Source organism: Mustela erminea, chromosome 16 (genome assembly GCF_009829155.1).
Source record: "Mustela erminea isolate mMusErm1 chromosome 16, mMusErm1.Pri, whole genome shotgun sequence".
In the NCBI taxonomy this organism is placed as follows: domain Eukaryota; kingdom Metazoa; phylum Chordata; class Mammalia; order Carnivora; family Mustelidae; genus Mustela; species Mustela erminea.
In genome coordinates this window covers 47,488,382-48,614,439 of record NC_045629.1, presented here as the reverse complement: position 1 = coordinate 48,614,439, position 1,126,058 = coordinate 47,488,382, and the positions used below count along the sequence as shown (strand labels likewise).

At 37.0% G+C, this 1,126,058-nt stretch overlaps 6 protein-coding genes, 2 long non-coding RNA genes, 2 other non-coding genes and 1 pseudogene across 57 annotated transcripts in view; 5 read left to right on the top strand and 6 right to left on the bottom strand.

Moving 5' to 3' along the window:
- Positions 1-6,237: 6,237 nt before the first annotated feature.
- SPAG1 (sperm associated antigen 1) lies at positions 6,238-74,621 on the bottom strand. Of its 3 annotated transcripts, none has more exons than XM_032316027.1 (20): positions 74,432-74,621; positions 71,155-71,296; positions 70,221-70,298; positions 68,797-68,956; positions 60,909-61,034; positions 57,227-57,291; positions 56,246-56,355; positions 55,372-55,477; positions 52,233-52,363; positions 48,870-48,976; positions 43,764-43,923; positions 31,237-31,596; positions 30,840-30,939; positions 25,404-25,556; positions 21,189-21,352; positions 18,324-18,456; positions 16,788-16,914; positions 8,869-9,033; positions 7,333-7,704; positions 6,238-7,225 (listed from the first exon to the last, which is right to left on the bottom strand). In XM_032316027.1, the coding sequence occupies exons 2-20, from the start codon at positions 71,292-71,294 to the stop codon at positions 7,094-7,096; spliced, it is 2,889 nt and encodes a 962-aa protein (XP_032171918.1). In that variant the 5' UTR covers positions 71,295-71,296; positions 74,432-74,621; the 3' UTR covers positions 6,238-7,093. The 3 variants fall into 3 exon arrangements, with proteins under 3 accessions (XP_032171918.1, XP_032171919.1, XP_032171920.1); XM_032316028.1 differs by lacking the exon at positions 74,432-74,621 and adding an exon at positions 73,804-74,014 and having other exon boundaries at positions 71,155-71,298; XM_032316029.1 differs by lacking the exon at positions 70,221-70,298 and having other exon boundaries at positions 74,432-74,616.
- A 321-nt stretch (positions 74,622-74,942) lies between these two features.
- On the top strand, positions 74,943-111,198 carry FBXO43 (F-box protein 43). 18 transcript variants are annotated; one of them, XM_032316038.1, is made up of 6 exons: positions 84,854-85,721; positions 89,554-91,009; positions 93,857-93,959; positions 98,563-98,766; positions 105,770-105,840; positions 110,878-111,198. In XM_032316038.1, the coding sequence occupies exons 2-6, from the start codon at positions 89,568-89,570 to the stop codon at positions 110,897-110,899; spliced, it is 1,842 nt and encodes a 613-aa protein (XP_032171929.1). In that variant the 5' UTR covers positions 84,854-85,721; positions 89,554-89,567; the 3' UTR covers positions 110,900-111,198. The 18 variants fall into 18 exon arrangements, 16 of the variants coding, with proteins under 16 accessions (XP_032171927.1, XP_032171925.1, XP_032171928.1 ...); XM_032316043.1 differs by lacking the exons at positions 105,770-105,840; positions 110,878-111,198 and adding exons at positions 96,271-96,353; positions 97,288-97,339 and having other exon boundaries at positions 98,563-98,595; XM_032316036.1 differs by lacking the exons at positions 84,854-85,721; positions 105,770-105,840; positions 110,878-111,198 and adding exons at positions 74,943-74,992; positions 98,870-99,487.
- Positions 77,812-80,413, bottom strand: POLR2K (RNA polymerase II subunit K). The gene is made up of 4 exons (XM_032316048.1): positions 80,289-80,413; positions 79,645-79,714; positions 78,803-78,895; positions 77,812-78,081 (listed from the first exon to the last, which is right to left on the bottom strand). The coding sequence occupies exons 2-4, from the start codon at positions 79,703-79,705 to the stop codon at positions 78,059-78,061; spliced, it is 177 nt and encodes a 58-aa protein (XP_032171939.1). The 5' UTR covers positions 79,706-79,714; positions 80,289-80,413; the 3' UTR covers positions 77,812-78,058.
- On the bottom strand, positions 84,690-85,358 carry LOC116574955 (basic proline-rich protein-like). The gene has a single exon (XM_032316004.1). It carries the CDS (start codon positions 85,356-85,358, stop codon positions 84,690-84,692), a length of 669 nt encoding a protein of 222 aa, XP_032171895.1.
- A 1,451-nt stretch (positions 111,199-112,649) lies between the features above and the next one.
- RGS22 (regulator of G protein signaling 22) lies at positions 112,650-263,277 on the top strand. 12 transcript variants are annotated; one of them, XR_004279565.1, is made up of 28 exons: positions 112,712-112,951; positions 113,460-113,488; positions 126,625-126,687; positions 139,204-139,425; positions 147,318-147,403; positions 148,140-148,308; positions 151,834-151,963; positions 154,141-154,759; positions 156,799-156,960; positions 160,032-160,206; positions 161,073-161,206; positions 167,786-167,900; positions 169,325-169,447; positions 170,445-170,546; positions 200,117-200,311; positions 202,250-202,342; positions 204,965-205,137; positions 206,059-206,221; positions 209,185-209,343; positions 211,694-211,762; positions 214,608-214,769; positions 218,302-218,481; positions 222,363-222,521; positions 225,677-225,775; positions 227,767-227,860; positions 227,965-228,045; positions 228,773-228,902; positions 229,232-229,958. XR_004279565.1 is itself a non-coding variant. In XM_032316101.1 (27 exons), exons 1-27 carry the CDS (start codon positions 112,927-112,929, stop codon positions 263,205-263,207), a joined length of 3,804 nt encoding a protein of 1,267 aa, XP_032171992.1. In that variant the 5' UTR covers positions 112,650-112,926; the 3' UTR covers positions 263,208-263,277. The 12 variants fall into 12 exon arrangements, 6 of the variants coding, with proteins under 6 accessions (XP_032171992.1, XP_032171990.1, XP_032171988.1 ...); XR_004279567.1 differs by lacking the exon at positions 156,799-156,960 and having other exon boundaries at positions 112,650-112,951; positions 229,232-229,959; XM_032316101.1 differs by lacking the exons at positions 228,773-228,902; positions 229,232-229,958 and adding an exon at positions 263,185-263,277 and having other exon boundaries at positions 112,650-112,951.
- Positions 263,278-288,653: 25,376 nt separating this feature from the next.
- Positions 288,654-1,058,399, bottom strand: VPS13B (vacuolar protein sorting 13 homolog B). Of its 12 annotated transcripts, none has more exons than XM_032316084.1 (62): positions 1,058,288-1,058,395; positions 1,057,683-1,057,861; positions 1,045,135-1,045,278; positions 999,718-999,838; positions 989,244-989,411; positions 984,103-984,284; positions 980,790-980,964; positions 974,258-974,526; positions 960,040-960,135; positions 959,457-959,579; positions 958,852-958,989; positions 957,841-957,928; positions 948,874-949,065; positions 946,103-946,272; positions 943,074-943,268; positions 930,566-930,690; positions 903,116-903,297; positions 824,577-824,711; positions 823,650-823,823; positions 736,333-736,442; positions 728,724-728,871; positions 692,846-692,973; positions 685,565-685,799; positions 661,094-661,314; positions 649,333-649,536; positions 633,326-633,497; positions 632,878-632,992; positions 631,030-631,096; positions 626,622-627,030; positions 616,798-616,909; positions 576,965-577,168; positions 564,243-564,369; positions 562,669-562,812; positions 503,737-504,424; positions 485,804-485,941; positions 454,365-454,760; positions 436,991-437,193; positions 433,615-433,816; positions 433,149-433,333; positions 393,164-393,360; positions 382,956-383,137; positions 381,336-381,685; positions 375,935-376,096; positions 349,978-350,133; positions 341,169-341,432; positions 340,213-340,296; positions 339,860-340,035; positions 339,215-339,385; positions 338,427-338,628; positions 337,113-337,301; positions 334,583-334,729; positions 332,303-332,586; positions 329,677-329,804; positions 329,234-329,433; positions 314,874-314,992; positions 309,783-310,591; positions 305,672-305,848; positions 303,413-303,583; positions 297,139-297,315; positions 294,859-294,961; positions 294,091-294,340; positions 288,654-290,253 (listed from the first exon to the last, which is right to left on the bottom strand). In XM_032316084.1, the coding sequence occupies exons 2-62, from the start codon at positions 1,057,827-1,057,829 to the stop codon at positions 290,005-290,007; spliced, it is 11,979 nt and encodes a 3,992-aa protein (XP_032171975.1). In that variant the 5' UTR covers positions 1,057,830-1,057,861; positions 1,058,288-1,058,395; the 3' UTR covers positions 288,654-290,004. The 12 variants fall into 12 exon arrangements, 11 of the variants coding, with proteins under 11 accessions (XP_032171975.1, XP_032171977.1, XP_032171978.1 ...); XM_032316086.1 differs by having other exon boundaries at positions 454,365-454,757; XM_032316087.1 differs by having other exon boundaries at positions 728,724-728,868.
- On the top strand, positions 515,111-515,442 carry LOC116575025 (annotated as a pseudogene).
- Positions 734,953-735,058, top strand: LOC116575582. Its single transcript, XR_004279846.1, has one exon. It is a non-coding gene; the product is annotated as a U6 spliceosomal RNA (small nuclear RNA).
- Positions 809,591-809,693, top strand: LOC116575583. The gene has a single exon (XR_004279847.1). It is a non-coding gene; the product is annotated as a U6 spliceosomal RNA (small nuclear RNA).
- LOC116575026 lies at positions 877,121-901,561 on the bottom strand. The gene is made up of 3 exons (XR_004279571.1): positions 901,474-901,561; positions 893,735-893,738; positions 877,121-877,131 (listed from the first exon to the last, which is right to left on the bottom strand). It is a non-coding gene; the product is annotated as an uncharacterized LOC116575026 (long non-coding RNA).
- A 53,829-nt stretch (positions 1,058,400-1,112,228) lies between the features above and the next one.
- The window catches only part of LOC116575435, a 16,932-nt gene continuing 3,102 nt past the window's right edge, over positions 1,112,229-1,126,058 (bottom strand). For 2 of the 7 annotated variants that reach the window (XR_004279770.1, XR_004279769.1), the window contains exons 2-5: positions 1,119,947-1,119,983; positions 1,117,337-1,117,586; positions 1,116,813-1,116,908; positions 1,112,229-1,113,469 (exon numbers count right to left, since the gene is read on the bottom strand). This is a non-coding gene — a long non-coding RNA (uncharacterized LOC116575435). The remainder of the gene's footprint in view (positions 1,113,470-1,116,812; positions 1,116,909-1,117,336; positions 1,117,587-1,119,946; positions 1,119,984-1,126,058) is intronic. The other 5 variants (XR_004279773.1, XR_004279772.1, XR_004279775.1 and 2 more) reach the window with 3 other exon arrangements.

Genomic DNA, 1,126,058 nt, shown 5'->3' with positions numbered 1-1,126,058 from the left:
ATATGTACCCAAAAATATGTTAGTAATGCTTTTTTTTAAAGATTTTATTTGAAAGACAGAGCACGAGCTGGAGAGGGGCAAAGGGAGAAGGACAAGCAGACTCCCTGCTGAGTGGGGAGTCCGACTCAAGGCTCCATCCCAGGACCTTGGGATCATGACCTAAGCCAAAGTCAAGATGCTTAACTAATTGGACACTCAGGCACTCCAGTAATTCTTCTTACTCATTCATTGAGGAGGTATTAAATCTCTATTGTGCCATTTTGCTGAGCGACATGGGGAACAGAACTAAACCAGACATTTTCTGTCACAGACAAATCAACTCAAAATACCAAAACAGTGGGGGTGCCTGGGTGGCTCAGTCAGTTGAGTGTTCAGCTCTTAATTTCAGCTCGGGTCATGATCTTGGGGTCATTCCCATTCTCTCTCTCTCTCAAATAAATAATCTTAAAACAAAACAAACACACACACACACACACACACACACACACACACACACACACACACACACAAAACAAAAAAAAAAAACCACCAAAACAGTGGTTAGAGCTATGATAGAGCTGTGCACACAGCACTTTGAGAAAATGAAGATCACTTAACTCAGCCAAGGCAGGTAAGGAAGAGCTTCTAGGAGGTGACATTTGAACTGGATTATATTGATTTATTTATTTTATTGATATTATTTATTTACTTGCAAGAAAGCATGAGCAGGGGGTTGGGGTAGAAGGAGAGGGAGAAGCAGACTCCCCACTGAACCAGAAGCGCAATGTGGGACTTAATCCCACGACCCCAGGGTCATGACGTGAGCCAACAGCAGACATTTAACCCACTGAGCCACTGAAGTGGCTGATCAAAGACATGATCAAAGACAGATTGCCCAGCTTTGAATCTGATCAACCACATGTAATATTTGTAATCAGGATTTAAGTTTTCTCTGTATCTTTTCTGTGCCATGGTTTCCTCATCTATAACAGTGTTGTTATAAGGATTAAATTACACAGCGTGTGATAAATTGTGCAGTCAAAACCACCTACAGTTGTTTAATTGAAATGTATTTGACATATTGTGTAAATGTAACATGTACATCCTGGTCTGGTACCCTTATTGTGATATTGTGATTGCCAATTTCGTGCTAGGTAGCATCTTCATCACCTATTTTTTTTGTGGTAGGAGTAATTAAGATCAGTCTCTTAGCAAGTTTGATGTTTATAATGCCTTGTTATCTATAACCATTAAGCCATGCATTAGCTCTCTAGGACTTAGCTTATCTACTAGTTGCTAGTTTGTACACTTAAACATTTCTTCTATCCTCCCAACCTCCAGCCCCCTGGTAACTATTATTTTACTATTTTTAGGAGTTTGGCTTTAAGGTTCCACATATAAGTGATATTATACAGTATTTGTCTCTCTTTGACTTATGTCACTTAGCTGTCCTCGAGGTCTATCCATGTCACAAATGGCAGATTTCCTTATGATTGAAAATATTGCAGTGTGTGTGTGTGATGTCTTTTTTATCCATTCATCAGCTGACAGGCATACTTAAGTTGTTTCCATTTCTTGGCTATTGTGAATAATGCTGCAATAAACATGAGATTGCATATATCTCTTCCATATCCTGTTTTCATTTCCTTGGGAAATAAAAACAAGTGGAATGGTTGGATCATGTGGTAGTTCTATTTTTAGTTTTTTTGAGGCACCTCCATACTGTTTTCCATAGTGGCTGCACTAATTTACATTCCCAACAGTGTACAAGGGCTCCCTTTTCTCCACATCTTCTCCGGTGCTGATTTGTTGTCTTCTTGGTGAGAGCCATTCTAATAGGTGTGAGGTGGCATCTCATTGTGGTTTTGATTTGCAGTTCCCTGATGATTAGTGATGTTGAGCATCTTTTCATGTACCTGTGGGCCATTTTGAGGTCTTCTTTGGGAAAAGGTCTAGTTCCTCTGCCCATTCTTTTATCAGATTGGTTTTCGTTATCGAGTAGTATGAACTGTTTATATATTTTTACATTTATTTAACAGATCTTAATCCACTTTATTTTTCTTGTATAAAACTATGTACTGGCACAGCTGGGGCCTGGGTCCGTCTGCCTTCAGCTCAGGTCATGATCCAGAAGTCCCAGGATTGAGGCCCACACCAGGTTCCCTGCTCAGCAGGGAGTCCGCTTGTCCCTTTGCCTCTCACCCACTCATGCTCAAACTCTCTCAAATAAATAAAATCTTTTTAAAAATGTTTTACTTCTTCCTATTCAATTGGATGCCTTTTATTTCTTTATTTTGCCCAACTGTCCTAGCTAAGATCTCCAACAATTGTATTAAGGTGATGAGAGTGGGCATCCTTGTCTTGTTCCTAATCTTACAGGAAAGCTTTTGATTTTTCACTGTTGAGTATGTTATATCTATATTTATCAGAGTTATGAGTCTTTAGTTTTATTGTAGGTCCTTATCTGGCTTTGATAGCCGGGTAATGCTGCCTCATAGAATCAGCCTGGAAGTGTTCCCTCCTCAATTTTTTGAGAGTTTGAGGATTGTTAACTCTTCATTCTTTGGTAGAATCTGCCAGTAAACCATCTAGTCCTGAAGTTTTCTGTCTTAGGAAGTTTTTGATTCAGTCTCTTACTGGTCTGTTCAGATTTTGTGTTTCTTCCTGATTGTCTTGGTGAGTTCTGTTTCTAGGAATTCATCAGTTTCTTCAAAGGTACCTAATTTGTTCGCATGTAACTATTCATGGTGTAGGCGCTTACGATCATTATTTCCATAATGTCTCCTCTTTCATTTCTCATTTTGAGTCTTAGTCTAGTGAAGTCTTGTCAATTTCACTTATTTTTGAAAAAAGTTTTGTTGATCTTTTCTATTTTTTTTTCTGGTCTCTATTTTTGCTCTGTTTTATTTCCTTCCTTCTGCTAACTTTGAGCTTAGTTTGTTCTTTCTATAGTTCTTTAGGTATAATGTCAGACTGTTTGAGATCTAACATTTAATAAATGCATTTACCACTATAAACCTCCCTCTCAGAACTGCTCTTGCATAGGTTTGATAAATTTTATTTCCCTTTTAATTTCTTCTTTGACCCACTGGTTGTTCAGAAGTGTTGAATTTTCACATATTTATGGATTTTTCCAGCTTTCTGCTTGTTGTAGTTTCATACCATCGTGGTCAGAAAAGATGTTTGGTATGATTTCACTCTTCTTAAATTTGCTTAAGACTTGTTTTGTGTCCTATCATATAATTTATCCTGGAGAAAGTTCCTTGTGTTCCTGGGAATAATATATTGTTGGTATTGGATGGAATGTTCTGTATGTTCGGTCCATTTGGTCCAAAGTATGGTTCAGTTCAAACATTTCCTTACTGATTTTCTGTCTGGATGACTTCTCCATTGCTGTAAGTATGAAAGTCCTCAGCTATTATTCAGTGGTCTGTTCCTCCGTTCAGGTTTGTTAATATTTGCTTCATCTGTTTAGGTGCTCTAGTGTTGAATGCATACATATCTTTTTGCTGTACTGATCTTCATTATGTCTGAAGGCTTAACAGTTTTGGCTTAAAGTTTCTCTCTTAACATTTTGGCTTAAAGTTTGTTTTGTCTAGTGTTGAGTATGGCTATCCCTGCTCTTCTGGTTTTCAAGTGCATGTAATTTCTTCTTCTTTCCCTTTACTTGGAGCCTGTGTGTGTTCTTAGAGCTGAAGTCTCTTGTGGGAAGCATATAGTTGAGTCTTACTTTTTCTATCCAGCCACTCTCTGCCTTTTGATTGGTGAACTCAGTTTACATTTAGAGTAATTATTGATATGTAGGGATTTACAACAACTTACAATTTCCATCTTACTGATTGCTGATTGTTCTGTATTTCCTGTTCCTTTTTCCCAGGTCCCTCCTCCCCCTACCCCACCCCTTCCTTTTTCCTTCCTGTTTGTTTCACCTTTGTGATTTTCCATGGTGGGTATACACCATGTTTATGTTTCCCCTTTTTAATCTCCTGTGAATCTAGATTTTTGCTTTGTGGTTAACATGAGGCTTACATAAAACATTTCATACATGGAATAGTCCATTTTATGCTGATAGCTTATCTTCATTTGCCTATAAAAGCTCTACTCTTTTACTCCTATATTTTTATTACAATTCATCTTTTTATATTGTGTCCTGTTAGCAAATTATAGTGGTAAGTTCTTTTTAATACTCTTCCTTTAACCTTTATACTATATAATTAAGTGGCTAATATACTATTCTATTATAGAATTAGAGTTTTCTAAATTTATTTTTCACCTTTACCAGTGTAAAGATGTTTTCATGTCACTGATTAGCATCTTTTCATTTCAGCTTGAAGAACTCCTTTCAGCATTTCTTGCGAGGCAGACCTAGTGGTGATAAATTCCCACAGCTTTTGTTTGTTGGACAGGTCTTTATAACTCTGGCTGGCAGTTTGTTTTTTGATACTTTGAATATGTCATTCCACTCCTCTCCTGGCCTGTAGGGCCTTTTTTTGCTGAGAAATCTGCTGATAGCTTCACGGGGGTTCCTTTGTAAATTACACTCTTTTTACCCCCGGCTGCCTTTAGGATCCTGATTTTTGGTAGTTTCCTTGTAACCTGTCTGGGAGAAGGTATTTCCACATTGAGGTAATAGGGTGATCTACAAACTTTGTGAATTTGGATGTTCAATTCTTTCTCCAGATTTAGGAGAGCTTTCAGGTTTTTTTTTGTTCTTTTTTTTAATTTCTGCCGCCTTCTTGTCTTCTGGATCGTGGATTCTTTCAAAATTCCTATCTGCTAAGTCATTTATTCTGTCTTCCACCTGCTCTATTCTACTGCAGAGGCTAATGTATTCATTTCATTCACTGAATTCAACTCCAGAATTGTTATGTTTTTTCTCTCTCTGATAAATCATTTTGTTTGGGACGCCTGGGTGGCTGACTCAGTTGAGCATCTGACTCTTGGTTTCAACTTGGGTCATGATCTCAGGGTCCTGGGATCAAGCCCTGCTTTGGGCTCCCTTGTCAGTGAGGAGTCGGCTTTGCCCTGCCCTCTGCTCCCTCACCCCTGCTTATGCACATTCTCTAAAATCATTTTTTACAGAAGTATGTATTATTGTATGTAGTTCCCTTCCTAATTGTATGTATTTTCCTTCCTAATATCATTTTTTTCTTAGTAACTAGTTGTGTCCTTCAAAACAGTTATTCCGAATTCTTCATCAGCTAGATTCGCAATATTGTGTGTCTTTAAGATGAATTGTTGAATTATTGAGATCTTTTGGGGGTGAAAGTTTTGATTTTCGTGTTTGTGGCTTTGCATTGCTGTTCTCCCATTTCAAGTAGCCGCCGGCTCCAGAGCCTTTACTGATTACCTTCTGACAGGAGTGCTGCTCCCAGGCCCTGCTACCTTCACTTTTCTGCCACTCCACTCTTCTTGCTCCCTCTAGTGGCAGAATTCTTAAAACTTTATCTTTTCTTATAACTCACCAGGCTGGCTGCTCGACACCTATTTTCCGGAAGGTGGCGCTATAGCTCCAAGGCTCCAGTTGGCGATTCCTCCCTTGCCCACAGTCCCTGGTCCCTTTTTCTGAGAACACTCTGATCAGCACACCTGTTCCCACTGCCCCATCAGGAGCGTGCACAGGCACCCAGCCCATATAGTGGGAGCTGCTGTGTGTTTAGCACTTGGGGCTGCGGGGTGCCTGTGGACCCAGTGGGGCAATGTGGTTGGGAGATCCTTGAGTGGGATACTTCCAGAGGTATATGGGCAGACTTCCTGCTGAAGTCTTGAAGCAGTTCGCAGCAACTGCGTTCTTTTAATGCCCTTTGATATTCTTATCTGCTTCCTTCCCTTCTCTTCCCTTCCCCTCACAGTCATGGCGGTCCCACTGCAGTACCCTGGCTGCTGCTGGAGACAAATGGGATTTCTCCCGCCATGACCCACACAACAGGCACTCACTGCTCTGCACCTCCTCTGAAGGAGAGGTCTGCCACCGCCAGACGGCTTGTGCAGCTAGGTGCTGGGTATGTAACTGTGGACAAAAGAGAAGGTTTCCTTTTAAGGTCTCTGAAGTTTACTAAAACTTTGCTTTGCCTGAAGACTAGAGTCACAGATTTTCATTAATGAACAAAGAACAGTTAAAAAGAAAAATGCCAGAGCTTGAAAATTATCATTTACCCACAGTGATTCTTAAAAATTCTGTAATTCTGAAAGATCTGATACTGAATATGAAAAGAGAACTGACTCTAACAACTACAGGAATAAATGACAGTACATTGATACAGACCTGAATGTTTTATTTTAAGAAATGCCTTTACTTTGACCAAGTTAACAAAGGAATTTTCAATATGATAAGATCTCTTCACTTCAAGGGAATAAAATACGGTCATGCTTAAAGGAGGAGGAAAAGGGACATTTAAACTTGGAGGAAAATGTGGAGGTGACAAAATGCAGGCTTAGTCTGCTTTTATACAGTAGTGATTTTGTTATTTACATAAGCAAGATATTTAATTTAAAATCTAGTAAAAAGTAGTAGAAATTTTTGCCAATTTTTGTTCTGAATGTTTCCATGTTAAGAAAAAAATAAGTTCCTCTTAAAGCTCTTAAATTAATAATCACTATTAATCATTTATTATAAGACTTAAGTGTTGCATTTCACTCTAGCTTACTGTAATATACAACTAGTACAAAAGGGATTTATATATATATGTATCATAGCAGGAAATAAAGGTAATATAATAATCACTGTTAATGATTTTTAAAGAAATACATTTCTATCACACTTTAGAGGAATCCTTCATAGTCCAAAGAAATGTAATTCAACTCAAATTTTCAACGAGAGTAATTAAAAGAAAATGTGTACTATAAATTAAAATGTACTTTAAACAAGTTCCAAATATAATTGTTAAATATAAAGATGTTAGGTCTTGGTACGTAAGAAAATATTTACAACTGATAAAAAGCATATTGTAGAATATACATGTTCTATGTATAAAAATAAGTAAAATACTTTATACTCCAGATCAAAGGATCTTTTCTAAACCAGGTTTCATCCATGCAACTCTATTACAATACCATCCCACTAGCATTACTGGAATACATACATGCATGGAAGAAATCTAACAATAGTCTTGACTTAAAGCTCATAGTTCCTTTTTAGGGCCTGTACATCTTCTAAAGTAAAATGCTTGTTAGGTGTGCCTGAGAGGTCATCAAAGAGCTGTTCAATTTGCTCCTTCTGGCCCTTGCTAATTAGTGTCAACATCATCTGGAAGAAAGAGAAAAACTTATTAGCTTAATTAAGAAAAATGAACATTTTTGAGTTACAGAAACCCTGGAAGAAAATCAGGTATTATTAAGTTATTTTGCACTTACCTTGAACCTCTCTGCTTTACTCAGATATAAAAGATGCTGATACACCAATGAGGGATCTTTACCAATAAGATTATTTTTCAGAGACTGAATAAGGAGGAGGAATGTATCCCCTTCAAGTTTGTTACTCAACAACACTGGCAAATCTTTCGGTTCAGTGAGGGTTAAAAGGTGTGCACAGGCTTCTTTATCGTTCCGCATACTGATAGCATTTATAACCTGACCAAACTCATAGGCGTTGTTAGGCTTGGTGATGGGTAGTTTTTCACAGAATTCTGGTGGCCCCCTGGTTGTGTCCCCGTTCTCAGAGACAGGGCAGTCAGTGGAGAGCTCCTCCGAGGTCCTTCCAGGCTCCTCTTCCTGGCCTTCGCTCACCTTCATGAAGGAAAAAAATGAAACCGGGACATAACAGCCACTGCACACATCCCAAGATACAATTATTAAAATGGGAAGGAGCTGGAAAACACTAGTAAGCTATATTTTAGTCAAATTCTAAGTGAAAAGTGTGTAATTTATAATAGTAAAATCTACTCATTTTAGGAAAAAGTTTTAAATATCCATTCATGAAAGTATTTAAAATTTTTTTTTATAGTTTTCCATGAAAGAAGACCCATAACAACTTTATCTTTTTCATGATAAATTTTACGCTTAATTATTTTCTTATAATTAACATGAGACTTTTTTCTTTCCTCCTTAGAGGGACAAGATTTCTGGTTTCTCTCACTTTTTGGCTTTTACTCTATAATGGAAATATAAGGTGATAAATGGGATGATATCAGCATTCGTGAATACACAAGAATTCAGGAACTGGCTTTTTTCGGGTGGAGCGTGCGCGTGCGCACACACGGCAGGGAGGAGAGCAGCAGAGGGAGAGAGAATCCTAAGCCAGACTCCACGATGGGCTCAGAGGCTGACGCAGGGCTTGATCTCACAATCCTGAGATCATGACCTGAGCCAAAATCAAGAGGCAGACACTTAACCCACTGAGTCACCCAGGTGCCCCATGAGCTGACATTCTTCAACAAAGGCAAAGCAAAAAGCTAGAGCACAAGAAACTGAGTCTGAGTCAGGAGTGACTGTCCAAGACCTCTGATGAGGCCAGTCCTGTTTCCGAGTGCTAACAAGGCCTAAATCAATCTAAAAATCCCTATTGGGTATGGCAAGGCCACTGAAATTTTCAGGATTTCAGTCCTATCAGGATTCTCCAGGTCTACCCTGAAGCAAAGTTCAATGGCGACAGGTCCCCAGAGCAATCCGGGTGGAAAACCACACAAACTGTAGGCCAGAGTAGGGGGGAAGGCAGAGAAAGGAGGAACTGCAGTAATGCAGAATCCCGATACCCTCCGTGGACCCAAGCTGGGAAATACAATGGCTAATTATGGCAACAGAAAATTCTGTCTCTGTAACTGGTTAAAATTTCTTCATTGGAGATTAGAATAAAAACAAAACTGAGGACATTTTTTGCTGAACTCCTAGGAATCTGAGTTTAGAATCCAATATAAAATCCCCCGAAGAGTACTTTCAAAGATTATCAAATACCTCTTGAATCTCAATTTTCCTTCTCTCCTTTTCTTTGTTGAATGATGTTGTATTGTCCTTAATGTTAAGGAATCTGGTTACTTCTTCCAGTTCCATCTTTGCCTCAATAATACTTGAATCTAGTAGAAGAACTTTATTGAGATCGTTTAAACTTTTCTCATAATCCTGAAAAGAGGAAGGCAGAGAAAATCATTTTCATTATGAAGCACAGATGAGCTCAAGTGGGAGTGGGAATGATTAAGCTGAGTAGCACAGAACGTGTGCAGGGGTTCCCTTTAGTAGCCGGAGGATGACGTCAGGCCCACACAGTCGTCTTGAACTAAAATATTAACACCCGTAACACAGAACGTCCTCCAGAGAAGAGCGAGCACAGAATCCGGAGCTGGAAGACTCAAGTTCAATTTGGGGTCACCACAGCCTTCACAGTCCTTGGTATACGAGAGGCATGTGTTGCTGCTGAGTGCAGTGAGTGGAACAATGAAGACCCTCAGGTTAGCAGCTACTAATTAAGAAACGGGAACAAAATCCTACTTCATCTTTTGAGTTTCCGTTTTCTCATCTTTAAGGATAACAAAAGCTTATCTACTCTGGTTTTCACAAGGCTTGTACCAAGGATAAATGAATTAATAAGGAAAACTTTAAACCTATGTAAAGGCTGCCCAGATGTCACTTGTCACATAATACTCTGCACTTGTGTCAAACCCTTCAAAGTCGTATGCCATTCCAGCGGCTGGCAGCAACATTTGTTCTTCCAGAGAGTCAGACAACACACTGGGAAGGCTGATGGAAAAGAAAAGGAGATCTGAGCTTATCAAAACATAGCAAAGAATCTGGTAGTAGAGATAGATACCACAAAATCACAGTCTGATGTGACAAGCCATTTAAGAATTAGAGACTAGACCCATGTTTTGATTAAACCAAAATTAATTCTGTAAGGAGGCAAAGAATTCAGTGATGTGTAGCCTCCCTGAGTATTTACGACCCACTGATTAAGACACGCACTGGAGGCGGAGGCAGCGAGTGCTTACGGGGCGTTCCTGGGGCGCTCGCCATCAGGCCGCATCCCTCCCCACCCAGCAGGACACGAGAGCAAAAGTGACCTGTTTAAACAGATAAATGGAGATCTGCTCTCATTCAGTAAAAAAGGTAAATTATTTACAAACCATAGTCCATCACATTCTATCAGTCACAAACCACATACCTCTGTGCCACAACAGTGCAGCTGGAACCGACTACAGAAAAACAATGACACTGTATTTCCAGCCCAAGTGTTCATCCTAGGAACCAAACTGGAAGGCAAGGAAGAGGGGCAATGGGGCAAGCTACGGTCGTAGTAACTATTAACTCTTCCCATTCTCTGCATTAATATTAGTTTACCCCCAATAGCCCTATACATACTAACTGCTATCCCCATTTTTTAAAAAGATTTTATTTATTTATTTGACAGACAGAGAAATCACAAGTAGGCAGTGAGGCAGGCAGAGAGGAAGAGAGAGAAGAGGGGAAGCAGTCTCCCTGCTGAGCAGAGAGCCCGGTGCGGGGTTCGATCCCAGAACCCTGGGATCATGACCTGAGCCGAAGGCAGAGGCTTAACCCACTGAGCCACCCAGGCGCCCCTGCTATCCCCATTTTTAAAGATAAGGAAACTGAGGCACAGAGAATCCTTGGGACGATCACGGCAGCAATGCCCACCAAGCGAATGAGAACACAGCTGTGGAATCCCAGTGAGAAGCCTGGAAACAGATTTGTACACTATGGCCTTGGAAATGGAAGAAGTCGACTCCACATCACAGGGGACTTCAACTTACATTTTTGTTTTGTATTTAAAAAAAATCTGTGCCAAAAGAGCGATCTGTCTGGAAGAGACTTAAGAAAACATGAAATGACACTTTGCTAAGAGTTGCAACAGGGGCAAGTAAATGTAAAGAGAGAACGAGAGAGAAGAGTGAGGAGTCCCTCTGCCAGATCCCAAGAATGGTCAGACAGCTACGGCCCCGTGGAAGCTTCTGTTTTAGGAAGGGAAACAGTTTTTTAAAACGTAAACAAATGAATAAAGTATGGACTAGCACTAATGCAATTAAGAAAGCCAAGGTTTTCCATGGATCCTAATGAGGGGGAAGGAGTCTCCTTTTGATACACTTGTCAGGGAACACAAGTGCTGGAGAGACACAGCCATGCGGCAGAGGGAAGAGCAGAGCCTACACAGAGCAAGTGTGACTCCAGCAAAAAGAAGGAAAAGTTGAAATCGTTAATTACCTCATTAGGCCTTAAAGAAAAAAAGTATAATCCCACATGTTTATGTAAATATATACTATTTTTTTTAATGTTTTTAAAGATTTTATTTATTTATTTGACAGACAGAGATCACAAGTAGGCAGAGAGGCAGGCAGAGAGAGAGGAGGGGAAGCAGGCTCCCTGCTGAACAGAGAGCCCGACGCGGGGCTCGATCCCAGGACCCTGGGATCACGACCTTGTCTGAAGGCAGAGGCCCAACCCACTGAGCCACCCAGGTGCCCCTGTAAATATATACTATTAATAGGTGTGCTTCAGCTGTAGTAACAATTCCATTACCGTCTGCTAGTCTGGGCCTTACAACACAGCTCAGTTAATGGGTGCAAATTCCCTAAGGCGACACTACGGGTTCTTCACGGCTGCGAGCCACAGCCTAGCACAGGAGTGGCACTCGAGCAAGAAAGTCTGAGACAAATACCACCGGACTTGACTCACACGTGAAGCTTATGAAACAAAACAAATGAACACAGGGGAGAAAGAAGGGGCGAACCAAGAAACAGACTCTTCTACAGAGAACTGCTCCATCCGGGAGGGGAGGTGGGGCGGGGGAGGGGCGCCTGTTGGGATGAGTGCTGAGTCCCCGAATTCTCTACCGGAAACGACTAGTGCACTGTATGGTAACTGGAATTGATATAAAAATTTGGAAGAAAAAAAAGATTTTAAGTGAAAGCCCTACGATTTTCAAAGTTGCACACAGTTAAAGTCATCTAGAGAACAAAAGATCTAAGAAAGCGGGTGCTGGGCTGGGAACTAGCGGCAGGGCACTGGGAGCCTCCTCTCGACAGATACATGAAGCGGATCCGGCTGTGAGTCCTGATGCATTTTATAGGCAGCTGTCGCCTTTGAGGATCCTGAAATTGTATTTGCTCGGCACATAACTCCAGTGACAGGATATATAAATGAAGCTACAAAAACTTAAACCAGAAAAACCAACTGCCAGCCTCAGAACCTAATGGGATAGGATTACTCCAATTTGGGATTATCTTTCTGCATAATACAATTTCTAGAATTCATGCCAAAGAGGTACTTTCATTAAGTACGCCTTCTGCCTTTACGTCAGGGCAACATGCAGCCAGCAAGAGGGAAACCTGCTTTCAGTCTGGACACACCCACGAGTCGCAGATCTACCCTCACCGGCTGGAATCCACACAACTCCGAAAAAGCGGAGGAAATTTTGAAGCAGCCTCTCTTACTTCAGGGTGCCACACACCAGCAAAGAAACCTTTACATGAGGTTTAGGAAGGAGCGTGTTGCTAACAGAAGGTCGGGGGGGTGGGGTGTGCAGGGGTCAGGTCACAAGGGGAGCCAGGGGCCTGCTGGATGGACAGTAAAGGCCCCCACGCACAGGGAACGTGGTGCAGCAGGCCTCGCGCGGACAGAGGCTCCCGTGCTCAGGACCCGATTACGTGTGTTCACGACCCGATTACGTGAGTTCACTCGGCTCTGGATCTGTGTCCTTTACAACATCCCTGAGAACACGCCGGGCACCCCCTCCCTTTCCTGCCCCCCCCCCGCCCCCGCCCGGCATGTTCCCGCAGCGCGAGGGCAGCTGGAGCACCACCTCAGTGGATCTAGGATCTAGAAAACAGAAAAGTCTGGGCCCTGGATGTGCACAGCTTGGACTCATTGGCTGTATTACGTAGAAAAAGGGCTGTCCTCTAGCAGCAAAACCCAGGTTTTGTAGAAGATATTTTTAGATATTTCCCTGTCAGTGATGAGTGATGGGCATGGAACTGAAAGAATCCTCTCAAACTCGGTAAGGTTAAACTGAACTATCCCTCTCCCTCCTCCTGAACACCCCCATTATTGCACTGCACCCCTCAATCCCCAAGCCAGGAAGCAGGGAGCTACCCACTTTGCTCCTTCGCCGGGACATGTTATTCTCAGGTGTTTACCTTTAAACACCTTTGAATTAGCCCCTCACTTCCTGCTACGGGCTAACCTGTGTCCCCCTGAAAATTCCTCTGCTGGGAGGCTTCACCCACAGCACTTCAGAATGCACCACATTCTGAAGAGACAGATTCTTTGAAGAAGTAATCAAGTAATCAAGTTACCATCAGGTCGTCAGGGTGGACCCTGGTCCAGCAGGACCAGTGTCCTTACTAGAAGAGGAAGCTGGCAGACAGACGTGTACAGAGAGATGGCAAAGTGAAGACCCGGGGAGGAGACAGCCATCCACAAGCCAAAGACAGGGGCCAAGAATGCATCCTTCCCTCACAGCCCTCAGAAAGAGCCATCCCGGCTGACAACTTAATCTTAAAATTAAGAACTCTAAGAACCGTAAGAAAACACGTTTCTGTCGTTTAAGCCACGATGTGTGGGGTACTTTTTGTTATGGAAGTTCCGGGCAAACTAATACTCTTCTCTCTTCCCTCGGCTATTTGTTACCTTCCTTCAGGCAGGTAACCCTGCTGGGCCCCCAGTGATCCAGCTTTGGCGCTGCGGCCCAATCTGACTCTTCATGTCCCCTTGGCCCTCAGGGGTTCCCACCACCTTCAGCATCAAGCCTGTCCACCACAGCGAGACCTCCCGGGCCCTTCATGATCCGAAGATCTCGTCCCATCCCCAGTTCCACCTGCACCTGGCCTCTCGCTGTACCAGTTCATGTGCAACTTCGTAAAAAATGTGGGAGGATAATCACAGCACCTTTATTCTTAACAGCCCCAGAATGGAAACATCTAGAAGTAATTAACTGGTAAATATGTGTAAAAAAAATTGTGGTATATTCAATAATAAAACTCAGTAATAAAAAGAAACAATTCCTGGTACAGAATATAGATAACTCAAATGCTATGCTGAGTTAAAAAAAAAAAAAGCCAAAGAATACAGTACATTCTATACAATTATACTGTTACTGCCAAAAAGAAGCAAAACTAATCTACAGTGATAGAAACCAGATGAATGGCTACCTGGGGGTGGGCATAGAAGGAGGGAAATAAAGGAAAATGGGCACAGGGAACTTTCTGGAAAGATGTGAATGTTATTTACCTTGACTGGAGTGGTGGCTACATGGGGATATAGACATTATTCAAAAATCAAAAACTAAATTAAGAAAATTCTACTTCTAACTGTATTAAAAAGAATAAAATATCTCACAATAAATTTAACCAAAAAGGTGAAAGATTTGTACATACTATATATAGTGAAAACTGTAAGACACTGATGAAAGAAACCAAGGTGACAGAAATTAATGGGAAGACAGTTCATGCTCATGGGTGGAAAAATTAATACTGTTAAAATGTTTATACTACATGAAGCATCTACAGATTCAATGCAATCCCTATTCAAAATTCCAATGGCCGTTTTCACAGAAATAAAACAAACAATCCTAAAACTTATATGAACCTGGCAACACCCCAAACAGCCAAGCAATCTTGAAAAGGAACAAAGCCGAAGGCATCACAATTCCTGGTTTCAAGATATATTAAAAACCTATAGTAATCTAAACACTAGAGTACCAGCATAAAAACAAACACAGAGAACAATAAAACAGAATAGAGAGCCCAGAAATAAACCCATGCATATGTGGTCAATTAATTTATGACAAAGGGATCAAGAATCCTCACGGGAAAGGACAGTCTTCAATAAGTGGTGTTGGGAAAACTGAACCACTCTCTTATACTGTACAGAAACAGCAACACAAAATGGGTTAAATCCGAACATAAGACTTAAAACCATAAAAGTCCTAGAAGAAAACATAGGCAATAAATCTCCTTGACACTAGTCTTGGGCTTTGGATTTGATACCAAAAGCACAGGTAACAAAATCAACAAGTCAGACACACCAAACTAAAAAGCTTCTGCACAATGAAGGAAACCATCAACAAAATGAAAAAACTACCAAGCAGGAGAAAATATTTGCAAATCACATATCTGATAAGTAGTTAATATCCAAAATACACAAACAACTCCTACAACTCAGTATCAAAAAAAAAATCCGGTTAGTAAAAGAGCAGATGAACCGAACAGATTATTTCTCCAAAGATGACACACAGATGGGCAACACGTACATGAAAAGATGCTCAACATCACTGACCATCAGGGAACTGCAAATCAAAGGCACAATGAGTTATCACCTCACACCTGTCAGAATGGCTAAACTCAACAAAAAAGAAACAACGGGTGTTACGGAAGATGTGTAGAAAGGGGAACCCTTGTGCACTGGTAGGAATGTATGTTGGTGTGGTTATTACAGAAAACAGCATGGAGGCTCCTCAAAAAACGAAAAATAGAACTACCATCTAATCCAGCAATCCCAGCTCGGGGTATTTACCTGAAGGAAATGAAAATACTAAATCGAAAAGATCCCAGCACTCCCATGGTCACTGCAGCAATATTTACAACAGCCAAGACGTGGAAACCACCTAAGTGCCCATCAGTAAATGAACGGATAAAGAAAATGCAGTGTACCTAGACAATGGAGGATTATTCAGTTAAACAAAAGGAAATCTACCATTTGCAACAACATGGATGGATCCTGAGGGCATATGCTAAGTGAAATAAGTCAGAGAAAGGCAATTACCGTATGACTTCATTTGTACAAGAAATATAGGGAAAAAACAGAAAACAAAAACAAAACTGAATTCACAGGTACTAAGAACAAACTGGTCATTGTCAGAGGCAAGGCAGGGGGTGCGGAGTGGGTGAAATGGGTCCAAAGGTACAAACCTCCCATTAAAATATTAAGTTATGGGACATACAAAAATGTACTGCACAGTGACAACAGTTAACAACAGTTAATAACAACAGTACTGTAAATGAAAGTTGCTACAACAGAAGAACTTTAAAAGTCCTCATTACAAGAAAAAACAATGGTAATGATGTGCGCGGGTGAGCTGCTAACCAGACTTACCGTGGTGAGCATTTTGCAAATCGATCACTACTCTGTATACCCAAATACCATGCTACATGTCAATTATACCTCAATTTAAAAAAATCTCTGACAGGCTTACAACATGAGAACTGCACTGTATTAGACCCTAAAAAAATTGGTTTTAAAGAAATACCATAATTTCAAGAAATGCCAGAGCCCCCTATGTTCTAATTTTTCCTTGTGATGTCATTTTCTATAAACATGAACATTCATTCAAATAGTTCCACACAGAAGAATCAGCCTAAGTAAAAGTGTAACTATACAATACTTCCTCTGGAAATAAGGATGTGATTCTCTATCACTCTACAGTCACACTGATGACCAGCCAGTTGAAGGCCCAAATCACCATGAGCCTCCCAATCGCCACTATGTCTCTACCAACTTCCACTGAGTCAATCAATTTTCCATTCCAACGCCTTCCTCCCACCCCCATAGACAACCCCAAATCTTTGGTGGAAGAACCAGTGACACCGCTGGTTGCCTTCAGTGATTCAATCTTCCTATTCCTTCAAGTAGACCTATGATAACTAAAAAAATTCCTTAGAAAATCAGGAAATAAATCCTCATTTTTGAGCTGGAAGGAAGTCTTAGAAATTACCTAGTTCTACATCAATGGTAGGGGAAATGTGAAGTCTGTTCAAAGGTCGTAAGCCTGATTCGCACAGAACCAGGATTAAATCCAGGATTTATGTTCATAAAATCCACATGCTATTTTCAGAGCGGCAATTCACAGATGAAAATGAAGCTTTCCTCACCTTGAGTCCTTTATGAGCCAGAGCTCGTCTATAGCACGCTTTCACGTTCCCATCATCGATCTGAAGTGCCCGGTCACAGTCCTGCTTTGCCTCTTCAAACTGGCACAGTTTCAAGTAACAGAGAGCTCTGGTAGAACGTAATTATGAGAGTAATGATGCGTTATGAACAGCAAAAACAATGTATCTGCGAATTCAGACAGCTCATAAAAACCAGAACATAGCTCAGCTTCAACACCACAGCTGTCTCACAGAACCCTAACATTTTACTCCGACCGTGGCATTTTCATGCAATACATGTAATTACAGCACTGGGGATAGAACTGCCAACAAAATACAGCCCGGGCCCCTCAAGGAGGCTACAGTCTAGTGGAAGAGAGAAACAAGTAAATCGTGCAAACACACTAATATCTAAAACAGGATGCTCTGGGAGCACACAACTGAGAATCTCACTGCATCTGGTGGGGCTGAGGCAAGGGCAGGAGTCGTCCGGGAACAATTCCCAGAAGAAGTTACATTCAAACTGAATTCCAGAGTAGGAGGTGAGAATTATTCAGGTCCAAGGCACTGGGCTGAGAATTCAGATGTAGGACGGGAGAGTGGTGGCCAAGGGCCCAGCAATAGCAGAGTCTCACAGTGAGAGTGAGAAAGAGAGAGAGAGAGAGAGAGAGAGAGAGAGAGAGAGGGTGCGCATCCGCATGCAGTGCTCTTGATGGGCTAAGAAAAGTGCCATATGGCTGGGTGCAGGGGTGAGGTAGAAGGGAGGCCAGGCCAGATGGTGAACGGTCCTGTAAAACATGGAAAGAAGGCTGAGCTTTCTCCTGAGCTTCATGGAGGTCCACCGATGGGTTCTCAAACAGGGGCTAACATGTTTCCCGGGTTTTAGAATGATGGCTCCAGCTGCAGCCTAGAGAACGAGACGGAGGGAAGACGACATGCGGGGTGCTACGGAGGGTGCTGCACACATGTAGGAGGAGACGTGGTGGCCCAGGACAGCGGCAATGGTGAGGGCGGAGAGAAAGGTTCCCACCAAGGAATTTGGGAAGAGGACATGAGAGCTCGCGGACAGCCGGGAAGAGGGAGGAGTCAGTCAGGAGTGCAGACAGGAGTGGACTGCTCAGGTCTGGAGCCCAAGGGGAGGTGGAGGGGGGCAGGGGTTCCCACGGAAAGGTGGTAGTGGGACTGCGGAGAAGATGGACTGGCTCAGAGAGCATGCGGAGTGAAACAGGGATCTACACCTCAGTAGCCTGAGAAGGGCAGGGGAAGGCAGGCCGGTGGAGGGAGGACAGGACAGCTGGGCGGTGAGCTGTCTGCACTGACGCCGAAGGGAGAGACGGTTTCAGGCCCAACTGAGCGGCTGCCAGTGCCCCCAGCCCGCGCACCGCATGCTGTCAGTCTCTCTGAAAAACACTCACTTAGGACAATATGCTATATAAATTCTCAAAATGATGGGAAAAAAATACTTTGGCAATTAATTTGTCTGTATTTTTTAACCAAAAAAATTAACGTAAGAAATACATAAAGTTACAAAGAACTTGCCTGTTTGTATAAATGGCACATTCCTTGTTGTTAATCTTTAAGCATTCACTGTATTTACTAAGGGCATCTTTATAGTTTTTGTCCTTTACACATTGATTTCCTTCTTCTTTAAGGGTTTTAAACATTTTTTCATCTATGGGACACCCCCCAAGGGGGAAAAGAAAAGAAGGATTCACATTAGCAACTCCACAACATCTTCAGTACATATGTAAGCAGACATTCTCTTGCAAGTTAACCTGACCACTAACTACGCAGAGCTGAAGTTGAAGTGGAATGAAACTTTGTATACAAATTAAAAAGACAAACTGACTGTAAGTAAAAATCATACAATTACAACAATATTTTTTTCAAATTGGAAAATAAAACCTAAGTAATCACATATTACTCACATAAAGTAGTTTACCCATATTGGTATGTCTTCTCTACTGGAGATACAAACATAAACAGTGTTTGGTTTAGTAACTATTTCACAAAAAATGCACAAATGAACCTGTTCACAGCTGAGACGGACGTCGGTCCAGTACCCCATCTCCTCGGAAAAACCACACCACACCTCCCTCGTTCTCCGTCCTGCAGTTTAGGTAAAGCGAGCCCTACCCTAGCCCAACTCTTTGGAGTAATCTTTGTGTTACCATCAGCACATTATACTTCCTTGGCCACAGTAATCTAACTCGTCAGGGATGGGCCTATGAGAGCCAATAAGCTACAACCAGATTTTTGTGGTTGCTTCTGGTATCACTTGCTCTTTCTCCTAGAATATGAGAAGAGGAGCTACCCTGCCATCTGGTGATTACAAGGGGAGACTCTGTATTTCTAAGATGGGGTCAAAAAAAGCAAGAAAGAGGCCAAGACGGAGAGCTAAAGAACCACCTCTGAGTCCTGAATCCAGCCATCCATGCAGCTACTCTACCTGCGGACATTTCCATGATAGGAGCCCAGAGACCACCATTTTCCCTTATACCATAAAAGGCTGGGTTTTCCGTTATCTGCAGTGAAAGAGTCCCAACTATTACCATTTCCTGCCTTGCTCTCCTGCAGTGACCACGGCCAACTCTGCTTAGGGTTCATCTCCCCTTCCTAATGGTGCCTTTATGTCCACTCAGCTATCACCCCCCTCCTACTCCACTTAGGGGTTCAGGAGAAGCTGACCCCACCCATCAGGAACACAGGCCTCAGCCAATCGGGGCACAGCATATCCTTGTCATAGGGACAGCTCAGGAATGGGCACGTGACCCATTAAAGAGGTACCAACAGAACAGGAGTCAAGAAAGTAACAGCATAGATAAAAAAGCTAGGGCTTGGTTACCCTACCCAAAAAGCTAGGGTAACATAGTTTCTCACTTTTAAATTAATGCCACCCAAAGCAGTGGTGTCTCTCTCCCTTTAGACATTCACAGACCTCTACCCACAAAGCCTACAACTGCTAAGGTTCTATTATTTTCAGTCAGGACTGGAGCCCTGCTGAACCTTCAGTTACATGAGCCAAGATATTCCTTAAACCATATTAAGTCAATAGATTTTCCGTACTTGCAACAAAAGTTTTCTATGACACATAAAGTACGAAAACCTGAAGTTTTAAACCTATGTAATGAAATCTACCTAATGGAGTAACTTGATAGAAAACTGGAATCCATAAATTAAAATTTCAAATATACCTTTAAATTTCCAATCTAAACATCTTGATATCTGAAACTTATAGTATAAACTTGGAATGTAAACAATAATCTTATTTGTCCCCAGCACAAGGGCATAAAATAGTAACTTTTTGCCCTTTATTTCAAATCACAGAGTATTTCTAATGTTTTGTGTTTCAAAAGTCCACACGATGGGACCAAATGACACTCCCCATACATCCTGCTGTATGTAAGCCCTAAAATAGAGTATCACAGGGATTCCTCCCTGCCCATTTGCTGAAAAGCTTTCCTTAAGCTTTTCCTCTCCCACTGTATTTAAGCTTTAGGCACCTATTCTAATAACCACATAAATCTGGAGAGAAAGCGCTGATTATACTCATGCTTGCGATTAGCTGACACAGATCTGCAGTGTAGTTAGACGTGCTCTTTGTTAATAAACAACTACACTTAACTGAGCAAATGCTTTGTGGGAGACTCCACTGATAGCCAGCTCTAGAAAACCAGAGAGCTCCAAGGTTTTCTAAGAACTGCTAAATAATCTTAAAGCCTTAGTAGATGTTCCCTGCATTTCCCTTCTATTCAATGAAGAGGATGAGGGTCTAACGGGAGCCACATCATGACTCAGGAATCTCAGGGTCTCTACAAGATAAGCCACAACCAGGGACCCACATGGAGTCCCTAAGCAGGAAGGAGAAATGGGGCCTCAACCGGCTTTTAGCAGAAAGCAAGAGTGGGGTCCCATTTATTAAAGACTTTGCACAAAGCAATGAGGTAGGTACTATGGGAATGTAGCTATGCTAACAACAATGATATAAGGCAGAAAGAAAGACCTGCTAGATATTTATGTGGGAGAGCTTTACTTTGTTCTTTTATTTCAAACACACCAATCTTATTACTTTAAGCCCTGCCACATACAGGTGTAGGAAAGAACTACATGCTACTTCTTTTTACAAATAATAATGTTAACTAAACCGTTATTAAGTATTTTGTATGCAAATCTCCATTTATTCCTGAGAACAAGCCACAGGACAGTTATTCTAATCCTCCCCTTTCGTACACACTAGACAGTGGATGTGGGAAGCAACTTCTTAAAACTGTAGAGGGCAAACAGGGTCTTAACTTAAACCTGGGTCTGATGCCCGAGTTCATGCCTTATCCTTCTGCTTTCCTGTGAAAACAGACACGCAGCTCAAGATAACTTCGAAAAGAAGGATATGTAGGCTTCCCCCACCTGCGATGCTGGGCTGGGGCCGGCTGCAGGAATCTCCCCCTTGGTTGGGGGGCGTCTCCACAGGCTGCCAGGCTCGCACATGTGCAGCAGTGGGCACAGCAGGAATGGGTGACAGCTTCTCCCGCCAGCTTGGTCCATCCAGATTCATTAAAATTCTTGTTATTCTAAAAAGAAAATAAGTTTTCTCTATTGATCATGTCATTTTTTTATATCACTGAAGCTCCAATCAACAGTAAGATTTACAGTGCTGCATTTGTGTACTTCCCTACAGAAAACACAGTCTTAAGCTATCTGCTGTCCCCATAAAGGATTTTTAAAAGTTGCCCCAAACTATGTTAACTTTAGATCCTTTTTGTATCAAAAGAAAAAATGAAGGCATTTCTAATTGGTTTAAAAATTTTTAAATGCATATGTGATGTGATAAAAAAGTAAAATATAAAGGTAAAATTTAGGAGGCCTAGCAGAAATGTCCCACATGATTACCTAATGTAATTACTAAACTGATAATGCATTACTCTTGAGAATAATCAAAAACACTTAGAATGTCTATGCCCAAACTATACACCAAAGACAGGTATACAAGACCAGCTGCTAGAACGCATGAGGGCAAGCTGCTGTATGGAACACTGTTTTTTGTTTCTTTTTTGGAACATTATTTTTTCTTAGAACATTTACATATGGCTGAGATAGTCTTACCTTGAAATTTTTTTTGTCTCTACAATTATCCAATTACTGTGCTTTCATATACACGATGATGAAAGGTCAGGATACTGGAAGGGCCCTTACGTTATTAACTTAACTAATGGCCATCATCAAGTTCAGATTAACATCCCTGATTACCACTTTTGTCATCATTTTAAACATACACATTGTCATATTTAAGTTTAAAAACAAAACTGAATTATGCCTTTCAAATGAAACTGGTTTAAAAAAGGTGTTCCAAGACTGAGAAGATTTACAGGTAATTAGTAGAACACATTCAAGTTAGCTAACTCAGCAGTACTTTTTGTGTGAGTAGTTTTTATATTTATACAGAGACAGATACAACCCACATACTTTTTTTTTACAGTTTTTTTAAACTAAAATTTCAATAGTGATCTTTGGTTATGCAAACCAAATCTCATATATCTTAGTGTAAAGAAACTAATTTCAAAAATAATGTAAGACCACCCACAACTGCAGAAGAAAAAAAAAAGCTTTAGAAAAGAGAATTTTCAAGCAAAACTTGTATTACCAGCAGAGAGGAAGGAAGAAGCAGCTGAAAAGAGATGATGTGTTGCCAGGGAGTAAATAAGTATATGCAGGGAAATTTAACATATAAGATTCCTGGAGAGGAAGAGAGGAATATGGTTAATGGAAGACAGAAACAAAATAAACACAAATGTTTAAATTAAAAAAAAAAAAAAGCTGCTGTTGCTCACATGGAAAATCAAGCATAAATATGGGATTCATGAAAAAGAACAGTGAAATTTTATGGGTATTGTATAGAAAAAAATATATAGCAAACCAGACAAAGCCTCCTCATCTTCTTATACAGTAACAGAAACAATTAAAAAATGAAAGAATCTTAAAACTCAATCTGTATAAAAGAACCTAAGTACATATTAAAAGTGCAACACAATCCTCAAAAAGCTAAACATAGAATTCCCATATGACCCAGCAATTCCACTCCTAGGTATACCCCAAGAGGAACTGAAAACAGATGTGCAAACAAAAACTTGTACACAAATGCCCACAGCAGACGATTCCCAATAGCCCAAAGACGGAAACAACCTCAACGTCCACCACTGATGAACGGATAAACAAAACGTGCTATGTCCATACAATGGACTGTTATTCAGCTACAAAAAGAAACAAAAGCACTCACGGATTCTACATACAACATGAACCTTGAAAACGTCACGCTAAGTGAAAGAAGCCAAGCATGAAAGGCACGGACTCTAGGATTCCACTCACAGGGACCGCCCAGGGCAGGTAGAGCCGCAGACAGAGAGCAGATGAGTGGCTGCCAGGGGCTGAGAGAAGGGATGAGTGGCTGTTCATGGGATACAGGGTTTCCTTTGGGGATGATGAATGTTCTGGAACCAGAGAGAGGTGGTAGGTTGTACAAGTGTACGTGTGAACTAAAGGCCACTCACTTGCGTACTTTAAAATCGTCCATTTTATGTTCCGTGAATTTTACTTCAAAATACATACGGCAGAAGGTTCACAGATAGGAGTAATCACAGCCTCTCAGGTAACTACCCCTCCCTTCAGACCTTCCCGCCTATCACTGTGAACTGGCTTTCCTACGACACCTGCCAAGAGGCCCTTCCTCGCTGTCAGCTACTTCAGCTGTCTTCCCACTTCGTTTCACAGGAAGCCCAAGCTCTTTAAGAAGATCCTTCTTTCCCAATTACCTTGGAGATGACAGGACAGATGATGGCCAAATTAAAAGCCAACCAGAGGAGTGAATTATACTCTCTGTGTTGAAGAATGAATTCATTCAACACATCTTACTGACGTTATCTACTGTATGAAATACTTCAACTACACAGACGGATAAAACACAATTCCTGACCTCAAGGAACTTCCAGTAGAATGACAGAAAAACAATTTTACAAAAAGGGAGGGACAGAGAATTTACAAATGATATGGAAGCAGGGTAATAATAGAAGGCACTGTGTTCCGGGGGAGCTGGGAAGGGCGCCTGAAGTAATGTACACTGGAGTGTAGGTGGGTCTATCGGGGAAAGTCATTTCCTGGAGGAAGCAAGTCCTCTCCTAAAGGACAGGAAGGAATTAACCGGGCCAAAAAGAAGAAAAGTGTCTCCAGGCAGCCGATGACATTTCAGCAAGGCAGCTGTGCCACGGGGCAAATGGTTGAGACTCCCAGGTGACGTTGTCCAAATTTTACAAGCTCAAGATCAAGAAGGTTGTGAAAGCCCAAGGCTCGATGGGGCCCCATTTCAGGTCCAATAACCAATGAATACCCCTTTCAGACATGGGTCAGACAGGTTCTGCGGGACCAGAACGGACACTCCAGGAAATGGCTGTTGGCTCTACATACAGATCTTTCTAACAGTCCTCTACAAAGTGCAGTTGGACTGTGGGGGAGGTAAGGTATATTTGATCAAATGAATTCATCCGAAACATGCCATTCTCCTCTTGCACAATTTTGCTCAAGGTCTCCTCCTGTCCCAACAGTCCTCTTCAAAGACCTCGTCAGGCGCTCGCTCTCCAACAAATGAAGCCTACACAATGGGGCCCGGCCTCCCTGTGATCTCCCCACCTTACTAACATATTTTCACTGCTGGGGATAATCTGTCTTATATTTTTTTCCCCTAGCTATATTTGGTTTGCTTAAATACAGAAACTAGGTTATTTTTTCCTTTTTTGTCTTGGGGGGGGGGCAGGGCGTGGTACACCAGACCAACACAGGGCACAGTGTAACGCACAGAGTAAGGTATATTCTGGACAAATGGGATCAGAAAATAGAATACATAACTAGCAATATTATCCAACTCATAATTTTTTAATTTCACTTGAAAGCAATTTATGAAGTCTGGAAATTCTTACCTTCCCATGCTCACTCAGGGGGCAAATAGGTCATAATACAAATTAGATCCAAATTCTTTGCTATTTCACCATATAAATTAATACTCATCCTATGATGAGTGTCTATTTAAAGGGCACAGAACACAAAATCTAGCAGGCTCATGAAGACATCCACTCTCCTGAGGAGAAACAATAAGCGGCTATGTTTCCACTGACAGATGTGGTGCAATGAGCATGTGCAAAACCCTGTAGGAGAAGAAGATTCGATATGGCAGTTTTCACTACATTCCTGGATCTTGTCCTAGAATTACTACTGATTTACAACATCACTGAGGACACCTTCCTAATGTCACAGATGTTTACAAATACTGTAAAATTAAATTCTGTGCATTCCGAACAGCAAAGATCTATATCCTAAGCTTAAAAAAAATTTTACTGTAATTAATGGACCAGGATGCAAATATAAAGGTGTTAGAGGACAACTCAAAGTGGATTATAGGACAGTTAGAAATTAAGCTAGAGAGAGAACCCTCTGGTTTTGATGGGAGTGAAAACCATGCATGCAAAGTGAGTAACTGAGGACATGTCTACACTCTGACAGTGTTCTCAGAGGGGAGAGAGAAAAACATGTAATTCCAGTACAGAACAAGACGCGAGACACCGCCTCAGGCTGGCTTACCTGTTAATACTGTCGTTTGCCAGCTGGATTCTGCAGTCTATCTGCAACACTGTTTTATAATCCACATAAGCTTTCTGATACTGCTCTAAAGTTTCATAGGCCATTGCTCGACGAAGAAGAGGTTTGACTGAGAATGGATGAAGTTCCAGAGCCCTAAGACAAAAACATTATGTCATTTGTTTTGAAAATTACTCAGCTTCTAGTAACTAAATATACACTATAGTACTAGACTTTCAGAAAAGGGTACAGTTGGTATTTCACACCAAGGACACAGGAATACACCAGAAAGACAAACTCAGGGCTAAAGAACAATCAAACTTGCGGTTATTTCCTTTATTTTATTTACTTTGGGTGGGGGGAGAGGGAGAGAAAAAGTCCTAAGCCGGCTCTACTCCCAGTGCAGAGCCTGATGCAGGGGCTTGGTCTCACAACCCTGAGGTCATGACCTGAGCTGAAATCAAGAGTCGGATGTACCAACTGAGCCACCCAGGTGCCTCCAGTTCCTTTATTTTAAACCTGTAGCAAAGCACAGTAGCATTTACTCTTCCCCCACTGAGACAGAGCTCCCTGGCAGCAGAGAGTGCGCCCCACCCTCTCCAATGCCCCATCCCTTCCCTCTGCCCTAACAGAGCCGACCATGGCACCAAATACAAAGTCAGCTTTCAACAGATTCTTGTTACCTACTGATGGATTAAAAGGAAAATTTTTATTCACACCTTTGTTTAATAAGGCACAGAACAGAACCACAAAAATCTGCATTACATTTTGAAAATCAGCTCCCTTAATTTCAGTTTATTATGATTTACTTGCTGGCAAAGGGCTTCAAAAATGGACCAGAGGGAATCAAGGAAGTAAGTATACGATGATTTCTTGGAAGTCATGAATTTTCATCTTGCATTTTTTTAGGCTATGAAGTATTTCCAACATCACCAGAGATGTATTTCAAAGTTATGTTCCTTGGTTTTGTTTGAAGTAACTGTTTAAAGCTACTTCACAAACAACAGACTTCATTACATTCTGAAACAGAACAATCCAGAGACCATATTTATGAATGAAAACTATCATACACTTCGTTTTTGCAAACATAACTGAAACTGTAAAACATGGCGAGCAGAAATCCTAGAAAACCTACTTGCTAAACACCCAGCAGGAAGGGTCTGTGGCCCCGGCCCCCAGTATCGGGGACGGCAGGTCTGCTTCTCAGGGTCACTCTTCTGCTACAAGCAGTTTTCACAGCGGATGTGTAACGGGCTTCAGGGAAAGCACAAGTGAGGGCTGCTTTACTTCTTCTCCAACAGTCGTGGGGATCTGCTGTCTACCCCTGTCTCCAGTAATCTGGCAAGGAGGAAGCTGACAGGACACCTGCCACCTGACACATCTGCTGCTGGAGACTCTCACCAAACTGCCCAAGAGGGCAAGTTCAAGTTCATGCTGCAGGTGAGGAGATGGAGGGGAAAGGAGTGTGATCTGCCCACAGGGCAGTTCTTTTGAATTTTGGCTTTGGGAAAGCCAGGACAGTGCCTGTTCCCAGTGCCCAGATCACCACCTGGCCCGTGGGAGGCACTTAGCCAATACCTCCTGAATGAATCTATGCTTTGCCTACCACACACATACAAAAATACCATAAATAAGGGAACTCTGCTGGAGTCATTCACAATTCTCCACATTGTACAGATACTCCACCGCAAAGGTGGGTATGCTCCCAGGCTGGGCACCGTAGAGGCTGTCACTGACCAGCTGTAATCAATTTTGTTCTGCCTGGGTGTGTTACCACTGTGGGTTATTTTAAGGATCTCCGCTGTACTGCACTGGGTTTAAAAATTTTTTTCTGTAAAATGTGTATTACTTTTATAACTTAGGAAAGTTAAAGCAAAGTAAAACTAAGGGGTGCCTGGGTGGCTCAGTCATTAAGCGTCTGCCTTCACTCAGGTCATGTTGGGTCCTGGGATCGAGCACCATGTCAGGCTCCCTGCTCAGTGGGTAGTCTGCTTCTCCCTCTCCCACTCCCCCTGCTTGTGCCCTCTCTCTCACTCTATCTCTGTCAAAGAAATAAAACATTTTTTTAAAAAAAGTAAAACTAAGATCAAGTAAAAACTCTTAAAACACTAGAGAACTGATCTCTGAGCAAAAGAATCTATCACTTTTATTTATTTATTTATTTATTTAAAAGATTTTATTTATTTATTTGACAGACAGAGATCACAAGTAGGCAGAGAAAGAGGAAGCAGGCTTGTTGCTTCGCAGGGAGCCCAATGCGGGGCTCAATCCCAGGACCCTGGGATCATGACCTGAGCCGAAGGCAGAGGCTTTAACCCACTGAGCCACCCAGATGCCCCAAGGATCTATCACTTTTACCATTGCCTTAAATCTAGCTTTGTTTCATACTTAGGGGATATTAACAACATGAACCAAGATGACAAACGTGTACGATACTCCTACAACTACCCAATGTCACCACTATTACCCCATGTCCCCTCAGACTTCCAATACTCAAGGTGCTATTCAGCCACTGAAGACGGACCCCAGGTAGGCGCAGAATATAACACTGAGACGATGCATTCAATTTTCAGCACTCCCAGCCCAGTAAATGCAAGGTTTTTTTTTTCCTCTTTAACCACAATCCTGAAAATGAACATGAGCTTATAAATGGAAATTCCACTAAGAAAAAAAAAAAAAGGGCATTCATTCATAAAAACAGAATTTTTAAGCCAGAGCTCACAAAGGCTTAACTATTCAAGTTAATACAGTTAAGACCCTGCCGAGTTTTAATTTGAAGCCTGTCAGAGAGTAGCAAAAAAGGAGCAAAAGCAGAGAATTACCAGGCAACATTCATTTTTAGTCAATCTGTCAAATTATTCTCAATGGAAAGTCATCGGAAGGTTTTTTTTTTTTTTTGGTGTAGTGTAGATAACCTCAAAACGTTCTCTAGCATGGGAAAAGAGGGTCTGTTTTTGTTTTTAGCTGATAAACAATTCTGAAAACATAAAGCAATTTCTAGGACAATGGTTTTAAACTTTTTTCCCTGATTCATGGTTCACCTTGAAGACTAAAACAGAAACATGGAGACGCTGTGGTCTGGAGAGGGGCAAGGCCCAGAGTCCCCTTGAGCTCCTCAGAAGCCCCTTACTCTCCTAACAATGATCCATCCTCTCAGCACACCCCTGGGACACACCTCAGAGGAAGTGTTTCAGAGCAGGCCCCAGGAGTTCAGATGTGTAAAATCAAACACTTTTCCCCCAAACTGTATCAAAAGTTATTCTTCATAGGTCAAGCTATGAAAGTTAATTCACAGGTTCCCCTCTCTCCCTTATTTGAAAGTTTGCCCCCGTGAGTTTATTTTAGTTTTTTCTTGAAGTTTGACTCCTATTATGACTTGTCTTGGAATAAGGGCTCATGGCACACAAAACAACTCTCCAAAGAGGGGAGACAATTCAGTGAAAAACTAAAACATAGGTTTCCATGAAAATGTATGGAATTTTCTTTAAGTGAAAAGGAAACAGTCCTACTTTGGCTACTAAATGACTGCTAGTTCATACAGATTAAAATACATTTATTTCAACATGTTCACAAAAGCAAATCACGGTTTCTCGCATTAAAAGTAGTTTGAGGTTCACTGCTTTGGAGTAAAATCACCTCATGCCCCTTAGGTTGGGACTCACATGCCAGGTATCAAGAAAACACCTAAGTAGGTCGGGCTCCATAGAGGTCAGTACTGACCAGCAAAACAGGATTCCTCGGCCTAGAACACAGCTCTTATCTAAGGACATCTTAACTAAACCACCGCCCATCTCCCTCCCCACCCTAAAGCCTGTCTCCTGCTCTCCTTCCAGACAAACCTCCATTCTAGCCTTCTTAGACACCGGGGCTGGAATCCGGTCTTTGACTTCCTCCCAGATGTACACTGAAACACAACAAATTTTAGCAAGAAAATGCTACCTTAAACCATCTCACTTAAGGTTAAGGTGAGCCCGCTGTTTTGCTGTAGCTCTAACTGTAGGGTTCCCACATTTTAACCGTAGCTCTGAACTCCCTCACTAGGAAGACCCAAGATAAATCTAAAGGTTAACGTGTTAGCCACAGACACTTGTACTGCCTATCACAATGTGCTTGATATTCCACAAATTTGTATGGTCTTATTAGTTAAATGCAGTGGTAAATGTTTACCAACCAGCTCTCCTGAGAAGAAAAACCCAGATTTGAGGTGCTTGCCAATTTTCATCGTGTCAGTACTCCAACCATGGCAGATTTCAAGCTACCAATTTGACTTCAACCAGCTCCTAAAAATGTAATAATCAATGTGAGCCAGCCCAACAGTGGATGGGGTCTAGAGTCAGGGCCAAGTGAATATAAATAGTATTTATTTTAAATTTGAATATGTAAAATTTGCAAAAAAAAAAAAAATCCAAGCCCCTCAACACCTTATTTTTAAACTGTAGGCACAGATAGTAGCAAGTTTTTACCCATATCAATACACTGATACTAACACTGAAAAAAATAATAAATTGTTCATCTGATAATGAGGTTGTCCACACAAGTTATTGTTCAACCTAGGGCTTCTGAGAGTGAAAAGGGGAGATGTTAGTAATTTGCCAGACAAGAAGAGTAAACCAGGACTGTGAGGGTCAAGCCAGAACACACAACTTATTTTTTAGATGCACTACTAGTAGCTTCTTTCCAAAGGATTTCTGAAACAGGCTTACTACTTGATGGTGGAAGAGAGCAAATTTTTCATGTAAATACATTCACCAACCTCAGTATGTAACTTGTTGAGTACCATGGTTGCCTACAGGGCTTGAGGGATGCAAAGCTGTCTGAAACATGGGTCCTGACTTCACGGAGCTGAAAATCCAGTGTAGTGGACAACGCAAGTACCCACAGGTGTGATAGTGATAGTGTACCGGTTGGAGCCATGCAGGGGACCAGGGAGCCTGAGGTGACCAGGAAGGCAAAGAAGAGGAGGCAACTGAGCAGGGATTTCAGAAGGCAAACATGTGTAGAGGGCATCACAGTGGCCCAAATGAGAGCAGAAAGCTTGGGGGGGGGGTGCAGGTTGTAAGAGGAGCTTATAATTCTCTGCAACACCACACTGAGCCACGGAATACCTGTTTGAACCACAAAAATAATGCTTCAGGAAAAGCTGTTCTGATGCTACAGTGGAGGAGCCAAAGAGACTAGACGCAAGGCTTCTCCAAAATCTAGAACTAACCTGAAAAGAGCATGGATTAAGGTGGTGGCTGTGGAAATGAAAAAAGTTCACAGTCTTCTATTAATTGTATTCGTATATATGAAGGAGAAAAATTTATCATTTTAACGTAGCATTCAATTAACATGTCTTTGAAGTCTCTAAGAAGTTAGATTCCTGCAGAAATTCATTAAGAAATGAAATACTGCATTCATTCATCACACTGCTGACAAACCTGAAAACGCGCCGTTTACCTGTTACAGTCTTGAATGCAGCCGCTGCAGTTTCCTTCTTTTAGGTAACACGCCGCTCTATTTGAATATAAGATACTTAGATCCTCTGCATTTCCGCTTCCTAAAATCACAGTTCATTAAACACGGTTAAAATCCATTAGCGCAATCCCGGCTCCGCAGCAGGCGGACGCCTGAGGTCTCCGGGGGGCACTGAGGACCCACAGGCCGCCCGGTGCCCGCAGTGGCCGCCGAGGGCGAGCCCGCGAGGGACGGACGCAGACGCAGACGCGCACGCGCCCCGCCCGGGCACGTGCTGCGCGTTCCAGGGTGCCGCTCGCCCGGGGCCGTCCCACCCCGCGCTGGGCCCGGTCCGCACCAGCGCGAGCGCCTGTCATCCGGGCCGCCGCCCCTCGCCTACCTGCGGGCTCCAGCTGCGCGACCGCCGCCGAGTACTTGAGGGCCGCCTCGGCGAACTGGCCGCTTTTGAACAGCTCGTTGCCCTGGCTCTTCAGGTCCGCGGGGCCGAGCGTGGCGGCGGGGACCGGGCCCGCGGGGGCGGCGGCGGCGGCGGGGTCCCCGGCGCCCCGCCCGCTGCCCGCCGCCGCTGGGGCCCGCAGACGGCCCCGCTTGTCCGCGCCGGCCCCGGGCGCCCGACCCCGCCGCGGCGCGCCCTTCTCGGGCCGCTTGCCGCCCTCGCTTTTGCCGGTCAGCTTCTTCTGGATGTTGCCCATGGCGCGCGGCTCGGCGGCGCTCCCGGGTCCCGCCGGCTCCGCGGCCTCTGTGGGAAGTGGATGCGGGAAGCGAGTGTTTGCATCATCAGGAGAAACTACCTACCGCGGCGGCCGCGGGGGAGCCCGGCGCAGACGCGCGTTGCAGCGCTCGCGGGGGCGGGTCGCGGCGGAGGCCCGGCGGGCACCGCCCCCGCGGGCGGGGCAGCGCTGTTCCCGGCACCTCCAGGGGCACGTCTGCGGCGGGGCCGAGTGCGGGGCCTTGCGCTCCCCGGGCCGCGCACCGAGCCACCCCGTAGTTAACTGGTTGAACGCCGATGGGCTTGGGACGCGAGCACGGCTCCTCAGAATCATTCCCTGAGTCAAAGAATCCGTGGCAGGTACAGCTTACAAAAACGTACCTTTCTCCCATTTCCGATTTATGAGTGCATGAAGTTACCAAACCTTGAGTACGATCATTGCACCCAAGAACGGGGTGCCCTTTTTCTTATGTTAAAGAACTGGGTGAAAAAGATAATTTGAAAGTGATATAAAATCCAAGTGAGTTAAGTCTTTTTAAATGAATTTAGCAAAGAAATTACATAATATAGGCCCCAAGTTTTTAAAGTGAGCCTTAAAAAACATCCATTACAATACCTTATTCAAGCTTAAATTCCTTTGATCTTGATCGAAAGACTTCAGGCATTTATCATAGCTTTAATAACTGATTACTGAATCTATTATTTTTAAATATGAAAATGATGTATAAATATTTCACGGATAGGTGTCTTACCAATATTTAAAACAAGGCAGTTATTTCACAGCACTGTTAAAAAACACTTAAGTGCATGGGGCGCCTGGATGGCTCAGTGCGTTAAAGCCTTTGCCTTTGGCTCAGGTCATGATCTCAGGGTCCTGAAATTGAGCAGCATCAGGCTCTCTGCTCAGCAGGGAACCTGCTTCCCTCTCTCTCTCTGCCTGCCTCTCTGCCTACTTGTGATCCGTCTGTCTGTCAAATAAATAAATAAAATCTTAAAAAAAAATACACTTAGGTACAGAGACTGCCAACAAATTCTAATCTGATTTCTTTTTAAAGTAGGCTCCATGCCAAACACAGGGCTTGAATTCAAGACCTGGAGATCAAGAGTGGCAGACCGCACCACTGAGCCCAACTAAGCCAGCCGCTCTAATCTGATTTTTCAGTGGATGTATTTTCCACTGTGTTTCAGGAGTGGTAAAGCCAGGATTTGAACCACAAGGACAAGGAGAATTGAAAACCACCAGTATTTAAATGAAAATCAGTGGATGGTCAACCTAAGGCAATCATTCAATATAAAAACACACGAATTAGTAAATGTTGGTTTCTATATAGTGTAATAAACAAAAGAGGCTTCATTATGAAAACAATAAAAAGATCTTGTTATAACAATAAATCCCCAGATTGGAACCAGTAGGATTATCAGAGCAAGACTCCAGTCTTCTTTGTCTGGTATCTGCTGCTCAAGTCCCCACCCAGCATAAAAACAGATGAAAGCACAGATTCCTGTCAGCAAAAACAATAGACAATTTAGTATTACTCTCCACTCCTTTGTATGTTATCCCCTCACATCTTACCAGTACTGTTACTAAAGAGCTGCAGATTATTTAGAACATCATATGGGTCAAGATCTTTACATATACCATTTTCCATTATCATTAATCCTTACACCTAGTATTATCTCCCCCACTTTATAAATGAGGCAACAAAGACAGAAGGGAAAAGCTAAAGGCTGTCCCAGAGCCAAGAGAGCTAGAAATCAGCATAACTGGTTTACAGAATTCAAATGAAATGAACCAAAATTAACTAAAAGCCATACCTCTCTCCTTAAGACTGAGATGTCCTTGAACAACTCTGATAGTCTCTAAAGGTAAGCCAAGGCCTGATCCTGAAAGACCTGTGAGTCCTGGCGTGTACTGTACTACCTGTGGGACATTCCAGAAGAGTTGTTCAGAAGGTGGCTCTAAATGCAGCTCAGAGGTGTGGCCTATCTTGAGTCTTCAGATAAGTCTCAGTTGACTTGGGAGTTGCTGATATAAATAGGATCATTAGAGTCTGGGTGTGGATGAGGTCACTGAGATCTCTGGAAGGTTCCCTAAGAAATACTAACACATAAAGAATGATAATAAGAAAAATCTTCAATGGAGATGGAGGAGTATCTAGAAATGAGAGAAAGCCCAGGAGGGAGTACTGCCTCAGAAACCAAGAAAGAATATTTTAGGGAGGAGGGAGTCAACAATAGTTAAGTATCAAAGGAAGGGATGGCCAGCAGCCTCAGCTGCCTAAGGCCTACCAACGACCATTAGATCTAAAGCCATGAGGATTTAGTTCAGTAGGCTTCAGTAGCTTGGGTAGTTGGTAGATGCAAAAATACCCAACAAAACACTAGCAAACTGAATCCAAGAGCATAGTACAAGGACTATACACCATGACCAAGTGGGATTTATCCCAGGAAGTAGTTCAACAGTGCAAAATCATAGAACACACCACATTAATAGAATAAGGGGGGGGGGGAAACCACATGATCATAACTGACACTGAATAGGCATTTGACAAAAGCCAACACCCTTTCATGATAAAAAACAGAAAACTAGAAACAAGTGAAATTTCTCAACATGATAAACTACATTCATGAAAAACCCAATCAACATCATCATACTCAATGGTAAAATTCCCAAAGCTTTCCCCTAAAGTTCAAGAACAAGACAAGGATGCTGTCTTCACCACTGCAACTCAACATTATACTGGAAGTTGTAGCCTGATCAATTAGGAAGAAAAAAAAATACAATAAAAAAGCATCCATATTGGAAGGGAAGAAGTAAAACTATTTATTAATAGATAACATGATTATTACATATATTTTATATTATATATATGGGTGTGTCTATGTGTATGTGTTTATATTTGGGGGGGTATATATAATCCTAAAGAATACACATACACACACATACACACACACAACTACTACTGCTACTACTACTAGGGCTAAAAAGCAAATTCAGCAGTTTCAGGGTACAAGATACACCAGCAATGAACAATCTGAAAATTACAAAAGCAATTCCATATACAGTAGCATCCAGATGAATAAAATATTTAAGGATACATTTAACCAAGGAGGTGAAAGACTTGTATGTAGAAAACTACAAATTACTGGATAAAAACCAGTAAATGAAAAGATATCTCTTGATCATAGATAGGAAGGCTTAGTGTAAAGATATCCAAAGTGATTTACAGATCTGACATAATCCCCTATCACATTTCTACAGGCTTTTATGCAGAAATGGAAAATGAGATCCTCAAATTCATATGGAATTTAAGGGGTCCAGAGTAATCAAAACGATCTTGAAAAAGAATAACAAAACCAAAGGATTTACACTTCTGATTTCAAAAATTTACTAAAAGCTTCAGTAACCAAAACAGTGTGGTACTGACATAAGGATAGACATCAAGGCCAACAGAATAGAACGGAGATTCTATAAACCCATACATCTATGGCCAGTTGGTTCTTGACAAGGATGTCAAGTCCATTCAGTGGGAAAAGCATAGGCTAACAAATGGTGTTGGGACAACCGGATTTTTACATGCTGAAGAAAAAGCTAAGTTGGACTCCTTCCTACCTCAATCAATCAAAATAAGTCAGTGGCCTAACTATAAGAACTAAAACCACAAAATTCTTAGAAGACAACATGGGGTAAATCTACATGCCCTTGGATTTGATGATGGATTTTTATTTAGCACACTGAAGTCACAGGCAAGAAAAGAGAAAAATAAACTGAACTCCATCAAATTTTAAAACTTTGCATACATGGATATTATCAAGCAAGTAAAAACACAACCCACAGAAAGGGGGAAATTATGTGTAAGTCATATATCTTACCTGCAAGAGTCTAGTATCCAGATTATATAAAGTATATTCATAATGGAACTATAAAAAGACAAGCTAATTCTTAAATGGGCAAAGGACTTGAATAAGCATTCCTCTAAAGAAGATACACAAATAAAAATAATAATACACACATAAAAATGGTTAACGTAATAAGTCATTAGAAAAATGCAAATCAAAACTATAGGAGTTGCAGCTTCACACCCACTATAATGGCTATAATCAAAATGGCAACCCATAGCAAGCATTTGCAAGAATGTGGAGGAATTCAAATCCTCATATATTGTTGGTGGGACTATAAAATGGTGTAGCCATTTTGGAAAACAGCCTGGAAGTTCCTCAAGAAGTTAAACAAGAGTTATTTACCAAATAACCCAGCATTCTACTCCTAGTTATATACCCAAGAAAATTAAAAACATGCACACACACAAAACTTGTACATGAATTTCATAGCCACATTATTCAGAAGAGCCAAAAAAGTGGTGATAAGCCAAGTGTCCATCAACAGATGGAGAAAATGTGGTATTATCCATGCAATGGGGTATTATTTGTCAATAAAAAGGAATAAAGTACCAATACATGCAGCAACATGGATGAACCTTAAAAATATTATGCTCCTGAGGGGTGCCTGGGTGGCTCAGTGGGTCAAAGCCTCTGCCTTTGGCTCAGGTCATGATCCCAGGGTCCTGGGATCGAGCCCCGCATCGGGCTCTCTGCTCAGTGGGGAGCCTGCTTCCCCCTCTCTCTCTCTGCCTGCCTCTCTGCCTACTTGTGATCTCTGTCAAACAAATAAATAAAATCTTTTAAAAAACTTATGATCAGTTAAAGGAGCCAGACACAAAATGCCGCATATGTTATGTTTCCATTTATATGAGATTCTCAGCAGAGGCAAAGCCACAGAGACAGAAAGTAGATTAATGGTGGCAAGAGGAGGGTGATGGATGTGACGGTTAGTGGGTATGAGATGTCTTTTTGTGATGATAAAAATATCCCAGGATTAGACAGTAGTGATGGTTGTACAACCTTGTGAATATATTAAAATCCACTAAATTTGAAAAGGGTGAATTTTATGAAATATGGATTATATCTCAATTTAAAAAAAGAATGCTTATTTTACTTTACTCTTTTTTTTCTTTTCTGTTTTTCCATTTTACTCTTGACAACAAATGATACTTTACTGTTGTTTGTAGGTTTTTTTTTTTAATCCCCCATCTAGGTCAATTTGATGGGAGAGAAAAAAAAAACTACCTTTAATTTTCTTTTTTTGTTAGCAATACAAAATTTGTTGATCATTTAATTTCTCCGTTAGTGATTAATTGTTCATATGCTTTGTTCATTTTCGTACTGGGCTCTTTTAACATTTTCTTATTATTTTGTAAAAGCTCTTCGTATTTTAAGGTTATTGACCCCTTGCCATTTGTCCTAGTTTGTCATTTACCTTTTAATTTTTTTATAGCATCTCACTGATAATGGTTTTTCACTTGTATTTTTTTTTTTTTTTTTTTTTACTTTTTGTTGTTGTTGTTGTTTGTTTTATTTTTGTGTGTGTGCTTTTGGTAAATGAACTTTTTTTAAAATTTATTTTTTATTTATTTTCAGCATAACAGTATTCATTATTTACTTTTTTTTTTTTAAGATTTTATTTATTTAACAGAGAGAGAGAGCATAAGCAGGGGGAGCAGCAGGAGAAGCAGGCTCCCTGCGGAGCTCAATCCCAAGATCCTGGGATCACAACCTGAGCCAAAGGAAGATGCCCAACCAACTGAGCCACCCAGAGCGCCCCTGGTTTTTCACTTTTCCAGTCAACATCATTCACCTTTCTTTTCATGATTTTATCTATTTTTTTAAAAGATTTTATTAATTTATTTGACAGAGATCACAAGTAGGCAGAGGGGCCCGCAAAGAGAGAGGAAGGGAAGCAGACTCCCTGCTGAGCAGAAAGCCCAATACGGGGGCTCAATCCCAGGACCCTGGAAACATGACTTGAGCCGAAGGCAGGGGCTTTAACCCACTGAGCCACCCAGGCGCCTGATTTTATCTACTGTTTTAACTCCTGGAAATCCCTACCCTTCCACCTTCCTGATCCCACCATAGAATTGACATAGACAAGAGAAATAACTTTATTTTATTCTTCAGCTTGCAAGTTACTACTTAATCTTCTTATATTTCATTTTTAAGTAGGGATTAAGCATCAGCAGAACAAGGGAGGTTAGATGCTTACTTTCCTGTGATTACTTCTCCCAGACTCTGTAAGAAGACAGAATAAACACCAAAGTCTCTGACAGCTAGTGGTACACTGATGCTCTCAGTGCTCTCCACTAGGGAAGGAAAACTCAAAGTGATGAGGAGTTCCCAAGAAAGCCCAGGAACTCAAATCCTTGGGTCTAATCAGCCTGGCAAATAGGTATTCCTTCAGATGAGTCCCTAGGAGGACAAGTGTCAGTTGTCTTGTCTCTGTACCTGATACAGAGCCAGTGATCAGTGTCTATTTAACCAACTGTACTGACTACGTCATACCTTAGCCGGGATGAGCTGGGCCTGCCCAGCCCGGGTGGCACTTACAGGGGAGCAGGGTTATCAGCCGAGCTCACACAACACTCAAAGCTGCATTTTCCCAGGGGCTTCAGCGCTCCCTGCACCATACCCCATAATGACCAAGAATTCTTTCTTGGAATGTGGTGGGAAGGGGAAACACATGCAAGTATCCCATCCTGATAACCTTCCTCTGGGCTTTAATAGGATTGCCTAAAAGTGACTTGCATTTCTCCTGTCTTGTCCAAGGCTCCAGGACCTCTTTGTACATGTCCTCTAACAATGGACCTTGGTAGAGGTGAGCATGAGACAGTCCTATTGACTTTATTTCATTTTAAAAGGACTACTTCTGGGCTTCCAGCCATTTATTCCACCTAATTTTGATTTGCTTTCCTGATAAAAGGGAACTAACTAGTCTTAAAACTAGTCTTAAAATTTATATTCCTATCAAGACATTTTTCTTTTCAGAATCTCACATATTTTTATGTATTCCCTAATCTACAAAATAATGATTGAGGGGCACAAATGCCAAGATCATAAATGATTCGCTTAGGGGCGTCTGGGTAGTGTGCAGTTGGTAAAGCATCGGCTCTTGATTTTGCTCAGGGTCAAGAGATGGAGCCCTGTGTCTGGCTCTACGCTGGGGCTGGAGCCTGCTTAAGATTCTCTCTCTCTTCCCCCCTCTGCCCCTCCCCCCATCCCCACCCAGCAACATGCTCTCCCTCTCAAAAAAAAAAAAAAAAAAGAAATGGAAAAAAAGAAATGGTTTTCTTAAAGCTCTGGCTGCTTGGAGATCTGAACAGGAACATTGTTTCTCTGTGGTTCTGATGTTAGGGTTAACACCTGACTCAGAGAGAAACATCAACCTATTAAATGATATTACACAACAATTTTGCTGACTCACTTTTCTAATCACAGAATATTACTCATTGTTTAATGATTAGCCCTTTCCTGTTTATCTGTTTGTGGGAGGAGGGCCTTTAGTATCTCCACCCCCATCTCCAGCTTTGAAATATAAGTGACAGGGAACACTGTATACATTTAAAGGGTACAACTTGGTGATCTGATACAGATAAGTATTGTAAAATGATTACCACAGTAAGGTTTCCTAGCACACCTATCACCTCACACAACTTTTTTTTGTAATGAGGACATTTAAGATCTACTTTCTTAGCAACTTTCCAGTATATAATATCATAGTGTTAACTGTAGTCACCATGCTGTACATTTCCTTCCCCAAACTTACTCACGGGTGAAAGTAAGTTTGGATTTTTTTTGATTCTACACATATATAAGATCACACAGTATTCATCTCTCTCTGACTCATTTCACTTAGCATAATGTCCTAAAGGTCCACACATGCTTTTGCAAACAGCAGATTTCCTTCTTTTTTGTCGCCTAATATTCTAGTGTAGGTGAGTATGTGTCTCACATTTTCTGTCTCCATTTATCTGCTGAAGGACACTTAACGGTTGTTACTGATGAAGGATAGTTGGAAGAAAGGCAAGAAGAGAGAAGGATAGCTTCCCACTCTAAGAGGAAACCACCCATAAAAGGATTTTACACCACACTGGATGGAGCCTTCCACCCTTTCCCATGTGACAGATAGATGACAAAAGCCTGCTTGGATGAAAGGCCCAAGTGGAGGGTTAATCAGATTAAAAGAGCCCACCAGCAAGCCCATAAACACCCCTAGACTTAGAAACTCTGGTGGCAACCCTCTCGGGTCCCCTCTCTCTTTGGGAGCTCTCTCTTTGGGAGCTCAATAAACCTTGCTTTGCTGCCCACCACTCTGTCTGGTCTACCCCTTCCTAATTCAAAGTGGCATGACCAAGAAACGCGAGCACCAAAGGAAAAGAAATCCTGCACCATTACCATGTCTTGGCTCTTGAGAATGCTGACATGAACACAGGGGTGCAGATATCTCTTTAAGACAGTGTTTTCATTTCTTTTGGACATATACCCAGAAATGGGATGGGTGGACCATAGGGTAGCTCTGCATTTAATCTTGTGAGGGACCCTCTATACTGTTGTTCATAGTGGCTGCAAAAGTTTGCATTCCCACCCACAGTGCACGGCGTTCGCTTTTCTCCACATCCTCACCAACACCTGTATCTCCCATCTCCTTGACGACAGCCATTCAAACACATTTGAGGTGATATCTCATTGTGGTTTTGATTTGCATTTTCCTGATGATTAGTGATGTTGAGCACCTTTTTCCTATACCCATGGGCCATGTGAATGTCTTCTTTGGAAAACTGTCTATTCAGTTTCTATGCTCCTTTTTTTTTTTTTTTTTTAAATCAAAAATAATCACAGTAGTCTTTTACGCACTTGCTCTTCGACATAGGTTCAGCTTCTGGTAAGTGTTGTTGGTACAATACCAGTGAGCACGAGGGAGATAAACACCAAATTACATGTTTGTTTGACAAGGCAGCCTGGTGACATTAAGTCTGGATTTTATGGAACCTATGCTTTCCTAGTTGGCATCCACTACCCACTTTTATGAGACAGAATTTGAGTCACACAGGTTTAGGCCCATACCCTAGCCATGTGATTAACAGCCCATGAAAATGTGGCAAATAACTGAAACTTTCTAGGCTTTCATTGCCTAATGTATAAAAGTGTGGGTTACAGCTTCCTTGAGGATTAAATAAAATAACCTATTTAAGCAACCTGTAGTTCTTCAAATGTGCTAATCCTTCAAAAAAATAGTAATGAGAAAGGCAGTTCTGTCAAAATGGAATAAACACACTCTACACATCTCTCCCCTTCAATATAACTAGAAACCCAAGACAGAACTGATGGAGTAGCCACAGGAGGACCCTGAAAAATAAATGGTAGCAGGCTGGCTGGGAAAAGGGCCTAGAACCTGAAATACCACCAGACCAGCAGTGAGCTGCTCCTTTTTCTTTCCTCTGTCATCTCCTATCCTGGTCCAAAGGCTGTCCAAAACCCAGAGCTGGTGTCAAAATCTTGGTTTCTTTTTTGTTTGTTTTGTTTTTCCTTTCTGTCCAATCCCAACCCCCAGCTAATCCTACATCAGCTGCAGTGGTCTTGACAGCCAGTAGGTACATGTAAAATCTGGAGGGAGAGAAACCCTTATCTCTGGTCGGAGAAACTGTGGTCCCGAGAATGTTCCCATTGCTGTTCTTCTCTGTCCTCTTGCTGCTCAATCCTGGAGGCACAGGGTCATGGGAAGTGTGCAGTAGAAAGGGGAAAGTAAAAGTCTGCCTTTCTAGCTGGAGGAAGAGGAAGGAAACCTCTGGGCACCAGAAGGAGTGGGGAAGAATCACAGAGAAGGGGAAACTCAAGATAACAACTGCATATGAACTGGTCTCACCCTCCAGGCAATCCGTCTGCATAGTGACCCTAAACATCATGCTAAATGTTTTGAGAACTGAATTACAGGGAAAGACCACTGCCCAGACCCTGGCTGGTCCCTGAGTGGTGTACAGATGGGACAGATCCAAATAGCACTGCAAAGGTTCTGAAACTAAACTGACATTAGTATCCCAGTCCACAGAAGTCGGGCAGGAAAACTGTTACCCAAACCTAACCAGACTGATTAACTGCCTAAAAAAATTCTCCATAAGATTTAAGTAAGACTGAAAATCGCATATCATAATACTTAAAGTTTCTAGTATACAGGACAAAACTATCTAATAAACTAGGAATAAAGAAAATCTCCACATTTGGCAAGGGAAAAGATGATTAAGAAATACCAGACCCCAGTTAAAACAGATGTGAATTATCAAACCCTTTAAGTGACTATTATAACCATGCTCCAAGAAATAAAGGCAAACACTCCTGAAGTGGATAGAAGGGTTTAAAAACTGCAGAGAATTGAAAGATTAAAAAACAAACAAACAAACAAACAAAAAAAGAACTAAATGGAAATTTTAGAATGGAAAAACACAGTTACCAAAATTTAAAATTCACTGAATAGGAGCAACAGTAGATTTGGGATCAGAGAGTTAAAAAATTGGTGAATTTGAATATAGATCAATAGAAACTTTTCAAGCTTAATAATGGAGAGAGTGAGAAAAAAAAAAGAAATCCCCAAGGACTTCTGGGACAAATCCTAGGTGGTCTAACAATTGTCATAACAGTCCCTGTGGGAGAAAAATTGTGTTGCCCTCCCAGCCCCCCCAAAATTTGAAGAATTTTGACAGACCAATGGTTACCAAGGTTTCAGGTGGGGAAAGAAGTTGGCCATAAGAAGAGCAAGGAGGGGGGCCCTGGGTGGATCAGTGGGTTAAGCCTCTGCCTTCGGCTCAGGTCACGATTTCAGGGTCCTGGGATTGAGGCCTGCCTTGGGCTCTCTGCTTGGCAGGAAGTCTGCTTCACCATCTCTCTCTCCCTGCCTCTCTGCCTACTTGTGATCTCTGTCTGTCAAATAAATAAATAAAATCTTTTTTTTTAAAAAAAAAAAGAGCAAGCAGGAGTCTTTGACATGATGGAATTGTTCTATATCCTGTCATGTGTTTTTATACTTGTTAGAACTGTATAGCAAAAAAGTCCACTTTTAGTCTGTGTAAATTTTTAAATAATAATTTACAAATAGGATCAACTGATCTAGTTTATACTGTATTTTGTCCCAGGTAAGATATTAAATGATTTTCTTTAAGATACTTGGCTTGATATCTTAAGATAAAATATAAACCCTTAGAACAATAGTTGCTGCCAGAATTTATTTAAAATCTGTCTGAAAGATGAGTTTCAATCCTTGAAAAAAAGTTTACTTTAACTTCCCCCTTTTTCATTCCTTTGATGCCCTCTCTTCCTTTCCCATCTCCATGGTGCTCTTACTCTGATTCCTTTTCTCTCTTCCCCCCCTTCTTTTCTGTTCCTTTGTCTTTACTCTGATTGCACTGATATTTTGTCTTGAGCTGTATATTTTACATTATATTTCTGTATTAAAAATATTAAAATTTTTACTTTAAGTTGAATGAGCTAAACATTTTATACTTTTCTCTCAAAATTAAAATATTCTGTCAAATTACTTACAAGTTAATTTTTGCCTATGAATAATTTTCAAAACTGTTAGTTTCCCTTTGGTTGCTTGGGAGCTTTCAGAAAAGGGGTAAATTCGTACCCCCGCCCTTGTTATGGGAATAGGTGCATCTTCCCCTTTAAAGGTGATATAACTATCATTACTATATATTATTAAAATGAAGTTTATCTAATCTAGATTCTCTTAAAAAATGGTACCAGAAGTGAAATTATACCTATTTCTTTTGCATATTTAAAAATTTTTTGAGAGGCACATAAGCAATTTCCCAACAATGCATTCATCCCTGTGAAGAAAACACATCTGGTTGACAACCAAGTAGCTGGATACAAAACAATCATCTAGGAGAGGGATTTAAGGTTAACTTGCAAATTATCAATAATGTCAACATACCATGATAAACAAGAATTGAATTGGACACTAGAGGAAAGGTGTCAGGTTAAGCAGAAAAATGGGTTGGGGAGATTGTATTAAGAAAAACAGTAAGAAAAAACTCAATTAAATGTTTGACTCTTAATTCCAGCTTGGGTCATGATCTCAGGGTTGTAAGATCAGTTCTGCTGCTGGTATGGATCGTCTCTCTCCCTCTCCTTCTGCCCCTCCCCTTGTCTCTCTCCCTCTCTAAGAAAAAAGAACAAACTTGTTTGTGGATTTACATGGTGCAGCTAGAAAAGCTTTGGCGGACTAAGAATTTTGGTAGAAATAGAAAATTTGAGCCAGCCCATACAAAAAGGGATGTTTTTGCATAACCAAAAGAGGAAAAATGTTTTACTCTTATCTCCACTGCCGTCTTCCTGGGCTCTTCCGCTGTCCTTCCCACATTCATCCTCTGAGTTTTCTATTTCCTGGATAACCATTCTCTTCCCTTTGGTTTGAGCCCTAGATGCAGGTTCAGAATTTTTCAGATCTCTCTCAACCTCCGACAAGGTCTTCTGCAACATAATCACCATGTTAAAGGAAATGTTTTCCTTTAATTAAAAATACAACCATTCTGTCAGGTAGCTATATGAAAATACTAAAAAATAAATAAAGATGGGGTGCCTGGGTGGCTCAGTGGGTTAAGCCTCTGCCTTTGGCTCAGGTCATGATCTCAGGGTCCTGGGATAGAGCCCCACATCAGGCTCTCTGCTCAACAGGGAGCCTGCTCCCTGTACCCCCCCCCACCTGCCTCTCTGCCTACTTGTGATCTCTCTCTGTTGGATAAATAAATAAAATCTTAAAAAAAAAGTTAATAAAGATACATAGGACAACACTTTTTATGGGGATTTTTTTTTCAAATAACTTCACTGCTTTGTCTGATTATAATCATACATGTCCATTGCTTAAAAAAAAAAAAAAAAGCATAATGAGCATGAAAAAAAGAAATCATCTTAAATCCTGCCACTCTGATAACAGTGTCATTCTGACATTCTGACATATTCTAATATATTTTGACACATATGTACAGAGATAGTTTTATAAAAATAAAATCATACAACACATATTTTTTAGATTAATGTTTAAAGTTTTATGTTTTATGCCAATTAGAATGAAAAATATGTATATATCAAAACATTTTCCTCCGCCCCCATGCCCATTTTTAACAGCTTATGGAGGTATAGTTCACAAAGTCTCATGCTTAGAATGCACGTTAATAGATTTTGACATAATATATCCCTCATTCCCAAAAGTTTCTTCCCATTTTTAAAAAGATTTTATTTATTTATTTGAGAGAGAGAGAGATAGAGTGTGAGAGAGCATAAGGAGAGGAGAAGGAAACTGGCTACCAGCTGAGCAGTAGCCCCATGAGGGGCTCAATCCCAGGACCCAGATATCTTGACCTGAGTCAAAGGCAGAGACTTAGCCGACTGAGCCACCCAGGCATTGTGGTTCTAATTTACATTTCCCTAGTGACTAATGATATTGAGTAGCTTTTCATATGCTTATTTCCTATTTACATATCTCTTTTGGTGAAGAGTCTGATACTCAAATATTTTGCTTTTTAAAAATGTGCCTGTTTGTGTTCTTATTATTGGGTTTTTAGAGTTCTTTGCAGTTCTTACAGATCTTCCTCAAATTACAACGGGCTTATGCCCTAATTGGAAGGACCTATTTTATATTTTAGCAAGAGGCTTTCATTGAGGTTAAACAAAAACCTCGTTGTTTAACCCTTAAACTGTCCCTGCTTCCCTTCCCCCAGGGGATTCACTTAAAAACAAGTCCCGGAAACCAGCTCCAGGTAACAAAGCCCAGATACAAGGGTGGGTCAGGCCAGTGGAGACTTGGATCAGTGGGAGGTTGCATACTGTCTACCTAGCTACCAAGGAGTATGGGCCCCGCCCTTTAGGAGCCTTTTTGGCGCCAATCCTAATCAAGGTGTAACAGGCTGGTTCAACTGTCTACTAGGGGAAATTGTAATTCAGTTGGTCACCTAGCATCACTGTGGAATTTCCTGTGTGTTACAATCTCATTGGTCACCTGTGCGTGGCCAGGCCTGACCGCATGGCCTTTGCCCTTAAAAGCTAGTCTATGAAACAGAGAAAGGTCGCCCTCTCTTGTAAGAGGTGCGTCCCTGAATATTCGGTTAGATTCTTGATGCTTGGCGCAAAATAAAGCTTTGCTTGACCTTTGCTTTATATCAGTCTCCCTCCTTTAATCACGGACCCGTTATTGGGGCATAACACTAATAACCCCACTGTAAGTTGAAAACGCATTTACCACACCTAACCTACTAAACAGCATAGCTTGCTTAGCCTCGCCTCCCTTAATCGTGCTCAGACCGGCTTATATTATCCTAAGGTTGGGCAAAATCCTCTAACACAAAACCTGTTCTATAATAAAGTGATGAATATCTCATGTAACTTATTGAATACTGTACTGAAAGTCAACAACACAATGGTTGCTTGGGCACAGAATGGTTGTGGGTGTATCCATTTCCCCCTATGAGCGCAAGGCTGACTGGGATCTGTGGTTCGCTGCCCCTGCCCAGCATATTGCTAGTCTGGGAAAAAAAATGAAAATTCAAAGTTTGGTTTCTATTGAATACCTATCACTTTTGTACCATCATAAAGTCAAAAGGTTCTTAAGCCAAGCCATTGTAAGTTGGAGACCGTGTGTATATTCACAATGAAAATCCTTTTTTGGACATACCATTTGCAAATTTATTTTTCCCAATCTATGACTTGTCTTTTTTTTCCTTCTGATAATGTCTTTTATTTTTTTATTTAAAAAAAATTTTTTTTAAGATTTTTATTTATTTATTTGACAGACAGAGATCACAAGCAGGCAGAGAGACAGGCAGAGAGAGAGGAGGAAGCAGGCTCCCCACTGAGCAGAGAGCCCAATGTGGGGACTCGATCCCAGGACCCTGAGATCATGACCTGAGCCGAAGGCAGAGGCTTAACCCACTGAGCCACCCAGGCGCCCCTGATAATGTCTTTTAAAGAACAAAATTTTTAAATTTTGATGAAGTCCAATTTACCAATTTTTCCTTTTATGATTGTGCCATTATGTCACATCTAAGGAAGATTTGCCTAATCCAAGGTCATAAAGATTTTATCCTATGTGTCCTTCTAGAACTCTTATATTCCAGGTTTTACACTGAGGTATATGATCCATTTTGAGTTAATCTTTGCATTGGTTAAGATGCAATGGTTAAGTCATTGTGTAGTGACATTAAAGGTGGGTTTCCTTGTTTCAGTTTTTTTTTTTTTTTAGAATATTGTCATGTTAACTTTTCAATAAATATACCACTAAAAAATGAAAGTACTATGGGAAAAAGATGTGTTCTTCAGCCAGGCCCTAAACCTAATCCACTGAAATGCTAACTTGACAAATACACAGGACTTCAACTGCCAAAGATGAGAGAGAGACAGATAACCCAATAGGTGTGTGTGGAAACAGAGACAACTCACTGCTGGAAGACAGTTCTCCATGGGTTTCTCACATTTCTAAGTACGTTGTGAGCAGTGGTATAAATAACACTTGTTCTGGACCATCTTTTTTAGGATGTGTTACTGAGAGCAGCCTTGGAAAACAGAGTATTTCTCTTCAGAGAAGAGAGGAGGAGGTGCTTTCCAGTAAAATAAAGATATTTCCCTCCATAACAGAATTTTGGGCAGGTTTCCTTGTATCCCATTATAAAAGACAGGGGTGTCTGAGATTTGGGATTCCTCAGCTGTGATACAAACCCTATGAGAGCAGCTCTATCTGGGTCACTTTGCACCACCCCCATGGGACTTGGGGGCCAGGGAAGCTGACACAACCTTGAAGCTCATCAGTTTGCTGTAGTGTGAATGAGAGTCCTTTGTGTCTGACCCAGAAGTCTTTTCTCTTCTGCTAGACCATCTTGTTAATTTGTAAGTAGGGGAAAATCTCACAGCTCACACTTAATGCTAGTCGTTAGGCCTCAAAACAGCCCCCAGGCTGCATACCTCAGTCAGTCTGCTCAGTCAGGCTATGAATGTCCTCAGTGGCACTACGCTTACCATGCACTCTTCTGTGGCCACGGAGCGCGCATCTGATCCTACCTAGGAAACTTCTATACCACTCTGCATAATACATTGAGATTGCCTCAGAGAAAGCATTTTCTACAACACTTCAGGAAAGAGAAAATCAAATATTCCTGTTGTATGATATCACCTACTTGTCACATCTAAAAAAGACAGGCTCATAAGAACAGAAAGTAGAATGACTATTACTAGGAGCCAGAAAGGTACAGGCTTAAAGATACAAACTTGTAATTAGTAGTTGATCAAGTCCTGGAGAGCTAAGGTATGGTACAGAGATTGCAGTCAGCAAGACTGTATTCTAAACTTCCAAGTTGCTAAGAGATGAGATCTTAATTGTTCTTGCCACACACACAAAAATAGTAATAATTACGTGACGTGACAGAGGTGTTCGCTAAAGCTAAGTTGTGATCGTATTGCAATACATTAACGTGTCAAATCAACTCAAGTACCCTTATAATAAGCAATGTTACATATCTAAATAAATAAATGTCCTTCAGAAGTAGGCTTAGAGATTTGGACATTTTCAGAGCCTGCTTTCTTCCACTTCAAATAGCTATTAACACTTTCAGGTATTTCTGGGATATACCTAGTTTTTGTTTTGTTTTGTTTTCTTTTCTTTTGGGATAGACCTAGTTTTTAAAGCAGTAACCTAATTCTCAACATCATTCATCCAACAAGACTGATGTCATTTTAACAAATACAGAAATAATAACTGCGGATGCTTGGGTGGCTCAATGGTTTAAGCCTCTGCTTCAGCTCAAGTCATGATCCCAGGGTCCCGGAATGGAGTCCCGCATCGGGCTCTCTGTTCAGCAGGGAGCCTGCTTCCCCCTCTCTCTCTGCCTGCCTCTCTGCCTGCCTCTCTGCCTACTTGTGATCTCTGTCTGTCAAATAAATAAAATCTTTAAAAAAAAATAAAATAACTGGGCATCTAGGTGGCTCAGTTGATTAAGCATCGACCTTCAGCTCAGGTCATGATCCCAGAGTCCTGGGATCAAGCCCCAAATTGGACTCCCTGCTCAGCAGCGAGTCTGCTTCTCCCTCTCCTTCCTTCCCTGCTGCTGTGCTGTCTCGCTCACTAGCTCACTCTCTCTCTCTCAAAGAAATAAAATCTTTTTTTCCTAAGATTTCATTTATTCATTTGACAGAGAGACAGCGAGAGAGGGAACACAAGCAGGGGCAAAGGGAGAGGGAGAAGCAGGCTCCCCGCCCAGCAGGGAGCCCAATTTGGGACTCGATCCCAGGACCCTGGGATCATGACCCGAGAAGAAAGCAGATGCTTAACGACTGAGCCACCCAGGTGCCCCAACATCTTTTTAAAAACTGAAAAAAATAAAATAAAAAAGAACAACTATAGCATTAGGTGAGGAATCACTTTCTGTACTTACTTTGGCCAACTCATTATCAGGTTCAACATTCAGTACTTTATTCAAATCTTCTATAGCTTCCTGGAGCTTGTTCTGATGTTTATATGTAGTGGCACGGCGCAGAAGAGCTGAAAATTTATCCAAAAAAGTTGTATTTTTAACATGTGGTATCATGGTGAGAGACTATTTTTCAAGTAGAAGAATACAAATAGAATAGCTTAGTGTGCAATTGGGCAAAGCTTAATTACACCCACTTTCATACTGTTGTGTGTATAGAAAATGATACTGGGGTTAAACGGCGGAGGCTGCCTCCGGCAATAGTCCCCTCCCATAACCAATAGCCCCAGGCCCTGCCAGCTCCTCCAACCTCTGAGAGACCCGACCCTCACAGGCACCATGCCAGACTGTGATATTGGGAAGCTTTTCAAGAAACAGTAACATTTTCCTCTTAATTATCACCACTAGTATTATTTTGCCTTTTATGAAAATTGAGAAAATCCTTTACTCAAATTTAGTACATTGCTGACCGGCAGATGGCTCAGACTATGAGCCATTAGCAAAGACTTTATAGCAACCTGTAAAATGATTAGAAGAAGGTATTTCACACAGGGAACTGACAGAATCCTGACGATGAGGTCGGCTCAGTTCAGAAATTGAGCACGTTGGTAATTTATGTCAGATTTTCTGTATATTTCAAATCATTTGACAATTACTTTTTACTACTGAATTATTTTAGTAGTAATACTAATAAGGAATGCCTTTATAGTCCCATCATTATCCCTGTATTATCAGAGAACTTCGTATCGTAAGTTATTATTTTGAAAAGAATGAGGCTTAGAAATTCTGAAAAGCGAGAAATTTATATCCAATATATTTTTTTATGTTTTATATCCAATATATTTTAATATGCTATCTTACAACATAGAATGAGCCATGAAAATCTACAGGATAAATCACTATCATAAATTTAACCCAAACTGTATACTATACTTTAAGTACAAGTTTAGCTATTACTATTACTACTCAGAAGGGAACATCCATAAAGAAGTAGGCATAACAGTTAGCATTTTTTTAACTTTTTATTTTTGAAATAATTTTAGATGTATAGCAAAGCTGCAAAGATACTACAGAGAGTTTTCACATGCCTTCTTCCAGCTTTCCCTCATGCTAACTTCTTACCTAATTATGGAATATTTGCCAAAACCAAGAAATTAACATTGGTATATTATTATTAACTAAGCTACAGGCTTGAGTTGCGTTTCACTAGTTTCTCCTCTAATGCCTTTTTCTGTTCCAGGCTGAACTGAAATACCACACTGCATTTAGAATAATTATATTTTGAGTTAAACATAAAGTTTTGAAAAGGAAATTATTTATTCACTTAAGCCAACATAAGACTTCTTAATGTTTTCTAGCCCTACTCATTACTAGACTTGGCTCTATCCAGTTTGTTATTTATTTTTTTATTTTTTATTTTTTATTTTCATATATTTATTTTTTTAAAGATTTTATTTATTTATTTGACAGAGAGGGAGAGATCACAAGAAGGCAGAGAGGCAGGGGGAAGCAGGCTCCCTGCTGAGCAGAGAGCCCAATGCGGGACTCCATCCCAGGACCCTGAGATCATGAGCTAAGCCAAAGGCAGAGGGTTAACCCACCGAGCCACCCAGGAGCCCCAGTTTGTTTTTTAAATAGTGAAGATTCTGGTGCTTTTGAAATCACTCAAACAAGGAAAAGTGGAAACATAAAGTCATTCTGGTAGCAGATGAGCACTGTGCTTGAGTGTGGGCTCTGGAGTCCACTGCCCAGTGCTGAGTCCTGTCTGCCATTCGCTAGCTGTGTGATTGTGGGTGAAATGCTTAATCTTTCTATGCCTGAGTTCCCACTTTTGTAAACTGAGTGTACTAGCAATAGTATCTGCACCTCTACTCAGCTATTGTGAAATTAGTGGAGTTAATACATGTCAAGAATCTGGCACAGTGTTGGTGGGGGCCCATCAGGAGATTGCCAAACTTTTTTGCCACCTCCTAAAACTGGGGAGCCCAGCCATATTCTGTGACAGAGACAAATTACAGGCGCAAGAGGATTTTGCTGGCAAAAGGAGGGCAATCCATGGCAATGACTGGGCTGATGTTCCAGGATCTCCCCCCTGAGCATGCCCATGGCTTCTGCACACCCATGTTCACAGGCACCCAAGGGTACATTCCGTGTGAAAAAAAAGTAAGTGTTTACACTTCCTCAAATCCGTAACATTTAAAGAAATAGAGTGTATTACAAATTACACCGCTCCCTTGTGGAGTGATTCCTTCTCCATCACAGAGAAAGAGAGCGGAGTCTGACTTGTATAGTCAAGCTTAGACCTGTATAGTCAGGCTCAGACCACAGCAAGGTTGTGCAGCCACTGAGACAGGAAATCCAAACAAAGATATAGTTAGCTTTGGGCACATTTAATTTAAAATGTCTATGGAGGGGCATCTGGGTGACTCAATCAGTTAAGCGGCTGCCTTCGTCTCAGATCATGATCTCAGGGTCTTGGGATCGAGCCCCCCATCAGGCTCCTTGCTCAGCAGGGAAACTGCCTTTCCCTCTACCCCTCACCCCTCTTGTGTTCACTCTCTCTCAAATAAATAAATAAAAATAAATAAATAAAATGTCTATGGACATGTAGGTGGAAATGCCCAAAACGCTACTGGCAGAAGGTTCTAGACCTCAAGCAAGGGCTTATTATATTAATGTCAGAAATTTTGTATTAAATTACACTTAGATATTTTTCAGATAAAAAGATAGTTCAACAAGCCAGTAACAAAAAGATAAATACTGAATCATTCCACTTAGATGAGATACCTAGAACTGTAAAATCATAGAAACAGAAAGGAGAATTGTGGTTGTCAGAGACTGGCGGGAGGGGAAAGTAGAGTATTATTGTTTAACAGGCAGAGCATGTCAGTCATGCAGGATTAAAAAAAAAAAAGTTCTGGAAACGGAGGATAGTGAAAACTGCACAACTATATGAATGCATTTAACACCACTGAATTGTACTGACAAATGATAAAGATGATAAGTTTCATGTTATATATATTTTACCACAATAAAAATAACTGAAAGATAAAAAGAAAACCAACAATGGTTCAAATATAAGCTTGAGATCTTTCTCTAAAACCATATATATTTTATTTAATCTCCTGGGATTATTAACTACTTCACACAAATAGCCAGGAATTTAAATTCCAAGTTAAACTTGAAGTTAAAAGTAACTTTATGAAAGTGATGATTCACAGAAATTAGAGTGTATTTGAAGTAGGCTTAATATAATCGTAAGGAGTATCTACAAATAGTCTAACAAATCCTGACATAAATTTAAAGCACTCTGTGAATGTTTTTTACCTTTCAAGTTTCCAGGTTCTAACTCCAAGACCTTTTCACAATCCCGGAAAGCACTGTTCCAGTTCTGTAGTTTGAGTTCTGCTTGAGCACGGTTGTTATAGGCCACCACAGTGGGGAGCACGGATATACTCCTACAAAAGAGACACTTATTGGCAAAAATAGACCAGTGGAAAACCTAAGTAGATAGATAAACTCAGCTAAAATTGTGAAAACAATTATAGCCTGTGTTACGGGTACAGCTGTGTCCCCCAAACTCATATGCTGAAGTCCTCACCCCAAGCAGCTCTGAATATAACTGTATTTGGAGATTGAGTTTAAAGAGATGATTAAGTTAAAATGAGGTCATGAGGGTGTACCCTCATCCATTATGACTGGTGTCCTTATTGAAGGAGGAGATTATGTCAGAGACACATGCCGAGGAAAGACCACTTGCAGACAGAGAGAGAAGATGGCTACCTACAGGCCAAGAAGAGAGGACTCAGAAGATACCAGCCCTATTGACACCTTGATCTCAGATTTGCAGCCTCCACACAGTGAGAAAATAAATTTCTGCTTTTTGAGCCCCTCAACCTGTGGCACTTTGTAATGGCAGCTCTAGCAAACTATACAGCCGACATCATCAAGTATAATAAAATATAGCTCTGTAGACACACTGAATCAATATTTAGACAGATGTTGAACATTCAGTTAAGCAGTTTAAGGTTGACTCTGGCTATAGAAGTAAGCTACATACCCACAGATCTCATAAAAAAAATATTAGTTAACATCAAATATCAAATACATTATTTTGACACCTCGGGGACAATTTCCTAGTACCAAAAAAAATGGAGCAATCAGCCACAACTAATATCCTATATTAAGTTGCTATGGTGAGTTTACTTTGTAATCTAAAAAGAAGAGTTCAGTTTGTAATCTAAAACTAGACTTAATTCTAAGGAAATGATCACAATTTAATCAGAAAAAGTTAATGGAAGGAGAGAGTATATTTACTGAGGAGTACAGACTTTAAGAAATTTTGTTACATTAAGGGTATGAAAGCCAAATAACTGATGAAAAGAAGGACTTAAAACCTCCCCTGGTATTGCTTAATAAGTTGATTTGGAGTGCTGTGAAATAATGCATTCCTAAGTATAGGAAAGATAAGGGGATCAGTGCACTGAATTTTATAAAGCTGGAAAAAAAAATAGAAAATGAAAAGGGAAAAAAGCCACAAAAAGTAGCAATTTACTAAGATCATTAAAGATGAATATAAAGAAATCACATGGTTGGGTAGAGACCAAAGACAGACAATACAAGAATGACTAATACAAGTACCTGACACTGAGTACCTCCCACATGCCTGGCACAAATACCACACTCCTTTAATACTCACTACAATCCATGAAGGAGGTATTACTGCTCTTCCTACCTTACAGATGAGAAAAACAGCTATGATAGAAAGGCTAAGCAGCATGCCCGAGGCCACAGGCTAGTAAATGAGAGGGAGGACTCAAACCCAGTGTACTCCAGCACCTGCTGTCACTGCCACCAAGTTATCCTGTCTTTGTGTTGTTTTATTAAATCCTCACAGCAGCTCTAAATTAGGCACTGTAACAACCTCATCACATTGAGGAAACCGAGGCCAGAGAGGCAAAGAAACTGCCTAGGGTCAGAAAGTGGCAGTTGAGTTTCCTTACTGCTATGCTGCTTTAACTGTTCACCATTCTGATTTCTTAAAAGAGGAAAAATTATGCTCCCTGTAATAGACTAAGAGATTCTCTACTGGTGGAAATCTACAAGAAGAGAGAGAACAGCATCAAGCTGATTTCCACCTGCGTGAAAAGGGAAGACAAATACTGAGTGAGAGACAGATTAATAGCCTTTTTACCTTGCATGTTCATTTAAATAGGGGAAACAAACTTCTGTAGAGAAGCAACATTGAAGAAAAAAATCTTCCTTCCAAAGGTGAAAAAAAGATCATAGAGAGTTTATTTCTAACATAGCGTAAGGGATTCTATAAGCACAATGAGTTTGTAACAATAATTTAGGAAATTAGTCTACTTTTTGTTTCCTGTTAAGAGCTTCAAAAGTGCACATAAGTGGACACCTGAGTGGCTCAGTCAGTTAAGTGTCTGCCTTCAGCTCAAGTCAGGATCTCGGGGTCCTGGGGTTGAGCCCCACACTGGGCTCTCTGCTCAGCAGGGAAACTGATTCTCCCTCTCCCTCTCCCCCTCTCCCCGCTCATGCTCTCCCTCTCTCAAATAAATAAATAAAATGTTTATTTTTTAAAAGTCCATATAAGTATTTATTAAACATCTACTATGAACCAGGTCCTTTATTGGGCCTGGGGATATAAAGTTATAAGAAAACTGATAAGGCCACTCTGCTCTGACAGAGTTTACAGTCCAGTTACTATCAAAATACACAAATTTAAACTGTACCTTCAACAAGTACCACAAAGGAGAGGCAAGACAGCTCTAACTAAGAGCCTATAAACTGGGAGTCAGAGGTGGGGAGGAGTAGAGTAGGGTGGAGACTTAGCCTTGTCGGGGAGGTAAAGGAAGACTTCCCCAAAGAAGTGAAGCATAGGATGAGATCTTAAGGTAAATGTGAATTAACTAGATAATGAGAAGAGGAAAGAATTTCTACACAGCAGACCCAGCATATGCAAAGGCCCTGTGGTGGGAGGTAGCATCATTAAGTACCAGGATTAGATCCAGGCAATCTAACTGCAGAGCCTGAGTTCTTACGCTCTATACTATATGAACTTTCTGTCACGTTCCATTCAGATGGCTTCTATTTTCTCTGGAAAATGGGAAAGTTGGGACCTCTGTCAAAACTGGGGATCAGGGAGCTTAAGAGGTTGAGAAAAGTATTGAAAAATAAGGCAAACACAAGTGAATTTATGGTAAATCATAATTATAATATCTTCAGTAATTCGGACACAGACTTTTTAACTTATTTATATCATTTCAATGATTAAATATAAACATTATCATGTTTTTTAAATGGCAAGTTTAAACCACAACAAGGGGTTCCTGGCTGGCTCAGTTGGTAAAGCACGCAACTCTTGATCTCCAGGTCCAAGCTTCATTTTGGGTGTGAAGCCTGCTTAAAAAAAAAAGAAAGGTAACAGAAACAACAACAAAAATCTGCTCACCTAGTATAATACATCACAGCCTCTTCATAGTCCCCTGAGTTAAAAGCTTCATTTCCTTTTTCCTTTTCATGAGTAGCAAGAAAAGTCTTTTCCTTCTCAGTTAGACCTAGAAATAAAAATAAAATTGAACAGAATTTTTAAAAAGTTTAAATCCAAAAATGCTTATTTTAACAGAAACAGTCATTTGTGAAGTAAATAAAAGAAACATTTCCTGTTTAGGAAATGTTTCCTTAAATAATTCACAATTTGGGAGGGTTTAAATTTTTTAAATTATTATTGGTTGTATTTCACTTTATCTTTTTTTAAAGATTTAATTTATTTATTTGACAGACAGAGATCACAAGTAGGCACAGAGGCAGGCAGAGAGAGGGGAAGCAGGCCCCATGCTGAGCAGAGAGTCCGACATGGGGCTTGATTCCAGGACCCTGGGATCATGACCTGAGCCAAGGTAAAGGCCCAACACACTTAGCCACCCAGGCACCCCTGTATTTCACTTTAAAGGTGCTATACACCTATGGACTTTGAGTGAAAACAAATAAATGCCATATCATTTTGTTTTGAGGCCAAAAAAAAAAGGGGGGGGGACTGGGAAAAAACAATTTGAAAAATATAAAGAAAAATTATAGTTAAAAACTAGGTTTATATTTTTGAGTCTTACTAAATTTAAGTAGTGTAACTATTACTCATATAAAATTAAGTAGTTAAAGGATGAAACTGAATTTGTTAGAAGTGGTCAACTCTAGGAGAAAATCCATAAACTTTTTTTTAATGGAAATCTATAGCGCTTAAAGAGAAGTTTATCTAGTTTGATAGTTTTTATTATAATTTTGAAAATGTGAAAACTATGAAATTATTCTTATTTTTTCCCAATTACCTGCTGTGTCTATTCTTGTCTCAATTTTAGACAAATGTGACTTGTTATTTACTATAGTTTTTTCTTTGTAATCTTCATCAATTTTTGAACATTCCTTTTCCACATCAAACCTTAACGAAAGAAAAAAAAACAAAAAATGTACAAAACAAGCAAGGAAATTAAATTTATTATTGATAGTCTTATGTCATACCACTGTGCCTTTAGAGACATATTCTAAAAATGCATAACAGGTTCATATTATAAATCGTCTGTATTTGCTCTTAGAAACCACGTAATTCAAGTGAGGACTTCAAAATTAATCAGAACTTTGTCATTAAAATTGCGACTAATTTATCTCGACTTAAAGTTTTTGTTCCTTTTTATTTTTGATGGGCATAGGATTACCTGAATTATTTTTGGTTGCTTTTATAAATGAAAGGATGCTGTAGATATTTATTTAATGAAAAAATTAGATCAAAAGTGCTTATGTTACGGGATTTCTTTTCCCTCCGTGTCCACAGTTCTTGGTCATGCCACTATGAAAAATCAAGGGGTAGACCAGAGGAAGAGTGGTGGGCAGCAAAGCAACATTTATTGAGCTATTGAGGGATAGTACAAAGCTCCTGAAAAGGGAGGGACTTGAGAGGGTTGTAACCTGGAGTGTCTACATCTAGGGATTTTTATGGACTTGCCAGCGGGCTGTTTTAACCTGGTTAACCGAGATGGGTCTTTCATCCAATCAGGTTTTTGTCATCTATCATGGGGGGGGGCGGGGAACATTGGAGGACTCCTTTTAAGGGTGGTTTCCACTTGGGGCTTGCTCCTGCCTGCCTTCCTTCCAACTGTTGTTCATTACTTACACCGGATACTCTTAGTACTCTACCAGAAGTAACTTGGCAGTCTTGATATGTTCAGACTTACAAAAATTAAGAAGTTACTATAATATTTTATGGTAGAGAATTTTTCAGTCACAAATTTTGTATTATGAAATATAAAACATACTTATCCCATTCTGCATAATCCCTCGGAATTTTCTTTTTAGGTCGTCTGGTATTAGAATATTTTTCCTGAGAGAATAAAAGAGTATTTTATGAGACATATTTAAGATTAGCAGGTTTTATGATAAATACAGTGTGAAGGATTGAATTAAGATATACTAACTGAGTGGATAAGAAAAATAGGTCCTCTTGAAGTTATAACAATTCAAGTACTGTAACTATTAACATACAGCACATTAAAAAGGATTTTAAATCGGTAGTTAATTCTGGGAGCAATCTATTGGACTTTAAGTATGTATATAAGATTTAAAAACTCACATGTATGAAATGTGATTTTTTAGCAATTTTCTTATAATAAAAACATAACCAACTATCATCCATTCTTTTAAAACCTAGGTATTGGAGGGATGCCTGCGTGGGTCAGTTGGTTAATGTCTGCTTTTGGCTCAGGTCCTGACCCCAGAGTTCTGGAGGTGAGTCCCACATTGGATTCCCTGGTCAGTGGGAAGCCACTACTCCCTCTGCCTGCTGCTCCCACAGCTTGTGCTCTCTCTCTCTCAGACAAATAAATAAAATCTTACAACAAAAACAAAAACAAAAAACAAACCCTAGCCATTGGAGAAATAAGAATAACTACTTTGCTGTATTGGAGATATTTTGTTTGCAACAAAAGACACCCGACTTGGACTAATCCTATTTAAAAAGAATAAACTAGGACACCCAGGTGGCTCAGTCCGTTAAGCATCTGCCTTCAGCTCAGATCATGATTCCAGGGTCCTGGGATCAAGTCCCGAACTGGGCTCCTTGCTCACTGGCAAGCCCGTTTCTCTCTGCCTCCTCTTCCTGCCACTCTGCCTGCCTGTGTGCTCACTCTCTCTCTGACAAATAAATAAAATCTTAAAAAAAAATAAACTATTGGCTTACATAACCAAATTGATGAAATTGCAGGTGTACTACTAGCTAAAGGATTGTATACTCTCTCTCCCCAGCTCTCCCACTCTCCCCCTGTCCCTAGTGTCTGCTTCTTTCTGCCCACAGATATCACTTTCTCCCCACTGGCTACTTGCTTTTCCCATATAGTAGGCACAGTGGCCACAGGCAGTACAGGATTCTAACCTCACAGGCCTCCCAACCAGAAAGAAGGAGAGTGACTCTTCTCTCCACCTTTAGTTAGAGAAATCCCGGGAAGGACTCGGCATTCCCTAGCTTGGGTCATGCACCCGTCCCTGAACAAGCACTAGCTTGGTGCTATTCATTGGCCCAGCCTAGGTTGCAGGCCCACTCCAAGCACTTGTGGAAAATGGGAGGAAAGCAAACAAGAGCCATAATGCTCATCAACAGTTTCTTAAATGGTTTCTTAAAAGTCAGTCACAATCTGAAACCAGTTTGAATGGGTTGTTTACTCATGCACAATTTTGTAACACTGGGTGTGGTCATCCAAAGTTACACAGATCTTCCAAACACACATATATTTCATTATACAATTTAAAAATCTTATCCATTAATATCTTTTTTTTAAAGATTTTATTTATTTGAGAGAGAGAGAGATCACAAATAGGCAGAGAGGCAGGCAGAGAGAGAGAGGGGAAGCAGGCTCTGTGCTGAGCAGAGAGCCTGACGTGGGGCTCAATCCCAGGACGCTGAGACCATGACCTGAGCCGAAGGCAGAGGCTTAACCCACTGAGCTACCGAGGTGCCCCTCCATTAATATCTTCATCAAGCTCATCAGAAGAGTCTTTAAGTATCCCCTTTAGGGGAAACTTTTTGTTACAAGCAGGTATTTAAGAGCCGCAGAAGAACATGAAATACTCTTAAATTGTGATGAAAAGCTCAGATTTTCTCACTGGGAAAAGACACTGCCAGTTGTTTTCCTTAAAATGACAGGCCCACTTCATTCATTTTCAATACAACGTTTGTCAAAAACCCAAGTCTGAATAACTATAATTTGTCTGTCAGTCGCTCTTTCCGGTTAAACCTGTTCTGGGAAAGAGCTGGTTCAGCTGACAACTCATTTACACGAGTCTTGCCTCTCGAAATAAGTGCCAGGTTTTACCTCACAGTCAAGTGCTTTTTGAATACTTCTGTCACACAGAATATTAGAAAGAGGTGTCCTCAAGACTCAAGACTTAACAATACGTTAAATACGTTTTAAATAAAAACGTTTTAAATACGTTTTATTGTTTCATCAAAGACATTTTTAAGACAGATGGGGGTTTTTGACTATAAATAGGGAGCCGTGGAGAAAACAGCGACTACCAGCCCAGTTTGGCGCCACTCACTGCCTTGATTCATGCTAAGGCCCGACAGCTTCACCCTCAATACAAATGTCAATGCAGTGAAAAGAACAAAGCAGTAGCATTATTTTTAAACATAGCATTGACTTTCCAGACCCTCTGGAAGGATCTCTGGGAGAACCAGGGCCCATAAATTATGCTTTGGGAATCACTGTACCACTATTCTCTCTATCCCATGGAACTATAACCTCCTGTTATATATTCAGGGCACAGACTTAACAAAAAATGGGTGTTCAATAAATAGAAATATATTGATGACAGATAGTGGCATCCTTTTTGAGGATTACAGTGTACCTCATTTACATGAGCAATTCTTAATGGGGAGGAAAAAGATGCAGGAAGGTAAATTATTAGCGAGTAGTATAATGAGGAGCTATGGATTTTTTTTAAATAAAACTGAGTATTCAAAGAAGAAATGAAAATAAAAAGAGTAAGTTAACCCAGAATGAAGAGACTTGAATAGGCAATCTTTCAGAAATGATAGGAATAAAAGAAAAAAGTAGGGCAGAGGGAACGGAATGTGGGGTCCACATGAAAGGCCAGAGGCTCCCAATGCCCAGGACACAATGGGTAGATTCTGGAACAAGAGGGTCAGGTAGATCTTCTGGCCGGAAGCTCAGTTTTAACTTGAAGTTAAGTATAAATGGACCTGGGACTCCCAACAGGTCCCTTCTCTACGGAACCCATGGGTAAAAAAGGAAAGGTCTACATGACAAAATAGGGATCAGCCACAGAGAAATCGTCATAAGGGGCTGGAATAATATGCAGTAAACAGAGGAATGACATCTTCAGCAGATTCAGAGTATCTGTTTAATACTTTAAATCCCGAGTTCATCAAGTAATAACTATTTCTTCTACATCTTCACTGGACAGACAAAAGTATTCCCTGAAATTCTTTCCAACTGAATTGGATCTTTTTTTTTTTTTTTTAAGATTTTATTTATTTATTTCACAGACAGAGATCACAAGTAGACAGAGAGTCAGGTGGGGGGGGCAGGCTCCCCGCCGAGCAGAGAGCTCAGTGCAGGGCTCAATCCCAGGACCCTGGGATCATGACCCGAGCCGAAGGCAGAGGCATCCACGTGCCCCCACTAAATTGAATCTTATGTGCTCATCAAAACTGGTCAGAGAAGAACAGAAGTCATAACAAAAGAAAAAATGAGAAAAGGCAGTGAGCCCAAGAAGCAAGCCTTCAAAGGGAAAGGCGGTTTCATCTGGATCTCCAAGTGATGAAACAGCCTCCTGGAGAAGACAACAGCATGCCGTCAGTTTCAAGATAATCCCCAGCTCTCGGAGGACATCACACTGTGGTTATTCTGATTAAACATTAGCTCTCTTAGCCAAAAACAATCTTCTGCCCCCCCCCTCACACCTCACCCCAAAATAGCCTACCTTACTAACATGAACACAGCTGTTTGAACCACGAACTGGAGGCAAATGATCTTCCATTGCTGGAGATGCTTCAGTTTCATGAAAGTGCATTTTATTTTCGTCTTTTTTAATTTCCGAAACCCAACTCTGAGAAGCAGGAGAAAGAAGAAGATAAACATACAGTTTGAAGTAATTAACCAGGTGTTAGAATTATACATTATCATCATTTCCTATGGGTCCATATTTTGGGTGACAATTTGGTCATGGATTCTACCTGAGATGCCCTTCTACTATGCTTTTAAATTGTGGTAAAATACACAAAACAAAATTGATCATCTTCACCACTTTCAAATGTGCAATTCAGTAAAATTATGCATATCTGTGCTGCCCTTCCTTCTTCTATTATTTCGCAAGTTTACTCTCAACCCTTCCAACAAGCTTTCCCTGAACTGCCTGGTTGGGCTAGAAATGTTCCTCCTCCATGTTTTAACAGAGATTTAAAATAATCCATGTACTGTTCATCTCTCTCACATTTCTGTAAGTTCCATGAGGGTAGAACCTATGTCTTAGTCTCCTCTTTGTGATTCAGGAACCTAGCACAGTGTCTGGCACGTAATAGGTTCATAATCATGTTTATTAAACTGCATTGTCACAGGTTCTAGGAAGAAATTGAGTGAGAGACTTGTTATCTGTGAAATTCTATTATTGTTATTCAGCAGCTATACGGTGAAGGTCTCATTAAATTAGGCGCCATGATACAGCACTAAACTATACTATCTGTCCTAATTGTGCAGGAGGCAGGGGAACAAAATGGGAGCAAAGAGGTGAAAGAAGGAGAAAGAACAGAAAAACAGTAAGAGGAGAAAGGTAAAAAGGAAGAGGAGCCATTACAGAGGAGGACAAAGAGTAAGAAAGAGAATGGGGGCAGAGGGAGAAGTGGCAGGGAGAAGCATGAAAGAAAGGGAGAAGAGGCGAAGTCAAGAGGTGACTGAAAAAGAATATGCAACTGAAAAAAAGCAGCTTCTGCAACTAAAACTATGCTGTTACTCCCCAGACAATAAAGTCAAAGAACTCTGGACACAAACTGTCTTTTTAACTTGTAGATTAATTACCAGGTTTCCAATTTCAAGTCAGTAAATAGCAAAATGAGAAAGCAGAAAGTTTATTTTTTTAAAGATTTTATTAATTTATATATTTGACAGAGAGAAAGAGAGAGAGACAGTGTACAAGCAGGGGGAGCAGTACAGGGGAGGGAGAAGCAGGCTCCCTGCTGAGCGAGGAGCCTGATGCAGGGACTCAATCCCAGGACCCTGGGATCATGACCTGAGCCGAAGGCAGACGCTTAACCGACTGAGCCACCCAGGCACCCTGATAAAGCCAAAAGTTTAAAAAAACATAGCATTCTGGGTTAGAGAATGCATATTCCCCCAAAGTGTCTTCAAATGGGGTGCCTGGGTGGCTCAGTGGGTTAAAGCCTCTGACTTCAGCTCAGGTCATGATCCCAGGATAATAGGATCGAGTCCCACACCAGGCTCTCTGATCAGCAGGGAGCCTGCTTCCTCCTCTCTCTCTGCCTGCCTCTCTGCCTACTTGTGAACTCTCTCTCTCCTGTCAAATAAATAAATAAAATCTTAAAAAAAAAACTGTCTTCAAATGTTTTCAAATGTAATACATTAATAAAGTAAATTAATATATTAATAAAGTAAAGTAAAACAAAAAACTGTTGCTCCAGGGACACCTGGGTGGCTCTGTCGGTTAAGCCGCTGTCTCGGCTCAGGTCATGATCCCGGGGTCCTGGGATTGAGTCCCGCATCGGGCTCCTTGTCCAGCAGGGAGCCTGCTTCTCTCTCTGCCTCTGCCTGCCACTCTGTCTGCCTGTGCTCTCTCTCTGACAATAAATAAATTAAAAAAAAACAACAACAACAACAACAAAAAAAACCCTGTTGCTCTAGAATCTGTTTTAAGAAGTTATTTCTTGGGGCACCTGGATGGCTCAGTCGTTAGGTGTCTGCCTTTGGTTCGGGTCATGATCCCGCGGTCCTGGGATCGAGCCCCACATTGGGCTCCCTGCTCGACGGAGGGGAAGCCTGCTTCCCCCCTCCTACTCCCCCTGCTTGTGTTCCCTTTCTCACTCTGTCTCTGCCAAATAAATAAATAAAAATATGTTTTAAAAAGGTTATTTATTAAGCAAAATGAAACCACAAAAGAACTCAGAAAATATAGGTAAATATGCATCTGGTGGAGAGGAAGCTTTCTCAAGTATAAATGCAAGAAAACATAAGGGATAAAACCAAGGGAAAAAGTTTTTTTTTAATGAATAAACATGAAAAACACCACACACAAGATTTAAAAGACTAATGACAAAGGAAAATTTAGAATATATGCAACAGAACTATTACTCATAAATAAGGAACACATGGACAGAAAATCAATAAAGGGACATCTCCTCCTGGTCCTGATGGAGTAATAGAGACTGGATCTGCCATCCCGCTTAAACTCTAGAAAACTGGTAAATATATGAAACTGTGGTTTTCAGACATGGGACAACAGGTAGCACGGGAAAATGATCCTTGAAAGAAAGGAAACAAAGGAGGGATTGGGACCTGCACTGGCCCCAATTTACTGCCCATAATTTCCAGGCTATAGCACAGGGAACAGAAACCCAAACAGCCCTGTGGTCTCACTGAATCCAAAAGAACACAGCTCAGGCTTCAGGGAGGCAAAGATTACAACGGATCTGGGATGCAAAATATCCAAGAGGAGGGAGCCAGAGAGAGAACTCTAAGGAGGACCTAAGCAGCACTGTATCTGTTACGGAAATGTAATTAAGCGTCAAAACCTTTCTTACAATGAAAAGGTGAGGCCCAGATGGCATCAGTGGTGAATTCCGGGAAAATATTCAAGGAAGAAATAATACCAATCACACACAAACTTTCCTAGAAAATTTAAGAAGAGAGAACACTTCCCAATTCATATTCTATGCTGCCAGCATTACCCCATTACTCAAACCAGACATTACAAGAAAACTACAGGCTAATATCTCTCATGGTTGTATACACAAAAAATCCTTCACAAAATTTTAGCAAATTAAGTCCAGCAATATATAAAAAAGATACAGCACGACTAAATAGAGTTTATCCTCGAAGGCAAGCTGGTATAGCATTTGAAAACAGAGTACATAATTTACCTTATTAATGACTACAAAGGAAATCTTATATTCCTCTCAATAAATGCAGGAAAAGCACTTCATAAAACTCTACACCCATTCATGTAAAAATTCTCATCATACAAGGAATAGAAGGGACACTGCTCCACTTTATAAAGGGTCATGTCATAAAATCTAAAGCCAACACTATACTTAATAGCGAATGGCTGGGGGCACCTGGGTGGCTCAGTGGGTTAAGCCTCTGCTTTCGGCTCAGGTCATAATCTCAGGGTCCTGGGATCGAGCTGCATTGGGCTCTCTGCTCAGTGGGGACCCTGCTTCCCCCTCTCTCTCTGCCAGCCTCTCTGCCTACCTGTCATCTCTCTCAGTCAAATAAATAAATAAAATCTTTTTTAAAAAATTAGTTAAAAAAAGAAAACCCAATAAATCTACAAAAAAGCTACTAGAACTAATTTGTAAATTTAAGAAGATCACAGGATACAAGGTCAATATAAAAGATCAATTAGATAACTATAGACTTGCAATATACAAATAAAAATTGAAATTAAACTTCCACTGATATGAGGTATTTAGATTGGTCAAACTTATGAAACAGAAAGTAGAATGGTAGTTGCTAGGAGCTGAGGGGAGGGAGAAATGGAGAACTATTGTTTAATGAGTGTAGAGTTTCAGCTCTATAAGATAAAAAAAAAAGTTCTGGAGATTGGTTGCACAATGATATGAATATAACACTAATGAATTGCACACTTTTTATTATATTCAGAGATTTTTAGTTATATTGACATTATTATATTCAGAGATTTTTGTCAATATATCACTAATGAACTCTACACTTAAAAATGGCTTAGATGTGGTGCCTGGCTGGCTCAGTGGGTTAAAGCCTCTGCCTTCAGCTCAGGTCATGATCCCAGGTCCTGGGATCCAGCCCCACATTGGGTTCTCTGCTCAGCCGGGAGCCTGCTTCCCTTCCTCACTCTCTGCCTGCTTCTCTGACTTCTTGTGATCTCTGTCTTTCAAATAAATAAATAAAATCTTTAAAAAAAAAATGGCTAAGATGAATGCAAGCTGGTGCAACCACTCTGGAAAACAACATGGATGTTCCTCAAAAAGTTGAAAATAGAGGTACCCTATGACCCAGCAATTGCACTACTGGGTATTTACCCTAAAGATACAAACGTAGGGATCAGAAGGGGCACGTGCACCCAAATGTTTACAGCAGCAATGTCCACAATAGCCAAACTATGGAAAGAACCTAGATGTCCATCAACAGATGACTGGATAAAGAAGATGTGGTATATATACACAATGGAATACTATGCAGCCATCAAAAGAAATGAAATCTTGCCATTTGCGATGACGTGGATGGAACTAGAGGGTATTATGCTTAGCGAAATAAGTCAATCAGAGAAAGACAACTATCATATGATCTCCCTGAAATGAGGAAGTGGAGATGCAACGTTGGGGATTGGGGAGTAGGAAAAAGAATAAATGAAACAAGATGGGATCAGAGGGAGACAAACCATAAGAGACTCTTAATATCACAAAAAATTGAGAGGGGCTGGGGGAAGAGGGTAGGGAGAGGGTGGTGGGGTTATGGACATCAGGAAGAGTATGTGGTATGGTGAGTGCTGTTAAGTGTGTAAACCTGGAGATTCACAGACCTGTACCCCTGGGGCTAATAATACATTATATGTTTATAAAAAATTTTTAAAAAATTTTTAAATGGCTAAGATGGTAAATTTTATGTGGTATGTATTTTACCACACCAAAAATAAATACATACATACATACATAAAATTTCATAGTTAGGGTGACTCAGAATGAGCAAAAATAAATGAAATTAAAAAACATTAACTTTTACAATAGCATAAAATATATTAAATACTTAGGAATAAATTAAACAAAAATATGCAAGAACTGCACACTGAAAATTACAAGACACTGGCACAAAAAACTACAGAAGACTTAAATGAACAGAAAACATACAAAAGTCCATGAATCAGAAATTTCACTATCGTTAAGATGTCAGTTATTTTGAAATTGATCCATAAATTCAACACAATCCCAACCCAAAGACAAGCAGTTATTTTGTAACAACTATCAAGCAAAGGACCTAGAATAGCCAAAACAACTATGAAAAAGGGAAACAAAGTTGGAGGACTTTTTCAATCTGATTTTAAGACTTAACCAGGGACGCCTGGGTGGCTCAGTTGGTTAAGCGGCTGCCTTCGGCTCAGGTCATGATCCCAGCGTCCTGGGATCGAGTCCCACATCGGGCTCCTTGCTTGGCGGGGAGCCTGCTTCTCCCTCTGCCTCTGCCTGCCACTCTGTCTGCCTGTGCTTGCTCTAGCTTCTCTCTCTATGACAAATAAATAAATAAAATCTTTAAAAAAAAAAAAAAAAAGACTTAACCATAATCAAGAGAATGAGGTACTGGAGGAAAAGACACATTTAGATTAACGAAAGAGAATAGAGAGTCCAGAAATAGACCCATACATACATGGCCAATTGATTTTTGATGATTATACCAATAAGTTCAATGGGGAAAGGATAATCTTTCATTAAGTGGTACCTGAAACCTTGGATATCTATATTATGTGTGTGTGTGTGTGTGTGTGTACCTCAAAATTAAAACAGATCCTAGACCTAAATGTAAGAGTTAAAATTAGAAACTTCCTAAATCATATGAAGAAACCTGCAGATCTGGGATTAGACAAAGGCTTCCCAAATAGGACACACAGCACACACTGTGAAAGAAAAATTGATTTCATCAAAATTTAACACCTTTATTCTTCCAAAGTCACTGTAAAAAAAAAATGAAAAGGCAATCCCCAAAATATTTTTTGCAAAAATATTTGCGAAAGATGTATCTAATGAAAGACATGTATGAAAGACATGTATTTTACAACTCAATAAGAACAAAATACTCCAACAAATTTTTTTTAATGGGCCAAGTATTTAAAGACTTCTCACAAAAGAGGATATATGGAAGGGAAATAAGCACATGAAAAGACACTCAGCAAAGTTAGTCATTAGAGAAACGGCAATTAAAGCCATGATGAGATACCACTGCATACCCAACAGAACAGCTGAAATTAACAAAACTGGCAGTACTTAGTGTGAACCAAGATGCAGAGCAACAAGAATTTTTATCCATTACTGGCAGGAATGCCATTTTGTTCATCAACTGGTAAGTGGATAAACTGAGATATCCATACAATTCACTACTACTCAGCAATTAAAAGAAACAAACTATGGACATGCAACAACAATGACACATCTCAAAAGCATGATGCTAAGTGAAAGAAAACACAAAAAGACCGTATACCGTTTGACTGTATTTATAGAAAAGTCTCAAAAACACAAACCCATAATGGTAGAAAGCAGTTCGGGGTTACCAGGGACCAGGATATGGGGTCAGCACTGACTGCACAGGGCATAAGGAAATTTTTCAGAGTAATAGAAATGTTTTAGAGCACAGACAGGTGTCTAAACTCAGTGAAATGTAGGCCATTAAATTTTTATTTGAATGTAAATTATGCTTTAATAAAGCAGATTGAAAGAAATCACTGAAGATACAGGCCATTAACAAAAGAAATTCAACTTATGAACAGAAAAATTTAATGTTGTAGGGCGCCTGGGTGGTTCAGAGGGTTGAGCCTCTGCCTTTGATTTGGGTCATGATCTTGGGGTCCTAGGATCGAGCCCCAAGTCGGGCTCTGTTCAGTGGGGAGCCTGCTTCCCCCCCGTCTCTGCCTGCCCCTCTTCCTACTTGGGCTCTTTCTCTGTCAAATAAATAAAATCTTAAAAAGAAAAAATTAATCAAACAAATACATAAGTTTTTCAATTATTTAATTGATTAAAAAATGATTATAGAGGGTGCCTGGGTAGCTCAGTGGGTTAAAACCTCTGCTTTCGGCTCAGGTCATGATCCTGGTGTCCTGGGATCAAGCCCCACATTGGGCTCCCTGCTTGGTGGGGGAGCCTGCTTCCCCCACTCCCCCCCCCCCCCGCCTGCCTCTCTGCCTACTTGTGATCTCTGTCAAATAAATAAATAAAATCTTTTTAAAAAAATAATTATAGGGTGGCTTAATCAGGTGAGTGTCTTCCTTCAGCTGAGGTCATGATCCCACCATCCTGAGATGGAGCCCTGCATTGGGCTTCCTGCTCAGCCCAGAATCTGCTTCTCCCTCTTCCTCTCCAACCCCCACCCCGACTCATGTTTGCGCATGCAGGCACGCACACTCTCTCTCGAATAAATAAAACCTTTAAAATGATTATAGCATCCAATGAAGAATACCTTAAATGGGTACTCCTATATATTGCTGGTGAAAAGAGAACAAAGGTACAACTTTTCTGAGAACATGGTACTGTGTTTCAACAGCTTCTGAATTATTCACATCCTTTGATCAAGCAACTTAACTTCCATTAATTTATGCCGAGGAAATAACCAGTGTGGTATAAAAGAAATTACGAACCAGTATGTTTTTATAGCACAATTTATAAAAGCTGAGCGAATTACCTTTCTTTGATAGGAAAGTCATTTAAAATACGCACGTGGATGTCCGGACACAAACATACACATTCATATTATTCTGGGTTTGAGAAGGAACCAATACTACCTAAGTGATTACCACTAAAAGCCCTTCACTGACAGAAAGGAAAGAAGCCTAGGATTTTAGAAAAGTGAAGGAGACACAGATACAACATGAGAATGTCACAAAAACCAGGGTCACTCTATACCTTTATATCGCCGTCAATTTTTTCCCATTCTTCTGCTGTAAAACTGGCCGCTGTTGCTGCAGGTTTATCTTTCCTCAAAGCTCTACTTTCAGGAGCCAAGCCTTTAAGACGATTTTCACAGAATTCCGTAAGTTCAGGATAATATCCTTCCTCACCAGACCTTTAAAAAAATTCAGAACTTTGGAGTCACCACTTTCTTTAGAGCCCATGTACATTTGCAGGCTGGGCTCCCTGGAGCAGAGGGGCTCTGCGGAGCTGTCCAGGGCTGCCCCTGCACTGGGAGGGAGGCTGGGCTGTGTGGGGCGTCCCAATTCCCTTCCTCAACCAGCACAACCTTCATTTTTAGCCGTTAATTTATGGAGTGAAGCAGTGAAGGAAAAAATGGAGCTCCAAAAACACTAGCTTCCATCACACACTTTGGAAAGATGAGTAAATGACATTTTCTCTCCTTTAACATGTGTTCATTTTGTTACACAAGGTAATTTTTAACTTATAAATGAAAATTCAATATTAGAGACAGGCGGAAAGTGAGACTGGATGTTCTTCCCAAGGAGGAGTTTGTAGCTCCTTTTTTCCCCACAAAGGGATAGGAAGAAAATGGCAGAGGAGTGGTTCAGAACAGCAAGCCTCCAAATTCAACCACTCAAGGAACAGAATTCATTCCTAGAGAGTTGTAAGGAGAACTCTGTTCTTTTTTTTTTTTTCTTGAAGGAAAATCAATCTTTTCCCCTTCTGTTATAGATCTGTTTACCTTTAAATTTTTAGAAAAATAGAAAAAAATTCCCATTTTCAAATAAATTTTTCTTAAAAATAAATTCTGGGGATGCCTGGGTGGCTCAGTTGGTTAAACGTGTGCCTTCGACTCAGGCCATGGTCCCAAAGTCCTAGGATGGAGTCCCATGGCCGGCTCCCTGCTCAGCGGGGACCTGTATCTCCTCTCCCTCTGCCTTCCACTTGTGATCTCTCTCACTCTCTAGCTCAAATAAATAAAATCTTTTTTAAAAAAATATTTTTAAAAAAGATTTTTAAAAAAGATTTTATTTATTTGACAGACGGAGATCACAAGTACACAGAGAGGCAGGCGGAGAGAGAGAGGAAGGGAAGCAGTCTCCCTGTTGAGCAGAGAGCCCGATGTGGGGCTCAAATCCCAGGACCTGGGATCATGACCTGAGCTGAAGGTAGAGGCTTTAACCCACTAAGCCACCTAGGTGCCCCAAATAAATAAAACCTTTAAAAATAAGTAAATTCTGAATCAATCCTATATAAGTGAATTAAGTTCTTCACAGAATTTCTTAGACCAACAGTGTGGGGCTTGCAAACTCTTCGATCACATAAACTGCTCATTTTCTTTACCAGTTGGCCACACATAAAAGAAAATGTTTTTCGACTGCTGAGAAAAGGAAAAGGAAAAATACGTGTCTCCCTCTCTGTTTCGGAAATGAGGAGGTTGTAACATCGACTGTGTCTGGGCACCAGCGGGGATGCTGAGGGAGGACAGGAGGCTGAAGGTGATGAGAGAGAAAAAGGAGAGGACACAGTGATGAGGAAGGGGGTCAGAGGGAAGGAAACAGAGAACCACCATCAAACAGAAGCAGCACTACTGATGCGGGGGGAGGGATTCATGCTCCACAAGGGCTTTCACAGTAACAGACTACTCTCCAAATGAAAACCCCTCGGGACATCCCAAATGGGGGGTACCCGCTGGGGGGCCCCAGACCAGTGCTGCCTGAAGTGGGCTCCCTTGGCCATCTGCATGTCAGTCAGCCAGGCACTTGTTAAAAACGAGTGGGCCCCACCCCCAGGTTTCCTGAAGCAGGGTCCCTGGGAATGGGACCCTCAAATCTGCATTTTAAACAACCATATAAAGTTTGACAATCACCACCGTGGTGCCCTTACCCCGAGAAGGTCAGGATTCCCTGCTTTCTGGTCCCACCTCCAGGCCTCCCCACCAGCTCTCAGGAAGTCACCATCCTCGTTGGCAGGTGGTACGGGGTGGCAGGAGAACCAAAGATCTTTATCAACTGTAGCATGGTGAGCTAATCTTATTTCCTAATGGCTACTCTCATGGCTACTTTATCTTTTCCTAGGAAATGTGGAGGAAGCAAGAAAAAAATGTCCTCTTGCATACTGATGAGCCTTAAGCGGCAAGCTGGGAGTAGACCTAGCCAGGACCTTCTAAACTAACCACGGGATCAAAACAACTATTTTGGAACCTAACGTGGGGAAAACAAAACAAAACAAAAACCTCAACAATCTCAATGTGTGAAAATGTTCTGTAACATTTCTAAGAGTACCAGTTTTCAGAAGGCAACAATGTAATTGGCATACTGAAACATAAAAGGATTTTTGAATGCTTACCTGAGCACATAAAGAATTTTTTCCAAGTGTTTAACATCTGAACATTTTTCAATGTACTTAAAATCCAAATGTTCCACAGGAATTTTAAATGTTTTTGTTGTTCCAAAGCCCCATAATGATGGATAATCGTTGGTAGTCATGGCTGAAATGTAGTATAGGAAAATAGTTATGAAGCAAATATGTATAGTAATACTTAAAACTAAATAATAGGAAGCATCTAGGCATTTCTATAACATTTACTTTTTTTTTTCTATGTAAAAGGAGGTGTGTTTTCTCTAAGGAAGAAGTCTACACATTTTTAACTCTCTCTCCTTGATAAAAACAGTTATCAGTCATGGAACTAAATTACTAAGTATCATACTTAGATTACCTCAATCTCCACTTAAGCAAAATTGGAACACAAAGCACATTGTGGCACTACAGAATAGGAAAACACTTTTCCTCTACTCATTTAGGTTCAGTGTCTGAGACTCCCCAGTTAAACTGATAAAAACACATTAACAGGAGAAAAATGTTTATTTCATATACTTAACGCATGGAGGGGCAGGGCTTCGTAGAAAAATGAAAACCCAAAGAAACCTCTAGGTTTGGGAGCCTATATGCCGTTTTAAAAAAGGGTGGTAAGTTGTGGATAAGTGATTAGACAAAGGAAAAGGGGGTTTGGCTTTTAGGAGAAGGTAAATATATGGGAGAAACTAATGAAAGATAATGGTTTCCTTATTAAGATTTGTTTTTGTAGCCTTATCCCAGTTCTGTGTACTATGATGTGGATTGTTCTCCTCCTGGTAGGAGAGAAGGGGAAGAGGGACACCTTTACAAAGGGAAATTTATGCCCTGCTATTAAGCAGAAAGGGAGAAGGTGAGAATTCTTCCTGTTGTTTGTTTTCAGTTTGATTTATCTTTATGCCTAAATGGCTTATTTGGGGATGGCATATTCTGATCCCCTTAGGTGCTCAAACTGCCTTTTAAGATAGCTTTCAAAGTTGATTTCAATGACTTCTGCTTCAGCTGTTTGTTCTCACCCCAAACATGCTGTGATTCAGCACAAACATAAATAATATCCTTTGTCCTTTACATCACCCTCTTTGTCATTCCCTGCAACCCACTCCAGCAAGACACTGCCATACCTTTCTCATAACATATATTTTAATTATGTATTTTTGTCTTCCCTTCTAGATTGTGAGATCTCACTTTATTCATTGTCATATATTCAGGGCTAACAAAGTAGTGCCTTATACCCTTAAGAAACACTTGCTGGAGTGAATTGGAAATAAGAGGGCCTCAGACTGTTTCGCTTTAGTGATACTGCTGCTAACGATGATGGTAGTAACACCACCGACAGATAATTACACAGTTCTTAATGTGTGCTGGGCATCACCCTAAGAATTTTACATGTATTACTTCATTTAATCTTTCCACTACTATATCAGGTAGGTTTTATTTTAAGCAGAGAGCAGTAATAAGAGTTACCAGTTATGGAGCTAAATTATTGTGTGCCATGGATTATTATCTCACATAATCTTCAAACCTCTCATGAAGGGAATTAATAATTACTCCCATTTTACAAAAAGGGAAATGTTTGTGTTTAAGTAACTTGCTTAAGTAGTGACTGAGGATTTGAATCTCAGAAGGAAACTGCAGAGCCCACACACTTTGCCATCATACCCAGACTTTTCAAATTATGGGTGGCAACCCCTGAAATGAGTGAGCTGCAATTAGCATTGTTTTTTAATGAGATACACTCTAGAACAGCAACACAAAAATCTGACTACTTCACATACTGTGAATACTGTTTTGTAAAAACTTTTATGTCGTGTCTATACAAACAAATGACAAATGTGTGAATATAAATGCACATGTTGCAAAATATATTTCTCATCATGAGTCACTGTCAAAAGTGTTTCAAAAACCACTGCAGTAAAACATATTGGGTTATAAATTTTAAAACAAGAAGTAGCAATGGGCCTAATTGGCCAAAAGTATTTCCTTCAGCATGCCACTCTCTGGGATTCAGTCATACATCAGATTTCTGCAAAAAAAAAAAAAAAAGAGAGAGAGAGAGAGAGAGAGAGAGAGGAGGATTGGTGTCAGCTTCTCCTCCATATTCCTGCTAGCTTTAACTGGGCATAGAACACAGAAGACATCAGCTTTAAGATGAGATCCAGTGAATAAACGAGATTGTGGTTTTCATGCTATACTGGCAGGGCCCAGAATGATAAATGATACATTCATTACAAGGATAGACTTAAGAGTAGAAACTATGGAAAGCAACATGAAGAACTTTTAAATTACTGATGCTGCCCAGAACAGAATGGGTTGCACTAGAATTTTTCTAAAGAGTTGACGGATCTTTGATGGAAGAACTTAAGCATCCAATGGGATTAAAATAGATGATCTCGAATTTGTCTTGCAACCGCTGAGATTACACGAATTGAATAAAATACAGTGAAAAACATTTTAAATGAGAGCCATCTCTTATCTAAGCAAATGAATTTCATTCTGCACACGGTTTTAACATTTCTCTGAAAATGCTTTTTGAGACTTCCATGTTTGTTTTGCTTTTCCTGGTAAGATGCACATTTCAAGACTACTAAATGTTAACTTTCAAGTTCTAAAAAACGAGTCATACAACAGTTCATTTGCTCTCCTTAGAACCCTCCCACATCCGGTTGGAATTTCTTTGAGTAGGAAAAGCTTTGATTCTAGTTGGATTTAATCTCTTCTCGATCATCTGATCCACATCCATTTCCCATATTCCCTAATCGGCTGACAGAAGCACCTCCATCGGAAAATGAGATGGTTAATTAACACGAAAACCTGTTTTCCTCCACTAGGGAACTTTCTATCCAGCGCCCCCTGCAGGCCGAAATCGAAAGGAAACGGTTCCCTTTGCCCTAGCAACGGTTTCTGTGTACAGCACCGCCGGGAGCGGCTGGGGGGTTGGGGGGTTGGGTGCGGCCGCGAACCCAGAGTTCTACAGTCAACCCAACTGTCGGGGGGCACTTTGGGACCCTCTGAAATTGCTCCCCACTCCCCAGCTTTGGTCTCCAGGACTGGTCGCCGTCGGCGGACCCCGGCAACCCCCATGTTGCGACCCTGTCCCAACATCCGCTACCCTCTGCCACAGTAAACTAAAGCCCCCCGTTTATTCATCCCATAACCCGCTCCCTCAGTCGATTCCGACCGTGCATTTGCTTTTAGGGGCCCGCCTTTCACCCCAGTTCCGAAGGGAACTGCGACGGAAGATGTAACTTACTCCTGGCCGGCAGGTACTCACCTGGTTCGCAGACGCCACGCAGAGGATGCCGCCCGGGCACAATTTACCACCCGAGCCGCAGGTGCGCAGCTGGGGCGTGTCGCCCCGCCTGAGCCCCCACCCGCCAGAGACCGACCGCCGGGGGCGGGACCAGAGCCTCTGCGGATGATTGGCTGGCCTCGACCAGCTACCTCGCCGATAGGCCTCACAGCCCAGCCTCCTACACAGCCGACCATTTAGGCCACGAAAGGAGTCCAAGTGGGAGAGGCCCCTTTCTCCTTAGCGTTCGTTTCCGACCGAGTTAAAACGCCGTTACTGTTCTGGATTGTTACACCACCCGCAAATAAATTGATAACTACTCCTATTTAATTATAGAACTATAATTAAACGTTCAGAGTATCTACAACGTGTTTCAGAAAGAGCAATCTGAAGAGTATGGAGGCAGCAAGCCTAGTAGCTGGGACACTAATCTTCAAACTAATCTTGTGTGGAAAATAATAATACAGCAATGGTGATAATAATTAACATTGATTAGGCTAAGAGTTTTTACGGATTCATTTTATTTTGCAACTAACCTGTGAGGTAAGTGCTATTATTTCCTGCCTACCTTATAAATGAGGAAAGTGTACCCTGGTGAAGTCACACACTGTTAACAAAGGACACTGGATATTTGAAACCAAAGCCTTTCACCGAAGTCTGTACTGTTTACTGGGCTCTTAAAATATTAGCCAAGCCACCACTAAGTCCCATTAGCTCAACTTCAAAATGTTATCTTACGCCAGCCACTACTTAGTCCCTCTATTGCTATCACTCTGGCCTGCCATAATCCTTATCCTGAACTACTGTAGGTGGTCCTTAACTGGCTTCCCCATCCATCCATCCCTACGTTACCCATTCTCACAGAACAGCTCAAGTAATCTTGTCTTAAATCGTGTTATATTCCTGTTTACTCCCATCATGAGACCATAAATAAGCAGGCCTCTGCCTACCTCAAAGTTGGAGTCACATGGGCTTCATTCTAAAGTGGGAACAAGGCAAGTTTGCTTTTTTCACCCCTGAGACATCACACTGGCTATTTCCTCAATTTCAGGAATGCTCCTTCCCCTTGTCTTACTATGTCAGGCTCCTTCTCATCCTTCAGCCTTCTGCTCAAATAACCACTCCCTCCTAATTTTCTACACAGAACTTATTCTAGGAAGTGTGGAGATGTCCACACATTTGTGTATGTGAGGAGGAAACTTGTTTTTACATATTCTCAGCTTATACCTTCTCGACTTATAGTCTTATGAATGGCTTTTTTTTTTTTTAAAGATTTCTAAGTAATATGTACACCCAACATGGAACTTGAATTCACAACTGTTGAGGATCAAGAGTTGCACGCTCTACTGACTGAGCCAGGCAGACACTCCTGAGACTATTTTTTGTTTGTTTGTTTTGTCTTTTGTGGGGTTTTTTGGAGAGAGACAAACACAGGGTGGGGTGGGGTGAGATGTGCAGAGGGAGGAGAGAGAGAACTCTCACCTCACAACCCTGGGTTCATGACCTGAGCCAAAATCAAGAATCCAATGCTTGACTGACTATGCCAACAAGGAGCCCCAAGACTGGCCATTTCTGATTTCAGCTACTGTTTTCACATTTTTCACAACTTTAATCTCTGAAGATTAACTTCAGAGCCACAAAGCACCATATTGACCATCATAAATTCCTCCACATTGACCATGAAGCTTACGTTAAGTGAACTGGCTAGTCACTGAGAAGCAGGGCTGGATTTGATTCAATTTCCATGCTTTCCTCATGGACATGCATGTCCATAGTCATTGGTAAACATTTTAAGCGGGGGACAAGTTACGTGTTAACTTTAAGCTCAGATTTACTGATATTTATACTTATACAAGACTATTTGAAAGTCTTTCTTTTTTTTAAAGATCTGCTGTTATTTGTTTTTGAAAGAGAGAAAGGAGGGGAGGGACAGAGGGAGAGCGCCTCTGTGCTCAGTGCAGAGCTCGACACTGGGCTTGATCCCACAACCCTGAGATCATGACCTGAACTGAAACTAAGAGTTGGATGCTTAACTAACTATGCCACCCAGGCACCCCCCAAATCTTTTAAAGCAATTTTATATCTATTTTACCTTTTTTCCCATTAAAATTGTCCAGGTAGGCAAGAGGTAAAATCACTTCCATTTTTATAGATGAAAGGGACACAAAGAAGTGACTGGTTGAAATGCTGGTCTTGAGTTCCAGTGGTAATACTTTTCCCACTAAACCACTGTCTAGTTAACCAAATAATAATATTCAATTAAACTAATGATACATAAAAGACCTATGATAAAATCAAAACAGCTAAGAGCAATATGTCATCCCAAGTGTTAGGATTTGTTTAGGGGACTGTCATATTTATTGGGACTCTTTTGTCTGAAAAAGACAAGGTCAAGAAGAAACAGAGCAGAATTACAGAAGTTTGAAAGGTATGGCTAAAGGAAAACCGGGACCTAGGAAGCACTCTGAAAAATCTGAGCATGGTAGTACTTTGTATAGCACTTAAAACATTTATAGAACTTAGTATTCAAGGATGGTAATAGAAATACAGGTGCTTTTTTAAAATGGCACAGTTAATTTTTTGAATGTCAGAGATACACACAGCTATTAGTGAAGGTGGAATATACCTATCTTCAAAATGAATGTTAGGTGACATCCCATAATGATGGAATCCTGGAACAGATGGGAGGATGAGTATGGGAGTATCCAAATCCCTAAGATCAGGGCAAAACTTTTAAACATTTATCCATAGGCCAGTGTAAACCAGTCCCTATACATATTTTTTTATGTACCCTGAAGGCAGAATTTTTTACCTTCCTGATTACACCTCAGAAACTGCACCAGCCTTAATAATCTGCTTCATCCACTTTACTGCGAGTTGATTTTTCCTTACAGATGCAACCATTAAAGTTTCTCTCCCCTCACCCAAGACTCAAACTACAGTCAAGCCTTATATACAAATACAGAAGGCCTACATCAAGTAAAAATGAAAAATTTAACTCAAAATAACGCATGCATGCTAAGTACATTGGTATACTCAATACAAAATGATACCGGAGAGTTTACAAAGTTGGTGATGTAAAACAATAATTTCCAAGGAACTTAATCAGACCTTCACAAGGCCCTAGAAAACATTTTTAACAAGGCCCCCAAAAGATTCTAGGCCTTAATTAGAAGTGTGGTTTATGGAAGCACTTTAAACTTTCACTCTGTGTCAGATCACATATAAATAAAAGTTATAAATCACGTAATTTTTTAAAAGACTTTATTTATTTATTTAACAGAGAGAAAGAGAGGGAATATAAGCAGGGGTAATGGGAATGGGAGAAGCAGGCTTCCCACTGAGCAGGGAGTCTGATGTGGGGCTCTATCCCAGGACCCTGGGATCGTGACCTGAGCAGAAGCCAGACTGAGCCATCCAGGTGGCGATAAATCACGTAACTGAACAAAAACTTCTTTATAGAAACTATCAAATAAATATCTACATACAAGATAGTTTTTAAAATGAAATGCTATTTGTATTCATAAAGATATATACACTAATCAAAAGCTATATAACATTAATAGCAAATCCAAGTACAAATGAAGATAATCCTCCAAATTCCATGTTTCATCGAGCATCAAAAACCACCACTGTATTAAAATGAGTTAAGGACAAAAAAAAATTTAAAAATTGTATGAAGGATTTAACACTTCCAAGTCACTTTTTCTTTGCAATCAGCTAGTTATTTAATCTACAGTGTATAGTAGATTGGAACTCAGTATTTACTATGATATTTGGAAATGAAAAGAAAAAAAAAAAGACTTCAATTTCTATTAGTCCCCTTTCAATGACACAAAAGACTAATGCACCAAAAAAAACACTAAAGCAATGTTATCAAAGTAACTTAGCAGTTTAAAAAATATTTTAATTGAAAAAAAAAATAAAAATAAAAAATATTTTAATTGTACTATTAATTACCACGTAATAATGTACTTTCAGTCTTGTGGCTAATTTGTAAACCTTACTTTATCCATTAAGTAGCATTCATACACAGTATTTGTATTTATTTCTCTGTATAATTTAGTTTGTCCATAAACTCAAAATCAAGGAGTATAAGTAAAATTCGGATCCTGTAAAACAGACTTATGAGAACTAAAATCAACTAATATTCAGATATTTAATATGTGCCTCTACACTGAATTTTTATTATGAACATAAAAATTAAATGATTATGAAAATCCCAATCAAGCCCCTTTTTTGGTAGTCTAAGTTATTACCTTTTTTTAAACACCAGAAATTCGTGTTTGACTAACGACCCAAGCATTATTCTTCACGTCCACCTATTTCATATTTAGCAAGTTAAAAGGATACATCTTTTAGTCCTTTTCTTGTACATTATTCTGTATCCACATTCTCTGCATCTGATTGGATCCCTGGATTTTATTTCATTTTCTGTGTGACATTCTAAAAAAGAAAGCATGTTTATTCAGTGTCTAAAGGGCAAATAGGATAAAAAAGCAAATTATCTTAACTGTATTTTTCACCCAAAGCACTAAAATGTACTCAATCTTAAAAGTAAGGTGCTATGACCATGCTGAAAAGAAAACCACAGGCCCCAAACAGCCTCATTTAGGTTAAGATGCCAAGTCAGTAAACCCAGTAAACCAAGGCTTAACACTTAACCTAACTGCAGTTTCAACCATGCAGAAATGTAACCTCTGACCAGTCACCATGGGAATTTGTCAGCATTAGGGAATTTACTGCTTTTCTGTTCCTCCTCTTAGAAAGGCCATCTTACCTAAAACAATGGATTCTTTGCTAATAATTTCCTTTTTTCCACTCCTCTCTACCTTTAAAAACCTTTCTTTTTCTGTAGCCCTTTGGAGCTCCTACCTACTTGCTAGATAGGATGCTGCCTGATTCATGAATCCATTAAATAAGCCTATTCCACCTTTAAAATATACTCAGTTGAACTTTTATTATTTAACAACAATATACTAAGGAGGAAAGAAAAAGGAGTTATGGGCAGTGCACTTTTCTTGGATAGAAAATGAATTCTTAATGAGAGAACTCTTTTTTTTGTTTTTAAACAGTTGATAGAATTCTGCTTTATAAAATTTAAAGATGAGAGAGTTATTTAAGACAAAGTTAAATGTAATTACTTCAAAACTCTGAAGTAAAACACTCCTACTTTATGTAAGTTCTATTCTTACCTCCGCAGATATATATCATTGGCTGCTGCTTTGGAGGTTGGACGTCCTTCTGCGTGTCCATTGATAACCCCTGAAATCACAGACTCAAATACTGAGTATCTCAAAAGGGCTCCTCACAAATCCAACCAGGCCTCATTTTTCTCAGGAAAACCGAAGAAAGTCCCAATTCCTAACCTGTACTTTTTCAAACCCATGGGTAGAGCTAATGGACGAAAAACACAACGTACTGCGCACTTACCCCCCAACTGGACACAATAACTTTACACTTACTATTTCACTATAATCTTTACAACAATCCTAGGAGCGATTACTCTTACATTACAGATGAAGAAACCCAGCCTTGTAGAAGTCAACTTGCGCAGAGCTATTCAGCTATTACGAGGTAGGGGGACTGGGATCTGACGGCAAAGCTCGGTTTCCATTTAACCCCAAGTTCTACTTTTCCAAAATTCAGCGGAAGGCAATAAATTATATCCTTCAACACGGGAACGTGCGAACCGAAAATAAGGGGAGAATAACCCCCCAAAGCCAAACAGGGCAAAGGATTAATATCATCTACTCAATCCCCAGCTTCTCCCAATTCTAGTCCCATACCGGACCCTTTTAACCTTGAGGGTCTTAGCTGCTTGGGTTGAAATACTCACGTCTAAATACAACCCACCAACTCCCTAACCACGCAGCCCGAAGAAACTCCGTACTCTAAAACTTCCGGCGGATTGTGGCTCCAGGTCATGTCTCACCCAACTTCCGGCGCTGGCCTATGACGCTTCTAGTCCCCGCCCCTTCCGCCCCGGGCGTGGCAGGGGAACTCGGTTTGTTGTATCGCTAGTACACAAGCGATAAAGCCGAGAGTTTTGTGTGTTAGGCTCTGTAGGGAGGGGGTCCGTGTTTCGCCCCAGCTTATTTCGCTTTTCAGGATAGCAGAGCATTTCAGGAGGGAGTCTGCTCTTCTGACTAGTCAGCAGAAAGTAAACTTTTCCAGGAGGGCTGAGGGTTAGAAGAAAAAGCGAAATGACAGCTGCCCCTGGAATCCTAGGCTGACCGTTACTCGGAGGAACACGGAAGGAGCGACTCCATCATTAATTTTCACTTAAAAAAAGCACTTTTCAGATTGTTTTTCCTTGGTACCTGTGCTGGGCCAGTGGAGCAGGCGCCCCCTATCCACATAATTTCATTTTTGCTTTTTGAAACTTTCGTAGGCTCCTGTCGTCCCTCTGACCTTCTCCTTTTACTTGTTTTAAAGGAAAGTCTAGGGGCGCCTGGGTGGCCCAGTTGGTAGAGCTTCCATCTCTTGGTTTCGGCTCAGGTCGTGATCTCAGGGTCCTGCACGGATCCCAGCATCAGGCCCTGCACTCAGCATGGAGTCTCTTTCCCTCTCTCTCTCTGTCCCTCTCGCTCCTGCTGTCTCTCTCTCTAAAATAAATTAAAAAAAAAAAAAAAAAAGCAAAGGCGGTATGAAGGCAGCTACATAAATTAATTCCACTTAAAACTGAGGGATATTGGTAGCAGTCACTATCCATTGATTGACCTTTCCATCGCATGTATTCCTCCCTAGATGAAACAAAACGGTCTGCGCCGTGGAGGTGTGTTTTTTGAAAGATCAAAATCAGTGAGATTAATAGAAGTTGGATTAACAATGTTTACATTCGTTTGCTCCTTTCACAGGTTTTCACTGATAACAGAAGAAGGAAGAAGAAAATAAAGTAATTAAAATTTAGAAAATATTTGTTTATAGTAATTATAGTTAAGCAGAGAAACAGACTTCTTTCTCCCCAACATGTCTTTGATTTCTTATTAAGCAGAATATACTGCTTTCTAGTCTTCCCTCCAGCAACCTGAGAACTTTCAGCTTCACCTTTCACTTCCAGAAGGAATTCAAATTGATTGCACCTCTACAGACCATGTTGGGAGATTTGACTTCATCTTCTTGGTCTTCCTAGCTGCCAATTTTTTAATTTCCAAGGAAACATAATGGATTTTCTTGCTGCTTCCTTCACAGACTGGCCAACATACAGCCTAAGTATTTTGACCATTAGCTCTCAACCAAAGAGAAGAGGGTAATGCAATAGAACAGTCGACATAGGTTTTCCTACAAAAATTACTAGATAAAACTGTTATTAAAAGAGAAAGATGATGGAGGGGCGTCTGGGTGGTCAGTCAGGTAAGTGTGTGCCTTCATCTTAGGTCATGATCCCAGGGGCCTGGGATTGAGCCCTGCATTTGTCTCCCTCAGCCTCGGAGCCTGCTTCTTTCTCTCCCTCTGCTGCTGCTGCTCTCTCTTATCAAATAAATAAATAAAAATTAAATTAAAAAAATAGATGATGGAGTGATCCAGAAAGTATAGCTTAAATCAATGCACACGTTATGGGATTCTGACTCTCCAGTTGAGGTATCAAAATGATTCTGGCACATAACACAGTCTATGGAGATCAGACTGGATCAGCACATGTAGGATAGAAATGGATCCTGGGGCCCTGTGGAAGGGTCGGGTAATTAGAAGTGGTATCAAGGAGATCCAGAATTTCAACAAAAGTCCATGTTAATGCTAGTTCCCAATCCAACACCCTCTTTCCTATCAGCAGGATCCAGTAGTTTTAGGATTACTATGGAGCATGGTCAATGGAAATTATTAACACTGGTAACAGCTAACTTTTCTTGAGCACTTACCATGTGCAGATATCACTGCATTGCTCTCTCCAAATGAAGGCAGTTGTCTTGTTATCTTGGATACTAGTGCTTTTAATTCCTTAAAATATGGTTATGGAGATGTAAGTTGCTATTTTCCTCCCTGAAACTGTTCTTCATATTCCTTCATCTTATTTTTTTTAAAGTATATCAGCATAGCTTAAGTTATCGTGATTGGAAAAGACTTTCATTATGTTTTGCTGGATGGTCCCCAAAAGAAGAATTAGATCTTCTGGAAAACAGTTGGGTTTAGAATTCTAAGGTCAGTAATGGGATGACTTCCAATCCAGAAAGGAAGCAAAAAGGCCAAAGACTATGGCGGGCAAAGAATAGGAAAACATGGCTTAGTTACTTGTATTTGGAGTATATGAGTAAAGCCAGGACAAGCAATAGGTAACTAGATTCCTTTTTGCCCTTTTGGTTGGGGGCAGTGGGGAGGAGAGTAAAAAAATTATTCTTAGGATAGAAGGGAGTTATGTTATACTTTTCTGCTCTTTAGTTATGCTAAAATAAAAATAAATTAACTAGAGAAAGAGAAACCGCAATGTTTCAGTGGTGTTTGGGATTTTGTGGATTTTTTTAAGCCATAGGCAAAATTCCCTGCCCTGTTTACATTATAGTGGGAGTGAGGATCAGACATTAAACAAAATAAGTAAGTAATATGACATTTTTATTTTTTTAATTTTTTTCTGAGTAGTTTATTTATTTGTCAGAGAGAGAGAGAGAGAGTGGACAAGCAGGGGGAGCGGCAGGCAGAGGGAGAAGCAGGGTCCCTACTGAGGGGACTTGATCCTAGGACTTGATCCTAGGACCCTGGAATCATGACCTGAGCTACAGGCAGATGCTTAACTGACTGACCCACCCAGGCATCCCAGTAATATGAGATTTTTAGAAGGTGTTAAACTACACAGAGAAAATTCAGCAGAGAACGACGATTGCAAATGCTGTCATGGGGCAAGGGCAAAATGGCTGTAATAGAGATTTGTTTGAAGAGCTAGAGAGGGCACTACTCACTCTTGGTACATGTGGGTGTCTTCTAGACCTAGCACCTTCTAGAGAGGTGCTATCTTGAAGCATGCATAATTCACCAGTTCCTTACCTTAAGTCCTACAGGTACCTGAAACATAACAACCTCATACTAAATTAATCTTATTTTCTTCCAAATCTGACCTCTGTGCTTCCTCAATCCCTGCCCCCATGCACTTGATTCTGCTAACAGAATATGTTGAGTCTAGGTTCTTCTCCAACCCCACTGGCTTCCAGAGTCATGCAATAGCTCCCTAAGTGGTCTCCTTGCAACCACCCTCACCTCTTTTCCTTCCACTCTCCCTTCTGCCACCAGAGTGATCTTTCTAAAATTAAAATGCTCTGCAATGCCTAGAGGATCAACAGACTTTCAAATGCATCTGAAATTCTCCTTGACTTGGCTTCTTCCCCTTCTCAAAAAAACTTTTTTTGCCCCTTTCTTGAAATAAATCTGAATTTCTAGGTAGAACAAACTATTTAGAGTTTGCCCAGCTACTCCAAGTTTCCTGCTCTTGCACATTTTGAAATTGAAATCACCTGTTGTCTGACTTTTACATTGTCATTCATCTCAAAATCCACCTCAAATCATGGTCTTTATAAAGTTAGCCCTATTCCTTCTCCTTCCTTAGGGTTAGTTGATCCTCTTTCCTTGGTGCTACTACATCCCTCTATTACGGTGCTTGTAAGCCCCTTAAGGCCATAATTGTGCTGTGCTCATCTTTGTATTCCCAGTACCTCGAGTAGTGACTGGCAGAACTTAGTGTTAGTGAGTTTGATTTTGGATATATTTCATTTTGGGTAACTAAAGGGCATCCAGACAGAGAAAGAAATATCCAGTTGGAGGACTGTGGTGGTAGCTGCTATTATTGGCTTAAAAGTGATGGGAGAGGTTCTGCATAAGAATTATGTAAGCACATAATGGTAAAGTTAAACAAACAAACAAACAAATGCTGAGGTAGGCCGTCTCGTTTAGGGAAAAGGCAGAGAAAAAGAAGCCAGAAAAAGGAGACTAGGAGGAAGCTGCCAAGAGAGCCTTGCATAGAGTAGGTAGGTGTCCGGTGAATAATATAAAATATCCCATCTAGCATAATCAAGCATAACCCCGTGTAGAGATGCTGTAACCAAGTTAGTCATACCCTTCAGACCTCATCCTGTGTATAGCTCTACTGCTAAAAGGCGTCATTCGGTTTGTAACCTGCCTTTTATATCTCAGCGAACATTTTCAAGTGAATACTCGCCTGCATTATTTTTAATGCAGGACCCACTACAGGATTAGTGGCCTTTCTATATAATGCTCCCCGAGGTGAGAATGGGCAGAGGCGGAGCCCATGAAGTTAGAAAGCCCGGCTGAGCTTTGGGTAGGGGTGGAAGGGTGGGAAAAGGGAGGACGAGACCTCCTCCAGGGAAGCGGGGACCGGGCCTCGGCCTGCGGGTCGCGGGGCGGCCGGCGGGGGGCGCCGCGGAGGCGGAGGAAGGGGCGGCGCGGGGCGGGGCGGCGCGTAGCGGTTACTCAAGGCGGGCAGTTCAAACCGAAGGAGGGAAACGCGGCGGCCCCACGCGAACGTGGCGTGGGGGTTGCCATAGCCGGGCATCCCTGGGGGCGAGGCGGCGGCTCCTGCCCGGCGCTCCCAGCGGCGGCTGCCTGTCTCCCCTCCCTCCTGGCCCCGCCGCCCGGTCGGTGCGGGTGCGTCTCGGTCTCCAGGTGGGCGGGAGTGGGGGGCCCAAGTGCGTGCGGGCTTCCGGGCGGCCCCGGGTCCGGCCCCACTTTGCTTTCCAGGTGCTGGGACTAGAGAGGTGCCCGGAAGCCGATTTCTTACCGGCTCGTTCCGCTCCAGGGGACGCCCACCCACCCTCCGCCTTTCGGTGGCGTTCTGGGTCCTGGAGGCGGAGCCGAGGCGACCCCCAGTTCCCCCGCCAGCTGGGCCTTGGGAAGGTCCAGGAGGGACGAACGGGGCCAAAGGACGCCCTGGTGAGACCGTTAAGCCCCCACCCTCTGATAGCATCTTGGGGGAGTAAAGGACAGCGCTGCGGCTTCCACTGCATTTTCAGAAAACCCGAATTTGGGAAGGTTCCTCAGTTCCCAGACTAGCTGGAGAGGACAGGGATATTGAAATTACCGTTAATCTGGAAAGCTGAAAGAAACTCAGAATGATTTAGGCCTTTTCATGTGTTAGGAATAATCCGTGCGGTATGTACTTTACGTACCTTTCAAATCTGAGCGGTCATCACGCTGCTGCACGTTCCAATTGTCCAAACTAGAGTTTTGAATTGGTAATACTTTGGCATGAGTTTTAAAGGCAAAGTGAAAGATTTTCTTGTTTGGAAACTCACCTAACTGACATCTAAGAACTCAAGACTTACTGATGGTAAGATTTTCCACTTTAACAAATGAAAATTTGGTTTTAATATAGTTAAATAGTAAGTATTACATTCTCTAACTTAACAAGTGGTCTTAGATTGAATTATAGTTGACATACAATATTACATTAGTTTCAGGTGTACAGCATAGCAATTCTATATTTTTATACATTATGAAATGATCACCTTGATAGGTCTAGTAGTTACCTAGTTATATTTCTAATATGATATATATAATTATTATATAATATATATAAGTACTCTAGTATGATTATCTAGTTATTATCTAAGTTACTACAATATTATTCATTGTATTCCTTATGGTGTATACATTCCCAAGGCTTATTTATTTTTATTTTTATTTTTTTTAAGATTTTATTTATTTATTTGACAGAGAGAGATCACAAGTAGATGGAGAGGCAGGCGCGGGGCGGGGGAAGCAGGCTCCCTGCTGAGCAGAGAGCCCGATGTGGGACTCGATCCCAGGACCCTGAGACCATGACCTGAGCCGAAGGCAGTGGCTTTAACCCACTGAGCCACCCAGGCGCCCAAGGCTTATTTATTTTATACCTGGAAGTTTGTACCTCTAATTCCCTTCACTTATTTTGACCACCCTTTACTCCCATCCCCTCTGGCAACTTTGGATTTGTTCCCTGTATCTATGAGTCTTTTTCTTTTTTGTTTGTTTGTCTGTTTTGTTTCTCAGATTCCACAGTAAGTGAAATCATATGGTATTTGTTTTTGTCTGACTTATTTCACTTAATGTAAGACTTTATGAGTCCATTCATGTCACAAAGGGCAAGATTTCATTCTTTTTTTATGGCCGAGTAATATTTCAATGCATATATGTACCGCATTTTTATCAGTTCATCTATCAATGGACACTTAGGTCTCTCCCATATCTTGGCTCTTGTAAATAATGTTGCAATGAACATAGAGGTACATATATCTTTTCAAATTAGTGTTTTCATTTTCTTTAGATAAATAGCCAGAAGTGGAATTGTTGGATCATATGATAGTTCTATTTTTAATTTTTAAGGAAGCTCCATACAGTTTTCCACAGTGACTGCACCGATTTGCATTCCCAGCAGCAGTGCATGAAGGTTCCTGTTTCTCCATATTCTTGCCAATTTTTTCTTTTTTGAGAACAAGTAGAGGTGTGTTCTCAACACTCAGGAGCCTGGTGTTTAAAATATGAGTACCAAGGAGGCTCATTTGATTAATTAGTGGGCTGTTGAATCAGTAAAATTAAGTAAGTCAATGGTCATTTCAAAATTTTGCACGAGTCTTTTTAAATGATTTAAAAATTAAGTTTTGAAGAATCAAGTTTTGTTTGACCAACGTCTTGGGATAATAAAAAGATGGTCTTGATGACAGAAGAGAAAGCACATTGGAGGTAATTTCAGATGGATAGATGAACAGAAAAAAATTTTTTTTTCTTTACATGTGTATGTTTATATCAAGTGGCTTATGGGTGGTAGGGGGAGAGGATTATCTGCCTTTCCATTCTGTTTCTAACAATTTGCTTGTTTCCCAAATTCTAGCATGGTGAGACACCTAGTGGTAAGGTAGAATAGTTACAATTGCTCTAAAATTTAAGAAGGATTTCCTGACCTAATTTTAACTTGCTTTGTAGACTGATTCTCAAAGAAAAGGAAATATTCATGGGTGGAGGTGCAATGTGAAAGCTCATTATATGTCATTAACTTAATATTTGGAAAACAAAATTGTCTTGAAGCATAATGCAAGTTATAGAAAGCAGAGTTTGATTATCTTGGCTGGTAAGCACGTACAAAAGACAGCAGTCATTCTTATGATCTCTGGTGATCTAAATCAGAAAATAACATGTATGAGATTTAGCATAATTGAATATAAGTTTAAAAGGTTGAAAAACACTTAGATATTTTGTCCAGTAATAATCATCCCATGATTATTTTACCATAAAAAATCTTGTTTTGTGGTTGAAATAGCATTTGTTGTTGTTGTTTTTAAGAACTCATTCACTTAAGCACTTAATTACTATGCATAAATATATTACTCATTCATAAATATAAACTCATTCACTTAGGCACTTAATTAATCTAGGCATAAGTATATTACTTTCCCCATTATAGACAACTAAAATATACTTTCCCAGGATCTTTCAATAGAGAAAAATCATGCATTTGATCTGGAGAAAACTTTGAAAGAATGACAGTTTTCTTAGTGTTCTTTGAATAATCTGGAGAAATACCAGAAACTATGATAATTTTCTTCCCTTCACACCCTTTAAGATTTGAGTTTTGAAAAAGAAGGAACGTGATAATACCGTTAAGAAAAGGTTGAGGAACAGACCTGTACCCCTGGGGCAAATAATACATTATATGTTAATAAAAATAATTAATAAAAAATTTAAAAAATAAAATACAGGAGTTGACTGCTGAAAAGAACAAAACGCTGAGGAGAAAAAAAATCAAAGAGAAAAAGTAAATTTAAAAAAAAGAGAAGGTTGAGGAGGATTTCCTGGTGTTGTTCCTTACACATATAATTACTGGGTAACTCATTAAGTAATTACAAAGTAATTTACTTGAATTCTATACTTGTAATTTCAAGAATATTATTAAGGGTGAGTTTCCCACAAAGAGTTATCTGTTACCTGTGAATTCAAGCCTGCAACTGGACCTGATGTCTTAAAATTTAGAAAATGAGACAAAAATAATATGCTAGGTTTGTGATGGCCCTGTATTTCTGAGGTGCTGGTTTATTTTGGTTAGCTCAAGAAGAATGTATTAGTAATTTATCAATCAGCCAAGGAGTCTTTGCAAAGTAATGCATCTGGGAGCTCAGACCTTGAGAATGGTCATGGGGATTGGATATCTGTGAGAGGCCTATGTTACAAGTATGAATAACATTATCCTGGCATTGCTTGGTCAAGTTGCAGTCAAATCTAGTGGCAGCACTTATGTTCATTAATCCATGAACATGACACATTTCCAAAAACATGTTCAAAAATTTGGCATAAAAAATTTTTTTTTTAAGATTTTATTTATAGAGATCACAAGCAGGGACAGAGGCAGGCAGAGAGAGAGGGGGAAGCAGGCTCCCCGCCCAGCAGAGAGCCCGGTGCAGGGCTCCGTCCCAGGACCCTGAGACCAGGACCCAAGCCGAAGGCAGAGGCCCAACCCACTGAGACCCCCAACGCCCCTGGCATAAAAGTTTTTTAAACAGCTTTACTTAAATACCAGAACTTTGAAGGGAAATATCCAGCTGACTAGATATAGGCCAGTATGAATAAGCTAGAATATTGAAACTATTATTATGTACTGTTAAAATCATAAGGTAATAAAATCTAAAAATGATGCAGCCAGATTTTTCCCTCAAGTGTAGTTTAATATTTGTGCGTAGCACTTAGACTATGTTTAATCGAATTGTCTGTGAATATGTATAACTCCCATATTTTGGTTTTTGTGATGCTAAAAGTTGGGTAAAGTAATATACAAATGAGTATATAGTAGAGTAGATTTATTTTTTATTTATTTTTTAAAAGATATTATATATTTACTTGACAGAGAAAGAGCGCACCATCAGGGGGAGCAGGTAGAGGGAGAAGCAAACTCCCCGCTGAGCAGGGACCCCCATGTGGGGCTCCATCCCAGGACCCTGGGATCATGACCTGAGCTGAAGACAGACACCTAACAACTGAGCCACCCAGGCACCCCCTAGATTTATTTTTAAAGTAACTTTTCTTATTGCCATAACATTTTCTGTTGTTATTCATATTCCTAACAAGTAATATATTTTGGTATAAGCTGCTAGACTACTCATTTCAAAGGAAGAATAAAATTTGTTTTCCCTTTGTAGAAACAGATTTGAAGATGTCAGAGAGACATTCAAGTCAAGCTTGCCCTGGAGTGGGAAATAAGGTGGACCGTCCTGCTGTCAATTTCAAATACTCCAGCTTCAGAGACTTTTGCTCCACATCTTCATTTCAAGATAGTGGCTACAATGAGCTCTTACAACCTTGCAACTTTGAGAATACAGATAAAGAATTTTTTGGAGAGAAAGAAAAAGGCCCAACATTAATCCATGAACATCCTGAAACTTCAAATCTGGGATTAACTCATACTTTAGAATCTCCAACTCAAAAAAAGAGATTTTTCTTTTCTAGGAAGGAGAATGATAAAACTCCAGAACTTTGTGAAACCCCTAAAGTCAGTGGAAAAAAACGTTTACTGCGTAGAAGGTTGGACATATCTTTCTCTCTCCTAAAGGGGGACTTTGAATCACAAAATAGTTCTCTAGAAAATAGTATAAGCCAGGTTCTCCACTTAGAAAAAAATATTCCAGGCAGTGCTTCAAGTTTTCCAAGACAAACCAGTTTTAGTCCTTTAGTTACTAGTTCTTTGAAAACAGAAGAAGCAACCTCCAGCAGTCAAAAATTGAGACTTAATTTTTCTCAACAGAAGACTTCCACAGTTGATGATTCCAAAGATGACTGTAGCCTATTTGAGGTTGAATGTATATCTCCAATTCAGGGTAATAGTTTTAAAGACTCTATCACACATGACCTTAGTGATAGCAGTCTATTTATTAATGATGAGAATATATACCCCAAACTTCTGGGCTCCTCTGCTAGTGGAACATCTTATGGAACAAACGAGAACTTATGTGTGACTCCAGTAAGTAGTCTTGTAGCAAACATTAAATTTAATGCAAGTCAAAGGCTCTCTCCTACAGCTGAAGTGAAGGGCAATATTTCAACACCTGAAGATAGTGGTTTTAACTCACTTTGTTTGGATAAATCGGAAGATTCCCTCTCTGACCAGGAGGGTTCTTTCCGAGAACTTTGGAAACAAAAGGGAACGGTCAAAGTGGAGGACACCATAAAAAAGTCAAGACATCTTCGAAGGCTGAGAAGATTGTCCACGCTTCAGGAACAAAGCTCACAATCTGAGACAGAGAGGGACTCTGACTTGGAAGCAACACCAGCAGCTGCTTCAGACACCTCGGAGAGTCAGCTGAGCAGTTACAATGATATTTTAAGCTTTAAGAATTTATCAAAGACCCCAGCCTTGCAGTTAGTGCACGAGCTCTTCATGAGAAACAAAAGAAAAAGATTCCAGCAAACTGGTGCTCATGAATGGTTAGAAGAGAAGGATGGGGGGCAAATAGCCATACTACAGTGTGTCCTTGCAGGACTGATTGGCAAGAAAATGGGTATAGAAAAGCTGGACATCTTAACAGAATTAAAATACAGAAATTTAAAACATATTCTTGCTATGATTTTAGGTTCCTTGACTGCAGAAAACCTATGCAGGTAAGAAATAAAAATTTTTTTCTGAAGTAAAACTTCTTGTCACTTTTTTTTTTTTAAGTTGGAAAGCTTTTCTATGAGTTGAGTAGTTGTCCTGTTTTTTATTTGTTATGTTTTATTATTTCTGTCTTTATCAAAGTGTTTTGTGAGCTTCCTAAGAGTGGTTTACTGAGCTTCCTAATAGGGTTAGTTCTGTTTAAATTCTTGTTTTAGGGGTGCCTGGGTGGCTCAGTTGGGTAGGGGTCCAACTCCTGGTTTGGGCTGGAGTCAGGTTGTGGGGTGGAGCTCTGTCTTGGGCTTTGATCTCAGTGGGGAGTCTTCTGGGAGATTTTCTCTCCCTGCCCCTCCACTACAACCTCTATTTCTCTCTCTTTTAAAATAAATAAGTAAATCTCTAAAAAAAAATGAAATCCTCTTTTAGAAGCATCAATGTAGTCTTCTGGATAAAGTTCATGTCACTGTCATTTGGGAAGAGTGTTTCTAAATGTTGAACTTTAAATTTGCAAGATAGTAAGCTATATTCCACAAAAGTTATTTAATGATTTAATAGTTCATATCTTGTTTTCAGATTGCAAATTGTATTAAAGTTATGACACTTGGCCAGAAATAATGCAAAGTATTATGGTAACTAAGAAATGATAACATACAAAAGATACCATTTAATTATTTAATCTAAATTCTAGAATCCAAAATGATGGTTAGCTTTCATTTTAGGGCTTGGTTGTCCCAGAAACCGAGGGAATATGGATTAGTGCATTTTCATTGCTAACAGGGCTGTGTAACATGGTTACTTTTGGGAATTTCAAGGAATTAGAAACTGAAGAATTTTTGTTAACAAGAATTCTAGTATATTGGATGCTGCTACATGAAGAGAAACAGATATTTAGGAGGACTGAGGACAGGAACTAGGGTTACAAAGACTAAAATGAGACTGTGTTCATACTGGCAATTTGGGGGTATTGCAAGACTATCCGAAGACAAGACCCTTGGGAATGCCATGACTAGGAAGGAGGGAAGTCTGTAGAACAGGACTCTGCAAGGCAACAGAAGGGGAAGGGTATGCAGGAGCGTTTGTGAATTTGATTTTTGATAGAAATATGTCAAGAGTTTGGGTCATAGAATCCTTGCTGGTTTTATGGCTACTACTTTTATTAAAGCCCTTCTTCACAATCACTGGATATAAATTGAGATTTTCTGTTTGTTTGCTGTTTGTTTGTTTGTTTTTAAAGATTTTATGTATTTATTTGACAGAAATCACAAGTAGATGGAGAGGCAGGCAGAGAGAGAGAGAGGGAAGCAGGCTCCCTGCTGAGCAGAGAGCCCGAATCGGGACTCCATCCCAGGACCCTGAGATCATGACCTGAGCCGAAGGCAGTGGCTTAACCCACTGAGCCACCCAGGCACCCCACTGTCCAAATTATTTGTAGGTCATTGTAGAGAATTGTAGAATTTCAGAGCTGGAAGTCTTTTGAGACATCTAGTCTAATCACATATTTTGAAGATGAGGAAACTGTGTTCCAGAGAATTTAAGTGACCTTCCAACAGTCATTCAAGGAGATAAGAATATATCTAGGTCTATAATTGAGCCCTCTGATTTTTTTTTTTTTTAAGAGAGGGAGAGGTAGGGGCGGGGGGCAGAAGGAGAGAGAATCTTAAGCAGGCTTCACACTGGGTGTGGAGCCCAATGCCAGGCTTGATCCCAAGACCCTGAGAGCATGACCTGAGCTGAAATCAAGAGTCAGACACTTAACTGACTGAGCCACCCAGGTGCCCCGAGCCCTCTGTTTTCCAATCTAATACTGTCTTACAAACTCATATTAAGATTTAAGGCCTTTCTAAATAAACTTGACCCAGAATGTACTTGGTGTAATCCAAGTGGGACGTAGTGTACCTGGGTGTATATGCCTTTTAAAGAATGTTTGAATGAGAAAAATTGTTTAAGAAATCAAGGAGATGGCTGAAATGTAGGAAGTTTATTTTTATATGCTGTAGTATTTGGATAGAGACCAGTTAAAAACTTGCGTGATACTTTTGGGTGCTCGCCTGTGGGAACAGTTGATATTCGGTCATATTTTTGTAATTACCTCTTCTCCACAGCCCTCCAAATGCATAGTATTTGTACTGCAGAATGCGTGTATAATGTTAGCAGAGTTGATTCTCAGTAATGTGAGAGATTATGGTCAGTTGAAATAACTGTGGCAAATACCCAATTGCATAGCTCCTTTCTGCCCCATTAACAGGTGACTTTTTGCTTTTTCCTTCCCATCAATCTGATACAAGACACATGTACTGGCTTAGGGAGAGGCAAGGCAATTGAAGTGGCCACAGTAACCGGAAGAACAGTATTACCTCCCTAACAGCAAGCGGCCTTTTTGTAATTGTCTGATCTTATTCCCTTTGAATGATTTAAGTTAGAGTAATAAAAAAGACCAGATTAACAGCTGAGAGATTATCTTTTCTTTCATAATTTGTATAGCCAAAGTTATTGATGGGCAATCACTGGATATAAATTGAGATTTTCTGTTTGTTTGCTGTTTGTTTGTTTGCTTGTTTGTTTGTTTTTAAAGATTTTATGTATTTATTTGACAGAAATCACAAGTAGATGGAGAGGCAGGCAGAGAGAGAGAGAGGGAAGCAGGCTCCCTGCTGAGCAGAGAGCCTGATGCGGGACTCGATCCCAGGACCCTGAGATCATGACCTGAGCCGAAGGCAGCGGCTTAACCCACTGAGCCACCCAGGCGCCCCACTGTCCAAAATCTTTAAAACAAGCTTTTCTTATTAATTACCATATGCAAAAAATGTTAATTTTTTGGAATATATGCACTATAAAGACCAATGATTTTGTTGTAGTGTTTGGAAAGTGAGCAGAAATTGGCATGAAATTATTGTTCAAGATAAAAAAGCAAATCGGAGGAGGAAATTCTATATCTCACAACTGAAAGCAGATTCTGAGGTAATGTATACAATACTTTTCTCAAATGGATTTGTAAAAATAATAATCGCAAATAGCCAGACAACCAAATTTGGTTTTCCTGCTATCTTTTAACCATTTTTCATTTAGCAAACATTCACTCATGAATGTTTTACCTCTCCCAAACTCCATTTCCTTCCAGTCCATAAGTGAAGTAGACTGCCCAGCATCAAGAGCATCCTAGGGTTTGTTGTTGAAGTATGTGTGCTGTTAGCAGGGTTTGAATACCAGTGCTCTGCTGGATCCTATTCGTAATTAGATGTCCTTATAACATTTTCTATCTAGTCTTTTGAGCGGATACTATGTGCCAATTGCTCAGATTACAATGGTGAACCTTTCTGAAGTGGTGCCCACTCTCTTGGAGCTCATGCCCCATGGGTGATACAAATAAGCAGGTGATTATAATACAGGTGTGTTAGGGGCAACCCAGAGTTTTTTCTACCAGAACATTTTAAAGGGGCATTTGATACTTGGGAATCAAGAGAAGGCTTTTCAGAAGAAGCACAACTCTGCGGAGACCTGAAGGAGGAGTGAGTGGCTTACCGAGTGAAGTTGGGGAGGAGCGTTTCCGCAGCATCGAGGAAGGCCTGGAAGTGAGCGAGTGTGGCAGACAAGCACTGGTAAAGCATCATAAGCTTGTATTTTCTTGAAGATTTGAGAACCAGCTTTGAATTGACAGGAAAAGTTCTGCAGAAGCTGATTAATTCTTCCGAGCGACACTACTTTGTGTCCTAGACATCTCATAACTCTGGCAACCGTGTGCGCTCTATATGAACTTTCAGATCTTTCTTGGCCATCAGTATTAAGAGAAACCACAAGAGTTCACTCTCTTCTCCTTGTTTTAGTAAAAAGCATTTAATGACGTAAGTAAATTTCTAATTTGACAAAATATGATAATTGAGCTGACACATAGTTTAAACAAACATTAATACCTAGATACAGATTGGTAGGTTTCTCATTACGATGAAATATCAGGGACTGCACCTAACTAAAATGTTGACTTTCCATTTTACTTTGAAGAAAAGTTTTAACCTTTTTTTACCTATGATATTGCCTTATAGCTTACAGTTCCTGGCCACTTAACTGCTGCAGCTTCTGGCCCTGGGAGCTTATAATCGAGAAAATATAAATTGCCTTCTTAACTTCTGATCTTTTTAGAGTGCTGCTCTATATGCTAAGGACTTACTTTAAAAAATAATTTTTTAAAAGATTTTATATATTAATTTGAGAGAGAGCAGCAGAGGGAGAGGGAGAAGTAGGCTCCCCATTGGGCAGTGAGCCAGTGGATCACTGGATCCAGGAGCTGGATCCTAGGACCCTGGGATCATGACCTAAGCTGAAGGTAGACTTTTACCCAACCGAGCCACCCAGAAGCCCCTTAAAAAGACAATTTTTTTGAAGATTTTATCTCTTTATTTGAGAGAGAGAGAGGGTACAAATGGGGAGAAGCAGGCAGAGAGAGAGAGGGAGAAGCCAACTGCCTGCTGAGCAGGGAGTCAGAGTGGGGCTGGATCCCAGGATTCTGGGATCATGATGTGAGCCAAAGGCAGATGCTTAACAAACTGAGCCACCCAGGCGCCCCCGAAAAATTTTTAAGCAAGCATCTATTAATATTAAGCTGTTAGCTCCATGTCCATTGTACATCCAACAAGGAAAGAAATGTGGTTATGTTTGGCAACACTTAAGGTAATTCTAGATAAAATATTCTGTCTTCATCTCCTGGCCACCACTTCTTTGTTCCAACTTTATTTCTTAAAGGACTATACTTTTTCCTTACTTGAACCTTTTTCTCTTATTATGGTTTGCTTTTTAATTTTTTTTCAAAGTAAAACAAGTACATGGTTTAAGAAGTCAAATTGGGCTACAAGGCTTATAACAAAACACATTCTCTTGCCTGTCTCTTCCTACCCTTGATTCTTGCCCCAAGTTAATCACTTTCAGTTCTTCATTTGTTCCTTTTCAGATTTGCCTCTACATTTCTAGGTAGCATGCCTTTCCTGCTATTTCTTGGCTTTTTTTTTTTTTCTAAGAATTTGTTCTCCAACTTCTCACCACTTCTACCACTACCTATCCACCCACCGACCCCTTTCTCCTTTTCTCCTGTCTCACTAATGTAACCACACCACTATTCGGGAGTGAATCAGAATTAGGTGCTGACATTATTAAGACTGTGTTGACATTATGAGTTTTGATAGCTGAAACATGCAGTACACTATGATTACACCTTTTTTCTATATAACTTTTTTTTTCCAGAGTTAATAATTGCCTAGTTTCTTTCTTTTGTTTTGCTTAGTGTTTCTCTGTACAGATCCCCGATTCATCTCCTATTATCCACCAGAACTGGAAATCTCCTCTGTGTAAGTCCAGACAAATCAGGTATTCTTCCTGTTCCTTCCTCTCCCTAGAGACATCCTTCCTGGTGCACTTTGCCACCCTATTCTGATACGGACCGGTTGCTTTCCACATAAACTATCTTAATGTGTATCATTGACCCAAACAGAAACATTACAAGACAAAGTTGTTTGAGGTTTTCCTCATACTTGTGTAATGTCTCTGAAATCTCCTTATGTATAAAAGTTAGAAGGCAAACACCAGCTCGGTGTCATAGGATCTCAATTTCATCTATTTGCTTTGCAGCCGTAACAATGAGTGTTAGAATGGGGATACGCCTTTTCCACCGAATTTCTTAATTTACTGTACTCCTCACTGTTCTCTTATAACCATGGAAAGGAACAACCATACAGGGACTCCACTTTCACATTTAAATATCTTCCTGTAACATGATGTGACTTTGAAAAATTTTCGCCCTCACGAATATGTGCCTTGGTTGCCTGCTTTGCCTCCTTTGCTCAGAGATGGAAGCACACGTTTTAAACTCTAGGAGGCCTGGGTTTAGACTGTTTTATTCACTGGCACCCTTAGGAGTTCTATAAATATTTGTTAAATAAATGAATATTCTGTAGCTGAAATGTGTTTCAACAATGTATCTCTATTCATTTTGTTGGTTCATACACAATCACTGTGTTTACCAACCACATCGAAATCCATCAAAATTTTGGTATGCTGTTGTGTCATGTTCTTGTGTCCTAGGCTGCAAGTTATTTATACAAATGTACTATAAAGAGATGTATGGAGTCCTTGAAAAAGTTCATTTGTATTCATTCCATTTTTAGAAAACCAATATTCATCCATTACACTTATGCCTATGTTGTTTTAACTGTTAATCACAGAATTTTTCACAACCAGCTAATCTTATTTCCTATATTTATCATTCTATAATTTCTCTTATTTTTTCTCACCTTCCTTTTAGGAGCCAATTGTGGCAAAGGGAAACTATCAAGGGAGAGGAAGCACAGTTTTAGGTAGACACATGAGGAAATTCACTCTCAGTACATTTTTTTTTTTTAAGATTTTATTTATTTATTTGACAGAGAGAAATCACAAGTAGACGGAGAGGCAGGCAGAGAGAGAGAGAGAGAGAGGGAAGCAGGCTCCCTGCCGAGCAGAGAGCCCGATGCGGGACTCGATCCCAGGACCCTGAGATCACGACCCGAGCCGAAGGCAGTGGCTTAACCCACTGAGCCACCCAGGCGCCCCTCACTCTCAGTACATTTTATTTTGAGAAATGTTCAAGAATGCCAATTTGTTAAAAAAAAAAAAAAAAAAGAAACCAAAACCTTGTATTTTTCCATTATCAACCTGAACAAAATAGAAGGTTTATTGAAAATATTTCTAGGCTGAATATTTAAGTAATGTGGAAATCCAGTTTAGAGAAGAGATACCTTTTTTCTCTTTTTAAAATACCAAAGATTTTTTTTATTAAAATGTAAGTATAAAAATGATTCCAGTACTTACACATATTGTAAAAACTAACTAAAATAATTAGATTTCATGGTCTAACCAGGCCCATTATTCTTCTGACATGTGGCTAAGGTAAGAAACCTTCAAAGAATTCCATGATACCCCATAGCAAACTTTACAAAGATTTGCCTCTTCTTAAACTTTGACTTAAACAATGAATCTTGGAACACTGAAAAAATAAAATAAATCTTTAAAAAATTAAAAGTTAAAAAAAACAAAAAGACAAAAAAACAAACCTTGACTTAAAAGAGGGGTTTGGCCAACTCCAGTCTGTGGGCCAATCCTGTCCATCATTTCTGTTTTTAAAGTAAGTTGCTTTGGAACATAGCCTTGCCCTTTCATTTACATACCACTACAGCTTCTTTTGCTAAAATGGCAGTTGAGTAGCTGTGACTATCTGGCCTGCAAAATGTAAAATATACACTATTTGGCCTTTTTCTGGAGAAGTTTGCCAACCCATGCCTTAATCAGAAAAATAACCAATCATGCAAGCTTAAAGCTAACATTTATTGTTTTAACATCGTTCCTCTATATTTCTTTGACATTTAAATGTTAGATGAGAGATTTTTCATCTAAAAAGGAAAGGAAAAAGGAAGGTTTTAGGGAGAAAATTCTAGTGGAATTTAGTGTGAAATCCCTTTCGGTGTTTAAATACATGTGCATCAGAAAACTGTTCTGGAACTTTTGATATTACGGTACTGACCCTTCTTCTCCTTTACTGCAGGGAGCTAGAGTAAATGTTGAGGATGCTGCCACTAGGCTCCATCTTTTAAATCGATCAGCTTTAAGATCCGTGCAAGCTCAGGCTAAGATACCAGGTTTTCAAAAAGGAGAAGTTTCAACATTTTCTCCTTGGGGAGAAGTTTTGACACCTATAGCAAGTTCTTCTGTTACCCCCTTAAGTAGTAAACAGGAAGAATATGTTAAGGTGAGTATTTCTCATAAGTTACTAGAAATAAATATTTAAAGTTTGAAATAAAGTGATTCTCTGGATGAAATTGGAAGATTTAGTGTGTGTGCTCTCACTGCAGGTTGCCAAAACACTATTTATTGATGAAGCCTTAAAACCTTGCCCCAGGTGCCAATCCCCTGCTAAGTACCAGCCATATAAGAAAAGGGGACTGTGTAGCCGCACAGCCTGTGGTTTTGACTTTTGTGTGTTATGTTTGTGTGCTTATCATGGGTCTGAAGAATGTAGTAGAGGAGCAGCAAAGCCAAGAACTAGAAAAGATGCTCTTCCAGGAAGTGCCCAGAGTAAGCGGAATTTAAAACGCCTTTAAAGAGACTCTCAAATAAAAGAAGCATTCCCCGTAAACAACGTTTTGTCTGACTTAAAATTATGGCTATTTTGAAAGCATGCAACATTTCCCATTAATAACAGATGGTGATTTATTTCCTCTTTTGTATATATCATAATCTATGTCTGTATTCTTTGAAGTGATGAGTTTGGAAAAAATTTTATTTTGCTGTGTCACATTTTCCCATTTTAGTAAGTGTTTTTAAATAAAGAGTTTTTAATGTTATATATATGTATTTAACTGTTTCATGTAACCTTTGAAAATTGTGCATTTCATCACTCTGTGTTGAAATGTTCTTCAATCACTTTTTAAATATAGTTTTCCAAGTAATATTACAAATTTTAAGCTTGAGACAGATGGCCTTATAGATTTGGAAAATAAGTATTTGACTGAAATGAAATATAAATAAAATGTTTTCAGAAGTTCTATTGAATTTACTCTATAATTTCAATCTTTTAATTTAGTGAATATCATATGTGAGCAGATTAAGTAAAATTTACTTAATGATTACTAAGAAGACATAAAAGTAACTTCTTAGACATAGGTTGTTATTCAGAGTGAGAATCTCAGTCAGTAAATCCTCATAAGTCATGTACTTCATTTAAATACTTTTTAAAATTCCAGAACTATAATCATAGATTCCATTTGTTTTCTTTTTTTTTAAAGATTTTATTTATTTATTTGAGAGAGAGAGAATGAAAGAGAGAACATGAGAAGGGAGAGGGTCAAAGGGAGAAACAGACTCCCTGCTGAGCAGGGAGCCTGATGCAGGACTCAGTGTTGGGGCTCCAGGAACATGACCTGAGCCAAAGGTAGTTGCTTAACCAACTGAGCCACCCAGGTGCCCCTCCATTTGTTTAATCTAGGCTCAGTATCAGCATTGTGACAAATTTGGACTAGCTAGAAAAGATTGTTGTTGGTTTTTTTTTTTTTTTCTCAACAGTTAGTTTTGGGTTGGGTCTTTTTGTTTGTTTTTAAAGATTTTATTTATTTATTTGACAGAGAGAAACACAGCGAGAGAGGGAACGCAAGCAGGGGGAGTGGGAGAGGGAGAAGCAGGCTTCCCACTGAGAAGGGAGTGCCATGCAGGCTTGATCCCATGACCCTGGGATCATGACATGAGCCAAAGGCAGACCCTTAATGACTGAGCCACCCAGGTGCCCCTGGATTTGGTTTCTTAAATAACAAAGTTTACCGGATTATTTATAATGTACCACTTTCCGAAAATGATTGGGGGTAGCATGTTCCATTTGTAGAATAGAAGCAAGAAAGAGCTAAGTTCTATTATTGAACAAATTACTACAACCAGCGGAAATTTGAAGACAGTTTCATATTTCTTTGTCTTTAGGTAACCAATGTGTGTATATCTCTCTGTACACACTATACACACAGATTTAAAATATAACTCTTCTTTTTTTTTTAAGATTTTTTATTTATTAATTTGACAGAGAGAGAGAGAGATCACAAGTAGGCAGAGAGACAGGAAGAGGGAGAGGGGGAAGCAGACTCCCCGCTGAGCAGAGAGCCTGATTCAGGGCTCCATCCTAGGACCCCGAGATCATGCATGACCTGAGCCGAAGGCAGAGGCTTAACCCACTGAGCCACCCAGGTGCCCCTAAAATGTAGCTCTTCTTATACAGTATTTTAATAAGATAATTTAAAAGTGTGAATTGGATATAGATACATTTGTTTTTTTTTTTTTTTAAAGATTTTATTTACTTATTTAGAGGGTGGAGGACAGGTGAGTAGGGCTAGAGGCAGAGTGAGAGGGATAAGCAGACTCTGTGTGGCGCCCAGTATGGGGCTCTATCCTACCACCCTGAGATCATGACCTCAACCGACTGGGCCAGCCAGTCACCCTCAGATATAAATATTTTAGAAAAATCTGTCTTAAATTTTAATTTGTTGTTTAACTCACTAAAAATTTTAGCTGCTAAATATTACATTTTATCTATATGCTTTCTAATTCCACAACGAATTTTTGGAGGCTAAATATAAATATAAGTAAGTTGTCACTTGTCTTTAATAAGTTACAAAGTCTATACATTTTCTATCAAATTTTCTGATTCAGTTGATTCTAATCAAGTTGAGTTCTCAGTGTCTGCTTAATTTCCTGAGGTATCTTCCACATCAGGGTCAATATACTTACTAACAATGTTAATAAATATTGTTAATTAATGTTTCTTTGCATTTAGGAAATTTGTTCCCAGTCCTGATTCTTTTGATTTATGAAGACTACTCTTTGACCTCTCTTTCTGGGGCTTAGATCAGATCGTATCCTCTTCTGGCATATGAACATTTTTGTTATTTTATGCTCTTGATTTCTGCCTGGCCTAAATGACATTTCAGAAGTGACTTCTTTTTTTTTTTTTCCTTTTAAGATTTTATTTATTTATTTAATACAGAGAGAGATCACAAGTAGGCAAAGAGGCAGGCAGAGCGAGAGGGAAAAGCAGTCTCCCTGCTGAGCAGAGAGCCCAATGGGGGTTTGATCCCAGGACCCTGAAACCATGACCCAAGCTGAAGGCAGAGGCTTAACCTAGTGAGCCATCCAGGTGTACCCAGAAGTGACTTCTTAAGTTGTAAACATCACAGATCCAGTTTCATGGTATGCTTTTTAAAAATGAAATGCAAGATTTTCTATTTTATATAATTTAAAATGTTTATTTCCCAATGTCCTGTGGATTTTTATTATTCTATTACAGAAAATAAAAAAGGAAGGACAAGCATTTCTTTTGACTCTTTATACTTGAAATTGTCAGCATTGCACTGTAAGCATCTGGACTCCTATCTCCTGTCCATTAGGGAACTAATGATTGTTTTGTGTGGTATGATCCTACTGCCCCAGTAGTGTGATCACCTTTTTGGTCTTGTGGCTACTCAGTCTATTCCAATGTAATATTTTATCTTACTCTGCTGTTGAAAATGTAGATTTTACCACATTTCATTTTAGAAATCAATAATATCCATATCTATATTCTTGTCTACAGCAGATACTGTTAGCAATGGAGTTTCACATTTTTTATATTTCTGGTTTTGATTGGGATTTGAGTACTGTGATCAAGTAGTTATGAGTAAAATAGTATAAGGACTTAATACCACATATTCTAATGATTTCATAATAAAAATTCTGAAGGAAAAAGATCAGAGTAGGAAATCCAAAGATAAGCTTTTTATTTGTAGGCTTTATATGTGTGATGGGGTTAAGAAGTAGTTTAACTGGAAGAAAATCACACGGTATTCCTGAATAACTTTAGTAAACAAAGGCTTTAGCTACCCACAAAATAATCGGCATCCTTATTATTGTGACTGATGATGTATTCTAGTAGCTGACTGGAGCTGTCATCTCAGGCTGTCTGCTCCTGTAGTGCCCTGTGCTTTCCCTGTCACAGGACTGAGTTTACTTTCTTCATATCGTTTGTTAATTTTCTTTCCCTGTGAGACTATCAGCTCCAGAAGACTGAAACCATATCTTGTTTGATTTAAATACTGTTGCATCCCTAGCACCTCGCCCAGTGCCTGGCAAGTAGAAGGTACATAGTAAGTATTTATTGAATGAGTTGATTTTTTTAGTGCGACTAGTAATTTTTATCAAGTAAACCATTACAACTCAATCCTAATGATCTGTTAATTTCATAATATTTGATCCTAGTGATTAATGCTTCATTACACAAAAAAGTGAGATCTAAATGATTTCTTTTTTAAATTTTTAAAAATATTTTATTAATTATTTATTTGACAGAGAGACACAGGGAGAGAGGGAACACAAGCAGGGAGAGTAGAGGGAGAAGCAGGCTTCCTGCCAAGAAGGGAACCTGATGCAGGGCACGGCCCCAGGACCTTGGGACCTGAACCAAGGGCAGATGCTTAACAACTGAGCCACCCATGTACCCCCTAAATGATTTCTTAAATGCTTCACACATGTAAACAGTTGACTTATTTGATTTACTCCTTTTAGCTACTGTTCTTACAGTTTGTTAGAGTGTAATGGAAAGAACACTAAACTAGGAGTCAAAAAGCCAGAGTGGGTATTCTAAACTACTTACTAGCTGTGCCCTTATGCAAATCACTTATTGATTCTGAGCTGATTTCTGCTGTCTATAAATGAGAGAAATTAAGAGAGTTGATCACTGTTGAAACTCTAAGTGTTACAGTAATCTCTGTGTTATGCTTTTGGCTAAATATGGATAGAATAAAACAAAATACCATTTGTGGGGCTAGAATATATGATCTTGATATCTTTCACATTATACTGAATAAAACTATAAAACCAGCCTCTAACTTGCTTGTAAAAAATGTCTGCTTAAAAACAAATTAATCTAGGGGCTCCTGGGTGGCTCAGTGGGTTAAAGCCTCTGCCTTCGGCTCAGGTCATGATCTCAGGGTCCTGGGATCGAGCCCCGCATCAGGCTCTCTGCTCAGGGGAGCCTGCTTCCCTCCTCTCTCTGCCTGCCTCTCTGCCTACTTGTGATCTCTGTCAAATAAATAAATAAATTCTAAAAAAAAAATTAATCCAAAACAGACAAACAAACAAATTCATCTAGGGACACCTGAGTGACTCAGTCAGTTAAGCCTCTGTCTTCCGCTCATGTCCTGATTCCAGGGTCCTTGGATAGAGTCAGGCATCAAGCTTCTTGCTCAGCAGGGAGTCTGCTTCCCCCTCTGCCTGCCACTCCCCCTGCTCATGCTCTCTCTCCTTTCTCTCTCCCTGACAAATAAATAAAATCTTAAAAAAATTCAACTAACCATAAACTGAGTGTTTACTCTGTATAGACATTGTCCTAAATCCCTTTGTGTTAACTCATTTATTCCTCACATTGACTCTATAAGGCAGTTATTATCTTATTCCTCTTATATATCAGGAAGTCAAGAATCAGGTTAAATAATCTAAGATCATTCAGATAACAAGTGGGGAAGCCAACATTCCAACCAGAGGTAGTCTGCCACTTGTATGACAAGACTCTGCAGAATCCCTGTTGATAAATTCAATATGCATATAATTACCATGTCTTAAATGGAAGATTGTTTTGCCATTAAAGGAAAATCTATTGGTATGTCAGGAAAAAAATTCTAACTTAAAACAGTTCTGCCCTAAAGTAGTTCCTTAGCTCCGTAGTTCCTCACAACTTTGTAATTTGGAAAGCTAAATGGATTGCACAAATATACTATTATCTGAGAGCTCCGTTCCAGAGAAAGGCTACTGCTCTAGTCCCAAGGTCTTTGTAATTAAAGACACAAGTCATGAAAATAAGCATTAACACATTCCAGTCATCACTACTTTTTTGATTATTGAGTGAAAGTAGTAAGAAAAAATTTACCAGTTATTGATAAGTCTACTCTGTGTTTCCAAGAAGATTCCAATATAAGATTAAATTGTATGATTCAATCATTGGATGATTAAATTTCACACTTCATTTTTGTATTTTTTTTTCTCACTGCTTAATAAGAACATAAGGGAAAGGAGGAGCAAACAGTTAACCTTCTACTGGTTTAGGATAATCTATCTCTCCCGACTGTGGTCTGCCCCCTTGACAGTCTTGTTAGCTAATGAATAAGAATATTTTTTCTATTTTGACTTCTAAGTAGAAGTAGGAAATAGTAGAAGTAGGAAATTCCTGTCTCCAGGAAAGACAAGAATTTCCTATTTTTCATTCCCTAGTTTGGAAAATAAATGGTCAGAAACTTGTCATAATTGATACAAAGAGAAAAAAACACTTTAAAAGTTACCTGATCATTTAGGGGCCCCTGGGTGGCTCAGTGGGTTAAAGCCTCTGCCTTTGGTGATCTCAGGGTCCTGGGATCCAGCCCTGTATCAGGCTCTCAGCTTGGTGGGGAACCTGCCTCTCCCTCTCTCTGCCTGCCTCTCTGCCTACTTTTGATCTCTGTCTGTCAAATAAATAAATAAAATCTTTTTTAAAATGTCACCTGATCATTTAATACTAACATTTCTATGGGCACAAATATGGACGTTTACAATATTTCAGATATTTAAGTACTTTATAAAGTCTTATGGATTTGTTGGCAATAATTTAAGGATAGAAGTGCTATTGAGAAAACAGTTTTGATACTTAGCATGGTGTAAAGCTAAGTTTTCCCATTACCTTTGTTTAATTTACGATTCACAAAATGACAAAAATTTACTGAACATTTTCAACATTTGGTCTCTTATGTTTTTTGTTTGAATTAAATTATTTATATGGCCTGTTTTAAATTATGTCCCTTAGGGATAGTGTAACATATACAGAAAGTACTTTAAATGTCTTAAAATATGGAAATAACACATTACTGTTTCTGTATCAAAGGGAAGTATTTCAAAGGTCATACTAAATATTCCACAAGGGGGCACCAAAGACTCATTTATGGTGCTTTTGGCCCTTCTTCAAAAAAGTTAATTAACTTTTATATATTTGACGCTAATGTACTGTGACGTTGCCAGGTAGGGGAAGTGTTCCTTGACTTAATTTTAAAAATGCATACAGAATAAATTTAGTTAATAGTTATTACTCAGCGTTACTAATTAAAACATTTTAGCTGGCTTGCAAGATTGCTCTGTTTCCTGGGATGACTTTTAATAGAACACCTTGTTGGCGGGTGGGTCTGTGCCTTGGCCATCTGTATTTACTTGCCCAACAGCTCTGCCCACCTGGCTCCCTCTTCATCGACAGTAGAGCCAGAAGAGTGGAAGGAGCAGTAGAATCATGGAGGTGAGTTCTGGTTTTGAACAATGGTGGCGTGCTACCAATTACTTCCTTCTGGCATTCTCATTTCTGCAGAAAAGTGGTGCTTGATTGGTTCAGGTCCTAATCACAGTCTGCCCTAGATTCTGTAAATGCTTCCTCACAGGTCTCTTTGCTTTTACTTGGTCCCCATCTAAATCTGTCCTAAATAGCCATTGCCAGGTTATTTGTACTAAAATGTGGCTCCAATTATATTGCTTCCTATTAAAAATGTAACTGAGTTTAGGATCTCCTAATGGTCCTAACTTTCTAGCAATCTCTCTCACCATTCCACTCTGTACACTTTGTTCTGGCCAAACTAGACTCCTTACTGCTTCCTAAATTTCCGCTCTGCTTTTTCCCACTTTTCCTCTCTCTTGCCATACTAAATCCCATTGAACCCAGCTAATCCTTAGTTCTTTCCATGAACCATCTTTGACGATCTCTCCAACAAGATGAAATTTTTACCTCCTTTCAATCTAGTGTTTATGTCTTTCTTGTACTGTCTCTGACATGTCCTTTTTGTGTTAGATTCTTGTAATCTTAATAAATAAATAATAAATAAATAAATACATTCTTGTAGTCTTCCCCCATTAGCAAGTTCCTTAAGAACTTTTGCTCCTTAAGAGCAGAACTGTTTTATTCACCTCTCTACCTCCTTTAGCAGAATGTCTTATACATGATAGATGATAGAGCAAATATTAATTGAATTGTTGAATTAATGATTGTCACATGATATGATAATGAACCATATGAAAATGATATGCTGAGTGGGAATTAAAATACATACGTATGTATAAGTGTATATATACATTGGCTGTTAGGGGCAGAGCATATTGCCTTTAGAGGTGAAATATGCATCACTTTAGAATTAAATGGTAAAAAACTACCCATGCAGAAAGTTAACGTGACATTTAAATTTTTATGTGCTAGGGCAGCAAAGATATTTTTCTGTTGGCATTCAAAAGAAGGAAATATATACTCAAGACATTGTGCTTATATTAAATAAAGGAAAAGTGATTTTCCTTTTTTTCCAGCTTGACATATAATTGACATAGAGCGTTGTGGACGTTTAAGGTGCACAACATTGATTCAATACACTTCTATATTTCACAACAATCACCACCATAGATTAGCTATACCTCCATCCCAACCCATGATTACCATTTTTTTCCTGTGATGAGAACATTTAAGATCTATTCTCAACAACTTTGCAGTATAGTTGACCCTTTAACAACATGGATTTAAACGGTTGGGTCTACTTTTATGTAGATTTTTTTTAATACAGTAGACTATTGTCAGTATATTTTCTTTCTTATGACTTTCTTAATATTTTTTCCCTAGATTACTTATTATAAGAATATATTATGTTATTCATAGAACATACGAAATATGTGTCATTTGACTGTTGATATGATCAGTAAGTCTTCTGGTCAACAGAAGGCCATTAGTAGTTAAGTTTTGGAGAAGTCAAAAGATACGTGTGGAAAAAAAAAGATATATGTGGATTTTCAGCTGTGCAGAGGGGTTGGTGCCCCTAAACCTCACATTGTTTAAGGTTCAACTGTATTCTCTATTTGTAAAAACTGCAACATCCTGGAGCAATATTAGAGTTTTAAAACTTTAACTAGGGAAGGGTTAAAAATGGAATTATCTCATCAGTTTGTGCAAGAAGCAAAGTAATGTAATGGAATATATTGACAATTATAATAAATCTAAACCAGCAGGTCCAGATGGTAGTTATCTTGGATAAGTTAAGAAATTGCCTAATGAATGTATTAAACTAATTATATTCCTTTTTCAAAAAATCATGAACTGCTCAGAAATAGAAAAAAACTGCTGTTTTCTAGTTAAATGTGATACGAATGTGGGCAATTGTTATTAAATATAGATATGCAATTTCACAAAAAGGAAAGATAATGTTTATCAAAAAGAGAATGGAAATAAACAACACATAAATTTTGTAATTTGTGTTTCTGATCTTGCCACAAGGGCAGTTACTTTAGGGACTGAGGTGGGGGTTGGTATAATATGTTATTAGACGTTGAGTTACCATCCATCTCCTAGGAAAAACATTCTACTACACTGTTCTGTCAGTCTGGTTCTTGTGTGTGTAAAAATTAAAAAATGGTTTAGCGATGTGGAAATAAATGAAAACAACCCAGAGAAGAGCAAGCAAAGGGCATTTATTCAGAGCTTGCTCTGGTAAGGGAGTCAGCCACCACCATATGCATTTGGTAGAGACTCCAAGGCAGGCATGAGGGGGAAAGCTGTGGAGTGGAGAAAGGGGAAGATTCAGGTGTGTTCTGACCGAAGGTTGCTGGCCTGGGGGCTAACTGTAATCTACAGGGCATCCTATGTGATTGGTTTGGGAAGTTTTTTGGCTTTCTCTGGTTGGTCCTTAACCGGAAATAGGGACAAAAATTAGGGAAACTGACAGTTACTGACCATGACTTGACCATTCTGGGTCTACTGCTGTAGAGGTTGTGGTTTGGTTGGTTTCCAAGACTGGTTGCTGCAGAGATTTGAGAGAGTTCTATTGTCATATGTGGTCTGGCCATTGTCCATTTGTATGTTCAGAGTCATTACCATTAAATGAGACTCATTACCATTAAATCTCATTACCATTAAAAATTAAAATCACAGGGATATAAATTTCAGACTTTGATACTATTTCTGTTCACATTCAGAAAAGTTTAGAACTATGCTTAAGTGGGACCCTACCACATCAAATTCAAGAAAGGACTAGTACTTCTAAATCATTAAATAGGTATGATGCCTGAAATCATGCTTTTGGTAGTGTACACACACACACACACACACACACAGACACACACACACAGTATATCTCTCCAATAGTACTTGGGAGAATCGTTGAATAAATCCTTACAGCTTCTCCTCCTGAGCAGGTCACAAAGTAGCCCTAATGCAAATAAACGTTTGCAATTTAGGCCAGCCTTTGAAACATTTGATTTAGGGCTTACATCTGAAACCTGATCATTTTTCTTTGTCCACAGCAGCTTAACATGGTATCGCTTCTGTTCCATGGTCATGTTGGCTTCTCATTAACAGTTTTAGCTGTTTTTCAGGGAGACTGAGATGCTCTCCAGAGTTCCCCAAATTGAACGACAGGTGTATTACACAGTCTGTTTCTAAAAAAAGTCCCTCTTGAGCACAACCTTCAAATTTCCTAATGATATGTCCAGAATCAGAGTAAACAGAAACTTAATTTCATTTATATAGATACAATTCCCATCATAAACTTTTGGTTTTGGACAGCACCAGCTTTCAACAATGATACAGACCAATTGTAGAAAAAGGCGTTTCTGGAAAAATGAACTAGTGGGGGGGGGCAGAGACAGAATAAAATATTTCAAAAAGTAAATTAAATCTAGTCATCAGGAAATGCACATCAATCCCACCAAGAGATAACCACTTCACACCTGGTGGGATGGCTACAATAAAAAAGTTAGATGATAACAAATGTTAGTGAGGACGTGATGATACCAGAATCCTTAACTCACCACTGGTGGTAATATAAAATGGTTCAGCCAATACAGAAAACAGTGTGACACTTCCTTAAAAAGCTAACCATAAGTGACTCTTAATCTTACAAAACAAACTGAGGGTTGCTGGGGGGAGGGGGGTTGGGAGAAGGGGGGGTGGGGTTATGGACATTGGGGAGGGTATGTGCTTTGGTGAGTGCTGTGAAGTGTGTAAACCTGGTGATTCACAGACCTGTACCCCTGGGGATAAAAATATATGTTTATAAAAAATTAAAAAATAAATAAATAAAAATTAAAAATTTAAAAAAAAAAAAAAAAGCTAACCAGAGTGGCCAAACAAACAGTAGATTACCCTCGGCCCCAGCAATTCCACTCCTAGGTATATATAACTCAAGAAAGTGAAAGCATATGTCCACATAAAAACTTGTACATGGATGTTCATAAAGCATTATTCGTAATAGCTAAAAGTAGAAAACCCAATGTTTACCAAGTGATGAATGGACAAACTGATATATCCACACAATGGAATATTATTCAGCAATACGAAGGAATGAAGTACTGATTCATGCCCCATTTTGGATGAAACTTAGAAACATGCTAAGTGAAAGAAACCAGTCATGAAAGCCCAACAGATGGTATGATTCCATTTACCTGAAATGTCCAGGACAGGAAAATACATAGAGGCAGAAGATGAGTCAGTGGTTGCTTAGGGGTGGGCAAGGGATGAATAGAGGATAACAGCTAAAGGTATTGGTCTTTTTTGAGGCAATTAGTGTTCTAAAATGGATTTTTTGATATGAAAGGATAGTTGGATGACTTTGATTATATTAAAAATCATTGCCGTGTATATTCTAGATAGATGAATTGTATGATATATCAATTACATTTCAATAAAGCGATTACAAAAAAATTAAATCACCAAAACATTAGAATAACTTATAACCTACTCATGTGGACTCAAGTTACGGTCTTTGTGATTCTTGGGTTGTTTTTTAAAATCGCGTGAGAATATTTTTAGAGGGAAAGGTTGCGTAGCAGTGTTGTTAAAGAGCAAAGGCTTTGGAATCAGACTTGGATCAACTTGCGGCTTTAACACTTTAAAGCTGTTTGTCTTTGAACAAATTATCTCACCTCTGGAAGTCTCAGTTTCCTAGATTGTTGGGAAGAATAATACCAATGTCTTAGGGGTATTGTTAGAGGCCCATAGTTAAGTGTGCAATGTTAGCCACACTTGATGACAAAACAATTGACTTATTGGTGTGGTTATCTGAAACAGGGATAAACAGATCTTTTCTGTGAACAGGGCACAGTGTAGATTGATTGTAAGGCAGAGAAGATATTCCAATGAATATGTACTGAGTGGCAGGCATTCAGTAAGGGAGGTGGGGGTAAAGAAAGATGGATCTCTTTCGAGCCCCAGGAATTTACTGTCTGCTAGATGGTACTGGAGGTACCTCTCTGTACAGATTATTTTAATATTAATATGGTTTTAAGATCGTAATTTTTACCAAATATACAGGAACATTAGGAGAGGCCAATGAAAGGAATTCATAGGAAGCTACGGAGGGAAGATGGCAGTTAAGCTGAGTACTGAAGAATGAGAAATTTTGCTTGAAAAAGGCCAGAAGAGCTTCCCTAGCGGCAGAAACAGTGCAAGCAAATAAATGCCTAAAAGGCCCATTGATAGGTCAGTTCCCAAATTTACATCTCCTAACTTCCAGGCGTCTATAGCAACTGCAAATTCAGAATCTTCACTTGTAAGGCTCATACACTTCTTAAACTCTCCCCATCTACATTCTCTAGAAAGCACCCCTTGAGTGATCCTTTTCAAATAAAAATACGATCATAGTACTTCTCTGCTCAAAATTTCTATGGTTTGCATTTCACTTGGGATGAAAGCTGAGGTCCTTACAAGGGCCAACCAAAAGGTTCCATGGTTTTTTTGACTCACGCCTCCCTTTGCCCTTCTATTTGCTTCCACTATCACCCTTGACTTCATTTGGCCCTCTGATTTTGTTTGTTTGGTCCAAGTAGTGGTTTATAGTTTTATTTTTCTCTGTCTTTGTACTATAGAAAAGGCAGTAACTATAACTAGGCACATACTGTGGTTCTTTGCACTACAAGCAACCACTGTCTGACTCCATGCTTGCTCAAGCATTCACATACCTGTAGGACCCTGACAGGCTTTGGATGTCCCCCACAGTGTAGGAGGAATATGTGGAGAGACTGAAGGTTTTAAGTAGGTCAGATCTTTATTATAGAGATGGTTTCTTCTTCAGCAGGGGAAATGGATTTAAGGGGATCTCCACTGGAAGCAAACAGTGAAAGAGGGACAGGTTAAGGGACTTTTCACAACACTCCACATGGACGCCTGTGCTAAGGCAATGGTTGCTCATGGGAGTGAAGATTCCAGATTCCAGAAATACTTTAATGTAGAATTGGCAGGACCTAGTGCTTGTCTAAATATGGGGTTTCTGTCTTGAGTCACCTGGTGGATGAAGGTACCACTTACTGAACACGGGATTTATGCAGAAAGAAGAAATTTGAAGATAAGTAATGGGGAGAAATGTAGATTTCCTGCTGGATATTTTGATTTTGGAACATCCAAGGATGAGCCACCACTGTGTAGGTACAGGAAGAAACTGGATTTAGGGTTATTAGGAGCAGGGGGAGCCTGAGGTGGAAATCTGGTTGGACTGGATATTTGAGTTGACTATGACTTTTCCAAAAATCTTTTTCTCCTTCCCTTCTTCCCTTCCCCTCAATCAGCAGTACCATTTTTCTTTTTTCGAATTTCACTTTTTACTTCCATCCTAACTTTTCTGGGAACACACACTATGGCCATCCTCCGTTTATTGTCCTTCAACAGCCTCCTCGGGTCATTTTTAAAGCTGGAATATCTTGAAAATGCAAGAGTCGTAACCGATTGAAGAAAAAACGTGGGGGCAGATCTCGTTCCTAAAGCTCACGAATATTTAATTTTTGACTAGGCATTTCCTACAAGTGGGGATGAGTTCAGGCGCTGTGTGTGGCTATGTCCTCTGTCGGTATCGAGGAAACCCCCGAGGGCCGACTCCCCTCTCTCGCTCCTCTTCTCAGGACCAGCCCATCTGTCCCTCGCTCGCCGGCCGGTCATTTCTAGCTAAGCAGTCACCCAATTTCCTGGACGGTGCGGCCAAGGTCTCGACGTGAGGGAACAGGCCGGGGCCGCGGGCACCGCGGCACGAGGCCCGGGCAAGTCGGGTGTCTCCCCGGGGGAGGCCGCGCGGGTCCCCCCACCGGTGGCGGCGGCGTCCGCCCCTGGCCGGGAAGGAGGACGCGCTGCGGCGGGCCGGTGCCCCGGGAAAGGCGCGCGCCGCCGCCCTGGCCTCGGGCGCCCGCCTGCCCGCATTGTCTCAGCTCCATAGCAACTCGGCGGCGGCGGGGGCCACGCGCGCTGCGCGGCGTCGGCGTGCGCTCCGGCTCCGGCTCCGGCTCCCGCTCCGGCTGCCGGGGAGAGACCGGCGCTACCGGGCGATGGCGCCCTGACGGGCCCGCGCGGGCGCCGGGCGCGGGCAACGGCGGCGGCATGCCCGAGAAGCGGCTCACCGCGGGTAGGTGCGGCGGCGGCGGGGACCACACACCCACCTCTGGACGTGACTTCACGCCCGGGCGTCCCCCTTCCCCCCCACGCCCCCAAACTTCCCCAAACCTGGCTCCCCTGCGCGCTCTCAGCGTTTTATTGCGAATCTCACCCCTCTCCCACCACACCCCCTCCCCTCGCCCCGGACGACCCCCCGTTTGCATCGCCTCATTGGCACCGTCTTATTTTGTCTTGCTTAATTCTCCGTTTTGCAGCTGGAATAATGGAAGCCTACAAGGTTAACTTCAGGGTCACAGTGAATTAGTGGCCATGCTGGATTCCAGAGGCCCTTCCTCCCCACTTCCACCTTGAATTCCAACTTAAAATTCAATCCATGTGCAGAGAATGAACAGAGGGCCAAAATCTTCCTGAGCTTGCCCGTGTATAAAGCAGGGCTAGGTGCTGTCTCAAATTATTTCATTTACTTTAAAAGGAAATCAGATTTGAGTGAGATAATGTCATATTTTATCTTGTTTCAGAGCCACCAGATATTACAGAAGAAGGATTTGTAAGTACAATTTTAGAGGGCCATTCCCCCCACCCCTTGGCTTTTTAAAATCATAGTTTGTAGGAAAAAAAGCTGTATATTTTCTTTTCTCCTTTTTGCCAAATGGATATAATAGAAGCTTTGGCTTCCTAACAACCGCGGTGGTGAGTATAAGGCATTTTTACATTCTTGAACAGGTACCTTTTTAAGAAGAGGCCAGCGGATTTTTATAGTGGATGCTATTTACTGTTCAAGTTCTTTTACATAAATGACCTCATTTAATTTATCGAAACTCTTTCATGACTCCGTGAGAGGTAGGTTTTATCTCCATGGTTTTATTGCCAGGTGGGGGTGCAGTTCCTGGTTTTGTAAACATTAGTAGATGGCACTGATTGATAACAAGTGGTCAATTTATAGTTGTAATTACTTTTAAAAGGTACTAAATGTTTTCAGGTCAGACTTCTGGTGAGTTGAGTAGTAGTAAGTACTTTGCCTAGTACTTGATATACATGATCATTTCTGTGAGTGCTATATTTAGGATGGGTTCTGTTGTAACTCCTATTGGATAATTAAGGAACTTGCTCAAACAGCTAGATAGGAGGTAGCAGAGCTTCTTTCTTTCTAAGGTTGGAGTCCAATTCCAAGAGCCCTGGTTAGGGGCCCCTGTAGGGGCAGAGGGCAGGCTGCCCCAATATGGGCCGCTTTGGCATGAAGATTATTTTGGGATAAAAAGCACCTGAAATCTAGCAGATTCAGGAACAACTCTTTACCTCTCCCACAACTGCCTAAAAAGGATTTAGGTCGAGAATCCAGGAAGAGAACCACCACCACCAAGAACGACATGATGGTATGAACGAGGTATGGTAGACAGGGAGGAACCTGGCAAGGCCTGTTTGATCCAAGTCCTTCATGTCCCTTTGTTTCCAGGTGTCCCAGGACACATTTGTTTACCATTTACTTGTTCATCTTCCTATGAATTGCACTCTCTCCCTTGGAAGTCCCAGACCCCTACCCTTCTCCTTAAGTCAGAACAACATATATGCCTCATTTTGCCTGTTTTTGGAATTTCCATGTCTTTGTGGATTCCCCGTGTGCACACTATTCAATCTGATCTTCTTCTGTTAATTTGTCTCATGTAAATGTAATTCTTAGTCATGCTGGAAGAACTTGAGGGCAGACAAGAATTTTTCCTCCCCTTCACCACTTCTCTGTGCTATTTCACTTATGTCTTCTAACACTTATTTCTCTTGTTGGCCAATTATCTTATTTGCTTTTGGCTTTTTATTCAACAAACATGAGTGCCTCTGTATTCACAGTCTCTACTACATGCTGAAGAGAAGTCTCGAAAAGTTTGCAGTCTAGCAGAAGGGGCTGCGAGAGGAGAGAGTGAGGGACTCCATCTGTTAGCACCTTCCATTTTCACCCTTCTGGACCTTTGGTCCACTACTGAGAGAGACAGAGACATACAGAAAAACATCAAGTTAGAGAGACAAACAGCCTGCCAGAAACTCCACCCATCTTCTTGTTGCCTCAGCGTAATCCTGGGTAGTGGCAGATTTTTAAAAAAATTTTTTATAAACATATAATATATTTTTATCCCCAGGGGTACAGGTCTGTGAATTGCCAGGTTTACACACTTCACAGCACTCACCATAGCCCATACCCTCCCCAATGTCCATAACCCCACCCCCCTTCTCCCAACCCCCCTCTCCCAGCAACTCTCAGTTTGTTTTGTGAGATTAAGAGTCACTTATGGTTTGTCTCCCTTCCAATCCCATCTTGTTTCATTTATTCTTCTCCTACCCCCTTAACCCCCCACGTTGCATCTCCACTTCCTCATATCAGGGAGATCATATGATAGTTGTCTTTCTCCCATTGACTTATTTCGCTAAGCATGATACCCTCTAGTTCCATCCACGTCATTGCAAATGGCAAGATTTCATTTCTTTTGATGGCTGCATAGTATTCCATTGTGTATATATACCACATCTTCTTTATCCATTCATCTGTTGGTGGACATCTAGGTTCTTTCCATAGTTTGGCTATGGTGGCAGATTTTTTTTTTAAACTCCTTCCAGATTGTTCTTCATTCCCGCAGGAGGTCAACATTTCTGGAGCCAATCTTTCCCATACAGTTCCCCCATAAACTGTCTGAGGAGCACTCAGCAGCATTGCACTTAACTGTTTGAATAGCACACTCATCCCTCAGGTCTTTGTAGCTGTTTGGGAACTCATAACAGCTCGAATACTTACTGGCCACTCCTCTTTGTCTTGGTGTCTCCAATACCACCATCTCCTGGTTTCCCATCTTGTTCTTGTCCTCATTTCTGGCTTCTCTTTCTTTGCCCATCAAAGCGTTGACTTTCTTTAGGACTCTGTTCCACAGACTCCCTCTCAGGGAGCAATTCTTCTCCTATAGTTTTAGCTACTCTTACTTCCCAGGGTTTCCAGATCTATACCTCTCCAGCCCAGATGCATCTTCTGATGCCAGACCTTGATATCTGTTGGGTTATGGGGCACCTTCATCAGCTGGATGCCCCTGCATCACCACCACAGTCATATTCCACACACTCTTTCTCAAGAGTATATGATAAAATGAGCTTATCTCTCTGCTCCCCTCAGCCCCGTGCTGTTTTTCTTCCTCTTTTTCTTGTTTTTGTTCATGGTGTCACTGCCATTCTGTCGTCCAAGAAGCCAGAACTTTCTTCCCCTTTCTTCCCTCTCACCTGCAATCATTTACCAAGTTCCTTTCTTAGCTGGGTCTTTTTCTCTATACTCATAGCTACTGTCTTATTTCAGGCCCTCATCCCTGGGCCTGGACTCTGGCAGTCGTCCTAACTGATATCACTGCCTCCAATATTCCTCTGTCGACTCCAATTTTTCTTGGCCTAAAGCTTAAAGTGCAAACTCCTGTGCATTGACTTCACTGGATGATATTGCTTTGCTCTGTCTACCTTCAGATTCTCCCCCTATCACTCCAGCCCCAGCTGTCAGATTGCTATTAACTCTTTTAAAGAATGACCATGTTCCTTGATTGCTCAACTCTTTTGTTAATCCTACTATTTATTGACTGCTGACTACAGGCTAGTGTTTAACCTCAAAACAACTCCATTAGGTGGTTATTAATCACCCATGTTTCCCAGATGAGGAAGTTGAAGTCCACAACTGTTCACCAGCTTGGCCTGAGGCCACACATCTAGGAACCGGCAGAGCCAGAATGTCAAACACCTCCCTTCCACATTCAAAATCTTTTCTGTAACTTTTTAGCCTTTTTTAACCTTACCTCCCAACACTTTCCGTGTGATAGACAATGTTCATACCATTTGAGGATTATAAAGTACTTCCACATTTCTTCTGCTCCAGCTGAACTGCGAACTGCTCCTCCTTGCCTTTGCCGCGGGATTTTGTCTCAGCTGCCCTCCCCGCCTCTCTCCCAATCTTTCTTGTCAGGGCCCAGCTCACCTCCTCAAGGACAGCTGACCAACCTCTTGCCGCTTGTGGTAGATACCAGTTTGTGACCAGCTTCTCCAGTTCAAGTGCTCACCCAGGATTATCCGTAGATGAAATAATGCATGCCTTGCACATCTATTTATTTCTGTTTTTCAAAAGTAGTCAAAATAATTTTTTCTCATTAATATTCTTAGAAAAATAATGTGGCAGAGCTCTCTGGATCCCCCCAGATCGATTCTACCCTTTCCCACAATATATGCTAGACACATTGCTTTCTAGATTAGACTTCATTTTCTAGCTAATGTTTACACAGATTAAATAACCAACCACTATGTCACACAGCTAGTACCTGGTCAAGCCACAGTTAGAACCTGGGTCTAACTGACTCTATCTCACACACAAAGGGAGAAAAGATGCCCTTTTCTTCTTTCCTGATGACTGGAATGAGGATGTGATGATTGAGCTGAAGCAGTCAGCTGGGATCATGCGGTAGAAGTGGCATCAGCTTTCCAGAAGTGAGATGCAACACGTCTGCTCACATTCCATGGACCACAGTTTGGTTACATGACCACATTTAGTTGCAAGGAAGCTTAGAAAACGTAGTCTTTTAGAATAAATCATTTGTTGTCAGGGACACATTGCGTTGTGTCTATTTAACTTTTTATGTGTATAATTTGCAATTTCTTCACGCAATTGTGAATTCCTGCAGGGCTGGTACTGGGTCTCAGACAACTTAATATTCCCTGTGGTGTGTAGCACAATGTCCAGAATGTGCTATTAGATGATATAAATTTTGGCTGATGGGTATTTTCATATATGATAGTGTGATGTGTTTATTTTTTATTTTGTTTTATTTAAAACATTTTTAGAGTTGACACTCAATGTTAACATTCGTTTCAGAGGTACAACACAGTGATTCAACTTCTCTATATGTTATGCTATGTTTCACTTATCATTTTTTGCAAAGTTTCTTTTGATACATGTTCTATATTTCTCAAGCACCTCTCTCGGCATTCTTCCATTTCAGTGTCTTTGTTAATTTTGTATTTGATTGGTTTTTGATAATTCTCTCTTAGGGAAAATACATACAAAATGTTAATACATTCAGTTTTCTTTGGGGGAATATTTTTAATTACAAAAGCAATGTATGAATATTCTTATAAATGATCCAGATAAGAAAAGTGATAATGTGAATGCTTCTTACCATCACTTCCCTCTAGCCAAGCCCCTTTCAGCAAGCTACTTGTGGAGTTTGTTTCATCTTGTATCCTCCTTTTCTGACTGTTTCCATCTTTTAACAGTATCTCTCTTTTTTATTTTATTAATATTGTTTTATTAGAGTCTTTATTAAGTTATTAGTCTTTTCAGCTTTCATATCTTTAGTGTAATCGTTCAAGCATTCATTCAACAAAAATGTTGTAATCATCTGTTATCTAAAAACATTGAGAATTTATTTATTTATTTAGAGTTACTTATTTATTTTGAGACAGAGAGAGAGAGCAGGGGGAGGGGCAGAGGAAGAGAGAGAGAGAGAGAGAATCTCCGGCAGAGCCCACGCTGAGCACAGAGGCCAATGTGGGCTTGATGCTGGGACCCCAAGACCATAATCTGAGCCAAAATTGAGAGTCAGGTGCTTGACCAACTGAGTCACCCAGGTGCCCCTAAAAACATTGGAATTTCAAAAGTGAATAAAAAACAGTCTTGCATGCCTAGGTGGCTCAGTGGGTTAAGCCTCTGCCTTCAGCGTGGGTCACGATCTCAGGGTTCTAAGATCAAGCCCCGCATCGATTGGGCTTTCTGCTCAGCAGGGGGTCTGCTTCCCTGCTCTCTCTGCCAGCCTCTCTGCCTGCTTGTGATCTTTCTCTCTCTCTCTGTCAAATAAATAAATAAAATCTTTTTTAAAAAGAGTCTTTTTCTTCCAAAAGTTCACAATCCAGTGGGTGAGATGTGTAAACAGGCAGTTTTAGTATGAAGTATTAAAGATTGTGATGGGGAAACATAGATACTTTTGGGAAAGAAAAGGATAGATAGAATAAAGTAAGAGAAGATTTTCTAGGTAGAATAATTAGCATGTACAGAGGTGCAGAACTGTAAAAAAAATTGCTATGACTGAAGTATGGTAGTTTGAGTTGGGATTGGAGAGCTCGGCAGTAGCCAAATTGCATTCAACATAAACTTTTTGTGATACCAAGATTGGAGATTAGGGGACAGGTGGATCTCTTTGTATTAACTGAGATGTGGTTAGAAAATCTGACTCATAGTGTGGTGTGATTAAGGAGGGGTAGGGAAGATGAGGTTTGGCATGTTATGACCAGGAGGGTAGAACAGAGGTGCTAGGGGTCTGACCCTTAGTGGATTGGATTCCAGGGTAGTGGTCAGAAGATGTTCAGATGTCCAGGGGTTTATTCCAGAGAGAATGATAGTGATTTGGATCTGTCATTCAGTACACAGGAAGCTAAGAAGGCTGTCAGTAAGGTGCCAAGAGACTTGGGTATTGTTTCCTTGTACATTAATCTCCACTCCTTTATACTATGAAAAAATTTAAACATACAAGGAAATTGGAAGAATTGTATAGTGAACCCCTATACCCACCACCAAGATGTCACAGTTATTAACATTTTGAGACATATGTTTTTACATGTTTCTATCCTGTCTACCATGCCATCTATCCATCAATCCATGTTTTAAATCTGTTTCAAAGTAAATTGCAGGCAACCCTAAGATATATATGCACCCTAAACAGTTCTCTCTCTGTTTTTTTTTAGAGAGAGACTGAGAGCACAAGCAGGGGCTGGGGGGTAAGAGCAGAAGGTGAGGGAGGGAGAATCCCAAGCAGGCTCCATTCCCAGTGCAGAGCCCGACATAGGGTTCAATCTCACGACCCTGAGATCATGACCTGAGCCAAAATCAAGAGTCAGATGCTCAGCTGACTGAGCCACCTGGGTGGCTCTGTATTCATTAGACAATAATTTCCCATTACCCCCTCCCAAGCCTCTGGGTACCATTAATCTGCTTTCTGTCTTCACAGATTTGACTATTCTAGGTACCTCATATAAGTAGAATCATAAAAGATTGGTCCTTTCGTGTCTGGCTTATTTTATTTAGCATAACATTTTCAAGGATCATCCATGTTGTTGCATGAATTAGAATTTCATTCCTTTTTAAGGCTAAATAACATTCCATGTAGTATATACCACATCTTGTTTATCCTTGGTATGTCTGTGGACATATAAGTTGTTTCCACTTTTTGGCTATTATGAATAATGAATGCCACTATGAACATGGGTGTACAAAATTCTGTTTTTGACCCTGCCATCAGTTTTTTTGGGCATGTATCCAGAACTGGAATTGCTGGGTCATAAGGTAATTATGTATTTAATTTTTTGAGGAACTGCCACACTGTGTTGCACAGGAGCTAGGCTATCTCACATTCCCACCAGCAGGGTACAAGGGTCCGAATTTCTCCACATCGTCACTAATACTTGTTATTTTACTTTATTTATTTATTTATTTATTTATTTATTTTTAATTTTATTTATTTATTTGACAGAGAGAGATCACAAGTAGGCAGAGAGGCAGGCAGAGAGAGAGGAAGGGAAGCAGGCCCCCCGCTGAGCAGAGAGCCCGATGTGGGACTCGATCCCAGGACCCTGAGATCATGACCTGAGCCGAAGGCAGCGGCTTAACCCACTGAGCCACCCAGGCGCCCAATTTATTTATTTTTTAAATTGCAGCCCACCTCATAGATGAAGTGATAGCTCATTGTGATTTTAATTTCTCTTATTGCTAGTAATGTTAAGCGTCTTTTTACATGCTTATTGACTATTTGAATATCTTCTTTGGAGAAATATCTATACAAGACTTCTGCCCATTTAAAAAATTTAGGTTGTTTATCTTTTTCCTGCTTATTAGATGTATGATTTGCAAATATTTTCTTACATTCTGTAGGCAGTCTTTTCCCTTTCTTAAGAGATGCCTTCGATGCACAGAATTTTAAGATTTTCATGAAGTCCAATTTTTCTTTGGTTACTCATGCTTTTGGTGTAATATCTAAGAATCCATTGGCAAATACAGGGTCATAAAGAATTATCTTTATGTTTTTTGGAAGTATTTTATAGTTTTAGCTCTTATATTGGGGCCTTTCACCCATTTTGAGTTAGTTTATGTGTATGGTATAAGGTAAGGGTCTAACTTCATTTTTTTGCATATGAATATTTAGTTTCCTAGCACCATTTGTTGAAAAACAGTGTCCTTTCCTCATTGAATGGTCTTAGCACCCTTGTTAAAAATCATTTGAGCATGTATGAGAGGGTTTATTTATGGACTCTATTCCAGTGGTCTGTAGCTCTGTTTTTTATGCCATACTGTTTTGATTACTATAGTTTTGTAGTAAGTAAGTATTGAAATCAGGGTATGTGAATCTTCCAAACTTGTTCTTTTTTTTTCTTTTTTTTTTTTAATTTTTTATTTTTTTATAAACATATATTTTTATCCCCAGGGGTACAGGTCTGTGAATCACCAGGTTTACACACTTCACAGCACTCACCAAAGCACATACCCTCCCCAATGTCCATAATCCCACCCCCTTCTCCCAAACCCCCTCCCCCCAGCAACCCTCAGTTTGTTTTGTGAGATTAAGAGTCACTTATGGGCAAACTTGTTCTTTTTTAAGACGGTTTTGCTATTTGAGGTCTCTTGAAATTCCATATGAGTTTTAGGATGAGTTTTTCTATTTCTGCAAAAAATAGTGTTATTGGGATTTTGGTGGAGATCTGTTATAAATAATGTTATTGGGATTTTGGTACTAAATCTGTAAGTTGTTTTGGGTGGTATTGTCATCTTAATAATACTGTCTTCCAATTCATAAACATGGTATGTCTTTCCAGGTATTTATGTCTTCTCTTCTTTGCAGCAAATTTCTTTGTAAATGAAATTATTTTCTTAATTTCCTTTTTGGATGTAGGTAACTTTTTAATATCAAGTTGTATAGTCAAAATGTCTGCATGCAGTTACTAATCAAGATTTTTTAATGGTGATCTCTTAAAATTCTTGAATAGTCTCTGCTGTTAAGAAACTGTTTCACCCAGTAAGAGTTAAAATTTTTTAGACTATTTTTTGTAACCATTCCAAATTGTAAGAGTTGAAATTAAAATTTAATAGTTATTTTTCTCATGACAGATATAATGTCAGAATTTCTTAGGGCAAACAGATTGATTTAGCAATCAAAAAAATGTTTCATATGATGAAACTATGTATATGAAACAGTATATGCATACATTTTAAAAAAATTATTTTTATTAACATATACTGTATTATTTGCCCCAGAGGTACAGGTCTGTGAATCATCAGGCTTACACATTTCACAGCACTCACCATAGCAATACCCTTCCAATGTCCATAATGCATACATTTTTTTTTGAGTGATCACCTTATATCTAGCTTGGCTAGGCATACTATAGGCATACATCAGTTGCCAATAGACAGAAATATCTGATGTACGTGAAGGCAGAGATTTGGGGTGATCATCTGCAGCCTTCCATGGTCTCTCTTTCCCTCTTCCTCCAGGCTGTCAGCACCTTCGGCTGTGCACTGTTTTCTTGGACATCTCAAACAAACTCTTCTGGCAGCTTCGTGGGACACTGATATGCTCTGCAGATAGCTAATAAATCTATGTCTAGGAGCTTGAGCAACTCCTTGGCTATGCTCAGCATTTTACAGAGGAGCAGTGGGTGTGGGATATAACTCATCAGTTGCCTTCTCCAGGGGAGGGAGATGGACACGAGGAGTCCCAAACCAGGTTGCTCACAACCAGAGGTCACAATCTTGGGAGCTCTAGTCACCCCTGGCTGTGCCTGGTTGCCCTGAAGGATGAAGAGGTCCACTTTGACTTGAATTCTGTTGTCTGCACATCACTGTGTCATTGCATCCTAGTGGGAAGCTCTGTTTAGAAAGGAGAAAAGAAAGGCTATATGTACTTTAGGAGGAAACAGCAAAAATAGGTGCGTCCTGGTGGATGCACCTTTTGGAAATATGGTGGATTCCTTTTGGAAATATGGTCTGTCCTATCCACCGATTGATGACAGTATTCCTAATCTAAAGTTTATCAGTACTGGATTCTGCATTGGAAATTAGACGAATGGCTTTGGTTTAATGTGTGAATGGCTTGAAAGGAATTTGGAAACTTGGATTATTTTTCTACTTCTGCCATTGGCTAACTGATCACCTTTACTATGTTTTGCTTTCCACCTTTCTTTGCTCATGCATTTCTCTCTGTACTCTGCATTATTGCCTCTCATAAATGTATTTCTAATTATAGAATTTGAAATTATTTCAAATGCTGTTTTTTCCACCCAAGTCTCTTCTGATTCCTCCTACCAGATAGTATGTTTCCTTCCTTTGAGAGGAAACATTTAATATTGTAATTTTCTTTTGGTATGTATCATATTCTTTCTTGGACTTTGGTTTATGTCTGGCTTTGTCTTATGTCATCCTTGTTTACAAGGTCTTCTTTGCATATCTTGCATCTTTTAGAGTGGTGAACTAATTGTAGTTTATCTGATTTGAGGGTGCAGCAAAATAAATTTTTAAGCAAAAAAATTTTTGTCCACCATAATTAGCCAGCACATAAAAACTATTTAGCTTAACCCTCTTTCAGGAAGAAACTTGAGAAGTTTGGACTAAAAACGGAAAAGCTGACTTCACTTTCACAGATGGCACACCTGTAGTACATGAAAAAACAGGTTTCCAGTGTGTATTCTGAAAAAACGTTCCTGCCTTCCATTGCATCATTCAGCAGAGAATCTTGTGTTGCAAATTTTGCAGCCGGGTTCATGGAATGATGTAATGGAGGAATTGATTGCAACTCCATGTTCTTCTTGATTGTACCATTAATAACCATCACCAGTTTATTGGTTATTTGGAATATATTAATCCCAAATATGGCGACTTAGTTCCTTTTAATAGAGCCACATGACTAGATTGTGAAGACTTCCTAGAGAAACTGAGCTGCTTCTTTAGATCAAGGCCTTAGAAAAAAAATTTTTTTAATAAAGAGTTTTGAGAATAAAGGGTTTATTAAGATCCTTAATAAATAAGGATAAAGAAATAGTAAGTCAAGGGTTGAATCAAGATTCTTGTTATGACAAGATGTCTGAATGCATTGGTCTAGAAACTTCAGTGGGAAAGTAATGCTCATTTTTTTAGAGAAGTGCAGGCCTTCCTGTTAAAGCGCAGCAGAAGGACGGAATAAATGGCACTCGAAGACCATGCTTCTTTCTTCTTCTTCTTCTTTTTTTTAAAGATTTTATTTATTTATTTGTGAGAGCAAGAGCGAGAATTAGAGAGAGAGAGAGCAGGGAGAGGGGCAGAAAAGAAGCAGAACCCTCAACAGGGGCCTTCATCCCAGGACCCTGGGATCATGACCTGAGCTGAAGGCAGATGCTTAACTCATTTAGCCGCCCAGGTGCCCCTCATGCTTATTTCTATTGCAGAACTTTCCTAATAGCAGCAGGAGTGCTGGTGTTTCATATGGGGAGAAATTAAGATAAAACTTCAGAAAAGAAATCCAGATTTTGATGTTTTTGAATACTTTGAGTTTCTGTGGTTGTGGATGCAAACCCAAGGGCGTGGCTGAAGCCTAGGAAAGGCCCTACCCTGTGGCTCGGTTTCAGGGGGACCCAAGGTTACTGGAAACAAACTGCTCACCAGGGTGTTGGGACACTGCTGCTTGATGAAGGTCTGTGGACCAGAGCCGCCCAAGACTCTTAGTCCTTGCTAAGATGAGTCAGAAATCGAGAGAAAATGCTTAGAAACTTTATGGTGTGTTGACAGTATGCGTTTATCTATGGAATTTAGTAATCAACAATTGGCCTTTTATATTATGTATATCTTTTATTTCATTTTCTAGTTAATCCATTCTTACTATATTTTACAAGTTATTTGTCTGAAACTTGAGGATTAGGGAAGGAAACAAAACAGTTACTTCATCACAGAGAGTTTAGAAATCACTGAGTTATAGTCTCTGAGAAGGGTGAGGCATCAGGAAATGAATATATGAATCTGAGGATTAGCTAGAAGTTTCTGGCTATGTGGCCAGCCAAATTCTAGGCAATACATAGGTCCACCTGACTCTGTGAAATATACGTTCTGTTTTAGAGATGAAATTTAAAAATACGATGCTGTTTTAGAGAAATTAGCAAGGGACTGTACTCCACCACTGTTATTAATTAAAAATACTCACGCTCCCCATCTGCAGATTTTTTTGATCATGAGCCCAGTAGTGCAGTTTGGTCACCCTTATTGTGGTACATAGTGCCTTCTTCCATCTTGGAGCTCCTAAAATTGTTTAAGCTCAGTTGATTTCTCCCAAGAGTTAGCAGAAAGTAGGCAGTTCACTAAATAAAGTCCAGAAAATTAAAGTCACTTTGAAAGGTAAAATTTGAAAGCTTATTAGCTGTATGGAGCTTTCACCAGATGTTACCTGCTTTGTTCTGCTTTATTGGATCTTCAGGAGTCAGAGCTTAGAGAATATATTACTGAGGCACTACTATGAATGTAAAAGATTTATGAGATCCTAGGTTATTTGTTGTTGTTCTAATCGGTTGAGATTTTTAGTAAATGAAATCCTTAGTTTGGTGTGGTTTTAAAAGCTCACAGATTTTTAGTTAATTCTTGATATACGTCCTATTGGTTATTTATCACTCTATTTTCCAATTGCACTACAGATACTTAAAGAAATTACCCTGAAAAATGTATTTTCCAATATTCTACAGTATCTTCCTTTTACCACAACGTTATATTCAACAAATTTTTAAAATTGACCAATATAAGAAGAAAATAATCAGCCATATGGAAATAATAGCATTGTGACATATTGTCAACTTTCATGTTAGATTTGCAAAGTGGAAATATAATTGTGAAAAACAAAATAAACACATGTTCTATATAACAGAGTATGCCCTGATGTGCTTTTGACACAATGGAAACAATTGCTAACAAAATAAGGTGTTTTATTTGGAAGAGAGAATTTGTTCTTGACAGTGGCTTTCCAATTTTGCCAATTTTAAAAGCGACTATGTTGGTGGATGAGATAGTTATTGAAAAAATATATACAATCTCTATGCTTAGAACACATGCATTGTCAAAGTTTCTTTACGTAAAAGTTAAACAGAATGCAAATTACTAAAGCTATCTCATTCTGAGGAGGAAGCAGTAGAGTATTTTCTTTCCTTGGTTTATCACTTCCATGGGGGCAATTTAAGAAATATACATTTGGAATTTCATTTTAACTCTGAACACTGGTTCTGCCTTTATTGATTCTGCTATGATTTTTATGAAATATATATAATATAAATATAAATAATATATATACATCAATGTAGGAAAATAAGTTTGTGGGAGATTGACTGTGTATGATGGTTTGTACTACATTTCGTTTATGTAGTGTGCTGTATTTTTCACGAGCTCTGTTTTCCACTTTGGCATACTAGCAAAATCTTTGAAGAGTATGCTCTGTTTTATTTTGTTGTGTCTTCCTTCCAGAGACTGTAGCACTGTATTCTGTTTATAGCAAGGACTCGCTGTGGACAGACTAAAAAAGATCTGAAGATCTACCTTATAATCTATTGATAAGCAGAATTAAAGCATAATATTGACATGTTTTAAAACACCTTAGTATAAGCATAATATTGTGTTTTATGTTTTTGCAGGAAGATTTTTTGGCAACAGATGATTTCCTTGTGGACTACTTTAATGAATTCCTTAGCCTTCCAGTGAGTGTATTATTATGTTCTACGGAACTAATTATCAAAGCAAAATACTGTAATTACTGGATTATCTTGTAAGACAAATTTATCAGGGATAGTGTTTTTTAAAACCATTAATTAAATAATTTAGGTAAAGTTCATATCTTTTTATGGAGTTAATCATTTGGGTTTGAATCATATTTAGGAATTACTGAAGAAAGCTGAGTCAGTTATACACAATAAAGATGAATGAATGGATGGATGATGATTTGAAAGCTGGAATTTTTCTAGCCATTAAAAGTATTCTGTACAAAAATTAAATAAATAGTAATAAAAAATATGGCTAAACTAGGAAAAAAAGTCTTCTGTACAAAATCTGATGCTGTTGTATTTGGCACCATTGCTGGCTTTGAACAGAGGTGGTAAGGACAAAATATCAAAAAAATTAAGAAACTATATTTCTTGCCTTTAGGCAATTGTTGGCATCCCCTTGGACAGATATTAAAGTGTAATTTGTGTTTAAGTCAACTAGCATTTAATATCATTAGTAAATAAGACATAGGTGGATGCAAAATAATATGTATATATATATATTTATTTATTTGAATTTTAATTTTTTCCAAATAATAGATTTTTCATCTTAAGGAGCAGTGACTGATAGACTACGCATTGCAGAGGGTTGGGAAAAGTGAAATGGAAGTGCATAAAAACACATTACTTAGTAAATAAAGTTAATCAGGAATGTCAGATAAAAGATAAGATTTTCATTATTTGTTATAAAAACGCAAAAACCTTTTTTCATTAACATATTTACGAGGGAAATTTTGGAATATAAAAGAGTCAAGTTATTTTATTTTTTTAAATTTATTTTTAAGGATTTATTTATTTATTTACTTGATAGAGAGAGAGGGAGGGAGGGAGGGAGAAAGTGCTGGGAGGGGGAGGGGCAGAGGGAGGAGGGGAGGGAAAGAGAGAATCCTGATGTAGACTCCCCGCTGAGCATGGAGCCTAACCTGGGGCTTGACTCCAAGATCCCGAGGTCATGACCTGAGCTGAAATCAAGAGTCGGGCACTGGGCACTCAACTGACTAAGCCACTCAAGCACCCCACAAGTAATTTTAAAGGGAGTGGGCAGTAGTATGTAAAGCCTCTTAAAGCCTAACCATTGAAAATGTCTTTTAAAAGGAAAACACTAGGTGCCCTTTCTCGCCTAGATTAGTTTTTCTATGTCTGTATGTATCTATGTGTGCAGCTTTGTTATTTTGTCTTATTTTCTTTTTTCCAAAAGAATTTGTGTTCCCTCTTCCTTTTGGCCGACCTGGGCCTCTGGAACCAGTATGGGGGTTGAGACACCTTTCTCTTTCCAGCAACAGGCCTGAGTGATATTGTAGGATACCTGATGGGTTCTTATTTGGTCTGATTTTTCAACTTTTATCATCCAGTTTTATATTATAAAAACCCCAGCAGTATCACAAAATTGTCAGAATTTTACTCTTCCAGATTATGTAGTCTTTCCTCCAGGCTCTGGATTCTCCATTCTTCCTCCAATTTGGGGACATTTTAAAGAGAAAAAAATCCCTCTAATGGGTCTGATTGCAGCTTCTCAAGATTCCTATTTCATTGTCTCAAGATTTGTGATTATCCTTTTTTTTTTCTTTTTTTAAAGATTTTATTTATTTATTTATTTGACAGAGAGAAATCACAAGTAGTCGGAGAGGCAGGCAGAGAGAGAGAGAGGGAAGCAGGCTCCCTGCTGAGCAGAGAGCCCGATGCGGGACTCGATCCCAGGACCCTGAGATCATGACCTGAGCCGAAGGCAGCGGCTTAACCCACTGAGCCACCCAGGCGCCCAAGATTTGTGATTATCTTGACTTTTACTTGCTCCAGAATGTAAATTCCCTTCTTTCTTTCTTTCTTAATCTATTTTAACCATCTGAGCCACCCAGGTGCCCCTTTAAATCTATTTTAAATTACAGAACTGATATAGGAACACTAGGGAAAACCTATCTTAAGTGTAAGAAAAAATCAGCCACAGTCTTGCCATCCAGTCAGGATCAACGTTATCATTTTTGTGTGATTCCTTTCACGTTTAGATGAGATTACAGAGTGTCTCTTCAGTCATGGGTTCATCCCACCCCAGCAGACCCCTGCAGTTTCACCCTTTCGTATGTCCCCTGCAGCCCACTGGGGACACTTCTCACCCGTTTTCTGTCTCTCCAAATCGTTCTGTTTTTCATTCTCCACCCCCCAACCCCTGCCATCTCCCATTCCTTTGCATCTGCATATGGTACCATACAGTCTGCCTATTAACTACCTATGCTTCGCACCATATGTGGGAGAAGGGAAAATAGGGTCACAGGTTTCCAGAAAAGAATTTAGGGACAAGAGGGGGAGGAGGATTGATGGATTCTCAAACCAAGCCCTGAGCAAGGTTCTAGAACAGATTAGTAATATGTGGTTTATAAACACTTGAGTAAGAATTAGAAGCCTGCATGGGTTTACTGAGAAGACGTGTGTCAAACTGACCTCTCTTTTTTGGAGTGTCATGGACGTACATTTTAGGTAACCATAAGTTTAATGTATTATGGTTTCAGTAAAGCATAATAACAATAACAGCCACAATAATAATAATACAGATAAATGGAACCATGTTACTTCCTGCTCAAAGCCCTCGCAAGTGGTTTCTCACTACATTAAGAATAAAAATCCAGATTCCTATATGATCTGGCTCTTGCCCTCTCATCCCCTGGTCTTTGTCTCCTCTCCCTCTTCCCCTTGTTAATTCTTTTCCAGCCTAACTGGCCCTCTTCATGTTTCTCACCCATGAATATGCCAAGTGTACTCAGGGCCCTTCAGGCTGGGGTGCTCATCCCTGAAATACTTGTATCACCTTCTTCCTGATTTAAGTCACTTCTGTTCAGGAAACCTTTCTTCCCAACCCTGGCTAAAATAATATATGCTCCCGTTATGCTGCTTTATTCGTCTCCAAACCCCTTATCATTATCTGTGAAATTAGTTGTCAAATCTTTGAACGGATTCTCTAACTATAGCCAGTAGGGTTGACTCTTATTAGCCTGCAGATTTTTTTTTTTAAAGATTTTATTTATTTTATTTGACAGACAGAGATTACAAGTAGGCAGAGAGGCAGGCAGAGAGAGAGGGGAGGAAGCAGGCTCCCTGCTGAGCAAAGAGCCCGATGCAGGGCTCGATCCCAGGACCCTGGGATCATGACCTGAGCTGAAGGCAGAGGCTTTAACCCACTGAGCCACCCAGGCGCCCCTAGCCTGCAGATTTAAGTCCACATTCCTTAGCATGGAGTTCAAGATCCTTTGCAATGTGATCTCCATCTCCCCTTCCTGGCTTTACCTCTAGCCTCATATTGGTTGTGTCACCTGCACCATCCTTCCTGCCTTACCCCAAGCCCTCTCCTCCTGCCCGCACCGACCACACGTATTCTTCCTGCACTCATACCCCCAGTGTAATGGTTAGGAATAGGAACGAGGCAGAACTAACTGTGTTTGAGCCTAGCTTCTCAGCCTACTACCCATGTGATCTTAGACACATTCTTTAATTAGAGTTCCTTAGTTTCTTCCTCTGTGAAAACAATATAACTGTCTTATAAGGTTGTAGTGAAAAGAGCTAATCTTTAAGTGCCTGGCACAGAATTAGCATTTCTTTTTCTTTTTGCTTCACTGACTGGACCATCTCATCTTCCATTCCTGAGACATGAAGGCAGTCACTCCTTAATTAGACTGGTGGATCATTGTCAATCTAGAGAATAATCTGTGCCACACAAATCTGCCATTGGCAGATTTTTTCGCAATATATATATATATTTTTTTTTATCAGGTTTTTGGATGAAACATTGCAAAAGTGAACAAGTGTTTTTCCAGCTTAAGGTCACTCAGCTTGTAAGTGACAGGTTCTACCCAGGTCCACGAGATTCAGAAACTTCTCCTACTACCTGTAATGTCAATAGAACTGACAGCAGAGGAATAAACTAATAGTTTGAATAACAAAATCTGATCTTATTTTTATTGAAGTAATCTGAAATGGTCTAAAACAAACCCAATGTGTTTTTAGGATGCATTAACAGAAGTATAGTTAAAATCAAGAAAAATATTAGTCTGGAGCATAGAAGGGACTCAATCAGTGTTTTCTTGAATCATATCGAGTTGTCAGGACACAGTTGGAATATTGTGTTCCATTCTTGATGCCTCACGTTAAGAGTTGGTCTTTCAAACCAGATTTAGGGAGACTCAGCTAATGAACACTCTTGAAACCACATCAGATGAGGAAGGGTTGAAAGAATGTGGGTGTTGAACCCAGTTGGGGAATGAGTAGAAGGGTTGGAATTAGACCAGCTTTTACCAAATATTTCAAGATCTGATTGAGGAAGAGGGGTTAACATGTTTTGTGAATCTAGACACAGAACCAAGGCCAGCATTTATGAGGATATTGATTTTTTTTTTTAAAGATTTTATTTATTTATTTGACACAGAGAGATTACAAGTAGGCAGAGAGGCAGGCAGAGAGAGAGAGGAGGAAGCAGGCTCCCTGCTGAGCAGAGAGCCCGATGCGGGACTCGATCCCAGGACCCTGAGATCATGACCTGAGCCGAAGGCAGCGGCCCAACCCACTGAGCCACCCAGGCGCCCAGGATATTGATTTTTTTTTTCCCCTGGAAGAAAGATGTTTGAAGTGTGCTTTTTAACAATAGAACAGCACAATAGGTCTGGCATTGTTCACAGGGGTAAACTTCCTGTGACTAGAGATATTCAGATAGAATGTTTTATGGAGATACATGTATCAGGTGGGAGATTGGACTCTTCTAGCTAAAGAAAACTTGATTAATCTTCTTCTCTGTTTATTTTTATCTTAGGAGTTACATTGTAAATTTCCTGGGGCCAAGGATAGGTCCCTTTCTTCTATATCCCTCAAAGCTTCTTGAGGATGATTCTGGTTTTTTATTTCTACATCTTCTATGTAAGACTTTTTTTTTTTTTAAATAAACAAGTAAACCTTCTAATCTTCTGCCTTGCCTCCTCTACCATCTCCACCCCAAAACCCCAACAGTCTAAGCTTGAGATAGTGTAGATAAAAATGGCAATATTCTCAACCTAAATGTCCCTTCAGTCAGTCATCTAGAATTTCTGAAACTTCTGAGTCTTCTTCCACATCTGTGGTGACATGCCCAAGGTCCCAGAACCGGATTATGGCAGAAAAGGGCCTAGGAATTAGGCTTTCTGGCTCCCACCCTTCTCCTTTCCATTACCCCATTACACACGCGGGACACATTGTAAGATCCAGAAATTGATGGCTGGTAGCCTGCCTCCATGTTATTTTGATGAGGGGAATCCAGGACAGTTGCTGCTCTTATAAATGATTATGGCACTTTCCAAATCCGAGCTTTCATAACTTCATTCTGTTTGTTCTCTTGCCAGGTTCATATTCAGATATTGTTTTCATTTGGTGTCTGGGAGGGTTTTTTTGTTTTGTTTTGTTTTGTTTTGCTTTTTTTTGCTGTCAACTCTTTATGGGTAAGTGTTTGCTTATTAAGTTTTCTTCTGTGCTATAGTGTGAAAACATTTTTTTTTTTCCCCTTTTGGTTTTGTTTTGTGTGTTTTATGCTCAGTGACTGTTGTGGGATTGGGTAGATGAGCCCACATACAGATTTAGGTTGGTCCTCTGTGGGTGGTTTAGAATGTTTGTGACATTTATGGTTTGCAGAAGCTAGAGGGGTGGCCTGTTCCATACCCTCCTTGCAAGGATAGGTATGTCATGTGTTTGCCAGACCATACTTAGCTATGTGCCTTTGGAATTTTACCAGAACTTCTTTTTTTGGGACTGATTCTCCACACTTTTTGTCTTTAATCTGTAAACTATTATAATTTTTTGCAGCTTTATGAAGGATTTATATGTTGGGTGGATTGTTGGGTTAAGTAGAAGGAGAGAGAAAGAGAGGAGAGATTTGGGGAATCTGTGGTACAGAGCGGGATGCGGGGCGCGGGTCTTCCGCTGCCAAAATTTAGATACTCAGAGATTGATTTTTAAAAGTGTTGATGGAGTCTAGGTGGTACTGCTTAGTTCAGTGTTTACACCTCTGGGTGTTTTGATAAGCCTTGTAGCTCCAACATAAAGCACTCAAATGACCTAATGTAACTGCTTTTAATAACTACGGATATTTTCCCTGCATTTTATGTAGCACACTACTCCTTCCATCCCATTGGCGAATGTGTCCAGTAAATAGTTCATGGTTAAACATCTAAAATGACAATAAAAACTAGATTGATAGAAGTCATTGATGCCTGGCTTCTTATATTCAAGTAGTCACATGTTTTTCATTGCCGACTAGGATGCATGTTTAAAATACAGCTTCGGAGCTCAATTAGTAGAGATGGAGTTGGAGCAGAGATGAACATGTATTAAATTAACCTAGTCATTAGTTTTTAATTTAAATACTGTTCAGCTAAATAATTTGGCACCCAGTAAGTTTCAGTGGTGCTCTGCTGGCAGCTTAAGCACATCACTAATTATTCACAGGTTTTTTGTTTTTTTTTCCCCCCCCCTCCTCTTCTCAAAGAAATGTGGAACCAGCAATTTATTTTGGTAAAAATATTTTCGTGCACTTGCTTTTTCTGTGAAAATATTTTTCGCACATGGATGACTGGTACTACAAAGTTAGCTTTCACCACCTTCAGGTCAATGCATTTTAGAACATTTGGAATATGATACCCTTGAAATAAGAAAATTAAGTAAGGGAAAGAGCAGTCTGCAACAGCTTGTGGAGAGTTGGGTTTGAGGCTCAAACTGAAGATTTTTCCTGTCATATGATTAAAAGCGGAGTGTTCTCTGAATCAACTTACTCAGCTTTTTTGGGAGAAGGACTGACTTCCTACATTGTTCATTCCTCACTCCCCATCCTTACATGTGTCTTACTGTCACATATTAACCCATCTGTAGGAGTTTTGTGGATAGGCTGAAAATGGTGAAAACAAAGGATCTGATCTCATGAGAGAGGTTTTTTTTGTTGTTTTTTTTTTTAAAGCAGACAATAAGACTTTTCCTGATAAAAACCAGGGTTCTTTATTCTGCATACAGAACATAGATGGCCGGCCCCTCCACTTACGTGAATATGCAGCAAAGTCTATAGGAAATAGTGGACAGAGATGGGCGTTGAAGTTGGTGTTGACCAGGATTCCGTCTCTCCCCAGTTGCAAACTCTTCACTGGCTCCCCGTCCTCCTAAAGCAGTGATTTTCGAACTTGAACATGCATCAGAGTCACCTGAGCATTTGTTAACACAGAGTGCCGGGATTATAGGGAGGGACCACCTGGGAATTGCATTTCTTACAGGGCCCAAGGTGATGCCAATGTTGCAGGTCCAGGCACCCCAGTCTGAGAACCAGGGATTGGAGAGAATTCAGTTGAGAGTTAGGCATGTAACAGAAAGTCCCTGATGAGCTCGTCCTCTGCGTTTCTCTCTAGGCTTATATCTTATTCCCCCCTCGAATAGTAAGCTTCAGCAATGTCAAACTGCTGCAGTTCATCAATATACATGTGTTATTACTCAAAATGAATTATCTGTGCTCTGCAGAGAGAGTGAGGGTGATTTAAAGAGTGAGGATGATTTTATCTGTTGTACTAATCCATAAACACACATATACCAGTCCGTGAGCATCCTGATGCGGGTGTGAGATGGAAGATGAGAACCTGCTGCTCTCTCGGCGGTCTCTCCCTGCTTGCCTCTCCTAGTGTAGTCAACTGATGGTGCTGAGGGGGATTCTAGTGTTAAACAGGCGTCTCTATATTACATGAGCTTTAAACACAAGCCCACCATTTCATCTGGTTCCTAACTGAAGAATCCACGACCCATTTCAAGACCAGAGGAAAAACTGTGAGCAGCTTCTTGAGAGGTAGGACGACATTGCACGTGATGGGTATTCTCAAGGATTTCAAGGGGTAATTTTGACTAAATGTGATTTTGCCTTATATGCCCCCTGTAGGGCTCATTGCTTTGTGGGATGAGTCTTTACTGTCTCTGTGTACTTATGCATCTTCCTTCTCTTATTGTTGGATCAGCCTAAGCTGAGACCAGATCTGTGTCACGTTCTTTTCATTTGGACCTTTGTGAAGAATGCTCTGAATTGGCTCACTCAATGTAACAGTGTATCATCTATCATGGTATCTCATTTAATAAGGAGTCAATAAATACTTATTGATGAATAAATAAAATAACAAAAGAACAGTGGAATTGGTTGATCTTATTAGAAAGCAGAAGATACAGACTTGGGATGCTTGGGTGGCTCAGTTGATTAGGCATCTGCCTTTGGCTCAGGTTATGGTCCTGGGGTCCTGGGTTTGAGCCCCACATCGGGCTCCCTGCTCAGAAGGAAACCTGCTTCGCCCTCTCCTTGTGCCTGCCCCTCCCCCTGCTTGTGCTCTCTGTCACTATCATGCTCTCCCTCTCTCTCTAATAAATAAAATCTTAAAAAACAAAGAAAGAACATACAGGGTCTTTTTTCTTCTTCTTCTCACCCCACCCCCTTGAAAGACCATTGTGTTTCCTGAGAGACGATAATACAGTGTTTTATTCAGCTTGTATCCTCTTTGCTTGGGACACTAATGGCACTTGGGCATTCATGCTTTGTTTTTGTTAAAATAAGTGAACTGGGAGAAGCTTTGAATCAGTTGTTTACCCCTTTTATAAACTTAGAATCACAGTGTTGCTATGGACCTCCAGAGATCCACTGGAAATCATAGCTTTTAAAGCAGGAAAACACTTGGGGCACCTGGGTGGCTCAGGCATTAAGCGTCTACCTTCCACTCAGGTCATGATTCCAGGATCCTGGGATCAAGCCCCAAGACGAGCCCCACGTCGAGCCCCAAGTCCGTTGAGCCCTGCGTCGGGCTCCCTGCTTGGCAGGAAGCCTGCTTTCCCTCTCCCACTCCCTTTGCTTGTGTTCCTCCTCTCCCTTTCTGTCAAATAAATAAATAAAATCTTAAAAAAAAAAAAAGAAGGCAGGAAAACACTTATTTCCCTGTGGTAAATATCTCGTCACATTTCAATTCCACTGAGATAAATTCTTAAGTTTAGAAATTGTAAATATTTTAACATATAGCTACATTTCTTTTAAAAATGTAACTGGGATCATTTCATGTCATTTAATCATGAACACAGTAAATGGGCTTGTTATTTTATTTTAGTTATTTTTATTTTAGTTTTTCCATAAAGTATTTCTTTTTGTCCAGTTTCTTTCCTCATTTTCATGTGCTTATGTCCTTGAGCTTTCCTTCCTCAGGAGGGACAGACCCTGCCTCTTTCCCCACTAGACTCTCTTCAGAATTCAAGCGTTTCATGCACACGACTAGCAGAACCTGAATCACACATGAAGCGGGACCTGCAAGGGATCTGGGTGATACAACTTTTAGTGGTCCAGATTCTACATTTCAGGAGGTTGGAACAGGTCCCGAGTGAGCTAATCCACAGCATCCGTGGACGCCTACTGACGTTATGTGTCAGGCCTGGGTTTGAAGCGGGTTGTCATCGTGAGCCCAGAGTTCTGTAGCGAGCTCACTAGAGGACTTGCTGTAAATCCACAAAGAGATCACTTAACCTTTTTCAGCAGCATTTTGGCTTTGTGAGTTGAAAATGAAAGCAGTTGCTAACCACCTGCCTTAAAGCCTGCCCTGGGCCATGTGTGTGCTGGGGACAGGAACCCATCCAAGAGAGGCAGTAATTACCACATGGAGCCTGGTTCCCATGGCAGCGGCTGGAAGGTCCCAGCCAGCCTCCCCAGAGCACAGCCATGACTCTCGCTTGTGGGATGCAAGCTTCCTGCCTCACCAACTCAGAGCCTACAAACAACACTCCAGATTACTACCTGGAGAATCTTCCCAAAACCCAAATCAGATTATGTTACTCTCCAATTTAGGATTTTCCCATTTCACACTGTTTCCCACAGCATCAAGATAAGCCTATGCTTTTTAAAATGCCACGCACAGCCTCCCATGATCTGGTCCTATCTACCTCAGTCACCTCAAGTCTTTTCTCTGTTCCTTAAACTGTTTAACAATGAACTAGTCTAGTTATATTCTAACTGGGTGGAACTGCTTACAATGACCCACGTACACCATGCTGCATTAAGCCTCTGTGTCTTTACTGGTTAAACACCTTGGTTTGAACCCCAGTTCCATGAACTGTATAAGGATATTGCTTAGCACGGTGCCTGACCTAGAGAGGGAGGTGAGTGTGCCTTAGTTTTATGGTATGTGAGACAATAGGATGGTAAAGAAGGGGAAATGTGCTGTCTTTGGGACCAGATAGACCTGTTTTGATAGCCCTAATCTAGCACTTTGTAGCTCTGAATCCATATTCTATCATATAACCATCATGAGGGTCCACTTTCTATAAAGACTGATCACAGGGATATGGAAGGATTCGAGATAGAGCATTTGAAGTGTCTGTCGCACACCTGGCACATTAGGTAGAAGTCCAGGAAACAGTAGTTCTTGTCAGTCCTAGTATTCTACCCACTGTACAGTCACTGCTTACTAGTGAGTAACACTGACTACTCAGGGGCTCAGAGCATCACAGTCCCTCTAATTTTTTTTTTTTTAATTTTTTTTTACTGGAGCAGTATTTTTTCAACTTGGGTAGTAGGAGATGTTTTATTTGTTCATAGAACTAATTGGCATGCTTTGCTTTGGATTCTCATAGCTTTGTGTTCCTCTGTCTACCAGGTGTGAGGGTAAGAGGCAGAAAAAAGAAAGGAAAACAAACAAAGGCCAAACCTGCTCTCTTATTCCCTGGATACTCAGAACTAGAAGAAATCTTTTCCAGATGGTCTTTTGCCATCAACTACACCATTTTCCCCTCTCTGGTTAATATTTTATGTCCATTTTCTACCAAGTTCAATTCAGTTCCTTTCTCTTACCCATTGAATCTTGACTCCGTTATCAGCAGACTCATTAATCTGTTTAGTCTAGTGATAGTATAATTCAGAGATAATATTTGACATTCAGATAAGTGATGCCTGTGTGAATCTCATGTTTGAAAGACAGATGCAATCAAATATGTTTATTGAAGAAATCTTATACTTGTAATTGTTGGTACTTGTCCATTGAGCTATACTTGTCATTTTTGAGGGAGAAGTCTTAGCCCTGAGGCCTTTAGGCCTGTAGACTGCCATTCATATTGAAATTTTTTTTTTTAAGTTTATTTACTTATTTGACAGAGAGAGATCACAAGTAGGCAGAGAGGCAGGCAGAGAGAGAGAGGGGGAAGCAGGGGCCCTGCTGAGCAGAAGCCTAATGTGGGGCTCGATCCCAAAGATCATGACCTGAGCCTAAGGCAGAGCCTTAACCCACTGAGTCACTCAGGCTCTCCCATATTGAACTTTATTGTCCATGCACATTAAACTCCTCAGAAGGGGAGTCAGTCAGACTTTAGAGATGTGATGTTACCTGACATTAGAAGAATATGTATATATACACACACACATATGTGGATAATTATACATATGCACATACATATTTCTAACTCCAATTTTATGACATCCTGCCATTCATTAAATTTTAACTATATCTAGCAATCTCTTAGTAAAATTGAAAGAATTGATTCTCGCTCTAGGACAGTTATTGATCCAAGGGGAAGGGCTAGATGTCTTCTATCACCTAGCTAAAAATATATAAGTTAATCTATACAAGTACATAGTTCATGAAAGGTATTCTAGAATAAGTTCAAATTCTGAAAGAGGAACCTGATTCTAGATGTAGAGGGCAAAATGGGAAAAGACACAGACAGCCAATCCACTATTTATTTGTTAAGGAGATGGAGGCTCCAAACATGTTTAAAGATTCACTCAAAGTCCCAGAGCTACTTATTGGCAAGCTGGCATTTAAACTCAAGACGCCTGACTGTTGTATATTAACAGACTGACTTTAAATAAAAGTTGGCAGCATTTAGTAATTACTGAGAAATGCTCAGAAATGTTATTGTCTTTCACTCTCTCTCTCTTTCTCTCTTTTTTTTCACAGTGACAGGAATGGTGTTGAAATAGTCTTAAATGAAGAACACATTGTACTTAATTTTATCCTTTTGGGCAAGGGAGACTTTAGCTTTCATGGCTCCTGGGGATGAAAGAGATAACGGGAGTGTTATTTCTTCTTCCTTTACTCATTCTTCCCTAGTAATCCACCCCCTCCTAAGAGAATAACATTGCTTCATAGAGACCAGGTGTGTATTTCTTTCTAGTTCCAAAAAAGCACAGGGATAAGATGTTTATGCAAAGGGAATTTCTGCTGTAATACATCCTTACTTCTTGGCGTAAGTACATTGGAAAGGAAGGATTCACTGGGTTCCCTTATCTGTAGTCAAGAGATTTCCAAGCTCCTAAAGAGAAGAGCTAATGATTAAGTACACAAAACTGTGTGTGTGTGTGTCTTTGTGTGTGTGTGTGCATGCATTTATTAAGTGTCAAGTATTCTTAGAGTTTCTGGTTTATAGAAATTTAAGGTCTATTTTTGCAAATTTATTTTGCAGACCTTTTCAGAGGCAATTAGATTTAATGTGGATTTTGGAGTTTTTGAAATAGTTAACAATGCTCCACAACTTCTGGAAAAGCAACTGAAAAAAATTCTACAAAACCAACAACCTCGAAATCCCATCTATGATGTCATAAGGAAAGGAAAGAATGATGTTAAACCTGTTCAGATGAATGACCCCTATGAAGATAAGACCATTAATATCAACTACAATATCATGGTAAGAAAGTATGAGTTTATATCTTGCTAGGTATATAAAACATTAGGTAAGACTAACATGAGGTTCCTTAGGCTTAACTTTCTGAAATTTAACTATATTAAGTTTTGTTGTACTTAAACTTAGTATTTATTATTCTATCATCTTATTCATGTCAAATGGCCAATTTAATCTAGCAATTTTGTTGATGTTAGATTTTCAATATGAGAAGATTCATATAAATCCCTTTGAATATTTAGGATATCAGGTTAATTTGGGGCCGCAGAAATATGTGTATCCTTTATAGTTTAGATGCATTCTAGAAAATGTGGGTATACAGTGAATTTATCTGGTTTGGGTTCTATCTTCATAAGCAGTTGGGAATTATGATTTCTGACCCTCAAGTTACACTATGGGACCCTGACCTCCCTGGCCTTAAATTCTACTCTCAGCTTCTGGATTTTGGATTTTGTCTCCTTAACATGAGTTAAAAACAAAACAAAACAAAAACAAACAAACAAAAACAAGCCCAGGTTATAATCTTGACTCTCTAACTTACCAGCTCTGTGTTCTTGAACAAGTCATTTTGATGAACCTTATTTTCATCACCTGTCAGATGATTCCTTCACTGCCTACTACTAGGTTTGTTGTGGATCAACTGAAAATAAAATGAATGTTTAACATTTTCCATGATTTGAAGTGTCTGATGAAACTAGACTGAAATATGTTCAGTACTTCTGATATAGCTCTTTTCCAGCCTGAAAGTTCTTCAATGTTTCTTTTATTGAATTCCAGTATATTTCTTTCTTGTTTACTTTCATCACATTAAATGTATTAATAATTATAAAAGTCTTTAAAATACTTTTATAAATACTAAAAATAAAAAACCATGTTATAGCATCATTTTGAAGTTTGAACAAGGAAATATATTCTGAACTATAAAACACCATATAAATTATTACAGTATTTATTCACGATAAAAACTCTCAACAAAGTATGTTTAGGGGAAACATACCTCAACATAATAAAAGCCACATGTGAAAAAACCACAGCTAACATTATCTTCAATCGGGAAAAATTGAGAGCTTTTCCTCTAAGATCAAGAATAAGACAAAGATGTCCACTCTTACCACTCTTATTCAACATAGCACTGGAAGTACTAGCCATAGCAATTAGACAAGACAAAGAAATAAAAGGCATCCAGATTGGTAAGGAAGAAATAAAACTTCCACTAACTACAGATGACATGATACTATATGTAGAAAACCTTAAAGACTCTATCAAAAAACTACTAGCACTGATAAATAAATACAGTAAAGTTGTAGGATACAAAATTAGTATATATAAATCTGTTGCATTTCATGCAAGCTCATGCCAAATAAAAACTCATTAAAAAGTAAATTGCTTAAACATGTTAAAGCCTACCCAAAATCAATAGTACACACTGTATATGGTGAAATACTGTAACCATCTCCATTAGATCCTAAGAAAAGAAAAAGTATATTTTTATTACTAATTCAAAATTATTTTAGACTTCCTAGACAAAGCTTAAACACAATAAATATAAATAATTACTATCAATTTGCAAGAGTAAGTTGAATTGTCTTTATTTATATAATAATAAATAAATGGTTTTAAAAACAAATATTACAATAAAATCCGTTAAAATTTGTATGTAAACTTAACATCTGAGCCATCCTCTCACAAAATCAAGGACTCCAGAATTCTCAAAATAATAAAAAACCTGAACACCAAAATTAAAATATTTCACATGTTAGAAAATGACATAAAGCAATGATTTAGAAAAAAAGAAAATTTCAAGTGTGAGGAAATGCATTTTACTTAATTTCTTACCAATCTTATTCAAGAAAAAGACAAGTAGTCCAGTAAAATAATTGAAGTAATTCAGCAAATTATGTACAAGAGAGTAATTAAAATGGAAAATGAGCAAATAAAAAGATGTTTAATAACACAAATGATCTTAAATATGCAAATGTAAGAAGAGCCAGAAACCATTTTTTAAGACATTAAATTGACCTACAATTTATTTAATTTAAATTCAATTAGCCAACAAATAGTACATCATTAGTTTCAGAAGTAGAGTTTGATAATTCTTCAGCTGCATATAATATCGTACAGTACTCACCACATCACATGAAATGGGCCTATAATTTAAAAAAAAAAAAACAACATCTAGTGTTAGTAAAATATTAATTGCTACAATATTTGGGAATTAATCTGGCACAATTGGTTAAAATTAAAAGTACTATGACTTATGTCTGGGAAGCCACTTTGGGATTTTTATCCCATACAAATAAATGTGTATGTATAGGAGCTGACTGCAGCACTGATGTCAGAAGTATAAACACATTATATGTTTATCAACTGAAGAACTGTGGAACAGTATATGACTATTAGAAAGAATGTGTTTGAGCCATGTCTGTTGTCCTGATGAAATAGATGCTCATGTTGTATTGTTCACTGGAAAAACCAAGTTGTAAATTAAAGCATGTAATATGATTCAGTTTTTATATAAAATAAATCCTATGTAAGTGTTCCCCCAAAATCTATTGCACTTCTATACACTAAAAACGAAGTGGCAGAAAGAGAAATTAAGAAAACAATCCCATTTGCAGTTGCACTAAAATAATAAAATACCTAGGAATAAACCTAAGCAGGGAGGAGAAAGATCCATACTCTGAAAAGGATAAAACACTGATGAAAGGAATTGAAGAAGATACAAATGGGAAGATACTTCATGCACATGAATTAGAAGAACCAATTTTGTTAAAATGTCTGTGTTACCCAAAGCAGTCTACAGATTTAATGCAATCCCTCTCAGAATACAAACTACACTTTTCATAGAACTAGAAGAAATAATACAGAAATTTGTGTAGAGCCACCAAAGACCCTGCAGTTAATCTACAACAAAGGAGGCAAGAATATACAATGGAGAAATGACAGTTTCTTCAACAAATGGTGCTGGGAAAGCTGGACGACATCATGAGAAACAATGAAACTGGACCCTGTTCTTACACCAAACACAAAGATAAACTCAAAACGGATTAAAGACCTAAACCTGAAACATGAAGAAAATATAAGCAGTAATTTCTTTGACTTTAGCCATGGAAACATTTTTTTAGGGATGTCTCCTCAGACAAGGGAAACAAAAGCAAAATTAAAATACTGGGATTACACCAAAATAAAAGGCTTCTGCACACAAGGAAAACCATCATTAAAACAAAAATGGGAGAAGATACTTGCAAATAGTATATCCAGTAAGAGGTTAATATGCAGGCTATATATAAAGAACTTGACACCGGATAAACAATCCAATTTAAAAAATGGGCAGAGTACTCTGGAGAACAGTATGGAGTTTCATTAAAAAGTTAAAACAACTACCTTATGATACAGCAATTGCCCTACTAGGTATTTACCCTAAGGATACAAAAATAATAATTTGAAGGGATATATGCATCCTAATGTTTATAGTAGCATTATCAACAATAGCCAAATTATGGAACGAGCCCAAATGTCCATCAACTGATGAATGGATAAAGATGTGGAGTTTGTGTGTGTGTATTTATAGATATTATTTTAATATATTATCTAGTATACATATTATTCTAATATATTATCTAATATTCATATATTAGAATATTATTTAGCCATCAAAAACAATGAAATTTTACCATTTACAACAATGTAGATGGAACTAGAGAGCATTATACTAAGCAAAATAAGTCAATCAGAGAAAGACAGATTTCACTCATATGTGGAATTTAAGAAACAAAACAAATGAATATAAGGGGGAAAAGGAGAGGCAAACCAAGAAACAGACTCTTAACTAAAAAGAACAAACTGATGGTTACTAGAGGGGAGTGGGTGGGAGGATTGGTGAAACAGGTGATGGGGATTAAAGAGTGCACTTGTGATGAGCATGGGGTGTTGTATGGAAGGGTTGAATCACTAAATCCTACACCTGAAACTAATACTACACTGCATATTAACTAACTGGAATTTAAATAAAAACTTGAAAAAAAATAAAAAGTGGGCAGAGAACGTGAAAATATATTTTTCCAAAGAAGACAGACAGACGGCCAACAGACATCTGAAAATATGTTCAACATCACTAACCATCAGCAAAATTCAAATCAGAATTACAGTGAGATACCTCAAAAAGACAAGAAATAGTAAGTGTTGGCAAGGATGTGCAGAAGATGGAGCCCTCATGCACTGTTGGTGGGAATGCAAATTGGTGCAGCCACTGTGGAAAACATTCTGCAGTTGCCTCAAAAAATTAAAAAATAGAATTACTATTATGATCCAGTTAATGCCATACTGGATATTTACCGAAAGAAAATGGAAACTCTAACTCAAAAAGGTACATGAATGCTTACGTTTATTGCAGCATTATTTATAATAGCCAGATATGGAAGCAACCCATCTGTTCATTGATAGATGAATGGATAAAGAAGATGTGCTATATATGGCTGAATCATTCCCATGAAAAAGAATGAAATCTTCGAGACCTTACCATTTGCAACAACATGAATGGATCTAGAGGGTATAATGCTAAGTGAAATAAGTCAGTCAGTGAAAGACAACTGTCATATGGTTTCACTCATATGTGGAATTTAAGAAATAAAACAGACAATGAAAAGAGACAAAAAACCAGACTCAACTATAGAGAACAAACTGGTGGTTGCCAGAGGGGAAGGGGTAGAAAGGTGGGTGAGATAAAAAAGATTAAGGGTACACTTACTGGGTTGAGTACTGAATAATGTTCAGAATTGTTGAATCAGTATATAATACACCTGAAACTAATATAACACTGTATGTTCATTATACTTCAGTTTTAAAAAATAGACATAGGATCTGAATAGACATTTCTCCAAAGAAGATGTACATATGACAAAAATGCATATGAGAAGATCCTCAACATTAATCATAAGAGAAATGCAGTCAATACTGGGAGATAGGGGTGGCGACTTGATGTGGAATGGAGAGTGACTGCTAATGGATATGAGGTTTTCTGGCAAGTGATGAAATTTTATCATGGTGGTGGTTTGGGAATATACTAAAAACGATTGGATTATATATTTTAAATGAGTGAATTGTATGAAATGTGAATTATATCTCAAAGTTATAATAAAGGGCAATGTGTATGTATACACACATCCACAAATCTCAATGAACTATTTCTACACACCTTTTAGAATGAGTAAACTATGCAACACACATTGACGATACCAAGTACCAGTCAACATGCAGAGCATTTGGAATTCTTACATCGTTGATGAGAATTCCATTTTGGAAAACAGTTTGGCAGTTAGCTTTCTAAGTTAAGCATATACCATACTACACATCTGCCCTACTTCTGGATATTACCAAAGAAAAATGAACAGCTCCGTTCACACAAATACCTGTATGTGAAATTCTGTAGTTCCTTTATAATCACCCAAAGCTGTAATAAACCCAAATTTCCTTTAAGTGGGGAGTGAATGAACAAACCGTGGTTCATCCATACAGTGGAGTACCACTCAGCTGAAGAGGAATGAAGAGGAACGAACCAGCGATCCGTCTAAGAACATAGGTCAATCTCAAATGCATCATGCTAAATGAAGGAAGCTACGTCCTATATTGATTCCACTTATATGACACTTTGGAAAAGGCCCAACTGCGGAGAACCAGTTGGTGGTTGCCAGGGCCTGGGGTTAGAGGGAGTCATTGAATGGAAAGCGGCAGGAGGAAGTTTGGAGGATGTTGGAACTCCTCTATGATTCTAGTCATGGTTATTCAACTGTAAGTATTTGTTAAAATGTGTAGAGCCGGTACCTAAAAAGGATGGATTTTTGCTGTATGTATGTTTTTTTGTTGTTGTTGTTTTTCTTTTTGTGTTTTTTTTTTATTTTTTTAGTTTTAAGGAGTAAATAATTTTCCCTTAGGTAAATTATTTCTGTGCTTTTCATAGGTATTTATTAAGATGCCATTTTATGTTTGGCCAGATTGTTCTGGGTTTTTTTTTTTTTTTTTGTCTTTATATTTTAGTTATTTGTAAATACCTTGAAGGGACATTTTGGCAGTCTGACTAAAGACTTCTCATCCGTTTTGATTTTAGTCCTTTTAAACTTTTTGTTCCATTTCATTTTTGGGTCAGATAGATACAAAGACATTCAAAAGGGGATGAGTTATCAGTGAGCTATTCATTAAGTAAATATTAGGCAAATTGATTTTTTTGACTGACTAGTCTTGACAACCTTTTAGTATTCCTCAAGGGTGTGCACCGGTCTTAATACGGGGTGTGGTGTCTTTCTGGGACGCACTGAATGCATTGCTAACGAGAATCCAAGAGTCGTGTGTGGCTGTCTGTGTGTAGCGTTATGTGGAGGCCTCTTTGGAGTTTTTCTGACTACAAGATGCACGTGTCCTTCAGATCTCACTCATAAACAATAAGACCATCAACAAGACGCTACTGTTCAGGTGCTGGCTGCTTCCAAAATTTCTTCTGTTTTTTCATTACCCAGAAGATAGTCTTTGGTCAGGGCCAAATGGCTGTTTTTGGGCTGAACAGAAGGAAAGCATTGTTCTCCAGCCGCGGGGAGCTTAAGGACTTCATGCCACGTGCGAGCAGTGTTGAGCACAGGTGCACGCTCAAGAACATCAGCCCGTCAGATGTTGGCAGCGCTGCTCTGTGAGCCTTTCATCTCCTCACAGTGAGCAGTGGGCTGTGCTGACTGAGGTTAATATCCCAGCACAACCGTTGCCTCAGCAGATAAGCAACAGAAGTCCCATAAACGCCTCCACCCTTGCCTCACAGGGACGTGTGCTGTACCAGTGGTTTTACTTATCCAGGAACATTTGTTTAGTGTTCAAAGGACTGACATTCCTTGGATTTCTGGGGAAAAAGTGCATATAAGATAAAAAGAGAATCATTAGTGAGTAAAAATTTGAGAATGAGCCGCAACTCAGTAACTCTTCCATGACTTTGAATGGTCCTCACAACCTCTAAATAAAATCTGAACGCCTTAATGTCATTGGAAAGAGCATCGTAATTAAGCCTGCCTGCTTCTCCAGCTGGCTTCCCGCCTTTGTTCTCTGGGAAAACCTTCACTGTTTTAGTGCCCTGGTGCTCTCCCACAGAAACCTGAACTTGGGCACTGCACTCTACTACTATTACTTAGTGAATTATCTGTAAATTCCTTAAAGACACTTCCTTCCTTTCTTCCTCCCTCCCTTCCTCACCCGCTTCCTTCCTACCTTACAACCTTCCTTCCTTCCTGATTTTATTTACTTGACAGAGAGAGAGGGAGCAGTAGGCAGAAGGAGAGGGAAGAAGCAGGCTCTGCACTGACCAGGGAGCCCGATAGTCTTGATCCCAGGACCCTGAGATTGTGACCTGAGCTGAAGGCAGAAGCTTAACTGACTGAGCCACCCAAGCCCCTCAGGGCCTTATCTTTCTTGCTAACCTTGGTATTCCCAAATAGTGCATGGGGATGTTAAACAGTTAACCAAATTTTCTAAAATTGGAGGGACAGGGGACTGTCATGATCACAGTGGTCTTATCAAGTGTTCTGGTTAGCTCTTTTTCTGTTTGTGATTTTTTTTTTTAATCAATTCTGCAACTGTGCAAATATGGAAAGTGACTTTTTTTTTCTCACATCTCTTCCTTCAGTAGGTTACTTAACTTCTCTGGATTCAGTTTGTTAATGTAAATGGGGCTAATAGTTGATGCAGGGTTGTTGAGAGATTAAGCAAGTAGTGGCTTCAAATGTGTGATTCCAAGGTCCTTGCTCTCTCTTGTGAAACAGAAGGTTGACGCAGGGCTCCGGGTAATACTACTCTAGTGACTAGGTCTTGACTGTACTGAAATGTGATTTTCTTTGACTCTTTCTTTTTCACTTGTCCTCTAATAGTGTCTCAGTCGTGAAGAAGGTATTGAGTGGATCAAAAAAGAAAGACTTCCAGCGTTCCTGGAAAGTGATTGTTACTTTGAATACAGGTATTGTAGTCCCATCAACAAACCTAGTTTTTAATTGCCTGGGTTTTTTTTTCCCACCTAAAATCATTTTTATGTACTTTCTTGATAAAATTGTATACTTTTAAACCCACTGGAGTTTGTATCCCACCTGATATAGTATGTGAGTGATAGAGCGTTTGTAAAAACCACTTAACTTTTCCAAAGAGAACTCACAGGAATAGTTCTTAATAAATGTACTTCAGCTGTGCTATTTGATCATTATGTTTTAAAAATTATCTACTTATGGATGTTAAGGAGGGCACATATTGCATGGATGGTGTGGTGCACAAACAATGAATTCTGGAACACTAAAAAGAAATTAAAAAAAATAAAAATTAAAAAAAATTATCTACTCGTGTTAATGGTGCAGGCTGTTAAAAAACAAATATAAGTATGTCATAAAAAGGCATGTCATAGTGGATCAAGTTTTTCTTTTATATTTCCTGACTTAAAATGTGTAAATACCTAAATGTTTTGAAATTTTACTGAAATTTGACCTATACTTAGAATCCCATTTTAAAAATCAAGTAAAATAAAAGAGTCATTATTAGTTAGTAGTTCTGTGAATAAGCCATTAATTGGAGCAGATCCTAAGAGAACCATTGTGCAAAGTGAGGAGATTGACTTGAAAATAAAATAAAATTTTAGGGTTTTTTCCCCCCTGAATTCTACCATCTTTGAAACTTATTTCAAGTTTTGTATGATTTCTAAAATGCAGATTAGCCAAATTGGTCTCACAAGTGAGATGGAGTGGATCAGGTATGAACTTCACACTCAGTGCAGATTTTTCCCCGTGGGTCCTGAAAAAACCAGCCAGCCCACCACCACCTGTTGCTGAAGAAGAGAATGTTATCATCATGAAAAAGTTCTACATTTCTCTTGGCGAGGTAAAAGTATGAGTGTTTCTTCATGACTTGGCACTTCAAGGAGACTTCTCATTTTAGGGATAAGAATTGCATTTGTACCACTTGAACAGGGGAAGTGATTTCAAGTACTTCTAAGGCAGTAGCAAAACTTTTTTTTTTTTTTTAAAGAATTTATTTATTGATTTGACAGAGAGAGATCACAAGTAGGCAGAGAGGCAGGCAGAGAGAGAGAGAGGAGGAAGCAAGCTCCCCGCTGAGCAGAGAGCCCGATGCGAGGCTCGATCCCATGACCCGGGATCATGACCTGAGCCGAAGGCAGGGGCTTTAACCCACTGAGCCACCCAGGCGCCTCAGTAGCAAAACTTTTGTGGAGTTATGCTGACGCCTTTGCTCTGCACTTGTTCACTCGAAATGTAATTGGTATTATTATCATCATGTGTATAGAGGAACAAATGAAAGATTGAATAATAGGCTCAGAGTCACTCAGGAAGCAAGGAAGGGTAACTTGAATTGTATCCATGGTTTCATTATTCATTCCAAAATTGTCATTGTTTGGAGTCTCTAATTTTTGTACAAAATGATGATAAATTGGGTCTTCTCCTCCCTATTGTCAGGATTATTCCTCAGCAGTAAAAGGCATGACCCTTTCACTGTTATCAGATAAATTTGTCCTCCGTGAAGAAATGTTGGGTTGGTATGGGTGCATTGGAAGAGATCTAACCTAGAATCAAATGCCTTTCTGGAGAGTCATGTTGTAGTGAAAACCGTTGTTTGATCTCTGGCCTCTAATTATCAGGCCTTCTTTCTGGGAACACATTTCCTATACACAGCTCTGTACAAAACCAGGAATTGCAGATATGTGGCCCATGTGTTGCTGCTCTCTTAGCTTCCATTCATGACAGACATTGCTAATCAATCACGGCAATTTTCCTGCTGAGCTAAGACTTGGCTCCAAATTCTTTTCAACACAGCCCTCTAGGCAAGCACTTCCAATTGATCAAAGATGTCATACAAAAGGAAAACCATTTACCATCTCTGTTGGAATATATAGACTTAACCTGTCTTACCTGACCATTTATTTTCATGCGTAGTTCCTATTTAATTTTGTAGTTTGGCATTTCTGTCATTAGTATTTGGCAAAAGTGTTTGAAATTTTGCCAGTTGCGTTATTTCCACTGAGTTCATGCTGGGAATGTACTAAAAGCATATCTCTCTTTATACTTATTTTTAAGTATTTTTTTCTTATGTATTATAGAAATGTCAGGAATGTCATAAAAAATGTACTGATAGTACAGGTCAGTAAATATACAACAGGAAGAATCAATCTTGGGAAATAAGATCTGATTCTTTACATGTAAATTAAATTGAATGTAAGAGTAAGATTTAAACTAGTTTACTTTTGGTATTTTCTGTATGAAAAAACAATTCTCTCCACTTGATTGACGCTTTACCTATATCCTTTTTTTTTTTTTTAAGGTTTTATTATATGAGAGAGAGAGAGAGAGTGAGCACAAGAGAGGGTAGGGTCAGAGGGAGAAGCAGACTCCCCACTGAGCAGGGAGCCTGATGTGGGTCTTGATCCTGGAACTCCAGGATCATGCCCTGAGCCAAAGGCAGTTGCTTAACCAACTAAGCCACCCAGACACCCTCTAATATACTTTTTAAAAAAGATTTTATTTTTATTTATTTATTCTAGAGATAGAATGAGGGGTAGGGGCAGAGGAGGAGGGAGAGGGACAAGCAGACTCCATGCTAAGCTTGGAGCCTGACATGGGGCTTGATCTCACGACCCTGAGATCATGACCCTAGAGGAGATCAAGAGTTGGTTGCTCAACCAACTGAGCCACCCAGTCGCCCAACTGATATTTTCTTAATAGCTTTTGAACTTGGAGGACTCAAAATTATTTGAGTCCCCGAATCATTTAAATCATGACTATGGACAAAGATTAATCTTTATGTTGATAACTGTTAATATTTCTTTGAGTCTTCGTTATACCACCTAAACACGAACAATTGACTCATCTCCTAAACATATTAAGTGGTTGTCTGACTGACTACTTACGACTTCTCTCCTAATTTTTACTCAGCAATCTTTTTTGCCAAGTTGAAATAGCATGGACTTTTGTATATTGGCCTCTCTCAATTCCCTGACAGGTCTTCATTATTTTGGCCTTCTCAGTGCTTAGGATACTGCTTGGAAGAGAGTAGTCACTCAATAAATATATGCTGAATGAACATATTTAATAATAAATTTAGTAATTTATCATTTAATAAATTAATTTAATAATAAATGCCTTGGTTTTATTTTAAAAGATTATATTTATATATTTGAGAGAGAGAGGGAATGAAAGAGAAAGAGGGACCCAATCCTGGGACTTCAGGGTCATGACCTGAGCCAATGGCAGTCGCTTAACCACCTGAGCCACCCAGATACCCAAATGACTTAGCTTTAAAGGAAGGAAAAGAGAGAACAAAAGGAAATTAGAATCTTTCAAAGCTTTTATCTATGTAGAAAACCTTACTTCTAAGAGGGGCAGTGACTACCTAGGTGACACTTTTCATTTCTCTCTCTTGCTTTCTGATCTCCTTGTGTGGCCCAACTTGCCCTGCTAATTCTGTATCACAGTCAGAGAACAATACCCATTCCATTTGAGGCCTGCCTCTTGTGCGAATTCCTGAGGTGAAGGGCCAACCTGGGGACAACCTATCTGGAGAAAGGAGAAAGGAGAGTAATGCTGAGTAATGCTGGACGCTCCCCACTCTGCTTCTGTTGAACAATCTGGATTATCTTAGAAAGATTGTGAGGACATTACTGAGAGAGGCAGGCATAGGAATCTTCCCAGGACAGCTGAGAAACAGGCTTCTCAGGACTGGGATTCTGGAAGCTGAAGGTCAGCTGGGGAACTGGGTCAGCTGGCTCGAGGGTGCACAAAGCGAAGGAAAAATTGAAGGCTCCGTCCAGGGTCAGGTGGAGTCAGGAATCAGTTGTCAGGAAGCCTACAATCCAAGCAAAGCTGGGAAAACAGTCAAAGGCGTGGTTCATTGAGCCTGGTGGGGTGGGGGTGGTTCAGTACTCCTGAGAGTAAGTCTGTGATATTAGGTGGTAAAAAACACAGAGCCAGATCAGACAGAATTAGGGGCAGGAAATAATTGGGAAGTTATAAATGTGGGAGTAGCTGGCAAAAGATACAGCCAAGAACCGAGGAGTCAGATGACTGCCAAGACAGAGTGGGATGGCATGACCCTCTAATGCAGCCAGGAAGGAGGGCTGCATGCCTCTGGTGGAAGAGTGGAGAAGGCGGTAGTGAATACTGGGCTCCTTTTTACCTTTGGTCATCTAATATCCAGATAATCTGAGTTGAAATTTCCTTCCCATTAGTCTCAGGTAATGAACTTTTTTCTGTACGGCATTCTTTCCTTCCATGGCATCATTTTCCCTTTCATGTTGTACTATGCAAATTTAACGTTCTAAGGACGACTCGAGGTCTGCGATTGGGAGAACACGGCTAATCTCAACGTTAAACAAAGGTGCTCCTTTCTTCCTAGGCCTCCTATACTCAAACAAAAGATTGGTTTGCCTTAGCGAAACAGAGTCTGCAAACAGCATCCACGTTTTCATTACCAACTTACGTAGTCCACAGCAAACTGGAAACTCCGGTTGTTTCATCTGTTTCTGGTAAGCAGAAAGGACAAGAATGATTTCAGAACTCCTTTTCAAATCTTTGCTTATTGTTCTGCTCTCTCAGTACAACACGTGGTGGTGGGGAGGAATCTCCATTCCTACCCCCTACCCGCTTCACTTTCTACTGTTTTTATCTTTAAAGATTTATTTGTTTGAGAGAGAAAGAGAAATCGAGCTGAGGGAGGGGCCGAGGGAGAGAGAGGATCTCAGGCTGACTCCCCCTGAATGCAGAGCCCAACGTGGGGCTCCATCTCACAACCCTGAGATCATGACCTGAGCTGAAATCAAAAGACCAACACTTGACTGACTGAGCCACCTAGGCGCCCTTTTACTGTTTTTTGAGAGGCAGCTTGACATGGGAAGAAGAGAATGGGTTTAAAGATTTATTTATTTATTTGTCACAGAGAGATATTAAAAGCAGGCAGAGAGGCAGGCAGAGAGAGACGGGGAAGCAGGCTCTCTGCTGAGCAGAGAGCCCAATGTGGGGCTCAATCTCAGGACCCTGAGATCATGAACTGAGCTGAAGGCAGAGGCTTAACCCACTGAGCCACCCAGGCAGCCCAAGAGAATGGGTTTAGATGGGTTAATGCTTATTAACCATGTGACTTTTGAAGTTATTCAGAAAGCCTTGCTTTTCTCATCTGTAAGATGAGAACAATAATACACTCTACATGTCTAGAAATGGCCTAGCCTAGTGCCCCGTCCCTCATAGGCAGTTAGTAAATGTTTGTCTTGTCTTTACTTCCTGTGACAGTTTACAGATTCTTATTATTAACTATTTGAGTTTACGTGGGTGGAACCTTTCTCTTTTCTTGAAAGCATGTAGTCATTCATGCAACTTGAGTTTTCCTTCTGAGTTCAGACTTGTTTTTCTCCTTGAAAAACAGGTACATTTCTACTCTGGCGAACTTTTGTGGACAATACCAACTTTTCATAGATACAGAAGGAAACTTGCAGAAATGGGTATCATCACCATGACATTGCTAGAGGAAAAAAATCTAGCAATGTCATTCAGGAGAGGAACTTAGCAATTCACTAAATTCTTACCTAATTCTTTTGACAAGTGTAACAACCTCTGAAGACAATAAATCTGGGTTCTTTAGAGCTGAACCTAAATCTGGGTAAAGAGGAAACTACTCTTCTTAGTTGCAAATAGCTGAATTTATAAGTTTCTTGCTGTTTCCCCCAAAGAGTAAAGGAGAGCAAAGATCGTGAAGATGATGAAGAGGAAGAGGAAGGGTAGCAGGAGCCTGGTGAACAGAAACACTAGCCTTGCTCTCTCCCTCCGCTTCTGTAGGGTTGAGTATACCCAGCATCGATTTGCAAAAGTCTAGTCTCTTAATACTGGGGGGGACTTAGTATCTTCATTTTCAATACAAATTGTAATAAAACCCCTCCAGCTCATTGGGATTTGAAACCTATTACTGAGAAGATGGCCATTGAAGTGGAATGCAGATGACAACAGTTTTCCTGCTGTCTGGCATTTCAAGTGGTAGATTTGCCGCGTGGAAGAAAGCACTGACATCTAATATTTCACAATTTCTAATGAAGGAGAAAACAGGAGCTAAAGACTCTGTTTTTAGAAAGAGTATAAAACAGTCCATTTGTATTTATAAGCCTTCATAAGTACCTTACGCCATTTGTAATTTTGATGGTAAGTTGTAAGTATGATAGTAATTGAAGCTTTCTGATAAAATAGTGAATTTTGAAAATTACTGATATTTCAGACTCTAGTTCTGATCTGTTCATTGATCGTCTAATTTTATTTTACCTTCTAGCATGACATATTAGAATACATACAATTGTTTAATGTACTCATTCTAATTGTTTAATAGATTTGGCCTTTACATATTGACATTCTATGTCAGCCTCAAATATGACATTTTAAAAGTGCATAATGTCTTCTTGAAGATCTTCTGTATTAGAGATGTCAAGTTTTTTGTTCATCTGCCACCATTATTCACTTCCATGTCCAAGGAAGACATGGCCAGTCCTGCTGGCAGTTTATTCTCTACGGTATCAAATGTGGCTTCAGAACTTTCTGTCATGTACACTTTCTGTCACGACCCGTGCCAAATCCACTGACCATTCTGGCTCTGCCCCTTTTAGTTAAAAATAAAAGCAACTTTGTATTCATATCTGATCTAATAGCCCTTTACGATTTCATGCAGACAGCTTTTTCTTTGATGATGGAATTCACCCAAGGACAAAAAGGGACTCATCTGAATCCGTTAGATTAACTTCTCGTTTCGAAGAAGACGACGACATGGGCTCCATCTCTCTACAAGACACTCCTTCTCAAGCCCTTTTGAGAATATACCTTGAGAGGCAACAGGATGATGATGAAAGCCTTACATTGAGTTTCTCAACATGGGAGGAATTTTTAAGATCTTATATAGCCTTTATTTTGAGAGTAGCAATTCATCAAATTTTTGAAGAGCCACTGATAGAAAGCCCAGATTATATAAACTTCAACAAGGTAACAGAAGTGGTGCTCGAGGAGGGTTTTGAGCCTCTCTTTGGCAGAAATATTTTGTTAAGTGAAACATTTCAAATCACAAATGAAAAGTCAAAAGAGATGTTAGAACAATCAAGTTCAAAGAGTGAGAGCATTGGACCAGAAACCAGGGCTGACTGGTGCATGTCTCACAAAACCTATGATATTGGCAATAGAAAGGAGTTTGAAAGATTTAAGAAATTTATAAAAAATACATTAGGAGAGAGATATTGGTCATTATGGATGGATATCGAGAGGCTGAAAGTTCTTAAGGACCCTGGAAGACATCAAAGGTATGTCTAGTTTTACTTTCAATGGTTTTTTCTTTTTTTTTTTTTTAGTTCTGGAATATTAGTTTACTTCCTAAAGCACCGACAGAAAGCCTGAAATAGAAATAAAAATGTAAATTATACGTTTAGAGGAATGAATAATAATATTCATTTTATTATAATAATAGTAATTTTATTACTTCTGTGATTTCATAATTTTCCGATGCAAATAAAGGTAGCTGTTTGGGTTTACATAATACTTCTTCCCATGGATTCTAAATCTGCTTTCAAGTCAATCATTCTGTTTTATTTTTATAACACTGTAGTGATAAACATTTTTGTAGAAAAAAAACATTTTTTTGTTATGGCTTCAGATATCTTATATAAAAGATATCTCCAGATATCTTTGAATCTGGCTGGCTTCAGATATCTTATATAAAACGCTGGCTTCAGGGGCGCCTGGGTGGCTCAGTGGGTTAAAGCCTCTGCCTTCGGCTTGGGTCATGATCCCAGGGTCCTGGGATCGAGCCCCGCATTGGGCTCTCCTCTCAGCGGGGAGCCTGCTTCCTCCTCTCTCTCTGCTTGCCTACTTGTGATCTCTGTCTGTCCAATAAATAATAAATAAAATCTTTAAAAAAAAAAACCGCTGGCTTCAGATATCTTATATAAAACGTACCTTATGCCATGGTTAAGAGACTGCTGTTCCTAGCAACCTGCTCAGTTGACAAATCTCATGATCTTGGGTGGAATGCCACTTCGACAGACATATCTGAATAAGGTATTTCCTAGATACACGAGATATCCTCTAGAGAGCCTCCTGGTTGTCCGATGCGTCCAGGTCCTTGTTTGGCTATCCCATGTGCTTTAGATCACAGTAAGACTTAACAACCTTAAGAGGACTCTGCTTTAGGGACGTTTTTCTCCTGACTCTGTTCTCCTTTCTGCTCTGAAGCAGATCAACTACAGTAGGTTGCAATTCCTAGGAAGGGTTTGACAGGGTATATACTAGTAACTGGGTTATTCCACTTATTTCAGTGGCATGCAGATCATAGAGCTCATTGTTGTACATACTTACAGGATCAGGGGTTACCCTATGGTTGATTCTGCAACCATGACTTCTGCAACCATGACTTGATGGATCATGGAGGAGAAAGCCACTACCACTTTTCAGGATGTATTAGGGAAGTTATATGCCAGCAACCTATATAAATTCTTCAGGATCAATACTGTTTTAGTTCCTATTGTTGCTGTAGCAGATTGCCACACATGTAATGGCTTTTAAAGCAACGGAAACTTATTCTGTTACAGTTTGGAATTAGGAAGTCTAACATGGGTGGGCAGGGCTACATTCTTTCTGGAGGCTCTAGGAGAGAATCCATTTCCTTGCTTTTTCTGGCTTCCAGAGGTCACCTACTTTCCTCCATCTTCAAGCCAGGAACGTAGCATCTTTTCTCTGACCTCTGCTTCTAGCCTCACGTCTTTTCTCAATGACTCACCCTCCTGCCTCCATCTTAGAAGGACCCTTGTAATTACATTAGGGCCATCTAGATAATCTAGAATAATCTTCTCAAAATCCTAATTGCAGTGGGACACCTGGTGGCTAGGATGGTTAAGCCTCTGCTCAGGTTGTGATCTCTAGGTCCTGGGGTTGAGCCCCGTGTCGAGGCCTACACTGGACTCCCAGTTCAGTGGGGAGTCTGCTTTTCCCTCTGCCTATCCCCTGTTCATGCTCGCTCTGTCCGCTCCGCCCCAACAAATGGATAAATAAAATTCTTAAAAAATATATCCTAATCACATCTGCAGAATGCCTTTAACCATATAAGGTAACATTCAGAGCTTCTGGGGATTAGGACATGGACATCTTTGGAAGACCATTGTTCAACCTACCAAAAATACTCTTCCTTTTTCCATAATTGTAAGAAATAGTTTTATCTCCACACTGGTACTCCCATAACTCGGTGTTGGTTTTGAGATAGTTCATTACTTATCTGAAACATTTTAGAACTGAAAACATTTGGCTTGTTGAATGTCATAGCAATGTGTGTGGGTTTATTTTGTTTTAGACATCTTGAGAGGATGAAAAAATACTATCTGGTAAGCAATGGAGATTGCTACCTTTCTACAGAAATATTATCAAAACTTAAGCTGCTGGATGCATCTCAGTGGAATGAAGAACACTTAAGAAATATTCAGACTGAGGTTGTAAAACCCTTACTTCTATATTGGTAAGAAAAATAATGTGAATCAAACTTAATTGCTTTAAATTTTTCTAGGCGAGTTACAAGTTACACTTTTTTGTCTTACTGATTTATAATTTATGGAGATTTAAAATGATAAGATTATTCTATCTTTTGCCTTCCTTGAAGTCAGTCAGAGAAAGATAAATACCTTATATTTCATTCATATGTGGAATTTAAGCAACAAACAACCGTTTCATGAATATCATGAAGCACATACTTATGTGACCACTACGTGGGCTGGGAAAGAAAACATTGCCAAGACCCTTGAAGGTCCCTTATCAATCACAACATCCTCACTCCCCCTTGGAGGTAACCACTATCCTGACTTTTGTGATTATCATCCTCTTACTTTTTTTTTCTTTTTTTTTCAGAAAAAAAGTTTTTTTTAGATTTTTATTAATTTATTTGACAGAGAGAAAGAGTGAGAGAGTGCACAAGCAGGGGGAGCAGCAGGCAGAGGGAGAAGCAGGCTGCTGGCTGGGCAGGGATCCTGATGCAGGACTCTGGGTCCCAGGACTCCAGGATCGTGACCTGAACTGAAGTCAGACACTCCACTGACTGAACCATCCAGGCACCCCCTCTTACTTTTCTTTATAGTTTTACCAACCATATATGCAAATAAATACCTAAGCTTATACTTATTGCTGCCTATTCTATGACTTGATATAAATGGAAACATGTTGTATGCATTCTTTTGTGTCTTCTCTCAACATTACACTTGAGAATTGTCTGTAATTGTGTTTAAGAGTTTTATTGATTTTCATTGATGTATATTGGTATTCCACTTATTGAATATATGATAATTGCTATTTTTGTAAACATTTAGGTTGTTTCCTACTTTTCACAATTAAAAGCAGTACTGTAATGTATATTCTTGTATACATATCCATTTTTCTATAGCAGTTGTACCCACTTATGCTCTCATCAACAGAATAAGAGAGTGCCCATTGCTGTAAATCCATGGTGACATTTAACATTGTCAGACTTAATTTTTGCCTATGTGTTTGGTGTGTCATTGATGTCCTGTGGTTATAACTGGCATTTCCCTGAGTTCTAATGAGGCTGGTAATCTTTTCCATGATTGGTCATTTGGTCATTTGGATTTCAATTTTCATGAATTGCTTATTTATCTCATTTGCCCATTCTTCTATTGGGATATATACACACACACATATGTTTATACTCACATACATACACATACCATGTTGAATCCAGTTCATTTGATGGTATTATGTGACAGATACCTTCTCCCACCCTCTAGAGTTTGAGAATTAAGATGTGTACAGTGTATATGAGAGCTCATGTGGTGGAAGCATGAAAAATAATACAACACCAGTTTTTAAAAATATTTTATTTATTTGTACCACAATATTTGATGAATTTACACAGTGGCTAATAAAAAATTAATGCTATGAATGAAATAATAATTATGCAAGATTATAATGGTGGGGCAACAAAGACTTATGGGGGTTTATATGAGTATAGTAGAATGATGGACATCAGAAAATTGAGACACTTAGGTTTTCTGATCAGCACATGTCTGCTTTACTAGATGAGGACCTTATAGATATTCCCACTTACTGGTTGACACAAGAGGTCATTTGGGGTATTTCCAAGTCTGCAAGTAAAGGTTCTGAAATATAGTTAGGATGACCACCCAGATCTGTACAGTGTTCTCTCTGAATTTAAAGTAATTATGAACTTTGGATTTTCTTCCACTCCCAGCCTGTGTTCACATCAGGGCAATATCTGCTTTCTTTCTATTTTAAAGGGAGTTTCTTGCCAGGACCTGAAATATGGAGAGAAAATTCGTCTTTGGGCTGTAGCATCAGGGGGAAAACCTGGTCTAAGTTGCAATTAGCATCAGGCCTGACAGCTGAGGTTAACTCTATAGCCAATAAAAAGTTAGCTCACAGACTAAATACCAGGATAGCCATCCAATTAAGCGTGGCCTTGACATTGTGCCAAACATTCTTTTTCTTGGGCTTCTGGAAGTAGTGTTGGTCTGTCATTTATATAAATTGTTGTAAAACTAATTCTTATCTTTAAATTTAAGGCTTGAAAATAGAACGTATGAATCAAAATCCACTTCAGTTGTGTAGTTAAACATTATTAAAATGTTTGTATATTTTAAAATGTGAATTTCATCTACCAGTTTTTTTTATTATGTTCAATTAGCCAGCATATAGTATATTGTAAATTTTTGTTGTAGTGTTCAACGATTCATTAGTTGTGTATAACACCTAGTGTTCATCCCAACATGTACCGTCCTTCATAAACATCATCCTCCCAGCGCCCTGCCTTCTGTAACCCTCAGTTTGTTTCCCAGAGTCCAGAGGCTTTCATGGTTTTTCTCCCCTCTGATTTCTTGCCATTCAGTTTTGTCTCCATTCCCCTATGGTCCTCCGCTCTATTTCTTATGTTCCACATATGAGCGAAACCATACGATAATTGTCTTTCTCGGTGACTTATTTTACTCAGCATAATCCCCTCCATTTCCATCCATGGCAGTACCAATGGTGGGTATTCCTCCTTTCTGATGGCTGAGTAGTATTCCATTGTGTATATGAACCACACCTTCTTCATCCATTCGTCTGTTGAAGGGCATCCCAGTTCTTTCCACAGTTTGGCTATTGTGGACATTGCTGCTATGAACATTGGGATGCATGTGCCCCTTCTTTTTACTGCTTTAAAATGATCACAGGTGCATTTTATGTTCATTTTACTCGAAACTGAAAGTTATTTTAAAAAATTCCTTCATCAATAGGTATATAGATTTCTTTTTCTTATCAAGCAGATAGTAATTTGAATGTAGTTTTATTATTTTTTTCCTAATGTATATCACCTCTTTGAGTGAGTGTGATTTCAGGCAGTTGATATATCATAGAAAAACATTTTTTTTAAAGGTGAGGCAGCAATAAAAAAGTGGGAATTTTTCTAGAAAAAGGATTTTGGTAAGACATAATTGTGAGCATTGGCATTCTAGATTTTGTAGGCTTTCAATTTTTGAGGCTTATTGCCTAGCTTAATCTTAAATTTGTTTTTCCTTTGACTAGGGCACCAAGATTCTGTGTTACTCATTCATCCTCAGTGAAACATGCTAGTGCTGAACTGAAATTCTGGCACCTCCGTCAAGAGAAACCAAGGAAGGATGTTGACCCTTTTCCACAAATGGCAACCCTCTTGCCATTAAGACCTAAATCTTGTATTCCACAGATATCTGATATGCAGGTCAGGTAGACATTGATACTTTGATCTCTTTATTAAGTTTATGATAAAATATCCATGCTTGTGTTTTGTGCACTAATACTTATGTTAACTTTTTGGGGGGTTGTTATTAATGTACATGTTGCAACAATTATGCATTAGGAAAAATCCATGGTCTGTTCTCTACCAAGCAGCCAAAGTGAGCCTTTAAAAATATATGACCAGGGCACCTGGGTGGCTCAGTGGGTTGGGCCTCTGCCTTCGGCTCCGGTCATGATCCCAAAGTCCTGGGATCGAGTCCCGCATCGGGCTCTCTGCTCAGTGGGGAGCCTGCTTTTCCCCCTTTCTCTCTGCCTCCCTCTCTGTCTACTTGTGAACTCTCTCTGTCAAATAAATAAATAAAATCTTTAAAAAAAAATATATATATATATGTATGACCAGGTCACTCACCTGCTCAGAATTCCCTAGGGGCCTCCTCTCTCACTCAGAATAAATCCAAGGTCTTTACACAGCTAAACACATCCCTGCTGTCCTCCTGGCCTCATTTCCTGTCTTCCTGAACCTCGTCTACTCCAAACTCACTGGCCTCTCTCCTGTTTTTGGAACACACGAGGCAAAAATCTGGAAGTGGTGCACTTGCTGTTCCCTTCACTCAGAGCACTGTTCTTCCAGATATCCATGTGGCATGTTCCCCCACTTACTTTAGGTGTCTCTTTGAGCATCACGTATGAGTACATGTGGGTAGGATGACCCAGATGCCCTCCACCACTGTGCAAGCTCACAAAACAAATTTAAGGTGGATGGGCAGAGCTATGCTTTAGTCTCCGGCCTTTTCTTTTTCCCCTTCCTATGGCTCATTTTTCACTTTGCGTATTATTTTAACTTTTTAGAAAGAAGAGTCCAATTTATTACAACGTCCTAAATCTCCCAAGAAACCCCCTCGAGTAAAAACAGCAGTTCAAAAACCGTGGAGGAGCAAGTCTTTGTCTCTAATTTCTTCGAAGGGCAATGTGACTGAGAAAGGGTAGGTACACCTTTGTATGTGTCAAGTGTTATTTTGCAATGATAAGATTTTTGAGGAATTGAAAAATTAAATAGAAATTAAAACCTGAATACACTGATTTTTTTTAATAGGAGTTCCTTACATTTTGGTGATCGGTATTAGAGTCATGCATACTCTGAATTAGGGGCAGAACTCCTGAGACTAGTCTTTTGAAATAAATGGTGCCTCTGATCTCCGCCCTCTTATGAGCTGTATGGTCAAAGGCTTCTGAGATTTCCCTCCAGTTCCTCCTTGGCCTTATTCAGTAGTTCAATATTTCTCAAACTTGCAAACTTCTAAGACTCTCAAGAATTTTGTCATTACTTAAGACAGCATATATTACATTATTCATTTAGATTTGCCCACATACATACTCTTTTCACTGTTCTTTATTTAAAATGGGATTTTCCTTCAACCTAAAAAAATACCCTTTGGTGTTAACTTTGGTGTGGAATCTGCTGGTCCATTAATTTGTTATTTCACTTTTATTCCTTTTTTTTCCTTTGAGATAAAATTCATATGACATGAATTTCACCATTTTAAACTTATCTTTAATTTTTTTTTTTAATTGTAGACTGCACCAAAGGTCGGCCTGAGGTAAAACTTAGGGTCTTCTTAGGTCTTTTCTACTATGTGCTTTTTCCTGGACATGTGTGGTCTCTTTCTAATTTTTTCCTGCATATGCATTTTGCTTTTGAATGTTCTAATCTTTCATGTCTGGCTTCTGAAAGGAGGCAAAAGAGAAAAATGAAGTAAAAAGGGCAATGTTTCTTTAAATTCCCCGGAAGTCACTTCAGCCCGAAGGGGGCTGGGCTTGCCACCAAGAGGAGAGGAGCAACCCCAGGGGCCACGTGCCTCTTCTGCACCTCTTTGATCTGCAGCAGCAGAGATCAGAGCTCAGATCCCTGAGATTTGGTAGACAGGGTCCTTTCTGCTTGCCCTGACTCTTGCAGAACACAGACACAGCCGTCTGCCACAGGGCTGGGGGTAGGGGAAGGTTAGCTGTTGCGGTTATGCCAGCAACTCTAATTGACCAAAATGAACCACAGTTTACTCTCCAAGCCTTCCTCTGGAAGTTGAAAGCCTTGAGCAAAGACTCCAGAGTTCCAAAATAGTTACTTTAGATCCTCCCAGTGAAACTGTGATCTGGTGGGGAAGCAGGTTCCTGGTACTTCCTACTCTGATATCTTCCCAGATTCCTTGCCTCTGGGAATTTTCCTTCCTCAGTGAGTTTTGGCCCCATAATTCCTTTTTAAAATTTTATTATTATTATTATTATTATTTTTAATTTTTTTATTTTTTATAAACATATATTTTTTATCCCCAGGGGTACAGGTCTGTGAATCACAGGGTTTACACACTTCACAGCACTCACCAAAACACATACCCTCCCCAATGTCCATAATCCCACCCCCTTCTCCCAACCCCCCTCCCCCCAGCAACCCTCAGTTTGTTTTGTGAGATTAAGAGTCACTTATGGTTTGTCTCCCTCCCAATTCCATCTTGTTTCATTTTTTCTTCTCCTACCCACTTAAGCCCCCATGTTGTATCACCACTTCCTCATATCAGGGAGATCATATGATAGTTGTCTTTCTCTGCTTGACTTATTTCGCTAAGCATGATACGCTCTAGTTCCATCCATGTTGTCGCAAATGGCAAGATTTCATTTCTTTTGATGGCTGCATAGTATTCCATTGTGTATATATACCACATCTTCTTGATCCATTCATCTGTTGATGGACATCTAGGTTCTTTCCATAGTTTGGCTATTGTGGACATTGCTGCTATAAACATTCGGGTGCACGTGCCCCTTTGGATCACTACATTTGTATCTTTAGGGTAAATACCCAGTAGTGCAATTGCTGGGTCATAGGGCAGTTCTATTTTCAACATTTTGAGGAACCTCCATGTATTATTATTATTATTAATTTTAACTCGAATGTAGTTAACTTACAATATTATACTAGTTTCCACATATATTAGTCTATAGTGATTGAATAGTTACATGTATTACTCAGCGCTCACCAGGGTAAGTGTACTCTCCATCTTCTTCACCTGTTTCACCCATCCCTCCCCCATAATCATCAGTTTAATCTCTGTAGTTAAAGGTCTGTTCCTTTAGTTTGTCTCTTTTTTCCCCCTTTTTTTTTTCTTAAATTCCATATGTGAGTGAAATCATGGTATTCGTCTTCCTCTGACTGACTTATTTCACTCAGCATTATATTCTCTGGATCTATCTGTGTTGTTGCAAATGGCAAGAATTCACTCTTTTCTATAGCTGAGTAATATTCATTGTAAATATAAACCACCTCTTTTTTTATATTGTCAGTTATATTACCTTTTTAAAAGTTTTTTTTTATTGTAATTCTAGCTTAGTTAACATACAGTATTATATTAGTTTCAGGTATACAATATAGTGATTCAGCAATTCTATACATTACTCAGTGCACATCATTATAAGTGTACTTTTTATTTTTATTTTTTTTTAAAGATTTTATTTATTTATCAGAGAGAGAGAGGGGGAGAGAGCAAGCACAGGCAGACAGAATGGCAGGCAGAGGCAGAGGGAGAAGCAGGCTCCCTTGCTGAGCAAGGAGCCCAATGTGGGACTCGATCCCAGGACGCTGGGATCATGACCTGAGCCGAAGGCAGCTGCTTAACCAACTGAGCCACCCAGGCGTCCCTAAGTGTACTTTTTAATCCCCAACACCTCATTTCACACATTTCCCCACCCACCTCCCCTCTGGTAACCATCAGTTTGTTCTCTATAGTTAAGTATGTGTTTCTTGGTTTGTCTCACTCTTTTTCTCTTTGCTTGTTTGTATTGTTTCTTAAATTCCACGAGAGTAAAATCATTTAGTATTGGTCTTTCTTTGACTGCCTTATTTTGTTTAACATTATACTAAGTTCTTCCATGTCATTGCAAATGGGAAGATTTCATTTTTTATGGGCAAGTAATATTCCATTATGTATGTATTCCATATTTTCTTTATCCATTCATCTAATGATGGACACTTAGGCAGCTTCCATAATTTGACTATTGTATATGTACAATATACATACATGAATTAGTGTTTTTGTATTTTGGGGGTAAATATCCAGTGGTGCCATTGCTGGATTGTAGAGTAGTCTAATTTTTAACTTTTTGAGGAAACTCTGTACTGTTTTCCACAGTGGTTGCACCAGCTTGTATTCTCACCAACAGTGAAAGAAGGTTCCTTTTTCTCCACATTTTCACCAACACTTGTTTCTTGTGGTTTTGATTTTAGTCATTCTGACAGGTGTGAGGTGATATTCATTGTAGTTTAGATTTGCATTTCCCTGATGCTGAGTGACGATGAGTATCTTTTTATGTCTGTTAGCCATCTGTATGTCTTCTTTGGGAAAATGTCTGTTCATGTCTTGTGCCCATTTTTGAATTGGACTCTTTTTTTTAAGTTTTGAGTTGTATAGGTTCCTTATATATTTTTGATACCAACTCTTTATCAGATATATCATTTGTAAATATCTTCTTCATTCAATAGGCTGTTTTTAGTTTTTGTTGGTTGTTTTTGTTTTGTTGTTTTGTTTTTGCTGTGCAGAAGCTTCTTATTTTGGTATAGTCCCAATAGTTTATTTTTGCTTTTGGTTCCCTTGCCTCAGAAGACATATCCAAAAAAATGTGATTATGGCCAATGTCTGAGAAATTACTGCTTGTGCTGTCCTATAGGAGTTTTATGGTTTTAGGTCTCACATTTAGGTCCTTAATCCATTTTGAGTTTATTTTTGTGTATGGTGTAAGAAAGTTGGTGCAGTCTCATTCTTTTGCATGTAACTGCCCAATTTCCTCAACCACTTGTTGAAGAGAATGTTTTTTTCCCATTACATGTTCTTGCATTTTTTGTCAAAGATTAATTGACCATGTAATTTTGGGTTTATTTCTGTTGGCCCTAGAATTCTTAACTACATTGTTAGCACTAAAATTTCTTTTAGCAGATTAATTTTTGTATTTTTCAGTTTATCTAATTAGTCTTCAAAGGGAGAGTTGGGCCAAATCACCCTCCCTGCCATTTCCAGAAATAGCACTTAATGAGCTTTGGTGTGCTTTGTTTGTATTATATCAGTTCTTACTGCATCCCTATGAAGAAAGCATTACCTTAATTTTTCAAGTGATAAAAATATACAAGTATGAATTGAGAGAAAAGTTTAATTTTGAGAACTATGCATAGTTTTTATGTCTTTTGTGACTAGAGAATAGGGTATTACAGTGAAAAGGCAAGAAACAAGCTAAAACAATAAATGAGGTTCAGATAGTCAATTTTTTGTGTGTCACATTAGGGAATTTGGAGATTATTTTCTATGCAGTGGAAAATATCTAGAAAGTTTTTGTGTCATTTGCTGAAATTAAGTTATTTTATTTTCAAAATTGGAAATATATGCACAGTTGAAAATTAGTTACATGCTATCCACTTATTCTATACTTTTGTTTTTACTGAATTCATTGGAGAAGGTGTCTCATAGCAGTACATGCTATCTATTAGTTTAGTTATAGGTATACTATAATGTGTTTTTTCTGTTGTTTCTTATTCTTATAATCTTATCTCTCCTTATATCTAGTTATCTTTGATTTTATGCCAAACATTGTATTTGTATTCTATTGAGGGACATGGACATTATTTCCAATATTTTTCATTATTAAAAACAATGTTGCAATGGATATTCTTATACATTTGATGTATTTCATGTATGCATATGTCTGCAAGATTAATTTCTCAAAGTTGAATTTCTTAAATTAAAGTTCATGTGATTTAAAAATCACAAAACTATATTTCATTAGAGTTGTAACAATATACTCCTTTCAGCATGTATGAGTACATTCAAGCCTCTCTTTGTCTTTTAATTGAAGAGTTTAGTCCATTTACATTTAAAATAATTATTGATAGGTACCGACTTACTGTCATTTTGTTAATTGTTTTCTGGCTATTTTGTAATTCCCTTGTTCCTTTTTTTTCTTGTTCTCTTCCTTTGTGATTTGATGATTTTGAAGCAGAAAACAATATTTTTAAGGTGGAGGAGACTTGAGCCTGTTTATATGCCTAAGGTAGTATCTAGTGGAAAGGGAAAAGTTAAAACACCAACAAGAACGAAGAAGCTCTGTATTTTCAAAGGAGAATAGAAGGAAGGATTCAAGAACAAAAGCCATGAGATTAACATTGGCTATGAGATGGGATACTTTTTGCTGAGACAGGATGGAAGGAAATAAGGATAGGTATAGGTGGATATGTTTGTTGATAGTAATTTAAGACTGTTCAGCTGCAAATAACAGAAAACTTGACTAATAATGGCTTAGACAAATTGGGCTTATTTTTCTCACAGAGGAAGAAATCTGAGGGTAGGCAACTGCCAGTATTCGTTCCTTGGACTGGAAATATTAGGTCCTGAATTTTTGTAATGTTCTTGGCCATTCTTTCATATTCATTCGTGTTATAGCTCCTGATATCAGACTTTCAAATCATAAAGAAGAAGGGCAATTTTCATTAAATATTTCCCTTTGGTTGGGAAAGCAAGTTTTCTTAGAAGCTCCCCAGCAGACTGTTTTGTATCTCATTGGTCATAACTGTGTCACATGATCCATCCCAGCAAGTCTGTCTTAGAAAGTGAATATTTAGCTTTCTCAGTATCTCAGTGGTGCTAGTTACAGAGGCATGTCACCGGGAATGAGTGCTAAGTTAGCCAGTCAGTCAACAGAGGAATGGAAACAGAAGCATGTCATACCTCTCTTTGGTCTGAGAAGAGCCTGCAAAGCAATCCGCTGCTGGATTGGAGCAGATATATTGGTGAAGTGGATCACCATGTTCTATGGAGCTGGAAAGTAAGGCTCAGAATAATTGCAGTGAGGTAAGGCGAGGGAGCTGGATATGAAAGTATAAAAAGATAATGTGCCAAGTCATTAGTCTAGCTTCATAGTCTTCCATTATTTCACCCCACGCTACCACATATAAATCCTTATGAATCCCACCTGTTGTGAGGATTAAATATGATAATGTGAATTGTATTTAGCACAGTGTTTGGTTTGTGTTATATAGTGTTTACTTAACTGTTAGTGTCCTCTTGCCCTAAGCAAATCAGTTAACTTGCTGCCTTTTAAACAAGAATTTCCTTATCTACTTTCACGTATTGCTCACTCTTCTCGCCATCTCAAGAACCCCTCTGAACATACACACACACACACACACACACACACACACACACATACACACTACCCATTTTTTCAGGGAAATCCCATTTCTTTAATTATTAATAGACCTCAAAGGGACTTCTCACTGTTATCCATCCCAGTCATTTGACATCTATAATATATTCTTGAATTCATTCAACCAGCAGTTAATCATATTGAGATTTCTTTCTGTAGGACTATACTTCATTTTCTCAACCACTTCTTAAAAGGCTGGACTTGATAACTTGCACTGTTTTCCCCCCTATTCTCTCACAGTGCTCAAGTGCATTCCTAAGATTTGGTGTCATATATACCAAAGATGCTCAATACATATTGATCAATGAGTTCTTATCCTTATAATTTAGGCTGAGGCACAGGTTGGAAAGCAGCAATGTTATTCGCTTAACATCTTTTACTGACATTTCTGAATGTCTGAAGCCCCAACTGGATAGAAGATATACTTACACAGAAGAACCTTTGGTAAGTATTTTGAGAAGTGATTTATCTGATTCTTCATTTAACTGACCAATGTCCCCTGTTTTTAGAGAGTTTTCATTGATTTACCGTAGTATTTTTTCTCTACTAAACAACACATTTTATTTCTTCCTTCCAAAAAGATTTTTATCCAAAAATTTTCTCTGTGTTTCCTTTTGTAATACCATGTTGCTATATACTCCATTGATTACTATCTTCAAGGACAGCTGTCTTCTGGTTTGGTGTGAGACTACCTTAGGTACAAAATAAGACCATCCATTATTTTTATTAAATTGCTAATAGTTGATAAAAAACAATTTTGATGTTATGTTTTGGAAACAGAATTTTTATAAAGCAGAGTATTTCCAGTGTGTGGCTACCTTGATAATGTGGATTTTCTACACCAGTTAGGGATAACAATTTTATATTCCCTAAGGTTTATACTTTATGTAGAAACTTTGATAGTCCCAATATAGTCTGATCACTTAGCTATAATTTTGTATAACTTTTTATTTTATTCTAAGCAAACAATTATTCTTTGCTTCTAAGAAGAGCTTTTTTTCCTGCCAAAATAATTTTTTTTTTTTAGTTTTTGGAATGCCAACAGTTAAACATCATTAAAACATTAAAGTTTCACTTTAGAATATGTTTAGTAGAGGGATAAAGAGAGAGGCAGAGAAACACTATAACAATACCTTAAATTGTTCATGCCACCGTTATCTTAAGATTACAAAGAAGTCTGAGTTCCACACAGCAAATACCAAAGAGTTCCTGTGAACAGTAGATGCTTTTTCGTATTCTAAAGTTACTCTTATGCTTAGGGAAGTAGCCAGCTTTCTGTGTTTCAAGAATGGTATTAGGGTTGCCAGCGTTGTTGGCACAGAGGCCCCCAAATAACAGTTTTATGATAACTTATATTACCATTTACATTCTGAAGGCTGTGACCTGTACAGGGGGAGACTGTCTAAGGAGGGCCCCCTGAGGACAGTTAATGAGCAGCACTGAGAGGCCTTGAAGATGGTTCTTTTTATAACTCTCTTGTAGCCATTACAGCATCACCTCAAGGCTAACATAACAGTAAATATGTAGGAACGAGGCCACCAACAGAGATCTGGAAGACTCCTAAAATGGTATCGCTATGCCTGAAACGTGAAAATAATAGAGGTTGAGAAGTTACCCTAACATTAAGTTTGAAATTAGATTGGTTTATAATAGAAGGCAGTCTGTTGCGATAGTTGGCTCCATAAATGACTCTTAAATGATAGTCATATGCAAACATACTGCATTAATTAGTTATATGGTACAAAAAAAATTTTAGAGTCCAGCAGGAAAATGACAGCCTGGCAGAATTTATGAAACCGTGCTGTACAGTGTCATAAAAAAATCATCATGTTTCTGGATGGATCATGGACTTCTGTTTTGTTATCTAGGTTAAAGCCATGGCTGATGGTGCCTTGGGAGGATTTGACATGGAAAATTTGTTGCAATCTTTGTATGTAGAAAATAGAGCTGGATTCTTCTTTACTAAATTCTGTGAGCATTCAGGAAACAAGGTAGAAGATAATGATTTTAATTTTATGCCTTTACTTCATTTTAAAGTAAGAAAAATTGAAGGAATTCAGTGCTCAAATAATTACATTTGATGTTAAAATTCCCGTATCTTCTGGCAAGAAATTTTATGCTAAATATTTAGTGAAAATATGAACATCTCTATTGTAATTCTCTTGTTTCACTATCCTACTAGAATTACAAAGAAAATTAAAGGATTAACTTACATTATTTTTTTAGAGACTTATTTATTTATTTTATAGAAAGAGAAAGAGTGTGCCAGCGGAGGGGAGGGGCAGAGGAAGGAAAGGGAGGGAGAGAATCCTGAAGCAGACTCCTCAATGAGCAAAGAGCCAGACATGGGCTTGATCCCAGGACCCAGAGACCATCACCTGAGCTAAAATAGAGTTGGACACTTAACTTAGCCACCCAGGAGCTCCTTGACTTGCATTGTTAACAATATTTTATTCTCATGAGTTTTTGTTTCCATGTAATATATATTAAATTCAGAGTTGATTTCTATGAATCCTTTAATTTTCATTTTTAATAGCTCTTACAATTAGAAGTTGCAGTGGATAGTGCATTAATTAATAAAACTCATTGCCAGTTTTGTTTTCTTTTCATTTTGCTTAAATGTAAAATATTTCACTAGCTCAATTATTAGAGTGGTGTTTGGTTTTAGTATGATATATATTTGTCCATATATATCAAAATACCTCCAGATTTTGGTTTCATGCCAGAAATATGTGATTACTCTTTGTTAACTAGATTGCTTTCTGTTTTAATGGCTAATTACATAAGAGGCATACATGCAAAAATATAGTATTTTAGTGACAATACCAATAATATTTTCTATATTGCCAGTTTGTAATAGAAGATAAGACCATCTTAAATTGAACCTGATTTATGGTAACACCAAGAAGCTAAAAAATTTATTTATATTTGAAATTAGAGCTTTAATAATTGGGTGGTAATGATTTATATATTTTTCTCCATCTACAGTTGTGGAAGAACTGTGTGTACTTTTGGTTTGACCTACAGGCTTATCATCAGCTTTTCTACGGAGAAACACTTCACCCTTTTAAAGTATGCAAACAAGCCCAAGTAAGTAGTAACTAATTAGGGTTCAATGTGTGGCTCTAAGTACACAAAGAAATGAAAAATTTGTGTCCGGCTCCAAACAAAAGAAATCTGGGACTACAGGCAAAAAGGCAGCAGTTAAATTGTTGTCATGGGATTGCTTCATTAAATGTCAGTAGAATATTATTTTATAATCTGATTTGTGGGTTTCCATTTTATTTGTTTTATTTGGTTCGCTTTATTTTCTCTTTGCTGACAATTATTTGTTCTGCCAATAAAGGACATCCCATATTTTTTGTAATTTATGTCTTTTTGGTTTGGTTGTGAGTGATTTTTTTAAAAAGAGGACCCTGAGAGAGAACTTGCCACAAGTCACTGAAGTGACGGGGAGCAGATGCATAGACCAGAGCTATTCTCTGAGCTTACTGTGGAAATCAGCTGTTGGACATCCTCAGCCTGGTGACCTCGAAGGGGGGGAAGAATGCTGACTGTGTTCTGTAGGCTCCATGTCATCCCCTGTGCTTCTGTACGACACACCATGTAAGACAGAGACCGAGAGCTAGAGGAAAGAACATCTCAAGACCACCACCCTGAAGCAGAACAGAGGAAGATTCTCTGCAAAGGGAGACAGAGCCGTGGCCTCTTTTGAGGGGGGAGAAGGAAAAAGAATAGAATTATGACTCAAGCTGACTTAATCTTCTCAGTTTTTTTGTTCTTAGGATCTTAATTATCTTCCCCCCACCAAAGATTTTATTTATTTACTTGAGAAAGAGAGAGAGAGAGAGAGAGAGAGAGAGAGAACATGAGCAGGGTGGTGGGCAGGAGAGACAAAAGCAGACTTCTTGCTGAGCAGGGAGCCCAACATGGACCATCATGATCTGATCCCAGGGCAGACACTTTACTGACTGAGCCACCCTGGGACCCCAGGGTCTTAGGATCTCTTATGGAAGGAAGTCTTCAAGCCTAGGAAACCGCTAATCAATTCTGTATCTGTTGACCACGTAAGTGGTTCTAGCTGGAATAACCCCATTCAGGAGACCCTCTCCGCAGATGATGCAGAGATAGTTTTGTCCTATCGTGTTTTACCTTAAGCTCTTATTCAGGCTCTCAGAGAGTGCTGCTGCTGGATGTTTGTTGTTACTTCCACCACCCGGACTCTGGTGTTGTAAATCAGCTGACAGAGCTTTGTACTTTTACTATGAGAACAAGGGTTTCAGCAGCTACCCAGCCCAGATCTGGCTCGATGCCGTCATGAAGTTTTAGCCCTAATTTGCCAGTGCCATTTTTTGAGACCACACATGGGGCTCGTTTGCTTGTTCATCCTTGACCTGTGGGTCTCTACCGCTCCTCCTCCCCCTGACATATTGCTCCTGTCTGGAAAAGTACCACCTGTTATTTATTATGTTTTCACTACTGCAAAGCCCACTCCTCCAAACATCTTCAGCTGCTCTGTCAAGTGAGTTCTCTGTTGTTGTTGTAGTCACCATATTTCCATGCACTTGTAAAAGTGGAAATTCTATTTAAGTTTGGTAGACTTAATAGTTCTCAGTGATGATCTTATTCTACATGCTGCAGAAGTATTGTGAAACAGGATACAGGCAGATTTTGTTTATTCTGAGATGGATTATTTTTTGGGGGGATCATCAAGGTCTGTAAGCTTTTTATCCTCCTCTAGATTATCTTCTAGACATTTTTTTTTTAAAAAATAGAAGTATAATTAACATACCATGTTAGGTTCATTTCAGGTGTGTAACATAGTGATTCAACAATTTTGTACATTACTCAGTGCTCATTATTTCAAGTGTAGTCACATCCGTCACCAAACAACGGTATTACATTACTGACTCTATTACCTATGCTGTGCTTTTCCTCTCCATGACTTATAACTGGAAGTTTGTATGTCTTACTTGCCTTTATCTATTTTATTCATCTCCCATTCCCCTCCCTTCAGCAACTACCAATTTGTGTATTTAAGAATCTGTTTTCTTGTCGTTTGTTCATTTTGTTTTTTAGATTCCACCTATAAGAACGGACCCTAGAGGGTGTTATGCTAAGTGAGATAAGCCGGACAGAGAAATATAAATACCCTATGAATTCACTTATTCTTCCCTAGGTTATCTTTTGGGGAGTCGCAGCAAGTGGAAGGAGGGAAACAATGGAGAAAGTTGCCTTCAGGTGAATAGAAGGAAACTGAAGGAGCAAGTCATGTGATTTTTTTCTTTTTTGGCTTGTTTACTTTTTACTTCTATGGTTACTTTATTTTTTGGTTAATGGAGCAAGTTGTCTAGATTAGTTTAGGTTTTAATTATCCAAGATTTCTGTGCCTCTAGATATAAGAATCACCTTTAATACCATAATCCTGTAGATTTGTTTCACAGTATGAAATGGCATTCATTTCTTTTCTTTTTATTAACCTATAATATATTATTTGTTTCAGGGATACAGGTCTGTGATTCATCAGTCTTACACAATTCTTAGCATTCACCATAGCACATACCCTCCCCAATATCCATCACCCAGCCACCCCATCACTCCCCTCTGCCCCCGTTCCCTACAGCAACCCTCAGTTTGTTTCCTGAGAATAAGAGTCTCTTATGATTTGTCTCCCTCTCTGGTTTCATCTTGTTTCATTTTCCCTCCCTTCCCCTATGATCCTCTGTCTTGTTTCTCAATCATTTCTTTATAACAGAAATGGCATATGGCCTTCTTCAAGAGTATATTTACAGTACAAATATTTGGATCAATAATGCTAATGCAGAATGTAATCAGGTAGCACTATGTTAAAGTCACTGTCAACTTGATTTTATATTGTTTTTACACATCTAACAAGTTATATGGTAGGAAACTGAGAGTTGGTTCCAAGAGACTTACATGTTTTTCCTGTATCATAGTAAGCAAATTACATACCTTGAAGTTTTATTGACTCATAAAATATTGCAGAAGTATCTGTAGGCAAACTAGATGGGGAATCAGTTTGAACTGAAATCTTGGGCACATACTGAAGATTTTACTGCATGGTTTCAAGATAGAATAGTTCAGTTAGAAGCCAATGGAAATGGTCTTGGCAAGGAGAAAAAGAATCACTTATTGTAGTGCAGAGGTAAAGTCTTTGACTCTAACAAGAGTTTGCCAGGGGAGCATGAACCACTGCTAAGATTTGGAGCCTAGATTGTTCCCACAGATAGTCCTACTGCCTTTTATTTATTTATTTATCTATTTATTTGACAGACAGATCATAAGCAGGCAGAAAGAGAGGAGGAAGTAGGCTCCCAGAGAGCAAAGAGCCCCTTGCTGGACTCAATCCCAGGACCTTGGGATCATGGCCTGAGCCGAAGGCAGAGTCTTTAACCCACTGAGCCACCCAGGCGCCCCCTACTGCTTTTTTTTTTATACTACATACTCCCTTCAGTGATAGAGCACTACAATAGAATGAAGCAGATCTGGGTAGCACTATCTTTTATGACGTCTTCCATCTTTGTAGAAATCTTTCAAACAAAATGCATTCCAGCAAAAACTATGTATTTAAAATTTACCACTCTCTACAGCATATATGTTGAGAATTTTTTTGAAAATAGAAAACAAGTATGATCATAAATATTGCACATGTTTACACATGCGTACAGACACTTATTAATCACATGCATATTTAAGTGGGAAAGAGGAAGAGAGGGAAAAAAAACAGTAAAAACTAGAGCCCAGGAGAAAAATTATTTGGAGTATGTAGGAATTAATGAGTGGAGAGGGTAGGTAAGAATGAAATGGAAATGAGGAAAAAGAGGATTTGCTTATTTTTACTAAAAAGTGCTATTCAACATAAAGATATTCTTGCAATAGTGTGAGATTTTTAGACTTACTCAAAGGAATGTGTGTCACCTAGATCAGAGGGTGTATGACATAGAAGGAATAAAAAATCACAGACTTGGAGTGGAAAGAAATGAGTTTACATCACATGCTCTTATTATGCTAGTTGTTAGCTGGGTAAACTTAGTCAAGTCAGTCAGTTTAGTAAGCCTCAGTTTCATGTCTTATAAAAATGTGGGTGGTAATAATGCTTCACATTTTATTTTCTTATTTCTGTTTTCTCCTTTATAGTTTTAACATGCATACCAAAGTTAACAAAGTCTACAATTAATCATTATCTTTATCCTTTCAAATAATCTAAGGATCTTAGAACACTTTAATTCCACCACACCTTGCCCATTTTACGTATCATTTTTGTATGGCATTTAAATTTTTTAAAATATGCCTACCAAGTAGCTATAATCACTTTTTTTTTTTAAGATTTTATTTCTTTGACAGAGAGAGACAGTGAGAGAGGGAATACAAGCAGGGGGAGTGGAAGAGAGAGAGAAGTAGGTTTCCCGCTGAGCAGGGAGCCCGAAGTTGGGCTCAGTCCTAGGACCCTGGGATCATGACCTGAGCCAAAGGCAGATGCCTAATGACTGACCCACCCAGGTGCCCTTCATCACTTTTGTTGTAAGACCTTTGATGCTGGTGTAGGTTTATTTATACATTGATTTCATGCTTACCATTGCCCTTTGCATCATACTCCTTCCTTTGGGCTTCATTTCTGAAGAATATCTTTTAGTAAGTTTTCCATTAAGATCTACTAGTGGTAAAAGTCAGGTTTTATTTGTCTGCAAAAGTTTAATTCTCTCATCGGTCATATAGCTGAATATAGAATTCTAGGTTGACGATTTTCTCTCAGCACTTTGAAGATACTACTCTATGGTCTTAGGGTTTCTGTTGCTCTTTTTGAAGAGTCTCCTGTTGCTCCTTTGCTTTTTCTCCTCATTTGATTTTTAATCTTCTCTTAGACTTCAGTGTTCCATATTTCATGTCAGTGTGTTTATCATGATTATCTTTCTTGGGTCCAAGTGGCTTCTATAATCTGAAGAATCATGTCTTGCATCAATTCTGGAAAGTCCTTAGCTGTTATTTCTTTCAGTCTTTCTACTTCTCTTTTCTGTGTTTGCCACATTCGGGATTCCCTGTCTGGTCAAGACTGTCAATCCTCTATCTCTCTTAATCTCTCTTTTGTGTTTTTATTTTTTAAAAAATTTGAGAGAGAGAGAGAGAGAGAGAGAGAGAGAGAGAGAGAGAGAGAGAACAAGTGAGGTAAGGGGCAGAGGGAGAAACAGACTCTCCACTGATCAGGAAGTCCAATGTGGGTTCCATCTGAGGATTCTGGGATCATGACCTGAGCTGAAGGCAGACGCTTTACTGACTGAGCCTCCCCAGTGTCCATTTTTCTGTCTTTTTACAGCTTTTCAACAGCTATTTAACCCATCCATTGAGTTCAATTATTTTAAGAATTTTTTTTATTATTATTAGATGTTCTGCTTGTGTTTTTCAAGTCTTCTTGATGTTTTCGTCTCTTTTTTTTTAAGTTTTTAATTTTTTCCTTTATGTCTTTTTAAGCATTTTAACATATATTATAGTCTAGCTGTCTTAGTTATCTATTCCTGCATGGCATGAGAGTATTACTGTAAGCTGGTGGCTTAAAATGATATGCATGTGTTATCTCACAGTTTATACAGTTAAGGAATCTGGGCACAGCTTTGCTGTATCTTCTGCAAGGCTGTAAGTTAAGAAGAAGTTGGTCAGGGATGCTTTCTCATCTGGAGCCCCACAGGGGCAGGATCTGCTTCATGGTTATCAGCAGCATCTGGGTATTTGCAGCCACTGGCCTGAGGAGAATTCAGTTTCTCCCTGGCTGTCAGCTAGAGGCTATACAGCTCTGTGCCATATAGCGTGGCCCTCTCTATGGTGGCAAATCACAACATGGTAGCTCGCTTCTCCAAAACCAGCCAGGAAAGGAGTTTCTTAGCAAGACAGGCATTACTGTTGTGTGTAACATAACCAGATACACAAAACCACATATATCTCATCACTATGACTGTGTTCTGTTGCTCAGAAGCAAGCCCTGCATTATAGGCCTACACAGGGAGAGAATTACAAAAGGGCACGAGCACTAGGAGACACTGAGAGTCTGATGCTAAGCATCCAATAATTCTATGATTTGTAGTTCTTGGAAGAACTAATTTTGTTATTTATTATTTCTGTGAACATGTTGGATTCCTTCTTGTAGGTACTGGAAGTCTGAATTATGAGCTCTTTAGTGAGGTTTTTACCTATGGTGCTTATCCTAGGCACATTTTTATTGCTGATTTCTCACCGTGAAGTTTCCTAATTTGCCAAGTATAATCTTGAAAAACAAACTCACGAGATGGTAAATTTACAATAACGGATCCTCAGGAGTTATTCTTTTATTCTTTTACATGGAGTCTAGGCCAGGACAAGGAAGCTTCCATTTTGTTTCCTAAGTTTGGTCAGTGTAGATGTAGGTAGTGACAGAGATAGAGACAGACATAGAGATACACCCATGCGTGCATTTATTTTTTCCATTCTGCATTTCACATTGTGTATGACCCTTCAAAGACCTTGTGGTATGTATGGCTCTTAGTATAACTTTTCCACCCTAGTGAGGATCCAAGGCCTTGTCTCCTTTACCCAGTGACTCTTAAAATCCACGTTCTTAATCCCAGTTTGCCCCCTGGTCCTCCCTTTGGCAGCTCATGCTTATCATCCTGATTTTTAGTATATTCCTTAATTTTGGCCCTTATGTTGGTTTTCCTTCCTATCCAGCCACATGTTTAGAAGAATATTTGTTATACTTTATCCAGTATTTTTAGGTATTTTATAGAGAAAAGATTTTCAACTAATCTAGCCTGTCAGCATACCCAAAAAGGAAGCAGTCATGTATTTTCCAATTTAATACCCACAGTCATCATACAGGTATTTTTATCCTATTTTTTTATAGATAAAAAGAAACTGCATCTCTGAAATGTTAACCTTGCTGAAGTTTCATAGCTAGAAACAAAATTAAGCTCAAACTTGAGATGCAGAACTGATTTCAATGCTGCACTTTGCCTCCTTTACCCTACCAATGTTCTCGTGCCTATTTCACAGGACTTCTGTAAGGATTACATAAGACAATGTAGGTGGGAATATCTTGTAGTCATACATACATACCTGGAGATATGGCAGGTTTGGTCCAGACCACAGCCATAAAGCAAATATCACAATAAAGTGAGTCGAATGAGGGGTGTCTGGTGGTTCAGTCGGGTTAAGTGGCCGCCTCTTGATTTTGGTTTAGAACATGATCTCAGGGTCATGAGATCAAACCCCGCACTGGGACTTTGTGCTAGGTGTAGAGCCTGCTTAAGATTCTATCTCCCTCTCCCTCTGCCCCTCCTCTCCCACTTGCACACTCTTTCTCTCTAAAAAAATAAAAATTAAATAAAGTGAGTCCAGTGAATTTTTTTTGTTTCCCAGTGCATATACAAGTTATGTTTACATTACACTGTGGTCTGTTAAGTATGTAATAGTCTTATTTCTAAAAAACAATGTATATGCCTTAATTAAAAATGCTTTATTGCGAACAAATGCTAACCATCATCTGAGCTTTCAGCAAGTCAATCTCTTTGCTGGTGGAGGGTCTTGCTTTGACATTGATGGCTGCTGATTGATCAGAGTAGAGGTTGCTGAAGGTTGGGGTAGCTTTGGCAGTTTCTTAAAACAACAATGAAGTTTGCTGCATTGATTGACTCTTCCTTTTACTTAACACTTAGAGGCCATCGTAGGGTTATTAACTGACTTAATTCTAATTGTGTGTCTCAGGGAACAGGGAGGCCTAAGAACAGGGAGAGAGACGGGGTAATGGCTGGGTGATGGGGCTGTCAGAACACACACAGCATTTATTGATTAAGTTTGTGATGTTATATGGGCACGGTCTATCACTCCGAAATAATTATAGTATCATCAACGGTCTCTGATCAGAGATGACCGTAACAAATATAATAATAATGAAAAAGTTGGAAATATTTTGAGAATTACCAAAACATGACACAGAGGCACAAAGCGAGTAACTGCTGTTGGGAGAAATGGTCCCAATAGACTTGCTCCATGCTGGGTCACCACAGACCTGCAGTTCGTAAAAACAATGCAATATCCACAAAGCACAGAAGTGCAATAAGAGAGGTTTTGCCTGTATACTGTAGAGCACTCTATGGAATAGATAAATATTATTAGAGTCCATACTAAGGTTCTCTCCATTACCTAGATAATGGGGAAGAAACAGAGGAACTTGGGGCTCTGAAAACAAACAGGATGGAAGAGCAGCAACTCCTAAATTCATAGTTTAGGAGTTCATTCAATCAATACTAGAACTTACTGAGTTTTCAAAAATACAATTCATAGAATCACAACCTTTAAAGAATATCTTTTACAATATTGTTACTTACTAAATAATATTCACTGAGAGCTTCTATGTGCCAGGCAACGTTCTATGAATAAGGACATGGTTGGGACAAAGTTCTTGGCTTAGGGGCTCCTGGGTGGCATGGTGAGGAGCCTGCTTTTCCCTCTCCCACTCCCCCTGCTTGTGTTCCCTCTCTCTCTGTCTCTTTCTGTCAAATAAATAAATAAAATCTTCAATAAATAAATAAATAAATACTAAAGAAAGTTTTTGGCTTAAAGAGCTCACTTTCGTGTGGGGAAGAGAAATAATTACTGAAGTACTTCGATTATGTTTAAAATAAAACAAAATTAATAGCATCTTAACTGGGGTTAAGTTTTAAGTTAAGATTAAGTTCTTAACTGGAAATCAGTTCTTTCTTCACCAGCAGGTAACAGTTGGTTATTTTTTTCCCCATTTTTCAAAGTTATTGAGGTATAGTTTACATACATTGTTATATTGGTTTCAGGTATACAACAGAGTGATTTGACAATTCTATACATTACTCAGTACTTGCCATGATAAGTACAGTCACCCTACAAAGCTATTACAATATTATTGACTATACTTCCTGTGTTATATTTTTCCTCTCTGTGACTTCTTTATAACTGGAAGTTCGTAGCTCTTAACCCTTTTTTTTTTTTTTTTTTATCTATTTCACCCATCCCCTCACCCATCTTCCCTCTGGAAACCACCAGTTTGTTCTCTGTATTTAAGAGTGTGTTTGTTTGTTTGATCATTTGTTTTTTAGATTCCACATACAAAGGAAATCATATGGGAGTTCTCTTTATCTGTGTGACTTATTTTACTTAGCATAATTCCCTCTAACTCCACCCATTTTGTTGTAAGAGGAAGTTCTCATTCTTTTTGTGGCTGAGTAATACACACACCCACCCCCCAAACATCTTCTTTATCCATTCATATACCAATGAACATTTAGGTTGCTTCCATATCTTGGCAATGGTAAGTAATGCTGGTTAACATGGGGGTGAGTATATCTTTTTGAATTAGTGTTTTTGGTATTGTTTTTTTAAAAGATAATCATTGGCTTCTTCTCAAATACCCATAGGAGGAAGAGAATGGTTTCCTTTTTTTCTCACTTTTGAGCCAAAACCTTTCATGCTTTGGTCTTATTCTCACCCTGTGAAACAATACAAAATAAATGTCTTTTGGGTGACAACACTTCAAACAAAAAGTTATAATGTCATGTTTTATTTGGATCAACAACTTTAGACTAAATCTCAAATCCTTGCAGTATCTTTTACTATAACTAGATGAAATCTTGACATTTGGAAGTCTCTCTCCTGACATATCCCTCAGTAATTTGTTAGCTTGGAAATATTCTGGCCTAATGCTTTTGTAAGAGACTGTTGCTCCTATGTGTGTACTTTCTTACAAAGAAATCACTTGATGCAAATCCAATAGCAAATAATATTAATAATATTAGCAAATAATATCAGTCTAAGTGACTACTCCTATCTACCTAGTCTGTAGTAGTGCCATTGGCTTACCCTTGGGTTTACAATATTTCACCAGAGAGAAAGAAAACACAAAATCTGAGTCAGTAAATGTCATCAAGACCTGTATTATGCATTAGTATTTTTAGGGAAGCCATAAGTTTATGATGTGATAGTAATGCAGAATTCATCAATATATTCATTCAGCAATTATTTATTGCTATCCATCTCATTCTCTGTGTGCCCAAATCACTCTAGTTTCCTATTAGGTGATCTCAGACATAGTGTGGAGCCAAATGAAGTTCACACCAAATTGGGCAGCATAATACTACCTACCTACTTACAGGTGTGTCTGTGTTTGACTCCTTTGCTGTTACTCCTATTAGTGTGGAAGCAAAAAATCAATGTAAGCAGGATAGCTGTTAGATCACCATTTACAAGCACATTTTCCCTAGCTTGAAAACTTTTATGCTGACATTCTCACAAACATCTATCAAACATCTGGTATATACCAGGCTCTGATCCATGATGGGAGCACATTGGGGAACAAAGCACACACCGGTGTTGCCGCTCAAGTTCTGTCAAGGTCCAAGAAGGTACTCTTCTTCTGCCCACTTTTCCAGAAAACACTAGGAAGATTGAGAAAGAGGAGACATTGTGGCTCTTTCCCCCATAAATTCTGCATTGTCTTCACAATGGTTCTCGACACAGTTTGAGCTAATTTTAGGTAACCAAATCCTTGGGTGTTACCATAAATTCCTTTGAAAAAAACTTATAGCACAAGAGGAGCAGTGTCAAATTTTTTTTCTGATAATCAGCTTAGTTTTTTTTTTTTTTTTTTCATTGCTTGCTGTCATCCATGACCTTAATTGTTTAGCTCTTCTCCTTCCTTGGCATTTACAGGACTTAAATACTTCAGGGTGGTCCTGACATTTTCATTAAAGTGCTATGAGCTAAGTGCTCTCTGTCTAGGCTGATGGTGTATTTTCAGGTGCACTAACAGAGCTCATTATTTCTTTATATAGCAGCAGCCTTAAGAATCACGCTGTGTTTCCTGAAAGATGAATGGGCATGGGTGAGGGGTGAGGTTGGGATGGTGATTAAATGTGGAAAATCCTGTACTTCTTCATAGCTTTATAGTAGGTTGCAGTGTCTTTATAATTAGGCTGCTTCTTGTGTGCTGGGCACTTATTATTCAGGCTTTATTACATTGCTTATTTTTGTTACCAGAGAGATGGTGTCCCAAGTAGCAGCCAGGCTTGGAATCGTGAGCACTATGAATCACTGAGCACAGAATCAGCAGGGTTCTCATCTTACATCCCATTTTATCATGCTTGCTAGTGAATTCAGGAAGAACACATATAACAGCTCACTTTCTGGTGTACGGTTATTCATTCATTTCTCCTGTTCCTGATGTTTATACTAACCATCTACATTCTGTGTTCAGATTTTGAATATTATAGGATTATGAACCAAAAAAGGATCTCCAAAGATCCACTTTTAATCTTGTTTCTGGAAAAGTCACCATATGAAGTTCTCTAAATCATCATTAGCATCCTACCTGACATTTATTTAATGTTTACTATCTTTTGGCTTCTCTGGTGGTCACTTTAGAAGGCTAGTTTTATTTAATTCTTCCCATCTTACCAAGCAGATGTTGGTATTTTCCCCATTTTACAGATGAGGAAACTGACATTTGTAGGAATCGAATACTTTCTTAAGGCCATCCATTCAGCAATTAGTGAGCTTGGGATTAGATCCAAATATGTGGACTCCAGACTCTTAACTTCTAAGTCTTTGCTTTCTTATTGTCTCTAGAAAAAGGAATGTCTATTTATCACCTTGTTTAATCTTTCAGGGTAATATCTTTATAGACACCAAATGCCAAAATACCAAATTTCACCCTTAACATTTTCCCCCACTGGATTATAAGCTCCAAGAAGACTGCTTTTTTTACCTCGTGTCTTCAAAACTGAAGCCGGGATATAAAAGATGCTCTAATAATATTGATTAAATGACTGAATGAACTCATTGGCATATTTATATCCTTAGCAACATATTATAAACCTAATTATAGATAATCTTTGATTATATATGACTGCCAGCCAAGTGTTTTTATTTAAAAACATTAAAAAAATAAAAATATCATCACCCAGCTTCAACCATGGTCAAGACTTTTTCTAGGCATGCTGTGTCCATAGCCCAAGTTTACTTTTAAAGAAGAGCTCTTGGGTGGGGTGTCTGGGTGGCTCAGTGGGTTAAGCCTCTGCCTTTGGCTCAGGTCATGATCTCAGGGTCCTGGGATCAAGCCCTGTATTGGGCTCTCTGGCTCAGCACAGAACCTGCTTCCCCCTCTCTCTCTGCCTGCCTCTTTGCCCACTTGTGATCTCTCTCTCTCTGTCAAATAAATAAATTAATTCTTAAAAGAAAAAAAAAAAAGGGCACTTGGGGCGCCTGGGTAGCTCAGTCAGTTAAGCGCCTGACTCTTGTTTTTGGCTCAGGTCATCATCTTGAAATCAGTCGTGGGATTGAGCCCCACTTCAGGCTCCATGCACTGAAGCAGTGCAGAGTCTGCTTCAGATTCTTTCCCTCCTACCCCTCCTCACTTGTGCACACACACACACTCTCTCTCTCTCTCTCAAATATATAAATAAAATCTTTAAACAAAAAAAAAAAAGCTCTTAAGAGATTTCCCTAGAGCATCAGTGAAGTCTCCCTGTCCCTTTCCACCTCACCCAAAGAACTTAAAAATAAGCCTGTTTCCTGAAACTGAAACTATGAAATCACTGTGTAAAACAGTAAGTAAATAAAACGGAGCTATTGTCTAGAGAATGGTTTCACAGGCCTGCAAGACTTAACATGAAGGCACCGGGACATTTAAAGAAAATATGTTCCCGTCAAGGGGAAGCATTAGTCAACAGTGCATCCAGAAAGGGAAGTGTTGCAGAGGCTGACCTTGACCTTGCACTAGAAGCGCTCTCCTGAGCAGTCCACTCCTGTGAGCACCTGATTAGTCTAATAGATCCCACAGAGAGAACACTCATGGGTGCCATAGTTAATTTCCCTGACTTGACTGTAAGCAACCTCTACATTTAAGCTTTGTTTCTAAGGGGATGGGCTGGCTGACATAAACATCCAACTTGTCTGACGGTTGATTTTCTCATTGTCAAGTAATCCCTCAATGATCTGGTTTCATGATCAGCTGCTCTTTCTTTGTTTGTGTGGATTAGCTTCCTTGTGAGACAGGTTTGGGGGTTGTTTTTTTTCTTAAGCCTGAAAATGTTAATATAGTCATGCTTTTCTCATTGAATTATTCTTTGTTCACTGACTTTAAAGAAATTATTTAAAAAAAAAAGAAATTATTTTTATTGGAGGTGAAATAATTCCATTAGTTTAAACACATATTTTGCTTTTGTCAGTTAAAAGGCTTTTTTAAAATGAATCCCCAAATTGCCAAAATAAAATACTTATTTTTTGCTTAGTTTGCCTTGAACTACATAGTAGTAACTTTTTGTGGGTAATTGTTTACTTCCTTCCATTCTGTATTAATCAGTTATGTTGAAAATACCTGAAGCAATGGCCCAAGTTATTCTTTTTTTCTTCTTCTTCTTTTTTTTTCCAAGTTATTCTTAAGTCTGGTATATTTTGTCCCTTGAGTTTGTGGCTTGTTTTTTGGCTTTCCTAAACATGTTCTGTTTTCCCTTCTGATTTTTCATTCAGTCCAAAATGATTCAAGTTTGTCTCATTCTTTTATCTATCCTACCGGCATTTTTTTTTTCCATTAGATTCTCTTTTGCACTGAGTTCTTCTATAATAGAGTCGGAGTAATTGCCAGAAATTCTCAGATTGATTGTCATCACATTATCTTTTTGTGTGCAACTCCATTTTGTGGTGATCTCTGCAGTGGTTTGCCTCTCAGTATCAGGATGTTGCAATCTCTAGGAATCTTGAAGATTCCTAATTGAAAAACCCCAAGGTCCTTCACATGAAAAACCATTTGTGGAAAGCTCCATCTGCAATTTATTCCCTCTCGGCGTAGCTCCTCAGTAATGTTTTTGAGCTCCTAGTGGGATTTGAGAGGTCATTAAAAACCATCATATTTTCCTCTTTTTGCAGAAAAAAACAATACTGGATTGCCTGAACTTGCTCATTATTTTCTTTTTCTGTCTCATATGAACTCAGATAATGATGTTCTATGCCCGGTAGAGCTGTGAATGGTTATGAAAACAGACCTCACTTTTTGTTGAAGTAAATATTTTGTAATTTCTGAAAGTGTCCCATATCAGGGTATTTATGGTCCTCTTATAAACCCCTCTGGGGACCCTTTGCCTCTAGCTGTTTGGAACACAGTTTCATTGTATTGTTTCATATAAATTCCAAGGATGGAATTATTGAGCCCAGCTGAGAAGATCCTACATTACTTGCTGTTTGCCTTCAAGCACAGCGATATGTTTAGGTGTTGATGACCTGGGACAGCGGATGTCTCTTCTGCTGTGTTTGAGGTTATCGGTCAAGCCATTGTGGGGGCTTTTTGGGGCCAGACATTATATCAAGATGCGCTAGCATCAGTTTTATTTCTCATGATGCTTCGTGTTTCATCCTCATAGCTGCTCCTTATTTTCTCTCAGGAGGACAAGTTTATAAGCTTTTCCCTACTAAACTCTTACCGCCTCTGATGTACTAATAGGGACTAAAGGGAAATTGAACGTCGAAGCTCGCTTTGCCCTTTTCTAAGTAAGGGCTATTCAAGAGGTCAGGTTTCAAAGAGGAACTTGTTTGCTCTCTTCTTGTAGTTCAGCCTTGCTGCAATTGAACTACTAAAAAGAACTTTACCATATTCATATTTTTAAAAATTAGATGTCAGTTAAACACTATTTAGGTAAACTGTTAGAAATTGGCATATTTTGGTATGAACTGGTATTTTCCAGTATATGACTTTGCCTTCAGGGGGTATTTGAATTATTTGATATCGATTGCCTTTTTTTTTTTTCCCAACTTACTTTCTTTTTTTTAAAAAAGATTTTAAAAATTGGTTTATTTTAGAAAAAAAGAGAGTGGGTGGGGATGGAGGGGGAGGGAGAGGGCCAAGCAGAATCCTCTGCTGAGCGCAGAGCCCAACTTGGGGCTTGATCCCATGACCCTGAGATCAAGACCTGAGCCGAAATCAAGATCAGATGTCTGACACTCAGCTTACTGCGCCACCCACGTGCCTCTATTTGTCTTTCTTTAGCCATCATGATAGGAAAAGAGAAGTATATTTGCCTTATAATCATTGGCATGATGATAAATATTTAACAACCAGCTCTCCCAAAAGGGGAAGGCACCCCTGATTCACAGATTTGCAGATTTGCGTATCTCTGGGTGTAAACACTCTCACCGTGGGTAATTTCAAGCTGCCGACATGACGTCACTGAATGCAGAGCTGGGAAGGGATATGTAGTAGAAAAGGCAGTAGTATTTCCACCATTCAGTTGTAATAGAGTAAATAACCTCAAGAGCATGGATGATAGTAAAAACAGTAAAATCATTGGGAAGTGATGAGTTTTGGGTATTATTTTTGTTTCCAGTTTGATTTCATTGCAGGCTTATGTAATTTAGCTTTGAATAATAACTGCATTTAAAAACTTAACTCACGGGGCACCTGGGTGGCTCAGTGGGTTAAGCCACTGCCTTCAGCTCGGGTCATGATCTCAGGGTCCTGGGATCGAGCCCCGCATCGGGCTCTCTGCTCAGTGCGGAGCCTGCTTCTCTCTCTGCCTCTGCCTGCTTCTCTGCCTGCTTGTGATCTTTGTCTCTCTCTCTCTCTGCCAAATAAATAAATGAATAAAATCTTAAAAATAAAATAAAATAAAATAAAAACCTACTCACGTAATCCCTGAAAATCCATGAACTGGGACGAGGTGGTTCCAGTGTACCATTGCTTAAGACGGAGGAAAAGAGATGATGAGAACTTCCACTCTGAGCCTTTCCCCTTTTAAGTTTCTCATGTCACAGCTACCCTCCACCTTTATTTTCGTTGTGTGCTTTAGAGACTGCTTATGAACCCTTAGTCTATACCTACCGAAGAAGGCTGCATCACTTTGCTCCAGAATCTCTAGGTCCTGCACAGTTTGTTTATTATGAACTGAAAGAAGGAGCTTACTGGGAAAAAAGAAAGAAAGGAAAGAAAGAGAAGGAAGGAAGGAAGGAGAAAAGGAAAGGAAAGGAAAGGAAAGGAAAGGAAAGGAAAGGAAAGGAAAGGAAAGGAAAGGAAAATTCTGTATATTTCAGTAGCCAAAAACTCTTTTCTTCTTTTATCTTTAGGGTGTTTGCAATAGTGTCATGGGTTTTATGGAATATGTCTTCTTCTCGGCTAGGGCTTTGTTGATATCATCCTGTCAGTCCATCTGGCAGAACACTAAGTCTGCCTCCCAATAAGTAGAAGGCAATAGCAGCAGACAGTTTTATATATCCTGTGCTCTCGGTGGGCATCTTGGACACTCATCAGAAGAATGTGAAAGATACACATCTTCCTGCAGCCTTACTAATTACATGATTAGAATCCCTTATTTCAGGGCGCCTGGGTGGCTCAGTGGTTAAGCCGCTGCCTTCGGCTCAGGTCATGATCTTAGGGTCCTGGGATCGAGTCCCGCATCGGGCTCTCTGCTCAGCAGGGAGCCTGCTTCCTCCTCTCTCTCTCTCTCTGCCTGCCTCTCTGCCTACTTGTGATTTCTCTCTGTCAAATAAATAAATAAAATCTTTAAAAAAAAAAAAGAATCCCTTATTTCACTGTTGCAGCAGGGTGAGACATCTTAAGGAAAAAATGGGCTTGTGGGGTGCCTGGGTGGCTCAGTGGGTTAAGCCTCTGCCTTCGGCTCAGGTTATGATCTCAGAGTCCCGGGATCGAAGCCCACATCAGGCTCTCTGCTCAGCAGGAAGCCCACTTCCCCCACCCCCTCTACGTGCCTCTCTGCCTACTTGTGATCTGTCTCTCTCTGTCAAATAAATAAAATCTTTTTTAAAAAATGGGCTTGCAAATAACACCAAAGGCTGAAGCATAAGAGTGTTCTCCTAATATGTAGCAGACTTTAATAGGTTGTATTGAAAATCCACTTTTTAAATGTCCCCGATTTTAGTTAACCTGTTGATAGGCTCTGCTAGATTTAGTATTAAGGCCTGACAGCCTATAGGTTCTGACACATCCTGTCCCTGTTGTACTGAGGGACTGCCTTTAAGCTGTACACTTCTAAAGTCAAAGCTCTGTGTTTTTCCCCCCTTACTTCCACTCCTGGCCTGGTGGTGACAGCAGAACATCATGCAATCAGTGTTACCAGGCAATCACAGAAAGATACATACACACGATCATTAAAACAAATCCTTCAAAACCAAATATGTGAAACTGTTCCATTAACATAACTAACAGCTGAAATGTAACATAACAAATCAACACATGTGCTCCAGCATTTGCTATGATTCTTGACTTCGCCTTTTAAGGTTACACAGAAATTGTTCTTGTTTTCATTGGAGCACAGATGAGCATCAGGCTGAAGGTCATCAAATGGCCCCTACTTATGGGAAAGATGCTTTCCCAAAGACTTAGCACATCTTCTGCCCAGAAAGACCGCTTCGCTGGGTGCTTCCACAGCACAGCAATTGGAATCTTACCCGGTAGCTGTCATCATTTTGTCTTTGGTACAATGAGAAAGCCAAATAGCACAGGCGGTTGTGGAAATCATTTATATTTTGCTCTTGACATTGTTAAAAATAACAAAAATAAATTCAATAAGCCTGCAGTTGTCCTGTCTCAGGTATGTTTTCCTAGGATTTGTGATGCAGTGAGAAAACATCAGTCCATTCCAGGGCTTATGAGAATGAATCAAATGTGAGAAAACTAAGCCTGGAATACACTGTGGTATATTTGAAAGGAGATTGGGGTCCATTTCCATCCAAGAATATGTTTATCATGTAAATTTATCATAACCATTTCAGAATGATTTTGAAAAGTACTAAGCGGCAGGGCTGAAATCTTACATGCAAAATTACCTTAAGGTTGGAAAAAAATGCAAATCACAAAGGGAAATTGCATAATTTGAGCCATCTCCTGAGTTATGTGATATGCTCGTCTTGTTTAGGATATTGGCTCTAATTAATGAAGCATCAGAGGTTTCCTTAAAGAAGCAAGCATAGAAACCTTTTTATGGTTTATTTCTTGTAATGGCAACAAACTAACGTGTATCATAAGTAATTTAGGTGAAATACTGTCCATCATTTTGCCATTCTTTAGAAAGCAAAACAAAACGGTTGTCAAAAATGTTGTTTCTTTCTCTCTTTTGTCTTCATTTCTCCATTTGTTTCTCCATTCCACTCTCCAATTCAGTTTTTCTTCCTCGTGTCTCCACAGTATCCATCCTACATGTTTTTCTTCTTGACGGGCTGGTTAGCTATCCTAATCATCGGAGATTAGTTAAACAAGAAAGTTCATTCCCAGAATTTCAAGACCGTAAGGGATTTTTTAAGGGGAGGCATTGCTTCCCCCCGCCCCCCCCATCTGATAGAGAGGCCAAAAAAGTGAGTCAGAGGCACAGGTGTAGAGCAGTCTGGGCAAGCCGCTCATCGTGCATTTCCTGATTACATAACCTTTGAGCATCTCCAGGAGAGATGGGGCCGAGAGCTGTGCAGTGTGCAGTGCCAGGCAGTCTGATCACGGACAGGCAGTGCTTCTGTCCCTTCTCAGAAACTTTCCTGTTGGGTCGTTAAAACATCACAGGTTCATGTTTAAATTGGAATCTTGTCGGCCACAGCTGTGCATGAGTGAATCTCTGCTTTAATGTGAATCAGAGTCACTGACTGGGCTATGAAGGGCGCATTTTCTTCTCCAACATTAGCTACATTGTTTTTTCCTCAGTGGTTAGAAAGGAAGAACTGGGTGGCCAATAAAAAAGCAAATGACCCAAGACACTTAAGCAATGTTTGTAAACCACAATTAAACTCTATTTTTTAGTGATCACATAGCATAGTCTTCATATTCCTTCAAGTAAGTTCACGTCAACTTAAAAATGATCTTCATCGTCTTTATACGGTTTTAAAAGGTGCTCTTTGGCCTTTGTATTTGTTATATGTAGTCAGTTGTCAGTCCACTTATACATTGTCCCTGGATTATTAGAAACATACTAGAAAGACATTGTCAGATTTTAGCGGCATAATTCAGTTGAATGTACTATAAATTTACAGAGTGGCCCAATAAAGAATTGACAATCACATCCATTTTTCCCTTCTTATCCCCTTACCCATTGTTGTCCCCACCACTCTGGGAGCAGAGAGTCCCGAGACTGAGTCTCAAAAGACGATAATAAACGTGCATTATGTGATCTTGGGACACTCTGGAAAGGATGATCTTTCAAGACCTTTTCTAATGTTTTCAGTTCTTTAATTTTATAATACTGGTAAAGAATCAGGGAGGTGGTGGGAAGTATATATCTTCCTAAGGATTGTGCTGGTTATCATAAGGATCGACACTTGAACAAAGAGAAATTGCTTATGTGATAATGAATAATGTTCAATAAACAGTGAGGAAGCCCTCCCCCCAAAACAGGTGAGAAGACGAACAAGTATCTAAAGTTAGGTGTGATGGAGAGGGGACAGATTTTTAAATTTCTGTTAAGATTTGCATTTAATGTATTCATTCTTTTTTTTTTTTTTTAAGATTTTATTTATTTATTTTACAGAAAGAGAGAGAGAGAGATCACAAGTAGGCGGAGAGGCAGGCAGAAAGAGAGAGAGAGGAAGAAGCAGGCTCCCCACTGAGCAGAGAGCCTGATATGGGGCTCAATCCCAGGACCCCAGGATCAAGACCTGAGCCGAAGGCAGAGGCTTTAACCTACTGAGCCACCCAGGCACCCCTAATGTATTCATTCTTTAAAAAATATTTTTTGGGCACCTAGGTGGCTCAATGGGTTAAGCCTCTGCCTTTGGCTCAGGTCATGATCTCGGGGTCCCTGGATTGAGGCCCGCATTGGGCTCTCTGCTTAGCAAAAGCCTGCTTCCTCCCTCTCTCTCTGCCTGCCTCTCTGCCTACTTGTGACCTCTGACTCTCTCTCTGTCAAATAAATAAATAAAATCTTTTAAAAATAATTTTTAAAAAAGCAACATTTTTTATAAACATATATTTTTATCCCCAGGGGTACAGGTCTGTGAATCACCAGGTTTACACACTTCACAGCACTCACCAAAGCACATACCCTCCCCAATGTCCATAATCCCACCCCCTTCTCCCAAACCCCCTCCCCCCAGCAACCCTCAGTTTGTTTTGTGAGATTAAGAGTCACTTATGGTTTGTCTCCCTCCCAATCCTATCTTGTTTCATTTATTCTTCTCCTACCCACTTAAGCCCCCTTGTTGCATCACCACTTCCTTATATCAGGGAGATCATATGATACTTGTCTTTCTCAAAAGCAACATTTTTTTAGTAATCTCTATGCCTAGTGTGGGGCTTGAACTCACAACCCCAAGATCAAGAGTCATATGCTCTTCTGACTGAACCAGCCAGATGTTCCTAATGCATTTAGTCTTAACAGAGAAGTCTGTGAAGCTTCAATCCAAGTTCTAAATAAAATGGTTGGGATTTTGGCTTGGGTAACAGCTATTCAATTCACATGATTGCAATCAGATGAATGTGTGTTTCTTAGCAAGTAATATTTTCTGCTTGTCTTTCCTTTATGTTCAGCTCTAAATATGTGTTAAGCATGTCTAGGATTCTTGTTTTAGAGAAATATTGTACTTTTATCTAACTGGTGTCGGTTAAATATGGGGAGAACATATAATTTAGTATCTAAACCAGGATTCTTTTCAGAGTGAAAGGGAAACTATTAATAATTATGCCAGAACAGTAGGCTTAAACTAGAATGGGGTTATATGGCTACCCTCATTAGAGCTTCTTGAGACTATGGGAATAGACAGTTAAATAATATGCAAAAGCCCAAACTCATCAAAAAGAGATCAGATTTGTAGTTACTAGAGGTGTAGGGGTTGAGGGAAGGGTAAGCTTAATGAAGGTGGTCAGAGGTACAAACTTCCAGGAATAACATAAGTAAGTACTGGGGAAGTAATGTACACCGTGATGACTGCAGTCAACATTGCTGTATGGTTTATACAAAAGTTGCTAAGAGAGTGGATATTCCCTTCTTCACAAGGAGAAAATTTTTTCTTTTTTTGGTATCATTATGAGATGATGGATGGTTGAACTTATGGTGGTAATTATTTCACCATATACATAAGTCATATTATGCTGTCTACTTTAAACTTGGACAATGCTGTATGCCAATTATTTCTCAGTAAGACTAGACAAAAATAGTTCAACAACAACAATAACAAAAATATGCATGGGCCCTTGGGGCTTCATAGAGAGAAGTAAGTGTGAGGTCAGGAAGGAAGGTCATCGATAGTAGCCTGAGAAGAGTCTCACTGAGCTTGGCTGAAGTCTGAATTATATTTTGTTTCTTGTGGGAATGGAACTGCTGCCTCTTATTTCCTCCTCACATTTTTAAATTTGTTCTGATCAGTTACTCCTTGTTTCAATGTAGAGAGGTAAATTCAGAGGACTTGCATTTGAGGAAGAAGGGAAGCAAAGTGGGAAATAGTCAAAGGCTGTGCGATGAGTGGTATGTTATTAATGGAAACTGGAAATACAGAAGGAAGGGAGGAGCTTGGAGGCTCTGAAACAACAATTTGTTATATTATTGAGTCACTGAGTGTGAAAGTCTAGAGCCTATCCACGTAGTAGTAATAAGTTAGCAACTAAAAGCAGAGATTTTCGTTTGGGAAAGAAATCAGGTCTAAAGCTATATATATTTGGGTTTCTTCTACAAATAGTTAACTGTTAAATCTCTGGGAATGGACACAGTCTTTTATTCATCTGTTTGTTCATCCTAAATTTAGCATTACACAAAATGCTAGGGATATAGTAACAAAGTAGACCTAATCTGTCTTCATAGACCTTGTGGTCCAGTGGGAGAAACATGCAAGTACAAGGCCCCATCGGAGCATGTAAGAATGATCCTGAAGACAAACTGCAGGGGTCAGACTGAGCAAAAAGCAGAAAGAGGATAAGGCTGGAGTGCATAGAGAGCATAGAAGACATAGTGTGAAAGTCCTGTGAGACGGTGTGTGGCATGTGTGAGAAACTGAAAGAATGTGAACTGAGAAGAAAGTATAGTTGAACATAGAATTTAATGGAGATTTTATTTATTTATTTATTTGACACAGAGAGAGAGAGAGATCACAAGTAGGCAGAGAGGCAGGCAGAGAGTGGGGGGAAGCGGGCTGCCCCCCGAGCAGAGAGCCTGATGTGGGCCTCGATCCCAGGACCCTGAGATCATGACCTGAGCCAAAGGCAGAGGCTCAACCTACTGAGCCACCCAGGCGCTCTAAACAAAGAATTTTTTTTTTTTTTAAGATTTATTTATTTGAGAGAGAGACAATGAGAAAGCATGAGCGAGGAGAAGGTCAGAGAGAGAAGCAGACTCCCCGTGGAGCTGGGAGCCCGATGTGGGACTCGATCCCGGGACTCCAGGATCATGACCTGAGCCAAAGGCAGTCGTCCAACCAACTGAGCCACCCAGGCGTCCCTAAACAAAGAATTTTAATGAATGATTTCCTTTAAGGGGAAAGAGAGGAAAAGGAATCACCAAAGGAGTCTAAGAGTGGAAACAGGCAGAGAATCAGGAGACACTGTTGAGGTCAAGGAGAGGTAATCAACAATGTAAAAGCTGCAAGGAAATACAATATAGTGAAGATTAAGGAGAGAAACTATTGAACTGGTGTTTGTATGGTTGTTAGTGATCTTGGAGATCAGTTTCATTGGCCTGAAAACCAGATTACTGCAGACAGAGAAGTGGGTGAAAAGGGAGTAAGAAGATTTGTAGAGATGGGTAAGAGAGAAGGGTGATAGTTTGTAGGCAAAAGAGCCAAGAAACTTATTTGACAAAGGGAGAGACACCTCACCTGAACAGCTTTGTAGCGTCAGAAAGAAGATGGAATCAGGGGCGCCTGAGTGGCTCAGTGGGTTAAGCCTCTGCCTTTGGCTTGGGTCATGATCTCAGGGTCCTGGGATCGAGCCCCGCATCAGGTTCTCTGTTCAGTGTGGAGCCTGCTTCCCTCCTCTCTCTGTCTCTGCCTCTCTGCCTACTTGTGATCTCTCTCTCTCTCTGTCAGATAAGTGAATGAAATCTTAAAAAAAAAAAAAAAGAGTCTGAGAAGATGGAATCAATGGCAACATAAATTAAGGACATTGGCACTAAGGAAATAAATGATGTTGCAAGGTTCTGGGGAGGAAGGGAGTCAAGGCCACACATGAAAGGTTTCATCCTCGAAAGGAGTCTTTCTTTGAAACATTGGAGAAAAAAAGTATTTAGAAGGTTCTTGAGAAAGTTGAGGGCATCCATACCAGAGTTTTTCCCAGTTAAGTGGAAGGTCAATCTTCTGAAAGTGAAGAAGTATAAGGAACAGTTGGGAACTTTATGGAGAATGGCAAAGGTTAGAAATGGGGAGATAAGGTTTGATTAGAAATATGCAAAAACTTACCAAGCTTTGTGATCATGGCTGAGGTTCCTCTTTTTCTTCTTTTTAAATCTATGTATAATGAATCCAGTTGTCATAGTTTTTATTGGGAGCTCAACTTGAGGACAGAGTTGGAAAAATGGATAAATGATTCAGCAGACTCAGAATTGGGCAGAAGATCAAGATGGGAGGAATTAAGGATGTTTTAAGAGTGTACTTGAAATGATGGGAAATCTTCAGACCCAATCACGAAAGAAAGAAAGAGAAACGAGGTGGTAGCCCCATTTATCTGGAAGACAGGAAGAAGCTACAGATTGTGCTGAAGGTAAAGAAAAGCTTGGTGAGAGGTATAAAAGGATGAAGAATAATGTTCAGAGAGAAGAAGTTGTGCCATTAATATAGTAATTGGTAAAGGAAACTGACACTCATTCTGAAGAAAATCATAAAGCAAAATTTCAGAAGGTAAAAGCCCAAACTGATTGGAGATAGTTACAACCTGAATGGCCTTGCCGTGGCGTTGTGAAATGTCCACCAAGGTATAATGATAGACAATAGAAATAGCACCTGGAGATTCTCACGAGACTGTGGATAGCAGCAGATCTTGAAAGACAAGAAGACTGAAGGCAAGACTGGGAGAGAAAGGGAAAAGGATGGATTGGGGTGTCCACCAAAAGCTATCATTTCTATCACTGGTATTCTAGTCACCATTTCAACTTCTTTTGTACTTTACCTTCTTCACTGTTACTGTGTTTTTTAAATCAAAGAAATTGTCCTGATTTCTACACAAAGAGTTTGATATGTGTCACATCAAGTGTTTATTTATACTATACTTTCAGTGGAGCTGACCCAATGATTAAGCGGTTGCTTTATTTTTCCATTAGAAGTTGTTCAACCCCAAATAAAACCTGACCACCAATTTTTAAATGAAATGATTTGGGGAGTCAAATTTACCCTTCTTTGAGGTAAATTTGAAATTATTGAAGCAAATTTTAGAGACATTCTTACTGTTGTTAATTTGATCATTTTTGTCTTTAGTTTCTTAATTTACCTTAGTATGACATTATTTTAATTTATATATTTAAAAAATCTCCAGCTTAGAAAATCTTTAAGAATAGATTTCAACCTGATACAAACCTAACTTGTTAGACTGGTTAGATTACAAGTTCCAATCAACTGATGAATGGATAGAGCTGATGTGGTATATATTCATGATGGAATATTATTCAGCCATAAAAAAGAATGAAATCTTGCCATCTGCAAAAACATGGATGGAGCTAGAGAGTATTACACTAAGCAAAATAAGTCAGTTAAAGAAAGACAAATACCATATGATTTCACTCATACGTGGAATTTAAGAAAAAAACAAATGAACAAAGGGAAGAAAAAGGAGAGAGAGAGAGACAAACCAAGAAACAGACTCTTAATTATACGGAACAAACTGATGGTTACCAGAGGCGAGGTGGGTGGGGGGCATGGGTGAGATAGGTGATGGGGATTAAGGAGGGCACTTGTGATGGGCACCAGGTGTTGTATAGGAATGTTGAATCACTATATTATACACCTAAAACTAATATTACACTGTTTGTTAACTAACTGGAATTTAAATTAAAAAATTTTTTAAAACTAACTGCCAAAGTTAGAAAAAGTTGTGTGTGTACAAAGCAAATTTCATTTTAAATATTATATATATAATCATTTGGTATGAACCATCATTTGATGGTTTAATCTCTGCTATTCTGCCTAATGGACTATGTGTCTTTGTCTTAGGGAAGGAAATTTCCAGGCTGCAGATTGCCTAGTTAAATAGAACATCCAGAATGTCTCCTAAATATGCCCCTTCTCCCATATTTCACAACACTTAGGAATAAAGAGAGGTTCTCTGCTGCTGTTCAAGACTCATCTTTAAATACTTCAAAATTTTTAAGTAGTTCCATCTACTAATAGCCCCTATCCTAAGTCCCACTAATGCTGCCAAAAGACCTTTTAAGTTCTCTATCTAGAAAGTCAGAATGAATGAATCATGAAATTTCTCTCTCTCTCTCTTTTTTGTTTATCATATGAAGCTTTTTTGGCATCTGTACAAATAACCCTTATAGCATATATGCTACAGTGCTTTTTTTTTTTTTAGTTTCTTTTCAGCGTAACAGTATTCATTGTTTTTGCACCACACTCAGTGCTCCATGCAATACGTGCCCTCCTTAATACCTACCATCTGGCTCCCTCAACCTCCCACCCCCCCCCCCCTTCAAAACCCTCAGGTTGTTTTTCAGAGTCCATAGTCTCTCATGGTTCACCTCCCCTTCCAGTTTCCCTCAACTCCCTTCTCCTCTCCATCTCCCCATGTCCTCCATGTTACTTGTTATGCTCTGCAAATAAGTGAAACCATATGATAATTGACTCTCTCTGCTTGACTTATTTCACTCAGCATAATCTCTTCCAGTCCCGTCCATGTTGCTACAAAAGTTGGGAATTCATCCTTTCTGATGGAGGCATGATACTCCATAGTGTATATGGACCACATCTTCCTTATCCATTCATCCATTGAAGGGTATCTTGGTTCTTTCCACAGTTTGGCGACCATGGTCATTGCTGCTATAAACATTGGGGTACAGATGGCCCTTCTTTTCACTAAATCTGTGCTAGAGTGCTTTTTAACTCACCCAATTCCAATGTCTTTTTTTTTTTTTAAGAGATTTTATTCATTTATTTGACAGACAGAGATCACAAGTAGGCGGAGAATCAGGCAGAGAGAGAGGAGGAAGCAGGCTCCCTGCTGAGCAGAAAGCCAGATGCAGGGCTCTATCCCAGGACCCTGGGATCATGACCTGAGCTGAAGGCAGAGGATTTAACCCACTGAGCCACCCTGGCGCCCTTCCAATGTCTTTTATCTCCATTTTCCCCATGTTATGGAGATAGCCATGTGTTAGAATCCATCATAATTTAGAATGACTTCAGGTTTAAATGTTGGAACTCTGAAATTCCCCTTTCAGACCATCATTTCACTTTAGGACATTAACCTTCCATTCATCCATTTAACATATATTTATTGAGTGAGTGCCACATTATATACTGAACTTTATAAATACTCCCTTTTAACTGCTCTACAGGTCCTTCTCCCTTATCTTCACTCTTTTTTTTTTTTTTTTTTTTAAGTAAGCTCTACGTTCAGCGTGGGGCTTGAACTCCTAACTCTGGAGGCAAAACATGAGAGACTATTAACTATGTAGTAAATGAACTGAGAGATGCTGGAGAATAGGTGGATGGGGGATGGGCAAAATGGGTGAGGGGGTTAAGGAAGGTACTTGTGATGAGCACTGGGCATTAGATGAAGGGGATGAACCACTAATTCTACTCCTGAAACCAATATTACATTGTATGTTAAATAACTCGAATTTAAATAAAAACTTAAACAAAAAAGAGTTGTGGCTATACTGACTGAGCCAGCCAGGTGCCTCATTCACTCTCATTCTTTGAAATTCCTTTCTGCATATTGTTATTACTATCCTGATTCTAACCTCATCTGCTTTCCTCCCTACAGTAAGCTCCCAATATATCATTTCAATTGCATCTTAACCTGCCCTTTCAATCTCAACTTCTCTTTCTTCAGCTCTTTTACTATTTCCTCTGACTTCATTCATTATTACTATGCTTTACTATCAGTATTTATTCATCTTTACCTATATATTTATGCATCTGTTGTTCTCTATTCCATCCTGCTCTTACCTTTGTTTCATGTTCATAGCGCAGGTCTGCTGGTGATGAATTGTCTGCTGCTGTTTGTTGATTTATGACATCCTTGTTTCCTTTTCACTTTATAAGGATATTTTTGCTGGGTACAGAATTACAGGTTAGCAGTTATTTTCTCTTGGCACTTTAAAGATTCAAGACTAGAGTCTATACCTGGTCCAGCTCTGATATTAGGGTGTTTTGAGAGCTTAAAGTATTTACAGGGGCTTCCCCAATGGCAGGCCCTGAACTATAGTCCTTGTCCTCTTGGTATTGAGAAACTTCCAAAAATCCCAATTATAGGGAGTCATAAGGACTTTGGCTGTTTTTGTGTGCAAGAGGAGAAGTCACTGAAGAGTTGAACAGAAGAGTGATAGACAAAAGGCCTTCTCTGTTTGCTGTGAAAAGAAAAGACACTAAGAAAGCAAAGAGGAACATTTGAGGACCAATTAAGAGGCTATTGCAAAAAAGCAAGTGAGAGATGAAGGTGTCATATAATTTCTTATCTGGCCATTGAAATAAGTTCCAAATCTTACTCGAACTGTTTTTCTTTCCTGACACCATAGTGATTTATTTCTAAGATTTATATCCCATGATGTCACTCCTCAGAGAGACCTCATTACCTATCTTTAAGTAAAAATTCAAATTCTTCACCAAGGGACAAAAGGTCATATGCACGTTCTGGCTTCTGCTTCCCTTTCTAGCATCCCCTCTTATTCTACTTCTTTCCTTTAGCCAGTGGTATCTATTTGGAGCCCAGAATCTCTCCATAGGTCATAAAACTTCTGTAAGCCTTCACGCCTCGCCCATATTTTTCTCCTTAAACCATCCTCCTCATCAACTCCCTTTCCTTGCCTGATTGACTCCAACTCATCTTTAAAGATTCAGCTGAAGGATTAAGAATAAAAGAAAGTTATCTTCTCTTGGAAAAGTTTCGGGAATCTTTTCCTTTCCCATTCCAAGACATAAATGAGTCTTTTCTGCGGATTTAGTACAATTCAATAAACATTTATGGCATCTTCTCTCTGCCAAGAACAGTTTTAGGAGTTGGAGAATGACAAAAGAATAAGCTGCAGTATTTGCCCTCAAGGACCTCGTTCTAGAAGGAGATACATAATACATAACTTCATTATAGTGTGGTGTGGATAGCAGTAGAAAATGATTTTGAGAGGAGGGTGTCAGTGAAGGTTTCCTGGAGGAGGAAAAATCCATGTTCATTTTTAAAGAATAAATCAGAGTTTATCAAGCAGACAAGGTGCATGGGGTAAGGTGAATATCCAAGATCAAACAAACAATATATGCAATGGTATGGAATGGCAAAACAACAAGGTTTAGGAAAATAACAGAAGAATTGGTATTTGAGTGTAAATTTTAAAAGGCAATTAATGGGATGTGAGTTTAAAAAGAATGGACAGGCAATCATTGATGATCTTATTTATGCATACTTCTATTGTAGTACTTATCACACTGTATTGCAGTGACCTATTTTCATTTTGAGGTCACCACCAGTGGCTCCTTCGAGTAGGTATTGGGTCTTAATCATTAATCGTTGCTTACATAGCAGCTATCCACGTGTCCAAGATGTAATGGGTACTCAGTAAATGCTTATGTTGTTAGTGTGGACCCTTTAAAACTTCTAAGAAGATTATTTTACAGAATACTATTATTTGTATTTGGTACAAATCTATCTATCCATCTGTCATCTGTCTATTGCCTGGGTTGAATCTGGACATGATCAGGTCCAAAACTAAGTCAAAAAATAAAATTAAAATCGAATGCAATTAATTAGAGATTGTTAGTAAAACTACATTTAAATCTGATACACAGAGCATGACATATTTGGTATATAATATTTTTAAAATAAAATGTTATTAAATTACTTCTCCGATGTAAATGGCTGTCATTTGGAGAAAAGACAAATGAGTAGAATGGAATAGACATTTATGCAGTTTTTTTCTAGGAAGCTTAGAAATTCCACGTGTATCTGTGTATCTTTCCATTCACTCCTACTTCCTTCTCATATCTCTTCCACAGCATTGGACATCAGATGGAGATATTTTTACAGTAGAAAGAGATACTTGTTACAGTTTTAAGAACTCTGCAGCTCTGTTGGGTAGGGCAGGTAGTCTCTTGTCCCTATCCTAGAAGACTGATAACCAGTTTTTCAGCCCCAGTGATTCTTGCCTCTTGTTTCCAAATGGGCATTTCAAGCCATTTTGGGAGGTAGCAATAATATGTTAGAAATATCATGAACATAAGGGGAAAAGGAGACCTATAACCTGAAATCAATCATAATAAAACATAGAAGTAATCTGATAAAAAGTTGGAATATCCAAATGATATACTCTTGAGTAAGAACTACTACAAACTGACTAATTACTACTGAAGAAATAGGAAAAGTAATGAGAATAAACACAGTGCTTTGACTTAAGTAGTTCCATGCATCTTTTCAAGAAAAAGACGTCACTTGAGCTTGTTTCCCTTCTCTTATATTTTTAAAATGCCTTTACTGAGGAACCCACTCACCATTATGGCTTCTCCCAATATCCTCTCCTTTCTTTCTCTCCTTTCTCCCTTAGTATCTTTTTGCCACATACATTGCTCCTTCGGCTACTCTTGACATTGGACTCCAACAGGAAAAGAAAAAAGAAATCTATATGAAAATACAGCCACCATTTGAAGACCTTTTTGACACGGCAGAAGAATATATCCTCCTCCTCCTTCTTGAGCCCTGGACAAAGATGGTAAAATTCGACCAGGCTGCTTTTGGAAAGGTATTGTGGCACTAAGAAATGGCAGGTGACCATTCAGGTTTACTACAAAACTGAGGATAAGCAACGTTATTAACTCACAAGAGAAAAATGGAAAAAGAGAAAAACTGGAAAAGATCTCATATGGGCCAGGGACTCAGAGTTAAGATTTGGCAGGCTCAAAATTGGAGCAGCGAAAGTATTTATTAACTTCATTTTTTGCCAGTTTCTCAATTGTCTTCTAACAAAAGACTAAAATCTTTGTCATTTTTAGTTCTCTGTACAGTTATGTCGGCAGAGAGAAATCTGAGGTTTGGTTTCCTGCGAACCAACAAAATCTGCCGTGATAATGTCCTGGCTTTGTCCCTTTTCGCCATTTCTCAGCAGTGGCCTTCATTTAGATTAATGGAAAAATCCCATTTAATTTTCTCCTGGATGAGTTATGGTAAATATGACACCCATGGAAAATAGAAATGTTCCGTATATATTGTGGGAAACACATTCTGTAACTTCAGTATTGCTATTTGAAGGCACTCCAAATGTTCATTATATTGGGCTGTTTGATTGGATACGAGTTTCAACACAACTTTTTTAATTCCAAAAGAGGTCATTTTAAGTCTCAGTGCCTGAATGTTTTCACTATTCTTATTGAGGGGTGGAGGAAATTTCTTTCAGTATTTATTTTGAACCACAGATTTGAACCATTCCTGGGCATTTTTTCCCTATGAAGTTAACGCATGGACCCTGTACATCAGGTCCCTCTCAGTGGAACTCTGCTGTCTTCATATTGCTGTTCTTTGTTCCTCTCTCCTCAACCACTTCTTAGTCTTGTCTTCTACCAGAAAGAATAGCTTAGGTAAACTAAGATAAAATTAATACCAAAACACCATGGATAGAATTACCTTATTGGATTGTGATTGAACAACTCTCAGGGCTTACTAAATTCAGTGATGAAAATTAAATTTTCCATCCTAAATTCTCTTTGTCCTCAAAAATTAGCATCACAACTTTTCTGCTACAAAAATACATCTATTACACTAGAAAAGTTAGGCTATTGTATGAGATTTTAAAAAATTCTCTCCAGTCATTATTTTAAATATAATGCATGGCATAACCTGAGATAGGGTCCTGAGATGTTAAAAAAAAAAAAAAAGATTTAGAATTACAACTAACTTCCCTAAACCAAAAAGTTTTGGCATTGGTGATGACTCTTATAAAATGTGTGGGAAAATGATACACTCTTTTTAACAGGAAACTAGAAACTTCCTTAAATTCAACCCAGAGGACTTCTCTGAAAGTCCAGTTGACTTGGTTATGTAGACTTGCTCCCAAAAAGGATAATTAAGGAGACTACCAAAGCTAGTTATTAAATGTAGAAAGTTCTCAGTCCACTAAACTGATTTTTCCCTGGAATCGAGAAATTGAGAATGAGCTTGTTTTCGTGGCTGTCTAAAACAGTGCAAAACCTGCTCTGCAGGCTGAGATGTACAATGAGGTTAATCTGATAAATGACTCCTTTCTTGCTACAGCAAAAAACCTTAGGTCACAGAGTATTACAAATGGAGTGCAGTCATTTCTTGTACTACTGTGGATTATTTGATTATTAACACTAGCAATGCCTGTCTTTGTGACTCTTACCCTGTTGTAATGAGTAGAAAATGGAAATGTGACCCAACATGTGTGCAGTGTTTGTTAGTTCGCATGGGGTGTTCAGAAAGGAGGAATGATCTCTGGTGTCACTATATCATTATGTAGAAATATTTTATCACATGCATGCAAAGTAAGAATTTGTAGTTAATATTTTTATGTTTGTCTTGCTGCTTTTGCCGCCAAACCAGTTTATTTTATTGGCAAATGTATTCATTTTTTAGCCCACTGTTATTGGCAAATTTTGCATTCTTTCCCCACTTTTTCATAATGTACATTCTATTGATGTTACGAGCTTTATTATTATTTTATTAGGTGGAGCTGATAGAAGAAACTCGACAGTTAGATTCCACATACTTCAGAAAGCTACAGGCTTTGCATAAGGAGACATTTTCCAAGAAAACTGAGGTAAGACAGCTCTCTACTTAGAAAAATCAACTTTTTATCCTGGAGAGGATTACCGCTGTATATATTGGCATGGGGCAGAGGGATCATATATTGAGAAGATCATATCCTGATAAAGTAGGGGATAGGCAGTTTCATTCCTCTGCTACTTCTTTGCCTAGGATGTTGCGTTTGACAGGTATCACTTTATACTGACACATTAAACAACAAAGCCCAAAGAACAAAGCAGATGCAGTAATGTAGGGGAGCCAAGCCACTTGCCTGACTTAGTTAAGAGCCTTCAAGCCGCATTATTCCTTTGAATGTTTCTGGTTATTTTCTGTATGGCAACTGTTCTATTCATTGTCAATTCAAAAAAAGAGTTAAATTGAGTTTTCCAAACAGAAAGGGAACTGTCTTGTGACAGCAATAGGCAAAACAATAAAGGAAAAAATATGGAAGGGATCTGGGGGAGTCCGTAAAAAGATCATAGGATAAACTAGGATAGTAACGTGTTATTTTGATTTATAAATTTGCAAATTTGGGATTAGCTACATAAACCATGGTAGAACCTGAAAGTCATAAAATGAAATTTGTATATCTACATAAAAGTGAGAGTTCATAGTCACATTTATCAACATGGAAAATGCCTAGGACATATTATTATATAAAGATAATGGGGGTGGGGTCTGGGTGGCTCAGTGGGTTAAAGCCTCTGCCTTCGGCTCAGGTCATGATCCCAGGGTCCTGAGATCAGGACCTGCATCGGGTTCTCTGCTCATGGGGAGCCTGCTTCATGCTCCCTCTCTCTGCCTGCCTCTCTGCCTACTTATGATCTCTGTCTGTCAAATAAATAAATAAAATCTTTTTTAAAAATATGGGGAACAAAAAATACTGGTATCATATAATCCTATTTATGTAAAATTATATGTATGTATTTCTCCATGTATACATATATGCAAAGAGAGGTATCTGGAAAGGTGTTCACCGTTGAAGACCATTAGCTCTGAGTGATAAGGTTTAACTGATTTTTTTTTTTTTTCAGGAGATAGTTTTACTTTCTCCTCTGTGCCTATCTCAATTTTTTTTTTTTTAAGATTTTTTTACTTACTTTATTTGACAGAGAGAGAGAGACCACAAGTAGACAGAGAGAGAGGCAGGCAGAGACAGAGGGGGAAGCAGGCTCCTTGCTGAGCAGAAAGCCCGATGCGGGGCTCGATCCCAGGACACCGAGACCATGACCTGAGCCGAAGGCAGCGGCCTAATCCACTGAGCCACCCGGGCGCCCCCCTATCTCAAATTCTTATTGTTTTACAATAAAATTTTACACAAACAGTAAAGGTTTTTTTTTTTTAAGCTTTTATTTGTCAAAGAGAGAGAGAGAGCACAAGCAGGGGAAGTGGCAGGCAGAGGGAGAGGGAGAAGCAGACTCCCCACTGAGCAAGGAGCCCGATTCCAGGACCCTGGGATCATGATCTGAGCTGAAGTCAGACACCTAACAGATTCAGCCACCCAGGTGTCCCAGGAGAGTTTTTTAAATGTAACCTTCATGAGGCGCACCTGGTGGGCTCAGATGGTTAAATGTAATCTTCATGATAGTTGCCTTTTTAACACAGAAATTCTTTATTTGAGAAACTACTTATTAGTATCTTGGAAAGACTACATAAAAATCCAAAAAAGTAGCACATTTTGTTGCATTTTAAACTTAATGAAAATGTTCATAAAATTGTGTTTTACGTTTGTGTTTTAACCTTATGAACTGAAATGTAGTTAGTTGTATTTTAGGATGTTTTTAAAAATTTATGAACTAAAATGTGTATGTAATTCTCCCCATAATCCTTTTCCACACTGGAAATTGATTTTTTAAATATTAGTATTCTCTCTCGTGGTCTGATACTTTTCAAACACAAATAGAGGGGCGAATTAATTATATAAGGAATTCCTTAAGGAAAGGAAGGGTTTTTCAAAGAGTAAGCTTCTCTAGCTCTTTGCCCTTAAATAGAACTTATAAACTGCAGAACATCAGGTCTTAAAATGCCTAAACATTAACTTTTATATGAAGAAGTTTACATGTAAAGAATGTGCTATTGGAAAACTATGTTGCCTTATTCTATAACTTTCAAAATTGCTATATATAAAAGAACATTTTATGTTCATAATACATTGTTAAGAAAAAGAACGAAGTTACAAAACCATACATAGTTGTTCAGTCCTATCTTGGCTTTTAATAAACTACATGTGTGTACCCAAAAAAGACTAGAAGATTTGTATTTTAAAATGTTAGCGGTCGTTGTCTCCGAGAGGGATAGTAAGTAGAATGTATGTTTTTTGTTTTCTTATTACAAAAGATATATTACTCTTGTACTAACAAAAATAAGAAAATTAAATATTTTATAAGCAAATATGGTAAATATTTACTAAGTGTTCCTAAAAAAAAAAAAGCAAATGGAACAGCAAGGATCAGAACAGAAGTTGAGAGGAGTTAGAGCCAGATTCTAGATTCTAGATTCCTCACCTACTCCTACCATTGCATTGTTAGATGGTGTTGGCCTAATTGTTCATTTTTATTTCAACTTCCCTTTCTAGATTTGGAAAATAATTTGCTGTATTTAAGAGATTTTTTAATGAAAAATTTTATTTCACTAGGACACTGCTGGTGAAATTGGAACTGGTATTTCACGGCTTTCTGAGGTCTCTAAAAAACCAGAATACTGGAATAATGTTCCTGAAGAATATAAGCACTTTAATTTTAATGACCTGCTTAACAACAAACTGGAGTTTGAACATTTCCGCCAGTTTCTTGAGGCTCATTCTTCAAGGTAAGGAACATAAGCATTTTAAAAATGTATTTCTCCCTTAAAGCATCATTTTCTAAGCTACTTATGCTTTTAAGCTACTTATTTTGATCGAACATATCATAAAAGTGATTTGGTGCAAGATTTCACCATGACAGTAAAAAGTAATGAGCATACCTCTCTGAAATCTGTATGGGTAACTTTTTGTTGGGGAGTGCATTTTGATAAGAGCAGCCTCCCAAATGTTATTTCAAGTCATCAAATGAGATTTGTTAGTAGTTTTTAGCATTGGCTAAATAAAAACACCAATGTGTTTTATTCTTTTGCTTTTCTACTCTTTCTTTTGCATTTTTCTAGACAGCTGCTTTAATTAGTATTTCTAAAAAGTATCTCCCTTATATTTTTCTAAACTGTTGAAATTATTACTATAATACTTGTAATTTTTATTAGCTAATACATCAATGAAATACTAGTTTTGCACAGAATCTTGGAAACTTATGACATATTTATCTAATGTAAACTGAAATATTGATCATATATTTTTCCAATAATTTTCTCCCAAGTTAGCAGAAAAAGTTTAGACCTGGGAGCCAAATTTCACATATATAGTTTCCCTTCTTATTGATGGGAATTGTGAATTTAGCATATTGCCAAATATAGATGCAGTAGATGGAAATTTTCCCAGATTTGATATCAACAATATGAGTCCAGCATTGATGGAGGAACCCTGAGACCCTGTCAATAACAGTAGCAGATTCTTTTCTGATCCCAGCCCTCCTGTGTTCATTCATATATTTAGCCAGGATTAGACATATTATTGAACTCATTGGTTTCATGATCCAATCAGTTCGGCTAACTAGGCAAGACAACAACTTTTTTGGTGGGTTAGTAGCATTCAGAGAAAAAAATAAAAAGGCCTGTACTTTGTTTTTGTTTTCATTTTAGTATGGACCTTATGTGCTGGACGGACATTGAACAGTTCAGAAGAATAGTTTATGGAGACCAAAAGCAAAGGGAAGAAAAATCTATATATATTAAAAACAAATACCTTAATAAAAAATATTTCTTTGGCCCCCAAAGTCCAGCTTCTCCATATCAGCAGGACCAGGTATTAATATGTAAACATATATTCTTTGGTGAAGTATGAAAACCAGTAATTTTTTAAAATTTAAATTCAGTTATTTAACATATAGTATATTATTAGTTTCAGAGGTAGAATTCAGTGATTCCTCAATCTTATATAACACTCAGTGCTCATTACATCACGTGCCCTCCTAAATGTCCATCACCCAGTGACCCCATCCCCCTAGCCCGCTTCCCTCCAGCAACCTTCAGTTTATTGCTTATGATTTAAGAGTCTCTTCTGGTTTGTCTCACTCTCTGGTTTCGTCTTGTTTTATTTTTCCCTCCCTTCCCCTGTGATCCTGTTTTGTCTCTTAAATTTCACATATCAGTGAGATCATATGATAATTGTCTTTCTCTGTAACTTATTTTGCTTATCGTAATATCCTCTAGTTCCATCCACGTCATTCCAAAAGGAAAGATGTCAGTTTTTCGATAGTTGAGTAGTATTCTGTTGTATTTATATGCCACATCTTCTGTATCCATTCACTGTTGGTGGACATCTGGACTCTTTCTATAGTTTGGCTATTGTGGACATTGATGCTATGAACACTGGAGTTCATGTGCCCCTTCAGATCACTACGTTTGTATCTTTAGGGTAAATACCCAGTAGTGCAATTGCTGGGTTGTAGAGTAGCTCTATTTCCAACTTTTTGAGGAATCTCCGAATAGTTTTCCCGAGTGGCAGCACCAATTTGCATTCCCACCGATAGTGTAGGAGGGTTCCTCTTTCTCATCCTCACCAACATCTGCTGTTTCCTCACTTGTTAATTTTAGCCATTCTGACTGGTGTGAAGTCATTGTGGTTGAAAACCAGTAATTTATTTCTTTTTGTCAACAACTTGAAAGTCATCTATTTTGTCCTTTGCTTTTATGATTTATATGTTAGATACTTTGAAGATCTTAACTTTTCTAAGTTATTTCTAAGTATCTACAAATTAAATGCCTTTAAAATTCACTCCAGTATAGTATAATAATGTTATTTTTAAAGTAATTTATAGAATAAAAATAGCTTTTATTCATCCATTCATCCATTCATTCAGCAAATATGAATGCCTGTGATATATGTTGTCATTATTTACTATAATATTACTGTCATTATTGCTATTTGTCATTATTACACTATGTCATTATTTACACTGTGTCATTATTTATGACAAAAAGGCCAGATGAGAATTCAGCAGTGCAACTGAGTGTTCATGTAACACTTTGATCACATGAAATATGGCTCAATTTTTATTCTTTTGAAATGTAAAGAATTAAGTGTTATAATGAATTTGAAGTTTGCTAGTATCACATTACTACCTGGAGATCAAATGTATAGTGTTTGATATTTTTATTTTGGTAGTTTAAAAGGATACCTATTTTAATGGTGTACTTCCAAAAAATCCAAGTTTCAGATTCATGCTAAATTCAGTAAGTTAAAGGAAAATTCAGAAGTGTTCATAAGTAGGGCATACCACATTAAAAAGCCAGATCTTCCAGGGGTAAAATAAGCAATACTTTTTGGGAATAAGAAGGAGAAGGAATTCTGGAATTAAGCAACCTTGACAAAATGCCTTGCCATTAGTTCCCTGAGATCCAAATCTGGGCTGTATTAGCAAAAGTATTGGGTATCTCAATAAGCACAAGTATGAAATAAACACATGGAAGGCATTTGTTTTCTGTTTGGCTTGTGCTACATTGTATGAGGGTTCCTGGTATCTGATGCTACTGTGTGAACCTTCCATACTAGAACATGCTGAGAACTTCAAATTCAGTAGAAAAAGTGATTCATTGCTATCACAGCAAATGACTGTGTTTACTCCAGAGAGTGTCCTCAGTGACCTTTCTTCCTCATCTCTGGCCTTACTTTTATTTTTGTTTAAGTATTTTATACTTAGGGATATTCATATCACATTACATTCCATATAGATCTTGCTAGTTCTAATTTCAGCTGGGTGGGCCAAGTTTGCATTTTGATCAGCAAAGCAGTCTTTTCCTCTTTTTCTTTTTTCTTCCTTTTTTATATTAAAAAAAATCAGTATTATTAAAGGATGGCTATGAGGGCTTCTCATCTGTTTTTATGCAAAACAATTATTTTATTAGTAAGATTAGGAAGGAGGTAGTTTTTCCAGTGAGGGACTCAGAAGTTTTGAATGGTGTGTGCACAGAAACAGGCAGAAAACAGAATGATTTATAGCAGGAAATAGTCATCTGTGGCTTGTTGAAGCTGAGACTTCTACAGAAGGAAGATCTTGGCCATCAAGAAATTATGTTTTGTAAAAGGTGTCACTGTGCAGGTCAGAGATTCTTCTCTGTATACCCTGGTCTCTCTCTACTTCTACTGCTTCTGTTTTCTTCTTCAGAGTTGTTGCGGCAGCCTTGCATTGCTAGGACCATCCTCATCCCACCATGTCCAACACAACATTTGTTTGTGCCTATTTAGAATTTATGAGTCAAGGTTGTCTCCTAAGTAAATCATGCCCCATTTTCCTCATACACAAAAGAAAACGCTTTCTCCAACTAGTCAACTTCCAGAATCACAGATTCATAGAATCTTAGACCCGGACGAGCCTTTAGAGAACACATAGACTAACAATTCCCCTCATTTCATAGTTGAAGATGCCGAGGCTGTGGAGGAAAAAAATGGCATTGCTTGTAGTCACACAGGATAAAAACCCAACTCCCGTGTTCTCTGAAACATATCACGAGCAAAATCAGACATCAAAAAAAAAAAAAAAAAAAACCATCACATAAACCACAATTGTCTGTTTGATGTTATAGGGGAGTTCTAGATTTTGACCATCCACAATAGAGCCAGGAGATATCTTTCAGCAAATGACAGTTGTGCTACCTAACGCGTGCTTGGGAAACGATTTGGGAGTAGATGGATAAATGAATGACTATTAGTGTTTCTTCACTAAAACAGGAGTTTGCAGTTTTTTTGTTTCCTTTGTATTTTCTTAGATAATGAATCTAAGTGGTGGCTGGGGAAGGATGCTCCATGAGCAGCTTGATGCCTCTGTCCTGCTTGAAGTTCAGAAGCACGTCCTCAATAAGCTGGAAAACGTGTGGCTGCCATTGTTTCTTGCAAGTGAACAGTTTGCAGCACGCCAAAAGATAAAGGTATATCAGTTATTGGAATATTTGCATAGCAATAGTCAGTACCTCTTAAAACATCACATGTGTCTACCCGTGGACCCAGCCATTGAACTTCTATGGTGCAGCGGTTAAGAGCATGGAGTCAGCCTTCCCAAGGTTTTGCCTCAACCTTGCCATGTGTTAACTGTTCACTTTCAAGGTTTTTTGTTAGTTTTTTTGTAAGTGTATTTCATTCATTCATTCATTCATTCATTCATTCATTCATTTACACTTTACGTAATCTCTATACTCAACATGGGGCTCAAACACATGACCCCAAGAGTCTCACGCTCTACTTGACTGAGCCAGCCAGGTCCCCCAACAGCTTTTAAGTTTTATAACCTTAGTTTCCTCATTTGAAAAATAACTGGGGTTAATAAGAGTAATTGCTTCTTAAGATAATTGTGAAGATGAAATGAAAGAAGGTATGTGTAGTTTCTTAGCGTGGTACCTTGCACACAACGACGATTCAAATAGTACTTATTAATCTAGGTGTTATTTTTATATTGTTATGAAGTCTTCATATAAATGGGCAAGGACAAACAAGGGGGAATAGTTAAATGCTTTATGATAATTCTGTGCTATGAAGATTTCTATATAAAATGAGGTTATAAAATGAGATTAAAATATAAAAATGAGATTTCCACAGGAACTGATATGAAAGATTATTTCTTGAGGGAAACAAGCAGATGCAGAATAGCATGTAGACGATAATCCCGTTACATGTTCTTATATCTCTGTATCGATTTATGTATTTATTTTTCTATCTATCTGTATTTGTGTTTATGAAAAAAAGTCTAGAAGTAACTGCCTCCTGGGGAATAGGAAGAATTTTTACTTTGTGAAATGGGGTGTTTTTTGTTTTTGTTTGGTTTTTGCTTTGTTTGCGCTTTATAAAAAGTTTGTGTTACTTTGATAATTTCAAATGTCATTGTCACACCAAACACAGGCAAACCTGATCTTTACAAAAATAACATAAAGGGACAGAAGGTGAAATTTTGGGCTCTAGCATGCAAAAGTACATGCCATTAGTGTTGATCAGGAAGAATCTAAAAGAACTGTCCTCTATATTCATCAAAAACTTTGAGACTTACTTATGTGGAAATAATCCTTAGTCTTAAGAGCACCTTAAATTATGGAAAACACAACACAGCTGGGAAAAATAGAATTTATAGTCTGAAGAAGAGCTGACTTGTTTTAGGTAAAAATTTCCTGGAAATAAGCTTTGAGGCAACTCAGATCTCCTCATTTCCTTTCTTTAGGCTTTGGCTTACTAATATTATTTACCACGTTTTTTCACTATGTTGACTACAATAACTTTTTTGTAACTTATAACCGTTTCCTGACTGACTTAGCGTTCTTTGGGTAGCAAACAACATAAACCGATTCTGGCAACCTTCAGCCAAGGAGAAAGGAGAGAATTTGTTGTAAAATGGTGCTAGACCATCTCGCACACTGAGGGGAAGTGTTGACACCCAAGCTCTAGAAAGGCCAGGGGCTGGGACAGCCCTGGACATCCAGCAGAAGTTCCTGGATCTTTTCTCTAGCTGTGGCTATAACAAAGCAGCACCTATGATCCAGTAGTGGTCTCTCTAGGTCAGTTCCTATCTATCTGCTGTGGACAGGGAGGTAGTTTCACATAGCCCAGATTTGGCAGGAGTGGTTCCCAAGGGAAGATAGAACATATAGGCAATAACCTCAAGAAATATCCACTATATTTCCTCCCTGTGTTGAATAACTTCTGTGCTTTTCTAAAATTGGTTGTGGCTAGAAAATAGCACAAAAATCTGGGAAATCCTAATTATATCTCCCGCTTCAATTTCCAGGGGACCCAAAGTGACCTGTTATCCACATTTGGGGCAACACACTTAGATATTATTAGCTTAATTTTGCAGACGGGCAAACTGTTCAGAGAATTTGAGTGACTTGCCAGGCACCTAGGGAGAGCTTCCCTTTCTAAGTCTGGTCTTTTTTCTCCAAAACTGCATTATGTCTTATCCATGCTGACCTTTACCTCACTTTTAAAAGCTGATAAATTAGGGGCACCTGGGTGGTGCAGTCATTTGGGCGGCCAACTGTTGGTTTCCACTCAGGCTGTGTTCTCAGGATGGTGGGACTGAGCCCTACGTGGGGCTCTGTGGTCAGCATGGTGTCTGCTTGAGAGTTTCTCTCTCTCTCTCTCTCCCTCTGCCCCTCACCCCACTAGTGTGCACTCTCTTAAAGAAAGAAATAAATATTTTTAAAAAATAAAATAAAAGCTATTAAATTAGTAAATGACATAAAAAAGTGTAAACATTCTGAATAATTGGGATAAAATAATTGGTTTTGCTTTCAGGTACAGATGAAGGACATAGCCGAAGAGCTCTTGTTACAGAAGCATGAAAGGAAGATCGGGGTCTGGAAGGCAAGTAGTTTGTTATAGTCTTCCTCTTGCTCCCTCCACTCTGTCAAAGTATTGTTTTTTTCCTCCCCTACTTGTTCAAGGACCCTCATTGTAGGCACTGCTTTCTAAGCCACTGACTCTGTTTAATTGGCTGATGGAATCTGGGGGAGAGGGTGATTCTGCCAGAGCCCTCTTCTTAAAGCCCTCTCGACCTGCTAAACCCTAGAAGTGTGCTTTAAATATTGGACTTTAAATATACACTTTAGTTTATTTTGCTAGTGGTGGATTTATTGATGCAAGCTGTTCATTTTAACATATGGTAAGCTTATTGATTACTGAGCATGAATTGCACAAAAAGAATAGTTATGCAACAGAATGAGCAAATTAAATTATCTTGCATTATACTCTTTTGAAAGTTACATTTTGGCTTTAAAAGGATTAAAAACTATCATTTTATAATAGGATACCTAACTAGAAATTGCCTATTTTTCTTCTTAACAAGCATGATAAACACAGTCTTCCTTTTGAGCCTATAAATTTATATGTATTCATCCTTCTACAGATCATTCTGGAATGTCAGACTAGACCCGGGTGACCCCCTACATACATAAAATTTTATTTGACTATTAGAGGATTGTATGTATCTGTTAGGGTGCTCTTTTTCTATATTTTCCTCTTGAAAGGAAATAAACCATTCTTATGCTTGTCTTTTGCTATATTTTTGTTGAAGTGTTAAGGAAGCTGGGCTTACATTTCATTTATTGTGCATTATATATTATGTTATTTTCTGTTGTGTTAAATTACTCAGTTTTGTATATTAAGAAGTAGGTCTTAAAACATTATTTGCTGAGTGCATTTTAAATAAACATCCCAGTCTAATACATAGTTGTTCCTATTTATAGGGCTGTAATTTTAATACAGAACGTATGGTGAGGGCTTAACTTTTTGACCAGAGAATATGTGCCTCACTAAAACATGTTAGGTATCTAATCACTTTATCTGGGTTAAGGCACTGCTGTTCACCTCAACTGCCTAGTATTGCCTTCCCTTTTCAGTTTTCAATTCAAATGTTATCCTCAAGACCCTTCTGCAAAGCTTTTGCTCCTCTGGGCAGAATGAGTTACTCCTTTTGTGTTCCCGTAGTGCTTTGTACATAACTTTCTTCAACACTTATGCTGATAGTTACACATGATTTGTTTCAGGAAATTTATTTTATGCATTGTCAGTAATGGATATTTATCATGTGTTTTGACTGAGAGTTACTGTAGTTCCTAAATTCACTTAAAACATTGCCTTTGGAATGGTGCTTCTTTGCATGATTGTAGACTAAACTCAGATTTGGGGAACTTCAATAAAATTTATCCAGTAAAAAAAAAATGTTTATTCAGTAAATTCAGTAAAATCTATGTCTTATGTTTTTTAATCTGAGAGGCTAAAGAGGGATGGATATGTGATCTAAAATGGTCAAAACTTAGAAAGTAGACATCTTGTACTTCAAAACTGTGAAGATACAAACTAAGTAATACTTGTAAGCATTACTAACACACCATAGGTCCATCTGGCTTTTTTGTTATGTAAAGTAAATCCTCAGAAGAAGCTTCTTACTAAAAATAATGTAGTAATGATTTTTCTTCTTGTTATCAAGTATTAATAACAGTTTTTATTAAAATAATATGAAGATGTCTCACCTAAAAATATGATTTGTTTTCTAGTTAGAAGCTCCACAGCAAATTTTCTGTTTAAATTAATAGGATTAATTGGTAATTCTTTTTTGTAAAATTTAGAAAAAATATCTTAAATGTTCTAGTGGTCTTATTTTTTAAAAGGCAAGTGAGTGGGGCGCCTGGGTGGCTCAGTGGGTTAAAGCCTCTGCTTTCAGCCCAGGTCATGATCCCGGGGTCCCGGGATTGAGCCCCGCATCGGGCTCTCTGCTCAGTGCAGAGCCTGCTTCTCTCTCTTTCTCTCTCTCTGCCTGCCTCTCTGCCTACTTGTGTTCTCTGTCAAATAAATAAATAAAATCTTTAAAAAAAAAGGCAAGTGAGTTATATTTAATATATAATATGATACATGTATAATAATATGTAGTTTTAAAATACATAATAATAATGTAACAATATGTAATCATAAAATTATGGCTGCATTTTTCTGTTTAGGTACAGAATTCACATAATGCATTAAAATGTAGTTTTTCACCATAGTCCCAAACTGTAATGATTCTTAACATTCTTAAACAATGTGGTTATATGTTCTGAATCATCCAATCATTTCTTTTTCTCTCTACCTCTTTAAAAATTGAACAAGATCAAATAAAACTCATGCATACAGAGAACCAGAAGGGTGGTTCCCAGAGGAGAACAAGGAGTCAAGAGGTTTCAGTTCTAGTTATGAAATAAGTAGGTCTTGGGGATATAATTTTATAGGATGGTGACTAGCGTCAATAACATTGTATTTCATTGCATATTTGAGAGTTACTAAAGGTAAATCTTAAATGCTATATTCATAAACAGAAATGTTCTGTATCATTGTATGAAGACTGATAGTAACTACTTATTGTGGTAAACATTTGGCAGCATATATAAATATTGAATCATTATGTTGTATAGCTGAGACTAATATAATGTTACATGTCAATTACACCTCAATAAAAATATTCATAAATGAAAAAAAATGATGCCATAAAAATATGAAGGAGACAAAAGAGAGAAGAACAGAGAGGTAGAAGTTGCCAAATTCTGTTGTATCCATGCCATAAATTCCAACAGCCCAAAATAAAGGAAGTTAAAGTTGGTAATTTTTAACCTAATAAATGACCTTATTATTACTTTTTAGAATACAGCTAATTATCTGTATTATCTACTTTGGACAGCCTGTGGAGAGTAAGTGGATATCTTCATCTTGTGAAATCATTGCTTTTCGTAAAGCATTATTGAATCCAATTACTGCAAGACAGTTTCAACGGTTTGTGGCACTAAAAGGAGATTTATTGGAAAATGATGTACTCTTTTGGCAAGAAGTACAAAAATATAAGGTATCATATTAGAAACTTGAGAAAACCACCTTTTTGTGTGTGTGTGTGTGGAGGAAATGTCTTATCACATCAGATTCTTATCTGTGACTCCATAGACAAGATTTTTATGAGATATCCCAATTGTTTCATCTTCAGACCAATATATAAATATTAAGGTGTTTATTGTTCTATGTTAGGCACATTTCTTATTATACAGTGAAAAGTAAGAGTGAGCCCTGAAATGATAGAATTAGATTTTTAAACATAGTCACATATATTACATATTCACATATATTATGATTTAATGAGAACCTTCCTGAAAAGAATTTTAACTATATTTTTGCCTATCACTCCTCTATAAATGGACCATACATATTTTTTCCTGAGGACATCCATATTCGTACTTTAACCAAGATCTCTTTACTGGAATTCCTCCCAACTATATTGTCAGCAATGGTAATCAAAGATAGACAATTATAGATAAATAAACCAACAGAGATGAGAAAAGCTTTTGTATTAGGAAGAATGGCCAAATTTTTAACAAAACAATTAATTGAAAGAACAAGTTTAGGTGCAAAGGTAGTTTATTTTTAGGTTTAAGTGTTTATTGAAACCATATTGCATCTTTGCATTGAAGAAAGGAAAGGACTTTCTAGATATTATAATCTAGACTTGAATATGGGAATGTTATCTAGAAATACCTAAGAGTAGGCATCCAGACTCTGCTTCATGCTCCCACAGGGAGCAGATTCATTTCTGGATGAGCAGCCTATTTATCCCATTATAAAGGTACAGAATAAAAATAAAACCGGAAGTTAAGATGATAATACTTTCAATTGTCTATACTCTAAGTATGAATTATGCAATATTAATATTCTGCAGCATTTTTATTCTATATAGTTAGTAATTGCTTGATAAAATCTATTTCCAAACTCTCCAACTTACCATGAAACTATTTTTTTTTTTTCTGTTATGAGCAATTTTTGTACTATTCTCACCTTAGAAATTTTCTCAGAAAAAAAAATGTTTTGAGATAAAATATTTCAAAATCTGTCACAGGTAAGCAATATTAAAATTTTTTTTGAGAATTAAGAAGGAGGTAGAGTCTGTTTTTCAGAATAGGCAGTAATACGAATGGGCAGAATTATTTTTAAGCTGCTATGAATATGAGTAAGCCCAACCCACTAAGATAAGATGTAATGCAATAATCCTTGCACGAAAGACATTTAAAAACACCCATTCTGAGAAACAAACTGATGGTTTTAGAGGGGAGGGAAGTGGGGGGTTGGGTGAGCCTGGTGGTGGGTATTAAGGAGGGCACATATTGCATGGAGCACTGGGTGTGGTGCATAAATAGTGAATCTTGGAACACTGAAAAAATAAAATTAAATAAATAAGTAAATAAAGTAAAAAAAAAAAAGAACCACCCATTCATTCAAAGTCAACCCTTAGTTGTGCAACTGTTTCTCCTTCAAGGCTGCCCTTGGTCTTCATTTAAAAATCTTCTCTGTGGTATAGAATGGAGGACATATAATTCTAGGTAACTAGTCAAAATCTTGCTATAGGAGGGAATTTGCTAATTCAACTAGCATTTATTAAGTACATTTTGTGCCAGCTATTAGGCTAGATCGTATGAATAAAAATGTGAATGCAGCACCTCGCCCTCCCTCAAGGAGGGAGACACCCATGAAAACAAATATCACGAAATAATATTGATTATGATCCATGTTCTAACTAGATACAGTTTTGGCACCGAGGCGGGAATGATGCAGAGAGGGTTGTAGGTCAGGGAATTCTCGGCAGGGATAACATTTGAATAGGGTCTTGAGAGAGTTTGCTAGGTAGAAAGCATTCTACCTGGTATGGTGAAATCTTACTAAGCTCACTTTGATATGGCTTACTCTTATTAAATGTTTACTATCTGCCAGATATTGTTTTAATTCTTTTCATGTAACAGCGAATTTATTCTTCAGAAGAATACTATTAGGTCAAAGTTGTTATTCTTGCCATTTTACAGCTCAAGAAGCTAAGGCATGGAAGGGTTAAGAAACTTCTAACATCATGTAGTTAATTAAGTGGTAAGCTGGAATTTGAACCAAGGCATTCAGTTGCTAAAGCTCATGCCCTTAAACTCTAAGTTATGTTCCATCCTCCCCCCCGAAGCTGTGATTATGGTAATATGCCAAGAAATTGAGATCTAGATTCTTCCCAAATTTTCACAATTCAGAACAGTGTTTGATTAACCTGTTTAAATTGTTTAAACTGAGACCTTAATGATAGGTAAAGGTTCACTAGGCTGATGAGATAGTAGGGCAGAACAATTAGAAAAAAAAAGTTCAATTCTGATTTTTATCCCTTCACCCTCAAAATAAAAACTCCAAAAATTTGTTTTTATTTCACAAGACATATTCCATAATTATAAATCAGGCTCACTAAACAATTATATATGATATCTTATGAGTAATGGAAAACAATACACTCTTGGTAACACATGAAACATATGTGGTATAAATAGGCATTTTCTGAGGGTATGCTAAATTGAGTAAAAAAGGCTAACTTTTGTCTTAATGTAACATTCGTATCAAGCTTGTTTCATATATAACTTATTCCAAATTATTTGCAAGATTTTATACGGCCAGCACTCAATTTTTCTTTCTTTTGTATTGTCATAAGATAACTATAACAATACCCATCACACAGTGAGTAATTAATAAGTGTTAGCTCATTTCCGGCCTGGAATGACAAGTTCCAAATGTGTTTGCTTCCTAGCAATTTAGAGAACAATGTCTTTGACAGAGCAATGGCATAATTCAAACTAAGCTACCTCTTTATTTTAAAAAATGATAGCCCCACAACTGTGACATAAAAGTGGCTCTTTTTTAAAGTATGATCACTAGTTTTAAGGAGGATAATTTAATGGGTTAACTATAAGCGTGCAAATACTAAGAGATACATAATGACATACCTGTCACGGCCAGCATCCTGGCTTTGTTGCCTTTTTGTGCCTCTCACCTTGGAGTAGAAGCAGTTCTGGTTGGAAAAGCTTTTGCATCCAGCCCGTCCGTTGAGCTAGGTGCCTCTTTTCAGCGCTCGCCTAGGACCCTGTGTAGGCCTCTACTCTAGCACTTCCTAGCTAACTCAGATTGAAGTAATGTGTTCTCTTGCTTCTCCTCCAGGAAGATTGAGCCTTTAAAGGGCAGGTTCTGTCATGGGGCTCAACTGTTAGACAGCAGGCATTCCATATAAATTCATTCAATGAGTGAAAATAGACATTGAAGCTGTTCCTTTGCCTGGCTGTAGAAGCACTCCGGATCAAGTGAAACATGTTTATATAGGGTATATGCATCAAAGGGTTAGGTTCCTCAAACCCAAGAGAAATAGAAGATATGGTGTTTGGTTTGTTTTTTTTTTTAAGATAGCCTTCACATGTTCTAGTGCCCTCTTGACCTGCAGCTAAGTAGTATATATTACTAAAAGATATGTTGGCACAATTCTATAAAGTATTCTAGGAATGCATTAATGATATATTGTTCTATCTTATCTCCTTGCTCAGGACTTGTGCCATTCGCATTGTGATGAGTCCATCATTCATAAGAAGATCATGACTATTATCCACTGCTTTATTAATTCTAGTATTCCACCGGCTTTACAAATTGACATTCCAGTAGAGCAAGCCCAGAAGATTATTGAACACAGGAAGGAGTTAGGACCATATGTGTTTAGAGAGGCACAGGTAAGAGATGAGGGTATGCAGCTAAGGGTATTTTATTTTATATATATATATATATATATATATATATATATATTAGCAGCTAAGCTTATTTTAAAATAGATGAACAATCTAGATATCCTTTTAAGGCTTTTGCATTATTCATATTCGACAAGGTTCCAACCTTCCTAATACTGGGGTTTATTCTATTTAATTAAAAAATTTTTGGGGGTGCCTGGGTGGCTAAGTGTCAGGCTCTGCATTTTGGCTCAGGTTATGATCTCAGGATCCTGGGGTTGAGCCCTGTGTCGAGTCCATTTCAGCTTCTGTGCTCAGCAAGAAGTCTGCTTGAGATTCACACTCTCTGTCTGCCTACCCCCTAAAACAGATAGAAAAATCTTTAAAAACTTTTGCATACTCCCCAGATCATAAGAAACTGGTAACTTATTATTTTGTTGAGACTATATGGCAAATACAGTTATTTAAATACTATCCTTGACTCTCCACGATTATCGTTTTTGTTTCTAACTTCTGGAACTCCAGCCAATTCCTCCTTCGTTTCCCACCATCCTTATTTCCTTTAGAAAAATCTGCTACCACAAATATGTGGTAAAATATGTGTGTCCCAAGATTTGTGTATTTTTAAAGATTGGAATATTCACATAGCTCATAAAGTAAGTGAGAGGAGATTTAAGTACCCGACCAGCATAAAGTACACACGCTCATGAAAGGAAAACCATGCCCGTTAACCTGCTCAAGTTACTTCTTTTTAAGATAAATAATAGAAAACAGTGAACATAATCTATTTGCATTTTTAAAAAGCCTTTTAGTGATGTTGTTCCTGAAAAATGATTAAGAAAAATAAATTATAATAGAGGTAATAGGGAAGGCCATGTCATGATTTAAGTGATATGAAACAGAGATTTAGGATATGATTGCCCTTGAGCATGGAAAAAAGGCCCTTATTCCTTAACATTCATTTGTGAGCCAGCTGTGTTCTAAGTCCTCTAAGAAACTGAAAATGGACTCCCAATCCAAATTATACATTAAAATAAGTAAAAATATAGAGGATCCATTGAGGATGTGCTGGAGAGAAACAGAGAAAACATGGTGCCAGAATTAGAGTATCTGTTAGTGAAAAGAGCTTAGTGATCACTTAGCCTAGCATAGGTCACTGGATAACCAGACCAGGCCTTGCCCACGTATCTCAAAGACCTTGAGTCTCCAAGTGCATGTCTGGAGCTGCTTATATTGGTTGGTTCCGCCATACCAGGGATTGAAGCTAGTAAACTCTACTGGAGTCCTCTAGTCTATGCCTTCTGCTTGATTTCCTAAAATGGAGTCCTGGACATGTTGGAGTCTTTGGAGCATCAGAAAATAAGAGAATCTTTGTAGTCTTCACCCCACCAAACTAATGATTCCTCCTGCCTTTCCTAAGGAAGCTCAGAGAATAGCATCACCTTCTACCCAGGTGTGCAAGCCAAAGATCTGATTGACATCTTTATGTCTTCCCTCTCCTTTATTCCTTTACCCCCATATCTGCAGTCCCTAAAATTTATCCATTGGTCTCTTTGTTATCTGTCATCCTATCTACTTTTTTCTGACTCCATGCCATTACCTCAGCTCACATCTGCAATGCTTCACATTAACTGCCAAACGTGCCTCTGGGCTCTCTCAAAATCATTTAACTCACTGCAGACAGAGCCACCTTTCTCAAAATGTCTATCTGATCATGTTGCTTCTCTGCTTTCTATTTTAGTTACTTCCTACTGTCCTCAGCATGAAGACCATCTTCATCTATCTCTCTAGGCATATCTCTTACCACTACCTGCTACCAAAACCCCAGTCTTCCTGACATATCTATAGTTCCACAGACAAGACTCACTCTCTTCCCTCCTGAGTTTTTTGCATTATCATCTCTCCCCTGTGCTTCTGTAAGATCCTGTGTATGTCTCTGTTTATCACACAAAACTGAAAATGCCTATTTTCCTGCTGACTTTCCCACTAGATTGTCAGGTGTTTGAGGTAGGGAATGTTTCTTATTTACCCTTGTGGCCCAAATCCTGGCACAGAATAGGCATTTTTGAACACATAGATGACTGAACACGAGAAGTGATCATTTGTGACAGAGAGGAGTAAGATCAAATTGGAAATGAGAGCAAACTTGAGTGAAAGGGCTGCAGAGTAGATTTAAAAACCTGTTGCCTGTTCCGGTATTGTTATCAGTTTAGCCTCTGCCTGTCCCCCATCTGCACTCCTAATAACTGGGTGCAAAACTTTTAAAGTTATCTTCATCCAGCCAAATTTTCACTGGCCCTTTTTATTCATACTAAAGCCATTGCCCATCTCCTGCCAGTGAGCAAAGTAGTTCTAAAATTATTAAAACCTTTGGTTACATACAGTTTGATTTCTTTTAAGGTTCTGGAGGCACGGGGTAATTTTCATGACTAGCACATATGTTATTAACCTAAAATTGTAATTGCACCTTTTAGGAATAGAGCAGTTTTATGTCTCCTATTGAAAAATTGTGTTCTACTTGGGTGACTTCTCCTGGAAGACTTTCTAGATTGAAGTCAATGTATTTGAGAGCTAGGAATGACTCAGGTTTTGGAGAGAGAACTGAGATTTAGGGTCAATAGTTGGTAAATAAAGGAAGAAGAGGGAGAGTATTTAAGTTTAAGAAGTTTGCATAAAAACCACCATAATCCCTTGACATTGGAGCAGGGACTTTTTTAAATAAAGACATGGCAGGTAAATGTAAATGAAATTTTTAAAAAAGCCTATATTTCATCAAATAAAGGATCTTTAGCTTTTGTATACAAAATACCAAGAGACTACAGAATTCAATGATAAAACTGTCTTTTTTTTCCTTAATTTAAATTCAGTTAGCCAACATATAATTGGCTACATCATTAGTTTTTGGTGTAGGGCACAAGGATTCATTAGTTGTATATAAACTGTATTTTAAAAGGAGTAAATAATTTTAGAATTACTGATAATATCCGTGTACAGAAAAAAGGAATAATGAAATATACCAACCAGTTGAGGACTCTTGATCACTGCAGTGCTTGCTTTTTTAAAAATTCCTCCTTTCCCCTGAACAGTTGGCTTGGAGCCTAATGGGATGGTTCATTTTTCTCCAGGGCATTAGGTAAAGGTCATTCCCTGCAACAAGATGTTGGGCTTGATCTGATGTGGCAAGTCCTACCTTCTTGGAAGTAATGTATGCCTCTGGAACTAATGGAAATACTTGGCATGGGAATTTGAGCAACAATTCTTATCTCTATAAATATCACAATTAATCACTTAATGTAGAATGTGCTCGTAGAAAGCATTTGTCCAGGATACCACCCTGCTTTTTAAATGTTACTTTTCTTGCTCTCACATAAAAGAGATTATATCATTTAAAAGTTACTCAAGATTTATTCTTAGATCTGCAGCTTTGTTTAAGAGCTTTTCCAGAGGTATTTCCTTTCTCTAAAAGAAAGAAAAGGGGGGGGGCGGGCAGAGAGGAGTTCCTCTTGATGGACCGAATATTTGGAATACTTGCATAAAACAGCAGAGTGTGTGGCAGATCAACTAGTGTATGTTTTAAAAGAAGACATAAATTTCTTATTTGAAAAGACCTAATGGATTCTTTATTAATACAATCAATTGGTTAGGGAAACATAAAGAATAAAGTAACTTTTAAGTGTTTTTTTTTTTAAGACTTCTCATTGGTAGTAAAAAACATTGATCATAAGCATGTGCTGAGCTAAACTATACCAAGATGTCTGGAGACAATAAGTTGGAGGAAACATGCTGTATATTAAAGATAGAATAGTTAATCCATTATTATGGTGAATTAGAGTTTAAATCAGTACATTTGTATGAAATTGTAACCTGAGACATTGTTTTTTATACAGATGACAATTTTTGGGGTTCTATTTAAATTTTGGCCTCAGTTTTGTGAGTTTAGGAAGAACTTAACTGATGAAAAAATTATGAGTGTTTTAGAGAGGAGACAAGAATATAATAAGCAGAAAAAAAAATTGGCAGTCATAGAAGATGAAAAATTTGCAAAGGTAAGACAAGACTCATTTTGAGTTGAACCATACTTTTATTTTTTATTTTTTAGTTACTTTTTTCTATGGTTTGAATCATACTTTTAAAAGGTATGTGATGTGTGTGAATTTATAGAAGAATTTGGGTGATGGGAAAAATGCAGAGACATTATAGAATACAGATTTTAGTGGCTTTAATCCTTTATAAAGGTTTTAGCCTTTGTTGTGAAATTTTCAAAATTCATCTCAAATATCACCTCTTCCCTGTGGAAGCTTCATTGACCCTGATAGGCAACACAAGCAGCTCACATCCATGTAGTAGCATTCCTAACTCTCTTGGAGAATGCTTTATATAGCCTCATGAACGAACAAGTTTTTTCACCTGTCATCCTCACAGGACTGATTCCCAAAGATAGTATCTGTCTTGTACATCTGTGATCATAGCACATAGACCAGTGTCCAGCACATGTTCATTTGTTAATCACTGTTTACTGAGTAAATCAGGAATAAAAAAAATGAATGAATGAAAAGATGTCATGAACTCATGGTAAAGCATTTTCAGTATTAAAATTATAGTATGATACACTCACTGTGAAATTTATAAATATGAATTATAAATTGCCCAACCTTCCTATTTGTCTCTTAGTCTGTCCATTTATTCATTCATTCATCTGTATATCCTTATATTTATCAATTTTCTTTGAATTGAAAAAGGGTAAAGGCTCCCAACTAATGTGTTTTATTTATTTATAAGCTTATGCTTATTCTATTTTTTAAAAGAAATTTAAAAGTTATTGAAAGATGCAGAAGTAATATAATAATGCTCATATATACACAGGTCAAAATAAACACTGCTTACATTTTGCCTCATTTTTTTTTCCTCCCTAAAATATTTCAGAAAGAGTAAATCCTACAGAAAGAGCAAATTCTCTTAATCCCAGTTCTGAATTCTATTACCCTCCCTATTCCCAAGAACAACCACTAAGCTTGGGCTATATTCTTCCAGATCTTTTTAAAGATAGTGTTTTATACATGTATGTATACAGTTTCATAAACAATATAGAGAACTATAGAGGTTCTCAAAAAACTGCCAAACTCCTCCAAAGCTGCAGAAGCAGCTTGCTCTGTTTTGATATTTGTATGGTGTATCTTTTTCTATTCAAATATACAGGATAGAGTTGGGTCATGGTGGTTTTGTAAAAACTCTATTCTGCTAATCTTCTGTCTTTTAATTGGTGTATTTAGTCTCTTTATCTTTAGTGTAGTTTTTTATATGTTAATTAAGTCTTCCATTTTATTTCTTGTTTTGATTTTTCCTTCTGTTTTTCATTTTATTCTGTTTTCTTTGTCTGCATTCCTATGGATTACTTGTCTATTTCTTAGAATTTTATTTGGGTGTATCTTTGTTTAGATGTCTTAGTGGTTGTTTTAGATATTACATTATAGATATGTGATTTTTCCCAGTATATTAGTGTTGACATTTTACCAGTTAGAGTCTAGGAATTACTCTCCCCCTTTAAGTCTTTTTCCCTCACCTGTTTATACTTATTTTAAATATTTCCTCAACCTATACTGAGAACCACATCAAACCACATCACTATTACTGGTGGTTGAGGAAAATATAAGTCATTTCAAAATGACAGGTGATATCTATATAAAGCCATCATAAGAATAAAACAAAATGAAAACTCTGACATTTTATAATTTTTGCCTCAACCCTCATAAATGAGGAAACTCAAAGAGAGAAGAAAAGTCTATTCTATTAACCCATAATTTTGCTCTTTCAATTTTTCTTCCCTCTTGATGCTCCAAGATCTGTTATTTTATTCTTCCTTTTCCCTATAGATAAGGTATTGTTTCTCACATACCACTTTCAAGATTTTTTCTTTGTCTTTAGTTTTCAGAATTTGATTATGATATGTCTTGTGTGGATTTCTTTGGATTTGTGTTAAGGATTGATCGGTTCTTGAGTCTATAGGTTTATGTTTTTGCTAAGTTTTGGGGGGATTTATATACATATTGTATATGTGTGTGCATGTATATGTATATATAAATCTTTTGATCCATATGTATGATTTATATACATATTATATATCGTTTATATACATTTACATGGATCAGAAATAGAGTGTACATAAATAATATGTGTTTAAATCCCCTATCCAATCAAATTTCTTCTCCCTTGAGTACCTTGTAGCTTCACTTTTGAGAGACTTTTATCTTTTTCTTCTGTCTTCTTTTAAGTTCAGTGAACTGTCATTTTATATTTCCTTTTTATATTTTTGGTCTACTTTGGGACTGAGTTTCTGCATTTATGGTTTGGGGTATTATTTCATATATGCAAATATTTTTATAGGAATATTTAGTTTGTTTTATGGTTTTCCTCTGATTCATGACTGAATTTCTTGAACAGCACTGTCAGCAACTGAAGTATGTACACAGCATCATTTATAATAATAAAAAGGTTTTAATGACTTAAGTTTCTAATAGCAGGCATTGATTGAATTATCTATGGTACATACTTTCACTAGATTACTGTTCACCTGTTGATGTGATGATATAGTTTTTTTTTTTTTATCATTCAGGATTTGAGTGCATAGGACAGTTCATCATTGGAAACGATGATGTATTCATTTCATCATCCAAATATTCGGGTGTATACTATATGTTATATGGTAGGGATACTGGTGATTGATACAAAGACCCTCCCCTTTATATTCCCATTCTATATTTATTAACGTAGAAGCATTTTCACAACACTTAACGTGAAAAGAATATTTCAGGAGAGCACATATAGTGTGATCCCATTTCCATGAAATTTAGATAATAAAAAATAAATATTAAAATTATAGATTATATCTTGCCCTGATGAGAAGTTTGGATGTATGTTTATGAAAATGTTCACAAGGGTTTTTCTTAGATGCCAGATTTTGGGAGTGATTTTTATGTTCTTCATAATTTATTATTTATTTCAAAATATTTTATGTTAGTATGAAAGAAAATTAAAGAGTTCATAAATTATGTTACAGTAGTAATTAATATTGACTTGATGAAACCACAGGTATGGTACTCACCACAGAATATTTTTTCATCTGATGTTATGACTCCTTTACTTTAAGTTTACACTAATATCGTGTTAATCCTTTTTGGAATAACTTCATTTAATATAATTACAGGATGGACTCAGACAATATGCAAGTTCTTCAGCATCTGCTATCAAAACAGTTACTCTAGCCACTGACCCAGTTTTCGGCCTACAAGCATATGGTCGACAGGTAAGCAGTCACGGTGTCTCCAGATACCACTTCTTCTTTTAAGCATTGGATAGTAGAATGCAGTCACTCAGTTATTCTGCTATAGTAGAGGTGTGCTTGTTTGCAAATGAAGGTAACTAACAAATCATTGGACACTACATCAAAAACTAATGATGTACTATACACTGGCTCACTGAACATAATAAAAAAAAAAAGAAAATGAAGGTAAACTTATATTAGGAGAGGTTGGAAGGGATTTTCCATGAGCTCTCAGAGAACATTAAAATTTCAGCTCATCTTGGACAATATAATCAATGAAAATACTTTCTGATACATACGAAGAAGATTTAAGAGGCAGAAGTTGAAATGACTCTTACTGGAAAAGGGAAAAAATTAGGCAGATAGAGAACAAGGTAGAATACATTTGGTTGATATATTCTTGGGTTTAAAAAAAGAAAGAAAAACATCAAAGGCTTAATGTCAATTTTTTTTTAAGATTTTATTTATTTGAGAGAGAAAGTGAGAGAGAGCATGAGAGGGGGAAGGTCAGAGGGAGAAGCAGACCCCGTGGAGCTGGGAGCCAGATGTGGGACTCAATCCCAGGACCCTGGGATCATGACCTGAGCTGAAGGCAGCAGCTTAACCCACTGAGCCACCCAGGCATACCTTAATGTCAATTTTTTAATTCTCTGAAGTGGTCATAAAATTGGCCAGTAAATGACCATCAACAATACGTTCAAGTTTTATGTTTATATTTACATTTATAACTTGTACATTAATATCACTTTTATGACATTTCATAAATTTAATTCATGTCTATTTTTTAATGTTTTTTGTCAAAAGTATTTGTGTCTTAGGATAACACTAGTCCAAGAAACAATTTGGCATTTAGGAATGTCAAATAAATTCAGCCACTCAGCTAAGATAACTGATAGACTGTAAAACTATTTTTTTTATTGAGAAGAAGGGAGATGTCCAATTTTGTAATACCATATTTTGAAAAAGGTAATATCTAAAAGTGTGTGGTATGTAATAATGCCATTTGGAAGAACATTCGTTAGCAAATGGGTAGCCTTAAATCTCAGAAACACCATGTAAAAATAAAGGGGGAAATGTGGAATTTGTGATAACAGGCTTCTAATTTTCACTGTCATTTACAAGTCTGTATTACCTGGAAGCCTGAAAAAAAAAATCACAGAATTTGCTTTGAGCCTGTTTCTTTATCTGTTAAAAGGAGAAAGGGGAGAGAGAAGGGAATGACGATGATGATGGTGATGATCTCTTGTCATGTATCTTAAGAGTTTTGTAAAGAAACCTTAAAAGCTTTTGGAAACCAAAGGCATTCCATAAATGTAAATTATTATTGTTGTTGCTATTGAAGGAATCCATGTGAATTATTCCAGCAATTGGTAGAGTAATAATACACTGTCATTTTGCAAGTGTGAATGCTCTGTATATACATTTGTTCAGACAGATTTTGCACATTTAAGAATTTGCCATTAATCCAAATGTAAAATACCCTCGCTTAAGCATCTAAATTCACAGGGGTGCCTGGGTAGCTCAGTTGGTTAAGCCTCTGCCTTCGGCTCAGGTCATGATCCCAGGGTCCTGGAATTGAGCCCCGCATCAGATTCTCTGCTGGGCAGGGAGCCTGCTTCCCCCCTCTCTCTGCCTGCCTCTCTGCCTACTTGTGATCTCTGTCTGTTAAATAAATAAATAAAATCTTTTTAAAAAAAGGCATCTACGTTCACAATCAAATTAAATATAAATGTAGGTGCCTGCATAGCTGTCAAGAAATCCATAAAGCTTTTGCAACGTTGATTCATTAAGAAATAGTTGTAACACATATAGTTATGGCACATCATTGAATAGTTATATTCAATGATCTGTTATTGAAGTTAGTTATCTTCAATAAAAGGTTTAAATGAAGAGGCTTATATAAACCATTTTACCTTCAGTTTATTTCCTTGTTCAAACATTTCCAAAATTAAGCTTGAAAATTGTCTTCCTAGCCAACCTGGTGCTACTCCAAGTACATAGAAGCCTTAGAACAGGAAAGGATTCTTCTTAAAATTCAAGAAGAGATGGAAAAAAAGTTATTTACAGGTAATGTTTGCTTTTTGCCTACAGGGTTGTTTGGTTACCTTCTACCATGGATTAGTTCTAGAGGATTTTGCTGATGATTACTTCTTTCTCTTATTTTTGGACAGCCACATCATCTTTCACAAATTTTAAGACTCCTGCTTCAGCTCTGTCTTTGAAAAAGACCGTATCTTCCCACAACATCCAGAGTGAGTTTCCAGCAATAGTCTACCTGCCATTCTTTCTTTCTTCCTTAGAATCCAGACTTCCAGGAGGCCATTAGCACAGAGATAGCAAGAAGGGATGAAGACTGCCTCCCTCCCCACTGCTCTGACTCACAGCTTAGGAGAACTTCAGTATATGTGTGTGTGTGCGTGCGTGTGTGTGTGTGTGTGTGTGTGCGTGCGTGCGTGCGTGTGTGTGTGTGCATGTGTGCGTGTGTTCTGTCTCCCTTTCTGTTTTTTCTCCTTTGCTGAGAACCTAACCCTCCATCCCATTTTCAAAGTGATAGTACTCTTGTGGGTATAACCTACTGCTACCAAATGCAAGGTAAGTCACACACTGAAAGTTGTTCAGTGCCACACACGTCCCTCTGACACACATGCTCATGCACATGCACACACCATGCAGGCACCATACACACGTGCACACACATCCTGCTAACAAACCGATGGGAAGGAGTGAGCACGTTGTGTCCCTTCCAAGTGGCCCAGTCCCCTGAAAAGGAAAGCTTCAGGGCATGACCATTTATTGCTTCTATTTACTCCTCCTCTGTTCTTTTCTTCCACAAAGAACAACAGAAGATGAGGCTCTAGCTCAGTTTCCCCAGGTTATTTCCAGCAGAGTTCTTCCAAGCTCCATCTCCCCAAGTTGGGAATACACGAAGAAACAAAAAACAAAGAACTGGAAATAGAGCCCAGTCCTTCTCTCCTGCAGAGACTGATAGGACCCTACTGTTGGGACTGGCTGCTAATCGAAAGACATCAGTGCCTTTACAAAGTAACACAATAATATAGTGTAGCCCATGTGTGACCGGTGGAACCAGTATTTGAAGAACCCAGTAAAGGTCCTGTTTCTCTTTTCTTCTATCTTCCTGATTAACTTTTTGTGGATTTTGGTTTTCGGGTTCTTGGGAGGGTTTGATGAGCAGGCCTTTATGCTCTTAGCTGGTTCATCTTTTTTCTCTCAGTTTATCCTAGCCACTTCACCCTTCTGCAAGTTCCCCAAACCCTTAGACCATCCTCAGAGTGTCTCAACCTGGAGGGTTTGCTGACCTATCTGTTCATTTTTGGGGGGATCCTTATTACAACTCTTTGCAAGTTTTTTGTTTGTTTGTTTTCGAGTTAGATTTTTCATAGCTGTTTATGTTTTCAACCATTTATTTTTCTCTTGCAGGAATCCCTTAAACCAAATTTAACTGATATGGAAGCTCAAGTGATTTCTTGATGGCCTGCTTTAGAGCAAGCCTACCATCTAAATAAAGTTTGGCATGTTGTACTCTCATAGTTTTAAAATGATAGCTATTCTGTACACATGACATATGAGACCATAAAATTTTTTAAAAACTTATTTAGAATAAAATGACTTCCATCTAGGTTAGAAGAATCAAAATGGTTTGCTAATCACTGAACTTAAGAAAGTCCCATGTTATGCTCCTTGGGTAATCTTCCAGTAAATATCCTTGGAGCATTTACTCTCTTTCTTTAGCAGACATAATCAGCAGGGGGCTAGGGGCAAATACTCCAAGCAGGACATTCACCCAGAACATAAATAGAAGTGACTTCAAGCCCCCTCCCTTTCCCCAGCTCCAAAGGAACCTTACAGTAAAGCAGTGGTTCTTAAATGCAGACTTTAGTGTGTGTAACTGTCACCTGAGGCATTTGCCCACAGGGCAGATTTCTGGGCTCTCCCTCCGAGAGTCTGATTCAGTAGGTCTTGGGCAGAACCCATGAGTCTCCCTCCTTTAACAGACATCCTAGGGGATTCTGATAGATGAGCTCTGCGGGTCACTCTTTGCAATGAATGTGAGGGTAAAAAAGAGGAACTTGAAACGGCAAAAGCCCCCCTATTAACTGGAGTCACACATGAATCAGAGAGAGCCCAGATATACACCCTCTTCTCCTCTTTCCCAGAGAGAAAGGACAAAGTGTCAGAAATGATGCAGGAGAATGAACTTCACCAGCTGTAGGCCTTGGGACGCGGAAGCTCTAAAAGACTGTGACCTGCATTACCGGACTGGAAGCAACGGACTTCCGCTCTCTCAGAACCCCAGACAGTATTTTCAAAGTAGAAATTGCTATTCCTGATTCTCTAATGAGTATTCAAGAAACATTTTAAAGGGGGAAAGGATCAGGAGACACACTTCAGAGAGTTTTTCTTCTAAAACAGTGGTTTGGACACTTGTGAAATCTTAAGAGCCCTTTGGGTTTCCTCTGCTTCCACTCCGGTCCACACCGGGGCAGGGAGGGCTGTGACGTATGTTACTTTTCTGTGCTTTGCACCTGATCATTGTTTCTTCCTTTCCTTTCCTAGCTTTCTCCCTCCCTCCCTCCCTTCCTTTCTTCCTTTCTTCTCTCTCTCTCTCTCTCTCTCTTTTTTTTTTTTGCTTTCCTTTGATTTTAATTGAACATTTTATAAGAATCCATTTCTCTCCTCTCTTAGCATGTCAATTATACTTCTTTCTAAATAAAGTTGCCCCAGAATTTGCAACATACATTTACAACTAATAAAAGACTGCTTCCAAGTACTACTGTACCGCTTTGTGGGTGGTGCAGGTGTCTTAAGACCGATCATGTCCATTTCCTCCCTCCTGTCCCTTATTTCCTTGTTACCAGTCAATTTCCTTGTCCATGAGCTGTAACCACGGAATCCATTCTTGCTATTATTATTTTAAATGGTTTGCTATTAGGTCAATTAAAAATGAGAAGAATAAAACATTATTTTCCCTTCATTTATTCCTTCTCTAATGCTCTTCCCTTCTTTATGTAGATCCAAGTTTCTGACCTACTATCATTTTCCTTCTCTTCAGAATTTCTTTCATCATTTCTTTTAAGGAAGGTCTACTGGATACAAATTCCTCAATTTCTGTATGTTTTAGAAAGTATTTATTTCTCCTTAACTTTTGAAGGATAATTTCACCATATATAGAATTTGAGATTAGTGGTTTTATTCTTTCAACACTTAATATGTTTCACACCACTCTTCTCTTGCTTACGTGTTTTCAGAAGAGAAATCAAATACAATTCTTATCTTATTCCCCTGGCTTCTTTCAAGATTTTCTTTGTGACTTTGTATAGTTCAAATATAGTATGTCTGGGTGTAGATTTTCTAGTACATATCCTGCTTACGTTCTCTGAGTTTCCTAGATCCATGGTTTGGTGTCTTTCGTAATTTTGGAAAATTCTTCATCATTATGACTTCAAATATTACTTATCTTCCTTCTGATATTTCCTGTCTTTCTGGTATTTCCATGATACACCTTTTGCACCTTTTGTAACTGTTCCACAGTTCTTGGATTTTCTGTTCTTTTCCACTGTTTTGGTTTTTTCCTTTCTGCATTTCAGTTTTGGAATTTTCTATTGACCTTTCTTCAGGCTCACTTACTCTTTCTGTAGTTGTGTCTAATCTGTTGGGAAGCCCACCAAAAGCATTCTTCATTTCCATTACAATTTTTCAGTTTCTAGTATTTCATTTAGATTTTGTCTTAGAACTTACATCTCTATACTTATATGACCCATCTGGTCTAACACATTATCCACTTTTTTACCAGATCTTTTAGGATATTAATCATTTTACATTTCTGGTCTGATAATTCCAAAATCTCAGACATATGAGTCTGGTTCGGCTGCTTGCTTTATCTTTTCAGACTGTTTTTTTTTCCTTGTCTTTTAGCATGCTTTGTAATATTTTATAGAAAGCAAGACATGATAAAAGGAACTGAGGTTATATGGGCCTTGAGTGTGAGGTTTTGTGTTTATCTGGCTAGGCATTAGGTGTATTTACTGTTTGCTGTGGCTGTGGTGTTATTGGCTGAAATTTCCCTTATGTCTTTGTTTTTGTCTCCTCTGTTGTTTGGGGTTTTCCTGGGGTCTCCTTGATAGGGTCTGAGGCTTGCAGTTCTCTTAGCTGCAATCACGGTTATTACACCAGAACCCTGTTGATGTGGTAAAGTGTAGGAGGAGGGGAAGTGTTTTACATTCTGATGGTTATAGGTCAGTCTTCTGGTGAGCCTAAGTTGGGTATTTCTCTTCCCCCAGGTCATTTAGGCTTTAGTAAAACCCCAGTTCATTAGGCTCTGGTGAAATAGTTTCCCTTGAGGGGAGGCCTTCCTCCGAAGAGAACTCTGGGTATATTCCAAAATGTTTCTTAACCACTCCCTCTACCAGAGGCAGGAGGGGATTTTTCTCTGATCTTTATAGTGAGAACCTGGTGGAGCTACTGGAAGTAAAACCCAAGACTGTGGACACCCCTCCCCGACCAAAGAAAGGGCCCCTTTCAAGCTGGTCTGCCCTGAGCCCTGGAGCAAGTCATTAATTACAACTTAAAGAATTTCTCCCCAAATTAACTCTAGCTGCTGGCTGCTTCTCCTGGTAAGCTGGAATTCTCTGTATCTGCCTGTCTTTCCCTCCAGTTTTAGGGGCATCAGACTGCCCTGTTACCACAGTTCTTTGAAGGATCCAGGAAGAGTTGTTGATTTTTCAGTTTGTTCAGCTTTTTTCTTGTTGAGGATGGTAGTAATGACTTCTAGCTCTTTACCATATTGGATAGGACCCTCAAGTTTGACACCAGTATTTTAAAGAATTCTGTAGTCCATTTTATTTTTAAGATAAAATTAAGAAAATTTAAATTATTTGTTTTTATTGTGTTATATGTATGAAATTGATGGCAACCTTTATATTATAAATATTAACATGTTCGTTTTGGCCTATTCTCAAAGTATCCCCCAGCATGGGCTAATCTCAACTTTTTGGCACTAGAGACAATTTCCTTATATTAGCATGCTCAGAAGTATCTTCTGACTGTGGTTCTACTGATTCTTCTTAACATCTCTTCATTCATCTCCTTCTTCTCCCAAGCCCATAGGATGACTGCCTTATTCCAGATTCTTATCACCTTGAATCTGAGTCCTAATTAGTAACTCTCTCTTCTGCCTCACCATCCTCCAACTGTGTTTGATGATTTTTTTATAAAATCACACCTTCTTATTACATTACCTTGCCTAAGCTTCATTAAGATGATCAGTGGGGCACTTGGGTGGTTCAGTCGGTTAAATGTCTGATTCTTGATTTTGGCTCAGATCATGATCTCAGGGTTGTGAGATCAAGAGCTGTATCAAGCTCCATGCTCGGTAGGGAGTCTGCTTGAGATTCTCTCTCTCCCTTTCCCTCTGCTCCTCCTCTCTCTCTCAAATAAATAAATAAATAAATCTTTTAAAAAAAGATGATTGGTAACTTGTTATTGATAAAATAGTTTTTTGTTTTTTGTTTTTTTTCTGAGAGAGAGTGCGAGTGCAAACAGAGAGGATGGGGAGAAGGAGAGGGCGATTGAGACTCTTAAGCAGGCACTGACCCTGAGATCACGACCCTAGCTGAAATTAAGAGTTGTATGGTTAACCAACTGAACCACCCAAGTGTTGTGTGCCCCAAGAAATTCTTTAGTTACCATGACATACGTATAAGTCCCTCCTGTCTTCTGATATAAATATTCAGATCAGGCATTTGTTTTTCTGGGAAGCTATCTTTCATATTCTTCTCTTACCCTAGCCCCCTGCCCTCAAGACTACAGTAGTTATCACTCCCTCTTCTGTCTTACCACTCTGTGACTTATTTATTCCTCTATAATAATTTTTGTCATATGGATTCTAATTTTTGTTCACATGCTTGTTTCCCCAATAAAGCTGCTATTTGAACTTTCATACCAGCACCTTACATAGAATATCTAGAAAATAGATGTTCATTAAATATTTCTTGAAAAAATGAAGGAAATGTCTCCACTGTAAAAATCACAGGCAGATAAAAATCACTTCATATGTAAGAATGGTCAACACAATGTCATTCACAAAAATTTACCATTGGCGTTTTTATAGTTAAAATACATAATAAGGTTACAATTCCATGTAAAGTATATAAACTTCAGTCTGTCATTTTTCATGTTTATGAAAATATACCTATGTGTCATCATGTCTTTCAGAAAAGAAATTAGTGCTTATTAAATCACACTAAATCACTTAAATTACTTGAGGCCTGGGTTTCTCAACCTTGGGACTATGACTTTTTTGGCCAACTAATTCTTTGTTGCAGAGAGGGCTGTCCTACACAGTGCTGGATGTTTCACAGTATCCCTGGCCTCTACCCGGTAGAGGCCAGTAGTACCTCCCCAGTGTGACAACCAAAAATATTTCCAGATATTGCCAAATCATGCCTAGTCAAGAACCACTGCTTTAGACTTTGGAACGTTTTTATGTTTAATTTTTTGAGATCTCTACTTACAATGGAACCTTTAAATTCTAGTTACCCCAGCATATCCTTTTTTAAAAAGTATCATAGTACTTAGCCTCAAAACACTACCAATAGTACATTCTAACAGATGACTTATTTCTTTTGTGGTATGTGTATTATAACCATTTGAATAATTTCCCTTCTTTTACATAATCTTTGGACATGTATTGCCTAAAGGAAATGCTCAGTCAATATTTGTTGAATTAATAAAACTTAAATTCCTTACTTACGTTTAATGAAATATATATGTTAGGTAATCTTAACAGTGCCCTGAAATCTGACTTGGGTTTGTACAAATAAATAAGTTCATTCTGATTGTGCCATTTATATCTGAAGTGCTTCGTGGTTTTATGAGTTGAGTTCTCATTTACAAAAAAAAAAAAAAAAAAGCTTACTTTTGGAAGAGACTTGCATTTTAAAACACATAAATTACCATGTATACTTTGTCAACTTATACCCCTCAAAACATGGGAAAATTGATTATATTATTGTTTGGGATGAGTAAAGATATTTTGAAATAAAAATAATAGTGAAATGATCCAAAAGTAATTTGGTCAGTTGGGTCTGATTTCAGCTTGTGTATATTATTTTCTAATAAACAGATTCAGTATTAAAAGTATAATCTAGGGTCATCTGGGTGACTCAGTTGGTTAAGCACCTGCTTTTGGCTCAGGTCATGATCCCAGGGTCCTGGGATCAAGCCCTGCCTTGGGCTCTCTGCTCAGTCAGAAGTCTGCTTCCCCCCCACCCCCGCCTCTACCCCCTGCTCATGCTGTCTCTTTCTTGATCTCTGTATCTCAAATTAATAAATAAAATCTTTAAAAAAAAAAAGTATAATCTAATTCATGTTATAGTTCTTAAATGTGTATCTTTATCATTTATCATATAATTGAAAATTACTTTATAGTATATTATCTGTGAATAAATGTGGGTTTTTTCTTAATTGGAATACTCTTAAAAATTACAGTGAACTTTCTGCTTCAGAAAATTTCTGTTAGGGGCACCTGGGTGGCTCAGTAGGTTAAAGCCTCTGCCTTCGGCTCAGGTCATGGTCTCAGGGTCCTGGGATTGAGCCCCACTTTGGGCTCTCTGCTCAGCAGGGAGCCTGCTTCCTCCTCTCTCTCTGCCTGCCTCTTGGCCTACTTGTGATCTCTCTCTGCCAAATAAATAAATAAAATCTTTTAAAAAAAATTTCTGTTAGTATATATCCAATGACTCAGTAGAAATGATTCTAATCTTGGATCTGTAACTGCCTTTCTGATGTGGGGCCATTTATTTTACGCCTTGAGTCTCCATTTACTTATATGTATAGAGCAAAATGTCCTTTTAAAAAGATTTTATTTACTTATTATTTGAGAGAGAGAGAGCAATTGAGAGAACAATTGGGAAGAGGGACAGAGGGAGAAGCAGACTCCCTGTGGAGCAGGGAGCCTGACATGGGACTTGATCCCAGGCCCCTGGGATCATAACCTGAGCCAAAGGCAGATGCTTAACTGACTCAGCCACCCACGCACCTCAAAGGGTCCTTATTTAAATTTTAGCTCTAATAGTATGTGATTTTGTGAGTTTATAGTACTGGGGCTTTTTAATGTGTAACTATCGAGTTTTGGTGTATTTCTCAATGAACAACTGTTTCTATATTTTGAATTAGAACCTTGGATACAAAGATGAAAAAATTTTGCTTCTGTGCTGTTTCCTTTTCCAAAGTCAAATATTTAGGGTGTAGGTTTGTTCTGAAATAGTTACTGTTTCAGAAATCTCTTCTTTATTATAATTATATGTACCTAGGAAAAAATTGATATTTGTACCTAGGAAATTGATATATGTTGATATATGTACCTAGGGAAAAAAAAGAAAAAATTCAACAGTACATGATGATATTGAATGGTAATCCCCTTCTTTACCCCCATTGTGACAGAGACTGTTTCCCAGCATCTGTCCACCTCTTATTCCTTTTAATAATGGAATCCCTAAGTTTTAGCTGTGTCCATGACTGGTGTTTTTTTCTTTTTAAATTTTATTTATTTCTCAGAGAAGGAGATACAGAGCACAAACAGGGGGAGCTGCAAGCAGAAGGAGAAGCAGGCTTCCCTCTGAGCAGGAAGCCCAATGTGGGGCTCGATCCCAGGACCCTGGGATCACGACCTGAGCTGAAGGCAGACACTTAACAACTGAGTCACCCAGGCACCCCTGTGTCCCTGACTGTTAACTGTCATTTCCCAGTCTAGCCTGCAGATAGACATTGCCATGTGAACAATGTCAGGTCAGAGGGCTTTGAGAAAAAGTGTGAAACATCCATTTGAGGTGGTTTGTTGTTGTTGTTGTTGTTTTTAATGAAATATCCCACCACATAGATGGGATACCTCCCTAAGGAATTATGTAGCCTGGGTCGGTGGATGACCTCCTGAAGGAGAGATGTCTCACTCTGGACTATTATGTGAGAGAAAAATCCCTATTTTGTTTGAGTCACTTTATTTTTGTGCCTTTTTTTTTTTTTAACAACAGCTTATCCTAGATGTTAAGTAATATAAAAATTGCTGCTAGTAGGGTAGTGCCATAACAAAAACCTAAAGTGTGAAGTCCATGAAGCAATCAGTCATGGGCACCAGGAAACATAATTGAAAGTAAGAAAACTGGTGACCTTTGTAATGTCATGGCTAAATATTTGGTGAAGCTGTTACTTCTGGTAAGCTGGAAGGCAGACCATGTGTCCGCTGAGCCACAGCTTTCTAAAAGAAGTGGTCGAAAAGGAAAAAGGATAGAATGTTGGTGTGTTTATGCATTGTTGGTCCTTGTTGCTTTTAGCTGGGCACCATGAGAGATATATTAGGCAAGAATTAACCTGTAAACAAGTAGAAATGGAAGTTAAGGGAATTATATTCTATGATTATGGCTTGCAATTAAAATTGATATAAAGTCTAATAATTTGGACCCTTCAAAGTTGGAAAAGTCAACTGCAACTATGCCTCATTAAGCAGAGTCTTTGGTCAGTGCACTTTCTGATGTTTCTCAGTAAGACCTCTTATCTGGAGAGTAGTGGCCCTGTAACAAAGGTCAAAGTGGAGGGATTGCCTTCTTAATCGAGCCTGTTGTTTTATATGACCTTACAATAGCCACTATTAAAATAACAGGGAAGTGTGCTAAGTATAGAAGTGAATAAGTAAAATAAGAGAGTTGGCAGGCTTAAGAACTGAGACCAAAAGAGATTTTGACATGGAACCAACTGGTAGTAAATAGACTGAAAGCTTACTAAATTTTGATGGAATTGTATTCTCAACAAAACCACAAGCCTGGCCTGAAAATGTCTGTAATTTTTCAATCTATAAAACAACCACCAGGCCCCCAAACTTGCATCATCAGAAAGCAGGCTGTGAAATTTGTACAACCTCCAAAGAGGCCCACTTTCCAATGCCAATTACAGATGTAGCCTAGAGGATAATAGATAAGGAAAATTTATTTCAGGAAGCAAAGCCAGCAACCCCAAAGGAGTAGGGAAAAGTTGTTTCCCCCATGGGGTAGCATCAGGATCCAACAAGGTATCTTAGTTCAGGCTGCTACAACAGAATACTTTAGACTGTGTGGCTTATAAACAACAGAAATTTATTTCTCACAGTGCTGGAGGCTGGAAGTCTAAGATCTAGAAGACCCCAGCAATTTTCAGTGTCAGGTGAGAACCCCTTCTTGGTTCATAGGAGGCTGTCTTATTGTTTACTCACATGGCAGAAGGGAGAAGGGAGATTTGGGTTATCTTTCATAAGGGTACTAATCTCACTCATTAGGGCTCTTCTTTCACACCAAAAGTCCTATCTCCGATACTAACGTATTAGCAATAAGGATTTCAATAGAGTGATTTGAGAGGGGACATAAAAATTCAGTCCATTATGCAAGGTGTTTTCACAGTTCCTGCCAAGGAGATGAATTGTGGCTTCTATGTGTTGTCCATTCTTCCCTTTTCAAAGCATCATAATTGTAGCTTCTGTTCTCAGCTTTGTTTTATATGTCTACTTGATCCCATCAGCTTTCTACTGATGTTGAAATTTCTGGGCCACCAACAAGTTCCTTTACCTCAGTACTGTTAAATAGTCGTTCTCTTTGTGCTTCTTTATTATCATATCTGTGGGACTTTTAGAAAGAGGTGTTATAAAGCATGTATTTAGTTTTGACATATGAAATTTGGTGTCTTTAGCAACTTAAAAAAAAAAACTACTGAATCGCTAAATATGGTGGGACTTCTAGAATGGCTAAGTGAGAAGTTCAACAAATCATCTCACCACATAGAAGCAATAAAACTAGACAACATTGTCAAAACAACCACTTGGGAATTATAGAAATTGGAAAAAAAAGATATACAACAAATAGTGTTTATTCAAGAAAACCCCTTAACCTCAGGTACAGCTGGGATGCCCTAACTTTCAGGGCCTGGTTTAGGGTTGTTTTCATTCCCTCCATCCTGTTCCATGATACAGTAGTTCTACCAGCGTGGAGTAGGCCATAAGGACCAGCAGCCTTGCTGCTGATTTGATTTGATTTTTGAAACATGGGAAAACTCATGCCCAGGAATTTTTTCAAAACAGTAGGGCAATCTGGGAATAATAGCAAACATCTAGGAAGGCCAGAAGGTCATGCCCATTGGTTGGGCAAGCTACATACTAACGGACCAGCTAGGAATAAAACAGCCATCTGGGATGAGGGAGGCATAGCGGTCATTGGAAAACTTTTACATATCCCTAGTGGTTTGGAATCTAGTAGGCTTGCTCAAGGCTACACACATGTTCAACAGAAATCAGAAAGTATTCTGTCTGCTCATAGTTTGTTTATTAACATGAGGCCTGTTTAGTCAGAAAGTAAAAGTTGTTTCTATCTTATAGACTGCATAAACTTTGAATGCAGTCCTTAAACTATACATCAAAGCATCAGCAATGAACAAAAGCCTTACTAAGCTCCAAGTGTTTAAGTGCTACTTCTGACCGATCATTGGCTAATCATTAAATTGTACTAATCCATATGCAATTCCTAGGAAGATGGCTTAGAAGCAAAAGCAAAAATATTATTGTAAAAAACAACAGAGACATAAGAAGCTGCACACTATAGCGGAGTCTTTTCTATAGGATTAGTCCAGGCAAGTCACCAACAAATAACAAATGTAACAACACCCCCAAGATGCATGGTGAATCCAGAATGTGGAGATGCTACTATATATTACCTAAAATGCCAAATTTTCAACAATAAAATAAAGACATGTAAAGAAATAGGGAAGTATAACCTATACATAGGAATAAAAGTGATCAATAGAAACTGTATGGGGACATATGTGTTAGACCTTTCAGACAAAAACTTCAAATCAGTTATAATAAACATGCTTAAATTAAAACGGGAAACTTTAAATGATTAACGAATGCTGATAGTAATGAAACAGAATATAAGCTTAAAAGTTTTTAAACAAATGGAAATTCTAGGGTTGAAACATACAATAACTGAAATTTTAAAAATGTACCAGGAATTTAACAGCATATCTGAGTAGGCAGAAGAATGAATCAGTGAACTTAGAGGTAGATCAATAGACATTAGCCAATCTGAAGAACTTAAGAAAGAATGAAAATAAATGAGCCTCAGGGAATGGTGGAACACCAACAAGTTCACAATATATGTATTAGAGGAGCCACCGAAAGAAAGGAGAGAAAGGTACAGTTAAAAAAAAAAAAAGGTAAGAAATAGTAGCCAAAAAATCCCCCAAATAATGGAAAACACTAATCTACATATCTGAGGATCTCAAAAGCAAATTAGATGTAAATCACTTAGTGTTATACATTTTGATTTAAAAAGGATAAAACAGCTTGATCATTTCAATAGACAAAGAAGCACTTGACAAAATCCGACACCCATTTTAATAAAAACTCTAAACAAATTGGGAACAAAAGGGAAACTAATAAAGATCATCTACAAAAAACCTATAGCTAACACCATACTTAATAGTGAAAGACTAAAAGCTCATAGTTTAGATTAGCTTAGATTAAAACCAAGATTAGAACCAAGGCAAGGACATCCACTCTTGTCACTTCTTTTTATCCTTATAGTAGAGCCTAGCCATTACAATCAGGAAAGAAAAATAAAATATATTTGTACTGGAAAGTAAAAAGTGAAACTGTCTATTTGCAGATGGCATGATTCTGTGTAGAACATTCTAAGGAATCCACAAAAACTAGAAGCAATGGAAAGTTCAGCAAGATTGCAGAATTCATGATCAAAACACAAAATCAACTGTATCTTCTTGTACTAGCAATAAAAAGACACCAAAACAGACACACCAAACCCATTTTATTCACCATGATGAATTAAAGACTTATGAATAATATCAAAAGGAAGTATAAGATTTGGACATTGAAAACTGCACAACATTGCTGGGAGAAATTAAAGATCTAAATAACTGGAAATGGGGAGTTAAGATGGTGGCGTAGTAGGGGGATCCTATGCTTGCCTCATCCCTTGAATATAGCTAGATAAATAGCAAATCATTCTGAACACCCAAGAAATCAATCTGAGGACAAGAGAACAAATTGTACAACTAGAGGAAGAGAAGAGGCCACATTGTGGAAGGTAGGAGCTATAGAGATATGATTTGGGTTTGGTGGGGGGGGAATCAATGAGCTACAGAGGGGAGGGAGTCTGAGGGGAGAGCAGGGAATCGCACAAGAAAAACATTTCCCCCAAATCACTGATGGGGTAATGAGAGGGGATGATTATAGTGAATTTTTATAAGCAGGGGGGCTCAAAGACTGAAGTTTTCAAAAACCACATGGTGTGGAGCCTGATGGGTGTAGTGGTGCTCCTGTGGAGAAAGAGGGCAGAGGCCCAGAAACAGACAGCATGGTCTGAGGATCCCCTGGTTGCTTGGGAAAAATAGTTCCCCTTCTCAGAGCACTGCCTCTGAGGGGACAAAAGAGCCAGCATTTTGCTGCCCAATTCATTAACATAGGGACAGAAACACCTGCTAAGGGCAGCTAACCTGGACACTGGCTTTTTGCTGTATTTTACTATAAACTGCAAGCCCTTGTGCATTCATGCAACTACCCTACTGGGACAAACCAGCACCAGCCATAGGGCAGTGAGACCCTCCCCCAGAGTATCAGTGCAGATCCATACCACACCAGGTCCCTAAAATATGGAGTTTTGAAACTCAATTGGCACACCTGAAATTAAACACAGGAGCATTGTCCTACTGGGTGGGCAAACAGAACACAGACAGGGTGAAGGGAGGGGTCTGAGAGCTGCCTGGGACATGTGAGGGGAGATTGTTTGCTCTTATCTGAGGGCTTCCTGGACAGTGGTGAGTGGCACCTCCCCTCTGTGGGGACAAAAGAGCTGGTTGATGCTATTTTTCCCTAGCCCATCAGCACAGATGGACTTCAGTTGAGCAGCTCATCACCCACATTGAAGGCTTGAGTCACTTACACCAAGCCCAGCCCCCTGCACTCAGTAGGTACGTTTTACTGGAGTAAGTGTGCCTAAGACCCAAAGTGGCAGTGGGCCCTCTCCCAAAAGCCCAGCAAAAACCCCCTTGTGCACACATCTACTAACCATAAAGCATTGCAAAATTTCAGCTTTACTGGAAATAGGATCTGACCTCTTTAACAAGCAGACCAAAGCACACATTAGTAAACTTACCACACACTAGACAAGGTCCAAACACTCCTCACTGCAGGTAAGGAGAAACTCTGAAGACTGAACTGAAAGAAAGAGCAGCCAAAACACAATAGAGTACACACAGCATTCTCTGGAAACACATCCTGAAGCACCAGGCCCTGCATAGTGTATGATCTTTTCTTAATAAAGTCATTATTCTCAGGAGCAGGAAATATACCAGGCATTCCTAATGAATAGAAGAAGACAGAGACCTAGACAAAATGCCAAGACAGAAGTATTTACCCCAGAAGAAAGAACAAAAATGGGTCATGGCCAGGGATCTAATCAAAACAGATATAATATACCTGATCCAGAATTTTTTAAAAAATCATAAGGATACCAGTTAGTCTTGAGAAAAGCATAGAAGACACCAGGAGGTCCCTTACTACAGAGGTTAAAGACATAAAAACTAGTCAGACCAAAATTAAAAATGCTTAGTACCAAGATGCAAAACTAACTGGATGTAGTGACTATGAGGATGGAAGAAGCAGAGGAACAAATAAGTATTTTAAAAGACAAAATTATGGAAAATAATGAAGCTGAAGAGAGGAAGAAAAATATTGGATCACAAAGGTAGGCTTAGGGAACTCAGTGACTCCATAAAGCATAATAACATTTGTATCATAGGAGTCCCAGAAGAACAAGAAGAGAAAGGAACAGGTTTATTTGAGCAAATTATAGCTGAAAACTTCCCTAATCTGGGGAAAGAAACAGACATCCAAATCCAGAAGGCACAGAGAACTCCCATCAAGATCAACAAAAGCAGGCCAACACCAAGATATATTGTAGTAAAATTTGCAAAATTCAGATATAAGGAAAAAATATTGAAAGCAGCAGGGAAAAGAAATCCCTAATTGACAAGGGAAGACAAATAAGGTTAGCACCAGACCTCTCCACATAAGACTGGCAGGCCAGAAGAAAGTGGCATGATATGTTCAAAGTGCTGAATGGGAAAAATATGCAGCCAAGAAAATTTTATCTAGCAAGGCTGTCATTCAAAATAGAAGGACAGACAGAGTTTCCCAGACAAACAAAAACTAAAGGAGTTTGTGACTATTAAACCAGACCTGCAAGAAATATTTAAGGGGACTCTTTAAGTAGGAAAGAAAGACCAAAAGCAACTAAGATGGGAAAGGAACAGAAAAAATCTTCAGAAACAATGACTTAACAGGTAATACAATGACACTAAATTCATATCAATAATCACTCTGGATGTAAATGCACTAAATATTCCAATAAAAGACATAAAGTATCAGAATGGATAGAAAAACAAGACCTCTCCACATGCTGCCTGAGTAAGAAACTCATTTAGAGCTAAAGACCCCTGCAAGTTGAATGTGAGGGAATAGAGAACCATCTATCATGCTAATGGATATTAAAAAAAGAGAAAAAAGCCAGAGTAGCTGAACCTATATCAAGCAAACTGGATTTTAAACCAAAGATGGTAACAAGAGATGAAAGGTACCATATCATAATAAAGGGGTCTATCCAACAAGAAGATCTAACAATTGCAAATATTTATGCCCCCAACTTGGGAACACCCAAATATATAAGTCAATTAAAGAAAAACATGAAGAAACTCATTGATAATAATACAGTAATAGTAGGGACCTTTAAAAACCCCTCTCACAGTAATGGACAGATTATCTAAGCAGAAAACCAACAGGGAAACAATGGCTTTGAATGACACACTGGACCAAATGGACTTAACACACATATTCAGAACATTTCATCCTAAAGCAACAGAATACATATTCTTTTCATGTGCACATAGAATATTCTCTGGAATAGATCACATACTGAGTCACAAAGCAGGTCTCAACCAATACAAAAAAATTGAGATCATACCATGCATATTTTAGACCATAATGCTATGAAACTTGAAGTCAACCACAAGAAAAAATTTGGGAAGGCCACAAATACATGGAGGTTAACGAACATCCTACTAAAGAATGAATGGGTTCACCAGGAAATTAAAGAATAAATACAACATACATGGAAGCAAATGAAAATGAAAACATGATAGTCCAAAACATTTGGGGTGCAGCAAAGGCAGTTCTGAGAGGGAAGTATATTGCAATACAGGCCTACTTCAAGAAGCAAGAAAAGTCTCAAATACACAACCTAACCTTACACCTAAAGTAACTATAAAAGGAATAGGAAATGAAGCCTAAAGCCAGCAAAAGAAGAGAAATAATAAAGAGTAGAGCATAAATAAATGATATGGAAACAAATAAACAAAAAATGCAGTAGAACAGATCAAAACTGAAACTAGGAGCTGGTTCTTGAAAGAATTAATAATATTGATAAAACCCTAGCCAGACTTATCAAAAAGAAAAGAGAAAAGACCCAAACAAATAAAATCATGAGTGAGGAGAGATCCCAACTAATATCACAGAAATACAAATAAGTATAAGAGAATATTATGAAAAGTTATATGCCAACAAATTGGGCAATCTGGAAAAAATGGATAAATTCCTAGAAACTTATAAACTACCAAAACTGAAAAGGAAGAAATAGAAAATTTGAACAGACCCATAACCAGCAAAGAAACTGAACTGTAATCAAAAATCTCCCAACAAACAAAAGTCCAGATGGCTTAATAAAAGAATTCTACCAAACATTGAAAGAGGAGTTTATATCTATTCTTCTCAAACTCTTCCAAAAAACAGAAATGGAAGGAAAACTTTAAACTCTCCTATGAGGCCTAAAAAGGAGAAATATAGGCTAATATCCCTGATGAACATGGATGCAAAAATTTTCAACAAGATACTAGCAAATAAAATTCAACAGTATATTGAAAGAATTATTCACCATGATCAAGTGGAATTTATTCCTGGGCTACACGGGTGGTTTAATATTCACAAATCAATCAACATGATACACCACATTAATAAAAGAAAGGATAAGAACCATGTGATTCTCTCAAATGAGAAAAAGCATTTGACAAAATACAGCACTCATTCTTATAAAAACCCTCAACAAAGTAGGGCTAGGGGGAACATACCTCAATGTTATAAAAGCAATTTATAAAAGACCCACAAATGGTACCATTCTAGGTGGTGATAAACAGAGTTTTTCCTTGACGGTCAGGAACAAGACAGGGATTTCCACTCTTACCATTGTTATTTAACATGCTATTGGAAGTCCTAGCCTCAGCAATCAGACAACAAAAAGAAATAAAAGCATCCAAATCATCAAAGAAGAAGTCAAATTTTCACTATTTTCAGATGACATTGTATTCTATGTAGAAAAACCCAAAAGACTCTACCAAAATATGCTAGAACTGATACACAAATTCAGCGAAATCACAGGATACCAAATCAAGGTACAGAAATCTGTTGCATTTCTATACACGAATAATGAAGTGGCAGAAAGAGAAATCAAACAGAAATCAAGGAACTGATCCAATTTACTGTTGCACCAGAAACTGTAAGGTAACTAGGAATAAACCTAAACACAGAGGTAAATGGTCTGTGCTCTGAAAGCTATAGAACATTATGAAAGAAATTGAAGATGGCACAAAGAAATGGAAAAAATTTCCATGCTCATGGATTGGAAGAAAAGATATTGTTAAAATGTCTAAACTACTCAAAGCAATCTACACACTTAATGCAATCCCTGTCAAAATACTGCCAGCATTTTTCACAGAGCTAGATCAAACAATCTTAAGATTTCTATGGAACCAGAAAAGACCCTGATAGCCAAAGCAAACTTGAGAAAGAAAAGCAAAGCTGGAGGCATCACAATTTCAAACTTCAAGATATTACAAAGCTGTAGTCATCAAGACAATATGGCACTGGCACAAAAACAGACACATAGATAAAGAGAACCAAATAGAAAACTCAGAAATGGACCCACAACTCTATGGCCAACTAACCTTTGACAAGGCAGGAAATAATATCCAATGGGGAAAAAAAAAAAAACCTCAACAAATGGAGTTGGGGAAAATGACAGCAATACGCAGGAGAATGAAACCGGATGACTTTCTTATTCCATACACAAAAATAAATTCAAAATGGACCTACATGTGAGACAGAAAACAATCAAAATACTGGAGGAGAACACAGACAGCAACCTCTTTGACATCAGCCATAGCAACTTCTTTGTTAGACACATCTCAGGAGGCAAGGGGAACAAAAGCAAAAATGAACTACTAGAACTTCATCAAGAAAAAAGCTTCTGCACAGTGAAGGAAACAATCAACAAAACTTAAAGACAACCTACAGAATAGGAGAGGATACTTGCAAATGATATATCTGAAAAAGGGTTAGTATCCCAAATCTATAAAGAACTTATCAAACTGAACACCCAAAAAACAATCCAGTTAAGAAATGGGCAGAAGACCTGAATAGACAGTTTTCCAAAGAAGACATACAAATGGCTAACAGATACATGAAAAGATGCTCAACATCACTCATCATCAGGGAAATACAAATGACAACTACAATGAGATACCACCTCACATCTGTCAGAATGTTTAAAATTAACAACACAGGAAAACAACAGATATTGGTCAGGATGCAGAGAAATGGGAACTCTCTTATCCTGTTGGTAGGAATGCAAGCTGGTGCAGCCTGTCTAGAAAACAGTAAGGAGTTTACTCAAAAAGTTAAAAATAGAACCATACTATGGTGGTTTCTATATCTAAAAATAGAGTCACCCTATGACCCAGCATTTATTTGCTCAAATCATTTTTTTTTTTTTTTACTGAAAATACCCAGTATTTACCCAAAGGATACAAAAATACTGATTTGAAGGGGCATATGCACCCTTATGTTTATAGCAGCATATCAACAAAGCCAAATTATGGAAAGAGCTGAAATGTTCATCAACTGATGAATGGGTAAAGAAGATGGTGTGTGTGTGTGTGTGTGTGTCTGTGTGTGTGTGTGTGTACAATGGAATATTACTCAGCTATCAAAAGATGAAATCTTGCCATTTGCAATTATGTGAATAGAGCTTATTATGCTAAGCAAAGTAAGTCAGAGAAAGACAAATATGATATTACTTCCCTCAGTGGAATTTAAGAAACAAAACAGATGAACATAGGGGAAGGAAACCAAAAAAAGAGGGAGGCAACCCATAAGAGACTATTAAGTATAGAGAATAGACTTAAGGTTGCTAGAGGGAAGGTGGGTGAGGGATGAACTAAATGGGTGATGGGGTATTAAGGAGGACACTTAATGTAAAGAGAACTGATTATTATATGTGTGATAAATCACTAAATTCTATGCCTGAAATCAATATTACACTATATATTAACTAACTAGAATTTAAATAAAACTTGAAACTAACTAAATAAATGAAGATGCATTACATATTCATGGAATGGAAGACTCAATATTGTCATAACTCTAATTCTCCTGGAATTTATCAACATTCAACATAATCCCTATCAAAATTCTTCATACATTTTTATAGAAATTGATAAGCTGATTTTAAAATTTATATGGAAATTTAAAGTATCCATGTCAAAATAAATTTGATAAAACCAAAATTAGAGGACTTACACTTTACAGTTTCAAAATACATTCTACAACTACAGTAATCAAGTAAGTATGGTATTGAAATCAGAATTGAAAGTCTAGAAATAAATCCTTATATTTATCATCATTTAATTTTCAATGAAGTTTCCAAGTGAGGAATTATCTTGTCTTATGCAAAATTTTTCTCAAAATTTTGATGATAGACCTAAATTGAAGCAATAAAACTGAAACTTTCAAAAGAGAACAGGAGAAAAATCTTCATGATCTTGGGTTAGGCAAAGAATTCCTCAATATTAAATCAACTACATAATGGATCCATAAATGAAAAAAAGAAATAGCACTTCATAAAATTGAAAAGTTAGTACTTCAAAGAGATCCCATTAGATAAATGAAAAGACAAACCAAGGACTGGAATGAAATATTTCTGCCAAAGGACTTATGTCTAAATATATAAAGAGTGTAATTCAATAATGAGAAGACAATGCAGTTTTAAAATCATCGAAATATTGGAATAAACATTTCACCTAGGAAATATGTGAGTCACCAATAACCACATGAAAAGGTATCCAACATCATTAGTCATTAGGGAAATACAAATGAAAACCACAATAAGATACCAACTGACACTCACCAGGGTAGCTATAATCAAAAAGACATTAACCAGTCAGGGCAAGGATATGGAGAAATTCATATATTGCTGGTAGGAATGTAAGTGGCACCTTGAAGAAATCTGGCAGTTCCTTAGAAAGTTGAATATATATTTACTATACTCCTTAGCATTTCAACTCCTAGGAATCTACCCAAGAGAAACAAAAACATTTCCATAAAAAATTTTGCATGCTTATGTACATAGCATTATTCATAATAGCCAAAATGTGAACAATTACACAAAAATCAATCAACTGATGAACAGATAAATGAAATGTTGCCCATGTATACAGTGGAATATTACCCTGTGACAAAAAAGAATGAACAACTGATATATGTTACATCCATGAACCTCAAAAACATTATGCTAAGTGAAAGAAGACAGACCAATAGCATTTATTATATGATTCCACTCATGTAAAATGTCCAGAAAAGGCAAATCTGTAGAGACAGAAATTAGATTAGTGGTTACTTGGGGCCTAAGGATGGAAACAAGGATTAACTGTACATAAATGGGCATAAGGGATCTCTCTGGAGAGATGGAAATGTTCTAAAACTGGACTGTCATGATGGCTGCAATACTCAATAGAATTAAGAAATTGTTGAATCCTAAAGTGAATAAATATTACAGTATGTAAATTATACCTCCATAAAGCAATGTACCAAAAATTACTGCATTACTCAATTGCACACACCAAAAAAAGTATATTTATGTGTATGTTTACTTTCCATTTGTATTTAAAGTGTTTTTCTGGTATCATCAAAGGGCTATTAAGATGATTCCCTTTCGGGGCGCCTGGGTGGCTCAGTGGGTTAAAGCCTCTGCCTTCAGCTCAGGTCATGATCCCAGGGTCCTGGAATCGAGCCCCACATCGGGCTCTCTGCTCAGCAGGGAGCCTGCTTCCTCCTTTCTCTCTGCCTGCCTCTCAGCCTACTTGTAATCTCTGCCTGTCAAATAAATAAATAAAATCTTTAAAAAAAAAAAAAAAAGATGATTCCCTTTCTTCTAGGAAATGATCATAGGCCTTAGCATGAAGCACATGCTCCTCTATTATCTTACAAACCTTATCATGTCTATCTCTCTTTGCATACAAAAAAAATCCCAGAATCTCCACATTTTTGCTCTCAAGTTGCTTTTATACTCCTAAAAATATTAAGGACCCCAAAGATCTTTTGCTTATGTCTATTGATAGTTACTGAATTATGAATTAAAATAGAACTTTCAAAAAGATTTATCAAATCTTTTATTTAGATTTATTAAATCATGTCATCATCAAGTATACATTTTTATTTTTTAAAACTGTACCTTTTGAGACAATACAATTTACCTTTTAAGACAAACAATGCCACTGTTTTGTTTTGTTTTCCATTGTTTTGCATTTTCGCAAATCTCTTCAATGTCTGGCTTAAAAAAAGATGGTTGGATCCTTACAACTGCTTCTCTTTACAGTCTGTTGTATTATGTTGTTTTGGTCAAAGTATACAAAGAAAATCCGGCCTGACACAGATACGGAGTTGGAAAAGGGAGGGATATTGAATAACCTTATAGTTTTCTCAGATAAATATGGGTATTTTCTATACTACACTAACTGGTATACTCTTTATTATTATTTTTTTAAAGATTTTATTTATTTATTTGTCAGAGAGAGAGGAGCGAGAGTGAGCACAGGCAGACAGAGAGTCAGGCAGAGGCAGAGGGAGAAGCAGGCTCCCTGCCAAGCAAGGTGCCCAATGTGGGACTCGATCCCAGGACACTGGGATCATGACCTGAGCTGAAGGCAGCTGCTTAACCAACTGAGCCACCCAGGCGTCCCTGGTATACTCTTTAATATACTGATATATTCTTTAAATTTAGTTGGCATATAAAATCTGAAACCATATCAATACTTTCAGTATTCGGTTACATGAAAATCCATTGGTCTATGTTGCTCTTTGAATGGATCTTTTATCCATGCATAATTTTGTAACCTCATATAATGGTTCTTGGGAAAAAAAAAAACCAGTTCACTGAGTTATGGAGATGATGTTGACATTTTATTGTACAATATCAAAGTTCTAATCTCATCAGAAAAATCTTTTAAGTATTAGGAAGCTGTCAAACTCACAATGGTAGACATAATTTTCAAAAATTCTGATTTTCATTTATAAGTTCATATTTTATTATCAGAAAAAAATATTGCCTGTTGTTTTCCTTGAAGTAAGAGTCTCACTTTGTACTTTTTTTTTTTTAAGAAAACATCTGCCAAATAACTATAAATTGTATGTTAATCCTTTCAAATGAAAATGTGGTGTTCCATGAAAAAAGTGGCTAGGTCAGCTGGCAACTCAAACAACTGTGCAAGTGCTTTTTCAGGAAATAACCTTTATACTTTGGTATGCAGCAGGCATGCTTTCTGTTTGTTTACTTCCCTATTTTGCCAATTAGGATATCAAAAAGTTGTGTACTGGAAGGTCAACTTTTAGTGAAGTTAATAATTCTGGACATTCTTTTTTTTCTCCCCAATATTTATTTATTTATTTTAGAAAAAGAGAGAGCACACACACAGGGGGAGGAGCAGGGGGTGAGGGAGAGAATCACAGGCAGAGAATCATGACCCGAACGAAAGTCAAGAGTTGGCTGCTTAACTGACTGAGACATCTAGGTGCCCACTTCTAGACATTCTTAAGTGAAACTTATTTTTTCTTTAAAAGTAAAAAATGTCATCATTTTGGTGCTACCTCCTTAATATCTAGAAAGAGGTCAGCAGTTTCATTCACTGTTGCTTTAGTATCTTCAGTGTAAATATCAACACAGTATAAAAGGCATATAACATCTTATTATGAAAATGTATTTGACTTCATGGAGGAGTCTACAGACCACACTTTAAAAACCAGTGAACATTACTTACAACTCACAAATAGGTCATGGTAATTTCATACCTGTCCATCTGCTTGAGAATACCTTCCCTCTTCTACCTGCAGAACCATAGTCATTTAAAAAAATTTTTTATATAAATTAAATTTAGTTAACGTATAGTGTATTATTAGTCTCAGGGGTATGATTAAGTGATTAGTCAGTTGCATATAACACCCAGTGCTCAATATATCACATGCCCTCCTAAATGTCCATCACCCACTTACCCTATTTCTCCACCTATCTCCTCTCCAGCAACCCTCAGTTTTTCCCCTATAGTTAAGTCTTTTATGGTTTACTTCCCTCTCTGTTTTTATCTTATTTCATTTTTCCTTCCCTTCCCCTATGTTCTTCTGTTTTGTTTCTTAAATTCCATATATGAGAGAAATCCTATGGTATTTGTCTTCCTCTGGCTGACTTATTCTGCTTAGCTTAAAACCCTCTAGTTCCATCCATGTTATGGCGAATAGCAAGATTGCATTCTTTTTCTTCTTTATCCATTCATCTATCAGTGGACATCTGGACTCTTTCCATATTTTGGCTAATGTGGATATTGCTGTTATAAACACTGGGGTGAAGGTGCCCATTCGAATCACTATTTTTGTATCCTTTGGATAAATATCTAGTAGTACAATTGCTGGGCTGTAGGCCTACTCATTTTTCGAAGGCCCAGTTCAAACCTTCTTTCCTCCTTGAAGCGTTCTCTGACCCTGGATACCCCTCACACACAACTCAACTGAGTTGATCTTTTTCTTTTCTCTCTTGTGTACCTTGTACGTATCTTTCTATCATACTTATCAGTTCTGTTACACTTTCTGTTTACATGTCATATGCATATTCTCGGTACTTATTAGGCACTCAATAACTTAGTGAGGCTGAAATTTTATAATTGCCTACCAGAAAATCATGGTTATGGATTTCTTCTTACTTGTGTGGGCTATTTTCTATCTAAATACAATAGCACTGCCGTCACATGACTCTGCACTTGCCTATGTGGCTTACCCACTTCTGTATAATTGTGGCTCTCAGGTGTCCTTATTTGTTAACTACTCACAGATACATTCAATAAATAAATATAAATCCACCTATTCAATTCCCATCCTGAGTACTGATCACGTGTATTTTTAATCAAATCTATCTTTTATGTACTCTTCTTTTTAAGTCAAAATAACATATATGAACTAAACGTTTCCATTTATCATCAAAAGAAAATAATTTAAATTTCTTTCCAAGAAAGAAAATAATAATTATTAAGAAAAGACTCTTTATAATATACTGCTACACTTATTCCATCTAAGAATTTCAAATGGATGTTACAAAAAGATCAGCATGCATTTTTTCATTTTGTGTGTTATTCAGTCTTAAGTCTTGTCAGCAGACAAGAAGAAGGATACACTTAATGGATTGTGGTTCTAATTGAAGAATTTTTTTGTCCATTAAGATTATTATGGGCATGGTCCTCTATGCCATATGTGTTTGAAGTTCTTATCCTGCCAGAAATATATTTTTTTTTCAAATCAAGAGAATTATATCTTCTCAGGAAACTATTCTTGCACACAGAAAAGCAATCATCTCATTAACTAGAACGTGAAATGAGACAAATGACAGGACAAAGAAGGAACAAACACATTGTCATCCAGGAAGAATGTGCTGGCGTGCAAAAGCTTACGCTGTTAAGACTAATAATGTGATATATCAACAAAATGTAACATACTGTGTAAAAGTTTTTATAAGTGTGCCTGTGGAGGGGGTGGTGAATGTGTTTGGATGATGGTTGTTCTTGTTCATAAGTATTCATTATATTTTGGCCTGAGGAGAATGACGGTTTTAATTCAGATGTAATTCAGCAAAGACCACTGTGTAATCATTATAGCCATCAACAAACTGATTCATGAGCAGTTGGTCCAAAAGTTACAAAAGCTGTTTCGGAGTTCTTGTTTGTACCCACCATTTTAAGATTACATCAGAATTAAAGCATGCAAGACTTGAACTGACTTCAAAGACTAAACTAAGACTTCTAGCTAGTTTAGCTTTTTTCTTTTATTGGTTCATGTTTTCCATTTGGCTTCCATATCCTGTTCTAGCTTGATGCCCCTTCTAGAATTTCATTTACAAATCTTACAGCCTTGGTTGGTGAAACACACTAATTAATGTTGTGGTGGAGGCTGAGGATTTTAGCAATCTCATGCCTCCTGCTTGGAAAAACCTCTGCTGTTTTTCCACCCATGTCTAGCACCATATTGAACATGGCAAAATGCATCTTAACTGGAACTCTAAATGTATTTAATCAAAATACGTTTAAGGAAGACTGTTTACTCTATTTGCTGCCAATACTATTAATCATGAAGCTCAAACCTTTCAATGCAACAGAAATAACGAGATCTACTTTCTCCTAATTAGATTTTTTCAAGAAAAAACAATAAACTGAAAACAAGTCATTTTATGATTTTCTTTTAAAAGTCCCAAATAATGCTTAAACCAACAGCATTCTAGCTTTATAAAATGGACAATTCCATGGCTTTGTAAATCCCTTATGAGTGTCTTAACCAATACTAATTTAAGGGATAAATTCAGTTCCTCGGGTCTTTGGCCTGCCTGCGAATCCTATACAGACAATCAAGCTCAAATATGCATCTGTATGCTTGAAGACACTTGGTCTGTGACCAAATTTAAAGGTTTTGGTTAGTGCTATAATACATCCATCATATTTTAGTTGAATAAACCTAAAATTAATTGTATTAATTTGCCTACCAAGATTTTAGCAGAGGGGCACCTGGGTAGATTTGTGGGTTAGGCCTCTAGCTCTTCATTTTGGCCCGGGTTATGATCTCAGGGTCCTGAATCAAACCTAGCATCGGGCTCCAAACTCAGCAGGGATTCTGCTTGAGAATTCTGTCTCCCTCTCTCTCCACCCCTCCCCCTGCTCTCACTTTCTCTCTAAAATAAATAAATCTTAAAAAAAAAAAAAGATTTTAGCAGATCCATAAGGTACCATCTATTTTTGGTTAGTTTTAAGGTTACCTTTTCTGCATGCTGTCTAGTGGTGGTGCCGGAACACGTGAGTTCAGGGTGTTTTGAGCAGCTTGTGAGGTGAGCCTTTTCATAGGTTGTAAGTCTTTGAAGAGATAGCCTGGGTGGTTTTATAAGCATTGTACTTTATAGTTCTTGAGGTTATAGTTAAATTTTCGACTCTTGGATTTCTCCAACCCTAGCTCACTGATGAAAAGGAAAAACAAGCTACTCTTGAAACGCCAAGTTCAGTGAACCTGGAACATAACATCCTTAGTTTGTGGGCTGACTTGGCCATGTAAGTTGGCCACCTGTAAACCAAGGGAGATGGAAAGGATACTTTGCGAATCTGTGCTGTAGATGGAACAAGCTACACTGCCAAGTTCAAAGCTCTATTTGCCAGGTTACTTTATTCAAATCCTCACATATTTGAAAGCTTTATGTGTCCCTTGAGACCTTCTGATAAATGTGATTCCACCATATTTCCAAGAACTTTGGTATCCAGGATTAACTAATGAAAAGGTAATTTATAATGCATTTACCTTGAGGTTTGATTGGCTGTAATTGTGTTAATACAACCCCTGTGTTTTGTCTAATGTGTGCAGTGTGTAGACACAAAGGAATCACAAGTTGATTCCAAAACAACTCTTTTTTTTAAAGTATAGGGAAAAAAACCGGTATATGGCTTGCTTAAGGCTGATTTCCTCACAATTGAAAAGTATCTTTCCACAATGGCATGTCCAGATGCCATTGGAGTATTTTCTAACATCTAACTGAAAGTTTCTTTTGAAATCTAGAGAAACCTGGTTTAGAAATGTATTCCTTGATTTCTACTTTTAAGACACTTGTCACAATTCTTAGGTGTTTAACATGTATGCTAGTTATAGTGATACTCGTGTTTTACTCTAGGAGGAAAGAAAGATCCAAAATGATGTTGCCTACATTCTTTTTTCCACATTCTTATACAAAGTGGATGACAAAGTTGTGGTCAGTACTAATAACATCTGAATTCCCTTACTAGAGTGATGATGATATTGACCCTGATCATGACTGCAACACTAAGTGGCTTTTATGCACCACCTTGTTCTCCATTTCTCACAAGAACCAGAACCATCAGCAAAAATTACTTAATAAGTGAGATAACTGGGGCACAAAGAGGCTAACTTATGCACAATTACACTGATAAGGCTTATATCATGAAATCATGAGGCCTTCCAGTATTAACTCCCTTTTCAGCCCATCTAAGACCACCTCAAATTTGTAGTGTTCTAACCACTAGCCTCAGTGTCAAGGGAGAAATCAAGTACAATCCTGATATTAACCAAAGGAGTCTTCTCAGTGGTCTTAATAATAACAGTGCTTATTTCCTAGAAATGGAATAGAGTCAACTAGTAAGTACCAATTTCATACCTCTGTGACAGGTGAAATAATCTCCTTAGAAGTATTTGATTTTTCTAAAATGTAATGTTTGACTTTGGTTTAGACTCCAGTATTTGGCCTAAAAATACTAACTTTGAAGACATAGTTTTTTCCCCCTCTGTTACAAAATACATGGATAAGACAGTGTTTGTGAGTATGACTTGTGTTATCAGTCATGTACATGATTAGCCGCTTGAACTCAAGGTTTGAAGTAAGAAAGTCAATCTTTTTTAAATATGGAAGTTATTTCTCAAATGATCTCTAATGATCTTTAATGGTATGGCAACTTAAATATGTGTGTGCATGTGCACATGTGTGTGAGTTTTCATCTAAATACCAATACGTAGCATATACTCATGGTATTGTTCATGGATGATAACAATATGCATGTTACCTAGCTTCCTTTTTACTTGTTAAAATAATCTTATTACACGCTTTGATTAATACATTAGTCAAGATAGACCAGGCTATGCCATTGTAATAAACCCTGAAATCTCAGTAACTTAAAGCCATATAATGTGTTGTTGTTATTGTTGTTATTTGCTTGTTTACCAATCTCAGTCTCAGTGGGACAGCTTTCCTTCATGGCTCTCCTTCAAACACTGATTCTGATTTCTAGGCTTCTTCTCTCTTATAGTGTGGTCATCTTAAAAGCAGAATCTCCAGGGCCATTGTAGAAGAAGAAGAGAGATTGAAGCTTATCCAAGCATTATAGTTACCATAGTCCAACTGCTGGAAGCCAAAGACAACGAGAAAGCCTTAAGAACACCCAGAGAAAAAAACATGATACATTTAGAAGTACAATAAGAATGATGGCTGACTTTTTTTCAGACACAATGGAAGCCAGATGGACTGGCATCTTTTAAAGTGATGAATGAGAAAGGAATCTGTCAACCAGAAATTCTATATCCAGTGAAAATATCCTCTGAAATTTAAGGTCATTGTCTCACTTCTGTGGCAGGCTAGAATTCTCCTACCACATCAGTGGGGACAGGGTCAAAGATTTGATTAGCATGGTTGGTGGAGGCAGAGGTAGGAGATGGTTGATATGTTTGAGAGACTGGTTACATTCAAGAGGATTGACACACAATATAATGAGGATAATGAGAATAATATTTTCATATTTCATATTTAATAAAGGAAGTAACAAAATATGGTTACTACAAGATACATATTACTTATTTACTTTACAGTGGAGAAACATGACATGTGCCATCTTTTTAACTGTAAAATCTACATAATATAAAATTTACACTTTAAGTGTACAGTTCAGTGACATTAAGTACATTCACATTGTTGTGCAACTATCACTACAATCTATCTCTAGAGACTTCTCATCTTCCCAAAGTAAAACTATGCACCGGTCAAAGAATAAAACCCCATTCCCCACTTCCCACAGTCTCTGGCAACCACCATTCTACTTTCTATCTTCATGGATTTGATGATTCTAGGTACTTCATATGAATGGAATCACACATTTTTTGTCTTTTTGTGATGGGGCTTATTTTACTTAGCTTAGTATTTTACTTAGCATAAAAGGTTCATCCCCGTAGTAGCATGTATCAGAATTTCCTTTCTTTTTAAGGTTGAGTAATATTCAATTTAATGTATATGCCCCATTTTGTTTATCCATTCATCCATCAATGGACACTTGGGTTGCTGCCATGTTTTGGTTTTTGTAAACAATACTATTATGGATATGAATGTACAGATATCTCTTCAAGACTCTGCTTTCAAATCTTTTGGGTATGTACCCAGAAGTAGAATCACTGTATCATATGCTAATTCCATGTTTAATTTTTTGAGGAAATACCATACTCCATAGAGGCTGTACGGTTTTATATTCCCACAAGTAGGGTACAAGGGTTCCAGTGTTTTCACATCCTCCCCAACTCTTGTTTTCTCATTTTTTGTTTTTGTTTTTTTGTTTGTTTGTTTGTTTTTGATAATAGCCATCCTGGGTGTAAAATGGTATTTCATTGTGGGGTTTTTTTTCTTTTTTTCATTGCGGTTTTAATTTGCATTTCCCAATGATTAGTAATATTGAACCTATTTCATGTGCTTGTTGGCCATTTGGACATCTTAGAGAAGTATCTATTCATGTCCTTTCCCCATTTTGAATTTTTTTTTAATTGTTGCTTTTGTTGAGTTGTAGGAGTTCTTTATATATTCTGGATATTAACCCTTTATGAAATAGGGGATTTGGAAATATTTTTCTTTATTCTGTAGGTTGCCCCTTTACTCTCTTGATTATGTCCTTTGATGAAAAATTTTTAAATTTTGATGTACTACTCTGTCTAACTTTTGTTGTTGCTGCTTGTACTTTTGTATTCATAGCCAAGATTCAATATTATGAAGATTCCCTTATATTCTCTTCTGAGAGATTTATAGTTTTAGCTCTTACATTTGGGTCTTTGATCCATTTTGAGTTAATTTTTGAATATAATATAATTGAAAGGTGCAGCTTCTTTCTTTTCATGTAAATATCCAATTTCCCAAGGGCATTTTTTGAAAAGACTGGCCTTTCCCCATTGAATGTTCTTGGCACCTTTGCGGGAAATCATTTGACTGTATGTGTAAGGGTTTATTTTAAGGCTCTTTATTCTTTGAAGTGGCCTACATCTCTGTCTTTATGCCAATACCACACTGTTTTGATATGGTAACTTTGTAACTGAAAAGAGACCTCGAACTTTTTCTTTTTCAAGATTGTTTTGGCTATTTAGGGATATACACATCATCTTAACCAGATAGTAAACTTTAACATTATCAGTAATGAGACAACTGTCATTGTTGTCACTCTCTGATAGGATGCACCAAGAAGAACACAACATCACTTCCATGTTATTGCTACCAAACAAACAAAAAAACCCTCTTTTGAATAATGAAGACATACCAGACAAACCCAAACTGAATGATATTCTGAAAAATAAGTGGCATAGATTCTTCAAAAATATCAAGGTCATGAAAGACAAAAACAGAAATAATCTTCCAGATTAGAGGAAATGAAAGAGACATGATAATTAAATGCAATAAGTGATCCTGGATGGGATTATAAATTTTTAAAGAATATTATCAGGAGGGGCACCTGGGTGGCTCAGTGGGTTAAAGCCTCTGCCTTCGGCTCAGGCCATGATCTCAGGGTCCTGGGATCAAGCCCTGCATCGGCATCAGGCTCTCTGCTCAGCAGGGAGCCTGCTTCCTCCTCTCTCTCTCTGCCTGCCTCTCTGCCTACTTGTGATCGCTGTCTGTCAAATAAACAAATAAAATCTTTGAAAAAAAATGTGCTCACTCTTTAAAAAAAATGAGTATTATCAGGATAATCAGTAAAACGTGAGTGAGATCTGTAGATTAGGTGATAGTATTGCTTCTACGTTAATTCCCTAAATCAGAGTTATTACATCCAAACTTACTTTTTTCTCACAATTTACTTTCAAATGATTATACTAGTATGTATATTATACAAAATTGTTTTATGTATAAATATCAAAAATTATAATATATATGGAGCATGTACAGAGACAGAGAGAGAGCAGGAAAGAGAAAGAGACAGATAAAATGATTAAGCAAATGTGGCAAAATGTTAACAATTAAATGTCACCAGTTAAAAATAACTCTTGGGAGTTCTTTGTACTATTCTTGCAATTTTCTGTAAGCTTAAAATTAATTCAAAGTAAAAATGTTTTTAAAATGGAAAAATGATGGCCAAATCTAAGCATTTTCAGAAAAACAAAAGCTGAGAGAATTTGTTGGCACTAGACCTGTACTGCAGGAAATACTTAGGAAGTTCCCAGGGCTGAACAGAAATGATCCCAGATGGGAGCCTGCATCTGCAGGAAAGAAAGCCATGGAAATGGTAAGATTTCTGAACTACACTTTCAGGCTTGTAATTCAATATGGTGGATTAAGTATGTGTGTTTAGCTCCTCTCCTTCCAACCCCTAAAAATGACTGTACTCACAAATGAATGAATGAGCTCACAAAAATAAATAGAGGGCATCCGTTGACCAGAGGTTTCAACAAATTTCTGGAGACCAAAGTGGGAAATAGAGTAAGTATTGAATGAGGCAGGGAGGAGGAAACATCACTTAAAAATGCATGGTGGGTGTTGTAGCAGAGGAGACCGTACAGATCTCTCTCAGAAGTTTGGAGGGCTTAGAACTCAAGAAGTTCCAGGTCTGCAGAGATAGCAGTAAATGGGGCTGAAAACAGAGGAGTTACTGGAAAGTCTGTAGATAGAATATTCAACAGCGGACGCATCTCTGCAGAGAATGCCTCACTCTCTCCAAGCAGGGGGAGACACAGATAGAAAGAGTGAGAGGGAGACATTGATTGATTGATTAACTGAGTCAGTGTCAAAACAAATGGAAAGATACTTTTTTTTTTTTTTTGCGCATGTATTTTGAGAAAGCTTAGGGTCTAGTCTCTTAGGAAATTTTAAGAACAAAATATAATATTAATAACTATAGTCACCATGCTGTACATTAGATCCCCAGAACTTGGTCATCTTATACCTGGAAATTTGCACCCTTTAACTGACATCTCCCCATTTCTCCCCACCCTCCACCTTGGCAACCGCCATTCTTTTCTTTGATTCTATGAGTCTGGCCTTTTAAAATTCCGCATATAAGTGGGATCATTTAATAGTTGTTTCTCTGTATCTGCCTTACTTCACTTAACATGATGCTGTTAAGGTCTACCTATGTTGTCCCAGACAGCAGGATTTCCTTTCTTATTTCTGCATAATATTTCATTGTGTATAATTTAACAAAGCATATGTATATTAAATCATCACATTGTACACCTTAAAAAGACAAAAAAATCACATTGTACAGCCTAAATAAATACAATTTTTATTTTTCAATCTTAATAAAGTGGTGGGGGGGAAGAATTTAAGCAAATTCCTGAAACAAAACAAAGAAAAGCACCAAAAAAGTAAAGAAATGGAAGGACTGTCTCATAAGAAATTGGGTGGTGAGCATGTGAATTAGTGCCTCGGCACACAGCCCTTTCTCCTTCCATTTTATGAGGCCCAAAGCTGAATGGCTGCCCCTATCTGTTCAACTAAGATGATGCTTGCCAGTTGACAAGCCCTGCCACAGACACATAGCGGATGATGAGCTTTTCTATTGCTTCATTTTTTTTTAAATTTTTTTAAAGAAAGATGTTATTTATTTATTTGACAGAAAGAGATCACAAGCAGGCAGAGAGAGAGAGAGAGAGGAGAAGGCAGGCTCCCTGCTGAGCAGAGAGCCCGATGCGGGACTCGATCCCAGGACCTTGAGATCATGACCTGAGCCAAAGGCAGCGGCTTAACCCACTGAGCCACCCAGGCGCCCCACTATTGCTTCATTCTTAAGTATGGATGGGAAACCAAAGCCTTCAGAGGCAGAACTGTATAATATTAACAAAACAAAACAAAAATTAATCCCTAGGAGTTGATTCATGGAAAAAAGAACTTTAACAAATTATAATTAGTATCCTCAGATACATATTTTTGAGGGAGACAGAGGGAGGAGAGACAGAGAGAGGTGAGAGAGAGAAAGAGAGAGAGTTCCCAGAAAACAAAAGAATTGAAAACAATGTCTCAAACTAGTATCTACACACCCATGTTCATAGCAGCATTGTTCAAAATAGCCAGAAAGTGGAAGCAGTCTCAATGTTCACTGATAGATGAATGGATAAAAAAACATGGTAAATACATTCAATGGTCTTACAAAGAAAGGAAAGAAAGAGAAAATTCTGACACATGGTACAACATGAATGAACCTGAGGACATTATACTAAGCGAAGTAAGCCAGTCACAGGAAGACAAATATTGTATGGCTCTATCTATATGAGATACCTAGAGTAGTAGAATTCATAGAGGCAGAAAGTAGAATTGTGATTGCCAGGAACTTTGAGGGGTAGGGAGGAGGTTAGAGCATGGGAACATGGAACAGAGAATTGTTTGATAGAGTTTGGATTTTATTTTTATTAATTTTATATTAAGATAAAGTTTTGGAAATTGCAAAATAATGTGAACATACATAAAACTGTTGAACTACACACTTAAAAATGGCTGAGATGGTAAATTTTATGTTACATGTATTTTACCATAATTTTTTAAAAAACCAATAATTTAAAAAGACCCTTGAGGGTAGAACCACCTGCCCCCCCCCAACTAAAGTACAGATTATAAAATTGGGGAGATAGAAAATAAATAAAGTTTCAAGTCTTTATTTGAAAAAAGCTTCAACACATAGAACAGTTTTACCTTCATGAATAAAAGAAGAAGGAACTTGTAAAAGAAATGTCTTAGTTATTTACACTTTTCATAAAACAGTGATGTGAATTCAAGTATTAATATGAGGGTCCAATTTACTGAATAAGACAACCAATAATTGCAGACTTATGGGGGTCAGAGTTATATTTCACAGGACATGAATTTTAAAGTCCACAGTTCTTATTTTTTAAAAACAATGTTTTGGTTTTTTTTTTTTAAGATTTATTTATTTGTCAGAGAGAGAGAGAGAGAGAAATAGCACACAAGCAGGGGGAGCATCAGGCAGAGGGAAAGGAAGAAGCAGGCTCCCTGTTGAGCAAGAAACCCCGGATCAAGACCTGAGCCAAAGGCGGATGCTTAAATCACTGAGCTGCTCAGGCACTCTGAGACAGGATTATTCACCCCCATTCTGCTCTCTTTATCATCATCCTTCTGAGATGGGTTTTTTAAAAAGTGCAAGCAATTACAACTCAAAAGAGTTGATAAGAGGGGCACCTGGGTGGCAGTGGGTTAAGCCTCAGCCTTCGGCTCAGGTAATGATCTCAGGGTCCTAGGATCGAGCCCCGCATTGGGCTCTCTGCTCGGCAGAGAGCCTGCTTCCTCCCCTGACCCCCTCTCTGCCTACTTGTGATCCTCTCTATCAAATAAATAAATAAAATCTTTAAAAAAAAGTTGATAAGAGACCAAATGATAAGAGCAAACAGAGATGTTATAGAAAGTGTTAACTAGAATCCTCAAATGTAAGCCCTATAGCTATGTAGAAAATACAACTCTCTAATTCTACTTTTCTCTAATTAACCCACTTGTAAGTCCTAATGGCACCAGGTGGTGGAAATTTAACTCCTCAGCTGGAATGCTCTCTCCATTTGGCAGGCTGACAAGCCAATCCTGTTTCAAATCTCCTCTCTTGAGGGACGTCTCCTGGGCCAGGTTGGACATCTCCCCTGTGCTTACTCAGCTCCAGCCCTGTCAGCCTTTTTGCCGTTCTGGAACACAGCAACATCTTGTCAACTCAGTTGCCGTTCTCTTTGCAGAAAACACTTCCAGATCTTTATGTGGTAGCTTTCCTCACATCAGTAGGGATTCTGCTCGAAGTTCACCTCCTCAGAGACAGTGTTCCCAGCCTCCCTCTACAAAGGCACCACCACCCCAGCACTCTGTTCATTCTTCAGAGCACTTACCACTGTCAGAAGTGATAGAATGTAATTATTTGTTTTCTGGTGTGCTCTCTGTGTCCCATGTGACAACATAGACTCCAAGAGAGCAAGAACTTTGTCTTTTTCCCACCGTGTCTCTGGTGTATGGAACAGTGCTTGGCACACACTTCATGCCTGGTAAATATCTGTTGAATGAATGAATGGTCAGTGTCACACCAATCTCTCCTCTTCCAAACTTTCTTCTGAGTGAACTATTTCCATCTCATTTTGGTCTGAACTTTATTCTTTTGTATAGGGTTTCATGAGTCTTCTCCTTAATGAAATTACCAGCTACCAGAGTACAGAGGCTGGGTTTTACAATGTCTTACCATCTTCCGTAATGGCTGGCACAGATTGGGGAACAAAGTGCAATGTAAGTTTTTTCTGAATTATAGTGGGAAGATTTGGGTTAACTTATGCTTTAAAATGAAGCTTAAAATGCCACATACTGATTGGTTTATCCTTCATATGCTGTAATTTGAATATTGGGTACTTTTAAAATTCAGGCTTTTTTTAATCCAGGGAAGTCTACAGGTAAATATGTGTGTGTGGGGGAGGGGTAAGTGTATAAATGGGGCCAGGTCTATCCATTTTTCAGACCGTGATTGGTGAGATGGCCTTTCAGAAATGTTTGCTTGCCCCCCTGCCCAATTTAAATGTGGCCCAGAGTCAGGATGACCATGCAATCCCCCCATGGCTGTGTGCCCCAGCACACAATGACTGTCTACCCAGAGGAGTGTGTGGATGCTACAGATATCCATGTTTACTGAATTTGATTAGTTCAACATATCCACAAATTAACATCAACACAAGTTCAAAGTGGAATCCCAAAGTAATTACTAGGAGACCCCTTTTTTCAAATGAATTAAAAAATTACCAAGTGTCCTATCTTAGAGTGATAATTTATATCTTCTGGCTCTGTTGTGTCCTCTTAGAAGTTAAAATATGGTATTTCTGCCTTCTCATGCAAGGTTTGTTTTTCGTTTCTACCTAGTAAACTTTGACTTTTTCTTTTTTACCCTCTCTGTATTCTTTTTTTTTTTTTAATATTTACTTATTTAGTTAGAGAGAGAGAGAGAGAGAGAGAGATGGCAGGGAGGAGGGACAGAGAGTGGGAGGGAGAGAGAGCCAAACAGACTGCCTTGAGCACAGAGCCCACACAGGGTTCGATCTCACAACCCTGAGATCAGGACCTGAGCTGAAACCAAGAGTTGGAGGCTTAACTTTACTGCACCACCCAGACATCCCATGCTCTCTCTGTGTTCTTAATGAAATCAAGTTTCACGTTATTCTTTCACTTAATAGCTTTGTTTCATAGAGGGCTTTCTTAGAGTATCTCTGCGTACAGCTTCTTGAGTGATGTCAGTTCAATTCTGGAAAAGTTGTTTTAATTACCGCTAGCTCTGAAATGGTCAGAAAAGCACCTCATTACTATTCGTCTGAACTGATAACTTCTTAGGTTTTTCTAAGTGGGACTAGGAGGATATATTTATTCAACAAAGGAGAAATGGATGGTTATGAAATGATCGACTAATTTGGGGACTGTCCTCTGTGGCTTCCTGGACTATGCTTTCAGCCATTTTGGGGACAGCAACACAGAGCCCACAACAGGTGCTCAACAAATCATCATCAACTAACGAATGGTGCCCACTGAGGGAGACTTGTTTCTCTGGAGGTACTCTTCACAGCCGTGACGTGGGAGGAATCCCACTCTAGATTCTAGTCCCAGTTCTGCTATTTTTCTACCACTGTATCTCTCAGCATCTTCTATCTAAAAGAACAAGAATCCCTGTCATCTCATGGAATTATTGAGAGGACAAAATGAAAATACAAACATGAATGTATTTTGCAAACTACCGGGTGATACATAGGGCTTACAGATAAAGCAAGGCAGCAACTCAGCCTTGGGGTAGCCCAAAAACATGTCCCTGATCGACATACACATTTCAGGGAGGCCCAGAGTCCCCTAGAATCCAGTACCTCATCAGCCTAGGAAGCCTTAAGGAGATGATGCCTCAGGAAAAACTCTCCTGAGGGCCCCACATATCCAGTGTTCCCTTGGGCTGGCAGCCGGAGCGCTTGAGCAGCAGAAGGGTTCTTTTATAAAACTCAGAGCTTCTCTGAGAACCTCGAAGCTTCTCTAGAGCTCAAAGGTGGGCCCAGGGATGCCTCTAACATGAATGAGCCATTTTGTTTCAACTTAGGAGAAGGCATGGTGATCAACACAGCTTATTTTCAGTGTCAGCTTAATGTCCCTGTTTCCTCTTCACACTTTCATGGTCTCTATCACTTACCTGTGTCAGCATTTACACATGCACTCCCTTAACTCAATACATTTCTTAACCTCTTCTACCAGTCAGGACAAGCTAAGTTTGTCCATGACACCAAATAATCCCTGAATCTCAGTGGAATAACACACGACCATACGGTTTATTCCTCACTCACTGAGTCTGGCCAGTGGAAGAGAGTAGGCAGGCTCTGCTTATCTTGATTTCTCTCAGATCCAGCAGACGTAGGTGCCATCTCACTCAATACTTTCCTTATAACAAAGGCAGGGCAAAGAGAACATGGCAAACCAGATGCTGTGGTTTTATCCGGGAGTGACACATGTCACTTCCACTCGTATTGTGTTGGCCAAAGCAAGTCATATCCCAACTGTCAAGGCATTAGGAAAGTATAGGCCTACCACATGCCTCAGTGGAGAGTAGAAATATTTGTTAGACTGTACAAATCACAACCAGGCTTTTTGTGGTAGGCAGAATAATGACCCAAGTTGTTCAGGTCCTAATTCCTGGATTATGTTATGTTATGGAGCAAAGCGGAATGGAGTTGCCGATGAAGTTAAGGTTGTTCATCAGCTGACATTAAAGTAGGGAGGTTATCCTTAATTGTCCAGGTGGGCCCAATGTAATCACAAGGGAGAATATGGAAGAGGGAGGCAGAAAAGGAAAGTCAGAGTAAGAGATGTGACAGCAGAAGCAGGATTAGAGATAAGCAACACAGCTGGCTTTGAAAATGGAGGAAGGGGACCATGGGCTAAGTAAGGAAGCCACTGCCTAAGTAGGCAGCCACTGGAAGGTGGAAAAGGCACAGAAACATTCTGCTTCAGAGCGTCCAGAAGGAGTAAAACCCTGCAGGCCCATTGATTTTAGTCCAGGGAGGCTTGTGTCAGACTTCTGTACTACAGAACTGTAAGGTAACAAATGTGTGTTGTCTTTTTTGTTTTTTAAGATTTTATTTATTTATTTGACAGAGAGAGATCATAAGTAGGCAGAGAGAGAGGGGGAAGCAGGCTCCACGCTCAGCAGAGATCCTGATGTGGGGCTCGATCCCAGGACCCTGAGATCATGAGCTGAGCCGAAGGCAGAGGCTTAACCCACTGAGCCACCCAGGCGCCCCATGTGTGTTGTCTCAAGGTACGTTTGTAGCACTTTGTTACAGTGATAATAAGAAACAAACACATCTCTCCTTTAGAAAATCACATTTGTTTTTCTAACTATAAAAAAATGTATTCTACATTTGATTTGATGTTGACAAATAAAATATAAAAAAATCCCTAATACAAGTTTCTGTTGTGGACCCTTTCAACATTATTTTCTGCACATCAGTACATATATATTTTTTCATGCATGTGTTACAAAATTAGATCATGCAGCATAGTTTTACAGCCTGCCTTTTTAAAAGATTTTGTTTGCAACAAAAAGAGAGAGAGAGTATGGGCGGTGGAAAGGGCAGAGGGAGAGGGAGAAACAGGCTCCCCATCTAGCAGAGACCCCCCCGTGGGTCTCAATTCCAGGATCCCGAGATCATGACCTGAGCCAAAGCTAAACACTTACTGAGCCACCCAGGTGCCCCTGTAGCCTGCCTTTTTATTTAGCAATTGATCTCGAGCATTCTCCTATGACTAAGTTGTTTTAACTATGCTGTCCAATACAATATACACCTTTGAGAACCTGAGATGTGACTAATCTGAATGGAGATGTACTATACTTGAAAAATAGACACCAAGACTTAGTATGGGAAGAGAAAAGATCTTACTAATAAGGTTTATATTGAGTATATGTTGAAATAATAATATTTTGAAATAATAAAATTATATGCTGGGTTACATATGTCATTAAAGTAAAAAGGATACCATTTTAGAGAGGAGAAAGCAGACTTAGATTAAGAAATTTGCCAGCCAGGAGGTCATGAGCCGAGACTCAAATCCAGGTCTGATAGGCTCTAGAACAGAACCCACATAAGCCATCCTCTCTATTCACCACTATCATTCAGGTTCTATTCATGTGTCTCCTTGGATTATTATGATTGGCCCTGTGCTGCTCTCGCTATCCAGTGCTTGTAAACCACCACTCAGCATTCCATCCTGGCAAGGCTCTGTTCCCTGAGTGTATCTGTCTTTGCCACATTCTTCTGACCAATTTTGTCTCTTATATTTCTCCACTTCTCCAGGCCTTTCCATTAGACTAAGCTTCATTCACATCTCTTCCATGACTTTCCTAAAGCTTTCCCTAATTATTCAACACACAACAATCCCTATGAATTCTGAAATTTACTGCTCGCTCTCTGGGCCAGTTGTACGGGTGGAAAACGGGAACATGTTACCACCTGGGCAAATCCCATGTAAAGATTTTTAGCTGGGTAGATGGTTGGTAAGAGGTCTGAAAAGAATGTTACTGAGGTAGAAACCTGCTTGGACCCTCAGCGAGCACCTACCTTTACTGTGTGGCTGGAAGGTTTCACTCCAACAGTGTCTGTTGAGAACAAAGATTCTCTGATAAGAATGTACCTCCTTGAAGATTTGTCCTACTATACAGCAGAACCTGGTACATAGTAAATGCTTCATCAATATATGTTGAATCTATACAATGTATATTTTGTATCCTAATGTATTTTCCACAGCGCTTGCTGAATTGACTTAAACAACGCTATAAATCCAAGTTATTTCAATGAAAATCAAGCCTGACACACCTACAATACGACTGCCTTACCCTTACACGCCACTTTCCATCAACTTCCAGTTGCCTTCTTTTAAAACACTCGTCTTAACAAAACCCCTCTCACAAATACATCCATTAGAACTTGTTCAGCTCTGCCAGACGGGTAATTGCTTCTGCAGTAGCTGGGTCATGTCTCTATGGAATCGCCCACCACTTGGGACTGATACTAATCTGTTTATGTCGGTTTCATTGGCTGGGCTCTGAGCTCCTAGAACTTGGCTGTCTTAGTAACCCTTTACCCAAACCAAACGATTATTCGCATAAGGTTAGTCAATAATGAAAATGACAGTTTGTGCACGTGGTTTGAGGGATGCATGGGCCCAGGATCATTTGCACTGTATTTGTAAGGTACATTTAAAAATATTACATACTGAATATCTTTGTATCTCTAATAAACTCATATCAACTCTGTATATGAGTAAGATTAATATCTCCAAATTACTATGGAAACCGACTTAAAAGGTCAAGCCTTTAGTCCAAGGTCTTAAAGGGAAGAAACTAACTACACGCACTTCAAATAGAGCTGTGAAAGTCCGTAGGCGCGCCGGAGGTCTTTTGAACTCTTCCGGCCACCGTCGCAGGGTCCTTTCCACCGCTGCTTCTTCTGCGCCTGCGCACGGCTGGAACGCCGTCCATTTCATTATCAGTTAGGAAGGACGTTAGGTTTGAGGTTGGTGTAGAGGTGAGTCGTGTTGGTTTGCGTTCTTTCTCAGGGTTCACCTAACTGCTGCGTTCCGTTGCCTGCCCTCGCTCATCCCTGGAGTTGAGTGCTGCCCGTATTTCCGCGGTCGGGGAGCCTCACCTCTCATAGGGGTCGACCCCTGTACGCCCCCGCCGCGGCCTCAGGAAAGCTGCGGGCAGGCGGCGGGGTCGCCGGGGCCAGGTGGGCTGCAGCGGTCTGGAGGAAGCAACTGGGATTCGGAGGCGGCTGGCCCGCCTGGCCTCCGCTGTGTTTTTTTCCCCCAGTGTGACCTTGGTTAGGTCATTTGACTTGTCTGGCGCCAGGGTTTTCACCCGTGAAAAGGGAGTAGTGGTTTCTTCCTCAGGGGGTCGTGAGGCAAAGGGGCAACGTGGGGGAAAACAGCAGCGTCTACTCGCGGTCGGTGTTTGCTTGCTGTGTCGTAACGTTGGTGATTCGCCTGCGTAAGCTGGAAAAGGGTCACCGTGCCTGATGGCGGGGAGGGGGGCGGAGTGAAAGGTGAGCGTCCTGCAGCCTCCCAGCGCTCCCACGGCCCTTCATCCCAGCCCTCCAGCCTCCTGGGCCTAAGGCCTGTGGGACAGCGCAGCAGTCGCTAGGTGGGCCCTGGAAGCCAGGGTTGGGCTCCTGCCCGGGTGTAAATCGTTTACCCCGTGACCTTGGAAGAGTTACACGTCACCTCCATGTACCCTAATTTTCTGGTCAATAAAATGGAACTAATGAACTGATACTTAAGTTCTCAGAAGAGCAAATGGCTGTAAATGCGTTTGCACTTGTCAGTCTAGAGCCCCTGCTTATCTGAACTGAGACTGGGAGATTTTTGTTTGTAGTTTTTGCTCCCCACTGTGCCGCAGTCACCTTGCTTATTTAGGATTGTTGGTCAGCGTGTGGGGCGGGGTTGGGGGGGTGCGGGAGGCAGCGAAACCCTGAAGCAGACTAAACCTTTAAACACTTTAGGCTTAAAAAAATAATAATCAAAACAAACACTTTAGGTTTTGTGGGAGGAATTATGCCTGTGCTCCTCTAGGTACTAAAATGAATTCTGTGTAAGAGTTCTTTAGATATCTTACTGTGTTCTCAGAGGTGTTCTTACTATTTTACTTATCAAGGAGAGTAACTACCATGACTTCCAGTGCTTTGACGAAACCTCAGATGCGAGGCCTTCTGGCCAAGCGTCTGCGATTTCACGTTGTTGGAGCCTTCGTTGTATCCCTGGGGGTTGCAGCTTTCTATAAGGTACGTAGGTTTGATTTTTATTTTGGTCCAAAAATGTGTGTTCTAAATTTGAAAATATTTTCATAAGTAGTTCTGAATCTTTTAAAGAAACTCCTCTAATGTGCCCCCTTCCTTCCCCCACCTCTAATGTGCCCCCTTCCTTCCCCCACTTAACTCAGTGTGAGAGGAAAATTCCTCATATTCTCTACACAGCTTGTTCTCCATCTTTCAAGGAAGCTGTATGAGTTTGCTAGGGTCCAAAGTACTACACATTGGGCGGTTTAAAACACAGAAGTATATTTACTGTTCTAGGGGCTAGAAATCCAAGATCAGTTTGGCTGCAAGGTTGATATCGCTTGAAGCCTCTCTTCTTGGTGTGTAGAAGGGTTTCTCCCTTGGTATTCACACAGTCTCTCTGTTACCATGTTTTTGTTTGCATTTACACTTGAAAGGATGCTAGTCATTTTGGATTAAGACTCACCCTCCAAAGGTCATTTTAGTTTATCTCTTTAAAGACCTATCTCCAAATACTGTTACATTCTGAAGTACTACGGTTTTAAGACTTCAACACATGAATTTTGGAAGACAATTCAGCCCGTAACACAAGGATATAATTTTATTAAAGCAGAGGGATGGGGATGGTGATGTTTGGCAGCTTGAAGAATTTGTTGCCACAGAACTGCCTTTTAACTGCTGTGCCTTCTGTGGATTTTAACGTTATGCCTTTGGGGGCTTTTTTTAAAATATATTTTTTATATTACGGTATAGAGATAAAATTTAGCCATTTTTAAGTGTACAGTTTGGTGGTATTAAATACATTTATAATGTTGTATGACCATCCCCACAACGTGTCTCTATAACTCATCTTGTAAAGCAAACTATATCCATCAGACAATAAACCCATCCCTTCTCTATCCATTCTGTCAAACATTTCTTTCTGTATCTTACTTTGACTCACTCTAGGTACCTTATGTAAATGGAGTAATATATTATTTTGTCTTTTTTAACTGGCATATTTTAGTTAGCATAATGACCGTCAGGTTTATCCATATTGTAGGATATGTCAGAATTTCCTTCCTTGTAAAGAGTGAATAATATTCCATTGTATGGGGTACCTGAATGGCTCAGTTGGTAAGGTGTCTGCCTTTGGCTCAGGTCATGGTACCAGGGTCGTGGGATCGAGCCCTGCGTCTGGCTCCCTGCTCAGTGGGGAGCCTATTTATCCCTCTCCCTGCTGCTCCCCCTGCTTGTGCTTTCTTTCTGTCAAATAAGTAAAATCTTTAAAAAAAATTCCATTATATATCTGTACCACATTTTACTTATTCATTCACTTTTGATGGACGTTTGAGTTGCTTCCATGTTTTAGCTATGGTGAATAATGCTTCTATGAACATGGGTTACAGGTATCTCTTCAAGACTCTGCTTTTAGTTTTTTATAGTATATATCCAGAAGTTGAATTAGTAGGTCATATGGTAATTCTGTGTGTAATTTTTCAGGCAACCTGGTGGTTTCCGTAGTACTGTCTGACATTTTACATCCTGCTACTTTGTTGAATTTAGTTATTGGTTCCAGCAGGTTTTTTCTCTGGAATTTTTAGGGTTTTCTGCATATATCGTCTATAAACAGATGATTTTGTTTCTTCCTTTCCCATTTAGATACCTTTTATGTCTCTTCTTGCCTAATTGCTCTGGCTAGAAGTTAGAATACTGTGTTGAATGGAAGTGACAAGAGTAGACATCATATGGGTTATGTTGAAGTTTCATTCTGTTCCTATAGTTGGAGTGTTTTTATCATGACAGGCTCCCAAAAGGAGAAAATGAGAAAAAAGAGAGGGGGGAAGAAAGGTGCTCTATCCTTTTCAGTCTGGGCCTCTGAACAAAAGCAGTGTTAGCTATCAGAGTACAGATCCCTGGTATAGGGAGGAGAGGGTCCTGCTTGCCCATCTTTGTTCCAGAAGGCTTCCTGTAAACTGCTTCAGAACACCTGCACAGCTGTCTGCCTTGGGAATGGGGAATGGTTAGCTGTTAAGTTGCTAAAAGCTGAAAGTGAATGAAATTAACCTGACCACAATTTAGGATTTAAGCATTACTTTGGAAATTGTATGCTTTTAAGAGATCCAGAGTTTCAGGAGAGTTACATTAAACAGGTTGTGCTAGTGCAGTTGTGTTGGTGGTGAGAGATTCTTGGTGTTCCTACTCTCACTTTTTTCCCAGAATGCTCTATGCATTTTGTGTTTCTCAAAGTCTTAATTTTATATTTACAACTTTTTTTCTATAAAATTGTTGAATTTATGCCTTTAAAGTTAGGGTGAATTTGAAGTGCTGAGGGGAAGGAGAACAACTTGAGCAAAAGCACTAAGAGGTCTGTGCTTTGGGACCCTATGAGGAGACAGGCATAAAAATGTAAACCCTTTACATACATCCTCCTTGAGATAGTTGCTACCTGGCATGTAGTGGGCATGAAATAAATGTTTTGGGAAAAGGGTGGATGGATGGATGGATGAGTAAATGAAATGGGAGTGAGGAGAGGAATTTGGGGAAGTCATTTCTTCACTCTCATTGTCACTATCAAACTTCAGGCCTTGGTAACTTGTGTGGATTCTTGCCACTTCTGACTTTAGCCTGTAGAATAGATCTGTTTATGGTATTGAGTTCCTGCATGTGTAGTGTGCAGTGGCTTTCAAAATTTTGACTTACAGTAAGAAATGTATCACCTACTGGCTGCAGTCTTCTAAAGTGGTTACATCACTTTAGAATGGGTTCTGGGTGATTGCTGAAACTTCGTCTTGATTTTAAGATACTGTGTGATTAGCTCTTTCTGCCTTTCCATCATCTTCCCAGCAGTCCTAATAAACTCAGCTTTATAATAAACTTTATAAAGTTTATAAAGTTATAAACTTAACTAGTTATAAAGTTAAAGTTTATAACTTTATAACTAGTTGATATTAGAAAATTTCTGCTTTCTCCCGTGGGTTTGTACACAACAGGAATGTCTTTCATCCCATTGTGTGGCAGATTCCAGTATATCCTCAAGGCGCACTCAAATGTTATTTTTTGGAGTTGCAGCCTTTTCCTCCAGATGTGTAGGTAGTGTTCTGGTAGGTTCTCAGTCATTTGTACCAAGACTGTACAATATTGGAAACATTGTACTTTAAGTAATATTTGCTTCAGGTTGTGTCTGTTCTACTAAATTAAGAGCCCATGTCAGACCAATTGTCAGTCTATTCTGAATGAAAAATTTTAAAATTTGGTTGGTAGATTAGTCAGTGTTACGTATAGTTAATTAGTGTTTGAGTGGAAGGAAAGTTCAGAAAGCACTGAGGGCGGGGTGCCTGGGTGGCTCAGTGAGTTAAGCCTCTGCCGCCTTCTCAGGTCATGATCCCAGGATGCTGGGATCCAGCCCCGCATCGGGCTCTCTGCTGAGCAGGGAACCTGCTTCCTTCTCTCTCTCTGCCTGCCTCTCTGCCTACTTGTGATCTCTCTGTCCAGTAAATACATAAAAATCTTTAAAAAAAAAGAAAAGAAGAAGAAGAAAGCACTGAGGGATCTCGGGTTATTAAAGAGTGAGGTGGGTGTAAACTTTGTTCCCTTGGTAGATGCTGCATCCTTCATTTCCCTTATGCACTTGGTGTTGAATGCTTTTAAAGATTTGGCCTTGATTTTGTTCTCATTTTAACTGATTTTTCCAATTTTGATCAGCTTCTTTGCCTTTTACATAAAGTCACCATCCATTAAATCATTTTGATTAAGTTAATCTGCTAAGTCTAAATTCCTTAATACGGGTTAGATTTGGAGGCAAATAAGCAGTGCTTATCCTGAGTAGATTTTTTTCCTCATAGGTAATTACTATTATATGAATTAGACCTTTCCTAAATCTTCAGGTATTTGCTTATCTGTATAAGGCCTCATATATAGATTTTTGGGTTTCAAGGAACTCATGGAGTAGTGGATCTAAATTGATAGTTTGTATTCTTTTTGTTGCTGAAGTCTGGATTTTTCAGACTTAAAAAGTCTTAAGTGTAATAGAAAACAAAATAATTTAGGTGGGGTTATAACATCCATTTGCTTTTATTTTGGGGTTTGCTGAGCCTTTTACTTTATTTTAATCTACTATAATTTTATATATTTTTAAAAGATTTTATTTATTTACTTGACAGAGATACAGCAAGAGAGGGAACACAAGCAGGGGGAATGGGAGAGGGAGACCAAGCAGGGAGTCCAATGTGGGGCTCAAACCCAGGACCGTGGGATCATGATGTGAGCCTAAGGCAGACAGGCTTAATGATTGAGCCACCCAGGTGCCCCATCCTACCATATTTTTAAGAGGAAAATATTCTTCTTTTTTTTTTTTAAAGATATTTATTTATTTATTTGACAGACAGAGATAACAAATAGGCAGAGAGGCAGGCAGAGAGGGAGGGAGGAAGCAGGCTCCCTGCTGAGCAGAGAGCCCGATGCGGGGCTCCATCCCAGGACCCTGGGATCATGACCCGAGCCAAAGGCAGAGGCTTTAACCCACTGAGCCACCCAGGCGCCCCAAGAGGAAAATATTCTTATTTTAACAAATACTCAGTTGCCTTCTGGGTAGTATGCTGGCCTCGGTTCAGAGGGTTGCATTGGGTCTCCTGTCTCGTGGTCTTACTGGAAGAAGTTGGGAATTTTCATAGGAGGTGAGGCAGGAAAACTGGTCAAGTAAAGGACTCTGACTGTAAGTACCAAAGGTCATGATTCCATTTATTTCTGCAATACCTAAATGGAAGTAGATTGGCACTTGAAGAATTTTTTTATGCAGGATGGGATATGATTTTGGATTATAACCCACACATTGAAATCTACTAGGTAGTGTTTTGTGGAAAATAAAAATCTTTACCACATGACAGACCTGGGTTTGAATCCTGGTTGAACCCACCTACCACCTAGTGCTTCTTCCTAGACCTTAACTGGGTCACTTATATTCTGAGTTCCTTTTCCTCCTGTGTAAAACAGATCAATATATATCCTAAGGGTTTAAATGATATTGAAGTGTAAATCACCCAGAACTGTTTTTGCCAGATAGAAAGCTTCAGGTGTCTTTCAGAGGCTGATGGGGACAGAATTGATCTTACTTCTTTGAAGTTAATATAAGTTAAGTTAATTAAGTTAAATTGAGCAAGAATATATTAGCATGTGTCTGCCTTGGAGATACTAGGTTTTGCTGGAGGGAATGCTGCTGTCTTCTCCCTAAAGCATTTCAGCTTTCTGGGTATCTTCCTTTGGCTCTTAACCAGTCTTCATACCCACACCCAGCAAAAGGAATAATCTGTCCCCAGGTGAAGAAGGCCCCTTTGTTGAGTAGTTTCCATGAGGTTGCTTTATCCTCCCTTGCATCTGTGTCAGTGCTTCCAGCTTTGTCTTAGGAAATACAGAGTTCAAGTTAAAGGTAAACACAAACATCATGATTTATGTTGTCTTTGGATATTGTTTCTAAAATGGCTTAAAAAATAAGCCCTAATGGGATATGTTATTTTTTAGTTTGCTGTGGCCGAACCAAGAAAGAATGCATATGCAGATTTCTACAGAAACTACGATTCCATGAAAGATTTTGAGGAGATGAGGAGGGCTGGTATCTTTCAGAGTGCAAAGTGATTTTGGAATGTAAAGGTAATGTTGCTGTTGGAATTACTGTTTAAAATTTTTTAAAAATTATGGTAAAATACGTTGATTGTTAAGTATATTCACATTGTTGTACAACCAGTCTCCAGAACTCTTCATCTTGCAGGATGACCTTTTGAATTACTCTACTCCCTCATCCCCTGGCAACCACCATTCTGTTCAGTATCTCCGAATTTGACTAAGTACTTCATTTAAGTGGAATCATACAGTATTTGATAGGCTATAATATTTGGCTTATTTTACTTAACATAATGTCCTCAGAATTCATCCATTACAGTATGTGTCAGAATTTCCTTCTTCTTTAAGGCTAAATAACATTCCACGGTATGTATATACCACATACTGCTTATTCATTCACCTCTAATGGATATTTGGATTGCTTTCCCCTTTTGACTATTGTAAATAATTTGCTATGATAGGGGTGCCTGGGTGGCTCAGTCTGTGAAGTGTCTGACTCTTGATTTTCACTTGGGTCATGATCTGAGGGTTGTGAGATGGAGCAGGGTGTGGAGCCTGCCTTCTCTTCCTACCCCAAATAATAATGATGTTGCTATGATATGTGCAAATATCTCTTTAAAACCCCTTTTAATAGTGGGTATGTACCCAGAAGTGGAGTGGCTGTATCATATAGTAGTTCTGTTTTTAATGTCGAAAGGAAAACACTGTTCTATTTAACATAGCGGCTGCACTATTTTATACTGTCAGTAGTGCAGAAGGGTTCCAGTTTCACTACATGGTTGCCAATACGTTTTTTTCTATTATTTTTCATAGTAGCCATCCTAATGGGTATGAGGTGCTACTGGATTTTTATTTGATTTGCATTTCCTAATGGTAATGATGTTGACCATCTTTTCTCATGCTTGTTGCTCATTTATATGTCCTCTCTGGAGAAATACCTAATTAAATTCTTCACCCATTTTAATTAGTTGGGGTTTTTTTTGTTGTTACGTTGTAGTTCTTCAAAACTCTTACCAGATACGATTTGCAAATATATTTTCCCATCCTGTAGATTACCTTTTCATTCCATTGATTGTCATCTTTGCACAGGCATTTAAAATTTTGATGGGGTCTATGTAATTTTTATTGTTGCCTGTGTTTTTGGTGTCCTATAAGAAATCATTGCCATATCCAGTGTCATGAAACTTAACATTTTCTTGTAAGTTTTATAGTTTTAGGTCTTTGATCCATTTGAGTTAATTTTTGGATATGAGGTAAGAAAAAAGGGTACAACTTTTTTTTTCATGAATATCCAGTTTCGCACTAGCATTTGTCTTGGCACCTTTGCTGGTAATTTTTTTTACTGTATATATAAGGGATTATTTTGGGTTTTGTTCTGTTGCATTTGTTTATATTTTTGTTTTTATATCAGTACCACACTACTTTGACTACTGTGGCTTTTTAGTAAGTTTCGGAACTAGGAAGTGTTAGTTTTTCAACTTCGTTGTCTTTTTCAAGATTGTTTAGGCTATTCAGGGTCCTTTGATAGTTTTTATGAATTTTAGGGTGGATTTTTTTACTTCGGCAAAAATGTTGGGATGTTGATAATTATATTATGTAGCTCATTTTGGGTAATACGGACACCTTAGCAATTACAAGTGTTCCACGCCATGAACATGAGATGCCTTTCCATTTACTTATGTCTTTAATTTTTTTCAGCAGTGTTTTGTAGTTTCAGTATGTAGGTCTTTTGCATTCTTGACTAGTATTTGTACATATTTTTTTTTGATGCTATCGTAATTGGGATTGTTTTCTTAATTTTTTTTTTCTGATTATTCATTGTTAGTGGATAGAAACACAGCTGGTGTTTGTGTTGATTTCATATCCTGCAACTTTGCTCATTTAGTTTATTCGGACAGGTTTTTTTTGTTTGTTTGTTAGAGCATGCGCTGTGGGCAAGCTGCGGGGAGAGGGAAAGAATCTTAAGCAAGCTCCATGCTTAGTGTGGACACTGATCCAGGGCTTGATCTCACAACCCTGAGATCATGCTGAGCCAAAATCGAGATGGATGCTTAACCAACTGAGCCACCCAGGCTCCCCTATTCTAACACGTTTTTTTGTGTGGAATCTTTAGGATTTTCTGCATGTAAGGCCTGCAGACAGAGATAGTTCTACATCTTCCCTCTCACTTTAGATGTCTTTTATTTCTTTCTCTTGTCTGATCTGGCTAGAACTTCTAGTCATTTGTGGAATAGAAGTGGTGAAAGTGGGCATCCTTTATCTTCTTCTTGATCTAGAGAAAAAGCTTTCAGGCTTTGACCAGTGAGTATGATATTAACTGTGGACTTTTCATATATGGCTTTTATTATGTTGCTGTAGTTTGCATTTGTTCCTAATTTATTTTTTTCTCCCTGTACAGTATTTTTCATCTCCATGACTTGTTTTATAACTGGAAGTTCGTAGCTCTTAAAAACCTTTCACCTGTTTTCCCATCCCCACTCCTCTCCTTTCCCATACCCAGTTCTCTGTATTTAGAAGTCTGTTTCCTGACTTGCTTCACTTAGCATAATATCCTGTAGATTCATCCATGTTGTGGCAAATGGCAAAATCTCATTCCTTTTTATGGCTTCATAGTATTTCACCATGTATGTATGTTTGTATGCGTGCATAGTTGTGTGTACCCAATAGTGGAACTATTGGATCATATGGTAATTTGATTGTTAACTTTTTGAGAAACCTCTGTATTATTTCTTTCCTTCTTTCTCCTTCCTTTTTTATTAACACACAATGTATTGTTTCAGGGGTACAGGTCTGTAAATATTAGTCTTAACCCAATTGATAGCACTCAGCATAGCACATATCCTCCCCAATGTCCATAACCCAGCCACCATATCCTTCCCCCCCTCAAACCTCCAGCTATCATCAGTTTGTTTCCTGAGATTTAAGAGTCTCTTACAGTTTATCTCCCTACCCACCATAATACCCCCCCCAAAATTCCTCTTGTCAGAGAGATCGTATGATAATTGTCTTTCTCTGATTGGCTTATCTCACTTAGCATAATATCCTCTAGTTTCATCCACGTGGTTGCAAATGGCAAGATTTGGGTTTTTTTTTTTAATGGCCGCATAGTATTCCATTGTATGTATATACTACATCTTTTTTATCCATTCATCTCGGTTCTTTCCATAGTTTGGCTGTTGTGGACATTGCTGCTATAAACATTGGGTGCACGTGCCCCTTCGGATCACTACATTTGTATTTTTAGGGTAAACATCCAGTAGTGTGATTGCTGGGTTGAAGGGTGGCTCTATTTTCAACTTTTGGGGGAACTGCCATACTGTTTTCCATAGTGGCTGCACCAGCTTGCATTCCCACCAACAGTGTAGGAGGGTTCCTCTTTCTCTTCATCCTCACCAACATCTCATTTCCTCACTTGTTAATTTTAGCCATTCTGATGGGTATGAGGTGGTATCTTACTATGATTTTGATTTGTATTTCTCTGATGCCCAGTGATGTTGAGCACTTTTTCATGTGTCTGTTGGCCATTTGGATGTCTTTGCAGAAGTGTCTGTTTATGTCTTCTGCCCATTTCTTGATTGGATTATTTGTTTTTTGAGTGTTAAGTTTGATAAGCTCTTTATAGATTTTGGATACTAGCCCTTTATCTGGTATGTCATTTGCAGATATCTTCTCCCATTCTGTCAGCTGTCTTTTTTAGTTTTGTTGACTGTTTCCATTGCTGTTCAAAAGCTTTTTATCTTGGTGAAGTCCCAGTTGTTCATTTTTGCCCTTGCTCCCCTTGCCTTTGGCATTGTTTCTAGGAAGAAGTTGCTGCCACTGAGGTCAGGTTGCTGCCTGGATTCTCTTCAAGGATTTTGATGGGTGCCTGTCTCACATTGAGGTCTTTCATCCATTTTGAGTCTGTTTTTGGTGTGGTGTAAGGAATTGGTCCAGTTTTGTTCTTATGCATGTGGCTGTCCAAATTTTCCCAACACCATTTGTTGAAGAGACTTTCTTTTTCCATTGGACGTTCAGTTGATCATAGAGTTGAGGGTCTGTTTCTGGGCCCTTTCTTCTGTTCCATCGATCTATGTGTCTGTTTTTGTGCCAGTACCATACTGTCTTGGTGATTACAGCTTTGTAATAGAGCTTGAAGTCTGGAATTGAGATGCCATCAGCTTTGGTTTTCTTTTTCAACATTCCTCTAGCTTCTTGGGGATCTTTTCTTTTTCCCATATACATTTTATGATTATTTGTTCCATTTCTTTGAAAAAAAAATTGATGGTATTTTGATAGGGATTGCATTAAAAGTATAGATTACTTTAGGTAGCATAGACATTTTCACAATATTTGTTCTTCAGTCCATGAGCATGGAACATTTTTCCATTTCTTTGTGTCTTCTTTAATTTCTTTCATGAGTACTTTATAGTTCTCCGAGTATAGATTCTTTGCCTCTTGGATTAGGTTTATTCCTAGGTATCTTACGGTTTTGGGTGCAGTTGTAAATGGGATCGACTCCTTAATTTCTTTTTCTTCTGTCTTACTGTTGGTGTATAGAAATACAGCTGATAAAAAAGCAACTGATTTCTGTGCATTGATTTTATATCCTGATACTTTACTGAATTCCTGTACAAGATCTAGCAGTTTTGGAGTGGAGTCTTGCAGGTTTTCCACATAAAGTATCATGTTATCTGCAAAGAGTGAGAATTTGAGTTCTTCTTTGCTGATTCAGATGCCTTTTATTTCTTTTTGTTGTCTGACTGCTGAGACTAGGACTTTTAGTGCTATGTTGAATAGCAGTGGTGATAGTGGACTGCCCTGCCGTGTTCCTGATGTTAAGGGAAAAGCTCTCAGTTTTTTCCCATTGAGAATTCGCTGTGGGTTTTTCATAGATGGCTTTGATGATATTGAGGTGAAGAGTTTTGATTAAGAAAGGATGCTGTACTTCGTCAGATGCTTTTTCAGCATCTATTGAGAGTATCATATGGTTCTTGTTGTTTCTTTTATTAATGTATCACGTTGATTGATTTGTGGATGTTGAACCACCCTTGCAGCCCAGGAATAAATCCCACTTGGTCATGGTGAATAATACTTTTAATATACTGTTGGATCCTGTTGGGTAATACTTTGGTGAGAATTTTTGCATCCATGTTCATCAAGGATATTGGTTTGCAATTCTTGCTGGGGTCTTTGTCTGGTTTTGGGATCAAGGTAATGCTGGCCTCATAAAATGAGTTTGGAAGTTTTCCTTCCATTTCTATTTTTTGGAACAGTTTCAGGAGAATAGGTATTAATTCTTTTTTAAATGTTTGGTAGAATTCCCCTAGAAAGCCAATCTGGCCCTGGGCTCTTGTTTGTTGGGAGATTTTTTTTTTTTTTTTAAAGATTTATTTATTTATTTATTTATTTATTTATTTATTTGACAGAGAGCGATCAGAAGTAGACATAGAGGCAGGCAGAGAGAGAGAAGCAGGCTCCCTGCTGAGCAGAGAGGCCAGTACGGGACTCAGTCCCCAGGACCCTGACATCATGACCTGAGCCAAAGGCAGCGGCTTAACCCACTGAGCCACCCAGGCGCCCTTTTGGGAGATTTTTGATGACTGCTTCAATCTCTTTACTGGCTATGCGTCTCTTCGAGTTTTCTAGATCTTTCTGGTTCAGTTTTGGTAGTTTATATGTCTCTCTCTAGGAATGCATCCATTTCTTCCAGATTGTCAAATTTGCTGATGTATAATTGCTCATAATATGTTCTTATACTTGCTTGTATTTCTTTAGTGTTGGTTGTGATCTCTCCTCTTCCATTCATGATTTTATTAATTTGGATCCTTTCTCTTTTCCTTTTGATAAGTCTGGCCAGGGGTTTTTCAGTCTTACTGTTTCAAAGAACCAGCTCCTAGTTTCGTTGATTTGTTCTGTTGTTCTTTTGGTTTCTATTTCATTGATTTCTGCTCTGATCTTTATGATTTCTCTTCTGCTGGGTTTAGGCTTTCTTTGCTGTTCTTTCTCCTCCTTTAGGTATAGGGTTAGGTTGTGTATTTGAAATCTTTCTTGTTTCTTGAGAAAGGCTTGTATTGCTGTATACTTTCCTCTTAGGATCGCCTTTGCTGTGTTCTATAGATTTTGAAGAGTTGTGTTTTCATTTTCATTTGTTTCCATTAATTTTTTTCAATTCTTTAATTTCCTGGTTGACCCATTTATTCTTTAGTAGGATGCTCTTTAGCCTCCATGTATTTGAGTTCTTTCCAACTTCGCTCTTGTGATTGAGTTGTAGTTTCAGAATATTGTGGTCTGAAAATATGCAGGGAATGATCCCAGTCTTTGGGTACTGGTTGAGACCTGATTTATGACTCAGGATGTGATCTATTCTGGAGAATGTTCCATGTGCACTAGAGAAGAATGTGTATTCTGTTGCTTTGGGATGGAATGTTCTGAATATATCTGTGATGTCCATCTGGTCCAGTGTGTCATTTAAAGCCTTTATTTCCTTGTTGATCTTTTGTTTAGATGATCTGTCCATTTCGATGGTGTGTGTGTGTTAAAGTCCCCTACTATTACTGTAGTATTGATGATGTGTTTCTTCGATTTTGTTATTAACTGGTTTATATAATTGACTGCTCCCATATTAGGGTCATAGATCTTTAATATTGTTAGCTCTTTTATTGGACAGACCCTTTAAGTGTTATATAGTGTCCTTCCTCATCGCTTATTAGAGTCTTTGGCTTAAAATCTAATTTATTTGATACAAGGATTGCCACCCCAGCTTTCTTTTGATGTCCATTAGCATGGTAAATTGTTTTCCACCCCCTCACTTTAAATCTGGAGGTGTCTTTGGGTCTAAAATGAGTTTCTTGTAGACAGCATATCAGTGGGTCTTGTTTTTTTAATCCATTCTGATAACCAGTGTCTTTTGATTCGGGCATTTAGCCCATTTACATTCAGGGTAGCTATTGAGAGATACGAATTTAGTGCCATTGTATTCCTGTAAGGTGACTGTTACTGTTTATTGTCTCTGCTCCTTTCTGGTCTGTTACTTTTAGGTTCTCTCTTTGCTTAGAGGACCCCTTTTTAGTATTTCCTGTAGCGCTAGTTTGGTGTTTCCAAATTCAGTTTTTGTTTGTCCTGGAAGCCTTTTATCTTCCTTCTATTTTCAGTGACAGCCTAGCTGGGTATATTATTCTTGGTTGCATATTTTTCTCGTGCTCGAATGTATCATGCCAGTCCTTTCTGGCCCGAGAGGTCTCTGTGGATAGGCCTGCTGCCAATCTGATTTAATATCCCCTGTTGTATGTGTGCTGTAGACCTCTTTTCCTGAGCTGCTTTCAGGATTTTCCTTGTCACTCTGAGACTTGTAAGTTTTACTATTAGATGACAGGGTGTGGACCTATATTTATTGATTTTGAAGGGGGTTCTCTGTGCCTCCTGGATTTTGAGGCTTGTTCCCATGGGCAAATTAGGGGAATTCTCTGCTATGATTTGCTCCAATATACCTCTGTCCCTCCCTCTCTTTTTCTTTTGGGATGGATCCAGTTATTCTGTTTCGTCTTATGGTATCACTTATCTCCCGAATTCTCCCTTTGTGGTCCAGTAGTTGTTTGTCTCTTTTTCTCAGCTTTATTTTCCATCATTTGGTCTTCTATGTCACTAACTTCTCTTCTGCCTAATTTATCATAGCAGTAAGAGCCTCCATTTTTTATTGTACCTCATTAATAGCTTTTTTAATTTCAGCTTGGTTAGATTTTAGTTCTTTAATCTCTCCAGAAAGGGATTCTCTAGTATTTTCCATGCTTTTTTTGAGCCTAGCTAGCACCTTGATAATCGTCATTCTGAACTCTAGTTCTAACATATTATTACTGATGTCCATATTGATTAGATCCCTAGCTGTTGGTACTAACTCTTGTTCTTTTTTTGGGGTGAGTTTTTCTGCCTTTCATGTTATCCAGGTAAGAATAGATGAATGAGAGAGGACAATACTAAGAGGGTAGCAACGAAAAAAAAGAAAGGGAAAAAATATATGTGTGTGTGTGTGTGTGTATGTTGGTAAATAGAACAAAGCCACACATTTGATTTTGGGTGTATTTTGGTCTGTTAGAAGAAACTACCTCCCAGAATTTTACAGAAAGAAAAACTTGTATATATATACAAATAAGGGTAAAAATGATGAAGGGATGGAATAGGACTGTGAAGATGAAAATTAAAAAAGATTCTAAGGAGTTGATGAGTTGGTTAAAAAAAGAAAAAAAAGAAAGACTTTGATCAGGCTGGAGATTGGAACAAAGCCATGTGCTAGATTTAGGGTATATTTTGATCTGTTAGAAGAAACTGTATCCCAAAATTTTAAAGAAAAAGCTATACGTATATAAAAAATAAGGTTAAATACAGTGAAGGGGTAGAATATGACTATAACAATGAAAATTTAAAAATTTTTAAAAAGGTATTAAGATAAAATAGTTAACGTTAATATAGAAAAGAGGAAAAATCTTAAAAAATAAAGTGAGAAAGGTAAAATTTTAAAAATTTAACTTTGAAAGACTAGGGAAAAAGCCCTGAATTTTTTGTGTTGCTTTCCCATAGCTCTGGAGTTCTGCAGTTGTCATTGATCTGTGAACTTGTTCTTGGCTGATGTCCCAAGGCACTGCCCTTGCCAGGCCAGGCTAAGTAATCTCAGGTTTGCTCTCGGTAGCTTTTATTCCCAGAACACTTTCCGTATAGCTTTGGAGGACAGGAATGAAAATGGCAGCCTCCCAATCTCCGGCCCCGTAGGAGCGGGAGAGCTCAGGGCCCCACTCCTCAGTGCGCCCTCGGAGAAAAGAGGTCAGTCACTTCTGTCTCCCTGGTCTCTGGCCACACTCCATGCTCACCTGGCCTGTGACTGAGTGTTTCTGTCTCTGGCACATGGTCCCATTTGGAGTCTCTAAACCCAGCAGATTCCTGCAGTGTGCTCCCATACCACTCCTCCTAGAGGAGGAAGAACAAGGGTCCCTTTGGATCTGCCACTTGTGGGGTTCCTGCTTGAAGAGCAGTGGCTGACTGTACCTTGGATCATGGTTTAAGGTAACCCTGAGCTGAGAGCCTACTTCTCGGCTCTGTCTCTGCAGCTGGCTTCCCTGTTCTGATACCTGGGAGCTCTGTCACACTCAGACACCCCTGGTCTTTTCATGGCCCCTCGGGTCCTGAGACCACACTGTCCCTGCAAGGGCTCCACCCTCCACTTAGCCTCTGGAGTGATGTCCCTCAGTGGAGAAGACTTCTAAAAAAGTTCCAGTTTTGTGCTCCACTGCTGTACCGCTTGCTGGTCCCTGCTCCCACGGTCTCTTCCTGTATTTAGCCTCAGATTCACTTCTCCGCACGTCCTGCCTTCCAGAAAGTGATCAGTTTTCTGTTCCTAGAATTGCTGTTCTTCTCTTTGATCTTGTTGCGTTTGTAGTTGTTCAGAATGGTTTGATAACTATCTAACTGAACTCCTGGGACCTGATGATATTTAGGTCTCCTACTCCTCTGCCATCTTTGTTCCTCCCTCTGTATTATTTTCCATAGTGGTTGCACTAATTTACATTCCCACCAACAGGGCACCAGGGTTTTCTTCTCCACGTCCTCACCAACATTTGTTATCTTTTTTTTTTTTTTTTTTTTTGATACTAGTATTCTCACTGGTGTGAGGTGTTATCTCATTCTGGTTTTGATTTGCATTTCCCTTATGATTAGTAATATTGAACATCTTTCAGTATGTCTGTTGGCCATGTGTGTCATCTTTGGAAAAATGTTCAGATCATTTCCCTATTTTTAGTTGGATTATTTGTTGTTTTGGTGTTCTTTATATACTTTTATTAACCCCTTATCAGGTACTTGGTTTGCAAATATCTTCTCCCATTCAGTAGGTTGCCTTTTTATTTGTTGATGCTTTTCCTTTGCAGTGCAAAAGCTTTGTATTTTGGTGTAGTTCTAATAGTTTATTTTTCTTTTGTTTCCGTTGCCTGAGGAGACGTCCATAAATATGATGCTAAAGCTGACATTCAAGAGATTACTGTCTATGCTTTCTTCTAGGAGTTTCATGGTTTCAGGTCTCATATTTAGGTCTTTAATCTATTTTAAGTTCACTTTTGTGTGTGGCATAAGAAAGTGGTCCAGTTTTCCCAGCGCCATTTATTGAAGAGATGGTCTTTTCCCTGGTATATGCTTGCCTCCTTTGTCATGTAGACTAAAGGACCACGTAAGTATGGGTTTATTTCTGGGCTATATTCTCGTCCATTAATCTTTGTTGTGTCTGTTTTTGTACCAGTACTATACTGTTTTGATTACTATAGCTTTGTAGTGTATTTTCAGATCTGGGATTGATATCTCTGGCTTGGTTCTTCCTCACAATTGCTTTGGTTGTTCATGATCTTTTGTGGTTCCATACAGATTGTAGGATTTTCTTGTTCTGGTTCTGTGAAAAATGCTGTTGGCATTTTGATAGAGATTACATTGAATCTCTAGATTGCTTTGAGGAATACGGATGTTTTAACAATTCAAGGTCTTGAATCCATGACTTTCCATTTATTTGTATCATCTTCAATTCTTTTTATCAATGTCTTACAGTTTTCAGAGTGTCGGTCTTTTCATCTTCTTGGTTAGATTTATTCCTAGGTATTTTGTTGAGTGCTTTTATTGTGAAAACAAGTCAGAATGTTGCAAGCAATTTTAATTTTTACCTTCTATCCTGTGGGAGGAGCCAGGAATTGGTCAGTTTCCTTCTGATCACATTGTGTTGCACTAAGGAGGGGGTGAGGCAAGAGTGAGAAAGAATTCCATGAAATTTCCTGGCCTTTTATGTTTTTTTTTTGTTGTATTAATGTTTGGTTGCTGCAGCTTCTTAACTGGTTTCTAGTGTTCTCACAATTCTTTATATTCAGAATCTTCTCACATTATGCTATTGTTGCTTGCTAGATTGGCATTAGGAAAATGTGCTTTAAAGTACTTTTAGAAGTACTTAAAAGAATTTTGACTCCTTTTATAGTTTAGCTAGGTGCCCATTCCATAAGTGACTAGGTGGCCCTCCAGAGATTCTGATTTGGTTTGTTAAATCCACAAAGTCCTTAGGCCCATGGATAAGATTCTGCTGACAATGAAGAAGTGACTTGTGTGCTGATGAAATGTCCATTGAATCTGAAAGCATGTGAAACTTTTCATACTCTGCAATCTTATCATTCATGTATTTAACTTTATTCAAGCTTAACATAAAAGCATATAGAACAGTTTAAGTAATGGTTCCACCCACTACCCCTATGTGAATTTGATGTGACAAGGGAAGTGTCAGTCAGCTGTTTTTTTAGGCAAAATGTTTCTGAATGAACAGTCTAGCTGTGATGTGCATAGTGGTGTGTGGGTGTGTATACATGTGTATGCATGTATATATGTATGTATGATTTTCCTGGGGTATGAAGACCTGCTGCAGTTGACTTTAGCTTTTTAGAAGACTCAAGGATAATATGAACATAGTAACTTCTACCTAATTTAAAATTAAAGGAACTATCTGAAATGCAGATAGATGCATGCACAAAGTATGTACTTTATTACTTAAAAAAAATAGGAAGAACTTTATTTCCAGCCATTGGAAAATTGATAAGGAATTAGTTTTTCATACCACGGACATGATGTCCATTAGAAATGATATTCACAAAGTAGCATGAGGTTATATAAATAGAAAATATTTTACATAAAGGTGATCTCTGTTTAATAAAAATTGCACAGAAAAAAGACTGAAGGTAAAAAGATCAAGAAAATATTAATGGTTCTGTATGGACTCTTAACATTGCTGTTTTCTTGCAGCTTTGACATTTTCACAATTTCTACAATGGGTATGCATTTCATCATCAGATGTTAACAGTCTAATTTGTAAATGTTACATTTTTACTTTTTTTTTTTAAATAAGAAGTTGTATTCTTGTAAAAAAAAGCCAGTAGGGGAAAAAAAAAAAAAACAGTGAGAAAAACAGATTTGGAGACAGGAATAGAAATATTGTTTAGACCAGGTGGGCTGCTGCTTTTAAGAACAGTAGGTGGGTATGAGATGGGAATGGAGGAGAGAGGACTTGAGAGGGAGGAAAAAGGTAAAATTTGGTCAATGAAAAATAAGAAATTAGAGTAAGGTGTATTGTGCCCAGAAATGGTTTTCTCCTGGGCAGAATGTGAGTGAGCAAAGTGTAGGCTCCACTAGTAGGAGTAGACCTCATGTGACTTTTAACGATGGTGAGGTATTAAGAGAATGCTTGTCATTAACTTAAGCCACTGTTTTTTTTTCCACAGAATTTCTTTGGGTTGAGTTCAATTGAAGTTTGTCACTGACCTGTGTTCCTGAACTATGAAGCACGGATATTGGGTTATGGAATTGTCTTGATAAATAAACAACTAACACATACTTTGGACAGTAGGTTTCTGTTTAATTATTCTGATAATTCAGGGTTGGAGATTTTAACTCTGTTTATGAACCTTAGGATGATTAACTTGATTTTAACATTTCTTAAAACTACCATTGTCTTCGAATATTTTTCATTGCTCTGGTGTGTAATTCACTGAAATACTGGTAGGTGCACATTCTTCGTCCTGGGTCATGGATTTAAGGGGGTCTACATGAGACTGTAAGACCACTCACTATATTCTTTCCTCTTAGAAGGGACAGAGAACATCTTTTCAGTAAAATATGTCCTTGGGCTTCATTGTCACTGTTTAGTAGCCCTGATGGATCAACCACCAGTAGATAATTGAAATACCAGTTGCTTTTGAAGTTACCAGTATGTGTATATAAGTTAGAATATATACATATATATATATATATACATACATATATATATGTATGTATATATATGTGTGTGTGTGTGTGTATATAGGAAAATACCATAATATATTTTATGGATATGGAATATATGCCCTAGTCCAGAAAAAGTATTAGAGTAGTCACAGTTAATGATAAGAGTATGGGAACTTTGGGGGGAGGTCTTAGGAGGATCTTTACCCCCATATTAATTATTAGTGCTTTTTTTGTGATCAAAGTGATACTACAGAGAGCTTTAAAAATTAAGTCTATTTTAACCTAAGTTGATTTTATCACTGGTACTTTATTAGGATAACAGAAACTGTTTCTTAGCCTTCTTAACTAATGCAAAATTCTTGGGTCCTAATAATGTGAGCTGTATTAAACCCAGGAATTGGTGAAAACCTGCATTTGAAAAACACCTGGTGACAATACACATTTATGTGTGGTCAGTAATTCAAGGATTCCTTTTATTTTCAACAATTTATATAACAGTTCTTAGAAGGTAGTATGCAAAATGACCATAAAAGATACATTAATTAATACATATTTACATTCTTAAAAATAGTTAATTCTTGAGGTTGACAAACTGTCACTTTCCTAAATGAGTATAACACAACAAACTAATGGAAAAATCAGTTTTTTTCATATTTAGCCTGAATTGTTCATAAATAGTCTTGCTTTCCAGAAACAATTACACAGTGACTTCTTATGCCTGATGACATGTGAGACTTGATTAAAAATTAGTAGGCATTTGAAATTGAATTTCCTTAGCATCTCACAATTGTACATAATAGATTATAGATCCAGATTTGGATGTAATCAGTAAAAATGTGTTTTAATCAGAGTGAGATTTTTACTGAATATTAAAGATGATATCTGGTGACCCAAGATCTGATAAAAACCCATCCTTAAAAATGGAAAAATAATATCACACATTGGAAATATTTTGTGGTTAAGGAATTAAAAATAAACTCTTTGGATTGGTTCACTGTTAAGGTTAACACTCCCCTGTAGTACCCCAGGGCAGTATGAATATCCTTCTGCTAAACCCCTTCCACAAGAGGGTGTTAGTTCCTAGTAGCACGTTTTCTTTATCGAACTAGAGAAACTCACCTGAGCCCTTTGGGTCTGTTTTCTCTGGCAGACACATAAGCTTGCTTGCTAAAAGATTAACTGGCGAAACATTTTTTCTAGTGTACCTGGACAGTCATGAGAAGGTCTTATAAATTTCAGTAACCTGCAGGCTTTAAAGGAGGAATATGCATAGCAGGTTTCACTTAAAGAAGAGCATCACATTTTAAGTAATAAATTTAACAAGTTAATAAAATCCTAAGCGTTTAAAGATTCCAAATGTTTGCAGATGAGAATATAAGGAAAAGACTGTCTTAGCCTAGAAACAGATGCAGTTGGGAATGAAGTTTTAACCAGTCTCTCCATTCCAAGGCCTGACCACATTTTTTGTTAGAGCAGAATTAACAGATCTTAATTATAGTAAACATTTTAGCAAATACCATAAACAGCAAAAGGTAGTGTATATATATGTGATGGGATGACAACATTAATCACGGCCTCCAAATTGGAAAGGAACAAGTTTTTTTTATCATTGCATTTTAAGGTGTTTTCTTAGGGAGAAGAATCTGAATTAATTTTAGAAGAGGCTGGGAAATTACCTATAATTATAGTAAAGTACTGGCTTTGTGTCCATATTAGATGTTACTAGAGCTAGTTAGGTTTTCTTTTCAAGAATAAATTGCACAAGCAGGACCAGCACCACCTTAGAGGGGACTCAAGGGAACCCTTTCCTCAGGGCTTTATTTTTCACCATGGTAAACTTACTAATGAAGACTTGAGCAAAGTGCGGATCAACCAGATAATGGTATGTTTTCACAGTGGAGGGGAGAGGTTCCACAGCCACCACTGGGCACGGGGCCTGCATGGGAGAGCAGCTGGGAGCCAGGTGACAAGATGTCTTTGTGATGTAGTCCACAAGTCTGTTGTACTGTTGTTCCGACAGTCTCTCCCGGACTCCGTCCACCTGGGATCCAAAAATAAAGAGTCTTCAGCTGCCAAAACCTCCTAATGGCATTTCGTGACAAATTATTCCTTCTGTTGTTGCCTTAATACATCTATACATTATGCCTTTTAGGTACTCTAATAAAGCCATTTTGTCCCAAACAGTGCTTTTTATTTTTCCTCTGAGCTGTGGTAATAACCGTGCACTTGCAGGAGTACAACAGAAGCGCTCTGCAGGGGACTGTTAGGACGGCCTCCTTTGAATAAGCATTTGGTGTGTAAAATTCCGATGTCTGAAGCTGACAAATTTAGTAACATTTTACTCATTAACTGTTAAACATCTCTCACTGCTCTTTACTGAGGAGCTCAGGAACAAAGGAGAAAAGTGTCTTTCCTCTGCTTAAATCAACGTTAAACTCGCACCTGAAATAAAAGTTCTGTTTGCTTGTCTCCTTGAACCTCTTCAGTTTGACAGAAAAAAATAGTGGAGAAGAGAACCTCTTTCAAACCAGTGGCTTTGGACAGAGCATTTAAAAAAATAAATACCTTTTGAACTGTAACATTTTCTGTTTTTATAAACACTAGGATTTAAAGCCAGAGAAAATAAAAAGACTGGGCAGAGGAAGGGGAAATTTTTATGGAAAAAAAGGGAGGATGCAAAGTACATTTATGGTTCATAAAAGTCTGGCTCATCTTCAGTGGAATTCGAACAGGAGAACTGAGATATACTACCCAAGTTCTTAAGTGCGATTTTCTGAGAAAGCACCCATCAAAGGCAGCTGGAGCTATAAATTCTTCCCCCCCTGAAATTCTGTAGCTGTCTAGTGTGTAGATATGTGGACTGAGACGTTTCCAGTGTAAGCCGCTGATCTGTGGGAATCAGGTAGCCACTGACCTTTCAGTGGTCTGTACCTACCAAATGTTGGCAAGATCACTCTGGAAGAATTAAAAACATTTTTAACAAGGGCTTTCGAGTCCTCAAGTAGTAATATAAAGAATTTCTGTGTTTCTGTGTAGGGCATGGAAACAGTGCAGCCAAGGGTGTCTTAAAAGCTGCAAAAGCCAGTGGGATGGTAAGGAGTGTTGGGGCTGCCAGAGAAGTAAGTAGGGCATCTGGTACGGTTTGGATCTCGTATTTTTAAGCCTGGGACAGAAAAGAAAAGCCCCCAAAGTTTCGCTGACAGATGAAAGCTGTGTACCACCAGGCAAAAGCCAGAACTCCGATGATATCATTTGATGGGGCCAGAATTCAGCTGGAAAGCTTTGAATACACAGAAAGTCTTAATTGCTCCTCCTGAACAGCAGCACAGGAAAACCCGTGCTGTGAAAGGAACCTGGCCAAGGAATAAATTGACCTTCTGACTCATTTTGAGCTTCTCTCATAAGGGATTTCAATAATGTGCCAGGCATATTAAGCAATTATTACCCTAAAAATGGCTGCATTTAACCAAGAAAAGCAAATGCTGATTTAAAAAATCTGAATCCTGCCACATTTCAGTATACTGAATGATGTCATCTACAAATTAATTCCTTCCAAAATTCAAAGGAGCTGTGTTTCCTAGCATCTAAAGAAAACCAGAAAAGCCATTTTCTATAAAGGTCTTAAAAATACTGTTCTTAGCTTTCCCTGGAAGACAGCAGGTAGGCTTCTTAGACCCAGCTTTATGTCTACGCATCAGGTTGGCATGTGACGGGTATGGACTGATACAAGCATGACAACTGAGGAAAATTGACTATGTCAAGCAGCCCTGCTGAGGGACACCCCCACCCCCCACCCCACGTTTTGCAAACACACTGGATTAGGGTACTCCTAACGAAGGGTGTACTGTCTCAGAAAAGAAATGAGCATTTTTTTTTTCCTTACAGTTTGGGTCTCCTTCGACGTGAGTAGGGGAGGGGTTAGGGTTTGAATGCAGGACTGAGGAGGCAATTATTTCCTGTTAATTAGGAGGAGTTAAGGGGAGAGGTAAATTGGGATAGATTTAGAGAAAGCAGAATTTGGGGGCTAAAGGCATACCCGATATCCACCTTTTCTGTCCCTTGCCAGATGCTGCCCTGCAGTATTTCTGCTTTCAGTCATCTTTTCCTGCCTCTTCTGTAGCCATCCCTTAGCCCTAGCGCCCCCGCCCCCAGCTGATACCCGAGTACCGGTGGGAAACCAGTGCTGGGCATGATGTCCAGTGTGTCAGTGGTGCTTCTGCCTCTAACTCCGTGATTCCATGGTCTCAGCCTTGGCAGCTTCTAGGAGTGGTGACTCCAGCTATCATCTCATTAGCCCCTCGAGAAGCAGAGCTGTTCCCTTCCAGCTATGATAATTCCCCAAGTATCCTCCTCAAAAAAGCCAAAGAGAGAAGGCTCACAGTTGAAGACGGTAAAGATAGTTTAACAGCAAAAGCAGAATCTCCAGTCCCAGCTTAAGATATGAAATATTTCCCAAGCAGCTAAGGAATAATGATGGCCCTAGATACTCCTTAGGGCCTTGGAAGTTTCTCGTTAAGGACCAAGGACTTGAAGATAATGATACTATGCCCTGCCAAGTCCTGTAGCCAGATCACTGCTGCTTTATTGTCAATTGGATCAGAAGATTTCGGCAGATCTAAAGTCAGCCTGGACATCTGACCTCTGTTTATTCCCAGAAAGTCATCAACTCGAGGCAGCAATGTACGCCTAGTGCCAAGCCCCAGCTTAAAGCCTGACTGATTAGGATCCAAGAAGCTAGAGAAATCTCAGAGTTGTTGTGGTTGGCTGCTTTCCATCTTCTCAGATAATTTTACCCAAACAGTGGTGTGAGGGAAGCACAGGCTCCCATACCAGGGAGAAGATAATGAATTGGGCAGGATGGGGCCACCGAGGGCCCAGGTTAGGATAAGGAGGCTCCAGTTTGCCACTGACTTACACTCATCTTGCTGTGTGGAAAAAGATGTCTGTTTCTTAGGTCAACTCTTACAGCCCCTGTGGATCAGGCAGTCAGCAGGGAGGCAGGAGCAGACCCTGCTTTCCACCGGGTGCACCTGTTCACCCAACACTGGCCTGTAGGAAGCTGGTGCCACTCCAGGCAGGGCTCCCCTCTGACCCTGGACATCACTCTGCCCTGCCTGAGCATCTGTTCCACAGCAGCTTATGTGTGGCCGGGAGCCAGCATCCAGCACGGAAGCTGTGTGGCCAGGGAGCTGCCTCAAGACCCAAAGGAGCGTCCCCCCAGGAGGTACCCCACAGTATTTAGGGGGTGGGAATCTGCCCTGTGGGAAAGGGAACACAGAACCACACAGAATACAGAGCAGGAAGGAAAGATCTATGAACAGAACTTTGACCCATGAAGTCTTGGGGTGGAAAGCAGGGAGGGGCGGGGGGAGGGACTGAGACCTGGCTTGTGAGCTTGTGAAGGTCTGGCCCACTGGCTGCACCTCATTTCACGACACCCCCACTTCGGTGGCGGTCCTCTCCTGTATCTCCAGTCAGCTACAGCAGACTTGTGCCTGCTCTCTGCAGCAGGGAACTGCCGCCTCGGCCCTGGCCCTCTCGCACAGACCAGTTTGTGCTGGAGCTCTGTTGTCCTGCCTGGTCTCCTCCAGAACCCCTGCCCCATGACAACCAAGCCTTGTCCGGTTCATACAGTGGTTTAACCCCGGGCCTTGAGTCCACTAGGCCTGCTGCCGCGCTCCCCTAGGAAGGGCTCCCACACACGCCTGGGCTGGGGCTTCCCAACTTCCTTCTGCATTGGCTCCCACGTCCCTTCACGCCGCTTCCTCTGACAGCCCTCCTCGTCTCAGCAGCCAGGCCAGCGGCATACCCGCGGCCAGCCCGCGTCTCCGTTGCCGCGGCAGTCAGCCACACAGTCACCCTGTCCCCTGAAATGTACCTCCACGTCACAGGCCACTCTTGGCTGCCTGAGCTGCACGGTGAGCAGGTTGCTCTGCTTGCTGTCCTGGGCGCAGTCGATCTCTGTGACGGGGAAGGCCTGCTGCTGTGTGTCCTCGCTGACGCTCACCACGAAGAGCACCTCTGACGTCAGCAGCAAGCAGCCTTCGTGCTCCTGGCCGGAGCCCCTCACCAGAACGACTTCCAGGGCCATGTGCACCTCTGGTCTGCCCAGAGACTGAAGCATTTTCCTGTTTCCAAGGAGAAAAGTGAGGCGGGAAGCCGGTTTGGAAAAGATGGTCATAGAGCAGTGCTCACGGTACCACACACGGTTCCCCAAAGGTGGAGGGCTCTCACCCATCTGATTATTAGTTTGAGCTTAAAATGTAATTGTCACTTTAATTCTCAAACTGATTCTGGTCAACAGAACCCAGCTCCTGGGGATAAAGATTTCCCTTGGCTCCTTTTCTTCCCTATAGAAACATCACCCCGAGAAGGAGGCTGGTTCTCTAGGGAATCCCGGGTCCCCTCCCACGGCCTGGGCTCCTCTGTCAGCGCGCCTCCTCCCCGAGGAGTGTGCGAGAGGCCGGGGTGCGGCCAGCCCCACATCTGGGGGCGGCAGCCGCTCCTGGGCCCTAAGGTGCCCCAGTGCTGCCTGAGCTGCCGAACGCGGTCTGGGGCTGCCCCGGATGCAGGGCCCTTCAGCTTGAGAGCAAAGCAGGCCCCCTAACATCCATGTGCCGTGGAACAGGCGTCTAGATAATTTTACCAGACATATTTGACGTGGCTGTTTGGAGCCTGGTCAGCATGTAGATCACTTGGCTGATAGCGCTGTTTGGGAAGCTGAGAAAGTCCAGCTCCGTGTAAAATACCTGTGGTAAGAGAAGTAAGGGAGTTTTACTAGTTGTCTTCTGGAAACCGGTTCCATGCTGCAGTGATGTCATCTGCTTACAGCCATCCATAAAGCGCTGCAAGATCCAAAATGATGTCAAATCCTTGGAAGCAAGTGTATAGATAATCATTAAACACCACAGTGCTCTGACCTCTGGCGCTCTTACATCAGCTACAAACTGAAAAATGAATGAACCACAGTCCAAGCATCGACCGGACTGGCAATTAATGGAAGCCTAACGCTCCTGGGAGTAATCAGTCCTGTGCAATACTCACACACTGTTACAATTTATGTGATAAAAGAAGCCATGCTTGTTAGTCGACTTCCCTGCTTCACGTTATAATACTTCTGTATCTGTGCTGGGGCCGGGCACATAAAAAAACACAACACACAGAGATGCACACAAAGGCACATGGTTTGCCTAGATACCGTATTTAGGTGACTTAATCCAGCTGTTAAACATGAATCCATATACATTTATGAGCACTCTGGGGGCCCCCGGTTTATTACACGCTCTCCCCGGGGCCGGCACCAAACGAGGGCACCCAGCGGCAGCCATGCAGGCCTCGGAGGAGACGCTCCAGAACCAAAGATGGTACAGCATGTGTGCTTTCCGAGGGCTTGTAAATGTTTATAAACGAGGCACAGTCATTAGACGAAGAGTTAGTGGTTTGTAAAACCTTCAGTGCAGTAATAAAACTTTTACAAGAATGATGGAGAGCAACAAGGCCATGTGAAGCTCTGTGCTGAGATGCTCTTCCGTGAGGGGGAGATCCTCAGCCCTGGGAAACCTCATGGTGAGGAACCATGGCTTTTTCCACACCAAAGGAATCGGTGAAGTCTGCGTGGACTTCGCCTCCCTGGGGTCCACAGCAAGGGAATCCCACTTTTATGAACGCCTAAGCGGAGTCTGACTGGGCCGGCCGACGGGGCGGGTGGACAGCGGTTCTGTCCGTTTCCCTGTGAGTGAAAACGTCACTCACAGGAGAGAGAGAGACCCGGGAGGGGGGCGACGAGGGGAACAGCCAAGAGGAACACATGTTCGCGCCTGTGTGGTCTCTTAAAGGAGCCCTCCGGATGGCTGCCTGAGTGTGGGCATTCGTCTCCCCTCTCTCCCTCTCAGACTCTCTCCCCCTCAGACGCGGTTTCTGTGCCCTGGTCGGGCCGCCTCTGTCAGATCTGACGGGCAGGTGCCCGCGGTGAAACGGGCCGCTCCGACTACGGCCAGACGCAGGGCGCGCGCCTGTGATCTGGGATGGCAGCGAGGCAGCCTGCTTCCTGACCAAAGCGATGACACCGATTTGGGGGAAAAAGGTGACCGTGGTGAGTCCCGGTTTACGTTTTCTAAAGTCACTTTAGCGGGCTCCGCCAAGAACGCAGCAAAGCAGCCTGGGAAGACGTGCTTCCTCCGCTCCCTCGCACCCGCTACTCCCGCGTGCACGCCCAGCGGGGAGAGGCCCCAGCGCGCCCCCGGCCACGGCTGGCGGTGCCCCCAGCCCCACTGTCTGCTTGGGGAAGGGGTCTCAGATGTAGGTCACCTGTCTTTGCTGCCAGTGGCCAGGAACTCGGCCCGGGGGCAATGCACCGGAGGCTCTGTGGGTGTGGGCGTGCGCGCTCTTCTTTCTCGTTCTCTAAAGCGCGCGCGCGCACACATAAACACACACACCCCCCCACAGATATCTTCCTGCTTTATCACCTATTTTTCCTTTCCAACTGGCCATCAGACAAGTTGTCATTCTAGTCTCTGCTTCAATATTTTCTACGTACTGCTCTCAACTGCCCTCCACCTCTGACTGGTTATTCTCATTCAAGTCTGTTTTACTCTCGGCCTTAGCCAAAAGGCCGAGAAGCCATCACTGGAGTCTATTTTTTTAGATGTGCTGTAAAAAGAATCTGTGAGGTAGATCTATTGAACCTGCTAAATGATTTCTTGGGTCTACAATTATTAAATTTATCATGAGTAGTACAATTCAACTCTTCCCATAAATAAGCATAAGGAGGTGAAGAAGACAGCTATTTCTCTCCTTATGGATTTATCCATTTTTTTTTTCCACTGCTTTGCCATGTGAAGGCCTAGATTATCTCAGAGTCCTTGGTATAATAATGCAAGTAGGTCGGTGATATCTGAGCTGACCTGACAGGTGCCCCACAACTTACCGTAGCCAGTCTGTGACACAAGCTCAGCGGCCCCTCCGATGGGCTTTGTAAACACCCCCATGATTCCTTTCCCCACACCTGAGATGACACCCTTGGCCTTGTGTCCTGCTGAAGCATGAGCTTCAGAAGTTCTCTGGAAGTTCTGCATAGGCTGATCGACTATGCCAGCAATTGCACCTGAAAAACAGCAAAAGCCCCTTGTGAGGACTGAGGCTTAAAATCCTGAAAAAGTGAAAACCTTCAATCCAGAATGGCTTTATTTGGATTGAAAATGAAAACCTACCCTCATTATCATGTTCTTTACTATACATTTATTTACCAATTACATAAGCTCACTGGGCAGGCACTGAGTTAGGCATTTATGATCTTCATCAAAACACAATGTTCAGACTGGGTTTGGTCCATTCCAGTGAGGATCTGAAAAGTTCAGTTCAGAATTTCATAAACACGTCAGACTATTCCAAAGTGACACTCACATGCCTTTGTCCAGAAACCAGGCAACACAGTTTAGAGAAGAGAGCTAATGATTGCTCAGGAGAGGGCAAGCCTGCTCAGCCTAATCAATTTTCACTAATTTGGAGCGTGAAAAAACTGGAAGAGGCCATCTCCCTTTTAATAATGATAAGACCATTCTTTGATAATATCAAGATATTAATATGTAAGAGTGTTAATATTGCAGTTACTTATATAATAGCTAATCTGTTTCTAGTGCTTACTATCTGCTGGGGACTGTATCCAGAGTGTTACTTGTATGAGACCATTAATCCTCATAATCTTGGGAGTCAGACATGGTTTTTATCCTCAGCTCCTAGATAAGGCGGCAGAGCACAGAGAGGTTAAGGAGTTTTGCCCCAAGGTCACACAGCTGTCCTGTGCTTGAGCCAGGATCTGAGTCTAGAGAGGCAGTCACAGGCCAGCTCTTCACCACCAAGCTCTTCACCGATCCTGTTTATAAACAGGCACTTCCTTCTGCCAGTCTTAGAAACACTCCCCCACTTTCCACTTCAAATGAGGTTTGGCCATTTATTCTTTACTTTAGAATAGCTACAAAAGCCTGCTCTCACTACTCTGCTCTAGCGGTTTTCCCAGAGGGCGGCCGGGTCAGGTACCAAGCAGGGGGGGAGAGTCCCTCAGCCTCCTGTGGCTCCTTCCTCCTTGCTCCCTTTGCCCTGAGGGGCCTGTGAGGATATCTACTAAAGGCCCCACCAGTCCTGAGTTTCTTTTTTTCCTTCAGTGATGGAGCGGGAGGTTCTCTAGCTCAGTAAGAGGTAAAAATTTCATTACAGTTCTTGATGGAATTTTGTTTTCAACTCAAACTTGCTAGGATTAATGGAAAATGCACAGTCCCCCTGGTAGAAATTTTAGTACATGTCAAATCCCATTATGCCAAATGCCACTAATTCAAAGTCTCTTGGGTAAATGGAGATTTCCAGGTCTCTGTTAATGACCTGCTAATTTCAAGTAATATTCCCCTGAACAAAATCCAGTAAAACAAAGGCTGGTTCCTTCAGGTCAGTTGTAAAGGGAATGTTCTTCGCAGATTCCATTCCTCTGAATTTGGATAGAGCCATTTAAATTTATGTATTGACAGATTAAGAATGACCTGAGGCGACAGGTCTGTTTCTCAGCCCAGACCCAGGGCTTCCCAAACCTTCTAAAGAATTGACTAGGGAGGCAGAGGGAGCTGCTTGCCCTTGGCCCCAGCCGCCCTGGCTGTGGAGGGCTGAGGGGATCACTGCATCAGGGCCCTCAACACACTCCATCCTGGCACCTGGGCTGGGGAGCGTTAATAATGGGGATGGTGGCCGCCTTTGGTGCCCAGCGCACACAAGAACTGTGGGGTCTTCTCTTCGAATTTTCTCACAGCAGACAGTTCCAAGTAAACAGCATCAAATCAGAGAACACCGCTTTTGTGGTGTCATTATCTGATTTCTTTGAAAGGTCTCTAATGCTTAAATTCGTAGGTCAACTGAGGTAAATAATTACAAATTCGCCAATGGATTAAGTCACTCAAGAAAGGCCTTTTCTCAAGTGCAGATTTCCATTAAGACTATTAAGATCCTGCCGGGGGCCAGGTGCTTACTTCACTGAGAACCTCCCACTTCCTTTAACGTGCCAGGCCCACCCCGGACCAGGAACATGGAGCCTTGATAACGGTGAGTCCCCACACCGATCTCTGAGGCCTATCTAAGTGCAAACAGGTATCACAGTGAAACTGCCCTTTGATCTTCTACTTTCTCCAGCCACTGGCCACACCGAAGGCTCAGTTACTGGGGCTTTGACAGATGGACTATTTGGGCAGCCCAGGGAGTGGAAAATCTGAGCCTCATGACAAGGTGTTAGATGCTGAGAGGTAGAGAAGGAGCTGTCAGACCGCATGCCCTCGCCCAGCACCAGACCCTGGCGGGGGAAAGTCTGTCACACACACCAACACCTCGCTGGTCACCAGGTGCGAGCTGGAGACCAGAGTGGCCGTGAGAGACAAGCAGCCGTTCCGTGGTGTCTGCGCCGTGCCTGAAGAGAGGCAGCTTCTCGGAGGGTTTCAGAAGGCTCGCTTATTAAGTCTAATCCAGCTAAATCCCACGACTGGTAAATTATTTACTGTCATCTACTTGAGCTCTGCTCCAAGGCTCTAAGTGGTGGAAACTGATCCCCAAACTTGTCTGTTGGCATCCGGCCCACGGGGAGGGCGGCCACATGGAGACGGCTGTGATGTGATGAAGGCAGGAGAGGAAGGAAGCGCGCCTCGGAGGGCGGGGAGTTTCCGTGGACTCCGGGTGTGCCGGGTGAGGCAGAAACTGGGGGGCGTCTCCTTCGCTCCCCTCTAGCTGAAGGAGGAGGCCTTTCTTCGTTAGCGAGGGAACTGGAATGGCCCTCCCTTACCTCTGCCAGGACTCGCTCCCCAGCCTCCGGCAGAAAATACTGGCTTACTGACCTAGAAAGCTCCTCTGTGGCTTCTTCGGTGCTGCCCTCACTGCACGCTGTAATTTTATTTGGGGGCATTTATTTATTTATTTTTAAAATCACAACAGCAGAGGCACAGGCCTAGGCCGGGGCACTACAGCTCACCACTTCAGAGACAAACAAGGCCTACACGCAGCGGAGAGTAAGTATTCCAGCCTGCGGCTAGTCTTTTAGGGCCAGAACAGATTAATTCACGGAGAAGGAAACACTTCTGTCATTCCTAAAATTCCCCACGAACTGCTGCCACTCCGCTAATGGCTGATTGTGGCAGCAGAACAGCTCAAAAAGGCTGCATCTCAGTGCCTGGCTCACTTGTTCCCTCTCACTCCAGGGAGAACGTCCTGATGCACCTGGTAGAGGCCCATTTTGTGGGGGTTCTGCACGGCACACCGAGAGTGGCTGTGGAGACCGAGGGTGTGGGTACTGGAAGTCTAGCGATGCTGCATACATCAGGCAGCAGCCCAGGAGGGTGATCAGAGAGGCGAGGGCTGACATCTGAGAGAGAAGTCACGTCTGAGAGGGAACATGGAGTATGACAGTGACACAGAGCTCACATCCTCGCTCGGCACAGGCTCCAGGGTGCAACAGAAAGGGGGGTGGCTGGGGGAACAGTTCTGATAAATGTGGGAAAGCCTTCATACCAATTCTTCAGGCTAAACAGAATTTTCCCCAAAGCCACTGCTTCCTCAAGACTGTGGGGGAGGCTCATCACAGAGCCTCGGCGGCATCTCTGGGCCAGCCGATGCTGCCTCGCTGACTCGGGGCCATGCGGCTGGGCATGGCAGCTGAAGGCTCCCTTTGATTTCCCAAGCACCTCCTAACACTCCACAGTGTCCTCACGAGAGCAAAACGGAGGCAAGAAGGTCCACGAATCCCATAAACATTTGGGGGAAATGTGTTTTTCCTACCCTGGAACCTTCAATTGTTCTGTCTCCCCACATCCTGATTGTTTCCAGGCTCGGAGCCCTCCAGGCTGGGGGACAGGAGGAAAAGCCCAGGCTCTTGTCCCGGTGGAGGTCTGGCCTGGGCGAGTCACTCCCCCTCACATCCATGTGGGTTTGTAGATCAAATGAGACGACACCCGTGAAAATGCTTTGTCAACGCTGAAGTGTTCTTGAGACACATTTTTACTAGCTGTGTTGTTAGTATTTCTCATAGAGGAGGAAACTGAGGAAGTACTATTTTGATTCCACTGAGCATGGTTTTCAAACAATATGATAACAGCTCTAACGTCAGCCAGGCACCTAATTGCATTTAGCAGTTTTAAATACCATATCTGGGGATAAATTAAATGGTGATAAATCTATGCTTTTCCAGGTGAGGGGACTTGATCGGTGCTACTCCTTCTCTTGTCTTCCTGCCCCACATCAGGTAGTTCTGGCCAGGATGTTTTGAGATAAGCCAGGGATTAAGTGGGACACAGAGTGTTCTGAGAGGGAAGGAAGTGGGTTCGAGCCAGCTCTGAGAAGCCCACTGAGAACTAACCCATCTGAGGGGCATAGAAATGGGCACGTGGCTCAGGGCGAGCTGCTGGAGGTGGTGCTGCGCGGGGGCCCAGGGTCAGGCCACGGGGGGCAGGGAGAGGCACTGCACACCTGGGAGGGATTTAGGTCGTCCACAGAACCCCTGAGTTTTTGGAAATGACCAGAGAGGCAGAAAAACCACAAGCACACTGAGGTTTTAAGGACGAAATAAGTCCCTTGCACGGATGATGTTGTATAAGGAGTGACTATCGCAGAGATCCAAGTTTTAGGACTTTCTAGCCTGGTTAACAGTGGCGCCATATTAAAAAGTATGACAACACGATGGGAGGATCATGGCTTCTCCTGTAATGGGTTTCTACCGTCAGGGACAATTTACAACAGTGGCAACTGGGTGGCGGGTGAGGGCGTCTCTGTTTGGAAGAGAACACACTGGTTGGAATGGATATAACCACAGGCCGGCCAGCTCAGGTCTACTTGAGCCTGTCAACTCCAAGAAGAGCTTGCATGGAGGGAAGGAAGCTCTTCTGCCCAGAGAAGAGGGCATGGCGTGAGCAGTGCTGTTTACCAAACACAGACCCTATGCCGGGCCCATGACAGACCAGTATTATTACCTCTAATAATGTTACCACCAGCCCCAATTTACAAAGGAGAAAGCCAGGTTCAGAGAAGGTAAGAACGTGCCTGAGGTCACAAAGAAAGGACCTGGACACCCTAGCCTGAGGTCTGCTGTCTTTTCCAGAATGTGGTCTACCCCCATGCCTTCCCCTGGCCTTCCAGACCATTCCTCTACCCTGTAGTTCCATCCCAGGTCATAAGCTCCCAGTTTCCACGCATCGCCACAGAATGTTATGACTTAAACAATTTCTAGTAACTTAACCTGAGCTTGTAACATCTTATTACTTCCTTCCAGAGCCTCAGTTGGCTGTGCTGTGGGTTGAGGGCTGCGGCTAGCAGCGCAAGCTGGAGAGAGCGCAAATCCTTTCAAGCTCATCTTCTCTGACCTCCGCTCTCCCTGCTCTGCGGTACTTTGATCTGCGAGAGATGCACACTCCTTCCCATGCGAGCAGGCAGGCTGCCAAGCAATACAGTTTTAAATTCTTCCGCAAACAAATAAACAAAAGATACCCTTGAAAATCCTGCTCTGCAAAATCTCAGCTCTGAAGCTTCCTTTTTATAGAGTTTTCCAAAGCAGCTTATTTTTTGAACATTTGTAGTATTTGGAAATACCCGCAGCCATCTTCACTTCGAACTATACCATCTGGCCGCTTGACAACTGTAATTACTCTGCGTCCGGATGAGCCGGCACTCTCAAAAGAAAATAAAAGGCGAAAGCGGGCTCCTTGCTGAAGTTTACAGGACATTTGCACGTTGCTTGAGAGCTTCTCAAACAAAGGTGAGAGCATCTGGAGGATGTGGTCGGGGCAGGGGATGGGGGGGCTTAGAAGGCCGGCGGCCCGTTACTCACTTTCACAAGCCACAGGCCCTGGGCTGCTGTCCCCGTGCTGACACCCCCCACCCCCCCGCCCCCTGCCCCGCGCCACCCAATGCTCAGGGCGCCTCCTCTGGCATGAGGCTCTCTGGAGACCCACCCTGAGGACAGGGATGGGCTTCCTACCAGAAGCAAGGGAGGGCAGAGCGTGGGCATTTGTGCAGGTGGGCCTTCCTCTCAGAGCTGCGCAAGGGCTCTGGGATGGAGGCCCTGTGCCAGGGCGCCTCAACTGCCGCCCCCTGCCCCCAGCTACCACGAGCCTCAGCCTTGTCTGCAGAAAGGATGTAGGTTTCACAACCACCCTCCTCGTCCAGCGTGGGTTCCTGTAGCCCCTTACCAAGCAGGCTGATGCCCAGCCGGGACAGGCCCTGCCGGAGCCCCTCGCCCAGGCTCTCGGGGAGCTGCCGCCGCCACTCCTCCTGCCGGTTGTAGTGCTCCTCGTCTAGCGAGAGGCGGTCCATGTTCCGTGCCAGGCTTGTGGCCAGGTTGGTGATGGAGGTGAGGGTACCTGAGGGCACAAGGGAACACAGGTTGGCCTGGTCACCAATCTGGTGGACGCCCCGGGAGTGGTTCCCCAAAGGGCTAGGGGGGAGCAGTGGAAGCGCATCTGTGCCTTCCTGACATGCCCAGGTGGTGAGTGACGGCAGCTTCCTCTGGGCAGCTTGAAGCAAAAGCCTTAAGGAAATGAGGTGAAGGGCACCTGCTGGCTCAGAGCGTGTGGCTCGTGGTCTTGGGGTTGTGAGTTTGAGTGTAGAGCTTACTTAAAAATAAAATCTTTAAAAAAAAATGAGGTGAAGATTAACACTTGTTTAAAAGGGTGATGGCATACCTCAAAAGGGGTAGGATAAGAATCTCTGTTGCCAGGAAAATGCCCTGAGTTTCAGATGAAACTGCCATCATTATGGTGGGATTGTCCATGCTTGGCTAACACAGTTTTGAAGTCCTCCTTGAGGCCCAGTGTTGAAGCTTAAACTTTGCTCTGATTTTAAAGGTTAAGGTTATGCTGCTGAATCTGAGACAGACTGTAAAGAAACGTTTCTACTTAGGAATAAAACGTATTTCCTTCTTAGTGCAAAGGATGACATTAAATTTTATCATTTGACATTCTGAGAAACCAGTGATTGGGCCACAGACAAGATGTACAGTTTTGATTCTCAGGATTTTAGCTGGAAAAAGTGAGGACACTAAAGGAAATAAATCACGTGAAAGCCATGATTTTGTCTCGTTTTCCCAAGAACAGCTATCTCAGCAACTTGCCTAAAACAGTCCCCAACCCCTCTAAAAGAGTCTGCGGAGATCTCAGTGAGGCAAGACTGAAAGACACCAATGGACAGATCCTGAAACTGGCAAATGAGTGCCTTCATTAGTGGTCACCAAGCTGTAGGAAAACCCAGAGGATGTCACTTTTGCAGCTGCATCTTTACCAGCAATCTAAAAAGTCTGTGTACACACAAATACCAAAAAAAAAAAAAAAAAAAAGAAAAGAAAAAAAAAAGAAATGGATTTTTGCTAAGAGAAGAAGGAGAGAACAAGTGTAAAAAAAAATTCAGTGAGTCACTATGCTAAAATTACCAAGGGGTTCAATTTAGCAGGTGTTGGGTGTCTTATTTGAAAATAAAAACATCGGAACCACAAAGATTCAAGTGTCAGGAGTGAGAAATCCACCAGTGACTCATCTGTGAGTTCCTTCGGCTCTCAGCTCGCAGGCCTCCCGGACGGCTGGGGCCTGGGGGAGTGGGCCTGTCCTTGTCCACACAACTCGGTTGACGCTCATGCGTCCCCCTTGCCAGTGCCCCCCTCCAAGGAGGATGGGTGCTCATATTTCAAGCTCTTCTTCTTTGGAGCTTTCCAGAGACTTCTATAACCTGCCCACTCATCACAGAGTTGCAGCACTGTTGACATTAAAAAGCCTTTTATGGGGAAGAAGCCCTTTGCCCTGTTTTCCCTGCCTCCTGCTGAGAAGAAAAGGGGACTCAGATGGCCCTTGTTAGTTCCCGAGTCACTGCCAGCCTGACCAAAATATTGCCAGGCACACACGGATAAAACAAAAACATGCCCCTTCATGTGGGCAGCACTTTGGCTTCTGTGCCTCACGGACCATCTGGGCCACAAGATGGCACTGTTGATGTGGCCTGCTGGCGGAGAGCTGCCTGTTAACCTCCAAAGCCGTTTGCACCTCAAAATGTATCCATATTCTTCCAAAAGTTATGACAACTGTATCTACATGAAAAAAAAATGATGAGGCAACACAGTGTAGGGTTTCTGATGTTTAGCAGAAGTCCTGAACACCTTTAATATTTCTGTATTTATCACATGGAATAACAGTTGAGCCAATCCTTGTTTTCCCAATGGGAGGTTTAAAATTCTGAAGTTTCTGAAACATTTTCACACACTGCAGGCAAATAGCGATCTGTTTAAAACATAAGACATTCTGTGTGAGCTCTGTGAAAAATCCAACAGCTCACTGCACCCTAACAGGCCCAACAAAGGTAGAGGCACCCTTCACACACCAAAAACGTCAACGTGTTCTTTAAAACATAAAAAATAAGGGAAGGAATGAAAATGAGGCATTATGAAAAGGAACTGAAACAGCTACCTTTGGAAATGTGCTTTACGAAGGATGTTGTCCCTCTGGAAACGCCACTCACAAAGGCTCCCGGGCCTCTGGTCAGCCCCTCGTACGGAAGCCTAAAGAAGTCGGCAATTCCATTCCCGATGCTTCGCACCAAACTTGCGGGGCTGCCGAGGATTTCCAGAGATCCAACCACCCAGCCTGTGAGAGACCAAAGGGAAGGGGTTACCGAAACCTTAAATACAGCACTTTGAACATTTGGGAAAAGTGACCCATTTTCCCTGCAATTCATTTTTCACACTGGAATTGAGAATGTAATAAGCTCCTTTGGAGCAAAATATGGGAAATAACTCATTCACTGTGAATTCATAAATGGCAAGCTTTCATACTTTATAAATCAAAGTGATCCTTTTGGCAGCCTAGCAAATAGCTTTACTCTGACTTCCTTGCCTGAGCCTCCCGTATTGCTGCTAAAAGGGACCTGTGTGCAAGGGGACACACACGCCCCCCACCCCCCGCCAGAAGGAAAGGGGGTCTCTTAGGGCGCAGGTGTTTGCAGGCTGGGAAGTTATCTTTAAAACCACCTCAGGGCAGCGGAGGCACCGGGAGGAGGAGGAGGTCTGGTCTGGTCAGGGGAGGAGGCAGATGCTAAATGGGGTGTTGGAAAGGAGATGCAAAGTTCTGACAAGGATGGAGGAGTTATTTTTAATCATCCCCAATCCTACCAAGCTGAGTGCTTCCCTTTGGAGCTGAGCTGGAGCCAGACAAACGTGTCCCCTTCAGCCCCAGCTTCAGTTGTGTAAACACCGGTGACATGGACATACTGATTAGGTTAGCGAGAGGGGAGTGTTCCCTTCCAGGGTCCCCGGAGGGGAGCTTTGGATCTGGTTTCCTATTCGAGCAGGGGGCCTGCCAGGGGCTGGCCTGCTCAGTGGCCTGATTGTGGTGTCTGCTGCCTCGTGGGAATGAGGCTGTGGTGTGAACTCCGGCAGCGGCTTCCCTTCACCTTCCTCCCCGGGGAGGGGGGCTCAGCATGCTCACGGCAGGGGGGCGGGGGGGACTGGAGGTGCAGGCAAGGCCAAGGGCTAAGTGCAGGATTCTAGATAGGGAACTTTCTCCGGGAACCACGGGTGCCCCAGCCTGGGGCTGAGAGTGCTCTCTCATCGGGGAGGCTGTGGGGCTGGGACCCTGTGGGAGCCAATCCTGCCTCAGCAGCAGGTTCTTGCAGGACAAGCCTGGAACAGACCCTCAGTCAAGTCACTGGTCCCAGAGGCTCAGGAAGGTATGGCTGCAAGAAGCAAGGCAGAGCCCTGACGGTTTCTAGGCCCAGCCCCTAGACAGAGAGGGAAGGTCTTAAATTTGGAGCCTACTTCTCTTCTCTGGGAGAGTAGGAGGATGACATGAGGGAATCACTTCCAGAGACGTGGACTATAAAGGGCCAGCCTATGGGTATCAGACATTCAGCTTATTTAATGTGCCCAGCAACTATGCACGTGAAGTACTATTACCTCCCTTTACATAAATTCAGAGGAGCTAATGACTGAACCTCTCCCTGGGGGCAGTGATAGCAGGCGGAGGGGAGAGAGGTGAATCTGACACAGTGTTAACCTGTCTCCACTTCCACTTTCTCCAGGCAGGATGAGGAGGCAAGTGTGGCTCAACTGTTCGCAATTTCCTGCTGCTGAGACACGGGGGCTGGGTCTCCAACCCAGGTTTCCCTGATTGCACAGCCCACCCACCCGCCGTGAGCCCAGGCTGCAGTGAGGAAGGCAGGGTATCAGGGAGGCTTGTGGAATATGGTTCCTTGCAGGGCTCTCTCTGTAGGTAAAGAAACAGCAAGCTCCCTTTGGTCTGGGATAGTTATGAGGTTCCACCTGCAGGCAGTAAATTGGTCTAGAAACATCTTAATTCTCCTTCTCTCCATAGATTTCACACTCACAGATAAGGAAAGGGGAGGATGTAGGCCGTTGCCAAGCAAAGACCATCTACACAGACCAGTGTAGCAGGCCCAGCATGAAGAGACACCACTCAGGCTCACTGCTCACCGCCACCCTCCACCAAGCTACTAGAAGGCGGGATGTGGGGTGTGGTGCTCCTGGGTCAGGAACACGGCCTGACAGGAGGGCTATGTGTGGACCCAACGTACTTCTCAGAGGCATTTGAACTAGCCAGAAAAGGACAGTAAGTATCGGAGGGCACTCCTTCTTTATTTTCCTCCAAAAGCCAATTATCTCTTGCTTATTCGTTTGAAAACATTGTTGAAAAAGAGTATCTGTCTGACTTCCCATCAGTTTGAGACTTGGGTGTAGAGGAGCCCCAGGAAATTAGAAAGCTACTGCTTTCCACATGCTTTCCTTCGAATAGGGCTACTCCTATCTATTTCTAATTTATTTTTAAAACCTTTTCAAGGTGAATCCACAAACTTCCCTAGAAATGAGGTCAGGATATTTTGACCATCCCAGGCAGGAACCTTCTAGGCAAGTTCAATGGGTGAGTCCTGCCCCACATGCAATGCAGCTGCAACTTGCTCATCCCCAGGTCAACCCTCCCTCCTTCCTCTGCAAAAATGCTAGTACATTCTCTTGAATGCCCTTCTGCTGGGGCAATGGTAACCTTCTACCATCTTCTCACTTTGCCTGCAGGTTTTTAGTGACAGAATTCCCAACGGGCTCTAAAAACTTGGCCCTCTGTATTAGAATTTCTTGTCCCAGTGTATAATGAGGTTGGGACAACAGCTTAGAGGATTTTAGGTGGATTACAAAAAATCCAAACAGAATGTTCTTGTGAAAGCTCATTAAGAACAAAAAACAAAACAGAGAGGGTTTGTAGCTCACAGGCTGCAGGGACATGGCTCCTTGGTGCCACAGTTGGGAGTTTCTCTGCCAGTTCATTACCTACATGGGTGCCCCCCACACCTCAGCGTTACCTGGTGGCCTGATGGAAGCCTTAGTCCTCTGCAGGCCCCAGATCAGAGCCCAGCAATTTACATGCCTGCTACTCATGTTAAAAGCAAAAACTGCCCGAAAGGTTAAGTTTCTGGAATTGTTTATAAATATACCCATCTATTAAATGTGAAATGTTAACTGCTTATTTTTAAATGATTTCTTAGCAAGAGAGAAATATTTTCTTCATTGTTGTGCAAGCTATCAAAACAATAGTCCCAGCAGGGCCCTCCCCTGATCTTGTCATTTTCAGTTAAGAACTTCTGGGTAACCTTATTAACTCTGTGAATTTCATTACAGAGAAAATGTAATCTCCCCAGTCTGGCAACAACACGGGTCATTTACTGCTACAATGTTAGCTTATATGGGAATGCTTTCACCAAGTACAATGTGATAAATGTTCTTTCCTTTGTTATTCTCTGAAAGGAAGGCTGTCATGTTCATTGCTAGGAAGAACCCACAAGACCAACTCTGGTTGGGGTTTGTTGCTTGAATTCCTGGGAACATAAGGGGCTGGAGAATCACACTGAAACCGTGTTGGAGTGAATTTAGGCGAGGAACCCGTGTTTCGATGATGACTGTTGCATAGAATGTCCTCAGACCACTCCATCCCCTGCACTCTACCAGCATATAGTACTCGCCAACCGACCTTTTGTATACATATTCAACCCCCTCACCCCACCCTGACTTTTCCATCTCAGGTCTGTGGAGAAGCTGAGACACCAACCACTTTCTTTTTGCGATCTGTCTACACAGGGCAGATGCGTAGAAGGCTCTTTGTGGGTCTTAATCCTCTGAATTGCTCACCTATGGCTATTCATGGGCTCTAATGAGGAGGCTAACAACCTTCCAGTGGGTTTCTTCCAGGCCCAGGGGCTGAGGCCTGCGCTAGTTTTCCGGACCACACCAGTGCGCTCACCCTGAGCCTTGTACTGCAGGGGCTGCGTGAAGGTGTCTGCTACGAGGAATTAAAGTTCTAAGTGACGTAACAGCTAATATCGACGCTCCTGGTCGCTTGAATGTTTCTTAAGTGCGGGGCAGAGTGTGGATGTCCATCCAGCGCTGACCAATGGCCAAGCCCGCACTCTTCCCTCCCGCCATGTTGCTCCCCGGGGTCTGCAGGTCGGTAAGCACCTTCCCTCCCCCCGCAAGCGGTTCCTTCTCACCGGGGCTCTGGCTCACCGCGGCCTCACCTGCTCGGAACAGTGCGCCCGCGGCGTAGTGCATGGCCAGGGCGTGGACCAGCTGGCGGGCCGTGGTGAAGACGGGGCCGCGCTCGAACACGGAGAAGGCCAGCGGCGTGTGGTCAGACGCTATGTAGAGCTTGAGGGACGCGTGGATGCTGACGAGGAGACTCACGGGCTGGATCAGCAGCCTCCGCAGCTTGACGGGGTGCGCCAGGGCCCGGGCGTGCTGGCCCACCTGCGCGGGCAGCCCCTGCCCGCCGGCTCCCGGGGCTGCGGGGGGCGCCGCCAGGCAGCCCTCGGGAAGGTAGGTCTCGAAGAGCGTTTTGATGTAGTAAACGAACGTGTCCTCCACGTATAAGCGGGCGGGTTTCAGTTCAAAACGGAATTCGTTGATGTCCTCAAAGAAGCAGCTCTTGCCCTCGGCGAGGGTGAGGCTGAGTCTGATAAAACAGTTCTTCTTGTACTCCTCCAGGTCTCTGCTGGGCACGAGGAGGCTCTGCATCCGGGAGCACAGCAGCTGCTCCGTCTTCTCCCCCTGGCAGACCAACACGGCAAAGTGGAAATTGGACTTGTTGTACAGCTGGTTGTCCAGCTGCAGGTCCCCGCAGCAGACCTCCACACAGTGAAGCTGGACCGGCGCGGCGGCTACCTCTTCCCCGGGCAGGGCGCCGGCCAGGGGGGCCACGTGCAGGAAAACACTGTCCAGCGTGAGTCTCAGGAGCTCAGACGACACTCTGTGGTGGGTCAGGTCATCAAACACCACCAGGCTCAGTTGAGTGATGAACATTTTCAGTGTCACAATCTTCTCCAGAGTTCTGGAGGAGAAAGGGAAAAGAACATCAGTCTTCCCCCTGTTCTTCTTTTTCTGCCTTTCCTTTCCTTCTCTCCTTCCTTCCCTCCCTCTTGCCTTTTTCCTTCCTTCCTCCTGCCCCGCCTTCCAATAGTGCCTTCTTACCTACCTCCTGACATCTCATCAGATTCTCTTAAGATGCAAGTAAGAACTCAACTTTCAGTTCATGGTGTCTGGGCAGAACCCGTCACACTCCCAACAGCTCTGGGAAATGTTCCCTATGGGACTATTACAAGTTCTTGTCATGATCTCTATGTGCTTCCCTTATCAACACCAGATTTTTCCTCCATAAGTCTTCTGGTGTTTGTGCCCTAATTCTCTATCACGATCATCTCAAGGCACAAAGGTAAAATCAAATAACCAAAATTCCTCACGGTGAAGTAAAGCAAACAGAAGAAAACTTACATTCACTCCCAGGACACCGGCCTATCTAGCCATGCTCCTGCCTCGGGCCAAGCCCTTCATGGTGCATAGAACCTTCCTGCTCTCCCCTGCTCTGGGGCCTCACTCCAGCCTCCCTCTCGTCCAGCCTCATTTTCTTCTTCATTACTAACTATCTACAACTGGATTTCTTACAGGCCCAGGGGCTGAGGCCTGGGGCTACTAGCTACTGGCTCCTGCTCAGTTTTCTGCTTCCCCCTCCCATAAAAACTTCTACGCACACTGTCTGCTGGCTGCCTTCCATTCCCTCTTCACCTTGCTCCAAGCGGGCTTCTGCCCCCACAGTCCACCAAAGCAGCTCTCACCAAGTGACTTCCTTGTCACTTGTCCTTTCACTTGGCAGCCTTTTGGGTCTGTGGCTCACTAGACCCACAATGGCATTTAACCTTATCGATAACTCCTCCTGTCTGGAAACATCCCCTCCATTTGTCTTCTCTTAGCTCTTCTACTTGTGGTCCCCCATCAATTGCTGTGTGGTGTCTTCTTCTCCCTGATGTCTGCAGATGAAGGTGCCCAAGGCTCAGCTCTTGCCCTCCCCTTGAAGATCTCACCCTGTCTCATGGCCTGATATGTCATCTCCGTGCTAAGGGCTCCCACTCACATGGTCAGCACAGAACTACCCGACTGCCAGCCTACGATATCTAACTGCTTCTTTATATAGGCACTCGTCTCATCTCGTCATGTGGCATCAAACTCCAGCTCTTACCCCCATCCCCAGATAGGTCTTTCCTATCTCAGTGAATGGCAACCACATACATCACTTGTTAGAACACGCACGCCGGAGTCCTTCTTGATACTTCTCGTTTCAGTCCTTACCTAGTGCATCAGGGAAATCCCACTGGTTTTTTCTTAGAAAGCACATCCAGAATCTGACCATTTCTTCCCACTTCCACTGATCCCACCACAGTCTAAGCCACTGACATCTCTAGTGCAAACAACTGTACCAATCTCTTAACAAGTCTCTGCTTCCACCCTTGCTTCTCTATGGTCTATGTCAATGAGCCAGCCAACAATTTTCTAAAAATTTAGGTCAGATCATGTCATTTCTTCACTCAAGTGAAGTGATTTCCCCATGTCAAGAATCAAAACTAAGCCCGACACAAGTCCCGTTCTTCTAGCCTTTCCTCTCTGACCTCAGACGCTATGATTTTTGCCCACTTTGGCCCACATTGGCCTCTTCCCTGCTCCTCCAACGTGTCAGGCATGCTACTTCGGACCTTCCAACAGGTCCGAAGCTCTGTCAGGAAAGCTTTCCCACCAGATAGCCACATTATTAACCCCCTGGCACAAGCTTTTGTGTCTCTGCTCAAATGTCAGCTTCGTGGGGAGGCTTACCTACACTGTTTTTTTAAAAAAATTATTCTCTCTCTGTCCCTAGGCCCCAGCATTCCTGGTCTTTCTACCCAGTTGTTTTTATCCTTGCAGAAAGCCAACCTTCTGCAGTACCTTCAATTTTCCTTTTTTATTATGTTTATTCTTTGTCTTCCATTCTATACCTACAAGAACGTGATCATTTTCTCAAAAGCAGGGATTTTGTTCTTTTTGGTCACTATTGTGTTCTCATCCCTAGAATAGCACCTACCATCCAGTAAGCACTTGAAAAATATTTGAATAAATGAATTAAGGGAATATTCGTAAATATCTGTCCCTTCCTTATTTCTACCACTATGTGTATAATTTGCTACTATGATTACTAATGCACTATTAATGCCCTAGGCAAATATTGCTGAACTTATTGTATAGGCTTGAAATTTTGTGTTACATAATTTTTTAAAAAAAATTTTATTTATTTATTTGACAGAGAGAGAGAGAGAGAGAGAGATCACAATTAGGCAGAGAGGCAGGCAGAGAGAGAGGAGGAAGCAGGCTCCCTGCTGAGCAGAGAGCCTGATGTGGGGCTCTATCCCAGGACCCTGGGATCATGACCAGAGGCGAAGACAGAAGCTTTAACCCACTGAGCCATCCAGGTGCCCCTGTGTTATGTAATTTTATATTATGTCTCCAATTTTGTTATGCTGTTGATTTTTTACAAACGTTGTAACTAGTAATTTCCTAACCATATACAAAAAGCAAGGAACTTTTTTTTTTTTTAAGATTTTATTTATTTATTTATTTGACAGAGAGAAATCACAAGTAGATGGAGAGGCAGGCAGAGGAACTTTTTAAGAAAAGGGCTTAAATAAATGTATGGAAGTTAGTATTATTAGTTTACATTTTAAATAAAATTTTAATAAATTTTATAAAATTTATTAAAAATTTATTAAAGTTTTTATAAATTTTAATAATAAACTGATGCTGAACTAAATTCTTCTTGTAGAAAATTAAAGTGCAGAATATTATTAGATAATCGCTTATTACCCCTTTATCTATTAAAAATTTGGTTCCTCCTTTTGAGTTTTAGTTCCTGGAATGTTTTCTGTGCATGTATGTGTGAACATGTGTGAGAAGTATTTATGTGTGTGTGTGTATGTGTGTGTGTGTGTGTCTGTTCATCTGTGTATGATATAGGACTGGTTGTATTTGTATATTCAATTTTATATTCTGTTTGCTTTATTTTAGAGCTATCACCCATATTAATCTATTCCACTGTAAGCCTTTTTTTCTGTGGCTATACCATTTATGTATCATCTGTTCCCCTACTGCTGGGCATTTGTGCTCTAAATATTTTGCCCCTCTAAGTGGCAATATGATAAATCTCTCTCATTCTGTCTTTGTCCACTTCTCTCACTACTGCTCTATCTCTTACACTCTCAGAATTCTTAAAAGTGGAGTTTCCAAGGGGCACCTGGGTGGCTCAGTGGGTTAAAGCCTCTGCCTTTGGCTCAGGTCATGATCTCAGGGTCCTGGGATGGAGTCCTGAATTGGGCTCTCTGCTCATTGGGGAGTCTGCTTCTCTCTCTCTCAATCTGCTCCTCCCTGAGGTTCATGCGAGCACATGCACGCACTCTCTCTCAAATAAGTAAAATCTTAAAAAAGAAAAAAAAAAAGGAGTTTCCAAGCCAAAGCGTTTTTCTTTTTTTTTCTTAAGTAGGGCCCATGCCTAGTGGGGAGCCCGCCCAGCAGGGAGCCAAGCGCAGCGCTTAAATTCACGACCCTGAGATCAAGGCCGAGCTGAGATCAAGAGTGGGACACCTGACTGAGCCACCCAGGTACCCACAAGCCAAAGGGATTATAAAGCTGATAACAGAGGTTGCTCAAGTGCTTTCCAGAAAATGCAGTAGTTTACACTTCCACTTGAATCGTAGGTGATGACACATCATTGTTAACTTTGGTAATGTCTTACTTAAATTTGCATGTCTTTGATTCTTGTATTTCCCCTTCCTAGAACTTCCTGGTCATGCATGTGCCTCCACTTTTAGAAGGAGGGGCTAGTTTCATACTATTCCGACTGAATTATAGGAGTTCCTTTAAATTAAGCATATTAACTCTTTGGTTCATGAGTGTAAAACCTGATGGCAACCCTCTAAGAGAGGGATGCTAAGTCCGATTACTAACTACTAGATTATCAACTGGATACAGAAGTATTAATTTGCATTTCATGCTAATGCTAGTATATAATTCTAATGCATGTTTTAGTTGGTAAACCAGTTTATTCAACTTATCACTGGAAGGGGTACCAAAGATCATATCTTGCTACTTTTTATAGGTCGGATTTAATGCTAATAAGCATATCCTATGGATTACATAATAATTCACCAAAAGCTATAATGTATATATAGAGATGATAAAGAATGGGAAATAGCAGGTTTATGATGTCACAATGGGAAAGCTTACCATACTGCCACTGGGATAATAATTAATCCTACCTGTTGGTAGTAGTTAGACCAGATCCCACTTTTCCTTCTGGGGCCACAGTGATGAAGACCGTGCCACACTGGAGGACAATGTCCACATATACGTAGCCAAAGCCAGTCAGGAACACAACCTACAAGAATAATATTCAAAATCTGATGAAAAAGAAGTAAGAACCACTACTGAAATGGTTGCCTTCCAACGTCTTAAGTTCTGATTCAATACCACAAACACTTGCTGGTTATATTTCTCTCTATGTATGTATATAGGCTATTCAGCTGACTTGTTAAAAAAAAAAAAAGAAAAGAAAAGAAAAGAAAAGAAAGAAAGATCAAATCCAGATTTTTCAATATCCAGCTGTAAGGTTCATAGCAAAAAACAATGATGGATGATGACAGAGCACGAGTGTCTTTATTCTCTCCTCCTTTGGAATTGGCAAATAGCTCTGTGTGGGCTGGAGTCCAGCCATGGGCCAGCCTGATGTGTGTTTATGGATCTCTGTGGAAAATAATCTCTTGAAACTCAGGACTTGAAATGCAAAATGAAAAAACTTTCAGACTCTCGAGTGTTGACTCGCTACCATGAGGATGCCCATCTATCCGGAGGACTCAGAAACGTACCAGAAAACCTATCAAGACATGCCATAATCTTCTCAGGGTCTCTCAGTCCCTCACATACTTGTAACAATGTCAGATAACTTCATTTTCTTGGAGTCAAAATTAATTTTTCTTCCATGGGAAGGTGGACTAAAGCCCCAGGAAAGTTCTATCTCAGAAGCCAGGTGCCAGGCCAGCAGAACAGATGTCCTCTCAGCATGAAATACCGAGGTTGCTTAAATGGATAAATATTTGAAAAACAGAACAGAACTATTTGAAAAACAACTCCAAGAACATCATGTTCATGGCCAGCCTTACCTGAGAGTAGAGGAAAGAACCTATGTTTGGGAACGCTGATTTTGTGATAATTTGCGGTATCAGTTCAGCCAAATCTGGGCCCTTTATTATTGCTAGGACAGTAAAGAAAAGGAAGGCTAAAAATTCCTGGGGGAAGGAACAGAGCTAGGTGCCTGCCTGCCAGGGAATGAAGGTACTCTAACTCTGACCGGCTGAGGAGGTCCTGGAAAGAGTGGACGCAGAACCGCAGAGAGAACCCCAGACATCACTTCAATGGCACCGGGTTTCTTTGGTGCACAAGCACTCCTCCTTCAGAAATCCTGACTGGGGGCGGCACCCCGGGGCGGGTCAGGCAGCTGGCCATTAGGTCTGCCTCCTGCCCATGTCCTGCGGCCCAGCAGTCCAAAGACGCTCCCGCTCAGCCAGCTCCTTGGTAGAGCCTTCTCTTGCGCTCCACGGCCACTGCTTCAGCTTAGGCCCTTGTCTGCTACTCAGCACCCCTGGGGCCCAGAAGACACCCCCCACCCCATCCCATGCGAGAGCCTATATATCTTTGCACCTGCTCCTTAAGGATACCTCTTTCCACGAAGGTACCCTCTAGTTTTCCTATTCCTTTCCTCAGCTTGATACTCTCTTCTATGTTCCTAAAGTACTTAAACTGCACTTGTTTGGTTACAATTCTGTATTGTTCATGGCACAGTCACCTGTTTACACACCTGACTCAATGATCAGACTGTCAGTTTCTTCATGGCAGGAGTGGGGTCCGTTTGTGCTCCACGGACGTGTTTCCCAAATGAACTGTTTTAAAAAATATGTTTTAAAAGATCCTGTATCCTTAATTTTCCTTGTCTGTTCTAAGGTAAACATTGAACCTGGGCCACCTGGGTGGCTTAGTCAGGTAAGCGTTTGCCTTCAGCTCGCTCCATGATCCCAAAGTCCCCGATTCAGGCTCCCTGCTCAGAGGAGAGACTGCATCTCTCTCTGTCTCTCACCCTACTCGTGCTCATGCTCTCTCAAAAATATAAATGAAATCTTTAAAAAAAAATGAACTTGGACAAAATCTAGAATGCAGTCAACTTAATAAATGGCCAAGCTCATGAATCTAAAACAAGACAGGTATTATTTCAAAAACACTCCTATTTATCATTTTGTATGATATATAAAGTAAGTCAACTGCTTTAAAATATATATATATATATATATATATAATTTGAATGAGAGTGAGAAAACCCATGGATGTGAGACAGAGAGAGAGGGGACAGAAGCAGACTCCCTGCTGAGCGTGGAGCCTGAAGTGGGCTCAGCCTGGGGCTTGAATCCACGACCCTGAGATCATGACCTAAGTGGAAATCAAGAGTGGGATACTCAACTGGCTGAGCTGCCGAGGTGCCCTTAGTCAACTGCTTTTCTACTAGGTTTATAGACGTGAGATTATTCATTTGGCACAAACCTTTCTTTCTTTCTTTCTTTTTTAAGATTTTATTTATTTGACAGACAGCAATCACAAGTAGGCAGAAAGGCAGGCAGAGAGAGAGGAAAGGAAGCGACTCCTGGCTGAGCAGAGAGCCCAATGCGGGGCTTGATCCCAGGACGCTGGGATCATGACCCAGGTGGAAGGCAGAGGCTTTAACCCACTGAGCTACCCAGGCGCCCCAGCACAAACCTTTCTAAGTCCCTGTGCTCCCATCTGTATTTCCCTCTCTCAGTGACTATAACTTAAGTGCATATCCCAGGGTTTTAGGAGAGAACTATCAACCCTCAAAGGAGGGAAGGAGAGGCTCAAAAAGGGAAATATTTACTGCTCTGCTCAAACTCAAAGTCATCCTTAGGCATGATGAAATGAGGAAGGATACTGGTTCCTTCTAAGATAGGAAAGATAAATCAAGCTGATGGTATTTGTTAACTGCCCAAGGGACTTTGAAGCAAGCAAATGGACTTAAACCTTTAAGGTACTTCTCATAAAAAATCTGGACTCTGGAGAAAAATTTTTCTGGGTGTTCCTTCCACTCGCTCACAATGCCAAGCATTTTGTACAGCGGCAGCTCTAGGGATTAGGGAGTTAGTTAGTTAGTTAGTTAGTTAACTGCCAGAGAAATTAGGCATCTGTACCTACCTCAGAAGTTTTAAAACAAATCCTTGTTTTGGTCTGATGGTCATTTAGTCATTCAACCAATTACTTGATACTTAAAGTGTTCTTACAAAGAGCAAGGCACTGTATTAGGGATAGGGAAGGGTTTTTTTTTGAAGATTTAGTTATTTGAGAGAGAGCGAGCACATGAGGTGGGGGGCAGATGAAGAGGGAGGGAAAAGCAGATTCCCTGCTGGGTAGGGAGCCTGATGCCGTGCTCGATCTCACAACCCTGAGATCATCTCGTGACCCTGAGATCATGACCCAGGGAGAAATCAAGAGTTGGATGCTTAACCGGTAGAGCCACCCAGGTGCCCCAGGGACTGAGAAGATCTAATCATATCCTCAAACTGCTCTCAGCTTAGCTGGTAAAAAAGCCAAGTACACAAATGATGGGATAATAACTAATGATTTCAGGGCAAAGATGTATAAATGCTTCTCCCTCTTCATATATTAATCATTATGATCTCTGTATAAGCTCATGAGGACAATGGTTTTATGTCCATTTTCTTCAGCACCTGATATGCTGTCAAGATCTGAATGGATATCCTCTCAATGTAGCTGCTGGGGTAGAGACTTCTAGTGTCCATGAGTACCGAGCTCCGCCCAGCACAGAGCGGGACTCTACCCCTCAGCCCCTTGCAGTTAGGTGTGGCCACGTGACTAAGTTCTGGCCAATGAGCTAAAGACAGAATTGACAAACGTTACTTCTGATCCAAAGCATAAAAGAGCTAGTCTTCTTCCCCTGCTGTGGAGGCTGAATACAGGTTCTATGCTCTAGATCAGTGGCAGGACAAATCCAATCCACGGCCTGTTAGTTGTAAATAAAGTTTTGTGGAGACATAGCTATGCTCCTTTATTTACATATTGTCTCTATGTAACAGCAGAGTGGAGAAATTGTGACAGAGACTGTATTGCATGCAAAACTGAAAATGCTTACTGAAGAAAAAGAAGAAACTTTTTGAAGAAAAGCTTGTTGCTTCCTGGTCTAGCTGGTTGTGGCAGACGGTTGCACAGTCAAGGAGCTGCACACCCAGCTTCCAGGCCTTTGCTTGGTCCCTTCTGCTGATCTAGAGCTTGGCTGTGACTGCCGTCAGCTTACGGGATATCAGTAAATGAGAGGCGAGAAGCCTGATAAAGCTTGATCCCTGGGGTTTGCCCTCCTGCCAACCTTGTGAAGAAGTCTGGTTTAGCCTCTCTAGAGAGGAAAGACCACATGGTGAGAGAGATGCCCAGACATTCCAGCTGAACTCCTCCCTCTGCCAACTTCCAGCCGAACACAGCTGCATGAGTGATCTCAGGCTCATCCTGCACAAAAGTCACCCAAACAAACCTTCAGACTCCTGAGATGTTCTTCATTGTCAAGCCTCTAGGTTTGGGGGTGTCTTTTTACAGTGGGGCACACAGAAGGTGACGGAGACTCCATCAACCTGCATCCCTGAGTGACCATGGAAAGTGACCATGAGCCCTGGGCACACAGCATGAGCAAGCAGTAAATGCTAGGATTCAGAAAGGCCGCAGAGCCTCGTCCAGCTAACTAATGTAATATCGATACTAGAAGTAGGGTTCCTGCAAAAACCTAAAATAGGAGTCCTTGGGTTAATGGTCAGGCAGTAAGAATTGATACTGGAAGATATTAAAGTGGCAATTCATGTTATAAAGTAGCAAGACATTTAGTAAGACTGTTGTCTGATATTACCTGGGAGGCAGATTATAAACCTAATCCATTTGTGCCTCCAGAAGATGAGGTTCGGGAACAAAACATTAGTAGTGTGTGTTGGCTGCTGCTGGCTGTCTCTGGCAATGTATTCAAGAAGAGATGAGCTCAGATATCAGGAAAGAATTGGTCAGTTGTTCAAGTGACTCAGAAGAAAGTTCAGCTTAAAAGTATATGTTTGCCACAGAAACTCTCTTAAATCTGGAGAGAAGCGAAGAAGCAAGATAGCACAGAAATATGCCTGGAGAAGGACCATGGGTGTGGTTATCAGTACATGAATCCTTGAGAATCAAATAGTTTTTAAGAAATGACTACCGCCCAATCAACTCACAAGTCTAGACTGGAAGAGACTGTGATTGCTTGAAACGCAATACAAGCTTGAGATGGGCTCGAGGAAGAGCTCTTGAGGGTAGATCCAGGGACTAGAAGAAAAATGCTAAGAAAGCAGTTCCAAGAATAGAAACGGGGCTCAGAGACTAGACCCTGCTCCAGGGTAGAAACCCCACAATTACGTGCTCAGAAAATTTTCAGAATTGTCATGGATAAGGGGCTGCTGTTACGTCTCTCTTTCTTCTCCTTTCCATTCTGGAGGGGTTATAATGGTTATCCTGTCTTGTAAAATGAGGGGAGAGGGAGGATGCCACGAGCTCCCAGCTCACCAAATGAAGGGAGTCCTGCGCAGACTCAGAGCATTGCTCAGGAGTACTGGATTTCCAGTGGGATGTGGTGACTGGATGGAGCTCCAGGGAGGCAATTTGTTTGTTTCGCATGTAGAAAAGAGACGATGACATGACTGATGACCAAGGGGGTTTTCTGTTGTTGCTGCAGAGCTGTTACTGCCGAATGAGCTAGTCTGTCCTGATCAGTGCCATCCCTTAAGTGTTTGTTCTTTCTTCACTTCACATTGGTGTGGGGGGGGGGGGGGGAGGGGGAGGAGGCTATCAGGCAACATCTGGTAGATTTGCTGCTCTGACCACTAAACCCTGGGAGGATACTCTGTATTTTGTCGTTTGTATCTGTTTGTGTCTGTTTATTCTGATCAAGTAAACTTTCTCTCACTGGTGTGCGTATAAGAACATCATTCCAGGCCTTTGTCCTGCCCACCACTTACTACGTGGTCTTCTACCACGATTACAAGTAAGAAACACTTTAATAAACTTGTGCTTTCCTATGTATCCAGTTATCTTTATTAAAATGCTTATTAGATTTATGTCCAGCAAACAATATTTTTTAAAATGATATCAATTTAACTTTACTAAGTTAATAAGTTACAAGGGGACACAGGAAATAAAAGGATGAATTCCTGAAAGTCTCTCTTTCCAGGTCTCCCTCTTTTTCCCTGCAGGCTCTATGTGGCAATCCAGGGAAAATCTGGAGGGAGGCAGAGAACACAACACCCCAGCACAGAAGCTGAGGTAGACCTCAATAATAGGTACAACTGTTACTAAAACAACTTCTGGGCTCTCCTCCTCTAATATTTTACTCATTTCCTCTTCATCTGGGCTCCAATAGCCACAGGATACACTTTGCTGGGCCTCCTCCCTTTCCAATTCTCTTACCTGACTCCTGTGCTCCCACCTTAGATTTTTACTTTCTTTCTGTGATGGCTGATTTTGTGTCAACCTGACTGGCCAGAGGGTGCCCAGGTTATGCGTTATTTCTGGATGTGTCTGTGAGGATGTTTCTGGATGGGATTAGCATTTGAATCAGCAGACTCAGTAGACGGCCTTCCCCAATGTGGGGGGAAGTCTGTAGAGGGCCTGAACAGAACAAAAGGTGCAGGAAGGAATAATCTGCCCCCTTTACCCCCTGCCTCACTGGTGAGCTAGGATATCTCATTTCATCTTCTCCTCCTGAATTTAGCTGCCTTGGTTGTCAGGCCTTTGGACCCGGACTGAATCACACTATGGCTTTCCTGGGTCTCCAGCCGGCAGATGGCAGACACTCAGCCTCCGTAAATAGATCTGCAGGTAATTAGCCATTCTATTTGTTCTGACCTTTGGCTAACATTTCTTTTTCATAAAAGAATTTTACTCCCTATTTTGGGAAGGAATAAATTGAGAAGGTAGTACTCCTATTTCTAAACGAAGTGACTTGTAAGAAAATATCTGAAGAGGGAAAGCCATGATGTGGACCAAGTTAAGACTTAGGCTTTGAAGGGAAGAAGAGAGTTCCGTGTGTGTGATGGGACCAGACAGACCCCTTACCTACAGAGGGGGTATGGAAGTAACACGCAGCCTGTTTGTCTCAGGTCGTGGCCTGTTTTAAGCAGTCTAGTGGCCTGGAGAGCCTTCTCTGAGCTGGACTCTGTGTTTTAGTAATCACTTGGGTGGTAGCTGTAGAGACTGAGTTGAAGGTGATGAGGCTGACAACACAGAGGTCCTTTGAGGGGCTACTGCCAAACTCTGGGAGAGGGAAGACGGATAAAAGGCCTGAAGTAGGCCATGGTCACAGAGAGAAGGGGCAGATCCAGAGAAACTTCTGAGGACTTTCTGCCAGAACCTGGTGATTTACAGGATGTGTAGGGGCAGGAGGAAGAGGGAAAGGAAGGTATTGGGGTACAGCAGGAAACATATAGGCTCAGAAGACTGACAGCTGGAGTTTGGATCCCAGGCCACTTGCTTTGTGAAAGGTGACCTCCCTGGGCTTCAGGTAGTATCTGCCTTTAAGGAATGTGGCAGGGACTAAAGATCATATTTGTAGAATGCTTGACGTAAAGCAGGAATTCAATACAAATTTACAGAAATCTTATTTAAGGTTTCTATAGTGGGAAGGAGCAACTCTAAGAGAAGCTGGCTTAGGGGATGGAAGATGATCACTTTGGTTTCAGACATGCTGGGTTTGAGGTGCTTGTGAGTTTCAGGTGGAGATGTCTGGTGGTTGGCGAAGAACAAGACTTGAAGCTTAGGAGAGATGCAGGGGCCCGAGATGGATCTGAGTGACTGGATGATAGCTGGTAGCTAAAGCAGTGAGAGTTGATCTCCAAGAGGAAAAAAGGTAGATGAATTTTTAAAATGATCAATTTCTAAAATGAGAAAAGGATGGATAAGGGCGAAAACAAAATAGCGATGTTCAGAGTATAAGTCTTCCCTCTGTATACAGCTGAAAAATATCTAGGGGAATCCCTACTCCCAAGTATCTTTAAGAGCAGGTGTGTCTCAGCTGGAACAAACTGTAGACACATAGAAGACTCTAGACCACAGCACTTGGCAGATGTGCAGAAGTGGGTACCAACTAGCTGATGTCTGCTCTATCCTTGATATGGGATGTAGGGGAAGGCAAGGGAAGTAAACAAAAAGCCAAAATAGCTTTACTGCATGTTTTAGAAATCAGATACTCCCTTGGGCTGATTAAGTCTTCTTCTATGTAAAGGTTCCCGGACAGAGGCTAAGGGTATGTTGGAAAATGACCACATGCTCTTCAAGCGGTAGTTCTCAGGGTTATTCCCTCTGTCTGATCTGCACCAAGTGGACTGATTACATTACTTGAGTCCTGGCTCATCAAGGCATTTAGCAAAGTGTCATGATAACCTTGAAAGCAAGATAAGAAACACCTTAAACAGTATGGCTTAAAAAACGTTTTCAGGTGCATTTTCTTATTTAAGAAATGTGGCCAGATGACTGTGTATTTTGAGGTGTTAGTGGCTAACTGAACCCATGCATTCGGGAGGTACCTAGTGATTTACCACAGCCTGCAGACCTTGGACTTGTCCTGTTCGACATACTTATTAATGACTCGGACGAACACGTAGAATGCATGCTTACCACATCGATAGATGACATAAAGCTACCAACGATACTTAATATGTTGGATGACAGCATCACAAATTTTTTTTAAAGTGATTTCAACAAGCTGGACGAGGCCAATAGCAACAAGATTTAATTTATTGGGGATAAATGCAAAGTCCTGTCACTGGGTTCAAAAAGTCAACTGTACAGCAAGTCATATGATAAAGACCTGGGGGATGTGGTTGACCACAAGTTCAATAATAACAAACAGTCTGAACTTGTTAATAAAAAGCTAACTCAATCTTCCACTTTATTAATGGAAGCACAGGGAGGTAATAGCTGGTTAGACCACATTTGGAATAGTATGTATAATTCTGGCTGCCAGATTTTTAAAAGGGAACATAACACACTAGTGTATTCAGACAAGGGTAACTGTGGTGATGGGTCTGGAAATCACATTTACTGAAGGAATGATTCAAGGAACCAGCAATGTTTGGCCTGGATAAGGGAACACTTAGAGAAGATGTTGAGGCGGCCTTCAAATAATTGTAGTGTTGCTATATTAGAGGGGAAGTAAACAATCTGTGATGCCCCAGAGGGTAAAACAAGGATGAAGGAGTGGATGCCACGGAGGGAGGATTTTCAGTTCGACATGGGCAGAAACTTTCCTATAGTCACTGCTGGAATGAAACTGAGCCAGAAGACTGAGGGGAGATGGCACGGGAGGGAAAGTAGAAAACCTCTTCTAACCTGTGCTTTCATGAACCTTCAGGTAGCAATACCTGTAGCCAGGGCTGGACTCCAAAGGACAGACTGTGACCTCCACTTGGTACAGGAAAAACAAGACTGGGTCACATGTGGGCAGATCCCAGTTCCAGTCTGATCCTGCTTAGTTATAAACCACCTAGTTGATTACTCTTTAAGTCTCAATCTTCTCATCAGGAAAAGAAACACACAAATTATTGCCCTAATGATCCTAGAATTTTTGCCGTGATCAAACGCTCTGTCTTGGGACTTATACCACTTGACTGGATTTACTTACTTCTGCTCAGGTCCTTGGAGCAGGAGTAAAGCCTTGTTCAGGGCAAAAGCTTTGGCCCTGGATAGTTCCTCCATTAAACTTGCCAAATAAATGAACGGAAGAATAGAGACTGTGGATGCGCAAGTACTTTGTAAATGGCAGAGAGCTACAGAAACATGAAGGACTGTTACTCTGCCTCTTCCACACACATGGAAAAGAAAACCCTGGTGATGCTGACTCCACCGAACACTTCTGCTAAGCATCAAAGATAGTGAGAATTTACTGGATCTTTTTAGAAGAAAACTCACCTGCAAACCTTCTGGGGTTTTTACGGGCTCATTTTTCTTTGCTGCTTCAATGGCTCAGAAATTGCTTTTCATAAACAAGTCAAAGACTTCCCATGGCTCTTAAGATAAAAACCTAAATCCTTGGCTGCAGATACTGAATCTGGCCGGGTTTGGCCTTGAACTGCCTCACTGGTCCCCGTCCCGGCCCCTTTTCCTTCATCTGGCACTCTGGCCACCTTGGCATTTAGATCCCTGAAGGGACCAGGCTCCCTGTCTGAGCACAGAAGCTTCAAACATGTTGCTTTCTTCGCCCAGAAAAAATCTCCCACTTTCTTGTCTACTTCATGCCTGTTCAATCTGAAGTACGAGATCCCTTACTGGAGAGGATCCCTTACTGGAGAGGGTCCCTCACTGGAGAGGTTCCCTTACTGGAGAGGTTCTTCTTAGCCTCCCAAGCTCATCTGCTGGACACCCTAGCAGGACCACTGACCTTCCCTTCACAGTTGCCCCCAGAGTTCCCAACACGACAGCCTTGGGAGCACTTGCTTATTATTTGTCTCCCCAATGTGTCTCCCTGATGGGATCAAAACTGTGACTTAAAATGGTCCACATAAGCTCATTTTTTTAATGTCTTCTTATTTATTCAGAATCTAGAGATGTTTCCCCCAGAGTCAGGCTCACACCTGATAAAAAGTTAAGGCTAAGAGCACCCGCTGCTGCTTTGGGACCTCTGGTGAGTAACCAGGGAATGTCTTTTAGCCACATATCAGCTAGTAACACAGCCCAGGAAAACCCACATGAAGAATGGTCAGAATTTTATGGCCTACACACCATCAGATCTTCCCAGGAATTCCTGATCTAAAGAACATCTCTTTATGTTATTATAAACTTATTATAAACTTACTTTCTGCCTGACCCTGTCATATTCCATCTCAAAAGTATAGGACATGACACTGTCTTATTTCCAGAGCTGAGGCAAGGGGCAATCACTGGCAAAAGCTAAAGGAGTTGTCTTCCTTGAGGCAGACTGGTGATTTTACGGTGTTTTTATCCTGCCATTTTTTTTTCTTTTAAAGATTTTTTTAATTTATTTGTCAGAGAGATAGAGAGAGTACAGGAAGGCAGAGTGGCAGGCAGAGGCAGAGGGAGAAGCAGGCTCCCTGTGGAGCAAGGAGCCCAATGTGGGACTCAATCCCAGGATGCTGGGATCATGACCTGAGCCGAAAGCAGCTGCTTAACCAACTGAGCCACCCAGGCGCCCCTATCCTGCTTTTTAAGGTAAGCTTTGACATTTGCATCATAGGCCTCAGACCCAGGGCTGAGGAAAGGCTCCTGGAAAATGAACTCACTTCTACAGAAGGGCTGCTTCCTTTCATCAGAGGACACAACTCCCTTTACTCCCCAGTGATTTATACGCGCTGGTGTATTCCTGAGATGTCGGTGAGGCTCTGAAACACATCTTCCTGTGGAGTAGGAAGCAAACTGTGGTCTGCTGGACATATGGCACACAGCTCTTCAAAGATTAATGGGAACATGAGCCTTTGCTGGGTCCTCTGACCAGGGATGATAAGGGTGTTGGAAAGAATACCTCCTCCTAGCTTTGAAGTATCTGTGACTACAAAGGTTTGAGGAAATTTAGAGTGAATGGGAATCCCTCAAATAAGGTTTGGCAGGCAGAAGGCCTGTTGTCAAGAATTCCCTAGACGCAGAGAAGCAAGCAAGGTTTGAAAAATTTTCAAACCGACGCAGAGGAGTTCAGGAGCCCTTGGGAAGTTTGCAATCTTTATTTTGTAAGTTAATGAGACCAGGAGCATCTCGGGGTCTGCGCAGATCTAGCAGGTTCTCAGTGTGCAGCCCATGAGTGCCCAGGACAGAAACCACACCCCTCTAGGGTGGGGACCACGACAAAGGCAGGTCTCCAAGGTGAATGTGGCCCCTGGCCGCTTGGCTTGGCTTGTCCTGCACCTGTCCCTGGCTGCATCCTCCACCTGATTCCACTGCTAACTCACTCCCCAGAGCCCCCAGCCCTTTCCCTCTCCCCTCAGCAGGTGATTTACTCCGTACTTCAAACTTCAGTCCTCAGTGCATCAGTTCCCTCAATGTCCCGGTCCCTCCCTTGAAGCAGCTCTCCCTAACCTCTGCCCACCTCTTTCCTGCAGGCAGAGAAGAGGACGAGGTCCTCCTGTTCCAGCGCAACCTCACTCCTGGGGCCCTGGACTTGTCTCCCGGGCACTCCTCACTGACCTCTCCACTTCGCCTTGACCGCCTCCACCCCTGCAGCGCAGAGACCGGCCTCCTCCGCTGCATGGCCCCACTCCTGGAAAACACAGTTCTCACATGTTCCTCCCCTCCCTCCCTTCCGCTCACTCTGAACTTGTCATTTCCAATTGCTACCTTGCTTCCCTCCTTCCAGCCTGTCAACTTTGCTCCTCGGGGGCTCTCTGTCTCCCCTGCCTGGTGGTCCTCCTGCCACTCTGCCTCTTCCTCTCCGTCTCTTCTGCTGCTCTGCACTGACACGCTGGCCTTTCCCAAGGCTAGACCCGGGGCTCTCATGCCCTGCTTCACACCACCTCTCTCGCCTAGTCTCATCTTCTCATTCATTCATTCATTCATTCATTCAGTCCTTCATTTACTGATTTGATATTTACTCTTACCATGCCGACAGGCACTCACCCACAGGCCGAGGATGAATTAGGCAGGTATCTGACCGCCAGGAAATCTAACTTGGTGGGAAATCACTTAAAGAAATATCTAGAGAGGCGCCTGGGTGGCTCAGTCAGTTGCAGTCCTGGGACTGAGCCTCGCATCGGACTCCCTGCTCAGTGGGGAGTCTGCTTCTCCCTCTGCTCCTCTAACCCCCTCACCTCTGGCTCAGGCTTGCTCTTGCTCTCTCTCTCAAATACATAAATTCTTTAAAAAAAAAAAAGCAATTCAATGTTACAAGTGTTATATGAACAAATGGGGGGCCTGTAGTGGGGAGGAGACTTCACAGTAGGGGGAAGACAGAGAGTCCGTCAGGAGATGAGAAACAATGTGCCAGCTGGGGAAAAGGGGTGTTCAGGAATCCCAGGTGGGGAAGTAGGATTCATAGCATAGTGGTATGGAACAGTGCTTTGGAATCAGGCAGGTCTGGATCAAATCCCAGTCCCTTCTCTAGTAACGCCAGGGAATTAGGCTGTGTTACTTCTGGAGGTCTCAGTTTTCATTCGTGTAACATGGGGGCCATTGGCCTGTCTCTTATGGCTACGTAGACTTAGAGAAGAATGAATGACAAGAGCTCAGCATGATGCCTGGCGTGCAGTAAACGATTATTAAATGATAATCATTATTACAGTAAATATATTTGTAACTTTAATAGATGTCTTGTAACCATTACCGTGAATGGGACCTACTAATGAATGAATAGGTGTGGAAGATCTGTAACCAAGTAAGGCACAGATTGCTCAGCCCTAAAATGGAAGAAAGCAGCATCACACGCCACGACACGGACTGACACCGAAGACACTAACTACGCTGAGGGAAATGAGCCGGCATGGCAGGACGTGGTGGCAGGACGCATGTGGTGTGGTTCCGCTCACAGGTGGTGCCTTGAACCTGACAAGCTCAGAGAGCCAAGGATAGCTGTGGTCCCTGGGGGCTGAGCGGAGGGAGGATGGACTAGAGGATGGACCAGAGAGAGGTGATTGCTATATAATAGTGACTGTTTTATTATACACCGAAAGATGGCAAATTTTAAGTATAGGAGACATGAAATGCTAGGTTCATACGCCATTTTCAACAAAAATAAACCACCACCAACACGGAGAGCAAGACAGACAAATTGGGACATTTATCTGTTCCAGGTTTTTAAACTGTACTTATATTTGCAGACTGTTATGTACTTTTAGCAAAAATACGTCTATTTTTAAATTAAGTTTTAAACTTAATTTTTAAGTATTTTTAAATTAACTTAATTTTTAAATTAAGTTTCTAAAGAGGGGATGTATCTAGGGTTGCCATTATGATTTTCCTAAAATCTGGACAGTAGGACTACCCTCTATGTAGAGAAGTCTAACAATTTTATTTCATTCTTGACCTTGGATTAGACCCAAGAGGCGCTTGCCTTTACGAAGTGCTCCTTGATGGTTAACAGTTGTAAGTACATTTGGGAAACCCAGACTTGTATCTGAGAATTTATAACCTAATGAGGATGGAAAAATGGATACACCTGCGTCCTCACACAGGGACAAGAAGTGCAGCATTTGGAAAAGTCTGTTTAAAAACAGGCAAGCACGGGGGCATGGGTGGCTCAGTTGGTTAAGCTGCTGCCTTCGGCTCAGGTCATGATCCCAGGGTCCTGGGATCCAGCCCCGCACTGGGCTCTCTGCTCAGCGGGGAGCCTCCTTTTCTCTCTCCCTCTGCCTGCCACTGTGCTTACTTGGGCTCTCTCTCTATCTCTCTGTCAAATAAATAAATAAATAAATAAAATCTTTAAAAACAAATGAACAAACAAACAAACAAAAACCCCAAAAACAAAAATAAAAAAACCAGACAAGCATAGAAGCCTTAGAAAAGGGAATTTCTGTTTGGGCCATGGCAGGAAGATGCGTGGCTCACTGACCTGTGTCCCCTGGTTGTTGATGTCAACGGCATCACTCCACTCGCTTGTTATGTCCTCTAGAGATTCCACTCTCAGGAAGAGGCTGGGAAGTAAGTCTTTGGTCTTGCAGTCTGGATAACTGGAAATCTGATGATATAGTTCATGATGAATTGAGCACTCAGAAGGAATTCTTCTGCAATAAACCTCAAACTTAGGAATATCTGAAATTAAAAAAAAAAAGGCATATGAAGACTTAGGCCTTGAAGACATAGAGAAGAGATATTAAACATAATGCAGCAGGAGAAACTTCTGGAAGAGGGACGAATGATACTTTTATTTAAACATTCTTCACAGGATCACGGGTAGCTACTGAATTAAAAACCTCTGGAAAAAAATAAATAAATTAAAACCTCCAGAAAGAATACAGGCTTAATATTATTTAAATTCAATGCAACAAAATATACCTTTGATATTTTCCTTTATAAGGATTGTTACTGGACATCTGTTGTGGAAAATTATTCGAGGACTAGGGTCTTCAGAGAGGGTTAAGTAAGTCACTCCACAGTGTTCTTGATATGTCAGTACTACTGCCCTAGAATGAAATCAAATCAAATGACAGAAGTGGTTTAGAAAAAGATGAATGCTTACTCTCCTGGTACGTGTTTATTCAGATTTGTAACACTCACCACCCCACATCTTCTTCTCTTTTATCCACCAGAGGAAATGTTTCCAGAGAAAGGAGCCATCCTCTCATCCACTAACCATCATACGCTAATTATAGCTTTACCGATTTTTTTTTCACGGCAATGTTAGCACATGATTATCATAAAATATTCAAAGACGTAAAAAAATATTTAAAAGGGAAAAAACATAACTTCTACCACCTAGAATTAGAGCTAACCTTCCACTAATAACCCTGCTTTCTGCTCTGCTTTTCTCTGGGCAAATGTGCCTTAAACTCTTCACGCAGAGTCCTGTCCTCCTCAACAGTGCCTGGTAAGTCTTGGCAAGAGGGGAGCTGACGTGCTTTTAGAAGGAGTGCCAGAGAATCTGGGTCCTTGGTCTTTTTATATTCTAAAAGTAGGTAGGCTCATGATGCCTGCTGTCAATTTGCACAACATTGTCGAACTTTACGTGATTTCCACTTTGACTACCAAGAGCAAAACTGTCTTAATTGGCTTTGGAAAAACTGCTGTGTGGGCATAGGCAATGGAGACACTGAAATTTTCCAGTTTACACCACAGACGACCAAACAACATTTCATATCAAAACAGGAAAAAAAAAAATCCTCTCTGCAGTTTAAATTGCATGGACTGATCAAATTAACGAAAGGAATTGGATATTTGCCAAAGGTGGCCCTCAGTTTACACGGATGGAGAGGGATGGACAGTGCACTGACGAATTTCTCATTTGCCATTTATCCTATTCACCAGTGTGAGTCCTCCCCAAAGATCACATTTGTCTGAAATGCTAAAGTGAACTGTCCATTAGCATTTGGGGAAATCATATTAATAACACCATCAGGGGCACCTGGGTGGCTCAGTGGGTTAAAGCCTCTGCCTTCAGCTCGGGTCATAATCCCAGGGTCCTCGGATTGAGCCCCTCATCGGGCTCTCTGCTCAGCAGGGAGCCTGCTTACCTTCCTCTCTCTCTCTGCCTGACTCTCTGCCTACTTGTGATCTCTGTCTATCAAATAAATAAAATCTTAAAAAAAAAATACCATCAAATGTGCAGGGTTGGAGTGAGGGGAGGACAGAGACAGGAGGAGATGGGGCTGTAGGAAGTGAATTCACTTGCGGAGTACAGGCCTTGGATGCATACCAAAGTTCTTTTCCCAGCCTAATTTTGAAAGAGCTGGGGCAAGCCAACCTCAGAGAATTTCTTCTTGCTAGCCAAGAAAGCTGGGAGCCAGGACTAACATATGGTATTTTCAATCGAATATCTAGTTTGGTATTCATAGATAAGATTAAATTATATTAATAAAATCATGTCTTCCAATTCTTAGGATTTTAAACATCAATCCCAAATGCAATTTTATTTAAGATTTTGCCTTTCTGTTTTAAAAATAAATTTTGTTTTCTCGACACAAGTTCACATCGCTTTAAAAAATGCTTCCTTAAACTCACCACACTTAACTTCTCCAGCCAGAATATAAATATAACCACTCCTCTCCAGGATCAGGGGATGAAAAGTGTTTATAAAATCAGGGATATTTCTGAATGCTGTGAAAGACGAAGGGGTGTGTGTAGGGAGCAGGGCCTCACTATTATGGATGACATGAGTTAGGAAGTTATCTTTTAAACTATGACTATTAGAAATCTCTGTAGACATCAAAAAGTTAGGGAACTAAAGTCTCAAAGTCTGTAAATTCTCAATCATGGGAAGAAGGCACCTCTGGTAAGATCACAGTATGTGTTCTTTTGTCCTTTTTACATATACCATAAATAAGTTATTCCTGACAGCTACAGAAGGAACGTACTGCATGCAAGACAACCACAGACTAAAAGTCCAGTATGCACAAACCATTACATGTCTCCAGCTAGATTCTGTGGTTGTTATTTGCATAATTGGTAATCGGTAATTGGAGCAACTTGCGTGCAGGAACAACCACAGAACAGAGTCTTCTGTGACTTGTGTTTATCTAAGTTATCTCTCTTAATGGCTTTTAAAGAAAAATTCCATTTTGAAGTCGATGTAAAATATGGCAAAGGAGAAAGGTTTTCCAACTTGCCTCCCTCATATTTTAACCCTTGACAGAGGCTAAGAAGTCCTCTTGGAAGGTGATCTTTTCCTTGTGTTGTGTTGCCACCAATCTATGGGACAAACACTATCATCCCCCCCCCCCCACCCACCCACCCAAGGATAAGCTGTGTCAGCAGTAGAGGAAAAATCTAAACCGGTAGGATACTGGGCCAACCCACATGTGATCAAAGCATTTGCCCAATTGCATACAATATCTAGAAGTCATGAAAAATAAAAGTAAAACCTAGTTTTACATCTGGGGAGCTCTGCAGCCATTCCTCTGTCCCTCCCAGCACCTGGACGAAGAGCCACACTGACAAACAAAGAAGGGCATTCACACAGATGTACCTGGTGCAGAAGCCATTGTCCCCACGGTTTCTGAGGGGCACTGCTACGCTCTGTCTGGGAAACTCTTGTCTAACTATGGCCGGCAGGCTCCAGCCCGGGGAGCCAGCGGCACCTGCCGCAGGAGAAAAGGCCAGCAAGATCTGTTTCTGAAGCAGGGATGTGTCCAGTAGTGACTGGCTGACATCAGGCATTAAGTCCCAGCAAGGAAGGGAGCTGGATGTCACAGCAGACTGCTCTCCGCCTGGGCAAATGCTAAAAGTAGCACTGTCTGGAACATGAAAATACTGAAAAAAAGAGAAAAAGACAATGCTGAGATAGCACAGCGGCTACAACAATGGAGAGAAGTTAAGCTTTTGAAGGCACAGCTTCTAAAAAACCATAACCGTGGATTCTCAGGAGGTAGCCAAGTAGGGCACTCGGGTATGTTAGAATCCCAGGCCCAAGAGAAAGCCCTAATGAGACCATTACAAGCAGTGGGAGCAGGGTCTGCTTTTCTAGACATAATGAAACATGATAAGGCCGGGGCGATTTAGAAGGTGATGCAAAGTTCTCAATATCCCCCAGGTACTGCAAAAATCCAGATGTCGTAAGGGGAGACATGCCATGTGCTAGAGAGGGAGTCCTCTTGGATAGGGATTGGCCAAACAGAAAAGGTGAGCCCTGAGAGGCCTTGGGCAGAAGAGAGCTGATGAGCTGGGAGCTCAGAAGGTAATTTTTGTGTAGGGCTTATCCTGAGGGAGGAAGAAACTCTGACCCCAACCCTCAGTTGAAGTTCCACAAGGTTTCTGGCACAGGTAGAGAGTCTTGGGGTTTCAGACTTAAAAAGGACCTTTAGAGATACTTTATTTAAAACCCCCCTTTCTGAGGAAGCTGCTTTCCAGAGAACTGATGACTTGTCCAACAACACAGAGATGGTGAGTGGCAAAGCCCAGCCAGAGCCCGGCTTCCTGCTTCCTATTTGGTGGTTTTACCACTATCCCACATGGTGTTCCTGAGAGGCCAGGGATTACCATGTCTTTAAAGAAGTTCCCACACCTGCCTGATGCAGGGTAGGGTTGACAGAGGGGACACTCCCCACCTGCCCAGAAGAACTTGGGCCTTCCCTTTGTCTTCAGGAAGCTGAGGTAAGTTCATTGTGATGCTCGTGGTGTGGCTGCTGCTGGGTACCACCATTTCCTGAGTGCCTCGCCTGTTTACTCATATTATCTCATTTAATTGCCACCAAAACCCTGCAAGGAATGTGAAATTATGCCTATTTTCAGATGAAGAAATGTTAGCATGGAAATCCCTGACCCAATGTCTCCTAGAAAGCACTAGGGTGGGAAGAAGCAGGAGAATTATCTGCACATATGCTGATTCTCTTGCCAAATCCTCACCTAAAATGTGAACATTGTTGACCTGTACCCCCCCAGCTGGGGACTTCTGGTCACCCAGTTATTCTATCAGTACTTCGGTGAACCAAGATGAAATTCTATTATTCTGACATTTTTGGCAATACCATAATGCACTGTGAGCTTAGAAGTATAAGACTTTCATCCTATTTTATTGTTCTAATGTAATTTTTAGGAGCTGAAAGGGATAAAAATAAACGCAGACAGAGGTAAAGAAAGAAATATGTTCCTATGTGATCATTTCAATAGCATAAAACAATAGCAGACCACTTAGCATATTACGTGTTCAAGTCCTTTTAAAAGATCTCCTTACTCTCCCAAAACATAAGTGTTCATTTTAATTGTATAAAGAAGTGAATCAAAAAAACCCTTCTTGGATTCATTTCCTGCATATCCTGCCAGCGAGATGTCCACATAAATGAGCAGGGACATTTTCACAGTTACTCTCCTCGTGGGCAGAGAACTCTGGGCTCCCAGATCCCGGCTCTGCGGGGCCGAGCCTCTGACCACATGGCTCCTCTCAGCCCCGCAGCCTGGGAGGCAGATGGTCTTTTCCATGAGCCCCAGGAGCCAGTCCTCAGGCCCTGGCCCTGCTGGGGGGGCTCTGGGTTAGCGAGCGTGCTGGAAGTGTGTGCCCCAGCCCCGAGCAGATGGGGTGCAGGCGGCACTGATCCGGCTGCGTGTCAGGATCTGCTGCTTTCATAGGATTTCTGCTCATGAATTACCTTGGAAGTGCTGACCAGGACAACTGTGCTTTAATTCAATAACAAGTAAATTTCTTTTTACCTATATTCAGTCACAGTTTTCTCTAGGCTAAAAAATTCATCTTACTTATTGCTGATATATCAAAACTGAAGACGACAAATCGATCATATTCTGAAAGGCTTACCTCCTTTCCAGACTGGGGTTTGGAGACAGATAACTGCGGCTTGTAGAATATCTGATATGGCATATTATTGACTATTATGGTCTTGTCTTCAATCTGAATAATTTGTATGCCCTGCTGTACCATGGAGGAGATGCAGAACTGACATAGCTGTAAAACAATTGAGGAAAGAATAATTTTTATAAAATACAATAAGGCAAAAAAATATAAGGCATATCAAACTTTCTTATTTTTAAAAGGTCATTTTATCTATTGGTTTGCTCTGGACAGTACCAATTTTACCTTTTGCTCCAGAGTATTTATTGGTGTCCCCTCTCAGTCTCAAAAATGTCCCCGCCCTTAAAAGGGGCCACTATTACAACAGGGGATCCCAGCGAACCAGTTCTTTCTGCTGCTACGGTACAATGACAGAGAATTGTTTTCAAGTTTTATAACCAATTTCCTCACAAAATATTTATCTATAAACACTTTTACGTAACAGATGTCACACATCTTTTCAACATAAAGAATTCAGTTAAGCATTCCTCTCCCCTTCTTCATGCTTATCACAGCAGCTCCCTCGCCAAAGGCCTAGTGGGGACCACTGGGCGTTCTGAGGACTTGAACAGTGATGATGATTAAAAAAATCAATGCTTGGCCCTCATATGCTGCTTTCTTGTGAGCTGCTTTTTGATGTGTGTTAACTCACAGAATCCTTACAAAACCCACTTGGGGCAGCTACTATGATCCCCATTTTATAGAAGACAGAAATGAGGCTTAAAGAGGTTAAGTAACTTGCTCACAGTCATAAAGACAGAGACAGTTTAGCTGGGATTGGAAACCATGCAGTCTGACTCTGTGGTATTTCTTTTACCCCCCATGTACCCTGTCATTCCTTCACCGCAGTACTGACAGGTGGTCAGAGAAGATATCCGTTGCCTGACGATCCCCACTTAGTAAGTGGTAATGTCAGGACAGCAGTTCTCAAAGAGTGGCCTGGGACTCGTGTGTGTGTGTGTGTGTGTGAGTGAGACGGGGAGTCTCTGAGATCCTTTTAGGGGGTCCAAAGGTCAAAACTGTTTTCATAATAATACCTAGATGCTCCTGTCTTTTCTACTCTAATTCTCTAATGAGTGTACCGTGGAGTTTTCCAGGGGTTTTATGACCTATGATGTCATCACTGTCACGGCCAGCAGAATGTATGCTTGCGTATTCTTGCATTCTAAAGTTTTTGTATTCATTTCTAGTTTGATGGATACCAGTGGCTAAAACCCACATAAATAAAAGTGTTTTGGAGGTCTGCAGTGATGTTGGAGAGAATAAAGGGGTCCCAGCCCTAAAAAGTTTGAGAATCACTAGGGAAGAATAAGGAGACATCAATACATATAATAATGTATTTTCCAGCAGTGCGTTCATTCGTTCACATTCATGTAGCACTTGGCTGTGGCCACTCTCTGAGGTGCAGGAGGTACTGGGTGTTGGATGGTGTATTGTGACATTTTTCCTAGGTTTTGATGGTCGATCTCAACTTACAAGTCTTCAGCTTTGGGTGATTCACGCTTACAGTTCTTTGCCATTTACACCCATGTTACAGTCTTCTGGCCGGCAGCGCATAAACATGTGTTGCCCAGACAACTCTGAGGAAATGGATACCAGCCTTGAATACTGAAGAGAAACAACTTCTTTGTATCGGAGAAATTTATTTTTAAAAAGTCACCAAATGACACTAACTTTTTTCAAGAAGCTCTTCAAAGACGCCCGTCAAAATTGAACTTCTCCCCGGAGTAAGGTCATTCTGAATCGCGCTACTCTGATGAAGTAGCCCTTCGTCTGACTGGGGAGGGCTGAGATAATGAAGAAGGTAGGAAGTGCAGCATGAGACCTCATGAGACACTATGATATTGTGCTGCCGAACACACAGGTTAATGTCATTTGTGACCGTATTACTCAAATTAATTGCTTTTCGTAGACTTTTGAAAAGATGGAGGCTGAAAATCACACACCACCAGTATTTAGCTCAATAACCGAGGAAGTAGGCTTTCTGTATTCATATAGTCATGGGTACCAGTTCTCTGTTCCGGAACAGAACTCCCTCATAACCTTTGGTTCTACGGGAAGATCAGCGTAGCTGTTGCTCAGCGTACCCTTTTTCCAGGAACATAATCTTTGCTATAGGAGGTTTGTCCTTTCCCTCCGTGCTCAGAATGCTAGCAACTCTACTTCCTGCTCCAAGGAAAGGAGGCCAAGTACAATTTGTGGATATTTTGGAATAAGTTCATTTTCCCCCCACATACGATCCATCAAGTGACTGCTGAGTGTTCTGAAACAGAGCGGTTATTGGATAAATTATGTGACATGGCTTTTATCACTGGTAAAGGGGGAAAAAAAAAACCTGTGAAACAGAGAGGTCTAAGAAATCACGTGTTTTACTGTTATAAATTGTCTAGAGCACGTGACACTGAGAAGGGATTAAAAAGAAAAGGATAGCCTCATGTTAAACCGGTTGAGGGGATGGCATGCTCTTCCCCCCGAGCCATGAAGACTTTGATCCTACCTTCTGATGTCCTGGGAAAGCACCAAGTCTTATTTCAGCATCAACAAATCCTTCTTCGTCCAATGACACAACTTCACCATTACCTCCGTCTTTCCACTTTGGAGATGTCAGGTTATGGACCAGTTTAATTGCTACTGACTTGTGCACAGTGTTTGTATTTGCCCAGTATATTCCAATTTGAAAAGCCTCCTGGAAAAACAATGCCTCAATTATAAAGTATTTTTCTTAACTTTGATAGTTTTACCTCAATTCACAGGAATTTTTTATATTATATAATAGGTCTATTTAGGCAACCAAATCCCTTTATGAGTTGTGTTTTTGTTTTTGGAATGGCAACATACATTTTATTATAGTTCTCAATGTTTTCTTTGATTCACAATGGAATTTATATTCATGGAAGGGGAGAAAAAAAAATCTAACCCAAACTGTGGCTCCCCTATAAATAACAAAAACTTAAAAATGAAGGGCTTCATTTCATTTGACTAGAGAGTAATACGCAACCTTAGGTACATGTAGGTCAGCATTCCAATTCCATAAGGAAACATCATCCGATTATTTTAAAAAAACACAAACACACACAGGAAAAATGCAATTGAATAAAGATGTTCATGAACTAGAACTCAAAAAAAGGTCTCTCCAATTGCTTCCCACCAGGAAAACATTTTATTTAGGAGTTCTTTGCATTCTATTTTCCTACAGATTTATGTGCTTTCTTGAAATGGGTTAGCCTCATCAAGAAAGTTCTCTTGTGATGGAATACAGTCTTGCCATGAAATTCTGTTTTATATTAGGGTCCCACCTCCAATGCCAGTAATGACTCCATATCGTTATTATCAATAACCAGGTGGACATCCATGATTATGGACAACCAGGTCTTTATAAGGGAAAAGGGGCTCTGATAAAAATAGTTGCTCAGAAAGCCTTGAAGATCTCTGAGAATTTCTCTAAGAACCCCAAGTGTATTTAGGGAGTGGGTTAGCACAGAATATGGCTCTATATCCTTAACATACCCTGAGTAGGCCAATCATAATGCTTGTCAAATATCCTGTACAGAGTGAAAATGAAAATGAAAATGTAACTAGTACAAGTTATCAAATTTAATGATAACTCAAGCATGAATACTGCTGATGGGGGAAAAAAAAAAGACATCTGAAATGTCTTTGAATATCAAAGCACATTCCATACCTCTTACATATGCATCTAAGAGGAGAGTTTTCTACAACTGATTCTGTTAAGAATATAAATGTGACCTCAGAATAAAGTCTAGTTGTTGAAAGAAAAGAATTCATATTAACTAAAAAAAAGTTATAGTACCTGAAAATTAGGAGGGATAATAATTTTGCCAGCAGGAACCTGTAGAACAATCTTCTCCCCTTCAAACAGCCAGAGGTCCCACTTGGATTGATTGATGAGCAGGGCCCAGGGTAGAAGCTCTATCAGCAAGGCTCTAACATATGGCTTCCAGACTGACAGCTTCACTCGCATTGGGCTATCCCACTGACTCAGCTGTTCACTCCTGTTCCAAATACCACATCCAAGAGACTCAATGAAATACAATGACGTCAGTATTCATGAAATATGTTTAAGGATTCCAGACACACAATGCTCTTGTATGACCCTTCTTCACACCAGAACCATCCAATGCTGAATCTGCATTCTGGAGAAACTTCTCATGCAATTATGTTCTAGATTATGAGTAAAGCGGTCCATAAAGCACATCTACCCAGACGATAGAAGGTTGGAATCTGATAGATATGTGCAAATATTTCCTTTCTAAAAGACTTTTTGGGGTGCCTGGATGGCTCAGTGAGTTAAGTGGCTGGCTCTTGATTTTGGCTCAGGTCATGATCTCAGGGTCCTAGGACAGAGCCCCATGTCAGGCTCCACGCTCAGTGGGTAGTCTACTTGAAAGTCTCTCTCCACCCCTCTTCCTCCACCTCTCCCCTCACTTACCTACTTCCATTCTCTCTCTAAAATCAACCAATCAACAAATGAATCAATCAATCATTAAAAACCTTTTAACCTCTAACATTTTGGTGAATGGTCATTTATTTATCAATATTGAGAAATGTTTGTAGAAAAAGGTTGCTGGGGACCGTTACCTGTCAGAATCCTTTTTATTATAGGGCCACATGGGTTGAAGGGAACTTTCTGGCCCATAGAAATCATCAAGGATCTGATTAACTGTGCCTCCAGGGTGTATCTTAGTGGCTATTTGCTTGATGAGGGAAGTTGAGATGGGAACGGCACAGTGGGAAGGATCATCTTCTTCTCTAGGAAATGGAAAAGAATAAAACAGGAGTGAATATCAGATTTCTAAAGTGAATTTATTGAAAAAAAATCGAACTATAGACGTATCATAGACCAATACCTTTTGTGACATTGAGTTAATTTTTTTGGTGATTTAGGGATTAGTGACACAGTTTTTGGATGATCTGGGCCCTGACCCCTTTTCCCTGTCCCCCTCCCCCACACGCTTGGGTGAGAGCTCTATTCATTTCTTCTTCCACAGAGAAATTATGTCAATTAAATCTTCCAATCCCTCTTGTTTATATCTAAGTTTAATGAAAGAGGCTGAATTTTATCCAAAACCACTGAAGAAGATAAGGGAACACAGGCAGGGCAATTTTAAAATAACGTTCTCATAAGATAAGGGAATCATACAAAATATTCTATCTGCCTTCTTCCCCCAATAGTATAGGTTGCTTTTCTTCTCTCTTAGGAAAACATAAGGATTTTTCCAGTACCTTGCTTGAAATGTTAGGTGATGCACAAGGTCAGGTTCTATGTTTTGCAGTGGTTTTTCCTGTCCTTTTCCTGGAATAATTTGTGTTTCACTCAATCCCAGACTCCTTTTCTCCAAATGTATGATAATGGGATCTGGAAGATGACTCCTCATGATAAAAAGAGGGCTGAACACAATCTATAAAAATAAAAGGACAGAACAACTTTCATATTTGCTTTGTTGCAGTATTCCAGCTGTTTGATGCTGAAACAAACTTGTAATAAATCTCTTCCCTGGGTCACTCTGACCTTAATTTATTTCAGAACAGGAAAGGTCAGAGTCATATACCATATTTTAGGGCTGGAAAGCACTCACCAGTCGTTGTTGCACTTGAGAATTGGGTTCTAATGTCAAAACTGTGCACCAGACATAAAAAATGGAACTGTTTGAAGATGGCACCTGCACAGGAGGTAGAAAAGGGTTCTGTTAAATACCGAACAGTTTACTAATTAATCAAAATGAGGCAGAGATCGAATGTCAGTTTGGAGGATTAAAAAGTTTAAAGTTATAGAAAAAAGCCATTAAAAACAGAGAATAAGCAAAACCAGACTTCATTATGGCATAAAATGAATGTGCAGCGAGTCAATGAGGCCAACGCTTTCTTAAAGACAAAGGCATCTGTAAGAGGAGAGGCTGATACAAGACTGGGTGGGAGAATGGCGGGGAGGATTTGTCCTTTGTGGCAAGGAAAGTGCCTATGGTGGAATGTGACAAGGAGATAAAAAAGGAGTAGACCTTTGTGAAGATTCTCAAGTTGGGGGGGGGGGCGGACACTCCTTCCCCACTTTCCCCCTGTAGCCCCATCCCAACCCCTGGTGCATCAGGATCTTTCTCAAGATATAACTTGTCTCCACCTGAAAAAGGCTCTCAAGGCACCTGGAAATGATACCACAGCTGTGCTGCTGTGGGGCGGGAGGAAGCAATACCCCAAGTCTTTTTATCTTACTTCAGATCTCCCTCTTTTGTACCGGTCATTTTTTAAATAAAGCGCTGTACTGAATAAAGAGCAAAAGGAGAAACTTTTAATTTTAAAAACTGCTCTACTCGGGCGCCTGGGTGGCTCAGTTGGTTGAGTGGCTGCTTTTGGCTCAGATCATGAGCCCCAAGTCCTGCGTCCGGCTCCCAGCTCCACGGGGAGCCTGCTTCTCCCTCTGACCTTCTCCTCTCTCATGCGCTCTCTCACTGTCTCTCTCTCAAATAAATAAATGAAATCTTAAAAAAAAAACACACACACAAAACTGCTCTATTCCAGATTGCCGTACATCTCGTACCTGAATGACAATGCTATACTCAGGGGACTTAGATTCCAAGCACACGTCTCTTGACCAGTCTTCATCTCCTTTGGCCTTCACACACAACTCCGTCAGTTCACTGTTTTCCAGTATGTATGAAGGCAATTTCTGTTTGGCTGTGAGGCAGTCGAAATGTTCTCGAATGACAGCTTGTCCATCTTGACCGATGTAATGCTGAACGACTTTCAGTTCTATGCTTTGAGACAAATAACTGCAGATGATCTGTCTTCCACAGATGATAATCTAAAACATAATAAACACACACATAAAGTTTCACCCGTTTGGATTTCCTGAACTGGTGACATGTTCACTGTTATTATCTGTGTTGGTTTTGAAGGAAAGAACGTGAAGCCATGAGCTTATTTAGAGATACAGGAAGAAAGGCTTGGGAGGAGAAAGGGATTTTGCTTTGGTCATATTAGGTTTACCGCGCTCAAAGGACAGGCACAGGCAGGGCCCGCAGTAGCCAGCTGGAAATGCTAGGTGTGTGCCTGAGTGGGCGGTGGGGCTGGAGACAGCCGACCTCCGGAATGAAAGCCGTGCAAATGCGCAGAGGTGGAAGAGAGCGGACCTGGAAAAGAGGTGCAGGCTTACACCAGCAACTGACCAACAGCCTAGCGTCAGATTCAGGGGCAAAGAGCCAGGGAAGGGGCCCAAGAAGAAGAGGCAAAAGAAGCTGAAGCTGAAGCTGAAGCCCCGAGAAAAGATCCACCAGGAAGGGATAGTCAGTGATGTCATGTGATGTGGCAGTCACCAAGGATGGGGACCGAGCACAAGGCTTCAGCTCTGGTGGCTGAGAGGCCAATTGGCGATTTATGTTTCCAAGGGTTTCTTGCAGTCTTACACAATAAGAGATCACTTTATAAATTGGTAATACAAACAACTATTAAGTCAGATGCCTAATTATAGTTTATTTTATTCAGGTTTTCCCACAGAGTAGAAGCATGTGGCTTTGTAAAACACACAGAATGAACCAAAGATTCATGGATTCATTTTTCCTCCAGCTAAGAGTACAGTTCACAGTAGGCATTAAGAAATATTTCTTAAATTGGTTGAAATTGAAAAGATAATGCAAAATTTTATTCCTATGCAGTGAGTCCTACTGTAATACAAATATTCACCATGACTGGAAAATATAGGACTTTCACGTACTGGATTTTCTTATTTGTAATATTTTTTTCTAGATTATATGAATAGTAATCATTCATAGGCACACCAATATATATGTGGTTTCCCAAGCATGTGATGGTTAATTTTATGTGTCGACTTGAATGAGCCATGACTGCAGAGATACTCGGCCAAGCATTTTTCTGTGTGTGACTGTGAAGATGTTTTTGGATGAGGTTAACGTTTGAACTGGTAAACTGGTAAACTGCCCTCCCTACTGTGGGTGGGCCTCACCCTGTCAGCTGAAGACCTGACTAGAACAAAGAGCCTGTGTAAGAGGGACTCCTCCTGCCTGACTGAACCGAGACATCGGTCTTTCCTGGCCTTTGGACCTGGGCTAAAAAATATCAGCTCTTCTTGGGTCTTTAGCCTGCTGGCTTTCAGGCAGGAACTACATGTCAGCTCTGCTGGGTTTTGGCTTCCACAGCCATGTGAGCCAATTGAAAAGAAATATCTCCCTCTCTTTCTCTGCATACACATGTATGTACATACACACAAATCTGTATGAATATATACATACATCCTATTACAAGGCATTTTTACACATTAACTCTCTCATTCTCACAGTAACCATATAAAATAGGTGTTACTAAGACTTGTCATCTTAACAAGGAGAATGATGTCAGATGACTTGCACGGTGTTACCCAGACTCTCCGGCCCAGAGTCTGATGGTCACTCTGAAGGTCTGTCTTTCATAAAATTAACACCTATGAATTAAGAAAGCCTAGAAACTATAAAAATGAGAATGAAGACTGCCCATAATAATGCAAAGGTGACAGATGTCACTGGTTCCATTCCAAAGAGGTGGTCCCTCCTTCTCCCTGTTAATAACCCTGATTCGGTTTAGGTCTCAAAAAGGAGCAAAGTACTCAGGGAAGGTGGACACCTCCATGGTCTCCACAGTCTGTGTCACAGCTGGAACAAACTGATCCTTGTAATTCCATTTTCATTTTGCCAGTGATTACTTTAGGGGTGAACACGGGGCACTGTTTGGCTAAAAATATGAGAAGGAAAGACTGCTAAAAGGTTCTGGGAAAGATTTTACTCCTTGATAAGGGACAGAATTTGAGAAGAGAAAGCCCGCTTCTTGTCTGCCATGGAAGAAGTTGTGAGAGGATATATGTATGTACATACAGCTTCTGTAGCCATCTTGAGATAAAAAAGGCAAATCCAAGAGGATAGCGGAGAAGCAGACACAGCCCTGAGTGGCTTAATTAACCAACACCTAACCTGCCTTCCTCATTCTTATTATATGAGATAATAAATATAAAATAGGAACAATAACAGTATCTGCCTCACTTAGCTTACTATGAAGATTAAAAAGCCTACTTTGTTACTTCAGACTAAAAACACCCTAATGGATATATTTTCATATGTGATTAAGAGTATTTTGTAAACATCACTGTAAGTAAACTATTATTTATACAAATATATATGATTATTTATGAATGAACTATTATTTAGTTCATTATAAAGAAACCTGCTACATTGATAGACCATTGTTGCTTCATTAGTTGAACAGTAAAGTTTAGCATTTTCTTAAACATTTATTTTCCAACTATCTATTCCTTTGACTTTTCTTTAGAAGGAGTACATCTGTAAAAACCAAGCCGTGCTTAACTGTACATTACTTGTAGGCACTCTGGCTGTTAGAATCTTTTAAAACAATGTTTTCTCAATAACAAACACATAAGTCAACTGAACCACGAGTCCTGAGTTAGCAAGCAAGCTTTTCTTCAGCATATGCTAGGGGTTACTAGGCACTCATGGTTAAGTCTTATGAGGCCTTAGCATCGTCTAACTTTAAATAAACACGTGAAAGCTCTGAGGCAGTATTTAATTCTGTTCTTCCTCTTGATGTGCCCAGGCCTGGCAATGTATGCACACTGCTCTTGCTTTAGAACCTTTGGGCCCCATGAAATTTAGGAGAGAATTTTGCTGTCTCTCACAGAAACCACAGAATCTCTGCAACCATCTGGGACTCACTTTGTCTAAAGACAAAGATCCTCTTGGTGGGTTTTTATAGTTTCATTTTCAACTATAAAGCCTGTTAAATAGGCTTTCAAATATGATAAAAAGAAAACCCTTAAAAGTGGCCGGGGAGAGAGGGCTACTTAAATGAAGGAAAATCCAAAATGGCTCCTCCTCGGAATGGTGTTCTTCAGAGCTGCTCCCACACAGGGTTCAGTGAGAGCCATGTCTGCTTTTCTTCAAAGTGGCAACACTTACAATGCCTTTATTTTGAAAATTATGGTTAGAATTTCAAGATTAATTTATCAGTTGAAGACAGCTACTTAATTTTTTTAAATGTAGGGTTTCTCTTTAATACACATTTCCAGGTTTCACACTAATTCTCCTCTTTCCCCAAAGCCACAAAGATGTGTATTGAAGATTTCCACATATGATTTTACTTAGCAGGTTTCAGAACTCTTATTAGATCAGTGCCAAGAAGAATAGTGATATTAAAGAATAACTCCAGAGCACCAGATGCACTGGAAAATGATATCTTAGCCCTGATTAAAAGTGTATGTATAAAGATACAATATATATACATACGTACATATGTACATTTACGTTTTTTAGAGTGGTAAAGCTTTTCTCAATGAGGGGATAGGATACGTGGAAGTCACTGTGTGTTCGTGGGTAGCTGTGTTATGTACAAAGTTCCTGAAAATTTTGTATGTGGTCAATTATCATTCAGTTGGAGAAATGGCAGGGGTATACGAAAGGCAGGGTACAGACAACCAAACCTCATTGTTCAGGCGTCAGCCAATTCTCCATTATCAGGGGGCGTGTTAATGTAGTTATGGTCCATCAGTGAGCTGCACACACTCACTTCCCAAAATCTTTGAAATTAGGCAGCTGTGGTTTATTGCAAATTTCCCAGCCCAGGTTGGGTAGAAGGAAAGAAGCCAAGATGTTAGAGAGGCAGGAATCCACGAAGCTCTTCTGAAACCTTGATTCTTATCTTCCTTCCCAACCTGGCTAATTGAGGAAATCCTATGTCTCTGATGTACTTTAACTGGAACTAACCTGAATTTTAGTTAATCTATGCTGACAATAAAAAATTAAACCCAACTGAAAGACTAGAAAGGGTTTTCACAACAATGCAGCAGTTATTTTGAAGTTGGTGGTCTGCTGAACCTTTCAGCATTACCTGCGTTCAGTACCAACCATTTTACATTTTGCTTCTTCCTCAGTTAAAATGAATTGCTGTTTCTGTGCTCCACTTCTCACGGTTCTGCTGAGTGACTAAAATGGCCCTCATTTAGAGCCCAATCTCATTTGGCTATGACAATAAATGCTAAAACTCAAAGTGTAAATTGTGTGTATGAATGTGTGTGTGTATGTCTTCCATGACAGAGGGCTGGAAATGGACTTTGCCAGTAAGACGGCACTTCTTTCAGAAAAGTAAATAAGTAAATGCAGTGGGAGGGTGGCTATGCTTCCATTATGGATTTCCGAAAGGTTCTTTCCTGCCTGGCTACATTCTACATTTTTTTTTTTAAAGTAAGATAATTTATTATAATAAGATAGAAGCAGAGAAAAGTGTGAGAGGAAGTCCCTACAGAAAATAATTACTACACATCCAATGGTATGAATAACATTTGGAAATCCTGAAATGTGATTTGTCACCAGATGCCTTAAAATCTGTTGATTTGACATTAACAGAGAGGATGATTAAAAGGATTCCTTAAACTTCTAATGCATGGGAAATTTCTGTGAGTCCCAAAATTTTGTGAACCCCTCCTTACACTAAGATTTTTAAGAAATTCTAATAGTCTGAAAAACTCAGAGAGTCAGTAGATTGGTTGGGCCAAATAACACATATTTAGTTATTTCAAGGATTAATGTTGCCCTAACAAGTATCTGGTAACACAAAACAATGTATTTTTGTTAAAGAATAAAGTATATCCTTTTAGTCTGGGAAGATGCATCAAGTACCACAAAAACAGTCACACCCTTTGCTCAGGTAATTAAATTTTATAGCAAATCATTTTGAGGACAGATCCAGACATTCTGACATACATATGTATACACACAAATATTTATTTAAGGATTTGTTCTAGCAACCAGTTGGAAATTATCTAAAGGTGCAGCAACAAGTGGATACCTAAATGGGTCTCAACATACCACGTGGCAAATTATGCAACCATTAAAAAGATAGCTCATCTCTGCAGATAACACGAGAACATAAGCATCATATAATGTTAAGTGAAAAAACAGGTTGAAAACTATATAACCAGATCTCAAGTTGGTTAAAAATAACTGCATAGAAAAAAAGTAGAAAAAGATACACTGAAGTAGTAATAGTATTTATCTTTGGGTGGCAGAAATATGGGTACTTTTCTTTTCTACTTTAGACCTTCCTATGTTTTCAGAAATATTTTAAAATAGTTAACACAAAAATAACAACAGTGAACTAATATTTACTGGGTGCTTTATTTTGCAAAAGGAATATGATGTTCAGAAAGGTTAAGAAATTTGCCCGAGATATTAGGTAATAGATATTAGAGCTGGGAAATCTCTTCTAGTCAGAGGGAAGAAAAGGTAAGTAACATTTTGTGGGAATTTTTAAAAAAGGTACTTTCCATGGCCAACTTTTCTGACTTATGACCTACTGTTGCAATGTGTAGTATTGCCTCAGGAACACAGTATATATTAATTTATCCCTAAAATTTAATATTACTCCTTGAAGGTATATAATATCTATGCAAGAAGGAGGCACTATCATTTTTGTATTTTTTTTTTAAAGATTTTATTTATTTATTTGACAGACAGAGATCACAAGAAGGCAGAGAGAGGAAAAAGCAGGCTCCCTGCCGAGCAGAGAGCCCGATGCAGGGCTTGATCCCAGGACCCTGGGACCATGACCTGGGCTGAAGGCAGAGGCCTTAAGCCATTGAACCACCCAGGTGCCCTGTCTTTTTTTTTTTTTTTAAAGATTTTATTTATATAGTTGAGAGAAGGGAAGAGAGAGTTTGAGAATGTGAGGGGGAAGAGGGGCAGAGCAAGAAGGAGAGGGAAAGCAGACTCCTTGCTGAGCATGGAGCCAGAGGCAGGGCTCCATCCCAGAACCCCAAGATCATGACCTGAGCCAAAGTCAGATGCTTAACCGACTGAGCTCCCCAGGTGCCCCAGAAGAAGGCACTATTGGCGTTAAGACAACAAAGTCTAACCAATGATATGGATTCCTGGGACTATTTCATTCTTGTAACTATAGTCTGAGTTATGACAGTAGGCCAGGTGCTACTTTTAAGCACTTTACAAACTTATTTAATTCTCACACTAACTTTATGACAAAGGCACTATTACTATCCTCATTTCACAGGTCAGGAAATTGATTCACAAAGAGGTTAACTAACCTGAAGATCACATAGCTAGCAAGGGAATACACAGCCAGAGTGGTTATGATCTTAACCACCAATGATATTCTGTGGAAAACTATTTCTCCATGGAGTGACCCTGTCATTCCATTAATTGGTAACTGTTCTAGCAACCATATGCAAAAGAGCTGAATGAATTGGGAAAGTTCAGACCAGAGCCACAGTGGTCAAAGTGTGGTCCCCTGGACCAGTAGCATCAGTAACACCTGAGAATTTATTAGAAATATAAATTGGCACATCACTCCCAAGACCTACTGAATCTGGAGCTCTGAGGGTGGGACCCAGCAATCTATGTTTTAAAAAGCCTTCTAGGTGATTCTGACATACATGCAAGTTTGAGAACCACTGGCCTAACGGAAGCTCAGGGGAAACATCTTGGCTTCCCTTGTGTTTTGGAAGGGCTGTAATACAGAGGAGAGATAACTTAGTCCTCACCATAAGCTATTGTGTACATCTCCCAAGTTCTGAAGAGTGGTAAAAACTGGCTGAACGGTGAGAGATTTGGGTTCAAAATCAGGAAAGAGCTTCCTTTAGAGATGGAAGTAATCATTTATGGGAAGGGCTGCTGTGTGAGGAAATGAGCCTCTTATCATTGGGAGTATTCAAACAGATGCTGAATGACCATTTCTTAGGAATGCTGGTAAATGGGAAGGTGGATAAGGCATTCTTCAAAGACCATGAGTGACAGAATCAGAAAACCAGAATGTATTAATTGAGCAGATATTTACTGAGAGCATATCCAAGTATGACAGTTCTGAGGGCAGATGAAAGTCAGTGACACATCTTGTTCGCAGGACTCTGTAGCTCAAAGCTCATGCTCAGTTAGGCTGATCCCATCATGGGTCCCCATAAGACCAATATGTCCCATGTTCCTATCTTTATATTATACTGTCTATCTGGAATGTCCTCTCTTAATCCAAATTCTGTTTTCCAAAGCCCAACTTGAATCGTATCTTTCTAGTGAAACCTCTAAATTCCCTTCACACTTACTGTCAGTTGTGCGACACACACGGTGCCCGACATACAGTTGGGTTTATATAAATTTGCAGCTTAAGAGCAAAGATTGTGTCACATAGTGTCTTTCGTTTCACTCTGTTTTACTGTAGGCAATCCATAATTACTTGAGGAATAGTCAATTCATTGGGAAGATTCCTCTGCTCTATTCTTTTCACTTCTGTGAAAAGAATAATAGCCCATAATAATGAGAACATGATGTCCAGCTCCCTGATTAGGTGGAGATCAAGAACGTATATGGCACAGGTCCTACTGTTCACCTCACCACTTGCTTCCTGTCTGCTCCTGGCACACGGCAATGGACCAGCCCATGTTGCTTGATAAGAAAAGCTCCCCTTTTCCTTTCCCAGGGACTGAGGGCTATTTCTATCATGTCTTCAGTTCACATAAGCTCTGGGTAGACTTACAGTCCAGATGCAGATGTATATGTTAAAACTCTTATGACAAATCCAGTTATGATGTGTGCAGTGAAGCCAGTTTTCAGATTTTAATACTTCCTTTTTTCCTTTCTACTCTTGTCATATGCGCCATGCTTGAAAAACATCTTCTAAAAACCACATTTTCACATCTTAAGAACACAAAAAAAGTGTCAGATACTTTTTTCCCCTTTGCAGTCTTAGAACTTCAAAAACAGCCAAAAGGAAGTTTTATAAAATACGTAAAAATATGTGCTGAGAGCTGAGGTTTTATATGCCAAGAGTTAGACCGTAGTGAATTTTTACTGCAGTTAATATTAACTCCTAGGAAAAGAAAGCTTGCTGGAGACCCAGGCCCACTCTGTCATAGGAGGTATCACAACACTTTCTCGAAGATTATTCTGATATGTCTGAGAACCAACTCCTGGTTATCCGCTGTTGGATTATCCAGAGTCCCCAACACCCAGTGCTTCTTTTCTTCCTTAATAAAGGCCTTTTGGCTATTTCACAGCTCATTAGCACCTCCACCAGAAGGTAGGTGATGACAGGGAGAAGAGGTGAAACTAAAATCAGTAAATTTTACTGCTCGTTAGCAGCTCTTGTAAAAGATGTGGGACAAAGGGTTTGAAGCCATCACCATCCTCAGGATCATCAACAAGCACATACGAAGTGGGAGCAAAAATACCCAGGCTTATCACTGTGGGTTTTTAAATTATGAATTATTTTCATTTCTTTAAGTTTCACTTCCATTAATTGTGTCAAAGAATTAAGAGCTGTCTGGGTCACGAACACAAGGAACTCACCTGTTTTTGCACTCCACTGAGCTGCCGAACCTTGATGACGAGGGAAGCAGTCCGACCCTTGTACTGAATAGTTCTAATAAACGTTCCTGCGTGGTCCACACTGAAGGGCTCTGACCAGCGCCAATTGCCCCAACCTTCAATACAGATGTGTAACAGCTGGAGAGAAAAACAATAATCGTCACGATGCCAAAAGTGCCAACAAAAATCTAGTCCTAAAATGAAAGTCTCATTGCTGGAAAACCTTCCTATTTGTAATATTTAGCATCTGTTTTCTTTCTAACCTGCATTATTCATCCACTTCCAGCTTATTCAAGCAGGCTAAGAATAGCAAATATGCCACAGAGAGTCAATGTGGTTTTCCAGATCACATTTTAAACCTTCTTAAAAATAAGTGTCCTATCAAATGGTAAAAGGCCTGTTGAACATTTGAGAAAAGCCCATTTCATTCATCTGGAGGACAAGAAGGTCGAAGTGTGAGATCAAAGAACACGGGTCTTGGCTGATAGTTTATTCCCTCTTATGGCTAGACAGTAATTAAAGTAAAATTTCATTTGCTGCATTATTTTTGACCCTAAATTGCCATTCCTTATTTATTCTCTTGATAAAGAACAAAACAGCAATTTGAGGATGCAGTTCGTTCAATATACTCTATGAGATCACATATATCATATGAGAACTATCTTCAACATTTTGAATGTATGAAAAAATGTCTTTGTTCTACTTTTTGCTAGCCATGTTATTTGTTGTAGCATTTACCAAACGAGTCTCCTGATTCACATTCATATTTATTCACACATTATTGCCAATTGTGGTTAATATTTAGATTTCTTCCATGATCATCAAATATTTTCTATTTCCACTCCTACCTACTAAATGCAATGAAGAAAATCAGTTTAACTGAACAAGTATTCCAAAACAACATAATAATTACTGCTCCTTTAGGATACATGTTTAAATGAACATAAACAGTGTTCTATCCAATTACTAAGAATAAGAAATAAAACTGACATTTTAGGAAAAACATTTGTATAATATACACACCATTTCCTTCATGTCGTATATAATTTTTTAAAAGAACGAACCAAAGGCTGATCGTATGAAACATTTTCCCAATTAACAGAATGAATAAAACTATAAAAACATTGTATAAGAGCTATCATAATGGGCCCTTAAAATAAATACATTAAGAATTTACATGGGAATTGTCATAATAATAAAAGTCTTTTGACAGAAAGATTATTTTTCTGCTTTACCATTAGAAGGAGCCTTTCGAAAGTACCTAAATTAAAACATTTCCCAAGGTCACTAGTTATCACAATATGATTTTGGTGGAAGGTTAAGGGAGGATTTGTTTGTTTCTTTGTTTGGAAACACCTTAATAAAGTATTTTTTCAAAACCTCCTAACTCATCTCCCTGCTTTTCATATGGCCCCACTCCAATTCTTCCTCCATGCTACTTCCAGTGACCCTGGGAAATCAAAAAGCTACCATCCAGATGACTTCTAGAAAAGAAAGGTAACAAGGGAAAGGAAGAAAGAAAAAAAGAAAGAGAATGGGAGGGAGGGAAAGAAAGGGAATAAAGAAAAAAGAAAAAAGTCCTAGACAGCAAATACCTTTAGGGAAAATTTGGTCTTACATACACTCTACAACATAAAAGTACCAGAGTTATCTTTGATCTTTAAATATTAGTTACAGAGAAAAAAAAAAGAAAAACAATAGTGGTGTTTGGAACCATTTCAGTTTTTTGTAGCAGCAACTGGGAATAAAGCTCAGGGCACACACAAAACTAAAAGAAACAAGAAAGTTGTTTTCTTTGGAGAGACTAGTAGCTGGAAATGACAAAAAAATAATGAGGCAAGGTACTTAAGGTCAAGCTCGGCTATATTTTTCCTGAAAATTCCACAGCCTCTAAAGGTTTAATGTATACAACGTAATTGGAATTGAGGAGTGTTCACATTTGCATATGAGCTCAATTTTAGGTAGTGGCTCCCTCTGTGTACACAGCTTCAACCGACTGAATGTCACCAAGGAGTATGTTGTTGGGTTTCGCTTGGCACCTATGTGTTCTCAAAATGTTGGCGTAGATATTTTCTTTGAATTATGAAAATCCAGATATGTCTGGAATTAGTTCACACAGAAAAGTCAGGTGGGAGAAAAACATCACACTTCTTCCCACATGCATCACTGGTACAATATTTGTAATGTTTGGTCGACTGTTCAAAGCATTTAAATAGCTATTAGACATATATCATTTATTAGGGAAGGAACTGCATTCCTAAGAGAGAAAACCTACAAAAAGGACCTGAGAAGGCCCAACCCTACTTGGGTCATCCTTCCCATGGGTGTGTCCACTTCAGGCACTAGACAGCAATGCGGACCCTCATGGACCTCCACTGAGTGGGGGGAGTTCTGTTCTGTTGAACCAAAAGACTACATTTCTTTCTTTCTTTCTTTCTTTTTTTTTTTTTTTGAAGGTTTTATTTATTTATTTGCCAGAGTAGGCATAGAGGCAGGCAGAGAGAGAGAGAGAGAGAGAGAAGGGGAAGCAGGCTCCCTGCTGAGCAGAGAACCCAATTTGGGGCTCGAGCCCAGGACCCTGGGATCATGACTAGAGCCAAAGGCAGAGCCTTTGACCTGCTGAGCCACCCAGGCACCCTAAATGACTACATTTCATGGTTCCAGGTACTGAAAAAACAAATACTCATAGATCTGCTTTTCTTTCTATACTGAAGGGACTAAATTCAGGAATAAGAAGGTGAAATTCGTGTTAGACTACTTGATCCTAATGTGATTTCTTTCTATCATGCCTCTGATATATTTTCTTACTCAGATACTATAAGAAAGCTGATATGCTAGCCGCTATGGAGGAAGGAAGGAGGAAGAACCGTGTCTTCTGTCCTGCAAAGAGCTTACGATCTTATGGGGAAAATAAAGCATGCACAATAAAACAAGAGACATCTGGAGAGATACAACATGATACAGGAGTCTAGAGAAAGGACAGCTTGTTTCAGGCTGGTGGGATTAGGAAAGCTTCCGGAAGCAGTTGGGGCTCAGAGTTACCACAGGGTTTTGACTGGCAAAGACAGCGGGTCCTTTCTGGGTCTAAGGGACAACGTGAGATGTGAAAGCCAGAGGGTATGCTTGGGGGCAAGGTTAACAGTCTGGAATGGCTGGAGAAAAGGGAACATGAAAAACGGGAGTCAGGGATAAGGTCAAACAGGGAGATCTAGATTGTGGCCAGCACTGATTTACTAAGTAAGGAATTTGTGCTTTATTGAAGAATTAGCAGGTGGCCACCGAAGTCTTCTGTATAGGGGATCGATGTGTTGAAAGGAGATTCAGAGTGGAGTGTGGAGGAAGGAGGGCAACTGTCATAGTCAGGAGGAAAGGCAAGATGGGCCAGAAACTTGCAAACACAGGAGAGATGAAGCAATGGCCTTAGGCCCCACATAACTATCCTTTGTTGCCTGGAGCCCATGGTATTTTTACATTCTCTTATCAACTTGGAAACTTTCTTTCCCCTCTTCCCTATTAAGTTTCCCTTACTGACTCACTTCCTCTACCATTCTTTCTATTCAGGCTTTTCATTCTTTTTGGCCTACTTAGCTAGTGCTAATACTTTCCACTGGGGGGAAAAAGCCAAAATAGGAACTACTCTTGTTTGAACTTCTCAGTGGGAACTGAAACTAAGCAATAAGGCAGGTTGTACGGTGGCCATGCTTGTTGGAAGGTCCCAATGGGCTACATTTTCTTTTTTTCCAGCAGCCCCACCACCCCCCAGGGCAGCCAGACTGAATTCATGGTTTTTCCACTGAAGATCTCAAATGGGAGCATGTGCAGCTCTCTGGTCATTTTTTTAAATACAAAATAAAAGTTAAAACTGAATTATTGATCAGAGGCCTGGGGTCAGCTCTCAAGACCACCCATAGTCACCTCCAAAGGGAGAATTCCTGATTCAGTTACAGAGGAAAGAAAAATAAGACGACATCTAGGAAAACAGTGCACCAAGGAAAAGAAAGAAAGGGGGATGGCTATATTTTTTAAATTATATCCTAAACATAAGTGAAGGTACCAGATACTTGTCTGTGAACTTTATTTCACTATTCGTTTTAAAACTGTCATCAAGATGATTCCTACCCAAATAATCACAAATAAAAAATGTCTTCAGGTTCACTTATATTTTTTTGAATTTTATAATTTACTGTACAGTAATACGTAATGTTCTAAGAAGAAATTGAAAATTGAAATAACTTCAAAAATTTTCCCAATCCATTATACGCTTGGTAGAAATTTTAGGTGTTCTAAAAAAATTAACATTCAATCCAAGTGAAATAAACTATTAAATATGTATTGTTAATATATATTAAAGCTTAGGCATCATGTGTATTTTTTAAACTTCTAAACTTATCACTATATCCCAAGAGCCTAGTGCATAGTAGGCATTCAACAGATATTTGTTGAATAAATAAATGAGTGAGGATTATTGAAAAATAACCCAAAGTAGACATTAAAAATTTTTAGTGATATCTGTGCCTAAAATGTCATAAATACAGTATTAAATAAAAATATTTAGAAATAATTCCTATTTTTAGGGATGCCTGGGTGGCTCAGTTGGTTGGACGACTGCCTTCAGCTCAGGTCATGATCCTGGAGTCCCGGGATCAAGTCCCGCATTGGACTCCCAGCTCCATGGGGAGTCTGCTTCTCCCTCTGACCTTCTCCTCGTTCATGCTCTCTCTGTCTCTCTCTCAAGTAAATAAATAAAATCTTAAAAAAAAAAAAAAAGAAATAATTCCTATTTTTAAAATATTTTTCTTTTTGTCTCACTGTATTTTTAAAATTTAAAAATTTTAATTTCAGTGTAGTTAATATATAGTATTATTCATTTCAGGTATACAATACAGTCATTCAACAGTTACATGTATTATTCAGTGCTTATCAAGGTAAGTGTACTCTTAGTACTTATCAAGTGCTTATCAACTGTAAGTGTACTCTTAAAAACAATCCCAAGTTTTTGAATGACCTTTCAACACAGGAGATTTACTTCACATGGATGATGATACTAGATTAAATTACAAATCAATGTAATCCTTCCAATCCACAATTCAGACCCAGTAATACTGATATTAAAGCCTAAAGTAGATCCCAAATGATAGAGTAGGTGAGCATTTTGGAGGAATATTAAGTTAAAATAGTTTTAAAAATTCTTGTCTATCTAAAATAATATCTGGAAAGCGGTAGATCAAATTATACAGATCCAAGTTTAATTGCTTATTTGGAATGTGCAAGCAGAACTGATAGTACAGGGCGCCTGGGTGGCTCAGTGGGTTAAAGCCTCTGCCTTCAGTTCAGGTCATGATCCCAGGGTCCCAGGATTGAGTCCCGCGTCGGGCCCTCTGCTCAGCGGAGAGCCTGCCTCTGTCTCTCTCTGCCTACTTGTGATCTCTGTCAAATAAATAAATAAAATCTTAAAAAAAAAAAAAAGAACCGATAGTACATGCCGTCCCAATAAATTAACATAAAAATAAAATGAAATATGTTGCTCATTACTTTTTTGTCAAGGCAGTTATATTTCAGGATGTTCAGAGTATCTGATGTAATGCTAAAAAACCAAGTGGAAAACTTGTTAGATAATGGCTAATGCCTCATGTCACCCTGATTCAATACTGGAATTCTCAGGACCCTCTATATTCTTTTACATTTATTTATAGAACACAATCTTACAAGTAAGGAACGAGAAGAGTGGAAATAAATCATATTGATTTATTTTCTAGTGGATAATTTGGACTCTTTGATGCAGGGTATTTTGGAAGGAAAAGGAGAAAGAGAAAGAAAGCTTTCCAAATCAGTGGTCCAGGAGGTGAGATAACAGAGGCCACTGTGTCGTCACACGAGCGCTGGGTTGTTGGCTCTTCCACCAAAGAGGAGTAGTTGTAGGTTTGCCCTCGTAACTGAATTCAAGGAAGGCCACAAATATTGTGAAATCAGCCTAGAACAACCTGTTACAAAAAGGGAAACCTGGCACAGTCCCAACACACGTTAGAATGAACACTGTCGCTGGAGTCTAGCCCTTGTCAAAAATCTTGAGTTTCAGATACTGACTCATCAATTCTACATAGGAATTTCTTGTAGGGTGATAATCATACACACGTGCAAAGATTTACCTGGATGTAAGCTTATTCCAGCACTGTTTTAATAATAAAAATTAAGCATTGCTAGGAAACAATATTTTGTCAAATAAAATATTGTAAAAACAATGAAAGCTATCATTTGTTAGACACGTACTATGTGCCGAGCATTGGCCTCAGTGCTTTTTATACATTTTCTCATTTATTCCTTAAAACAATCTTATGAGGTAGGTACTGTTGTTCCATCTTACAGATGAAAAAGCAAACCAGGTCACAGAGAGGCTGTGCGAGCTGCCCAGGGCCACCGCGCTGGGAGGGCAGGGATAAGATCGGAACTCAGAGTAAGTGGTGCCGACTCTGGTGTGCTTAACCACACTTAGATTGTAGAATCCTCTCAAACTACTGAAGAAAACAATCACAGCACGAAAAAACATTGAGAATGTTAGCGATAGAGTAATGGGAAAAAAGCAATTATAAAAAGACATGTGCAGTATACATTCATTCCGTTTTTGTAAAATGAAGAAAAAGTACTTGTGCATGTTTTTAGGGGAGAAAATGGCTAGAAATATGCTGAAATGCTAACAGTGGTTATCTTGGGGTTGTGTGTTTTAAGTAGTCCTTTGTGTATGTGTTTTGTGTGCTTTTATGTAATTTCCAAATGTCATACTATAAATATGTATTATTTTGCAATCAGATAAACATTAATGTTATTAAAAAGAAAAACGTCTAATAGAAAGCATACAGAGTCTACATTTTAAGGGAAAAGAAATGACACGTTTCTATTTTAGTAACTCAGATTCAGCTTCCTGCCTGAAGTCTCCCCCTCTGTCCCAGTCTGTGTCACCACTTTCTCATTTGCACTGCAGCCGCTTTGCTAAAAAGGGTGACATGATGGTCAGTTCATCTCTGTAGCCTCCGAGCCCCTCCGAGAGGGTCTGGTTTGCTCTAATACTTATTCACATAATCCTTGGAGCAGTTTAATGTAATTACTTGAGCTTTCTTCCCCAGGGCAATAGTTTTGTGTTTTTTTTTTCCAATATAGCAAATATTTTTAGGATCTACATCTATTAAATATTTACCATAAGCCAATGAACTAAGCCACACATGGTGGATATAGAGATGAACGAGACACATTACTCACACTGGAAATGCTCAGAATGGAGTGGAAGAAACAGATATTTAACAAGAAAAATTATGCCGCAAAATTTTATGAGAGGAAGGAAAATTTGTTGTAGGACTCCAGAGGTATTCTGCTTGGGGAGTTAAAAGATTGACCAGAGGACATATTAGTTATGAAAAGAAATAACATGAAAAAACCATGTTGAAATAGAGTAAATAAAAGATAGACAGGGCTGTTGTTTCTGCTAAACAAAAGCAGGCGACAGCCTAACTTGGCGTGGGTCTTTCTGCACAAAATTAACGTCCACAAAGCACACTGACTGCATTATAAACAGGGACAGGTCCTAAAAGTAGCAAGCTATAGCTTCAAACCGTTTTTGCCAACAAACAACTTCTTGTCCTACTTCTTGTCAATGTAATTTGGAAAATTAACTTTATAGTATGAACTCATCGGCTTACAATCCTCTGATAGCTTTGATCTTAACCCAAATGGAACCATTGAATTTTGATCCCGGAAAGGAAAGAGTCATACTGGAACAAAAATCATCATTTTAGGAAGCCAGATCTTGCTCTTACATAGGCAGAGGCATGCGTAGGTTCTTGGGGTTGAGGAGATGTGAGGGTCAGAAGAGGACCTGCCCTCAAGGGAGTGGTACGGAAAGAGGCACAGAATTCGCTGTCAGTGGCCGCCGCTTCCCCTCCGGGCATCAGTCATCAGTGAACACCAGGGACCTGACGGAGCATTAGAGACGCAGCGGAAAGTAACTGACAGTTTCTTAGGCCGTTTGATGTCCTGCTCTTCACTATCTCCCTGGTCTTTCAACATCTACAGAGAGAGAGTAGCTCCCAGGGAGACACAGGTTGTGGCCATGCGCCGCTGTATTTTATGAGCGGTCATCATGAGATAATTGTTACAGAGGAAGGAGGACTCAGGAGCAACAAAAACAGCTGCGAACAAGGGGAACTGTAGTTTTTCATAAAGTGTGACAGTTTGGGGTATCCAAGAACCATGAAAAGATGTAGGAAAAGGTGTCACCTCTGTATAGCTGAGAAATAGTAGGACAAGCCAGCTACAAAGCGGGAAGTGAGACAGGAATTGACTTTGTCCTTCTGCCCTGCAGCTGGGGACGAGAATAACAATCTCATTGTTCCTCAAGTGATAACAGACTCTAACCAGGGACAATCCATATACTATAATCACTGACAAACACTGAAAATAACCCATGTGACCACTGGAAAAAAAATTACAAAGCAAAGGGAGGAGGATAGCATCTTAAAAAGTGAACAGAAGAGAGTGGTTACCATAAACACCCTCTTGCAGAATTCAGGCAAAGAATATCAAGAAAGTTTTTGGTCTTCTTTAAACTGTATAAAAATACATGATTTTTGTAAAACTGTAGAAAACCACTGAGAGGAAGGAACACTCTGGCAAAAACAGAAAAAAGCCTGAGCTTAAAATAAATAGGTGATATAAAAAGGTAATTAGATAAAACAATAAATGCAGGAAAAACTAAAAAATGCATTTGCAGAATAAGGATTCCTACTGACAGGAGTAGAGCAAGTAGGAATAACTGCTACAAAAAAAAAAAGGAAAACTTTAAAAAACAAATATATAAAGAAATAGGACAGAAAATGTCACGGTATGAAAGAAAAACAAAATATACACAATTAATATAAATAAGAAATAATTCAATCATATCCTCCATCTATAAGGCTCTATAGCTTTAAAACAGTGCATTGTGTCCTTCCATCGTATAGTTTACGGTGAATTATTTGAATTTCCATGGGTAAATAGGATGTCAAATGTCACACATTTCTAGCAAACATTAAGGCTTATCCATGTTTCAACGTATCTATAAGCAAATCATAGAATCTTTCTAAAATTAGAATTATATTTTATAAGTAACTCTAAACAGAAATCCAAATTAAAAAATTCATTTATGGTTTTTCACTGTTCAGGTATCAGTCTTTGCTCAGTATCCAGCTAAAAATTATATACTTATGAAAAAGAAGTTAAAAAGGAAGTAAGAGTAGGGTGAATAATTGTGGTACTTCTGATTTATACATTGTCTACAAAACAATGAGATGCTTCAAGTATATTCTTTACTAAAAAATTACCTAAATCCAAATTATCTAAATTAGTGAAAAATTCTATACATCAAAAAAATTCTTGGAAGAAGATGTCGTGAGCAAATTCTCTCATACATTAAAAATATAATTTTATGTATAATTTTTGGGATATTTTAATCATAAAATCAGATATAAAGGCACATAGTAAAAGACGTATGAAAGGACATATTGGTTTTGAAGAGGTCAGTTCAGCATTACACATATATATTGTTTCCATGTTTCTAGAGGGTGTGGACTTCCCTATATTTAAATGATATGTGACTGAAAAAACATACTAATGGCTGCCTTATATCCAGAATTGTGTGAGTATTTTTAAGATAACAACTGCCACAAAGTGTTGAAAAGTGAAGATTCAGAAAATGTGATATGTACGTGTATCTGCACGTGTGAGTACAGAAAAGGATGGTCTGTCCATAAAATATGAGACAATTCTTATTTTCTTTTAAACTAATTAAATCAAATAACAACTTCAATTGCTTAATCTCCAACAGCCAGGAGATTTCAGTGTTGTATAGATACACTCTTTTGACAGAATGATAGCCAATGGTCACCATGCCCTTGGTTGGACCCAACTTTTCAGTGGAAGAGAAAAAAGCATGTTGGACAGAAACAATAAAGAATAATTTAGGTGAACTGAGAATGGAAACCAGTAAGACAAAAACTAGACATACTGTTTAATAGTCATTCAGGTTTGGAAAAATATTTGGAGTTTGTGAGCAAAACTGTTTTGTCTGAAAATCAATTTTGACTAAATATAAATATAAACAATAGAGAAACCCAACCTAAAAAACTTTCTTTTAAATTGTTCTCAAATGTAACATTCATCATTCAGCAAAGTTTCCTTTAGTGTAAAATAGAAGACATGCCAACACGTGTCCTAAGAAAGGATAAAACAGTTTGACACAATCTTTATTTTTAGTCATCATGGCAATTTAGACAATTATAATTGTTATCCTTAATTTTTAATTAGAAAAAAAAAAGAATTCAACAGATGGATTTAAAGAAATCCAAATTTTTTATAGTTATTTATTTTCATTTAACTAAACTGCCTTGCCATACTAAGAAAACATTTTTGTAAAGGTTAAATAAAGTATTTCATGGCAACCGCTGCTTCTCAGTGCCTGTATAACAAGAAACATGAGCCAAAGTTGTGCAAGTTGGTTTTCTTTCCCAGTAAGGGAATGTGGTATCTAAGACCTTGTCCTAACTCATTTTATCCCCAAGTGTAAGTCAAGCAAGTCAAATATGAACTAATGCCTGAAGGGAAGTCCCTGACTCCAAAAGTATGGATTATTTCACATTTATCTTAAAATCTGCTCTCAGAGTTCTTAAAATTCACTAACTTGGCAAGTCAGGAATTATCATGAGAAATGAAATAATTTCATAACTATGAAGTCATCCAACATTCCATGCATCTGACACTCATTGGGCTTGGCCATGTCTTGGGCATTATTCTGACCTTTAGATAATAAGCTCTTCAATATCCTGTTCAGTATGGAAATAATTAAAAAGTACCACAGTATAATAGGTGTGCCATTGTCTTTAACAGAGCTAATGCTTTTGTTACAGACTTGTGCTAATAGGTTATGATTAGAGACAATCACATTATGTATGCTGAAATCTTTATACCATTCTTAATCAGTATTTCCCATTACTTAAAAATGGTAAAATACCATGCTTTAATGGTCCAGCTGCATTCCCTTTCTCCAAGTACTCCGTATGAAAATTCACGTTTAAAACTAGTTCAGTAAAGGACCTTTATGTTTAGACATCAAGAATTCACATTTCCAGAGCATGGGCTTGTGAAAAACCTCTGAGTGTCTTGTAAAAAGCTTAAGGAATCTTCAGTACATTTTTCTCCAAAGCTATATTTCAATATCTAAAATTTATTACCAGAGGAGGGACAGAGAGACCATTAGCAGCACCAGCAGTCATTCCGCTGGGTGCTTCACAGCTGAAATAATCCCCAGTTGTTCTTTTTCATGCAGGCTTGTAGAAAACTCCAGAAATCAGCCTTGGGACTGAATAAAGTGCCCTATCACAATCCTGTCTTTGCCATTTCTGGGGAAAGACTTTAAAAGTCTTAACTAGGTTATACTGCAAATCATTTTTACGAAGAAACTTTGAAAAATACAGGAAAAATAAAACTCAGCCCCAAAGCTCTGCCTCTCATTTAGAGTGAATGCATTTCCCAACAGAAAATGAAGACATTCCAAGTACGCTTTAGCTACCAGATACTTAATGACCAAAACTGCTAGGGCCCCATTTACCTCTATTGGTCACTTCATAAGGCCCTCTAAGCTTCCTCAGAGAATGTAAATCTCTTGTAGTCTCTCATGAAGCTGAAATATTTGAGAGAGAAAGGTGAAAGGACAGAGTCTCCAGTCTACTGCTTTGCTCTTTCAATTACTGCCTAAAACTGAAATAAAGACGCAGTTGGTGGTGACTGGACAGTAGGTTCCGGGTACTCAAACGGAGTCAGTGTTTACAGAATACTTGGGATTAAAATCCTTGCCAGATGGTCCCAAGAAGTGTTTACCTCACTGTTGATTTTAGCTATCTTAATGTCAGCAACAGTAAAAAGAAGCTTGTTACTGCCACTGGGGAGCAAAGGCACACAATCCTTCCTCCCCACATGGAATTGCTAGTTGCAGGCAGCTGTGCCCTACACAAGAGCCATACTGGAGGTTTCTGGGAATTGACTTCCATGGCTAGAAAAGGAGATTATGTGTGGCAGAGTTAACTTGAAATGATTTAGTAAATCGGGAACATTTGGTTAACTATACGACAGTACTTTTAGTTTATGACAAAAAAGAAGAATTTTTCACAGCTAATTTGGGAAGAGTTGGGGGTGCTTGGCTGGCTCAGTCAGTAGAGCATGCAACACTTGATCTCAGGGTCATGAGTTCGAGCCCCATGTGTGCTGTAGAGTTTACTTAAAAAAAATGAAAAAAGAACAAATTGGGAAGACTTGGACATGCACATGGACTCGAAAGGTACTCTCCTTTGGAGAATACTGTGAATTCCCCCCTGTAGTGATGTCCTAGTTTTGTCTTTGTTTTCACTGGAAGTCACTGGGAGGTCAAAGGGGAGGAGGTATAGGAGACCAGGGGCCACTCCTAATTAAAAGCCCAATTTCACTGACAGTATACAGAAGATACATTTTGAGATCACAAGACCTCTTTTTGTGTATCTGTATAGCACACACACAATATCCAATTGGATTGAAACAAGTTTACAATTTTCATACTGTTAAAATAATTAAGCTTTTAAGTCTATGTTCTTGAAAAAATGTCAGAAATGTTATAAATAATTAATGAAAACATTTACTCAGTGAACATTTACCAAATGCCTAATATGAGCAGGCTATAGGATTAGATGCTGTGGAAAACTCCTTTTTTTTAAAAGCCTCTTACTCTTTTTTTCTTTCTTTTTACCTTCAGCAAATACCCATTATGACCTCATCTCCATTCACATTCATGCTCATTCTCTCTCTCCTATTTCCTGGTGAGTTGCAAATGGCCCCCAATTCTCTCAGCAACTCTCAATGAGAGGTAATACTTAGTTCCTTATTCTTTGGATCTGGCCTAACCCTGTGACTTGTCCTGCCCAAGAAGAAATGGTGACAGAAGATGCTGTGTGAGCTCCAAGCTTGGGCTCAACAGGTTTAGTAGTTTCTGCTTTGGTTTTCCTGCCTGGGCTAGTCTGCTGGGGGCAGTTACATGGAAGAGAACCAAGAGTACCCTGTCCAACAGCCTGCCAACTGCACATATGTAGGTGAGGCCATCTTGGACCACAAGTGAGCCGTGCAGACACCAGAAGAACCTCCTGAGGGCTTCTAGGTTTCTGACCAACAGACTCATGAGCTAATGCATTTTTTTTAAAGATTTTATTTATTCATTTGATAGACAGAGATCATAAGTAGGCAGAGAAGGCAAAGAGAGGGGGAAGCGGGCTCCCTGCTGAGCAGAGAGCCGGATGTGAGGGTCAATCCCAGGACCCTGAGATCACGAACTGAGCCGAAGGCAGAGGCTTAAACCACTGAGCCACCCAGACACCCTGAGCTAATGCATTTTTTTAAGCTACTAAATTTTGACGTGCTCTGTTAAGCAGCAGTGGATATCCAATATAAACCTCCTCCCATGCAGGGTCAATCCTTCTACCTATGGTCTGGATTCCTTCCTCCTCTCCCATTCTAAGACCACATGCCATTAATCATTTTTCCTCTCTTCTGCATATCAACCTCTGCTATATATTGTTTCTGTATAGAACATGCCCAACTTTCTTCCATTTAAAACCCTTGCTTGATACTGCAGCTTTCTCTAGTTAACATCCAGTCAAGATTAAAAAAAAAAAAACAAAAACAATTCATGCTGATTCTCTCCATTTCCTCACCTTCTGTTCATTTTCAATCCACTTCAAGTTGGCTTCTATCCATATTTTGCCATGAAAATGCTTTCTAGGAGCCACCAATGACCTCTCAGTTGCCAACTACAATGGCTTCTTCAGTTCTTGTCTTACTCAATCCTCAATCTCTGTATGGCATCTGATACCCCCCCCCCCCCCCGGATATTCTCTTTTCTTGGCTTTTAGGACACTGTATGTCTGGCTTTTCCTATTATATCTTAGTTTTCTTATACCTCTTAGCCCTTCCAGTGGATCTCATTTCTTAGCCTAATTTCCTTATGATACCACACTTCCAAGATCGCATGAGTGATCCCTGTCTTCTGCTATTTTTTTTTAAAGATTTTATTTATTTTATTTGACAGACAGAGATCACAAGTAGGCAGAGAGGCAGGCAGAGAGAGAGGAGGAAGCAGGCTCCCCGCCCAGCAGAGAGCCCGATGCGGGGCTTGATCCCAGGACCCTGGGATCACGACCCGAGCCGAAGGCAGAGGCTTTAACTCACTGAGCTACCTACCCAGGCACCCCTCTTCTGCTATTTGTACTTTTGCATAGTCCCCTCCCATGCTGAATAGGACTGATCTGTGTAACCACTAAGATATCACAGAAATGACAATGAATGACTTCTGAGCTTAGGTCATAAAAGACACTATGGCTTCTGTCTTGTTCTAAATTGATCTGGATCACTTGATCTGGGGGAAGCCAGCGGCTATGTCATGAGAATACTCAGCCAACTCTATGGAGAGATCCTTTAGCAAAGAGCCAAGTCCTCCAGCCAAGAGCCACGTGAGTGAGCCATTTTGGAAATGGATTCTCCAGCCCAGTCAAGCCTTTAGATGACTACAGTTCCAGATGATGTCTTGATTGTGACCTTCTCAGGGACTCTGAGCTACAACTACCCAGTTCAACCACTCCTCAAATTCTTGGCTAATAAAATGGAGATTAAAAACAATGTCTATTGTATTATCTACTTGGGTTTTGGGGTAATTTATTAAACAGAAATATGTAACTAATATAGATTTTGTTTTCTCCAAGTGAGGTGCTACTATAACAAAAGCCGAAAAACACAAGGGGCTTTGGAGCAGGCAAGTGGGCAGAAATTAAAAGGACTTGAGAAGAGTGTTGGTGACTATCTAACGTGCTTCAAAGTTACTCTTAATAGTTATTTAATGGCCTGAGAGGAGGCTGTCAATGAGGACAATGATGTTGGACAATGGAGGAAGGGACATTGCTATGTCATGGCAGAGAGCTTAGCAACACTATAAGCTAGAGTGACATGGAAAGTATAAATGTGCCTAATCGACTATGTGATGTGGCTAAGGAGATTTCCGGGCAGTGCTGAAGTAGCTCCTGGCTTCTATCTGCTGCTTATATTAAAGTCTGAGAGGGGTTGACAGAAGCTTAAGAAGTAAGTGTTAGATAAAAAGGAGGCAGGATTTGCTAGTTTTCAACATTTCTAGCCTTCAGATGGCAAATGATGCTAAAATCAAGAAGTGGTTTCTATGCAAAGATCAATTCCAGGACATGACCAGGAAAGCTGGTTTAGGAATGAAGCTAAGAATGAGGCTATAAAATCCTTTGTTAGGATTGCAGAAAGATCTAAATTGCTATCCCAGTAAACTATTCAAACAAGGGCTTCTAAGACACTCAGCAGCATGAGCAAAACCCAAAGCAGAAAGGAATTATCTTGAAGAGATACGTGATTTTGTCCACTGTAGTAAATCTCAGTAAGATTAACAAGAGACCCACAAAGTCATTTAAAGAATTGTATTCACAGAAACACTGCCAATTTTGACTGAAAGACACAAAGTGTAAGATGGTAAAGAGGCCTGTTGAGTCTTCAAAATTATACTGAATTTTGAAAACTATGAAAACTACTCAAAAAAATCTGAGCAGACTATGAAGTGCAAACAAAGGACACTTTTCAAGAAAAAGGATGGATGACTCGAGGAGGCTTGAGCCAAGAGTCCAAAGCCATGAGCCATGGACAATTACTCTTGAGCAGGAGTGTGAATGATTACTAATCAAAAAACTTTTGACATTTATCTGGTTGGATATTAGAATTTTTATGGACCAGTAATTTATGGGTCTCCCTTTTCTCCTTTTATGAATGGGAGTGTCTGCAGTAGCCATCTTTTTGCCTGTACACCAATGCTGTACATTGTTCCACTACAAGAGATAACTAACAAAGTCCTCTTCTCTTAGCCCTGCCTCCTTGGGCATTCTGATCTACTCCCAGTGCTACTTAGGCACTGATGACAAACCCAATTTTTACCTCTTAGGCCAGACTATTCTTAAGACATTCTGACTCTCATTCATTCTCCTCCTCTACATGGCCACTTGGATGTCTGGTTAGAAAGGGAACAGGGAAGGAAAAACCTTTGGTTATAGAGAGCTGAGTTCTCCACTAGAAACTTTATAAATGTTATTGCATGGGATAGTCACAAAAATCTCTTGATTTTGCAGAAGAGGAAGACAAAGCTCCAAGGAATTAAGAACCTTTTCCAATCTTACATAGCTAACAAGCCTTAGGAGTGAAACCCAGGCACGTATGGCTACAAATCTGTGTTTTTTCTAATATATCATCCTTTCTGCCCTGCCAAGTAACCCCAAACTCAACGTGTCCAACATGGATTTTAGAGTCACCCTGTTGTGTTCTCAAGTCCTATTCCATCCTCTGTCTCTAAAACACTGTCTTTCTACTCAGTTCCCTGTCTTGGGCCAACAGCAACACTGCCAACTTGTCCCCTAATTCCGAAACCTCAGAGTTAAACTAGGCCCTTCCCTTCCATGACCAGTAACCAAATCCTGGTGATTGTAACTCCCAAATGACTTCTGAACAGATCACTTCCAGCACAAACCTTCCCTTCTAGCCTTTTTGATACCTAAAGAAAAGTTCATAGTTATTCCAATAGTTTCCCCTACAATTTCTCTCCAGCTAATCCTCAAGATTTTCTCTTTCTCTTTGGTTTTCAGTAGTTTCCTCATGAGGTACTTCAGTGTGAGTTTCTTTGAAATGTCTGTTCGGGGTTTTCTGAGCTTCTGGGGCCTGCAAATTTTTATCTTTCACAAAACTTGGGACGTTTCTTGAGTTAATTTAATTTTTTTGGCCCAACTCTCCCTCTCTCTTCTCATTCTTGGATGGTAATTACTCATATTTAGACCTTTAGAAATTGTTCCACAGGTCCCTGCAGTTCGATTCATTTTGTTTGAATCTTTTTCTCTCTTTCACACTGGATGATTTCTACTGACCTATCTTCCAGTTTACTGCCTTTTCTTCTCTGTCATGTTGTATATGTTTCTATTACTGAAAGACAAATTGCCACAAATTTAGCAGTTTAAAAGAACACACATTTACCATCACTCTGTCTGTGGGTCAGGAGTCCAAGTAGGGAAGAATCCACTTCCAAGTGCGCTCAGGTTGTTGGCAGAATGTCTTCTCCTGTGGCTACAGGCTGAGGACTCTGACTTACTAATGACTGGGGCTGACTGCAGGTCCTGGAGGCTTCCCACAGCTCCCTGCCCCCTGGCCTTCTCTGTAGGCACTGACCACGTGATATTTTACTTCCTGGCCAGCAGGAGCCTCTGGGTCTCTCTCTCTCTCCTCACAAAAGGGTCCAGCCCCTCTTTTGGAGCTTTTATCTGATTCAGTTAGGTGCACAAAATGTTCTCCCTTTTGATTGATTAAAAATCAACTAATTTGGGGGCACCTGGGTGGCTCAGTGGGTTAAGCCGCTGCCTTCGGCTCTGGTCATGGTCCCAGAGTCCTAGGATCGAGCCCCACGTCGGGCTCTCTGCTCGGCAGGGAGCCTGCTTCCTCTCCTCTCTCTGCCTGCCTCTCTGCCTGCTTGTCATCTCTTTCTGTCAAATAAATAAATAAATAATCTTAAAAAAAAAAATCAACTAATTTGGGACCTTAATAACAACTGTAAAATACCCTCTCCTTTGTTATAGTTGCTTTAAAGTATATGGTCATCCTAAATTCTAGGTCATCTTGGTGTTGACATATGTTAATTTTCTCTCTCTTGAAATCGAACTACTTTGTGGGGGTGATTCTTGAGATTTGTTGTATAATTTTGGTTTGTATTATGGACACTGTCAACGTTTTGTTGTGGAAACTGTGGATTTTCTTGTAACTGCTCCAGAGTGTTAATGTTTTTGATTTAATAAGTACTCAATTCATTAAGACTCAAATGGAAAACTCTCTACCTGGACGAGTGGCTGCTGGGTTTCATTTGGTTCTTGAAGCCTTGGGTACAGGCTGCTTCTAGTTTTCCCCAGGCCCAGTGCTTCCGCAGTCAGTGGACAGTTGGGCCGAATTATTTTCCCACTTTCTGGCTTCCCCCCATCCAAGGTTTTCTCCTCACTCTCTAGCAGCCTTGGTGGCCTGAGCTCTTTCCCCTGCTACCTGGAGCCAGGAAGACGACGGGCTACCCCTGCACTGAAACGATTGCAACTGCCATCCAGCACAGCTACCAAACAACGGGGAATTCACTCTGCAGGACGCTTGCTCCGAGTTTTGGTTCCCCTCCAAAATCTGCCTGCCTTTGTTCAGTCTCCAGAAGTAGTTCTTTTTGTGTTTTCCTCAGAATTTATAGCTGTTATTCACAGAAGGATGGGTCTGCTAGGCATTTACCCCGAGTGATGACTTCTCCTCTGCCTTGACTCAGTCGCTATGACCTCTGTCACGCCGGGGCTCTGCGGCCAGGGCCACACTGCTCCCTGCTGGCATCCTCCGTGTCCTCCAGACTGTCTTTTCAACTACACCACAGGGATCTCTCCAAGATACAGCTGGGATCCTGTGAGCCTTCCGCAGGGAAGAGTCTCCCATCACATACAGATGGATCTCCTCGGATGGACTGCCGGGTTCTTCAGAACACAGTTCCTGCGAACTGTGGTGTGCTGGAGCTGGCTCGAACTCATTTGTGAAAAAGCGCTGCTGAACAGTCAGGAATTTTGTGGTCTGGTTGTTAAATCATTGGTAGCTTGAGATCAGCTATGGTGGGAGCATTCACCCCACCAAGGTTAGCCAGTCCTCCATATCTGGACCTCCCCAACACAGCCAAGAGCACATTACCAACACACATCTCTTCAGCGGGGCATTCAGTTTTTATGTCTAGTTACTGTGAACAAAATCCGAATCCCCCTGAACATGACATGCTACCAATATATCTACATCTCCCTGGTTCTGTGTCATGTCCTTCCTCCACTACTGTTCACCGGGCCAACTTCTGCTTGACCTTCAAACCCAGCCACCATGGAAAGCCAACTTTGACCTCTTCAAGTATTTAGTTTCTCCTGCCTTTGTGTTATCATGGTCTCGAGACAGCACTAAAGCTGCTTAGCACAGAACACAAGGGCTCCTACCTACTTTCCCATCCTGCGGATTCACACGTGTTCTCTCTACTGCAGTCAGATCAGTCCAGCTGTCCTACGGGCCCGGCTGTGTCCTCCCTCTGAAGCTTTCACACAAGCTGACTCCTTTATCTGGAACACCAGCACCGCCACCCTCACTTTATCGGCCTAACTCTTCCTTAAACATTAAACTTCCACACAAATATCCCCTCTACTGGTAAGCCTTGCCAGATTCTCATCCTCAGGTTAGACTTGGAAACATTTTCTTTGCACTCCCATCCAGACCTTGGCCATATCCAGAAGCAATGGACTGTACTTCCTGATTCTCTCACTTTTCTTCCTTATGGTTAGTATTTTAATTCAGTTACCCGTCATTTCCCCCTGTTTTGAATTACTGCAATAATGTCCTGATAGATACTGATCATGTCCATAAAAATCTGTTTACTTTTCTGACTCCCTTATTAGACAGTAAGTTCTTTACAAAAAAATGAACATATTTAATTACACACAAGAGGTCACAATAAATTAACATTTGTGGATTAAAACTGAATGGGAGGCTGGGAGACCAAATCAGCTGCTAGATGGAATTAATGGCAGACAAGAAGGCTTGTGAGTGACTGAGTCAAGGCCTTGGATTCCAGAAAATTTGGATATTTAATAGATGATGGGGAGGTTATGAAGATTTTTGGACAGGAAATTGTAATAATTAAAGCATTATTCAGGGAAGTTTCTTGAGATGTAGTCTGCAAGATAGACTGGAGTGGAGCAAAGCTGTAACTAAGAGAATATTTGAGAGAAACCTGCAGTCGTTCATATAAGAATTAAGATAACCACTACTGATAAGTCACTGCACTTGCCACTCTTCCAGTTAGTGTTTGAAATTCCCTGTAGTCTGTGCATAAATTTTTTTTCAGGGTTTTTACTTAATTTCTTTCTGCTTTAGTAATCTATATCCCTTATTTTAAAAACTTGATACCTACACAAAATGTAATAAACTGGAAAAATATCATCTTAACCTACCACCCAGATGCAACCACTGGCAACATTTTGATATATATCCTTCCAGCATTTTCTATGCATTTGTTCTTATATTACTAAGATCATACTATATGTATCTATATCTATATCTATCTATATCTATATCTATATTTATTTTATATTCTGTTTTCTGACTGATAGGCCTTCAGATTTTTACAGAGACTTTTTTTTTTTACAGAGATTTTTCCTTTACAGAGAGGATGTGCTACCACTTCCTCTCTGTAAAAATCTGAAGGTCTAATAATTGTTTATTATTCAGATATGTTAAATTTTACTCAAATTTAGCTTTAAAAGTGACATTTTTTAAAAAAGATTTTATTTATTTATTTGACAGACGGAGATTACAAGTAGGCAGAGAGGCAGACAGGGAGAGAGAGGAGGAAGTAGGCTCTCCAAGGAGCAGAGAGCCTGATGTGGGGCTTGATCCCAGGATCCTGGGATCATGACCTGAGCCTAAAGCAGAGGCTTTAACTCACTGAGCCACCCATGTGCCCTGATATTTTGAGTTTTAATTGACATTATAAATAAAGCTGTGATAAACATTTTTGGTATATAAACTTCTGTTTTGATTTAGATTATTTCCTGAGAGTAGATTACTAGTAGGGGATTTACTAAATCAAAGGTTGTGACCATTTTAATAGCTTTTGTGCTTATTAAATTGCTTTCTAGAGGGGAAGAATTAATTCCATGTGCATCTTCTAAACAAACTTTAACATGCACGCCATGTGCCATGTAATAGAGGCAAATACCTGAAAAATTTATCACTTTAAACAGTTTTGCCAACATAGAATATTTCCTTATCTCCCTAACTCAGTTTAAAAATTTTTTTTTTTAAGATTTTATTCATTTCTTTGACACAGAGAGAGATCACAAGTAGGCAGAGCAGCACAGAGAGAGCAAGGGGAAGCAGTCTCCCTGCTGAGCAGAGAGCCCAATGTGGGGCTTGATCCCAGGACCCTGGGATCATGACCCAAGCTGAAGGCAGAGGCTTAACCCACTGAGCCACCCAGGCGCCTCAGCTTTTAAATTTTTAAAACTGTGACTATAACAATAAGGAATGTGCTCTTTCTTTATGACATATATATACATATGCATTATGTAAATGGATATGGAAAGAGTGAAGTGAATGAGAGTTACAGTGTAGTTAATGAAGCTGACAACAGGCTGGACTCCCCATAAGAGAGGTAGATACTCAAAACCTATTACTATCCCTTTAGACAAGAGGAAAAGTGATCAGATCTCACTTTAAAATAATTTTATATACAGTGAACTGGAGGATTTTCTATCTGTACAAGCCCAGAAGAAGTAAAATAAACATATCTTACTGTTATGTGGTGAGTACAGGTTGGTCATATGTGTTAGATTTAAACTATTACCTGTCACTTCGTAATTTCTGAAACATTTTTCCAAGTTTTCAAGTGACAGAAATACTTAGGTCAGAGTGAAACAACTGACCATCAACTGAGTTTTGTCAACAGAGAGGCCTTCAAGCAAGACTGGCAAGCTATAGCCTGTGGGCTAAATGGGGCACACTGCCTATTTTTGTACAGCCTGTAAGCTAAAATGGTTTTTACATTTTAAATGGTCAAAAAAAAAAAAAAAAAAGAAAGAAAGAAAGAAAGAAAGAAAAATACTATTTCATGATGTGTGAAAGTTACTGAAATTCAAATTTCATGGTCTATAAATAAAGTTTTATTGGAACACAGCCACATCTTTCATTACGGCTGCTTTTGTGCAGAGAGGAATAGCTGCGAGAGAGACATGCAGGCCCCAAAAGACCTAAAATATGGAGTACATGGCCCTACCCAGAAAAAGTTTGCCAACCTCTGTCTTGGAGTAATATATGATTTTCTATTTTCTTCACTAAATCTTACTATTTTAATGAGTATGTCCCAGATGCTCCGCTGCTCTTCAAAATTCTTACCTTGTTATATTTTGCATTTTAAAATATCTGCCATTTTTTCTATTAAGTCCCTTTTGGAGCAAAATTTTATTAACTTCTATAGCTCTGTCTAGAGCCCATTTTCACCTTGCTAGATGGTTTGATTACTGAAATTAAGTCACTGGTAGTCGAAATTCTGCAATTCTAAAAAACACATCATCTATAAATTGTGCATGTTTTGAGGATAAAAGCACATGTAATTCCTTACATCCAAGGTAGAGGCATTTCTATTTCAAGTTTAACTAGCCAACAGTGCTCTCTATCAGCCAGGAAAGAAAGTCAACTTGAACAGCCTGTACACGCATCCTACTGGCTGATGGAAGTGTCCCTATATTCAGTTTGGCTACATTAAACAAATCCTTCCTTAACCCTACGCTGCACCTACTACCCATATTCTGGGGAAAGATACCATCAACTCACACCTGTTAGTCCTTAGAGTCAACTTCCTACAATATGAAGCACTTCTTTGAAGACCAGTCGCTTGCTGGTTATTCTCACTCAACTGGATCTGAAGTCTACTGAACTGGGATATCTGAGGGCCTCTGGGATGGCATTTATGATTGTGCAGCCGAGTATGTTCAACTGTTCCTGGGAATTAGTTTTGTTCTTCCTTTGTTTATTTAGGCAAGCAACGGTTGCGGGATATCCAACATTTTAAATGATTCTGCCTCAGACCATGTGTTAGAAACTATAAGGAGAGTTTACAACTTTTTGATTTTAAAATCGGCTTTGGATTTCTGGAATTGGTGTGTCCATGTTTCTTCCCATTCTGTTGAGACTTACTGTTGTTAGCAACCTCCTGTGTGGTTCTAAGATCTGCTGACCTCTTTGAAACCTTTCCAGCTGTCATTGCCACTTTCTTGATCTCTGCAATATAAGCTACATTGTTTAGTGGAGTTAAGTTCTATGACCTCTGGAAATCCTCCCTGAGGCTATGAATTGACTAACACCCAAGGTAGCATAAACATGCAGACACAAATGTTCCTAAAACGCAGCCTGCTGGGCAACGCAGGATATGACGTGGAGTCTGGAAAAAGCAAGTTTGCTCACTTACAAGGCTATGACTACCTCCAGGTGCAGTCTGAAGCTAAGCGGCTAGGTTTTCTGGGCCTCAGATGTAACCTCTCATTAGAACACATCAGAATTCGCAATTGTGGATGTAAGGAATTCCATGAAGACCCTCTGGGCCCATTAAGACTTCTGGCTTCAGAGGGTCCTAAAACACACTTCCTTCAACTTACAGAGTTTTGTAAAGAGACACCATTTTTTTCTTTCTTAAACAAAGTTGATCTAAGTTTTAGCTTGAAGATTATAATGCTTACAGCTCATTAAAATTTGTATCCAGAGAATGCCGTTGCAAATTGAAAAGGAAAAAGAAAAGTTTAATAGATATCTGTCTTGAGTCCAGTTTGTCATAAAAAGGTTCTTATTATTTTTGGTAATAAAGTTAAGACTTTGCAAGGGATTTACTTGGACTAAGAATTCCACATTAGTCTGGCTTTAAACATGGAGTATCAGACTAGCGATTCTCAGCCTATCTTTTGAAACCTTACAGCTTTGCTATTCTAACAGACAAACCATGTAGCCCAAACCTAAGAGAGCTGGACAATGCCGTAGAAATGACACTCTATTGAGAATCCAAAGATAGGGATTTCAGTCCCAACTTTACCACCATCTCAACCTAACATTTCCATTTGTCTCCTTCGTTATAACACACATACAACACACGTGGATGTGGACCGCACATGGATATTGTGAAAACAAAACTAGTAACAAATACAAAAGGACATTAAAAACCTGCGAAAGAGTAAAATATGCAGGTGTCATGCTGGTAGCGGTCAGCCATGCTTCTTTCCCGTTTTTTTCCTTCCCACCCAGATACTGCATGTCTATAACATGAAGCCTCCTGTTTCTCCACACCTCTGAGCCAGCTGCTCTTAAGATCACCCTTCTCATCCTGGCTCCAGTATCAGGAAATCTTTTTTTTTTTTTTTTTTAAAGATTTTATTTATTTGAGAGAGAGAGAGTGCTCGAGTGAAAGAAAGAGTACAAGCAGGGGGAGCGGCAGGCAGAGGAAGAAGCAGACTCCCTGTAGAGCAGGTAGCCCGATGTGGAACTTGATCCTAGGACACTGAGATCATGACCTGAGCTAAAGGCAGAGGCTTAACCAACTGAACCATGGGGGAGTCCCCAGTATCTGGGAAACTTGAGGGTCACCAAGGGTCTCTTAAAGAGACTGGGAGGGGAGGTAAGCTTTCTGCACTTTGCTTTCTGTGGGCGGAGGCTGGAGTGTGGGTGGGTGTGGGTGTGGGTGCCGTGGCCATGGGCACAGTAGAGGGCTACATGGAGCTGAGCCTTCCCAGAGGTTTCTCCCATCCCTAAAAAATGCAATTACTGTGGAAACTTTTTGAACATCTAAAAGGCTATACGACAAGTATTAACATGGGTTGTCTCTGGATGGTTGCCATTATAGGAGTTCTGGGGGGTTTTTTGTTTGTTTGTTTGTTTGTTTGTTTTTGCTTTAATTTTTTTGCCATATGTCTGTATGTTTTCACTTCTGCAATTAGTAACACAAAAACCCAAAAAGATATTTTGAAACAAACAAACAAGCAAACAAACTAGCTTTTAACTATGTTATAAGGGGCAAACAACTCAACCACTTAAGAACATGGAAATTTCTAGAGAGGGCATGTCATTCACTCTAAAAAGATGAATACAACATTATCTCATCTGAGAAATGTTCCTAACAAGTTTTATTAAAAAAGGATTTATGTGGTTCTAATGTCCTGTCAGGTTTATTAGAATTAAATAAATATTCTTAAATAAGAATGTACTGTGTCTACCTTTCCAAGTTCTATCCTAGCAGTGTGGCAGTATGATGAAAAAGTGAGCAAAAAATCAGAATCTAGCTACTGGGGGCGGGGGAGAAGCAAAAGGGACCCGGAGGGCATAACATATTCTGAAGCTGGTCTATAGACCAGATGGGAAAACTTGTTCTCTAATCTAATGACTTTCTTTTAATCACAAGCAGTAGTTTCCTTATTACCCAGAGTTTTAGAAATACATTATTCTTGAGATGACTTCCTAGGATTTCTTTTACTCATTTAAGACCACATCTTTGTATTTAATTCATCCTCATATTATCCCTGCAGGGCACATCCCTCTAATTATTCCCATCTAAAGTGACAGGAAAATGGAATTATACTACTTGGAAAACAGACATCCTTTGGTATGTCTTTTCTCAGTGCCCCCTTGGTCACAGACTGTGAGCTGTCCTTGGAGGGCAAGGACCGTGACTTCCCTGTGACTTCCCTGTCTTTGCATGTCCCTGGCCATGCCGGGCAGAGTAGGTACGTAGTAAAAATCTGAACAAATGCCTAAATAATAATAGCCAATGTGTAATGCTTACAGTATCTCGAGCACTATTCTAGTGCCATTATACACAGTGACTGGCTTAGTCCTCAGAACCCTACAAAAATGCGTGTTACCATTATCCGCATTTTATAGATGAGAAAACAGATGCCCAGAGAGCAAAGCAAGGTTACCGAGCCAGGATCAAAGCTTACGAACTTGGGCTCTAGAGTCCAACCGCATCACGGTCACAACCGAGCTGCCTTTGCAGCACCTGTGATAACCAGGAGACTGTTCCCTTCCAAGAGAAGCAAGGTTGTGCTGGGCTCCCACCTCAAACCCTTCCTGGGTTTCTGTCAGAGGCAGCTACGCCGTGTGGTTCCTTGGGAAACTTAAAAAGGGAAATAACTGGACACAGGCACACAAATGCAGAATAAACGAATCCCCAACGTTCACAATTGCTGTGTTTGTAAGGCTGTTTCTCAAATACCTGTGGGGATTTGTGGGAGCGCCAGCTGTACTGGTGACTGTGGAGACTCGCCAGCAGAATATTTTCATCAGTATCCACCTGGCCAAACCGCAGTGTCTCCTGTGTGTCATTACAGATCACAAAATGGCTGAAGACCAACTCCTCTACCTCAGGGCATTTGTTCTGAAAGAAAAAGAATACGAAAGCCAACGTGCATCAGATTAATTGCAAGATGTTTGGCAGCTGTCTGCCCAGTGGCGATTGTTACAACACAGAAACACTAAAAGATCTGTTGTCATTAGCTCTGGTATACAAAGTATTCTATACTTCCAGGATAAGCACAAAAAATACCTTAAAAAGAGATCTTAAATGTTCCAAGAATATGTTTTGATTTATACTCCTGCAAAAGAAATCATACGCACAGAAGAGTAAAAGAACAATGAGATCCCTCAAACTTTTAACATTTTAAAATGAATTAACATGCTACAAAGAATGCAGTACGGAGTAGTGCACGTTTCTGAGCAGAGTACTGGAGGCTAGAATTACCATGTTCCTGGCCTTCTACACTCGACAATCAAGACCAATTACCAAAGCCACAGTTTGTACCCTACAGAAAGTAAGGATCATTTAGGTAATACATCCCCAGATCCCTTAAGGGGGAGGGTGGATGTGTGTGTGTGTAAATCTGCTCAGGGAGAGATGTAAATAAAACCATAACTTTCCCTCTATTGTTAAGAGGCTGAACACACAAAACAGACCAGCTCTGGAATCAGTGTAAGCCAAGTTGCAGTTTTTAAGAAAGATAATGTTCATTGAAAAACAGTTGTTGGTGTCTGTGTCAGCTAAGAGTCATCCATCAGCTCATGTCTTCCATTCATCTGCTGAGGCTCAACAAATTAGTAATATGTTCCTGTGTTGAGACCTTCCTTCTCCACTTCATGGTGTCTCTGTCGGTTGCTGTTATATCCAGACACCGACAAAGTGATTGAGCATTTCTGTGTTTCCTCTTCTATCCCTCTGGTTAGGTTATGGCTTAAAAACTAATAAACATATCTTTTTAGTAAATGAAAAGAATAGTTGAATAGATGCTCAAGCTGAGAATGCAAGAAAAAAAATCTTAATTAGCCAATCCATTTGCAGAAAAGGGGAGGTCACTGGAACTGATACTTCTCTTGTGGCCTCTATTTTGTGGAGCTAAATGTCATAATGCTGCACTAGGTCACTTGCCATTTTCCCAAGGGGAGGGAGAATAAAAGGGGACATATAACTCACAAGCACAGTGATTTAAGTGATTATGAGGCCTGAGGAGTCTAAGGACAAAGTACCTGGAATCCAGCCTGGAACAAGACCCGATCTAGAACCTCATCCAGAACAGGTGTCTTATGGGGCAGAATCCACTCCTAGTCATGCACAAGGTCCCCTAAGTAAGGTGGAAGTACTTTCTGGCTGCAGTTGATGAAGGGGCCCTGAAACACCTCATTCTTCCAAATACCCTTGGGGACTCACTCTGTCACCCACTGATTCTCACCAATCTCCCTATTCTCAGAGTGGAACCTCGCTTGACAGCCACACTAATCACACAAAAAAAAAAAAAAAAAAAAAAGGAGTCTTGGATTAAGAGAGATCAAAGTAACTAGAAGCAACAATTATCTGTTGTTTACCATACTCTACGCTGTGGCTTTTAATCATGAGCTTGACTCCAGTGGGGTTGAATGTCCTGCCCGATTCAACCCCTGCTGCATCATGAGCCACTCCCCAGTTGCTTGCTAAACCCCAGCTGCATGAGCTCTTTCCTGTCCCTCCAACACCCCCCTAGCCCCCTTTCAACTCATTCAACACATCAAGCTCCTTCTTGCCTCAGTGCCTTTCCCTTGCATGGACCTGTTTTCCTTCACACTTAACTAACTTGTTTCTACTTAGCATTCAGGTTCCTGTTTTCAAGTCATTTTCTCTGGGTAGCCTTCTGGAAGCACCTCCAGACCAGGTCATGTCCCTCCAGTTTAGGCTCACTTCACACTCCTACTGTTTCACTTTCCCTCCTGAGACTAAGAAACCATTTGTTTGATTCTCAGTTCACTCTTGTGAACTGAGAGTCTATCAGTTCATCACTAGAGTCTATAGGTGCAAGAGGGCAGGAACTAAGTCTGTGTTTTTTTTACCAGTTTATGTCCAGTACTCAGCATAATGCCTGACATGTAGGTACTCAGTAAACACTTATGAAGCAAATACATGAGTAAATTTAATTTTTAAAATTATAAGTGAATGCATGTTCACAGTAGAAAAATTAGAAAATATAGGAAGTAGGGATTTTTTTAAGTCTCTAATTTTGCACACAAATAACTCCTGTTAATATTTTGGTGGATTTTCTTCTAGCAATTTGAATCTCTTCAGAGTATCCTACCTGTTTCTATTCTGGTCTATCCTATCTAATTCTGTCTTATATGTCTTACCTATTTAAAGGTTTATAAACCTTTAATCAAACTGGAGTCCAGTGTATAATTATTTTAAAGACATTTTTCCATTTGTCCTTCTATAATCAACACAAACTGCTCTCATAAACTTTTTTCTCTCCTTTAGGCCCAAGAGTGCAAACATGAAGAAAGGGATATGATTCCAAACTTCCAGTTAGATGTACTGAGACTGAAATTCAGTTTTCTTAATGAGTTGGGATCAATCTTCTGGTAACACAGAGGTTAAGTTACCAGATGGGGTTTGAGAAGGAAAAAAAAAGCGCATATTACTTTCCCTCATCTCCAAAAACTGACCTTTAATAAATGATGAGTGTTTTAGAAAAATGTAAATGAAAGAACACAAGGGGGTTGTTTACATTTTTTTAAAGAATACTCAAAGTCCTCAGAGAACTGTTTCTCTACTGTTCCTTCATCTGTGGAGTTCATTATAACTGTAGTAAGTTTAAGCATTTCTTGGAGTGTCTTAAATTCTGGTGTATTTTTAATAAAACAGTTTGTGCACATTTTATATGACATCATATAGTCAAAGTCTCAGGATGCTCATTCAGATTTGTAATTAAAAGATGGCTTATCTACATTTAAGATTCATGCTGCAGTGTTGTCCAGGCATTTGCAATTAAACAGAGACAGACATCATTCTGGTGTAAGATAAGACACATGAGCAAGACCTTCATTTTTAAATAAAAATCCCCTTTACATGTCATTTTGTCCAAATGTGGGGATATGGCATTGAAACATAAAACGAGTTGCAAGTGACATTTTGTGTCCTCAATCTGGTTTCACAAAACATTAATCATGTGCCAAAGAGAAAAAAAAAAAAAAAAATCACAGCCAGAGAAAGGCTTGATGAAGCCATGATGAAGGCTTCTGTTAATCTTGAGCTTGTGACCTAAAGGTGAAAGGTCAAATTGTTTCATTCTTCAATTGTCTGGTCCATCCACACTGGATACAAATGACTTGTCTCAGATACGAATCCAATAAAAGTATGCAGAGAACTTGAATAACTTATCTTGCTCATTAAATTCATATTTCTCATCGGCAATAATTAGACTGCATATGAGACAACACACCAATAACCTCCAAGCTTGGGAAACTAATCTTCCCCACTAAGGGAATAAACCACATTGAGAACATCTTAGAAACAATGAACTTAATAACCCTCTATAAACCCATTTCAATGTCAAATGTCCTGTAATTTCAAAGTAGTGCATTTTTGTATTTACTTTAGAATGTGTAGGGTTAGATGCCTACCACATTAAAACTTGGTGGCAAGTACCCTTGACATGGGAGGAAACAAGAAAATTACAGCAACAATTACAGAAGTATATCCTCTTGTGGCTCATGTTAACATTGCCAAATCCCTGTATAAATCAGAATCAACTATTCATAGAATGTACCTGTCAGCAATATGCTACGTGACATATGGCTCTACTTAATCAAATATACAATTCCATTTAAAAAAAAAACCCAGAATATTCCTTCAAGGCACTGTGTTAACCAGTCAGTCATTCGCACTCTGATGTGGTTTAAAACATTTAAATATTTATGCACCGTATTTTATTTATATGTATAGCTGTGTCTAAGAGAATATTTTTACCCTGGGAGGAAACCGGTATTTCTGAAGGCCATTTTGCAGTAGTTGCTACACATGAGTCCTCTTAGAATGGCCCTCATACCAAGACAAACATATTCTGGGTTTAAATGCTCTATCAATGACTCTTTTATATTTTCTAGGTTTGTTTTTTATTAAATGCATTGTTCAAAATATGACAAAAAACAGAAATTGGAGCCATGGAGGTTTTTTTCACATCACTATTCGAACCAGCTGCAAAGATTTAGATCACACTAGCTCTTATTTTACGCATGTCCTCTGCAACAAGAAAACCATGGAATGCCCTTAAAAAAGAATTTTAAAATAAAAAACAGATGTGTTATCTTCTTTCCCTTTGCTATTGTAGTGCCATGTTAGGTAATTAATTCCTTAGTCTTATATAGGTCTTCATGCATATAAAGAAAAGAGTTTATTCCCATAAAAATTCTTAAGTTAGAGAACTCCAAGTCCCCCCAGCACACCCCCACCCCGGCCTGTCTCCACATGAAGTCAGCAAAGGACAGGAGAGCATTTCCCCTGGGGGGCCAGCTCCGCTCAAATGTAGGTAGCACATACGGAAGTTGGGGGTAGGGGGTAAGTGTCCCAGCTTTAAAAGCAACACAAACTTGATGGAAATACAATATTATACCGAAAATCAGTATGGAAGTGGAAATGATTTGTTCTTAAATTACAGTATTATCCAAACGTTCTGTGAAATTATTTTCATGCCTGTGGCACGGACAGGTTCCTCATCTTAAACACACCATGCAGCACAGACTTACACTTCATCCCCTTGTTTGATATGGCTAATTTCTGGCAAGAGAAGAAAGGAAGAAAATAATCAATTGAGAGTCTTTAAATGATTAAAAAATGGCAGAATGATAGTAAGGGGAAAGACTTAGACTCAGTGGGCTTGCATATTTTTTTCTCGCTGCTTTTTCCCTTTGAAAAGATGAAATGTTTACTATCGGCGAGGCTCACACAGGTTCTTCATTTCTGCAATGGATGCTTAGACGACTTGATACATAACTAAGTTGAAGCTTTGGCAAAGGAAAGCCATAATACTTGGAAAAAATTCCTGGGAATATGTTCCTTTCCACACAGATGTGGTACATTAGTCACAAAAATGTGGGCATGGTCTCCTATGCATGTGTAGAGAACCCATATTCTCCAAAGCTTTTAAAAATAACACGCATCACTTTGTTAAACAGAGAAAACCCCAAATATTATGGTGCCCATCAAATTCTTCATTCTCTCACATTTTGGTGGGTGCTTTGCTTACTATTAGAAGTGATAACATAAAGCGTCTAGTGAAAGATCACACACAGACAAACTGTAAGCTGTTCTAGGATGTGTGTACCTGTTGCCAAGCTTGTACTGCAGTGTTTAGAGAATGAACCACGTATTGCCCAAAGCTGACGAAGACAGAGTCCACTACGATGGAGCAGTCAAGCAGCTTCTCCCCCGCGTCGCGGGAAACGGCCATCTGCCCGAAGATGCCAAAGGGTTTCACCACGCTTTGCATTGTGACGTTTCTGCACTCGAGAAGTTTACAGTCTGCCTGAGCTGAGAACCGGATCTCCTGACAGACAGGACTGTTGTTCCACTGCCGGAGATACAGGTGTGGTTCTTTGAAGGAAATAATCATGTATTCTAGTTCAGATGGCACATTTTTATCGGAAATAAATGGGTGTAGGTACCGCGGTGGAGCTGTTGAAAAAATAACCAGGAGAAACAGCAGTTGGGATGAGACAATATTTTATGGAAAGAAAGACATGACGTTTAAGCTATTCACTTTTTAAAGCTTACCGGTTTTGTGATTTGCAGTTTAATAAAATGCAAACACTCTCTTGAAGGCATTTGATCTCTTGAATTACCATTTGATATTTGCCAACAAAATGGTTTTTGTTCAATTGGTATGCCTCAAACATATATTATCTAAAGTTCACATTCAGTTTCACAGACAAAAATTTGATCACGGTAAGACGACAGATACAATGAAGAGGAGGCAACTATTGAAGGAGAGTTTTATGAAATGCTCTGTATCTACCAACCAAATCTCAAAAACAAAAACATCACTCGAGAGTTAGAAAAAGCAGGTTAAATTCCATTTTTTGCTGAAAAGGCAAGATGCTTAACAGCAGCTGTGTTTAGTTTTAATCTGATTTTTTAAATCTGATTTTTTTCCTTTTTCCATTACATGTCGGGTTGAAAACCTAAATCAAAATGTACTTACTAGGAAACATTTGGTATAGACTTAGGAGTAATTATTCACGTAAGACTGGCAAATTTATAAAAGACCACTTTCGGTGGTGGCAAAATTTAATAAGACTCCACCTCATCAGCTTGTTAAAATGACAGTCCTTCACATTTCTGGAGACTTTGCCCATCCCTTGTAGAATGTATTCATGCTTTTGAAATCAGGTAATATCGAATACTTTTGGAATCTCTCCATCATTAATGTAGTAGCTCAGGACACAGAACAGAAACAGATGTATTTCTTTTAAAAAGATCCCAATTGGAAAAACAGTAAAACCTGCAAGTTTTGTAACTTCCTTGAAAATTCTTATTAGGAAGCATGCAAAATCATGTCAGTTCAATACTACTGGTAATTTATATAATAGGTCCATATGGTGGTTCAAAAGTAAGGGGTACATCTGTTAGATGAAGTCAACTTCAGAATAATTTTGCCAGTGCTCACTGTTGGGGGAAATGAATGCCTCTTCCAAAAATTTCCACCACCACATGGGCGGTAGTCAGTGGGGAAAGAGCTTTGGGTGGTGGAGTGATTAGCAATCACAGCACTTCGAAACATCACTAATACTGTAATACACAGGATGAAAACCCTTCCATGTCTTTTCACTTCATGAAAAGAAAATAAATTATCTGGGTAAAAATCAATGAACTGTGTCTCAGAGAACACTCAAGAAAAACAGTAAATATTAAGTGGGTGTTATTCAGATGCTAAAGAGAAGAGTACCTGTGCCTAGTTGATCAAGGTGATGACAAAGATGGAACTCCAGGTGAGCAAACTGGAAGGAAATGCAAAGAGATGGGACAAACCATGGGGTAAAACAGGAGTCGACTCTGGTACAGGCAGCCAGGGCTGTTGGAGTTACCAGTTGGTCACAAGTGCTTTGAGAACCAGATTCACTTGCAGAGCTATGGGAAATAAGTAATAAAAGAAAATCAATGACCTAGATTTCCCAATACCATATAAGTGAAATGTCTTTCTATAAGTGTTTTTATTTTTTTTTTAAAGATTTTATTTATTTGTTTGATAGAGATCACAAGTAATCAGAGAGGCAGGCAGAGAGAGAGGAGGAAGCAGGCTCTCCACTGAGCAGAGAGCCCGATGCAGGGCTCGATCCCAGAACCCCGAGACCATGACCTGAGCCGAAGGCAGAGGTGTTAACCCACTGAGCCACCCAGGTACCCCTCTATAAGGGTTTTTAAAGCTAGCACCCATAATCCTATAGTTAATATATTATCATGAAATTTTATGAAATTTACTCACATAAACTAGTTGTTTTTAAAAATTAAGTTCAAGTTGATTAGTGTCTATAAGTTAGCAGCAGAAAAATTTCAAAGGATTCTTCAAACCCCAGGTCATGTTGACCTACCTCCAACCCAATTTTCTTCCATCCACATCTCATGCAATTTACAGACAACTTGTTTTTCTATTAGTTCAAGACCAACACAATTTGGAGTATGACTCTGCTGTTCAAAAACTCAATACTTCCAGCATCACCATAAATGTTTCACTTTGTTTTACTTCTCCAGATTGTCCATATCCAGAGGGCCATGAGTTAGTCACTCCTCTTTATTGAACACCCAGTAAATGCTGTAATAGGTGCCATAAAAGTTAGGACCACCAAGGTCCCATGGACAGTTACACTCAGTTACACTGCATGGGCCCTCTATTCACTTGCCCATCTGCCTACTGCCATTTGAAATAAGTAAAATCTCATTAAAAGGAATAATGAAGGCATCTGTAGGAGGGAAGAAGTTTGTACATGGCAGCTGCTGATGTGCACGGGAGACATGCTGCCTAGCTAGCTGCCAGGCCTCAGTGCTAGCAGACGCATGGGACCTGGGGAGTGGGATGGCGTGAGGGGTGTTATGGTGGCGGTGGGTCACTGAATAGCTGCTGCCCCATTCTCTCATCGTCCTCTGCCCTCTTCTTTCCAAATCTGAAATTTGTTCTAGAGCTATGGGAGCCTGGCATCCAAGTCCATGAGGAGCCTAGAAAGAAACATCGTGATTTACAGTATCCTTGGGAGCACTATGACAGGAAAAACTAAGGAAATAAATCCTTGGTTTTATATCACCATCTAACTGGTGATATAAAATATGTAGACCTTTAGAAACCTCATCAAACAGAACCACCACCCAGGTACAGAAAGGTTGGAGGTGCTGCCAGAGTTGAAACCCAAGAGGAATACAGGACGGCGTGAGGTGCATCGTGTGGGATTCTCAGAGCATGAATCTTCAGCTAAGTTTTGAAAGAGGTTGTGAAAAGCCTGGTGAAAATGAAAGCTAGGAGCATTCCAACACATTTACTGAGCCTTTAATTTTAAGAAATTTATAGTTATATGGTGGTATTTACAGCAATGTTAGTAAATCTCCAGTACCTACAAAGAAAATAAAAACCTCTGGGGCAATTTGTTACTGATTCAATGCTATGAGCAAGGAATGCACCTAAGTATACTCTAAAGCTTCTATAAATGGGCATACTAATTTAAACAGCCTTCCAGAAATTTATCTGTGCAGTTACAAATAACAGATTTCATTGACTAGGTAAAATTAAAACTTGTATTTATTCAGAAAGAGCAAAGTGTATTAGGTGTACATGTGTTTTACACATTTGAACTACTTTCATAAGTTGTTAGAAATAGGGTACAATGTTAGTCAAAATATTATTAAAAATCCAGGCGAGAGTTCTATGAGCTCAGTTTTAAAACAGTGAGTACACAATTTGAGGTGTTTAACTGAAGCATTTTTCTTGCCAACTACAATTTTTGACACTCCTGAGATTTTCCAAGATTTATTTTTCTATCTTGAGAGTAGCAGATAGTATAACATATATTGAAAAAGGCTGCTAAAACAGGAGTATGTGCTACATTATTTATTCATAACAAATTGATAAATTCTTTAGTTCTTCCTATATTAAATATACACATAAATTTTTAAAAATAGATATTTTAGGGCTTATACAGAGACTCCTAAAATACTCAAGTAGTTAGCAATACTCTTTCAATCTTAAAATCCTAACTAAAATGGTTGTTGAGTTAAACTATATATGAAAAATTCAGACCTACAAAAAATTACATTCCTATCAAAATTAAAATTTCTTAATCACAAAATTAATATGGTATATACAACCTGAATATACGTTAAATGTATTTTGAATTCAGTAAAATTATAGTTTTTTTGATATGCAATTTGATCATTATTATGTATTATAAAGGCAGCATATATATATATATATATTTATACACACACACACACACACACACATATATTTATATATATTTATATATATGTCTACCTCTTACACCAGGACTAAAGTGATGTAAATGTCATCATAGCTCTCATCATCATAGAGCTAACCAGTCATGTACAGGAGAGAGATGACCCTGTTAGGGATACTTAGAGCAGCTATGCTGACATAATTTCCTTAATTGGGTACAATGAACCCTGATCCAGATGTCAAAAGGAAAAATATAATTTATGAGATGTGTAACCAGTAGAAATAAAGAAGAAAGTAAAAGTGTTGACTCCTGGGCGCCTGGGTGGCTCAGTGGGTTAAGCCGCTGCCTTCGGCTCAGGTCATGATCTCAGGGTCCTGGGATCGAGTCCCACATCAGGCTCTCTGCTCGGCGGGGAGCCTGCTTCCTCCTCTCTCTCTGCCTGCCTGCCTCTCTGCCTACTTGTGATCTCTCTCTGTCAAATAAATAAATAAAATCTTTAAAAAAAAAAAAAAGTGTTGACTCCTTGGGGCAGCACCTCTCAAACATGAATACACAGAACTCAAGATTCAGGGGTTAGTTGAACTATCTTTAAGATCCTAATGGAAACTCAAATTCTTAGGATAGTGTAAATATTCTAAAATGTGGAAAATATGGCAGGAATTTTACACAGTCATATCCTCATTTTAGCCAAAATGTTACTTATCAGCTGTCCTATAGAAGGATGACCTACAGAAGGGTACCAACTCTTTGTTAAACAAGGAGTATCTTAGTAAGTCTATGTTTTGACTGATTAATAGGCATTCCTGGGACCGAGGCATGGTCCTTGAAGATTCATCCCTGGTGCCATTCTGGGGCAAACTCTTATGGCGGTGCCGGAACCCAACAATCTGCCTTAACGGATGAAGGCTTGAGCTTTTCCCTGGACCCCTTTGTAGTAAGAAGGGTTTTATAAGACAGTAAAATACAGCAGAGAGATTAAGCAGAGAATAACTGGGTGAAAGAACCTAGAGAAGATACTTGCACTTCTATCTTTTATATCATAACCTTCACCAAATTGTATCAGCACCTGGATAAATCTCGTTTTTTCACCTGTAAAATGAGTACAGTAATTGAATGACTCTTTGAGTATTAAAGGAGATGCTGCCTATGAACTGTTCAGCATATTATCTAACACCCATTAGCAGAAAAACATGCCATCCTGCTTTTTTTGGCTGGTAAGCAGAGTACCATCCTGGTCATGTAGTTCACAACACGTTAATTGTGGGTGATGCCTTTAGTTCCCAAGACAGGTCTTGTAACATCACACTGACATTCATGTAATTGTGGCATGGTCTCTCAATACTGGTTCACCAAACTTCCTCCTGCCTACTGCCAAAACACTGCTCTATCCGTCCTGGGAGAGAGCTGCATGGTTAAGAAGATGGAAGGATGTGAGTCTCTTGCACCAAGTTCTCTCTCATCATTAGAATCATCATTTTTTTTTTTTAAGATTTTATTTATTTGACAGAGAGAGGGAACACAAGCAGGGGGAGTGGGAGAGGGTGAAGCAGGCTTCCTGTCTAGCAGAGAGCCTGATGTGGGCCTCGATCCCAGGACCCTGGGATCATGAGCTGAAGGCAGACGCTTAATGACTGCCACCCAGGTGCCAGAATCATCATTTTTAAAATGCTTTAAACCAAACTAAAAAATTCACTTTTACTGTATTCTAGGACACATATAAAGCGGTGGAGGGGGGAGGTAAGTCTACTAAAAATATGATACCCACTGACATTGTAAAAATTGTCATGAAATTTACTGTTTTGCCCAAGTGCACATTCAGTGGCATTTAGGACATCTGCTCTGGTGGACAAATCAGTGCTCCATCTCCAGAGGTTTTTCATCTTCCTGCACTCAAACTCTATATCCTTAAACCAGAACTCCCCCTTCCCCTCTCTCCCATCCCCTGATGAACACACTGTTTTACTCTGTCTCTAAAAATTTGCTACTCTTGGTATCTCACACAAGTAGAATTATACATATTGTCCTTTTCACACCAATATTTTTTATTTCATTAAAAAAATTCTGGCTACAACCTGCTAAATTGATTTCATGACCCACTAACTGGTTGTAATCCATGGCTTAAAAAAATGCAACAGGTTTAAATAAGCCCTCAGGTAAAGGACTCCTTTGTATGTGACTTTAAAAAGAGAGAATCTTCCATAGCACACAGACTAAATACCATGACACAGAGACTTGTGAGTCATTTTTATATCACCAGCCTAAAATTTTAGGTGAGCCCCGAGGAAAACTGATTACTTTAGGGAATGTGTACAGGGAAAAGGGTTAGCTGGCAGAAGACCAACTCCTGGTGTTACATGGAGTTCAATCATCAACTAAAAGGAAGTAGTAAAAGGCTTCAAAAAGACACTTGGGGAAAAATACAAGCATCCCTTCTACCCAAGGTAGAAAAGGCAAAACTCACGTTTAGCTCAGGGTAAAGAATATTCTGGTTAACACCTGAATGGTTTATGAACGTCAAAAGGTTCTTTTAAAATGGTACTCAACAAATTTAAGTACATTAAAAGTAGACATCCAAGCAGCCAAATGGAAGGAAAGAGTATCTGGAAGCCACAGTCATCTTCTGGTAGGAGAAAGTTCAACTGTTGGAGAGAAGAGAAACACTCCAGGACTTGATCATCACGTGCTCTTCGTCTAATTCCTCCACTGTCTGTCTATGCAAGAATCAAGGCTTTGAAAAATGAAAAGCATCTCCTCTTTGGGAAAAAAAAAAGCTGTTGACCACTATCTCGAAGATTGCCTAATATGAATAGACAGGGGCTGCTTTTACAAGATGTTTAGGGAGTAGGAGGAAATACTTTGTTGTGGCACATCTAAAAATGCAAGTACACCAAAAAACTCCCCAGAGTTTCCATTTTCATTGTGCAAAGAAAGAGGGCCCTTAGGCCCCTTCTTTTTCTAAGATGCCTTCTTCCATTAACCAGCATGTTGGGGGTGGGCATAGACAGTCCTTTTAAGTCATCTGCTTTCATACGTTCTCATGTTGGGAGAAATGATCATGCAACACGCACAATAAACCACCAAGGACTTGGTGAAGGTGAACACAGTTGACCATTATCAACTGGTAATGAAGTTAACTGAACCTATATATCAAGATTGGCAGTTATTATCATGTTACAGATAGTTGCCTATAATTTGTAGGACTTTACAAAGTCACAGACTCCTAGGGTTAGTCATTTGGCATGAGAGTAAGGCAGGCGGGGTCGGGGGGGTGGTTGGGGTGGGGACGCAGAGACCAAAACAAATTAGATGTTTGTTCTGGTACATCAGAAGACATCAAATTGATTCTAAACCCAGGGAACCTAGCAGAGTGGCCCAAAACCTGAGAGCTGGGCCCACCATTCTGTTTGCCTTTTCCTCTTGTAGGACCAGTTACTGAGTAAGAAACTATATATTCCAAATAGAGTGTGTAGTTGCCGGCTACCTTCTGTTTGTTCACTGGATCCACACTTTCTACCCTTCCCCATCCTCTTCTCTGCCAACCAACTGTCTCAACAAGCTGCTTTGTCCTTTGTCTTATTCTCTGGTTCAGCCAGTAGGAGGTGCCGATAGGAGATCAGAAAGCGAGAGGAGATGGAGGGAGGGTATGTATTCCCCAGGCTCCTTCAGGACCAAGAGCGGGATGGTTCCCCAGGATTCTTAGTCCCAGGGTACTGTACTGTCCCTTAATCCTGCCCACACTTTTGTAAATAGTCCTTTCATTAAACTTGCCACAATCTTCAAGTTCTAGTGTGCCTTCTGTTTCTTGTCAGCACCTAACTGATAAAGGGGGTTTATTTAGGCTTACTCAATGGGCAAATACATACATGATTAGATTAAAGATAAATAGCTGAAATGGATTATCTTGATCCGGGCTTAAAGGTTGTATCTTTTGCCTCCGTCCAGTGTGCTGCAAATAGGACAAGTCTCCTAAAAGGTCAATACTGTGGTGGAAACTAAGCTTGAAGTTACTCTACTTCAAATGCTGCCTTCAAAAAAAACCACAATCATTGCCAATCGTTCCTCTTCATATGAGCAAGCAAACCACTGCTTAAAGATGGTGGAATGGGGACGCCTGGGTGGCTCAGTTGGTTAAGCGGCTGCCTTCGGCTCAGGTCATGATCCCAGCGTCCTGGGATCGAGTCCCACATCGGGCTCCTTGCTCGGCAGGGAGCCTGCTTCTCCCTCTGCCTCTGCCTGCCTCTCTGTCTGCCTGTGCTTGCTCGCTTTCTCTCCCTCTATCACTGGCAAATAAATAAATAAATAATCTTAATAAAAAAAAAAAAAAAAAAAAAAAGATGGTGGAATGTACTTATTACAAATACAGAGGCACTGAATTAAAGATAATCTACCTCTAGGGGAAAAACAGACTAAGGTTTAAGAGACTGGCTCTTTTGTCTCCAGTCCTTTTTATTTTTTATTTATTTTATTTATTTTATTTATTTATTTTATTTATTTATTTGACAGACAGAGATCACAAGTAGGCAGAGAGGCAAGCAGAGAGAGAGGGGGAAGCAGTCTCCCGCCAAGCAGAGAGCCCGACAGAGGACTCAAATCCAGGACCCTGAGATCATTATCCGAGCCGAAGGCGAGGCCCAACCCACTGGGCCATCCAGGCGCCCCTCCAGTCCTTTTTTAATAAAGGTTAACTGCCCACCCTTTGGACTTAAGCGCCTAATCATTCCTTAGGACCTCAGCTTAGAAATTTGTTTCTCAAAGTCAAATACCTAGTTGGTGATGGAGCCAGGACTTAAATCCAGGTCCTCTAATTTGCAATTCTCCATTAAATAGTGCTTCCATTTACTTACATATAGTGATGTACGGCGTTGCCCTACACTGTTGCAGCTTTATGCCAATTATGGGCAAGATGCTCTTTGCTTTTTCTTCCTCTTTTTTCTTCTTAAGATTAAGCTTCATAAGACTTGCTTTTATGAACTTTCTTCCTGGAACGTACAACAGTCTGATGCATGTCCTTTTCAAACCACTGAGAATATTACTTATAAGATAATCTCTAATCATAAAGGGTCAGGTTTTTGTCTAGTTCTAAATTCCTCACGACAGAATGTACTGGAGCTAACTGAAACAGTTTTCTTTCTGCATACAATGCTAACATATTATTGAAGCTGTGATGTTTACTTTCTAGAAACTGGATGAAATTTATTTACTATCCCTTTTGCAAAATGTCTTAGCAGGGTCTTATGAAGTTGACTTTTAAACTAGCTCTTTAAATTTAATTTCATTAATATCAAATTCTATCTGAAAAATGGTTAATGTCAAACAAAGCAAGATCAATTGTGAAATATTAGGTAACTTGAAAAATCCCAGGTGAGGACAAAAGATCTATGATTACAATGTCAAAAAGCTTGGTGAAAAATTGCCTGAATTTGATTGTCTGCATAAATTTCCATTCCCTAAAGGTTCCACATTTCTGTAGTGCTAAGCTTACCACAAAAGTAATTTTTATGAATGTTTCAGATTCAGAGGAATTAACCTTGTCGAAAATGCTTCTTCCAGTGCTGAAAATGCATTCTTTCATAATTAGAATCAAGACATGATTTCTAACTTGATACTATTAATGAAACTCAAATTAAAAACATTTTTGTTACTTACAACTCTATTTTCTGAGATTTCTTGGTTTCTGACTAGGTAACCTGTGCTTGGAATAGGCAGTCTTCCTATGCATTTGCTAACTTCTTGCGGAAGGGTATTCTTTTCATTACTGAATTCCACATACAGGTGAAATTAAGATCCCACACCTCTACTATATTTTTACTACTTATAATCAATAGGTAATATAAAAGGAAAGCAATTATTCTTAAAGAGCCCACATGACCTGGAAATAGAACATATAAAGTATAAAGACACACTATTATTATTAATCACACAGAATAATAACTGGAAAAGACAATGAAGCTACTGCTAAAATGTTAATAGAAGTTATCAGTGTGATGTGATCATGGGTGATGGCATTCTCTTTATTTCCCACTCTTCAATGAACAGATAGTATTATTAACAAAAACAAAGAGAGACAGCATTCACAACTCTTTATAATATAAAGAAGGAATCAGAACACTAAATGATGTGCTATGATTATAACCTTGTAAAGGCATACACTCATGGGCAAAAATGAAGGTAACACAGAAAAGAGAAAACAGCTGATTTGTGGGATGTTACGAAGGATGGGTGTTTTTTTCTCTTTGTTAGTGCCAGACTATTGTTTGGGGGAGAGAAAAGAATGGATTATATAAGAGGAGTAAGATAATGCTAAAGCCAGTTCATCAGGAGAACTGGAACAGGACGTTGAGAGTGACAGACGGCAAGACAGGCCTGAGCCCATGGTACACGCATTTTCATATGACCCAAGAAAACTATCCCACAGACTCGGATTTAGTATCTTTTTCTTGTCTTTTGTGGGACAGAAAGGCTTGACTAATAGGGACATGTAAATGAGAAGATGGGCTGAAGAACAGGTTACCAAAGCCAATTTTTTTCCTACTCTAAGTTAGTACACATATAAAGCAGACAAACATAGAAAACAGACAGTCTGGCCCTCTTTTGCCACTAACCAGATATCCTGTAGGAGATGTGGGACAGGAAGCTGTGGGGACATGATACAGAACACATGATGAAGTCTACAGTTCTAAGATTCTTTTTTTTTTTTTTTTAATTTATTTATTTGACAGACAGAGATCACAAGTAGGCAGAGAAGCAGGCAGAGAGAGAGAAGGAAGCAGGCTCCCTGCTGAGCAGAGAGCCCGATGCGGAGCTCGATCCCAGGACCCTGGGATCATGACCTGAGCCGAAGGCAGAGGCTTTAACCTACTGAACCACCCAGGCGTGCCCCCCCCTTTTTAAAAAAATTTATTTCAGTTCTAAGATTCTTTATGGCCAAATACAATGTAGAGCTACCTAGAAAGCCTTTGATAGAAGTCATTTTGGTTAGCCAAGTTTTTTTTTTTTAAATGTCTAGAGGTATTTTAAAGTTTTTTTTTTTCTTAAAACCACTTAAGATGGGTGTCTGGGTGGCCCAATCAGTTAAGTATCTGCCTTTGGCTCAGGTCAAGATCCCAGGGTCCTGGGATGGGGTCAGGCAACAGGCTCCCCACTCACTGGGGAGTCTGCTTCTTCTCCCCGCCTTCCCACCCCAGCTGTGCACACACTCTCTCTCTCTCCCCTCCTCAAATGAATAAAATCTTTAAGAAAAAAATTAAGCCACTTAAGAAATATTTCCAAAATTTACCTTTTTAGAAGGAGACAATACGATTTATTTAACCTTTCTCTTAATGTCCCAGGGTTATCATTAATACATATTATTTACTGCATCATTAAGAGTCTGTTAAAGAATTAATGGTTCTTTTCTTTACACTTTTTTGCTCATGATGGCTCTTTTTTTTTTTTTCTTCTGGTAGTTTGTTTTTTGAACTTTTTGTTTTTATACTGAAGGAACAGGTTCTTATCAGGAGGGCTCACAGAGCTATATTATGCATGTAACACAGGATTTTTAGTATGCAGACTTTGCTATGTCAGCTTCTGTCTTCTGTCCTAGTTCTCATCTGTGGTTTGTACAGATGCAGCTGCTAGCCAGCTAAGATACGACTAAGCAAGGGGTCACTAGATATAAGGAATTAATGACTGTTTCCCAGCATAATGTCACTATTTCATTTTTTTGCTGACTTACCTTTGGTCATCAGCACCATTTTGACTGCTGTTCAGGACAATTCTCCAAAGATCCGAGGATACCAGTTTCTTTTGGTCACTCACAAGATTGATATCTGGCAACTGTAGCTCACAAACTTTGCTTTCAGACAGACTAAATTCTTGAAATGCAACAAAAACCTTCTGGAGTTCATCCCAGTATTCCAAACTACAAGGAATCTATATTAAAATAAAGATTTTAGAAGTTGCAGATACAAACTATGATACAGTTCTATATTTGTTGAAATGCAAATTAAATCATCCAAGTTATAATATGAATAAGACTTTTAGAAAAGGATGTCTGTAAAAGACAGTTGTATTTACCCTGTTTACCTACTTTATTTTAAAAGACCCATTCAAGAATATATGAAAAAAGCCAAGAAAGTTTTTAAATAAAAGAGAAAAAAATGAGGAACAAATACCTACCAGGTGTTAAGTTTATTATAAGGCTATAGCAGTTAAAAGATAAGGTTTGAGTAATGGCCTACAAATAGAAGAAACAGAACACAAAATAGTATAAGTACTGATAAATTTTAGTATGTAAGGAAGATACCATTTCCAACAAGTAGGGAAAGACAAGAAATGAAGCTACAAGAACTGTCCAGCCATTTGGTAAAACCAAAGTGGGTCCCTACGTCATTCCTACACGAAAGTAGATTCCCAAAGGATAAAAATATTAAAGGCCAAAACTGAAAGCAGAGGAGGAAAAAAATTGGTTAATACTTTTATAATAGGGCAGTTTTTTATAAGTATCGCATGAAACCCATCAACCTCACAAAACCACAGTGGATAAAATCAAATTTTTTTTTAAAAAAAAGCAAACTGGGTAAGATAGGTGATATTCTATGATAGTTCCAGGAGTAACTGTTGTGGTAGCAGAGAGATCTTACAAATCAATGACAAAATGATAAATAAGCATGTAGAAAAAAATTTAAAAAGGAAGTATGTTGGAAAAGGCAATTAGCGATGGGCCCTGAACTTCCCTGCATGTCATTGCTAGGTATGACTAGGATGCAAGGCCCTGAAAGCTGTTAACTGGGGCTAGTTCTTAGGTTGTGTTTCCAGAGAAGAACCCTGAGGCATGTGGGAAAGTCTCTCTGCAGGACAAAAAGAAGTCTCACTCTAAAGGAGTAGATTTGACAAGCTCCGTGTTCCTTGGCTGTCCCACATACCCACTGCACGCCTACCATCCCCGAGGGCCCTTCTGCATTGCCCTTGTGGGACCTGCGGGCAAGAGGAACCAGTACAAACATGATGCTCATGTTACTTGTTGTGCGCGGAGTAATAATGTTCTTTGTTTTTGACCCATGAGTCTTACATCTTCTGCCAGTCGCCAGGGAACACTAACAGGCTGATTTATTAGCTGGTATATGGTAAAATCGCAGACTCTGACACTAATTAGTTCACAGCAAAAGAAAAGTAATCAGCCAGTAAGCCTGAAAAGATACTCAACTTCACTAATACGTAAATTCAAATTCAAATTCACAACATAGTGTTTTTTATTTGTTACTCTGGCAGTTTTAAAAGACGAACAGCTCCAATGTCTGCACGGGTAAGGGAATAAGCATTTCCATCCAGCATTTTTGGAGGGCAATTTGGTAATATCACTTAAATGCTTGGAAGTATATGTCTAAGAATTTGTTTACAGAGATTCCAATACAAGTGTGAATTTAGTTCAGCACTGGCTGTATTAGTAAGAAATTAGAAATGACTCAGATATCCATTAATAGGGGATTAGTTAAATATCACATGCAGATCTATAAATGGATTACTATACAACTACTAAAATGAATAAGGAATATCTATATACACTAACACAAAAGACATCCAAGGTACATTACTAATTTAAAAAAAAAAAGCTTTAAAATAGAACATGTGGGTTATTCCCATTTGTCATTGGGGAAAAAAAAAAAAAAAAAAAGGACTGTCCTCAGGTACGTCTTTTCTTTCGGAAACATTCCCTAATTACCATCCTCAGAGCTGATTGCTGCCTCTTTTGTGTCACTACTATTTCTAATACACTCCTCTATCATAAAACTCATCACACTTTGTAATTCCCTATTTCCATGTTTGTCTCCTTTAGTCAACTCTGAGATCCTTGTACAAAAATGACAATTATGTAAAAAAATTTTTCTTAGCATCTAACAGTTTTTGGACATACTAGGATCTTAACAGAAGCTTCCCAAATGAATAGATTTCTCCTTTTTTCCCCTAAATAATGATTCCTAATCTTTCAATGGGAATAAATGTTACCTCTCCACCCATAACAGTTTCTTTTCTTTAAAGAGGGACTTGAGCATCGGTGTGTGGAGAGATGCTTACTGGGAAAAAGGGGGAACAAAATGGATATGAGTAAGAGACAGGGGGATGCAACAGAAGCGTGTGTTCTCTTTAGTGATGAGGACAAGTAACACATTCATAGCAATCCACTTTTACCCACCATTTCTTGAAATTCTCTCTCCCTTCATGCTTTCCATGACCCACATTTTTCTAACTTTCCCTTCTCTGGGTCTTTGTTCCTATATTCTCTCTCAGCCTAAAATACCTGCATACCTCTTCATTTCTTATTGTCTCATGTTTAAATCCTTCCCATCTATCAAGGTCCAAATGAAATACCACCTTATTTTGAGCCTTTTCACCTCCCCAGATGGAGAAATGCTCTCTTTTTTTTTCTGAACTCTAATAGTTTTTTAAAAGGGAGTCTGTTTCATAGCTCTTATGTCTGTATACCTCATGTTATAGTTATTTCTACACATGACATCTTCCCTGGTAGGCACATTCTTTGAGGGAATGATTTCCATTTGGCTGAGCTTTGGATTTTCATAGTACCTGGCAAAGTGTATACAGTGAATGTTCAAGAAAAAAAAAAGTTGCTGAATGAATAATTCATGAATGAATGAATGAAGGAAGGAATATACACAAACTGGGTGATTCAGTCCTTCTCTGGCACATTAAAAATTCTCCACAAAGAAGTAGAGAAGATGAAGGCATGAACTTTGGAGTCAAACCTAACAGGATTCAATTCCTAGCTCCTAGCTATGACTTCTTGGGCAAATCAATTTCTCCAACATCACTTTCTTTATTTCTAAAAAGAAAAGAGTAACAGAACTATCTCAGGAATTGTGAGAATCCAAAGAGACAAAGCCTCTCATATAATACCACAAAGTAAAAGCTTAAAAAGTGTTAGCCATGAATTACTTATCCTTTTCATGCTCAAAGAACACTTCTGAAACTTGGGCATCTTTACCAGGAGCTGTGAGTTTGTGATAAGCAGTCTTACTTGCCAGATTTCTTAACGATGGGCTGGGCTTGTAAGAAGAAAATAATAAGCCTTGAACCTGGATAGGCAGGAACACTGTAATCATAGTTCAATACAGTTTTCTGTTAAACACCTATTAAAACATGGTCCTCTATGTTGGCTATGACTTGAGAGATAAAGGACTATCTCATTGCTTATCTTCCCTCTGGACTGCCCGTGACTGCCAATGAGTCAGTCCTTTGGTTTAGGTTAGTCATAACCAGAGGTGGGTAAGATGTGGAAGAGGGCAAATGAGTTTAGAAAAGCATATTTAAAAACCTATTGTTTTTCTGTAATGCAAACAATACAATGTAAAGTTCAAAATTATCTTCTTGGTAGGGAGGTTACACAGAAAGTACAGTGAAAAGAAAAGACTTGTTTCTGGTATTGTCTCCAGAAGTTCTCCATTAAAATTAATATATAATAGCTTATGAAAATTGGCTGTCACATTGGAAAGCAGAGTGGGGCTTTAAGGAAGAAAAATCTAGTAATTTTTGATGTGCAAGGCGAGGGTTGGAATAGGTCCATAATATAAGGCAATCCAAGCTGGGAACCATTGTGGGAAGCCATGAGGCAGTTTAAGGGCAATGAAAGTGGACTGTACCAACACTGGCACTTAGGGGAGGAGGAGTTATGGAGAGTTCAAAAAGAAAGACTTGGAAGAGAGCCAAAGACAAACTTTATTTAGTTCACAACTTTGTGTGAGGCTGGCTCTGTGGTTACATACTTCAATTTGAACATTACAGACAACTCTGAAGATTCAGACAACAATAGAAAACTACTAGAGAAATAAATCCCCAAATATCTCAGCTATGTGTTTGTTAGGATTTGCCTTTGTACACCCTATTTTTCTTGGTTAACAAAGGGATATTAATAAATTCACTCCAAATAAACTTCTGTTGAAAAAAATCGTACTACATTAGATGTCTGTGAGTACATTTGCTAAAGCATATTTGATCCCTTCCACCATTACAAGGATGTATTTGTCTTCAAGACTTCTGATGGAAAGCTAAAATGAGCATAACTAGTATTTTAAAGGTAATTTTAGTCAATTATCCATTCAGATACACATTGAGTCATAAATTTATAAACCATACACATAGAATCTTTATGTTTTATTTCTCCATCTTAAAATGTCTTTCTGGTATGGCACTCCCATAGGATGAAATCTTAAGTCATGGCTCTACATGGAGGCTCTCACTGCTATTTGAGCAACTCTTTAATGAATCTGAGCCTCAGTTCCCTCATTTGAGAAATGCAGGTAACAAAAACTATTGTTTTTAGGCCATGTTAAGGATTTTTGACTTTACCTTCACATCAGTGGGACATCTTTGAAAGGTTTTAAGCAAAGAAGTGATGGGTCAAATGTATGTTTCTTTTAAAAGCTTATGGATGTTGTATAGAGAATGGATTAAAAAAGGGCAAGCCTGGATGTGAAAGGACCAGGCAGGAAGTGAGTACTGTGGTCTATACCTAGAGTATAGTTGGTGGCAGCAGAGTGATGTGTGGGAGATTCTTGGGACATAAAATTTTATCGCCTGACTAGATACAAGGAGAGGGAGATGTCAAGGTTTCTGGCCCAAGCAACTGAGTGAGTGCTGAGGTCATTTACAAAGTTGGGTAAGACTCATCTGTCCCACGGGGGAGTAGGTTTGTGGTATATGTGGGGTAGAGGAGGGGAGATCATGAGTTCATTTTTAGGCAAGCTGAGTTAGAAGTAGCAATGAGTTATTCAAGTGGAAATCTGCAGTAAGGAGTTGGCTATTCTGAAGAGTAGAAGAGGGAGTTAATGTGTTGATACATGGCTCTAGGTTTGCCCAGCCTTAGCCTTTTGTCTGGAGAGTGTAATGGAAAGACAGAGCATCAGAGTTCAGGGTGTTTATTGGCAAGAGGGTGTTTTAAATGATGGATTAAGAATATAAACTGGCTAAAAGGGGATGAGAAAACAGAGTGAGCTGATGGACAGGGAGAGAGAAGGGATAGGTTTCTATGTGATATTTACAGGTTTATATATAGTTTAACAAATGACCATAGTGGAGTCTGCTGAGTGAGCAGGTTGGTGAGACAGACCACAAGTGAGATGAGATGCTGGAATGAGTGATTGAGGAGGCAGAACAGTTTGGGATGAAAGCAAGGTCCAGGACTTGCTGTTGGCTGGGTCATTTGCAAGGATGTTGATGTCAGTTGGGGGTGGGCTAAATGGGTGATTGGTACTGAGGGGGGCACTTGTAATGAGCACTGGGTGTTATATGTAAGTGATGAATCACTAAATTCTATTCCTGAAACTAATATTACACTATATGTTAACTAATTAGAATTTAAATAAAAAATTGAAAGAAAGAAAAAAGAAGCCATGGGCCAGAGACTTCTGAGAATTTGGAAAAGTGACGAAAAAGTTAGTAGGTGACAACAACAAAGAGGGGTGGGGAGGACAATTAATTAGATGGAATGAGTCTCAAAGGAGCAGGGAGATTTTATACGAGGGTAGAAGAGCAAAGGCAAGTGGCACTGGTGAACAAGAACATCTTATCTCCTGACCCTGAGGTAAAAAGAGATGGAGGGAATGAGGTCTCCACCTCAGAGGGTTACAATGGTGCACAGAGTCCCAGGGGACAGCAAGACTTTTATCTAAGGTAAAGGGGCAGGGGAAATGCTTAAAGAAGAGATGGAGGTTTAGAGGAGTTCACAAATCAAGTGTTCCAGAGGGCTCAGTGGAAGGGTTTGGGAGGTAGAAAGAAGGTCGGTGAGAGGAAGAAAAAGGGATGCGAGTCAGTGTCTATCCATACAAGAGGAGATCATTCTTTGGGGTTTCTGCGTGACTCAGTTGGTTAAGCATCTGCCTTCAGCTCAGGTCATAACTGCAGAGTTCTGGGATGAAGCCCCTTATAGGGCTTCCCACCCAGGATAGAATCTGCTTCTTCCTTTCCCTTTGCCCCTCCCCCTACTCATGTGCATTCTCTCCTTCTCCCTCTTTGTCAAATAAATAAGGAAATAAATAAAATCTTTTATTCATTTATTTATTTATTTACTTATTTATTTAAAAGAGGGGCTAAATCTCCTAGTTCAGGTAGTGACTAGGAGAGAGGGAAGAGAGCCGTGTATTTAAAATGAGTCCTGATTTAGGAGGGTTAGAGACAATGGTTGTGGTTCTAAAAGTTACGCTACTATTTGCTCCTGAGGTCTGGCTTGCATTGTGTGTGTTCTCTGAGAGGGATTCTTAAAAAACTCCAGCTATTTCTCCAGTGAATTCACAGCACAAAATCTGGTATCTGGTATATGCTTAATAAAGTTTTAAACTAATGAATGTAGTTAGGTGCTGAAAAGTTAACACTTTCACCTTCCTAAACAGTCTTCTATTCTACAACGATCTTGTTTTATATATACTGAGCCCCTCCATTTTATTCTGTAATCACATCCACTTTGAACAAACTTTTCATTAGCTCACTAATCTTCCTTTGCCTTTCAGTTAGGAATTGACATTGCCCAGCTAATCTCTAGGTTAGTAGTACCACAATTAAACGAACAAATTGAATGCAGTCATATTGTGCTTCATATGGTAGCAATTAATTATGCTCAAGGAATAACTCTGGGCTCTGTTTTGTGTGATCTATTTAAATAACTTTATTATGTGCTTTTAGGTCTGAAAGAGATGATGTGAATGATCTTTAGTTACATATCTATAACTGAGGATTTATTATTAATGCCTGCGCTGAATAACTTGAAGGAAAGAGGACTATTCCAAGGAAGTTTGGTTGCCAAAAAATAGTTTAGAAAGCTTGAATATCTAATACTGAGTCATGGGAAGTGGGAACAAGTAAATTGGTTTCACTGGAAAACATTCCACATGTAACACATGGTACATTTCAAATGACTGTCAAGATTATATATATATTTTATAACATTTTGTTTTCCTATCCATTATTTGACAGAATCTAAAAAATTAGCCAGCCATACATAATAAACTGTACTCTAAGCATATGTGGTCTTTGCATATGAATATATTTTAGGTTGTATATCTGCCAGTTGGTAAGAGCACATGTATTTTTGCATTTAAAATGTTATTCCACAATTTGTTTCCATTTGATGGCTAATTTGGAAGATTTGCATGTGTGTTGGCTATTTAAAAATATTTCTGGTACAAAGAATATTTTGGCACTTAATTTGTTTTTATTACTTAATAGCACTGCCAAGACTATTAGCAAGGTTGCAAGTGCCCATCTGTCCTCATAGATAAATGGCTCTGATTTCTTTGTGCAGGGCCTGCTGAATCTGGGCCACTGCCCTTTTGCCCACACAGTCATAATAAGCAACCTAGGAAGAGGATACCGAGAAAGTGTCTTCCTTGTATTTATGTGTATAATAAAGAGTCAGTAGGGAGGAGAAGATCTAGCAAGTGATGGATTCCATCAGTCTTGCTTCAACTGTCTTTTAGTTTGTATTAGACAAAATAGAGGCAGAGTGGCTACATTGGGCTGGTTAGCGAGCATAAAGCTGGAACTTTCGTTCAGGACTAGTTATTAAACCTGGTTGTAGCAGAGGACACCACTTTTCTTACTCTCCCCATCACATTTCCAGATTTCCCAGGATGCCAAGTCAACAGGTGACTAGGGGGAAGAACAGCTGCTTTTTTCAACATCACCTTTGTTTTTGTAATAATAATACTGATGGCAGCTGTGGCAGAAGAAACTACCTTGTAAATAGTCCTGTACAATTTACAAAGATTTTTCTTATACACTACCTTAGTGAGGAAAATATTATTGCCATTTTAAGGATAAGTTAACTATGGCCCAGAGAAGTCAGGTATCATGTTCAAGAACACATATTTAGTAAGACAGACCTACTGGCTATAGATTTTATGCTCTTCAACTCATTACCCTTAAAGAAGAAAAACACACCTAATAATGTGTTACTTGCAATTTCCATGTTCCCATTTCTTTAAAGTGGATTCTTGGGAAGAAATCTGAATGTGGGATCCATTTTAATCTTTATCATTTATCCCAGTCTTTTTAGTTACTTAATTGGGCAAATGTTTTCTCTTTTTTTTTTTTTCTCTCAGCACTTTGAATATGTTATTTCTCTCCCTGTGGCCTGCAATGGCTGCTGATGAGAAATCAGTTGTTGATCTTATCGATCAACCCACGTATATATGATGAGTCAAAAAGTTGTCTTTTGACAGTCTGAGTTGAGTTTATCCTACTTGAAGTTCACTGAACTGTTGGATGTGTACACTAAGTTTCATCAAATCTGGAAAGTGTTCAGTCATTATTTCTTCAAATATTCTTTCTCTCTCTCTCCTCTCCTTCTAGGATTCCCATAATGTATAGCTTGATACACTTGATGGTATTCCATAGGTCTCTGAGGCTCTGTTCATTTGTCTTAATTCTTTTTCTTTCTGTTCTTCAGACTCAATAATCTCAACAAACCTATCTTTAAGTTTATTAATTTTTTTCTTCCCTGCTCAAATCTGCTGTTGAGACCGTCCAGTAAATTTTTCATTTCAATTACTATACCTTTTAACTCTGGGATTTCTATTTGATTCTTTTTTCTTTATAATATCTATCTCTTTATTGATATATTTGGTACAAAGTCATTCTCATATTTCCCTTTAGTCCCTTAAACATGACTTTCTTTAGATTCTTGAACACATTTAAAATACGTAGCTAAAGTTTTGTCTGGCAAGATCAACATCTGGGCTTCTGAAGGACAGATTCTTTTGACTACTTTCCCCATCTATGGGCCATACTTTGTTTCTTTGCATATCACACATTTTTTTGTTGAAAACTAGTCATTTAAAATGATACAAAATTTTATTATGTTAATGAGTATTAACTCTATTACTATTGTACTGTTAATAAACAGTGGCAACTGTGGAAATCAGATTCTCTCCCTTGCCCAAGGCTTCTTGTCATTGCTATTTGTTGTAATTGTTTGTGTCTAGTAACATTTATGAACCAGTTCTAAAAAGTATGTATTCTTTATCATATGGTCACTTAAGTCTCTAGTTGGTGAGCTTAGTGGTCAGTTAATGATTACAGATTTCCTTAACAGTCTAGAACCAGTAAGCCCCCATATCTGCTGAGATGCTCTATGTGCTGTTGGACATGCTTTCAACTCTGTCTTAGCCCTCCCTTCCTGCTTATGCAGAGCCTTAAGGTTAGCCAGAGGTGAGAGTGTAGGGCCTTCTCAGGTCAATGCTGTGCAAGTGCAGAGCCTGGGGCAAGAACATAGCCCTAAGCATCCGTATGCTGTTGTGGTTTCCCAGGTATCTGCTGGAGCTTTTCAAAGCTTCTGTAAACATCTCATTCTGCAGCTTTTCCTTTTAAACTTTTTGGTTAGCTTAAAAGTTTATCTGTTATCCACAGCCTTAAGCAGCCTTAAAACTAATCAATTTCCTCAAATGATTCCTGACATATATCCCTGAGGTGGGGTGGAGCAGAGACTTTTCACACTGGAATATTCCTAGTTGATAACTTTTGAAAAAATAATTGTAGTGAAACTCTTTTTTTGTAATAGACAGTTATTTTATCTTATTAACCATTAAGAGTATACACTCCATTTATAACAATATCAAAGTGGTATTAACACTAAATATATTCCACAGGGGGAATGCATTGGAAAGATTAGAGATAGATAGGTTATAGAGTTTTTAAGTGATGACTGTAAGAGAGTAGGTAAGTAAATAGTTAAAATAAAGAAAGGTCTGAGCATGAAATAGTTGATTGAGGTGTGACTGGAAGAGACAATGTATATGTAGAAATTGGTATAAATGGACAATATAATCATTAAAACCTGATAAGCTAAAAATATACCATACAGAAGATGTTTCTGTTTATAATTATGATTGGATGTAACTGTACTAAATATGAAGAACATTTCTTATAATCAGTTATTTTTAATAACAATAGGAAAAACATTCATTACTCAGAACAAATGCAACTGAGTAGAGATACTTTCCAATAGTTATTAGTTTTTAATAGTTATTAAAAATGTAAAATTTATATAGTTATATTAAAAAATATTTAAAAATGTATTCTGGGGGCACCTAAAAAATGTATTCTGGGTGGCTCAGATGGTTGGGCATCTGCCTTCAGCTCAGGTCATGATCTCCAGGTCCTGGGATGGAGCCCCATGGCAGGCTCCCAGCTCAGCGGGGAGTCTGTTTCTCCCTCTCCATTTGTCTCTCCCTATGTTGTGCTCTCTCTGTCTCTGTATCTCTCTCAAATGAATAAATAAAAATCTTGAATAAAAACATATTCTGACAATGAATTTGCTGATTTTTTGGTTTCTACTTCAAAGTATAAATCTATCATTTAATTATGACACAGAATACAAATATATTTGCAATCTCAAATGTTTTTAGTTTATAATACTATTTCTTTTTATGTGTACCTGCTTTTTTAGTTGATTTTGAAGAAGGAAAAGAAAAGATTCTATACATCTTCAACTAATAGAAGTCATACCAAAAAAAAAAAAAAAAAACCAACCCCAACTTAAAATATTGGAACCAGTTGAGAAACCACAAGTATTCAAATGCAGGAAATCATGATTTTATAACATTTGAATGTGATCTACTCTTGGGAAACAAAGTTAACCAAACCCTATTTCTGTACAGGAAATATTCCAGCGTACAGTTGTAATACATTGTGGTGAAGGGGTACAGCTGCAGAGTTTTCACCTGTAATGCCCCACTGGTATTGTGGCTTACTGCATTGCATCAAGACTGCCTTCCTGTCCGGAAAACCCTCTAAGTACAAACAAGACTCTAAGTCCAGATTTTATTTTCCCTTGGTATCAAAATATGGTAATTTAAGAGCCCTGAGAAATACTTTTTAGCCTTTAAAAGGAAATATGTAACATTCTTTTATTAGGATCTATGTTTGGGTTGGTTTTTCAAAAAACTTAACATATGACCCAGTTATCTTATCAATTTATCAAGCTACCAAGTTTCAAGCAAATGCAGGTGTGTAATATGACATCTTTCAAGATAATATTTTTCCTTAAAAAGAAATAACAAAAATATATTAAGAATTTCTGAGTCAAAACTAACTTAAAGCAGAGGCAACTTTACTATTTTATGGTTTCTTTTAATAAGAATACAAGTCCTAAACTCAGTACTGTGCTCTACTCTCATCTCTAACTGTTCAGGTATTTTACTCATTTGCATGAAATGATGAAATGAACATTGTATACTGTAAAGAACATTAATTGAGAATCAGGGAGAGCTTACTTCTTGTCTAAATTTAATTGCTAGCTGCTTTTGTCACCTTGAGTTGAAGTCACGTAACCAATCTGAGCCTCAATTTTCTTACCTCTAAAAAACTAGGATGATGGGATAAGATTATTCTAGCTCTTTCCAATTTTAAAGCAATATATAAATACATAAAGAAATATATATGTACAGTATTATATAAATATAAATGTATGAATATAGGGTTTGCTTCTTAAAGTTTATATTTTAGGAAGAGAGTTCATATTTTAAAGTATACACTGTGAGCCAAAATTTACATGATTTTATTCCAATCCTAGTGATAATTCTGTAAGTTAGTTAAGGATATATTCATTTCATATGAGGACGAGAAAGATCCAAAGGGTTATACAACTTGCCAAGGATCTCAGTGATAATAAATTATAGGGCTTGGACCATTGGATTCTAGAACCCAGGGAGCTTATTCACTCTACTGTACTGACTCCCATATTTTAGTTACCTGATTGTGCAGGATTTAAAAACTATGCAACCTGACAAATAAGCAATGCTCATAAACCAAATACTTATACTGCAATAATTTGCTATATGATTATTCTTAAAACTAAAAAAGTTAAATATATAATAATCATTGATAACCACTCTTAATAACCCTTTACAATAAGAAAGAGAACTATCGTACAGATAGTATAACCTTCAATAATTGGAAAGAAGGGATTACAGAGTAACTTTTAAAAATCTTAAAATATTTTAGAACAAAAAGCAAGTTTAGTGTATTTTATAAAGGCTTGTCATAAACGTTTAAACTAGAATGGGGTCAACAAACTTGAGGTATATATACATACACACCTCAAGTGTTTGATACATATACATACATATATATCTCAATATATATACACACACACAAATATGTGTGTACATATATGTGTGTGTGTATACACACATACACAAATAAAGTGATATCTGTTTCAACTACATGACTTTCCCTATTATAGGAGTTAGAAAATACCTAAATGAGTATATGTCTGTGTTCTAATGAAATTTTGTTTACAAGGACAGATGGTGGGCTGTATTTGGCCTTCAGGCCATGTAGCTTGCTGGTCCCTCATTTAGATGAATATTGTTGTCTTTACAGAGGTCCTTTAGAGTATGTCTTTTGGGAAATAATTCTCCATAAGCCTTTAATGTTTCCACATGTGTTGGAGGTAAAGGCATTATCTTTGCTCCAGACTATCTTTTCAAGGATATATGTACCGCAAACAGCCATGGAAGACGGAGATAACGTCTCCCTACAAAAAAAGAGCAGGCATGTTTACCTCCCATTATAAAAGATTCAGGCTTCCCAAGTTCTGGGTTCCTCTTCTATAATGTAACTCACTGTGTATGCAAGTGTCACCTGGCTCTTTTCATGTTGCCCTAAAGAAACTGGGGCTTGATGAACCAGCAAATATGCACTCTGTTGTAGGTATTAAGCTGCCATTCATCCAGCACTTCTGTGTTTTCTATCAGTATCCATGGGAGTGCAGCAGGCTAAGCTGTTAGACTGCAAACGAGGTAAAACTTAGACTCTTCACAATTGTGGACAATATTTACATTTATTTAATATATATTTTATATGTTTCATATATATCACACATATATATAAATGTATGTATAAGAATGAGATTAATTAACCTCTCAATTATTCTTAATTTATTCAATGGTATTGTTTCTATGATAAAGGCAAGCTACTAATAACCAGGCAAGAGTGACTCATGATTTTGATTCTGATGGAAGTATGATGAAAAGAGTTATTTGCTGACACATACAGAAAGGAAAAAGAAAAAAATACAAAAAATTAAAGATACTAAGAATGCCTAATCAGCTCCCAATTAAGGGGAAGACTGTACTGTGTAGTTTCCCTACCTCCCTTCTTTTCTTCCTTCCTCCCTCCCTTCCCTTCCTCCCTTCCTCTCTTCCCTTTTCCTTCCTTCCTTCCTTCTCTTAAGATTTTATTTATTTGAGAGGGAGAGCAAGAGCACGCACGCATATGTGAGTGGGGGAAGGAGCAGAGGGAGAGGGACAAGCAGACTCTGTGCTGAGCACAGAGTCCCCATGCAGGGCTCAATCTCATGACCCTGAGATTGTGACCTAAGTTGAAATCAAGAGTCAGATGCTTAACCAACTGAGCCACCCAGGTGGCCCTGTGTAATTTTCAAAATAGTAACCTTAATTGACCTCTGATATTCTGAATAAATGTCCTAGGAGAATAAATCTCAGCATGTTAAAATGATATTATATGCAAATACCATTAACATTCCCAAGGAATTATGCCCAAATTCTGGACCCTCTCCATCTTCCTAGACTAATCTACTTTTATACTACATACGCCTTTAGCTGCCTTCAATTTGTCTCCATCAGAGCTTCTTGAAATCTCATTCACCTTTCAAAACTATTCTCTTCACCTCCTCCCAAGAAAACAACAAAACACCCTTCTCTACTCATCCAAATTAGAAGTGATTTCTCTTCTGAACTCCCAAAACATACATAGTTTAAAATCTTTTTATGGCATAAGGTAATACTATTTTGTGTTGTGGTTATCTATGCATATCGGTGCACACGGAACTCCAGCTTAGATATCACTGTAACTTTCTGCCTTTCTTCAAAGGAACTTTGGGTAGAATAAGTACATAACCTTAGCTACTACTCTCTTTGTTCAAAACTTTTAACAGAACTATTGCAAGGATCTCCTTGTCTTCACCCTGCTCATTCAGTAGGCTTCACAGACCTATAAAGAGATCATGAAAATAGTATGTAAAGCCCAGGGCCTTACTTTGGCGATTACTTTGAGGAGACAGTCTCAATGCATTAAGCTAATCTTATTCTATTTTATCTTGGACTTTTATTTAGTCACAATCAAAGGTACTGGAAATCAAAGGTAGATGTCATACAAACTCTGCCCATAAGAAGTCTGATGTAAAGGAAGGAATCAGTACTATAAAGAGGCCCAGGGTAATATGGGTGTTCTAAAGAGGGGCAACATTCCCAGCCTGCAGGGAGACAGACAATACCAGGGAAGGCTTCCTCGAGGAAGGATCAAGAAATGAACATATAAAAGTAACAAATTCATACATGTACGAGATATGTTTTATCTTTTCAAGATTCAAGTTAAGGCATTCCCTACCTAGAAATACTACATTATAAATGTATACAAAATTCATACCATTAAATTAAATGTGAAGTATCATTTTTTTCAGATATACATAAATCTAGCTGATAAGAAGTGACAATTTAATTGGCACAAACCATTGGGGAGTATCTATTTTAAAAAACAGATGAAATGTATTTTACTATAAACTTGAAAATCAGGAAACATTAATTTTTGTGTTACTAGGTATCTAATAAAATTTTGTTCACTGCACATAAAATACTTAGAATTTGAAAATATATGTTCAAATCTGATAAAGCAAACGTAAGTAGACTGTATAGATTCCTAAGACAATCATATTCTCAAATGACCACCTCAACACTATAGCCCTAAAGTGGAATGCAAAAGAAAAGGAGTCAGGGATACCTATGATTTATACTCTTACCAAGAAAACGTGAATGCCTTTGACATTGATTATGATTCTTTTCCTATTATCTGTCATGTCAAATTTGCCTGAAATAATGACTTCGAGTAGTTTAGTGCCAATCACTCTTAGCCTTATACTTCTCTGATTTACCATTAAGAACAGACACAGGGTGTTAGAAAATAATGTGTATTTACATACCAACCAAACATATCAGACCATAGCTCTATTCATTTGGTCTGTTTTCAGGTTTCAGGTGGCTAAGGGAACAAAGAAGGCTCTCATAGCCACCCATAATTTTCTAAGACTTGCAAAATCATCTCTTAGAAAATCTACAGAGAGGCAAATTTCCTGGGCTAGAATGACTGGCTCTTTCTTCATAAATTAGCAGATAGAATTTCTGGCTGTACTGACCACCATTATTTGGTGGTGACCTATGTCCTGTTAAGCGAATCATCATGTAGAAAGAATGTAATGTGGAAAAGATGAGTTTTGGGAATGTTTTTTAAGACAATTTAGTTAAATTCATAACACATCATGGACTAGAAGAAAAGCCACAGACACCTAATTTGCTGTTTAGGGGTACATCACTGGCTTTGCATGGCAAATTTTTCTCTAATAAGATTCACAGAAATAAAAAACACATAACACAGAAAACTAACAAATAGTACGGACAAGAGTTAAAAAAAAAAAAGAGACCCAACAAACAGTTGTGCCCATAGGTCAATTTTTATATTCACAGAGAAATGGTCAGCACCTTCGTGGGTGTTCCCCATTACGATCTTCTTACTCTGACCCTACTGCTCAAGGGAAAAGAAGTATTCTTGGAACATGTCACTCTTACAAAAGTAAAAAAAAAAAACAACCCACAAAGGACAAATTCTTTTATATTCCCTAATATAAGCAGTCCTTAAAATTTTAGTAAACAATTAAAATAGATGGTATTAATTTTATAGTTTTCCATAAAACAAGGAGAATGGCTTATTTTTAGGGTTCAAAAGTATAAACATTTTTGCCTTATTTTCCATGATTATACAATATTTAAAGGCTTTGATTTTCATTTATAATTCTTGATATGCAAAAGCTGACAATTCCAAAAGGAATCAGGATGATTTTGCCCATGACTGAAAAATATAGGATTATAGATTCTCTAAAAGGTAAAATCTGGCACAAGTCTGAGTTTCCTTGAATGTAATAAGCTATGAATTTTTTCAACTATATATCCTCAACCCCAGGACTTTATTATATCTCAACTGGATATTACAGCTTAATAGTTTGATCTAAGTATTTTAAAAATTCCTTTGGCTAAAAGCCAAATATAAAGCTTTTTTTTTTTTTTTTGGTACAAAAACATATCTATTTCTAACTTCTGGCCCGCTTCTCCCTTTGGACCTCATCCCTGACAGACATCTGTATTTTGTAACTTTTCCTACATTCTGGCTCTGAAGATACTCTGAGTTTTGGCCCAATAATCCTTTCCTGTTTGAATTCATCAGTGTGAGAATCACAGGATTGTAAAGGACTTTGGGAGGTCATATAGACATCAACTTGGTGCTCTGGACACTAACCCCAAATTGTGAAGACAGATGATGTTTAAGACATGTAGAAAATATTTCAAGATTTATCTCATCAAAACTGGAGTGCTTAACATGCCTCGGTATTAGAAAATGCTTTACGATATAGTTTTCATTTTAGAAAAATGTTATTTGGCAGACATCATGGCCTTCCATAAGATGAACTACCATAGAGCTTATATAGTCCATTAAAGCTATATTTAAGACTAAGAGAAATTAGTAGCTGGGCTCCAGTGGTACAGAACTGGGGCACGGGAAGTACTTAGCTTAGAGGACAGTAACATCACTCTATTGATGGTAATACAAATGCTGTAGACATTGCCATTCTGATTTAAGTTTGGTCTTCAGCTTTGATCTATTTTATCTACTTCTACATATAAATGAGAATTACTATTTTCTAGGTTAATTTTTAATAAAAACAAAAACACCTAGCATAACTGGGTTCCCTTACTAGCTATATGATCTTGAGTAAATTCTATCTGTAGTTTCTTTACCTATTAAACTCTAATGACAATATGGAATACCCAAAGATTTTGGAAACAGCAAATGAAAGAATGTAGGAAAACTGCCCAGCAAAATTTCTGGCACACAGAAATTGCCCAATAAATGCAGGCTGCCTCTTCCCTCTTAGTGAAGAATGAATCAGTGAATTTTACTTCTGTGGGCTGGAGAAAATATGCTGACAAACTATGGAATAATCAATGTGTAAAGGTTGACAGAGAACTTGATAATGATGGATCAGACTGATAATGTCTGATCAGTTTTAACATCACCAGAAGTGAAATAAGCAGACACCATGTGAGTCTGCTTGTGATGCAATAGAGGGAATATTGTGTCCCTTGGGGGGTATTCTTAAAAAAAAAAAAAAGTAAAAACGCAAGTGAAATATAATCAAGCCACCACAGCCACTATTAGCTTACAGAAAATACACAGAAAACAAGAAAATTTAAACAATATTATAAAGATAAAGTGTGAATCAAAATGTAAAATTTAGAGAATTCTATAGGTCAAATAATCCAATGCTTCAAAAAATAAATGACATGGAGGAGAAAAAACGAGTGAAACTAAGAGAACTGATGTATATGTAAAAATCATACTTATCAAACAATGTGTGGACCTCAGTGGGATCTTGATTCAAACAAACCAACTCTAAAAAATATTTTTGAGATGAGAAGAGAATTAAATACAGACAACTATATGATAACAAGGAATTACTGCTAATTTTGCTGGCTATGATATTTAAGTTATATTTAAATATATTTATCTGTTAACAATGCTTACCATAGTTTTCATGGGTGAAATGATATAATTTGGACTTTAAGAAAAATACTCCAGAAAAACAATATCAGCATCAACAAAAAATGCTGAGGGGAAGAGATGTAACACGGACAACGGGATATTGACAATTACTAAAGATATGTGAAAGACAAACAGAATTTATTATAGTGTTCTCTCCATTTTGTATATTTGAAATTTTTCATAACAGAAACTTATTTTTTTCAAAGAGAATGATCAAGTTTTTTTTTTCCCAACTAAAATTTATCAAATGATAGATTTCTTTTTTAGGAATAATATAATAAGCATACCAATTAAAATTTTATAAAATTGCTTGAAGCTTCCTTCAAAATCCGTTTAGGAATCATGTTAGAATATGGAGCTCTTATAACAGAAACAACTGATAAAACCATGCTCATATCTTAGAAAAAGTCGTATTTGTCTTGAATTAAAAACAAGAAAAAAGGAAGGGGGGGGAGTGCCATCATGGGAGAAAATACTTGCAAATCATATATCCAGTAAGGGGTTAAAATCTAAAATATATAAAGAACTTATATAAGCTCACTAACAAAAAAACCAAACAATCTAATTAAAAATTAGGCAGAAGACTGAATAGACACTTTTTCAAAGAAGACATTCAGATGGGCAACAGGCAGATGAGAAGATATTTACATCACTCATCCTCAGGGAAATGCAAATCAAAACCACAGTGGGTTATCACCTCATATCTGTTAGAATGGTTGTTATCCAAAACATGAGAAATTACAACTGTTATTGAGGATTTAGAAGAAAGGGAACCCTCATGTGCTGTTGGTGAGAATATAAATAGGTGTAGCCACTATGGAAAATAGTATGGAGGTGCCTCAAAAAATTAAAAATAAAATTACCAAATGATCTAGTAATTCCACTACTTGGTATATATCTAAAGAAAATGAAAGCACTAACTCGAAAAGATACATGCACCCCTATGTTCACTACCCCATTATTTACAATGGCTAAGGTATGGAAACAACCTACGTGTCCACTGATGGTTGAACAAAGAAAATGTGGTATATATACATGACGGAAAAATATTCAGCCATCAAAGAGAATGAAATCTTGTCATCTGTGACAGCATGGATATACTCTGAGGGCATTACACTAAGTGAAATGAGTCAGACAGAGAAAGATAAATGCCATCTGATTTCACTTATATGTAGAATCTAAAAACAAAGAAGCAAACCATAAAATCAAGTTCATAGAACAAATGAACACTGTATCAAATGATACACTGGTGGTTGTAGAGGCAAGGGTCGGGTTGGGCAAAATGGGTAAATGGGTTAAAAGGTACCAATTTCCAGTTACAAAATAAGTACGTGGGGATGTAATGTGCAGCATGTGACTAGAGTTAATACTGTGTGGCATATTTTAAAGGTGCTAAGAAAGTAGATCTTAGAAGTTTTCATCACATACACAAAATTTTTTTTGAACTATGTATGGTGACAGATATTAACTAGATTTATGGTGATCACTTAGCAATATATACAGCTAATCATTATGTTACATGCCTGAAATTAATATAATGTTATGTGTTAATTATACCTCAATACAAAAAATTGCCATTAATGATACTATCAAATGATACACTTTAATATACTCACAATCACATGTGAATAATTGCTTGATAGACTGAAGTTCTTTACCAACCACCAGATGATAGCACTGGGATTAGTGATTTAGTCATTTTATTGGTCTATGTTGACTATATTAATATGATAATATTTAGAAAGGTCTATTTTATAGTCATAATAAAACAACTACTAAAGAGTTCCGACACTGTATATAAATTTTAAAGAGATCAAAGATTTGCTTGGGAACAAATGTAGCGTTGTATGTCTAGATGGAGTTTAATCTCCAACAGGATAAGATGTTGGAAAGTTGATTCTTGAAAACCATTTTTTTATTCTGAATATACAAATATACTAAACACACTACAACAAACACTAAGAGTACCTTAGATCAAAGTTTAGCTCTGAATTTTCTTAATGTGCTTAATAGAGTGTTTTAAAAATGATTTAAAAAATCACTCATTTGAGTGCTCATCTTTTAAGATGAACTTTTAATGAGATAGGAAGCAAGTCTGAAAGCTTGCTATTTTACACAGATACACTGTGATTTAACTAAAGAGAAAAAGCTACTAGTCAATGTTTAGAATTAATTTCTCTTCACAGAAGAAAAAAAAGCGGTCATGATAAAGGGTGAATACATGGGTAAGATTAATGGAATTATTGTCTGTTTTCAAACAATGGCTCAAAGTTGGCTTATGTAGCAAATATTTTTCTAAGGCAAAATATTTTTCAATCAACAAATATGAAACTGAATGTACTTTATGTACATCTCAAGATCACTGCAGTAAAATGAAGTTTGGGAGTGTGTTAAGGAAGTTGGTTGGGGTGAAAATGAGTCCTTTGAGAATCCTGGTTCAGCTTATATATGGCGACACTCAGGAAAGCAAAGAGCCACATCAGCCATCTCTCTTCACTGAAAATGCCCTTTGAAGAGTATTATTTTCTTGAGATAATTCAAAGAGGCTGTCTCCTGTCCTGCAGGTAAGCAAACCATTCCAGTCCAATACGTAAGAGAACTGTTGTTAACAAGAAAACACATTCACCAAAATTCCTTCTAATAGTAACCTAAAACCAACATATTGTTTAGCTGCTTTTGGCAACATTTGGAGATCTCCACACAGTGATTCACCACGATGTGCCTGATAGAGCCATGGAAAAATGGTTGCCATCTGCAGTTACTCATTGACAAAAGTTTAGGCTTTCGAAACGTGACACCAAGACAGTGAAACTGTCTGACATATGCTCTGGCTTAGGTCAACTTTATAAAATGCAAGAGGATTTCTTCCATTAAAGAATAGTGTAGCTAATGACCTAGAATACTCTTTTACAATAGTAAAGCTAATAAAAATGCATTATGGAGTAGAATATAGAATCTGAATGGGAAATAAGAGGTGCTTACAAAAAGTCTGTTGGCAGGAAGCTGCTGCTTTGGACCATCCCACAGACAGGCAATACTTAAGAAACATTGATTACATGTGAAGTGTGTTTCACGAAGGGCATCTTCAACAGGAACCCCTGAAGTACCTCCAAATCAACATGACATTGATTTTCCCCACCAATCTAAAATATCTCCATCCCTGTGGTTAAAAATGTAGATTCTAGAATCAAAAGGCCTGAGAAAGGATCCTGCCTTTGCTATTCAGCAGTGGTATGCCCTTGGGAAAGTTATTTAATCTCTGTGGCCCTTAGTTTCCTCATCTGTAAAATGGGAGTGATAACAGTTCTTATGGCCTTGTGAGGATTAAGTGAGATTATGATAGAATGCTTTTAGCACTATGGATTGCTCTAAATAGGAATACAGTAAATGGAGCAGGAGGAGTAAAGAAATTACCTCTTCTCGTCCTGAAACTAACTGTAGGGTCTTTTCCCAACCTTTTTTTTTTTTGGTCCTCAGCATGCTACTGCTTATCAAATTCTGTTGGCTAGTATACAACAGCATATGGATGATATAGACCAAAACCTCGGGTCTTGTCATCTCATAACTTTATAAGTTATCTTGTCTCTAATACCTTCTTTCTCTAAAGAATGAATCCTATCACTCAACTCTCTAATTAGAAGACCTCCTACCAATAACTTCCTCCATAGAATCAAGCAGAAACTAAATTAATAACTTCTTTTCTAATTTCTAGCTTCTCTCTGTCCTTCATTCCTGCCCCACAAATACTGAGCAGCTACTATGTTCCATTGTCTGGGCGCCTGGGAAACACAGATGAATGAGGAACAGTGCAGTTTTCTCATGGAGCTTACAGTGTAGTCAGGGTGTCAAACAGTTAAACCCAATGTGACCCAATCACAGAACCCAAGAAGGAGATGGGCTATCATGGGGAAATGGCTCTGCCATGGTGCCTTGGTGACTAAAGCTTCCAAGTCAACAGTGACCTCAAGTTGTCAAGCTCTCTTTTTTTCCAGTCCACCATGTCCTCTGTAAGTAGTCATGAGATTGCTGCATCCCCCATGCTTCTTAAACTCTTCACTATGCCTGGATTTGCTGACACTGTTGTACCTAGTCTTTTCTCTCTAACCACTTCTTCACTGATTCCTGTATGAGTTTCCTGAAGCTCCCATACCAAATTACCATAGACTTGCTGGTTTAAAACCAAAGAAGTTTGAGGTACCTGGGTGGCTCAGTCAGTTAAGTGACAAACTCTTGAGTTTGGCTCAGGTCATGGTCTCAAGATTGTGAGATTGTGTCCCTCACTGGGGTACTCACTCAGCCGGGAGTCTGCCTCTCTCCCTCAGCCTCTCCCTTTGCTTTTCAACCTGCTCGTCCACTTTCTCTAAAACAAAAATAAATAAATCTTTAAAAAAAAAAAAGCCAACAATGAGGAATTTATTTTATCAGAGTTCTAGAGCCAAAAGTCCAGAATCAAGGTGTCAGCAGGGCCATGGTTCACTGAAGGCTCTAGGGAAGAATCCTTCATTGCTTTTTCCCAGTTTCTGGCTGCTTCTGGCAGTCCTTGGTATTCCTTGGCATGTGGCTATTATCACCTCAACCTCTGCCTCTGTCTTCACATGGCCTTTTTCCTGTATTTGTCTCTGTCCAAATTTCCCTCTACTTACAAGGATACCAGTCACTAGATTATGGCCCACCCTAATCTAGTATGACTTCATTGTAACTTAATTACAGTTGCAAAACCCTATTTCCAAATAAAGTCACATTCTGAGGTTCTGGGTAAAAGTAAATTTTGGTGGGGGGGGGGATACAATTCAAGCCCCACAATTCCTAACCTACTATTTATTTACTGGACACAGTGAGAGTTCTCATGGTTCTATTTTCAGTTCTCTTATCTTTAAGCTCTTCACACAGAGTCTCTCTGTGCGACTTTCTCTTATTTCACTTTTGTGGCTTCAATTTTTACTTCCATGGAGATGACCTGCTAAACCATTTCTTAAATAACCTGACCCCTTTCTGAATTGGCTTCCTACATTCCCAAACTTATGGTAGGCATTTCATCATAATTCGTCCTCTAAAATTGTACATTTCGAGTGTTCAACACAGAGCTTAGTATCTCTTCCACAATCCTAGACTACCCTATTTCTTCTCTGACATTTCCAGTTCCCATTAATAGTATTCCATCTATCCAGTCACTCAGGCTAGAGTCATTTAATTTTCCCCTCCTATTATCGTCTGCATCTGGACTTTGAGACCTATTTATTCTACCTCCAGATGTCTCTCTCTTACACGCATTTCCTCCTTCCCATTCCAACCATCATTCTTGTTATTGCTGAGTGATTGTGCTCTGAACAGGCCTCCAGGCAGCCCAACCTCTAGTCTCTAATTCATCTTTCCTGCTGTAATCAGCCATGGTTGTTACTCAGCTCGATACCCTTAATGATTACTCTCACAGAATAAAGTGCTTATGGAATAAAGCCCAAATGTTTCAGCATGTTACTGAAAACGCTCTACTACCTGGCTTTAAGGCTATTTTTCAAGCTCATCAACTATTATGTTAACTTCTTTCTCTGCACTTCCATTAAAATTTACTGTACAATGCTGGGTGATAGCTGCTGATACAGATGCTTCATTAAGCTTGGACTATAAGCTCTTTGAATGAATGCTTGCAAGAAAACCTTCTAAATACTATTAATCATCATTATCATCTTTGGTCCAAGTTTGTAGCACAGAACAGAGGCTAAGTAAAGCGGATGAGGATTCACAGAATGCTAGCATTCAAATGTCCTTAGCTGATGAATGGTAAGATGTGGTTTATCCATATAATGGAATATTATTTGATAACAAAAAGGAATGAAATATTGATCCATGATACAATATGGGTGAAGTGCAAAAACATCATGCTAAATGACAGAAGCCAGTCACAAAAGACCACAAATTAAATGATTCTGTTCATACGAAATGTCCAGAATAGATAAATATGTAGACACAGAAAATAAATTGGTGGTTGTTTAGGGGTGGAGGTGGGGGAGGCTGGGAAGGGTGATAGCTATAGGGCACTAGGTTTCTTTCTGAGATGATAAAATGCTTTGAACTTGATTGTCGTGATGATTGCACAAGCCTGTGAAGAGACTAGGAACCAGTGACTGATTCCCTTTAAGGGGTTCAAATGTATGGTATGTGAATTGTAAAGCTGCTAAAAAAAAAAAAAAGTGCTAGCAGCATAAGAGAACCAAGAATCTTAATTTTGATGTAGTATTTAAAGATGTTCCTACAAAACAAATAAGCTTCTGAAATTTCATTTCTTTTTTCCCAAAAAGGAGTTGAGTGAAAAAATGGAAGGTACTCATGGTTGAAAATGTATGACAAAAGTGAATTTTCCAGGCCGATGCCTTTAAGAAAAGGATGGGCAAAGGGATAAAGAATTTATAGTTTGTAATAAATACTCAGTTTTCCTCCAACATTCTAGGATAAATCTAGGATAGAACAAGAGGCAAATTGGCATCTGGAGATGGTAAGCTCTGAGAGGAAAGTAATAACTGTTAACATTTGTAAAGCACTATGTGTGAGAAACTATCTTAGGTGCTTTTTACATCTAGCAACATTTATTCTTCCTAGCAACTCAAAGAGTTATGAACTATTATCATGCCTAATTTATACATAAGGAAGCTGAGGCACAGAAAAGTTATGTATCTTGCCCAAGGTACTTGGATCTGGACCCCGCCACTTTAGTTCCAGAATCTTTGTTCTTAACAAATGGGCTGTATTGCCTCTCTGTACTTTTCTCCTTCTGCATTTCTATTTCTCTTCAACAATGTAACTTTCAAGAAATAATTTATACTTTATGAATAAGGGGTTTTAGTGTGACTTTCACGGAGCAAAAATACTTAGTTGGGGGAGAATAATTCATAAAAAGATGATCATAGACCATCCATTCATACTTACTATCCTTTATTCTTTCTTTTAGACCCCAGACATTTTTCAGACTGAGCAGTAAACATAAACATCAAACGCATTGATTGCTAGGTGCAGATAGTTCTTTGTTGCCAAAAAGAAATGTTTCCCCCAACTTTTTAATGCAACAGCAATAGGAAAAGAGAAACATACAAAATTTCTACCACCAAATAAAGTGATAGGACAAAAATGACTTCACTATTCTTCCAGTTTGCAGATATTTTCCATTTATTTTAAAAGCAGGTCTTACTGACAGATTCCTTTTTTTGAAGGGCAAGGAATGCTAGCATTTTAAAAAATTTTTATTTATTTTTAAAATTTCTTTTCAGTGTTCCAGAATTCATTGTTTATGTACCACACCCAGTGCTCCATGCAATCTGTGCCCTCCATAATATCCACCACCAGGCTCACCCAACATCCCACCCTCCGCCCCTCGAAAACCTTCATATTTTTTTTCAGAGTCCATAGTCTCTCATGATTTGTCTCCCCCTCCAATTTCTCCCAACTCACTTCTCCTCTCCATCTCCCCATGTCCTCTTTGTTATTTCTTATGCTCCACAAATAAGCAAAATCATATGATAATTGACTTATTATCTGCTTGACTTATTTCACTCAGCATAATCTCTTCCAGTCCCATCCATGTTGATACTAAAGCTGGGTATTCATCCTTTCTGATGGAGGCATAATACTCCATAGTATATATGGACCACATCTTCCTTACCTATTCGTCGTTGAAGGGCATCTTGGTTTTTTCCACAGTTTGGTGACTGTGGTCATTGCTGCTATGAACACTGGGGTACAGATGGCCCTTCTTTTCACTACATCCGTATCTTCGGTAAATATCTAGTAGTGCAATTGCAGGGCCATAGGGAAGCTCTATTTTTAATTTCTTAAGGAATATCCACACTGTTTTCCAATGTGGCTGCACCAACTTGCATTCCCACCAACAGTGTAAGAGGGTTCCCCTTTCTCCATAACCTCTCCAACACACGTTTACTGTCTTGTTAATTTTGGCCATTCTAACTGGTGTAAAGTTGTATCTCAATGTGGTTTTGATTTAAATGTCCCTGATGGCCAGTGAGGATGAACATTTTTTCACGTGTCCGTTAGCCATTTGTATGTCTTCATTGGAGAAGTGTCTGTTCATGTCTTCTGCCCATTTTTGGACATGGTTATCTATTTTGTGTGTGTTGAGTTTGAGGAGTTCTTTATAGACCTTGGATATCAGCCCTTTGTCTGTATTGTCATTTGATAATATCTTCTCCCATTAGTGGGTTGCCTCTTTGTTTTGTTGACTATTTCCTTTGCTGTGGAGAAGCTTTTGATCTTGATGAAGTCCCAAAAGTTCATTTTCGCTTTTGTTTCCTTTGCCTTTGGAGACATACCTTGAAAGAAGTTGCTGAGGCCAAATGTCAAAGAGGTTACTGCCTATGTTCTCTCCTCTAGGATTCTGATGGATTCCTGACTCACGTTGAGGTCTTTTATCCATTCTGAGTTTATCTTTGTGTATGGTTTAAGAGAATGGTTGAGTTTCATTCTTCTATATATAGCTGTCCAATTTTCCCAGCACCATTTATTAAAGAGACTGTCTTTTTTCCATTGTATATTTTTTCCTGCTTTGTTGAAGATTATTTGACCATAGAGTTGAGGGTTCATATCTGGGCTCTCTACTCTGTTCCACTGGTCTATGTGTCTGTTTTTGTGCCAGTACCATGCTATCTTGGTTATCACAGCTTTGTAGTAAAAGCTTGAAATCAGGCAACAAGATGACCCCACTCTTGTTTTTCTTTTTCAACACTTCCTTAGCAATTTGGGGTCTCTTCTGATTCCATACAAATTTTAGGATTGTTTGCTTTACCAAGAACCATAAGATACCTGGGAATAAACCTAACCAAAGAGGTAAAGGATCTGTACTCGAGGAACTACAGAACACTCATGAAAGACACAAAAAGATGGAAGACCATTCCGTGCTCATGGATCAGAAAAATAAACACCGTTAAAATATCTATACTTCCTAGAGCAATCTGTACTTTCAATGCCATTCCGATAAAAATTCCACCAGCATTTTTCAAAGAGCTGAAGGAATGCTAGCATTTTAACCTATCTATTTTTCTATCTATCTACTCTATCATGTATCTATTCTATCACCTATCTTATCATCTATCATCTATCTACTCTATTATCTGTTTTATCATCTATCTACTCTATCATCTATCTATCTAAAATCTCATTTGTTTCTTCAGTTTTCTTTACAAATTCTGCTTCAGCAGACAGCTCACTAGTGAACTCGAAAGCGAGTTCTCTTACTGCTTCCCAGCGGGAACACTGACTCCCCAGCAGGCTAGAAGTGGGTGTGGGCCCCAGGGCTGAGCAGCACAGCAGGGGGACCCATAGGAGTCACAGCGGCGGTACCAGTAGGAATTGCTTATTGTGCCTCACTAGCTCTCCTTCCTTTTTTCCTCAGCAAATGAGTCCCCAATTCATTCTCCTGACACTTGGAGCGGCCAGGTACACAGTTCCAGACTCTGGGATGCTAGCAGCACAGTGTTCAGAGTGTGGGTTCCAAGTTTGGTCCCTTCCTCTTCTCATGGTTGGAATGGCAACAACATGCTAAAAGGTCGTGCAGCCATATTGGACCATGAAGGCAAAGCAAGAGCCTGAGTGACAGCAGAGTAGCGGGAGGCAGGAAGACGCCTGGACCCGCATGACTCTGTAGAGATACTGACAGTCCTAGTCCACCTACCTTCAGGCTGTCCTCACATGGGACAGGAAAAGAAACATCGGTTTTGTTTATGTTGCTGTCATTGGGTATTTTCTGTCTCTCATATCTGAACCTAATCCTAGTTGATGCAGATCTCAATAGCTCTAATGTTTTTTCCTGTGTTGTTGGGATTCCACCTCAAGGATTCATAAAAAACTTTATAGGAATCTATAATCTATAAAGTTTCTTGAAATTGCACATTAAATCTATGTTCATTCACATACATTTCAGGGAGAACAGGCCCATGGCAAGTCACTGAATTTTTCAGATTCTCAGCTTTCTTTCCTTAATAAGGGGAGAACATTCACCTCTGCAGAGCTGATTTCAGAAGTAGGAAATCTGCCTAAGGTACTTGGCATGGTGAATAGTGCCAAGCTATTTCTGTAAATAGTGTCATCCTGCTGCCTATTGATCTTAAATCTAGCAGTCATCTATGACTTTTCTTACTCCCTGTCATTAAACTACCCAATTAGTTGTCAAGAGCATAGAGCATACAGCATCTCCTCCGATCACTTCTTTTTCCTCATATCCCCGCCCTCTGACCCCACTCCAGCTTATTACAGCCTCTGTTGTCTCCTCTCTGAGATCCCCAACAGGTCTTCTCAATGTTTGGTCTCTTCTTTCTACCATCTACTCTTTATCAGACTTCTAAATCAATTTACCTGAAGGCCTGGACTGCCAAGGGTTCTCCAGTGCCTATCAAATTAAATACAACTCTATCCAAAAGGAGTCAAGGTAGCACAACGCAGGAGAAAAAAATTCACACAAACCTAGCTTTGAGTCCTGATTTTAGTTCCTTATTTGCTTTGCACTCTTGGGGAAATTGTATGACTTCTCAGAACCTGAGTAATCCCACCTCTAAAGTAAAGATAATAGTATGTAGTATGCAGTGTCATAGTGCAGATCATTGGGACACAATATACAAAAGGACAAGTTTAGTGCCTGGTACATTCTAGGTTCACAGAAAATGTATTGCCTTCCTCTTTCCCTCCATGGAAAGGACACGGACTAAAAAACATACGTCTGCCGCTTACCACCCTTCCATGAATCCCTTATTTGTATAACCTACGCTAGCCAAATCAGATTGTTTGCCACCTCCCAGATATGTTATGTCTTCTCTTACTCTCAATTCTGTAATTGTGCTCAGACTGATTTTTTCTTTATCTCCCCTTTCCCTTCATTCTATGTTGAGACTCCGCTCAGCCTTCAGGGAGTCCCTCAATTGCCATCTCCTCTATGAAGCATTTTCCTACTGTTTCCAGGCAGATGTAAGCTCTCCTTGTTTAAAAAGGCACATTCTCTCTGTTTCTTCTGTGGTACTTGATGGTTCTACCTCGCCTCATTTTGTGTACTTATTACCCTTCCAGAAAGACTAGAGATGCCTTGAGAGCAGAACCAGAGCCTCATCGACCTTTGTACATCTCATGGCCCTAACCCAGGTCCTTTTATCTGTACTTTCTGCATTAACTTCACATTTTCAAGCAGAGCTCTTTTCAATATATTCCTAGATCCTTTTTTCCTACATTTACAACACCACAAAGACAGAATGATTAAAAGTATCCTCAGGGAATACTCTATTTTAGGTTCCTCCCTCCCTGTCCAAAAAAGGAGGCAATGCTTCTGGATGTGGGACACTTAGTAGTCGATCCAGCCCAGTGACCTGTCGTTCAGAACCATTTATTACTGTGTCCATGGGGTACAAAGGACTTTTGCTTTTCCCTTATTTCTTAAGACTCTGGCTCTGCCTCTTACTTCCCTTAAGCTCCCAGGACTTTTTTTTTTTTTTTTTTTAATTTCTGCATTTCAACAACAATGAATCTCATATCTGGGCTTTGAGCACCCCTTCTGAAGATGATGGATAGGAGCAAAGCCTTCTGGGACACATTAGTACAGCTGCCAGTGGGCTCGAGGTGCTTATAAAATAAAAAGGCTCGGGATTCTGGGAACATATTTGCAGTTCTAAGTGAACCGCCCAACACAGCTGAAAAGAAACACCCAAGAACACTTCCTTTTATTCTTTTTAAGCTGTGCATGGAAGAGGTACATCGTATTAGATTGCAAGTAAGTCTCAGAAGGATTCTTTTTATGTCATGTCACCAGGTGCTAATATCATCACCTTTGCCTATCAGGTACATGTGCTTTAGAATTATAGGAAGCTTATAAAATCAAGTTTAAAGCAGCAAAGTCCAGTTTCTCATTTATTGGATAATACTGAGTATCATTGCCTGACATGAGACATTTTCCCATGTAATTATGAAAAAGAATAGCACCCACATATCTATAAGGTTTAATGATGCTTTAATTCCACCTGTGGGTAAGTATGTAAGATAGGATATTATCAGAAAACCAAACATGATTAAATCACCACTAAGCGACAGGCACAAAGCATCCCATCGTAAACCTGATTTCAAAAATAGAAAACGGTTTTATATGAGACGCTCTTACACTTCATTAGACCTGGGAGAGTAGAGAATCTGTGAAGCTGCTAATTTGCTACACAGTCATTGCATTAAAAAGGAAGGGCTGACCAAGAAAGACATGGATTTGAAGCATTTGGGGGATAAGAAAATAATTCCTATGTGTCAGTAAGACATAGGAGCTTGTTGAATCGATACTTTGGGAGGATGCTAGGAGAGGACAACGAGAAGATTTAAGAAGTGATGTCAGGTTTTTCTCCAGATGCAGACAGCCTTTGATGTACAGAGAGAAACAGCTCTGTCAGATAGCAGCAAAGGGAAAAGCTGGAAAAACCATAGCAAAAAGGAATCAAGTTTTTTTTTTTTTAGTGAGGCAGTCTTTCTAGAGACCCTCTGCCCGCATTGAAGCTTCTCTAAACCACAGACCATATGTAAAAGGTTTCCCTCTTGGAAGAACAGGACATGCTGTACAGACCTTCAGAGTTAGGCTGGAAAGAAGCAGCTGACAGTGTGAGGCCAGTACAGAGCATGAGTTTGGCCAAACCAGGCAGAGTGAAAAATGAGAAGAATAAGAGAGATCCGATATAAAATGGATCCCTTTTGGGGTATCTACCGAGCTCACAATGACCCCTACTTCACAGCCATGTTGGGGAATGTGACCCCACCTGATGACCATAGTTGAATGAACCAAGAACACCTGACACCCCTCTAGGTGGATGAGGAATGTGGAACTAGGTGCATGAGGAATGTGGAACTAGACTGGACGTTAGACTTGTACTTGTGACTCTTGGAGTTCGGCTCTGGGAATTGTGGGAAACTACCAGCACGCCTGAGAAGGAAAGCTAGTTGTTGAAAGGGAAGAATGAAGCAAACATAAGGAAAGAAGCAGAGAAAAGTGATAGTGTATAAATACTCCCCACGGTTCCTATCTTCCATTCCTGGCCTCATCCTTTAAGAGGCCCTGCTGCCCTTGGCCTCTCCAACTCCCCACTGTATCTTGATACTAGATCCCCCCCATTTTTCTTTAAGTCAGCTTCAGAGGGGTTTCTGCTACCTGCAACCTGGAGGACTGGAGCTGACATACTACCTCGGAGGGCCTGACCATGTAGCTTCGGGAAGGTAGTGCCTCTTACAGCAACCAGTCTCTGTCAGTGAAAGCACGCTATTAATCACAGGCACAGCACTCCTAACAACTGTTATGACATTAACAGGCTATCAATACAAAAAAAGTCTTTCTCAGAAAACAGGGCTTTCTTGGTCTACACAGTAGGTTCTTTGATCAATAGCTATGATGACGATAATGATGATGCTGACAGCAGCTCCCATTTACTGTGTGTTGTAATAATAACTTACTAAGCCCCGAACTATGTATGGCTGGGTGCTTTACATACATCATATCTACTTCCCACAACTCTTCATGGTAGTGAGAGTAGAATTTTGTTTGGGAACGTTGGTGACACAGCACACAAACAGAGATGTCATCTGGGAAGGACCAGCATGCTGGGAAGGCAGGGCTCCACAAGAGGGTACTCAACATGATGTGCCATCATTCAAGATCTGGCCATTGGTCTTGCAGTCTTAGGAGATTTCCATGGTGCGCCAGCACTGACTAGACTTAGGTATGCTGAGTCATGCAACACAGTTCACTAGAGACTGATATATAAACCAGATGCCAAGTTATTAATTTACCATGAGATGTATAACTGCCAAGCAGCCTGGATACTGATGCTGGCCTGAGCAATGTACGATATTCTCTCCGTAGACAGATTACGTTGGGAGCCAAAGTGTTAGAAGGTTGTTTGGGTAGGTAGATGATTCGAATGTTAGGCACGGAGATCTGACAGCTGCTATATTCATCTCCAGAGACAGGATTTAGCTACCAGGTGAACCAGACGTTTGGGCACCATTTCTTTGGATGCTGCCTGGAGAGCTTTTGCCAACAAATGCTTCTGCGACCTTACTAGGCTTCTAGAGCTGACCAGTTTCCTTCTGAAGGAAACATTCTTTCTTTAGCTATCTTAATATCCAATCCATCTTGTGTGTCTAGGAGTCCTTTTATTTGTTTAAGGTTATTTTGCATATTTGGGGTCAGATTCACGATTTCATGCTTTCATAGTTTGAAGTAGAAGAATAATTTTATTCTCTTTCTTTCCACATTTTCGACAGAGTAGCTCACTATCACCTGAATGTATCATCTACGGTATTATCATCCCAATGTTGTACAAATAGGGTAAAAACCATAGGTTTTGGGGTCAGAAAGACCTGGGATAAAATTCTGGATCTCCCATTTTTAAGTTTTATAGTTCAGGACAAGTTAATTCTCTTGGCCTCAGATTCCTCACTTTTTATAAAGTGGGGATAACGCGCACCTCACAGGATAAAATGAGATTTACCAAGGTTATTATGCAAAGCATCTAGCACAGTTCTGGATGTGAAACACAGATCATAACACACTGGAGCAAAAGTGTGTTAACTTAACCATTTAGATTCGCCTTGGTTTCCAAGTATGTAATTATGTAATTTTTTCTTCATTATTCTTCCAATGTGGTTTCGCTTTGATTTTTATAATCGTATTAGTGTGACTTTAAAAAATAATTTCCCTGACTTTTGAGAACTGAATAAACAAAAATGAACCCTACATGAGTGCACTGATTTCTTTGGCTTACTGTTCTCCTTCTCCACCAGAAATAAACAAATGACACAGCTTGCTTTTGTCTTTTTTCTTCCTGTTATCCTTGTGAAGATATCATTTATGGACTCTAGTCATGTTTTTTTCATAAGAATTCTGCACTAAATTCCCAAGCTTGAAAATGCCTTTTTCACTGAGAAAGTGCTATGAAATCCTACAGCTTTTGTCACAAATTAATTCTTTTGTTACCAACTAATTCAGCTTACTTTCAGATGTTAGAATTTCCCAAATTACATGATTCTTCCTATATAAATGCATGGGTCTATCTTTATATTTAGCTGTTTTATCTTACGAGTTTGCAGTGTATGTAATTATGCCCTCTTTTTATTCAAGTAGATTATAAACCTTGTAAGAATAGGGACAGATCAATCTCTTTATTTCCTCATTGTCCATACATTATAGTATCCTACACTAGATTGAGAAGATATCAAAAAATTCTTTGTTGGGGAGAAATGCCAGCAAATGTTGGGGAGAAGTGGAAATAAAAATGACAGAGAAGTTTACCTCATTTGTTAATTATATGCACATTTTCTGAAAGTATAGATCTGAATCTAAGTATTAATTAATTCTTTTGGTGTAAACTTTTGTGAACTTGTGTTTACTTTTCCTCAAATTACTTGAACATTTTCTTTCCTTCTCCTTTGACTTAAGAAAAAAAAAAGATTTTATTTATTTATTTGGCAGAGAGAGAGAGAGAAGAGAAAGACCACAGCTAGGCAAAGCAGCAGGCAGAGGAAGATGGAGAAGCAGGCTCCCCGCTGAGCAGTGAGCCTGATGTGGCCCTCGATCCCAGAACCCTGGTATCATGACCTGAGCAGAAGGCAGATGCTTAACCAACTGAGCCACCCAGGTGTCCCATCCTTCTCTTCTGGCTTTAACACTAGGAATTTTATATACACCCTAGATGTTTCTTACATTAGAGGAATTCCTGACTTTAGCTTTTACCTCTTTTCCTTTAATCTACATTGTATGTTATCAATGCCAAACTCATCCTCCAATTTACTTCCTTAACTTTGCTTCCCCTCTGTTTAAATTGCTTCAGTGATCCCACCCCTTTAGTGTTTGTCTTGAATTATAATGCTCAAACTTTATACTCTTAAGATCCTTGAGGAAAGATGATATTTAGTTTGGCCTATTCTCACATACCAAATGAAGATATCTCAAAATTTAGTGCAACACATAGATGAAAACAAATATGAAACAAGTATAATGCAGTACTGAGAGAATAAAAACAAGTACCATGACAGATCTGCATGAGAATTAAAGTACCCATTATCAATTTTACTCCAAACATGGATTAAAATTTTATAATCTGGGTACATGTGTATTTCCAAAATTGAATCCTAAGTAGGCAGTGTACACAAGATGAGGAAAGGAAAATTTAGAACGTGCCAGACACAGGGCCAGAAATTCTGACAGTTAAGCTCACTAAAATGATACAATATTCCTTCTAGGTTGATGGCATTATTCTACCCTACAAGTTGTAATCCTATTAATACCTAAGTATCCTGTAATACTTAATATTAACATGTTAAAATTATGAACTGACCATAAAATAGGCTCCTTTTACTTTCTGTGAACATTAATTTCAGGGTCTTTATACAGAACCTGGTTAGTTTGATTTAATATTATAAACGTGTTTTCCAAATTTTCATTACAATTGCAAAATAAATTCCATAAATTCATATGGGGAGACTGTTTATAAATGCCATTTTCAGTCATGGAAAGAGATATAAACAGACAAATCTGAGGGTGCTGTATAAGTGAACTCTATAAGGTCAGTTTTTTTTATGAACTAAACGGTCCTCAAGGAAGAAGTCAACCAAACTTGATTCTGTTTTCAGGATTAAAACCAAAGAGATTAACTTATCTTTGTATTTAAGAAGTAGCCTCTGTCTAGGGGGCAGTGGGCTTGGCAGTATACTCAATGATCTCACCAAAAGCCTATGTAATGTAATGACATTAGACTGTGTGTTTATGGTAGATAATACCAGTGAAGCATAACACAATGCATCTTGACATAATTCAGTTTGTAAAACCAAACTCATTCAATAGCCCCACACAATTATGACAAACAATGTAATACTTTGGAATAACACAAAACAGAAACATGGATACTCATGCTTTCATTCATCCATTTGCTATACTGAGCATCTCCAGGGCTATGGCTACTATAAGGGACATAATGACAGATTGGATACAATCACTGCCTTTGGAAACCTACAATCTAGGAGACAAGATATGAACACAAAATGTGAGGAGTAAGGTAAGAAATAGCATAAAAGTGGTGCTATGGAGTGTCGCAGGACTACAGAGGAAGGGGGTACTATGTGTGGAGATGGCATCCAGGTAAGGCTTCATGGAGTTGAGGGCATATGGGCTATTTGGAAGTGCGGGTAGGATTTCAGCAGAGAAAGGGGAAGATTCAAATGAAGAAGGAGTAAGTGTGGAAGTGAGCTGTCACTGGCAGCTTTGGTAAATGCTGGACAGGCCGGTCTGACTGGAGGGTAAGTCATGTGTAATGGAGTGAAATGTAAAGCTGGGCGGGGGCTGGGGAGGCTAGGCAGGACCCTCAAGGTCAGTTGACCAGGGTGACAGAACCATTGAAAGCTTTTCTCAAGGAATTGATACAATCCACCTGTTCCTTGAAGAACTTAGCAGGATAGCATAAAGGAAGAAAGACCAAAGCTGGAATTTTATTTAGAAGGTTCTTTTAGTGGTCCAGACATCTGCTTGTGAAGGAGGAGTGGCAGGAACGAAATGAGCACTTATTGAAAGCTCACTATGTGTAAGGCATTTATTTGTTTTAGCTATAATATTTCACTCAATTCTTGTAATGTCTCTGAAAGGTAAATAACATTAACTCCAGCATTCAGTTGAGGACCTGAATCCCCAGAAGCAAGCCCAAGGTCTGGCACTGCAAGTGCTCAAGGAAAAAGCTGTCATATCGAATCAGAGCTGTGATTCATGCAACATATTTTCTGTTCTCCACAGAAGCTCCAAGGAAACAAAATAGTTTGTACAGTTCTAAGATTGCAACCCAGAGGGTTATTTCTACTAGTAAGGCTCGCCCCAACCCTTGGGTCAAATTCTGCTCCTCATCAGGGGAACATAAGGGTCAGTCCTGCTTTACTCTTCAATGCCAGTTGTTGATTCTGGGTGTTCTTACTGCTGGGATCAAGCTCTCCTTTTCAACTCACAGGAGGTCAAGTCTCTCTTCCTTCTTAGACCAGCATCCCTGTCTTTGAACTCTACCCACAAACTCAGTTCCTATCTTTTCAATAAGATGTGAAACCTCTTTGATACCAACTCTCTGCTTGTTGCCCCCTGCCAGGCTTCCTTCATGCAGTGCTTTGCTTTGCTTATGTGACAAGTACAGTGTCTGGGCTGCGGGACTGCCCCAGCTCTTCCGGACTGCTACTAGAATCATCGGGCCCCACTCTCTCTGGTCTAGCCTGCGCTTCTCTTAGATGAAAAGACTTTGGACAATTGTCACCATGGTAGTAATTGGTAGTACTCATACTTAAGTATCACAAAGCACACGCTGTGTGCCAGGCACTGTTCACTGTGCCTTTCAAATATTCCCTCTTATAATCATCACATTATCGATAGTCTCATTTTATTGATTAAAAAAAAAAAGCGAAACAAAAAACCCAAGTCTGAGAGCTTCAGTTACTTGTCTCAGGTGACATCTAGCATTCTGGCTAGAGCTTAACCAGAATGCTCTTCTGCCTCTCCAATGTCAGTGAGAAGATAGAGAACACGTCACAGGTGAATGTACTAACTCAAATGCCTTATTTAATACAACTGGCACAATACTACAATAGCTACCAGACTTATGTTAGTTCACATTTAACAAATATGAACCCACAAAGCAGTTAGAAAGAAGCCCTTATATGAGGCTGAAACTTTGATATGTGAGTATTTTCATTTTAACTGAAGATACTAAAGGCGTTCTGCATTTGAGCAAGTCTAGTAAGGCAGTAGCAGTCAAAGATACTGCTGTTTTACATAGCAAAAATAATCCATGAATGCTGGTAGAGAAGGTAATCATGAATATGATCTTAACGGGAGAGGAAACAAATTTAAGGATTTAAAGAATCAAAGCAGAGTTGGTAAGAGAGTAGATTTTAAAAATTCTCATCACAAGAAAAAAAATCAAAGACCATTGTCATCTTGTCAAATCAAATAGTTCGGCACACTCAAGTTCACTTGACAAAATGATGACACATTTTATTGTTATTAATTCAGAAGGTGAACATCTGGCTAAATATAATTAGAAATTTTAACAAGAATATGATATGTTAATGTTAATATGTTAGTATGAATTTTGGATTCAAATTGGATTTGGCACGGAGTCTGCTTAAGACTCTTTCTCCCTCTGTCCCTCTTCCCCATGCATGCTCTCTCTCTCTCAAAGAAATAAATCTTGAAAAAAAAAAAAAAGTAGAGAGCACTCATTAAAATAATTGGGGAGGGCATCTGGGTGCCTTGGTTAGTTAAGCTTCTGACTCTTGATTTTGGTTCAGATCATAATGTCAGGGTTGTGAGATCGAGACCCATGTTGGGCTCCCCGCTGGGCATGGAGCCTGCTTAAGATTCTCTCTACCCGAGGATGTGGAGAAAGGGGAACATTACTGGTGGGAATGCAAGTTGGTGCAGCCATGTTGGAAAACAGTGTGGAGATTCCTTAAGAAATTAAAAATAGAGCTTCCCTATGACCCTGCAATTGCACTACTGGATATTTACCCCAAAGATACAGATGTAGTGAAAAAGAAGGGCCATCTGTACCCCAGTGTTCATAACAGCAATGGCCACAGTTGCCAAACTGTGGAAAGAACCAAGATGCCCTTCAATGGATGAATGGATAAAGAATATGTGGTCCATATATACTATGGAGTATTAATGCCTCCATCAGAAAGGATGAATATCCAACTTTGGTATCAGCATGGACGGGATTGGAAGAGATTATGCTGAGTGAAATAAGTCAAGCAGAGAGCCATTTATTGTATGGTTTCACTTACTTGTGGAGCACAAGGAATAACATGGAGGACACTGGGAGATGGAGAGGAGAAGTGAGTTGGGGGAAATCGGAGGAGGAGACAAACCATGAAAGACTGTGGACTCTGAGAAACAAACTGAAGGTTTTGGAGGGGAGGGGAGTGGGGGTTGGGGGAGCCTGGTGGTGGGTATTATGGAGGGCACGTATTGCATGGAGCACTGGGTATGTTGCATACACAATGAATTTTGGAACACTGAAGAAAAATTAAATTAAATTAAAAAAAATTCTCTCTCTCCATTCCCCACACTCCCTCTCTTAAAAAAAGAAAGAAAGAAAGAAAAAATTGGTGAATATACCTCTACATAACAAGGGCTAGATAAAAGTGATCAAGAAATAGAAGGAGCTTCTTTTCTTTTTAGATTTATTTATTTGAGAGAGAGACAGAGAGAGAGAGAGAGAGAGAGCACGCACACACATGAGTGGGGGGAGGGGCAGAAGGAGAATGTGAGAGAGAATCCAAGCAGACTTCCTGCTAAGCACAGAGCCAATGCAAGGTTTGATCTCAGGACCCTGAGATCATGACCTGAGCCGTGAGGGTTGACCGACCTGAGGGTTGGATGCTTAATCAACTGAACTACTTAGGTACCCCCAGGGAGCTTATCTTCTAATGGTAGAGAGAGAAAGACCATGAGCAAGTAAATAAATAAATGCATACAATAACTAAATAGTAATCAGAGTTATGACAAAAGTAAAACAAAGTAATGTAATAATTTAGAATAAAGAAGTGGTAGTGTACCCAGCCATGACAGAACATTTGGGCTGGCACCTGACTGACAAAGTTGGGGAACAGAGTAAGAGAAATGACTCTCAAGTGGTATGCTCAGCTAGCATGGCTGGAACATAGTAAGGAATAGGGAGACCGGCATGAGACCAAGTCAGCAAGGTGGGCAGGGCACACATCACGGGTCCTTATAGGCCACAGCAAGATGGTTGACTCTGGTTCTAAGAAGTAGAGGAAGGCACCATCAGGTTCTAAGTTAGAGGAGTGATGTGACCTCATCTATGTTTTTAAAAGATCACTTTAACTGCTATTTGGAAAATGCATTACAGGGAGTCAAGAATGGAATCCTTGAGACCAGTGAGGAAGCTACTGTAACAGTGACCAGAGAGGTGGCAGCCTGGACTCCAGTTGTACCAATAAAAAGAGGGAGGTAGATAGAATAGGGATGTATTCTGAGGCATCAGGATAATAAGAACTGACAGGACTTATTGATGAGGAGATGTGGGGAGTCAGGGAAAGAGAGCAATTTCACTGTTCTGATCTGTGATCTAGTGATAAGTGGGACACTAAGAAAAAAATACATTTTTGGAGAAATTCAGATCTGTAGAATACTGATCAGCAGAATGCTAATGTAGTGATAACCTCAATGACATTTACATTAAACTCTGGAAATGACAAGCAACAAACTTTCATCAAGTCACATGGAACATGATCACTGGTTAGATAGTTTTCCTCTCAGCAACCTCAAGCCCAAGACCATTGTCAGCTCTGGAAATGAAGATGAAAACTGCGTCAACCATTCTGGCCTTACGTGGACATTTTATTTCATATTTATTTATTTAATATTTATTTCTATTTTATTTCTAGAAATGCTGAAGAGTGTGAGCACATGGTAGGTATTTGAAAAATGTGCAGTGAACTGAATGACACCTGATCCATTACAATTAGAGAACATGTGACATAACCTACCTATAAAAAGGGCTAAGAGCAGAACTGAGAATTCTCAAAATTGCCACAAATCATGAATCTGAATTACATTATTCCCTATTTTAAAATTTCTATTTTGTGGATATGTATATACATATGTATGTATCCATACACACACACAAACACACACGTATATTTGTGCGCATTTCTCTCTGAAACTATTGATGGAAAAAACAGGAATGCTCTAATCTTTTTAAATTATTATTATTTTTAAAGATTTAATTGTCAGAGAGAGAGAGGCAGAGAGGACATGAACACAAGTCGGGGGAGAGGTGGGCAGAGGAGAAGCAGGCTCCCCGCTGAGTCTTAAAGAGCCCAATGCGAGACTTGATCCTAGGACCCTGGGATCATGACCTGTGCGGAAGGCAGAGGCTTAACCTACTGAGCCACCAAAGCGTTCCTCTAATCTTTTTTCCTAGTATCTAATCAGCACTACTCCACAATGCTTCTATTTGAAATGAATAGTCATTACTTACCTGAAGCATATCGCCAAGGTCTGCGGTGCTAATATCCGGATCCTCCGTGGTGTTGAAGGGCACAGGAGTTATCCGTACAAGGGTGAGCACTCTGGGTTCTGGATATCTCCATAACATCATCCCTGAGCTATCTTCAGTTTCATTGTAAAACAAGACTTCATAGACACCAGGCATTTTCAAAGGTTCTGTTAAAGGAAAAAATAATTAACTGCATGCTTTTGAAATGGAACATGGTACAGAAAGAGAACATTATGAGGATAAAAGGTAAGAATGTAAAGAAGCTGGCTGGCCATTTTTAGATGCTTTAGGACAGGAACAAATTAAGAATTTTCCCCTAAGACAGACTGAATGGTAATGTACTATTTTTGTACTGCAGCTATTAACATACTTTTCAAGCGATCTTGATGTGTTATTTAGTGAACGTGCAGTTAAAACTCTCTTTCACGCTGAAGCTGTTGCTACTTACCAGCATCTCGTATATACTGGAACAGGCCTGTCCGTAGGTCATCCGAACTTTGTTCACTTTGAAACATCTGGTTCTTTTCCACAGGAGATGGCATGTGTGGAACTGCTTCGGGAACTTCAAAATTTCCCTCCTTGTTGAGGTATCCACTGAGTAATTCATGTAGAAGCACTAAACAGTTCAAATGTTCTTGACCCCAGAAAACCTTTAAGAATCATATGAAAAATTTTAGTGACTTTTAAATACAAACATTTCATGAGGATAATTAGGCACAATCATACCAGAGTTAAGGTGAGACCATAATTACATTCAATTTAATTATTGACAATAACTTAACTATAATTGCTAAGTGACCTATGGGATGAATTTCTATTACTTGAGTAAATACATAAAAACAAGAAAGTCAATTACATCATATGTTGTGCGAATAACAATCAATTTTCACTTGATCTTAGCCAAAAGGCCGAGAAGCGATTGCACAATCAATTTTCAATGCTGGGTTACCAATGAAATTATGTTAGTGCAAGGTAATGTTTATGAGTTAACTTGCCTAAGTGAGAAAACAGTATCTATTACAGTCCGAGAGAAGGTAATGAAGATCTTCTAGGCTGAAATGTTAATAAAAGAATAATAATAACCTTGTGGAATAATAACCTTGTGGAATAGCTTCCTTGTCATGAGATTTAACAAACACCTCTTAATTATAAGATTCCATTCTTTGCACTTTTACTCTTCAGAGAAAAGAGAGAGAAGATGCTCAATGAACTTGAACTCACAAGGCTCCCAACTTCTGTGTTTAGTGAGAATGTACCAGCATACAGTATTCCTCAGCCTCTGATAATCAACTATAGAGGAGATACAGTAGAGTTTCAGGACAAAGGCCTTGGTATTTTTTCTAATAAAGTGGATCAAATTCTCTTTTTTTCCTCCATGTGAAGAGTACTAGTCCATAACAGAAGTATGACCAGTGGGTAATAATGATTAATGTCAGAGGACTCAAAATGTAAATAATATTACACTTGTCTGTATATATTGGATAAAGGCAATATAACCATTATTTCTAAGAGAACCAGATTAACACAGAAAAGAGAAAAAATATAACGAAGTAGGAAAAAATAACCCTACCCCTGTGGGTAAATTTTATTTTAAGATTTTATTTATTTGTTTTTGACAGAGATGGACACAATGAGAGAGGGAACATAAGCAGGGGGGTGCGAGAGGGAGAAGCAGGCTTCCCATGGAGCAGGGAACCCAATGTGGGGCTTAATCCCAAGACCCCGGGATCATGACCTGAGCCAAAGGTAGATGCTTAACAAATGAGCCACACAGGCGTCCCACCTGTGGGTAAACTTTAAACCTAAGTTTGGGTACTGCTCTCTGGAATTAAGGCAACAGAAATAAAGGTAAGAGATATGATACTAAGTCCACTGTGTTCTCTTCAATCTTATTTTTATTGGATCTTGAAAAACTCCCCAAGCTGGGGAGTTGAACACTGTGCTTTAGGCTTTAACTGTCAAGAGATGGTGACTTTATAATGTAGACATAATATGTTTTTGTCTTATTGTTGATTTTAATGAGGAGTTACTTTGCTGTCTTGGGAAAATGGTAATACTGCTAATATTGTTGATAAAACAACATGAAATGATACACTTATTATTAAATACATGAAGATTTCTGATAGATGCCAAAAATCTCCACAAAGCAATACAAAGCAGTAAGTTATTAGAATCTTTCCACATCTAGCTCCCTGTCAGTAAGAAAACTGGTGAAAAAGTCAAGGCAACACGACCTGTAGATAAAAACAAGAAATTCATATGTAATATGCCTCTGTTACTAACAAATCAGTCATTTACATTTTCATAATTGTGAATTTCTCAAGGTTTTTGGATTTATGTTAAACTTAGGGGACATCAAATCATATAAAGAATACATTCAGGGCGCCTGGGTGGCTCAGTGGGTTAAGCCGCTGCCTTCGGCTCAGGTCATGATCTCAGGGTCCTGGGATCGAGTCCCGCATCGGGCTCTCTGCTCAGCAGGGAGCCTGCTTCCTCCTCTCTCTCTCTCTCTCTGCCTGCCTCTCTGCCTACTTGTGATCTCTCTCTGTCAAATAAATAAATAAAATCTTAAAAAAAAAAAAAGAATACATTCAAATCTAACCATCTAGAAAGTTACCAAGAAATAAACTGAATATCCTCACACAGTCCATACATAGCTATAAATCAAAAGTGTAAAAGGCTGCAATTGATTATATGCCAAGTGTGAATCATCAGGTGTTAAAATACCTAAAGAACCTACCATTGGCAAGTGGTTCTTATATATTGCTGATGACACTGTGCTTGAGACAATTATATATTGAGATGACACTTACAACCTTGGCTACTTCATAACTAGCAAAGTCTATAATTAGAAAAAAGTTTAATGACCCAGCAATTCCACTCCTAATCACATATCCAAGAGAAAGGAAAACATATGTCCACACAAGAGCTTACACACAAATGTTCCTAGAAGCATCATTCATAATACCCAAAGGTGGAAAGAATCCAAATGTCCATCAACTGATAGATAAATGTGGTATGGCCCTACAACAGAATACTATTTGGCCCATAAAAAGGAACAGAGTATTGGCACCTGCAACAATATGGATGAGTCTTGTAAACACTATACTGTGTGAAGGAAGCCAGTCACAAAAGACCACAGATTATGTGATTCCACTTACATGAAATGTCTAGAACAATCAAATATGCAGAATCAGAAAACACTTAGTAGTTGCCTAGATCTAGAGAGAGGATTAGAGGGTAATGGGGAATGAATGCTAATGGGTACAGGGTTTTGAGGGTGTTGTGTGAATGTTTCTAAAGTGGATTATAGTGATGAGCACACGTCATGAATATACTAAAAAAAAAAAAACCACTAAATCATACACTTTATTTAGGTGAATTATATGGTATGTGAAATTTATCTCAATAAGCTGTTAAAAAAGCTCAGTAAGAAATCAGTTAGAGGCACCTGGTGGCTCAGTCGATTAAGCATCTGCCTTTGGCTCAGGTTATGATCTCACCATCCGGGGATGGAGCCCCAGGGAGCCTGCTTCTCCCCCTCCTCCCCTCTCATGCTCTGTCTCTCTCTTTCTCCCAAATAAAAAATAAATAAAATCTTAAAAAAAAATGAGAGAGAGATCAATCGGATAATACTCGTTCTCACTATCTCTGTCTCTCTCTTTCTCCCAAATAAAAAATAAATAAAATCTTAAAAAAAAATGAGAGAGAGATCAATCGGATAATACTCTTTCTCACCATATCAAGATTTAGTGAAACAGTTCAAAAAATGAAAAAAGGCTAGTTGAAAACTTAGGGAAAAAATGTGGCCAATCCCCACAAACCTGTAGCAGACCTCCTCTTAAATCAATGGTTATTTTTGGTATGGACTGTTCTGGGCCTGGATTGCCACTGTGTTTACACCACTTAGCTTCCAGATGGGCAGAAGCACAGCATGGTCCTATCAGAATCCGATTTCTTTCTTTGAGACTTGTTTTAAGCAGAAAATCATTTATGCTGAGTAGAAACGAAGACCCAAGAATCACGCCTGGAAAAGAAAAAAAAGGAGAGGGGTATAGGTTATAATTATTCTTTGTCAAAAAAGTATGTTTGAGTAAGAACTATCCGTATTTTTAAAAAGCATTAATTTATCCTTTGTTAGTCTTCTTTTTCAGTTGGCTTTCTCCCACAGTTTTACGCTACTTACATAGAATTCTAGTTATGAAGCAGGTATGCCTCTTTCACATTCCTAACAAAAAAATATTTGCCAAAACATTATGACTTTTTCCATGTGTGAGCATTTTAGGTTTTATGAGTAGAGACATTTTCATTAAATTGTGCAAGTTTTTCAAACAACTACATTAAGAATAAGAACAGCTGCTTCATTTGTCTATTGTTAACATGATGGGAAAGGGCAATTTTCTGTGATTTCTTAGAGTAACAAAGTAAGTATATTACTTTGCTAGACACTCAATTTTTTGACTGGCTTATGTTAAAATTCAAAACAATCAAAATATATAACATGTGTTTTCTAAAAATTTTAGTTTAATCCAAACTTCACACATCATAACCACTTGAAGTTTACAAAGTCTTAAAAACAGATAGTGGCAGGTTAGATTTATGAGAAAAACTATATGCTATAGTTCAAAGTAAATATACCCAGAAAAGGAATACACTTTAAATTGTAGGTTTTCTTTTGAACTTAAACTAGAAGTGTAGATCAAAACCTTTTCATAAAACCAACAGCACACTTTAAGATATTTGGATGCAAAGTTAGAGTGGTGGGTTAACTTTCCCCCAAGGAGCTCATATTCTGAATTGTCATTGTGAATATTGAATTTCACCAGACCACATTTGTAATGCCCATGGCTTATTTTTCTAATGATATTTGATCCTTAAAAGAGATGAAAGATTAAAAAACACCTTAGGCCCATAGTCCACACGTTTCAAAGTACAGTACCCACACTGACTCTTCAACTCTGTGGAGAGTTGAAAACTTCATGTAGGTTGTATGCTCCTACTGCAGAAATAAGACCATAACTTCTAATCTTCCACGGAAGACATCACACCCAGGTAAGTTAGGGCTAAGACTTCTGTTAAAATTTAGGACGGCAGAAATCCATTTCATAAATTTCAACTCTATTATGGCACTAAGATTTCCATTTCATTTATACAACTTTCTTGATTCACAACTACCCCTCATTTAGATAAAGAAAAGAGATAAAACAGAAAATTAAAAAAAAAAAAAAAGAAACAAACAGGTCCCCAAATACCCAAGAATCAAAAATTATCTCCATTAATGGAGTTTAGAACAAAAGCCATAACTTCCTGATCTAACTGCAATACATTTCCTGAAATATTTACTTCTCAATAGTAAATATCTGCTAATTGAAACATACCAATCAATTATTCCAAAATTTCTCATAATGGGGATTATGGAAGTATAGGCTTGATTCAGTACAGTCATCCAGCAAATGAGTAGTAAGGGAATGTTAGAATTATATTTCCCTTTATTCCCCAATATATGCATCTTCATTCTGCCCTAGAGCGAAATACCCAATTATCTGGTAGTAATCTTAATGTGAATATTCTTTTGGTTCCTCAATACACAAAATGCTTAATACCAAGGGCCTCCTAGGTTGCTTACCTCATTTAAGGTTTATTATTACCTGGCCAGACACCCAGACTAAAAAAACTCAGGGCCCACTTTGGGGGCTCTTGTTCTCTTATCTCCATGACTTAATTTCTAGATCATTCTGTCTATCTCCATTATTTTAAAACACCAAGGAAGAGAGACTTTGGTAAGCTAAATGATTGAAATGTAGACCACATCACTTTCAAGCTTTAGTAGACTGACCATTCCGGAGGCAAGACCATCTGATTCAGTATAGGACTGGGCACAAGAATAGCCCTTCAAGATATACCCCACCAAACTGAATTGCCAGTATAAAATGTGATCCAACGTTTATGTCTCAACATATGTTTTAATTGACAAACAAAACAGCAGAGTGCTTAAATCTCTGCCATTCTTCATTTTGCATCACTATGTCATAGAATAATAAGGTAGGATGGAGAAGACCTTACAAGCCATCCATGCCAAGCCCCCCCCTCTAAAAAATATCAAACAAAACCCTTTTTATTTTGAAACCATGTTAGAAGCACCTAAAACTTGCAAAAATGTGCGGAGTTCCCGAGTATATACCTCTTACCTAGCTATGTAACCTGAGCAGAAATACAGAAATCAGGAAATCAACACTGATAGCATACCAGTAAGTAATCTATAGATCTCATGTAAATTTTGCCATTTCCCCCACAAATGTCCTTTGATGGTCTGGGATCCGAACTTGGGATCCCCATTGAATTTAGCTCTCAGTCTCCTTAGTCTCCTTTCTTTGTCTTTAATGACCTTGATGTTCTTGAATAATCCAGGCCAATTATTTTGCCGAAAGTCTCTCCCTTTGAGTGTATCTGATGTTTTCTCCTTAGAATGAAGTTATACATTTTTGGCAAGAATCCCTAAGAAGTGATATCCTTCTCCATGTTACCATATACTGGGGTATGTGATATTGATGCTTCACTACTGGCAATAGTAACTCTGATTGTATGACTAAAGTGGCGTCTGCCAGGTTTTGCCACTGTAAAACCGCTGTTTTTGGGATGCCTGGGTGGCTCAGTTGGTTAAGCAGCTGCCTTCAGCTCAGGTCATGATCCCAGCGTCCTGGGATCGAGTCCCGCATCGGGCTCCTTGCTCGGCAGGGAGGCTGCTTCTCCCTCTGCCTCTCCTTGACATTCTGTCTGCCTGTGCCCGCTCTCTCTCCCTCTTCTCTCTGACAAATAAATAAAATCTTAAAAAAAAAAAAAACAACCGCTGTTTTTTTGAAAATAACAACTATCTTGTGGGAGATATATGAAGATTATGCAAGTATCCTCTTTTACATCAGACTTTCACCTGCTAATGTTTTAGCAACCATCAATGGTTCGTGCATGCAATGATTATTACTGTGGTGTGTGATCATGTTGCTTTTCCATTTTTCTTATTCTTTCCATTCTTATTCTTTTCTTATTTTTCCTTTTTCTTATTCTTCTACATTTATTAATTAGCATTCTGTGGTAAAAAGAGCTGTCCTTTCTACCCCATTTATCAGTTCAACTATGTATTTGTATTAGTATGGACTCAAGGGTATTTATTTTATTTTATGGGTTATAATTTAATACTATCATTTACTTTGTTGCTTCTGCCCAGTTCTGGGCACTAAGAACCCCTTCAAGTTGGGTCCTGTGTCCTTCTGATATACCCCCAACATTTTTTGAGAACTTCTTCACTTTCTGGTCATCTAAGATGTTTTAGGTTTATCTTGTATTTTTCCCATCTCATCTATGGCATCAGCCATTTCTCCAAAAAGAGTTTCTTTTGCTGAAGAATGGTATCTAGAAAACAAAATCTGGGTGGTAGGTAAGCTCACTGTTACTAGGGCTTCACTGCTTCTAGACCATCTCAGCAGAGAGGGCTACGAAGCCTGTATGCACTAGAGAGTGGTTTCTAGCCTTCTCTCTTTCCTTATTTGTACCTCTTCCTATGACAGTAAGAAACTTGCTGAGCATCCCTTCTAATGTGCTGATTTCTAATCATCCCTGGAATATCACTTTGAAGTGGTGAAAATTAAAGCAGAAGAACTAAGATAGACATAAAGGACAGCTTCATGGGAGCAAAGTAATTACCAAAGAAAAGTCTACCAAAAGAAAGGGCTAATACCTATCTCTAGGAGTCTTGTTAAGAATGGGCTTGACAACATTTTGTCTGGAGCGTACAGATGAAGGAGATTACCTTTCTCACTCTATAATACCTTTCATTTATACAAAGATATTTGCCAGCATATGATAAAGTCTTTTTAGAAGTAACTTAATACATACAGAATTTGGATCTTACTAGATAGTTCTACTATGCAGGAACTACTCAAATACTGATATTGTACTGTCTGAAGTAGTTCCTGAGGTTTTGGTTAAAAAAAAAAAAAAAAAGACTAGTACTGGAATGACAAAGTTTACATTATTCCATCTTATGTATATTCTCAGAAAGTATCTATCTCTTCTCAAAGAACTTAAGTAGGGTTGATAGAAGGCTTTTCTTAATTCCCCAAAGTTATACAATTAGAAGTATTTATCGCCTGGGGTGAGGAAGGACGAGAGAAAAAATTCTAAGCTTGAATTATTACAAATAAATATAGAAACACTGACAGCTTTTGTGTCACTGCATACACTGTTAAATGCACGAACACTTCACTGTAGTCATACAAATCCTATTCTTTTTTGCTTGGGTAGAGAGAATGGGATACCTAGCATCCGTGGGAGAATAAAGATAAAGGTCGGGACTGTGATCTCAGAAAAATGGCCCAGTAGGAAGCCAATGGTCAGACCAACACCTGGGAGCCTGCAACAAGAAGAAAGCCAGGCAGACTCAGGTGTGTGGTACAGAGAGCAGGAGGAGGCACAATGTACCCGAGATACAGAGACCTTACAACTGAGGCAGGCACTATTCCAGCTGTAGCTTTATTTCAGCGATAACAGAATCTAAGGACTGCTTTGCCAGAAAGTAGGCTTGTAGGGCTGGAAACTGGCCAGACTTATTGATTTTCGTGTTTGATACTGTTCAGAGTTGGCTTTGGTTCAGGCATGTGTGTGAGATTCAATGAAAATCAATGAGGTACAGTAATACCTTTGGAAGAGTGACCTTTTCTCTTACTCCCTGGCTTTGAAGTTAAGAAAATGAAGGCGCTGGAGCTGCTGGCAGTCCCTATGTGGCGTCTGAGGCCAAAGCTATGTAACACGGAGGGGAGATCTAATGGATTCTGCCACGCCTAAGGACAGTGCCAAGTCCCAAATCAGCTTTGGTTGTCATTTACAAGCCAAAGCATCCCACCTGATATACAGTCTCTAAGTAAAGGGATTGCCAAGGGTAACCCACAATCTTCTATTCTTACTCCTTACCTCTAATCCCTTATTCCAGTGAATTTCTCTACCCTCACGGCTTTAAGGACAATTTCTTAGGAGAGTAATTCATAACCATGCCTAATTTCTTAAGCCAGTGCTACTCCCATGCTTCTAACTGTGAGCCTTCTGGATATCTGAGATCACCTCCACCGTGGTATTTATGCGTACATGGATTCATTACTCAACCAACATTTACAGGTTATCTACAACATACTGGGTATACGAAGGTAAAGTAAATAATTTGCATTTTTTTCTCACACCAGATTTTTCCTTGGCAATTTATCAGCCTCAAGTTCCAAGATCTCAGGAAGTACTAGAGGGGAAAACACAACCACCATCATGTGTAATATTGACACTGTTAAAAAAGTGAACTGTTAAAAAACGGACATTTCCCTACTATCAAACAAATCTTTTTTTTTTTTTTTGCTTTGTATTCTTCTTTGTACTGTTAATTCTTTCGCTCTAATCAAGTATTTGTGTACCTATATTTAAGTCTCTTGTCATTTTTTTCTTTTCTTTTCCCCAATAATGAGTCTACTTCTCACTCTCTTCTTAAACCTCTGTCATCCTTTTACAGTTTGAACTTGCCTCTATCGCAGGTCTAGCAGCATGGATTGTGGAGTTGCTTAAAGACACAGGGGCCAAAGGGAATGGAAGATGCTTATGTTGGCAGTGAGGACAGAGCACAGGCATAGACATAAGTCTATGTCCAAAGGCACAGACATAAGTGTGCCCTGCTTGGTCCTTTCTGCCCCCTTCTCTGTTCTTCTGTGCCATACACCTACAAGGAAATGAGGTGTGGTTCACTTGGGAAGCTTATGCAACTGATTTAACCCAACCCCCACATGCCCATTGGCCCAGCACACTGACTACACACACCAGTGGGCTACGGCTTTGCTCCTCAGTAAGGGGTTCTGGTTACTGGTGCCACCACAGAAAGGGTTGCCCACAAGTACCAGCTTTTAAGTTTAAAACAAAGTCTCTGTTCCCTTTTGAACAATTCCTGCTATTCTTTTTTTTTTTTTTTTAAAAAGCTACAACAAAATAATAAAAAAAGTGTTAGTTCAAGTGGTTTTAATCTTGGCGTAAATGACCAGTAATAAGAGATGATGATGATCACTTAATAATAAAGAGTGGTGATAAATTTCACAAAGGGTCATTTATAAATGGTAAACCAAACTTCACACTTTTACCACAAAATATGAAAGTAATCCCTGGGACCCGTGACAAGGTTATTAATTTTCCTTTTCTCTTTCTTTCACTCTGTGAGAAGCTAGCCTATGGGACATCGTCCTCTCCTGTTTGTTTTTTTATCAGGAAACATGCTAAATTCCTTCCTTGGGATGAAATGAATCTTGTTTTATGTACAACCACACACATACACCCAGGGCCATGGAGAATACTCAAGAGTTCATGTAAACTGGATACTTAGACATTTCAAATCTGGTAGAAATGGCAACAGAAAGTGCATTAAGGAATGTGTTTGTCTCCTTCCTAGTGGACTAGGAATGTGCTGTTGGATAAAATGACTACATGTAAAAACTATAAAGAGCTATCTTCTTAGCACTAGAAAAAGCCACATGATTTTGTGACATTTTATCTCATTTTATCTCTATGTGTACGTGTGTGTGTGTGCACACTGCAAAGAGGACAATACGTTTACGTTTGTTTCAGCTGGCAGATATATAGGGTATCCTTTACATCTTCTGAACTGTTCGTTTTCCTCCCAAATTTCCAAAAACAATATAGAGAGAAGAAAAAAAATTAAAGAACTATGCTGTGGAAATGTAAGATTTTAAATGGTCACTTAAACTTTTAAAGCATGAATATTAGTAAAGTTACTCAAACACTTATCAGGTCATTTTAAAAATCTTTTAACTTCGAAATAATATTAGGCTTTTACAGCAAAGTTGATACCCTTCACTCAGCTTCCCTTCAAGTTAATAATTACATAAGCTAACTTCCGTCAGCTATAATATGATTCTCAAAAGCCGGTAAGTTAATCTCAATACTATCAATTTATAGACCTCATTTGAATTTCACATTACTCCCCTCATGTCCTTTTCCTGTTCCAGGATCCAATCCAGGACCCCACACTGCATTTAGCAATTGTGTGAGCAGGTCATTTTGACCGAGTCTATAACCTCTTCTACTTCCTTCCATTCAAAAGAATGCTTTTCTGCCTGATTTTTCCATTGGCCTCTTTCAAAAATCTGTGTTTATATTTTTAATTTCAGCCCTAGCAAACTAATGGCAGATATTTAATTAAACTAAATGAGGTGTAACAACATTGAGAAGCAGTTTCAGAAACAACTGGTACCATAAACAGAAATAATCTTGCTTGGTTTGCATACTGACATACTTTTCATTGAGTGTAAAAATTTAGTTCAAGGAACAAGTAGTTTCATGACCTTTCAAATCCTCCTTCGGAAGACTAATAAATGCAAACCACTTGTTTTGGAGAATGTTTACAAAATGCTGCCAGCTCTGCATCGTCAGTCTCTACTAGACACTTGGTAAGGCTTCTATTCTCTACATGCTGACTGTGCAAAACGCAATCCGAATCAGGGCTTCTGTATGTCATGAGGAAGAGTACTCAGTGATGACATGTACTAGCAAAACACATCCAGGTATTTTTTTATACAGCTGGAAACAATCTAAGGCTACCAGAAAATCAGCAAGCATGGGTTAGATACAGCTACAGGTGAATTTGCATAATAGTGAAGCATCAGGGTGCCTGAAAAAGTGAGGAAGAAACAAATTTTTATAAAGACCTACGAAGAGATGATCCATAAAGAGATAACCAAAAATTTTTTCTAAGTATGGTTCATAAAGAGATGATTAAAACTCTTCCCATTTCTAGTTCCTTCAACTAATTATGTTAAAGTACATAAAAAATGGCAGTTAAGTACTTTAACCATGAACAAAATAAATAAACCTTGTCCCCAACCCCATCAGAATATGTAAGTTGATCAGACTGTATTTCATTACATTCTATTTTATAATATGCCTATATGTTTGTACCTATTAATGTAGTAAACTAAAATGTAGCATAAGATTAATATAAACTAAAATATAGCATAAGATGAATATATGAAACAGAACAAAACAAAGCTGTTAGAGAACTACATTTATGTTGAAAGTGCTGCTGATGCTCTTGAACAAATTTACTACAAAGTCTAGCCTAACCGGGTGGTCCCCTTGCTAACATGTATCCCATCCCGTCTGATGATTTGCCATGGGTGGGGTTTCCAATCCCCATGTACTCTCACCCAGTCCTCACTGCAGAATAACCCCCCCCCACCCCCCGCCATCCTCCTGCTCTAAGGCTCTAACACAAACCTCTTCTTTGGGCCATAATAAAATGACAAGTAACAGAAATGGGACTTTTTTTTTTTTCTTTCACATAAATTAAGAGGAAATTACTCATCAAAGATGAAAATGTCTACAAGTTGGTTATTTTTATCTGGTCTTTGTCTGGGAGAGGTATTTTTTGAGAAATGTTTTAGAACTCTCAGATTCTAGAAAAACTAAACTAAAAATACCAAAAAGGGTAATGGAGGATAAGCTTGGCCTCTTTCTTCCTCTCCAACTGCCACAATGCTCACTGTTTTCACAGTTGTGTCAGTTTATTAGAAAAATAAAACTTTATTGGACCATGTAGCCATTTCATTTTTTTCCTTCCTCCCTCCCTTCCTTCCTTCCTTCCTTTCTCTCTCTCTCTCTTTCTTATAACCAGACCGGCAGATCCGACCATGCATACTGGAACGTGTATAGCAACCTTCTTACAGAGGAAGAAACAACAGTAAATACACACTTCAAAAGTTCCTTAGATGAATACAGTAGCTGGTTAATTTAATTATGTGAGGAAACTGCTGTGAATCAAACTTTTTTTAAAGTAAGTTACAGGGATGGAAGAATTGGTATAAACTTCCTCAAACAGTGTTGAAAGCAAAATGACTTGCTTAACAATTTACTACAACTGCTTAGAAATTCGTCTTGATCTGCATTATCCAGGTGTTTTAAGACTGATATAAGTGACCAATCAAAAGCCAGGAGACATGTTCTAGTCCTCACTCCACCTCAGAATATCGCTGGGCAAATCACTTAATCTTTCACCCTTAGCTTAAGGGGGGAGTTAGGATTAGCTCAGTGGGCCTCCACCTGAGGTTCTTTGACCCGAGAGAGTTCCACATAGTAAGGGTGGTTCATGAGGTATTTTCCATATTTCAAAGACCCCGAAAGAAATCATGAATCTATCTGAAACAAGCTTGGAAGTGCAGTAAATTTTTCTTTTTGGTTACAGTCATATCGAGTTGGTGTAGTTAGGTTAGCTATCTCATCCTAAATGCAATGTGTTTGGATCATGAGATCTATGAGAGAATAAGATAAAAAAAAAAGGGTTCTTGATAAAGAAAAGGATGATCTTTAAGATAACTTACAACTCGAAAATTTAATGACCTATGACTTCAGCATTCACATGGTGCTGAGAGAGGGAAGGGAAGGAAGATACAAAAAAGACCAATATTTATTGAGGGATTTAAAACATTTGTGCCAAGGAATGTGTAGGGTATTCTGAGTACATTATCTCACCTAATCCTTTCAGCAGGCCTGTGAATTCAGTATTATTTGCCTTCATTTCGGAAATGAGCTGTGTTGTAACTTTTACCACCATCAACTGCCAGAAAGTAGCAAGGCTAGGATTCAGATTCTGTCTGCCTCCTTCCAGCAACCAGGTTGCTCTATAAAAACTACTGCTATTTAGTTAGCTCTTAGTAATTTCATTTTTCCAACTGGCAACAGGGTTGTGAATAAATGCTTTTTCCCGTCCCCAGCTGTCCTGCATGGCCTCAGTATGTTATGCCAACATAGCCTACAGGTCCAGACGCCCAGCCAGAAAGTAAAAGAACATCTAGGATGTGTCCTCAGTCACTCATCACTGACAACGTTGCTAGGCCAGAAACTTTCCTAGCAAATAGCCTACTCACGGCTTATGTGGATGGGAGGGCAATATGCTGTGACCATAGGCAAAAGTAAATGCTGTCACAAGTTCAGTAGAGTGAGGGAGAGAGATTTCCTCCTAATCTTCACTTTTTCCACTGTCCCAGCATGGAGGGCTACAACAGTTCTTGTTCATTTCACCTACTACTGACCTATAGGGTGCTACCATTAAGATGCAGAGGAGAGGCTATTGAGATCTCCTCATTACTGGGACTGGAAACTTTCTTCTCTAACAGCACTTTGCAGTGAGATATCTTTATGTCAACTGATAGTATTTGTGTTGTCTCAAAGGCCCTTTTTTCTCCCGTCTATAGAACATTGTTTTAAAAATGTATATATGGGAAATTTTTATCAGTTGCCCTTTCCCCTTCCCAAATGTACCTAAAACTCGAAAAATCATTCTTTACCATACCTTTGTGAAAAGTAGGAAAAGAAATAAAGAGCATTTTTTTTCCCTATACTACTTAAAACATACGAAGTCCAATGCAATGGGACACAACTCTAACATATCGAACCTACGGCCAACAGTTTTCTAGCAGTCTAGATTAAGTTTAGAATCTGGTAACTAAAAACAATAGGAAGAAATAGACCAATGTGGCTAGAGACAAGATTGAAGGTGGATATACTTGGAAGAGTATAATTGTACTGGATATCTCATTAGGAGGAAGCAGAGTCCTATGAAGACTTCACATTCCCCAAGAGAACCATATTTACACAATTAACAATTCTTTTGTTGGAAAAAAAGCTTTCATTATTGCATGTGGACACATGTGGGCTGTGTAAAAAATATAAAAGATGTGTAACACACGGTAAACAGAAAGTAATGATCTTAAACAGGCCAAATCCTTGAACTCGTCATTAATAAATGTCTCTCCTGCATTCAGCTACCCGGGCTGCTGGGAGCCTGTTTTCTTCAAGTACTTCAAACACTGAAATCCAGGAACATTTATTATTTTAATCCATTACAGGCAGTGCTTGATTTAACTTTATTGGTTGTGGTGGTGGTAGTGGTTATAAGTGGGGGTACAGCAATGTTCTTTTACACATCATTTCAAAAGGGCTTAATTATATTTTATAGTTTGGGCCAGGAATTCTGCTTGTTTTTTGTCTAACAAGGTTCAAATGGAGTTCAGGTCGATGATGAATCAGAAGAAAAAGTCAGAGATGGTTATCTCTCTGAGATGAGCTCATCTCCCTCTACGAAAGGCTGGGCAGGTACACGATGTTCACTACACAGAGCACATGACAGTGCTTGACATCTGAAGCTGTTTGCTTATTAGAGGATTTTTAACACATCAGAAATGCAACTGAGTAGTTATCATCTTCATTTCTAAAGTAACTATCCTATGTATTTTAAAGGTTTCCTGTTAGAATCCAAAGCAGCTACGGTGACCAACTAGCACTAAAACAAAAAATGTATATGAAGAATAATAATCATGTAAGACATTTTAAAAAATGCACAAAGCTTTTGAAACAGAAATATTTAAGTATCCCAGTAAATGTGTCTGAACAGCATTCATCTCCCAGTGGGTTTTTTGACTTTTTAAAAAAAAACAAAACAAAACATCAAATATTCCTGATCTGTTACCTCTCTTTCTAAGGTAAAAGATCAAAGGTAATAGTATTAATATTACCTATTATTATCCAAAATTCCAGCTAATCATATATTATTGGATGTAATAATTACAACAAGGGGAATAAAATTTGCATGGTGGGATTTCTTCTCCATCGTGTGTGATTTTTCTAAGAAGAGGACAAGAGAATTACTCCCCCGGACAGCATCTTCTACACTTATGATTTTCATTTCCCACCATATTAGAGAAACAATATGAAACACTAGTTTGGAAAAAAGTAATGAGAATTTTACTTTTTTCCCCTTATTTCTCATTTAATTTTTAGAACTTCCTATTCTACTTCTTTTGAATGTCTCAACAGTCCTCAGTATACACAGGAAAGTATCACTGCTGAAGAGAATCCATAATCTATAGGTAATTTTAAGAGTAAAGTAAGAGGGACACACTAGTTCATCAGTAGCAACTTTGAACCTTGTTATAAAGTAATAAGAGAGAATCGGACCAGGATTAATAGTGGTACTCAGTTGTGGGGTGAGGGGTGTCATGTTTCACAGACTCTAGGCCATCTGTTCTGCCTGCCTCCATTTTACTTCTGCAAAACTATAAACGCACCTCTACCTCAGGGACTATAGAAAGGCATTAGAATTCTTCTGCTTTTCATTATCACAAGATTCAGTAACTCATTTCATTGTCAAGATAATCCCCTTTTACTCTTTCTTTTGCGCTTGCGGGGTATGCCAAAATGACAAATAAAATCCCAGATGTTACAGACTCGATGAGGTCCCCACCTTTCCTTGAGTGTTGGGTTTATGCTACTTGGGATATAGTGTCAAAAATGACAGGACCCTGATGCCCACACCCAATATTCATTAAGGTTTGTTAGTGATTTGTATAGCTGTCTACAAGCTGTGCCTCCACTTCAATCCTCAGTGGCAGCTTGAAAGTCAAGTGTGTCCTCCGGCTTTAACTGTCAAAGCATTCATCTCCTATTGTTCAGGCACTGGAAAGAGAAGCTATTTCTTAAAAGTAACAAAAGTCTTTGGGGTGTTGTAAATGGCTTGCTGTTGCGACATATTATTTTAGGTAGTCATATCTAATTTAATGTTTTATTTCCCCTTAGGCTTACTTGCATTTCTGCCGCATCCAACAGCTATGACAAGGCCTTAAGAGATTTTCCTCAGGAGATCCAGTTAACTATGGAATGAAAAGCTGGAGCTCCACTTTGTATCAATTAATGACCAGATTTCATTTTTTCAGTACATGAAAAAGAACTATTTTTCTTTATGTTTTATTGCTCTTGAATTCGGTGAACACAAGAAGAGGCATTTGTCTATGTGAAAAATAATGCGGCTGTGCTTTCTTTCTCTCTATTTTTGTTTATACACATAGATAAGTGCATCTGGATGACAGAGGCGGGGATGGTGAAAGCTATTTAAACGACAGCTCTTTGACCAGAAGGAGTTCAGCTCATTGTTTCTGCCATGAATGACAAGTCCCCTAAGTGTCTATGGATAGGGAATCCTTGCAACTTTCTCCAATTTCTGACTAAAATGAGAACCAAGATGGCCTCACTTAGGCTCTTCCCCCAATCCTTTGTGTCACTGAACTTGTTCATATCCCATTTCCCTTTTTCTTATCTCCATGGAGTTTGCTAATCTAAGCGTCCCTGAGCAACAGTGAGGCATCCTAAAACATAGCCATTCCACAGCCTGAATCGTGTACCCTCCTTTGCCAAAATCTAAAGGAGTGCCGCCCTAATAGAGCCATAATTTACTCTGACAAGGGGAGCTAAAGTCTGCAGCTCACTCCCCACCCTGCCTGTGGAAAGTGCTACACTGTGTTCACAATTTATAGCTATATACTTATGGTTTCTTCAAAACGACATACTTCAAACGGCAAAAAAAAGATTGTGTTATGTGTGTAGGTGGGGGGAAGGGGGTCGTTTTTAAAAGAACATACTACAGAATGGGATGGATTTAATAGATAGCAAAAGAAAGACTATCAGCCTTTCCAAAATAAAAATGTTTCTGAAAATAAGATAGAATCTCTAAATGGGATTCATTTTGTTATTTTTTTTCAGTATTATATACCAACTGAAAAAAATCAAAGCACTACGTCTACTAGAATCAGAACTTCAGAGCCATTTTACCAAAGACATATGGGAGAAGGTAAGTATTCTAGCAGAAGTAAGAGTTAGGTTATTATAAGCTGTTGTTACCCTAGCATCTGCAGAGTAGAATTTGGAAAAAAATTAAGTCCCTTGAAACTCTAATAGTTTAGGGTCACAGCATAGTACAGAAGGCTAAGAAGAACTTGTGGATTTTTTTTCTTTTTTAAATTGAAAATATTCAACCATTTCATATTGGTTCAAATGATGAGAACATTTCAGCAAATAATTTGTACATATTTTGTTGCAAAAACCAGTAAATGAATATGAAACCATCCTAGATTTAAGTGTATTGTTAGTGTCTTGGGAAGAAGATTAACCTTCCTTTCTCATGCTTTTATTATTCCCTTTCCCCCATACTCTTCCCATAAGCTTATGACAGTTTCGATGATAAAAAATACAATCATTAAATGAACTCAAATATTTTTTGTACCTTTCAGAAGCAAGGAAACATGCCTACAACACATTCCCCATTGTGTTTCTCTAAATATTACTTAGAACATAAGATTCCTCTGGCATTACAAATCTATTTCAGCTCCTAAATTAAAACTCATCTGGAAAGGACTGTTTTACCCTGTTTATATAACATTGTCACATAAAGAGTGTTAAAAAAAATATTTCACTAAAAATAGCTTGCGTAAGTTAGGGATTAGAGTAGTTTCTGCTGCTATAATTGTTCCTTTGTAGTTTTTTCCATGATGTTTTTGCAGTGTTTTTGACTGTGTTTATTAAAGTCAGCACATCAAAAAGGATCAAAGGGAAAGTGAGTGAGAACCAAAGAAACCCCAAGTGTGTTGTCTCATTGGGGAGTTATGCAGATTCGCATAAACAAGTGCAAATTGTTGAGGTTTTAATGAAAATTTTCTACAATTATTTTATCTTAAGTCATTCTATACAATAACATCTGTACAGCAGATGGCTATACTGTACCAAGGCAAAGCTCCTTTTTCTCTCTCTGTTTAATAGTACATCTGAGATGACTACTTTTGTCACTGTGCTCAATTTGGTTCAGCAAATAATTTGAAAAGTGCAGCTGCTGCAGATGGTCACAATAGTTATATAAACTGTAAAATCAAAGACACAGTTAGGTATTTCTGTATTAGATTCAAACTATAAAAATCTGACATTAACTCGGTTCAGCTCAAAGATATACTATAAAAGAGTTTAGTTCAATGCAGAACGATGTCACTTGGAGAATACAAAAAGAAATATAACTACTGGTAGGAGGGTTTTTTGGGGGGAGGGTGTGAGGGATACTTTTTACCACTCATCAAAAATATATCTTGCATGTATATTTGAGTATATTTCATCCAGGTTGAAAAGCATGACTTTTTAAGGTATTCAACTATATAATGAAATTAATGTTCAAGGCTTCAAAATGATATTTGGCTTTTAAAAAGTTTTGCTAAGCTATAAATTAATTTTTGAAAAATATGTGATAATCTTGCAATTATAATTTCCCTGAAATCAGCTATTAGCAATAGCTAGAACTTAACACACTCTTATTTTATTTGATTATAATTAATGATTATCTTGCTAACGTTGTTATCTTTTTAAACTGGGCATGCTGCTCCATGAAGAAGAAATGTAGAGAAAACAGATTTGGCATTCGTTATGTTCTCATAATAAAATTGTTCCCATTAAATAGCTAACTTCAATTTGGTTTGGTTTGTTGACACAAGTAACTCCTTGAGAACGTTTGTTGGACACTACACATTACACTTGTATACAATCTGTCTTCGTAGGAGCTATAGTTTCTGTTTCTGTGTTTAACTAGATTGAAGGGCATAATTGTAAAAGGGATGGGGTATGTAGTTTTTCCAGGATGAAGGGGGTGGGGGGGGGGGAAACAAGCTACAAAAGCAGAATGAGTCCGCTATCTTGTGGAGCTCAGTGAGAGGATTTTAACGACATTATAGAGATGTTTATTGAGGACAGACACCATTAAAAGTGGGTAAAATATGAGTAGCAAACGAATAAAACAAGACAGAAAAGGACCTAGAATTGAGGACAGTCCATTTAAATTCTTCCCCTCTGTTTGCGTCCTAACCTTTCCCTGCTATGATTAAGGTACAACTGGAAAGGCGTGGGAACCGGTCAGTGTTGTCTGGGTTGCAATTTATTTGTGGATAAATCAGACACTGCAGCCTCCAGTATTTCATAGTCTTTCATGTCCCATGGACCTTACATTTTTCATTTCTAACTTTTAAGACAATAAAAAAAATACAGTGCTTTTAGCTGGCTTGGTCACAAATATTTCTGGTGAGAAAGAAATAAATCATCTACTTTTTGGCCTAAAATTCATACTTCTCAACCATAAAACTTTTCCTTTATCTCTTAAACTACTGTGCCCAAACTGGCTATATGGAACTATGTTCCGGGGGGTCTCCAGCTGCCACTTAACCACTTTTTAGTAAGCAACTAAGTTATAGAGAGTTTTCGGATTTACTTTATCCCCTATACCATCCCTCTAGCCCCAATTCTTTCCTGCAAATTAAAGTGGAAAAAAAGGTTTCCTTTATGCTACTTTTGCCTTTCAAAGTAGAATTTCTGGCATTGTGCCCTGGACTCCTCCAGTAGCAGGTTCTGTGACTGAAAACTGCTATTTCCCAACTGTACCTTGTCTTTTCTCTTCCCCTCCTCCAATTCTTTCTGCCTACCATTTTTCAGTGTGAAAAAGCAAATTAACATTTCCGTCATGGTAACAAAAGAGAAAGAGGTAGATGCCTGTTAATTTCTCACCTCTCCACCCATCAACGCCATCCAGTTTGCAGAGCCCCATACCACCCTGTGCTAGGCTAGGTACTGAAGCATAGCCCTTCTCTTCCAGGTACTGCTGGCATGGTCAATGGCATTGTCCTTGCCAAGTTGAACCTTGGTTTTTGCTACACTTTGTGTAGCATAGCTGCCACCTGAACAACTTCTCTCTTTTTAAATAAACTGTTACCAGTAACTTCATATAGTGCATTAGAATCATCTGTAGAGCTTTTGGAACACAGATTTCTGGGCTCCACACCCAGAGTTCTAGATTCACTAGGTCAGGAGTGGGGTCTGAAACCTGGCATTTCTAACGAGTTCCTAGGTAATGCTGATGCTGTTGGTTCTGCGACCATGCTTCAAGAAACACTGCTCTGAGGGTTCACAAAACTTGATACTCTACTGTTCCACTATGCTATTTTAGGTAAAAAGGAATTCAGAAGTGGATGATTTTACAGACATTTGTAGGAACATACCCGAAGAGATGGATACCAACAGATTCATTTAAGGTGATAAAATATTTAGGTTCAAAGGATTTGTTACAAACTTAGCTCTTAAAATAAGATCACAAAAAATGTCCCCCTCTGTAATGGTCCTTAAAACTTTTAACCTCTAAAAAAAAAAAGAAAAAAAAACCTTTTAACTCTACATAACATGAATCTTTAAAATTACGCATTTTCAGATGCCAACAAACCATATTATCATCTCCCTCTCCCCCTTTCTGTGACTTACCAGGTATTTTCTGTGTTGCTTTGACATTAAGGCTTCCACTGAGGGTTGACAAAGATGCTAACAGGCATGGTTTACTAGGATGGGGGACAGTTTCCATGGAGACCACAATCTGAGTAGTATGGACAGAAACTTTCTGAAAGCAAGAAACAGTTCTCCACATGTTTTCTTGAAATGGAATCTTCTGTGTTCCATCACCATGAACTTTAGATTTCGAAAATTTTCCACGGTAACATTTTGAGGTTGGAAACTCATCCTTATTCAGTGAGGTGTCTGATGGCGCTGATGTCTCTTTGCTGTGTGTACTTCTTATCTTCTTTAATAAATTGTTTATCTGATCCAACTTGGTAAAACTCAGGTTTGCTTTCAAAGGCTTTGATATGTCCAAGTTGATGTCTGCTATAGAATTGAAAAAGAGAAGAAAATTACTGAAGCTCTGCCATTGAATAGAAACCCTTGCTTCCCTGTTTAAGTCTCCCCACACTTGTACGATGGACTCAGTAGGATGCCAGGTGTTGGAATTCTTTTACTCGTCATCTAACTGTTCTTCCCATGTAGTTACTTGAAGGACCACTTTCCCTGGACTACTCGCGTGCCTTCCATTGTGTCTCAATCCATGTGACTGTTCCTGATAGGGTGAAGGCCACGCATGGACATCTATTTCCGCCCTCCCACTCTGAGCCAAAATTAAGCAGCTATTTTAGTTTGTTACTGGAACTGACATTCTTTCTTCCAAGGTAAAAGGACTTCCCCTAGGATCTAGCACAATGTTTTACACAAATACAGTGTCAATAAATATCTGTCCAACTGACTAGCTGAAGTAGCCTTCTCTGCCCCATTCCCTGATCAAGTGTATGTAGAAAAGCTTTGCTTCCCCTTTGTGCCCTGCTGAGAGCCAGGAGGGTCCCTTACATCGTTCCCTACATTCCGCATTCTAAAATATTTAAACACCCCATCCAATGTAACGTGTACACGGAGATCTCTTCAAACCTACAGTCCATTTTATACGCACCATACACCAGGTGTTGTCCTTACTTGCTACTCAGCACCTGACATAGAGACTGACAAGCTTTACTTACGGACCAGCTTTACTTTTCTGTTTTTGCCTTCTTATTTCTGTTTTCATGATCAGTAAGACCTAAGACTATAATTGTTGTGAAGGCAGGGCATGTCATATGTCTTTATACCCAGTGCCTAGCACACTGTATCTCGCCTATGTTTGAGCGTACTGAACCTCACAGGTGTTCTTTTCACTGAAGACTGAGTATATATAAGACACAATCCCATATGAAGCTAATGGCAAGATTATTAAGCAGATAAAGTTAGTTTCTATATCATTCTTCATAAGGAGGACCTCTTTTCACCTTCCTCAGGTGTTAGCGCCTTACAGTTTTCTCCTGGCCATCCATGTTCCCTGTGGTAATTCTTTTAAAGTGTGTCTTCTCATGTGATTCTTTAATTGGGCCCAGCAAAACTCGGAAAGTCCTGCTTCTGGCTAGGTGTCCACCAGAAAGGATCAGACATCTGAGTCACCCTTTGCAATACCAAAATGCTCCCTGTTCCCCATATTTTCTTAAACAGAAAAACCATAGTAACTTAAAGGAATTGGTTTTTTTTTTTAAACCTCCTATCGATAGGTTAACTCACCCACCATAGAATTTACCTATTTAAAGTGTACAGTTCAATGATTTTTAGCAAACTCACAAGGTTGTGCAATTTCTGCCTCTATCTACTTCCAGAACATTATCATCACCACAACAAAAATAATCCCAAACCACTTAGCAGTCCCTCCCCACACATTCCCTACCTCTAGCCTCAGGAAATCACTAATCTAATTTCTGTCTCTATAGATTTGCCTATCCTGGACATTTTGTATAAACAGAATTACATAATATCATAATATCTTGCCTTGTGGGTCTGGTTTCTTTTAGTTAGTGTAGTAAAAGTTCTTAAGGTTCATTCCCATTGAAACACATATCGTTAGTACTTTCTTCCTTTTTGTGGCTGAATAATACACCCAAATATGGATACACCACATTTTGTTCATCCACTAACAGTTAATGGGCATTTGAGTCGTATCCACTCTTTGGCTATTATAAATAATGCCATTATGAACATTTATGTGTAAATTTTTATGTGATCATTTTTTTTTTTTTTAAGATTTTATTTATTTATTTGACAGAGACCACAAGTAGGCAGAGAGGCAGGCAGAGAGAGAGGGGGAAGTAGGCTCCCTGCTGAGCAGAGAACCCGATGCAGGGCTCGATCCCAGGACCCTGGGATCATGACCTGAGCCGAAGGCAGAGGCTTTAACCCACTAAGCCACCCAGGCGCTCCTATGAGATCATGTTTTTAATTCTCTTGGTATCTACCTAGGAGTGGGATTGCTGGGTCATATTTGATTACAGTCATCTTAGTGGGTATGAAGTAGTAGCCCATGGTGATTTTGATTTCTCTCTCTTTTTTTTTAAAAGATATTATTTTATTTATTTGACAAAGAGAGAGACATCACAAGTAGGCAGAGAGGCAGGCAGAGAGAAAGGGGGAAGCAGGCTCCCTGCTGAGCAGAGAGCTCGATGTGGGGCTCGATCCCAGGACCCTGAGACCATGACCTGAGCCGAAGGCAGAGGATTAACCCACTGAGCCACCCAGGCGCCCCGTGATTTTGATTTCTATTTCCCTAATGATGAATGATGTTGAGTGCTTTTTTATTTGGTTATTGGCCATATGTATATATTCTTAGAAAAATGTATATTCACATCCTTTGCTCATTTTAAAATGAGTTATTGAATTATAGGAGTTATTACTGAATTGTAGGAGTTCTTTATATTCTGGATACAAGTTCCTACCATATATAGGATTCACAAACATTTCCTCCCATTCTGTGGATGGTCTTTTCAGGTTTTTGAAGGTATTATCTGTAGCACAAAAGACTTTAATTTTTGTGAAGTCCAATTTATTTATTATTTTGCTTGTGCTTTTAGGGTCATATTAAGAAACCATTGCTAACCCAAGGTCACAAAGACTGACACTTAGTTTTCTTTTCTAAGTTTTATAGTTTTTACCTCTTACATTTAGCCGAGCAGGCAGCCAGAGGTGGGCAGGACTAGATCCCTTCCTGCGATCATGATCTGAGCTGAAGGCAGATGCTTAACTGACTGAGCCACCCAGGTGCCCCAGGTCTATGATTTTGTTGCACTAACTCCTGAGTACTGTGTGAGTGTAAGTACTGTGTGAGGAAGGGGCCCGACTTTATTCTTCTTCAGGGAAGTATCTGGTTATACCAGCCCCACACATTGAAAGGCATTATTTTTGATTTATAGATTTTGGAGTACTGAAAGAAGCTGGTGGGCAAAATACTTTAGGAGGACTGGATGGTTCAAACAACCCATACATTTATTTGTTCTGCCTCTCTGCCCTTTCATGTGGGTTTCCAAATTCTGTGGCCTCACAGTAAATAATACCACCTTTACAACAATGCAAAAAAGAAGACAATCTTAAGAGACGAAAGGAATAAGAGGAAACCGAAACAAAAGCTACAGCAGATAGGAGACTCAAATGTGGTGGCCAGAGCGACCTGCTTTGGTCTGGATTTGTAACACGCAGACTTAAATTAAGAGTCTGAAGTGTTCCTTCTGTAGTCATAGAACCAATTTAGTGATCCATTCAGGAAGTTGCCCAAATGGCCACCTAAGCCAACTGCTGAACCAAAGGGATCCACTTCCCCTAACTGAAGACTGTTAAAGCACTAGTGGAAGGGTATGTATATACACCTGCCATATCTTCAGAGAGTCGCTTGACTACTACCTTGACAAGGATCCTATCTCAGGTATCACTGTGGTCCCAGTAACACAGGAAAAAAACATTTAAACCTCTGTTTTTTTGCCTATCTCACCCTTTGAGACTTAGTGCTTGAATCAGTTCCTTCAGAAGTCTTTCTTGACCCTACAGCCAAGGAAGATGCTGCCCATCCTCTGCTTCCAGAATACCCTGTGCACAGTGGCTCGACAGCCACCTAGTTATTATAATTTTTAGAGTTAACTTCTTATGTATCTGTCCCAGGCCAGTGAACTGTGAGCTACTGGACAGTATGGGCTCTCCTACATCTTAGTATTCTGAGTGCCTAAGCTACTGTCTGGTCCACAGTGAGTACTAAACTAAGTGGGTATTTAATGATGTGATGAAGGAAAAAAATGAATGAATTTTTCCTTCCTATTGAACTCTCCTAGGCTCATCAAATCATTTTATCTAAAACATTCCAGGGGCGCCTGGGTGGCTCAGTGGATTAAGCCGCTGCCTTCGGCTCAGGTCATGATCTCAGTGTCCTGGGATCGAGCCCCGCATCAGGCTCTTTGCTCAGCGGGAGCCTGCTTCTCTCTCTCTCTCTCTGCCTGACTCTCCGCCGACTTGTGATCTCTCTGTCAAATAAATAAATAAAAAATCTTTAAAACATTCCATTTATTCCTCTTTGGCATGCGTTATTCCCTGTCTCAGTTAATGGCTCTATAATCTACCAGGTGACTCAAATCAGAAATCTGATTTTTTTAAACCCATTTCATATTCTTTTCCTGGTCCAAATCCACTCAAAGATTAAGTTCTGTCAATTTTACTTCCAAAATATCGCTTGAATCCAATCTCCTCTCCAGCATTCCAGCCAGTCCCCATTTTTTCCCTCCATGGCTTTGATATTGTTCAGCTATTATAAAACCTCCTGAATGATTTCTCTGTCTAGACCAATTCCTGCTAATACAGTCTCCAGAGTAATTTCCAAATGATTTGCTTCAAATGCAATCCTGATTGGCTCACCCCTATTTAAAACTCTCTATTGGCTCTTCTTTACCTATGGTATAAAAGACCAAGCTCCTTTTAGAATGGAAAAAAAAAGGCCCTGCCTTTCTTTATCTGCCATCATTGCCCGCCTCACACAATAAGGTTCCAGAAATATCAGAGTTTATAGAGCCTGCTTCTCCCAGTTCCTGCTATGTCATACCACTAGGCCTTTGCTCATGTTTCTCCTTTTCTACTGGACCCTTTTTACACCTAATGCTGAATGTTCAGGGTACTGCTCAGCAGTTTCTGCAGAAGTTGGTCCACAAACCTGGCCTTGCACAAGTATCTTTTTGTGAGATTATATCTGCTGCCAATCAACAAGTTCTGTGAGTGCCTATTTTTCATCATTAATATGCAGCACTGGGTCTCCAACTCAGCACAAGTACATATCTGGTCACTTCATGCAAGAGCACCCCAGAACATTCTAATCTGGTTCTGTCATAGGCAGAATTCTAAAGATGATTCCCCTGCCCAAGTCCTCTCCCTTAGTGATCAAATCACACACTACTTTAGGTACTGCTGTGCTATGAAGGGATTTTACAGTTGTGATAAAAAGCCTAGGCCAGTTGAATTTCAGACAGAAATGATTTGGTAGGCCTAAATATATAAAACCTTTAAAAGGCATATGAAAGGGAAGTCAGAGACATCTGAAGCCTGAAAAGGGCTCTATTATATACCATTGCTACTTTGAGGATGAGGGGGGTCATGTGAGAAGGAATGAGTGGCTCTTAAACTGAGAGGTAGCCAACAAGGAGTTAGGGACCTTGATCCTACAACTATAAGGAACTGGATTATGCAAACAACTAGACCGAGTTTCTTCTCTGGAGCCTCCAGATTAGAGCCCAGCCCAATTGACACCCTGATTTTTGCCTGGTGAGATTCCAAGCAGAGAATCCATCTGCACTGGCCTGGATTTCTGACCTAGAGGACTGCGAGATAATAATTTTGTGTTGCTACAAGCCACTACATTTGTGCTTAATCTGTTACTCATCAATAGAAAAACGAACACAAATCCCAAAACATATTTACTCACATGACATTCTGAGTTCCTAATGTGAGTATAAATGAAGTTTCAAGGCTTAGGAATGTTTCAGCTTTTTTTTTTTTTGAACCTTTTCTTCCAAAGCAAAAACACCTAATATACCTTGCACTTTGCTAGTTGCCAGTTCCCTTTTTAAAAAAAAGAAATTATTTAAGGATTCCAGGGGCGCCTTGGTAGCTCAGTCAGTTAAGCATCTGACTCTTGATTTCTTCTCAGGTCATGATCTCAGGGTCGTGAGATGGGAGCTCTACATTGGCCTCTGGGCTGGGCAGGGAACCTCTTAGGATTCTGTCTCTCCCTCTCTCCCCTTCCCTGGCTCATGCATACCCTCTCTTAAAAATAAAATTATTTAAGGATTCCAAGGAAGATAGAATCCTATCCCTCCCACTCTATGTAGATCCAAAAGTGGAGAGAATGCAATTATAAAACCTAAAAACAAAAATAGCTATTGGAGGACACTGAAAAGTAAAGGTAACAGAAGACTGCAGAAGATGATTAGAGTGCAAAATACTACCAAAATGGAGGTGAGTTTGTCATTTTTCCCTCTGTATCCCACAGCCTGTGCTAAATGCAGTTCAAAATCTAAAAGTTCAAAACCTAAAAGCTGGCGAGAAGTAAGGACAGAATACTAGGAGAAACTCTATTTCTGGCTTCAGGAAATGGGAAGATAATTCCTAGTGCTCACAACAGGGACTATGAAAATCCTTCTTTTCCTTCTTTTCTTCATTTTCTTGTGCCACAGAAAATAGAAGAGGAAAGAATATTACTCAACCCATTTTATGAAACCATCATTATTGATACTAAGATCAGATAAAGACAGTAAAACTACAGACCTTAAGAACAGAGACATAAAAGTCCTCAAAGAAAGCTAGAAATCAAACCGGTAACATGTAATACCAATAATATACCACGATCGTAAATACCCATTATGAGGTTGGCTCAGTATTAGAAAATCAAAGTAATGATGTTAACAGTTTAAAAAACAAAAAGATCATACTAATTGATGCAGAAAAAGTTTGAAAAATTCAGTATCCATTTATGGTAAGAATTCTTAATAAAAGTACCAATAGAGAGGAGCTTCCTTAACCTGATAAAGTTCATAGATGAAAAGCTACAACTAACATCATACTTAATCATGAAGGATCAAATGCTTGTTCCCTAAGATCAGAAACAAGACAAGTATATGCATTCTTACTACTCATACTCTATGTAATGCTAAATAATATTAAACATCCTACCCTGTGCAATAAGGCAAGAAAGAGAAATAAAAGGCATAAAGACTGGGAGGAAAAAATGTCTATTCACAGATGATATGATTGCTCATGTAGAAAACTCCATGGAATATATAGAAAAACTCCTTATATTTATAAATAAAATTTGGCAAGATTTTAGAATACAAGATCACCACACAAAAACTAATTCCATTCCTACAAACCACAGTGTGCAGATGCAATAAAATTTTTTTTAATTACACTTATAATAGCTCTAAATAAAATAAATACTTAGGTATAATTCTAATAAAATACATACAGGTATGTATGCTGAACATTAAAAAATGCTAATGAAATATCAAAAAAGATTTAAGTAAATGGAGACACATAATCTCTATATATTCATAGACCTGAAGACTCAACACAGTAAAGATGTCAATCTTCCCCCAACTGATCAATAAATTTGGAAAAATTCTAATCAAAATCCCAGCAGTATTTATTCAGATATAGAAAAGGTGATTATAAAATTTTTACAGGACTGCAAACTAGAATACCCAAAATACCTTTGAAAAAGAAGAGGAACACTGGAGGACTTAAAAGATTTTAAAACTTAGCATGAAGCTCACCATGATCAAGACAGTATAGTCTTGAATAAAGGATACACACATATGTCAGTGGAACAAAACAGAACATACAAAAATATAGTCCAAACAAAAACTGTCAAATGATTTTTGGAAAAGGTGCAAAGCAGTTCAATGAAGAAAGGATGGATTTACTAACAAATGGTGTTGGCCACCCATAGGAAAAAAAAAAAGACAAAAAACAAAGTGCCTGAACCCAACCTTATACCTTATATAAAATTAACTCAGAATGGATCAAAGATCATGGATCTAAACGCAAAATGTAAAATGTCAACACTTTACATAAAAACAGAGGAGAAAATCTTCGAGTCCTGGGATTAGGCAGGGTTCTTCTATACAGTACCAAAAAACCAAGATTCAATTAAAAAAATTTATAAATTGGACTTCTTAACTAAAAACTTTTGCTCTGTAAAAAGTAGTACTAAGAGAATGAAAAGAACAAGCTATGTACTGGGAGAAAATATTAGCAAACTGCTTACTTTACAAAAGATTTGTATCCAAAATAAAGATCTTTCAAAATTCAGTAATAAGGGACAAATAGCCTAATTTTACAATGGGCAAAAGACCTGAATAGACACTTCACTGAAGAGGACATATTCATGACAGATAAGCATATTACAAAGATGCCCAACATCATTAGTCATCAGAAAAGTAAAATTAAAATGACAATGGGCTATCTATTAGAATGACAAAAATAAAAAATACTGACATAAAGTACAGTAGAGAGGCTGGAGCTAGTGGGATTCTTGTGCACTTCTGGTGGTTACACCAAATGATACATCCACTCCAGAAAACATTTTAGCAGTTTCATATATGATCTATATAACCCACCAATCCCACACCTCAGCATTTATCATAAAGGAATGAAAACTTACGTGCACACAATTTACACACAAATGTTTGATGTAGCTCTATTCGTAAACACTAAAATTGGAAATAATTTCGATGCCCTTCAATGGATGAATTGTGAAACTGTGGTACATCCACATAATGGAATACTACTCAGCAATAAAAAGGCATATACTACTGATACATGTAACACCTTGGGTAAATCTCAGAGGCAGTATGTAAGCAAAAGAAGCAAGTCTGAAAAGGTTATATGCTATGGGATTCCATTTGTATGACATTCCTTAAAAGGGAAAATAAGCAAACAAAACCCCTTAAAGTGATGGAGAGCAGTAGTTATCACAGATTAGGGCTTGGGAGGGTATAATTATGAAGAAATATGGTGAGAAGTTTTTTTTTTTTTGGATGATAGAACCATTCAATATCTTGATTGTGGTAGAGTCATGTATATCTACATATGTATTAAAATTCATAGAACTGTATGCCAAAAAAGTATTTCATTGTATATTAATTTAAAAAAATAAAAAATCAATGTTATTTCAATGACTTTGTCATATGCATGATAGAATAATTTTTTTTTCATTTCATTAATTTTTAGTCTCATGTGTTCCTCAAAAGGCCAAACAGCTTGAATATGTCCATGGCTCCTATACGTACGGGAAGCCCGCTTTAGGCCTATGTGTTAAACAAACGCGTACTAGGTTAGTTTTTGAGGTTTGCTTTCCACTCTCCATGGCCCCTCCAACAAGGGAGTAGAACATTGTTGGTGGCCCTTCTGTAGAAGGTGAAAAAAATGGAATGCTATTCCTATGTATTAGGGAAGCCACAGGACACTTCTTGATCTTACTAACACTGAATGAGGCATATTAAAATTAGGGGCTTTAAAGCTAGACTAGAATCAGTTAAGCTGGTAAAACTCAAAAGCACAGGTCAGTGGTGCTATCTAAAATAGGTTAATTCACAACTAAGAATATATTCTTTCATAGGACCTAGCTTGTATTATAAAATACATTTTATTGTATTTTATTTTTTTTTAAGATTTTTATTTATTTATTTGATAGACAGAGATCACAAGTAGGCAGAGAGGCAGGCAGAGAGAGGAAGGGAAGAGGCTCCCTGCTGAGCAGAGAGCCTGATGCAGGGCTTGATCCCAGGACCCTGGGATCATGACCTGAGCTGAAGGCAGGGGCTTTAACCCACTGAGCCACCCAGGCACCCCTAAAATAATTCTTTTAAAAGAAGGCTTCTTTTTGTCAATAGAGTTCAAATGCTGGTAATTCAGAGAAAGAAATGTGTACTAAAATCTAATTATATTGCTGAATTTCAACTATGAATCTATTTGAGTCACATTATTGACCTTATTTTTATCAAATATAACTACTTTGACTAGTCTGAAATCAGTAAGATCCACTTTCCCAAGCGACAGTAAGTACAGCCCACAATACATACTGCATTCAACTCTAACAGCGTCAAACAGAGATGACAAGTATATAATTAATACAGTTGCCCGTCTTGTCCTATCATTAAAAGTCATGAATCTCTATTAGGTCACTAATTTATAAATAACAATTCATCAGGACTCAATAAATTTTTAGGAAAAAGATATTCTTGGATTTTCCTTTCTCATATAGTTTGTCCCAAGAGTGTCAGTGTGACTTTAAGCTTTAAGAACTTCAGAAGCGTAAATACCATAGATATTTAAAATATTTTGAAAGCTTAGTTACTTAAATTTCTTTCATATTTCTTTTATTTAGAATTTGAAATGTGAATTTTTAATGTTAATTTTTTGTGGTGCTGGTTTCTAGACAACCCTCTCTCAAACCAGTGGATTGGTCAAGGAGGGCTTCTTTGGACACTTCGTTCACTTGACTTATCCTTCCTGGGTGGGGGGTCATGTCAAAACTGATGTATACATCAAAACTTCATTTTTTGGGTAATCTTCAACCTAGGAGTACAATCTCACAGTCACTGAACAGCAGCTGGTGAAAGCTTTCATAATGTTCAAAACTCTAATAGAACTATATATACATAGCACAAGACCACTATTGTTAACTTTTTTTTTTTTTTTTTTTTTTTTTTTACCGCGATGACAAAATTCATGCTTTTCTTTTTGTTTTTGTTTTTGTTTTTGTTTTGTTTTTTTTTTTTGCCATTTTTTTTTTTTATTTCCAGCATAACAGTATTCATTATTTTTGCACCACACCCCGTGCTCCATGCAATCTGTGCCCTCTATAATACCCACCACCTGGTACCCCAACCTCCCACCCCCTGTCCCTTCAAAAACCCTCAGATTGTTTTTCAGAGTCCATAGTCTCTCATGGTTCACCTCCCCTTCCAATTTCCCCCAACTCCCTTCTCCACTCTAAGTCCCCATGTCCTCCATGCTATTTGTTATGCTCCACAAATAAGTGAAACCATATGATAATTGACTCTCTCTGCTTGACTTATTTCACTCAGCATAATCTCTTCCAGTCCCGTCCATGTTGCTATAAAAGTTGGGTATTCATCCTTTCTGATGGAGGCATAATACTCTATCCCCAGGGGTACAGGTCTGTGAATCACCAGGTTTACACACTTCACAGCACTCACCAAAGCACATACCCTCCCCAATGTCCATATTCCCACCCCCTTCTCCCAAACCCCCTCCCCCCAGCAACCCTCAGTTTGTTTTGTGAGATTAAAAGTCACTTATGGTTTGTCTCCCTCCCAATCCCATCTTGTTTCATTTATTCTTCTCCTACCCACTTAAGCCCCCATGTTGCATCACCACTTCCTCATATCAAGGAGATCATATGATAGTTGTCTTTCTCTGCTTGACTTATTTCGCTAAGCATGATACGCTCTAGTTCCATCCATGTTGTCGCAAATGGCAAGATTTCATTTCTTTTGATGGCTGCATAGTATTCCATTGTGTATATATAACACATCTTCTTGATCCATTCATCTGTTGATGGACATCTAGGTTCTTTCCATAGTTTGGCTATTGTGGACATTGCTGCTATAAACATTCGGGTGCATGTGCCCCTTTGGATCACTACGTTTGTATCCTTAGGGTAAATACCCAATAGTGCAATTGCTGGGTCATAGGGCAGTTCTATTTTCAACATTTTGAGGAACCTCCATGCTGTTTTCCAGAGTGGCTGCACCAGCTTGCATTCCCACCAACAGTGTAGGAGGGTTCCCCTTTCTCCGCATCCTCGCCAGCATCTGTCATTTCCTGACTTGTTTATTTTAGCCATTCTGACTGGTGTGAGGTGATATCTCATTGTGGTTTTGATTTGTATTTCCCTGATGCCGAGTGATATGGAGCACTTTTTCATGTGTCTGTTGGCCATCTGGATGTCTTCTTTGCAGAAATGTCTGTTCATGTCCTCTGCCCATTTCTTGATTGGATTATTTGTTCTTTGGGTGTTGAGTTTGCTAAGTTCTTTATAGATTCTGGACACTAGTCCTTTATCTGATATGTCATTTGCAAATATCTTCTCCCATTCTGTCAGTTGTCTTTTGATTTTGTTAACTGTTTCCTTTGCTGTGCAAAAGCTTTTGATCTTGATGAAATCCCAATAGTTCATTTTTGCCCTTGCTTCCCTTGCCTTTTGCGTTGTTCCTAGGAGGATGTTGCTGCGGTTGAGGTCAAAGAGGTTGCTGCCTGTGTTCTCCTCAAGGATTTTGATGGATTCCTTTCGCACATTGAGGTCCTTCATCCATTTGGAGTCTATTTTTGTGTGTGGTGTAAGGAAATGGTCCAATTTCATTTTTCTGCATGTGGCTGTCCAATTTTCCCAGCACCATTTATTGAAGAGGCTGTCTTTTTTCCATTGGACATTCTTTCCTGCTTTGTCGAAGATTAGTTGACCATAGAGTTGAGGGTCTATTTCTGGGCTCTCTATTCTGTTCCATTGATCTATGTGTCTGTTTTTGTGCCAGTACCATGCTGTCTTGATGACGACAGCTTTGTAATAGAGCTTGAAGTCCGGAATTGTGATGCCACCAACGTTGGCTTTCTTTTTCAATATCCCTTTGGCTATTCGAGGTCTTTTCTGGTTCCATATAAATTTTAGCATTATTTGTTCCATTTCTTTGAAAAAGATGGATGGTACTTTGATAGGAATTGCATTAAATGTGTAGATTGCTTTAGGTAGCATAGACATTTTCACAATATTTATTCTTCCAATCCAGGAGCATGGAACATTTTTCCATTTCTTTGTGTCTTCCTCAATTTCTTTCATGAGTACTTTATAGTTTTCTGAGTATAGATTCTGTGTCTCTTTGGTTAGGTTTATTCCTAGGTATCTTATGGTTTTGGGTGCAATTGTAAATGGGATTGACTCCTTAATTTCTCTTTCTTCTGTCTTGCTGTTGGTGTAGAGAAATGCAACTGATTTCTGTGCATTGATTTTATATCCTGACACTTTACTGAATTCCTGTATCAGTTCTAGCAGTTTTGGAGTGGAGTCTTTTGGGTTTTCCACATATAGTATCATATCATCTGCGAAGAGTGATAATTTGACTTCTTCTTTGCCGATTTGGATGCCTTTAATTTCCTTTTGTTGTCTGATTGCTGAGGCTAGGACCTCTAGTACTATGTTGAATAGCAGTGGTGATAATGGACATCCCTGCCGTGTTCCTGACCTTAGCGGAAAAGCTTTCAGGTTTTCTCCATTGAGAATGATATTTGCGGTGGGTTTTTCATAGATGGCTTTGATGATATTGAGGTATGTGCCCTCTATCCCTACACTTTGAAGAGTTTTGATCAGGAAGGGATGCTGTACTTTGTCAAATGCTTTTTCAGCATCTATTGAGAGTATCATATGGTTCTTGTTCTTTCTTTTATTGATGTGTTGTATCACATTGACTGATTTGCGGATGTTGAACCAACCTTGCAGCCCTGGAATAAATCCCACTTGGTCGTGGTGAATAATCTTTTTAATGTACTGTTGAATCCTATTGGCTAGTATTTTGTTGAGTATTTTCGCATCTGTGTTCATCAAGGATATCGGTCTATAGCTCTCTTTTTTGGTGGGATCCTTGTCTGGTTTTGGGATCAAGGTGATGCTGGCCTCATAAAATGAGTTTGGAAGTTTTCCTTCCATTTCTATTTTTTGGAACAGTTTCAGGAGAATAGGAATTAGTTCTTCTTTAAATGTTTGGTAGAATTCCCCCGGGAAGCCGTCTGGCCCTGGGCTTTTGTTTGTTTGGAGATTTTTAATGACTGTTTCAATCTCCTTACTGGTTATGGGTCTGTTCAGGCTTTCTATTTCTTCCTGGTTCAGTTGTGGTAGTTTATATGTTTCTAGGAATGCATCCATTTCTTCCAGATTGTCAAATTTATTGGCGTAGAGTTGCTCATAGTATGTTCTTATAATAGTTTGTATTTCTTTGGTGTTAGTTGTGATCTCTCCTCTTTCATTCATGATTTTATTTATTTGGGTCCTTTCTCTTTTCTTTTTGATAAGTCGGGCCAGGGGTTTATCAATTTTATTAATTCTTTCAAAGAACCAGCTCCTAGTTTCGTTGATTTGTTCTATTGTTTTTTTGGTTTCTATTTCATTGATTTCTGCTCTGATCTTTATGATTTCTCTTCTCCTGCTGGGCTTAGGGTTTCTTTCTTGTTCTTTCTCCAGCTCCTTTAGGTGTAGGGTTAGGTTGTGTACCTGAGACCTTTCTTGTTTCTTGAGAAAGGCTTGTACCGCTATATATTTTCCTCTCAGGACTGCCTTTGTTGTGTCCCACAGATTTTGAACCGTTGTATTTTCATTATCATTTGTTTCCATGATTTTTTTCAATTCTTCTTTAATTTCCCGGTTGACCCATTCATTCTTTAGAAGGATGCTGTTTAGTCTCCATGTATTTGGGTTCTTTCCAAACTTCCTTTTGTGGTTGAGTTCTAGCTTTAGAGCATTGTGGTCTGAAAATATGCAGGGAATGATCCCAATCTTTTGATACCGGTTGAGTCCTGATTTAGGACCGAGGATGTGATCTATTCTGGAGAATGTTCCATGTGCACTAGAGAAGAATGTGTATTCTGTTGCTTTGGGATGAAATATTCTGAATATATCTGTGATGTCCATCTGGTCCAGTGTGTCGTTTAAGGCCTTTATTTCCTTGCTGATCTTTTGCTTGGATGACCTGTCCATTTCAGTGAGGGGAGTGTTAAAGTCCCCTACTATTATTGTATTATTGTTGATGTGTTTCTTTGATTTTGTTATTAATTGGTTTATATAGTTGGCTGCTCCCACGTTGGGGGCATAGATATTTAAAATTGTTAAATCTTCTTGTTGGACAGACCCTTTGAGTATGATATAGTGTCCTTCCTCATCTCTTATTATAGTCTTTGGCTTAAAATCTAATTGATCTGATATAAGGATTGCCACTCCTGCTTTCTTCTGATGTCCATTAGCATGGTAAATTCTTTTCCACCCCCTCACTTTAAATCTGGAGGTGTCTTCGGGCTTAAAATGAGTTTCTTGGAGGCAACATATAGATGGGTTTTGTTTTTTTATCCATTCTGATACCCTGTGTCTTTTGACAGGGGCATTTAGCCCATTAACATTCAGGGTAACTATTGAGAGATATGAATTTAGTGCCATTGTATTGCCTGTAAGGTGACTGTTACTGTATATGGTCTCTGTTCCTTTCTGATCTACCACTTGTAGGCTCTCTCTTTGCTTAGAGGACCCCTTTCAATATTTCCTGTAGACCTGGTTTGGTATTTGCAAATTCTTTCAGTTTTTGTTTGTCCTGGAAGCTTTTAATCTCTCCTTCTATTTTCAATGATAGCCTAGCTGGATATAGTATTCTTGGCTGCATGTTTTTCTCGTTTAGTGCTCTGAAAATATCATGCCAGCTCTTTCTGGCCTGCCAGGTCTCTGTGGATAAGTCAGCTGCCAATCTAATATTTTTACCATTGTATGTTACAGACTTCTTTTCCCGGGCTGCTTTCAGGATTTTCTCTTTGTCACTGAGACTTGTAAATTTTACTATTAGGTGACGGGGTGTGGGCCTATTCCTATTGATTTTGAGGGGCGTTCTCTGAACCTCCTGAATTTTGATGCTCGTTCCCTTTGCCATATTGGGGAAATTCTCCCCAATAATTCTCTCCAGTATACCTTCTGCTCCCCTCTCTCTTTCTTCTTCTTCTGGAATCCCAATTATTCTAATGTTGTTTCGTCTTATGGTGTCACTTATCTCTCGAATTCTCCCCTCGTGGTCCAGTAGCTGTTTGTCCCTCTTTTGCTCAGCTTCTTTATTCTCTGTCATTTGGTCTTCTATATCACTAATTCTTTCTTCTGCCTCATTTATCCTAGCAGTGAGAGCCTCCATTTTTGATTGCACTTCATTAATAGCTTTTTTGATTTCAACTTGGTTAGATTTTAGTTCTTTTATTTCTCCAGAAAGGGCTTTTATATCTCTCGAGAGGGTTTCTCTAATATCTTCCATGCCTTTTTCGAGCCCGGCTAGAACCTTGAGAATTGTCATTCTGAACTCTAGATCTGACATATTACCAATGTCTGTATTGATTAGGTCCCTAGCCTTCGGTACTGCCTCTTGTTCTTTTTTTTGTGTTGAATTTTTCCGTCTTGTCATTTTGTCCAGATAAGAGTATATGAAGGGGCAAGTAAAATACTACAAGGGTGGCAACAACCGCAGGAAAAAATGCTTTAACCAAATTAGAAGAGATCCAAAATCGTGAGGGGGGAGAAAGGGGATAAAAAGAGGTTCAAAAAGGAAGAAAGAAAAAAAAAAGAAAAAAGAAAAAAAAAAAAGAAAAAAGAAAAGAAAAGAATTAAAAAAAAAAGGAAAACACCTACGAAAAATGTAAAAAAGAAAAAATATATATATTAGATAAACTAGTAAAAAATCGTTAAAAAAGAAAAAGGTAACAGTTAAAAAAAAAAAAATTTTACCCGAAGGCGAGAAAAAAAAAAAAAAAAAAAAAGAAAAAGAAAAAAATTAAATTAACTGCAAGACTAAGAAAAAATCACAGGGAAAAGCCATGAGTTCCGTGCTTGGCTTTCTCCTCCTCTGGAATTCTGCTGCTCTCCTTGGTATTGAAACCGCACTCCTTGGTAGGTGAACTTGGTCTCGGCTGGATTTCTTGTTGATCTTCTGGGGGAGGGGCCTGTTGTAGTGATTCTCAAGTGTCTTTGCCCCAGGCGGAATTACACCGCCCTTACCTGGGGCCGGGGTGAGTAATCCGCTCGGGTTTGCTTTCAGGAGCTTTTGTTCCCTGAGCGCTTTCCGTAGAGTTCTGGAGGACGGGAATACAAATGGCGGCCTCCTGGTCTCCGGCCCGGAGGAGCCGAGAGCCCAGGGCCGCACTCCTCAGTGCGCCCTCAGAGAACAGCGCCCAGTTACTCCCGTCTGCCTGACCTCCGGCCGCGCTCCGAGCTCACCGAGCCTGCGACCAGTTCAAGGTAACACCGAGCTGTGAGCTTACTGTCGGCTCTGTCTCTGTAGCCGGCTTTCCCGTTCCAATACCCGCAAGGTCTGCGACACTCAGACACCCCTGATCCTTCTGTGACCCTGCGGGACCTGAGGCCACGCTGAACCCGCGTGGGCTTCGCCCCGGTTTAGCCTCTGGAGCGATGTCCCTCAGCGGAACAGACTTTTAAAAGTCCTGATTTTGTGCGCCGTTGCTTGTTAACTTTTTATAAGAAACAAACAGAGATCTAGAACATTTAAGTAATTCACCTTAAAAAAAATTTTTTTTGTATGTTTGTTTGCATATGGTGCAACATCTCAGCAGGGTGCCCCCCAAGCAGCACAGGCAGTCCCTCATCCCTGCCCCTCTAGAGCTGCGTCCAGGTGTAAACAGAGAGACTGGGCAGTCCCATTTGGACAAGCTGGAGAGTGCTATAAAGCCAAGAGCCCTAAAGCAGAGTAAAAATGAGGTTACTCTGTAATACCAGGTATTCCTTTCAAAAGTACTAACTGCACCAAGAGACAGGAAGCATGTACCAGAATGAAAAGCACCACAAATGAAATCATGCCTGTTAAGGTTTGGGTAAAGTCCATCAACATGTATGAATCCTTCAACTAAAATCATGAAGTTACTGTCATATCTGAAAGTGTTAAAAATTTGTACTGTTACATTTATTACCCACCCAGTGCCTTTAAAACTTTCACATCCTTGAACTAGCAATCACTTTTTTGGGTAGAAAAATTAGTGCCTTTATTATAAATATTTTCAGTTTCATCATGACAGGAAGATGATTTTTACAAATGGGAAAAATTATGCAACAAAAGAGTCTGGCATTTTTAAACAAAAAAAATGAGCAATGTAGTTTGTATTTTCTAGTATTTATACTTGAAAAGTGATGAAAAACATTAACTTCATTATTAAGATGAAAACAGTAATAAAAATGGACTAGAAAAGTTTTCTTCAACAGAGACACAGTGGGAGCTATATAATGTTTTACAGGAACTGGAATTATACCTGGATAAAGAACCAGCCATTAAATTGTCAATGTGGATTTTATTCCAGTTATTATCAGATTGTTTTAAAAGGTTTAGATTTTTTTCATAATCCTCATCAAATTTTAATAAAATTTAATCAAAGTTCAGGTTTTAAGAATATGCAGTAATAGACAATCTGCCAGCTGAGTCATCTGTGCCTTTGCCAGATATAATTTCTCATCATCCCCAGAACACAGTCTATATCTCTAAGTTACCAAGCAAATGCATGCCTGTCAATTATCAGATTCTAATCACCCCTCAAAACTTTCTGAACAGCTACCAGGAAACGGAATGATGAGATGACTATTGAGTTAAAAGGAGATTAGACAAATACAAATAAATTACACTTATTTTACGCTCCCATCACCCTAGGAGATGACTTAATAGTGAAAGGAAAAGAATCATATTGTAGTAATGAAATCAGAGAGCGAATTCAAGCCCCAGAGGTGATTCCCCTAAGTTTATGTTAATACACACCTTGTGGGGGACCAAACATCAACTGGAAAAGTTTCCTGAAAACTGTTCCAGCTATTTTCTTATTTAAAATGTTCCAACTTTACTTGACCCATTAGTCATCATATTACTTACATTTATGATGTATTTTGAAATCTATTACCAAAAACCCAATGGATTCAATATGGCTTGTTATACCCAAATCATAACATTTATGAAAGAAAACTTCTGTTAAGTGTTTCTTCCTTTGGAATTTTATTTTTAAGAGATACTTTTTTTAAGACCAGTAAGGCTTGCTCAGTAAACAGTACATATGTGGTGGTGGCTATGTACAGGCATAGGAATGATGGTGCTTCCTACACCTTACCCCCATTTTAGAAAGGTAAATGCAAAACAGAACAAATCTGTAATCAACCTTGACTTTATGAATTATAGTATCTCTAATAAAAAATATTTTTTGTTATTAGGTCATAGAACATTTTTTTCTTATTTAGTAATTCAAATTCAGATTTTTTACGACAGTGTCCAAGTAAACATACTCCTGATGATAATGGACAGTGCAGACTGAGTATTCACAGGTGTGAGAACTAAAAAACCTGGAAAGTTGCCAATGACAATGAGATCAATGTATTTTTATTGAAGGTGTGAAGTGTAAAGACCTCAGTAGTGGCACATGTGAGTAGTCCAGTTAACAATGGGAGACCAGAGCAACTGGGAATAAACTGTCCCACGTGCTGTTGAGGAAGCTCAGAGACATGGCCTGACACACGTTCTTGCCCAGGTCAGCTGGGGCAGTTCACAGTGTTGACACGTGGGATGTGGGCATCATCACCACCAGCATTATTCTTGTACACATATTCTTATAATCAGGCATTGACTTTTTTGACTACATTTTATCCCCCCTCTCCAATCACAACATAAATGCTCTGATTCTAGGGTAAATGTACTGGTTTTCTAAAATGAGTATATTAAATTTAACTTCTCTAAATGAACTTTTCTCTTTAAACAGTCATCAAAAAGGGCTTGCCTTTTTGGGATGGGACGCCTGGGTGGCTCAGTTGGTTAAGCTGCTGCCTTTGGCTCAGGTCATGATTCCAGGGTCCTGGGATCGAGTCCCTCATTGGGCTCTTTGCTCGGCAGGGAGCCTGCTTCTCTCTCCGCCTCTGCCTGCTACTCTGCCTGCTTGTGCGCTTGCATGCGCACGCACCCTCTCTCTCTCTGACAAATAAATAAATAAATAGAATCTTTTTTTTTTTAAAAAGGGCTAAGCATATTCTATTGCTCTAATAATTTTGGCTGCTCCTTTGATGTCTATGTCCTTTCTTTTTCTCTTTTGCTTTTCTCAGTGATGGCTTATACTCATCCTGGGTTGGACACAGCAGAGCTACTTTTTGGGAACAGCCAAATTCTGTTTCACGATAAGGGAACAAAGATCCCACAGTGAAGGAAGATTAAAAACATGAAGAATCTAATTTCTAGAGATTCACACTTCCAATGATGAGATAACTGGAGTAGCATTAAAAATAATGACTTAAGAATAATACCAAGCAACAACTAATTGGCTACCAATGGAATACACCAGAAAAATAATTCATTTTCCCCAGCTTTATTAAGATACAAGTGAAAAATGCCATTTTAAGTTATTTAAAGTATACATTATGATGATCTGATACATGCATACATTGTAAAAAAGTTCTCTTCTGAAAATCAACTCATTCTAAAAAAAACTCATTTTAAATAAAGGAACAGAACTCAGTATTTATCCTACCTTCCTTAGATGAGCAATGGTATTGAGTAAGCAAGTAGTAGATGAAGGAATGTTTCTTTTAAGTATCTTAGTTAGTTAATACATGGACAAGGAGTGTTAGTATGAAAATATTACTATTTGTAATCTCCAATGAAATCAGGCATTTAGCATCAATGGCCTTTAACAATACAAAAAGAGACCTTCAGATATTATGTGCTTTCTGATGCAACAACCCAAACCCTTTTACAGAACAGTCTTACTAAAAAAAATAACAATAATAAGCAAACTTGAATAGGTTAAACCAACTACCAATTTTTATGTAGCAAATACAGAAGACAGGGGAATAGACAAAATCTAAACTGTGATAGGGGTGCCTGGGTGGGTCAGTCAGTTTAAGGGTCTGATTCTTGATTTCGTCTTGGGTCATGATCTCAGGACTGTGAGGTAGAGCCCTGTGTGGGGCTTTGCACTCAGTGGGGAGTCTACTTGGGATTCTCTCTCCCTCTCCCCCTCTCTCAGCTCTCTCTCTCTCTCAACTAAATAGCTAAATACAATCTGTGGTAAGCTCTATAAGATAAATGATCTTCTTCAATATATAAATTACAAGAGATGAAAAATGATAGAGGAGAAAACCTAACAATTAAAAGAAAATAGAAAGACATATCAACCAATAGTCATGCGCAGAACATATGTGGCTTCTGCTTTAAAAAAAATCCCAAGAAATACACATGCACACAAACACCCACACATCCACATACATTTTTCCCTTTCCCCTCTCTGCACACATATGTATTAGATAACTGGAAATTTGAACACTGACTATATATTTGATAACACTGAAGAATGATTATCTTCATGTTTGATAATAGTATTGTGGTCACGTTTTTAAAAGTTCTTATTACAGAGATACATAATACTGAAATATTATAAGTGATATGATGCATGGGATTCGCTTCAAAATAACACAGAAGGTGAGGAAGTGGTGTACTAAGAAACAATACTGCCCACAGCTGACAATTACTTACGTAGTATACTTTTGTATATATTTGAAAATTTCCATGATGTAAAAGTTAAAAAAGACACAGAGATGAGAATGCACATGGCATATGAGAAAGTCACATTGGAACATGATGTCAAGCTGTTCTGCCTCCAAACCATCACACCCTCTTGTCCCTCTTCAACTTCAATAGGTGATCTTGCTTCTAACTTCAGGGAGAAAGTTAAAGCCATTAGATTTCCACCAATTTCTTGCTATCAAACCAAAAAGCTTAGGGCGCCTGGGTGGCTCAGTGGGTTAAAGCCTCTGCCTTCGGCTCAGGTCATGATCCCAGGGTCCTGGGATCGAGCCCCACATCGGGCTCTCTGCTCAGCGGGGAGCCTGCTTCCTCCTCTCTCTGACTGTCTCTCTGCTTACCTGTAATCTCTGTCTGTCAAATAAATAAAATCTTTAAAAAAAAAAAACAACCAAAAAGCTACCTGCATATGCCCCTTTCCAATTCCCTTCCTTAACCTGTTACGCAAATTAGAGAATCTGTTGCTTCTCTAATTTATTTATTTATTTATTTTTTAAAGATTTTATTTATTTGTCAGAGAGAGCGAGCGAGAGCGAGCACAGGCAGACAGAGTGGAAGGCAGAGTCAGAGGGAGAAGCAGGCTCCCTGCAGAGCAAGGAGCCCGATGTGGGACTCGATCCCAGGACGCTGGGATCATGACCTGAGCCGAAGGCAGCTGCTTAACCAACTGAGCCACCCAGGCGTCCCACTTCTCTAATTTAAAACTGGGTCTTTCAAATATGTATTGGATACTTCTCCTTCCCTCTTTCTTGGGCACCTCATTGATCTTTTCTCTTTTTTAGTTTACCTAATTCTTCTCTCAACTGGATTCCTCTTGTGAACATTTAAATATGAGAAAACCCAAGTTCCTTTCATCATAAAAACAAAATCCCCAGACCATGATCCCAGGAGTTCTTCATATACTACCCTTTATTACTACTCTTCACAAACTTCTTGAAGGAGTTATTTATACTCTTGGCTTCTACTTTTTTTTTTTTTTCCCTTCCCATTTACCTCAGTGCATTCTAGACTATTTTCTATCCAGGTTAACCTGATGGGGGAAAACACTAGTAGTCACAACGACTGTGAATCTACAAGATATTTTCAATTCCTCATCTTTCTGTGTCTCAAAGCGCTAATGATTTGGCTTCTTGGACATTATGGTTTTCAAATTCTCCTCTTAGCCCACAGTTCCCTTCTGGCCAGTAAAAATCCGGATTGGACTTCCTCAACATGCAGTCTTAGGTTCTTTTCTCTACTTCCCCTCTACTCTTCTCTTGAGTAATCTCTCATCCAGGCCATGGCTTGACTTAGAATCTATATTCCAAAGACTCTAAAACATTCAATCTTTTATCACTGGTCTTTGGCTCGTGAGCCCCAGATCTGTATGAATAACTGCCACAAACTCAACATATCCAGGATAAAACTCATGATCTCTCGAAATTCTCACAAATGAAAACCAAACCAAACTAAAAACAATGTGGTTCTCTTCAAGTATTTTCATCTTAGTAATCACGATTACCACCTGTCTTAGCTTGGGCTGCTGTAACAGAATACCAGAGCTTGGTGGCTTAAACAACAGAAATTTATTTTCCCACATTTCTAGAGGCTGGAATGCTAGGATCAGGGTGCCAGCACTATTGGTTTCTGGGGAAGGCTCTCTTTTTGCATACAGCCACCTTCTCAGTGTCCTCACATGGCAGAGGGAGAGAGACAGCAAGCTCTCTGGCATCTCTTCTTATAAGTGTATTATCCCATCACGAGGGAGCCACCATCCTCATGACTTCATCTAAACCTAATTAACTCCCAAAGGCCCCCATCTCCAAATACCATCATAGTGGATATTAGAATTTCAACACATGAACTTCGTGGGGACAAACCACCATTCATCCAGTTAGACCAGTCAGAGACCCAGAAGCCATGTTTTTCTCCCTTACCCATTCTCTCCCTACTCCATTACCATGGTCTGTAGATTTTGCCTTCCCAATATCTACCAATTCTTTCACTTTTCTCTATTTCTTATCACCATTCCCTGATCCGACCTGTAATTACCTCTCACCAGTACTACTATAATATTCTCCTAACTGCTCCCTTGCATCTACTTTAGCCCTTATTAGTGTTCTCCACCCTGCAAATAGTTATTTTTTCAAAATGCAGATATAACCATATCAATACACACACCTCCTCCCTCCCCCACCACATACATGTCCTGCTGACAGCTCTTTGATGTTTCCTCACCACTCTTAAGATAAAAACCCCCCTGGGGCACCTGGGTGGCTCAGTGGGTTAAGCCTCTGCCTTCGGCTCAGGTCATGATCTCAGGGTTCTGGGATCGAGTCCCACATCGGGCTCTCTGCTCATGGAGAGCCTGCTTCCTCCTCTCTCTCTCTCTCTCTCTGCCTGCCTCTCTGCCTACTTGTGATCTCTCTCTGTCAAATAAATAAATAAAATCTTTAAAAAAAAAAAAAGATAAAACCCCCCAAATCCTTGATTATGGTCAGTAAGGCCTGGTCTCTGCCTCTCTTTATAGCACTCATAGCACTGGTTCCCTCACTGCTCCCTGTTTTCATTTCCTGTAATCTGACATGATGCCTCTCTCCATCCTGTCTTTTGCACATATCCGCCAAGAAATCCACTCGCCCCTCTGAGGTCCTTGGTCAACTCCCTTGTGTCCCGTGCAGGGTCAGTTACTCCGGGAAGCCTCCCTGAACCTCTAATGAATCCACAGAACTTCACGAAATATATATTGGTTTATCATTATATGTTACTTTGCATGATGATTTCGCCAACAAACTCTGTCTTTTCCATCTGATTATGTGCATTTCTTGAGAGAAGGCACTGCTTAGAACACCGAGCATACTGCCATTGCTCACAATATCTGGTGTTAAAATAAATGAAGAGTTCCGTTAGGGATTACAGCCATCATTTTAGAACCTGAAGGAATCTTAAAATAGCTCTCCTATAGAAGAAAATACTGAGGCTCAAAGAAGTAAAATAATCTTACCTAGGATCACCTGCTTAGTGACAGCTAAACCAGATGATACCAGATTAGAGAGAGCCTTTAGGGCTGAGGAGAGCTTTGACCAGATGAACTGAGGGAGCTGGGTGGTCAACATCATAGGAGCTTGGCAGGGGAGCCTCATTTAGCAAGGGCACAGGGGACGACAGGATTCGTGAGTAAAAGGAGAATCTGGAGGAAGGCTGCCAGTAAACAGACTGAGGAAGTCAATAGGGCATAAACCTAAACTAGGGACGTAGTAAACATAATGGAGGACCATTTCAAGGGAAAAATGAAGAGGACCTAAAATTAAAAAGAAAAAAGGATGAACCAAAAGTGATAGTAAAATTGTGAGAAAACATGACTGGAATAGTGTTGCTATCACTAGCACATGTGAAGAAATTTGAAGACTATACCTAAGGGCAGGGATGAATAAGGAGAGGAGAGAAAAATGGTTTAATTTAATGCAAACATATTGAATTTTAAATAACTAAACACATCTAATGGGCATATGGGGAAACAGTTCTGGAGTTGAATAAGCCAAAACCAGAGCTAGGCATTTGGGAGTTCTTAGCATAAAAGAGACAGCTGAGCTTACTGTCTATAGAGAGATGGACAGAAGGCCCCGTACTGTGTCCCCGGGAAAGGCACAGGTTGGAGAGGAAGAAAACCTGCATACAAGCACAAAGTTGCAAGGCTACAGTCAGTAGAAGCCAAATAATATTCTCTTTTTCTTCCACCTTCGCTTGCTGCATGATCCTAGAAAGATATCCCCTCAATTACCCTCATTCTCTTTAGTAGAAGAAATAATCCTGACAGAATTGGACCACATGAAGAAATAAGGAATCTAAGTAATTGACATACCACTGATTTCCCTGCAGGAGACCTTGTACTGCTTCTTACCATCTGGCCACACTCACAACCAGCTTTCGTGACTCTTCCAGTCCCCTTACTTAGCCATGTATAGTCCCCTGGAGGTACCATGGTCACCCAGCTTTCAAAGAAGACTTCAAGTCCCCTCACTGTACAGTGTTGGTACGAAAATTAATATGGCTTCCTGGTTGTACAGTGAAAAATCTGTTATTAAAATCATGTTGTTATAGGAGTAAGAGAAAAACATTTAAAAATTAGAAGTCATCCACTTTTCTCATTTTTTCCAAAGGTACAAGTTAGAGTTGAAAAAGTAAGGTTGAAATAATGAAAGGCTATCTTGGGTCTCAAAATTCTTGGTCCATTCCCTATTTGACACCCTGACATCAAGTTTACCATTTCGGTAAGTCAGGGGGAATATGAACTATGATAATGTAATGCTGATGCTGCAAATTGGAACCCATAAAACTGGGGAAATGTAGAAGTCAAGGTTCTTATTGTTTTATTAACTCATTTACATTTCTTAAATGTAGAAGATAGCTTGCAAGTATGGTTGTAAAAGTGAATTATTAAGACAGAACTTGAGGGCCTGGGCCTTGGCTCCATTTCTGGAAAGAGAAAAGAGGCAAAGGGTTAACTATCAGGGAAGCATGAAGAGAAATTAATTAAAATGAGCTCCTTAAGATGCTTTCTTTCACACTGAAATTTTCTTGTGTTTAAATATTCTCTTACTTTGTCTTTATTTTACTCCAGAAAATGTCAAGAGGTTATTTGGGTCATCCTTTTTAGGTGCCTTAAGTCCTCTGAACAAGTACTTTCAAGGCATATCTGAATTAATCCCCACTGAGTAATTAATTCAGTAGTAAAAGAATATAAAAGCAGAATTCACCAAGAAAAATAAAAACATTTCAAAAATACATATCTGGAGGTAAATAGCTTAAAATCTCTATTTACATAAACCTATTGAATGGTGTGATACTGTATCTGAGTTTTTTAAAGTAATATTTTACATTATGTAATAGGTATACATTAAAATATACGTATTTTTTCATTCAAATCAAGGAAGTTTATGCAAATAGGATTATACTAAGATGTTCAGAAATTCTGTAAAAATAAAAATTAGAATCACAACCTATAAAACAGTATGTTAATCCATAAAATATGAGAAAAGTGTTTAAACTAGGATCATAACCCATTAAAAGTCAAATTTTTAAAACAAAAATCAAATAAAACCAGAGCTGAAACCAATCCAAAGCCAGAATGAAATTAAAATGACATGAAAACTATACAGGCAAATTAATGAGCAGGGTAAACAGGGAGAGGCTAAAGAAATGATTTTATTAAAAGAAAAAGATTTTAGCAGTTATGTATTTCATCTAGAAACACCAGTATACCATATATTAAAATAAATGTGAAATTGCAGTCATAACCGTGTTTGATGCAACCCTATTACTTAAATTATATGAAGATTGCAGTATGCTAATTAATTTATAAGAAAACATAAATGATGTGGTAATGTTCTCCCAGTTTGGCACAAATTTTTCTTTGTTGTCATTTAAATGTCATTTCATTAAATGTCATAACAGTGACAGTGTTCAAAAATATGTCTGCAAAGGAACAATGAAAAAAATACCAGGGAGCTCAAATGTTTTTACAAATGACCCTGAGTTAATTAGAAAAATATGCACCCTTCCCAGTTCTTCTTCTCACGTGTCAGCTCTCATTAAATTAAAAAAAATTTTTTTCTCATTTCAAAGTTAAGGAATCCTATGGTTAACAAAACTTTTAAACTGGGATCAAGTGGGCACATTCCTACGTTTTTGTATGATGTCATACCAAGCAGTTCACAGCTGAATTTGAATTTGCAAGAACTATGAATGATTTTTCAATATAAGAAGTATCTGATCTAATGCTAATTTTTTCTCTATAGGCTAACTGTGCTGGGAACAGGTGGCCCTGCTTTCAATTACAGGGGGCTAGCATGCCAGTGTGAGGCCTGGATTAGTTCACCTTCTCACGGGGAATTCTCCTCGGTTGGGAATGGATTTATTATGGCTTCACACATGGAATAGAGCTCATGTCAGCTGAGGGCAGTGACACATCATATGATTCAAATTAACCTGCTGTGGACTGTTCCGCAGGGCTTAGATTGTGTATTAAAATGACGACATTTTAAAAACAGCTTGAAAGAAACCAGGATTGCTGAACTGCAATGGTTCCAATTTGTTCCAACTAATCTATCACCTGCTGGAGATATTATTCTAGCGGGTTTCTGGTAGCTGCTGCTTTCCAGGTTTCTCCAAGCCACTGACCTTGCTAATGGGTACAACTGTTGCCTCTGAAGGAAGGAGATGGGGGTGAGAGAGCTTTGAAGGGCTTTTTGATGTAGAAGTTGGGACCTACTATTTGCTCTAATGTACTATTAAGTGAACAGAGGAAATAAGGGAATACTCAAGAACTCTGAATTATTTTTCCAAAAACAAGTGCTGAAGAGCAGCATTTGTATCACATTGTTTAGACAAATAATCCCTGCAAAATAAATCTGTATGGCTGAATTCAAAAGCTGTTAAGTTTGCGCCTTAAGAAGAAAACCCATATAATATAATCAGAATTTCCTGTATTCTTCAGGGTCATAACTTTTATTGCTCCTGAAATGTTAATTCAGGAGCAAGGAAAGAATAAGTGCAAATATACCATTTTAGATCTGTAGTATAAAACTCTGGGAATGTTACTTAAATAGGATGTGCATCTAGATTAAAAAACTAATGGTAGAAAAAGATTCTTAATGATAACACCGCATACAAATCAAAATACTTTATTTTTTTTAAAGGAAGTGAATGACATTATGGAATATTATAAAGCTGAAGCTTGTTCCCATAGTCTTAGCATAAATGATATTCCTCTTAGTATACTATTTTCTAAAATCTGGAAAAAAGAGAATTTTCTTGAGTTGCCAAAAATCTATAAAATAATATAAAAATTACTTTATGTGTCCTGTATTTCTATTGATCTCTAAATTAATACAGAGTGGCAATTTGGCTGTGTAGTAAGAGAATATGATTAGTCTATGGACTAACATCTACTTATAGACTTTACATGAGAAATTATTTGCATTTCGGACATTTTTGTCTACGATAGTAAATTCTGGAGCAGTTCAAAGATGTTAGGTTAGTAGGTAGTGGAATTCCACACCACTGGATATACCATTCAAACTAATCTTCCCTCAAAGCAAACTACTCTTGGTTAAAATGTTTTAGAGTTTGAAAAACCTAAACCATTAATTAGACACTGTATTTGATTTTTCATAATAAAAGTACCATTAAAAAAAAAACACTCATCATTCTTTAGAAAGAATTCCTCTCTCCTATGCCCCAAAATATCTGCAGTTTGGTCCTCAACAGCTCTGTGTGTGTGTGTGTGTGTGTGTGTGTGTGTGTCTATGTGTCTGTTTGTTTGTGTATCCATTCATTCATTCATTCACTCATGAATCATAAAAGCTCGTTACAAAAGTGTAGTCCCCAGCACTAATCCCACTTTACCTGGGAGCTTGTTAGAAATGTAGTATTTCATTCCCGCCTTTTAGAACTATTAAACCATTTGCATTTTTAATAAAGATTTTATGTGCTTATTAGAGAGAGCGCACAAGCAGGGGGAACAGAAGACAGAGGGAGAAGCAGGCTCACTCGTGAGCATGAAGCCCAACATGGGACTTGATCCCAGGACTTTGGGATCGTGACCTAAGCTTAGAAGGCAGATGCATAACCAACTGAGCCACCCAGGCATCCCAAACCGTTTGCATTTGAACATGTTCACCAGAGATGCTTCAGATGCACACTTGAGTCTGAGAAGCTCTACTATAAAATAACGATTTCAACCCATTTGTTTAAAAGTTTGAATCTCCAGAAAGATTATCACTCTTATTGAATAAACATAAAATAAAGAATGGCATATATGTAATGTTTAGCATAAGAAACACAAAAGTATATCTATTTTAAAAAATCACATTTCTACTAGTCACATTAAATGCTAGAATTATAAACATGACTTTCCATTCATTCACTGACATTTCTCCTGAAATTCAATTTCTTTTGTTGCCATGAAAATATGGTACACAACTATGGATTTGAAGATCCCATTCTTTAACAAGTCAATCAAATATAAACTAGAAATGAACTTTCTATCCCATGAATGAAAGACTGTGCCTGAAAGCAAAAAAATCTGAAACTAAAAAAGAAAAGAGGGAAACCCAAGTTTCTTTCTCACTTCTCCATGAACTAACCATATGTTCTCACCCAAGTTCACCCATTCTAACACGTTCAGTCTTTTACATGTGAACAACTTTGAAGTCAGGAAGTGCCATGAAATGTATACAATAAGAAAGCACTGTATCATAGTTTAAATAACAGATATTTTTTTCTTGGTACATAAAATGTTTTTCCTACAATTGATGATGGCTTGGACTCAATGAAATATGGTATTTCACACCCACTAGCCAAGTACTAGGACTCATATTATTCTCAATCTATCCATTACCTCACCCCAAAGCCTTCTTCCAACTTTAATGACTCTCTTAGCCTTCATAATCAGTTTCTTGCTTTCCTTTGAGTCCTTAAAATCATGTCTAGATACCTATAATGATTAGAAATAGTTCTTCATAAAAAAAAAAAAAAGAAATAGTTCTTCATACTTCTGCACCTTTTAAATCCCAGCACTGGGAAGAACAGGACCCCAGTGAAAAGGGCAGTGTAGATGGCTTTAGGCTCTCTTTACTCCATACATACTGACAAGTGGCCTTCTTCAATCTGTCGCTACGGCTCATGAGTGCATTGGTTGGCCGTGACACACACTAAACCAGGTCTATGCAGGGATATTTTCACCCCTCAAAATTCATGTTTTGCATAATATTGCTAGAGATCTCAAGACAGTTTAACACCATTGTTTTAAATTTTAAATTAAAATGAAGAAACTAATATTCCTTTGATGACTAATATGTTTTGAAGCAATGTAGGTCTAAAATAAAACAAATCAAAATGTAGTAATTTTTGTTAAATAATTAGTTAAGATCTCACAGAAGTGAGGGAGGGATAATAATAAAAAGAAGAGGAAGAGGAGCATGACATGAAGGACAGAGCAGGAAAAAGAAAGAAGAGGAAAGAGAAGAGAGGAAAAATCTATGGTTATGCTAAAATCAATGTAGTACAGAAGTGATCTAGGTCTTGGAGTCATAAAGACCTAGGTTTGAATGGCTCCACTGCCATTCCTTCACATTGTTAAGTCTTAACTTCCTAATTCATAAAACAGGGATAATTACAGTGCCTCCTCCTTGGGTCTAGATGAGTATGTAAAGTACTTAGTACCTGGGACTGATAAACACTCAGTACATTTATTTTTTTTAAGATTTTTTATTTTTTTAATTTATTTATTTGAGAGAGAGACAGTGAGAGAGAGCATGAGTGAGGAGAAGGAGACTCCCCATGGAGCTGGGAGCCCGATGCGGGACTCGATCCCGGGACTCCAGGATCATGACCTGAGCCGAAGGCAGTCGTCCAACCAACTGAGCCACCCAGGCGTCCCCACTCAGTACATTTTGATATCCATATCTATCTACCTAAAACTGAGCGTTAATCTCTCAAGTGCATTGCTAAGTATTTGAAATAAGTATACTTACCTAATCGAATATATCTATGTATACTATTTTATGTATATATATCATGTATCTCATCCATCCATCCAACCACCCATCTATTTTATTCTTTTTGTTTACAGTAAGGAGACTGAGGCATAGGAGATTAGATCAACTGCCTAACGTCACACAATTAGCAGAAAAGGTAGAAATAAAGTCTTTGGTCTTTGGCTTACAGTCCATTATTCTTTGATAACTACTTTTTGTCAGAACCAAGGAAATTTTTTTCTAAAGATTTTATTTATTTATTTGAGAGAGAAAGAGCACAAGCTGGGGAAAGGCCAGAGGGAGAGAGAGCAGCAGACTCCCCACTGAGCAGGGAGCCTGCCTCCGGGCTTGATCCTAGGACCCTGAGATCATGACCTGAGCCAAAGGCAGATGCTTAACCAACTGAGCCACCCAGGCACTCCAGACCAAAGGTAATTTTTAATGCATATTAATATTTGTCTTTTAATCTTTAAAATGGTCAGCCTGAGAAGAATACACTTCTGGAAAATAAATAAACAATTTGTTTTTTGCAAGGAGGTCACAATTTCTAACAGAACATAAGTACATGTTAATATACTCACATGAAGAAAGTGTATACACATTTGAATTATGACTTTCTTACCTGGTCCATTAAGAAAGTCTTTAATTTGTAGTGTTATCAGGGATGGCGGAATACCACTTTTGCTGTCTATTTCTCCAGGCACTGTCTGCAGCCAAACTGTGCAGTAATCAAGGGCTTCAGGCAGTGTCTTCCCAGGATCTGAAGGGAAAAAATTGAAATTAAAAATGTCAATCACATCACAAACATTTCATTTTGATCTGAGAACTTAAGCTGACAAACAGGAAAGAAAAATAGTTAAATTCACTTCTGTAACTTCCATTGATTCATCTGTTTGTACATATCCTTGTCACATAAGTACTTGTATGGACAGAGAGAAGCTCTCTCTCTCTACATTGGAATGATGAAACCATGTTTTCCAGAAACAGGCCAAAAAGGAAAAGACATTTCAAATCTTAACTCATATTATCTTTGAATGGAGGTAAAGTTTCTATACTCTGAGCCGCTGCTAATAGTTGTACAGTTGGATTTCTTTCCTCCTTCTTCTTCTTTCTTTCTTTCTTTTTTTTTTTTTTTTTAAACAGGATGTTGGAAACAAATTAAAGAAAAAAAGGAAAAGCTTTTCAGCTTAAAAAAAAATAACCAAATATATATGTTCAAAGATGCAGTGGATTAGTACTACTTAGGGTCTATTTGATCTGTTTCAGAGTTTTACTGACATTACAATCACTTTTTACTGCTAGGCTTTTGAAGTTAACTTCAGTAGCTTTCCCATAAACTTCTGTAATGATAAAGACTGGTCAATCTTTTATTAGTCCCAATTATGACTAAATAGTGACTTTTTTCTGTTTTGACTTTTTCTGTTACTGTGTATTTTTTTAACTTTTTTTCCTGGTTTATATAGTATATTCTTTAAAAAGTATTTTTTAGCTATTGGTGAATGCAAACGGAATTTGCTTTTTACTGCTTGGCAATCCGGTTTTTATTGAAATAGCTCTTTAAATAAAAACGACTGCTATATCTTGGCATATGATATAGTAGGCTTTTTACAAAAAAACTTCTAAATATTCACAGTTTTTCTTTAGTTTCAAGATTGTTTTATTCTCTGTGTTTTAATAGCCTCTGAATGTCAATTTTGCAGGGATGTTCTTGCCACAGAGTCCATCTATTCCATTTTCAGTCGATTTGAAATGTGTTATTAAAGTGTTATTTATTTTAAGTTTTATTGATTGGATTGCTTTCAAGAATAGCATTTACATACAGTGTATTATATTCAACATATGGTTACATAGTATTACTGTCATATGTGAACTGGGCATATAAATTCTGCCTTGGAATTTGTATTTCTTGACCTTATCATGTGATTCTTATGAAATTTGGCACATATGAACCTTTATGTGATTTCAAAGAAAATACTGAAAGCAATTGATCATGACGTTAGATCTATGTGGTAAAGATCAAACACCAAGCTAGTGCATTCTTCTCTTTTTATATGATCAGTGAATTTAAAGCAGTGAGAATATGCATAGTAGATCCATTACATAGTAACACTATACTATTCTCTCTTTCAAATATAATGGTCAAGTATTGTGAAATAATAGCAAAAGTCTATTGCTGGTGGGTTCTATAATCAATCTGTAGGAGCTATGTAACTTGACAGGACCTGAGTGTCTTCTTCTAGGGTCCCACCTGTGTAGCCATCATCAAGAAGCAGTTATTATTAAGTAGAGGGTACTGTGCTAGACCTATATGAGGAGGTTTAATTCTTTACTTTGAAGAGAATAAAATCTAGAGAGAGAACAATGACCTAACAGAGAAACAGACATAAGTGATGTAACTAAATAAATAACATACAGAGAAGAATTAAACTGATGTAGAAATATCTATATGATGTGTAAAAAAGACTGGCAAATAAAACTTAGGATAAACAAAACGAGTTATAGGAATCACATATTCAAACTCAAGTGACAAAAAAGAGGTATCATTATACAGAGCTCATACAGTCGATGTAGATATTAATAGAGAAAAGTGGGTAGAGGAAAGAATAAGTGATTATTAAATGAAGAAATTAATAAAGAAATATCAGATGAAGAAAACAGATGTCATATAAACATTTTAAAATATAAACATGAGATACTAAATCTTAGTAATAATCAAAGAAAATTTTTTTCAAATAAGTAGAATTTTTCACATATCAGATAGGCCAAGACTAAAAAACTGATAATGCATATGTAGCTCACACACTCATGCATACACATGCACACACATATGCATGTGTGCACATACACTGTAGAGTTGCTAATCATAGCAAACAGTAGAAAACCTAGACATTAATCAAAGGATTGATGCCTAAATAAACAATAGTAATCCATCAAACTGTTTAGAAGAATCAAGAAGATCTATATATACTGACATAGTAAGAGCCATTTTATATTTATTGTTAATAGTAAAAAACGAAGTGGGTTAAGCATCTTTTCATAGACTGGCCATTTGATTCTTCTACAAAATATTTACCCACTCTTTTTTTTTATTAGTTAATGAGTGTTAATGTTTGTCACATGTAGAAAGTATTTCCTCTTGGTATGGTAGCTGTCCTTAAAATAAATTCTGATGTTTTTTGCAAGCATACTTTATAGATGTGAACAAAAATCTATTAACTTTTATTTAATGGATTTATCCCTAGGTGATCATATATTTTCCTATAGTTTCTTAAAACATTTTTAACATTTTGTTTTTGCCTTTAGCTGTTTAGTATTTCTAGAGAGCACTGTTGTATGAAAAATGGGGAAAAAATGCTCAGCCTGACAATCAACCATAAGCATGTTAAAGCAAGAGGTTTTTAAATTCATCAGCTTAGCATAAATTAAAAATACTGATAATATCTTGCATGGGGGAGAAAGAGGAGAAATGGATCTTCCTATGTATGGTTGATAAGAGTGTAAATACTGTATTTCTACACAAGTAGGGGAGAGGTTGAAAATGAGTGTCTACCCAAATCCTAAATATCCATGCCCTTGTAATCAGAAAGGCCACACAAAGGACTCTACCTTAAAGAAATACATCTACCTGCATACATATATATGTACCTATTGGGGGATGATCATCTTTAGGACGATCGTAAGCATATAATGATATATGGACCTACATTCACAGCTGAAGAGGAAAACAGGAAGATGCACCAAGCATCTTAAAAAAAAAAAAAAAAAAACTAAAGTGAAGGGGAGAGAAAAAAAGCATGTCAAAGGATATTTTGATGTTCTATGTTCATCAAGGTATAGACGGTGGAAGCACAATATTCTGATACTGTGGATGAGGGTTTTCTAAGTAGGGAAGATAGGTTTTGTGCAGGTTGCTTCTCTTTTCATAGAAGTTACGGAGCCTGGCCATCTGGCACCCAGCCTTGGAGTCTGCACTGGGGCAATTACAGGGAGATATGACTTAATGGAGATGGAATAAACAAACTGGCAATAGTAGGAAGCAGAATAGGAATTTGGAATTTTAAAAAATGTGAAAGGAAATCCATGCAAAGTGCCAAACTTTCAAAGACCGTTTTCCCCCCAAACTACTAGTTTAATGGTATTGTTGGTTTAATATGGCTACACAACTGATTTGAAAGTACAGATGTATTTATAGAGCTGACAGAAAAGAATAACTAAAATGAGGAATATTCAGGAAAATACAGGTTGCATGGTTGATGAATACTGATGTATGACAGGACAGTGGCTACTCTCCCAGTTTTACTGGGAGAGGCCTCTAGTCACAGCAGTTAGATGAAGCGGCAGTAGTAGCAGAAAGGTCTGTCAGAATCCCACAGAAATAGCTCAAGTCTGGAAGTCACTATTTAGTCCCTTATGTTCTACTGGCTAGATGATGAGGGGCATGACTTTTAGACTTCTGTAATGTCTTCAATTTAACTTCTCCTTAATTCCATCATTAAGTCTCAAAAATGAGATTCATATTACACATTCCTCAGGGTCAATGTAGCTGGGAAAGTACCAGATAAACTAAGATTAGAGGAGCCTGTGAATATAATATAAATAGAATGACAGATAGGGATGATTACTTCATACTGGAAGCTCCTTCAGACTTTGATAGTTTTCTTCTCGGTACTGAGCAAACATCTATTTATTTGAGCACAGGAAGCTCTCGGGCAGAGTAAACTCCTGCTGATGTCGATGAGCACATTTATGCTGTTGTCCCTAAACCTAAGAAACAGGAGATAGTGGTATCTTTTTCTTTTTTTTAATAAAGATTTTATTTATTTATTTCACAGAGGTCACAAGTAGGCAGAGAGGCAGGCAGAGAAAGAGAGAGAGAGAGAGAGAGAGAGAGAGAGAGGAAGCAGACTCCCTGCAGAGCAGAGAGCCCGATGTGGGGCTCGATCCCAGGACCTGGGATCATGACCTGAGCTGAAGGTGGAGGCTTTAACCCACTGAGCCACCCAGGTGCCCCAGATAGTGGCATCTCATTAGAAGTTGTAGAGTGGGGTAAATGGGTCAGAACAAATGACAAATTGCTCATAGCCATAAATTTTGTTCAAAATCAGTGAGAATTCGCTTCAACAAGACAATCATATTGACAAAATTATACTATTTGTTTTCCTTCTGGGTTGACCCGGCCTTCAAAAGAAAATACTTTTTCATATCAAGTCACAAAGAACACTCAAAGAGAAGATTCAGAAAGTCTCCAGTCCATTCACAGATGGGTCAAGATATTATTAGCTTACACAGAGACTTATTTCAGATTGTATTCTCTGTATTTGTAGATTACTTGCTCTTCTTCACAAACCTTCATGTCACTTAACTGCTTGGGAGGTCCTCTTCTGAATCTGATAAAAGTGGTCTTTATACTGCTGCTCATTATTATTATTATTATTTAAACCTTAGCAAATATTCACAAAGTATGTTCTTGTCTAATATTTGAATTATATAAAATATAACATGATTCAGCGTGACTAACTCTTACTTTCTTTGCAATCTTCTACTTAACAAAAAGTTTGTTTCCCAAGCTCTCATAGAACAGCTGCATGCTCCAGACTTTGTAAGCTTTATTCTACTACTTCATTCTACTTTGCTTTGTTACACTGTGTGGCAGGAGTTTTTTGTTTTCTGGGTTTTTTTTTTCCCCCATAACTAAGCTGCATTTTTACTAAGGTCCCAATGAGAAGACATTTCCCCATAGATGTCAGTGATAATTTCCCCATTTAAAGATTGACTTAACACTGAATGAAGTCCAGCTACTTTTATACCAGATACTTCTAAGTGTTAGCCATTGCAGAGACAATGTTTTCATTTCTTTCGCCAGGTGAATAATAAACTCCGAATTTTTAAAAAAAAACCCATGCCATAAGAATTTATTTGAAAGCTAAGTCTCTCTTTTATTTTCTTCCTCATTCTCTCCCTCTTCCACAACATTTACTTTTATCAGTCTTGGGTTTACAGAACAGTTGATAATCTGTGCCTCTTTCTGCTCTCCCTTGGCCACTTTTGTGCTCAAGAACATCTCCATAAGTAGGCTGATTAAGGAAGGCAGAAAGTAGTTAGCCCAGTGGTGATTTCCCTGGCAGTTCCAGGCAAAGATTTTGTTGTGCAAGATGCAATTAACTATAGTTGCAATAATGCTTTTGCCCCTTTGATTCAACTGTCTCATGATACCTTTTTCCTTTACATTTTTGCAGAAAATGAATGCTAACGCAAATACAGAGCAAAGTCAAGGATACAAAATTTTCCTTTGATGGAAAGTTCTCATAAACTTATGTTTCTGGAAAAAAATGTTATTAATTGAAATTTGGGGGATGAGTACTGAAAAATAAACACTTGATTAATTGTCTTTTGGCATCCCTCATTTTAACCATGTTTTCTCCAGTAAGTAAATAGTTTGCCATCTCCCTCTCAGTATTAGCTTCTTGCCGTATTCATCTAATTAATCTGATCCTGTTGCTGCTGGCAGTCCTGGGTAACAAAATCCTGCTCAATATTAGTAACAACTTTTGAAATTACATCATGCTTTAATTTCTAATCCTATTGATGCTAATGTTACCATCCCTAAATCATTATGATTAAAATCAATGTGTTCCCTAAGCTACTGTTGCAGATTTAAATTTCAGCAACTTTTTGCTCCAATGCCATATTGCACTGTTTTCTGACAGTACAATTCCTCGGAAGCATAAAATGCTTGTATGATGTAGCACTGCAAATAGCCTCAAGATTTAGTTCTGTCTTCATTTCGTTAGTTCCACAGAGTCCAAAAGGATCTACTGTTTGTTTTTTAAAAGAAAGAAGACTAGATTTTATTCACTTTTTGCAAAGTCTCCAATGACTGGTTATGGTTGCAAGCATGCTGCAGTCTGCCATAGTGAATGAGCCCAGGCCAAAGGCACATGGATAGCTGCTCAGGGAGACTGGTTCTCTTTGGCCTGAGGTAGGCTGATTTGTTATGTTTATGAAATAACATTTAAGTGACTTCTGATGAACTCTTGAGGGACAAACAGCAGGTGAAAGGATACTGTCATAGGGAAGAGGTTTAGGAAATAGATTGCCATTTGACCTAGGACTTACTGAACATGGACAGTCCTACTTTCATTGAGCTTTTTCACAATTTTTTTCCATAGAAGAGTTTACATCAGTTTATAAAACAGTAGAAAATTCAGGGTAATGAAAAGAACGTGAACTTTGGAGGCATACAGATCTGGGTTTAAGTCCTGACTCCTTAAAGTGGGTAAATTTAATTTTAACTTCACAGAGTCTCAGTTTCTTAGTTTCCAAAAATGGGGATAATGGGCTGTGAGTTGTTGAGAATATTATATCAGATAATATGTGTAACATGGTTTGTGTGGGACACATCATGGTAAGACTTCAATGAACAGTCACTACTTTGTTTCTAAAACACAACCTTTAAAGAAAAGAGAAGTACGTGTATGCAGTGTCTTTCAAAGTCTACTCTTCCCAGTTTTTGTTTTTGCTCTACAATTTTGAAAAATCTTTTTTTTTCACTGATCTGAAGAGGAATATAACAGATAAAAAATAAAACACTGTCTATTAGTGGAAATTATACCCAATTTCGATCTTAAAAAACAGAGTAAGCTTATTTATATTTAATTCCTAAAATAATAACTACTTAGGTTTAAAATACTAGTCAATGTAGTTCACTTCTCTATTAAATACTCCTGGCTGAGGAGAACTTATTGACCTAAACATTTCCCTGCACTTGGGTTCTGGTAATTATCAAAATTATAGTCTTACATTCTTTTCCATCCCTTAGAAATATCTGGCCTATGTATGAATCAAGGAAGTAAATCATCTGTAAGCCAAAACAGACTCCTTTCCATTTTTTTAAACCAGGAGTTCGAGACTCCTTTTAGTAAGGTATCTGGGTATATCAAGTTTTATACAAAGAAAAGATTGGAATGACACTTTAAAATCATTTTCAGTGTTCAAAAACATGGTCAGTGCATCGGAATTTCAATTTCATACAGCTTTCTTTTGTTAAAGAGGATCAAGCAGAGTTAACAGCTTGTCAGAGGGGAAAGGGAAAAAGTACCTATAAGAGAAGCAGGCTAGTAGGTGACGTCTTAGAGAGATTCCCTATTCTCCCATCCTCTCTCCAAGTTCACTGAGAAGATGCTCCTAGATGGTCTTTTACCTTAATCCTTTTGTGCAAAGTCAAGAATATACAAAGGTGTTTCTTAAAAGAACTTGAATAAAATTTCAAGAAAAGCATCTACAGATGTATTTACCTCTACCTATGAAATTGATATTGTTAAAGCTCCAAAGGGTCCTCTTCTAGAAGCCACTAGTGTGCTTGGTTTGCCTGTACTCAGAGGCTGGAAGTGTCTCTCCCTACAGTGAGAGGTCATAATCAGAACAGACACCTTTTGACCACCATCTATAAAAAAAAGGCAAAGCTACATACAGGCTTACTGAGTTTCTCATATTTTCTATATTTATTTCATGATCCTTAGTTTAAATGGCTATCTTTTTCTTTTCCTTTTTTTAAAAATTGTAGCTACAGAAGCAAATGTAGTCCATAAAATCCTCAGAATGCCTGAAAATTAAATTGTGAAGGAACCCAGATCCTTAAAACACAGTCAAGATTCAATGTCAGAACAACAAAATCAATCAAGAAACCAGTTCTAAATTGCTGCGGAAGCGAGGTAAGTGCCACCATCTTTTTGCTGATACCCAGGCATTTGGCCTATGCTCTGTACCATGTGTCTCATAAGATGTGATGGGAAGGGAAAGAGGAAGTTTCCTAGTTTGAAATCCCAAGCCTGGAGCCTAGGAGAAGAGGAAGAGGAAGGATTAAAGTGGCTGCTTTACATGTGTGTGATCATCAGTGCCCATTGGCTCTTACTTTTAGAAACAAGTCTTCCATATCTTGCTATGAGGAACTACATTATTTATATTTGATGATGCTGACCAGCAGATAATATGTGAAATATCATTTCAATGAATTCCTTTCAATTTATTTTCTATGCTGTTTTGTGGTATTCTTGATTTCTTTCCTATTTGGCTGTTTTCATGTTAAATTCTAATATGGGTTTCAGATGTTTTACAGGACATTTGATTATATATATATATATTTTTTTTTTCAACTTAATCCTAATAGCCTTTTGTCTGTTCTGAGAAAGTCTGAGTTCTGTAGCATTGAAAGTTAATTCAGTGGCTTTAAATAATTTCTCCTATTTCTCATTCATTTTAAGTAAATGCTGATGATTGGGATGGATGCCAAAAGGGTCAGGATAGTAGTCTTTCTCCTGGTCAAAAAGTGAGGTCTAGTAAGCTCTTCCTTCAACTCCTAATAACTACAGAAGTCCCCACTTGCAGTTGAATAATATTTCATAGTTCTAAGGTATTTCATAAATATCTCATTTGGAGCTAAGATTAAACCATGAAACTACAAAGACCAGGTATTATTAAACCCATTTTAGATATAAGGAAACTAAGACACCAAGAACTTTACTTATTTGCATCAAAGAATCTTGGTATTAGAGCCAAAACTAAAAGTCAAAATTTCTGATTTCCATTCCAATATCCTTTGCCATATGTTAATTCCCCCTGCTCGCTGGGGTCAACTTCTTATGTAACAGTCTCCCCACAACTCTCCTTGAGTGATCCACTAGAGTTTCTCTCACTTATGAGACCTACTTACTTGCTGATTTCTGTCAAAGTAGTAATTTCATTTCATATTACTGGCCAGCAAGAAATGTTCCCAGCAGCTAAATTTTCAGATAAATGTTCAAGTTGTGATCATTATGACATTAAAGTCACAGGTTAATTCGAAGCCTTTCCAGAGACATTAGCAAAACCTTTAATTCTAAAGAGACATGTAATTCAATCCTTCTCTTAAAGTCACAATAACTAAATGAAATCAAGATATGATTTATGAGGTGTAAGAAGGCAGTTTATGATTTTCCAACTGTTGGTTTACTCAGATGTCTTCGGCACATTTTTTGCAGACCTATTCATGAAAGGATAAAGAAGCCAATTACTGTGACTGAAAATTTCAAAACTACACAATAGCCATAAATTGCACTAAAATGATGTGAAATTTTTTTTTTTGGGCTAATTACAACCACTATTTTAAACTCAACTTAAAGATGTTAAGAATGATGATAAAAGCAACAATGGCAATATTAACATTCCTGGAGCCCTGTGCTACACACTTAGCTAAGCGCTCCATCCATACACATATCACTTAATTCTCACATCAGTTCTAGAAGGTTGCTACCACTGTTCTCCGCCTGTTCTAGGTAAGTGTTAACCACCTATTCTAAATAACTTGTCTGAGGTCACATGGCTGTTAAGAAAAGCCAGGCTGGGATTAGAACTCAGGACTGACTGACTCCAAATCTTGAGCTCTATTCCGTGTTTGCCTCTTAATTATATATGAAGTCATATATGTAATGTTTATAAGACTTTAAAATGTGGAAAGTATCCCATACTATAGATAAAATGTTGTGGATATTTTTGTCATACCCAGAAATATATGATTACCTGATCTTTCAGTATAAATTCTAATCAAGTTTCATTTCTGTATTTTAGTCTACCCAATGTTTGAAAAATTACAGGAAGGTAAGGCAGCTGCAGGATGGCTGAAGCAACTGTCTTCAAATCGGTTTGTCCCTGTTACCTAATAAGTAATAAGCTACCGGACTAACTGACCATGTGCTGAGGAAGTGTGGGGGTTAGTTAAATTCCCTCAGAATGGTTCAAATCCTTCACAACTGACCAGATGGCACAGTCATTTCTCCAGAAACAAACAAAAAGCCCCAAACAAACAAGAAGAGAAATGACTTTTTAAGTCTGCCCTGGGCTGCATAGTCAAGATATGAGGCAATTTCAAATCTGGACTGCATTACCTTAAAATAAAATAAATACCAAATTTTAAATATTTATAAACACAACTAATACGATTATGTTAAAAACAACTACATACATCTTTACTTAAATGAGAACTGCCAATATTACAGCTGCTGCATATAGAGGTGCTGGCAGAAGAACTCATTTCTGTTAGAGGTTGCTCCAGGTAAGGACATGGGAAAGGCCAGTCACATTATTTTCACATTTTAAAAAGAAACTTGTTGACTCACAGATGTATTATCTACTGGGACTAGATGGAAGATCATGCACAGGATATTAACAGTCATAAAAGAAACTCAAGTTGATAATTTAGGCTTGAGATAATCTGCCATTTTTAAAATTATATGTACACTTACAGGTATAAACAAACCACCATATATACACTTACAGGTAAAGCTGGCATAATTTAAAATCACTAAATTATGAGGATTGGGATTATATTTTATTAATCTTTCAAAAAAAATTTTTTTAAAGATTTTATTTATTTATTTGACAGACAGAGATCACAAGTAGGCAGAGAAGCAGGCACAGAGAGGGAAGCAGGCTCCCTGCTGAGCAGAGAGCCCAATTTGGGGCTCAATCCCATGGCCCTGAGATCATGACCCTGAGATCATGACCTGAGCCGAAGGTAGAGGCTTTAACCCACTGAGCCACCCGGGCGCCCCTAATCTTTCAAAACTGTAAGTAAATGTCATCACTTCTGTTTCACTTCAGGTTTCTTAAAAAAAAAAAAAAATGTGTAGGGATAGGTACAAATATAGATTTCATTTAGCATCTGTTCTGGGTAGCCTCTCATTGAATTCAGGTTTTTCAACAGGTATGTGCATAAATGGCATATATAATACACACACACACACACACACACGTACGTATCAGTCACATGAGCTGAGAAGACAGACTGACATGAGGGTCAATGAATTTCACAGCACTTCTAACTTCTAACTTGATTTTATAATATATGAAAGGATATCCCTCAGGACCACAGAGAAATAACACAATTACCACCCTCTGAGTATCCGAACATGTTCTTTGCTTGATGGTGACATGGGCAGAATCAAGCTAATGCTGACAATTCCCTGGAAGCAGTTTATTCATTACAATATATTAATTGATCTGTGCTCACAGATGTAAAGATATTGAAGTGTCACTTTTGGAGGAAATCCTGTACTAAGTTTCTCAGAAAACCATGTCTCGGCAAATAGTCTACAAAACAGTTTTATTATTTTACAATTGCAGGACTTCTGGTGCCAGCCAGAATTATAATAAGCTCACTGCAACCTAACTCTCATGCTGCTTACAATCAAAAACTTGAGAAAAAATACAAAAAATAAATGCCTGAGGACTCGGAAAAAGTAAACAACAATAATGCAGATTGAGGAGGGCAGTCAAACTTGCAGATGTGACCCCTACAGTGATGGGTTTCCTGCTTTGTTTTGTTTTTCTTCTTTTCTCTACTTTGAGAGGGAGTCTTAGGTTGTGGTATGCAGTGACGGCAAGGACACCTAAAGTCCTTGCGTCTGGGAAACAAGGCTCCTGTGGTTTCAAGGGCATAGGAAAACCCACTGCCTTTTATATTTCTTTTTTTTTAAAAGAAGATTTTATTTATCTATTTGACAGGGAGAGAGAGAGATCACAAGTAGGCAGAGAGGCAGACAGAGAGAGGGGGAAGCAGGCTCCCTGCTGAACAGAGAGCCTGATACGGGGCTGGATCCAGGACCCTGAGATCATGACCCGAGCTGAAGGCAGAGGCTTAACCCACTGAGCCACCCAGGCGCCCCTGCCTTTTATATTTCTTTCTCTTTCCTGGTTTTGCCCCAAGGGTGGGCACAGTGAGTCTGGGCAGGGGGGAGGTTGGGGGCAGCTAATGTAATGGCTGGGCCATGGCAGCAATGACACAGCATTTAAGATTCTAGCAGGTGTTATAACTATGCTTCAGGAGGTAAGGTAAACATGCTTGAAATGAATGGAAATACATAAGTTCTTGGAAGAGAAAGAGAAACTACAGAAAGGAACAAATTAAAATTTTAGAACTGGAATATTCAATAGAAATTATTTAATATGAAGAACGGAGAAGAAGAAATAAAGTAGGAAAAAAGAAAAAAAAAAAGAATGGAGTCTCAGGGACCTGTGGAATAATTCTAAAATTTTAAATGTCCTCAAAAGAAGAGGAGAAAGATTGGTGCAGAAAAATATTTAAAGAAATAATAGTTAAGATGTTTCTGAATTTGGTTTTAAAAAGCATAGTTACAGAGTTAAGGAGCTCAGAGAACCTCAGAAAGGATAAATTCAAAGAAATCAAGCCTAGATGCATTATAATCAACCCACAGTAATCCAAATATAAAGAAAAAAAAATCTTGAAAGCAGCTAGAGAAAATCAATACATTACATATATGGAAACAATGATTGTGATTATTATGGATTTCTCATCAGAAGCCACAGAGGAAAGAAGACAGTGGAGCAGTATCTTATAAAGACTCCACTAAAAAGATTATCAGAAGTAACAAATGAAGTCAGGAAAGTTGCAGGATAAAAAATTAATATACAAAAATATGTGTGTATTGTGTTTCTATACACTAATAATGAAAGTAGCAGAAAGAGGAATCAAGGAAACAAACTCATTTACAATTGCATCAAAAAGAATAAAGTACCTAGGAATAAATTTAACCAAGGATGTAAAAGAACTGTACACTGCAAATGATTAGACATTGATGAAATAAATTAATGATGATGCAAATAAATGGAAAGATATTCCATGTGCATAGACTAGAAGAATTAGTATTATCAAAATGTCCATACCACCAAAGCAATCTATAAATCAGAGCAGTCACTAACAAAATTCTAATGACATCTTTCATACAACTAGAACAAATAATCCCAAAATTTGTATGGAACCACAAAAGACCATGAATAGCCAAAGCAATCCTGAGAAAGAAGAACAAAGCCAGAAGTATCAGGCTCCCTGATTTCAAACTATACTACAAAAATATTGTAATCAAAACAGTAGCGGTGGGGGGGGGGGGCTCCTGGGTGGCTCAGTGGGTTGAGCCTCTGCCTTTGGCTCAGTTCATGATCCCAGGGTCCTGGGATAGAGCCCTGCGTCGGGCTCTCTGCTCAGTGGGGAGCCTGCTTCCCTCCCCCACCCGCTCTGCCCCTCTTCCTACTTGTGATGTCAAATAAATCAATCAAATCTTAAAAAAAAACCAAACAAACAGTAGGGCACTGGCATAAAAACAGATACATAGATCAGGCTTAGAATAGAAAGCCCAGGGGCGCCTGGGTGGCTCAGTTGGTTGAGCAACTGCCTTCGGCTCAGGTCAGGGTCCTGGAGTCCCAGGATCGAGTCCCGCATCGGGCTCCCAGCTCCATGGGGAGTCTGCTTCTCCCTCTGACCTTCTCGCCTCTCATGTTCTCTCTCACTGTCTCTCTCTCAAATAAATAAATAAAATCTTTAAAAAAAAAAAAAAAGAATAGAAAGCCCAGAAATAAACCCATGCATATATGTTCAACTTATGTTCAACAAAGGAGTTAAGAATATACAATGGGGAAAGGATGGTCTCTCCAATAAATGGTATTGGAAAAATTAGACAGCTACACGCAAAAAGAATGAAACTAGACCACAATCTTACACCATATATAAAAGTCAACTAAAAGTGAATTAAAGACTTTAAATATAAGAACTCAAACCATAAAATTCCCAGAAGAAAACATAGACAGCAAGCTCCTTGATATCAGCCTTAGCGATGTCTTTTAGATATGACTCGAGACCAAGGAAGCAAAAGCAAAAATAAACAAAGGACTAAATCAAACTAGAAAGCTATTGCACAGTAAAGAAAATCACTGACAAACTGAAAAGACAACCTACTGAATGAGAGAAGACATTTAAGTCATACATCCAATAGGGGGTTAATATCCAATTACATAAAAACTTGTATAATTTAACAAAAAAGTAAACAATCTGATTAAGATATGAGCAGAGGATCTGAAGAGACATTTTTCCTAAAAAGACATACAGATGGCCAACAGCCATATAAAAAGATGCTCAACCTCACTAATCATGAGGGAAATGCAAATCAAAACCACAATGAGGTATCACCTCACACCTGTGGGAAAGGTTATTCCCTAAAACACAAGAAATAACAACTGTTGGTGAGGATATGGAGAAAAGGGAACACTTGTATACTGTTAGTGGGAATGTGAATTAGTGCAGCCACTACAGAAACCAGAATGAAAGTTCCTCAAAAAGTTAGAGCTACCACGTGTATACAACACACACACACTCTCTCTGAAATACTACTCAGCCATTAAAATGAAAGAAATCTTGCTACTTGTGACATATGAATGGACCTCGAGGGTGCTATGCCAACTGAAAAGGTCAAACAGAGAAAAATACCATATAATGTCACTTAACATATGGGATCGAAACAAAACAAAACAAAACCCAGATTCGTAGATACAGAAAACAGTTGGGCAGTCACCAGAAGGGAGGCCTTCATGGGTGCAGGAAATTAAGAAGTACAAACCACGGGGGGCACCTGGGTGGCTCAGTTGGTTAAGCAGCTGCCTTCAGCTCAGGTCATGATCCCAGGGTCCTGGGATCGAGCCCCGCATCCGGCTCTCTGCTGAGCAGAGAGCCTGCTTCTCCCTCTCCCTCTGCCTGCCGCTCTGCCTACTTGTAATCTCTATCTCTCTGAGAATAAATAAAAAAATCTTTAAAAAAAAAAAAAAAAAAGAAGTACAAACCACCAGTTATAAAATAATTTAAGTCTTGGGGATAAAATATACAGCATAGGGAAAACAGTCAACAACATTGTACTAACTCTATAAGGTGACAGATGTTAACTGGACTTACTATGGTGACCATTTCACACTGTATACAAATGTTGGCTCACTAGGTTGTTGTATACCTCTAAGTAATATAATATTGTACTGTATCTCAATAAATAAAAAAGAGTATAAGTACTGCAGAAAGATATAATATGTCACCTCTTTCATTTTTAACTTATAAACTTTTTCCAGACCTTTCTTAGAAAGTTAGCTTCATGATACCAGACTCAGGAATCCAACAGATCTTGTTTTGAATTTTAGCTCTGTTTATTCCTAGATCTGTAATCTTGGACATGTTATTTAACTTCTGCAAACTTTAGTTTCCTTTTTTCTAAGACGGGATTATATATAACATTTCCCATAGAGCTGTTAAAAGGATTAAATGAGATAATGCACTGAAGAAGTTAGTACAACGTCTGGCACAGAACGAGTACTCAGTAAGTGCTCGTTGCTTCTTCAGTTTTTTTCACTGTTCTATTTTAATTAGTTACTTTCTGATGAATGTCTCCAAATCTTGAAATTCATTTTTCAGAAATGTGATCATTTATACTGATAACTCTTTTTGGATAATGTACATGTCCAAGTAGACACATTTTGTGTAGAGAAAGGCACCCACAAGGATATTATGCAAAGGATGCTCCTGAGAAGGTATGGGAGTCTTTTTCCTCCCACATGGAACCCCCTGTAGTCAACTGGCTCATAACCTTCACTCTAAGCTTCATCTACTGAAACTGGGTTCCATGTTGGCCCATATACAAGCATTTTAAAACTTTTTTAAAATATATTTTTTATTTTTTATTTTTTTTAATTAGAATTTTTTTTTTAATTTTTAATTTTTTATAAACATATATTTTTATCCCCAGGGGTACGGGTCTGTGAATCACCAGGTTTACACACTTCACAGCACTCACCAAAGCACATACCCTCCCCAATTATTTTTTATTTTTTTTTTTAAAGATTTTATTTTAAAGTAATCTCTACAACACCCAACATGGTGTAGAGATCTCCCAACTGTGAGATCAAGAGTTGCATGTCCCACCAACTGAGCCAGCCAGGCACCCCCTAAAGGATTTTTTTAAAACAAAAAGTACTATAATATTTCAGCCTAAGAACTAATTATAATTCAATTGCACATCTTTGATATGAGTCCTGATAGTTCTGCTGAACTCAGTTATTAGTATCTCTTAGTAGAGGTCAGTGAAGCGACCCACCTACAAGCAACGACAGCTGAAAATTTCAGGAGGGCCCTGGAATTCAGATTTATTTTCCCATTCCTGCACCTAGTTTTGGCCAATGCTGAGCAGACCCCCCAAACAGGGATCAGGTACACAGGCATGTGTTCCTGAATCATGTAAAACATCAACCTCAGCACCATGCCCATCTTCAGTGCCCCTGAAGTCCCCACTGCATTGTAGGCACTCAGTAAACGAGGACTTGTCTGGTTTAACAACTGGCTCTCAAAGCAGGAGAGCTGACTGACGGCATTTGCCAACATATGTGGCAGAAATATTCTCACCGTGGCCGATTTATACTACCAGTGGTTTAACAACTGTCTTTCAGAGTTCCTAAAAATTTTACAGTTGGCCCTTGCAAGCCAGTTTGAGCTAGTTCCAGCACATCAATGGAGAGAGGGCGAGCAGGCCGTCTAGGAGGTAACCCTAGGATATGCTCTTCCTTAGAAACAGCCTAGTTTCTCTTTTCTGAAGTAGAGGACTCGTACGATGATTCAGCAAAAGCCAAAGGCCCCTTTGACCTTATTTCCTTGGGCTGAAATGAAATCCTGATCCCCACACCTGTCACCTACTCTTCAGGAGCCTGCCATGTAAAATGGTTCTCCTTAATGCCAAAAACGAACCAGCTTGACTTATTGGACAGATTCTCCAAATGCCTCACTGCTGGCTTCCATCTGCTAGATGGGACCACCTGATAGCAATAAAATGCCTGATTTATACCTGAGCTTGCTAGGACCTTCTTCCAATACTGAATCTTAGATGGCCCAACTACCTTTTCCAGTTTCCCTGCCGAATCTCTAATTCTACATTAACTCAGGGAAAAGGTCTCTATACCCTGTTTGACCCTATTTCCACTGGCCCTTGCTGTTTAATAGCCAACACGTTTTAAATCTGAACTCCTGATCATTTTCTTAGTCTTAAAAGACAACAAGCTTCAGAAGTTCAATATAATTATTATAATATAGGAGTCTCTCTGGTTATAAGAGAGGTATGGATGGAGAAACAAGAGCCAGTTGGCCAATACCACAAATAAATGTGTTTGCTATACATGTAATAAACATCTTTAAACCATCTTACCTTACTAATAAACCTTCTCAAATACATTTACTATAACGTGGTTAGAGCAAGCTGATTAGATTAAAAGAATACCAAAACAATAAACTTCCATTTTCTAAGGTGTTTTTTTTTTTTCAACCTGAACAGCTGCGTTAATATGAAAAGCATACCTACTGGGTATTAATACGAAAAAAAAAAAAAAGCTTGACTTCCCAATCAGTGGAAATTCTTAAGCATTTCTATAGGCCAGAAAGAAGCCCTTTCATTCAGCTCTTGAAATAAAAAATGAATATTCAGAGGCACGGTAAGAACGCTGAGGCTAAACCTCGATACATTTCAAACATTTACTTAAACGTGATTCAGCTGTGGGACGTGAACTTTACATATTTACGTATTCCTCGGAGAAAAGAAGTCTTGTCTGGTCTGCCAGCTGTTTTCTGTTTGATCGATCTTGATACACTGGGAATAAAACTTACTAGGTAGTAGTAGTTATTAGCACTCCAGTAAATTCTAAGGCTCTTACCTGTACATTTGTAATCAGAGGCTACCCCTTTAAGCACAGCATCAAAAATGGATATTTCCACTCGCTGCTTTCTGTGGTGACAACTTAGAAGCAAAGAAGGCTGGGACACAATAAAGTATAAAAAAGGTTCCAGCTGCAAGTCACCGGTTCCTCTCCGTCCAGGCTGCCGAACGATAGTTATACCGAGTGCTTGTCTAGCAGATGACCTTGTGGCCGCATGAAGACTTTCAAGAGAGATGACCCCTAGTTTTTTCCCCGAAGGAAAAGCTACGCTGGGGCTCAAGAGATCTTCCGCTGTTACGGTAGAAATACATGGCTGGCTGGGCTTAGCAACATCTGAATCAACTTCTGGGAGATTTAATGAACTCTTGCCTGTTTTTTCATTATCCTTATGCTCTTGCGATTTTGATTTGGGTATGGCCGTACAGGAATAGGTCATTAGTGAGATTCTACTTGCAGTAATGAATATGTCAAAGGGAATAAAATTGAGATTTTTTACGATTGACGACTGGCGTGAGGGACGGGCGATGCGATGCTGGCTGGTACCGCTGTGCTGTTCTATTTGTACTATTCGGATTTTAACACTGTCACTGCCGATTCCACTATCCTGAGCGCCACTGTACCGGGAGGAGGTTTCAGCCATGCTTCCGTCAAATATATCTGTTTTTTTCTGTTCTTGTCTAGAGATCTGTAAGGAGAAAGAAAGTATTTTAAACTGGTTACATTCCAAGTGTTATTATATATAAAGGGTGTTATAAATATGTTAAAAATGGCTCTAGCATAACTTGTACCAGAGTGATCATAAAAACAAAGGGACTCTTCAAAAAACTATTCATATTAAAATGCCAAGGAAATACTTGGGAAAAACCATCACATTACATTTCTACTGTTGAAGGAGACTTTGGAGTCTATTTTGAATCAGACTTCCTTTTTTTGGACTAACAGTAGTATATACTTAAAAATACCTCTCTAAAGAATTATGTTAGTATTCATTGTGATTTTTCAAGTAGTGCAATAAACTATTTCCAAATCATTATTACTATAGGTTGAAATGATATTTTAGGCAGAAGTAGTTTATATTGTTTGCCCTTGTTATTATAGAATTGACTTGTAAGATTTTGGATAAGAAGAAAGAGAGGTAAAAGTCAAGAGTCTTAAATTATGAAGAACAAGCTGTGAAGTGTGTAAACCTGGCGATTCACAGACCTGTACCCCTGGGGATAAAAATATATGTTTATAAAAAAAAAATAAAAATAAAATAAAAATAAAAGGTTGGACGTGTGACCTGTCAAAAAAAAAAATTATGAAGAACAAAGAAAAGTAAACTAAAATAAAATTATTTTATTCAAAATGAAGTTTATTTTCCTCCGTAGTAAGGACTTGGAACAAGAGTAAACATAAGTGATGAAGCAAAATATACGTAATTAAAGTCCTCGAAGGTAGATTTTTCCTTTGTGCACTAAAGGCTACTTGTTTTCAAAATTTTCCATTAACCACTCCCTCCATGGAGAACAGAGAACAACTTGGGGGCCACACAGCACTGAGATCTCTACTTTGCTTCTTTGGCTTCCCTTTCCTAGGTCTTCCCAGCCATCAGTTTGTGATATGCTAGATGTTTCACTTGCTTTTTCCTCCAAGTAAAACAGACTCATTACTAAGAAACCATGGCCAATCTGAGAAAAAAAACAAAAAAAACAAAACCCAAATCCTCTTGACTACAGTCTTATCACCAAACATAGCCAATGGTAATATTTTAGTGCATTTTCAGCATTTCTTCCCCACCTGTGCAAAGGTGCTCCCCCTCCAGCCCCTGTTTGGTTATGATCATACCATAAAGCTAAACTGTACCCCGATCAGGCATATACTAATTATTCTTCATAGCTGTTTGAAAAAGCTGCATAATAATTAGTGTTGGGAACATTTGTTCAACCATTTTCATATAATTGGATATTCCAGTTTTTACTTTTTGACAAAAAAAATCTCTATGAAAAACATCTAACATTTCCTTAGAACAGGCTTCTTTTTTTTTTTTTTAAAGGTTTTATTTATTTATTTGACAGATAGAGATCACAAGTAGTCAGAGAGGCAGGCAGAGAGAGAGGAGGAAGCAGGCTCCCTGCTGAGCAGAGAGTCTGATGTGGGGCTCAATCCCAGGACCCAGAAATCATGACCTGAGCCAAAGGCAGGTGGCTCAGATCATGACCTGAGCCACCCAGGTGCCCCTAGAACAGTCTTCTAGAAGTAGAATTATTAGGTAAATGTTATAGGAAAGTTTAAGGTTACCAATATTGTTAACACCCTTCCAAAAAAGGCTACATTAATTTATATTAGCACCATCAATGGAAAAATAGTCCCCTGGGCATTGCTTATCATTTCTTAGGCTTTTCTTTAATTTGATCAATAAATATAGTATCATTTTTCCACATGGTACGAATTTTCATGAGTTGTTTATGAAAATGTTAAAGGGCTGTTAATTCATTCAAGACAATGATGTAACAGTCATTAAATTTTTAAAAATACTTCTTGCCTATTGATTTTTAAGTGGTTGAAGGAGATGTATATTGTTAATAAAAGCCAATATGAACTATATGAAGCAAAAACAACACAGTCCTGTTCTTTGAAGACACTATGTCCTTTTCATCCATTCTTTCTCTAGAGTGCTACTTCACTGTCTGGAGTGCCCCTCCTGAGCCAGCAAACATAGATTATCCCATCAAGAGTCAGAACAAATGCGACTTGTCTGAGAATTGTTCTCTCATTCTTTTCCTGCTTGGCCATCCTAATACTTTACACATATTTCAATTTATACCTACAATATTCTGTAGTGGCACTATTAGATTGTGTTAAAACATTTACAGGCTTTAGAGGCAGATGGATGTGGGGTCAAGTTCACTGCTTTCTGACTGTATGATTTTAGACAAATTACAAACCTAAGGTTGTATAATCTCATCTGTAAAACAGGGATTTAAATTTGATCTCAAGAGTATGAGGATTCAATGAGCTAATTTGTCTAAAGAGGTCAGCACAGTGCCTGGTATAGAGTAAATACTCAATAATGGGCCACAAGCCTGTCTTTTACCAGGTGAAGGACTGCCAGAGGGACTGGGCCACATCATGTTGCTTCTGTGTACCACTAAGAAGTACAGGAGAGCCTGGCATGCTACAGAGAGGATCCATAAATGTTTGATGATTGTTTCTGATAGAATATTAAATAAAAAAATTGGTCTGCAGATTAGGAACACATGATTGTTAGCATATACATACATGTGGACACAGACCTCCCCATATGCTGTAGTCTTTAAGGTCTTTCCAGATATATTCATGGGCTCTTTCCTGATCTGTACTCTCTACCTTGTGAGCTGATCACACTTCTACTTGGTTATTCTCACAGTCTCTGCTGGGTCCTCAACTTCACACTGGGGACATTAATACCCAACCCACAAAGTTGCTTCAGCATTAAATGAGTTAATGTGTTTTTGGTTTTTTTTTTAAAGATTTTTATTTATTTATTTGACAGAGAGAGAGCACAGTAGACAGAGAGGCAGGCAGAGAGAGAGAGAGGGAAGCAGGCTCCCTGCTAAGCAGGGAGCCTGATGCGGGACTCAATCCCAGGACCCTGAGATCATGACCTGAGCCGAAGGCAGCGGCTTAACCCACTGAGCCACCCAGGCGCCCGAGTTAATGTGCTGAACATAATACATAGCGGCATGCAATAAAGGGTAAGTTAAAAAAAAAAAAAAAAGTCACCTTCTTTGAGAAGACTTCTTTAACCCTTCCAGATGGTGCTAGTCTTTCCCGTTTTTACAGTTTCATAACAAGCTAATATTTATTGTCACAGCACTTTTCACACTGTGTCCTGTCTCAGAGCAATTCAATTGCAAGCAATTGAAGATAAAAAATACCACTGAGTTATGTTTGTTATTTGCCAAATGTTGTTAGCACACACCTACATTTTCTATACAAAGTGTTATAACCCTCTGAAGGGGGTAGTGTTATTCCCATTTCACAGGTGAGGAAACTGAGGCTTAGAAAGATGAATCAATAAGTCCAAGGTCAGTCTGATATTAGGCTATGGGTAAGACGGAACGCCACTAGTATTCTTAGCATACACCATACTCCCTATAACATAGCAGAGCTTAATAATTATGTGCTGACTGAATACACAAGTGAACGTATTTAACTGAAAAATTCAGTAAAATAAAAAAAAAATCGCAATTATCAAAATAATTTAATTTTAAAGCTTTTAGTTATCCCCTTTTAAAAAGTTCAAATACACATCCAAATCCATTACCAACTAGGAATTCTCAAATAATACATGGAAAAAACTAGTCTAGGATTTACTGGCCACGTTTTGACATATTACAAACTAAGTACCTGTATACAACATAATAAAGAAATCCTTTACATTGGGTTCTGAGGCAAACTCAAATCCAGAACTCAACCATTTTCATTCCATCAGGAAAGGCATCCACACTTAACTCCACTACTTTCTATGCATCGAGAATTGTATTTTCTTTTTATGATTCAGAGATTTGTATTGAAAATCTGGTCTCTCCTTCCTTAAAGTAAGGGTTCTCTAATGGTGTTAACGTGACAAAACAAACTGCCCGTAGGTAGATACTCAGTGTCCAGCCCTAGTGTGTGTTGAGATTGCCACATTCAGCTCTAGTGAATGTCAAGTAGCCTGATCTTGAGATATAAATAACCAGCAAGGGCAGGATGGCAGCTATCAGCCTGGGTCACACAGGTTACTGAACAGAAGTCAGATGGTAACTAATTCTAGTCACTACCGAGCAGAATGGAATTTGAACCAATGACCCAGAGATGAAAGACTCTGACTCTTATTGGGGAGAGGAAAAAAAAAAAAAGTACAACTTTCTCAGTCCTGGGCAACGAAATTCTTCAAACTGGGTTAAAAGCCAAGATTTCCTCCATTTTTCTAAGTTTCCACACTATTTGCAGCACTGAAATAAATAAGCTGATGATTTTTGAGACATATTTAAAAATCCATTGGTTTGTCACCAGTTCATTGCAGATTTATCTGTTATACTAAAGAGTATCTGGCCTGCTCTTGAGAAAAGCTTTATAATTAATTATGTGTGCTAAGCCCTAAACTTGGGCATCAATTTACTATTCCTTTGTGGGAAAAGAAAAGTTCACAGTGTAGTAACTCTGAAAATAACTTTAGCTTTATTATCGTCTGAAGGGACTAATAATTTAAGTTGTCAAAAAAGAGCAGTATCTGCTTGCTCTTAGTGAAGGCAACAGACACACGGATCTTGGGGCAGTGCTGTTATATCAGCTCGCCCACTCTTTACCTAACTCATTTAAAATGAACAATAAAAGTTTTCTTTAATTAGCTACTGGTGTGCATTAACATGATCATGATTAAACCATAAAAACCAACTGTACATTACGCTGGTCCCCTCTTCCATATGTTTTGAATTATTCTGTTTGAAAATGTACTTTGCGTCCCTTTTAAAAGTTCGACCTTCTGCTTTCAGAGAATTAAATGCATATTACTGCAGTGAAGAAGATAATGTTTCAGACCTCCAGGCATATATTAAACACACTGGCAGCACTTGAGACAAAATGCTTTACTTATTAGATACTTCCTATTCTAAACAGTGTCATCAAAGGCTAAAAACAAAATCCATATAAAAGCTGCACAATGCTTCCACACAGAACCCGTGCCAAAATCCCTGTACTTTCCAACTAATGAGGAAAGGATGTGTACTCTTAACATATGAATGTAAGATTTTCCAAGCATTCACTTTAGGAAACTGGGCTATTGATTCCATATGGGTTATGTTAAATGAAACTGTATTGGTAAAATAACCTTTAAGATATCTGGCATGATAACTATAATTAAACAATATTTAAAAGGCTAAAACAAAAGGGAATTTGGTTCCACAATGGCTAATTAAAATAAAATGAAAAAACACAGCATGCCATCTATCAAGATAAATTGTTATTGTTTAAGAACTATTTAAATACTGTTAAAATATACTTTTAGATAAAATCTGAAAGAGCTGGAAAAATATTTGTGGCTTACAAATGGATAGTTTGGTGAAGAAAAAAGGATAGGACTCTGAAATTGGATGCGGAGATAACAGCTTTAAAGCCTTGAGCACAACCAGATGGTACTTAGAGGAATTCTACAATTTCACCATCAATGGGTTTCAATATGAGAAGATTTTTCAAGGGCTGGGAAAACATGTCAAGTTGATAGTTTACTTCTTCGATCATTTCAGTGCACTTTCCCATCCTTTCACAGTTCTCCACAGCACAGATATGAGCCACCATGGAGAAGGTGCTGAAAGCTGTACTAGTAGCTGGGGAGCTGTAGCTAATTCCTCCTTTTCATGTATGGAGAAAGGTAAGTTTCCAAGCTCACCCTGGAGTCTGGCAAGAGCCACAGTATCTCAGGAGCAGTGGCGAAAACCACTCTCAAGTATGTGACAGTACCAAAGAAAGCATTACAATAATTTCAAATGACATTAGTTAGATGTTCTTCCGTGGCCTTGTGGAGCAGAGAAAGATAAGGTTGATTGACTGAGACTTCCGGTTTGGTCATATTGACATTTTTAGGAGCACCTTCAAAGAGTCTGCCTCACTAATAAAAATGCTGCAAATAAATGGATATTTAAAATTTTTTAAAGAAAAATATATCAAAACCAGCCTCTTGAGAACGAACAGGTATAAAACAAATACAATTTTTGCTTTGATGAATGACAACAAAGGGTAATTCGGCATCTACTTCAATGTTTTAATTTGCATTACTTCTTTTAATTTCTTGATCATTTTAAGGAAACCTTAACTATATATGAGCATAGATATATCTACATATTTTCCCACCTTCCTACCATAACTATGGTTCTATAACAGCAATACTGAAGTAGTATTTCCACCATGCAACAGTCATACTTTAATACTCATCAGAGTATCGTTTGCCAATCACGAGATCATTTCTCATATCTTCTAAATTATGAAAAATCAAGTGTGAAACCACAAAATCAAAGTGACAAACACATCTGTATATCACTGTGACATTTATTCTAATTTTACTGTCCTTGCTAAAATGTAGTAATGTTTTCAAAGAAGTAAAGATCTTACAAAATCAAAAACAATAAAAAAATCAGTTAAAAAACTGCTTATACTATTTTAATGGCTTCACATACCGGAATTACAAAGCAGTTTTTACAAACTTGAAAAAATTATATGCCTCATTGTCTAAACGTTGCAAACATACTCTTCTAGCTGTATCTTTTAGAAGTTTGGTTTGGGGGTTGGGGTGGGGTGGTGTTGCTGGGAGAGGGTCTTTATATATACCTTTAACACAGAGATAGCATATTCTGGAAACTTTACATAACTAGCAAATTTTTGTAACAATCAGCAAGAGAATTCAATTTGATGAATACATTTAAGCAAGTAAATAAGAAAATATATATCTTTAGGTCTCAAATTTTCAGTGATATCAGCATCGCACTTAATAAACATGTTATTTTATACATGAATTACCAGAGTAGGTCAGTGACATGCTAGGTAAAATTTATCTAAGCACATTAATTTAAAAAATTATAAGAATAAATTGCCTTCTGCATGAAACATCTCCGTAAGTGTCACCAATCCAAGTTATTTTTACTTAAAAACCAAACTTGCACAAGCACTGTGTGTACTTGGTACTATGGATAGAGTGTTTAGAAAATCAGGGCTTTTAATATTTTATTTCTCTAAGCCAAATGTTCTACCAGATCCCACATAATATAATTATTCCCAGTTGGATGGCAAAAAACGTTTTCACAATACTGCAATAATTATGCAAAAGAGCAGAACTAATGATACCCATCACTGCTTAACAAATAGAATGGTAAAGAGTACTATAGTTTCAAGTTTTCCTTTTCATGAAGTTACTTTTCCGGCTCTTTGAAGTAACAGTATGAGGCCACTACTGTTTGCTAAGTATCAGTTCAAATATTCACATTTCAAGACCAGCACTAAATGCAATAAAAGAAGCATGGAGATAGTTCAGGCAAGGTTGTGTTTTACTGTAGTCCATGTTTGGTCTATTGTTCTAATTAAAGTTGTAAATTACAAAAAGGGACCTGTTCTAGTGCTAAATGGACTATAATACCTTGATCATTATCAGTGTGTTTCAATATGATAAGCCAAATAAATTTAAAAAAGTATATATACCAACATACCCACACAAGTTCAAATCCTACTTATCAAGATTTTATCTGCAGTACTGACCTTTAAACTTTTGTGTCTGTCTGTCCTTTTATACATATATGATTTCATAGCATAAGCTCATTTTCAGGAGCTTCTAAATTCATGAAAAAAAATTAGTTCCAGGTGAAACTTTGCATAGAAGGACTTAACTCAGAAACAGAAGTTTTCATTCTCTTTCCCTCTCTTTCTCTGTCACATATAAAATTGGAAGAGGTCGGTCATTTTTGTTCAAGGAGACTAGATCTCATTGATTTATACTAACCTCTGATTTTAAGTTTGACTTGTTTGCTTTTTGTAATAAATTCAGTTTTTTAAAAATAAAACTTGACACATTCTGGGAACTTGAATCGTAATCAAAACAGATGCCTTTACCTCAGACACAACAACCTGCTTTGAAATGGCCACACTGTTAATTCTTAAAAAGTGGCTACTGTGTGTTACAAGGTAACTACTCTTCATACTGATGAAATCCAAGGTTCATTCCACTGATGTCAATGTGGAAACCATTTTGTCTCATGGCTGCTTAAAGATTTTCAATAGGATTAAATCAGCTGCAAGTCCTTATTATATAAGGGTTTACAATTGTGTCTGAGTTGGAGTCTGTTTCTCATAGAATTTTACTCAGAGACTGACTTAGATTGGCTCCTTAGAGCTAGTCTGATTTTACTAGAAACAACTGTATCACATCAGCCACTCTCATAAACTTGCCTTAAGATTGAATCAGCCCTGACCCTGAAGCAGATGAAAGTTTACCGAGCCTATGCATTCTCCGTTAAGAGTCACAGAAAAGTTTGCATTTAGTTTCTGCAGGACGGCAGAAGTAGAGTATGCTTATTAACCATTCTAGTGGGCTTTTGCCTTGCAACTATGAACCTGATTTTCTGTTAAGAAAACTACAGTTGAACTTGGAGAACTTTCTATTGATAAAAATACATACATATTCTTATTTGATTATTTTATCCTTCAAATCACATATACTCCTTTGCGGAAACTATGTAGAGTTTATGGAAATGAAGCAAGAGCATGCTCTTAAAATGAATTTTCCCCTAGGTTTAGTACAAGTTAAAAATAATGAAAATGGTTTCAGCATATCCATAATTAACTTTATCCAGTAGCTGGTTTTCACTGCCGAATAGAACATGGTTATTCAATAAAAATACTGAACTGATTTTCATTATTATATATTTTATTTTCTAAATCTAAACAAACTTGCTTCAGTTAACTATAGATTCTTCTCAAATTAAACCTGAATCTCAGTATTCTCTCTTCTGTAGCTAATTTCATTGAAGTCCATCAAGACATAGAATAGAGGGTCAGTTACAAACTTTTCCTGGCTACACTTTAACTCCATGATTGCAGATCAAATTTACACTGAGCTCAAGCTACATATTGATTCTCTGTGTATTGTATTGATTCTCATGTTGTCAATACCTTAATGATGCATGCAATGGGCTTGAAATGCAAAATGGTCAAGATGTTAGAGAAAAACATTTGCTTATGCCCTTCTTTTCCATTAGAAGTTTTGTTCTGTGTTGTTACTCCATAAAAATCATCACTAGGCCAAAATACCCTTCTGCACAAACTACTTAGATCACAACCTCTCCCTTGAACCCTTACAAATCTGAACTATTCTCTAAATCAGGTAAGTATTCCTAACAATTGCTGAGGTCAGCTAGTCCTACACCATCAGTTAATTTTCATATGTTGATATGTCCTAAGTAATTCTTGCTGTTCTGAGAAAACAATTTTTTTTGTATATTAATGGTAATCCAAAGATAATCCAACACATATCTTAAGGATATTCTTGATTATGTGGAATTGCTTGAATGAACATTCAGAAGTTAAGAAGAAAAGTGTACATTAAGTCCTCCCAAGTATCAAGCATCATCTCTATAAACATTAAACCTGTAGGTAAGTCTGGAAACTCCTGAGAAAACGTTCTCAAAAAGCTTTTTAATAAATTTTTAATAAGTTTTAATAATAGCTATTATATGATCACTAGATGATCTTATCAGAATGTCTCCTGTTAATACTAAATTTCAGAAGATCATATTCACAACAGTGAATTAGCATGAATTAGCAATAAATTAGCATCATTAAAGTGGAGTGTTCTTAGTATTTAAAATTTACATGTCTCTAAACTACTTAAAGAATAAAGATTTTTTTAAATGATAGTAGTAAGATAATGTCACTCAGTGAAGTATGCTTAATGTTTGGACTTAAGCTATAATAATTCTGTTGGGATTAAAGACTTCTTAAGCTTACTGAAGATAGAGCCAATATCAAAATTATTACGCAAAATGCATAAAAAATATTTCACATTATTCATTCATTCAACAAATTCTTATTGAGTATATACTATGTTCCAGGTACTGCTAGGGATCCAGCAGAAACAAAGTTCTTGCCTCCATGGAGTTTACACCTTAGTGGGGGAAATCACATAAAATTTATGTGAAACACACACACACACACACCTGTATGTGCTAGTGACTGGACTGTTGGACTATTATGAGAGAAAGACAGAAGACAAAAATGATTTGAATTTTTTTGCCTGAGCACTTGTAAGAATGGAAAAGAGGATTTTCCAGGTTATGCAAGCAGCTTCCCAAACAATCTATGTGTTATGCCAATGCTTTCATAATCTGACTTCCAAACTTTGCCTATTTTCCCAAGAATCATAAATGACACAGTGATCTTCACATAGGGAGATGATGACCCTCACCACCATACCCAAAGTCCCAAAGGACTCTCTAATTATGATGACTTCCTAGTTCTTCTAGCAAACCAAACCTCCAATCAGCTAAGAACAATTCAAGGGAGGGCTATAATTAGAGATGGTTTTCTGGGGTTGGACCTAGACCTCATTCTGCACAAATACTTGGAGGACAGAATAGTGGGCTAAGACATGGAGTCATGCCACATCCCCAGAAAATCAAAATGAGATGTAGAATATTTCTTGGGAGGATTTTGGCCCTGAGACAGCTGAGACTACTGGAATACTAGTGAAGCTGAGTTACAGAAGGGGAGAAGGGAGGGATGAACTGTTACAAGACCTTACTATTTCTATCTTTGAAAATTTCTACTTAGATGTTCCATTATGAGTATCATGCATCTAAAAGATCACCATAGGTCCAAGTTGAAAATGGCAATGGCAGGTGGGTAGTGGGTGTCTGGGCTGCTAGGGTGGTCCAGGGCACAGCTGGGCAGTCCAAGTCAAAGAGTGATGCCCATGGCAAGGAGGGCTCAGCTGGCATGTGGAAGGCCCTCATCTACTTCTTAGCACTCTTCAGTGTAGGAGTGAGCATGCTGAACATCTTTCTAACCTGGCATCACAGAAAACACAAGAGACCTGAATTCACCTCCCACACTCATCTCCACATCAGGTCCAAGCCCTTTCCCTGGAGAGATGGTAATCATACTCTATACTGTAACTCTCATGTAAATCCACGTCCAACAGGTCATGAAGATGAATAAAGAGAACCTGGACCACTACTCAATGTGGACCACAGCACTGGTTTGGACCAGGACTCTGTACATGGACCAGAAAAGTAAATGGGACCTTAAGCTCACCTTCCTTACTTATATCAGATGTTGCCCAGTATACTGATCTTCCGTCCCTTTGCTCATGGCGGGATATGGATTGAATAAATAGCTTATACTGGTCCAAAAATAAATACATATAAATAAAAAATTAAAGAAATAAAAGATCACCATAACATTCTAAAATATCTTTTCCCAAATATCACCTTTACAACTTAAGTTCTTATTTGTTCCTTCCCAAAAGGCTCAAATATTAAATATACCTTCCCGGTCCCTACCAAGTATACTATTAGTCATTCTTTCACTTCATTAGTTATTCTTGCTGTTTCCTTTGTAATTTTTATTCTCACTGGCCCTTCCATTCTCCACTGGCTAATTACAGAAGTTCCTTAATTAGTTTCTTTCACTGGTCTTTCCCTTTCCTAACCTATTCCATATAACACTGCCAGATTACTCTTCTCAAAACTTTAAAAATATTTACTTACAGTTGTCTCACTAGAATGTAAGGTCCATAAAAACAGAGGACTTTTTGCATGTTTATTTTTCTACTTTATCACCAGCACCCAGCATAGTGCTTGGAACACAGAAGGCACCCCATACATACTTAATGAATGAATTAAGAAAAAACTGAAATGAATCATTTGCAAGGTGCTTATTTAGGTTCCCACGTGAAAGAGTTGACACAAAGATCAGTTAAACTCGAAGCTTACCTTCTAGGTTAGAGATACTCTACTAAAGATGCTTTTAGAACACACCTGCTCCAAGACTGAAAGAAACCAGGATTTAGACTTGTTGAAATGGCAGTAAAGATACTGAGGCTGAAGGAGCCACATAAATGAAGAGACAAAACATAGGAAAGAGCATGGGTAAATGTATGGCAAAGGAAATGCCCCATTTAGCTCAAATAAAAGAGATATTTTAATGGGAATAGTGGAGGATGAGGCTGCAAAGGCAGGATAAAGCAAGATTCTAGGTTAAGAAAATGGAATTCTTAGGTTTTTTGCCAGTCTTCTTGAAAGCAGAGTCTTTTGACCATTGGAGTCAAAATAACCTGTTAAAATAGAGATTGTCAGGCTCCATGCCAAAAGTATCTTATCTGAGAGTGACACCTGGTGACCTACATTTATTACAAACTCTCAGTAATTTTACGCACACTAATACTTGAGAAACACTGCTATATACAATGGGACATTAAAAGAACTTGCCAAGTAAATAAATGACAAGTGGTGCTTGAGAAAAATTAATGTGATCAAAATGTGCAGTAGGAGTAGGGACTGGGGGGCAGAGAGACCGCAGGTAGCACCGCCAATGACAAAGTAATTGGCCAGATGACCAACATGGGGATGTGAAATTAAATAATAGATGGTATAGTGGGCATTTCCTCTATGTAGCCTTCACTTTATGAGCCCACAATAACTCCTCTCTTCTATAATCCTGTAGGACATACTATATAATTTATCTGGTACTTAGCATATCTTACCTTCTACTGATATTTTCTTTTAAGCCTTTCGCTCTCTTAACTAGATTGCAGGACTCCTGGGTCCAGAAATGTGCTACGTACATTTTTTTTTAAAGATTTTTTATTTAATTGACAGAGAGAGAGATCACAAGAAGGCAGAGAGGCAGGCAGAGAGAGAGGGGGAAGCAGGTTCCCTGCTGAGCAGAGAGCCAGATGTGGGGCTCAATCCCAGGACCCTGAGATCACGACCTGAGCTGAAGGCAGAGGCTTTAACCCACTGAGCCACCCGGGCACCCCTATGTCCATTTTTGTAGATCCTGAGAACAAACCACGTATATAAGGTGAGATGCGTATATTGGATGACAGTGATAATGGTGATTAAGATGGCAATACTGATCACCTAACTAGTTGATTCCCTAATATTCTCTAAGCAATATCAATGCACAGATAACACTTACTGCATGCTTAGAATGTGCCTGGTATTTTTCTATGTGCACTTAGTATGTGTTAGGCATTACTCTATATCAACTCATTTAATCTTCAGAACTCTGTAAAGTGGGTATTATTATTATCCCCATTTTAAGATAAAGAAACTGAGGCCCAGATAAATAACTTGCTCAAAATTGCACAAAAATCACAAAAATTGCACAAAAATGTGTGTTAAATGGTGTAGCTGGGATTTGAACATTGGGAATATGTCTCCAGAGGTCACCTTATTTATTTATTTATTTATGTTTATTTATTGACACAGAGAGAGAGAGAGAGATCACAAGTAGGCAGAGAGGCAGGCAGAGAGATGAGGGGGAAGCAGGCTCCCTGCTGAGCAGAGAGCCCAACGCGGGGTTCGATCCCAGGAACCTGAGATCATGACCTGAGCCGAAGACAGAGGTTTAACCCACTGAGCCACCCAGGCACCCCAGAGGTCACTTTAAAATCATAATCTATGTACTCTCCATTTCAGAAAATTTTAAACCTTTTTGTTTTTGTTACTATGTCTTCCTACCAGATGGCAAGATCCATAATTTCAGGGACTAGTTAATTTTGTTCACTATTACATACCTAGTGGGCACACAGTAGATCCTCCACAAACACATGCCTTGTCAGTGAATGAATGAATGAATGAAAAAAAATAAGGAAAAAAAAGTAGGAGAAAAGAGTAGAGGAATGAAGTAACAGATACCATTATGAGCACCTAAAGGACTAGCAAGGCTTTTATTACTGCAAATTTCAGACAGATGGCTTCCCAGAGAATGCCTTCATCAATACATGAATGTATTGTGAAATACTGAAAGGAAAAATCCATTTTCAAGGTGCTGGGACCAGGTGTGTCTATTTTAGCAAATCACTGTATTCAAGAACAGGAAGCAGAGCTTGGAGATAGAGCACTACACTAGGGAACTGAAGACCTGGCTGAGTTCCACTGTTTCCACTAAGTCACACCTGTGTGCACTATGTGGGGAAAAAAACTGTCTTTGTTCACAGCTTTCCTTTTGTTGACATGGAGTTATAAAATAGGGTAATCTAGGCCAAATTCAAATTCTCAGTTCAATGTATCTGAATCATGCTTCTTAGAGCTGGAAGAGGTTCTGGAGCTCATTGTTTCCAGAGATTTTCACACTACTTTTTAGCCATAGTGCTCTTTCTTCAAAGAAAATCCTATGGGGTGACGGGGTAGTGGGTGAGGGACAGGTAGTCAATATGCACAATATGGAAAACAGATAAAAGCTAAGTTGCCCAAGGATGGTTTTATCATGAATGTGATAAGCATGTGGATTTGAGGGCCACAAAACTCAGATCTGCTATTGGTCAACCACCCCTTGATATAATTTTTAAAGTTTTTATTTAAATTTCAGTTAGTTAAGATACAGTGTAATATTAGTTCCAGGTGTACAATACAGTGATTCAACCTTTCCATACAACACCTAGCACTCATCACACCAAGTGCACTCCTTAATCCCCATCACCTATTTTACCCTTCTCTCTACCTCCTCCTCATTCTGGTAACCATCAGTTTGTTCTCCGTAGTTTAGAGTCTCTTTCTTTTTTTTTTTTAATTTTTTTATTTTTTTTTTATTTTTAAAGATTTTATTTATTTATTTGACAGAGAGAAATCACAAGTAGGCAGAGAGGCAGGCAGAGAGAGAGGAGGAAGCAGGCTCCCTGCCGACAGAGAGAAATCACAAGTAGGCAGAGAGGCAGGCAGAGAGAGAGGAGGAAGCAGGCTCCCTGCCGAGCAGAGAGCCCGATGCGGGACTCGATCCCAGGACCCTGAGATCATGACCTGAGCCGAAGGCAGCGGCTTAACCACTGAGCCACCCAGGCGCCCTAGAGTCTCTTTCTTGATTTGCCTCTGTATCTCTCTCTTTTTTTCCTTTGGCACAACTGTTTTGTTTCTTAAATTCTACCTTCTAGTGAAATCATATGGTATTGTCTTTCTCTGACTGACTTATTTCGCTTAGCATTATACTCTCTAGCTCCATCCAGGCCATTGCAAATGGGAAGATTTTATTCCTTTTTATGGCTAATACTCCATTGTATATATATGCCACATCTCCTTTATCCATTCATCTTTTGATGGACATCTGGCTGTTTTCATAATTTGGCTATTATAGATAATGCTGCTACAAGCATTCGTGTACATGTATCCCTATGAATTAGTATTTTTGTATTCTCTGGGTAAATACTTAGTAGTATAACTGTTGGATCATAGGGTAGTTCTATTTTCAACTTTTTGAGGAACCTCCATACTATGTTCCAGAGTGGCTGCACAGGTTTGCATTTCCACCAACAGTGTAAGAAGGTTCCTCTTTCCCTATACCCTCACCAACACCTGTTGTTTCTTGTATTGTTGATTCTAGCCTCATAGGTGTGAGGTAATATCTCACTGTAGTTTTGATTTGCATTTCTCTGATGATGAATGATGCTAAGCATCCTTTCATGTGTCTGTTAGCCATCTGGATGTCTTCTTTGGAAAAATGTCTATTCGTGTCTTCTATTCATTTTTTAATTGGGTTGTTCATTTTTGGGGTGTTGAGTTGTATAAGTTCTTTATATATTTTGGATACTAGACTTTTATCAGATATGTCATTTGCAAATATCTTCTCCCATTCAGTAGGCTGCTTTTTAGTTTTGTTGATTATTTCCTTTGCTGTGCAGAAGTTTTTTATTTTGATGAAATCCCAATAGTCTTTTGCTTTTGTTTCCCTATCCTTGGATAAGTCAGGAGACTTATCCAGAAAGAAAATGACTGCAGCTTATGTCAAAGAAGTTACTGCTGTGTTCTCTTCTAGGATTTTTATGGTTTCCTGTCTCACATTTAGATCTTTCATCCATTTGGAATTTATCTTTGTGTATGGTCTAAGAAAGTGGTCCAGTTTCATTCTGCCTGTTGTTCAGTTTTCCCAACTCTACTTGTTGGAGACTGTCTTTTTCATATTGGATATTCTTGCCCTCTTTGTCAAAGATTAATTGAACATATAGTCATGGGTTCATTTCTGGGTTTTCTATTCTGTTCCAGTGTGTCTATTTTTGTGTCAGTACTGCTCAGATCACTACAGCTTTGTAATATAGCTTAAGTCTAGAATTGTGATGCCTCCACCTTTTTCTTTTTAAATGTTGCTTTGGCTATTCAGGGTCTTCTGTAGTTCCATACAAATTTGCAATCAGTAGAATTTATTTCTGGGTTGTAAGGGTGGTTCAATATTTGCAAATCAATCAATGTGATACACATTATTTAAAAAAAGGATAAGAATCCTATGATTCCCTGAATAGATGTAGAAAAAGCATTTGACAAAATACACCACCATTCACGATAAGAACTCTCAACAAAGTAGGTTTGACCTACTCAACATAATAAAGACCATATATGAACAACCCACAGCAAATATCCTAAATGGGGAAAAACTGAGAGCTTTTTCTCTATGGTCAGGAACAAGACAGGGAATGCCACTTTCATCACTGCTATTTAACATAGCACTGGAATTCCTAGCCACAGTTATCAGACAACAAAAAGAAATAAAAGGTATCCAAATTGGAAGAAGTAAAACTTTTACCATTTGCAGATGACATAATATATATAGAAAACCTGAAAGATCCAACTAAAAAACTCTAACTTATCAATTAATTTAATAAAATCGCAGGATACAAAATCAATGCACAGAAATCTGTTGCATTTCCACACACCAATAACAAAGAGAAATGAAGGGATCAACCCCATTTGCAACTGGCCAAATTATAAGAGGATCCTAGGAATATACTTAACCAAAGAGGTGAAAGACATGTACTCTGAAAACTGTAAAACACTGATGAAAGAAATTGAAGAGGGAAAAAAAAAGAAGTGGAAAGACATTCCATGCTCAGGATCAGAAGAAAAAACATTGTTAAAATCCATACTATCCAAAGCAAACTATACATTTAATGCAATCGCTATCAAAATATCAAGAGCATTTTTCACATAACTAGAACAAACAATCCTAAAATTTGTATGGAACCACAAAAGATGCTTGACATATTTTTAAATACATACTTTATTGTGATATGCTATATGATCTATTTAAAGTGTGCAAATCAATGCTTTTTTTCTTCCAAGTTTTTATTTAAATTCCAGTTTACATACAGTGTAATATGTATGGCATACATTCTGGCATACAATATAGTAATTCAGTATTTCCATCCAACACCTGGTACTCACCTCAATGCCCTCCTTAATCCCCATCTACTTAACCCACCCCCTGCCACCTCTCCTCTGATAACCATCAGTTAATTCTCTAGAGTTTCTTGGTTTTCTTCTTTTCCCCCTCTCCATGTTTGATTTTTTCTTAAATCCCATATATGAGTGAAATCATATGGTATTTATCTTTCTCTGACTGACCAATTTTACTTAGCAGAATTCTCTAGCTCCATCCATGTCAATGCAAATGTCAAGACTCTATTCCTTTTTATGGCTGAATAATATTCCCTTTTATGGATATACTACATTTTATTTATTTATTCATTAGCTTGTTGGACACTTGGGTTGCTTCCACTTTTTTGTGATTATGAATAATGCTGTTAAAAATATTCAGGGACAAGTTTTTGGGTGGACATATGTTTTCATTTCTATCGATTATATATGTAGGAGAAGAACTGTTAGGTTACATATACATAACTCTATTTTAATCTTTTGAGGAACTGCCAGACCATTTTCCAAAACAGCTGCAACATTTTACATTTTCACCAAGTGTATGAAGGTTCTAATTTCTCCACATCTTTACCAACACTTGCTATCATCTGTCTTTATGATAATAGCTATCCTACTGGGTGTAAGGCAGTGTCTCATAGTGGTACTGATATGCATTTCCCTGATGGTCGATGGTACTAATAGTTTTTTTCATGTATATATTGGCCATCTATATATTTTCTTTGGAGGAATGTCTATTTTATAACTGGGTTATTTTTTATTATTTACCTGTAAGGATTCTTTACATATTCTGGATATAAATCTCTTACTAGATAGGTGATATGAAAACATTTTCATCCATTATGTGGGCTGTTTTTATACTCTCTTAATTTTGATGAAGTCCTATTAACTAATTAGGTTGCTTGTGCTTTTTGTGTTATATATTTAAAAAATCACTGCCTAATCCTTAGATCACAAAAATAAACGCCTATGTTTTCTTCTAAGTTTCACAGTTTTAGCTCTTACATTTAGATCTTGATCCATTTTGTGTTAATTTTGTAAGTGATGCTTCTTATTTCCATAAAGTTGGTATTAATATCCCCTCTTTTATTTCAGATTTTAGTAATCTGAGTCTTCTTTTTCTTCGTAAGTCTAGTTAAGAGTTTGCCACTTTTTTAATCATTTATTTATTTTCAGCATAACAGTATCATTATTTTTTCACCACACCCAGTGCTCCATGCAATCCGGGCCCTCTCTAATACCCACCACCTGGTACCCCGACCTCCCACCCCACTGTCACTTCAAACCCCTCAGATTGTTTTTCAGAGTCCATAGTCTCTCATGATTCACCTCCCCTTCCAATTTCCCCCAACTCCCTTCTCCTCTCTAACTCCCCATGTCACTTTTGCTGATCTTTTTAAAGAGCTGAGTTTTGTTTCTGCTAATTATCTCTATTGTTCTTCTATCTCCCCTTGACATTTAACAGAAGTCACAGAAAAAGTGAAGAGTTTGGGGCTAAAGCAGTAGGAGTTTCCTTTCTATGACCACATTGTACGGGATGGTCCAAGCCAGTTCTTTTCCTACCTATTGTTTTATTTATTAATAGTATGCAGTATTATTTCTCAAATTTTTGTGTTCAGATGATAAATTATATGGTCACATACAAAGAGCCCTGGAATGAAATGGGATTTCCTGAGGGTTCTAGCCAGCTTCCTCCCAGTACCCTCTCTTTGAGTATTCCTTGTGGTCTGGCCTCAGATATAAAGTAAAAAAGTGAAATGAGGATGATATAAACCTTGAAGAGACACACTTGCGGCGAGATTCGTGGGGAAAAAAGCTTTTGAGAATATTTGCCAACTAACAAAAAAAGTGTAAGAATTAGTCTTCATTTGGGTCTCTCACTAACTCTTATTCTTTTATAAACAAGTGTAAATGTGGTTGAGGTCACAGAGAAATACTCTCAAGAACTTCCGTGGATGAAGCAGTCTGTGTTCATGGGTTACTGACTTTCCCATGGGGCAGGGTCCTATATTCTATGCTCCAACTCTACCTGTGCACATACTCTTCTCCAGTGAAGACCGCATTCCTTAGTACGATGCCACCCTTTTGAGAGAGAAGGAATATCCTTACTCTTGAATGAGAAGTTACAGGTCTAAGGGATTAAGAAAAAATGGGGTCACACTATTCCCTTTTGCTACTTGCCTCCCAAACTTAATCAGAACCAAATCTATGAGATGCCAGTAATTCACTTTCTATTCTATTTGTCCTTTCCTAGTCTTACACTTCCTGTACTCTTCAAGGAGCAGGAGATGGTTTTTTGATTCCATCTGTTTCAGTGCCCTGATTTTCCTATCAGAGCCAAAGGCATGTATGCAGACAAACAAATACACTTTTATCAATTACTGCAGTGTATTTCATTCACAACAGGGGTCAGGAAACTGTATATTCAATATTTCTAGAAAAACTCTCCACTAATCAAGGAACACTGAATATATTTTAATGTACTTTATTTGAACCTTAAAATCTTTTATTTGTACCTTATTAGTCTGGAAATCTGATCTGTTGTGTTGGCTTGATTACTGCATGTTACTCACAAGACTTCATTTTATTTTAACCAAATGTGCTTATTTTTTCCTGCTATTGTGGTCTTTCGACTTTATTTAAGAAAGGATATTTTAGGAATTGAAGTTTTAAAATACTTTACAAGAACTTGTTTGTTAGTAAGAATTTGCTTGATATGAAAGTTAAATCACAATGAAAAATCTGGTATGTTCAAGATTTTCACTGGAACTAAAATGCTCATTAAAAGTCATGGAAAAATATTACTGCTATTTTTGGCAGTAAAACACAATGATGAAACAAAGCTTCCTTAACAATGTAAAGACAGTGGGACAGTGACTCAAGGCACTGGCAGATATTTTATTTTGATACTTAATGTAGTTCACAGAATACCAGCTGACTTTATTCTTAGGAACACATTTAAAAAATGGCAGTGATGGATTTTCAGGCCTGGTCACACCTACCAGGAAAATGACGCAACCATTATTCACCTCTCCCAGCTATGGTTTTTACTGGCATCTTCTATGAGTTACACTTTGGCACTCTTCTAAACATCATCAGGCCACAAGCTCAGTCTAAATCAAATATTTTTACAAACTAAACAATCCAGTGCTAAAAACTACCCAGGTTACAAAGACCTAATGCTGTTTCCGTTCCAAAGAATGGGCTATTTTATAGGGGAAAAAGTGCTTACTACATTAAAAGGGAAATGGTACTTTAACCCAAAAAAACTAAGCTGTTCAGAGCATTAAAAAAACAGGATCAAACAAGCACTGGCCACCAAGTGACAGACACAACTGGCTAATGACCTTTTCCAATCTCTGTATCTTATGAGACCACGTAATAGATTGCTCAGGTAAGTTAGTTCATCTAGTATTGGGTCAGTTAAGTTAGAGTCATACAAAAAAAAAAAAATTCTGTTCACAGCCATAACCTACATCCCTAATTCAGGCTTACGTTCTTACAAGTATGAGCCACTATTCACATTATTATTGCAAAAGAATGAGTCTAAGTATATGTCCTACTGATGATAGGTGAGTGCGATTACCTCTGCATGTGAAGAGTATCTGATTTTCAAAAAGCTGAGGGAATGCAAACAAGCAATGCTGGCAACTGAAACTAATAAAACAGTGAAACTTTCATTTTCCTACATTAAATACAGATACACTAAAGTATATTCTTTGCACCTGCTGCAAGTTTTAATTTGAAATTAGTTATACAGTACCTGGTACTGTATATATATATATATATATATACATATATATATGTATATATATAGACTGTATATATATATATAGACATGTTGAAAAATCCTTGTTGAATGAATGAATGCAAAATATCTGGTTCCCATATAAATCTGGGAAAGCGATATCATGTCAAGTGCTATATAAGTAATATTTCAGAAGCCACAGCAATTACATCATACTTTATTCTTTCCCTTGAAAAACAGAGATCATCAGTCTTTACCTGAGAAGTTTTGCAACTGGACTAACTGTTCAGCTCTACTGATCTCTCTTACCTCTTCTTCTTCTTCTTTTTTTTTTCTCTCTTACTTCTATAACTTCTAGTGATTTTTTTTTCACATGGGGCATCATGTTGGTCAACTACTTTCAGAACCAGCCTATGAGCTTCTGCTATGTGCTCAATAATTTTAGGCATGGAGGATGTGTCAGTGAACAAAAAGCCAAATTGAAACAAACCCCCAAAACCTGTTCTTGTGGAGCCTATATTCTAAGAAGTAGAAGTAATAAATACAATAAGTAAGTCATATAGTATGTTGGTGAGTTATAGGTGGTATGAGGAAAAGAGCAGTCAGGGGACACCATGATTTCTAAGGAAGGATAGCAATTTTTAAAAGGGTAGTAGTCATGCTAGGCCTCATTAAGAAGGAGACATTTGAGCAAGCGGCTGCTGCTAACGGTCCCCACAGAGGCCTGGTGGTGGGAATCATGCCAGGCATACTCCAGAAACAGCCAGGGGGCCAATGTGGCTGGAGGAGAGTAAGCAGTGGAGAGGGCATTAGGAGAGGAGGTAAGAGACTAATGGAGGGGCCAGATCGTACAGTACCTGGAAAGTCATTGTTGTAAAGGCTTTAAGTTTTCTCTGAGAGAAACAGGAGCCAGAGAATAAAGCTTTTGAGGGGACAACAGGATCATTTAGCTCAAGTTTTAAAAGGATCCCTGGCTGTGGTTTTGAGAATACGAGGCAGGGAGAATAAAATGCAAAAAAGGAGATGAGTCAGGAAGCTACCTACTGAGTAGTCTAGGTGACACGTGATGGCTTAGACCAGGACAAAACAGCAAAGGTGGTAAGAAGTTGAATTCTGGGTATATGTTGAAGGTAGAGCCCATAGGATTTCCTGACACATTAGATATGATGTATAATAGAAAAAGAGATGAGTATGACTTCATAAATTTTGGCTTTAGCAACTGGAAAAATGGGAGTTGTCAATGACTGATATGAAAAAAGACTGGGTGGAGTAGGTCTGAAGGAAGAGAGAGATCAGGAGTTCCATTTTGAACATATTAACCTCATACAGTGAAATGCCACAATCCTCACATTACCATCCCAGTTCATTCTCCTCATCATGCATTTATTTGTAGATTAAAAAGAAGTCTATGGCCTTTTATATTTTTAGGCCTTCTAGCTAGAATTGTATTGGAAACCTTATATATCTTTTATTCATTAGAACCAACATTTCTCTCACTGCAGTAGCTGGAAATTCTAGTCTACCAATTAGAAATGAAGAGAAGTTCCTGCTTGTCTTTCACTTACCAAAACAAATGTGTTCAGAGCTTGTTGTCTCCTAGATTCAAGAACAATTTGGACAAGATGAAATGCCTCTAGAATTAGAATCTGAGGATCGATAGGTCAAACTTTGGTCTTTCACTTAGCTGTGATGAGACCTTAAAATCTTTGGATCTCACTGATGACACATAAAATAAAGAATACACCTACTTTATAGGATGGTGTGAAATTCTGTAAGTGAAAAAGTTCTATGCATTGTAAAAAATTATACCAATGTTAGATTTCACACATGACTTTTCTACTGTTTTTGCTCATTCATTTATTCACTCATGCATCCCTCCATTTTACAAAAAGGAATGAAGGTAGATGGAAGTTCTTGGAATGATCTCTTAACAAACTGGTGAAAGATTTCTGAGCAACTTTCTGGGTGTTTTTTCACCCTTTTCACCCTATGCTCTTCTAAGGGCTGCTTAGATAAGCTACCTTAATGATTTATCTTATGTAGGACTGATTCTTTTACAATGAATTCTGTAACCAAACATCCACATGAAAACGAAAGGACAAAAAAGCCCTGGTAAAATAACAGCAGGTAGCCTGATAAAATAGAAACAGAAATGAAAAGTGGGCCATGTTACACATTATTGTAAGAGTCAACTGGACTGAGCAAAGTCAGAGCAAAGCAAATTCTTAAGAAGACCTGTGAAAGACAAGAACAATGATACATGGCAGGAGAGGAAGGAGTGGGGTTAATGTCAAGGTCTTGGCCCTGACTATTGTCAATTTATTTTGTAGGAACTTTGGCCTGCCCTTGATGGCATTTTATTCTTATTTATGGAGAAGAGACAGTATGCAAGTAATCTTACTCAAACATATGATCATATGGAGAGAGACTGGGAATTTTGCTGACAAAAGAGGGTAGGTGCCCAGTTTTGGGAGGTGAAGGTTTCTTATGAATCTTAATGAGTTAGCTGTTCTGTTGAACAGATTCCCGTGTTATTAAACAAAATTGTGGTAAATACTTTCAAGCTTTAACAACTTTTCCCTAACTGGAGGGGTCTGTGATGAGGATCCTTTAGTAATTCTTTCTGCACTATGTTCTCAGACACAATTTTACTAGGGCATTCTTCATTTAGTTACTGATGGGGGTATATTCTGACATAAGGTGTGAACCCTTTCAAGGTGGGGAAGATTATAGTCATCCTTGTAACCACAGAGCCGCTGGAACATACATTATAGAGAGTTAATAAAAGTCATTTTCCTGATTCTCCTTCTATTCTCCCACTTCTTTACTTCTGAAAGGCTAACTCCAGAGCTCTTGTAGGAGTGAGATCTTATATATACTTCATTAACCCTTTGTGTCATGGGCTGCTCACAAAACATCGTTAATGAATGCCAAGCAATTTCAAGACAGGAAACCCAGAATTTCAGGCCAAACATTTCCTTATAAAGAAATGAAATGCTTGGGATATAAGGTGACAGTATCATTCTGGCAATTAACCTGAATTGTCATTTAGATTACACTTTGCTGTTTTGGGAAGAGGAATTTTGGCTTGGTATTTCTGAGTCACCCTTAGTGTTTTTTTATTGCAATGCTGTGATTCCTGTAAATTCATTATTCTCAATATGTCACCATGAAAATATTCAAACATGCAAAAAGATGAAATAATTTTATAGTAAGCATCTGTATACCTACAACCTAGATTCTCTAAAGAACATTTTTTTGTTGTTCACTTGTTTTTTTTGTTTTTTTTTTTTGTTCACTTGTTTTATAGCTATCTAGGGATGGAATGGGTCTCAGCAGAAAGAAAAAGGTACTTTTATAAACTGATTATTTATAATTTTGCAAATCAACAAAATTTTAATAATTATACCTTTATTGAGTTCTTATGTGGTAAGTCCTATACCTACATTATTTTTAATCCCTACAAAACTCTTCTAGGGAAGCCGAGGCTTACAGAGTTAAGGAACATGGCTAAGTGCCATAGCAGCTCTCTGAAAGCTAGAGTTAAGCCCAAACTAATAGTCTTTACTATTCCATACTGATCCTAAAAGCCAAAAGAGGAAAACAAAACAAAACAAAACAACTGAGGCAGACATTATTGGTTACCTGTCCATCATCCTAGTTTAATTTCCCCTAGTCTAAGAGAAATCTAATTTTTCACCTCCCAAACCCCAACCTCACCTCCAGTTTTCAGGGGTGCAACAAGTCCCTTTCCTGTGACTGGTTCGGAAATAAAGGCTGAAGCTATTCAGACAGGGTACTTGCTAAATCACAGGGCTTGTTTCAGGAATGGGCATGTGACCCAATTTGGTCTAATAATTCATGGGAAGACGTTTCCTCAGGACCTCTGGGGAAAACCTTCCTCACCCCTATAGAGAGCTTTGGGAAAAAACTGGATGCATGGAAGTACAGATACAACTATTATAGCTATAGTGTGTCTATGAGGAGAACAGTCTAAGAATGAAGCCGAGAGTGTAGCAGAGGAAGTCAAGAGATAGGAAACTGTATTAGAGTGAGATAACCCTCAGGTGTACTCTAGGTCTGAAGTCCAAGTTATAAAAGCCAATAAATTTCCTTACTGTGTAATATTTTTGGTTTTTCTGTTATTTGTGGTCATAGACATCATAGCTGATTGGGAAAATCAGTCAGAAGAATGATACTTTAAAACAAAATTAATAACAACAAAAAAAACTAAACAGCTAAAAGAGAACACAGTTAAGGATTATATTCACTGAGTTGGGGAAGCTGTGGTTAGTAAGTACTCTGTGCAACTTTATTCCGGGGTTGGAGTTAGCAGCAGCAACAGCAGTTTCCTGAGGCTGTTCATGCACAGAACTCCCAGGCCCTCCTTAAAGAACAGTCCTTATATTTCTATCAAAGATTATAAAGGACTGAATTCTTGCCAGGTTAAAAGCCTGAATGAGTTCTTGCCAGCAGTACCCCACCCAGAGACAACCACTTTGTCACCAAATCCCAACACTTTCCCTTCTACTCTTAAGAATTTAATTAAACTATTTTGAGTTTATCTTTCTGTATGGTGTAAGAGAATGGTCGAGTTTCATTCTTCTACATATAGCTGTCCAGTTTTCCCAGCACCATTTATTGAAGAGACTGTCTTTTTTCTACTGTATATTTTTTCCTGTTTTGTCGAAGATTAATTGACCATAGAGTTGAGGGTCCATATCTGGGCTCTCTACTCTGTTCCACTGGTCTATGTGTCTGTTTTTATGCCAGTACCATGCTGTCTTGGTGATCACAGCTTTGTAATAAAGCTTGAAATCAGGTAATGTGATACCCCCGTTTTATTTTTGTTTTTCAACATTTCCTTAGTGATTCGGGGTCTCTTCTGATTCCATACAAATTTTTGGATTATTTGTTCCAGCTCTTTGAAGAATACTGGTGGAATTTTGATCAGAATGGCATTAAAAGTATAGATTGCTCTAGGCAGTATAGACATTTTAACAATGTTTATTCTTCCGATCCAAGAGCATGGAATGGTCTTCCATCTTTTTGTGTCTTCTTCAATTTTTTTCATGAGTGTTCTGTAGTTCCTCAAGTACAGACCCTTTACCTCTTTGGTTAGGTTTATTCCCAGGTATCTTATGGTTCTTGGTGCTATAGTAAATGGAGTCAATTCTCTAATTTCCCTTTCTGAATTTTCATTGTTAATGTATAAGAAAGCACTGATTTCTGCACATTGACTATGTATCCTGCCACGCTGCTGAATTGCTGTATGAGTTCTAGTAGTTTGGGGGTGGAGTCTTTTGGGTTTTCCATATAAAGAATCATGTCGTCGCAAATGGCAAGATTTCATTTCTTTTGATGGCTGCATAGTATTCCATTGTGTATATATACCACATCTTCTTGATCCATTCATCTGTTGATGGACATCTAGGTTCTTTCCAGCGACAACATGGATGGAACTAGAGCGTATCATGCTTAGCGAAATAAGTCAAGCAGAGAAAGACAACTATCATATGATCTCCCTGATATGAGGAAGTGGTGATGCAACATGGGGGCTTAAGTGGGTAGGAGAAGAATAAATGAAACAAGATGGGATTGGGAGGGAGACAAACCATAAGTGACTCTTAATCTCACAAAACAAACTGAGGGTTGCTGGGGGGAGGGGGTTTGGGAGAAGGGAGTGGGATTATGGACACTGGGGAGGGTATGTGCTTTGGTGAGTGCTGTGAAGTGTGTAAACCTGGTGATTCACAGACCTGTACCCCTGGGGATAAAAACATATGTTTATAAAAAAAAAAAAAAAGGAACAAAAAAAAATAATAATAATCCTAAGTAAAAGAATCATGTCATCTGCGAATAGAGAGAGTTTGACTTCTTCATTGCCAATTTGGATACCTTTTATTTCTCTTTGTTGTCTGATTGCTGTAGCTAGGACTTCTAATACTATGTTGAACAAGAGTGGTGAAAGTGGGCATCCTTGTCTTGTTCCTGATCTCAACGGGAAGGCTGCAAGCTTTTTCCCATTGAGGATGATATTTGCTTGGATAAAAGACCTCAACGTGAGACAGGATTCCATCAGAATCCTGGAGGAGAACATAGGCAGTAACCTCTTTGATATCAGCCACAGCAACTTCTTTCAAGATACGTCTCCAAAGACAAAGGAAGCAAAGGCGAAAATAAACTTTTGGGACTTCATCAAAATCAAAAGCTTCTGCACAGCAAAGGAAACGGTCAAAAAAACAAAGAGGCAACCCACAGAATGGGAGAAAATATTTGCAAATGACAGTACAGACAAAAGGTTGATATCCAGGATCTATAATGAACTCCTCAAACTTGACACACACAAAACAGGAAATCATATCAAAAAATGGGCAGAAGATATGAACAGACACTTCTCCAATCAAGACATACAAATTGCTATCAGACATATGAAAAAATGTTCATCATCACTAGCCCTCAGGGAGATTCAAATTAAAACCACACTGAGATATCACCTTACACCAGTTAGAAATGCCAAAATTAACAAGACAGGAAACAACATGTGTTGGAGGGGATGTGGAGAAAGGGGAACCCTCTTACACTATTGGTGGGAATGCAAGTTGGTGCAGCCTCTTTGGAGAACAGTGTGGAGATTCCTCAAGAAATTAAAAATAGAACTTCCTTATGACCCTGCAATTGCACTCCTGGGTATTTACCCCAAAGATACAGATGTCGTGAAAAGAAGGGCCATCTGTACCCCAATGTTTATAGCAGCAATGGCCCAAGTTGCCAAATTATGGAAAGAACCAAGATGCCCTTCAACGGATGAATGGATAAGGGAGATGTGGTCCATATACACTATGGAGTATTATGCCTCCATCAGAAAGGACGAATACCCAACTTTTGTAGCAACATGGACGGGACTTGAAGAGATTATGCTGAGTGAAATAAGTCAAGCAGAGAGAGTCAATTATCATATGGTTTCACTTACTTGTGGAGCATAACATATAGCACGGAGGACATGGGGAGTTAGAGAGGAGAAGGGAGTTGGGGTAAATTGGAAGGGGAGGTGAATCATGAGAGACTATGAACTCTGAAAAACAATCTGAGGGGTTTGAAGTGGCAGGGCGGGGGTGGGAGGTTGGGGTACCAGGTGGTGGGTATTAGAGAGGGTCCGGATTGCATGGAGCACTGGGTGTGGTGAAAAAATAATGAATACTGTTATGCTGAAAATAAATAAATTAATATAAAAAAAAAGAATTTAATTAAACTAGAAGTCAGCAGACCCAAGTTCTAGTACTAGCTCTACTGGACTACCCTTGACATCTGCCTTTCTAGGGTATAGTTTCCAAACCTGAAAATCCATGGGATTGCTCTACATAGCAAAGGATTGCAGATTCATGAAACACACATGTAAGGAATGATTAAGGAAATACAGTATGCTTGCTACTGCACACTGGCATGAGTTTTCTTTTTTTTTTTTTAATAAGTCACTATTAAACAAGAAATAATGCTAAAATAATTGCCAAAATGTCACAGAGAGAATTTAATATTAATATTAAAGCTAATATTTATTATTTTAGAAAGCAAAGTGTAGCTTACTAAGATGCCTACTTTTTTGGAGAAACAGGGTATCGAAAATTAACACATGCAATAGCTCAGAGATCATGGATCAGTAGCCAGGGCTGGATATATAGTTGGTAGCCAACAAAAGTGGGAGAAGAGATGGAATGGACAACACATTTCTTCTGCTTAACTATTTAGCTGGAGCTGGGGCTGGCACTATTTATTCACTTGGCCTTCTTAAGATAATAAAGCCTAGAAATGACGGTAGAAAAGTTGTTTATAAATCTTTCAGTGTGATGGATGTCTAAGTACAGGCTCATGTTGTCCTCTTGTTTCTTATAAGAGTTATACTCAACTCAATCCAGATCAAGCTATGTATGAATAAAAAATCTAGGTTATACTATTTCAAAGCAATGTTATTTGTAGGTATCTCAGACAATCATCCTCCATTTCTAATCTTAAAGTAGATCAAACAAATATGTGAGGAATTATTTTTGAAATACAGAGAGATACAATTCTTAGCTCCAAATTAATTCACCCATCTGAGTTGTTAAATCTTACGATTTTCAATTGCTTTTTGTATCTGTTGAAATTATTTTAAAAATTAACTTATCAGAATAATATTATACTACTTTGCTTATAGTCGAGAACCTTGTAACAGTACACTTTGATTCCTCCTATGGCAGCTTTTGTACATTGTACAAAAATGTAATAATCAATTGTGTAATGTACTGAACAGAATGTAACGTATTATCCCTTCCATATGTGTTATAAACCCCTACTACACTGTTATTATTTTATTTTATTTATTTTAGCTTCAGTCAGTTGTCATTGAGAGAGACTTCTAAAGTGAGGGGAAAGTAGAGGAAGGAATAGACAGCAATATCATAATAGTAGGGGACTTTGACACTTTGACACTTACTTACATCAATGGACTAGATCATCCAAATAGAAAATCAATGAGGAACAGTATCTTTGAGCAACACACTAAATCAAATGAACTTAACAGATATATACAGAACATTCCATCTAAAAACATCAGGAAGGGGTGCCTGGGTGCTCAGCTGGTTAAGTGTCTGACTCCTGATTTTGCTTCAGATCATAATCTCAGGGTTGTGAGATCGAGCTCTGTACTGGATATGAAGCCTAATTAAGATTATTTCTCTCCCTCTGCACCCCCTACTCTAAAAGAACAAAAACAAAGAAAAAAAAGTGAAAGAAACAAATAAGTGTATGCTAAACAGTAAGCTACAAAACCACCAAATGGGGGCGCCTGGGTGGCTCAGTGGGTTGAAGCCTCTGCCTTCGGCTCGGGTCATGATCCCGGGGTCCTGGGATTGAGTCCCGCGTCAGGGTTTCTGCTCGGCAGGGACCCTGCTTCCTCCTCTCTCTCTGCCTGCCTCTCTGCCTACTTGTGATCTTTGTCTGTCAAATAAATAAATAAATAAAATCTTTAAAAAAAAAAACAAACAAACCACCAAATGGTCAAACATGAAACCAAAGAGGAAATTTAAAAACAACTTAGAGACAAATGGTAATGGAAATACAATAGTTCAAAATCTTTGGGATGCAGCAAAAGCAGCTTCCAAAAGGAAAGTTCACAGTCACCTGAAGAAACAAGAAAAATCTCAAATACACGATATAACCTTATACCTAAAGAAGCTAGAAAAAGAAGAACAGTATGAGTAGAAGGAAGGAAATAATAAAGGTCAGAGGAAAAATAAATAACATAGAGACCAAAAAGACAATAGAAAGGATCAGTGAAAGTAACAGCTGATTCTTTGAAAACATAAACAAAAATGATAAAACTTAAGCCAGAATCATCAAGAAGAAAAGAGAGAAGATTCAGATAAAATCAGAAATGAAGTTACAACCAACACCACAGAACTACAAAGGATTATGAGACCACTACAAAAAATTGTATGTTAAAAATTGGATAATCTGAAGAACTGGATAAATTCCTAGAAATATACAATCTTTCAAAACTGAATCAGGAAGAAATAGAAAATCTAAACAAACTGATTATTAATAATGTCACAGAATTGGTAATTGAAAAACTCCCAACAAACAAAAGTCCAGGACCAGAAGGCTTCACAGGTAAATTCTACCAAACATTTAAAGAAGAGCAAATACCCATCCTTTTCAACCTGCTCCAAAAAACTGAAGACAAATGAATCCTTCCAAAATCATTATGAGGTCAGCACCACCCTGATACCAAAACCAGACCAAAAACCAAAAACCAAAAACCAGAAACCAAACCAAACAAAAACAAAACAAAACAAAAAAAGTACAAAAAAAAAAGAAAGAAAATTTTAAGCCAATATCACTGATTAACACAGATGCAAAAATCCTCAATAAAATATTAGTAAGCCGGGTTCAATACATTAAAAGGATTGTCCATCAGGATCAAGTGTAATTTTTTTCCAGGGATGCAAGGATGGTTTAATATCTGCAAACAAATCAAGTGATAACTTGCATGAAGAAAATGAAAGATAAAAATCATATAATCATCTCATTAGATGTAGAAAAAGCATTTGACAAAATTCAACATCTATTCATGATAAAAACTTACAACAATGTGGATTTAGAAGGAACATATTGCAACAAAGGTCATTATGAAAAATCCCACAGCTAAGAATATACTTAATGGTGAAAAGCTAAAAGGTCTTTATTTAAGACCAGGGAGACAAAGATACCCACTCATGTCACTTTTATTCAAGATAGTACTAGAAAGAACCAAGATGCCCTTCAACGGACGAATGGATAAGGAAGATGTGGTCCATATACACTATGGAGTATTATGCCTCCATCAGAAAGGATGAATACCCAACTTTTGTAGCAACATGGACGGGACTCGAAGAGATTATGCTGAGTGAAATAAATCAAGCAGAGAGAGTCAATTATCATATGGTTTCAATTATTTGTGGAGCATAACAAATAGCACGGAGGACAAGGGGTATTAGAGAGGAGAAGGGAGTGGGGGTAAATTGGAAGGGGAGGTGAATCATGAGAGACTATGGTCTCTGAAAAACAATCTGAGGGGTTTGAAGTGACGGGGGTGTGGGAGGTTGGGGTACCAGGTGGTGGGTATTATAGAGGTCACGGATTGCATGGAGCACTGGGTGTGGTGAAAAAATAATGAATACTGTTTTTCTGAAAATAAATAAATTAAAAAAAAAGGTAGTACTAGAAGTCCTAGCCACAGCACCACAGCAATTAGACAAAAAAAAAAAAAAAAGGAACCATATGTTAACTATAACTTTATTTTAAATAAAGATATAAAATAAAATAGAATAAAGTAAAAGGCATCCACATTGTAAAGTATCCCATGCAGAAGTAGTAAGACTGCTAGTATTTACAAATGATGTGATACTATATATAAACAACCCCTAAACACTCCATCAAAAAACTATTAGAACTAATAAATGAATTCAGTAAAGTTCCAGGATACATAATTAATATATGAAAATTGGTTGCATTTCTATACACTAAAAACAAGGTAGCAGAAAGAGAAATTAAGAAAATAATGCCACTTACACCTGTACCCCTGGGGATAAAAATATATGTTTATAAAAAATTAAAAATTAAAAAAAAAAGAAAGAAAATAATGCCACTTACAATTGAGTTAAAAAGAATGAAATACCCAAGGATAAATTTAACCAAAGAGGTGAAAGACCTGTACTCTGAAAATTATAAGAAATTTAATGAAAGAAATTGAAGACAATCCAAAAAAATGGAAACACATATCATGTCCATGGACTGGAAAGTTAGTATTATTAAAATGTCCACACTACTTAAAATAATCTATAGAGATTCAATGTAATCTCTCTCAAAATTTCAATGGCACTTTTCACAGAACTAGAACAAATAGTTCTAAAATTTGTGTGGAACCACAAAAGACCCTAAGTAGTCAAAGCAATCTTGAGAAAGGACAAACTGAACGTAACGTATTACAATCCCAGGTTTCAGGTTATGCTCCCAATCTGTAGTAATAAAACAATATGGAACAAGCACAAAATTAGACAAATAGATCAATGAAGCAGAATAGAGAGCCCAGAAATAAACCCATACGTACATGGTCATTTAATCTATGACAATGAAGGCAAGAAGAAACAATGGGGGCAATGGGGGAAAGAAAGTTCCTTCATTTAATGGTGTTAGAAAAACAGGAGAGCTAGATGCAAGAGAATGAAGCAGGACCACCTTCTTATACCATATACAAAAAGAAACTCAAAATGGATTAAATACAAGACTTGAAACCATTAGACTCCTAAAAGAAAATAGTCATACCTTGAACATTAGCCTTAAATATTTTTCTGAATCTGTCTCCTCAGATAAAAGAAACACAGCAAAACTAAGCAATTGGTACTATATCAAACTAAATAGCTTTTTCACTGTGAAGGAAACCATCCATAAACCAAAAAGGCAACTTATGGATTGGGAAAAGATAAGGGATTAATACCCCCAAAATTAAAAAAAAAACAAAACTCATTTAACTCAACAGCAAAAATTCTACAAACAATCCAGTTAAGTAATGGATAGAGAAACTAAACAGACATTTTCCCAAGTGGCCTGAAGACACTTGAAAAGGTACTCAAAATCACTAATCATTAGGGAAATGCAAATCATAACCACAATGAGATATCACCTCACAGTCAGAAAGGCTAGTTATCAATAAAAGAAATAATAAGTGTTGGCAAGGACGTTGGTGGGAATATAAATTGGTGCAGCCATTGTGGAAAACAGTATGGTGGTTCCTCAAAAGTTAAAGACAGAAATACCATGAGACCAGTAATTCCACTTCTGGGGTATTTCCTGGATGAAAACAAAAGCACTAATTTGAAAAGATATACATGCATACCTATATTTATTGCAGCATTATTTACAATAGCCAAGATAGGAAAGCAAACTTAAATGTCCACTGATAGATGAATGGATAAAGAAGATGTGCTATATATAAAATAATGAAATATTACTCAGCCATAGGAAGAATGAAATCTTGCATTTGTGATAATATGGGTAAATCTATAAGTGAAATAAGTCATAAAGAAAAAGAAATACCATATAATTTCACTTATATGTAGAATCTAAAGAACAAAACAAATGAACAAACAAGACAGAAATAGACTTACAAATGCAGAGAACAAACTGGTCCTTTTCAGAGGGGAGAGGGGTAGGGGATGGGTAAAACAGGTGAAAGGGATTAGGATGTATAAAATTCAAATTATAAAATAAATAAGTCAGAAGGATTAAAAGTACAGCATAAGGAGCAATAACACTGTAAAAATTTTCTTTAGTGATAGATGGTAACCACATTTTCATGGTAAGCATTTTGTCATGTATGTAACTATCAAATTACTGTTGTACACCTGAAACTAACATAATATTGTATATCAAGCATACTTCCATTTTTAAAAAGTGACAGAAAAAAGTCTTTTACAGTTACTCACATAATTATATCCAATGATTTCATTCTTTTGTGTAGAGGCAGATATCTACCTATTATTTTTCCATTTGTCTAAAGAAGTCCCCTTAACATTCCTTGTTATGTGGGTCTCCTGGTGATGAATTATTTCAGCTTTAGTATTTCTGAGAGAAATTATGATTTTCTCTCAGGTTTTAAAATATATTTTTTCTGGATACAGAATTTTAGGTTGACATGTTTTGTTTTCCTGTATTTCAAAGATGCTATTCCACTCTCTTTTGGTTTGCATTTCCAACAAGTCTGCTGGCATTATAATTTTTATGTCTTTCCTCCACTTTGGCTACTGCAAAGACTGTTTCTTTTTCATAGCAGTTTTGTTTTTCAAGTTTTTATTTAAATTCTAGTTCATTAACTTATAGTGTAATACTGGTTTTGGGTGTTGAACAAAATAAAATAAAATAAAATAAAATTCCACAGGCTGCTGGATCTCAGCATCCAAGCGGCATATTCATTCTTCCTCTCCCCAAAATAGAGCAGAAATTAGCTTTTAGATCAAATAAGGTAAAATATCACAGCAATTCAAAGTTGGTTGATAAGAATTACCTGGGACACATTAAACTACTGATTCCTGTGACCTTCTCTAAATGTACTGAATCAGAATTTCTAGAGATTCTTAAATAGTTTTCATGAGCACCCCTGGTGATTATCATCATGTTTAGAAAATATCCATTTACACACATTAGTATATATGTAACATATTATATAACATATGTTAGCATCAATAAAAAAACATTAACAATAAAAAACTGAAAAGAAGCTGGACCTTCAGAATGAATCAGAATAATAATATTCCAAAAATAATCAACGAAATCTAGACCTGAAAGAGGTTTTAATTTCATTTACTCCCACTCACTTGCCCCAACTCTCCCATTTTACACTGGAGGAAACTAAAGCCCACAATGCACAAATAACTTGACCAAGATTCTACCATTAGTGGCATGCCAAAGCAAATTTTACAGCAATTTCTCTGACATTTGTTTCAGATTTATTTCCATAATATCACAGTGTGTAAGTTTCAATTCAGTTTAGATTTTCAGAAAAGTCCAAAGGAAATTTAGTAAATTATCAAATATAAATCATTAAAACACATTTAAGTATGCAGTTTTCCTTATTAAAGAAATAAACTCTTTAAAAAAACTTGTAGATTACCCTACGGTAGCAAATTCTAGCAGTCACAAATACTACAACACCTGAAGGTTATCTACTGAACCTAATTTTTTAATCACATAATATCATCTAGGCTTCACAATAATTTTAAGAATTAAGGAGTATTAGTCCAAATTTACAGATGAGGAAAGAGGCTCAGGGAAATAAAAAGTATGTCTACCTTTCAAAGACATTAAATGGTAGTGCTAGAATTTGAACCCAGCTTTTCTGCACATTCTATGCTTTTTGTACTATGTGTATCACCGCATTTAGAAGATGACTAACAATAATAGTTACTAATATATTGTTCAATTATTGCACTGAGACAAAGGCAAATTTCAATAGATTTGAAAAATGTCCTGACAATGATTTTTGCAGCAAAATTTTACAATGAAACTTGGTAAAAGGCATCTGCCTTCTTTTCTACATTATCACTTTAGTATGATACAAAATAAAATTTATATTTAATCCAAATAATGAAAGCATAAAATTCCATTTTAAATAATCAAATAATGTAGAGCTATTTTTAAAAAGCATTTTTAAAGATTTTATTTATATATTTGACACAGAAAGAGAGATCACAAGTAGGCAGAGCAGCAGGCAGAGAGAGAGGGGAAGCAGGCTCCCTGCTGAGCAGCCAGCCAGATGCAGGGCTCAATCCCAGGACCCTGAGATCATGACCTGAGCCAAAGGCAGAGGCTTAACCCACTGAGCCACCCAGGTGCCCCTGTAGAGCTATTTTTAAATGATCTGGATCAAGTCCAAATCCCCATGTCACACTCAGATTAAAATCACCACAACCCATGAAGCTTCCGTCTCATAGTGAAACCCTTTTAAAAGAGTAACAATTTAAACTAAGATAAAAGATTTTTTATGCAGTTATTTTTCTCTAGTGAAATCAAATTAGTCTACGCAGGCTACAAGTAATATCTTAGTGTATATCTATGTATCCCTGAATTTGTCATTTAGTTTATTTTTTATTTAATTGAGGAGCAGTAGAAATTAAGTAAATACTAAGAAGCTCCCACTCCCATAAAGAAAAACCAATACTTTTGGGGGGTCTTTGTCTCTAGGACACAAAATGGCTTGTTCAGAGTATCTACACTTTGATAGGGTGCCAACATATTAAAATAAACTGTACCTATCCAGCTTTACATTTATAGAACCTATTGTGCAGGTTCTGAAGTGCTTGCACATCTATGATTCCTTACCACCAAAAACTATGAAAGCATGAAAATATCTACACCTTTCACTTATGCTCTAGGCTCCCAATCAGTCCATTTAATAAAACATATTAAGCACTTGGTACATAAAAGGAATTATGCTGTCTTCTGCTTGAAGTGCAGAGTGAAGTAGAGATGCTGCTGACAGCATTTTCAGTCTTGTTGAACGAAGCAGATGATGAGCAAATGGACAGAGGAATAAGAATGTAAACAAGTTAAACAAACAAATAATAAATACTGCTGTATGTTTCTCAAAAATACTCTTAGTTTGTTAAGATGAGAACACTGCTTTAAAAAACATGAGTTTATAAGCCATTATTGGCCTGGCACTATCTGAGGCGCCAGCAATGCTGAGCTGAATAAGATCATGTTTATTACCAAAAAATTGAAGATTGGGTCTTTATCCTTCAGAAATAAATGCAAGGTGTAACAGACAGTGTTATACATTTTGGGACCTTCAAAGATCAAATCAGACTTTGAGCCTTCCTTCAAAAAAGGCTGCAGGGTAGTAAATACCTCCTTCACTAAAAATAATTGCAAACAGGTATGAAAAGAGATTTAAGAAGTAAACATTAAAAAATATAAGAGTGGTTCATGTAGAAACTGGAGGGATCTGGGAGTATAAGTAACATTTAAACTTGGCCTTGAAGTCTAGATAAGATGGCAAACACCTTAGATTTAGGAGGAGAGGTAGAAAAAGTCAAATAAATAGCAGGGTAAAGGAATGGTGATAGGAAAATCAGGAGTATGTTCAGGGATCAGGAGGTACAACAGGTTGACTACCCACATTTGAGCGAGACTTTGTGTTGAGGCTGTTATGCTCATGGAAAGACACTGAGCATCCCTGCCACGAACACTCTAAATGCTGATTGTGGATCCTCAGAAATCCTGACAACCTCAAGTGTTTCCAACATCTGTATCCTCACCCAGATGAAAAGTACACAGATTTCTGTGTAAAAAAGATAAAACAAGAGAGAGAAGTTAGAGCCTTGAGTTTTAGGCTGAGATCTTATTTAATTCAAGAGGCAAAGGGAAAGAATTGAAGGTTTTTGAATAAAGGAGTGCTATGACCCTAAATAAACTTTAGGATGATTAATCCTGGCTGCTCTGTATTTTGGGCTGCCTAAAATGAGACAGAAGGCAGAGTCAAGAAGTTATTTAATATTGTAGCACAGTGGTAAGGGTGATATGGCTGGAGATGAGGTACGCCACAGGAGACTTCATTGAAAAAGCAATGTGTTCAAGAAAAATTCTTTGTACACAGAAATGCTCAGTAAATGACCATGTCTATAGCAGTAATGGGGAGGTGAACCATGAGAGACTATGGACTCTGAAAAACAATCTGAGGGGTTTGAAGTGGCGGGGGGTGGGGTGGAGGTTGGGGGAACCAGGTGGTGGGTATTAGAGAGGGCACAGATTGCATGGAGCACTGGGTGTGGTGCAAAAACAATGAATACTGTTATGCTGAAAATAAATAAAAAATAAATTAAAAAAAATAATGAAACAGTCTCTTATTGCTATAGGTAATATCATTTAGCACCATGAGCACTTCTTTGTGCAAGGAATTTTGCTTTCTCATTTATCCTCACAAAGTCCCCAAAGACCCAAAACATTTGTGACCCTCAAAAAGTTATGAAATGCTAAGAACTATTCTTATTCCCATTTTATAGATGAGGAAATTGAAGAAGTTAAGAAACGCCCTAAAGCCAGCATCAGGAACTTAGATTGTTAGCCTGGTGGCAAAGGTCGCAAGTACTTTAGACATACAATTTGGGTTGGAGTTCTGGCTTCATCACTTACTAATTATATAGTCTTGGGGGAAAAAAAAAAACTAACTAGCTAATAAATAAATCAGTTTCCCCTTTGAAAAACTGAAATAAAAACAGTAACTATATTTTATGGGGTTATAGAGAGAATGGAGATAATGCTTATACAGCACTTAACATACTTGGCATTTAATAAGTATACGAAGAATGACTATCATCATCACCACCATCTTTACCATTTTGAGTCCTCAGATATGAACTCCTAAAATTCTTACACATTAATTTCTCCTACATCTATATTTTTTATGAAAAAATTATATCATATCCATTTTATGAGAATATTATTTCTGGAAAGAAAACAAATTATTTTTTAAGTTTATAGAAAGGCTAGGATTCGGGCACCTGGGTGGCTAAGCGGATTAAAGCCTCTGCCTTCGGCTCAGGTCATGATCCCGGAGTTCTGGGATCGAGCCCCGCATCGGGCTCTCTGCTCAGCAGGGAGCCTGCTTCCTGCTCTCTCTCTCTCTCTGCCTGCCTCTCTGCCTGCTTGTGATTTCTGTCAAATAAATAAATAAAATCTTTAGGAAAAAAAAAAAAAGAAAGGCTAGGATTCTTTCCAGTTCATTTCACTAGTGTTAAAAATAGAAAAGTCAGATTATGTTAAAGAACTGATTTAAAAAATAAAAGGCAAAATACCTACCACAAAGTAATCCCTGCTCTTACAAAGAAGACTGCTAATAAGACTACTTAAGAGTGAAAAGGCTGTTTTAAGGTAAAGAAATATATGCCAGAGGTTATCAAACTCAAAGTTGTGGGACTTTGTTTATTTATTCTTAGTACTAGCTGCATGTAGCCAACATAGCTATTGGAGAACTAAATGAGATAAGGCAGTAAGTAACACAGGATCGTACATGGCATATATGGTACATACTACGCATTGCTATCATCATCATCACTACTGATAACATGTGATTCTTGAGAATTTTAAGACACATACATTTGCACTTTGAAAGTCTTCCCAATAGTATCATTTCTGCCAAAAACTACATCACAAATAAAGCACTGACAAAAATCAGATTTCAACCAGCTAATTAATATACTATCTATATACAATTTATTTGATATTTATATTTTAAAGATTTTATTTATTTATTTATTTGACAGAGAGAAATTACAAGTAGATGGAGAGGCAGGCAGAGAGAGACAGAGGGAAGCAGGCTCCCCACTGAGCAGAGAGCCCGATGCGGGACTCGATCCCAGCACCCTGAGATCATGACCTGAGCCGAAGGCAGCGGCTTAACCCACTGAGCCACCCAGGCGCCCCGATATTTATATTTTATAAAGAAAATTAATAGATTTTTAAAAGTATATAAATATTTTAAATTTATTTTACAGACAGAGATCATAAGCAGGCAGAGAGGCAGGCAGAGAGAGAGGGGGAAGCAGGCTCCCCGCTGAGCACAGGACCCGATGCAGGGCTCGATCCCAGGACCCTGAGATCATGACCCGAGCCAAAGGCAGAGGCTCAACCCTCTGAGCCACCCAGGTGCCTGAAAACGTATAGATTTTTATATAACTAATCCATTCAGCTTATTGTAAAATTCATGTATATTTGCAGCAATTAGAAGCTTTTTACATAAAGGTACATCTCATTCATTTTTTTAATTAAAAAATTTTTTATTGATGTATAGTTGACATACAATGTCACAGTGATTTCAGATGTACCACTTAGGGACTCAAGAACTCTCTATGTTATGCTATTTCCACAAGTGTAGCTACCATCTGTCACCATACAACACTATCTGAGAGAAGTAAAACTTCATTATATGCAGATGACATGATACTATATATAGAAAACCATAAAGACTCCACCAAAAAGAAAAACCTACTAGAACTAATAAATGAATTCAGTAAAGCTACAGGGCACAAAATTAATACAAAGAATACAGAAAGAGAAACTAAGAAAACAATCCCATTAACAATTGCATCAAAAGAATAAACTATTTAGGAATAAACTTAACCAAGGAGTTGAAAGACCTTTATTCTGATAAAAGAAACTGAAGATAACACAAACACATGGAAAGATATACTATGCTCATGGATTGGAAGAATTTATATTGTTATTGTTAAAATGTCCATACAACCAAAGCAAACCTAGAAATTCAACGCAACCTCTATCAAAATACCAACAGTATTTTTCACAGAACTAGAATGAATGATCCTAAAATTTGTATAGAACCACAGAAGACCCCCAAAGAGCCAAAGCAATCTTGAGAAAGAACAAAGCTGGAAATATTACAGATTTCAAGATATACTACAAAGCTACAGTAATCAAAACAGGAGAGTATTGGCACAAAAACAGACACATAGATCAATGGAACAGAATACAGAGCCCAGGAATAAACACACACTTATATTTCCTTCTTAAAATATTTCTTTAATCTGTTTAAATCAATTAATTTCCCATAGAACACTGCTTAGAGGAATTTAGCTTGAGAATGTTGGGATGTCAACATAATTCATATGTAATTCCTAATCTAAAAATATTTTTTCCAGCTTTCTTAAGATATAATTGACATATAACACAGTATAAGTTTAAGCTGCACAACATGATGATTTGATACACATATCATTGTGAAATGATTACCACAGTAATCATTTCCAAATCTATCACCTCATACAGTCATCATTATTTTTTTATGTGGTGAGAACATTTAAGATCTACTCTCCTAGCAAACTTTCAAGTATACAATATTGTTAACCATAGTTCACCATGCTGTACGAGAGATCTCTAGAACTTATTCATCTGATAACTAGAACCTGGTACCCTTTGACCACCATGACCTATTTTCCCCAATCTGTTTCTAAGAGTATTCACGTGATCACCTTCGAAGCCTGAAAGACGATTACCTGAAGATTATTCAATAAGACAAATGAGGCAATTTAAGCCTAAGCTTCCAACTTTTACTAAGGCATCATATTGTTTCATATAGGTTTTCCAGTAAAGTAGCCTATAAAAGCTAAAGCACTGGAGTTATGAATTAGAATGCTTGAGTTTCAACTTAAAATGTACAGCAAGCTCATTGGCCCACCTTAGACAAATAAATAAAAACTGATCTCCAATGCTATCTCATTTTAAAATGAGAGTGAATATTATTTACTTACTAAATGTGGTTCTGATAGGAAAAGAAAACAATAGTATATTCCAAAGTCACAAAAATTTATTTGTTCCTACTTAAAATGACCATGACTTTTCATTAATCTTAACATTTCTGAAAAATATCCTTTTTGTGTGTGTGTGTGTGTGGTTTTTTTTTTTTTTTTTTTTTTGATAAAGAGAAACAGAGATAAAAAGTTTGGTGTTTGAGCAGCAGTTCTCAAAGTGTGGTCCACAAATCCTTCAAGGTCCCTGAGACACTATCAAAGAATCCTTAAAGTCAAAACTAATTTTGTAATAATACCAAGACATATCCATCTTTTCTGCTATGTTGACATTTGCACTGATAATGCAAAAGCAATGGTGAGTGCCTTACCAAGAATCAAGGCAGTAGTAGCAAAAGGAGCTAGTTCTTCACTATAAAATTCTAGTACAGAATGAATTAAATAAGTTTCATGTAAAAATGTCCTTGATGAAGCAGTAAAAATTATTTATTAAATCCTAGCCAATGAACAGATATTTTTTAATCTCTGGTGTGATGAAATGGGCAGTGTGCATCAAGTGCTGCTGCTACATACCAAAGAATGACAGCTGTATTGAGGGAAAGCAGATGTGCAACTGAGTTGCAAGCGATAGTAGCTGACTCCTGAAAACACCTTTCTAATTGAAAGTGACTGACAAAACTATGGTTTTTATCATTGCCAATGAAGATTATCTATTGTTTTCCTTGAAGTAATAATTCATTTTAGAGAAAATGTTTGTGAAATACCCAATTCTGAGTATTTAAACTTTCAAGCAAAAATTAGCATTGTAGAAAACTTATATTTGCTCTCATGAATCTGATACCTCCCGGTACTTAGACTTTTCTAAGGGGACTGGTCAAAATATCAACAAATGTGAATTTTGATGGCATGTAATAAAATGTGTCAACTTTTGGAAGCTCTGCATAACCAAGTAAACAAATATTTTCCAAATGAATGATGGTAGAAAATCATGCATGGAAGGTACTAAAGTCAACTGTAAGACAACAGAACATGAAAAGCCCATTCTTATGGCTTCACATTTCATATGTAGCTAATCTTTTAAGAAATTGCCACAATTAAACATAGAGTTACCATGTGATCCAGCAATTCCACTTATAGGTATATTCTCAAGACGAATGAAAATACGTTTCTACACAAGACATCCTTGTGAATATTTATAGCAGCACTATTATAAACAGCCCCAAAATGGAAACTCACCAAAGGTCCACCAACTGAATAATGGATTTAAAAATGTGGTAAACCGGGACGCCTGGGTGGCTCAGTTGGTTAAGCAGCTGCCTTTGGCTCAGGTCATGATCCCAGCGTCCTGGGATCGAGTCCCGCATCGGGCTCCTTGCTCGTCAGGGAGCCTGCTTCTCCCTCTGCCTCTGCCTGCCATTCTGTCTGCCTGTGCTCGCTCTCTCTCTCTGATAAAATAAATAAAATCTTTAAAATAAATAAATAAATAAATAAATAAATAAATTAATTAATTTAAAAAATGTGGTAAACCTCTATACAATGGAATATTTGGCAATAAAAAGAAATGAAGCATCTAATAAAAAGAAAACAAAAGGATATAGACATGTGAAGTAAAAGGAGTTAGCCATAAAAAACACATTTGATACAATTCCATGTATATGAAATGTCCAAAATTGATAAACCCATAGATAAAGAAAGTAGATTAGTGGTTGCCTGGGCTGGGGAGAATGGGAGAATTGGGGGATCATGGTTAAGGGATATAGGGTTTCATTTTGGGGTGACAAAAATGATTGAAAATTGTGATGGCTGCACAACTTTGAATATATTAAGAGCCACAGAACTGCACACTTAAAATGGGTTAATTTTATGGTATGTGGATTATATCTCAAAAAAACCCTTGAAAAATATAATGTCAATAAAGTAGATAAAACGGGAAACTACCATATCTCAAGTTTTACTGTAGTAACAAAGAATACCTACAATTATCTTAAAGGTTGTTAAAATATTCCCTCTTCTGATTCCATAATCAAGACAATGCCAGAAATCATTTTTGTTTTGGACAATATGATTTTAATAAAAATTTTTATTTTAAGTCAGGGACAAACTGCTACAACAGCACTGACACTAACCTCCAAATTCAAACTGGACATACAATAAACAATTTCTCACAGTTTTCTCTGTATCATGTCTTCTCCCAACAGACACATTTAGGCTTTTTCTTATGTTGACTCTGGAGAAGATGCCTGGGTTTGGGTAAGTCTGGTAGCTCACTGTTGGCTTTTTGAGTCAGTGAGACTAAGTCACTGGACATGATCATCAAGTGAAAAGAAGGTTGAAATCATACCCCTATGTGGTATGTTAGGCAGAAAACTGTTCTCCTGAAGATGCCTACATCCTAAACCCCAGAATCTGAATATGTTACCAAATATGGCAAAAGAGATTTTGCAGAAGTGATTAAGGTTACAGATCCTGAAATGGGGAGGTTATGTTAGATTATCTGGGTGGGCCTGATCTAATCATGCAAGTCCTTAGTCCTTAAAAGCTGAGAACTGTTCTTTGCTGTGATTAGAGATAGATGCAATGGTAAAAGGTCATAAAGATGTCATCCGTGAAGGACCTGACCTGTCATTGCACTAAAGATGGAAAGGGGAGACCATGAGCCAAGGAATGCAGGAGGCTTCTACAAAAGGCAGTAATAGAAAGCTGGTACAGTGGTCATATCAGTTTTTATCCAAGACTGTGTGAGGGAGACTTACCACAAAGTTAGTAAGAAATTTCAGCTTCAAGGCTTCTTGGCTTGCACAGGACATTTTACAAGACCCTGAGTCTTGGTTATTTTATATACATAATTTGTATTCTTTTTTAAAAAGACCATTTTCAGGTCCCAGAAAACACAGATCCACTCCTGGAGAATGCTAAATACAGTATTAGAGGATTTCCCCCCATAGGGATATACCCAACTTCTGCAGATTCACAGATACCTTCTGAGATTATTAGGTGGTGGTGGTGATGGAATATCTTAGAATTTATATGAGTATAGTTCCATGAGGACAGAGACGCCTCAGGAAAAAAATGAGAATTCAATGCCAGAAAATATTTTAAGAGTACTAAAATTAATGACTGTAAAAAAACCTCTACTAAATTATGGGAGGAAATCACCAAAGCATAAAAGATATTTATGGAATGATTATATCCAGAATTAGAGTTTTCTATATAATGAAGAGAGTTTAGACTCCTCTTTCCCCAAACGGTTCTAACTGCAGAACAGAAAAAGGATATTTTCACTTCTAGAAAGAAATGTCTTTAATCATATTATAGAGAAACTGAATTTGTCATTAACTATCAATAAATAAGTAAATTAGAAACCAACTTGCAGTAAGGGTTACTTTTTCTTAATGATTTGGTTGTGTAAATTCATCTCAAGTCAACAAACAAGTATCTATTTCTTGGAGAACAGCACAGATTACCACTGGAGGTCAGTCTTGGGCTTTCCCTCAGGTCATCAAAAACAAGTGAAAGACTAGAAAGGGAGGTGAAAGCCAAATCTTAGTCTTTCATTTTGTAGGTGATTCTAGAGCTCTGAGGGACTAAGAAAATGCCTGGCATATAAGGGATTAACCACAGTTGTACTTGATACTATTTATATCAATATAATTTTGAATATGAAAGGCACACTCATTCTATAATATATATCCTATATGAAGAATAGAAAACTGTCTTGTATAGAACAATTCAAAATGATTTATGTAGTTGTTATGCCCCACCCCAGCACTGGACAAATCCAATTTAAATGAAATTCTATAAAACACCTAACCAGTACTCCTCAAAACTGTTAAGGTCCTCAAAAGCAAGGAAAATATGAGAAAGTGTCATAGTCTAGAAGAGACAAAACAATAAATGTAAACAATAAATGTAATATGGTATCATTAATGGGACCTTGGAACAGAGAAGAACATTCATTAAATTTTCTTAGGAAAACTGAGAAACTCTGAATAAAGAAAATACACTTTAAAATAGACTTTAAAATAGACTTTAGTTAATAATTATGTCAATATTAGTTCACCGTAAGTACTAATGTAAGATGTTAATAACAAGAAAAACTGGATGCAGGGTATTTGAGAACTCTCAGGGTATTTAACAACTTCTCTGTAAATCTAAAACTATTCTAAAATAGGAAATGTATTTTTTTTTAATTTTTTATTTTTTATAAACATATATTTTTATCCCCAGGGGTACAGGTCTGTGAATCACCAGGTTTACACACTTCACAGCACTCACCAAAGCACATACCCTCCCCAATGTCCATAACCCCACCCCCCTTCTCCCAACCTCCCTCCCCCCAGCAACCCTCAGTTTGTTTTGTGAGATTAAGAGTCACTTATAGTTTGTCTCCCTCCCAATCCCATCTTGTTTCATTGATTCTTCTCCTACCCACTTAAGCCCCCATGTTGCATCACCACTTGGAAATGTATTTTAAAAGACCTATACATTCTAAAAGTCAGCAAACTTTTATGTAAATTTTTTTAGTATCTGAATTTCCTCTTCTTTGACATGCCAGGAAGTTAAGAGTCAAATCTGAGGTTCAGGCCTTATGACCTGACATTATGTTGTATTTTTTGTTCCTCTGGTCTTAATTTTTAGCAATCTTTATATTTTACCATTATTTGTATGCTTTTCCATAGATTCTAATCTATATTTACAAGGTAAAAAAAGTTTAAATAAAATAAACAGTTTCTGCCTTCCACTCTGAGCCCCGTATCATTCTTTAACAGATATCTTACATCTTCTTTCCGGAGTAAAAAAGAATCAAATGGGCACCTCCTCAACTCCCTACTACTAAACTCTTGAATCGATTTACACCTACTTACGGCATGTGACCATGCTCTCTTCCTCCCCTTTGATTCTATTAGAAGACGTGTACTTCTTCCTAACATCAACCTTTCTGCATTTGTAGGAAATTATGTTCTCATTATTTTAGGAATGGTACACTATTGATTTTTCCTTCTCATCCCAGGATATCTCAACCTGCCTTCCAACTGAATCCTTTCCACTGACATTTAAACATCATTGTCTTTTCCATATTTAGAAATAAAACCAGTCAACAACTAAATAATAACCTTTTCTTGAGTCTTTAAAAAGAACAATGGTCCACTCCGACATCATTTTTCTTTGGAGGCATAAATGAAATTCAGAGCTGGTCAAGAATTCAAGAAGGTACAAAATGCAGGGGAATCCTAATCTGTGGCCTCTGTAGGACTGATGCCTATAAGCAAACACGTAGTTTAAGACTCATTGCCCTGTGTCATTCAATTGAGAAAAGCTAGAGAAAGAATGATCCAGGGTACTATCTTCCCATTAACATATGCACTGAGATGAACCAGCTCACTTATCATATTTTTATTCAGAAAGGATAGTAATGAATTAGTTATAACCTATTTTCCTAGGGCTTTCCTCCTTTTATACACCTTTCAGGCAAATGCCGAGATTGCCCATTACTGGTTGGTTTTCTTCCCTTCTTCCCTAAATCAGTGCCTCAATTCAGGCTCTCATCACCTGTGTTACTGCTAGAGCATCCAGTGAGCTCCCAAACTAATCCACCTCTAACCATTCCAAATGTGAACCTGATTATGTCATGCTCTTATTTTAGATCCTTCAATGGCTTACCATTATAATACAACAAAAGGTAAATTTTAAATAAGAACAGTTAAGGTTTTCTGTAAACTAGATTTTTCTTAATTCTCCCTATAAACACTCACATACAGACAGTTAGGTCACTGAGCTGCCTCTCACAACTCCTCTAACCAATACATTCTCAAGTAGCTGGGCCTGCATACTTATTTAGCTATATAACCTTGGGCAAATGATGTGACTCTCTTGAGAGTCAGTTTCTATAGCTGTACAGTCTGAGACAAAGCCCCCAATTCAGAGGGTTATTGTTAGGACTAAAGGAGTTAAGCTGTATAAAACACTTAGACCATCTGGCACACAGTGAGTATCTGATGAGTGGTAGCTGGTGTTACAGATTCTGGGCGGCCACCTAAGTATAACACACATTCTGACATTAATGGAAATCACTGCTGCCAAGGAGTGGACTTTGTGTCTTCCGAAGCTGGGTTCCAAAGCTGAGTGGCCACATTTTTTTAAGCCAGGTTTACCAGAGTGTAATTTATAAATAACAAAATTTACTCTTAAAAATGTACAGTGGGTTGGGCTTTATCTAATGTATACAGTTGTGTAATCACCACCACAATCACAATACAGAATACTTCCATCTCCCCAGTATCCTTTTGTGTCTTCCAAATGGGCATTACTGAAATGGCCAAGTTTTAGAAAGAAAGGTGGGAAGCCAACTATAGCACATTTGCAAAAGTCCAGGCATCTTCAAAAGTGTAGAAGGAAGATTATTGGGTTTAGGCTTTGGTGTTTATTTTATATACCTCTATACTCTGTGAGAAGATTTTTAGTCATTTGCTACAGAAAACCTTTGATGAAGAGCCAAAGTTTTAGAAATAAGCAATTTAAAAATGTATGAAATCTTAGATGAGAATTATATACATTCCCATGGCTCTGATGTTAATATTTTTTAAAAGTTGGTTCTTTTATGTAATAGTGACTGAAATCCCAGAAGTTTGCTTGCTAGAACAAACTGTCATATATAAAACCCAGTAAACCATGGACCCTCAGTTATTTTGAACAGTTAGCTCATTTATCATATTTTTATTCAGAAAAGATAATAATGAATCAGTTATGAACTATTTTCCTAGAGTGTTTCTCCTTATATACAAACATTTTGGTAGGTCATGAGGAATAAGGTATTAAAAGGAAGCACTGGAAATTCAAAAAAATATGAGAAATGAGCACATATTAAAGAGACAGGATTTAGAGTCAGAGAAAAGACCTATAACTTATTATGAATAGTAAAAAATATGAAATAAAAGAACAGATGAGAAGAAATAACAATCTTGAGAGGAGAGGAGCTAATTGAGGATGAAGATAAAGCTTGGGGAGTTTTACCTGTTCTGATCAGCTTGACTGTAACAGTATTTTTTTGCAGCGTAACTTTATCATGCTTCATAGACAGTTGGATATGGTGGTTATGTAGTTCTTTATTCTTTAGATAGTTGTAGGCAAGCCAAATACAATAAATAATAGCAAAAAGTCTGGGGAAGTAGAAATCTTACTTCAGTGGAAATATCCATTACTTTAGAAATACTGAAGAAACATGGACTAAATACTGTATATTTTCTGATGCCGAAAGTAATTTTTTTTTTTTTTTTTTTGGTAAATGAGATTTTTTTTTAGCTATCGAAGAGACTGTCAGAACAGGTACCAAGCCTGCCCAGGATGGGTTACCAAGTCAGTCATTAGCAGAGACTGAAAGGAAAGGAGATCTAAGGAAGTGGCTAAGACCAAGTGGTTAAGAGGAGGAGGAAGGAGAGAGGGCAAAGGAAGAAATGCTCAATTAGTGTTATAATTGTCTACATTCTTCTTCAGGATATGGAGTGTGTGGATCAAAGAACCCCACCTTCAGATCCCCAGTGATGCAGTTCTATTCTTTGCCCCCTAAAAATATGGTTTTTATTTTGCTATAAAAATTTATTTACTCTAAAACACTGATTTGAAAATGAGCATGTGTTACTCCTTATATACACTACTTCTGTAAGTAGGCTTAATAAGATGATTACTTGCTAGCCAGGAATAACACAGTAATTACTTCAGCCAAGAGAACATAACCCAGGGCAATCTCAGCCTTCTCATCCTTCTGTTTAGTCAGTTTTTAAGTGTGTGCATTGTTTTCCTTCCTTTTTTAAAAAATAACTGTAGCTCTTAGAAATCGTGGGTGAAATATACAGCCCATATAATATATGCTACATACAGCTGTTTCAAATCCTAACTGAAATAATCTGATACTACATTAGAATACAATATATTTATTATAGTAGAATAGAGAAAAATGTAGCTATGATATTTGTTTGAACTACCAACATGTGAGGAAAACTGAGAGGTTCAGTCTAAAATGGATCTGAGCTTAGAAGGACATCTGTTTAAGTTAGTGAACAGTTCAACCAACTTCAACTCCTCTCTATTGCTTACTTCAAACATTTCAGTCCAGTATTTAAAGCCTTCCACAAATTGTACCCAACCTGTCTCCATCAAACATTCAATTAATCACCAATACCTTCCAGTTCTTTTGATGTGTATGTTGCATGATCTATCTTTTCTATCTCTATGAACAGAAATAGGAATTCCTATGAATTAAGGATTCCATTGATCAACTCATACTGCAAGCATTTTTTCAGCATCAATTTGTATGTATGTTCAGCACTTCACTTGGGCTTTATCATCTCCGTCTTAGAACACTGAAACATACAGATTTATGTATCCACTTTGCTATCCTCAGTGTGTGGTTTTTGTCCTCATGTTGGTCATCATGTTTTGCCTGATGGTCACAGTAGCTGGTCACTTCCATTGTCATGACTCCAAGAAGGTGGAAAAGCAAGAAGGTGAAGACTTTCTCAGAAATCTGTTGTAAAGTTCTTTTTATATCTCATTGGCTAGGACTGTGTCAAAGGATGTCAGATGATGTCAAAGACTTTTTCTCTCCATCTTTCAGGTTTCCTTATTTCTATGAGTTCAATTCCTTTATCTTTCTCTTTTTAAAAAGACAGGTTTTCTTCATGTGATAGTGGTAAAGGAGAAGAAAGCAGCATGGTCAAAGAAATCTCCAATATGGTAACATCTGGACTTAATGATCCACGGGAAAGAGATTTTATTCTTCTCGGGGTACTCATAGAGAACACTGCCCTGGTCTGAGTAGTGTGTCCATATCTGGGCCAATAACTGATAGGGGGATGGAGTGCAATGACTAACCAGGCCTGTGTCTCATGTCTACCCTGTAATGGGAATCCCTATTGAAACTATATAGGAGAATGTTGTTTAGCCAAAGGAAAGGAGGTTCTACTATCAGATTGAAGAGGGTTAGAAACGCTGGGCAAAAACACTTGTCCCTATAGCAGCAGTGAACAATTGGTAAGCCAACATTATTTCTGCCATATCATATGGTATGTAACATTAGGCTTTAGTTGACAGTATGTTTAAAGTATTGAAGAGATCCAAAACTACTTTCTGAGGAGTATTCTAGATCTGGTTACCTGGGAATCCTGAAGTCTCTGTGGCCCCGGCTGTCAGTTGTATCCCAATATTCATCATCCTCTTTTTTCATAGTAAAATAATTTTAAGCATGGCACGTGGTCATGTATTAGAAGAATTATATTTCTCAGCCTCCCTTGCAGCTAGGTGTGACCACATGACTAACTTTGTGCAAATGGAAAGTGAATATATCTGATGTATGCAACTAATTGTGTGTGCATATACAAGTGGATATGATTATATATCTTGATCAAGCTCTACTATCATTGCCTATCTTCCTCATAAAATATATGAACACTAGAACTTGGAAGCACAAACTTTATCTCTTGTTTAATGCTGTCACTCTAGTATCCATTATAGTGTTTGATATATAGAAAAGGTTCAGTGTTTATTAAGTAAATGAATAGGTCATCCTTCTCTGCCTATTCCATTCCAACAGCCCCATGAAGCTAAATCTCTGACTGCCTGGCCTAAAGTCTTCTCTTCCTGTTGTGAATCACTCCTCAAACACTCATTTTTCATATAGCATGTTTAGCACTTCTTATTTACTGCTTTGAGTTCCTAGTTATCAATTCATTTTTCTATGTTTTATGTCTCAATAAGATTATGAAATCCTACAGGGTGGGAACAATAGTGTACTTATTTTTCATACCTTTTCCAGTCTGTATTCAGTATATCTGGTATATGGAAAGCCCTCAGCGAATACTGTTGAATACAACCAGGAAAGATAGTTTAAGAGAGCCTTAGGAAAACTTAAAGCATTCACTGGATTTCTGGTCAAGAAATCTGTATGAGATAAACATAAGAATGGCTGGAAAATTAAGATTTTTATGGTTTTCTTGATGTTTAGCATGTACCCTGCAGCAACTATGATGCACTTCTCTCTAAGCATAAGCTTGTTTATCAGGAGACAATTAGGCGATTTTTAATATCTACAAGGCCTAAGTAAAATTGCGACAGGTGTGATAGTTCAATGTACCTAAGAAGTCCTTCTCTTGGAGAGGACAGGCAATAAAATACTTAATAACTTTTCCAGGTCTAGATTGTAAGAAATTCAGGGTATTTCCTCATAGGCCCTCTTATCCATTTAAGGCTCTGCTTGAATCCATATTTTATTGGTGCCTGTGTTTATTGCTTGGTTACAAGTAGTTGATCCAGGTGCCTCTGAAGGGAAACAAATACTCAGCATAGCAACACCGATGGAAAGTCACCACATGTACATCATCCAAAATCCCCACCTCCTTTTTTAATACAGAAATATATAGCCTCCGACATGGGCTTTCCCATTCACACCTACAGAAAGACAGACAGAACAACAATATCCTTTCCCATACTGGTTTTAGTTCCTACTTCCAAACCTCACCTCTGCTCACCTGTGTTCTCTGGGTATACTTTTTGCCTCTATTTCCCTCATCTTGCCTAATGTTCTACTCCAAAAAATTTGTTACTATACAACCACTCAAAGTCCCTTCTTTTCTTTTTTACTCTTAAGTTTCTAGTTCTAATTATTCCTAGCAATCCTTAAGTTGGTCAAGTATGTCTTGTATAAATTTTTACCACTGACTGAAAAATAAGGATTTCCCTTCCTAAATGAGGAATAATAACCCCAAAGAAGATTATTTCTATGATAAAATAGTAATAATGCCATCAAGAAAACAACTTCGAACACTATTCTATAGGGCGCAAACTCAATCATAGTACATACCAAAAAAGATCCAACATATTATATTGTCCCATAGCAAACTGTAAAAACACCCAAGCAAACTATGTTAGACACATATCATATTAGTTACTGATAAAAATAACTGCATTATAAATAATAAACTATTTCAAGTTAACACACTAGTTTTAGTACTTTATCTATATTGCTTATAATTTCACAGATTTCAGATAGACCACTCAGCTTTCATCTCAGTTTTAAAGAAGTCTATTACTTTAAAAATTTGATACAAATTTTCTTCTAGCTGTATTTTTTTGTATGACAGCAACTGAAATAAAATGAAATAAAATGTTTGCTCTGTTTTTGAACGATTCCTTACAATGTCCTGTATACTAACAGCTTTAGGAAAACTTAGGATTTTTTAGTTTCCTTTTATCATATAAAAATGGCCTGCATTATTCTTCTATAAATAGACTTGCACAAATGAAAATTCTTTAGCTCTTTGTTTGTTCATATTCTTTCAGAAATTTCCTGATGTTTACTGGTACATGTTACCAAACTTTCTCTCTTGTTAATTATAATTGCATGAATGTCATGATTATATTACTAATAACCATTTTTATATAATTGGGCCTTTACGAGAACAAGATTATCTTGCAAGAGGTAAAGAAACCTCTAAACTGTAAACCAACTGTGTAAATCACCACAGCCCTAACCAGAAACCAAGGATGAACAGTGGAGCTCTATTTCTGGAGAAAAGTTTGAATTGTATATTTGGGTTTGACTGTGAAGTTATCTAGAAGCCTGACTCTGATCTCATGTAAATGGCAGAGAACTAGGATGTAAGAAACCCAAGTAACATTCCTGTTGTTGTAGGGTTAAACAACCAATTGTTGTCATAGAGAGGAATTATAGAATGAAGTATGAAAGGATATGTACTTTGTACATATGGAATGCACTTTGGGTTTTTGAATATTAAATGTTTGTTTCTCTTATGTTCTTTCTTGGCCTATCATAATATGTTAGAGAAAACAATAATTTAAAAAAGAGAAATAATTCTGGAAGCCAGCAATCATGAAAGTCATAACACTCTAAAGGGACAAATGAAAATCAAAGAATACAAATACAGGCTGATTGATCCAGTGGCCTCACCTATATAGAGTACATTATTCAGAGTGAAAACATTGGAAAAGTTTTAATCAACATGAGAGGCAATTTGCCTGAACTATTAAGCTGGTCATTTTATTGCCTAAAGTTCTTCTCCTTAAATATGTATTTGAAAGTTTGTGTTAGTTGTCCATACAATCAAAATTAGTATTAAATCTTGGCTTTCGCAATAATCCTTATATTGTTCCACTGTTTTTCACTTCTATTTCCAAAGACTTTTCCATCTTTCTCCCCCTTTGTTTATAGTGTAAATGTTTCCTCTACTAATAAAAATCATCCACCACATTCTTGAATAACTTTTAAAATTAATCTTTCAAATAAAACTTTGTCAAAGATTGGAAATATCATCACCATCCAAAATAAGCAGTAGAAAAGAAATAATAAGAATTAGAGCAAAAATCAGTAAAAGCCTTTAAACAGGCTAACTAAAAAAAGGAGAAAGGAATCAAATGAATAATATCAGACCTGAAAGAGGGGACATCACTACAGAGCCTATGGAAATTAAAAGGATAATAAAGGGATATTATAAACAATTCCAGGCCCATACATTTGATAACCATTTCAAGAAAATGCACCAATTTCTTGAAAAACAATCAGATAAAACTGACACAAGAGGAAACAGAGGATCTCACACAAGAAGAAACAGAGGATCTAATTGCCGAAAGTAGGTAGATAAAGAGTAAACCACAAATAGATATAGGCCTTTATCTATTAAAGAGACTGAAGGAATAATTAATAACCTTCCAAAAAAGAAAGCATCGGGCCTAGATGGGTTCACTGATGATTTCTAGCACCATTTAAGGAAGAAATTATACCAATTCTCTATAATCTATTTCAGAGGACAGAAGCAGAAGAAGTATTTCCTAACTTAATCTATGGGGCCAGCATTGCCTTAATAACAAAACCAGAAAAAGACATTTTAAGAAAAAGAAAACTACAGACTGATATCTCTCATGAACAAAAACCCACAAATCTTCAACAAAATACCAGCAAATATAATCTAACAGTGTATAAAAAGAATTACATATTACACTAAGTGGCCTTTATCCCAAGTATTGCAAGTCTTGTTTAACAATTAAAACTCAATTAATGTGGGGTGCCTGGGTGGCTCAGTGAGTTAAGCCGCTGCCTTCGGCTCAGGTCATGCTCTCAGGGTCCTGGGATCGAGTCCCGCATCGGGCTCTCTGCTCAGCAGGGAGCCTGCTTCCCTCTCTCTCTCTCTCTGCCTGCCTCTCCGTCTACTTGTGATTTCTCTCTGTCAAATAAATTAAAAAAAAAAAACCTCAATTAATGTAATCCATCACAACAACAAACTTAAAATGAAAAAAAAATCACATGATCATATGAATGGATACATAAAAAGCATCTGACAAAATCCAAACCCATTCATGATGAAAGCTCTCACTAAACTAGGAACAGACAGAAATGTACTCAACTTGATAAACATTATCTACAAAAAACCTGCAGTGAGAAACCTGAAACTTTCCCACTAAGATCAGATAGAAGGCAAGGATGTTCTTTCTCACCACTATTTTTCTACATACTGGAAGTCCTTGCTAGTAAAATAAGGCAAGGAAAGAAAATAAAATTATTACAGATTGGGACAGAAGAACTGTTTTTGTTTACAGATGGCAGGACTGTCCAAGTAGAAAATCTGAACGAATCAACATGAAAACTGTGATTAAAGCAAGGTTGCAGGATATAAGGTTAAAGTGCAATAGTCAATTACATTACATTTCTATATACTAACAATCAACAAGTGGAATTTGAAATTAAAAGCACAACAGCATTTATATTAGCACCAAAAAATGAAATACTTAGGTAAAATCCAACAAAATACATACAAGATTTATATAATGAAACTCTGACAAATAAAATCAAAGAACTAAGTAAGTGGAGAGATATTCCATGTTCATGGATAAGAAGATTCAAAATTGGGGCACCTGGGTGGCTCAGTGGGTTAAAGCCTCTGCCTTCGGCTCGGGTCATGATCTCAGGGTCCTGGGATCGAGCCCCGCTTCGGGCTCTCTGCTCAGCGGGGAGCCTGCTTCCTCCTCTCTCTCTCTGCCTACCTTTCTGCCTACTTGTCATCTCTGTCTGTCAAATAAATAAAATCTTAGAAAAAAAAAAAAGAAATACTATAAAACTTAAAAAAAAAAAGAAGATTCAAAATTGTCAAGATGTCATTTCTCAACTTGATCCATAGATTCAATATATCCCATTCAAAATTCAAGAAAGTTATTTAATGGCTATTAGCAAACTGATTCTAAAGTTTTCAGAGTCAAAAGAACCAGACTAGCTTATATAATAATGGAGAAGAACAAAAATGGAGGACTAACACTGCCATACCTTAAGACTTACTATAAAGCTACAGTAATCGAGATAGTGTGGACATGTGAAAGAATGGACAAATAGGTCAATGGAACACAAGAGAAAGGCCAGAAATAGATCCTCATGAATACTGTCAAATGATCTTTGACAAAGGAGCAAAAGCAATGCAATGGAACAGAGACAGTCTCTTCAACAAATGGTACTGGAACAACCAGACGTTTACAAGCAAAAAAAAAAAATTACATATAGATCTAACCCTTTCAGAAAAATGAACTCAAAATGGATCATAAACTTAAATGTAAAACATACACTATAAAACTCTTAGAAGAGAACATGAGAGAAAACCTAGTTTCTTGGGTATGGTGACACCTTTTTAGATACAACACCAAAGACATGATCCATGAAAGAAACAATTAAAATTAAAAACTTCTGCTCTGTGACAGATAGTATCAAGGGAATTAGAAAACAAACCATAGACTAGGAGAAACTATTTGCAAAAGACACATCTGATAAAGGATGTTATCCAAAATATACAAAGAAACTCTTAAAACTCAACAGTAAGAAAACAACCCAATTAAAAAATAAGGCAAAGAATTTTATGGATACCTCACCAAAGCAGCTATGTAGATGGAAAATAAGCACATGCATAGGAAAAGATGTTCCACTTCATATATCATCAGGGAGATGCATATTAAAACAATAAAAGATACCATTACACACTTAATAGAATGTCCAAGGTACAGACCACTGAAAACACCAAACATTAGTTAAGGTTGTGGAGCAACAGGAACTCCCTCCTTCAGGGCTGGTGGGAATGCAAAATGGTACAAGCTACTTTGGAAGACAGTTTAGCGGTTTCTTATAAAACTAAACGTATTCTGATCATATGATCCAGCAATCACACTCCTTTTTATCTGCCAACGGAGCTGAAAAGTTATGTCCCCAAAAAAGTCTGCAGATGAATGTTTATAGTAGCTTTACCCCTAATTGCCAAAAGTAGGTAAAGACTTAACAACAAATTTGCTAAGCTGTATAAATTCCTAAAACACATCAGAAATCTATGAATTCGATTTCACTGATGAATTTGTTTCTCTGATTCATAAACTTGGCCCAAATTATATAGGAACGTAAAATATTGTTTCCAACCCAATTTGCTTCAAGAACCTCATTGAAAATGCCATGGGGAAATATTTTGTGCTCTATTTACTTTCAGGTCATATAATTACATCCTTATGGATTATCTAACGTATATTAGAAAAATGCTGATATTTTAGAGAGGAGATAGCTTTATAGCCCTTCTAAAAAAGATACTGAGCAAAGGGTGCCTGAATGGCTTGTTGGTTAAGCATCTTTTGACTTCAGCTCCCGTCATGATCTCAGGGTTATGAGACCAAGCCCCACACTGGGTTCCATCCTGGACGTGAAGCCTCCTTAAAATTCTCCCTCTCTTTTTCCCTCTCCCCTGTCACTCTTCCCCGCACAAAACAAAACAAAACAAAAGAGAAAAAAAAAGAGATACTGAGCAAACAGAAATCATGGGTGGTAAAAGATGGTCTGTCAGAGAATCATTTATAAAAGTTAAAAGCTTTATCATTTTAAAATATTTTTTTAAATAAAGAAGACAGATTAATGGAATAGTTATAATCCACACACTGTGATAGCATGGAAACAGCACTGACTTGAAGGACTTAAATATTAAAATTTCACTTCCACCATTTTTTAGCTATGTATGAATGATTTCAGGCAGGTCACTTACCATCTCTGAGCCCCAAGACCCTAATATGTAAAATGATAATGATGCCCATATGAACCTCAGAAAGTGGTTGTGATAACACACTCAAAGGTACACTGAGTTAATTTACATGAAAATGCCTGGCACACTGCCTAGCATCTAGGAACTCTCAAAGAACACCTCTTCCTTTCTTTCTTAATAAATAGAACTCAGTCTTCTGTATAACTCGACAAAAATAAAACCAATGTCTTTTTCACAGATGAATGGCTTCTTCACTTGAGTTTTTATAGGAGATATATTCTAAGTACAGATAGCATTATAGAAGTATGGAAACAAAAAGCAAAGAAAACATATCTTGAAAAGCATCTAATAAGCAGTTTTCTTTGTTTCATACTGACACGCTTTGTGGTTTCAATGTAGGCTTCCAATGAACACCAGATCAAAATTAAAATTCTAGGCAGGCATTCAACTTTTATGATTGTGTCCATTCTTCACTGAGCATGGGAATCAAATGCTTTGGAAGTTATTTATTGAAGATATTCCCATAGCACTATCACAAAGGTCACTTCCAAAAGAGGCCCTAGCCCTGTAATGTATCTAAGTAAGTGAAAGCTATACCAGGTTTCTTATGTTGTACTTTAAAAAACTGAAGCAGGATACTAAAACCATATTTTTAAGAGGCTTTTCTGAGGCTAGGCCACAGCAATTTTGCAAAGGTCCATGACAGGAAAAGAGACCAAACAAATTTCAAAAATAAAGAACACCAGTCTAAAAGTAATTTATGACCATATTTTGAATAAAATTAAATACAGGATAATTAGCAGAAAGTATTTAATTATAGTTTTCCTATTATGAATGTAAAGTTGGGAGTGATGCAGTAAGACTAATCAAAATCAGGTAATAGTTACCTCTGTGGCCTTGCTTGATGGTTCCAGTCCAATCATATTTGCTACTATTAACTGATGTAAGAGTTGAACTTGAGCCACACTTAGGAAGAAGTCCAGGTTTGTGGTTATATTCACTTCCAAGGAATGGCCACACACTAAAATCTCCTGAAGGAAAAAAAAAGTTGAATACAGATAAAGATACATGATAGCCATTAGATGATAATTTATCATTCTTACTTATTTGACCTTTACCATGTTGATGAATTCTCCCAGGACTCAAGTTCATATGTTAATGAGAATAGCAGAAATTGAGAGCACAGCCACTCCACATAGTTTAATGGATTAATTTAATAAACATTTATGAGGTTCTGCTGTGTGCTGGGCCATGCACTGGTTGCAGGGAAACAAACTAACAACACAAACACAATTTTTTTTTTTAACATTTCATATACATTTGGCTTTTTTATACCTCAAACTACTAACATCATTCCCATATGTAAGTGATGATGTAATTCTTTAGCATAATCCTGTTCATTCATTCAAACTAACAAATATTTACTGAGCATCTCCTAAGTAACATGCAGTATACTCAGCTGCTAGGGATAGCACAAAGAGGAAGGTTAGCTTTGAATGGCAACCTGCTCTTGAGGAGATTATAATCTTGTTGGGCAGACAGATGTAAACAGGCCAATTGTAGGCAAGGAATGACAATCACAAGTGGTATTGTTTGAGTATTCTCCAAAGTATACACTCCAAATGATTTATAACAAAATAGTGCTGAAGCCAAAGATAACTAGACTAATTAATTTCACTTCTTCTTTGAGCTGCTAAAATCTTGGCTGCATCATGTAGAAGTCCATGTTTAACTGATGCTGTTCTGCGTAACTTGAGTCACTTCAACATTCATCACTGGAAAACCATTCAGGGAGGGAAAAAAGAAGAAAAATACCAGACCCCAAGTTTCACTTAATAAGCAGAAGTTCTGCCTCCTGTCAGGAAGAGAATGTGGACAATGTTCAAATGCTTGAAAATGTCCAAAGAACCTTCTTCTTACTAGTGTCATCGAAGGGAATGGATTTAAGAAGTCTTACGATGGGTCCCAATGCAAACTACACAGCTTAGGATAGATTTTAACACAGCTATAAAGAATAGTATGTTGGAAATGAATATTCCTTTTGCTTTTTGGGTTAAATAACCTTCTCCCCACAACAAGTTCCCTGTATTTACTTATTATAATTAGAATCCTTATTTTATTCCTCTTGCATACACGTGTGCTCTTTCCCTCTCTAAAATAAATAAATCTTTAAAAAAATAATAAAAAGAACCCCTGGGGATAAAAATATATGTTTATAAAAAATAAAAAATTTTAAAAAAATAATAAAAAGAGAGAAGAAGTCAATCGATTGTTATGAGGATTAAATAACTACATGAAAGGCAATAAGTATTAAAAAGTATTCATTAATCTTTGGTTACAATAATAACATTAATAATAAGCAATTTGACATCCTGTGCATAAAGCTAAAAAAAATCCCTAATATACAAAGAGAAGCTATTCCATTATATAGGCTAAAATGAAACCTAAATTAAGTTCTCACCTCAGTGTGCATATTTTCTGGAGAAATTATTTTGGTGAAAATGATAGCAGGTGCTCCCGTAATTCGGACAGAAAAATCTGTTAAAATGGGAGTTAGAATTGCTCTTCTTTCTTGATGTCGCCGTATGCTAAGAGATAAAGCAAAAAATTATTAGTGATTTCATTTTTTTCAAGGATTCTTTTCATTAAATTTATATAAGTCCTTCCAAAGGGGCATGTGCACCCGAATGTTTATAGCGGCAATGTCCACAACAGCCAAACTATGGAAAGAATCTAGATGTCCATCAACAGATGAATGGATAAAGAAGATGTGGTATATATATACAATGGAATACTATGCAGCCATCAAAAGAAATGAAATCTTGCCATTTGCGACGATGTGGATGGAACCAGAGGGTATTATTCTTAGCAAAATAAGGCAATCGGAGAAAGATAACTATCATATGATCTCCCTGATATGAGGAAGGGGAGATGCAATGTCGGGGGTTTGGGGTAGGAAAAGAATAAATGAAACAAGACGGGATAAGGAGGGAGACAAACCATAAGAGACTCTTCATCTCACAAAACAAACGGACAAACAGGGTTTCCAGGGGGAGAGGGGGAGGAAGAGGGTGGTGGGGTTATGGACATTGGGGAGGGTATGTGCTATGGTGAGTGCTGTGAAGTGTGTAAACCTGGCGATTCACAGACCTGAACCCCTGGGGCTAATAATACATTATATGTTAATAAAAAAATTAAAAAAATAGAAAAAAATTTGTGTAAGTCTTCACTACAAACAAGTATGACAAAATTACATTATTATTTTGAGAGTGTTTATTTGTACATTTTATAGTCATAGTTTCATACTTCAATTCGTAACTTCAGATTAATAAAAGATAGCATAAAACTACTGAGAAATCCAGATGTACTTAATTTCATATTATTCACATCCCTTCAACAAATTACGTGGTTTTTAATTCCTTTTGTTCTTATAAATAGTTTAATCTTTTATTATCAATAATAACCTTCCTATTTTAGGATGATTTTTAATTTCCTATTTCTGACCTAGTTGACAATTGCCATCTTCTGAACCTATTAGGTTCATAAGTATCTCCTCTTAGTCTCTGAATGACCTCCTTTTTTAAGCTCTAAGAACCATCTCAGCTCATGGATTATTACTGCACATATGGTTCATGAATAGCTTTCGTGACTTTGATATCGAATGATTCTTCACAACAACCATGTATGCGAAGTAAAATTCATTACTAGCCCCATATTACCTACAAGGAAATGAGGATCAGGGGCTATGCAAAGGCCACCTAATGGGAACAAAGTTTCCATTGTTGGACCTGGCAACAGAATAGCATTTGGTCTCTATTTTAATTTTTCCTTATACATTCTCATCTTTGATCACTTACTTAGTACAATATTTCTACTTTACATTCAAAATTGCTAAATAAAGGAAGTATTGCATACATGGTAGAAGATGAAACTGGAAAACACTGTTGAGAAACTAAAGCTTGTGCTAGTACAGTTCTTCAAGTTTCCCTATCCATATTCTAAGTTTTCATTTTATGAAATAATATATTTCTACATTTTACTAGCAATCTGTACCTCCAAAGTTTCTTGGAACCATCAACTATTCCTTGTGAATATGTCCCTACTATTCACTTATATAGTGATAAATTGAGATGAGAGAACTGGCATAAATTATCTCATGAAAAAGTTCAGATGAACTCAAGTCTTTCGACATCCTTTTCTACCAGAGTAGTCTAGAAAGCAGAAAGTAGAAAGTGCTAGTATCTTTAGTTCAAATTTGCAACGGGCAAAGTTTTACATGGTGTCTGCCAAGAAAGCAAATTGGATCATCTGGTTCTGTGACACATAAGTATTGGATTTCAAGAAAGTCAATTTTAAAGAATTAAGAGATCTGGTGAATGGAGGGTAACAGGAAGAAGTATTAAAATTTGTGAATACAGAGGAAAGGTTATGATCCTGAGAGACACCATAATTATAGCTTAATAGCTCAAGTTCCATAAAATGGTCAATGTGAGAAACATGTAACATCTGATGTGCTCTCACAGGGGAATGTTAAAATATATGATGTATTAAAAATACCTTAAAATGGAAAAGACAGCAGGAAACCAAATAAGAGCAAATATTAACGAAAACACCCAATGGGAGAAAAAAAAAGAGTATTTATACATATCATATTTTTCCCCATTATGTGATGAATTAAATCAGTAACACAACATATGAAAGACCTATGACCTTAGAAATAAAAAAAAAATTTTAAAAATTTAAGTCAATAGTCCTCTAAAATTATAATTTTCCAGTACATAACATTTTCTTTTGTGTTATTTCTTGTAAGTCTTTGAGGTAATCATGTATGTTTTTTAAATCATTAAAGGTTTTTATAGATTGAAATACTTCAAAGAAATAAATACTCAAAAAAAATCACCATGTTTTACTAGATAAGAGATAGGACTTAAAATTTTAAATTTTTCCAGAAATGAAAAATAGACTCACTAAAATAAAATACATAATACATGGGTAAACTGCATTTTAGATACAGCTCAAGAAAAAAAAATCAATAACAAACTAGAATATACATTTGAGAAAATTCCATGAATGTGCTAAAGTAAATTTTAAAATGGAAAGTTTAAAAGAAAAGTTAAGAGACATGGAGGGGCAGGTCCAACATATTTAATTTGTATTCCAAAAAGAGAGAATAGAAAGTAAGGAAAAGGAACAGTATCTGAGAGTTAATGGCTGAGAATTCTCCAAAACTGATGAAATGTAAGAGCCCATGGATTCCAGAAGTGTAATGAGTGCCAGTTCAGATAAATACAATAAAATTCACAATCAGGTATCTCTTGGTCAAAGAGCTGATCACTTATGATGAATGAAAGATAGTAAAACCAGCTAGAGAGAACAGATGATGTATAGTATGCTAAGATATAGGACGTTAGGAGAGTTGTGGAAAAATATTTCTCTGGTATACCAGGAAAGTGACTTAATGTATTTCTACATTGTCCACAGAAACAGGGAAATGGAACAGTTATTTGTACCTGTCAGCTAACATAGAGGATTAAACGCACAGAAATTGGGACACCTGGGTGGTTCAGTCAGTTAAACCTTTGCTTTTGGCTCAGGCTCTGGTCCCAGAGTCCTAGGATCCAGTTCCGCATTAGGCACCTTGCTCAGAGGAAGCCTGTTTCTCCCTTTCCCGCTCCCCCTGCTTGTGCTCTCTCTCTTTCTGACAAATAAATAAATAAAATTTTAAAAAAATGAATCTTAAACCCACAGAAATTTATAAAACCCTGTGTGAGGATAAAAAAAATTGACAATCAAAAAGTGCTAAACAAGTAATAGGAAAGTAATCATATATGTTAACAAAAACTATTCAGTTAATCTCTGAGAATAGCAGATGGTAAATAAGGAAAAGTATTGTTCTCTGAAATTGTTAGTATGCAAGAAGGCATAGGTATGTGCCACCCGTACTCGTGAAAATACATGTTTAGGAAGGCTGTGGTCATTTTTCCTGGGCTCAGCAAAATAAAGCTCAGTTCTTCTGTCCATCTTCCATACATTTTGGAATGACACTATGGGAAATATTAAAGCAGTTTAAGAATCCTATTTCAAAAATTGCGTATTATGAAAGACCATATATAAACAGGAAAAACGGTACTAAGGTTTCCAAAATATTCCACTAAAAGGAATAAAAAGTGCTAGATGGTCTGTGTGTGCATCTAACAGTTTCTATTGAACAGGAAGACTTTCTTGGTATGGCTTTATAGCTGAGCTTCAGATAGAAGATACGTGACCAGAGGATACTTATTTAAGTCTTGTTCTGGTAAACCCCTTGCAGTGGTTATTTCTCAATATAAAAAACAGTAATATTCACAGCCACTTATTATAAACAGTCTACTATTTGGAAAGCTGTTATAATTTTATTAACTGTACTTATTTGTAGAGATTCTTCTTAGTTTTAGATAAAGAATATTTATTTATAAAGTTTATTTGTTTAAGCAATCTCTATACCCAATGTGGGGCTCAACCGCAAACCCAAGATCAAGAGTCACACACTTAACTAAGCCAGCCAGCTACCTAGATAGAAGGTTCCTGAAGATAATATGAATTGTTTATAATTTAAAAGTCAAATATATAATTAAGAGTTTAAACCTATTTTGGTGTTTTGGTTTTTTTTTTTTCTCCAAATGAAACACTATCCAGTGATCTAATGCAGTTAAAATAAAATCCAAACTCTCTTTGACCTATAAGGCCATTCATAATTTAGTCCCTTCCCTACCCTAAACTTTCCTTATTATTCTTTTCCTCCCAGCCAGCCATAGTCTTATGTGTGCAAAACTGATTTCTACTCAAAGATCTCTGCTCTGCCAGAACACTCTCGACACAAGCACTCCAGGAGTATTTGCATGGGTAGCTCATTCTTGCCCTTAGGTATTAGACTAGGCCTAATGTAAAGAAATTTCTCAGGAATCATGGAATACTACATCAAAAACTAATAATGTGCTGTATGGTGACTAAGATAACATAAAAAAAAAACACCCCACATCAGAGTACATCCATATCATGGAATAGTACTCAGCAATAAAAAAAGGAATAAACTATATATATATATATATATAAAAAAACATTTCCCAGGGACCCTTATCCCATTATATTGCCACATTACTCTCATGACATTTATCACTGTGTGAAATTTTGAGAACATGGGCTGAGTGTCCACCGTTGAGCCAGGCCCTCTGCTAGGTGCTGCTAAGATGAATGTGTGCAGCTCAGTTTAGCATAAAAAAAATAACTAAAAAGAATCATAAGGTAGGATAAGAAAAAAGATAAGGAAAAAACAGGCAGGTGTGGAAACCTCCAGTAGGGGACCCGATTACCTTGTGAAGACACAAAGTATCTGTGAATAATGCTACAAGAACTACAACCTGAAATGAAGATAATTTTAAAGGTATATTCAAATAAAATGCTAGTACAAATTTATTTTGGCAAAATGCAATAATGTTAAAATATTCTCATTCTCTAAACAAAACAAGGAGAAATAAACAAAAACTATCCCAAACAAACAAATCAAAACTATGGTTAATGTATTTGTGATGGAGATCACAAGTATTACATTCATTTCAGTCTCTAAAAGAAGGTCTTAAGGGTATAGCTATATTGAAATATCAACCTAATTCAATTTTACAGAGATATTCAATTGTTAACAGCTCTGGTCATAGTTTCCAGTTGTTTATATCTATAGTCTGGAACGCCTGCATCTAATTCTACTTGATAGCTCTTTTTTCAAGGAAAAACTTCAAAATAAAATTTCATGGAGGAGGGAGAAGTCAGAGGACTGCTAAATGTTTCTCACAGAAAAGGACATTAGAAACTGAGAATAACAACGGGAATCTACAAAGGGAAAAACAGACAGGGGATTTATGTTATTTTATTTCATTTTTAAAGCTTTAACAACATGTATTAACGTTCCAAGTGCAGTGCTCACAGAATAATACTGCATAATATGTAGAAGTTATGTCTTGTACATATACTTTTAAGTAAATGTTGACATAAACTTGTTTGGATCCTTCACTTAAAAACAAAATGTTGAAGGAAGGCAACCTAGCTATTTAAGGCTTTGGATCAATCAGGGCATTATTATCTTTCTATTTATTGATCTATCGATCTATCTATTCAACCATCCATCTAACAAGTATGATGTTAGGGACTGTAAGAACTACAAATTATTGACATTATAGAGGGTTTTAAAATTTTATGATACACTACTGTGATGATTATATTCTATTTAAATATTTTCTGATTTTTTGAGTACCTACTGTCAGTAACTGTGCTAAGAAACAAAGAAGAAGACTGGCCAAGACAGATCTGTTCTTATATCTATATGCCACCTATTCAGTTTGCCAAGGACACCCTTAGCTGATATGTACAGAAGAAAAACCACAGCCTCCTTCCCCTCACATACATACAAGCGCCAATCACCATGTAAAAGGGCAACAGTGATGAGGTGTGTAACCTGCATATCGTGGACACTAGTACCGTTTATTTTAGTTCTCAGTACTTAATTTCCTCAGGCTATAAAATATGCTTAAACATAGTAAATATGGCTGCTAAGAGAAAAAGAAACCAAAAGCGATTCACTAACAATGAATTTTAGTCTAAGTGAAAGGCATCAGAACACCAAGTATAAGAAAAGGAGTTGAATAAGAGGAAATCAGGGTTCTATACTTAGCTCTACTTTTAAGTGACACTACACAAGGCATGGAACCTCCTGAAACTCGGTTTCTTATAATGGTTTTGTTTTGTAACAATTTGCTAAGAATGGTCCAAAGTTGAGAGAGAAAATTGCATGAGATCTAGAGGTATGAGGGAACTAAATGCTGGCCAATATTTTCTCAAAGTCATGCTTTGTAAAAGAGCGAAATTCCGACTCAGTGGTGCTGGCAGATTCCAGCTTGCTTTCCCTCTTCTCGGTTCTGTGACCAGCTCTTTTTCCAGATCACTGACCCTGCTGACTATGCAGGCTTACCCCCTCCACAGAGGCGACAGCCTCCCAAGGACTTCACTCCGAAACTCTGGTGTTCCCTCCAGTGGCTGGGCTGGCCTGTGACATGTCTCTGATCCACAGTCCCCTTTAGATCCTTACTTCACAGCTTCTTCCACAATTTAGCAAGGCCATATTCCTAAAATAAACCCCTTAGGCTAGAACACTTACAGTGGTTCTGCTGCCCTGACTGAATCCTAATGTATTCTCTCAACTGCAAAATTGAGGTTTTAGAAGGAAAAGATCTACAAATTTTAAAATGTGATCATTTTTATGCTTAACTTCCCTACTCCCTTCTTCCTCAACATACAGAAACTCCCTTCTCCCCCAACACAGAAACATGTTTTGATTAAAGACAAAAGCTGAGTAATGTGTGCAGCAGGAATGAATGAAAACCATTATAAAGGCTATTATTTAAAATTGGTCAAGAGAGGGAGCAAATTATTCTTCATGGAGTATCTTTTGAATTTCACCTGTAATCCCTATTGAAAAGCAAAAATAGGATCATGTTAAGATTCTGCTTATATTTCTAGCAAGATTAATTGGCACTACTAGGCCATATCAGATCTAAAATCTCTTGTCTTCATTTGAATCAGGATCTCTCAGAAACATTCCGCTACTTGACCTACTGGTTATTCTTAATTGTGTATCATTCAATCTTTCATTAATTCACTCAGCTCTTTATTAAGTAGCTATTATGTGCCAAGCATAATATTAAGTACTGGCTGTTCAGAAGTGAGTAAAACATGCCACATTTTCATACTCCTACTCTTTGGATCTACTGCTTTCTTAGTTCAAAATGCCCCTCACTTCTCCTGCCACTCAGACTCCTTGGAAACAAATTCAGAAGTTGAATACTCTGTGAGACATTCCCTGAAAACCCACTCACAGAGTGAATCATTCATTTCTTTCTTGAAATTTTCCATTTTGTACCTATGTCAATTTTAGATTTCTTGTGTAATGTGTCTGTCATATTTATTAGCCTGTGATGTCCTATGTACATGGAAGGTGTTCATCCCGATTTTGATGTGGCTCTTTTGTAATCCTAAACATCCTATACTTACGTTTACCACAGCACTTTACTCCCTGTACTCTAATAGGTAATTAACTATTAATTCTTTGATTGGACACTGAGCTCTGTAAGGGACAGGAACATATCAGAAATTATTTCTTTTTTTTTTCTTTGTGTAGAAGACTTTCTAGGGCATATAACTGATGTTCAAATCTTAATTTTTGATATGCATGCCAAGGTCACTCAATGGTGAAATGAACAGTCTCTATGCTGGGACAAATGGCACTGGGACAATTGTATATCCATATGCAGAAGAAGGAAGTTAGACTTTTACCTCATACCATACACACACACACACACAAACACTCAAAATGGACCCACAATCTATAAGAACTAAACCCATAAAATTCTCAGAAGAAAACATAGACACAAGTCACTAAAAAGAAAATACCTAGGAATAAATTTAACCAAAGAGGTTGAAGATCTATACTCTGTAAACTATCAAACATTGATTAAAGAAACTAAAGATATAAAAAAATGAAAAGATAGTCCAGGCTCATGGATTGGAAGAACTAATATTGTTAAAATGTCCACACTACCCAAAGCAATATACAGATTCAATGCAATCCTATGAAAGTTCCAAGGGATTTTTCACAGAACTAGGACAAATAATAATAAAATTTGTATGGTACCACAAAAAACCCTCAGTAGTCAAAGCAATCTTAAGAAAAAAGAACAAAGCTAGAGGGTTCACAATTCCAGATTTCAAAATACACTACAAAGCTGTACGTACTATCAGCACAAAACAGACAAGCAGATTAATGGAGCAGAATAGAGAGTCCAAAAATAAACCCATGCTTATATGGTCAATCAATCGATGACAAAGGTGGCAAGAATATACAGTGGGGAAAAGGTACTCTCTTCAATAAATGGTAAAGAGACAACTGAACAACAGAAGAATGACACTGGACTACCTTCTGACATTATATACAAAAATAAACTCAAAATGGATTAAAGACCTAAATGTGAGGGGCGCCTGGGTGGCTCAGTGGGTTAAAGCCTCTGCCTTCGGCTCAGGTCATGATCCCTGGGTCCTGGGATCGAGCCCCGTATTGGGCTCTCTGCTCAGCGGGGAGCCTGCTTCCCCTTCTCTCTCTGCCTGCCTCTCTACCTACTTGTGATCTCTGTCTGTCAAATAAATAAATAAAATCTTAAAAAAAAAAAAGACCTAAATGTGAGACCTAAAACAATAAAAATCTTAGAAGAGAATACAGGCAATAGTATCTCCAATATTGGCCACAGAAGCATTTTTCTAGATAGGTCTCCTAAGGCAAGGGAAACAAAAGCAATTAAAGGCACAGCATAGGTAATGTAGGGATATTGTAACAGCACTGTATGGTGATAGATAGTAATTACATTTTTGGTGAGCACAGCATAGCATACAGAAAAGCTGAATTACTATGTTGTACATCTGAAACTAGTACAACATTGTGTGTCAACTATATGCAAATAAAAAAAATTAAAACATAGGGATGAATCTTCATGACCTTGGATCTAGCAATGGATTCTTAGATCAATTATAAAAACCTGTGCAAAGATCATTATCAAGAAGAGATCATTTATAAATTATATATCAGATAAAACTATAGCATTTAGAATAAAGAACTCTTACAAATCATCAACAAAAAAACAACTCAATTTAAAAATGGACAAATGGCTTGAGTAAACATTTTTTCCAAAGAAGATATACAAATGGCCAAAAAGCACATGAAGGGCTCAACATCATTAATCATTATGGAAATGCAAATTCAAACCATACCCAATAGGATGGTTATAGTTTTAAAAAAAAAAAAAAAAGAAAAGTAATGTTGATAAGAATGTGGTGGGATTGGAACCCTTGAGCATTGCTGGTGGGAATGAAATTTGGTTCAGTTGCTGTGAAAAAGAGTTTGGCAGCTTCTCAAAAGTTAAATACAGAATTACCATATGACCATAAAATTCCATTCTTAGATATATATTCCTAATACCTGAAAACAGGTACTGAAACAGGTACTGAAACTTGTACATAAATATCCACAGCAATATTATTCATAATTTATGGCTAAAAAGCAGAAACAGCTCAAAGGTCCATCAGCAGATGAACAGATAAACAAACTGTGGTATTATTTACTTACAGTGGAATATTATCTAACAGTAACTAAGAATGAAGTATTGATGGGACATCCGGGTGGCTCAGTTGCTTAAGTGCCTGCCTTCGGCTCAGGTCATGATCCCAGGGTCCTGGGATCGAGTCCCACATCAGGCTCCCTGTTCAGTGAGGAGTCTGCTTCTCCCTGTGCCTACTGCTCCCCCTGCTTGTGCTCTCTCTCTCTCTCTGACAAAGAAATAAATAAAATCTTAAAAAAAAAAAAGGAAGTATCAACACATGCCTCAATGTGGAAAAACCTCCAAAACATTGTGTTAAGTGAATAAGGCAGACACAAAAGAACACCTATTGTATGATTCCTTTCATATGAAATATCTAGAATAGATAAACCCATGGAAATAGAGAGCAGTTTGCAATTTGCCAGTCACCATGGAGAGAAGGGAATGATGTAGAAGAAAGTACTTAATGGGTAAGGGATTTTACTTTAGGCTATAGAAAATATTTTAGAATGAGACAGAGATGGTGGTTATAGATAGGGGTGGTAGTTACACAATATTGTGAATGTAGAAAACACCAGTGAATTGTCCACTTCAAATGGTTAATTTTGTGTAATGTGAATTTCAAACTCTGTTATTAAAACACACAGAAACACAAACTTTATTTCAATGAATTAAAGGAATAAATAGGACAGATACAGCTGAGTTAAGGCTAGATGGTCATAAAGTTTCCTAGGAAAATAAGGCCCAACTTTTTTGTTGACAGAATATGTAGCTTTTAAGATAATGTATAAGGGGGCATGGGTGGCTCAGTCAGTTAAATGTCTGCCTCCAGCTCAGGTCATGATCCTGGGAGAGAGCCCCATACAGGGTTTTCTGCTCTTCTGCCTCTTACTCTCCCTCTGTGTGTGTGCCCTCTGTCTGTCTCTCAAGTAAATAAATAAAATCTTAAAAGAAAAAAAAAACAAGATGACCTATAAATTATGTAAGCTGGAACGTCCTGAACCTGAAAACTGAATGGAGTAGAGGAAAGCTAGAACTTGACCCTAACGCCTACCACGTGATGTTTACAGATCAGGACTGGTGTAGTGCATGTAAGGTGTGCACCAGATCCTCCATGCAGGACCAGCTGCTGGAAGTGTTGCCTGCATCCCTCTCCTGAAATGTGGGAAATTTTTCACTCAAATTTGCACCCCTATTCAGGAACATGTTCAATCACTTATCAATGAAAGGCTGTAATAATACATTTATATTTTTTATTTGAGAGAAAGAGAGTGGAGGGGGAGAGGGAGAGAGAGAACCTCCAGCAGACTCCCTGCTGAGCACGGAGCCCGACACAGGGTTTGATCCCACCACCTAAAGATCAGGACCTGAGCTGAAACCAAGAGTTGGATGCTTAACTGACTGAACCACCCAGGTGCCCCTGCTGACAATACGTTTCACACTATGAAAGTGCTCTGTACTAGGGATAAATCAATGGACAAGGATGGTGAAGATCTGTCTTCAGGATCAAGACAGAGTATAGAGATAATTAGAATTAAATATTCAAATGATATGTTAAGAGCACACCAAAGAGGTATTAACCTGCTCTTGTGTAGGCTTAGGCAAAGACTTCCTGGAAAATATGAGGCTTCCTGAGGCTTGATGAATGATGGGAGTTAGGCAAGAAAAAGAGGGGAGGGGGGAACTCTCCAGGCAGGGATCATGTATCAAGGTGTAATAGCAAGTGACAAACCTTATTTTCAGGAAGCTGAAAAAAGCTCATTATGAACAGAGCCACAGGGAAATCAGAAAAGAATGAGGGTAGCTCTAGAAGAAGAAGCTCATATAGAGCACAGACTACTACTTGGGATTTGGTTTTAGGCACATTATTTATCTTGGTTAGGCCTCAGTTTCCTCATGTAGAATTAGGGAAAATAGTTCTCATCAATATCATTACTACAAAAATTAATTTAAATAAGTTCAGTAAAGTGATAAGTATTATATAATCCATTATTAAAGTTGTTGCTATTATTAATGTCAAGACATAGATAAATACAGTTTTGGTGGTAAAAGGACAGAACCCCAAAGCAATCAGCATTGCAAAAGGATTCAACAAAGTCTATATATAAACAATGGTTCAAAGAAATTCAATCAAATAAATCAGCATGGTATGTTATAAGCAACAGATGTTAGTAAATTTTATAAGCAAAAATATATTTAAAAAAATGAGAAAATAGTTAACAATTTTTAAAATCATAAAGACCTCCAGGTTTACAATATGCAAAAAAATTTTTTTTTTAAGATTTTATTTATTTATTTGAGAGGGAGAGAGAGAGCATGAAAAGAGAGAGGTCAGCGGGAGAAGCAGACTCCCTGCCAAGCAGGGAGCCTGATGCAGGACTAGACCGCAGGACTCCAGGATCATGACCTGAGCTGAAGGTAGTTGCTTAACCAACTGAGCCACCCAGGCGCCCCTATAAAAGTATTTTCAATGCCTAGTATCTTTGTTCTAGCAAACAGTTCTATCTAACTCTGATGAGAAATCATGAGCAGCCTGGGTGAGAGGGCAATAGCTCTACAAATCTTATTGCTCTCGTTCAGGACGAATTCCTTTAACAATGTTCTCTGTAAACATAGGTGCTTCAAGTTAAAGTGGACTAAAAAAATAAAAGCAACCCAGAGCTTTTGTTACTTTTCTCTTCTTATCATCATACACAGAAAGGAGAAACTTAGAAAAAATAATCTGACCTTGAATACAGTGAATTTCAAGGGAAAATGTGAATGTATCCTTAGTCTGAAGTGTAACCCTTCATCAAATAGCAAGCTTTAAAAAAAAAAAAAAAGCTGACATAACCTTAAATTTGTAATAAGTCCAGTGTAACAGTTGGTAGGACCAGATGATTTCCAAGCAAAATCATGAATGCAGAAGTGGTACCCCAAAACTTAGGTTGGGCATGCTGAAGACTGTAGCACCAACCATTCTTCTGGCAATGAAACAGTAGAAAGTGTAGAATGTTTCTTAATAATTTCCTACCTGCTGGCCATATTCCACTCAAGGGCTGGGTTTTGAGAATTTCTTTCACTCTCGGTTAGCACCCCTCCTGTGCCACTTTCCTTCTCTGGTTTTAGTTGATCCCACTGTGCAGTACCAATATTGATGGACTGCAGGTCTATTTGGTATTGTCTGTCTTCAATTTCTGATCCAGGGTCTCGAAGAATTCCCAAGTTCAAAGCTCTCCTGTAAAGGCGATGAAATAATGTAAACACATAAAATATTCTGTTTATTTTGTTCACTAACATAATATCATTACCATTTTTTCTTCCTTCTGATGGACTCACTGAGTTAATCAAATCTCCAAGGCAGGTTTTAGGAAGTAACCAGTAGGATGACTTGAAAATGTACCCTAAACTTATAGTAATCTACCCTATAATGATTTTTTACATTGTTCTCAGCAATGTACTGTTTTCTAAGTACTTTCACATCCATGATTTCGGTTCTTGAGCTACTGTGGAGGCTCTATTTTTATCACCATTTTTACTAAAGAGAAAATAATTCAGAGAGGTTGAAAGGTACTGAGGTAGTTTGAGGTAGTTTGTGACAAAACCACAACTTAGACCCAGGCTTTCTAACTCAAAACCCAGTCTTCTTTCCAAGGCTAATCATCTACCTTCTTAAGGCCTTTCATGTCTCCTGAGGAAAGAGAATAGAAATTTGTCAATCTACTGCACTTCCCTAACCCTTGCCCTAACCTAAGCAACTTGACAACCCAGTTGCCACACAGACTGAACTGTTGAGAAGACTACACTGTTTCCATATGGAAACACACAGTGAGGATTATTGGCCCATACAGAGTTGAAACTTTGACTTTACTGGACCCAATGCTAAACAAAGAAATAAAATCATCAGTGGCATAAACCTAAATTAGAGGAAGTAAATTATTACATTTTTTGTGAGGGTTTTAGAATGAAAATAGCAAAGAAATATGGTAGGAAGAAAAGAACTGCGTTCAGGGTTTGGAGGCTAGATAAACCTATATTTGCATGAGTTTGGGAACATTTAGTTTTGTTGGTTCACAAATGTTTTAATGTGAGTCATCAAAAGGAAAATAATATTAGGTCCCTATGAAAGTTTCAATGAACACAATGATATAGAGACTAAAAATAACTTCACTAGTACAAGTACTAAAAAAACCTACAACTGCAGCTATTTGAAAAAAATACAATTAAACTAATTACATCAACTGAACACTAAAGAAATTAATTGATGGGGGTGGGGTGGGGAGAAGGAAGAATGGGTCTTCTTCTGAAAACTACAGAAACTCCAGTTAAGACTGTGTTGTGGCTAAGTTAAGCAGTGTGGGTCAGACCATGTCCCCGAAGGCTGGTCAAATACTGATGGAAGGTGGGTAACTGCAGCGACTCAAGATGGCAGGGGTCTAGGCCAGCTGCTGAGGAATGGAGACAGCATCTGTTGGGCCAGGCGAGGTTCTACTGCGCCAGACAAGGTACGGGCTGAAGCTAATGAATTCAAGTGAAGAAAGGGGCTGGGAAAGAACTGGAGCTGAATGAGCAGGCAGTTCAGGTAGGGTGATATCAGAGAGAGTTATAACAGAGAACAGGCAAACAAATAGGCGTCAGTCTATAGAAACCATAGCAGAAGCCAGAGAAGGAAATGGGATGAATTCTCATTTCTAAAGTTAAGAGCTCAACTTGTTGTTGTTGTTTTCCTTCTCTTTTCTAACTTACAAGAATTGCAATCTAGGAACGGGGATGCAAAGAAAAATAGCCTAAAATTTTACTTGAAGCAAATAATTACATTAGAAATACAGCCCATAAAATGGGATATGAACCTTTTCAACTTGCCCTGATGAAAGTAAAGAAAAAAGAAAGCATGAAGGTAGAGAGGGGAGGGCATAACATTTAGAATAACCCCATTTTGGTACAATGTTCTCGTTTTACTTTAGTATCGGTATAATTCTGCTTAAAGGCCCACCTCAGACTTCACTTTCTATGAAGCCTTTCCCAACCAACCTTTCTCCAAACTCATCTCTCTCAAATCTGTGCTCCTGGGGTTTCTCTATACTAAAAGCACAATAACATCACAATGACATGTCAGTTTTTCCCAATATATCATACATTTCTTGAAGTCAAGAACTAACTCTCCTATCAAGCTATCAGTAAATGCTGTTTCAGTTCACTGATTTGAACAGACACAAATCTTGACAAATCTCAAATGGAGAACCTATATGTCCATAGCAGTAAGAAAACAGTTTTTAAACAGCAAACTTTTGATTCAGATGCACATGAATTCAAATATACAGTAAACATCTTGGGCAGTTAGTGGCATAGCCCATTTTTTAGATTATTAATCCCCATACAAAAGTTACATTTCCTTATTTTAAACTAGCCAATGCTTTCTACACTTTAAATAAATTCCCTAAACATATTTTTAAGGTGAACTAAAATACTTTAAGAATCCTTGAAGAAAAAGTATGTTAAGAAATACAGTCATGCTATATTAAAAGACAAAGTAACTCAGCCCAGCATTAACATCAGTCTATTTCCCTTGGTGCATGGATGTTGTACAATCACAAGATTAAAACCACAAAACACTGAGTTTCATATCAGAGTTTTTCATGTAGACTAGAAATATCCTACATTTTTTTCTTAGTCTTAAATTGAGCTGTATTTCTCTTATCTAGAATGCTTGACAAAAATTTAAAGTTACCTTTTTAAACACATCTTAGAGGTGGCACCAGAGAACAGAAACTTCAAAGTACCCCCCACCGCCCCGCTGACCCCGCCAACCCCGCCAACCCCTTCCAAAGCGAAACCAGGAAAACTAATAAATAAGCACCTGCCAAAGCCAGCTTTTGCTCTTAGGTTTTCTGCTGAATCCTGCAGACACTGATTTTTTGCTCTGATAGCTGCATGGGAGATAAAGCTCAAGGCCCACCCAAGATGATGAATCAACTTAATTGCAGACCCTACATATAAAGCTGGGGTCACAGAGGGCTACATACGTGGTCAAAGTGTGAATTAAAAACAGCCCTCCTGGGGAGCCTCTTGCTGATAGAGCAGTTCAGGATCTTGATTGCAATAGTGGTTACAAGAATCTACATGTGATAAAACTGCACAGAACTATACACACCTAAACACAGGGAGAATCCAGAGAACTGCTGAATCTGAATACAGCTGTGGACTATACTGATTGTCAACTTCCTGGTTTTGAAATTGTACTACAGTTATGCAGGAGGTTAGGCAAGACTTAAAATGACAAAACTCTCAGAAGAAAACATAGGGGGTAAGCTCCTTGGCATCAGTCTTGGCAATGATTTCTTGGTTTTGACCCCAAAAGCAAAAGGCAACAAAAGCAAAAATAAATAAGTGGGAGTACATCAAATTAAAAAGCTTCTGCTCATCAAAGAAAAAGTATCAGCAAGATGAAAAGACAACCTCTGAAATAGAAAATTTTGCAAACCCTATATCTGGTAAGGAGTTCTATCCCAAATATACAAGGAACTCATACAACTTAGTAGCAAAAACACAACCAATTTTAAAATGGGGAAAGGGTCTGAAATAAACATTTTTCCAAAGACATACAAATGGCCAACAGGGAAATGAAAAGGTGCTCAGTGTAGGGCAGTGAAAATACTCTGTATGTTACTGTAATTATGGATATGTGTCATATGTTATTTATCTGTCCAAATCTACACAACGTGTAACGCCAAGATTGAATCCTCATGGAAACCATGGAGTCTGCATGATTATGATGTGTCACCATAGTCCATCAGTTGTAACTACGTACAACTCTGCTGGGTGGGGGATGTTGGTAAAGCTCCCAAGTAATGAGCTACACATAAAAAGGTAGAATAAACTAAAAAATAATAATAATAATAATAAAAATTAAAATTAAAATTAAAAATAGAGAGAAGGAAATAAGAACAAAAATCAGTGAAATAAAAAAGACAGGGAAGGATCAACAAAGCCTAAAATAGATAAACCTCCAGTAGTCAAGAGAAAAAAAAAAAGAGCTAAAGACAGAAAGCCTAAGAAACTAAATTTGCAATTAAAAAACCCCCACAACTATGATGCTGCAGAGACTAAACAGATAAGAGGATATTAGTAAGATTTCTAGTAACAAAGATTTTACAACTTATTGTGGGGAAAAAAATCTCTTATCTAATTTCTCACTGTCCCCAAAGATAATTCTTTTTTTTTTTTTAATTTATTTTTTATTTATTTTCAGCATAACAGTATTCATTGTTTTTGCACCACACCTAGTGCTCCATGCAATCTGTGCCCTCTCTAATACCCACCACCTGGTTCCCCCAACCTCCACAACCCCCCCCCCCCCCCGCCACTTCAAACCCCTCAGATTGTTTTTCAGAGTCCATAGTCTCTCATGTTCTTAACCTTTCACCATGGGATGAATATAAACACTGCCCTCTCATTTCTTCCACCGCATATAATGCTACTTTCTCCTTTCATAAGTTCTTTTTCTATGTAAAAATGACTACTTTAAAACTATATCCTGACAGTTAAACCTGCTGGTCATGTAAGAACTAGTGAAAAGCAACCGTGTACTTCCCTATTCCGTTCCTTACTCAAGACTGTCAACTCTATCTTCCTATCTCAAAGGCCACTAAGCAAAATTGCATTCCCTCATTCAGAGAGTATTTAGTGAACATTGCATGCCAGGCCCTGTGACAGGCCCTAGGGATGCTGGATCCCTCTGTGGTCCCTGCCCTAATACAGCTTACAGTCTCATTGGGGATTTACAGGGAATAGCAAAAAGAGTTAATGCTATAAAAGGTTAGGTATAGAATGCAACTGGAAGTACAAAAACGGGACCCAGATCTAAGGGACCCAGGAAAGAGGAAGCAGTGCTTAAGGGAGTTCAAAACCGCCAAACTTCATTCCATATAATGAAAAAATTTAAAGAAAATTATCTCAGACAGAGGAAACAAGAGGTTTAAAGGTCCAGAGGTGTGAGAGCACAGCATATCCAGAAAACCTGCAAATGTTCTGAACTGTTGGCGTGGAGAGATGTATGGAAGGAAGTAAAGTCACAGACTAGTGAGGCTTCAAGTCAGACAGGCCCTTCCATCAGAAAGCGTCGGAGAACAGCACCAGGCCCAGACTTTGGGGGTGGAGGGGTGTGGCCCACAGGTCACACTTGCCTAGAAAATTGGCATTTTCTCCTCTGGCAAAAAGGTTACAGAAATTATGTATTAGCACAGTAGTCAAGACTAGAGAAAGATCTGAGTTTCTGTCTTATTTTAAGAACTAAGTGAGATAAAGAGCCCAGCATACAACTTGACACATCATAAAAATCTCAGTGACTGTTAGAAAAAAAAAAAAAAATCATCCTACTTTGATTCTCTCTTCAGCCTCTGTATAAAATATTAAATAACAGTGAAATAATTAGAAAGCGAGAGGAAGAAAGACTCACCGGATAAAGTACACATTCGGATTCTGAAAAACAAAAGCCTAGAGCAACAGCAGCACTGACCTTCCATTGAATTAAGTGAGTGAATTCACCCAACGTATTTTTTTTTTCTTTTTAAGATTTTATTTATTTATTTGACAGAGAGAGACACAGCAAGAGAGGGAACACAAGCAGGGGGAGCGGGAGAGGAAGAAGCAGGCCTCCTGATAAGCAGGAAGCCCAATGAGGGACTCGATCCCAGGACTCTGGGATCATGCCCTGAGCCGAAAGGTAGATGCTTAATGACTGAACCACCCAGGGGCCCCTCTACCCAAGTGTTCTAATTTGTTCTGTTTCATCAATCTAAAAACATTTTAATAGTGTTCTGGGTTAGTTTGTAATAAACCCCCGACTTTCTAAGACAGGATACAGTTCTTTCAAACTGTTTAAAAAACAGATTTTCTTCAATAATTTCTTAGTCTCCTGAGATATCGAAGCCAGGAAAGAATGTATTCTTGTACATTTTCCCAAGTATAAAATGTAAATCACTGTTACAAATAATATAGGTAGGCCATTTGGCTTATTAGCTTAGGTTAATATAAAGATTAAATATATTTTAAGATTAGCTCTTATTCACAAACTTTATAAGTTTGGTTTGAGTTTTCTCTGACAGAAACAAATGCAGGGTAATTTCTTTCAGACTTAGATAATAAAATCTAATTTTTCTAATTACATAATCTGTATGACTTATTTTCAATTCTTTAAAGTCAGAAAACACACAGTGGCTCACTGATTTACTTCATTTTCCACAAAGTACTTGTTTTTGTTTTTTTTTCCCCCTCATCTTGAAATACTCACTGATCTTTATTTTTTAAAGTATAAGATGCCCATTTTGGACAGTCTAGTAATTTATTTTTCAATACTAAATTTAAAAAACCATTCAAAATGTTTTCATTCAAATACTAGATGTAAACTCCTCTTAAGCACTCTGAGAGGAAGATGTCTTGTGAAAGATGTATTTAATTAGATCTTTTTTAAAGGTGTAAATACATATAGTCACAATTTGAAGACAATTTTCATTTTTTCAAATGCTGGAAATCCTTTTACAACTTTTAAAATGTGACATTCCCTAAGCAAATGACTTTTAATTTAAAAATAGCCAGTTACAAGTGAAAAACAATTTTACTTCAAAGCCAAAAACAAAAATACATTTTAATCAAGAGAGCTTTGATTTAGTGCACTGCATTTTCATAGCATAAGAAACAACTGCAAAATCATCAGAGCAAAGAATTCTAATAAAATGTTACTTTATTAGAAAACTCATTGGAGGACAAGAGTTTTGTGGCTTTAGTGAGGGTCAGGATGCCTAATAGTAATAATACCTACCTTACAAAATAAAACTAACATCCCAAGTGTCCGCCAATGGGTGAATGGATGGATAAAGATGTCACATACATATACATGCAACAGAACAGTATTCAGCCATAAACACACACACACACACACACACACACACACAGACAAAGAAATCATTTGCAACAACCTGGATGGACCTTAAAGACATTATGCTAGTCAGTCAGAGAAAAACAAATACTGTGTGATCTCACTTATATGTGCAATGGAAACAAATGAGAGAGATCAGAGAAAGAAATCAGACTGGTTATCAGGGGCTAGGGACAGGAAGGGGAAATTGGAGAAACATGGTCAAAAGGTACAAACTTCCAGTTCTAACACATATCAGTGCTAGGGATGTAATGTACATGATAACTATAGCTAACACTGCTATCTGATCTACAGGAAAGCTCTAAGAGAGTAAATCCTAGGAGTTCACATTACAAGGAGAAATCTTTTCCCCTTTACTCCTTATCTTTTTATTGTATCGATATGAAAAGATTGATATTAGCTGAATCTATGGTCTTAATCGTTTCACAATATATGTAAATCAAACCATCATTCTGTACATCTTACAGTGATGTATGTCAATTATTTCTCAATAAAACTGGAAAAAGCCTATATACATACAAACATAGTTATAAGATGAATAAGTAGTTTTGGGGATCTAGTGTATAGCATAGTGATGATAGTTAATGGTATATAGTAAGAGAAGATCTTAAGAACTTTCATAAAAAAAGGTAACTGTAAAATGATGGCTGTGTCTAATTAGCTTGATTGAGGTAATAATTTCAAACTATACATATATCAAATGATCACTTTGTACGCCTTAAACATATACAAATTTTATTTCTCAATTTATCTCAATAAAGCTGGGAGAAAATACATGAAAATACCTTTTTAAGAGAAGCTTATATTGTATTACTTCCTAATTAAGTTTTTTCCTAGAAATGTTTGATATCATAAATGGAATAAAATTTTGTCTTAAATTCACATACCTCTAAAAAGCTCTATGAACTTTGCTCTTTATCCTTATTACAGTCTTTAAGACCTTTTAGCAATTCAAATCAGGAAGGGGGTGAGTTAAGATGCCCATAACTTCCTTGCCCTTAACACAAAAAGCTGCTTTATTGGCTAAAATGTAGGAGTTATAATTGTAATTGCTTTGCCCTTCCGAAACTCATCTCCCATACCATTTGAACCATTCAGCAGGTGGTGTAGGAGGATAAACTAAAGTCTGCAATAGTTGGTCAATAATATAATCATAAGGAACCAAAGAAGACTTTAAGTATATAACAGGAAACATAGCTTTAATGTTTTCCTTTTTAAATTGATTTAGTCTGGGTCAGGCCTTTTGTATGTTTACATAAGGAACAGCTCATGTTGAACCATTTATACTGCTCACTGCTGAATAGGCATATCTTTCGAGCTCACTGTGAAGAAACAGAATTCATTACTTACAGCTCAGTTGAGATCTACAAAACGTTAAACAAGCCAGAAAATAGGAATATAAAAAGAAGTAAAATTTATATACATTGATTCAATTAAATTAATCTGCATTTTTATCACCAAGTATCTATAGGAACAGTAATTTTGAGAGTATACAGGGTAGGGGATTTAAATAGTTGATCGGGCTGAGGACTACTGCTGATTTCCATGACCAATGGCAGGGGTTCTTGTCCTCAGAGGGTAGAATGACCTGAGAGCTTGTTAAAAATGTTAAGTTCCCACCTGCAAAAATTCTGATTCAGCAGGTCTGGACTGGGACTGAGGAATATGCCTTTTCCCTTGTTTGTTTGTTTGAATGCAAACTAGCATTTTTATTGATTTTAAAACCAAATTCTAATACTGAGAGCAATACTTCTTTGACCTGGAACATCATAAATCTAGTACCTGAAGTGAAAGGAGCAAAGACAAGAACCAGTAAACCCAAGGCTATTTCTTTTATAAACTAGAGAAATTAATACTTGTCCTGCTTCCTTCACAGAGTTGTCTCTGCTAATTCACTTCACCCTTGAAAGCTGGGTGTCTATTTTCTCACTTCCATGTACTTTCCCATAAGCCTTGACCCACAGGAGGCTTTTAATATATCAAGTTAAATAAATAACTAATATTCTTCTTTCTTTCCTTTATTTCTCTTGAGGACTGTAAGCAATCATTTTTTTCTTTTTCTCTTCTGTACCTTGAACCTTCAGGCAAATTATGTTGAAGTTAGTCTCCTTGGAAGAGAAAGAGGCTCTCCCTAAGACCCTGCATCCTCTCCGGCTAGCACCTTTTCTCTCACAGTCCCTTTTAACCAGAAACTTATCTTTCTCACAGACCTGTACCCCTGGGGATAAAAATATATTATATGTTTATAAAAAAATTTTTTTAAATTAAAAAAATAATAAAAAAAGAAACTTATCTTTCTCTCAGTATTTCTATTTCCTCACAATTTATTTTTCCTAACCAAGAACAATCAGGTATCACCCCTCCTTCTCCTCTGAAATTTTCCTGGAAAAGATCCCCAACTGATTTTCTAATTATCGGATCCAGTGGATGACTTTTAGTCATTAACTCACCTGTCTTTTCTGGGTATTTGACAATTCAAAATGGCAGCAGAGCACGCTGGTGAAGAGCACAGACTGCACACTTAGCCTGCCAGGATGGATGATTCTAGCTCTGCCACCTACCATTGGGTACCTTTGAGCAAATTAAATTTACTGTGCTTCATTTTAATCATCTGAAAAGTGAAGTCAAATGAGCTCCTTCATGCCAAGTAATACCTGACATAGAGTAAATGATTAATATATACTAGAAGCTATTATTATAATAATCTTTCTCATTATTAAAATTTTCTTCCATGAGGGCGCCTGGGTGGCTCAGTGGGTTAAGCCGCTGCCTTCGGCTCGGGTCATGATCTCAGGGTCCTGGGATCGAGTCCCGCGTCGGGCTCTCTGCTCGGCGGGGAGTCTGCTTCCTCCTCTCTCTCTCTCTGCCTGCCTTTCTGCCTACTTGTGATCTCTCTCTGTCAAATAAATAAATAAAATCTTTAAAAAAAAAATTTTCTTCCATAAACTTGTGTACTTCCACACTCCCTCAACTGTCCTTCTCGAATTTCCTTTACTGGATTCTTTTTTTCTGTTTGTCCCATCAATATTAGTGACTTCTAGGGCTCCATCTTCAGATTTTATGTTTTTTATACATTCAGTAGCATGACTGATTCACAAATGCCACTATATATACTCCTCAACTGTATCTCCAATAAAGGAGATAGGTTTCCTAGAATCCCCTTACATTTTCTGGCCCAGCCCATTTTATGATGAATGGCATACATTTAAAAAACAGTTGGCTACTACTAGAGTTCCATGGTCAAAGAAAGCACAGTATAATTAAACTGTATTAAGAACATGAATTTTATTTTTTATTTTGTTAAGATTTTACTTTTAAGTAATCTCTATACTCAACAAAGGGCTTGAACGTCGACGGTCAAGATCAAGAGTCACATGTTCTTCTAGTTGATTGGGTCAGCCAGTTACCCCAAGAGCTTGAATCTTTTTTTTTTTTTTTAAAGATTTTATTTGTTTATTTGACAGAGAGAAATCACAAGTAGATGGAGAGGCAGGCAGAGAGAGAGAGGGGGAAGCAGGCTCCCTGCTGAGCAGAGAGCCCGATGCGGGACTCGATCCCAGGACCCTGAGATCATGACCTGAGCCGAAGGCAGCGGCTTAACCCACTGAGCCACCCAGGTGCCCAAGAGCTTGAATCTTAATATCAAAATTATATTCAAATTCTGGTTCTATCATTTACAAGATATAGATCCTTGGAGAAGTCAGCTAACTCAATGAATATCAGTATCTTCTCTAACGGGATAGTGGTACCTAGTTACATAGGATTTCTTTGGGATTTAATCTTATAATTTTAATTAACATGTTTACTAACCATGCATGTCACCTGGTTAATGTTATTACTACAGTGTATAAGAAAGAATCCACTGGTCTGCTTTCAGACTGAATCCACTCGTCTCACTTATAAAATCCAAAAATAGACTGATGATACAGAGACTTTAGTTTAAACAAACAGGCCCTATGATAATTCCTTGAGTGTAAACAGAACATTACGTAACAAAATGATTTCTCTAGATTTCTAGTCCAAGTGATAAAATGAACACTAAAACATTCATCATGTATTTCACATTCTCATAAGAAAGAAGGAGCAAAAATATTTTTTAAGAATTTCATAACTTTTAGAAACTAAAATTCATTTTTAATTAATACAAACTTTTAATAAATAAATTCCACTTTAACAAATGGTTTTATGATGGGACAATAATAAAACTCACTTTTTTCAGTTATACAAAATTAAATGATCATGTACACAAATCCACAAAATAGAGTGTAAAGTAATAATGACATGACAGCGGTATTTACCAGTTCTTTTTTTTTTTATGGGTAAATTATAGGCAATTTCATTAATATAAAGAATACCTTTTTCTGAAAGTTTCTCAAAATATCCTCAGTGGTTAAGAAAATAAGAAACTAGATTTTCACATTTTATCTTAAAGAAAATATATGAGCTTTGGAAGGGTTTTTTTTTCTTTTCCTCTTGCAGTCAGACCTCAGCTGGTAAGTCCTCTTTTGCTCACAAGTATATATATTGGGTATATATTTACAAGACAGTGTAAGAAGATACAGGTGAGTGAAATAAGTCAAGCAGAGAGAGTCAACTATCATATGGTTTCACTTATTTGTGGAGCATAACAAATAGCATGGAGGACATGGGGACTTAGAGTGATCTATTTTTTAAAGATTGATTTATTTAAGAAGGAAAGAGAGAGAGAGAGAGAGAGAGAGAGAGCATGGGAGAAGGGGTAAGGGAGAGAGAGAATCTGAAGCAGGCTCTCTGTTGAGCATGCAGCCCAATACGGAACTCAATCCCATGACCCTGAGAACATGACCTGAGCTGAAATCGAGAGCTGGGTGCTTAACCAAATGAGCCACCCAGCTACCCCTATATTACTGATCTTTAGTAACTTTGATTATTCATTTATCAGAAGGTTTTTGACCATGCAAGGATATAAAGTGATCTATATTAAGAATTGTTTGAATTAGCTAAGAATAAATCAGGCCAAACCTACTTTTTTTGGTTTAATGATAACATTGAGAAGACAACATCACTATTATAAAACTTGATGCTATAAAGATGGGCGAATGACTAAGTTTAAATACTTTTAAAAATATATTGGAGAAATACGGACTTGATGAAAACATAGTAAAATGGATTTAGAGTTGGCTTATTACCAAATCCAAATAATAACTATTTGGAGTCAAGTTCCTAATAACATGACAGAGGATTTGGCTCAATTCAATAGCTTTTAGCATTAATTTTAATGAATTCATATAAATCAGCCTTATCAAATTTTCAAATGACAAATATATATAATACTATACCTCAAAATACTGGAACAGAGTCAAAACTAATAAGATGAAATTTAAGAGGAACAAATGCAAAATTCTATATATAGGTTCAAACAGCCAACTCTACAAATACAGTATGTGAAAGAGATTGCTTGACAACACTTCACCAAAAAAAAAAAAAGAAAAGAAAAGAAATAAGAACAACATAAGAAAGCGTAGAAGAGTTAGGCTGGCTTATGAGAAAAAAAAGAAATATCAAAACCATTGTTAAATGTCATTGCAGCCTTTTAATTTTTAAATAGCATAACACATACCATGCATACACTATAAAGTTTCAGAGGATTAGGCAAACTCTTCCTTATTACACTAACAAAGTAGTGTAATTCTTACATACTATTCTTACATTAATTTTTAAAAACTAAATTTTAGAATAAATTTTATTTAAATAGTTTCATTTCAAATAATATGCAATAATTCCTTGATAACATGAGATCAAAGTTCTTTTTTTTAGAATGTTACAATATTATATTACAGGTGTGTTTATATAAAATCCTCACAGATTTTCAAAATATCCAAGTATCTGCCATAAAAGTGAACTTCATTTATGTATTAGAACCTAGAATGATCTTACTTAGCAGTATATTTTACTATAATTCTCACATAGGCGACTTTGAAAAATTAATTGTAAATGTAGTAAAATCCTGCATTCTTCAGGTTTATTTAAATTTCATCTCTCTACGCTTCAAAAGATGGTAATACACTAAATAGATGAAATTTATAATGTGTCTTTATTAAAGAGACAGACCTCCAACTTGCTTCTAATGTTTCTACAACATATCTCTGGCAAGATTCCTGATTTATGATTCTTCTATAATACCTACCATGGCTGCAAATCAACTCCTATTATATAAATCATGAATTGTGTGTTAACATCCTTTATTCCAACTGTTAACATCCTTTTTCATTCAGATATTCTTCAAATCTTTATCAATTTTTTTTCATTTTGTTTACTCAAAATAATCGGCCTTGGTAGTTAATGGGTTTCCTATTTATTTCTAAATCCAATTCGAGTAACCTATTTGAAACTTTCTATAAAACTCTCCTACCATTTTAACATTTCCTCTTTCTTTATTAATCCATCATTATCCATCATCTCCTACTCTTAAAATTATGTTTACAAAAATAGACTTCCTTTCAAAAATCATTTAAATCAGGATTCATAATTGGCTCCCATTTATTAAAAATCTCCACTAATGATTTTTTAGCAATAACTGCAGCATTCAATCACACTGGTAAATAATTAAAAACAAAGCTTTGAAAGACTAATGACACAGAGAAATGTTCATAGTACATTATTAGATAGGAAAAGCAAGTTCTTACTACATTTATAAATATCTTCTGTAATAAGGAAAAAACCTTTAGCCTTATAAAAATATTTCTAAAAAAGCAAACTGCAGCTGAATTAGTTGGACTACATGTAGCATAGTCTTCATATTAAGTTGCTTGGGAAATCTTCAATATGATTCCTAACAAAGCCATTTCCATTTACCTCTTACTAATCACCACGCACAGGATGTGATACATAGACATCATTTTACAGATGCTGATGATTTAGGTAAGGAGGCTGGGTAAAGGCAGAATCCAAACTGGAAGCAACACTTTCTGATTATAAATTCAGACTTTTCTATACTTAACAACAGAATTGTTTTTCAAAATAAAACACAGATTATACTTTTTAAAAGTAAATGTATATAGATGGATGAAAAACTGAGAGACTTCAAATTAATAAAGAGTATTTCCAAGACTATAGACTAGAGCAGATTTACAATAAGACATTTGACAGGGAGGGAGCCTTTAGACCTGGCATATAACAAATCACTGATTTAAAAAAAAGTTGCCATATTATTTGAGCTACTTCAGACCAATATTTATTACAAAATTGGAGACCAAGAGTCAAGATTCTCAAATTTATGTAAAATAAATATTAAGTAACACTCTACTATAAAGGAAAATAGTAGTTTTTAAAAAAAATGCATCAATAGTTTGAGTAATCTCTTAATACATGATCTTAAAAATATGAAGAGTTCAAAATGCAAAATAATCAGAATAAAGATTGTTTAAGGAAAGGTACCAATCAACAATCTTCTAGTCAGTAACTGGTACATAGTCTCACGTTTGCTTTAACAGTTTGGTATATTTTCCCTATCGTCTGGCAAGGTACTATCCTTTCATCACCATATATTAGAGGGTACATATCTATGCATCTAATCATACCAGGGCATCACAGCTTTGCAAAAAGTACTACCCCTAGTTGTAAGGAGCAAATGTTTTTACCTAAGGGCCTTCCACTCACTTCTAGTCCTAAGACATAGTAAAATGTCAAAGTAATGTCTAATTTGTAGTTTGTAGTTGTTTATAGTGTCTAATATAACAGTACTAATAAAAAAACAAAACAAAACAAACACAAAACCAGTATTAATGTTAAGTGTTTCTATCAGAATGTAGAGCAATGGTAACTCACATTGAACTACTGGAAAGGTAAGCCTGACATAATCCACTTTGAAGAATGATTTGGTGGTACCTCCTCGCAGCACTGAAGCTATGCCTAACCTAGGACTTAGCAATTCCACTCCTAGATGTACACCCCAGAGCCCAAGCTGTATAGTACAATAGCCACTAGCTGCATGTGTCTATTGAAAATTAAGTCAATTAAAATTCAACACAATTTTTTAAAATGTAGTTCCTTAGTTGTAGCCATCACAGTTCAAGCACTCAATAGTCACACTCAGCTAGTGGCTACTATATTAGAGCAGATACAGGAATATTTCCATGATCACAGCAAGTTCTTTTATAAAGCACCACTCAAAAGAAAATATTATATATGTATACAAGGAGAATTCTGAAGAATGTTCATCACTGTATGTGATACAGAAAAACTGAAAATTTCAATGTTCATTATTAGAGGAAAGAAAAAACACCTGGCATACTGAGGCAATGGACAATTAAGGAGAAGTAAAAATCCATGAATGAAATTAGGAATATTTGAGTGTTAAGTTTTAACATGAATAAAGGTAGAGTTAAAAAAGAAAAAAAGGCAAGGTGCAGAACAGCGGTAGGTAGTGGGTATCCAACATACTTTCTTATTTTGTATATTGTTCTGACATAGTTGCTTCAATAAAAAGGCTAAACAATACTATTTTGATTATTACAGATTTGTAATAGATCTTGAAATCTGGGATTATGACACTTCCAGCTTTGGGCTTAAGAATGCCTTGGCTATTCAGGTCTTCTGGGGTTACATACAAATTTTAGGACTATTTGTTCTAGTTCTGTGAAAATGCTTTGGTATTTTGATAGCGATCACATTAAATCTATAGATTGCTTTGGGTAGTGTGGACATTTCAACAATATTGGTTCTCCCATTCCATGAGCATGGAATATCTTTCCGTTTGTATCATCGTTAACTCCTTTCATCAGTGGTTTATAGTTTCTGGAGTACAGGTCTTTCACCTCCTTGGTTAAGTTTATTTCCAGGTATTTCATTCTTTTGGTGCAATTGTAAGTGGGATTATTTTCTTAATTTTTCTTTCTGCTTGATCATTACTCTATATACAAATGTAAGAGATTTCTATGTAATAATTTTGTAACCTGCAACTATACTAAATTCATTTATCAGTTCTAGTTGTTTTCTGGTGGACTCTGCAGGGTTTTCCATATACATTATCATGCCAACTGTGGATAGTGACAGTTTCACTTCTTCCTTATCAGTCTGGATGCCTTTTACTTCTTTGCTTTCCTTGTCTGAATGCTGTGGCTAGGATTTCCAATACTAAGTTGGATAAGGTGGTGAGTGGCATTCTTTGTCTTGTTGCTGATCTTAGAGGAAAAAGTCTGTTTTCCACCATTGAGTACAATGTTAGCTGTGGGTTTTTCATATATGGCCTTTATTATATTGAGGTATGTTTCCTTTAAACTACTTTGTTGAGAATTTTTATCATGGATGGATGGTATACTTTTTTTCTGCATCTATCAAGACGATCATGTGTCTTTTTTTATCCTTTCTCATATTAATGTGATGTATCATATTGCTTGATTTGTAAATATTAAACCACTCTTGCATCTCTGTAATAAATCTCACCTGATTGTGGTTAATGATTTTTTTTTTTTAGTGTAGTGGTGGTTTTGGTTTGCTAATATTTTGTTGAGGATTTTTTCATCTCTGTTTATCTGAGATATTGGCCTATAGTTTTTGTTTTTTGTAGAGTCTTTATCTGATTTTGGCGTCAGGGTAATTCTCGGCTTGTAGAATGAATTTGAAAGCTTTTCTTTGTTTTCTATTTTTGAAATACTTTGAGAAGAACAGGTGTTAACTCTTCTTTAAATGTTTAAATGTTAAAAGCAAAATTAAATCATTGGGACTACATCAAAATAAAAAACTTTTACACAGCAAAAGAAATCATCAACAAAACAAAAAGGCAATCTACTGAATGGGGGGAAGATATTTGCAAATGATATATTTGATAAAGGGTTAATATTCAAAATATATTAAGAACTTATACAACTCAACACTCAAAAAACAGATACCTCAATAAAAAAAAATGGACAACTGCACAGACATATTTCCAAAACAAGACAGAGATGACCAAACAAACACATGAAAAGATGCTCACCATCACTGTTAGGGAATGCAAATCAAAACCACAATGACATATCACCTCATATGTGTCAGAATGGCTAAAATCAAAAACACAAGAACTAATGAGTGTTGGCAAAGATGTGGAGAAAGGAGGACCTTCTTGCACTATTGTTGGGAATGCAGAACTGGCGCAGCCACTGTGGAAAACAGTATGGAGGTTCCTAAAACATTAATAGAATTGCCGTAAGATCCAGTAGTTCTACTACTGGGTATTTACCAGTACAATACAAAAATACTAATTTGAAAAGATATATGTACCTCTCATGCAGCATTATTTACAAAAGCCAAGATAGTGAAGCAACCAAAATGTCCACTGACAGATGGATAAAGAAGATGTGGTTTACATAAGAAGATGTTGTATGCCATATACATGGAATATTACTCAGTCATAGAAAAATGAAATCTTGCCATTTGCAGCAACATGGGTGGACCCAAAGGGTATAATGCTAAGTGAAGTCAGTCAGTCAGAGAAAGACAAATACCATATGATTTCACTCCTCTGTGAAAGTTAAGAAATAAAATAAAGAAAAAAAGAGACAAGTGATAAAACAGACACTTTAAATATAGAGAACAAACTGGCGTTAGTCCGAGGGGAACTGGGTGAGGGGATGGGTGAAATAGGTGAACGGGATTAAGGAGTGCACTTATGGTGATGAGCACTGAGTAATGTACAGAACTGTATACACCTGAAACATGACACTGTTTAATTAACCTTGAATTTTTAAAAAAGGAGGGGGGGCAAGCAGAATTACAATGTAGTGGTTAAGAGCTGTATGAGCTTCGTTTCCTCTCTTGTGAAATATGAATAACTGTATGAAGGAGTGCCTAGGACTGAAGTGAAAACCAAAGGAGATAAAATGTGTGAAAGTACTCCGTAAACTATAAAATGCTATGAAATGTTAGTATTAAATAGGGCTTAAACTACAAACTGGAAATTATCTGGGAACTTCAAAGCTATATAAACCATCTGAATAGGTTGGATAAGCTACTTTTTTTTTATGGTATATAAAAAATTACAATTTCTTAGTTTGTCATTGAGATTTTACTTAACTTTGTATAAAGACTAAAGGTTCAATCTTTCTCCCAATTTAATCAATATGGAACAGCCAGATTAAGTAATTATTTAAAAATATTCATAATAATAATTATAGCAGCTAATACATATAAGTATTCAGTAAATATTTCTCAACACTATGTGCCAAATTCAGATGCTTTGCATGTATTCATTTATTTAACCCTCATAACAATCCTATAAGGTAGGTAGTATTATCCCTGCAGTGCAGATTAGAAATTTTAGGCAACCAGTACCTTATGTTGACCAAAGACGTTCTGTTAGTGAGTAAAAAGCTGAAACTTGAATCTGGGCAGTCTCATACAAGAATCTGTGCACTTCAAATAATTATTATATGGTTGGCAGGCACTGTGTTTAATCCTCCCAAAACAGTGCAAATCGGTCATAAATACTCAGAATCTCCTCATTCACCCAGGCAATGAAGCACAAATTCCTTAACCAGGAATTCAATGCTTTTACAATCTGATCAACATCACTTACCCCCACCCCTCTCTCATTACACCCCTGTAACCAGTCCTCTGATACAAGACTGCTCATGTCTCTAAATGTATCTGCCTTCCTTCTTTGACCCCTTCTTTTCGTCTGGCATATTTGCTAACTCCTAGTTCTAACTCCTCCATGGAGAATTTCTCTGGTTACCATAACCCCAGAAGACTTCTCCTTGGAAAAAATCTCCCTTACCTAACATCTATAATCAAGACCTGATTAATTACAAGGATATAAATTAGGACACTCTGTGATTCTAAATAGCAACGTTGCAACAAGGATATTCTAAGAATATTTCTGCCAATAATAAATGTACATAGTGCCAAGACAACGTGCTACCTGTTTTCCAAGACTTGGCATTAAAATTTTATTCTTTTGGAAACTTTTCCTTATAGAAATTTAATCTCATGAGATGAGCTTCTAGAAAGATCTCAGTTAAAACTAGCACTGAACGCAATTCAGATTTCCTGAAACAACTGAATTCAGATTATTATATATTATTATAGACAGGAATTTCAAATACAGTATTTTATCTATGCATTCAGGAATTAATGAAGCTGAAAATAAATCACTATTTTGCTCAGGAAGTGTAACACACAAGATTCCTATTATGGAAGTATTTTTTCTTTCTCTGGAAAATAAAAACATAAAAATCTTTTCCCCTATTTTATTCTCTAAAGTATAAAGATATTTTTATTTACTTTGGGCATCAATGTCTTAGCATGGCAAGAAATATAAAAATATAGATAATAAATGTGATAGGTTTTTTCTTAATAGTATACCAAGAGTTAAATGTGCCGTCATAAAACAGTGTTGATTTCAGTCAGCAAAATATGAACTATTTAACCAAAATATTTAAGTCATACTATTTATTCTGCTAATAAGTTTTATATAAGCTTTAACTGATACCAGGGAACAATAATCTTAATTTATAATCTTAAAATCAGATAAGTAATATTAATATACAGTATAGTTTCAAAGTACATTACCCCTGGACATTTTCCAAGCTTTAATTAAAACAGAAAAGAAAAAGGGAAAATTAAGGCAACATATAAACAATCTATCAATGTAATTTAGCAGTTTTTATAAACAGAACAATAACAACAAAAAATATTTAAACTTCAGAACTTGTGATTCTATACTGTGACATTTTAAGAATAAAATCTTGAAACAGACAATGCTGAGCAATAGCATAGCTCAAAACAGGGACTCAAAACAACAGTGAAACAAGAGAACAGTTATGTAGTTTTCAGATTTGGGTTATAAAATAATTATCAAAACAAAGAAGTTTTCCTCTCCCAAAGGGAATAAAAAAGAAACTGATTTAGAGGAGATACAATTTTATTTTACCAAAGAATTCTCCGAATACAAAAATTTATTTCTGAAAAAGACATGGCCCAATGTGATGGAAGAGCTAGAAAATATTTTGCCAATAAAACTGAGATATAAAAGTGGTGGAAAAAAGGTTTTTCTCTCACACCTTAGCATGTGTGCTGAGGCAAAAGCATTTAAAATAAAATTTATGAACTGAGAAATAATGAGGTCAAACAGCTGTTAAAGAGATGCTACAGAAGGACTCCCAGTTTAACTGGTGATGATTTTCAAATCTCCTCTTTCTGTGAACACCATAAAGAACTCCTTTAAATTTAACTGTTTATAGAAATGAAGATGTGTTTTCTGCTTTAGGGTGCCAAAAAGAAGAAAGAGAATATTCCTTCACCAAGAGTGGCTGCTTCCAATAACAGAGGGCAATATTAAAGTAGCTTATAAGCATCCTTCCTATCACCAGTTGCTCTAACAATTATGTACATTTACTCATTACATCAGTTTTATTAGATTAAAAATCCAGAATTCTCATTTAAATTAATATGTTTTTAAATTATACATGTTGTATATCTAAATCTTAACATGTTTGGAAAAAAACGAAAAAGAATTGCAGAAAATTACTGCACCTTTTTTAGAAGGTCAATTAAATAACTGTTGACAAGTTATTGATAAAAGGTCTTAGCTATTAAAAAATTTTTAAATAAAAAATTTTAAAAAGTAACTTTTTTACTTTGTATGCTATTACACTTAAAATATAAGCATGATTATTTTGATCCTAAATATTACCATCATAACCCATGATCTGAAATTGATTTAAACTATGGTGCCAATAACTTTAATCTACAAAACTATAGTGAAATATTTTCTGACAAGATGAATGCAGATGCTACATTAGTATACTATGTATGTAAAAATTCAGGGAATTATTTTATATTATTAATGTACCATATATTTCTTTACCTAGAGAAAATTATGTTTCAGAATCAATTAATATACTTTAAACATAATTATAAAGGTGACTAAACTATGTTTCATGAAGGTGAAGATTGTGAAAGTTTTTATTACATTTTCTAGATGCAGTGTATGTATCCTTACATCTAACAAATAGCTGGTAAATTGTAAGCACTCACAAATATTTTTGAGGAAATTAATAAATAACATAATAAAATGGATTATGTAAGGAAGAAGGACAACTTATTGTCTCAATATTATAGAAAGAACTTGTTTGGAATTTAGTACCTGCCTATTATCTTGGTAAAATTAATATATTAATGATATATTCAGCAAGAGAGACAAAAGACAAAAACTGAAAATATCCAGGTACTCCTAGGAGGGGAAGAGAGTAAACTGGTTCTTCAAACAAATAAGCAAAGTAATCCTCAACACACACACACACACACACACACACACACTTGCGCGCGCGCGCACCCAGAATAGAGCATATATTTCCTTAGAACCAACATTGTTGAGTGCTGAATAACTAATGGGTGATCTAATGATATTATACTAAGAGTATAAAAAGATCCAAAAAGCAAATATAAATGTCATAGAAAAGATAAATATGAAAGAATAAAGAAGATATTTTCATATATTTTACACTAAGGAGACAGAAAAATTAAACCCTAAAAACTTAAAAAATTATCCGAAGACTTAAGATATAATGAATATAAAACTAACATTTTTCCTACTTTTTAAAACTGCAACTAAATTAGTCTAAAAAATCTAGAAAATGTCCATAAGTAAAAACAGGGAAAACAACTTGCCACAGACAAATGATCACAGGTAACCACCTCTAACAATCAGGTGTGTAACAATCTATGCTATTTTCCATTAACATGTAAACATGTCTGTAGGTGAGATCATGCTATACATGCAGTTTTTCAAAACCTTTTGTTCACTTACCATATATCTAAATTATATTTCATGTTAGTAAATAGACACACTATTGTCCTTTGTGATGCTGGTTGATTAGAATTTTACTGCATGGATATACTGTTAATATATTAACCTGTCCTCTACAGCTGAGTGTTGAGATTGTTACCAAATCTTTATCATAGAGATAACCAGCCACAGCTGCTCATTTATGTTTAAAACAAAACAAAACAAAACAAAACAGCCTAAAGCTATAGTGGGTTAGCATGTCACTGCTTTAGAAAATGTGATCTTAGAAGAATAAAGAACATGTGTAATTGTCAATTTTGTTTCATTTAAGGTACATAATATTGTTGATGGAGATTCTGTCAATACTTATTCCTACTGCCTCTAAGACTCATACACCCAGGAAAACGACACTATGAGGCCAGTTTCCTTCTTAAAGTTTATATGCCCAAGGGAGACTGTGAAAGCAAATGCGGATTTAAAAACCAGGTACAGGCATGCCTGGGTGGCTCAGTGGGTTAAAGCTTCTGCCTTCAGCTCAGGTCATGATCCCAGGGTTCTGGGATCGAGCCCCACATCGGGCTCTCTGCTCAGCGGGGAGCCTGCTTCTTCCTCTCTCCCTCTCTCTGCCTGCCTCTCTGCCTACTTGCAATCTCTGTCAAATAAATAAATAAAATCTTTAAAAAAATAAAAAATAAAAACCAGGTACACAAGGTAAAGCGAGGAAACCTAAAGAGCTATCCATCGTGATGTTGGTACTGGCAGTTTCTAACACTGAATCATCTCTTCCGTGGGACTCAGTCCCCAGGAAGATTATCCAATTATGAAAAATAAATACTTTAATGAAAATGAGAGGTGGTTATTTAAAAGCAAACAGTATCCTTAATTATAATAATGCTGCTAGGTACAGTTAATGACCCCATACATTAAGGAACGTAGAACTTTAATGACCTGGACCACACCAGGGTCACAATTGGTAGCAGAACATTGATCAACATATGAAAGCCACCGAACACATGAAAGGAATTACAGTACATCACACATCAAACATTTTGGCCTGGTGCTTCCTTCCTCTAATCCTACTGGCAGGAAATGCTCTACATAGCCTTTGAGGTGACCAGACACTTTTAAAAGTAGTCCCTCCTTAAAAAAGCTCTTTGGAGACTGTAGTTTTCTCCAGAGAGCACCCTCTGCTCAACACTCCCGTGTGTCATCTGTCCTTGCGGCGCGGCACGGGAGCCCCACTGATGAGGTACTGTAACTGCATCATGCCATTTCTTCTTTGCAGGGTTAACAAAGAAGAGAAAAATGAGAACGAAATACGTTCTTAAGTTTTTATGATGCAATGTCAGGCAAAGTCACTCATAAAGAGTTTTGATGTAGCTGTTTTATTTTGTAATATGTCAGTAAAGTGAAACATTATGTAAGTAAATGTGTTTTGACCTACATCGTCTTGTAAGTTAGCATTTCATCAGAATATATTTATGGGACTAAAAATAAACTGTAAAATTCTCTTTTTAATATGCCCATACCTAACCTGGAAACTGAACAAGTGATTCTGGCACACTATGCAAAATGAAGGCTGCTAAATTTCTGAGGATGAATATTTTCCAATAAATGAAGTTGGAAAAAAAAATAGTGAGAGATCCAGATGGACAGATAACTTTTCCTGGGAAATAGCTGTTCTGATATTAACTAAGATTAAAAAAAAAAAACATACTTGGACTTTATTGTTTTATTTTACAGTATAAATGTTTACAGTATAATTTGACACTGTTTAACAGAATTGACAGGATATTAAGAAATTAATATTTCATTAATACTGCTTTTTACCAAACTGAACCAATGGCATTGCAATTCTGTAATTCTAAGCATGTAATTTTTTTCCTAGTTTGTGCATAATTCTTCAAGTTTTGTGGTACTATACCTCAGTTTTATCAGGTGTTCTTTAAAATCACCTGGAAATACTGAGGTTGTGTTTCACTGAACGTGAGCTTCGTGACTTCTGTTCAGAACTTAAATGACTGGGAATGTGTTCAATGCCAAAGACATGCTGTCCACAGTGTGTTTGATAAGCTGACATGGGACAGGGACTTTTTTCACTGTTGTGTCAGTTTATCAAACCCATACCTGGACGACAGTCAATTCAGTTAGAGGACAACAGGAGTCCTGGAATACAAAGTCACACTTCCTTTTGAGAAGCTATATACCCTATGCTGTACAAAAGTCACATATGTGTATATGACAACTTGCATTAAATAACTATAGCCATAAATACAATTCATAGAAACTGGTTCAAAAGCTCACATTATAACCACAGTTATTAAAGTGTATCCTCGGAATCTAATGCGTAGAGATGTTTATTAATAAAAAATTTTTAATCTTCATATGTGAAGTTTTGTTTTCCTGGCATTCATTAATGATTCAGACGGAAACTATCATAGTGAATGAATATGCAATTTGCTATTAAGGTATAACCAACTGACATTAAAAGCTGTACTTTAATTCTAATCAAAATCATTTATTTTTGAGTTGTATGATTGAACACTGGCTCAGAAACTATGTCAACTTATACATAAGCTATTTTGAGAAAAAAGTGTTCACAATTTAAAGTCCATGTTAACACTGAGTTATGTCAAAAATAATCTATGATTATAGAGATCAGAATAATGATTACCTTTGGAGTGGAGGGCCCTGGGTGGGATGGGAATGAGGAAAAGCTTCTGGACTTTTGGGTGGTGGTACCATGGCTGTATATGTATGTAAAAGTTCATCAAGCTTATGCAAAGGATTAATGCACTTTCCCAAATTTAAGTTATAACTCAAGATAAAGATGTGAAAGAAAGTCCGAGCCAGAAAAAATAAGCTATGTGCTAATTTTTATCTATTTTGGAATCACATTTGTATTTTTATTACTTTTGTCAATGTGAATAATTTTTAGGTATCTTGTGTTTGCTCAAAGCTCAATGTTAAAAATGATGCGCAAGAAAAATATTTCAGATTGAGAAAATACCTGTCTTTGGCAGAGGGTAAGTTTTCTACTACACAAACTAGGTAAAATTGGACTTTTTATTTTAGGTCAAGAAACTCAGTGAATACAGACTAATATAAGAAATACAGGGAACTGTATTTAATAGCTGTTTTTAAACTGGTAGTTTAGGGAAATGAAAATTTACTTGTTCTCATGCAAAAAACTCAAGCATTTTGGGGGGTAGTAGCATCTAATTTGTGGCTAGCCAGTCTTCTAATACAATGTGTAGAGGTAATTTATTATTAATTGTACGTATTAAATGAATGCATAGATGCTTTCTAATTAGCTTCTTTCTATATTTATAGTGAGGATAAAAAGTGTTGGTTGAAAATAGACATAGAAGCCAATACAGAGTAAAAGGGGTCTCCCTCAAATTAAAATTACGAAGCCAACATTGCAGCTCACATGTACAAGTCTCTTCAACTCAAAGCTAGTAAAACATGATTTTTGTTTTTAAGTAAGCTCTAGACCCAACATGGGGCTCAAACTCATGGCCCTAAGATCAAGAGTCTGCATGTTCTACCACCTGAACCAGCCAGGCAACCCGGATTTTAAAAACTACTTACTTACCTATCTTCTATCCTCTCTGTCTTCTCTTTTATACTGATGAACAGAGTACATTCCATAGATAACCGTAAGAATAAAGGGTTACTTGCCTCATTATCATAAGAATGAGAGTTACTTTTCAGTTACAATATGCAGTCTTTGTTTTTAATGAGAGAAAAAAATGCAATTTCTTTACATCAGACACTTAGAGAATAGCAATTTTTACTATTCTTTAAAGAACGGCCTTGTAAGTCAGTGGTTCTGTTAAATAACCATCATTATCCATACACTCTAGAAATGTATCTTAAAGGTAAACTATATTTTCTCCTGTTTGTCTTTCAGCCCAGAAGGGTTGAGAGAATAATATCCCATGGTAATGTTAGTGCCTCAGTGAAAATACAGAAATGCAACTATTACATATCCAGCATACTTTATAGAACCAAAATGCACTTGGAAGAAATATAAGACAGATTTTCCAAGTTCATAATAAAAAACCATTATGATATGAAACTAAACATATTCTATTACTCTGCAGTTTCTTTCTAACTTGAATTTCTAGGGGACAGGATCAAAAATATCAGTAAGAAGGGTTAAATATATATAACGTTCCAAAATCTATGACAGTTAAACTTACAGTCATTTCAACACTGTTATTGAGGTAGCTTTTGGCAACAAACAGAAATACATTCATGGAAAACCTACATCCTGCTACAGGAAGCCACAAAAGACACAGTTACTTTGGAGAGGGCCAAATATAAATCCAAAGCCTTCACACTAGATCAGCTGAAAAACACGACAGGGACTAAAGTCTGCCAATGGTATTTTTGAACAAAGCTTTTAGGCAAGTTACTCTAAATACCTACCATCCCAATCTCTCTGATTTGCTAAAAGGGAGTTATCTGAAACCAACACTAAGCATTATAGGATTAGGGACATAACGTCACTAGATATGAAACATACCTTGCATGGAACCAAAAACAATGGCTATTTTGAGAACATTCATATAGAAAGAAAATTAGAAATAAATTAAAGGCGGGGAGTGGAGGGGCACAGTTGTGTGGAGATTTGTAAAATTTAATCTTTACAATGTATCTGCAAAGTATGGCTTAGAGCTAATGTAGAAGGTAAGCTATGTTTTAAGTGAAACTGTAAAGATATGGAGAAGAAATACCACATCCTGAGCTGTAGTATTCATATTCATTAGGAATAAAGAAAGGTATTAATATTTCCAGAAAAAGAATAATTTGTTTGTAAATAAAGAAAAATTTTCAAAGCATATATGCACAGTTTTTCGTGATGGTAAGCTCATCTTTGAAAAGATGTTAATCTCATCTATGAATTTCTACTGGTTTTATGTTTCCATCAGTAATTATTTGGACCTATGTATATTGTTGAAATATACATGTAAATCAAGAGTAAAACAGTAAATTAATCTCAACGATGAATTTCACTGGTTACATCAACTTAATGCTATTTCATATTGAGAAGTCAGAATGACCATTAGAAGATTAAAAATTACAAAAAGATTATGTCAAGGCTTTAATGTAGGTGATATAATTCTGTTGCATGTAAATGTTTATATGTTGGATTGCATCAAGGTCTATCTATTTAAAACCTTAAGCGAGATACTTGATTCCTGAATTTTAGTAAACTATGATTTAATGATTAAAAAAAATATTTATGTGATTGCACATCAAAGCAAATAAAAAACTAAGACATTTTTACAGTAGTTAAAAAAAAATTCTGCTTTGTTTAACAAGCTTCCAGTAAAGCTCCCATTTAGAAAAAGCATTTTTTGTGTTGAATATTTATGCTACCAAAATTGCCACAAAACGAATTTTTGTAATGAAAGTTAATTTTTCTCATCAACTAAATAAGAACAAAGCATGTTTTTAAACTCTGTGACTGGTGGTAGCAGATCAGGCTCACAGTGAGAAATGGACAGCAACCACTACTGCAAAAGTTGTCCATAAAAAAGGCAATAAAAGGATAACAAATTCTGGATATAATGCTGGAGGAGTAGAGTACTACTAATGCAAGTCTTCTAAGAGTAAAAATGAATCAGCTCCCCTAACTTTTCTAATTCTTTCAAAGTAAAATTCCATAAGTGAAACTGCCACATATATGGTAAACCTGTCAGAAACCTCATTTATGAAAGACGTCTTTAAAAAGTTAGCCAAAATTACCATGAATATTTCATATAATGCTTGTAGACAATTTTTAAGAGAATGGAATTCTCTGTGGAGAAAAACTGAAACTCAATACTAGATTCAAGTCTATTAAGTACTGAAGGCACTAAAAAGGATTAGCAAATGTCTGCAAAGAAAAAATGGCTGAAAAATTCAACTGACAAAGTTTTTAAAAGCTATGGGATAAATTAGTCACAGATAAAATCCCAGAAGGGACATCAGAAGACCCACAAATATTTATGGTATGAACCAAAAGCTGTATGCAGAAGTTTGCAAATGTTCAATTATAAGAAGAATATAGTTCTCTCAAGTAAAGGATGAACATTAAGAAACTTTATAATTAAAAATACTACAAAAGAAAAGAATACTGTTATGCTGGAAATAATAAAAAAAAAATAACAACAACAAAAAAAAGAATAAATATGTAGAAGCTATAAAAAAAAAAAAAAGAAAAGAAAAGAATCTGTTTTGAATAATTTAAAATGCTTCTAACAAAATATTCTGGAAAAAAGTATAAAGCTTTACTATTATAAAAATATACTTACTCAACTTTGATATAATTTTGGTATATAAAAATACATATGAGCTAATAGAACATAGTTGTTTTAAAATAAGAAAAGCAATACTTTCTCCCACATAATTTAGAGAAAAGTTACGATATATGTGACTACTCTGGGAAGTAGAGAGAAATACAACAAAGAAAAAAGAGTTTCAACCTTTTTCCATCTCTTTCATAATTTTGAGACAGAACTAGAGAAATAATTAAATTATACTAAGGTAAAGAGAAAGATTTATGTTTTATAATGACTTAAAATATCTCTTATGAAATACAAATCACAGAAATATATAGTCTATTAATCAGCAAATCTACGTTAATATTTGTGTCTGGTCATGACTATTTCGGAGCTAGATGGAAGAAAATGCTTGATGACAAAATCATTAGTTGGGGATTATAAAGGAGAGCCATTTTCTGTAGATCAAATGTAGTATGAACTAGAACCTAATGAAAACTCTTTTAAAATAGATTATATGTTCAAGTACCCCTAAGGATCAAGGAACTCAAACATGAGGGTTATATGAGTTTTCATCATAAATTATAGTTCTAACATCTATAATCTTTTTTTCTAATATCTATAATTAAGTCCATCCTAGCTTTGAATATTTTAGGGAACCTAAGGAAAATGCACTAAAACTGCGGCCTATTAGTTTATTCAATTTACTCACTGTTAACAAGAATGTTGTCAGAAGGAAAAAAACTAACATCTAAACAGTGATAAAATATAACAAAATATGAATGCAAAACTTAAAAAAATTAAGTTCAAACTTAGAATCATACATTGGTTAACTCTAAGTTAAAGCCAATGTCTTACAAGAAACTCAGTTATGGGTAGCAAAATGCAGTGGTAAAGAGCATGGGTAAAGGGATCTGGTTCTGTCACTTAATTTATTTGTGACCCAGGAGAAATTACTTCCTGTCTGCAGACTCAGTTTTTTTCTCTAAAGCATAGATGCTTATGATACCTGGCTCTCGAAAGTTATAGTGAAATAAGCATTGCATTGAAACAGCAGGTAGAATCCTTGACACGAGAGAAGCACTCCATTGATGCTAGCTATTACTCTTCCTATTACATTCTAAGTGCAGAAAGGTGGGTCAGGCACTGGTATAGAAGGCCAAAGAAAGAAGACATTTAAGTGAAATGATTATGAAAGTTTTCAAAAAAGAGAAGGATTTAAGTGAGACATTAAAAGACAGATATGATTCTTGGGAATTTTTTTTACATTAACAATGTTTAAGACCAAAGAAAAAGATTTTTAAAGGATTCATAATCTCTCCAATGTAAACTTTTTGTAACAAAAACTCTTTGAAAGGCTAAGCTGGAAGAAAGCTGTATTTCAAGAAAATTGAAAATGCATACAAAAACAAGGGCCACAGAATAGAACATACTAAGCATTTCTTGGTTAAACAAAATATCTAATTTGAACAAGAGTCTTATGTAAGAAAACAATTCGTGGTAAGATTTCAAATATAGGTTGATGTCAGCTCAAGGAAGAAGATGCTTGTTGGATTAAAAGACAGAAATTCTGTCACGTTAAAAATTGGGCATTATTAGATGCTGAACGGATTTTCAAAGTGCGATGTTAAAGCCCAAATGCACCCATTTTAATTCATGCGGTAGTACTGAATTGTGAATTACTTGGTGTTTTCAATTCAAACAGTAACAAAGAATACTTCAGCTGTAATCATTTCAGTTTTCTTTAGCTGCAATAATTCAGTATTCAGGTACTGATATATTTGTTGAAGGACCACCCAGCAACTATCTCACTGAGGAAAGCAACTAAATTTTCTTTTTACAATTTCCCAAGTTCAATAACATTCTCAACTCTGGGAAGTCTTGGTCACAATATGATCTACAAAAGTTACGACAGAGCTTTCTGGTAATGGAGAACATTTTGTTGGGTTAGAAACAAAAAGGTAGTCTTTAAAAAGTCTTTGGATCTACACCCCTAAAACAACCCACTTTGAAAACAGTTCAAAAACAGGCAAGCATTTCTTAATAGGATGCATACTACCGAGTTAAAACCAATTTAAGCTGCAGAACACTATGTAGACCCATTATTTAAGACAAATAGAGACAGTCTCTCTCCCTTAGACATAGAAATGGTCTAAAAAAAGTGTCAGTCTGTTAACAATGGCCACAGAGTAAGGAAGTAGTCAGCAATCAGAATAGCACTGGAATTCTACTCTCTAGGCACATAAAAATTCAGTATTATTTAATTCAAAAAATGAACACTATTACACTTTTATTTTAAAAACCTTAATATAGGCTTATTTATAGAGTAAAATAAAGGTAGGTCTACTATAAAATATATCATTCTAACAATTCATGTTATTTTTTTAAATCTTACTTTAACTTTTTATATTTTAATTTGATAACAAGATTTCTGAATAATGATAAACTAAACTATAAACAACTTTTTAAAATTTGGAATATAAAAAGGATTTAAAAAAACACCATTAAAATATCCTGAAAAAAGTGATACATTTACTTAGACTCATGGATAACTAATGTTAATGTTTCTATTCTCTCTTCTATTTTTTTTTTTTAAAGATTTTATTTATTTAATTGACAGAGAGACAGAGACAGTGAGAGAGAGAACACAAACCAGGGGAGTGGGAGAGGGAGAAGCAGGCTTCCTGCTGAGCAGGGAGCCCGTTGAGGGACTCGATCCTGACTGGATCCCAGGACCCTGGAATCATGACGTGAGCTGAAGGCAGATGCTTAACGATTGAGCCACCCAGGTGACCCTCTCTCCTCTACTTTTAAAAAGAAAAATCATGGAATGAAAATGAAGAACACTTTTCTCTATTTCTTCCTATGAAAACTACAAATCTGGATGGAACTTCTGGAATCATTCTTTCCTCGTATTAATAATTTTCAAAAGATGTAAGACATAATGCTGTAAGGACCCTTACAGTAAAAATGGGACCATACAAGCAGAAAGAGTCAATTATCATATAGTTTCACTTATTTGTGGAGCATAAGAAATAACACGGAAGACATGGGGAGATGGAGAGGAGAAGGGAGTTGAGGGAAATTGGAAGGGGAGATGAACCATGAGAGACTATGGAGTCTGAAAAACAATCTGAGGGTTTTGAAGGGGTGGGGGAACCAGGTGGTGGGTATTAGGGAGGGCATGTATTGCATGGAGCACTGGGTGTGGTGCACAAACAATAAATTCCAGTACACTGAAAAGAAATTAAAAAAATTAAAAAATTTTAAAATGGGACCATAAAAAAATTTAGGGTACAAGTTCATAACTTCTGATTTTGCTTATTTCATTAATCCTGGTATGATGGGAGGTGTTGTAGACAAAGTATGAATTATTATGCTATCGAATCTATCAGAGCTTCACAACATAATTGCATCTATTCAAAGTGGTTGAGGTCTTGAGATCAGCAAAGAGAGGTACCATTAAATTCTAGTCAGAAGTATATATATATCATTGGTGTCAAGTACATCATAGGCATTCAGTAGATATCTGCTGAATAACTGAAATAAGTAATCGATGAATACTTAATAAGTGAATTAAAGTAATAAATGAATTAATGCATGCATACATACATGCAATGTGACAGCATGAATATCTCCAAAATCTCTACTATTCTCATGACTAATATAGAGCTATTTGTTCTATTACTCTCAATTAAAGAAATTACTTAAAAATTATTTAAAGCAATGAAAATCAAGTCAAACTACTTGTGCAGTGTATTCAGGATCACGGTCAATGAAATTTTTAGAAAAGTCCTAGGAAGTAGAAATAATGTAAAGCCAATGTAATTTTTCTACAACAATTATACTATAGAATGGCTTACTGTCCTGACTGATATATTTGCATTTTTAATAGAAACAATCATAAACACCACAGTTAATATGTTGCAGATGATATACCAGCATTTGAAGATCACAAGTTTCTAAAAACATATGTAACCATTTAGATAAGAAAAGTGTAACCAAATTTATCAAATTATGAATGTGTTTAAGTTATAAACACATTTAAAACATTTTACTTCTTTGTAATCTTTATTTCAGTCTATGAAGGAACACTTTTCAGCACAGGTAATTTCTTTAAAAATTTGTCTTTAGGGGGCACCTGGGTGGCTCAGTGGGTTAAGCCGCTGCCTTCGGCTCAGGTCATGATCTCAGGGTGCTGGGATCGAGTCCCGCATCAGGCTCTCTGCTCAGCGGGGAGCCTGCTTCCCTCTCTCTCACTCTCTGCCTGCCTCTCTGCCTACTTGTGATCTCTCTCTGTCAAATAAATAAATAAAAACCTTAAAAAAAATATATCTGTCTTTATAAGATTTTATCCTTAACTGTTTCTTGGCTGCTCTTCTGGCTTGAGACAAGAACCTGAACATCTCTCAGGGAATGAGGTTGTGTAAGACAGAGGAAAATCAATCAGCCCAGACTGTGCTTCAGAACATGGGTATAAGTCAGGAAAAAAAAAAAAAAGAAAAAAAAAAAAGCTGAACACATCATAGGAGAATCTCAGGAAGAGGTGAAAGGAAACTGGAAGATGATCTTGTCCAGGAATTAGCATTAGCAGCTGGAAGCTAGGAAGATCAACTGGCAAGGAGGAAGTAGGTAAAGAGCGTAGAGGGTCAAAAGAGGAACTCATGACAATATAGAGCTGGCCATGAACTCTGAATAAATAACTTGTTCTATATGTTCAGTTGTCTTTAGTGGATCATATCTTTTGAGAGTAATAAAGTAAAAATTCATATAAGGTATTAGTAATTTAATACAGGTTTTATTTTACATTTTTTGAATCACAGTTTCCAGCAGTAACAACCACTGTCAACTCCAAGTCTGTAAAAATTTTGAACTTAAAAAAGACTCCACTGAGGGGGTTCTTGCTAGGGAGCAGGAAAAGTGTGGGGATGGAGGACACTTACTTTGCTGTCATAGTGCTTTTCATAATGTTTGAATTTTTGGCATTAAAAAGTATTAGCATTTATTAAAATTATTTTTTTAAAATCTTCTTTGTTTGGAAGACTTGGAAACCCTTCACCTCATCTGCTACACAAGGTGTAGGCCTTGAAGGGGCACATCAGTATCCCTCAGTATAGTGTCCTACTCACTTGGGTGCTGGTGGAATGTGGAATTTCAGGCCATTCCAGACCTTCCAAGTCAAAATCTGCATTTGAACACATCCCCAGGTGATTTGTATTCACATTAAGTTTAAGAAGCACTGGTCTCATTCAACATAAATCATAACCCCCTCTAAGCCTTTTACATGGTTGATCAGTTTGCTACATTAGCACTATGGCGGGGCAGGGCTCAGTACCTCCGAAGATAATCAACATTTTAGTTTATTTGTTTTTAAAGGTTTTATTTATTTGTCAGAGAGAAATAAACTCCTCATCTCCACCCTCCAAACCCAAACTAAACCCTCCCATCTTTTTCCTTCCCTCAGTTAATCTCATCCTTCCAGTTGTTCAGGACATACAACGGAAGTATCCTTATCTCCTTCATCTCAAATCCCAGGTGCAATCCATCTGCATGCAACTTCTCCTGGTTTTACCTCTAAAATATCTCCAGAATCTGACCACTTCTCATCACCTCCTCAGCCACTACCATCAGCCAAACCACCATCATCACCTGCCAAAATTAGTAAAACAGTCACAGACCCTTGCCCTTCCCTGCCTGCTGTGTAGTCCTCACATATTGGCCTGAATTATCTGATTAAATATGAATTGGTTCCTGCCACTCCTCCAGTTCAACCCCTGAGGGTTTCTCATCTGATGGAGAAATCAACCTTTTAAAAATTAGAAGGGTTTCATATCACACATTCAGTCAATTCAAAAAACAGAAATAATCCTTACCATGACTGCATTAGAGAGCAATATCAAACTCCCATTTGTTCTTCTGAACTATGACTCTCTTTACTTTAAAGGCTTATTTCACCTCTTTTCAAATGTGTATTTGTAGTCCCTCCTGATGATCCCTTCACTTCTTTTTACAGGTAGATATTCCGTAAACAACAAAACCATTATTTCAAAATTCTGCATGTGTGGATTATCTTCCCCCACAACCACATCCAAATAATAGCCAAACTCTTCACAGTTGCCTAGTGGGTTCTTCCATGTCTCTTCCCCTGTGGCCTACCATGCTGCCTCAGGCCTGTATTGCTTCAGCTACCACAGGCTTCTTTTGCACACTCCTGCTTTAAGATCCTTGCCTTCTCAGCGAGGCACTCCCTCTTATAAGGCCATGATGTCCCTCTCTAACTCCCCATTTCCTATCTTCTTCCCTGCCTCCACAACATGTACTAGAATATACTACAACATTTAACTGTCTCCCCCATTAAATCTAAGTTTCATGATAGCAGGGATTTTTCTTTGTCTTGACATACACCTAATACCTAGAAAAGTGCTCATAAAAAAATTAAATAATGAATAGTGAACAAATAGCCCCAATTATTTTAAAATTTTTATAACTGAAAGATCTTCAACCTGTTGAGCTGCAGTTAGTGTCATTGTAATATCCACTTATTTAAAGATCTTGGGTCTTAGTTTCAGGAGAAATAAAACCATTCCCTGTGATACATGATAGGTCAAGTATTGAAAGAATGGTCCTATGTCCCCTGGTTTTCTCACCTTCAAATTTAAGATCTTTAGTTATTCCATTCCTACATTTTTTTTTATAAAGATTTTATTTATTTATTTGACAAAGAGAGAGATCACAAGTAGGCAGAGAGGCAGGCAGGGGCAGGGTGGAAGCAGGCTCCCTGCTGAGCAGAGAGCCTGATATAAGACTTGATCCCAGGAACCTGAGCAGAAGGCAGTGGCTTAACCCACTGAGCCACCCAGGTGTCCCTATTCCAGTCTTACTTTTGTTCCTTCAAAGGTATTTTTTTTATTGGCTGCACTTAGGAATTTTCTGTTTTTATTTTCTATATATAAATTTCTATTTCTATATAAAAATATTTATATATCATTTATATTTATCACCTATCTCTATCTCTCTGTCTCTCTCCCTATCTATCTATCTATCTATGCATACTTAGTTTTTTTTAAAGAGAGCACAAATGGCAGGGGGCAGAAGGAAAGGGAGCATCCCAAGCAGTCTCCATGCTCCGCACAGAGCCTGAAACAGGGCTTAATCTTATGACCCTGAAATCATGACCTGAGCCAAAATCAAGAGTCAGATGCTTAACTGACTGAGCAACTCATACATATATATTTTAGTAATGAAAATATCCAACCTTATTAAAAATAAAAGCATATCCTCTCTCCCAAGTACTATATTGGGCCTTGAAACTGACTGAGCAACTCATACATATATATTTTAGTAATGAAAATATCCAACCTTATTAAAAATAAAAGCATATCCTCTCTCCCAAGTACTATATTGGGGGAGGTAGGTGTTGCATTCTCTCTCATTCTCCTTCAGCCCATAAGGGAGAAGTCTCTCGATTTTCAGTAATTTGACCATATTATGTCTAGACATAGTTCTCCTTACACTTGTTTCGTTTATATTGGGGATAGGGTAGTGGGTTTGTTGGATCTGCTGGTTAATGACTGTTACTAGTTTTAGAAAAGTCTCAAGGGTTATCTCTTTAAATTATCCTTTGGTTCGGGGCACCCGGGTGGCTCAGTTGCTTAAGCGGCTGCCTTCAGCTCGGGTCATGATTCCAGGGTCCTGGGATCGAGCCCCGCATCAGGCTCTCAGCAGAGAGCCTGCTTCTCTCTCTCCCCCTCTCCCTGCCACTCTGCTTACTTGTGCTCTCTCTCTAGCTGTCAAATAAACAAATAAAATATTAAAAAAAAAATTATCCTTTGGTTCCATTCTTTCTTCTACTTAAACATCATTAGACCATTTGAAAGTGATCCACATGTTTTTCATGCTCTCTTTCTTCTTCCTTTCTTTTCTCTTCTTTTCTCCTCCTCTCTGTGCTTCAGTTTGGGTAATTTCTATTTAGCTATGTCTAAGTTCACTAATCCTATCTTTTGCTTTGTCCATTTGCTCTTATAGCTATCTAACAAATCCTTAACTTCAGATATTGGTACCTAGTTTTAGAATTTTAAGTAGATCTCATTTCTAAGAAATCTCCATCTTTTCAACATTTTTCTCTAAAATACTATTAACAGTTATTTCAAACTCCTGTCCACTAATTCCAACAACCTCAGTCATCTGTAGGTCTTTTACTACTAGCTAAATTTTCTCCTGATAATGAGTCTAAAATTTTGCTTGTTTGGTATCTTATAATTTTTGATTATATATTAGACATCATGTAAAAAAGGCAAGTTAACGTTATTTTCTCCCAGAGAAGGCACACTTTTTCCTGCCAGGCAGAATGGGTAAGTGTGGGATAATTTCAATTCAATCATTAACTGAGCTAGGCTGGGGTTGGCTTGCAATGTTAGTTAAATGCAGTTCACCTCTAGTTTCAAAGGCCCCAAGTACAAGACTTGTCCTGTATTTGTTGCAAGCTTCTTCCAATAGAATTATGTTATTTGATAGAAATATAATGCAAACCACAACTGTGAGCCATGTATATAAATTAAAATCTCCTAGTAGACTGAAAAGGCTTTTAAAAATCAGTGGAAAATAGTTGTAAAATGTATTTAACTTAATATATCAAAAATATTGTCATCATGGTATGTGCTATCGTGAATGCTGTGAAGTGTGTAAACCTGGTGATTCACAGACCTGTACCCCTGGGGCTAATAATACATTATATGTTTATAAAAAATTTTAAAAAAATATTGTCATCATTATATAAAATTGATATAAAAATTATTAATGAGATATTTTATTTTCTTAGTTCTTCAAAATCTTGTGTATATTTTATACTTAAAGAACATCTTATTTTGGACTAACCACATTTCAAAAGCAGAAGAGCCTTACATAGTGACTACTGTATTGAATAGTGCACCTATAACATGGCTTTATCTTTTAAGAAATGTGAAACTTTGAGAAACTCAGTTTCTTCTTACCAGCCTCCTCTCCCCACCTAACACTCAAAAAAAGCACTGTGGATGACTGTGTTTGGGATTCCTGCAGATTCCAACATGTCCCTCTAGCCCATATGACCAAGTAAGTGTTCCTTGGTTTCCTCCCTTCCACAAGAAAATCCCTCTGGTCATAGCCAGATAAGGCAAATAATTCCAGAAGTGAGGAGCATCCAGTCTCCATGCACCTACTAGGAAGGGCATTTCTCTCCCAGGTATTTAATTCCTAGGGACCACTTTGTGACAACAATCTTTGATTTAAAAAAAATCAGCTTTATCGTGATATAATTTATATCCCATACAATTTATCCTTTTGAAGTGTATGGTTCAGTTTTACATATATTCTCTTATACTCACTATACCTCACTCATTGTACAAGTACTCATTCTACAAATCATTATACATCATTACTATCTAATTCCAGACAATTACTATCACCCCAAAGAGAAATTCTATACCCATTAGTAGTCACTCTTCTCTCTTTTCTTAGCAACCGCTCTTCTATTGTCCCAATGGAGTTGTCTATTCTGGTCATTGTGGAATCACATAATATGTGGCTTTTCTCTGTCTGGTCTCCTTCACTTTACATGTCTCCAAGGTTGATCCATGTTATAACACACATTTTATTTCTCTCTCTGGTAAAAACTAATATTCTTGTATGGGTATACCACATTTTCTTTAGGCCTTTGTCAGCGGACAAACCTTTGAATGTTTTCCACTTTTGGCTATTAGGTATCCAATCCATACTGAGTTAAATTTTTGTATGGTGTAAGGTAAATGTCCATGGTCATTTGGATATCAGGTAATCTGAACACCATCTGCTGAAAAGACTATTCTTTGCCATTGAATTATCTTGGCTTCTTTATCAAAAACCAATGGATAGTAAATGCGATGGTTTATTTATAGAATCTCAATTCTATTAATTGACATATATCTATCCTTATGCCTGTACTTGTTTTGATTTCTATTTTTTTATCATAAGTTTTGAAATTACAATGTGTGAGCCTTCCAACTTTTGTTTTTCCTTTCTAATATAGTTTTGGCTATTCTGGGTCCCTTGAATTTCCATCTGAATAATTTCCATATGAATTTTAGGATCAGTCTGTCAATTTCTGCAAAGAAGTTAGCTGAAATTTTGATGTGGATGATGTTGAGTGCAAATTTTTTGAAGGAGTACTGTCATCTAACATTAGTAAGTCTTTAGATCTATGTACATGAGGTATAATTTCATGTGTTTAGATCTTCTTTAATTTCTTTCGACCATGTTTTATAGTTTGGAAAGTGTAAGTTTTGTACTTCTTTTTGTAAATTTATTCATAAGTATTTAATTTTTTGATGAGATTATAAAAGGAATTATCTTCTTAATCTGACTTTTAGAAAGTTCACTGCTTAGTGTTACTGTGAGTTGATTTTTATGTATTGATTTTGTATCCTGCAACCTTGCTGAACTTATTTACCCAATGGTTTTTCAGCGGATCCCTTAGGATTTTCTATATACAAGACCATGTCATCTACTCAGAGGGCAGAGGAGGAAAGGAAGTATCTCAGGGGTTCACCTTATTGATGGTGATAGGATCTTTTAATAAAAAACACATTTCTTTCACCAAAAGTAAAGCAGGACCCTCTTTGAGGACAACTTACTTCTGAAGTGATAGACAAATGAGGTAGAAAAGACAAATATACCCGAAAAATTTTTCAGGTGTTAGAAAATTATTTTCACCCAGAAAGAATTCTACTGTGATCCTTTCTCTAGATCCTGAGAGAGGAAAATAGTACAAGTTGTGGTCTTCCATCATTACTTGACTAGAAACGACTATTCTTTTGGATCCTCAGTTTCCTAATGCATAAAATAAGGCAGTGGGATTAGAAATTCCTAAGACCTCCTTCAGTTCTCACCACCCAAGATTCTACATAAGCTAGCAAAACAAAAACAAAAAGACAAAAACCTTAAGGGATGAATATTATAAGCTACCAACAAAATAATACAAGAAGGAGAACCTGCTACATAATTCAAAGGAAAAACCTATCAACTCAAATAAGAGAAAAATTTAAGAAAATAAAATCCCTAGGACCCCTCCCCCAAAGTAAAAATTTCTGTCAACCTTGAGGTGGTTATGTGCATTACAAAAATCAGAATCCTTCCTAACAGGAACATTTATTGGAAGACAGTAGGAATTGACACTACCTCATCTGAGAAGCAGACCAGCAGGATTAATAAGACACTCATACATCTGTGTTTCTGTGACTTTTCTCACTTGGTATTATTTGCAACTGTACTTTTATGTCTGGCAGCAGTGCCAACTTCAGTACGAATGATGTATTATTTTTATCACGTTGATTACATATGTTCACCAGTTTAGCTGTCCATAGATGCTTGGTGTGGTTTGCAAATAGACCCAGTGACAAAATCCAGAGCATGGCATTTTCACAGAAAGTGTTTACTGTGAAATTTCTCCTTAGAAGTTTGCTTTTCTCTACAGCTTTGCTCCATATGACATCCACAGTCCTACATTTCAAATAATGGCTTATAGCCAAATTAAGAAAATGCTTCAATTTGATAAAACATGACTACAGTAGGATGTGGGGTAGTTCTGGAGAGAACTTCATTTTCTTATGTGATTAGAGATTTGGTCAAATTTAAAGTCTGCTAAACTTTTCCAAACTGCCCTTCATGGTGACTCGGTGCTTACATTCTGTTATTCATCAACACTTCACAGAAATACTTGATTTGTCTGAATGAATTTAAAAACCCACAACTGAAGGAAATCAGAAAAACCTGGTTTTAAATATCAAAAGATTCCAAATGAAAAGTATTTCTGCAGGCCACACGAAGCAAGTTTTATTGATCAGTGTACTTCTTTGCAGGATGAAATTGTTGCAAGATTGAATGTAAGAAAATAAACTTACTGGTAAATATCTTTCCTGAGGACAGATCTGCCAAGCGGATTGTCAGCTTGGGGAGCCATAGCAACAGAGCCAATCTTCAAAACCATGGTGTCTTCTTTTGCTGCCTGATTAACTGTAACAAAAGAAATTGACTCATGAAGTATACAGTGGGTCTGTGTGTAACTTCAAGCAAACAGAGAAATCTTTGAATAATGGGGTAGAGGCACATTAAGATAAAAACCAGTAAATGAGGATAAGGAAAAAAATTACTAAAAATAAAAATATTTGATGCTTTTAAAAACTATTTCCTTTATACCCATTTTCTTTTGTACATGATTAAAATGGCAACTAAAAAAAACCCAACTCCAACCCAACATTAAAACATATGTTAAATACATATAAGTAGTGCTGAAGTAGTACGTTTATCAAATTTCATCATCTTAGACTACTACATCTTTCTCCCAGGTGACTGTTAGCCCTAGGATTTTTAACACCGCACTGCTGTGTACAAATATACTACTGTCTACAAATAAATTGAAGATCATTATAAAGTCAGGAATAGATTTGCAAAGCCATTTAAATTTACATGATAAATAATAATTAAATACAATATATACACATACATGCACATACACAGTAACAGCACTTCAAGCTCTAACATGTCAGAAGACCCAAAGAAAACAAAAGGGGTGCAATGGTGAAGAAAGAAAAAACCAAGGGATTGTTTACTATACAAGGATATTTCAACTTGCCATTATAGGCACTTTTTAATTTTTATAATTTTTGCTGTGAAATTGTTTGAGAAATAGTAATTTCACACCTATGTAAAAGTTCTACTTCTAATGGAATCTATCACTAAGGCAAGTATTCTCAAAAACAATAAAAATTAAAACGATATCTATATATATATCGATATATATAAATATAGATAGATATAAGATATCTCTCTATCTAGATATATATAGAACCTGATCCTTTCTACTGAATAAAGCAATATTTTACCATTTTCTTATAAAGTTCAACAGTTTTTGTATAAATCACTGGCTAATCCAACATCTTTTCTAAGGACTATCTGAGATGGACAGAGGTTCTTCATGGCCCCATTAATTTATATTAAATTCTACTCCCTCTTCTCCAACAGATGATCTCACTGTTCTAGCTGTTTAAAAACTGTTTAAAACTGCTAACAATATACAACTTTCTGGGTTTTGAAGAAAACATGTATAAAACTCGTAATTTCTCTCAAGAAACTATCATCTGCCACAAATGGGACCGAAAAGGACTGGCTGCAAAATCTCAGGAATATCCTGAACAGAACATGCCTACAAAGGCATACAATCCAGATTTCGCAAACTGTGCTGCCCGAAGAATGCAAAAGCTAAGAGATTATTTCCAGCTGCTTCAGCAGTTCCCTCAGTATGGTCTGACTTGGATTAGTCTAAAAAAGAAAGTCAGAATTAAGAAAATCAGAAAAAGTTAGAAGGAAGATATTCAGTGAGGAAAAGAAGGAACCAGAAAAAGATGAAGAAGATGTAAAGGGAGTGGCAAAACAGCAGGGAGGCGGGGGTCAGAAGGTCAGAAAAAGGGGAAGAGAGAGATGAGCTATCATAATAAATATTAGCATGCAGATGCTACAATAAAGATTGCACTTTTAAATGTCCACAGCAAAAAAGATCAAATACAAAACTACTTCTCATACAGCTATACTATTTTCAAATGACTAGAGGTCTGGCTTGATTATAGGTCCTTAAACTATGAACAGTGTTTACATTTCACAGATCTTGCATTTTATGCCAAGCTTATCAAATAGTTCCATGTGGGTAAAACCTCTGATTAAGCAGCAGGCATCAATTAAATCAATAAATAGTAAGCCTAGAGAATAGACCATACCACAAAAAGTGCAATTAGTGTACTTGCTAACTGTTCTCCCAGGCTGCAGATACAACCCACCATATGAAGTCTGAAATGTAATAGAAACACTGTAGTAAATGAGGTACATATGGAAGAAAAATGACGTGCTTGGTGTTACATACAAAGCCAGATCCAAGAACAGAATTCTGTTTCTGTTGGAGCCAAAAGTGTTCTCACTAGATTATACTGACTATAAAGTTATAATAATAAAAAAGCACTTAATGCAGATCATTCACAAAATAAATAAAAATAATCTTTTTATAGAGAGTTGTTAGCTTATCAAAATCTACCTCTGAGATATAAGAAAAATAATAAAAATAAGCATTTATCAAAAATGTCTTTATTCAGTTCTTTAGTTACTTTATAATTGGAAAAAAATAAGCTTCCCCTTTTTTGGTTTATTTCACCTGCATTCAATAGTTGGACCATATGAGGAAATGTTCCCTCTAGATGCATTTTCAACATGAAAATGAATGCCTTCCTTCTTTGCTTGAACTGTATTTTTAAAAATTTAGGCTCATGCGGAACTACTTACTCTGGAAGACTCATACTAGATCCAAAAAACAGTCCTCTATTCTGAAATAAATAGCTTAAACTGGAAGTCAAACACCTGTAGATTCAGGATCCTGATAATGATTGCACATAATACAAACAATATTCAAGTTGAAAACCAGACTTTCAATATCATTTGTTTATATAAAATATTAGAACGTTAAATATATTTTTATTATTAACTGATTTCACACATGAACTATTAAAAACTTTCACATTTAATGTAATGTGAAATATAAGTCCGAAAGATTTTATCTTTTCTTGGGGCAAGAGAGTGTGTATTGAAAATGAAAATGTTATGAACAACTCTGAAGTTATGAGCTTAAGTAACCTTAAATAAAGAGCCGAATTTTCCTGCAACTGTCAGGTAACATAAGACTATTGCCTATAAATAAGTTTTCTTAAAGTCAACAAAAAATAAAAGTGTTTTGGAGATCTCAGCTTCCTTTTAAGATTCTCAATATAAACTCAGCACAGTAAAACATGTAAAGTCTCAAGAGTATTTGAACTTGCTACTGTGCAATGTTATAGTTTTATAAAGTCGTAACTGTAGTGACAACCCTACACAAAGCTAGCAACAAAAGGTTTTAGTAGTTATTGCCATATTTGCAGTTGAAGACAAAAAGAAGGTTCAAAAAAACCTTGTGACTATTATTTTACTAGTGGGAAATATAGTTGTATCTATTTTGCCAATTAACTCTGGTCTACAGAACAAATTACTTGGAGATACTGCTTATAGTATAGTTTCTGCTGAGAAGTACAGACATAGCATTATTTAGTTATGCTATCACACTCAACAAAACGTGATTTACACATATACTTTCATCCGATACAAATATAACTCAAGCAAACTTTTTAACACCTTTCTGGAGTAAAATGCTTACTACCCTCTTGACTCTTACGAGATCTTGTCATGTAAGTAATTTATTTCTAGTCAAATTACTGTTCAATCATGTTTTCCTTAGTCACATTATATCTTCTAAAATGTACTGAATGAAAACATTGAATCTCCCAAATAAAATATACATTTAAAAATTTGTCTATATTTTAAAAAAAAAATTTGTCTATATTTTAAAGTGACTAAAATGATGAATTTTACATTATATGCTTTTTACTCATTGAAAAATTCTTCATGGGTGATTTATCATTTGAATTAAGAGTAGCAATAATGAAAGGTAAAGTGTCCAAAAAAATCTAATAGAATGTGCCAAAACATTTGCACTTTTGGCATGCATTTTTATAACTGTTTTATAGACAGGAATGCATTCTGGAGTATAGGTAGAGATAGAAGTACGGCTGACCATTGAACAACATGGGTTTGAACTGTGTGGGTCCACTTCTATGTAGATTTAAAAAAAAAATAAGTATACTGGAAACAATTTAGAGATACACAACAATTTGAAATGAAGACAAATTGTGGAGCCTAGAAATACTGAAACAACTAAGGAAAAGTTAGGTATTATTGTAAGAATATTGCATGTAATATAAAATATGTGTTAAATGTTTATGTTATTGGTTAGGCTTCCCATCTAAGCAATTAGTAGTTAAGTTTTTGGGGAGTCAAAAGTTATACATGGATTTTCAACTGCAGGAGTGGGAGGGTTAGTGCCCCTAATCTTTGCATTGTTCAAGGGTCAACTATAAAGATGTAAATAAAGATAATACATGTAAATATAAATATAGATATATAAACAGACACACACAGAGGCAGAGGGCAAAAAAAAATGTATGCAATACAGTATAGGCCAGACAAAAGACTTAATACACAAAGAGCTCTTATTAAGTGATAAGGAAAAGATGAGCAACAACTTAGAAAAACAGTGCGCTTTTCATTAATGAGCCTGACAAAACTCTGGAAAACTCTGTTAGGATGAGCGGAAGGAAACAGAACACTGGTACAGCTATGTAGAAGGGCAATTTAAGATGACAGCTCCTAAACATTTTAAAGGTACATGCACTTTGATCTAGTAATCCTTTTGCTAGCAATTTATTTATATACATTCTCAACCAAGTCATGAAAAAATGCCCCTAAAAAGGTGTTTATTGCAAAAAGTTTATATAAGCAAAAGATTAAAATTAACCAAAAGTTCACAGAGAAACATGCAGACTGTATTTTTCAAAATGGCCATAACAATATGCACCCCTTTCTGTACGCTCTTATTCAAGGCTACCTGCTTATGAAGTACTTAGGCATCTGAATTTTGAAATTATACCTTAAAAATCCCACCACAAACACCACCAAAAAAATTTAAAAAAAAGAGAGAGAGAGAGAGAGAGAAGCAACTTTAAAAAATAAGGTAGCAGAAGTCTGGAAATATTTTTGCAATTACAATCAGTTGGGGATTTTTCTAGTTACAGCAGCTGAATGGGAAATTTAAAACTTATAATTTAACACAGTAAACCAAAAAGAAAAAAACATACAAGACAAAAATGCAAAAGAAATCAAGAAATAAAGTTTTCCCTCCATTTTCTCAAAGAGCCAGGTTTTTAATTCTTTCTGACATGTACACAAATTACTGAAGCAGAGAACCTGTCCCAATAAACCACTGCTGCATAGGACAGAAAAAGGAAGTTAGAGTTCACTACAGAACTTCTGATCTCTGTCTCATTATGGAGGTGCTCGGGGGCGCTCAGTGTACACACGTTCCCATGCTTACTAAGAGTGAGCCCTCTTATTGACTGAACTACGCCTGCACATTAGTGTTGTTCAGAAAATGCCACAAATTCTGTCCTCAACAAGAAGGTGTCCTAATATACTGGAGGTTCCTCAAACCTCCAGTATATTAGAACCTCCAGTATATTAGAACCTCTTCCTCAAAAAGGTTCCTCAAAAACAAAGAATTCTAATACAGAATTCAAACCTCCAGTATATTAGAACCTTTTCCTCAAAAAGGTTCCTCAAAAACAAAGAATTCTAATACAGAATTACCGTATGATCCAGCAATGCCATTCCTAGGTACATATCCAAAAGAAGTGAAAACGGACTCCAAAAGACACCTGTATGCCAGTGTTCATGGCAGCATTACTCATAATAGCCAACTCAAAGCTGGAAACAACCCAAGTGTCTGAGAGATGTAAGTTAACAAAATGTGGAAAATCCCTAAAGTGAGATATTATCTAGCCATAAAGATAAAGTTGATACCATGCTACAATATGAATGGAGCTTAAAAACATCATGCTAAGTGAAATAAGCCAAATATTTATGATTCCACTTACAAGATATATCCAGAACAGGCAAATTCACAGAGACAGAAAGTAAATTAGAGGTTATCAATGGCTGGGAGAGTTATTGCTTAATGGAAACAGAGTTTATTTGTGATGATGAAAACATTTGGAAATAAATAGTGATTACTGTTGTAAAACACTGTCAATGTAATTTATTCCATTAATGTACCCCTGAATAATTATAAATGGAAAAAATTTTGTTATATGTATTTTACCACAATTAAAAAAATGAAAAAGGAAAGACTTCTAATTCAATGATCAAGACAATTTATATTTTACAGGTTACATCTGTCTTAAGAAGAATCATTTAACATTATAAATAAGATCCACCTAGTGATGACCACCTAAGGGCTATGACACTGATATGGATGGTGAAAATTAGTTTGCCAGGTAAATTTCTCTCACATGTATTGTTACAAAAATTCTATTCAAAGGAGCCCTGGAATGAACATCTAAACTGAAATGAAAGAACAACTTACTGTGAAAATGTCCCCTGTATTAACAAGTACCAGTCAAAGACATCCCAAATCATTCATTATATCAAACAGATAATATTTCACAATGAATAAGCAAAAGCTGAATGCAGATCAAATGCACACACTGAGAAACAGCTATGTCTGATTCTGGAAGATGTACCAGTATAAATATTCTTGAATAACTATTTTAAGTCTTAGCCAGACTGGCATGTCTTGAAAAAGCAACACACTGATACTGCTTTATATTCTAGGCCTAATTTCAAAATTTAAATAGGAGATGAAGCATATACATTGTTTTTTTTTTCCTTGTTATTTGTATTTGTGATCACTACTGATATTTCAGATGTGAAATTTAATGTGTAAAACCTTATATTAAAATAGCATTAGGGACACTAGAGGAAAAAGGATTCAATTTAGGATTAGTTTACATGCAATTACTATTTAGAGACCAGCTCAGTCCCATAATTTGAAGGTCATTTATAATTCCTGAACACTTCTATATCAGTACTAAAGCATCATGAAGTCAGATAGGTTGCTTTGCTTCCTAATTTGTCTGCATGACCTTTCCCAATTTTATCATACAGCCCTCTTTCTGTATTTCTCTCCACCTCATCCTAACTTTTCATCTCCTATAAAACTATTTTTCTTAGGGCTCAATGAAGTTTTGGCCTTACCAACTGTTTACATTCAAATGAGAATAATCAGAAAATTATGGATACATAAAATATACACTACAAAGAATTTTCAGGAAATCACAAAAGCTTACTAACATACCTTATTTTAAGTGAAATTACAGAAACCCACTCTGGTTAGGAAAATAAATACTTTTATACTAACTAGAGAGATATATCAATAAAAAACAATATCATTAATTGTTAAAAAAATTTAGAACTTTTTTATAATATAGATATGACTTCATTTTTAATTTTATCTAGATTCAAATTTTCTGCCATTTTATTTTAATGGAAAAAAGTTATAGATACAGTAATACAGTGATATTTTTGAAATGTAATGAACTACTCCAAACTTTTACCAAAATAATCATGTTTCCTCTAATAACAAAGCCAAACTACTTCTGCTTCCAGTGTTTTCCCCCTACTCTCAGCTGAAAAGGCCAAAAGATGGTTTGAAAATCTCCATGACCTTTTATGTCTGTTCTCTTGTGTGGTTATGAAAAAGTGGCTCAGGTGATTAAACATCTGCCTCTCGGTTTCAGCTCAGGTCATGATCTCAGGGTCCTGGGATGGAGTCCTGAGTCAAGCTCCAAGCTCAGTGGGGAGACTGGCCTGAGATTCTCTCTCTCCTCCCTCTGTCCCTCCCTCTGCAGGTGCATTCTCTTTCTCTCAAATAAATAAATCTTTTTAAAAAATACAGGTTTTTTAAACCTATGTCACTTTAATATAAATTTAGATAGCAATGTTAGATAACAATCTAAACAATCATTAGATACTCAATAAAAGATAACAATAAGGAAAAAGCATAAAGGTCAGTGTCTCTGCAGTGAATATAAGCTTTTCTGTTTTGCTGTTTCCTCTCAGATCACTTGTAATCGCTCAGTGAAGACTAACTTTATTCTTTACCATTCATGTGTTTCTACAAACTATCTGAATAAATGAAAATAACTAGGCAGTTGCTCTCAGAATATAGCAATGCAGAGAGTACTAATTTTTCTCAAAGTAATCAACTTTATGATAGTTCTTATAAAAAATCAGAAGGAAAAGAACAGGAACTAGTTTGTATTAAAAAATCTATTAAGTATAATATGCTGAATATATCTCTAGACATCTTTGTAATTAAGACCTATAAAGCTCTACAAATAATTTTTTATTTATAATGTTTTTTAAAAAGGACCATTATTTTTATCAAAACTTAGTTAGTTATAGAACTACCCTATGACCCAGCAATTGCACTACTGGGTATTTACCCTAAAGATACAAACGTAGTGATCCGAAGGGGCACGTGTACCCGAATGTTTATAGCAGCAATGTCTACGATAGCCAAACTATGGAAAGAACCTAGAGGTCCATCAACAGATGAATGGATAAAGAAGATGTGGTATATATACACAATGGAATACTATGCAGCCATCAAAAGAAATGAAATCTTGCCATTTGCGACAACATGGATGGAACTGGAGGGTATCATGCTTAATAAGTCAAATATGCAAAATAAGTCAATCGAAGAAAGACAACTATCATATGATCTCCTTGATATGAGGAAGTGGAGATGAAACATGGGGGGTTAAGTGGGTAGGAGAATAATAAATGAAACAAGATGGGACTGGGAGGGAGACAAACCATAAGTGACTCTTAATCTCACAAAACAAACTGAGGGTTGCTGGGGGGAGGGGGGTGGGGAGAAGGGGGGTGAGGTTATGGACATTGGGGAGGGTATGTGCTATGGTGACTGCTGTGAAGTGTGTGAACCTGGGATTCACAGACCTGTACCACTGGGGATAAAAATATATGTTTATTAAAAACTAAAAAATTAAAAAAAAACTTAATTAGTTATAATGTTAGGCAGAATAATCTTCCCTATGTGTTTGTGAGACACAATAAGAGACAGACTAGACTCCCAAGAAGAAAGAGAATGGAACTAGGTGCTTTTCTTTTTTATATACCATCACTGATCATTCAAGCTCTTCCTCCTCCACATCACAACTAAAAGGAAAAAAGCTCTACTAGTCTCATGTGGCAGAAGCTATTAGTTATCCCTCTCATACCATTCTCTCTTCTTTCTCAAATTCATAGGGCCTTAATTTATGAGCAAGGTGCTCTACTGCCGAGGGAAACACAGCAGTTTCTCAGGCTCTCTCACAGTGGGGTATAGCCATTTGACTAAGTTTTGGCCAATGAAGTACAAGCAGTAGTGAAATGTGGGACTTGCAAATATTCTACCTTGAAAGTGAGGGCACACCTCCTCCTGATTCACCTCTCATTTACTGAGAGCTTACTAAACAAGTGGTACTATTAACATAGTCTCCATGTAGTCATCATTGGAAAGTAAGCTATCGGAAGACCTATCAAGTTAAATACCACTATTACCATTTTGTACATAGTAACTCAGATTAACCTGCTCAAGATTTTATACTTCATAATTAGCAAAGATTGGATTTGAACTCAGGTCTCTATAACTCCAAAGTTCATACTTTGTGAACCACTACTCTCTAATTTCACTAAAAAGTCCTTAAAGTTCTTCACTGTTTCATAGCATGGGGGAAACTAAAAATTTAAAAGTTACTCTCATGGGTGGAGGCAGTAGGATTATAAATTCACTTCATTTTAAAACCTATAATAATCTGCACCTAGATGCCTCGAAGAAGCCACAGGAGCCTTGGAGAGTTGGCCATTTTTTTTTTTTAACTAATTTCTAGTTACCTTAGGTATACAGAACCTAACATTTGAGTTTAATAAAACGACAATAAGCATAAGCTTTGCTACCAAAAGCCCTGATGAAAAAAAAAATCCACTTCTTATTCTAGTAACTAATTGAGTCAGAAACATACCCATTATTCTGAAATAACGCCTAAAGATTTAGTTGAGAATGATTATAACATAATTACTTTTTCTAAAACACACTGAAGTGCAAAATACAACCCCCAATCATATTAAAAAATGGAAACTTAACCCCCTACATGGAGGTTTTGTAAAATAAGACCAAAAAAAAACTGAAAGACAATACCTTCAATACTTGGCTGCATTTCTTCTATTTTTGGAACAAAAATTCTGATTACGCTTGTGTTGATATAAATCAAAGGTAAACTGCGTGAAGTCAATGTATGGCTCCTCATGGGCTGACCGGGAGATTTTCTTTTCTCTTTTTGGGTCCTTGGTAGTTTTGCTTGAAATATACTTGCAATGGCATTAAGCAAAGGAAAGCAAAGGACAATATCAAAAGCTTGTGCTGAAAGAAGAATTTCATGAAGAAAATGGGGGGAACCATCCGTTAAACCTTCAGATAACTTATGAAAACTTCTTCGCTCATTTCTTGATGTCAACTTGTGGCGGACATTTTTTGTTACAGCTTTTGTGTATGTCAAAGAGAGAAATCCATGCTGCTGATGAGAGCCATCTAGAAGTTTTGCTGTTGTCTGTTCCAGAAAAAGGAAATCATAATACACACTTCATTAAAAAGAAAAAAAAAAACTTTTTGAAAGCAGAAAATGATCTTAGTTGGTATTATAACCTCTATTACGTCTACATCCATTGATGGGCACATTACTAATCAATTCCACAGATGGGCAAAACCATCTAAAAATTAGAATGACTCAACTGAAAATGAGGAATCCTGAGTTCTAGTTCTAGATCTGGAGAGGCAATTAAACTTTGTTGTGTCTGTGTCTATGATTTCTACATTTTCTGTAACTTTCAGAATTTGGAACAAGTCATCTCTGGATTTTACCTTTTTGTTCTTGATTATTCTTCACTGACAGTACCAATTTGGTGTTGTAACATGGGTCAGAGAGAGGTTGTTTATGCAGATGAAACTGAAATAACCATGTTACATATTTCCACTTGTAATCAACAACCTGAATAAAAAAGATGATTGACTTCCCTTGACCTAACAGTTTTTCCTTAGATAATCTGGCTAATTTATATGATGACCAAGCCCATAAAAAGAACCTCACTGAAACTATGCTTTGATAAGTAAAACAACCACTTAATGCATGTTTACTGGAAATAGTAACATAACACAAAAAATAAAACATCTGTCTTTTAGAATCTGCTTATTTTCACTGGCTATCATACTGTTTATAAAACTTAAGTACCAGCTCTCTTACAACTCAAACTCATATTCCTTGGGTTTAATGCTATATTAATATGCATACAACATTTGAGAAAAAATTTTATCATCATAACATTAATATTTCTGACCAAACTTGTCCAATTAACTTACATTCAAATTACACACACTAAACAAATTATAGTAAAAGAGCATATTTTTAAGAGTGAAGTAAAATGCATACTTTGTATTCGTATGAAAAGGACAGCTCTTGAAAGTTTTCCTGAACTATGAAATATACATAAAATCCCATTTTGTAAATTACTCAGCATAAAATTACAGTTAAGCTGTTATACTCCACATTTCCAACCTCTCTTCCCTGGGCCTAAAAACAAAGTTTTTAGGTTATTAGGGTCCAATGTGTGATGTTAAGAGAGGAAGTAAACTGAGAAAGAAGAACAAACAGGAAAAGAGTGAGAGCGGCAAAGCAGCAATGCGTCCAGGCCTATGCTATGCCAGTACTCTTGAAGCTCTTTGGCTTCCATTTCCTTCCTCTCATGCGGCTGCCTGTCATCCAGTAACAAAGCAAGAGGGAAAATAGAATACAATGCAGCTGTTACTGTTAATTTTGCTTTTAGTCTGAACTTTACAATGAAGAATGGTGAGATTAAATTTACCTTCATATATGTTATTTTTTAACCTAATTTTCTGACTATTAAAAATAACTTGGGATGGGGCACCTGACTGGCTCAGTGGGTTAAAGCCTCTGACTTTGGCTGGGGTCATGATCCCAGGGTCCTGGAATGGAGCCCTGCATCTGGCTCTCTGTTCAGCAGGGAGCCTGCTTCCTCCCCTCTCTCTGCCTGTTTCTCTGATCTCTGTCTGTCAAATAAATAAATAAAATATTTGGGGAAAAAAAAAAGAACTTGGGAAGTAGGCATTGAATGGATGTACAAAATAATCATATTTCATATAACTGTCCTGCCCTCAGAACATTTCTTTAATCGTTCCCAATCTCCTTGTTGCCGCTCTGACTTCTCTTTTCTTTTGCTTTCTACATTCAAAAGGAAATACGGCAAAACAGGAAAAAGTGCCACCAGTCTTATCACCATCTTGCTGAACAGCAGGAAACACGGGATGGAGAAGGGTGGCTGGGGTATGGCCACACAGCAACATGGTCTTTGGGTCTCTAAACTGGACTCTAGGGGGCGCAGGCTATAGGAAGCTGCCATCAACCACTAATCTACATAACCTAGCTCAAATAATCCTCACAACAGCAACACATGAATCCTGGAAAATACATAAAAGGTGTTTCGCTGTATGAATGCTTTGATTTAAAAAATATATTTTAAACATATTGAATGTAGGTACTCTTGAAAGGTAAACTCCCATGAGAGGAAATTTGTTGAACTACTGCATTCTCAATTCCCTTAATGTAAGAGGAAAAAAAAAAAAAAGAATCAATGAATACTAGCTGGAGTGGAGATAATGTAAATATTACCTTTTATACAGGAATAGTATGTTATACTCTTTAAGATGAAAGGTTAGAAAATAATTAAAGAAATATTAGTAAAATTTTAAAAACCTTAGAAAATTGATAAAGAAAAATTTTAAAGGGCACTAATTAGTGGGGTTTTTCATAAATGTACATTAAAGTTATTCAAAATGTGAAAAAAATTAAGAATGTTTCTCATAGACACTAATAACAATCAAAGAGATCAAAATAAATCTGAACAGAACTTTTGCTGATAGAAAAGCCACATTTACAGACATCTTTCTCCAGACCAAAAATCCCTAAAAACATAAAAAAATCAAATCACAAACTAGCATTTGCTATGCAAATACAATATTAAACATTAAATCTAGGAACACAATTAGTTAAAATATTTGGATAATTTTTATCATTTTTTAAAAAGATATAGGTCTTAAATTCCTTTACCAAAAAAAAAAAAAAGAGGAAATAGTTCTCATATGCTAAGAAAATATCTAATAATGTTTGCAGGAATTTAATAAATTCTTAAGAGAACTGCTATTACCACTGTGATAATCTGGTCTTAATATTTTAAAATTACATACATTTGTATGGACTTAAAGAATGTCGCTTAAAAGAATTAGCTTAATAACATATCCAGATATATTGTACCACTAGAAAAAACAGGGTTTTAAACATCTAAAAGCCACTGGTGTGCAGTCTAGTATTCATCTTCCAGCCAGTCAATGATGAGCATACAGCCTTGTCCAGTTTCAAGAGGTCACCAAGTAAGGTACTTTGAATTAGTTGCAAGAAGGAAATGGCATAATTGATAGGGGGAAAAAAGCAAGCTAAATAAGAATCAAAGTTTGGTCAACTCTTGATCATTAAAAACATGCACAATTTAAAAAACATTGTTACTTAATGTCCTACACTCTGATTTTCTTATGCTTATGGTAAAATTGGGTTGTAATCACAAAACCAGAGTGAAAAACAGGATATGCAAGTAACCCAGAAACAAATAAGATCGTAGTGGAAAACCAGTGTATGATTTAAAAGTGCAGTAGAGTTCACTGACAAAGTGGATCATACAGAGGAAGATGAAAATCAAGAGTTGACTCTATGGATAGTTGAATTCCTCCTCTGGATTCCTGTTAGTGGGAGTCTGTAGCATAATTTTAAAATGATTTCTTACAGAAGGAAAGAAGCCAGAGCAATTACTGAAAGGGTCCTGCTTGCTGATGGGTCGAACCAACAAGGTGCGTCTGTTCAGCTTGTCGGTACAGGAAAGGAAGACACCTCCACATTGCCCCAGAGACCAACACTCTTCCCCAAGGCTTGAGGTGATGGACAGGAGCAAAGAAGGTGAAAAGACAAAAAGCAATAAAAGCCATAAGCAAAAAAATCTAGATATTTTAAATTTTGCTCAAGTTTGCATAGGTTCAGGTTTGAGCCACTGCTAGGTATGGCCTCTGTCTAGACCATCTTCTGCAAAAGCATTGTTAATGGAAGTAAATGAAAAATAATTGCTTTTAGTATAAAAGTACTACTTTTAGTTTATCATAAAGGACAATCCAACAAGAACTCATTTATGAATAGGAGGAACTTCTAAAAAGTCAACATAATAATACATTAATGATAAAGTATTTTAATAAAAGCAATCCTACCTTTGCTGTTTGAAAAATTTTCTTAATACCTATAACAGGAAAATGGTTACAAAACACAAACAGCTTAAAGGAACAATTTTATTTTATAATGTACTTTTGGAAGAACAGGTCAAAAAGAATTTACTTTGAGCTCTAATTCTTATAACTATTAGTCCTATTGCATGAAAGAACAAAGATAAACAGTTTACAATATATTTTTAAAAAATCATAATTACTAAATGAGTCTCACCACAGGTTTTTCTTTGCACTGTAGAAATACTCCTTCAAAATGTCCTGACTGCCAACCTTCCCCTGGCCTGGAAAACATAAGTTCACCTTATCTGTTCTCTTCAATTTTTCTGAGTTAAAAAATTGAGCATACATAACTATTTCAAATAGTTATTATATAAACAGCACTACACTGAACTAAAACACGGATCTGACAATGCAATCAAGAACAACTTATATTAGCACCACATGCTCGTCGTTTTGCATGGAAGCATTTGTCTTAATGGTAAAACTGTATACTTACTGATTGATTATTTATTTCTATCTCATCCATAAAACTATCAGGCCCATAAGGGCAAGACTGACGTCAATTTTTGTCAAACACTGTATCCCCAGTGCTTATTATTAGCACAGTGTGCATAATACACACCCAATAAATATTTTGACTAAGTGAATGAATAATTATCTAAAACTTAGATGAATTTAACAGTAAAGTCACTGATGATAATAGAAGATACATTATAATATTCACATCATCAGGAAATGATCTCAGCTATAACATAATAATCATGTATCATCTGCAGAAATCACTTTCATATAAAGACATGCTACTCATGAGGACCTAAGGAACTGAACATTCCATTATCAAAGAGCAATTCATGATTCATGGCTAAAGAATAAAAACAATTATCATTTGCTTTGTAACATACTACTAATAAAACAGAGTTTAATATATAGCCAGCAAAATATTTTGAACTTCACAATTATGACACAACGTTTTAGCTGGACAGATGTGATGGTCACTGACATAAGCAATACAATATAAGTGATAAGCAATATGATAAATAATCAAAATTCAAATGTTTTTAATGTAGAATTAGAAACATATTCAATAAAAAACATTCTATTTTTAGGTTCTATGATGTAATAGTAAAGGTATAGAAACATATATGCTTCTGCAGGGATTCAATAAATAACTGCTGAAAGAATATTATAAATTCCAAAAAAAAAATAGACTTTAAGGCTGTTTCTACACCAATATGAAATTGAAAATATGATGCTGTGTAAAATTTTTTTTTAAATGTGTGAATTTTATGGTATGTAAATTATATTTCAATTTAAAAAATACAAATTCCAGAGTTGTATTCTAAAGCAAAAAAACAAAACAAAACAAAAAAGCAAACAAAAAATACAAAAAGCATTTTTTTAACTTCATTTGGGAAAAATTAATGACAAAATTGCTATGCATCTTTGTGAAGATATCTAAAACTTTACTTTTTTACTACCATTATTTATTATTATAACAAATATGTATATATTAAATATATATAATTTAAGTATAAATTATAATTGTTTACATCATACTTTTGATAAAAATTTACTAGGGAAAGAAAAATTTGGTTCTAGGAAGATCCACCACATGTATATTAATCATGTGTGAGACAAGAAAAGTCTCTGAAGTACAAAGGGCCATGAGATGTCACTACTCCATTTCAATCTGTGATTATTCTAGTATGGAGAGGGGATGGAGAGTACACAGCAAAAACCAAAGCTATCAATCATGTCTCCAGCAAATTTGCAAATATACAAAATAAAAAATTGTGTGAGATGACAGAAAAAGCAGCTTATTTCATTTAATATGGCAATATGGGTCTTCATTAACAGACTTGCCATCTTATGAAACAAAATTTTGTTATATTCCACATATGAATGAATTCCAAGGAAAACCGATCAATTTATCTGTGAAGAACCCTCTTTGGAAATAAGTACAGTATTTTTTAAAAAGACCCAAATTAAAATATAAAAATTCTTATATAGACTGTGTCCAAATAAAGTATAGCTTTTCCCGCATTCATTACACATTATTTACCTGCTTCTATAGTGATCAATATTGAAACTCTCTATTTTACATTTCACTTTGGTATATACATCCTGAACATCTATGGAAGCACTGAGGTCTTCTAGTTCACTGACCATGCAAAGCTCTGCAACAAGAGGCAAACATTAAAATCAGCATAGGCCTCACAATCAATATTAAAACCTTCTATTTTAGATTAAATTCATATATATATTCTTGATATCTACAGAGGAAGTGAGACTTTCTGTTCATTAACCACATAAGATCCTACAACACTAAGGAAAAGTAATAAAAATTCAGGTATTATATTCAATATATTAGTACTGCTAATAGAAATCACCTAAGTTAGATCTAATGATGTTTATGTGACAGTTATAAATAAAACTAAAGTCTACTATTTCTTCTAAAAATAGTGTTTAATATTTTATCTTTCCAGTAGAGAAGAGAAGTAACCCTGTACCTGTGCCTTTATTCTCAGGATCTGGAGCAAAGAGTTTTATAGTAATTTTGGGGAGCACCCACTGCATCCACAGACTAATCCGTCCACTGGCTCCACCAATGTTACTTGTAGTTTGTTCCAAAGTCACAGAATCTGAAAATGGTGAATCATCACCTGCTTGTATAGAATCTCCCTGGGATGAGAAAAAAACGACTGTGTAACAAATAAAAATAACCTTAAAAATTATATAAAATTTGAAATTACCACTGATAAGTATTCCATAACATATATTTGCTAACAATAAACATTTAAATGCTTATGCTGATACATGTTAATAATATATGTACTAATCGCATGTTTTTTTATAGTTGAAATGTCCAGGCATGTCGTTCCAGTCTTCTCAAGAGTACTAAGATCTAGAACAAGTTTGGGTTGTACCAATGGGTATTTCCTTAGAGAACAGGGTCTGCAAGCTAAGCTATAGCCAGGGGCCAAATCTTGTCTATTTTTGGAAATAAAGTTTTACTAGATCACAGCCATACTCATTCATTTACCTATTGCCTATGGCTGCCACGTAGCAGTTAGGTAGTTCCTATAGAGATGCTATGGTCCACAAAACCTAAAATATTTAAAATCTAGTCATTTATAGAAACCAGAGGTTTGTCTACCTCTGCTATGAAGTACTTATGTGAATCTACAATATCCATAGCAAATTGATTAGCATAATTAGCATGGCTTAAGAAACAGAACATTTATCATGCCTCGCATATTTTAATATAAGAAGACATTAAAAAGTTGGATTTGACAGATTTTTAAAAGAATTTAAGTAATCTCTATATCCAACATGGGGTTCAAACTTACAACCCAAGATTAAGAGTCACCTGCCCTACTACTAAGCCAGGCACATGTCCCAACAACAGATTCTTAAAAATGATTCATATGGCTAAACAGTTAGAGGTAAAGAGCATGAGTTTATTCAACAAATACATAATGAATTATAAATATGTAAGTTCCCGCATTTGGTACTAACAGACTTTCTGTAAAAGGTTCATTTGGTCATCATAGTTTTAGTTAAATCTTTTCAGCAGCTGTTAAGTGGGCTGGAGAAAAATAAATCCTGGTATGGAATTGAATAGCTTCAGCCTCAGAAGCAGGAAGACATGGTGCCAGGGACAGTGATCAGTCACTCCTATATTCTATATAGGATTAACTACCAAGTATTTGGGTTTTTAAAATTCCAACTTTGCTGTCCATTTAAAACCTTGAAAAACACACATTCTCTGAGATTTGATCGAATACACTATAGCATGCTTATTTTTTTAAAAGATGTGTATGTACTTTTAAACTTTAGTTATATGTACTTAAACTCAGTCTGGTAGGCAGCATGATATATTAGGGTTAAGGACTTCTTTAGACCCTAACCGTGGGATTTAATCTCTTGAAGTTTGTTTCCTCCTCTGCAAAATGGTTATTTTGATATTTATCTCTTAGAGTTGGTAAGAAGAAATAAGAACATAAATGTGAAGTGATTTACACATAATAAGAAATTTGTAACTAGTAGGTATAATTATCACCATCAAACTGAACTACAACTTAGAAATTGTATACTCAAAAGTCTTACAGAATTTGGTATTAACACTCTCTTGCCTTTCTCATTTTGTTATCTTTCTAAATTCAACACATTTTCCTTTGCCATATGACCTCCACTTATAATAGTTTGTTTTTGCTTTTAATGTCTCAAACAAGATGTTCACTTCCTATGCTAAGGAGTCATGACCAGTAGTCAACAGGCAGAACAAGAAATTTCTTAAAATTTGATAAGAAGATAACATAATGTGGTGAGTATCTGTTTTCTATGCAGAGTTTCTCAGAGCAGAAGCCACTAATCTGGCAACTCAGAGCAGGGACAATGAGCAAAATCTCATACAAAACCAAACCACAATTTGTGCTCTCACTACCACAAACATACCATCTACTCAGGTCTATTTAGTGTCTACATGAAGTGTTTACCTGAATCAATGTTCTGTAATACCTGTCAATCAGAAGGAGATTTTAATTTCCTTGAATCCCCAGAAGGAGACCAAACGGGGATGATTTTCACAAAAGAACAGACAAGTACTTATTATTGGAATACTCAGGCCCAGGCATAGCAAAACAAAAGTGTCCTGTGATGTACTGTGACAGAAAATTATAGACTTAAATCTGAAGATAGTGTAGTCACTCCTTGTTCCACATCATCAAGCAAAGCAGACAGCTCACTCTGTCTCAGCTCACTGAGAATTTATGTTCTCACATAAATTCTTTTCCAAAGTAAGTAGTCCTAACTCTGCTATCATTGAAATTCTTACAATTTGAGAAGGTATACAAAAATTCAGGGTTTTGGTTGCTGCCTGAAGTAACACAACACCTAATGAAAAGCACAAACTAATCCCAGAAAAGGATGTATTTTACGAAGTCAAATTCAATAAAAGACACATAATGTAGTCAAGATGCCTTTCTTTATGGGTAGGTTCTTAGAGCAAAAGCATTCATAAATTAAATTACCCTTCAAGACTTAGAAGAACATCATACTCCCAAGAATGGGAACTGCAGAGAAAACGGCACCTCAAGTCAATATGACCTAGTTTTTTAAAAAAGTATTATTAGGTATGTTCAGTAGGAATGTTAAGAAAACTGTGGCTTCAAATTTAATAAGTAAGCACTCCTAAAAAAGACTTTTGCTTTCCTTCCTCACACAGTTCCAATTTTCCTTTTGGATTTACAACATTTGGTGTGGTGTTGTTAAATATGTTTGTGCATTAATTTTCTGCTCGATTTCCAAATCTATAGCAAAAATTGAGCCAGAATTGGAGATGCTGAACTATTTTCCCACACCTCTTTATGCCAAGTTCTAAAATATACAGTTCAATTCTTTCACCATTTTGTCGCAAATTGACCAAAAGAACTGAGTTTATTTTTCTAGCTGAATTTATCTTTGTTCATCTGGAAGAGCAAACACTGCAGCCCTTCATCCTTGGCCTGCTTCAGAGCTCAGGGATGATCATAGTTTTGGCCACACTGCTACTCTCCCTTATCAAAATAACTCCAGCATTCTTGTTCAATCACAAAACTTCCCAAAGGGCTAAACACTTCCACCACGGTTTGTACTTAAGTCAACAGTAACAAGTGGCCTGCTGTGGTTTCCACTACCTTTGGTCTCACTATTTCAATGCAAGGGTGGGAAAAACGATGAACTGTTTTTAAGCTTCGTACTTACGCGTCTTACTCCTATTTCCCCCTCTACAACCATCCAGATTGATATTCAGGAAGCTAGAGTTAAATTCACTGAAAAATATGGTACTTCCTATCAACATGTCAACATAAAAAGAATCACTCATAGTTTAAAGTATAAATCACCCAAGGTTCATATAAACAAATACTTCTCTTCTTCTTAATACAAACAACTGTAAAGAGTGTGCTTTTTAAAACCAGATTCATGTATAGTGAATTCTTTATAGCCAAAATAATTAATATATTTGGCCTGACTCAGCAAGAAAAACAATACTTTAAATAGTAAATGTTTTAAAATTTTTATTAATGTTTTTGAATGCAGATATTAGAAATAAAAAATTCAAAACTGTGATTTCAAAAAATTTCCCAGATATATAAATTGATATAAATAAGCACAAGAAATGTAAGGTGGCAAAAAAAAAAAAAAAAAAAAACTTAAAGACAGAAAAAAAAAAAAAAAGAAATGTAAGGTGGCTTCACAGCAATTTCTTTCTAGATATATCTCCCAAGGCAAAGGAAACCAAAGTGAAAATAAACTACTGAGACTTGATCAAAATAAAAAGCTTCTGCACAGCAAAGGAACAATCGACAAAACTAAAAGGCAATCTACAGAATGGGAGAAAATATTTGCAAATGGCATATCTGATAAAGGGTTCATATCTAAAGCACATAAAGAAATTATAAAATTTGGGGTAACTGAGTGGCTCGGTGAAGTGTGCAACTCTTGATTTTGGCTCAGGTCATGATCTCAGCATTGTGGTACTGAGCCCCGTGTTAGGCTCTGAGCTTTGCATGGAGTCTACTCTAGATTCCCTTTCTCTCCCTTTGTCCCTCCCCCCACTCTCTCTCTCAAATAAATAAATCTTTTTTTTTAAGATTATTTATTTATTTATTTGACAGGGAGAGAGATCACAAGTAGGTAGAGAGGCAGGCAGAGAGAGAGGGAGAAGCAGGCTCCCCGCTGAGCAGAGAGCCCGATCCCAGGGCCCTGAGATCATGACCTGGGCTAAAGGCAGAGGCTTAACCCACTGAGCCACCCGGTCAGCCCTCAAATAAATAAGTCTTTAAAAACCCCACAAAACTACCCTATCATCCCACAATTGCATTATAAGGTACTTACCCAAACAACACAAAAATGTTAATTCAAAGGGGTACAAGCACCCCAATGTTTATAGCAGCATTATCAGCCAAATTATGGAAAAAGTCCAAGTGTCAATTGACTGATGAATGGATAAAGAAGATGTGGCATATATATATACAATGGAACATTACTCAGCCATAGAAAAGAATGAAATCTTGTCATTTGTAACAACCTGGGTGGAGCTACATAGTATCATGCTAAAAAAAAGTAAGTCATAGGAAGACAAATACTGTACGCCTGAAATGAATATTGCACTGTATGTTAGCTGGAATTTACATAAAACCTTAAAAAATGTAAGGTGACCTCAGATTGGTAGGTTAATTTATATAACTCTTTAGATTTAAAAAGCAAAATCAAGTAAATCAATAATTGTGATGGTGAATATGTGAATATGATTATTTGGAAATAGGAAAAGCATTACAAAGTATTTTATTGATGTATGCAAAGGCTAAAAAATAAGCTCCACTTCTCTAATCTATTTTGATATATTATTTTTGTCTTCCAACAGCTATTCAGTTGATCAGATGATAATCTAAATGCAAAACTACCACATTTTTTTAAAGTAAGCTCCACCACCACAGTGGAGTTCAATATAGCGCTTGAACTCCCGATCCTGAGATCAAGAGCTGAGCTGTGATCATAAGTCAGATGCTCAGCCAACTGAGCCACCCAAGTGCCCCATGATTCCCACATTTTGAATAAAAATGTCTTCCTATATGTTGAATATAAAACCATTTAAAGATAAATATTGAATGAAACAAGTCTACTTAAAGGGGAAGATTTAAAACGATTACAATACATTCTTAAAATAACAACTCAGTATTCAAACTAAATTTAGCTTTTTTTTTTTTTTTAAAAAGACTTAGTTATTTGAGAAAGAGGGAGCATGTGCATGAACAGGGGAGGGGTAGAAGGAAAAGAAGAGAGAGAATCTTCAAGCAGATTCCCTACTGAGCCCAATCCTGAGCTTGATTCCATGACCCTAAGATCTTTTTTCTTTTTAATATTTTTTAAAAAATTTTTATAAACATATAATATATTTTTATCCCCAGGAGTACAGGTTTACAAACTTCACAGCACTCTCCATAGCACATACCCTCCCCAATGTCCATAACCCCACCCCCCTTTTCCCAACCCTCCTCCCCGCAGCAACCCTCAGTTTGTTTTGTGAGATTAAGAGTCACTTATGGTTTGTCTCCCTCCCAATCCCATCTTGTTTCATTTATTCTTCTCCTACTCCCTTAACCCCCCATGTTGCGTCTCCACTTACTCATATCAGGGAGATCATATGATAGTTGTCTTTCTCCGATTGACTTATTTCACTAAGCGTGATACCCTCTAGACCCTAAGATCTTGACCTAAGCCGAAACCAAGAGATAGCTGCCTAGTTGAAGTTGACTAAGCCAAGCAGATGCTCCAAACTAAACTTACTTTCTAAAGGGTTGTTTGAAATAATATCTTGACATAGCTTACTGCTTAATATTATTGTACCATAATAAGTAAAAAACTGACAAAAGTTTTGCTATAGAAGTTAATGTCAAACAACTTCTCAGTCCAATATGCACTTCTGTTTTTCAATAAATGTCTCAACAGATATAACTGACATGTAACATTGTAATAGTTTCAGGTGTACAAGATCATTATTTGTATATACTGTGAATGATCACAATAAGTCTTGTTAACATCCATCACCATGCATAGTTACAAGTTATTTTTCTCTTGTGATGAGAACTTTTAAGTCCTACTCTCTCACCAACTTTCAAACACAGAATAGAGTATTATTAACTCTATAGTCCCTGCTGTACATTATATCCCCAGGACTTATTTTATAACTGGTAGTTTTTGACTTTTGGCCACACGTAATTATTTTTCCTATTAGTCACTTTAAATTTAACTGAAAATAAATGTTTTAAATAATTACCGCAGACTAACAAATGAAGCACCTCATGTAAGATTTTTTTTTTTTAATTTAAATTCTCATTAGTTACCATACAGTGTAATATAAGTTTCAGGTGTACAACAGAGTGATTCAGCCCTTTGCTGAGCAACACCATTTGCTTGTCACAAATGCCCTTCTTAATCCCCATCATCTCCTTCACCCATCCCTTCACCCACCTCCACCCTGCTAACCACCACTGTTTCTCTCTCATTCTGAAGGGTCTGTTCCTCGGTTTGCCTCCCTCTCTTTTCCCCCTCTTTGTTCCTTTGTCTTGTTTCCTAAATTCCACATATGAGTAAAATCATCTTTCTCTGACTGACTTATTTCACTTAGCATAATACTCTCCAGCTCTATCCATATTGTTGCAAATGGCAAGATTTTATTCTTTTCCATGGCTGAGCAATACTTGTGTGTGTGTGTGTGTGTGTGTGTGTGTGTGTCATATTTTCTTTAAGCTAGGCTGCATAAAGCTATTTTAATCCCTGAATCAATGAAGAATAGAAGTCAAATTCTGCCATGAACCAAAGCTTCCAACATGAGAGGTTAATCTGACAATTTTTACTTTTGGTTGAGTTGTAAATCAATATTCTAACATGGACTCAGTATTTTATATTTTTTGCTGCATACTAAAATTTTTGTCCCCCTTCTGTATAATACAGAATTGTCTCTAGGAAACAGAATCCATTATGCACTAAATTTCCTGGTCCACCTATCTATTATGCGTGTATACATATCCATGCCCTAATTCAAATATTTTAAAATTCTTCTAAGGATAAAGAATGTTATCTTAAATATTTAAAATTTTGTAAAACGCTGAACATACATTAGGCCAAGTATCCAATTTAAGAGATTAGAAAAAAACAGGAGCACCTGGGTGGCTCAGTTGATTAAGTGTCTAACTCTTAATTTCAGCTCAGGTCATGATCTCAGGGTTATGAGATGGAGTCCCGCGTTGGCCTCTGTGCTGGGTGTGGAGCCTGCTTAAGATTCTCTCTCCCCCTCTGCCCTTCCCCATCTCTCTCTAAATTAGAAAAAGGAAAAGAAGAAAAAAAAAACCCTACAGGATAAAACAGGAAAAAATGTATTTTTTAAAAATTTACTATTTCAAGAGAGAGTATGTGGAGGGGCAACGGAAGAGGGGGAAAGAGTGAGAGAATCTCTAGCAGACTTCCTGCTGAGCAGAGAGCCCAATATGGGGCTCAATGATTTTATACTGCCAGAATGTTTAAAAGAAACTTCTCATTGTACAAACTATTTGTACAAAATTAACAGTAAAGGGTTTTCAGGCTAGTAACCTGGATTCCCTCAAGAAAGCAAACACACAAAATCCTTTTATGGGAAGAAGGCTTCAACCATAATATAAAAGTCTCATAGATAAAGTTACACTAATGAAACACTCCCAATACAAGGTTACATAACACATAAGGAAACAATCTATTATGAATAAAAGTTAAAAAGACAACAAACAAAAGATTAGACTCTCAAAATATTCAGACAACAGATCTGATAAAAAAAAATACTTCTGTTTAAAACAATAGGAAAAAAAATAAAAAGCTCATTATATAGCTCATTATATAGCTTTATGAATTTATATCAAAATATATTTACAGTGACTTAGTAAATTATATACATGCCCTGTTCTATAATAAATCAGATTTAACTTAGTCATAATGAGTTGACATTCCCAATTCATTTAACATCCACATATTCAATAGCAATGTGTTTGAAACCTGCTGTGCGCCAAGCACTGTACTGATCACTTAAATTAGGGTTATCCTCTGATAGAAAGATAACAGGGAACGGATGGTAGTGTAGAGTTTTTATTTCACACCTAGTATAGTGCTGAAATAATATAATCATTATTTGACATCTTTACCTCTGAATCAATGGAAGCCTTTCAGTCTAAATCATTTTACTTCTACCTTATTAAAAACTTAACACATATTTCAGATAAAAAACAGCATAAAAAGCACATATAACATAGAAACAGAAAAAGCAAAAAAGCATCAATTTTTCACTATGTCTTTTGCTATTTGTACAAAATTTATTAGATCTAAAACATAGTTCCCTTCACACAAAATTATTGGCAAAAGAGAAAATTATGTCCATCTTGAAAATATTATCTAATATTTAAAACTTTAAGTGGAATATTTATTTAATATATTACTGGAAGTCCTAGTCAGAACAATCAGGGAAGATGAAGAAATAATGGGCACCCAAAATGGAAAGGAAGAAATAAAATTATCTTTGTTCACAAAAAACATGAGCTTCTATGTAGAAAACCCTGAAGATTACACACAGACACACACACATACACACACGCGCACAAATTTTAGAATTAATAAATTCAGCAAAATGTGTTTCTATATACTAACAGTGAACAATCAGTAAAGGAAACTAATAATACAATCCCATTTAAACTGAATCAAAAAGAATAAAATACTGGGGCACCTGGGTAGCTCAGTCGGGTGAAAGTCTGACTCTTGCTTTCCACTCAGGTCATGATCTTAATGTTGTAAAATCAAGACCTGCATTGAGCTCCATGCTAAGCATAGAGCCTGCTGAAGAATCTCTCTCTCCCTCTCTAAATAAATAAATAAATAGAACAAAATACTTAGGAATAAACTTAACCAAAGAGGTTTAACTCTTGTATGCTGAAAACTATAAAATATTGCGAAAGAAATGAAAAAAATATGCACATAAATGGAAAGATGTTCCATGTTCATGGATTGGAAAGCTTAATGGTTAAGATGGGGAGTTATTATTTAATGGGTATACAATTTCAGTTGAGTAAGATTAAAAAACTGGATGATGGTGATGGTTGCACAACAGTGCCACAGAATGGTACATTTAAAATTGTTAAAATGGTAATTTTTATGTGTATTTTACAATAAAATGTAATTTTATTGGTGTAATTTACACTAAAAAATTGACATAAAAAAGTTAAGTGGGACATAAAATCATAATTAACAATATGTCAATATTTAACAATAGTTGACAATAACAATAGTGGAATTGAGGAAATAACCTAGAAAGAAAATAGAGGCTTATGAATGTGAAAAAAGGGGAAAAACCAAAAACCAAAAACAAAACAAAAAGTGGTTCAAAGACATGGAAACAGAAAAAGTTCTAGAAAGAGAGACTAAAGATAATGTAGAAGAATTTTCTCAAGTGATATTGTCCGAGAACATTCCAGAACTGAAAAAATATATACCACAAAACCACAAGTGCTGAGTGGGATAAATAATACATCTATACTTAGTGGCAACAATTTACTAAAAAAAGAAAGATTTATCAAATGCACTGTGTCCCATAATTCATATGACAGTATACATTATAGACTTGGGTAGAAATGCAGAAATTTTCATTTCAGGTTTGCTACTTATTCTCTCTCTGACCTCAAGCAAATTACTTAACCTCTGTAGCCACAGATATTTTAGTCTAAAAGGGAAATGATAATATTACCCACCTCATAACATTGGTTTGAGAATTAAAAGAAATACTGCTTGCAATGTGCACAATAGCCAAGCTAGGAAAGAACCTAGATTTCCATCAACAGATGAACAGATAAAGAAGATGTGGTACATATATACAATATAATACTATGCAGCCATCAAAAGAAATAAAATCTTGCCATTTGCAATGATGTGGATGGAACCAGAGGGTATCATGCTGAATGAAAAAAGTCAATCAGAGAAAAACAATTGTCATATGATCTCTATGACAGGAGGAATTTGAGAGGCAGGGTGGAGAGTCATGGGGGGTAGGAGGGAAAAAATGAAACAAGATGGGATTGGGAGGGACACAAACCGTAAGAGACTCTAAATCTCACAAAACAAACTGAGGGTTGTTGGGGGAAGCGGGGTAAGGATCAGGTGGCTGCGTGATGGACATTGAGGAGGGTATGTGCTTTGGTGAGTACTATAAAATGTGTTAGCCTGATGATTCACAGACATGTGCTCCTGGAGCAAATAATACATTATATATTAATTAAATAAAAAAAAAGAAATACTGCTAGTAAAGTACTTAGTTTAGTGGGTACTCCAAAATATAAAGCTAATGTAAATCTCCTCCATAAAATTTTTGCATTAGGCCCTGAGGTCAGCCATATTTCTATATATAAATTATGCAATGGCAACATTTTCAGTTTAATCTAGGGTATGCCTTTTATGCTCCTAGCTCTTATAAAGATGAGGACAATACTGAGACGTACTCAGAACTAAGCAGTCAAGTAATCAGTCAAATAACCCATGAAACTTGACAACAGATTTTCTAAAACCTGTTTTGGATTAAATAACTATGTCATTATGATTTAACTTTTAATTTTCTCCTTGGCCCTGGCTGTATGAAGAAGAGTGTATCACAACAATTAAAGCATATATCACAATTGTCCTATGCTTCTATAATACTACTATTTTGAAATAATGGGAGAGCAAGGTAGAAAATAATTATAAAACAATCTCAATGTAACAATTTTATTTAAATCTAACAACAACTAGTTATGGGACAATAACAAAAATATTAAAAGTAAACTCAGAGCTTCCTAATTACTGTGTGGAAACACAATGGGATGTGTCACAACTATGCTGAGACATAGATCCCTTGACTTTAAGAATCATCGGACAGGATCTGAGGTAAATGGAACTTCCAGTGACTTAGAAATTTTTCTGATAACTTCATACACAAATATCATTTTCTATATATTCAATGGCGTGAAAAAGGTAGGGAAGCACTGCTCTAACTAACCACACAATTTATACTTAAATCTGTATACAGAGACTTCTGTTGCTTACATGATAGTATTGTTCATAAAATGTCTTCTTAGAATCAAAAGATTATTAGGATGATAACTACCAAAAGGAGAAAAGGGATGCTAAGAGCTTTCCAGGAATGCCATGTCCAAATAGGAAGAAAGGTTTTTAAAATGGATTAACACAAAATATATGTGTACACTCTACCCTTTGTCCTTCCTAACCCCATTTATTAAGTAGCTTCTCCAGTGAGAGAACAAAGTTTATTTCATTTAGTAAGTAATATACAGGCACATTCATCAAAATTATAAAAAATTTAAAAAATGGAATTCAAGGGATCATGGTAACATACCTAACATACTAGAACTCAAAAGTAAAGTAACGAAAATTACAAAGACCATTACACACAATTCTAGCTGCATAACAAACAAAGAAAAATCAGAAAATGAAAACTTGGACACAAATTTTGAATTCTGGATAAATTAAACCACAGACTGAGTCATAGATGTAGCATTCATACACACAGGAGAAAACAAGGATTGTATTTTCAGATGTCATCATTTATAGGCTAATACTCTAAGGAGAAATTTAAACTCAAAGGATACATAGCTAACCCTGATCTCCATCTAACAACTATTATCTTGAGAGCATGGAGGGAAGTTAAATATTTAATATTTAATACACAGACACCTTTTATTTGTAAAGTTAGATTCAGCCCTAATACTGGTTATCATATCATAACAGTCTTCACAAATATCTTCCTGCCATGTATGGAAATAAAGCAGCTAAATTATTTTAAGATATTTCTCAGAGAACAAGTTTCACAAGTAATTGTATGTTTCAAAACCATATCAGACTACTCACCTCTTTTCTTGACCACACTATGTAAACAAGAGAAGATGGTACATTCTGAAAATATTTGCTACTTTTTCTTCCATAAGTCTGTGTTACCATCTGTAAGCTGCTTTACATGGTCTTCCTCCAATAAATAAATCTTCTGCAGTAAGATTCTTTCATTTACACATCTTCTTCACACAGGTCAGATTAAATTCATAGCTAATCCTTTCTTGATCAAAACTCTTCACAGTGTAAAGATAGAGGGTACATACCCCAATATCATAAAAGCCATTTATGAAAACCCATAGTGAATATCATTCTCAATGGGGAAAAACTAAGAACATTTCCCTTAAGGTCAGGAACACAGCAGGGCAGTCCACTATCACCACTGCTATTCAACACAGTACTAAAAGTCCTAGCCTCAGCAATCAGACAACAAAAAGAAATAAAAGGCATCTGAATTGGCAAAGAAGAAGTCAAACTCTCACTCTTTGTAGATGATATGGTACTTTATGGGGAAAACCCCAAATACTCTAGTCCAATACTGCTAGAACTCATTCAGGAATTCAGTAAGGTGTCAGCATATAAAATCAATGTACAGAAATCAGTTGCATTTCTATACACCAACAGCAAGACAGAAGAAAGAGAAATTAAAGAGTAATCCCATTTACGATCGCCCCCCAAACCCTAAGATACCTAGGAATAAACCTAACCAAAGGGACAAAGAATCTATACTCAGAAAACTATAAAGTACTCATGAAAGAAATTGAGGAAGACACAAGGAAGTAGAAAAATGTTCCATGCTCCTGGATTAGTACAACAAATATTGTGAAAATGCCTATGCTACCTAAAGCAATCTACACATTTAATGCAATACCTATCAAAATACCATCAATTTTTTTTTCAAAGAACTGGAACAAATAATCCTAAAATTTATATGGAACCAGAAAAGACCCCAAATAGCCAGAGGAATGTTGAAAAAGAAAACCAAAGTTGGCAGCAACACAATTCTAGACTTAAAGCTCTATTACAAAGCTGTAATCATCAAGGCAGTATGGTATTGGCACAAAAACTGACACATAGATCAATGGAACAGAATAGAGAACTTGGAAAAGGACCCTCAACTCTATGGTCAACTAATTTTCAACAAAGCAGGAAAGAATGTCCAATGGAAAAAAGACAGCCTCTTCAACAAATGGTGTTGGGAAAATTGGATAGCCACATGCAGAAAAATGAAACTGGAAACAAACTGAGGTTGCTGGTGGTAGCAGGGGAAGGATAGGGTGGCTGGGTGATGGACACTGGGGAGGGTATGTGCTATGGTGAGTGCTGTGAATTGTGTTAGAATGATGATTCACAAGCTTGGACCTCTGAAACAAATAACATATTTTATGTTAATAAAAAAAATCCATAGCTAACACAAAAATAATAAATCCACTAGAACATTTTCATTGTTAATGTTTATAACTCAATCAGAAAGAATTCTCAACATTCTAAATTTAAATTAATTTCAGTAATGTATGGAATTTATTTTTAAAATCAGAATTAATTTCTTTTTATGTGATTGGGAAAAAATCTCCCCTTTTTAATCTTTCTCTTTGTTAATTTCCCCATTTTGGCTAATGAAGACATCGTTCTTCTATCTTATCATATTGTAATACATTTACTAAAGCAAAATTGTTACTAATGTTACTAATCATTTTTAAGATCCATCTGAAATGTCACCTTCTCTGTAAAATCCCCATAGATCCCATAGAATAAATCTGTTAATCATACTCCTACAATTACAGGCCATGTTCATCTCTACTACATCTTGTACAGGGCCATTATGTTCTTTTGAGTAGGTTATACTGTACTTTGTGTGAATGGCAGTCCCTAGATGGGACCATTCCATGAGAGTGCTGTCTTTACTGGTCTTTCAGTGTTTTTTAAATGTTTCTTTCTAATAAAAAGCCACTCCCCAAAACAGGTAGTCACATTCATTTGGACATTCCTGTAAATAAAGTACTTAGCAAACAATCATTTAATGGAACACTTTCCTTTCTGCCAGGGAAATGTCTCTATTATCTAACTTCATTTATCAATTTCTTTTTTTTTTTTTATCAATTTCACTTGTACTATCCTTTGTCTAGCAATTTATCACTCCAAGCTTTGATTACTCTTCCAAAATATTCAAAAAGTGTATTCTGTGCAATGTTAATATGCAGAAAAAAGTCTTTGGTTAAGCAAGTTTGGACACTACTGCATTCAATACAGTGTTGTTGTTGTTGTTTTAAACTGCAGGAGCTTTTGTATTCTAAGAACATTAGGAATCTCCAAGAAAGAACTCACCGCTTTTACCCTAGAAATGATATGCCCCATTAACTTCATATGGCACAATTCTAGATTCTTGACCTATGCCTCATTTGGGTGGGTGGGGGTTGAACAAAGTAATACCTATCACTCAGGTCACTGTGTTTTTCAGAATTTAGAATGAGCAAGGTCAGAGAAGTTGCTTGTGCTGTTGTCTAATAAATCTATTCTAATATTAGAGCCTCAAAACAAGTAAAAAACAATGCCCATTTAAGTGAGTTTGATTGCCTTTACTGATTTGTTTGAAAAAAAAAATTCCTTTACTTGCTTCTTATTTCAATTCTGTATTTTGCCAATTCTTTATTTCCACAGGAAATGATATCTTTATGCAGAAACATAACTTCTACTTCTGTCTTTTCCAGTAGTTCTCAGTGGCGCAATTTCAGCCCCCTAGCGTGTGTTTTGGAAATGTATTAGGATGTTGTTCTTTGACTCAATGACTGGGTGTCACTACTGGCATTTAAAGGTTTGGAGTAGGGGAATCAAGAGGTTCTGTGAGAATAAGACTGTCCTGAAAAACAAAAATTATCTTAGAAAAAATTTTTTTAAAAGATTTTGTTGACTTATTCAAGAGAGACAAAGAGAATATGTGCAGGACAGGGAGGGGACAGAGGGAGAAGGAGCAGCAGATTTCCCACCGACCATGCAGCCCAACATGGGGATCAATACCAGGACCCTGGGAACATAAGCCAAAGCAGATGCTTAACTGACTGAGTCATACGGGTGCTCCCTAGCTCATGGAAATTTATACAAGTGAAAATCTTGTGTATCAACTTTGGAAATAAAATTGACTTCAGTTTTAGATCTAAACACTATTTTTTTTGGCATTTTCTGCACGACTTTTTTAAAATACCAACAGTTCTAGAAACATAACTACTGAAATGAAAAGAATATTGTTTTGTTCAAATCTTTACCAGGGTTGCCACTATTTCAGAAAATGACACCACCAATAAATGATGCCACAACAGTACTACTTGTGATATTGGATATAGACCTTCACAAGTCTATCTGTATCACTCACATTCACAATAATTATATGTACCTAACTACTTCATCAGATCTTCTTCTAACATAGTCTTGTCTGAACATTTGTATGTATATTGAAATACATGTTATTATACCTTGAATTATATTCTTTAATCTTTTGTATTTTAAGATATTAGATATTTTTGAAAATATGTGGATTATATTATTTTTTATTTTCATTTCAGGATAGTAAAGGGACATTATAAAATATTTGTTTTAAAAGGGCACTGGCATGTTGGCTGAAGTTAGGGTGCTAAAAGTGAAAAGAAGGTTTTCTATGATTGTAAGGGAGAAGGAGAGGACTTTGGGTCTGACAGGATTAAAAACCACTAATGGAAAGATGGTAAGAACACTGTGGTTTACAAAATGGGCAGGGACAGAGGGGGCAGGGGAAAGGAGCATGAACCTCATTTTCATTCAGTTGCTAAGTTTCCATACATCTGAGGAAACATACCTTTACCGTGTCTCAGTTTTTTCCATTTCAGAGAACCCCCCACTGTCCTGAACTACCCCACTACCTACTGAAAGTAATTAGAATTTTGGGACCTAAAAGGAACATTAATAAAGAGCCACTGCTACCACAGCTCTCCATGAGCCTTCAGAACCTGCCAGCTTCCACAGAAGTGAGGTCATCTTCATTCTCAATCCTGGTACAGAACTCTGCGGTATATATCACCCTTCACTGGCAACAGAATTTTTCAGAAACACTTACCTCAGTAGTAGTTCCAACCTCAGCAGATGGGCTGCATGTGCTGGTATCTGGAGGAATTGTGCCTACGCTGCTTCTCACCGGAGAACCAGGAGCCGGCCCTGCCATGGTTTCCGGATAGGCTGAGGAAGGACTGAGATTGCCTCTCCTCTGAATCTTATTCCAGACCTTATTCATGATCTCAGTTAGCTCATATAAGAGCTGCACCTGAGCAGAAGGAAAAAAGAAAAAAAGGGAAAATAAGCCTTTCAACTTCTAGTGACAATTAACTAAATTACTACATGTGAGAAAATTAAAACAAGTCTAAGGAAACAAGAATATATGGAAATAAAAATAAATAAATGGAATAAATGGAATAAATATATGGAAATAAAAATCTGTTAATGTACCACTAATCGTATTATATTGTGATCTATAAAATATTATATTATATAGTATAATTATACATATGATCATAAATATTTTATGATACTATGATTCTGATGAGATATACAGAGAAAATTCATGTAACAAGTTTATAACTTTAAGCATTTTATCATGATTTGAATTTGAAGATAAAATGAATTTACCCATAAAGTTAGCCACATATTCATACTGTGATATTTTATGAGCAACTTAGCATTTTTGTGGGAAAATCATGTTAATATGATAATAATGCTAACAAAACAGCTGATTATGGGAAAGTGGATTGCTTTTAATATATGACTAATAGAACATACACAAAGAAATGCCTCTGAAGCAGAGGTCAATATCAGAATTTCATATCAAATATATACTAGTAAATATGATTACTTAATTACCATTTTTATTTCTAAATGATTTCCACATTCAAATTCTCCTTATTTTTCTGAGGGATAAAACTGAAATGGAATTTCTTGCCCAGCAAAATAAAGTGAAAAAGAATGACATAACATAGAATAGTAAAAGGAAAATGTTACATATGAAACTTTGCTATAGATAAAGAACATAAACTATCCAACCTACTATTCCCCTTGGATTTGTCATTCCAATATTCAGAGAAAAAACTGTTTAACTTGCACATTGTTTGACTAAGTTCTAAGATATTTACATAAGATTTCATAAATAAGCATTAATCATGGAATTTGTATGACAACATATTGCCATATACTGTATAAAACAAGCCCAAGGAAAAAAATGCAAACAAAATATATAAGCAAATCCACAGCTGGATACCATATTCCGTTTGCCATAAAAAAAAGAAGTGAAATTCTCATATTTATAAGAAGTTTCAGCCCCAGGACACATCCAGATGATAAAGCTGGCTTCTTATGTGGGCAGAACAGATGCATAAAAACACTGTTGTCAACCCTTATTTGATATAAAACAGTACTTGGGTTACAGTTTTCTCTTGCTTTGTGTGTGATGAAGTCTCAAATCTCAGGTTATAGTTCTTTTTGCTTAAAAAAATATTCTAATGGCTAGAGATCTTACAAAAAACCTCTTAGAAAAATTTTAGTTCAAATTCTTTTGTCCTTCATAATCAAGACTAAGTTCCAACTAAAAAGAAAAAATTTTGTTGCTAAATATTTTGAAAAAAGATTATTTTACTTTTTCTTAAAGAATAAAAACTGACAAATAAGGAAAGCATAAACCAAAGAAAACAATTTCTAAATACTTCTAAGGGCATACAGTTTATTTATTTAAGAGAACTGATGTTTTTATTGTCACTATTTCTTATTTCTTTTAACAATTAGCCTTAAATAATTTGTATGAATGTCACTAAGTACATTGTATAGTTAATGTACCAAGCAATCACGGACATAAACTTTAAACATATTTTTATTTTCAAAGGAGAGAGCTGCTATCACAGAACTCAGACTTGCCAAATTCAAAGGTTTTAAAAACATAAAAAATTTAAAGATAAATGTTCAATTCTTATTCTCCAAGCTGTACTGAAAAGTATGCCAATTCAAGCCACAATGAGCTACCACTACCCACCAATTAAAATGGCTAACTATAAAAAGCCTAACCATACCAGTATTGGCAAAGAGGTAGAACAACTGAAACTCTCATTTACTGCTGATGGGAATGCAGAATTCAGAATACAGTTTGGTGCCTTCTGAAAAAGACATATACCTACCATATGATCCAGCCATTTCACTCTAGTGAAATGTTTCTAGTGTTTACTCTAGAAAAATGAAAGTCTATGTCCACACGAAAACGTGAACACAAATGTTCATAGCAATTTTTCTATAGTAATCTAAAACTGGAAAAAAATCTCAAATGCTTACCAACAAGTAGATAAACAAAATGCAATATATCCATACAAAAGAATGGTATCTATGAGTAAAAAGAAATCAATATGGATTCATGAAAAACAAGGCTTAGTCTCAAAATAATTATGCTGAATCAAAGAAGTGAGGCAAAAAAATAAGGGCGGGGAGAGAGTTAGAGACACAGAATACAACTGTATGACTCTATTTATACAGTATCTTAGCAAATGACAATTAATCCGAGACAGAATCAGTGGTTGTCTGGAACAGGAGAAGAAGTGAAATAGAGGATAACACAGTAGCAGAAAGAAACTTTTGAAGATGATGGATGAATGCATTATCTTGATTCTGAGAATGGTTTCGTGTGCCAAATTATATAGCATTAGATAATTTAAACGTGCAGTTTATTGCATTTAAGAATATCCTAATAAAATTTTAAAAATTTCTAAAAAATGAGTGCCCCATGAGGAGGTTTTACGTATATTTCTGAAAGTGACTAAATATTAACACCTTATATATCAAAAACTTACTGAATATAAAAAATGTAATATTTTACTTTTTAAAAATTAACTTTACATATACTTTTTCATTTTTTTTAAAGATTTTATTTATTTATTTGACAGAGAGGGATCACAAGTAGACAGAGAGGCAGGCAGAGAGAGAGAGGGAAGGCTCCCTGCTGAGCAGAGAGCCTGACGCGGGACTCAATCCCAGGACCCTGAGATCATGACCTGAGCCGAAGGCAGCGGCTTAACCCACTGAGCCACCCAGGTGCCCTACTTTTTCATTTAATGTATAACCAATCATAAAGGAGAGTTAATTGGACTGGAGAGGCTGAGATAATTCTCAAGGAGATACATTCCTGAAGGGCAGATGCAATTTAAGTGAAGGCAAAAGCCATTCCAGGCACAAGACTAGCAAGAGCAACAGCCAAGTGCAGGAAATGATATAGGGGCATGAAAAGAAAAGTTCTATCCAGTTAGGCAGGAAGAACTTGTTTTGCAGGGTATTAGGAGAGAGACTCAGATAAAAGAGTAACCATAGATAGAAGAAAACCATGGATACACAATTTCAATGGAAACCAAGCAGGAATGGAATTTTAACAAAGGATCACTAATCCACAGTGAACACCAGAGCTCTAAGTGAATACAAACTTAAAAAGTCTAGCTCATTTGGCAAGTAGGTTGTCACTAATTATTGGAGCTCAGTTTCCAAAAAAAAAGTTCTTGCCTCCAAAAATATTTTTAAAAAGACTCTTCATATAAAGCATAACCCTTACCCAGTCTAATTTTGCTTAAAGATAAAAATGAAAATCAGGGGCTCAGAAAAATTAAGAATGAGTGAGTGGTACTAGAATACAAACCCAGTTTTGTTTAAATTCAGTGCTGTTTTCCTAGACACTAATGTCAAATTTCAGAGCCCTTCTTAAAACTGAACATAACTTACAGCAATAAAAACTATGAATAAACAGGATAAAAAGCATAAACCCATTCTTTCTCTAGTTCTACATACTCACAACCCAAAAATGTAAAGATGGTTTTAGGTTCCTAGAAATGCCTTATAAGAAAATAAAATATATCAATTTATTGGCTAAGGGAAAATTTTATTATATTAAAGGGAAATTTTATATTAAAAACAGGATTCTACAGGGTCTTTTAATTTTAGAGTAAATATAATTTTTAAGATCAAAGAAACTAGTTTCTAAAGACATTAAAGAGAATTGTGTAACTTTGGTAACTGTTTAACAGTTAAGTTAAAGGGATGGGTTAATGAAAATCACCCTTAGAAAAAAAAAACTCTGAATATTCAACTGGGTTAAATATTTATATTGTCTAAGGCCCTTGAACAGCAATGAGTTCTAAGAACCGACACAGTAGTTCAGTTCACCATTGTTGATATACAGACCTACAGTAACATCTAACAGGATAAAGAATTTGTTCTGGGCATGCCCTACATACAGAGCTTGCCCTTTATTTTAAAATATATAAACTACTTGAAGGTTTTGTATCTAAGCAATAATGAATCAAATTAATTAATATTCCAGTATCAAAACTTCTGGTATCATTCTAATGGGTAAACCAAAAATTGGTATTTATGAAGAAAATATTTTCTTAAAACGGAATCAAGAATCTTATGTGCGGAGGTGAACCATGAGAGACTATGGACTCTGAAAAACAATCTGAGGGTTTTGAAGGGACGGGGGGTGGGTGGTTGGGGTACCAGGTGGTGGGTATTATAGAGGGCACGGATTGCATGGAGCACGGGGTGTGGTGCAAAAATAATGAATACTGTTATGCTGGAAATAAAAATAAAAAAAAAAAAAAAAAAAGAATCTTATGTACTGGCTATAAATCAATACTCCATAAAGCTTCTGAGAACGTATGCAAAATTTGGTGGGTATATACATTACTTTAGGAAACAGCCTCATAGCTTTTATCAGATTCTCAAAGAAGTCCATGGCACAAAAAGAACAAGAAGTACTGGCATTCACGAAAACAAAACCAAAACAAATGGATTAGTGAGAAACCACTCAAAAAAAAAAAAAAAGTTATTTTGAGTCATTAATCTTAAAAATAAATGATAAATTTTAGGATGCATGTGGATGCATTTTAGGGGCCCATGGTATTCTTTGTAAGGTAGGATATCCAGAAAATAAAAACAGACCTATAGATATATTTCAGTAAGAAAGATTAAACATTTTTGGTAAAAGAGGCCATGAAGGCAAATAACTGCATTACAAATACAGGGTTTGTATTTATAGAGCCTAAGGGAAGTTCTTCAAACTGCTAAGAAATTTAATAGAAAATGTAGGTAAATTATACAAATGATCAATTCATAAAACAAGTTCATTGGCCAATAAACATTCAAAAACTGTTCAATCTTATTCATAAACAGGAAAATACAAATTAATGTAAATAATATGAACTGTCAATTCACAAACACAATGGCCAATGAACATTTAAAAAGATGCTTGAACATCTGGTTTCATTTCCCCTCAGCCTGAGAGACATCCTTTAAGATTTCTTTATTTTCTTTTTTTAAGATTTTTTATTTATTTGACATAGAGAGAGCACAAGTAGGGGGAGCAGGAAGAGGGAGGGAGAGGGAGGAGCAGGCTCCCCACTGAACAGGGGCTCCATCCCAGGACCGTGGGATCATGACCTGAACAGAAGGCAGCCACTTAACCAACTGAGCCACCCAGGTGCCCTTCCTTTAAGATTTCTCACAGTGCAGTTCTACTGGTGATAGATTCCTTTATGTGAAAATGTCTTTATTTAGTCTTTATTCATAAACATTATTTTTTAATTTAGAATTTTGGGTTGATAGGCTGTTTTTATTTTTTTATTTTCACAATTTAAAGATGCTGCTCTAGGGGCACCTGGGTGGCTCAGTCAGTTAAGCAGCTGCCTTAGGCTCAGGTCATGATCCCAGGGTCCTGGGATCAACACCCGCATTGGGCTCTCAGCAGAGAGCCTGCTTCTCCCTCGCCCTCTGTCTGCCACTCTGCCTATTTATGCTATCTGTCTGTCAAATAAATAAATAAAATCTTAAAAAAAAAATAAAGATGTTGCTCTTTTGATCTTTATACTCAGGAGAAGTAATCAATCAAATCTTGGTTCTCTTGCAGTAATGCATTATTTTTCTCATGGTACTTTCAAGATTTGCTCTTTATCTGTGGCTTTTAACAGCTGCATTAAGATGTGTGCAGGCATGGCCTTCTTCATGTTGCATAGGACAGGCTGCCCCATGATGGCCCACTCTGACATGAAGATTATATTGAATTAAAAAGCAATCAAAACCCGGTAGATTCCGGTAAAGCTCTTTACCTCCCCCAGAACTGCCTCAAAGCATTTAGGCAGAGGACCTGCTCCAGGAAGAGAACTATGAGACTAAGAACTATAGTATGTTATGAACGAGGTATGGTAGACTGGGAGGAACATAGAGCAAGGCCTGCTTGATCAAATTCCTCTATGTCCCATTGTTTCTGAGTGGCCCAGTAAATATTCATTTACTAAACATTTGCTCTTTTTCATCTTCCTATAAATTGCATTCCTTTCCTCTGAAGTCCAGACCCCTGTTCCTTCACCTCAGTCCAAGATGACATATATACACAATTTTTTTTTTTAAGATTTTATTTGTTTATTTGACAGAGAGAGACAGAGAGGTCACAAGTAGGCAGAGAGGCAGGTAGAGAGAGAGGGAAAAGCAGGATCCCAGCCAAGGAGAGAGCCCGACGTGGGGCTCGACCCCAGGACCCTGGGATCATGACCTGGGCCGAAGACAGAGGCTTAACCCACTGAGCCACCCAGGTGCCCCTATCTTTGGAATTTCTATTTCTTGTGGATTCTCCACACATATGCTATTTTTTATTGTTGTTTCAGGTTTTTATTTAAATTTTACTAAGTTAACATATAAAGTAATACTGGTTTCAGGGATAGATTTTAGTCATTCATCACTTAATATAACACCCAGTACTCATTATAAGTGCCCATTACCCATTTGGCCTACCCCTCACCTCCTCCCTCCATCAACACTCTGTTCTTTACAGTTCAAAGTCTATTATGGTTTGCTTCCGTCTTTCTCCCTCCCCACCCTTATACTCATCTGTTTTGTTTCTTTAATTCTACATGTGGGTGAAATCATATGGTTTTGTCTTTCTCTGACTGACTTATTTCACTTTACATAATAGACTCTAGCTCCATAGATGCCCTTGCAAATGGCAATACTTCATTCTCCTCGAAGGCTGAGTAATATTCCATCGTATGTATATAAGTATGTACGACTGTGTTCTCCCCTAAGAGTTTGATGGTTTCCTTTCTCACATTTAAGTCTTTCAACCCAAATATTAAATTTGATTTTCTTCTGTTAATCTCTCTGATGTCAACTTGATTCTTAGTCCATCTAGAAGGACCTTGAAGGGACAGAATAGTCTTGCTCCCCAACAATGTGTTTATCTTATTCATCTTTGTTCTCCTCACTTCTGGATGAGGTCTATAGTATTGGACTTGTAGTACTTGAGATTCTCTCCTTCCCTCTCCCTCTGCTTCTCCTGCCTCCACGGCCCCCCATGCCACGCATGGTCTAATACATTAAAACTTTATTTTTTTTAATTTTTAAAAATGATTTTACTTATTTGACAGAGAAAGACACAGAGAGAGAGGGAACATGAGCAGGGGCGGGGTGGGGGGGGGGAGAGGTGGAAGCAGGCTTCCCGCTGAGCAGAAAGACCAATGTGGGGCTCAATTCCAGGACTCTGGGATCATGACCTGAGCTGAAGGCAGACGCTTAATGACTAAGCCACCCAGGCACCCCTTAAAACTTTATAAAACAAACTAAACACTTTCTCCTAGTATATGACTTTCTGCTATCTTATTGTGTCTTTCAAAGAGAAAATGTTTTTAAACTTGATTATGCCCAATATCAAAATCAATTTGGGAAGAGCTGCCCTTTGAACAATATTGACTGATCCGATCTATGAATAGGTATATCTCTCCAGTTAGGTTCTTTAAATTCTCCCAGCAATGCTTTCTGGTTTTCACAGTAAAACTTGGACATCTTTAGTTAGATTCATTTGTTCACGTTTCTGGGCATCAATGTAAGTAGAATGGATTCATTCCAGTTTCTAGTTGTTTGCTGCTACTATGCAAAAATACAACTGATTTTTATTCATTACTCTTGTCTCCTACAACCTTGATAATTTTATTAATAGGTTGTTAATTCCTCTAGGATTTTCTATAAAACATTTTATCATAAACAAATAGAAAGATCTTCACCTTTTCCTTATCTTTATGCCTTTTAATTTCCTTTGGTTTATTGGAATGGCTAGGACATCTAGTATGATACAGATTAAGTAATAAAAATCAGGCATTCTGGGTTTTTTTTGTGTTTTAGTGGAAAATAATTCAATATGATATTTGATTTCCTACATATATCCTTTACCAGCTTTGAAAAATTCTCTAATATTTGTAATTTGTTTAGAGTTTTTATCATGAATGGATGGTTAAATTTTGTCAAATGTTTTGCTTGCATCTATGGAAATTTTCATAGGATTTTTCTCAGCTCTTCTATTGATATGGTGAATTCTACTAAATGATTTTTTAATATTACACCAAATTTGAATTTCTAAGATGAATCCTACTTTATCACCATTTATTAATGGGGTTAAAGTGGGTTAAAGCCTCGCCTTTGGCTCAGGTCATGATCTCAGGGTCCTGGGATTGAGCCCTGCATCTGGCTCTCTGCTCAGCAGAGGGCCTGCTTACCCCCCGCCCACCTTCTGCCTGCCTCTCTGCCTACTTGTGATCTCTCTCTGTCAAATAAATAAATAAAATCTTTAAAAAAAATAAATAAAACAATTTGGGAAGGAATCTTTCATTCTATATCTCTGGAAAAAAATTTGTGAAAATTTCCTATTTTTTTCCCCTTGAATATTTGGTAAAATTCACCCACTGGGGCCTGAACTTTTCTTTAAAACTTATTTTGATATCACATTTAATTTCTTTTATAGAATTAAAAGGATATTCAGATTTTCTATTTTTTATATTTTTCTGTACAGTAATTTTACAGTAAAAATTTCTATTTCATCTAAATTGTTACACTTGCTGGCATAAAGTTGTTCATATTTCTATTATTTTTTTAAAAGTCTATAGGATCTGTGTGATAAACCTCCTTCTTCATTCCCAGTGGGTAATTTGCATTTTATCTTTCTCTCTTTTTTTATTGTACTAGTCTTCTCTGCTCTTATCTTTATTATTTTTGGCCTTTTACTTCTTTCGGGTTTACCTTGTTCTTTTTTTAGCTTTCTAGAGAGGACCCTTAAATGAATGACTTAAGATCTTTTTTCCTTTCTAATGTAAATATTGAAAATTATGTTTTTCCTCTGAAGATTACTTTACTATGTCCACTTTTTTTGGTCATTCAACCAAAATATTTTCTTACGTCCCAGTGATTTTGTCTTTGGTTCATAGATTATTTAGAAGCATCTTTATTTTCTAGATATATACAGTTTTTCTACAGTTTATTACTGATTTTTAATACATTTTGATTATGATTAGATAATACACTTTATTTTGATCTTGTAAACAAAATGAGACAAAGTACATCTGATAAAAACATGTAGTCCATGTTTGTTAGATACAGTGTTCCATAAATGTCAATTAGATCAAGATGAGTGTGTAGTATTTTTCATTCTTCTAGATCTCCAATTATTTACTTTTATCTGGTTGCTTTATCAATTGCTGAGAAAGGTGTTATAAACTCCCCTACTGTGTGTGGTATTTATTTTTCTTCTAGTTGCTTTAAAACTGCTGAGATTGTGAAAAAAAAGTTCTTACTATGCAGTACTGAATAGAATCATCTTTTTTTTCTTTAATTCCACCCATTTTTGTTTCATGTCATTATTTATCTCTGGTAATACCCTTTTTCTTGGGGCACCTGGGTGGCTTAGTAGGTTAAGCCTCTGCCTGTAGCTCAGGTTCAGGATCTCAGGGTCCTGGGATCAAGCCCAGCGTCAGGCTCTCTGCTCAGCAGGGAGCTGAAATTTTGTACACCCCCACCCAACCACCCCTCAACTCCACCCCCCTCGCCACCTGCCTCTCTGCCTATTTTGGTCTCTCTGTCAAATAAATACAATCTTTAAAAAAAAATACCCTTTTTCTTTAGTTTATTTGATATTAAAATAAGCAAGTCCAGCCATCTTACACTGTCTGTATGGTATACTGTTCCTATGCATTTATTTATATCTGTTTCTTTATGTTTCAAGTGCTTCTCTTTGAAGCAATATACAGTGGAGTCTTACTCTATAAATCTCTGCCTTTTCATAGGAATAGCTGGACCAGAGGTCAGCAAACTTTCTGCTAAAGGGTCAGATAGTAAATATTCTAGGCTTTGTGAGCCGTATTGTTTTCTGGGGCTGCTACTTAATTCTGCATAACTGCAACCTCAGACAAAATATAAAAACTGGGTTTTTTGGCCTGCAGGCTTTTGTTTGCTAACTCATGATCTAAACACTCCTAGTTAACATCATTAACATTTAACACTGTTGGTGAGAATAGCTCAGCTCTATCATTTTATTTATTTATTTATTTATGTTACAAGTTTTTATTTAAATACTAACTTTTTTACATACAGGGTAATACTGGTTTCAGCAGAATTCAGTGATTCATCACTTACATATAACACTTAGGGCTCCTCACAACAAGTACCCCCCTTAAAACCCATCACCTATTTAGCCCATGCCCTGCCTGCCTATACTCCATTAATCCTCAGTTTGTTCTCTATAGTTAAGAGTCTTTTATGGTTTGCCTCCCTCTTTTTTCCCCCCTTCCCCTATGTTCACCTGCTTTGTTCCTTAAATTCCACATATAAGTAAAATCATATGGTATTTATCTTTCTCTGACTTACTTATTTCACTTAGCATAATAGACTATAGCTCCATTTACATCGTTGCAAATGATAACATTTCATTTCTGTTTCTATCCAGTTTTTAAACTCTGTTACCATTTCTTGACTTTTTTAAAGATCATTTGAATATTTTTGGTATTCCATTTTAATATATCTCTTAGCCATATCTCTTTGTATTTTTACATTTTATTTTTAGTAGTTATTTTAGAAGATTATATGTTGAAAATTTTCATAGTCTAATTAGAGTTTACACTGTACCAGTTCACATGATATTTAGAAATCTGGCAGCCATTAGGTCCCTTTAATCCTCCATTAACCAGGCAGGAAGAAGAGGAGAAAGGAGGATGATATCAGTAAGGAGGCTGTATAAAATATGAAATAATATTTGAACCCACTTTAAAAAAATGCAGTCTAAAAATGAGCTTAGTTAATGGCTTATAACCACTAATGCTGAGATAAACACAGATTTATCAATATTGACCTGTCAGATCGAATACCTATCTAAAAATAATTTTTTTAAAATATAATTTCAGTGGTATTCAACACTGACAATCTATGTAGAAAGTATACCACAGTCTGCTTAAGGTTAAAGAAACAAGTTAACTATACACAATAATTTGTATAAATCTGGGAGACTGGAATTCATATTACATTGTAACACTACAGAATTCAACACCCTTGGCCCATACCAACTGAAATGTTATGAGATTAGTAAAATATATTTCTTAAGTAGTTAACAGAGCTTTTTAAAAATATTATGTATAGAGCAAAAGAAGTTCTAAGTAAGAATCTTGTTGAAATTGTATTTGAGCATGTTAAAAGACTCTTCCAGGTTGATAATAAAGCAGTCAGTCCTTCAGTGTTTAAACACTTTATACCTGAAACTTGATTTCATTCTTTCAGCCAAAAGATTCATTTATGCTGCCACCATTACATTTTCAGAAGAGTTTAAGTTACAAAACTTGAGAAAGCTTCAAAGCAATTCTTAATCTAACCATTCTGATCTTGATGGCTCTGTGAAAAATCATTTAGGACACTAAACAGAAGAGAAACCTTTATAAAGTTCACAACAATTGTCCTTAAATCACATTATTTTAAATTTCCTTTCATGAATCAACTATACTAACCTGAGGGTTCGAGCATTTTATCTGAAGTGACTCTAGCTCAACATGGAGACAGACGACAAATGAATGCCTTGTATCAGGTCCTGTAGCGAGTAGTTTCTGAGATGTAACAGCTAGAGTAGAGGTACAACCCATTGGTTCCACGAGGCAAAGTGTCACTTGTTTACCAAAAAGGGTATACATGCTGAAATGATGCAAGCTGATAGTCCAAGGAAAAGCATTACCTGGTAACAAGGACAAAGGGGGCAGATAAGCACATATATAAAAATATAGTTGTCACTTGATAATAAGGGGTCTATCATCTAATTTTGAAATATAAAACATTTAATACAGCATCAAAAAAGCGACAATACCAGAGACCAATGTGCTAAACAATTTATATGCTGTTTAAAAGTAATTTTGAAAAATGTTTATATTTATATTAATTATACTACATATCAAGAATTATATACATCATAAAACATACAGAAATAATACAATATTATACTGTATTATATCAGTATACTATACTGTATATATCAGTAATTATATACATTACGAAACATATAGAAATAGAACTTAAGGAAATGAGATGGAGATATAAATAGAAATTCTAACTTCGTTTTCCTTCATCCTAGTGGGTTGTACTGTACAATTGCTGGGGATGTAGTCATTATACCTTGGAGACCATAGATCTAGCAGAGGAATAAGAGAGGAAAAGAATAATCTATTATCATCTGTTGGATCACCTGCACCAAAATCATGTGGGTGCACATATAAACCATAGATTCTTGGTTTCTAATTCAGACCTTCTTAAGCAGAATCTCTGGGGGTAAGACCCAAGATGCATTTTGTTATTTTCCGCTGGTGATTGTTAGGTATAATATGTTATTTTAAAATAAAATATACTTGATGAAAAATAAGCACTCATAAATATCAGGAGTAAAAGTAAAATTCCTTTCCTTTTTTTATACTTTTTTCTTTTATTTATGTATCAGAGATTAATTCATGAACAAAAATTACGAGATAAAACCATTTTAATGTGGTTATAAAGTACTTTGTGAAATGATTTTTTCAAGTATACTGAGTATTGGAGTATTTATTAACATTTACTCTTGAGATGCCAACTAATGCAAAATAGGTTTCTATGACTTACAGTTTTGAGTTTGCAATTCTACTAGCACTTGTAAGTATAGACATTATAGACATTGTTATGAGAGCTAAATTATTTTTAAGCAAATTGAAAATACATTTTTTCTAAATAGAGAAGAATACCTCACTGCATATAAGTTAGACAATATGTAAAGAAAAATAAAAACCAGTCCTAAAAATATTTTCCTAAGCAGAAAATATTTATATCTAAGAAGAAAAATCAAAACTTGCCAAAATGAGAGGTACTGATACATCGCAAAAGATAAATTAGAAAATATATAAAGAAGAAATATCAAAACTAGTCAAAACCTTGCCACTCCCAATAACAACTATTAACGCAACTAATATTTCCTTCATGTCTTTTTTTTTTTTCCTGCATTTTGCTGGATATGCCCATGCAGAAGCAGGATCATACTGTAATTTTACATTCAGATTATCTTCCAGTGACAGTAAAAATACCAAGTGAATTACAAACTGGATCAGACTATATATTTATACATATACACACATATACATGGAATATAAGTAACCATTTGAACTATGAATGGTGATATTGAGTAGATACTACAAGATAGATTCTTTTAAGTTTGAATACTCAAAATGTCCTGACCAAATATAGTTCATAAGATTAAAATTGGAATCCTTGAAATTGAGACCTGGATACTAGAATAAATCTAGCTACATAGTAGGGCACAATAACTTGACTGGAAACAATGAAAACTACATAATAGTATGTGGTCAGCACTGTGGTACTCTGCCTGTCTTAAGATTTAAAATATTTGCCCCCAAGAAAGAATGACAAACTTTAAATTATCTGTAACTAATTCTAAAATTATTTTAAAACCTACACAAAGTTCCATGCTATTTTACAAAATAAACTCTTTGCCAAATTTGTCTTAAAATATTCTGGAATGATTTCAGGTTAGATATTTTAAAACTGGTAGTGAGCTATATATAGTTTTTCAAATTTTATGTTATCCAAGAAAGGCTAAATGGTGGGTATGTTGGATGAAGAGCACTGAATTTAAATTTGTCAAATTAAAAATAAAATCTCAAACAACATTAGTACTATGGCAGATGTATCTCTGCTTCTCTTTTGGAATGAGACCAATAAATTGAAATTTGTTTTATCATATTCTAAGTCTTAAACAGAACTTTATGCCCATTTATTTAGTCTGCAGATTGTCTTTTTTTTTTTTTAATTTTACTTATATATTTGAAAGAGAGAGATACAGCGAGAGAGGAAACACAAGCAGGAAGAGTGGAAGAGAAATAAGCAGGCTCCCTGCTGAGCAGGGAGCCCAATGCAGGACTTGTTCCCAGGACCCCTGGGATCATGACCTGAGCCAAAGACAGACTCTTAACCAACTGAGCCACCCAGGCCCCCTGCAGGTTGTCTTTTAAAAAGCAAACTCCACCTACAAGTTGGGATCTTAACATGTAATGACAATAACTCCCACAATTAATCATTGAGAAAAAAATTATCAAAACACAGCAAATCATTAGCTGCACAAGTATTCCTCTTGAATACAGGTGCAAACAAAATAAAAACACCTTACCTATTTATAAAACTGGGAACATAATGTTCTAGGGACTCCCTAAAATATGTTCACCTGGCACATTCATGTTCATATGATACATGGCAGGCCAGAACCATGAACTATTCTGAGACTTTCAAGACCAGTATTTTAAAATTTAATTGTAAAGTTCTAATGCAGTAACATGTTTTATTTTAGATAAATTATTGCTGGTAGAATTCAGATATTTTCAAAGGATCTAAAGAACTAAGAAAAATGAAAAACAAAACTTATAATTCCATTTCTGTGTGAATTTGTGAAAACTATTACTGACAGAGAAAAAGATACCAATAAGATAATTATCATGAAAATGACAAACACAACACTGTTTTAATTCAGATTAAATAATTTGAAAGAGCATGAATAGGACCGGGCTTTGGGGAAAAATAAATACATAAAGAAAACTCAGTAAGACTGTGTTATGTGTCAAAAATGAGGAAGAGAGCACTAGAGTTTATTAGATAACATTCACTTATTACGAGAAAAGCGTTAAAAAAGTACACACAGTGGATTTCCTTACATTGTAATATGTTACTGATTTTGCATGATACTAGAAGCAGAAGATAAAAAACTGGTTTAGATAACAAAGAAAATTATATATGTATTATACACACACACTCAAACTGCACCAAGGAGAATAAAATACCTATGAGTAAACAACCATGGAGGTGCAAGATCTGTATTCTAAAAACTGTAAAACACTGATGAAAGACATTTAAGACAACACAAACACAGAGAAAGAGAGTTTATGCTCACAGATTGGAAGAATTAATATTGTTAAAATGTCCATATTACCTGAAGCAATCTACAGATTCAATACAATTCCTATCAAAATACCAAGAACATTTTTCACATAACTAGAACAAAGAATAACAATATTTGTACAGATTACAGAAACCCCCCCAAAACCAAAACAATCCTGAGAAAGAAGAACAAAGTTGCAGGATTCACAATACCAGATTTCAAGATATGCGATAAAGCTGTAGTTATCAAAACAGTATGTACTCACACAGAAATATTCACAAAGATTAATGGAACCAAATATACAGCCCAGGAATAAACATACTTATATGGTCAACTAATCTATGATAAAGGAGGCAAGACTATACAATGAGGAAAAGACAGTATTTTCAATATATGGTAATGGGAAAACTGGACAGCTACAAGCAAAAGAATGAAGGATTACTTTTTTCTTTTTCTTTTTTTTTAAAAGATTTATTTATTTATTTATTTGACACAGAGAAAGAGGGATTAGCAGTAGGCAGAGAGGCAGGTAGAAAGAGGGGAAGCGGGCTCAGCAGAGAGCCCGATGTGGGGCTCCATCCCAGGACCCTGAGATTATAACCTGAGCCGAAGGCAGAGGCTTAACCCACCGAGCCACCCAGGTGCCCCTGAAGGATTATTTTCTAATACCAAACACAAAAAATAAATTCAAAATAGATTAAAGACCTAAAAATAAAAATAGGAAAAAAGACAGTCTCTTCAATAAATGGTGCTGGGAAAATTGGACAGCTATATGTAGAAGAATGAAACTCGACCATTCTCTTACACCGTACACAAAGATAAACTCGAAATGGATAAAAGACCTCAACATGAGACAGGAATCCATCAGAATCTTAGAGGAGAATATAGGCAGTAACCTCTTCGATATAAGCCACAGCAACTTCTTTCAAGATATGCCTCCAAAGGCAAAGGAAACAAAAGTGAAAGTGAACTTTTGGGACTTCATCAAGATCAAAAGCTTCTGCACAGCAAAGGAAACAGTCAACAAAACAAAGAGGCAACCCACAGAATGGGAGAAGACATTTGCAAATGACAGTACACACAAAAGGTTGATATCCAGGATCTATAAAGAACTTCTCAAACTCAACACACACAAAACAGATAATCATGTCAAAAAATGGGCAGAACACATGAACAGACACTTCTCCAATGAAGACATATAAATGGCTATCAGACACATAAAAAATGTTCATCATCACTAGCCATCAGGGAGGTTCAAATTAAAACCACATTGAGATACCACCAGTTAGAATACCAGTTAAATTCTAATACCAGTTAGAATGGCCAAAATTAACAAGACAGGAAACAACGTGTGTTGGAGAGGATGTGGAGAAAGGGGAACCCTCTTACACTGTTGGTGGGAATGCAAGTTGATGCAGCCACGTTGGAAAACAGTGTGGATGTTCCTTAAGAAATTAAAAATAGAGGGGCTCCTGGTGGCTCAGTGGGTTAAACCGCTGCCTTTGGCTCAGGTCATGATCTCAGGGTCCTGGGATCGAGCCCAGCATCGGGCTCTCTGCTCGGCAGGGAGCCTGCTTCCTCCTCTCTCTCTGCCTGCCCCTCTGCCTGCTTGTGATCTCTGTCAAATAAATAAATAAAATCTTTAAAAAAAAATAAAAATAGAGTTCTGTATGACCCTGCAATTGTACTACTGGGTATTTACCACAAAGATACAGATGTAGTGAAAGGAAGGGCCATCTGTACCCCGATGTTTATAGCAGCAATGGCCACGGTCACCAAACTGTGGAAAGAACCAAGATGCCCTTCAACGGATGAATGGATAAGGAAGATGTGGTCCATATACACTATGGAGTATTATGCCTCCATCAGAAAGGATGAATACCCAACTTTTGTAGCAACATGGAGGGGACTGGAAGAGATTATGCTGAGTGAAATAAATCAAGCAGAGAGAGTCAATTATCATATGGTTTCACTTATTTGTGGAGCATAACAAATAACATGGAGGACAAGGAGAGATGGAGAAGGGAGTTGAGGGAAATTGGAAGGGGAGATGAACCACGAGAGACTATGGACTCTGAAAAACAATCTGAGGGTTTTGAAGGGGCAGGGGTGGGAGGTTGGGGGAGCCAGGTGGTGGGTTTTATGGAGGGCACGTATTGCATGGAGCACTGGGTGTGGTACATAAACAATGAATTCTGTTACGCTGAAAATAAATAAATTTTTTTAAAAAAGAGGTAAAACAGTGAGTAACTTTTGGAGAGAAAAGCAATAGACAGTGGGCATTTTAACCCAGGAACCCACAAGGGGACATCAAGAATTATTCATGTATGAAGACTGGAGCCCTGGGAAGCATGAAAACCTGGTATTTGTAGAAGAGCAGAGGGCTGGTTCAAAGATGACCTGGTGTTGAGGTTGTCATGGATGAAGCTAAGAGTACATAACCAGTGGGTGATGGAAGATGTACAGATCATTTACTTCCTTAAATGTAGTACTGAGTAGAGAAATGACATTTTCCTTCTAGATGGGTGTCCAAATCATATCTCAGAAGCAAATATCAATATGTACATTTGATTTCAGATTTATTGTCTTGTAAGTTGTTTATGTCCTGTGTACAGATTACATAAAGCATGTGTGATTAAAATTCTACTCAGAGTGGGGAAAAAATAAAAATAAAAATAAAATAATAAAACCAGAAACCATGAAAATCCTAGAAGAGAGCACTGGCAGTAATTTTTCTGACATTTGCTGTAGCAACGTTTTTCTAACTTTCTCCTGAAGCAAGGGAAATAAATACAAAAGTAAACTATAGGGACAACATCAAAATAAAAAGCTTGTGCACAGCAAAGGAAACAGCACAGCTAAAAGGAGACCTAAGGAATGGGAAAATATATTTGCAAATGACATATCCAATAAAGGGTTTGTATCTAAAATACATAAATAACTTATACAAGACACACACACAATGAATAATTCAATTAAAAGTGGACAAAAGACATGTATAGACATTTCTCCAAAGAAGACGTCCAGATGGCTAACAGATACATAAAAATGCTCAACCTCACTCATCAGGGAACTGCAAATCAAAAGCCACAATAAGATGTCACCTCCTACCTGTCAAAATGTAACAAAAACATAAGAAACAAGTATTGGAAAGGATGTAGACAAAAAGAACACTCATGTGCTATTGGTGGGAATGCAAAACCAGTGTAGCTACAGTGGACAATAATATGGAGATCCCTCAAAAAATTAAAAATTGAAATACTATATGATCCAATAATTTCACTATTGGGTATTTTCCCAGTGGAAACAAAAACACTAACTCAAAAGGATATATGCACCTCTACATTTACTGCAGCACTATTTACAAGAGCCAAAACATGAAAGCAACCTAAGTGTCAATCAACAGATTAATTGATAAGAAACACACTTGAATATTACGTGGCCAGGAAAAAGAATGAGAGCATATATTTGGAAAAGATGGATGGACATAGAGGGTATTATGATAAGTGAAATAAGACAGAGAATGAAAAGTGCTATATTATTTCACTTATATTTAAGAAACTTATCAGGGCATCTAGGTAGAGCAGTTGGTTAAGTGACTGTTTCAGTTCAAATCATGATCTCTAAGTCATGAGATCAAGCCCTGCATTGATCTCCACGCTCAATTCTGGAGTCTGCCTGAGATTCTTTCCATCTTCCTCTCCCTCCCTCTCTGTCCCTCTCCCTGCTCATGCTAACAAATAGAAAGGAAAGGAAAAGAAAGAAAAGGGACAGGAAGGGAAGGGAAAAGAAAAGAGAAAGAAGAAAGGATCTTTTTTTTTTTAATTTTTTACTTTTTATAAACATATATTTTTATCCCCAGGGGTACAGGTCTGTGAATCACCAGGTTTACACACTTCACAGCACTCACCAAAGCACATACCCTCCCCAACGTCCATAATCCCACCCCCTTCTCCCCAAACCCCTCCCCCCAGCAACCCTCAGTTTGTTTTGTGAGATTAAGAGTCACTTATGGTTTGTCTCCCTCCCAATCCCATCTTGTTTCATTTATTCTTCTCCTACCCACTTAAGCCCCCATGTTGCATCACCACTTCCTCATATCAGGGAGATCATATGATAGTTGTCTTTCTCTGCTTGACTTATTTCGCTAAGCATGATACGCTCTAGTTCCATCCATGTTGTCGCAAATGGCAAGATTTCATTTCTTTTGACGGCTGCATAGTATTCCACTGTGTATATATACTACATCTTCTTGATCCATTCATCTGTTGATGGACATCTAGGTTCTTTCCATAGTTTGGCTATTGTGGACATTGCTTCTATAAACATTCGGGTGCACGTGCCCCTTTGGATCACTACGTTTGTATCTTTAGGGTAAATGCCCAATAGTGCAATTGCTGGGTCATAGGGCAGTTCTATTTTCAACATTTTGAGGAACCTCCATGCTGTTTTCCAGCTGCATCAGCTTGCATTCCCACCAACAGTGTAGGAGGGTTCCCCAAGAAAGGATCTTTTTAAAAAATGGAGGACATATCAATAGAAATTATCTAATCTGAAAAAATTTTTGAAAAAATTAACAAAGCCTCAGAGACCTGAAGAACAACATCAAACATACTGATACAAATTTAACACAAGACCCAGGAGGAGAGAACAGAGAAAATAAGAGAAAAATATTTGAGGAAACAATAGCTGAAGAATCCTAAAATTGATAAACAGCATTAACACATAACATTCAAATAGCTCAACCAAGCCCAAATAAGATGAAAATTAACATACAAATACCTAGATTTAATATAGAGAAATTGGTGAAAGCTAAAGAAGCAGAGAAATTCTTGAAAGCAGTAAAAAAAAAAAAAATCATTATATATAGGAGAAAATCAATACACTTTAAAGTTGATTTTTATGTAAAATAATGGAGTTCAGAAGGCAGAGTATCAACAATATCCAAATTAAGGAAAGAGCCCAAATGTTCACTGACTGATGAATGGATAAAGAAGACTGATAAACACACACACATACACACACACTCACACACACAGAGGAATATTACTCAGCCATCAAAAAAGAATGAAATTTTGCCATTTGCAATGGCATGGATAGAGCTAGAGAGTACTATGCTAAGTGAGATAAGTCAGAGAAAGACAAATCCCAGATTATTTCACTCATAAGTGGAATTTAAGAAACAAATGATCATGGGAGGAAAAAGAAGCAAAGCAAGAAACATACTCTTAACTATAGAAAACATACTAATGGTTACCAGAGTGGAGGTGACGGGATTGAGTTAAATAGGTGATGGGATTAAGGAGTCACAACTTGTGATGAGCACCAGCTGTCGTATGTAAGTGTGAATCACTAAATTTTACACCTGAAACTAATATTACCCTGTATCTTAACTAACTGGAATTTAAATAAAAACTGGGGGAAAAAAAGACCCTAAGGGGGAAAAAAAGAAGGAGTGAGAAATTACATTCAAATACCAGAAGAGATGAAAAAAATATAGGAAAGTAAATAATGAACTGTCAAGGCAAACACACTATATCCAGAAAAATTATATTCCAAATATTAAAATAAAATCTGAGATAAACAATCTCAGGTAAACAAGAGCGATTCATTGCTAACAAAGTGCCTTATGAGAAATACTAAAGTAAGTCCATCAGATATTAATTCAAACTGACAGGAAAAAATGAAGAGAACTGGATATGAACAAGATGTGGGTTAATATGAAAGACTATAAATGTATTATTTCCCATTTCTCTTAAGTTCTTTAAAAGGCAGAGAGTAATAAATAAGACTATTGTTGGGTAATTATTTATGGAGATGTAATCTATATGAACAGAATGAGGTAGAGAATAAAATACGTTAGAACAAATTTTCTATAATTCATAAAAATTAAGTTAAAATAGATCTTAGTTAGAGTGTGATAAATTCAGATGCATAATAATACAATCCCTATATAGTCACCATTGAAAAAGTATATTGTGTAAGTATTGGAGAAAAAAGAATGGTACACTAGAATACACATTTAAAATATAGGAGGTAGTAATAGAGGATCAGAGGTACAAAATACACAAAAGAAAGAGAAAATAATTAGCAAATGACCAATTTAAATATTTATTTCTTTATTTAGAAAGAGATGGGGGGGGCAAGCAGGAGGCGTATATATTGTATCTGCTTGGCACAGTCGGTGAGGCATCGGACTCTGATTTTGGCTCAGGTCATGATCTCAGGGTCCTGGGATCCAGCCCCATGTTGGGCTCCATGCTCAGTAGGGAGTCTGCTTAAGATCCTCTCTCTCTCTCCCTCTTCCTCCCTTCTCCCTACTCATGCTCTCTCTCTCTCTCAAATAAATAATAAAATCTTTTTTTAAAAGTGAGTATTACAGAGAGAAAAAGAGACACTTAATAGTGATAATGGGGTCAATACTTTAGGAAGCTGTTACCAATTAATTACATATGCATATGCATCTAACCACAGAGCTTCAAAATACAAGAAGCAAAAACTGACAGGATTTAAAGAATAAGCAAGTAAACAGTAACACCTGAATATTTCAATACTCCACTCTCAATAATTGATAAAATAAATAGATCAGAAGTCACTGTGTCTATAGATGAGTATACAACAATATCAGCCCACTCAACCTTACTGACACACCACAGAAAAACCAATGAAGCACATATGGAACAGTCTCTCAAACAGACCATATGATAGACCATAACACAAAGGTTAATAAATTTAAAGGGATTAAATTATTAAATCTATGTTCTAGACTATAGTTAAATCAGAAAACAGCAACAAAAAGAAATCCATGAAATTTTCAAGTATCTGGAAGTTAAACCAACCCAGTGTTTCTAAATACACAAGGGCCAGAGAAGAAAACATAAGGAAAATTACAAATACTGTAAAGTAAATAAGAACAACAATATTTGTGAATTTCTGAAATGCAGTTAAAGGAGTGCTTAAAGAAAATTTATAGGCATTTAATGTCTATATCATAAAACAATAAACTGTTATATCAATAACCAAGTTAAAAAAAACCTAAGTTTTCCCCTTCAGAAATCAGAAAAAAAGAAAATCAAACAGAAAGCAAGCAGAAAAAAATTAAGATTATAGCAGAAATGAATGAAACACAACAGAAAAAAATCAATAAAACTAAAAGTTGATCCTAAGACTAGATCAGCAACATGACAACTCTTTACTTCAAAAGAAGATAATCCACAAATTACCAAAATCAATAACTACAGAAGGAATATGACTACCAACCCTAATAAAACTAAGAAGGATAAAAAACAGTATTATGAGCTCTGTATACACCAACAATTAAGAGAACTTAGATAAATGGATAACTTTCTAGACAATTTATTAACGCTGACTAGAATTTATTAACACTGACTAGAAGAGGAATAGAAAATCTGAATAGACCTAAAAACAAAAAAAGTGACTGAATTATTAATTTAAAAACTTTCTATAAAAAAAAAAAGCAGTCCACCCATTCCCTGTAGTCACAAGAGTAAATTCTATCAAACATTAACAAAATAATGCCATTCCTCCACACACTTTCAGTAACAGAGGAGGTGGAAAGATTTCCCAAGTTATTCTACAAGGCCAGAATTGTCCTGTTATGAAAACCAGATAAGGAGAACTTATCTGCCAGAAAACTATAGAGTAAAATCTGTCATAAATATATACACAAAAATTATTAGGAAAAAAATAAAAAAAAGCATGGGGCACATGGTGGCTCAGGTGGTTAAGTGTCTGACTCTTGGTTTCAGCTCAAGTCACGATCTTGGGGTCATGAGACTGAGCTCCCTGTCTGACTCTGGGTGGACTCTACTTAAGATTCTCTTCCTCTCTCTTCCCCCTCCCTCCCCCACCTCTGGCTCACACACTCTTTCTTTCAAGAACTAGTAAAATCGTAAGAAAAAAGTCAAAAGGCAAACTTCCCAGCACCATATAAAGCAATGATACTCCATAAGAAAGCAAGATACATCTTCCAAATCCAAGATTAGTTTAATAATTTAATCACTTAATTATGTAAAATTAAGTTATATACCACATTAATAGTATAAAGTGAAACACACACACACACACACACACACACACACACACACACACACAGCCAGTATCTCAATAGATCATAAGAGCATCTGAAAAAATCCAAATAATTGCATGGTAAAAAGTGTCAATAAATTGAGAAAAAAATGTATCTTTCTTAACCTGATGCTGACATCTACGAAAAGTCCACAGTTACCATAATACTTAGTGGTGACAGTCTAAAGGCTTTCTTTCTAGATTCGAGAACAAGGCAAGGACATGTGCGCTCATTGGTTCTATGCAGCACTGTACTGGAGATTTAGCCAGTGTACTAAACTAAAAACAAAAATTAATGACATCCAGATTGGAAAGAAAGAAGTGAAAATCTTTATTCACAGATGGCATAGTTCATAGGAACTAGAAAGGTATATAGAAATTTTCAGAGAATCCACCCTAAAAGCAACTAGAATAAACAAGTCCGGTGAGATCCCAGGATATGAGGGAAACATACAGAATTATATTTTTATATGACAATAAGAACATAATTCCATTCACAGCAAGTTCAAATATATAAAATGCATTTTAAAAATGTAATTAAGGATATACAAGGCAGGTAAGACACTGACAGTTGCAAAATACTACTGAATAAAAGGAGAAACATTCTATGACCACAGGCTGAAGGTCTAAATAGTCTTATGATGGCAAATATCATGACATTTTATTTATAAATTAAATGCAATTCCTACCAAGGTTTTTGCAGGCTTTTTGTAGAAACCCATAAACTAATGCTCAAATTTGCATAAGGATGTAAAGAGCCTAAAATAGACAAAACAATTTCTAAGGAAAAAAGACAGTTGGATGACTTATCTCACATAATTTTAAAGACAATATAACACACCACAGTAATCAACATCATGTGCTACAAGGACAAAGATAGCATAGAAATTAATGGAATAGAATTGAGAGTCCAGGGGAAAATAAACAAAAAAACCTTAGACTTATGGTTGATTTTTCAGCAAAGGTGCCAAGATAATTCCATAAGGATGGTGTTTTGAACAAATAATGCTAGGAAAATTAAATATCCACATACAATAAATGAACTTAAGACTCTCAACTCTTACTTCACGCCATATACAAAAAATACATCAAAATGACCACATACCAAACTGTAAGGCTAAAACTAAGATACCAAAAGCAGTTAATAAAATTGATAAAAGAGGATTTTATCAAATTCTAAAATCTGTTTCAAAATTTACTATTAAGAAAATGCAAATGCAAACTATGGAAACAGAGCAAGTATCGACCAACTGATGAATGGATAAAGAAGATGTGGTATATATATACAATGGAATATTACTGTCATAAAAAAATGAAATCTTGCCACATGCAATGACATAAAAGGAGCTAAAGAATACTCTGCTAAGCAAAATAAGTCCATCAGAAAGACAAATACCATATGATTTCACTCATATGTGGAATTTAAGAAACAAAACAAAGTGGTATAGGGGAGAAAAAGAGAGGCAAACCAAGAAACAGACTCTTAACTATAGAGAACAAACTGACAGTTAAGAGGGGAGGTGGGTCGGGTGGATGGGTGAAAGAGGTGATGGGGTTAGGGAGTACACTTGCTGTAAGAACACTGGGCACTGCATGGAACTGCAGAACCTGAAACTAAGAGCACACTGTATGTTAACTAACTGGAATTTAAATAAAAACTTTAAAAAAGGAAAATGCAAATAAAAGCCCCAATCTACAGAAAATATTAGCAAATATATCTGAAAAAAAATACACATCTAGAACAACTTAAAAATAAGATAACTGAAAAATGGACAAATGATTTAAATATACATTTCCTTAAGCAAATACATTAAGTACATGAAAAAATCAGTCAGTATCATTAGTCATTACAGAAATGCAAAGTGACTCCCCAGTAAAGTACCATATACTCTCTTAGAATGGCAAAAAATACCAAGTGCTGGCAAAGATATATTGAAAGTAAAACCTAACATGTTAATAGTGGAATGTAAAAATGGTACAATTGCTTCTGAAGTATTTGGCCATTATCCTAAATGTTCAAAAAAAACTCACCATAAAATCCAGTAATCCCACCCCAAAGACTCTATCCATATGGATTATAACATCTGTCCATATACCACGTACCCAAATGTTCACAGCAGCATTAATCATAACAGTCAAAAACTGGTAACAATGCAATTTAATATCAACTGCCGAATTAATAAACAAAGTGTGGTACGATTATAGAATAAATGTTACTCAGCAATACAAACTACTGACACATGCTACATCATGAACTTTAAAAAAATATTATCCTAAACGAAAAAACCCAATGTACCCTGAATACACTGAACATAAGTATATAAGGTACTAAGAAAGATGAAAAAGACCACATGTTATATGATTCCATTATATTAAATGTCCAGAAAAGGCAAATTTATAAAGAGAGAGATCAGTGGTGCTTAGGGCTGGAGCATGTGGAACAGAAATAAATTGCAAAATGGACATAAAGGAACTCTGAGGTGATAGAAATGTTCTAAAACTATGTTGTGGTGATGGTTGCCTAACTTTATAAATTTACTAAAAATCATTGGAACTGTTCTCATATAATGAGTAAATGTCATGAATGTAAAATATATACTTCAAAAAGGTGTTTAAAGATGTTAAGGACAGTAGTAGAGAAGAAAAAAGCCCAGCCCAACGTGTCAGTGGGTAAGCAGGACGACCGGTACGTCTTCATTTACATCCCACTCTCTGTCTGCCATACTTGGGCCACTAAAGATCGCTTCTGATATTCTCCTGTTAGCCATCGGAGATCACTGAACCCCCATTTCCTAAGATAACTGGACTTTCTTTCTTCCTTGCAACCCAAGAAAATACAATTTACAGAAAGGAGCAAGTCCACATTCACTAAACACTAAGAAAAAGTTAAGGCAGATTCTTTAAAGTCCTCTTACTTTTAGATGGAAATGGATTCAAAATATGGTAAGCCCATGTGAAATGTGCATGATAATATAGTAAAAGAAAAAAAAAAACAGTGCTGAAAATTTTGTCAGTTATTATCCTAATTGTACATTATGAATACAATCAGTTTACAGAATGAAAATTTTATGTGTATATGTCTGTATATATTTATCACACAAAACAGAAAGAATAAACACTGGGAAGAAATACAAATTAAATTGTTAATAGTAATTATCATCAAAGTAATTTTTCTTTTCATCCGTATATTCTTACTTACTTTATTTATTTTTTTAAGGTTTTATTTATTTATTTAACAGATACACAGCGAGAGGGAATACAAGCAGGGGGAGTAGGAGAAGGAGAAGCAGGCTTCCTGCCAAGCAGGGAGCCCGATGCAGGGTTCGATCCCAGGCCTCTGGGATCATGACCTGAGCCAAAGGCAGACACTTAACGACTGAGCCACCCAGGTGCCCCAAATATATTCTTACTTTAAAAATTTCCTTTAATGAGGACATTATGCTAAATGAGCTAAGACAGAGAGAGGAAGACAAATACTCAATATCACTTGCATATGCAGTCTAAAGAAGGTGAATTCACAGAAACATAGAGTAGAATGGTGGTTATTAGGGCCTGGGGGGTGGGGAAATTGGGGATATTCTATTAAAGGTTACAAACTTACAACAAGAAAATGAAGAAGTTCTGGAGGCCTAATGCATGACTCCCCAATTATGGGCAATAATATTGTATTATATACTTCAAAGCTGTTTTAGGTATTAAAAGTTTTCACCATAAAAGAGAAATGATAATTATGTGACCTACAGAAGTGTTAGCTGATACCCCGATGGTAATCATACTGCAATATATAAAGGTAGCAGCAAATCAACGTGTTCTATACCCTAAATTAACCAATGCTACATGCCACTTATATCCCCATTTTTTAAAAATTCCTTTAATGAGAATATGTTACCTTGGTATCATTTAAAAAACACATTTTTATGATCTCTAGGCAATATAAATTATATATTTTATTTTAAAGGAAAAATATGACACACTGGATCTGCCATATTGGTTTTATTTTTTTTGTGTGCGTGTGTGTGCGTGTATGTGTGCATGCATAGCAGGGAGGAGGGTTGTTAGGAAATACAAAACTGACTGACAGGGAATAAATAAAGTAAGGTTCATTTTCAAGCCTTTGAGTCACAGAACCCATAGCTGAACATATGAGGTAGCAGGATGGATGTGAGCTATTGAGAACATAATAATGTATATAACAATTATATTAACTACATTTAGGCATTTCGACAGCTTAACTTCATTTGTAATACATATATGATGGCCTCAAAGAGATTTATTTAACAGCAGCAACATCAAGAACAAATCTTAAGCTCTTTTCTGAGCTGCTTCTTTTCCCTAAGGTATCTCATTTACATACGGATTAAAAACTAAAGTCACAGACACTGAGTAAAACTGGAAAAAAGAAAACTATTATAATAGTACAGCATCATCTTTCAGAACAAGTGGAAATTATACTTATCAAAGTAAGATATTAAAAAATTCAAAAATGGAACAAATATAAACCAGTAGGATGAAAAAAAATTACATGGAAAAATAGCCTTTCTGTTTTTCACAGATGCTCAACAATTTTAACATCAGTTTCTATGTAAATTCACTAAATCCAACAAGAGCAAAGTTTTAATTTATAAATGATCTCAATATTCCATTTCTGTCAAAATATTTTATTAAAGTTGCAGGCAACTCTTTCAAAGAAGAAAAAATAAACCTCTGCTAGGCACAGTGTAGAGACCCATCTGCTCAGAGGTGTGAGCTGGATGTAGCAAATTACATCTGCAAGCCTCACTGCAAATGCCTGCTAATGAAACTCAAGATGTTGATTTTGACCCAAATACCCTATATAGATTGGATCTGACTATATTAGAGATCATCTCTCCCTTTCCATGGCAATTGAAATCAGATGACAGCTCAACAAATGGTTCCTCATTTTGAACCTTAAATTCAGTACAGAGTAAGCCTGAAATCTATGAGAACCCTTCTTGTTCACCCCTTGTTCATTCTGTAATCTTTTTTTTTTTTACTTTTTTCCAAATCATAATGACAAAAAATTCTTTTTCAATTATTTATGAACTTGAAGACAAGTCAGAAGTTGCCCTTTTCATTTTTAAAGTTTTTTTTTTTTGCTTCTTAGAGTAACCAAAAACTATGTACTGAACAGCATACTCTAGAATTAGTGAGCCCTATTTTGTGCCATTCATTGTGCTAAGTGATAGGAATAACACCACGAACAAGACAGATATGCTTCTTGCCCTTTTCACCCCTGATGTAAGGACATCAGGGGCTGAATAAAAATAACTAAAATTGGGATAGGAGTATTAAGAGTGATGAGTCAAAAGCAGTAAGAGCACAGAACAGAAGGACCTAGCAAATGAAGTACACAGAAGCCTGAAAAATGCAAAGAAAGACTAGAAAAGAGATCAAGAAGGAGGTTGTCACCTATGGAGTATCTGCTAAAGTCCTGCATGGGACAGAGATGTCCTTTATTCAAAGAACACAGAAGATGATACTAAAGCTGGGGTTGGGTAGTAGCTAGCAATGGGAAGAGTGGCCCTACTTTTCTCTAAAGAAATACCGCATATGGATTTCCTTTTTAAATAACAGGGTGTTATGATCCACAACAACACAAACACTGCAATATAGTAAAGTATTTCCATAAAAGGTCTGAAGCACAAAATCTTGGTTACACAGGAAACTCTATTCTTTGTTCTTCATTCCATCATAAATTTAAATAACTGGTGTCAATAAGTTACAGTTTTCATAGAAATCTAGAACTCACAATGATAACCAAGCAACACCAAAGACAAAGAGCAAGAAAAAAATAATTTAGCAGGTCTTGTGAGAATAAGAAAATAAAAAGAGAAAAAGGTTTAATTGAAAATATGGTGTTTCATGATCCTAGAGTCCTGGGATAGAGCCCCATATCGGGCTCTCTACTCCACAGGGAGCCTGCTTCCTTCTTTCTCTCTCTGCCTGCCTCTCTGCCTGCTTGTGATCTCTGCCTGTCAAATAAATAAATAAATAAGATTTTAAAATAGAAAATATGGTGTTCATAACCAGAGTCAAATGGTGGGATTAATCTCAAAATTTTAACTAAAACTCCAAGTTGCTTTCTATAATAGAATATAAAAAGAACGAGTCATTAAGTTCCATTTTTGTTTAAATTATCCTGACTAGATTTCTGTTCCTTGCAACCTAAAAATATTGAGGCATATACACATCTAGATACCACCTGCTCTCTCCTGTCTTTTTCAAATACCTTAAAAAACAAAGCAAAAAACCAAACCCAACCAAAACAAAACGACAACAACAACAAACCTACTGTAGACTTTTCCTACCAATTTTTCATGAGAGAGTTCAAGATGGCGAAATAGGAAGACCCTGAACTCACCTCCTTCTGTAGACACAATAACTTAAAACTACATATGGCATCGTTTTCCCCTAAAAAGGACCTGAGGCCTAGATGAGCAGCACATTCACACAAAAGTCAAAAGAGAGACATGTAGAAGAGTGGAAGAGGCAGACATGGCCTTGCCCGAAAACCACCCCAGATGAAGCACAAGCGGGAGAGGTCCTACAAATAGAACACTCCCTGGAAAAGTTAAGGGACTGTGCCCCACATCAGTAATCCTCACCTTAAGGGCAGGCACAGTAAAGACAAGGTCTAAAATGTATAGTTTTTAATATCAACAATGATCAAGACCAGGTGAATCATAGTATGTTAGGAAATAAAGTTCTGTTCTCAAAGCACTTGCCCCCCAAACATATTTGCCCTGTGATCCATCACAAAAGCAAGAAATAAAAAACATTTAGACCATAAGAGAGGAAGACCCATTTACTAATGTTAAAGTGGCTACCAGAGAGACAGAAATCTGCAAGGAAATAAATAAATAATAGATAAATAAATAAATTTAAGAGATTTAAAAAAGGAATCTGGAAGGATTATAACAGTGAATAGAAAGGCTGTTGTCAATAGTCATTTTTGCAATCTCATCCTCCCTTGTTGGTGAATAAGCCAAAAGGTACCATTTTAGGTGGACCCCATTTAGTCTGCTGGAACCAGATACGGGGCTCAATCTCTTGACCCTGAGATTGTGACCTGAGCTAAAATTAAGTATGAAAAGACTAAGAGACTGAGCCACACAGGCACCCCTACCTTTTACCATTTTATTTAGAATGTGCTTTGGTGTAGGTGGGGATGGTCTGCCTACACTTACCATGAACAGATCAGGTAAGCCTCCTGCCCTGTCCACTCCCATGTGGCACCCAAGGTGTAAAAAAGCCAGATAAATGCCCCAGGCCATGCCCAATCCACCAAGAGAGCAAGCCAGGATAGGCAAGAAGCTGGAAGCCCATTTCCCCATGCAGTAGCCAAGATACAAAAGGCCAGGTGAGCACCCAGAGCCCTACCTTTCACACATAACAGCGGTGGCCCTATGAAAGCCAGTGGATGAACAGTCCACAGGAGGGATACCCACAGCGTGTCTAGCTCTGGCAGCCACAGGGGATAGTGCTTCTGGGCCGCACAAAACAGCTCCTACACAAGAGTGAGAGAAGTAGCCATTTCACCTAATACATAGAGATAAACAAGCAAAATGAGTAGACAGAGGAATATATTCCAAACCAAAAAATAAGGAAAATCTGCAGAAAAAGATCTTAATGAAATGGAGAAACACAATCTACCAGATGGTGTTCAAAATAACGGTCATAAAGATGCTCACCTATCTAAGCAATGGAGGAACACAACAGTAGCATCAACACAGAGATAGAAAATAAGAAAACACAAAAGAGATATTAAAACTGAACTTATAAGTACACTAGAGGTATTCAACAGCAGAATGGATGAAACATAAGCATCATCAGTGAGCTGGAAAACAAAAAGTAACAGAAAACACAAGATAAAGCATAAAAATAAAGTTTAAAAGAAAAAGAACTAAAAGAAGTGAGGATATCTTAAGGGACCTCTGGGACAACATCAAAAGAAGTAACATTCTCATTACCCAGGTCCCAGAAGGAGGAGAGAAAAGTCAAGAAAATTATTTGAAGAAATAATGGCTTAAAAACACTGTAATCTGGGAGAAGGAAACAGATATCCAGGTCCAGGAATATAAGAGAGGCCAAATAAGCTCAAAGACAAACACCCCAAGACGTATTCTAATTAAAAAGGTAAAAGGTAGGGACACCTGTGTGGCTCAGTCAGTTGGGCATTGGATGCTTGATTTCAGGTCAGGTCACAATCTATGGGTCACATGATGGAACCCCACATCTGGCTCTGCTCTCGGCAGGAAATATTCAACTGGAATATTCGACTGGAAATATTCTCTTTCTCTCCCTGCTCATTCTCTCTCTCAAAAACCAAATCTTTTTAAAATAAATAATAAAATAAAATGATAAAAAGAGAAACAGGAAATCTTAAAAGTAGCAAGAGAAAAGAAATATACTGCATATAGGTAAAACCCCATAAGGCAATTAGCAGATATTCTGGCAGAAACTTTATAGGCCATAAAAGAGTGGCATGACATATTCAAAGCACTAAAAGGAAAAAATGGCCAACCAAGAATTCTCTATCCAGATGTTATCATTCAGAGAGATTAAGAATTTTCTAGAAAAGCAAAAGCTAAAGGAGTTCATCACTACTTAAACAGCCTTATAAGAAATGTTAAAAAGACTACTCAAAACTAAAAATAAGGGACGCCTGGGTGGCTCAGTTGGTTAAGCAGCTGCCTTCGGCTCAGGTCATGATCCCAGGGTCCTGGGATCGAGTCCCACATCGGGCTCCTTGCTCGGCAGGGAGCCTGCTTCTCCCTCTGCCTCTGCCTGCCTCTCTGTCTGCCTGTGCTCGCTCGCGCTCTCTCCCTCTGTCTCTGAAAAATAAATAAAATCTTTTAAAAAAAAAAAAACTAAAAATAAAATGTACTATTTAATATGAAGAAAACACACAAAAGTGGGGCGCCTGGGTGGCTCAGTGGTTTAGGCTGCTGCCTTCGGCTCGGGTCATGATCTCAGGGTCCTGGGATCGAGCCCCGCATCGGGCTCTCTGCTCCGCAGGAAGCCTGCTTCCCTCTCTCTCTCCCTCTCTCTCTGCCTGCCTCTCTGCCTACTTGTGATCTCTGTCTGTCAAATAAATAAATAAAATCTTAAAAAAAAAAAAAAAAAGAAAACACACAAAAGTAAAAATCTTGCTTCAAGGGGGTAAATAAAGGATTAAAGTAGTGGACATACCACTTACAAACCAAGTAGGAAGAGCAAAAGAAAAAAGTAGCAAAATTAAGTAAAAACATAATAATTAAGTTCAGGGATACACAAAATAAAAAGATGTAAAATGTATCATTAAAAATATGAAACATAAGGTGAGGGAAAGTACAAATATAAAGCTTTGGAACATGTTCAAAATTAAGTTACTATCAACTTTAAAAAGACTGTTATATACATAAAAAGGTTACGTAAACCTCATGGTTTACAAAGGAAAACTTATAGTAAATGCACAAAAAAAAAAAAAAAGAGAAGTAAATCTAAATATAACACTAAAGAAAGGGCACCTGGGTGGCTCAGTGGGTTAAGCCGCTGCCTTCGGCTCAGGTCATCATCTCAGGGTCCTAGGACTGAGGCCCACATGGGGCTCTCTGCTCAGCAGGCAGCCTTCTTCTCCCTCTCTCTGCCTGCCTCTCTGCCTCTCTCTGTCAAATAAATAAATAAAATCTTAAAAAAAAACACTTTAGAAAACAAACAAAGCACAAGAGAGAAAGAGAGGAAGAAAAGGAAAGGAGAGGAGATATAAAAACAGCCAGGAACCTATGAACAGTTACTTTAAAGGTAAATGAACTTTCCAATCAAAAGACACAGAATGGCTGAATGAATAAAAAAAACAAAACCCATATATAAGTTGCCTACAAGAGATTCACTTCAAATCTAAAGACACACACAGACTAAAAGTGAGAAGATGGAAAAGGATATTCCATGCAAATGGTAATGAAAAGAAAGCTGAGTTAGCAATACTTATGTCAGAAAAAATAGATTTTAAAACAAAGGAGAGCATTATATAATGATGATAGAGTCAACCCAACAAAAGGATGTAACATTTATCAACATTTACGCACCCAATATAGAAACACCTAAATACTCAAAGCAAATACTAACAGAAGTAAAGACAGAAATAGCTGTATAATAATAGTAGGAGACTTTAATACTCTGCTTATATCAATGAAGAAATAAACCAGACAGAAAATCATCAAGGCAATATTGACCTTAAGGATCAGAAGGACTAAAGAGGTATATATAAAACATTCTATCCTAAAGCAGAAGCACCACTCCTTTTCAAGTGCACATGAAACATTCTCCAGGACAGATCACATGTTAGGCTACAAAGAAAGTTGCAATAAATTCAGGAAGACTGAAATCACATCAAGTATCTTTTCCAACCAGAAAGGTATGAAACTAGAAATCAATTACAAGAAAAAATATGGAAAAAGCATAAACACATGGTGACTATACAACATACTATTAGACAACCAATGAGTCAATGAAGAAATCAAAGAGGACAGCAAAAAATAATTTAAGAAAAAATGAAAACAGTAACACAAATTTCCAAAATCTTCGGAATGCAACAATTCTGCTTCTATATTTATCTGAAGGAAATAAAAATGCTAATTCTAAGAGATCTATGTACCTCTTTGTTATTCACAGCATTCTTTATAATAGCCAAGTATATAAGCAACCTAAGTCTTTTCTGATAGATAAATGGATAAAGAAAATGTGGAATACACATACAATGGAATATTACTCAGCCATTAAAAAGGATATTGTGTCATTTGCAACACTGTGGTTGGACCTAGAGGGTATTATACTAAGTGAAGTAAGTCACACCAAGAAAGACAAATGTCGTATGATTTCACTTATATATGGTATCTGAAAAAGAAAATAATGAAGACACAAAACAGAAGACTCAACACAGAAAACAAACTAGTGATTACCAAAAGGAGAAGAGTAGGAAGAGGGGTGAAATATGTGTAGGGGATTAGAGGTACAAACTTCCAGTGCTAAAATAGCCATGTAGACATAAGTACAGCATCATCAATAATATTATAGTAACTTTGTATGGAGACAGATGGTAGCTAGACTTAAGAGTAGTGATCTCTTTTAATGTATAAAAACATCAAATCACTACCATACATCTGAAACTAATATTTTATGTCAAGTACATGTGAATAAAAAAAATTCTTCATTTTCTGTTTAGTCCTTAAACCACCATAATCTGAACTGCATTAATAGCACTCTGAAAATACTGTGATAAGAGAATCAATCACCTAAAATTGTCAAATCCCTTACAAATCTTTTAGTCCTTGTCTTACTGAGCACTTCTGCCATATTTTAAATGATTGAATCATCTGTCTTCCATGATAGTACTGCATCCTAGTTTTTCCTCTACCTACCTTTCCTTTTAAGATTCTCTCTCTCTCTCTCCCTTTGCCCCCACCTCCACCCCACCAGCTCTAAAAAAAGAAGAAAAACTTAAGGGACAAACTATTTGAATCTTACAAAAATTATTTCAGACTTAAAACAAAAGAAGGGGGGTGCCTGGGTAGGCTCAGTGGGTTAAAGCCTCTGCCTTTGGCTCAGGTCATGGTCTCAGGATCCTGGGATTGAGCCCCACATCAGGCTCTCTGCTCAGCGGGGAGCCTGCTTCCTCCTCTCTCTCTCTCTGCCTGCCTCTCTGACTACTTCTGATCTATCAAATAAATAAATAAAAATCTTAAAAAAAAAAACCAACAAAAAAAAAAAAAGAAAGAAAGAAAGAAAGGGGAAAGCACTCCCTGGCTCATTTTATGAGGCTAGCATATCCTTCATAGGATATACAATAGCTGCTGTGATAATAAAGATAATAAAGAACTCCTAATAACCAAAAGCAAATATCAAAGAATGGATATATCCAATACACTAGAGAAAGAATCCTTGCATCAAGATAAACATCACACAAGAAGAGCTCTAAAGAAGTTCCTTCTAATGGTTAGAATTTTCTGATTTTATGATAATGGTATTCATATTATTAAGTACCACCATTCATTTCTGGCAGCAAAATCATTCCCACTTCTGATAAACCTAAGAAAACTACATTTCAATGCAAAGTCCAATACAGAGAAAGGGAGAGAAATCAACTTCAAGTCAAAGTAAAAGTACTGTGTGGACTAAATCCACTTCTCAATAATAGTATGTGTAGAATCTGAATGATGTCAGCATTCATATTCTTACATCCCAATAATATGAACAAGGTGCAGAACTGTTTAGCACTGTAAAAAATTTGAACCCTGTTATTAATATATAGATTCACATTATTTACTTTGTGACTCAAAACTTTTCCAGATTCACATATTGTTTGAGATGGATATGTCAAAGTTCAAAAGGGTATAAATTTGCAACTGAAAACTCTGCAATATCAAAAATCAAGTTTTTCTAAGGAGTCATGTTTCAAATCATCACACAATCATCCACTTTAACAAATGAGAAATCTAGAAATACATTATGCTTGATGTAAATAGTATATTCATTTTATTATATATTTCTTTTAATAAATCAAGTAGTTTAAATGAAGATCTATTTATCATTCTTGTTCAGCCTAATGAAAACATGCCAAACCAACTTTCTCAATGTGTCTCTCCTTTGCCATTTTAGTGACTATTCTGTATTGCATATGATCTTTTGTAGTCTCCATTTATACATACATGAATATGATTAAATGTTGCGAATGTCAATAAATGGCATCACTTAGTTCATATGCTTGGTACACTTTTCTTTTTAGATCCACTTTGTAGAACACTTCATCCATTTTCATGTGGATCTTTCATTGAGAAGACTGATTTACATAAGGATTGGCATATTGAAAAAACAAAGCTAAAAATATTATTACAAAACATAACAATTATAGGAAGAATTTTATTTTTAAATGTACCTTCTTCGAGGATGGGTCGTGGAATGACAAATGGAATCTCCTGCAGAGGTTCCATGTACTTGTGGCCAGCACTAATAACCTTTATTTGAGGCAAACAGAGGACAAGCATTCCTGGCATGCTGGTTTGTCCATGGTACCAACTTCTTACTGTTCCAGGAATGTCACCAGATACAATTGTACTTGGGGAAGGCAGGCTATCATTTGGAACAAACACACAACAAGACTGTACGTCAAGCTAGAGAAAAAGAAAAAAAAAAGCAAAATTAAAATATTGGGAATGGACTAAATAAAAGAGTAACCATACCCTTAAATACCCAATATCTTTAAAAATAAACAGGCAAGGTAAAAAAAGAAATGGGCCATACTTATGGCTTTACAAGTTATGTTTACTAAAGAACACAATAAACACTTAAAAAGATGTTGTTTCTTGCTATAAATTTGATCAAAAAGGCACAGTGACATGGGATTAAAACATATCTGCCTTTCCACAGTTCTTTCCAAGAAACATGACTGAATTAGAAAATCTGTTGGCAAAAAAAGGTGAGAAAATCCTCCTCCTTTTGCAGTTCATTAGATTTTGTTAACACCAGCTAAGACCTTAGAACCAAGTAGCATTTACTGTACTCACTTAAAACATCCATCCATACATACATACACACACACACACACACACACACACACACACACACACACAGCTATTTCTATATGAATTTGGCTTTTTATTTTTTACTTTATAGACTAAAACTTAAGAAAAAAATGTTTAAGTGTTCAGATTTATATCTCTAGACAAACATTAAAATGTATCACATACTTTTTTTATATACATGTATATCAACATTCAAGTGTATATCACATTTTATATATAAAGATACATGGTAATGAAGAAAATTGAGAGGACTTAAAAATCAGAGCATTATTCCTTGCTACTCTCATACCTCAAATTATATTTAAATGTTGATTTCATGTGCAATTTTTATGCTTTCTTATTCCAGTGTGGTGACTTAGGTTGCCAGGCCCTTAGAGAGTTAAAAATAGTACTAAGAAAACCCAATTAAAAAAATTAAATTCATCCATGAGTTCTTAGTTCAAAAGCAACATAAAGTTTATCAGTCTTGGTTGGTTCTTACAAAGTAATATTTTGTAACCTCGTTCACAAATTATCCTAGCATACTTAAATTATTCTTAAGAAAATGTAAAATATCATCTGTTAATATTCTATAAAATATTTGGCATACAAAGATATTATCTGAAGGTGTAAAAAAATCTAAAATTTGTTTGATAAATGCTTGAATATTCTATCAAATGATGAGACTGTATTTTATAAAAGATAACTAAGAATACAGTAATATACCTTCCCTTGGGGTTAATACAGTCCTTAGTGAGAGCATGATACGTAACAGGTCTGGAATTCCTTGATACAATAAATAATTTGCCAACCTTATGAATGAGCTAATTTACTCATCTTCACTTCAACATTTCTGGGCATGAAATGCACTGATGAATTCAGTGAAGAAAAATATAAGTAAAATTTTGCAAAAATAAATACACTGGATCATCAAGTATGACCTCATTTCTTAGTTCTAGAATTTCATCTTGCAACTTAATTTAAATGTATACATGTGAAGCAGTTCATTAAGATTACAACATTTTTTATTTTGAAATAGAAGTATACACTGTCTCAGATGCATTACATTTAACTCTTAAGATATTTAATATAATTACTGATGTTCCAATGTACAAGGTAATACGGTAACTGAGAACATATCCTCCCATATTAATTATGGTTCTAGTGTCAAACTAGAAAGAGTCAGTATTTAACATTTCATGTAGATACTGAAGCCATGTTAAAAAATGTTTTCAACAATATGAGGTAATTAGTATAATAAGCCACACCATACAGATATATACATGTGTATCCGCTGAAATAAATTTAAGTTGTGCCAAGATTTCCAAAACCACAATATATTCCAAAATTCCACTAATTCAAAAATAAATTATTTCATCAAATTTAGCCTAATACACAAAACTCCAAAAAATAAACTTTCTAAAATATGTGTTATGGAGAGTCCTTTAATGATAAGAACCAAAACATACACATAATCCAAATTGCTCAAACTTATTATAATGTTACATCTATTATATATACTATAGCTATCCCATAAATCTTTTTACACTTTTAAAATAACTGTAAAACTGTATGTCTAAAATTGTGGTTTTAATGTAAAATGTTGAGTGATTTATATAAGTGAATATAAATCTGTAGCAGTAAATTTTGCATTAATGTAAGGATCTGACAATCCAAGGGAAAGAAAATGAAGTAATCTGCCAGTAAGAAGTCCTCAAACTGGGGGTCAGATCATGTTCATGGAAACCATCTGGTTGGGACCCTCTGAGCCACACCAAACACAAATGATCTTTTAAAAAAATATCCTATTCATTAATGCATCACAGCTGCACTGAGTGTTACTTCATTTTTCCATGGCAACATCCTTTCTGTTTCAAGGATCTTATTTCAGTTTTGGTAGCAACGTGTTCTTTCGCCAATATTGAACACATTCATGTGTTAAAGTGAAGGGATTATTACAAATTCTTGAAGTAGAACCGCCTCTATTTTGATTCCTATTAAGTCAAGGGCTACATACATATCTAAGTATGATACACTGAGAATAAGCCAATAAAAGTAAAAATTATTTCGTATTCTTATTTTAATAAATGAAATGACTGTCATGCATTTTTTGAAAGTTCCAAGTTTACATTCCATTTGAAAAGATGTATGTCTTTGTGTACCCCCAACCCATCGCCCATATGTAAGGTCTGGTAAACTTAGATTCTTCTACCTTGTTTGCTATGTAACTGTGATCGCAACTTAGTTAAAAAGAGGAGACTAAGATAGGTTTCACTTACACATTAATCTGAACACTTTAATTAGCCTACTGTCTAACATATAGAACACATTATAAATGCTTTAAAATGTTATATCATATTTTCTGTACTTTTAAATAACGTTCTTATTTCCTTCTTTAAATAACGTTTTCCTTCTTTAAAACTGAAACTTTAGTGATGAATGTATTTTGTAAAATTTCTAAAGAATGAAATGTTCTCTGTATGAATTTTATTCTTCAGAAAACAGCTTCAAATAAAAACAAATATGAAGGAACATTTCAGGTTATATTTTCGTTCACTTTTTCTTTTATTCATGCATTCTTTAATACCTCACATAAACTGAAAGTCAGTTGTACAGATAGAAAAGATATAATCCCAGCACTTAAAAAACTTGAAACAAGAGGGTTTTAAAATATTAATAGCCTTACAGAGTTTTCACTAGAACATATAAGGTCTGTAATGTCAGATACTTTGCCTATTTTGTTTACAGTCTCAGTACATAGTACAGTGACTAGCATGTACTAGGTACTGACTAATTATTAAATAAGTAAACACAATTAGTTTTATTAGCATCAGATATTAATTAAAATAATTGTTTAGTGCATGTTCATCATTCATTCTACAGAGAAAACCTAGTAATTAATAAAACTGACACGTCAGCCAGATGGGTTCAACTCCAGCTGTGGAACCTTTGACAAGTTGTTTAATCTCTCTATAACTTTAGTTTCCTTATCTGTAATGGGGGGTGGGGAGGTGTCAGCTCTGATATAAAGATGCAGTGTGGGCTCCTGGGTGGCTCAGTGGGTTAAGCCTCTGCCTTCGGCTCAGGTCATGATCTCAGGGTCCTGGAATTGAGTCCCACATCAGGCTCTCTGCTCGGCAGGAGTCTGCTTCCCCCTCTCTTTCTCTGCCTGCCTCTCTGCCTACTTGTGATCTCTGTCTGTCAAATAAATAAATAAATTCTTTTAAAAAAGCTAAAGATGCAATGTATTAATTCTCACCTGAAGGTTTGCTAAAAATAAAATCAGTGAACATAAACTGATCATCTTCTATAACAGATCCATATATTAGCTCTCATGGACTCATAAGAGATGTTCACGGTATCTTTATTTAAAAAGACTTGCACTTATGATATAACTGTTTACATATATAGAGGCCATCAGACATGTAGTATTCCATTTGCATGATAACAAATATATTAACTATTGACTAAATCACAGTTTTCCTATTCTATAAATTCTTAATACACTATGAAAATATTTGGGGTGTCATCATATATAGTAGGAAATCTAAATATACCCACTTTAGGGCATTAAGTTAAAAACCTCAAAAGTGCACCTTAGTTGTCTTTTCCAGACTGTTAAAAATCCACATTTTTCCATAAATATCTGCTAAGAGAAAACATGAAAAAATGCTAACACTGAAATTCCAGACTTCTTCCTTCTAACAAACTACCCCATGCAATTGTGGTCACCTTCTCAATGCCTATAAATAAAAATATGAACCTTGCAAAATTTTAAGCATTAAATGTAAATAATTACTCTTACAGATAAGGTGGTTAGTAGTTGATCTGTCTAGTCTCAAATGCTTACCCTTGTTTAATCATGGAGATAGGCCAGGAAGTTCACTGGATATAAGGACATCAAGTATATCATGCAATATGATTATTGCATCACTGATATTCTATATGTAACTTCTTGGGAGAGAGAACTCAAGAAGTCTAGCTCAACTAGTTTATGGGACCTAAGACACATCAAAATCAAGGAATGTGGAAGTAGTTCTCTAAGTATTATTAGCAGAAGAAGGAGACCAAGAGGCTTGGTATAGAAAATAAAGACTCCACTCTATTATATAGTCTACTCAGAAAGCTTCAGAAATGAAAGAAACACCTAGAAAATGCCATGTAACAGAAACATGGTCTTTAATGCGATAAAAAGGAGTTTGGCAAAAACTAGGGCAATGTTCTCTTTTATTAGTGAATTTTAGGCCAGAATATTTCTATTTTGTTAACTGCATGCCATTGCCAATCATGTGCTTCTGGAATAAAATGTAGCTTTTTGAAGTATAATAGATAAGATCTTTGCAGATCAGCTGATAGAGAAAAACTGCAAAGAACTAAGTTTATATTAATCTTTCAAGAAAAAGGCCCTCAAACGAAGTTCACATTTTAAAAAACTGTAGAAGACTACATAAAGTACTATAACATAATCCGTTAAGATGAAATGTGGAAGTTACTTTTCCCACTGAAAAACAAGTAAGGTACAGTGAATATTGTTTATGTCTAAATACAAGATATGTCTATCATAAGTAAAAGAAAACATGGGCTTAGCAAATACCAAGTTTGGCTGCAAAATAAATTTTCCAGAAATTCTGATTCCAAACACTTTGATGACTTCAAGTATGATGTTCTGTTTTATCCGGTGACAACTCCAGCATTTTCTGTTTTATATTTTGGTTCATAAAATTATCTTGGAAAATTTTAAAACTCAGAAATTTAGGGCCTAGATTTTAATCATTTAATCAGAATCAAGTTTTATCTTTCAACCCTTCCAGAACACATTAACATGTGAAAATGTCTAAATAAACAGCATGTATAATACAGAGCTGGGACTAGGAATGAGACAAGTAAGTGCCTAGGTCATATACAAAATAACCTATACAAAGATATAATCATTAGTACTCCTGTAATTATATGTTCATTTATACTCAATAAGTTTAGTCAAATGAGGAACATCAGTCTAAACTGCACCCATAAAAATGGTGAACATAGCAAATTTTATGTTAGTGTATCTTACCACAATTAAAAATTTTTAAAAGAAGAAAAAAAGGAGGAACATCAATATCTCTACTTATAACTAATCCATAATAACATATAAGATTAAGTTTTTGTTGGTGACAAAGCTATGAAGGCACTGTAACATTATAAAACAAACAAAAGAACCAAAAGAATCCCACAAGGATGTTAGAATTGGAAATAATCTTAAACATCATGTAACCATTTCATATTGCAGGTAAGTAAAATCAAGTCCATAGTTAAGATCAAGAATTTAATAAGTACAGGTTTCTTGGAATTCTACACACCATTCATTGGCTTCCATGAACTTTCTGACTTTTCCATCTACATTTCTGATCTCTCTCTCACAGTCAGCTTCAAGAACACTCTCAGTGACTACTCTAGACATGGTATTCCCTTGGCCCACTGCTCTTTCAACTTTACATATTTTTTGAATGACTATTCTCCTAGTTTTAACCATCTATAGATGATTCCCAAAATTATTATCTCTACTGTGAATCTCTTCCTTAACCTCCAAATATGAATATCTTATGGTCTAATAGAAGCCTGGCTATCTCACAGGTATTTCTTATTTATTATTATTTTTTAAAATATATATGTGGGAAGACTGAGATCAGTTTTTTGTTTTTTGGTTTTTTTAAAGATTTTTATTTATTAGACAGATCACAAGTAGGTAGAGAGGCAGGCAGAGAGAGAGGAAGAAGCAGGCTCCCCATTGAGCAAAGAGCCCGATGCGGGGCTCGATCCCAGGACCCTGGGATCATGACCTAAGCCGAAGGCAGAGGCTTTAACCCACTGAGCCACCCAGGTGCCCCCTCACAGGTATTTCAAATGAATGCATAAAATAAACTTCCTGTTTGCCCCTAACGCTGAAAAGCTGTTTTCTTTTACCATTTCATGGCATCACCATCCACCCAAAGGCTAAAACTGGTCCCTAGAATACCACTTAGACAGCCTCCTTCCTCTCATTCCCCAAAACCAACAGTAACTAGGCCATTCTGACCTTATGTTAAATATCTCAGGGATGGGGCACCTGAGTAGCTCAGTAGGTTAAGCATCTGCCTTCAGCTCAGGTCATGATCCCAGGGTCCTGGGATGGAGCCCCACATCAGGCTCCCGGCTCAGCGGGGAGCCTGCTTCTCCCTCTCCTTCTCCCTGTCCCTCTCCCTTGCTTATGCTCGCTCTCTTTCTGTCAAATAAATAAATAAAATATTTAAAAAAACATCCCAGGGACCATTGACCATGTCCAATTTGGCCTGTTGTCTAGTGTTTTCTGATTTGTATACTGAATATTTAAAATCCTTTAAAAAATGTTCAAAATAAACAGTAAAATTAATTTTTTAAGAAAAAGCTCAAAATTTGTGTATTTTTATAACTTTATCAAGAAGAACACATTATATGTATTCACATGATTGTGTTAACGTGTAAAATGTGCCAAGAGTTTTCATCTAAGTTACGGAAATGAGATGGCATACACAAGTGTTAAGAGTGAGATTACTTTTTTATCAATATTAAGTGTTACCAGTGCAATTATTTTTTACCAATATTTAAGGTACTGAAAATTATAAAAAATTACAGAAATTAAAACCATGGTTTTCTTTTACCTGTAGTGTGAGACTCTTTACTGCATTCCACACTAATCCAATAAATTCTTTCATTCTTTCTTCAGGACTTCGACAGCCTTCAGAGAGATTCAGCATGGCTTTCACAGGAATTGACAATGGTCGGGATTCTAAGTACAAGAACAGTTAACACACATGTACTTTACTGTTTCATAAAAATATACAGAAAATATTTCCATGACTATTTCTTTCCTTGCTTAATACTTCCAAGTGAGATTACAAAATACTATATTAGATCACTTTATATTATAGAATTACTGATTTTTGCAACTATGCAAAAATAAGCAAAACTGATCTGTTAAAAGCCAGGGGCACGTTGGGTTACTCTTATCAGGAATTGGTGACTGGGAGGTGACTCTGGAACAATGTTATAATCTAATATTCTATTTACTGAATACATGGATATATCCACTTAACAAAAATTCATTAAGTTGTAACCTAACAATCTGCCCATTTCTCAGTATTAAGATAATACTGCAATAAAAGCTTTACTTAAAAAAAGGTAAAGGAAATTCAACAACAAAACATTTGATTCATCTAAAATGGGTAAGAAACAAGTCTTCCTACATATGAATTCTCCTGAACAAAAGCTTATCCATAGACCCTCTTGAGTTTAAAAGCTGATTTTTGAAAGTAACCAAGAGAAGTACGTCATTATATAAAAAGCTGATTTGTAGATTAAGAAAATGTGATATTCCACTCCATATAGCATGTTATCAAAATTTTATCTACCTAAATTACAAGAATCAGAGAATCTCAATAACTTTAATGTAAAATTTCAGAAATTACTCTTAATTTAATAATAATTTATAACAATATGTATTATTTCCAAACAGATCCATATATATTTTATACAATATATGTTAATCCAAATACGTAATTTGTATGCACCACTTTAGGTACTTTTTTTTTTAAGATTTTATTTATTTATTTGACAGAGAGAGAGATCGTAAGTAGGCAGAGGCAGGCGGGGGGGGGGGGGGGACCAGGCTTCCCGGTGAGCAGGGAGCCTGATGTGGAACTCGATCCCAGGACCCTGAGATCATGACCCGAGCTGAAGGCAGAGGCTTAACCCACTAACCCAGGCGCCCCTAGGTACTTTTTAAATAGCATAAAATAAATCAGATCTTGCTCTTTAAGAATCTGATTAAGTCTGATGGTCCTAAAATTCTCTCCAAAGTAAATGCTACCATATCACTACTACATGATCTACCGTTGCCGTATCTCATTCTCTCCCCATCTCCTCAACTTGGTTTATTTGGATTTGTATTAGATTAATAATACCTTAAGGTCATGGAGCATAAACCTTTTTCCTCATACTTATAAACCCAAGTCTACCATATTATGCATGTTAGAAATTCAAAGAATGTTTATTTAAAAAGAGTCTGGGAGCGATCCATGGAGATATTTGGGAGCAGAATATTCTAGGCAGATAAAACAGTAATGCAAAATTCCTCAGTTAGGGGCCCATGGGTGGCTCAGTGGGTTAAAGCCTCTGCCTTCAGCTCAGGTCATGATCCCAAGGTCCTGGGATGGAGGCCCGCATTGGGCTCTCTGCTCTGCAGGATGCCTGCTTCCTCCTCTCTCTCTGCCTGCCTCTCTGCCTACTTGTGATTTCTGTCAAATAAATAAAAAAAAAATCTTAAAAAAAAAAAAAAGTCCTCAGTTATATGTGTACTTGGGAGGGGCAGAGGGAGAAATAGACTTCCTGCTAAGTGTGGAGCCTGACTTGGGGCTTGATCCTAAGACCCTGAAATACTGAGCTGAAGGCAGTCACTACATGCGGCACCCAAGTACCCTGCTGTGTACTTAGGATTTTCAAGAAACAGTATAGAGGCAATGAGGGCCACAGCAAAGTAAAGAGTGACAGAAGTAGGGAATGAAGTCAGAGCTATAAATAAGGACCAATCATACAGCGCTTATATAGGTCATGGGAAGAAGTTTGGTTTTTGCCTTGAAAAAGCTAGGATATGATAATGGATCCTAAATACAGTCATAAAATTACTGGGCATATTTTAAAAGAATTTTTCTCTGGATACTCTGTAGAAAAATAGGCTACAAGTATTAAAACAGGAAGAAAATATGTAAGAGATGGTAGCTACGGTAAAGGTAGTTAACAGTGATGGAATTCTGTATCCATGTAAAAGCTATAGCCACCTGGACTTACTGATGGACTACAAATACATTAAGAGAGAATGATGAAGAAAGGATGACTCCAAGGTTTTAGGTTGCGGCAGATCGAAGAATGGAGCTGTAAGAGAAAGAGAATCCAGAAGGGAAAAAAATAAATCCTTAGTTTTTTAAACCTGTCAAGTCTTTGTCAAGAGTGAATGCATACAAACAACTTCTAAAGAATGGTCAGTATCCACACTATTATTTGAAACAGTTTTTAAAAAAGGGGGAGGCACGGGGCGCCTGGGTGGCTTAGTGGGTTGAAGCCTCTGCCTTCGGTTCGGGTCATGATCCCAGGGTCCTGGGATCGAGCCCCGCGTAGGGCTCTCTGCTCGGCGGGGAGCCTGCTTCCTCCTCTCTCTCTGCCTACTTGTGATCTCTGTCTGTCAAATAAATAAATAAAATCTTAATTTGAAAAAAAAGGGGGGAGGCGGATAAGAAGAGAAGGGAAATGGAGAGGGAAAATGCTAAGCAACTTATCTGACCATTGGAAAAAAATCGTTAAATTAATTTTTGAATATCCACAATGAAGATTATGCTCATTCATTTTTTTAAGGGATTTTTATTTATTTATTTGACAGAGAGAACACAAGCAGGGGGAGTGACAGGCAGAGGGAGAGGGAGAAGCAGACTTTCTGCTGAGCAGGGATCCCTCTGTGGAGCTCAATCCCAGGACCCTAAGATCATAACCGGAGCCAAAGGCAGATGCTTCACCTCTTGAGCCATCAAGGCACCCCTAATTCATTCATTTAAAATGAGAAACAGTTACAGGTATGAAAGAAAGCATATTTTTAAAAGATTTTATTTATTTATTTGACAGGCAGAGATCACAAGTAGGCAGAAAGGCAAGCGGAGAGAGATGGGAAAACAGGCTCCCCGCCGAGCAGAGAGCCTGATGCAGGGCTCGATCCCAGGATCCCGGGATCATGACCCAAACCGAAGGCAGAGGCTTCAACCCACTGAGCCACCCAGGTGCCCCGAAAGCGTATTTTTGATTACTTGTGAAATGAGAAAAATACATATGTGTAGTACAATCCAAATATATTTTTAAAACAATGTGTGGGTTTGGGTGTGATCTGTCTACCCCACGTACAAAAAGAGTTATAGAAGAGTTTTTAAAAAGCAAACCCATAGTAGAGGTTACCTCTGAGGGGAGTAAAACAGAATTGATGAGGGGTAAGAGGAAAGGGGTATTTAACACTATATTCCATATATCTCAGAATTAATTAAATGTTTTACAACAATGAATTACCTACTATAATTTTCTTAATAAAACACACATTAATTTGCTTTCTTCTCCCGTAGACTTCATCACTTTCTTTTGTACATTACTAGTTGTGGGAACAAAACGGTTACCTAAACCCATGGTAGAATTCTGCCAAATTAAATAACTGACTTAAATATAGACCAACCACACAAAACCTGCACATAGAAATTTACAGGATCTTTATTCACAATTGCCAAACTTTGGAAGCAACTAAGATGTCCTTCAGTAGGTAAATCAATAAACTGTGGTACATACAAAAAATGGAATATTATCTTTCACTTAAAAGAGATGAGTTACCAAAGCCATAAAAACACATGGAGGAAATTTAAATGCATCTTACCATGTGAAAGAAGCCAGTCTGAAAAGGCTACATACTAATTCAAAGTATATGACTTTCTGGAAAAGACGAAACTATGGAAATGGTAAAAAGATCACTAGTTACTAGGAGGTAAGGAGGAGAGAGCAAGGAACAGGCGGAGCACAGAAGATTGTAGCACAGTAAAACTACTCTGTAAGGTACTACAATAGTGGATACAGGTTCACTATAAATTTGGCCAAACCCACAGAATGAACACCACCATCAGTGAGTTGTAAACTATGGACTTTGGATGATAATGAGGTAAGTTCATCAATGATAACAATGTAACATTTTGGTAGAGAGTGTTGATAATGGGGGAGTCTATGCATGTGTAGGGGCAGGGGATACATTGGAAACCTCTGTACCTTCTCCTCAATTTCACTGAGCACTTAAAACTGCTTTAAAAAATAAACTCTAGGGGCACTTGGGTTAAGCATCCTACTCTTGGTTTCAGCTCAGGTCATGATCTCACAATTGCAAGATCAAGCCCCATGTTGGGCTCTGTGCTGAGAGCATGGAATTGAGATTCACTCTCTCCTCTCCCTCTGCCCCTCCCAGGTCCTGCTCTCTTAAAAAATAAATAAATAAATTCTATAAAAATACATTTTTAGTAGCAATCAAAATTTTAAAATTCTTTGAACAATGAACACCAAAGGTTTTCAAAGAAATTTCTATGGTCAAATTTTGAAAATCTAATATAGAATATCAGTTACTTATAAACACCATTATTATAAATTCTGGTTATTAGAGATGTGAAATCACATTATTTTGGATACATTAATTTTTAATCCATATTTTCTAAAAGAGGTGAGGAAGACAATTTTTAAAAAGGACAATTTTTTGTAGTTATGTACATTTCACAGGTAGGATATGAAAATTATCGTAAATTCTGCCAATCTTATCTATATTTTATTTAATCAAAACCTCTAACAGCTGCTACATGCCAAGTCTTTGCCTTAAAAACTTAACAAATACTACTTGGTTTAAGTCTCATAATAACACCATTATTTAGACTCTTATTCTCACCATTTTTGGATTAAAAAATTGACCATACAGAGATTAAGTAACTTATTCTAAGTCACCCAGCTGGTAAGTGGCTAAACAGGGATGTAAATCCAGGAAGTCTGACTCCAAAGTCCATGTTTTTAACAACTGTGCTATGGCAGCTCTTCTGTTTTTTGAATCTTGTGCTGTAACTTTGAATTCTACCAAATAAATAGTAAATGTATCATATTTTTACTCAAGATTATGGTACCACCAATTGTTCAGAAATCATCAGATTTGTTCAGTCTCCCTGGAGCTATAAAAAACCTAGATTTAGCATTGTAGTCTGATATCTATTATATTTCCTGTTTGCAACAATGATGAATAACGTACTGTTAATAATAATAAATAAGGTACTTTTGAGACTGAATATTTACTGATTAAAATAATAATCTGTTCTTGGGTATGTACTGTCCAACTTGGTGCAGTATCAATCCTTCATGTCTGCGCCATGGAAAATGCACTGCACTGGGTTTTTGGGAAGATGGTGGAGTAAGAGAGCTCTAAATTCACCTCAAACCATGAATATAGTATGTAACATTCACATAAGTGCAAATAAACCAGAAAACAATCCAAAGACTGTCAGTAAAAACTCTACAACTAAAAAGAGGTAAGAGGCCGCATCCAAGAAGATTTGAAATGGGCAGATACACAATCAGGAGCTAAAGGGACCCTTAGGTCTGTCCACAGGAGGGAGGGACTCCATAGGCACAGAAAGGAGAGAGAAACAGACCCTCATATAGGGATCCCACATAGGGAAGACAAATCCCTATATTATTTGGCTTTGAAAACCAGAGGGCCAAATTTTGTGAGTTCTTAGAACCAGTGGGACTTAAAACCTGCAACTTTAAAATATCAGCCAGGCTGGGCTCTGGGAGATCCCATCCGGTGAGAGACTCTGTCCCTTCCCTTAAAGAGACAGTCCACAGAGATAAGCATAGAAACAGCAATTTCAAAAGCACCTGGGACATAAAGTGGTTCCGCTACAAAAGCAGGATGTAAGCAATGTATATAAGAGACACCCCTGAAGTTTCAGGTTCTATGAGCAGGGTGCACAGCATTGCAGGGCACTACAAGACCTATTCATCATAAAGCCATTACCTTCAAGAGCAAGAGACATATCTGACTTTCCTAACACACAGAAATAGACACAGTTATACAAAAAATGAGAAGACAAAGGAGTATGTCCCAAATGAAAGAACATGACAAAATCACAGCAAGACACCAAAGCAAAATGGAGATAAGTAATATGTCTGATGGAGAATTTAAAGTAATTATCATATAAAGACACTCATGGGACTTGAGAAAAGAGTGGAGGACATCAGTAAGACCCTTAACACAGAAATTTTTTTTAAAAAAATCACAGATGAAGATTGAATGAACATTCAATTTCAATGAAATTGAAAATACATTAGATGTAATAAATAGTACACTAGAGGAAGCAGAAGAATCAGTGACCTGGTGGATAGAGTAACGGAAACTGGTCAAGCTGACCAGGTGAGAGAAAAAAATTATACAAAACGAGAACAGACTTTGGGAATGAAATGACACCATGAGGCAAATAACACCTGCATTACAGAAATCTCATACAGAGAAGACAGAGAAAAGAAGGCAGAAAATGTCTTTGAAAAAATGATAGCTAAAAACTTCCCAAATTTGGGAAAGGAAATAGAAATCCAGATCAAGGATGCATAGAGCACTTCAAACAAAGTAAACACAAGAAGGTCGACACCAAGGCATGTAGTAATTCATATGGCAAACGCCAGTGGTAAAGAGATAATTTTAAAAGCAATAGAAGAAACAAAAACAGTTATATACATGGGAAATACCATATAGCTACCAACTGATTTTTCTTCAGAAATTCCAGGTCAGAAGAAAATGGCAGGATATAATCAAAGCACTGAAATGAAAAAAGTCTGCAGCCAAGAATACTCTAGATGGCAAGGCTATCACTCAGAACAGAAGGAGAAACAAAGTTGCTGAGACAAACAAAAGTTAAAAGAATTCTTCACCACTAAATCAGTCCTACCAGAAACATTAAAGGAGACTTTTTGGATGGAAAAGAAAGACATAAGTAAGATTAAGAAAAGAAGGAAGCAGGAAAGCACCAAAAATAAATATACCTGTAAGAATTAGTCAAGGGACTCACAAAATAAAAAAATGTAGAGTAGGACACCAAATACCTAAAACATGCTGTGGAGAGAAGTAAAGACTGGGCTCAAACGTAAGCAACTATCAACTTACTATGGACTATCTTCTGCATATGCAGAAGATCTTATGTACAAACCTACCAGTAACTGCAAATTAAAAACCAGTAATATATATGGAAAAAATAAACAGAAAGAAATCCATGTATACTACTAAAGAAATCCAAATAACCATGAGAGAAGAGAGCAAGGGAAGAAAGGAACAGACAGGAACTATAAAAACAAATACTTAAAAAAGTAACAAAATGACAATACATACCTAACAATAATTACTTTGAATATAAATGGACTAACCACTCCAATCAAAACATTGTGTGATGTAACAGACTAAAAAAAACCAAAATGCATCTACATGCTGTGTACAGAGACTCATTTCAGACCTAAAGACACATACAGAGTGAAAGTGAAGGGAATGAAAAGCATTTATCATGTAAAGGAATGTGAAAAGAAAGCCAGAGTAGTGATACTTACATAGGACAAAACATACTTTAAACAAAGGCTATAACAATAGACAAAGACACTATATAATCATAAATACAACATATCAACAAGAAGATATAACAATTTTAAATATTTATGCACCCAACATGGAAGAATCCAAATACATAAAGCAGTTCACAACAAACATAAAGGAAATAATCAATAGTAAATACTGTAGTACTGATACTACATTAATAGTGGGGGACTTTTAACATACCACTTACATTAATGGCTAGATCATCCAAACAGAAAACCAACAAGAAAAGAGTGGCTCTGAATGACACTGAATCAGATGGATTTTAACAAATATATTCACAACATTCCATTCTAAAATAGAAGAATACATCTTCTTTTCATGTGCATGTGGAATATTCTCCAGAAAAGATTGCATATGAGGCCAGAAGACCACATATTCAACAAATTCAAAATGACTGAAGATTAACTGTGCATTTTTCTGTTCACAATGCTGTAAAACTAGAAATCCAGCATAAGAAAAAAATCTGCAAAAAGCACCAATACAGGGAGGTTAAATTACATGCTACTAAACCATGAATGGGTCAAACAAGAAATCAAAGATGAAATTAAAAAAAAAAAAAAAAAAGATGAGGACAAATGAAAATGAAAATCCAATATCTTTGAGAGGAAGCAAAAGCAGTTCTAAGAGGGAAGTTTATAGCAATACAAACCTACTACAAGAAACAAGAAAAATTTCAAATAAACAGCCTTAAAAAAAAAAAAAAGGAAAAACAAAACTCAACACAAGTAGAAGGAATGAAATAATAAAAATTAGAACAGGAAATAAGTGAAATGGAAACTGAAAAAACAAAAAAATCAATGAAACCAGAACCTGTTTCTTTGAAAAGATCAAAACTGATACCCTTTAGCCAGACTTAAAAGAGCAAGACAGAGAAAGGACTCAAATAAACAAAATTAGATGTGAAAGAGGAAAAATAAAAACCATCATCAGCACAGAAACACAAAGGACTGTAAGAGAATATTGTGGAAAATTATATGCCAACAAATTGGGCAATCTAGAAGAAATGCTTCATTTCCTAGAAATACATAACTTCTCAAAACTAAATCAGGAAGAAACAAAATATGAATAGACAAATAACCAGCAATGAAATTGAATCTGTAATCAAAAAACTCCCCCCAAACAAAAGCCCAAAACCAGATGACTTAGAGATGAATTCTACCGAACATTTAAAACCTATTCTTTTCAAACTATTTCTCAAACCAGAAAAGAAGAAAGAAAACTTCCAAATAAAAATTCATTTGATGCTACCATTATCCTGATTCCAGAACCAGATAAAGATGCTACAAAAAAAAAAAAAAAAAAAAAAAAAAAAGAGAGAGAGAGAGAGAGAACTACAGGTCAAAATCTCTGATGAAGATAGATGCAAAATTTTCAACAAAATACTGGCAAGACTAAACCCAACCATACATTTAAAAAATCAGCCATCATGATCGAGTGGGATTTATTCGTGGGTTGAGAGGGTGGTGCAATATTCACAAATCAATAAACATAATATATCACATCAATAAGAGAAAAAATAAAACCATATGATTATTTCAATACATGAAGAAAAAGCATTTGACCAAGTACAACATCCATTCATGATAAAAACCCTAAAGAAGTAGACTTAAAAGGAACATACCTCAACATAATAAAGGCCATATATGAGAAACTACAGCTAAAATCATCCTCAATAGTGGAAAAACTGAGAGCATTTTCTCAAAGAAGAAAAACTAAAGTAAAAAATAAGACACTCTTGTTGTCCACTCTTACCACATTTATTCAACATGTACTGGAAGTCCTAGTCACAGCAATTAGACAACAAAAAGGAATAAAAGGGATCCAAATTGGAAAGGAAGAAATAAAATTCTCACCAAGATATTACTAGAACTGATAAATGAATCCAGTAAAGTTATAGTATACAATATTAATGGGCAAAAATCTGCTGCATTCCTATATACTAATAATGAAGCAGCAGAAAGAAAAAATTTTAAAAATCCCATTTACAATTGCACCAGAAATAATAGACTACTTAGGAATAAACATAACCAAGGAGGTGAAAGATCTGTACTCTGAAAACCACAGAACACTGAAAAAAGAAATTGAAGAGGACACAAAGGAATGGAAAGACACTCCATGCTTATGGATTGGGTGAATAAACCTTGTTAAAATGTACATACCATCCAAAGCAATCTATAGATTTAATGTAATCCCTATCAAAATATCAACAGATCGGACTAGAACAAATAATCCTAAAATTTGTATAGAGCCACAGAAGACCCTGAATAACCAGAGCTATCTTGAAAAAGAAAACTAAAGCTGGAGGTATTACACTTCCAGACTTCAAAGCTGTAGTAATCAAAATAGTATAGTACTGGCACAAAAACAGACATACAGAACAGAGTGAAAAATCGATGAATTAAAAAAAGAAAAAAATACAGAAATAAACCCACAATTACATGGTCAATTACCCTTTGACAAAGCAGGAAAGAATATCCAAAGGGAAAAAGTCAGTCTCTTTAACGAGTGGTATTGGGAAAACTGGACAGCAACATGCAAAAGAAAGAAACTGGACCACTTCCTTACACCATACACAAAAATAGATTCTAAACAGATTAAAGATCTAAATTGAAACCTGAAACCACAAAAATTCTACAAGAGGCACAGGCAATAATTTCTCTGACGTGTGCGATAACAACATTTTTCTACATATGTGTGCTGAGGCAAGGGAAACAAAAGCAAAAATACACTACTGGTGGGGCGCCTGGGTGGCTCAGTGGGTTAAAGTCTCTGCCTTCAGCTCAGGTCATGATCCCAGGGTCCTGGGATCAAGCCCTGCATCGGGCTCTCTGCTCAGCGGGGAGCCTGCTTCCCCCGCTCTCTCTCTGCCTGCCTCTCTGCCTGCTTGTCATCTCTGTCAAATAAATAAATAAATAAAATCTTTAAAAAAATTTTTTTAAAAAATACACTACTGGGACTACTAAATAAATATAAAAAGCTTCTGCACAGGGGAACAAGCAATCAACAAAACCAAAAGGCACACTACTGAATGGGAGAAGATATTTGCAAAAGGGTTAGTATTATCCAAAATATATAAAGAAAGAAATTATACAACTCAACATCCAAAGAAACGAATAATCCAATTAAAATGTGCAGAAGAAATGAACAGACATTTCTCCAAAGAAGACGTCCAGATGGCCAACAGACACATGAAAAGATGTTCAATGTCATTCATTATCAGGGAAATGCAAATCAAAATTACAATATCACCTCACATCTGTCAGAATGGCAAAGATCAAAAACAAAGGAAACAGGTATTAACAATGATACAGAGAAAAAGGAACTCTTGTGCCCCACTGATGGGAATGTAAACTAGTACAGGCACTATAGAACACAGTATGGAGTTTCCTCAGAAAATTACAAATAGAATTGCTCTATAATCTGGTATTATACACACTACCGGGTATTCACCTAAGAATATAAAAACACTAATTCAAAAGGATATATGCACTCCTGTGTTTACTAAAGCAATATTTACATCAGCCACATTATGGAAGTAGCCTAAGTGTCCATCGATAAATGAATGGATAAAGAAGATACAGTGTACACACACACACGCATGCACACACACTGGAGTATTATTCAGGATAAGAATGGAATTTGCTGTTTGCAATGACAGCTAAAGAGTATAATGTTAAGCAAAGTAATTCAGTCAGAGATACACAAATCATATGATTTCATTCACATGTGGAATTTAACAAACAAAACACACAAGCAACGGAGGAAAAGAAAAAGAGGAAGAGACAAAGCAAAAAACAGATCCTTAACTTTAGAAAACAAACAGATGGTTACCAGAGGGGAAGTGGGTAAGGGCATGTGTGAAATAAGTGAACGGGATTAAGAGTACACTTATCTGATAAGCAGTAAATAATACAAAGAATTATTGAGTCACTATATTGTACATATGAAATTAATAAAACATTGTATGTTAACCATACTGGAATTACAATAAAAAAATAAAAACTAAAAGAAAGGTACTGCACTCAGACTCAACTTGAGTGCTTTAGTAGTCCCACTTGCCATAATAATGAAGGAAAGCAATTTAATCTAAATGTCAGAAATTAATACTACTACCATCTAATGTCAACAATATACTATTCACTTTAAATGTGGTAATGTGTATAAAAATATTTCATTAGAGAACTTCAAGTATAAGAAAATGATGGTGAAAAAATACTGACTGTAAACTGTAGAAAAGAACTGAGAAGTTATCAGATCTGTAACCCAAATACCCTCCTCTTTTATCACAATCAACCTATTGTTGTAGTTCTACCTTTAATACCACTTCCTCTGAAAAAAAGTCAGTGATTTCCCCAAATTAGATTTGGTCCTTCCTCTATCATCTCACAGAATTCTGACATAATTCTGTATAACATATTTAATTCTTGATGGTATTGTATTAAACATCTGAATATTTGTCTCTCCAAAATAAGCAGTAAAGTATAGTAACATGGTATAGTAATAAATGGTAGTAGTTAATGCTTGAACTTTGAACATATTCTGAGTTCTGCCCCACTAACCACTGTACTCTTCCAATAAGAAATAATCTTAGATTCATATTAATGTAAACCAATTAGATAAAATTGGCTGAAAAATCATAAAGCTAAAAGTCCCAAGCCAAATAATTAAATGATCATATACTTTTGCTTCAACATATCAATGATTTACATCAGAATATTCCTTTTCCTTCTTACCATTGTATTAGAATCTGGTAACAATTACTCAAAGTAAGTCTGTCAAAACCCCCATTCCTATTTTGAGGGTTTGAGTAATAACGCCAATGATAAAATGGCAACTTTAAGTATTCTATAATATACATAAACCAGCAGCACCAAATACTGCATTTGGGACCAAATAGCTTATGCTACTGAGTTCAAGACTCTCACAATAAAAAAGTTACTTCATGATTTTAAAGAGTCAAAAAATATTTGCCAGCTACAACAATGAAATTCATTTCTCATAGTAAGTGCTTCTCAGAATTTAGCCTTGTTTGGGGTTTTCATCATCTGCTCTGAAATGCCTTAAAGAGGTGCTATCACAAAAGTGGGTCAGGTTTAGTAATTAATTGAAAAAGGAGAATGACTTGTAATAAGAGAGTCAACAATAAAAAATTCTTATAGCATTGTTTCTTTAACCTTAAGACATCTGACCATCAATTTATATATTTATGCACTCTAATCTTCATAATGCTGATAACTAAGACAGTATTTATTTCACTGAAAGGGCAATCTATGGTTCTTCTATTTCATGTAGCAGCCTGAAATAGCATAGTGGCTTACTCAGTAAATACTGGGTGATTCACTCAATTGATAAAATTTTAATTGTAGTTAGCATACAGTATTAGATTCAGACATATAACATAGTGATTCACCAATTATATACATTACAGTATCTTTTTTGAAAGAGAAAAAGTCCTGTGTGTACTTTATTAAAATCTTTCCCTACTGGCATATTACTTGACATTTGTAAAAAAAAAAAAAAAATGCAACTTTGGGGGCACCTGGGTGGCTCAGTCCATTAGGCATCTGACACAGTTTTGGCTTGGGTCATGATCTCAGGATCCTGAGATCAATTCCCCACGTTGGGCTCTGTGCTCAGCATGGAGTTTGTTTGTCCCTCTTCCTCTGCTCCTCCCACTCCCACCCCTTCTATCTGGAATAAATAAATAAAACCTTAAAAGAAATACAACTTTGTGTATACAACTTTGTGTAAGGCATATAGTTTTGATTTATAGCTTCATGTTTATTTCAAATTTCAAATAATCACCAAGAAGCAAAGTACGCCAATCTTTATTTCTCCTTTATATTCTAAAGGAAATCAAGTTGTTCACACATGTACTCATAACCATGACATTATTATGCCAAGGGGTAACTGCCTTAAACAGAGTTGAATTACCTGAAAGGAAATTTAAGGTAAAAACAAAAAACCTCTTGAGAATAAGCCTTGCAAACTCAGCCTGTAGATCATCCTGGACAGACAGCATACTTTAAAGAATCTTAAACAAAAAGAGAAGATGACTACCAAAAAGAATCCATAAGGAAAATCAAGGCTTCCTGAAAGATAAAGAGGGGAGAGCTATAAGCTCAGAAAGAGAGAGAAATACTTCAGTAGGACTTGAAGCAGGACTCAGGATTGGTTCATTACAAGCTCGGAAAGCTAGACCAAATGGAGACACTAGGGTATCTAGAGTGGCATACTTTTTAGGTTTCTACACAAAATTTGAAAGAGAAAGAAGGGTAAACGCCCCAGAAGAGAAACAATAATGACCTATAGCATCACATTGCATTATCTTGTTCACAAAGACATCATAAAAGTCAAGGATGAATTCTGTTGGTTTTTCATAGAAAATACATGTGGAAGCCTTTGAGGTTTAAAAAACAAACCACAGGGGCACCTGGGTGGCTCAGTGGTTAAAGCCTCTGCCTTCGGCTCAGGTTGTGATCCCAGGGTCCTGGGATCGAGCCCCACATCGGGCTCTCTGCTCAGCAGGGAGCCTGCTCCCTGCCCGCCCCCCCACCCCCCGCCTGCCACTCTGCCTACTTGTGATCTCTGTCTGCCAAATAAATAAATAAAATCTTTAAAAAAAAAAAAAAAAACACTCCTCTGTGGTGAAATTTCAGACGCTAAGGGGATAAACATATTTATGTAAAGCTTCCTCAAAGTATAAACTAGCAACCAGGAAATCTAGGTACCACTTTTTCTACCAATTTAAGATATGCGATCCTAGAATCACTTCAGCTATTTAACTTTCAGGTTTCTCATGCATCACTCTCAAGAGAGAAGCACTGAAGGCTGCCTTCATCCCAGAGGAAAACCATGGTGTGGAGCAGGCATTGTGCTACCTGTAAAGAAAGAAGAAAGGAGGGGCGCCTGGGAGGCTCAGTGGGTTAAGGCCTCTGCCTTTGGCTCAGGTCATGATCCCAGAGTCCTGGGATTGAGCCCCGCAGGGGGTTCTCTGCTCAGCAGGGAGTCTGCTTCCTCCTCTCTCTCTCTCTGCTTCCCTCTCTGCCTGCGTGTGATCTCTGTCAAATAGATGGATAAAATCTTTAAAAAAAAAAAAAAAAAAGAAGAAGAAGAAAGGAGAAATAAAGTAAATGGAAGGAAATAAAGGGGAAAGAGAAAAGGAAGAGAAGAGACAAAAAGAGAAAAGGAACTACTTAGTAACACCAACATGTCACAAGTGTTAAGCAAGATATGAATGGCTCTAGAATCCGCCCTTCAACTTACAGACAGCTTGTCACCCTGATCCACCGGACTACTAATGTTCTTTCGCCCTGGCCTTAATTCCAAAATAAAACAAATTAACAACAACAAGTTTGCACTTCCATGACTTATAACATGCAGGCACCCAAAACACGGCCAATGCTATCACCACCAGAAGTACAAGGCCACAGCAGAAAATGAGCAAATGAAGCATTTGCGGTTAACATTATGAGATCTTAGAGGATCATCAAGAATTTTTAAGTTGGAAGAGGCAGTCTCTTGCTTATAGTTACAACTTTTGACAAGGCTAGTATTGTTTTTCATGTATCTTACACTCAGAACTAACTTTGGACAAAGATTAAATTATTCAAAGTGCAACCTTAAACTAATGAAGACGGTTTCTGTCGTTCTGTAAACTGGTGTTTTACTTAGTGCTTGTCCATCATAAATACCTCACACTCCTTCTCCTTCTGACATGAAGTCTTAACCTGAACTTGGATCTTTACAGTTTTAAGAGCTCAGAGAGAAACTTAACATAAACTAACCAGGGGGTTACAGAAAAGTTAAGTGAGAAAACTTGGCTTAATCAGATCACTACTAGACCTTGAATGTTCACATTTATGTTTTGGAAAGCAAAAGGAGCAAAGGGGAAAGAAAGGAGGGGAAGGAAGGCAGATAGGAATCTCACTCATCATAAACTCAAAAATTCTATTCAATGTCCATTTACTATATACCAGGATCCTGCAGTAACAGCTGCAAAATATGGCACAATCCTCATCCTCTAAGAGCTTACAATCTAGAGAGGAGATAGAAATCAAATTAAGTACAACTGTCAAAGAGCCTGATGAATGCTATGCTATGAAATATTCTGCAAATTACAGAGACTGGCTAATTCAATAAAGCACGGCAAAGTCTTCACAGGGGAGGTAACATAGATTTGGGTTCAGAAGGAATTCTTTAATTCAAGAAAGGAGTTGCGGGTAGAGAGAATCATGAAGAGAGATGCAGAGGCACAAAGCACGCAGTGAGGAGATCAGTGTGAAGCCCACTGCTGGGCAAATGAAACTGATATACTGGAGATCAGACTGGAAAGGTAAGGGTAAGGGTAAGGTCTAGTTGCGAAGGGCCTGAAATACCATACCGAGAACCGTAATGTTTATCCTGAGGATACTAAGAAGATGGCAAAAATTTCTAAGCAAGGAGATGTAATAAAATCTGGGTTTTAAAAGTGCAAATTCTGAGGTAGCCTGGGTGGTACGGTCAGTTTAGCGTCTGACTTGGTTTCGGCTCAGGTCATGGTCTCAGGGTCCTGGGATTGACCCCACATCAGGCTCCTCTACTCAGCGGGCAGCCTGCTTCCCCCTCTCTCTCTGCCTGCCTCTCTACCTACTTGAGATCTCTCTCTGTCAAATAAATAAATAAAATCTTAAAAAAAAAAAAGAACAAAAGTGCAAATTCTGATATAAACACAGGACATATAGTAGACTACATACATGTCATTGGGAGAGAGAATGAAAATAGAAGACCAATTAGGAGCTGTTTTGCTTAACCTCAATACTGCTCATTTTATTTGATTGCTGATATAGAAGTTATGAATTGATCTATTATCACCCCAGAACACTGTCTAGATATTAACTTAAATCAATTCACAAAATGTGTTTATTTGATCTGCAAATGATCCTTTTGCTTTTAAGTGGATAGGAGGAAAAATAAGTTCTGATTTCTAATTTGAGGTCTTAAACTCCAAAGGAGAATTCCAGGCCTACAAATTTCATTATTCTTTTGGCCACTGATTTAAATTGGCATATATAATTGTAATCATTTTAAGTATCCACTAAGTATATAGTTTAAAGTATTTGCTGAAAGTATCATTTAAGTTTCATTTTTTAAACTTTGTTTTAAATATTCAAAGAGAAAAACAGAAAGAAAGATTGATTAACTGAGGTTCCTACTTCTTAAGATCTCTCCAAGCATTCCACCTTCATTGCCTGAGAGAAAGGCTGATGCCACAGAGAACCCAGACAATGAGAGTCAAATTCTTTCCTCAGTATGATCCCCATAAAACTCTGACACAACTCTGGGTAGCCCTGGATTGATTTTGGATTACTTACTTCTTAGCCCAGTATATCTGAGGATCACGGGTAAGTTCTTTATCTCTGCGCACTTGATTACAGAACAGAGAATTGTGCTTGATACATACACATGTATTACATAATTGGGATAACCAATAACCAACCAACCCGAGAGATCCTGAAAAGACCACATCCCCCCAGTCCCTAAAACTTGCCAACTAACTCCACCTTATAAACCCAGGATTAATTCTTTCATGCCCTTTATCTCCATTTACATCAGCCAACAGGAGAAGCCCCAAACTCTAAGAACATCCCTTATGACCCAGCCCCTCATGACCAAAGACCTCTGTGTAATCCCACCTGATGTTATTTCTCACTCTACCCCACTAAAGTCTCTTGTATTCTGCCCTCTAGAACTCATAATACATCATTAGCAAAATCTCCCAGATCTTCCTAAAACTTTCTCTGAACTTACTTCTATCTTCTTTCCACACAAATCTGAGAACAATGCTTTCTATGAAGTACTCCTAGCTAGCTTTCTCCACTATACCTTGCAGAGAACTGGGCCTGGAAGTGGGTTCGATGGATTTCCCTGATCTTCACGGCCACTTCCAGTCTATTTCTGTACCTCCTCCAAAGCCTCGCTTTGGATTTCATGTCATCACTATACACCCATCACTCCTAACGGCGATAATCTATATGATCCTGAGGTCAGCACCCTCGTCCCTTTGTTCTTTGAAGATTTTAGCTCCAGATTCACTGACACTCCTTAAGCCAGAGACAAGAATCCCCATTAAAAAGTCTACCTTTTCCCCTATTATTACTAGGGGAAAATGGCAAGCCAATGTTAATGATTCTGACCAATAATGTATGACCTAAAGTTAAGTGGTTTTTTTTTTTTTGGCCATTTCCATGGCTACCAACCTGCTGAAAATCTTCATCTCTGTAAAGAAGGGTACTTCACATTTCTAGAAAGGGTCTTCCTCCTTCCATTCCATCCTAGACTACTCTCAACCACAGGATACTATTCAAGAATAAATAGCATCTTATATGGAAAATTCAATTTCTGCATCTGGTTTTCAAAGTCTCTCTGAATCTGTTCAACTTTAATTTCCACTACTTCTGCTGAAAAAAACTACTCCACTTGATGTCTTCCCCTTGTTCTTCCCATCCAAGTGAACTGTCTCTTCCTAATTATCACAAACCCTATCTATTTAAGACCTACCTCAAGTTGTACCCCTCTAATGAAAACTTTTCCAATTCCTAAAGTCTGTAATAATGGCTCCTTTTCCTAATTTTTCCTCAGTTTTGTAAAATCTACCATATTGCACTCGACTTTTTTCTTTCCTGTTAGAACCTAAAGTTCATGAGACTAAGAGCCACATCATCTACTACTTTCAACTTCCCAAAGTACTTAACACACAATTAAGAACTCTGTAGGAACTCAAAATTATATTTACCAATTACCTGACTCAAGATAAAATCTAACGTCAATATCCTGGGTTATACATGCACTACTCCTGTCAGTACTTAACTTTTATTAAAAAAAAAAAAGATTTTATTTATTTATTTGACAGAGGAGAGAGATCACAAGTAGGCAGAAAGGCAGGCAGGGGGTGGGGGAAGCCGACTCCCTGCTCAGCAGAGAGCCTGATGCGGGGCTTGATCCGAGGACCCTGAGATCATGACCTGAGCTGAAGGAAGAGGCTTATTAACCCACTGAGTCACCCAGGTGTCCCAGTATTTAACATTTTAAAACATATCCAAATTTGTGATACAGTGGGAATATTCTGCAAGATTATATGCACCAACTTAAAATGTACTACATACTACTATTTTTCCTAACTAATTGATAAATATTCCTGGGAAATCTGGAGAGAGGCATGAAAAGTTACAGTAAATCAAAGAACTGGGGGCAAAAAAGTTTAAGGAATGTGATATTTAAGTCCCTTCAATGAAGATTGTTGGGAAAACTGGACAGCCATATGCAAAAGATTGAAACTGGACCCTGCCTTGCACCATACATAAAAACTAACTCAAATGGATTAAAGACTTAAAACTAAGACTTGAGCCATAAAACATAGGCAGCAAGCTCTGGGATCAGTATCAGTATCTTGGCAATGATTTTTTTGAAGCTGACACCAAAAACAAAGGAAAGAGAAGCAAAAATAAACTACTGGGACTACATCAAATTAAAATGCTTCTGCACAGCAAAGGAAACCAAGAATAAGATGAAAAGGCAAATTACTGAATATGAAAATATATTTGCATATCATATACCTGATAAGGGCTTGATATCCAAAATATGTAAAGAACTCATAAAACTCAATACCAAAAACCAATCTGATTAAAAAATGGACAGAAGATCTATATAAGACATTTTCCAAAGAAGACATACAGATGGCCCACAGGTACATGAAAGATTTTCAAAATCATTAATCATTAGGAAAATGCAAATCAAAACCAAAATAACATACAACCTTACACCTGTGAGAATGGCTGTTATCAAAGAGACAAGAGATAATAACAAGTGCTGGTAAGGATGTGGAGAAAATGAACCCCTGTGTGTTGCTGCTGGGAATGTAAATTGGTGCAGCCATTATGAAAAATAGTGTATAGACGCTTCATTAAAAATAAAAAGCAGAACTACCATATGATCTATAAATTCCACTTTGTGGTATTTATCTAAAGAAAATGAAAATACTAACTGGAAAATACATATGCACCTCTGTGTTCACTGCAGTACTATTAATACTAGCCAAGATATGCAAACAACCTATGTGTCTGCTTTTGGATGAATGAAAAAAGAAATACACACACACACACACTCTGATATGTATGCATATGCAAGTGTGTATACATATGTATATGATCTATACACATACATATATATGATACATGCATACATATAATGGAATATTATTCGGCCATAAAAAAGAAGAAAATCTTGCCATTTGTAATAACAGGGATGGACCTCGAGGGCAGTATGCTAAGTGAAATAAGTCAGACAGAGAAAGACAACTGCTATATGATCTAACCTCTATATGGAATCTAAAAACTAAACAAAACAAAACAAAAATGAAGCTCATAGATACATAGAACAGGCCAGTAGTTGCCAGAGGGAAGGGTTGCGTGAAATGGGTGAAGGGGGTGTAAAGGTACAAACTTCCAATATAAAATATGTAAGTCCTGGGGGTGTGATGCACAGCGTATTGTTATAGTTAACAATCTCATGTTGCATATTTGTTAGTCTCTCAGAAAGTAAATCAGGAAAATTCTCATCACAAGAAAAAGAGTTTTTGGTAACTATGTATAGCAATGGATATTAACAAGCCCAGTTGTGATCATTCCCCAAGGTACAGGTATATTGAATTATTATGTTGTATACCTTGAAATTAATATAACATATATCAATTACACCTAAATTTAAAAAAAAAGTAAGCAAGTCAGCTATGGTCCTTGATGTACATTCTAGACAACGGGAAAGAAAAGAAAAGAATGAAAACCTTTAATGGGTGTTACAAGGACAGAAAATAGGTGCTAAGGTAGGAAATCTTAGGGGAATGTCACAGACCTATTTGAGAAAGACTAAACAGGGAAGCTTTCTTTACTAAAAGGATAACATTTAATCTAAGACTTGGAGCATGAAAAGTATATAGCTATGAGAAGAGCAATAACCTTTTGCCTCAGTGCATCTAAGAGAGCAAGGTGGGTGGGTCTGCAGCAGCTCTACTGGGGCCACGCGAAGAACTGTGGCCAGGGTTCTCATTCTTGCTGCGTCTGCTCAAACCAGCATGGTCTGATGTGGAAACACGGCTCCACACATGCTGCCAGTGTTTCCATCAGTTTGTGACTGATAGAGACTTCAGTAAGTTCGATTAAGTGAACTTCCTCAAATGGGTCATCCAAGAAACGGAGCTTAACTGCAGATATCCAAGATACTGACCTTAATGCTAAATTCACTGTACATAAAATATATCAATTATGAGTGTTTTAATGTGAAAAAAATGGAAACAGTATATGCAAAAGATGTCAGGCAAGAAAAAGCATGGAGTGTTTGAGAAATGGAAAGGATCAATGTAAGGAAAAATGACAAACAATGAATGGAAGAACCCAGCAGAAGCTAAATCAGGTCAAACTTTGTAGGCCATGGGAACAAGTTTGGATTTTACCTTAAATGCAGTAAGAAATTACTGAAGCATTTTAAGCAGGGAATTAAATGATCTAATTTAGATTTTTTTTTAATTTTTTTATTTTTTATAAACACATATTTTTATCCCCAGGGGCCAATTTAGATTTTTAATGAGATGATTCTTGCTGTCATCTAAACAATGGGCTAGAGTAACTGAGAAAAGATGACGAGATAATTGACACGAGTGGGACTACTTAGCAGATCTTTATTCTGTAGAAGAAATTATCTGACTCTGATTGGGGATGCAGCATATAAATAGAATGGACAGGAAAAAAGCCACTATGAATCCAAGGTTTCATCCTTGAGTAACATGGTCAGTGGGGGGGGTAGGGGGGAGGTACATAGTTGTTAAAGATTTGATAGTAGGCTTGAGTGGCCTTTAAGATACCTAAATCTAGGGGCGCCTGGGTGGCTCCGTAGGTTAAGGCCTCTGCCTTCAGCTCAGGTCATGATCCCAGGGTCCTGGCATTGGGCTCTCTGCTCAGCGGGGAGCTTGCTTCCCCCTCTCTCTCTGCCTGCCTCTCTGCCTACTTGTGATCTCTCTCTGTCAAATAAATAAATAAAATCTTTAAAAAAAAAATGCCTAAATCTATTTCTTTAAAGATTTATTTATTTATTTATTTGAGAGGGAGAGAGAGAAAGACAGAGAACAGGGGGAGGGGAGAGGGATAGGGAGAGAAAGAATTTCAAGCAGACTCCACACTGAATGCAGAGCCCAACACAGGGCTCCATTCCAGGACCCTTAGATCATGACCTGAGTTGGAACCGAGAGTTGGAGTGTTAACCAACTGAGCAACCCAGGTACCCCTTGAGTGGCCTTTGAGATACTTAAATGGAGATGTAGACAACTGGTTATGAAACATCTTAAAAGAGAGAGAGAGAGAGAGAGAGAGAAAGAAAGAAAGAAAGAAAGAGGAAGGAAGGAAGGAAAAAAAAACTGATTTAACAAAGCAACTCATTTAAGTCAAACGTAAAATAAATCATCAGTGTGAAGTAAGCATGAATGGAAATACTGCATTTTAAGGCAAATGTAAGAAGCTTAAAATCAAACAGAGAAAAGAAACACTAAAATCACACTGCAACATCAGCAGCTAATAGATAAAATAAGCTTCACCTTACTTAGAGCATATACCTTTCCTATTAAAATGCAAAAATAAAGAATATGTTATTTACTTTCTATCTGAATGTGTTTTACCATTTTATAGAACTTTCACATATCTTACTCTAAGTCTTAAAACAATACTTAAATCTGTGAGCTCTTGTTGGTATACTTATTACCATACTATAAATGAAGAAAATGCAGGTGTATGAGGTTAGCTTGACATGGGAGTGGGGATAGGATCAAAAACTAGATTTTTTGGTCCCTAGTCGACTGGTTTTTCCACCGTACCTTCCTAACTTAATGTGTATCTTACACTGATCATTATTTTTGGCAACTTATTTTGGCAACATAAATTTAAGTAACTTGAAGAAAAAGTGACTTTTATATAGTAACACTATTTTTAAATTTCTAGAGTTTAGATAGTACATAAAGCTTTAAGCAACTTGCCATAGAAACTACACTAATGCCTGAGACTTTTCATCAAATACAAACTACATTCGATACTATCACTCTTGAAAGCCCCTTGGGAAATAATGGCTTTTTGGATACTGCAAGTCAGCGTGACATGGCATGCAAAATTGCATCTCATGCTGAGCCAACCAGGAAAATATATGTCATCACTATGTGACATTCAGAATTTCATCTGGAAACTATAATCTTGTTCTGACTGCTAAAAAAGGCGGGGGGAGGAAGACTGCATACAAAACAATTTGGTTGAATTTTTGCTGAATTCTTGCCAGTTCATGTAAAAACTAAAATAACTTACTTACTTCCAAAGAAGAACTTTATATTCAAAAACTTTTCAATACTTTCTCAAAGAACTTTAAAATTAACTGAAATCTTGTAATTAAAATTAATGAATCACTAGAAAAAATTCTTTATAATAAAACAAATTTTCAAAATTACTAAACTGTGCAAAGCAGAATGATGAAAACACTTCCTAATTCCTTTCTTCCAAATGAATAAGCTCTAGATTAAGAAACACACAAAAACCCACTATAGGCCACAATCTGTTTTATGCATCCCATATCTTTCTAGTCTAGATTCTTTTCCTCCTGGGCTCCTAATTCTTGTATGTGTGATATATTCATAAAACATCTACCTTATTCCTATTCAGAAACCTGTGAATGTGATTTAGTGTTATATAATCAACATTTTGTGTTTTAAATCTGTTGTGACTAATTGTAAAGTGAAAAATTAGTAGACATAAACTGGAATGGCTGACTCACAAATTACTCCCAGGAGCCATGTTTCTGCTCGCCCTCTATTTTTTGGTGTCACATCTCATGCCCCTAACTTCAGAAAGGGCTGCCACTGGGCCAATCATAGTACCTAACTGCACTGGTCATAGTGATTGTCTAAGATGTATGCACATGACCTAAGGGAGGCCAAACAAAATCCTTCTTCGGTATGTTTTCAACAGATACTAGAACAGATCTTTCTCTTTGATCACAGAGAATTAAGTATGTGAGTCCAGAGAAATCACAGCTGAGTACACTGCTAAGTCAAGAAGCCTATTTCATAAAATTAAGTTAAGCCAACGGGAAAAGAAAAAAAGTCCTAATGGTATGGAGTCTCTGTTTCTACATCATTCCAAGGAAAAGATCTATCTTTGCTTTTCTTACCATTTTGCTTATGCAAATCAGGAAACTATCCCTGTCTTTTCAAATTTAAGATAATTTTAAAAATATTGTCTTTTACAATGAGAGTCCTCCGTAATTTAGAAATGTGTCAAAAAATAATTTAGAAATGTGTCTTCCCTAGTAAAGGAGTCACTTATAGAAGGAAAACAGCAAATTTTAAAATTTTTTTTATTTTTTACTTAAATTCAATTTAGTTAACACACAGTGTATTATGAGTTTCAGGGGTAGAGCTCAGTGCATAAAACACCCAAAGCTCATTACATCAAGTGCCTCTTTAATGCCCATCATCGAATTACCCCTTCCAGCAACCCTCAGTTTGTTCCCTAGAGTTAAAAGAATCTCTGATGGTTTGCCTCCCTCTTTGTTTTTATTTTTCCTTCCCTTCCCCATAGGTGTACCTGCCCAGCCCTTGCAGTATCATAACACAGCCTGCATAAACTCCAAAATGCTCAAGCACACCATGGGGTTTACTTCCCCATTTCCCAGGCTTACTTCCTCAAGAACTATTCAAACTCTTCCTCCCTTGGCTCTCAGTCCTTCCATTATCATATTCGCTGGCCATTGTACTTAAGACACTCTGCCTGAACTTGTGTATTTAGAGATGCTATTTTTACTCCTCTAATCTTTTCTCCACCTCCAAAAGATTTCTTTAACTACATTTGCCAATACTTTTCTCAGTTTAACTCTTGGCACTCTCCCATCTGTGTCTTATAAAAGGGGCTTCCTACAGACAACCCTAAATTTCCATATAGTAACACCCTAAGACAACAGTGAACTCCAATAATGTAGGGTACAAAACTATAAGAACAGCCATCGAGATTCTGGGGACAAATACGAGAATATCTATTCATATTTACTTTTATCTAAAAATGAGAAAGACACAGTTTGTAAATATTTAGTAAAGTAGAATTACACTGAGGTCCTTCTCCATGTCATAAGGCTACAGAAAACACAACGCTAAGTATACTGAAGGAAGAGTAGACATTTTTTTTTTAAGATTTTATTTATTTATTTGTCAGAGACAGAGGGAGAGAGAGAGAGCGAGCACAGGCAGAGAGGCAGGCAGAGGCAGAGGGAGAAGTAGGTTCCCTGCCGAGCAAGAAGCCCGATGTGGGACTCGATCCCAGGACCCTGGGATCATGACCTGAACCAAAGGCAGCTGCTTAACCAACTGAGCCACCCAGGCGTCCCAAGAGTAGACATTTAATAACAAGAACAAAATGGCAGGGTTTCACTCTTTCATTTGTTTTCAATTAATTGTCGCATATTATAATTTATATGCATACAGTTAACTAGATTTACAAATTTTATTCTCTACCTTTAACTAAATTAATCTTCATAATTTGGATATACATTTTTTTAAAGATTCCATGTAAAACACATGTATCCAAACATATGGAATAAAGATATCACTAATTTATTTAAAAGGAAAAGGAAAAGGCAACACTTTCCATTAATTTAGAAGAATATCTTATTGATATATGGAAGATGGAAACTTACTCGCCTGATGTCAACAAAGACCCTGATAAAATGAATAGGACTAAAAAACAAGTGTCTTCAGTGCATCAATGATGCCCATTTCCCTCTTAGATAAAATGTACCTCAGTGAGGTGACTTTTCAATGTCAGCTACTAAAATCAACTATTAAAATAAAGTGAATTAAGAACTAAACCTTGGGGTGCCTGGGTGGCTCATTCAATTAAGTGTCTGCCTTGGGCTCAGGTCATGATCGTTCCTGCTCAGGGGGGAGCCGATTTCTCCCTTTTCCTCTGCAGCTCCCCCTGCTGGTGCTCTCTCTCTCATGTTCTCCCTCTCTCCAAAAAATAAATTAAATCTTTAAAAAAAAAAAAAAAAATTTAAAACACATTAAAAAAGAACCAAACCTTTAAGTTTCTATAACACAGTATTAAAAGTTTTTTAAATGAAGCATATTAGTCTCACTTAAATATGATTATATATTAAAACTCTATCTGAATAAAAACATTTAAATGTTAATAAAAGTAAAATTATCTTGCATGCTTTATAGTATATTACTATAGTGATACAGACACTTAATGCATAAATCAATAAATTGTGTACTACAGATGCTTGCTCAAGGTTTTTTACTGAAAGGAATACACTAAGAAAAAAGGTAGAAGGCTACCAAAGACTAACTATTTTTAAATAGTCTGTTCTCTGTACTTGTTTTAATTCTTCTCTTACAATTTAGTAATGCTTTTAACAAAATATGAGCCTGCCTCAGATGTGTTCAAGGAATCCAAAAACAGTGGTTTTGTAGGTTTTTTTCCCCTTTGTTTTCATCTAGGCTTGGATTAGGACATTTAAAAGAGGAAGGAGTGAGGCAGTCGGGAGTCGTCAAAAGAAAAATAATCCCAACAGAATGTAGAATTTAAAACTTAACTTCTCAGCATTAAATTTTTACCTTCTAAAGCCATCTCCACTGACAAAATTCGTAAAGTCTATAGTCTACTTTCAAAATAAAAACCAGAGTAAAACTTGAACATATTAAAAGAAACCATACCTAAATATATCTTCTGCTTTACAGTCCTAGAGAAATAACAAATGAGCCAAAGAAATAGGAAAACAAAAAATCTTTTCCACTTAAATATGAAATAATTACTAGTCTAATTTTCAAGAATCAAAGTTCCAAGAAGAAAAGACATTATGTGCATGCTATACAAATTGTAGTATATTTAAAAATAAAAATCAATAAGCCTAGTTTGCTTAACAAACTCTACATGAATTAAAAGACATTCTGCCAGACACACTAGGAGACACACTAAAGAAGATAAATTACATTTCTTTATAAACTGATCAATTACTTGAGGAGTCCTCATATGAACACTAGCAATGCAAGAAATCCAGGTATGTAGTAGTGCTGAGTAGTGTAATTACCAGGTCTGTCTATAAAAGAATATCATTAAATGATGAATGGACAGTTTATGAAACATTAAAAAATCAAAATGTTAAAAACACTCTATAGCTACAACCATATAGACTACTATGGCTGATGCTATAAATCATCATAGGGCACCTGTTGAAAGTCTTAGAAAGATAAGCTTAGAAATTAACTTAGACATAATTTGAATTATAAAAATTATGTTAAGTTCTGCTTAACATATTAACTGTTAATATTTTTCCTCATAAATTCTAGGTTTAGAAATAAAAATAATTGTTCTTACAAAGTACTAATGGAAGAAGCAATTTAGTAACTGTATATTTTCCTTTAAGTTCTCTGATTACTTTCTGGATGGTATTTCCAAGTTTCTTTAATTTTTTATGTACTTCATTAGATATACTTCATTTTATTTTAAACCCTTTTCTATTCCAAAAAGGGGAAAATATAGTTTAAACCACATTTTATCCCTGAGAGAATAAAATCAATTGCATATTATGCAATATTTTCCAATGCTTTAACATTTGCCAAAGAAACTGGATATCTAATTAATCACAAAGGAATGAAATTTTATGCTAAACTACATGATTAAAGTAAGCAACTTCTAATATACATGTCCAAAAAATATTTACTTCTTGTACATTAATACTAATTCCACCCTATAACTAGGAACATACCCGCTCAACATTCTAGTTTAACCAAATTAGGGATGATTTAAACATTTTTAGATGAATAACTACATTGGTGTGAACCATTTTACTCATAATGCACAATTCTTAAAACTACTCCAAAATACATCAGTGCCTTCAGAAGCAACTACTACCAGCAATAATTGGAAATCTTGCAACGTCAAACCATCCTACAAGTTATACTGCTGTGGATAAAATGATTTTTTCTAAAGCCTTGACAGAATGTCAAACTTGGAGTACCATAGTAAATGTATACAAAACAAAATAAAACAACAAAAAAAAAGAAGGTAAAAAGTGTAAGGTCTTGTTTTCTTAGAAGGAACACATTCCTTGTATATGCAAAACAGGGTCTTACGCTGAAAACTTACACATTTCTTCATTTCTTACATTCTCAAACAGGGCAAAGAAAATAATACTTATCCTACATAACTCTTGTAGGAAAGAAAATTAACTAATTGATGTATAGTCTTCTTACCTCTGTCTCAAAGGAAGAGGCAATTCTCCTATCAAGTCCTACATCTACTAATAAGATCTTATATTTTGCTTCATTTGTGATGTCACTGTATCAATTATACCCAATGTTCCTTTATCTCCAATTCTTCCTTCTCTCTTTACCTCTCATTAGACATACCCAAGTGTCTGTACAGTGAAATTTCTGAAAAGAGAGGTGTACATAGTGACTGTTTGAATTACCATTCATTTCCTAACAACTAAAGCTTCTCTGGCCAATTTCTGCCTCATTGCTCTGAATGAATCTACAGCATCCTAGGCAGTTACCCATCCTCATCTTGATGTGTATACATTGGTATACATGTGTATATTATTTATATATATATATACACACACACATTATGCCATATATATATATAATATACACATGTATACATTCATATGTATACACTTACATTGCCTAATTCTCAGAAGGATGCTTCTCAGTCTTTTCATTGGCTCATTCTACTTACTCTTTAAAGAATTTAATTTTGGGCTTTCTTCTCATTTTGCTTCTCATATAGTTTCCCTGGGAGATCACACACTTTGTAAAGGCTTTGACTGTGTAAGATCCCAAAGGCAATGAATCTAGCACTCACTGTGAAAAACCTAAGCAACATCTCTGACATGACAACACTTTTACCAGCTTTGTCTTCTGATATTCTCACTTAAAGCACAGTATTTTCTACCTTTCTCACCAAACTCCAGCTTACAACATTCCATTTTAAGTTACTAAGAGTGAATAACCTGTACTAAGTAACCTGTAATGAGCTAAATTAACCTGTACTATCTACTCTTCTCTTTTTTTTAGTTAGAACCCAAACTTTTTGGTCACACAAACCCAGGCTTTAAAAAATACAGACTACATTCCTGAGATCCTATACAGCTCTGGATACGATCACATATGATCAAATAAATATGACTAGTTTTTCCAGCCAAGAATATACAAGCAGAAGTGAACAGTACAACTTCTGTATAGTTTTCAAAGAGGTAAGGTGTTCTCTTCTTCTTCTTTCTGTTGTTGTTGTTTTTGTTGTTGTTGTTGTTGTTGTTGTTACTGATTTCTGCTCACTGAAATGCAGACATGATAAGCAGTTGAAGCACCCATTGTGGACCATTCATCAAGCCTGGAACAGGAGCCACTCATAGTGGAATAAGAAAGTACCTGACCTTGGAGAGTCATATACCTTAGGGAGCCATATGACCTTGGGGTGTATACCCTTAAGCTTTCACATGAGAGACAAAACTCAATCTTATTTAAACCATTGCTATTGAGAGATTTCTGATATTTTCAGCCAAAATTAACTCAATCATTACAACTACATTACTGAACTACTGTTTAATTTAAAAATACTATATTTTGAAATGAGATCAGAAAAAAATGCAATTAGATATTTTACCTAATAACCGAAGTTCATTGTCAAAAAAAAAAATTCTTCAAAAAAATATGAAACCTTTATTGGTAATATAAACAATGTGATTTTAAAATTTCATGATTTTCCATATTTAATTTTCTTTCAGAAAATAAGATAGAATTTCCATATGTCTGATGAGAAATGGAAGCATTTGAAACATAATTTTTTTTATTTCTTAAAATATATCGCTGATTCTGGGATATATATAAACATACATATTAGGGAAGAAAGAAATATGTCAGCAGTAGTGTTTCATTTCTTAGTGTCATCCAGCAATTTAACTGCAACACTGAAGTGACATCAATTAAAGAGTGGCAGATCCTTCCATGCTAATCAAAGAAGTTTAGTGTTTCCCACTATAACCTTGTTGGTAGCTCTGATATAAAATTCTTCACTATTTCAGTCCCATGGGACTGGACTGAAAAATTAGAACCATCCCTTGACAAAAAAGAATGCTCTGAAGTTGGCTGGTTATATATTTGGTATTAGAGGGGAAAATAGTAGATGACTAAATTTGCACAGATCTGACTCCTACAGCTGGTTGTGCTGTTAAGTAAAGAAAGAAGGCAACTAATAATCACAGAATGGCCTTCATAATCTGGAACTTTATTTGTGTGTGTATGAGTCTGCTACAGGTGCATTAACACGTTGAGAAAATATGTTAACTAACGTAATTAGGGTGCTATTTACTTTTCAAGTGTTATTCTCTGTAATTTGTTAAATAGCAAAGCACCTCTTATAGCACCAGAAAACACTTTACCAAGTGGAATCTGAAGAAGAGAGTTAAACAATAATCAAACTGAGAAAGATTTTTTTACAAGGATGAAATCAAGGAGCAATATAAATATTCATATCAAGAGATTTATTTTTTTAAGTTTTTATTTATAGCAGTTGAACACTTCCATACACCTAGTGCTGATCACAAGTGCCCTCCTTAATCCCCATTACCTATCCCATTGACTAATGAAGAGGATGATACACACACACACACACACACACAATGGAATATTAATCAGCCATAAAAAAGAATGAAATTTGCCATTTGCAACAATATGGATGGAGGCAAAGAGTATTAATGCTAAATAAAATACGTCAGTTAGAGACAGATAAAGACCATATGATTTCACTCATATGTGAAATTTAAGAAACAAAGCAAATAAGCAAAAAGCAAAACAAAACAAACAACAACAATAAAACCCAACAAACTAACTCTTTACTATAGAATACAAACTGATGGTTACCAGAGGGGAGGTAGGTGGTGGGATGGGTGAAATACACCACCTGGAACTAAATATTTTTTCACTAAATATTTTTAACCTTTTATTCATAAAGAGGTCAAGCAACTTATCCATCTCTGTAATTATAAAGTGAAGGGATTAGACTGGGTAATTTATTCGAAGATACATAAAATCCCGTACGTTTTTTCCAAAGTTATTTGCAAGGCTCCCTCCTTTACTGGCTTCATATCAGTTCAAATTTTCAGTGAGACCTACTCTGCCTACTCAAATTAATTATCATCCTACAGTCTACTAAAATTTGATACACCTTTTTCCCCCCATTTATTCTCTTTGTGCTTCATTCTGGCAAGTTTCTATTACTAGGCCTTCAAGGTCGATTTCTTTTTTTTTTTATTTTATTTTATTATTATTATTTTTTTAAGATTTTATTTATTTATTTGTCAGAGAGAGATTACAAGTAGGCAGAGAGGCAGGCAGAGAGAGAGAGGAGGAAGCAGGCTCCCTGCTGAGCAGAGAGCCCGATGCGGGACTCGATCCCAGGACCCTGAGATCATGACCTGAGCCGAAGGCAGCGGCTTAACCCACTGAGCCACCCAGGTGCCCCTCAAGGTCGATTTCTTCTGCAATGCCTACTCGAGTGCTATTTCTACCCAGTCAGTTTCTCCCTTCCCATATATTTTTCAACTCTAGAGTTGGGCTTGGTTCTTAATTATGTCTTCCATTTCCCTCCAAAATGTACTCATCTTTCCTTAAATACCTGAATACAGTTATAATACCTGTTTGAATGTACAAGTATTTAATACACCTCTAATTCTATCATCTATGCCATTTCTTAGTTTATTTCTATTGGCTTATTTTTCTCCTGGTCATAGATTACTACTTCTTTGCATCTCTATGCTTCTCTATGCATCTGAATGCTTGACATTGTGATTTTAAGCTGTTACATGTCTGGATATTCTTACAATCCTCTTAATAGTGTTGGGCTACAAAAAAAAAAAAAAAAAGAAAGAAAAGAAAAGAAAAGAAAAAAAAATAGTGTTGGGCTTCATTTTGCCAGCACTTAAAACTACTGTTTTTGTTGCTTCAGAGGCTTTTTAAAACTTGCTTAAGGTGAATCTAAGGTAGCCTTTACATTTTTGATAGTTTAGTTCCACCACGGGGGGGTATGGCTTTCCTGAGGTCTCTACCGAATATCCTGAATAACTGACAGGATTATAGACTATGACAATAGGAACCTGAATACCTTCCAGCCCTGTGTGAGCTATGGCAATCATTCAGATTATGGTTTCTAGGTCATCCTTTGCCCAACCATTCAGAGTTTCATCCTATGCAGGCATGTCTTACGATTTAGCAAATACTCAATGAGAACACTATTCCTGATTTCTGGAGTTCTTTTGCTACACAGCTTTCTCTCTCTACAATTTTATCCCATGCTTTGCCATCATCTCCACCTCCTACTACTTCACTTGGCCTCCCTAAACTTCAATTCAGCAAGACACTGAGCTCAGCTTAATACGTCGCACCCTGTTCTTTGATCTGGAATGTGCCTTTAGCCAGAAAGCCAAGGCAATCCAAAGGATGCTTTGTTTCCTTTCTGTGATGATTCACAGTCCTATACAGCCTACTGTCCAATGTCTAGAAGCTTTTTTTCTCCCATATATTTGGACAAGTTTCTTATTTATTTATAGCAGGAATATAAATCTAGTCCCTATTATACCACCATGGTCAGAAGCCAAACTTCCATACTTTGAAATTGTAGCATTATCTACTAAAATTTACATCATTAATTATCACATCTTAATTTTTGTACTATTTTTGTAGTACCTGAGAAGTCAAATTAAAAGGCCTTCTATTATTTTAACCATATACTTATAGTGCTTTGGACTTGAGAAGTAATATCTAAACATGCAAGAGAAAAATAGCTAATATTTTTTAAAGAGCTATCATTTATAGAGCATTCTTCTTTTTAAAGTTTTCATATCCATTACATTTTCATCAAGAGTTCCAAATGAATTTTCCTAACATTTCCAAAACATAGGGTAAACAGATGTTATAGTTTTTAGGGGTTTCCCTGTTTTCAAAAATAGATTCTCTAGAAGATTACTTAGAATTCTGTGATAATATATTATCTTCATGTGAGACATGCTTTTATTCTGGGTTGGCCTGCCCTATGTGCCTATATCACTGAAATAGTGTTGTTCTGCTGTCAACACATTTCCAACAATCAAACATATGTTCTCCCTGTAGCCAGCTATTTAACATTGGTTAATTGTGATTGGAAGAGGAAGATGTCTGCTTTTGTTGAATAATCACCAAGCAAAAATCAAGGCCAGTGCAGTATCACCAAGCTTTGGCCTTCATGTGCCAAAAATGCTACATAATTGTTGGGAATGAACTTAAGACCAAGACTGGACCTTAGGTTGAAAATATAAAAACTCATTTTAGTAAGAATTCAGACATAAATTAACACTGACAGTTCTCCACTATACAATTCAGCTAAAAATTTAAATGTACATTTCATAATAATATGATTATATTTAACACTAACTGAACTATACAATTTAAAGGTTAAGATGGTAATAGTAAAAAAAAAACAAACAAGATATGTAAAAAGGCTATGAATGAATTACCAAATTCATTTCAATTCATGATGCAATGTAAATAATGAGTACAACAGTGATAATTTCATTTAGAAATGATACAAAGAACTCATTAAACATTTTTTAAATTAAAACTGAAGGAGGAAAAGTAATATAATTAAAAATACAACTGAAACTTTTGAAATTTATTTATTTATTTATTATTTATTTTAAAAGATTTTATTTATTTGACAGAGAGAGAGAGATCACAAGTAGGCAGAGAGGCAGGCAGAGAGAGAGAGAGAGAGAGAGAGAGGGGAAGAAGCAGGCTCCCTGCGGAGCAGAGAGCCCGACACGGGGCTGGATCCCAGGACCCTGGGATCATGACCTGAGCCGAAGGCAGAGGCTTTAACCCATTGAGCCTACCCGGCGCCCCTGAAATTTTTGAAATTTAATCCTAAGTAAAGAAATTAGTTAGCATAGAACATTCTCAAGAGAGCACTACCACAAACCAAGGTTTCCAGAGAAGTAAAAACAGTGAGACTTCAAGTAGGAAGATACACAAATCATAAAGAATAAATACCTATGATCATAATTTCTATCCTCTGTCATGGAATTTCATTGAGATCTTAAGCATTTTCCCTTATCTATATTCATCCTTAACAATTACTTTAAATCAATTATCAACTGTGATTCAAAGAACATGACTAAATAGTAAGCAAGAGGTTAGAATATGTGGTTAATATGCATACAAGATTAAATTTACTTTTATCAAATCATTCTTTAGTAGACATTTTACTTATTTTATCAAGAGGTAATGGGTGCCCGGGTGGCTCAGTTGGTTGAGAGACTGCCTTCAGCTCGGGTCATGATCCCACGACCTGAGATCAAGTCCCACATCTGGCTCCCCCTACTCTGTGGGGAGCCTGCTTCTCCCTTTTCCTTTGCCTGACACTCTCCATGCTTGTATTCTGTCAAATTAGTAAATAAAATCTTTTTTTTTAAAGAGGTAATAATTATATGGGGTGCCTGGATGGCTCAGTACATATTATGCATCTGACTCTTAATTTCAGCTCAGGTCATGATCTCAGGGTCGTAAGAACTAGCCCTGCATTGAGAGCAGGGCTGTGCTGGGCATGGACCTACTTAAGACTGTCACTTTCCCTCTCCCTCTGCCCTCCACACCCACAAAAAGAAAAAAGGTGATATTTATAAATCTTTATCTAATTAACAGTTCAAGAGATCTAAAGTATAAAACTTAGCACAGTATCTAAAGGAAATAATACTGCATTAAAAGTTCAATACTTGGGACGCCTGGGTGGCTCAGTTGGTTAAGCAGCTGCCTTCGGCTCAGGTCATGATCCCAGGGTCCTGGGATCGAGTCCCACATCAGGCTCCTTGCTCGGCAGAGAGCCTGCTTCTCCCTCTGCCTCTGCCTGCCTCTCTGTCTGCCTGTGCTCACTCGCTCTCTCTCCCTCTGTCTCTGACAAATAAATAAAATCTTTAAAAAAAAAAAAAAAGTTCAATACTTAAGTTACAGATCAGCTTCCTATGTTACAAAAACTAAGCATAGGCATTTTGGCATTTAATAAAGAAAATCTCAACAAAGTAAAAGGTTTGTGGATGCTAACAGGTGGAAGTTGAATAATTTCACAAAATAAACATAACAACAATACTTTAGGAAAAGTAAAATAACAAGTGTAAAACTCCAGAAAAATGTATGTTACCATTTTATTGTTGTTAAATATGGTCAGAAAATAGTACTTTTCCTCTAAACTATAAATGTTAGTTTGATATATATGTTAAGTTCCTTAAGGGCGAGGATCATGTCTAATTAATGTATCTATGCTCCATATCACAACAGAGTTTTGTCCAGTATAGACATTCAATAAGTGGTTTCTGGTTTAGTGAAAATATGAAACTTTTCCCAATATGTTTCAGAATACAGAAGTGATATGAAATAAAGCTTAGCATCTAAGGAAAAATATAAACTCTCCTGAAGATGTGACCGATCATCATAAACATTACAAGTTAACCAAGAAAATACCACTTAAATGCAATTATAAAGTGCTTTTCTTTTCAATTACACAAATGGGGATTTAAAAATTGTCTTATGGAAGAATATTTATGTTCTTTATTTGCAGAGATGATCTAGCTGAGAGAGTGAGAGAAGGGAGAGGGAGAAAATTGAGATATATTTCGCAAGAATTCACTTTAAGAAAGAACATACTTGGTTCTTTATGGATCTCTAGTGTTTTTGCAAGTCTTAAAAGTAAAGCAGTGAGTGCCTTTGTGCCCAGTTTTCAAGGATATTTGTACAGCATACAGACACAAAAGACAGAGCTACAGTCCTCCTTTTGAGCAAAGGCTTAGGCCTTGCAAGTTACAAATACTGCCTCCCTCCAAAGAAAATGGCAGGCATGTTTTCTACTGATTATAGCAAGTTCAGGTTCCCTGATTGAGGGTTCCTCTCCTCTAACATAATCCACTGTGTATAGGTGGCATCTAACCTCCCTGGTACCACTCTGTGGGAATGAGGCTTAGGACAAGGACACAAGAAAATGCTAATAGCCTAGGTTACTGCTAATGCTGCAAGATAATAAAGTCCTTTGTCTCCATTCCACGAGTCCCATGTCTTTGGCTGGCATTCATGAAACTGTGGCCTGGATAACCTGATAACTTACTTGAGCTTAGAGTTAGGGTAAAATCACAGACCCTTCAGAATTCTTGACACATACCTGTTACTGTTTTTGTTTTTATAGGGCTGCTGGCATATTCAGAGGCCTGATATGACTGCTGCTTTGCCAGGGGTGCACTTCCAACAGACACTTCATCGTCCTTCCTTCTGCTAATTGGCATAACAAGAGGAACAGCTACGACAGGCTGCTGGAGAGAGGCAAATGAAACACTGAATTATTTACTATTTCTTAAGCAGTGAAGGTTAAACATGGCGACATTGAGGAAAAGCCTTCATAAGTGGTGTTGAAGTTTATTACTTGAAATCAATCAGTCAACTGTACTTTTCACAGTTTTTCCCCTCTCTCTTCATCTCTCTCTCTTATGCACACAGATTCACACAGGGACACATAGTTTCAGCGTGAAATTACAATTCTCTATGAAACTAAGATAGCTTGAAAATAAATGAAATTTAAAATAAATTTCAGTAAGAAGCATAAAGATAATACGGTAAGGGCAAATCAAAACTAAAATCAGCTTTGAAAATTGTGATTATTAGAAAATAAAAAGTTATCCTTATGAAATGATACTTTAGAAACATACTTGTATAAAGTGATTAATTACATGTTACAGTTCAGCTTAATAAAGAATTGCTCAAAATCTCTACATTTTGTCTCACAAAGTGATATATGTAGCATATTTAAAAAGCACAGAAAAGTATCCACAGTTAGAGAAAGCTGGAAAACATTATGATCCTATATTGAATGCATGAGTGCTGAACTGGACAATAAAGCAGCTGTTTCATCTTTATTCACTGAAATAAAGTCTGATGTTACTGCTGATGACGCCCAATACAATCTTGTCAGATTTTTGGCAAAAAAGAAAAAAAAGGTATTTTTAAAGTTTGCTGCAGGATCAAAGATCAATGTTGAACTGGGTAGAAAACAATCATGAAATGTTGGGTTTTAGCCACAAATTGAGAAGGCAATTGCAGCGTGGGCAACAACAGCTGCTAACTGTAACACAGCTGCGTCCGATGGTAGCTCTGGAGGGGCTGCTCGAGAGCAGCGCAGTCTAACGTTGCTCTCAACAGCACAACACCACATTCTTCAAGATCCAACTTTAAGCCTCACCCAACATTTATTACTTATTTAATACTAATTCGATTATAAAAACATCCCAATCAGAACTCAGGTTCTGAACATTATCTAACAATGCAGCAAATCAATCAAGCCATGAGATAGAGGGGGGATAAAGGCAAAGTATTTTAAAGTTGCTACTTCAACTGAGTAAAAGGACAAGGAAGCGGATAATGAGAAAATGGAAAGGTTAAATATATTTGTGGGAAACATCACAATGTATAGTACCTACTTGCATATTAAGAATTTAGTAAAACTGATATTTATAAAATCTGAATAGGAAATTAGTATTTTAAGACCTAGATGAGAAACGTTTGACATATTGTTAAGTTTTGATGTATTTAAAATTCCTCAACTATAAAATATGGGAGTGGAGATGTCTACTTAAAAACCCCTATATGTTCTAGTATTTAGTGATTCCAAAATCCCCTGAATTTCTTGGCCATCATTTATAAACAATGTTCAAATTCAAATTAATGTATTAGAGAAAAATTATGTTCTGCTTAGTGTGATATTTAACTCAAGCAAAATAGCTGGAAGATGGGCACCTGAGTGGCTCAGTGGGGTAAGCCTCTGCCTTCAGCTCAGGTCACGATCCCGGGATACTGGGATAGAGCCCCGCACTGGGCTCTCTGCTCAGCAGGGAGCCCCGCCATCTCTGCCTGCCTCTCTGCCTATTTGTGATCTCTCTCTGTCAAATAAATAAATAAAATCTTAAAAAAAATAGCTGAAAGATGAGATTCATAAGAGCCTTAATATTGGGAATACCCAAAAACAAACAAACAAAAAACCCTTCCTTTTGGTGGCTGAAACTGGGTGCATTTTCACAAAGGCAACAATTTACTAAAAGCCCTAACAAAACACCTCCTAATAAGACAGCAGGCTCTGATATGTCTCCTACAGAACTGTATTCCAAATACCTACAACAGTGTCCAAAAGACTCTCCATAAATATTTGCTGAATTATTACTAATACAGAAACCACATGTCAGGCAAGAAGAGATACTGGATATAGAGTAAAATTATTTGATTTCCTCCACTTTTCTGGAAATATGGCTACTCCAGTCAAAAATATAAAAATAAACAATATTTATTTTTAGCCAGCTTCCATGTTTCTACTAATAATCTTCTACCTTCTGGTACTAGATATTTCCTCAAATATCAGTGTATCCTAGCCTCAGATTTCTCCTATCCTTGATGCATCAATATTCCATGATCTCAAACTACTTAAAAGCTTTTGCTGTTCTTCTAAAAAAAAACTCTCCCTCTTTATTAATTTAATATAAAACTCTCCCTCTTATTAACTTAATAAATGTAAAAGTATAGGAAATTAAAAAGAAAAACAACATCCACATTCTCATTACAGCTAATAGTTACTGGTTCTTTACATTTTTATATTTCCTTTTTTTAAAAAAAGAGACCAATGAAGTATTACAGATATGGTTAAAACCCCTCCAACTGGTTTCATGGACCTGTACCCCTGGGGATAAAAATATATGTTTATAAAAAATTAAAAAAAAAACAAAAAACAAAACAAAACAAAAAAACAAAAAAACCTCCAACTGCTAACCACCTGCCCATTTCTCCTGCAATCACCCACGATTATGATACTGATAAAATCCGTGAAATGCATGTTTTAACAACTATCTTTACTTACACACACTCATATACACCACTTATTTTACCATTTATTTCTTTCTAAGGGTAGTTTTGGGAAAATGTACATAAATGCTCTCATATTACATATATCCTTGGAAAACTAATTTTTGCATTAGGTATAGTTTGAGGCATACATATTAAAACCAATCGTATAATCTCTACTAATAAATTATCTTATCATGTGAATATGTCATACTTTTTTTATCTACTTCCTTACAGTCATTCAAGTTGTCTCCAGTTTTACATGGCTGCAATAAACACTGCAGTAAGAGGCTTATTCATGACTCTTTAGGCTCCTATGAGTATATGTGTCAAAAGCATATCTTTATTAAAAAGTGGGATTTAGAGGGGTGCCTGGATGGCTCAGTGGGTTAAAGCCTCTGCCTTCAGCTCAGGTCATGATCCCAGGGTGCTGGGATCGAGCCCCGCATCGGCTCTCTGCTCAGCGGGGAGCCTGCTTCCTCCTCTCTCTCTCCCTGCCTCTCTGCCTACTTGTGATCTCTCTGTCCAATAAATAAATAAAATCTTTTTTTAAAAAAAGTGGGATTTAGGGCCTAGAGGCTATGTCTATTTTCAATTTTTTTAAAACAAACTGTAAGGACTAAACTTGGTTTTTTTAAAGATTTTATTTATTTAAAAGAGAGAGAGAGAGAGATCACAAGTAGGCAGAGAGGCAGGCAGAGAGAGAGAGGGAAGCAGGCTCCCTGCTGAGCAGAAAGCCCAATGTGGGGCTCAATCCCAGAACCCTGACATCATGACCTGAGCCGAGGGCAGAGGCTTAATCCACTGAGCCACCCAGGTGCCCCAATGCCTATCTTCAATTTTATTGGATATTGCTAATTCATTCATTTTCACTCATAACAGTAGTGTTAGTTTATGAATTTTCTATTTTTTCACCACTACTGAGTATTAGCATTTTTCACCCAATAGAGTTTAAAAAGTAAAGATGAGTAGTCATGAGTGATAATTATTAAAGCTGGATGATACAGTCACAGGGATGGGATCAATTATGCTCTTCTCTCAATTACCCATGTTAAAAAAAAAAAGTAAGAATAAAATAGTAGGTTAAGTATATTTTTAAAAATATATTTTTGAGATACTGATGAACCATAGTAAAATAGTAATACTGTGAAGTGCTGGTGAAAATGTACACTGTAACCAACTGTAAAAGGTAAATCACAATATAACAAAGTTTTCAAAATATTCAAAAATATATGCCTTTAACTAATTTTTTTAAAGATTTTACTTACTTATTTGAAAAAGAAAGAAAAAAGAAGTACAAGTGAGGGGGGAAGGAGAGAGAGAGGGAGAAGCAGACTCCCTGCTGAGCAGGGAGCCTGACCTGGGGTTCAATCCCAGCAACCCAAGGTCATGACTGGCGCCAAAGGCAGACACTTAATTGAATCAGCCACCCAGGCCCCTCAGTATATGCCTTTAACTATTAATTACACTTTCAAAAATATATTCTAAGTGAATACTTAAAAAAAAATCCAAAGATTTAATTATGAAGATATTTATCCCAATATCATTTTAACTCTGGATGAATAGGGTTATGGGTATTTGTTAGTATTACTTTTAAACAAAACTACTGTTTTGAACTTGGAATTTTTAAAAATATATATTTACATTTAATTTTAAATAGTTATACTAAAAATAAAATTAAATATAAAAATCTTTAAAGATGGTTGTTATCAATCAAATGAATCGATCTACTTAAGATGCTAGGACAAAAAAAAAAGATGCTGGAACATTGATCTTCAGGGATATCTCTAGCATAACTTGACATATTTGTGTCATTTATAAAATAACCAATGAAAATTTACAGTACAACAGGATATTATTCAGCCATAAAGAAGAAGTCTTCTCATTTGTGACAATATGGATGGACCAAATAATAAGGTAGTTAGGCTAAGTGAAATAAGAGAAAGAAACATACCTATTGATTTCACTTATATATGGTATATTAAAAAAAAAAAGACAAACTCATGGGGGCAGTTGAGGTGAAAGGAGTCAAAAGGTACAAACTTCCACTTAAAAAACAAATAAGTTATGAGCTGTAATGGACAGCAATATGACTATAGTTAAAAGTACCATATTGTATATTTAAAATTTGTCAAGAGAGTAGATCTTAAGCTCTCATCAAAAGGAAAAAAATCTGTAGCTATCTGTAGTGACAGATGTTAACTACTTATTGTGGTGATAATTTCAAAATATACACAAATATCAAATCACTATGTTGTATACCTGAAAACTAAGACATCAATTATTGCTCAATTAAAAGAACTTACATCTAAAATATTTCTCAAATGCACCCTGATATTAGTGTCATTGACTGTTAAGGTGGATTTCTATGCAACTGCTGGTAAAGCAGAGATGGTGGAAAGACTAGTTAAGGTGGTCCTGTTTTTTACTGGCCTATTTGCCCTCATAGTGCCCAGATGTTCGTTCTGAGTATCTGATGCATAAGAATTGCATAGTAAATGTTCACTTTCATTTTTATTATCTCTGTATTGCCTCTTCTTCTTTAGTTTTATTCAACATTCTGTTAGAGAAAACCTCCTAAAATTCAAATCTCTTTATATCAGGTTCCTATAGTTCTTCTTTACACTTCAGGATGAAGTTCAAACACTCTGTATTAAAAAAAAAAAAAAAAAAAAAAAAGTCTTTTATGAATTGGCTTCCAATTCCTACCAGTCTCTAGAAAAATTGGCTCAAGTCTGGAATCACTGAAGGTTCCTTTCTTACCAAATTAGTGGGGTGTTTTTGTTGTTGTTGTTGTTTTTCCTCTGCTCACACAGTTCAGTCTAGAGCAACCTTTCTGGTCTGGTTTACTGCTATAATGCTCAACTCAACTGTCTTAATTCCTCCTTTTAACAACCTCATCTGCCTGTGAGAACTATTCTTCTTTATCTTTTTCCACATAATCCTATTTAGATCTAATATAGCAATTTCTAAAAATGGCATTACTATATTCCTTCATATTCCTAAATACAGTAAATAACTCTAGACGGAGGGATATACTAAAAATTAACTTTTATTTCTGTAGCCCCAGTATCTAGCACAGTGCCTTGTGGTCTCTAACTATTTGATAAAAAAGAACAATGAAACTGGGGAATGGAAGCTGTAGTTTCAAATTAAGACAGGGTTAAGAAAATCCTTTAAAAGATACTCCTTGAGGGCGCCTGGGTGGCTCAGTGGGTTAAGCCGCTGCCTTCGGCTCAGGTCATGATCTCAGCGTCCTGGGATCGAGTCCCGCATCGGGCTCTCTGCTCAGCAGGGAGCCTGCTTCCTCCTCTCTCTCTCTGCCTGCCTCTCTGCCTACTTGTAATCTCTCTCTGTCAAATAAATAAATAAATAAATAATCTTTAAAAAAAAAAAAAAAGATACTCCTTGAGACATGGGTTGAAATATTCAGTCCATTTTTGTCTTATTTAATTATGAAATTGTGTATTTTTCTATCACCTAGCTTTAAGTTATTTCAGAAAAAAGATGCAGCACTCACTTTGGCAGCACATATACTAAAACTGGAACAATACAGAGAACATTAGCATGCCCCCTGTGCAAGGATGACAGGCAAATTTATAAATGTTTCATATTAAAACAAATACCAAGTCATTCAATTAGAGTACTATAAAATTACAATTAAGTCAATAGGAAAATGCAATGCAAGGTAGCATAAATTTGGCCTGAAAAACATTTAGTTCTGCCATTTACTACATGTGACAATAGGTAGGTAAATGTCAATAAGCATCAGTTTCTTCATTTTTAAAATGGAAAAAATAAAACCCTTCTCTAAGAATTCCATTTAAGCATCATGACACAGAAAATTATACTTAAGCATTCCAGGAACTACAATTAGGTACTCTTTACTTTGCAATTTATACCCTTTTAAGTAAGCATACATCCCAGGATGCCTGGGTGGCTCAGTTGGTTAAGCAGCTGCCTTCAGCTCAGGTCATGATCCCAGCGTCCTGGGATCGAGTCCCGCATCGGGCTCCTTACTCGGCAGGGAGCCTGCTTCTCCCTCTGCCTCTGCCTGCCATTCTGTTTGCCTGTGCTCGCTCTCTCCCCTCTCTCTCTCTGATAAATAAATAAAATCTATAAATAAATACATAAATAAATAAATAAGCATACATCCCAACTCTTTTATACCAACCATCCCAATCCAGGGGTTTGGCACTCTATGAATACTTGTTGAGTAAACCTAAAGATGAAGAGGAAATACAGAGATAATAAAAACAAACGCTAACATTTGCTACGCAATTCCTACACATCAGACACTCAGAACAAACATCTAGGCACTATGAAGGAAAGAAAGTCAGTAAAATAGAACTACCTAAACTAGTCTCTCCAGTGTTTCTGCTTTACCAGCAATTGCATAGAAATTCAGTCAATGAAACAGTAACTTACTGTTTAGAAATGAAAGAATGGAATTGCTTGAAAGGGGTAGAATGGAGGACAAAGGAATTGTGGTACATCCATTTAAAAAATCAATTCCAGGGGTGCCTGGGTGGCTCAGTGGGTTAAGCCTCTGCCTTCAGCTCAGGTCATGATCTCGGGGTCCTGGGATCGAGTCCCGCATCGGGCTCTCTGCTCTGCAGAAAGCCTGCTTCCCCCTCTCTCTCTGCCTGCCTCTCTGCCTACTTGTGATTTCTCTCTCTGCGTGTCAAATAAATAAATAAAATCTTAAAAAAAAATCAATTCCGACAATACATAACTGTAACAAATGACTAAGAAAAAGATTTATTCATTAAGAGAGTAAATTATAGTGTGTAAACCTGGCGATTCACAGACCTGTACCCCTGGGGATAAAAATATATTATATGTTTATAAAAAATAATAAATAAATAAAGTAAAATATAAAAATTTCTCACCTGCTGTATATGTCTACTGGTTCGTTTCTGTGGCTGATAAATGAGCCAGGTGTATAAGACTGGGTCAATATTAACTGCTACTCCTTGTACACTACAAAGAAGTACAGCACCTAAAAATCAAGATTTTAAAATTGTGTTAATTCCTCCTATAAAATAGTAAGCTTTGTATCACATCACACCAAGTAGGGCAGCTGTAATAGAAAAGACAAATTAACAAGGTGGACAAAAAGATCTTGAGGAATTCCAGCCTCATATACTGCTCATGATAGCATAAAATGATGCAAATGCTTTCAAAAACACTTTGGCATTTCCTCAAGAAGCAAAATATACAGTCACAATACGACCCAACAATTTTATTCCTAGGTATGTACCAAGATAACTAAAATCATATGTCCACTCAAAAGCTTGTACCCAACTTTTCAAAGCAGGATTCATAATAGCAAAACGTGGGAATAACACAAATATCCATGAATGGTTGAATGGATAAGCAAAATGTGGTAGAGCCACATGATGAAAAATCATTTGTCCATCACAATGAATAAAGTACTGATCCATGCCTGCACCACACCTTGAACACAAGTTAAGTGAAAGTCAGTCAGTCATAGAAAACCACAGACTGGATGATTCCACTTACATGAAATGGCTAGAACAAGCAAAACCCCGGAGTAAAAAGGTGGGATTAGCAGATGCCAGGGCTTGGAGCAGGGGCAATGGAAAGTAACTACTAATAGATACGAGGTTCTTTGGGGAGTGATTAAAATGTTCCAGAATTAGAAAATGATGATTGTTGCACAACCTTGCAAATATACTAAAAACCATCAAATTATGTGCTTTAAAAATAATGAATTTTATGGAAAATGAATTATCTCATTAAAAGCGAATATGTCTACCACATGATTTCACTCATATGTGGAATTTAAGAAACAAAACAGATGAACATAGGGGAAGGGAAGGAAAAATAAAATAAGACAAAACAGAGATGGAGGCAAACCATAAAATTCCTATTATAGGAAACAAACTGAGGTTGCTGGAGGGGAGGGGGGTAGGGAATAGGGTAACTGGGTGATGGACATTAAGGAAAGCACTTGATGTAATGAGCACTCGGTGTTATATGCAACCGATGAATCACTGAATTCTATCCCAGAAACTGAAAAATTATACAGTATAAGTTAACTAAACTGCATTTATATATAAAAAAAATTTTTAAGTGAATATGTCTTTAATAATAAGAAGCTTTATTTTTTAGGCAAAAAGCAATTTCTATATTGGTCATGAGAACAGAATATTATCTCCTTTTTTGTTTATTTTACAAACTTAATTCACAATGTGAAAGGAAGGATTATTATAACCACTCAATAAATCACTGCAAATTAAAGCTTTTAACGTACAGAAGCAAGAGATCTGCCTAGATGAAACACAGGCTAACATTCTGACATAAAACACAAAGCTGAAGTGTAACAAGTTGCAATTCCATTCTAGCAAAGCATTTTAGTCCCTCAGTGATAAAAAGCAACTCACATGGAACTTAACTAAAGCATAATATCCCATTCATAATTTATGTGCAGGTTATGTGCATTCAATGAATACATTTTTGTATTTCTACATATATTTTTTTGATAAAATATTATTAGCTCTGTTGGGATATATGGAGTACCAAGTAAGAGGTATTTGTCAATGTTGCTCTCAACTATATCTCCAGTATCTAGAAAAGTAATGGCCATATGGTAGGAACAGAGAGTCGTAATAAAAGGTAGATGAGTTGGGCGCCTGGGTGGCTCAGTGGGTTAAGCCGCTGCCTTCGGCTCAGGTCATGATCTCAGGGTCCTGGGATCGAGTCCCGCATCGGGTTCTCTGCTCCGCGGGGAGCCTGCTTCTTCCTCTCTCTCTCTCTCTGCCTGCCTCTCTGCCTACCTGTGATCTCTCTGTGTCAAATGAATAAATAAAATCTTTAAAAAAAAAAATAAAAAATAAATAAATAAATAAATAAATAAAAAGGTAGATGAGTTCTTGGATTAGGTACGAAAGCCCATTCATTCTATACCATTGCACATTATTTAAACAATACAATTACTATTAGTACCAACTCCTATGAAAAGTAAACCACACAGAGATAGAGATAGAAATATAGAGGAGAGTAAGCAAGAGAAATATCCTCTTTTTAAAAACTTTTGCACAGTATTTTCAAATGAGCAAAAATTGTCATATGTATTCCTATTCCACCTTTTGGTGCTTCTGAATATTCAGTGTAGATTCTTGGACAGCATTCAGAGACAACAGAAATCCCACCCACTCTTAACTTCCCAAATGTAACACTACCCGCATGTAACAATACGTGTGCTCCTGAGCAATGAGTTACTCAAATACATATCAGGAAGGAATGAATAGGAGAAGATAAATACAGGATGACTGGAAAAGGGGAGTCATAACTGAAGTCACTTAGAAAATACAATTTAATATATAAATTTTTTTCTATAGCAGAATGCATAAGAAGTATTAAAATCTTTTAAAGAAATTAATTACATACTTTTAAATGGAGAGTTTAAAATTCTTATTTAAATTCAAGAATATATAATTCAGTCTTAAAAGTTAAAAGATTTTTCCAAATTCCATATAAAGAAAGGAAATTACAGTTAGGTTTAAATTGCTGTGAAGTGTTTCCTGCCACATAAGCCCACTGTAATATAATTTGCTTTATAATTAATATCACATAAATATTAAAGACACCACAAATAATACATATTTTACAATAAGAAATGTGTTCCACAAAAAGCAACTGCAAGAAGAAAGAAGAATGTGGGGTCCAGGAGACAAAAGATCCAATACAGGAGAAAAGTGACAGAAATCCCCAAACAACAACAGTAATTTAGTGACAGGTACGTGAAAAATGTAGTAACAATATTTAAGATACATTTATTATTTATTTTTGAGAGAGAGAGAGAGAGAGAGAGCAGTGGAAGGGGCAGAGGGAGAAGGAGAGCGAGGACCGCAAACAGACTCCATGCTCAGCACAGACCTGTGCTGAGCTGGATGCAGATCTCTATCTCGTGACCCTGAGCTGAAATCAAGAGTCAAACCCTTAACCAACTGAGCCACCCAGGCCCCCAGAAAAGCAATAAAACACAATTATTAAATACAGGAAAAACACATGCTATAAAGGAAATGATAACTAATCACAGCATACATTACTGTATCATGAATATTTATAACCAGAAATATGTAAGTTCTGAAAATAATAGATGCACTGATTAATCAAACATGATATAACAATTTTGAAAGTAGGTATATATAAGAAGAATGTGAGATGTGAGCAGGACAGAGTGAGTGTTGGCTAAATATCATTTTCCAGAGTAAGACATCAATAAATTTTGCTCTAAAGTGACCAAGAAAGAGCAAGAGAAGTCATATTATTTAAAAATATGGAAGTAAACACCAAAATAATTATTGAAAAGATTTGAGAAGTGTTACCTCTTGAAAAGGGCACACACAAAAAAAGAACAGTTGCCATGAGGGAGAACACAATTAGGGTTCTCAGTTGGGGTCAAGAGAAAAGAGTGGTAGATGAGATTTCAATTTTCTTGCTGAGGAGTGTCTCTCTAGCCATTAGTAAAAAGGAGAATAAAATCTTCTGTTTGAAAAGTCTCCAATTCACTGTCATGTAACCACCACAAATTATGATCTGTAAAGGGTTCTCGTCACCAAAAATCAGCAACACTACAGAAAGCAAGCCATTGTGAGAGAGTCAGAAAAAGCAACAAACAACAAATTTAGACTGTTGATAGCCAAATACTGAAAATAAACACCTATGTATAAGCTATTTAAAATATAAAAGTATGGTATCATGCAGAGTATCAAAAAAGAGAAAGTATCAGGAAAGAACATACTTTAAAGAAAAACAAACTATAAAAATGACATAGTTAATTGTTGGTGTAAAAAACACATTGGGCAGGTTAGACAGATCAGCTATAGCTGAAGAGGAAAAAAAGTGAAATGGGGAAAGCATACAAGCTCATTTAGAATGTATCTAAAACAGAAAAATGGAAAATGGTTATGAAAATGAGGTTAAGAGATATGAGTACTGAGTAAGAAGATCAAATGTGTCCAGAGGGGATACCAAAAAATGGGGAAGAGGCAATATTATTAAAAACTTAACAGCTGAGAATTTTACAAAATTGTTGAAAGACATTAAGCCTCAAAAAAACCCACAACTAAATAAAACTCAATAAAACCAAAACATATAAAGCATTTCAAAACTACAATGAGATATCACCTAAAACCTGTGAGAATAACTAAAATCAACAACACAAGAAATAACAGGTTTGGCAAGGATGCGGAGAAAGGGAAGCCTCCTTGCACTGCTGGTAGGAATGCAAACTGGTCCAGCCACTGTGGAAAACAGCATGAAGAATCCTCAAAAAGTTGAAAATAGGGGTGCCTGGGTGGCTCAGTGGGTTAAGCCTCTGCCTCAGCTCAGGTCATGGTTTCAGGGTCCTGCGATCGAGCCCCACATCAGGCTCTCTGCTCAGCAGGGAGCTTGCTTCCCCCTCTCTCTGCCTGCCTCTCTGCCTACTTGTAATCTCTTTCTCTGTCAAATGAATAAATAAAATCTTAAAAAAAAAAAAAGGTTGAAAATAGAACAAACTACCCTATGACCCAGGAATTGCACTACGAGTTATTTACCCAAAGCATACAGAAATACTAATTTGAAGGGATACAAGCACCCCGAAGTTTACAGCAGCATTATATACAATGGGCAAATTGTGGAAACAATCAAAATGTCCACTGACTGATGAACAGAATGGAATGGAATGAATGGAAGATAAGCACACCATGGAATATTACTCAGCCATAAAAAGGAATAAAATATTGCCATTTGCTAGGGAGCATTATGCTAGGTGAAATAAGTCATAGAAAAACACATACCATATGACTAAATTCAAATGTGGAATTTAAGAAACAAATAACCATTAGGGAAAAAAGAGAGAGAGAGGCAAACTAAGAAACAGACTCTTAACTAGAAAACAAACTGACAGTTACCAGACAGAAAGTGGGTAAGGGGGTGGGTAAAATAGATGATGGGGATTAAGGGGTTACCTGTGATGAGCATGGGGTGTTGTACGGACTTACTGAAACACTAAATCGTACACCTGAAACTAATATTAAACTGTATGTTAACTAACTGGAAATTAAATGAAACATAAAAAAATAAACATAAACATATTTTGCTAAACAAATTAGAAAGAAGCTACAAACACTGAAGGGAAAAGAAGATTTTTTTAAAAAGCACCCTGAACAACAAGAATGATCATCTGGAGATTAAAAGCACAAACAATCAACTTCTCAGAAAAAAAAAAAAAAAATGGAATTGAGTATATGATTTTACTTCAAAATTTACATGTGTTATATATATTCTTTTCTATGTACAAAGTGTTCTGTTTAAAATAATGAAGAAAACACAGAAATTACATGTATTTTTAAAAAGGAATATATCAGGATAAGTTTGTTCTAATATTATGCATCTTAAGTACAAGGCACATACAAACTTTTTTATTTTTACTTTTTTGGGGGGGAAGAAATCATTTTTTATTATAAATTAACATTAACTACAATGTGATGTGCATCACAGAGAGTCTATCAAGAGATGCGGAGACAAAGAAATCTTACCCTTTTTCATAGCCGTGCAGACAAACTCACTACATACATATTCTCAGAATAAACACAAACTTTTTTAAATTATGATGAAAAATAAACCCACAAACCCTATACAAACAAAGCAGTTTATAAATTTAATAGTATGACAACTTCAAAGGACAAAAGTAAATTAGAAAATTACAGACATTCTCCATATTGGGCAAGTTATTGTAAAAGTCCTTTCAGCTGTGTCAAAAATTAAATGTGTTGGGTAAATTTTTTAAAAAACTTTCTTAGTGAATTAGTAGCATTCCTTTTTAATTGAGATTTTATAGAAAGGAAAAGGAAAACAAATGCATCATATAAATATTTTCATGTGAAAACTAACCTTAAAAGCCTTATTTTATTATAAAGAAGTTAAATACTTCAACAAATGTTCATAAAAGTTATATGAATACATTATATCAGAGATGACTGAATGACACATAGCCAGACTGGACCTCTGTGAATGTTACATAGGTGATAAAAGAGAATAATCTATTAACTTTATATCAAATTAGCTGAAATTATAGACATAAAGTTCTTTTAAATTTAAAGGGATATTTTCATATTATACTCAATTCAGGAGACTTCACCTTTAAAAATAACCCACAAGTTCTGACATGTAAGCGCACAGACAACTAGTCTGATTCTGGGTTTACTCAGAACAGATTCCTCATAAATCACTAAAACTTGGCAATATACTATTCTGTTTAATTTTAGCCTGGGAGACAACTAATAAGAAAAGTGTGTTTTATTTCTCTGCTTACTGCCAAAAATGGCTCCTTTATGCACATTCCACCCAGACTTCACAAATTAGTTAAACCAAGGCACCACTGTCATTTCAGTTACATCCTAAGCTGAAAATGAAATGAAAATAAAAAAAGAGTGAGAGACCAAAGGTGCACAGAATTACAATTAAATATACATGCTTCTTGTCAGCTATAGAAACTCTGTCAAGCCAATGAGATGGTCTTGTGAAATACTGAGGTATAAAAGTGGGCAAGTACCCTGCATTTTATGTTAAATCAATGAATGAGACAAAAAACACAGACATATTCATCTTCATCTAAGCTTCAGTGGCTAAAACTCACTATTTTTCTATTACATAGCTAGAGTAAATTAAGGGTATTTTAGATTCATACAGCTTTTAAGAAATTATTTGCTGCTTTAATTTTTAAGAATAATTTCAAGAATTTTAGCCTGTTAAGTAAACAAAAAAGAACGAATCAAAAACATGGGTGGAGAATAAAGGTAAGATAGAGTAATCACAGGCAAGAAATGACAGAGCAGGGATGAGCTGCCAACCACGGGTAACTTTAGCCAAGGTAATTGTCAAGTTTAGTATAAATGAAACATAAGACTTTTAGGTATGTGAATACGGTAGCTCATGTTACTTAATTAAAAATTATCATGCTTTCCCATAGCATATAGAAAATCACAGGAGAACTCTATTCCATCATAACAAAAACAAGCCATATAATGCTTTTCAACTTATCAAAGCTTTTCAACATTCATCATACAGCAGGGTTTGCAAAGAAACCTAATGAACAAAAATCCCAAAAGTGAAAAACCCTAAGGCAGGAAGGAATGAATAGTGGCTTTCATTCTTGGCAGAAATTGGCAGAAACTCCAACTTCGCAGAAGTTGGAGAAGAAACATGTTGTTAAGAAAAGAAGAGAAATGTTAACAAATGTTTAAAGATGAGTTTGGGGACTGACACGACAATTTAGAATCCCTGAGAATACTAGACACAAGAGGAGCGTACCCACCTGACATCTCTTTTCAACAAACCTCCACCAAATACTCATGAGAATAGCAGGGCACAGGACTGGAGAAATGAGGAAGACCCCAGTAACATGCAGGCACATGGAGCCTGATGACTTCTGAGAGCAGAGAAGGAAACTAAAGGAAATCCCACAGTCGTTGTGAACTTTTCAGTGAGCACCAACCAGGGCTATCTGTGACTAGGAGAAGAAAAGAGGAACTAAGATAGATTCCCCTGTAGGCAAATAATAACAAGCAAACAAGGCATGTTAGATCTGCGCATAGGTAAGAACCAAGAGCAAAATCACAAACAATACTGAAAGGAAGATTCTGATCCTGCTCTCAAAAAATGTGAAGCCTACGGAGAGCTCAACATAAGTAAAGCAAGAACCAGACCCACGTCACCTAGAGAATAAAAACAAAGATCATAAAGCATAGAGGATATAGCCAATACTATTTTAGTAATGTTATATGGTGACAGAAACTACACTTAACATGGTAAGCATCGTATAATGTATACAACTGTTGAACCACTATGTCATGAACCTGTAAATAACAATGTATGTCAACTATACTTCAATTATAAAAACTAAAAAATAAAAAGAAAAAAAAAAAGAAAGCAAAAGCCAGACACAACTCAACTATACTAATTACATTACAGAAGAAGAAGCATGTTCTTTTACGGGCATAAACATTTTTCTACCGTAGGCACTATTATTCCTTTTTATATACAGCTTTTGGCATTCATTTTAAAAAATATGAAGCACAGTAACAGAAAAAGAAATAGCTCATTATCAAAAAAGAAAACAGTCAATAGCCCGAGTTCAAAAGGGAGCATAAATACCAGAATTATGAAAGATTTTAAAACAGCTCTGATAAATATGTTAAAGAATATAGTGGAAAAGGTAGATGGTGTGCATGAACCAAAGAAGAACTGCAGTAGAGAGAGAAATTATGAAAAAGCAATAAACGAAAATGTTAGGATTTAAAATGTAATATTGGGGGCACCTGCGTGGCTCAGTGGGTTAAAGCCTCTGCCTTCGGCTCAGGTCACGATCTCAGGGTCCTGAATCGAGCCCCACATCGGGCTCTCTGCTCAGTGGGGAAACTGCCCCCCCCCGCCTGCCTCTCTGCCTACTTGTAATCTCTATCTCTGTCAAATGAATAAATAAAATCTTTAAAAAAAATGTAATTATTGGAAGTGAAGAATTCTTTGAAAATTTCTTTTCAAAACTTATAAACAATATCAACTGACAGGTTAAAAGAAAAAATTAGACAAACTCCAAGAGGAATAATTAAAAAGAAAAACAGATCTAGCCACATCATGATCAAACTGCAGGAAACCAAAGCCAGAAAGAAAATTTTTGAAGTCACTCAGAAAAAAATAAATATATAAGGAAACTATGATTAAGGATATTTCCTCATCAGGAATAATGCTGATATAGAGACAATGGAATAGTATCTTTAAAGTGCCAAAATAAGAAAAGACAACCTAGGTTTATATACCCGCTGAACATATGCTTTAAAAATGAAGACAAAACAAAACAATGAAAACAATTTGTCTTCTAAAAACCTGCACTACTAGAAACCAAGAGAAATGCTTTAGAATGAAAGGAAATATACCAGGTAGAAATTCAATTCTAGAAAAGGAATCAAGAACACTAGAAAGATTAAATATGTAAATAAAGAGTACATTAAAAATATGGTATTTTTATTTATATATACAGTTAGTTATATTTATATATAGACACACATGCAAATATATTATATAAATATATATATTTAAATCTCCTTTAAAACACTCATGACTATTTAGAGTAGGAATAATAGGGGCACCTGAGTGGCTCAGTGGGTTAAAGCCTCTGCCTTCAGCTCAGGTCATGATCCCAGGGTCCTGGGATCGAGCCCCGCATCGGGCTCTCTGCTCAGCAGGGAGCCTGCTTCCCCCTCTTTCTCTCTGCCTGCCTCTCAGCATACTTGTGATCTCTGTCAAAGAAATAAATAAAATCTTAAAAAAAAAATAGAGTAGGAATAATAACAATGCAATATGGGGTTCAATTACACAAAGAACTAAAATATATGCCCATACAACAGAAACAACAGGATGGTGGTAACCTGGAAGTAAAACAACGTAATTAGGCATTTGTCTTATTTTTCAGTTTATCGTAGATTCTGTCACTGTCTGCTAAACTTCCCAATTTTACCATTAAATCTAATTCACATCATATAAAAACATTTATCTTTTAAAGATTTTATTTACTTATTTGACAGAAAGAGCATGAGCAAGTAGGAGGGGTAGAGGGAGAGGCAGAAGCAGGCCCCTCTGAGCAGGGAGCCCAATAAGGCATTCAATCCCAGGACCTTGGGATCATGACCTGAGCCGAACGCAGCTGTTTAACCAACTGAGCCACCCAGTGCCCATAAAAATATTTATTAAGCACTTACTTATGTATGTCTGTACTTTCTTCTTTCCATTTATCCAAATTTCATGTACCCTTTGATTCAAATTAGCTTCCACCATTAAGACTTCCTACTACCACTGATCTTGCCATTCTCTGGCCAAGTACAACAATGAGAATATAGAGCTTATTTCAGCCACTGACTCCATTCAGCTTTCTCAGTAAATAAGAATGTCATCATTTCAGAACAAGGATGACAGGGGGGGTTATGAGTGCTTTAGAAAACAGCCTAATGTGTGAAACACTGACAAATGCTCACTTTGCAACATGAAGAAGCTATCTGTATTCCTGGGTCATAAATTGAAAGGGAGAAAGCTCATCCTGTTGCACGTTTTTCTTCAGTCCAGTTCAGGGGCAGAGAAGGCAGAAGACTTGGAATCATCAAGACTGTGTGTGTGTTTTACTTTTTCCTATAATAAAATGCGTTTGTTCTTTTCCATTCTCTCCAGATCAAATGTTAGTCAATTTTATCAGACATTAAGTTAATAACTGGTCTCCTTCTATCTGACTCGTGTGTCTTATTTCTCAATTGGCAAAGAATGCACAAATGAGATTTAATAGTAATCTCAAACTGTGTCAGCAATTAATAATTGGTGGTATTTCAAAGTTTTCTCCTCTACCTTCACATTCAAGACATAAAACTCTAAAACCATATATATATATATATATATATATATATATATATATATATGCATATATATATATAAAATAACAAGAGCATTTTCACAGAACTAGAACAAATAATCCTAAAATTGGCATGGAACCACAAAAGACCCTAAACTGTCAGAGCGTCACAATTCCAGACTTCAAGTTATATTACAAAGCTGCAGTAATCAAAACAGTATGATACTGTTTGGGGCACAAAAACAGACACACAGATTAATGGAACAGAACAGAAAGTCCAAAAGAAAACCCACAATTATATGGTCAATTAATTTTTAACAAAGCAGGAAAAAGTATCCAATGGAAAAAAGAGAGTCTATTCAAAAAATGGTTTTGGAATAACTGGACAGCAAGACGCAAAAGACGCCACTTTCCTATACCATTCACAAAAATAAAATCAGAAAATTCAAAATGGATTAGAGACCTAAAAGTGAGATCTGAAACCATAAAACTCCTAGGAGAGAGCACAAACATTAATTTCTCTGAATCAGCCATAGCAATAATTTTCTAGATATCTATCCTGAGGTAAGGGAAACAAAAGTAAAAATAAACTATTGGGACTACAAAATAAAAATATTCTGCATAGCAAAGGAAACAATCAACAAAACTAAAAGGCTGCCTACAGAATGAGAGAAGATATTTGCAGATGACTTATCTGATAAAGGGTTAGAATCCAAAATATATAAAGAACTTAAAACACTCAACACTCAAAAAACAAATAATCCAATTAAAAATGGGTAAAGGGTATGAACAGATATTTCTCTAAAGAAGACATCCAGATGGCCAACAGACACATGAAAAGATGCTCATCATCACTTATGTAAATGTAAATCAAAAGTATAATGAGATATTACCTCATATGTGTCAGAATGGCTAAAATCAACAGCTCAAGACATGATAAATATTGACGGGGATGTGGAGGAAAAAGGAACCCTCAGACACTGTTGGTGGGAAAGCAAACTGGTATAGCCACTGTGGCAAACAGTATGGAGGTTCCTCAGAAGGTTAAAAATAGAATTATCCTGTGATCCAGTAATCGCACTACTGAGTATGTGCCCAAAGAACACAAAAACATTAATTTTTTAGAAAATTCAAAGTGTACATGTACCCCTGTTTATAGAAGCATTATCTACAATAGCTAAGACATGCAAGCAGCCTAAGTGTGCCCCAGTTGATGAACAGATAAAGAAAATGTGGTACATATACATATAAGAGAGTATTATTGAGCCATTAAAAAAAAAAAATCTTGCCATGTGCAATGACATAGATGGAGTTAGAGTATAATCCTAAGAGAAATAACTCAGAGAAAGACAAATACCATATGATTTCAGTCATGTGGAGAATTTAAGAAACAAAACAAAGGAGCAAAGGACAAAAGAGAGAGAGAAACCAAGAGAGAACAAACTGATTGTTACCAGAGGGGCAGTCCATAGGGGAATGGGTTAAATAGGTGATGGGGATTAAGGAGTGAGGGCACTTGTCATTATGAGTCCTGGGTGATTAAAATAAAAACTTAAAGGCACCTGAGTGTCTCAGTTGGTTAAGTGACAGCCTTCAGCTCAGGTCATGATCACAGAATTCCGGAATCAAGTCCCTCATCCGGCTCCCAGCTCCAAGGAAAGTCTGCTTTTCCCTCTGACCTTCTCTCCTCTCATGCACTCACTCACTCTCTCTCAAATAAGTAAATAAAATCTTTAAAAAAAAATAAAAACTTCAAACATAAAATAAAGTAAATAAAGTGAATAAAATTAAGTGCAGACTCAAGTATACCGCACAGAATTTTCAAGTATTACATACATGTGTATATAGGTTTAAACCTAAAATATATAATATACATGTTTAATTAAACATAAAACAGTGGAATGTCTGAATATATGTGTGGCAATACACAAGTAATGATTTGTATTCTAAAACCAAAAACTACACCAACACTTTTCTTGGTCAGCTTTGAATTTCAACGAAAACTTTGGTTCATAGAAGAAACAGAAGCCAAAATTTGGTTCACCACAAGTAAAATCATTTGGAAAACTATCAGATCTTATAAAAGTCTCTCGTTTATCTGCAGTTTGGTACTGTCAAAATCCTTTATTCAGGATTTTCATCAGGTGGAATCCCATCACCGTGATCCCGCACCAATCAGTATGAATAAATCTACAATCCTATACATAAAGAGTACCTTTTAAAACCAATTCTTCAATTTAAACTGAACTTAGTCTTACAGAACAATATAATCAAACTATAGATTATAAATCGATAGAATTATAAAATTTATCATCATACACCTCAGCAAAATCTTTTATTGTCCAATATTATGTCACTTTTATTAATTTCAAGTATTCCTTCATCTTTTATCAATAGACCCAAAACTCCAAAATATATCTTAATTGTATTAGCATATAATAAATAGCTTGAGGCTATGACCATTATAAAGCCAGTATAAACATGATAATTACCTTTTAACTTTTTAATAAAACATAAAACATGAATTGAGGTATAGTAATTTGGAATAAAAGTATTCATATGGTTCAATAATTTAAAACCAATACTGATATCTCTGATCATGTTTAATTCTAAATACTTAATATATATTTTACTGATTTAGCATTTTAGTTTGGCTGATTATAGGAAGTTATCGACATCTGGCTTGAATTTTAAGTAAAAGAGCATATTGCTGTATTTCCTTTTATAGATTCTAGCAAGAAGCTTAATAAATGCTTGTTATTGGGACACCTGGGTGGGTCAATCAGTTAAGTGTCTAACTCTTGGTTTTGGCTTAGGTCATAATCTGAGTTCTGCATTGGGTTCCAAGCTCGGCAGGGAGCCTGCTTTTCTCCCTCTGGTCCTACCTGCCCCCCACTCATGTTCTTTCCTGCTCTTTCCCCAATAAATAAATAAATAAATAAACACTTTAAAAAGAAATAAATACATGCTTGTTATTACAATGATTCTTAAAATGAACTGGAAGAATCTTCAGAGTCATCCATCCATCCAGTAGCTTTTAAGCTCCATGTACCAGTAGAAGTTGGAAAGGACTCTTGAAATCATGGTAGTACTCAAGAGACTAGCTCTGAGACAGCGTGTACATTTTGATTTAATTATGAAATCCTTGAATATTAAAAATTTTATTTATAATAATTAATCTTAACTTGGAAATTAAAGCAATGCTTTCTTGATCAAGACCAGATAAGCATGTATTTTCTGGGTACTTAACATCATTACCTCTCATTTCATCTAAAATCTCATTGCATAAATCATAAGATAAATTTCTAGCATTTTAAAGACTCAGATACAGCCCTCTATTTCATCAGCCATCCTTTTCCAGCCAAGTTATTTCTTTCAATTTCTCAGAAATTCAAGCTGCTTTTTAAATACAAGAACTGCAGGATCACCAAGTCCCAACAATAAAAAAAATTTAGTAAAATTTTTTTCCTGTATGTATCAAAAACAACCACAAAAAACCTCCCCGATATTTGTTTTCACTAAGTAACAGATTAAAAATGACTTTTCCCCCTAATTTAAATTATCTTGGGGGAGGGTGGGTGAGGAGGGGCTCCTGATGGCTGAGGCAAAAAATAAATGTGTATGTTTTAACTTAGACTACCTACTATTTTCCAAATATACTCAAGAGTACTTGATGGTTATTTAGAATCTTATTCTATTTACACCACTTAGAACACCATAAAGAGTAGCAGGTCTCTGAAACAAGCCAATGCTTTATTCTACCAGACCATGGTTGGTTCCAGTTTTTACATCTGTAATATAGGCATAAAACACTTTAAGATACATGTAAACTTGTCCTAGAGGAGAATACAAGCATCAACCTCTTTGACCTCAGCCACAGTAACTTCTTGCTAGACACATCTCCAAAATCAAGGGAAACAAAAGCAAAAATGAACTGTTGGGACTTCATCAGAATAAAAAGCCTTGGAACAGCAAAGGAAATAGTCAACAAAAGTAAAAGGCAATTTACAGAATGGGAGAAGATATTTGCAAATGACATTATCAGGTAAGGGGCTAGCATCCAAAATCTATGAAGAACTTACCAAATTCTACACCAAAAAAAAAAAAAAAAAAAAAACCAACCAACCAAACAAACAAACAAAAAGAAACAAAAAATCCAGTCAAGAAATGAGCAGAAGGCATGAACAGACAACAGACATTTCTCCAAAGAAATATAAATGTTTAACAGACGCATGAAAAAAAAATGCTGGACATCACTCATCATCAGGGAATACAAATCAAAACTAAAATGAGATACCACCCCACGCCAGTCAGAATGGGTAAAATTAACAACTCAGGAAACAAGAGATCTTGGTGAGGATGTGGAGAAAGGAGAACCCTTTTACACTGTTAGTGGGAATGCAAGCTGGTGCAGTCACTCTGGAAAACAGTATGTAGGTTCCTCAAAAGTTGAAAAATAAAATTACCCTATGATCCAACAATTGCACTACAAGGAATTTACCCAAAGGACACAAACAGAGTGATTCAAAAGGGCACCTGCACCCCAGTGTTTATAACATCAATGTCCACAATAGCCAAACTATGGAAAGAGCCCAGACAACCAACAAAAGATGAATGGATAAAGATGATGTAGTATATATATTCACACATGATGGAATATTACTCAGCCATCAAAAAGTACGAGATCTTGCCATCTGCAATGTCGGGGATGGAACTAGAGAGTCTTAGGCTAAGTGAAATAAGTCAGAAAAAGACAATACCATATGATTTCACTCATGTGTGGAATTTATGAAACAAAACAGATAAACACACAGGAAGGGAATAAAAAATAAAACAAGACAAAACCAGAGAGGGAGACAAACCTCTTAACTTGAAGAAAAAAACTGAGTATTGCTGGAGGGGAGGTGGTTGGGGGGTTGGAGTAAATGGGTGATGGACATTAAGGAGGGCAGTTGATGTAATAATGAGCACTGGGTGTGATATGCTACTGATGACTCCCTAAATTCTACCTCTGAAACTAATAATAAGAAAAAAAAAAAGAATGTAAAGATGTAAATTTGAAGAGCAGGCAACAGTAAGCCTTATACAGAGGTTGTAAGGTTACAAAGCTTACCTGGTTGTGAGAATTAGTAACAAAATCAGAGTTCAGGTTTCTGAACAACACTGCAATATTAAATCAAATATATCCTTGCAACCATTCAAAGAGTATTTTAGAAGTCATTACCATTTGGGTAGTCTAAATTGGATTACAGTCTTCTGGAACATCAAAGATTAATATGGAACAGGTATAAAAAATATAGAACACAAGGAAAATTAACAAATTATTGCTATAGATATTAAAACCAATCACAATTGTAAAGCATATTAATTTCAAACTACCTTATTACTTTCAAACACAAAAACAGAGCTTTGAGTGATATGATTTAAGAGTATTATAAAGTTTGCAAAATTTACTTAATTCTATAACTTCTAGGCATACAATAAAGGGTTAAATCTACATACTGGTAAGGATGTGGTATAACTGATATCTCAGGCTTCAATTCACAGATAATGAGATATTTTTGTAAAATTTTTAAGTAAAGTATTTTGGAAAACAGCCATGCCTATTTATGTACATATTGTCTATGGGTGCTTTGGCACTAGAACAGGAGAACTAACTAGTTGCTAGAGACATCATATGGCCTACAAGCTTAAAATATGCACTATCTTAGGGAAACTAAGAAAAGGTTCCCAAACTCCAGTAACATTGTTGGTCGTAGTTTAAATTACAGTTGTGCATATGTATTTAGTAATAAAAACTTAGTACCTTTTTAAAAAAAATCTTATTTATTTATCTATTTATTTATTTGACAGAGAGAGAGACACACAGGAGAGGGGGAACACAAGCAGGGGGAGTGGGAGAGGAAGGAGCAAGCTTCCCACTGAGCAGGGAGCCCGATGTGAGGCTCCATTCCAAGACCCTGGGATCATGACCCGAGCTGAAGTGAGAAGCTTAATGACTAAGCCACCCAGGTGCCCCAACTTAGTACCTTATAACTAATTATTTCTATTTCCAGAAATCTATGCTAGGGAAATACAGGAATTGATTAATACTAAGAATTTCATATATAGTTATTTTTAATGAAAGTATCTGTAACAATCTATATCTCCAAAAATGAGAAATGGTTAAGCTAAGTCTGATGTAGTCAAGTGACAAAACAGTACATAGTGTAATCTTTAAAATCATGGATATGAAGACTATGTGATAATGGAAACATTCTTACAACATAAATTTTAAATGCAATATTTAATAACAGGTAAAATAAACTAGGATAAAACTAGAAGAATATGTGTAAAAAAACTTTTATAGTTTGTGATTGGGTGATGAGTTAATATTTTTCTTTTACTTTCTAGATTTTTTTTTTAACTTTCCATTTTACTTACTGAAGATTTAATTACTTTTTCAGTAACAATTTAAAACAGTGTACTTAAACATCTACAGACCTCATGTGTTTAGGTGATAAAGCAGATTTTATTACTTCTCTGCTTAAATAATGCCTTCCCAGCCCCCTCTCATTAAGTCTAAACAACATAACCAAGTCAATCTCTCACCTCTCTGCAATCACATCTCTGCCTCTCCTGATAGTAAGTATATACAAGCTATCCTTGAATACATCAAATTCTTCACTGTCCCTTCAGTCATCTCTCTGTTAACTGCAGGGAGGCCTGTCTCTAATAACCTATCAAATTAAGGTTTCCCACAGTATTTTTTTCATCAGAGTATCACTGTTTCATTTTAACATTTATGTAAGCTTTTGTTTACTCATTATCTACCTCCTCAGATGGAATGTAGTCTTATGAGATCAGAGACCATCTCTACTGTTTACATATATCCAAAGCTAAGGGCAGTGTTTGGGACATAGAAAATACTGAATTTAATGAATGAACATACGACAAATTATTACATTTATCTTTAATCATTCAAGCACTTATTATAAAATGTAACTTCATTTCATCCAGAAGCAATTACTTGAAAATATGCTTCAAATCAAACTTTACTCCAAATACCACTTAATTTAAGACACAGTTTCATTACTGATAATAAATAGAACTGTTTCCTGGCCTGGTTTCCAATATACCAATGTGACACTATTTTTGTGCTAAGCCTTTTATCTGATTATATAAATAATATAGGATAATTAGAGATATTCTATAGTTGACAAAAATGTAGAAAGAAAATATTTTTAATAATCAGTATTAACAGTTTGGTGTAGATAAGAAACCTAGTATTTGAGAATTTAAACCCCAGCTGCTCCAACATGTCTACACTGTCGCCACATGAAGCAGATATCCAAGAACAAATGTATTTTCTAAAATCATAACTGGCAACACATTCTATACACATTTCCTAATGTTTTATGCTAAGTCTTTTCTTGTGTTCATTTTAATAGATAGCTGTTATTTTTTATTCTTCAGCATTCCTTTCCCATTAAACACCTCTAATTCTTACTTGAACCTAAACCGTCTCTTATTCTAGTAGTTGCAGTGGGGACCAGCCCTACATGGCCTCCTACCCACTCCATACAAGGTAATCTGACAGAGCCCAGACTTGTGCCCATCTAACATGTCCCTTACCTCTGGAATCATGGCCCTCCCTCCCAGCTGACTCCTAAGATATGGAACAGTGCAGTACCTCACTCAGTGCGCACGAACATATGCACCAGCTGGAAGAGTAACAAAGATAGTACCCTGCGGAGTGGAACCTTTATCAGTGCAATATGGTAGCCTTTGGAAAAAGTTTTTCCAGAAAGAACTGTATTGGGAAGTAGTGCAGATGATTAGATACTTCCTGTATAGATCACCCTCCTTTCCTGATTTATAACCTTAATCCTGGGACTAGAATCCCTTATAATGGAAACACATGGACCTTTCTCTTGGGCTCTGATTTTTGCAAGAGACTTTTTCCAAGGCTGCTTCTGGCAAAAGCTCTCTAGTCCTCTTTGGGGAATTATCACACTTTCTCCCTTGAAATCACATATAGTATAATGGGGTTATCAATCAAGATGTTATGTATTGCCCTGCCTGAAGAATACCCACGTGACTGAAAGCAGGTATCTTAAACTGATCTTAACGTGCCTATTTAAAATAAGTATCTATTTCATTTTACTTCATGAATATAATTTAACAAAACCCCTCTTGAAAAATGAACAGATGAAACCAGTGAGGGAGACAAACCTTAAGAGACTCTTGGTCTCAGAAAACAAACTGAGGGCTGCTAGAGTGGATGCGGGTGGGTGGGATGGGGTGGTGGGGTGATGGACACTGGGGAGGGTACATGCTATGGTGAGTGCAGTGAATTGTGTAACACTGATGCCTCACAGACCTGCACCACTGAAATAAATACATTATATGTTAATTTTTTAGAAGTAGTTAAAACAAACAAACAAAACCCCCTCTCTCCTTCGCTCCCCTCCCTTTCTCCCATTCTTTAGCTACCATTTACAGAGCTAATATGTACAAGAGATTGTGCTAGGTTCTCAAAGTACAAAGATAAATAGGACAAACAGCATTCTTAAGATGTCTAGGAGTCTTGTGGAAATGCGGTGGGAGAGGGGGAGAATAAACAGTTATAAAAAGGGGGAAAATTAACAGTTTTAGAGCTATGTAAATAGTAAGAATACAGGCTTCAAAAAAAGAGGGAAAGCTACACAGCACAAGTGATTTCTGAGTAGAGTTCTAAAGAAGTAGGATTCTGCCAACGAGAGAAGCAGCAAAAAAGGATATTCTGGGAATAGAGATGAGCTTGTAGAAACATGGATAACAAAGAGTATGGTAATTATTTAGGAACATCAAGTAGCTTAAAAAGGCTAGAGTTAAGGAAATGTAGAGCTCACGAGTAGATCATGAATGCCCATTTAAGGAGTTAATATTTTATGTTAAATACCATTGCCAACTTTCAAAGCTAGAGGAAATGAAATCTCAACTGTGCATTTCAGAAACATCAAAACGAATGGAGCATGGACCATGAACTGAGGGGTTAGAGACAAAATGGATAAACAACACTACTACAAACTACTTTTATAACTAACCAGAAATTCAGGAATATGCCACAAAGGTGTAAGCTGAGATAGTAAAAATCAGATAGAAATATCTTATTTGAAAGGTAAAAATATTTTATAACTAATAGATGTAAGCTAAGAATTATCTGAGCCACTCAGAGAATACAGTGGTATAATTACTGATGAAATGGACTAAAATAAGTAATGGATGAAGGAAAAGATGAAGATAGCAATATGGGAAATGGACTATCTATAGGACACCAAGGTAAAGATATTTATTAGTAGTCAAAACATATATTTTTTTGTGAGATTTCTCAGGCTATAACTATAATTGAATTATAGAAAAGGAAGAAGTTTATTAATCAAATTGTAATCATAATGTAAAACAAAAACGGAAATGAATTTAAATATGATACACTATAACAAACAATGAAAGTAAATATTGCTGAAACTGTGGCCAGAGAAAAAATAACCTAGAGACTATTCATCAAGGAAATGAGATGGTTCATGACAGAACACCAAAACAAAGGAAAAATGTAAAAAGGAAATTAAAGAATGGTCAGAAAGATAATTGGAACACAGAAATGTCGAGATCTATTTCCTTTTCTTCAGGACTTGCAAGAGAATGGTCCAAGCACCACATGCTGATCAAATCAATCTTTTAAAATAGTTTGGTTTATGTATATAACAACAGTCTTTTTACTAAGGTTTATTATTTATTTATTTCTGTTGGTTCTCTTTCTTCTAATTTGGTTTCAGTGTTTGGTTCAGTGTTCTCATGTAAACTCTTACAAACAGTGGCAAATGGCCACAATAAGGTTAAAAAGTATAACCTACTCATCTGAAAACACAACAGTAGTTTCTCTTTCCCAGGAACTTCAATACAAGTCTTATAAGTAAATCTCCTTGGACCAGGTTGGTTCACAGAATCACAGCCATATCTATCAGGTCAAATCAGAAACAAAACAGGAGTTCCAGGCATGACCACATGTTCAGTCCTAGCACTACCCTGTGAAATCAATCCCACTTGAGTCTTACAGCTTAGAACTATTATCAGATAAGAGGAAAATGGATCTATACAGGCAAAAACAAAAGACATTTACTTCACATCCAGGGAGTCAGTAACTGGTCATATTATTATGAGTTTCTAAATATAAAATTTTAGTTTAATGTAAGTCCAAAATTCAATGTTGCCAGAATAGCACAAGAAACTCCAAAATATCCTTCAACCAAATCTACCAACTATCTGAACTTGGACCTAATTCCTTTACACATATAGACACATCTATCTGTGTGGGTGTTCATGCCCGCGCATATGTGCAGTGCACACACGATGAGAATCTTCTACTGAGCCATTTGAAAATACACAATATATGTTGCCCATTTACTTCTGACTATGTCAGTGTGTATTACTAAGAACAAGGACATGTTCTTACATAAATGTTACTAAGAACAAGGACATGTTCTTACATAAATGTGTTTTTGAACAAATGTGAATTTTTAAGTCTTTCCTAATATTCAAAGCTCCTTAATTAAAAAAAAAAAAGTCTGTCTCACAAAGGCTCTTAATATTCCTGGAAAGAAAAGATATTTCCATTACAAATAAAGAGAAAATGCAACATCACTAAAACGAAGTAAGTATTCTTCGGTCCATTTCTTTTAAAACATGTGATTTTCATTATTGAGAATTTTTCAGTTCTTGCCAGTAGTCATAGAAGAGATTCAAATTTCATTTAAAAAGTTCTTCACTCCCAGGTGAATCATAATCAATGTCCACAACCCCTGACATAGTAAACCAATTGATTATACATCTACCCTCCCAACCCCCAGAGTCTGCCAAGTCCAGCCAGTGGAGTGCCAAAGCATAAATGTTTAACATCCCAGATGGTGATGGTACATGGAAAGATGACATGAATTCTTCATAGGAATCTCAGCACAATTCATCTGAATTTGGCACAGTCTGAGCCTCATTTTCTCCAGTTTAAAGATGAAAGAGTTCCACGTTAGGCCAAGATAGAGTAACAAGTCCAGATTTACCCTCCTGTGTGAAACAACCAAAATACTGGAAAATATATATGAAGCAAAGATATGCAAGACACTGGAAATCAGGCACAAAGACTGTGACCCTGAAATATGAAAAACAGAAGAGGTGAGCCCTACAATTGTCCTGGAGACAACTTCCAGGATATGGAGGCAGAAAGAGGAACCAAAGCCCAGCACTCTCCCCAGTTAGAGGAGACAGTGTTGAGAGTATAGGAAGATCAGAGTGGTTTGAGTTTTCAAGAAAGAGTACCATATGGGAGCTAGCTGCATATATAGAGAACTCCACAGGTCTTCAGAGGGTCTCCTTCAGTAATCATCAGACAAGAGAAAGAGAAATGGACATATAAATGCCCAGCAAACGCATAAAAAGCAGTTCAACTTTACTAACTGTGGGAAATGCAATTCCAAACCACATAGAAATACCACTTCACACCCACTAGCATGACCATAATGAAAAAAGAGAGAGAGAGAGAGAAACAGAAAATAATAAATGCTCGCAAGAATACAGAAAAACAGAAACCCCAGTACATTACTGATAGAAATACAAAATGGTTCAGCTACCAGGTCAACAACTTGGAGGTTCCTCAAAAAGTTAAACATAAACCCATTAATTCTATTCCTAGGTTTATTCCCCCCCACAAACTGATAACAGGTGCTCTGATATATGTCTATTAATTTTATGTACAGTATATGCATACATATGTTCATAGCAGCACTATTCACAACTGCCAGAAGGTAGAAACGATTCAAATGCCCATAATGAATGAATGGATAAGCAAATTATGGCATATACATACAATGGAACACTATTTGGTCACAAAAAAGAAATGAAGTACTAATATAGGCTACAATGTGAATGAACCTTGAAAACAGCACACCAGGTAAAAGAAGGTAGACCACAAAGACCATATTTTGAGGGGGAAATGAAGAGGAACCAGACAATACGACTGAGAAGCACTCAGAGAAATAGAAGAACAACCAAGAAAGGAAGGAAATGGGAAAAAGTATTTCAAGAAGAGAGTGATCAACTTTTTAAATATTGCTGCCAAGTTAGATAAAACAAGGACTGCGAACTGCCAAGTGAATATAATAATGTTTAGGTCACTAGGAACTTGGGTAAGTGTTTTTAATGGAGTAGAAGCAAATGACTGGGTGGCTCAGTCAGTTAAGCATCTGCCTTTGGCTTAGGTCATGATCTTGGGGTCCAGGAATCGAGCCTCATGTTGGGCTCCCTGCTCAGTGTGGCACTTGCTTCTCTCTCTCCCTCTGCCCCTCCACCCAGCTCATGCTCTCACTCTCTCTCTCCCAAATGTATCAAATCTTAAAAAGGAAGGAAGAAAGAAATGGAGAGAGGTATACACAATTCTTTTGAGAAATTTTACTGCTAAGAGGACAAAGAAATGCATGGTAGCTGGTGAGAGATGAGATTCAGGGAAAGTTTTGTTTCATTTTTTTGAGACAGGAGAAAAAAAAAACCAGCATGTTTCTACACTGGAGAGAATGATCCAATTAATAGCAAAAACTAAATGATATAACTGAATGAGTACAGATTTACTGGAGATCCTTGGGTAGGGAGAAGTGGTGGGATAGTGAAAAGCTTTACATGGGAGCACAGATATTTCATTTATAGTAACAAGAAGGCAGAGTACTAATTATACATGCGAAAAGGTAAGGGGCTGTGTGAATGCATGCCAGTCTCTTCTAATACCTACACTTTTTAAAGAAAAGTAGGAAGTGAATTTATCATCCACAAAATGGGTTCAAAAGAGGAGGGAGTTAGGGATGCTGGATTGTAGAGAGGAAGAAGTGAGAAACAATGATTTAAGGAAAGTGCTTCTCACACCTTAGTGTGCATAAGAATCACCTGAGGAATTTCATTAAAATGCAGATTATGATTCTATAGATCTAGTGTATAGTCCGAAGATGATTCTCTGGGATTATGTCAATGTTCTGCTACAGAGAAATCACATCTAATAGTAAGGTATAGGAATGCAAAGAATAAACTGGAGGGGGGCGGTATTTGCCATGAAGCAGTAAGAACCTACTTTTGGGCGGTCAAGAAATTACAGTGAGATTAGAAAGATACATAGCCACGTTGACTAATCTCAAAGAGTTTCCTAGAACAATAATAATCTAACTTTAAACAGCTGCTGTTGTTATTTTATCTGACTACAGAAAAGAGTAATCAAACTGTGGTTCATATGATCAGGGTTGCAAAGTAAAAATAATAGCATTTTTCATGAGCTAGGCACTACTCTAAACACTTAGGCTTTATCTCATTGATTTCAACAAAAAGCGAAGGAAATAGCTTATACATTAAACTCATTTTATACTTGTTAAAAGTGAGCCCTAAAAAAATGAAGTTACATGACCAAGATTATAAAAGCAAAAAAGCTCAGAAGGTAAGATTCAAAACCAGGTCTGTCTGACTACAAAGCCCTGCACTTACAACTTTTTTTCTGATTCCTCTCAAATAAGTTCTCTTTCTTCCAGTATCCACTAATGGCTTTAAAAAAAAAAAAAAAAAAGATTTTTTTTTTTTAAAAACTTAGTTTTACAAAATAAGTAATCAACATCCTATCCTTCCCATGTACTTTAAGTTCTAAGTCTCACTATTTCCTCCAATTAATTAAATTAATGCAATTAAATTTTGCTAGAACCTCTTTCAGTTCCTACATCTTTTTAAACTTTATCTCTATTCCCATTATTTTCCATGCTCTAATGCTAAGTAGTGTTTATTACTAATAATATAGTTAGGAAAAAACACTGCTAAAACTTTTCCCATTTGGATTCAGAAAAAAAAAGTCTATGTACTTATTTTAACCTAAAAACCTAAAATAAAAGTCTTTTTTTTTATGATTTTATTTGTTTATTTGTCAGAGAGAGAGTGCACACAGGCATGCTGAGTGACAAGCAGAGGCAGAGGGAGAAGCAAGCTCCCCACCAAAGAAGGAGCCCAATGTGGGACTCGATCCCAGGATGCTGGGATTATGACCTGAGCCGAAAGCAGCCACTTAACCGACTGAGCCATCCAAGTGTCCCTAATGTTAAACAGTCTTTACACTACAGTTTATGTTTCTTTAAATCTGTATTACTTCAATTGTGATTTGTAAGTAGGGCAATGATATCAGCCAATATATATAACCAAAGTTGTGTTTATTCAGATGCAGTTTTTCCCAGCACATTTTTGAAGCTTCAGCTTTCTCACAATTAAAGGGAAAGCTTTTACAATATACGATGATCTTAAGGAAAAGGATGATAATCCCACAGAAGTACAGTACTTTCCTTCCATGCCAGTAGTGACTGCTTCAGTGGCTTCATGAATCACTTCACCTTCCATATGCTGAGCTATTTGAAGAATGGGAGTGTAGATAAAGAATATGCTAAGACATGTACCCTGTGTTTTTAAAAAAAAAAATTGATTAGGAAATCTATATACTGATTCATATTTTTTTCATTTTTATGAAACCAATCACTACTAAAAGCAAATTTCCTCAAAGATCTGCATCTCAAACAAACCATGAGCCCCAGGATTTAAGGCTATCCTGACAAGGACGCTCATTACAACAGCCAGACATTTAACTGTGCTAGTAGTTTTATTAAAACTGTTACTGTTTTTCCTAGTACTCTGTTTACCAGAATTACTGTTTTGAGTGGTAATTGCTGCTGCTGCTGTTTCTTTTTCTTCTTCTTTTTGAGTGATAATTGCCTCTAACCCTATTTTCCCTAAAAGCCATGTTAATTTTATGTGCCAAATGCAAAGATTTTCAGGAATATATGTATGGTGTTGTGGGGGAAATGCTTATACTACAGAATGCCTCTACAATCACACACATACACATTCACCTTTGTGTGTGATATTATACACAGGATCTAACGAAGCTTCAGTGAATTTCTCATTTTAATAATCACAATCTATTAACTTTGAATTACTTGTAATCTTAAATATACATACATGTATACATACATATAAATGTATATGTCTAGACATAAATGCAGAGAGAGAGAGAGAGGAAAGAAAATACTCACATGTACCCAGGTATCATCCACTATTCTAGATCTGATCATGACTTCCTACCTCAAAATGATACGATTAAAGAATAAACTAAAACAGTACTTCAGATATTTAATGATTTGACAACAGATATAGTCTCCAAAGAGAACAGTCATGTATGATGTCACTAGAACCCCTGAGTTATAGGAAAGACCCACTTCACAGTAAGTATCCCTCTTTACTCATACTATACTATTAAGGGAGACTCCTAATTTACATAAGAACATTCTTCCCTTATTCACTATATATCAAATCTGCCCTCAGTTATTCAATCATTGATTAAATCAATATTCATTAGGCTCCAACTAGAATAGGATCTAAAGATACAAAGACAAATTAAAACAGAAGACTGCTCTTATCAGTATTTTAGTAAAGACACCGAAGTAAATAAATAAGAAATGTTCTAAACATGCACAAAGTTTAATGGAAACACAGAAGGGCAGAAGGTTTTGGAGTCAAAGGTATAGGCCTGAATCTGTCACTGACACCAGCTGTATATATTTCTGACCATATCAATTAACTGCAGATTTTCTTAAATGTGAAATGAGACTAGCAACATGTAATTTATAGGCTTGTTATGAAGACTGAGAAAACAGTAGAGGGTCACCTGGCTGACTCAGTCATTATGCATCTGCCTTTGGCTCAGGTCATGATCCCAGAGTCACTGGATCGAGTCCCGCACAGGGCTCCCTGCTTGGCTGGAAGCCTGCTTCTCCCTCTCCCACTCCCTCTGTTTGTGTTCCCTGTCTCATTGTGTCTCTCTCTGTCAAATAAATAAATTAAATCTTTTAAAAAAAAAGAAGATATGCAAGGACTTATTTAACATTAATCTTGTATAATTCAGAGAAAAACAAAGTAATATTTCCAGAGTATCTCAAATATTATTTCTAACTTTTAAAGCTATCTAAATCAATTATTACCATACCAGGAAAATCTGAAACTAAAAATCTTATAGAAATGTTATGAATTCAGTAGTAAAAAGTGTCCAATCATCAGAATGTGAATATGCTTTGGAAAGTTAATTGCTAAATAGATGTCTTCCTTATTTTTGCCTTTCCTGGTTATCAAGATCTGTGTAATGATGGGGCACTTAAAGTAAATGGCAGGGAACAGCAGGCACCACAAGATGGTGCTAATATCCTCTTATAACTGGCTGGATAGACCACTGCCACTCTCTTCAGATGTGGCATAAGGTACGACTCTCGGACCTACAGGGTGGATACCAAGGATAACATCCCCTGTTCTAAGAAGAAAAGTAAAACATTAACAAATTGGGGAGGTTTTTATTGTTGGTAGTAGGAAAAGGTTATGAATTTAAATTTGTCTAGAATTAACATTTGGTTTTCACCAAGATTTTTTTCAAAAAGTCACAATATTTTATATAAAAAAAGGGTAACTGAGCAACTGTCTTTATGCTGTCAAATAAAATTACTAATTTATACTCAATGAATAAACTAGCATCATATACAAATCAAGAATTCTTCATAAACAGTGTTCTTATGTGGGACAACGGTACAAATGAAAATATCCATATCATGAAACCCATTTTCATACTTTCAAAATCTATTTCCCATATTAACACTTTTACTTATTTCTGTACAGTTATTCATCTTCTGAATGTAACGAACTCTTAGAAAAACATGTTAGGCTGTCTCAGAGCTCAGGTCCTAAAGGCACTAAACCAACTGCTGAAGTCATCCTTCCTTGAGTTGCTTTAAGTCCCTATTAGACACATGGATAGAAGGAAAAAAAGAAGGAAGGGAGAAAGTAGTGTTCAGTTTCTAGAAATACAACAGCAATTCAGAATAAAAAGTTGCTAAAGAGAGTTATTCTATTAATTTGTATATATACTCAATACTTCCAGGTTTATGATATATATCATGTTTTATAGAAAATAACATTTAATCCTCAAATTAAATAATCTCCATTTTACCAATGCTCAAACTGGATTTTAGAGTGATTAAAAAAAAAAAATAGTTGCCCAAGGTCACACAATCAGCAAGGCCTAACTGACTTCAAAGCCTCTTTCTGCTATGCCATAAAATGACGATGCTAATATTGATGACAAGAGTATTACACTGAGTGGTAACTTCATGCCAAGTAATGTATTAAGCATTTTACATCTATCTTCCCAGTTAACCCACACAACAACCATGAAATACAGTATTTTCTTCATTAAAGATGAGAAAATTGAGGTAGAGAGACAGAGTGACTTTGTAACATCTTTACAATGAGTAAGTTGGTAAAGCTGGAATCCAAGCAATATGTCTACAATAGCTCTGCCACTTAACCACGTCACAGGACTGCCACTCGTAAAATACACAACTATTTCCTCTGAGTGTAAAATAAATGGCTGTTTAATGAGAAGTAAAACAAAAACAAAAACCTTTTATTAAGCACATAAAATGAATAGAAATGACACTACAGAAAGAGACCTCAAAAAGCTTGAAATCCAAGTAGAAACACACAGTTCCTCAACTTTAAAAATATAACAATTGAAAATTACAAGATAAAATAGTAGGAAAAGTAAAATGATTAATCACCAATAACTAAAAAAAAAAAATAATAAGATGTCAGAAAGGGTAAAATACGATGAACTACAATCAAGAGTTGACAAAAAATTAAGATCAATTTAGATACAGCAGGTTGGGAAACTCACTAGAGAAAAGGCAGATATTAACTGAATCTTTATGGAATCATTTGAATAACTGAGAAGGGAGAAGAAAGAACATTCTGGGAAGCTGAATAACATATGAGTTAAAGTATGGATGCATAAAAGTGTAAAGTGCATTCATGCATTGATCAATATGATTAAACGTTTTTACACAGAAAAAAATAACATAGAAAAGCTGAACAGACTTTATTCTTCCAAAGCCTTCAAAACCTAGAGATGGATAAATATATCTACATTTCTAGCTAACTATCTACATTTTCCATAATAAATATTTCAGCAAGCAAAAAGAAACTAGATTTGAATTACATGAAGAACTGGTCAAAGAGAAATTGGCTGATTATGACAGGAAAAAAGGAGGAGATACAGAAATTAAAAAAAAAATCTAATGGAGAAAAGCTGAAGAAATTATTTAAATAAACCAGTTTGTGATTCATGAACTATTCAACAAGCAAAGCTTGAGATCCTCTCTAGTATTTAACAGTATAAGTACATGTAGTAAAATTATATAAAACTAAAGCTCACCTTTTAAAATTGTAATTAAAAAACAGGTAAAGATACTTGATCTTTTTGTGGGAAATGAGAAAACTTAAAGTAATCAGTACAGTGCTTCATGAAAAGATAAACTATTTCGTTTAAACCTCAGGACAACCCTATGAGAAGTTACTTTACAGAAGAACGAACATGTCACAGAAGTATGGTGACTAAATTTTGTTATCATACTGTGATAAGGATAATTCAAAGACTTAAAATACTACAATACCAAGAGCATGACTGAGTGACTCCTTAATTCTGAGTGGTCATGAAGATCACTCTAGGAAACAGACATGTAAGCTGACACAGAGCTGGCCAAGTGCAAAGCAGTAAGACTATCATTCCAAACAAAAGGCACAGCTGAAACAAAAGACCTAAGCAGAAACATAAAAGCAGTGTAGCAAGAACATAATAGGAAAGGGGGAGAATCACAGATTAGATCAGAGAGATAGGGGGTTTTCAAATTAGGAAAAGCAGTTGGAATTTTCTGTACTCAAGATGAAAAGAGAGGGTAGCTAATAACATAATGTTATTTATTATAAAGAAAAAAAAAATCACTCTGAGCGTGTTATAAGGAAAACAGCAAATCAAGTTTGGAAGCTTGAAAGCAGAGACACCAACTGGAGCTAAAAGAGTCTAGTTCTATTTAACCTTTTCCCCATCCCAAAATCTGAGGGAAATTACTCTCTCCCACAAGTAACAACTATGGAGAGAAAGTTCTGATAAAACTCCTTGCCCTCTTGCAGAGGCTCTCTCTTCTTCCACTGCTCACTTTCCAACTTCCCTTCTCCCAAGCCTAGATAGTACTGCTTTCTTTGTTCTATATTTTTTCCTTTTCCCCTGCCTCAGCTAAAAATCCACTCTGGATGCTGCTCAATCAGAACTAAATTTCTGTCTCAAAAGACTAGTGACATTGCCTGCATTAAACATTGCTGATACTTTAAAAAGTTTTGATTCTAGACAGAGGCAATTCAAAAGATTTCTCCACAAAGAGATTTCTGAAGGCTATGTTTGCCCTATATCCCTATATAAGAAAACTTTAAAGATAATCTAGACTAAAACAGACAATTTCCATTTAAAAATCCAATTCTGACATGCTTTCTAAATGTAGGCAAACTTAAACACAGTTTGAGGATATTATTTAAAGATATTCAAATTCCTAGCATGTGAACACACTAAAAACATCTATGGAAAATTAAAACCACTCTCAGGAATCTGATGAAATATCTAATTTTAGTTTAAACTGAATTTCTTTGTATCCTAGGATATTTCTTCTCTGTTGTTTAGAAAGCACAGACTTTGAAATACAAAAGGAAAAAAAAGGCCTAGAGTAGCAAGCCCATAAAAATGACTTCCCCCCAAAGCTGTAAGTTTTTAATTATTAAGAGCAAAAATTAAAAAATCATTTCTCAACTTAACCAAATGTTTCCCAGTACTACTCAAGTCTCAAAAAGCAATCTGTGATGCTATTTTTATTTCTCTAAAAAAGAATGCTTCACAGTTACTGGGTGCTGTAAATTTCAAAAATAAAACTGAGTAGAAATAACAAGTCAAATCTCATTTTGTCACAGAAACAAGGTTATTTTCTTAATCACTGGTTTGATCATTCTGGAAATCAATATTATCATATTTAGTCAGCTTTAGATAACACACCTAAGTTTTACTATGAAATAAGACTTTTAGAATGGAAAAAAAAATCACATATCATAGAATATCATATAATAACAATGTACTCTTCAAAGTTCTTATCTTTTTTTCTAATTTTTTTAACTGCTACAAATAATAAAGGAGCCTTCTTCAAGGATATGGAACCCAGGACTTACTTGGAAATACATTCAAACACTTTTTAAAAAGAGACTTTGGAGGGGATTTAGGTCAAGTACACATTACAACAAGAAACAGATCAAGCACTGCCTCTAGTGCTATTTTTCCTCAGTAAGTAATAACATTAGCCAGCAAGTGCTGTGTACTGTTTTTTGGAAGAAGCTTGCTATATTAGGAATGTATCTACTCAGAGGAGCACTTCAACTTGTACGTGAGGTATGCCTTATACCTGACTTTAAAAGTCAGTGAGGTAACCTTTACTGGTCCTGAAATTAATCACCCTCTAACCCCTCACTACACCACTTTACAATATCAAAGGACTGAAGTACTGAGGTTATTTCTTTTAACTTCACATGATTAAATGTTTTACTATATAAGCTTTTGTTATGTAGTTTTCCTTAGAATAGTCAGTAGAACTGCTTTTTCTTTTTATCAGTTTCCCGTGTTCCCCCCCAGGAAAAAAAATGGGTGATGATCAAGAACACAAGTTTTTGCCTGTGTTTCTGCTTTTAAGTAAATTCACTAGAAATTAGAATTTGAAAGAAAAGGCATTTAATCAAAACTATGCTTTTATTGCATAAAATTTTTTGAATTTTTCTTTTGGAATTTCTTAAAAGAAAAATCCTTCCTTAATCACATAAAATGTTATTCTATTTTATTTGTTGGTCAAAGCTCATGTTTTCTTGGTTGTATACAAGCTTTTCCTTCAACTTTGTGAAATTTAGCTTCTTTTGACTACTCTCCACTTCTAAGAATAAACTCTGTGGAGCTATTTATGAACAAAGAGCTCCATGTGCTGAGCAGGAAGACTGCAGAAACAAAGTGAGGCTGGACATAAGGTGATGGGACTCTTTTGAAAGACACTGGATAAGGTCATTTCGTTTGTGTGAAGTCTGTCTACTACCAATAGCAGGAATACTAATAGCATGGTATAACCAATCAGGGTCTGTAGTTTTGAAATTACTGAGAACAGAATTACTTAGAAAGAAGACTGCCCATAACCTACTAGTATTTCTTTGAAATCAAAAGTTTTAAACTATGGAGGTGAACCCATTTCAGTAGTCCCTACCGTATTTCCTTTATAAATGTTTGGGAATGTTAATATTCCACAAGAAGAGTGCAGAAAAAAAATAATCCATCTGCTATAACACAAGCAAGATGGATTATAATATTATTTTAAAAGAGATTAAGACAAGTTGAGCTCCTCTGTGAAGAAGAACTATTCCCCAGTCAGAGCCAACCATTCCTTCTTCCACATACTCCCAAGGACACTATATCATCCCCTGTAACACTACCACGCTGATTTGTAATAAGATATGCATGTCTTTTTTCTCTCTAGATACTAAGATATTTGATGACTTTTTCTTTGCCTCCATTATAATAGGACTCAGCAAAGGCTTACTGAACAATTATCGCAAGCCAATTTTCTTGAAAACTCCTATTAATGGGAATCAATATTTAAATAAGTAATTAAGGTACTCATGATATTATGTAGTATAAGTATCAATAGGATGCTACCTGCAAATTTAGAGATATTCGACCAAAACAAACAAATAAAACAAAACAAAACTTAAAAAAACCTGGTAAGCCTCCCAGGCAGTAGTCATGCTTTAAGAGAGATAACGTTTGATCTGGGTCTAGAAAGTTCAGTCAGTATTTTCTAGACTAAAAAGAGATTCCAGGAAGGTAGGTAGGCATTCTTCAAGATAACAAAGCAGTAAAACACATACTCACACACATACACAGAGTTCAGGTACAAGAAAAGGAATGAATATAAACTGGTTAAGTGGGTGGAAGTAAACAGGTGGTGTCATTATGTTAATTAAACTTAAACTCAAATCTTGTGGGCAATAGGAATAATCCATAAATGTTATATTTTTTTAAGATTGTATTTGTCAGAGAAAGAGAGAACACAAGCAGGGGGAGTGGCAGGCAGAGGGAGAAGCAGGCTTCCTGCTGAACAAATAGCCTGACCATGGACTCAATCCCAGGACCGTAGGATAATGACCTGAGCCAAAGGCAGACGCTTAACCAACTCAGCCACCCAGGCAACTCTGTAAATGGTTTTGAAGCAAAGGAGCTACCTGACCAGAACCTGTGTGGAAGATGGATAAATAAGTGAAAGTGATTAAAGGAGACAGAGACACTTAACAAAAAGTCACAAGTACTATATAATAAACATTAGAATAAACAAGAGCAAAAATACATTTAGGGATTAGTTGACAAATAGTTTTTAGAATAGTTTTTTTTTTTAAGATTTTATTTATTTATTTGACAGAGAGAGAGAGATCACAAGTAGGCAGAGAGGCAGGCAGAGAGAGAGGGGAGGAAGCAGGCTCCCTGCCCAGCAGAGAGCCCGACGTGGGGCTCGATCTCAGGACCCTGGGATCATGACCCGAGCGGAAGGCAGAGGCTTTATTTAACCTACTTAGCCACCCAGGTGCCTCTAGAATAGTATTTTCAAATCAAGAATGTACTTTTGAGGTTATGATCTCTGGGGGTCCTGGGATGGAGGCCTAGGCTCCCTGCTCAGTAGGGAGTCTGCTTCTCCTGCTCCATTGGTGCCTCCCCCTACGCATGGTCATGAGTGCATGCATGCGCATTCTCTCTCCCCCTCTCAAATAAATAAATCTTTTAAAAAAATGGCAAAGCTAGTAGCATTTAACATAATCTTCTAGAGAGGTTAGCAACTAAAATGAAATCACCTGGAGTTTTCTCAAAGAGAAATTACTTATGGTGGTAAGAGGTAAATCAATCAGCAGATTGTAATATGAATCCCTTTTTAAGAATTACTTACCTTGAAATTAACTTTGGTTATTTAATATTTCTGTTCACTTTTAAATTGATACAATTTTAAATTAGTTTTTAAATCATAAAATATTTCCATATTCTTGGAAAAAAGAACTATGATGGTAAATACAAAATTAAAAGAAGTATCCTTCTCAGTTTTTTCTGGGGAGATTTTTTGCTACTTTTAGTTTATTCTATTTGAAAAACAGAGTCTTTTTATTTTTTATTTATTATTTTTTCTTAAAGATTTTATTTATTTATTTGACAGACAGACCACAAGTAGGCAGAGAGGTAGGCAGAGAGAGAAAGGGGGGAAGCAGGCTCCCCGCCTAGCAGAGAGCCCAATGCGGGGCCCAATCCCAGGACCTGGGATCATGACCTGAGCCGAAGTCAGAGGCTTTAACCCACTGAGCCACCCGGGCGCCCCAACTCTTTTTATTTTTTAGAAATTATTTATTTATTTGAGAAAAAGAGCAAAGGAGAGAGCACGGGTAGGGGGAATGAGTAGAAGGAGAAGCAGACTCCCTACCCCATAGGAAGCCTGATGTGGGCCTGGATCCCAGGACCCCAGGGATCAGGACCTGAGCCAAAAGCAAATGCTTAATCAACTGAGCCACCCAGGTGCACCTTTGCTCTTGCTCTTAATTGCATCCAGTGTGCAGGTAAGAAACCCAGATGTTATCTTTAATATATCTCTCTTGATGACTGCAACATATCATCACTAAATACTGAGAATGTTACCTCCTAAAATGATCCTCAAATTTTCTATTCCTCTCCATCTCCAGCCTCCTTACCAAGACCAAACTAGTTATCTTTCACAGGAACTACTACAATCTCCTCTCTACTAGTCTACCAGCATTCACTCTCATGCCAACACGTACTTATCACATCATTTCTTCACCCTACAGCCAAAATGACCTTTTCAAAACTCAAATCTGATCCTGTCAACACCACCATTCAATGCTTTGCATTGCTCTAATGGATGGGGAAAAAAGAACTCCTTACAGGGAATACATGTCTTAGCAGAGGGTGGTCCTTACTTTTTTTCAAGATTCTCTTCACCTACATAATATGCCTACATAACTCCTTGATATATAAACTGATTTCTTAACTTCAGGAAAGCTTACCACAATTTTCCAAACCAAGTCATCTTCCTATTATATAATCTCTCCTAACATGATGATTCTTTCCTCTGTGATACTATTACAATTTCAATTTTATATTTATCTATGTGGTTACATATCCCTCCCACTTATAAGTTTTACAAGGGCAAGTATCAGGTATTGTTGTAATCCACTATATCTTTAACACTTCAATGAAAATTGGTCAAATATATGCAGTACAAAAAATGTATGCATGCTACAATAAATTTAAAAATAAATATAGAGATTTTAAGAAAGAATTCAGTCTTTCCCCTTCCCCTCTAGTCACCAGAAATAACAACTGTTAATATTTTACTGTGTGTTCTTAGGAGACATTCTCTATTTTATCACAGCTCTGATTACAAATGCATATTGTTTTGGATTTGATTTTCTCAATTATGGAGTCTAGATTTTGTGTAAGATATATTTGCAAGAGATACTGAGTTATGCCTCCAATAAGGAACTATCAGTCTAAATAGCAAGAGGAAGAAAGGGCATGCTATTTTTAAATATGAAAAGTGTCCCACATTCCTTAAAAATAAACTATTCTCCTTTTCATGAGGCAGAAAATAATCTATTTTCAGTATGAAAAACTGGCAACCATCTGAGAGTTGCAAATTGTCTCAAAATAACATTTAAAGATGGCACTTGGCAGAATGTTTTCATGCTATGAAAAAAGGCCCCTAGTTTAACTTTGTGCATTTCAAGATATTTAAACTATATGCTAATGTGTTATCATTAAAATTATGGAAGAAATACAAAGAATTTATACTCAAGAACAAAATGTTCTAAGAAAAACTGGAAAATGAAGACATTTTAATAGGTTCCTCACTTTAAGTCATAGATCATGATGATTGTACTTTATTATTCCATGAAGATAAATAATATGGCCATTCTTTAAAGCAAATTTTAAAATGTTAATGCCAAGCCTAGTTCTCTGATCAAAATCACCTTATTTGACTTTTAGAATAGAGGGTTGTTTTATATGGTTCCACAGGGAAATAGCATCATCTACTTTATGTCCATGGTGTTTAGCATTGCAGAGGTAAAACAAATAACTTCTGCATGTCGTCTGAAAAAGTTTATTTTCATCATTCTTTTATTTAACTATCTTGATTTCATCTATAATCAGAAATGTGGTGTGCTAAACATAGGCTAAAAATGGTTTATTTTGTTAGCAACTTAAAAACATAAGGCTATTTGTTAATTATATCTCAATAAAGCCGAAGGGGGGGGAAAAAACATGAGGCCGTAAAATTAATCCTAGTAACTAAAAAAGGAATCTTATGACATGCACTTCAGCAGTATTAGGGTCCAAGTTTTACCCTAGACAAGCAGATTATAACAATAAAATGGTAAGTGCCTGGTATAGGTAAAAGTACCAGTTCAGTAAACCCAAACTTGCTGAAATGAACAGGGGCAAGTTATATCATGATCTGAACAATATTTCCTAACTTAATTTTTTTAAAAACTTAGATCTAAAACTTAAATATTATAGAAATTCTTACACATGTGTAAGAAGACATGCAAAAACGTTCATGAGAGGATTATTTACAATTTTTTAAAAAGATTTCCTTTTTTGGAGAGAGAGAGCACACACAAGTAGGGGGAGGAGCAGAGGGAGAGAGAAAGAATCTCAAGTAGACCCCTCACTAAGCATGGACCCTGATGTGGGGCTCAATCCCACAACGCTGAGATCACGACCTGAGCTGAAACCAAGAGTCAGCTACTTAAGAGACTGAGCCACCCAGGCTCCCTGAGATTTGTAATTTTAAAAATGTTAACAACATAAATAATCATGAAAAAAAAATAAAAATATTATGGTACATTCAGATAATGTAATAACATAAAGAAAGAAGATGAATGAACCACAGTTACATAGCTAAGAGATGTGTAAGTTGAATAAGAAAATGAAGTTAAAGAAAGAATACAAATGTCATGATACCTTTAACAGCTAATTTTTTTTAAAAGATTTATTTATTTTAGAAAGAGAAAGAATGTGTGCACAAGTTGGGGTAGGGGCAGAGGGAGAGAACCTTCACGTACAATGAGCATGGAGCCCAACAGGGGGCTCAATCCCATGACCCCTGAGATCATGACCTGAGCCAAAACCAAGAGCTGGAAACTTAACCAAATGAACCACCCAGGCACCCCCCATTAATAGCTAATTTTTGCTATGTAACACACCCCTCCAAAATTCAGAGTCTTAGAACAGCTATCATTTACTTAGCTTGTTATTCTGCAGGTCACCCATTTTCAGCAGCCCCACCTGGAAAGTCTTTCTGGTAGCCTTGGTTGATCTTAGCTGAGGCTGACTCTGATATCTGTAGTCAGTTGCCAGGTAAGCTGGACACTGACTGTTTATGGGTTAGGGCTCCTTAGCTCTCATCACCATGGTTTCTCATATTCTAGCTAAAAATTGTTCACATGATGATCTCAGGATTCCAAATAAAGAAAAGCAAGCACCAGAAAGCAATTCCTTTCTAAACCTCTGCTTTGTCATGTTTTCTAGTGTCCTTTTGGCTATAGCAAGTCACATGCCAATCCAAATTAGAGGAATGAAGAAATAGACTATATATAATGTGATACTATAAGAGTTACAGAAAGAGATTTACATCAATTTTTATAATCTACCACAATATCACTTAGAATGAAACAAAAGAATACCATATAATACCAAAGGTATAAAAATGTGCATAGTAATGATACGTGCCAGGTTCAAGGCAGTGACCAGCTATTGATTTGAAGAAGAAAAAATGAGAAAGGGGGAAAAATAGAGGGAGATTTAATGAAATTTGCAGTTTTCAATTTCATTGGCTGAAAAAAGGATTTATAGGTGTCCTTGTAAAAGAAATGGTTTCATCTTTTAGCATGTCCAAGTTTATCTTTAAAATGATAAAAAGAATTAAAAGAAAATTCCTATAAAATAAGGATATTACAGATGGCCTTCAACATATTACTAAACAGACTACAAAATAAAATCTTGCATAGTTTTTTTAAAGCCTAGTGAATGGGAGGATCAATTTTACATTATTTGCATAATTAGAAGAGAATAAAATCAACAAGGAAGAACAGGATTAATAAAATCTGACACCTGATAGAAAAGAAAAAAGCAAAAACTGTTAAACATATCCATGTTCAATATAGGCTACAAAATACTCATTTGGATAACGAGCTTGTCAAACATGGGCTAATAATTCAAACTTGTAGAAATGTGAAGAAATAAGCCATCATGAGCTATGGTCAAAAGAATACAAGAGCAGAAACAGACCTGCCAAAACTTTAAATAACAGTATTAAATGCAGATTATAATAAAAGTGTTTAAATAACTCAAAGATGGACTAGGAAGCTTAAGAACCAAATGTAATCAAAAAGAGTACTGAAGGACATTCAAAATGAATTTTTCAAAAATTTCAATGAAATTATAAACCCAGTGGATACGCTAAGTAGATTATATAAGAATTAGTAAATCTGAAGAAATCACCCAAAACGTAACATAAAGAAAGAAAAACTCAAAATATAAAAGAGGGCTATCGAAACAAGAATGATAAAATGATTGTATCCAACATATTTTATCACACGTTCAGAAGGAGAGAAGAGTGGGAAACAATATTTGAGGAAATAAAGTGAGAATTTTCCAGAATTGATAAAAGACACAAATTCTCAGATTCAGACAGCAAAATTATTCTCAAGTATGATAAACAAAATGAAAACCAAAACTAAGAAAATTAGGGTTAAACTACATAAAAGAATGGTAAACAAAAAGATAAAATCAAGTACAGAAAAATAGACATATTACCTAAAAAGAAATGACAGAGAGACTAACAGCAGATGTCTCAAATAAAAGAAGGAAACGATAGGGGCGCCTGGGTGGCTCAGTGGGTTAAGCCGCTGCCTTCAGCTCAGGTCATGATCTCAGGGTCCTGGGATCGAGTCCCACATCGGGCTCTCTGCTCAGCGGGGGGCCTGCTTCCCTTCCTCTCTCTGCCTGCTTCTCTGTCTACTTGTAATCTCTGTCTGTCAAATAAATAAATAAAATCTTAAAAAAAAAAAAAAAGAAGGAAACTATAAAGCAGAGTTTTATACCCAAATAAACTATTACTTGAGTTTCAAATAAGGCAAACTTTCTAGACAGCATCCTAGAAAAAATAAATTTATCAAAACGCAGGAGGAAATGGAAAATATGAACACCCTACACCTATCAGAGAATTGAAACAGTAGTTAAAAATGTTAAGGTAAGGAGGAGGTGGAAGAGGTGGAGGAGGAGAGAGGGAACAAGGAAGATGAGGCTGCTGTGGTAGAAAGAAAAAAAAAAACAGAAAACAGGATTTTTTTAAAAAGCAGGAGGAGGAAGAAAGAAAGAGAAGGAGGAAAGGAGGAAATATGGAGAAAGGAGTAGGACCCAATTGTTCTGAGAAAAATTTCATAAAATTTTAAAAGGCATTCCAATCTTTTACAAACTTTTCTAGAGAACTTCCTTAGGAAGTTTTACCAATTCGTAAGTCTAGCAAACTTTCATACTAAATCAAGAACAGTGTAAGAATGAAAAACTTCTACAGCAAGTAAATATTAGCAAAAGAAATGTACATATATGTGTTCTTTATGATGTACATAATTACTTGGGAATAAAAAAATAATTTTCAAGCACTGCTTTAACTATCTCTCAAAAATGTGGATGTACACCATTCCATTATCATTTAGTAATATAAAAATAAATCATGACTAAGATAGGTTTGTTGCCGGGCTATAAGTACAGTTTAATAATGAAAATTTCTCAGTGTAATTAAGATTATCTACCAGGTATCTATCTGGCTCAGTAGGTTAAGCATCATCTGCCTTCAGCTCAGATTATGAGCCCAGGGTCCTGGGATGGAGCCCCACATCGAACTCCATGCTCAGTAGGGAGTCTGCTTCTTGCTCTACCTCTCCTTCCCCCCACTCATGTCTCAAATAAATAAAATCTTTTAAAAAAAAAAGGTATTTCCCAGATATGTGCTTTCCATCACATCATACTTTTTTAAAAGATTTTATCTATTTACTTCAGAAAAAGAGTAAGAGAGAGAGAGCACAGAAGGAGAGAGAGAAGCAGACTCCCCATTGAGCAGAGCCCAATGTGGTGCTTGTTCCAGGACTCCAAGATGAGGACCTGAGGGAAAGACAGTCACTTAACAGACTGAGCTACCCAGGCACCCCTAATTACACCATACCTACTGTAATAAAATATCACACTTTCTGGGGAAACACTAGGATTTTTTTTAAAATAAAGAAATAGAAGGAGCTGACAGTGCTTAAAGTCTCATCAGTGAATTAAAACATAAGAAATTAAAATACTAAAATTATAGGCATAGGGTATGATAAAAAGAGACACCCAAACATATACTAACATATACACAAGATATAATACAGATAAGTTCAATCAAGTTTCAACTAAAATACAAATACAGGAGTGCCTGGCTGGTTCAGTTGGTAGAGAATCCAACTCTTAATCTTGGGGCATGAGATCAAGCCTCATGTTGGGTGTAAAGATTACTTAAAAATAAGAAAAATAATAAAGTAATAAAATTCAAGTTCAAGATTTTTGCAGAACTCGAAAACTTCATTAAAAAAAAAAGTATTTGTAAGGTATAACCTAATCTTTTGTCAGTCCACAAAATAATGCCTAACAGCCTATTAATGAGGCAGCTGCAGAAACCTCATATACCTATATACAGAAACATATAGCAGTAGTCCTGTACCAATGGGCCAAGATGAGACAATCTGAGCCCAATGGGTACACCTGCTGGGGAAGAATATTAACGTTGTTCACAAATTATTCAATCTGCCTCTGATCCTCTCAAAAAGATTGTGTATGACAACCTGGATGACCCCATTCAACCAGGAGATTGAACGGGCTGGGATATATCTGTAGCTGCGTGCAGCCCAACTACAGAACCATGCAAGACATCACAGTGCAGTTCACCAGCAGTAGGTGCCCCAAAAGGCCATGCCATCCACCATCCACTATGACCACTTAAGACCCTCTCAGGAGAAAGAAATATCTATACCAGGACAAAGACATAAACCAGGAAATGTATACATTTCTGGCAACTACAGTTTCCAAGAATAGCATGGGCTTCAGGAGGCTTGATTTGAAATCAATCACCAGATCATCTTGGAAAACTATGCACCCTGCAATCTTCTGATTGGCATTTACTCCCACACTCCCAACAGTGATGGCCCATAGAGCATTTACATTGGCACTGGAAAGCTGAAACTGTGGATGGCAAATTTGGGACTTCCTGGAAGTTAGCAGTCCCCAAACAATTGGTGTGAAGCTTATCGGCATGCTCCCCAGCTAGACATCACTCACGGATGTGATCCTAAAAATGGCAGTCATCCTTGAGTGAAAGGCAGCATGAATGTTATGGTGGAATTAGCATAGGTCTGGTGTAGACTCCATCTCCTACACTGACATGATGATAATCTGCACAAACAGGGGCCTTCAGTGTACTCTCACAAGCACAAAACAAAGAAATACCTAAGTTAAGCAAGGCAAGGAGACATGGCCAATCTTGCATATAAAATCAAGTAAACTTGGTACCTGACCCTGGCTGTCATTATAACCAGCTAGCTGAAATTAACTTCAACAAGCTGAAGTAGTACATTAATGAGACATTTACCCTGTTCTGGTCCACTTTGTGGCAGAGAAGGAAGAATGTCCTCTGCACATCCAGTGGGTCTGATTGGCAGCTGCACCAACTCAAGCTATGAGAACATAGCAGATGTGACCAAGCCGGTGCTAGCTCACAGGCTCAAGAGCAAATCCCAGTCCACCAGCACTGAGATTCATCTACAACACAACTGAGTGAATGGTTATGCTTAGTTCTATAGGCTACAGGTGTTTGTCCTAGCCAACATCTGTGGCCACTGTACTGGCCAACATCTGTGGCCACTGTACTGACCAGTAGAACAAAAAGAACATCAAAGAGAGGAAAACTGCAGTCATAACTCCCTAAAAATAGGAACTTCACTGTCTAAAATAACATGAACCCTAAGATTCATACCTTCACTGCATCCCCCAAACTTATCCCAACTCTGGCCACTCCTGGTATATCCTTGGGTTCAACTCAGGGACTGAATTCTTGAGAGGAAGAACAGCAGGAAGTTCAACCTGGAGGTTCCAGGTGCAGATGAGCTTCACCAAGTAGAGCTCAAACCTCAGGCAAGATACATACTAGCCCCTGTCCCTAAGAATAGCCATAGGCAGGAGGAGGGGGTGAGGGGGAGTGTGTAAATAAGAGCCCCACCAGCAAGCACCTGCAGCTCCTGAAGCCTTTTGACAAAGGGAATGGGAAAGACCTAAATGACCTACAGATCCTTATAAAAGTCAGAGGAGAGGGGTGTCTGGCTGGCTCAGTCAGGAGAATGTGAGACTCTTGATATCAGAGTCATGAATTCAAGCCCCATGTCAGCTGTAAAGATTACTTTAAAAAACTCATTAAAAAAAAAAGTCAAAGGAGATTATATCACTGACCATAATCTGACTGCTGGCACCTGGCTCGAGTTCTGGGGACCCCTGGACAGTATCACTAACAATCTGCTTATTGGTGCTATCCAGCAAAAAGAGCACAGTTAACTCTGTGCATAGTTGTCACCCAAGAGTTTTGTCCTATCCCTGACACTGCCCAGGAGTATAAGAAACATGGCATCAGACAGGCTGTGATCAGATATGATAACCATGGTGAGAGAATAAACTGCAGTATGTTCATAAGAAAGATTACTACATAAATGACTGAATAAGAGTTCGAGGAATAAAAACTTAAAATTGAATAAAAAAGCAATTTTCAAAAAGAATACAAATGAAGAAATCAAGACATGCCAAACAATATGAAATTTCAGTATTTTAAAATCATACATTTAATAGACTAAAAGTATAAATGTATACACAGGCACAGGAATAATGACTGCTAACTTTAGAACCACGGCCAATTCTAATAGGGTAAAGAGGGAGAATATGACTGGGGAAGAAAAAAGAGAGACCCAAAATATATTTGTAATGATTTTCTTTTCAAGCTGAGATATTTATTATATCATTCTCTATTTTTATATCTATTTCAAAATAAAAAAGGGCCCCTGGCTGGCTCAGTTAGAAGAGCATGAAACTCTTGATCTCTGGGTTATAAGTCCAAGCCCCACATGCTGGTTATAGAGATTACTTAAAAATAAGATCTTTAAAAAAATTAAAAGAAAAAGAAAGAAAAGAGGAATAATCATTAATCTACCATAGACAGAGTAGGATAATATGCCTTCCTATTATAGGTCTCATTATTAATCACAGGTATTAAAATGTCATGATAACAATCTCCATCAATTGGTCAAAAGTGTTGTAATGTCTTAGCTTCAAAAGAATTCTGCAACATACAATTTTCAAAATCACTACCATGAGACACTGGATTTCAAAATAATGTTTCTATGGGATACTATAAACATCACAATGTAACAAAATAATTTGGTACGTTACTATTTTCATTAACTAGCTCTAAAAGTTACCTCATTCTTATATTCTAAGCAAAAGCAAACACTTAAATATAAAGTGCATAAAATAGGTATTCTTTTTTTTTTTTTAAAGATTTTTATTTGTCAGAAAGAGAGAGAGAGAAAGCACACAAGCAGACAGAGAGGCAGGCAGAGGCGGAGAGAGAGGCAGGCTCCCTGCTGAGCAAGGAGCCCGATACGGGACTCGATCCCAGGACCCTGAGATCATGACCTGAGCTGAAGGCAGCGGCTTAACCCACTGAGCCACCCAGGCGTCCCTAAAATAGGTATTCTTAATACACAATCAGGTATCTTCAAAATTACTGATTATAACTAAAATTTTTTCCAATTATAATTACATAAATTTGAAACATAAATATATCTTAGCAGAAGAAATATTCTGTAGGTACTCTAACAGATTAAGAAATGAATGACAGGGAGAGGAAAAAAATACAATGCAGTAGGCAAGAAATAAGTAAAAAACTTACTAAGAAAAATTACAGCAGGCCTAAATAAACAGAGACAGTTACCATGTTCAGGAGTTGAAAGACTCAATACTGGAAAATATCAGTTTCTCCCTAAGCTCTTACACAAATTCAATGAAATCCCAAATAAAACTCAAATGGGACTTTAAATAGAAATTGACAAGTTGATGCTAAAACTTACAAGGCAAACAAAGAACTTAAAATAACCTAAACAATCTTTAAAAAAGATGAAGTTAGAGGACTCATACTATCTAATGTCAAGATTCAGGATAAAAGGGTGCCTGGGTGGCTCAGTGGGTTAAGCCTCTGCCTTCAGCTTGGGTCATGATCTCAGGGTCCTGGGATGGAGCCCTATATCTGTCTCTCTGCTCAGCAGGGAGACTGTTTCCGCCTCTCTCTCTGCCTGCCTCTCTGCCCACTTGTGATCTCTCTCTCTTACTCTCTCTGCCAAATAAATAAATAAAATCTTAAAAAAAAAAAAAGATTCAGGATACAGCTACAGCAAAGACCATGGATAATGGTACAAACATAAAGAGATTAATGAAATAGACATTCCAGAAATAGACCTACAAATATACTGTCAATTGATTTTTGACAAAGATGTAAATGCAATTCAATGAGGAACGAAAAGGCTTTTCAATAGACAGTGTTTTAACAACTGAATAAACAAACAGGGAAAAATAATACCGAAAACCTTAATCCCAACCAAACACTATTCACAAAAAACTGATTTAAGATATATCACAGACCTAAAAATAAATCTGAACTATAAAGTTTTCGGGAAAAAAATTTCATAAGACTATCAGATTTCTTAGAAAAAAATCTAAAACACAAAAAGCATTAATCATAGAAAACTTGATAAAATTTGACTACATCAAAATTCTTAAATTTTGGTCCTTCCTAGGACTGCCAGACTAGGAAAAAAAATCCTCCACACATATGAAAATATATCAGGAACCCTAACAACTCAGTAAAACAAACTACCAATAGAAAACAACCAACTTCACAAAAGAAGGTTATCAAGTACCAACAAGCAAATGAAAAGATTAAAACTACTAGTCATCAGATAAAAACAAATTATTATCAGCATGGGATACCTTTTCATGCTTTGTAGAAAAGATAAAATCAAAATGGTTACACCAAATATTGGCAAAGACATGAATGGAACAAATGTTAACACACATTGTTGGTGGGGATATTAAATCACACAACTCCTTGGGTAGAAGATTTAGCATTTTGTTATAAACTTACACCTAGGGGCGCCTCGGTGGCTCAGTGGGTTAAAGCCTCTGCTTCTGGCTCAGGTTGTGATCCCAGGGTCCTGGGATCGAGGCCCGCATCAGGCTCCCTGCTTGGCGGGGAGCCTGCTTCCCTTCCTCTCTCTCTGCCTGCCTCTCTGCCTACTTATGGTCTCTGTCTGTCAAAAAACAAAAACAAAAACAAAAAAACTTACACCTACCCTATATTAGCAATTCCACTCCTAAATATGCATGCAACACAAATGAAAATGTATGTCTACAAAAGATCTGTACAAGAATGTCAAAGCAGCTTTAATCACAATGACCCCAAACTGGAAACAACCCAATGTCCATCAAAAGCTGTATCATATCTGTAAACTGGAATAATACTTGACAATAAAAAAAAATAATAATGATGCTTGACAATAAAAAACAATAACTGACAAACAAATCATGCATAATTTCAAAAACATTATGTTAAGCAAAAATCTGACAACAATATAGATCGATTGATCGATCGAATGATCAATCAACAGATCTCCAGAGAATTATGCTGGATGAAAAAAGCCATTCCTAAAAGGTTACACACTACATACATGACTCCATTTATATAACAATCTTTAACAAGATTATAAAAATGGAGAACGGAGGGGTGCCTGGGTGGCTCAGTTGTTAAGCGTCTACCTTCAGCTCAGTCATGATCCCAGGGTCCTGGAATCCAGCCCCACTTCGGACACCCTGCTCAGCATGGAGTCTGCTTTTCCCTCTCCCACTCCCCCTGCTTGTGTTCCCTCTCTCACTGCATCTCTCTGTGTCAAATAAATAAATAAAATCTTTTAAAAAATAAAAATAAATAAAAAATAAAAATGGAGAATGGATTAGTGGTTGCCAGTGGTTAAGATGTGGGGTTGGAGGGCGCCTGGGTGGCTCAGTGGGTTAAAGCCTCTGCCTTCGGCTCAGGTCATGATCTTAGGGTCCTGGGATCGAGCCCCGCATCGGGCTCTCTGCTAAGCAGGGAGCCTGCTTCCTCCTCTCTCTCTGCCTGCCTCTCTGCCTACTTGTGGTCTCTGTCTCTAAATAAATAAAATCATAAAAAAAATAAAAAGATGTGGGGCAGGAGTAGGCTGGAAGGAGAAAGCAGGAGTGAAGTGGGTATGGTTATAAAATGTGAAAGAAGGGATCCTGGTAATAGAACTGCTCTGTACTTTTCAGCAGTAGATACATAAATCTAAGAAACCTAAACATGTAGAATAATTACACAGAATACACACACAGGAACACAAATAAAAGGAAAGAAAACTGAGTAAGATTAGTGAACTCCCGATATCCTGATTGGGATACTGTATTATAGTTTTGAAAGATGTTATCATTGAGAGAAAATGGGTACAGGGTATGTATGATCCCTCTCTAGTATTTCTTAGAACTACATGTGAATCTACGGTTATCTCTAATAAAAGGCTTAATTTTAAAAATTTTAAAAACATATGTATGCCCTCTATCTTCCTTGTACATCTTTCCTTGCACATCTTTCTCCAAAAAACAGATTCTCTGGGCACTAATTTTATGTCTCTCTGATGTCCCTAAGAAAGTAGTAATTTAAAGCTATAAGACCATAGGAAAGTTACAAGTTTAAACATCTCATTCTTTTCTAAAATATATGAACTCTACAACCTTCCAAACTCTCCTTACCAAGTTGCCATGGAAGTGGTACTATTTAAAGAGACAAAGCACTATTATTTAAAGAGATTCTGATACAGATATATCTAAACAATTATGATTCCTTCATATATGCATTAAATGATAAACCACTACTAGAGGGCTAAATCCTTCTCTAAATGGCCCTGGAATTATTTGACTGCTTCTTATTAAGGAAATTACACAATGTTGTTACCTTTGACTACCCTGCTACAGAAAATATGTGACTCCATTTTTTTCTTTCCTTTACTACCAAAATGAGGTTAATGCAATACCAGTACAATTTCAAGACAAATAAATGGACACAAAAATGAAAGTTATTGAAGCCTAATATTTAAAATTTTATAATTCACACAGGAAATTTTTTCCCTTTTTTTCACATTGGAAATTCAAAGAAGAATCTTTATTGTGGGGACTACAGAAAGGAATGGATAAAATCTTTTAATCTACATCTTTTATCTTGAATCCCACACTGTGCATTTAAGAATGTTCTGAAGGATAGCCTAACTCAATGTACATAAAGCACTGAAGTTAAGTAAGGTTTGTGTAAGTGTAACATTCACTTTGTACTTGTAAACAACCTTTCCACACTGAGCCCCTTGGGATACTTAAAGAATTTACTTAATGAATTCCTCAGAATATATCATAGAATATTTAATTTGGCCTAAAACACTTGAATTGATTAAAAAAAAATAGTTACCTGATCTCTCACTTGCATAAAATGGCCATTTAATGAAAAGACTAATGTGGTAACTGTAAATCTTAGCCTTACTGATTCTTGATTTTTCTATTTCCTTACAAATATTTAAGACCTGTTAAAAATATTTTAATCCAATGATTCTGAGTTTAAAATTCAGCCATTTCCACTGTGAACTGAAAGACAAAGAATAGAAAATGGGTAAGTCACAGGCTATTATTTAAATGATCCAATAAGTCTTTACACGATGTTTAACTGACAGAGTTTCACACCTCAGGATACCAGACAGGACAAATCTCTTCCGCTTCATTTATCAATATTGTTGAAACTCAATTAAATTAAAAAGTTTGCACAGATTTAGATAGATAAGAAACAAACCTCTATGCTAATATAGGTTGTGAAAATAATGCTACAATGATTCCCAAACTTTTGAAAAACTGACTTTGTAATTAGGCTTCAAATACTTAATAGATACTGTTAATTGATATTGTTTTATTTAGCCCTCCCCCAAAGAGGCAAAAATATACTAAGAAATATATGAAGACATTAGCAAAGATTTGGGGACAAAAGGTAAGATACTCTAATTCTACTTTTTAGTAACCTAATTATAGAGCACAAAAGAAATTTTATCACTGGTTATTTCATACTTAATTGTAAGATGACTTAACAAAATCTCACCTAGAGGCCTGAGCATGTTAACCTTTTTTGTCCTAAAAAATTATTTTAAATTAACAAAATATCTTTTGAACAAAATGGAATTTAAACTAAATATGGTGTTAATGATTCATTTCCCTTAAATTCTTAAAGTTATCCTGTAGTTACAATGAGGAGCTCAAAATGTTGACAATTTCTTCTGTCAAGTATCTATAAAATATAAGACCAAGGTATTCCTCTGCCTCATGTGCACAGGCAATAAAGTTCTGTTTTTCTGTAGCAGCTTTCAGGTTTCACTTTCAGCCTTGATTTTTACAATTTTTTTTTTAAAGATTTTATTATTTATTTGTCAGAGAGAGAGAGAGCGCGCACAGGCAAAGTGGCAGGCAGAGGCAGAGGGAGAAGCAGGCTCCCTGCGGAGCAAGGAGCCCGATGTGGGACTCGATCCCAGGACGCTGGGATCATGACCTGAGCCGAAGGCAGCTGCTCAACCAACTGAGCCACCCAGGCGTCCCTGATTTTTACAATTTTATCTACACCAAACTCCAATAAAGTCAAGATGCACTGAAAAGTTTATTGTGTTAGGGCACTGGGGTGGCGTAGTGGGTCAAGCGTCCAACTCCTGACTCTTGAGTTGACTCTCGGCTTAGGTTATAATCTAGGGTTGTGAGATGGAGCCCCACATCAGGGTTCTCTGTGCTGGCATGGAACCTGCTTAAGATTCTCTTTCTCCTTCTGCCCCTCCCCAAAAATAAAAAAAAATAAAATAAAATAATAAAAAATAAAGGTACACTGTGTTGATTTGTACAAAAATGCATAAATACAACCCAGATGTTTTAACATAATCAGCTGCCCATCTTCAAATTAAAATTATCCTTAATTTGCTAGCGAAAATAAATTACCCATGTAGACATGCCCAGATCAATTAACTTCTTAATGTAGCCCCTCCTACTGCTCTGATTTCCTTCTAACTACTTCACTTTTCAACCCAGCACTCCATTTTCCCACAAGGTGGAAGGTAGGAGACAATCACAAATTAAAATATAGATGACAACTCCTGGATATTAAAAAAATGAAGGACACAGGAGAGAACATTCAGGAGATACAATTAATTCTGACTGAGGGTTGGGGTAAGGGAATCAAGAAGAACCCAGGAGGAATAAGTAGAAACTTGAGTCCAGGGTTAAGAACCAAGTATCCTAAATGATGTTTCGAAAAAAGAGCAATCCTGTTCTTTCACTCTGTTTACTCAGTACTTGATTAAGTTCCCAAATTATCCTTTCTCTTCTAAAATCCCAGCCTTCAAATAAGAAAGCTGATTAAACACACACAAACCAACCCCATCACTGGCCCCTGACTAGTACTTCATATTTTCTACTAATGGCAATAACAACAGAACAAGGACCATACTATTTGTTTAGTATCACATATGTGTTCAAAAGTTCTGATAAGAAATATTTTAACTTTTATAAAACAATTCTACTACAGTGCATTCTGAATTAAAAGCTCAAGATAGCTACTCCAAATATGCCCATATTTTAAGCTCTCTTCTAAAATTCTAGGCAAACCCTTCTGAATTGGCATTTCTGTTGGCTAAAAAATACATTACAGAATAAAACATGAATGCTAAAGAAGTGGTTTTCAAACAGTGGCAGTTTCCCTGGCACATTTTTGGTTATAACAACTTGGAAGGTACAACTACTATCTAGAGATTAAAGATGTTGCAAAATCATCCTAAAATGTACTAGACAGTCCCCACAACAAAGAATTATCTGGTCCAAAATGTCAATAAAGCCACTATCAAAACATTTTTTTTTTGCTCTAAAAGAACACTGAAGTAACCTGAAATAACCAGTAAGTTTGCTTACTGTTAGAATTTCTGTGCTGCAGTCTATTTCTAGAATCTGTCAAGATGATAAGAAAGGTACTATTTAGTGAAATCCCAGAGAGAATATTGTCATGGCATAGAACAGGAAGGTAAACACTGCTAGGAAGGCTTAGTGGTTATGTTTAATGTAATCCACTGCAGCTGATGGCTCAGAAAGAAATCAGCTGCTTCAAAACTGAAATTGGCAGTCATGCTGCAAAAAGGTAAATTTTATTTCTAATTTAGAGCTAACAGGGGTTTTTCCCCCTTGATGCAGATGGATTTCCTTGAGCTTCTAACACCACACACTGACATCAGGGCAAAAATGTAGATGAAAATTTTTGATTCAGCATTCCCTATAGTGATTTTGTCAAATAAGATATATAGATCACACTCTCCTTCCAAAATACCTTCAAATGTATCTTTTCCATATTATTCATTTTACTAAAACATATGCTTTGAAATAGTGTAGATGCTAATCACAATAGCTGTTTACCTTAATATTTATTGAAGTGAATGGAGTTTAGAATAAGATGCACAAAACTAAAATACAGGGTTCTAAACCTCTCAAAAAATGCCCAGAGAATTTTATGTTTCACATAAAAACTGGTAAGATAATACTTCACAAGTAGAAAAATCCTTCTACAGTCCAAGAACAGCCAAACTAAGGGAACCTTAGAAACCATCCTGAGCAGGACTTCTCAAAGGAGGGTATTTACACTCCTAGGCATACACAGTGTAAGCCAAGGAGTATTCCAAGTGACAAAATAAGCAGAGTAGGTCTTAGCTGAGGAGCAGCCTAACCTAGACACTAAATAAAAGAGCAATGCATGAAATTCTTTGCAGTAACCTACCACCTACTAGTGCCATTCCACTAAGGTTGCACATGGACCTTTCCATCCCTCAAAGGCTCTACACTACCTAAAAATTACAACTTGGCTTCCCTGGTGGAATGCTATACCAACCCATCATCATTGACATGCCCCACCCCCCTTGTTTGCCGTCTATATCTGGTTAAAAGCAAAAGACTGCTATTACACTTTCTGAGATTTAATGCTTTCATCCATTACTGACAGCTGTACCTTAACCTCAGGTAAATTAATGAACCTTCACCATGGTTTTCTCACATGTTGAAAAAAAAAAGAAGGGGCGCCTGGGTGGCTCAGTTGTTAAGCATCTTCCTTCGACTCAGGTCATGATCCTAGTGTCCTGTGATGGAGCCCCGCATCGGGCTCCCTGCTCAGCAGGAAGCCTGCTTCTCCCTCTCCCACTTCCCCTGCTTGTATTCCCTTTCTCATTGTCTCTGTCAAGTAAATAAATAAAATCTTAAAAAGAGAGAGAGAGAGAGAGAAGAGTAAATATACCTCACAGGATCATTGTGACATTTAAGTAATCTAATGTATGCACAGAGCATGAGATGGTGTCTGACACACAGTAAGCTCTCAATGATTACTGTGTAGTTACTCATAAAGGAGTTCAATCAATTCAGAAAAATTTAAATTCAAATAGAACATATGGTATATCTAAATATACCAACCTGACTAAAAACTAGAAGTATACTTCTTACAATACTCTTCTATAGACAGCTCGAAATTAGTGCACGCTACCAGGATGTTTTCAGGGGCACCTGGGTGGCTCAGTCTGTTAAGCGCCTGCCTTTGGCTCAAGTCATGATCCCAGGGTCCTGGAATCCATCCCCTGAGTCAAGCTCCCTGCTCAGCGGGGGCTTCTTCTCTCTCTGCCTTTCCCTCCCCCCCAGTCACATACATACAAGTGCACATGCTCTCTCTCTTTCTCTCTCAAATAAATGAATAAAATCTTTTCTAAAAAATCTTCAGCAAGATTTGGAAGGCAGAAATGAAGTAACCGCCATATTTCACACTCAGAATGCCAAGAGGTGGTATTGCTGCTCACACAGGTTTCTGCTAATCTCTGGTCACCTGGTTGGCACAGGTTGCAGGAAGCCCCATGGCAACTCCAGCTTTTGCCAAACCTCCCTCTTCAACTTACCTGACTCAGAACTAGGAGCACTGTTCTTGTTAGCTATCTAATAAAGGATACCATATTCTCTCACAAGATACTTGTATCATCAAAGTTGGAAATATTAAGAGACCTAGTGCCACAGATGCTCACAGGTTCCCATTTTATCTTTGCTTCCCCTTAATTCATGTCTGCCTTCCCTTCTTGACTTTCTGCCTTGCTGATTTCACGTAACAGCACCAAACAGGAAGGAAAAAACTTCCACAGACCATTTGAACAGTTCTCACAGTTGCGTATGGAGCAAACTTTTTAATAAATCCCTTATATGTGTATCTCTGAAGTGCTCTACTTCTCTGATTAAACCTTGACTGAAGCACAATTTCTACAAAGTGCACATTATGTATTGGTTAAGAATATTCAATTACACTATAAATTTTTTTAAAAAGATGATAAAATTCCTAAGAAATGTCAGTCATAGATACCCATATCTTATGAGATATAGGTAGGTAGAACTCATAAAATGTGTAAGCAAACAGCTTATAAAACACAGGCAGAATTCACAAGACATATTAAATATAGATCATCAACTAATAGTCTATAAGAGTCAAAGGAGAGAAAGCATAAACACCGCATGCCACAGGATGCTGGTAGCACGGTCTGTCCCACTAGCATCCTTCCTAAATGTGCTGACTGCCTTCTCCCTACCCTCTTGCTTCTCACTTGTGTTCTGATCTTGATCTCTGACGCAAATTTTTTGCATACATCTGACTTGCAACCTGCTTTATAGAGTTAGTGATTTATTGACTATTTTGGAAACAAGTCCATTACAGGCAGTATCTTAAGCTGAAATTCCTGTGTCAGGATTTTGTTAACCTGACACTGTAAAAAAAAAAAAAAATTAAACATACACTATAAGTAATTTAGAGTGTAAAATATATAATACGTGATCAAAAAACGTTTTGGTAAGAGGTACTTCAACTTTTATCAAACAATTCTAGTACAGTGCATTCTGAAATAACAGCCCCACGAGAACTGCTCCAAAATGTCCACATAAAACAGCCTAAAATCTGCACATTAAATTTGTTATCTTATTGACAGATTGGGATACCCAAGTAAAACAAGAATCCTGAAAAGCTGAATGGAATTTTTAAAAAGGCTAATATTTGGTGAGAGGAAATAGGTACTCAATAATTATTTACTTCAATAGCTTGAGAAAGTGAAAACTATCAAGAGAGATTGCACTTGCTTAACTTTAATTGCTTTCCCATGTTCATACCATTGCTTGGCTTCTAAGTTTCAGAAAAAGAGTTTGATCAACTGCTGAGTTAAAAAGATCTCCTACTGCTTTTATCTTTTAGAAAAGCTACTGTCTACAAAGACCTCCCCCAAGAAGCATGCAGTACTCACTCTAGGACTCCTCATGTCTGGTTGCTTGTACCCCAGCCTGCATTCATTACTTCACCCCATTAACATTCCACGCTGAGAGTCTTTTTGCCAGTTTTATGAGGCGAAACCACAAAATGTCAGGTTAACAAAATCCTCACCCAGCAATTTCACCTTAAAATACTGCCTGTCAAGGACCTGCCTCCAAGATATTCAATAAATCACTAACTCTATAAAGCAGGTTGCAAGTCAAATAAAGGCAAAAATTTGCATCAGAGCAAATCAACATTAATCAGAACATAAGCTGATTATTTAGAACTACAACTTTATGGAGAAGAGTACGGCGGTATGATTTCAAGTGTATCTGGTAGCCTATCTCAGTTTTTAATTATGCATACAGTTATACATTTATATGTTCATAATTTGTAAGCTTATAACTCTCTTACAACCAGTTCCAATCATTCAGACACCTGATCTGAGTCAGCATGATATAGAGCACTTGGAGACATCAACATACTAGTTCAATTCCTGGTTCTGCCACTTATTAACTCTGTGTCTTTGAGATGGTTAATAACTTCCCTAAATAAAAAACCTCATCTCTGCATGTATAGTCATGGAGTTAAGAAAGTCAGGGTGAGCATGAAAGGGAAAAAGTTAGTAAAAGGAACAGTTTGTGGCATATGCATAAGTGAAAATACACCTATTAAATGCATCCGCTTGCACTTTTTCCTTTGTTCAACAGAAATGACAGAATATGAAATGGCCAATTGGCCAGGCCTATGTATTGTATGGTCACCGTCCAAGTTAATAGTCACTGGCATTGCTAGTATTTGGCTTTCATGACAATTAATAAACCATGTTGGATAACTATGCTATAAGCAAGTATCTTTAAGTGGAATAGCCCATGCTTGAATATATATCTTCACACTCCTTGCTGACCATGCTACAGACCTCTGAAGAAGCTTTGCAGTGGACTTTATCCACTCTTAAACTACCAAAATGGACAGAAATTCATCCCAAAGAAACTTGAAACCTTCATTATACCCTGGACTGGAGTTCCTTCATGAAATATTTATTGGACAACGATGAAGTACCAGGCATTACAGCTTTCTCAGAACTGTCATCAGGTCCTGGAAAGGATCATCACTTTTCCAGGCCTTAACTGTCTCTACCAGAAAAATGGGTAGGAAAGATGAGGGCCCCAAACTGAGTAATATATATCACCTAGAGAACTGACATGAGAGCCCGTCACATTTGCTGTCCCACACTAGTTTCCCAAAGGAAAGTAAATCATACTCTGATTCTGTTCAATACTTCTCTGATAAAAATGTATTTATATAGGTCATACTAATGATCTTTGTGATTTAGTATACGGTGCGGAGAATACATACATCAGAGTGAACTATAAAGGACTTAAGAATGTTTCGAAACATTGCTGTACATTTTCCACATATCTTTGTTTCCATATGAATAATGACTATCCTCTTCTTTTAATCCATTACAACTTCTCCAAATTCCTTTGAGAATTCAGGTAAAATAGAACAGGAAAAGAAACCAACATGCAACTCTTACAATAGCTAAGGCTTTGTATATTAATGCCTCCCACCTCTAATAAAAAATATACACAAATCTTTGATACAAACATGTGGACTATATTCCTACTAAATTCCTAATTCAACAATTTAGTGACCATTCATGCTCGCAATCTTTTATTTTTAATTAATTTTTAAAATTTTTTTATAAACCTATAATGTATTTTTAGTCCCAGGAGTACAGGTCTGTGAATCGCCAGGTTTACACACTTCACAGCACCCCCCCCAATGTCTATAACCCCACCACCCTCTCCCGAACCCCCTCCCCCAGCAACCCTCAGTCTGTTCTGCGGGATTAAGAGTCTCTTATGGTTTGTCTCCCCTGATCCCATCTTGTTTCATTTATTCTTTTCCTACCCCCCAAACCCCCCACGTTGCATCTCCACTTCCTCATATCAGGGAGATCATATGACAGTTGTCTTTCTCCGATTGACCTATTTCACTAATCATGCTTGCAATCTTATAAGCAAACAAATTTAAAAGAAAACTGATTATATTAAAAACTCAAATAAAACACTGTAATCATTGTTCACATTAGACTAATAGGACCAAAAACCATGAACACTCCTCAAATTAAAAATTTATTTTTATCTTTCTCTACTGTTCTCCTAAGTAAGGTTTAGAGACTACTTCTATATGCAAAGTTAGCTTTATACATCCAGAGCAACATAAAGTTCAGCAACATAGTCTTGGTTCCGTAAAACCTCAGAGAACAGAGTCTATACTTGAGAATAAATTGTCAGCTGCAATTAAGTGAAAACACTGGTGATCTAGTAGAACCCTAAATCTTAATTATTTAACCTGGTCTTACTCAATGAATACATTTTAATAGAGTACCTATACATTTTAGTGGGGCAGGAGATCTTAAGTACCTTATGAAAAATATAACTATTTAGCCATATACTGTTAGTAAAGAGCAGTCAATAATAAATGACTCTAAGAATGAAATTATATAAATAAAGACAAAAGCAAGCAAACCAACAACTGGGGTTCTCACTAGAATGATACAACTAAGGAGCACACCACTTTGGACATAGGCAAAGAGGCCCTGATTTTACTGTGTTCTCTAACACTTAAAAGCAACCTGTTCGATTTCTTACAATAAATTATGACACAAAAGGCAAAAAGAGACTTAGGAATTTACACTTTGATCAGTAATTCAAAGGACACAAAATCCCACCTTCTTTCCTGCATATACACACAAGAAATCTAAGAAGTCTAGAAACCCCTTATTTTGCAAACATATAGAAATGAGATTGAATACAATCAATTATGTGTTATGGCTAAATCTTAATCCTCAAGATATCTCGTATCACATTTCCTGTACTACAGGAGTTAAATAAATGCTCCATAAGCTTACCAAGCAAAACAATGTCATTTGCAAGTAAAGTGAAATTATAAATGCTACTCAAATGCACATTTAAAATTCACAGTCTTAGCAGTGCAAACAAATAAAATTATATCTGACTTAAGTGTAAAAACTAAGAATAAAGATTTATTTATTTGAGAGAAAGTAACAGAGAGGGATGCCTGGGTGGCTCAGTTGGTTGGGCGTCAGCCTTCAGCTCCGGTCATGATCCTGGGGTCCTGTGATGGAGTCCCATATCCGCTCCCTGCTCAGCGGGGAGCCTGCTTCTCCCTCTGCCTGCTGCTCCCCCTGCTTGTGCTCACTCATTCTCTCTCTTGCGCTCTCTCTCTAACAAACAAATAAATAAATAAATAAAATCTTTAAAAGAAAGTTAGGAAGGAAGGAAGGAAGAAACAGACAGAGAGAAGCAGGATTCCTGCTGATCATGGAGCCCAACAAGGGGCTTGATTTCAGCAGCCTGAGATCACGACCTGAGCCAAAATCAAGTCAGACACTTAACCTAAGGAGCCACCCAGGCGCCCCAAAACTGAGAATAAAGTATTTTTAAGTTTTTAACAGGTAAAAAAAACACAGTCATTATCTGAAATACTCATGAACTTATTTAAACTGATTCAGAAAATTGTACATAAAAGAATCTTCAGGTTTTAAAACAACCTAACACAGTGTGAACCAATATGAATTTTAGTCAGATAGATTTTCAGTCATTTTATAGAATGCTCCAGAATCAGACTTTGGTAATAGAATCTGCAACTGACAATATAGCCACTTTTCTTGTAGAAAAGTGACCCAATGTTTAACAGTAATTGGTTAAATCATATGAATGCTAAAGATTTGTTTAGCTTTAAAGACTGCAGCAATCACCAACTTAAAACCAAACTTAAACTTTTAGTAACCAAAGGGCAAGCAAGGGCAAGCAGATTTGCAAAAGAAAAACAATAAAATGCCTGACCCAAAAGCAACCTGGAAGAAAAAACAGAAGAGAAAAGAAAAAATTTTAGTTTTTTCACGCTGCAAATATCAAAGCAAAATGACTGCTTTAAAAACTCTTGTTGGGTACAAAAACAATGAATACTGTTATGCTGAAAATAAATTTAAAAAAATTAAAAAACAAAACTAAACAAACTCTTGTTCGTGATGATCAAATATTTATGTGAGTTAAAATTTTAATAAACATTTGAGGAAAACCGCAGTATTTGTAAGGATCACCATTCTATAAAATGCAGAGTAGCATTTACAGATTAAATGCTTCCTCTTTTAAATAAATGGGATGGCAATTTAAAAAGGAAGACTATGAGTTCCTTCCAACATATTCAAAGTAATTAGTCTCATTAAAACTGCCAGAAGTACTATTTCCTCTTGGTCTGTGAGTAAGTAGTTTGAATTAAGTAGGATAAAAGTTAAACAAGTCAAATAGCAGACAAAAATAGCAAATATTTGCACAGGAAGCACAATACATAAACTTCAGTTGGCCAAAATCACAGGAAAAAGAAAAAGAGCTAAAAAGGAGGAAGAAATTATTTGTACATTATTTTTAAAAATCCATGTAACAAAGATCAGGATTAACAAAGGAGGGAAGGTCCTGAACCTTTTACCACAGCCTCCACCATCACCCTGACATTAGTAAAACAACATAAGCGAGTAAGAAAAACATTAAGATTCTGGAAAACTAATGTACTTAGAGGTAGACCCTTACCCACAAGTCTCTTTTAAACTGAAAGCAAACCACCATATTTTGAATTTAATGTTCTCTGGGAAATTGGAGGTCATAATCCTGAAGAGAGAGCATCCTTGATTAAGACTCACAAGTTCCACAACACAAGAAGACACAGACGATAGGTCTGGAGCCTACTATAAGTAATCACTTCCTCACGTACTTTTAATACTGGAACACAGTGTGACACAGGAGTTTTTAAATAACAATAACAGTAAGCAAGTATTTATCAAGTGCCTACTAGTACTGAAAAAACAGCATGGTGTTGAGAGACAGTCATATCCACATGAAGCACATGTCAGGTACCTAAAATAAAACATCTTCTCCACTTAATTCTGTAAGATATTATCTTCCAAGTTTTCCAGAAAGGAAACCAGGGCCAAGAGAGGTTGACTACCTTGCCCAATATCACAAAGTCAATAGGAAGTCAGTAAGTAGAAGAACTTAAATTCAAATCCAATACTATGACTCTTGCCTGCAGCCTGTACCCTTTATTCTATAGTCAGTATATTCTATATGAGGATTGTATCATCCTCTAGGGGAATTTTTTGAAATTGGTGTTTCTGGTTGTGACAATCACTAGGAGACACTACAGACATCAGATATCAACCAAGATTGTTAAAAGCTGTTCAGAGCTCAATACAACAAAGAATGGTCCTGCATCCTCCACAGTTTTCAAACATCCTGCCAGGCACTTCTGTGAATGAAAAATTTGTTCATGATTACTTGAACCCAGAATTTAACACCGTTTTTACATCAAAATCGAGAGTGGTTTTCACCCACTTTTAAAAAACCCCAAGAGTTCCAGAAATTTCACTATATGGAGAAAAAATATCAATCACTGAGAATTTGACCAAGACACATTACCATTTCAGAAAATCACTCATGACTATTTCATTTGAGTGTTTGCACTGCCAATTTATCAAACATGTAGGCAGGCAGCACTTGTAAATGTCCCAATGTAACACACATGGCAGACAAAATGTCTTATCATGTCTTCTAGTTACATTCTAAATATTAAAAATATATATGTTACTTTCCTCTTATTTCTCCCTTAATAGGATTACAGTATTATATTGATTCCTCCATAAGTTATCAGCTTAAAAAGGTACATTAACTATGAATTTTACATCAAGATAGTAAAAAGTCTTAGAAAATACCAGTCATAAAAAGGGGCATTAGATATGATAGGGTTGACAACCACAACACTGTATCATTGAGCACCTAATTGTGACACAATTAGGCTATATTCTTGGCCTCACTGTAACACAATCAGAACCATCCCAATTAAAAGAATCAACTCTACTCATGAAGATTTTTTGTATGTTACCCTCAATGGCAAAATAGTTCCTTATACTGAACTAAAGTCCCTTATTCTAGAATTCAAATATGTTTATTCTCTCTCAAGATGAGATGTGTGCAGGACAGGAATAGCTAAACTAAAGGTACTATATAGAAGCTATATTTTATCACTGGAGTAGGTAGGTATCTCTTTTGTTTATTGTATTTCCTGGTTAAGTGTCCAGTGAATGTTCACAGAATGGTAACTGATTCCACAGCATTCTTATTTAACATCAGTATGTTTGTGAACTGAGTAATACAATACAACTGTTTTATAAATGTTTTCTCACAATTTTTTGATTGATATGTAGACCCAAATATTACTCCTATCCAATATGAAAATTCACAAAAAATTGTCTTAATTTGCAGAGATAGTAAATTAGAGTAGGCATACAGTGGCAATAGCTTAATATCTGAGTTTGAATCCTAAAGTCAAGGTTTAAAGTGTTAATTATAAATTAAATTTTCCAAGGGTCCCCTAATTTTCCTAACACAAAATACAATAGTTGTTTAGAAATATATGTATGTCGGGGCGCCTGGGTGGCTCAGTGGTTAAGCCGCTGCCTTTGGCTCAGGTCATGATCTCAGGGTCCTGGAATCGAGCCCCGCATCAGGCTCTCTGCTCAGCAGGGAGCCTGCTTCCTCCTCTCTCTCTGCCTGCCTCTCTGCCTGCTTGTGATCTCTCTCTGTCAAATAAATAAATAAAATCTTTAAAAAAAAAAAAAAAAGAAATATATGTATGTCTAAAGGAAACAAGTGTCCTCTACTAGCTTATGGATTTTACATAGCTGTGGTACATATACCTAGATTATGATAAACCTTTTTAGATTTTTATTTGTTTCTTTTTTTTTAAAGAGAGGGAAGGAGGACAGAGGGAGAAGGAGTGAGAGAATTTTAAGTAGGCTCCACACCGAGCCCAGAGCCCGATGCACAGCTTAATCTTACAATCCAGAGTTCATGACCTGAGCTGAAATCACAAAATGGACCCTTAATCGACTGAGCCACACAGATGTCCCAAAACGTTTTAAACAGTAGTTAAAAATTTGCCCCATGGCAAATCCTTGTTTTACAGAAGCCTTCCAATACTTATACTTCACAGATAAGACTAAGGTGCCACTGGTCATATAATGATTTAGTGGTTCAGCTTCTCTAGACTTTTTTCCTAAAGTTCAGGTCAAAGGCTTCTCACTCAATGACTGTGCAAGATACGCTATGTTGTATTCGAGATCTGGGATCACAATCAAAAAGGTCTTGCTTATAAATATGGCAAGCAATACAACAGATGGGAGCCATTAATACTTTTAGCCACAAAAGATAACCTTCAAAGTACATTCTATGCCACCAGTGAAGTTGCTCCAAGGCCATGAACCATTTCCTATTGCCTCCATGCAGCTGCTTTTTGGTCACATCACTGCCCCTATATTTTATTATATCTAAGATATTATTAATTATCTGATGAAGTATAATAGAAAAGTCTTGCATAAAGTTGATACATCAAAGCTGCCGGTGTAACAGGAAATAAGAAATAAAGCCACCAAGCAGAAAGATAGTTTGTACATTGGGCAGAGATCCAAAGATCTTTGGGAATTTGAACCATAAACTAGTATTCATGTAGATTTGCAGTCTGAATCTACACTACAAGTGAAGTCCAAAAAATCCTCAAGCAGACAACTTAACTTACGGTCGTCTCAAGTTGTAGTGCCACCAGATTAGTAGCAGAAGCAAACTGATATCTTCTCTGGCAGAACTTGACCTCAACTAAGGCTGTTAGCAATAGCTAGAAAAAACGGATTATACAAGGACTCCTCTAAATTTAAGAGATGTTAAGACATAGAAAATTGTAAAACTAATAAGCAGTCATTACAGTATATAAGTGTTTTCAGAATTAACAGGAACAAATGAAATTATAGTTAGGGAGATAAAAAGGGACTCAGTATCTCAACATTCAGGGCTTTCAAAAAAAAAAAAAGAAAAAAGTTCTAGCTCAGAAATTACACTTTCTTGTTCATAAACTGGAAGCACGTCTTTCTTAAGAAGTAAACTAAGATGGAAAGTTTCAAAACCTTTCTTTGCCTTTATGTGCGTCATTTCCTGTAAAATTATATAACTGCACAAGCTATAAAGCCCAAGGATAGTAATTTTTAACAATTTTTAAAAGTCAAACTGACAAGTTAACATTTTAAAATATAGCTAAAAAGGAAATTAAAGCTTAATCCCATTATTTCTAACTCAAATGAATATGCAAACCTATCCATACAAGAAAAAATATAGAATACATATGTGAAACTCTGAATTATTGTTGCTCTCTATCAAAAGATTAAAGATGACAGGTGAATTTTTGTGTGCCCTTTAATGTTAACCAGATTCAGATTCACAATTTTATCAGTACTGAACCCATTAGTACCTCTTTGACAGATCCAAAAGAGAGTGTTCTTTTACTCATGTACTAATACTTGTTTAATTGAGTTAATTAATCACAGCCTAACCGAAGTATCTCAAACAGACCTCACACAGCATTCAAAGTGTAGCTTGAAATCTAACCCTCCCTCCCTTTTCTTTAAACTGGCCCGGGGGATGAAGTCAATAAATTGTCAATTAATAACATACTTGCTTTGATGATGCTTCTGTAATTTACTGTCATCCCACTTCATAAATTTTTTAGTAAAAGTTCTGGGATTTCAAGTAAGATACTTCTTCCATGGGAAAACTCAGTTTAAGAGTTTTCTGCTGCCAATAAGCCAATAAGACAAACTGGCTGATAATCCTCCCACACTATACGTGTAGGTGTAAGCACTCAACCAGTGAAAGTTTAATTTGTTCCGCCAATGGCACAGAAAACTACTCATATTTATTCACTTAATAGATCTGAACATTAGTCTCTTACTTTCAGTTAAGGCCTAGGTTAAACTAGGTTATTCACAGGCAAAAACAGTCTTGAGCCGAGTAGTGTCAGTAAAATAAACATAACTGTATCCCATCCACTACCAGAGCTAAGGTGCTCCAGTATTTCTAAGCTCTTATCAACTTCTAACAAGAATTCACTGCTACCCAAGGCCATCCTCCCCTAAACAACATTCTCTTCCCACTGAAGTCAAATACCCCTAAATAATAGTGAAGACATATACTCCCTACCACATTAGCCTTTCTTGCACTCTAGATACCACTTTTACCTCTTGTCCACAAAGCCCTGACCTCTGTACTCTGATTCTCAGCCTTACCCACTCCCAGGGAAAACTCCCAAACGTATTTATCCTGTCTGTCCAACCTCTTATCCTGTAAATTCCAATCGCTGACTTCATGTCTTCCAAGGACTAGACTTCTAACCAATTTGCCAAATGCCCTTAAATCAGCTCAAGGAACCATCTTCGCATTTATTACAATGAAAATGCAACATCTGGAGGGAAACTTTTATTTTTCTAGTCATCTGATAAAACACAATCAACAATATGTATTACTAAAATAAAAAAGTCAAGAATTAAACAGAGTGATGCTCTAAAGTAGGCTAAATGAGAGACACTTTAAGCAAGCTCTATGCCCATGATGGGGCTCGAACTCATGACCCTGAGATCGAGTTACATGTTCTACTGAGCTAGCCAAGCACCCAGAGAGACATTTTTGACAGTGACTAGTACTCATGAGAACAGACAAGAAAAAACTGTTATTGTCAAAGTGGTAAATAAATAATGGGAAGAAATGCACAGAATGACTAATATCAAATGGGCAAAAACTGGGCTTTCCGTCCATTTCCTTATCTTTGCCTCTTGAGAATAACTATTAGCAATTAATTCTCATTATCCCCCAATAAGGACAAACTTACCACGTGACCATTATCAAAGATGTTACTCTCATTCAAAACTATTTTTTAATTGAACAAACTTTTATTGACCATAAACCATATACCTAAACCTAAATATTAAACTTTAAGAAATAAATAAGAGGGGGACTTGGCTGGCTCAATCTGCATGTGACTCTTGATCTTAGGGTCTTGAATTCAAGCCCCAGGTTGAGTGTACAGCCTACTTTAAAAAATAAAAATTTAAAAAATAAATAAGACAGAGTCCCTGTACTTAGGTTGCTCATAATTTAGTGAAAGGCTGTGACAAAAATTAGTCATAATTTTGGTAACTGCTTTAATAAAATATTCAGAAGAGGTTATAGAATGCAAAGAAGAAGCAAACGTGAGGGGCACCTAGCTTGCCTTAGGTGCCTTATTTATTTGCAAAATAAATTTGCAAATCAGTTTTCAATGGAAGTAGTGCTCCAGTTGAAGTACAGGGAAGAGAAAAGGAAGGGTAGGGAAGAGAAAAGCAGGGAGAGCTTCCCATGCACTGGAATTGTATACAAAAATGAAAATGGCATTTTGTGGAACTGAAAATGGATCCACATAGTGGGAGAACAGTGTGCATATGAAAACACTATACGATATCAGAGTTGTAAATACTGCTTAAAAGTCTGTGAACTTTATCCAGAAAGCAGTGAGGGAGTCATTGAAGAATATTTTCAAAGGAAGTGAAAGGATCGGATTTCTCTCCCAGGAAAAGTTTTACAGAGAAGCCTTAGGATTTGGTGACTGCACAAACAGGAAAGATGAGAAATGAAGGAAGGGAAAAGTTTAGAGCAATCCCTAGGTGTCTGATTGGACTGGCAATACCATCACTCAACAATATAGAAGAATACAGGCCAAAGTGCAAGCTTGAAGTAAAATGGGAGAAATGAAGTTAGAAGTGCTGAGTCTAACATGCCTGTGAATCATCCAAGAGAAATTTTTTCACAGATAACCAAAGAATCATTTGCTGCTCAAGAAAAATGTTGGCACTATGAATGTTAGGAGACAGTCCAAATTTAACATTTTATCTTTACAGAACTGATTGGAACAGTCCATTGCTGAACACATAGTATCAACTCCTTTTAGCCACTAGAATCAATGCTTTATTCTAGGGGGGGAGATGGTCTTCTTTTAAGGCAATTATATATGCCAACAAAATATGAGCTTCATTAAAATTGTCCTTCTTTCCTTCTACCTGAATATCCTCTCATAGCAAGTAATTTCAGATAAACCAGGAAATAGGGACTACTTTTTTGGGTTTTTTGAGTTCCAGATATACTTCCGTCATTACAAATAACTACTGACATTTGTATGTACCAAATCTTATTCTAAATGCTTTACTTACATGAGTTCACTTAATCTTCATGACAAGCCTATCTCATAGATACCATTATTATTCCGATCTTACCAATGAGAAAAAAAAGTTACTGAAGAGCCGAGAAATCTGCCAGTGATCATAGAGATAGGATAGTGGAACCAGGACTCAGTCTTGGTTTCAAAGCTCATGCTTTTAACCACTATACTATGCCATATGTCATAAATGATATTACTCTAATAAATTAGGATTATGCAAACACCAAAATTTACTCAGAGGCTATGGAGAACTACAGATAGAAACAAGTAAGTAGGTATGAGCATTAATGGAAAAGCGGATCTTCCTAGTGAGAAATCCCTACCATATCTTTACTTAATGAGAATCTTTCAGGCACTGAGCCACACTCAGCTCCAAGTGATCACACAAAAGAAGCGCTCTCAAGCTGCACGCTGTGGGAGGCTACACACAGAATTTCTGTAGTTGCTTCAAAATCTTATTACTACTAGAGTTTCACTTTTGGATTCACTGATCCTAGAATGCAAGAGATTTCAAAGTATTTAAAATATTCTTCATTCTTAATGATACTTCAATTTCTTTAATGGTGGTATTGCTACAGAGAAAATTCAGGGAGTGATGAAGTTAAAGAGCAGTATGAATTACAAGGAAGTCTGAACCAGATTGGAGATGTGTGCCCATTGTCCCTAGCATCAATTTTGCGAAATAATCAGGCTTTCTCTATCTCTTCTCTTTCTTAGCTGCTTTTACATGACAAATTAAGATCTTTTCATCATGTTATTCAAATGGCCTAATTTTTACTGGTACTCGGCATCAAAATACTGAAATGCTAATATGAAGCACCAGGAATGACTAAAATTTTTTAGCTGGGGATTGTCCTAGTAATCTGACTGGGGACTATGGAGCAATAGCCAGGTAAGAATACTAATGGGCAGAAAATTCACTCTTTTCAAACCCCTGAAGGGTATCTTGATAGCAGTGTTGGTTCAGCAGAAAACCTGGATGACCCTACCTTCTTAGACTGAGTTCCCTCAGACACAGCTGAAGTAACGAGTCACAGAGAGAGAGAACTACAGCTCTGCTTGATACTATAAGTAGTATTTTAGTAGATGGGAAAATATAATCAGTTAAATTGAGAAGTCATAACTATACCTTAAACATTTTATTTAAACATAAAACATAAATGTACATTCTCTCATAAATCTTTAGAGGTAGATAAAGCTGAGAACTTCAAATTCAAGTTCTGCTTCATCTTACGTATGTGTTATAGATCACATAACAATTACTACTTTCAACTTTTTAAAAAACAAAGTTCCTGTTTCATAATGGAGTTACTATGCTAAAATGATACACCACCCTTAAAACAGTGCCTGACACTAATGAGCACCCAATAAAAGCATTTAATATTTTAATTATATGCAGATAAATTCATTTATGAAAAATGATCTCTATATTAACATAGCTGATCTTTTCAATAACCCTATGAAGTAGGTTAGTATTTATTAATATTCCCATTTCCCTGTTAAGAATACGTGAGGTACACACACACACACACACACACACACACTCACACACACACAGAATACTTGAGGTACACAGCACATAGTGACAAAAAGCCAATAAATGATAGAGGTTTGAGACCAGCACTAGGGCAATTGCCCTTGAACAGGTAGGTAAAGGAAAAGGAGAACTAGTAAGGAAATACAGAAAAAGCCATCATATCTGCAAGCCAACTCCCTTTCGTAACACTTAGGCGGGAAAGAGCAATGCATTTAGGATCTGGAAACCTGTACTCTTATTCAAACATCTACCAGAGTTGGTCACAAACTGATTTGTGGGTACAGCAACAACTTTAAGTTACTACTCACTGTGTTGGGTAAAGTCTAAGCAGATTTCAAAGAATCATTTGTTGGGGATACAGAAGACACCCAACATAACAATGTTACCATGCTGCAGTCACACACTGCTACAGTATTTATTCTATAGCCAACACTGAGATTTTTTTTTTAAGATTTTTATTTATTTGATAGAGAGAGATCACAAGTAGGCAGAGAGGCAGGCAGAGAGAGAGGGGGAAGCAGGCTCCCCACTGAGCAGAGAGCCCGATGTGGGGCTCGATCCCGGGACCCTGAGATTATGACCTGAGCTGAAGGCAGAGGCTTAAACCACTTAGCCACCCAGGCGCCCCCAACACTGAGATTTTTAACTGACAAATTATTTTTCAAAAGTTGACAGAAAATTAATTAGAATCAGTGACCTGTTTACCAAAGAGCAGATTAATGGCCCATGTGCTATTCCCTGAGGTATAGCCAGAGATAGGGGAGCTTGGATAGTATTTTGGAACTGGAGTTAAAAGAGAGATTATCAAACAAGAGCACATGAACTTATGGAATCCTGCATAACTGTGTTTATCCTTGGCTTTACACACAACACACAACACACACACACACACACACACATTTTGCTTAGAGATCTAAAATAAGACAGCTGCAGGGAAGGATATCAAAGGACAGAACTCCAAAGGAGATTTAAAGATTTCAAGATTTATAAACATACAAGTCTGATCTTGTAAATAAAACTTTTCTTTGTGGCACACGCTCCTTCTAGATCAGTTTATATATAGTTACACAATCATGTATCAAAGCAGAAAAGCAGGGGCGCCTGGGTGGCTCAGTGGGTTAAAGCCTCTGCTTTCAGCTCAGGTCATGATCCCAGGGTCCTGGGATCGAGCCCCACATCGGTCTCTCTGCTCAGCAGGGAGCCTGCTTCCTTCCTCTCTCTCTCTCTGCCTGCCTCTCTGCCTACTTGTAATCTCTGTCTGTCAAATAAATAAATAAACAAAAATCTTAAAAAAAAAAAACAGCAAAGCAAACTACTTAGCTAATGTTAATTCCAATTTTTTTTTAATGTTAAGGATAGACTAAGAATCTACAAATTCAGCAGCATAAAAAACTAAAAACAAATTCTCATTAAATGTGGAATCATTCTGTTAATGAAAATCTAAAAAACACTAGTAGTAAAAAAAAATTGCCAAAACTGCATAAAGTACTTCACATAAATAAGTTTTTGGAAGGCTTAGTTAAAATTAAATAGTAGGTGCTAGCTCTTTATATTTACTACTTTTAATCTTCAAAACAAACCCTACAAGTGAGTGGATTTGTTTTAGATATTTGACATATGGGAAAATGAACTCAGGGAGATTTATGTATATTTTCCAAGTATAAGAAGAGTAAAAGCAAATACATATTTGACAACAAGTTTGCCCGATTCTAAAGTCCAATCTCCTCCTAAATGATGCTGCAAATGAAACTGAAGAAAAGATTTACTAAATAATTCTGAGGAAAGTATTAAAACCTTCTAGAAAAAAATAATTTACATGTCAATGACTGAGTTATTTGCATGACCTCTCAGAAGTTTCAAAAAAAAGAAAAAGAGAATCTTACTGTTAATAATGAATTAAGACAGACAAGAAAAACTCACTTGAATTCTCTGCAAACTTAACCATCTGCATTTTAAAATTTGTAGTTAGAATTGTTTAGTACTAATTAAGTAATTGAAAAATAAATTTATGTCATTCTCAAGTGCAAAATAATACACCAAAATATGCTTTTAATAATTACTTTGTTAGGCAAGTTCACAAAGATGAATGTTAACAAAATTATTCCTATCATTTTTTTTATTAGTATAAAATTAGAAAAATTCAAATACCCACCAATCATACTATCTACCATGAGGAAATTAATTGTATATATTGGCATATAACAGGATGCTACAATGTCATGTAAAATTAGGATGAAAAGCTGTATTTATCATAGAAAGATGGCTTTAAAACACGGGAGAGTGAAAAAGCAGATACAGAGAGAATATATGATATGAAAATTATTCATGCAGGATTATATATTTATACATGTAGTCATATAAAAAGTATCTAAAAGCATGTGTGTCAAAATATCAACACTAGTTAATCTTTAGGTCACAGTATTTCAGATAATTGCTAATAATTCTATGCATTTTTCTATTATGGTTGAATTTTCACATTAAACAGCATAATAAAAGAGCATTTTCATTTTGAGAAAAAGAATGAATTAGCACATGATTTTACTTATTATTCAATATGAACATGGTGAATAATGGTATCTGTTATATAAGACCTTAGAAACATAATCGATCCATACAATTTTTTTCAAAAAACCCATTTGTTAGCATTATAACAACAAAAATAGCTACACAAGTTTTCAAATTTTACCCAAAAAAAAAAGTTTAAACACAATTACAAGTTTATTAAAAATGTATGGGTACTAGAACAACACATGCTCTTCCTATCTTTGACCTGGTCTGGCACAGAAATGCCATCTAAGTACAGATGTAGTACCTGAAAACAAAATTAAAAGAACTACAAAGAAGTCAAGTGACTCAATTCTAAACCCATCTTTAGTGTTAACACTTATTTATATTATATACCTATATACATATTTTGTTGCTTTGATTTTGACATGATTTATGACCACTTGGATTCATTCTTCCAAATTCAGAACAGGACCCTTCTGACCAAAAAAACTAATATTTAACCTTTTTAATAACACATTCCAAAATATGCGTCTCTCATTACTTCTTTTCCAACTATATTGATCAGAAGCATATCGTTAACCTGTACACAAAGTTATTACTTAAGTAAATAACTATCATATGTATTAACAATCTATTACTTTCTGATAGATCTCCCTTTTTTCTACTGCTTAGTTATTTTTTTTTTGCAAACTCTTCCCATTATAGCACCAGCATAATGCCTCTAAATATATGAACATCAATTGTCTGTCAATGAGGATATCTCACACTTTTTAATCATGACAAATATTTTAACACATCAACTTAAATATACAAACTAGTCAAACATGGTATCTACAATATTGTTTTATAACCATCAACTTAGCCAAAGGGTGTTTTTCTCATTTTTACATCTATCTGTTGAATACTGTCATAACACAATTTTGTTAGAAAGATTTTACTATCATCTACCTAAAAAACACTGTAATAAAGAACAACAAGAAGCAAATTCCCTTGGTTTGTAACATGAATGGTGACCTCTTTAAAGGAGTGTCTTTATACAAGGGACAGTCACACAAAGTTATTTACTGCAATCATTTAATGGACTAAGAAACAGTCAAAGTGAGACCAAGTGATTTATATAAAGAATGACTTCCAGAGTTAGAACTGGAATTCACAAGTAATAGCCTCAGTGTTAGAGCTACATTTCTTCATATAATATTAATTTCTCTTAGTAATGCTCTATCACCCCATGATATTTTCTAAAAATCCCCCTTGGACTTGGCATCACAATGGTAGTGAAAAGAAGATAAACAAAAAGCACAAATAATTATTAACAGTTTTGTTAATAATTGTTTGATTAAAAATAACCCAGACTATATTTTAGGAAATGTAAAAATTTTGTGCACAAATGGATATAATATATAAAATTTACCCCAGAACAGCAAATATGTGGAGCGTATTTTGCTACTCTTAATCACAAACACATTTTTTACTTCACTTAAAGTAAATAAGCTACTTCTATTAATATATTTAAATTATTTTTTATTTTTAGGGATCTGAGTACATATGGCAAACATATAAGCAAAGTATAATTATCTAGGTATATGTGTTTAATTTTTAGAAATTTTAAATGTACAATATCTAAATATGATCATTTAAGCTACAAACTTCAGAGGCTTACTTCAGAGGCTACAGTCATTAAAAGTAATGGATAAAGCTGGTCGGTAATTAAATTGATCACATCTCCCTGAAGGCCAAAAACCTAATGGATGACAACAGAGCTCAACATTTTCCAGCTGCCGAGGAGTAAAGGCTTTCAACATTTGGATGTATGTAGGCATCTTGTTTTCCCAGGATTTCAAAGTCCACATGCAGGCTGCTGTTCAGCTATAATAAATGAGTAATTCAAGTAGGGCATGACTGCTTCTTGTATTAACTTGATAAAGATGTTTCACTCCAAATGCATCAACAGTTGTGTTAAGTCATCCTTTTCACAGGCTGACTGAGACTTACTTATGCTATGCTTTGTTAACAATGAATCCAATAAAAAAGGGGAGGGGGCTTATTAACTTATGCGTTTGTTTTTCCAAGGCTAAAAATCAAGTTCTACTTAATAATTAACTCCAAGCTAAACCACATAAAAACTAAATAAAATCAAATTGTCCCAATACTTATTTTAACTTTAAAAATTTGTCTGAGAAAACAAAAACAGTAATAATATCCTAAATACTTTATATTTTATAATTACATTATGAAATTTTAAATACAATTTATTATTATAGTTGTCTGAACATACTGAAATACTTAAAAAGAATACTACTTCACCATAAATATATACTAAATACTTTTTTAACAATTACACATTTTACACTTTCACAAAAATACAGCCTTGAATAATTACCAAATATCTAAAACTAAACAGTATAGGACAATTAAAAGTACTCGTAATGCTTAAACAATAAAGTTGCATCTCATATGCATTCTATCATTCCAGCAAACCCTCTTTGAAAAACCTTTACTAATATCATTAAATCCTCCCTTCTTGATTCAAATTAACCTTTCTTCTCTATTTTCAAATAATACGCTCCTCCCAACCAATTGCAGCATTTGGTAAGCTTGTTCTTAGAATTAGCTGTATGTGTATACAAATTAATGGGGCTCTGTACTGAGTATCTTTTTTTATCAGTCGCTAGCAGTGTTGTGCATGCAGCTAGCAGCCAATAAATAAAACTAAACAGAACTCAATAAACTGAATAATCAATGACTTAGGGTCTGAATTTCTCCACAGTCTTTACTCTTTGGTGTAATGGTTAAGAATATAACTACTAAAAAAAAAAAAAAAAAAAAAAAAAAAAAGAATATAACTACTAAGGTCAAACTGCTGGGACTCTTAGTTAAAATGCTTGGAGTAATTCCTTCAACACAGGAAGAACTAAAAAGAAAATTAGTATTATACAATAGCCTCTACGACCTAAATAAAACTTGATTCCTGTTCCTTTGTTCCTCATCTCAGTGAAAGGGGCCCTACTGTGTACCCAGCTCTTCAAACTAGGACCCTAGGTTTACCTACTGTGCCCTTTCCCTTAGCCATCATCTTGGATTAACCATCAACTCCTACTGATTCCAACACATTACAATCCCACAAATGTGTGTAACACTTTCAGTAACATTACCCTTTTCTTCATTGCAACATTGCAACATTCTCCTACCTGCCCTGCCTCCTCTCTTTGACCCTCAACCACCCTGCTCCTTAAATTGGTTTCTGAAGTAGAAATATGATAAAAAGTTCCAAATGCTCTCTTTAGCACTCAGTCCAAAACTTTTAAAATGGCTTTCAAGGCCTTTCATAGTCCAGAGATTGCTGACCTCATCAGGCATTAACTCTTACACACTCTTGTTCCTTTCTGCCATTCCAGTGAACTTAGTTTCAGGTTCCCCAAACCTGACCCACTGTTTCTCCTCTAGCTCATAATTAAGCTCTTATCTTAGACGTGAACTGATTCTAGGAAATTTTTCCCAAGTCCCAAGTCTGAGTAAAAGCTTCCTTCAATGTGGATTCATACTACCTTGTTTTATAATGATGTTTTAATACCTTTTAGTTATATGCTTTACATATACACACACGCATATATATGTGCGTGTGTGTATATGTAAAGCATATAACTAAAAACACACACATATGTGTGTGTGTGTATGTGTGTGTGTGTGTATCTCTTCAATGAACTATAAGCTCATGAATAAGTGAAAAGGGTTTTTTCATCTTTATATCCTATAGTCCTAGTACAAAGTAAATAGTGCTGAAAGAATGAAGATCACTACCTGGTTACCTGAAAGAGTCCTTTAAATGAATATACATTAATAAAAAGAACATCAGACAGGAGTCAGACCTCTTGACCCTGAGGACATTTGACCACCCCAAAAAGTTTACTTTATTCTTTTCTTCCCTCCCTGAAAATTTATGTATTCTACACAAGATTAGTAATTATAACAAAATCTTATTTTAAGGATAACAGGCAATTAATAATTTAACAATATCAAAGTGATTTAAGGGGGGGAAACACCTCTTACCTAGTAATTGCTAGTTTAAAGTTGCATATTTTTCCTTCCCCCTCCATTCATTGGCTGCCCATCACTTCCTTTCTTCCCCCAAAGATTATTCACTAAATTCTGCCTGCCTTTCATCAACTGTAACTCATTATATCAGAAAATTTCATGCTCATATTTAGGGGAACTTTAAATTCTTGACTTTTCTTTTTCCTGTTCCTCTCCTACTTCCTATCCAGTCACTCCAAGAAAATGTTTTATTTCTCTACTGCAGTCCAGAATTAACCCCAATCATAGCTAGTTATCATACATAATACATGAGTGAAGGAAAAAAAACAAAAAACAAAAACAAACTACAGTTTAACCCCTGAACACAGGTTTGAACTGTGTGAGTCCACTTACATGCAAATTTTTTCAGTAAATATAATACAGTTTATAAATGTATTTTCTCTTCCTTATGATCTTCTTTTTTTTTATTTTTTTTAAAGATTTTATTTATTTGATAGACAGAGATGACAAGTAGGCAGAGAGGCAGGCAGAGAGACAGGAGGAAGCAGGCTCTCCAAGGAGCAGAGAGCCTGATATAGGGCTTGATCCCAGGACCCTGGGATCATGACCTGAACCGAAGACAGAGGCTTTAACCCACTGAGCCACCCAGGCGCCCCCCTTATGATCTTCTTAATAACGTTTTCTTTCTCTAGTCTTCTTTATTGTCAGAACACAATATATAATGTAAAGGCTCCTTCTGGGCAACAGGCTTAAACAATGGATTATAGAACAAGGCAAAAGGGCCAACAGTGACTCCAACCCCCTGGCTGATACAGACAGGCCCAGGAAGGGACCTACTTCAAAATATCCATAGGCCCTTGCACTTGCTTCGGCAGCACATATACTAAAATCGGAACGATACAGAGAAGATTAACATGGTCCCTGTGCAAGAACGACACTCAAATTCATGAAGTATTTAAAAAAAAAAAAAAAAACGGCATTTTTTAAAAAGGCCATAACTAACCAATGGGCTACTTAACAATCAGACACAATTAACAAAATAATAATAATAATAAAGAAAAAAGAAAATTCCATATATACCCATAGGTCCTTCTCTCTAAATACAGTCCCCATATACTGCATCCTGGCAGAGTCTCTCCTCTGCTGTCCTGCCCACCACTCCCCCTGAGGTGCATTCAATAAACTTCTATCTCCTTTGTTGGACCTCAGGTGAGTGTTTCACCACCTGTACTGCTGGCTTCCACCCAATTAGGCTGCTCCATTCCATCAGGAGAGATACCACACTATAATACATCCAACATACAAAATATGTGTTAACTCTTTATGGTATCCGTAAGGTTCCTGGTGAACCTAGATAAATTTGGGGGGAGCCAAGTTACACATGGATTTACTATGTGGGGAATCAACACCCCAAAACCTGTGTTCAATGGTCAGCTACAAAATCAGAGTAAAACTTACAATCAGACTAAAAACCACACAAAGCAGCACTATTATCAATCTCTGATGTCCATGAAATGCCAATAAATATCTTTAAATGTCTCTCCGAAAGTATCTTTTTACTATTCCATTCTCCTAAGTCTTCTTTTATCTTAAATACAATGACTTCAGATATTTTTATTCTTAAATAAAGTACTATTTCTAATTCCTTCTAGTTTTCATTAAAAATTTAGAGTATCTCAACTTCATTGTTGAGTTTAACAAAAAATTTGAGTTGGCCTTGGATTTCACCTATGACAATTCTTTGTTCCTATGTAAGAAATGCATTCAAATATTTTAAAGAGCTAACTTTCAAGTGAACACTTATATCAAATTAATTGAAGGTTTTGTTTTGTACTATCCCAGAGAGCTAACAATAAAATAAAATTTCAATTATATTTAAAGAAAAAATATATTTTAATCATTATTGAAAATAAATTATAGAAAAAATAAAGTGATTTTAAACATTTTACTCACTGGACTAAAACTACTTAAGAAGAAATCCAAATTATGCTGACTTGAAATCTGGTATTTTATTCAGATATACACTAAGACCCTCAAAACCCCTGTAAAAACTAAACTGTACACTCTGTGGCTTTCAGGGCACATATGTGCTTTCAAATTGAAATTTTATTTAAATATTAAGGATTATATAAGAATTAAGAATTAATGTGTAGGAATGCCTACTTATAAGGAAAATAATCATAATAACCCATGAACAATTTAGTTGTAAATAAGTATTTTGGAAAAAAAAACTATTTAAAAATATTTATGCTTGCAGAAAAACATCAAATACTACAGGAGAGTAAAAATATGAATGAGAAATGACTCATAATCCCATCAAGCACTGATAGTCACAAAATTCAGTAATTTTTCTATTAACGTTAATACATGAATATATGTAAACATGTATTCGTATGCTTAAAAATTTTAAAACTACATATAACTTTATCAGAGGTAGGTTTATATTTTTATTTTCTACATAAGCTTTTAATATGAATATTTTGGGACACCTGGGTGACTCAGTCAGTTAAGCATCTGCCTCGGGCTCAGGTCACTCTGCCTCGGGCTCAGGTCACGATCCCAGGGTCCTGGGATCCCGTCCCGCATCTGTCTCCTTGCTCAGTGGGGAGTCTGCTTCTCCCTCTGCCTGCTCTGACTATTCGGCCTTAAAGCACTCCTGCTTCCGCACCCTCTCTGACCAATAAATAAATAAAGTCTTTTAAAAAATGAATATTTTCTATAATACAGATTTTCTATTGGCTGATATAAAAGGTATCCCTCTATGGTTATACTCTATTTTATAATTTGCCTACTAGTAGACCACAAGGATGACTTATGATTATTGTAATTAAACTGACGTGAATACCCTTGTGCCTTAGATTCTTTAAATGGATCTTAGATTACTCCATTAGAATATAGTCTGAAAATGGGATTATAAAGGATGCCCACTCTTAAGGTCCTTAATAATTTTTTAATTGATTTTTGGAGAATTTGTACCAATTCATGGTCCTACCAGACATTTATGAAAGTGCTCATCTCAGAAATTTCTCAGCTTTCAGCTTTATAATTTATTCCATATCAATTTGACAGGCAAAAGTGTTCCTTATTATTGTTTTAACATCCATTTCTTTCCCTAGTTATCAGTTTGAGTTTTTTCATGCGTTTTTCATCATTTGTTTCTTATTTTTGTCTCCTTTGGACATTTTGCTGTGATGCATTTATATTTTTGTTTTTGGTATTTATCTGTAACTGAGTTCTGTAGAACTTCAGTATACTCTTGCACTTACTTTCATATTATTTCAGAATTCTATATTTTCAGCAGAAAAAAATCAGATAATACATAATTTTTACATTTGAGGAAGGTCTCTTCTAATTTACCTAACATGACATGAAAGATTTAATTCTCGTGGCACCTTGGTGGCTCAGTCAGTTAAGCATCAACCTTCGGCTCAGGTCATGATCCCAGTGTCCTGGGACTGAGCCCCGCATCAGGCTCCCTGCTCAGAGAGGAATGCGCTTCTCCCTCCCTCTGCTTCTTCCCCAGCTTGTGTGCTCTCTCTCATTCACTTTCCCTCTCAAATAAATAAAATCTTTACCCCCCCCCAAAAATGATTTAATTCTCAAAAGAAAAAATTCAATATAATAAATAACCAACTAAAATTAAAATGTTACAATCAAGAGAACGTTACCTCTGTGACTTTTAGGAACTCCTCTCTCTTGTATACACCTCCTCTTTCTAATACCTATAGCAGTCCCTGACACACAGTACATATTCAAATATTTGTTGTATGAATCCTTTCCATGGGAAAGCTTTTTAATAAATTAGAACACATTATATACTTAAAAGTCAGGTTAGAACATTTTATTTATTTAATTAATACAAAACAAAACCAAAACAACTTTTTGCCTGGTAAGTGGTAGGTACTGACAAAACACCTGGCTGAAGAGAACTTAATATGACAAGGTTTCAAAAGTTAACTCAAGTTACAGTCTACAGAATTAGCCCACAATTACTCAACAATCAATACCTCCTTTGAACATGAGGAAACTGTTACTTCATCACTGCCCTCTGCCGGTGGCATTATTTCCCTTTAATTTTCTCTCCATGTACTGAATCTTTGCCTCACAAAATTACTTTTGACCTGACTCTATATTTAAACCACCCACAGCTAAAAATAGCCTAGCCATCTGGAATTTAGTAAGGCTTGTAGGAAAAAAATTGTGCTTCAATGAAAAGCTCTGCATTGTTTTGAGTACACTCCAGGTTATCGGAGTCTGAATCTATAGACTCTGCACCTTTCACTGCCTTTGAACTTTCTTAAAAACTATTAACATTGTAGATAACTGAGAGCAATGCAAAGCAATTCTTGACTAGAGATGTAAACAAACTGTCATGTAGAAGTTCAACTGACTGTCTTTCCCCACTATGGAAGAAGCTACTTTTGTGTCCCTTTCCAATTTATTACAGTATTAGTGATTTCTGTTTCTTATTTTTAGTTCTCCTTGATCTGGTTGTAACATGTGCTTGGTTCTTTCATTGATAATGATGCTAATAATCTTTTTTTTTTTTAAAGATTTTTTATTTATTTATTTGACAGAGAGAGATCACAAGTAGGCAGAGAGGCAGGCAGAGAGACAGAGAGGAGGAAGCAGGCTCCCCGCTGAGCAGAGAGCCCGATGCGGGACTCGATCCCAGGACCCTGAGATCATGACCTGAGCCGAAGGCAGTGGCTTAACCCACTGAGCCACTCAGGTGGGTTAATGCTAATAATCTTTAACATATGTCCATTTTATATCTACACAAGAGTCATAATGTACTTTTTTTTTTAATTATTCTTTAACACACTGGGGCCAAACTATATTTCCCCCCACAGGCCAATTTAGAAATAAAATGATGTGGGCCTGTAGACAACAAGGCTATACCCAAAGGGCAAAAAATCATTTCCTTTGGACCATCCTGTATGTACCAAATACCCATCATGTACATGTCATGATCCCTTAAGAACTCAGTTTCTCAAGAGGAAGAAATCTTATAGTTGGGTCTGTCATGTGGTATGGTCCAAGTATTGTGGTGCTGCTTAGAAGGGAGTTACTGACTGGGAAGGGAAAAAGCAAATGAGGAGGAAGAGTAAGGACTAAAGTCAGAGGAAGGTGAAAATAAAAGAAACAAGAAGACTCCCAAAGAAGTGCTTAAACTCTCCCACATTAATGGATAGCTGACTCTATCATGTATTCACAAAACAAAGCAATGGCATAAGGATGATTCCTATGTATACTGTATTGGCAAAAGAAATGTAAAAGCAACAGAATCAAGTTTTTCCTACAAGGGATGAGACAAATGGGGAAGAGTTAAGTGGCAAAGTCTGGTATGAATTTCACTTCTAAGTGTTTCATAAATCAATTCCTACTGGTTCAATAAGACCACTACTTTTCTTTTGGCCTACATGACAGCTACTATACAGCCAACTTCAAAACTGGATGGGAAAGGCAAAGCCAAAAGCCTGCTTTGAAAACATAACATTTTCTAAAATGTAAATTGAAATAATAATGCTATCTTGTTTATTCACAAAAATATATAAAACATTACACATTTTCTTGTAGTATTCACTTGAAGTCCATTACAACCTGAAACACTTCTTATAATTTATTATTTACAAATGAAGCCTCTACTTATTTACTTTGAATGCCAGTTTTTTATTATAGAGGCAGTAAAAAATGCAAAATTTTGACCTTGCTCTATAAATGAAGGAAACAACTGGTCACCCACAAGTCTCAAGGGCTATCTCCCCCTGGCTTCCCTCCAGAATCTGGGACCTTTCAAAGGAGCAAAGTAATTTCCTGTTGCTATTGAGCCTGTTCCTGACTTCTAGCATCATGGCATCCAGGAGATATTTCAATCACAAACATTCTGGGACAAGGTAAAGGATTCAGTCCTAGCTTCAAAACTGCACATACACAGGTTTATAGAACTTGAAGAAAAATTTTAATAGGGATCAGTTGAGTGTAGAGAACAAGGTAGGAAATGAGAAGACTCAAGAGAAAAACTTAAAGTTTTAAAGGAAAACATGATTAATATAGAGTAATTTCTAGACAGAGTAACTAATACTATCGAATACATATCAGCTTTAATACAGGTATATTTTAAATATATCTGTAAATTCCCTTTATTATCTGAGATGGAAATTTATACTTATTCAACTTGAAAACATTGTGTTTTCAAGATATTAAACATTGTGTTACAAGGTATTACTAAAACTTTTCCAAAAATAATTATTGTCAAAACTCATTTGGCAAATACTCTGCCAAACCTTTCATAGTGGATGTGCATGAATGTCTTAACGGAAAAAAGAAAACTTAAGTAATTAGTAGGATTAAAAAAATTCTCTACACTATAAATGCAACATTCTCAAAAGGCTATGTCCTGGTTACTATCATAATCCTTTAGAAATTGTTTATATTATGATTAAAAATCACTTTGCTCCTATATTCCCACAACTAGTTCGTATGGTAAAGAGATCAGCAAACTTACTTTTATGCGTAACATCTTTAACATTTGCTCCCCTTTCTGTGCTTGTGATTAAATGTAACATTTTGAAATCCCAAAGTTCTGAGAAAAACATAAATCCTTGTCTCACAGCTGCTGTTTGACTCTGGAAACACATGCATTTTCTTTTCAAGCATCTACCATCAAAACTCCCAAAGGGCTAGGACTGGAGAACACCTGCATCTCTTCATTTAGTTCCAATAACAGAGCCTAAACTCCAAAATTACAAAAATAGACGTTCTGTTCAGCTGTAGTTACATTTTGCCCCTAATTCCCGTGAAGAAAAATGCTAGGAGCATGAAATCATTCAGGCAAGCTCTGTCATCAAGAGGATAAGATTTTTTGCACCAGAAGCCCAGTGGGAACATGATAGAAAACTGGCAACAATTACAGATAAAGTACATAGTAAAGTCCTTGGGGAGGAGAGAGGAAATGTAATAAGATAGATGGGTATAATTTTTACACATTTATGCCCAAACCACAAATGTGAATTGTCTTTAATTGCTACAATATATAAGCATTCTTACTCATGTGTCCTGTCAAAAATACTAAAAACATAACTTCAAGGCAATTCACTTAATTCTACATTATAAGGAGAATTTTTTTGGAACAAAAAACATTCCCCATAAATTAAAATTTACAATCTAAAGTACTGCCTCCATCTTAGAAACTCCTTAGCAATTCACATTCTAACCAACCAACGTGAATGGTGAAATAAGATTGTGCACATTTGTTGGTATCAACAAATGCTGATATGTTTTAATCAAAAAAGAGAACTACCCCCCAATTTAACTGAATTTCCAGAGATGAGAGTTGTAATTGTGACTTTCCTTACCAATAACAGTGATCAAAAGTTGCCTATATTTGATGGATAAAATATAAAATAACTTTTACTATATGACAAACTAGCAAACTTAAAAATTTTGTATTTATTTATCAAGCTGATTACACTGGGGACTAGGAAGATTGGCTTAAACTATTTTATTTAAATGACATTTTAAGAGGGACACTTGTTTTTCATTATTTTTTAAAAATCATTATCAAATAATTCTAATTTTCTAATATTAGGAAAACATACTTATTTTCCATTTTATATATAAAAGCAAAAATAGCATATCCAACCTACTTGTACAAGTAACTACAGTCAAATAGATACTTTCAAAGATGTCTTCCTTATTAATGGTTGGCCAAAATCAATTAGATGAAATTTCACAGCAGTAAGTATGAAGTTCTACAGGTAAATTCATAAACAAATTTTCATAGAAATAAGTGTGAAGTTCTTCATGTAAATTCATGAACGATACTCATAAATAGTATAGATATATGAAATAAAAAATTGTCTTAAGAGTAGTTTATGCGAAAAATAATTGTTTCCAGTGCCACATAAGCTCAAAACAAAAAGTAACTAAGTAGAAGTTCACTACACAAATCTGGAAAATATACTCTTTACTTTGTGCTATGTGGAGGATTGTGTTAAATTTTTTAAAAAAACACATTTTCAAACAAGTAGCGGAAGTAATCAATATCGCAATGAATCTGAACACATCATAAGGGAAATGACTAAAATAAATTTATTATGTTTAGCCTGGACTATTAAGTTTAAAAAAAAAAAAGCTTTTATGGAACATCTACCGTATGCAGGGGAAAAAGAAGGAACAATTGAACTAGTGCTCAAATTTACAGCATTAAGAGGGAAGTAGTGCCATTAACTGAAATAGTGAATAATGGAGTATGAAATGGGGTGGGAGGATTACACTGAATTTAGTTTTAAATGTGTTAGGCACCATTAAAATATCCACAGGGAAACGGTCAAGAGGTGGCTGAAATTTCGAGTCTGGATTTCAAAAGAAAATAAATGAAAAGAAATAAACATATGGTTGGTTGCTAAAAACAGTAGTGTCGATTACATCATCCCAGTAGAAAGAAAACCAGGAACAAAATCTCATGAATGACCTATATTTAAGGTACAAAAGAAAAAAACATACAGGTAGTCCTCCCTTATCTGCAGGTACACTTTGCATGGTTTCAGTCACCCATGGTCAACACAGTCCAGAAGCAGATGATCCTCCTCCAACATAACCTCAGAATGTCAACAGTAGCCTGTTATTACAATGCCAACATCATTCCCCTCACTTCCTCTCATCACATAGGCATTTTATCATCTCCTCATCACAAGAAGGATTAAGTATATTACAATAAGCTATTCTGAGAGAGAGACCATATTCATAAAATTTTTATTATGGCATATTGTATAACTGTTCTATTTTATTACTCATTATTGGTGTAAGACTCTTACTATACCTAATTTAGAACTCAAACTTTATTATATATGTATGTATAGGTAAACACATAGTATATACAGCATTTAAAACTATCTGCAGTTTCAGACCTCCACTAGCGGTGTTGGAGATAAGGAGGAACTACCACAGTTGAGGAGAGACATGTAGATGGTTCGGCAAGGAGACCTACATTGTTCTGGTGTCAAAAACTGTGAGCCTAAGATTTTACCCTACCACACTTATGAATGACGTCAAAGAAGACTCCTGAGTCAGAGACAAAGGACTTTATTACTCAAGGAAGAGCAAACGGCATGACTATCAACACGTTTGCATCAGTACCCTTTGCCCCCAAGTTTCACAGGAGTGATGACAAAGATGTATCCAGATGGATGTCTGCACACGCAGAGCGATGCAGGATGAGAAATGAACCCTGAGTTGAGGAACCAAATCTTTTTTAATGGGCAGTTAACATACCCTCCACTGGCTGCAGAGGGACACTAAATCTATCTTCCAAGGCTGATGACCATACAAACATCCTTGAATAGATACTCCAGAACAAAGGCCAATCCGTGCCACCATTCACAAGATATACATAAACTCAAAAGACCTATAGAGACTCCTGTATTAACACTGGTGGCCAAGAAAGACTAAGGTTTCAACAGAAAGGATATGATCGTAAGTAAATTCTGAAGACTAAAGATGATGAAAATTGAGACAGAGAAATAAGGCAAGAAAAATAAGATAATAAGTCTTGTCAGGTTTATTGAGGACTGATATATTATTTCATGTCATTTATAAGACTAAAATCAAACCAAGAAATGGAAGTTATAGTACAACAAACAGAGAATCTAATAGTAATTAGAGCTGTCTAACAAAAAAAGATCCTAGTAGATATTCTCTCCATCAACAGATATGTACATAAAGAGAAGAAAGAGGAGTGAGAAAGGGGGAAGACTATTAAAAACTATTAACGACTTACTACTTATTATGTTTATATCCTTGACCACCTGCCATAAATGTTTAGTTCATTCATTCAACAAATGATTTCTCAAAGCATTCCCTATGTGTCAGGCAATGGTAAGTCCTGGAGATAAAATGACAAGCAACCAGTAACTAACTCCGCCCTCCCACAAATCACTATCAAGTAGTGAAGACAGACAGCATTCAAATCACAACTATGTAAATATATACTGTCATTAAGTGTTATCAAAGTATAGTTAACTATAAAAAGGAATATAGCAGAACTACTTAATCAAATTGGGTTGTGGGAAATAGGGTAAAGAGTATCAGGGAAGGCTTCCTTGAAGAGGGAGTAGTTGAGCTATGATCTTAAGACTAAGCTAGAATTAAACAGGTATAAGATGAAAAGTTAAGGGTAATTGTGAGAAAAACAGCATATACAAAAGCATAATCACCAATGAGAAACTGAAAGAAGGCCAAGAGATCTAGAGCGTGAAGAAGGAGACACATTTTAAAAAGACCTAACACCGGCTTAGAAATTGAAATGAAGACCCTTTAATTCTAAATTTATATAGTACTTTGTAATCATTTTATATTCTTAAATAGCAGACACTCAAAATTTATTTAGACATTAATACATGGATTAACAAGGACTCAGAACTTTTTAACAAGTAGAACCTGCTATAAACCATAGGCAAAATACAGCATATGAAGAAGAGCTGGTCTATATTAAAAAGGGAAAAATGTTTAGAACCCATCTTAAAATATTTTACATACAACAAGTCACCAAGTGCTTCTACCTCGGTCAAAGAAGTCAAAAAAGCAGCTTATTTCTCTACTTGATTCCTAATATTTACACAAATGTAAAATATAAAAAGCATCATAGGGCGCCTGGGTGGCTAAGTCAGTTAAGCAACCAACTCTTGATTTCGTTGGGTCCTGGGAATGAGCCCTACCTGGGGTTCCATGCTCAGCAGTGAGTCTGCTGGAGATTCTCAACTTTTCCTTCTGCCCCTCCCCAACACTGTTCCCATGCTCTAAAATAAATAAATCTTAAAAAAAAAAAAAAAGGAAAGAAAAGAAATAGAAATGTCACTAAGTGATACCCATGAATAGTGACAATGAGTACAGGATGTGGGCTGACACACTGGACTCCCACAAGAGCCTTGAGCTACTTCACTACAATCAGAGACAGTTAAGTAGATAATGCAACAGGGCAGGGTAGGGTAGGGGGGCAGTCCGGGGAGTATTAAGGGAGTTGCTGAGTCTTCAAAAACAAATAAGTGCTGTGGTTCTCCCTCTCTCTCATTCTTCTTCTTCTTCTTCTTCTTCTTTTTTTTTTTTTAACATTTATTTATTTATTCTGAGAGAGAAAGAGAACAGGCATGCAGGAGCCAGGGAGGGGCAGAGGGAGAGCATATTTCTTATTAATACCCAATTCCCATTAATAAAGGTGTCCATCCCTCACATTCTGAAATCAGAATCAAAAAACTCTGTCTTAGGGTGCCAGCTGGCTCACTTGGAAGAGCATCAGTCTTGATCTCCAGGTCCTAGGTTCAACCCTCATGCTGCCTCTTTATCCTAACTAACCTTTTCTCAAAACTTACTTCCTGACTTCTACAATACATCTAAAACATGTTCTGGTCCTAGTTTTAATCCCCCACCTCCACAGTGGGAGCGGGTACATAAAGGTAGTTGTCTTCCACACTTGATATTCAGAAGCCAATTATAATGATCAGAGACAACACTAAAATACACAATTTGTCTCACACCATTTGACTGATCACTTATTACTCTAAATGCAAATACTTCTCATTCAAATTCTATAAATCCATGGGAAAAGTTCATTAACAACCTTAGCTGGATATGTTTGTGAAACAGACAGCAAGGATGACTTGTGCTTCCCTTTAACAGTTCAACTAGAAGGATTTAACTACCCAGAATCTCTTTTTAAGAAAGATTAGCAATGACTTCTGGCTGTGTCATTTCCTTTACATAATCCAATCTCAAAAAACAAATAAAAGTAAACGTAATCATCACTTTCTTATTCATTCACTCATTAAATATTTGTTGACAGCCAACTGTATACAGGATATTATTCTAGACACAAGAATACAGTAACAATCAAAACAGAAAAATTCCTGCTTAAATGAAGCATAATTTCTAAGAGCAGGACAAAATAATCAATAAGATAAATCAGTAATATACATACTATGGTAAAACTGTGGTAAGTACTAAGAAAAAGTGAAGAGTAGAAAAATAAGAAGTATGTGTCAATGTGTGTATGCATGTGTGTACATGCACCTGTTTTTAGGAGAGAAAAAAATTTTGTATCCAATGGCCATGTAAGTCCTTGCTAAAGGGTGATATTTCAATAAGGTCTTAAAGGATTGTTAATAAAATTATTTCTTCATTTAAAATTTATTTATGATTTGCCTACTCCTGAGTTATACATAGACACACATATACATCTCCAATTTAAATCTTGTCTTAAGAACATAAGATTAATCAATATTATTTTAAAACTGGCTTTAAGAAATACTTCTAAACTTTCTTGTAATCATATCATAAACACCATATTATAAATACCTGAGCCATGACAGTGGGTGGCAGTTTCAAGGTAGATGGAAAATTTAAATTTAAAAGTGCCCTAAATTAAGTATGTGAATGTAGCTTAAGTGAAAACACATTTCATTTTAGGATTGAAACATACCCAAAGAAGTAATTTCAAAGTATCAAACACATAAAATCACATTAAAATTTTTTTTTAAGATTTTATTTATTTATTTGACAGACAGAGATCACAAGTAGGCAGAGAGGCGGCAGAGAGAGAGGAGGAAGCAGGCTCCCTGGCTGAGCAGAGAACCCGATGTGGGGCTCGATCCCAGGACCCTGGGATCATGACCTGAGCCGAAAGCAGAGGCTTTAACCCACTGAGCCACCCAGGCGCCCTCACATTAAAATTTTACACAGAAATCCAAAAACATATCATTGAACATTAAGAGTGATTGTGAAGATTAGGTAAATTTTCTTACAGTAAGAAAAAATGTAAAACTTTACCCTAAAAATATAATTTTTTTTAACAGTAATTTACTTCTAGGCCTATATAAAAGATTGGAAATGCAAGTACTTTTTTATGACCCTAGAAATGTATTTCAATCACAAATAATAATATAAAGTATTGTTATGAGAAAGATCAGATTATAAACTCAACTGATTACTTCTGTGTATATGGCAAAACAAAAAATGAGGAGGCCCTGTCCAACTTTAATATGTGGTAGATTCAAATAAACTTAGTCCCTTCTCAGTTATCAAAACTCTAACTGGATGGGCTGATCATTTTAATATCATTTTAATGATGTGATGATTTGAAAACAAAACCTATCAAAAATTACCAAATGGAGGGGTGCCTCAGTGACTCAGTCTGTTAAGCATCCAAGTCTTGATTTCAGCTCAGGTCATGATCTCCGGGCTGTGAGACTGAGCCCTGCACTGGGCTCAGCCCTCAGTGTGGCCTCTACTTGAGATTTTCTCTCTTCCTCTGCCTCTCCCCCACCACCTCCCACTGCCTCTGTCAAATAAGTAAGTAAGCAAATAAATAAGTAAATAAATAAATAAAATCTTAAAAATAAAAAACTATTTGGGTAACTATATAAAGAAGTTTATCAAACAGCATATTTAAGGAACATGATTAAATAGGCATTTTAAAAATCATGATATTTATTTAACCTCGAAAACCTTCTCCCTACAAGTAAATGACATAGACTATATCTGGCCCACACTTTGTTTTCTGTGAATAAAGTTTAACTGAAATACAGTACTATCCATTCATTTGCATTTTATTTACAGCTATTTTGGGGCCATAATAGCAGAATTTGATAGCTAACAGAGAGAAAATACGGCCCACAAGGTCTTAAATATTAGTTATCTGGCTCTTTATTAAAATGTTTATCAGTCTCTGCCTTAAAAAACAGATATTTTATCCATATGCACAGTCTTAGTTTGGGTTTGGCCTCATCTTCACATTTTTCCTTTGGGTTCCATAGCAATTCTCACCAGGCTGAAACTTCTTTTTGAGGAGTATTGTCTTTAGAAGCATGCTGAGGACCCTCGGGCTCACATTTCAAGATACTAATTTCAAGTTTCTAGTGTGCATGCTGTTCAGCTTCAAATGCTACTGTAACAAAATTCATCTTTCAAATATTTTTTATGTCTTTGTGCACAGCTTCAAATATTCTCCTCCATATTCTGTCTGGTCAATTAATTATAAATCTTTTCATGGTCTTCCCTTTTGAACTTAATGCAGTGATGCTTAACATTTTCCATAAGTTATAATACTTGTTAAATATTAAGAGAGTTCTACTCTTAAAAAGTTATTTGAAAGCACTTCCTCACTGGTCATTTAATTCTTTAAAAAAAAATTGGCACCCTTCACCCTTTTAAGAAATCTGTATATAGCAATCTTATTTCTAGACCTTTTGACCACTTGGTCTTTACTAACCTTACAGTGACTAGACCTCATGGGTGATAATGGTCTCTACTTACCACATCTTTTTTTTAATCCCAGTCTTTACTGATCCTTCTGGTATCTTCTTCAACACAAGAGGTGCGGCTTTGCTATTGTGGTGTTGAATAAAATGAAATAGATTCTAGGCAAAATACTACTAGAAAAATTACTCTAAGAAACAAGATCCTGACCTCTGAGATTTTTCTTCTTGGTTCTACTATCAACATTTCTTCCTTTCTGCAAAACTAGAGAAGGCTCAAATACCCAATTTTAGTATGGCAAATGGTGGGTCACAAAGTGCTACTATCCCAAGGAAAAATATTTTCTCTTTCCAATGTTTTAAATTTCTTTTAGTCCTTTCTACCTATTACATGATATGATTTGTTTTAAAACTCAGTTGGATTTAGGAGCTATGAATCTAAGATTGTTACAATGACAACTGAATTATTTCTCATATAAAATAAAATCATTATTATTTATGAACACATGACTTATCAAAAATTACACAAAAACCCTTCACTTGAAGTTTTAAAGAATACAACTGTAGAGAGTATCTCAATGGACACAAATTGGTTTTTCCAAGAAGTCCTTTTTAAAAGCTTTACTGGAAAAGAAAATGCAAAATAAATGAATAATGATAAATTTGTGCTCACCAGAATTATGGCAGTAGTCCATATACTGTGGAACTTGGACTGTGAAGGCTATCAAATCTGGAGCTAAGAGAGATTCTGGCTTTCTACTCTCATTGAGCCACTTGCTGCTATGAAGATCTTTAGTGTCAGAAGGACCCTGAAGCAAAGGAATCAATTTCTCTTTTCCACTGTCACCTGAAGAGAAACATTAATGAAAAAATTCCTATAAAAAAATATAGGAGTAGCTTGAGGATGCCTCATCTTAAAATATATTATCATAATATAACACTTCATTTATATTTGGTCATTTTAGCTGTACATTTATACTCTAAAAAGCATGACTGATAAAGTTAAAAGCACTTTTAACTCTTAACAAATTAAGTCTTAGTATTTAGCTAATGAATGCAGAACATGTTCAGATGATATTGTAAAAGCAAAGAACTTGAACATACTATATTCTAAATATTCTACAAAATCTGTACCTCTTTAAACTTACCTAGAAATTTAGGTTGCACTGAAAAAACTTTAAGTTACAAGTGTTTATGGAAAATAGTATGAAATAAAGTATTGGCAGGAAGGTGAAGCCAGTTTTAAAAATTGAAAAACAGTTATCTGCTTATTATATGAACATTTTAATTTAATTTTTAAGTGTCATATATATCTATACTTCCTATTTCCTCCAAAAGTGTAAGAGTACACTTTTAATTGTTCTCCTTCATAACCATTCTCATAACTATGCAGCTTTTTTTCCTGAAATAAAAATTAATTTATTAAAGAAGTATCATCCTGGCACAATTAAAAAATTTTTAAAGTAAAAATAAAAAAACTTAAAACCTCTGATTCATAGGAACAATGAGCAAATTCTTGTTTCAGTAACGCTTCTTGTAAAATGCAAGGCCAATTCTCCTATACAGGCAATAAAGTTTTACACGGTCCAGCTGCACATACCTGGGGCTTTGGCACAAATTTTTATTGATCCCATGGTCCCAGAGGCACATTTGACCAATGATGTGCTGCAGTACTTCAATTCAACATTCTGGATTGAGCCCTCAAGAGTTGGCAGGGGATTCTTAGATTTCACACCTAATAAAAGAAAACTGCAAATGTACTAGCCGATTGAATTTAAATAATTTTTATACTCCTTCACCAAGGCATTTAAACTTAATTATACTTTAATTATCTGCCTCAGATGTTCTTACAGTATTTGTGTTAGGTTTCATGGTTTAGCATTTAGGAGGTGAAAGGATGCAATTTTAAAATAAATAGTCTGAACTCTCATAACTGTACTTATGCAGTCAGCTTTTGATTAATCAAGATCAAGAAATACAAGTAAATACTTTAAAACAAATATTTGTTTAAAAAACAGGAAAACTTTAAAATATCATAGTTTTGAAAGAAAGAGTAAGATATTTATTTTTGAAACAAATTTAACCTAAACATTGAGTTCTGATTAGAGACACATTTAATTTAAACAGGAAACTTTCTGAGTAAACAAATGCCCAGAGTATCTTAGGTAGAATAAGGAGAGATAAACAATACAGTTCCTAAGCTAAAATACAATAGCCTATGAGCAAAACTGAAACACCATGTGCAGATAAAGAAATCAATGGTATTCTATATCAATTAACAAAAAAGTAGATATTAACATCTCTACTATATGCTACTTGCTGAGGGACACTGAAGCATAGAATTATTATTATAATAATTGTCATGAAATAAATGGTAGGGAAAATTTAATTCTAAAGGGAGAAACCCACTTTGCCCCTGAACAGTAGGTGAGAATTAAACAGGCAGGGGAACCTTAAGAATGACATCATTGCAAACCACTAAAATGATAATGATGAAGAACTCTAATCAACTAACATTTACTGAGGACTTATTCTGTGTTACACATGTTATCACATTCAATCCTCTCAATGGGGCTGTAATAAAAATGTTTATTATCCTCACTTTCAGATTAAGATACATTCAATTGTAGGAGTTTAGTTAAATTTTGCTCTAAGTCCTATAGTAGCAAAAGAACTAGGATATTTAATACAATTTGATAGAGAAGACTTGACCATTCATTTTGCCTGTATTCACCAACATCTGCCATCATAATTTCCCTTTTCCACATTCCATATTTGGCTCAAATATATATTATTCTCCACATCTGAAGCTCTAAGTAAAACATGTATGAATAATTAAAACCATAAACTTTCTATGACTGATCCATTGAACATTACTCTGAAATCTTCCATTTCAATTTTAGTATGTTCAAGAAGCCCCATAATTGTCCAAGTGTCTTCCTGAGACAAGGCCCAGGAATCTACGGTTTAACCAGCACACTATGTGATTCACAAATTATTAAAAAACATCATTTGGGTGCCTGGGTGGCTCAGTTGGTTAAGCGACTGCCTTCAGCTCAGGTCATGATCCCCAGGGTCCTGGGATCGACTCCCACATCGGGCTCCCTGCTCCATGGGGAGTCTGCTCCCTCTGACCTTATCCCCTTTCATGCTCTCTCTCACTGTCTCTCTCTCAAATAAATAAAATCTTGAAAAATAAATAAATAAAAAAACATCATTTTAAGAAACACCCTCTTGCACACTAACACTCACTTCAGAAGGGCCCATTGATTTACTAATTTCTATGTGGTTATTACATAAATGTGTATCAACTGGTTGCTATTTTCCAATATTCACCACCTCAGTTGTTTCCATTTGAAGTGATACCTATTATCCCCAGAGCAATAGTCTAAAATGTTGTGCATTTGTACAATATTCTACAGTGATAACAGATTTTTCTCAGATCCTCAAAATCCATGACTCATACATCTAAAGAAGTATCTCAGAAAATTAAATGATGACAACAGTATTTATATTAACATAGTCATAGTAATAACGTTTTAATGGTAGTACTAGCTACCATAGCACCTATCATTCAGTGAGCACTTACTGTCAATTCCTAGGTCTAGTTTATTATTTTATTTATTTCCAAAAGAAAACAGAACCCCAAGGTGACCATTACTATTCCATTTTACATATGAGAAAACCAAGAACCAGACAGAAGGGTTTTGCCAATCTCAAGTCAGAAAGTGACAAGACTGGATCACATTTCTCCTTAAACAGGAAGCTGAGCAACCCTACATATTCAACATCTACTGCAGTTGTGGGAAGTTATAATCAATAGATACTTTACCCTGCTCTAATCATTATGTTAGATGATGAGAAAATATAAAATAGAATGATACCTTCCTCCCAGCCCTCAAGCCCCACTGTTAGATTTTCATTCTCTGCCAGTTTTTCAAAAACATTTATTAAATCCTAGATAGAGATCAGCAGACAAGAGCTACTGATAGATTCTTTCAAGGGTTGCTGATGGTGTTCAGAATGAAAAGAACTGAATTAGTTTCTGGTAGATATAAACACAAAAGAATATGAATCGGCCAAAATGGCTTTGTTTTTAAATTATTTTATAACACTGCTTCTACCACATTGAGGACTCTATCTTTAATGACAAATGGTAGATTTTTTTATGTTTATTTATGTAAGTAATGTCTACACCCTATGTGGGGCTCAAACTCACCATCCTAGATCAAGAGTGGCATTGCTCATCTAGCTGAGTGAGCCAAGTGCCCTGAAAAATGATAGATCTTTGCTAATATTTAAAGCATGTTGTACATAATACTCTTATCAGAAAAAGTTGCCTGGAACCTCTTCTGGTAATAATCTCATATATATCTACATACAAAGCGTCTTGTTTTTTAACTCTCACAAACTTAGTTTACACTTTTATGATTACATTTCTTAAGTATTTTAAAACTTCTTTTAATGATTAAAACATCAGGGCACCTGGGCTGCTCAGTTGGTTAAGCGGCTGCCTTCCACTCAGGTCATGATCCCAGGGTCCTGGGACTGAGCCCCACATTGGGCTCTCTGCTCAGTGGGCAGTCTGCTTCTCCCTCGCCTCCCTGCTTGTGCTCGCTTGTGCTGTCACTATCTTTGTGACACTCTCTCTCAAATAAATAGATAAAATCATGAAAAAAATAACTAAAACATGATTATGCATAAGTTCTTCATAAAGACTTTTTTATAAAGAAAACTATTTTAAATGCCATAAGCTGAGATTTTAAAAAAATAAATTACAGACATCTCTTTTTTTTTTTAATTTTTTTTTTTTAAGATTTTATTTATTTATTTGACAGAGAGAAATCACAAGCAGACAGAGAGGCAGGCAGAGAGAGAGAGAGGAGGAAGCAGACTCCCTGCTGAGCAGAGAGCCCGATGCGGGACTCGATCCCAGGACCCTGAGATCATGACCTGAGCCGAAGGCAGCGGCTTAACCCACTGAGCCACCCAGGCGCCCCTACAGACATCTCTTGATTGACTTCAACAATGGAGAAAAGCTGCTAGTAAAAAAAAATATCTTGTTACTTAAACTATGGAATCTGGGTGATTATGATAGGTGAGTGTATGTTCATCCATTGTAACAAAAGCCACTCTGATGGAAGATGCTGATACTGGGGTAGCTCTACTTATGTGGGTCAGGGCACATATGAGAACTAACTTCTTCTCAATTTTACCGCAAACCTGAACGCATTCTTTAAAAAGATAAAGTGCTTTTTAAAAAATTTTTAGGTTTATTTATTTAAGTAATCTCTACACCCAACGTGGGGCTCAAACTCACAACCCCGAGATGAAGTCGCAGGCTCTAACTGGGCCAGCCAGGACCCCTTTAAAAAAAAAGCCTTACTGAAAAATAAACTTGGTTTATTTCCATTCTACCTTCAAGTCAAAATTTGTAACATGCCCAAATGTAAGCTCTAGAAAGCAGAAAGGAGTAAAGTCCATTCATATTGTGTCATACATGAATGCTGCTTCCTGAAAGTGTGAAAGGAAATCTCCTGTAACATGGTAAAACTAAAAGAACAAAAGGTCTCAAACTAAAAAAAGCATTGCTTTGGATAGAGGCAGCATTAACAACATAGCTGAGTAATTAGGTAGCTTAAGACACGCTACTATTTATTATTGTTACATGGAGAGGCCAAAGTATTGTAGTTACTGTTCAACGTACTTAAACAAGAAAATGGTTCTTTACACAGAACTTAATTTAGAGAAGAGGTGCAATATTTTGGTAAGACATACAGTCAGCTGACATGAGTCAAGAGGCCAATCACAAAGATCATGACAGTATCTAACATTTAAAATACTCCCTCGGGGTGTCTGAGTGGCTCAGTGGGTTGAGCCTCTGCCTTTGGCTCAGGTCATGATCTCAGGATCCTGGGATCGAGCCCCGCATCGGGCTCTCTGCTCAGCGGGGAGCCTGCTTCCCCCCTCTCTCTCTGCCTGCCTCTCTGCCTACTTGTGATCTCTGTCAAATAAATAAATAAAATCTTAAAAAAAAAATTAAAATAGTCCCTCTACAAAGCACTCTCACACATATATTCATTCAAATGCTGCTTCCACCAGAAGACAAGAAGAAGGAATTTCTAAGACACTGCAACTAAAATATAATTTTACATTGTACACACTATCAATGAAATAATTGAAAAACATTGATTTTTTTATAATAGAATTTAATATAAAATAAGGCACTGTTAGTTCTTCTCCTTGTGGTTCTTTTCTGGAAAATACCAACTCCTACTACATATTCCTAGTCCTGTGGTACATAATTACCTGATTCTTTTTTTTTTTTTAATTTTTTTAAAATTTTTTTATAAACATATATTTTTATCCCCAGGGGTACAGGTCTGCGAATTGCCAGGTTTACACACTTCACAGCACTCACCATAGCACTTACCCTCCCCAATGTCCATAACCCCAACCCCCTCTCTCCCAAACCCCAGACCCCAGCAACCCTCAGTTTGTTTTGTGAGATAAAGAGTCACTTACGGTTTGTCTACCTCCAGATCCCATCTTGTTTCATTTATTCTTTTCATGCCCCCCAAACCCCCCATGATGCATCTCCACTTCCTCATATCAGGGAGATCATATGATAGTTGTCTTTCTCTGTTGACTTATTTCACTAAGCATGATACCCTCTAGTTCCATCCATGTTGTCGCAAATGGCAAGATTTCATTTCTTTTGATGGCTGCATAGTACTCCATTGTGTATATACACCACACCTTCTTTATCCATTCATCTGTTGATGGTCATCTAGGTTCTTTCCATAGTTTGGCTATTGTGGACATTGATGCTATAAACATTCGGGTGCATATGCCCCTTCAGATCACTACGTTTGTATCTCTAGGGTAAATACCCAGTAGTACAATTGCTGGGTCATACGGTAGTTCTATTTTCAACTTTTTGAGGAACCTCCATGCTGTTTTCCAGAGTGGTTGCCCCAGCTTGCATTCCCACCAACAGTGTAGGAGGGTTCCCCTTTCTCCATATCCTCGCCAGCATCTGTCATTTCCTGACTTGTTCATTTTAGCCATTCTGACTGGTTTGAGGTGGTATCTCATTGTGGTTTTGATTTGTATTACCCTGATGCCGAGTGATGTGGAGCACTTTTCCATGTGCCTGTTGGCCATTTGGATGTCTTCTTTGCAGAAATGTCTGTTCATGTCCTCTGCCTATTTCTTGATTGGATTATTTGTTCTTTGGGTGTTGAGCTTGATAAGTTCTTTATAGATTTTGGACACTAGCCCTTTATCTGATATGTCGTTTGCAAATATCTTCTCCCATTCTGTCAGTTGTCTTTTGGTTTTGTTAACTATTTCCTCTGCTGTGCAAAAGCTTTTGATCTTGATGAAATCCCAATAGTTCATTGTTGCCCTTGCTTCCCTTGCCTTTGGCGATGTTCCCAGAAAGAAGTTGCTGTGGCTGAGGTCGAAGAGGGTGCTGCCCGTGTTCTCCTCAAGGATTTTGATGGATTCCTTTCTCACATTGAGGTCCTTCATCCATTTGGAGTCTATTTTCGTGTGTGGTGTAAGGAGATGGTCCAATTTCATTTTTCCGCATGTGGCTGTCCAATATCATTTTTCTTACGATTTATTGAAGAGGCTGTCTTTTTTCCATTGGACATTCTTTCCTGCTTTGTCAAAGATTAGTTGACCATAGAGCTGAGGGTCTATTTCTGGGCTCTCTATTCTGTTTCATTGATCTACGTGTCTGTTTTTGTGTCAGTACCATACTGTCTTGATGATGACAGCTTTGTAATAGAGCTTGAAGTCCGGAATTGTGATGCCACAAACTTTGGCTTTCTTTTTCAATATTCCTTTGGCTATTCAAGGTCTTTTCTGGTACCATACAAATTTTAGGATTATTTGTTCCATTTCTTTGAAAAAAAATGGATGGTATTTTGATAGGGATTGCATTAAATGTGCAGATTGCTTTAGGTAGCATCGACATTTTCACAATATTTGTTCTTCCAATCCAGGAGCATGGAACATTTTTCCATTTCCTTGTGTCTTCCTCAATTTCTTTCATGAGTACTTTATAGTTTTCTGAGTACAGATTCTTAGCCTCTTTGGTTAGGTTTATTCCTAGGTATCTTTGGTTTGGGGTGCAACTGTAAATGGGATTGACTCCTTAATTTCTCTTTCTTCTGTCTTGTTGTTGGTGTAGAGAAATGCAATTGATTTTATATCCTGACACTTTACTAAATTCCTGTACAAGTTCTAGCTGTTTTGGAGTACAGTCTTTTGGGTTTTCCACATATAGTATCATGTCATCTGCAAAGAGTGATAGTTTGACTTCTTTGCTGATTTGGATGCCTTTAATTTCTTTTTGTTGTCTGATTGCTGAGGCTAGGACTTCTAGTACTATGTTGAATAGCAGTGGTGATAATGGACATCCCTGGTGTGTTCCTGACCTTAGCGGAAAAGCTTTCAGTTTTTCTCCATTGAGAATGATATTTGCGGTGGGTTTTTCATATTTAACTGATTCTTCTTCTACCAACTTTCTTGCCTGCCAGAATTCTTCCATCCTCTCTGAGACCTTAGCCCTCAGTGTCAACTCTCCAGTGCTCAACAATCAGCTTATGACCATTCTTGTAATTATTAAAAGATAAACTAATGAGAATAACCTGCACATCTGCATGTTTATCTAAGTAAAAGATTAAGGAGTCAAACCCCATGTAGCTTTTACCTGTGTTCACTCTATTAATCATCACTAAAAGACTTAAAATTTTTTAGGGTCTTAAACTCAAAAAGAAATGAAAATGAAAAGACAATAGCTAAATAAGGAACTCTCAAGAAGGCAAGAGCTATCATCAAAATTTTGAAAGGGGAATATCTGATGAACAAGTGGAAATGAGACGACTTTGTTAAATTTCCCACAGATACTTTTATCTATTCTATTAAGGAACAAGTCAATCTGCAGTAAGCCTTGAAAAATTAAAAATTACAGAAGCCAGGTAGTTCAGAGAGAAGGAAAGCAGATGAGGCCAAAAAGATTAGAGAATGCATTAACAGATCACCATAGATCCCCTTAATTCACAGAGCCATGCAACTTCCCCATACTCATCCGGGCAAAAGACTAAGGGTTCACTATTGAGAGGTTAAACCACAAGAATTTTGGACTATGGGATACAACCAAAGAAAAGGGTGCATGTTAAAAACACCAGATAATCTTAAAAATCTATGTGGAGTTTATGTACTATAGGATGAGATCTTCTTTTCCTTACTAAGAACTCTGAGTGATAGGCTTATAACCTTCAGGAAGGAAATGGAAGGATTTCTCTAAGTGGAAACTGGCCAGTCCAAGAAAAAAGAACCAGAGATAATGATAACTGACTATCCCACAACAAAAAATAAGTAGGATCCGGGCGCCTGGGTGGCTCAGTGGGTTAAAGCCTCTGCCTTCAGCTCAGGTCATGATCCCAGGGTCCTGGGATCAAGCCCTGCATCGGGCTCTCTGCTCAGCAGGGAGCCTACTTCCTCCTCTCTCTCTGCTGCTTCTCTGCCTACTTGTGATCTCTGTCTGTCAAATAAATAAATAAACTCTTTAAAAAAAAAAAAAAAGTAGGGTCCAATTCCCCTACAATGACACCAGCAATTCAATAAGCTCCAACCTTAAATACAGATTTAGTATTTTATTCTAAATATGAAGAACCACCAGATATCATGTGGCAATCACTATAACACATAGAGATTAAAAAACACAGAAAAGAAACAAGGTAACTAAAAATACCAAAAACAAAAATCTCAGTAATAATAATTGCTTAATAATAATAATTGCAAAAATCTTAGTAATAACAGAGAGAGTACAGAAGATACTACAACAAAAACAAGACGTTTATTTAAAATTTTTGAAGAAGGGGTGTTTTGGTGGCTCAGTCAGTTAAGGACCTGCCTTCAGCGCAGTCATGATCTCATGGGTCCTGGAATGGAGCCCTGTTTCTGGCTCCCTACTCAGTAGGGAGTCTGCTTCTTCCTCTCCCTCTGCCCTTCCCCCTCCCACCACCATTTATGCTTCCTCTCACACACTCTCCCTCAAATACATAAAATCTTTAATTTTTTTTTTCCAAAGAAAAAAATAGCCCTTAGAAATGATAAACATGACATTAATTCTCTTTAAATAGAAAAATTAGAAACTAGAGTTAAGGAAATTTACCATATATTAAAACATAAAATCCCAAGAGTTGAAAATGGGAAAGAAATGACAATACAATGAAAGTACCAGCATAGGGGCACCTGGGTGGCTCAGTGGGTTAAAGCCTCTGCCTTCGGCTCAGGTCATGATCCCAGGGTCCTGGGATCAAGCCCAGCAACAGGCTCTCTGCTCCGCGGGGAGCCTGCTTCCTCCTCTCTCTTCCTGCCTGCCTCTCTGCCTACTTGTGATCTGTCTGTCAAATAAATAAATAAAATCTTTTAAAAAAGAAAGAAAGAAAGAAAGAAAGTACCAGCATAAACAATCAAATACCTAGAAACCAAAAATTCTAAAAAGACTATTAAAATAAAATGGAGAAAATAATCAAAAGAAATAATTCAAGATCTCCCTAAACTACAGAACAAGAGTTTCTCATTAAAAAGGTGTACCATAAATCCAGCACAACAAATGAAAAAGCATATGCACAGAAACCCAACGCCTGAAGGAGAAGCACCTAAGGGATTCTGAGATAAAAAATAAAGAAACATGCAAACATGAAACAACTGACATACAAATATACAACATACAGTTAGAATGGCATGAACCTTCTCAACGGCAGCACTGGAAAACAAGAAGACAACAATAAAGTAATACTTTAAAAATTCTGTAGAAAACTTACTCCCAGCCTAGAGATCTATAAACAGTGAAACTATCAATCACATACAAAGGCAGAAGAAAAATTCATCAGACATGCCAGATCTGAAAAAAGTTTACTTCCTATGCTGGAAAGATAACTATAAAATGGTACTCCAGCAAAATCAGGGAGTAAATCAGGAAAGAATCACATCTATGATCCAAGAAACAGGGGATCTAACATAAGAGAAAAGAGAATTCCCAGGACAATGTGGTAAAAGAACACTTCAAGCTAGCTCTATGGTAGGATTAGAAACAAAAAGAAATTGAAACAAGAAAAAAGTGCACTAAAAGAACAGTAACTACAAAAATTAAAACTATCTCTTCATGTATTGGAACTACTGAGAGAAGATACATTTCTAGAAGAGTTTTGGGGAATGAATAATAAGTATATAGAACACTACTCAAATTTTAATAGGGCAGTTATTAAATCCTAGAATAAAAGTTGCACAAGAAAAAAATTATTTAATGGTAGTCTATTACAATTCATCCATATATGGTCATAACCTATTAATATTAAACATAAATTTAAGCAAAATTGTTATATACCTAGATAATCTAGGAGAAAAAAAAGACTAAAGATGGAGACAGTGAGTGTTAACCCTAAAAACTAAAATAAGGCTACCTGCCTCCCCTCTCCAAAGATGTCCACATCCAAACCCCAAGACTTATGTATGTTATCTCACATGGCAAAGAGAATTAAGATTGCAGGTGGAATTAAGCTTGCTAATCAGCTGATCTGGAGAAATAGAGAGTTTATCCGGCATTATCCTGGTGGACCCACTATAATCAAGACAGTCCTTAAAAATGAAAGGAAGGGGCAGAAAAGAAGAGTCAAAGAAAGACATGTGATGACAGAAGCACCATCAGTGATGCTACTTGGCTTTGAAGATGGGGGAATGAACGTCACTGGTCAATGAATGCATGTGGCCTTAAGAAGGTAGAAAGAACAAGGAAACAGATTCTGGGAAGCTTACAAAAGGAATATAGCCATGCTAACACCTTGATTTTAATACAAGACTCATTTCAGACATTTAAACTATAGAACTGTAAGGAGATATATATATGTTATTTAAAGCCACTAAGTTTGTGGTAGTAGAATGTATGTAGATAATATCTAAACATGAAAGATCAGAAAATTGTGACACAAGAATTTTATTTAGAAATTTAGAAATAAATATCTAAGAATGAGCTGAAAAGACTGCTTCTAAAAAAGCAGTGAAGATGAAAGTCCCAGAGGACTGTGCTTTTTGTTACAAGCCTTGTAAAACTCTAATTTAAATAAAATTAAGTGCCATTTAGGAAACTCAAGCAACCAGGACTCATACTAGATACACATAAATAATAAAATAACAGGATAGTAAACCAATAATAAAGGTTTCTGAAGGAGGGAAGAGGAAAATTATTTTAAAATAGGCACTGACAGGATCAAAAAACATTACACAAAATAAAGTAAGAAAGAGCTGCCAAAGAGTTGGTATTATCACAACAGGTAAGCATTTACCCTTTCAGGGGAAGAATAAAGGGAGAAAGTGAAACTAGAGAAAGACTGATCACATGAGAAGAAAGCATAAGTCTGAACAGCAGTGACTGTGGAAGCAAGAACAAGACAGAACCAATCAGCATTCTGGGTACACCTAAGACACAACAGGTGACAAAGACTACATGCAAATGGCTCCCTCTGATAAGATAAGCCAACAGAAGACAGCAACCTTTAAAAGACAGTGGTCATTTTGTTGTTGATAATGATTTTGTTGTTTTTAACATAGGAAAGGAAAGGAAGTGACACGCCAGGGTTGAGTTAAGCCAAAATGTCTGGGTAACAATCATTTAGTATTTTCAACAGGATATAAAATAAAAACCACTGAACCACACTCAAATTAAATAGCACAGAAAAAAAAAAAGAAATCTCAAAAGTGTAGTGCCCAGTGATAATTAGATGACAGGGTGAATTTTAAATAATCACAAGGAATGAAACACAAAGCCCTCTACAGCAAGAGCTTACTTTTCATTGTTCCATCCTCACTTCCATCTGAGCAATCCCTCCCTGTCCATACTTCTAGAACTACCAGCAGAAAGAATTTACCGACCAACACATGTCTACAGACCTGCTTCTTTGATTAATTGTTTTTAAACATCAATGATGGCAAACAGTTGACAAGATTCTGCTTCATGCTGAAAGAGTGATGAAAAGAGATGCCTTAATTTAACACAACATACTTCTGTCACCACATTTAGGACATAATTCATAATATAAAGATTAACAAAATAGCTTCTAACTCTAAAACTATGACTCAGTCTCTCTCCTACATATCTTGGTCATACTATTTAAATGCATACCTTAGAATTCTAATCTGCATTATTTAGAATTAACCTGCTTCTCTTCAAGTTTATATACTTAAAGTTGATTGCTCTATCGTGTTATGATTACAGGTTTGGGAATTTCGACATTTCTGGGTATAAGGAACTAGAAAAAGAAATATTTTCATTTGGAAGGGGGGGCAGAGCTTGGTTAAAGTACTGAGAAACTTAGAAATTCTAGATACAGTCTGACAAGAAGATTCAGTAACTTATTTTGGTTGGAAAAGGGAAGATCACTGGACTGTAATGGACCTAATTGAAGAGAACATCAAATAGCTCTGCACAGTGCCTCAAGTATAATAGGTGTTCAAACACAAGTTATTCGCTTGTTGTTTGCTCCTCTACCTCTTCATTACCAAGTATGGGGAACTAAAAAATTAACATTACTGTTGGGAGAACATGTCATTAATTTCTTCTCTTTTGGGTTCCTTTTAAATGTTTATCTTTAGCACAGGAGGGTTTCATAACAATGTATCCATGTAAAAATTTATTTTTCTTGTTTGGGATTTATGATTCTTAAATCTGAAGATTCACAAAATTTTCAGTGCCATCTTTTGCTTCTTTGATACTTTTAAGCAGCCATTTTACACTATTTCCAATAATTACATTATCTGAAATTCTAGGAATCTAAACTGGTCATTGGAGGACTCTGCTAACTCTTGATCTTGGTGGATTATTTTCAAGTCCTTGGTCATTCCAGATTCTGAGTTTACATTTCACAAGGCTTTCTTCTTCAAAACCATTGCCATAGTTGAAGGTACATGCCACATCAAATATCTGTGTTTACTGCTAGGTACCCAGAGATGTAAAAAGTCCAACCGGATCATATTTTAAGTTAGGCTATTGTATTGATGGTTCCTAGACCACACAAGAAACTAAAATCTGAGTGATGACAGGACTGTGGTTATAAATTCTCAAGCAAAACACCCTGCCCTCTTCCCCATCAAGGCCAAAACTGAGAAGTTTCTTATTAAATCAAGAGTGGGGCATATATATGAAAACAGTCCACCTTTCTACTCAGAAGTTATATGCTTATAGAAATGGAAATCACCTCCCAATTCCTCCCTTCCTGTCTCACCCCTTTTCGGTGATTAAAAACCAAGCCCACTGATAAATGAATTTGCCACAGCCCATTTGGAAAAAGCTTAAGTGCCTACTTTCAACTCTGGTTTTCAGTTTCCTCTTTTCTTTTTTTGGTGCAGGTTCAGCAATTCACTTAGAATTGTAAGTGTTATATATTACCTAGCATATTATATATTAATCCACCTTTGCTGAGGAAAGGTTTTCAGGTTAACTAGCATGTCATGCTGCCAAGCACAGAAGTCATGTCATGATACACTATATGTTTACAAAGTAAGTAAATGCAGCTTATAAACGAATTTTCTCCACAAGATTTCATTCATGATAGATAAGGAAGTAACAAATATTTTTTAGGTTAAACAAAACAGAGCATGCAGAAATGTCAAACACATTATGAACCCTAAAATGAACTGAACTATACTGTTTCAGTTTTCTTATCTATAAAGTGGTATAAATCTGTAAAGGGGCTACAAAGCTATCTCACAGAATAATCCTGAGTACTGAAATGATAAATGGACAGTGGTCAACAGAATATTTGGCATGTAAGCATTCAATAAATGTTAGCTAGCATATTTTCAAAATTGTTACAAACAGTACAAGCTTGGATTGGGGAAGTTCAGTTTACATATGTTAGGGAATAATGAGGGAGTCTACTGAAAGATATACTAATCAATAGACCTTTATTCTAGTGTAAATTCTTCCATCAAATAGGTCTGTAACTTTGGATTTAAAACTTCGTGGCTCAGTTTCTTCGCAGGAAAAAAAGTGACTGATTAGACTTGATTCTATGTTGTCTTTCTTTTCTTTTCTTTTCTTTTCTTTTAACTCTAAAAGCCAATAATCAGCTGTAGAAGATGACTACTATGTGGTGGAATATAGAAAAGTAGCCTTTGAAGAAAGTGGTATTCTCATATACTATATATTTTTTTAAAAGATAGAGAAAACTTTAATTGGAGCAGTTACCATGTTTTTATATATATAACAGAAAAAAATAGGGCTAGATAAAGTCAGTAACAATAGGGAAACATGAAAAAAATGTAAAGGGATAACTACAGATTTCTTTACAAACTGATACTGCATGGATAACTTTTGCAAATTTCATATTTCCCCTAGCCTCCAGAGCTAAAATATCAAGTGAAGAGTGACAATTATTTCTTTGTAATACAAAAAACAAAGTGATGCAATATTAGAGTGGTTTTTCTACATATAAAAGTTCTTGACTAAAATAATAAATAATGCCCAATTACTAGTTACGATCATTAAGTATTATCCATATATATATGAACATTAATAAAAAACACTTAAGATATGATAATAAAATGCTTAGAAAACATAAAGTGCCTGTTTCTAAGATTAAGTAATTTTATGACACATATGGGAAGGAACTATAAGAAATTAAATTCTCAGTAAAAACCACTGGTGAAAATATCCAAAGCAAGACTACTATGCAAAAGCCACATTATATTAAACTCCATATTCTGACTGTCAAAGTGGGAAGGGAGAGAAGAAGCCATCACTCTTAGTCACAACTAAATTAAGAAAAAAACAAAGCAACTATGTAGGCATTAAATAAAAATGAAATGAGATCATTTAAAAATACCACACAGGAAGCCCAGAGTCTATTTTAAAACACTTTATTATAAACACAAGAGGGAAACTGTGGCAAGCATTTAAAAAAAAAAAACAAAAACCTTTTTTTTACACACATAAGGATGTTAAATGACTAGCTGGCAAAGTAAAAGAGGCCAGAGTAAAGAGCAAAACTATCTTTAAATTAAGGAAATATCATGTGTGAACATGTATACATGAAGGTGTATGTGTTTAAAGGGAATTGGTAAAGGACACACCAGAATAAAATTAAATACAACATTTACTCACTCTATGAAGGACAAGGTCATTCTTCCTTCCTTAGTTAATTCATACTCTGCCATAAGGCACTCTCAATTATATCACAAGGTAAAATTGCCAAGCTAATTATCTCACCATTATGAAACATTGATCCTGACAAGCTACTCCTTTACCATTAGAACTCTGACAGCATGCAACCAAGATTCAGTCTTGCCACTTCAATCACTGACCTCCAATCTGTAATAAAATCAAAGATCTACTACCTATAATTCTGGACTGTCTCACTGTGGAAGGCGATCACCCCGGCTTAAGAATGTAAGTTTTGTCTATACCTAAGCATGACCATCTACTATGGTCCCTCATGTACCCACTAATCTTGACTCACATGACTCCTTCATTAAGTTTTTACTGTATACTACTATACACCAAGCACAGACTGGAGTTACAGGGGTGGACAAGACCATTTTAGAATCTTCTCCATTGAAATCCAAAATCCAGTGAGAGAAATACTATTGGTCACCAAACCAATAACTACACAAACATGTACCTACTTAATCTTGTGCAAAATGCCAAAAGTAGGAAGCACACAATGCTACAAAACCATAAGAAAGGAAAGAACTAAACCAATCTGGTGAGTCAAGAAAATACCACCTAAGCCATGACAAAGGAGCTACCCAAAAGAAGAAACCGGGAATAATGTTTCACACTTCTGGAATACTTCTTGTAGACACAAGGTCACAATGAGAACAGCAAACAGATGGTCAGTGTGGACACCGCTTATTCAAAGGGCCATATACCGTAAGTGCCATTTTCATAAAAATAATAACAATAATAATAGGTAAGATCACTGACTATGTAACTACAGGTGTATCTTGTTTTATTACATTATGTGCTTCACCGATTTTTTTTTTACAAATCGAATTGTGTTTTTTACAAATTGAAGGTTTGTGGCAACCCTGCTTCAAGCAAGTCTACTGGGGCCATTTTTCTCCAACAGCATTTGCTCACTTCGTGTTCCTGCATCACATTTTGGTAATTCTCAAAATATTTTAAACCTTTTTCATTAATATTATATGTGTTATGGCGATCTGTGATCATTGACCTTTGACATTACCATTGTAATTGCTGTGGGGCACCAAAAACCATACTCATATAGGATAGTTAACTTAATAAATGTTGAGTGCATTCCAACTGTTGCACTGACCAGCCATTCTCCATCTCTCCCCCTCTCCTTGGGCCTCCCTATTCCCTGAGACACAACAGTATTGAAATTAGGCCAACTAATAACCTACAACAGCCTCTAGGTGTTCAAGCAAAAGAGTCACATGTCTCTCACTTTAAATCAAAAGCTAGAAATGATTAAGCTTAGCAAGGAAGGCACGTCAAAAGCCAAGCTAGGTGAAAAGGTAGGCCTATTGTGCCAGTTAGCCAAGTTACAAAAGTGCTAGCCCCCAGTGAATATACAAATGATAATAGCCTTATTGCTGATATGGATAAAGATTTTTAATGTTCTACACAGAAGCCCAAGCCAGCCACAGCATTCTCTAAACCAAAGCCTAATCCAGGGTAAGACCTTAACTGCATTTAATTATTTGAAGGAAAGAGAGATAAGGAAGCTACATAAGAAAAACCTGAACCTAGCAGAGATTGGTTCATGACATTTAATGAAAGAAGCCATCTCCATAAAGAAGTGCTGATGCAGAAGCTATATCAAGTTATCCAGAAGATCCTATTGAATAATTAGTGGCTACACTAAACAACAGATTTTCAACATAAACAAAACATCCTTTATTGGAAGAATATGCCATGTAAGGATTTCACTAAACAACAGATTTTCAACATAAACAAAACAGTCTTTATTGGAAGAAGATGCCATGTAAGGATTTCACAGCTATAAAGAAGTGACTGCCTCACTTGAAAGCTTCAAAGGACAGGCAGAATCTTTTGTTAGGGCCTAATGCAGCTGGAGACTTTAAATTGAAGCCAATGTTCATTCACCATTCTAAAAATCACAAGGCAACACCTAGATGACAGTGTATCTGTTTATAACATGGTTTGTTGAATATTTTAAATGCACCACTGAGGCCTACTGCTCGGGTAAAAAATGCCTTTCTAAATACTACTGCTCACTGACAATGTATTTGGTCACCCAAGCATTCTGTTGGAGATGTACAAGATTGTTATTTTCAAGCCAGCGAACACAACACCAATTCTGCAACCCATGGATCAACGAATAATTCTGACTTTTTTTAATTCTGACGTATTATTTAAAAAATACATCTCAAAAGGCTATAGTTGCCATAGATAGTAATTCATCTGATGGATCTAGGCAAAAAGAAAACCTTCTGGGAAGACTGACCATTCTAGATGCCATTAAGAATTCTATCGTGACTCATAGGAGGGGTCAAAATACCAACTTTAACATGAGTTTGAAAGGATTTGATTCCAGCCCTCATGGATGACTTTAAGGGGTTCAAGACTTCAATGGAGGAAATAATGGAAGATATGGTTGAAATAGGGAGAAAAACTTGAATTAGAAATGGAGCCCAAAGATGTGACTGAATTGCTGCAATCTTATGATACAACTAATGTATGAGGAGTTGCTTCTTACAGAGGAGTCAAAAAAGTGGTTTCCTAAAATGGAATATAGTCCTGGTGAAATGTTGTAAAGATTACTGAAAGGACAACACAGGATTTAGAATACTACATAAACTTTGTTGATAAAGCAGCAGCATGATTAGAAAAGAATCACTCGGGGCGCCTGGGTGGCGCAGTGGGTTAAGTCGCTGCCTTGGGCTCAGGTCATGATCTCAGGGTCCTGGGATCGAGTCCCGCATCGGGCTCTCTGCTCGGCAGGGAGCCTGCTTCCTCCTCTCTCTCTGCCTGCCTCTCTGCTTACTTGTGATCTCTCTCTGTCAAATAAATAAATAAAATCTTTAAAAAAAAAAAAAAAGAAAGAAAAAAAGAAAAGAATCACTCCACTTTGGGAAGAAGTTCCACTATGGGTAAGATGCCATCAAACAGCATGGCATGTTACAGAGAAATCATTCATGAAAGGAAGAGTCACTTGATGTGGCAAACTTCATTGTTTTCTTATTTTAAGAAATTGCCACAGCCACTTCAACCTTTACAACCATCACCCGGATCAGCTAGCAGCCATCAACATCAAGACAAGATGCTCCAACAGCAAGAAGATTATGAACTCGCCGAAAGCTCAGATAATGTTCACCTTTTCTTTTCTTTTTTTTTTTTTTTTTTAGCAATAAGGTATTTTTAAATTAAGATGTGTGTGTGTGTGTGTGTGTGTGTATTTAGATATAAGGCTACTGTACAATTAACAAACTACAAAATATATTATAAGCATAACTTTTACATGAACTGGGAAACCAAAAAATTCATTTGACTAGCTTTATTGTCAGGGTCTAGACCAAACCTGCAATTTTTCTGAGGTGTGTTATACACAAAATCTGTGGGGAAATTTACTGTTATAAATGAATGTCAAGATGGCCCTCGTGACACTGTAACATGTTTCTATTTTGACTGCACAAATATTCACAGGGAGAAGCCACAGAGTTTACATAAACTTTTTTTTTTTTTAAGATTTTATTTATTTATCAGAGAGAGAGAGAGGGGAGAGAGAGAGCACAGGCAGACAGAATGGCAGGCAGAGGCAGAGGGAGAAGCAGGCTCCCCGCCGAGCAAGGAGCCCGATGTGGGACTCGATCCCAGGACGCTGGGATCATGACCTGAGCCGAAGGCAGCTGCTTAACCAACTGAGCCACCCAGGCGTCCCTACATAAACTTTTAAAAGTTCTGACAAATACACTAAAAGCTTAATGAATCACTTAAAAAAGCACTTAGATATTGAATAAATGAATCCATGAATCAGTAAATGATAAGGAATATAAAAGCAAATTCATCTAAAAGGAAATATGAATAGTGGAAAGACATAAGAAAAAAGATCAATTTTGCCATAACTGAAGTGAATTAAAGGAAAAGTAATGCATCATTTGCATGTGCAGTCTACAGTATTTAATGCTGTGAAGGCTTTATTAAAATAATCATTACCCTTCATTACCAGTTATATTATATATTCATGGAATTACTTGGGAAAGCAATACATACTGTATGTTACTTTTTTAAGTTCATAATCCACTACCAAATTACTCAGTCCTTGAAATTTATCACAAAAAAATAACTAAAAAGGGAAAAAATGTTTTTAGCAATATTAATTACATCAGCAAAAACCAGAAATCACTTAGATACAATAGAAGAAGAGACCTGTTAGGTGCATTATGAAATATCAGGATCTCATTATTACTAAAAACCTGTGTTATTTGATGTTTAAGTATACAAAAGGTATTTTATTAAGAACTGGTAAACAATAAAACATAAAATGTTACACGCAGTATGGTTACAACTATGTGAAAACCACACATGAAAAACATTAGAAATTACACAGAAATTACCACTAATGAAGAAAAATCTAACTTTTTAAAACCACATATAATCTAAAAATTGACTAAGTTTGGAAACTTAAATAAAGTTTTACACTTAAATATTAAAGATAAATAATGCTCTGCAATCACTGTAAGTAAAATAATGAGGCAACAACAAAAGCATCCTACTAGGAGCACCTGGTGGCTCAGTTGATTAAGCATCTGCCTTTGGCTTGGGTCATGATCCCAGGGTCCTGGGATCGACCCCTGCATCGGGTTCCCTGCCACTCCCCCGGCTTGTGCTCCCCCTCTCACTGTCTCTCTCTCTCTGTCAAATAAATAAATAAAATCTTTTTTAAAAAATCCTACTAATTTGGTGTGTGTGTGTGTGTGTAGATATATATATATCCAAACTTATAAATGGTTTTCAGAGAATAGAATACAAAGTATAAGTTTACATATATCACTAAGATTTTCCAATAAATAACCCAAATATACAAATAAAATGGCAGAAGACAACAGAACTCTAATGAATAGATATTTAAAAGATAAGTGCAAGGAAAGAAAGAATAGAAATAATGCAATCTACAAATAAGCAGAGTTCAAAATTATTTATGAATCAGTGCCAGGCACATCCCCAAAGAAAAAGTGTTTTTACTAGAGCCAAATTCAGAGTAAAATATTATGTTACACAGCTTGGGTATGATTAAGGCAAAAAAAAAAAAAAAAAAGAAGAAGAAGAAGAAAGAAAAAAATTACACCATCAACAAACAGAAGGCATCTCAAGGTCATATTCACTCTTATTCTAATAAAAAAAGTAATAAGTTTTTTTTAATACTTCTTAATTTACTATAGAAATAAACTAGTTCCACTTCCAGGAAAATAGGTAGACTTTTCTCTATTTCTCATGCTAAATACAACTAAAAAAAACAGTATTTCATACATATACATATGTATATGTATTCATGTGTGTGCACAAGACGACTCTGAAAAGCAGAAAGAAAATGGCAGACCAGTCAAGGACACCTCAGGACCCAAAGAAAGAAACAATGGTGAGGTGAGGTGCACAGGTTGTTTTTGCCTAATATATTTCCAGACTTGGGGTACCTGGGTGGCTCAGTGTCTGCCTTCAGCTCAGGCCATGATCTCAGGTTCCTGGGATGAAGCCCCACATCGGGCTCTCTGCTCAGGGTGGGGGGCTGCTTCTCCATCTCTACCCTCACCCCTGGCCCCTCATGTGCTCTTATAAATAAATAAATAACCCAAACTTGAAGATGAAGAACACCGCAACCCAGAAATGCATATAGGTAGAGACATAAAACCTCTCCAAAAAAGCCAATTTTCCCTAGCTAAAGGACCCAAAAGGGAGATACCAGCAAGACAGAAAATTTTTAGGCAACAACTGTTCTACTCTAGCCAAATGCCACAGCAAAAAACTATAGTCCCATACCCACCAAAACCTACACCAAGGAAGGTCAATGGGAAGTCTAGACTTCCGTGTTCAACATTCTATAAAACAAGGAACCTCCGATACTCCTCACTGGGATAGCATACAGGAAAACTTAATTGGTAGCCTGGACTTCCAACCCAACCTGGAAATAAGGAGGCACCCTCAACCTTCCAGCTGGGTAAATGTCAAGGAGACCTACTAGAGAATTAGGAGTTTCATCATCCCCCAGCAATAATGAGCCACCACCATCACCACTGTGTCAGCACAAATATCATGGAAAACAGTAATGAGGCTATCCAACTACTCCAAGACTGAAAGGTATCAATGGAGGTCTAAATGAGAGCCAGAATTTCTACCTTGGGCCAGAAGTCACAAGAACTGCCCCCCTCCCGACCCCTCACCACCCCCACCTCCAGCCATAGATTACAATGGAAACCAAGAGGAATACCTGGACTTCCATGCCCACCCAGTTGTAACAAGGGCATATGTCCCCTTCCATTGCTGAAGCATTATCAAATGAAGCCAGATAAAACAGAAGTCTAAATAAGATCCAGAGTCTCAGAAAACAATATCCAAAATAACCAGGTTTCAACTGAAAATGACTTATGCCAAAAACTAAGACCCAAAACTGAATGAAAAAAGACAATTAATAGAGGCCTCTGAGATGATAGAGACATTAAAACTATCTGACAAAAGCCTTTAAACATCCATCATAACAATATTTAGGTAAGCAACTATAAGTATACTTGAAACAAATGAAGTCAGAAAGATCTAGGGGCACTTGGGTGACTTCATTGAGCATCTGGCTCTTGGTTTTGGCTCAGGTGATGATCTCAGGGTCATGAAATCGAGCCCCACATCAGGCTTCACACTCAGCAAGGAGTCCTTAAGAGCCTCTCCCTCCTTCTGTCCCTCCCCTACTCACATTCCCTCTCAAAATAAACAAATCTTTTAAAAAGTTAGAAATATCTTAACAGAGAAACAGAAAGTTATAGTAAGAGGAGAAGAAAGGGAAAGTGACATTAAAAAGGAACAAAATAGGTATTTTAGAATTGAAAAGTGCAGCAACAGAAATTAGAAACTCAGTGGTTGGGTTCAATACCAGAATGGAGAAGACAGAGGAAAGAATTACTAAATTGGAAGACAAAACAATAGAAATTACATCATCTGAATTAAAGAGAAAATAGAAAAAAATACATGAACAGACTCTCAGGAACCTGTCAACCCTAACACAAAATCTAACATTCATGTCATCAGAGTCCCAGAAGAGAAAGGTAGAGCTGAAAAATGTACTTGAAGAAATAATGGCTAAAAACTCCAAATTTGGCAAAAGACATAAACCTGAAATTAAAAAGCTGAGTTAAACAGAGTACTCAAAGAGATAAAAATACATCATGGATAAATTTTTGAAAACTAAATACAAAGTGGGGAAAACATCTTTGAGCAAAAGAGAAGAAGAAGCCCATACAGAAGAAACAAATCAAATGACAGCCCCTTTTTCATTAGAAACCATAAAGGCCTATAGGAAGTGGAACATTTTTCAACTGCTGAAAATATCCTTCAGGACTGACAGGTAAAACCAGACATTTTCTAATGAAGGAAAATTAAGAAACTCTGTGATATTTTGTTAAGTATTAACTTAGTAGAACTTTAAGTTGAGAGCTTTTACCCTGAAAGCAATGAAATTTCAGTAGCAGATCCACCCTAATAGAACATTAACATTCCTTGTTCAAACAGGAAGAATAAGATAAAGGGTTTTGGAATATTAGGAAAAAAGAAAACCATAATAAGCAAAAACAGGGTAAATTATATTTACTTTCCCTCATTTCTTGAGTTTAGTTCTAAACTGTGTTTCATGTTGAAGCAAAAGTAAAAATCTTCAATGTGGTCTCAATACACATAGCGGAAATATTGAAGACAATTACATTATAAATAGGGGAGAATAAAGAAACATAAAGATGAGTATGGTTTCTACTCATCACTTGAACTGAAAAACATACCGTTAGACTGTAATAAGTTAGATACATGAAATGTACATTACAACAATCACTTTAAAAAGCTTCCCAACAAGATATACTCAAAATAATTACACATAAATGAAAATGGAATTCTAAATAATGTTCAAGTAATCAACATGAAGGTGAAAAAGGAAAAAAAAATAAAAAATAGACCCAAAGAACAAACAGATCCAAAGAACAAAGAGCTAAACTGTCAGAGTTAAGGCCTAACCTACCAATAATTAAGTATAAATGATCCTAATCTAGCAATTAAAAGACAAGACAGGTAAACTGGACTAAAAATACAATTAAACCATATGCTATCTAAGAGAAATTTACTTCAAACACAATAATGTGGGCAAGTTTAAGGGGAAAGTGCAGAAAAAGTTAGGTAGCATAAATACTACTCAAAAGAAAGGAGAACACAGTAAGATCCCACTTTACATCAACTAGTATGGCTATTAAAAAAGAAAGAGAAACAATAACAAGTATTGGCAAGGATGTAGAAAAACTGGAACTCTTATGCATTGCTAGTGGGAATGTAAAATGGTAAAGCAGCTGTGGGAAACAATTTGGCAATTCATCAAAAAAGTTAAACATAGAGAGATACGGTATCACCCAGGAATTCCACTCTTAGGTAACTACACAAGAGAATTGAAAATGTATGTCTACACCTAAGTTTGCTCATAATAGCACTGTTGTTGATAGTCAAAAAGTAGAATCTCAGATGCCCACCAACCAATGAATTGATACAAAATGTAGAAAACCAGTATTATGAGATATTCAGCCATAAAAACAAATGTAGTACTGATACATGCTACATTCTGACTTATTTCAGTTAGCATGTTTTCAAGGGATGACCCTTGAAAACATGCTAACTGAAATAAGTCAGAAAAGGTTATGTACTGCATGACTGCACTTTTGGAAATACTGAGAATAGGTAAATTCAGAGATACAACAGATTAGAAGCTGCTAGGGACAAAAGTAAGTAGGAATGGGAAGTGACTAACAATGGATGTGGGGTTTCTTTTTGAGTGATAAAATTTAAACTAAAATAAAAACTGGTGATGGCTGCAAACCTTACCAATATAATAAAAACTCCTCAATTTCACATTTTAAAGTGACTACATATTATAGGCTATGTGAATTTAATCTCAATTTTTTAAAAAAGCAGGAATGGGGACACCTGGGTGGCTCAGTGGGTTAAGCTGCTGCCTTCAGCTCAGGTCATGATCCTGGGGTCCTGGGATCAAGTCCCACATCGGGCTCCTTGCTCGGCAGGAAGCCTGCCTCTCTCTCGGCCTCTGTCTTCCTCTCTGCCTGCTTGTGTGCTCTCTCTTTCTGACAAATAAATAAATAAATAAATAAATAAAATCTTTAAAAAATAAAATAAAAAAGCAGGAATGGTTTCATTACAGTCAGATAAATGAGACTTAACAGAACAAAAAACAAACAAAAATTACCAGAGTACATCCTCCAAAAAGACATAGCAATCAATGTGTATGAAACCAACAACATAGCTGCAAAAACTATAGCTCATAGGTGATAAAAAGATACTCAGAATTCTAGTTGGAGACTTCAACACCTCTTTCAACCTTTTTCAACTGATAGAAAAATTGTACAGAATACCAACAAAGATATAGGAGATGCCAAAAACACTATCAACCAATAAGCTTTTCTTGATATTACAGAACAGAATATACATTCTTTTCAACACCCTAAAGAACATATAACACAATTGGTCATATTATTCTGAGCCATAAATGAACCTCAATAAATTTACAAGAATTGAAGTCACCAGAGTTTGTTCGCTTACCACAACAGAATCAAATTAGAAATCAATAAGAAAAAACTGATAGGAAAATCTCCAAATATGTGTATGTTAAACCAATTCAGACACTCCACGAGTCAAAGAGGAATACTCAGGGAAATAAAACACATACACTGAACTGAACAGAAATCAACATAACAAAATCTGTAGAACACAACTAAACCAGTACAGAGAGGGAATTTTATAGCACCAAGTGGACATATTAGAAAAGTAATAGTCTCAAGTCAATATCCTAGGCTCTCACCTCAAAAATGTAGACAAAGAAGAATAAAATAAGCCCAAAACAATCAGAGGTAGTATAGTAAGGATAGCAGAAATCAATGAAATTCATTTAAACTGGCTTTTTCAAAAAATCAGTAAAAGTAACAAACCTTTAGCAAGACGAAAAAAGAAAACAAAACAGAAAAGCCATAAATAGCCAATATCAGGAATGAAATGGGATAACACTACCAACTCTGCAGACATCAAAAAATTAATAAGAAAATATCATAAACTATACTGACAACTTTGATGATGTGAATCAATAAGTCAAGAAACAAACAAAACCTAATCAAAACGCAAAACTCCAGATGGAGAATTACACCAAATTTTTTAAGGGAATTAATATCCTTTCCACACAATCTCTTTCAGGACACAGAAGAGGAAGAAACACTTCCCATTTCATTTTTTGAAGTTATTATTATATTGATGGCAAAACAAAGATATCACAAAAAAGGAAAATTACATATAAATACTCCTCATCAATATACATGTGAAAATACTTAACAAAATATTAGAAAATGGAATTCAGGAATGAGTTTGTAGGAGTATAAATATAAAAAATATACAATGATCAAGTAGGGTTTATTCCAGGATAAGTATTTAAATAAATAAAATAAATATTTATTCCAGGATAGATATTTAGTTCAATATTGGAAAATCAACAGAATCTATAATATTAACAAACTAAAGGGAAAAAATGATGATATCCATTGATGCAGAAAACACATCTGACAAAATTCAACATCCATTCCCAGTAAAAACTTTCTGGGAAATAGGAAAAGAGAGCAACTTCCTTAACATGAGAAAGAACTACTACAAAAATACCTAAAATTACTTAATAGTGAAAGACTAAATGCTTTTGCACTAAGACTGGAAGAAAGACAAGGATGCCAATTCCCACTGCTGTTATTCAACAAACTGCTGGAAGTTCTAGCCAGTGCAACAAGAGAAGAAAGAGAAATAAGAGGCATATAAATGGGAAAAGGAAAACAAAAACAAAAACAAAACCTATCCCTTGTCTAGTTGATATAACTAAGTATACAAAGCCCAAGGAATATTTTTTTAAACTTCCAAAATAAGTTTAAGACTGTAGAATATAAAACAAAAATGGAAAAAATTGGTGCATTTATATATACTAGCAACAAATACATATGCATACTAAAATTTAAAATACAGTAACATAATTACTAAATAAAATGAAATACATGAGTAAAATCTGGACACAAGTAAAAGTATTTGGACTTACATGCTGAAAACTATAAAATGCTGATGTAGGCATAAATGAAGAGACATACAGTATTCATAGACTCAGAGACTCAACAATATTTATAGAAAGGCAAATAAACTAGAATAGTGGAAAACAATTCCCAAAAAAGTGGTAAAAATCAGTCTACTAATTTCAAGACTTATTATATAGCTATAGTAATCAAGACTTTACAGTATTTGTGTGATAACAGACACACAGATCAGTAAAACTGAGTGGGGAATCTAGAAATACACACATGTGCTGAACACTTTTTGACAAAGCTGCAAATACAATTCAATGAAAGAAAGATAGCCTTTTCAACAAAAAGTGCTGGCATAGGTGGACACCCAAAGGCAAAATAAATGAACCTCAACCTAGATCTAATATCTTATCTAAAAAATGTCAGAATGAATCATGGACTGAAGCACAAATGTGAAACTATGAAATTCAGGAGCGAAAAAACAAAACAAAACAGGAGAAATTATTTGCAATCTAGTGAGAGACAAAGAGTTCCTTGACAACAAAAGTACCATCCATGAAGGAAAAATGGGTTGTCATCAAAACTAGAAATTTGGGGGCACCTGGGTGGCTCAGTCAGTTAAATATCTTTGGCTCAGGTCATGATCACAGGGTCCTGGGATGGAGCCCTACATCTGGCTCCCTGCTCAGCAGGGAATTTGCTTCTCCCCTCCCTCTAGCCACGCCCCCCCCAACACTTGCGTGCTCATTCTCTCTCTCATGCCTCTCGCTCTCAAATAAATAAATAAAATCTTTAAAAAAAAAAAAAAGTAGAAATTTTGCTTTGGGTAACACCCTTTTAAGAAAAGGCAAGCTACAGACCTAGAGAAGATAACTGTAAACCACTATCTGACAGAAGACTCATATTTAGAATATATAAAGAGCTTGCAAAACTCAACAGTAAAAACACAAACAACTCAGTCAGAAAATGGGCTAAAACATAAACCCCCATTTCACTCAAGGGATATACAGAGAGCAAATAAGCATTTAAAAAGATATTCAACATCATTTGTATTGCTATCAAGAAATGGAAATTACATCTACAATAAGGTATCACTACCCACCTACCCAGCCAGCTAAAACAAAATAATAACAAGATCAAATCCTGATGTGGATGTGGAAAAAATGGATCACTCATATATTGCTGGTGGGAATGTAAAATGGTTCAGCCACTCCTGTAAACAGTTTGGTAGCTTCTTTCAAAACCAAACGTGCAACTTCCATATACCCTAACAACCACATTCCTGAATATTTATCCCAGAGAAATGAAAACTTATGTTCACACAAAAATGAATACACTAAAATGTTTATAGCAGCTTTATGAGTAATAGCCAAAAGCTGGAAACAACCCATATGTCCTTCAATGGCTATACAGCTAAACAAACCATGAGGTATCTATACCATGGAATGTGACACAGCAATAAAAATAGACTACTGATAGACACAACTTAAATCTCCTGAGTATTCTGTTGAGAGAAAAAAGCCAACCCCAAAACATATTATACGATTCCTCTTATATGGTATGTCCAGAATAGGTGAACCACAGAAACAGAAAGCGATTAGAAGTTACCAGGAGATATAGCAGAGGAGGGCATGAAGAGTAACTACGTAAAGGGTACAGTGTTTTTACAGAGTGACAAAAAGGTTTTTAAACCAGATACAGCTGGCAGTTATCCTACGCTGCAAATATACTAAATATTATTGAACTATACACTTTAGAACTGTTAACTGTATGTAACACAAATTCCACTTCTGTATTAACAGAGAAAGAACAAGAGAAAAGAAAAATCTATCGATGAATCAATCTAGGACAGGTTTAAAAAGAAACTCATTCACATATTTAAAACCTCAAACAAATCTGAACAACACCTACTTATTATCCTTTCAATCTCCCTTTTAGGTTAGGTTTATGAAGATTCACTTGTGGAGGAATGTTCAGTGTTTAAAATATAAGCGGGTACCTGTTATAATAGCTAACAGGAAGAGAAATATAGGCACTTGTATGGCTGAGCCCACCAAAAATCTTTATGAACTAATTAGAATACTTTCTAATTCTTCATGATATTCTTCGACTAACTGCAGAACTACCCCCAAAATGAGTGTTTTATATTCCAAAAGTTTACTCAATCATGCCTAAAAAAAAATCTAAAGTTCTTGAAAAACAAATATTGAAAAGCACAAAGAAATATTATTTAAGTAGTTCTTCAAAAACATTTTAAATACATACATATATCTTAAGAAATTTTAGTAAGTGCATTTCTTTATCATTATCAAAGAAAAATCTGAACATTATTCCCATGTCACTGAAAAATAATTTTTCATAACCAAGTCAGAGACAAATTTCATATACTATAAACAATGCTTATATTGATGGGTTATTACACCAAGAGAATATAAACCTTCAATCCCTGAATCATTCAAGAAATGTTTGCAGGAATACTTTCAGTCTCTATCTGGTCAAAGCACTAGAAGCTAAGTAGTGTCTGTACAAACCAATCATTTCACCAGCAGTTTTATATTTCTTTAAAGCCTCATATAAAAAGCACCTGCCTAAAGTGAGTAATGGAGTTTTATATTCATTGCACTTAGGAACAGCGTATGTAACCTATTCCGTTTTCCTCCCTTGTGGAATATATTTCAGCTTATATTGCACAACACATTACCGACGCATATAAAGACTCTCTGATCAGCCATTTGGACTGCAGTCAGCAACCTGCCTGAGTGCAGTTATTTTTTTTTTCCCTGCCCTAAATAACATACTCACTTTGTTCAACAACTCAAATGAAAAAATCTTTTAAAGATGGTGATCTTACTTTCTTAATAAATATATAACACACACATGTGTACTAACTATAATTGTGAAACAAACGCTAAGACAATGCTTGAAAAAAACTTTGTGCAGTAATAGTTGAAAGCTAGTTGAATACATAATTCCAGGGGAATAAAACAGAAGCCTAGATGGGATACCTTCATGTCTGTTTTCTCTCTTAAGCAACCCACAATTAAAAAATTACTTTAACCACATTAGTAACAAAAGCAAAGCTACCTTTGACCCATTAAAGGCCTGGAAGTAGGGCCAAACTATTATTAAAGTTGGATCAATCTCCTATCTGCCAGACCCCAAAATATTTGCAAGACATAAATATTCCAGTCACTGCCAAAAGTTCCTGAAGGAGGAATGAAGAGAAAATTTTAAAACAGTGATGATGAAAATGTAGCATGCTATTCTGTTGCTGAGACAGACCTGAAACTTAAAAGCAAATGATAAAAGGAATAATTTAGACTCAAGGGAATTAAAGAAATGTTTAAAAATTAGGATATTTGCCATAATTATAAAATTATGGCTTGGTAATAAGTGTAAAATACTATAACATTCATTTTAACATATTGTAATATTACAGATGAATGAGTAAATAATAAATAACTGACTGTGCAAGGCAAAAGCTCCATGCTGCCCCTTGCTGGTGCCCTCATGTAATGACCTAAGGTCCACAGCTAGCATCAATCAATTAATGAACATTTACTTAGACACAACAATGCAAGATTAAGTGTGTTAAGTGTTGAGGTATTCAAAGAGCTGTAAAATATAGTGCTGTCCTCCAGCAGTTCACAATCCACTAGGCAAGAAATAAAAATATAACCAAAAATCTAGGTAATTCACCAATCATTCACATCAAGATTAACATGAAAGCTAGGAAACTGGCAAAGTCAGACAGAACTTCCATCTAAAGCAGGGGCTGTCAAACTTTTCCTGTAGAGGGCCAGAAAGCAAATGTGTTAGGCTTTGTGAGCCACAAGGTCACTGCTGCACTTATTCAACTCTACTGTTGTAGCACAACAGACCACAGACAGTAACTCAACAAATAACCAAATAACCATGCTGTATACCAGTGAAAAACAGGCAAAGGTCTAGATTTGACCCCTGGGCCATCCTTCGCCAATCTCTGTGCTAGAGCAGCTGTTCTCAAGCCTGGACCTACATGATAACAAAGAGTTTTTTGGTCTTTGTTTTTAAATGGCCTACCTCCAGGCCCCACCCTCAGGGATTTCAAATTAAGAGGTCTGGTGGGGACATGCACATCACTGTATTTTAGAAGCTCTAACTACTGCTCTAAAGGCAAAGGGGTTTTGATATGAAAAACCTACAGAGTTAAAGTTAATACTTGTGTGTTTACACCCTCAATTTTTGGCCTAATAATGGAGAGGAAAGGGAACAACGGTAGGCCAATCTGGAGACCAAAAGGTTTATACTCACAAAATAATCTGGCATTACAGATCAGTGATATTTGAATCAAAGATATATCTGCATTAACATGCTCCTCACATCATTATTTACAAGGTATGGAAACAACAAGGTAAGTGTGCATCAATGAATAAATGGATACAGATGACGTTGTGTGTCTGTGCTATATATAGGAATATTATTGAGCCATGAGAAAGAAAGAAATCCTATTTATAACAACATAGATAGAACTTGCAAGCATTATGCTAAGAGAAGCCAAGCAGAAAAAAAAATACTATAAGATATGTGTAAATGTGGAATCTTTAAATTAAAAAAAAAAAGTCAAACTCAAAGAAACAGAAAAAAAAAAAAAAAAAAGGCAGTTGCCCAGTGCTAGAAGCAGGGAGAAGCTGGTAAATAGACACAATCCTTTCATAATGTATATATCAAATCATGATTTTTAAAAATACATCTCAAATCTTACAAACTTATCAATTATATCCCAATGAAGCTGAAAAAAATCAATGACACTTGAAAAATAACTACAATCCAGAATAAATTCTTAGTGTTAGGTAAACTGAATAAGAAAAAATTAAATACTCTTATGCCTCCATTTTGTCTATACTCAAAAAATATATCAGAATTGTGCTAATTTCTAAAGTCAAGGTATTTAAAGAAAGACTGTTATCACTAAAAAAAAAATCAGCAAAGTAGACTCTGAAATTTATAGAACCAATTATAAATTCATTCTGACTAGTTACATTCCTACAGTGTTCAAGGCAATGTTGACAAATGCTTAGGAAGCAGCCAGAATCAAGACAAATACATCCCCTCTCCCCAGGATGTTTAAATTCTAGCAGAAAATAGCTAAAGTATGTTGAACCTTCAAATATGTACAAGGAATTGTGCACAATGCTTTATATTACTTTTCCTGAAATATAAAAACAACTTGAGTTACATAAATAGCACAATCATCACTGAAAAACAGAATTGGAGAGCTTGTTCAAGGTCAAACAGAATGACCAAATTGGGACTTGCATCTGTTTTACACTGAAGGCTATGTATTTAAACACGGCATTACAAAGATTCATTAACCACTAAAAACAATTACAACAACACTAAAATGATGATGAAACATGAGAAAAAGCACAAGAGACAGAGAATAAGAATAAATCAGTCACATTCATTTAGAGTTGCTCTCTATATCATAGACATGAGCTCAGGTAGCTAATAACAAAGAAGGTCTTCCATGATGAAGAACTCATAAAGCTAAATGTAATATATAGTTCTTCCTGTTTATTTTAGTAAGCACTTATATGGACAAATACTGACAAGTAATAAATACACTGATGATTTAGGATCTCATAACACAGTTTACCAGTTTTAAGATACATAGACAAAATGAATATTTTTAATGCAACTGTGGAACATTCTTCTAAAATGCAACTATCTTACAAACAGATGAAGATACCTTTCAGAGCCATGTGCCAGTAACCACCAGGAAAATAAAATCCGGGAATACTCTTTTAAATTCCTAAGTCCTCAAAATTTTTTTCTCCGTAAGAATTTTTGTTCTGTAATCACGATATATCCTTATATCCAAAAAAAAGTTTGATATATGTGGCATATGCTTCTTTTAACATTTACATTAATAAACTTTCAAGGGAAACACCATATAATATTTGAAAAAGTAAACTGTAACATTCACAAATTAACAATTAACTCTAGAAACCAATATGCTTATAAAAACTCTACTGGTTCAGGTTTCATTATATTTTTATATCAGTAAATCTCAATGCAACTTGAAACATTTATAATCTTATAAGTTTCAAAGAATTATTTTATAACTTGGATTAATTTGTGGGAAAATAGCTTATATGAATGCCAGTTGTACTTCTTTGGAAAGACAAATGTAAACTTATTTAGTGATCTGATTTTCTCTTTCATCTTGTCTCCAGTTTCTGTGTAGATTTATAATGTTCATTGTTTCCAATTTTAACAAATCACCTAATGGCAGAAAGGAAAATATGTTAACCTTGGAATTATTTGCAGTTGGAGAAATCCCTTTTGTCTGGCCCATACAGGGCCTGCAATCTGTTTTAAACACAGATTGTCTGTCTTTCGTCTGACAGCCACCAAGCTGCACAAATTACTTTCTGCCTGTTCACCTGTTTGCAGCTGCGTCTGTAAGCTAAAGATTCTGCAGTTTGACTTGAGCAACCACTTCAGGATTGATGACATGTGCTGCTGATAAAGTGAGCAATTTGAAGAAATTACTGGCTATAGTTATTGAAAGACATCTGGGCATGAGCTGAGAACTAGAAGCCTTCAATCATGTGCTTGCAACCTGCAGTGGCGGCAGCAGTGTTTGAAGTGATACCCTACTAAAAGAAGCTGGCCCTGGCACTAAATAACCAAGCAATGTATGGAACATAATCTCTCAAATGAGTAATAAAAGGTTCTGTCTTGTAGTTGTAAAAATTTGAGGTTTGGTCCTTTCTTAAAAATATTCTTTTATTTTATTTATAATTAATCTTTTATTTATTAACAATCTTCCCTGTTTCTATTCTTTTATGAGTTAACTTTACATCTATCTTTTACTTCCTACATTATTGATTTATTTCAAACTCCTACTACTACTGCCTTTAAAAAAAAAAAGTCAACATTTATTCAATACCTTCTATATGCGCCACACCTTAACCCCAGGAAAAGTTTTATGCCTATCACCTTATTAATACATCAACTTTATTAAAATAGAATTACTATTCCCTTTCCCTGGTGGAAAAACTCAACTATAATTCTAGGAAACTGAACTAATGTGACACAATTTTGAGTAACAAGGCTACACTTTGTCTCTTTAACAAGAGCTCATTCAACTGTTCTACACTGTCTCTCTGCTCTGCCTTTTCTCAGAATTTCCTAGTCTCTTGATGTACGTCTGATGTGAGATTAACTGTACATTATGCCAGACCCTTCTATCACTCAGGTTATAGCTGTAAGGAGATATGATTTGGTTTCTAGTCTACTTCTCTGTCTCATTATATAAAATTTATCCCAAATGAAGCAGTCTTCATGAATTGAGAAGCCTGATTCAATCAAAATTCATACTTTTTTAAAAAAGATGTATTCGTTTATTTATTTCAAGGGAGAGGGAGAAAAGGAGAGGGAGCAAGGGAATCTCCAGCAGACTCCCCTCTGAGTGCAAACTGGACACAAAGGGCTCAATCCCAGCACCCTGAGATCATGATCTGAGCTGAAATCAGGAGTAGGATGCTTAACCAACTGAGTCACCCAGATGCCCACAAAATTCATAATTTTAAGACTAAGGGACAACTATAAAAGCTCATACCCTTTTCACATTTGTTGAAATCAGATGATAAAGTTCAAGTAAACTCATGCTGGAAATAAAAGCAAATGCACATCCTTTTATGACAAAGCAACGCCTACTACTCAAGAAAGAGAAATCATACCTACTAAAGTGCTACTTTAATAAAAGTAAAGGCATTAATAATAATTACAAGTTTAGTGTTATCAGTAATAGTAATTCTCATCATAGAAAAAACATCAGCACAAATATAAATAAATAAGGCAGGTCTATAAATACAAAGTCAAAACAGACTTATATCAATGCCAAAATAAGAATCAATATATTTATATGTAATATGTGAAGCATACATTCAGCATGTTTCAAATGCAAAACTGGATAGAATCAGCAAACGTAGTTTTATTATTAAATTTTTCTAATTAAAATGAATGATTTTGGATGAGCACTTGAATTCTTTTTCTCTCCTTACAAATATTTATAAACTAGTAGAGATCAAAGAGAGTGATAGAAAAAAAAAACATTAGAAGTTATAGGCAAAGCAAAACCAAAATATAACCATTCAGATAACCAGTTCTCATTGTGCAATGTCTAAAAAAAATTCTTAATTTGTATACATATTTGAAATATAGTAAAAGTCAATACTTTTAAAAAATTAACTGAAATGTGCCATGCTGATTAATAGTAGAAATATGAAAAATTCATTAGCTGGTAAGCCATGATACTTCTTCGAGGAAATGACTATATCAAACACTGATAATCAGAAGAATTCCAACTCAAATAAATCTTCAGGTAAGCAGCAGACATGAGAATTCTAATTTGTAAGCATTAATCTGAAGATCAATTTTCCCAAGTACCAAATTATTATTCTTGTTTAGAATGGACACATTAAATAAAACAGATATATTCATTTGGGTAGAGGTAACATGTTAAAAGAAACCAAAATCCTGACCCTTTCAAAACTTCTGAATAAATGGCATTTCTACCATTTTTATGTTAATGTTTAAATTTCCCTAGACTTAAAAAATATTATCCTTAGGGCGCCTGGGTGGCTCAGTGGGTTAAGCCGCTGCCTTCGGCTCAGGTCATGATCCCAGCGTCCTGGGATGGAGTCCCACATTGGGCTCTCTGTTCAGCAGGGAGCCTGCTTCCCCCACCCCCACCCGCCTCTCTGCCTACTTGTGATCCCGGTCTGTCAAATAAATAAATAAATTTTTTTAAATTATCCTTATAAATACCAGTGTTTTTCAGAACAAATTTAAACACACTGGTAAAAATGCCACCCAAAACTATCATTTCATCTTGTTAAAATTAAGTATACTGATAATACAGAAAGGCTAAATAAAACCTTCAAGTTAAGTAACTATATAAATTTGGCTTTCATATTCACATTTGAATCCTGATTCATAAATTGGATTAAACACAGCCCTGACTAACTCTAGCCACAAAAAAAGGATATATATCATTAATGATTATAATCAATCAAGACTTTATTTATATAATGATACAGCAAAAATAACATTCCACACAAAAATAATAGTTAAGAAATACCATTCATGTATGTCACTATCCTCTTTCCTAGTCATGTCAAGAGTTCATATTTTTAATAGCACCTTTTATTTTAAGAGACCTAAGTCGTGAGAACATTCTTATGTACCACTTCATAACTTTGACACAAAGTACGTATAAAAAGATTAGACTTTATTTGGTATAAAATCAGTTGGCAGTTTTACATCTGTGCGTGCAACATAAATACACCAGCTGGCATCTCAAGCACACACACATATGGACTTCAAAACAGAAACTTCCTTATGTGCAGCACTGCCAGGGTAATTTTGTATCCTCTGCATACTACAGCTATTTGTCAGGCCCTGCAGGTGTGCACTGCACATAAACACACAGCTGTAGTCCAGCAAGCCAAGTGTTCCATCAAACACATAAAGGGAGACCTCAGCAGTTGGATTAGTCATCCTTACAACAGGTCCAGGGAGAACAATATGGGTTAGTATTTTTGGAAAAAGCATGGATGGGAAATTTATGATTATGCTAGTCTTACCAAATAACTGGTGGATTGTGTCATTTTTAAAGCAATGCCTACTTATTAAGTTTTTGTTAGAATGGTCAGAGAAAAATGGAATATTTTTTAGCCTTAAATATAAGCAATAATCTATAAATTGGTTTATTAAGTGAAAAATGTGAAAAGGTTTTCAGATCTGTCTTAGTTTTTGGAAGCTATTGCCAATGCATACTTTGGCTATAATATTTGCAAATCATAATCAGTATACTTTAAAACATTTACCAGTTCTATAATACATTATTTTATCATACCTATAATTCTACTTTTCAGTTCATATACATTTAAGATTAATGTACAATGTATGTGATTTCTGTCCAGAATTACCGAGAACATTTAACTATAAGAAGTTACATGCTATGTTAACATTAAACTATAAACAAATATGTAGTTCTCAAGTACGATATGAGAGTACATTAACCTACAAATGACTTGGGAAATAAATGAAAATATAAGACATGAACACTTTGCACTCATGTGAAATTTCCCAACCAAATTAAATGTGACCTTATTAATATTCTTTAAAATACCAGGTAAGCACTTCAGGCAGTTGATAATTATGACTACTTCAACCACATTTCCCCTAAAATGCTCAAAGTCCACCTGGCAGTTGACAAAACATGAAAGATAACTTAGAAAATGAGCTTGAATGCATTATGTCTAATATACTAATCTTCAGTGAACTTGAGGTCAAAGAGTTAGTAATCAAGAAACACCAGCAGACTCTGACATCAGGTGACTCAAATTTTCTTCTATCTGGAAGGTATAAAGGAACTTAAAATCATATTAGTCTGATACAAATCCCATTTTTCTACTAGAAACCTAACTTTATTAAGTATAACTTTAATTTAATCACAAAAGTATGATCTAAAGTAAGAAAAGATAAAAGTAAATGAAAGGGAAGGAATAAAAGGCTTATAATTATTGAAATTCTTTTAAGGTGTATTATCTCGTCTTATTTTGTTCTTTTATGTAACAATAAATAGGAAATATTTGGAATTCAACCTGGATCCCCATATTACTGATGGGTCCCTGAGGTGTGATTCATAGCTCTTTAAAGCTTCCTAGTAGCCTTAAATGCTCCAGGCTGGATCAGGCTGAGCTTTGGTTCTGAACCTCAGAGCCGCCCTTTATCTACAATCTGTGTCAAATATTTACATCAGTATCCTTTGGCCTGAAATTCTGTCATCAAGAAAAGTGTCAAATGGTAAGGATGAGTCAAGTATCATGGCATTCAATGTCCACATTAAAATACATTTACAACAAATTTTATTTAATACTAACTGTTCCAGTTGTTTATTCCATTGGAACTACTCCGAAACTTGGTGGCTTAAAACAACCACCTATTTTTATCTCTTACAATTGTGTAGATTTTTGGACTCATCTGGGTGGTTCTTGCTTGAGTCTCTCTCATGCAGCTCCAGTCAGATGGCTGGGGCTAAAACAATCTGAAGTCTCATTTGAGCTAAAGATTCAAGATGGTTTCATCACTCATGTCATATCCATCAGTCAAGATGACTAGAACATTTGGCAGCCAGATAGGGCAAGCATCTCTCTCACTCTCATTCCTTATAGTAGCCTCTCTATGAGGCTAGCTTCAGCTTCCTCACAACATAACAGTCTGAGGGGCACTGGACTTCTTAAATGGTGGCTAACTTCACCCAAAGCAAATATTCCAAGTGACTCAGGCAAAAGCTGCAAGGCCTCTTACAACCTACCCTCAGAAATTATACAGTAACACCTTCTGCACAATCTATTGGTCAAAAGTGAGTCATCACAGGACCAGCCCAAACTCAAGGGGACAGATCTATGGAAGGATATAAATAATGAGAAGCATGACCATGGCCATCTTTGGAGACCGGCTATAACATTATAATCATAGTATATTTTAAAAATGCTATGTGCTGCTTCCAATTATTATGTTAATGATTTAATGTTTTATTTTTATAATTATTTTATTTATTAATGCTATTAGTATATATGGACTTGATTATAAATTATAGTAATTAAGGCATAACAAGATATGATTCACATTTCATTTTTTTCAAGTTTGTTTCACTGACTCCTTTTAAGTTTAGAAGTTAAATCTACATCTAAGATTAATTCTAATTGTTTGCCTCAGTAACCAAAAATGAGACATCTTTAGGAGTTTAAAATATTCACTACAAATATTGAAAAGCCGGTCATACCTAAATGAATCATATCTCACTTGTTTAGAAGTTTTATACTTAGTAAACTAGGACTTTTAAGAGACCTTTTAAAAGGAAATGAATTAGAAGTCTAGGGAGCAGGGTTGATTAGAATAGCCAGCTATCTACACACACGCACGCACACACACACACGCGCGCGCGCGCATGCACATACAGACAACACTCAGGAAAACCATAATGATGAGAGCTAATAATGCTAAGAGCTAAATTAAAGAATGCATTTCCCTCAACTCCCTTCTCCTCTCCATCTCCCCTGTCCTCCATGCTATTTGTTATTGGAAGGGGAGGTGAAACATGAGAGACTATGGACTCTGAAAAACAATTAGAGGGTTTTGAAAGGGCGGGGGGTGGGAGGTTGGGGGAACCAGGTGGTGGGTATTAGAGAGGGCACGGATTGCATGGAGCACTGGGAGTGGTGCAAAAACAATGAATACTGTTACGCTGAAAGGAAATAAAAATTAAAATAAAATAAAATAAAACAAAACAGAAAAAAAAAATTAAGAATGCATTTCTCCAGGACATAACAGAATGAAATAAGAACATGGGGGGAAAAGTGAATATTTAAAATTTTTCCATGAAAACAAACACTAAAAACCATAAAAAGGCTAAACCCCCATAATTACATGGTTTTAAAGTTTATTTAAAAAGGGGATATACCATACTCTACTATCCACCTCATCCATATCCTATGTTTTCCCCAATTGTAACAACTGGTACTTGTTTTATATGTACCATAAAACACCTTCCACACCGAACTATCAAATTACCTACCTACCTGACCTGTCTATCCATCATTAACATACACACATGTATACACACACATACATGAGCACAACGATCATTCTCTTACAATAAAGCTGGCATGGGGCTGTACATCTTGGTCTGCAACTCACTTTTTACTTAGAACCTATCAACCAATCTTACCTATTTTAATAAATGATGGATATTAAATAGGATGGCATAATTATACATAGCATGGATATATAGTATATATATACAACATCAATGAATCACATAAACATTCTATTGAAAAAAAGAAACCAGACACAAAACAATACATGCTATATGATTACATTTACATGAATTTCAAAGATAGGCAAAACTAACCTACAGTGACAAGAAATCAGAACAAGAACCAATCAGGAGTAACTCACAAAGGTATATAAAGACTCTTAAATCATTTCTGGTCTAAGACACAGAAGACCATGTATCAACAGATCATTTGGAAACAGCAGAGGAAGCTGAGGTTCTGAGAGGTCAAGTAACTTAACTGAACCCCCAGGACTAATCAGGGAGAAGCAAATCCACAACTCCAGTTTTCTGAGTCTTGATTCACAGCTATTTCTCCTTTCTCCTTTAATAATGTACTTTCTAGGCTATATTTCATTGGAATTTTTCACCTGTTCCAAGCAAAAGTAATAGGAAAAATAAAGACAAATCTACATTTAAAACATAAGGGCCTTGAAATTACTCTGCCAAATCTTCCTCCTAAAGTAAATATAAAACTTAGCTGCTTAAACACAGCTGATGTAATGAACTGGAAAAAAGGAGAGAGAGAGAAAAAAACAATTGGAAAGTTATGCTTCAATTTATCACATTGACTTTTTGCTGGTAGATTTACAGATGATTTTTATTTCATTCTTTGTGTTTTCTAATAATTCCCATATTCTATAATGTATTTTTGTGTTTAAAGAAAAGGTATACAAAATGTTATATATCTAATAAAAGAAATTCACAAAGTGGGAATACACACTCCTTTTGACCTATACTCCCATAGTTTAGATCCATCTTACAGAAAGAATATAAAAAATATATGGCTATTAATATGCAAAATTATCTGTTATTACCACTATGAAGAGTGGCAAAAAGAAGGAAATATCCTAAATGTTCATCAAGAAGGAAATGACTGAAGGCCTGGGTGGCTCAAGGGTTAAAGCCTCTGCCTTCGGCTCAGGTCATGATCCCAGGGTCCTGGGATCAAGCCCTGCATCAGGCTCTCTGCTCATCATGGAGCCTGCTTCCCCCTCTCTCTCTGCCTGCCTCTTTGCCTACCTGTGATCTCTGCCTGTCAAATAAATAAATAAAATCTTAAAAAAATAAAAATAAAAGAAGGAAATGACTGAATAAATAATAGTACTCAAATACTATAAAATAGTATGCTGCTGTTCAGTAGAACAAGTTACATTTCTACTATTATGCTGGAATAATAACCATAACAATGGTATTAACTGAAAAGGCAGGTTCCTAAATATATGTACAAACTCATTTAAATACAACGCACAAATTCAGCACAAACCCACAATTGTTTGTACGAGCATAAAGAAAGTGAGATAGAAAATGGAGGAGTGGGGACACCTGGGTGGCTCAGTGGGTTAAAGCCTCTGCCTTCAGCTCAGGTCATGATCTCAGGGTCCTGGGATTGAGTTCAGCATCGGACTCTCTGCTCAGCAGGGAGCCTGCTTCCCCCCCCCTCTCTCTCTGCCTGCCTCTCTGCCTACTTGTGATCTCTGCCAAATAAATAAATAAAATCTTTTGGGCGCCTGGGTGGCTCAGTGGGTTAAGCCTCTGCCTTCGGCTCAGGTCATGATCCCAGTGTCCTGGGATCAAGCCCCGCATCGGGCTCTCTGCTCCAGGGAGCCTGCTTCCCCCCACCACTCTGTCTGCCTCTCTGCCTACTTGTGATCTCTCTCTCTCTGTCAAATAAATAAATAAAATCTTAAATAAATAAATAAATAAATAAATAAGATCTTTTAAATAAAAGAAAGAAAGAAAGAAAGAAAGAAAATGGAAGAGTGGAAAGGAAATTAACTCTTTAAAAACTATTTCCTTATATATACATAAATTGCTTCCCATGTTAAAATAAACATGTATTACTTTAACTTAATAAAAAATTTAAAGATATAAAACAAATACCCAAGCTTTATATCTTTTATAAGCAATATATAATCAAAGACTAGCCAAGAAAAAAGAAAATTATTCTCTTATAAAGTCAATTAGGGATATATACTACTATATTAAAACTTTTTTCTAATATTGACTATGCTTCCAAAGCCAAACTGACAGTTTACTGCCAAGGTTATAAAGACATACTCTCACGATATGGCACTGGAGGAATGCCAGAAAAACCAAAATGAACTGTACAGTATAAAGATAAATGTTACTATCATTCAGACTACTGAACATTTCAGACATCTTATAGCAATATTACTCATTTTTATTTTCCACGGACTACAATCAAAAAAACCGCTTATAACATAACTTATGTTGCAAAGTTAAGTACCACAGGATGAGTATAAAGTAATCTGACTGATTTTATTAATCCAAATATGAAGCCTCATGCATTCAAATAAGTAACATCTCTTGAATGTACTTAAGAGTATTCTTAGTTCATGACAGTATGGATATGACTATACAAAAGAACTTCAGATTTATACAAATGTGGAAGTCCTACCACTAAATGGTAAAGAGAGTAAAGGTCAATCATTAGTATCAAAACCAGATGTTTATTAAAAGTCAGACAGGAAGGAGTCACACAGAAGAGTATGGGCCTGAGAACCTGAATTTTAGCAGCACCTCCAAAGTGATTCGTAGGCAATGCAAGTTTGAGATATTTTGTGATGTTATTTGACTGAGTCAAGTAAATATCTTCCTCTCTGAGTTGAATCTTTTGAGTGGGAGAGAGAGATTTGGTAAGACCCTAAAATAAATTTTACTACAGGACAAATATATCTAAACATACTATTATTCACTAGACTAAATATATTATAAAACAACTAAATGCCACCATAAGGCATACTGTGTTTTGTATATAATGTTAGTTATTCTTCAATACCCAGTTAATCTCTTTGTGCTTAAAATTAGTTGTTTTAATTATGTTGACTATGAAGTGAAATTAGACTGGCCAACAACTGTCAGTATTAATATGAAGCATCTGCATATTTTCAGACATTTTTAGATTTTTCATATGAAATTAATTTCTCACGAAATTTTTATCTTTTCCAACATAAATTTTATTACAGTCTAACATCCTTTGACTTTTTGTTGTACTAAAATGGTGCCAGAATACACAGGAGAAAAAATTCATGCCAAAATTTAATCTATACTTAACCAGCTACCAGGTCCAGATTCACTCATCCTTCAAAACTCAGTACAAATACATTTTTTTTTTTTTTTTACTAACCTTGCCTCTTGGCCACTTGTTCTCTCCCCTTCACCATCCCCACATGCTGGACTAAGAGGTAACATTAAAGTATTTATGTTTCCTACATTTAAAAACTGGTAAATACTAGAACCAGAATCCATTCACTCAAAACAGTAGTGCTAAACTAACCACAAACACTGTCTTTTCCTACAAAAAATATCTTAAATTTATTTAAAGAAGTGAATAACTAAGTAAGAAATTACGATGAAATGTAGTAAGTACTACAATAGGAGAAGCACAGGACGCTTTTCAATTATATAGAAAGGAGCGCTTGGCTTGATCTACAGAAATAATAATATAAAGAGAAGCCAGAAAAAGTGGTGAGGGTAGAGTAAATTGGAATACCCCAGGCAATTAAAAAAGCATGAGTCACAGACTTAAGGAAACCTAAGGAAAGAGCAAGGACTACATTCAAAAGCTACTACAGAAGCTCAGTGGGAGTGGAACCGCTTGGGTGACAGAGGTGAGCACTCTCATGTGACTTTCATGTCACAGGACATGAAAGCTGGAGAAATGGGGATCACGAAAAGCTTTGTGAGGAATGTGGCCATTCCTAAGTGAAAAAACCACCAACCAAAAGTACATAAAGTAACTATGATGTAACGTACTGTCCAAAAACATCTCCAATACTTTTTCTGGGTTTTTTGAAGATTTTATTTATTTATTTGAGAGTGAGAGAGAGAGAGAGAGAAGCAGAGCACACATACAAGCAGGGGGAGCAACAGGCAGAAGGAGAGAGAGAAGGCTGCCTGCCAACGGCGCCACCCAGACACCCCTGCTTTTTTTCTGTTTCAATCATGACCTTTTACTAAATATTTACTCATTTCTCATTTCTCACTAACAATGTATTTTCATGACCTGTTTTCCAGTTTTCTAAAATAACCTATTATCCTGGTCACTTCCCCCACCAATTTCACAAAAAGCCTTAATTGTTACCCTTGCATTGGCAACATGCTAAAATATAATGATGACAGAATGTTATAGTTAGGGGCACCTGGGTGTCTCAGGCGGTTATGCATCTGCCTTCAAGTCAGGTCATGATCTCAGAGTTCTGGAATCAAGCCCCATGTCAGGCTCCCTGCTCAGCATAGAGCCTGCTTCTCCCTCTCCCTCTGCAACTCCCCCTGCTTGTGCTCTCTCTCAAATAAATAAAATCCTTTAAAAAAAAAAAAAAAAGAATGTTATAGTTATAATCATCAATTTTCATAGCAATTTTTGAAATTCTTACCAAATAATCCAAAAAGGATCTATAAAAGCAAACACTGCACATTTATGTGGGGAGGGGGGATATACCACCAAGTATCTCATTTACTCCAGAAGTTAAAATATGGTTATAGAACTGGAGTTTTTCATAACTGTTCTCATGTCCAGGACAGTTGACACAGCATTATGAAATGGCAATAGTTTCCAGAAATTTCTACACATAGGAAATGCCATCCTTTTTTCCTCCATTCTCCACTTGCCTTCTTTTAGCAGTTTTATAGGATGGATATAGTAGGTCATTGCTGACTGCACCTAGAAATCCTTCTAACTTACCTGCTCTCTTCCTCAGCAAACATAGTAAAATCATTATTGTTTCATACTTAAGTCATTAGAAACAGATTTTTAAAATTACATAGAATTGATATCAACAAACGAATTCTATTTTAGACTTATCATTAAATCAAACTCTATAAGAAATCTTTGCCAGACCTTAGACAATGCCTCTGTGACACATTTGGTCAATGAAAGTGGGTGGACAACAGTAGTGATTTGAAACATCAGCCAGTAAATGCCACTGTGGTTTACCACGAGTGGGATGCACACCACATTAGACCACAGTTAATTAAATTAAACCAGTTTTAGTGTTGTTAAAATGTGTCCTGTATTATTTATTTGGATACTACACAACTGCTTTTAAAGCTTAAGATCTCCATCTCCCACTCATAGTAAACACTATTCTTTGTCATCCAACTGGTAATGGAATCAATAAGAGGTTCCCATAGTGTTCTACTGTAGCAAAAACAAAAGAGCAAAATTTTGTTTATTTATGGATCACCCTCTATTTCACAATAAGTAGTTTTAATAAGTATCTCACAAAGGAACTGAAAATAAATGTTATATGCATTGACCTAAGGAAAAATGAAATAACATATAGAACATGTTTTATGGTAGTATTCTTTGTGTATAAATTATATTGGAAGATATTTTGGTCTTTTTTTTTTAAGTGGATTTAATGTAATGTATTAGTTGAGAAGAAAAATATTTGGCAATGGTTCTGATTATATGTGTTGAAACCTCTAAGAAATCCTTCAAATTTATATATAATATACAATCTACTAATTGTTAATTAAAATAGAAACTAGCCTTAAAAATTTATATAATAAAATATAGTATTTTAATGCTCTAAATCCTCTCTTCTAAAATTACGCAACATTCTGTATACTAGGGCAATTGATAAATATGTTAGGCACATAGAAGGAAAAATAAAATACACAGCACACTATTCAGCTGTGGCAAAAGCCAAATATCATCATAATAAAATACATTTCTGGAACATAAGAGTAACTATAAATTCTAATAAAGTAACTATTGCTACAAATTTTCATAATCATTTTAAGAGCTGACTTAATATGACAGTATAGTACACAAACATCCTCTCACCTTCTGTCAGCTGTTATATCTGTAGTCCCTACACATTTGCAATATTCAATATAGGCTCAATTTCAAAGGAAGTAGATAGGGGAATAAGGCAATTTTTCCCTAACATTGATGATGCTAATGTTTCTACCAAGTTATTAGGGGTTTCCTTCCTCTGTAATAATAAATAGTTTAAAAACTCCATAGGAAGGGTTATAAAGTATTCTTGTTAAGAGTCCTTAATTCAAACTGGGAAAATAGGATGTGTATTAGATATCTCATTTTTCTCTAAAACTTCCTCCTTTTCACATTCTATATTTTTTTCATTATTATATTTGAATCAAGGATCTTAGATACTACTGAGTATCATTTTGAATGATCTCTCCTCAATCCTTTGGATTTCTGCCTTTAATTCAACTTTATAAGATGTAAACAATTCTTAAATAGGAATCTATACGTTATCTTTAGAGACTTATTGCTAAAAAAATTAAATAACAAGAAAATAAATACAACTATCCATCTCTTTACCTTATCACTGAAACTTTCAAATATTACTGTTCTGCATATAATTAAGTTTCACAACTATTAATCCTTGTAATATTTTACTCTTATAATAATAAATATTGATATTCAAGTCACTGACAGAACTCGAACACATAAAACCTATGGGAAAATGCTCATTCTTAATTATACAGAGAATTCTCACCTGTAATTGAAAGTGAAAACTGATACATTAGTAATAAATCTAAGTAACATGCCTCATTTATTTTATTGATTTTGTTAGGCTATTATATACGATGATGAGTGTTTGTACACACAAATTGAAGAATGCCAGAAATGACACTGAAGTAACCATTCTGTTGTTCAGTCTTTTAAAAGCTGAAACCAGAGCTAAAGCCAAAGAGCAGATTTTAGATGAATACCAAACTGAATCTGTACTTGCATATCACCCGAATAAAGCAATAATCACATCTAAGTTAACAGTAAAAACAGGAACAATTGTCATTTCTAGAATAGTATGATATGCCAGACATTCTGTATTATTACACTTACTTTTCACTACAGGTTTATAAAGCAGTACCACTGGTCCTCCTCATTCTACAGAGAAGGAAACTGAGTTTGAAAGAGACCTGCCTAAGTCAGATGATTAATAAATGGTTCTGCTATTACTAAACACTGTTCAAACCAGCACTCACAAGACACTTGGCAAAACTGGAACTTAATTTCCAATAAACTATTTAAGTCTTAAATAAGAGTCAAAGATAACTAAAATCATTCTCAACTAGGCAAGTTAATGTAAGGGTAGAGAGGGAGTCCTAAAAATTCCTATGGGAGAAAGGTAAACTTCTGATCCCAAGAAAAATAAGAGCAGCTCTGGAAGCCAGCAATGTGCAGGTTTCTGGTATATGCAAGAAACCTGGGATCTTTAAATTCTGTCCTGTACTACACCAGAGAGCTGTCTGGATCCAGTGAGGGACTAGTTAAACTGTAAAAATTAGCAACACATTCTCATGAAGAGTTTCAAATGCCTAAATAAAATTTCTACAAAGAAGTTTACTTGCCTTTTTCAGAGCTAAGGCCAAAAAATAAACAAGTTCTATATAGTCAACTAAAAATTAAAATTTGGTTCTTGTAATTGAATAGTTACTTAAAAGCAAAAAAATTAATGAGTTACTACTGAAATATGGAGAATGGGTAAAACAAACTGATAATGGACTTGATGTGGACATGCCTGTGTGTATGTGTATCTGTTCTATAGATGTTATACTACTGCCAACAATGTAGAATTAATTTTCCAAGTGACTACATAGTATGTTGTAAGTCAGAACTCAAGACATGTTTCCAACATGACTACTGAGTGGGGGATATGATAAGCAGGAATAAGCTTTCAAACTATAAGTCAAATTGTCTCACTCCTTTGGTTAAAGTCCTCCAGCGACTTCTCATTACAACAGAATAAACTCCCTCCTTACTGTGGTTTGCAAAGCTCTAGTGGCTCCCACCAATTCTCTGGACTCAACTCTTTCCCTCCCTCTTCTCCAGTGAAAGAGGCCTTCTTTCTTTCTCTCTGTTTTGCCAACATTAACAGAGGCCCTATGCTGGATATCCTTGCTTGGAATATCCTGCCACCAGATCTACGCTCTACATGAGAATACGGACATACCTACTTGGCTTACATCATCCATGCCCAGCACTACTCCTTGCACACAGTAAGTATCTGATATTTACTGACTGACTAAATTAATGAATGACTGTTATCATCCCAAGTGCCCCACAGATCACTTTTCAACAAACGACACATTGCCCAGATGCAAGGAGTATGATTAGCTGACAGCCTCCAGGTGTTAGCTTCATTAACGTTTGCCTCAGCTTTTCAATCAAAGACATAATCCACTCAGGAAATCCATAGCCAACACCTGAGAAATGGTGGAAGACAACCAATGAGGACTCTCCAACCTTTGTTCCAAGGTCTCTGTCGGGTTGGTAGCAGCTTGATCAAGTCAGCATCACAAAATGATGACAGCTCCTGACCAATCCTCATCCCACTCTTTTCTTTTCACTGGTGTTCCTCCCAAGTAAACCCTTAGCAATCCTAATTCCATTTCAGTGTCTGCTTCCTGAAGAAGCCAACAGGCAGTGTTGCCATTTCAAAAATCACTCCTTATGCCTATGAATTAAAATGGTATTTTTCATAATGCACAGAGCTTTCATATCAAGCATCTGAGGAAACAGTTACCACAACCCTCATTCTCCACTACATTCACACAAACACACACACACTCGCTCTCTCCCCTGCCTCCCTCCCTCTCTTCAACTCCTAACAAAACTACAGGACACTTAGCAGATTGTTACTATATTTACATATAATTCTTAATTCAAATGTTATCTCTTCTAGGAAGTCTTCAAATATAATCAAATGTTCTTTTTTTGTGACTCCCTTTTGAACATCTAGCCGCCTACCACAGTATTCTTATGTGCTTCTATGTCTGTTTCCCTATTAGGGATGGAGTTCCTTCAATATACACCTGCCTCATCCTACTAACCCCAGCACCTTATAATCACCCCTGGTTCAAGTGAGATGTTCCATAAATTCCTTAATGACAAAAGAAAATGAACTATTTTTTTTTAATTTAAAAGCATATAATTTTATAGTTTTATCTGTAAGGTTAAATAACTATAGTCAGCACATTCAAACCCCAAACTAAAAATAAAATAACTTTATTCTTCTTGTGAATAAACTTCATTTTATTTTTGAGAGGCAGTTACTAATATGTTAAAATTTAAAGCTACTATTCAATTTAGAACTTTTTGAACAATTTAGAACCTATTCATTTTGAACTTTTTAGAACACTTCCTTACAAATAATATATTAGTTACCAAGGAAAAATGAAGCACTGCTTTTTACAACTCATTAAATTTCTTTTCAACTTCATATACCCTGTCAGTTCTCAATTACACCCTCTTGGGACAACATCAAGCCAAACATTACTAGCATTTGAGCATAAAATAAAACTAAACCATGAAAAATGCACATACACAAAAGAATAAAGTGTCTACTAAAAAAGTATTTTATGAATTGGAAATTTTAATTTTGAGAATTATTTAACACCAATGGTTAAGCCATACTAATTTTTTTTTTAATTCAGTGAGTTAAAACGAGCAAACAGCATTACTCCTACAAATAGTCATCACAGAATAGGTGAACAATTTTTAAATCCTAGTATTTTAAAGGAAGGCTAAGCCTCCCATAGGAAATAAAAGTGGAAATGAGTCCAAGGGAGAAAATGGCTTGGTTCCACACCCTTAAAATTGCCTACAGCAATGCATCAAAAAATAAAATAAAATAAGCCCCCAGAGTCTGGGTCAGCAGCATAGTGTTACAACTTAAGCATTGGGTCATCAGTGGCAATGGTAGGCTGATTAAGGGTTGAGGTAATATATTTACTTACTGTAGTAAGGAACTGTGTAACAGTACTGCCAACAGTACAAAGAGTTCTTGTGTGGATATCATGTACAAAGAAATACTATAGCCATCTGTTTATATTTTAATATTGAAATATGAAACATACCAGAATAGTTTAAGTAAAGAAATAAACAAAGATAAACTATATTATAAACACTAATAGTTCAACTTGTTAAAAAAATAAAATTGAACTTCTCCAGCAATCTATTAATTATATTTTCTAAGAAAAAAAATTTCATTTTTATTACTCATTAAAATCTGATCCTAATTGAAATAACATAGGGATAAAAGCAAAAATATAATGGTAATATGGAAAAAAAGCAATTTTTCAAGTAATAAAGCCACTCTCAAATATAAACAAAGTTTGTTAAACTTACAGCATTAATATACTAAATTTAACACTGATTTGTCTGCATATTTAACAGGGAACTCCAATCAGTGTAATAAATGTGTATAAATTACACTATGTATATTTCTATTCAAAGCTCTTAGTAAATGTATTTTGCAATTAACCAAGAAAAGAGTCAGAGAGAAGAGTCTGACTATATTTGTGTTCCTGGCATAAAGTGCCTGGCACAAAGACTGGCATACCCTGTGTGTGACATATATATGTTTACTAAATGCAAAAATTAATGAATATCCGAAGTCCAGTTTTTTTAACCAATAATTTTGATTTCTGCTAGTCACTATAAGTAACCTACAACATATATTTTGAGCAAGATTGACACTAAGGAGCATTACACAAAAGATGATGTCCAAGAACATAAAAAGTGTCCCTATCTTGATTCAATATTTCTTAGGATATTTTTGCCAGGAAAATAACTTTTAAAAATACTAACAGGCATGAAGATGCAAAATGATTTACCGTAAAAACAACCAGCTAAATTCCAGTTGTTAATGAATCCCTGAAAAATTAACTCAGTGGAATACTATTTAATAGCTCAATTCAAAAACATTTTTGAAGCATAGACTACACATCTGCCATCATGGTAGATGACACACTCTGGGAATAGAAAAGAAGTACACCTAACTCAAACCAGGGTATATGAAGCTTCAGTTAAGTCTTAAAGAAAAATTAGTAGTTAAGCAGACAAGGGGAAGAAATGATTATGAGGGTAGGAAACTGTTCCAGACAGATGCAACAGCATGCAACAATGAAGAAGGATGAGAGATTATGTGCGCTTGGGCAGTTGGTATTTCAAAACAGCTAAAGGAAAGGGCTTGAAGAACATTTCTAGAGATGGGTCTGAGAGATCACGAAAGGACCTTGTACTGACTTGCAATGAAGTTCCAGTTTCATCTTGAAGACAAATGAGAAACCACTGAAGGACATAATTAGAATTCCATTTTATAAAGACCACAGACTGCAATAGAAAGAACTGGAAAAGAACAAGAAAGGACTGGGAGATCACTTAGTAAGATCCCAGCTGAAAATAAGACATGGTATCACAAAGTAGAGGCCAGAGATCAGATTTTTTTTTTTTTAAGAAAGCACTTTTCTTTTTCCTTTTTTTTTAATTGTTTAAATTTAAATTCAACTTATTTAACATATAGTGTATTATTAATGTCAGGGGTAGAATTTAATGATTCATCAGTTGCATATAAGACCCAGTGCTCATGACATCAAGTGCCCTCCTTAATACCCATCACCCAGTTACCCCATCCTTCCATTCAACTCCCCTCCAGCAACCCTGTGTGTTCCCTCTGATTAGGAGTCTCTTATTGTTTTCCTCTCTCTGTTTTGTCTTATTTTATTTTTCCTTCCCTTTACCTGTTCATCTGTTTGTTTCTTAAATTCCACACGAGTGAAATCATATGGTATTTGTCTATCTCTGACTTATTTCCCTTAGCACAATACTCTCTAATTCCATCCATGTCATTGCAAATGGCAAGATTTCATTCTTTTGATGGTTGAATAATATTCCATTGTGTGTGTGTATTTTTATATATATATATATATATATATATATATATATATATATATATATATACACACACACACACAGACACACACCATACCTTCTTTATCCATTCATCTGTTGATGGATGGACATCTGGGCTCTTTCCATATTTTGGCTATTATGGACATTGCTGCTTTAAACACAGGGGTGTAGGTGCCCCTTTGAATCACTTCGTTTGGAACCTTTGGATAAACAGAGGTCAGATTTAAGAGGAAGAACTGAAGGGCACCTGGGTGGCTCAGTCAGTTATGTGTCTGCCCTCAGTTCAGGTCATGACCCTAGGCCCTGGGATCACGTCCCACGTCAGGCTCCCTGCTCACTGGGAAGCCTGCTTCTCCCATTCCCTCTGCCTCTGCTTCCCTTGCTTGTGCTTTCTCTGTCAAATAAGCAAAATCTTTTAAAAAAATAAAGAGGAAGAATTGACAGAACATGATGACTTGTAAATGTTTTGTGTAAGATAACAGGTTAATAATGGTGGTACCCTTAGTTATGATGAGAGAGGAAGAATTAAATTTCATCTTGAATATTAGTGAGTTTTAGATACCCTGGTACATGCAAATGAACTTCTCAGCTTCAGGAAGATCTAGGCTAGAGAATTCAATGCAGCAGTTGTCAGTGAATGAGTGGTAGGTGGAGCCACACAGAAGGAAGAGCTTACTCCAAGTACTTTGTCAAAGTACAGAAGACAAAGAAAAGCCCACAAATCAAGAATACAGTTCTAAGTGTGTCAAATACGGAGTCAAGGAAGATAAAAACTACAAAATACACACTGGGTTCAGCACCAAAGTTAAGTAGAAAAGCAACATGTATATCATTCTAAGTTATTTCTCTATGAGGGAAAAAAGGAAGATAAATGAGAAGTTGAGGGGGACTGAGTAAGTAAATTTTCTGTGTATGCATTTCACAATGGGAGAGACCAAAGTATGTGACCACCAAAAAGAAAAAAACTTTAATGTAATGTTATAAAAGAAAAACATAACATAAAATGGTATGTACATAATATAGAACGATGTAAAACTTTATGTATAAGGACACGGGTTAGAAGGGAACATGGAAAATTAAAAACTCATGTTATACTTGAGGTATTTTCTCCTCTTATGATTTCCTTTAATGTTGTCCTATGCTTTTACAATTTAAAAATGAGTAAAAAGAGAATAACCACTATACATGTCCTCACCAAATTTCATGATAAGATTAAAATAATTAAAGATGTACAGCCTTATGATTAATAATCTAATGAAAAATATATTCATGATTCAATCCTAATTTTCTAATAATCATCTAACCTAATCCTAAAATGTGCATTCTTTAAAGTGATCTGGTTGTTTCAAAACATCCCAGGTCTATAAGACTTCCATGTCTCACTAAACTTGGAAAATATGAGGCAAATGACATATTAACTTGAACAATCATAAAAATGCTTAGAAAGTAAAAGGCTCATTTAATGAAAAAAACTTAGAAATGTTTCCATATGTTTCTATGAAATATTCTTTCCCCACTAAATGAACACATTCAAGATTTTGTTTCTGGCTTTGTTTCAGAAAAAAAAAAAAAAAACCCATCTGCATAGTACGGCACTTACAAGTACATCTCAGTCATGCAATAGTAATGTCACAGCTCATATATCAAATAAAAATCACATTCAAGCCCACACAACCTCACAGACCCAAAATCTTCCTTTCTATTAAGAGTATTCCTAAGAGAGCTTTCACTGCACCTCACTGCTAATGTCACATGACTTTTGTTAGAAATTAAATCCTAAAACTAAAATATCAAACAGTTTGGAGTACAGTTGTGAATGACGTAAAAAGCCAACATTCTCTAGGTATAAATTATGAATATTTCCTTTTTTTACAAAAATGGGTGCCAATGTGGTGAAATGAAAACATTAACTATATCTCACCCTACTGATTTTTTAAATAAAACACATTTCATTATATTAAAGACATGATAAAATAATAATGCTTCATGTAATACTTAGAAAGATTGTGACACAGTTTGAATCCATAAGTATTTAATCCCATATATATGTATGTGGAAATATTTCATTACAAATTAGAAGTATTCAATTAACTAGAGCAGTTATCACAGATTTCATATAGTTGTGTAACCAACATTATTGCCACCCTGTCCATGAATCATTTGTGCTATGATTTAATAAAGTAAAGATGCAGCAGGACTGCACTGTGGCTAAGACCTTGGACAATGTCAAAACACATGTACTGCAATTTATCACTACAAGCCATAAAAAATATATTATTATCCATATTTCACAATGAAGAAGCTGAAAGAATCTAAGCAACACGCTTAAGGATCCCACAATTAGTAAATGGCAACCAGGAGGAGGGAGTAACCTGGGAGAAAAATTTAAACCATAAAGTCTGGACTATACCAGACAGACAAGAATTGTCATTCAAAGTGGGCATAAGTTAACTGCAACACTGTATCATTGATCTAAACGTTTTTGGTACTCCTCACGACTACATTAATGGTCTACAAGTCATTCTTCTAACTTGTCCCAATGATGACAAATCTTGATCATTTTAGGGATAAAACTGAATATCTGAAAGAAATACCATTTAGAATAGTAAAGTAAATAACAGCGGATCTCAACAGATCTTTATATTCTAACATTACAGCCTTGACTTTAGACATTTGTATGAAATTACATTTTGTTTCTCTCCATGACACTTAATCTTTAAAAGAACTGTGTATTTAAAACCAAGGTACTAATTTCTCACATACCTGCTAAATTGCCTACAAAAACTTTTAAAAGACATTTTTAAAATCTGTTAACATAGCAATGTCTACAGATTGGAAAGTACGGGCCAAAAGAATTACTTAGAAAAGCAAGAGTCACTTAGATATGTAAGTTTTGGTTGCAGTATAAAAGGATAAGCTTCAAAGACATATTCTCTGGAGAATAGCCATTAAAGAGTCGCTCTGGTTTTAAGAGCTAATATTTTTCTCATTTTAGAATTTTCTTCATTTTTATCTTCAAATAGCTTATATGAAAACTGCTCATTATATTTCAAAAATTTTCTGATGTGTGATCAGCAATACTGCTCAAAATTCTGACTAGTAAAGAGTGAAATTAGGAAGAGTTTCTCAGTTCTTCTGGTGTATCTTTGGATTTGGAATCAATCCAAACTCATGGTAGCTCTTTCAGCAATGTACAGACTCATGTTCAAGCTACAGATTCATATTCCCTAGGTGCCCAATATAACCTGCAACTTTTCTTTTTTGTTTCAATCAAATCTTAATTTTATTACTTTAATCCAAAGCACATTTTAATCTTTATACTTCTTTTTGGCCTTAGAAATTCAAATCATACGAATAACTTCAATCAATTTAGAAATAACACCTAGATTAACATGCATATATTTTTCATTCCTTCCATCATGACATCAATATAAATAAATAAAAATGAGTCTGGGTAAAATACCAATTAATAGATATCTAGTGAAGATTCCAAACCATCAGTTACTATACTTTGTGTAATACAATGATATATATTTCCTAGGACTCATATTGGACAGAAACAGAAATCCAACCAGCTTAAACAAAACACCGGGATTAACTGGTTTATAGAATACAAAGAAGGATCGAAAACCCAGTGATAATAAAGAAAAGACCAGACCTCAAAACCACTGGTAATTAGAGTCTCAAAGGACTCCAGAACTCTTTTTCCTTATCACTTTAGATCGCTTTCTCTGAAGACCTGATTTCTCACCATACCAAGACACAATGATAATTCTTAATCCCTACATTCCATGTCTTCTGCCAACAGAAAACAACTTACCTCATTTTATCTGATTCCATGTTCAAAAATCCCAGACAAGGATTCTGACTGGCCCAATGTGGGACTTGTGGACTTTTAGGACTTTTAACTTATAGGCAGGCACCATTACTGACTCAGTATGGGTAAGGTACCTACCCTAATCAAACAGAATTAGCAAACTAAAAGACCATACAAGGCTTGGCCACATTTTGGATTTATGTGAAAAAGGAACAGCTATCCCCAAGGGGAACCTTAACCTCCACTCCACCTCTTGAAGCAAAGCCATAGGCTTAATGGGGCATTTGATACATAGAGGTTCCCCAAAATGCCAGATTTAGTAAGGATTCATCTGAACTGAAACATAATGGTGTCCACTGTGCTACTACAGCTATTTAACCTTGGCTCCCTCAATGTGTGAACCAGCTCAGTGAGCAGAATTCAAAGCCATTCACACAATTCTGCCTAATGGTACCTTGATAAATCCTGTTTTAATTTACTATTTTAATTTACTGATTAAAATCCTGTTTTAATTTAATTTACAGTAAATTAAATTTACTGTTTTAATTTAATTTACTTAAAATACTGTTGTATTTGGCCTAGCTGTTTGGTCTGCCACTGGAAAACTACAAACTGGCAGAGTAAAAGCTAAAAATTTGGTGTTGCAAGGTACAGAAGAAAGATAGTATAGGGGTGCCTGGGTGGCTCAGTCGGTTATGTGCCTGCCTTCAGCTCAGGTCATGATCTCAGGGTCCTGAGACCAAGCCCCTCATCCAGCTCCTTGCTCAGCAAGGAATTTGCTTCTCCCTCTGTAGCTCCCTCCTGACTCATGCTTGTTCACTCGTTCTCTCTCTCAAATAAATAAATAAAATCTTTAAAAAAAAAAAATAAGAAGATAGTATAGAAAAAGAAACAATAGGAAGGGGGAAAAAAACTACAGGGGGAAAAAAAAATCATAGCTGATCAAATCATCTGTGAATCTTTTGATGCCCACAGTAGGAGCCCTTACCCTGAGATCAACTTGATTCAACCAGTATCACCCAGACTGCCCACCACTGCTGCCCAGACCCATCACCACATCAGATATGCCAAAACTTTCATCACCATAGCATGCACAGAAAGTAAAGGACTCTGTTTCCAATGCAGAGGTTACCACAGTATGGTCAACTCATGACCACCCAAAGTCAACAATTTATAATGTGGTGGCAAAGGGCACATTGCACTAAGCACTGCCACCCCATCCGCGTGCATTGTAATTCTCCCAAACTCACTACTTCAGACCTTTAACCCCTAACTCCCATTCAGTCTGATCAGCTCTCTGACCACACCAATTTAGCATTCAAAATTAAGCTGTTACATATTTTTTGGCTTTTAGGGCTATTTACCAGCTAACAGGGGTATGCCTTCTCTTCTAAAGGTCACAAAACAGGTCAAAAGTTAGAATATCTAATGGACACTCTGTGCTCCCTACCTAATCCACAAGAATCCAGTACTGTCAAGCACTAGTATGGCCTCCTGATAAATCAATTGAAGAAGATTTCTGACTCTACCTCCCTCACCTTCTTTTGGTCCACATCATAGATATTATAAGGTGAAATATTGTTGTAAGAACAATGTAGAAAAGACTGAACAATAGCAAGCCTAAGACCGCAATCCCTAGAAGGGTCCACTTTCCCTTCACTGGGAGCACATAGGAACTTGCCTTGCCTCCATTCTCTAATGGGTAAGAATGGTTTACTGTGCTTAGTCTTTTGTATAAAAAGTTGGCTTATACTGAACACCTGCTTTTGGAGCATGCTCATATACCCCTCACAGGAAGTAGCACATATATGGATTTCTCCTGTCTTTTTCCCTTGTGATCTGACATGTACTCTTATTACTTTGCTATAATAAATTTTAACCATGAGTATAACTACATGCTGAATCCTCTGAATTCTTCTGGAGAACCTCCAAATGTAGGGGTCTTGGAAACGCCAGACACGAAAATTCACACAGCAATTCTATTTTAATAATTTTTCACAGGTAACTTAAATTTACTCTTTTCTTACAATTATCTCCCATAATTTAATTATATCCTTTATTTTGTTGACTTTACTCACTAAAAAGGACAGACCTCCTAGCTCCCATCCACTATACTACAGATGGTATCAGAAGTGTGGGGGAAGAGAGGGAGTAATCTTAGGACCTGGTGGAATTTGTGAACCATTTCTATTCTGAATACTCATCCAAAAAAAAAAAAAAAAGGCAGATATACAAACACTTATCTGTAGATATTCTCCAAAGTAAATACTAGTTGCTGAACATGTAACAGGAGAGTAAATGAGATGTGGTACCTGCCCTGATGGAACCTATTTTCTACTGAAAGAAAAATCCTCTGAGGAACTGACATTTGAGCAGGGAGGTAAGTTAAAATATATTAAGTAATGAAACAGAGGGAGAGGAGCATTTCAGCAAGTTGGGATATCTTGAGAGAAGCACAGCTCTTCTGAGAAGCTGAAAGGTTAATGGAGTACAGGGCCAGATTTGAATCTTTACCCTACAATTAACAGAAAGGCAATAAAAGAGTACTAGGATCACATCTGAATTTTTCAAAGCTCACTCCAGTACATGTTAGACAATGGACCAGAAGGGGAAAAAAAGAAATGATGAAGTCGACCTTAAGTGTCAGAGATAAAGACAGAGAGAAATGGATGTATTATAAAAGTACTTAGAGGGGTGCCTGGGTGGCTCAGTTGGTTAAGTGACTGGCTTTGGCTCAGGTCATGATCTCGGGGTCCTGGGATTGAGTCCCCCATCAGGCTCCCTGGTCAGCATGCTCTCTCTTTCTGTCAAATAAATAAGATCTTTAAAAAAAAAAAATAGTACTTAGAAAATAAATCTGACAATACTTGATGACTGATATACTGTGGGTAAATGATTATACACAAGTAGTGAGCCATATTTGCTAAGTCCTGATACAGACAAAAGAGAAAAATGCCCAAGTTGAGACGAGTGATCAGAGCAGACGCCTGTCCAATAAGAAACAATGAAGTAAGTACCCCAACAAGCAAATGTGATGTAATCAATAATTACCTTAATAAAAGGAGGGGGGCATAGATGCCTTCAAACAGGTCTGGTAACAGAGGGCAGTAGCACATCCAGAAGATTAAAAGTAAGGAAAAGCGTCCAGAATCTATGGAAGTCTGGAGAGGTAAATTTATAACTTTAGTATCTGTTTTTGTTTTTGTTTTTGTTTTAAGATTCTGAGAGAGAGAGAGAGAGAGAGAGAGAAAGAGCATACATGAGTGGGAGATAGAGAAGAGGGAGAGGGAGCACAGAGCCTGACAAGGGGCTTGATCTCACAACCCTGAGATCACGGCCTGAGCTGAATGAAGAGTTGGAAACTCAACTGACTGACTGATCCCAGGCTTCCATGACCTTAGTCTTTGATGAGACAGGGAATATAGCTCCGTAGAACAAACAGACATCTAGTAACTCAAACGGCAAGTAAGTATGACACTTTCCCAACTCAAGTATAAGTTCAATCAGTAAGAGTTAAAGCACATAGTCAAAACAAATTAGCTGCAAAGGTGAGCAGATACACACCTGACTGTGTATTCCTTAAATCACCTTCAGATTAATAATAGTATCAAACTCAAGGCTGAAAAAAAAATGGAGAGATCAAGTAGTTCTAGCTGTAGTGAAGAGTAAGGTGGGTATGGAATATCAAACAGGCTCCTCAAGTGAAGAATTACTAAAAAGTGACTGCTTCTTGCAATGGCCATGGTCGCCAAACCGTGGAAAGAACCAAGATGCCCTTCAATGGACAAATGGATAAGGAAGATGTGGTCCATATACACTATGGAGTATCATGCCTCCATCAGAAAGGATGAATACCCAACTTTTGTAGCAACATGGACGAGACTGGAGGAGATTATGCTGAGTGAAATAAGTCAAGCAGGGAGAGTCAATTATCATATGGTTTCACTTATTTGTGGAGCATAACAAATAACATGGAGGACAAGGGGAGATGGAGAGGAGAAGGGAGTTGAGGGAAATTGGAAGGGGAGGTGAACCATGAGAGACTATGGACTCTGAAAAACAACCTGAGGGTTTTGAAGGGGTGGGGGGTGGGAGGTTGGGGGAACCAGATGGTGGGTATTAGGGAGGGCACAGATTGCATGGAGCACTGGGTGTGGTGCAAAAACAATGAATACTGTTACTCTGAAAAGAAATAATTAAAAAAAAAAAAAAAACAACAACAAAAAGTGACTGCTTCTTATGGGAAAAAGATCCACAAAAGCAGATCAATCAGATAGGAAAGAAATGATGAGTTCCACTTCCCAATTTACAATTAATATTAACCTAATATCAAATGAAATTTTCAAATGCTATCTCTCATAGTCAATTAAACTTTAATAAAACAGAATGAAGCTGGGCACCTGGATGGCTCAGTCGATTAAGCATCTGCCTTCAGCTCAGGTCACAAACTCGGAGTCCTGGACTAGAGCCCTACACTGGGCTCCCTGTTCAGCAGGTAGTCTGCTTCTCTCTCTCCCTCTGTCTTTGCCCCTCCACCTGCTCTTGATTGAGCATGCTCTCTCAAATAAATAAAATCTTAAAAAAAAAAAAAAAGCTGTTTCTAATTATAAAAGTTTTTTGTCAGAGGATTGTTATTTACTTTTGCTATTGAAATCTGGAGTAAATGTTATTATATTTGATAATTAAGACCAGCGACTTATTACATTTATTTTAATTGGATAGCTGCAATAAATTTTTCATCCAATTATTATGACTAAGTGGTAAGAACTGAAAGACACTTAATGCGTCTAAATATAATCTATTACAACACACTAGATTTTGTCATAATACTTAAGTATAAAAGTTACTACAGTATAAAATGTATGTAATCCAAAATTAAATACTATATTTAATTTAACTTCTGAAAACAGGGTCCAAAACTAGCACTTACTGGCTCTGTTGAATTAAGGTGATGTATCAATCACAATGATACTACAAAGGAGACAATAACTCTTCTTGGGTGAATGAAAAATAGTATTTGCAGGGGAAATACTAATGCTAATACTAAATACTAATACTAACATTACATTTCAAATAGAAAAGAAGTAATCAGCATTTCTGTTTTGTTTAGCAAACACAGAAGAAAATGTGAAAAGCAAGGTATGTGAGATCTGACCCAGTCAGAGGTGAGGAATGAGGCTGAGAGGGCCCATGTCCTAAAGGGCCATGCCAGGAGTGTTTAAGTTTATCCCGAGGGCAAAGAGAAGCCACTGACAATTCTTCTTCTTCTTCTTTTTTTTTTTGAAGATCACAAGCAGGCAGAGAGGCAGGCAAAAACAGAGAGAGAGGAGGAAACAGGCTTCCCACTAAGCAGAGAGCCCAATGCGGGGCTCAATCCCAGGACCCTGGGATCATGACCTGAGCCAACGGCAGAGGCTTTAACCCACTGAGCCACCCAAGCACCCAAGGCAATTCTTGAATAGAAAAGTGATGGAGTCACTCTTGCCTTCTGGGTGCAGCATTTACAAAGGGTGACCCCACAGGTGCTTAAGCAGACACAAGAAGGAAAAGGTAGCTAAATTCAGTCTTAGCAGGAACAGCAACCAAAAGATGAAGGGCTTCATAGGAAGGCAGGGAAGAGATCATGAAGCCACCTCCTCAGAGTCTTCCAACCAGAAACCAATGAACTTACCCAGCCCCAATCCCACATCAGGAATTGTCATGGTCTTGTCAAGAAGGTCCACAGGACAAAATGCCAGTTACTCAATCTGCTCAGTGTCTTATTGAACAAATGCTCTAACACATGACTCACCACAGCCTTCAAGCACCGTCATTCCCAAATCCTGAGATTCAGAATCCAGAGGTGCATGTGTCTGATTTCACTGCTTCCAAGCCATTCCTTCTTGAATATGCCAAATATTAAAATTTAAGTATTTTTTCTTACACAGATAGACACACATACACTTCAGTCTCAGGCTGTCATGCTAACTGAAATGCTTCCCCTTAGCAATCTGTGTCCATGTGTGTGTTTAAGGCTTTGGGGATCCACAGCTACTCCACCCATCCATCATCTATCCATTCATCCATCCTTAAAAGACCAGTCAGGCCCCAGGGTTCACAGCAAGATTCTCAAACTCATCAAAAAACTGAAGAGGAGGGAATACTACCAAACTCATTTACAAAGCAAGCATTACAACCTGATACAAATAAAGCCAGATAGGGACACCACAAGAAAACTAAGAGTCAATATCCCAAATGAAAATAGATGCAAATATTCTCAATTATGTAGCAGCAAATCAAATTCAATAGCACACTAAAAGGATCATTCACAATGATGAAGTGAGTTTTATCCCTGAAATGTAGGGATGATTCAAAATATGCAATTCAATAGATGTGACATATCATATTAATGCAATGAAAGAAAAAAATGTAATAATCTCAATTGACACAGAAAAAGCATTTGACAAAATTCAACATCTGTTCATGAAAAACTCTCAACAAATTAGGTATAGTATAGAAGAAATGTACCTCAACATAATAAACGCCTTAAATGACAAGCCCACAGCTAACATCATATACAATGATGAAAAGCTGAAAGCTTTTCCTCTAAGATTCAGCTTTTCATCAAAGATTAAGACAAAGGTGCCCACTCTCATCACTTCCATTCAAAATAGTCCTGGAAGGCTCAGCCTGAGCACTTAGACAAAAGAAGGATAGAAACCAAGGCATCAGAACTGAACAGGAATAAGTAGAATGGTCTATTTGCAGATGACATGATGTTATACAGGTTAGGTAGAACCAAGACATGAACAGTGGAAGTCCTAAGTCCTTGAAGAGAGAAAGACAAAGTAGGCAGTTAATTAGACATGGGCTGGAGGCAAGGATGGTGACAAATAGCTTATACATTAGAAGCCCAAGGGCACAACATCCTGACCTTGTGGCTTAAAAGAACCTAGGGCTAAGAGACCAAGAGCCACAGGTGCAGAGCATCCCTCTCCTCTTCCACCTGTGCCGGAGGGTAATACCTAGACTCATTGTAATGCACGTACACTGCAGTTATAGCCCCAACCAATGGCGAAAGAAACGCTGCCATAGTGGATCTGATACAAATCTTGTAGGGTCAAAAACTCCCCCTGCAAACCTGTAGGAGGAGTCCCCCAAAATGACTGGAAGCCGCCTCCATCATAGACCACCTTGCCCATGACACAAGAACCCTGCTCACATAAAAAAAGAATCCCTGTAGCCTCAGGGCAGTTGCCACCTCTTGTTCCACTGGTTCTCCCACCTTAAGAGTATACCATTGCTCTAATAAAGCTGCTTTATTTACTTTGGGCACCAATCTGTAATTCTCTTTGCAGTGCCAAAAGCAGAGACACAACACTTTGCTCACTGACATATACAGAAAATCCTAAAGACTCCACCAAAAAGACTATTAGATTTAATTAATGAACTTAGTAAAGTTGAAGGAAATTAACATACAAAAATAAATAGCATGTCTATACACTAATGATAAATTACCTAAAAAATAAAAAATCCTGTTTATAATAGCACCAAAAACAATAAAATAGAAATAAATTTTACCAAGGAAGAAAAGGATCTGTACAATGAAAACTGTAAGACAATGACAAAAGAAACAGAAGGAGAAAAATTAATAATATTGTTAAAATGTCCATACTATCTGAAGCCATCTATAGATTCAATGTAATCCCTGTGAAAATTCTAGTGACTTTTTCTTAACAGAAATGGAACCACAAAAGACTGTGAATAGCCAAAACAATTTAAGAAAGAAGAATAGACAGAAGTACCACACTTCCTGACTTCAAGCTCTATTATAAAGCTACAGTAATTAAAACAGTATGGTATTGCCATAGAAATGTATACATAGACCAATGAAACAGACTTGAACCCAGAAATAAACCGATGCATATACAGCCAACTAGCATTTGACAAAGCATTTGACCAAAAAAAAAAAAACAAACAAACAAAAAAAAAAACAACCATAAATACTCATAAGATAGTCTCTTCAATAAATGATGTTAGGAAAATTGGATATTCACAGGTAAAAGAATGAAACATGACCCCTATCTTATATCACTTAAAAAAATTAATTCAAAATAGATTAAAAACTTAAATTTAAGACGTGAAATCATAAAACTCCTAGAAGAAAATGTACAAGATAAAAAGCTCTTGATATGGGTCTTGGCAAGAAATTTTTGGATATGACACTTAAAATACAAGCAACAAAATTAAAAAAATAAATGAGTAGAACTATGCCAAACTAAAAAGCTTCTGCCCAGCAAAGGAAATGATGAACAAAATGAAAGGCAATCTATAGAATGGGAGAAAACACTGCAAATAATTTGTCTGATTTATCTCATTATCAGGGTTTAATATCCAAAATATATCAAGTTCTCTTACAACTTAATAGAAGAGAAAAAAATAACCCAATTTAAAAATGGGCAAAAGGGGCACCTGGGTGGCTCAGTGGGTTAAAGCCTCTGCCTTCAGCTCGGATCATGATCCTGGGGTCCTGGGATCAAGCCCCGCATCGGGCTCTCTGCTCAGTGGGGAGCCTGCTTCCTCCTCTCTCTCTGCCTGCCTCTCTGCCTACTTGTGATCTCTGTCTGTCAAATAAATAAATAAAATCTTAAAAAAAAAATGGGCAAAAGACCTGAATAGACATTTTTTCAAAGAAGACATTCAAATGGCCAACAAGTACATTGTAAAGGTGCTGAACATCACTAATCTTTAGGGAAATGCAAATCAAAACAGCAAAGGTATCGCCTCATACCTGTTAGAATGACTTTCATCAAAAAGAAGTGGTAAATGTTGGCAAGGGTGTGGAGAAAAGAGAACCTTTGTGCACTGTCATTGGGATTATAAATTGGTGCAGCCACTATGGAAAGCAGTACGGAAATTCCTCTAAAAAACTAAAAATAGAACAATCTTATGATCTAGAGATTCTGAGTATACATCCAAAGGAAAAGAAATCGCCATATTAAAGAGAGATCTACACTCCCATGTTCACTCAGCATTATTTACAATAGCCAAGACATGGAACAACATAAGTGGTACTCAACAACAAATCAAAAAGATAAAGAAAATGGTGTGTGTGTGTGTACAATGCAATACTAATGAGCCATTAAAAAAGGGAAATCCTGCCATTTACAACATGGATGAACATTGAGAATATTATCCTGTGAAAGAAGTCAGAGAAAGACAAGTATTGTTTCATATCACTTATATATGATACCTGAAAATTTTATAGAAAAAGAAAACAGATTTATGGTTATCAGAGGTGAAGGATGGGGTGCAGGTTAACGAGATGATGGTAGTCAAAAGGTACAAACTTCCAGCTGTAATGTGTAACATGAGGACTATGGTTAATGCTGCGTGGTACATTTGAAAGTTGCTGAGAATAGTTCCTAAAAGCACTCATCGCAAAGAAAAAGTTTGTGTGTGCACGCGTGCGTGTGCGAACATATGTGCATGTGTGTGTATGTCTACCTGAGGTGATAGATGCTAACTAAAGTTAATGAGGTAATTATTTCACAACACAGGTTAAGTCATTATGCTGTACACAATAGACTTATGTAGTGTTGTATATCCACTATATTTTAATAAAACTGAAACAAAATAAATAAGGGGGAAAATCACCATACAAGTTTAGTAACAGAAAAGTACCATAGTTTCATATAATCTGAACTCTTTTTTTTTTTTCCCCCAAGATTTTACTGAAATTCAAGTTAGTTCACATATAGTATAATATTAGTTTCAGGGATAAAATTTAGTGATTCATCAGTTGCATATAACACCCAGTGTTCATTACATCAAGTGCCCTCCTTAATGCTCATCACACAATTATACCATCTCCCTACCCGTCTCCCCACCACACCCCTCAGTTTGTTCCCTATAGGTAAGAGTCTCTTACAGCCTGCCTCCCTGTCTTAATTTTTCCTTCCCTTTCAACATGTCCATCTGTTTTATTTCTTAAATTGAACATATCTGTGAAATCATATGGTATTTGTCTTTCTCTGACTTATTTCCCTTACCATAATATTCTCTAGTCCCATCCATGTCATTGCAAATGGAAAAGATTTCATTCTTTTTGATGGCTGAGTAATATTCCATTGAGTATATATACCACATCTTCTTTATCTACTCATCAGTTGATGGACATTTGGGCTCTTTCCATATTTTGGTTATTGTGGGCAGTGCTGCTATAAACAGTGGGGTGCATGTGCCCCTTCAAATCACTATTTTTTGTATCCTTTGGATAAATATCTAGTAGTGAACCCCTGCCCATTATATAAGGATATCTCTAAAATTAACTCCACTGGCAAAGTTTTTGCAACTGTTAACTAAAGATGATCATCTAACTCCCTCTGTAGCAGTGGCAGCCCTACCTTACTACCAAAACAACAAGGATGAGAGTGAAAAAAAATAATCAATGGGCTTAGGGAAAATAAAGATGCCTGGCTGGTAGCCTCCTACAACCAAGTACCATCTCTTATCCCATAGTCACTGTTCTCACATAAACCCTTAATTTTGTAGACCAAAGAATATCACAGCAGTAAGAAAGACAAGCAAACATTTTTTTAAGGCCTTATTACATATAAGTTTAATGTTCAACTCCCAGGCATTCAACTTTCTAACACATTTTCAGGAATACTGTAACTTAAGGTCACTGAATGTACATATATAATGTGTATACACACAAACACTGGAAAAACAACTTGAGATCTGATCCAGTGAAATCAGTGGTGGCCAATACTAAGATAATGTAGAGTGCTACAGAAGTATACTCTGAGAGAACATAGCTCAATGGAAGGGGAGTCTCAGAATACTAGGGTCAATAAAAGATTTCTAAGACAGAGGTACAGAGAACTCTAGTGTAAAATGAACTACTCTGTTCTAGAAACTTACTCAAAAGATAGGGAATACTGATTCCCAGAATATAAACGTATAAGTGAGGCTAAATAAACAGGATTCCGGCAGAGCATTCATCTGCCCTCCTTTTTATTCACTTAAACACAAAACCAGCCCAATCTGATTCATTACTCAGGATTGTGCTCATATGCAGAAAACAATTAGTAAATTCTTAATTCTTTAAACTGTACTCACAGAAAAACAATAATTATGGGGTTCATCAATTCTTAATAAATTATCACATACATACACTGTAACTTTAATACCTGAACATGAATTCAAGTGAAAAGGAATCTTTAAATTCAACATTCATATCAATGCAAAATTCATACAGGGGCATTTTAAAACTCACAAAATTCATAAATCTAAAGTCCTTTTACCCCAATTTAAGTATCAAGAAATCTTACTGGTATCTCTTAATGCAAATCTAATTCAACACATTTTTATTTTTAAGACATGGATAAATTTACTGTTGATGCCTTACTGGAAAGAAAATTTTATAACAGCTCAAATATGTATTTCAGAACATACTGGACATGTTTTGTAGATGAGGGAAAATAAGCAGTTTGCAAACAGAGGAACAGAAAAAAGCATATCACTATACCACATCTTTTTCCTAAATAGTTAAAGAACTATTCAACAACTCCAAAACTCTTTTTATATGCACACCTGGGAAGAATACCGTATCCGTAACTTTGCTCAGAGTTACACTGATGTGGTTTCAGGCCAGATGTTTAAATGTTACAGTATGTACACTTTCTTCCCCTCTTCTAAGGCAGAAGTAAAGTAAGAGGAATATTTGACTTCACTCCACAAGAGACCTATTTAATAGTTTGGCGGTTATGTAAGTAAAGGTAGCTTGGCTAAGTCAATGTTGACGACATACGGAACGACATGATCCTAATGAGTTGGAAAATATTGGCTCTCATGAGAATAGACCAGATGCTACTGAGCTGAGAAAGCTACTGTATTATTGAATTTCATTTTTATGAGGTAAAATTTATTATTCAACCATTAAGGTATCCCACATGAAATCTTGCATAAAATACTTTTACAGTTACATTCTGGAAAGTAGATTTTTATTTTAACATTAAGACATCACTTAAATGAGGGATTCAAATGTCCATTTGATCACCTTCAGCACAGATTTTAAAGTCTGAAACCAATTTTCCTATTAATGGAACTACACTGTGAACAAAACAATGAACTACCTGAATAAGGGAAAAGTGATAGCAAGTTCTTGTTTTCCTGAACAAAAAATAGCCATGGAGAATGGCTTCTGGAGAAGGACAAAGGTTAGAATTTCAATAATTTGAGTACTATCAGAAACATGAACAAAAATATGTAATTCAAAAATGCCAATTAATATATATTTAGTTCAAATTCTAACAGCTCTGCTTTATTCTTTATGATTTATTATCTTTTCCCTTTTTTTCTAAGATTTTTAAAATTTTATTATTTGACAGACAGAGATCACAAGTAGGCAGAGAGGCAGGCAGAGAGAGAGGAGGAAGCAGGCTCCCCACTGAGCAGAGAGCCCGATATGGGGCTCGATCCCAGGACCCTGGGATCATTACCTGAGCCGAAGGCAGAGGCTTTAACCCACTGAGCCACCCAGGTGCCCCTTTATGATTTGTTATCTTAATTAGACTCCTAATACTTGCTAGTTTTTTGTTACATAATTGCTAATAGAGTAGCAAACTAATTATCTGACTGTATTTCTGGTCTCATTTACCAGAGAGAGAGTTTGATGTAATAGAAATTATAGTAACAGAAAGGTCCAAAGGGCTTTAAACGTAACCAAATTAATCAGTGAATATCTATGGGATAATCTTTAAGAAAAACACTAACTTGTTCTGAGCATAAATTTTCACATGTGTAACATAGGATATATAACCTGCCAACATCAATGTTACTGGTAAGAAGACAATGAAATTAATGCATGAGAAACAACAACGTAAAAAAGGTAAGCCAATTCAGATGATTCAAGCAAGTTTTACGGTATCCAGTCACTACAGCATGCAGCTCACTAGAGGAAAAATGCATAAAATAGATAAAAGGATAAGGTTTCAAATTTCTATTATCCCACCATATTGCAACATCCATTTATAGATTTGCTTCTCCACTCCTCTTTGGAGTTTCCAGCAGAAGAGAGAATACATTGTTCATCATAGGCTTCTGTGAACTAGGTGTGGCTTCATAAACAGCTATTTAAAGGGAGACAATGCACAGTTTCTTAGTAAGTCCAAAGAAGTACACCTAATAAACATCTTGAATTTTATTCTTCAGTCATCATGTTTATTGTTCATTAACCTATTTACTCTTTTGCCTTACTCTTTGAATTTACCTTTGCCCTATCTCTTCCCAGCTCAAGCAACAGATCACCAAGACCCCAATTCTGACAATGGCTACCGCAATCTCCAAGAACCTCATATCCTAGAACAACCTCCACAGGTAGTATCCCCATATGTGTGAGTACAGCAGGATTCAATATCCAGGAAAAGAAAAATCAATTCCACAAACAATATTTTGTACTCACAAGAACTTTATGAGTAGGTAATAAGATATTATCACCATTGTACAGATGAGAAAGTTAAATGAAACTCAATGAAAAAAATGACATTCCTTTAGACATATAATTATGTCTAATTATGTAGGATTTCCATACTACATTTCAGTGCTCTCTCCTAAATTTCAATTATTAAACAAGGATAATATTCTTATCACCGGACATAGACAGCAGGACTTAAACTACACTAATATCTATAGAATACACAGATTATTAATTTTCAATGCATAAAATTAAGTCTCTAGGAAGCATAAGCATAGAGTTTTGTATTAGTTATCTTAGTATCTTCTCATTTTATTCTAATTTTTAGAAGACCTGAGAAAAAAGTCTTTGTAGCTTTTAGAACATGTATTATTGCTCAATATTCCCATTTTCTCTTAGACTCTTAGATTAACCAATCAGAAAATAGAAATAACTGATTCAACAAACCAAAATCATCTCTTTTTATTGTGACATATTATGACTGTAATATAGTTTGTTAAAGAAAACATCTTTTCTACCTAAAGGCATTTTGTAGATGTGATGCTTGAAATTAAATCTGATATTTCATTTCAGAAGCACCATTACTAATCCAAGATTTAGAATGAGAAGACTGAGGCACAAAGTTGTTGTATATTGTTTTAAGAGCCAATGCAATTCAACACATTATTTTATTTTATACATACTTATTTAACAGCTTCAGTTATTAAAAGGAAAAATACAGCATAAAATAGGCATTTTTATAAAATCAATCAAGATGATTAAACTGTAAAATAATTCTATACTTGTAAAACAAGAATAACATTATGTTTCTGTCCTTAGTTTTCCTATGCAAAAATGCAGCATAAATAAGACATGTATAAAATTTGACTACCGAATTATTTCCTTTGAGGGATAAATTATTTTACTACTTATCACTGACCACTCTTCACTAAGAGTCTTACGTATTACAATCAGGGAACCAATAACCATATTTTCTTAGCTATCAAGATTTCAGAATAAACATTTTTCATTTTTAAAATTTTCCAGAAATGTCCTACACTTGATTACATACATATATTTCACCAGTGACATGGTGCCATACCCCAGCACATTTTCTAAAAAGACATAAATATCCATATTGTATCTTCTAGGTAAGGAATTTTAGAATTTGAAACATGTCACTAATTATCTATTATCAAGTAATTTGAACTCTCTCTCTTCGGAAGAATACTATATTTTCTTTTTGTTATATAAGGCATTTCTCCCATCCTGAATTTCCCAAACTCAAAATTTCAAGGGGGAATTACACAGACATTTAATTCCTATTCTCACCAAGGAAAAAGGAGAGCAATAACTGTATTTACTAACAATGTACATCTTTCATGTTTGTAAATATAATAACCATAATACTTTTACTATATTATATGCATTCTATTTGATTATATTTGATACTATTCAACTCTTAGTAGTAACCAACAAAGTTATTTCAAACCCAGATAGTAAGTCACAACCTGGATTTAAATGAAGTGGTAAAAAAGAGAAACTCAATTATAAACTTTTCTAAAAATGACTAAAATCAGTAACAGTTCAGTTCAGATATGACAATTTTGTTTTGATGATGGTAGAGATAACACACAGAAACGCCTTACTTGCAAGCAGAATATGTTGGAGAGAGAGGGAGAAGAGAAAACGAGAAGGGAAAATTTTAATCTAGAAGGTCAGCATCACAGAAATTGTTGGTCTTGCAATCAAGCTGAGTAATAAGAGCAAGAAGGACTCTGTGATGTAACAAAGTCTGAAATAATTAAAAGAGCAAAAAGTAAAAGAAAATGGACTAATAACAAAGAAGAAACAAGGCACCCTAAATGATAATAAGATTCAATGTAAAGATATACCTAAAGCTACAAATTAAGAAAAAAATAGACAAGTCAACATCAGAAAAGTAAAAAGAAACCAACACACCTGCAGAAAATATTTCTAAACCATACTGATAAGGGACTCGTATCTTGAATATTCTTACAGCTTAAAACAAAAAGATTAAAAGCCCAATTAAAAAATGAACAAAGAACTTGAACAGACACATCTCTACAGAAGATACATAAATAGCCAATAAGTACATGAAAAGTTGCTCATCATCATTAGCCATAATAAAGATGCAAATAAAAACTACAATGAGGCAGCCTACTTCATATGTTCTAGGATAGCTAGAACCAGAATGACAAGTAATTACAGTATAGTGATGATGTGGAAAAATCTGGAACATTTACATACTACAGGTGGAAATATACAATGGTGTAGCTGCTTCGGAAAAGCAGTGTAGCAATTCCTCAAAAGGTTACCTACAGACTTACTATATGATGCAACAATTTTACTTCTAGATATACAACCAAGAGAAATGAAAGCATATGTCTACACAAAAACTCAAACACAAATGCTTATGGCATTATTCAGAATTGTCAAAAATAGAAGCAACCCAAATGTCAATCAACTGATGAATGGATAAACAAAATGTGGTATATAGATACAAAGGAATATTATGCCCCAATACCTACTACAATATAGGCAAACTTCAAAAACAACATGCTAAGTGAAAGAATTCAGTCACAAAGTGCTATATTCCATCCGGCCAACTTATATGAAATGTCCAGAACTGGCACATCTATAGCGACCAATAGCAGACTAGTGATTGCTTAGAGCTGGCTAGACTGGAGGCTTGGGGAATATTGGCTAAGGAAAATGGAACTTCTTTTGGAGTTAATGAAAATGTTCTAAAATTAGTATTGGTAATGGAAACAGAACTCTGAATATACTATAAGGTAAATACTATATACTTGAAAAGGGTGAATTGACTGTATAGTATGTAAATTATTTTTAAAAAGAAGATTTGAGCTCTTTAATTATTTTAAAAATTATTTTAAAAAAAAGATTTGCGCTCTTTAATTAAATAAAAAAATAAAAAAAGATTTAGAGCAACTGGGTGGCTCAGTTGGTTAAGAATCTGCCTTTGGCTCGGGTCATGGTCTCAGGATCCTGGGATCTAGCCCATCATCAGGCTCCCTGCTCAGCAGGGAGTCTGTTTCTCCCTCTCCCTTTGTCCCCACCCCTCAGCTTATATGTACCCTCTCCCCTTCTCCCAAATAAATAAATTAAATCTTTTTTTTTAAAAAAATGATCATTTCAATAGATGCAGAAAAGCATTTTACAAACTGCAACATCCATTCACAATAAAAACCCTCAACAAAGTAAGTCTAGAAGGAACATACCTCACCATAATAAAGATCTCATATGAAAACCCACAATCAATACCATACTCAATGGGGAAAAACTGAGAGCTTTTTCCCTAACGTCAGGAACAAGACAAGGATGTTCATTCTCACCACTTTTGTTCAACATACCACTGAAGTCCTAGCCAAAGCAATTACACACATAAAGAAGTAAAAGGCCTCCAAATCAGTAAGGATGAAGTAAAACTATTTGCATATGACATAATACTATATATAGAAAGCCCTAAATATTCCACCAAAAAGTGACTATAATTTGTAAATGAATTCAGTAAAGTCACAGGATACAAAATGATGGTAAGGATATCTGTTGTGTTCCCATACACTAATAATGAAGCAACAGAAAGTGAAGTTAAGGGAAAAAATCCCATTTATAATTGCACCAAAAACAATAAAATACCTAATAATAAAGAGGTGAAAGATCTGACTCTGAAATCTATAAAACACTGGTGAAAGAAATTGAAGACAACACAAAGAAATGGATAAACATTCAATAGTCATGGGTTGGAAGAACAAATATTGTTAACATGTCTATACTACCCAAAGCAATCTACACATTTAATGTAATCCCTATGAAAATACCAACAGCCTTTCTCACAGAACTAGAACTAACAATCCTAAAATTTGTATGGAACCACAAAAGACCCTGAATAGCCAAAGCAATCTTGAAAAGGAAAAACAAAACCGGATGCATCACAATTCCAGATATCAAGTTATATTACAAAGCTGTAGTAATCAAAACAGAAAGGTACTAGCATAAAAACAGACACATACATCAATGAACAGAATAGAGAACCCAGAAATGAAGCCACAATCCTATGCCGAACTAATCTTCAACAAAGCAGAAAAGAATATCCAATGGAAAAAAGATGGTCTCTTCAACAAATGGTGCTGGGAAAACTGGACAGCAACATGCAAAAAGAATGAAACTGGACCACTTTCTTACACCACACAAAAAAATAAACTCATAATGGATCAAAGGCCAAAATGTGAGATAGGAAAACCATAAAAATCTGAGAGAACACAGGCAGTAATTTCTCTGACATTGGCCATAAAAATCCGAGAGAACAAGCAGTAATTTTTCTGACATCTTTCTAGATATGTCTCCTGAGGCAAGGAAAACAAAAGCAAAAATAAATTTTGGGGATTCTGTCAAAATAAAAAGCTTCTACACAGCAAAGGAAACAATTAACAAAACTAAAAGGCAACCTACAAAATGGGAGATGATATTTGCAAATGACATTTCTGATGGGGGGTTAGTATTCAAAATATATAAATAAGTCATAAACTCAAAACCCAAAAAACAAATATCCCTGAAAATAAATAACTTTGAAAAATGAAGAGAAAACATGAATAGACGTTTTTCCAAAGATGACATACAGATGGCCAATAGCCACATGAAAAGATGCTCAACATCACTCATCATCAGGGAAAGGCAAATTAAAACTACAATAAGAGACCACTTCACACCTGTCAGAATGGCTAAAATCAACAACACAAGAAACAACAGATGTTGGTAAGAATGTAGGGAAAGGGAAACCCTCTTGCACTGTTGGTGGGAATACAAACTGGTGCAGCTATGGTGGAAAACAGGATAGAGGATTCTCAGAAGGTTAAAATTAGAACTGGGAACCTGGGTGGCTCTGTTGGTTAAGCTACTGCCTTCAGCTCAGGTCATGATTCCAGAGTCCTGGGATCGAGTCCTGCATTGGGGTCCCAGTTCCATGGGGAGTCTGCTTCTCCCCGACCTTCTCCCCTCTCATGCTCTCTCTCACTCTATCTCAAATAAATAAATAAAATCTTTTTTTAAAAAAAGTTAAAATTAGAACTACCCTATAACGCAGCAATCACACTACTGGGTATTTACCCAAAGAATACAAAAACACTAATTTGAAGGGATACATGCATCCCTATGTTTACTGCAGCGTTATTTACTATGGAACTATGGAAGCAGCCCAAATGTCCATCATAGATGAATGGAGAAAGAAGATGTGGTGTGTGTGGATAGATGGATGGATGGACGGACAGAGAAAGAGAGAGGGAGAAATAGGAATACTGCTCAGCCATAAAAAGGAATGAAATCTTGCCATCTGCAACAACATGGATGGAGATTGTATAATACTAAGTGAAATAAGTCAGACAGAGAAAGACAAATACCAAATGATTTCACTCATGTGTAGTTTAAAAAACAAAACATGTAAGTAAAGAAAAAAAGAGAGAGAGACAAACCAAGAAACAGACTTTTAACTACAGAGAACAAACTGATAGTTATCAAAGGGGAGATGGATGGGGGAATGGGTGAAATAGGTGATGTGAAATAGGTGATGAGGATTAAGAAGTGCATTTATGATGAGCACAGAGTAATGCATGTAATTGTTGAATCACCACATTGTACACCTGAAACTAATATAACACTGCGTGTTAACATTGGAATTACAATAAAATTTAAAAAAATAGAAACAAAAGTGGACCAGTGAAATAAAAATAAATTAATTTTTAAAAGAAAAAACGAAAGAAACCAAGGTACAATGTTTCCAGCATAGGGGAAGGAAAGTAAACATGGGCAAAGGCATGAATATGGAAAAGAATGTCATTTTTTAGAAGAACAAGTAGGATATAATTAGTATAATGGTAAACCCAAAGTAAAAGAGTTGTGTTGACTTGTATCGTGTTAAACAACTATCCATCTAAGAAAAAAGGATAATGTAGGAGAATGATATCAAACCATGATTACGTTCAATATAAAAAGAGGGAAAAGCCACGAGGGTGAAGGATGAGAGAAATTGGATGCTGTGGATTATTAACTATCAATAACGAGACAGCAGATAGCCTAGTAGGTAGGTAAGCTAGAAGCACAAGATTATGATGGAAGGTGAGGCAGAAATGTTGAGAAGTGCATGGCTTATAATCAACTGTAGAATGGAACTTCACACGTTATGAGAATATTAAGTCTGAGAGGCCCAAGGACATACATTGCATAAATAACTTCACTAATGTAGTAAATGAGAATTAGTTGTGATGTAAAGCAAAAGATCACATGCTTAAAACAAGCATATTAAATAAAATTTAATAGTGCTGAATACTGCCTATTGACACCTCACAGATGCAAGATAATAAAATGCTAAAACTTTACACCTTAAATATGTACCTCTTGGATCTTAATATAGAAAATTTGAAAACACAATACTATAAGCACTCCACTAAGAATATAATAAACAGAATTAGATTTGAGGTGTGCAAAAAGATATAAGAAAACTTGACACTTGGAAATCTGGCCCTTTAAAAATGGTTTAGGTAATCCTTTTAATTCATTTATTATCAATTTTATAGCTGCTTACTTTGGTAAAAAAAAATTCCTTGGCAAAGAGGGAAAACTTCCTATATTCCATTTTCCTCACTTCCTCTAATCTGCAAAAATTACTTCCACTAATTTTAGGTTTCTCAATAACAAAACATCAGATTATGAATCAGTTAACCTGTAGTCACTTGTCTGATCCATTTCGTAATATCTGTGCCAGTATTCTGTTAGGACAGAATATTTTCAGAGAAAGAAATTTTAAATAAGATGTTTTATGATAGCACAATTCATTTGATAAATTCAGAAAAAGAAATATAAAATTAGTTGGGTTAGAAAAAAGGGACATTAGGGGCGCCTGGGTGGCTGGGTTAAGCCTCTGCCTTAAGCTCAGGTCATGATCCCAGGGTGCTGGGATCGAGCCCTGCATTGGGCTCACTGCTCAGCGGGGAGCCTGCTTCCTCCTCTCTCTATGCCTGCCTCTCTGCCTACTTGAGACCTCTCTGTCCAATAAATAAATAAAAATCTTAAAAAAAAAAAAACTATTTAAAAAAAAAAGGGAAATTATAGCCATAAATAACACCATCATATACCTATTAATATGAATTTTAAGGTGATCTAAGCCAGTTGACAAAAACAAAAAATTTAAGTAAAGGTAGGTTAATATTGTAAGACAGTAAACCAAAAAAGCTCTGGATAGAACATCACTTCAGAAACAGAAATTTGCCAAAAAAAAAAAAAAAAAAGATAATTTCAGAATGTGATAAATGCTATGGCCAATGAAGGCCTGACTGTAGGCCTTATGGGTAAGGACCTAAAAGAACAGATTTTGTACAGTAATTCCACATAAGATTATGTTCATATGAATGGCAGTAATGTAACATCTTAGTCCATTCAGGCTGCTCTAACAAAATACAGCAGACTGGGCAACCTATAAGCAATAGAAGTTTATTTCTCATTCCTGAAGTTTGAAGACCAAGATCAAGGTGCCAGCATGGTCAGATTCTGACAAAAACCTCTTCTAGGTTGCAGATTGGCAACTTCTTGGTCTGTCCTCACATAGTGGATAGGGCAAGGGAACACTCGCAAGCCTCTTCTTAATTTCCTAAGCACTCCATCCTCACGATCTAATAACCTTCCAAAGGCCCCCAATTACCTAATACCATCACATTCGGCACTACAATTTCAACATATGAACTTTGGGGGCATAAAGACACTCAGATCACAGGATATAATAATGCAGTCTACCTAAATATTCAACAACTTAAAGAAAGTTTTTTTCAATGAGATAAATCAATGTAACAAATATCACCTTTTTAATGTGTACAATTATGTGCAATTTAGCATATTCACAAGTGTAAAAAGTTCAACACTTCTAATTCCAGAACATTTTTACCACCCAAAAAAAATATAAAACCTTACCTCTCTAATAGTCACTCCATTACTCCTTTTCCCCAGACTCTGGCAACCATTAATGTACTTTTGGTCTCTATGGATTTGCATATTATAAGCATTTCATAAGAATGGAATCATAATTTGTGACCTTTTGGCATCTGGCTTCTTACACTTAGGAAGGTGTTTCAAGGTTCATCCGTATTCTGGCAGGTATCAGTACTTCATACCTTTTTACATTTGAAAAATATTCCACCGTACAGATACAGAAGATTTTTGTTTATCCATTCATCAGCTAATAGACCTTTGTTTTGTTTCCACCTTTGCTATTAAGAATAGTGCTTTGTGATCTCCTTTCTATGTGGGATCTAAAAATGTTTAATTCATGTAAGCACAGAGGAGAAATAATAATGGTTACTGGGGCAGGAAGATGGGCAAAATGAGATGTTGGTCAAAGGGTACAAAGTTGCAGTTATATAGAATGAGTAAGTCCTATAAATACGATGTACAGCCTCACATGATGATTACAGTTAATACTGTATACTGTACACTGGAAATGTGCTAAGATAGATTTTTTATACTCACATGACATTTTAAAAAATAGTAATTGTGAGGAAATATATAGGTTAATTATCTTGATTGTAAGTGATCATTTCACCACATATATCAAAACATTATGAATGCTATCCTTAAATATACAAAATTTAAAAAAAATAATTACATGCAAAAAAATAATGCTATGAACATTCATGTACAAGATTTTGGTGGACATAGTATGTAGTCCATTTTGTGTGTATATGTGAAAGTAAAATTGCTGGGTCATACAGTAACTCTACAAAAACTTTTTTTTTAAGATTTTATTTATTTACTTACTTATTTATTTTAGAGAGAGACAACATGCCCCCAAGTGGGGAGAGGAAAGGGAGGGAGAGAGAGAATCTCAAGCAGACTCTGTGCTGAGTACAGAACCAGATGTGGGGCTCAATCTCACAGCCTCAAGATCATGATCTGAGCCAAAATCAAGAGTCAGATGCTTAACCGAGTCATTCAGGCGCCCCTCAACATTTAACTTCTTAAAGATAATGACCACAAGTTTTTTCTCCCTAAGCAGCAGCTATCTTTTAAGCGATTAATTCAATATCAACATACAATTCCAAAAAGCAGAAATGGAAAAAAAAAAAAAAAGAAAAAAGGAATAGCTATTTTTTACAAAATATAGTTTAAAAAGTACAAAAAGAGACAAACAGTAAGATAGAAACAAAGTCACAAAACAATCACACCAACCTAAATGGATTAAAGTTATTAGCTAAAAGACAGACTATAAAACTTCACTTAAAAAATCTAGCTATGGGGCACCTGGATGGCTCAGTGGGTTAAAGCCTCTGCCTTTGGCTCAGGTCATGTTGGCCAGGGTCCTGGGAACAAGCCATGCATCGGACTCTCTACTCAGCGGGGGGCCTGCTTCCATCTCTCTCTCTTTCTCTCTCCCTGCCTCTCTACCTACTTGTGATCTCTGTCAAATAAATAAATAAAATCTTTAAAAAAAAAAATCTAGCTATACGTTCTTTCCAAGACATACACCTAAATCATTAAAAGTTTTTAAGTAAAAGAATGCAAGAAGTATGGGCAATGCCAAAGAAAAGAAAGTTAACTGTTAACTATGATAACATAAGAAAAAATTGATTAAAGTCAAAACTGTCTGAATTACTTATTCACTACATTTAATAAAAGAATCGACTTAAAAAGAGATTATAAATATGTATGTATGTGTGGTAGGAGAGTTAAGTGTTCATACATACTAAAATTTGGGTACTACTTCAGAAGATTCAAAGAATTTAAAGGCCTTTCATAAGCCCCAAGTTTAACAGCTTCTAGGCTAATGAAACATTTGCTTTGTCATTCTTTATAGAATCCTAAAAACCTGACAACACAAAACTATATAAAATTTTATATTAGTCATTAGACTTGTCAAAAAAAGGCTCTAATTATAATGCCTTTTTATTTTATGTTTTTTAGAATTTATAATATAGTCCCCCACAGTATGGTCTGAAATTAAAACCTTCAAAAGCATCATATAAAAACAAAAAGCCAATGTCTTACTTTCATAGGCAAGAGAAGTAGGAAATTCACAGGTTATTATTTGAAAGGATGATTACATTTAAAAAAAATATATTCTTCTTTAAAAGCTACTTTTGTGTTACTAACAAAACAAAGATGATTATTTTAAACTGAGTCAACTAAAAGAAGATAAACTTCTGTAAATTTTTTTGTTTACCTGCAAAGTAAGTGTAAGATAAAGATAACATCTCCTATGGTGGCATCAAAGGAGATTTTTTATTTTTAGTAGTAAACTTAACCAGTCAAGGTGTAAGACTAATGTTTTTCACACAAAACAGATAATTTGTGGGAGTGGGAAGATGGGTAACTGGGTGATGGACATCAAGGAGGGCATGTGATATAATGAGCACTGGGTGTAATATAAGACTGATGAATCACTGAACTCTACTTCTGAAACTAATAATACACTATATGTTAATTAATTGAATTTAAATTTTTTAAAAAGGATAATTTGCTTACCAAGTCTTAAAATATTATGAACAAGATTTTATTCATATTTACCAGCATATTCAAGCACAATGTACTTATGCTTGATTTGGCTATCATTTCAAACATACACATTACATTGATCCCCTTGGAAGTTATCCATGTAAGGCAAGAGGGTTAACTGTGCAAGAAGTTGGTAAAAAAGAACACCCTGAAAATATATCCAGAAATTGGTGGCAGGGAATGAAACTGAATGGCTTACCTCATATCCTGAATTTTACACAGGAGCTGTAAATATCCACTTGCACAGAAATTTAGTACACGGTTTAAGTTCAGCAGGCTATACTTATGAATTTGAATAATAAAATATTAGTCACCACCAATAAGAATTTTCCAAATACTTGCCAAGAAGACTGTGCTCTTACCTATAGTTTGGAAAACTTCATTCATCAAAGCTTCATTCACTGACAAAGAGTTGACATTTCCAATGTGAGACCAGCTTTGATATATTGCTTGGAGCAGAAGTGTCTGTGCTCTTGTCGCTTGAATTGTGAGATTTGGAAGTTCAAATATACCTTCAGTTACAGCAATCTGAGATCTTTTGGTCCTGCATAAGAAAAGAGAAAGAATAACAGTATAGTAAACAGCATTTACAAATAGCAACATAAAAACTGAACTAGGCTGTAAGGAAAAAAAAGCAGACATTCGAAATAATTTAAATACAACTAAATCAAATAGATATGCAACTCCACAATTTAAATTTCACTATTTCAAAAACTTATAAAAAAAAATAAATATAAAAATAATGTCCATGCATACACATTCAAACACACACACATATACTCTGTTCAATTATAATTTTTCAACCTAGATAATCTTCAAAGATAACAATGAAAATAATACTAGTTAACACTTAAGAAAAAAAAATTTTTAAAGCTTTTTTGCATTTATTTATTTGAGAGAGAGAGAGAGAGAAGGAGAGAAAGCATGAGAGGGAAGAGATCAGAGGGAGAAGCAATGTTGAGCAGGGAGCCCGATACGGAACTTGATCCCGGGACTCCAGAATCATGATCTGAGCTGAAGGCAGTCGCCCAACCAACTGAGCCACTCAGAAGGCCAACACTTAAGAAAAGTTATTACCACGGGACGCCTGGGTGGCTCAGTCGGTTGGACGACTGCCTTCGGCTCAGGTCATGATCCCGGAGTCCCGGGATCGAGTCCCGCATCGGGCTCCCAGCTCCACGGGGAGTCTGCTTCTCCCTCTGACCTTCTCCTCGCTCATGCTCTCTCTCTCTCAAATAAATAAATAAAGTCTTTAAAAAAAAAAAAAAAAGTTATTACCAGTTCTGCATTGTTCTAAATATCTTAGAGTAAAAATACAAAAACTTATATCCAGGGATTCTAATCCAGAGCCCTCTATCCTACTTCTCTCATTAGTATTTATGAAATATTTACATTATACCCAGGTTCTATTTGACAGTAAGAGAAAAGTAGAACATGAAATAGAAACTGAAGAGGGAGCAATTTCATAATGTGTGTAGACTTTAAAAAAAAAAAAAAAACAGATCTAACAAAACTTGAGCGAACTTGAAGGAAGTTAAGAGCCAGGTGAGTGAATACCTCTAGAAAGTGACTCAAGCAAACGAATAGTCAATGAAAAGTTCCTGAGGGAGAACTGGGATGGCAAGTCCAGGCAATCGCAAGAAGGCCATGTGATTGTTGCAGCCTGATAATAACCTAATTCACTAAATCAATTGTTTTTCTATGGGTTCTACCCATAAGAAATACCTGAATAGGCTTTATACAGCCATTGATTGAGATTTCATCTAACCCTGATTCCAGAGTGTTCAATATCCTGAATTTATTTTTATTTTTTTAAGATTTTATTTATTTGACAGAGAGCGAGAGAGATAACAAGTAGGCAGAGCATCAGGCAGAGAGGGTGGGGGGGAAGCAGACTCCCTGCTAAGCAAAGAGCCTGATCCAGGACTCAATCCCAGGACACTGAGATCATGACCTGACACAAAGGCAGAGGCTTAACCCAATGAGCCACACAGGCACCCCTATTTGTACTTTAAATCTCTAATCTTTCACCCTACTTTCAAAGTTTTTCATATAAGGTACTGAATACAGGACATGAAATTTTAAAAAATCTATTGTCCAAACAAGGCTAAATCACTTTTTATGCTTTTAGAAAAAGATTTACATAAACTTTACTGAGCATCACTTTCCTCTTTAAAAAACAAGTACCAAAAAAAAAAAAAAAAGGTATAATAACCCCTACCCAATCTACCACAGTTAACTGTAAAAATCAGTAACATTTAATATTTAAAATTTGATACAAGAAGAGTCTTTGCTAAAATCCGAAGAGACCGGAACTGTCTTTACATTCAAGGAATTCAGAGTCCACTTGTAAAACAATTAAACCAGTAACTACAATTTAACATAATAAATGCTAAAACAATGTTACATAAACGTTCCTATGAGATACACCCAGGAGAAGGCTAGAGGAAGAATGCAGGTGTTTGATTTAAGCTGAAGCCTGAAGAATATGAATCATTTCATTAAAAAACTTTTTATTTAAAGAAAAAGCTATTCCAATTCAAAAATAGTCCAAAAACATTAACAGAAAACTTACAGACTATGAAAACAGACATGATCAATAAACATGGAAAGGCTCACCAGCAAAAAGAGGAAATTCAAATTAAAACAATATAGGACTCTTTTAATTTGTCAGATTAGCAAAACCTTTCTGTTGTAACTCATCTTCTAGGATTATCTGAAAAGAATTTTCATGAATCTAAAAGAATAGTTACACCATTTGTAATACTTTTAACACTATTTGCCACAATATTTAAAACACCCTAAGCCTAAGACAATCTCATTGTTGAAAAGCTAACATGAAATATGGGTGAGTAAAAAGATACATAGTTGGATTACAATATGGTCACCCACACATACAAGTATGTCTGCATGTGTCTGTATGTTGACATTAAAAGTTCTGTCTAGGATTTTTTTTAAGATTTTATTTATTTATTTATTTATTTGACAGACAGAGATCACAAGTAGGCAGAGGCAGAGAGAGGGGGAAAGCAGGCTCCCTGCTAAGCAGAGAGCCCGGGGCTAGATCCCAAGACCCTGGGATCATGATCTGAGCTGAAAGCAGAGGCTCTACCCATTGAGCCACCCAGGTGCCCCCTGTCTAGAATTTTTAATATTTCTGTAAGATAAGAGTGGAAGATGGTTCATATCATCTTATCCTTTCCTTATATAAATGTCTATATTGTTTGGCTTGGTCCTTTGAGAAATCTGTATATATTTATAGAAATCTCTTTATTTTACTTTTTAAATTACAGTATTTCCAGAATTAATTAAGGAAATCATAAACTATGTCAAATGAATTAATTTCATAAATCATTTTTAAAATGCCAAGATACCGGGGTATCTGCATGGCTCAGTCAGTTAAGCGTCTGACTTGATTTTGGCTCAGGGTCTTGAGTTGGAGCCCTACAAAGGGCTCTACACTGGGCATGGAGCCTGCTTGAGATTCACGCTCTCTCCCTGCCCCTTCTCCCACGTGTGTGTATGTGCACAAGTATGCCTGCTGGCTCTCAAAACAAACAAACAAACAAACAAAAAAAAAAAAACAAAAAAAACCGCCAAGATATGAGCATTAAACATATCAATCTACCTCCACTCCCTGACCCAACACTGGATTATCAATTTCTTACCTCCTCACTGATATGACCTTCACTTAAAACCTCCCTAAGAGGAATGGCATCAGCAAAAACAGCAGAGTGAGGCACACTAGTCTATCTCTCCAAAAAAGCTGCAAAAATCTGGCAAAACCTCTCTAGAGTTAACTTTTTCAAAACTCTGGAAACTAACTAAAATCCTGCAACAAACAGGGAATACTTTAAAAAAAAAAAATGCAGCTGACTCTCAGACCAGTGAGTTTTTTGGTTTTTTAGTTACCCATGTTGAATCCCTTTCCCCTCAGCCCAGCAGTGGCATTTAACCGTCCACATTCTCAGTACAAGTAAGTAGTGGTTAAGAGAGAAAACCTTATTCAGAAGGAATTGTGGTTTTTGCTTTGACCCATCTGGTAGCTACGGGGAGGATCAACTCAATGAGCTTACATTATCTCTTTTAATTCAGAACTCTCCCAACACTTAAAAAACAAACAAACAAACAAACAAACCACCCTGGAGCACTTGTAGAAAACATCTGCGCCAAATGTATTACATTAGCCTTTACTTACTGGGGCAAGGGATTAAAAAAGCGGCAAAAAAACAGATTAACCAATATCTGGGGAGGAAAGTCTGGGAAGTGTTGCTTTAGAGAATAAAAAGGTTAAAAAGTTCCAGTGTCTTCCTGGGAATACAGAAGGCCATACACACACTTAACTCTTTTACTAGCAGAGCAAAGACCATAGAAAGGCCTGAGGCTCTCACCTCCCACTGACTTTCACAGTCTGCACAAGAAAAGGAGGCATTATTGTCAACTGCCTGGTTGAGTTTTGAAGGCATTCCCAATCAGAAACCATGGAGGTCACACGGCAGTAGATGAAATATTACAGTGCAAAAAGACAGACTGTCAATCAGTAATTACAATTCCAGCAAAACTATCCTCCAAAAATGAAGTATAAGTCTTAAGAAAGTTAAGTCCAAGACCAGAAGCCTTCACTGATGAATTCTACCAAACTTCTTTCAAAAACGAATAGCAGAAGTCCTTTTCAAACTTATGCAAAAAAATAGAGGAGGGAACCTAATTCCTTCTGTAAGGCCAATGTTACCCTGAAACCAAAGCTAGACAAAGATAAGAAAATAACACACCAATATCCCTTGTGAACACAAATGTAAAAATCCTCAGTAAATACTAACATATCAGAAGAAATTAAAACATTACACAATGTGACAACTAGTACTCTTCCCAGAAATAGGAGAGTGGTTCAACAAAAGAAAATCAATCAATGCAATACACCATATTTACAGAAGGGGAAAAATCATGTACATCTCAACTGATACAGAAAAAAGCATTTGACAAATATACAATAGTCTTGCATGATTTAAACACAACATACTAAGAATGAAGACAAATTCTTCAACATGATATAGGACATTCAAGAAAAATACACAACATACTTAGTGATAAAAGACTGAAGGTTTGTTCTCTAAGATCAGGGAAAAGGAAAAGATCTCTGTTTTTGCCATTTATTTGCCATTTTATTCAACATTGCAGTATAGGTTCTAGCCAAGACAAATAAGTAAAAGCATTCAAAGTGTAAAGGAAGAGTGGCATCTGGATGACTCAGTTTGCTAAGCGTCTGCCTTCAGCTAAGGTCATGACCTTGGGGTCCTGGGATTGAGTCCCAAATCAGTTTCCCTGCTCAGTGGGGAGTCTACTCCCTTTTCTTCCCTTTCCCCCACTCATGTGTGCATACTCTCTCTCTTACTCATATAAATTAATAAAATCTAAAAAAAAAAGTGTAAAGGAAAAGGTAAAAATATCAGTACTTACAGATGAGATAATTTTATATATTGGAAACCCTAAAACGTGCATGCACACGCAGCACGCGCGCACGCGCGTGCACACACACACACACCTGTTAAAGCTAATAAATTCAACTGAGTTCAAAGATATAAGGGAATTACAAAAAATAGTTATATATTTACTTAAAATGACAACCTGAAAAGGAAATAAAGAAAACAATTCCATTTATAATAGCGACAACAACAAAAAATACTTATGAATAACTTAACAAAGAAGTACAAAACGGTTGCCCTGAAATCAACAAAACATTGTTGAAAGAAATTAAAGAAGGGATCTAAATAAATGGTAAGAGATGTTTATGGATTGAAAAATTGAATATTATTAAAATGGCAGTAAACCCCAAACTCATTAATGGATTAAATTTGATCCCTATCAAAATCTCAGGAATCTATTTTAAAAATGAATAATCCTAAAATTCATATGGACTTACAAAGAATCCTGAATAGTCAAAACAGTCTTGAAAAGGAACAAGTTCAAAAACTTACACTTCCAAATTTCAAAACTTAGTACAAAAATAAAACAGTGCCATACTGGCATAAGGATAGACATAAAAATCAGTGACCTTAAACTTCAGTCTAGAAACAAATCCCCATATCTATGTCCAATTACTGATAAGACTGTCAAGACCAATCAATGGGGAATGGATACTCTTTTTTAATTGATGTATAGTTAATATAAAATATTATATTAGTTTCAGGGGTATAACACAGTAATTTGCCAATTCTATTCATTACTCAATACTCACTAGAGTAAGTGTAATCACCACCTGTCACTAGGGAATGAATAATCTCCTGCAACAACTGGATATCCAAGTACAAATGAAGTTGGACCCCTATCATACCATATATATGAAAATTAACTCAAAATTCATTTAAAAAAAAAACTGAAACTATAAACTCTTAGAAAGAAACAGCTATAAATATTCATGATGTTAGATTAAGAACAGTTTCATAAATATCATACCAAAAGAAAAGCAAAAAAGGACAAAGATATATTTGACTTCATCAAAATTTAAAATTTTGTATACCAAAGGCTACTATTCAGAAAGCGAGAAGATAATAAAATGGAAGAAAATATTTGTAAATCATATATGTAAAAGAGTCTACTGTCCAGAGTATGTAAAGGACTCCCAACTCGGGGCACCTCGGGTGGCTCAGTCGGTTAAGTGCCTTCAGCTCAGGTCATGATCTCAGGGTTCTGGGATACAGCACAACGTCAGACTACCTGCTCAGTGCAGAGTCTGCTTCGTGCTCTTCTCTCCCTCTGTCCCTCTCCCAACTCATGTTCTCAGACTCAAATAAATAAAATCTTAAAAAAAAAAAAAAAAGAACTCCTACAATTCAACAAGAAGATATACATCCCAATTTAAAAGTAAACTAGAACAGGGGCGCCTCGGTGGCTCAGTCCATTAAGCGTCTGCCTGCAACTCAGGTCATGACCTCAGGGTGCTGGGATCAAGTTTCAGGTCAGGCTCCCTGCTTAAGGGGGACCTGCCTCTTCCTCTCCCTCTCCCCTTCTCTACTGCTTATGCTCACTCACTCTCTCATGCTATCTCTCTCCCAAATAAATAAAATCTTAAAAAAAAAAAATGAACTGGAACATGAATAGACATTTCTCCAAAGAAGATACACAAATGACCAATACACACATTAAGAGATACTCAACATCATCTGGGAAATGAAAATCAAAACTGTACTGAGCTGCCACTTCACACTCACTAGGATGGCTATAAAGAATGAAAAAAAAAACAGAAAATAAAAATAACAAGTGTTGGAAAGGATGTTGAAGAATTGCAACCATCATACAATGGAGGTAGGAATGTATAACACTAAAGCCACTGCAAAACAATCTGGCAGTTCATCAAAAAAATAAATATAAAGTTACTGTATGACCCAGCAATTATACTGCTACATGTATACCCAAGAGAACTGAGATCATGTTCATATAAAAACTCATAAATACATGTTCATAGCAGCATTATTCTCAACAGCCCAAAAGTGGAACAACCCAACCAAACAATCCAACTGAAAAACGGATTAACAAAATGTGCTATACATCCACACAAAAGAATATTATTCGGCCATTAAAAGGAATGGAGTAGTAATAATTACTATAGCACAGATGAACCTTGAAAGGATGCTAAATGAGAGAAGCCAGGCAAAAAATGCCACATATTGTACGATTTTGTTCATATGAAATGTTCATGGAGACAGGGTTTCTTTTTTAGAGTTTTGAAAATGCTCTGGAATCAGATAATGACAATGACTGCAAAATGGTGTAAAAATACTAAAAACCAAAGAATAGTACATTTTAAAATAACTAAAATGGTGAATGTTGTATAACGCGGACTTCATCTCATTAAAACAAAAAAATCTCCCTCATGTAGTCAGAACTCTGTTCCTAGGAACAGTGGTCTAAGTAAATATGCTTTCTCTCACTCAAAGATATCAAAACAACAACAAAATCACCCAGCTCTCTTAAATAGCATGCCAGGCAATTTAAATATACAACTGCACATTAATAATACACAGACCACCTTATCCATACAATTTTTAAATATGTAATACCAATATGTAGCTCTACCTGGATTTACCCTTCAACCACAATCCTGATCACATTCTGCCAGAAAGTCAACAGGCGAAATGAACAGACCAAGAAACAAACATGCACTGAATAAAAGATTCTATAAACCAAACAGGTAAAATACCAGGCATTAAAAGAAATAGAATGTTAAAACAAAAAGGACCCAATACACAAATTAATAACGTCACTGTTGTTCCTTTTGCATTCTTAACAATGCAACCATTTTGTAAATTGTTATTTTATAAGCATTTAAAAATGAGTATTTATTTCTATATTAAGTTCTCAAAATTCCTGACCAAAATAAATGTATTAGTGATAGCAAGTAAAGAAAAAAAAATTTGGAACACCAACAATATAAAATGTACAATTAAACTACTCTATCATTAGAGTTAAATACACTATAGAAAGTTCTATAGAATAGCAAGAGCCATGTTCTTATAACTACAGCAATAATCTTTTATAAGGCAAAATTAAAGTTGGGATTCTTTTTATAAGTGAGCCTTTACTATTTCATAACAAATTAAGCTACTGTATATGGTATTCTAACTTCCAAGCCAGCATATGTTACATAAAATGGCTCCCAAACGGGTAACATGGACTTGAATAAAAAGTTAAACATATGCAAATTCAAAAAGATTAATTTATTCTACATTTAATAATACCCAAGGGTAGGGAGCAATCCTCTCCTTCAGATTCAATTTAACATCAAAGGAAATAATCCACTTTGTACAAAAGCCAGAATTCAATAATAAACAAATAAATTATATCATACACGTAGGACATGTTTTTGTGGTTTTATTTTCCAGCTGTAGCTGACCACAAATAAAAGTACATTTTATTATGCTTCTGCTTAGTACTCCAGTAGCATCTGAACTAAAATAAACTAAAAATAATTTGACCAAAGATGGTAGGTTATACAATATATCTGTTGGTATCAATGAAGAGAGGTTTCATTCCTTTTTGTTTTGGTCAATTTTGAAATATTTCTAATAGGTTAACAAATATAAAAAAATAATAAATACCCATGTGTCCACTTCATCAGACCCAATTCATCTAACCATAACATCATACCACATTTGCTTCAGAAATTTAACAGACCAATAGTTTTTACAACTTTATTTAGGCTATTTGGGAGGCTCTTTAAAATGTAGTGAATATGCACAATAAAATAAAATTTTCCTTGTGGTTTATGCCACTATATATTTATTTAATTTTTTTAAAAAAAGTTCGATCAAGTTCATATGAAATATATCTAACAAATTCTGGAAATACCTAAAAAAAAAAAAATCACTAAACCAACATTTTAACATGTAAGTTGGTAAAAATAAAATTATTTAACTATGCCTATTTCACATATGAGAGAAGTCCTAGTCTGAACATATGTTCACTTTACAGAATAGGTTTTAAAACTATCAATTCAAACATTACACTCTAGGGAAAAATAAATCCTAATGTAACTAGTGGAATAAACAACTCATTAAAACCCAACTTGGACAAACTCCAGAATAAATTGAGGGAAACAGAAACAAGTAGGTCTTGATTGTGTAGTAGCAAAGATTGAAAATGAATATGCCCTAATTAACGAATACTTTAAAAGACTCTGCTTGTATCATCTGCTGACAAATCCTAATACAGAGCTGATGAAATTTCTGGACCAATCTGGCATTTCTTTAAAGAAAATTCTACCTTCAAAATTTTAAATAAAGAATGTGGAAATAGTTTTTACTATTCGATGCAAAGGAATTAAACAATTGCCATACATACACTTGAGGAACAGCCATCCATTCTCTTAAAATCAACACACCTCACAGCAATTGAAAGAATATCCTCAGCAACAGCTGGATCTAAAGATTTATATAGAGTCCCCAAATGCAGAGTTTGAACCTACAAATTGGTTCCAAAAATGTATTTTTGTTATTACTCATATCCTGTACAGTAAAATAAAATTAGATCACTTTTTCCAAAACAAAATGAGTACAAAACTTCACCAACTTAACTTCAAAATAAAGCAGTTTAAAAAGCTTAGAAATTTGTATTTAGTTCTATATACCTTACACAATACATCAGTACTCAATAAAAAGGGGAAAAAAATGTTTTAAATTAAATAGTAGGTAAAATGAAAGGTTAAAACTCCTCTTTCCTTCTTCTAATTCCACTCCACCCTGATACATAACTACTTATTATAAGTTTAGCATACACAACTATAGACCTTTTTTGATTTTATGCATTCATATACACTTAAAATTTTAATGGATGTGTGTGCTTATGTATGTATGTTTCTGTGGGGGGGGTGTCTATAGTCTGCTTTTTTTAACTAAATTACATTCTCAGAGATTAAGTTCTTTCTACAGTAATACACACAGTTCCACAGTGATCTTATGCATACTTCATAATAGTTTGAATCCCGTTTCACATTCATCAGCACTGTGTAAGAATATCCCTTTCACAACATTCTTACCAGTACATTTTTTAATCACAATGATTGTAGCATTTGCAAATAACTATAAAATGCAAATTATATCTTGTTATATTTTGATTTGAAAAGTTCAGCATTTTTCAAATTTCTAAAATACTACTTCAATTTAAATATTAAATAAAAGAAAAAGAAAAAGTTAACACTAAGATAAAAATCAATTTCTGATTATTATAATATACAATGTCCAATATTGTACAATGAACTATGGACAGTAGCAAACAAAATACAAAAGGAACAAAATGTTGTCCCTTCATTTTCTCATCATCTCCTATACAAGTTATTCAATATAAACAATTCACCTACTTAAGTAAAAATGTCTACTCAAGAAAAAAGAGAAGGGAAGTGTGTTTATAGAATATACTTTATGTATGTAGTAACATTCAAACACAACCTTAAGAATTCTGAGTAGAAAAATCACTACTAAAACTTTAGTCAAGTTCAGTAATTAAAGTCACTTTTCTTTTCCTTTGACCAAGAGCACATTTTACACATATTATGTAAGTAAACAGGAGACAGACTTAGTTGTCAAAAACATAATCTAAAACCTCATCAGACAACCAAAAAAAAAAATGAAATCACTATAGAAATTACCAGCTGTATGTCAATAAGTTTTTATTTTTGTCTACAATAGAGTCAAGGTTTGAAAGAGAAATGTCCTCTATAGAAAAAGATGGTCCATATGGAGATTAAAAGAAAGGAAAGCTGTTAAATAATCACACGAACCAGTGTAAAATCACTTCCATGAAAAGTGCAGTGAAAAACAGAACAGATATCCAATGAAGGAATATATTAGGGGGATGTAACCTAGTCAGAGAAAAGTGTCAGTTTCCAATACCTATAGGGTAAGTAAAAGTCATTTAGGCTATTGACTAGTAAAACAATATGGTAAAAGACCTGGTGAAAAAAGAAACTGAAGAAGGCAAAAGGTGGAAGGGGCTAAAGAGGACATTCAGATCAACACAGATAACTAAGCAAGGGCTAGATCACGGAGGGTATTGCAGAATGTTTTAAAGATTTTAATCTTCACTGTAAAAGCTGTGAGAAGCAAAGTATTTTAGGCTGGAGAAGGACATAATTAGAATTATCTTTCAAAAACAAGTCAATCAAAGAAACCTGGCTGCAGATATAAAAGTTAGCTGGTGATTAAGACCCATGAAAAGATACTCAACATCACTCATCATCAGGGAAATATGAATCAAAAGTATAATGAGGTATCACCTCACACTTGCCAGAATGGTTAAAGTTAACAACACAAGAAACAACAGATGTTGACAAAGATGCAGAGAAAGGGGAACCCTCTTGTACCGTTGGTGGGATACAAACTGGTGCAGGCAATCTGGAAAACAGTACGGAGGGTCCTCAAAAAGTTAAAAAGAGAACAACCCCACAACCCAGCAATGCACTACTAGGTATTTACCCAAAGGATACAAAAATACTGTTTCAAAGGGGCACATGCACCCCGATGTTTATAGCAGCAGTATCAACAAGACCCAAACTATGGAAGGTACCCAAATGTCCACCAACTGAGGAATGAATAAAGAAGATGTGGTATGCATACACAATGCAATATTACTCAGCCATCAACAAGAATGGAATCTTGCCATTTGCAATGAAGTCAATTTAGCTAAACAATATTATGCTAAGTGAAATATATCAGTCAGATAAAGACAAATACCATATGATTTCACTCATATGTAGAATTTAAGAGGAAAAAAACAGATGAACATAGGGGAAAGAAAAAATAAGAGAGAGGGAGACAAACCATAAAAGAGGCTCTCAACCATAGAGAACAAACTGAGGGTAGCTAGAGGGGAGGTGGGCAGGGGAATGGGCTACATGGGGGATGGGTTATAAGGGGGACACTTGTGATGAGCACTGCGTATTGTACATAAGTGATGAATCACTAAATTCTACTACTGAAACCAATATTACCCCATATATTAACTGACTAGAACTTTTTTTTAGAACTTGAAACCTTAAAAAAGAAAAGAAAAGAAAAGAACACCTCTCTAAATACTTAGGTAATCAAGAAAGAAAAAGCAAAGACTGCATCTTATTCATAATGGGACTCCAGGGCCTACAACACAAGTTTTCACATGATAGGTGCCAAAATATTATTTTTAAAACAAATAAATGAGTCATTAATCAGATGAAAAAAGCTAAGTATTAACAGATTCATCTAGGAAACTGGCAATATTTTTTAAAGTTATAAATCATAATAAAGAATACAAAGTTATTATTGAAAACTTGCTAATAGTTACCAACATGCTATTGACGGCTCCATCACAAACTAATTAAAAGATGTCTAGAATCAGTGACTTATCTTTCTAGATCCACCATATCACCTTCCCTTATTCTTCATTTCCACATCCTTAAAATAAAAAACAGATGACTTGTCCATTGTGAGGTTCAAATAAATCCCTGTATGTAGTGGAATTAGTGAAGTACAAATGCTATACAAGAGCATTATGACGCTATTCTTAGAGATTATCTTCTGCCACTAAGTATGCACTATACGATCTTTCGGGTTTGGGGATCTCCAATGATTATTTGTTCTTAAATTTCAAATTAATGTATTAAAAAAGAGATTAAATCAAACACAGTTAAGAAATTTAGAGACACTGATTTTAAAAAACCTTACACTAAACTGAGTGATTTCTAACCAAAACATTTCCCTTTTAATATACTAATAACTTAGAATTCTTTTGAATATACTCTTAAGTTTCAGTTCCCAAAAATAATGAAACACAGACGTATTTCAAAGATACTGTCACTAGAATAAAATGCTGTCACAAGATAATATTCTCCTGCTGTTGTACATAGACAAAACCAAATACTGGGGAATAGCTAGCATAATTCTTCTCATAGAAAAAGATGTACGTCTTACAATAATATTCTCCAATATCCCAAAAATCAAATTTAAAGTCAATAATCTAAGAATGAATTATAAATGTTCATTTGGATACCTCTAAGTTTAAAACTTTTAACAAGAGACAAATCGTGTTTGCCTATACAACTTCACACCCAACTGATCATAAAATTGCATGTGGAAAATATCAAGTTTTCCGACAGGAAAATCAAAGAAAACCTTCTGTTCTCATTGGACCAACACTCTCTGGTTGTTAACATGTGTTGCATGCTCTTCATGCGTTCACTTAAAAAAATTTCAAAGGGAAAACTGATATAAAGACAGATGTTATTTACCTATAGTGGTGTTTTTCATGTCTTTTTAACCTCCCCCCCCACACACACAAATACACTCAAGAACTATAAAAGCAGGTATTTTTTGACAGCTCATTTACTTAAACACATTATAAAATCAGAACCAAAACATGACAAAAAATAAAAATTGGGAGGAGTTAATATAAAAATTGTTCTTTCGGGCGCCTGGGTGGATCAGTGGGTTAAAGCCGCTGCCTTCGGCTCAGGTCATGGTCTCAGGGTCCTGGGATCGAGTCCCACATCGGGCTCTCTGTGCAGCAGGGAGCCTGCTTCCCCCCCGCCCTCTCTCTCTGCCTGCCTCTCCATCTACTTGTGATCTCTCTCTGTCAAATAAATAAATAAAATCTTAAAAAAAAAAAAAATTGTTCTTTCAAGGGAATTTTTAAATAACAATAATACATTAATATTCTAAATAAGTAAATCTACTTTATTAGCAAAATATAAAATCATTAGTAATGACAGGCTTTATAATTTCATAATTGAAAACTGTAGCTAAAATATTTCCAAGAGTTGAAATTAACCAAACTAAATCCCAAAACAGTATAAGCAGAGACTTAAAAGTTAGTACTAAGAAAGAGACAAACAGGACATCTGATGAAAACATGCTCAGAACCAATCATGTTATTTTATTAGATTTAAGATTCTGGACTATTCCTCATATAAAGATTACTTAAGAGGCATTTTTTAAATTTTTAAGTAAGTTATTTAAAATCACTCAAGACAAATTTACAGAAAAATCAATGACATATTTGGGGGAAAACATTCCTAATTAAAGTCTAGATTCACTTCTATTCTCTATTTCTCAACTCCCCAAAAGAACCATAAATATAATATATATGGATTTATACAATGAAACTACTCTTTCTGATATGAACAAACTGGTAATTCATGCAAATGCAATTTAGGTTAAATTTTCATTTTGATACAAATACAAGGCTGTAAATTAATCAAATTAAAATACACAGGACAATAGTAAAATAAGTTTTTTAAAAGTTTAAATCTTGTTAAAGAATTAGACTATGCTTGTTGTCACTTAAAATAGAGTCCTATAATATCTCCCATGTTAAAATTACATCTTTTTCTATTTTTTTCTTTAAGATTTTATTTATCTGAGAGAAAGAGAGCATACATGAGCAAGGAGGAGGGGTTGGGTAAGGGGCAAAGGGAGAAGCAGACTTGGCTGTTGAGCAGGGAGCCCCATACTGGGATTGATCCCAGGACCTGGGATCATGACTTGAGCTGAAGGCAGATGCTTAACTGACTGAGCCACCCAGGTGCCCCTCCCTTTTTCTATTTTCATTATTCTCTTTAAACTATGCTTTTTAAAAACCTAAGTGAAAGACACTCAATGAAATGAAAATATGTGAATGTGTAAAAACTTATTTTTAGTAAGTCCGAACTACCAGTGTGTTCATATCAGGAAGAGTAGTTTCATTGTATAAATCCATACATATTATATTTATGGCTCTTTTGGGGAATTAAGAAATAGAGAATAGAAGTGAGTCTAGACTTTATTAATTATGAATGTTTTCATTTATGAATGTATGAAATCTATGTAGAAAATCTTTTATTATGCAACTGAAAATGCTATGAGTCTCATTCTTCGGCAACTGTGTGCTAGAGAAATCCCAGAAGCCCTAGTGAAATCAGTTGTCTGATGGGTTTGGGTGAAGAATGGAACAACAAAGCAAGGAACAGTGGGGTTTCCCAGCTACCAAGCTAATCAGTCATCCCCTGAATCAAAACAGGCATCACTCCTTAATATGAGCCAACAGTCCTCCCCAAAAATTTGATTCACTCTAGAGAGAGAGAAAGGGACTGACTGCAAAGAGACAAGAAAGAACTTTGGTGGCTACCTGACTATACATATCTGTATGCATAAAATTGCTAAACGTTGCTATATTTAAATTATACTCTGGTTTTAAAATGAGAACTAAGTTAATGAAAACAGGGGTATAATTCATATAATAATCCATTATAGAGAACTTTATAAACCAATCTCTACACGACTCTAAAGTACTATGAAAGTTTGCTATAGTCATACAGTATTTTCAGGTGTAGCCAGGCCTCTAAATGTTTTCCAATTTTTTTCCTTACTCACAGGGATTCTACAAATATAAGAATATTTTGAGAAATAAGTATGAAAAATTAAGTTTTCACCTTCAAATATTATTCCTCCCCAAGAAAGTTAAGAACATGATGAGACTAAACAACTGATATCTAGGGTATCTAGAGCCTGGGTGGCTCAGTCAGTTAAGTATCTGCATTCAGCTCAGGTCATAATCCGAGGGCCCTGGGATCAAGTCCCATATCTGGCTCCCTGCTCAGTGGGGAGCCTGCTTCCCCCTCTCCATTTGCCCCCTCCCCTGCTCATCCTTTCTCTCTCTAAGAAATAAGTAAAATCTTTAAAACAAAACAAAACGGTTTGAAATGGCTAATGACAGAAAAGTACATTCTCAGAAAATCCCAAGTCACAGTTACATCAGCAACAATAACACAGTTTGAAAACCCCTTAATCAACTCTGGAATTTAAACATCTCTGAGAGTAGGGATAATTATTTGCAAGACTCTGAGAGTCTTGCATACTCTTGAGAGTATGGATAATTATATGCAAGACTGAATACATTTTACTCAGTTAAGGAAAGCCACAGACAGATGTAGAAAATAAAAAACAAGTTAGCTACTAATACATGCTATGTCAAAGATAACCTCAAAAACATTATCTAAGTGAAAGAAGACAGACACAAGATACCACATATTGCATGATTCCATTCATATGCCATAAAAGATACTTTATGAAGAAAGTGGTTACCTGGGGCCAGAGATGAGAATAATTATAAACAGGCTTGAGAAATCTCACTGGGAGGGTGAAAATGTTCTAAAACTGATTTACAGTAACAATTACATAAGTTAGTTAAGGTGCTAGAAATCACTGAATTACATACCTGAAATGGGTGAATTTTATGCTATATAAAGTACTCAATAGGCCACCTAGGAGGCTTAGTGGGTTAAAGCCTCTGCCTTCGGCTCAGGTCATGATCTCAGGGTCTTGGGATCAAGCCCCGGCATCAGGCTCTCTGCTCAGCAGGGAGCCTACTTCCTCCTCTCTCTCTGCCTGCCTCTCTGCCTACTTGTGATCTCTGTTTAATAAATAAATAAACAAATCTTTAAAAAAAAAAAAAGTACTCAATAAAGCTGTTTATTAAAAAATTGTAAGTTAGCAAAGCTATTCCTATGGAAAGTTACCTTAGGATAAAAACTTAATGCCAACTTGCCACATACTCCTTCCTCATCAATGGTAGCAGGGCCTGCTAATTTTGGGTCTTGACTCAGATCTAAAAGTGAATGCCAATTTCACTATTTACTGTATGTATAAGGATTAATAAGACAAAGATATATATAAAATGAATAAAACAGTATCTCTGTCATGTTGTTATGAAGATTAAATGAGATAATGCATAGAAAACTCTTAGTACTATTCCTGACACATCTATGCTATTATTATAAATTTGGTATTAAAACTTCCCCATCAATTTCTCACATACTACTTGCTTACATAGGTTGAAAAAACAATTCTGTTCATGAGTTCTTAATATATAAATTATATGCAAGTTAGATATAACTATTTCTCAGTGAATATAAAAATTATCAGAATGAGATTTGATTACAAAGTTATGATACATTTTGAGTGCTCCTCCCAAAATTAATCTCAATAATTTACAATCAAAGAGAAGCTATCTTCTCATGACTATACATATTAAAAACTTTACAATAAAAAACTTTTAATTACAAATAGTTTACATACTTCTGAGTTTTATTCACACTGCACATTATAATGGATAGTAAGAGTATAATGCAAGTATACAAATTTAAAATATACATATTTACAAACAGACTTCAAAGGCTCTAATATATGTTAACATCCATAAATACTGGAGATTGTAATATATATGAAGATAAGTACTGAAAAAAAAATCAAGTCTATGGAAAAGCTGAAGTCCAGAATTACCAAGTACACTCTACAAAATCATTAAATAACTGTAGAATGTTGCAAAAAGCTGGAAAATAAAACAATGATAAATTTAACGAATTCATTTCTCTATAAAACTTGTATTTCACCTATTACTGGTTGCTTCATCACTAAGTGGTTTTCAGTTCAAATTGGAATCACTAACAAAATTAAATAAGAAAACATAGATTATGCAATCAAAAACTATGTATATGCTTGAAACTAATATAACACTCTATGTTAACTACACTGGAATTAAGTTTTTTTAAAAAAGCTATGTAAAAATCTCCTATCAAGGCTGAAGACAACAAAAAGGACAATTTTATACAATTAGATTTAAAAGACAATCTACTCTGTCTCTTTCTTTAATCAATTTTCCCCCATTTTAAAATTCCCTTAACTAACCCCATAAGGGCAGGTATCTTGCTAATTTTTTTCTTCTCGAGGGCCTTGCAGAGTGTCTGGCACATAGTGGGCATTGATCTCCTATCTATGAAACATGCCTGAATGAATGAGCAAAGAACATTATCAAGTGTGCAAAAAGGCAGAAAAACAGTGGGGAAACTCACTAGAGTTTAGAAAACAAAAAACTGAAACTGACTCGGGAACACTGTTTACAAAATTGAAGAAAATATGCACCCTATTATGATCATCCTTCCCTGTTTTAATCATCCAGATAAGGATACAAAAGAAGCATTAATGATGAAAAAATTAGTAGAGGACAAAAACAGAAAGTATGAGAAAAACAAAGAAAGGTTCTAAGAAATATGCAAGGAAATGCTTAATAATGCAAAGATAGTTATGTTAACAAGACCATGCAAGCATATCCCAAGTCATACAACAGAGTATCCCATAAGATAGAAGACTAAGTTGTATCATGCACAGAGCCATCCGGCATGTGGTCCACATTATTGTATGCCTGACCTGAGGTTACAGCTCAAATAAAACTATTACACCTTAGTAGAGAGTACTAATAAGACCCAGTCACTTGCTTTCAGAAGTTTGATGGAAACGGAGCTATCTGCTACAAAGGGAGTTATTCCAATACAAAAGCAGAGGGGTGGGGGCACAGGGAACTATTTCAACAAGCTATCCAAATCAAGAGAGAAAGCTGGTATGAGAACAGTTTGTACTATGTACTTCCCAAATCAAATCTGCTATATGATATAATGGAGAAATTTATCAGGACAGTGTATTTTCATTGTGATTATACTTACCCATCTCTAAATGTGTAGAAATTCAAGTCTGGATGTGAAATAGATACAAGAATTGAGCCAAAGACAAATGAAGATTGCTGTATTTCTCATTCTCAACTGCCCTAAGCTTCTTTAAAAGATCTATATATTCTTAAGAACTATAGAGCCATCATATAGAAATACAATTTCAGAAGTCATTCACACATTTTGATGAGTTTGAATCTCACTTTGATGAATGAATCAAACCCTGGTTCATCTGCATTTAAAGCAGAAACCTGCATCAGCAGTGTATGTCCCTTTCAAGAGACTCTGACAGAGCTAAAAAGCAAACAATGCTGGACTGATATAAATCTCAGTCTACCCTGAAATGCCTAACTATGTGACCATACACAGAACAGTGTTTTATCTGCTGGGATTTGTTAAAATATATTCTTTCACCAGACAGTTAAAATTAATGTTAACATCTATCATTAGAGAAATAATCTCATAATCAGAACATTAAGTGCTTTGGCTGAATTAATTTACCACTTAGTAAAACCTCAAAGAGCTATATTTCAGTATTCTCTTAGATTTCAAACAGATTAACAGTGAGCACTAGGCCTGTGATAGTATCTTTTTAGTGAATAATGCTCACAAAAATTTTGGACTCCCTTAATATCTTAATATAACCACTTAAAAAAAAAAACTCCTGTTTTCCAATTAACAAGCACTACTGCTAATAAAAAGGTGATAAGCCAGTATGCATATGAATTTGGAAATAGAACATACATACATATATATAAACACACATGCAACACATATATATACACATATACACATATATGTCAGTCCAGATGTATAGGAACCATGAGGTGTTTACAGATTCATTTTAAAACAGTGATGAAAATCCCAATCTTCCTACTGGTTCTGAAACCTACATCCTCCTAAAGCCTATCCTGAATAAAATAACCAGATGAAAACTCATTTGATTTAATCTTATCTCTTCATTCACTTTAATTTTCATTCTATTCAGTATTCAGTATTATTAAACTTGTCTGTAACATATACACTGTCAAGCACTGTATTTAAGTTTTTAAGAAATTAACAGTTAGGCGCGCCTGGATGGCTCAGTAGGTTAAAGCCTCTGCCTTCGGCTCAGGTCATGATCCCACGGTCCTGGGATCAAGCCCCACATCGGGCTCTCTGCTCAGCAGGGAACCTGCTTCCTCCTCTCTCTCTGCCTGCCTCTCTGCCTACTTGTGATCTCTGTCAAATAAATAAAAACCTTTAAAAAAAAAAAAAGAAAGAAAGAAAGAAATTAACAGTTAAATATCTTTAAAACATTTTTTTAAGAGAAGACAATCAAGAAAAGATAGCTCTTTACTGTAAAAACGTATAAAATCAATCTGCAGAAAAACAATCTACATTAGCCATCTCTATAAATGTTAAGAGCAAATACTACTGTGAAGATAGAATTCTTTGGGTTGTTTAAAGTTTAACAAATTTATCTTTCCCCTCCTCCCCAAAGTACAGCTATTCCAAATATGTACTTGATCACTTTTTTACTTGCTCAAGTTATACCAATTTTTAAGAAAAACCGTGTCAAATGTAAATAATAACTTTTTAAAACAAAAAGCCAAAGATTTATAAAAGATGTAAATTAAGCTTCTGGCTTGGGAGATAAATTAAGATAGAATCTTAACATTAAAAAGCAATGTTTTCACATAGAATTGAAAAAAAAACTTGCAAATCATATATTTAATAAAAATTTAGTACACAGAATTCATAAGGAACACAACTCAACAAAACCAATCCAATTTAAATATGAGAAAAGAACTTGAATATATATTCCCCAAAGAAGATATACAAATGATCAATAAGCAACTGAAAAGATGCTTAACATCACTAATTGTTAGAGAAATGTAAATCAAAACTATCAAGAAATACCATTTCAAATTCTTTAGGATGACTTTATCAAAAAACCTAAAATAGAAAGTGTTGATAAAGATAGAGAGAAATTGGAACTGTTGTGCATTGTTAGTAGGAATGTATAATGGTACAGCTACGGTGGAAAACAGAGTGGCAGTTTCCCATAAAATTAAACACAGAATTACCATATGATTCAGCAATTCCACCTCTAGGTATACACCCAAAAGAACTGAAAACAGGTACTCAAACAAATATTTGTATACTCATGTTCAAAGCACCATTATCAATAGCTAAAAGGTGGAAACAAGCCAAATGCCACTGATGGTTAAATGAATAAACAAAGCATATACATACAATGGAATTTTTCAATCTTAAAATGGAATCAATTTAGAAGAAAAGAAGGGCGAGAGAGAGGGAAGGAGGGGAGGGAAACAAGGAGTAAGTGAGGGAGGGAAGAAGAAAATCTATCATATGCTACAGCATGGATGAATCCTAAAAACTTATGCTAAGTGAAATAAGTCAGACACAAAAGGACAAGTATTGAATGATTTAACATACATGAGGTACCCAGAATAGTCAAATTCATACAAAGTAGAACAGTAGTTATCAGAGGCTCAAAGAAAGAAGTACTGGAAGTTACTGTTTATTGGATATAAAATATAAAATTTACGGAGATCAACAGGGGTGACAGTAGCACAACAATCTGAAGATACTTAATGAATTATACACTTAATAGTTAAAATGGTAAATCTCATGTTTTGCATCTTTTACCATGAAAAAATTAATAGTAGTAATAATTTTTAAGCAGTGTGATAGAGTTGAAGGAGCCTGAACCAATAAAATGAGGATTTTTAAAAAAAGATGATCAAATTGGGGCATTGATATTAACTGTGTGCTCTTAGGTTAGGTAATTTGAACTCTCTGGGACTCAGTTTTTTCATCTTTGAAATGAAAAGATTTTAAGAGATGATTAAAGTGTTTCTTTCAGTTCAAAACATTCCATGAAAGCACATTCCAGATGTAAGAACCAAAGCTAACTATCAGGCTGCTGCCACTCAAGTGGAGATAAGAGAATTAGCATCCCAGTTAAGTCTTACTAGTTTTAAGACAGTCAGTTAAAGAAAATGTTGATCACAAAAGCAGACAGATGAAAATAATCTATGCTCTGGAAAAAAGGAAATTAAAAAGCTCTATCTCCAGGGGCATTAAAAACACTCAACTCTATGTTCTCAAACTGTGGTATTATAAAGGACAAGGCAGTTGAGCAAACCTCCTTTTGAGCCTGTGGGGTGGGTTACTTATTCTCTACATTTGCTGATAAATAAATACTGGCGTTTTTTTAGACTTGAAGGGCCTAGCTTCCAATATAGTTATTCTAGTGTTATTCAGAGCTAGCACAGGAAAATGGCTGTTTCAGTTTCCATTTCAGGGAGACAAAAGGATCAGTATCTGCTCACTTCTCCTTTAGACACCATGTCAATTATAATGAGCCCACTACCACCACCAAATCCTGTATTTCCTAATTAACACTGAACTCAAACATGGATTCCACAGAAACATCTTCCTCAAACAAATGAACTGCTCAATAACTTCCTTATCAAAACCAACCCATCTGTTACTGTGCTAAATAAGGAATGGGTACTTATAGGTATCCCTCAATCTTGTAAATAAATGTATTTTCCGACATTCCTATGGCTATAAAATGACTCATGACATATATAAGCAATAATTAGGAAAGAGAAGAAACATGAAAGCATATTTTTAACTCGGTAAAAGAAAGAACTATAGAGCTGCCCAATAAGGAATCTAGTTACCTCACAAAAGAGCTGAGACCCTCTGAATAAAATGTTCAACCCGTGATAGACAGCTATAAATCAAAGCTATGTCATAGACTCAGAAACTTAGGATAATGCCTAAGATTCCACATGACCCTATTAACTACAATTATGTGAGATCATCAAAATAGTATCTATATACTGTTACCTATATACTAGGAGATACTAGGAGAGTTCAGCTTTATTAGCTACACTATCTCAAATACCCTCACAATACATGGAAATCCACTTTTACTACAAGGCAAAAAGCACACTGAGCCTTTGAAGATGGTTAACAAAAGATAATGTACCTCTTCAGTTCTTCAGGTAAAAAAGGGATCAAAGACTTTAGAATCAGATAAGCTTCCATGAGAATCCTTCCCCAGCCACTATGTGACTTTGGACAATTTATGTAACCTCCCTGAATTTTAGTTTTATAAGAGAATATCAGCTCACAGGATTGTTATGAAAACTTTGTTAAACTAAACACCTAATGCTTCATTAAAAAGGATTTTCTTTCAAATCCTACATATTCTTTAATAACCTGCTTATAACTTGCTGTCTTCATGTTCTCCAGGACTTACTTTTTTTTTTTTTTTTTTTTTTTAGATTTTTATTTATTTATTTGACAGAGAGAAATCACAAGTAGATGGAGAGGCAGGCAGAGAGAGAGAGAGGGAAGCAGGCTCCCTGCTGAGCAGAGAGCCCGATGCAGGGCTTGATCCCAGGACCCTGAGATCATGACCTGAGCCGAAGGCAGCGGCTTAACCCACTGAGCCACCCAGGCGCCCCTCTCCAGGACTTTCTAAGCCAAAGTAATTATTCTCTGAACTTCCCAAGTATGTGGTAAGTATTGTCTCCCTATAAACGAGATCACATTTTTGAACCCTCAATTACAGGAGTCCATGAATTTAAGACTATAGTATAATTGTAGAATTACAAGCCTGACGAAGAAGAAATTTGGTTAATGAGTTTTTGATTACCTGGTTTAATTTTTAAGTGTTCGTATTAAACTCAGACATCCTTAATCATATAAAAGTCCTAGGCCCAAAAGTAGCCTTTCAAATTCCTCTCCCATGATATCCGTTCGCAGATTCAATAGAGCAACCCTGACTTTGGTGAGACAGTATTATCCCCACAGGAAGCCTCCACACCCCAAAACCAACCTCCTCAATACCCAATTCAACCAATAAACCCAATTCAACCAATAAAACCCAATTCTACTGCCATTTCTATGAAGCCAACCATGACATCCCAGGGCAATTTTCTACTTTCTTTAAACATTTTTTTTAAGCCTCAATCTTGCCATTTAAAGACATCCATTTTCTTATGTGTCTAGTGTCCTCTCCCACTAGAATGTAAGTTGTCAATGCTCACTAACAGGGCATTTTTCTTAAGCCTCAATCTTGCCATTTAAAGACATCCGTTTTCTTATGTGTCTAGTGTCCTCTCCCACTAGAATGTAAGTTGTCAGGGAATCTCTTACCCTCACTGCAGTCTAGTGTATTCTTTTCCCAATCCAAACATGTAGCACAATGTCTATCAAAATATAGAGAATCAAAAAATATTTACGAATGACATCTAATGTCCTCTAATATAATTGAAGCTGCTTAAGGAAAAGGGAAAATGGCACAGGAATAAAAAATAAATACATACTTTATGTACTTATTTTTCAATTAAAATTGCAGATCAAGGGGCCCCTGGTTGGCTGAGTCAGTTCTAAGTGTCTGCCTTCAGCGTAAGTCATGATTCCTGGGTCCTGGGATGGAGCCCCACATCAGGCTCTCTGCTGAGCAGGGAGCCTGCTTCTCCCTCTCCCTCTTCTACTCCCCTGCTTGTGAATGCACTCTCTCTCTCAAGTAAATAAATAAAATCTTTTAAAAAATAAATAAATAAAAACAAAATAAAACTGCAAATTAAGAATGTGCAAATGATCGATGTTCATGTAATACAATACTGTATAGTGACAAAAGCAAACAATCTAAAAACTACGTTCTACCATATGAATGAATCTCACAAACACATTGAGCGACAGAAGCCAAAAAGGAGACTATGGACAATTCCATTTAAGTCCAAGAACACACAAAACTAATCTATGTTAGAAGAAATCAGGATAATGGTTAAACTTGCCAGAGGGTAAGTAAGAGAGGCTTATGAGATGATGTTATTCTGTTTCTTAATCTTTCTGGTAGTTACCAAAGGTCCAATTCACTTATGAAATACCATAATATATGCACTTTTCTACAAAATAATATTTCAATTAAAATTTTAGAAATAGAGTAGACATATTTATTATAGTTTCTCTGTTCTGGAAAAAAAAAAAAGTTAACTCCAAGAATGTATCTAGAAAACTAAAAGCATTACAACTGTAGAAATTTTTTAAAAACGGTCTACAGGACACCAAGGTTTATTCCTACTAGTCATAACAAAGTTATAATTTATTACCATTTAACCAACACTTTATTGCCCACTTTTAAACATCCCCTTACTAAAAAAGGAAGAAAATTAAAATTTGAATTAATTGCTCAAGATCTCTCATTAAATATTATTGTCACTGTGTCTTTCCCATTATACCTTACATATTTTAGTCCTGTTCTAGGGACTAAAAGATTAAGCTAACCTGATGTAAAGCAATGAAGACAAAAGTGTTTTGAAATGCTTATATTTTTATGTTTGGAAAGTGTGTAATACAGAATGAAAGATAAAATATGACCAAAATATTTTGAAAAAAAAAATAAATCCCAAGAAACTGGAGTTTAGTATTAGCTTCTTTATTTAGGCTAAAATATATTAACATGAACATGCAAATGGGAGAAAATAATTTATTTTCAATGTTACTTAAGCCACATTTTTAAAAAATTTATTAACAAACTAATTAAAACAAATGTTAGTTTGAAGTTTCATATAAAATTAGTATCAATTTTGACATTTTTAAGCAAGAAGTATTAACTATTTTTTTGTTTTACATAAAATCTAGATTTCCATCACTAACTAAAACATACCAACTAAAATTTTTTTCAATGTGATATATGTGTTTCAAAAGCTATGACCTACAGTAAACATACTCTTCTCATCATTGAAAAAATATACAGATATAGATATAAATAGCATCATACATGTCCTTTAAGAAACTGGAATGTGATTTTTAAAAATCCAGATGAAACAGCTTCATAATTTGAGAAAGGTAAATACCATATTGGGAACAGAATGGACATCTAATGACACAACCAGAGTGGCTAACTAAAATAATTTTCACTCACTACATGAGTTAAATAAAATTCTAGTTCTCATATGATTTTGATTTAACTCAGGGACTACATGATGTATTTTATCTGGTATCTTACTCATTTCATTTAACTAAGACACTTCTCAATTTAATGAGTTTTATGTATTACTTTCAATTTAGAGTTGCTAAGAACAAATTATAGTTTATAGTCATTAAGGAAAATAATGTAAAGAAACTATTTCAAAGCAATATACTCATATAAAGCATAGAAAAGTATCATTCAAATAATACAGAAGTGGTCTTAAATACAAAAAAGCAAGTCACATCCAAATACAAGCATTGTGTGATGTCATGCTTTTAGTATTTAAATGGAATATTTTCTTTTATATGTCAGCAAACTTATTTTATATCCCATTTGACAATATTTAAAGTAAGCCCTATACATCTTTAAACTAACCCTTACCTATTTGAATAGTCAGATTTTTTCATATAAAGGCTATTAATTCATTTTGAAAATTCTGGCTTCTTATTTTCTAAAAAAGCCAAGTATTTTCTATAGTAAATTGCACTCTAGTAAATTTCTAAAAATCTCAGCGTTATGAAAGATAAATAAATCAGCACATAACTGAGATAAGAGTGCTCACATTTATTAAAGTTGATTTTGACATACCACTGGGACATATCTGCTGGTATTTCCTAGTAGATCAGAATATAAAATTTGGCTCAAATGCAACATGCTATGTATATACAAATAAAATGTTAAAAAGTGAATGTCTATAAAACATAATAAATAACATGTGTGGAATAGGAATTACTAAGGATAAAATTAAACTTATCAAGAGAAATAACAATGATCATTTAATAATGGTTTCATTTTATACAGGAACTGATTTCAAGACTTAATAAACTGCAACTTCTGTATTTCTTAATTTTCTGGACCAATAGGCAAAATTATTTGAAGATGTGAGCATTTAATATACAAATTTCATTTTAAAAGTTATATATTATTAAAGAAATATATTTTTAACAAATGAAGTACTTTAAAGAATATTTTCTATAACTTCTGTTGCTTTTTATAAATAATAGAAAATACATCCTATTAAAAAAAACTTACTAATCAGGTGGGGAAAGCAAAGATATATTCTAAATAGTAAAAGTAACCTAATTTAAAAATATAGAAATATTTCACAAGAATTTAATTTCATGTGTTTAAACCTTATTTTATATCTTCAACAGTTTTGTTTTTAATATATTAAAAGTTTGTTCTCAACTAAAAAAAAAAAAGAAAGAAAAAAACAAGGGATGGTGAGTGTTGGCTTTCTTTCTATAACCTCTTTCAATTTAAGGAAATAGGACCTCCAAATAAAGTAATCAAAAACCAAATGAAAACAAGGCCTAAAATTAGTTTCTTTCAAAATGCAGCAACTACAGACATATCAAACACTTTAAATCTATGTTATGGGTATGCTTTTCTTAGTGGCTAGGAATACACATGAAATTGTTATTTAAGTGATAAATACTTGGGCCTTGGTATTAATTTGTAACTTTTTAATATCTTTGTAGCCTCTCTCAAAAAGGAAAATATAAGGTATTTGCCTTTGCAGTTCCTAGCACAGTGTGAAGCAGCAAGAGTTTACTATAGTTACAACATGGATTAACAGTATCCCATCAACACTTAACACTACCACAAAAGATACTATGATCTAGTACACTTCAGACATTAAAGAGAGACATTTAGTGTCTCAGTAAAAGACAGTATATAACTTCAGATATTTTTCTAAGGTTTTGTATAAAACTAACACACATGCATAAGACAGACACAACTGGGTTTTGCCCCTTTCATAATAAATGAAAATTACCATAAACCACATTTTAACATAATACTTACCAGCACGTGGGTAGTTTCAGAAGTTTACCATAAACAGCAGTGCTGAAAGAAGGAATAATAGGTACAGGTAAGCAGTAAGATCCCCTACAATCCAAAGACGTCAGTCCTGCCTGGAAACCAAATATCTGAAACAAAAAGAAAAGATCCAAATGTTCACAGAGACAAAGTTTTAATAAGCACAGGATGAAATACGTCAGTTTCAATTTGCTCTACAACAGCTGCATACTAAATATGTTCCAATGTCTTTTTCCACTTCCCAAACATCAACATTTTTTATTCAATTTAACACTGACTAAATCCAAATTAAGAGATTAAATTATATAGTATGTCTTTCACATCCCTGGAAGATCACTGTTTCTTACTAACTCTGTTTCACATTTTATTTCTAAACATAATTCTCATTTAGTGTTTGTCTGCTACAATGCACATAGTTGCTATTAATATAAACTGCCTGCATTGTGCGCATTATAAAAATTAACTTTAATAAATTGCTGTTAATATCACTTAATGTCTAAAAGAACAGTAATTACAATAAAAACTATCAAAAAAATGTATTTTGCCTTCAACTTACATTATGCACACACAAAAAGGATATCCAAATATACCCTAAAATGTTACATCTTTTCCCTTTCTTTTGTGAAAATTGTAGGGCTGAGGTTTTTCACCCCCAGAAATTTGGTACATGGCATAAATTATTCTTCGTATGTTTATACTTAAAATAAGCAGATCACACTCAAAACTTTTATAAGCATTCCTGGAAATTCCTGAACAGTATACTTGGTTTAATCAGAAGAACCAATATAACATCACATTATATATGAAACACTACAGAGAACTTACTATATTTCTGCTCCAATTATTTCCAATGAGGAAAAATAAACATCTCAAGCAAAAAACACTAACACACAGGGATACAAAATAGAGTTACTGTTTCCCAACAAAATATAGAAGTAGCTTAAGCCTAACACTTATCTTTATTTTTTTTTTATTCCTTAGGTTCATAAAGCACTGACCTTCCTATCTCTAGGATTTATATTAACTGATTAGTTCTACAGTGAAACATGTTTAAGATTTTTCAATCACTAAATTTCAAAACAAAATACTTTCATTTATGAACTTATAAACTAATGACTAATTTCTTAAAAAGTATTACACTACTTCCAAATGGTTTCAAAAAGCTGTTATGTCCTTACCATTTATCAAACTGAAATCACTCCCTCTAAAGTCAGTTCTAAGCGAACAAAATAATTTTTTTGGAAATGAGACATTAGTTAGAATGACATATTTTTAGAGAAAACTGCATTTCAAAGAACACACTTACCAAATTACTATCAAAGAAAATGAAAGTGATACACCTACCATCCTGTAAGTACTACAATCAGCCAAGTGGCAAGAAATCCAAAATTGAGAAGGAAAAATAAATGATTCTAATACTTAAATGATCAACCCTAAAAATTAAGTTATTCACACACATTATCTTTGAAGACTTGTTCTGAGCAACACTGTATACCAAGAATTTCCAGGCACTGTGCAATTTCAGGGATTTCTTATTTCCTCTAAAAGGCCCATTTAAAGAATTCTGAAGTTTACAATAATTAATACCACTTAAGATAAAACATTTTTAAACCAATGTCCAATCTCTAAATATTCCTAAAGTATGAATAAGGGTAATATTTTATATTAGATTATCTGTGTTCAACTAATAACTCTCTCAAGCCACTTTCTAATATTCTATGAAATGTCCCAACAGTATAATCACAGACACTATCGTTAAGTTTACTCAGATGGAAACTGGGTGTAAAGGAGATCCCTGCTGGATGTTTGCAGAACTGCAAAGGACTCTGGGGAAACTGTATCTTATTCTGTAATATTTTTTAAACTTTTACTAAATTTACATACTGTCCAAAGATGTGTCTAAGGGAACATTCTGGCAAATATAAATTATAATGAAAGAGTACCTATCTACCACATCAAAAATAATTTCAAAATAGCCAATTTCCAACTCTCCTTTAAATTACAGTAAGGATACACACAGATTTATAATACCTACATAACCCACTAACTTGTCAACAGCGCTTGATCAAGATTATAAATACTTGGGGTGCCCAGGTGGCTCAGTGGGTTAAAGCCTCTATCTTCAGCTCAGGTCATGATCCCAGGGTCCTGGGATTGAGCCCTGCATCAGGCTCTCTGCTCAGCAGGGAACCTGCTTCCCCTTCTCTCTCTCCACCTGACACTCTGCCTACTTGTGATCTCTGTCAAATAAACAAATAAAATCTTTTTTTAAAAAAAAAAAGATTACAAATACTTTACCTAGAAAAAGGGAAACCAATGCAACAGGAGTTGAAGTTGCTTTCACCAAGGATAGCTCATATATTCATAAACAGAATAAAAGCACTGAACATTGCAAACTAATAGTATGAACAGTAAGAATGTATAAAGCACTAAGTGTAACTACCAATAAAAATTTTAGCTGAAAGAAATGTCAACTTGAATAAGAAGACTTACACATCACACTAAATGAACAATTCAACATGCAGGGCCACCTTTTAAAGAAAAATCCAATTACAAAATATCATCTGCATCTTAACACTTCGCAATACTCTTGAATTAACATAAATAGAAAAAACTGTCGATTTAGAAATATAAAAAACTCCTAGTAAGTTTTTAATAAAAATTAGTTTGCTAAATTAGGATTTGCAATGATGAAAGGCAAAAACTATAAAAATCACATACCAACTGTAAATGAGAAGGGAAACATAGTAATTGTGATGTAAAATAAATCATTTTTATGCTGTTCTCATCATAAGACACTCAGTATAAGAGTACAACAAGCATGCTAAAGATATGTTCCTTTCTTAAAGGGACCAACAAAAAAATAAAACATTACCTTCATAACAAAGTTAATCCATAAATACGTGGCTTTTCTTTCACCAATAATGAAGAAGCAGAAAGAGAAATTAAGGATCAATCCCATTTACAACTCCACCAAAAACCATAAGGTACCTAGGAATAAACCTAACCAAAAGGGTCAAAGACCCATACTCTGAAAACTATAAAACACTAATGAAAGGAATTGAATAGGACCAAAAGAAAAGGAAAAATATTCCATTTCCATGGTTTGGAAAAACAAATATTGTTAAAATGTCTATACTACCCAAAGTAATATAAAAACTTAATGCAATTCCCATCAAAATAATTTTTCACAGATCTGGAATAAATAATACTAAAATTTGTATGGAACCAGAAAAGATCTTGAATAGCCAAAGCAATCTTGAAAAAGAAAAGCTGGAGGCATCACAATTCCAGACTTCAAGCTATATTACAAAGCTGTAGGGATAAAAACACTATGGTGCTGGCGTAAAAACAAACACATAGATCACTGGAACAGAACAGAAAACCCAGAAATGAACCCACAACTATATGGTCAATTAATACTTGACAAAGCAGGAAGAAATATCCAATGGAAAAAAGACAGTCTATTCAACAAATCGTGTTGGAAAAACTGGAGAGCAACATGCAAAAAATGAAACTTGCCCAGTTTCTCAAACTATACCCAAAAATAAATTCAAAAAAATAAATAAATAAATTCAAAATTGATGCAAGACCTAAATATAAGACCTGAAACCATAAAAATCCAAGAGAAGACTGCAGACAATAATTTCCCTGACACTAGCCATAGCAACTTCTTTCTAGATACATCTCCTGAGGCAAGGGAAACAAAAGCAAAAGTAAATAAACTTTTGGGACTCCATCAAAATCAAAAGCCTCTGCAGAGCAAAGGAAACAATCAACAAAACTAAAAGGCAACCTACAGAATGGGAGAAGATATTTTCAAATGACATATCCAATTAAGAGTCACTATCCAAAATATATAAAAAAAACTTACACAACTCAACACCCAAAAAATGAATAATCCAATTTAAAAATAGGCAGAAGACACAAGTATACATTTTTCACTAAATGATATACAGATGGCCAACAGACACCTGAAAAGACACTCAACATCACTCATCATGAGGGAAATACAAATCAAAACTACAATGAGATATCACCCCATACCTGTCAGAATGGCTAAAATCAACAACACACACACACCAAAAAAAAAACAACAACAGGTGCTGGCAAGGATATGGAGAAAGGGGAACTCTTGTGCACTATTGGTGGGAATGGAACCTGGTGCAGCCACTGTGGAAGACAGTATGGAGGTTCCTCAAAAAGTTGAAAATAGAACTACACTACAATTCAGCAACTGCAAGACTAGGTGTTCACCCAAAGAATACAATAATACGAATTCAAAGGTATACATGCAGCTTGATGTTAAAAAGCAGCATTATCTGCAATAGCCAAATTATGGAAATAGCCCAAACGTCCATCCACTGATGAATGGCTAAAGATGTGGTATACACACACATACAATGGAATATTACTCATCCATTAAAAAATGAACTCTTGCCATCTGCAACAACATGGATGGACCTAGAGGGTATTACACTAAGTAAAATAAGTCAGAGAAAGAAACACCATATGATTTCATTCATATGTGGAATTTAAGAAACAAGACAAATGACCAAAGGAAAAAAAAAGAGGCAAACCAAGAAACAGACTCTTTTTTTTTTTTAAAGATTTTTTATTTTATTTATTTGACAGAGAGACATCACAAGTAGGCAGAGAAGTAGGCAGACAGAGAGAGAGGAGGAAGCAGGCTCCCTGCTGAGCAGAGAGCCCGATGCGGGACTCGATCCCAGGACCCTGAGATCATGACCTGAGCTGAAGGCAGCGGCTTAACCCACTGAGCCACCCAGGCGCCCAAGAAACAGACTCTTAAACATAGAAAGCAAACTGATGTTATCAGAGGGAAGATGGATGAGGGAATGGGTGAAACAAAATAGGTGATGGGGATTAAGAAGTACACTTGCTGTAATGAGTACTGGGTGTTGTATGAAGTGTTGAATCACTCTATCGTACACCTGAAACTAATATTTTACTGTATGGTAACTAAATGGAATTTAAATCCAAAGTTTTTTAAAAATTTAAATGATGAAAAAACATATATATAAAAGAGTATAGCTGCTATGCATAAATATATACTGTGTTTTAAAAAATAAAGTTACAATGTTATTCAGCATTTCATTTCAAGCTATATACAGAAAGTATCAGTGAAGTTAACATGTATTTGCATACAATGTTTATATTACCATTATATGTATTACCCAAAATGTGGGTACAACCCAAGTGTTCATCAATAAAAGAGTGGATTAACAAAAAATGTGGTATATACACAGAATGTAGTATTATTCAGACTTAACTATAAGCAAGCTTTACAGTACATTATGACATGGATGAATCTTAACAGACAGTAACCTAATAAAATACAACAGTGAAATGGATATATACTGTGTGATTCCACTAATCTGAGATACTTAAACTAATAAAATTCACAGAGACAGAGTGAAGAACAGTGGTTACCCAGGGACAGTGGAGAGAGGGGAATTATTCTTTAACAGAGATTCAGTTTGGGTTGATGAGAAGATTCTGGAGATGGATGGTAAGGACAGTTACACAATTATGAATGTAGTTACTCTCCCTGAACTATACACCAAAAAATTGTTCCAATGGTAATTTTTATATCAAACATATTTTACAAAAATTAAAAAAGTAAAACAGTTTTAAAAAGAGTAGTTAATTCACATACAGTAATACACTGGCACATCCAAAAACTAAGTAAAGAATGATTATAAATGAGAGTTCTGCATTCAGAATAATGAACATTTGGGGAAGGAAAAGCCTTCAAGAGAAAAACATGGAATCAAATCTAGCAGATTAAAAATTAGAACTTCAGAGCTAAAATCGCTTAGAGATTAAGTAAATCACTTCATTTCACATATGGGAAAAATGAAGTCCAAAAAGGATAAAGGATTTCTTCAAAATTCCGTATTGCTGGAACAGCAATATGATGCTTCATTTGATTTAGCTCATCTATTAGCTCATAATTTCAGTCTGCCTTGCTTCCTCCATTTTCTCCTTCCCCTCTCCAAAAGAGTATGCTTGATTCTCCATTTATTCTTAAAGAAAAAAACAAATTTTCTAAACATCATCTCTGCTCTAACCAATAGCAAGATTCCATTTCTCACTTTGAATAAGCAAGTATCTTGAAAGAAGCCTGGAGAATGCTACATTATTTTTTTCATTGTCTACTCATTCTTTAAACCCTCTAAATCTAGTTTCTGTTCATGTATCCACTAAAACAAAAAGAAACTCTGGAGTGAAATTGATGAAGTATGTATTTTTCTTATGAAGAGAAATTAAATATTTTCTCTTCTTCCACTAACAATTTAACTGAGAAAATAAATTATTTTTTTTCTGTTGCCACCTTACAACCACTGAGATGACTAAAATCAAAAAGACAGGCAGTAATAAATGTAATAAAGATGTGAAGAAATAAAAAATTCTATGGTTATTAAGACAGGAAAACAATTTAACAATCCCTTTGGGAAAAAGTTCGGTAGTTCCCAAAAATGTTAAAAATAGAGTTACCATTTGACCACACAACTCCACCCCCAGGTATATTCCCAAAAGAAATGAAAACTTGCTATCACTCAAAAAACATACATTAATGTTTGTAACTACATTATTAATAGCCCAAAATGTGCATTTTTAAAAATTTATTTCTTTGAAAGACAAAATGCATATGAGCATGCGTGCATGCTAGCAGCGGGGAGAAGGAGAGAGAGAATCCCAAGCCAACTCCTGGCTGAGCAAGGAGCTGAGGCAGGGCTTCATCCCGTGACCCTGAGATCATTACCTGAGCTAAAATCAACAGTCAGATGCTCAACCAACTGAACTACCCAGATGCCCCAAAATGGACATTTTGAAACACAAATGCCCATCAATAGATTAATGGATAAACAAAATACACTATATTCATGTAATGGAATATTATTCAGCCATAAAAAAGGAATAAAATCCCGATACACGCTATGATATGAATGAAACTTGAAAATATTATGCCAAGTGAAATAAATCATATGTTGTATGATTTCATTTACATGAGATGTCCAGAATATGCAAATACATAGAAACAGAAAGTAGGCTGGTGGTTATAAGGGATAGGAGGGGAGGAGTTTAAATTGTGAGTGAATGCTAATAGGCAGAGGGTTTCTTTTGGGATTGATGAAAATGTTCTGAAATTAGATAGAGGTGACAGTTGCATTAATTGTGAAAACACTAAATATTACTAATTTCTATTCTTCTAAAACGGTGAATTTATGGTATGTAAATTGTATCAACAGTCATTATTTAAAAAAAGAAAACCTCAAAACATATCTAAAGACTACTTTAACCATGACACTCATACTAGTTCCCCTGGTCCCCACACCACCCCTAAACCACTTAAACCTACTCTCAAGAATTTGGGTTGTATCTACCTCCATAGACCCTTTTATATCTGTGAACAATCTTTAGCATTTTGTTTTATTTACATAAATAACATTACATTTTTATATATATACCATTATGCTTTCTGGTATTCCCACCAAAAATTACATTGTAGAAAGCTATCAATGTGAGCACATAGAGATCTCTAGTTGTATTTATCTCCATATGCAAAATTTTTTCTGGAGCAGAGGTCAGCAAACCACAAGTCAAATTTCACTTAATGCCTATTTTTGTACTGCCTACAAACTAAGAATAATTTTTACATATGAACATTTATAATCTGTTTGGTGATAGGAAACACTAAGCAGGAACCCCAATGAGGTGAAATGTTATGTCAAGAAAAAGAATCCCATTCTTCTCATTAGTAAAACTGAATTACAAAAAATGACTATCACATTTTTAATTTTATCAACTCAAAATTTGTGGAAATTTATTCTCTTATTAACTAAGTACCTATACTACAACCTAAATTTTGCCTCCTGGCCCACAATGCCTAAAATATTTACTCTCTGTCCTTTTAAAGAAAAGTTTGTTGACCCCTGTTATAGGATATACACTGAAAATTGGAATAGATGGGTATAAGGTAAATTTGCTTTCAAATATTTTAGGTCCTGCAAAAGTACTGTCCAAAATGATACCAATTTATACACCCACCGGCCACATATGAAAGCACCATTTCTCCAAATCCTGGAGAAAACTATTTTCTTTTTTTTTTTTTTAAAGATTTTATTTATTTATTTGACAGACAGAGATCACGAGTAGGTAGAGAGGCAGGCAAAAAGAGAGAGAGGAGGAAGCAGGCTCCCTGCTGAGCAGAGAGCCCGATGCGGGACTCGATCCCAAGACCCTGAGATCATGACCTGAGCCGAAGACAGCGGCTTAACCCACTGAACCACCCAGGCGCCCGAAAACTATTTTCTTGAGGTTGAAAATTACCAAATCTAAGAAATCCAAAGGATTTTGATACTACTATAATCTTTGTGATCACTCTGAAGCACATGCCATAGCTGATCCTTGTGAGGTAAAAAGGCCTTAAACTCAAGTATTATTCTATAGCTTATAGGGCACTTCCATGAACTTACTCATGTTTCAAACATCAGATGCTTTGCAATGACTTAGCTACATGATGCCATATATAGTCAAAGGATGGTTTTACCAGTTAAATAAAGAAGATTTGGTAAGACATATGAAAGTTCCACCTGTGGGTTTTCTTCACACATCCATGTCAACTCTCTCAATTAATAAATTTCATTACACGAAATAGGTGCTACATACCATTTTATTATATGGTCAATACAGTCAAGTTTAGGTATATAAAATTAAAACTTGAGCATTTGTTTCAGTATTTAACTGAAAATTACTTAGGGTCTAAAATGCCACACACATGAAATACACATTTAAATCCTCTACTGTAATATTTTAACACCATAATAGGAAAATTAATCTTGGTAAACCTCCTCAAAAGTCTGAGTAATTATGCCAAGTAACATTAACTGCTATAAACTTTACGACAAATCAGTATTTTTGAGTCAGTTCCAAATAGTACAAATATAAACTAAAACTCTCTACCAAATCCTGACCATTTAAAAATGTATCAGGCCAGGGACGCCTGGGTGGCTCAGTTGGTTAAGTATCTGCCTTCGGCTCAGGTCATGATCCCAAGGTCCTTGGATTGGGCACTGCATCAGCCTCCCTGCGTCTGCTTCTCCCTCTGCCTGCTGTTCCCCCTGCTTGTGTATGCATTCTCTCTGACAAATTTTTTTTAAAAAAGGACCAGGCCAGGGGTGTCTTAGTGGCTCAGTCAGTTGAGCATTTGACTCTTGATTTCAGCTCAGGTCATTATCTCTCAGGTCTTGGGATTAAGCCCCTAACCCTCACCCACCACCTCCTCCCACCACTTCCTGAGGCAGGCTACAAGCTCAGCACAGAGTCTGATTCTCTCTCCTTTCCTTCTGACCCTCCCACTACCCTTGAGCTCTCTAAAATAAAAATTCTTTAAAAAAAAAAAAAAAGGACCAGGCCACTAAAGAAGCATCAAAAATACAATGATATATTCAATACTCAAGGCTTTACTTTTTAAAATATTCAATATTCTTTTTTTCAAGATTTTATTTATTTGAGAGAGAGAGCATGTACATGAGAGAGCATGGGGATGGGCAGGGAGAGGGAGAAGCAGGCTCCCCACTGAGCGGAGAGCCTGACTCAGGGCTCAAACCCAGGACCCCGGGCTCATGACCTGAGCCACAGGCAGCTACTTAAATAACTGAGTCTCCCAAGTGCCCCAAAATACTCAATATTCTTAATATCAATGACAAGTTTTTCTACATATAATATTCCTGCTCTGCCCAACACCAAACCTCCTAGAACATTTGGCTTATCCATTAAACAGAGCTCTACTCAAATTAACCAAAATACAAAAGACAACTAGATAGTAATATGCATAAAAGCAAAAGACCTGGGGTGCCTGGGTGGCTCAGTGGGTTAAAGCCTCTGCCTTCAGCTTGGGTCATGATCCCAGGGTCCTGGGATCGAGCCCTGCACTGGGCTATCTGCTCAGCAGGGAGCCTGCTTCCTCCTCTCTCTGCCCCTCTCTGTGCCTACTTGTGATCTCTGCCAAATAAATAAATAAAAATCTTTAAAAAAAAAAAAAAAAAAAAAGCAAGACCTTTTCCCAAAACATAACGTTATCTGGATTACACCATAACTAACTTTTACATTACCCTGAAAATGTTTCTTCAAGACTTTATTTATTTATTTATTTATTTATTGAGAGAAAGACCAATAGCATGAGCTGGGGGAGGGACAGAGGGAAAAGAGAGAGAATCCTAAGCAGACTCCAAGCTGAGCACCGATCTGAACAAGAGGTTCAGTCTCACAACCCTGAGATCATGAACTGAGCCAAAAATCAAGAGTCAGACACTCAACTGACTGAGCCACCTACATTACACTGGAAATTTAAGTGAGCTTTTAACATGGTAACAATAGTAGTAAACAACTATCCCAGTAACTTTAATCTCAGTATGGAGTACAATCATATTGGATTGGTGACCAATGGCTTTGGTGATCATTCCTTAAGGACAGGATACACCTTATTCATCTTCAATGCTGAGTGTCTGCATTATATAAGGAATCTAATATTTACCAAATTGATGAATCCTACCTAAGTAGAATACCTTGGAAAGATTAGTGAACTGCCTAAAATTAGTCCTGTTTCAATAACAAGGCAAATATTCTCAACATTATAATCTGATATTCAAGTCATACTATTATAAAAAAAATACACCTCAGTGTAATAATTATGGGAGTGAATTAAACGGCACAAATATAAAATATTACCTACATATCTAAATTTCAAAATTACCTTCTCCTGCTCTCCATATGACATAAAATACTGTGGTAGATAATTTTAATAATGGCTCTAATGAATTACACTTTCCGGCGTCCACAGCCCTTCGCAACATGACAGTGTCACTCTCTCACCAAGGGAGTGGAGTTTCCTCCATCCTCTTAAAAATGGGCTTTGCATGGACTAGAAGAAAACGTGTTCATCTTCGCTACATGATTTGAAAACAAATTTCACCATCTTAAAACTACAGGCGGTGTAAAACTTATATTTACATTGGTTTCCTTTTATTCTACAAATATGCAAGTATTTAAGAACTTTGAAACATGGAACAATGAAGCATGAACCAGTAAAATCTACTTTTGGATTCCTCTAATTTTGGAGTCCTTTACATGAATTTAGTATATTTTTAGTTCTTATTCTTGAATATGTTTGTAACGTTTTCTTTAATTTATAAAAGAATTTGGTTAGATATATGCTAACTCCACTTTGACTATAGTTCTGTGTTTGCTTTGCAAAAACACTTATTACTCAACATTTGAATTTATCTTTATGTACCTACAATGGGATATTTTTATTGTTGTTTTTTGAGAATGTACCTGTGCAGACACAACAGGGGCAGAGAAGGGGGGCACAGAGAGGAAGAAAGAGAATCTTAAGCAGGTTCCATGCTCAGTGCAGAGCCCAATGCAGAGCTGGATCTCATAACCCTGAGATCATGACCTGAGAGGAAATTGAGAGTATGATGCTTAATCAACTGAGCCACCCAGGCACCCCTGGGATGTATTATTTACCAAGAAAATAAGGAAAAGCTCAGTAAAGCCTACAATAATTAATGCTATCTAACCCAATTTAACTCATTAAGCATTCTCTTTGTATCCAGAAATTAACATGAATTCAGTTAAGAAGAAAGAAACAACAACCAAGGGGCGCCTGGGTGGCTCAGTGGGTTGAGCCACTGCCTTCGGCTCGGGTCATGATCTCAGGGTCCTGGGATTGAGTCCCACATCGGGCTCTCTGCTCAGCAGGGAGCCTGCTTCCCTCTCTCTCTCTGCCTGCCTCTCTACTTACCTGTGATCTCTCTCTGTCAAATAAATAAATAAAATCTTAAAAAAAAAAAACAACAACAACAACCAAAAGTGTTAAACCTTCTTTATAAAGCATTGTCTCACAAAAACGTTCCCCTCAAAGAAATCATGAGTCTTTAAAACATTCTTATAAACTAAGTATTCCTTCACACTACTTATATTTATCATTGATGACAGATAAAATTTTCAAAATCAGGACGCTTGGGTAGCTCAGTCCTCTGAGTGACCAGCTCTTGGTTTCAGCCCAAGTAATGATTTCATGGATCATGAGACTGAGCCTGCATTGGGCTCCACTCTCAGCAGGGAGTCAGTGTGAAGAGTCTCTCCTTCTGTCCCTTCTCCTCACTTCTAAAATAAACATTTTTTTTAAAAAATCTTCAAAAACCATAATTAACATTATGAACCTGTAGGTGTATTATAAACATATACACGTATAAACATCAAGCTAATCCCAAATAATTGAGTAACTTTAAAATAGGTACACTTTCATTTAATTATGTTGAATAATGAATATATACGTATCATTGAAATCTCATCTTATGGGGGTACTAATTCCATGAAGTTACAAATCTAAGAAAAAAAATACTTAATTTTCCCAAAGCCAAACATACTAATAAACAAGAAAATTCACTTTTCCTACCTTAAGATAGCAGTGTGCATAGCAATAATGAAGCAGATTATCAGAAGGCTGAGTAAGGCTGCTGACCACATGCACCAACTGTTCAGCATACATTGGCACAGAATGTTCCAGATTAATTTTATCCACTAATATCTGAATGGATGGCAAAGGCCGAAGAGACTGGAAGTTTGTAGCATTCAGGAAGTTACTTGAGTTCTGGAAAATAATAAAGTTCACTTTATAACTCAGGAAAACAGTGACTAACATGCAATGCCCCCACACAAGCCTCAGACTGGCACATTTTGCAATGTTATCAAATCAATCTAGAAATGATTTTCTATGGGATTCTCTTACCATAACCAAATACAAATGTCTTCTATATATTTTTAAGTATGTCCTAGATTTCAAAAAAATGCATATTTACTGTAAAATTTTTACTACCCATTTGGTTAAACTTTTTATTTTTCAACCAACTGGGATAGTTCACTATGTGCTCCTCCGTACATTGAATGGTATTTTCTTAAGCTCAACCATTCCCAAATATTGACCTGGATATCACAGAGCCACCCACCAGTTGTCTTCTTGTCCTTTATTCACATTTAGATGATGAAGGGACTAAGAGGACTACTCCAGACAGTTTCACAGACACAAGAAGCAAAACCCGCAAAGAGGAATAACTTCTGATCCATATCGTATCTACAATACATATCGTATCTAACAATACATACATTAAAGCCTCATAAAATCCTAAGAATCTCAAGTTAGGCTTGGTACTTTCAGTGTTACAGAACCTTTCTAAGCCTCCAAATAAATGCAAGTAGGTATCAAGATGTCCACAGTATGAACCCTGATTAGCAAACAACCCCTGCTGGTCCTAAAACTAACTTACTTCCTTAAAATGCTATACTGTCATTCTCAACAAGAAACAGTATGACCTTAGATGTATATGAAAATCTGTGGGAGAGAGGTTTCACTGTTCTTTCTGTCTTCCATTGTCACAACTGCGGAGCAGTACTAGCACTTAGCAGAGTAAAGACTGGCTAAAGATAGTAAATGCTACACAATACTTTCCAAGTCCAAAAAGCCAAAAGTGCCATTACTGAGATACACTGGGCCTAAAATCGACTAAGTTGAACCTATTTGCTTGAACATGCTTTTTTAACTTTTTATTAATAATTTTTAAACCACTACTTACTAAAGCAATTGCTCTTTTAAACGACTTTACTTTGGATGATTAAGGTATAACATATGGTAAAGCACATAAATCTTAAGTGGAGAGCTCAATAAAATTTTACATCTGTAACCACCATGCATTTCAGGCACTCTAGAATATATCCCTTCTCAGGCAATAGATCAGCTGACTCTCTCCAGAAGCAGCCAATATTTGCACTGCAATCACCACAGACTTGTTTTGCCTGTTTGTGAACATTATGGAATCATGCAGTACCTGCTCCTGACTGCCTGCTTTAATTCAACATGCCATCTATAAGAACTATCTATGTTGTTCCATTCATAGAGTTAACACTCATTATTATAAAACAGCTATTTCTAATAATATTTTTTGCCTTAAGCTCACACTTCCTGGTATTAAAACAGCTACACTCTATTTTCTGTGATTTGCATTTAAATTGTTTTCCATCTTTTTATTTCTGAAGTGTGTTATAGTTTTCAGTTCCAGAATGTGATTTTTTTTTTTTTAATAGATTGAGGGCTCTTCTGAAATCTTCCACTTTTTTGTCTCTTTCTTTTTGTCTCTTTCTTGAACTCATTATTCATAGCTGCTTTGAAGTTAATGTTTAATACTGACATGCTTTTTCTCCGCTGAAATTTTCCCAAGATGATCGCTTTACTCAGCAACATAACAATTACAAGTGGACAATATGGAGCAAATATGAAACATTTCACAACATGAAACTATCATATCACAGTCAATTCCTTGTCATACTTCCACAAGTTCTTATTTAAAGTTAGGACATTTTTATTTCTATAATCATCATTATGTACATATCAAAAGAAATATAACCAAAAGAAACTAAAGATAACAAATAATACTTTATTATGTATATGGCAAACTCAGAAAGCAATGGCCTAATCTAGTAAGTCCTCATTAACAATAAAGTAGTAATTACTGTGCTCCTAATATGTGCAAATGGCTTATGTGCATTATCTCATCTAATACTAAAAATAATTCTAAGAGCTAGCTACTGTAAAGGAACAGCTCTGTGCCAACAACCTGACAATCTTACACAAATCCGTGCAGACCACAAAGCAAGATGCAGCCATAGCCGACCTAAGCCTTGGGAGAACATCCCATTACTCTCACAACATATCAAGATAGGAGGACTTGCAGAGCTTCTAAAAGACCATGTCTCACCTTCTTCTTTTGAGGGAAACTGCAATGAGACATTTTCTCATCAGCGTCCCACATTCAGGTGACATATGGTGTTTCCACTTACTATTCTCAATGTACAGCTATAATCTCTGTAACTGCTTAGATGAGACATGGAATTAAATCCTTGACAAAGGGTATTCTGCTTAATGGTTGCTGCACGTGTGTGCTGCAGGTCACTTTGGCCTTCTGGTTTCAAGACTGTCCTGAAAGGGACACAGCAAGCTGACACGATTAATGATTTGCTTTTATGTTTACAATGTAAGTAATAAACTACCTGAAGCCATCTAGGCTTACTGCTTCTTTACCAACTCAGTCTGTCAGCCCACTTGACAAATGTTTTGTTTTGTTTTGTTTTTCAGAAACAGGTTTAGAGATACAAAGCAAAGTGTCATAGTTTGTATATGGACTGACTTTTAGGCCCATGCTCTCTTCACCATTTCTTGATACAGCCTTAGCTTGAGGTTATTTATATATAATATATATGTAGACACATATACACACACGTAAGAATTAAAAATCATAGTTACATTGTTTTAACATCACCATGGGTGATTATATAAGGACATATTCTTTTACTCTATCACCTCCCTCTTACAGTATCATAGGACTTGCAAATATGCATGTATGAGAAAAAAAAGTAGTGAACTGCAAAATATACCTTTTCTCCCATAATGACAGGTAGCAAATGGTCCAACAAGTTGAATTCAGCCATGAAAATAGTGAAGGTACATTTGAGGAGAGTAACACTTGTATGTCGAGTAGGAATATATTCCTCCAAAGACGCCACTTCTTCAGGATTCAGTACTGTTTCATTTTCATCCTTAATATCTAAAATAAAATAATGAAAATAATAAAAAATTATTTGTAAATAAGTGAATTAATTGGTTCCCTAATTTTAAGGACAAATTATATTTCTCTTTTCAACAATGAAGCAACTGCAAAATAATGTGTTACCTTTAACAAATATAAGTTATACTCATAAAAGTTACTGTAGAATGTAAATATGTCTTTACTATATAAAAATTTACATATTTGATTTTAAATTACTTTTAAATATTTTAAAGAAATTCTTAATCTCTTTTGTTAAAAAAATAACAGCTTCTGTTAATAAAAACACCATTAAGATGATACAAAAGCAAGCAACAAACAGATAATATTTGCCACAGATAGATGGATACAGATATCAATACAAAGGACCCACAGCATACTAAATATTTTTTAATGTAAAACCTTTTACAAACCAATAATAAACAATAGAAAAATGGGCTACAAAGCCTTGAACAAGCAAAGGATGGTATTTTTAAATTGCCAAAAATCCTTTGGAAAGCTAGATAACATCATTAGGCATTAGATAAGTGCAAATAAAGTCACATGACAGCATTACTGACCCACTAGAATGGTTAAAATGAAAAAGACTAATACTAAGTGTTGGCAAGCATGCAAACCAAACATCAGCAAACCTTTTACATAAAGAGCCATTTAGAAACTAAGTTCTGGTAAATAGGATGACTGAGCTGCATTATTAAATGAAAGCACAATAACTACCATTTTCTCTTGCCCCACATTCCCTGTTGATTCACATTAGATATTGCAACAGTGGGCCAACACTGACCACATAGATTAGATACATCTCAAAGAATGGTAGAATATTAAGACAGAAAGAATTCTGGGTCTAAAGACAACCTCAAGGAACATTTAGCATAATCCACTAGAGCACCTACTGGCTTGGATTTTCACATGAGAAAAACAAATTAGGTATTGATTTTTGTGTGAACCTAAGTTTTCATTTTTCTGGGATAGATGCCCACAGTTGATAGGCTACTAGTTACAGGCAATAGTTATAGATTTAGTAGTTACAGGTTTAGTTGTTAAAGAAACTGCCAAAGTGTTTTCAGAAGTGGCTGTCTGTTTTACATTCCCAACAGCAATGATGAGTGACGCAGTTTCTTCACATTCTCCCCACCATTTGGTACTATCACTGTCTTTTATTTTAACCATCTCATACCTACTATTCTAGCCCTTTTATGACTGTCTGGGATGAAGTAGGCATGCAAGCAAAGTATAAGAAATGACTACAGAAACATGCCAAGCACTTCTTATGCACTAGACACAATGTTACATGCTATTTACATGCACTGATCTTTGGAAGTTGGTCCTACCAGTGTAATACATAGGTAAGAGTAAATTTGCTATGACAAAAATCAAATAAAGTCTGAACAGCAGAAATTTATTTCATATTACAATCTAAGTGTAAAGAGATGACAGTGCTACCATGCAACCAAAGACCCAGGTTCTTGCTCTCTTATTGCTGTTATCCTCAGCATGCAACTTTCATTTCAGGGTCAAAGATGGCAGCTCCAGCTCCTGCCATTATAATTTTTTTCCACCCAGAAGGAAGGGTAAAGAAAAAAAAAGGAAGGTGTGTATATTTCCTTTTAAAGTGTGTGTATTTCCTTTTAAAGTCACAGCCCCAAAATTCACTTAACTGAAGTTCTGCTCCCATCCCAGTAGTCAGAACCTCAAGTCCTGTGACTATACTTGGAATGTGTTATCTTTAATTTTATCATAAGAACTGCTATTATAGGGGGCACCTGAGTGGCTCAGTGGCTTAAGCCTCTGCCTTCAGCTCAGGTCATGATCCCAGGGTCCTGGGATTGAGCCCCACATTGGGCTCTCTGCTCAGCAGGAGCCTGCTTCCCCCTCCCCCCCGCCTACTTGTGATCTCTGTCAAATAAATAAATAAAAATTTTAAAAAAAAGAACTGCTATCATAGAAACTTCTTTTACTATAAAATAAGAGAATAATAGATATTGAGGAGACAATTTAACCATCACTAGCCCAATAATTAAACTCATTACTAAGAGAAATGAAAAATCAGTGATGTTAACTTAAATTTCCTAACACTAAAAGCAGGAGTCAGAATTCAAGCCATTGTCTAATGTCAGGGGGGTCCTTTATATGCTATTATGTCCTAATAGAGAGTGCTTTATTGTATAAAAAATAAATTTGTATTTTAGGAAACTCTGACAGCTTCATGCTACATTGAAAAAATTAGGTAAGCCACAAATTGTTTTTTACCAGTAAGAGCTACGTCTCCTTAAAGCTAAGCTTGTATGTTCAGAGTCCATCTTCATGTCTGCTCTTCAGAAACCACAAAGTGGGAAAATGATCATTATTTCAGAAATATACATGAGGAAAAGTATACAAAAGTGTGGTACTAAAATCCTGACAAATACTGGTAAATAAAGTACTTATGTAAATAATTTCCAAATCTTGACCTCTCCCATAACTTCTACATACAACTAAATACATGAAAATCAGACAGGCAAATTACACAAAAAAAGTGTAATTTAGCAAACTACAACAAACTGGATTTTATAATCATTCAAATCAACTAGCAAGAGATTCAAAATGAGGACAAAAACAAACCTGGTTTTAGCCCACCATATGGCTCATATTCATGTTCCAAGGCACAAACAATCATTTTCAAAATTCTATGTACTGCACTGCTATCCAAACGAAAATCAAGAGGACCTATAACAAGGCTTTTTGTAGATTTCTCCCGAACCGTTCCCATATCTTCACTTTTTCCTGAAGAAAAGTCTTGTTGACTTGCAGAACCTACAAGAAACCACATCTCATGTTAATATTTTAAGCAATCGGATACATTAAGTTGTAATATTACTCTTCTCTTTTTAGCTTATAGGTTAATACCTTAAAACCAATTCTCCAGGGGTGCATGGGTGGCTCAGTGGCTTAAGCCACTGCCCTCAGCTTAGGTCATGGTCTCAGGGTCCTGAGATCAAGCCCCATATCGGGCTCTCTGCTCAGCAGGGAGCCTGCTTCCCCCTTTCTCTCTGCCTGCCTCTCTGCCTACTTGTGATCTCTCTCTCTCTGTCAAATAAATAAATAAAATCTTTTTTAAAAAAATTCTCCACTGACTGAATACAAAGAACACTGTTAATCTACATTTTTTCTCTACACAAATGAGATGGTGATTATTAACAAAAAAAACATTGCTTCAAATAACAATTATTCCCATAATCTATTTAATGTTACAAGAAGTGCAACAAAATTTAAATGCTCATTCTTAGAAAATTAGTCTCTAAAATCTAACTGGCTAATATCCAATAATTCTATACACAATACTATGATGTTAATTAGAAAGGCTGAGTAGAAGAAATTGCATTTTACTATTTCATCTTAGAAATTTTGCTGAAAAAATGTTCACAGGGCACTGTGACAGTTGTATAGTGATCATGGAAGACAACAATGGGTTTTACTGGCTTTAAACTTTTTCTTAGAACAAAATTACTATGACCAACTTTTTCTAGACCAAAATTACTATGACTACATGATACAAAACCCAAATTCTTCAATCCCTTATCTACCCATATACTGAAGTGGAAACCAACAGCTATCTTCTAAAAAAAATACTGGCTCTACCTACAGGTGCTTCTCCTTAACTAATATGTATACTCCATACATTAGAGATTTGTTCTTAATACATAACTCCACATTATAAATGACAACATATGGTGATTTCTAGTTTTTTTTTTTCTTAGCTTTACTGAGATACAACTGACATAGTAATATTGTGTCACCAGGTACCCCATTCCCCTACCCCCTTCCCCTCCATCAACCCTCAGTTTGTTTCCTATAATTAAGAGTCTCTCATGGTTTGTCTCCCTCTCTGATTTCATCTTGTTTTTCCCTTTATTTCCCTATGATCCTCTGTTTTGTTTTTTAAATTCCACATGAGTGAAATTCTATAATTGTCTTTCTCTGACTTATTTCAGTTAGCACAATACCCTCTAGTTCCATCCACGTCATTGCACATGGCAAGATTTCATATTTTTTAATGGCTGACTAGTATTCCATTGTATATATATACACATCTTATTGTGGACATCATGCTATAAACACTGGGATTCAGCTGGCCCTTCAGATTACAACTTTTGTATATTTGGGGTAAATCCCTAATAGTCTAACTGTTGTGCAATAGGGTAGGCCTATTTAGAACTTTTTGAGGAGCCTCCATAGTGTTTCCTAGAGTGCCTGTATGCCTACATGCCTACCAATAATATAAGAGGGTTCCACCTTCTACACATCCTCACCAACATCTGTTGTTTCTTGCCTTGTTAATTTTGGCCATTCTCACCAGTTTGAGGGGGTATCTCACTGTGGTTTTGATTTGTATTTCCTTGATGCCAAGTGATGTGAAGCATTTTTTCATGTGTTTGTTTGGCCATTTGTAGGCCTTCTTTGGAGAAATGCCTGATCACATCTTCTGCCCATTTCCTGACTGGATTTTTTATTCTTTGGGTGTTGAGTTTGAGAAGTTCTTTATACATTTTGGATACAAGCCGTTTACCTGGTAAGACATTTGTAAGTATCTTCTCCCATTCTGTAGGTTGTCTTTTGTTTTTTTCTAGTTTCTTTTGCTGTACAATAGCTTTTTATCTTGATCAAGTCCCAATAGTTCATTTTTGCCCTGCTTCCCTTGCCTTTAGAGACATGTCTAGCCAGAAGTTGATGTAGATGAGGTCACAGAGGCTGCTGCCTGTGTTCTCTTCTAGGATTTGATGGATTCTGATCTCACTTTTAGGCCTTTCATCCACTTTGAGTCCATTCTTATATATAGCAAAAGAAAAGTCCAGTTTCATTTTTCTGCATGTGGCTGTCCAATTTCCCAACACCATTTGTTAAAGAGAAAGGTCCTTTTTCCATTAGATATTCTTTCCTGCTCTGTCGAAGATGAGTTGACCACTGAACTGAAGATCCATTTTAGGGTTCTCTACTCTGTTCAACTGATCTATGTGGCTGTTTTTGTGCCAGTAACATAATGTCTTGATGATTCCAACTTTGTAATAGAGCTCGTAATAGAGCTCTGTAATAGAATTGTAATAGAATTGTGATGCCATCAAGGTTTGGTTTTCTTTTTCAACATTCCTTTGGCCATTCAGGGACTTTTCTGACTCCATACAAATTTTAGTATGTTACAGCCCTGTGAAAAAAGTTGACAGAACTTTGATAAGGACTGCATTGAATATATAGATTGCTCTAGGCAGCAAAGACATTTTAACAATATGTTTTTCCAATCCAGGGGCATGGAACATTTTTCCATTTTTTTGCGTCTTCCTCAATTTCTTTGATGAGTATTCTTTTAGTTTTCTGAGTACAGATCCTCTTTGGTTAGGTTTATTCCTAAGTATCTCATGGGTTTGGGAATTTTGTAATTGTAAATGGAATTGACTCCTTAATTTCTCTTTCTTCTGTCTCATTGTTAGTATATAAAATTGCAGCTGATTTCTATGCATTGATTTTATATCCCGCCACTTCACTGAATTCCTGTACAAGTTCTAGCAATTTTGGGCAGGAGTTTTTTGGGTTTTCCACATAGAATACCATGTCCTCTGTGAAGAGGGAGAGTCTGACTTCTCTGCCCACTCAGATGCCTTTTATTTCTTTTTGTTATCTGACTGCTGAAGCTAGGACTTCTAGTACTATGTTGAACAACACTGGTGAGAATGGACATTCCTGTGTGTTCGTGCCCTTAGAGGAAAAACCCTCAGCTTTTCTCCATTGAGAACAAGATTCTCTGTGGGCTTTTGATACATGGCTTTTATGATCCTGGGGTATGTTCCCTCTATACCTACACTGTGAAGAGTTTTAATCAAGAAAGTATGCTGTACTTTGTCAATGCTTTATCTGCACCTATTGAGAGGACCATCCTGTTCCTTGTCCTTTCTTTTATAAATGTAGTGTATCATGTTGATTGATTTGTGGATGTTGAACCACCCTTGTAGCATGGGAACAAATTCCACTTGGTTGTGGTGAGTAAACCTTTTAATGTACTGTTGGATCCTACTGGCTAGTATTTTGGTGAGAATTCTACATCCTCGTTCATCAGGAATATTGGTCTGTAATTCTTTCTGGTGGGGTCTTTGCCTGGTTTTGGGGATCAAGTAATCCTAGCCTCATAGAGTTTGGAAGTTTTTCTTTTATTTCTATTTTTTGAAAGAAGAACAGGTATTACTTAGCTTTTTGGTAGAATTCCCCTGGGAAGCCATCCAGTCCTAGGCTCTTGTTTGTTGTGGAATTTTTGATTTCTGCTTCAATTTCCTTGCAGATATGAGTCCGTTAAGGTTTTCTATTTCTTTCCATTTCAGTTTTTTTTTTTAAAGATTTTATTTATTTATTTGACAGACAGAGATCACAAGTAGGCAGAGAGGCAGGCAGAGAGAGAGAGAGAGGAAGAAGCAGGCTTCCTACTGAGCAGAGAGCCCGATGTGGGACTCGATCCCAGGACCCTGAGATCATGACCTGAGCCAAAGGCAGCGGCTTAACCCACTGAGCCACCCAGGCGCCCCTCCATTTCAGTTTTGATAGTTCATACATCTCTAGGAATGAATCCATTTCTTCCAGACTGCTTAATTTGTTGGAATATGGTTGTTCAAAATATGTTCTTAAATTGTTTGTATTTGTTTGCTATTGGTACTAGTCTCTCCTCTTTCACTCATTATTTTATTTATTTGGGTCCTTTCTCTTTTCTTTTTAATAAGTCTGCCTAGGGGCGTTAGCAATCTTATTAATTCCTTCAAGGAAACATCTCCTAATTTCATTGATCTGGTCTGTTCTTTTGGTTTCTATTTCACTGATTTCTGCTTTAATCTTTCTTAATTCTCTTCTCTTGCTGGCTTTAGATTTTATCTGCCATTCTTTCTCCAGCTCCTTTAGGTGTAGGGTTGGGTTTTTTATTTGAGACCTTTCTTGTTTCTTGAGAAAGGCTTGTATTGCTACATACTTCCCTCTTAGGACCACCTTTGTTGCATCCCAAAGGTTCAGAGCAGTTTTGTTTTCATTTTCATTTGTTCCCATGAATTTTTTTAATTCTTCCTTAATTTCCTGGTTGACCCATTTATTCTTTAGTAGGATGTTCTTTCACCTCCATGTATTTGAGTTCTTTCCAAATGTCCTCTTGTCATTGAGTTCAAGTTTCAAAGCACTGTGGTCTGAAAATATACAGAGGATGATCTTTTGGTACCAGCTGAGACCTGATCTGTGACCCAAGATGTGATCTATTCTGGAGATCTTTTGGTACCAATTGAGACCTGATCTGTGACCCAGGATATGGTCTATTTTGGAAAGTGTTCCATATGCACTTGAGAAGAATGTGTATTCTGTTGCTTTAGGTTGAAATGTCCTGAACTTATCGTGAATCCATCTGCTCCAGTGTGTCATTCAAAGCCCTTGTTTCCTTGTTGATCTTCTGCTTAGATGATCTGTCGATTGCAGTGAGGAGGGTGTTAAAGTCCTTTACTATTATTATATTATTATCAATGTGTTTTTTTAATTTTGTTATTGGTTGGTTTATGTCATTGGTTGCTCTCATGTTAAGGACATAAATGTTTACAATTGTTAGATCTTGTTGGATAGACCCTTTAATTATGATACAGTGTCCCTCTTCTTTTATGTCTTTTGTTCAAAATCTAATTTGTCTGATATAAGGACTGCCATCCCAGCTTTATTTTGATGTCCATTAGCATGATAAATGGTTTTCCACCCCCTCACTTTCAATCTGGAGGTGTCTTTGGGCCTAAAATAAATCTTTTGAAGATAGCGTATGATGGGCCTTGTTTTTTTATCCAATCCGACACCCTGTGTCTTTTGATTGGGGCATTTAGTACATTCACATTCAGAGCAACTACTGATAGGAAGTTACTGCAACTGTATTACCTATAAAGTCACTGTTTTTGTATATTGTCTCTGTTCCTTTCTGGTCTATGTTACTTTTGGGCTCTCTGATCACTTAAAGGATCCCCTTTAATATTTCTTTCAGGGCTGGTTTAGTTATCATAAATTATTTTAGTTTGTTTGTCCTGGAAGCTTTTTATCTCTCCTTCTATTTTGATGACACCCTCGCTGGATAAAGTGTTCTTGGCTGCATATTTTTCTCATTTAGCATCCTGAATATATCATACCAGTCCTTTCTGGCCTGTCAAGTCTCTGAGGATAGGTCTGCTGCCATTCTAATGTTTCTACCCTTGTAGGTTACGGACTTCTTGTCCCAAGCTGCTTTCAGGATTTTGTCTCTGAGATTTGCAAGTTTCACTATTATATATTGAGGTGTTGTTCTATTTTTATTGATTTTGAAGAGGGTTCTCTGTGCCTCCTGGATTTGAATGCCTGTTTCCTTCCCCCAGTTAGGGAGTTCTCCACTATAATTTGCTCTAATATACCTTCTACCCTGCCCACTCTTTCCTCATCTTCTGGATCCCAATTACTCTATTGTTTCACTTTCTGGTATCACTTGTCTCTTGAATTCTCCCTTCATGATCCAGTAGTTGTTTCTTTCTCTTTCTTCAACTTTTTTTTTTTTTTAAGATTTTATACATTTAATTGTCAGAAAGAACGATAGAGCACACAAGTAGGGTAAGCAGCAAGCAGAGGGAGAAGCAGGATCCATTTGAGCAAGGACCCTGATAGAGAACTTGATCCCAGAACCCTGGGATTATGACCTGGGCTGAAGGTAGATGTTTAACTGACTGAGCCACCCAGGTGTTTCTCTCAGCTTCTTCATTCTCCATCATTTAGTCTTCTATATCACTAATTCTCTCTTCTGCCTCAGAATTGGAGTTCAAGCCTCCAATTTTTATTGCATCTCATTAACAGCCTTTCTGATTTCAACTTGATTAAATTTTATTTCTTTTATTTCTCCCAAAAGGGATTCTCTAGTGTCTTCTATGCTTTTTTCAAGCCCAGCTAGTTATCTTTATCATTGTTATTCTGAACTCTAGTTCCAACATCTTGCTTATATCTATACTGATTAGGTCCCTGGTAATCAGTGCTCCCTCTTGTCCTCTTTTCTGAGGTGGTTTTTCCATCTTGTCATTTTTGCAGAAAGTATTTGCTTTTCTATTTGTAGAGGTGCAGCTATTCTTTTCTTAGATCTCCAATTATGTTTGCAGGGGTTCAGAATGATTTCAAAGAACAAAAGTTCTGTATCCACACTTTTTAAAAGAATTTATTTATTTATTTGAGACACAGAGAGAGCATAAGCAGGGAGGAAAATCAGAAGGAGAGGGAGCAACAGACTCTCTGCTGAGCAGGGAACCTGATGCAGGGCTCGATCCCAGGACCCTGAGATCATGACCTAACCCAAAGGCAGATGCTTAACCAACTGAGCCACCTAGGTGCCCCTGTATCCACACTTGCTAATAACTTTTTTAAAAGTTGTTTTTCAAAATTACTTTTCTATAATTTCAAACAAAGGATTGCAGTTTAATCTTTAGTCTCAGGACCACAGACAAAAAATAATTTAAATTTATTACACACAGGTATTTCCATTATAATTCTTTGTTATTCCATATATAAACATAGAGAGATTTCCAATTTGTATGTTATACTCTAATAGTTGTTGGAAAAAAGTTAAGGACTAAAATATTTGTAACACTGTATCCTATTCTTGGAAATGAAAAATATGAAAAATTTAAAAGTTAACCAATTACCAGTTTCTCACACTGAACATACATAAGCAAATATAAACTATGCTTCTATCTTTTAGAAAATGTAGTAGCAACATATGCACATAATAAATTTTTAGTGCTTTTTTCCTTCCCCTGAAGGACAACTACTTGATATTCCACCTCCTCACAAGATATGGAATCCATAACACATGCAGAAGACTTCACACTGAACCAGAAGAAACCTACCATCCTATATTTGGTAACTACGACACTATAACAATTTGTGAAGTTCTTAGTTGCCCTTTCCTATATATAATTGGTTACTGAATATCTCTACCTCAATATCCATAGGTACCTCCAAACACATCTTTTCCTCCAAAAATCCTACTTGTATCTATCTTCCTTAGTGGTTATCACTATCCTCCAAGTAACTCAAGACCAAAATCTGGTACACAATTTAAACATTATTTTTAAATAAAGCAATGCAAAGTCAGTGAGTGAGTGTTTGAAGCACAGAATTAAACTAATCTGAAAGCATGGGGAGACAGACGCCAGTAAAAAGCTATTAAAATGTAGAGAGAACAACAGATCAGAAGAGAGTAGTAATCGTGGAGTTTACGAGAAGACACTGACCATCTATAGATGAAATGTGACAAAAATGTGTTGATGGACCAGAAGCTAGAAGAGAAGTGTGTCACAATGATTCCTAGGCTTCTAGCTTGAGCAACAAGAATACAGAAGAACAATTTTCCTAGACAAGAATATTGAAACTAAGGGAAAAGCAGAAGGCAGTGGGCAGTCATAAGGATTTTAATATTTCTATTTGAACACATTCAGTTTTGAAATATCTGTGAGATACATAAAGAAGTAAAAATACCATATAGGTAATGGATATTTAATTCTAAATGAAGGAAATCTGGACTAAAATTATAAATATGTGCATCAACAACATATAAAAGGTACCAAATCAATGGAAAAGAATGAGAGAACCTCAGCAAAGAGTTTAGGGAAAGAAGTAAACCCAAGGTTTGATCAATGAGATACCAACATTTAGAAATCTATTACAAAAGGAGGAAGCAGAAAGTTACTGCTCTTTCCTTCTGTTTTCATCTAACAAAACTTAATGATTTCTCATGATCAACTCCTTTGTGAAGTCTTTAACCCAATCCATAAAAGTAGTCACTTTCTAACCTAGACCTCTCTTAACTCTCCACTTTAATTATTGTTCTTAATGTGCTATATTATAATCATTTACTTAAGTGTATAAACACTACCTATTAGTCTCCTGAAAAATGCTTTGGTCTTCTTAGCATTCACTATATCAAACTCATCATCTAACACATAAAAATCATTAATATATGAAAAATTAACAAAAAAGGATAAACCTATTTTCGTAAGGTTCCAATATGAAAAAAGATGAGAAAAAGCACAACAGAGTATACTGATGAACATGTAAAGTATCAATAAAATTTTTAAAAACATATGATTGCTTATAAAACATATAAGACAATATTCATAATCTCCAAAAGAATTTATTTCCACTATTCTGCTTGAAACAACAGTTTTTTAAATAAAAAGATCTACATAAACTTTGAAATGTATTTAATACAGAAAAGGAAATGTTTATGCTTTTTGACAACTTAATGAAACATGAAATCTGATGTATCAAAATTTTAATATTTGGCACATAACAGAACTAAATCTGGTTGGTTATATAAAATGTCTTCTCAATCAATTACACAAAGAAAGGACTAAGAATCTAAGTGTCTAAGAAAATTATAACATGCTATTATAATTACACCATTCTCCAAAGTAACAGAAGGTAAAGCTGATGTAACAGATTATAGCCCGAGGACCAACTGAGCCTGAACAGTCTTTTGTTTCTGTTGTTCAAGGAAAAGCAAACATAAAGGAAAGAAACTAGTACCTTTGCCACTGATGTTCTCCATTGTATACAGGTAATCCATGTAAAAAGCCCCAAACCTTTGCATTCCAGCTATCTCAGTGTATATCTCCTGCGGGCACAAAGGAAAACAAACAGAACACACATTGTATCAAAGAGACTGAGTTTAAAACCTGATAAGTCAAGAATCAAACATACATCTTTATATAGAACTCAAATATCAACTCAAAGGATTACCAAAACAAAAGAACAGATGCTATCCAAAGAATTCATTTCTAAGAAAGTTAATGTTAACTCTACTAAAGACAACACAAGAAAGCATCCATAATTCTACTAGACATTTTGACCACTTTATCAGTAATGTCTGGTTAATGAATACCTATAATGGAATAGGATAGTACAACCATGACCATCACAAAACTGTCCAATGTATACTCTCTAATACATTTAAACCTTACATATTCCAGTATGCTTATATGAAACTCAAATACTAAAGATATACCTAAAATATTTAAAAGATATGGAAATATGCAAATTAAAATTAAATTCTTTACAAAAGTAAATGTAGTAAAAAGCATTAAAATATGTATTATTTATTCTTTTATACTAATCTTCAGGTAAGCTTTTCTGAATTTCTAAATTTAGTCCCTAAAAGTACATTAATTTTACATGTAAAATTCAAATAACAGTAAGACACATACATAGTAAAATGTGAAATTCATCTCTTCCCATTAATGCCAAATCCCAAAGTAACTGCAATTAAAAGATCATTCTACAAGTTTCCCCCATGACTATTTTGACAGTTGGGAACGGATAAACAAACTAACTGACTACACAGTATCCAGAAGTAGAGAGCTTTGTGTACACATCAAACTTCTCTAGATGTAGAAGCAGGACAAAAATATTCTAAATGCTTCAATAAACAACTAGCATTCAAATGTGTTACTTGAGAAGAAAAATAGCAATTACAAGTATTCACACAAAATGTCCACCTAAACACAGCCTAGAAATTGGCTCAAATATATATTCTCTGACCTTATGATGAGCTGCATCCAAGATAAATTCAGCACGAGTACCATTATTTTCTGGGCTTCGGTAATCAAACAATGAATTTGTAAGATATGTCAACCCTTTCATACTCAAATTTTCACCACAAATAAAGAAACAGGCTTCCTGAAAATAAATGAAAAATTTTTGAACAGGAGGAAAAATCATTTAAGTGTTAAAGAAAATAAAACCTTGGTTTTTTAACACCCATTCAGTAGTCAATAGAAATCACTACAACTTTTAAATCCTGTAAAAAGACAAGGAATGCTGTCTCCATTTTCACTGCCTATCTTGGCAAAGAACATTTTAACAAACCAAAAAGGAACTCCAAGTAGCTGCCATAAACAAGAAAGAAGAAACATTTATGAATTGGAAAGTATTTGGAACTACTGTCCAGGTGTTAAGTGCTACCAACTTTCTAAATTCCCCTGAGCTCTGTAATTTCTTACAGGGGAAAACAGTAAAGTTCCTCTCTTAAGCCAAAGATATATGCAGTCTAACAGATTTTTTGGTATGGTTAAACACTTCAATAAGCACTTCATTATCCCTGTATTCTATCCAAAAAAGGGGGAAAGGGGGTGAATTTGACTTACAGTTTCACTTCTATTCATATTCTCTTCAAAATCTTTAACACCCATAATTCCTTTAAGGCACAAGGCTCTGCAACCTACAAAACCAATCTGGCAATCAAAGAAAGGCTCTCCCATCATAAGGGCCTGTAAGAGGGAAGGAAACATTAGAACTTAAGAATCTGAATTTCATAAAAATGTTACAGGCTCAAAAAAGTTACAGGCTTTCCTTGTAGAATTGCTGAACTAGTAGAAACTTCTTTAGGATTATAGACATTCCAAATTTATTCTCCTCAGATCATAAACTCTACTAAATTAAGAAACATCTTACTTATCTCTGTACCCTCAATGACTGGCACCTTATGAACATTAATCCACACATACATATGAGCTCACACAAGTTAAATGTAAAAATGAAAGAATTCATGTTGCATGTAGAATCTGTTAAATAATTATTTCAACCCAATACTACTGATGCCTAAAATAGAAAAAAATGTGAATATATTTTAAAACACACCACTATGATAAAAGCCTGCATTTATTACATATTAACATAAGGACCATTCAAAAAAGTTTTAAATATATATGTTCAATATTGAAAGATTACCTCAACTGTAGTTCCTTCTTGTTCCCAACACAATACTTCTCTGGATTTTACTTTCTGAGGGCTATAATAACTACTCTCAGCTTGCATTTCAGTGAGCTAAAAAAAAATAAAGGAATATTAAATAAGTGAAATTAGTATTAGATAGCAATAAACTGTCATTACTGTGATGAATTGATGGAAACAGGGCCAATTTTAAGATTCAGGAAATTTAATTATTAAGCAGCAAAACAGGTGCAACAAAAACAGCTGTAACAGATTATCCATGGTATAAAGGTTGAATATTCTAGTATAAGTTCAAATAGAGAATTTAAATATCATCATATTTTTATTTAACATCTTTGTATCACATCAATATTGCTTAAAAAGGTAAAAGCTATGTAGCTATAACAGTCTCATATATTCATATATTCTGCCAAAATTCATATAGTTCATATATTCTGCCAAAAATTTACATATGTTTTAACCTCTATTCATTTTATATACCATACAAATTCAACCAGTTAGTTCAATCATTTCCAAAATCTCTCCCAAATTTTTCATCAGAAAGAAAACTAAGACAAAACAAAACAAAACACAACACAACACCCACAAATAAATTTAACAAAACTTCATCTAGCTCTATGAGGGAAGTAGGTTCATGGTTTTTACTCTCAAAGTATGTGTCTCACTGTGAAGTGTGTAAACCTGGCGATTCACAGACCTGTACCCCTGGGGATAAAAATACATTTTATATTTATAAAAAAAAATTTTAAAAATAGGTGGAAAAAAAAAGTATGTGTCTCAGACTCATTTAATCATGCAAATACTTAATGAGTGAGAGCTACATAACAAGTACTAATCTAGATACTGCAAAAACAACAACCACAACAACACCCCTTGCACTCCTCAAGCTTACAACACATTACTTGTATGTATCTAGATAAAATTAGATAAATTATTTTTTAAGACATACTTTTCTAAATGCAATGTGGTATCCTGATTTGGATCATATTAGGGAAAACAACATTATGAAATTCAGTTAAAATCTGGAATTTAACAAATATGCACCGGTGTTGGCTTCCTAGTTTTGATACATGTACTATGATAGTATAAGATGTTAACAATGGAGAAACTGAGTAAGGAATCTATGTGAACTCTCTGTACATTGCAAGTTTTCTGTAAACCTAAAACTGATCCGAAGTATTTATTTTTTCAAAGGTATTCTGCCCATGTTTACTAATGAGACCCTTCCTTACTGTTGTGAAATGGATATATTATTCAAACATTAAGGCAAAGTAAAAAATCACATTAAAAAAAGAAACAGTATTTAACTTAAGTCAAATAGAACTTATTAAACCAGAAAGTTTTAATTTTAAGCATGATAACTTATTTATGCTTAAAATCAACTAATTATTTTTATTTTTTGTAACAAAACGTTTATATACAAGCCCTTATTTTTTAGATGCTTCTAGAACTGGTATACACAATGTTGTTATTTTAAAATACAATTCTATAAAATGCTCAAGTAAAATTCAGTATTTTAAACTTGATCACCCTTCAGCTGTCTACAATTATTGTACAGAAAAAGCAATTAATTGATTAAAAGGACTCAAACATTACAAGAACAATATTCAACATGATTTTTTAAATGCTACATTTAATTTGGCATGATTTTTGTTGGATTGATATCAACTGTTCAGAATGCTAATGTTAGAAACATGACCTTATTTTCTGACCAAAATATGAACCACAAATTAATTCCATACATTCTTTGAATCCAAGCTGAACAATGAATTCTAATGTTTTCCTCCTAAATCTCAACATATTTCACTTAGACAAACTTTAGAAACATAAATGATCTAAATTTTTTAAAAGATGTATTAACTAATGACAAGTACTGCTCTAAAAGTCTATAAAAGTTTTATATATAAATACAAACTACTCTGAATCAGTTTAATACAATTCTCATCAATGAGCAGATATATACCAGAATAATTTCAAACTGAATAAAAATATGCAAAAGTCACCAGAAAAGACAGAACTTTACTAACAATCCTTAAATTCCCTCACAAAATTAGATTAAAAATAACTTCTTTTGGGTCAACTAAAACTGGCAATATACCATATGATTTAACTCTTATGTGGAATCTACAAAACAAATGAAAAACAAAAAAAACAAAAAAGAATCATCAGACCAATAAATACAGACAACAAACTGATGGTTGTAAGAGGGGAAGAGTGTAGAGTGACAGGCAAAATGGATGAATAAACAAAGGATATACTGGCTTCCATTATGGAATGAACAAGTCGTGGGAATATAAAAAGCACAGACAGCATAGGGAATATAGTCAATGACATTATAATAGTGTTGTATAGTGTCAGATGGTAACTACACTTGTGGTGAGCATACCATAAGGTATAGAAATATTGAATCACTATGTTGTACAGCTGAAACTAATGTAACATTGCATATCAACTACACTCAAAAAAATTACACCAAGAAAACTTGTAAGTAAAATTTAAGTTCTCAACAAAATGTTAATTCACACTGCCGTTACTAAGATGTTTCTATCTTTTAGAACTGAAATTTGAATATACTCCTAATTAATGCAATTAAAATCATTATGGCCAAAAACATCTATTAAATGTGGAGATAATAACATGAAAAAAATTTTTTAACACATTTAAGAAATAAAATTGACAATACATGTAATATTAGTTGGCAATAGTTGGCTATATGTGTGTGTGTGTGTGTATACACACACATATACACAAATTTTTTTTTTTTTTAAGATTTGAGAGATAGGGAAGAGTCAAGATGGCGGAGAAGTAGTGGGCTGAGACTACTTCAGGTAGTAGGAGATCAACTAGATAGATAGCTTATCTAAGGATTGCAAACATCTACAAATCCAACGGGAGAGAAAAGAGAAGAAGAACAGCAATTCTAGAAATAGAAAATCAACCACTTTCTGAAAGGTAGGACTGGTAGAGAAGTGAATCCAAACTGACGGGAAGATAGACCGCAGGGTGTACGGCCGGCTCCCGGCAAGCGGTGGAGCAACGGAGCACAAATCAGGACTTTTAAAAGGCTGTTCCACTGAGGGACATCGCTCCAGAGGCTAAACTGGGGTGAAGCCCTCGTGGGGTCAGCCGGGCCTCAGGTCCCGCAGGGTCACAGAAAGATCGGGGGTGTCTGAGTGTTGCAAAGCTTGCAGGTATTAGAACAGGGAAGCCGGCTACAGAGACAGAGCCAAGGAGTGAGATCTCAGCTACGGGTTACCTTGAACCGGTCGCAGGCTCAGTGAGTTCAGAGCGCGGCCGGAGGCCAGGGAGACAGGAGTAATTGGGTGCTATTCTCTGAGGGCGTACTGAGGAGTGGGGCCCCGAGCTCTCAGCTCCTCTGGGTAGAGACCGGGAGGCCGCATTTTCATTCCCGTCCTCCGGAACTCTACGGAAAGCGCTCAGGGGACAAAAGCTCCTGAAAGCAAATCGGAGCGGATTACTCAGCCCAGCCTCTGGTAAGGGCAGTGAAATTCCACCTGGGGCAAAGACACTTAAGAATCACTACAAAAGGCCCCTCCCCCAGAAGATCAACAGGAAATCCAGCCAGGACCAAGTTCACCTACCAAGGAGTGCAGGTTCAATACCAAGGAGAGCAGCGAAATTCCAGAGGAAGAGAAAGCAAAGCACGGAACTCATGGCTTTCTCCCCATGATTCTTTGTCTTGCAGTGAATTTAATTTTTTCTTTTTTTCTTTTTCAATTTTTTTTTCTTCTGCTGCTAAATATTTTTTAACTTTTACCCTTTTCTTTTTTAACATCTTTTAACTAGTTTATCTAATATATATATATTTTTTTCTTTTTAATATTTTTTCTTTATTCATTTTCTTTTTTTAATTGTTTCTTTTTTTTCTTTCTGAACCTCTTTTTATCCCCTTTCTCCCCCGCACAATTTAGGATCCCTTCTGATTTGGATAAAGCGTATTTTCCTGGGGTCTGTGCCACCTTTTTACTATTTTACTTGCTCCTTCATATACTCTTATCTGGACAAAATGACAAGATGGAAAAATTCAACACAAAAAAAAAGAACAAGAGGCAGTACCAAAGGCTAGGGACCTAATCAATACAGACATTGGTAATATGTCAGATCTAGAGTTCAGAATGATAATTCTCAAGGTTCTAGACAGGCTGGGAAAAGGCATGGAAGATATTAGAGAAACCCTCTCGGGAGATATAAAAGCCCTTTCTGGAGAAATAAAAGAACTAAAATCTAACCAAGTTAAAATCAAAAAAGCTATTAATGAGGTGCAATCAAAAATGCAGGCTCTCACTGCTAGGATAAATGAGGCAAAAGAAAGAATTAGCGATATACAACACCAAATGACAGAGAATAAAGAAGCTGAGCAAAAGAGGGACAAATAGCTACTGGACCACGAGGAGAGAATTCGAGAGATAAGTGACACCGTAAGACGAAACAACATTAGAATAATTGGGATTCCAGAAGAAGAAGAGGGGAGCAGAAGGTATATTTGAGAGAATTATTGGAGAGAATTTCCATAATGTGGCAAAAGGAACAAGCATCAAAATCCAGGAGGTGCACAGAAGCCCCCTCAAAATCAAGAAGAATAGGTCCACCCCCCGTCATTTAATAGTAAAATTTACAAGTCTTTCTGACAAAGAGAAAATCCTGAAAGCAGCCCAGGAAAAGAAGGCTGTAACATACAATGCTAAAAATACTAGATTGGCAGCAGACTTATCCATAGAGACCTGGCAGGCCAGAAAGAACTGGTATGATATATTCAGAGCACTAAACGAGAAAAACATGCAGCCAAGAATACTATAACCAGCTAGGCTGTCACTGAAAATAGGAGAGATAAAAAGCTTCCAGGACAAACAAAAAACTGAAAGAATTTGCAAACACCAAACCAGCTCTACAGGAAATATTGAAAGGGGTCCTCTAAGCAGAGAGAGAGCCTAAAAGTAGTAGATCAGAAAGGAAAAGAGACAATATACAGTAACAGTCACCTTACAGGCAATACAATGGCACTAAATTCATATCTCTCAATAGTTACCCTGAATGTTAAAGGGCTAAATGCCTCAATCAAAAGATATAGGGTATCAGAATGGATAAAAAAAATAAAACCCATCTATATGTTGCCTACAAGAAACTCATTTTAGACCCGAAGACATCCCCAGATTTAAAGGGAGGGGGTAGAAAACAATTTACCAAGCTAATGGACATCAGAAGAAAGCAGGGGTGGCAATCCTTATATCAGATAAATTAGATTTTAAGCCAAAGACTATAATAAAAGATGAGGAAGGACACTATATCATACTCAAAAGATCAGTCCAACAAGAAGATCTAACAATTTTAAATATCTATGCCCCCAACATGGGAGCAGCCAACTATATAAACCAATTAATAACAAAATCAAAGAAACACATCAACAATAACACAATAATAGTAGGGGACTTTAAAACTCCCCCACTGAAGTCGACAGATCATCCAAGCAAAAGATCAACAAGGAAATAAAGGCTTTAAATGACACCCTGGACCAGATGGACATCACAGATATATTCAGAACATTTCATCCCAAAGCAACAGAATACACATTCTTCTCTAGTGCACATGGAACATTCTCCAGAATAGATCACATCCTTGGTCCTAAATCAGGTCTCAACTGGTATCAAAATATTGGGATCATTCCCTGCATACTTTCAGATCACAATGCTCTGAAGCTAGAACTCAATCACAAGAGGAAATTTGAAAAGAACCCAAATACCTGGAGGCTAAACAGCATCCTTCTAAAGAATGAATGGGTCAACCAGGAAATTAAAGAAGAATCGAAAAAATTCCTGGAAACAAATAATAATGAAAACACAACGGTTCAAAATCTGTGGGACACAACAAAGGTAGTCCTGAGAGGAAAATATATAGTGGTACAAGCCGTTCTCAAGAAACAAATGGATACATTCCTAGAGACATATAAAACCAGTAAGGAGACTGAAACAGTCATCAAAAATCTCCAAACAAACAAAAGCCCAGGGCGAGATGGCTTCCCAGGGGAATTCTACCAAACATTTAAAGAAGAACTAATTCCTATTCTCCTGAAACTGTTCCAAAAAATAGAAATGGAAGGAAAACTTCCAAACTCATTTTATGAGGCCAGCAACACCTTGGTCCCAAAACCAGACAAGGATCCCATAAAAAAAAAGAGAACTACAGACCAATATCCTTGATGAACACAGATGCGAAAATTCTCACCAAAATACTAGCCAATAGGACTCAACAGTACATTAAAAGGATTATTCATCATGACCAAGTGGGATTTATTCTAGGGCTGCAAGGTTGGTTCAACATCTACAAATCAACCAATGTGATACAACACATCAATAAAAGAAAGAACAAGAACCATATGATGCTCTCAATAGATGCTAAAAATGCATTTGACAAAGTACAGCATCCCTTCCTGATCAAAACTCTTCAAAGTGTAGGGATAGAGGGCACATACCTCAATATCATCAAAGCCATCTATGAAAAACCCACCGCAAAAATCATTCTCAATGGAGAAAAACTGAAAGCTTTTCCGCTAAGGTCAGGAACACGGCAGGGATGTCCATCATCACCACTGCTATTCAACATAGTACTAGAAGTCCTGGCCTCAGCAATCAGACAACAAAAGGAAATTAAAGGCATCCAAATTGGCAAAGAAGAAGTCAAACTATCACTCTTTGCAGATGATATGATACTATATGTGGAACACCCAAAAGACTCCACTCCAAATCTTCTAGAACTTGTACAGGAATTTAGTAAATTGTCAGGATATAAAATCAATGCACAGAAATCAGTTGCATTTCTCTACATCACCAAGAAGACAGAAGAAAGAGAAATTAGGGATATAATCCCATTTACAATTGCACCCAAAACCATAAGATACCTAGGAATAAACCTAACCAAAGACGCAAAGAATCTATACTCAGAAAACTATAAAGTACTCATGAAAGAAATTAAGGAAGACACAAAGAAATGGAAAAATGTTCCATGCTCCTGGATTGGAAGAATAAATATTGTGAAAATGTCGATGCTACCTAAAGCAATCTACACATTTAATGCAATCCCTATCAAAATCCCACACATTTTTTTCAAAGAAATGGAACAAATAATCCTAAAATTTGTATGGAACCAGAAAAGACCTTGACTAGCCAAAGGAATATTGAAAAAGAAAGCCAAAGTTGGTGGCATCACAATTCCGGACTTCAAGCTCTATTACAAAGCTGTTATCATCAAGACAGCATGGTACTGGCACAAAAACAGACACATAGACCAATGGAACAGAATAGAGAGCCCAGAAATAGACCCTCAATTCTATGGTCAACTAATCTTCGACAAAGCAGGAAAGAATGTCCAATGGAAAAAAGACAGCCTCTTCAATAAATGGTGTTGGTTGGGGCGCCTGGGTGGCTCAGTGGGTTAAGCCGCTGCCTTCGGCTCAGGTCATGATCTCAGGGTCCTGGGATCAAGTCCCGCATCGGGCTCTCTGCTCGTCAGGGAGCCTGCTTCCCTCTCTCTCTCTCTCTGCCTGCCTCTCCATCTACTTGTGATTTCTCTCTGTCAAATAAATAAATAAAATCTTAAAAAAATAAATAAATAAATAAATAAATGGTGTTGGGAAAATTGGACAGCCACATGCAGAAAAATGAAATTGGACCATTTCCTTGCACCACACATGAAAATAGACTCCAAATGGATGAAGGGCCTCAATGTGAGAAAGGAAAACATCAAAATTCTTTTTTTTTTTTAAAGATTTTATTTATTTATTTATTTGAGAGAAAGACGGTGAGAGAGAGCATGACTGAAGAGGAGGTCAGAGGGAGAAGCAGACTCCCCATGCAGCTGGGAGCCCGATGCGGGACTCGATCCTGGGACTCCGGGATCATGACCTAAGGCGAAGGCAGTCGTCCAACCAACTGAGCCACCTAGGCGTCCCAAAATTCTTTTTTTTTTTAAAGATTTTATTTATCCATTTGACAGACAGAAATCACAAGTAGGCAGAGAGGCAGGCAGAGAGAGAGAGGAGGAAGCAGGCTCCCCGCTGAGCAGAGAGCCTGATGCGGGGCTCAATCCCAGGACCCTGAGATCATGACCTGAGCCGAAGCAGAGGCTTCAACCCGCTGAGCCACCCAGGTGCCCCAAAACATCAAAATTCTTGAGGAGAACACAGGCAGCAACCTCTTCGACCTCAGCCACAGCAACTTCTTCCTAGGAACATCGCCAAAGGCAAGGGAAGCAAGGGCAACAATGAACTATTGGGATTTCATCAAGATCAAAAGCTTTTGCACAGCAAAGGAAACAGTTAACAAAACCAAAAGACAACTGACAGAATGGGAGAAGATATTTGCAAACGACATATCAGATAAAGGGCTAGTGTCCAAAATCTATAAAGAACTTATCGAGCTCAACACCAAAAGAACAACTAATCCAATCAAGAAATGGGCAGAGGACGTGAACAGACATTTCTGCAACGAAGACATCCAGATGGCCAACAGACACCTGAAAAAGTGCTCCATATCACTCAGCATCAGGGAAATACAAATCAAAACCACAATGAGATATCACCTCACACTAGTCAGAATGGCTAAAATGAACAAGTCAGGAAATGAGAGATGCTGGCGAGGATGTGGAGAAAGGGGAACCCTCCTATACTGTTGGTGGGAATGCAAGGTGGGGCAACCACTCTGGAAATCAGCATGGAGGTTCCTCAAAATGTTGAAAATAGAGCTACCCTATGGCCCAGCAATTGCACTACTGGGTATTTACCCTAAAAATACAAACGTAGTGATCCAAAGGGGTACGTGCACCCGAACGTTTATAGCAGCAATGTCCACAATAGCCAAACTATGGAAAGAACCTAGATGTCCATCAACAGATGAATGGATAAACAAGATGTGGTATATATACACAATGGAATACTATGCAGCCATCAAAAGAAATGAAATCTTGCCATTTGCGCCGACGTGGATGGAACTAGAGAGTATCATGCTTAGCGAAATAAGTCAATCGGAGAAAGACAACTATCATATGATCTCCCTGATATGAGAAAGTAGAGATGCAACATGGGGGGTTAAGGGTTAGGAGAAGAATAAATGAAACAAGATAGGATTGGGAGGGAGACAAACCATAAGTGACTCTTAATCTCACAAAACAAACTGAGGGTTGCAGGGGGGAGGAGGGTTGGGAGAGGGGAATGGGATATGGACATTGGGGAGGGTATGTGCTACGGTGAGTGCTGTGAAGTGTGTAAACCTGGCGATTCACAGATCTGTACCCCTGGGGATAAAAATATATGTTTATAAAAAATAAATAAATTTTAAAAATTTTAAAAATAAAAATAAAAAATAAAAAGATTTGAGAGAGGGACGCCTGGGTGGCTCAGTTGGTTAAGCAGCTGCCTTCGGCTCAGGTCATGATCCCAGCGTGCTGGGATAGAGTCCCACATCAGGCTCCTTGCTCGGCGGGGAGCCTGCTTCTCCCTCTGCCTCTGCCTGTCATTCTGTCTGCCTGTGCTCACTCTCTCCCCCTCTCTCTCTCTGATAATTAAATAAAATCTTTAAAAAAAAAAAAAAAAAGATTTGAGAGAGAGAGAGACAGCACAAGTGGGAGGGGCCAAGGGAGAGAGAATCTCAAGCAGACTCCGACACTGAGTGTGGAACTTAATACAGGGCTCCACCCCAAGACCCTGATATCATGACTTGAACCAAAACCAAAAGTGAGATGCTCAACCAACCTCAAAATCCAGACACCCCAGTTTTTCTATTATGTATATATTTTTTTAAACATCTTATTGATTGGACAGACAGAGATCACAAGTAGGCAGAGAGACCCATAGAGAAAGAGGAAGGGAAGCAGGCTCTATGCTGAGCAGAGAGCCCAATGCAGGCCTCGATCCCAGGACCCTGGGATCATGACCTGAGCTGAAGGCAGAGGTTTTACCCCACTGAATCACCCAGGCTCCCCTCTATTATATATTTTAAAGATTTGTTTTATTTTTAATTTTACAGACTGATAATTCTTTTCACCAAAGCTAGATCCATGAATTTCAATTATGAAATTTATAATAAAAAATAATTGGTTCCATAGAAAAATTTGAAATGTAAAATAGCACAGCTAATGAATTTTTATCATTTTTGCTCCAACTTTATTACCAAAAAAATCTTCTAAATCAATCAAGCTCAACTTTTGCTAAAACTCATTTTCTACATCTTTCAGGGTTCGTCATATTAGGAAATACTTGATTTTAATTAGAAAAGTCTTTAAAGACTATTTACTTAATTTAAAATATTTTTAATCTACTGTCTAGTGTAGTTATAAATTGTAAACCTTTACCACTGATTTAAAAAGTTTACTTCAAGTAGTTAAACAATCCAAGCCAAATTAAAAACACCATGAGAGCAAAATCCTGATTTTTTTCTTTCCTGTGCTACATGCTACATTTCCAGTACCTAACAAGTTACCTGGAATTAATACCTAGAATATTACTTCACAGGCTGGACCCAGGAGTTTATCTCCTTCAGAAAAATGGTTCTATAATAATCCAACAAAGACAAATAAACTGGAAGAAATAAATTCCTAAAGAGGATCCCAAAATTTTGGAAGACGACAAGCAGATGAGGAGATAGGCAGAAGGATGGAAGATTTATTTGTTGAATATATACTGGCAATTGCCTAGAGTTGAAGATACAAGTAGTCTTTAAAAATTACCACCGACTAAGTTTGGTGTACTACCAAAAAAGAACACCAACAATTTTCTGAAAAGGTTATCACTATTATTCTTTCATCCACTAATGGACATTTGAGTTGTTGTTGTTCTGGTCTTTTTTTTTTTTTTTTTTAAGAGTTTTTGTTTGTGTAATTAAGCTCTACACCCAATGTGGAGCTCAAGAGTCAAGAGTCCCATGCTCTACCAACTGAGCCAGCCAGATGCCCCAAGCTGTTTCAATTCTTTGGCCATCGTAAATATGAATATTTTTGTTCATATTTATTTCATATTTTGTTCATATCACATATGTTCATTTTACTAACATTCGTGTACAACTATTTGAGTGAAGTTTAATTGTTTTGGGTATGCACCTACAACTGGAACTGCTGGGTCATATGATTTTAAGTTTAATGTTTTGAGGAACCACCAAACTGTTTTTCAGAGCGACTGCACCATTTCAAATTTCCACCAGGTTCCCATTTGCTTTTAACCAACTCCACCTAAGATCCCACCACTGTCAAATCACTGTTCGCATCAAGATCACCAAAAATTCCCACAATGCTAAATCCAATAATCCATTGTCACAAATGACCTACTATTGTCAACTTTAAAACATTTATGGTAGGGGCGCCTAGGTGGCTCAGTGGGTTAAGCCTCTGCCTCTGCCTTCGGCTCGGGTCATGATCTCAGGGTCCTGGGATCAAGCCCCGCATCGGGCTCTCTGCTCAGCAGGGAGCCTGCTTCCCCCTCTCTCTGCCTGCCTCTCTGCCTACTTGTGATCTCTGTCAAATAAATAAATAAAATCTTAAAAAAAAAAAAATATGGCATTCAGCTTCCAGATAGACACTCTTGTTTTTCTGCCTAACTTATTTTCAGTTTCCCACGCTATTTCTGCCTTTTCTTTCCAAATAATTAATATCACAGTGCCCCAAAACTTGACCCCAAAACCCCTCCTTTTTAGACATATATATGCTGGTTCCGATCTTAATAAAATCCTCACTCTCCCTTATATACCCAGGCCAAACTTCTAATCTGAACTCTAGATTCATTAATCCAACCCAACAGCTGTACTTCAATATACAGTGGGCATCTTAAACTTGTCTAAAACCAAACTCCTGATTTTATCTCTCTCACAGTCCTCCTCATGTCAAAAAATCCATCCTCAATTCTTCTAGTTGCTCAGGAACCATCCTTGGATTGTCTTCATTTATGTCTCACAATAAAATCTATCATGAAGTTCTGTCCTCTTGACCTTCAAAATACATCCAAAATCCAGCCACATTTCACCACCTCCCCCTGCTATCATCCTAGTGTGGCAATCATTATCTCCTGCTTGCAAAATCCTCTCTAGTCTGATCTTATTTCTGCTTTTGCTCCCTACAATCTATTTGTAACACAGCAACCAGAGTGATGCAGTTTAAAACATAACTCAGATCATCCTGTAACTACTATGCTAAAAATTGTCCAAGAACTTCTTATCTCACCCAGGATTAATGACAAAATCCCTAACCTAAAACGACCTACACAGTTTTACAATTTATGGATCTCTCCCCAATTCCATCCCTTCTTTGACCTGATTTTATACTATTCTCATTTTAGCCCACTCTGCTCTGGCCCCACTGGCTTCCTTAATATTCCTTGAACTTTTGGAAGTCTTCACATTTGCTATTCTTAGAATTTCATTCCTATGTATATACACAGCTTTTTCTTTCATGAGTCTTTGCTTAAAGGTTCCCCTTCCTATTAAGGCCTTCCCTGACCACCCAATTGTAAACTCTTTAATATCTTCCTATCCAATGGACACATTCACTATTCCACTTCCCTCTTTATTTTTCTACTTAACCCTTACCATAATAAATGGGTAGGTACTAAGTAGCTTACTTGCTTATAGTAACAATTTATATTTTAAGAGATATCTATCTCATCTGTTCACTGGGTATCCTTAAAGACAAAATGGGACCTGGCACATAGAAGACAGTAGTATTTATTGAATGAATTAGATACTATTCAAGGATATGACATGTGTGATAATATTATCAATAAAAAGCCAAGAAATAAATACTAGAAATTAAGTTTGGTCTATAACTGAGGGGGAAATAAGACAATATATGATCTAAGAACACACATGGGGTGCCAAAGTACTAATAATTCTATATTTCTTAAAATATAGGGTGCTCCTAATTCAAAGGGATACATGCATTTATATGCTTACTGCAGCATTATTTACAATAGTTAAATTATGGAAGCAGCTCAAGAAGATGTGTGTGTGTGTGTACGTGTGTACGTGCAATGGAATGTTCGGCCATAAAAAAGATTGAAATCGTGCCATTTGCAATGACATGAACAGAACTAGAGGGTATAATGCTAAGCAAAATAAGCTAGTCAGAGATTTCACTTACGTGGATTTTAAGCAACATAAGAGTAAACAAGCAAGCAAAGGGGGAGAAAAAGAGACAAACCAATATATAGACTCTTAACTATGTAGAACAAACTGATGTTTACCAGAAGGGAGGTGGTGAAAAGATGAGTGAGAAAAAGGATGGGGATTATGAAGGGCACTTGTGATGAGCACTGAGTGATGTATGCAAGGGCTGAATCACTCTACTGTACACCTGAAATTAATATTACACCATATGTTAACTGGAATTAAAAACTTAATATTAAAAAATTAAAGTGTTCACTCTACTATTCTTTAACTGGAAAATATCTATTATACAGACTCTTTTGACTATATACTTTACATGTATTTATTAATGGAGAAAGTAGTCTAAGTATGTGAAACACTACTGAACACCCAAGTTAAATGAGGACCTAGAAAAGAAGTAAGACTATCTCAAAGAGTAAAAGGTGAGGAAAGAGTGAAATTTTATGTAAGCAGCGCTTTAAAGAAATTTTGTAATGAAAAAGCCAGAGATCAAACAGTAAGTAGACGTATATATGAATTCAAGGGAAAGGTTTTATTGCAATTCATTTTTTTTTTTTAAAGATTTTATTTATTTGTCAGAGAGAGGGAAAGAGAGCGAGCACAGGCAGACAGAATGGCAGGCAGAGGCAGAGGGAGAAGCAGGCTCCCTGCCAAGCAAGGAGCCCAATGTGGGACTCGATCCCAAGACGCTGGGATCATGACCTGAGCCGAAGGCAGCTGCTTAACCAACTGAGCCACCCAGGCGTCCCTGCAATTCATTTTTAATGGAAATATAAAGGCATCTTTGTTTGCCAATTTGAAGATTCAGTGAGAAGAGAAACCTTCCATGAAACTGAGAAAAATTAATAATAATAATAATAAAGTAGAAAAGGCTTAAAGAGATAGAAAAGGATCAAAATTCAGAATCAGATGAAGGAACACAATTTTATGAAATAAAGATTGCTAGACTATCTTACATCTACTAAGTGTTAAACAAACTTTAAACTAGATCCTTTCCAGAAATCAAAATTTATGCATTAAATTGAAAGAAATATGACAGCAAAAAAGAGAAAACCTACTTTGAAAGTCACAGTTGCCTTTGTACAGTAAAATCCTATAGACACAATGGGATCCCTCAAAGTCTGTGCTTTTTGCTGATGCATAGTTGATGTAGGATCATTCCCAAGGAAGTCTTCCTCACCATCATCGTAACTCACAATTGCAGGCACAAATGACCAGGCCCACGACACCCATCCCTGTGACTGTTCATCCTCTTGCTGTGAATACAGGTCTTGGCCTTTGTACTGAGCAGGATACTGCATATCTATTCTCGTTTCATCCTCGGCACCTATCAAAATAAAGTCATTTTAAATAAATCAAGAGGATTTAACTAAAAGGAAAATTAGGAATGTAAATTCTATAAAAATGTTTCTCCCACATCCTTCTTTCCACATATAAGTAAGTTATACAATGGTTATTATTATTTGAAACCAATAATACAGCATTATATACAAGTTGATTTTTTTTTTAAGATTTTTTTTTTATTTACTTGACAGAGAAAGAGCACATATGCAAGAGAATGCAGGCAGGGGAAGCAGCAGAAGGAGAGTGAGAAGCAGCCTCCTGGCTGAGCAGGGAGCCAGACATGGAACTCAATCTGAGGATCCTGGGATCATGACCTGAGCCAAAGGCAGCCGCTTAACTGACTGAGCCACCCAGGCGCCCTACTACTTTCAAGTTTCTATATGTTGTACTATGTTAATCCCCTTTCAATTGTGGACTATGATTAATCATAGTCCACAATTAATGTTCTATAGGGCATAGTTTATAAAATAACTCTAAATGTATTTGCTAAATACAAAGCATAAATTCATTCTTTAGCATTCCACTAATTAAAAACTTCCTCCCCAAAATAAGGCTAACGTGCTGAAAAACTGACTTCTCAGAAGCATATTCATGTCAGAAATATTCAAGAAAAGTTCTTTATTTCCTGATACACCCAATAAAAATGTCAGGCACTCCTAGACAAAAAAGAAACCCCCTCCAAAAATAACTATCCTTAATGATGAAAGTAATTATTATAACAAATTATTGTTATATGGGGGCGCCTGGGTGGCTCAGTGGGTTAAAGCATCTGCCTTCCGCTCAGGTCATGATCCCAGGGTCCTGGGATCGAGGCCCGCATTGGGCTCTCTGCTCGGCAGGGAGCCTGCCTCCTCCTCTCTCTCTGCCTGCCTCTCTGTCTACTTGTGATCTCTGTCTGTCAAATAAATAAATAAACTCTTTAAAACAAATAAAATAAATAAAATTTTTAAAAATTATTGTTATATGAAGCTAAAAAAATACTGTTGGTGATTCTTTCTTATTAGTAGGAACATATATTAGTAACTTTCCTATTCTACATATGAAAAAATTTTAGCAAATTACTTTCATTTGGTTAGAAATTGGCAAAGGATTTAGATCCCAACCACTCCAACTCATTCTACCTTTGTAAAGACAAACTGCACCAAACTCCATTAACATTACCCTAACAATACAAACAAAAAAAAGCTCATCATGGAATTTAGAAAAAACATTACTTTTTTAGAGAATTCATGGTATAAGCAGTGTCCAGCAGATTCAAGCTATCTAGTCTTCAGTAATAAATCTTTAAATATCATTAAATAAATCATTAAATATCATCTTCATTCAGAACCAGATTTCTGGCTAGAAAAACTTTGTAACTTTTTAAATCCTTATGGCAGGAGACTCTTGGAATATCCTAAATGTATAGTTTATGAAACATGGCCATTCACCTTAGTTCATGTGGGAAGAAAAAGACTTCATAAGTAGTAACTAAAGAACCTAATATACAGTACTAAGAAACTTTAGCCATTTTCCTTCAAAATAAATTATAAAAATTACAAATCCAAAAAATATTTTGTATATTCTTTATATCTTGCTGTTTAGCCATAAACATTTTATCAGTTTCTGCTGGGGAACAAATAAAACCTGTTATCAAATGCCCCCGTAAGACCTTAAATTGGACATCATTAATGATCACCTTGGTTATAAAACAAGGCAGGTCACCTCCACCCAGGCAGCAGTGACCAGGTTGAGTCCAGAGCTAGACTCGACCTCGGTTGTCTAAACCATTAAAACAGAAGAAGTATCCACTGCTTGATCTTGTGAAACAAAAGAAACATCACTAAAAATCGGCCACTATAATTTATACTTAATTAAAAATTAGGAGGGATTTTGATGAAAGATGCTTCCGAAGTTTCAAATCTTTGCTTACTGCCTTGCAGAAAGAATGGATTAGAGTCCTGAAACGAAAAAAGCATCTCCCTAATCTCTGGGTAGAATATCCTAAAATATTCTTTTCCTTCGGAAGAGTGCAACTTTTCTGGGGCCCTCTAACAGAATTCAGGAAATTCATGAATTGTGATGGAAAAATACATATTAAGTATTTAAAATGTAGCACTTTCAATTATGAATGTAGGTAACAAATTGCAGTTGCATAGTTTAATTCTAAATAAAAGTAATAAATCACAGTTGCATCACCATTAATTACAAAACCTACAAAAATCAGTTCAAACATCAGTAATGAAGCTATCTCAAAATATCAAAATACATGTTCATTCATCTCTGAACACGAAAGACCTGTTCAGAGAGAGCTCGTCATATCTGCAGAGCATCCCACTCCAGGCCTCAGCTAAGTATTACTCAATTTCATGCAAGGAAACTGTTGAGGCCACCAGAAAGAACTACCATAAAAAAGGCAAGAAAACAAACCCTAAGACTTACACAAAATTGGAACTAGTTTGTGATCTCAACAAAAGAAAGAAAAAAACCTTTAATTCATTACTCATCAGGAAAGTACTCAAAAGGCTGACTGTCAGTGGTAAGACAAAACTAGTGGCGGCTCTGATCCCAACTAAGAAACACTGAAAGCAAGACAAGTGAATTAAATTATTTCTAAGTAACTTAACTTGTTGCTACATACAAATATATCCAGCATCCAACAAGATAAAGTTCACAATGCCTGGCATCAAATTAAAAATTATCGGGCATACGAAAAAGAAAATATATAACACAGGTAAGGGAAAAAGTCAATACAAAAAGATCTAGGAATGATACAGTTTAGCATTAGTAAACAGACATTAAAACAGTTATATAAATAAAATGAGATATTTAAGAAAGCATAAATAAATAAGTTTTTTTTAACAACTAAACTTCTAGAGATGAAAAATACAGTATCTGAGGTGAAATATAAACTAGCTATGATAAATAGCAGATTAGATACAGATGATTAGTGAACAAGAACAGAAAAAGAAAACTCAACAACCAAAAAAGAGAACAAAAATGAACAAGAGCATCAGAGAGCTTTGATGAACTTCAAGAAACCTAATATACATGCAATTAGTCTCCAAAGGAGAGAGAGCTGAAAAACAGTTCAAGAAATAATGCCCACGAATTTTCTAAATATATATGAAAACTATAAACCTACAGACCTAAAAACCTTACTGTATTCCAAACACAAGTAATATGAAGAAAGAATACCATTGCATATCAAAATCAAGATTCTTAAAAACTTCTGTGAAGAGGTTCACAGGCTTGACCAGAGTGCCAAAGGAATCCATATACCCACAATAAAAGGAACCCTGCTTTAGACAGATGAGAAAACTAATTTCAACTACTCTGCAAGCAAACAGAGTTGCTTTCTCCCTTTTTTAACATAGAGAAACCTAGTAACTTCTAAGAGGACAAATCAGTTATAAAGGAAAAATTTGAAATCTACATTTAATCAAAATTTAAAACTTTTCTCAAGATACCAATTAAAAAAATGAATTAGTCAAGTCACAAGCCAGCAAAAAATATTCCCAAAACACGTATATGACATAGTATTTGAATTCGGAATATATTAAAAAATTACGAATCAGTAATGAAACCCAACAAAGGTTTAAAAATAGTCAAAGAGTTAAACATTCTTCACAAAGGTAAATACATTAACGGTCAATAACCACACGAAAAACTTCAAAATAACTACTCATCAATGAAATGTAAATCAAAACCACAATGAAATACCACAACACATCCATCAGGATGGCAAAGAGTTAAAAAAAAAAAAAAAAAAAGACAACACCAAATGCTAGCAAAGATGTGGAACAACTAGAACTCTCCTACAATGTTGTGGAAATGTAAAACAGCACATGCAGCACAACCTCAACATAAAATTCCACTGTTAGGTATCTACCCAAGAGAAAGTACAGCACAGATCTACAAGAGGCTTGTAGAAAAATGTCCATGACAGCTTTATTTATAATAGACAAAACTGGAAACAACACAAATATCCATCAACAGGAAAATGGCAAAAATAAACTATGGTATATTCATACAATGTATCTACCAATAAAAGGGAAAAAACTACTGATAAATGCAACAACACAGATGAATCTCCAAAATATTACACCTTCAGGGCAGCAAAAATATTCTGGAGAGATCATAATGATGACCATATGTCACCATGCCTTTGCCAAAACCCATAGGACGTCAAATACCAAGAATGAATCGTAATGTTAACTACACACAGGTATAGACATTTCTCAAAACTTAAATAGTATACTTAAGATTTATGCATTTCACTTTGTAAATTAAACCCTCAAAAAAAAATAAAAGGAACCATTAAAAAATACAAACTCTACTTAACAATAAGCTGCTGAAATCTAGGGGTGAAATGTACTGATGTCTAACCTACTTTGAAGTCATCAAAAGCACTGGTTAAACTGATGGAGAAGTTGAACGAACAGCTATGTGACAAAGCAAATTTAACAAAATATTAAGTATAGAATCTAGATGATGAGTATATGGGTGTCCACTGGATAATACACTTTCTACCTTTCTATATATTTGAAATTTGTCATAATAGCATGTTGAAAAAAAATTGAGCACCTTCTGGTGCTAGGTTTTGTTCTAGATGTTAGACATTATTCCTGTTTCAGCAGTTCATGGTCTTGGGGCACCTGGGTGGCTCACTCAGTTAAAGTCTGCCTTCGGCTCAGGTCATGATCTCAGGATCCTGGGACCAGGCCCTGCATCAGGGTCCCTGCTAAGCAGGGGAGTCTGCTTCTCCCTCTCCCTGTGCAGCTCCCCCTCCTTGTGCTCTCTTGCTCTCTCCCTCTTTCTCTCTGTCAAATGAATAAATAAAACCTTTAAAAAAAAAAAAAAAGTTCATTGTCTAACAAGAATTCACTGTCCAGTGTGAAATAAAGGTATGTTTTCTAGGTACATACACTTATTAATGTAATTCCCTAAGCTTTTAAGGTTTTTCATAAAGTTTTTCATAAGCTGTAATTTAAATATAAAATTTCACATTTAGAAGTGTACAACTCTGTTTTTAATATAATCACAAAAATTGTGCAACCATCATCACTATCCAATTTTAGAACATTTTCATCACTCTAAAAAGAACACCTTTAGCAGTCACTCTCCATTTCCTTCTCTCCCTAGGCCCTGGTTACTAATCTACTTTCTACTTCTATGGAATTGGCTATTATGGACATTTCATATAAATGAAATCATACCATGTCTTCCTTTCTGACTGGCTGCTTTCACTTAAGATATTTTTGAAGTTCATCATGATGTAGCATGTATCAGCTTTTCATTATTTTGTATAACTGAATAATATTCTAGGGTATGGATATATCACAATCATTTATCCATTCATCAGGTGACGGACATTTGGGTTGTTTCACTTTTTGGTTATCATGAATAATGTTTCCATTTAACATTAACATATAAATTCTTATATGGACATGTGTTATCAATTCTTTTACATATATACCTAAGAGTGAGATTGCTGGGTCATGTGGTAATTCTATGTTCAATTTTTTTAAGGAACTAGATTGTTTTCCGAAACAGCTCTACAATTTTACATTCCTACAAGCAACATAAAGGTTCCAACTTCACCACAATCTTGCCAACACTTGTCATTATGTGTCTTTTGATTATAGTCATGCCAGTGGCCTTGCAGTGATGTCTCACTGTGGTTTTAAGGGAAGAGAACACATCTTTTTATCTGTGTTTTCCCACGTTACCAGTGTTCAGTACATTCAGTAGACTTAAGTACAAGTATAATGAACTGAATAACTGAGGTTAACCCACTAGTATCATTCAATGAAACATACACTCCATCAATAATGTCTAATTAACTAGGTATCCTCCAATGAGTACATAGTTAAGTGTAACTATAGTTAAATATAATTACATATAATAATTAAGTATATCTAACTCCTGTGTAACTCTTGGCAAGCCTTTGCAAAAAATTAACAATACCTCAATTTATTAGGAAATGCTGACGATGCATTACCTTAATTTTCATGTAACATACATTCTGAACATGTATACCTATTAAAAATATTAGAGTTACTTTAAGAATGTAAAAAGAAAATCACAGTAATATCCAGCATATACAGGGGGAAAAAAATCAAGTAGTGTCAAACAACCAAAATAAAATCAACCCATCATATTGAAACATTGAAAATTCAATCTAATGTTTTAGTTTTCAAAGTTTCACAATGGTGAAAAAGCATATAAACAACAGTTAAAAGATAAAGTTTTTGTTATATTTACCTGTAATGTTTCCTAACATATCTTTATTGTGACAGGTAGGCTCTTCCATTTCCCCATCTTTAAAATTGCCTATTTCCCCATAGTAAAGAGCAATCCCAAGTTGCATTATACGGATAAACATAGGCAGTTGTTGATCTGTGATAGAAAGTTTCAAACTCTCTACTAAGGTATGAATCTGTATTTGAAAAAAAACAAACATCAACAAAAGCATGTTCAAAGGAAGTACCTTTTAACATAAATAGATAAATGTTAAAAGTCCTAAAATGGAGAACACCATAAAAGAAAAGTAATGTCCCAAACATTTCTAATACATAAGCCAAAATAATTTACTCTGATATCTTAGGAATTAAATTTGCTACAATGACCAATCAACGTTAGATAGAAACTGTACTAAGCCAAATTATGTAAGTACAAATAGAAATGATGATGTTAGTCACACTAGACTTCTAGATAATTTTTCCAGAAATAAAGTTATGAAAACAAAATATCAACTCCATAGTATGAAGAATATCATAGCACTCCCCCCAAAATCAGAGAGATTTGTCACACCAAGAACAAAAGTTTCATAATGTCATTTTAATAAAACCTGAATCACTCTTTCCAGCTTTATTAACCAAGAAGACTACATACACATTCCAAAAGTGTAATAAGTGAGAAAATTACTAACATTACAACTACAGAAGTATGAACTTAATAAAATTTTGTCTAATATTGAAAACCAAGTGACATACATGTTCAGGAAAGTTTTCCAAACAAGTTTTAAGAGATTTAAATAGGACATAAAATTTGTAACATGAATCAGTTATAATAAAGAAACAAGATTAATTACAAAAAACAGGATATATAGCAATCAAAGTTACCCTTACAGAAAGAAAGATATTAATAAAATATAAAACAGTCTCAGTGTAATGTTCCCTGCTATTATATAAACATGGAATAAAACCAATTAAGCCATAAAGTCAAGTCTCTTGGAAGGTTTATTCTGACTTCCAGGACTCTTGGAAGGTATTTGAGGGTTTATGAAACATGAAAAAGTAATAGTAATCATATTTTTAGGATTAAAGGCACAAACGTTTGTATTTGAAGGGGAAGAAAACTGCAAAGTCTATATTTAATTATGAGTAAAGGTTTCTTAAAACTGACTTAAAAATCATACACTAAACAGACCAAGAAAAAGTAAAAGAAAGTTTGGTACAAGGACAAGAGAGTGTATGGTGCAGGCCTGCCGAGCTCTTCTTAATTTGGTATTTTTCTATCCATCCTTTTCTATCCATCCATCCTTTTAAAATATTGTATGGCACTGGGGCACCTGGGTAGCTCAGTGGGTTAAAGCCTCTGTCTTCGGCTCAGGTCATAATCTAAGGGTCCTAGGATCAAACGCCGCATCAGGCTCTCTACTCAGCAGGGAGCCTGCTTCCCCACTCTCTCTCTCTCTGCCTGCCTCTCTGCCTGCCTCTCTGCCTGCTTGTGATCTCTGTCTGTCAAATAAATAAATTAAATCTTTAAAAAGAAAAAAAAAAGAAATTTTTCAAAAATAGGGGAAATGTTACGTAAGTTATATACTCATAAAATCTATAACTCAGATGACACAAAACATAGGACGTATTTGTCCTAAGAGATAGAAAATTGTAAAAAGCCAACCCAAAATGTAGATAAATTTAAAAACCACTTAAATATATGTGAGAGGTTTAAATAAATAACTACAGTATCTGGACTATTCTGGGAAATCCCCTCTCTTCTAGGTGATCAGTGAGGTTACCCATGTGCTTTTAATATATATTCCTAGGACTGGGAGTTAGAAGAATGACAGACAGATCTAACTAAAATGGCAAATCTTACACCACAATGTTATTAATAAAAAACTCAATTTTATTTCAGCTGAACATAATGGAACCCCATATTTGGCGATTACCAGGGTTAAAATCCCCATGTCAACAAACTTACTTAATATTAAGATGCTTTTTAAGATGATATATCATGCCTAATCAATTTTGAGAATACAAACTTAGATGACAACACTCAGTTTCCCTCGAATTCATTTTTTACTTTACTCTAATTTAGCCACCTTCTAGAATGTGTAATTACATTTGTACTAAAGATCAATAAGTTTATTTTATACTGTAAGGCATCCAGTATCTGCTTTCAAAATGCATCTTGAATTTACCCTTAACGTTCCCCAATGTTCCTAGCAGGTTCAAGGTGAAAGAAAGAAAGTAAGTCCATTATCCCAAGAGAGAGGCAACAATACTATTGAATTAATAGTTCCCTATGCTTATTTTCAGCAAAGTAGCTAATTCAAAAATAGAAGGAAAAAGTAACAGAATTTCAATAAATTGATGTGCATTGTATACAATGGGGAGAAAACTAGAGCACTGATAACTGAACCACTACCAAATTAAAGTAAGTGGATTTCATGAATAAATATATAGTAAAGCTACAGAAAAGAGAAAGTGACATGTTTTTTAAAAAGACAGTACTAAAAAATAAGTTATACAACCAGGCACATCAATACCTGTGTTCAGACTCAGGGGCAGCTTTTCCATTCTAGCACTTTAGTATTCAAAGGCATGAAACTCAACAATAAATATTCATTCCACATTAAAACTTAGTTATTAACACGATCACAAGCTACTCTGTGAATTCTTTTTCAAAAACTGAGATATGGATAGAAGTTTAGAAAACTGTTATACGAGGAAAGAAGTAAGATTTACATGAAGAGACTAACTATACACGTTGAAAATATATTCCTATTCCGGGATCTTGGGAGAACAAACTTTCACATTACCTAAAAAATTCCTACAGGCAAGATTTTCATTACATTCTGAATCCATATATCAAACACTAAAATTTCCTGAACCAATAAACTAAGATAGTAGGTCAGTATATTAAACCGTATAAAGTCATCTAAGAGGGACAATAACTATAGTTATCAGATCATATTAAATAAATTATAAAGATTGAAATATACATTGATATTCAGTCCACTATGTGTATAATTACACTTTTAATAGGATTTCTTCTATTCATTTAAAAGAGGAAAAAAAATGAATAAACAGTTGGAGAAACTATAAAGGAAACTACAGTTTCAGGGAGAAAAAAAAGTCCCCAAAATCTCTCTAGTACAACACACAATGCAGAAAGTTTTAATATACAATAAACAATATAACCTAAAATTATAAATAGAAATAAAACTCTAGCAAAAACTAATGATATATATTTTTATGAGGTTAATTTCTTCTTTAATAGCACCTACAAGAACCAATAAAACAAAATGGAGACATGGAACTCAACTACTAGAAAAAGAAACACCTACTTTAATAACAGATGGCATCTTGGAATTTAGATTATCATATGTGAAATGCAGACGAGTTCTGAAGGAACATTTATACAATAAAGGATCCTGGTAAAATTCTATTTTACCACTAGCATTTCGTTTATCAAGACAAACTGTACAGTCAGAAAAATTGATAACTTTTCTCAGCACCAGATCAGTTGCTAAAAAAAAGAAAAAAACATTTTAAGTAAAAAGGAAAATTAGCAAAAAAAGCAACAATTATTTATTAGTACAAATAGTAAGATTAATAGAGCATTAAATACATGATGCCAGAATCTATGCAAATAATTTCTCTATTATTTAAATCCTCCAACAACCTTATGAAATAGGCACAAAAATCCCCTTTGCAAGTAGGAAGAATCAAAGTACAAAGAAGTGAAATAGTTTGTCCTCAATTTGCTCGGTATCTAACTACAAATTTAAGACAAAATTTATAAAAACTTGTGCTATATTCTGCGTCTGCAATGAGATATCAAATAACTTGAATATAATACTTGAGAAACCACATTAAAAATAACATTCTGAGCAGGAGTCACTCATTTAATGTCTAACATTAAAAAATCCACAGTTTCTCTAAACCTGTACTCTCCAGTAATAGCCACCAGCAATATCTGCTATTTAAATTTATATATAAGTTAAAATTATACAAAAATAAAATTTCAGTTCCTCGGCTACATTAGCAACATTTCAAGTCCTCAATAGCCACATGTGGCTAGTAGCTACAGTACTAGACTGTAAAAATATAAAACATTTCCATGACCCAGAAAATTCTAGTGGATATCACTGCTCTAAACAATTGATGAAGAAAGTACCACATTACCAATAAGAGCATACAGTTTGTTTTCAAGGGAATAAAAATAAAACAACTGCCGGTAAAGTATCAAACTAGAAAATGAAAACTTTAGCAATGAGAAGTTTTATTCCTAATAGGCAATTCCTAGGTAAATAAATATTAGGCCTAAATCTATTTACATGGTATATAAATAAATCATTTAGTTACTGATATATTTCTTTGTGTACACATATGTAATAAAAGTAGAATTAGAAATGAAAAAAACCTCTAGATATTTTCTTCCCTCTCTTTATGATAATTCACTAAGTGTTTGCTCTCAGACGCTGCTATTTAAATTTATATATAAGTTAAAATTATACAAAAATAAAATTTCAGTTCCTCGGCTACATTAGCAACATTTCAAGTCCTCAATAGCCACATGTGGCTAGTAGCTACAGTACTAGACTGTAAAAATATAAAACATTTCCATGTCTTCTCCCCTCTGCTACCTTTTAATATTTACATCCCTCTTTTTAAAAGATTTGAAAACTGAGGCACAGTAAGGGGAAAGAGTTTAATGTTAGTTTAAAAAGGACAGAACCGTCATTCGAACTCTGGCAACCTTACTTGAGAGTTCAGGTTTTTAATCTATTACGCTGTAAGAACATAAAGTGGTCTACATTTTGAGGGTATTCTAGAAAATTATCATTCACTGACAAAGGAAATCATTAAAGCTTTGAAAATATTTTTCTTAAACACTAAATATAACAACTACCTTTTAAAAACTAACAAAATGAATTCTAGTTCAAGTACTTACTTTAGATAATGTGTTGCAATTTAATCTGAAAAATGAGGATAATAACTATGTCTACCCAACTCTGGAGAACTCGAAAATGACCTGGCCTTATCTGAAAACGTGAAGATTTGCTATCCTCCCATCTAACAAACCCATTCCTAAGTGTATGTCCTTAAGAAATGCTTACACATATGCATCAAAAGGTATGTACAAAGATTCCTAAAAGCATTGTTTGTAATAGCAAAAATCGGGAAACATCCCAAATGCCCATCACCACAACAATTAAATTCTGGCATATTTAAACAGTAGAATATTATTCACAAGTAAAAATAAGTGATCTATAACTACATGTAACAATATGGAAAAATATTAAAAGCATGACACTAATTGAAAACAGGAAACTTTTGAGGCTTTACTCAAACCTCAAATTCCCAAAATAGAGCACACTATTTTTACAAAGCTCAAAAATACATGTAATACATTGTGTATAATCCACATCTGATACTTTTTTATTGAGATAAAATTCATGTAACATAGAATTAACAAGTTAGGGGTGCCTGGCTGGCTCAGTCAGTTGAGAATCTGCTTCAGCTCAGGTCATGATCCCAGGGTCCTAGGATAGAGACCCACATGGGGCTCCCTGCTCCACAGGCAGTCTGCTTCTCCCCCTCTCCCTGCTCATTCTCTCTCTCTCTCCCTCTCTCTCAAATAAATAAAATCTTTTTTAAAAATTAACAATTTAAAGGGTACACAGAGTGGCATTTGGTATACTGAGAATATTCAGTGTCCAGCACCACAATTAATTTTAAAACTTTTACAACACGTCAGAAAAGAAAACTCTGTACCCTTGAGCTATCATCCCTCCAATCCCCTCCTTGCCCTCCCTACTTCCCAATCCTGAGACAGTCCCTAATCTACTTTCTGTCTATATAGATTTGGCTCTTCTGTGTAGTTTATAAGAGGAATCCTGCAATATACAATACACAACTTCTCTGTCTGGCTTTTAAAAACTTAGAACGTTTTCAAGGTTCATTCACATTGTAGCATACATTAGTACTTCATTCCTTTTTATAGCACAAGTCTTTTTAAGCAATTAAATGATAAAATTTAATACAGCAGATAACTCTAGGTGGAAAGCAGATCAGGAAAAACACATTTGTGGGGGTAAACTACTGTGTATGTTCTAGATACTCAGAGGAAAGGTGCTCATCATATTGTTTAATAATAAAATATGTGACCTAAATCTTTGTAAATATAAAATGTTTTAGTAAAAATAAAAGGGTAAATAATAGTAACTGTCTCAGAAGGTAAAAGATTAAAAACAGATAATGTACAAAAGCATAGCACCAGGCCCAGCAATTAACAAGAACTCAACAAGTGAAAGATACTATTTTTGCTGTTTTTATCATCATCCTCATCATGAACTTTCATGTGGTATGATACTTGATTTTCTTAAGGACATCAGCATATTGGTAGTTACGATAATTCACATTTTACAAATGACTCACTGAAGTTATACTAAGTTAGAATGGTGGAGGGAAGACTCAAACTAGGATGCCCCAACTCCCAACCCAAGACTCTAATTCATTATAATTTCCCAAAGTGATATTTACATTAGTTGTATAATAAACCATAGAAATCTCTTCCCATAAAATGTCAACACATTCATTCAATCCTGCATTACCCAGTCCTGCTTGTTTTCCATTTTTCTTAATGTTTCCTTGTGGTCTTTGTATGAAATATTTTCCCCAAAGAGGATGGAGGGAGGCATTAACGATGTCTCAGAGACAATGCTTGGGACTTTGCATATGCACTGATTAATGCCTCACAACAAAACTGTGAGATCAATATTATTCTTCATTTTAAAACATAATGACTAAGGGGCACCTGGGCAGGCTCGGTCTGTACAGCATATGACTCTTAATCTCAGGGTTGTGAATTCCAGCCCCATGTTGGTGTGGAGCCTACTGTCAAAAGAAAGGGGGAAAAAAGCGAAGACTGAAGTTTGGAGAACACACAAAAATGAGACTATCAAATTCTGCTAGATCCTAGTTGTATGCCTAAACTAGGCAAACTAGGCAAGTTAAGTAACCTTGAGACTAAATTTCCTTCTGTTTTCCTTTAAGTAGGACTTAAGATGAGCAGGTGAATATATAAGTAAATGAGAAAGAGTATCACTTGATGGAGTTATGAGAATTTGAGAAAATAAATGTAAAAATTTTAATAGCTCATTTTCAGAGGTCTATGTATGAGGTACTTTTATAAGTGCCTTCAGTGCATTAATGTATTTAATAAAATAACTCTATAAGGAAGCTCTTATTTTACCCCCATTTTACAAATGAAGAAACTAAGAAATGGTCAAGTGACTCACCCAAGGTCATATAGTTCTACTAAGTGGGATAACCAGGATCCAAACTCCGGTCGTCTAGCTTTAGTGCCCACACTGTTAACAAATACATACCCTGGCAAGTCAAAGATAAAAGGTACTCACAATAGTCTCCTCACTATCTTTTCTTTTCTTCATCTTTTTAAAAAAGATTTTATTTATTTATCTGACAGAGAAAGAGAGTACAAGCAGGGGGAACAAGCAGAAGGAGTAACAAACTCCCCACTAGGCAAGGATCCTGAAGTGGGGCTCAATCCAAGCATCCTTGGATCATGACCTGAGCCAAAAGCAGACACTAAATGAGCCACCCAGGCACCCCTCCTCACTATATTTTCAAAAAATGTCCACTCTTTACCCTATCAGAATATTTCTCAATATTATGATTTAGTAATCTCTTCTGACAAATGAAGCAGTATCTCTTTCACAGCTGTATTTTCAATGCTTATTAGCACAATGCCTACTATGTAAAACATAATAAAATAGTAATAATGGTAGTTACTAAAATTGTATTACTTAATAGTTCTTTTAATATAAGCAGGAGGAGATTACAGCATGTCATACTCAAAAGAGACTTTAGGATTATCCAGAAGTCCCAAATATACTCTGGAATATACAAACCCAAAACACAGATCAGATACATTGTTTTGCCATTATGGAGCACAAAAGCAATGTGTTCCTTTTTCTCCTTCAAATATGTTAAAAATTTTAACTATTTTTATTACTACAACCCCAATGCACTGTAAAATGTTATAAGATACACTTGAAACATGCATGTGGTAGGTAAGAAAGAATAAAAATTAATAATATTAAAAATGGAGTCTGGGATTTCCTAATCTGAGGGTCTATTAAACCCCCTATAGCTGTATGCTAATTTTTTTAAGAGTTTATTTATTTGGAGAGGGAGAAGGAGACTTCCCGCTGAGCAGGGAGCCCAGTGAAGGACTCAATCCTGGGATTCCAGGATGACTTGAGCCAAAAGCAGATGCTTAACCAACTGAATCACCTAGGCACCCGATATGCTAAACCTTATATATGTTCATTTTTCTAGGCTGAGGCATAAAGCTCTCATCAGGTTTATCAGAGCCAGCTGGCCCACAAAAGGTTTAGAAACCAAGATAACTATTCCAATAATGGAAAAATCTACACTTTTCTTAATATATACTCACCAGAAATATCCATGAATGCACGATCCCATAATTCACCTACTGTATAGCACTCTGCAGAAGTGATATTGACTGAAAGAACAATATCATCTTCAACATATTTTAGTATGAGATTATTTATAACAATATTTACATTATTTACAACTCGTCTAATCAGACTCTGCACATAACCTATAAAATAGAGGGGAAAAAAAGATTCAATTAGCCATAGGTCTGTCAATAAAGAATTATTCATAAAATGTTACTGAACTTAACTTATATGATAGGTGGGTATCATTTAGCATATTTTGCAAAGAGGAAACAGATAGGATTGCAAAACTGACACAACTAATAAGTAGAAGATCCGCCCCCAAATACCACTACGAAGAAGTTCTATATAAGGAAGTGTTCATGTACTAAGAGAACTCAGAGAGACTATACTAGATCCCAGTCAATGATAATCCTATACTCAGTATTTTGCCTGGTTTCTGCCTATTTTAGGAACATTTTCCCAATGAAACAATGTTACTATGTGCTGATTATACAACATATTAGAAGTGTTGCTTCTTTAAGTTTCTTCTTGAGCCATCTTTTCTTTCCACTCTAAATAGCCATAAGAAAATTCAAAAGTTAGGCTGGGAGGAAGAAAAATAGGAAAAATATGACTACCATAATGGATTCAAGTATTTCTACTTACTAATAATACTGAAGCAGGGTACAGGAGAGAATAAAAATAAGGAAGAAAATATAGACAGAATTTAGAAACAGAGACAAAAAACACAATGAAAGCAAAGAAAAAAGAAAAGTATGGAAGAACTGAGAAAAGCATAATGTGAACACAGGGAAATAATAAACAAATAGTTAAAAACAACAACAACAGAAGTAACTAGTGAACATTCTTTTTTGTCATAGCTTGCCTAAAATCTCCGAAATTTTCTTTTAATTTTATAATACTATGGGATACTCCACATTCTCAGAAGTTTCTCACACAATAAATGTGTATACAGATACATTAGTTAGAAATTTAATTGAAAATATAAATAAAAAACAAACAGCATTTTAAGAAGACACAGGAGAAAAAGATGAAAAACTTCACTTGATTCAAATGCATTTCCCACTACAAAACTTATTTAAAAAGTAACTAAAATTTTAGCTATTTTATGAACTATCCTGCTTATATTCAGAACTTGACTGGGCAAAACAGAATCAACTTCTGTCAGCAACTGACATTGTTAACAACTACACTAAATCCTGCTGAAAGGAAGCCTATTTAAATCCATTCAACCAGAGCACCTTTGCAAAAACCAACTCCTTCATTCATTCCTAAAGGATACACATAGGAAAAAAATATAAAACAACAAAGTTCAATTTTTTCTCTTATCTAGATGTAAACTTTTAGCAGCTTTTAGAGTACCAATTATCATATGCTACAAAATTAACAACATATCAATAAATTTAAAGTAATAAATATTCTTTCATGAGAGTAAACACTAAAATAATGCTTAACAAATTAAGCTTCCAAAAGAAATTTTAAAAATCAAAAGTTTCAATCTTGGAATGTATATTCCCCTATGCTAATACCACTCAACACATGTTAAAAATAAAAATAAAAATAAACATCCTGTTTCTAAGAAGTCAAGAAGCATGACTTATATTGGTTTTCCCATTTCTGAAAAAAGTGGCATCCATAAGGAATTCATAAAAACCTCTTAACAGTTCATGACTTTTTATTACCATCGAAAGAAAAAATAACTCTCAAAGATAGAACTGGAGAAAATATTAAATGCAAATTAATAGAAACATAATACTGTTAATGTATTTTAACTAAGAGAACACTAGTAATGGATTTTTAAAATCTATTTTTTAATATTTTCCCACAGTTTCTCATCATAAAACTAGCATACAAGTTGAGATGAAGAAGCCAATTCACCAAGGAATAATATACTAGAGAATAAAATATCTAAAAAGCACTACTCCCATAGATCACATTTTCTTATTTAAAATGCAATACTAAAGTAATAGTAACTAACCAATGGAAAAAATGATACACTATCCCTCCAATCCTCCATAACAACTTAGTTTTAAGTAAGCTATAGAGGAGTGTCAAACAGCAGATCTACTAGCTCTCATCACTAAGTATTTAGATGACATAACAGTAATCCAAGTCTATTCCCTAAGCATGCTGAAGAGCATCTGAAAATGCACTCTGGGGTAAGAACCCCAGGTCATACCGGAGGTCATACTGGATGGCTCTAAAATAGCCACCTGTTTCTAATCAAACTTTCCAGAAATTCCTATCATTATCCATTTCTCTCCCACCCATAAATCCCATTCCTCAAGGCATATACATCTCTGCCCACAGGGCCAGATAAAACACTATGAACTTTCATGGACTGTGCTCATACTCTTCCTTCGGTTTAGAGTACACTTTGTCCATTCTCCCTTGTTATGGGCCCAGTATAAATATCTTTCTCCCCTACAGACTCTTCTCCAATGTCCCCCAACCTATACAACATTCAGAAGACTGTCTCTACCACTTTCCTTGGGCTTATGTTACTACTGCCATTTGTGCATGTTTACATAGAATTATTTTATGTTAAACTATGAAATCCTAGAGGGCAAAGACAATAACTTATTTATTCCCTTCATATTCTTTTTTTTTTTTAAAGATTTTATTTATTTGACAGACAGAGATCACAATTAGGCAGAGAGGCAGGCAGAGAGAGAGAGGAGGAAGCAGGCTCCCCGAGGAGCAGAGAGCCCGACGCTTGAATGAAATGACATGTATTAATTTTGGTTAAAAGAGACAACATCTACAATTTATTTATCCTAATGTCACTGGGAAGCCAAGCTGCTCAAAATCAAATTCCACTTGGTTAACCATACCTAAAAGCATTTTGGAGTAGTTTTGGTATAAATTTGAGGGTTAAGCAACATCATATAGGCAACTTACACTCAAATAGGGAAAAGTGAAGTTCTTTGTAACACTCTTATCTTTTTTGAAAGGTTGAAACTATTTCAAAGTAAATTTTTTTAGAAGGTTAAGAACAAGGATTCTTTACTGTCAGTGCGGTAGGGAGATTCAGTAAAACATGAATTTAAAAAGCATCCATCATGTTTGGTAACTAGAAGATAACTTAGGGCAGTTACTGTGGGAGCTAAGAAAAACTGTAGTGAGTGCACAATACTATTAGTATTATTATTTTGATGGTCACAGAAGTTCTGAACAACTAAATAAGAGTAAAAAAGAAGTTTAAGTACTGACAGGGAAGGATGCAAAATTACCATTACACAAAGATGACTATATGCTATACAGAATATTCAAAAAACACAACTGAATACTCATCAGCTAACAAACAGTAAAAATTAAGCTTTCCTGGGGTGCCTGGGTGGCTCAGTGGGTTAAAGCCTCTGCCTTCGGCTCAGGTCATGATCCCAGGATCCTGGGATCCAGCCCCATGTCAGGCTCTCTGCTTCGCAGGGAGCCTGCTTCCTCCACTCTCTCTCTCTGCCTGCCTCTCTGCCTACTTGTGGTTTCTCTCTCTCTGTCAAATAAATAAAATCTTTAAAAAAAATATTAAGCTTTCCTATATAATGAAGTGATGAAAAGAAAAGAAAATAGTGAGAGGAAAAAAAAAAAAAAGACTGTCATAGGAGAAAAAGAGAAAGAGGCAAACCAAGAAACAGACTCTTAACTACAGAGAACAGATATGGTTACCAGAGGGGAGGTGGATGGATGGGTTAAAAAAGTGAAGGGATTAAGGAGCACACTTGTGATAAGCACTGGGTAATGTATGGAAATGCTGAATCACTGAATTGCACACCTGAAACTAATAATACACTGTATGTTAACTAGCTGGAATTTAAATAAAAACTTTAAAAATGGTAATCCCAATTAACAATAAAATGTATGACAGCATTTTCCATACATAAAAGTTTCAAAAAAATGTTTAAAAACAAAAGATTGAATTAGACCAAAAAAGTGCTTGAAAGAAAATACTGTTAAACTTTTCACAGCGTAATTTGGCTACACATGCCAAAACCTTAAAATTATTCACAAATTTGGATTCTATAAACTGATGAGAATTCCTTCTAAGGAGATAAACAGAGGTGTGTGCAAAAATATTTGTTAAAGCATTTTACAAAACTGACAATAAAGCATTTACAAAACTAAAATATCAAACAAAAAGGGACTGGTAATAAACTATGGAAGAGTTACACTATGCAATAAATGCCAATGATTGAAATAATAATGTAAAAACATTAACATCCCAGAAATAAGATCCTAATATTAAAAAATGCAAGTTACAAAAAAAAAATGTGTGCATTTGTATGTACACATGCACACATGCAAGCACACACACAGAGTCTCTAAAAGCTTGTATGTCAAAATGTTAAGAGGTTCCAGTTCGGGGTGAGATGAAGTAAGCATATTCCACCCTGTCTGCCCCACTGAATATAGCCATAAAAGCCTGGAAAGAATGTATGGAACAACTATTTTTGGACTCTGAACATAAAGAGTAAGCATGAGAGGGGAAACTGAAGAACAACAATCAGAGCATACAAAGATATAACAATAAAATGGTAGAGATAAATTCAAACTTATCAGTAATTACAGTCTAATGTAATTGTGCTCAGTCCAGAGAGGATGGTCTTTATGATTGCGATTCTTTGAAATCTGTCAAGACTTCCTTTTTGATCAAGTCTTTTACAATGTCTGTAGATGTGTAAGACATGCATTAAAAGAATGTACACTGTTTTATCTGCTGGGTGCAGAGTTTTACATGTATACACTAAAATAATCTTAGTGATTTTGATATTCAAATACCTATTTGGGGATTTTGTTTTCTTGATCACATTTCATAGCCAAGTTGTTAGATCCATACAAAGTCATCATACTATTTTGGGGAAAACTGTACCTGTTATAATTTAGTATCTATTACATATATCCATTAATGCTTTTACCTGTTATAATTTAGTATCTATTACATAGATACATGCTTTTGCCTTAAGGTTCATTTTGCCTGGTTTTTATGCTGTGAAGACAGATTCTTTTGATAGTATTTATCTGTTACACTATTTCCCATCCTTTCATTTTCAATCTTTTCTGACTGCCTGTGAGACATTTGTGTTTTGGAAGCCACATGTACCTGGACATAAACACTCCTCCCTTTTAGTATCCAAAAACTATTACTTGAGCTTCCTTACAGCTCCCCTCGGCTTTGGTTTGCAATGTGGTTAGGTGTTTACAAACTCCTAGATTAAGCAGTTCATTCTTTAACTACAAGTACAGTTTTCAGTGAGCCAGTCTAACATGTCCCCGTTCACAAAGAAAGATTTAGGAAATTGAAAAGCCTGCACTAAGCAATATTTTGAAAATCAATCTAATTTGAATGAAATATAAATTATCCAATTATCACCTTTTCTGTAATAAACAAAATAAGGTTATTGACAGAATAGTTTTAAGCATAACCTCCTTTTAAAAGGATCAATACATCATTATACTAAAGAACACCTGGATTTCAGAAATGACTGACTATCCATGAGTATCTTGTGCTTCCCCTTCCAGACTGTAGAATTATTAGTGAGATAAGGACTTCTATGCCATACATAATGTCCATGCAAACAGTTTTCTTCACTGAAATTTGAGCAGAATATCACTTACAGCATGGGAGAACTAAGAGGTAAAAGGTCTTTTCCAGACTGTCCTCTTGGAAAGGCTGAAAGCAACAGAATTCCAAGTCTGGCCTAGGGCACAGCAGAGTCTCCCAAAAAAGAAGCATAGGGGCACCTGGGTGGCTCAGTGAGTAAAGTCTCTGACTCTTGATAACAGTTCAAGTCTTGATCTCAGGGTCATGAGTTTGAGCCCTGTGTTGGGATCCATGCTGATCATAGAGGCTATTAAAAAAAAAAAAAAAAAAGCCTAGGCTTGTGGTAGAAGAATCTTTGTACTGGTATGTAAACAAAACAGCACTTTCGTTAGGTTAATGCTAACTGCTAAGAACTTAGCCAGTGGGTTAATACAACCTACACAATGTATCACTGTTATTAGAGGGGAAAAAAAGCTTCCATGTTAATGGAAGGTATTAAAACAATAAAAGCATAAAAAATAGAAGATGTGAAATGCATTTCTCTTTCATTTGCCATAAGATATTCTCTACTCTTAATTGTTTAAATAGCTTTAAAATCTTGTGGTCCCCCAGCCGCAGGCAGAAATGAAATGACTATGCTATCTTCTGTAACAAGACATTGCCATTCTTGGCTCAGGTTCCTGAAGAGATGATATATTACAAATATTCCTCAATTATCTCATTTACTCTCAATTATTATTAAACTCCCTTTCAAGAGATTTTTCAGAAAACCAAGCCCTAACAGTCTAACATGGCAAGCATTCAAATATACATACACATCACACACAAACTATAATATTCCATTTCATATTCAATATTTTCTGTAGAAAAAAATTTTCACTGAATGACTACTACCTTAATACTACTACCTCTCCTCATATATACCAAAATATCTGAGTTCCCATTTTCTTATCCACAAAATGTGGGCTAGGGCCTAGAGATGGACTTCAGCAAGAATGTGAATACCTGAAGGTATGTGCAGTTTCAAATGTGCATATGTGGGTCGACCACATTTTCAACAGATTTTCAAAGGGTCCATGTCCCAAAAAAGATAGACTGCTAAGCCAAAAAATCTTCAAGTAGCTTATTTCATAGCTCAATGACTATGACTCCAAAGACTGAAGTCTGAAGAAAACACTGTGATTTTGCACAGCTCAGTTTCTGTGCAGTGTAGCAAACATATAAATGCCTATTGGCTGGCAAAATGAGGTCTTTGCCATCCATTTATAAATAAATATTATTGGAACACAAGCACAATACATTAGTTTATCATTTATGGTTGATTTCATGTGAAATCAGAAGAATGGAATAGCTGCAACAGAAAATATACAGCTTGCAAATCCTAAAAATATTTAATAATAAACCTTTCACAAAACAGGTCTTGCTGTCCTCTTTACTAGATGGTGATCAAAAATGACTAAATCATAACCTCAGACCCAGTAGGCAACATGGTTTTTAAAGTTTATCTATTTCCTTAATATTTCTATTAATCTGTGTGAATGAATATGTATACATATATTCTGGGTAAAAAGGCAAAAAGAAAAGGAAAAAGATAATTATATGACAAAACCAAGAAAAAGAAGCTATGCAATGGAAGACAAAGTTTAACTCTGATTTTCTTAACAGACAAATAGAAATTTTTTAAAATGAGTAATTATTTAAAAAGAAAAAAAACAATTAAAAGATACTGAATAAATTAAAAAACAATATCCTTTAAAGTCATTTTAGATAAAAATGACGTTCGATAAAAGCCAAAGGCTGTATGCTTCAGAGAGCAAATAACTGAATAATCTAGCTGTCTAACTTAGAAGTAGTCTCACTTTACAGAGATAAAATGCAGAGAATACAAAGGAAAGCATGAATAAATAAATAAAACATTCTTAAACTTTCTAAGTAGGAATCATCAGCATATTTTACAGGATATGCTAAAACCACAATTCAAAACTGTTAGCAATGATCAAAGGTCCTAGCCTATAGATCACTGACTGAAAGAGAACACATATACTTCAAATGACATTCAAACCATTTTGAATCCTCTCTCCCAGTAAGAAATATTACATTGTAACCCAGCACAAGTGCACATATAACCACAAGTTTCTTTACTAATAACTTTACTATATGCCTTTATGCTAGGAGGTTTTCTAGTCTTTGCCATATATTTTATTTTTTTTATTAACATATAATATATTATTTGCTTCAGGGATACAGATGAGTCATCAGTCTTACACCATTCACAGCACTCACCATAGCACATACCCTCCCCAATGTCCATAACCCAGCCACCCTATCCTTTCCCTCCCCACCCCCAGAAACCCTCAGTTTCATAAGAGACTCTTAATCTCAGGAAATATTCTTTGCCATATATTTTAAATGCTTACTATTACCCACTAAATTGCTCTTCCAGTGCACTAATTGGTCAGAACCCATAATTTAATAAAAGACTGTTCTAGATATCAAAAAAAGAGACTGGAAAGAGGATATCAGATATTGACTTATATTCTTTTCATATGCAAGAGCCACCCATCCTTCAAGGGTGTAGAACAAATGACTATTGGCAAAACCAAAACTGTTCTCAAAAAGCATCTCTGGATCTATGTAAATGCTCAAACTTCAAAATTGTAAACACAGCTGTATCTTTGCCCTAGAAAATTTTGAGACCAGAAATTCATCTCTACCATAGGAGGACCTTAATATAGTAGTTTCCAGGCAGGATAAGGTTGCCAGAAAGGAGTCCTCAAATAACCATATGAGTCGACCTTTAAATAAAATGATTTACCATTATCCAGCTGGAGTCTCAAATTATCCTTTTTTTTCCCCCTTTGGCAAGATTAACTTTAACTGTTCTGCTTCCCAGTAATTGCCCAACAAGTTCAGTTACTTCCTAAATCAACTCCTTCACTGTGATTTATGTCGGCATAAAAGAGGATACTAGTCCTCCTGTTAGGTAAGGCAGGAAAGCACATGTTAATCCAAATGCTACCTCAAGTAGTTAAGAATACGGTTCTGTTTCATGCCTCTAAAAATAGGATTTTTTTTATTACGTTTATGTTTTTATAGTTTTATACTTTATGCTCCCCCAAAACAGACCAATTTTCCCAAATCTGATTATCAGTGTAAATGCTAATAAAGGCTCTAAAGAATCTTTTAAAAGTCTGGGACCTGTTTTGAGTACATGTGGGTTAGCCAATAGATTTTTATCTGTGAAATCAACAACCGACAAAAGCATTAAATTTATCTTATTTCTCAAAAGAGAAAGAAATGTTACAAGACTCAACAATTAAACTTAAAACCGATTATTCTTTGCCAGGATACTGATGGAGAGAATTCAGTACAATGAGCTAGTATAGGAATTTTTGAAGGGATATGCAGTCAGAAATTTGGAGAGGTAAAGGGGTTGCCCATTTAATAAATAAGAACAAGTTACAGTTTAATTTATACTTTCATTCACCAAGGATTTTTTCCTAAGAAGTTAAGTAGTGAGAAAAAATTTAGAAAGTTCTGGAACAATCACACCACTCTAAGGAGAATTAGAAACATTCAGAAGTAAAATTTCTTCTTCTGGCACCTTCTCCAGCTATAGCAATTAATCTATTTAAAGCCAGAGGGATTACCAAGACTTGTTAGGTTCAGAAGAACATAAAGCATCAGCAATAGCATCACTATAACGCTAGTTTAAAATGTTCAATTCAAATGTAACTTGGAACATACCTGAGGGAGGATGGCTATGAAATGATTTATCTAACTCCAGTCTCTCAGCAGATGGTACCAGAAGACTTTCAAAAATTAACCATGTTAAAACCAACAGAAAGCCTACAAACTTATGGCGCAGAAAACAAATAAGTACCAATGTCAACTATACCTCTGAGGAAAATAAATGACTGATAAATAAAATCAAAAGAGAGGTGACTGATAAAAATAACTCCTAACAACTGAGCCACCCAGAAGCCCCAAGAGTCTGCATTTATAACAAGATATCAGGTTCTGCTGCTACTGGTCCTTGGGACACACTCTGAGGAGGAAGGCCCTGAAAAAAATGCAGGACAACACCTTGAAACCAAAGGCAGGGCCACTTTATCCCTTATAATTCATATCAGAAGCAGAATTAATATTACAATGAGAATGGTAATAAAAACTTTCTCTGTAGGGGCATCTTGGTAGCTCAGTCAGTTAACCATCTGCTTCACCAGGGAGTCTGCTTCACCCTCTGCTCTTCACCCCTGCTCATGCTCGCTCACTCGCTCGCTCTCTTGCTCTCTCTCAAATAAATAAATAAAATCTTTAAGAAAAAAAAAAAAAAAACTCCTAACAGTAAAAAGGCATTAATGCACTCTGACCACAGAGCTGACATGTCATGATTATGTTATTCTTCCTCATTAAATAGTCACTAAGGAACTGTTCTTTGTAAGCCACTACTATTCCAGGTAAATAAAAATTTCAGGAAATGAAAGAGCTGGTTACAAAATTCTATGATCCTGTTGGTGACTTCTATAGTTTCCTGAAACTCAGAACAATCTAGTGTCTTTTCTACTTATCAAGAAGCAAGGGGAACAAAGAGGATACTAGTCCTCCTGTTAGGTAAGGTGGAAAAGTGAGAGTGAGTGACTGAGAAAACAGAGGCATGTCTTTGCTTGGACAGGATGTAAGAAAGAAACTTAAGAAACAAAACTGTAGCAAAAGAGCATCAAAATTTGAATGAAAGAAATTTTTGAGGGCCCTGTACTCAATCCGTTCTTATGTCATGAAGGAAATGCACATACACATATAGTCCAAGTATTCTATGACACTAAATACTGAAAGTATGTATACAAGTTACAACAACGATTAATAACAAATGAAATTTTGGTTTTACCAAGCTCATTAGAAATTACCTGGTGGTAAATCAGGATCTGTGGGAGCAGCCTGCTGAATTCTTCGAGGTTTTACTGATGATTTTGTGTTCTCAGTAGCACTACGGTTGGTAGAATTAGAACCACAGCTTTCATGATCATCCTATTTAAAAAAAAAAAAAATAGAAAAGTCAAGTATCACCAACCATTTAAGAATTAGGAAAGGTTTTTTAGTTGAATATATATAATTTATGGTTACTAAATTTGATAAGCTAAGACTCTGATTTTTTAAGTCTAAAAAAATCTATATAACTGAACGATTCTTATTATTTTCACTCTTGAATGGCATTTAAAAATAACAAGTAGTTTAAACCACAAATTCTTCCTTTCTTGAGTTGGTATCTAAACAAACCACTTGATGGCATAAAAAAAATTCTTATATATGGCTTTCACAAAAGAAGACTAATGGAAATTTTTAAACACTCTCCATCTGAATACAAAATAAATGGAAAGGGAGCAACCCTCTCATGGCCCCTCCCTCCTTGGGAACTTTGTACTATCACTTTACTATCCTTCAATAAACCTTGCTTCACTGCCCACCACTCTGTCTGATCTATCTCTTCATTCTTTGAAGCAGCGTGACCAAGAACCGCAGGCACTGACAGAGAAAAAATCCTGTTACATTCCTGGGGGTTCGTCAGGGATCTCCACCTTCATTAAAGACAACTAACCAATAAAGGTCCTCAAACTACAATTGGTGGTTCAGATGGAGCCTCACATGGAGGTCAAAACCAGACATCTACAGGAAACCCCTTGACAGATCAGGATGAAAGGAACCCTGACTGCCACCCCATCCAATGTCCCCTCACCCCCCAGCAGGAAGTAGCTTCAATCTGTCATTGCCCTTCTTCCCTAACAGCAGTCAGGGTTACCTCTTTAGATGGGGGAATGACAGATAGCTGGAAGGCAGGCAGGCAGGAAAACAGGCCCCAACCCTAAGAGGAAACCACCCTGAAAAGGATTTTACACCACCCTGGAAGAAGCCCTCCACCCTGTCTCAAATGACAGAGACATGTAACAAAAATCTGATTGGATGACAGATGCAGGGAGGGTTAATCATATTAAAACAGCCCTCCAGCAAGCCTATGAAAACCCCTGGACTTAGAAACTCAGGTGGCAACCCTCTTGGGTTGCCTCCTTGGGGGCTTTGTACTATCACTTTTCTATTGCAATAAACCTTGTTTTGCTGCCCACCAAATAATATTAAAATAATAATAATAATAATAAACAAAAAAGGATCTCAACTCTTCCCCATGTTTTTGCTTATATGTTAAGGCCCTCAGTATTTTGTGTGTTAAATTAAGAATCCAAGCTGTTTTCTTTTCTTTTTTTAAGATTTTATTTATTTATTTGACAGAGAGAGATCACAAGTAGGCAGAGAGGCAGGCAGAGAGAGAGGGGAAAGCAGGCTCCCCACCAAGCAGAGAGCCTGAGGTGGGCCTCGATCCCAGGACCCTGAGATCATGACCTGAGCCGAAGGCAGAGGCTTAACCCACTGAGCCACTCAGGCGCCCTCCAAGCTGTTTTCTTAATCACCTCAATGATTAATCTTAATCATCCTTAGACTCCTTTGCATCCTATTTAATTATGTTCACTGAATTATTATCCACATCAGATAAAAGGTTTCACTGGGCTTTGATATGAATAACAAAAACTTCAACAAAACATATTCAATGCAGACAGTACTCTTTTCCTGCCTTGATTCAATAAGTTTGTATAACACTCATATGTGCTAATTTGTTGGACACACAAAGACAAATCAGATTTCATACCGGTCCTCAAAGATTTCAGAATCTACTGAAAACATATATAACCAGTTCTACAGAGTACTTCTTATTTAAATTAGGAATAGAAAGAACTAGTGAGGTCGGGTTCCTAAAGTGTATGTAGGAATGTTTTAGGTTAAGATTGGTGGCTGAATGGAGGGAAACTGTAAGCAAAAGCAAAACAGCATATATGTATGTAGCATGTACAAGGAATAATGATTACTTGAATGAAGTCAAAGTATGCAATGCTTAAGATGAAAGAACTGAAGCTGCAGGCATGAACCAGCACAATAAAAATGGGTTAACATTAAGAACTATAAAAGATATTCTCAGTTTTCATTCTAGTTGTCATGTTTCAAGATTTGGTAATTAGGATGCCAATAACACATAAGAAAGGAGATTTAGTAGTTCTACTAGAGAGAAAGGAGTGGGAGCAGTAAATAAATAGTTCAAAGAGTAAAGAAGCAATTAAAGTGGAAACAATAAACATAAATTGTTCTTTCAAGAAGACAAGCAATACAGGGAGGAAATAGATAGGGTAGTAATAAAATAAAAGCATCTAGCATCTTCTTATTCCTGTTTTGGGGATAAAAGAGTACATTCTGCCAAAAGAAAAGATACATATGAGGACAGACACCTGGATGGCTCAATCAGTTAAACAGCTGCTTTTGGCTCAGGTCATGATCCCAGGATGCTGGGCTCAAGTCCCATATCAGGCTCCTTGCTCATCGGGGAGACTGTTTCTCCCTCTGCTTGCTCTGCCTGCCAATCCCCCTGCTTGTGTTCTCTCTCTGACAAATAAATAAAATCTTTAAAAAGAAAAAAAGATACATATGAGGAAAGATCAAAAGTAAAAATATAGGGGCTCATTGGTGGTTCAGTAGGCTAAATGTCTGACTCTTGATATCAGCTCAGGTCATGATCTGAGGGTTGTGAGATGGAACCCCGAGTCAGGCCCTACACTGGGGGGTAGAGCCTGCTTAAGATTCTCCTTCACCCTCCCCCTCTCTTAAGAAAGAAAAAAAAAGGTTTCAATACAAAGGATAACTCAAGGTGTACTGTGCCTCTTAATTCATTAATCAATAGTAAAACTATAGCACAAGAATGGAGAGGAATTCGGTTTTTCTATTTTACATTTTGAAGATATATTTACATCTTTACATATTTGAAGATAAGATTTCAAGATTAAGAAGGAAAATCACTAAATTTACCAATCTAATAGGATACTAGAATAAGAATAAGACCTTTAGACAACAAAAATTCTTATTCAATACCATACCAAGAGAACAAAACAATTATATAATATTAATCTTTTACAAGATAACATGGCTTCAGATGCTAGTGATATATTGCAAAACAAAAAATATTTGTTTGAAACTTCAATACAAGGAGAAAGTAAAAGATTTGCTATCATAAAGAAAAAAATTCTCACATGAACTTATGTTCATTTTAAGTTAATGTAAAACAAACTTCACAGTGTTTCATTCCACAAAACTTCACTATTCAATCTTTATAATGACATCTTCTGTTATTTTGGGGGATGTTATCGTCTCTAAATACTAAAAGACTACTACTGTGAATAAAACCTTACTGTAATTACTTTTAGTTCAGCTTACATCCTTAAAAATGTCTCTAGTCATACACTTCTGTACAACGTTAACATTAAAAGTACACTATTAATTTTTGAAACATATGGTTGTCTCAAAAGCCCAGAAGTAAAACATGTTCATTAAAGAAATGTGAAAAAGTTCCAAGTGAACTGCCAAAACTAGCATAATTATGAAAATATTTAACACTGAAACCATCTGAAATCACATACTGTATATAGATTACAGTGATGTCATAATAAACATTCCAGCCAAAATGCACTAAAACTACTGCAGTCCAATAAATCTGGCATACATGAGATGACAAACATTTTAATGTAAAAGAACAAGTTATTTTTATTTTGTAAAAGTTATTAACAGCAAAAAAGGGTAAAGTGCATAGACTAAACATAGAACTTCAAATAGTTTAAGAAAAAAAAACCGTGAATAAAGCTTCTTACAAACTACACATTTTGATTATTTAAAAAAAAAACTAAATAATTTGCTTAAAAATTTATAATAAACCTAAAATTTTAGTATGCTTTAAAAATCATTAATCATGATACTCACAGGAATATATTCTATAAAACAAACACTACCAAATGTACAAATGCAAATAATTCTTAATTATGGTTAGGAAATAAGGGTTGCATATACAATTAGAAAGTAATTCTTTTAATAACTTGAACATGTTTTCATTTCAACTACATTTTAATTTTATCAATTATAAGTCAGCTTCCATTCAAATCCTATCCCAACTACATTAAAAATAAAGCAAAACAAGAATTACAATATTTACCATTAAAACTGGAATTACTTCCATCATTAGGAGTTCACCATCTGCTTCTAACCAGTATGCATCACTTTAGACACACTTTACTTCATCAAAAGTCTCTAATTTCTAATAAAAGAAACCCTGTTCTCAAAAATACTAGCTAAAATATTTTGAGATAATTTTTAACCCCAAACACATTACAGTTATATCTTTCTTATTTAGGTTGCAATTTTTCCCAAAATGTCTGGTAAGTATATTTCATGGCAAAAGAATGTTTTCTCTTGGGGACCACATAGCTATTTCTGAAAATACTGCCCTTTGCTCCTCATGAAACAAGCAAGAATGTCATTTCCTTACAAAAGTTCCTAACAGAGGGAAAATGTGGCAAACACTGTATTTAGATAGATCCATTACTTTCATACTGACAGATCACAGGATCAGGCTGCATATTTTTCACCTTAGCCCTCATATAAGAGGGAATCAATTAAAACTTGAAACCTATCAACCCCCAGATTCACGATGGTATGAATAAGATTGAGGATATGACTTAAAACAGGTGGCTGAATCATTCTAACTCCTGGTTTAAAAATAGACAAAGAGGTTAAAATGCAAGAAAAGAATTGAAGAAAAAAAATTGAAAGGTAGAACTAAGAAATGATGTGCTTTATGCTCTTTAACCTTGTGGTGTGCAGATAAACAGAAAAGGACTGTGGCTTACCTGGAAACTCTGGTCAGCAAAAACTACTGAAATATAAAGTGAGGGCCTTGCAAATGAACTACTACAGGCATCGTAAGGACATGCACCTTTTTTTTTTTTAATTTTTATTTATTTGACAGAGATCACAATTAGGCAGAGAGGCAGGCAGAGAGGGAGGAAAGGAAGCAGGCTCTCTGCTCAGCAGAGAGCCCAATGCGCGGCTAGATCCCAGGACCCTGGGATCATGACCTGAGCCAAAAGCAGAGGCTTTAACCCACTGAGCCACCCAGGCGCCCCAGGACATGCACCTTTATCTTCTCCAGTTGCAAGTACCCTAGCAATTGTCAAATGCAATAAAGAATCTCTAAGAGTAAACCTGAACTTTCAGAGACCACACAAATAAAGTCACCAAAGCTGGGGTATACTTGGAGACCACCAGAAAGAGCCAGGGAAAACACATTCACTAACTTTCATGATAAAAATGGGAATCTCGGGGCACCTGGGTGGCTCAGTTGGTTAAGTCTCTGCCTTCGGCTCAGGTCATGATCTCGGGATCCTGGGATCGAGCCCCACATCAGGCTCCCTGCTCCGCAGGAAGCCTGCTTCCCTCTCTCTCTCTCTCTCTCTGCCTGCCTCTCTGCCTACTTGTGTTCTCTGTCTGTCAAATAAATAAATAAAATCTTTTTTTAAAAAAAATGGGACTCTCTGACTCACCTCTACCCTGATAACAATATTAATCAACTTAATTTTAGTCATTAAAAAAAGTACCTAGCACATTCAAGAAGGTATGTATGCCCGCAATCTCTTCACACACCAACTTTACCTACAGAAGAGGCTGCATCCATCTTCTGGCCCATCAAGGGTGAGAATAAGAGGTTGGGCTGGGCAAGAAAAGAAAGTTGATGCCCCCTTACAATCCTTTGCTTGATCCTCCAAAAAGGAGGAATAGCTAATCTGACAAGACAAACCTAAACACTCATTAGGCCACATTTTTTTTATTTTTATAATTATTTTTATTAACATATAATGTATTTAAAGACATCACTACTAACTGTAAACACCTGTGTGGTGGAACGTGTCTTCTGTTTGAGATCCACGCTACTAAAATAACCGGACCAGAGCCATTTACCCCAGATTAGCCATCTCTTCTCCAGACTTGTTCTTGTTTACACACACACACACACACACACACACACACACACACACAAACAGACCCAACCCAAGATACTGCCCCAGCCAGAAAACTATGCTTGTTAACGGCAACACATTTAAGGAAAAATCTATCCTATATTATTGCCTAGGACATCCCCTTCCCTCATATCACTAGACATGTATTATATTGCCAACCTCTCCTCTTCCTCCTCTCTTTTTAGGCCACTGGATTGAACTGGTTAGACCCACTCATATTTGATAGGTAAAATAGGCAGAAATCAACAGAGGAAAGAACAAAAGCATATACAGAGGCATTCTGGCAAAAGACACATACTACTATCTAATTTTTCCCTTCGCTTGAATAGATTAATAAAACTACTTCTCTTACATATAACTTCCTTCAGCAAAAAGACCTGATTAATGTGTATGTATGGGTTAGACACCTAGAGAGAAAATAACTAGTGTAAATAGATGGCCCTTATCCAGGTACTTTACTTCCCTAATTGAGGAACAATCCTTATATGCATAAAAAGATTAAAAGCAATGTAGGCTAGTCAGCAATCACAGGTGTCACAAAGAAACAACAATGACCTTTCTTGAATACTTACTACATGCGCCAGGCCAGGCCTCAAGTATTTTAAGGATGAGGAAATTAGAGCTTAAGAGGTCCCAAGCTCAAAAAGATAGCAAGTGACTGAGCTCCGATAAACACCCAGCTCTGTCTGACTGAAAAACCCCTACTACAAACCCTTTCCTAAACTTGAAAGGAAGACCAAAAAGCAGGAAGAATGAAAAAGAAGAAAGGCAGAGAGAGGGGGAAAAGACAAATGGAAAAAAAAAATTTTTTGTGGAACTTCTACTAATGTCACCTACTGCTAATGACATTACATTCACCTCTCTTGATCCTCTGAACAACGCTATGAATTAGACACTATTCCCCATGCAAAAGGAGGAAACTAATGCATAAAGAGATTAAATGGTTCAAAATCACACTGGTATTAAATCACATAATCCTAACCATAGTTGCTTTACTTCCTCCCTATTAAAAAGGCCAAGTGGGGTGCCTGTGTGGCTTAGTGGGTTAATGCCTCTGCCTTCAGCTCAGGTCATGGTCTCAGGGTCCTGGGATCGGGCCCGCATCCGGTTCTCTGCTCAGCGGGGAGCCTGCTTCCTCCTCTCTCCCTGCCTGCCTCTCTGACTACTTGATATCTCTATCAAATAAATAAATAAATAATCCTTAAAAAAGAAAAAAAAAAGGCCAAGTAACAGCACAGTGCTGAGTACAATATATTTGGAGAGGGAACTGATCACAGTGAGTTTTAGCCAGAAAAATGTCATGAAGGACATGAGGTTTGAAAAGACTGTGTACTACAGGACAAAAAAAAGGGGGACACTGAACCAAGAAAGGTAGTAAGGAAGAAATCATGTGTCCCTATTGAAGAGAATAAGTAGTCCAATTTAGGTTAAGTAGAGAACAACAAAACATGAGGCTATAGAAAGCTAGAGTAAATGATCTCTACTGTGAGTATCTTCCTTACAGGAATTTGAGCTTTATTCTACATATTGTTTAGTCAATGAAACTTAGGAGTGGAAGATTAACAAAATAAAGTACTTCTTTCAGGAAGAAGAATCTTCTGGTTGTGACAGAAAGCAAAAGCAGAGATAGCAACAATTTACAGGATATTATGAACGTTTAGAAATTAGATGATGTGGGAAGTAGCAATAAGAATGCTTTTAAATGCCTGCACCTCAAAGTCAACACACATAAAATAAACTCTGCAAAAGACTGTTCCTTTTCCCTTACCCCCATTTCAAAAAAAAAAAAAAAAAAAAAAAAAAGTCCTCTGTCCTTTACATCCTAATTCAGTCAACAAAACTACCATCTTCTCAGTCTAAGAAAGTAAAAGGTGAACTTCTAGATCTCTATTCTAACTTTGCAAAGTGATGCTAATGAGCTTTGAAAATTTCAGGGCAGAGTGATGCTTGACCATGAAGCATACAGGAGGACACTGCACTCCAAGCACCAGATGACCGAAGAAATATCCATGTATATAGTAGAATCATTTTTGGATATGTAGCATTTCTGGTGAAGGCACATCAACACCAATATGTACGTCCACAGGGGAACTGAACATGTATAGGTCAAGATCAAAAGAGCAATCAAGGGGCGCCTGGGTGGCTCAGTGGTTTAAGCCTCTGCCTTCGGCTCGGGTCATGATCTCAGGGTCCTGGGATCGAGTCCCGCGTCGGGCTCCCTGCTCAGCAGGGAGTCTGCTTCCCTTCCTCTCTCTCTGCCTGCCTCTCTGCCTACTTGTGATCTCTGTCAAATAAATAAATAAAATCTTTAAAAAAAAAAAAAAAGAGCAATCAAGAGTTAAAGATTTGGGGCTCATCCTAAGAGACAATATCTGAAGCCACTAGATTTCCAATAAAAAGAAAGATAAGGATTAACGCTCCTAAAATATGGCAGACTAGGTTAAGTGGAAACATTGGAGGTTGGGTGATGCTAACAATAAAGTTTAAAAAAAAAAAAAAAGAAAGAAAAGAAAAAATTTCAGCCAGGTTCAAACAGTGAATCAGACTGAAGAGATACAGTTGTGCTCAAGGTATAGGAGCTGACTGAGGCAGGTGAGGAATAAAGAGGACTCAAAATGGTCCAAGTATGGGAGGAGACCATTACCAGACTCAACACTTGAAACCAGTAACACAGTAAAAAATTCCAACTCTTGAAAAGAGGTCAAAATTGAACATGAAGCTGCAAATAAGAATTGACACAAATAACTTTGTATCACCCAATATCAACACCCAGGAACCCTAAATTGCCAAAATAAGACAGCTCCAGAGAAGCCAGAACAAGCTAACTATAAAACTACTAGACAAGAGATGAGCAAAAGGGCTGGAGAGAGAAAAGGTGGTAAAATAGATAGTGACTCTATTCAAAATAATCTTACAAACCACTATTCTAAAACACACAAAGCAATCCAATGCCACAAGAGCTAAAGAAATCAATGACATGCACTCACAGTTATGTTAATCTTCTAGAACAGATTTAGAAGGTTTTAAAATAAATGTATTAAAATCCTCACACAGTGATATGAATGAATAATATCTACACACACATACAAACACACGCACACACACACATACACCACACAAAGGAGGTAGAGAGATAGCTCCTCCTTCAGCATTATGATAATAGAACTATATTAAACTTAAACAAACCAACAGCACGGAAGAGACCCCAGAAACAGATCCAGACAGACATGAATACTTAGAATATGAGACAGGTGGCATTATAAATCAGAGGGGAAGAAAAACTATTCAAATGGTACAAGAGCAAGTTAACCACATGCCTGCCTCATACTACACATGAACACACACACACACACACACACACACACACATTCTAATAACTTAATTTCTAACCATTCAGTATTAACTTGTTTTCTTCCTGTCTCCAAATTTAATTTAAGGGCTCAAATTATTGGGGTATTACTTAAGCAAGGTATCTGAGTATGTGATAATTTAACACTAAATGATACCTTACCTCTCCCAATTATCTATTTCTACATAAAGATCATATAAATAGACACAAAAACTCTACTGTCCACACTGAAAAAGTCATCTCAACATAAATGTCTGTAGACTAAATTTTCACTAATCAAAAACATACAAATTCTCATCATACCAATTTAGAAAAAGCAATATATAGTATTCATGCTCTTTCAATGGAATTAAATGTTAATTTGGGATGGTCACATACTTTAAAAGGAAGGCAGAGTTTTCCCGTAAAGTCCAGACAATAAAAATTTAGGTTTGCAATCTATATAGTCTGCTGCAACAAGTCAATTCCGCAATTGCCCGTTGAAAAATCAAAACAGGGATGCCTAGATAGCTCAGTCTGTTAAGTGTCTGCCTCCAGCTCAGGTCATGAACCCAGGGTCCCTGCTCAGGAGGAAGTCTGCTTCTCTCTCTCCCTGCTGCTCTGCCTACTTGTGCTCTTTTTTCTGTCAAATAAATAAATAAAATCTTTTAAAAAAGAAAGAAAAGAAAAAAATGAAAACAGCCATTGACAATATGTAAACAAATAAGACTGGCTGTATTTTAAAAATTTTCTTTACCAAAAAAGGGGGTAGGTCCATGCACTGTAGTTTGATGACCCCTGCTTTAAAACATTTGTCCTAATAGAAATGTACAGGATAAACATTTATCCAACTTGAAATTGCATTATAACCCAGTGTTTTCATCATTTGCCTTAAGGGAAAAAATTCAGACCACCTCCACAGCTAAGAATTTTTGCTTGGCAAAAGTACTGCCAAGAAGACAAGGCATTTCTACTATTATCCTTTTGGCTAACTTCTAATGAAAGAGTAGATTCAAAAAGAGAAAGGAAATCAAGTGGCGGTAAGAAAATAGGCTTAAGTTTCTAGGAGAAATAGAAATATATATAGAAATACATAAGCATTTCTGCAAGGAAATAATATATGTAGCTACAGCATATTATCAAAACAGCATATTCCAAATATTTATAAGTATATATGTGATAATGCTGCCAACATGGTAAAATAAGATCTAAAAGTAACCTGGGAAAAAACATGGGTGGAAAAAATGGAAACATCTAATCATATGTAATTCTAAAAGGGGGGATACTCCCAGAATATCCTAATATTCAAATAAGAAAAAAAATGCATTTCAGATAAATTTTCGGTGAAGCACAGAATTGTCCCAATAGAATGTGACTGCATTCTCAATAGTACTAAAACCAATTGATATTTTAAAGAATTTCAAGTGTTTTAAAGGAATGAAAATATTAAAAAGTATTTAATTATACACTATAACAACATTAGCAAGTATAAAATTCATAAATTCTTAAATATTCAGATTATAATGAATCCTTTTGCTTTAGCTATGAAAGGGGCCCTTACTTCTAAAGTGGTATAATACTAAGTATGCAGCTTTTAAAAAAAAAGGAGGAGGGGGTAATAAAGGAAAAACTCAACAACCATAAAGTTTCTTTCAATAAGAAATGCTTTATTTTGTATTTAAAACCCCCTAACATCTATTCTAAATTTCAGTATCCACTTATACTCAGGCTTTAAACAATGATCAAGAAAAGATGTAATTACCTTTAACTAGCCTAAGAAAACAATGTATTCACTTTTTTCTTTTTTTTGGAAAAGCAGAGAGTTTTAGATTAGGCAAGGGTGTCTCTTTCTCCTATTTTTTTTTTAATTAACATAGAATGTATTATTAGCCGAAGGGGTACAGGTCTGTGTATCACCAAGTTTACACACTTCATAGCACTCACCATAGCACATACCCTCCCCAATGTCCATAATCCCACCACCTTCTCCCTACCCCACTCCCCGCAAAACCCTCAGTTTGTTTTGTAAGATTAAGAGTCTCTTATGGTTTTTTTCCCTCCCGATCCCATCTTGTTTCATTTATTCTTTTCCTACCCCCCAACCACCAATGTTGCATCTCCACTTCCTCATATCAGGGAGATGATATGATAGTGATAGTTGTCTTTCTCCAACTGACTTACTTCGCTAAGCATAATACCCTCTACCTCCATCCACATCATCGCAAATGGCAAGATTTCATTTCTTTTGATGGCTGCATAGTATTCCATTGTATATATACCACATCTTGTTTATCCATTCATCTGTTGATGGACATCTAGGTTCTTTCTATAGTTTGGCTTTGTGGACATTGCTGCTATAAACATTCGGGTGCACATGCCCCTTCGGATCACTACATTTGTATCTTTAGGGTAAATACCCAGTAGTGCAATTGCTGTGTCATAGGGTAGCTCTATTTGCAACATTTTGAGGAACCACCATGCTGTTTTCCAGAGTAGTTGCACCACCTTGCATTCCCACCAACGGTGTAAGAGGGTTCCTCTTTCTCCACATCTTCACCAGCATCTGTCATTTCCTGACTTGTTAATTTTAGCCATTCTGACTGGTGTGAGGTGGTATCTCATTGTGGTTTTGATTTGTATTTCCCTGATGCCAAGTCATGTGGCATCAGAGAAAAGTATAGCATCCTTTCCTGATTAAAGGGAAAGTACAGCATCCTTTCCTGATTAAAATTCTGCAAAGTGTAGAGATAGAGGGTACATACCTCAATATCATCAAAGCCGTCTAAGAAAAACCCACCACAAATATCGACTCAATGGAGAAAAACTGAAATCTTTTCCGCTAAGGTCAGGAACACGGCAGGGATGTCTATCATCACCACTAATATTCAACATAGTACTAGAAGTCTTAGCCTCAGCAATCAGGCAACAAAAAGAAATTAAAGGCATCCAAATTGGCAAAGAAGAAGTCAAACTATCACTCTTTGCAGATGATATGATACTATATGTGGAAAACCCTAAGGACTCCAGTCCAAATCTGCTAGAACTTCTACAGTAATTCAGTAAAGTGTCAGGATATAAAATCAATGCACAGAAATCAGTTGCATTTCTTTACACCAACAATAAGACAGAAGAAAAAGAAATTAAGGAGTCAATCCCTTTGCACCCAAAACCATAAGATACCTAGGAATAAACCTAACCAAAGAGGCAAAGAATCTATACTCAGAAAACTATAAAGTACTCATGAAAGAAATTGAGGAAGACACAAAGAAATGGAAAAAATGTTCCATGCTCATCGATTGGAAGAATAAATATTGCGAAAATGTCTATGCTACCTAAAGCCATCTACACATTTAATGCAATCCCTACCAAAACCCCACCCATTTTTTTCAAAGAAATGGAACAAATAATCCTAAAATTTATATGGAACCAGAAAAGACCTCGAATAGCCAAAGGAATGCTGAAAAAGAAAGCCAAAGTTGGTGGCATCACAATTCCAGACTTCAAGCTCTATTACAAAGCTGTCATCATCAAGACAATACGGTACTGGCAAAAAAAACAGACACATAGATCAATGGACCTGAATAGAGAGCCCAGAAATAGACCCTAAGCTCTACGATAAACTAATCTTCAACAAAGCAGGAAAGAATGTCCAATGGAATAAAGACAGTCTCTTCAACAAATGGTGTTGGGAAAACTGGACAGCCACATGCAGAAAAAAGAAATTGGACCATTTCCTTACACCACACATAAAAATAGACTCAAAATGGATGAAGGACCTCAATGTGAGAAAGGAATCCATCAAAATCCTTGAGGAGAACACAGGCAGCAACCTCTTCGACCTCAGCCACAGCAACATCTTCCTAGGAACATCGCCAAAGGCAAGGGAAGCAAGGGCAACAATGAACTATTGGGATTTCATCAAGATCAAAAGCTTTTGCACAGCAAAGGAAACAGTTAACAAAACCAAAACACAACTGAGAGAATGGGAGAAGATATTTGCAAACGACAAATCAGATAAAGGGCTAGTGTCCAAAATCTATAAAGAACTTATCAAGCTCAACACCCAAAGAACAAATAATCCAATCAAGAAATGGGCGGAGGACATGAACAGCCGTTTCTGCAAAGAAGACATCCAGATGGCCAACAGACACATGAAAAAACAATGTATTCTTTATTAAAAAATTATAATTTATATATCTAATAAACTTGTTTTTCAGAGCCCATACTCTTTAACAGCTTAAACAGCAGTTTAAAGTCTGTCTCATTTGAAAAAGAGCAATAAAATGATTATTTTTTATTTCATAAAGGTGTATCCAATCTCTTATTGGCTTTTCTCTGATACATGAAAATCTTCTGTTAACAAGAATTACTTAATACAGAAAAAAACCCTAAATAAGATCTTCCCCTTTCTATGACATTGCTGTTTGCACTGTATATATTAGAATAATTTTATATATACTCAATGATATTTCCTATTTTCCCTATAAAACAATGCAATTCAGAGGCAAATAATGGTGTTAATAAATAGGATACTAAAATTGAGAATGAGATCTAATTTGCAGAGATGTCTGCATTTAGACAAACTGAAGCAAACAATAAAACCTGCCAGGAGAATTAAAGAGTGCACTGTAATACAGGTGTGAGCCTAGACTTTGGGAGGATCTCAACAACTATAGGAATACTGATTAGAAGAAGCACCTGTGTATGCAGGTGCACAAAATAGCCATGAACAACAAACAAGATGCTCTCAAAATTACTCCGTCTTTGGACAATGTGGACAAATTTAATTCTCCACCAAAAAGATATCAACTCTGAATATTACAGTCTTTTATAATCACCTCAAATTAGAAGGACAAAAATTCACTTACAAGTAATACTAACAGATCATTACAGAAGTTTAAAAGAATAGATCCATTTGAGTAGTAAGGGAAGAAGCCAGATTACAGTGGGTTAAAGAATAAGTGATTGCTAAGTAAACTGAGAGAGGAAAAGACTCCCTTAAGCCTAGACAAAAAAAGAGCCTGAAAATAGTAAAACAGAATGGAACAGGTACAGGAGCATATTTAGGATACTCTGCACAGTGGATGCAGGAGACACCAGCTGATAAGTGGGAAAAGAAAGAGTCCTCAATGTCAGAACAGTATTTATAAAGGAATCTTTTAAAAGTATACAGATAAGTCATATTGTAAAATAATATTCTAAGTATTATGGGCATAAACAATACAAGAAGCTTTATATTCATTGTTAATAATCATCACAAACATCCTATAAGATACTGTTTTCTAACAAATGAGGAAATTAAAGTTTGTAAGGATAAACAGCTTATCAAAAGTGAAAATTTTTGACAAGTACTAGAGTTTGTTAAAGTCTTGAAATTTTGAGTTCAAAAAAGGAAGGAATTACTTTAAGCTGTTTCTATTACTTTCACTAAAATCCTTTCATCTTCTTAGAGTTAGCCATTTTTCTCTCATTCCAATTCTTGCTGTTCTATTTTGCTATTACAAAAGCCCTAGGCATAAGCAGATAACCAGGAGTTAACCCAAAGGTTAAATCTAGAAATCAGAATTGTAAGGCAAAGAAAGCAGCAAAGACTTTCTCAAACAAACAAAAGCTGAAAGAATCTGTAGCAAGTTGAAATGACTACAAAAAATATTCAGGTTCTTCAAGCATAATAAAATGCTGCTAGATGAAAACTTTGATCTATACAATGAAATTGAGAACTATGTGGATAAATACAACAGACACTTTTTCCTATGTTTTAATTTCTTAAAACACAGACTGTTCAAAGCAATCATAATAACAACATATTGCAGATTTATAATATATAGAGAGGAGTTATTACAACATTAGCACAAATGATGGCAAGGGATAAAGAGAAGCATACTGTCGTAAGCACACTAAAGAATAATATTTACATTACCCCTGAAGTGGTATATTATTATTTGAAAGTAGATGATGTAACCTAAACACACACATTGTTAACCCTAGAGCAAACACTAAAAATTGGAGAGAGCAAATAAACCAATAACAAGAATAAAATGGAATGTTCATATATACTCAGCTAACCCAAAAACAGCAAGAAAAGAAAAAAGATACAAGAATTAGATGGGACAGGGGCGCCTGGGTGGCTCAGTGGGTTAAGCCGCTGCCTTCGGCTCGGGTCATGATCTCAGGGTCCTGGGATCGAGCCCCGCATTGGGCTCTCTGCTCAGCGGGGAGCCTGCTTCCTCCTCTCTCTCTGCCTGCCTCTCTGCCTACTTGTGATGTCTCTCTGTCAAATAAATAAATAAAATCTTAAAAAAAAAAAAAAAGAATTAGATGGGACAAATAGAAAACAAAAAGAAAATCAACTTAAGACCGACCTTTCTAAAAGCCACATAAAATATAAATAATCTATTACACTCCAACTAATAAACAAACTGTCAGACTAGTAAAACCCAACTCTGTCTATAGAAAACTCAGTTCAGATACAGACTCAGTAGTTTCTAAGTACTAGATAACCAGAGTTTCAAAACAAAAAACAAAAAAGACAAAATGAAGAAATTCAAGAAAAAAGAAAATTAGCAGTATGTAATCATCAGAAGGAAAATCAGAGAACCATTACATTTTATTAATTGAAAGGAACCCTAGGGGCGCCTGGGTGGCTCAGTGGGTTAACGTCTCTGCCTTTGGCTCAGGTCATGATCCCAGGGTCCTGGGATCGAGCCCCGCATCGGGCTCTCTGTTCAGCAGGGAGCCTGCTTCCCTTCCTCTCTCTCTGCCTGCCTCTCTGCCTACCTGTGATCTCTGTCTGTCAAATAAATAAATAAATAAATAATCTATTAAAAAAAAAAAAAAAAGAAAGAAAGGGACCCTATACACTAGATCGTGGATCAAACAAAAGTAAAATACTAGAAGCTGCAGTCTGTGTTCTTCATTATTGTTAATGCCAGACAACACATTGAGATGCCTTAAGGCTAGAAAGGAGAAGAGAACAGGCAACCACCACCAAGCTGCAAAGTATCAAACTAGCAGTGTTTTCTGTTTGCAGCACTGAAACATATAAATTATACTGTCCACAACACTGAATACTGTAATTAAGGTTGCACTGGCACTTCTATTACAACCCCATATTTTCATTCATTCATAACATTCTTAGAAAGTCCCTCATTAAAATAAAAGACTTCATTATTTATTTGAATCCAAATGTGACTTTTCTTCTTCCTAAAGAAAAGATACAAGAGAATGAAAATACCATTTTCAGCTCAAAAGAACAAAAGGGAAAAACTTTCCAAGGATAAAACAAATATAACAGGACCCCTCGAAAACATCCAACATGGCAAACGAGAATTAAAACATCCTCAGTAAGTTTGATTTTTCTATTTAACCAAAAATCTAGTTTATGCCAAGTTCGGTTTTCATATGGCATATATTTTAAGCTTATATATGCCATAATAAAAAATTCTAGGATTTAAATCAGTAGTTTTTTTTAAATCAAGAACAAAGCAATTTATTAAAGTAAAAGTAGGGGTACCTGGATGGATCAGCTGGGTAAGTGTCAATCCTGTTTCAGGTTAGGTCAAGATCTCAGAGTCATTAGATCGAGTCCCAGCTCCATGCTCAGGGTTTAGATTCTCTCTCTCCCTCTCCCTTGTCCTCCCCCAGCAACGCACACATGCACACATTCTCTCTCTAAGATAAATAAAATCTTAAAAAAAAAAAAAAAAGTCAAACTATATAAAACTGAAATACCTAATTTTGTATATCTTGGGAGATTTTTATTACTGTCAATTGCAAACAAGTGAAGTTAATAAATAACAAATCAATAAATACACTATTCTCTTTCTACCTTTTTATATGTAATACAAGTAAAATTCCATGTTCCCATAGAGAAGAATACACAATTATTACAACAAAATTCTTAATCATCTATATGCCAACAGAAGAAAATAGCAGTGTTGAAAAGCATGGAAAACTAAAATAATCTGTATTTAATTTTTATTATTTGTGGGGTTCCTGGGTGGCTCAGTCGATTAAGCATCTGCCTTTGGCTCAGGTCATGATCCCAGGGTCCTGGGACAGAGCCCCACACATTGGACTCCCTGCTCAGCAGGGAGCCTGGTTCTCCCTCCTCCCTCTGCCATTCCCCTTGCTTGTGCATGCTCTCTAATAAATGAAAAAAACTTTTTAAAAATTTATTTTTTGTATTTAAGTTTTGTGGATTTGCTGCTAGTAACAGATTTTTTTATACTAATATTTAAATTACTCAAAGCTCTCTAGAGAGTATTGAAAAGCCAGAGGCAAAACATAAATTTTGTGAAATTCATCCATCAAATAGATTATATATAAATAGTGAAGAATAGAATTTTTCAATGGATTTTTATAAAGACAAAAGACATTTTAAGATACTGTTTACACTAAACTTGAAGTAAGGGTATTCTAATTTGCCAATATATTAATGGGAATCGAAGCATCTGGACTTTATTGATAAAGCAATGAAAATTTACTCAGATAAATCATTCTCATCTATTATCCATGTCCATAAATGAGATGCTTATTTTATACATTGTATTTCTTTAGGTTCTACAGTTATCAATACAGTGTCAGTGTGATGAACTACAAATGATTTAGAGAACCCGAAATATAAGAGAAGAGAAAGTGATCCAGGAAGCCAGGCTAAAAAGATTGAGAAGAACTACAGAAGCAACAGGAAGGTAACCATTAATAAGTTTTAAGCACAAGAGTTAAGCAATCAGGACTACAGTTTAGGAATATCCTCTCTGGAGGCAATATTAAAAATGGTTTGGAGAGAAGTACCAATGACGACTGAAAGACCTATACTCAAGAGACAGTACAGGAGTGGAATCCAGAAATGGATGAATAATTGAATAAAAGCAGTACAGAAAGTTAAGGATGACTTCAGCATTTCTGAATTGAAGGTAAATAACGGAACTATTATTTACAGGAACTATAAAAGGAGTAAAGGATTTGAGGCTTAGATTAATTCAATTTGTTTTTTTTTTTTTTTTAAGATTTTATTTATTTATTTGACAGAGAGAGAGATCACAAGTAGGCAGAGAGGCAGGCAGAGAGAGAGAGAGAAGCAGGCTCCCTGCTGAGCAGAGAGCCCGATGCGGGGCTCGATCCCAGGACACTGAGATCATGACCTAAGCCGAAGGCAGCGGCTTAATCCACTGAGCCACCCAGGCGCCCCAGATTAATTCAATTTGTAACAGTCACATAAACAAAGATCCATTTTGCTCTTAATGTTAGAGCTCAGAAAATGAGACTGAACTCTAAGAATTTTATTAATTAACAGAATAACTAAACCCACAGAAAATAAAATTATCTAAGGACAAGATTAAAATATTGAAAGCGTAGTACACTCAATTTAAATTTTGTGATGGAAGGCAGAGAAGATGTCACAAGAGAAGCCAGACTGGTGCCAAGAGTTGGGGAAACAATCAGAGGAGCCACAGAAAGTGAAGTTTTCAGAAAGAGATCAAAATTATAAACTATCACAGTTGAGTGAGGATTGAAAAGTAAATGAAAAGTGTCCACTGACTTTTGCAACAGTGATGTTACTACTGACCTTTGCTGAAGTGTTTACAATGGCATCATGGAGGCATATTAACTCAAACTGCATGAAAGACTTAAACATACAACTACAAATTCTTAGAAAAAAATGTACAAGAAAATCTTTGCTAGGCAAAGAGTTATTAGATTTGACATCAAAAGCACATATGCATAAAAGGAAAAACTGGTAAATTGGACCTAGTCAAATTTAAAACCTTTTGTTCTCCAAAAGGCCCTGTTATGAGGATTAGAAGACAAATTACAAACTGCAGGAAGTATCTGCAAACCATATACCTGAGACAGAACTTGTTTCTAGGATACACAAAAGAACTCTCAGAACTCAACACTGAAAAAACAAACATTCAAATTAGAAAGTGAATAAAAAGCATGAATACACATTTTACTAATGCATGTGGCAAATAAGTATATGAGAAGTGTTCAACATAATTATCCTAAGGAAAATGCAAATTAACACAAAATGAGTTATCACTGCATACTTACCAGACTAGCTAAATAAAAAGTAGTTCACGCTAGTGAGGACAAAGAGAAATTGGATCACTCCTATACTACTCATCTGGGAATCAAGTCAGCAGTTTCTTTTAATAAAAATGGACTTCCCGGGCGCCTGGGTGGCTCAGTGGGTTAAGCCTCTGCCTTTGGCTCAGGTCATGATATCACGGTCCTCGGATCGAGTCCCACATCAGGCTCTCTGCTTGGCAGGGAGCCTGCTTCCTCCTCTCTCTCTCTGTCTGCCTCTCTGCCTACTTGTGATCTCTCTCTGTCAAATAAATAAATAAAATCTTTAAAAAAAAAAAAAAGGACTTCCCATCAGATGCAATGATAGTGACCTTGAGCACATATCCCAAAGAAATGAAAACTTATATAAGCATAGAAATGTGTACACAAATGTTTAGAGCAACACTATTTATAATATCAAAAATGGGAAGCTACCAAAAAGTTGTTCAATGGATGAATGGTTAACAATGAGACAACACCTGTTGACATCACAGCAATATGTCTTTGGGGCCTCCTGCAGTCTCTACTGATGCTGACCTCAGCTAATGGAGCTGCAGAGACTACACTATAAAGCCTACCACAGACCAAAACTACATCATTTCAGCCAGCCAGGACCCCTGTACCCGCCCACAGGTAAAGGTCTGACCCACCAAAACCATTCTGTAAAGTGTCTGGAAGAGGTGACTGCTCCAAATATGCAGACATCAGTGCAAGGCCGTAACACACACACACCCAAGGAAACATGACACCATCAACAGTACACAATTTTCCAGTAACTAATGCCAAAGAAATGGAGACCTACAAACTGCCAGACAAAACAATTTAAAAGAATAGTTCTACGGAAGTTCAGTGAACTGCAAAAGCAGACAGATCACGCAAAGAACTCAGGAAAACAAAAGGTGATCAAAATGAGTTTGAGAGAAAGAAACCATAAAAAAAGAACTCAACAAATCCTGTAGTTGAAAACTTAAATTTAAAAATTCAGTATCAATGCCAGACTTGATCAAGTAGAATAATCTGTGAACTCAAAAACAAATCATTTGAAATTGTCCATTCAAGGGAGAAAAACTAAGAAAGAACTTAGAAAAATGAAGAAAACTATGTGAATTATAAGATATCATAAAGCAAAATATTTACATTATTGAAGTGTCAGAAGAAGAGATGGAAAGGGGGCAGAAACCTTAAAGAAATAATGGCAAAAACGTCCCAAATTTGAGAAAAGAAAATGGACTTCCAAGAACATAAAACTCTTAGGTCTCCATACAGATTCAACATGCAAAGGACTTCAACCAAGAGATACTATAATAAAACTGTCAAAAATTAAAGACAAAGAGAAAATTTTGAAAGCAGCTAAAAAAAAGAAACTAATCTCGTACACAAAAAGAAAATAAGGCTATCAGCTGATTTCTCAGTCAGAAGAACATGGAATGGTATATTGAAAGTGTTGAATATATCATACTTAGTGGAACTGACAAACAAGAATACTTTACCAGGCAAGGCTATCCTTCAGAAATGAAAGAGAGGTCAAGGTGTGCCCGCGCAGGGAAGCCAAGGGAGTTCATCACTAGGCCTACACTATAAGAAATGTTAAAAAGGAATTCTTCAAGATAAAATGAAAAGAGATTAAATAGGTAACTTGTTAAATAGATAAGTATATGGTTAAAGCCAGGAAACTTTAATACCGTAATGGTGATGCATACAAATCACTTTATTATGACGTTTAAAAGACAAAATTATTTAGGGGCATCTGGGTGGCTCAGTGGGTTAAAAGACAAAATTATTGGAGTACCTGGGTGGTTGAATCAGTTAAGCATCCAATTCTTGGTTTCAGCTCAGATCATGGTCATGAGTTCATGGGACAGAGCCCTGCATCTGGCAGCTCTGTGCTCAGTGCAGAGTCTGCTTCTGATTCTCTCTCCTGCTCTCATACTCTCTCTCTCAAATAAAATCAATAAAATCTTTTTCAAAAAGACAAAAGTATTAAAAAATATCTACAGTAATTTTTTAGTGAATACACAATATAAAAATGTTAATTGTGACATCAAAAACATAAAATATGGGGGAGCAGTAATGAAACACTAACATTTTTTGAAGTAGTAGGAGTTAAGCAGTTATTGGCTTAAAACAGATTAAGATGTTTTATCAAAGCTTCATGATCACATAAAACAAAAACATATCATATATTCACAAAGATAAAAAGAAAGGAATCAAGGTGGCTCAGTCAGTTAAGCGTCCAACTCTTGATTTCAGCTCAGGTCATGATCTCAGGGTGGCGGGTTTGAGCCCCATGTTGGGCCCCTCACTCAGCGAGGAGTCTGCTAGAGATTTTCTCTCCCTCTCCCTCTACCTCTGTCCCTCCCGCACACCCATGCACTCTCTCTCTCAAATAAATCTTTAACAAATGGGAAAGAAAGGAATCAAAGCATGCCACTACAGAAAATCATCAAATCTCAAAGAAAAACAGTGAGAGAGAAATAAAGGGACAAAGGAAATGCAAAACAACCAGATAACAATACATGGCAATAATAAGTCCATACCTATCCCTAATTACTTTAAAGGTAAATCAAATAAATTCTCCAGTCAAAAGAAATGGAGTGACTAAATGGATGAAAAGTTTAAAAGAAAAAAAAAAAACCACGGCCCAAATACATGCTGCCTAGAAGAGCATATGCCTAGCACATATGCTCAAAATGAAGGGATTGAAAAAGATATACCATGCAAGTGGAAAACAAAACACAGCAAGGGTAGCTATAGTTATAATTAGACAAAATAAACTAACTCAAAAGCTTTAACAAGAGACACTGATAAGTCAATTCATCAAGAGAATATAATCACTGTAAATATACATGCACCCAATATTAAAACACCTAAATATATCAACAATTCTGAAGGCAGAATTATACAGCAACATGATACTAGTAGAAAATTTCAATACCTCACTTTCAACAATAGATAGTTTATCAGGAAAGAAAACCAATAAAGAAATACTGAACTTGAACTAATCTTTATACCAAATGGAACTTACAAATATAGACAGAAAATTTTACCCAACAGTAGAATACACATTCTTCTGCACAAATGGAACATCTTCCAGGATAGAACATATTGTTAGATCACAAAACAAGTCTTAACATGTCTAAGAAGACTGAAATAATAGCAAGTACCTTTTCCAACCACAATGGAACTAGAAAGCAAGAACATGAGGATAAGTTAAAAATTCACAAATACATGAAAATTACACAGCACACTTCTGAACAATGTGTCAAAACAAGACTTCAAAAATGAAATAAAAAATAACCTAAGACAAACAAAAATGCAAAAGCATACCAAAATATATGAATGCAGCCACAACAATTCTAAGAAGGTAATTTACAGCCACAAGCAGCTACTTAAGAAAAAAAAAAGATCTCAAATAAGCAACCCAATATTATACTTCAAGGAACAAGAAAATGAACTAAGCCCAAAGACAGCAGAAGGAAAGAAACAACAATGGTCAGAGCAAAAATAAGTAAAATAAAAACTAGAAAAACAATAGAAAAAGATCAACAAAACAGGTTGGCTTTTTTTTTTTTTTTAAGATTTTATTTATTTATTTGACAGAGAGAGATCACAGGTAGGTAGAGAGACTGGCAGAGAGAGAGAGAGAGAGAGAGAGCGGGAAGCAGGCTCCCTGCTGAGCAGAGAGCCCGATGTGGGACTCGATCCCAGGACCCTGAGATCATGACCTGAGCCGAAGGCAGCAGCTTAACCCACTGAGCCACCCAGGCGCCCCACAGGTTGGCTTTTAAAAAGATAAAATGGACAAGCCTTTAGCTGGAAGACCAATAAATAAAATCAGAAATTTAAGAGGAGACTTTACAACTGATACCACAGAAATATAAAGGATCTTAAGAGACTACTATGAACAATTATATACCAGTAAACTGGACAACCTAGAAGAAGTGAATACATAGCTAGAAATATAACCTAAAAACATACAAATCATAAAGACATAAAAAACCTGAACAGACAATAACTGGTAAGGAATGTCAAATCAGTAATCTAAAATCTTAAATCTCAGAGAGGAAGATGACAGCAAAGGAGGAGGACGTAAGGCTCGCCTCATTGCACAAATACAACTAAGTAACTAGCAAATCATCCTAAATACCCCAAAAATCTATCTGTAGACTGGCAGAACGAACTCCACAACTAAAGTCAGAGAAGAGCCCGCACTGAAGAAAGTAGGAAGTGCAGATGTAGGGCTTGGGAGAGAACTGGACGATGGCCACTGCTGCAGCAGGGAATGAGCCATAGATGTGGAGAAGAGTGAGAGACAAAGGAGCACACAAGGGAGCACTGGAGGAAAATGCAATTACTTGGAAAGCAAGAGGGCCCAAATTTCCACTATACGACGACTCAGACTTTTATCTCTAGAGAGAAGTATAGAATCAGACACCTGTTATATAATAGGATATAGGAAAGCCTTGAAAAAGACAGATCAACTTTAGCAATTACTTGGAAAGCAAGAGGGCCCAAATTTCTTTTCAAAAAATTTAAGCTACAGCTTTAAAGGTCAGTGTTCTTGGCCCTGAGCTCACAGGACATTAAGGCTGCTCTTGGAGAAAAAGCAGGACAAACAGCCCATGGACATACATAATGGAAAGAGCAATCTGAAGAGCATGTGGAGCACACAGTGGGAAGGTTAGTTGCTCACTTTGGAGCATGTCCCTGAGAGACAGTGGTCCCAGAGACACCCCTCCAGGAACACAGGGACCAGCAGGCACCATTTCCCTCCAGGGTGACTCAACTTGAACACAGAACCACCTCCAGAAACAAGCTCAGCTCCAACACTTACTATCTAACTTGTTTACACAAAGCTCCACCCACGACACTCCTGTGAAACTGCTCTTCCCAATCACCGTTTCCTCAGTACAAGCATGGTGGATGGATGCCCCAGAAAACTGGCCCAAACATCTGCCAACACAGTCTCCTGACCCAGGAATTTTGCAAGTCTTCAGGTCCAGCAGCAGAGGCAACAGGTCTCATTTCAGAACCAGACCAGAGCACACCTAATTAAAACGCATCATATTCAGGCCAGAGCCCACAAGAGGCAAAGAGAGCCTCTGAAGACTGGCCTGAAAGAAAGCAGCCAGGACAAAACAGCAGAGCACATAGAGTACACACTGGAGACATTCCAGGAGAACCACACCCTGGAAAACAGAGGACACTAAACAACAGGGTACTATATGACCTCTTCTTCATAAGGCCATTACCCTCAAGAAGAGGAAATGTCTGGACACCTGGGTGGCTCAGTCAGTTAAGCATCTGCCTTCGGCTCAGGTCATGATCCCGGGAACCTGGGACTGAGTCCGACGTCGGACTCCCTGTTCAGCAGAGAGTCTGCTTCTCCCTCTCCCTGCCGTTCCCCCTGCTTTGTGCTCTCCTGACAAATTAATAAATAAAATCTTAAAAAAAACAAACAAACCAAAAAAAAAAAAAAAAAAACCAGGAAATTTAGCTGCCTTTCCTAACACACAGAAACAGGCACAAAGACCTGGGACAAAATAAGAATCCCAAGGAATTCGTCCCAAATCAAAACAAAAAAAAAAATAAGAAGAAGAAGAACATGATTGGAAATTAAACAAAACAGATAAAAGTAACATGCCTGATGGAATATTTAAAGCAGTGATCATAAGGATACTCACTGGATTAAGAGTGAGGGACATTAGTGAGACCATTAAAGCAGAAACAAGGAATAACATAACAAAGACAAAGGGTACAATAAACTAAGTGACAAACACCTGATGGAATGAATAGCAGTCTAGAAGAAGAAATGAATTAATGACCAAAAGATAATGGAAAGTAATTAAGATGAAAAGATGGAAAAAATAATTATGTAAAAGGAGAAAAGACTTAGGGAACTCAGTGACTCCAAAGGTAATAACATTCATATCTTAGGAGTCCCAGAAGAAGAGAAACAAAAGGGGGCAGAGAATTTATCTGAAGAAATAATACCTGAATACTTCCTTAATCTAGGGAAACAACAGAGGTACAAATCAAGGACGCACAGAAAATCCTAAACAAAAATCAACAAAACCAACTAAGACATACTGTAGTTAAGATGGCAAAATAAAGTGATAAAGAAATAGCTAAAGGATCAAGACAAGGGGCACCTGGCTGGCTCAGTCGGTACAGCATGAAACTCTTGATCTTGGAGTCATCATGAGTTCAGGCCCCACACATTGGGCCTAGAGCAGACTTCAAAAATAAAAAAAGAAACTCTAAAAGAATAACAATAAGACATCATTAAAACAAAACAAAAAAAAACAGGGGCACCTGGGTGGCTCAGATCATGGTCCCAGGGTCCTGGGATCAAGCCCCTCATCGGGCTCCCTGTTCAGTGGGAAGCCTGCTTCTCCCTCACCCACTCCCTCTGCTTGTGTTCCCTCTCTCACTACCAAATAAATAAATAAAATCTTTTAAAAAAATTAAAAATTAAAAAATAAAAAGCAAGACAATTACATACAAAGGAAACTCCATAACACCATGTGCAGATTTTTCAGGAAAAACTTTCCACCAGAAAAGAATGGCAAGATATATTCGAAGTGCCGAATGGGAAAATCCTGCAGGCAAAAACATTCTATTAGGCAAGAAATAGAAAGAAATGAAGAAATAGAAGAAATTAAGACTTTCTCAGACAAAAACTAAAAGGACTTCATGACAACTAAACCAGCCCTACAAAAAATACTGAAGGTGACCCTGCGTGAAAAAGCCAAAACTGACAGTATGAAGGTAGAAAACACAAAAGCAGTAAAAAGGAATATTTCTGAAAACAAAACAAAACAAAAACAGTCAAACTCACAAAGTAAGAGGATGTAAAATATGACACCATATATCTAAAACATGGGGAGGAGTAAAGAATGGGTTCAAACTTAAACAGCCATTAATTTAATGTAGAGTGCTATATACAGATGATGTTATATAGAAATCTAATCGTAACCACAAAACAACTATTAAATATACCAAGACCAAAGACAAAGAAATCCAAATATATCATTAAGGAAAATTAGCAAACCACGAAAGAAAGAAAGACAAGGAGGATCAGAGAAAATCTTCAGAAACAGCTACAAAATAAATAATAAAATGGCAATACATATCACTAATTACTTTGATTGTAAATGGAACAAACAATCCAATCAAAAGATCCAGAGAGACAAATGGACAAAAAAAACTATAGACTCAACTACAAGAGATACATTTCAGACCTAAACATACCTGCAGATTTAAAGTGAAGAAATAGAGAAACATTAATCATGCAAATGCATGTCAAAAGAAATCCAGAGTATGGAAAGACTGGGTGACTCAGTTAGCTTGGTGTCCAACTCTTGATTTCAGCTTAGGTCATGATCTCAGGGTTATGGGATCAAGCTCTGCACTGGGCCCCTCACTAAGCAGGAAGTCTGCTGGAGATACTCTCTCTCCTCTTTCTCCTCCCCCTGGGCACGCTCTCACTCTCTTTCTCCCTCTCTAAAGTGAATAAATATCAAAAAAAGAAAGAAAGAAAGAAAGAAAAGAAAGCCAGAGTAGTGGTACTTTGTATCAGACAAAACAGACTTTAAAACAAAGACTGTCTGGTCACCTGGGTGGCTCAGTCACTTAAGTGACTGCCTTCAGCTCAAGTCATGACTGCAGGATCCTGGGTTTGAGCCAAGCAAGGAGCCTGCTTCTCCCTCTGCCCACTTCCTTGCTCATCCCTCATTCTCACAACCAATTCTCAAACTACTTCAAATAAATAGAAAATGTAGGAAAACTTCCAAATTCATTCTATGAGGCCAACATACTCTGATACCAAAACCAGATAAAGACACCAAAAACAAACAAACAAACAAACAAACAAACAAAAACCAAACTACAGGCCAACATCTTTGATGAACACAGATATAAAAATCCTCAACAAAATACTAGTGAACCAAATCCAACGATATATTAGAAAATTTTCTTTTAAAATCAATCAACATGATCAACTGGGATTTATTTCTGGGTTGCAAGGGTGGTTCAATATTCACAAATCAAATGATACATCACATCAATAACAGAAAGGATAAGAACCATATATTGTCATTTCAATAGATGCAGAAAAAGCATGTGACAAAGTACAACATCCATTGATGATAGAAACCTTCAATAAAGTAGGTTTAGAAGGAACATACCTCAACATAATACAGGCCATATATGAAAAACCAACAGCAAGTATCATTCACAATGTGGAAAAACTGAGAGCCTTTCCCCTAAGATCAAGAACAAGACAAGAATGTCCACACTCACCACTTTTATTCAACATAGTAGCAGAGGTCCTAGCCACAGCAACCAAACAACAAAAATAAAAGGCATCCAAATTGGTAAGGAAGAAGTAAAACTATCACTATTTGCAGATGACATAATACTCTACACAGAGATCCCAAAACACCCCACCAAAAAACTGCTAGAACTGATCTACAAATTCAGTAAAGGCATATTACTGAAGGATACAAAATCAACATACAGAAATCTGTTGCATTTCTGTATACCAGTAATTAACCAGCAGAAAAAAATTGTGAAAACAATCCTATTTATAATTGCACAAAAAAAACATAAAATACCTAGGAATAAACCTAAAAACAAAGAGGTAAATGATCTGTACTCTGAAAACTACAGAACACTCCTGAAAGAAACTGAAGATGACACAAAGAAATGGAAAGATATTCCACGCTAGTGGATCAGAAGAACAAATATTGTTAAATTCTCTATACAACTTAAAGCAACTGAACATTTAATACAATCCCTATCAAAATATCACCAGTATTTTTCACAGAGCTAAAACAATCCTGAAATTTGTATGGATCCACAAAGGACTCCAAATAGCCAAAGCAATCTTGAAAAGAAAATCAAAGCTGGAGGCATCACAATTCTAGACTTCAGATTGTATTACAGGGCTGTAGTGGTCAAAACTGTATGCTACTGACATAAAAACCACACACATAGATCAATGGAACAGAATAGAAAACCTAGAAATGAAACCACAATTATACAGTCAATTAATCTTCAACAAAGCTGGAAAAAATACCCAGTAGAAAAAAGACAGTCTATTTAACAAATGGTATTGGGAAAACTGGACAGTAACATGCAAAAGAATGAAACTGGACCACTTTCTTACACCATACACAAAAATTAAATTCAAAACAGATTAAAGACCTAAATGTGAGACAGGAAACCATAAAAGTCCTTGAAGAAAGCACAGGCTGTAATTTCTTGAATGTCAAAACTTTTCTCTAGCTAGATCTCCCGAGGCAAGGGAAACAAGAGCAAAAATAAACTATTGGGACTTCATCAAAACAAAAAGTTTCTGCACAGTGAAGGAAACAATCAACAAAACTAAAAGACAGCCTGCAGAATGGGAGAAGATATTTACAAATGACATATCTGATATAACCCTGATAGAAAGTTCATATCCAAAATCCATAAAGAACTTATTAAACTCAATACCCCCAAAAACAAATAATCCAATTAAAAATGGGAAGACATGAATAGACATTTTTCCAAACAAGATGTACAGATGGCCGAGAGACACAGGAAAGGATGCTCCACATCACTCATTAGGGAAAAGCAAATCACAATTAGAAGGGTACCACCTTACACCTGTCAAAATGGCTAAAATCATAACACAGGAAACATGTTTTTAGGGACGTGGAGAAAGGGAAACACTCTTGCACTGTTGCTGGGAATGCAAACCCCTGCAGCTACTGTGAAATACAGTATAGTTCTTCAAAAAGTTAAAAACAGAACTATTCTATGATTCACCAAATGGACTACTAGGTATTTACCCAAAGAATACAAAAACATTAATTCAAAGGGATACATACACCACAGTGCTTACAGCAACATTATCTACAATACCCAATTTCTTGAAACAGCCCAAATATCTACTGACTAATGAATCAAAAAAGAAGATGTGGTATATACATACACAATGGAATATTATTCAGCCATAAAAAAGAATGAAATCTTGCCATTTGCAACAACTGGATGGAGCTAAAGAGTATAGTGCTATGTCAAATAAGGCAATCAGAGAAAGACAAATACCGTGTGATTTCATTCATATGTGGAATTTAAGAAACAAAACAAACAAGCAAAAGGTGGCGGAAAGAGCAATAAACCAAGAAACAGACTCTTAACTATAGAGAACAAACTTCCTGGTTACCAGAGGGGAGGCGGGTAGGGGAAAGAGTGAAATAGGCAATGGGAATTAATGAGTGCACTTGTAGTGATGAGCACAAAGTAATTAAAATATAAACTTAAATTCCCAATGAAGAAAAGCCCAAGAAAGGTACTTCACTGGTGAATTACACCATATATATATATACAGAAGAATTAATGCCAATCCCTCTCAAAATCCAAAAACTGAACAGAATGGAATACTTCCAAATGCACCTTATGAGTCCAACATTACTCAGATACCAAACCAAGACAAAGGACACTACAGGACAGTTACTGGCCAACATCCCTGAAAATATATATGTAAAAATTCACAGTAAGGTATTAGCAAACTGAATTCAACAGCATATTAAAAAAAAAAAATCACACAGCATGATCAAGTGGGATTTATCCCTAGGATGCCAGGATGGTTTAACATATTCAACACAACACATTAACAAATGAAGGATAAAAATCATATCTCATTAGACGCAGAAAAATTATGACAATATTCAACACCCTTTCATGATAAAAGCTTTCAACAAATTAGGTATAGAAGGAATGTACTTCAACATGATAAAAGTCATATATGACACCACGATAGCTAACATCATACTCAATGGTGAAAAGCTGAAAGCTTTTCCACTAAGAATAGGAAAAAGATAAAGATGCCCACTCCCACTACTTTCACTCAAAGTAATTCTGGAAATCCCAGCCACAGCAACTAGGAAACAAAAGGCATCCAAATTGGAAAGTGAGCATTAAAATTATGTTGGCAGATAACATTATCTTACATATAGAAAATTCTAAAGAATCCTACAAAAAACACTGCAGGACTAATAAATTCAGTAAAATTACAGGATAAAAGTAAATACACAAAAATCAGTGTTTTTATATGCTATTAATGAGTTATCACAGAGAAATTTAAGAAACACTTTTGCTTACAACACCATCAAAAAACAAAACACTGTATCTAAAGTGCTCTACAGGGGTGCTTGGGTGGCTCAGTTAATTAAGTGTCTGACTTTGGGTTAGATTACAAACCCAAAGTCCTGGGAGCAAGTCCCACCTTGGGCTTCCTGATCAGTGGGGAGTCTACTTCTCTCTTTCTCTATCTCAAATAAATAAATAAAATCTTAAAAAAAAATAAAGTCATCTACAGATTCAATGCTATCCCTATCAAAATTCCAATGGCATTTTTCACATATATAGGAAAAACAATTCCAACATTCGTATGGAGCCACAAAAATGATCCCAAATAGCCAAAGTAATCTTGAGAAAGAAGAACAAAGCTGGAAGCATCACACTTCCTAACTTCAAATATATTAGAAAACTACAATGATCAAAACAGTATGGCACTGGCATTAAAAACAGACACACACCAGGCGCCTGGGTGGCTCAGTGGGTTAAGCCTCTACCTTCGGCTCAGGTCATGATCTCAGGGTCCTGGGATCGAGTCCCGCATCGGGCTCTCTGCTCAGCAGAGAGCCTGCTTCCTCCTCTCTCTCTGCCTGCCTCTCTGCCTACTTGTGATCTCTCTCTGTCAAATAAATAAATAAAATCTTTAAAAAAAAAAAATGACACACATCAATGAAAGAGAACTGAGAGCTAAGAAATAAACCCATACATACACAGTCAATTAATCCTGGAGAAAGGCACCAAGAACACACAATGGAGAGATGATGGTCTCTTCAATAAATCATGCTGGAGAAAAATGGATATCCAGTTATAAAATGATAAATGAGAGGAGTCAAGATGGTGGAGAAGTAGCAGGCTGAGACTACTTCAGCTAGCCGGAGATCAGCTAGATAGCTTATCTAAAGATTGCAAACACCTGCAAATCCATCAGCAGATCGAAGAGAAGAAGAACAGCAATTCTGGAAACAGAAAAACAACCACTTTCTGAAAGGTAGGACTGGCGGAGAAGTGAATCCAAAGCGACAGGAAGATAGACCCCGGGGGGAGGGGCAGGCTCCCGGCAAGCAGCGGAGCAACGAAGCACAAAATCAGGACTTTTAAAAGTCTGTTCCACTGTGGGACATCGCTCCAGAGGCTAAACCGGGGCGAAGCCCACGCGGGGTCAGCGTGGCCTCAGGTCCCGCAGGGTCACAGAAGGATCGGGGGTGTCTGAGTGTCGCAGAGCTTGCAGGTATTGGAACGGGAAAGCCGGCTACAGAGACAGAGCCGACAGTAAGCTCACAGCTTGGTGTTACCTTGAACCGGTCTCAGGCTCGGTGAGCTCGGAGCGCGGCCGGAGGTCAGGCAGACGGGAGTAACTGGACGCCGATCTCTGAGGGCGCACTGAGGGGTGGGGCCCTGGGCTCTCGGCTCCTCCGGCCGGAGACCAGGAGGCCGCCATTTGTATTCCCGTCCCCCGGAACTCTACAGAAAGCGGAAAGCGCTCAGGGAACAAAGCTCCTGAAAGCAAACCTGAGCGGATTACTCACCCCGGCCCCTGGTAAGGGCGGTGCAATTCTGCCTGGGGCAAAGACACTTGAGAATCACTACACCAGGCCCCTCCCCCAGAAGATCAACAAGAAATCCAGCCAAGACCAAGTTCACTTACCAAGGAGTCCGGTTTCAATACCAAGGAGAGCAGCAGAATTCCAGAGGAGGAGAAAGCAAAGCACGGAACTCATGGCTTTTTCCCTGTGATTATTTTTAGTCTTGCAGTTAATTTAATTTTTTTTTTTCATTTTTTGTTTTTTTTTCTCGCCTTCTGGTAAAATTTTTTTTAACTTTCACCTTTTTCTTTTTTAACGTTTTTTAACTAGTTTATCTAATATATACAATTTTTCTTTTTTATATTATTCTTTATTTGTTTTCTTTTTTTTTTAATTCTTTTCTTTTCTTTTCTTTTTTCTTTTTTTTTTTTTTTATTTATTACTTTTTGAACCTCCTTTTATCCCCTTTCTCCCCCCTCACAATTTGGGATCTCATCTAATTTGGTTAAAGCATATTTTCCTGGGGTTGTTGCCACACTTTTAGTATTTTCCTTGCTCCTTCATATACTCTTATCTGGACAAAATGACAAGACGGAAAAATTCAACACAAAAAAAAAAGAACAAGAGGCAGTACCAAAGGCTAGGGACCTAATCAATACAGACATTGGTAATATGTCAGATCTAGAGTTCAGAATGACAATTCTCAAGATTCTAGCCGGGCTCGAAAAAGGCATGGAAGATATTAGAGAAACCCTCCCAGGAGATATAAAAGCCCTTTCTGGAGAAATAAAAGAACTAAAATCTAACCAAGTTGAAATCAAAAAAGCTATTAATGAGGTGCAATCAAAAATGGAGGCTCTCACTGCTAGGATAAATGAGGCAGAAGAAAGAATTAGTGATATAGAAGACCAAATGACAGAGAATAAAGAAGCTGAGCAAAAGAGGGACAAACAGCTACTGGACCACGAGGGGAGAATTTGAGAGATAAGTGACAACATAAGACGAAACAACATTAGAATAATTGGGATTCCAGAAGAAGAAGAAAGAGAGAGGGGAGCAGAAGGTATACTGGAGAGAATTATTGGGGAGAATTTCCCCAATATGGCAAAGGGAACGAGCATCTAAATTCAGGAGGTTCAGAGAACGCCCCTCAAAATCAATAAGAATAGGACCACACCCCGTCACCTAATAGTAAAATTTACAAGTCTCAGTGACAAAGAGAAAATCCTGAAAGCAGCCCGGGAAAAGAAGTCTGTAACATACAATGGCAAAAATATTACATTGGCAGCTGACTTATCCACAGAGACCTGGCAGGCCAGAAAGAGCTGGCACAATATTTTCAGACCACTAAACGAGAAAAACATGCAGGCAAGAATACTATATCCAGCTAGGCTATCATTGAAAATAGAAGGAGAGATTAAAAGCTTCCAGGACAAACAAAAACTGAAAGAATTTGCAAACACCAAACCAGCTCTACAGGAAATATTGAAAGGGGTCCTCTAAGCAAAGAGAGAGCCTACAAGTGGTAGATCAGTAAGGAACAGAGACAATATACAGTAACAGTCACCTTACAGACAATACCATGGCACTAAATTCATATCTCTCAATAGTTACCCTGAATGTTAATGGGCTGAATGCCCCTGTCAAAAGACACAGGGTATCAGAATAGATAAAAAAACAAAACCCATCCATATGTTGCCTCCAAGAAACTCATTTTAAGCCCGAAGACACCTCCAGATTTAAAGTGAGGGGGTGGAAAAGAATTTACCATGCTAATGGAAATCAGAAGAAAGCAGGAGTGGCAATCCTTATATCAGATCAATTAGATTTTAAGCCAAAGACTATAATAAGAGATGAGACGGACACTATATCATCCTCAAAGGGTCTGTCCAACAAGAAGATCTAACAATTTTAAATATCTATGCCCCCAAAATGGGAGCAGCCAACTATATAAGCCAATTAATAACAAAATCAAAGAAACACATAAACAATAATACAATAATAGTAGGGGACTTTAACACTCCCCTCACTGAAATGGACAGATCATCCAAGCAAAAGATCAGCAAGGAAATAAAGGCCTTAAACGACACACTGGACCAGATGGACATCACAGATATATTCAGAACATTTCATCCCAAAGCAACAGAATACACATTCTTCTCTAGTGCACATGGAACATTCTCCAGAATAGATCACATCCTCGGTCCTAAATCAGGACTCAACCGGTCTCAAAAGATTGGGATCATTCCCTGCATATTTTCAGACCACAATGCTCTAAAGCTAGAACTCAACCACAAAAGGAAGTTTGGAAAGAACCCAAATACATGGAGACTAAACAGCATCCTTCTAAAGAATGAATGGGTCAACCGGGAAATTAAAGAAATTTGAAAAAAATCATGGAAAGAAATGATAATGAAAATACAACAGTTCAAAATCTGTGGGACACAACAAAGGCAGTCCTGAGAGGAAAATATATAGCGGTACAAGCCTTTCTCAAGAAACAAGAAAGGTCTCAGGTACACAACCTAACCCTACACCTAAAGGAGCTGGAGAAAGAACAAGAAAGAAACCCTAAGCCCAGCAGGAGAAGAGAAATCATAAAGATCAGAGCAGAAATCAATGAAATAGAAACCAAAAAAACAATAGAGCAAATCAACGAAACTAGGAGCTGGTTCTTTGAAAGAATTAATAAAATTGATAAACCCCCGGCCCGACTTATCAAAAAGAAAAGAGAAAGGACCCAAATAAATAAAATCATGAATGAAAGAGGAGAGACCACAACTAACACCAAAGAAATACAAACTATTATAAGAACATACTATGAGCAACTCTACGCCAACAAATTTGACAATCTGGAAGAAATGGATGCATTCCTAGAAACATATAAACTACCTCAACTGAACCAGGAAGAAATAGAAAGCCTGAACAGACCCATAACCAGTAAGGAGATTGAAACAGTCATTAAAAATCTCCAAACAAACAAAAGCCCAGGGCCAGACGGCTTCCCGGGGGAATTCTACCAAACATTTAAAGAAGAACTAATTCCTATTCTCCTGAAACTGTTCCAAAAAATAGAAATGGAAGGAAAACTTCCAAACTCATTTTATGAGGCCAGCATCACCTTGATCCCAAAACCAGACAAGGATCCCATCAAAAAAGAGAGCTATAGACCAATATCCTTGATGAACACAGATGCGAAAACACTCAACAAAATACTAGCCAATAGGATTCAACAGTACATTAAAAGGATTATTCAGCACAACCAAGTGGGATTTATTCCAGGGCTGCAAGGTTGCTTCAACATCCGCAAATCAGTCAATGTGATACAAACATCAATAAAAGAAAGAACAAGAACCATATGATACTCTCAATAGATGCTGAAAAAGCATTTGACAAAGTACAGCATCCCTTCCTGATCAAAACTCTTCAAAGTGTAGGGATAGAGGGTACATACCTCAATATCATCAAAGCCATCTATGAAAAACCCACCGCAAATATCATTCTCAATGGAGAAAAACTGAAAGCTTTTCCGCTAAGGTCAGGAACACGGAAGGGATGTCCATTATCACCACTGCTATTCAACATAGTACTAGGGGTCCTAGCCTCAGCAATCAGACAACAAGAGGAAATTAAAGGCATCCAAATCGGCAAAGAAGAAGTCAAATTATCACTCTTCGCAGATGATATGATACTATATGTGGAACACCCAAAAGACTCCACTCCAAAACTGCTAGAACTTATACAGGAATTCAGTAAAGTGTCAGGATATAAAATCAATGCACAGAAATCAGTTGCATTTCTCTACACCAACAGCAAGACAGAAGAAAGAGAAATTAAGGAGTCAATCCCATTTACAAATGCACCCAAAACCATAAGATACCTAGGAATAAACCTAACCAAAGAGGCACAGAATCTATACTCAGAAAACTATAAAGTACTCATGAAAGAAATTGAGGAAGACACAAAAAATGGAAAAATGTTCCATGCTCCTGGATTGGAAGAATAAATATTGTGAAAATGTCTATGCTACCTAAAGCAATCTACACATTTAATGCAATTCCTATCAAAGTACCATCGATCTTTTTCAAAGAAATGGAACAAATAATTCTAAAATTTATATGGAACCAGAAAAGACCTCGAATAGCCAAAGGGATATTGAAAAAGAAAGCCAACGTTGGTGGCATCACAATTCCGGACTTCAAGCTCTATTACAAAGCTGTCATCATCAAGACAGCATGGTACTGGCACAAAAACAGACACATAGATCAATGGAACAGAATAGAGAGCCCAGAAATAGACCCTCAACTCTACGGTCAACTAATCTTCAACAAAGCAGGAAAGAATGTCCAATGGCAAAAAGACAGCCTCTTCAATAAATGGTGCTGGGAAAATTGGACAGCCACATGCAGAAAAATGAAATTGGACCATTTCCTTACACCACACACCAAAATAGACTCAAGTGGATGAAGGACCTCAATGTGCGAAAGGAATCCATCAAAATCCTTGAGGAGAACACAGGCAGCAACCTCTTCGACCTCAGCCGCAGCAACATCTTCCTAGGAACATCGCCAAAGGCAAGGGAAGCAAGGGCAAAAATGAACTATTGGGATTTCATCAAGATCAAAAGCTTTTGCACAGCAAAGGAAAGTTAACAAAATCAAAAGACAACTGACAGAATGGGAGAAGATATTTGCAAACGACATATCAGATAAAGGACTAGTGTCCAGAATCTATAAAGAACTTAGCAAACTCAACACACAAAGAACAAATAATCCAATCAAGAAATGGGCAGAGGACATGAACAGACATTTCTGCAAAGAAGACATCCAGATGGCCAACAGACACATGAAAAAGTGCTCCATATCACTCGGCATCAGGGAAATACAAATCAAAACCACAATGAGATATCACCTCACACCAGTCAGAATGGCTAAAATCAACAAGTCAGGAAATGACAGATGCTGGCGAGGATGCGGAGAAAGGGGAACCCTCCTACACTGTTGGTGGGAATGCAAGCTGGTGCAGCCCCTCTGGAAAACAGCATGGAGGTTCCTCAAAATGTTGAAAATAGAACTGCCCTATGACCCAGCAATTGCACTACTGGGTATTTACCCTAAAGATACAAACGTAGTGATCCGAAGGGGCACGTGCACCTGAATGTTTATAGCAGCAACGTCCACAATAGCCAAACTATGGAAAGAACCTAGATGTCCATCAACAGATGAATGGATCAAGAAGATGTGGTATATATACACAATGGAATACTATGCAGCCATCAAAAGAAATGAAATCTTGCCATTTGCGACAACATGGATGGAACTAGAGCGTATCATGCTTAGCGAAATAAGTCAAGCAGAGAAAGACAACTATCATATGATCTCCCTGATATGAGGAAGTGGTGATGCAACATGGGGGCTTAAGTGGGTAGGAGAAGAATAAATGAAACAAGATGGGATTGGGAGGGAGACAAACCATAAGTGACTCTTAATCTCACAAAACAAACTGAGGGTTGCTGGGGGGAGGGGGTTTGGGGGAAGGGGGTGGGATTATGGACATTGGGGAGGGTATGTGCTTTGGTGAGTGCTGTGAAGTGTGTAAACCTGGTGATTCACAGACCTGTACCCCTGGGGATAAAAATATATGTTTATAAAAAATAAAAAATTAAAAAAAAATGATAAATGAAAACAGACTCGATCTTACACCACTCATACAAATTAACTCAGAATGGATGAAAGAGTTAAATATAAGACCTGAAATTGTTCAACTACTAAAAGAACACATAGTGGAAAAGGTTCCTTGACATTAGTCATAGCAATGATTTTTAGAAACAACACCAAAAGCACAGGCAACAAAAACTAAGAAAAAAAAGGAAAGAAAAAATTTTAAAAAAGAGTGGGACTACATCATATTAAAAAGCTTCTGCACAGCCAAGGAAACTATCAACAAAATGAAAAGATAACCTATGTTATGGGAGAATATATGTGTAAGCCATGTATCTCGTAAGGGGTTAATAACTAAAATATAAAAAGTGAACTTCTACAATATCAAAGAACAATCCAAGTAAAAATGAACAAAAGAAATGAATATTTTTCTAAAGAAGTTACATAAATGACCAACAGATACCTGAAAAGATGCTGAATATCAACAATCATAGGAAAAACACAAATCAAAACCACAATGAAATATAACTCCAAACGTCTTAGGATGGCTATTATCAAATAGACAAGAAATAACAAATTCTGAAAATAGGGAGCCTTTGTAAAACATTGGTGGTAATGTAAATTGGTATTGTCTTTATGGAAAACTGTACAGAGGTTCCTCAAAAATTCAAAAATAAAACTACCATATTATCCACTTCTGGCAATCCCACTTCTGGTTTTATATGAAAAGAAAACAGTATTATTTCAAAGAGACATCTATATTCTCATGTTCACTGCAGCATTACTCAAAACAGCCATGAGCGGAAATAACCTAAGTGATACATACATACATACACACACAAACACGCACGCACACGCACATACACACACACACACGTGCATATTATTCAGCTATGAAAAATAAAGAAATCCTGCCATTTGTAACAACACAGATGAACCTGAAGTACATTGTGGTAAATGAAATAAGCCAGACAAGGACAAATACCATGTGGAATCTTTTAAAAAAAAAAAACAACGTTGGGGAGTCTGGGTGGCTCAGTGGGTTAAGCCTCTGCCTTCAGCTTGGGTCATGATCCCAGGGTCCTGGGATCGAGCCCCACATCGGGCTCTCTGCTCCACGGGGAACCTGCTTCCTCCTCTCTCTCTGCCTGCCTCTGCCTACTTGTGAGCTCTGTCTGTCAAATAAATAAATAAATGTGTCAAGCTCACAGAAACAATAGAATAATAATGTTTGACAGGTCCTGGATGAAATGGGCAATGTCAAAGGGTACAACTAACTCTTCAGTTATAAGCTGAACAAGACCTAAGATTCTAATGTACAACTTGGTGACTACAGTTAATACTACTATATTGTATACTTGAAATTTGCTAAGAATAGATCTTATTCTCATCAAAAAAATTAAAAAGTTAAAAAAAAGAAAAAAGTTAACTGTGAGGTAAAAGGTATTAACTTGATGGTATGAATCCTTTCACAATGTATACTTACATCATCACACTGTACACTTTAAATAAATGCATTTTGTCTACATCTCCATGAAAGTGGGACTAAAATGAAAAAACACAGCCAATAACCAAAATATATAAATATATAAATAAAGGATTCCACCTACAGTGAAACTCAGAAGTATCTATTTCTCTACTATATTCCAAAATGGACTCGAATATAATCTCCAGTATTAATTTTAAAAGATTGAAGATAAACAGCAAAGAATAGGAAGCACCTTAATGCTTGCTGCACCTGACTAAACTGAATACCTCACTTACCAGAAGAATTTGATATACCTCTGAGCGCAAGTAAATTCAGGATCAGATTCATGTATTTAAAATTTCTTCAGCAAAACATTATTTTTCTGTGTATCTTAAAGAAATGTGGTTTGGCTTATTCTTCTCTCAGCTGAGAATGTGAAGGAACATTTATAACTACTACTGTCACTCCTCTACGTATTACTTGGTTTTGAATTACTCAATTTCTCCACCCTTTCCTGTGGCCTGCCACCAGGGCAGATAACTTAGGAATCACTGCCAGGGACTTTCAGGATTCTCTGCTGAATCCTCCATTCACCTTCTTTACACAAAGGTCAATGCCCCACTTTCCAATCTTGTTTCACCACTGCAGTTACAACACCACACACAAGAACTCAAACCCAAGGTCTGAAGTTTGTAGGCAGCACATATAGCCAAAGATTGGAAATTATTTATCTATATACTCCATTTATAAAATTCTTCACTAGATCAAAATGATATGAACTTACTATAATTCATTTTATCAACAATTATGTGGCTTCTCTGAACTGTTACACAGGAACCATGTACACGTGTACCAGAGTATTCATCTCCTTCACAGTATAAAAGGGGTTCCCTTGTGAGAGTAAAGACAACACCCTTAATTCATAGGGAATTCTTTCTCACTGTTTTACATGAGGAAGCGACAGACAGAATGTAGACTACATTATCTGCTAATATAATCACCACTATCATTAACCCACAGCAGTGCAAGTGAGGAAATCAATAATAGTACAATAAATTCCACAGTCCAAGTCAGCATTTCGGAACCCTGTTAAATTTCTGAAAAGATAGTTGTCTTAGTCCATTTGGGCTGCTATAAAAAACACCACAGACTGGGTAGCTTGGTAGCTTATAACAGCAACAGATTTATTTCTCACAGTTCTGGAGCCTGGGAAGACCAGGATCGAGGTGCCAACATGGTCTGGTTTGAGAGCCCTCTTCCCAGTTCATAGCTGGTACCTTTTCACTGTGTCCTCACATGGCAAAAGAGACAGGCCTCTTTAGATGACTCTCTGGAGCCTCTTTAGATGACTCTAATCCCATTTATGAGGGCTCATGACTTAAGCATCTCCCAAAGATCCTATCTCCTAACACCATTATCTTTGGGGAGAATTTCAATATATGAATTTTGGCAGGTGTGGAGTGAGTAAGGGGGACTACTAAAGTAGTAGTCACTTAAATTAATCCCACCTCATTTAAGAGAATTAAAGTGTGTTATTTTTTCCTAAAGGCCATATAAATATTGTTAATAGCCTTACCAACACTTCGTTCTGCATAGTGCTCAAGTTTCAAGCACAAGATAGGACACTTCCCTCTTCGAAACTAACTAAACAAATAATGTATTTCCACAACACCAAAATGTGCAAGAAGAAAGGACAAGATTGTCCTGTAACTCCAAGCACTTACCAGCAACTAAAAGTACGTATATACATTAAGAAAAAGCTGTTTGTTTATCCCCAGTTTTTACTAATAATTTTAAAGTTTTGGTTTAGGTACAAAAGATTTTTTTTTTATGAACAGTGAGTATTCTATAATTAGCCTTGCAGTTATATTTAACAGGTCAAAAGATTTTATAGGGGTTTTTGTTTGGAGGGGGGGTTGCTGTTTCTGTTTTTTAAACTTTCTAGGTCATACATAGGCCCAAACAAATAGTTCTTTAAAAACAAATTTACTGGGACGCCTGGGTGGCTCAGTTGGTTAAGCAGCTGCCTTCAGCTCAGGTCATGATCCCAGCGTCCTGGGATCGAGTCCCACATCGGGATCCTTGCTCAGCGGGGAGCCTGCTTCTCCCTCTGCCTCTGCCTGCCACTCTGTCTGCCTGTGCTCGCTCTCTCTCCCTCTCTCTCTCTGATAAATAAATAAAATCTTTAAAAAAAACAAAACAAAACAAATTTACTACTGCTCTAGGTTGAAGAAGCTTTTTTGCAAGAGTTATTAGTAAGATGAGCAAAGCACATACAACCATAAAATAAGAACTATGCAGCAAGTCATGCCCTCTTTTACAGGTGAGGCCCACAGAGGCTGAAAAGCAAGAATATGCAAAAGGAGAGGAGCATATAGTTAAATGTAAGTTACTGAGCTAAGTGTTGGATCCACATAGTTCATTAGAGTGAACTAGTTAAATAAGTCAGACCTGGACCACTGATGATGTGTCATGAACGAAATTCTGCAACCGAAGTTAAAAAAAAAAAAAAGCTCACAAGTAAAATCTGAAGGGTGTAAAGGGTCTAGATGACAGAAATGTCTCCCAGAGTAAAGACCTAACCGTTAAGTATTTTCCGAGTGAAATATCAATGTATTTAAAAAATTCAGTGTGAATATGAGGAATTTCAGAAACAAGACAGAGGATCATAGGGGAAGGGAAGGAAAAATGAAACAAGACGAAACCAAAGAGGGAGACAAACCATAAGAGAGTCTTAATTTCAGGAAACAGGAGAGCGAGGTGGGAGGGTTGGGGAAGTTGGGCGATGGACACGGGAAGTGTATGTGCTATGGTGAGTGCTGTGAATTGTGTAAGACTGATAAATCACAGACCTGTACCCCTGAAACAAATAACACATTATATGTTAATTTAAAAGTAATATTAAGAATTCAGTGTGAGCATCATGGTGGCCTTTATTTGACCTAACACAACAACGTGGGGGCGTCTGGGTGGCACAGATGGTTGAGCATCAGCCTTTTGGCTCAAGTCATGATTTCCAGGTCCTGGGATCAAGTACAGTGTTGGGCTCCCAGCTCAGTGGGGAGCCTGCTTCTCCCTCTCCCCCTGCTGGTGCTGTCTCTCTCTCTCTCTCAAATGAATAAACAAAATCTTTAAAAAAAAAAAAATTAAACACAACTCGGGTCACCCTGTCATCAAAAACAAATCTCTATAAAACTAATTACGGAGGGCCTGGGTGGCTTGGTCAGTTGAGCTACATACTCTTGGCTTCAGCTCAGGTCCTGATCTCAGGGTAGAAAAATGGAGATCCACACTCAGCAGAGAGTCAGCTTGAGACTCTCTCCCTTTCCTTCTCCTCCAAGATCATGCATGTGAACTTGCTAAAACAAACAAGTCTTAATTATCATATGATCTCTCTGATATGAGGAATTTGAGAGGCAGGATAAGGAGTTGTGGGGGGTAGGGAAGGAAAAAATGAAATAAGATGGGATCGGGAGGGAGACAAACCATAAGAGACTCTTTATCTTTCAAAACAAACTGAGGGTTGCTGGGGCGTAGGGGGTAGGGATAGGGTGGCTGAGTTATGGACATTGGGAGGGTATGTGCTATGGTGAGTGCTGTGAAATGTGTAAGCCTGACCTGTACCCCTGGGGCAAATAATACATTATATGTGAATAAAATATCGTTGCATGAAAAAATAAATAAATCAATCTTTAAAAAATGACTTACAGAGACATGCTAAGGCAGTATATTGTAATTATGTCTAGAGTCACCCTCAATCATCATATATCTCTTTCTTTAAGTCTCCTTAGAAGGTTACATAAATATCTTGACAATGCTGTTCAGTGCCCTGAAGAGCAGGAAATCAATAAATGTTGGTAGAATTAAACTGAACTTTACAAACTAGACATACCTTCTTATCAAGGCATTTAGCAATATTATATTTTTGTAATGACATTTTCTGAATTAGACCTCAAATTTCTAACTTTTAAGTAGTGTTTATTACATTGTCAAATATCAACAGTAGTATTTTTAAAAGATTCATATCTATAACTCTAAATGATCCCTTCATTTAATCAACCTCCCAATTTATGAAATAAGTATTTTCTTCATGTGATTCTACAATGTAATAATTTGAAATAATTTAAATTAAATATGGACTTATTCAGTTTTACTAGTACATGTGTAACTTTTAAACTTAATTTCCTACTACACTAATCAAAGCCTAAAACAGGAAAATAAACTGTTTAAAAATGTGTTTCATCTACAATGTCTTACTGAAAAATTAATTCCAATCACTAACCTAAGTATTACTCTCCAGGGATGGACACTGCTGAATAATTTGTCCAAATGTCAACTGCAATTTTCAAAAATCTTTTCTACCTCAAAATTTTAAACATCTGCAAAAAATACTTGTTTTGAGGGTAGTTTACATTCATGACACTTGACCTTTTGCTGTACACACCACAAAATTCAAGTCTCAAATACCATGCAAGCAGGAAACCTGATCATTCCTGCAGTAGCCATCTGCATGGTCCAATATCAAATATTAGTTCTAGGTTGCACTAAGTCATGTGTTACAAATCTTTTTCTGCAGCCTCTATAATTAGTTGTAATTTGCCTCTTTTAAAATGTGTTTCTTATGGGACATCTGGCCTTGAAACTTCCACCTTCCGATTGAAAAAATACTTAGTGTCTGGATTTTTTTTCTCTTTTAATATGGAGCTCTCCATGGGTGGTATAACCAAGTCCAGACTTCTAAAAAAAAAAAAAAATTAAATTCCAGGAACAGATGATGATTAAGACCACTTAAGTATTACCTAAAATGAATGTAAAATAAAACTCTGTTGTAATAGAACTATTTCACAGATCTCCCATGTTTTTCATGTTTACAAAATAAATTCTCATGGAAATATAGCATTGGTCTACTTACTTCCAGAAACTACATCAAATTAGATAATAAAAGGTTAGAATCAAAGATTTCATAAAAGGAAAAAAGGATGAGCCCAGTGGCCTGATATGACAAAATATCTTCTTAAAATAGGAAATTATTTTAACATCATAAATAACCTTAATTCACAGACTGGTTATATTTAGGACACACTAAAATTGCCCTAACATTTAATAAATTATTAAATTGTTAAAATTAATACTCATCTCATCATCATCAACTCATTTGGTTCTAGAAAGCATTTTTTAAACTGCAAGTAAAATATGGGCTAACAAAAAAGTAGTAAAAATGAAGAGACAATACTTCTCTATGAAAAGGAAAAATTTGTAATATACTGCTATCAGATCTATTTCCTTCCTATATTAAATAATTTTTTCTAGAAACTTCTTTAAAAATCAGTATTACACCTTTACAAAAAAGAAAAAACACTAAGAAATGTAAAATGGCCAGAGAAAAAAAATCAGCCTCTGATGCCGAAACTTCAAAAACACAATGAAATTTGATAGGTTTCTTAAATCCTACATATGAATGAAATCATATGGTATTTGTCTTTCAATGACTTATTTTGCTTAGCATAATACTCTCTAGTTCTATCCACATCATTCTTTTTATGGCTGAGTAATATTCCATTGTGTATATATATACCACAGCTTCTTTATCCATTCAAATCAGTAAAGAGGGAAAAAAGGAGGCAAACCAAGAAACAAACTTTTAACTATAGAGAACACACTAATGGCTACCAGAGGGGAGGTGGGTGTAGGGATATGTGAAATAGATGATGGGGATTAAGGTTGCACTTGTGATGAGTACCAGGTGTTGTACAGAAGTGTTAAATTACTATATGCTACACCTGAAATTACTGTAACACTGTATGTTAACTTAAATATTCATCTCAAAAAATGAGAAATGTTCATCTCATTTAAAAATGTCATGTAAATATAAAAAAATCATACAACTCTTTTGCAAAAATTCAAAACTTCACATGAAAATTGGACACAATCAGGTCCTACTTCTACTAGAGACAGATAATAAGCCATCTACATGATCGCTATGATGGCTATGATTAGATTCAGTGAAATCAGTATGAAAATAACCATTAGAATATTTTATCCAAATATAAGAATACCCTTTTGCAATTATGTTACTTTAATAGGCATGTAAGAAACTCTAAGTGTATATAAACTTTGTGTAAAAGGTGACATATCCCAAAAGTTAAAGAAATAACACCATAAACTATTAAAATAGGTTAACATAAAAAACTAGGTTCAATAACTTACCTGTATTCCATCTTTAAGTTTCAAAATGCATTCCATTGTATTGATGGTAATTACTACTGGTTCTGAACCCAGTTTTGTCCAGGGTACATGGATCCTCAACTCATGAATATGTCCACTTAAAAAAGTGAATGGTAATTTCAGTTCCTTAAAACAAAAATATTAAAAGTTAGTAAGTGCTTAATTTTTTCATTATAATATCCACATTACTTTCTGAAAAGAGAAATGAAATTTCTAAAACAAGGGGCTCCTGGGTGGCTCAGTGGGTTACGCCTCTGCCTTCGGCCCAGATCATGATCTCAGGGTCCTGGGATGGAGCCCCGCATCTGGCTCTCTGCTCAGCGGGGAGCCTGCTTCCCCCTCTCTCTCTGTCTACCTCTCTGGCTACTTGTGGTCTCTCTCTCTGTCCAATAAAAGTAAATAAAATCTTTAAAAAAAAAATTTCTAAAACAAAAATATTTTAAGAAATACTGTTCAACAAAAAGTACCAAATAACTTGTTAAATTATAGGTTATGATACACAACACAAACCTATTGTACAAGTTACTTTTAATAAGCTAGTTAACCTGCCTAGGCCTCCATTGCTTTTACTGCTGAATGAATATAATATAAAATATGTGGTACATAACAGAAGTTCATATATGGTAGTGGTTGTAATAATCACAGTAGACAGTATCACTAAGATAACTGAATGGCATATTGTTTCAAATCTCCATTCAAAACATGTCTTTAAAATGTGTTTTAAACTAACAGAACAGGACTGTAAGGCAAGTTAAAAGGGAATTGAGAGAGCAGAGTTAAAAGATAAGAGAGTGATCCAACAAAATAAAAATTAACCAAACTTGAAAAATAAAAAAAGTACTGAGTTTTACCTAATTTAAGATTGTACCCAGATAATATCTGGTCATAAAATTTAAATATTTTCTTACTGATTTCCATTATTATTAGAAAGAAGGTGAGAAATAAAAACAAAAATGTCACCATAATCACTTTTTAGTACTAACTTGTTACACTGACAAAATTCTTAAAAATTTACAAAGGAAAAAACTGCAGTGTAGATTATACCTGAATCACATTTTAAGTTATTTCAACTCTTTGTGAAAATTAAGATATACATTAAACTTATTCATCCACAATTGCCCATCTACTTAGGTTAGTAACAAAGCAAAATAGCTAAATATAGGCAATATGGCAAACCACTGGGAAACTTGTTGAATATATCTGTGTCTCAGTTTATCTGTAAAATCTGGATAACAATAGTATCACTGAGAATTAACTGAATGTATACAAAGTGCTCAGAATATTATCTTCCTCTAAGAATAACTGTTACAAAAACACTAACTACGCTTACAAACATATGGGCCTCATGTAGGTATTCAGAAGTCGTTTTTTCCTCCAAGGGCAGAATACTTAAAATCTATTTCTACTATATTATTCTAATGGAGTGTCACACTTTAAGTATTTGCCATTAAAATTTGAAAGATCAATCTGAAGTATAAACCAATTATATTTTCATCAGCATCTATATCAAAAACAATGTTTACTCAGCACTTACCATGCACCAGGCACTTTACCAGCATACAATTATTTAATCCTTATAAGACCCCCAAAAGGTAAATATTATTATTCTACCAATTTTACAGATGAAGAATCTGAGGCATGGAAAGGTCAAGTAACCTCCTAAAATGACACAACTTGGAAAACCAGGACTCAAAACTGGAAAATATGATGCCAGAACCCTTCCTCTTCACCACAACTATACTTCAACTATACTTCCATTATGAGAACTTAATACCTTTCCATTGGTTATGCATCTATTTGGACAATGAGCCCATGATAATGCCATCTCTACCATTTCCTGACTTGTGTAACAAAGGAACATTTGTGAAATGCCTACCACAGTCGCAATTTATGGGTACAAATTGGATTTTTGCAGGAAGTAGTCAAAAGCACCTCGGTATCATCAGAATGCTGCTAATCAACTTAAACCACTACTACATAAACACTAACACAAGAGGCAGCATTCTATATTTGAACACGGAATTTTGAGCCATATCACCCCTATCGAAATCCACTTGAACACTTATCATCTGACTATAATCAAGATTATTTCCATTTCCTCAGAGTTGTGAAAAATGAGAATATATTTATGCCTTGTAAAAGACAAAACACGGATGCTGTTACAGTAGACAGACCATCCTTAATATAACTATAAAAACAAGTTTCATTCCTTTTACTTCAAGATAAACTGTATAAGTTTAAAATACTTTATTCACTTATAACTTCAGAAATACATTGCAAAAAATATATTCCAAAAACCAGAACATTTATGACTGCACAAAGAATATCAGTAAAGAAGAATTTAAGAAGGGGGTTAAAAAGTTCAAAAACCTAATTCTAGGTAGGCTATAACAAAATATTCTAACAGAATACAAGCGTACTTTAAAACTAAATTTTAGGGCACCTGGGTGGCTCAGTGGGTTAAAGCCTCTGCCTTTGGATCAGGTCATGATCCCAGAGTCCTGGAATCGAGTCCCGCATTAGGCTCCCTGCTCAGCAGGGAGCCTGCTTCCCTCTCTCTCTCTGACTGCCTCTCTGCCTACTTGTAATCTCTGTCTGTCAAATAAATAAATCTGAAAAAAAAATTTTAATTAAAAAAACTAAATTTCATAAGTAACAAAACCAAACATAGACAAATCTAAAAACCTTCATGCAGCAAAGAAAACATTCAAGAGAGCAAAAAGGCAACCTATGTAATAGGAAAAAATATATGTAAACCATTTATCTGATAAGGGTGAATATCTAAAATAAACAACACAAAGTAATTCCAATTTAAAAGTGGATAAATGAACAGATATTTCTCAAAAGAATATGTACAAATTGCCAGCAAGTATATGAAAAGATGTTCAACATCACTAATCAAGGAAATGCAAATCAAAACCACAATGACCTACCATCTCACACCTGTTGGAATGGCCATTATCAAAAGTAACAAGTGGGGCACCTCGGTGGCTCAGTGGGTTAAAGCCTCTGCCTTCGGCTCAGGTCGTGATCCCAGGGTCCCGGGATCGAACCCCACCTCAGGCTCTCCGCTCAGCGGGGAGCCTGCTTTCTCCTCTCTCTCTCTCTGCCTGCCTCTCTGCCTACTTGTGATCTGTCTGTCAAATAAATAAATAAAATCTTAAAAAAAAAAAGTAACAAGTGCGAGCAGGTATGAAGAGAAATTGGAATGCTTGTGTGCCATTGGTGAAAATGTAAAATGATACAGCCACTAAAGAAAGCATTATGGAAGTTCCTCAAAAATTAACAGAATCACCACATGAAATCAGTTCTGAGTATATATGAAAAAGAACTGAAAATAGGATCTCAAAAAGATATTTGCAGAACCATTTCACTGCAGCATTAATCACAATAGTCAAGAGGTAGAAGCAGCCTAAATGTCTACTGAAAGATAAATGGATAAAGAAGATGTAGTATATACAATCAAATATAACCAATCTTCTAAAAAGAGGAAATTCTGTCATATGCTACAACATGACTAAACATGGTAAAGACATTATACTAAGTGAAATAAATCAGTCACAAAAAGACAAATACTGTAAGATTCTACATATATAAGGCATCTGAAGTAGTCAAATTCTTAGATACAAAGTAAAATGGTGGTTGCCAGGTGCTGGGGGGAGAAGGAAAAAGGAAGTTGTTAAATGGTTACAGAGTTTTAATTTTTGAAAGATGAAGAAGTTCTAAAGATCTATTAAAAACAATGTGCATATAGTTAACACTAGACTATACTTCAAAATAGCTAAGATGGTAAATTTTATGTTACATGCTTTTTACTACAAAATAAAAATGAATACAGGACAGGACTTTAAAAATTCTGAGTTAGGGGGCGCCTGGGTGGCTCAGTGGGTTAAAGCTTCTGCCTTCGGCTCGGGTCATGATCTCAGAGTCCTGGGATCGAGCTCCACATCGAGCTCCACATCGAGCCCCGCATCGGGCTCTTTGCTCAGCAGGGAGCCTGCTTCCTCCTCTCTCCCTGCCTGCCTGACTACTTGTAATCTCTGTCCATCAAATGAATAAATAAAATCTTGAAGAAAAAAAAAAAGAATTCTGAGTTAGGAAGTTGGCAAATCCTCTTTCCAAAAAGCAATCACAAAACTAGACAAAGTTGTCAAAAAAGAAAGAAAAAAAATCAGGGACAAAAAAGAAGTCTAACCTAAGGCCACAGTATTTGTTGGTACAATCAATAAAACAGCAGACTGGCCAGAAAATTAACAGACTTGCTATGATTTCACATATCCCTGATAGTCTAGAAAGCTGTATGCATTTGACAGGTTGTGCTTACTTAGAGGAGAGGGACCTAACAAGCTACGCATTCATGGTTAACCAAGAGGCTTTGTAATCCAGTAAGTTAAAAAAAGAGGGGGCAAGGATCACATTTATAAATTCCCTGAATTGTGAGCATTATCTAATATATGTATAGGAGTGGAAGAAAGTCTATGTAAAAAGTTAGATTTACTGGTTCAATGGTTTAAACAGTCTCTAGCCAATCAATGGCTGATGACTGTTATAGTGACCCAGGGTAATCCCTAGAAAGCCAGAACTGAACACATAAAGAATGGCTGGAGGTGGTAGGGGGGCATTAACATTAGAGGCCACACACTACAGGGGAAACACCAAAAATGTGGTTAAGGCAAATCACTAAAAAATAAACATAAACCAATATCAACAACAATCATCCCCTGGATAGAGGAAATCCGAATTCAGAGTTGCTATAACTTACTATCTATAAATTGCCCAGTTTTCAACCAAAAATTCTGAAACAAGGAAAGTATACAAATTAAATAAAAACTACCTCTGAGGGTGCTCAACTGTAAAACTTAGTTCACAAAGACTTCGTAATATCTATTATGTTCAAAGAAATGAAGGAAACCATATTTACATAATTCAAGGAATATAGGACAATGATCCATCAAATAGAAAATATCAATGAGACAAATTGCCAAGAACAACCAAATTGAAATTATAGAATTCAAAAGTACAATAAATGAAAAATTCACTAACAGAGCTCAACATCAACCGGCAAAAAGAATCAGTGAATTGACACCCTGACACATCACAGTGAAAAGCCAGGGATAAAAAGAAAATCTTAAAATCAGAAATAGAAAAATCGCTTACTTCTCATTACACACAATGGCAAAAAGATAATGAGATGGGCGCCTGGGTGGCTCAGTGGGTTAAGCGCCTGCCTTCAGCTTAGGGAATCCTACATCAGGTTCCCTGCTCAACAGGGAGTCAGCTCCTCCTTCTCCCTCTGCCCCTCCCCCAGCTGTGCTCTCACTCACTGTCTCTCAAATAAATAAAATACTAGAAAAAAAAAAAGAAGAAGAGAAATAAGGTAATGAGATGACATTCAACAACAATAACCAAAAATTCTATATCCAGCAGATATCCTTCAAAAATGAAGGCAAAATAAAAGGAACACCCAAATGAAGACCCAGATAATTCACTGTTAACAGAATACTGAAAGTTCATCAGACTTGAAAGGAACACCAGACAGTAACACAAATTCACAGGAAAGCACCAATGAATGTAATTATATAATCATTAAAGAACAATATAAATGTATATTTTCTCCTGACTTAAAAGGCCATTACCTAAAACACAACTATCAAATTGTTCTGTTGGACTTACAACACAAAAGTGCAATATATATGACAATAGCACAAAGAGGGGGAAGTAATGGAGCCATAATGGAGAAAGTTTCTGTATTTTAAGTAACAAATTAAGCATTAATCTGAAATAGACTAAAAAACTGGATCCATATTGTAAGATTTGGAGTAAGCGCTAAAAAGTAATGTGAAAATTAAAGAAATTAAAAGTGAAACATTAAAAAATATCTACTGAATATAAAAAATTGGTAAAGGATAAGAAAAACAAAAAAAAGGTTAAGACAATTAAAACAGTGTACTGAGAAAAACATATATACATATAATGCAAACAGCAACTACAGAACAAATGGAGTACACTATTAAGAAAATAGACTTTAAGGAAAAAAATGTTATTGAAGATAACATTTGAAGGCACTTTATAACAATAGAAGGGTTGATTCAAGAAAATATAAAAATATATGTGAGCATAACAAGAGAACCCCAAAATACATAGAGTAAAAACTGACAAAAGTAAAAGGAAAGAAAGCTGGTTCAATAATTATAGAGACTTTAATACTCACAAAAATGTACAGAAAGAAAATCAACCAAGATATGGGAGACCTGAACACTACCAACCAATTAAGCCTGAAATCTATAAAACGCTCCAGCCAACAAACACAAAAATACACATTCATCAAGGAAAATCAGAAAGCATCAGAACTGAATGAAAATGAAAATACAAAATATCAAAATTTATGGGTTGCAGCTAAAGACATTTATAGCTGTTTAAATGCCTATACTAGACGAAATCTCCCAAAATCAACAACCTAAACTTCTACCGGAAATGGTAGAAAAACAAGCTAAACCCAGCTAACCCAAACTGAACAAGCAAAAAGTTGGTACCCAATACCAACAAAATGAAGGGAAATAGAAGGGTATATATAGTCAAACTGTTGTAAGATTGTTCAGGAAATGATAAAAGTACTAAGTTAGACTCTAATAAGTCAAATATCCATTCTGTAACCTTTGGGGTCAGCAACTGAAGCATTTTTAAAACATCATTATTAAAAAAAACCCTAAAGCAAAAAGAATTATTAGAGTGAAAGAAGGACACATTTAAGAATGATTTTTAAGTATGTTGAATAAGATAACACTTAAATTTGTGCACATCTAATAACAATTTCTAGGTATATGAGGTTAAAGTTGGCAAAATTAAGAAGTAGACAAATAATCATAATTGTAGATATTAACATACCTTAGTAACTGACAGAACAGCAGATAAGTGATATTTATGTAAGAATATAGCAACAACTGCAGAATATATACTTTTTTATCAATTGCATATAGAACATTTACAAAAATGACTACATACTGATTCATAAATTATAGTGGATTAAAATAATACAGAGACTATGCTGACCACAGTGGAATTAAATTAGAAATCAGTAACAGAAAAATAATTAGCAATTCCCCAATTGTTTGGAAATTAAGCACACACTTCTAAACCCATGAATCAAAGAAAAAAAAAGTCAAAATGGAAATTAATAATTTTCTGAACAAAATAATGAAAAAAACAGCATATGAAATTCTATAATATAAAGTTAAGTAGAGGACAAAAAAAATACATGCATTAAATACATGCATTAAGTGCATGTATTTCAATAGAAAAAAGGAGGAGGAAAAAATAAATATGACAAAAGCTTCCACCTCAGGAAGCTAGAGAAAACAGTCAATCAAATCCAAAGGAAGTAGAATGGGAAAATAAAAAAGCAGCAGCAACAAAAATCAGAAAAATCAGTTCTTTGCAAATAAAATTAATAAAACCTTAACAATATTGATGATGAAGATACAAATCACTAATATCAGTAAGGAAAAAATATCACAACAGTTCCTAGATTTTTTTAAATCTAGGATTTTTTTAAACCAAGATGCCCTTCAACGGACGAACGGATAAGGAAGATGTGGTCCATATACTTATGGAGTATTATGCCTCCATCAGAAAGGATGAATACCCAACTTTTGTAGCAACATGGACGGGACTGGAAGAGATTATGCTGAGTGAAATAAGTCGAGCAGAGAGAGTCAATTATCATAAGTCAAGCAGAGTCAATTATCATATGGTTTCACTTATTTGTGGAGCATAATAAATATCATGGAAGACAAGGGGTGTTAGAGAGGAGAAGGGAGTTGGGATAAATTGGAAGGGGAGGTGAATCATGAGAGACAATGGACTCTGAAAAACAATCTGAGAGGTATGAAGTGGCGGGGAAGGGGAGGTTGGGGTACCAGGTGATGGGTATTAGAGAGGGCACGGATTGCATGGAGCACTGGGTGTGGTGAAAAAATAATGAATACTGTTTTTCTGAAAATAAATTAATTAATTAAAAAAAGGAAAAAAAATAAGTCAACTTTATTCCCCCCCCCTTTTTTTTTTAATTTATTTGACAGACAGAGATCACAAGTAGGCAGAAAGGCAGGCAGAGAGAGAGGAAAGGAAGCAGGCTACCTGCTGAGGAGAAAGCCCGATGTGGGGCTCGATCCCAGGACCTGAAATCATGACCCAAGCCGAAGGCAGCAGCTTAACCCACTGAGCCATCCAGGCGCCCCAAAAAATAAGTCAACTTTAAAATGCACCAAAAAACCCAACTTTATGGCTTTACATACAGACAATTTTGAGCAGGGGCAGGAAATTTTTCAGTAAGGGCCAGATAGTATAAATCTAAGGTATTTGCCATGTACTTTGTCCTAGCTACTCAACTTTGCCATTTTAGTTTTCAAAAGCTGCCAAATAGCTGTGCTCCAATAAAATTTTACTTATAAAAGCAGGTCCAAGCCATTGTTTGCTGAGCACCAGTTTTGAAGAAATGGAGAAATTCAGTGAAAACATAACTAATCAAAACTAACAAAAGAAGAGATAAAAATCTAAATAGTCCTATATCTGCTAAGAAATTAAATCATGGGGGTGCTTGGGTGGCCCAGTCCATTAAGTATTAACTCTTGATTTCAGCTAAGGTCATGATCTCAGGGTTGTGAGATGGAGTCCCAAGTTGGGCTCCATGCTCAATGCAGTCCGTTTGTCCATCTCCTCCTCTTACTCCTCCTCCACCCCAACCCCCTGCAAATAAATAAAATCTTTAAAAATCAGGCATTTAAAACTTTCCAACTAAGAAAACCGTTGACCCACATGACTCCAGGAGATTCATTTTTCCTAAGATTTAAAAAACTAGTAAAAGAACAAAGTTGGAGATTACACACATCTTGATTTCAAAATTTATTACAAAGTTATGGTATTCAAAACAAAGTGATACTGACCTAGTAATACTGACCAAAGTGATACAGACCTAGAAACCATCAAGGGAACTATATTGAGAGCCCAGAAATAAACCCTCACATCTTTGGCCAAGTGATTTTCAAGAAGGGTGCCATGGTCATTGAAAGGGGGAAGGACAGTCTTCAACAAATGTTACTGGAAAAGTAGACACCCACTTGAAGTTGGATCCTGTCATAGGTATGTTGCTGATTGCCAGGAGCTGGTAAAAGAGAATAGCAAGTAACTGGATCAATGGGTACAGAGGTTCAGTTTGGGAAACTAAAAAATTTCTGGAGATGGATGGTGGTAATGGTTGCACAACAACTTAAAGGTTACCAATGCCACATACCTATACAGAGTTCAGAAATAAATACACACACGTGATTGTGGACAACATTGTATGACAACATGATTTGCAATAAAACTTACTGCAATTCAGTAGAAAAAGAATGATTCAACAAATGGTGTGGACTGAGTATCAAAGAGAAAAAAGTGCATTTTGACCTCTACTTCACATTGCAGAAAAATTTTAGATAAATCAAAGAAAATAAAACTTCTAAAAGAAAACAAGAGATGGACAGCAATATGCAAAAGAATGAAACTGGACCACTTTCTTACACCATACACAAAAATAAATTCAAAAGACCTAAATGTGAGACAGGAAACCATCAAGATCCTAGAGGAGAACATGGGAGGCAATCTCGCTGACCTTGGCCATAGCAACTTCTCACTAGACACATGTCCAAAGACAAAGGAAACTATTGAGACTTCATCAAATTAAAAACTTCTCCGTAACAAAGGAAACCATTAACAAAACTAAAAGGCAACCTATGGAATAGGAGAAGATACTTGCAAATGGCATATCTGATAAAGGATTAGTATCCAAAATATGTGAAGAACTTATAAAAGCCAACATCCAAAAAAAAATAAATAATCTGATTAAAATGGACAGAAGACATGCATAGGCATTTCTCCAAAAAGACATACAGATAGCCAACAGACACATGATAAGATGTTCAACATCACTCACCATCAGGGAAATGCAAATCAAAACTACACTGAGATACACCACCTCATACCTGTCAGAATGGCTACACTCAACAACGTAAGAAAGTACAGGTTTTACTGAAGATGTGGAGAAAAGAGAACCTTCTTGCACTGGTGTTGAGAATGTGAACTGGTGTGACCACTCTGGAAAACAGTATAAAGTTTTAATAATCCACTGAGTACCCAATGATCCAGCAATTGCACTACTGGGTACTTACCTAAATGATACAAAAATACTAATTTGAAGTGATACACGCACCCCAATATTTACAGCAGCATTATCAACAACAGCCAAACTACCTAAAGAGCCCAAATGTCCATGATGAATGGATAAAGGAGATAGATATAGCTATTTATATCTATATCTGTACATATATAATGGAATATTATTCAGCCATAAAAAAGAATGAACTCTTTTGCCATTTTCAACAACACGGATAGAGCTAGAGTGTATAACGCTAAGTGAAGTAAGTCAGAGAAAGACAAACACCACATGATCCCACCGATTTGTGGAACTTAAGAAACAAAACAAATGAGTAAAGGGGGGCAAAAAAGCGAGGAAGGCAAACCAATTAACAGAGAATAAGCCAATGCTTACCAGAGGAGGGGTGGGAGGATGGGTTAAATAGATGATGGGTATTAAGGAATGCACTTGTCATGATGAGCATGGGGTGATTAAAATAAAAACAAAACCAAAAAAAAGAATATCTTCATGTCCCTGCAATAAGCAAAAATTTCATAAAACAAAGGAAAAGATTGACTACTTGGACCTCAATGAAATTACAAACTTCTATTCAGCCAAAGATAATTTTTAGTGTAAAAACCAAGCCACAGACTGGGAGAAGATATTGCAAAATATATCTGGTGAAGGATTCATTTCCAAAATATGTAAAGAACCCCTCCACATCAATTTTAAAAACCCAATTTAAAAAAAAAAAAAAGGCAAAAGAATTATAGACTTTACAAAAGAGGACATTCAAATACCCAATAAGCAGCATGTGAAAATTAGCCATTAAGGAAATGCAAATTAAACTGAGATACCACTATATACCCACAAGGCTAAAATTAAAATAACAAACATGCCAAGTAATACCAAAAAATTTGAAGTAACTAGACCTCTCATCCGCTGCTGGTAAGGTTCACCATTGGTAAGAATGGAAATTGATACAATCACTTTGGAAAACTATTTGGCAGTATCCATCAAAGCTAAACATGTACACACCTCAGTAAACACCTACGAGAAATTAATACCTATGTCCACCAATATACACATAGAAGAATGTTCACAAGAACGTTCTTCGTAACAGCCAAAAGTAGAAGCCACACAAATGTACATCAATGGGAAAATTGTGAAACTTTAGCCAACAAAATACAAGGCAATACAAAGAACTGCAGCTCTTTAACAAGGGTTAATTTTAGCCATAAAGGTTAATAAGATTAACAAGGGTTAATCTTAGCCATAAAGTTAAACAGCCAGACACAAGTGATTCCAATTTATTAAGCTTCAAGAAGAACAAGTATAATTTCTTCACGTTGACAAAAGTCAGAATAGTCACCTGTTTTAGGGGGTGGGGACACTGACTTGCAAAGGGGAGCCATTTAAGGTGCAGGAAATACTCTATTTCATCTCCACAGTGGTTAGACACGTGCATACATACATTAAAAACTGACCCATACACTTAGGACTTGTGGTCATATCTAAAATATGAAAATATTAAGATAATTAACCTTGGAGAGAAGACAGAAAAGGAACCACGAGTATTATTTCTTAGTGATACTCTAGATTATTCAATAATAAAGGGAGCAGTGAGAAAAAAAAATGAACTTTCACTATTAGATTAAGACTTCCCTTATCTCCTAAAAAGCAGCTGGTCTGGCTCTTCTGAGTTTCCACAGATAATTTTTGTATCTTCAGGCCTAAAAGAGTTGCCTGACATATGTTAGTAATAAATGTACTCAGTGGATTAATAAACGTATGAACTTTAACGTGACAGTTCATTTACATCGGATCATACTCAAGTTAAAAGAAAAAAAAACCTAAAAAGTGAATAAGTAGTAAGTTTTCAATTGTACTGGCATCCTCAGTTTCTGCTCGATTCTGAGAATGTCATGTCCTCTTTCCTACTAAGAGAAGTCTCTTGCTGTCTTTCAGACAGACCCTTCCATTCCCCAAAAAGAAGAATGGAAATATAATATTTAACAGCTTCATAGAGAAATCTTAGCAATGTATATTAGCATATCCGGCAATGCTTCCGAATTAAGCAGACCCAACAATTCTGACAAGAACAATGAAACTGTTTTCTTATCTATTGAGGCACGTTTCGGTAATCCAATTCTAACAAACCATCACTAGTAACAAACCGCGGGAAAAAAAAAAAAAAAAAAAAAACTTCCGTAAAGGCAGGTCTGTAGTTTCAGAGTAGTCTAAAATGCTTTAACAGAAAATTTAAGTTTTTAAAGCATAAAGCCGAAGTGCAGGAAACAAGGGATTATTACTAAACTAGGGGAAACGGTTTCCAGTTCGTGACAGCTACACAGCTTACCTGTTCCAGCACATCCAACTTTAACTCGAGCTTGCTGAGAACCACGTCTCCACCCCATAGTGAAAGCTGTAGATCTGACGGCTTTAAATTCTTGATGTAGCGATTCACATAGCTCATTAAAATTGGCGTCACATATGACTCCAGCATCTTTTAAGGTGCAGAGGAGTCAAAGCCAGAAGCTGAAGGGGGTAAAGGCAAACATGAGAAGTAAGTGAGTCGGCAGAGCAGCGAAGGAAAAAGCATTTCTCAGGAGGGACTGAAGAGGCCGAAAAGCAACAGTCCCCACCAAAGCAGCCGCTCGCCTCCTCCCAGAAGCCGAAAACACGAGTGGATTCCCTGCTCCAGCTGAAACTTCCTCGCTAGTAAAAACTCCCCTCAACTCGCCGGGCGAAAAGTGAGAGGAATAAACTAACGAACTGAAGAGAGCAGATCCCCAAGAATGGGAGAAAGAAGGGAGCGAGATCCCCTTTGGCCGCCGCAACCCTTCACCAGCCCAGCCTCCCCACGAGGCCCTCGCCTGCCGGAACCCAGGCGGATCTAGAACGTGGGCTAGAACCAGGCCAGCTCCCGCCTCTGGCGGTCCTGCCCCCTCCGATGACACTCACGCCAAAGAGTAGGGTGGCTTCCTCTCCACCTCCCGGTACCCGGCACCCGCCCCCGGCGGCGGCGCAGCTAGGGTACGGCACCACTTCCGGGTGTTACCCACTTCGGTGCTCCAAACAAACTGTCCCTCCACCGCCACCCCTCGGCTCCCGAGCGGGGCGGGAGTTCCCAGGCTGGGGTAGCCAGCCCCGCGTCTTCTAGGAGACCTCTTGTGCCGGGCTAGCCTGCGTCCCCTCTCCGACCCCGCCGGCGTTTTACGACAAAGCTCTAGGAAATGCGCGGGGGAGGTGGGCGGACCGGTAAAGCGGGGACACCGGCGATCCGGAAGTGGCGCTCGGCCCAGGGAGAGAGCTGCTGTTGGTAGTGGAGGTAGTATCCGGCTGGGGAAGCGCCGAGGGCCCGAGGGCTGGAGGAGAAAGAAAGTGGGTACTGGTGTTTAAAGCCCTGGAAAACAAGCGGCTGTTGTTTTTCTTGGGAAATGGAAGGCTTGGGGAGAGCAGCGTGGGTTCAGTGGGCAAGGCAGCAGCCTTAAGGCCGCAGGTGGGAGCAGGGGAGGTCGGAGGCGGGGGCAGATTTAAATATAGATCCGAGGTTCATTTGCTGCGGAAAGGTCCGAGTAGTGGAGAAAATGAAGGAATTAGGGTGCGTAATTTAGGGGAACGCATTTTGACCAAACGTGCAGACTAGCTTTCGCGTTCTTTGGCAAAGGAGTGGTTAAGTATCCCTAAATGTGTTGATGCAGGGTCGGTGAAGGAATGGCCAACGAGCAGATTTTGAAGAACCATAAGATTGCAGGGTTATGTGGGACTTCAGAAACGCAGTGGGAATATCAGAAGGAAGGATAGAAAGAAAACTCCTAAAGATAAAGTGAAAAGAAATAGCTAATAAGGAATTCAAGAGTTTTAAGAGGCAGTGTTTGTTTTATTAGGCTGAAATGAATGTATAAAATATTACCTTTCCTTCCAATTCTTTTCAAACAACACAATCGAGAAACTCTACACCTAACTCGGAAAAATAACATAGTGGGCTTAAAAGAGTAGCATAGGACATGCTCCCTGATTTTTAAATAGTAACGTCTGCAGAAAACAACTACCACCGCGTTTTGAAAATGGACTTTCCTTACAAAGTGATTAAAATGCCCACCCCACAAAAAAAATTTAACAAACGGGGCGCCAGGCTGGCTCAGTCCATACACCATGACACTGTTGATCTCTGGATTGTGAGTTTGAACCCCACATTGAGTGTGAGAATTATTTAAAAAGTAATCACCAATATTGTTGCATTTAATAAATATTCCTAAATTTTTAAGCTCTTCACTGGAATTCAAGTTATGATTTCTTGGAAGAGCGTTAGAAAATGCAATAGAAAAGAGGCTTAAGTGAGGATCCCAAGGTATTTAGATGTATTATGCTAAGGAAAATAAGTTTCAAAAGAAAAAAGTAGCTAATGGCTAATTCAGAGCAACTGTCCCCTCACAAAAAGCCTTGATGAATAACCCAAGTAATCTAGGTCTTATTTAAAACCCATTGAATTAGCCAAGTGAATTAAGAAATTTCTTAGTTATCTGTTCCACTTGGAATGCAAACAGGTTGAAGCCCTGACTCAGAAATCTTGTTTAAAGAGTCTCTACTGTTCTAGAACTACAATTCTTGTTATTCTAGAGAAAAGGGGCCTAGTCCAACATTGTCACCAACACCTGTTGTTCCTTGTGTTGTTATTCTGACAGGTCTCAATTTAATGTGAAAGAGCAGTATACTAATACATATTTAGATTTGCTTTACTATGCCCTATAAACGAAATAATCATGGTATATTTTTTGTTCTATCCCATTTTTCTTATGGAGCCAACAAGATTGGCTGCCTTGGGAAAATTATTTGGTCATTGATTTTTTTGTTTGTTTGGCTTTAAGAATCAAAAGTGGTGGTTTTCAACCTGTATTCTATTGCACTGTGTTTAAAATAATTGTTTCTCCGAATTGTTATTTAAAGTCCAGTTAACACAGTGTAATGTTACTTTCAAGTGTAGAATGTAATGATTCATCACTTAGATACAATACCCAGTGCTAATCACAACAGCGGCACTCCTGAATACCCATCACCTATTTAACCCATCTCCCCAACTCCCCTCTACTAACTGTTTGTTCTTTATATTTAAGAATCTGTTATTTGGGCACCTGGGTGGCTCCGTTGGTTAAGCGTATGCCTCTGGCTTAGGTCATGATCCCAGGGTCCTAGAATTGAGCCCCACATCAGGCTCCCTGCTCCTACTTCCTACTTCCGCTCTGTATCTGTCAAATAAATAAAATCTTTAAACAAGAAATCTGTTTTCTTTATTTGCTTCTCTCGTTCCCCCCGTATTCATTTGTTTTGTTTCTTAGATTCCACATATGAGTGAAATCATGGTATTTGTCTTTCTCTGACTGACTTATTTCCCTTAGCATCATACTGTCTGTCTCCATCCACGCCATTGCAAATAGCAAGATTTCGTTCTTTTCTATGGCTGGGTAATATCCCATTATATAGATAGATAGATAGATAGATGTGACATATATCACATCTTTTTTTTTATTCATCAATCCATGGACACTTGGGCTCCTTCCATAATTTGGGTATGTAGATAATGCTACTATAAACATCAGGGTGAATGTATCCCTTTAAATTGGTATTTTTGTATATTTTGGCTAAATATCTAGTAGTGTGATTGTGCATGTATTTGATATATTTAAGAGAACTGCACATTTTTAAAAAATACCAGCATTGTTTTCAGGGGTCTATAACAGGTACAAAAAAGACAATGAATGGTGCTAGCTCTGAATTAAGAATTTTAGTACAGCGGCGCCTGGGTGGCTCAGCGGGTTAAAGCCTCTGCCTTCGGCCCGGGTCATGATCCCAAGACCCTGGGATCAAGCCCCGCATCGGGCTCTCTGCTCAGTGCAGAGCCTGCTTCTCTCTCTCTCTCTCTCTGCCTGCCTCTCTGCCTACTTGTATTCTCTGTCAAATAAATAAATAAAATCTTTAAAAAAAAAAAAAAAGAATTTTTTTTTAAAGATTTTATTTATTTATTTGACAGACAGAGATCACAAATAGGCAGAGAGGCAGGCAGAGAGAGAGAGAGAGAGGGAGGCAGGCTTCCTGCGGAGCAGAGAGCCCGATGCGGGGCTCGATCCCAGGACCCTGAGATCATGACCCGAGCCTAAGGCAGCAGCCCAAACCACTGAGCCACCCAGGTGCCCCCCCCCAAAAAAAAAAAGAATTTTAGTACAGACTAACTGGCACACTTTGTAAGATTCTTTCATGATAATTGCTGAGAATCTCTAAGACCTGGATTGTAGAGGAGTTCTATATTTAACTTCTTGAAGAATCTCCATACTGTTTTCCAGAGTGGCTGTACCAGTTTGCATTCCCACCAACAGTGCACAAGGGATCTTGGGTCTCCACATCCTCACCAACACCTGTTACTTCTTGCGTTCCTGATTATAGCCATTCTGACAGCTGTGAAGTGAGATCTCATCGTAATTTGATTTGTATTTCCCTAATGATGAGTGATGTTGAGCATCTTTTCATGTGTCTGTTGGCCATCTGTATGTCTTCTTTGGAAAAATGACTGCCTGTCTTCTGCCTATTTCTAAAATTTGATTATTTGGTTTTTCAGTGTTGAGTTCAAAAGTTCTTTATATTTTTTGGATACTAATCATTTATCAGATACGTCATTTGCAAACATCTTCTATTCCAGGTTGCCTTTTTGTTTGGTTGATTGTTTCCTTTGCTATGCAGAAATTATTTATTTTGATGAAGTTCCTATAGTTAATATTTGCTTTTGTTTCCCTTGCCTCAGGATATATATATCCAGTAAGAAGCTGCTTTGGCCGATGTCAAAGAGGTTACAGCCTGTGTTCTCTGGGATTTTGATGGTTTCCTCCCTCACATTTAGGTCTTTTTTTTAAAAATACATAGTTTTTTATTTTTTTATTAACACATAATGTATTATTAGCCCCAGAGATACAGGTCTGTGAATCGCCAGGTTTACACACTTCATAGCACATACCTTCCACAATGTCCATAACCCCACCACCCTCTCCATACCCCCTTCCCTCGGCAACCCTCAGTTTGTTTTGTGAGACTAAGAGTTTCTTATGGTTTGTCTCCCTCCCAATCCTATCTTGTTTCATTTATTCTTTTCCTACCCCTCCAAACCCCCCACGTTATATCTCCACTTCCTCATATCGGAGATCATATGATGTTGTCTTTCACCAATTTATTTTGCTAAGCATGATACCCTCTAGTTCCAACCACGTTATTGCAAATGGCAAGATTTCATTTCTTTTGATGGCTGCATAATTTTATATATATATATATATATATGCCACATCTTTTTATCCATTCATCTATTGATAGAAATCTAGGTTCTTTCCATAGTCTGGCTATTGTGGACATTGCTGCTATAAACATTCAGGTGCACGTGCCCCTTCGGAACACTACATTTGTATCTTTAAGGTAAATACCCAATAGTGCAATTGCTGGGTCGTAGGGTAGCTCTATTTGCAACTTTTTCAGGAACCTCCAAGCTGTTTTCCAGAATGGTTGCACCAACTTGCATTCCCACCAACAGTGTAGGAGGGTTCCCCTTTCTCCACATCCTCGCCAGCATCTGTCATTTCCTGACTTGTTGATTTTAGCCATTCTGACTGGTGTGAGGTGGTATATCATTGTGGTTTTCATTTGTATTTCCCTGATGCCGAGTGATGTGGAGCACTTTTTCATGTGTCTGTTGGCCATCTGGATGTCTTCTTTGCAGAAATGTCTGTTCATGTCCTCTGCCCATTTCTTGATTGGATTATTTGTTCTTTGGGTGTTGAGTTTGATAAGCTCTTTATAGATTTTGGACACTAGCCCTTTATCTCATGTCGTTTGCAAATATCTTCTCCCATTCTGTCAGTTGTCTTTTGGTTTTGTTAACTGTTTCCTTTGCTGTGCAAAAGCTTTTGATCTTGATGAAGTCCCAATAGTTCATTGTTGCCCTTGCTTCCCTTGCCTTTGGCGATGTTCCTAGGAAGAAGTTGCTGTGGCTGAGGTCGAAGAGGTTGCTGCCTGTGTTCTCCTCAAGGATTTTGATGGATTCCTTTCTCACATTGAGGTCCTTCATCCATTTTGAGTCTATTTTCATGTGTGTTGTAAGGAAATGATCCAATTTCATTTTTCTGCTTGTGGCCATCCAATTTTCGCAACACCATTTGTTGAAGAGGCTGTCTTTTTTCCATTGGACATTCTTTCCTTCTTTGTCAAAGATTAGTTGAACATAGAGCTGAGGGTCTATTTCTGGTCTCTCTATTCTGTTCCATTGATCTATGTGTCTGTTTTTGTGCCAGTACCATGCTATCTTGATGATGACAGCTTTGTAATAGAGCTTGAAGTCCGGAATTGTGATGCCACCAACTTTGGCTTTCTTTTTCAATATCCCTTTGGCTATTTGAAGTCTTTTCTGGCTCCATATAAATTTTAGAATTATTAGTTCCATTTCTTTGAAAAAGATGGATGGTACTTTGATAGGAATTGCATTAAATGTGTAGATTGCTTTAGGTAGCATAGACATTTTCACAATATTTATTCTTCCAATCCAGGAGCATGGAACATTTTTCCATTTCTTTGTGTCTTCCTCAATTTTTCATGAGTACTTTATAGTTTTCTGAGTATAGATTCTGTGCCTCTTTGGTTAGGTTTATTCCTAGGTATCTTGTGGTTTTGGGTGCAATGGGATTGACTCCTTAATTTCTCTTTCTTCTGTCTTGTGGGTGTAAAGAAATGCAACTGATTTCTGTGCATTGATTTTACATCCTGACACTTTAATGAATTACTGTAGAAGTTCTAGCAGATTTGGAGTGGAGTCTTTTAGGTTTTCCACATATAGTATCATATCATCTGCAAAGAGTGATAGTTTGACTTCTTCTTTGCTGATTTGGATGCCTTTAATTTCTTTTTGTTGTCTGATTGCTAAGGCTGACTTCTAACCTTCTATGTCTTGTGTGTTGAATAGCAGTGGTGATGATGGACATCCCTGCCGTGTTCCTGACCTTAATGGAAAATATTTCAGTTTTTCTCCATTGAGAATGATATTTGAGGTGGGTTTTTCATAGACGGCTTTGATAATATTGAGGTATGTGTCCTCTATCCCTACACTTTGAAGAGTTTTGATCAGGAAGGGATGCTGTACTTTGTCAAATGCTTTTTCAGCATCTATTGAGAGTATATGGTTCTTGTTCTTTCTTTTATTGATGTGTTGTATCACATTGACTGATTTGCGGATGTTGAAGCAACCTTGCAGCCCTGGAATAAATCCCACTTGGTCGTGGTGAATAATCCTTTTAATGTACTGTTGGATCCTATTGGCTAGTATTTTGGTGAGAATTTTCGCATCTGTGTTCATCAAGGATATTGGTCTGTAATTCTCTTTTTTAATGAGATCCTTATCTGATTTGGGGATCAAGGTGATGCTGGCCTCATAAAATGCGTTTGGAAGTTTTCCTTCCATTTCTATTTTTTGGAATAGTTTCAGGAGAATAGGAATTAATTCTTCTTTAAATACTTGTTAGAATTCCCCTGGGAAGCTGTCTGGCCCTGGGCTCTTGTTTGTTGGGATATTTTTGATGACTGCTTCAATCTTCTTAGTGGTTATAGGTCTATTCAGTTTTTCTATTTCTTCCTGGTTCAGTTGTAGTAGTTTATACGTCTCTAGGAATGCATCCATTTCTTCCAGATTGTCAAATTTGCTGGTGTATAGTTGCTCATAATATGTTCTTATAATTGTTTGTATATCTTTGGTGTTGGTTGTGATCTCTCCTCTTTCATTCATGATTTTATTGATTTGGGTCCTATCTCTTTTCTTTTGGATAAGTCTGGCCAGGGATTTATCAATCTTATTAATTCTTTCAAAGAACCAGCTCCCAGTTGCATTGATTTGTTCTACTGTTTTTTTGTTTGTTTCTATTTCATTGATTTTTGCTCTGATCTTTATTATTTCTCTTCTCCTGATGGGATTAGGCTTTCTTTCTTGTTCTTTCTCCAGCTCCTTTAGGCGTAGGGTTAGGTTGTGTATTTGAGACCTTTCTTGTTTCTTGAGAAAGGCTTGTGTCACTATATATTTTCCTCTCAGGACTGCCTTTGCTGTGTCCCACAGATTTCACACCATTGTGTTTTCATTATCATTTGTTTCCGTGAATTTTTTCAATTCTTCTTTAATTTCCTGGTTGACCCATTCATTCTTTAGAAGGATGCTCTTTAGTCTCCATGTATTTGGGTTCTTTCCAAATTTCCTCTTGTGACTGAGTTCTAGCTCTGGAGCATCGTGGTCTGAAAAATGCAGGGAATGATCCCAATATTTGGGTACTGGTTGAGATCTGATTTATGACTCAGGATGTGATCTATTCTGGAGAATGTTCCATGTGCATTAGAGAAGAATGTGTATTCTGTTGCTTTGGAATAGAATGTTCTGAATATATCTGTGATGTCCATCTGGTCCAGTGTGTCATTTAAGGCCTTTATTTCCTTCTTGATCTTTCGCTTGGATGATCTGTCCATTTCAGTGAGGGGAGTGTTAAAGTCCCCTTCTATTATTGTATTATTGTCAATGTGTTTCTTTGATTTTGTTATTAATTGGTTTATGTAGTTGGCTGCTCCCACGTTAGGGGCATAGATATTTAAAATTGTTAGATCTTCTTGTTGGACAGACCTTTTGAGTATAATATAGTGTCCTTCCTCATCTCTTATTATAGTTTTTGGCTTAAAATCTAATTGATCTGATATAAGGATTGCCACCCCAGCTTTCTTCTAATGTCCATTAGCATGACAAATTGTTTTCCACCCCCTCACTTTATTTTTTTTTTAATTTATTCATTTGACAGACAGAGAACACAAGTAGGCAGAGAGGCAGTCAGAGAGAGAAGCAGATTCCCCACTGAGCAGAGACCCCAATGCAGGGCTTGATCCCAGGACCCTGGGATCATGACCAGAGCCAAAGGCAGAGGCTTTAATCCACTAAGCCACCCAGGCGCCTCCACCCCTCATTTTAAATCTGGAGGTGTCTTTGGGGTCTAAAATGAGTTCTTGTAGACAGCATATTGATGGATTTTATTTTTTTTATTTATTTTTTAATTTATTCGACAGGTAGAGATCACAAGTAGGCAGAGAGGCAGGCAGAGAGAGAGAGAGGAGGAAGCAGGCTCCCCGCTGAGCAGAGAGCCCGATGCGGGGCTCGATCCCAGGACCCTGGGATCACGACCGGAGCCGAAGGCAGAGGCTTTAACCCACTGAGCCACCCAGGCGCCCTGGATTTTATTTTTTTATCCATTCTGATACCTGCATCTTTTGATTGGGGCATTTAGCCCATTTACATTCAGGGTAACTGTTGAGAGTTATGAATTTAGTGCCATTTTATCACCTTTAAGGTGACTATTGCTGTATATTGTCTCTGTTCCTTTTTGATCTACTACTTTTAGACTTTCTCTTTGCTTAGAGAACCCCTTTGAATATTTCCTGTAGATCTGGTTTGGTGTTTACAAATTCTTTTAGTTTTTGTTTGTCCTGGAAGCTTTTTTTCTCTCCTTCTATTTTCAATGATAGCCTAGCTAATTATAGTATTCTTGGCTGCATGTTTTTCTCGTTTAGTGCTCTGAATATATCATACCAGTTCTTTCTGGTCTGCCAGGTCTCTGTGGATAAGTCTGCTGCCAATCTAATATTTTTAGCATTGTATGTTACAGACTTCTTGTCCCGGGCTGCTTTCAGGATTTTCTCTTTGTCAGAAAGACTTGTAAATTTTACTATTAGGTGATGGGGTGTGGGCCTATTCTTATAGATTTTGAGGAGGGTTCTCTGTGCCTCCTGGATTTTGATGCTTGTTTCCTTTGCCATATTAGGGAAACTCTCTATAATAATTCTCTCCAATATGCCTTCTGCTCCCCTCTCTCTTTTCTTCTTCTGGAGTCCCAATTATTCTAATATTGTTTTGTCTTATGGTATCACTTATCTCTCAAATTCTCCCCTCATGGTCCAGTAGTTGTTTGTCTCTCTTTTGCTCAGCTTCTTTATTCTCTGTCATTTGTTCTTCTATATCACTAATTCTCTCTTCTCCCTCATTTATCCTAGCAGTAAGAGCCTCCATTTTTTATTGCACTTCATTAATAACTTTTTTTATTTCAACTTGGTTAGATTTTAGTTCTTTTATTTCTCCAAAAAGGGCTTTTATTTCTCCAGACAAGGTTTCTCTAATACCTCCCATGCCTTTTTCGAGCCCAGCTAGCCCCTTGAGAATCATCATTCTGAACTCTAGATCTGACATATTACCAATATCCATATTGATTAGGTCCCTAGCCTTAGGTACTGCCTCTTATTCTTTTTTTTTTTTTTTTTTTTTTTTTGTGGTGAGTTTTTCTGCCATGTCATTTTATCCAGATAAGAATATATGAAGGAGCGAATAAAATCTGAAAGAGTGGCAAAGACCCCAGGAAAATGTGCTTTAACCAAATCAGAAAAACCCCAACTTGTGGGGGGTAGCAAAGGGGTTAAAAGAAGTTCAGGAAAAGAATTTAAAGAAAAAATATAAAAAAGAAAATATATATATTAGACTGGTGAATAAAACAGAGTCACCCACTTAATTTTGGGAGTATTTTGGTCTCTTAGAAGAAACTACCTCCCAAGATTTTAAAGAAAAAAATAAGGATAAATAAGGATAAATATGATGAAGGGATGCAATATGTCTATAAAGATGACATATTCCATCAAATAAGGATAAATATGATGAAGGGATGGAATATGTCTATAAAGATGAAAAAAATGTTTTTAATTTCTAAAAAAGGAGTTGATAAGTTGGTTGGGAGAATAAAGAAAAAGAAAGTGGAGGGAATTTGCTCAGGCTGGAGACTAGAGCAAAGCCCTGTGCTAGATTAAAGATGTATTTTGATCTATTAGAAGAAGTTGTATCCCATTTTTTTAGAAGAAAAAAACCCAATGTATATACAAAAAATAAAGTTAGATATAATGAAGGATAAAATATGACTATAATATGAAGCTTCAAAAAATATTTTTTATGAAAGGTATTGTTTAGATAAACTAGTTAAAAAACGTTAAAAGAGGAAAGAGTAGAAGTTAAAAACAATTTTAGCATAAGAAAAAAATAAAATTAAAAATATTAATTAACTTTGCAAGACTAAAGAATCCTGGGGAGAAAGCCATGGATTCCATGCTTTGCTTTCTCCTCCTCTGGAATTCCCCTGTTCTCCTTGGTAAGTGAACTTGGTCTTGGCTGGATTTCTTGCTGATCTTCTGGGGGAGGGGCCTGTTGTAGTGATGCTCAAGTGTCTTTGCCTGAGGCAGAATTGCACCACCCTTACCAGGGGATGGGCTAAGAATATGCTCAGTTCACTTCTGGGAGCTTTCCTTCCCTGAATGCTCTCCATAGAGTTCTGGAGAATCGGAATGAAAATGGCAGTCTCCCAATCTCCGGCCCAGAATGAGCCAAGAGCTTGGGGCCCCACTCCTCAGTGCACCCTCAGAGAAAAGCGCTCAATCACTCCCGTCTCCCTGGCCTCCAGCTGCGCTCCAAGCTCACCCAGCCTGTGACCAAGTGTCTTTGTCTCTGGCACACAGCCCTACCTGAAGTCTCCAAACCCAGAAGATCCCTGCACTCTTCCATGGGGGTCTCCCAGGATCTTGTGGGGTCTCTGCGTACAGAGCAATAGTCTGAGTGTGCCGTGGATCACAGTTTAAGGTAACCCCGAGTTTAGAGCTCACTCGTCAGCTCTGTCTCTATAGCTGGCTTCCCCGCTCTAACACCTGCAGGCTCTGCAACATTCAGACATCCCTGATCCTTCTGTGACCCCACAGGACCTGAGACCACGCTGTCCCCACATGGGCTTCACCCCAGCCTAGCCTCTGGAGCGATGTCCCTCAGTGGAGCAGACTTTTAAAAGTTCTGAATTTGTAGGGGCGCCTGGGTGGCTTAGTGGGTTAAGCCTCTGCCTTCAGCTCAGGTCGTGATCTTAGGGTCCTGGAATCAAGGACTTGGCGGGCTCTCTGCTTGGCGGGGAGCCTGCTTCCCACCCTTTCTCTGCCTCCCTCTCTGTCTATTTGTGATCTCTCTCTCTCTGTGTGTCAAATAAATAAATAAATAATCTAAAAAAAAAAACCCAAAACTGATTTTGTGCTGTGTTGCTCCGCTGCTTGCCAGGAGCTGTCCCCTCCCTCCACTGTCTATCTTCCCGACGCTTTGAATTCACTTCTCCGCTGGTCCTACCTTTTAGAAAGTGGCTGATTTTCTGTTTCTAGAATTGCTGCTCTTCTTCCCTTCAATCTCCTGTTGGAATTGTAGGTGTTCAGAATGGTTTGATAAACTATCTAACTGATCTCCTGCTACCTGATGTCATCTCAGCCTGCTACTTCTCCACCATCTTGACTCCCTCACATTTAGGTCTTTAATCCATTTTGAATTTGTTTTTGTGTATAGTATAAGACAGTGGTCCAGTGTCATTCTTTCACATGTTATTGTCCAGTTTTCCCAACACCATTTATTGAAAAGACTGTCTTTTTTCCATTGGATATTCTTTCCTACTTTGTTGAAATTAATTGAGCTTATTGTTGTGGGTTCATTTCTGGGTTTTCTGTTATGTTTCACCAATCTATGTGTCTGGTTTTGTGCCAGTATCATAGTGTCTTGATCACTATAGCTGAATTCTGAAGTCCAGAATTGTGATGCCTCCAGCTTTGCTTTTCTTTTTCAAGTTGCTTTGGCTATTCAGAGTCTTTCATGTTCCATACAAATTTTAGGGTTGTTTGTTCTACAAATGCTGGTGGTATTTTGTCAGGAATTGCATTAAATGTGTAGATTGCCTTGGGTAATATAAACATTTTGACAGTTTTTTTCTTCCAGTTCATTGGGGTGGAATGTCTTTCCATTTCTTTGTGTCATCTTTGATTTCTTTCATAAATGTTCTTTGTTTTTAAGATTTTATTTATTTACTTGAGAGAGAATGAGAGTGAGGTAGAGAGCATGAGAGGGTCAGAGGAAGAAGCAGACTCCCCACTGATCAGACAGTCTGATGCTTTCTTACTGTTGTCTGATTACTAAGGCTAGGACTTCTAGTACTCTGTTAAATAACAGTGGTGAGAGCAAACATCCCTGTCGTGTTCCTGACTATGGAGGAAAAGCTCTCAGCTTTTCCCCAATGAGGATGATATTTGCTGTGGGTTTTTCATATATGGCCTTTATTATGTTGAGGTTTTTTCCCTCTCTTCCCTACTTTGTTGAGAATTTTATCATGAATGGATGTTGTACTTTGTCAAATTCTGCATCTATTGAAAAGATCATATGGTTCTTATCCTTTCTTTTATTAATGTGGTCTGTGATGTTGATTGACTTGTGAATACTAAACCACCCTTGCAGCCCAGGAATAAATCCCACTTGATTGTGGTGAATGATTCTTTTAATGTACTATTGGATTTGATTTCCTAGTGTTTTGCTGAAAATTTCTGCATCCATGTTCGTCAGGGAGATGGGCCTGTAGTTCTCTTTTTTAGTGGAGTCTTTGGTTTTAGAATCACAGTAATGCTGGCCTCATAAAACAAATTTGAAAGTTTTCCTTCCCTTTCTATTTTTTGGAATAGTTTGAGAATAAGTATTAACCCTTCTTTAAATGCTTGGTAGAATTCCCTTGTGAAGCTATCTGGCTCTGGACTTCTGTCTTTTGGGGAGATTTTTGAATACCGATTCAATTTCATTGCCGGTTATCAATCTGTTCAAGTTTTCTATTTCTTCCTGTTTTAGTTTTGGTAGTTTATAGTTTCCTAGTCATTTTTCATTCATTTCTTCCAGGTTTTCCAATTTGTTGGCATATAATTTTTCATTATATTCTCTAATTATTGTTTGCATTTCTGTGGTGTTAGTTATTATTTTTCCCCTCTCATTTGTGTTTTTATTTGGGTTATCTTTTCTTTTTAATAAGTCTACCTAGGGGCTTATTAGTTTTTTTATTTTTATTAATTAATATTTATTAATTTTAAGTAATTTCAATTGATTTTTAATTGATTTTTTTTCAAAGCACCAGATCCTGGTTTCACTGATCTGTTCTTCTTCTTTTTTTTTTTTTCAGTTTCTCTTTTTTTTTTTTTTTCTCATCTAATTTTTATTATTTCCCCTCTTCAGCTGACTTTAGGCTTCAGTGTTCCTTTTCTAGCTCCTTTAAGTGTAAATTTAGGTTGTTTGAGATTTTTCTTGCTTCTTGAAGTAGGCCTATATTGTTATCTTTTTTTTTTTCAAGATTTTATTTATTTGACAGAGAGAGATATCACAAGCAGGCAGAGAGAGAGGAGGAAGCAGGCTCCCTGCTGAGCAGAGAGCCCAATGCAGGGCTCGATCCCCGGACCTGAGATCATGACCTGAGCCGAAGGCAGCGGCTTAACTCACTGAGCCACCCAGGCACCCCTATATTGTTATCTACTTCCCTCTTAGAACCTCTTTTGCTGCATCCCAAAGGTTTTGGACCTTTGTGTTTTCATTTTCATTTTATTTTTTAATTTTTGCTTCAATATCCTGGTTGACCCATTCGCTGTTTAGTAGCATGCTTTTAACTTCCTTTTATTTGTGGTCTTTCCAAATTTTTTCTTGAGGTTGACTTCGAGTTTCATAGCATTGTGGTCAGAAAATATGCATGGTATGATCTCAATCTTTTTGTACTTGTTGAGGCATGATTTGTGACCTAGTATGTGATGTATTCCAGAGAATGTCCTGTGTGCACTTGAATAGAATGTGTTTTCTGCTGCTTTAGGACGAAATGTTTTAAATATATCTGTTAGGTCCATCTGGTCCATTTTCTCATTCAAAGCCATTGTTTCCTTTTTGATCTTCTGCTTAGATGATCTGTCCATTGATGTAATTAGGGTGTTAAAATCCCCTACTATTAATGTATTGTTAACAATGATTTTCATTATGTGTATTATTAATTATTTTATATATTCGGGTGCCCCTATATTGGGGGCATAAATATTTACAATTGGTATATCTTCTTGTTGGATAGACCCCTTTATTATGTTACAGTGCCCTTCTTCATCTCATTACTGTCTTTGGTTTAAAATCTAGTTTGTCTGGTACAAGAATGGCAATTCCACCTTTCTTTTGACTTTCATTTGCATGATAAATGTTTCTCCACCCCCTCACTTTCAATATGCAGGTGGCTTAGGCCTAAAATGAGTCTCTGTAAGCAGCATATTGATGGGTCTGGGTTTTTTTGTTTGTTTGTTTTGGTTTTTTTTACCATTCTGATACCCTATGTCTTTTGATTAGAGTGTGTAATCCACTTACATTCAGAGTAATTATTAATAGATATGTATTTAATGCCATTTAATGCCATTTTATTACTTGCTTTGACATTGCTTCTGAGGATTTTTTCTGTTCCTTTCTAGTTTTTTTTTACTTTTTCTTTCTTTCCCACTCATAGAGTCCTCTTTGATATTTCTTACAGGGCTGGTTTAGTGGTTACAAACTCCTTTGGTGTTTGTTTCCCTGGGAAACTCTTTATCTCTCCTTCTGTTCTGAATGATGGCTTTGTTGGATAGAGTATTCTTTGTAGATTTTTCTTATTCAATACATTGAAAATATCATGCCGCTTTCTTCTGGCCTGCCAAGTTTCTGTGGAGGAATCTGCAGTTAGCCTTTTCAGTCTTCTGTAAGTTAGGGACTTCTTTTGTCTTCCTGCTATTAGGATTTTTTTTTCTTTATCACTATTTTGCAAATTTAACTACAATATGTCTTGGTGTTGGCCTGCTTTTGTTGATTTTCATGGACATCTTCTCTGCCTCCTGGAGTTGGATATCTGTTTCCTTCCCCAGATTAGGTGAGTCTTCAGCTATTATTTCCTCAAATAAACCTTTTTCTCATTTTCTCTCTCTTCTTCTGAGACTCCTATGATATAAATGTTACTACATTTGATAGAGTCACTGAGTCTCTTCTCATGATCTACTTCTTCTTGTGGCCTTTTTTGAATCTCAGTTGTTATATTTTTCATTTCTGCCTGATTGTTTTTTACTCTTTTATCTCTGTTAAGTGTCTCCCTGATGTCTTCCATGCTTTTCTAAAGCCCAGTAAGTATCCTTATGATTGTTGCATTAAATTCTCCATCAGGTATATTACTTGTATGTGTTCTAATTAGGTCTCTGACCATGACCTTTTCTTGTTCTTTCTTTTGTGCTGAATTCCTTCATCTTGGCATTTTGTCTAAGTCTCTGTCTTCTTCTGTGTGTTTGAAAAGCCAGTTTTGTTTCCTTCTCCTGAGAGTAATGGCTTTATGAAGAAGAGTGTCCAAGCTCTGGCACTTCTCTGGTGTGTGCTGCATGCACTCTGTTGTTGTGTTTTGGTTGTTCTGTCCCTCAGGCCAGTCATCTTCAGAGGCTCTCCTTGCCTGCCATGGGCAGTGTTTGGACCTTGGCCGGAGTGTGGCAAGTTTTAACTAGGTGTGTTCTGGTCTGCTTATTAAGTGAGGCCTAATGGTATGTCCACTGGAACTGAAGTCTTGCAGAACTCTCTGGTTAGGAGATGTGGTGTGTGGGGAGGAGGGATGGGGAGAGGGGATTCTGCTGATCTTCTGGGGAAGGGACCTGCTGTGCTGGGCCTTAGGCTTACTTGTCCAAGAAAAGCAATACCAGCAGAGTACAGGTGGGTAGGACTTGGTGTAAGCGTGTTAGGCAGACAGTGTTGGCGCTGTGCTGTTTATAGAAGTTGGTTTATCCTGAAGGGCAGTGGAGGAAGTAGTGCCAGCCAGTTCCTTTGTCCCCAGAGAGGTTTTTCTGTGCTTGTTGCTTTCAGAGAGGCACTCCCAGACAAGGAATTATTTCTCTTCATTCATCCCAGGCATTTTTCAGATCGCTGTTTTCATGCAGTCTGCCTCCAGGTTGCTTGCCTATCTGGAGCAACACAGCACACTTTGGGCTATATCCCAGCCAAGCCTGCTGACTTTTAAAACTCCAAACTTTAGGGACCTGGTGTGGTGGTCTTCGGGGAGAGTGTCTCACTGCACTTGGACAGATGCAGGTTTGAATGAGAAGGGCATTCACCCCCAAAGCACTGGGGTATGGGATTTAGAGCAAAGCAGGCAATATCTGGGTTAGCTGCCCTCAGCAGGTATCTCTGCACCTATGCTCAGGGGCGGGAGAGGGAAATGGTGCCTGAGGACTCTCTTGTCCCTGGAGAGGCAACTCTGTGAATGCCACCTCTCACAGACGCGCTCCACGAAGAATGAACAGTCTCTCCCTGTGATGCTCAAATCATTGCTTGTTTGCCTTCCTTCTCTAGGACTAAAACACTGGCCTCAGGGCTTTATCCCAGCCAAGCCTGCTGACCTTTTAAACTCCAAACTTTGAGTCGGGCTGCTTGCAAAAGCTCACAAAAATCAGTCTCTGTTTTCCCAGCCAATGGCTCAGAGGAGGTATTCTTTTGCGTATCCCTGTGTGCTCCACTCTCTGGCCTTTTTCTGTAACTAGAACTCCCTCCTCTCCACAGAATCTGTAATTTGTTTCTCCCCAAACCATATCTCAGCACTGCCTACCTTCCTGATGTGCCCTCTTCTCTCTCTTCAGTTGTGCAGTTTCTTCTCAGATCAATTTTTTAGGTAATCAGAATGATTTGATAGTTCATTGTGTTCAAGGGATAACACAAGCCAAGGGCCCTTCCTTCTATGCTACCATCTTAGCTCCTCCTCAAAATAAATTTAATTAGTTATTACTAACGTGTTTCATTCATTCATCATGGTTTTCTTTTACTGGCAAATGAACAGCTTTTCCCAAATCTCCAATTATATCTTTATTTTAAGATTCCCCACCCCCCAAGTTTATTAAATCTTCTCAAGAAGACTTTGAGGCAAATTGGTTATATAAGCAATACTTTTCCAGAGTCAAATGATGTTTTTGCTTTCCTTAATAAACTTCTTAAAAAAGATTTTATTTATTTATTTATTTATTTGTCAGAGAGAGACCACACACTCAAGCAGGGGGAGGGGTAGGCAGAGGGAGAAGCTTAGCAGGGAGCCTGATGTGGGATTCAATCCCAGGACTCTGGGATCATGACCTGAGCCAAAGGCAGATGCCCAACCAACTGAGCCACCCAGGTGTCCCTTTAATAAACTCTTTTTAGAGCAATTGTAGGTTTATAGAAAGATTGAACTTAATGTACAGAATTCCCATATATTCTGTGTTCCTACACACACAAAAGTGTCCTGACTCTGGACTCTCCTCCATCATAGTGGTACATTTATTACGATCAATGAATCTACACTGACATATCATCCAAACTCCATAATTTACAGCAGGGTTCACTCTTGCTATTATACAGTCTATGGATTTTGACAAATGTATAATGACAGGTATCTGCAATATACAGAATAGTTTCACTGCCCTAAATATCTTCTATGCCTGTTCATCCCTTTCTCCACCAAACTCTGGCAAGCACTTAACTTTTTATTTCTCTGTAGTTTTGCCTTTTCCAGAATGCCATATAGTTGAAATCACATATGTGTAGTCTTTTCAGGTTGGCTTCTTTCATTTAATAATGTACTCCCTCATTTCCACGTGCCTTTTCATGGGTTGACAGGTTCTTTCAGCACAGAGTAATATTCCATTGTATGGATGTATCACAGTTTATCCATTTACCTACTGAAGGACATCTTGTAGGCTTCCACGTTTGGGCAAGCATGAATAAAGTTGCTATAAGCATCCATGTGTGGACATTTTTGTGTGGCTATAAGTTCTCAACTTCTTTGAATAAATGCTAACAAGCACCATTGCTGAATCACATGCTAAGAATATGTTTAGTTTTGTAAAAAACTGCCAAACTATCTTCCAAAGTATACCATTTTGCTTTTCTACCAACGATAAAGGAGAGTTTCTGTTGCTCCACATCCTTGCCAGCATTTTGTGTTGTCAGTGTTCGATTTTGGCCATTCTAATAGATGTACGGTGGCATATTATTGTTTTGATTTGCAATTCCCTAATGACATATAACATCTTTTCATATGCTTATGTGCCATCTGTGTATCTTCTTTGGTAAGTTGTCCATTTGTGGTTTTGTCCATTTTTTAGTCAGGTGGTCTGTTTTCTTATTGTTGAGTGCTGAGTTCTTTGTATATTTTGAATAAAAGTCTTTTATCACGTGTGTTTTGCAGATATTTTCTCCAAATCTATGGTTTGTCTTCACATTCTCTTGAGATTTTCTTTTGCAGAGCAGAAGTTTTCAATTTTAATGAATTCTAGCTTGTCAAATGTTTTTTCATGAATCATGTCTTTATGTTGTATCTAAAAAGTCTTCACCATAACCAAGGTCACCTAGGTTTTTTCCTGTTATCTTCTAGGGGTTTTATTATTTTCTGTTTTACATTTAGGTTTTCAATCCAATTTAGCTTAATTTTTGTGAATGGTATAAGGCCTGTGTCTACATTTATTTTTTTTTGCATGTGCATGTTCAGTTGCTTCAGCACCATTTGTTGAAAAGACTACCTTTGGGGAGCCTGGGTGGCTCAGTGAGTTAAGCGTCTGCCTTCAGCTCAAGTCATGGTCTCAGGATCCTGGGATCGAGCCCGGCATGGGGCTCTCTGTTCAACCGAGAGCCTGCTTCCCCTCTCTCTGCCTGCCTCTCTGCCTACTTGTGATCTCTCTCTCTGTCAAATAAATAAATGAAATCTTTTAAAAAGATTGAAAAGTTAGAGAAAGATTTATTTATTTTATATTTATTTTTTTATTTATTAGTATTTATTTTCCTGTTATTTTATTATTTTTAAAGATTTTATTTATTTGAGGGAGATAGCACACACATGGGGGGGGAGGAACGAAAGAGGAAGGAGACTCCCTGGAGAGCAGGCAGCCCGACATGGGGCTCAATCCTAGGACCCTGGAATCATGACCTGAGCCAAAGGCAGACGCTTAACTAAGCTACCCAGGCACCTTTATTTTAATATTATTTTTCTATTATGAGCAGCATATTATGAGATCTTCATGTACAGGGACTTGTATCCTAGCGCTTTGCATATTCTGTGATAGTAAGTTGTGGCAGTGATTGACTTTCACAATTATTCAGTAAATCTGTTTTCCTTTTCCTCCTGTGCACATGGCAAGATTACTATTCAGACTCTCTTGCAGTCAGTTGTTGTGAAATAATTAAGTTCTAATCACCTGAATGTGGAGAGAAGTGATGAAGATATAGGCCTGGCACATAAAAGCCTTCCATGCAACAGCCTTATTCTTTTTTTTTTTTAATTTTTAATTTTTTATAAACATATATTTTTATCCCCAGGAGTACAGGTCTGTGAATCGCCAGGTTTATACACTTCACAGCACTCACCAAAGCACATACCCTCCCCAATGTCCATAATCGCACCCCCTTTCTCCCAACCCCCCTCCCCCCAGCAACCCTCAGTTTGTTTTGTGAGATTAAGAGTCACTTATGGTTTGTCTCCCTCCCAATCCCATCTTGTTTCATTTATTCTTCTCCTACCCACTTAAGCCCCCATGTTGCATCACCACTTCCTCATATCAGGGAGATCATATGATAGTTGTCTTTCTCTCTTTGACTTATTTCGCTAAGCATGATACGTTCTAGTTCCATCCATGTTGTCGCAAATGGCAAGATTTCATTTCTTTTGATGGCTGCATAGTATTCCATTGTGTATATATACCACATCTTCCTTATCCACTCATCTGTTGATGGACATCTAGGTTCTTTCCATAGTTTGGCTATTGTGGACGTTGCTGCTATAAACATTCAGGTGCACGTGCCCCTTCGGATCACTACGTTTGTATCTTTAGGGTAAATACCCAGTAGTGCAATTGCTGGGTCATAGGGCAGTTCTATTTTCAACATTTTGAGGAACCTCCATGCTGTTTTCCAGAGTGGCTGCACCAGCTTGCATTCCCACCAACAGTGTAGGAGGGTTCCCCTTTCTCCGCATCCTCGCCAGCATCTGTCATTTCCTGACTTGTTGATTTTAGCCATTCTGACTGGTGTGAGGTGATACCTCATTGTGGTTTTGATTTGTATTTCCCTGATGCCGAGTGATATGGAGCACTTTTTCATGTGTCTGTTGGCCATCTGGATGTCTTCTTTGCAGAAATGTCTGTTCATGTCCTCTGCCCATTTCTTGATTGGATTATTTGTTCTTTGGGTGTTGAGTTTGATAAGTTCTTTATAGATTTTAGACACTAGTCCTTTATCTGATATGTCGTTTGCAAATATCTTCTCCCATTCTGTCAGTTGTCTTTTGATTTTGTTAACTGTTTCCTTTGCTGTGCAAAAGCTTTTGATCTTGATGAAATCCCAATAGTTCATTGTTGCCCTTGCTTCCCTTGCCTTTGGCGATGTTCCTAGGAAGAAGTTGCTGTGGCTGAGGTCGAAGAGGTTGCTGCCTGTGTTCTCCTCAAGGATTTTGATGGATTCCTTTCGCACATTGAGGTCCTTCATCCATTTTGAGTCTATTTTTGTGTGTGGTGTAAGGAAATGGTCCAATTTCATTTTTCTGCATGTGGCTGTCCAATTTTCCCAGCACCATTTTATTGAAGAGGCTGTCTTTTTTCCATTGGACATTCCTTCCTGCTTTGTCAAAGATTAGTTGACCATAGAGTTGAGGGTCTATTTCTGGTCTCTCTATTCTGTTCCATTGATCTATGTGTCTGTTTTTGTGCCAGTACCATGCTATCTTGATGATGACAGCTTTGTAATAGAGCTTGAAGTGCGGAATTGTGATGCCACCAACTTTGGCTTTCTTTTTCAATATCCCTTTGGCTATTTGAAGTCTTTTCTGGCTCCATATAAATTTTAGAATTATTAGTTCCATTTCTTTGAAAAAGATGGATGGTACTTTGATAGGAATTGCATTAAATGTGTAGATTGCTTTAGGTAGCATAGACATTTTCACAATATTTATTCTTCCAATCCAGGAGCATGGAACATTTTTCCATTTCTTTGTGTCTTCCTCAATTTCTTTCATGAGTACTTTATAGTTTTCTGAGTATAGATTCTGTGCCTCTTTGGTTAGGTTTATTCCTAGGTATCTTACGATTTGGGGTGCAATTGTAAATGGGCTTGATTCCTTAATTTCTCTTTCTTCTGTCTTGTTGTTGGCGTAGAGAAATGCAACTGATTTCTGTGCATTGATTTTATATCCTGACACTTTACTGAATTCCTGTATAAGTTCTAGCAGTTTTGGAGTGGAGTCTTTTGGGTGTTCCACATATAGTATCATATCATCTGCGAAGAGTGATAATTTTTTTTTTTTTTTTTTAAATTATTTTATTATTATTTTTTTATTTCCAGCATAACAGTATTCATTATTTTTGCACCACACCCCGTGCTCCATGCAATCCGTGCCCTCTATAATACCCACCACCTCGTACCCCAACCTCCCACCCCCCGTCCCTTCAAAACCCTCAGATTGTTTTTCAGAGTCCATAGTCTCTCATGGTTCACCTCCCCTTCCAATTTCCCCCAACTCCCTTCTCCACTCTAAGTCCCCATGTCCTCCATGCTATTTGTTATGCTCCACAAATAAGTGAAACCATATGATAATTGACTCTCTCTGCTTGACTTATTTCACTCAGCATAATCTCTTCCAGTCCCGTCCATGTTGCTACAAAAGTTGGGTATTCATCCTTTCTGATGGAGGCATAATACTCTATCCCCAGGGGTACAGGTCTGTGAATCACCAGGTTTACACACTTCACAGCACTCACCAAAGCACATACCCTCCCCAATGTCCATAATCCCACCCCCTTCTCCCAAACCCCCTCCCCCCAGCAACCCTCAGTTTGTTTTGTGAGATTAAAAGTCACTTATGGTTTGTCTCCCTCCCAATCCCATCTTGTTTCATTTATTCTTCTCCTACCCACTTAAGCCCCCATGTTGCATCACCACTTCCTCATATCAGGGAGATCATATGATAGTTGTCTTTCTCTGCTTGACTTATTTCGCTAAGCATGATATGCTCTAGTTCCATCCATGTTGTCGCAAATGGCAAGATTTCATTTCTTCTGATGGCTGCATAGTATTCCATTGTGTATATATACCACATCTTCTTGATCCATTCATCTGTTGATGGACATCTAGGTTCTTTCCATAGTTTGGCTATTGTGGACATTGCTGCTATAAACATTCGGGTGCATGTGCCCCTTTGGATCACTACGTTTGTATCCTTAGGGTAAATACCCAATAGTGCAATTGCTGGGTCATAGGGCAGTTCTATTTTCAACATTTTGAGGAACCTCCATGCTGTTTTCCAGAGTGGCTGCACCAGCTTGCATTCCCACCAACAGTGTAGGAGGGTTCCCCTTTCTCCGCATCCTCGCCAGCATCTGTCATTTCCTGACTTGTTGATTTTAGCCATTCTGACTGGTGTGAGGTGATATCTCATTGTGGTTTTGATTTGTATTTCCCTGATGCCGAGTGATATGGAGCACTTTTTCATGTGTCTGTTGGCCATCTGGATGTCTTCTTTGCAGAAATGTCTGTTCATGTCCTCTGCCCATTTCTTGATTGGATTATTTGTTCTTTGGGTGTTGAGTTTGCTAAGTTCTTTATAGATTCTGGACACTAGTCCTTTATCTGATATGTCATTTGCAAATATCTTCTCCCATTCTGTCAGTTGTCTTTTGATTTTGTTAACTGTTTCCTTTGCTGTGCAAAAGCTTTTGATCTTGATGAAATCCCAATAGTTCATTTTTGCCCTTGCTTCCCTTGCCTTTTGCGTTGTTCCTAGGAAGATGTTGCTGCGGTTGAGGTCAAAGAGGTTGCTGCCTGTGTTCTCCTCAAGGATTTTGATGGATTCCTTTCGCACATTGAGGTCCTTCATCCATTTTGAGTCTATTTTTGTGTGTGGTGTAAGGAAATGGTCCAATTTCATTTTTCTGCATATGGCTGTCCAATTTTCCCAGCACCATTTATTGAAGAGGCTGTCTTTTTGCCATTGGACATTCTTTCCTGCTTTGTCGAAGATTAGTTGACCATAGAGTTGAGGGTCTATTTCTGGGCTCTCTATTCTGTTCCATTGATCTATGTGTCTGTTTTTGTGCCAGTACCATGCTGTCTTGATGACGACAGCTTTGTAATAGAGCTTGAAGTCCGGAATTGTGATGCCACCAATGTTGGCTTTCTTTTTCAATATCCCTTTGGATATTCGAGGTCTTTTCTGGTTCCATATAAATTTTAGCATTATTTGTTCCATTTCTTTGAAAAAGATGGATGGTACTTTGATAGGAATTGCATTAAATGTGTAGATTGCTTTAGGTAGCATAGACATTTTCACAATATTTATTCTTCCAATCCAGGAGCATGGAACATTTTTCCATTTCTTTGTGTCTTCCTCAATTTCTTTCATGAGTACTTTATAGTTTTCTGAGTATAGATTCTGTGTCTCTTTGGTTAGGTTTATTCCTAGGTATCTTATGGTTTTGGGTGCAATTGTAAATGGGATTGACTCCTTAATTTCTCTTTCTTCTGTCTTGCTGTTGGTGTAGAGAAATGCAACTGATTTCTGTGCATTGATTTTATATCCTGACACTTTACTGAATTCCTGTATAAGTTCTAGCAGTTTTGGAGTGGAGTCTTTTGGGTTTTCCACATATAGTATCATATCATCTGCGAAGAGTGATAATTTGACTTCTTCTTTGCCGATTTGGATGCCTTTAATTTCCTTTTGTTGTCTGATTGCTGAGGCTAGGACCTCTAGTACTATGTTGAATAGCAGTGGTGATAATGGACATCCCTGCCGTGTTCCTGACCTTAGCGGAAAAGCTTTCAGTTTTTCTCCATTGAGAATGATATTTGCGGTGGGTTTTTCATAGATGGCTTTGATGATATTGAGGTATGTGCCCTCTATCCCTACACTTTGAAGAGTTTTGATCAGGAAGGGATGCTGTACTTTGTCAAATGCTTTTTCAGCATCTATTGAGAGTATCATATGGTTCTTGTTCTTTCTTTTATTGATGTGTTGTATCACATTGACTGATTTGCGGATGTTGAACCAACCTTGCAGCCCTGGAATAAATCCCACTTGGTCGTGGTGAATAATCTTTTTAATGTACTGTTGAATCCTATTGGCTAGTATTTTGTTGAGTATTTTCGCATCTGTGTTCATCAAGGATATCGGTCTATAGCTCTCTTTTTTGGTGGGATCCTTGTCTGGTTTTGGGATCAAGGTGATGCTGGCCTCATAAAATGAGTTTGGAAGTTTTCCTTCCATTTCTATTTTTTGGAACAGTTTCAGGAGAATAGGAATTAGTTCTTCTTTAAATGTTTGGTAGAATTCCCCCGGGAAGCCGTCTGGCCCTGGGCTTTTGTTTGTTTGGAGATTTTTAATGACTGTTTCAATCTCCTTACTCGTTATGGGTCTGTTCAGGCTTTCTATTTCTTCCTGGTTCAGTTGTGGTAGTTTATATGTTTCTAGGAATGCATCCATTTCTTCCAGATTGTCAAATTTATTGGCGTAGAGTTGCTCATAGTATGTTCTTATAATAGTTTGTATTTCTTTGGTGTTAGTTGTGATCTCTCCTCTTTCATTCATGATTTTATTTATTTGGGTCCTTTCTCTTTTGTTTTTGATAAGTCGGGCCAGGGGTTTATCAATTTTATTAATTCTTTCAAAGAACCAGCTCCTAGTTTCGTTGATTTGTTCTATTGTTTTTTTGGTTTCTATTTCATTGATTTCTGCTCTGATCTTTATGATTTCTCTTCTCCTGCTGGGCTTAGGGTTTCTTTCTTGTTCTTTCTCCAGCTCCTTTAGGTGCAGGGTTAGGTTGTGTACCTGAGACCTTTCTTGTTTCTTGAGAAAGGCTTGTACCGCTATATATTTTCCTCTCAGGACTGCCTTTGTTGTGTCCCACAGATTTTGAACCGTTGTATTTTCATTATCATTTGTTTCCATGATTTTTTTCAATTCTTCTTTAATTTCCCGGTTGACCCATTCATTCTTTAGAAGGATGCTGTTTAGTCTCCATGTATTTGGGTTCTTTCCAAACTTCCTTTTGTGGTTGAGTTCTAGCTTCAGAGCATTGTGGTCTGAAAATACGCAGGGAATGATCCCAATCTTTTGATACCGGTTGAGTCCTGATTTAGGACCGAGGATGTGATCTATTCTGGAGAATGTTCCATGTGCACTAGAGAAGAATGTGTATTCTGTTGCTTTGGGATGAAATATTCTGAATATATCTGTGATGTCCATGTGGTCCAGTGTGTCTTTTAAGGCCTTTATTTCCTTGCTGATCTTTTGCTTGGATGATCTGTCCATTTCAGTGAGGGGAGTGTTAAAGTCCCCTACTATTATTGTATTATTGTTGATGTGTTTCTTTGATTTTGTTATTAATTGGTTTATATAGTTGGCTGCTCCCACGTTGGGGGCATAGATATTTAAAATTGTTAAATCTTCTTGTTGGACAGACCCTTTGAGTATGATATAGTGTCCTTCCTCATCTCTTATTATAGTCTTTGGCTTAAAATCTAATTGATCTGATATAAGGATTGCCACTCCTGCTTTCTTCTGATGTCCATTAGCATGGTAAATTCTTTTCCACCCCCTCACTTTAAATCTGGAGGTGTCTTCGGGCTTAAAATGAGTTTCTTGGAGGCAACATATAGATGGGTTTTGTTTTTTTATCCATTCTGATAACCTGTGTCTTTTGACAGGGGCATTTAGCCCATTAACATTCAGGGTAACTATTGAGAGATATGAATTTAGTGCCATTGTATTGCCTGTAAGTTGACTGTTACTGTATATGGTCTCTGTTCCTTTCTGATCTACCACTCGTAGGCTCTCTCTTTGCTTAGAGGACCCCTTTCAATATTTCCTGTAGAGCTGGTTTGGTATTTGCAAATTCTTTCAGTTTTTGTTTGTCCTGGAAGCTTTTAATCTCTCCTTCTATTTTCAATGATAGCCTAGCTGGATATAGTATTCTTGGCTGCATGTTTTTCTCGTTTAGTGCTCTGAAAATATCATGCCAGCTCTTTCTGGCCTGCCAGGTCTCTGTGGATAAGTCAGCTGCCAATCTAATATTTTTACCATTGTATGTTACAGACTTCTTTTCCCGGGCTGCTTTCAGGATTTTCTCTTTGTCACTGAGACTTGTAAATTTTACTATTAGGTGACGGGGTGTGGGCCTATTCCTATTGATTTTGAGGGGCGTTCTCTGAACCTCCTGAATTTTGATGCTCGTTCCCTTTGCCATATTGGGGAAATTCTCCCCAATAATTCTCTCCAGTATACCTTCTGCTCCCCTCTCTCTTTCTTCTTCTTCTGGAATCCCAATTATTCTAATGTTGTTTTGTCTTATGGTGTCACTTATCTCTCGAATTCTCCCCTCGTGGTCCAGTAGCTGTTTGTCCCTCTTTTGCTCAGCTTCTTTATTCTCTGTCATTTGGTCTTCTATATCACTAATTCTTTCTTCTGCCTCATTTATCCTAGCAGTGAGAGCCTCCATTTTTGATTGCACTTCATTAATAGCTTTTTTTATTTCAACTTGGTTAGATTTTAGTTCTTTTATTTCTCCAGAAAGGGCTTTTATATCTCTCAAGAGGGTTTCTCTAATATCTTCCATGCCTTTTTCGAGCCCGGCTAGAACCTTGAGAATTGTCATTCTGAACTCTAGATCTGACATATTACCAATGTCTGTATTGATTAGGTCCCTAGCCTTCAGTACTGCCTCTTGTTCTTTTTTTTGTGTTGAATTTTTCCGTCTTGTCATTTTGTCTAGATAAGAGTATATGAAGGGGCAAGTAAAATACTAAAAGGGTGGCAACAACCCCAGGAAAAAATGCTTTAACCAAATTAGAAGAGATCCAAAATCGTGAGGGGGGAGAAAGGGGATAAAAAGAGGTTCAAAAAGGAAGAAAGGAAATAAAAAAAAAAAAAAAAAAATAAAAAAGAAAAAAAAAAAAATAAAAGAAAAGAAAAGAATTAAAAAAAAAAAAAGGAAAACACCTAAGAAAAATGTAAAAAAGAAAAAATATATATATTAGATAAACTAGTAAAAAATCGTTAAAAAAGAAAACGGTAACAGTTAAAAAAAAAAAAAAGTTTTACCCGAAGGCGAGAAAAAAAAAAAAACAAAAAATGAAAAAGAAAAAAATTAAATTAACTGCAAGACTAAAAAAAATCACAGGGAAAAAGCCATGAGTTCCGTGCTTGGCTTTCTCCTCCTCTGGAATTCTGCTGCTCTCCTTGGTATTGAAACCGCACTCCTTGGTAGGTGAACTTGGTCTCGGCTGGATTTCTTGTTGATCTTCTGGGGGAAGGGGCCTGTTGTAGTGATTCTCAAGTGTCTTTGCCCCAGGCGGAATTACACCGCCCTTACCCGGGGCCGGGGTGAGTAATCCGCTCGGGTTTGCTTTCAGGAGCTTTTGTTCCCTGAGCGCTTTCCGTAGAGTTCCGGAGGACAGGAATACAAATGGCGGCCTCCTGGTCTCCGGCCCGGAGGAGCCGAGAGCCCAGGGCCGCACTCCTCAGTGCGCCCTCAGAGAACAGCGCCCAGTTACTCCCGTCTGCCTGACCTCCAGCCGCGCTCCGAGCTCTCCGAGCCTGCGACCAGTTCAAGGTAACACCGAGCTGTGAGCTTACTGTCGGCTCTGTCTCTGTAGCCGGCTTTCCCGTTCCAATACCCGCAAGGTCTGCGACACTCAGACACCCCCGATCCTTCTGTGACCCTGCGGGACCTGAGGCCACGCTGAACCCGCGTGGGCTTCGCCCCGGTTTAGCCTCTGGAGCGATGTCCCTCAGCGGAACAGACTTTTAAAAGTCCTGATTTTGTGCGCCGTTGCTCCGCCGCTTGCCGGGAGCCGGCCCCTCCCCCCGGGGTCTATCTTCCCGTCGCTTTGGATTCACTTCTCCGCCGGTCCTACCTTTCAGAAAGTGGTTGTTTTTCTGTTTCCAGAATTGCTGTTCTTCTTCTCTTCGATCTGCCGATGGATTTTCAGGTGTTTGCAATCTTTAGATAAGCTATCTAGCTGATCTCCGGCTAGCTGAAGCAGTCTCAGCCTGCTACTTCTCCGCCATCTTGACTCCTCCCCTCACGAAGAGTGATAATTTGACTTCTTCTTTGCCGATTTGGATGCCTTTAATTTCCTCTTGTTGTCTGATTGCTGAGCCTAGGACCTCTAGTACTATGTTGAATAGCAGTGGTGATAATGGACAACCCTTCCGTGTTCCTGACCTTAGCAGAAAAGCTTTCAGTTTTTCTCCATTGAGAATGATATTTGCGGTGTGTTTTTCATAGATGGCTTTGATGATATTGAGTTATGTGCCCTCTATCCCTACACTTTGAAGAGTTTTGATCAGGAAGGGATGCTGTACTTTGTCAAATGCTTTTTCAGCATCTATTGAGAGTATCATATGGTTCTTGTTCTTTCTTTTATTGATGTGTTCTATCACATTGATTTGCGGATGTTGAAGCAACCTTGCAGCCCTGGAATAAATCCCACTTGGTCGTGGTGAATAATCCTTTTAATGTACTGTTGAATCCTATTGGCTAGTATTTTGGTGAGAATTTTCGCATCTGTGTTCATCAAGGATATTGGTCTATAGCTCTCTTTTTTGATGGGATCCTTGTCTGGTTTTGGGATCAAAGTGATGCTGGCCTCATAAAATGAGCTTGGAAGTTTTCCTTCCATTTCTATTTTTTGGAACAGTTTCAGGAGAATAGGAATTAGTTCTTCTTTAAATTTTTGGTAGAATTCCCCTGGGAAGCTGTCTGGCCCTGGGCTTTTGTTTGTTTGGAGATTTTTAATGACTGTTTCAATCTCCTTACTGGTTATGGGTCCGTTCAGGCTTTCTATTTCTTCCTGGTTCAGTTGAGGTAGTTTATATGTTTCTAGGAATGCATCCATTTCTTCCAGATTGTCAAATTTGTTGGTGTAGAGTTGCTCATAGTATGTTCTTATAATAGTTTGTATTTCTTTGGTGTTAGTTGTGATCTCTCCTCTTTCATTCATGATTTTATTTATTTGGGTCCTTTCTCTTTTCTTTTTGATAAGTCGGGCCAGGGGTTTATCAATTTTATTAATTCTTTCAAAGAACCAGCTCCTAGTTTCGTTGATTTGCTCTGTTGTTTTTTTGGTTTCTATTTCATTGATTTCTGCTCTGATCTTTATGATTTCTCTTCTCCTGCTGGGCTTAGGGTTTCTTTCTTGTTCTTTCTCCAGCTCCTTTAGGTGTAGGGTTAGGTTGTGTACATGAGACCTTTCTTGTTTCTTGAGAAAGGCTTGTACCGTTATATATTTTCCTCTCAGGACTGCCTTTGTTGTGTCCCACAGATTTTGAACTGTTGTATTTTCATTATCATTTCTTTCCATGATTTTTTTCAATTCTTCTTTAATTTCCCGGTTGACCCATTCATTCTTTAGAAGGATGCTGTTTAGTCTCCATGTATTTGGGTTCTTTCCAAACTTCCTCTTGTGGTTGAGTTCTAGCTTCAGAGCATTGTGGTCTGAAAATATGCAGGGAATGATCCGAATCTTTTGATACCAGTTGAGTCCTGATTTAGGACCGAGGATTTGATCTATTCTGGAGAATGTTCCATGTGCACTAGAGAATGTGTATTCTGTTGCTTTGGGATGAAATGTTCTGAATATATCTGTGATGTTCATTTGGTCCAGTGTGTCATTTAAGGCCTTTATTTCCTTGCTGATCTTTTGCTTGGATGATCTGTCCATTTCAGTGAGGGGAGTGTTAAAGTCCCTACTATTATTGTATTATTGTTGATGTGTTTCTTTGATTTTGTTATTAATTGGTTTATATAGTTGGCTGCTCCCACGTTGGGGGCATAGATATTTAAAATTGTTAGATCTTCTTGTTGGACAGACCCTTTGAGTGTGATATAGTGTCCTTCCTCATCTCTTATTATAGTCTTTGGCTTAAAATCTAATTGATCTGATATAAGGATTGCCACTCCTGCTTTCTTCTGATGTCCATTAGCATGGTTAATTCTTTTCCACCCCTCACTTTAAATCTGGAGGTGTCTTCAGGCTTAAAATGAGTTTCTTGGAGGCAACATATAGATGGGTTTTGTTTTTTTATCTATTCTGATACCCTGTGTCTTTTGATAGGGACATTTAGCCCATTAACATTCAGGGTAACTATTGAGAGTTATGAATTTAGTGCCATTGTATTGCCTGTAAGGTGACTGTTACTGTATATTGTCTCTGTTCCTTACTGATCTACCACTTGTAGGCTCTCTCTTTGCTTAGAGGACCCCTTTCAATATTTCCTGTAGAGCTGGTTTGGTGTTTGCAAATTCTTTCAGTTTTTATTTGTCCTGGAAGCTTTTAATCTCTCCTTCTATTTTCAATGATAGCTAATTATAGTATTCTTGGCTGCATGTTTTTCTCGTTTAGTGCTCTGAAAATATCATGCCAGCTCTTTCTGGCCTGCTGGGTCTCTGTGGATAAGTCAGCTGCCAATCTAATATTTTTACCATTGTATGTTACAGACTTTTTTTCCCGGGCTGCTTTCAGGATTTTCTCTTTGTCTCTAAGACTTGTAAATTTTACTATTAGGTGACGGGGTGTGGTCCTATTCTTATTGATTTTGAGGGGCGTTCTCTGAACCTCCTGAATTTTGATGTTCTTCCCATATTGGGGAGATTCTCCCCAATAATTCTCTCCAGTATACCTTCTGCTCCCCTCTCTCTTTCTTCTTCTTCTGGAATCCCAATTATTCTAATGTTGTTTCGTCTTATGGTGTCACTTATCTCTCGAATTCTCCCCTCGTGGTCCAGTAGCTGTTTGTCCCTCTTTTGCTCAGCTTCTTTATTCTCTGTCATTTGGTCTTCTATATCACTAATTCTTTCTTCTGCCTCATTTATCCTAGCAGTGAGCGCCTCCATTTTTGATTGCACCTCATTAATAGCTTTTTTGATTTCAACTTGGTTAGGTTTTAGTTCTTTTATTTCTCCAGAAAGGGCTTTTATATCTCCCGGGAGGGTTTCTCTAATATCTTCCATGCCTTTTTCGAGCCCGGCTAGAACCTTGAGAATTGTTATTCTGAACTCTAGATCTGACACATTACCAATGTCTGTATTGATTAGGTCCCTAGCCTTTGGTACTGCCTCTTGTTCTTTTTTTTGTGGTGAATTTTTCCGTCTTATCATTTTGTCCAGATAAGAGTATATGAAGGAGCAAGTAAAATACTAAAAGGGTGGCAACAACCCCCGGAATATATGCTTTAACCAAATCAGAAGAGATCCCAAATCATGAGGCGGGGAGAAAGGGGATAAAAAGAGGTTCAAAAAGAAAGAAAGAAAAAGAAAAAAAAAATAAAACGAATAAAGAAACGTATAAAAAGAAAAAAATATATATATTAGATAAACTAGTTAAAAAATGTTAAAAAAGAAAAGGGTAAAAGTTAAAAAAAATTTTAGCAGAAGAAGAGAAAAAAAATGAAAAAAAAAAATTAAATTAACTGCAAGACTAAAAAATCCCAGGGAGGAAGCCATGAGTTCTGTGCTTTGCTTTCTCCTCCTCTGGAATTCTGCTGCTCTTCTTGGCATTGAAACCACACTCCTTGGTAGGTGAACTTGGTCTTGGCTGGATTTCTTGTTGATCTTCTGGGGGAGGGGCCTGGTGTAGTGATTCTCAAGTGTCTTTGCCCCAGGCGGAATGGCACCGCCCTTACCAGGGGGCCGGGGTGAGTAATCCGCTCAGGTTTGCTTTCAGGAGCTTTTGTTCCCTGAGCGCTTTCCGTAGAGTTCCGGGGGATGGGAATACAAATGGCGGCCTCCTGGTCTCCGGCCCGGAGGAGCCGAGAGCCTGCGGCCCCACTCCTCAGTGCGCCTTCAGAGAACAGCGCCCAGTAACTATCATCTGCCTGACCTCCAGCCACGCTCTGAGCTCACCGAGCCTGTGGCTGGTACAAGGTAACCCCGAGCTGCGAGCTTACTCTCGGTTCTGTCTCTGTAGCCAGTTTTCCCGTTCCAATACCCGCAAGCTCTGTGACACTCAGACACCTCCAATCCTTCTGTGACCCTGCGGGACCTGAGGCCACGCTGACCCCGCGTGGGCTTCGCCCTGGTTTAGCCTCTGGAGTGATGTCCCTCAGCGGAACAGACTTTTAAAAGTCCTGATTTTGTGCTCTGTTGCTCCGCCACTTGCCAGGAGCCAGCCCCTCCCCCCGGGATCTATCTTCCCGTCGCTTTGGAGTCACTTCTCCGCCAGTCCTACCTTTCAGAAAGTGGTTGTTTTTCTGTTTCCAGAATTGCTGTTCTTCTTCTCTTGGATCTGCCGGTGGATTTGCCGGTGTTTGCAATCTTTAGATAAGCTATCTAGCTGATCTCCTGCTAGCTGAAGTAGTCTCAGCCTGCTACTTCTCTGCCATCTTGACTCCTCAACCGCAACAGCCTTATTCTTTTACTCTTTCCCCGATCACCAAGCTAGATAAATAGAATGCAACAGAGGACTGCCAAGGTCTGCAGAGATTCCAAGGACAAAAAAAGTACCAGACCAAGTCTGTGAATCATTGCTAGAGAAATACAAAGTGCTGTTTAGTAGCATCCATTAGAATTTTGCATGATTGAAGAAAAAAAATTTGCATGATTAAAAAAAAGAATTTTGCATGATTGAAAAATAAACTGCTGTTTATATCACTAAAATTGGGGGGGTATCTGTTATAGCAGGAAGTGTTAAGTAACACAAAAGTAAAAAAATAGACTTGAGATGAACTTAATCTATTCAACTTTGTTACTTCAGGAACATTAAAATTATAACTTGATTTACTGATGAAATTACCGCTGTAAAATTAAATTTTAAAATATACTTCCCTAGATAATCATGATTTACCCACTGAATACTCTTTACATGTTAACCTTGTTCCTTTTATAACAAAAGTATGGCAAGGTGAGGAACCTTACAGAAAGCTTAAGTGAACTGCCTATGGTCACAGCCAATCAACCCAACTCTTATGACTTCAAGTCTCCATCTTCTTCCCTTTTGAGAAGGCAAGAAACAAACAGAAAAGAAAAAAAAACATTAATTACTATAATAATAATAACAACAAAAGAAGTTTTCTGAGTTGAGAGTACTATATATTAAGTAGCTGCACAAAACACTTCTGACTGCTTTAGCTTCCTAAAGATTTTTAATGTAGTCTCAGCTTAACTGTAAACAAGTATCTGTCCAAGTCATGTAAGTGTTATCCCACTTGAAAGCTGGGCACAGAATAATTCATAAGAAGTCCAACTGATAGAAAATCAATAACAGCAGTTGCTTTAAATTATTTAAATATATTAGTTTGGTATTCTGAATTTACTCAGAACTCAAAGACATTTTTTGAATGCCTACTATGTGGCATACACCATGGTAGGTGCTAGGTGCTAAGGCATGCCTACCTGGAAGGAGCTCAGTTTCATTGGAATCATAGAGATAAATGAGTAATATATGATTAAGTGAAATATGTACAAAGTGCTATGGGATGTGGAAAAAATCATTTGGAACTATATGAGAAAATCAGTCAAGGCTTAGGAGAGGAGTCATTAGCCGCAGATGACTTTTCATGTTACTTCCTATTGATGAAGTAGTATGATTCTCATACGGCTAGTCAGAGGCTAGGAGAACGAGGCAGAGTTCAACAATTGCAAAACAGTGTACTGTTTCCCCTGACACAAGTGCAACTTCCTGTTTGTAATTCTCACTGAAATAAAAGGACATGACCACAAGTGGACTAGCCTAATTTAAGACCTACTTGAGGACCAACAGTCCTACAAACCTCTACTAGATCAAAATAAACTGAAGGACAGTCAAGTATACCAACAAGACTAAAATGAAGGGGTCAGAAATAAAGCTCCTCATTTATGGAATCTTGATATGTGACAGAAGTAGCATTTTAGATCAATGGCAAAGTATTTGCAAATATCAATAATTAGCACTCAAGCATTTACTATCCACATGGAAAAAATTTAAATAAGACTCCTACCTCAGACCTAGGATGAAGTTCAAGTTTTATAGGGCCTGTAACTTAAAATTTGAGGATCCCTATTTAAGAAAAGAAATTGCAAAATATTTTACATTTCAAATTTTATAAAAACATACAACCCATATTAAACACATTACTTGGGCTTCTTCCAGGGACACAAAGGGCCTGTGCAAGTAACAGTCCTTGAAGCTTAAGCTTCATTCATTTCATAGTGAATCTACCTTTGCTTACAACAAACACAAAAATAAACTCCAGGGGCACCTGGGTAGCACAGTCAATTAAGGACCCAACTCTTAGTTTCAGCTCAGGGGCTCTTGGTTTCAGCTGAAGCCCTGATCTCAGGACATGATATTGAGCACCACCTCGGGCTCCAGACTCAATGCAGAGTCTGCTTCAGTTTTTCTCTCCCTCTCCCTTTGCCCCTACCCGCTCCTGCTCTCTGTCTCTCTCAAATAAATCTTTTAAAAAAATAAATTCTAGATAAATTAAAAATGAAATGTGAGAAGGAAAATTTTTTAATTTATAAAAATTGTATAGGAGGAAAAAAATTGTTATTCCTCAGAGAGGAAGGATTTTTAAAAATAGAACAAAGAGGGGCGCCTGGGTGGCTCAGTGGGTTAAAGCCTCTGCCTTCAGCTCAGGTCATGATCTCAGGGTCCTGGGATCAAGCACAACATTGGGCTCTCTACTCAGTGGGGATCCTGCTTCCCCCCTACCCCGCCTACCTCTCTGCCTACTTGTGATCTCTGTCTGTCAAATAAATAAATTTTTAAAAATCTTTAAAATAGGACAAAGACACATAAAGAGGACAAACTTTTAAAAAGCTTAATAAGTTTTATACATGAAAATTAAATGTTTGTCAAAGAACATGATAAAGTAAAATACAAGCCACAGCCTTACAGAATATTGCAATGAAGAATATTGCAGTGTATATTAGTTAACAAAAAATTGGAGCACAGACTTTATAGCGAACTACAAATTAATGAGTTAAAAACAATCCAAGAGAAAAATGGGCAGTTCATAAAAGAAGAAACCCAAATGTCTAATAATCACAAGAAAACATGCTCAACTTCACTAATATTTAGAGGACCACAATTTAAAACGATGACCAGCTATTTCATACCCATCAGGCTGACAACATTTTCAGTGTTTGATGTCAGTGATATGGAATGACTAGAATGACTACACAGCTAGTGAAAACTCCACAATGGAGAGAAATTTAGCAATATCCAGTAGAGCTGAAGATGCATGTACTCCAGCAATTCCACCTGTAAGTATAGAGAAACTCTTGCAGATGTGCACAAGGAAACATGGTTTTTGTTTTTGTTTTTTAAAGATTTATTTATTTATTTATTTATTTTGACAGAAAGAGATCACAAGTAGGCAGAGAGGCAAGCAGAGAGAGAGACTGGAGACTCTCCACGGAGCAGAGAGCCCTATGTGGGGCTTGATTCCAGGACCCTGGGATCATGACCTGAGCTGAAGGCAGAAGCTTTAACCCACTGATCCACTCAGACCCTCACAAGGAGACATGTTTAACAGTATTCTGAAGCATGGTTTGTGGGGCGCCTGGGTGGCTCAGTGGGTTAAGCCGCTGCCTTCGGCTCAGGTCATGATCTCAGGGTCCTGGGATCGAGTCCCACATTGGGCTCTCTGCTCAGCAGGGAGCCTGCTTCCTCCTCTCTCTCTGCCTGCCTCTCTGCCTACTTGTGATCTCTGTCTGTCAAATAAATAAATAAAATCTTTGAAGCATGGTTTGTAGTAATAAAACAGTAGAAAAATTCAAAATATCAATAGGAAAAATGGTTAACTAAACTGTAGTATATTCATATAATGAAATGTGTAGTGAAAATGAATAAATTAGGACTATTACTTTAAAATATTTTACCTCGATAAATATAGTTTACACTATGACTGAGAACCCTCATAAAACTATACTCAAACTGAGTACATGTGATGCATTCTCTTTTCTCTGTTCTATTTTTTTTTCTAAAAGAGTTCAGAACCTACAAAATGGTTTGTAACAGTCTGAAAAAACAATGAACAAAGTCACATATTAATCAACACTAATAAATCTGAAAAATATAACATCGAGAAAAAATTAGTGGCAAAATAAAATATATCACATATATAGTATGTATTAGCTATATATTCAATTGTGTATGTATGTATATATATACATATATATGGCATTCCTTGAAATGTTATATATTGTGATAGCTACATATATATTTAGAAATAGTATTAGATACTTTCATGACAAAAATAGCAAATTCAAGATAATTAAACAGGGGTAAGGGAATACGGAGTACTTCAACTGTATCTGTAATGTTTCATTTCTTCCAAAATAAGTCAAAATATTAATATTTGATAAAGTTTAGTAGGTACATAGGTATTTTTATGTTTTTATATATGTATAAAATACCTGATGAAAAATCAATTAGACCAGTATTTCTCAACCTCACATCACACCTTTAAAGAATCATAAATCCCACCTTTTCCAAGAAGTCTTTTATATATTTACAGATATTTGAGTATCTTAATTGTTTTTGTAAGTTTTAGAGAAACAAAAGTCTTAGTCATATGTTAAGGGCTATTTAAGGATCTCCTATTTTGCCAGTGACTAGGAGTAATGGGCTGAATGGTAGTCCGTTATTAATAGTGACTAGGTGTAATGGTCTGAATGGTAGCCCGCAAAATGATATATCTAATCCTCAGAACCTATGAATATTTTTATCTTATATGGCAAAAGATTGAATATTACCTTGTATGGAAAAATATGTGATTAAGAATTTTGAGAAGAGTTTCTCCTGGATTTTCCAAGTAGGCCTTAATCCAGTGACAAGTGTCCTTTTAAGAGTAAGACAAAAAATCAAAAATAGAACTACCATATAATCCAGCGGTTCCACTTTGTGATACTTTTCCACACAAAATTAAAACACCAATTTGAAGGGATATATGTACCTCTATGTTCACTGCAGCATTATTTACAATAGCCAAGATATAGAAGCAGCCCAAGTGTCCATTAATAGGCGAATGGATAAAGAATATATTGTACATGTATACAATGGATATTATTCTATCATAAAAAGAATGAAATTTTGCCATTTGCTACAATGTAGATGAGCCTAAAGCATGTTGTGATAAGTGAAATCAGTCAAAGACAAATACCATATAATTTCACTTATTGTGGAATCTAAAAAAACAAAGCAAGTGAACAAACAAAACACACAGATTCATAAATACAGGAAACAAACTGATAGTTACTATGCGGGAGGGTAAAATAGATGAAGAGGATTAAGAGGTACAAACTTCCAATTATAAAGTAAGTCATGGGGATGCAATGTATAGCAGAGGGAATATAGTCAGTATTATAATAAGTTTATATGGTGACAGGTGGCATCCAGACTTATGATGGGGTTCATCTCCAAATGTTAAAAAATACTGACTCACCATGATGTGTATCTGAAACTAATAGGATATTTTGTCATTTGTAAAAAATTTAAAATTCAATTATTTATAAAAGAGACTAATAGAAAAAAATTAGTAAAAAAATAAAATGCAGTGTTAACTACGTGTAGACATTAATAATATCTAAAGGTTGCATAATTTTCACTAGTTTACAAAATCTTTGTCTGTATTACTCTATGCAGATACCCAGTTAAATTGAACTTTCTATAAATGGCTACTAATAATCAAATAAGATCAATTGGCTAAAAATTGAAATTTGTAATGGGCCCACATTACCTATTCCTCCATTATAAGCAGTTAAGTCTTTAAAAATAGTTGTTAGGCTTTGATAATTCCAGAGGCCTTGATTTCTTGAGCCCTTGGTGGAAACTTGGATGAAACTGGTGACAACCTTGGATGAAATTCTGCACATTTATAATTAAAATTCTGAAACTTTGATGATGAAGTTTTTCTTTTTAAATGAGACAAAGGAAAATAACACAGAAAAGGAGACAACATGACCATGAAGGCAAAGACTAGAGTGACAGAGCTATGTATCAAGGAACGCCAAGAGCCACAAGAAGCTAGAAGAGGCAGAAATAGATCATTCCCCCACAGCCCCTAGATGAAGTGCAACCTTGCTGACACCTTGATTTCAGACTTCAGGCCTCCAAAACTACAAGTGAATAAACTTTTTTGTTTTAACGTGCCCAATTTATAACAATTTGTTACAGCAGCCACAGTAAACTAATACACGAAGTCAGACTGGCAAGAGAGATGTTCTTTGTATAAGATGAAGATTAACCCTGAGCTAGCAGAAGAATACAAATTAAAATTCTTATCTTGAATGGCCAAGAGACTTAAGAGAGAAATCCAATGGGGACTCTTTTACAGGGAAAGTCTGGATATTTCTCCATGAGGTCAGGATTTTATGGTAATTAAATAATTGAAGCATTTATTTACCTGGGGCAGACCCAATATTTTAGGAAGAAAACTGAGGCAAAATAGATTTGTGGGGGATTTTATAGGAAATCTGTATCCAGAAACCTGGTTAGGGAGACTAGGCCTAAACACTTTTCTTTCCTAAGCCTGCAACACCAGAAATATCCTTAAAATCTTTTTTCTGCACAAATTTCCTCATTGGTTGCAGGGGTTTTAAAATATGTGCACATATCCTTTAATAGCACCTCTTTTAAAAAGTGAAAACTAATTGCTCTCCCTTTGAATATGGGTTGTATTTAGTGACTCACTTTTGAGAGCTATACAGTGGCCAAAGTGACAATGTGATTTCTGAAATGAGAACATAAAAATCATTGTGGCTTCTTCCTTGCTCTTTCCCTGGGATTACTCGCTCTGGGAAAAGCCAGATGCTATGACATGAGAACATTCAAGCTGCACTCAGGGAAAAGTCCACATGGCAAGAAACTGAGGCCTCCTGCCAAAAGCAAAGAGGAAACTGGGGTTTTCTCTCAGCAGTCGACCTTAAAATGAGTGCAGCCCTGGCTTCTTAACTGCAACCTCATGAGAGACCCTGAGCCAGAACCACCCAGATGAGCTGCTCCTAAATTCCTAAACCACAGTAGAAATTGTGAGAGAATAAATACTGATTATTTTAATCTGCTAGTTCTGGGGGCAGTTTCCCACACAGTAACTAATAAAACTGATGCACCTTACAAATGAAGTGCCATCTTTGCTAAGGATGCCATAATATAATGAATGTCCCAATTATCCTTTGATTTACTAGAAATTATTAATAAATATTATAATAAATGTTTCATAACATCACTACTGTCACATAGTGAGCTCAAGAATAGTATTATTTGTTGAGCATTTAATATGTACTATGAATTTTAACAGTGAGAACACTTAGACAGCCTTTAAGAACCATGCCTAATAGCACATAACTATAAAGAGGAATAGCGACTATTTGAATCCATATCTCTTTGAATATATATCCCATGCAGTTAACTATTCTTCTTTTACTCTGCAAGACCTTCAAATTTTTTAAAATTTCTCTCTCCTTTTAGTCCTTTCATTTCTAGACTATCCCAAGTTTCTTCAATCCTTGTTCTTTTGGTCTTCTTACTATCCTAATCTACTTCCTCTGAATGTACTTAAGTTTGACAATATTCCATTTAACACTTAATCCCAGAATCGAAAATAATAATGTGATATGATCAGTACAAAGTACCATAGGAGTATTACTTCTCATTATCTACAAGATGTACTCATTAGTGAATCCTGAGTTCATTAGCCACATCACACCCTTAACTTGTACTAAAACCATGATTAACTAAAACTCACATGTCTTCCACATGAACTGTGGTCATATAAAGTCTTCCTTCTTTATCTACATGCAGACCTTTAAACTGCTAAGAAAATGAAAAGTCAAGCACAAACTGCAATATTTAAAAAATATATATCCGACAAAGGACTTTTATTCAGAATATATTGAGAACTCACACACCTCAATCTCAATAATAATAAGAAACAAACACCAACTTAAAAGTGGGTAAAGGATTTGAACATGCACTTCACCAAAGAAGATGCATGTATGGCAAATAAGTACAACAAAAGACGTTCAACATTATTTTTCATTAATAAAATATAATATAAAACCACAATAAAATACTGGTATACACACAAAAATGACTAAATTTAAAAGACTGACCATACCAAGTTTTGGTGAGGATGTAGAGCAACTGGAATTTTCATATCCTGTTGGTAGGAATGTAAAGTGATACAATAGTTGGCTATTGTAGGAAAGGCCATTGTTTTTCATTGTTGAAAAGCAGTTTGGCAGTTTTCTAAAAAGTTAAATGTACATCTACCATACAAACAGGGTCGTCCTTTTTTTTTTTTAAGATTTTATTTATTTATTTGACAGAAAGAGCACAAGCAGGGTGTGCAGCAGGGAGAGGGAGAATCAGGCTCCCTGGGTCTTGATCCCAGGACGCTGAGATCATGACCTGAGCCGAAGGCAGATGCTTAACTGACTGAGCCACCCAGGTGCCCCATAACCAGTTAATCTACTCCAAAGTATTTACCATAGAGAAATGGAAGAATAAGTCTGCAAAAAAATTTGAAAAACATTCAAACAGGATCATTTGTAATAGCTTAAAAGGTAGAAAAAATTCAAATATTCAACAGATAAATGAATAAATAAGATATGATATAGACATGCAGTGGGAATACTATTCAGCCATTAATGAGAAACTATTGATATATGAAACCACATGGAAGAAAATAAAAATGATTATGCTGAGCAAAAGGAACCAGATAAAAAGAGCAATAAGATGTTATTCCATTAATATACAATGCTAGAATTCTTTAGTAATGGAAAATAGATCAGTGAGTACAGGAAAACAGGGTTTCAGAGTTGCAGTGGATTACAAAGAGCATGTTGACACATTTGAGGGTGATGAAAATGCTTCTATTCTTAATTATGGTGATGAATTCACAGATTTATACATATTTCAAAATTCATTTAATTATTAATTTTAAATATAATCAGTTCATTGTGTATCAACTTATCTAACTCAGTCCATTTTCAAAATAGAAATGAGTCCACAATGCCATAGAATCATTATTTTTAAGAGCCAAAAAGTGGAAATAATCCAAATGTCCATCAACTGATGGATGGATAAATAAAATGTGGTATATCATACAATGGAATACTATTTAGCAATAAAAGTGATAATGTACTGATACAGGCAACAGGCATGCCCAGAGCTTAGTATAACTCAGAAAAGACCTGAGTGGACCCTAAAAGCTTCTATCTCTGGCTGATCTTTAGGGTCCACATGAGCAGGAGTAAAAGCTGAATCAGAATTATAGATGGCCTGCCCAAGCATTGAAGGATTGCTTCTGCTCAATGCTAATCTACAAAAATAAGAAGAGTTTTTTTTCCTTTTACATTCCAAGCATTTAAGGATATCTCTGTCAGGTTTCTGGCTGACCACTGAGATAATGGAACAGAGACTTAGGTAATCACACATGAATAAGATATACATTCTTTGCAAAAATAGTACAGGGGAAAGTCACTAGAAATATGAATGACTACAGCCCTCAATAAGCAACAACTGCAAATGCTGAGGAGGGGGGAATGTCTGATTCCCAGAGTTATAATATTCAAAATGTCCACTTTTTTTTGTTTAAATTCAATTAACCAAAATATCATACATCATTAGTTTCCAAAATATCCAATTTTTTACAAAAAATCACAAAGGATACAAAGAAACAGTGAAGTGTGGCCCATTCACAGGACAAAAATGACAGAAAACATCCCTGAAGAAGCCTAGATATTGGATGTATTAGGCAAAGACTTTATTTGGTTGGGGGAGGGGCAAATACTTTAAATTAACTGTCTTAAAGATACTCAAAGACCTAAAGGAAGATGGTGGAGTTGGAGGACCTTAAGCTTGCCTCCTTCCATGGATAACACTGACATCAGTGTAAACAGCACAGAAAATTATATTAAGAATGGCAGAACTAACTCCACAACTAAGGGTAGAGAAGAAACCATCAAAGAAGATAGGAAGGGAGATGATACTGTTTGGGAGTGAAATGGAAAATGGATCAGGACCATCCACATTGGGCGGTGGGGTGGGTAGCCAGTGGCATAGAGAAAAGAGCAGGAAAAAAAAGACTTTCACAACATGGAGCCCACAAATGGGGAGGATAAATCCCCATAATATTTTCCCTTGAAAGTGAGAGGGACGGAATCCCACAAATTCTTATTGACCAGTAGGACTTAAAACCTGAAACTTGAAAACCTGAAGCTTAGCTCTGGGAAAACCTGGAGGGCATTAGGAAGAAGAGTCCTGCCTTAAAGAGACAGCAGACAAACAACTATTGCACATACAGCAGAGAAGTAGTTTGAGAAACACTAGGGGCAGGTGGAAGGAGAGTGATTTGCTCATCTCAGAGTGTGGCCAGAGAGACAGGGATCATGAGGAGACCCCTCCAAGAACAAGGGAGTTGGCAGGTGCCATTTCTTTCTCCTGTCCCCTCAGCATAAACAACAGCCACCTGTGGGAACCAACAGGGTGCCTACATTCCTTAACTAACTTGCTTATCCCAAGCCCTGTCCTCCCCTCCCCTGCCAGCTTTTTTATCTGCCCTTCCCAGTCAGACTAGCCTCAGTATCAGTGCCACAGATGCCCTCCCCCAGAAAACTGACACAAATCCTGCCAATACCACATCCCCTCACCCACAGGTTTTGCAGGACCTCAGTTCCAGCTGTGGTGGGGACAGGTCTCATTTTACAAGCAGACCACTGCACACCTTGTTAACACATGTCCCACCCCTGCTGGGGACCAAACCCTGCCAACCTATGCAGAGAGTCTCTGCAAACAAATGGAATGAAGGAAAAAGAGGTCAATACTCAATAGCAGAGCACATGTAACATGCATAGGAGACACTCATGGAAACAACAGATCCTGGGGAACAGAGGACACTACACTGCAAGACACTACAGGCTCTTTTCTTCATAAGGCTGTATCATTAAGAGCAAGAGAAGTAGCTGACTTTCCTAACACAGAGAAACAGGCTCAGAGAGTTAGACAAAATGAGGAGACAGAAATATGTCCCACATGAAAGAACACAATCAAACCACAGCAAGGAGCCTTGGACTTTAAGTAATATGGAAAATGGACTTTAAGTAATATGACAGAATTTAAAGTAATGATCAAAAAGGGGTGCATGGGTGGCTCAGTCAGTTAGATATCTGACTCTTGGTTTCAGCTCAGGTTATGATCTCATGGGTTGCGAGATCAAGCCCCACATCAGGCTCCATGCTCAACAGGGAGTCTGCTTGAATTCTCTCCCTCAGCCCCTCCCCCAACTCACATGTTTGTGCTCTCTCTCTGTCTCTCAAATAAATAAATCTTTTAAAAAATGTATTATTGATCATAAAGATACTCATGGGATTTGAGAAAAGAGTGGAGGACATCAGTGAGAACCTTAACAGAGATTAAAAAAAGAACCATTAGAGATTAAGAACACAATAATTAAAACTAAAAATATACTTTATGTAATAAATAGCAGGCTAGATGAGTTTTCCCCCTAAGATGAGGAAAAAGATAGGTATGTCCACTCTCACCACTTTTATTCAACATAGTGCTGGAAGTCCTAGCTACAGCAACTAGACAACATAAAGAAATAAGAGACATCCAAATCAGTATGGACAAAGTGAATCTATCACTATTTGCAGATGACATGACCCTATATATAGAAAACCCTAAAGATGCCACCAAAAAAACCTCCTAGAACTCATAAATGATTCAGTAAAGTGGCAGGATACAAAATTAATCTATAGAAATCTGTTGCATTCCTATATACTGAATGAAGCAGCAGAAAGAGAAATTAAGAAAATAATCACATTTACAATTGCACCAAAACCAGTGGAATTTCTAGGAATAAACTCAACCAAAGAGATTAAAAACCTGTACCATGAAAACTATAAAACACTGATGAAAGAAAATGAAGATGACACAAACAAATGTAAAGACATTCCATGCTCATAGGTTGGAAGAACAAATATTGTTAAGATATCTATACTACCCAAAGTAATCTATACATTTAATGCAATCCCTATCAAAATACCCAGGCATTTTTCACAGAACTAGAACAAACAACCCTAAAATTTGTATGGAGCAATCAAAGACCCCAAATTGCCAAAGCAATCTTGAAAAAGAAAAACAAAACTCCAGGTTTGTATCACAATTGGTATCACAATTCCAGACTTAAAGTTATACTACAAAGTGGTAGTAATTAAAACAGCATGCTGCTGGCATAAAAATAGACACACAGATCAATAGAACAGAAGAGAAAACCCAGAAATAAACCCACAACTATATGATCAATTAGTCTTTGATGCAGGTGTCCCCTCTTAGCCAAAAGTAGAATGTTCCCATGAAACCTTTTATGGTGTAAAGTGAAGAAGCAAATACAATTAATTTATGTGGAAAAAATCTTTGAGAGTTCTCAGGCCCCAAAAATAACCTCTCTTCAGCTTCTCTGAAATCTTAGGGCACATCTTGCTAACAGATGCACAAAATAAATTGAAATAAAACCCAGAGTCTCACAGACACAGGTCAAAGTTGTGGTGGCTTGATGGGAAGATTCTGAGTGCAGTTTCTGGAGGTTGACAGTGTTACTCTCACTGTGCAGGTGCACACTGTCTCTATTACTGCTCACTGAAGAGCAAACGCTGAACGCTATTTTAGCTTTGCACTTTTTTTTTTTTGTAAAAGAGAAAATACTCTTTGGATATCTTTCAGTTAGCAAAAACATGTACTAACGTAGGTCTCTTGAAAAAATGAAGTGGTGTAATGTGAACTCTCAAAAAGTGGGGGATATTTACATTGGGTGATAACTCAGAACATAAAATAAACATTCTTGAGTCTATACTGAGTTAAATAAATTGAGTAAATGAATAAATTAATGAGGGAGACAAGACAAATCTCCTTTGCAGAAGAATTCCAAATAATTTATGCATATACACCACCGTCAAGGAGTAGGAGCATAACTCCTCACTCGCTAAGTGTGAGCTGCACACAATGAATTCCTCCAGACTGTATGGAACAAAAGGCAGCAGGGAATAACGCTACAGTGGCAAAACCTGACAGACACTGCCATCCAGTTAAGGTCAACACCAAAAGTGGTAAGTCATATTGATAGCCCAGATCCTTGATATAATTGATAATAATGGGCCCTTTATTTCTGTGGTCTTTCTCTTGAAAAATCCAGAACAAATCTAATCATGAGAAAAATGTTAGGCAAATCTCAAACGAGGTACAGTCTGCAAAACACTTGACAGGACATTCCAAAGGTCATCAAAAATAAAAAAAGAGAAGTTTGAGAAAGTGTCACAACCAAGGGAAGCATAAGGAGACATGACAACCAAATGTAATGTGGGAGCCAGGATGGGATCTTAGAACAGAAAAGAGTAAGAAAATCTGAAAATGTATGTTTTTATTGACATAACAAATGTATCCATATTAATGTATAATGTAAATAATAAGGGGACTGGGTGTGGGATGTCTGTCTCCAGAATTTTCCTATAAACTTAAAACTGTCCTAAAAAATAAATATATTGTTATTAAGGAAATATTTAATGCAGATGGAAAGCGCACTGGACTTACCGATCTGGGTCCCAAACCTGACTCCTCCCATGGTTCGCTTTAAAATCTAGACATTGGTTTATTCACCTTATATTTTACAGACTAAGAAAACAAAAGTCTCTTTAACGTCTAAAGGTCTATGAATCCATGGTTTTATTCTTTCATTAATCCAGCTATATCTGAAAAGAGCACATGGAAAAATGAAGAAGCATTCAAATTAATTATTGCTTAACAAAACTTCAAGTTCACTAAAATGAGAATAATTTTAAAATCTCAATAATTTAAACATTTCATTATAATGATTCAGATGTTATCACACAGAACTTAGGAGGCTGCAGAAAGTGCAGGCAGAAGTCTGTAACTGAAGGTAGTAAAAACTTCTTATAAATTCCCTCTGATGCAGAACTGACTTTATTTAAGCTTATATCATTCCCCATTGATATATCACTTTGTTCATAGAAGGTATACAAATTTGGGGGTGTCTGGGTGGCCCAGTCTGTTGAATGTCCTACTCTTGATTTTGGCTCAGGTCATGATCCCACCTGAGATCAGTCCTGGGTTGGGCTCCCTGCTGGGCAGGGAGTCTGCCTCTCCCTCTGCCCTTCCCCCCAATGTGCTCGCTCGCTCTCTCTCTTAATAAATAAATAAAATCTTAAAAAAAAGTATATAATTTTTTTCATACTATTTTGAAAACTTACGACATGGTGTTAAAATGTAGAATTATTGGAGTACCCTTCTTTAATATTAGTTGGCCCTACTTTTTCTAAAACAAAACCTACCTTTTTTAAGCTTAGCATTTCACCAAAAACATTTAATACATTAACTTTGAAAGTGTAAAATTTATGTGAGAGCTGTGATCAAATTTGGAGTATGGTTATCCTCCATAGTTATTATATACTTGTAATTATACCATAAATATCAGGAAAGTTTAAGGGGAACATATTTTGTCTAATGTATCTATGCCAGATTAAATTTTAAGAAGTTTAACAGCAACTAAATAATTTATAAAAATTCATTCTCTGGTCAGCTCTCTGTGATAAGTCTGACCTTATGGGATGCCCACAGGGTGTACATTAGATTAAAATGTTTGATTTCTTATTCACTCTGACAGTAATATAATCTAAAACAAGACTCAGAGGCTTACTTTGGCCTGAAAGGTCAAAGATATGATAACACTAAAATGTGAAAAGTGCAATAATATTTACCAGGTTCTTTCTTCTTCTTTTTATGTGAAAAGGAGGCACAAAATGTCTCTCATATTTTAAATTGCCATATCAAATAAAGAAAAATAATAAAGTAACCAGTGGCTAACTGTAGCTATATATAATCACAATAATCCTTTCTAATATAAAAACTTTAGCATGGAAAAAGGATCATAAATAATACTATAGCAAATACCCTCAGTAAAAAAGGAAACATCATCATATTCTATTATTTCACATGTGACCCAAAAAATTACTTTGCCTTAACTTTCAGTAAAATGAAATCTTAACCTCAAAGTAACACTCACCTATCTGAATAAAAGTTTTAGAACTATTATCGTATTTTCTTAGATTAAAGGACGTAAGAACGGCATTATGTTTTTTTCTATATACTTCTACACTTTCTACATTTAAAACTCTACTTTTGCTAGTGTTTTCCTTGACAAACTAAATTTTGTTTAGTATCTTCCGAAGTGTAAACATTTCTACTTTAAGTTTCATTAATAGTCTAATGGCAACATCAAAACTTCAAAACAGGCATTCTGGTAATAATTGTTTTGTTAGGTTTGCAAATGGTTCTTTGTATTATCTCCTGCCCGCCATTTCCTTTAGTTTTAAGTTTTAAATTTCTTAAAAATGATGGAATAAAAGAATGAAAAGTGTATTAAAGTTAACTTCTGTCAAGTCATCTTATCTTCCTGATATTTTACGTAGAAAAAACAAGGAAACAGTAATATCTGATGCCCTGCGAATGTACTTGGAACTGTGTTGATTTCGTGTCAGTTATTGACTGCTAGACTTGGAGAACCACTGCTCATGTGAGTAACAATGGACAAAACTATTCAGAACCTTTACGTCAAAAACACATCACAGGAAGTGACTCATCTCTGTTGACTGAAAGGAGAATTGCACAGAGAGATGATGTCTTCAATAGAGGGTTGTATTTGGTAAAGAGAAAACAAAAATTCTAAATGTAGCTACATAGTAAATCCAAAAGCCATTCCTTTCAAGAGAAATTTAAAATTATGTTTCCTACTTTCAGAATCCTTTTATCATTACAAGAGTTATTCTTTTCTGGTTTGAATCCTGCTTACCTCCCTTTTAAAGTTATTCCTGAAAACATTAGCCCGGATGACCTAATTTCAGATGGCTCATTTACCTGTTCATAGATTTATATGCCACCTGCTTTTGCTTTTTCTACAGATGCAAAGTCAACCTCTGGGGCAAAATTCCACTTTTCTCTTTCTGCCACACAAGTGGTAAATAACATTACCCAATAAATTTTAGCATTTCCCCAAATGTGTAGGATACAAAAAATGTATTCATTCGTGTGAGATATAAAAATGTACACTCACACTTCTGAAATCAACAGCCAGCCATTTCACACTTGGGCCAAAGGCAAACAAACATAATTCTCACTGGCAGCTGGACAACATTCCAAGCTGCCACCACATTAATTAACTCACCTCAATCAGATTCCACTTTGACTTGCACAGCTTGCTGCCAAGACGCCCAGCAATAAATTGTTAGGTTAAATACTGAACAAGGTAGGGAAATACCATATGGTATGTTGTTATAGAGGGTGGGATATTCTTGTTCAACACTGGTAGCACGGTTTTCTGTTGACATTTTATTGCTCTCTTGTGATTTAAGAAAAATGAATATTTGTTCTTGTTAATAAATGATCTTGCCTGTCTTATTGTGGTGGGGAATGGGACAGTAAAAAGATAACAATACCTTTGTCCACCAGCTTCTATAGTTGATATTCCTTAAATTTCAACGCAACAGCTTACTCAGCAAGTACTGGGAACTTCCAAATGGTAAGTTATTAGCATCAAATTGGGAGGGAATATCAAGGAACAAAGAACTCAAATATATTCTTTTTCATTGAAATCTATTAGGAATTTACAAATAAATATAAACTACCTATAGTTGAAAAAAATTCAAATCTGAGAGTCAAAAGATTTGAGTCTGGTTCCTGTCTCTGACTGGCTTTGTCACTTCGGCCAAATCACTTAACTTCTCTGATATTATGTCCTTATTTGTAATATGAAGCAATATGATGAGATGAGTGGTTTCCCAAACATTAATGTGCATATCAGTTTAAGGAGTTAACAATGCAGATTCTTAGATGGACCACTAGGGATTGAAATTGGCTAGATTTGATGTGTAGCCCGAGTCTGCATTTGTAATGAAGCAAAAAATTCTACTGCAGATAGAGGACCCACACTTTGAGAATACTGTACTACATAATATCTTAGATCCTCTTACTTCTAACAGTGTATTATTTTACTTATTAGTCCATGTCATTGCTTTTATAACTCATGGTGTGATTTTGGAAAGAGGTCTAATTGGGAATGTTGATTCAAGACTTAATCTGCATTAAAAAGTTCAAATGCAACATGGGGGCTTAAGTGGGTAGGAGAAGAATAAATGAAACAAGATGGGATTGGGAGGGAGACAAACCATAAGTGACTCTTAATCTCACAAAACAAACTGAGGGTTGCTGGGGGGAGGGGGTTTGGGAGAAGGGGGTGGGATTATGGACACTGGGGAGGGTATGTGCTTTGGTGAGTGCTGTGAAGTGTGTAAACCTGGTGATTCACAGACCTGTACCCCTGGGGATAAAAACATATGTTTATAAAAAATAAAAAATTAATAAAAAAAAAAAAAGTTCAAATGCCTTAGTTAAAAAGACTGGAAACATAGGAAATGATTACTCAGAGTCACGTAAGCATTGTCTGGGGTTATGGGATAGGTGATAAGGGTAATAGCTGACTGGCTGCTCCCCCTAAAAACCCTGCCTGTCTATAAAAGAAGACTCCAAATCTAGACAAAGGAAACATTGTAAGCCATCCTGCAAATCAGCTTTATTCGTATTCTTTATCATTCACCCAACAGGAGTCTTTCGTGCTCTAAGGATGTTATTACCAATCCTCATTTCATTTATTTTGCTTTTCGTGTACCTGGTACATTCTCCTTCTATTTTAATGCTAGAAATCAGAAAAATATTTCATAGTTGTTTGCAAGTCTATAAAAGTCTAGGAACTTTTGGAAAGTTTCATGATTTGATAAGGAAAGTAAAAGGCTCTTACTTGGGGCACCTGGGTGGCTGAGTGGGTTAAGCCTCTGCCTTAGGCTTGGGTCATGATCTCAGGGTCCTGGGATCAAGCCCCGTGTCATGGGACTCTCTATTGGCAGGGAGCCTGCTTTCCCCTCTCCCTCTGCCTGCCTCTCCGCCTACTTGTGATCTCTTTCTATCAAACAAATAAATAAATCTTTTTAAAAAAATAAAATAAAAGGTTCTTACTAGAATACACATTGAGTGCCATGTATCTCCTTCTATCTAATCCCTCTTATAGTCAGCAGAGAGCTATTCCAAAAGACATCTGTTGGGGGATAGCCTTAAATTAGGAAAAGAGCAATTTTAACTGGCCCACATAAATTAGTATGCAACACAGGTCTTTCTCATTATGTTTATAAGCTCAACAGACTTGAAGTCTCAAATGCAGACTTCATTACTTCACTACTTAAAACTGTGAAATTACCTTTGTTCTTGGTTTCTATCAATGGCAGATGTAAAAAAGCAATGCAGTATTTGCATTATTATTCAATCTGCAAAAAAGAAACCTGATTCTCTTAGATTGAATCAGTTTCTTCCAAGCTACTCTAATCACTACAAAAATCCCCCAATTCTAATAATGTTCCTTAGGGGAGGGATGCATGGTCTCTTATTGATCTTTGTGTTCTCCTCAGCTACTAAAATCAGTCTCTTAGTAGATGCTCAGTAAAGGAATGTTGGATTAAAGATACTTTGACAGAGTATTGAATTCTGCTGCAGACTTCTTGGTCCCCTGCAGGTGGTGCTGGGAGACAGGTTCTTTGTTTGTTTACTTATGAAGATCTGGGCTAGTAAGGTGTTCTCGGTACCTGGTTTAAAGCTGTTGTGATTACATTTCTTCCTTCCCCTCACTCGAGTTACTGATCACAGAAGAGAGCCAAAACACCAAAAAAGGTGACGCAAGTGAAGGGAGACACAAAAGTAATTGGTAGTGTCACCCAGGCCAGCCAGTGAAGATTCTGTAGGACTTTCAGAAAAGTACATTTCTACTTTCCGAAAGAGAACATATATTCAGGAAATTATTCTGCAGTACTAAGCATTACCCCAGAATCTACTATTAACTCTGATACTGTGCTTGTCATCCCTATAATTCTAGTATTTCTCACCATGATTAGATATGACTGGTTGCTGATATTTGGGACTTCAACCTTTAAGATTTCCTCTCCACCCCACAACTTGTCCACCATGCCTCTCAGTTAGCTGCCCTTTGCTCTGTGATTCTCCAGTTTAAGGAATGTATCACTTATCTTTTAATATCTGAATCTCCCCACTTAATTGAGAATTGATATATAGGGTAGGGATTATGTCACTTTCATCTTTGTATCACTAGTTCTTACTTAATGCTTAGGCTGTAGTAGACACCAAATAAACTGAATGAATAAAGCAATCAATAAATCAATAACTGCCAGCCACATACATTAGTATTGTCTGGAACCAAGTGTATATTTCTCTTCTATCATTCTTGCCCTGGAAATTTCTGAAGCCAAAAGTAGAGATCTGTGCCTAAAGTTATAAATAAAGAAGCTGGTATGTTTTAATTGACATAATATCATTCCCCCAAACCCACATTTCCTGCCCTATCTCTCCCACCTTCCTCTGTATGAATCTTTTACAACTATCAGACTGGTCTGCTTACTTTCTCTGATATGCTTATGCTTTCCCCGCTCTGAGATTATGCCATCCCTCTATTTTATTCCCAGTCTATTTTAATCAGTAATTCTCAAGGTGGTTTTCAAGGGGCTCACAATATCAGCAGAATATTCATAATAACACTAAGATGCTTTTTGCCTTTCACTCTCATTCTTTTGTAAGTGTACAGTGGAATTTTCCAGAGGCTATATGAATGTAATATCACAACAGAAGCAGATATGAGAATCCAGCTGTCTTCTATTAAGCCATATATTAAAATATAAAATGTAAAATAAACATTTTTTCATTAATTGGTTTTGTTCTAAAAAATATTGTTATTTTTCATAAGAATATGCTATTTATGTTAACATGTGATTATTTATTTATTTATTTATTTTCAAGATTTTATTTATTTGAAGAGAGAGATCACAACTAGGCAGAGAGGCAGGCAGAGAGAGAGAAGGGGGAAGCAGGCTCCCCGCTGAGCAGAGAGCCCGATGCGGGCCTCGATCCCAGGACCCTGAGATCATGACCTGAGCCGAAGGCAGAGGCTTAACCCACTGAGCCACCCAGGCGTCCTGTTAACATGTAATTTATTTTAAAATAAATTAATAGATATTTATTGATTTTCTTGACTTTAACTTAATATGATAAATACAAAGAGATATAACTCACATAGACAAAAACTCTTTGGGGTCCTCAATAATTTTCAAGGGTATTTGAAAAGAGTCCTAAGGCCAAAAAGTTTGACAATGCTGATCTAAATCTTCTATATCTTTTAAAGTCCAAATCAAAGCCTTCCTCCTTGATAAGCTATTTGACCACTGCAACTACAGAGAATCTCTTCTGTCTAATCTGAATACCCAGGACACGTACACACTTAAGAGTTCTTTTGCACCATTCACCTAGTACAGAGCTTGTGCCAAAAAGGAAAATATTGTTATACTGATTAAGAATAATAATTAAAGACCTTTGTGTTTGATGGTGAATCATAAACAACCCTTCTCCAGTCTCTGTAGATAGTCTTCCCAGCCTCAAAGGAAAAAAAAGGATTTTTTTGACTTTTCAATCTACGCTTTTCACTGAAGATAATAATATACTTAAACGTATATATAAAACATTTATGTACTTTTACTACAAACCTAATACATATTAACTGAAAAAGAATGAAACATAAATTATAAATTAAAAATTAAATTCACCCTCAAAGCCATCAACCTGAGGTAACAACTACTCACATTTTAGTACATTTTAGTATATAAATCTCCAGTTTTCTACTCTACAGTTGTTTTTTCACTGAATTAAGTTACACTGAAAAACCACTATCAGGGCACCTGGGTGGCTCAGTGGGTTAAGCCACTGCCTTTGGCTCAGGTCATGATCTCAGGGTCCTGGGATGGAGTCCCACATCGGGCTCTCGGCTCAGCAGGGAGCCTGCTTCTCTCTCTCTCTCTCTCTCTGCCTGCCTCTCTGTCTACTTGTGATCTCGCTCTGTCAAATAAATAAATAAAACCCTTAAAAAAAAAAAAAGAAAGAAAACCACCATCATTTCTACAATATTCTAAGATGCTTTTTTGCACTTATCATCAGATAGTGTCATATAAGGAGATTTTTAAAAAACTGATAATGTTCATTTTGGGGGGTAATGTTCATTTTAATAAGTTGGGGGTAGATACAGAGGTATTCATTTTCTTTAAATTAAATATGTAGCTTAGTTTTCTTTTATGTGACTTGGGTCGCCTGGGTGGCTCAGTGGGTTAAAGCCTTTGCCTTTGGCTCAGGTCATGATGCCAGGGTCCTGGGATTTAGCCCTGCATGGGGCTGTCTGCTCAGCAGGGAGCCTGTTTCCCTTCCTCTCTCTGCCTGCCTCTTTGCCTACTTGTGATCTGTCAAATAAATAAAATCTTTAAAAATAGTAATAATAATAATAATTAATAAATAAATAATTGAATATATTGGAAAAACACAACCTAAAGAAAATCAAATTCTATTTCACAAATTGTTACTTTTGTATAAAATTCTGATGTCACATTATAAAATAAAGAAGAGAAAGAAAACACAGATAAGTGTGTGGCTTGAGAGGAATGAAAATTTGCTGATGAGAGAAGTGAATTAATATGTGATTAAAAAAATAAGAATGACAGACCTTAAAAAATCAAATGTTGACTCAATATTTGCAGAGGATTTTTTTGTCTTTGTATTGCTGCTTAATAAAGTCCTTGTTATGGTTTGAAGAAAAGATATAAGAAAGATGTTGATGAATAAAAAGATTATGATTTGGAATAGTTTATATTCATTAAGCCATTTTTAAAAAGATTTTATTTACTTATTTGCCAGAGAAAGGGATACAGCAAGAGAGGGAACACAAGTAGGGGGAGTGGGAGAGGGAGAAGCAGACCCTGGTATCATGATCTGAGCCAAAGACAGATATTTAACAAGTGAGCTGCCCAGGCACCGCGCCCCCCCCCCCATTATGCCATTTTAAGAAGTGGAAACAAATTAAAAATTGAAAGCAAACCAGCTTGTACACTCATTATTTTGACCCTGAGCCCTTGAAGTCTTGTACTTTCTATCTGTGCTCCAGCACGCATGCCCACATGTACACACTTCATCTTTCTCTTCTCTCAAGCAAAGAAGCAGGTGGCAACATTTTACCACTCTGCTCTCTGTTACTTAACTTCTGGTCTTTATTTTCTCTTTCACAAACTCTTTAAAGATAATGTTAGGAGTTAAGAATCTCCTCTTTCTTGAATTTCTTTAGTTGGACTAGAAATCTTGAGAAAACAGGTTGTCTATTTCTCATGAAATATTTTGGCACTTCATGCTTCTAACTGTTCCAAGAACGTCTTAAGACATTTTATTTGGCTTTTTTACTTGAGAATCGAAACAGAACCTGTCTGCCCAGAGGTACATGCACATCACTAAAAATTTAATGTGACTCAGAGAGAAAATGAATCAAATCCTTTTTTTTCCCCAATGGAAATATGATTGGCACACAATATCTTATAAGTTTCAAGTGTACGTCATAGTGATTGGATATTTTTATACATCATGAAATGATCCCTATAATAAGCCTAGTTACCATCTGTCACCATACAAAGTTACTAAAATATTATTGACTATATTCCCTAAGCATTTTGTCTTTTAAATGAGTTTTATTCTAATTAAGGGTAAAGACTTCAATCACTTTTTATTTACTCTACAATAATGCATCCTGTTGTTTGGAATAGCTAACTTAGTTTCAGATTGGTGGAACTCTCACCTCTATGTGTGGTAGAAAATTACTGTAATTGGTTTTCTTATTTGATGGCTCTTGGAGGAGAATGCTACGGAGAAGGGTGATAGTGGCTTTTCACATAGCAAAATTTCTTCAGGCACCAAACAAGAAACATTAAAATGTTATATAGCAAATGTATCATATACTTTCATTGAAGACAGCAATCTTCGACAAAATGAGATAATGAAGAACCAGTTGAGATAAAGAATGGGTAGCAATTCAAGTGATTTTAATTCCAGTTCAACAGAAGCTCTAGGTGTGGTTAGACCATGCTTCTGATGATGATGATGATGGTAATGATGACAGCGATGGACTGCTCTAGCTATCCACCAATCTCATTCTTCCCACTCAGCAACAGTATCTTCCACGCAATTTTTCTTTGTCTTCTCACTTTTCTAATATCCATCTTTCCAGAACTCTGAAGCAGTTGGGGATCACAACGGAGACTAGTTAAAAATCTGCACACATATTCTAGATCATGTCACAGTTCCCAAGTCAAACCAGTTTATTTACCTCATTCCTTCCTTTGCCCTTGCCCTTTAACTTTCTTCCTTTGGGAATTCCCTCTACCTTTTAAGTCCAATGTGCAGACTTCAGTTTAACAACATTGTTTGACTACATCATCACGATGGTGAAATTCTTAGATGGTGATTAGCATATAAAGTTTCTGGCTCTCCGTTTTCCAAAAACGTCAACCAGGTCTTAGAGATTCTTTGCAAATATAATGAAAGAACCTTATAAAAGATGCCACTTAGTCTATAAAATTCTTAATTCAGAAGTAGCACCATTCATGGTTTTTTTCATACCTAAGTTATAGATCCATTGAGAACAATGTCAGTATCGTTTTAAAATGTCCAGTTGTCTTAAATATATCAAATACATACAGCAATGGCACTACTAAGTATTTACCCAGAGAATACAAAAATACTAATTTAAAGGGATACATCCACCCTGATGTTTCTAGCAGCATAGCCAAATTATGGGAAGATTCCAAGTGTCCAAGGACTGATAAATAGATAAAAAAGATGTGGTACATATATACACAATGGAATATTACTTAGCCATAAAAAAGACTGAAATCTTGCCATTTGCAATTACATGGATGGAGCTAGAGAGTGTTACACTAAGTAAAATAAGTCAAAGCAAGACAAATGCCATATAATTTAATTCATATGTGGAATTTAAGAAACAAAGCAAATGAGCAATGGGGAAAAAAAAAAAAGAGAAAGAGAGAGGCTAACCAAGAAATGGAATCTTAACTACAGAGAACAAACTGATGGTTATCAGAGGGGATGGAAGGGGGGGTGGGTTAAATAGGTGATGGGGATTAAGAAGTACTCTTGTTGTGATGAGCACCAGGTGATGTACGGAAGTGTTGAATCACTATATTGTATGCCTGAAACATAAACTGTATGTTAACTAACTGGATTTTAAATAAAAACTTTTAAAAAGAGTTTTTCAGGCCATGAAGGTACACAAAAATTTGCATTAGGGAACTAAGAGGAAGACACATAATCAGCATTGGAAAGAATGGATCATCTGATTAGGGATGATACTTTTCTGACACCCAAGTGTTTTATTTAAAAAAAAAAGCTTTACTGCTGGCATTGTATAGCCAATATGGTAGCTAGTAGCTCTACATGGATATTTAAATTTTTAAAAAATATTTTATTTATTTAATTGACAGAGATCACAAGTAGGCAAAGAGGCAGGCAGAGAGAGAGGAGGGGAAGCAGGCTTCCTGCTGAGCAAAGAGTCCGATGTGGGGCTTGATCCCTGGACCCTGGGATCATGACCTGAGCCAAAGGCAGAGGCTTTAACCCACTGACCCACATAGGCACCCCTTAAATTTAAATTTTAATTAAAATTAAATGAAATTATAAATTCAGTTTCTCAGTCACACCAGCCATATTTCAAATGCTTGAGAACTACAGGTAGTTATTAGCTATTCTACTGGACAACACAGAACATTTACATCATCCCCAAAATATCTGGGGAATAAGTTAAGTTCTATGAGAACCGGTGGAAGCAGAGACTAACGTTAATGTACTTTCTTGGATATGTTTAAAGTTCCATTGTCTTCTAAACATTCTTTGAGAGCTTAAACTTCTTGAACTGTAGAAATGAAGAAAATTGGCCTGATGAAAGCAACTTCTTTCTATTGCCATCTTTCCAAGAACGTGGACAGTCAGAGCATTCCAGTATATCTCCTGCCAAAGGTTCTTGGAGAATAACTACAGACTGAGGTTGTTCTGGAGCTGGAATCAGGTAGCTATATTTTTCTTTCTGTTGTCAGCATACACTGAGAAATACACCTGCTACACAGAGTTCATCATTTCTAAAATAATCTGAGAGTTTATTACTTATGCCAAAAGCTGTCCAAGTCAGACAGTTCCACAAAGCAAACAGAAAAAAAACTGTCTTGATCCAGAATTTTCAGGTGTAATGCTGTGGCTCATTCCCTCATTATGAATGGATTCAGAATAGGAAAAAGTTAGAAATTTAGGCTATTGGATCAGTTGCTTTCTATCAATAAAGTTATCAGAAACCTGCAATGTGTTTTTCTTTTCACAGAATTAGCACTTTTTTACACAGAATTGAGAAAACTTTTCTCAATTCTCAGAATATCTAAAAAATCTTTAAAAATCTCAAAATATCTAAAAAAAAAAAAAAAGATTTTTTTACAATCCTTTCAGTAACAAAACCAACTACAATTTGGCCCCTGCCCTCAAGGAGCTCATTTTCTAGTGAATGATAGCAATAGATAAATGAGAGCTAGGAGAATCAAGGAACGACAGTGAGGACAGAGGGTCATGTGACCAGCCAGTAAGATCTGCTGGAAGTCATGATCTTTAAGCAGAGTCTCGAAAGATAAAAGCCTTCTTCCTAGCTAGGGAAAGACAGGGTAAGTAAAAGTTTTAGGCAAGGAAAAACATGAGTCAAGGTACAGAGGTGAGAAACAGCATAGTACATTCTGGGGATTACATGAAATCTCATAATGCCAAAATAAGGGTCAGGAAGGTAGGCGGGGGCTAGATCATTGTATTCCATGCTAAGATTCATTTTCTTTTGTAGGTGTTGGAGAGTTATTAAGTGGTTTCTTAGGATGAGTGATCTGTTCACATGTGTGTTTTAGACAGACCACTTTGTATAACAACACCGATATAGAAGCGGCAGGTTTGAGAAGTGTTAGGAAGACAGTATGATGCAGTGAGATTAAAGGAGATGCCAAGTAGTTTTCGAAAGTAGTAATAATTAAGGGGAGCCGGGTGACTCAGTCATTAAGCGTCTGCCTTCAGCAGCTCAGGGCATGATCCCATTGTCCTGGGATCGAGCCCCGCATCAAGCCCCACATTGAGCGCTGCATCGAGAGCCCCCGGCTCTGCTGGAAGCCTGCTTCTCCCTCTCTCACTCTTCCTGCTTGTGTTCCCTCTTTCTCTGTGTCTCTCTATGTCAAATAAATAAAATCTTTTTTAAAAAAGTAGTAATAATTAAGGAATGAAATAAAAGGGTAAATAGATATGGAGAGAGTCAAGATTTTCAGGAAGCTGCTGGGGCTTTTCATTTGTTTTGCTTGATTGGTTGCTTGGTTTTTATTAGAACCTCTATGAAAGATAAAGTAGGGAACAGAGATGGGAAAGTACAATACTAAAGTTTTAGGAAAGAAATCATCACATGAACCATATAGAAAGAAAGCACTGATAGTACAGTCAGAAAAATCCTGATAATGAGTCTCAGCAAACTAAAAGTCAAGTACTAACCTGTACTAAGGAAACCCAACAGACAAAGATCTTCATTAATGATAGAGCTGAGGAGCAGACAGCAATTCTCCTGGTTATGGAAATGATGCAATTATACTGAAAAAGAAAAAAGAAAAACAGAATGAAAAATTAACATCTTTAAGAAGACAGCAAGTAAGTAGGTAAAAATGTAAATTATCTCCAAATAAGCTCTAGATCTCTATGTCTCCAAGAGCTGTGGTATTCAAACCTCAACCTACTAAAAGAATTGTGTGTTCTTTTTTTTTTTTTTTCCTTTTTCTGTAAATGGATGCCATAAATGTTCTCTTGCCAGTCAGGTACTTTAAAGAGCAGGAAAAATTTTTATTTGATTTAAAAATAAATAGAATTTCTTAAAATAGGACTGTATGGTTTCCTGCCTTCAAAACATTCATGACACCATCTGCATCTTGAGGATTTGGACAAGGATTTTTATTGCTTTTGTAGATGCTCCAACAAAATATCACATACACACACAACTTTTCAAAACTGTTTTAATTACTTACTCTTCCAAAATGAACAGATTAATAACCAAAATAATGAAAGTAAAGTGGTGCTGAATAGGAAATCCAACCAATAAAAAAATAATGTGCAGGAATTGGAAGCAAAATCTTTTCTTGCTCTTGAGAAAACACAGCCAAAAATCTTAAACTGATGTTGGATTATTGTGCACAAACAGTTCCTGACTCGTTCACCAAGTGAAACAAAAGTTGCAAATGTTTTTCTATCCCTCTTCTAACATTTTGGGAAAGGTTCCTGAACGGAAAAAGAGAAATAATTTAATTAAGTCACACACACATGCAGACATGTGTGCGCACACACATACACACATACGCGCGCACACACACGGAGGGACACCTTTTTTTTTCTCTTTAGAAAGAGGTAATAAACCGCTTGAATAACTTCCATTTAAACAATTTTAAATTGCAAAAGCATGACGTATCTTTAATGTTTAGAAAAGGAAGGCTCCAATCACTATAATGGGATCACTTTTTTTGGTAAGAAAAACAGTAAAACATAATTTGAAAAAAAAATATGAAGAGAGCTATAGTAAGTTATAAATAGGTAAGAAATAACTAACTATATGAGATCTAAATTGTTAAGTTTAAATTGCTTTTGAACGTTTTTATCTTCAACTGGCTAAAACTGCTCTATGTGGACAAAATACCTGTTATATATAAAAAATAATGCAATATAAATTTTACTTATCTGCTACAGGACAAAATGTAATTAATTGAAATTATATAACTCAAAGCAACTGCTATTACTCAAGTAAACAAATGTCTTATTACATGGTTATATATGGAATAATTCAAATTGTTATAATTCAAAATAATCGCATAGAACTAATTATAATTTTCATTTTCAACTACCCAATTATAAATTTTAACTATTTATATGTAAAAACTTATAAAGTGATAAATACATATTTTTAAAAAGACCAGATTTTGGGGAAGGGAGAGAATTCCAATGAAGAAAGCCACATAAAATGAGAAGCATGAAAAACAAATTGACAAGTTTAGTATTCTTAGACTCTATTCTATTTTAAAATGTGAAATATAAAGTAACTGAAATTTATAAGCACATATACAAGTTAAATAATATTCAGAACAGGCACAATTATTAAGTACTTACTCTGTGTTAAGCACTGTGCTTGTTATTTTATGTACATTTTTTTCATTTAATCACAACCATGATCAGGGGCCTCACTAAACATTATACATGTAGAATACTTTTAAATTTTCAAAAAAAAAATCCTTATAACTATCTCATGATCTTACATTTTGCTGTGAAATAGACAAAAGGGAAAAGCAATTATTAGCCCTATATAAATTATAGATTAAAAAAATAAAAGGACAGAGATTAAATCATTGAGTTAATTTAAAAAAACACAATTATGTACTTAGTTCTCTAACTTCTAAGCCCAATTTGCTATCCACTAGATAACATTAATATTAGAGAGCCCTAGTGATCTTAAATGTTTTAGGGAATAACTTAGCTTAAAGTTAATCAGCAAGCATTCAATGAGTTTCAGTATTGTATAAAGCACAGAAGTATTTGTGTGATACAAAAAGAAGGAGGGGAAAAAAAGGAAAATTGGAAAAACAAAAGAAAGGAAAGAAGGTAAAATTCCATTAAAGAATTTAGCATGAGAAGAAAACATTAATTTTTAGAATAATTATAAAATACTACTAAATGTAAAATAGCAGTAGTGAAAACTTCCTGATATATTGATGTTACCCTGCTCAAATCATATGGTAAAAAGATATGTATATTCTATTTATTTGGGTTAATCATATCCCAGAAAATTTCACTGAAGTAGCCTAATTCTTTGCTAAGCAGAAACTCTAGTATACAAATTATTGTTACAAAGGAAAAGGTCATCAGCTAGAAAATACCAAGCAATCTTTTAGAAACTTCTGTTCTAATATATTTGTTATAACAGAATTTTATTTGAGTTGAACCTATAAGGAACCAAAATATTTGTCAAAACCCCCCCCCCAAAATTATTAATGGGTATAAATGGAAAAGCTTAAGTTACTAATGACCATACTTGAAAATTAAGCAGACATTACTATAGGGGGAAAAACTTTGCATGATTAGGAGGCAAAAAAGGCAAAAATAAGTGATTTATTCACAAATAGTATTTGGCTCAGAATATTGTTCAAAGAATAGTAATAAAGTTAGTTTACAAGATGTAAATCTTACTTTCTTAGAAAAATAACACCTAATCAAAGTTAAGTTTCATACACACACACACACACACACACAAGCAGCAGTTAGGAGAAAGTCACTCTCTAGTCATGAGGTGATAGTTTTAAGATTAAATTATTAGAAAAATGAATACCGAGTTTAAAATAGTGGCGTTTGAAAAAAAAATACAAGTCAGCACTTGATTCTACAACTTCTTAGAGAAACAACACATTGTTATTATTTTTTTTAAATGTGTGGTGACTTTTGCTTCTTCTCATATATGTTTCACCTTCATCTTCTAATTACTAATAATTTTCTCCTAATTTCTTTCAACAGCTTCATGCAATTGGTATAGAGAAGTGTCACTGATACTTTAATATTTCTGAAACTAGATCAAGAACAAATCACTCAAGAAACATTACCTGAGTAGCATCTATGTGCTGAGCTCAGATCTCGGCTCTGTGGAATAAAAATTAAATAGAAAATATTAACTGCCCTCAAAAAAGGATTAAGTTGAAGCTTTTCAAATGATAGGTCATGACATTTCAGAGAGTTAGGAATCAATTTAGTGGGTTTCTGACAAACTATTTCAAAAGAATAAAATAAATTAGAACATAATTAAAAAAAACTCACTGTGCATCACACATAGTAAGCCAAGTATTATTTCATGAAAGTTTATTTCAGTTATGTATGTGTATATGTATGTGGGTACCAGGTCACAATGTACATTTATTTTATACTGTGGATAACAGTATAAAATTTTTAAAAACCTTGTTTAGGAAAATAACCTATAAGAAATTTTCATGAAATGGTTTATTCTGTAAAGATGGCCACCGGCTGGAAACTTTAAATGTTCTAATCTAAATTAACTGCCAAGACTGAATAAATGTGTTACAGAACAGGTAGTCAAGCACCAGCAATGTCCTTCTTTTGAAAAATGTTATCTTTATTTAGATCTCCTCTATTAAAATGTTCACCAGTCAATCACAATGCTATGTAGTTCCAACCAAATATTTTTGCCATTAGTTAATACAACATAAAGTGAAATGAATGTGATAGCTTCTCTAACATGTTTGGGACTCAGAAAAGGGGCTTTGGGAATATAGTTATATTATCCCAGATGATAATCAATTAGAAACATTATACTCTGAGTTGATTTGTAAGGGTTACAATTTTCTTCAAAGATGATAAACCACTTTCATGTTAATCAAGGAGTGCACAGTATCAAAATATTTATATTATGAAATGCTAAATAATTTAAACAGTTCCAATGAAAGGCTGAATAGCCAGTCATACCACAGTTTCAGAGGCTGATTCATTACAGCTAAACATATCAAAGTTCCACAGAGCTTGTTTTGTTTACTTACTTACATTTTTAACTATTTAAAGTACATTGTTCCTAAATCCTAGGTCAGAGAACACATCTTATTCAATGCCTTGAATGTGAAATGATTATTGTTGAATGTATTGTTGATATTTTTTGTATTTTTACAATTTTACCAAAATAGTTTAATCAATATCCCAGATATATTCAGAGATCTCTATGGAGAGGCTCCCTGCAAAACCTGAGCCCATATCACCTATCTTTTTATAAAAACTAGACAATTAAATCCAGTAGGTGTTAATGGTAATTATATTGTTCAACCAAATATAGACATAAAACTAAAATACAGAGTAAAAGAGTTTAAAGGTCACTTGACCTTTTTGGTAGGGGTGGGAATGGAAACTGAATCTCAGAGAAGTTCAGTGATTTGCACAAGGTTATCCAGTTAATCTGTGCCAGATTAGAAAAGAACTTGGGTTTTATAATTCCCAGTGGTATTCTTTCTACTATAAGACACACTTATTTTTTGGTCTGCTCCCATTTCAACCTTTTTTTTCCTCATTCTATACTACGTGCAAAACACTTCTTTAGTACTGTGGGGATTTAAAAAGTTAAGACAATCCTTGACACCAAGGTACTTAAAAATGCAAAAAATATATATAAAAGTATAGCCAGAGATTTATGGAGATCTAAGTTTTGTGGAACTGTGATAATAATTCAGTTCAAATAATTCAATTCAAGTTTTGGCAAACTACTATAATTCAATTCAAACTTCTGAAAAGTCATTCATGACTACTCCAGATTGAAATACTATTTCCCTATGGTATTAGAAAAAGCACTAGATAGGCAGCATAAAACCTGGATTTGTGCTGTGGCTCAACCACTAACTAGATGTTTGAAAAATAATTATTGAACTTCAGATCACTCATTTTTAAATAGTGAGAGGACACAGCCATAAATTATTATATAAAGGGTCCCTTTCAGATCCATGCAACAATATTTGTACCAGCCCGTTCCAAATCTACCCTTTACACCAAAGTCAACCACTTATTCAGCATAGGGTTGCAGCTCTATCATCCATGGCTATGGCAACTGCCCAGGACTCTCACCTTACCCTTAATCCCTCCTCCCATTCCAGTGTCTCTCTGGGTCATTTTTCAGGTCATCTCTTACTCCTGGATGACTGAACTTAGTTTCCCTGGTTTTGATCCTCTGTGCTCTCTAAAGGACTTAGATTGTACAGATCCTCTGGCTCTTCATATGCCTGGACATGTCAGGAAGAAACTCCCACGTCATCTGCCTCTGGTCCCTGGGATCCAAGACTGAGTGCATGCCCAGTTGCAGGAACACCCAGCAGATACACCATGACTGTTTAAGCAGCTTACTAAGACAGGTTTTGGATATTTCTACCATTATTATATTAGTTATTTGACTAATTATCATTTAACTTTTTGTATAAGTTGTATTTGTATTTGTATCCATAGAGATCCACAGTCTCTGTAACTCTTGAGGTTGGATGTATTTCAGAAGTCAGAATTTTTCAGATTTCAAAAGGTAATATAATATATATACCATGGTGGTAATATAACAACATCATAATTAAAGGATCAATTATTTCTGAGGTAAAACATTTGAATATTCTTTTTAAGTAGAATAAATGAATACTATAAATAGCTTCACATTAGTTCAAGTCATATTTTTATGCCAAATGACTTACTCTTGGGTTAGATTTTACTACAAAATATTACCAAAAACATAACACTGTAAGTTTTCTGGGATTTTTGGACTTCATTATTATACATAAAGGATTATGAATCTAATAAATTATGTGGAACCCAGATGGACTACATGTACCACAAGGACAGAGACCATGTATTTTAATTCTTCATATTTCTAAAAAAATGCTCTTCACAACACTCAATAAAAACAGTTCATGTTTAGGGGTACCTGGGTGGCTCAGTGGGTTAAAGCCTCTGCCTTCGGTTCAGGTCATGATCCCAGGGTCCTGGGATCGAGCCCCGCATCGGGCTCTCTGCTCATCAGGGAGCCTGCTTCCCCCTCTCTCTCTCTGCCTGCTTCCCCCTCTCTCTCTCTGCCTGCCTCTCTGCCTACTTGTGATCTCTGTCTGTCAAATAAATAAATAAAATCTTAAAAAAAAAAAAACAGTTCATGTTTATTTGAATAATTCTTCACTGAGTACATACCATACGCCAAAACTTTTACTCAGGAGTTGTGAGGCATTAAAAAATCTAACACATAGGGGCACCTGGGTGGCTCAGTGGGTTAAGCCGCTGTCTTCAGCTCGGGTCATGATCTCAGGGTCATGGGATCGAGTCCCGCGTCGGGCTCTCTGCTCGGCAGGGAGCCTGCTTCCCTTCCTCTCTCTCTGCCTGCCTTTCCGTCTGCTTGTGATTTCTCTCTGTCAAATAAATAAATAAAATCTTTAAAAAAAAAAAAGTCTAACACATAGAACCTGCCCTCAAGGGCATTATAGTCTCAAAGGAACAAAGCCTTAAACAAATGTTAAAATATAAATCTGTGACTAAGTGCCAAAAGTACTGATTCAGACAAGAAGGATGTCAGATATGGGAGTAGCAAGTTCACATGTGAAAATCGTAATCCAGTTTAACAAGAGCTGTCAATATCTTGCAACAGTCAAAGTTGGCATAATGATTTATAATCTGGAGAGGAAGTCCTGTATAATTTGGTAAGATAATTCTATTAGTCACAAAAGGTTATACAGAAAATCACTATAGCTTTTGCTTTAGACTTTAGACTTTTAGATTTTGAAGCAGAGTTTCAATCACCCTGATTCCAGAAATGAACACTCATAGGGATGACCTCACAGACTTAAAAATGAAAGAGTGTAAGACCATGGAGAATCAGCACCGTAGTACTACACAGAAGTGCCCTAGATGAGACAAACAAATTCTGTGCAAAAAGGAAATTATTTTTGACACAATTAAGTTTCAATTCCATTTTTTTTCAGTTGGGCCTATTTTGAAAGGAGTGGTAGATTCTGGCTAAAAGTCTCTTCTTGAGCCAAGAAAAATCAGATAAGAATAAGACACATTTAGGGTCACCTGGGTGACTCAGTGGGTTAAAGCCTCTGCCTTCAGCTCAGGTCATGATCCCAGGGTCCTGGGATCGTGCCCCACATCAGGCTCTCTGCTCATCAGGGAGCCTGCTTCCCCGTCTCTCTCTGCCTGCCTCTCTGCCTACTTGTGATCTCTGTCTGTCAAATAAATAAATAAAATCCTAAAATTAAAAAAAAAAAGAAGAAGACACATTTACTCAGATCACGCATTATTTGTAATCACTAAAAATTTTTAAAGGTACAAGAGATCTAGCAATTGGTTGTAATATATTAAATGTATTATTATGATAGAACTTATCTGGCCTCTCTTAAACCAGAAATATTCCTCAAAGGTGATAAACAGGAGTATATCTACTCTACAGATAAAAACCTTGAACTTGGTGATATTCCATGGCTAAAGGTCAATTACATAATCAGTACATTATAATAAGTTTTAAATACAAAAAACTTAACTCCAACTTCACTGAATTAACCACTAACAATAACAAAACCTAGACAAATTAGTTTGAAAATTCATTGACCTTTTCCCCTATATATAAAATCACCTGATAGGAGTTACCAAAGTAAAAATAATGAGATTGATTTGCTCATAAAAACACTACCTAAGCCTTATTTGTCAATTCATTCTGGAACCTATAAAAGTAAGAAAAAGCAAGTTATCAGACAAGAGGTAAAGTCCATGCTGTCCTTTTTTGTCATATCCCTTACATAGTAAAGCAGTAACATTCCAGTATGAAACTTATGATCCAAATGATGATCACTTGTTTTAGGTAAGACAACTGATTATTAACAAAGAAAAAATAACTTTGCAGCATGCTCCTCTCAAGAAAGCTGAATTCATTACCTGATATCAAGTGAATTGTGAAGTGTTTTTAGATTTCCTCCCATCAACTGAATAAAGGAAAGGAAACATCCCAGTTGTCTAAATGGGAAGAACAACCTGACAAAGACCATTACAGACAAAAATGAAGCCTATAAGTGATATCAGATGACATCTTCTATGGAGTTATTTTAGTGGTGATATCATCTGACGTCTTCTATAGGGTTATTTGGGTGAGTGTGACATTTTCTTAATGAGAAGATTAGGAAGTTGCCCTAAAAGAGCCTTATATAATGTATAAGGCCAAGGAACATATGGATAAAGTGTTGCTGGAGAAGTGTAAATATGACTCTTGAAGTAGTAAATGAAGGTTAAACATTAACAGCTGGTCCAGGGGAAATGAAGAGGGGGAAAAAAAGTAAGCTGTCTGTTTCAGACTGGTATTTCACTAACCAGTAAGTCATCTTTATCTGTTTTCTATTTCAAGTCACCTGGCTGAAATATATTACATCTCAAGGTTTAAGGAAATAACTGTTAGAAGTTGCTTTCTTTAGTTAAGTTAACCGAAAAAGACATTTCAGGATTGTGACTTGAAATTTTGAGCTTCACAGTTTCTTTTCTAAGAAAGAAGTATCATTTTAACTGTAAATCTATCAAACTACCGCTTTTTAAGGACTCATAATTTGTATTTTTATATATTAAATCTTATACTACAAACACCATCTACCCCACCACCACACGCACTCATTTCAAAACTGTATCACGACCTCAGTTCTGCATTATCTAGCTCAAAAATCCATTCATTTGGTTCAGGAACACCAAATTTTCCATGCAATTTGAAAGTCAAGGTATTAGTGGTTGCTGGTTACTCCAGCTGCATAGCAGAGTTAATTGAATTAAATTCAAGAGGCCACCACTGTGAGCTTGTTTCCCCAATTATAAAACCAACAAAATGGTATCTATGTCAAAAAGTTTACTGTGAGAGTGATGAGCACTAGGTGTTATATGCAACTAATGAATCACTGAACCCATATCAAAAACTAATGATGTACTATATGTTGGCTAACTGAATTTAAATTTTAAAAATTTATTGTGGGAATTAAGTGAGATAAATAGACCTTAAAGCACTTAATGAGTTACAAAATCCTATATAAAGGTAAGCTAATGTGATTATTACATATCTAACTTCCTATATAATTTTACTACCTAACCTAATCTTTACCAATAAAAAAGAACTATTTTATTTAACCAGGGTTTACCTTATACTTATTTTGGGGTTAACCTGTTCAAAGA

Excerpts from the sequence above, each read along its gene's own strand:
- SPAG1 (XM_032316027.1), bottom strand. The coding sequence starts at position 71,294 with ATGACTACCAACGATTATCCATCATTATGGGGCTTTGGAACAACAAAA. Across the intron at positions 68,957-70,220 it reads CCTCATTTCCGAAACAGAGA|GTCTGGTGAGGAAGGATATT; the intron begins GGGAGACACGTA and ends ATTTTTTTAAAG. Across the intron at positions 52,364-55,371 it reads GCTGTGATGTATTATACTAG|GAGTATATCCGTGCTCCCCA; the intron begins GTGAGCAGATTT and ends TCTCTTTTGTAG.
- POLR2K (XM_032316048.1), bottom strand. The coding sequence starts at position 79,705 with ATGGACACGCAGAAGGACGTCCAACCTCCAAAGCAGCAGCCAATGATA. Across the intron at positions 78,896-79,644 it reads AATGATATATATCTGCGGAG|AATGTCACACAGAAAATGAA; the intron begins GTAAGAATAGAA and ends TTTCTTTTTTAG. Across the intron at positions 78,082-78,802 it reads CAAGAAAAGGACTAAAAGAT|TGGTGGTTTTTGATGCTCGA; the intron begins GTATCCTTTTAA and ends ATTTTAATACAG.
- LOC116574955 (XM_032316004.1), bottom strand. The coding sequence starts at position 85,358 with ATGCTATCAGAGGGTGGGGGCTTAACGGTCTCACCAGGGCGTCCTTTG.
- FBXO43 (XM_032316036.1), top strand. The coding sequence starts at position 89,568 with ATGTCAGAGAGACATTCAAGTCAAGCTTGCCCTGGAGTGGGAAATAAG. Across the intron at positions 93,960-98,562 it reads AACTGAAAGCAGATTCTGAG|GGAGCTAGAGTAAATGTTGA; the intron begins GTAATGTATACA and ends CCTTTACTGCAG. Across the intron at positions 98,767-98,869 it reads AACAGGAAGAATATGTTAAG|GTTGCCAAAACACTATTTAT; the intron begins GTGAGTATTTCT and ends CTCTCACTGCAG.
- RGS22 (XM_032316096.1), top strand. The coding sequence starts at position 112,927 with ATGCCCGAGAAGCGGCTCACCGCGG. Across the intron at positions 139,426-147,317 it reads ATATCAACTACAATATCATG|TGTCTCAGTCGTGAAGAAGG; the intron begins GTAAGAAAGTAT and ends GTCCTCTAATAG. Across the intron at positions 227,861-227,964 it reads GGAAAAAAAGTTATTTACAG|CCACATCATCTTTCACAAAT; the intron begins GTAATGTTTGCT and ends ATTTTTGGACAG.
- VPS13B (XM_032316084.1), bottom strand. The coding sequence starts at position 1,057,829 with ATGCTGGAGTCATATGTGACGCCAATTTTAATGAGCTATGTGAATCGC. Across the intron at positions 736,443-823,649 it reads GGACTACTGCCATAATTCTG|GTGCTGTACTTCTTTGTAGT; the intron begins GTGAGCACAAAT and ends CTTGATTTTTAG. Across the intron at positions 627,031-631,029 it reads AGTGCAAAGAAAAACCTGTG|ACAACAGCAAAACTTCTAGA; the intron begins GTGAGACTCATT and ends TTTCTGGAACAG.